General features: G+C 45.5%; 4 protein-coding genes, 2 long non-coding RNA genes and 1 pseudogene across 8 annotated transcripts; 4 read left to right on the top strand and 3 right to left on the bottom strand.

The window, feature by feature from the left end:
- Positions 1 to 15,364: 15,364 nt before the first annotated feature.
- On the bottom strand, positions 15,365 to 27,773 carry LOC141096617 (uncharacterized). The gene is made up of 2 exons (XR_012233724.1): positions 27,554 to 27,773; positions 15,365 to 15,661 (listed from the first exon to the last, which is right to left on the bottom strand). It is a non-coding gene; the product is annotated as an uncharacterized lncRNA (long non-coding RNA).
- A 31,076-nt stretch (positions 27,774 to 58,849) lies between these two features.
- LOC141096646 (uncharacterized) lies at positions 58,850 to 171,669 on the top strand. The gene is made up of 4 exons (XM_073583365.1): positions 58,850 to 58,937; positions 97,860 to 98,019; positions 98,130 to 99,200; positions 171,474 to 171,669. Exons 1-4 carry the CDS (start codon positions 58,850 to 58,852, stop codon positions 171,667 to 171,669), a joined length of 1,515 nt encoding a protein of 504 aa, XP_073439466.1.
- A 57,452-nt stretch (positions 171,670 to 229,121) lies between these two features.
- LOC141096616 (complement C1q and tumor necrosis factor-related protein 9A-like) lies at positions 229,122 to 235,630 on the top strand. The gene is made up of 3 exons (XM_073583348.1): positions 229,122 to 229,247; positions 234,744 to 234,933; positions 235,040 to 235,630. The coding sequence occupies exons 2-3, from the start codon at positions 234,744 to 234,746 to the stop codon at positions 235,528 to 235,530; spliced, it is 681 nt and encodes a 226-aa protein (XP_073439449.1). The 5' UTR covers positions 229,122 to 229,247; the 3' UTR covers positions 235,531 to 235,630.
- A 17,031-nt stretch (positions 235,631 to 252,661) lies between these two features.
- Positions 252,662 to 326,448, top strand: CPAP (centrosome assembly and centriole elongation protein). 2 transcript variants are annotated; one of them, XM_073583108.1, is made up of 18 exons: positions 252,662 to 252,944; positions 253,623 to 253,734; positions 254,619 to 255,088; positions 258,717 to 258,840; positions 264,983 to 265,228; positions 267,881 to 267,971; positions 269,028 to 269,133; positions 272,362 to 273,874; positions 275,578 to 275,710; positions 286,430 to 286,595; positions 292,857 to 293,102; positions 294,259 to 294,349; positions 294,505 to 294,608; positions 295,753 to 295,851; positions 297,061 to 297,201; positions 297,292 to 297,376; positions 311,623 to 311,743; positions 326,074 to 326,448. In XM_073583108.1, the coding sequence occupies exons 3-18, from the start codon at positions 254,684 to 254,686 to the stop codon at positions 326,264 to 326,266; spliced, it is 3,864 nt and encodes a 1,287-aa protein (XP_073439209.1). In that variant the 5' UTR covers positions 252,662 to 252,944; positions 253,623 to 253,734; positions 254,619 to 254,683; the 3' UTR covers positions 326,267 to 326,448. The 2 variants fall into 2 exon arrangements, with proteins under 2 accessions (XP_073439209.1, XP_073439208.1); XM_073583107.1 differs by lacking the exon at positions 253,623 to 253,734.
- A 20,833-nt stretch (positions 326,449 to 347,281) lies between these two features.
- Positions 347,282 to 932,882, bottom strand: RNF17 (ring finger protein 17). Of its 2 annotated transcripts, XM_073583105.1 has the most exons (36): positions 932,736 to 932,882; positions 852,581 to 852,627; positions 801,585 to 801,650; positions 776,863 to 776,963; positions 745,145 to 745,313; positions 732,927 to 733,000; positions 708,383 to 708,457; positions 707,515 to 707,834; positions 707,222 to 707,281; positions 657,954 to 658,022; positions 657,697 to 657,855; positions 628,397 to 628,586; positions 593,728 to 593,902; positions 587,702 to 587,892; positions 580,020 to 580,158; positions 579,667 to 579,826; positions 562,232 to 562,347; positions 551,143 to 551,263; positions 549,919 to 550,030; positions 541,019 to 541,219; positions 540,740 to 540,890; positions 527,966 to 528,084; positions 504,678 to 504,768; positions 502,780 to 502,895; positions 495,351 to 495,646; positions 464,603 to 464,769; positions 450,329 to 450,448; positions 412,216 to 412,296; positions 399,166 to 399,291; positions 390,485 to 390,541; positions 373,349 to 373,465; positions 370,105 to 370,216; positions 369,885 to 370,020; positions 364,017 to 364,206; positions 361,883 to 361,977; positions 347,282 to 348,570 (listed from the first exon to the last, which is right to left on the bottom strand). In XM_073583105.1, exons 1-36 carry the CDS (start codon positions 932,785 to 932,787, stop codon positions 348,567 to 348,569), a joined length of 4,575 nt encoding a protein of 1,524 aa, XP_073439206.1. In that variant the 5' UTR covers positions 932,788 to 932,882; the 3' UTR covers positions 347,282 to 348,566. The 2 variants fall into 2 exon arrangements, with proteins under 2 accessions (XP_073439206.1, XP_073439207.1); XM_073583106.1 differs by lacking the exon at positions 801,585 to 801,650.
- LOC141096643 (large ribosomal subunit protein eL8 pseudogene) lies at positions 845,418 to 846,059 on the top strand (annotated as a pseudogene).
- Positions 932,883 to 1,060,573: 127,691 nt separating the features above from the next.
- LOC141096615 (uncharacterized) lies at positions 1,060,574 to 1,143,948 on the bottom strand. The gene is made up of 2 exons (XR_012233723.1): positions 1,143,800 to 1,143,948; positions 1,060,574 to 1,061,272 (listed from the first exon to the last, which is right to left on the bottom strand). It is a non-coding gene; the product is annotated as an uncharacterized lncRNA (long non-coding RNA).
- Positions 1,143,949 to 1,153,433: the final 9,485 nt, after the last annotated feature.

Below are 1,153,433 nucleotides of genomic sequence, written 5' to 3'. Positions count from 1 at the left end.
TCTTTCTTCCACTTTGCTCTTTGCCTAGTTGCCTGTCTGAAGTCCGTGCACCACAATCTGTTGATGGAGGCGCCTTCTGCCTTCCCACAGTTGGTGAGCTGAATATTCCCTTATCCTTTTCCCTTTTTTTGTAATTATCCAGAAGAACAAAATCTAGAGTCAATGGAGGCCTGCAGGCCAGAAGTAAGGCTACGTGGACATGCTGCGTATTTGATACGTTTTTGCTGCGTTTTTTCCACGTGTAAATACTTATTATGCAAGGTAATTCAATGACAATCCTGAAGTGTTGTGCACATAAGTAAATTTCTGTCCATATTTGCAGTGCATTTTTTTCTGTCGCATGTCAATTCTTTTTGCGCTTTTGCCTGCGTTTCTGACCCATTGAATGCACAGAAAAAAAAAACACATGCAAAATGTATCAAAAACATGCGTTTTTTGCGAAGCGTTTTTCCTGCCAAAAGATGCAGAGACCTTGCAGAAATTTCTGCAAGCAAATACGCAACGTGCGCACATAGCCTTACGGTATGTGCACACGCTGCAGATTCTGCTGCAGATCCGCAGCGGATTTGGCCTCTGCGGATCCGCAGCAGTTCTGCAGCGTACAGTACAAAGTAAGTCTAAAAACCGCAGGTCAACTTACCTGCGGTTTTACCTGTGGATCCACACGGAAAAATCCGCTGGGGAATCCGCAGCGTGTGCACATAGCCTTAGTGTGATGCACCCCACACACAGCAGCACACCAGGGTCAGACTGGACCATAGGGAAACAAGTAAATTCTCCGGTGGGCCCCCGTTGTTTAGCTTGTTTAGCGCCCTTTAATATATATATTGATTATTGTTTTCTTATATATGTAGACTTACACTTCCGGAGGTGCCCTGATACAAGACCGCTTGCGTTCCAGCGTGCGGTCTAGTGGGTGCAGGTCCGGAAGTGACGTTTACATATAGGAGTGGGGACTAACGTCATGCGCCGCATTGAATCTGACGGACCAATCATTACTTTTTGTTTCAGACATGCATATTCGATAGGTACACCTATTATTATCAGTGCAATATTTAAACCCCATGTGTGCTCACCTCTGACACGCCCCCGGAAGAAGCTGGATGCGAAACGCGCATCGGGGTGACGAGGGACATGCGATATTTGGTGCCACTGCTATCCTTCACCGCTCATCTACTTTCCCTGGTAATGTGTCCTGCCTTATCTTTATTGAATTTTTGCATAGATATAGAGCGCTGAATAATGGACTACATATGGGATTAATTTGATGTTTAGTATTGATGTAGGAGTTGCAGAATATTGAGCACATATTGCACATACCCCTCTTAGTTTTGAGTGCTTTTTAATATTGTTCTAACATGGGTTGCTTTTTATTGACTTTAATAAAATATGGTATGGTTTTTAACTCTAAATTCAGTAACTCTTCTTTCGGCGATATATATGTGTGTCCGAATTGTGGTTGTTAGGTAAAACCGCAGGTCAATTTACCTGCGGATCCGCACGGAAAAATCCGCTGGTGAATCCGCAGCGTGTGCACATAGCCTTAGTGTGATGCACCCCACACACAGCAGCACACCAGGACGGGGACACGTATTGTTTGTAGAGTGCCAGAGTGAGTGACACCGAATTGCATGAAAATTTTGTCTATATAGAGGTGCCCAGGTCAGACTGGACCATAGGGAAACAAGTAAATTCTCTGGTGGGCCCCTGAGCAGGATGCAGTAGAGGCCCACTGGTGTCAACTGAATGTGCGTCCTCTGACATACATTCAGTTGAAATGTATTGTCCGGTCACAATAGGCCGCAGACCTAGCAAAGGCAGACAACTGAATTGTATGCGCCTGTCGCTGGCGGCGCATGACAGTGACGTCGCCAGTATGTGACGTCATCGTCATACACCGCCTGCGACGTACGCACTCGCATAATCTGCCAGTCTCTGCTAGATCGACTGCCATTTTAACATAAGTGCACCTGATGTAAGAAGAGGACACTGCGCGGCGCAGGGAGGGCAAGCAAGTAGGAGGAATCTTTCTTTTTTTTTCCCCTCTTTCTAATGTTACTGTGGATGTGGCATGATCCTGGGGCCAAGGGACCTAGGAAGCACAGCCAGGGACAAAGGACATAGGCCCTCTAGGTCCCTTGGCCGTGGCTAGGCCACCTGGCCCTGACTAGGTCCACTGGCTAGGACCCCTTACCCTGGCTAGATCCAGTTGCCCTGGCTAGGCCACTTAGATAGGCCCCCTGACCCTGGCTAGGTCTCTTTTCCCTGAGTAGGCCTCCTGGCTAGGCCCCATTGCTCTAGCTACTCCCCCTGACCATGGCTAGGCCTCCTAGCCAGTCACCATGGCCATGTCCCCTTAGTCCCCAAGCCATACCCCCTAGGTCTCTTGGCCCTTGCTGTGCTCTTTAGGTCCCTTGTCCATGGCTGTGCCACCTATTATAGGTCCAAGGGATTTAGGAAGCACAGCCAGAGTCATAGGGGGCCAGGATGGGGCACATTATTAGGTAAAGTGAATTCACTTTTTTATGAGAAAACTCCATTCCTAACCAGCCCTGTATAACATTATGCTGTAAAATTGAGGTTTAAAAAAACATTTATATTGTCCCCATTTCCTATGTTTCTGTGCAGGGTGACAGTATATCACCTTTTTCTTCATCTGGAATAGTTTAGAAGTCAGGGAAAAAGTGGAGAATGTGCACTGGGAGAGATCATCTGTAAATGACTGTTTTCATGCAGAGACAAGTCCTGGCAGGAAGAAGTGATGGCGGTCTGTGCAAGATGAAGAAGAAAAGTGAAGATGAAGGACTTCACCAGAGACATCATTAGAGAGTCACTGTATCACATGTACACAGACACTTTACACTATATAGAGATCCTGTTTAAGTCACTGGTGATCATTGTATTACCTGTACACTATGCACTATACAGAGCTCCTGTGTATAATGTCACTGCTGATCACTTTCAGAGTGTCCAATGAAAATTGACGCTGTCTAAATAGTTTACTAGACAAGATTAGTAAATTTGCTCCAATATGTTAGAGTAAGTGACTTTTAGGTTTTTTTGAGAATGGAAGATGCAAGAAAAATGTACAGCATTATAAAGGTTTGGCCTGCCTTTCCTTTGAGCTGGGCATTATATTGATGTGGTCTCCTTTGTCCGTGTGTCCACTAGTTGGGCTCAGTTATTCTCAACCCTTATCCACATTAGAGTCACTTGACAATCGATTAGGTTTTTAATATAAGGCCGGGGTCACACTAGAGATTAAAACGGTAGAATGCAATGCGATAAAAAAATCGCATTGCATTCGAACCCATGTTATTCTATGGGGCAGCTCACATCATGCGATTTTTTTTTTTTTTTTTTTTTTTTTTTTTTTTTTATCGCATCTGATCCTCGGACCGAGACTATCGCAGCATGCTGCGATTGTCACCGATTTTCGGTTCGGATTCCCCAATGCAAGTCTATGGATGCGATAAAAAAACGCATGGAAAACGCACCAAACGTGTGACCTGCGATTAAATCGCACAACTTCTCCAGGTCTACAGGATAGGGCATCAGGCATTGGCATTGGATGTCAATTTGATGCTTAGATGCGATTAAAATTGGTTCCTTGCCGGAAAATGGGATGACAGACGGATATCTGGCCAAGAATTCTTTGTGCGATTTCGTACCGTTAAAATGGGACCGATTTTTTAATGGTTGTGTGTGACTCCAGCCTAAGAGTTAGGATCGTCCCAATTATGGTAACCGTGAAGTGGTGGGAAGGCGTATGCATTTTTTTTAATCAAAAAACATGTTAACTAAGTACCGTATATTATTTTCATGCACTATGCTCTTTATTTATGCAGGATATTCAATCATTATGTTACTGTCTTTTGTTTTTTTTCCGTTCAGTGGCTAGTGTGAACGCGCGCTTACATGCTGCATGCCACCAGTTTATATTCCAGTTCATACCTTTGGGTTTTATTCCTGTACTCAATGGTGGAAACATTATGTTTTCTTGAAGAAAAGTGGTCTTTAAAAAGTCACCTAAAACTTAAGCCTCAGAACAAACCGCCACAGCTAATCTATAGGACGGTGACATTTAAAATGGCTGAAACATAGAGAGTTCTGTCAGAAAACTGTTTTCTTCCTAAACTTTATCTTAGACCAAAATCTTAAACTGCTAGTTCAGCTAATTATCTGTTTTTCTGAGTTTTGTGTTTCTCATGAAATATGTTAAAGCCGCAGAGACGACCGTCATTATTGAAAGAGAACTAAAAATAGGCCCCAATTCTCATTATGGTCCTGTATTAATAAATTATAAAGGGGTAGCCCCATCTGGGACATTTATGATATATTCACAGGATATGAAACCCATAAATGTCCAATTCATGACCAAATCTTGAATGAGGCCCTGTCGGACGCTGTCAGGAATGGAGGGGTGCCAATGCGCTATTCATTTCTATGAAGGTCCGAAAATTGCTGACCTCACATAAAAATGAATGGAGAAAAAGCAGGCCCCATTCAGATGTTTGGAATCTTTGCAAAAGTTTATATAGTGTGTGAATTTCCTGTAAAACTTACCAAAACTTTCTGTCCCACGGAGCTGCGATAAGATGTGGCCAGATGGTCCCAGACCTGCTTAGGATGATCAGATGTGGAGCTTCGCTAAGCCCTAGTTTTTCATGTTACTACAGTAGGTGAATTTATAAATCAATTGTTATTCAGTCATTTATTCTGATGAGATATAATGTTTTCAATTTGTAATAATTGGCATTTTTTTTATATTCGCGCTTTTTGCTTTGCAATATTTAAAGTAGAGAAGTCTCTTCCCACTACAATACTTTACTTGTATCATGATGGAATCCTCTCTACATTTATTTACCTGTGTTACAAGGACGTTATTCGTGCTCCAGGACTATTGGGGCGTTGTAACCTGCGTTCACCTTTATCTCTTCCATTACTGTTATATAAAAGGGTACACGAATACGGAATTCTGCCTTGTACACTATTTTGTTTAAATTTTTCTTTTCAGCCCAGAGCGCTGTTTCTCGGATGTAGACGGTGTCGGACTGGAGAGCCACGGTCCACCAGTAACATTGACTCTGGGGTGTCTACTGTTCAGCTACATGCAAATATTACATTACACTCCTTCTCCCAGGGTAGTTGATGAGATGATTCCCTTGTCTGTACATAGAGAAACAAGTGAATTGTGCCACCTACTGCTCATATTGGTGGAATGAGAAGTTCAACGGGGAATTCACCTTCTGCCCCTATGCGCCAGTCCAAGCTTGGACATGGAGCTCCAGATTACAAGCATTGTGGCTGAACATGACGGTGAAGTTGGCTTCAGCGGTCACATGCCTGTGTCAAATTGTGACCACTGGAGGCAGGGATAGAGGGGCTCGTGAGCCTCCTAGAAAATGATGATGGGAGGGCGTAGAGCTCGGCATTGTTCAGTATGTTCTTCTATATTTGTTGCTCACCTTTCCTTGCTCCAGCACTGAGTGATGCAACCACTTTCCACCTTGGCTTGCAGCTTCCTATTAGGATTTGCTCACACTGGCATATGTTGTCTAAGGTGACAAACCAATGACACTCGGCTCAAAGGGTGTGAAAAACTTGTTCCATCATTCCCAAGAAGACTCATGCTTGTACTAGCTCAAAAGGTGATTCTACTCAATACTGAGCAAAGGGTCTGAATACTTATGACCATGTGATATTTCAGTTTTTCTTCTTTAATAAATTTGCAAAAATTTCTACTTTTCTGGGTTTTGTTTCAGTCAAGATGGGGTGCAGAGTGCACATTAATGAGAAAAAAAAATGAACTTTTTTGAATTTACCAAAGGGCTGCAATGAAACAAAGAGCGAAAAATGTAAATGGGGTCTGAATACTTTCCGTGCCCACTGTATGTGTCACTCGCATTCGCTGTGCTATCATGACTTGTGAATACGGTATGTGCTGCCAGCAGAACAGAAGGCATGCCAGCCTAGCTCTAGCGACGAGCCAAGAATAATTTTTGAAGGAAAGAGGGTGAGGAGGCAGGAATGAGCCTACAAGGGAACTTTGTTTGTCAGATTGAGTTTCTCTTTGTAAACGGTATCTTATTCTATATGGTACCAAAACTAAGAACAGAGCTCAGCTCTACAATAAATCACTTCAGGCTTAAGGAGTAACGGAGAATGTGGTGTAAAAATTTCAACAGGAGCGAATTGTTAAAGAAAATTCAAAGCCAAGTATATAAATCTACAGGGTTAATAATTTAGAGGTCCCTGTATATACAGTATTATGTATACACACATCCTTGCTGAGATGAATTGTCAGAATTCAGCAGCTCCCCCTGGTGGCTAAAATGTAATTATCACAGGTGTAAAATAAATAATGGTTAACATCTACAGTACAGGTATGGAATTTAGCTTAGATTTCCAAAATATTAGAAGCTAGTGTTGAATCTGAATCTGTCCATGCAAACATAAAAGAAAAGTATAGCAGGGAATTTATTTATATTTTTAAAGTTAATATGGCTTTAAAAATCCATAATCCTTTTGCAAAATATTCAGAATTGAGAGTCCTCAGTAGTTGATACCTTTTAATGGTTAACGGAAAAGATGGTAACACATTGCAAGCTTTCGAGACTACTCAGGTCTCTTCATCAGGCTATGAAAAATGAGGATGATTGACCTCATGGAGATCAACATCCAACACTGCGGAGACACCATCACGTGTTTCTCAACGCAGTGATTCTAGAGCACTGCCCCCATCCCTTATGGGAAATATGCAAAAGCATGCAAAACAGAAGCCGCGGAGACACCATCACATGTTTCTCAACGCAAGCAAGTGACGTGAAGCAGAACTATCAATATGGGAGAGGAAGAAACATAAATATTGGACCAGTACATAGATAAGGAGTCCGGATATTTTATAGTCCTCTGATTGGGGTCTCCTAATGTGGTGTGATGCCCCCACCAGGTTTTGAAAGCAAATTCCTTAATTGATGTAAAAAGACATAAATCCATGCGACACATTCATTCCAGCACTGAGAGTGTCAAAGGTCGTCATAAATTTACCATCTTTTCAGTTAGCCATTAAAAGGTATCAACCACTGAGGACTCTCAAGTCTGAATATTTTTCTATCTACTGACTAACAAGGTACAAAGATATACATCTTCCCTAATCCTTTTGCATAATTCTGCACTGTCATTCCTGTTATTCCTCCTAAAAATGTATGAGAAAATTGACAACTGGGTGTAACCATTTACCATGGTCAAGGGGCGTGTCCCCACACAGTCTGACACTAAGGGTGTGTGCAGATGCTGCGGAATCCGCTGCGGATTAATCCGCACGGATTTTGCAAAAACCGCAGATAAAACTGCAGGTCAAAAGACTTGCGGTTTTGCCTGCGGTTTGGTCCTGCGGTTTCACCATCTCCACAACAGTGGAGATGGGAAACCACTGCGTATTCCGCAGAAAGAATTGACTGCATACTGCACGTGCGCGAAGCAAGATTGCTTTGCGCACGCGTGAACGATGGAGAAGAATACCAGAGAAGAGCGCGGATGGGGGCCACGGATGGTGTGGAGAAAAAAGAAGAAACACCGCCCATCGGACTGGACCCAGGCCGTTTACATAGGCCTACAACTTCCAGAGACAGATTCCCTTTAAGGCCACATTCACACGTTCAGTATTTGGTCAGTATTTTACATCAGTATTTGTATGCCAAAACCAGGAGTGGGTAATAAATACAGAAGTGGTGACTGGTTTCTATTACACTTTTCCTTTGATTGTTTTACTCCTGGTTTTGGCCTACAAATACCGAGGTAAAATACTGACCAAATACTGAATGTGTGAATGTGGCCTAAAAAAAAGCAAAACTCAGCATAATAAATCCATCTTTCTTAAAGTAAGATATGAACAAGGTCTTCTGCTCTGAAGCCCATACATCTGGGGAATGTATCATTCACGTTGATCGTATATCTCGCTGCCATGCAGTGCATGACACAATCGCTGTAAACCGGATACAAGAAACAATGGCATCTACATTCACTTACTGAAAGAGGCTTCAGTCTCACAATACCCAACAGAAACTGCATTTGGGGAATGTAGAACAAAAAGCAATACTGTGACATAAAAGTATACAACGCCTGTCTGATCTTTTCCTTGCTGAAGTTAAATGATTTTTCAGACATGCACTATGTACAGTATATGTGGAGGGAAATGGTGTCTTAAATAGAAAAAAAAAATTCCTATACTCAGGACCCGAATCAGCACCTATCATCCACTCTACTGTGCATCCTGCAGGTGTGGTAAGAGCAGGTACGCAGGATGCAGTGACGAGACGCGTGACAGAAATGACTTTAAACAGTAACTTTCATAGATAAATGCCGATAGGGCTATTTTAAGCAACCAACAGAACAACAGTAGTTGTCCTCGCAGGGAGCAAATACACAAACAAGGATTGGGAGAACACGACTTCTCCGGCAAAGACCGGTCACTATAGGGCCGCGGAATGGCCGACTACGGGTCCTTAGTTACTATGTGTCACTTATCCGTCCTGACTTCCCTCGGCGTCCTGTTCAATGGTGTGTCGGCGTCGCAGCCACTGGGCCCAGCCGCTGAGGATCTGGTGTAATCTTCTGGCGTTCCGACGCCCAGGAGAAGCTGGGGCACAACAGGCCCGCGGAGAGTTCTGCCTCAGCAGAGGCAGAGGGATACCGCCTGGGAGTGGGAGAGTGGAAGTCGCAACTCCCTGACAGGCGCTGGCAGCGGCGGTGATATGTGGCGGTTGGTAGACCACAGGCGCAGCATGCGGCCACACTGGAGGATCCGTGGCGGGCGTAGGCCCAGCCCCTACCATGGACTGGGGCGGTGGCAGCTGCGGGCGGCAAAGGAGGAGTCACCGCCGTGGTCGGGAGTGAAGCATTAGTGGCTGCAGGCAGCAGCGAGGCAGCCGCGAACTGGAGTGAGGCAACGTCGGTCGCGGATGGCTGCGAGTGGGCCGTGGCCGAGAGCTGGAGTGAGGCAGCAGTCTTCTTTTGTCGGCAAGCTCGGCGCCGTCTCCCTGTGGTCCAGATACCCCAAGAACCTAGAAGACTGTCCCCTCGGTTCCAGCCCAGGTACTCGGCGTAGGCCTCTCCTCCTACACAGGTATGCTGGACTCAACATCAGGCGGGGGTAACACCAGAAACGCAGCTGATCGGCTGCAGCGTTCACATTGCGTACAACTTTCTAAAACACAATTATAGATTTTGCCCAGTATATGTTAAAAAATCCGTGTAGCTAGTATCTTAATTTTCACCATGTAGCCAGTATCTGAATGTTTTTTGTTTTTTTAGGTCAGTTTCATAGAGTTTTGAAGCATTTTCGTTGGCTTCTTTATGACACTCTTTCTTTGTTTTCTTTCCTTCAAAAACTGAACAGTAAAATATTGTGAAGTGTTTTGGTTTATGCTATTTTTTGTAGCATTTTTAATTCAGCAAAATCTTTATTTTTTTTTAATCTTACTGCCATTTTGTTTCCTGCAAGGAAAAACACATTTGCAAAATGGCAAAAAAATACAATTAAAAATGCAATTAAAAAAAGATATTCAAATGTTAAACACATGAAGAGTTTTAATACTGTAAAAATATTTGTGTTTGTTTGTGAAGGTCTTCAAAACTATTAGTCACTTTGAACAAAGTCAATTAGTTACTAAGCCATTTAGTAAATAATTACCCCAAACCAGCATTTGGCCAGTCCAGAGGTAGTGATTCATTCTGTAAACATGTAAGGGTGACGGACAATGGCTATTGCATTCCTACCCCTGAAGACACCAATCGCATTATGTATTGTCATATAATGTGAAGTGTGTTGTAATGTGAGATGTCTTGTATAATGTAATAAATGTTATTGTGCCATGTGAGTAATGATGTCATGTCGATAGTTGACCATAGGGTAAGTTAAAGTTAATAGTTGGGACTAGCCCACATTGGAGCTGCTAGTATAAGAGAGTGACTGCTTCCTGCTAGGAAATCAGATGGGGTCTGATGTGCAAGTGAGCAGACTAAAAGGTTCATGGTGAGTAGTGCTGCAATGGAGAGTGGCTCTGAATGAGAGGAGACTGAAAAGAAGGGATATCGAATTTCTAAGGAAATGTGACAGAGAGACAAAGTGGCTTCCAGAAACCTTGGGTTTGTAACGCAGAAGGTAATGGGCCTAAACAGAACTGAGAGACTGGGACTAGTGAAGGCTCCCTAGTGGGAGTTCCAGGGCAACAGCGGTGGAAGAAATAGGACACGGACTGCTGAACAAGTAAAGGAAACTTATTATTCAGGACTGTAGCATTGAAGCTGGTTTGTGGCAAAGTAGGGAGAAACAAAGCTTATACAGTGGGTACGGAATGTTTTCAGACTCCTTTAAATTTTTCACTTTGTTTCATTGCAGTCCTTTGGTAAATTCAAAAAAGTAATTTTTTTTTCTCATTAATGAACACTCTGCACCCCATGTTGACTGAAAAAACAGAAATGTAGAATTTTTTGCAACTTTATTTAAAGACTAGCTGAAGAGCCCGGTGTTGTCTGGGCATAGCAACCAACTGTGGTTAGTTATAACAAATTATAATGATTATATTGCACATAAGAACATTTCACATCATATATTCAACACTACAGATTTGCAACACAAATTAACTAAACGATTACCCAAGTATTGAGAGTATTTTATTTTCAACTCCTTCAAGAAAGAGCCTTTTGATAAACAACATGTTTGGTTTTTCCTTTCGGTGCAAAGATGAACAGATTTTTGTCAGTTCTAACTCTTGAACAGATCACAAAGTTGACCATGAGAAAAGCATGGAGATTGCAAATCGATCCCTACTACTTTTAAGGACTGTCCTGCATTGTTAATGGACATTGCAAATAGCAGTTGAACTGGAAACTGGAGGCGTTTAAGATAAAAAAAAAAAAAAATCAGATGGAATGAGTGGAATTCTTGGAATGAAAATGTCCTCTCCTTTGGCACATCCTGTTTCTGAGCAATGTACCTAATCCTCTCGCCGTGTATCTAACCCTATCCTGTGTGTTACTGACTGCTCAGCTGTGTATCTAATCCTATCCTGTGTGATACTGTCTGCTGAGCCGTGCACCTAATCCTATCCTGTGATACTGTCTGCTGAGCCATGTATCTATTCCTATCCTGTGTGATACTGACTGCTGAGCCGTGTATCTATTCCTATCCTGTGTGATACTGACTGCTGAGCCGTGTATCTAATCCTCTCCTGTGTGATACTGTGTGCTGAGCTGTGTATCTAATCCTATCCTGTGTGATACTGTCTGCTGAGCCGTGTATCTAATACTATTCTGTGTGATACTGTCTGCTGAGCTGTGTATCTAATCCTATCCTGTGTGATACTGACTGCTAAACTGTGTATCTAATCCTCTCCTGTGTGATACTGACTGCTGAGCCATGTATCTAATCCTATCCTGTGTGATACTGTCTGCTGAGCCGTGTATCTAATCCTATCCTGTGTGATACTGGGCTCCCCCTGCAGTCTGTGTCAGAGGGTGGTCTGTGTTGGCACGGTAATAAATTGTGTTATTTCCAGCTTTACAGAAGGACAATAACACCATAGAAATGATAAGAATAATAGGTCTCAGTTACCACAACTGTCTACAAAGAAAGCTGTTGCTGATAGCAACCAATCACAGCTCATTTTTCATCTTTTAAACAGCTCTGGACAGCGTGGCGAGTTTTGAGTGGCGACTTTTGTGCTTCGACTTTTATGTGGCGAGGTTGGTGTATGTGTGGTGAAATGTGTGCTGAGGATGGTATATGTGTTGAAGCACGTGGTAGTGTGTGGCGCATTTTGTGTGTGTGTTCATATCCCCGTGTGTGGTGAGTATCCCATGTCAGTGCCCCACCTTAGTAACTGTACAGTATATACTCTTTGGCGCCATCGCTCTCATTCTTTCAGTTCCCCTTGTTCACATCTGGCAGCTGTCAATTTTCCTCCAACACTTTTCCTTTCACTTTTCCCCATTATGTAGATAGAGGCAAAATTGTTTGGTGAATTGGAACGCACGGGGTTAAAATTTCGCCTCACAACATAGCCTATGACGCTCTCGGGGTCCAGACGTGTGACTGGGCAAAATTTTATGGCTGTAGCTACGATGGTGCAGATGCCAATCACACACACACACACACACACACACACACACACACACACACCCCTTTATACAGTGCCTTGCGAAAGTATTCGGCCCCCTGGAACTTTTCAACCTTTTCCCACATATCACGCTTCAAACATAAAGATACCAAATGTAAATTTTTGGTGAAGACTCTACAACAAGTGGGACACAATTGTGAAGTTGAATAAAATATATTGGTTATTTAAAAATTTTTGTGGAAATTAAAAAAACTGAAAAGTGGGGCATGCAAAATTATTTGGCCCCTTTACTTTCAGGGCAGCAAACTCACTCCAGAAGTTCATTGTGGATCTCTGAATGATCCAATGTTGTCCTAAATGAGTAATGATAATAAATATAATCAACATATGTGTAATCAAGTCCCCGTATAAATGCACCTGCTCTGTGATGGCCTCAGGGTTCTGTTTGATGAACAGAGAGCATCATGAAGTCCAAGGAACACAACAGGCAGGTCTGTGATACTGTGGTGGAGAAGTTTAAAGCCGGATTTGGATACAAAATGATTTCCAAAACTTTATACATCCCAAAGAGCACTGTGCAAGCAATCATATTGAAATGGAAGGAGTATCATGCCACTGCAAATCTACCAAGACCCGGACGTCCATCTAAACTTTCATCTCAAACAAGGAGAAGACTGATGAGAGTTGCAGCCATGAGGCCCATGATCACTCTGGATGAACTGCAGAGATCTACAGCTGAGGTGGGTCAGTCTGTCCATAGGACAACAATCAGTCGTACACTGCACAAATTTGGACTTTATGGAAGAGTGGCAAGAAGAAAGCCATTTCTCAAATATATCCATAAAAAGTGTAGTTTAAAGTTTGCAACAAGCCACCTGGGAGACACACCAAACATGTGGAAGAAGGTGCTCTGGTCAGATGAAACCAAAATCAAACTTTTTGGCAACAATGCCAGATGATATGTTTGGTGTAAAGGCAACACAGCTCATCACCCTGAATACACCATCCCCACCTTCAAACATGGTGGTGGCAGCATCATGGTTTGGGCCTGATTTTCTTCAGCAGGGACAGGGAAGATGGTTAAAATTGATGTGAAGATGGATGGAGCCAAATACAGGACCATTCTTGAAGAAAACCTGTTGGAGTCTGCAAAAGACCTGAGACTGGGACGGAGATTTGTCTTCCAACAAGACAATGATCCCAAACATAAAGCAAAATCTACAATGGAATGGTTCACAAATAAATGTATCCAGGTGTTAGAATGGCCAAGTCAAAGTCCAGACCTGAATCCAATCGAGAATCTGTGGAAAGAGCTGAGAACTGCTGTTCACAAACGATATCCATCAAACTTCACTGAGCTTGAGCTGTTTGCCAAGGAAGAATGGGCAAGAATTTCAGTCTCTCGATGTACAAAACTGATAGAGACATACCCCAAGCGACTTGCAGCTGTAATCGCAGCAAAAGGTGATGCAACAAAGTATTACTATATTTTTCGGACTATAAGACGCACCGGACCATAAGACGCACCACAATTTTAAGAAGGAAAATAGGGAAAAAAATAATAATAATGTGTCAAATGGGGGTCTGTCTTACAGTCGAAATTCAGCTTACCTGGGAAGGGATCTGGCACAGGTGGAGGAGTTGTCACAGAGGTCATTCAGTGCTCCAGGCTGGTGCAGTGGTGGCGGCTCTGTGCTGGGGCAGCTGGGCTGTACTGGGGCAGGTGGGCTGTGCTGGGGCAAGTGGGCTGTGCTGGGGCAGGTGGGCTGTGCTGGGCTAGGGCAACTGTCCTGGGGCAAGTGGGCTGTGCTAGGGCAGCTGGGCTGGGCTGGGGCAGCTGTCCTGGGGCAAGTGGGATGGGCTGGGGCAGGTGGGCTGTGCTGGGCTTGGGCAGCTGTCCTGGGGCTGGTGGGCTGTGCTGTGGCAGTTGGGCTGGGGCAAGTGTGCTGTGCTGAGTGAGGGTGGCGGTGGGCTGTGCTTCGGTGCAGGGGCGGCGGCTCCGCCGGCATTTCCTCGCAGCCCGGAGGCCCCCCGCACATCCGTTGCTGGCTGCCGCCATGTTGCGGTAGCCTCCTTGAACATGGACGCCGGGAAGATGCGGCGGAGCCGCTGCCCCTGCACCGGAGCACAGCCCACTGCCACCACCGCACCGCAGAGCCCCGCCTACTGCCACCACCGCACCGCACCGCACCAGCCTCCAGCCATGATTGGAGGTTAGTATATTGCGACCATAAGATGCACTCCCCACTTTCCCCAAAAATTTTGGGGGAAAAAAAGAGAGTCTTATGGTCGGAAAAATACGGTAAGTTAAAGGGGCCGAATAATATTGCATGCCCCACTTTTCAGTTTTTGCATTTCCACAAAAATTTAAAATAAACAATAAATTTCGTTCAACTTCACAATTGTGTCCCACTTGTTGATTCTTCACCAAAAATTTACATTTGATATCTTTATGTTTGAAGCATGATATGTGGGAAAAGGTTGAAAAGTTCCAGGGGGCCGAATACATTCGCAAGGCACTGTATATTAGATAAACTGATATATCACATGGTCATAAGTAAATAAGGAATAAATTCTTGGACTTTAAGTGCGCTGCCAGACAAATTCCATAACACAAGGTTAAAAAAGTTAACCCTTTAATCCCTACGCGTTTCGAAGCATAACGCTTCTTCAGGGGTTGACACATGAATACAGAGAGCTGTCATTGCATTTATACATACACGGTTCAAATTTGGCGCCATCAAAGACATGAGGTGCGCAGCAAAGGTCAAAGATCAAAGTAGTTCAAGCGTCTTGAAGAGTTCATAGAGGTTAAACGTTCCATAATTAAAAAAAAAACAATTATATCTTTATTATATTTTGCAGATAAAAGAAAGAAGAGAAAGAAAAAATGAAAAAAATGGGGAAAACAGCCCAAGACAAAAAAGAACAAGAAAAAACACAAACTTGGCACCAATACTTTGAATGATTGGAGATATTCGTTATATAAATATATTAAAAACGCATTAAAAATTGAAAAAAAAGAGAGGAAAAATTATAGCGAGGTCCACTTTAACCATGGACTAGTTAATATGGAAAAAAGAAGAAAGTGCCAAGTTTGTGTTTTTTCTTGTTCTTTTTTGTCTTGGGCTGTGAGCGATCTTGGTTTCTTCTGCAGGTACTTTTTTCTGTGGGTGCGTTTTCGCCCATTGACCTGCGCCACTGATCTCTCATGGAATTTAAAATAAAATAATGGTGACACATTTTACAATTTTATAATTTTTCATTTATTATTCATATACAAAATTCCTTTTTAACGTATTTTTAATCATACACACATATGCATCACTTTATTATTACTTTTATACATATTTATTGCGGAGATTCATTCCGATTGTTGGATTATAATCTGTTTTTTAAGTCCGAGCACTCTCCTTGGTGTAGTGGTATGTCTGTCGGACTTTGATCCTTTTTCTTGTCCTCACGTCGTGGGTTCATTTTCCTTCTCCCCTCTTTTAATATTTTTTTCCCCATTTTTTCCTTTCTCTTCTTTCTTTTATCTGCAAAATATAATAAAGATATAATTGTTTTTTTTTTTAATTATGGAACGTTTAACCTCTATGAACTCTTCAAGACGCTTGAACTACTTTGATCTTTGACCTTTGCGGCGCACCTCATGTCTTTGATGGCGCCAAATTTGAACAGTATGTATAAATGCAATGACAGCTCTCTGTATTCATGTGTCAACCCCTGAAGAAGAAGCGTTATGCTTCGAAACGCGTAGGGATTAAAGGGTTAACTTTTTTAACCTTGTGTTGTTATGGAATTTGTCTGGCAGCGCACTTAAAGTCCAAGAATTTATTCCTTATTAACTGTGGTGCGGTTCCGCTGTGGACCGTTGGACGTGCAGCAGGCTGACTTACTATACAGGCTTTACTTTCTCTTTGAGAAGGTGAGTATAATACCTTTACTATTTATACATTTTACCCGGATAAGACCCTATTGCGCTCTTGTTTCAACCTTTTAGTGCATACAATGGTCATAAGTATTCAGACTCTTTGCTCAGTATTGAGTAGAAGCACTCTTGTCAAACTAACACCAGCCACTTTCATAGTTCCTCATAGTAAAACAGACACCGCAGCAGCTCCATTTCACATTTTGTATAGATGGGCTGCAGACAATATGCCCCATCCAAATGGTAGGCCGCATCTAGTATAAATGGGGATAACAAATAAAATATTCAGTAGCATGCTAATATACCCCTTCATAACACAAATGTGGGATAAATTAGTGGATGCTACCGACTACCTGGATGTTCAGATTTTCCAGATTCTTGATGTTCTTAATGAAACTAATACAATACAGAGACAATTAATCATAGTTGCTAACCAACATGCTATAGTACTAGATTACCTGACAGCAAAAGAAGGAGGAATGTGTCAAATAATTGGTCCCACCTGTTGCAATTATATCGACCCTGCTGGCAATCTTTTGAGCTAATATAGCCATGAGTCTTCTTGGGATTGATGCAACAATTTTTTCTGGGGATCCTCTGCCATTCTTCCTTGCAGATCCTTTCTAGTTCCGTCAGGTTGGATGGTGGACAGCCATTATCAGGTCTCTCCAGAGATGTTCAATTGGGTTTAGGTCAGGGCTGTGGCTGGGCCAGTCAAGAATGGTCACAGAGTTGTTGTGAAGCCACTCCTTTGTTATTTTAGCTATGTGCTTAGGGTCATTATCTTGATGGAAGGTGAACCTTTGGCCAAGTCTGAGGTCCAGAGCCCTCTGGAAGCGGTTTTCATCCAGGATATCTCTGTACTTGGACGCATTCATGTTTCCTTCAATTGCAACCAGTCGTCCTGTCCCTGCAGCTGAAAAACACCCCCATAGCATGATGCTGCCACCACCATGTTTCACTGTTGGGATTGTATTGGGCAGGTGATGAGCAGAACCTGGTTTTCTTCACACATACCGCTTAGAATTATCACCAAAAATTTCTATCTTAGTCTCATCAGACCAGAGAATCTTATTTCTCATAGTTTGGAAGTCCTTCATCTGTTTTTTTAGCAAACTCTATGTGGGCTTCCATATATCTGGCACTGAGGAGAGGCTTCAGTCTGGCCACTCCACCATAAAAGCCCGACTGGTGGAGGGCTGCAGTGATAATTGATTTTGTGGAACTTTCTCCCATCTCCCTACTTCATCTGTGAATTTCAGCCACAGTGATCTTGTAGTTCTTCTTTAACTCTATCATCAAGGTGTCAGGAACACCGCACTGCACTTGCTCACTGTGCCAGTGTGGGTTTCCTGAGTACAAAGACAGTACTCACAGATACCTGTGGAGCAGGGCAGCAGCGGTGATGATGCGTGCTTCAGAGTATCAGGACCTGAAGCACATGACTGCTGGGGGCGTGGTCTAAGCTCCACAGATCTAGGAGCTGCAGGGAAACTCCTAGAAAGGTAACTACGGGGCAATGTTACCAAGGGGCATAGACAGAGACAGAAACCAGACGAAGCCAGGGTCAAAGCACCAGATAGCAATACAGTACCACGGGGTTTAGACAGAAAGGACGGTACAATAGGGACAAACTGTAACGGAGTAACGATAGCCAAGCCAGGAGGTCAGAACTGGAGAAGACAGTAGTACCAAAGCGAGAGACGGAGTACAGAGTGGGAGAACAGGCCGGGTCATACACTGGAATCAAACAAGCAACGCAGAATACACGCACACCAGGGGTCAGACACACCAGAACAACAGTATAGCTGACAGAGAACCCTGGTAAAGAGTGAGTATAAATACCCCTCCCAGATCCAGAAAGAGGCCACCAACACTTAACCCTGTGAGTGCAGGGCAAGAACCCTGTTCAAACCATGACAGTACCCCCCTCTTAATGGGGGGGGCCACTGGACCCCCAGGCTTGTCTGGGTATCTGGCGTGGAAAGCCCGCACCAGACGATCGGCATGCACCGAACTGGCCGGAACCCATGACCGATCCTCCAGAGAGTACCCCTTCCAGTGTATCAGATACTGGAGTCTCCGGCGCACCCACCGGGAGTCAACAATGCGCCCTACTTCATACTCCAGCTGCCCCTCTACCAGCACTGGCGGAGCATTTGATGAGGGATCCTCTCTCACCGTCCCCACAGGCTTTAACAGGGACCTGTGGAAGACATTAAAAATTTTAAAGGAGGTGGGCAGCTGCAGTCGGTAGGCTACTGGGTTAACAACCTCCACAACTTTGTATGGGCCAATAAACTTGGGGCCCAGCTTTATAGAAGGTGTCTTAAGCTTGATATTGCGGGTGGATAGCCACACCTTCTCCCCTACTGCAAATGCTGGACCTGGCCCCCTCCTCCTGTCAGCAAACCGCTTATAGTTTTCCTGGGCCTTGGAAATATTCCTCTGAACCTCCCTCCAAGGAATTCTAAGACGTTGTGTCACACCCTCAGCACCAGGACAACCTGAATCCATACGGGAAAACTCTCCAAAATGTGGGTTAAAGCCATAGTTGACCTGAAAAGGAGACTTCCCAGTAGACTGACTCACACGACCGTTGAATGCAAACTCTGCCATGGGCAATACCTCACACCAGTCCTCCTGCCAGGAAGAGGCCAAGCATCTCAATCTGCTCCAACGATTGGTTCGTGCGCTCCGTCTGTCCATTAGACTCTGGGTGGTAGGCAGAGGAGAAGGACAACGAAATCCCCAGCTTTTTGCAAAAAGCCCTTCAGAACCTGGCTACAAACTGTACCCCTCTGTCTGACACCACATTCATAGGCACTCCATGTAACCTAATTATATGCTGAATAAATAAGCGGGCCAGGGTTTCAGCAGATGGTAACGCGGGGAGAGGTACAAAGTGAGCTTGTTTTGAAAATCTATCCTCCACCACCCATATCACCGAGTTGCCCCTGGAAGTAGGAAGATTTGTGATAAAATCCATGGACAAATGTGTCCATGGTCTATCCGGAATTGGCAAAGGCACCAATTCCCCGGCCGGCCGGACCTGAGAACTTTTAGAACGAGCGCACACCCCACATGCAGTCACAAACTTTTTAATATCTGTTACCATAGAGGGCCACCAGAAATCCCACGCAATTGCCCCCCAGGTAGCTGCAATCCAAGGATGAGCACTCAACACAGAATCATGAAATTCCTGCATAAGTCCGAGACGGAAACGTTCCGGTACAAACAATTTACCCGGGGGTTTACCACCAGGAGCCCGAGCCTGGGCCTCCAAAATCCCTCTCTGTAACTCAGATGAGATTTCGGCCACCACTACTCCTGGCTGAAGAATGGAGGAGGGAGGTTCTGGAGGGGACACCGAATCAAAGCTTCGGGATAAGGCATCAGCCTTGATGTTTTTTAGATCCCGGGCGGAATGTGATGGTAAACTGAAAACGAGAAAAAAAAAAGTGCCCACCGAGCCTGTCTTGGGGTCAATCTCTTGGCAGACTCGATATAGGCCAAATTTTTGTGATCAGTGATGACTGTAATGGGATGAACAGACCCCTCCAGGAAATGCCTCCATTCTTCAAAAGCCAACTTTACCGCCAACAACTCTCTATTGCCGACATCGTAATTTCTCTCAGCAGAGGAAAATTTTTTAGAGAAGAAGGCGCAAGGCCTCAGGTTAGTAAGGGTAGGAGGGCCCTGAGACAAAACTGCCCCCACCCCCACTTCCGAGGCGTCAACCTCCACGACAAAAGGTCTTGACGGGTCGGGTTGTACCAATACAGGGGCTGAAGAAAAGCACTTTTTTAATGTCATGAAAGAGTTTTTTGCAGCTACAGACCAATTTTTTACATCAGCTCCCTTGAGAGTGAGGTCCGTTAGAGGCTTTACCACCTGCGAAAAGCCCTTAATAAATTTCCTATAAAAGTTGGGAAAGCCCAAAAATCGTTGCAACCCTTTCAAGTCATGAGGTTGCACCCACTCCGTAACAGCCTGGACTTTCTTAGGATCCATGCGGAACCCCTCTCCTGACACAATCAACCCCAGAAAGGATACTTCTTGCATGAAAAATGAGCATTTTTCCAGCTTGGCATACAAATGATTCTCCCTCAGTCTCATGAGAACCATCCGCAAATGGTGCAAGTGAGATTGACTGTCCACCGAGTACACCAGAATGTCATCCAAATAGATAACCACAAAACGACCGATTAAATCAGAGAAAATTACATTAATAAAATTCTGAAAAACAGCAGGAGCGTTGGTGAGACCAAAGGGCATAACCAAGTTTTCGAACAGCCCTTCAGTCGTCAGGAATGCTGTTTTCCATTCGTCCCCTTCACGGACTCTTATAAGGTTATATGCCCCACATAAATGGTTACATAGATCAGGAATTAGGGGGAGAGGGTATGTATTTTTCACAGTAATTTTGTTTAATTCCCGAAAGTCGAGGCACGGCCGCAAACCACCATCTTTTTTCTTAACAAAAAAGAAGCCCGCTGCCACAGGTGAAACAGAAGGCCTAATATGCCCTTTGCGGAGACTCTCAGTCAGTGGCGGATTATAATGAGGTCAATTTGGGCAGTTGCCCCGGGCCCAGTGGGGTTAAGGGGCCCACAGCCCAGGCCAGTAAATTGCCCCATTATAATCCGCCACCGCGCAGGGCCGGATTAAAGGCCGGGCAGGCGGGGCTTCAGCCCCGGGGCCCCCACCACAAGAGCTTCTAAGGGGGCCCCCACCACATTCCTGCTGGCTGCTGCAATGGCACTCCATCTTCTCCCCACCTAAAAGTGAGTGACCGTGGGGGTGGCATTATGTGCTCTGCTACCAGCAGCATCTACAAGTAGCGTGAACGCTGATGCTGCTGGTAGCGTGCAAAGGCTTGTGATGAGCTCACAGGAGGTAAGGTGTCAGGGCCCCCGATCATGTGACCCCTGTCTCCTCCCCTCCTGTGACCTCATCACAGGTCCTGTGCGCACAGCACAGAACACTGAGAGCAGCCATGTATGTGGAGTGCGGCTCTGCGGGTGGAGGTCGGTGCTGGAGGCTCCATTATTCTCTATGTGGAGTGTGGCTCTGCGGGTGGAGGTCAGTGCTGGAGGCTCCATTATTCTCTATGTGGAGTGCGGCTCTGCGGGTGGAGGTCGGTGCTGGAGGCTCCATTATTCTCTATGTGGAGTGCGGCTCTGCGGGTGGAGGTCAGTGCTGGAGGCCCCATTATTCTCTATGTGGAGTGCGGCTCTGCGGGTGGAGGTCGGTGCTGGAGGCTCCATTATTCTCTATGTGGAGTGCGGCTCTGCGGGTGGAGGTCGGTGCTGGAGGCCCCATTATTCTCGATGTGGAGTGTGGCTCTGCGGGTGGAGGTCGGTGCTGGAGGCTCCATTCTCTACGTGGAGTGCGGCTCTGCGGGTGGAGGTCGGTGCTGGAGGCTCCATTATTCTCTATGTGGAGTGCGGCTCTGCGGGTGGAGGTCAGTGCTGGAGGCCCCATTATTCTCTATGTGGAGTGTGGCTCTGCGGGTGGAGGTCAGTGCTGGAGGCTCCATTATTCTCTATGTGGAGTGCGGCTCTGCGGGTGGAGGTCGGTGCTGGAGGCCCCATTATTCTCTATGTGGAGTGCGGCTCTGCGGGTGGAGGTCGGTGCTGGAGGCCCCATTATTCTCTATGTGGAGTGTGGCTCTGCGGGTGGAGGTCGGTGCTGGAGGCTCCATTATTCTCTATGTAGAGTGCGGCTCTGCGGGTGGAGGTCGGTGCTGGAGGCCCCATTATTCTCTATGTGGAGTGCGGCTCTGCGGGTGGAGGTCGGTGCTGGAGGCCCCATTATTCTCTATGTGGAGTGTGGCTCTGCGGGTGGAGGTCGGTGCTGGAGGCTCCATTATTCTCTATGTAGAGTGCGGCTCTGCGGGTGGAGGTCAGTGCTGGAGGCCCCATTATTCTCTATGTGGAGTGCGGCTCTGCGGGTGGAGGTCGGTGCTGGAGGCTCCATTATTCTCTATGTGGAGTGCGGCTCTGTGGGTGGAGGTCGGTGCAGGAGGCTCCATTATTCTCTATGTGGAGTGTGGCTCTGTGGGTGGAGGTCGGTGCAGGAGGCTCCATTATTCTCTATGTGGAGTGCGGCTCTGCGGGTGGAGGTCAGTGCTGGAGGCTCCATTATTCTCTATGTGGAGTGCGGCTCTGCGGGTGGAGGTCGGTGCTGGAGGCCCCATTATTCTCTATGTGGAGTGTGGCTCTGTGGGTGGAGGTAGGTGCTGGAGGCTCCATTATTCTCTATGTGGAGTGCGGCTCTGCGGGTGGAGGTCGGTGCTGGAGGCCCCATTATTCTCTATGTGGAGTGCGGCTCTGCGGGTGGAGGTCGGTGCTGGAGGCCCCATTATTCTCTATGTGGAGTGCGGCTCTGCGGGTGGAGGTCGGTGCTGGAGGCTCCATTATTCTCTATGTGGAGTGCGGCTCTGTGGGTGGAGGTCGGTGCTGGAGGCTCCATTATTCTCTATGTGGAGTGCGGCTCTGTGGGTGGAGGTCGGTGCTGGAGGCCCCATTATTCTCTATGTGGAGTGCGGCTCTGCGGGTGGAGGTCGGTGCTGGAGGCCCCATTATTCTCTATGTGGAGTGTGGCTCTGCGGGTGGAGGTCAGTGCTGGAGGCTCCATTATTCTCTATGTGGAGTGCGGCTCTGCGGGTGGAGGTCGGTGCTGGAGGCCCCATTATTCTCTATGTGGAGTGCGGCTCTGCGGGTGGAGGTCGGTGCTGGAGGCCCCATTATTCTCTATGTGGAGTGTGGCTCTGTGGGTGGAGGTAGGTGCTGGAGGCCCCATTATTCTCTATGTGGAGTGTGGCTCTGCGGGTGGAGGTCGGTGCTGGAGGCTCCATTATTCTCTATGTGGAGTGGGGCTCTGCGGGTGGAGGTCGGTGCTGGAGGCTCCATTATTCTCTATGTGGAGTGGGGCTCTGCAGGTGGAGGTCGGTGCTGGAGGCTCCATTATTCTCTATGTGGAGTGGGGCTCTGCAGGTGGAGGTCGGTGCTGGAGGCTCCATTATTCTCTATGTGGAGTGTGGCTCTGCGGGTGGAGGTCGGTGCTGGAGGCCCCATTATTCTCTATGTAGAGTGTGGCTCTGCGGGTGGAGGTCGGTGCTGGAGGCCCCATTATTCTCTATGTAGAGTGTGGCTCTACGATTCGTGACCCCCGTCACGTGACGAGGGGGGCCCACAGAGTCTGAACTGCCCCGGGCCCTGGCTACCCTTAATCCACCCCTGCTCTCAGTAATGTACTCCTTCATGGCTAGACGTTCGGGCCCGGACAAATTGAACAGGCGAGCCTTGGGTAACTTGGCTCCAGGGACTAGATTAATGGCACAATCAAAGGGTCTATGTGGTGGTAGCGCCTCAGCCTCACTTTCAGAAAATACGTCTTGAAAATCTTTCAGGCACTCCGGAATACCTTCCAGATCGACAGACGACACTGACACAGATTTTACTGGGGTGACAAGGGTTGTCAAGTTACAACATAGACCATTAGCCATACAACCCCACTGAATGATCTCCCCTGTGACCCAGTCAATAGTAGGATTGTGACGTTGAAGCCAAGGCATACCCAGTATCAGTCCAGCCGGCAGATTATTTATGACAAAACATCTTACCTTTTCTCTGAAAGTGGGTTCCACTCACGTGGAAAAATTATCAGTCATGAAACAAATTCCCTACTGGGTGATAGGAGAAGAATCAATTGCCACGATTTTAACAGGATCTTTTAACCTGACTGTCCCTATCTTATGAAAAGTCATAACTTTGGCATCGATCAGATTAATAGAAGAACCACAGTCAACAAAGGCGGTAGTCCCAACCGGACCGCCTGTAAGTTCCAGTTCCACCGGAAGCAGAATTTTAGTAAGCGAGTAAAAGGGTACCTGGGAGTCTGGGCAACCTCCTCGATTGTTACCCAGACTCAGTCGTTTTCCTAACGGCTTCACTGAAGAAGGGCAAGAAGGACAGTTCCTTCTCCAATGTCCAGCGGATCCACAGTAAAAGCACAATTGGTTGTTTCTTCGGTGTCTCCTCTTTTTCCTCCAATGACGTGGCACCAACCTCCATGGGCTCAGGACTAGATGCAGAGTCTCTCAGATTGGAGAATAAAGGGGTCTCCTGCAGCATGACCCCTCTTGCCCGCAGCCTACGGTCCATGCGGACAGCCTGGATCATAGCGTCCTCCAAAGAATCCGGTGGGGGATGAAGGGCTAGGGCATCTTTCAAACGTTCGGACAGGCCTCTACAGAACAAACCCCGGAGGGCAGCGTCATCCCAGGAGACCTCCGCTGCCCAGCGTCTGAACTCAGAGCAGAACCATTCAGCAGAGTTCCTTCCCTGTGTCACAGTCATCACCATATCCTCTGCCAGACGCACTCTATCAGGCTCATCATAAATGTGCCCCAGAGCCTCAAAGAACAAATTCACAGACATGCGTTCAGGAGCAGAGGAAGAGAGAGAGAGAAAGCCCATGCCTGTGGAGCCCCCCGAAGTAGGGAAATGACGACCCCCACCCTCTGGAACTCATCCCCGGAAGAGCGGGGCCTCAGAGAAAAAAAAAGCTTGCATCCTTCTCTGAAAGACCTGAACTCCTTTTTATCCCCTGAGAAAAGGTCTGGCAATTTGACCGGAGATTCTGGGAATGCCAATGACACATCTCTATCCCCAGCACAAGAATCCCCTGTAGAGGCAGCCCCCTGTACTGTATTCACCAACTGTTGCTGGGTATGGGCCATCATGCGCTGTTCCACATTGTTTGTGGAACATTTGGGTCAGGTGCTTGACCTGATCAGCCAAGGCTTGTATGGGATCCATGAGGATAACACACTTTTTTTTTTTTTTTTTTTTTTCTCAGGGGGGGGGGAACTGAAATGGTCAGCTATAATGTCAGGAACACCGCACTGCACTTGCTCACTGTGCCAGTGCGGGTGCCCTGAGTACAAAGACAGTACTCACAGATACCTGTGGAGCAGGGCAGCAGCGGTGACGATGCGTGCTTCAGAGTATCAGGACCTGAAGCACATGACTGCTGGGGGTGTGGTCTAAGCTCCACAGATCTAGGAGCTGCAGGGAAACTCCTAGAAAGGTAACTACGGGGCAATGTTACCAAGGGGCATAGACAGACAGAAACCAGACGAAGCCAGGGTCAAAGCACCAGATAGCAATACAGTACCACGGGGTTTAGACAGAAAGGATAGTCAGGACGTAGCAATAGGTCAGAAAACCAGAACGGGCAATAGACGGTACAATAGGGACAAACTGTAACGGAGTAACTATAGCCAAGCCAGGAGGTCAGAACCGGAGAAGACAGTAGTACCAAAGCGAGAGACGGAGTACAGAGTGAGAGAACAGGCCGGGTCATACACGGGAAGCAAACAAGCAATGCAGCATACACGCACACCAGGGGTCAGACACACCAGAACAACAGTATAGCTGACAGAGAACCCTGGTAAAGAGAGTATAAATACCCCTCCCAGATCCAGAAAGAGGCCACGAACACTTAACCCTGTGAGTGCAGGGCAAGAACCCTGTTCAAACCATGACACAAGACTCTTCTCCCACAATTGCTCAGTTTGGCTGGACGGCCAGGTTTAGGAAGACTTCTGGTGGTCCCAAACTTCTTCCATTTAATGATTATGAAGGCCACTATGCTCTTAGGAACCTAGCGTACTGCAGAAATTCTTTTCATTTCTTGGCCAGATCTGTTCCTTGCCACAATTCTGTCTGAGCTCCTTGGCCGGTTCCTTTGACCTCATGATTCTCATTTGGTCTGACATGCACTGTAAGCTGTGAAGTGTTATATATGCAGGTGTGTGCCTTTACAAATAAAGTCCTATCAGTTTAATTAAACACAGCTTGACTCCAATGAAGAAGTAGAACCATCTTAAGGAAGATCACAAGGAAATAGACAGCATGTGACTTAAATATGAGTGTCTGAGCAAAGGGTCTGAATATTTATGACCATGTGATAGTTCAGTTTTTCTTTTTTAATAAATTTGCAAAAACTTCTACATTTCTGTTTTTTTTCAGTAAAGATGGGGTGCAGAGTGTACATTAATGAGAAAAAAATGAACTTTTTTGAATTTACCAAATGGCTGCAATGAAACAAAGAGTGAAAAATTTAAAGGGGTCTGAACACTTTCCGTACCCACTGTAGAATGCCCTGGCGTATACTTCAGAGGAAGGATACTATGTGGAAAATGCTTATAACTGTACATGGAAAGTCCATAAGACTTTGTACCCGCTATCCCTTGTATACAACCAATGTCAAGTTGCCGTTCAGGAAGGGTTTTTGGATTGTGGTCTCCTTCACTGAACTCTGAAACATCTGTTCCTTTCAAACAAGAAATATTGGTTACATGTGGCCTGCATGGGCATAATGGCCTCACAACACAAGTCCACACACCCAATCAGGACCTCCACTTTCATGTAATGTGCCGGGGCACAACAGACTAGTGCCTCGCCAATGGCAACTGTGCCAAGTCACATTACAAACAGTGAAAATGTTTTATGGTATGTGCACACGGTGCAGATTCTGCTGTGGAATTTTCCACGCAGATTTTGCTAAATCTGCAGGTAAAATGACCTGCGTTTTACGTGCAGTTTAGTGCGGATTTCCCCTGCAGTTTTCACCTGCAGATTTCTATAATGGAGCAGGTGGAAAACTGCAGCAAAACCGCACAAAAGAAGCGACATGCTGCTTCTTTTAGGCCATGTGCACACGATGCATTTTTCCTGCGGATCCGCAGCGGATTTTACGGCACAGAAACGCTGCAGATCCGCAAAGTGATTTACAGTACAATATAAATCAATGCAAAAAAAACCTGCTGTGCAGACGCTGCGGTTTTTTCCGCGCGGTTTTTGTGCGGTACAAAAAATGCAGCATGTCACTTCTTTTGTGCAGTTTTCTACCTGCTCCATTCTCCAAATCCGCAGGGGGAAAACCGCACAAAAACCGCTGGAAAACCGCAATAAAAAAGGAAGAAATCCGCAGGAAAAATGCAGGTCATTTGACCTGCGGATTTTTTCAAATCTGCGCGGAAAAATCCGCAGGAGGAAAATCTACGTGTGCACTTAGCCTTATTCCGCACCAAATCTGCGTGGAAAAATCTGCAGCATGTGCACAGCGTTTTTTGTTTTACATAGCCTTAAATGGTACTGTACATCACGTGCAGTTCTGCAGGGCCAAATCTGCTGTAGAACTGCACAGAATCTGCACCGTGTGCACAGGGCCTTACGGTTATTTGTTGGTTTCATACACATGACTTCACTGGAAAGGTACTAATATATTTTCATTGTGTAGTCCATTTTTAGGCAGGTATAGCAAAAGTAATGCAGTCGGACAACAACAACAGTTCAAGTGGATTTTACTCATTGGGAGGCAATAAGATTGATAGCTACAAAGTATACCTAAGAGGTGACAGACATGATGCAGAAGGTTGACATAGAGAAACAGATGAGCACTGGTGACACTTGGCTTGTACCTGTGGCATCCTGCTAACAAACACCTCAGCAGCACTTCCTTCAATCAGAAACAGTCTCTTTGTCTCCTCGCAGTGCAGCATAGCTCATATCCACACAGGCCCCTCTCACATTTACTTCTTTGGCTGCTTGAATGGACCAATTCTAAGATGATTCCAGCCATCACTAATTCAGTCAACAACTTCAAAGATCATGATCTAAAAGAGCTGTCATGACCCAAGGTTGTGCCTTCTCTGCTGTAAAAGAGAGAAAAAACAAAGATGACATTCAGATGTAATCAGTGTAAACGAAATTTGAAATTACTACCCTTATAGAGGGTGGGAGGGACTACAGCTGTACCTGAAGGGAAAAATAGTATAGAGTGAGGCCCTAAAAGCAAAATAACAAGAAAAAAACCCTGCAATATAACCTTTAATTAATTTCAGTAAAACTCTCAAGAAAAACACTAACAATAAAATATTATAGAAGGTGGGTGCCTTACACGTCTATCAGTTTTATTCCTGCCCTTGCAACCCTGTCTTGTGGATGACAAATTAGGTCAACATACAATACCCAGGTAGCTGCATAATAAATCCATTAATACTGCCATACAATCTAATATATAAAGCTCAAGGGTGTGTGTGTATGTCCGGGATAGGCATCCGCACCGTTGCAGCTATAGCCACAAAATTTGGCACAGTCACACGTCTGGACCCCGAGAGCGTCATAGGCTATGTTGTGAGGCGAAATTTTAACCACGCGTGTTCCAATTCACCAAACAATTTTGCCCCTATCTACATAATGGGGAAAAATGTGTATCAAGCCCCGCCCCTCATTATGATGTCATAATGGTTGCTATGGTGACGCTGATGTCGTCATAGGTTGCAAGCCCCACCGCTCACTATGATGTCATAATGGTTGACTATGGGATGGAGGATGTGTGATGGGTATATGGGCACTGGACTATGGGATGGAGGATATTTATGACGGGTATATGGGCATGGGACTATGGGATGGCGGATATGTATGATGGGTATATGGGCATGGGACTATGGGATGGAGGATGTGTGATGGGTATATGGGCACTCGACTATGGGATGGAGGATATGTATGATGGGTATATGGGCACAGGCCTATGGGATCGTGGATATGTATGATGGGTATATGGGCACGGGACTATGGGATAGAGGATAATTATAATTTGCTATAACTAACCACAGTTAGTTACTATGCCCGGGCAGCGCCAGGCTCTTCAGCTAGTGTTAAAATAAAACTGCTATAATATTATTGATATTCAGAACTGTCATGTCATAAGCCGCAAGTGTCAAGACGTCTGTGGGGTTTCAGCAGGACTGAACCTACACGGATCACCTACCACTAAATCCAGGGTTATAACTATAATAGGTGCAAGACTTGCAATCGCACCCAGGCCCTGGAGCCGATGGGGCCCTAAAGGTCTCTTTGGCCATTATGGAAAGACTTGCAATAGTTAGGGGGCCCCATTGGAGACTTTGCATAGGGGTCCATGACCTTCAAGTTATGCCACTGACTAAGGCCAGCTCTGAACAGATCATATAATTGCAGAATTTCTCCTGTGATTGAATATAACTGTTGCGGTAATCTTGGAGAGTGAACCAATTTCAATAGGAAATCTACAATTTCTGAGGTTTCCCATTTCCAAGCTTGTCAGCTATGAAGAGTTAATCATCTTCTTATAATTTACAATTACCAGCTTGTGAGAAAAGGAAAGAGCAGACAGAAAGAGTGACACACTGGAATATTGGGATAAATTATTTCACCATCTTATTTCCACAGTTGATTGCGCCAGCTGAGACCACAGGAAGTTACGTGCCTTCTTCATGTGTCTCTCTTCTGTTCTGTGCCATGCTGTAATGCTGTTTTGCTATTATGGCTGCCAGTATGCTTACATGTGTTAGAAGTGACTTGAAGGCACCAGAGTACATCTCAGGATGTATTCAGTGTATTCAACTCCAGAATTTTTCAAGGAGTTGTTGGAGTAGAAACCGAGTGGAAATTGACGTCTTTTTGATGCAGCAGTGCTGGCGACATTTCCCAAGCAAAGCCGCTTCCGGAAAAAGCCAGCTGAAGCCTCTTTAACATAAGATGGTAAGCTACAGGACTTCCAAACCCTGAAGTGGTTAACCCCTTCACCCCCAAGGGTGGTTTGCACGTTCATGACCGGGCCAATTTTTACAATTCTGACCACTGTCCCTTTATGAGGTAATAACTCTGGAACGCTTCCATGAATCCCGGTGATTCTGACACTGTTTTCTCGTGACATATTGTACTTCATGGTAGTGGTAAAATTTCATTCGTATAACTTGCGTTTATTTGTGAAAAAAAAAACAGAAATTTGGCGAAAATCTCGCAATTTTCCAACTTTGAATTTTTTATGCCCTTAAATCACAGAAATACAGCACACAAAAAACTAATGAGTAACATTTCCCACATGTTTAGTTTACATCAGCACAATTTTGGAACCAAATTTTTTTTTTTAGGAAGTTATAAGGGTTAAAAGTTGACCAGCGATTTCTCATTTTTAGAAGACTTTTTTTTTTTTTTTTAGGGACCACATCACATTTGAAGTCACTTTGAGGGGTCTATATGATAGAAAATACCCAAAAGTGACACCATTCTAAAAACTGCACCCCTGACTGTACTCAAAACCACATTCAAGAAGTTTATTAACCCTTCAGGAATTTTTTGAATGTTTTCACAAAAAAACTACTTCAGGTCCAATTTTTTTTATTTTACCAAGGGTAACAGGAGAAATTGGACTGCAAAAGTTATTGTGCAATTTGTCCTGAGTACGGTGATACCTGATATGTGGGGGAGAACCGCTGTTTCGGTGCATGGCAGAGCTCAGAAGGGAAGGAGCGCTGTTTGACTTTTCCAATGCAAAATGGGCTGGAACTCAGATCGCACGCCATGTCGCATTTGGAAAGCCCCTGATGTGCCTAAACATTGGAATCCCCCCCACAAATGACACCATTTTGGAAAATAGACCCCCCAAGGAACTTATATAGATATGTGGTGAGAACTTTGAACCCCCAAATTTTTTCCCAAGGATAACAGGACCCCAAAAGTTATTGTGCAATTTGTCCTGAGTACGATGATACCCCATATGTGGGGGTAAACCACTATTTGGGTGCATGGCAGAGCTTGGAAGCGAAACAGCGCCATTTGACTTTTTTGGCTGGAGTTGAGATCGGACGCCATGCCGCATTTTGAAAGCCCTTGATGTGCCAAAACAGTGGAAACCCCCCACAAATGACACCATTTTGGAAACTAAACCCTCCCAAGGAAATTATCTAGATGTGTGATGAGCACTTTGAACCCCCAATAGCTTCACAGAAGTTTATAACGCCCTGGCGTGAAAATAAAAAAATTATATTTTTTCCACAAAAATGATCTTTTAGTCCCCAATTTTTTTATTTTCCCAAGGGTAACAGGAGAAATTGGACCCCAAAAGTTGTTGTCCAATTTGTCCTGAGTATGCTGATACCCCATGTGTGGGAGAAAAATACTGTATGGGCACACGTCGTGGTTCGGAAAGGAAGTAGTGACGCTTTGGAATGCAGACTTTGGTGGAATGGTCTGCGGGTGTCATGATACCTTTGGAGAGCCCCTGATGTGCCTAAACTGTGGAAACCCCCCCACAAGTGACCCCATTTTGGAATCTAGACCCCCTAAGGCAGGGTCGGACTGGGGTGTCTGGCGCCCACCAGGGTAATGGACTCTAGGGGCCCACCCTACAGCTATATGCAAATATCTGTCAGTCGTTATCCCCATTATAGAGAAGCATCGGCTGTAAAACACAGGCGGCACCTGCACATCTACTGTGCGCCCCATAACTGGTTGTATAATTATGGCAGTTTACATTAGCGGGGTTCTTTGGTTGAAACAAGTTATCACCGATCCATGGGCTCCACAGGATAGGTGATCGCTTAGGTCTGACCATTAGAAACTGCACCGACTGGAAGAATGGCGAAGTTTTATTGTTGATAGGATACTTATCCCCATTATAAAAAGGAGCGGCAGGTGGGATGTCTGACCACAGCTACAATCATTCTCTTTGGGCCTTCTAGAAAAAAACAAGTGCAACCACAGAGGGAATGAATGGATCAGTGGTCAAGTCAGACATGCCACTCCAGTCTAATGTGGATAAAAAGTTCCACATTTTGCTGAATGGGTCCCAGCAGTCAGACCCCCACCAATCAATACATTATCACTTATCCTGTGGAGTGGTGATTACTTTTTTCCACAGGAAACCCCCTGTAAGTGCATCTCTGCCGCTATGTACAAAGTATTTAATCTCTAATGGAAATAATCATCTCCTAATTAATATCAGAGAGAACACTGCCATACACAACACAATCCCCTATACCAAGACCAATACCACCACATACAGGGGATAAATAACACCACACCATGACCAGACCACATAGTGACCGAATAATACTACTTACAAGGAAAAATACTGCCACACCATCACCAGATCACATAGTGACTGAATAATATGACATTGCCAGCATATAGGGGCCAAATAATACCACATACAAGGAGAAATACTGCCCCTTAACCCTGTATATATATCCATCCTGGGCCCCTTCCCCCTGTATGTGTGTATATATATATATATATATATATATCTCCATCCTGGCCCCTTCCCCCATGTATATATCCATCCTGGCCCCTTTCTCCACATCTATATCCATCTTGGCCCCTTCCCCTATATATATACATATATATATATCTATATCCATCCTTGTCCCTTCCCCTGTGTATATATCCATCCTTGTCCCTTCCCCTGTGTATATATCCATCCTTGTCCCTTCCCCTGTGTATATATCCATCCTTGTCCCTTCCCCTGTGTATATATCCATCCTGGCCCCTTTCCCCGTATATGTATCCATCCTGGCCCCTTTCCCCGTATATATATCCATCCTGGCCCATTCCCCGTGTGTGTGTGTGTGTGTGTGTGTGTATATGTGTGTATATATATATATATATATATATATATATATATCCATCCTGGATTCTTCCCCACCGTATGAGAGAGAGTAAGAAGAAAAAAAAAAACATTGTTCTTACCTTCCTGCGCTCCTGGCAGTGGCGTCCTCCTCTGCATGTCGGCGCGCTCATAATAAAATGGCCGCCGACACAGCAGAGGCTTGTGAATCTGTGCGCCGGGCATATGACACTGACGTCATACGCCAGGTGCACACTTGCCAGTATCGATCGGGACGTGTGTCGCAGCGGTTCAGGTAATGAATGCTGCGAGCGCGCGTCCCTGCACATAGCGGCGGCCTGCGCTTTTAACCCCTTTCTGCCATATGACTTACTATCCCGTCCATGTGCCCCGGGACTTAACTCCCAAGGACGAGATAGTACGTCATAGCGATCACAGCTGACACCTGGCACTATGTGTCAGGGGTGGTCACGGACCGCCCCCGACATGTTATCCCCTGGCACACCGCTATCAAACAAGATTGCAGTGTACCGGGGGTATAGGGAAGCATCAGCAGGGAGGGGGCTCCCTCCGTGCTTCCCTGAGCCTCCCGGAGCAGCGCGATATGCTGCGCTGCTCTGGGGGTCTCCTTCCCTGCAGGTCCCCGGATCCAATATGGCGGCGGGGACCTTCGGGGGCCTGCAGGGAGCCGGCTTCCTCACTGCCTGCAGAGCACAGGCGTGAGGAAGCCTCTGCAGCGCCTGTGTCAGATCGCTGATCTGTCACAGCGATCTGTGATGTGACAGATCAGCGATCTGTCACATGACAGTGATGTCCCCCCTGGGACAGTATAATAAGGTTTAAAAAAAAAAAAAAGTGTAAAAATTATTAAAAAAAATCGCTAAATTGAAAAAAAAAAATATGCCCTAATTCATTTTTTGGAAATAAAAAAAAACAATAAAAGTACACATATTTAGTATCGCTGCGTCTGTAACGTCCCATCCTATAAAACTGTCCTATTAGTTACCCACTTTAGCAAACCCCTTAAAAAATAAAAATGAAAAACAAATAAAAAAATAATGCTTTATTGTCATACCATCGAACAAAAAGTGCAATAACGCGCGATCAAAAAGACGGATATAAATAACCATGTTATCACTGAAAACGTCATCTTGTCCCGCAAAAAACGAGCCACCACACAGCTTCATCAGCGAAAAAATAAAAAGTTATAGCTCGCAGAATAAAGTGATGCAAAAATTATTTTTTACATAAAATTGTTTTCAGTGCATAAAAGCGCCAAAACATTAAAAAAGACATAAATGAGGTATCGCTGTAACCGTACTGACTCGAAGAATAAAATCACCTTATCAATTTTACCGCACACGGAACGGTGTAAACGCACCCCCCAAAAGAAATTCTTGAAATACTGTTTTTTTTTCTCATTCTGCGTCCCAAAAATCGGAATAAAAAGCGATCAAAAAATGTCACGTGCCTGAAAATGGTACCAATAAAAACATCAACTCGTCCCGCAAAAATTAAGACCTCACATAACTCTGTGGGTCAAAATATGGAAAAAATTATAGCTTTCAAAATGTGGTGACGCAAAAACTATTTTTACAATAAAAAGCGTATTTTAGCGTGCGACAGCGGCCAAACATAAAAACCGCCATAAATAGTAAATCAAACCCCCCCTTAGTCAGGGAAAAATAATAAAATTGCAAAAATGTATTTATTTCCATTTTCCCATTAGGGTTAGGGTGTGTGCACACGCTGTGGATTCTGCTGCGGATCCGCAGCTGTATTGGTCCTGCGGATCCACAGCAGTTTCTGCTGCGGTGTACAGTACCATAATATCCTATGGGAAATGGAAACCGCAGTGCAGACGTTGTAGATTTTTCCACGCGGATTTTCTGCGGTTTCTAATCCGCAGAAAGAATTAACATGTCAATTCTTTCTGCGGATTCCGCTGTGGTTTACCATCTCCTCCATTGTAGAGGTGATAAACCGCAGGGCAAAACCGCAGGCTAATCCGCAGATAAACCGCAGGTCTTTTGACCTGCGGATTTTGCTAAATCCGCGCGGATCAATCCGCAGCAGAATACGCAGCGTGTGCACGTATCCTTGGGGCTAGGGTTAGGGCTGAGATTAGGGTTAGGGGTGTGTTAGGGTTGGAGTTAGAATTGGGGGGTTTCCACTGTTTAGGCACATCAGGTGTTCTCCGAACGCAACATGGCGTCTGATCTCAATTCCAGCCAATTCTGCGTTGAAAATATCAAATGGTGCTCCTTCCCTTCCAAGCTCTGCCATGCGCCAAAACAGTGTTTTACCCCCACATATGGGGTATCAGCCTACTCAGGACAAATTACAAAACAACTTTGGTGTCCAATATCAACTGTTACCCTTAGGAAAATAAAAAATTGTGGGCAAAAATATCATTTTTGTGGAAAAAAATATAATTTTTTTATTTTCACGCCCGGGTGTTATAAACTTCTGTGAAGCACTTGGGGGTTCAATGTGCTCACCACACATCTAGATAAGTTCCTTAGGGGGTCTAGTTTCCAAAATCGGGTCACTTGTGGGGGGTTTCCTCTGTTTAGGTACATCAGGAGCTCTCTAAAGGCAACATGACACCCGCAGACCATTCCATAAAAGTGTGCGTTCCAAAACGTCACTACTTCCCTTCTGAGCCCCCACATGTGCCATACAATAGTTTTCTCGCACATATGGGGTATCAGCGTGCTCAGGACAAATTGGACAACAACTTTTGGGGTCCATTTTCTCCTGTTACCCTTGGGAAAATAAAAAAAATTGGGGACTAAAAGATCATGTTTGTGGAAAAAATATGATTTTTTTTATTTTCATGCCCGGGCGTTATAAACTTCTGTGAAGCCCTTGGGGGTTCAAAGTTCTCACCACACATCTAGATAAGTTCCTTGGGGGGGTCTAGTTTCCAAAATGGTGTCATTTGTGTGGGGTTGCCACTGTTTTGCCACATCAGGGGCATTCCAAATGTGACATGGTGTCCGAACTCAATACCAGCCAAAAAAGTCAAATGGCGCTGCTTCCCTTCCGAGCTCTGCCATGCGCCAAATAGTCGTTTACACCCACATATGGGTTAGCAGCGTACTCAGGACAAATTGCACAATAACTTTTAGGGTCCTGTTACCCTTGGAAATATAAAAATTAGGGGTGAGAAGATCATTTTTGTGGAAAAAATATGATTTTTTAATTGTACGGCTGTACGTTATAAACTTCTGTGAAGCCCTTGTGGGTTCAAAGTTCTCACCACATATCTAGATAAGTTTCTTGGGGGTCTAGTTTCCAAAATGGGGTCACTTGTGGGGGATTTCCACTGTTTAGGCACATCAGGGGCTCTCCAAACGTGACATGGTGTCCGATCTGAATTCCAGCCAATTTTGCATTGAAAAAGTCAAACCTTCTGGGCTCTGCCATGCGCCGAAACAGTGGTTCCCTGCCACATATCAGGTATCGGTGTACTCAGGACAAATTGCACAATAACTTTTGCAGTCCAATAACTCCTGTTACCCTTGGTAAAATAAAAAAAATTGAACCTGAAGTAATTTTTTTGTGAAAAAAAGTTAAATGTTCATTTTTTTTAAACATTCAAAAAATTACTGTGAAGCACCTAAAGGGTTAATAAACTTCTTGAATGTGGTTTTGAGCACCTTGAGGGGTGCAGTTTTTAGAATTGTGTCATTTGTGGGTATTTGCTATCATATAGACCCCTCAAAGTGACTTCAAATGTGATGTGGTCCCTAAAAATAAAATGGTGTTGTAAAAATGAGAAATCGCTGGTCAACTTTTAACCCTTATAACTTCCTAACAAAAAAAAAAAATGTTGGTTCCAAAATTGTGCTGATGCAAAGTAAACATGTGGTAAATGTTACTTATTAAGTTTTTTGTGTGCCATATCTCTGTAATTTAAGGGCATAAAAATTCAAAGTTGGAAAATGGCGAAATTTTCAAAATTGTCCCCAACTTTCCATTTTTTTCACAAATAACCGCAAGTTATTTGAATGAAATGTTACCACTAACATGAACTACAATATGTCACGAGAAAACAATGTCAGAATCACCAGGATCCATGGAAGCGTTCTAGAGTTATTACCTCATAAAGTGACAGTGGTCAGAATTGTAAAAATTGGCCCGGTAATGAACGTGCAAACCACCCTTGGGGCTTAAGGGGTTAAAGGGCCCGTTCCCCTTAAAACTGCAGACTTTTTTTTTCCCCTTTTCTCCTTCCCAGACCCACAGCCAAGGGCCCACAGCGGCAATCCTTGGTACCCCGCCAGGCCAGACTGAGCCTTCACCAAGGATCTTATCTAGATGTGTGGTGAGCACTTTGAACCCCCTAGTGCTTCACAGAAGTTTATAACGTAGAGCCATAGAAATATAAAATTATATTTTTTCCAACAAAAAATGATGTTTTTGCCCCCAAATTTTTTATGTTCCCAAGGGTAACAGGAGAAATTGGACCCCAAAAGTTGTTGTGCAATTTGTCCTGAGTAGGCTGATACCCCATATGTGGAGGTAAACCACTGTTTGGGCGCATGGCAGAGCTTGGAAGGGAAGGAGCGCCGTTTGACTTTTTCAACTCAGAATTGGCTGGAATTGAGATCAGACGCCATGTTGCATTTGGAGAGCCCCTGATGTGCCTAAACAGTGGAAACCCCCCAATTCTAACTCCATCCCTAACCCCAACATTGCTCTAATCCTAACCCTAAAGGGAAAATGGAAATACTTTTTTTTTTTTAAATTTTGTTATTTTTCCCTAACTACGGGGGTGATAAAGGGGGTTTGATTTACTATTTTTAGCAGGTTTTTATGTTTGGCATAAAGACGCTTTTTATTGTAAAAATAGTTTTTGCATCACCACATTTTGAGAGCTATAATTTTTCCATATTTTGAAACACCGAGTCATGTGAGGTCTTATTTTTTGCGGGACGAGTTGACATTTTTATTGGTACCATTTTTGAGCATGTGACTTTTTTGATCGTTTTTTATTCTGATTTTTGGGACGAACAATGAACAAAAACCAGCATTTCATGAATTTCTTTTGGGGGGTGCGTTTACACCGTTCCGCGTGTGGTAAAATTGATAAAGCGGTTTTATTCTTCGGGTCAGTATGGTTACAGCAATACCTCATTTATGTCATTTTTTATGTTTTGGCGCTTTTATGTTATAAAAAGTATTTTACATAAAAAATAATTATTTTTGCATCGCTTTATTGTGCGAGCTATAACTTTTATATTTTTTTGCTGATGATGCTATATTGTGGCTCATTTTTGCGGGACAAGATGATGTTTTCAGCGGTACCATGTTTATTTATATGCGTCTTTTTGATCACGCGTTATTGCACTTTTTGATCAGCAGTATGATGACAAAGCATTGTTTTTTTGCCTAGTTTTTTTTTTAAGGGGTTCACTAAAGTGGTTGACTAGTGGGACAGTTTTATAGGGTGGGTCATTACGCATGCGGCGATACTAAATATGGGTACTTTCATTGTTTTTGTTTTTATTTTTATTTACAAAAAAAGAATTTTATTTTGTATTTTTTTAATTTATTTAGAATTTTTTTTATAACTTATTTTTACACTTGTTTTTTTTTTTAACTTTATTACATATATTGTCCCGGGGGGACAATATAATAAAGTGTCAGATTGCTGATCTGACACTTTGCAGTGCAGTGTCAGATCAGCGATCTGACAGGCACTGCTGCAGGCTTTCTCAGCTCCTGCACTGAGGGTGCCGCCCCAGAAGGCCCCTGCGGCCATATTGGATCCGGGGGCCTGCAGGGAGGAGACCCTCGGAGCAGCGCAGCACATCGCACTGCTCCGGGGGTCTCAAGGAAATACACAGGGAGCCCCCTCCCTGCGCGATTCTTCCCTAATCCCCCGGTACACTGTGATCATGTTTGATCACAGTGTGCCAGGGGTTAATGTGCCGGGGGCGGTCCGTGACCGCCCCTAACACATAATGCCGGGTGTCAGCTGTGATAATCAGCTGACACCCGGCCGTGATCAGCGGTGCCCCCCCCCCCTGAAGTGCCGCTGATCGCTATGACGTACTATCCCGTCCCCGGTCATATGGGCCCGGGTACCGTGGACGGGATAGTATGTCAGATGGCAGAAAGAGGTTAAAACAGGTAGCAAAAAACTGAACATGTGCACAGCAATGTTGCTTTTACATTAATCTGCATTATGTCTATATTTTTTGTTTTGTTTTTTTCTGCACTTTTTCAAGCAGATTCCGGATGGAATCCTTCTGAGATAGACAACATGTGCACATAACCATTGAGAGGAAACTCTCAAAATCTCAAAGATCCTTAACGGATCCTTACTCCATCTGAAAAAGTACAGAAAAGATGTTGCAAAAAATGGACATACTGCACATTATCGTAAAACTGAACACAAAACGACAGCACAGTTACTACAGAAAAAAAGCGTCAGGCTTTTTCTTGAAGAGGCTTTTTTGGATTTAAAACATCTGCACACAGCCAGTTTCTGGTCCAAACACTCAGCCAAATAGTCATGTGCGCACAGAATTTTTTTGAGAGTTGTGAGCGGGGGGAAACGAGCAATTGAGGTGCCACCTCTGAAGATTGTACTGTGTGTGATGTTAAGATTGAGGAAGTGGAGAAGAGGCCACTTGATGCAGTGCTTGACATCTACTGGAGCACATGCTCTTTCTGGCCCTCATCTGCAAGGCGTACCCCTGCGCATTTGCCAAAGAAAGGGAGTCGAGTGGCCCATCCAGTAACAGATGTCAGTTGTCTTTGGATAGGATGATTCGGTGCTTGTTCAGTAGAGCTTTCAGCAACATCACCACCTAACCCACATACATGTTGACCATCAAGCCTACTCCCCTTTCCACCACGACCTCAGTTTTTCACACTCATGTTTGGTGTACCCCTCTTCTCTTTTAACCAGCTGTTTAATAACCCTAAGCCTAGACCTGTGAGTCACCTGTCATTAAATTAACAATCAGTATTTATTATCTGAGATAATGTGCTTGCACAACAATATTAACCTAAACAATTTTGATTAAAAAATGTGGCCTGGTGCCTGCACAATAATAATAGCCTAAACAATTTTGTTTAGGAAATGTCACCTAGTGCCTGCATACCAATATTAGTCAAACGAGTTTGATTAGGAAATGTGGCCTGGTGCCTGCACAACAATATTACTCCAGATGATTTTGATTATGAAACGTGGAGTCCTGCTTGCACAACAATATTAGCCCAGACGATTTTGATTAGGAAATGTGGCCTGGTGCCTGCAAAACAATATTAGCGCAAACTAGTTTGATGATGGAAAGTCGATTTCACACAGGATCCTATCTACTATATTTTTCAGACTATAGGACGCACCGGACCATAAGACGCACCTAGGTTTTAGAGGAAGAAATTATGAGAAAAAAAATTGAAGCAAAAAAAGTGGTCAGATCTGCACTTAATATCCCCTATCCTGGTATATATGGTCCCCTCATCCCCATCCTGATACACATGGCGCCCTCATCCCTACCCTGGTATGCATGGATCCCTCATCCCTACCCTGGTATGCATGGATCTCTCATCCCTAACACCCTGGACCTGGTTTTCGCCCGGCTCTGCTCAATCTCCTACCTAGATAACTCACCGCTTCCCCTCTCTGACCACAACATTCTCTCCTTTACACTCACAAATCCTCGCTCACCCCAGCACCCTCCTACCTACCATTCAGTCAGAAATCTACAAGCCATTAACCCTCATACACTTTCAGACTCCCTACACTCATCATTGTCCCCAATCTCTTCTTTGTCCTGTCCTGATCTGGCTGTACATCACTTCAATGACACTCTTAGAAGCACCCTTGACCAAGTAGCTCCCCTCACCCTCAGAACCTCCAAACACAGAGTGAAACAGCCCTGGCTCACATCGCAAACCCGATTTCTCCAGCGATGCTCTAGGTGTGCTGAACGCTTATGGAGGAAAACACACACACCAGAAGACTTCATACACTTCAAATTTATGTTAAGGACATATAACTCTGCCCTTCACCTCGCCAAACAGACCTACTTCACCACCCTGATCTCCTCACTATCCAACAACCCCAAGAAACTTTTTGACACCTTTCACTCCCTCCTCAGGCCAAAAGCACAAGCCCCTATCACAGACATTTGCGCTGATGACCTGGCCTCCCACTTTATAGAGAAAATAGACAATATCCGTCAGGAAATCCGCTCCCAATCACCAAGTTCAGTGACTCCCATCCCTCCCTGCATTTCCCCTGGCTCACTCTCCACATTTGCTCCCATCACAGAAGAAGAAGTCTCCAGGCTCCTCTCCTCTTCTCGTCCAACTACATGCACAACCGACCCCATTCCCTCACATCTCCTCCAGTCTCTCTCCCCAGTCGTCACAACTCACCTAACTACAATCTTTAATCTCTCCCTCTCCTCTGGCATTTTCCCCTCCTCCTTCAAATACTCTATCATTACTCCATTACTAAAGAAACCCACCCTTGACCCATCCTGCACAAACAACTACAGACCAGTCTCCAATCTCCCCTTCATCTCTAAACTCTTGGAGCGCCTGATATACTCACGCCTTACCCGTTACCTCTCCACTCACTCCCTCCTAGACCCTTCACAGTCCGGTTTCCGCCCCCTACATTCGACAGAAACTGCACTCATCAAAGTGACCAATGACCTTCTGACAGCAAAACGTAATGGTGACCATTCTCTGCTCATTCTTCTCGACCTTTCTGCAGCTTTCGACACTGTTGACATCCTCTCCTACTCTCTAGGCTCCAGTCACTAGGCATTAAGGACACTGCTCTTTCCTGGTTCTCCTCCTATCTTTCCGACCGCTCCTTCAGTGTTCTGTTTTCTGGCTCCACTTCATCTCCTCTTCCTCTCACTGTTGGGGTACCTCAGGGCTCAGTCCTTGGACCCCTTCTCTTCTCTCTCTATACAGCCCCAATTGGACAGACCATCAGCAGATTTGGCTTTCAGTACCATCTTTATGCTGATGACACACAACTGTACACATCATCCCCTGACCTTACCTCCGCTGTACTACAGAACGCCACTGACTGTCTGTCTGCAGTCTCCAACATCATGTCTGCTCTCTATCTGAAACTCAACCTCTCCAAAACTGAACTTCTTCTGCTCCCACCATCTACTAACCTCCCTAAATCTGACATTTCCCTCTCTGTGGGTGGCACCATAATAACACCCCGACAGCAGGTGCGCTGTCTGGGTGTTATGTTCGACTCCGATCTCTCCTTCACCTCCCATATACAATCTCTTGCCCGCTCATGCCGCTTACACCTAAAGAACATCTCTAGAATCCGCCCTTTTCTCACCATGGAAACAACAAAAACTCTCACTGTCGCCCTGATCCACTCCCGTCTAGACTACTGTAATGCTCTATTAATTGGCCTCCCTCTCACTCGACTCTCCCCTCTCCAGTCTATCCTTAATGCAGCAGCCAGGGTTGTCCATCTGGCTAATCGTTTCTCAGACGCGTCCGCTCTTCGCCAGTCGTTACACTGGCTGCCAATTCATTACAGGGTACAATTCAAAGTACTTGTTCTCACCCACAAAGCTCTCCACAGTGCGGCACCCCCTTACATCTCCTCCCTCATTTCTGTCTATCGGCCTAACCGACCGCTGCGCTCTGCAAATGACTTTCGACTAACCTCTGCCCTAATCTGTACCTCCCACTCCCGACTCCAAGACTTCTCCCGTGCTGCGCCAATCCTCTGGAATGCTCTACCCCAAAATATTAGGACCATCCACAATTTGCATAGTTTTAGGCGCTCGCTCAAAACACATTTGTTCAGAGCGGCCTATCACATTCAGTAATCAAAGTCATGTTTGTGTGTGTGTAGCCCATTCACTATCTCCATCTAACCCCCACCCCCTGAAGATGGCTGGACCGTCATTGTAAATACATCATTGTAAATACAAACCTGTGCTTTGTATCCCCCCCACCTCATTGTAGATTGTAAGCTCCACGAGCAGGGTCGTCTTATTTCGCTTTAATTATTGTATTGTTAACGTTGTTACTTATGACTGTTGTGTTTGAAACTGTTCAACTGTAAAGCGCTGCGGAATATGTTGGCGCTATATAAATAAAGATTATTATTATTATTATTATTATTATTATTATTATTATTATTATCCCTACCCTGGTATGCATGGATCCCTCATCCCTACCCTGGTATGCATGGATCCCTCATCCCTACCCTGGTATGCATGGCCCCCTCGTCCTTATCTTGGTGTGCATGGCCCCCTTATCCCTATCCTGGCAGGAATGATCACCCTCATCCCTATCCTAGTATGCATGGCCCCATCCCTATCATGGTATGCAGAGCCCCCATTTTGTCCTAGTATGCATGGCCCCATCTGGAGCACCCCACAGGGCCGTGAGATACTTGGTACCGGGCCAGTCGTTCAGGGAAAGTTGCGGCGGCAGTGATCCGGTCCGTGGCCCTGGGCGTCCATTAAAATAAATGAGGAGGAAAGTTTGTAGGGTATTAATTCGTGATGCCACCCGTGGTGTTCGGCAATAAGGGGATGGCCGACGCTGCCTAAGGAGACCGCTGGGGCCGATAGTGATGCAGCAGAGTTGTTACAGCTCTCCATGGGTAGAGCTAGGCCCCTGGGCAGTTATAGTTCTTATAAGGGATAGTGATGTTGGGGTGCATGACTGAGGGAATAATAAATAACTGCAGACACATGAACTGAAGTTTGCTTTTCATTTACTTGATGGTTTGGAATGCAGACCGGAGCACTGCTAACAGATGTAAACGGAGTTCCGGAAAGCCTGGAAGCAATTTAGGGTCCCCTAAGCCCAGGGCTGGTTTTAGGCAAAGTGGGGCCCTAGGCAAAGTTTAAAATGGGGTACCAAATGCTAACATATTGCACATCCCACAGAAGCATTTTGGTTGTATTTACATGCGCTGAGTTCAGGACGCTAAACGAGTGTGATCAACAATATTGAAGTCATTCGACACTTGTTTTCCGGCCTCCTTCTACCATCTGAGAAAGGATGATGGGGACAGAATGATCACTAATGGATCACTAACAGATCACCATACAGTACAGTATCATGTTATCAGCAGCACATCTACAGTTTACACCCCATAGTCATCCATATAATATAATGTGCCCCATAGTCCTCCATATTGTATAATAGATGCCTCATAGTCCTTCATATATTAAAATACACTGCTCAGTCCTCCATATAGTATAATACACTCCTCATAGTGGTCCATATAGTATAATGCACTGCCAGTCATCCATGTAGTACAATTCACTTCCCATAATATAATGCACCCCATAGTTCTTCATATAATGTATTCCCCTTAGTCCTCGATATAATGCAGCCACCCCAGAGTATAAGGCAGCCCCGCCATACAATATAATGTAACCCCCCATAGAATATAATGCAGCCCCCCTCTTATAGTATAATGCAGCCACCCCTTAGAGAATAATGCAGCTACCCCACAGAGTATAATGAAGCCACTCCACAGAATATAATGTAACCCCCCATAGAATATAATGCAGCCTGCCTCATATAGTATAATGCAGCCCCTCCATAGAATATATGGCAACCCTCTCATAGAGTATTATGCAACCCCTTATATTGTATAATGTGTCCCCTCCATAGAATACAATGTAGCCCTCCTCATATAGTATAATGCAGCCCCCATAGAATATAATGTAGCCCCCTCAAAGTAAAATGAAGCCCCCATACAATATAATGCAGCCCCACATAGAATACAATGTAGCCTCCTCATATAGTATAATGTAGCCTCCTCAGAGTATGATGCAATCACCCCCCATAGAATATAATAAATATAATACAGCTCCCCTTATAGAATATAATTTAGCCCCAAATAGAATATAATACAGTTCACCTCCCCATAGAATATAATGTAGCCCCCCCATATTATAATCACAGCCTCCCCCATACAATATAATGTAAAATGTACCCCCCATGGTATATAGCAGCACAGCCCCACCATGGCATATAGCAGCGCAGCCCGGTATATAGCAGCGCAGCCCGATATATAGCAGCGCAGCCCGAACCATCGAGCAGGGCATTAGGCTCCCCGGGGGATGCTTTAGGGGACTGTACTAGAACCAGAAACAGGAAGCCTGCAGAGCACAGGGCGGGAGAAAAGTGTGGGCTTTTCTCAGAGCAGCGCGGGGACGGGAGCAGAGAAGACGCTGACACAGGAGAGCAGAGGAGACAGGTGCAGAGACTGAACACTGAGGGACTGCAGACACAGGCGGTGAGCACTTAGCACGAAACAGGGTACGAGAAGCCTGTCACTGCACAGCTTGGAGGGCTGGTCGCTCCCCTCCTGTTAGAGACTGTGTCACAGCGACAGACCGAACGCCTTGACAAGACGCTCCCCTGCAGTGAGACCCTGCCTTACCTGAGACGCTTCCCTGCGACCAAGGAACATACCGCTACATGACGCTGACCTGCCAAGAGAGTCTGTCCCAGGCAGAGCCCCTCACTCTGGTGAGGGAACGCTGCTTCTGCAGCAGAGGGAAGAACCTTGCATACAGGGGGATACCGCCATCAGCATACCCCTTGAGCTCTCACGTTAAGCCCCCATACACCAGTTGGACTATACCCAGGACCCCAGAGACAGACGACATCAAGCATCCCTCGTGCCTAGGTGCCTACATGGGAGAAGAGTGATCTCTACAAGCAAGATCTCCAGGAACTGATGAGCTTCTTCCCCATAAGAGAATAACTGTGTGTTGTTTTGCACTTCTGTTATTTCTTCAGTCTCTGATATTACCTGTTACAGCATTTACTCTGTTATATTATATGTTCACCAGATATTCTCCCTGTAAATAAACCTCCCCTTTTACTGTTGGTCTGCCTGCTCCGTGGTGACATATATCTCTCCTGCACCTTATTACAGCAGCACAGCCCCACCATGGTATATAGCAGCACAACCCCACCATGGTATATAGCAGCACAGCCCCACCATGGTATATAGCAGCACAGCCTGGCATATAGCAGCACAACCCACCATGGTATATAGCAGCACAGCCCCACCATGGTATATAGCAACACAGCCCCGCAATAGAATATAGCAGCACAGCCCCACCATGGAATATAGCAGCACAGCCCACCATGGTATATAGCAGCACAGCCCGGTATAAAGCGCCCACCTCCCCCCCCCGAGAATGGCCCCACAGACCAGTACTTACACTGATATATTAAAAAAAAAACACTCCACCTTCTCCTCGTGCCCCCGCGTCTCGGCTCCTGCTCTGCCTGGTACACAGTGAGTGCGCCATGATATGACGTCATTGCGCTCCCGCTGTGTCAGAGGCAGAGTGGGGAATGATGGGAGAGGGAGTGTCAGCTGATACTCTCTCCTTCATCATTGCTTTGAACTGAACTGGCATCTATGCCGGTACAGTTCAATGCGGCAGCGGGGGGAGTTGGCGTTGGGGGCAGGTGGGCCCCTCTGCCTCACGGGGGCCCCATAGCGGCTGCATGATGTGCCGCTAGCTGGGGGCCCCTGGGGAAGCGGGGGCCCTAGGCAGCTGCCTGGTCTGCCTGCCCCTAACGTCGGCTCTGCCTAAGCCAGATGGAATTGGAGGCCTCCTTGCTGCACTGTTCTCTGAGGTCCTTGCTGCTTAAAGCTATGCTCAAGCCGCTGTTCCTTATGGTCCCTGAACTAGAGCGGGTACAAAGGAGGGCAAAAAAATTAATAAAGGTGATGGGGGGAACTACAATACCCAGAGAGATTAGCAAAATTAGGATTATTTAGTCTTGAAAAAAAGACTGAGGGGCGATCTAATAACCATGCATAAGTACACAAGGGGACAATACAAATAGCTCTCCGACGATCTGTTTATACCAAGGAAGGTGACGGTCACAAGGGGGCATTCTCTGCGTCTGGAGGAGAAAAGGTTTTTCCACCTACATAGAAGAGGATTCTTTACAGTTAGGGCAGTGAGAATCTGGAATTCCCTGCCTGAGGAGGTGGTGATGGCGAACTCAGTCAAAGGGTTCAAGAGAGGCCTGGATGTCTTTCTGGAGCGTAACAATATTGTATCTTACAGTTATTGTTAGGTTCTTTAGAAAGACGTAGATCTGGGGATTTATTCTGACAGAATTTTATAGGCTGAACTGGATGGACTAATGTCTTTTTTCGGCCTTACTAACTATGTTACCATGTTACTTGCCCGTATGGCAGGCAGCTTGAGCCTGTAACGGGGTCTTCTGTGCTGTAATACCTCTTACATTACCACCCTGTGTTTCAGGAGGTCCACTCTGCTTTTCCTCACTTCTGAATGAAGGACGTTGGCTCGAAAGGCTTTGTAACATGGGAACATATAAAAGATCACTGCTTCTCCATGTATTTCCAGTGTGACAACATTTTATTCATCGGTCTCAGAATATATATATATATATATATATATATATATATATATATATACACATACAGAGGGCCGGACAATCAATATGTGTCGGGCCAGTAGATAACAGGCTCCAATTTAGATGCCAGATGTACATTACAATAGCCCTAGGATTTAGAAAGGTGGGGGGGGAGGTCAGAAGTGGGATATCTCGCTTACCTCTGCCCAGGGGTTGCAGCCGATCTGTTGCTGCATTAAGGGCATACATCTCACATTACAGCTATCATACGTGCATCTCCTATTTGAGGTGCTGGGGGGTTCTGTAACACGGCTCCCCCTTTTCAGCGACGCGATCGGCATACACAGTCTGATCCTTAACGGATTGGCTTGGGGATGACCGAAGTCTATGGGGTTGGTACAAGTTCCGTTTATCGACTTAAGTCCATTGGCGTTACCATTTTGTTTGCTGGGTCTGTAGTGAATGGTGAAGTCTAGAGGTTGTAGGGCTAAACTCCACCGCAGTAATCTGGCGTTGTCTCCAGAGACCCGATTAAGCCACACTAGGGGATTATGGTCCGTTAGGAGGGAAAACTGTCGTCCACACAAATATGGTTGTAACTTCTTGAGTGCTTATACTACTGCCAGGCACTCCTTCTCGATGGCCGCATAGCTTACTTCGCGGGGCAGTAGTTTCCGACTCCGGTAAGCTACCAGGTGGTCTTGACCGTCCAGCCCGACTTGGCTCAGCACTTGCCCCCAATCCAAACATAGAAGCTTCTGTGTGAACCAGGAAACGTTTAGTTGGATCGGGTAGAGCCATACCGGGGAATTTGTGAGGGCGTGGTTTAGCTGGAGGAAGGCTTCCTCACACTCGGGGGTCCACGTTACCTGGCGGGGGAGATTCTTACGGGTCAGATCAGTGAGGGGCTTTGCTACGCTGCTGTAATTGGGGCCAAATTTCCTATAATACCTGGCTGTCCCTAGAAACGCCATGACCTGGGTTTTAGTGCGTGGGGTGGGCCATTTGGCTATGGCCTCAATCTTGGCTGGTTCTGGTCGCTGTTTCCCACTTCCCACCCAATGTCCTAAATACTGAACCTCTGCTTTGCCCACGTGACACTTGTTGGGGTTCAAGGTGATTCCGGCCTTGTGGATCCTGTCCAATAGTGTCTCTAGGTGATTTAGATTCTCATCCCATGTCGCGCTGTAGATGGCGATGTCATCCAGGTAGGCACAAGCATAGTCCTGGAGACCATCCAGAAGCCAGTCAGCCAGCCTCTGGAAGGTCGCAGGGGCATTCTTCATCCCGAATGGCATAACTCGAAACTGGAATAAGCCGAACGTGGTAACAAATGCAGACTTGGAAATAGCGTCAGGACTTAGGGGGATCTGCCAATAGCCTTTGCATAGATTGATGGTGGTCAAATACTTTGCCCCCGCCAGCCGGTCTAACAACTCATCCACACGCGGCATGGGATACGCATCCGTCACCGTTTTCTCATTTAGCTTGCGATAGTCTACACAAAACCGTGTAGTCCCATCCTTCTTGGGCACTAACACTACGGGGGATGCCCAGGGACTATCTGACTCTTCAATGACCCCTAAATGCAACATCTCTTGTATCTCTTGTCGCATCCCTTCTCGTACAGACTCAGGGACGCGGAAGGGGTTTTGTCGCAGGGGGGTCTGATCCTGGGTCTCAACCTTGTGTTGAGCCAGGCAGGTGTACCGCGGTCTCTCTGAAAACATCCTCTGTCACTCCCTCAACAACGCCTCCACCTGCTGTCTCTCCCAGGGCCCTAGGTTTTCTCCCAAGTGTACCTGGTCCCATGTTTTAGACTGAGTCCTCTCCCCTAAGACATCAGGCAAGGGGAGTCCTGCTACATCCTCTGCTTCGGGTGCACAGATGGCCACTACCTCTTCAGGGCACTCCTGGTAGGGCTTCAGCCTATTCACGTGGAACATGCGGATAACCCTGGGGTCGTCACAATCGGCGACATTGTAGGTGGTGTCGGCTATTTTCCCCACTACCTGGTAGGGCCCCTGCCATGCAGCTTTGAACTTGTTCTGCCTAGTTGGTTCTAACACCAGGACCTACTGTCCTCTCTCAAAGGTGCGTTCTCTGGCCCTCAGATCGTACCATTTGCGCTGGCGCCGTTGGGCCACCTGCAAGTTCCCACGTACAGCCTGAGTCAGCTCCTGTAGGCGGTCCCGGAATTCCAGCACATAGGGCACAATAGGTATCCCTTCTATGGTTCCCTCCCTTTCCCAGTGTTCTCGCACTGAGTCTAGGGGTCCCCTTACCTGCCTCCCGTATAACAGTTCGAACGGGGAGAACCCCGTTGATTCTTGGGGCACCTCCAGATAGGCAAACAGGAGGTGTGGCAAGAATTTTTACCAGTCCCTGTAGGTCCTGGTAAAAGTCCCAATGAGTTGTTCTAATGTTCTGTTAAAACATTCACATAACCCATTGGTTTGCGGGTGATACGGGGCACTTCTAATGGACTTTATGCCACACAGCTTCCACAGTTGCTTGGTCACCTCTGCTGTAAACTGGGTACCCTGGTCCGAGATAACCTCCCAGGGAAATCCAACCCGTGATAAAAGCTGGAGCAGGGCAGCCGCCACTGTCTCTGCCAGTATGTTAGGTAATGCAACCACCTCTGGATACCGTGTGGCATAATCTACCACTGTCAATATATACTTTTTCCCTGACGGACTGGGTTTGGCTAACGGCCCTATCAGATCGACCGCTACTCGGCTAAATGGCTCCTCCACAATGGGGAGTGGGTGTAGTTTGGCCTTGCAGTGATCTCCCCTCTTGCCAATGCGCTGGCAACTGTCACAGGTCTGGCAGTACTGACGAACATCATAGGTTACCCCCGGCCAAAAGAAGTTTTGTGTCATGAGAGATTCGTAGTAGCTCCTGCCTATACTTCTTGGGAACTACCAGCTGTCATTTTATAGTGGGGTTCGTCCCTGTGTGGTGCTGCTCTGTAACCCGGTAGAGGAGTCCCTGATGCCATACAAACTGTTCCCCTTCCATTACTCGTCTCCCCTCCTGTGCCTTCCCACGATACGCCTGTAATGAGGGATCCTCAAGTTCCTCCCTTTTAAACTCAGCTGGGGTGGCCCAAGAAATGTGTCTGGCTATGGGAATACGTGTAGGGCTGGGGTGTGTTACCTGGGCCTCCTCTGAGTGTGATTCCGCCTCCGCAGCTCAAGCTTGTCTCCGGGTGGTCACAGGATAGGTCCTCATGATAGATAGAATGCAGACAACATGGGCCCCAAGTCATTTCCCAGCAAGACGTCTGCAGGCAAATCCTCCATCAGGCCGACCTCAACAAGGCCATCCCCAACTCCCCAGTTCAGGTGAATCCTGGCAGTGGGCAGTCGATGTATGGCTCCCCCTGCTACACGAACGGCCACTGTCCGGTCCGTCTTCTCTTGGTCCTGGACGAGATGAGGCTTCATAAGGGTCAAAGTTGCTCCGGAATCTTAGTGCCTGCATACATTTCCCATTAACCCACACCGCCTGTCGATGCTGTTGTCGATTATCTGCCCGGGCTACCTGCACGGGGTCTACTTCATGCAGCACTTGCTCCATCTCTTTCATCCCCGGATTATTCATAGCCCCCAATGCTGGGTCAGCTTCGCCCTGGTAGTAGTGTACAGCGGCCCAGTTGACGGTAGCCGTTCCCACCTTTGGCCACTGTGTACGCTGAGTCCGGTTGGGACATTGTCTTTGCAGGTGGCCCAGTTGATGGTAGGCGTGGCATCGCACCCCAGGGGGACTCTGTTAAGCCGGGGTTTTAGCTGGTCTCCTGACAATCTTCTGTGGTTTAGGGGCCTCCAGACCGATGGGAGGGTCCCTAGTGACAGTCTTTGATCCTGGCAACTGAGACCTCCTGGCGTCATGATGTTCATCGGCCAGACGAGCGGCCTCCTCAAGAGTCATTGGCCGCCTGTCCCGAAGCCATTCTTGTGTCTCGGGGTTTAGTCCAGTAAAGAATCGCTCTAACAAGAATAGCTGGAGGACATCCTCCTTAGTGGTTGCTTGGCTCCCTTGTACCCACTGTAGCAGTGACCGCCGTAGTTTACAGGTTCATTCAGCAAGGGTATCTGTTACCTGTTTTATAAGTCCGCAGAACTTTTGGCGGTATGCCTTTGGTGTCAGCGCATAGATCACTTTTTTGACCCGCTCATAGTCCATACAGTTCTCATTAGGTACCATGCGATAGGCGTCCGCTGCCCGGCCAGTCAGCTTGCTGGACAGAACCTGAACCCAATCCTCCGGCTTCACTTGATGAAGGGCACACTGCCGCTCAAATTCCTGCAGAAAGCCATCAATGTCTTCCTCTGCTTCCCCCAACTGTCGGAAGGCATTATACTGGATTTTTTTTTGTGGCTTACGGCTGACGGTACCTGGGCGGAGGCCAGAGCTCCCCCTGCTAGCTGACTCTCTTCTCTCTGCTCTGCCATCTCCATCTTGGCTAACTCTACTTTGGTCCGCTCTGCCATCTCCATCTTGGCTAGCTCTATCCTGGTCCGCTCTGCCATTTTTTCCTTTAGATCAGTACGCACATCAGCCATCACCTCTCGTGCGATCTCTACTGCAGGGTTTGGGCCATAGAATGCCTGTCTGCTCTTTACCTCCCTCTGGAATTCAGTCTCTTCCACATTCACATTGGGGGGCGCTGCACTGTTGTGTTCCATGATGGCTGCTATCAAATCTGCTTTTGTTTTGTTGCTGGCGATAAACCCTCGAGCTTCCACCAGGTCTTTTAATGTATTCCTCTTTAACTTCTGGTAGTTGTTTTCCATTCAGTCCTTTACTCCTATAGACGGGGTATCACATCCCGCCGCTGCCACCAGTGTAACGGCCTTACTAACTATGTTACTATGTTACTTGCCCGTATGGCAGGCAGCTTGAGCCTGTAACAGGGTCTTCTGTGCTGTAATACCTCTTACATTACCACCCCGTGTTTCAGGAGGTCCACTCTGCTTTTCCTCACTTCTGAATGAAGGACGCTGGCTCGAAAGGCTTTATAACATGGGAACATATAAAAGATCACTGCTTCTCCACGTATTTCCAGTGTGACAACATTTTACTCATCGGTCTCAGAATATATATACATACAGAGGGCAGGACAATCCATATGTGTCGGGCCAGTAGATAACAGGCTCCAATTAAGACGCCAGACGTACATTACAATAGTCGTAGGATTCACAAAGGTGGGGGGAGGTCAGAAGTGGGATATCTCGTTTACCTCTGCCCAGGGGTCGGAGCCGGTCAGTTGCTGCATTAAGGGCATACATCTCACATTATAACTATCATACATGCATCTCCTATTCGAGGTGCTGGGGGGTTCTGTAACAGAGCCTATTGTAGGTGTTGCTCCTTTGTGGTGGCTCTGGGCTCTGATATGCTGCTGTGCCCCGAGTGTCTGATGGGCATGGGGACCTGCAGTTCCCTGCCCTCCAGATTTAGCTGCTGGGACTTCTGTACCCGTGCAGCCATGGACTCCGGTGTCCGGCTCTAGCACTCTGTTCTGGGGTGAGCTTGGTCACAGCTCCACTTCCCAGCTTTTCTTAGACTTCTCTCTTCCTCTATAACGCTTCTCTGACTCAGACTGCAACTCTCATCTGGGGATGAGCTCCTCACTCTTCGAGTCCCCACCACTGACTGCCACACCCTCCTCCAGGTGAGAACTAGTAGGGAAGTGTGGCGCCCCTGAGGCTTCAGTTGCCACAGAGGTACTGCACCTCCTCCTGAGGTGTGGTACCCCACCATCCAGGTAAGGTGGAGACTCCTGACCACACTCCAACACCTGCACCCCCACATCACAAAGTAGTGTAGCAAAGCACCTTCGGCGGCTCCCTGCTTGGAGTATAGCAAAGCACCCATTGGTGGCTCCCTGCTTGGAAGACGAAACGTGCTGGGAGGCGGGTGGAGTTAGTATATATTGAAAGAGCGGGAAGTTTTTAGGGTCTTTGGAGTAGTCTGAGTCAGAGAGTGAGGAGCCAGCCAGCATGTGCGGCTGAGTGGATCCCTGGAGAGAGGGATGGATGGATGGAAGTGCTGCAGCAGATCCCAGTGACCTGGGTCTGCTGGCACAGGAAAGGAAGAGTGAGAGTGCGACAAAGACTGAAAAGCCTAATTCTCCATAAGAAGGAAGGATTAGTTCGGAACGTGAGGAGAAAAGAGAACAGAGGACTTGGGGTTAGAGGAGAACCCTTCCGAGAAGTTCTTAGCGCAAGGCCGGGGCCCGGTCCCCGAGGTTGTATGGATACTAATGGTCCTGCAGCAGAGACCGGAGGAATAGAAGTAGTACTAGTGACCGCTTTATTCCCACACAAGACTTGGGGGCACAACATCAACCGAATAGTGAGCCGGTACTTAGTAGCAAGGAGTCCCCGAAGCAGGCTACAGCTGTCTGCCGTGCGAGTAGAGTTCATAGGAACATCTGACAGGAGGCACTCCAGTGTACCTCAGTACTGAGAGTACTTCATTCTTAGGCGCTATAAGAGGAGACGTTCAGAGAAGGTACATGTCGGCGGAATGTTGGAAAGGAGTATTCCATCTGGCCTGGAGGATGACTGAGTCCCTGACCCGGAAGACACGGCACGGAGGCAGGCACTCGTTTGTACAACAGACTGTGAGTAAAGCTTTGGAACTACATGCCCTGGTGTCCTCCACTTATTCCTGCACTAGCACATTCAGCACGGCTACATCCCGGTGCCATCCACTACACTGTCTGCACCTATTCCCTGTCTCCTCAATTACTACACTGCCCTGGGACTACAGCCCTGCCTGTGGAGGGCTACAACATCCTTGTTGCACCACACCATCAGTCCCAGATGATCTGCATGCAGCGTCGGCTTAACCCCTCCATTGCCAAACACCACAGGTGGCGTCAGGATCATCAATAGACTTTAGTACCCTTTTACAATGGAGCCCAGGGCCACGGGCCGGGTCACAGCTGCCGTGACATTCCCCATAGAGATCAATGGGCCCGGTACCGAGTACCCCACAGCCCTGGGAGGGCGTCCCAGAAGCTCCCCTAAAACCGGGATTTGAGCTCCCCCTTCTGGTCTGGAGCCAGGAAAAGTGTTGAATGCTGATGTTACCTGACCAGGAAACTCCTCCTTGTTTCCAGGCATGACATCACCCCCTATGAGGGAGGCAATGCCACAGTGGCAACCGAACTCCTGGGGTGCCACATTCCCCCCTTGTGAAATTCAGTACTCCCGGACTGAGGAAACATTTCAAAAAATGAAAAATTACAAAAACCAAAGCTCAAAAATAGTCATGGTGACGACTAGTCCATGTGTCATCATCCATTGTTCTTTCCTGAGCCATGTTGGTAACTATATACAAGTGAGGTCCTGATCACACATAGTCCTGTGGCCCAATTGTCCATCAACAGGTTATTAGGAATATTTAAAAGTTCATACAGTAAGTCTCTGTTGGCTCTCATGCTTAACGGTTGCAACTATACACCTTATTAACTTATTTACATTTTGTCCCTATACCAGGCTGGAACCTGACCACTTGTACCACGGGTGGATCTACGCAGTACTGGTGTCTCCAATGACCTAATCTGGCTTAGTGTGTTTACTGGTAAACTGGGCAACCGTCTGGGACGACTTAGACTCACCATGGGTCTGACAGATGCATCGCTAGCAGGAGGCAGATTTCCGCATTCCACTGCAGATGTGGCTGCTGTTACTAGAGCCAACAGGTCTAGAGTCTCTCCTGCTTCAGGTGCAGTAGGCTGGGAAAAGGTGAGGACAGTTACTACGATGACTTGATTCACCTGCGTTCAAGATCAGGGAAAATCTCCAAGAATGGTATGGATTTTCTCTTCCATGGGCATAGGAATGTCTGGGTCTTCAATCCTTTCCTTTAGTTGGTCAGGGCACAGTTTTAGATGATCTATTTATACTACTGTTGAGGTTTCTCCTCCATCTTTACTGATGAGGCACACCTTGGTGTTATCAAAGTCTGAAGGCAAAACGGTGTATGGCTCAGCTTCCCACTGGTCGTCTAGTTTGTGAACTCGTCTCTTCCTTTTGAGTACCTGTTCTACAGGTGACAAGGAAACTGCAGGGGTGTGCTGATTATAATTTCTTTCCTGCCTCTGTCTTGCCTGGGACAAACTTTTCTCTACATATTCTTGCACTTTGCGGTATTGTTGCTGCCGCTCCGCATCCCAGTCTGCATCTGATGATGTTGTCTCCGGTGTTAAAACTCCCATGTCCAAATCAGTGGTAACTTGCCAGGTCTTGCTCTCATCAGGTAGGCCGGGGTGCAGTTGGTGGATTTTGCCGGGATATGATTGTATAGATCTACTAGATCCGGCAACTTCTCTGGCCATAGATTTCACTCTTCTAGGGGCAATGTCTTCAATAGGTCAATTACCACCTGGCTCATCTTCCGACACATGCCATTTGTCTGTGGATGGTACAGTGTCGTCCAGATTTTCTTGCAGCCATACAGGTTACAGAACTCCTGTAACACTTCTGCCTCAAAGGCTAGACTTTGGTCGGTGAGAACTTGTTCAGGGTAACCGTGCGGTCGATAAAAGTATTCTTGAAATGCTGTGGCTGCTGTCTTCACTGTTTGGTCTTTGACAGGCACAACTGCAAAGAACCTCGAGTAATGGCCAACGATGGTCAGAACGTAGGTGTAACCATTCCTACTCGGAGTTAACTTCACGTAATCCAAAGTTACCAGTTCAAGCGGCTGTTTCATGATGATTGGCTGTAATGGGCTCGCTGGCTCCTACAGTCTTTCCTGCGCAGGTTGCATGGGCCACATTCTCGGCACCACTTCTCAATGGCTTTCCTCATGCCAACCCAGTAAAATCTCTCAGAAAGCAGGACCTCAAACTTCTTCCACCCGAAAGGTCCTGCTCCAAGACCTCCTAGACCATTGGCGCATATCGCTTCGGGACTACCATCTGCCAGACCGGTTCATGAGTGCGCAAGTTGATGTTCCTCTGACACAGCTTACCCTTATCAATGAACAGCTTGCCCTTCTCCTTCCACAACTGCTGTGCTTCCTGTGGAGCATCTGGACCAGGGTGTGAGTCAGCTTGTGTCAGCAACTCCTTTACTAGGCGGACTTCAGGGTCGCTATCCTGCATCTCTGCCCACTCATGGTGGGTCAATGGGTTAAACGTAGCCTCTTGCACGATGTAGTGCTTGTTCCTCATCCATTGGGAGCGCTGGGCTGCAACTGGGCGGTGGAAGGCTGGTAACTCGATTTCTTCGAGTTCTTCTGGATCCTCTCCCCATCTGGTGAATTGGACATCCTGGACAGCGCATCAGCATTAGCGTTCTTATGCCCTGCTCAGTACTTGATGGTAAACTCATAGTTGGACAGCCGGGCCATCCATTGCTGCTCCATTGCACCCAGCTTTGATGTTTCAAGGTAGGTTAGCGGATTATTCTCTGTGTAGATGGTAAACTTTGCTGAAGCTAGGTAGTGCTTGAAGCGCTCTGTTACTGCCCAAACTATAGCGAGGAATGCCAGTTTAAAGGAACTGTAGTTGTCAGGGTTCCTTTTAAGCCCCCGTTACACACTGCGATATCGCTGTAAAGTCACAGATTTTGTGACGTTGCAGTGATATTGCTAGCGATATCGCTGCATGTGATACTTACCTCCGACCGGCTCCCCCGCTGGTTATCGCTGTTCGCGCGAGAAGCTCCTGGACCATTTTTCGTCGGCCACTTCCTGCTGGGCTTCCTGTGGCACCGACGAGCGCCGCGTGGAGCCGGGCGGGAGGACGCAGGATCGCCGCGTCTTACAGGTAAGTAGCGATCCCCGTCTCCAGCGATGTCGCTGGTGAGATCTGCCTGTGTGGCAGCTCACTAGCGACCACCTAGCGATGCACCAGCGATCCTGACCGCGTCATATCGCTGGTCGGGTTCGCTGGTGCATCGCTAGGTGGGACGAAGCTTCCTGCTGGCATAGGCAATCACTCTCTCTTGCGGTCCGCACAAAAGAAAACAGAATGCGGCACAGCCCCATTGTACTCCGTGATAACAAGTACCGCACAAACGTGACTACTGAGAGACACCTATCTCAAATAGACCAGGTGCACATCCACAAAAAGTCCACAGTTTTGCAGCATACATATGTGGAAAAAAAGAGAGTAGATGGCACTTACCATCTTAAAATTCCAATGCTTTATTCAGACATCTTAAAATAGCAGAGGCAGATTGTGCTGGATACAAATTCAGGACGACAGCTGTTTCGCTCGAGTGTGCGCTTCTACAGGTCTCCTTGCTGCACTGTTCTCTGAGGTCCTTGCTGCTTAAAGCTATGCTCGAGCCTCTGTTCCTTATGGTCCCTGTACTTGCCCGTATGGCAGGCAGCTTGAGCCTATTGCAGGTGTCGCTCCTTTGTGATGGCTCCGGGCTCTGATATGCTGCTGTGCCCTGAGTGTCTGATGGGCCAGGGGACCTGCAATTCCCTGCCCTCTGGATTTAGCTGCTGGGACTGTTGTACCCGTGCAGCCACGGACTCCAGCGTCCGGCTCTAGCGCTCTGTTCTGGGGTGAGCTTGGTTACAGCTCCACTCCCCAGCTTTTCCTAGACTTCTCTCTTCCTCTATAACTCTTCTCTGACTCAGACTGCAACTCTCATCTGGGGATGAGCTCCTCACTCTCAGTTCCCACCACTGACTGTCTAACCCTGCCTCCAGGCCAGAACTAATAGGGAAGCTCCCCTAAAACAGGGTTTTGAGCTCCCCTTTCTGGTCTGGAGCCAGGAAAAAGTGTTGAATGCTGATGTTACCTGACCAGGGAACTTCTCCTTGCTTTCAGACATGACAACACCCCCTGTGAGGGAGACAATGCCACAGTGGCAACCGAACTCCTAGTATGCATGGCTCCATCCCTATCCTGGTATGCAGGGTCCCCATCATGTCCTAGTATGTATGGCCCCATCCCTATTCTGGTATGCAGGGCCCCCAGCTCATCCTAGTATAAATGGCCCCATCCATATCCTGTATGCAATGCCCCCATCTCTTCCTAGTATGCATGGCCCCCATCCTTATTCTGGTATGCAGGACCCCCATCTTGTCCTTTGTATGCATGGCCCCATCCCTATTCTGGTATGATTGGCCCCCATCCCGGTCCTAGTATGCATGGCCCCATGAGAAAACATAAAAAAAATTATAATGTAAAAATTCAGCTCAAGAATATGTACGGACTCCAGCAGCATAAGTAAAAGACACCAGTCACCGTGGATGTCAGAAAATAAAGTCAATATGGATGTTTTTTTCATTCACCCTGCATCAAGAGAGCTCGCTGCCACTGGCCGGAGCAGCACTTCTATTATGACTATTTGTGTCTAATAAGAAAAAGGATCTGTTTGTAAATCCACTGGAGGAGCGTTACTGAATCCAGAAGGACCTGCGGGACTTCCAACTCGGAAACAGCGGTGGCTTCATCCAATACTGTGGCCGCCTCTCCCATCTGTGGTTACTTAACCCCTACTGTTGCATGAGGTAATTTTGCTCCATGTTTGGCATTTGTTACTGGGCATCCTAAGGGAATTATATGAATGGTTTGACGTCAATCTTACTGTTTTTGGCCTGAATCTGGTCATTGTTTTTTTTTATATATTTGTCTTTTGGATTTTTGATTTTGATTTTTTTTTTGAGGAAGATACCAGACGGCGACTCTAAGCACAATAGTAATATTTCTATCCATAAAAAAAAATTACACTTATCTTCCCCCGGCGCTTCTTCTCAGCGTCCTGCTCCTTTGCCAGGAACTGCTTTATACTTGACGTCCCTGCCATGCGCTGCATACATGTGCTGCTTGCAAACCGAAGGGCAGCTGCCGGAATACACACTGCTCTGCATGCCGAAACTGTGTGCGCAGAGAGCAGTGAGTATTCATTGCTCTTCAGTAGCGCGCACAATGTCAGCCGGAGACTTCCTGCAGCTGCCGGGCACTCACGTGAGCCGCTACTTAAGAGAAATGAATATTAATTTCTCTCCACTCCCATGTGAGTGGAATGCCAGCAAAACAACATTGCCGCTTTATATATGGAATGGACATGTGACTTTGGCAGCCAATCACAGAGGTGTCTAGACGTTGTGGATGGTTTCTGTGACCTGATTGGCTGCTGAAATCCACACACATTAAGTTAATAAATAAATAAATAACAGTCTGCGGCTCCACTGACCTCTACCCACCCCCTCCCCTCATAAAACAGCCCCCCCCCACACACACACTCATCATACAGCATCACTATCCTAGCCAAAATCCTAACAAAAGCATTAGTGGAAACACAATTATTTACCGAACTGTGCCTGAATTTTGCAAACTTTGAGGGAAAATGCTCTGGAATCCTAACACAAATCTGAATGAGCTACGTTCGTATGAATAATAATATGAATAATTGCCATGAATATAGTATAACATCTTACCATCCTCCAAGATCAACTTCTCCCAACAATCTAGGAGCAATTTGGTGAACAATGCTTTTTCCAGCATACCATAGACCATGTCACAAGGGAAAAGTGATGACTAAATGCATTGGTCAGGGAACGAAACGTTGACATTTTTCTTCCACTGCCAGGAAACTCCCAAGAGCAGAATTCCATTGAGAACCTGTGGTTAGTCCTCAAAAAGTGGGTGGACGAACAAAAGCACAGAAAGCGTGACAAACCCCAAGTACTGATTAGGCAAGAATGGGTTGTTGTCATCAGTCGGGATTTGATCAAGAAGCTGGTATCCAGCTGCCAGGGCAAAGGACAGGAGTCTTAGAAAATAAAGGTCAAAGTTGCACATATAGGAATAGCCCGGACTGCTGCCACAGAGAGGCTCAAGGGAGGGCAACATGACTAGGAGGGATGCTAGGCAAGCCAGAGGGTTAAGAAAGAGTTAAATGAAAAAAGGTATAGTTTAGTTTTACAAGATAAGCTGGGGGGTGGAATTAAAGGGGAAGCTAGTGATAAGGGTCAGTCTGAATGGTCAGGGGGTGGAGCTAGAGAGGTTAGGGTATGTATAGATCAGGCTAGGGGTGAGGGGCAGCATTCGGACCTGGACGACGTACCAGTTTGTCTGGATTTTCCGGAGGTGCTTGCAATGTTGTGGTCTTAATGAGTCGGAGTTTGCGTCCCATTCATTTCGGATTGGGGCGGCGACTCAGGCGGCTCGTTGGGGCTTGGGCGAGCAGGCTCTCCGCAAGATTGGACGCTGGGAATCGGCCAGGTATAAATCTTATGTTCGGCCGGCACTGTTGTAAGATGTTCAGGGGTGGGGCTATGGTAATTTTGCGTACACTTCACTGCCTTTCCTTCCCTATGTTTCCTATTTCATTTTATTTCATAGGTTTACCGTTGTTGGTGTGGGTGCTTGGTCACTCGTATGTCTACTGGGGTGCTTTACGTGCGGGTGTCAGAACTAATGGCCGTCAGTTAGGGGGCCCTACAGAGAAGGCAACGGTGCGGTGGATCGGAGTCAGAGGCATGCTGTGGAGTGAAATGTTGCCTACCTGGCGATATCATTCAGAGTTGGATAGACCCCCCGATGTGTTGGTATTGCACGTGGGGGGAACGACTTGGGCCTTCGGGCGTCTAGGGATCTGATTCAAGACATAAAATGTGACTGTCTTCGGCTCTTGTCAGCTCACCCGGGTTTAGTGATTGTGTGGTCTGACATAGTTGCGCGAACAGTATGGCGGCGCGCTAGATCGGTGGAGGGAGTAAATAGAGCGCGAGTGAAAGTTAATCGCGAAATTGGCAGCTTTGTTTCTCGGGTGGGGGGTGTAGCGGTTAGGCACCCAGATTTGGAATCTGCATCCGCTGAATTTTTACGTCGGGACAGTGTACATTTGAATCCGGTTGGCATTGATATGTGGGCCTTGGGGATTATGGATGGGGTAGAGAAGGCGATGTTTTTGTGGGAGGACTCGCGCGCACAAGGGATCATGCACGCTCGCGGTGGCGGAAAGGAGGGGGGTGTCTGAAGGTGGGGGTTTTGCACAGAAGAGAGGAAGAACCCAGTGCAAGAGTGGGTTACCTCTAGTGGTGCAAATGTTTTGGTGAAACGGGTCCTTGCTGGGTTGAGTCTCAGCGGGACATGGTGTGGGTAACATCTGGCCAGGGCTCTCGAGTCGGTGTGGTGCGGCTGAGGGCAGGAGGTGGGCCGATGTTGCAATGGACAATTTTTGTTAACTTTCAGTTACCCCCCCCTCCTTTCGGTGTTTTCAAGGAAGATTTAAAATGTTGTATTGTTTATGCTTTGTTATTAATAAATTGGGCTGCTGTGGCCTTTTATATCCAATGTCACACAGTATTGGTGTTTGTCTTAGATAGGATAAGAGTCTTAGTGGGTAGGGGACGTTTGGTTAATGGTTAATAGTAAAGCCTTTAGTCAGACATTCCGGAGTCAAGGAATAGCCCGGACTGCTGCCACAGAGAGGCTCAAGGGAGGGCAACATGACTAGGAGGGATGCTAGGCAAGCCAGAGGGTTAAGAAAGAGTTAAATGAAAAAAGGTATAGTTTAGTTTTACAAGATAAGCTGGGGGGTGGAATTAAAGGGGAAGCTAGTGATAAGGGTCAGTCTGAATGGCCAGGGGGTGGAGCTAGAGAGGTTAGGGTATGTATAGATCAGGCTAGGGGTGAGGGGCAGCATTCGGACCTGGATGACGTTGTGAAGCATTCCCGCCCACCCGCCCTGATGGTGAATTCAACATCAACAAAGAAGAAGAGGAAGATCGTGAATTGTCGCAGCGGCGGAAAGGAGGGGGGTGTCTGAAGGTGGGGGTTTTGCACAGAAGAGAGGAAGAACCCAGTGCAAGAGCGGGTTACCTCTAGTGGTGCAAATGTTTTGGTGAAACGGGTCCTTGCTGGGTTGAGTCTCAGCGGGACATGGTGTGGGTAACATCTGGCCAGGGCTCTCGAGTCGGTGTGGTGCGGCTGAGGGCAGGAGGTGGGCCGATGTTGCAATGGACAATTTTTTGTAACTTTCAGTTACCACCTGCGGGTAACATCTGGCCAGGGCTCTCGAGTCGGTGTGGTGCGGCTGAGGGCAGGAGGTGGGCCGATGTTGCAATGGACAATTTTTGTTAACTTTCAGTTACCCCCCCCTCCTTTCGGTGTTTTCAAGGAAGATTTAAAATGTTGGGTTGTTTATGCTTTGTTATTAATAAATTGGGCTGCTGTGGCCTTTTATATCCAATGTCACGCAGTATTGGTGTTTGTCTTAGATAGGATAAGAGTCTTAGTGGGTAGGGGACGTTTGGTTAATGGTTAATAGTAAAGCCTTTAGTCAGACATTCCGGAGTCATGAGTCTTTAAATTGCTCGTATAGTGTTCTTGCATAGGAGCCCTTTTCTGTCTGTGTCTGTCACTAGAGGAATATACCTGTGGGTCTGCCATAGCCGGAGTTAAATAGAAAAAGTAATGCCAGATCACGATTTGTAACAGTCCAGTATGCAGGGAAATCACAATCCGAATATTCGTGTAACGATGAGAAAATAATAGAAAAAAGCTCTTGATTTGATAAAGTACGGTTGCATCCGTTCGAAACGCATCACTTTCTACATTTCTGTCTTGTATCACAATGATACTTTTTAATTCATGATGGAATGAAGCTTAAAGAAATTTTACCAGGAAGTGAAAAAATAATTTTTTTCTACCTTTTCTCATAGCTGGAGCTGCAGATACTTAACCGCCATTGTACAGTATGTCTATGACAAGATCAGCGAACTATTTAGCACTTTGTGCAAGGTCATTTTGTATTTTGCCTTGCTTTGTGTTAATAACTCTTATCTGGCCGTAAGCCATATCCAGTAGGTCCAGATCTAGGCCGTCCATACCAGTGACTGTTCTCTGGACATCATCCTCCTATAAATGGTTGCTTTATGCTTGTTTTAAGCAACAAACTGTCTTTCTTAGCAACAGCACTGAATATTGAGTGACCTCATGTCTTTGCTGCACACAATGCTTTTATCTGAAATAACATGAAAATTGATTTGATTGACAGATTAAATGTTGGTTTTTGCATTCCACAGTGGAAACTCACATTCCACATGCAGCTGGGTGGCATTTAATGGTGATTTTATGTGTAAGGGCAAATTCATAAAGCCTAATAATATCTTCTAGTATTGCTGAACAAGAGGCAATAGAAAACCATAGACCAGTCATTGCAAAAAATGTTCTGATTAAGGAGATCAACCTATTGACAGGGGAATAAACTCCTGGTATTTGAGATGACCCAATAGCCCTTCCTCCACATACACTGATGAGCAATAGAGTAACAATGTTTTGAACTTTTGACTTTCAGTCTCCATATCTTCATTGTCATTGTACCATTTATACGCCAATCTCGACATATGCTTCGTGTTGTTGTCCTGTTGGAACACACTGTCGTCTTTTTCATGCCCATAGTTCTAGAGTGTACAAAGTAACTCGTCTTGTAGGTGTTGGCAGTGGATTAATCTCCATACTGTCCAGCCATTCAACAGTGAATATATACTGTATTTATTCCGCAACGAAGATAACACAGCTTACAACTGGTATTACTTATAGCTTAGAATTTTAGCATCTTGTCTGTCAGCTTGTAAAGTGAAAGTAAAATGTGCTCCAGCTACACAGTGATCAGGAACTTCCTGTTTTGTTTTTTCTTTAACAGCACTTTACTGGTAGTGATAGGCAATTCAGCTCTTTTTTGGTGATCCGGCTCTCATGGCTCCACTCACCAAAAAGAGCTGTCTCTTTTTGGATCCTAAAGGGATCTCTATTAAATGTGTTCACAATAGGTGAACACATATTTATGCTGATGTTAATGTGTTCAAAACCCCACCCATCTATGACAGAAACTCCACCCACTTGCTAGTAACTAATTAAATTGATGAGTGTGTAGGGAAGGTGACCTGACGGACGGACGTGTCAGAATAGAGAAAGATAGGTTTGCACAGTTTAGACACGTGTCAGTTACTACAGTGGGGAAACAGCTAGGAAAGTGTAGTGGACGTGCAGTACCTTGGGTTGACCATTAGATGGCAGGGAGGAGTGTGAGCAAAGGACTTGACATCAGCTTAGGGCTTTAGAAACCGTTGGTCATGGGTGGCGTGGTTACAATGACAGGGGACCGGGAGTGCTATAAATACTGAGAGAGGGTTCCAGAAAGTTCCAGTCCCCAGGGGGAGCTCCAGTGACAGGAGGACTACGACAGTTCGTGCGCTGTGAGGAAAACCGTACCAGGGGGACTAAGGAGAGAGAACATCAGGGGGGTGGTCCTGACAGGAAGAACCGCAGAAGAGACGAGACACCGGGTGTGGGACACCGTGTTGGACACGACGACTGATCAGTGGAAGTGCTGTTGGTTTATGGGCCTAAGGCGGCCACAGTGACGGACCTGTCAGGAGCGTCGACGAGTGCAGAGGGGAAGGTGTATGCATACACGTCCCCAGTATAGATAAATAAAAATGACAGACCACAAGGCTGAAACAGTATAACATCATATATTGCATGTGGGTGCAGATGAAACCACCACAATCAGCCCATGGAAAATCAGTGTAGGACACACTGTAATCAATAAGAAACAACAAGAGGAAATCAGTGCATAGATGTCCAAAGTATGATAAAATCACAAATCTTTATTAGATAACACAGGTAGAAAAGCACAAACAATGACAAATAAAGGGTGACACAAGCAGAAGCAGAGCAAAGGGGTATACAGTGTCAAAAACCTCACTCTGACCCTTATCATAAGTAAACACCTGGTGGTAAAGATTCAAGTATACACACCCGATATATAACAGGCAGACCAGTGAAAAGCAATAAGGGGTAAAATCCCCAGCTGGACAGCCATATAATCAGGGGTGAAATTACAAAGACACAAAAGTAAGGTAAACATACCAGGAGGGGAAAGGGGAGAGACACTGGATCCCAAGCTCAGCTGACCCCGACGTACGTTTCGGAAATGATCTTCCTACCTCAGGGGGCGCCCCCTGAGGAAGGAAGATCATTTCCGAAACGTACGTCGGGGTCAGCTGAGCTTGGGATCCAGTGTCTCTCCCCTCTCCCCTCCTGGTATGTTTACCTTACTTTTGTGTCTTTGTAATTTCACCCCTGATTATATGGCTGTCCAACTGGGGATTTTACCCCTTATTGCTTTTCACTGGTCTGCCTGTTATATATCGGGTGTGTATACTTGAATCTTTACCACCAGGTGTTTACTTATGATAAGGGTCAGAGTGAGGTAACCGTTTTAAGGGTGCATTACCACCTCCTAAACTCTAGGTGGCAGTGGTTTTTAAATTTTTTTACCTCAGGGGGCGCCCCCTGAGGAAGGAAGATCATTTCCGAAACGTACGTCGGGGTCAGCTGAGCTTGGGATCCAGTGTCTCTCCCCTCTCCCCTCCTGGTATGTTTACCTTACTTTTGTGTCTTTGTAATTTCACCCCTGATTATATGGCTGTCCAACTGGGGATTTTACCCCTTATTGCTTTTCACTGGTCTGCCTGTTATATATCGGGTGTGTATACTTGAATCTTTACCACCAGGTGTTTACTTATGATAAGGGTCAGAGTGAGGTAACCGTTTTAAGGGTGCATTACCACCTCCTAAACTCTAGGTGGCAGTGGTTTTTAAATTTTTTTACCTCAGGGGGCGCCCCCTGAGGAAGGAAGATCATTTCCGAAACGTACGTCGGGGTCAGCTGAGCTTGGGATCCAGTGTCTCTCCCCTCTCCCCTCCTGGTATGTTTACCTTACTTTTGTGTCTTTGTAATTTCACCCCTGATTATATGGCTGTCCAGCTGGGGATTTTACCCCTTATTGCTTTTCACTGGTCTGCCTGTTATATATCGGGTGTGTATACTTGAATCTTTACCACCAGGTGTTTACTTATGATAAGGGTCAGAGTGAGGTTTTTGACACTGTATACCCCTTTGCTCTGCTTCTGCTTGTGTCACCCTTTATTTGTCATTGTTTGTGCTTTTCTACCTGTGTTATCTAATAAAGATTTGTGATTTTATCATACTTTGGACATCTATGCACTGATTTCCTCTTGTTGTCCCCAGTATAGAGTACGTTGTGTAAGAAGCGGCCCTGGAAACGGAGGGCCGTGAGGTAAAGAAAGTGCGGTGTGCTCTGAGGCCGTCAGACGGACGGCGAGTGAAATAAACTTGGACCTGTTGCACCCAGAATCTGCTTTCATCTTGTCTCTGTTTTATCTCTGCGCGGTAAGGAGTGGGACCACCCCCCAGCTCTCCCCACCGACCCTTCATTTGGCGTAGTCGGCAGGATCGCCGCCGCTAATACCCCATCTTCTGTGGCAGGCCTGCCTCAAATAATGGAAAGAGATTTGGACTGTGCTGCTTGGAATAAAGACACAAGTGGATTACAAGTAACTGACCCGTGGGATATGGATTGGAAGGGCTGTGACGGATCTGCGTGGTCGGCAGAGGATCCGGGGCGGTACCGGGTTCTGTGCAGTATGGCGGTGTCGCTTCAGCGCAGAGGAGAGGTCCGGGTGTTTGCAGTTGTTCAGAATGGACTGGGACCCCCTCCAACGTACCCCAAAGGGAGGCAGACTGTGCCCAGAGACCGACGTTTCCATGTATTGGACCCCAACAGGTGGGTGGAGAGGCCTGCCGACGCCCCACCCCACAGAGGGAGTGACCCCAAGGAAAAGCTAGGGTGCGGCTGCTTGGCGCCATTTGATTGCTGCCCACCGGTCGGTATGAGACGCTGCGGGTGTCGGGGCATCGGCCGCCTGGAGTGGCAATGGTGGCGAGAGAGGGCCTTCTTCACCCCTTTACCATCCTTTTCTGTGTCATGCCGTCCGCCGATCTACCCCCCCTTTGGGTTGCAATACGTATAGTGACGTCACTATTATGAAGCATACGAGCTACCTGCACTGCCATGTTTGTGGCGCCAGAACTGATAGAACTTTCACTCCATTTTTGCAGAAATCAGACTGCTACTATGGATGGACCGCCAAGTCCTGGGAAATAAGTACTGCTGGTTTTTATACAGTTTCACTGAATATTAAAAACCCTATTCGCTTTTATTTTCAGTGGAATCTGTGTGTAAAACCAGCATCTAATCTGCCCTGTATGAACTCCTGTAAGTTTGTGTATATATATATATAATTGCCTTAAATTGTCCATCATCCACTTCCATCTGGATGTCCCCGAATCCCACAATCCACCGCGCCACACCGGAAGTACGCCGACCGCCATTTTGGAACACCCAAATGATGCCGCTCGGATCCAGGACACAGAGGCGATCCCGAACGCCGCTGCGATCTCAACTGCCACTCGGATCCCGAACACCACTCGGATCCAGGCCGCCGCTGGGATCCCAGCGGCCACTCGGATCCAGGCCGCCGCTACGATCCCAAACGCCGCTGCAATCCCAGCTCCCGCTCGGATCCAGGCCACCGCTGCGATCCCAACTGCCGCTGAGATCCCAGCTGCCGCTCGGATCCAGGCTGCCGCTGCGATCCCAAACACTGCTGGGATCCCGGCCGCTGCTTGGATCCCAGCCGTCGCTCGGATCCAAGCCGCCGCTGCGATCACGAGGCTGTGAAAGGGGTGTAACGAGGGGGTATAACGAGAGGCGTGTAATGAAGAGGGAGTAATGAAGGGGGCATAATGAGAGGGTGTAATGATGGGGAGTAATTGAGAGGGATGCCGCCGCCGGACCCCCGCCAGGACCCACAGCCTGACTACATGCGCCGGATCCAGCCGCTGCCTGCCCACCCACCTCCGTGCAGTCACAGCCGGCAGGAAAGACCGCGGCTTGAGGCCTGTGCTGGAGATTGGGTGCGGCCAACCTCTGGTGGCACCGCACACCATCTCCAGCACAGGCCGCAAAACACCATCTTTCCTGATGGCTGTGAGAGGGGTGTAATGAGAGGATGTAATGAGGGGGGAGTAATGAGAGAGATGCCGCTGCCGGACCCCTGCCAGGACCCACCGCCTGACTACATGCGCAGGATCCCGCCGCTGCCTGCCAACCCACCTCCGTGCAGTCACAGCCGGCAGGAAAGACCGCGGCTTGAGGCCTGTGCTGGAGATTGGGTGCGGCCACCCTCTGGTGGCGCCGCACACCATCTCCAGCACAGGCCACAAAACACAGTCTTTCCTGCCTGTTGTGACTGCGCGGAAATGGGTGGGCTGCCACCCCCAGCACCACAAAGTTGCCCTCATCATGATGTTACTGCCCTCCCGATGCGATAGAATCGGGCACACATCTAGTAATTGATAAATGCATTACGTATTTGTTTGTAGTTCTACTGTAGGTATACACCTGTTTGGCTGAATTCCTGAAAAAGATATGCTTAGCAATTTCCTAATTTCCTCCCATTACATGTCCCTGTAGGGCAGAAAAAACAAAGACTAATTATTTTTAATTTCTTGTTTAAATGGTGAACATATGGAGGTACAATCTGGCCTCTGACCTGTTCACACACATTAATATGCCGCTGAAGTATAAGCACAGCGTGGGATATGGACTAACATGCCTACATAGCACTCATGCGCCAGGCCAGTGCCCACACATTTCAATCCCAGAGACACTAAGCTGTTGCTTGGGAAAGAAAGGGGGCTTGTGCTTCTCCGGGCACTGCTTTCTCTTCTGCTTTATTATGAAGGCAGCTGGTTTTGGCAGACATCCTAATGTAATTAGGCGGTTATCGTTCTAAGAACATTGGCACCAGCTTACTTTTTGGCAATGACATCAGTGTGTGGAGTTATTATCCCATTATGTGTATTAGCTGTGTATACAGGGTGACTTTCCTCTCACTCATATTGGAGAGTATGTGGAATAAATTATGATAATATGCCCAACATATAACATTGTGGGTGCAAAGTCCACCTGTAGATTCAATTACTGTGACCCACTGTGCCATCTCTGCACGTTGCATTGTATCATTATATAACAAAGATGAACTGAGTATTGGCTATCATCAGATTTATCAGATTGTATACACAGTACTTTGCAGAATTTTTTCACACCTGTCTAAAATTTTAGCAAAGTAAGAATACTTTAAACTAGAAGTGTTAATAGTTATTTTTATCAATTAACAAAATACAAAGTGAACAAACAAAAGTAAAATCTAAATCAGTATGCGGTGTGACCGCCCTTTCCCATTGAAACAGCATCATAGTACTACTTCTTCTAAATATACCGTACTTGCCCACAAATTTTATGGCACTCAGCAGGGAGGTTGTTCCAAACATCTTGGGGAACTAAGCACAGATCTTTTGTTGATGTCGTTTGCACAAATCCTTCTGTCTCTTCATGTAATCCCAGATAGACTCGATGATGTTGAGATCAGGGCTCTGTGGGGTTGTATCATCACTTCCAGGACTCCTTATTCTGGTGTACATTGAGGATAGTTCTTAATGACATTGACTGTATATTTGGGGTCATTGCAGAATAAATAAATAAAATAACTCATTGCTTGTATTGAATAAGAGACTTCATTAATTTTGACAAAAATACCCAACTCTATTTGTGGAAATGCAACCCCAAACTTGCAAATAACCTCCCCCATGCTTCACTGTTCCTGCAGATGTAGGGAAGGTGACCGGACGGATGGACTAGTCAGAGAGAAGGAAAGGTTTGCACAGTGTAGGTAGGTGTCAGTTATTACAGTGGGAATCAGCTAGGAAAGTGTAGTGGACGTGTAATACCTGGGTTGACCATTAGAGGGCAGGGAGGAGTGTGAGCAAAGGACTTCACAGCAGCTTAGGGCTTAGGAAACCGTTGGTCATGGGGGGCGGAGTTACAGGGAACCAGGTTTGGTATAAATACTGAGGGAGGGTTCCAGAAAGTTCCAGGCCCAGGGGGAGCTCAGGTGACAGGAGGACTACGACAGTTCGTGCTCTCTGAGGAGAACCAGACCAGGGGGCTGAGGAGAGAGAACGTCAGGGGGGTGGTCCTGACAGGAATACCGCAACAGAGACGAGGCCAAGAGAGTACGCATACTGTGTTAAGGACGACGCTTGACTAGTGAAAGTACTGTTGGTGTTCAGGCCTACGGCAGCCACAGTGTCGGAGCTGTCAGTGCGTCACAAGTGTAAAGGGACGGTACGTATTAATACGTCCCTGGTGTAACAGTGCGGTGTGCATAGCGGGCCTGAGGAACGGAGGGCCGTGAAGCAAAGTGAAGTGCGGTGTACTTCTGTGGCCGCCAGGCGGACGGCGGCTGAATAAACTTGGACTTGTTGTACCCGACATCTGCCTCCATTGTCCCTGTTACATCTCTGCGCGGTGAGAAAAGGACCACCCCCCAGCTCGGCCCATGAACCCTCCACAGACACTTATTATTGTACCGCTTTCCCATGACAAATTGTCTTCTGTTACAGCCAAATATTTCAAATCTCCACAAATCTGTGCAGAACTTCTACTGACATTTTTCTGTACCCCAGTTCCTTTGATTTAGTGTATAGTTGAGTCAGTTCGCCTTGTTTTGAAGTCGAAGGTAGGGTTTTTTGGCCATAAATCTGCCAAGAATACCTCTTCTGGCGAACCGTAGATGAATGTAACTGGGTCTCACTGGTTGCTGCCAGTTCTGAGCTGATGGTACTGCTGGATATCTTCCAGTTTCAAAGTGAAGCAAGCAAGTGAATCACTTGGCTGACTACTGTGTGTACGGTTTTCAATGTTGACCATTCCTTGGTGTCCTCAGTGCTGAGAAATACTGGCAGATACTTGTTCATCATGAAATACCATCAGGGAGGAGTCCAATGGGCTCCATAGGAATTGTGCATTAGAACAACGACCAAAACACAGCCAACCATACAACCAATGTCATTAAGAGCTATCTTCAGTGTAAAGAAGAACAAGGAATCCTGGAATTGATGATATAGACCCTGCAGAGCACTGATCCCAAGCCTGTATTGGATTACCTGAAGAGTCAGCAAGATTTGTGCCAGCCTACATCCACAGAAGGTCTGTGATTAGTTTTACAATATATTTGGAACAACCTCCTTCAAAAACCATGTGTAAGTGTATCTAGGAGAATTAATGCTATTTTGAAGGCACAGCGTGGTTACACCAAATATTGATTTGATTTAGATTTCTGTATTTTTTTATTCACTTTGAAAATTGATAACTGATAAAAATAAACTAACACTTCTATTTTTATAGTCATACCTTCCTAAAACTTCTGCACAGTACTGTATAGAAGCTAGCTTCATACATAGACCACCTTACCAAGCCTGAACATCTGAAGAGGCCATACAGCTCCATACTGATGAGGTTACCACTTGTGTGCACTCCTAAGCAGCCTCTGTGCAGGAGACTATGATGTGTGCATGAGGCCTTGGGATGTATTCACAATAGCAGCTGTGTGAGAAAGACCCATAGAGTATTTATTTTCTGTTCTTCAAAGATTAAAAGCTTGAATTGAGTTACAATTACAGTAACAATTTGTGCAATCCAGTGCTGCCTTCATCGGGTACAAAATGTAAAGCTTGCAACCCCAATGCACAATCCGTAACTAAGGCTAATCCACCATGTGCCGTTATAACACTGGTGCTTACTTTGGTAGAAGAGCTTTCAGGTCTTCTCAGTCACTTGGGCCCATGTGTGATTACCACTGCCACATCCCCAGTAGTTATAGGCTTGTCTGTGCTGTGTGGTGTAGTGACCACTGTGTCCGCTAGGGGGCGCTGTGTGGGTGTCCCAGGAGAGAGGATGAGTGGCAGGATGTTGAATGACCATTACGTATCTCAAGATGGGTGGCCTTGGGATGGAAGCTTGAACATGTGTTGGTCAGCAGAGGTACTGCTGTGCTTCTGTTACACTGTGTCAGGGAGAGTGTTCCAGGTAGCTGGTGAGACGGGCGTGACCAGATACCTACAAATCCACCCAGGGGTGTGTCTAGAACGCCATAGTAAAGAATGTATGAAAGCTTGTAGGACCTGTGATGAGGTCATAGCCATATGACCCGGTGGGTGTGGCTATGGACCATATAAGGTGGCCAGGGTAGGTCACATGAGTGAATGTTTGGACCCGGCTGGTCCATATGGAAGGTCTCGTCTGGGCTGACGTGAGACCGAATGAGGAAGACGTGTCTGCCTTCCTGTACACATGGAGACGTGTGTGTGTGTGAGAGTTCCCTGGAGGGAATGAACATCTGCAGTGTGGTGAAGCAACCATGAGGTAACCCGGCCATGGGGTGAGATAACGGTGAGGCTAGAGAGCCTGCGTATTGGACATTGCATAACCTGTGTGTCCACAGGATTAACAGAGTGGAGCTCTGTCATGGATGTTATGCTGTTTGATATGAACTTTCTATTGTTTTGGGTTTATGATGCCTGAATAAACCGCATGGACTGTTATTGTTTTATGGAAAACCCGTGCCGGATCTGGTTATTTGGCTGCAGCACGCGTATCCCCAACCTGAATGACGAGCGCTACCTTACAATTGGTGGAGAATGCTATGGGCAGTGTGTAGCCTTGTTGCTAGGGGCAACGGACGAGGACTGCAAAATTCGTTTGCTAATGGCAACGGTTCCAACAGCACATGTTGCAGTGCTGGCAACGCTGAGCCAGGAGGGCTGATGGTCTTGAAAGCCATGTGATATGCTGTCCGGGGTCAGTGGAAAAGATTTATAGGACACCTCTGCGGTAGAGGAGTCTGAGAACCTGTGCGGTAGGCAGGTGACAGTCATGAAAACCGTGTGATGTGCTGACCGGGTTCAGAGAAAGAGACTGTGGATTGTTATAGGGTGCCTCTGTGGATAAGAGGTACCCGAGAACCTGTGTGGCCGACACAGGTAACGGACAGGTGTCCGTGTTGTACTGACCGGGGTCAGTGAGAAAGACTGTGTACCTGGAGAGTTCAGTGTGCGAGGTTCTGGAGGGTCAGTGTTGGGAGATTCTAGGAGAAGAATCGGATCCCTGGAGCACGTGCTATTACCTTGGACCTGGTGAGGCGTGAGTGTTGGACAGTCTCAGGCGGAGACAGATGTCCTGAAGAGCACCCGCTGAGCCCCTGGACCTGGTGAGGCCGGTGTGTTGGGAAACTCTGGGAGGAGGGTCGGCTCCCTGAATAGCACCTGGTGCGCCCTGTGAGTTAGACGGTCTCAGGAGGAGACGGACGTCCTGAATAGCACACAGACAGGACACGTGAGTTTTGTGTTCATAGAATCATAGAATTGTAGAGTTGGAAGGGACCTCCTGGGCCATCTGGTCCAACCCCCTGCTCAAAGCAGGATTTGCTAAATCATTCCATTCATGTTGTATGTGTTTTTTTTTTTTTCTTTTCCCTCTCAAGTCAGCTTGCGGTGGCTCAGTGGGGTCAAGAAGGTGACAAGCGGCTTGCTGTAACTCAGCGGAGTTACGAAGGTGACAAGCGGCTTGCTGTAACTCGGAGGGGTTACAAAGGTGACAAGCGACTTACTGTAACTCGGCAGAGTTATGAAGGTGACACCAGCAACTGTTTGTGAACTGCAGCCAGAGTTGTCAGAGATCGGTGACAGCAGGAGCTGTGGTGGTGCCAACAAGAACTTGTGCAATATCGTTAAAGACATAAACTGTTTTGCTGTGAACTGTGGTCTAAGGAGACCTGTAGAACGGACATGGAGAAATCCCGAAAGGGGGCGGTGACCCAAATCGGGGTGGTAACCCAGGAACGGGTGGAGTCTCAGAGGGAGGCGATGACCCAAATAGGGGTGGTAGCCCAAAAAGGGGTGGAGTCCCAAAAGGGGGTGGAGCATCCCGATGTGAAAAGGCTGGTACTGATGAACTGTTGCCAGGAGCAAATGTCCTATCTGCCTGGTGAACTATCCAGCCGGCACGACGCCAATGGGGTGTGGCCTCCAGATAGATAATGAAGATATAGTTGGTCTGGTCGACCCTGGGAGCCCGGTGACTCTAGTGCGGGTTGCTCCTGAGATACCTGGCAGAAAGGTGGGGGTTACTTGCAACCACGGGCGCATTAAGAGTTGCCCGGTCACCAGGTAGTCTTTGAGACAGGTTTGGACATCGAGGGACAGGATGTAGCGATAGTCCCGAATCTGTCCTGTCCAGTGGTTATAGGCCGCGACTCTAGACTGTTCTCTGGCTTGTGGGAGAGGGGAGTTTCTCTACAGCAAGGGGTTGGAGACATTTCTACTGTTGGGCTAGCAGACAGTGACACTTGCTAAAGTGGACAAGTCAGTTGTAGGAGTGACCGGAAGAAGGGGTACATCTGCCCAACTTACGGACCTGACGTCTTGTGACATGACGGATGGTGGGCTGGGAGATGAGATGATTGGAGTGGACACATGGTCAGAGGGTAACTGGAGGGTTCACTCAGATGATTGGGGTGACTCAGACTCTGGGGGTGACTGTGGCTCTGAGAGAGAAAGGGAACACAGACTAGAAGAGCTAGAGAAGGAAGTCTCCGAGTTCAAAGGTCACCTGGCAACGTGGCAAGGTCTGAATAAGTCCCTCAGAGACTAGGTAGGAGTACTCAAAGAAACTGTAAGAGGTCTTCTGCGGGAGAAGTGGGACGAAGACTTACAGCGGCCAGGCCCGAGTGATGAACAGAATAAAGACCAGAAGAAACTGGAGAGTATGGAAGCAGAGATGATCCATATGCAGGAGAAGCTTGCTGCTGCAGAGCATGCTAGAAGGCAAGCACAGCAGGAAAGAGATGAACTGGCTGATGTAATTGCCAACAACAGTGGTAAAGATGGAAGAAAAGAGGCATCTAGAGTCTCGCATTGCACAGCTTGAAGAAGAATTGGAGGAAGAACAAGGCAACGTTGAATTAGCCAATGACAGGCTGAGAAAGGCCATACTTCAGGTTGACCAGATGATTGCTGATCTGAATGCAGAATGTAGTAATGCTCAGAAGAATGAGAATGCTCGTCAGCAATTAGATCGCCAGAATAAGGAGTTAAAAGCAAAGGTTGCACAACTGGAGGAACAGCTTGATGCGGAAACTAAAGAGCGCCAATCTGCAAGCAAACAACTACGTCGTACCGAGAAAAAACTGAAGGATGTACTGATGCAAATGGATGATAAAAGGCGTAATTCTGAGCAGTACAAAGGCCTGGCGGAGGGAAATAATGTGCGTCTGAAACAGCTGAAGTGCCAGATGGAAGAAGCAGAGAAAGAAGCTCAACATGCCAATACGTTGTACCGTAGATTACAGCGTGAACTGGAGGATGCTACAGAGACAGCAGATGCAATGAACCGTGAGGTTAATGCACTGAAAAGCAAACTTAGACGTGGTGAGGTACCATTTGTTACAAGACGCATAGCTAGAGAAAAGAGGGTGACTAAACAGTGTCTGATGATGCAGACAGACTGTGACTGGAGGGCCAAAGATCAAGGCTGATATTCTAACCGCTGGGGGCGGGGGAGGCCTAATGTAGAGATGAGGCCATATGAGACGAAACAGACAGAGACGGTTCTCTCGACCTGTTGGGCAAGGTGACATGGGTGCCCGGTCACGAGATCCCGGGGTAATGTGTGTTCAACCCCACTTGGTCCGTATGGAAGGTCTCGTCTGGACTGACGTGAGACCGAATGAGGAAGACGTGTCTGTCTTCCTGTACACGTGGAGACGTGTGTGTGTGTGTGTGTGTGTGTGTGTGTGAGAGATTTCCCTGGAGGGAATGAATGTCTGCAGTGTGGTGAAGCAACCATGAGGTAACCCGGCCATGGGGTGTAATAACGGTGAGGCTTGAGACCCTGCGTATGACCACAGGATTAACAGAGTGGAGCTCTGTCATGAACGCTATGCTGTTTGATATGAAATTTCTATTGTTTTGGGTTTATGATGCCTGAATAAACCACATGGACTGTTATTGTTTTAGGAAAACCCGTGCCGGATCTGGTTATTTGGCTGCAAAGCGAGTATCCCCAACCTCAATGATGAGTGCTACCTTACAGCTGATATAACAAGTTAGAGAACTCTTGGCACAAAATTACCAATGGTGCAAAAAATAATCATGGATCTCTATAAGAAAGCTTGAAATGAGATTTCACTTCATCAGGATATGAAAGGCTTATTTTGGTTTAATCTTGTATTAGTGTATTTCCTCCTTTCCAAGGTCTCTAAGTGATCTGTCTTACTCTTTACTCATTTATTCTAAAGATAGAGTTGAACATCCTTAAAGGAGTATTCTCAACTTTGGAAGGTATCCCCTATCCATAAGGTAGGGAATAATTAGTTGATGGTGCTTCGACCACTGGGACCACACCGATCCCAAGCCCCTTGTGAATGGAACGGTGGTCATTCATGCACACTGCAGCTTCATTCATTTTTATGGTACCACTGGAGATTGCTGAGCGCTGCTATCAGCTGGTCTTCGGCACTCCCATAAAAATGAATGGAGCAGCAGTGTCTATAATTGATTAATGCTCCATTCACATGGAACTCTTCAAAGCCTCAGGTCTTGGGATCAGTGGTGGTCCCATCGGTCAGACCCCCAACGATTGGGAAGTTATCCCCTATAATTTAGATAAGGGTTAACTTCCAAATCTGTGAATACCCCTTAAAATACCCGTACACATTAGATATAATTTCTGAAAGTAAATGTGGGAAAATGGATGGAAACCTAAAATGTATGTTCACAAATGCCAGAAGTCTCGCAAGCAAAATGGGAGAGCTTGAGGCCTCAAAACACAATGATGTAGTTGTCATTGCTCAGAGATGGTTGGACTCGAGAGAGAACAAGCATCTTAGAGCAGATTGCTATTTTACCAAAGCCTAATAGTGTATCACCATTATTACTACCACATACACAGCTCTGGCAAAAACTAAGATACCACTGCACAGTTTTATAAAAATCAGCTTCCATACATGTCTGACAGCCATTCCATTCGAGTCTCAGTTGAATTCCAACCAGAGTACACCTCATTCTACTTAATGTGCTTCTGATTAGGTGATCACCTGAACCAAACCTTATTTAATGAAGGAACGTCTAAAAAACCCTGCTGTGATGTTCACAATCCTCTTGCAATAGGACAAGCTGGATGGCAAAACAAATGCTAGTAATATCCCAAAAGTATTATGAATGAAAAAATAACTTTTAACCATGCCAAAGGAGATGAAAAGAAAAGTCTTGAGTGAGGAAAAGAAGGGCTCAATTCTGGCTTTACTAGCAGAGGGATACAGTGAGCGTCATGTTGCATCCATCCCTAAAGTTTCTAAGACGGCAGTTCATTACATCAAGGTCAAGCAGGCAGACATTGGGGCCAACAAAGCTATAGACCGGCAGAGGGCAAAAATGATTTTCCACTGACCGGGATGACTGTCATCTTATTCCAATGACGCTCAGCAACCGCAGGTTGACGTCAAGTGACTTACAAAAGAAATGGCAGCTGGGGTGAAGTGCACGGCAAGAACAGTTCGTAACAGGCTCCTCGAGGCAGGGTTCAAGTCATGTAAAGCTAGAAACACTGGTATTACGTACCTGGTAATGTGTTTTTTCATGATCCATGATGGCACCACGAGAGAGGGAATTCGCCCTTCAAGGACAGGAAACCTTCAAAATAAAAAGGGCGGCTCCTCTCTCCGCATCAGTTGTTTTACAGAGCATGGGAGGAACGCAGCAGATTAGTGTACATTCAAATAATACATCCATCTATTCTTCACATTTCTAGCTATCAATACCCAAGGGAGTGCCTAACCATAATGATGCACCGCATCAATAACGTGATCAATAGGGAGGGAATATAAGGGTGCCGTCACGGATCATGAAAAAACACATTATCAGGTACTTAATACCCGTGTTTTTCCATCACCCATGACGGCACCACGAGAGAATTACAGAGATTTGTAGTCTCTTAGGAAGGGATCACTGCCTGTAACACCCTTCTCACGGATGTGAAGTCAGAGGAAGCAGACAGACCTATAATGTCTGAAGAAGGTAGATGGAGAGGACCGAGTAGCCGCCTTACAGATCTGGTCGATTGAAGCATCTGCTCTCTCTACCCAGGATGTTGCCATGGCTCTCTTGGAAAGGGCCTTTACACCTTCTGGAACAGCCTTTCCTGCACTACTATACGCTAGCTTAATGGCCTCTCTCACCCATCTAGCTATAGTTTTAGAGACCTTAAGGCCCCTTCTTGACCCCTGAAATGAGAGTAACAAGGCCCTTTACTTCCTCCAGGATTTTGTTACCTCTAAGTATTGTAGGTGACATCTCTTAACATTTAGACAATTAAGTCTTTCCTCCTTCTGGTTACTAGGGTTAGGACAAAAAGATGGTGGGATTATCTCCTGAGCTCTATGGAATCTTGACACCACCTTGGGAAGATAAGCTGCGTATAAAGGGGGTTTTACACATAGCGATATCGCTAGCAATATCGCTATAACGTCACCGATTTTGCTGCCAAAGCTGAAACCTGTACTTTGAGGGTACTTACCGCTAGTCCCAACTCTAATCCCTTCTGCAGGAATTCTAGCATGGCCACTATCGGTACATCCCTCTCCTGTATTGGCCCTGAGACAGATAAATATCTCTTCCATATCATTCCATAAATTCTGGTGGTTATTGGCTTTCTGCTACTAAGCAGTGTGGACACTAACCCTTCTGAGAAGCCTTTCTTCTCTAGTAGTGACCTCTTAAATTCCAGGCTGTTAAATGCAGCCTGGACCTCTGAGGATGATGGAAGGGTCCCTGCGCTAGAAGGTCCTGGTCCCCTGGGAGTACCCATGGATCCAACATGGATATTATCCTTAGCCAGTAGAACCATGGCCTTTTTGTCCAAAACGGGGCTTTCAAAATTACTCTGGCTTTGTCCTCTTTGATTTTCCTCAGGACTGCCGGTATGAGGCATATTGGAGGAAAAGCGTACAGGAGCCCTGATGTTCACTCTATTCTGAAGGCGTCTACTGCCAACAGCCTGTCTGCTGGACTTGGGGAACAAAACTTCTGTACCCTCCTGTTGGCTCTTGAAGCAAAGAGATTTATCTTGGGCCGACCCCACATGTCCACTGTCTGATTGAAGATGGACTATTCTCCTTGTCTCAACTGATTGCGGCTTAAAAAGTCTGCCTTCAGGTTGTCTACTCCTAGGATATGCAGGGCCGATAATGAGAGGAGATAATGTTCTGCCAGACATAGGATCATCTCTGTTATATGCATCAGCGTTAGAAAACGGGCGCCCCCCCTTCTCTCTGAGATGTGCCGTGACCTGGAAAATCAGCTTTGTGAATACTCAAGGGGCTATTGCCCAAAGGGCAGAGCTCTGTATTGAAAATGGCGTATTTGAGATCCTATTTGCACTGCCACCCTGAGGAACCTATGATCCTGCTGCCCGATAGGGACATGGTAATATGCATCCTCGAAATCTAGAACTGCCACGTAACATTTGGGGAGAGAAGTTTTACTGCCGATCTTATTGTCTCCATGTTGAATGAAGGAATTATTAGATAACTGTTGAGACCCTTCAGATTTATGATGGTTCTCAGGAGTTGTCCAGCTACTTTATAAGAAATAGAGGGGAATAAAACCCCTTCTTCTTTTAAAACAGCTACACTACCTCTTCTTCCAGGCTCTGTTGTTTTTCTTGCGAGGGTTGTACTGGGGTCTGTGAATACCTCTGTGGTGGCAGGTCGTGGAATCTCAACCCCAGGCCAGATCCCACGATCTGTCGAATCCAGGTGCTGGATGAAATCCTCTCCCAGGCAAAGAGGAAGTGAGTGAACCTCCCTCCCACCTGGGAGAAGCAGTCACTGGGAGGATTTTTTGGTGTCCCTGGAGGGCTTGCCGAAGTAAAAGCCTCTCCCTCACTTGGATCGCTTGTCAGAGCTGTTTTTGTCTCGGTCTCTATATTGCTGTCTCCTGAATTTTCAACCTTTTTGAAATGGCTGCCTCGGAAAACTCTTCTTCTTGTCTCCGGCCTTTTCTAGCACTTCATCCAAACAAGAAGTTACTCTCACAAGGCAGAGAGCAGAGCTTAATCTTTGCCTGCATATCACCCGGTCAGCATTTAAGCCACACGCATTGGCACTGGCCAATGCTGTTGACTTGGCTGCCAACTTTGCAGAGTCTGCTGAGGCATCAGCTAAAAATACTGCCGCTGCTCTGATGGTTGGTATCGCCTCTAAGATGGCTTCCCTGGAGACTCTATGTTCCACCTGATCTTCCAGATTGTCAACCCAGACCTTCAGAGATCCAGCCACACAGGTGGCCGCAATGGACAGCCTTAATGCCCCTGCCGAGGCTTCCCAAGCCATTTTAAGAAAACTATCGGTCTTCTTCTTTAATGGTTCCTTCAGGGAACCCAAGTCTTCAAACTAGAGGGGAGACTTTCTGGAGATTTTTGCGATGTCCACATCAATTCTCGGAGTCTTATCCCAGGACGAAGACACTTCTTCGTCAAAAGGGAATTTCTTTTTCAAAGAACTAATTATTTGTGTTCTTTTCTCTGGTTTCCCCCATTCTTTTTTTTAATGAGATCCTGCAATTGTTCATTAATGGGGAATGCTCTACTGATGCGGAGAGGGAAGCCGCCCTTTTTTTCTTGAAGGTTTCCTGTCCTTGAAGGGTGCATCCCCTCTCTCGTGGTGCAGTCATGGGTGATGGGAAAAAAAGCCTTTAATCAATGAGAAGCAAAGAAGAGCCAGGCTGAAGTTTTCCAAAGAACATAAGGATTGGACCATAGAGGACTGGAGTAAGGTAATCTTCTCTGATGAGTCTAATTTTCAGCTTTGCCCAACAACTGGTCGTCTAATGGTTAGACGGATACCTGGAGAAGCATACAACTCAGTGTCTTGCACCCATTGTGAAATTTGGTGGAGGATCGGTGATGATCTGGGGATGCTTGCTTCAGCAAGGCTGGAATTGGGCAGGTTAATCTTTGTGAAAGATGTATGAATCAAGCCGCATACAAGGTTAACCAGGAAAAACAGTTGATTCCTTCTGCTCAGGCAATGTTCCCTAACTCTGAGGACTGTTTTTTCCAGCAGGACAATGCACCATACCACACAGCTAGGTCAATTAATGTGTGGATGAAGGACCACCACATCAAATTCTTGTCATGACCAGCCCAATCTCCAGACATGAACCCCATTGAAAACCTCTTTTTCGAGCGCCGGATCCACCGTTTTTGATTGAAAAGCTTTGGAATGTAATCAAGAGGAAGATAGTCACAAGCCATCAAACAAAGAAGAATTGCTTACATTTTTGTACCAGGAGTGGCATAAGGTCACCCAAAAGCAGTGTGAAAGACTGGTGGAAAGCATGCCAAGACGCATGAAAGCTGTGATTACAAATCATGGTTATTCCACAAAATATTGATTTCTGAACTCTTTCTGAGTTAAAACATTAGTATTGTTGTTTCTAAATGATTATGAACTTGTTTTCTTAGCATTATTTGAGGTCTGCAAGCACTGAATTTTTTTGTTATTTTGACCATTTCTCATTTTCTGAAAATAAATACAAAATTTAGTGCTTGGAAATTCAAAGACATGTCAGTAGTTTATAGAATAAAAGAGCAATTTACATTATACTCAAAAATATACCATACCTATAAAGAGAAAAATCAGACAAACTGAAAATTTTGCAGTGTTCTCTTACTTTTTGCCAGATCTGTACATATACAAAAGGTTGCTCTTAAGATCTAGAGTACCTTGCACTCAATTGTAGACCATTTTACTCTCCAAGAGAGTTTTCATCTATGGTTCTGGTTGCAGTATATATTCCCCCTCAAGCATCTGTTAAAGCTGCTATTGGTGAATTAGCTTGCAAAATATCACAATGGAAGAAAGGATCTCCAGAAGCATTTGTGATCGTAATGGGGGACTTTAACAAAGGAAAACTCAACCTGGATCTCCCCAAATTTACTCAACATATAAACTGCTTCACGAGAGAGAACAATACGCTTGATTACTGCTATACAGTCATAAAAGGGGCCTACAGGGCAGTGAGGAGATCAGCAGTGGGCTTTTCAGATCATTGTCTAATTCATTTAATTCCAGCCTACAGGCAAAGGTTGAAAACATCCAAACCTACAGTTTATTCAAAGAAGACATGGTCTGAGGAGGCAAAATTGCAACTACAAGCATGCTTTGAATGCACGGACTGGGAGGTATTCCAGGAAACATGCTCGGGCCTGGATGAATGGGTTGATGCAGTGTCCTCATATATCCGTTTTTGTGAAGACACGTTTATTCCATCCAAATCTGTCCACTTTCGGGGAAACAACAAGCCGTGGTTTACAAATAAAGTCAGGTTGATCCGTAAGAGAAAAGAGGAGGCTTATAAAGCAGGCGATATTACTGAATTCAAGAAACTTAGGAACTCGCTATCTAAAGAGATCAAGTTAGCCAAACACGAGTATGCAAAGATTCTGGAGGAAAGGTTCTCATCAAAAGATACTAGATCTGCATGGAGAGGATTAAGAGAGGTCACCAATTATAAAAGCCACCCCACTATAGTGAACCCCAGCAGAAGTCTGGCAGCATAGTTAAATGAATTCTACTGCAGATTTGAGGCAAGCTCTACACACAGTGGCTATTCATCTCTAAGCTCCTCAGTCTGTTCATATAAAGATCATTCATTGTGCAACACCCAAGTAGTGATCTCCGAGGCAGAGGTGATACGCATCCTGAAGGGACTTAAGGTCAAAAAGGCACCTGGCCCTGATGGTGTATCTCCAATGTGTCTGAAAGTATGTGCTACCCAGCTTGCCCCTATACTGACAAATATATACAATGTGTCACTGAAAGAGTGCGTTGTACCTCAGTGTTGGAAAAGTTCCACAATTATCCCTGTCCCCAAGAAAGTGGGATCCTCTGAGTTGAACGACTATAGACCAGTAGCACTCACATCTGTAGCTATGAAAGTCTTCGAAAGAATTATGATGTCCCACCTGATAAAATTCACGCAGAAGCTATGGGACCCGCTTCAGTTTGCCTATAAGGAAAATCGTTCGGCAAACAACACTGTCAATCTGGCACTGAAGTACATTTTGGATCATACAGACGAACTGCACTCATATGTCTTGATTCTTTTCATGGACTTTAGCTCAGCGTTCAATACCATTGATCCGAATTTACTTCATAAGAAAATGGTAGCTCTTGGAGTCCCTCTCAACTTATGCTTGTGGATTTATAACTTCCTGACAGCCAGGATACAGAGTGTAAAAGTTGGACCATTCACTTCGGACACCTTGGTCACAAACATCGGGGCACCTCAGGGGTGTGTTTTGTCCCCGTTACTGTTTTCTCTCTATACGAATGATTGCATCTCTTCAGCAGACTCCGTAAAAATCTTGAAATTTGCAGATGATATGACACTGATTGGTCTCATCAGGGGAAATGCTGAAGACTTGTATCGGAGTGAGGTGGAAAGAATATGTGACTGGTGTAAAGCCAATAATCTTGTACTCAACACTAAAAAAACTGCTGAGATGGTTGTGGATTATAGGAAAGATCAACATGAGATACTTCCAATCTACATCCATGACGAAGTGGTTCTTAGGGTCATAGAGACCAAATTCCTTGGTGTTATCTCTCATGATCTTAAATGGGGGAAAAATGTGGATGCTGTTATAAGAAAAGCACAACAGAGGATGTTCTTCCTGCATCAGCTGAAAAGATATGGTTTGTCTAAGAATCTGCTGATCTTATTCTTTAATGCTGTCATCAGATCTGTGATTTGTTCCTCTCTGATAGTCTGGTATGGGGGAGCCACTGCGCATGACAAACTCCGCTTACAAAGGACTTTCAGAACAGCAGAGAGAATTATAGGTTCCCCCCTGCCTAAAATCCAGGATCTTTATGATAAGAGTATTCGATCCCACGCATTGAAAATTTCATCCGATCCCTCTCACCCGGGACACTCCTCATTCCAACTACTCCCTTCAGGACGTCGCTTCAGAGTCCCCAAACGCAGCACCAACCGCCATATGAACAGCTTCTATCCACTCTCTGTTCAACAATTAAATCGTCATGTGTAGACTATATACTGTATCTGTCTTGTTAGATGTTACTTGTTGTATCTGTTGTTATATATTATGTTGCCTCTTTGCCACAAAGAATTCCTTGTATATATGTAATATGTACTTGGCGATAATAAATAAATTTGATTGGTTTTGATTTGATATACATATTATAGTACTGATGCCTCGGTAACGGGCCTGTGACTCTGGCAGCAATCAATACATCATAATGATTACACTTGTAATATACTCGTATATCCTCTAGGAGGTGCACAGATAACACCTGCACCTAGGCCCTGACTCTTGTGGTGCCCAAAAACCTTTCTGTCATTTAAGAGGACACCAATATAAATGGCGCATGGTAGTTGGGTCATTGTTACAGATTTTTCAATGAGGCCTAGTAGCTTCAAGTTTTGCCTGGATATATGCCAAATTTTTCCATAAATTACAATGTTATTCCTATGCAAGCGGCTGTGTAACCTGCATCGCTCAGGTGACCTCATATTACATTCCTTTCTGATTAAATCTCTGTTAGTCGATATGGTAATTATCCATGTTTCCTGAGCGCAGGCCAGAACAGTGAAGCAATACATCATCCGCACACAGGGGAAGCCGAGCTCCGCAGTACGGTCTGTGCCAGCGCTGTGTGCAAGGAAAACATAAAGCGGGTGATGCGCACTGTATTATATAGCTGGAGAAGTCCTTCCCCCAGTGAACTCTGCTGGATAACATTATACTGGACATCCTCATGCTTTATATCCTCTGATTACATGCAGACACAGCACAGTTACACCAACTACCAGCTGTTCAGAGGACAAGGCAGATTTATTGTTCACTAAATGTGCATAAAATGTTACTAACGGGAAATTCATGCTGCACAAATCACAGGCAGCGTGGATCAAACAGCATTGATGAAGCTGATTAGTCTAAGGCCTGTCCCCGGCAACTTCTCCATGCCCCTCTACCCATGGTGTCTTAAAGAAGGCCCAGCCTACTCTGATATTAGAGACATGTTCACTCCTTGTTTTGGCTTACAAATACTGAGGTAAAATACTGACCAAATACTGAATGTGTGAATGTGGGCTAGTGGAGATTTCCACATTATATAATTGCTTCTTTCAGTATTTATAAAATGTGTCTGGATGCAGTGCCGCCATCGGGGCATTACTGCCCTGACTGGCGTATGGGCCCGGTCAGCAGAGAGCAGAGGGGGCCCGTCTCTTCTGCTGATCAGGCCGCAGCTGGTGCAGTATCTCAACCTGCGTCCGAGACATATGACTGGAGCCAGGAATGAGACACACGGGGGCCAGGATGGGGGATATTATTACCATAGGGGCCTATTAAGAGATATTATTACTGCAGTGATGTATTTTATTTTTTGAGGATTCTGATTTAAATTGGGGAGGCGGTCCTGTTACTGCGCAGAGTAATTGTAACTGGGTCTTCCAAGCTGGGGTACCTCTTTCAGTACCACCCCGTGTTTTCGGAGGTCCACTCTGCGTTGGCTGGAGTCTGAATGAATGAGGCTGGCTGGAATACCTCTGAGTGCATGGGCGCATATAAAAGATCACTTTACTCACAGGACACAGAATATATATCACACAGATACAGAGGGTCGGCCAATAGACAAGCGTCAGGCCAGACATGCATTACAAAAGCAGCAGGTGGCCGGAGCCTGGGTATGTTTACTGTGGGAATTACAAAGGTGGGGGGGAGGGCGGACACTGCTCATACATTAGGGACATGCATCTCACATGGAACCTATTATATATACATATAACTGCACAACATATTCTGGGTGCTGAGTTGTTCTGTAACACGGCTCCCCCTTTTCAGCGACGCGATCGGCATACACAGTCTGGTCCTCAACGGATCGGTTTGGGGATGACCGAAGTTTATGGGGTTGGTACAAGTTCCGTTTGTCGACTCTTTCACACATCAGGTTTTCGCCGTCAGGCGCGATCCGGCGCTTTTGACAGAAACCGGATCCGGCGAAATGCAATGCCGGATCTGGTTTCCCCCCCATTGACTTGCATTTGCGCCGGATCGCGCCGGATGGCCATGCGTTTCATCCGGTTTTCGCCGGATCCGGCAATGTGTCGCAATGTGTGGCGATCCGGCGTCTGGAAAAAACGTCTACTGTAACGTTTTTTGTCTCCGGCAAAAAAGCCGTACCCGCCGGATCCGGCGCGTCCGGCTTTTTCACACAATGAAAGCCTATGAGCGCCGCAATGCGCCGGATCCGGCGAAAGCCGGATCCGGTGGCCGGATCCGTTTTTTTTGGTCTGAGCATGCTCAGTAGCTCTGCCCACAGGAGATATATAAAAGCAAGACAATGGGACCCTCAGCCACACCCAACATGCCACCCAAGCCAAGAACCAGGAGCAGGAGAAGGCAGCAGACATCTGCAGCAGCAGCACCATCAGCACCACCCCAAATGGAGCAGCATGCTGAACGGGAGGGGAGTCCAGAAGCAGATGAGAGACGGTAATTATCAAATCCCCCATTCCTCCAAACTAGGGCCATGGAATATCAAGATATTCATTGGCCCTTTGTTTCTCTTTATTCAACAGCCGCCAAAGAGATGCAGCAGCAGCAGCAGCAGCAGCAGAAATGGCATCACTGGCAGCAGCAATACCCACAGCCATGGAGTCTGGCCATCAACAGGACAGCACATCTTCTTCTGGGAGCCCTCCCTCGCATCGTCAGCGTTTGACGGTAAGTTTTTATTTCCAAAATCCATCATCTCTGTAATATATGTCTATTCATTGACTTTTATTTCAAAACAGGAATCACAAGATGAAGAGGAGCTCCCAGAAGAAGAAGGAAGGGGTGGACAGACACCTGGAGTGGGCTCACAATTGGTAAGTTTTTTGCATCAAACGCAGAAACACAACATCACACTACACACAACACATAGAAAACAATGTTCTGCAGACCACACACAGCAAACAAATGCCTACATCCAAAGACATAACATTTTTTGTTTTCTTCTCTAGTCTTCCCAATCTGGTGCTCGGCCAAGAGGTCCTCGCAGTGCCTCCCAGGGTCGTCGGCGACAGCAACGCGGCGGTCACCAGCGTGTAAGTATAAATATTTTTTCTTTGTTTTTTTGCACTTTTTATTTCATTTCTTTTGTGGAGGCTAATTATGTTATTTTTGTCTTTTTCTTTAACAGCCTTCACAGCGTGCTCCCGACTCTGACGGTGAGGATGGAGGGATTGATGTGGACCGCCTCATCGATCTCGTCAGAGAAAGGGAGCCGCTCTGGAATATGGCTGACCGCCGCCACGCTGACCTGATCATTACCCGACGACTCTGGGAGGAAATCTGTTCTCTCCTTGTGGGCCACTGGGAGGACCTCGAAGCTCGGGCCCAGATTAAAGAGCGTAAGTATATACAGTAACGGTTGCTTGATGTAAACCAGTGTTTCCCGAACTCCAGTCCTCGTGGTCCCCACGGATCATGTGTTCAGGATTTCTATTTACTATGGAAATCCTGAAAACATGACCCCTGGGGACCATGAGGACTGGAGTTTGTGAAACACTGATGTTGTATACTAACCACTCCTTTCTCGTTTCAGGGAACAGAATTGTGAATCGGTGGCGTTCTGTGAGGGATCGTTTCAAGAAGGAGTTCAATAAAGAGATGCGGGCCCCGAGTGGATCTGGAGGACGCAGGAGCAAGTACAAGTACGCACAAGCCCTGTTGTTCCTCCGGGAAACAATGCTCACCAGAAGGTAAATATTACACACCACATGTGAAAAAAAATGTTAGATGTAACTTTTTTTTTTCAGCCAGGGCCATACCATGTCAGTATTTTAATTGTTTTTTTTTCTCTTTATTCCACAGCACGGTGAGCAGCACTCGGGAGCCTGCACGATTGGACCCTTCTGAGGCGATCCCTGAGGAGACCGGCACCTAGGGACACTTCGACCGCCCCGGTACATCTGCACCTTCCCAGCCTTCCCACACATTCGACCCATCTGTCCCATCCACCAGCACAGGAGCATCGTGGCCGCCTACATTACATGAAGCTGCTGGTGAGGAGATCGCTTTCCCTTTAACCCACCCTTCTGCCCCTGCCGCCTCTAGTACACCTGCGGGTACTGGGCGGTAGCGGCAGAGGGGTCAGGAAAAGAGTTATGCGCAAGAGTTATTGCATCTGAATGCATCTTTCCAGAACTGTCTCAAAGTCTTGTCAGAGCAAATCTCCGCAGGCTTTCAGCAGATCAACTCCAGCATTCTGGAGGTGAAGACACTTCTGCAAACCATGCATTCAGAAGCAAGATCTTCGCCAAACCACACCTTTTTCAGGTCTGTTGTGGAGCGCATGGCAACACTATCTCCTACCCAGCAGATGCATGTAATGCATTCGTGCCACGGTGCTCTACAGCAGGTTACCTCCCAACCTCCACCTCCCACCACTGTAGTTCCTCCACCTGCACCCCCTCCAGCCACTTTCCATCCTCCCCCTCCTATTACATCTGCACCCCCTCCAGCCACTTTCCATCCTCCCCCTCCTACTACATACCAGCAACCTGCCCAGTACCAGCAACCTCCCCAGTACCAGCAACCTCCCCAGTACCAGTCATCTCCCCACTTCCAGCAACCTGCCCCGTACCAAACTCCTTCCCCGTACCAAACTCCTTCCCCGTACCAAACTCCTTCCCCATACAACTTTCCATCAACATCATCTGCTCCTACAGTCCCTGCCCAACCCTCCACTCCACCGCTCACCACCTCTTCTGCCTCCCACATGTCCACCCATTCTGTAGCTTTTTCCACACCTTCACCTCTAACTGTTCCTTCCCCACCACGATCCCAGTCCTCTCTCCACACACCCAGTGTCGAAGTGTCCCGCAGCCCCTCCAGCAGTATTTCCACCCCACAGTACACAGAATTGTAATGTGTGTTTTTTGTAATAAAAATGCCCATTGGGTTTAAAACCTTTATTAAAAAAGTTTTTTGCACTTTAAAAACATTTTACAAAAAAAAAAAAATTTAAATAAAAGTTAAATTATCGTTTCACAATGGTTGTCTGTCATTTCTTTCTGCGGCGAACTATGTTTTAAAAAAAGGTTAAATACAGGGTATTTCAAAGGTAAAAAGGTATTCAAAACCAGGTATAACTGTGGGTAAATTTTAGCTTTTTGCCACAGTTGTGTTCCTGGTTGTGTTTGAAGCAAAGTATTTCACCTAAAAAGTTGTGTTTATTGTTGGTGATTTCCTACCAATGTACACAACTTTTGTTAAAAGGTGAAATACTTTGCATAAAACACAACCAGGTACACACCTGTGGCCTAAAGGTAAAAATAGTAAGACCATGACAAGATAGCCAACTTTGGTTGGCAAAGGTATATACTGTTGGTCCAGAAGGTACACAAGTTTAGGGCAAAAATCTCTCACACTCTGTCATCCCAGTGTACTCTGCCTTGAGGTGACATAAAGTATAGTGGAAAATTGTCCCTGAAACCGTCACAGAACTTCTAGTGGTAATATTTCCAATGACAACATCCATCTTCGCCAGTAACTTGCTCTTCTCTCCAACCTGCACTTTCTTCTCTACAACCTGTCAAAGAAGGGCTGTAGGAACATGCTATATCTAGTTTTCCAGTAGCCAATCCCGTTCGGAAGGCCACAAGGGTCAATTTTAAAAACCGGATCCGGCATTATCCGTCGAAAAACGGATAGAAAAACGGATAGAAAAACAGATGAACCGGATGAGACGGATCCGGTTTTGTCTGTCAAGAACAAGACGGATCCGGCAGAAAACCGGATCCGGCACTTCAGGTTTTACAAAACATTTGCCGGATCCGGCATTCCGGCACGACGCCGGATCGCGCCTGACGCCGAAAACCTGATGTGTGAAAGTAGCCTTAGTCCATCGGCGTTACCATTTTGTTTGCCGGGTCTGTAGTGGATGGTGAAGTCCAGAGGTTGTAGGGCTAAACTCCACCGCAGCAATCTGGCGTTGTCTCCGGAGACCCGATTAAGCCAGACTAGGGGATTATGGTCCGTTAGGAGGGAAAACTGTCGTCCATACAAATATGGTTGCAACTTCTTGAGTGCCCATACTACCGCCAGGCACTCCTTCTCGATGGCTGCATAGCTTACTTCACGGGGCAGTAGTTTCCGACTCGGGTAAGCTACCGGGTGTTCTTGGCCGTCCGGCCCGACTTGGCTCAGTACTGCCCCCAATCCAAACATAGAAGCGTCTGTGTGAACAAGGAAACGTTTAGTTGGATCGGGTGTGGCCAATACAGGGGTATTGGTGAGGGCGTCCTTTAGTTGGCGGAAGGCTTCCTCACACTCTGAGGTCCAGGTTACCTGGCGGGGTTGGTTATTACGGGTCAGATCAGTGAGGGGCTTGGCTACGCTGCTGTAATTGGGAACGAATTTCCTGTAATACCCCGCTGTCCCTAGAAACGCCATGACCTGGGTTTTGGTGCGTGGGATGGGCCATTTGGCTATGGCCTCAATCTTGGCTGGTTCTGGTCGCTGTTTCCCACTTCCCACCCAATGCCCTAAATACTGAACCTCTGCTTTGCCCACGTGACACTTGTTTGGGTTCAGAGTGATTCCGGCCTGGTGGATCCTGTCCAATACTGTCTCTAGGTGATTTAGATGCTCTTCCCATGTCGCACTGTAGATGGCGATGTCGTCCAGGTAGGCACAAGCATAGTCCTGGAGACCATCCAGAAGCCGGTCAGCCAGCCTTTGGAAGGTCGCCGGGGCATTCTTCATCCCGAATGGCATAACTCGAAACTGGAATAAGCCGAACGGGGTGACAAATGCCGACTTGGGAATAGCGTCAGGACTAAGGGGAATCTGCCAGTAGCCTGTGCATAGATCGATGGTGGTCAAATACTTTGCCACCGCCAGCCGGTCTAACATCTCATCCACACGCGGCATGGGATATGCATCCGTCACTGTTTTCTCATTGAGCTTACGATAGTCTACACAAAACCGTGTAGTCCCATCCTTCTTGGGCACTAACACTACAGGGGATGCCCAGGGACTATCTGACTCTTCAATGACCCCTAAACGCAGCATCTCTTGAATCTCTTGTCGCATCCCCTCTCGTACAGACTCAGGGACACGGAAGGGGTTTTGTCGCAGGGGGGTCTGATCCTGGGTCTCAACCTTGTGTTGTGCCAGGCGAGTGTACCCCGGTCTCTCTGAAAACATCCTCTGTCGCAGCCTCAACAACGCCTCCGCCTGCTGTCTCTCCCTGGGGCCTAGGTCTTCGCCCAAGTGTACCTGGTCCCATGTTTTAGACTGAGTCCTTTCAACTAAGACATCCGGCAAGGGAAGTCCGGCTAAATCCTCTGCTTCAGGTGCACAGATGGCCATTACCTCTTCAGGGCGCTCCCGGTAGGGCTTCAGCATATTCACGTGGAACATGCGGATAACCCTGGGGTCGTTACAATCGGCTACATTATAGGTTGCGTCGGCTATTTTCCCCACTACCTGGTAGGGCCCCTGCCATGCAGCTTGAAACTTATTCTGCTTAGTAGGCTCTAACACCAGGACCTTCTGTCCTATTTCCAAAGTGCGCTCTCTGGCCCTCTGATCGTACCATATGCGCTGGCGCCGCTGGGTCGCCTGCATGTTCTCACGTACAGCCTGAGTCAGCTCCTGTAGGCGGTCCCGGAATTCCAGCACATAGGGTACAATAGGTACCCCTTCTATGAGGCCCTCCCCTTCCCAGTGTTCCAGCACTAAGTCTAGGGGTCCCCTTACCCGTCTCCCGTATACCAGCTCGAACGGGGAGAACCCCGTGGATTCTTGGGGCACCTACCGATAGGCAAACAGGAGGTGTGGCAAGAATTTCTCCCAGCCCCTGTAGGTCCTGGTAAAAGTCCCAATGAGCTGTTTTAATGTCCCGTTAAAGCGTTCACACAACCCATTGGTTTGCGGGTGGTATGGGGCGCTTCTAATGGACTTTACGCCGCATAGCTTCCACAGTTGGTTGGTCACCTCTGCTGTAAACTGGGTACCCTGGTCCAAGATAATCTCCCGAGGAAATTCAACCTGTGAGAAAACCTGGAGCAGGGCAGCCGCCACCGTCTCTGCCAGTATGTTAGGTAACGCAACCGCCTCTGGATACCGTGTGGCATAATCTACCACTGTCAATATATACTTTTTCCCGGACGGACTGGGTTTGGCTGACGGCCCTATCAGATCGACCGCTACTCGGCTAAATGGTTCCTCCACAATGGGGAGGGGGCGTAATCTGGCCTTGCATCGATCCCCCCTCTTGCCAATGCGCTGACAACTGGTCTGGCAGTACTGACGAACATCATAGGTTTCCCCCCGGCCAAAAGAAGTTTTGTGTCAGACGATGCCTGGTGCGACTGACGCCGAAGTGCCCAGCCAAGGGTATATCATGAGTAGTGTTGAGCGATACCATCCGATACCCTAAAATATCGGATCGGATGGTATCGGCCCGATACGAAAAAAGTATCGGGTATCGCCGATTCCGATACCGGAAGTCCCATTCAAGTCTATGGGACGTCCGGTATCGGAATAAGAAAACCCCTTTTCTCTCCTTGTACAGCCTCTCGGGGGGGTGTACGGACCTTCCGGGGGTCTGTGCCGACTACCCGGGGGTCTGTGCGGACTGCCGGTGGTCTGTGCCGGCCTGCCGGTGGTCTGTACCGACTGCCCGGATGTCTGTGCAGGCTGCGGGGGGCTGTGCCGGCCTGCCAGTGGTCTGTACCGACTGCCCGGGGGTCTGTGCGGACTGCCGGGGGGCTGTGCCGGCCTGCCGGTGGTCTGTGCCAACTGTCTGGGGGTCTGAGCAGACTGCGGGGGTCTGTGCAGGATCGTCCCATCGGGCGATGCCTGCTACCATGACGGTAATTGACACATTAGCCAATGATGGGACAGTAGTAGTCCCATCATCCAGCTAATGTGTTGAATGTACAAAAAAAAAAAAAAAATACATACTACATACATACTACATGCTACATACATACTACATACATGCTACATACATGCAACATATATACTACATGCATGCAACATACATACATACTGCATATATACCACATGCATGCAACATGCATACTACATATACACCACATATATACTACATGCATGCAACATGCATACTACATATATACTACATATATACCACATATACCGGGGGTCAGTGCCGACTGTCCGGGGGTCAGTGCCGACTGCCCAGGGGTCTGTACCGGCCTGCTGGGGGGCTGTGCCGGCCTGCCGGTGGTCTGTACCGACTGTCCGGGGGTCTGAGCGGCCTGCCGGGGGTCTGTACCGGCCTGCCGGGGGTCTGTGCCGGCCTGCCGGTGGTCTGTACCGACTGTCCGGGGGTCTGTGCGGACTGTCGGGGGTCTGTACTGGCCTGCCGGGGGTCTGTGCCGACTGTCCGGGGGTCTGTGCCGACTGCCCGGGGGTCTGTGCGGACTGCCGGGGGTCTGTACCGGCCGGCCGGGGGTCTGTGCCGGCCTGCCGGTGGTCTGTACCGACTGTGCAGGGGTCTGTGCAGGCTGCGGGGGGCTGTGCCGGCCTGCCGGTGGTCTATACCGACTGTCCGGGGGTCTGAGCAGGCTGCGGGGGTCTGTGCAGGATCGTCTGATGGGACTACAAGTCCCATCGGGCGATGCCTGCTACCATGATGGTGATTGACACATTAGCCAATGATGGGACAGTAGTAGTCCCATCATCCGGCCTATGTGTTGAATGTAAAAAAAAAAAAAAAATACATACTACATACATACTACATGCTACATACATGCTACATACATACTACATGCATGCAACATACATACATACTACAGTCATGGCCAAAAGTTTTGAGAATGACACAAATATTAATTTTTACAAAGTCTACTGCTTCATTTTTTCTAATGGCAATTTGCATATACTCCAGAATGTTATAAAGAGTGATCAGCTTAACAGCAATTTCTTGCAAAGTCAATATTTGCCTAGAAAATGAACTTTATCCCCCAAAACACATTTCAACATCATTGCAGCCCTGCCTTAAAAGGACCAGCTAACATCGTTTCAGTGATTGCTCCATTAACACAGATGTGGGTGTTGATGAGGACAGGGCTGGAGATCAATCTGTCATGATTAAGTAAGAATGACACCACTGGACACTTTAAAAGGAGGCTGGTGCTTGGCATCATTGTTTCTCTTCTGTTAACCATGGTTATCTCTAAAGAAACACGTGCAGTCATCATTGCACTGCACAAAAATGGCCTAACAGGGAAGAGTATCGCAGCTAGAAAGATTGCACCTCAGTCAACAATCTATCGCATCATCAAGAACTTCAAGGAGAGAGGTTCCCTTGTTGCCAAAAAGGCTCCAGGGCGCCCAAGAAAGACCAGCAAGCGCCAGGACCGTCTCTTAAAAGTGTTTCAGCGGCGGGATCGGGCTACCAGCAGTGCAGAGCTTGCTCAGGAATGGCAGCAGGCAGGTGTGAGTGCATCTGCACGCACTGTGAGGCAGAGACTCTTGGAGCAAGGCCTGGTCTCAAGGAGGGCAGCAAAGAAGCCACTTCTCTCCAGAAAAAACATCATGGACAGACTGATATTCTGCAAGAGGTACAGGGAGTGGACTGCTGAGGACTGGGGTAAAGTAATTTTCTCTGATGAATCCCCTTTTCGATTGTTTGGGACATCTGGAAAACGGCTTATTCGGAGAAGACCAGGTGAGCGCTACCACCAGTCTTGTCTCATGCCAACTGTCAAGCATCCTGAAGCCATTCATGTGTGGGGTTGCTTCTCAGCCAAGGGAATGGGCTCTCTCTCAGTCTTGCCTAAAAACACAGCCATGAATAAAGAATGGTACCAGAATGACCTCCAAGAGCAACTTCTCCCAACCGTCCAAGAGCAGTTTGGCGATCAACAATGCCTTTTTCAACATGATGGAGCACCTTGCCATAAAGCAAAGGTGATAACTAAATGGCTCAGGGAACAAAACATAGAGATTTTGGGACCATGGCCTGGAAACTCCCCAGATCTTAATCCCATTGAGAACTTGTGGTCAGTCATCAAGAGACGGGTAAACAAACAAAAACCTTCAAATTCAGACAAAATAAAAGCATTGATTTTGCAAGAATGGACTGCTATCAGTCAGGATTTGATCCAGAAGTTGATTGAGAGCATGCCAGGGAGAATTGCTGAGGTCCTGAAGAAGAAGGGTCAACACTGCAAATATTGACTTGCTGCATTAACTCATTCTAACTGTCAATATAACCTTTTGATACTCATAATATGATTGCAATTATATTTCTGTATGTGATAAAAACATCTGACTAAGGCTGGTTTCACATTTGCGTTTTTTAGCGCTGGAAAAAAACGCATACGTGCGCATGCGATTTTTCCCCTATATTTAACATGGGTGCGCATACATGCGCGCTTGTCAGCGCATGTATGCGATTTTCATGCGCTGCGTTTTTTTGGGGTGTGCGTTGGTATTTTCCAGACGCTGCATGTTGCATTTTTTGGCCCTGGAAAAAAGCGCATGCGCACGTATGCGCACGTTTTGCGCTAAAAATGGCCATTATAGCCTATGGATGCGCATACGTGCGCACTGGCATGCGCAGGTATGCGATTTTTTAGCGCTGCGTTTTTTGGGTGGTGTCCACTTTTTATCCTAGTTAGAATCTTCTAAAGTCAAAAAAAAAAAGTCTATATAAAGGAGGTGCCTGCCAAAACTCTGCCACTACTACACTGACAGATTGAAGAGCAGACAGTCAACCAAGAACCCATTATATCAGCGAAGAATGTGAGTATATTACATTATATGCCTGTCCTTTTAAATTATGTATGTACTAATGATTTTTATTATTTTTACATGCAGTATGTCTTCAGAATCCGAGTATTCCCCATCGCGGCAGGAATTGGCGCAAGCAGACCGTGAGGTGATTATTTTCGTGCATCTGGTAAGTATATCTGCTGCTTCTCCAAATCTCTTACGTTTTTTTCAACTTTCAGACATCGTCATCATCATCTGCGGACGGCACTAGTGAGGGCGAAGAGCAGGAGCAGCGAAGCCAAGTCCCGGTGGTGATACGGAATGTAAGTATCAAATGATTTGTAATGTTCTTTATTTTTTATCTTCTATTTTTACTCTTTTTTTTGTTTCTTTTTTTGTAACTTTTTATTCAATTTAAATTTGATTATTCTAATGAATGTGTTTTGTCTAGGTTCCACAACGTGATGAAGACGTCTACCTGGATAATGAGCAGCTCATCAGCCTGGTCCAGGAGCGTTCGCCGTTGTGGGACAGCCGTGACCTGCTGTACAAGGACAATGTGGTGACCCGGCGGCTATGGAATGAGGTGGCCGCAGCGTTGATGGATGGCTGGGACAGCGCCACAGCATCCTCCAAAAAGGCGTTTAGTGAGTATTTCCCTGCTCTGTATTGTGCCGCAGTGACTGTTGTCCTTGACGGCACTGTTGGGTTTCATGCTAGGCGTATTCTAGCAGGAAACCCAACAGTGTCATCGGGGTCTACAGTGACTGCTTTGAGTATTGTATTGCTACATTGTGCCGCAGTGACTGTTGTCCTTGACGGCACTGTTGGGTTTCGTGCTAGGCGTATTCTAGCAGGAAACCCAACAGTGTCATCGGGGTCTACAGTGACTGCTTTGAGTATTGTATTGCTCTGTATTGTGCCGCAGTGACTGTTGTCCTTGACGGCACTGTTCGGTTTCGTGCTAGGCGTATTCTAGCAGGAAACCCAACAGTTTCATCGGGGTCTACAGTGACTGCTTTGAGTATTGTATTGCTACATTGTGCCGCAGTGACTGTTGTCCTTGACGGCACTGTTGGGTTTCGTGCTAGGCGTATTCTAGCAGGAAACCCAACAGTGTCATCGGGGTCTACAGTGACTGCTTTGAGTATTGTATTGCTACATTGTGCCGCAGTGACTGTTGTCCTTGACGGCACTGTTGGGTTTCGTGCTAGGCGTATTCTAGCAGGAAACCCAATAGTGTCATCGGGGTCTACAGTGACTGCTTTGAGTATTGTATTGCTACATTGTGCCGCAGTGACTGTTGTCCTTGACGGCACTGTTGGGTTTCGTGCTAGGCGTATTCTAGCAGGAAACCCAATAGTGTCATCGGGGTCTACAGTGACTGCTTTGAGTATTGTATTGCTACATTGTGCCGCAGTGACTGTTGTCCTTGACGGCACTGTTGGGTTTCGTGCTAGGCGTATTCTAGCAGGAAACCCAACAGTTTCATCGGGGTCTACAGTGACTGCTTTGAGTATTGTATTGCTCTGTATTGTGCCGCAGTGACTGTTGTCCTTGACGGCACTGTTGGGTTTCGTGCTAGGCGTATTCTAGCAGGAAACCCAACAGTTTCATCGGGGTCTACAGTGACTGCTTTGAGTATTGTATTGCTACATTGTGCCGCAGTGACTGTTGTCCTTGACGGCACTGTTGGGTTTCGTGCTAGGCGTATTCTAGCAGGAAACCCAACAGTGTCATCGGGGTCTACAGTGACTGCTTTGAGTATTGTATTGCTACATTGTGCCGCAGTGACTGTTGTCCTTGACGGCACTGTTGGGTTTCGTGCTAGGCGTATTCTAGCAGGAAACCCAATAGTGTCATCGGGGTCTACAGTGACTGCTTTGAGTATTGTATTGCTACATTGTGCCGCAGTGACTGTTGTCCTTGACGGCACTGTTGGGTTTCGTGCTAGGCGTATTCTAGCAGGAAACCCAATAGTGTCATCGGGGTCTACAGTGACTGCTTTGAGTATTGTATTGCTACATTGTGCCGCAGTGACTGTTGTCCTTGACGGCACTGTTGGGTTTCGTGCTAGGCGTATTCTAGCAGGAAACCCAATAGTGTCATCGGGGTCTACAGTGACTGCTTTGAGTATTGTATTGCTACATTGTGCCGCAGTGACTGTTGTCCTTGACGGCACTGTTGGGTTTCGTGCTAGGCGTATTCTAGCAGGAAACCCAACAGTGTCATCGGGGTCTACAGTGACTGCTTTGAGTATTGTATTGCTACATTGTGCCGCAGTGACTGTTGTCCTTGACGGCACTGTTTTTTTTTATCAACAGTGGACAAAGTCCGAACACGTTGGCGTTCGATCAAGGACCGCTTCAACAGTGATGTTCGTGCTGAGGGCCAGGTTCGCAGTGGATCTGCGTCAAGGACCAGAACTAGATACCGTCACTATCACGCGTTGCAGTTCCTAAGACCGGTCCTTGCCACAAGATCGTAAGTATTATACATTTTGGGTTTTTATTTTTATTAATCTGTGTTTTTCTAATCCACAGCTGATGCTTCTTGTAAAGGCATGGTAGTAATGATTTTCCTTTCTTCCACAGCACCTGGAGCAGCACCCTGCAACCTGGCCCTGGAGCGGTCCTTCCTCGGACGTCCTCTGACCCGTCCCAGCCATCCGACAGCCAGGAAGCACCTTGCAGGTCAACCACACACACAGCTGGTGACCAGGAAGCTGGGCCATCAGGTGTTCCCCTGTCCCAGGTCTCTGCCACTGGTTATGCGGGCACTACCCGCCAGCGGCAGAGGGCCTTGGACAGGAATGTCTTGCCCGAGTTTATGCATTTGAGCGAGACATTTAATTCCAGCCTCAAGTCACTGTCCGACAGAGTTGAAAGCGGTTTTGCACTCATGGAACGTGGTTTTAACCACTTTGAACACCGCTTCAATTCTGTAGAACAGCGCCTTGACCGTCTGGAGGCCGACCTCAACAGACCAGCACACCATTTTTTTAGTAAGATTGAAAAGGGCATGGCGGAACACCTTAGTCCTGATCAACAGCTGAATGTGCTGCAGGCCTGCAACAATGCTTTCTTGCAGGCTATGCAGCATAATCGGTACGGTCAGCAGTCAGTGGTGTCCTTTCCACCTGTGCCACCATTGACTCGCTTCACCTCACTACCGACTTGTGCTGCATACCACTGCACGGACACCTCTATTCAAAGCCAGGACACCCACCGTTACACCACCACAAGTCTGAGTGCAGCTGGTCACTTCACCGACACCACCATGGCAAGCGCTGCTCCTGTCTGGAGCACCACCGCCAATCCCATGCATGCGTGGAGCTCAGCCACCACTAGGCAAACATGGAACAGCCCTGCCGCTACAACAACATGTAGTAGCCCTGCCACCACCACTCTGCAAACCTGGGCCATCACTGCCGCCACCAGTCCTCCTGCAAGGACGAGCACTGACAACGAAGAGCAGCAGCAGCCACCTCAGCAGCAGCAGCCACCTCAGCAGCAGCAGCCACCTCAGCAGCAGCCGCCACCTCAGCAGCAGCAGCAACCACCTCAGCAGCAGCCGCCACCTCAGCAGCAGCCGCCACCTCAGCAGCAGCCGCCACCTCTGCAGCAGCAGCCGCCACCTCAGCAGCAGCAGCCGCCACCTCAGCAGCAGCTGCCATACCAGCAGACGGGGGACCTACATTCCATATTTGCCCCTACTTCAAGGCGAAATCAATCAAGGCGGGCATTGGGCCAAAGTCGGTCCAGGCACACAAGCCTACGGCGACATGCCATTACAACTAATGTACCTGAACAGATTTCCTCTCCTACAAGTGTTCCAAGTTTAATTCCCTTAACTGGACTACCTTCCCCCACAAGTTTTGTTGCCCCTTCCCCTCAAACACCGTCTTCAACTGCAAGTGTTGCATATTCCCTGCACACCCCCAAATTGAAACCATCTGCCCCCAAACGCCGTAAAAAATAATTTTTAGTTTTTTTTTTGTGATAAAAAATAAATGTACATTTGTGGTTCACCATTAATAAGTTTCATTAATGTTGTTTGCGCCGCTCACACACACTGATGGGTAAATACATGTTAAAAACCAACCCAAGGGCTAGTATAGTCATATGTGAAATAACATGGACTAGTATAGTCATTCCAAGGCCTAGTGTAATAACTCTAGTTTTACCAAATAGAATCTGGTTTCATGAAAAACAAACTGTTGAAACTTGTCTAAAAAATAAGTTTCTTTCTAGTTTCACCAGTTTGTTTTTTGTGAAACAAGATGCTAGTTGTTAAAAATCGAGTTATTACAGTAGGCCTTGGTATGACTATACTAGGCCGTGGTATTTCACATATTACTATACTACTAGCCCCAAGGCCTACTATACTCATACCACGGCCTAGTATAGTCATTCCAAGGCCTAGTGTAATAACTTGTAATGGAGCAGATTACATGAGCAGATTACATTCATCCACTCAATGCTGACTTGTATTCCCCATGGACTTTCATTGGGGTTGGGTTTTGAGGGTTGTGTTTTGAGAAAATCACATACTTTGTTTTAAACTAGTTGCACAATTTTCTCTTGAAAAAAAATGGTTTCCTGATTCATGGCCTGCAGCTTTGCTCATTCCAATATATTTCACGCAGACTAGCAATGCTGAATTTTAACTCATATGTGTATTTACCTGCCCAGGTGTGTGAACATAACAAAATTCAGTTATACATGGGAAGTTTTTTAATTAATTGGAGTTTAAAAAATATAGTGCACTCAGTAATGGTATCAAATAAGGATTTTTATTACCATAAACAACAACATTACACCATTTCATCTTGCCAGTGCACCCGTCCTACATCAGAAATAAAGTAGGCCGCAAATTTGTCCCTCATTTGGCCAACTTCAACGGATGACCTGAGAGTGTGCTGAGTGAATTCAGGCAATGGGTTAGGAGCATCATCGTCCAGTTCAAAGGTCGGGTGCTCTTTAGCCATCACAAAGTTATGTAGAACCACACAGGCCTTCACCACCTCATCGACTGTTTCAAGTTTAAGATTAATGGCCGTGCCCAGAATTCGCCATCTGGAAACAAGAATCCCAAAAGCACACTCGACAGTTCTTCTGGCCCTGGTCAGCCTGTAATTAAAAATTTTTTTGGTGTGGTCCAAGTCCCGGCTGGAGTAGGGTTTCAGTAAGTTTCCGCACATTTGAAAAGCCTCATCGCCAACCATTACAAAGGGCAGTGGCGGAGCTTCGGTGTGAGGAAGAGACCGTGGCATAGGGAAATTAAATTGGTTGCCATACAACCTCCGGCCCATGTCTGAGTTTTTAAAAGCCTGCGAGTCATTACCACGGCCAAATGCTCCAATGTCCACTGCTACAAACATACATCCGGCATCCGCAATCGCAATGAGTACTATTGAAAAGTACTTTTTGTAATTATAGTACTCAGATCCCGTTCTTTGGGGTTTGATGATCCGTATGTGTTTCCCATCAACAGCTCCCAAACAGTTGGGAAAATTGCATACTGTCCAGAATTTGTCAGCAATTTCCATCCACTTTTCAGCGGTGGGCAGGGGCATAAATTCTGGGCAAAGAACATTCCAGAGAGCCCGGCAGGTGTCAGCAACAATTCCAGACAAGGTAGAGATTCCAATACGGTACTGGAAGTGTAGTGAGGATAGGGTTTCTCCAGTCGCCAGGAATCTGTGAACAGACAAAGAAGTAAAATTAATATTTATGTATATTATTTTTAAAAACTATAAAAAAAAATATTAGTACATTCACGAAAACTAATTACCCAAGGTTTTGAATACTAAATTTACAAAAAAAAAAAATAGACCACACCCCTTTGTTTTTAAAACATACCGTAATGTCACCAGTAGCCGTTCCTCAGGAGGAATCGCACGACGGAGCTGTGTGTCCTGTCTCCGGATGGATTGTTGGACACGAGCAAGCAAATCCATGAAACTTTCGTGGGACATCCGGATATAATCAGTAAATTTCTCCGGGTTTGCACGTAGCTCGCTGTAGAGGGTGTGGTATGCCCCACGGCTCTCCCGGAGTTCAACAATCGGATGTATCCACATACGCCGCCGTCTTCGCTGCCTCTCTCTCTTCCTTTGTTCATGGCAAGCAACTGCATACGCCTGAGCCATCGCGATGTCCAAATCCAAGTTGAAGTGAAAACTCTTCCAGCGCAGATCCATGGTCACGAGAAGAATCAAGCAAATGTGAACAATACTGTAGACAGGGTCTATATATATTAACATACCACACCCACAATGAAGTCCCATTGGTCTTGTGTGTTGTTGAATGGTTGTTTTTTCTTTTTTGTGGGGTTTTTCCAAAATCTGTAAAAAAACGCAAACGCACAAAAAACGCATACAAACGCGCAAAAACGCTGCGTTTTTTTCCTGCATGCGCATTAAAATGCTGGAAAAAAACGCAGCGTTTGTATGCATTTGTATGCGTTTTTTTAATGCGTTTTTTTGCGGGAAAAACGCGCTGCAAAAAAAAGCAAGTGTGAAACTAGCCAAACACACATAAAAACCAGAGGCCAGCAGATCATGTGAAAATATAATATTTGTGTCATTCTCAAAACTTTTGGCCATGACTGTACATATATAATACATGCATGCAACATACATATATACTACATGCAACATACATACTACATATATACCACATATATACTACATGCATGCAACATACATATATACTACATGCAACATGCATACTACATATATACCACATATATACTACATGCATGCAACATACATATATACTACATACAAAATGCATACTACATATATACTACATGCATGCAACATACATACTACATATATACCACATGCATGCAACATGCATACTATATATACCACATATATACTACATGCATGCAACATATATATAATACATATATACTACATGCAATATACATACTACATACATACTACATATATACCACATGCATGCAACATGCATACTACATATATACTACATGCATGCAACATACATATATACTACATACAATACATTCATACAATACATACATATAGACATACAGTACATATAACATAGAGTACATACTCACCATCACTTGTCACTTTGATCCCCGAAGCCATTGTCATTTGTGGAATAAATATTAAAATAACAAACAAACAATATACTCCCTGATCCGCAGAAATCCACGAGAGTCCCACGACGATCTTGCGTGGAGAACTGCAGCATCAGCTGATGCTACCGTTCTCTACGGGGCCCAGGAGACCAGTGTCGGAGGTAGGTATCCTTCCGCCCTGTATTCCTCCGCCAGTGTAAAAAAAAAAAAAAAGTCCCTAGTCTCACTTTATGGCAAAAGCTGCATGGGAAATTTTTCACACAGCAATGCCATAAAAAAAAATTTTTCCTTTACAGTGGCGGAGGAATACAGGGCGGAAGGATACCTACCTCCCGACACTGGTTTCCTGGAGCCCGTAGAGAACGGTAGCATCAGCTGATGCTGCTATTCTCCACGCAAGATCGTTGTTGGACACCCGTGGACTTCTGCGGATCAGGGGTGAGTATATTCGTGCTTTGTTATTTTAATATTTATTCCATAGATGACAATGGCTTCGGGGATCAAAGTGACAAGTGATGGTGAGTATGTACTCTGTTATATGTACTGTATGTCTATATGTATGTATTGTATGAATGTATTGTATGTAGTATATATGTATGTTGCATGCATGTAGTATATATGTAGTATATATGTAGAATGCATGTTGCATGCATGTGGTATATATGTAGTATGTATGTTGCATGCATGTAGTATATACAGTATGTAGTATGCATGTTGCATGCATGTGGTATATATGTAGAATGTATGTAGTATGTATGTTGCATGTAGTATATATGTAGTATATATGTATGTTGCATGCATGTAGTATATATGTGGTATACATATATAGTATGCATGTTGCATGCATGTGGTATATATGTAGTATGCATGTTGCATGCATGTGGTATATATGTAGAAAGTATGTATGTTGCATGTAGTATATATGTGGTATATATGTAGTATATATATATATGTTGCATGCATGTAGTATATATGTGGTATACGTATGTAGTATGTATGTTGCATGCATGTACTATGCATGTTGCATGCATGTAGTATATATGTTGTATGTATGTTGCATGCATGTAGTATATATGTAGTATGCATGTAGTATATATGTATGTTGCATGCATGTAGTATATATGTGGTATATATGTAGTATGCATGTTGCATGCATGTAGTATATATGTTGTATGTATGTTGCATGCATGTAGTATGCATGTTGCATGCATGTAGTATATATGTATGTTGCATGCATGTAGTATATATGTGGTATATATGTAGTATGCATGTTGCATGCATGTAGTATATATGTATGTTGCATGCATGTGGTATATATGTAGTATGCATGTAGTATATATGTGGTATATATGTAGTTTGCATGTTGCATGCATTTGGTATTTATGTAGTATGTATGTATGTTGCATGCATGTAGTATGCATGTAGTATATATGTATGTGGCATGCATGTAGTATTTATGTTGCATGTAGTATATATGTAGTATATTTGTATGTTGCATGCATGTGGTATATATGTAGTATGCATGTTGCATGCATGTGGTATATATGCAGTATGTATGTTGCATGCATGTAGCATGTATGTAGTATGTATGTAGCATGTAGTATGTATGTAGCATGTAGTATGTATGTAGTATGAATTTTTTTTTTTTTTACATTCAACACATAGGCCGGATGATGGGACTACTACTGTCCCATCATTGGCTAATGTGTCAATCACCGTCATGGTAGCAGGCATCGCCCGATGGAACTTGTAGTCCCATCGGACGATGCCTGCACAGACCCCCGCAACCTGCACAGACCCCCGCAACCTGCACAGCCCCCCGGCAGGCCAGTACAGACCACCGGCAGGCCGGTACAGACCCCCGGCAGGCCGCTCAGACCCCTGGACAGTCGGTACAGACCACCGGCAGGCCGGCACAGCCCCCTGGCAGGCCGGTACAGACCCATGGCAGTCGGCACAGACCACCGGCAGGCCGGCACAGCCTCCCGGAAGGCCGGTACAGACCCCCGGGCAGTCGGCACAGCCCCCCCGGCAGGCCAGCACAGCCCCCCCGGCACGCCGGTACAGATCCCCGGAAGGCCGGTACAGACCCCCGGGCAGTCGGCACAGCCCCCCAGCGGGCCAGTACAGCCCCCCGGCAGGCCGGTACAGACCCCCGGCAGGCCGGTACAGACCCCCGGCAGTCCGCTCAGACCCCCGGACAGTCGGTACAGCCCCCCGGACAGTCGGTACAGCCCCCCGGACAGTCGGTACAGACACCCGCAGCCTGCACAGACTCCCGGGCAGTCGGCACAGACCCCGGGCAGTCGGCACAGACCCCCGGACAGTCGGCACAGACCCCCGGTATATGTGGTATATATGTAGTATGCATGTTGCATGCATGTAGTATATATGTGGTATATATGTAGTATGCATGTTGCATGCATGTAGTATATATGTAGTATGCATGTTGCATGCATGTGGTATATATGCAGTATGTATGTTGCATGTATGTAGTATGTATGTAGCATGTATGTAGCATGTAGTATTTTTTTTTTTTTTTTACATTCAACACATAGGCCAGATGATGGGACTACTACTGTCCCATCATTGGCTAATGTGTCAATCACCGTCATGGTAGCAGGCATCGCCCGATGGGACTTGTAGTCCCATCGGACGATGCCTGCACAGACCCCCGCAGCCTGCACAGACCCCCGGACAGTCGGCACAGCCCCCCGGCAGGCCAGCACAGCCCCACGGCAGGCCAGTACAGACCCCCGGCAGTCAGCACAGACCACCGGCAGGCTGGTACAGAACCCCGGGCAGTCGGCATAGACCCCCCCCAGAAGGCCCAAACTGACGGCGCACAGACTGCGCATCATGATGACGTCATTTCGGCAGCCAATCAGAGCCACAGCAGTGGCTCTTTGCATTATGGGAACTTCCGATTCCGAAAAAATATCGGTACTCGGTATCGGAATTCCGATACAGCGAATATCGGCCGATACCCGATATTTGCAGTATCGGAATGCTCAACACTAATCATGAGAGATTCGCAGTAACTCCTGCCTATACTTCTTGGGAACTACCAGCTGTTGTTTTATAGTGGGGCTCGTCCCTGTGTGGTGCTGCTCTGTGATCCGGTAGAGGAGTCCCTGCTTCCATACAAACTGTTCCCCTTCCAGTACCCCTCTCCCCTCCTGTGCCTTCCCACAATATCCCTCTAATGAAGGATCCTCAAGTAACTCCCTCTTAAATTCATCTGGGGTGGCCCAAGAAATGTGTCTGGCTATGGGAATACGTGTAGGGCTGGAATGTCTTACCTGGGCCTCTGAGTGTGATTCCGCCTCCGCAGCTCGAGCTTGTCTCCGGGTGGTCACAGGATATGTCTCAGCCAGAGGGGCCACCAAGAATGCAGACAACATGGGCCCCAAGTCATTTCCCAGCAAGACGTCTGCAGGCAAATCCTCCATCAAGCCGACCTCAACAAGGCCATCCCCGACTCCCCAGTTCAGGTGAATCCTGGCAGTGGGTAGTCGATGTATGGCTCCCCCTGCTACATGGACTGCCACTGTCCGGTCCGTCTTCTCTTGGTCCCAGACGAGATGAGGCTTCACAAGGGTCAAAGTTGCCCCGGAATCTCTTAGTCCCTGCATACGTTTCCCATTAACCCACACGACTTGTCGAAGCTGTTGTCGATTGTATGCCCGGGCTGCCTGCACGGGGTCTACTTCATGCAGCACTTCCTCCATCTCTTCCACCCCTTGGTTAATTGTAGCCCCCAATGCCGGGTCAGCTTCACCTTGGTAGTAGTATACAGCAGCCCGGCTGAAGGTAGCTTTTCCCGCCTTTGGCCACTGGGTATTCTTTTTGCAGGTGGCCCAGCTGACGACAGGCGTGGCATCGCGCCCCAGGGGGACTGCTGTAGGCCGGGTTTCTAGCTGGTCCCCCTACAATCTTCGGTGGTTTGGGGCCCTCCAGGTTCATGGGCGGGCCCCTAGTGACCACCTTTGATCTGGACAACTGCGGCCTCCTGGCATCATAATGTTCATCGGCCAGACGAGCGGCTTCATCAAGAGTCGTTGGCCGCCTGTCCCGAAGCCATTCCTGTGTCTCGGGGTTTAGTCCATTAAAGAATCGTTCTAACAGGAAGAGCTGGAGGACGTCCTCCTTAGTGGTTGCTTGGCTCCCTTGTACCCACTGTAGCAGTGACCGCCGTAATTTACAGGCCCATTCAGCGTGGGTATCGGTTACGCGTTTTATAAGTCCGCGGAACTTTTGGCGGTAGGCCTCTGGTGTCAGCGCATACCGGGCCAAGATCACTTCTTTGATCCGCTCATAGTCCATACAGTCCTCATCAGGTACCGTGCGATAGGCGTCCACTGCCCGGCCTGTCAGCTTGCTGGCCAGAATCTGAACCCGTTCCTCTGGCTTTACTTGATGAAGAGCACACTGCCGCTCAAAGTCCTGCAGAAAGCCATCAATGTCTTCCTCTGCTTCCCCCAACTGTCGGAAGGCATTGTACTGGATCTTTTTGTGGCTTACTGTTGAAGGTACCTGATCGAAGGCCAGAGCTCCCCCTGCTCGCTGACTCTCCTCTCTCCGCTCTGCCATCTCCATCTTGGCCAGCTCCACTTTGGTCCGCTCTGCCATCTCCATCTTAGCTAGCTCTATCCTGGTCCGCTCGGCCATCTTTTCCTTCAGATCAGTGCGCACATCAGCCATTACCTCTCGTATGATCTCCACTGCAGGGTTTGGGCCATAGAATGCCAGTCTGTTCTTTATCTCCCTCTGGAATTCAGTCTCCTCCACGTTCACGTTGGGGGCGCTGCACTGTCATGTTCCATGATGGCTGCTATCAAATCCGCTTTTTTTTTGTTGCTGGTGATCAACCCTCGGGCTTCCACCAGGTCTTTTAATGTAGTCCTCTTTAACTTCTGGTAATTATTTTCCATTCATTCCTTTCCTCCTGTAGAAGGGGTATCAAATCCCGCTGTCTGCCACCATTGTAATGGGGTCTTCCAAGCTGGGGTACCTCTTTCAGTACCACCCCGTGTTTTCGGAGGTCCGCTCTGCGTTGGCTGGAGTCTGAATAAATGACGCTGGCTGGAATTCCTCTGAGTCCATGGGCACATATAAAAGATCACTGCTTCTCCATGTATTTCCAGTCTGACAACACTTTACTCACAGGACACAGAATATATATCACACAGATACAGAGGGCCGGCCAATAGACAAGCGTCAGGCCAGACATGCATTACAAAAGCAGCAGGTAGCCGGAGCCTGCGTATGTTTACTGTGGGAATTACAAAGGTGGGGGGAGGGCGGACACTGCTGATACATTAGGGACATTCATCTCACATGGAATCTATTATATATATATACATATAACTGCACAACATATTCTGGGTACTGAGTAGTTCTGTAACAGTAATGTGGTAAGAATTCACCGCACACTCTATTTTGGTGATACAAGAAAAGACATTTATTAAAGTCAGTGAAGAATCAAAAAATGGGCAAATCGCAGGAAAAATCAGAATACATTTCAAAAGTGACCATATTCAATCGTAGACGTTTCAGCCTATCCGGGCCTTATTCATTACATCGCTGCAAGAGAAAAAAATTCAATGAGTGACAAATTCATATGCACAAAAGTTAAAATTACAAAAGAATTAGTTACACAAAATCCTGAAGTCTTTTCTTGCATCACTAAAATAGAGTGTGCGGTGAATTCTAACTACATAGACTAGGGGTCTATCAGCCCGTTGCAATGGCACCTCGCTATTGGACAGAGTGCAGGCCAATATTCTTTTTACTGTGCAGAGCAACACTGTCGCCTTTTTTCCTTCTTCTGGTGTAGTATAGAATTTGGGAAAAAAATAAGTAATGTGTTCTGCAAGCGGAGCTCTAGATCAGGGTTCCCCAACTCCAGTCCTCAAGGCCCACCAACAGATCATGTTTTCAGGATTTCCTTTGTATTGCACAGGTGACGCAATTATCACCTGAGCAATACTAAGGAAATCCTGAAAACATGATCTGTTGGTGGGCCTTGAGGACTGGAGTTGGGGAACCCTGCTCTAGATAACTGTGTTATTTCCTGCAGAGACGACCCCTGGCTGGAATGAGTGATGATGGTCTGTGCTGGATGAAGATTAAAAGCAAAGATGAAGGACTTCACCTAGAGACGTCACTGCTGAGTCAGTGTGTTACCTGTGCACTGACACTATACACTGTATACTATATACAGCGGTCCTGTTTACAATGTCACCAGTGATCACTGTATTACCTTTACATTATACACCATATACAGTGTATAATGTTATCAGTGATCACTGTATTACCTGTACACAGACACTGCATAATAAGTACAGATCTCCTGTGTATAATGGCACTTATGGTTATAGTATTGTGTTATTTGTATTACTGATCAGTATTGTACTATTCAGTCACTATGTGGTAGTAATATGTGTTCTGGTCATGGTGTGGCGGTATTTGTTCCTTGTATGGGATATTATTCGGTCACAGTGGTGGTAATATGGGGTCTGAACATGGTGGGGTGGTATTTGTCCCTTGTATGTGATATTATTCGGTCACTGTGGTGGTAATATATGGTCTGGACATGGTGTGGTGGTATTTGTTCCTTGTATGTGGTATTATAGGTCACTGTGTGGTGGTAATATCGTGTCTGGTCATGGGACGGTGGTATTTGTCCCCTGTATGTGGTATTATTAGTCACTTTAAAAATTGAAAAATAAATTAAAATATACCTAAATTGTATTGGATATTTTAACAAATGATTAATTGTCATGGTGGCGGCTTAAAAAATCTTTTGACTGTGGACAGTTCGAGGGGTGGAGATGGGGCTGAGGTGGAGCCTTGGCGGAGACTCATGGGGGCCCCGAAAATGTTGCCAGTATGGGGCCCCGAAATTCCTAGTGACAGCCCTGTCTGGGTGTACCCCCAGTAAGTTAGATTTAATCAAGGAATAGATTGACGATATTAAAGGGGTGTATATGTAAGGTGCGTAGGGCAGCATTCAGGGGCGAGGGGCTATTGTGCTCCCATATCTTGGCACCCCACAAGTAAATAATGTCCAGTCTCCTTGGAGGTGTGTATGTTATGCACGGTTTGTCTCAAAGCCTTTGCTAACTCCTCGATTGCGGATCCAGGAATGGTCGCAGATTGATCAGGACACCTTTGATCCTTTTCAAACAAATGAACTTTACTGAACATTCCAAACTTTATTTTTGTCATCGCACAGTACAATGTTACATTTTTGTCTTTTTCAACCTGAGTTATCCCTTTCTGTTCTGGTACCCCTATCCCCTGATATACTCTGTCCGGCTTCTCAGCTTTCATATGTTCCGACCCACCTTTTTGCAACGGTTCTCGATCCAGCTTTCCTTTCTGCAAAGTGGTAAAGGTACACCACTGTGCCTAATTTGTGCCGTAGGCCCCGGATGCCCAGGGAAGGGCCGCTAAAGTTAGTGGCGGCCATCCGCATGCTGCACAAAGTTTGTTCTCTCTTGTGCTTTTCAGCCCTCTGGCCTTGGACTAGACTTATCAAACTTTCTATCTAATCTTCTCATCTACATCTCTATCTGACTAAAACAAAGAAGTGCTTCTTATTTTAGCTACCTCTACCCCTCCCATACTGGGGCTGTTCCTAAATACTTTAACTGTTCTTATGCTATACTTATTTCTTTCCTGATTCTACTGTGCCCTCTGTGACGAACAGCCCACCGCCGTTCGTCTACTTACGGGCGACACTAACGGGGGTCCCGCTGCCACCAAAACGCGACGGACAGCGGACCCTGTGTCACCACTATGTCACAATCCCACCACTGACACGGGTGTATCAGCGGACGGAGGGACGTGACACAATGCCGGCACACGGCTATCACAGGCACCGTTGGGGCTTATCTTAGTTATCCCACCACCGGCACCATGTGACAAAAATATCCAGCAAGCTAATCTCGCTCTACAATTTGCCGCAGGGGGAGTTTAATTTGGATGCCCCACCACTGCTATCAATCCTCCAAGTACTGCGGGGATTTATGTATATCCCACTTTCTCAGTTCCACTTTGGAACTCGCAGCTCTCCGGCGCCCCCCTTACCCTCAGGTCAGTCAGGGAACTGCACCTAGGATAATTAGTCGCCGGACGGGCTGCCTGTTGTGAACCGGCAATTAGGCTTCTGCAGTAAGGGAATTATCAATGCTGTGGCCGCAGACCCTTATTCAGCAATATAAGACCCTTCTAGACTGCCAGCAAGCCGCAATAGCCGTGCACAACGCGCTGCCACCAGTCACGGTTACTTAATTCACAGTGTTAAATTAAGAGGGTCCGTGGCAAACCCCTTGAATTAGTAGCGATTATCTAACAAAGGCGTATAGCTCGAGTCTTAGAGCATAGAGACAGATCTAAATAATTATTTCATTTATTTTCCGAAAGAGGACAGTGATTACAGATAAAAGTTGCTATAAAATTGAGACATAAAATATGTACAGTACAGGTATAAAATAAAAGTGGAGAAAACAAAGAGATTACACTCACAGTTCCATATTGTTCCTTAGGCAGACCATGTGGCTTTAAGGTGGGTGGAGGCGGAGCTGCACTTCTCCGCTCATCTGAGTTCTTGTCAGCACGGACTCTGCAGCTGTTCTGAGCTGGTTTGCCTAGGAAATGCCTTATAGAATTTCCTATGTGACATCACAGAGAGGTGCATTCTGGGTTGATCCCACCTCTCTTATCCAAGTTATGTTTTGGCTACAAAACTTAGATTAGCTATAACTTTATGGGAGAAGCTGGTATGGACTCATCAGTGGTATCATGTTTCCCAGCGTAATGAGCCCATCAAGAAAACATCAAACATCTATGCGATATGACCGTCCATTTGGGCGCAAATCCTATCTCATGTTCTGGACAGGGTAGAACTTCGAAACATACGTGGTCTCGAAGCTGGGACCGCTCAGGTTACAAAAATATGATTTTCATATCTCTAGGGTATTTGGTTCTTATGGTATAGTCTCTCATAGTTTTATTCGTTTCAAACAAAGAAGTTTTTCCCGCACTTTTTTTTCTTCTCTTTCAGCCGAGGCACATGAGAAGCCAAATGGGGTGACAGGAAATTGGTTTATGGCACTCGGGGGAAGGGAAGCTGCTGTAGTGTGCAATGTAACTGAGACACTGGCAGGCAGCTTCTCAAAGAAAATGGAGGGTTTGTTAGCACATTGCAACAGAAAACATATCTTGCAGACATTGTACATCACACCTCCCCCTTAAGAGGGCGCTAAGGAGGCATTACCTCTCGGTAATCGGCCATGCGCACCTCAGCGGGTTCGCCCCGGCGGGACAACCCATCGGCATTGCCGTTTTCACTGCCCTTCCTGTGTTTTACAGTAAAATCGTACTGTTGAAGGGCAAGGCTCCAGCGGAGCAATCTTCCATTGGTTCCGGACACTGTGTGCAACCAGCTCAGAGGGTTGTGGTCAGTTACCACCGTGAAGGCGCGCCCGTACAGGTAGGGCTGCAAACGCTGCAGTGCCCACACCATGGCCAGACACTCCTTCTCGATGGTCGAGTATGCCACTTCCCTCGGCAAAAGTTTCCGGCTCAGGTACAACACGGGGTGCTCTTGGTCCCCCGAGTCGACCTGGCTAAGCACAGCACCGAGGCCAAACTCGCTGGCGTCGGTCTGTACCAGAAACGGGCGACTGCTGTCGACTGCTCTCAACACTGGAGAGTTGCACAGGGCTGCTTTCAAAGCTTGGAAAGCCGCCTCACAGTCATCTGTCCAGTTGACTGTTTGGGGTAGCCTCTGCTTGGTGAGGTCAGTCAAGGGTTTGGCAAGGGCGCTATAGTCCTGTACGAACCGCCTATAGTACCCTGCAGTGCCCAAGAAGGACTTCACCTGTTTCTTGGTCCTGGGGGTGGGCCAGGACACGATTGCGTCCACTTTTTCTGGCTCCAGGCTCATGGAACCCCCGCCTACCCGGTGCCCCAGGTAGTGGACCTCGCGCATGCCTATCTGGCACTTCCCCGGCTTGATGGTCAGGCCTGCCTGGTGAAGACGCTTGAGCACCTCCTGGAGGTGCTGAAGGTGTTCCTCCCAGGTGGAACTGAAGACGGCAATATCGTCTAAGTACGCCACCGCGTACTCCTCCAGTCCCCGAAGCAGGTGGTTGACCATCCGCTGGAAAGTGGCAGGGGCATTCTTCATGCCGAAGGGCATGACCGTGGACTCGTACAGTCCAAAGGGGGTGATAAAGGCGGATTTCTCCTGCGCCTCAGGGCTCAGGGGAATCTGCCAGTATCCCCGACTCAAATCCATGATGGATATGTAGTTGGCGTTTGTCAACCGCTCGAGCAGATCCTCGATGCGCGGCATTGGGCGGGCATCAGAGGTTGTGATGGTGTTGAGCCCCCTGTAGTCCACGCAGAACCGGGTGGTTCGATCCTTTTTAGGCACGAGGACTACAGGTGAAGCCCACGCACTTTTTGACCGTCGAATCACTCCCAGCCTTAACATCTCATTGACCTCTTGGCGCATGACTTGTTGCACCATTTCAGAGATCCGATAAGGTGTTCGCCGTAATGGGGCATGATTCCCGGTGTCCACCTCATGAACCGCTAACTCCGTCCTCCCAGGACGGTTGGTGAACACGGGCCGGAAGAGTTCCAGGGTGGCCATCAACTGCAACCGCTGGGACACGGTGAGCGAACCACTTATCTCCATGTCCTCAATGGACCCATTGGCCTTGGCCTGGGCCAGCATGTCCAGGGGGGAATCTTCCTCCCCATCCTCTGGCAGATTGCAGACCGGTAGGATGCAAGCTTCACGTTCGTAGTGCGCCTTCAGCATGTTGACGTGAAAGGCCTTGCGCCTACCCCGAGCATGGTCAAGCGTGAAAACGTAGGTGACCGGGTTGAGCTGTTGGTGGACGACGTACGGGCCTTCCCAGGCTGCCTGAAGCTTATCCGTTGGTACAGGGACCAGCGCCCACACCTTTTGGCCCACCTGGTAGGTCCGCTCCCGGGCGTTCTGGTCGTACCAGTGCTTCTGGTCAGCCTGAGCCTGCGTCATGTTGTCATGCACCAACTGCGTCAAGGTCTGCATCTTGTCACGTAAGCGCATGACATAATCCACGATGGACACATCTGTGGGGTTTGTCTCATCTTCCCAGGATTCTCTTATCAACCCAAGGGGTCCCCGGACTCGCCTGCCATACAGGAGCTCGAAGGGGGAGAACCCGGTCGAGGCCTGCGGAACTTCTCTGTAAGCGAACAGCAGGTGTGGGAGGTACCGCTCCCAGTCGCGCCCTTGGGTCTCAACCAGTATGCGGAGCATCTGTTTGAGGGTACCGTTGAAGCGTTCACACAAACCATTAGTCTGTGGGTGATACGGACTCGATACCAGGTGCGTCACCTGCATTTTCTCACAGAGAGCCTCCATTAGGCGAGACAGGAATTGGGGCCCTTGATCGGTAAGCATCTCCCTGGGAAATCCTACCCTTGAAAAGATGGTCACCAGTGCGTCAGCCACCTTATCTGCCCTGGTTGAAGACAGAGCTACTGCCTCTGGGTACCGGGTAGCGTAGTCTACCACGGTGAGAATGTATCGCTTTCCGGAGCTGCTGGGGACGGACAGCGGTCCTACAATGTCCACCGCGATTCTCTGGAAAGGCTCCTCTATCACCGGCAAAGGAATAAGGGGAGCCTTAAGAGCAGGCCCCGCCTTACCCACTTTTTGACAGGTGGCGCAGGAGCGGCAGTATTGTGTTACATCTGTCCCCATCTTGGGCCAATAGAAGTGTTGAGACAGCCGTGCCTTTGTTTTGCTGATCCCCAAGTGTCCAGCGAGTGGAATCTCATGGGCAATCCGCAACAACTCGGTTCTGAACTGATAGGGGATGACCAGCTGTCTTTCCCTCAACCACTCCTTTTTAGGATCTCCGGGTACTGTCTCCCGGTACAACCTTCCTCGTTCCCAGAACACCCTCTCCTTATCAGGCTTGGAGGTGGGCGTCTCGGCGAGACCTCTCAATTCCTCCAGGCTGGCATCTGAGTGCAGAGCAGCCTGGAACTCCATGCTGGAGGCTGCCAGAAGTGACGTCAGGGTACCTCCTTTACTGGGACCCTCTGGAACCGGCTCTGGGTTCACCTCTGGTTCAGTCTCTCCTGTAGCAGCAGAGGGTCCAGAAGACAGTGCGTTACCTGCGATCTGGGCACTCTGACTGCGTGTGACAGCTGCTATGTATGCTGTCTCCCTGGGGATTTCTACAGACCCACCAGCCGGTGCTGCCCTGGGCTCTCCCTCCCCATCCACCCCCAACACTTTAGGAGCCGTGCTACTTATGGGCCAGTTACCTTCCTCGGTGGCACTGGTCAGCTGCATGGCATTACCTTCCTCATGGTCCCCATGCACCTCCCCATTCTCTTGAGCACCGTTGCTTGCTCCTGCCAGGGGTTCCTCAGCCGTCTCACTCTGCAGAGTGACGGGGCTGAGCACCTCGGTACCTGTGGACACATCTACCGTTTCAAAGAAAGGGTTAACGGGTTCAGTCGGCACAGATACATCAACATCATCATTCCTAGGAAAAGAATGGTTATCAGTTTGCTTTGGTACATTCACATCAGCATCAGCATCATACCTTGGGAAAGAATGGTTGTTAGTTGCATCATTACTCATCAAGGCATTAGCAGGTAACACATTCAGTTTCCCATCATCAACATCATCAGGGTTAACGTTACCCTTATTATCAGTTTGGGGAAGGGTGTCAGGGACATAGTATGCAACCATCCTCCCCAAGTCAGTCCCCAATAAAACATCAGTGGGCAAATTTTCAGACACTCCCACCTCCCTCAACCCGCTCCCAGCACCCCAATCGAGATAAACTCGTGCCACTGGCAAGGGACAACGGGTGCCTCCAATCCCGGTGACAGTCAGGGTTTTCCCCTCAACAAACTCTTCAGGGGCCGTCAGTCCAGGACGGATGAGGGTTCGTTCAGCCCCGGTGTCCTTGAGGCCTGTAGCAAGACGGGCCCCCACCTGAACAGGTTGAACGTTGTCGTCAGCCCTCCCAACCACACCTCCCACCAAAAGAACAGAGGCGTTGGGCCCGGGGGCCTTGGCTGGGGGGTTCTTCGGCCTATCCGGACAGGTGTAAGAGAAGTGACCAGGCCGCTTGCAGTGGTGACACAGGCGACTGTCAGCAGCCGGCCTGTTGTTGGCAACAGGGACAGGGCCTCCGGAGGGACGGCCAGCTGGGGCATTGGGGTTGGTTGCTGGCTTACCCCCTTTCCAGCTGGTGGCGACTGGCCTCCGCGTCTCGGGCTTCCGGTTGGCCTCGTGGTTGTCGGCGATCTGCGCCGCTTTGTCCGCGTTCGTTGGTTCGCGGTCCAGGATGAACTGTCGGACCTCAGCTGGGCAGAGATGCAGGAACTGGTCTTTGATCATCAGGTCCCGTAGCTGCTCAAAGGTTTCAACGGACAGTCCATGGATCCACTGGTCAAAGTGGGTCCTGAGTCCTTGCACCACATCACTGTAGCTATCATGTGGGCCACGTTGGAGGTGCCGGAACTTCTTTCGGTATACCTCAGGTGTCAGACAGTATTTGGCGATCAGCGCCTGCTTTATGGCGTCATAGTTATCATCATGCGCTTGCGGAAGAGAAGCAAACGCCTCCAGAGCTTTGCCCTTTAGCCCTGGGGTCAAGTACCTGGCCCATTGGTCTTCGGGCAGTCGGTACTGTCTGCAGGCTTTCTCAAAGGCTCGCAGAAACGTGTCCAAGTCCCCGTCCTTTTCCATCACGGGAAAATGCTCTGGCCGGGGTTTAGGAGTCTGGACGCTGCTAGGCTCACGTCTTCGGGCTGTGGGGGCATTCCACCCCCGCTGGAGCATCTCCAGCTCATGGGCCCTCTGAGCTTCTGCATGGCGCTCAGCTCTCTCAGCCTGGGCTTGACGCTCGACCCTCTCAGCCTCAGCTTGGCGCTCACGTTCGGCTTGGGCCTCCTGCCGATATTGCTGGATCAGCCTCACCCGCCCATCCCTGTCTTCGGCGGGGAGTTCGTCCAAGGCCATTTGCAGATAGGGGTCCACCCCGTTCTGGTTGAATGTGGGGCCAGCGCTTAGGAGTGGAGCCTCTGCTGCAGCCCCATTGCAACTTGGGCCAACTTCTGCGCTCGCTGGATTCTGGTCGTTGTCCAGCTGCACTAGAGCCGCGATCGTTTGAGCTCTGTTTTTGTTCGTGGCGTCAAGGCCTTGGTACGTGCATAATGCAGCAAGAACTTCCTTTGTCTGCCGGTTGTACCAAGGTTCTCCTTTTGCCGCCATGGTTGCCAAATAAAAGATAGAAAAAGAAAAACGAAGAAACGGGAGGGGGATACTTGCAAGTACACACTAATGTCTCAGGACTAGTAACCACTGAGTCTGTTCTCCAAAACCTATGATGCAGGATTCCCGCAGGAACCGTGCAGGTTTTTAGTGAGAGGAATGATTGCTCAAACCAAATCACTAATGCTCTAGGATTATCCCACCGCTCTGCCACCAATATGTGACGAACAGCCCACCGCCGTTCGTCTACTTACGGGCGACACTAACGGGGGTCCCGCTGCCACCAAAACGCGACGGACAGCGGACCCTGTGTCACCACTATGTCACAATCCCACCACTGACACGGGTGTATCAGCGGACGGAGGGACGTGACACAATGCCGGCACACGGCTATCACTGGCACCGTTGGGGCTTATCTTAGTTATCCCACCACCGGCACCATGTGACAAAAATATCCAGCAAGCTAATCTCGCTCTACAATTTGCCGCAGGGGGAGTTTAATTTGGATGCCCCACCACTGCTATCAATCCTCCAAGTACTGCGGGGATTTATGTATATCCCACTTTCTCAGTTCCACTTTGGAACTCGCAGCTCTCCGGCGCCCCCCTTACCCTCAGGTCAGTCAGGGAACTGCACCTAGGATAATTAGTCGCCGGACGGGCTGCCTGTTGTGAACCGGCAATTAGGCTTCTGCAGTAAGGGAATTATCCATGCTGTGGCCGCAGACCCTTATTCAGCAATATAAGACCCTTCTAGACTGCCAGCAAGCCGCAATAGCCGTGCACAACGCGCTGCCACCAGTCACGGTTACTTAATTCACAGTGTTAAATTAAGAGGGTCCGTGGCAAACCCCTTGAATTAGTAGCGATTATCTAACAAAGGCGTATAGCTCGAGTCTTAGAGCATAGAGACAGATCTAAATAATTATTTCATTTATTTTCCGAAAGAGGACAGTGATTACAGATAAAAGTTGCTATAAAATTGAGACATAAAATATGTACAGTACAGGTATAAAATAAAAGTGGAGAAAACAAAGAGATTACACTCACAGTTCCATATTGTTCCTTAGGCAGACCATGTGGCTTTAAGGTGGGTGGAGGCGGAGCTGCACTTCTCCGCTCATCTGAGTTCTTGTCAGCACGGACTCTGCAGCTGTTCTGAGCTGGTTTGCCCAGGAAATGCCTTATAGAATTTCCTATGTGACATCACAGAGAGGTGCATTCTGGGTTGATCCCACCTCTCTTATCCAAGTTATGTTTTGGCTACAAAACTTAGATTAGCTATAACTTTATGGGAGAAGCTGGTATGGACTCATCAGTGGTATCATGTTTCCCAGCGTAATGAGCCCATCAAGAAAACATCAAACATCTATGCGATATGACCGTCCATTTGGGCGCAAATCCTATCTCATGTTCTGGACAGGGTAGAACTTCGAAACATACGTGGTCTCGAAGCTGGGACCGCTCAGGTTACAAAAATATGATTTTCATATCTCTAGGGTATTTGGTTCTTATGGTATAGTCTCTCATAGTTTTATTCGTTTCAAGCAAAGAAGTTTTTCCCGCACTTTTTTTTCTTCTCTTTCAGCCGAGGCACATGAGAAGCCAAATGGGGTGACAGGAAATTGGTTTATGGCACTCGGGGGAAGGGAAGCTGCTGTAGTGTGCAATGTAACTGAGACACTGGCAGGCAGCTTCTCAAAGAAAATGGAGGGTTTGTTAGCACATTGCAACAGAAAACATATCTTGCAGACATTGTACATCACACCCTCCACTACACTTTCCCATTCCTATCTATATCTATTGCTTTATCCTATTCCTATACCCATCCTATCCTATCCCAATACTTATGTCCTAATTTCCCATCTTTATACGTTCCCTATACTTAATACATTAACACATTATCAAAGTACATTTAAGTCATCCACAACAGCAGTATATAAAGCGTTCTATAAAATGACTCATATTACAACATTCACATTAGAACCCATGATATTCTATGCACATAAACTACATTTACAATACACAACCAGTTTTACAGAGAGGAGAAACAACATGTTTGTCCCTAACATACTCTTACATACATTAGCACTAAAAGAACGGTAGCAGAGTGGCTCAGTGACAAGCGCTGTTTCTTGCAGCGCTGGGGTCATGGGTTCAAATCCCACCAAGGACAAGTTTTGCAAGGAGTTTGTATGTTCTTCCCATGTTTACGTGGGGTTCTTCAGTTTCCTCCCACACTCTAAAGACATACTGATAGAGAATGTAGATTGTGAGCCCCAATGGGGACAGTGCCAATAATGTCTGTAAAGCGCTGTGGAATTAATGGCGCTTTTGGAATACCCACTCAGGGTTGTGGGTTACTCAGTATCGAGCTAATGTCTTAAAGTAATGTGTGAGAGTTAGTTACAGCGTGCACTCGGTCTTATATAATAACGAGGTGCTGGTGTAATGGACCTGGTGGTCCCAATATAAAGTAATTTGTAATTCACCGCACACTCATGTGGATTATTATGCAAAACTGATTGAATTTTTATTGACACACAATCTGGGAGCGTAACAGAATGATACAGTGCAAGCGACGTAAAATTAACGTTTCCGCTCCACTGGAGCCTTTATCACATAATCGCTTGTTCCTGTGCCAAATAAAGGAAGAGTGCAAAGATAAGGGATGAAGATCCCTGTAGAGTCACATAAAGACTAGTTAAATGGTAATGTCCTTGTAAAGGTGCCTGATCACCATCAATAGCTGGTGGGGATCTGGAGGGGTGGATGAGTACAGCAGCGCTCCCGCGCAAGTTAGTATAGTAGTAGTTATTGTAGTAAGACAGATATTACCACCATACAGTGACCACACAATGGTAATACCAGTTCAACACCAGTGCTCTGCAGATCATATATGTGTAGTGTACAGCTAAATCCAGTGATGTTCTGACTGAGCACAGTCACTTTCCTTCTTCTTTTCCATTTGGTCCAGGCTGCCATGACCACAACCATCCACAACTTGTCTCTGTAGAATGTGACACAGAGACATTTTTAGCTTGTCGCTTTTACAGACTGCCTCCTCAGAGTTATACAGCCCCCGTAATGTAATAATGCTCCCATATACTTATAGTGATAATACCTCCTTGTGTAACGTTATAAATTAATAATAATCCTCCCTCTTTGCCCTACATAGTAATAGCATCTGTTATGAATAGGTCACCGAGGAGGATAGCAGGAATAGGCTAGGCCACCAGGAAACCAGAAAGGTTGGTAACTCAGCGGATTGCAGACCCCTGATTTCCAATCATCGTCGTCAGGTGGCAGACTTCTATCAACCCGGCCAGCTCCACTACCCGCAGTAACCACCAGAGGGAGCCCCGACTCAGAAGTCAGACCAAGAGAATTCACAACAAGTATCCTTGTTTTGTGTCCCACATAGTAATAGTTATAAAGCCCCCTAAAGTAAATGCCCTCTGTGCCTCATTATAATAATAATATCCTTTGTGCCTCAGTATAATAATACCCCCTTGCAATGTAATAATGCCTCCAATTTCACCCCTTTATAATAATGCCGAGCATTGTTACTCCTTATAATAATTCCCTTATTTGCTCTCTTATAAATAACGAACCTCTGTGTCTCATTATTGTAATAATGCCCACCATTGTGCATCTTTATAAAATACCCCCATTTTGCCTCCTTTTATTGATGCACCCTATTCTTCCTCCTTGTAATACCCTGCATTGTGCCCTATAATAATGCATTCTATAGTGCTGCCTTACATTAAGGTCCCACTGTGTCTCCATATAATAATGTGTCACCCCGTTCTTCATTATACAAATAATAATGTCTCTTGTGATTATTATTATTATTAATAATAATAATAATGTACCCTAGGCACGATTATAATAGTAATGCCCCCTATGCTTCATTATAATAATAACTAGCTGCTGGCCCGATTCTAAAGCATCGGGTACTCTAGAATATGGCCAGCGGCAGATTAAAATAAAAAATGTGATAGACTTACCATCCAACGGCCCCCTGAATCTGTCCCTCCTCTGCACGCTGCCGGCATCTTCCGTTCCCAGTTCTGTGTTGCGCCAAAAACCGCTGCTGACGTCCTCTCGCGAGAGCGCGACGTCATCAGCGGTATTTCGCACAAAGCAGTACTGGGAACGGAAAATGCCGGCAGCGTGGAGAGGCGGGACAGATTCCGGGGGCCGTCGGAAGGTGAGTAGATCTCTATTTTTTATTTAAATCTATTTTTTACACGTTTATGGTACCGAGGGTCCGAAGGAGTCTCTTCTCCTCCGGACCCTGGGTATCTCCGGCTCCGTCGCCGCTGACGGCCGTGCGCCCGGAGATGACCCGTGGCAACAGTCGGGAGATCAGTGGCTAGCGCCGCTGATCTCCCGATGGCACGGTAGCATGCGTCCTGCTAATTGCGGCCTGCGCACTGCGCCTGTTGCTGATTGGTCGCGGCCTGGCGGGGGACTGGCGGCCGCGACCAATCAGCGCAGCGGGATTTCAGTTACAGACAGACATAAGTCGTTTATATATAGATAAATATAATAATGCACCCAATGCGTCATTATAATAGTAATGCCCCCTTGTGCTTCATTATACTAATTATGCCCCTCTGTCTCTCTGTTGTAATAATGCCACCTATCATGCCTCCTTATAATATTAGCCCATTGTTTTCCCTTTCAATAATGCCCACTGTAACGCCTTGTAATAATTATAATAATGCAGCACTGTGCCTTTTTATTGTACTTATGCCCAAACTTGTGGGTCCTTACAATAATATTCCCCCATTCTGCGTCCTTATAAAAAATAATAATGTCCCCACTCTGCCTGGCAAAGAATAAAAAGATAAACTATTACTCACCTCAACCCACTCGCATGCTGAGCGGTAATGTGCCTTTCACTGCAGTCTACGGGCTGGCGCAGGCATTGAAATAAGTGATTTCATTGTGGTGGAGCAGGGAGCCAATGACTCCATGCTCCTCTTCCAGTGAACATGTCCACAGACTGTGATCTGAGCTATCCATGTGTAAGGATAGTAGACTGTGCTGCATCGTTCCTACCCCTGAAGAGACCAATTGCATTGTGTGTGAATAGTGTTGTGCGTCTTTGTACATATTGTGTCATGTGAATTGTGTTGTAATGTATAACGTAATATACAGTAAGTAATGTATGTTAGTAATGTACAGTATGATATGTATAGTGTAGGAGATAGTGTAAAAGATAGGTAATATAGGGATAGATAGTTGACTATAGTTTAGGTAATGACATTAGGGGAAAATACAGTTAATGTTTGGGATTAGCCCATAGTGGGATTGCTTATTGTTAGGGCACGTGACTGCTTCCTGAAGATAGGAAGTTTCAGTTTGGAGTGTCAAGTGATCAGTGCTGCCAAAAGTGGTGAGCAATAAGAAAGGAGACTTAAGACCAGGGATAGTGAGATCACAAAGAAGAAGTGACTAACTAGTTATAGGGTCCATGGATAGGACGCCAAGTCACGAACCCCCTCGCTTGCAACTCCGAAGGTAACGGACCTAAACAGGACTGTTATGATGAGTCACCGAAGGAGGAAAAAACAAAATACCAGCTAAGTCCAGAAAAACCAGAGAGGTTCGCAGCTATCGGAATGCAGACCCCTGAACCTATCCACAACAACTAGCAGTAGCCGTGGGGGGTTCCTACGGTGCCCTAGACCCCTCGATCACAGCCGGAGAACTACATAGCCTAAAGACAGAAAGGGGAAAAACTAAACTGCCTCAGAGCAGACCCCAAAGCAATAGGCAGCCCCCAACATATAATGACGGTGAAGCAAGATGAAAACACTAACACAGATAGAAAGATAGGTTGAGCAAATGATGGGGCCCAAGCTAACTAGATAGGACAGGATAGGAAAGCTGCAGTCTGCCATCCGCAAAAACCCTATCAAAATGAGCCAACCGACTGATAGGAAAAACAGGCCCTGAAGTCGCTAGGCTTCAAAAGACTATATCAGCACTCAGGTATATTCTGAAGACAGAGCAAAAGATCAACAGATCAAAGACAAAAATGGAATTCAGTTCACCCCCGGCCGGGGATGGCAGAACTCCCAAAAAACAAGGCAAAACAAAAACAAAACTGAAGAGTACAAAGCAGAGCAGAAAAACTTAGCTTTGAGAAGCAGGAATCAGACTGGTCTCCAAGAATCCAGCAGGAAAATCACCAGCCAGGAAGAAGGGCGTCGGCAGCCTTATATCCAGTCCTCAATTCCAGCCACCCAGTCATCATCTAGCTGCCCAGGTGTTTGGTAATCAGCCTCACTACCTTCCTTCACCAGAGGAGGGAGTTCATCAGACCTCAATAGTGAAGGGAAAAATGAACTCACAACAGTACCTCCCCCTTGAGGAGGGGTCACCGAACCCTCATCCATGCCACCAGGGCGATCCGGGTGAGCCCGATGAAAGGCACGCACCAATCTTTCGGCATGAATATCAGAGGCAGAGACCCAGGAATTATCCTCCTGACCATAACCCTTCCACTTAACCAAATACTGGAGTCTCCATCAAGCCAGACGGGAATCCAGTATCTTCTCTACCTCATATTCCATGTTACCTTCAACCAATATAGGGTCAGGAGGTGCACACCACAGGAACTACTGGTTCAACAAACCTCTTCAACAAGGACTTATGAAACACATTATGAATTTTAAATGTGACAGGAAGAGCCAACCGAAAAGAGACCGGATTAATAGTCTCCAAAATCTTGTAAGGTCCAATAAATCTAGGCTTAAACTTAGGAGAAGCCACCTTCATAGCGATATTTTTTGATGACAACCAAACCATATCACCCACCTTAAACTGGGGACCAACGGTCCTACGTCGGTTGGAAAACCACTGGGCCTTTTCCTGGGAGAGAGACAACTTATCCACTACTTGGTCCCAGATCTGGTGCATTCTCTCCACCACAGTGTCAACACCTGGGCAGGCAGAAGGCTCCACCTGCCCTGAAGAAAATCGAGGGTGAAAACCAAAGTTACAAAAAAAAGGAGACATCAAAGTGGCAGAACTAGCTCTATTATTTAAAGCAAATTCAGCCAAGGGCAAAAATGAAACCCAATCATCCTGATCGGCAGAAATAAAACATCTCAAATACGACTCCAAAGTCTGGTTTGTTCTCTCCGTCTGCCCATTGGTCTGAGGGTGAAACGCAGAGGAGAAGGACAACTGAATTCCCAGCTTGGAACAGAAAGTCCTCCAAAATCTAGACACAAACTGAACTCCTCTGTCAGATAAATGTTCTCAGGAATCCCATGCAAGCGAACCACCTGTTGCAAAAACAAGGGCACCAACTCAGAGGAAGATGGCAACTTAGGGAGTGGTACAAGATGGACCATCTTAGAGAATCTATCACAAATAACCCAAATAACAGTCATTCTCTGAGAGACAGGCATATCAGAGATAAAATCCATTGAAATATGGGTCCATGGCCTCCTGGGCACCGGCAATGGCATCAACAAGCCACTAGAGCGAGAACAAGGTTTAGACCGGGAGCAAGTCCCACAGGACTGCACAAAATTCCTGACATCATGAGACAAGGCGGGCCACCAAAAAGACCGACTCACCAGATCTCTAGTACCAAAAATACCTGGATGACCAGCCAATGCAGAGCAATGAACTTCAGACATCACTCTCTTCCTCCACTGGTCAGGAACATACAACTTTCCACTGGGACAACGCTCAGGTTTGTCCTCCTGAAACTCTTCCAGAGCACGTCTCAAATCGGGCGAGATGGCAGAAAGAACTACCCCCTCGCCTAAGATGGTAGCAGGCTTAGTCACAACAGGAGAATCAGCAAGGAAACTCCTAGAGAGGGTGTCCACAGAGGTGTCATAGGAAATCCACAACGTTTAGCAAAATCCAAGTCCATCAGGTTCAGAGCTGCTCCTGAATCCACAAAAGCCTTGGCGGAAAATGTGGACAGGGAGCAGATCAGAGTAATTGCCAGAAGAAACTTAGGTTGAACCCCACCCACAGAAAACGCGTGTGCACAATGTTTCTCTCGTTTAGGGCAGACAGAAATAATATGCTAGGCATCTCCACAAAAAAAACACAGCTTATTACGCCTTCTGAACTCCTGACGTTGCGCCCTAGACAAAACTCTATCACACTGCATAGGTTCAGACATTTGTTCAACAGGTGGCAACATCTCTCGTGTAGTTTTGCGTTCACGTAAACGCCGATCCACCTGAATGGCTAATGACATAGAATCATCAAGACCAGAGGGAACAGGAAATCCCACCATAGTATCTTTTACAGTTTCTGACAAACCCTTCCGAAAGAGGGCTGCCAAGGCACCATCATTCCAGGTAGTAAGGACCGCCCACTTTTGGAATTTTTGACAGTACAACTCTGCCGAATCCCGACCCTGGCTTAATGCCAACAGGGTCTTTTCAGCCTGATCAATAGCATTAGGTTCATCATACAACAACCCCAAGGCTTGAAAAAATGCGTTCACATTATTCAGAATAGGATCATCAGGTTTCAAAGAAAACGCCCAATCCTGGGGATCGCCGTGCAGCAAAGAGATGACAATGTTAACCTGCTGCGCAGAGTTCCCCGACGAGTTAGGCTTCAAGGCAAAAAATAATTTACAATTATTCCTGAAATTCAAGAATTTAGACCGATCCCCAAAAAACACATCAGGAGTGGGAATCTTTGGTTCAGCAGCATGTGAATGAGCAAGATAGGCGGAAATTCCCCGCACTTCAGCAGCGAGCTGCTCCACACGATCAGACAATTGCTTCATCTCCATTGAGAGAAAAATTCCCCCTACGGCCTCAGAGATATAGAGGAAAAAATATGCACACAAAAAAAAAAAAAAATTCTGACACTTTTTTTTTCCTTTTTTTTTTTTTTTCCCCTTTTACAATTCTCTCCTGCTATTGAGTACCCTAGGATCTGCGGTATGGCTGGTGATTCTGTTATGATGAGTCACCGAAGGAGGAAAAAACAAAATACCAGCTAAGTCCAGAAAAACCAGAGAGGTTGGCAGCTATCGGATTGCAGACCCCTGAACCTATCCACAACAACTAGCAGTAGCCGTGGGGGGTTCCTACGGTGCCCTAGACCCCTCGATCACAGCTGGAGAACTACATAGCCTAAAGACAGGGGAAAAACTAAACTGCCCCAGAGCAGACCCCAAAGCAATAGGCAGCCCCCAACATATAATGACGGTGAAGCAAGATGAAAACACTAACACAGATAGAAAGATAGCTTGGGCCCCATCATTTGCTCAACCTAACTACATAGGACAGGATAGGAAAGCTGCTGTCTGCCATCCGCAAAAACCCTATCAAAATGAGCCAACCGACTGATAGGAAAAACAGGCCCTGAAGTCGCTAGGCTTCAAAAGACTATATCAGCACTCAGGTATATTCTGAAGACAGAGCAAAAGATCAACAGATCAGAGACAAAAATGGAATTCAGCTCACCCCCGGCCGGGGATGGCAGAACTCCCAAAAAACAAGGCAAAACAAAAACAAAACTGAAGAGTACAAAGCAGAGCAGAAAAACTTAGCTTTGAGAAGCAGGAATCAGACTGGTCTCCAAGAATCCAGCAGGAAAATCACCAGCCAGGAAGAAGGGCGTCAGCAGCCTTATATCCAGTCCTCAATTCCAGCCACCCAGTCATCATCTAGCTGCCCAGGTGTTTGGTAATCAGCCTCACTACCTTCCTTCACCAGAGGAGGGAGTTCATCAGACCTCAATTGTGAAGGGAAAAATGAACTCACAACACAGGACTGTTTCTGGGACTAGTGAAGGTAACGGGCAGTATATCTAGGGCGGCAGTAAGAAATATGAAAGTGTTCCTTAACTCCATTCCTCAAGGTCCACCAACAGATCATGTGATGAGTTATCACCTGGGCAATGCCAAGGAAAAACTAAAAACATGATCTATTGGTGGATATTGAGAACTAGAGTTGAGGAACACTGAGATACGTGATAACTCCTAGATCTGTGGAGGGGTCTTAGTGGTCAGACCCTCAGTGTTCACAATATGGACTATTTACATATTTGCATAGGTTTATCATATTCCTCCCAAGTTGTCTCTGCTTAGATATCCTTAGACCATGCTGATTTCTGTGATGCTTTATCTGAATTTTCCTTTAAATTCAGTTCTATTTGTTCTCCCTTTTTTCCTTGGTTCACTGAGAGAACTGATGTAATTTATGTTTTACTGTAGTTTTCCACGTAGCTTGCAGTAAACTAGTGTCCCCCTGTGTCGGTAACTTAATGAGTGAAATCTGTGGATTATACAAACAGCAGAGTTGTCATCTCTATAGGCCTGTATTCTGTGAGGCACCGCATACAGACAGGAAATTTGCTGTAATACAATTTACCAAGGAATATGCCATAGCCTGCCAGCATGTCTGAAAAAGAATATGGTCCTAAGTCATCAAGGTTTTTACAAAAAAATTCTGTCATAAAAAACTTTGAAAAGTCGCAAAATTTCTGTGACTTTCATGCCATTTTGACCCAGCGCCCTCAAAATGGGCGAAGCTGGGATAGGGCATGACTATCTTTCTTGTCAAATTTATGATGAGCGGCAGCATTCCTTATGACACAAATCTTACTCCAGTCTCTGACTAGAAATAATATTTGTGGTGAGGCACACACGGAGGCAAATGCCACCTAGCGCCTTATCCGATTTATCATGAGGCATGAAAAACTCCAGTCTTGATGAATCGGGGTCAGTGCATCTCAATGTAAATCTGTACAGTAATAATACAGCAATGTGTCTAAAGGGCAGCACCAATATTTTCATATAAAGTAAAGATGAGCGAATTAATTCCAAGCCAAAGGAATTTTATCCAGAAAAAATGGACAATTTTGCATCTGTATTGTCATCTGACAAAATCGGGTACAAGTCTCATCTGAAAAACAGAAGATACTAATACTACCATTTTTAAGAAAATAGGGCATGCTATGATTTTTTCACGCAGACATTCGACCTGAGTAAAAAAAACAAAAAAAAACGATTATCTGAACAGCTCAACAGAGTAACATTGGTCCATGTGCGGTCAGTTTTTCCCATGGACAGCACTAGGACAAAATATACTGTGATGTGAACATAACCTGACCCTGAGTTGATTGCTGGGTTTAATTCAAGTAGATCTACCAAATTTGGATCATGGAAGATTTGATCTTCTCTAATATACCGCAGTCCCAGCTCGCATTGCTGGATTAATAACCCGCAGCACCACACCAGATATTTTTGAAAAATCTCAAAGCTTCGCTGATGGTGGATCCAGGGCTGCCACTAGGAATTTTGGGGCCCCATACTGTCAAAATTTTCAGGCCCCCTTTTGAGACTCTGTCCAGGCTCCACCCCAGCCCCGCCTCCACTGAAACTGTCCACAGCCCCACCGCTCTCTCTTAGAAAAACTCCACTTCTCACCAGTCCCACATTAACAGTTCCCATCACCAGATCACACACATAACCAGTATCCTTTGTTTTGGCCAAAAGATTGTTACAGTAAGTCGCCACCACGACACAGTAGACTCTTTTGGCCGGGCCCTACTTTAACTGATTAAACACTTGTTAAAATATGCAATACAATTCAGATATATTTTTAAAATGACCAATAATATCACACACGGGACAAATACCACCGTACCATGACCAGACTCCATATTACCACCACATAGTGACCTATAATACCACACACACAGAACAAGAACCACCACACCATGAACAGACCACATATTAAAACCACAGTGACTGAATAATATCATATACAAGGGACAAATACTGCCACACCATGACCAAACCACATATTACCACCAGATGGTGACCAATAATACCACATACAAGGAACAAGTACCACCACACCATGGCCGGACACCATATTACCACCACTTTGTGACTGAATACTATAATACTGATCAGTAATAAAAAAACACAATACTCATTTCATCATATGTGCCATTATACACAGGAGATCTGTACTTAGTATGCAGTGTCAGTGTAAGGTAATACAGTGATCACTGGTGACATTGTACACAGGAGCTCTATATATAGTGTTTAATGTAAAGGTAATACAATGATCACTGGTGACATTGTACACAGGACCAATGTATATAGAATACAGTATATAGTGCTATGAATGGGTCACCGAGGAGGAAAGCACAATAAGCTATGCCACCAGAACACCAGAGAGGTTGGTCGCTCAGCGGATTGCAGACCCCTGATCCTAACAACACAACTAGCAGTAGCCGTGGAGCGTTCCTACGTTGCTCTAGATGCCTCATCACAGCCGGAGGACTAACAAAGCCTAAAGACAGAAAGGTGAAATCTAAACTGCCCCGGAGCAGATCCCCAAAGGAATAGACAGCCCCCAAACATATATTGTCGGTGAGACAACATGAAGCACAAACACAGACAGAAAATAGACTGAGCAAATGATGGGGCCCACACTGACTAGATAGGACAGGACAGAAAAGGCACTGTCTGCAATCACGCAAAAACTCTAATAATTCCAACACGACTGATGTACAAAAATACTGAGGTTTGAACAACCTCGCCCCCACTATATCAGCACTCAGGTGTGAACTGGCGGCTAGCAACAGGCTAATACAGCAGGGGACTGAACAAACAAACACAAGATACAAAAATACAGAGCAGGAGCCAGCAGCCCCAGGGGGAGCAAGCTGACCCCTGACAGCAAGGCAAAAACAGATGCAAAGGGTTTAGTAAATGACACTTAGCTGAAAAATGCAGGATCAGGCAGCAGACAGAAATCCTCAGTAAGCAAAGAAAGGAGTAACACCGGCAGTCACTAAGAGAAGTCTGCTTGCTTATGTAGTCCCAGTCACTACCACTACTAATCCAATTATCTTCTGCAGCTGTTGGGTTAACATCATATTGACCAGCACCATTACCAGCAGTATCCACCAGAGGGAGCCTTGCCTCAAAAGTCGGATCAAGAGAGCTTACAACAATATATTATCAGTGTATAGATAACATACTGACTCACCAGTGACGCCTCTAGATGAAGTCTTTCATGTTCATCCAGCACAGATTGACGTCACTTCTTCCAGCCAGGGCTCATCTCTGCAGGAAATAACAGTTATCTAGAGCACAGCTTGCAGAACACATTACTTATTTTTTTCCCAACTTCTACACTACACCAAATGAAGAAAAAAAGGCAACATAGTATCACTCTGCACAGTAACAGGACCGACTCCCCATTTAAAACAGTATACTCAAAAATAAAATAAATACATCACTACAGTTATAATATCCCTTAATTAGCCCCTATGGTAATAATATCCCCCATCCTGGCCCTTGTGTATCTCATTCCTTGCTCCAGCCATATGTTCTCCCATCCTGCCCTCATGAGTATCCATTCAGTCCCATGTGATCTCCCCATCCTGCCCCATCTGTCCCATGATCCTGCCACAACTGTCTCCATCCTGTCCCATATTCCTGCCCCATCTTTCTCCATCCCGCACCATGTCTCCAATCCTGCCCCTGTGTCTCCAATCCTGCCACCATGTCTCCCGTCCTGCCCCCGTGTCTCCAATCCTGCCCCCATATCTCCAATCCTGCCACCATGTCTCCAATTCTGCTCCCATATCTATCATCCTGCCACAATTTCTCCAATCCTGCCCCAATATCTTTCATCCTGCCACCATGTCTCAAATCCTGCCCCTATATCTTTCATCCTGCCACCATGTCTTCAATCCTGCCCCTGTGTCTCCAATCCTGCCCCTATATCTTTCATCCTGCCCCCTGTGTCTCCAATCCTGCCCCCTGTGTCTCCAATCCTGCCCTCTGTCTCCATTCTGCCCCAGCAGGATGGACACTTGTCTGTTGTGAGTTCATTTTCCCCTTCATTACTGAGGCCCGAGGAACTCCCTCTTCTGGTAAAGAAAGGTAGTGAGCCTGATTGTCAAACACCTGAGGCTGATGATGATGACTGGCTGAGTGGAGTTACGGACTGGTTATAAGGCTGCCAACGCCCTTCTGCCCTGCGGGTGATTTCTCTGTGGGATCCTTGGAGACCAGTCTGAATTCCTGCTCCTCCAAAGCTAAGTTTGCTGCTCGGCCTTTTGCTTTTGTGCTTTGACTTTGTTTTTGCTTTGTTTTTCTGGATTTCTGCCATTCCCTGCTGGGGTGTGCTGAATTCCTTTAGCTCTGTCTTCTGAAAATACCTGAGTGCTGATTCAGTTTTTGAAGCCTAGCTGCTTCAGGGCCTTTTTCATATCAGCTGGTTGGCTTATGTCTTTGATAGGGTTTTGGCAGATTGCAGACAGCAGCCTTCCTGTCCTTTCCTATCTAGGTAGTTTTGGGGCCCCGTCTTTGCTCAGTCTATCTTTCTGTCTGTGTTAGTATTTTCATCTTGCTTCACCGTCATTATATGTTGGGGGCTGCCTATTGCTTTGGGGTCTGCTCTGGGGCAGTTTAGATTTCCCCTTTCTTTAGGCCTATGTATTTCTCCGGCTGTGATCGAGGGGTCTAGGGCATCGTAGGAACCCCCCACGGCTACTGCTAGTTGTGTTGATAGGTTCAGGGGTCTGCAATCTGATAGTTGCCAACTTCTCTGGTTTTCTGGACTTAGCTTGTATTTCTGCTTTTGCCTCCTACGGTGACTCATTCATAACACTTGTCTCCATCCTGTCAGCTTGCAGCTTTCAATAAAAATTAAAAAAAAAACCTTGCCGCGCTCCTGCAGCGAGCGATCTTCCCTCCAGGCTGAAAGCGCGCACTCTCTGGCGAATGACAATGATGTCAGACGCTGGTGCCATGCATGCTGATGTCAGCTGCCAGCCTCCAATTGGTTGGGGGCTTTAACTATTGCCATGCTGGCACGGGCCTGTACGGCAATAGAGTAACTGAACCCGCCAAATCCTGCCGCTGGGGCCAGATCAGCAGAAGAGATTGGGCTCGATGCGGGCCCCCTCTGCTGACCGGGCCCCATATGCCAGTCAGGGCAGTAATGCCCTGATGGCAGCCCTGGGTGGATCAAGTACTATACACAGTAGGATAGCCGTGTATTTTTGGGAGCCTGTTGGACTTCACTTTTCAGATTTTGACTTTCCTCAATGTCGGTGGATTACGTCTTTAGTAACAGTCTCCTAATAGCTTCATAGTCCTCAGCTGTTGTTCCTGTGGTTTTATTCTCATGGGGAGATTTTGTTAACTGAGCAGCTGAAGAACCAGTAAAACAGTAACTTTGTTGCTAAGTAACATCTCTGCAGAATGTTCATTTATCCTTTCTTAGTTTATTCATTGCACCCATGTTTTATTTTAACCGTTTGTGTAACTGATCTTTTGCACAGCAGGTTTCAATTTGTTTACATATATCTATACCTCAAGGGTGAAAAACATGTGAAGCCAGTTGATAAGGTGCACAGGGCGGTAGTCATTGGCGAGGGGCTGCTGTGTTCCCACACCCTGGCACCCTACAAATAAACGGTGTCCCTATTCTCCTGTGCTATGCGTGTGGAGTGTAACACGTTCTGCTGTTTCCTGTTCTTCAACTTCAGGAACCGCAGCACACACGTTAGGGAACATCAAATTCGTTTTGTAATAAAGAAGTTTACTTAACTGTCCATTTTCATCATGGTGAAAAACGCGGTATTGGGCACAAACTTTTCCATTTTCAATGTACATAGCACAACACGTTCTGATATCCGCTTTTCCCTCGCCCTGACCTATCCCTTTCCTCTCTGGCCCCTGGGATACTCTGTCGGGCTCTGCACTTCCATGAGTCCAGTCCCAACTCCCTTATGTGATTCCTAGCTTGAATTTCTCCCCTATGAAGATATTGAGGCACACTTCACAGTGCCTTAGTTGGACCATAGGCCCCGAATGTTGCAGGAATATTCGCTCTTAGTTTATGGCTGTCGTTCTCTTGCTGCTGAACAGTCCATGCTCCTCATGCCCTCAGACCTCCAACTACTGCGCTTTCTCCATCTAATCTCTCATTATAACTGCACAAACCAGAAAGTGTTCCCCTTGTTAACTGTCAATGCCACTCCCGCACTGGGGCTGTTCCTGAACACATTAACTGTTTCTATCCTAAACCTGTCTACTTGCTGAACTTATTGTGCCTTCCACTGCACTGTTCCCAATTCTGTCTTATAGCTAAATCTAAACCTATTTCCTATGTAGTAGTCTCATCCTTTCCTATATCTAATACATTTATCAGAACACAGAGTCATCCACATATCATAGCAATACATTAACCGATATCATAGCAATACATTAACCATGCACCTTGGTGCCTATAAAGTTTTATGCACAATAAAACACTTTTGTATACCCAGGTTATAACCATTTTTTGTATCAGGCGAGAAGTGCATGACCGTCCCGGTCACCCTCTTTACAAGTTCAGCTCCACAGGGTTGCATGTGGGAAGAAGGGGCTCACTGAGGCTGAAATGTGCTGATGCTTAGGTTGGTTTAGCCCCTTAACGACCGCTGATACGCTTTTTAACGGCGGTAGGTAAAGGTTTTGCGATCGCCGTTATTAACCGTATAACGGCGACCGCAATAAAAAAAGTCTGATGTGCCATTTAATTTCACTCTCCTCTGATGTGATGACACATCAGAGGAAAGAGAAATAGGGTCCCCGATTTCCCCCCCCCGGTGCTCCTTGGCCCTCCTGCTTCCCCCGATGGGCGCCGCCATCTTTTTCCGGGATGAAAATGGCGGGCGCATGCGCAGTGCGCCCACCGAGATCTGCCGGCCGGCACCTATCAACAATTGGAAGATTTTTCCTATTGGTTCATTTGGTCACTGTGATAGAAATTATCACAGTGATCAAAATAGTAAATAAACCCCCCTTTATCATCCTCTTAGTTAGGGAAAAATAATGAAATAAAAAAAAATGTTTATTTTCATTTTCCCATTAGGGTTAGAGTTAGGCTAAAGTGAGTTGGGCACTTTATTATTCTATTATATTTAGTGCGTTCCGACAATCCTAACACTCTGCACCCAGTTGCGTAACTGCAAAGTTATGGGTCTCGATGTGAACTTTCAAATGGGACCCCCCCATGCCAAAATACACGCACATCTCCACTCCATACACCTCGTACACACGCGGCTTTGCTCCGTACACCTCGTACACACGCGGCTTTGCTCCGTACACCTCGTACACACACGGCTTTGCTCCGTACACCTCGTACACACACGGCTCCGCTCCGTATACCTCATACACACGCGGCTGCGTTACGGACACCTCCTAAAGTTAGGGTTGGAATTAGGGTTAGGATTAGGGTTGGAATTAGGGTTAGGGTTGGAATTTGGGTTAGGGATTAGGGATAGGGGTGTGTTGGGGTTAGGTTTGTGGTTACGGTTATTATTAGGGCTGGGATTAGGGTTAGGGTTGTTTTTAGAGTTATCGCTAGGGTTGGGACTAGGGTTAGGGTTGGAATTAGGGTTAGGGGTTTGTTGGCTTTAGGGTTGTGATTAGGGTTGTGGTTAGGGTTGGATTAAGGTTAGGTGTGTGTTGGGGTTAGGCTTGTGGTTAGATTTATGGTTAGGGTTGGGATTAGGGTTAGGGGTGTGTTGGGGTTATGGTTGGAGTTAGAATTGAGGGGTTTCCACTGTTTAGGAACATCAGGGGGACTCCAAACGCAACATGGTGCCACCATTGATTCCAGCCAATTTTGCGCTCAAAAAGTGAAACGGTGCTCCCTCCCTCCTAAGCCTCGACGTGTGCCCAAACAGTGGTTCCCCCGTACATATGTGGTACCAGGGTACTGAGGACAAATAAGACAAGAACTTTTGGGGTCTAATTTCTCCTGTTACCCTTGTGAAAATAAAAATTTGCGGGCTAAAAAATAATTTTTGGATAAAAAAATGATTTTTTTTTTATCTTCACGGCTCTGCATTATAAACTTTAATGAAACACTTGGGGGTTCAAAGTGCTCACCACACATCTAGATAAGTTCCTTGGGGGTCTAGTTTCCAAAATGGGGTCACTTGTGGGGGGTTTCTTCTTTCTACTGTTTAGGCACATCAGGAGCTCTGCAAACGCAACATGACGCCCGCAGACTATTCCATCAAAGTCTGCATTCCAAAACGTCACTACTTCCCTTCCAAGCTCTGCCATGCGCACACAGTGGTCCCCCCCCCACATATGGGGCATCAGCGTACTCAGGACAAATTGTACAACAACTTTTGTGGTCTAATTTCTCCTGTTACCCTTGTGAAAGTAAACATTTCGGGGTGAAAACATTATTTTTGTGGAAAAAATATGATTTTTTATTTTAACAGCTGTACGTTATAAACTTATCCTGATGATATGAAGGAATGACAAAGAAAACTTCCCCTGACGAAACTGCGTCAGACGCAGTTATACGCGTGGGGTCGGTGCCCAGATCTGACGTGGGGCCCTGCTTTTCCATCATCGTCCTCTACCTCAGCACATATTCCATGATTCTGTGACATTTTCTTCTCAGGTGATGTACATCACGCACTGGCATTTGCAATCTTTGTCATTCCTTCATATCATCAGGAGATTTCGGCCTTTCAGGCAATACTTTTGGTACATTACCAATCTAATCATCCAGCCCTCAGTTTTTCACTATTTAACCCATTTAGTACAAGTAATTGATGCCCCTTTTCTCTGAATTTGGGTTTCTGGATTGCTTTCTCGGTAACCTTATTTTACGTCAGAGTGTTATTTGCATGCTATTTTTTGATCTTAGGGTTTCCACTTGGCTGTTTGATTACAACATAACTTATAGGCTATATTATCAACTTTACCACATGGGCATGTGCTCCTAATTTCTTGTATATTCAGAGGTTTAACCTCCTTATGTATCAATATTACAGTATTATACACAGTTTTCCTCTGCACAAGATGTATTTCTTATTATGAGTTATTGGCTTCTGGGACACCGTCATTTTTGTATTTTTAATTGTTTTTAGCTATGTTTGGTCTGTTGTTGGCTGTTTAATAAAATTATTATTTTTACAACATAATTTTTGTGAGTGTGCACAAGCTTTCGCTTTTCTTTTTTTCTCATTATTGTGTTTTCAACCTGTGTGGCACCTCCAGCTATATCTTATTCTTATTGTATTGTGGTGTGCCCTATGTTACATATTTATCACTTGCTGTATCCCTCTGATGTTTTACAGGATACGGTAATCCCTCTGACAGGATACAGTCCTCAGTGTTCTGTTGTATGTTGCCGCACTGTGGAGTAACAGAGCTTGGTACTTGGTATTCTGTTCACACAGTGTGATGGTTAACACTGTGCGTTTAGGTTACTGCTTTGCTACCTCTAGTTCGCCATTGTTCTCTTTAGCTGCAGTTTTACATCCCTGCACGGTGGACCCCGGGTGGCAAACGCACTTTATTATTCTATTATATTTAGTGCGTTCCGACAATCCTAACACTCTGCACCCAGTTGCGTAACTACAAAGTTATGGGTCTCGATGTGAACTTTCAAATGGGACCCCCCCATGCCAAAATACACGCACATCTCCACTCCATACACCTCGTACACACGCGGCTTTGCTCCGTACACCTCGTACACACGCGGCTTTGCTCCGTACACCTCGTACACACACGGCTTTGCTCCGTACACCTCGTACACACACGGCTCCGCTCCGTATACCTCATACACACGCGGCTGCGTTCCGGACACCTCGTACACACACGGCTGCGCTCCGTACACCTTGTACATACAGTGCCCCGCTCCGTACACCTCGTATACACGCGGCCCCGCTCCGTACACCTCGTACACACGCGGCCCCGCTCCGTACACCTCGTACACACGCGGCCCCGCTCCGTACACCTCGTACACACGCGGCCCCGCTCCGTACACCTCATACACACGCGGCCCCGCTCCGTACACCTCGTACACACGCGGCCCCGCTCCGTACACCTCGTACACACGCGGCCCCGCTCCGTACACCTCGTACACACGCGGCCCCGCTCCGTACACCTCGTACACATGGGTCGCCCTCACACCCAGGGCTGTGGGGTACTCGGTACTGGGCCCGATGAGCTTCAATGGCAGATGTCACGGCAGCTGGGACCCGGCCCGTGGCCCTGGGTACCCATTATAAAAGGGGGTTGTTTCAGTGTGCTTATGGTAGTGAAAGTTTATAAGTGATTCGTGACGCCACCTGTGGTGTTCGGTAATAGGGATGTAAGCCGACGCTGCAGACAGATCCTCTGGGACAGATGGTGTGGTGCAGCAGTGATGTTATAGCCCTCCACAGGCAGTCTTGTGTGGGAATAAAGTGGTCACTACTTCTATTCCTCCGGTGTCTGCTGCAGGACCATTAGTATCCGTACAACCTCGGGGACCGGACCCAGGCCTTGCGCTTAGTACTTGACAAGGGTTCTCCTCTAACCCTGGTCCTTGTTCTCTTATTCTCCTCACGTTCCGTGCTAATTCTTCTTTCCAATGGAGAATCAAGCTTCCTTCCCCTGTCTCTTTCCTGTGCCAGCAGACCCAGATCACTGTGGCCTGCTGCAGCACTTCCCTCTTCCATCCCTCTCCTGGGGATCTTCTCTGTCTCACACTCTGTCCTTCTACATCTTCACTCACTGACTGAATCGAAGACTGACTGACTGACTCAACTCTTCCCGCTCTTTTGTGCGAACTAAACTCCACCCACCTCCCATCACGTTTTGTGTTCCAAGCAGGGAGCCACCAAGGGGTGCTTTGCTATACTCCAAGCAGGGAGCCGGCAAAGGTGCATTGCTACACTACTTTGTGGTGTGGGGTGCAGGTGTTGGAGTGTGGTCAGATGTCTCCACCTTACCTGGATAGTGGGGAACCACACTTCAGGAGGAGGTGCAGTACCTCTGTGGCGACTGAACCTCAGGGACGCCACACACACGCGGCTGCACTTCATACACCTCGTACACACGCGGCTCCGCTCCGTACACCTCGTACACGCGCGGCTCCGCTCCGTACACCTCGTACACGCGCGGCTCCGCTCCGTACACCTCGTACACGCGCGGCTCCGCTCCGTACACCTCGTACACGCGCGGCTCCGCTCCGTACACCTCGTACACGCGCGGCTCCGCTCCGTACACCTCGTACACGTGCGGCTCCGCTCCGTACACCTCGTACACGCGCGGCTCTGCTACATCCACCCTGTAAACTCCTCCTGACTCCACACAAAAACTTTATCTCATCCAGTACCATGACAACCATCACAGCAGAGTCCTGCAGACAGGAGGATCCTGATTGTGACTCCTGACTCCTCCCATCCTGTGACCTCATCACAGGCCCTGTGCCCACAGAAAAAAAACAGCCTAGGTCGTCATTGCAGGCTGTGGTGGGCTGTGGTGGGTCTATCTGGGAGGACGAGGATGGGGTGCATGGGGGACGTGGCGTCTCAGTGCAGTCCAGAAAGAAGAGACTCCTGGGCGGGATGCTGGGGGGGTCAAAAACGGGACTATCCACCGAGAATCTGGACGGTTGGGAGATATCATGGTCTGACCTGCAAGGCCCCTGACTCCCCTGGGCCCAGTCGCAGTGGCAACTGCTAAGACCGTGGTAGTTACTCCCCTGTCTGCACCCCATCTTGAATCAAAAGAAACAGAAATGTAGACATTTTTTGAAAATTTATTAAAAAAGAAAAACTGAAATATCACATGGTCATAAGTATTCAAACCCTTTGCTCAGACACTCATATTTAAGTCACATGCTGTCCATTTCCTTGTGATCCTCCTTGAGATGGTTCTACTCCTTCATTGGAGTCCAGCTGTGTTTAATTAAACTGATAGTACTTGATTTGTAAAGACACACACCTGCATATATAAGACTTTGCAACATCTGTCCCACCTCCGAAGAACATAAAGGAGCACAAAGAGTTCTCGCTTGTGGAATGGCGAGCTAAAGAAATGGCCGGAGCGAGCCTCCCAACCCCCCATGAGAGGCGTGGGCGGAGGCCAACATGACGGGGGGGGTTGGAAGGTTTAGTGGGGGGAGCCGATAGTAAGGAGAGGGGGAGTTAAGGGGTATATAGGAGTTGGTTGGGGGCGTTCCCATCCTCTGTTCCCGCTTTCCCACCCCAGAAGCAGTCACACTTACCCGGCATGTCAGGCGTGGAGCAGGCTCTGGAGCGGTTGCGGGCTGCAGCTCTGGTGCAGCCGCCAGGATGGCTCGAAGCGCAGGTGGCTGGACTGTTGCCGGGTACCTCTGGGCAGGCGGAGGTGAGGGAGCGCCGATCTAGGCGGGCGAGGCTGCCAGAGCGGCTCTCACCCAATACTGCTCCCCGGGCCTCGTGTCGCCGCAGGAGCCCCTCCCGGGACCCTCCAGGTCGGGTGACGCGCAATTCCCCCCTCCAGCGCGTCCCGACCTGGCAGGAATCCTCAGGCCCGGCGAGGCCCAGCGGCGGTGACTAAGCCTCCACCTCGGTCCCAGATGGGGGGGAGCCAGCACGCGCCAGGCGTCACAATCTATCGGCTGCATCGGGGGGCCGCGGTGGTGACGGGCATGCCGTGCGGCCTGCCTCCCCTCCCAGGCAGTCATCGTCCGCTGGCAGAGTGGCGGCCTGTCGGGCGGCAGGGCCGGTGACATCATCCCCCAGTGTCATGGGGGCATCGGATTCTGCGGGGGGTTGCTGCTGTGCAGGCCCCGCAGCTGCGCCTGCTTTAGACCAGGAACTTGGGACTTCCAGCGCTGCTGGCGGGGCGCGAGCGGCCTGCATCATTGCGGGGCAGGCGCCGGCTGCACCCACGGACGGGGTCAGGAGGACGGTTTCGGGCTCCCATGCATCGTGGGGGGCTATGGACGCCCAGCTGCAGCAGGATGGGACATCGGCAGGAACCTTCGGTGGTGTGAGCCAGGCGGCATCATTGTCCGGGGTCCCGCATTCCGGATCCTCTCAGCGGCTCAGGCCTCTCACCCCGCTTCTCCATGTGGGGAGCTTTGGGGCTCAGCAACGTGCCTGGGAGGCCGTCGTCGGCAGACATGAAGTACACGATGCTCCTGGGTATCCAGGCTTTCCGGCTGGAGGGCACACAGCCTCCTCGCAGCCTGGTGAGTATGCTTCTGTGTCCACTGTTTATCACCCACTTTTGTCTTCATCACCCGTAGAAAGGGGGCCCTTGGCTGAATCTAGTGGTGTCGGGGTTAAGCGGGCTTGTTACGGCTGGGGGCGTGAGTGATATGATCGCGGATGTGCGTAGTTTGCTGTCACGCTTGGAGCGGGGCTTTGTCGGGCCGTCGCCGGTAGCAGCTTGGGTCGGGTCAGAGCGGTCTAGAGCCGGGTGCCCGCTCCGGCGAACCAGTGTCAGTGTCGGTGCAAACCAAAAAGGAAAAGGAGTGTCGGGTGCATTTGGATGACCGGGCGCATGGTGAGGTGTATGTATGCTTCGAAGGCTCGTTGGTGGCTCATTTAAAAAGAGGTGAAAGAGCGTATTTGGAAGGATGAGAACATTGAAATATTTTCTTTGCTGCCTCTTGAGAAATTGAATCTAGATAAGAGCAAAAAAAAGGATAGCAAGAAGGAGGATGAGGAAAATCGCAGGTGGCGTCTGATTCCTCAGACATTTGTGAACTGGCAACAAGCTTTTGCCATTTTGGCAAGCGTTATTGGGGAAAAATGCCCTGACAATTGCTCTGCGCTGTTTTGTTACCTAGATGCCATAGGGTATGGGGGTCAAGCGTGGCTGAGGTATGACGAGCAATTTCGGCAGAGGAAGGCCGTGCGTCCGGCTATTCGCTAGGACCAAAAGGATATTGGATTGTGGATGCGTGTGATAGCCCAAAACAAGTTCGGGAACTCCTTTCATGGGGGACTGGAAGCACCAGCCAGAGTAGCGGCAACTCCAGCGCCGCAAGTGGAGGCGGGCAAGGGCAGACAGGAACGCACAAGGCGGGGGTGTGCTGGCAATTTAATGACGGCCAGTGTAAGTTTGGGGCGAATTGTAAATTCAAACACCTCTGCTCCAATTGTAACGGCGCCTCACATGGAGCGTCAGTGTTTTAAAAAAGGAAAGCCCAGAACCGGCGGTGAAAATTCGCAAGGGGGGGACTCCAGTGAATGTGGAAAGGATGATTCCCTTTCTAAATAGGTACCCGGATAGGGATAAATCGGGGTTGCTGTACGCAGGTTTTAAGGATGGTTTCCGTATACCTGGTCCCCCGTTCGATATTCCGCTAGTTTTGAAGAATTTACGCTCAGCTCTGGAGCATGCTGCGGTTGTTTCCGAGAAACTCATAAAAGAAGTTTAGTTGGGCCACATGGCGGGCCCTTTCGTTTCCCCGCCCTTTCCAGACTTGGTGGTTTCCCCTTTGGGAGTCGTTCCGAAGAAGGAGCCGAATAAGTTTCGGCTTATTCAGCATTTGTCCTACCCACAAAGGGGTCAGTTAATGATGGTGTTGATCCGTAGATCTGTTCGGTGGTATACTCTTCGTTTGACGAGGCGGCTCGGTGGGTGCGCAAAAGTGGTCATGGTGCCCTGATGGCAAAAACTGACGTTGAATCCGCTTTTCGTCTGTTACCGGTTCACCCTGATAGCGTGAAACTGCTGGGCTGTTTTTGGGAAGGCATGTTTTTTGTGGACAGGTGTTTACCTATGGGGATGTTCGTTGTCCTGTGCATATTTTGAGGCCTTCAGTTCCTTTCTCAAGTGGGTCGTGTGCGACGTTTCTGGTTTCGACTCGGTTATTCATTACTTGGATGACTCTTTGTGTGTCGGTCCGGCAGATTCATCGCATTGTTCCAGGATTTTGAGGGCCATTGAGTGGGTGGCCGATCGTTTTGGTGTCCCTTTGGCGCCCGGGAAGACGGAGGGCCCTTGCACGTGTTTGCATTTTTTGGGGATCATCATCGATACAGTGGAGTGGGATTTCAGGTTGCCTGAGGTCAAGCTAGTGGATTTGCGGGCTGAAGTGGTCCGAGCGCCGTTTGAGAAAAATATCGTTGCGTGATCTTCAGTCGCTGTTAGGGAAGCTTAACTTTGCTTGTCGTGTTATGCCGATGGGGCGAGTTTTTTCACGTAGGCTGGCTAGCGCTACTGCGGGTATTAGGGCTCCCCATCATTTCGTTAGGTTGTCGTCGGAGCTCAGGGCCGATTTGGCAGTTTGGGAGTCCTTTTTGGAGGAGTACAACGGTCACTCTTTGGTAATGGCTGAGGTGGTAGGTAACGATGCACTGGAATTATTTACGGATGCGGCTGGCGGGATTGGTTTTGGTGCCTATTTCAGAGGGCAATGGTGTTTGGATCAATGGCCTGACACGTGGATTTCGGCTGGTCTGGTGCTCAACATCATGTTGTTGGAGATTTTTCCGATTCTAGTGGCGGTACATTTGTGGGGGCGGGATTTCAGGAACCAGCGTGTGCGCTTCAATTGCGACAACATGGGCGTCGTGAGCGCGATTAATGGCCTTACCGCGTCGCCCCCTCCAGTCGTTCGAGTTTTACAACAATTGGTGCTATTATGTTTGTCTTTGAATGCCCATGTGACGCACGTTCCTGGGGTCAGGAACGAAAGAGCTGATTCTCTCTCTCGTTCGTAGTGGGATCGTTTTCGTTCTTTGGCTCCGGAAGCAGAGATCGAGGGTCTAGCCTGTCCGGAAGAGCTGTGGTAGGTGGCTTACTAGCTGCAGAGTCGCTGATTGAATCTTCTTTGGCCCCAAAAACATGGGAGGCTTACCGGGCAGCATGGAGGATGTGGAAGGAGGTCCTTGCAGCCGGCCAGGCCAGTGAGTCTGGGCTGGATCAGGAGAGAATGTTGTTGTCCTGGTTGGGGCGACGTGCTACTTAGGGATGGTCCTATGCAAAAATTATGCGCTTATTGGCCGGTTTGTCTTTTGGTTTTCGTTCACGCGGGAGCAGGGATTTGACAAAAACATTTTTGGTCAAACAGGCGGCGAAGGGTTTCCGCCGTTTCAGAGGCGGAAGCGGTTTAAGACGGCCAGTATCTTTCAATTTATTAGAGCAATTAGGACGTATTCTGGAGTCGGTTTGTTCGTCGCGCTATGAGGTTTTGTTGTTTCGCCTGGCTTTCTCGTTTGCATTTTTTGGGGCCTTGCGGGTGGGGGAGCTTATTTCTCCTAATAAAGAGTCGATAGGTGGCCTACTGGCCAAGGATGTTGTATTGACCTCAAGGGGTGTTGAATTCTGGCTGCGACGGTCCAAAACGGACCAGTCCGGGACAGGCCGCCGAGTGGTGCTGGGTGCCGTGCCTGGTTACTCGATGTGCCCTGTTCACTGTTTGCATAGTTTTTGGGAACTTTGTCCCAGCTTGGGCGGTTCCTTGCTGTGCCACGCCAATGGGGGCAGTTTGTCTCGGTACCAGTTTGGCGCGGTTTTTAAAAAATCTATTCGGTGTTTGGGGCCAGATTCCCGATTTGCCTCTCATTCCTTTAGGATAGGAGCGGTGACCGAAGCGGCAGTGGGTGGTCTGGGTCTCTTCAATACAGCGCATTGGTGGGTGAAAGTCCAATCGGTACTACAGTTATATTCGGCCTTTGGTTTGGAAAGGGCGGGGGGGTATGGTTGAACTTGTTCATGGGTCGAGTAGGAGTCAGTGTGGGTTGCTGTTACATTTATGCTGCAAGTATATTTTGATTGTTAGTATTGCACTTTTGTTTCAGGTGGTGAGCCGCTGCTGGTCTGGATTTTTGGTCACTCCTTCGTTTATTGGGGAGCATTGCGAGCCAATGTCAGGAATGAAGGCAGACAGCTGGGGATCCCCAGGACCGTGGCGGTGGTGCTGTGGCTTGGTTTCAGGGGCCTGGTGTGGCGAAGGGTGTTGCCGGAGATACACGAATGCGCCCGTTTGGACCGTGCAGCGGATATTCTCGTTATTCACGCTGGGGGCAATGATCTGGCGGTTTGGCCTTTTTGGGAATTGGTTAAGGATATTAAGCAGGATTGCTTGAGATTGTGGTTGCTGTACCGGGGGGTCACTATTGTGTGGTCTGAGATTGTTCCATGCAGGCGATTGCGGTCTATGAGATCCTTGGCAAAAGTCAATAGGGCCAGGATAAAAGTCAACAGAGCGGTGTCTTCTTTTATTGTTAGGAACGGGGGAGTTGCCGTGCGACATTTTGACTTGGAAAAGGGCGAGGGTGATTTTGGTTGGCGGACGGTATCCATCTAAATGCAGTTGGTTCCGATATTTGGGCCCTCGTGCTTCAGGACGGCATAGAGAGGGCCGTGGCATGGCGGGTCGGGGGGTCTCGGGTCGTTGAGGTGTTCAAGGCCCCTCGTGGCGGTTTTGGAGGAGGGGGGAGTCCTTGAAGTCGGTGGAAATTGGTTTTGGAGACTCGGTGTGTAGGGTCTCCATTAAAAGGTATGTTGGTGGTGATCTGGTGAAAGGTGGATGGGGAGTTTTCCGTCAGAAGTGGGCGGATCTCCAAGTAGTTCGTGGACAATATTTCTCGGTGTGCTGGTGCTCCTGAGCCTGTGGGGTAACGGCTGGGAGCAAATTGATGGGGTTTGTTCACAGCATTTTGGGCTACTTCACCAAGATCTTGTGGCTTCAAGGACTCCTCCTTCAGTGTTCAAGTCATTGTACTTATGTTATTTATAATACAGTGTTTATTGTTGTTTGTTGGTTTAAATAAAAGGCTGCTGTGGCCATAAAAATTCCAAAGATAAAATACTGTGTCTGTGTCTTAGTTATCGCCGGTATGGGGGGTTTTCATGGTCACGCGGGGGTAAGGAGGGGAGATGCCAAGATGCTTGGTCTCCCCTGAGGTAAACTACTTGACAATACCAACGTCAAGAAATGGCCGGAGCGAGCCTCCCAACCCCCCATGAGAGGCGTGGGCGGAGGCCAACATGACGGGGGTTTGGAAGGTTTAGTGGGGGGGAGCCGATAGTAAGGAGGGGGGAGTTAAGGGGTATATAGGAGTTGGTTGGGGGCGTTCCCGTCCGCTGTTCCCGCTCTCCCACCCCAGAAGCAGTCCCACCCTCCCTCCCTTCTTTTTGACAGCAGAGGTCGTTATTTTAATTTTGGGTCATGGCGGTTTTGGAGGAGGGGGAGTCCTTGAAGTCGGTGGAAATTGATTTTGGAGACTCGGTGTGTAGGGTCTCCGTTAAAAGGTATGTTGGTGGTAATCTGGTGAAAGGTGGATGGGGAGTTTTCCGTCAGAAGTGGGCGGATCTCCAAGTAGTTCGTGGACAATATTTCTCGGTGTGCTGGTGCTCCTGAGCCTGTGTTGTAACGGCTGGGAGCAAATTGATGGGGTTTGTTCACAACATTTTGGGCTACTTCACCAGGATCTTGTGGCTTCAAGGACTCCTCCTTCAGTGTTCAAGTCATTGTACTTATGTTATTTATAATACAGTGTTTATTGTTGCTTGTTGGTTTAAATAAAAGGCTGCTGTGGCCATAAAAATTCCAAAGATAAAATACTGTGTCCGTGTCTTAGTTAGCACCGGTATGGGGGGTTTTTATGGTCACGCGGGGGTAAGGAGGGGAGGTGCCAAGATGCTTGGTATCCCCTGAGGTAAACTACTTGACAATACCAACGTCATGGAGAGGGGGAGTATAAGGGGGGAAGACCAGGCTTTGAGTACCTGTATTGAGTTGGGTCCGGAACTGCTGAGGCTGCGTCCCACGTTACTTGGGGAAAAGAATAGGGGACAGGAAAGGCCCCATGACCAGGGAAGAGGGGGCGTGACTAAGCCAGGCAGTGAGGAGAAAGCGCGTGAAGAAAGTTAATTTCCAGCCGGCAGTGAGTGCAGAGGCAGGCGTGCAGCACGCGCCGCAGTATGAGAGACAGCGCAGGGTGGAACTGCGGCAGAGCTTTCTCGTACAGGCCACTGAGACAGTGGGAGCGCCGAGCGCCTGGCTAAGCAGAGTTCAGCGCTTGCCCGGACGAGTGAGGGCCCAATGCAGAACCTTGAGGTGTGTCCCCCATTGCTGACAGACGCACAGCAGCACCCATGTGGGACAGAGACTACTGCAGCGATTTTCATTTCGGCTGGCACACAGAGGAGTGCACGCCGTGATGGCAGCTGCTCAGAGAGACATGTGCCAAGAGGAACCTTGTTGAGAGCTTTACTCTTTTGCTCCGCATTTAAATGGACTACCGGCTCAGCTGGCAAAACCGGCGACGGCCTGCTGCTGCCAGAAGTGAGTCCGAGTGTTGGGCGGGGAAGCCTGAAGATGCAGTGTCTGACTCCGCCGGCATTAAATCCTTCATCGGACCACCAGCAACTAAAGGACTGCGGAGTCACGATAAGTTGTATTTGATAGCAAGACTGTTGTCTGGTATCACAATTTCCTGTTATATTCCCTGCTATCTCTCTGTGAGGAGTTTATTACTGTAGATTAAACCACATTATTGTTAACCTCTGCTCTGTGCCTCTGCGTTACTGCATCCTGTAACCTGCTTACATATGTATGGTGAGGTTTGGATTTATGATCTGGCAGATTCCCATTGGATCACTCCTGTGGTTGGTTGTCCGCCCCTGTTAAGGATATTGTTATCCTTAGGATAGGTCATCAATGCCAGATTGCTTGGGGTGTGATATCTGGCACACCAACCAATCCACTGTTCCTGTTGCATAGTGAAACAGCACAGCTTTATCAGCTCAATAGTGGTTGTGGCTGGGTGCTGCATGTCCACCTCTATTTGAATGAATAGGTTGGATCTAAAGTACTCTGCTGTGACCGCTATGCATTTGATACATCTGTGCCGTTCCACTATGGAACTGATCACACCTGGCCAGCATCGGGAACAACTGTTTGGCGGGGATGCTGGGTGTCGCACCCCCACCGATCTGGTGTTGATGATTTATCCTAAGGATAGGTCATCAATATTAAAGTACTGGACAACCCCTTTAAATAATCGTTTGCACATAGCATGGAATGTCATGTATACAGAACATTGTGTGCCGAGACAAGAGCTCAGGACCCTCAGAATGAGTGACTGCGTACCTTGTACAAAATAGCTCAGCATGCTTTATGATATTGGGGTCTTGCATCTTTCTGAGTGCCCTGCTAAATGCCATCAGTGGAGCGTGAGATCAGATTGGCCTTGGCTCCAGATGAATGGTCTGACACTAATGTCGCTAATGGATGAAAGTCTCTGATACTAAATACATGAGAATTGGTGTCTGAGAATACTTGTGTATATTATGTAGAAAAACCTGTTTGTAGAGAAATCTGAGATGCATAATTTTGTCAGTGGTTCATTCAGAAAATAATATATTATAGAATTAGTAACAAAAAATTGACCATCCCCACTTGAACAGAAAAGAGAAAAAAAAGACGAAATAGGAAAAAAATGTGCTGCGGTTCGGTGTAAAGAGGAAAAATAAATTATTAGAAGGAAATACATGGCAGATATTTTTTTTATTAAATAGCTTGGTTTCTTTCAGTGTTGCTAAAATGTTGCCTATTCTGCCTCAAATTAAAAACAGAAGTGCATGTGGAAGTACAACAAGACCTCCATTCTTCATTCAGTAGATCGGCCCCATCAGGTTAACAGTTTAAGTTCTTCTCTGGAAAACCTCATCCTTCGTCTCTCCGACACTTTGTGTCAATATTTATGTAAAATGAGATTTACGGAATAATCTCTTTCCAAACATTCCAGCATCGTCCGGGGAAAAAATGGGATTAATTGCTTGTAGGTAGAATATAGTAATGTTGTGGATGATTTCTTCATAGGATGATGGATGTTAAGTAAACTGGGGTCATACTGGTTCGTATGTTTATCGGAATAAGGCGCACAGATTTCGTAGACTGGGGTCTGGTTCAGCTGTTTTTAACAAAATTTATATTGGTAAATTAACATGATCACGAATTGAAAATAACCTAGATTAGAGTAAATCCTTGAGAAAAAGGTATGTACACAAATCTCTCTTCCTAGAAGAAAGCTGGTCTTTAAGGTCACCAATTGGAGATAACGACTAATAATTCAGCGTCCAATCCTTTAAAGCAGGGTTCCCCAACTCCAGTCCTCAAGGCCCACCAACAGGTCATGTTTTCAGGATTTCATTTGTATTGCACAGGGGATGGAATTATCACCTGGGCAATACTCAGGAAATCCTGAAAACATGATCTGTTGGTGGGCCTTGAGGACTGGAGTTGGGCAGTGATTCCCAACTCCAATCCTCAAGAGCCACCAACTCATCATGTTTTCAGGTGTAACACCTGCAGTGAGACCCATGTGTGTAATTCCATCAGCTCCTGTCTCTGAACAGATTTTCCCAGCAGACCTTAGCGAATCTCTTGCTGCACTACTCTGGACTACAACGCCCAGTAGACATTGCACCACTCTGCATCATAGGGAAGGAGGAGTAGCAGAGGAAGAAACTGATTGGGGGAGCAAACTGGGGAAGAAGAGAGGAGGTGTGGAGACCAGTGAACATGAGGGCAGTAGTGATGGGAAGTCCAGCTCTTTTTGGTGATCTGGCTCTATGGCTCCGCTCACCAAGAAGAGCCTGCTCTTTTGTTTGGATCCTAAATGGATCTATATTAAATATGTGTTCACAATGTGTGAACACATATTTAAAAAAAAGGGAATGTGACTAAAACTCCGCCCACCAACTTCAGAAACCCCACCCACTTGCAGATAGCCAATCAAATTAATGAATGGGCGGTGTTTGGGTCAGGTGGGCAGTTACGTCCACATAACATCAAAATTTTACACCCAGTGCGAGCCATTTAGAGAATTCAGTGGCTCTTGCTAGGTACCGGCTCCCATCGGTCACAGCATGGAGCCGGCTCTTTGTACCGGACCGTTCACAAACGACCCATCACTAGAGGGCGGTCAGCCATTGCTGAGCAGAGACCAGAACACCACAGAAGCTGACTGATGCTTCTGCTAATCCATGTGGAAAGACTGTGAGTCTTGTAATTGCACATGAACCCCAGACTACTAGCCAGATGGTCCAGGAATGCCTTCCTCCCCTAGCTTCACAGGAAGAAGGAGAATTCTGCCTCCCATTCCTAAGGGAGTGGATCCTGATGCCCAAAGCTAGAAAACAGTGTTACTACAGAACAGCTATTTCAAAGAGTTAGTAGCTTGCTGGGGTTTGTTTTTCCACTGTAGACAAATATATATAAACTAGATGGAGGACCGACGCTATCGCATCGGGAGGGTGGTTATGTCACGATGGGGACAGGCTTTCCAGCTATGAGAATCTCTCCCCCCATGTGCTCACCCACCTATCCACTCTCTCTTTCCCCATGTGCTGACTTCTCCCGTCTGTGCTCTCTTCTTTGACCTGTCTACCCCATGTGCTATCCCCCTTGTCTGCTGTCTCTCTCCTTCCTGTGCTGTGGTCTCCCGTCATGTGCTGTCCCGTTTGAGCTGTCTCCCCCCTGTGCTCTGTCTCTATCACCCCTGTGTCTGGCCATGTACAGAACTTACCACAGCTCCTGGGCAGGGGAGGAAGCAAAAGACAATACTGACATTACAGCAGGGGATCACAGAGGATACATTCTGTGAGGTAAAATATTGTTTGAAAACAGTCAGTGAAATATTTTACCTCACAAAATGAATCCTCTGTGATCCCCTGCTGTAATGTCAGTATTGTCTTTTGCTTCCTCCCCTGCCCAGGAGATGTGGTATGCTCCGTACATGGTCAGACACAGACAATTTTTAAAATGAACTTTCGTTTGTGGGAAAACCCTTTTAATGTGACCGGCTTCCTCTGCTTGTAGACACGTCGCGCATCTGCTGCCGGGATCAGCCGAATTATTATGTGATTGTGTGAGTGTGTGTGTGTGGTGCGATGGTATTCCGCTGGTGGTACCGCACAATAGGTTGGTACCAGCAGCAGTTTCCATATTGAGACACCCATCACTTGGGTGTTCCAATATGGCGGTCGGTGAACTTCCTCCACTTGGAATTCTGGGATACGGTGACATCTGGACAGAACAGGAAATTAAAACATTACAAGGCAATTACGTAAATAGAAGCTTTCTATAAGGCAGCCGTGCTGAGACTGGTAGTTCCATATACTTGAAGCTATAATAGGACTATCTGTGAAGGAGGTTTTTATTTTTATGTGCACCAACAAAGTCTTCAAGAGCGCTATCATCTGGGGCAACTGGGCCCCAACAGTGAACTGTGTTGTTTTCTTAGGCTGCAGCCATTTATAGATGAGCAGTTTTAGTTAGCAGTGTTTGTTGCTATTTAAAGAGAAAGTGTCATCTCTAGCTTTCAAGTTAACTGCAAATCCTTAACTGATTCTCTATGTGTAAATTGTTGACACTATTTGTTTTATTATTACTTGCCATCCCCCTTACCATATTTGTCATTTAGCTACCTCCACAATAAACCTGTTTAAGTTTTCAACCTCATCTCCTTGTGAGTTATACGTATATGAAGTGTGTACAGGGATTTCCCAAGTCGACCCCTGGCAGAAGAGGAAGAAGAGGAAGATCCTCCCTGCATCCCTACAACTCCCAGCAAGATTCAGGTGGTGGCACTGAGCTATATTGAGTTGAGAACCACCAAACACCCTGCCCACAGAGGCGGCTTAAAGGGGTGTTACACAGGATTTCCTTAGTATTGCACAGGCAATAGAATTATCAAGGCAATACTAAGAAAATCCTGAAAACATGAAGAAATGGCCGGAGTGAGCCTCCTGACCCCCTGGAGGAGGCGTGGGCGGAGGCCATCATGACAGGGGGTTGGAAGTTTAGTGAGGGAAGGGTTAAAGGGGAGGGGGAGCTAGGGGGTATTTAAGACAGTGACTGGGGGGTGCCCGCCCTCTGTTCCTGTTTCTCCCACCTCCAGAACAGTCCCACAAGCTTACCGGGATGTCTGGAGTGGATCAGGCCCTGGACAGACTGCGGGCGGCAGCGGCGGGGCAGCCTCCTGGATGGTTGGAGGTGCAAGTGGCTGGCCTGCTTCAAGGAGCGCCGGCGCAGGCCGAGGTGAGGGAACGGAGGTCCAGGCGGGCGCGGCCTCCAGAGCAGTTATCCCCCGACACCGCTCCCCGGGCCTCGCGTCGCCGTCGGAGCCCCTCCCGGGACCCTCCAGGCCGCGCGACGCTGCCTTCCCCATCCAGGGGGGAGCGGCCAGGGAGGAATCCTCACACGCGGCAAGGCCCTGCGGCGGCGTCCGGACCTTCGCCCCGGGGCAGGAAGGGGGCGGGGCCGGCGCGCGCCCGACATCCGGCTGCACCAGCTCCTTCGGGGGGCCGCGGCAGTTGTTGACGTGCCGCGCGGCCTGCCCCAGCTAGCGTTTCGTCCGCCGGCAGAGTGGCGGCCTGCCAGGCGGCAGGGCTGGGTCCCGTCGAGTCCCCCAGTGGTTCGGGGGCACTGGTTGGAGCGGGGGGGCGCTGCTGCGGTGGCCCCGCAGAGGCGCTTGCTTCTGACTGCCCGAGGATGTGTCACAGGCCTGTGGCTGCAGCGGGACCGGAGTGCAGCCAGGCTGAGTCGGGACCGGCTGCTAGAAGATTTGAGCGGAGGACACTGTCGGGCTCCCAGTTGCCGTGGGGGGCCCTAGGCGACCAGGTGCTGCGTGATGGCTTGGCTGAAATGACTCTCGCTGGGGGGGCCAGGAGCCTTCGTATGTGGGGGTACCGCTGCCCGGTTCCGCCAGGGGGTTCAGGCCTCCCACCCCGGCTCAGGCTGCGGGGGTGTTCGGGCCGCATCAACGAGGCGGTGAGTTCGGCGCCGGGAGGCGCGAGGTCCACGAGGCATCAGGGGATCCAGGATTTCCGGCTGGAGGGCACACAGCCCCCTCGCAGCCCGGTGAGTATGTGTCTAAGTCCCCTGTTTGTCACCCGCTATTGTCTTCGTCAGTGGTGGTGGGGGGCCCATTAGCTGAATCCAGGGGCGGTGGGTTTGAGGCTGGGTTGAGCAGTTCAGGGTCGGCCGGGGGAGTAGGTGATATGTTGGCGGCTGTGCGTTGCTTGCTTTTACGTTTGGAGCAGGGTTTTGTGGGGTCGTCACCGGTAGCAGCGTGGGTTGGGCCACAGGGTGGCGGGTCAGGGCGCGGCTGCGTCGGGCCCTTGTGTTGGCGGGCCGGTGTCAGTGTCGGTGCAAACCGACAGAGAAAAGGAGTGTCGTGTGCATCTGGATGATCGGGCGCATGGCGAGGTGTATGTGTGTTTCGAAGGTTCGTTGGGGGCTCATTTAAAAAAGGAGGTGAAAGAGCGGATTTGGAAGGATGAATATGTGGAAATATTTTCGCTATTGCCTCTTGAGAAGTTTAATTTGGATAAAAGTAAGAAGGAGGATAGCAAAAAGGAAGAGGAGGAAAAGCGGAGGTGGCGCTTGATTCCTCAGACATTTGTAAATTGGCAGCAGGCTTTTGCCATTTTGGCGAGTGTTATTGGGGAACAGGCCCCCGATAATTGCTCCGCGTTATTTTGTTATTTGGATGTTATTGGGGAGGCTTATAGAGTATATGGCGGTCAGGCGTGGCTGCGGTATGATGAGCAATTTCGTCAGAGGAAAGCTGTGCATCCGGCTATCCGCTGGGACCAAAAAGACATTGGTTTGTGGATGCGTGTGATAGCGCAAAATAAGTCAGGGAGTTCCTTTCATGGGGGGGCTGGAAGCACCAGCCAGAATAGCGGCACTTCCGGCTCTACGAGTGGCGGGGGTCAAGGGCAGTCGGGAACGCACAAGGCGGGGGTGTGCTGGCAGTTTAATGACGGCCAGTGTAAGTTCGGGGCCAACTGTAAATTTAAACACCTCTGCTCAAACTGCAATGGTGCCTCACACGGGGCATCAAAGTGTTTCAAGAAAGGGAAGTCCAAATCGGGTGGGGGTAATTCGCAAGGGGGAGACTCCAGTGAATCAGGAAAGGATGGTCCCCTATCTAAATAGATACCCTGATAGGGTAAGAGCGGGGCTGTTGTATTCAGGTTTTAAGGAGGGTTTTCGCATTCCGGGTCCTCCGTTTGAAATCCTGTTTGTTTTAAAAAATTTGCGCTCTGCTTTGGAGCATTCTTCAGTTGTTTCGGAGAAGATCCAAAAAGAAGTTTCGTTGGGTCGCATTGCGGGCCCTTTCGTGTCCCCTCCTTTTCAGAATTTGGTTGTTTCCCCGTTGGGGGTGGTTCCGAAGAAGGAGCCCAATAAATTTCGGCTCATTCAGCATTTGTCTTACCCACGTGGGAGGTCGGTTAACGACGGTATTGATCCAGAGATTTGTTCGGTGGTATACTCTTCATTTGACGAAGCGCCAAGTTGGGTCCGGAAATGTGGTCGCGGTGCCCTTATGGCTAAGACTGATGTTGAATCCGCTTTTCGTTTACTTCCGGTCCACCCAGAAAGCGTGAGGTTGCTGGGCTGTTTTTGGGAAGGCAGGTTTTTTGTAGATAGGTATTTGCCTATGGGTTGTTCATTGTCTTGTGCGTATTTCGAGGCTTTTAGTTCTTTTCTTGAGTGGGTTGTGTGCGACGTTTCTGGTTGTGATTCGGTGGTTCATTATTTGGACGATTTCTTGTGCATTGGCCCGGCGGATTCTTCACGTTGTCTCAGGATTTTGAAAGCAATTGAGTGGGTGGCGGATCGGTTCGGGGTCCCGTTGGCACCCGAAAAAACTGAGGGTCCCAGTACGTGTTTGCGTTTTCTGGGGATCGTCATTGATACTGTTGAATGGGAATTTAGGTTGCCGGAGGACAAGCTAGAAGATTTGAGGTCTGAGGTGGTTCATGCACGTCGGTTGCGGGATCTTCAGTCGCTGTTGGGAAAGCTTAACTTCGCTTGTCGGGTGATGCTGATGGGTCGAGTTTTTTCACGTAGGCTGGCTAGCGCTACTTCGGGGGTTCGGGCTCCTCATCATTTTGTGAGATTGTCGGCGGAGCTCAGGGCTGATTTGGCGGTCTGGGAGTCCTTTTTGGAGGAGTACAACGGTCGTTCGTTGGTAATGGCTGATGTGGTTTGTAACGATGCTTTGGATTTGTTTACGGACGCGGCGGGTGGATTCAGTTTTGGTGCCTATTTGGAGGGCAATGGTGCGCCGCTCAATGGCCCGCTGCTTGGGTTTCGGCGGGGTTGGTGCGTAACATCACGTTGTTGGAGATTTTTCCGATTCTGGTGGCAGTACATTTGTGGGGTCAGGATTTTCGGAATCGGCGCGTTCGTTTTAATTGTGACAACATGGGGGTTGTGAGCACGATTAATGGTCTTACTGCATCATCCCCTCCAGTGGTCAGGGTTTTGCAGAAGTTGGTGCTATCATGTTTGTCTTTGAATGCGCATGTGACTGCGACGCATGTGCCTGGAGTGAAGAACGAGATAGCTGACTCTTTCTCGCTTGCAGTGGGATCGTTTTCGCTCCTTGGCTCCGGAGGCAGAGTTCGAGGGTCTGATTTGTCCGGAGGAGTTGTGGAGGGTGGCTTACGAGCCGCGGAGTCACTGATTGTATCGTCATTGGCACCAAAAACCTGGGAGGCCTACCGGAATGTGTGGCGCATGTGGGAAGAGGTCCTTACGGCTGGCCCCGCCAGTGGGGTCAGGCTTGAGCAGGAGGGTCTGTTGTTGTCATGGTTGGGGCAGGGCGCAAGCGAAGGTTGGTCTCGTGCGAAGGTGACACGTTTTTTGGCCGGATTGTCTTTCGGTTTTCGGTTGCGCGGGTACAGGGATTTGACGAAAACGTTTTTGGTGAGACAGGCGGTGAAAGGTTTTCACCGTTTCCGAGGGGGGGTGATTTAAGGCGGCCCGTGTCGTTTAATATGCTTGAGCAATTGGGACTGGTTCTGGGATCAGTATGCGCAGATGGTTATGAGGTTGCGTTGTTTCGTCTGGCTTTTTCCTTTGCATTTTTTGGGGCACTGCGGATTGGGGAACTCGTGTCTCACAATAAAGAGTCTATGGGTGGGTTGTTAGCCAGGGATGTGGTTTTGACTTCTCAGGGTGTCGAGTTTTGGCTGCGTAGGTCAAAGATGGACCAGTCTGGAAAGGGCCGTCGAGTTGTGTTGGGTGTTGTGGCTGGTTCCGGAATGTGCCCGGTTCAGTGTTTGCGTAATTTTTGGGACCTTCGTCCCAGTCTGGGCGGATCTTTGTTGTGTCACGCAGACGGTGGAAGTCTGTCTCTGCATCAGTTTGGCGCAGTGTTTAAGAAGTCAATTCGGTGTTTGGGGTTGGATGATTCTCGGTTTGCCTCTCATTCCTTTAGGATTGGGGCGGCGACTGAGGCAGCTGAGCGTGGTTTGGGTCCCTCTTTCATACAGCGCATCGGCGGGTGGAGGTCTAATCGTTATCGTAGTTATGTTCGGCCTTCAGGTGTGCAGGAGGTGGGCCTGGTTGGCGGGGTTCATGGAGTCGATTAATATTACGGGGGTGGATCGTTAATTTTTGCGATATGTTTTTCTGTGAGTGTCGTTTTGTGTTTCAGGTACGGAACCGCTGCTGGTCTGGATATTTGGTCACTCCTTTGTTTACTGGGGAGCGGTGAGAGCCGATGTCAGGAACGACGGCAGACAGTTGGGAATTTCCAAAACGGCGGCGGTGGTGCGGTGGATCGGTTTTAGGGGCCTGGTGTGGCGTCGGGTGTTGCCGGAAATTCACGAGTGTGTCCGGTTGGACCGGGCACCAGATGTTCTCGTTATTCATGCTGGGGGTAACGATCTGGCGGTCCATCCCTTTCGGGAATTGATCAAGGACATTAAGCAAGATTGCTTGCGGTTGTGGGTAACCTATCGGGAGATCACGATTGTGTGGTCGGAGATTGTGCCACGTAGGCGTTGGCGGTCCATGAGATCGTTGGAAAAGGTCAACCGGGCCAGGATCAAGGTCAACAGAGCGGTGTCTGCTTTCATAGTTAAAAATGGGGGAGTTGCCGTGCGACATTTCGATTTGGAAAAGGGTGAGGGCGATTACTGGTTGGCGGACGGGATTCAGTTGAATGCAGTGGGTTCTGATATTTGGGCTCTTGCCCTTCAGGAGGGTATAGAGAAGGCTGTCGCTTGGCGGGTTGTGGGGGACTCGGGTCATTGAGGCGTTCAAAGGCCCCTCGTTGTGGCGGTTTTGTGGGGAGGGAGGAGTCCTTGAAGTCGGTGGAAATTGGTTTTGGAGACTCTGTGGGTAGGGTCTCCTTCGTTTAAAGGTATGCTGGTCGTGATCTGGTGAAAGGTGGATGGGGAGTTTTCCATCGGAAGAGGGCAGATCTCCAAGGAGTTTGTGGACAACATCTATTGGTGTGCTGGTGCTCCCGAGCCTGTGGGGTAACGGCTGGGAGCAAATGGTCGGGGGTTGTTCACAATATTTTGGACTATTTCACCATGATCTTGTGGCTTCAAGGACTTCTCCTTCCAGGGTTAAATTCATTGTACTCATGTTATTATGATACAGTGTTTATTGTTTGTTTGTTGTTATAATAAAAGGCTGCTGTGGCCATAAAATTCCAAAAGAAATACCGGTGTCTGTGTATTAGTTGGTGCCGAGGTGGGGGTGGTGATTTTATGGTCACGGTGGGGTTTTTTGGGGGTAAGTCAAGATGCTTGTTATCCCCACGAGGTAAATACTTGACAATACCAACATCAAGAAATGGCCGGAGTGAGCCTCCTGACCCCCTGGAGGAGGCGTGGGTGGAGGCCATCATGACGGGGGGTTGGAAGTTTAGTGAGGGAAGGGTTAAAGGGGAGGGGGAGCTAGGGGGTATTTAAGACGGTGACTGGGGGGTGCCCGCCCTCTGTTCCTGTTTCTCTCAGCTCCAGAACAGTCCCACCCTCCCTCCCTTTTTTCTTTTGGGACAGTGGTGCGTGATTCTATTTTGGGTCATGGCAGTTTTGGGGGGAGGGGGGAGTCCTTGAAGTCGGTGGAAATTGGTTTTGAAGACTCTGTGGGTAGGGTCTCCTTCGTTTAAAGGTATGCTGGTCATGATCTGGTGAAAGGTGGATGGGGAGTTTTCCGTCGGAAGAGGGCGGATCTCCAAGGAGTTTGTGGACAACATCTATTGGTGTGCTGGTGCTCCCGAGCCTGTGGGGTAACGGCTGGGAGCAAATGGTCGGGGGTTGTTCACAATATTTTGGACTATTTCACCATGATCTTGTGGCTTCAAGGACTTCTCCTTCCAGGGTTAAATTCATTGTACTCATGTTATTATGATACAGTGTTTATTGTTTGTTTGTTGTTATAATAAAAGGCTGCTGTGGCCATAAAATTCCAAAAGAAATACCGGTGTCTGTGTATTAGTTGGTGCCGAGGTGGGGGTGGTAATTTTATGGTCACGGTGGGGTTATTTGGGGGTAAGTCAAGATGCTTGTTATCCCCACGAGGTAAATACTTGACAATACCAACGTCATGTGTTGGTGGCTCTTGAGGACTGGAGTTGGGGATCACTGCTTTAAAGAGTTATTACCAGAAATAAGTTTATACCCTTATCGCTTGTAGCATGAATGCTGGGACTCACACTAATTCCAAGATCGGTGCTTTGGCAAGCTTCCCAACCATCCCGGATCCAGCGGGACAGTCTCGATTTTCATAGCCTGCCCCGCTGTCCCAGGTGGGAGCTTCCTTTTTCCACACTGCACTGTTGATAAGCCGCCACGCCCCTCCATGCATCGACCCCATCCATTCCTCTCCCTCCCAGAGAGATCCACCACAGCCCCTCACTGCTAATAAATCCCAGCAATGACGTCGCTGTACTGCTCTGTGCGCATAGGAACCTGTGATGAGGTCACAGGAGGGGAGGAGTCAGGAGTCACATAATCAGGGGCCTCAGTGTATGCAAGACTCTGCTGTGCAGGTTGTTATGGTGCTGGATGAGGGGAAGTTTGTGTGGGGATAGGAGGGGTTTACAGGGTGGGTGTAGCAGAGCCGTGTGTGTGTGTATGGGGTGTACGGAGCGGAGCCTTGTGTGTACGAGGTGTACGGAGCGGAGCCATGTGTGTACGGAGCAGAGCCGTGTGTGTAGGAGGTGTACGAAGCGGAGCCGTGTGTGTATGAGGTGTACGTAGCGAAGCCATGTGTGTCCGAAGCGGAGCCACGTGGGTACGGGGTGTACAGAGTGGAGCCGTGTGTGTACGAGGTGTACGGAGCTGTGTGTGTATGGGGTGTACGGAAAGGAGCCCTGTGTGTATGAAGTGTACGGAGCCGTGTGTGTGTACGAGGTGTACGGAGCGGAGCCGTGTGTGTATGAGGCGGAGGCGTGTGTGTATGAGGCGGAGCCGTGTGTGTACGGAGCGGAGGCGTGTGTGTATGAGGCGGAGGCGTGTGTGTATGAGGCGGAGCCGTGTGTGTATGAGGCGGAGCCGTGTGTGTATGAGGCGGAGCCACGTGGGTATGGGGTGTGATGAGGTCACAGGAGGGGAGGAGTCAGGAGTCACATAATCAGGGGCCTCAGTGTATGCAAGACTCTGCTGTGCTGGTTGTCATGGTGCTGGATGAGGGGAAGTTTATATGTGGGGATAGGAGGGGTTTACAGGGTGGGTGTAGCAGAGCCGTGTGTGTACGGGGAGTATGGAACAGAGCTGGGGTGTACGGCAAGGAGCCCTGTGTGTATGAAGTGTACGGATCCGTGTGTGTGTACAGGGTGTACGGAGTGGAGCCATGTGTGTACGAGGTGTACGGAGCAGAGCCATGTGGACTAGGTGTATGGAGCAAAGCCGTATGTGTACGGAGCGGAACCGTGTGTGTACGAGGTGTACAGAGCGGAGCCATGTGTGTGCAAGGAGTAGGGAGCGGAGCCGTATGTGTGCAAGGAGTATGGAGCTATGGTGCGAATAAAAATATGGATATCTTATAGCCTACATATTGTAATATATTGTTTATATGCTTTGATATAGTGTGGTCATTAGACCAAGGGTAGAAAGTATTGCAAATATGAAATATGGTTGTTTGAATCCAAACACTATATTGCTATATACTAGGGTGTAATATCATTAATGCTGGACTTTGATACTGAGACACAAAGCGTTTGCTCTGTGTCAATACCGTAAGACAAGGAATTGTTCTGTGGTCTTTGATGCTCTGTGTTTCAAAGATTCATTATCCTGATTTGCACACAAGTGACCCCTGTTGACAAACAGTGATAGATACTGAATATTTCACTTGGGGGGTGGTTGATGGGAATTCTACAAGGAGCTTTCCAACTAATTCTGTGTGGTATTCTAATATAAGAGTTGTGTGGTATATTCTTACATATAAGCTAGGACAATAGGAATAACAACTGTATAGATAATGAATATTTATGCTGCTTGAACAAGGAAGTCTTGTGCTCAATAATAGTATGATTCTCGATTAACAAGAGAGACCAAAATGTTTTATGGTCTCATGTAGCAATATTGGGTCATGCATGACATCAATAATCGAGGACCGATTGTGATACATATCTTGACATGTCTGAGTTTGTCTGAGTTACGATAGGTATCCAGTTTTCAGAATAGGTGATTATGGAAGTCATGCTGCCCATATGTTACCATCTTAGAGCATTATGCTATGAGCATGAAGAGTTAACTTTGTAACAAGCAACATATGTTGACCTTTGAACAGTGATAGACAACTTTGACAAGTTGACCAGAGGCAAACAGATCCTGGGTTATAATCAGTAGCAAAACAACCCTGATGCATTGTGCTATTGTTAAGAGACATGCTAATGACAAACAAATCTCTGGTTGGTGCAAACACACTAAGATTGTAGTAGTCTATAACAAACAGACCTTGAAGTCTTGTGCTGTTGTCAAGACAACAACGTACTATGCAGATTCAAGATTCTGATGCAGACTAAACATACGGCACAGTTGTAATGTGGGAGTGTTGTGTATAAAAAGGTGGACCCTGTGTCAGTGAAGGAAGGGACATTTACAGAAGGGATATTTACAGAGGGGACATTTCCAGAAGCTATCGTGGGTGCACGGTTTCTGTGATGACAAGACCAGAGCATTTCCTTCTCATTTGACACTGTGGTCCCTCCAGTGGAGAAGTGATGTTGCAATACTACTTGGTAATGTATAGTATGGATACTTATTTCTCTATGTATTATAATTCATATTGACTGTATGATTCACATGAAATTAATTAACAAAACAGGGTAATATATCTGCCATTCCATTAATTTGGTGTTTTATAATCATTGTATAATAAAATTGTGTTATATCCAAGTAGTAGCCTTCTTTAGGAGTATGGAGCGGAGCCGTGTGTGCGCAAGGAGTACGGAGCGGAGCCGTGTGTACGGGGTGTATGGAGCGGAGCGTCTGTGTACAAGGTGTACAGAGCAGAGCCGTGTGTGTACGAGGTGTACGGAATGAAGCCGTGTATAGAAGTGTACGGAGCCGTGTGTGTGTACGGAGCGGAGCAGCGTGTGTACGGGGTGTACAAACAGAGCCCTGTGTGTACGAAGTGTATGGAGCTGAGCCATGAGTGCATGGAGAGGAGCAGAGCTGTGTGTACCAGGTTTAGGGAGTGGAGTCATGTGTGTACTGAGTGGAGCCGTGTGTATGCGTGGTGTACGCTGCAGAGCCATGTGTGTACAAGGCATAGAAAGCGGAACCGTGTGTGTATGAGGTGTTATGAATGGGTCACTGAGGAGGATAACAGGACCAGGCTAAGCAACAAGAGAGGTTGGTAACTAAGCGGATTGCAGACCCCTGATCCTATCCACACAACTAGCAGTAGCTGTGGAGTGTACCTACAAAGCCCTAGACGCCTCGGCACAGCCGGAGAACTAACTCAGCCTAAAGCAAGAAGGTGAAATCTAAACTGCCCCGGAGCAGACCCCAAACATATATTGTCAGTGAGACAAGATGCAGGCAGGAAAATAGACGATGGGGCCCAAACTGACTAGACAGGACAGGAAAGGAAAGACACTGTCTGCAATCACGCAAAAACCCTGAAAAATCCAACACATCTGATGCACAAAAAACACTGAAGTCACATGACTTCGCCCCCACTATATCAGCACTCCGGTATATACTGAAAGTAAAGCAAAAAGAGACCAATATAACAGGGGACAGAACAAACTGACATAAGCAGTAACATATGGGCGGTGATCCAGCACAGCCCCAGCAGGAGCAAGCTGACCCGCACAAAGCAGAGATAGACAAAACCAGATCAAATGCAAAAAGATTAGCAAATGAACCACTTAGCTGAACCATGCAGGAACAGAGCAAGAGACATCAGACCTCAGAAGGCACAGGAAGAAAATCACCAGCAGGGATTGAAGGAAGTCAGCTGTCTTAAATACACCAGTCAGAAATCCCAGATCTCCAATCGTCATTATCATTATCAGGTGGCAAGCCTCTGTCAATCTGACCAGCTCCACTACCTCCAGTAACCACCAGAGGGAGCCCAGAAAGAGAACTTGCAACACCTCTGTCAATCTGACCAGCTCCACTACCTTCAGTAACCACCAGAGGGAGCCCAGAAAGAGAATTCACAACAATGAGGTGTGCGGAGCCGTGCGTGTACAAAGTGTATGGTGCGGAGCATTCATACCTCCCAACGTCGGGACAGTCCCGATTTTGAGAGTCTGCCCCACTGTCCTGGCCGGGAGCTTACTATTCTCGCAGACACAGAAGTACATGGCAGAGCCCCGAGGAGCACTTTAAAACTCGCACGTAATGTTCCACCAGATGTGACGAAATGAGGTAATTTCGGGAGATTGTGACGGAACCATGGAGGCACTTCAGGGAATGCTTCAGATCCATCACCGTGTCCTCCTCCGACAGCGTGGACAGCGGGATCGCCTTGGAATCGGGGATGTCGGCGATGTGAGCGGATCATGATATGTCCTGCACCGGGAGGCTCAGGTGGGCACTGTCATGCTCCCCATGTCTGTTAATTCCGCCATGTCTGTTGTGCCTCATGACCCTGGAGCGGTGTGCACACGCATCTCATGTCTGCTATGCTGCTTGTTCCCTAGAGCAGTGTGCACACTCACCTCATGTCTGCTGAGCTGCAAGATGCCTGCGTTTCTGCTTTTCCTTCTGTGATCTTCTTGTCATGTCTAGAATCCCTGATCAGGTGTCTTTCCTAGGATCCTGCACTGTCTGGTTCTGCAATCATCTCGTCATGTCTGAAACCTTGATCATGTGACGTTTCCTAAGATCCTGCACTGTCTGGTTCTGTGATCATCTCGTCATGTCTGAAACTCTGATCATGTGACCTTTCCTAGGATCCTACACTGTCTGGTTCTGCAATCATCTAGTGATGTCTGGAACTCTGATCATGTGACCTATCTAGGTTTCAGCACTGATTCTGCAGTCATCTCGTCATGTCTGGAACTCTGATCATGTGACTATGCTCTGTTATCCTGTGGATCTGAACCCGGAAGTGCTCCCCTGGTCCTGACCTGGAAGAGGAGGTGCTATGCCCTATATCAGGCCGCCCCTTCCTATGCTCAGGGCCTGAGTATTGTGTGGTGTCCCTGCATGGCTGCTTGGTCTGTGGGGCGCGCCCTCTATTCTGTGCCCTTGCACTCTGCTCTGTCGTGCATCTCTGCACATGCTCCGTACTCCATCTCTTGTCCCGTGTCTTGTCTTATGTTTGTCCGTTGTGCCATGTTCGTCTTTGTCCTGCTTGGACTTGTAGTCCTTCTGTTATTCTCTGCTTTGCCTGTTTTCGCTATGCCTTGTTCCTTACCTTGCCTTGCTCTGCCTTGTTCCTCCCAATGGTCTCAGTCTTTGCTTGCTCTGCCTCGCTCTCTCCTATGGTGCTCTGTTGTGCTCCCTGGCACACGCACCATCCCTCCTCTCTTTCCTTTTGTTCTCCTTTCCATGTCTAGTCCCAAGGCTCTGCCTTGGCCCGGCTCTGAGCTTCGCCTACGCTCCGCTGCTAGACTCTTTCCTATTGTGCTCTCTTGCACGTTTCCAGGCTAGTCCCAAGGTTCTCCCTTGGCCCGGCTCTGGGCTTCGGCCTACGCTCCGCTGCTAGCTCTGTTCTTGCTCTGACCTGATTCCGTGTTTCTGCCTATGTTTCCGTTCCTGGTTCTGTACTCTGTCTAAGCTCTGTCTTGTTTCTCATCTTGTCTTCCCTTGCTCTGTTTCTTCGTGTGCCCTTTGCATACGCCTGGCCTTCCTAGACTCCTGTTTGTGCCTCAGCCGAGCCCGCCCTAGCCGTGCCCGCCTGCTTGTGCCTCAGCCGTGCTCGTCGGTCAGTGACAGCTGTGTCGCCTGCCATGCCTCAGTCGGGTTTGCTGGAGTCTTGCCCGTCTGTCAGTGCCGCAGCCCGATCAGCCAGCCAGTGCCACAGCCGTGCCCTCTGTGCTCCCTTGCACTTCACGCTGTTTCCGCACTGTGCTCTGCGTGCTCTCTAAAGCATGCGCAGGCCCTCGCCTGCCCATGGCATACCTCCCCGCGCTTCTGTAAAAGTAAGCGCAGGCTTTGCCATGTCCCCTGTCGTGCCCTCTTGCATGCACAGGCCCTAACCCTGTCCAGGAACCCTGACCCTGACGTGCCTCTCTGCACACGCAGGCCTCTGCCTCGCCTGGACCCTGGCGTGCCCCTTTGCACGCTCAGGACTCTGTCTTGTACCTCGTGCCTTGGCGTGTCTCTACACACGCACTCTGTCTCGTGCCTTGGCGTGTCTCCACACACGCACCCTGTCTTGTTTTGTGAACCCTGGCGTGTCCCCTACACACGCACCTAGTCTTGAACCCTGGCGTGTCCCCTACACACGCACCTAGCCTTGAACCCTGGCGTGTCCCCTACACACGCACCTAGCCTTGGACCTCGGCGTGTTCCCTAACACACACCATGCCTGGATATCTGTCGTGCCTCCTTGCCTGAAACGTGGTTTGCCTGCCGGATGCCCAGAACCTGCCGATCGCTGCCAGAGATCATGAGCTAGATGACTGCAGCCTGACGTCCGGAGCTGATGTCCGCAGCCTGATGCCTTGATGATGTCGATCGTTGCCAGCAGTCCGGAGTCCGATGCCGTTACCTGTACCTAGGCGTGCCACCTGGCACGTACCATGCTATGGACCTTGGCGTGCCCACGCACGCACCTTTCCGTGTTTGCTTTCTCACGTTTTTACACTGTATGTGATCCTGAGTTATCCTAATGAAGATACCTTGCACCTACGTCTTGTCTTGTCTTGCTTCCTGCTCGTCCTTGTCTTCAGACACTTGCACATAGTGTTCCCCTGAGCCGGCCGTCTGGTCCCAGCAGTCGCGGTGGCTCACCCCCTTGGTCTTGCCCCTGACGCTCCCTGTATAGGGGGTGGTTTCTCACAAGGTAAGCTCGCCCTAGGTGGGTGGGTGCCACGACCCAGAGGGTCCACTCAAAAGAAGGGCTCAGCAGGAGCTGAGTCCGTCACAGGCACTACAATGGGAGCCAGGCTGCAATAGTATCTTTATAGAATCTTTCTTTCTGTTTCTTTTTTTCTTTCTCTCCGTTTCTTTCTCTCTCTGTTTCTCCCTCTCTGTTCTTTCTTTCACTCTCTAATCTTTCTTTCTCTCTCTCTGTTCTTTCTTTCTCTCTAGTCTTTCTTTTTTCTTTCTCTCTCTGTTCTTTCTTTCTCTCTCTGTTCTTTCTCTCTCTGTTCTTTCTTTCTTTCTCTCTGTTCTCTCTCTGTTCTTTATTTCTTTCTCTCTGTTCTTTCTTTCTCTCTCTCTGTTCTTTCTTTCTCTCTCTCTGTTCTTTCTTTCTCTCTCTCTGTTCTTTCTTTCTCTCTGTTCTTTCTTTCTCTCTCTCTCTGTTCTTTCTTTCTCTCTCTCTCTGTTCTTTCTTTCTTTCTCTCTCTCTCTGTTCTTTCTTTCTTTCTCTCTCTCTCTGTTCTTTCTTTCTCTCTCTCTCTCTGTTCTTTCTCTCTCTCTCTCTCTGTTCTTTCTTTCTCTCCCTCTCTGTTCTTTCTTTCTCTCTCTCTCTGTTCTTTCTTTTGTTCTCTTTCTTTCTCTCTCTCTGTTCTTTCTTTCCCCTCTTTCTCTCTCTGTTCTTTCTTTTGCTCTGTTCTCTTTCTCCTCTCTCTCTGTTCTTCCTTTCTCTCTGTTCTCTATTTCTCTCTCTAATCTTTCTTTCTTTGTTCTTTCTTTCTCTCTGTTCGTTCTTTATTTCTCTCTGTTCTTTTTCTCTCTCTGTTCTTTTTCCCTCTTTCTATGTCTCTCTGTTCTTTCTTCTTTCTCTCTGTTCTCTCTTTCTCTCTCTCTCTGTACTTTCTTTCTCCCTCCCTCTCTTTTTCTCTTTCTTTCTTTCTCTGTTCTTTCTTTCCCCTCTTTCTTTTTCTTTCTTTCTCTTTCTTTCCCCTCTTTCTTTCTCTGCTCTTTCTTTCTTTCTTTCTCTCTGTTCTCTCTTTCTGTTTTTTGTTTCTTTCTTTCCCCTCTTTCTTTCTCTCTCCCTCTCTGTTCTTTCTTTCCCCTCTTTCTTTCTTTTGTTCTCTTTCTCTCTGTTCTTTCTTTCCCCTCTTTCTTTTTCTTTCTTTCTTTTTCTTTTTTTCTTTCTTTGTTCTCTTTCTTTCCCCTCTTTCTTTCTCTGTTCTTTCCCCTTTTTCTTTCTCTCTCTCTGCTCTTTCTTTCTTTCCCCTCTTTCTTTCTCTCTCTGTTCTTTCTTTCTTTCCCCTCTTTCTTTCTTTTGTTCTCTTTCTTTCTCTCTCTGTTCTTTATTTCTTTATCTCTCTGTTCTTTCTTTCCCCTTTCTTTTTTTCTTTCTTTGTTCTTTCTTCCCCTCTTTCTTTCTCTGTTCTTTCCCCTTTTTCTTTCTCTCTCTCTCTGCTCTTTCTTTCTTTCCCCTCTTTCTTTCTCTCTCTTTCTGTTCTTTCTTTCTTTCCCCTCTTTCTTTCTTTTGTTCTCTTTCTTTCTCTCACTGTTCTTTATTTCTTTATCTCTCTGTTCTTTCTTTCCCCTCTTTCTCTCTCTGTTCTTTCTCCTCTCTCTCTGTTCTTCCTTTCTCTCTGTTCTCTATTTCTCTCTCTAATCTTTCTTTCTTTCTTTGTTCTTTCTTTCTCTCTGTTCTCTCTCTGTTCGTTCTTTATTTCTCTCTGTTCTTTTTCTCTCTCTGTTCTTTTTCCCTCTTTCTATGTCTCTCTGTTCTTTCTTCTTTCTCTCTGTTCTCTCTCTTTCTCTCTCTCTCTGTTCTTTCTTTCTCCCTCCCTCTCTTTCTCTTTCTTTCTTTCTCTGTTCTTTCTTTCCCCTATTTATTTCTCTGTGTTCTTTCTTCCCCTCTTTCTTTCTCTCTGTTTTTTCTTTACCTTCCTTCTTTCCTTCCCCTCTTTCTTTCTCTCTGTTCTCTTTCTGTTTTTTCTTTCTTCCCCTCTTTCTTTCTTTTGTTCTCTTTCTTTCTCTCTCTGTTCTTTCTTTCCCCTCTTTCTTTTTCTTTCTTTCTTTTTCTTTTTTCTTTGTTCTCTTTCTTTCCCCTCTTTCTTTCTCTGTTCTTTCTCCTTTTTCTTTCTCTCTCTGCTCTTTCTTTCCCCTTTTTCTTTCTTTCTCTCTCTGCTCTCTTTCTTTCCCCTTTTTCTTTCTCTCTCTGCTCTTTCTTTCTTTCCCCTCTTTATTTCTCTCTCTCTGTTCTTTCTTTCTTTCCCCTCTTTCTCTCTCTGCTCTCTTTCTTTCCCCTCTTTCTCTCTCTCTCTGTTCTTTCTTTTGCTCTCTGTTCTCTTTCTCCTCTCTCTCTCTGTTCTTCCTTTCTCTCTGTTCTCTCTCTCTCTGTTCGTTCTTTATTTCTCGCTGTTCTTTTTCTCTCTCTGTTCTTTCTTTCCCTCTTTCTATGTCTCTCTGTTCTGTTCTTTCTCTCTCTCTCTGTTCTTTCTTTCTCCCTCCCTCTCTTTCTTTCTCTGTTCTTTCTTTCCCCTATTTATTTCTCTCTGTGTTCTTTCTTCCCCTCTCTTTCTTTCTCTCTCTGTTCTTTATTCTTTCTATCTGTTCTTTCCCCTCTTTCTTTCTCTCTGTTCTCTTTCTTTCTCTCTCTGTTCTTTCTTTCTCCCTGTTTTCTTTCTCTTTCTTATCCATCTTTCTCGCTCTCTCTCTGTTCTTTCTTTGTTTCTTTCTCTCTCTGTTCTTTCTTTCTTCCCCTTTCTTTCTCTCTCTGTTCTTCCATTCTCTCTTTCTGTTTTCCTCTCTCTTCGTTCTTTTTCTCTCTCTCTGTTCTTTCTTTTTTCCCTCTTTCTCTCTCTGTTCTTTCATTGCTTCTTTCTTTCACTCTGTTATTTCTCTCTCTCTGTTCTTCCTTTCTCTCTGTTATTTCTCTCTATTCTTTCATCCTTTCTCTCTCCTTTCTTTCCCTCTGTTTTCTTTTTTCTCGCTCTCTGTTCCTTCTTTCTTTTCCTCAGTACCACCTCCTGTCTCTGAACAGATATTCCCAGCAGACCTTAGCGAATCTCTTGCTGCACTACCCTGGACTACAACGCCCATTAGACATTGCTCCACTCTGCATCATAGGGAAGGAGGAGTAGCAGAGGAAGAAACTGATTGGGGGAGCAAACTGGGGAAGAAGAGAGGAGGTGTGGAGACCAGTGAACATGAGGGCAGTAGTGATGGGAAGTCCGGCTCTTTTTGGTGATCTGGCTCTCATGGCTCCGCTCACCAAGAAGAGCCTGCGCTTTTGTTTGGATCCTAAATGGATCTCTATTAAATATGTGTTCACAATATGTGAACACATATTTAAAAAAAGGGAATGTGACTAAAACTCCGCCCACCCACTTGCAGATAGCCAATCAAATTAATGAATAGGCGGTGTTTGGGTCAGGTGGGCAGTTGCGTCCACATAACATTACACCCAGTGCGAGCCATTTAGAGAATTCAGTGGCTCTTACTAGGTACCGGCTCCCATCGGTCACAGCAAGGAGCCGGCTCTTTGTACCGGAAAGTTCACAAACAACCCATCACTAGAGGGCGGTCAGCCATTGCTGAGCAGAGACCAGAACACCACAGGAGCTGACTGATGCTTCTGCTAATCCATGTGGAAAGACTGTGAGCCTTGTAATTGCACATGAACCCCAGACTACTAGCCAGATGGTCCAGGAATGCCTTCCTACCCTAGCTTCACAGGAAGAAGGAGAATTCTGCCTCCCATTCCTTTGGGAGTGGATCCTAAAGCCCAAAGCTAGAAAACAGTGTTACTACAGAACAGCTACTTCAAAGAGTTAGTAGCTTGCTGGGGTTTGTTTTTCCACTGTAGACAAATATATATAAACTAGATGGAGGACCGACGCTATCGCATCGGGAGGGTGGTAATGTCACGATGGGGACAGGCTTTCCAGCTATGAGAATCTCTCCCCCCATGTGCTCACCCACCTATCCACTCTCTCTTTCCCCATGTGCTGACTTCTCCCATCTGTGCTCTCTTCTTTGACCTGTCTACCCCATGTGCTATCCCCCTTGTCTGCTGTCTCTCTCCTTCCTGTGCTGTGTTCTCCCCTCATGTGCTGTCCCGTTTGAGCTGTCTCTCCCCTGTGCTCTGTCTCTCACCCCTGTGCCTGAGCGTGTACAGAACTTACCACAGCTCCTGGGCAGGGGAGGAAGCAAAAGACAATACTGACATTACAGCAGGAGATCGCAGTGGATACATTTTGTGAGGTAAAATATTGTTTGAAAACAGTCAGTGAAATATTTTACCTCACAAAATGTATCCTCTGTGATCCCCTGCTGTAATGTCAGTATTGTCTTTTGCTTCCTCCCCTGCCCAGGAGATGTGGTATGCTCCATACATGGTCAGACACAGACAATTTTTAAAATGAACTTTCGTTTGTGGGAAAACCTTTTTAATGTGACCGGCTTCCTCTGCCTGTAGACACGTCGCGCATCTGCTGCCGGTATCAGCCGAATTATTATGTGATTGTGTGAGTGTGTGTGTGTGTGGTGCGTATGGAGTAAAGGGGGGGTGAGTGTGTGTGTGTGTGGTGCGATGGTGTTCCGCTGATGGTACCGCACAATAGGTTGGTACCAGCAGCAGTTTCCATATTGAGACACCCATCACTTGGGTGTCCCAATATGGCGGTCGGTGAACTTCCTCCACTTGGAATTCTGGGATACGGTGACATCTGGACAGAACAGGAAATTAAAACATTACAAGGCAATTATGTAAATAGAAGCTTTCTATAAGGCAGCTGTGCTGAGACTGGTAGTTCCATACACTTGAAGCTATAAAAGGACTATCTGTGAAGGAGGTTTTTATTTTTATGTGCACCAACAAAGTCTTCAAGAGCGCTATCATCAGCTGCAGCCATTTATAGATGAGCAGTTTTAGTTAGCAGTGTTTGTTGCAGCTAGAAATAGCTGAGTGTTGTGCTTAGCAGTCTCACAGACAATGAATGGAGTGGAGGTCGAGCATGCGCACCCCTCTCCATTCCGAATGGGGTTGCAAAACCCCATTTTTGGGGTTCAAGATATTGGAATCACTGAGATTCCCAATGGTCCCTATGGATTGAAGGTAACTTTTTTTATTTGGAAATAACCCATCCTTACCAAACGAATTACCATATTTAGCCAAACCACAGTTTCCAAAAGGAGAGAACACCTTTTTGTTTCGGTCTTTCGATTTTCTAACCTTCTTTAGTCGAGAGAAGAGAGAGAGATACTTTATGGTTGGGGTAAAGGGTAAAGACATTTCACTGAGGTCTAGTGGAGGAAATTTTTTTTCTTGTTTAAATGCTAACCGGTTCATGACCGCCCACTACACAGTCGTGCTCAAAAGTTTATATACTCCATCAGAATTTTTGCTGTATTGGCCTGTTTTTTAGAAAATATGAATGATAACAGCAAACTTTTTTTTTCCACTCATGGCTAGTGGTTGGGTGAAACCATTTATTGTCAAGCTACTGTGTTTTCTCTTTTTAAATCATAATGACAACCCAAAACTTCCAAATGACCCTGATCAAAAGTTTACATACCCCATTTTTTAATACCGTGTATTGCCCCCTCTAATATCAATGACAGCTTGAAGTCTTTTGGGTTAGTTGGGGATGAGGTTCTTTATTTTCTCAGATGGTAAAGCTGCCCACTCTCCTTGGAAAAAAGCCTTCAGTTCCTGTAAATTCCTGGGCTGTCTACCATGAACTGCACGCTTGAGATCTCCCCAGAGTGGCTCAATGATATTGAGGACAGGAGACTGAGATGGCCACTCCAGAATGTTCACTTTGTAGCTAATGACAGGTCGACTTGGCCGTAGCTAATTACAGGTTGACTTGGCCTTGTATTTTGGATCGTTGTCCTGCTGGAACGTCCAAGTATGTCCCATTCACAACTTCTGAGCTGATGATTGTAAATTTGCCTCCAGTATTTGCTAATAATGTGCTGCATTCATCTTTCCTTTAACTTTGACCAAGTTTCCTGTGCCTTTGTAGCTCACGCATCCCCAAAACATCAGCGATCCACCTCCGTGCTTTACAGTAGGAATGGTGTTTCTTTCATCATAGGCCTTGTTGACCTCTCTCCAAATGTAATGTTTATGGTTATGGCCAAAAAAGTTCAATTTTGGTCTCATCATTCCAAATTACCTTGTTCCAGAAGTTTTGAGGCTTGTCTCTGTGCTGTTTTGTGTCCAGTATTTCAGCTGATGTTATTTGTGGGTTTTTCTTTGAATCTCAAACAATTTTCCTGACACTTGTGGACAAAATTCCTTGGATATCTTTTTGTATCCCTTTCCTGTTTTATACAGTTAAACTATCTTTTCCCGCAGATCCGTTAACAATTCTTTTGCTTTCCCCATGACTCACAATCCAGAAACGTCAGTGGCTGGATGAAAGATGCAAAAGGCTGTCTGGATCCCAGAAACTCACTCAGCATTTATGCACACACACTGATTACAAGCAAACAGGACACAGGTGAGGATGTTACTGTCACAATGTGACGCAACCCCACAGGGAGTCGCTCAGCAGATGGCACAATAAACAACGGGATGGAAATGGGGAGAGGAAGGCCCTACTGATAGGGAAATGGGGGATGGTCTCCAACTGAGCTCAAACCTTGGGGCAGCACGGTGATTCAGTGGATAGCACTGCAGCCTTGCAGTGCTGGGGTCCTGGGTTCAAATCCCACCAAGGACAACATCTGCAAGGAGTTTGTATGTTCTTCCCGTGTTTGCGTGGGTTTCCTCCGGGTACTCCGGTTTCCTCCCACACTCCAAAAACATACTGATAGGAAGTCTAGAATGTGAGCCTCATTGGGGACAGTGATGATAATGTGTGCAAATTGTAAAGCGCTGCGGAATATGTTAGCGCTATATAAAAATAAAGATTGTTATTTAATTATTTAACCTGAGCCTGTCCCTGCACTCCCCTAATGACCACCCACCAGTGGTCACCACCGCCAGGAACATCATCCCTCGCTGTCATCTAGCACTACCCTGGCAGTCTATCCACCCAGATAGATAGGACCATGGCGGCTTTCAATGACCCAGTAGTGTACTGCACCAGAGTATCCTGTAGCCTAGGTGACAGACCCTGACAAAAATGACTCCTAAGAGCAGGGTTGTTCCACTGTGTGTCAGTGGCCCACCTCCTGAACTGAGCAGTACTCCTCAGCCATCCGGCCCCCTTGCTTGATGTTACGGAGTCTAGACTCAGCCAAGGAGACACCATCAGGATCCCCATACACAAGTGCCAATACCACAAAAAACTCGTCCACCGACCGTAAAGATGGTGAATCGATCGGCAGGGAGAAGGCCCAGGATTGGATCACCCTTGAGAAGGGAGAATATAATCCCCACACGCTATTCCTCAGTCCCTGAAGAATGAGGGCAGAGCCTGAAATATAATTTACAGGCCTCCTAAACATAAAATCTCTCTCCCTGCAGAGAAAATGTCAGGGAGAGATATCTTGGGTTCCGGTTGATCCTGCACATGAGCCGTGACCCAGAACCCGAACAACTGCTGAAGCTGCTGCACCAACTGACACCGCAGCTCCTTAACCTCATCAGTGAGGGTCTGGATCAGCTGGGCAAAAGCCTGTGCTTGGGCCCTAAGTGCACAGGAAAAAATATGGGTTGGTGATAGAAAAATATTCAGAATTGAGAGTCCTCAGTGGTTGATACCTTTTAATGGCTAACTGAAAAGATGGTAACACATTGCAAGCTTTCTCGACTACTCAGGTCTCTTCTTCAGGCTAGACTAATACAAAATCTGAAGAGTCACATATTTATGCACAATACAACACAGAAAAAATGCAATAGATAAGACAAGTGACGTGAGGCAGAACTATCAATATGGGAGAGGGAGAAACATAAATATTGGACCAGTTCATAGATAAGGAGTCCGGATGTTTTATAGTCCTCTGATTGGGGTCTCCTAATGTGTTGTGATGCCTCCACAAGGTCTTGGCTAACACAGTACAAAGATATACATCTTTCCTGTATCGGGTTGGTGATAATGTCACGATGTGACACGATCCAACGGGAGGTCGGTCAGCGCATGGCGCAACACACTCACAATGTGATGGAAATGGGGAGAGGAAAACCCTATTGATAGGGAAATGGGGGATGGTCGCCACCTGAGCCTGTCCCTGCATTCCCCTAACTCCCTAAATGGGTCCTTCCACCAACCACCGTCAGGAACCTCATCTCTCGCTGTCACCTAGCACTGCCCTGGCTAGTGCATTGGCCGGCAAGGGCCACTAGCCTCACCACTGTAGATAGTACCACGCAGGGGACAGTGACAAACACGAAAGGGACAAGGAAAAAACACCGCACTTAGCTTCCAGACTCCGTGGCCAAGCTCCACACCGCAAATGACACAGAAGCGGGACTCCAAACTCCAGAAACAGCAGACACTAGAGAGCTCCCATTGCAAGGCTGGTCTCCATAGAGAAACTCTATCACCAACAGTCAGCTGATGCATCAGGTGACCATTTAAAGGATGGTGGAAGTGGTCACCACCCACATCAGCTGAACCAGCAACACTGCAGTTACAGCAGATTTCCAGCAGAGGAAAACTGACATTAACCCTCACTGGTCCTGAAAGGAAAAAAGCTACATTTAAAACAGAGTGGAACCAGAACTGCCACAAATCCAAAAGTGGATTGTGACAGTTACCTTTAGTAGCCATTCAAACCCATTTGTGTCAACTTCTGTGCATGATATCAAGCCAAAATCACCAGGGTATGTGAACTTTTGATCAGGGTCAATTGTATGTTTTGGGTTGTCATTATGATTTAAAAAAGAAAACAGAGTAGTTTGACAATAATTGGCTTCACCCAACCACTAACCATGAGTGGAGAAATAGGTTCGGTGTTATTCATATTCTCTGAAAAAAGGCCTAGAAAGCAAAAATTCTGCCGGGGTATGTAAACTTTTGAACACAACTGTAGATAAACATCTGCACTGCACAAAGTCCAGCAAGCCCTGACCTATCAACACTTTTACCACACAGTTAACGGAAATTCATAAAAAAACTCTCAAAAAACAAATCCTAAAATGCTGGTTTTGTTCATTCTGCCTCCAAAAAAACTGAATAGAAATCGATCAAAAAATATTATGTGCCTGAAAATAGTACCAATAAAAACGTCAACACTTCCTTCAAAAAACAGGACCTCATATGACTGTCAGCTCAAACAGAGAAAAATGATAGCTCTCAAAATATGGCGATGGAAAAAATTGTTTTTTTATAAAAAGCATTTTTTAGTGTGTGACAGCAGCCAAACATAAAAACCCGATATAAATCTTGTATTGCTGTAATCACACCGACCCGGAGAATAAAGTTGCCCAGTCACTTATACCGCATGGCGAATGGCATAAAATATAAATAAAACCAATTCTTAACCTGCTGCTGATTTGTTAATTCTGCCTCCCAAAGATTGCAGTAAGGCTTGATGCACATTTACCCTGTGCTCTACGCTGAGCACTTACACCAGAGTTTCTGTGTAAATCTCTGATCTTCTTCACACATCATTTCTTTACATCCATACGCAGTCCATTTTATAAGGGCCGCAAATATGGACATACGCGTCACACACTTTTTGTATTCAATGGTGATGTGCATATATCAGGTTTTTCACACGGATCATGTGTCCATGTGAAAAAAACCCGCAGAAATATCCTTTTTTTTTTTCCATATAGCATGGAAAAATGCGTGATGCACACGTGCACACTGATGATACACTGATGACATCGTGAGAAGCGCTGCCTGTGACTGGGATTAACCTTAATAACTTCACCACTGTTCACACACAGCCGTCCATCATCTGTTATCTGTTTTCATCTATTTCTATTAATGGAAATATAGGGGGACAAAGGCTCTGGAAAAGCACTATGGCTCGTCACCACCCAACAGAAATCCAGCAAATTTTGTGCTCCCAAATCTAAATTCTTCCCTCCTTCCTGAGGCTCACAGTGTACCTAAACCACATATAGCATCCACATGTTTGGCATTTCTATAGGGTTGAAAGCCTGCCTAAATTACAGGTTTCTCGTCTCCAGAAACACAAGCTGGGTGTAATGTATGTACACTACAATGGAAGATTTACAATTTTCACTCGGCAACATCCATTGCTGCTTTTTTTCTGGAAAACACCCATGGAGTAAAAATCATCACTGCTCCTATAGATAAATTTCCAGAGGGGTGTAATTTCCAAAATGGGGTCACTTGAGAGAAGAATCTGCTTTTCTAGCCCTTATGGGCTTTGTATATGGCATAGTTTCCAAAATGGGGGTTACCACTGTTTAGGCACATTAAGCGCTCTCCAAATTTATCATGGCGTTCTCTGTCGATTTCCAGCCAATTTTGCATTCCAAAAGTCAAATTATGCTCCTTCTCATCTGAGCCCTGCCGAGCACCCAAACAGTAGTTTTCCTCAACAAATCGGGTATCGACGACTCAGGAGATATTGCACAACAAATTGTATGGTGCATTTTTCCTGTTACCATAGTAAAAATGCTAAATTTTGGGCTAAAACAACATTTTTGTGTGAAAAAGTAAAATTTTCATTTTTTCATTCTTCATAGCTTTAATCCCTGTGAAGCTCCTGAAGGGTTAATAAACTTCTTGAATGTGGTTTTAAGAACTATGAGGGGTGCAATTTTTAGAATGGTGTCACTTTTGTGTATTTTCTGTCATACAGACCCCTCAAAGTCACTTCAAACTAAAAAGTCACGTCCCTAAAAATATGGTTTTGTAAATCTTGTTGGATAAATGAGAAATTGCAGATTAACTTTTAGGTTTTTGTTTTTTACTCCTCTTCTTCTCAAAGCCATAACTTTTTTTATTTTTCATCAATATGGTCATGTGAGGGTTTGTTTTTTGCGGGACGAGTTGTACTTTTGAAAGACACCATTAATTTTACGATATACTGTATTGGAAAATGGGAAAAAAACAAGTGCATTGAAATTACAAAAAAAATTCAATTCCACAATGGTTCACTAAATGCTAAAACTGACCTTCCATTATGATTCCCCAGCTCATTACGAGTTTGCAGATGCCAAACATGTATAGTTTCTTTTTTATTTACCGTAATTTGTGAGACCCAGCGGTTTAGAAATCGCACCCCAAATTTGAGGAGAAAAATAGGTGAAGCGGGGTCCCAGGGTCGCTGCTGGTGGAGGCAGGAGTGGAGCCATGCTGCAGACCCTAGACTGGGAGAAAGGGGGTGGTGCCAGTTGCACCCAAGCAAATACCAGGGACTGTTCGGCGTCCCTAAGGCCTCTTTCACACATCAGGTTTTCGCCGTCAGGCGTGATCCGGCGCTTTTGACAAAAACCGGATCCGGCGAAATGCAATGCCGGATCCGGTTTCCCCCCCATTGACTTGCATTTGCGCCGGATCGCGCCGGATGGCCATGCGTTTCATCCGGTTTTCGCCAGATCCGGCATTGTGTCTCAATCTGGCATCTGGAAAAAACGGCTACTGTAACGTTTTTTGTCTCCGGCGAAAAAGCCGGATCCGGCGCGTCCGGCTTTTTCACACAATGAAAGCCTATGAGCGCCGCAATGCGCCGGATCCGGCGAAAGCCGGATCCGGTATTTTTGGTCTGAGCATGCTCAGTAGCTCTGCCCACAAGACACATATATAAAAGCAAGACAGTGGGACCCTCAGCCACACCCAACATGCCACCCAAGACAGCAACCAGGCGCAGGAGAAGGCAGGAGACCACTGCAGCACCATCAGCACCACCACCACATCAAATGGAGCAGCAAATGGAACATGCTGAGGAGGGGAGTCCAGCAGCAGATGAGAGACGGTAATTATCAAATCCCCCATTCCTCCAAACTAGGGCCATGGAATATCAAGATATTCATTGGCCCTTTGTTTCTCTTTATTCAACAGCCGCCCAAGAGATGCAGCAGCAGCAGAAATGGCATCACTGGCAGCAGCAACAGCAGCAGCAATACCCACAGCCATGGAGTCTGGCCATCAACAGGACAGCACATCTTCTTCTGGGAGCCCTCCCTCGCATCGTCAGCGTTTGACGGTAAGTTTTTATTTCCAAAATCCATCATCTCTGTAATATATGTCTATTCATTGCCTTTTATTTCAAAACAGGAATCACAAGATGAAGAGGAGCTCCCAGAAGAAGCAGGAAGGGGTGGACAGACACCTGGAGTGGGCTCACAATTGGTAAGTTTTTGGCATCAAACGCAGAAACACAACATCACACTACACACAACATATAGAAAACAATGTTCTGCAGACCACACACAGCAAACAAATGCCTACATCCAAAGACATAACATTTTTTGTTTTCTTCTCTAGTCTTCCCAATCTGGTGCTCGGCCAAGAGGTCCTCGCAGTGCCTCCCAGGGTCGTCGGCGACAGCAACGCGGCGGTCACCAGCGTGTAAGTATAAATATTTTTGCTTTGTTTTTTTGCACTTTTTATTTCATTTCTTTTGTGGAGGCTAATTATGTTATTTTTGTCTTTTTCTTTAACAGCCTTCACAGCGTGCTCCCGACTCTGACGGTGAGGATGGAGGAATCGATGTGGACCACCTCATCGATCTCGTCAGAGAAAGGGAGCCGCTCTGGAATATGGCTGACCGCCGCCACGCTGACCTGATCGTTACCCGACGACTCTGGGAGGAAATCTGTTCGCTCCTTGTGGGCCGCTGGGAGGACCTCGATGCTCGGGCCCAGATTAAAGAGCGTAAGTATATACAGTACCGGTTGCTTGATGTAAACCAGTGTTTCCCGAACTCCAGTCCTCGTGGTCCCCACGGATCATGTGTTCAGGATTTCTATTTACTATGGAAATCCTGAAAACATGACCCCTGGGGACCATGAGGACTGGAGTTTGGGAAACACTGATGTTGTATACTAACCACTCCTTTCTCGTTTCAGGGAACAGAATTGTGAATCGGTGGCGGTCTGTGAGGGATCGTTTCAAGAAGGAGTTCAATAAAGAGATGCGGGCCCCGAGTGGATCTGGAGGACGCAGGAGCAAGTACAAGTACGCACAAGCCCTGTCGTTCCTCCGGGAAACAATGGTCACTAGAAGGTAAATATTACACACCACATGTGAAAAAAAATGTTAGATGTAACTTTTTTTTTTCAGCCAGGGCCATACCATGTCACTATTTTAATTGTTTTTTTTTTCTCTTTATTCCACAGCACGGTGAGCAGCACTCGGGAGCCTGCACGATTGGACCCTTCTGAGGCGATCCCTGAGGAGACCGGCACCGAGGGACACTTCGACCGCCCCGGTACATCTGCACCTTCCCAGCCTTCCCACACATTCGACCCATCTGTCCCATCCACCAGCACAGGAGCATCGTGGCCGCCTACATTACATGAAGCTGCTGGTGAGGAGATCGATTTCCCTTTACCCCACCCTTCTGCCCCTGCCACCTCTAGTACACCTGCGGGTACTGGGCGGCAGCGGCAGAGGGGTCAGGAAAAGACTTATGCGCCAGAGTTCTTGCATCTGAATGCATCTTTCCAGAACTGTCTAAAAGTCTTGTCAGAGCAAATCTCCACAGGCTTTCAGCAGATCAACTCCAGCATTCTGGAGGTGAAGACACTTCTGCAAACCATGCATTCAGAAGCAAGATCTTCGCCAAACCACACCTTTTTCAGGTCTGTTGTGGAGCGCATGGAAACGCTATCTCCTACCCAGCAGATGCATGTAATGCATTCATGCCACGGTGCTCTCCAGCAAGTTACCTCCCAACCTCCTCCTCCCACCACAGTAGTTCCTCCACCTGCACCCCCTCCAGCCACTTTCCATCCTCCCCCTCCTATTACATCTGCACCCCCTCCAGCCACTTTCCATCCTCCCCCTCCTATTACATACCATCCACCTCCCCAGTACCAGCAACCTCCCCAGTACCAGCAACCTCCCCAGTACCAGCAACCTCCCCAGTACCAGCAACCTCCCCACTTCCAGCAACCTGCCCCGTACCAAACTCCTTCCCCGTACCAAACTCCTTCCCCATACAACTTGCCATCAACATCATCTGCTCCTACAGTCCCTGCCCAACCCTCCACTCCACCGCCCACCACCTCTTCTGCCTCCCACATGTCCACCCATTCTGTAGCTTTTTCCACACCATCACCTCTAACTGTTCCTTCCCCACCACGATCCCAATCCTCTCTCCACACTCCCAGTGTCGAAGTGTCCCGCAGCCCCTCCAGCAGTATTTCCACCCCACACTGCACAGATTTATGATGTGTTTTGTAATAAAAATGCCCAGTTGGTTTCAAACCTTTATTAAAAAAATTTTTTTAACTTTAAAAACAGTTTACAAAAAAAAAATATTTTAAATAAAAGTTAAATTATTGTTTACACTGGTTGTCTGTCATTTCTTTCTGCGGCGAAATATGTTTAAAAAAAAGGTTAAATACAGGGTATTTAAAAGGTAAAAAGGTATTCAAAACCAGGTATATAACTGTGGGTAAATTTTAGCTTTTTGCCACAGTTGTGTTCCTGGTTGTGTTTGAAGCAAAGTATTTCACCTAAAAAGTTGTGTTTATTGTTGGTGATTTCCTAACAATGTACACAACTTTTGTTAAAAGGTGAAATACTTTGCATAAAACACAACCAGGTACACACCTGTGGCCTAAAGCTAAAAATAGAGACCATGACAAGATAGCCAACTTTGGTTGGCAAAGGTATATACTGTTGGTACAGAAGGTACACAAGTTTGGTTAAGGGCACAAATCTTTCACACTCTGTCATCCTGCCAGTGTACTCTGCCTTGAGGTGACATAAAGTATAGTGCAAAATTGTCCCTCATTACTGAAACCGTCACAGAACTTCTAGTGGTAATGTCATGGTAATCTTGCAAGGTGGTTTCTTCAGAGGTGTCCTCAATGGAAATGGGTTCCTTGCAGATAACAAAATTGTGGAGTACCACGCAAGCTTTGATCACCTCGTCCACAGTTTCTGTCTTGAGGTTGATTGCAGTCAATAGGACCCGCCATTTGGCTGTCAGAATACCAAAGGTACATTCAACCATTCTTCTTGCTCTTGTGAGGCGGTAATTAAAAATGCGTTTTGTTCTTGTCAATCCTCTGCTAGAGTACGGTTTCAAAAGGTGTTCTGACAGCTGGAAGGCTTCATCCCCTACACAGACAAATGGCATAGGTGGACCAGATGTTTGCGGCAGCGGTCTAGGGGGTGGGAACTGGAAGGTGTTTCCATACAGTTTACGCCCCATGGCAGACAGTTTGAAAACTTGAGAGTCATTGGAGCGGCCATAGGCCCCAATATCAACAGCAATAAACTGGTATTCCGCGTCAGCGATGGCCATGAGGACAATTGAAAAATATTTCTTGTAATTGAAATATTCCGATCCCGATCCGGCTGGCTTTACAATGCGGATATGTTTCCCGTCCACAGCGCCCAAGCAGTTGGGAAACTGACATATCTGTTGAAACTTTTCTGAAATTTCAATCCACCTCTCTGTTGTGGGCTCTGGTAAAAACTCTTCAGCTAAGGAGTCCCACAGTGCACGGCATGTGTACTTCACTATTCCAGATATGGTGGAAATCCCGAGTCTGTACTGGAAATGCAGTGACGAAAGGGATTCTCCAGTTGCAAGAAATCTGTGGGGAATTAAAAAACAATCAATTAGTTTTAAATCACAGCATTACATACCAAAACTCAGCTATAACACTTGGAGATACAAACTACCACCAACAAGATTGCAGTGAAAGTGTGCTCTGATGCGAGCACATCCAATAAATGTGGCTTACCGTAAAGTCACCATCAGACGCTCTGCGGGTGAAACAGAGAAGCGGCAATAGGTGTCCGCTTTTCTTATGAGGTGTGCAATGCGCTCCACCAAGTAATCAAAATTCTCCATTTTCATCCGAACATATCCAAAAAATGTATCCGGGTTTCGTCGAAGGTCCATGCAGAGTGTAGAATAGACTCCACGCGTCATTCTCTTGGCTGTGATGGGGTGGATCCACAAACGTCGTCTACGATGCCTGATGCGCTGCTGTCTCGCTCTCTCCTTCTCCAGAACAATCACCCTCAAACGATTCGCCTCCGCTGTAAAATCCAATGACAACATCCATCTTCGCCAGTAACTTGCTCTTCTCTCCAACCTGCACTTTCTCCTCTACAACCTGTCAAAGAAGGGCTGTAGGAACACGCTATATATAGTTTTCCAGTAGCCAATCCCGTTCGGAAGGCCACAAGGGGTGTTTTTAAAAACCGGATCCGGCGTAATCCGTCGAAAAACGGATAGAAAAACGGATGAACCGGATGAGACGGATCCGGTTTTGTCTGTCAAGAACAAGACGGATCCGGCAGAAAACCGGATCCGTCACATCCGGTTTTACAAAACATTTGCCGGATCCGGCGTTCCGGCACGACGCCGGATCGCTCCTGACGCCGAAAACCTGATGTGTGAAAGTAGCCTTAGAGGGCAAGTAAGTTCTAGATGGCGCTTGAGGACAATGGAGTCTAAAGTGGCCACAGGTTGACGGCCATGTTTGTATGTTTTCCCCTCCTCCCAGTTTGTTTCGCACCCGTTGGTACCTCCCTTACTGGATCACGGGACCAAAACCCCATGGGGGTTAGTAGCGGTGAACTTCGAATGTGGATGCTGGACTGTGTACTCCTGAATTTTGCCGCCAATTTAACCCTTGGACTGTCGCCATGTTTAACATGCAGCCCACCATCGCTAAAAGGACTCGTGGTCCACAGGAAGGAGGGAAGGCAAGACTGTCCCCAGAAGGACTATGGCCACAACATGGACTGTCGGGTCTGAATGAGGCCCACTTCAAAGACTGTGGCTGCCCATGTTAAAGGGATGACCGGCCATTATAGTGTCGGGGTCGTAAACGACAATAAATCCTCATTCACCAGTCATTCCAAATCATTGTGCGAGCGCAAAACATCTGGTACCAATTAAGAATGACTCAGACACGCAGCTGATTCAGTCTTAGCTAATGTCCCGCATCCACACCTGTCAGGAGCAGTACAACAACTGGCTTTATTTACAAATACACAATACTATATTGAGTGTTAGGGGAAGGCGTGCATTAGGCAGGGTTTATGCAGTATACATCTAGTGTCCAGTCTCTCTCTGATTCGTCAAAAAGTCTCCCGATGGTTACTTCTTCTTCACATTCCTGAGTTATCTTTTTTTAGGAGAAATGAAACTTAACTTAACTCTTTAGACACTGAATTTAAGTGAAAGTGAACACTGGCAGCCATCTTTAATACAGTTACATTTGCATTAGCAAGCAATTAGGAAAAACTTATTGTTTCACAGTATAAAAGTATAAAAGTTATATAAGAAAATATATTTTCACCTTGACAATCCCCCCTAAACACTAAGTTTTTCCCTTAATGAAAGATCCTTCGAGACTGTCCATGCGATGGGAAAAGGGGAGGTGGATTTCTTCATCCAGACACCTCAGAAGCTCTCCCCTAGCGAGAGGCCTCCAGGCAGCTGAACCCTTCACTAACCTCACATGGAGTTCTCCCGCTGTCCCTAAACTAAGTCTCTTAACATCATCTGAGAATGGGGGGTTTTGTCTACTCTCTTGAGGGGAATATACTTAGGGATCTCCCCTAGATCAGTACCATCGTACTCTGGTGGGTCTACTTCTTGATTGAGGAAGGTGCCAGTCGGAGTTGCTTTGGCAATAACCTTTTTATACAAGGGAATAACACAACAAAGAGTTATCGATCCAATTACAAGGAGGGCAATCAGTACTATACAAGCTTGTTGAAGGAATCCCTTGAGTCCACCCAACCAGCCGGAAAAGAAAGATGTGTCTACTCCAGCATTAGTTTTCAATTCTGCTGCTAACCCAGTTATCTTTTTAAGGGCTATCATGGTTTTTCCATTCACTCCAGAGTTCTGAGGGATATGGGTACAACACTCCTCTCCCACCATCCCACAAACTCCTCCTTTCTCAGCTAATATCATATCACGGGCTAGTCGATTTTGGAGTGTCATTCTAGTGTTAGGGCCCAATTCTTCAACTATACCTTGGAAGGCATCTTGGCTGAAATTGACAAACCTTTGTTCACTGTAATATATGTAATTGATCCATTCAACATTTTTATTAATCTGCACCTGTGGGATTATAGAAGCAAAGCCAGCATAGATCTGGTTCTGGGCTTTAAATTGGTCAGGCACCCCCCTTGGCACTCCAATAGCATCAATATATACTAGTGGATCTTCTTCATAACTCATATGGAGCTGATCGAGGCTTCTCCTTTTCCTGGTAGGTTCATCAGGTATCTTTGGATCCCAGGGTAGAATCTTGAACTGCATAGCTAGTTTAACAAGGGTGCATTGGCCTGTCCAGGCATTTGGCAACCTAGGACGGAGCTTACCATCTCCACATAACCAATAAATGTCATACATATATTGTGTATGTTTGATTAACAAGTCAGTATCTAGAGAACTATTCTCTTTGCAGAAACCTGTCTCGAAGATCCCTACTGGTGTACCTGTGGTGTCGTGGGAATTATAGCAGGTGTAATTGTCAGCTAATACAGTTACTTCTCCTGGGACCTTTAGTTTGGGTTCCTTATGAATTAGTGGGACGTAATCTGGGCAATCAGTGGGCTTCAAACCTTTCAACAAATTCATGACACAGGCAGTGGTGTTGTCATCAGGGAAAAGCAATGCATGTGTGTATAGGTGTGTATTCGCAGCAGCACAAGCAATACATCCTACAGAGATATTCTGGACTTTTACATTGTACCTCACCCATTCTAACCACAAATTTTTCCTTGGGGCTGTTTGTGTTTCTATGGAGAAAACCTCTTGCCAACTGAGACCTGGAATGGGGATCACTTCATTAACTGCATTTTGCAAACGCTCACCTGGGCCTATTTTAGGTGTACTGGTAACGGGGGCCTTGGTTGGTCTGAAGCTAATATCCTGAAGCCGTATATGGCCTAAATACGCATAAGGTCCAGCACTAAATACATAATTATAATGCCTTCCTAGTACGAACGTCTGCAGATCAGCAGATTGAGGGCTTTCAAGATTTAGGAGAAGGGGGTGACAGCTTCTACCCCATTTACAGCCCCTAAATGGTTGCAGAAGGGCTGTTAGATGCATTCTCTCACGAAGACTCCTACTCGTCCCATCCTTGGGGAACATGGCTTCGCTAGGTTTATATCCCCAATCATTCCCCGTACTCCAGGCAGCATCTGTCCAATAATGACAATTATTGTTGTCTTGTCTGGTAACACACATATAGAACTGGATGATCCCCTCTACCACCCGTTCAGTCTCAAGGCACTTGACTACATCACAGAAATCAAATCGCCAGATATTCACCGGGGCTGTCAGGTTTACCCAGAGAATAAAGGGACCAGAATTCTTATTTACAATAGGGGCCGAAGAGGTAGGGGCGAGGATGGCCCCCAGTCCCAAGGTCAAAAACAACAGCAACATTTCCCTTCAGTCACTACTGTGACTAAACACTGGTTCGGTCTCTTTTACAGTGTGAAGCATGAATCCAGGTGCTCTTTCCTTCAAGTTTTACTGCAGTGGGGGTGACCAGGATCACCGTGTGGGGTCCTTCAAATCTCGGCTGGAGACAATCTCTGCGCACAAACTTTTTCACATACACCAGGTCTCCTGGCACAAAGTCATGGACCACGTCACCTGTGGATTCTGGAAGAGAAGCAGAAACTGTAGAGTGGGTGTTAGACAGTTCCTTAGACAATGCAATCACAAATTGTACAACTTTATCATTTGTCTCAGACAACTCTTGTGGCCTAATGTCTCCTATTTTAGGTGGAGCACCAAAAAGAATCTCAAAGGGAGTCAGGCCGTGTTTTCCCTGTGGGGTGTGTCTGATATGGTATAGGACCACGGGGAGCAAATCTGGCCATGGGAGTGGGTGGTCCTGGCTCATTTTAAGCAACTGGGTCTTAATTGTGGAGTTCATTCTCTCAACTTTGGCTGAACTGGAGGGGTGATAGGGGGTGTGCAGACCCAAATCTGTCCCTAACATGTGCCACAATTCCTCGTAGACATTGGAAGTGAAGGCTGGGCCTTGATCTGATTCAACAACTTCGGGAATTCCAAATCTGCACGAAATTTCAGTGATGAGCTTCTTAGCTGTAGTTTTGGCAGTCATGTTGGTCACTGAGTAGGCTTCGGGCCATCCTGAGAACATATCCACAGCCACTAGGACGTACTCATACTTTCCTGACTTGGGCATCTGAATATGATCAACCTGGATTCTCTGCCAAGGGTAGTCTGGTTTGGCAAGATGCTGAAGTGGAACCTTGGCGGTGGCTGTTGGGTTACAGATGGCACAGACTGGGCAGGCTCTTGAGTAGGCTGTGACAGTGGTAGAGATTCCTGGGGCCCAGTAGAGCTTCTTGATACAGGCCAGAGCTTGGTTCTTTCCTCGATGAGTTGATCCATGAGCCCATGCTGCAACGGCTGGATACATTCTTTTGGGTAGACAGGGTTTCCCATCCACCTTATAGAGTCTAGGAAATTGGTATTGTCCGGCAGAACTACGATTCCCATGAATGGCTCCTGCAGCTTCCCACTGCTTCTTTTCTTCTTTAGAGGTCAACTTTTGTTCTTCCCACAATCTCTCTTCAGGTGGTCGGGCTGGCTTCCAGACAGATCCGGTGGCAGGGTATTCCATTTCCATGTCTTCTATCAACTCCCTCTTCTTTCTTCGGGCTTCGGACTTCTCAAAGTCTCGTTCTTCTTCGGCTTGGGTAGCTTCTTTGGTTGCCTGTTCTCTTGTTTGTGCTCTGGTAAGCACAGGCATCACAGGTGTATCAGTGCCTTCCCAACAGGGTTTTTCTGGTGCTGTTTCTTCTTCTTCCCACTTTGCTGAGACATTCTTTATGGCAGCAGCTTTGGCAGCTTGATCTGCTAAATGGTTTCCTCTAGTCTCCTTCGAATTGACTTTCCCGTGAGCTTTGACCTTGATCACCGCAATTTGTACAGGTAGCTCCAATGCCTTCATCAGGGCTTTAATCCTTAGTGCATGTTTAACAGGGGTTCCTGTAGCCGTAATGAACCCTCGGGACTTCCACAGGAATCCAAAATCGTGACAGATTCCATAGCCGTATCTTGAGTCAGTGTAGACATTGGCCGTCTTCCCTTCTGCTAGATAACATGCTTGTTGTAGGGCCACAAGTTCGGCTTCTTGAGCCGAAAGGTGAGGTGGCAAGGCTTCAGCCAGAAGGACTTCTGTTTCAGTGGTGACCGCATATCCAGTGTGGAACTTGCCATAAGAGTCTGCAAATCGAGATCCATCAGTCCATAGTTGCAAATCAGGGTTGAGAAGTTCTTGAGTTACCACATTTTGTGGTGCAGAGGCTTCTTGTTCCAGTGCTTTTACACAGTCATGCGGGTCATCAGGTGACCTCCCGTCTGGTAAATCCTTATACCCGTCAGGGAACTCCCCCCTAGAATGTGGAAGCAAAGTGGCTGGGTTGATGGTAGTACATTTCTGGAAGGTGATGTTGGAGGGCAGAAGTAGAGAGCACTGAAGTCTGAGATGTCTTTGGCTCGTTAGATGCTTAGGAGATGTTTGTTGGAGGACAGCAGAGAGATCATGTCCAGCTTGAATGACCAAGTCATGACCAAGTGCTATGTCAGCAGACTTATCCAGAAGAACATGGGCTGCATGCACAGCCTTGAGGCAGGAAGGAGCAGTTCTGGCAACAGGGTCTAGCCTGGCTGAGTAGTAGGCCAGAGGACGGAAACGATCAGCATGTTTCTGTGCCAGCACACCAGAGGCATGTCCTTCAGATTCTGAAACAAAGAGATGAAACGGCTGAGTGTAGTCAGGGAGACCCAGAGCAGGGGCGCTGACAACAGCTTCCTTGAGAGCCAGGAAACAGTCCTTTTGCTGAGCATAGATATACGGATTTTCAGCATGATCCCAGTCCGGTCCTCCAGTCTTGAGGCAATCATACAAAGGTTGCATGAGTCTTGAAGCATCTGGAATCCACTGTCTGCAGTAGGTAATGAGTCCTAAGAAAGACTGCATAGCAGAGTATGTCTTTGGATAAGGGATATCCTCGATTGCATGTTTTCTGTCCTCGGTGAGGTGTCTCGAGCCTTGAGAGATGCAGTGTCCGAGGAAGACGACTTTCTCTTTGCACCACTGGACCTTGGCCTTTGAGACTTTGCAGTTGGCAGAATGAAGAAAAAGGAGCAAGGACTCAGAAGCAGCAAACAGATTCTCTTCAGTTCCACAGAGGAGTAGGTCATCAACATACTGGAGAAGCGTGACATGAAGATTCTGTAACACCCACGGATCCAGGGTCATCTTCATAGCATGAGTGAACTGGTTAGGGGAGTTCTGGGCACCCTGTGGTGTCCTGGTCCAGGTCAGCTGAGATCCTTGAAACGTGAAGGCAAATAAAAACTGTGAGTCTTCATGAAGCGGGACACTGAAGAAAGCATTAGCCAGGTCAATAACGGTGAAGAGTGTTGCTGAAGTAGGCACTTGAGAAAGCAAGGTGTTTGGGTTGGGTACCACAGGAGTTTCCAAGATGGTGGCTGAATTGACTGCTCTGAGGTCCTGTACAAGTCTGTACTTCGGAGGGTCTCCAGGAGCTGTCTTCTTCTTCACTGGAAACAGGGGTGTGTTACAGGGTGAAACACATCTGATTAGCACTCCAGAATGTAAGAGGGAGGTAATCTGAACTCCAAGGCTCCGCTCTTGGGCAGCCTTAAGCGGATACTGAGGTAGTCTGGGGTATGGGTGCCCAGGTTTGAGGTGGACTTTTACTGGAGGCACTTTGAGCAGACCCACATCCTCAGGTCCAGTTGACCACAGAGTGGTAGGTAGATTGGGCAAATGCGGGGAAGGTGTCGTTTGCAGAGTCATCATCATCAGAGGGAAAGCCTTAAGGACACAACGATCTTCAGTGCCTTGTTGTGAGGCAGGATCTTGTAATTGCAATTCCATCCCTTGATCACCGAAGATGATGGTAGCGTGAAGCCTTTGAAGGAGGTCAGCTCCTAGAAGGTTGACGGGGCAGGTTTCAGACACCAGAAATTTGGCAAAGACACCAGAGAATGGGCCAGCTGGGACGGGAACAGTGAGTGGTGATGAGGTTTGTTGACCTTCAACTCCAATACATGTGAGGAAATCTGAAGACAGGGAGATTGTAGGAGGCAGCTGAGATGAAGAGATAACAGAGGTGGCCGCCCCAGTGTCCACTAAGAACTTGAGAGGTTGATTGTCCACTTCCAGGGTCACTGTACCACAAGACGAGGAAGTACAGGTGGCGGGAAAAGTGGGCACCGGTTGGCCTGAACTTCATGAGTGTGGAGGAGGAAGAGGTCTCTGAGGGTGCCCCCTGCGAGGACAACTTCTTCTCATATTACCAGGGCTGGCACACTCCCAACACAGAGGTCTCCCTTGGTCATCACGAACTGGTCTGTCCCTGTAGTTTTGGCCCTGGGACCCTCTCGGCCTCAAGCGTGGTGATCCATACCGATCCTGAGCCTGATACACCATAACAGGTACTTCTGAGGCTTCTGCCATATACATGGCTGGTTTATTCTTGCCTTTGTCCTTCTGTGCTTCCTTCTCTGCTTCCTTTTCTGCTTCTTTTTCTTCCCTTTGAAGCATTTTCTGATAACTCTTCACAACAGTGAGGGCCTGTTTTAGGGGACCATCAGGTAATTCGGGACGAAGCTTCATGACCTTATCCTTCAGTGGATCTTCCAGACCATCAATAAAAGCACGGACCAACAAGGCTGCCTGCGTCTTCACATGAGTTGAATAACCCAAGTCTTCAAACTGCATAGTTAGTCTGGCAGCGTATTTCTCCACAGCTTCACCAGATTCTTGTTGTATATCCTGTATTGATCCTGCTTCGTCACAGAGACGATCCTGGGCCCACTTTGTGAGTTGATCGATAAACTCCTTTCCAGACTTGAACTTGTTGAGAGGTCCTGCTTTAGTGGGGTCCAATTCCTTCATGATGGTGGGGAGAAAATATTCGGAGGCTTTGATTGAGGTGATGCCTGATAGATCAGACCATGTAGCCCCGTAGATGCTCCTAGTCTGTTCCAGTTTCCTTACATACTGCATGGGAAATTTGTCCGGGTCAGGTAACTTGTTAACAATAGCATCAATTTGTACCGGAGTGAAGGGTTTGTATTTCAGCTTCAGCCCTTCTTCTTCTTCGTCATGTGTCACTGCCTCATCCTTCGGGGCAGTTGGGGGTGCTGTGGGTATTACCTCATCCAGGGGCTTTATACCTGTGTGCATCAGTGGTATCATGTATTCAGCTACCAAGGGCATGATGCCCTCTAATCCGGATTCATGGTAACAGACGATCCTAACTTCTTGTAAATCGAGATCTGGGGTTGATTGGAGACAATTCTTGATGACTTCAACGTGTTCCTTCATACAGGGGCCCAGTGGGTATCCAAAGAGTCCTGAAGATATCAATGGTATAGCCAAAGTTCTACGAGGAAGTGTATCTCTCCCTAGCCGTCCTGCAAAGATAAGCACTGTCTGTAAGGCGGTCTGCAATATTGTACGGCAATGCTCGGGTGTCCTGTAATCATATATAGGGCCTGCAGTGTGTAACACTATATCACAGGGCAAATTCCCTCCCTGGGTGGACATAGCATCTCCTGGATGCAAGGGGCCATAATTGGTAAGGTAGGCCTGACACTCGGGTTATGGCTGGGCCTCCCTTTTTAGCTATCTGTTGGGCCAAACCACCTCTATGCGACAGGGTAGAGTTAGCTGGGTTCACTATGGCTCCTACCTGGTGGGTAACTATGTCCCCATACCCCACTGAGAAAAGAACCTGGGAGCCCTGAGGTGTGATGTAATAGCGTGAATGACAGGGGAACCAGATTTCAGGGTCATGGGGCAACCTAGAGGATTTGTTGAGAGGGGTAGGTAGTGGGCTCCTTCCGGGCCGGGGGGATTCGAACGGACCTAATAGCAGTGGCGGGGCAGGGGGAATTGTAGCAACCTGATTGTCAGAATGTTCTGATCCCTCATCATCTCCGATAGCTTGGCGCCTCATACGCATTACGGACCGGAAAGCCGTACTGCCGGTCAGGGCATCAAGAGTGAAGGGACCTTGACCAGGTGTATTTACAAATATCACAGTGGGTTGCACCGGGAGACTAGGCCCAGAGGCCGGAACAGAAACAGGAACATTAGAGGTGGGAACAGCATCGGTCGGTGCCGGAGGTTTCTCAGGAAGTGGTGGTCCCTGATAGTACTCGCCGGAAAGTGTTACCAGCGGACATAGTGGCTGGGGAGGAATTCCGGGTGCACCAAGATGGCTGCCGGTGGAGGCGTGGCATGCCCCACTTCCGTCCATGGTCTGGGCGGAACCCCAAGGACGGCCCGCCCCACACACACGGCAGGTTTCCACCCAGGTTGGATTCTGCACGCCACAAACAGGACACACCCACGCTTCTGGAGAGCTCGTCTTGTCGCCATTATAGGGCGGTGGTTGGGACTGCATTTTCATCATCAGTGGCACGGCGGCCATTTTACAATCTATAAGATCACAGTTCAAAGGCATTTTATAACCAAACACAGGTTCCGCATTGTCTGATCCTCCTTCCCCATCAATCTCTTTCCATCCTTCATTCTTCAAGCCTCGCGCAACTCGCAGATGAGCTTGTGCTTGTTCTAACAATCCTTTATCTTTCAACATGCCTCGTTTGTTCTCTATGAGATTATGCCACATAGCCGGCTGTAATCTCCCTGACGAGGGCAATCCTACATGCTTATACAATCTCTCAACATTCTTGACTGCCTTCTTGCCTTCCCGTGACGCTACTATTGCCTTGACCTCCACAGCATCCTCATCTAACTTGTGGGGCACAGACTTCTTCTGCTTTAAGATACGCAGCATGACTCTTACAGAATACTATGGTTCTCTGCAGAAAAACCACTGGTAGCGATATCAACACTGATGTTCCACAGTACGGAGCCTCACGTTCGACGTACTAGGAAAAGAGCCTCGCGCTCAATATTTCCTTTCCCTAACCTTGAACAGCAGTGATTAACAGATTATCCTGCCACGATATTCCAACAGTCGGGAGGCGGTCTCCTAGTGAGAGCCCTCCACAGAAATACAGGTGGTCCCTTCTCGGGACGTCTTAATTACCTAGCTGGTACAATATCACAGAGGCTGCGTCTCCTATCCCTTCCTCTAAGTTGCCCCACAATCTGCAACTAGCTCAATTTATCACTCCACTTCACTACTAGACAATAGTCACGGGTAGGGTGGTTAAATGGAGTACAATGACCGGTGGAGGAGGTGTGGTGTACACGAGGACGCGCAGAATGCGACGTCTCTCAGTTGCTGGTTCAGAGCGTGGCACAGGATCGCACTCAGTCTCACCACTCGACCGGTCACCCCTCAGACCCAAGGAGACCACAGACAAACCAATAACGGCTGAGACACTAGCAAGTGTGACACATACAGTGTATATGATCTCACTTACCGTGTTTTGGAGGGTGATCAGTCCTCGAGGTCAGCCACTACAGGTATCATCCACAGACATCCAGGCATGGGTCCAGAGGAGCCTCGGATCACTGTCCACGCCCCCCCGTTGGGCTCCAAATTGTCGGGGTCGTAAACGACAATAAATCCTCATTCACCAGTCATTCCAAATCATTGTGCGAGCGCAAAACATCTGGTACCAATTAAGAATGACTCAGACACGCAGCTGATTCAGTCTTAGCTAATGTCCCGCATCCACACCTGTCAGGAGCAGTACAACAACTGGCTTTATTTACAAATACACAATACTATATTGAGTGTTAGGGGAAGGCGTGCATTAGGCGGGGTTTATGCAGTATACATCTAGTGTCCAGTCTCTCTCTGATTCGTCAAAAAGTCTCCCGATGGTTACTTCTTCTTCACATTCCTGAGTTATCTTTTTTTAGGAGAAATGAAACTTAACTTAACTCTTTAGACACTGAATTTAAGTGAAAGTGAACACTGGCAGCCATCTTTAATACAGTTACATTTGCATTAGCAAGCAATTAGGAAAAACTTATTGTTTCACAGTATAAAAGTATAAAAGTTATATAAGAAAATATATTTTCACCTTGACAATAGGACTAAGTATGCTTTATGAACTACCTTCTTCATGCGTTGCCATGGCCGGGGATGGCCAAGCTTAAGGAGAGTGGATAGTGTAAGGAGGTGGCCAGGCCCCTCAGTTGTGCCCTCTCCTTCTGTCGTAAGACCCCCCGGTGCACCTCTTATGTACATATGTTATATGCCTGTAATGTTCTATATACTGTATATTTATTGTCTTGAAATGTACTGCCTTAGAATGTGTATGTTTCACTTTAGTGCCTGTTGAGTTAGGGATAGGATTAGTTTAATAAGAGGCTGAACCTACAGCCACAAGGAGAGAGGAAGCTTCTGCTTCCTCAAAAAGCCCAGGTACGTCGACCAGGGCAGATGTGTGTTACAGAAGGGGCATTTCCAGGCTCCCGGATGGAAGAGATCAGCTTCCCCGGATCAAGGATCTATACGGACTGAAGACTTACAACACAAGCCCCCAGGACTTGGAAAGGGCCTTCGCTGAAGGGGTCTCCGGCGCTCAGATGCCAACGATTGGACTACTGTGAATCTCGGCCCCTGGGAACAATGTGGGTATGGCTGCAGCAAGTGTCAGGGAGAGCAGGAAGCCAGTGTTGAAATTGTCTTTTTGTCCATCCTTCATCATTGTTCAAATAAAGTTACTTTTCCCTGAAGTAGGGGGCGTGGCGATGTAGTGGAGCTAAGAGGATGCGTCTAGGCATAATCCTGACCCAAATCCGGTTTTTAAATCACCCAAAAAAGACTTACCCCGGTGATACTGTGGACCCCTGGGGACCTCCGGCTCCTGAGGAGATGCTGTGTTCGGCTGTGGTCGGATCAGAGCCGGGAGAACCCGGGCGAGAGACAGAGCCAGCAAAGCACGGCGGCCATTTTATACTGCGTGCTTCAGAATTTGGAGGCGCAGCACGGAAGTGACTGGCTGGAGGGCGCATCGGACTCACGGAGGTATATAGGGAGGAAGACGCGGTGTGAGCTCTTCGAAATGAGCCCCGCGCTCCCTCATTAAAGACATAGACCGCCTGCCGACGCCCACCATTATATTTATATTAAGTGCCTTCACTACCACCTCCGCTGCTCGGGACTGGGGCAGTCTGCTAAAGATGTAATACATCAGACTGCATGCTGGGGTCTGTTAAGGAGTCTAAGGCTGTGTGCACACGCTGCGGATTTTGCTGCTGTTCCGCAGCGGTTTTGGCCGCTGCGGACCCACAGCAGTTTTTGCTGCGGTGTACAGTACCATGATTCCCTATGGGAATCAAAAACCGCAGTGCAGACGGTGCGGAATTTTCCGCGCGGATTATCTGCGGTTTTCAATCCGCAGAAAGAATTGACATGTCAATTCTTTCTGCGGATTCTCCTGCGGTTTGCCATCTCCTCCATTGAGGAGATGAAAAACCGCAGGGCAAAACCGCAGAGCAATCCGCAGGTAAAACCGCAGGTCTTTTGACCTGCGGTTTCACCTGCGGATTTTACAAAATCCGCGCGGATGAATCCGCACATAATCCGCAGCGTGTGCACACAGCCTTAGGGTATGTGCACACGCTGCGGATTCTGCTGCGTTTCCGCAGCGTTTTTGGCTCTGCAGAAACGCAGATTTTGCTGCGTTGTACAGTACCTTTATTTCCTATGGAAATAAAAAAAAGCTGTGCACATGCTGCGTTTTTTTCCGCGCGGTTTTGCTGCGGTTTACAATCCGCAGCATGTCAATTGTTTGGTGCAGAAACGCTGCGGTTTTACACCTCATCCATTTTGAGGTGTAAAACCGCAGGGCAAAACCGCAGAAAAAACGCAGATAATCCGCAGATAATCCGCAGAAAAACCGCAGCACTTTGTCCTGCGGATTTCCTGCGGTTTTCTCTACAAAATCCGCAGAGACTAAAAACTACGTGGGAACATACCCTTATAACAAGCTTCCACTGCTCAGAAGCTGGTACTAGACTACATGCTGGTGTCTTTGTACTTTCACTTTCATTCCCCAGTCCCCTGGGACTGCAGCCATAGATGATGCAGTAACCTGCTGACAGTGCAACTTATCATATCTGCAAAAGACTTGCACAGCAGACCAGACAGGACTGTTTGTACTGCTTAAAACTGTATTTTGATCTCACAAAAGTGCTGCTACAGGTGGCGGCAAAGGAAGAAGAGAATATACCTGACCAGCTTGCTGTATCTCATAAACATTAACTATGAGCCGCTCGAAGATTTCAGGGGAAGCTGAAAAGCTAAAAGAGTTTGCAAGACTTGACTCCCCTGACAACTCAAGGTCTCACAGAAATAATCTATCAAATGTTAAAGCTGCAGACCAACGTACAAATCGCGCTTCTGACTGCAGAGGGTGGAGATCAAGAAGACCTAACTCTAAAGCAGGCATCTGAATAATTAATGCAAGCCATATCTCTAACTAGGACATCCCTGACTGGGAAAATAGAGGAGGTGCATTCGGAAGTGGGACGTCTCCGGCAGGATATACAAACCATGAGGGGGCGCATCACGGAATTCGAAACAAGAGTGTTCAGCCTGGAAGATAACCTTGCACCCATGGAAACTAAATTGACAAAGGTGGCCGGTTTCATAAATGCCTGGAGGCAGAAAGCGGACAACTTGGAGAACAGAATGCATCGGAACAATATCCAAATCATTAGATTACTAGAACACTCAGAAGGTCAGCGACCGGAGCAATTCTTGGAAGGCTGGCTCAAAGACACTTTGGGAGATTAATTCTCTCCAACATTATTATTATTATTATTATTTATTGTTATAGCGCCATTTATTCCATGGCGCTTTACATGTGAGGGGGGTATACATAAAAACAAGTACAATAATCTTAAACAATACAAGTCATAACTGGTACAGGAGGAGAGAGGACCCTGCCCGCGAGGGCTCACAATCTTCAAGGGATGGGTGATAATACAGTAGGCGAGGGTAGAGCTGGTCGTGCAGCGGTTTGGTCGATCGGTGGTTACTGCAGGTTATAGGCTTGTCGGAAGAGGTGGGTCTTCAGGCTCTTTTTGAAGGTTTCGATGGTAGGTGAGAGTCTGATATGTTGTGGTAGAGAGTATTCCACATTCTCCACATTCTCCACATTCTCTGTGGAGAGGGCTTATAGGGTCCCCACAAGACCTCTCCCGTCGGGCAGTCCGCCATGACCTTTTTTGGCATGCCTCCCAAACTGTAGGGACATAGACACTATTCTCCATATGGCAAGGCAAAAAAGTCCCATTAAATTCAACCATGTCACAATATCAATTTTTCCAGATTTCTCTATGGAACTCCAGAAACAACGGGCTGAATTTATGGAGATCATGAAACAACTCAGAGAAAGGCATACTCTGTACTCAATGACCTACCCAGCTCGACTCCGAATTGTTTATGAGGGCTCCTCCATATTTTGTACAACCCCAGCGGAGACCGTGAAATGGCTGTGGTCCCACACAGGAGCAAATGGAAAGAAACCCTGATCTGTCTGCAGCCATCCCTATATGGGTGGATAGCAAATGGAACTCTCTCAATACTTGTAAAGATAGGAGCTCTTTCTGCCAGTGTCCAATATAACATCAATACCGGAAACTCTGTTCAATGAGTGTACCCTCTTTTTGGAGTACGACAAGAGCATGAGATTGTGCTCCTTTTTGAATTTTATCTTGTTCTTCCTTGTTTTAGTGTTGTTAGTTAGTGTTTAATGTATATAGATACTGCTGCCAATACACCAATTATGTTGCCTGCAAAATTTAATCTGTGTGGCAAGGTATATCATATCTGGAAAAAGGAACATGGGATCTGAAGTAATATGCATGACCTGGAATGTGCTGGGTCTCAAATCTCCCCAAAAGAGAGTTAAGCTTTTTTCCCAGATTAAACGTCAGCGCCCTCACATTGTAGCTTTGGTTGAAAAACACCAGACCAGAGAATCGGCCCACTGTGTGCAGAAACCATGGGTACAATGGTCCATACATGCATTTCACACCAGTTACTCTAGAGGGGTGTCCTTGTTAAGGGCCTGTCACACTAAGGCTAGTTTCACACTAGCGTTTATTCGACGCAGCGCACGGCGCTGCTAAGCCCCGCCCCCTGCCGACTCCCTGCCCGCCCCATCCGGTCATCGCCGCCTACTATCGCACATGGACGCTTGTGATCTGCGCACCCTATCTTTAGCATAGGGTGCGCAGATCGTGCGCTGGCCGTGCGCTAGTAGGATTTTGGCATGCTCTGCGCACTTTTGAAGGTGCGCCCGTGCACGTCGAACGCAGCATGTTGCATTTCGGCGCGCACGGCGCACCTTCAAAAGTGCGCAGCACACGCCAAAATCCTACTAGCGCACGGCCAGGGCACGATCTGCGCACCCTATGCTAAAGATAGGGTGCGCAGATCGCAAGCGTCCATGTGCGATAGTAGGCGGCGGTGACCGGATGGGGCGGGCAGAGAGCCGGCAGGGGGCGGGGCTTAGCTGCGCCGTGCGCTGTGTCGAATAAACGCTAGTGTGAAACTAGCCTAAGCGATATCGCTAGCAATATCGCTATAACGTCACTGGTTTTTGTGACGTTATAGCGATATTGCTAGCAATATCGCTATGTCTGATACTTGCCTCCGACCGCTCCCCCGCTGGTTATCGCTGATCGCGCGAGAACGTCCTGGACTGTGTCTCGTCGTCAGCTTCCTGCTGGGCTTCCTGTGGTGCCGACGAGCGACGCGTGGACGCAGGCGGGAGGATGTCAGGATCGCTTCGTCTGACAGGTAAGTAACGACCCCTGCTATGTCGCTGGTGATATCTGCCTGTGTGGCAGCTCACTAGTGACCACTTAGTGATGCACCAGCGATCCTGACCGCGTCATATCACTGGTCGGGATCGCTGGTGCATCGCTAAGTGTGACAGTACCTTTAATCCATAGGGACGTTAGATGGGCGGACAAGGGCGCTCGGAAAGACCCTGAGGGATGCTTCATTTTTGTGCATGCATCGGTAAATTTGAAAGACTACGATTATGAATAACCAAACATATAAATTTAAATAACGAGTCTTCTAATTACTCCTTAATTGTTCCATAGGCCTCGCAAAAGAATGAGGACTTGTGGAATTAAAGTCTGTACAAATAGCTCATTATACAAGCTTGTGGTTTTCTTATAGTTACTATGATGAGCATGTATACATTATACTGGTTATATACAAAATGTGTACGATTGTTTGTTGCTGTTCAATAAACAAATAAAAAAAAAGTTACTTTTCCCTGTTGGAATACAGCTGCCTTCAGGACCCTAATTTGCCTGGACTGCTATGACCAGAGGAAGAGAAGGTAACCTATGGGGAAATGCTGTGTTGGGCTTGTCTATCTACAGCTCTGGCAAAAATTAAGAGCCCACTCCACAGTTTTATAAAAATCAGCTTCTCTACATGTCTGACAGCCATTCCATTCCAGTGTCAGTTGAATTCCAACCAGAGTACACCTCATTCTACTTAATGTGCTTCTCGGGCTTACTGTGCGCTGCTTGACCGGAATGAAATCACCACAATATGAGCAATTTGTCCATTTATTTCCCTACGCGTTTCAAAGTGTGAACCACTTCTTCAGGGGTTGACATAAGGGGAACTGATACAGCGGCTTCTGGTTAAATACATGCAATATTTGAACTTTGGCGCCAAGAGCACATGTGACAGGGAACAAGAGTCAGAGTTCAGAGGTTAAAATTGCGCAAGAGCAAAGTTAAAATCATTATAATCATTTTAATCATTTTTCTTCTAATGTTTGCAGGAAATATCTTAAAAGAGATTTATGGAAGAAAAAGGAAAGGAGATGAGGAAGAATGAAATTCTCCCAAAAAGACATGAGGATGATGTAAAACGAACCCGTCAAGAAAGGGGAAAAAAAGAGGGAGATGAAGGTCTGGAGCCAGAAACACTGGACTAGCGAAGAAGCACGTTTGGGAGAGGGGGATTTATACCATGTTTCTAAAATTATCTAAACATATTGGTAAAATGGATAAAAATGAATAAAAATGTGTATGTACTGAATTGTCTTTTGTATGAAATCGTATATAAAAAAATCGTATATAAAAAAAATTCGTATATAAAAAAAAAATTATATGAAAAATATATATATATAAAATTTCAATAGGCGCGAGGTGAAGGAAAAAAAATGATTATAATGAAAAAAAAAAAAAACATGGTATAAATCCTCCTCTCCCAAACATGCTTCTTCGCTAGTCCAGTGTTTCTGGCTCCAGACCTTCATCTCCCTCTTTTTTTCCCCTTTCTTGATGGGTTCGTTTTACATCATCCTCATGTCTTTTTGGGAGAATTTCATTCTTCCTCATCTCCTTTCCTTTTTCTTCCATAAATCTCTTTTAAGATGTTTCCTGCAAACATTAGAAGAAAAATGATTAAAATGATTATAATGATTTTAACTTTGCTCTTGCGCAATTTTAACCTCTGAACTCTGACTCTTGTTCCCTGTCACATGTGCTCTTGGCGCCAAAGTTCAAATATTGCATGTATTTAACCAGAAGCCGCTGTATCAGTTCCCCTTATGTCAACCCCTGAAGAAGAAGTGGTTCACACTTTGAAACGCGTAGGGAAATAAATGGACAAATTGCTCATATTGTGGTGATTTCATTCCGGTCAAGCAGCGCACAGTAAGCCCGAGAATAACTTTATATCCTTAAGGATTTGCATTGGAGGTCACGCAGTGGACCTTCGGGCATGCAGCAAGCTGACGGCGAGTTTATATGCTTATACCTCTCCTGGAAAGGGTGAGTAGACTTTTTTCACATCTATTTCATTTATCACCAGATAAGACCCTATTGCGCTCTTTTGTTTCCTAGTTTTATTATACTTAATGTGTTTCTGATTAGGTGATCACCTGAACCAAATCTTATTTAACGAAGGAAAGTATAAAACGCCCTGCTGTGGTGTTCACAATCCTCTTACAATAGGACAAGCTGGATGGCAAAACAAGTGCTAGTAATATCCCAAAAGTAATAGGAATGAAAAAATAACTTTTAACCATGCCAAAGAAGTTGAAAAGAAAAGTATTGAGTGAGGAAAAGAAGGGCTCAATTCTGGCTTTACTAGCAGAGGGATACAGTGAGCGTCATGTTGCCTCCATCCTTAAAATTTCTAAGACGGCAGTCCATTACCACAAGGTCAAGCAGCAGACATTGGGGACAACAAAGCTACAGACAGGCAGAGGGCAAAAACGACTGACTGGGATGACCGTCATCTTATTCGAATGTCACTCAGAAACCACAGGATGACATCAAGTGACCTACAAAAGGAATGGCAAATGGCAACTGGGGTGAAGTGCACGGCAATAATAGTTCATAACAGGCTCCTAGAGGCAGGTCTCAGGTCATGTAAAGCTAGAAAAAAAGCCTTTCATCAATGAGAAGCAAAGGAGAGCCAGGCTAAAGTTTGCCAAAGACCATAAGGATTGGACCATAGAGGACTGGAATAAGGTAATCTTCTCTGATGAGTCTAATTTTCAGCTTTGCCCAACACCTGGTCGTCTAATGCTTAGACGGAGACCTGGAGAGGCGTACAAGGCACAGTGTCTTGCACCCTACTGTGAAATTTGTTGGAGGGTCGGTGATGATCTGGGGATGATTCAGCAGGGCTGGAATTGGGCAGGTTAATCTTTGCAAAGGATGTATGAATCAAGCCGCATACAAGGTTATCCTTCTGCTCAGGCAATGTTCCCCAACTCTGAGGACTGGTTTTTCCAGCAGGACAATGCGCCATGCCACACAGCTAGGTCAATCAATGTGTAGATGAAGGACCAGCACATCAAATCCCTGTCATGACGAGCCCAATCTTCAGACATGAACCCCATTGAAAACCTCTGGAATGTAATCAAGAGGAAGATGGGTAGTTACAAGCCATCAAACAAAGAAGAACTGCTTACATTTTTGTACCAGGAGTGGCATAAGGTCACCCAAAAGCAGTGTGAAAGACTGGTGGAAAGCATGCCAAGACGCATGAAAGCTGTGATTAAAAATCATGGTTATTCCACAAAATATTGATTTCTGAACACTTCCTGAGTTAAAACATTAGTATTGTTGATTCTAAATGTTTACAGTATGAACTTGTTTTCTTAGCATTATTTGAGGTCTGCATGCACTGCATTTTTTATTATTTTGACAATTTCTCATTTCCAAAATTTAGTGCTTGGAAATTTGGAGACATGTTGTCAGTAGTTTATAGAATAAAAGAGCAATTTACATTTTAGTCAAAAATATACCGATAAAGAGAAAAATCAGACAAACTGAAAATTTTGCAGTGGTCTCTTAATTTTTGCCAGAGCTGTATGTACAAGGGCCCGGGGGATGATCACTGATCGATTGCTAAGTGGATTCTGACTATGCACTTTGTCTTTAAATAACTCTCCACAACTACTCCCCCCTGGTTTCCCTTGTTACACTACTATGGGGAAGCATTATACAGGGTGGGCCATTTATATGGCTACTCCTGGGTGGGCCATTTATAAAGTTGGATCCAAAATGGCCGACTTCAAAATAGCCGCCATGGTCACCAACCATCTTGAAAAGATTCCCCCTCCAATATAATAATGTGCCACAAACAGGAAGTTGATATCACCAACCATTCCCATTTTATTTAGGTGTATCAATATACATGGCCCACCCAGGTGTATCCATATAAATGGCCCACCCTGTACTATGGTGCTGCATTATACTACTATGGGGATGCATTATACTATGGAGGTGCATTATACTGTTATGTGGGTGCATTATAGTATGGGAGTGCATTATACTATGGGGGTGCATTTTAGTACTATAGGGTGCATTATACTGCTATGGGGCTGCATTATACTATGGGGTGCATCACACTGCTATGGGGCTGCATTATACTATGGGGTGCATTATACTGCTATGGTGCAGCATTATCCTATTAGGTGCATTATACTGCTATGGAGGTGTATTATACTATGGGGCAGCATTATACTATGGGCTGCATTATACTGCTATGAGGGTGCATTATACTATGGGGGTGCATTATACTATAGGCTGCATTATACTGCTATTGGGTGCATTATACTTCTATGGGGTGCATTATACTTTTATGGGGCTGAATTATGCTACAATGGAGTGTATAATACTACTATGGGGCTGCATTATACCACTATGGGGGTGCATTATACTGCTATGGAGTGCATTATACTGCTATGGGGGTGCAATATACTATATATGACTATGGGGTATATTATACTACTATGGGAATGCATTATACTGCTATATATGACTATGGGGTACATTATACTACTATGGATGACTTTGGGGGCAATATGGAGACATGGGGAAGTATGGAGAGACATGAGGCAGAATGCAAGGACACGTGGGGTCCAGAATGTGGGATATTATTACTGTAGGGGATAATTAAAGGATATTATTTTTCAGGATACTGTATTCAGTGTGGGGTAGGAGAGGTCCTGTTACTGTGCAGGGCGACAACATCGCTTTATTCTTCATCTGGTGTAGTATAGGGGTTGAGAAAAACTTGGGGAATATGCTCTAGATAACTGTTACTTTCTGCAGAGATGAGTCCTGTCTGGAAGAAGTGATGGTGGTGTGTGCTGGATGAAGATGAAAAGCAAAGATGAAGGACTTCAACTAGAGATGTCACCGGTGAGTCAGTGTGTTACCTGTACACAAGCACTATGCACTCTCTTGTGTATAATGTCACTAGTGATCACTCTATTACCTGTACACTATACACTGTATACAGAGCTCCTGTGTATAATGTCACCGTGATCACTGTATATTGCCTGTACACTGACACTGTATACGAAGTACAGATCTCCTGTGTATAATGGGACTTATGGTGATATTAGTATGGTGTTTTTTTTTATTAATGATAAGTATTGTAGTATTCGGACACTATGTTAAGGTAATATGTGATCTGGTCATGGTGTGGCAGTATTTGTTCCTTGTATGTGCTATTATTTGGTAATTGTTGTGGTAATATGTGATCTGGTCATGGTGTGGTGGTAGTTAATCCTTGTATGTGCTGTTATTCGGTCACTGTGGTAGTAATATGTGGTCTGGACATGGTATGGTGGTATGTCTTCCTTGTACGTAGTATTATTCAGCCACTATGTTGTCTGGACATGGTGTGGCGGTATTTGTTCCTTGTATGTAGTATTATTCGGTCACTGTGTGGTGGTAATTCGTAGTCTGGTCATGGTGTGGCGGTTTTTGTTCCTTGTTTGTGATATTATTGGTCACTTTAAAAATTGAAAAATAAATAGAAATATACCTAAATTGTATTCGATATTTTAACAAATGTTTAGTAAGTTACAGTAGAAACAAAACAAAAAAAAGACAATGTGTGTGTATATACCCTAATGAAAATAAATAAATAAAAAAGCAAGTGCATTAAATAGTTAACATAAGGTATTTAGTAAACACTGTTTTTGATTAAAAAAAAGCATAAAACTGTCCCACTGCAACAAGGTATACCCAATTGGGACAGTAACTACACTCTCTAATGTTAAAACCTACCTAGTGTGAACAATGGCAGAGAGTCACTGGGTCCCAACCGGACACCCAGCTTTGGAGGGATTATATATGAACTGCCCAGCTCAGTGAAAAGAGGGCCACACCCTATTTGTACTGAATACAAAAATACTGAAGAAGAAAACAGAAAACTGAGTCGGAGTATGACTTGAAAACATGCATGATGTAAAGGCTAATAGTGTAGGTACTGTCCCTATTGGGTATATCTTGTCGTCGTGGGACAGCTTTATGCTTTTTTGGATCAAAAACAGTGTTTACTAGATACCCTATGTTAATGCACTTGCTTTTTACTTATTTTTTTTTCATTAGGGTATATGCACACATTGTCTTTTCTTTGGTTTTGCTTGTTTTCATGGCCAGTGTGAACATGCCTTTACATCATGCATATTTTCAAGTCATACACTGGCTCAGTTTTCTGTTTTTCTTAAGTTACAGTAGAGTAGTGCCCGGCCAAAAGAGTCTACCTTGTCATGGTGGTGAATTAAAAAATCTTTTGGCCAAAACAAAAGCTGCTGGCTATGTATTGAGTGATGGGAACTGTAAATGTGGGATTGGTGAGGATATGGTGCAGAAGTGGAGTTTTTCCAAGAGAGGGTGGTGGGACTGTGGATGGTTCGAGGGGTGGAGGCGAGGCTGGGTGGAGCCTGGACGGACTATCAAGGAGGCCCTGAATATTTTGTCAGTATGGAGCCTGAAATTCCTAGTTGCAGCCCTCTCTGAAAAATGTAAATACATTTGAATATAGAAAGGAAGGAACCGCGTCTCCCAAACAGCTTTGAGGGCCTCACGCTGTTCAAGGGACTGTAACCGGACCGTACATGAACGGCCCAAGTGGCCCAGTCTCCCAAGAGCCCAGTGGGCATCTGCCTGGTAGGGCAGATTGTCAGGTCGGGCCTTCTTAAAAGGGAAACATTACTTTTACTAAATACAGTTTTTACTTGGAGTTTTACCACCATCTAGCGGCTGATAAGGAATCTGCAGTTAAGCTATTGTTTCTTACTATAATGTCATTACTAGGGGTGAGCAAGCACTAAAATGCTCAGGTGCTCATTGCTCGAAACAAACAATTTCTAAAGGACCCTTTACACATAACGATGTCCCAGTGATCCACCAACGATCCGACATGATGGGATCGCTGGGACACCGTTAGGCTGATTGCTGGTGAGCTGTCACATGACAGCCCCTCCAGCGATCAGGACCAGCGACGCTGGACGCTGGTTTCTAATGTAAACATCGGGTATCCAGGAGCCGCGGCTCCTGGATACCCGCCGTTTACCTTGGAACCCGGCAAACCGGCGTACACGCTGGTTTCCAAGGTAAACAACGGGTATCAAGAGCCGCGCGACTCCTGGATACCCGCTGTTTACCTTGGAAACCAGCGTCGCTGATCGCTGGTCTCTCGCTGCCACACGCAGCGATGCATGCTGGCTAGTGGGAGACCAATGATCGAAAAACGGCCCAGGCCGATTGAGCACAATCAGCGATAACGGCTGGCGAGATCGCTGTGTGTGATGGGGCCTTAACACTCACATGTTTATTTCAAGTAACGAGTAAAATGGGATTCAGGGAAAGCACAGCTTTTTTTCTATCAGACCCTACAAAAGAGGTCTGGGGGGCAGTGAAAATGTTGGAATGGATGAGAAAAGTGCTTAATGGAATTAGAACAGCATGAGGAAGACTTCTGGAAGCATCTCTGACTCCCAGATTGCTGCTGAGAACAATGGTGTCACACTTTTACTCCACTTTAAGCTGTGACAATAAGACATTCCAAACCGATGAGAAATTGCATTTTACAGGGAGAAAAATGTTAAAAAATATTTTTTCCTGTATAATAAATTGTATATAAGGCAAAATTGAAAAAGAATTTTAAAAAATATGTTTTTTATTACAAAAATAGGAAATGTCAATGTAATTTACGAAGAAAGCAAGAACTGTCACACATAAGGGAGTCGGATACACCCTGTATTAGACATAAAGGAGGACCTCATTCACGCACTGTTCAGATTGTCATATATTGGTCTCCTAGACTCGTAAAGGCTATGCACTTTTGAGGGTTATATTCCAAGAATGTGTGCTCCAAGAATAGTCAATGGGTGAGCAATATAATACCGATAATTTTTTGTGGACATTTTGAGTAATATGTATGCACCTTTTCCGTATCTCTTGGCAGGAAAAATGCAGCTTCAAAAACACGTGTTATGGTGCATTCTTGCTGCGCTTTTGGTGCTTTTTTGCAGCCCTGTATTTTTGGCTGACTGATATGCTGCAAATTATTTTCTGCACTAAGTCTGCAACACACAATACTTAACATGTGCATGACATTTTAGGTTTCTCATTCACTTTTCTGTCATCAGGTTTTGTCTCAAATCCGCGCCGATAAAACGAGAGAAAAACGCCCCCTATCTGCAAAGTGTGCACAGAGCCTAAAATTATTAACACGTTTTTGGAGGCTTATATAGCAATGAACTGTACCCAAGAAGATGTAATACCCTATGGGTGAGCAATATAATACTGATAAATTTTGATCATTATTTTTAGGCTTTAATAGCATTGAATTGTACCCAAGAAGATGTAATACCCTATGGGTGAGCAATATGATACCGATAAATTTGAAACAAGTTTTTTTTAGCCTTTTATAGTAACAACATGTACCCAAGAAAATGTAATACCTTATGGGAGAGCAATATAATACCAATAAATTTTGAACATTTTTTTAGGCTTTTATAGCAATTAATTGTACCCAAGAAGATGTAGTACCCTATGGGTGATCAATAAATATGATACCGATAAATTTTGAACAAGCTTTTTGAGGCTAAATATCAACTAAATGTACTCCAGACCAAGTAATTGTCTATGAGTGATAAATATAATAACAAGAACATTTTTAAAGTTTTTGGAGGGTTATATACCAGCGAAATGAACATGTAATATTGTATGGTTGAGAAATGTAACCAAGCAACATTTTGAAACTTTTTTTTCAGTCTCATATATCACAAAAATGTACGCCTGAATACGTTATAGTGTATGGGTGAGAAATGTGAAGAAACAAGCAAAAATTTCAAACATAATAATAATCATTTTATTTCTATAGCACCAACATATTCTGCAGCACTTTACATTTTAGAGGGGACTTGTACAGACAATAAAAGACATTACAGCATAACAATAATCACATAAATCAACAGATACCAAGAGGAATGAGGGCCCTGCTCGTAAGCTTATAATCTATGAGGAAATAGGGGAGACACGAAAGGTGGGTGGTAAGAATTGCTTTCATTGTTCTGACCAGCCATAGTGTAATAAATCGGGTGTTCATGTAATGCTGCATGAACCGGATATCAGCCAGAAGGTGTAAAAGTACAGACACACAGGGCTAAATTGCATAAAGCATGTGAGAATGTGATACAAGGAGCCTGGTTATGAAGAAAATTTTGAAAGGGCAGCACAGGGATAGTTAAATAAATGTGTTGAGGCTGTAGTTCAGTCTTCACAAATGAGTTTTTAGGGCATGCTTAAAACTGTGGGTATTGGGAATTAATCAAATTATCCTGGGTAGTGCATTCCAAAGAATTTGGCGCAGCACATGAGAAGTCTTGGAGACGGGAGTGGAAGGTTCTGATTATTGAGGATGTTAATCTTAGGTCATTAGCAGAACAGAGGGCACTGGTAGGGTGGTAGACTGAGACGAGGGAGGAGATGTAGAGTGGTCCTGAACCATGGAGCGCTTTGTGGGTGGGAGTGATAAGTTTATATTGAATTCTGGAGTGGTTGGGTAACCAGTGCAATGACTGGCCCAAGGTAGAGGCATTGGTGTAACGGTTGGTGAGTAATATGATCCTGGTTGCAGCAGTCAAAACAGATTGGAGAGGGGAGAATTTGGTAAGAGGGAGACCGATTAGTAGAGAGTTGCAATAGTCCAGATGAGAATGAATAAGAGCAACAGTAATAGTTTTTTCAGAGTCGAAAGTAAGAAAAGGTCGAATTCTAGAAATGTTTTTGAGGTCCAGATAACAAGAGTGAACCAGTGATCGAATGTGGGTGGTGAATGAAAGCTTGGAATCAAGTATGACCCCAAGACAGGGGGCATGTTGCTGTAGAGTAATGGTAGAACCACACTTGGAAATGGTAATGTCAGGCATAGGTAGTTTAAAACTTACAGATTCAGTTTCAGATATGGGGAGGACATAGTAACATAGTAACATAGTTAGTGAGGCCAAAAAAAAACATTAGTCCATCTAGTTCAGCCTATAAAATTCTGTCAGAATAAATCCCCAAATCTACGTCCTTCTAAAGAACCTAACAATAACTGTAAGATACAATATTGTTACGCTCCAGGAAGACATCCAGGCCTCTCTTGAACCCCTCGACTGAGTTCGCCATCACCACCTCCTTAGGCAGGGAATTCCAGATTCTCACTGCCCTAACTGTAAAGAATCCTCTTCTATGTTGGTGGAAAAACCTTTTCTCCAGACGCAGAGAATGCCCCCTTGTGACCGTCACCTTCCTTGGTATAAACAGATCCTCGGAGAGATATTTGTATTGTCCCCTTATATACTTATACATGGTTATTAGATTGCCCCTCAGTCGTCTTTTTTTCTAGACTAAATAATCCTAATTTTGCTAATCTCTCTGGGTATTGTAGTTCCCCCCATCCCCTTTATTAATTTTGTTGCCCTCCTTTGTACCCGCTCTAGTTCCATTATATCCTTCCTGAGCACCGGTGCCCAAAACTGCACACAGTACTCCATGTGCGGTCTAACCAGAGATTTGTACAGAGGCAGTATAATGCTCTCATCATGTGTATCCAGACCTCTTTTAATGTACCCCATGATCCTGTTTGCCTTGGCAGCCGCTGCCTGGCACTGGCTGCTCCAGGTAAGTTTATCATTAACTAGGATCCCCAAGTCCTTCTCCAGGTCAGATTTACCCAGTGGTTTACCGTTCAGTGTGTAATGGTGATATTGATTCCTTCTTCCCATGTGTATAATCTTACATTTTCATTGTTAAACTGCATCTGCCACCTTTCGGCCCAAGTTCCCTACTTATCCAGATCCATCTGTAGCAGAATACTATCTTCTCTTGTATTGACTGCTTTACATAGTTTTGTATCATCTGCAAATATCGATATTTTACTATGCAAACCTTCTACCAGATTGTTAATAAATATGTCGAAGAGAATAGGTCCCAACACCGACCCCTGCGGTACCCCACTGGTCACAGCGACCCAGTTAGAGAATATAACATTTATAAACACCCTCTGCTTTCTATCACTAAGCCAGTTACTTACCCATTTACACACATTTTCCCCCAGACCCAGCATTCTCATTTTGTGTACCAAATTCTTGTGTGGCACGGTATCAAACGCTTTGGAAAAATCAAGATATACCACGTCCAATGACTCACCTTGGTCCAGTCTATAGCTTACCTCTTCATAAAAGCTGATTAGATTGGTTTGACAGGAGCGATTCCTCATAAACCCATGCTGATATGGCGTTAAACAGATATTCTCATTGAGATAATCCAGAATAACATCCCTCAGAAACCCTTCAAATATTTTACCAACAATAAAGGTTAGACTTACTGGCCTATAATTTCCAGTTTCACTTTTAGAGCCCTTTTTGAATATTGGTACCACATTTGCGATGCGCCAGTCCTGTGGAACAGACCCCGTCGCTATAGAGTCTGTAAATATAAGAAATAATGGTTTGTCTATTACATTACTTAGTTCTCTTAGTACTCGCGGGTGTATGCCATCCGGACCCGGAGATTTATCTATTTTAATCTTATTTAGCCGGATTTGCACCTCTTCTTGGGTGAGATTGGTGACCCTTATATAGGGTTTTCTTTGTCTCTCGGCATTTCACCTAGCATTTCATTTTCCACCGTGAATACCGTGGAGAAGAAGGTGTTTAATATATTAGCTTTTTCCTCATCATCTACAACCATACATTCCTCACAATTTTTTAATGGGCCTACACTTTCACTTTTGATTCTTTTACTTTTGATATAGTTGAAGAACAGCTTGGGATTAGTTTTACTCTCCTTAGCAATGTGCTTCTCTGTTTCCTTTTTGGCAGCTTTAATTTTTTTTTAGATAAAGAATTTTTCTCCTTATAGTTTTTTAGAGCTTCAACGGTGCCATCCTGCTTTAGTAGTTTAAATGCTTTCTTTTTACTGTTAATTGCCCCTCTTACTTCTTTGTTTAGCCACATTGGGTTTTTCCTATTTCTTGTTCTTTTATTCCCACAAGGTATAAACCGCTTACAGTGCCTATTAAGGATGTTCTTAAACATTTCCCATTTATTTTCTGTATTCTTATTTCTGAGGACATTGTCCCAGTCAACCAGATTAAGGGCATCGCTAAGCTGGTCAAACTTTGCCTTCCTAAAGTTCAGTGTTTTTGTGACTCCCTGACATGTCCCCCTAGCGAAAGACAAGTGAAACTGTAGAATATTGTGGTCGCTATTTCCTAGATGCCCAACAACCTGCAGATTTGTTATTCTGTCAGGTCTGTTAGATAGTATTAGGTCTAAAAGTGCTGCTCCTCTGGTTGGATTCTGCACCAATTGTGAAAGAGGAAATGATGTTAGAGACAGCGTTAAGACAATCACTGGTGTTTTGTAATAATGCTGGCATGATGTCAAGAGTAGAGGTCTATAATTGGGTGTCATCAGCATAGAGATGATACTGGAAACCAAATCTACTGATTGTTTGTCCAATAGGAGCAGTATGCAAGGAGAAAAGAAGGGAGCCTAGGACTGATCCTTGAGGAACCCCAACAGTAAGGAGAAGATTAGAGGAGGAGCCAGCAAAAGATATAGTGAAGGAGCAGTCAGAGAGGTAGGAGGAGAACCAGGAGAGAACGGTGTCCTTGAGGCCGATGGAGCGGAGCATAGTGAGGAGGAGCTGATGATCCACAGTGTCGAATGCTGCAGAGAGATCCAGGAGAATTAGCATGGAGTAGTGACCATTAGATTTAGCTGTTAGTAGATCATTAGAGACTTTAATGAGGGCAGTTTCAGTAGAGTATAAAGAGCGGAAACCGGATTGAAGAGGGTCAAGAAGAGAGTGATCTGAGAGATAGTGGATTAAATGGGAGTGGACCAAGTGTTCCAGGAGTTTAGAGATGAAGGGAAGATTAGAGATGGGTCTATAGTTAGCAGCACAGTTTTGGTTGAGGGATGGTTTTTTAAGTAATGGATGTAAGATGGCATGTTTAAATGAGGAGGGAAAGATACCGGAAGAGAGAGAGGTTAAATATTTTTGTTAGGTGAGTGGTGACAGCAGGAGAAAGGGACAGGAAGAGATGTGACGGAATAGGGTCACTGGTGCAAGTAGTAAGGCGAGAAGATGCAAGGAGCCTGATCACTTCTTCTGTGACTGGTTCAAAGTCAGAGAGTAAGCTAGATGCAGTGGGAGAGGGAGGACAGTGCATTGTATGAAGGGATTGGAAGAAAAAACGCTTTTTTTCTACTATTATATACCACAAAAATGTGACATAAAGCACACAATACTGTATGGATGAGTACTCTAACCCTGAACTATTTTTCAATGCTTTTTTAAAAAGTTTTACATACCACCGTAATGCAACAATAACCTTGTTAAACTGTATGGATGAGTCATTGAATCCATAACAACATTTTTACAGAAAATACTTTAAAAGTGTAGTTGATATACTTAACAGTCATAAAGCTTTGCAAAAAGTGCAGACAGAAAATATAATTAGGGTCATTGATAGCTGCATGCCAGCTTCCCAGGTTGAGGTGGTGAGTTTGTCATCCACCATCTTGTCTTCCACCACCTCACCCTGGTCCTCCTGACTTTGTGACTTAAAAACAAGACTTAGCGGCAACCGTGTCTCATCATCATCTTTCTCCTTATCCCAAATTTGCCATTTTCCACCATCATGTTCTTGTGACCGTGGATGCTCTAATTTTGGGCATCACTAAACAGCATGTTGTCATGTACTGGTAAATGTGGCACCCCAGGATTCCAGTTGCCACACTGGCATTGCCTCCCTCACAGGGAGGAATATCATGCCTGGAAGCAAGGAGGGGTCCCCTTACCAGGTGTCAGTAGGTGAGAAGTCGAGCAGAACCTGGGGAGTGGAGCTGTGATTAAACTCGCCCCAGAGCTAGGAACCGGATACCGAAATCCGTGGTTGCGCAGGTACTGAAGTCCCAGCAGCTAAATCCGGAGGGCAGGGGACTGCAGGTCTCCTCACCCGATATAATACCCGGCGGCACAGCAGCATTCCAGAGCCTGGAGCTGACACAAAGGAGAGGCACCTGTGATAGGCTCGAGCTGCCTGACATGTGGACAACGGTTTGTTTTTAAAAACAGAGAGACAGATAGCAGCAGGAGAGTGAGCTGTTAGGCAGCGAGGAAAAAGGGAGGACAGCGCAGAAGGAAGGCCTCCATATCTATCTGCCCAGGTGTATCCAAAATTGCTACCAGGCTGCCCGGCTCTCCATTATGATCTGTTACCAGTGCCCTGGTCTCTGCTATCAACCATCAAGTAAAGGAAAATAAAACTACAGCACTTGCTGAGTCCTGCACTACAAGGTACACAAAGCCTGACATAAACAGAACCGGTAGCCCTGGGGCCCCGCTATACCTGTGGGGAGCAGAACCATCCCAGCTGCGTCACCATCAGTCCCAGCGGTCTCCTTTAGCAGCGTCGGCCATCTGTTGCCGAACACCACAGGTGGTGTTACGTTAAATCCCATATACATATTCCTAATTTTGCGGCACAGCCAGGGCCACGGAGTTGGGTCACGGCCCCATGACTTCCCCAAAGAACTATCCGACCCGGTTTTGAGTACCCCACGGCCCTGGTGGGCATGTCATAAAGAGCTCTTCAGATTTTCCTATTGTGGGATCACTAATCTCCTGGAACTCAATATGGTGGGAGGAAGGACAATCAGGATGAGGATTAAGTGATGCAGACTTTAGGCTGTTGAGACTGGACTGTGTGGAAAACTGTGTGGTACTGCTAAGCCTGCTGGAAGCATTATCTGCTATGCAACCGACCACTGTTCACACTGCTGTGACTTCAAAAGTGGTGTATCATGCCTCCCTGCAACGTGGGACAGGAACCTATGTGTCGTGGATGTCCGTGTTTCTTGTGCTCCAGCAACATGCGTAGTCGCACCTGCCCCACGTCCTCGGTATCTGCGTGCATCATCATCAGCACTTCCACTTCCCTTAATGCACACCTTAGGTATCTAGGTATCTTGTAATTGCTAAGACTCTTGAAACCAAATTTATTTTTAATCAAAGAAAAAAAGTGGTCACCTGCAGCAATCAAAGCGGTTTACTCCACCATATTGTAACAGAAAGAATGCAAAAGTGTTTGGATGACAATCAAATTCAATCCAGACAAATGTTTCAATGCTCAGTTTTAGAGATCAGAGAAATGTTCACAGACCACAAAACGCTGTATGTCTGAGAAATGGAGGCCCACAAAAGTTTTAACAGCTTTTCTTCACTTTTAGACCTCACAGAAATATTCACAAAAGTAACACTGTATGTCTGAGAAAGGCCGGGATCACACATGTGAGGTATACGGCCGAGTCTCGCATATTAATACCCGGCACTGCCGCCGGCACTCGGATTGGAGCGTGCGGCTGCATAGCAATACATGGAACCGACGCTCCGCTCCTGAGTGCCGACGGCAGTGTCAGGTATTGTAAGGAAGTGGGGTATGATGTATTACCGCTCATTATTTATGGTACTGCCACTTGAATGTGTTACCATTGTATGACAAGTGTATATATTGCCTCATGTTCTTGTATGATAAAACTGCTTGTATATTGTACATCATTTGTGTATGCCCTCTGATATACTTGTACATATATATTAGGTCTCCCCTAAGTCTTCTCTTTTCTAGAGTAAATAGACCTAATTTTGATAACCTTTCTGGGTATTGTAGTGAACCAACTCCATTTAGCATTTTAGTAGCCCGCCTTTGAATCCTTTCAAGTTCAGTAATGTCTTTCTTGAGCACCGGCGTCCAAAATTGCACACAATACTCCAAGTGTGGTCTGACGAGTGATTTGTACAGAGGGAGAATTATGTTTTCATCTCGTGTCCCCAGACCTCTTCTAATGCATCCCATGACCCTATTTGCTTTGGTGGCAGCTGCCTGACACTGGGCACTCCAATTTAGCTTCTTATTGACTAAGATGCCTAAGTCTTTTTCCATGTCTGATTTCCCCAGCAGTTTCCCATTTAGTAAGTAATTGTAGCATCTGTTTCTCCTTCCCATGTGCATAACCTTACACTTATCTGTGTTAAACCTCATTTACCATTTTTCAGCCCAATTCTCCAATTTACTCAAATCTGTCTGTAGTTGCAAACTGTCCTCCTTTGTGTTAACTACCTTACATAGTTTTGTATCATCTGCAAATACTGATATTTTACTGTGTAAGGCTGAGTTCACACGTGGCGTTTTTTTCGCGTTTCTGCGGCGGTTTTAACCGCGCGATTTTGCCGCGAAAACGCGAAAAATAAGCATCCCATGCATTCCTATGGGATTCCGCAATGCTGTGCTAATGCTGCGGTTTTTACCGCGGTGGAATCGCTTCGCGGTAAAAACCGCAGCATGCTCATTAATTTGCGGAATCGCGGCGATCCCGCACCCATAGGAATGCATTGTTCTGCTTACTTCCCGCATGTGGCTATGCACACCATGCGGAAAGTAAGCAGAACATTTGCGGATGGTACCCACGGCCCGGAGGAGAGGAGACTGTCCTCCGGGCTTTAGGTACCATATCCCTGTAAAAAATAGAATTTAAAATAAAAAATATTGTTATTCTTACCTTCCAGCGTCCAGCGCAGCCTTCCCGCCTCTCTCCACGCTTCCGTTCCCAGTAATCCTTTGCGAAAATGCCCGCGATGACGTCCGCTCTCGCGGGATCGCGAAGTCTCGCGGTCATTCGTGCGACATCATTGCGAATTACCGCGAGACATCGCGATCCTGCGAGAACGGACGCCGGAAGGTAAGAATAACACCATTTTTTATTTTTTTTTACATTCTATCTTTTACTACTGATGCTGCATAGGCGGCCTCAGTAGTAAAAAGTTGGTCACACTCGTCAAACACTATGTTTGACGAGTGTGACCAACCTGTCAATCAGTTCTCCCAGCGATGCTACAGATCGCTTGGAGAACGCTAGCAAATTACGCTTGCAAAATGCTAGTTTTTCCATGGGAAAATCGCAGGAATTTAAAATGCGATTTTCCCGCGGAAAGGAATTCCGGAATTCTCGCGGTAATTTCCGCGAGAGTTCCGGTACGTGTGCACATAGCCTAAGCCATCCACTAGATCATTAATAAATACATCAAATAGTAGGGGGCCCAATACAGAACCCTGTGGTACCCCACTAGTAACCCTCGCTGTTATGAATGAGTCACCGTAGGAGGCAAAAACAGAAATGCTAGCTAAGTCCAGAAAACCAGAGAAGTTGGCAGCTATCGGATTGCAGACCCCTGAACCTATCAACAACAACTAGTAGTAGCCGTGGGGGGTTCCTACGATGCCCTAGACCCCTCGATCACAGCCGGAGAACTGCCTAGCCTAAAGACAGAAAGGGAAATCTAAACTGCCCCAGAGCAGACCCCAAAGCAATAGGCAGCCCCCAACATATAATGACGGTGAAGCAAGAAGAAAAAACACTAACACAGATAGAAAGATAGACTGAGCAAATGATGGGGCCCAAGCTAACTAGATAGGACAGGATAGGAAAGCTGCTGTCTGCAATCTGTAAAAAACCCTATCAAAATAAGAGCCAACAGACTGACAGGGAAAAAGGCCCTGAAGACGCTAGACTTCAAAAAGACTATGTCAGTACTCAGGTATTTTCTGAAGACAGAGCAAACAGACAAAAAAGGAATTCAGCTCACCCCAGCAGGGAATGGCAGAATCCAGAAAAGCAAGGCAAACTAAAACCAGGTGCTTGGTAATCAGCCTCACTACCTTCCTTCACCAGAAGAGGGAGCTCAGCAGACCTCAATGGTGAAGGGGAAAATGAACTCATAACAGTACCTCCCCCTTGAGGAGGGGTCACCGAACCCTCATCCACGCCACCAGGGCGATCAGGGTGAGCCCGATGAAAGGCATGCAGCAATCTTTTGGCATGAATATCAGAGGCAGAGACCCAGGAATTATCCTCCTGACCATAACCCTTCCACTTAACCAAATACTGGAGTCTCCGTCTAGCCAGACGGGAATCCAGTATCTTCTCTACCTAATATTCCATGTTACCTTCAACCAATACAGGGTCCGGAGGTGCCACCCCAGGAACTACTGGTTCAACAAACCTCTTCAACAAGGACTTATGAAACACATTATGGATTTTAAATGGGACAGGAAGAGCCAACCGAAAAGAGACCGGATTAATGATCTCCAAAATCTTGTAAGGCCCAATAAATCTAAGCTTAAACTTAGGAGAAGCTACCTTCATAGCGATATTTTTTGATGATAACCAAACCATATCACCCACCTTAAACTGGGGACCAACGGTCCTATGTCGGTTGGAAAACCGCTGGGCCTTTTCCTGGGAGAGAGATAACTTATCCACCACTTGGTCCCAGATCTGGTGCATTCTCTCCACCACAGTGTCAACACCTGGGCAGGCAGAAGGCTCCACCTGCCCTGAAGAAAATCGAGGATGAAACCCAAAGTTACAAAAAAAAGGTGACATCAAAGTGGCAGAACTAGCTCTATTATTTAAAGCAAATTCGGCCAAGGGCAAAAATGAAACCCAATCATCCTGATCAGCGGAAATAAAACATCTCAAATACGACTCCAAGGTCTGGTTTGTTCTCTCTGTCTGCCCATTGGTCTGAGGGTGAAACGCAGAGGAGAAGGACAACTGAATTCCCAGCTTGGAACAGAACATCCTCCAAAATCTAGACACAAACTGAACTCCTCTGTCAGATACAATGTTCTCAGGAATCCCGTGCAAGCAAACCACCTGTTGCAAAAACAGGGGCACCAACTCAGAAGAAGATGGCAACTTAGGGAGTGGTACAAGATGAACCATCTTAGAGAACCTATCACAAATCACCCAAATCACAGTCATTTTCTGAGAGACAGGCATATCAGAGATGAAATCCATTGAAATATGGGTCCATGGCCTCCTGGGGACCGGCAAAGGCATCAACAACCCACTAGAGCGAGAACAAGGTTTAGACCGAGAGCAAGTCCCACAGGACTGCACAAAATTCCTGACATCACGAGACAAGGCGGGCCACCAAAAAGACCGACTCACCAGATCTCTAGTACCAAAAATACCTGGATGACCAGCCAATGCAGAGCAATGAACTTCAGACATCACTCTCTTCTTCCACTGGTCAGGAACATACAACTTTCCACTGGGACAACGCTCAGGTTTGTCCTCCTGGAACTCTTCCAGAGCACGTCTCAAATCGGGCGAGATGGCAGAGAGAACTACCCCTTCGCCTAAGATGGTAGCAGGCTTGGTCACCACAGGAGAATCAGCAAAGAAGCTCCTAGAAAGAGCGTCAGCCTTGACATTCTTAGTGCCAGGAAGAAAAGAGACCACAAAATCAAAACGTGTAAAAAACAAGGCCCATCTAGCCTGTCTAGGGTTCATGCGTTTGGCCGATTCCAGGTAAATCAAATTCTTGTGGTCAGTGAGGACCACGACTTGATGTTTAGCTCCCTCCAACCAATGTCTCCACTCCTCAAATGCCCATTTCATGGCCAACAGTTCCCGATTCCCCACATCATAGTTACGTTCAGATGGGGAGAACTTCCCGGGAAAAGAAAGCACAGGGATTCATTTTAGATGATACAGGATCCTTTTGGGACAAAACAGCTCCTGCACCAATCTCAGAAGCGTCCACCTCTACCTGGAACGGGAGTGAGACATCAGGTTGCCGCAAAACCGGGGCAGAAGTCAATCTTCACTTCAGCTCCTGAAAGGAAGAAACAGCCTCCGGAGACCAATTCAACACATCAGCACCCTTCTTAGTCAGATCAGTCAATGGCTTGGCAATACTAGAAAATTTTGCTATAAATTTCCGATAAAAATTAGCAAAAACCCAAAAACTTCTGAAGGGCCTTCAAAGAAGTGGGCTGAACCCAATCATAAATGGCCTGTACCTTGGCCGGATCCATTTCAATAGTTGACGGAGACAAAATAAATCCCAAAAATGAAATCCTCTGTACCCCAAAAAGGCATTTCGATCCTTTGACATACAGGGAATTCTCCCTCAAGATCCGGAACACCGTCCGAACATGTTCCACATGAGAATCCCAATCCTTGGAGAAGATCAAAATATCATCCAGATAGATAATCAAAAATTTATCCACAAAGTCTCAGAAAATGTCATTTATGAAGCACTGGAAGACAGAAGGGGCATTAGTGAGCCCAAAAGGCATCGCCAGGTACTCAAAATGTCCCTCTGGAGTATTAAACGCCGTCTTCCATTCATCCCCATGCTTAATGCGGATAAGATTATACGCCCTCCTGAGGTCAAGCTTGGTAAACCAGCAAGCACCTTTAACTCTGGAGAATAGATCCGAAATCAGGGGTAACGGATACTGATATTTAATAGTAATTTTGTTGAGGACACGATAATCAATACAAGGCCTTAATGAACCATCCTTTTTGGCCACGAAAAAAACCCCAGCACCTAATGGTGAAGAGGATGGTCTAATATGACCCTTCTCCAACGCCTCCTTAATATAGGATTGCATAGCCTCGTGCTCGGGTACAGATAAATTGAAGAGCCGACCCTTGGGAAATTTAAACCCTGGGCTCAGTTCAATTGCACAGTCATAACTCCTATGAGGAGGCAAAGATGCAGACTCATTCTCACTAAATACATCATAAAAGTCCGCCAAATAGTCAGGAACATCATGCGACTGAGGAGAGGTGGAAAAAAACGGAGCCTCACTAAGGGCACACCGACGACCCCAACTCACCACAGACACAGATTTCCAGTCCAAAACTGGATTATGAATTTGCAACAGGGAAACCCCAGAACAATGGTATCATGCAAATTATGCAACACCAAAAATCTGCAATTTTCTTGATGGTTTGGGGCGACCCGCATTACCACCTGGGTCCAAAACTGAGGTTTATTTTTCGCCAAAGGAGTAGCATCAATCCCCCTCAAAGGGATAGGCATCCGCAGAGGTGTCATAGGAAATCCACAATGTTTAGCAAAATCCAAGTCCATTAGGTTCAGGGCTGCTCCCGAATCCACAAAAGCCTTGGCGGAAAATGTGGACAGGGAGCAGATCAGAGTAATTGCCAGAAGAAACTTAGGTTGAACACCACCCACAGAAAACGTGTGTGCAAAACGTTTCTCTCGTTTAGGACAGACAGAAATAATATGCGAGGCATCTCCACAAAAAAAACAGCTTATTATTACGCTTTCTGAACTCCTGACGTTGCTCCCTGGACAAAACTCTATCACATTGCATAGGTTCAGACACTTGTTCAACAGGTGGCAACACCTCTCGTGCAGTCCTGCGTTCACATAAACGCCGATCAACCTGAATGGCTAATGACATAGAATCGTCCAGACCAGAGGGAACAGGAAATCCCATCATAGTATCTTTTACAGCTTCTGACAAACCCTTCCGAAAGAGAGCTGCCAAGGCTTTATCATACCAGGCAGTAAGGACTGCCCACTTTTGGAATTTTTGACAGTACAATTCTGCAGAATCTCGACCCTGGTTCAATGCCAACAGGGTCTTTTCAGCCAGATCAATAGCATTAGGTTCGTCATACAACAACCCCAAGGCTTGAAAAAATGCGTTCACATTAGTCAGACTAGGATCATCAGGTTTCAAAGAAAACGCCCAATCCTGGGGATCGCCACGCAGCAAAGAGATGACAATTTTAACCTGCTGCACGGAGCTCCCTGACGAGTTAGGCTTCAAGGCAACAAATAATTTACAATTATTTTTGAAATTCAAAAATTTAGACCGATCCCCAAAAAACACATCAGGAGTAGGGATCTTTGGTTCAGCAGCATGTGAATGAGCAAGGTAGGCGGAAATTCCCCGCACTTCCGCAGCGAGCTGCTCCACACGATCAGACAATTGCTTTATCTCCATTGAGAAAAAAAAAATTCCCCCTACGGCCTCAGAGATATAGAGGAAAAAATATACACACTTTTTTTTTTTTAAATTCTTTCCTGCTATTGAGTACCCTAGGATCTGCGGTATGGCTGGTGATTCTGTTATGAATGAGTCACCATAGGAGGCAAAAACAGAAATGCTAGCTAAGTCCAGAAAACCAGAGAAGTTGGCAGCTATCGGATTGCAGACCCCTGAACCTATCAACAACAAATAGCAGTAGCCGTGGGGGGTTCCTACGATGCCCTAGACCCAGAGAACTGCCTAGCCTAAAGACAGAAAGGGAAATCTAAACTGCCCCAGAGCAGACCCCAAAGCAATAGGCAGCCCCCAACATATAATGACGGTGAAGCATGAAGAAAAAACACTAACACAGATAGAAAGATAGACTGAGCAAATGATGGGGCCTAAGCTAACTAGATAGGACAGGATAGGAAAGCTGCAGTCTGCAATCCGCGAAAAACCTTTTCAAAATAAGAGCCAACAGACTGACAGGGAAAAAGGCCCTGAAGACGCTAGGCTTCAAAAAGACTATGTCAGTACTCAGGTATTTTCTGAAGACCGAGCAAACAGACAAAAAAGGAATTCAGCTCACCCCAGCAGGGAATGCAGAATCCAGAAAAGCAAGGCAAACTAAAACCAAAACACAAATGCAAAAGGGCAAAGCAGAAAACTTAGCTTTTGGGGAGCAGGAATCAGACTGGTCTCCTAGAATTCCACAGAGAAATCACCAGCGAGGCAGAAGGGCGTCGGCTGCCTTATATCCAGTCAGAGATCCCCGTCGCCCAGTCATCCTCTCCCAGCTCAGGTGCTTGGTAATCAGCCTCACTACCTTCCTTCACCAGAAGAGGGAGTTCATCAGACCTCAATGGTGAAGGGGAAAATGAACTCATAACACCTCGCCCAATCTGAGTATGCCCCATCAATAACCACTCTTTGTTTTCTATCACTAAGCCAGCTACCTACCCATCTACACACATTTTCCCCTAGCCCAAGCTTTCTCATCTTACTTACCAATCTTTTATGTGGGACAGTGTCAAATGCTTTAGAGAAGTCAAGATAAATGACATCAAATGATTCTCCTTGGTCTATTTAAGAGCTTACATCTTCATAGAAGCTGATCAGGTAAGTTTGACAGGAGCGATCCTTCATAAATCCATGTTGATATGGAGTTAAACATTTATTAACATTGAGATATTCCATAATGGAATCCCTTAGAAACCCTTCAAAAATTTTACCCACAACAGATGTTAAGCTTACCGGCCTATAGTTTCCAGGTTCCCTTTTACACCCCTTTTTGAATATTGGTACCACATTTGCTTGCCACCAATCAAAAGGAACAGACCCGGTTTCTATAGAGTTTTTAAATATAAGGAATAGAGGCCTGTCTATCACATTACTTAACTCCCTTAATACCCGAGGGTGAATGCCATCAGGGCCTGGTGATTTGTAATTGTAAAAGTTGTAATTATGTTGCAGGCCACTAGGTGGGGGTATACTAGTGGGGCCTGGTAGGAGGTTCATAGAGGGTTAAATATAGGAGGGCTGCTGGGTAGTAAGAGGGAAGCTTGTAGAAAGTTAAGTCAGATGGAGCCAGGGTGCCCAAGAGTCCACATGGGCTATAGGCCCGGACAGCTTGGCAGTCACGTAACGTTAAGTCGTTATTGTCCACGTTACCCACGGCCACTGCTGGTCTTAGCAGTGGGTCATAACAGTAAAAGGAAGATGTGGCATCTTACCGCCTGGGCCAATGCTTTTAGGGCAGAAGTTGGCTGGACTAAAGACACTTCGACGAGATCGGTACAGATGTGCCGGATGCTTCACGGGGTCACCAAGCGTAGTGATTGATGAATTCAGTACTAGGGCGAAACAGGCTGAAGGAAATGTCATTGTAGTGAGGTCAGACATGGAAGGAACTGGGAAACAGTCTAGTACGGTCCAATCCCGGCGTGTACTGCACAGAAGTGATAGCAAGCAAGGGAAAGATCAGGAAGCAAGTAAATGTGATGATGTACCAACTGTGGATGTAACATGTGAAATCCTAAGTAAAGAAAATGTTAAAGTTGTCTCGGACTGTGTCTCCCTTGATTTGAGTCGCTTAGAAGAGGGTCCGTTATGGATTGGGAAGTGCCCGGGTGAAAATGGGACTGGAGATACAGGTATGCCGAGGAGCAGCGTATTGTTTCATGTAGGGGAAGTGCTGGGCACAGCTGCCACCATAGTACAGGTCACGACTACGGCCCTGGTCCTCCCTTACACTTGGTGTAGTCGGCAGGATCTCGACACCGTGCAGCAAGGAAATGCTGTAAGTGATGAGCTTGAAAAAGATGAAGTATGGCAGGATGCAGTTGCCTTGTCCTGTGAAGAATTTACTGAAAAGGATGATGGAAAAGCATATGCGATGGCTGCCTCCCTGGAAGATGACCAGCAGAAGGAGCTAAAAGTTGCTGATGATGAAGAAACGCTGAAATTGTCTACTATTAATTGTTTGACCATACTGGACTTGACCATTGCATCGGATTTGACTGATTAGAGAAGAGAAACTAACACTTTCACAGTAACTAAGATGGCGGCGGTGAGAATGGCCGGAAAAGACGGAGAAGTAAACAACGAGAACCGCGTCCTTCGTGGGCGTTGCCATAACTCTTTGGTGCCAAACTGTGCCTGCTAATATGGCTGGGTCTGCTCCTGGTGGGAGCGGCTGAAGAGAAGGAGACCTCACCCCTTGCAGCTGAACAGTGATGGAGGGAAGAGGCGGTTGGAGGTGGTACCACCCGGTGATGGGCCTGACCTTGAAGGAAAAGCCAGAAGACGCTGTGCAGCACCATCTTGTATCCATGAACTGGCCACGATGCAGCACTTGTGTGTGCGGTGCTGCCAGGGTGTGGGCCGAATTGAGTGGAGGTGGCGGCGAGAGAGCACGCGTCCAGGTCCCAATAGTCGGCGAGGAGCCAACAGAGACTTTCACCTGCCCAACCCAAGGATTACCTCGACCCTGGACTATGCACCTGGTGGAGACACCATCCTCCCGGGAGCGGAATACTGGCGGTGCAGAGCCTATGGAGCAGTCTCGTGCCCGGAGATTGTGCACCACAGAATCCCCCCTGTTGACTCAGCGAGTCAGGCTTGGAAACTACAAAGGCCCCGACATCAGCCGAACAGGTGAGTGCGTCTTTGCCATCTACCCAGAGAGGAGGCCCTCCCCGTATAGTTCCATTCCTGAGGCCGTTGTCTGGACAGTTTTTTGTATCATGCCTTGGTCGGGGACGACCAAGTTTAAGGAAAGAAGGAATGTAAGGGAGTGGGGTATGATGTCTCTTATGTCTCCCTTCCCTCTGATTGTTGCCTGTCTTTAGTGTTTACAAACATGTTTTTATGATTATTGCCTGCAGTACTGCTACATGTATAATTATGTATTACCGCTCATTAATTATGGTACTGCCACTTGAATGTGTTACCATTGTATGACAAGTGTATATATTGCCTCATGTTCTTGTATGATAAAACTGCTTGTATATTGTATGTCATTTGCGTATATATAGCTAGTACATCCTTTATTGGGACATTAGAGGAGGGCACTCTTAGTATATAGCTTCCTCATAGACTGGGTAGTTGTAATTATGTTGTGGGCCACTAGGTGGGGGAATACTAGTGGGGCCTGGTAGGAGGTTCATAGAGGGTTAATTATAGGAGGGGCTGCCGGGTAGTAAGAGGGAAGCTTGTAGAAAGTTAAGTCAGACGGGGCTAGGGCGCCCAAGAGTCCTCATGAGCTATAGGCCCGGACAGCTTGGCTGTCACGTAACGTTAAGTTGTTATTGCCCACGTTACACATGGCCACTGCAGGTCTTAGCAGTGAGTCAGAACAGGAAAAGAAAGATATGTGCAGAACGGGGACTGCAGCGGTGAGTGAGTCGGCATCCCTGCCAAGAGAAAAAATGCATGAACGCTGGCTCTACAGTTCCTTATATTAGTTTTTGCATAACTGTTGGCGTACATGCTAAAATTTGATCCCTACAGGGGAAACCAATTGAGTGTTAATATTGTGAGACAATGACCACTGCTACAGCTAGGTGGCGCTGTATGTTCTTCTCAGGATATGCACGAGGTGTATTGAGGCCATCGGAGTGCGTTGCAGTCGCAGGAGTAACTGTTATGGTGAGACAGTGACTGGCGTCATTGTGAATGGTCGGTATGTGTCGCAGAGACGGAGGATATTCTCCGCGCTGTAAGCCCAAAATGTTGTTCTGGAATCTGTAGTCCCACAAGTATTTATTAAGTTTTAAGGGGGGCTTACAGGGTTATTCGGTGAGCTGAACGAGACTAGCTAACCACACACACCTCCTGAGGAGAAAGCGACAGATTTACAGAGATAGAGATGCTTAAAGAGGTATTAAAAGATCATGTGGAACAAGAAAAGGCCCTGATACAAGCGGCTGAGCACAGAGTGGATGAGCTGGAGAAGGAAGTCTCTGAGCTCAGAGGTCACCTGGTAATGTGTCAAATCAAGAACAAAGCCATACTGGAAGATATGGAGGTCCTCAGAGAAGAATTAGGAGGTCTTTTGCAAGGAAGAAGTTAGTGGTCGCAGACTTACAGCGGCAGTGCCCGAGTGGTAATGAGGTGGAGCTGCAATGCCCATCTTGGCAAGGGGTCTTGAAGAGGGTAAAGCTCAGGAAGAGTTTGTGCAAAGAGCTGAACAAGACAGTCACCCGGTTGTGGCAGATGTCTTGATGGAAATGTCCGAGGCAAAGTGCGAGCCATTCGCCCAAGAAGAGAGCGAGACCTCATTCTTCAAGTGCATGTTAGAGGTACCCGAGGACGTACTAGAAGCATGTGCCAGTGAGGCTGTGCATGAGGCCTTTAGAAAGGCAGTAGAAGCATGTAGTGTGAATTGGGCACCAGCGATCAAACACTTGGGGATACTGTCGACTAGGGAAGTCACAGTGAAGCACGTGGCTATCCTGAGGGGTATTACAGTGCATCCGAAACAGATGATCCTGTAAGGAAGCCACTCGACGTTTGGAGCATGCCAGGAAAGTTCAAATTTGGCTGGGCTTTGTGGAAGACATCGTTCAAGTGCCCAGAAATCTGGTGAGGAGAGTCAGTGGGAGACGTGGAAAGGTGATGAAGTCTGGTGTGATGAGAGTGAGGATTCCGGCTGATGACTAAGCCCAGGTAGTGGGTGAAGATGGGATGGTTCCATTCATCATTGTTGGCTCAGTAGAAAGCCTTAAAAATATCCGAATGCTCTTTGAATATCGGGTGACATACCTACGAGAGCTAGAGCAGCTGAGACAGGAAAAACTACAGATTAAGGTGCAGCTACAGGAATTGGAAAGATGGCGATCACTTCCAACCCGAGGTATAGAGAGACGAAAGGGTAGTGACTCCTCTGTTAACTCAGTGCTGAGTAGCATAGGCAGGAGACCCTGTAGCGGATGTAGTGACAAATAGTCAGACAGTATGTTCGACTGTACGTGGGTCTTATGACTGCACCGACCATGGGAAGCGGCCATGGAGAGAGAGGTCGGGTGAATGGGCGCAAATGGAAAGTGTGGTGACAAAAAAGGATCTGGTGACATAGACAGACTGTGACTCAGGGGCTAAAGCACAAGACCTACAAAATGACCGCTGGGGACGAGGAAGGTTTATCAAAGTGACAGTGATGGACTACGTCTCAGGAGCTGATGCTCAAAGACGACTGAGGGCCCTCTCGACTGGTAGGGCAAAATGACATGGGTGCCCGGTCTCCATGCCCGATTTATGGCAAATGTTCAACCCCACAAGGGTGAACAGAGGGGGGAATATGTGAGGCAGTGACCCCTGCTACAGCTAGGGGCGCTATATGTTCTCCTCAGGATACGCACAGTCGTATTGAGGCCATAAGAGTGCGTGGCAGTCGCAGGAGTAACTGTGATGGTGAGACAGTGACTGGCGTCATTTGAATGGCCGGTATGTGTCGCAGAGACGGAGGATGTCCTTTGCGCTGTAAGACCCAAATGTTGTTGTTCTGGGACCTGTAGTCCCACAAGTGTTTGTTTAGTTTTAAGAGGGGCTTACAGGGTTAGTCGGTGAGCTGGGCGGGACTTGCTAGCCACACACATATCCCACCTATGGGGGGTTGCTACAGTTATATAATGTGACTGAGGTCTGGTTACATGGTATGATGTAATGTCATGGAAGGCCTGTGTGTTGGAAGGTCCTGACTTCCTAAAGAGCACAAGGTGAGGCCGTGGTCCTGGATGACCTGTGTATTGGAAGGTCCTGGGAGTAGGACCAGATTCCTGAATAGGACATGGAGAGGTCATGGACCTGAAGGCCTGTGTGTTGAAAGGTCCTAGGTGTGAATGGATGGACTTCCTGAAGAACACATTGAGAGGCCATGTATGTGCAGAGTCTGGAACGGCACTTCGTTGGGGAAGCTACCGTCCTTCTGAGGGTCTGGAACTTTTGGGTGGCCTGGTGAGCAAGGCATTGTCCGGGAGGGTGATCCCAGTTAGACAGCTTCCCTGGAAACCAGGACTGACAAGGAGTCAGCATGTGGAGCAGGAACTGATGTAAAGTAGCTCCAGACAAAAGGGGTTACTATGAACTGTGCGGTCACCCACGGTAACTGGACGAAATGACGTCCAGCATGATTAGAGACTGTGACCTAATGTCGTGTAATGGTATGTGAGTAGAGACACTGATACGGCGCATGGACACCCCCCCCCGGGAACTAGTCAGAGGAGGACTGATGGGTGTAGTGTCTGTCAAATGAAGGAAGCCGTGTACTGTGAACTATATGTGACATATGTGTTTGTATAAATAATGGTTTGTGAGTGGACAATAAACCTCATGGACTGTTTAATGGAGAAAATCGTTCCTGTGTGACTAAATCACGTTGCCAAGCGAGTGTCCCCCAACACAATATAGACTGGGTGTACTTGGGCTAGGCTCATCTGCCTGGGTATTATATTTAACCAATTCATCTCTCCAGATGAATATATGATCATATTATCTATGCATGGCATATACAGATGGTAACAGCAATTACCAGATATTATAGGAGACATAAAATAGGTGATCCCCCTGGTGTCTAGGTGGACAGTGATTTTCATATTGGTCCCCTAATAAAGGTCACTGTGCACATTAGTGCTAGTCTATATACCCTAAGAGATATGACTAATGATTATACATAAAACTAGATATAGAGGGCACTATTTACAATCTGGAAACATGGCATGACTGTGGTTGGCTGATGCATCATGTGACCCGGTCTGTATAAATAATAGGATAATTTGATTAATCCCCAATATCCACAGTTTTAAGCGAGCCCTAAAAACACATTTCTTCAGACTGTCCTACCGCCTCAACACATTAATCTAACTATCCCTGTGTTGCCCATTTAAAATTTTTACCATAACCAGGTTCCTAGTATCATGTTGTCGCATGCTTTAGGCATTTATTTGCCCTCTGTGTCTGTACTGTTACATATTCAGGCTGATAACCGGTTCATGCAGCATTACATGAACACCCAATTTCTTACACTATGGCTGGTCAGAACAATGAAAGCAATTGTTACCATCCACCTTTCGTGTCTCTCCTATTTCCTCATAGGTTGTAAGCTTGCGAGCAGGGCCCTCATTCCTCCTGTATCTGTTGATTTATGTGATTATTGTTATGCTGTAATGTCTTTTTTCTGTATGAGTCCCCTCTAAAATGTAAAGTGCTGCGGAATATGTTGGCGCTATAGAAATAAAATTATTATTATTAAATGTTGCCACCATTACGCTGCAGTTATTGTAGGGATAGGACGCATCTGGAGTGAGGGACAGATTCTGACTGTCGACTCTGCAATCCCTATATGTGCTATTTCTGTGTAAATGCCGCTGTGTGTACTCTGCAAACACATCTGTGAGAGTACTGTGCTAAAAGCCGCTGTGTGTACTCTGCACACTCCCGCCTGTGGGAATACTGTCCTTTAAACTGTTGTGTGTGTTCTGCACATCCCCACCTTAGAGAGTACTGTCCTGTAAGCCACTATGTGTACTATGCACCCCCCGCCTGGGGGAGTACTGTCCTTTAAGGGGGCTTTACACATAGCGATATCGCTAGCTAAAGCGTCACCGATTTTGTAACGCAGCAGCGATATCGCTAGCGATATCGTTACATGTGATACTTACCTCCGACCGGCTCCCCCGCTGTCTGTCGCTGATTGCGAGAGATTGTCCACGTCCATTTCTCGCCGGCTTCCTGCTGGCTCCGACGAGCGAGCTATGGACGCGGGCGGAAGACGGCGGTCATCACTTCGTCTGAAAGGTAAGTACGACCGCCGAGCATCGCTACATCGCTGGTGAGATCTGCCTGTGTGGCAGCTCACTAGCGACCATTTAGCGATTCACCAGCGATCCTGACCGGGTCATATCGTGGTCAGGATTGCTGGTGCATCGTTAAATGTAATGGGGCCTTTAGGATGCTGTGTGTACTTTGCACCCCACCGCCCATAGGATTACTGCCCTTCAAACTGCTGTGTGTCCCTGCATGATTGCACAACAAATTTTGGGGTCCATTTTCTCCTGCTATCCTGGTAAAAATGAAAAAAAATTGAAAAGAATATTTTTTTTAGAAAACATTTTTTGGGGGCAAAAAATCGATTTTTTTTTTTTTTTTTTTTTTAAATTTCAAAGCTCAACGTTGTAAAATTCTGTGAAGCCCCTGTGGGTTCAAGGTGCTCACCACACATCTATATAAATCCCTTGAGGTTTCTAGCTTCCAAACTGGGGTAATTTGTGGGGGGTTTCCACTGTTCAGCAACATCAGGGGTTTTCCAAACACGACAAGAATGCCCGCAAACCATTTCATCAAAGTCTGCATTTCAAAACGTCACTCCTTCCATTCCGAGCCCTGCCGTGCCCACAAACCATATTTTTCCCTCACATATGGGGTATCGACGTACTCAAGAGAAATTGCACAACAAACTTTGAGGTCCTTTTTCTCCTGTTACTCTTGTAAAAATAAAAAAATTGGGGCTAAAAGAACATTTTGGTAGAAAAATGTGATTTTTTTTTATTTCCACAGCTCAACATTATAAACTTCTGTGAAGCATATGGGCATTCAAGGTGCTCATCACACATCTAGATAAATTCCTTGAGGGGTCTACTTTCCAAAATGGGATCAATTGTGTAGAGTTTCGACTGTTTAGGCACTACTGTTTAGGCACTACTGGAGCTCTCCAAATGCTACATGGCAACCGCTCTTGATTCCAGACAGTTTTGCGTTCAAAAAGTAAAATGGTGCTCCTTCCCTTCCGAGCCCTGCCATGTGCCCAAACTGTAGTTTCATCAGTGTACATTGGGGTCTATTTTCTCATGTTACCCTTATGAAAATAAAAAAGTGGGGATAAAGTAACATTTTTCTGAAAGAAAGTAAAATTTTCCTTTCCTATTGTTTTAATTGTAGTGAAGCACCTAAATAGTTTAAAAAAAATTCTTGAATGTGATGTAAGCACTGTGAGCGGGGCAGTTTTTAGAATGGTGTCACTTTAGGGTATTTCCTGTCACATATAGGCACTTCAAAGTCACTTCAAATGTGATGTGATGGCTAAAAATATAGTTTTGAAAATTTTATTGGAAAAATGAGAAATTGCTGATCATCTTTTAACCCTTCTAACTTCCTAACAAAAGAAATTATGTTTCAAAAATTATGCAGATGTAAAGTAGACATTATTATTATAGCGCCATTTATTCCATGGCGCTTTAACATGTGAGGAGGGGTATACATACAGTAATCTTAAACAATACAAGTCACGACTGGTACAGGAGAGAGGAACCTGCCCGCAAGGGCTCGCAATCTACAAGGGATGGGTGAGGATACAGTAGGCGAGGGTAGAGCTGGTCATGCAGCAGTTTCGTGGATCGGTGGTTACTGCAGGTTGTAGGCTTGTCGGAAGAGGTAGGTCTTCAGGTTCTTTTTGAAGGTTTCCATGGTAGGCGAGAGTCTGATATGTTGTGGCAGAGTTCCAGAGTAGGGGGGATGCACGGGAGAAGTCTTGTATGCGATTGTGGGAAGAGAAGAGTACAGAAGGAGATCTTGTGAGGATCGGAGGTTTCGTGCAGGTAAGTACCGGGAGACGAAGTCACAGATGTATGGAGGACTCAGGTTGTGGATGGCTTTGTATGCCATGGATAGGGTTTTGAAGTGGAGTCTTTGGGTAATGGGGAGCCAGTGCAAAGATTGACAGAGGGAAGACAGGTGGATTAGTTGGGCAGCAGAGTTTAGGATTGATTGGAGGGGTGCGAGAGTGTTGGAGGGGAGGTCACAGAGCAGGAGGCTGCAGTAGTCAAGGCGGGAGATGATAAGGGCATGGACTAGAGTTTTTGCAGATTCTTGGTTGAGGAATGTACGGATCCGTGAAATATTTTTGAGTTGAAGATGGCAGGAAGTCGAAAGGGCTTGGATATGCGGTTTGAAAGAGAGGTCAGTGTCAAGGATAACCCCGAGGCAGCGAGCTTGTGAGACATGTGGTAGATGTTATTTATTTACTATTTTGTGTGCCATAACCCTCTGATTTAAAGGCAGAAAAAATTAAAAGTTTGAAAATTGAGAAAGTTATATCAAACAAATGTTACCACTATCATGAAGTACAATGTGTCACGAAAAAAATCATTCTCAGAATCACTGGGATCCGTTGAAGTGTTCCAGAGTTATTACCTCATAAAGTGACACTGGTCCAAATTTTAAAAAAAAATGCCCGTGTAAGGTAAAAACAGACTGGGGGAGTAAAGGTCCTGCAGAATTTTTGGGAAGTTAGTCTCCGTTGATAATTCAGCAATCTGTGAATTTTTATCTGCATAAACATTCATTGTAGTAAACACATTAACTAAGATATTTATTTACCGGGTTTCTATGTACAACCTGTTAGTGATTAGAGAATTGCTAGGAACATTTCCTGATAAATGTGCAATGTAAGCAAGCTGCCGATAACTTGATGAATGAGAGGGTTTTGCCTTAAATATCATTGTTCTCGGCAGCTCATAATCTTGTGTCTTGTGTAAACAGAACCTGTGCTGTCGAGAACCATGGAAAACTATATGCACTGAACTATTTCTGATCTATTTCATATATTCTTCAGAGCACATCTGAAGCGTTGGTCTGACTGTGTAAACAAGCAGTTAAAGGACTGCCTAGCGGCAAACATTACGCCGATCGGTGGTAGTTTAACACAACGCATCGGCTGCTGTAAATGCAGCTTTAGTCTCAGTTAACAACAAAACAATCTGTTAATTTCTATATACAAATCTGCTGCGTTTAACTTCACATAAACGGTTTTGTAAGAAACTCATTAACTAAGATATTTATTTACAGGGCTTCAATGTACAACCTATTAATGATAGACTGATTAAACAAACGTCAGGATAACCCGAGGATCACACTGCTTCACTTCTGCGCTCCTGCATTGAGGATACCAGAATTTTCTCCATTTAATAGTAGCTGTAAGTAACATCATATATTGAACGCTCATAGGTGCAACTTTATACAATAATTTTTTTTATAAATATGATGAAATGAAATTTTAGCAAAAATTATTGCAAACAAAAAAATAGATATAAAATAGATTGACAAAAAGTTTTTTAATGAATTTACATGATTTAAAAAGTACTCTGGTTTCACCAAATTTCATTCATCCATTGTACAATATACGTTGGTAAATTTTTTTAATTTAGTTTTTGTATTAATTTGTCCTAGTCATGGTATGATCACACAGGAGCATGGTGCAAATGGGTTGCCTGGTGAAGCTGGGGGTCTCCCGTCATCCTTATACACCTATTCTCAATAGAAGTATCGCTGTGTATCGTACTTATCACAGGTTCAAGTCACTTTTTGTACATATTAAAAAAAATAATATATTTAATGACTCCCATGTTGTTATGTTAATAGTGATAGGCAAGCACTAAAATGCTTGGATGCTTCTTACTCGTAATGAGCTTTTCGTATTGCCCGAGTGCTCTTCTTGAGTAATGAGCATAGTGGAAGTCAATGGAAAACGCAAGCATTTTTCCAGCAGACTATCCCCAGATGTCTGGGGGGTGCAGGAAAATCATTGAAATGGATGGAAAGTATGGAGGAAGAGAATTGTGCAATTCTCTTCCTCCATACTTTCCATCCATTTCAATGTCAACTGAAAATTCTGGCACAATGACTGTTCTCAAAATTTACAAAGCCAAGGTTTGCCAAGACTTTTCAACCCCACTGGATGACAGCAGCAGAACATAAAGGCTATTCAATTTTTTTTTCTGGTGTGTTCTCATGCATCCCTTCCCACCTCAAAAAGGGTATAAGATTCATGGTTTATTATTTTTCTTGTCCTCCTCCTTCTCCTACACCGTTTCAACAGTATTATTCTGTGGCCCTCGCTCCAAATTTTTGGACCTTACATTCATTTTCAGGGCTACATATGTTAAAAAATGCCACCATACAGTTTGCAGGTGGGGGCACAACAAACACGGTCATCCATGAGACCTAGCTTCCTGTCCCACTTTGCATAGGGGTGCGGGACACCAATCTTGAAGCCAAGACAGGTGGTCAGTTGGATGGCAGAAAATTCTTCCAATCTGTTTCCCAGCACCACACTATCTTCCACACAGTCCAGTCTCACTAGTCAAGAATCTAGACATTATATTCACCCTCATCCTCCTTCCTCTCACCATGGTGAGTCTCAGGAGACAAGTGATTCCACACTCAGACACTTCGAGGAGCTATTTACAATTGTTGATTTTGGCCTCTTGCGGTCACGACTCTTGTCGGGTGTCCCAGAACCAAGGGCTCCTTTTCTGTCTCTAACGCTGAGCGCTCTAGCTCTCCCTGTTCCCTGGATTACTTCTGATGGTGAAGACGCTGGGGCCACATACCTTGCCTTAGCTCCTGAATCCTCCCTCAGCCTGTACCCTTCTCCCACCAAGGAAAGAGGGGAGTAGTAGTGTACCATAATACATCAACCAGACTAACAAGGTATTACGAACAGGGGTAACGAAAAATACAAAATATACTCATACATGTAACAGAGGGATGCATCGGGGAATGGAAAATGGAGTTAAACCAAAGTAGGATAAGAAAGGAAATTATGACACACTCAAAACCCAGCAACAGTCAAAGATAAATCCACAAACCACGTACTCTAATAATCTCCAACACCAACCTTCAGTCATGCAGCAAAAACTAGCTGACAATAAGCTAGGCCCCAGTTTATGAGATGGGAGTAGCTAACAGTTCACAGCTGAGAGCCTTAATGCTCCAGTAGCTCTCAACTGAGCAGATTACCCCTGCACTGCCAAAATAAATTTGTAACTCTTAATAGGAAGGTGAAGTGCTTCTAATAAGTGCAGGAGAAATGCTAGTCTAATGGGGTCAGATTCCTTGTAGGAATGCTCAGACCTGACACCCATAATGTGGTGGTGCATCATCTTGCTGGAAAAACTCAGGGAACGTGCCATCTTTAGTGCATAAAGAGGGCAACACATCATCATGTAGCAATTTCAGATATCCAGTGGCATTGAGTTTTCCATTGATGAAGGATGGCCCCACTATCTTTTTACCCCATATATCACACCATACCATCAATTATGGGTGTCAAGTCCGAGCATCCCTACATGAACAGTTTCCTGGAAAGTGGATTGGTCATCGTGGGCCAGTTGAATGGCCACCAAGGTCTTCCGATCTGACCCCCTTAGACTTTTATCTCTAGGGTATTCTGAAGGCTATTGTATATGCTGTGAAGATACGAGATGTGCAGCATCTTAAACAGATACTGGAAGCCTGTGCTAGCATTTCTTCTGCGGTGTTGCTATCAGTGTGTCAAGAGTGGGAGAAGAGGGTTGCATTGACAATGGGCAGCACATTGAACACATTTTATAAGTGGTCATAAACTTGTAAATAACTCATGAAAGAATAAAGTTATGTTAAAACCAAGTACACCATTGTTTTTCTTGTGAAATTCTCAATACGTTTGATGTGTCACCTGACCATCTTCCCATTCGAAAAAATAAAGTTGGATCCAAAATGGACGACTTCAAAATGGCCACCATGGTCACCACCCATCTTGAAAAGTTTTCCCCCTCCCATATACTAATGTGCCACAAACAGGAAGTTGATATCACCAACCATTCCCATTTTATTTAGGTGTATCCATATAAATGGCCACCCTGTGGCATATATTTTAATTGTCCCTGAAAGGATTTTTTTGTATGTGGCAGCAACAAAGTTTGTCATGCAATCAGATGTACCAAAATGTCTCTATTAAGCTAATCCCTACTCCGCCAGCTAACCCTAAATTATTTTCAGATATGAGCAATATTAGAGTATAGAATATATGAATTAACCCTAAAAATGGCTGTTAAATTAACGTAGCAGCACCAAGAACTATGCAATCAACCCTGGGCTAAGTACCTCTAATACACTCTTCATAGTCCAGCATCTTATCCTAGCCTAATTGCAGCGAAGCGCAGTATTATAGAATAGTATTGATTTCAATTAGCCCTAACAAGTGTTGTTACTTTAATCTTGTTCCAGCAGGTAAATAAACACTATAGAACACACAGTCCCTTCTGCAGCAGCAACTTTTCCTACACTATGTGTGAGTACAAAGCGCCCAAGATGGTGTCTCCAGGTCTTATATAGACCCGATGACGCTATGCGGCCAGCCAATCACAGTAATGCCAGTAGCCAACATGGCTACGCCATCACCCTGATTGGCAGGCAATCCCTACATGTTTAGTGGATGAAAATCAGGCGCCAAACATGCGGGATTGGGAATCCAGAATGAATACATTTGGTGAAGTGGGCTGCACTCTTAAGTGTTGTTTTGCACAGCTATATAATCTAAAGATACATAAATGAATGACAGATCAGTGTACAGAGCCGATACAGCACTGATCTGTTCATTGTTTAGTAGCAATTCTAGGCTACGGGTGAATGGGAGCTGACCGGTACCTGAGAATGGACACTACACAGTGTGCAAAGATTCTTTACATTCTGAACGTTTTTGGAGACGCAAATAGCTGGTTGGTGGAGGTGAAACCTCGATTTAAAATTGATGATGATTCATCCAAAGGACACGTCATCAAAACTGTAGTCCAGGACAACTCGGCTTTTTTAAATGCAACCCTTTAATATATTTTGGTCCCCAACTCCCTAAGGTGGTACTGGTGGTCACACTTCATCCCATTAGACCACTTCATCTCACCAGAATCAGAGGAACATGTGTGAATGTTATAAAGTACTATATTATATTTTTTGTTTCGACAAATCAACAAAGTGTGCATCTACAGTTGTGGCCAAAAGTATTGACACCCCTGCAATTTTGTCAAATAATACCTCGTTTCTTCCTGAAAATGATTGCAAGCACAAATTCTTTGGTATTATTAATCTTCATTTAATTTGTCTTAAATGAAAAAACACAAAAGAGAATGAAGCAAAAAGCAAAACATTGATCATTTCACACAAAACTCCAAAAATGGGCCAGACAAAAGTATTGGCACCCTCAGCCTAATACTTGGTTGCACAACCTTTAGCCAAAATAACTGTGACCAACCGCTTCCGGTAACCATCAATGAGTTTCTTACAATGCTCTGCTGGAATTTTAGACCATTCTTCTTTGGCAAACTGCTCCAGGTCCCTGATATTTGAAGGGTGCCTTCTCCAAACTGCCATTTTTAGATCTCTCCACAGGTGTTCTATGGGATTCAGGTCTGGACTCATTGCTGGCCACCTTAGAAGTCTCCAGTGCTTTCTCTCAAACCATTTTCTAGTGCTTTTTGAAGTGTTTTGGGTCATTGTCCTGCTGGAAGACCCATGACCTCTGAGGGAGACCCAACTTTCTCACACTGGGCCCTACATTATGCTGCAAAATTTGTTGGTAGTCTTCAGACTTCATAATGCCATGCACACGGTTAAGCATTCCAGTGCCAGAGGCAGCAAAGCAACCCCAAAACATCAGGGAACCTCCGCTATGTTTGACTGTAGGGACAGTGTTCTTTTCTTTGAATGCCTCTTTTTTCTCCTGTAAACTCTATGTTGATGCCTTTGCCCAAAAAGCTCTACTTTTGTCTCATCTGATCAGAGAACATTCTTCCAAAACGTTTTAGGCTTTTTCAGGTAAGTTTTGGCAAACTCCAGCCTGGCTTTTTTATGTCTCGGGGTAAGAAGTGGGGTCTTCCTGGGTCTCCTACCATACAGTCCCTTTTCATTCAGACACCGACGGATAGTACGGGTTGACACTGTTGTACCCTCGGACTGCAGGGCAGCTTGAACTTGTTTGGATGTTAGTCGAGGTTCTTTATCCAACATCTGCACAATCTTGCGTTGAAATCTCTTGTCAATTTTTCTTTTCTGTCCACATCTAGGGAGGTTAGCCACAGTGCCATGGGCTTTAAACTTCTTGATGACAATGCGCACGGTAGACACATGAACATTCAGGTCTTTGGAGATGGACTTGTAACCTTGAGATTGCTCATGCTTCCTCACAATTTGGTTTCTCAAGTCCTCAGACAGTTCTTTGGTCTTCTTTCTTTTCTCCATGTTCAATGTGGTACACACAAGGACACAGGACAGAGGTTGAGTCAACTTTAATCCATGTCAACTGGCTGCAAGTGTGATTTACTTATTGCCAACACCTGTTAGGTGCCACAGGTAAGTTACAGGTGCTGTTAATTACACAAATTAGAGAAGCATCACATGATTTTTCGAACAATGCCAATACTTTTGTCCACCCTCTTTTTTATGTTTGGTGTGGAATTATATCCAATTTGGCTTTAGGACAATTCTTTTTGTGTTTTTTTCATTTAAGACAAATTAACTGAAGATAATAATAACAAAGAATTTGTGTTTGCAATCATTTTCAGGAAGAAACCGAGTATTATCTCACAGAACTGCAGGGGTGTCAATACTTTTGACCACAACTGTATGCTAACAATTCCATCATTCTCTCTTCTTAGATGAGACGGGTCCCATTCCCTATTGCGATCCTTGTGATCGTACACTGTCTTGTAGGGAAATGTGAAGTAACCAGACATGAATGTTGTACAGGAATCCCAGGTATCCCAGGCACACCAGGACTGAATGGTCAGCATGGACCTCCAGGAAGAGATGGAAAAGATGGGGAACTAGGACCAAAAGGTGTTCAAGGTGCGTTTCTCCGAGAGGGCAAAGTTGATTTAAACAGAAAAGGATATTATTTAAAATATTTCATACAATTCCAGTATAAGGAATTTTGTTAATCTTTTTTTTCTAGGAACACCTGGCGAAAATGGACCACAAGGTCCTCCTGGTAAAATAGGTCCGTCAGGTTCTCCTGGCCTTACAGGTAACCCAGGCTTACCAGGACCACCAGGAACAAAGAAAATATTTGCATTTCATGTTGGACTGAAATCTTCCAGTCCATCAAGCGATGGCCCGATTATATTTCCAAAAGTTTTTTACAACGAGCAAAGCATTTACAACACAGGAAGTGGAAAGTTCATATCTCCTGTAGATGGTCTTTACTTCTTCACATATCAAATTACAGTCTATAATAAAAATGTACATATTACCCTAAGACATAATGGTAACATTGTGCAGTACATGTATCACGTATATTCTTCTAATACTAACCAAGCCTCTGGGGCTTCAATTCTAGCTTTGAAAGAAAAGGATGAGGTTTGGCTGCAGGTTGTAGGAACCAACAACGGTCTTTATGCTGATAGTGATGACGACTCTACATTTTCAGGCTTTCTGATATCATGAATCTTGAAGCAATAACATTTTTACACCAATATAGTAATGAAATTTAAAATAAAAATCAAAAGCGCGAAATAGTTTTTGCATTGTAGATGATGATTGACAATAAAATAGCATTGTGGCTCAGAACTGTTGTACATCGTGTCATGCCTTTTATGCTGTTTATTATATAATGCATTTACATATTTAGATACTTTGTGAATTAGTTATGAGGAGACATGATGAGTAATTTTAGGTATATCATGCAGTAATTAATGGTTGTGTCACGTCCACCATTCTGTTTTGCCTCATGAACCCCTGGAGCGGTGTGCACGCGCACCTTGTGTCTGCTATCCTGCTTGTTCCCTAGAGCAGTGTGCACACTCACCTCATGTCTGCTGAGCTGCAAGACGCCTGCGTTTCTGCTTTGCCTTCTGTGATCTTCCCGTCATGTCTAGAATCCCTGATCATGTGACGTTTCCTAGGATCCTGCACTGTCTGGTTCTGCAATCATCTCGTCATGTCTGAAACCTTGATCATGTGACGTTTCCTAAGGTCCTGCACTGTCTGGTTCTGCAATCATCTCGTCATGTCTGAAACTCTGATCATCTGACCTTTCCTAGGATCCTGCTCTGTCTGGTTCTGCAATCATCTCGTCATGTCTAGAATCCCTGATTATGTGTTCTTCCTAGGATCCTGCACTGTCTGGTTCGGTGATCATCTCGTCATGTCTGAAACCCTGATCATGTGACTGCGCTCTGTGATCCTGGAGCATCTGAACTAGGAAGTTCTCCCCTGGTCCTGACCCGGAAGAGGAGGTGCTGTGCCCTATATCAGACCACCCCTTCCTTTGCTCAGGGCCTGATTATTGTGTTGCTTCCCTGCACGGCTCTTGGTCTGCTGGGTTGCTCCCTCTATTCTGTGCCCTTGCACTTTGCTCTGTAGTGCTTCTCTGCACACGCTCCGTACTCGTATTCCGTCTCTTGTCTTGTGCCATGTCTTGTCTCTCGTGCCATGTTTGTCTTTGCATTGTAGTCCTTCTGCTGTTCTCTGTCTTAGTCTGTTTTGCTATGTCTCGCCTTAGCTATTCTTTGACTTGTAGTCCTTTCTCTGTTCTCTGCCTTACCTGTTTCGCCATGTCTGGTCTTTGTTATTCTGAGCCTTGTAGTACTTCTCATGTTCTCGTTTCTGCCTGGTTTTCCGAACTCTGTCCTGTGGTGCTCTCTTGCAGATTTCCAAGTCTAGTCCCAAGGTCTTCCCTTGGCCCGGCTCTGGGCTTCTGCCTACGCTCCGCTGCTAGACTCTGTCCTCGCTCTGACCTGGCTGTTTCTGCCTATGTTCCTTGCCTTGAACCCCGACGTGGGTTCCCCTTGGCCGTCTCCTGTGCCGTGGTAAGTGCCTCGTGTTTGTGTACAGCCATGTGCACTGGCCAGTTAGGCGTGCCTCCTGCGTGGCTCCTAGCACGCAGCCCTTCCTTCAACCCTGGCGTGGCTCCTAGCACACACCCTGCCTTGAACCCTGGCGTGGCTCCTAGCACGCACCCTGCCCTGAACCTGGCGTGGCTCCTAGCACGCACCCTGCCCTGAACCTGGCGTGGCTCCTAGCACGCACCCTGCCCTGAACCTGGCGTGGCTCCTAGCACGAAGGTTCCTTTGCCCGCCTCCTGTGCCAAGGTCGTGCTGGCGTTACAGCCGTGTGCACTGGCCAGTGAGGTGTGCGTCCCGCATGACTCCTAGCACGCGTCCTGCTCTGAACCCTGGCGTGGCTCCTAGCATGCACCCTGCCTTGAACCCTGGCATGGCTCCTAGCACGCACCCTGCCTTGAACCCTGACCTTGGCGTGTCTCTACACATGCACTCTGTCTTCTACCTTGTGCTTTGGCGTGTCTCTACACACGTACTCTGTCTTGTACCTTGCACCTTGTGCTTTGGCGTGTCTCTTCACATGCACCCTGTCTCATTTTGTGAACCCTGGTGTGTCCCCTACACACGCACCTAGCCTTGAACCGTCATGTCCCCTACACACGCACCTTGCCTTGCCTTGCACCTAGCCTTGGACCTTGGCGTGTCCCCTAACACGCACCATGCCTGGATATCTGTCGTGCCTCCTTGCTTGATCCCTGGTTTGCCTGCTGGATGCCCGGGACCTGCCAATCGCTGCCAGAGATCGTAAGCTGGATGACTGCGGCCTGATGTCCAGAGCTGATGTCCGCAGCCTGATGCCTTGATCATGTCGATCGTCGCCAGCGGTCCGGAGTCTGATGCCATTGTGCCTTTACCTGTACCTAGGCGTGCCACCTGGCACATACTATGCTATGGACCTTGGCGTGCCCACCTTGCACGTTTTGCTTGTTTTCACGTTTGCACTGAATGTAATCCTGAAGATCTTAATGAAGATACCTTGCACTTACGTTTTGTCTTGTCTTGCTTCCTGCTTGTCCCTGGTCGTCAGACACTCCCATAGTGTCCCCCTGAGCCAGCCGTCTTGTCCCAGCAGTCGTGGAGGCTCACCCCCTTGGTCTTTCCCCTGACACTCCCTGTATAGGGGGTGGATTCTCACTAGGTCAGCTCGCCTTTGGGGGGTGGGTGCCACGACCCAGAGGGTCCACTCAAAAAATGGGCTCAGCAGGAACTGAGTCCATCACAGGTTGTAGGAGAAACCCGATACTGATTTTAGAGATGTAAGATTTCTCTAGAGATGCAGATTTGTGCTGTAGGTTTGCATAAAGATTACCACTACGTAAGATCAGGTATAAAAGTAAATAAAATCCTACCGTAACTTATCCCTTCACCCTCAAGCCTGTTTCCACTTTCCTGACCTTGCCAAATTTTAAAATACTGACCACCATCATTTTATGAGGTAATGACTCTGGAACGCTTCAATATATCCCTGTGATTCTGATAATGATTTTTTTTGTGACACATTGTACTTCACGTTAGTGGTAATTATTGAGTTTATTTATGAACATATCAAAAAAATTTACAAAAATATGAAAATTTCGCAATCCCAATTTGTTGTGCAATTTCTCCTGAGTGCGCCAATACCCTATAACTGGAAAATATTTTTCAGGCACAGTGGAAAGCTCAGAATGCCTTCAATTTTGAATAAATCCCCAACAGTGTCACCAGCAAAGCACCCCCACACTATCACACCTACTCCTCCATGCTTCACGGTGGGACTCATCAGACCAAAGCACAGATTTCCACTGGTCTAATGTCCATTCCTTGTGTTCTTTAGACCAAACAAGTCTCTTCTGCTTGTTGCCTGTCCTTAGCAGTGGTTTCCTAGCAGCTATTTTACCATGAAGGCCTGCTGCACAAAGTCTCCTCTTAACAGTTGTTGTAGAGATGTGTCTGCTGCTAGAACTCTGTGTGGCATTGACCTGGTCTCTAATCTGAGCTGCTGTTAACCTGCGATTTCTGAGGCTGGTGACTAGGATGAACTTATCCTCCGCAGCAGAGGTGACTCTTGGTCTTCCTTTCCTGGGGCGGTCCTCATGAGAGCCAGTTTCTTTGTAGTGCTTGATGGTTTTTGCCACTGCACTTGGGGACACTTTCAAAGTTTTCCCAATTTTTCGAACTGACTGACCTTCATTTCCTAAAGTAATGATGGCCACTCGTTTTTCTTTACTTAGAATTTGTATTATGGCAAGAAAAAAAGCTAACAGTCTATTCAGTAGGACCATCACCTGTGTATCCACCAGACTTCAGCACAACACAAATGATGGTCCCAACCCCATTTATAAGGCAAAAAATCCCACTTATTAAACCCGACAGGGCACACCTGTGAAGTGAAAACCATTTCCGGTGACTACCTCTTGAAGCTCATCAAGAGAATGCCAAGAGTGTGCAAAGCAGTAATCAAAGCAAAAGGTGGCTACTTTGAAGAACCTAGAATATAAGACATATTTTCAGTTGTTTCACACTTTTTTGTTAATTATATAATTCCACATGTGTTAATTCACAGTCTTGATGCCTTCAGAGTGAATCTACAATTTTCATAGTCATGAAAATAAAGAAAACTCTTTGAATGAGGTGTGTCCAAACCTTTGGTCTGTACTGTGTGTATATATATACATACACACACACTATGACTTATCTCAGCTAAGACAAAGCCTAGATCCTCAGGCTACATTCACACTATGGGCGTAGCCAGGATCAAACCTGGGGGGGGGGGCAGAACCTCATGCTGTTCCGCAGAATTTCATACTGCACACCTCAGCTGCTGCAGAACCTCATACTGCACACCCCTACACTTGAAAATAAAGCCTGCACCTTAAGAAGATGTGATGAATGAAGTCTATTTATTCCAACTATCAGTTGATGTTACTGAAGATGAGCAATGCCTGTCCTGGGCATCCTTTTGGGCAGCTATGAGGTGTCCCTGACTGGTGCTAAAAAAAAGGAGTGTTAGTCTGTGTGCTATCCGGCTTTCATTCTTTTTGGTACAGATATGATATGGATAAATGGATATATAGATAGAGCAGATTTCTAATCTGCTTTTGCTATTGAAAACATTATCTATGAGCTCAAAAACCTTTCAGGTTTTTTAAAAAGCTGATCTGCTTTTGCAACTGAAAAACATATCCTCAAAAAACACAGGAAAAACGCTGTGTGTGAATGTAGCCTTAGATCAGGAATAGAACAGCCATTTTATAGGACATTTCATAACTTTCCCAAATTCCTATGAAAAAATATTCAGCACATTCTGCATTGAACTACTGTACCCAATTTATTATATATTTTAGGAGTCTGAATCGGTCCATTTTATACCGACTTCAACTCCACAGCCCTGGTAAAAATGGCACTACAATTTGTCACAATTTCTGCTGAATGTGGGAATACCCTATATGTGGCTGTACAGTACTGCTTACCATACAGTCAGACTCAGGAGGGGCGGAAAGCTATTTGACTCTTGGAGAACAAATTTTTGTAGAATAGCTGTAGACTCCATATACAGAGTCCCTAAGTGCCAGAAGAACACAATCCCCCTTAAAATTTCCCCATTTTAGAAATTAAGCTCCTCTGTGAATTTTTCTACAGGTGTAGTGACTATTTTGACTCCATGGGTGTTTTCCACAAACAAGAAGTGGATGTTGCCAAGTGAAAATCCTAAAGTTGCCATTGTAGTGCCTAGTACATTGTGCCCAGATTGTGCTTCTGAAGAAATGCACTCATAAATTAAGCGGGCTCTCATTGCTATGGAAATGTCAAACATCTGGACGCTAAATGTGTTTTAAGCACACTGGGGCTCAGAAGGGAGGGAGGCATTTTGATTTGGGAACTCAGAATTTGCTGGATTTCTTTAGGGGGTGAGGAGCCATAGCACTTTTCCATAGCCTTTGTGCTACCAGTAACATGGAAGCACCCTATATTTCTATTGACAGATGACCGGTCAGAGTAGGGACTTGCTTTTTGTGTGGATTGAGTTGAAGCTTTTATTGGCAACTGTGAGAATCATGTGGGAATAGTGGATGAGGGCAGGTATATCTCGCCCAGATTCCTTTCCTATGTGGCCTAGTCTGGTCAGTATCGCACCTGCTTGCTAATGAATAATGGGAGGTGGATATAAAAGGATGCCAGGTGGTTGTGTGTCTCAGCCTGGGAACACAGAGAGCCTGTCTGTGTGAGAGACACACGTGAGTGAGAGCAGTGCCCACTGCAACTGTGGTTTGGCTGGACGGGAGAAGCCCGCCAGTTGGTAGTTAGGTTGTACTTTGTTTAGTTAGTGCCGGACAGGCAAGGATTTGTTTTATGTTTTATTTCCTTTTGCATTGCTTTCACCATTAATAAACCTGACCCAGTGTCAGTTATACCAGAATCCCAGCTCTGCGCCTGAGTTTCATGCTGAACGCACGTGACCTTTGACCCCAGCAAAGGCGATCCCGGAGTGTTTTATCACATTGTGGTGGAGAACGCGGGCATCACGTTGCAAGCATGAGCATGGAGGACGTGGTGAAAGCGCTGGTACAGTCCACCGCCGTCCAGCAAGAAGCTAATCGGGTGATGATGGCCCAGCTGAAGGAGTTGGTGGACATGACAGCTACCGATCGTTCGCTTCTCCAGCAGGTGGCGCAGCGCCTGGCGAGCCTACATGAGGTTAAGCTGGAAGCCGAGTCGAGAGTGATTCACGTGAGTCGGTACTGGCAGATGACGACCGAAGATGACGTCGAGGCATACCTGACCACGTTTGAACGGACGGCGGTACGAGAAAAATGGCCGAAGGCACGATGGGCCGGCCTGATTGCCCCGTTTCTTTCCGGTGAGGCCCAAAAGGCTTATTATGACTTAGAGCCTGAAGCTGCGCAGGACTTTGACAAACTGAAAGCCGAGATCTTGGCCCGGCTGGGAGTGACGACCGCTGTCCGTGCACAGAGAGTGCATCAATGGACTTATCAGCCGGATAAACCACCGCGGTCACAGATGTTCGACCTGATCCACGTGACGAAGAAGTGGTTACAACCCGAGGTGCTGACAGCGCCAGAGATAATCCAGAGAGTCGTCATGGACAAGTACCTGAGAGCTCTACCGCCAGCCCTGAGGAAGTGGGTAAGCCATGGAAATCCTACGACGGCAGATCAACTGGTGGATCTGGTTGAACGTTACTCCGTGGCGGAAGGACTCCAAGACGACGTTACCCCACCTCGTTCTTCATCATCTCCACGTGGAACTGGTAAGACTGTTCCAGGGAGTAGGGGAGATGGAAAAATCCCTAAGACAGTGGGGGAGGAAAACGAGACTGCCCGCACTGCGAGGCCGAGAGTAACGAACTATGGTCTAAGTAAGGGGCCCGTTAGGTGTTTCCGCTGCCAAGAGATGGGACATATTGCTGCGAACTGTCCGGTCACTACTGAACCCATGCAGTGCGACGTCACAGACTCTAAAAACCGCATGTCTATGGTTGCACGGGTAGTGAGTGTGAATGCCGGTCAAAAGGATGTGGAAAAACACTTGTGTGATTTAACTGTTGATGGCAAAAATGTGGTGGCATTGTTAGACTCGGGAAGTGTGGTGACTCTGGTGAAGGCCAGTCTGGTGTCAGCCCCGACTGGACCATCAGACAAATTTTCTGTAACGTGTGTGCATGGAGACACCTGTTCGTACCTCACTACGGTCATATGCATTACTACTTCCTATGGGTCTGTGCAACATAAAGTGGGACTCATCCCGGCGTTATTGCATGATGTTATCCTGGGCCGGGATTTTCCCCACTTCTGGCAATTGTGGGAGAATCAGTTGATGCCCTTGGGTAATCGTGTACATGATTCTTCTCCCAGGGCGCGTGGGGGTCCCGAACCCCTGGAAGAGGTCTCCCCGGAAGACTCGGGGGAAGAGTCTGCGGGAAGTGACCTGCAGTTCCCGTTTTCAGTCATGGCGGGTGATACGGAGGAGACCGGGGAAGAGGAGGAGGCCGACAGCCATCCACCTCCCCGTTTGCCGGATTTAGAAGTTCAGAAAGATGACTTCCAAAGCGAGCAAATAAAGGATCCTACCCTTTCTCAGGCTAGGACAAATGTAAAAGTGATAAACGGGGTACCCGTAGAACCTGGCTCTAGGCTGGCATATCCTTACATGGTTCTGGAGAATGATTTACTCTATCAGATAGAGAAAAAGGGGGAAGGTACGGTGCAACTATTAGTCGTGCCAAAACCCTACCGGCGGCAGGTGCTGGACCTGGCCCACGGACATGTGATGGGAGGTCATCTGGGAGTCCAGAAAACCACTGAAAGGATATTACACTGTTTTGTTTGGCCAGGCATGCATCATGATATTCGTGTATATTGTGAGTCTTGTCCTGACTGCCAAGCCTCTGCACCTAAGCCCCGGTTCTGTAGCCCTTTGGTACCCCTACCTATTATTGAAGTCCCGTTTGAGAGGATTGGGATGGATTTAGTTGGACCCCTTCCACGGTCTGCACGTGGACACCAACATATCCGGGTCATCTTGGATTATGCCACTCGTTACCCGGAGGCCATCCCTTTGCGTAACACGGCCACCAAGACGATTGCCAAGGAACTGGTGCATGTGTTTAGTCGGGTCGGTATACCAAAACAGATACTCACCGACCAGGGGACCCCCTTTATGTCCAGGATAATGAAGGAGCTCTGCCGGTTGTTACAAATCGAACCGTTACGCACATCCGTGTATCACCCTCAAACAGACGGGTTGGTCGAACGGTTCAATAAAACTCTGAAGCAGATGCTGAGAAAGGTGATAGTCCCAGTTCTTCCCATCCTTGTCTATTTACTTCCGTATTTGCTTTTTGCCATCAGGGAAGTACCCCAGTCTTCCACGGGATTCTCGCCTTTCGAGTTATTGTACGCCCGACGTCCTCGCGGACTGTTAGACGTTGCAAAAGAATCCTGGGAGGGTCAGGTCACTCCGTTTAAAACGGTGATAGATCACGTCACACAAATGCAGGACCGTATTGCGGCTGTTATGCCTATAGTCAAAGAACACATGATGCAGGCTCAAGGAGCCCAAAAAAGAATCTATGATAGGGGCGCCAAGATCCGTATGTTTGCACCCGGAGATAGGGTGTTGATCCTGGTCCCCACGGTGGACAGTAAGTTCCTGGCAAAGTGGCAGGGCCCCTTTGAGATTAAGGAAAGAGTTGGTGAAGTAAACTACAAAGTATACCAGGCAGGTAAGCGGAAAACTGATCAGATTTATCATGTAAATCTGATAAAACCCTGGAAAGATCGATCTGCCTTGTCAGCGGAGCTGGCCCGTCCCGTCTGCTCGCATACCGTACCGGAGGTACGGGTTGCAGAGACTCTCTCGGAGCGGCAAAAGACTGAGGTCAGGCAGTTTCTACTTCACAACCAAAAGTTTTTCTCAGAAAAACCCGGGCAGACTACGCTAATGAAACATGACATCGTAACAGAACCTGGCGTCACAGTTCACGTAAAGCCCTACCGAATCCCGGAAGCGCGCCGTGAAGCCGTTTCCCGAGAAGTGAAGGCAATGTTAGAGTTAGGTGTCATTGATGAATCGCACAGTGCTTGGTCAAGCCCGATTGTGCTAATTCCTAAACCGGACGGCACCATCCGGTTCTGCAATGACTTCAGGAAACTGAATGCGGTCTCAAAATTTGATGCCTACCCTATGCCCCGGGTCGACGAGTTAATAGATCGGTTAGGAAAAGCCCAGTATATTACGACCCTAGACCTAACAAAGGGGTATTGGCAGATCCCTCTGGCGGAGGCTGCCAGAGAAAAGACGGCATTTGCTACCCCAGAAGGTCTATTTCAGTATGTGTATATGCCGTTTGGACTGCACGGAGCACCGGCGACCTTCCAGAGACTGATGGATCGAGTCCTGAGGCCACATAGGCAGTATGCTTCGGCCTATTTGGACGACATTGTCATTTACAGCTTGGACTGGGAGACTCATCTCCAGAAAGTACAAGCTGTGATTGACGACCTGTGGGAGGCAGGTCTAACCGCGAACCCCAAGAAATGTCACATCGGGCTAGAAGAAGCCCGGTATTTGGGGTATGTAATTGGGAGGGGTGTTGTTAAACCCCAGGTTGATAAGATTCAGGCGGTTCAGGACTGGCCACAACCTGTCAACAAGAAGCAGGTGCAAGCCTTCCTGGGGATCGCCGGCTATTATCGCCGGTTCATACCCAATTTTGCAGCCATCGCTACCCCCCTGACAGATCTTACAAAAGGGAAAGACTCCGTCATGATTAAATGGAGTTTAGCGGCTGAAGAAGCCTTCCATAGCCTAAAACGGGCACTTTGCTCTCAGCCTGTACTGGTGACTCTGGACTTCCGCAGCGAGTTTGTGGTACAAACGGATGCCTCTGATACCGGTATCGGGGCAGTACTCTCACAAGTGAGGGACAGAGTGGAACACCCAGTCCTCTATCTCAGCAGGAAGCTGAATAAACACGAGCAAAGGTATGCAGTCGTAGAAAAAGAGTGCCTCGCCATTAAGTGGGCTCTAGAGGCCCTCAAATATTACCTGGTGGGCCGAAAGTTCAGGCTGATCACGTACCATGCTCCTCTCAAGTGGATGCACTTGAACAAGGAACGGAATAGCCGGGTGACCCGGTGGTTCCTTGCCCTGCAGGCCTACACTTTTACGGTGGAGCACCGCCCAGGGGTACAGATGGGAAATGCAGATGCCCTGTCCCGAGTGCACTGTTTGGCGGGTGTCATTGCTCGACCGGAGAGGTCTGAGCAGAGGGGGGGGGATATGTGAGAATCATGTGGGAATAGTGGATGAGGGCAGGTATATCTCGCCCAGATTCCTTTCTTATGTGGCCTAGTCTGGTCAGTATCGCACCTGCTTGCTAATGAATAATGGGAGGTGGATATAAAAGGATGCCAGGTGGTTGTGTGAGTGTCTCAGCCTGGGAACACAGAGAGCCTGTCTGTGTGAGAGACACACGTGAGTGAGAGCAGTGCCCACTGCAACTGTGGTTTGGCTGGACGGGAGAAGCCCGCCAGTTGGTAGTTAGTTAGTACTTTGTTTAGTTAGTGCCGGACAGGCAAGGATTTGTTTTGTTTTATTTCCTTTTGCATTGCTTTCACCATTAATAAACCTGACCCCGTGTCAGTTATACCCGAATCCCAGCTCTGCGCCTGAGTTTCATGCTGAACGCACGTGACCTTTGACCCCAGCAAAGGCGATCCCAGAGTGTTTTATCACACAACATTTTGCATAACATTTTGGATCACATTTATCTGGCGCTCTACAATGAGCACCTACATCAAGTTTTCCATCTAAGTTTAGGAATGGCATGATTCAGATGAAACGCCTGAGGGATTCATTCACTATACCGCGACAGCAGCGTTACCCTGGACTCTGCCTGGCCTCTGTTCAGTGGTGTACTTTTCAGAGGTGCACAAAACTGTGGCAGAACGTGTTTTTATGTACGCTTAAAATGACAGACACCTCTGGAATATAGGCCAGATGGCATCCACGGTGTCTTCATCTGCCTCATTATAGGGAATCTTCCACTGGGTTCTGTCTAAATCTCATATTTCAGAGATTTATAGGAAAACCCTGATGTAAGCGTTCAGTGCACATCGCATGATAGATGTGAGTCGAGCTTTACAACAATCTTTCTGAGGCGGAAATGAACAAATCAACAGCAGGTCAAGAATTTGTTCTATTTTTTTTACACCATTCCTCTTACCATATAAGTGATTAGACACGTTTATTCTTAGGGTCAGTGCAATCTTTTTTATGCTACTATCACAAACTAAAAACTGCTTTTTAAAAAAAAAAAAAAAAAAAAAGTTTTTGCATCGCCATATTTTCAGAGCAATAATTTTTCTATATTTCTGTCGACAGTCATATTAGGGCTTAAATTTTTTGGGACAAGATGTCATTTTTATTGGTACCATTTTCGGACACATACCATGTTTTGCCTGCTTTTTATTCCGACTTTTGGAAGGCAAATTGAACAAAAATCAACATTCCATTCAGGAATTATTGTTTTTTATGCCATTCTCTGTGTGCTAAGAATGATAAGGCTTTATTCTTCATATCAATTTGATTACAGTGACACCACATTTATATAATTTTTTATGATTTGATGCTTTTGCATAAAAAAATAGTTTTTACATCGTTATAGTCTAAGAGCTATAGCTTTATTTCTACGCTGACGGAGCTGTTTGGTGGCTTATTTTTTGCAGGACAAGATGACTTTTTCAGCTATACCAATTTTATTTAAATTCAACTTTTTTTTATCAGGTTTTATTCCAATTTTTTGGGGCGGTATGATGAAAAACCATACTTTTTTTTCTTTCACACAGTCTTCATTGATTTTGTTAGTGTTCACTGATGGGGTTAGTTAGTGTGACAGTTTTATAGATCAGGTCGTTCTGGAGATGGTGATACAAACTACCGGTAGGTGTTCTTTATATTACATAAATTACAAAACTTGATGAACGGGAATACCTGTCCTTAATCATGTACTCTGGGAGATGTGCAACATGTGAGCGGGTTACCTCCAAAATTGGATATCCCCTTGAAAGAAACTGAAGACCAACTGAAGACTCAATGGACACTATCCTCCTCACCCTGATTAGTTGACTCAAAGATGAAGATTCAAAGCACTGATTATATCTCTCACTGACATCTTTTTAACTATCTATAGAACTATTCCGACTGTTCACGCTCTCAATTTACTGTACTCAGATGATGACATTGTCGAGTTTCCTATGAGACGTGTAAAAATCGCACCGCACATGCATAGTCCGTGTGCTGTGCTTGCATTGGTGAGTCTTGGCCGTTTTACGTGGCCATATGCAGCATGCTGTGATGTTTTCTTCACCCCAGTTCCAGGTGAGGAAAAATTTGCGGCTGAACACTGCCTCATTGAATAGCACTGCGGCGAGTGTAATGTAATTTTCTCTCACATTGCACTCGTCGATTTTATACACAAATGTGACTGCACCCCAACAGAGATTTTGACCAGGGGTGCCCAAACTTTTACATGCCACTGTACGTACTATGTACTCATTGGCTAAAAATAATCCTGAAAATCGCTAAGAGGAGTATTTTTACCTTTCCGCAAAATACGTAGTGTGACCTGCCAGAGCCTGTCCTATGGAACAGTGGGGGGGGGGCACCAATGGTTCAGGCAACTGATGGCCCTTTAAAGGGAACTAGTGAGCAGCATCACTCTTCACCATGCAGCCCCCAGCAACCTCACAAGAGTGACAATACCTACTTCTCGACAACATCTGCAAGGAGTTTGTATGTTCTCCCTGTGTTTGCGTGGGTTTCCTCCCACATTCCAAAGACATACTGATAGGGAATTAATGAGCCCCATCGGGGACAGCAATGATAATGTGTGCAAAACTGTAAAGCGCAGAGGAAGATCAGCGCTATATAAAAGTAAAGATTATTATTATTACTTCTCGCCACAGCCCCAATTGAATTACATTGCCCACTTTTCTTTGCAGCCACCCAGCATGCATTATTCCCCTTCCCCCAACATGAAGCATCATCACCACCTTCCCTGTAGAGCACCTCCTCCTGACCCCCTTCACTACATCACTCCCCCTTCTCCACACAACCCCTCATCATCACCTTCCCCATGCAGCCCTACTCAAGTTATATTAAAGTTGTCCACTACTTGCCATACCCCTCACTTGGCCTCCATAAAATAAAAAAATGCTTATACTCACCTCCCGTAATGGCAGTTCCTGGGGTGGCAGTACTCGCTTCTGTGCGGATGTTATGACACGGGACGCCGGCGCGCATTCAGCGCAGACACCACTGTCCCCGCCTCCTGTTGAATTGAGCGTGAAGAGGAAGTGAGAGCAGCTGCAGCCGAACCTCCTCTTCATGTTCAATTTCTCCAAAGGTGGGGACAGTGATTGGGCGCCAGCATCACGTGACAACTGCACGGAGCCAAGGGAGAGTGAATGCCTACACCATTGGAACGGCACTAGCATGGGAGGGGAGTATAGCATTTTTTTTTATGGGGGCCAAACATTTTGATCAATAAGGGGTTGTGCTAGTAGTGGATAACCCCTTTTACTGTGAAAGAACTCCAAAAAGCATCCCGATACAAGTAACTTGGGCAATTTCCCTGTGCAACCCTCCAAAAGGCAGCCCCATGTGATGTGATATCCATGTTTCTTTGCCCCCAAAAATACATTCTCAGACCACTCACACCGAGTCCCATGCCCTCATTTCCAATTTCACATGACTCCATGGTGTGCAGCCCCTCAGTCCCCTCCACGCTGGGCTCGGCGGTGCGGCCCCTCAGTCCCCTCCACGCTGGGCTCGGCGGTGCGGCCCCTCAGTCCCCTCCACGCTGGGCTCGGCGGTGCGGCCCCTCAGTCCCCTCCACGCTGGGCTCGGCGGTGCGGCCCCTCAGTCCCCTCCACGCTGGGCTCGGCGGTGCGGCCCCTCAGTCCCCTCCACGCTGGGCTCGGCCCCTCAGTCCCCTCCACGCTGGGCTCGGCCCCTCAGTCCCCTCCACGCTGGGCTCGGCGGTGCGGCCCCTCAGTCCCCTCCACGCTGGGCTCGGCCCCTCAGTCCCCTCCACGCTGGGCTCGGCGGTGCGGCCCCTCAGTCCCCTCCACGCTGGGCTCGGCGGTGCGGCCCCTCAGTCCCCTCCACGCTGGGCTCGGCGGTGCGGCCCCTCAGTCCCCTCCACGCTGGGCTCGGCGGTGCGGCCCCTCAGTCCCCTCCACGCTGGGCTCGGCGGTGCAGCCCCTCAGTCCTCTCCACGCTGGGCTCGGCGGTGCAGCCCCTCAGTCCTCTCCACGCTGGGTTCGGCGGTGCAGCCCCTCAGTCCTCTCCACGCTGGGCTCGGCGGTGCAGCCCCTCAGTCCTCTCCACCCTGGGCTCCGCGGTGCAGCCCCTCAGTCCTCTCCACCCTGGGCTCCGCGGTGCAGCCCCTCAGTCCTCTCCACCCTGGGCTCCGCGGTGCAGCCCCTCAGTCCTCTCCACACTGGGCTCCGCGGTGCAGCCCCTCAGTCCTCTCCACACTGGGCTCCGCGGTGCAGCCCCTCAGTCCTCTCCACACTGGGCTCCGCGGTGCAGCCCCTCAGTCCTCTCCACACTGGGCTCCGCGGTGCAGCCCCTCAGTCCTCTCCACACTGGGCTCCGCGGTGCAGCCCCTCAGTCCTCTCCACACTGGGCTCCGCGGTGCAGCCCCTCAGTCCTCTCCACACTGGGCTCCGCGGTGCAGCCCCTCAGTCCTCTCCACACTGGGCTCCGCGGTGCAGCCCCTCAGTCCTCTCCACACTGGGCTCCGCGGTGCAGCCCCTCAGTCCTCTCCACACTGGGCTCCGCGGTGCAGCCCCTCAGTCCTCTCCACACTGGGCTCCGCGGTGCAGCCCCTCAGTCCTCTCCACACTGGGCTCCGCGGTGCAGCCCCTCAGTCCTCTCCACACTGGGCTCCGCGGTGCAGCCCCTCAGTCCTCTCCACACTGGGCTCCGCGGTGCAGCCCCTCAGTCCTCTCCACACTGGGCTCCGCGGTGCAGCCCCTCAGTCCTCTCCACACTGGGCTCCGCGGTGCAGCCCCTCAGTCCTCTCCACACTGGGCTCCGCGGTGCAGCCCCTCAGTCCTCTCCACACTGGGCTCCGCGGTGCAGCCCCTCAGTCCTCTCCACACTGGGCTCCGCGGTGCAGCCCCTCAGTCCTCTCCACACTGGGCTCCGCGGTGCAGCCCCTCAGTCCTCTCCACACTGGGCTCCGCGGTGCAGCCCCTCAGTCCTCTCCACACTGGGCTCCGCGGTGCAGCCCCTCAGTCCTCTCCACACTGGGCTCCGCGGTGCAGCCCCTCAGTCCTCTCCACACTGGGCTCCGCGGTGCAGCCCCTCAGTCCTCTCCACACTGGGCTCCGCGGTGCAGCCCCTCAGTCCTCTCCACACTGGGCTCCGCGGTGCAGCCTCTCAGTCCTCTCCACACTGGGCTCCGCGGTGCAGCCCCTCAGTCCTCTCCACACTGGGCTCCGCGGTGCAGCCCTTCAGTCCTCTCCACACTGGGCTCCGCGGTGCAGCCCCTCAGTCCTCTCCACACTGGGCTCCATGGTGCAGCCCCTCAGTTCTCTCCACACTGGGCTCCATGGTGCAGCCCCTCAGTCCTCTCCACACTGGGCTCCATGGTGCAGCCCCTCAGTCCTCTCCACACTGGGCTCCATGGTGCAGCCCCTCAGTCCTCTCCACACTGGGCTCTATGGTCCAGCCCCTCAGTCCTCTCCTCACACGGCTCTATGGTCCAGCCCCTCAGTCCTCTCCTCACACGGCTCTATGGTCCAGCCCCTCGGTCCTCTCCTCACACGGCTCTATGGTCCAGCCCCTCGGTCCTCTCCACACTGGGCTCTATGGTGCAGCCCCTCGGTCCTCTCCTCACACGGCTCTATGGTCCAGCCCCTCAGTCCTATCCTCACACGGCTCTATGGTCCAGCCCCTCAGTCCTCTCCACACTGGGCTCTATGGTGCAGCCCCTCAGTCCTCTCCTCACACGGCTCTATGGTCCAGCCCCTCAGTCCTCTCCACACTGGGCTCTATGGTCCAGCCCCTCAGTCCTCTCCACACTGGGCTCTATGGTCCAGCCCCTCAGTCCTCTCCACACTGGGCTCTATGGTCCAGCCCCTCAGTCCTCTCCACACTGGGCTCTATGGTCCAGCCCCTCAGTCCTCTCCACACTGGGCTCTATGGTCCAGCCCCACAGTCCTCTCCTCACACGGCTCTATGGTGCAGCCCCTCGGTCCTCTCCTCACACGACTCCATGGTGCAGCCCGTCAGTCCTCTCCTCTCAGGGTTCTATGGTGCAGCCCCTCAGTCCTCTCCACACTGGGCTCTATGGTGCAGCCCTTCAGTCCTCTCCTCACACGGCTCTATGGTCCAGCCCCTCAGTCCTCTCCTCACACGGCTCTATGGTCCAACCCCTCAGTCCTCTCCACACTGGGCTCTATGGTGCAGCCCCTCGGTCCTCTCCTCACACGGCTCTATGGTCCAACCCCTCAGTCCTCTCCACACTGGGCTCTATGGTGCAGCCCCTCGGTCCTCTCCTCACACGGCTCTATGGTGCAGCCCCTCAGTCCTCTCCTCACACGACTCTATGGTCCAGCCCCTCGGTCCTCTCCACACTGGGCTCTATGGTGCAGCCCCTCGGTCCTATCCTCACACGGCTCTATGGTGCAGCCCCTCAGTCCTCTCCTCACACAGCTCTATGGTCCAGCCCCTCAGTCCTCTCCACACTGGGCTCTATGGTCCAGCCCCTCAGTACTCTCCTCACAGGGCTCCGTGGTGCAGCCCCTCGGTCCTCTCCTCACAGGGCTCCGTGGTGCAGCCCCTCAGTCCTCCCCTCACAGGGCTCCGTGGTGCAGCCCCTCAGTCCTCTCCTCACACGGCTCTGTGGTGCAGCCCCTCAGTCCTCTCCTCTCACAGCTCCATGGTGCAGCCCCTTAGTCCTCCCCTCACAGGGCTCCGTGGTGCAGCCCCTCAGTCCTCCCCTCACAGGGGTCCGTGGTGCAGCCCCTCAGTCCTCCCCTCACAGGGGTCCGTGGTGCAGCCCCTCAGTCCTCTTCAGCAGCCTCAGCACCACTCACAGTTCACACCGCTTCCTGGTATGGGGTCGTCAGTGGAATGGGGAGGCCCCGCCCCTTAGGGTGACATCATCCCCTCACATTGGAGCCACTCTATTGTAGATAGATACAGCCCTGTGCGCCACAGCTTCCCCTGCTCCCGCCGCTAACGGCACCCGAAAGCCTTTGTAACAGCCAACGTGCTGTCCGAAAGGGCTGATGGGAGATGTAGTCTCCACCTTCTGTGTCAGTGCTGCGGCTGCAGGAACAGAGCAGCAGACAGGACTACCTTTCCCGTCGTCCTGTGCGCTCTGGCGGCCGGGTCAGCTTTGTTTGCAGAGGGTTTGGCAGGAGGACAGCGCAGCCGGGGATTTAATATTTGTTTGAGTCGTTTGGCTCCTGGGTGACTGCAGCGCTGGATGTGCAGGTAATGGCGCGGGGGGAAGCGGACACTTCCCCCGTCTCACAATGGCCGGTTATAGCTTTGGTTCAACTTTCTGCTTCCAAGTGCAGAGTGTAAAGTCTGCACTGAGCTCTGCCGTCATGTCTGTGAGGACTGTGGAGGATGAGAGGATGCGCCCCCTGCTGGCCCTGAATGCTGCGGGGGGCACAGGTGACTCCTCATACATGTCCTGACTCTGCAGTACCGGGGGTCCTCAGGAGGGACCCCATATATACGGGGGTGAGGACGGCTGATGGGTTGTGGCTGCCGCGTGTCTGCTCGTCTCTGTGCTCCGTCCCGTAAAGACTTCATTTTTGCTTGCTGGTGTAAACCCCGCCGCTCTCCAGAATCTGGCACCGTTCTTCTTTTGTTCCTGCATCTCTCCGATCCGAAGATATGGCCGCCTCTTCCCTGTTTATAAATCTAGTCTTATATGACAACTGGGCGTGGTCTCCATGAAGACAACCTAAGAAGAGTTGAGCTCACACCCACTTGGCTAATAAGACTCCATTTACATGTAAGGAAGAGCTGACCGTACACCAGGATCTAAAGAGACAGCGGCATTTACATCAGGAATTCTTTATTTCTTTATTTTTTACATTTTTAGAGCAAACTGATAAATCTTCTATAAACTTGTCATTTTTTTTTTTCTATGGTACCAAGAGGATTGGGTCGGACCCATGCCTGTGCGCATGAAAACTTGCTTAGGATGATTTATCACTACTAAAGACAGAACATGGGCGCAGCAAGGCGTTTTGACATCGCTGCGCAAATGGTCAGTTTTGCTTTAACGCTTGTTGAGCACTTTTCAGGCTTTTTTGTGGCAGAATTTGCCTGAAAAAGACACCGTGTGCACATGTCCTTATCGTGGGGGAATTCTTAAAAACTGGTTCCTCCCTCCCTCCGGACCAGCTCCACGTTCACACCGGTCCTTGGGTGACAGCCCCGATGGGCATTCCTTCATTTTGATTTTTCCGTCCCACCTTCCAGGATAATGTTTTTTAGTTGTTGCTTTTTCTTGTTTTTGCTCTATAAAGATGCATTAGTGATTGTATTATGGGGATGGATGAGCTGTAGTTTTTATTATTATTTATTTATTTATTTATATTTTTTTTTGTTTAAGGGGTAGTTTGCAAAAAAAAAAAAAAAAAAAAATTCTGCCATTTGATTTTTTTCATATTCATTTATTTGATTAGTTTGGACGGTTGTGCAGAAATACTTTTTTTTTTTTTTTTTTAATTTTGCTCTGAGAAAAGGGGGGGATGTGAACACATACGGTATATTTTATATTTTTTACTTTTTGTATTATTTAAAGTCCATTTGAAGCGGTTTTTGATGTATGGTACCTCCCCGCCAAATCCATCATAAAAAAAAATAAACTGAACGTGCCCTTAGGTCTCATTTACGTGACCATATTTTTGGTCCGATTAATGAAAAAAACTTGATTGCATCCGGACTTATATCATTCAGTGGGGTATTGCAGATTAACTATTTTTTTAACCAAAATATTAATATGAATTATCTTAAAATTACATCTTATTTTTTCCCCTTATTTAATCTTTTATTTATTTTTGATAACTCTCAATATTATTTGATTTATTGATGTGTTCTGCTCCACAGCTCTTCTCCAACTATAACTTGCTCTCATTTTTATTTTAGTGATCCACCAGATTGGTATGGAATTAACCCTGCAGTTCCTGTAGAGCTGCAGAACCTAGAAGAATATGCCAGAAATGATTTCCTCTCCAGATTTCAGCAGTGATCCTAATTTTATGGCTCAGTACATGTCAAACATCGCGCGTGCTGGAGTCATAGTGAACTCTGCTTTCCCCAGCCTGGATCCGGGTGAAGATGCACAGACCCTGAGGCCTCCTAGTGCCCTTTCAGGAGCTCGGGTTCCCACGCCGTTCTCCGGCAGCAGTAGCCTATTGAGTGAAGACTCTTTCGAACACCAAAATCCTTTCCATAAACCAGCGCCCCACAAGCTGGACCATGCAGGACACATTTCAGTACATAGAGACCCTGATTGGGAAGGTGGCAGAAGTCGACCACTGAGCAGAGCGATGTTCAGAGAGGAGGACGTTCTAAGAGAAGAACTGAATGATCCACTATTAAAAAAACTGGAACAGGTAAAGCTGATATCAATTTCTCGTAGGGTTGGTGATTCCCATTACTTATACTTGTTGTTATTATCTTGAAGGTCTGCTTTTCTTCCCGAAACAGGGCCGCACTTGTTCATGGGCTCTAGATGCTCTTGCAGCCAAATAGGGTTAAGTTGCAGCACCATACACTGACCACAAACAAGTATCTGGGGGGAGAAAGTTGACCCTTTTTTCTTTTAGACAACACCTTTATTTTGTAAGTCCTAACTGCTCATTGTGCGATCCCGGTAACTAGAAGGTGGCGTGTTCAAGAGGTCAATCATGGCAGAACTTATTGACACATTGCATCATTTTGAGTGTTGTATTCTTCTGGCAAGTGTATAATGAGGTGTTATTTGTACCTTGAGAAGTGTTCCTTAGCTAAACTTACTATTATGCTGATGCAACACCTGCCCCGGGTGATAGTCTTTTGTTTTTCTGAGGAGCACTAACCCCTCAAATCGTAGTGTGTGAGGATAAACCTCCACAATAAACAGCTCATATTCCCAAATCTGAAAAGGTTTAAAAAAACACTGAAAGCAGGAAATATGTTAAATACATTAAAGAAGCCCTCCTCCTATCAAATTTTTTATCCTCTCAACATATTGCAGTCACCATATTATAAAGCATTGTGCACTTACAATTGTTCATTTTTATTTTCTACCAGCTAATTCTTCTCTTTTACATTAGATCTATGGCCTCACATGATTAAAAACTGGCTAGCTGCATTCTTCTAAGCTGCATGTAGAAACAGGAGGTCAATTTACACTGCGCATGTCATGAGTCACTGCAAAAGTCACTGGCAGGGAGAGGAGCAGAGCAGCTGGGTCAGCAGGTGAATGATAAATGCAGGGACAAGAGACTTCCTATTTCTACATAGAGCAGAGAAAATAGAATTAACGGAGTAGAAAAGCAAAATGAGCAATTGTAAGCTCACAGTGCTGTATAATATGATTGCAGTGTATCAAAACTTTGATGGGAGTGCTTCTTTAATTTTACGGTAGTTTCCTGTTTAGTTTATGTAGTCTCTGTTGGTTCAGCAAGATCCACATGACCTATACAGCCAATCGCTGTTCTTGGTTGGAATACTTGCATGTATGGTTTGAAATCTGTGAGATCCGTGATTGGCTGCAGTGCTGACATGAATGATGGATGTGACACCCATCACTGCAGGAATGGCAGTGACTGCGGAAGTAGTGGGACATTCATTAAGCGACTAATCCTTAATTACTTTAAATTTAAATAATAATCCTTTTTTATATATATAAAATCCCAGGCAATGCCTTTAAAAGGTCATCCTGGCAAATACATTATCGTTCAGTATCAGCAAACTACATTTTTTTCATCTTCTTCTGCCTCTGCATCCAGCTTCACAGAGCTGAATGGGCAATACTCTTGTTATCTGCTAAAGCTACAGTGCCTTGTAAAAGTATTCGGCCCCCTGGAACTTTTCAACCTTTTCCCACATATCATGCTTCAAACATAAAGATATCAAATGTAAATTTTTGGTGAAGAATCAACAAGAACAACAAGTGGGACACATTTGTGAAGTTGAACGAAATTTATTGGTTAATTTAAATTTTTGTGGAAATTCAAAAACTGAAAAGTGGGGCGTGCAATATTATTCCGCCCTTTTAACTTAATACTTTGTTGCTCCACCTTTTCCTGCGATTACAGCTGCAAGTCGCTTGGGGTATGTCTCTATCAGTTTTGTACTTACATCGAGAGACTGAAATTCTTGCCCATTCTTCTTTGGCAAACAGCTCGAGCTCAGTGAGGTTTGATGGAGATCGTTTGTGAACAGCAGTTTTCATCTCTTTCCACAGATTCTCGATTGGATTCAGGTCTGGACTTTGACTTGGCCATTCTAACACCTGGATACGTTTATTTGTGAACCATTCCATTGTAGATTTTGCTTTATGTTTGGGATCATTGTCTTGTTGGAAGACAAATCTCCGTCCCACTCTCAAGTCTTTTGCAGACTCCAACAGGTTTTCTTCAAGAATGGTCCTGTATTTGGCTCCATCCATCTTCCCATCAATTTTAACCATCTTGCCTGTCCCTGCTGAAGAAAAGCAGGCCCAAACCATGATGCTGCCACCACCATATTTGACAGTGGGCATGGTGTGTTCAGGATGATGAGCCGTGTTGCTTTTACGCCAAACATATCGTTTGTAATTGTTGCCAAAAAATTTGATTTTGGTTTAATTAGTCATTTAGGACAACATTGGATCATTCAGAGATCTACAATGAACTTCTGGAGTGAGTTTGCTGCACTGAAATTAAAGGGGCCGAATAATATTGCACGCCCCACTTTTCAGTTTTTGAATTTCCATAAAAATTTAAAATAACCAATAAATATCGTTCAACTTCACAATTGTGTCCCACTTGTTGATTCTTCACCAAAAATTTACATTTGGTATCTTTATGTTTGAAGCATGTGGGAAAAGGTTGAAAAGTTCCAGGGGGCCGAATACTTTCGCAAGGCACTGTATATTTCGCATCAGTGCCCCGCTTCTCCTCAGTGCTGCACACCCCAGCCTCTGTTTGCATTTGCTCTTCTGGGATGCACAACCTCTTCAACTCTATGCATTGTACTCTAGGAACAAAAATGATAATCGCTAGTGATGAGCAAGCTTGCTCGTGTGCCAAGAATGTCTTCAGCATGCTCGAAAAATGTTAAGAGTCCCCACGACTGCATATCTCACGGCTGTTCGACAGCCTCAATACATGCATGCATTGCCTGTTTGTGTGGGAAATCCCTGCATGTGTTGCAGCTATCGAACAGCTGTGAGACATGCATGTGCATGGACTCTTAACATATTATTATTCGAGCACGCCAAAGACACTCGGTTAGCACTCGAGCATGCTTGGATAACGCCTTATCCGAACATGTTCGCACATCACTAGTAATCACAAACCTGCTTGTAATTGTTCTTTGTATCATAAAATAACACTGGAGCTGGAAGATAAACACATTGGCCCCGATTCATCAAGACCGGCATTGTTTACATCAGTCTTGATGAGGGGGTGTGTTGAAGTCAGAGGCGCCTCTTTCATGAAGTGGCATGCGCCTCCATGCACCTTACCATAAGTCTTACTCCAGTCAGTGATTGGAATAAGACTTGTGTTAATAAGTATGCTGCAACTTGTCATGAATCAGGCGAGCGGGCATGACCATACCCCATATCGTCCGAGCTCCACCATGTTTTTTTTTTTTTTATCCAGCCAAAACTCAGGAAAACGCCCAAATATACATAGTTTAAAAATTTTGCGACTTTTCAAAGTGTTTTACACCATACGGCGTGTGATGAATTGTGGCCTATGGGCCCAATTCATTGATGAATTTGCTTCCCCACCACCCCCCTTGTTTTTGGGGGTTTTCGCTTGCTGTCATTTACACCTTATTCTTGTTTTAATATGCACTTTAATGCGGTCTCTGATTCGGGCTGCTCTTGATTCAAGCAGCATGAATCAGCGGACAAGGTTCCCTTTTAAGATGGCACACCTTTGGGTTTGTATGTAAATTGTGCCACTTGTTTGCATCTGCCATCTTTTCAGCAGTCTGGATTACACAACAGCTCATTAAACCTGACATTGTTTGTTTCTTTTGTAGCTTAAAGAAATACAACAGCAGAAACAAGAGCAGTTAAAGCAGCAGCAAATGGAGCAGCTACATAAGCTCATGGAGGAGCAGAAATTGCTGCTTAATTTAGTGTCTCGGCAGCCACCATACTCTGGTATGTACCCCCAACTTACCCGTGTGATATGGCTTGAGTTATCGCAGGTGGATGTAGATGGCTGTTCTAAAAATTGGGCAGTCATGTAAAATAATACACCCGTCTGATCCAACCCTTATGCCTCATAAACACAAGAAGGCATGTACCTTAATGGGTGGCCTATTAATAACCAAGTTGTGATACAGCCAGGTGCATAAGACCTGAGAGATAGATAGCAGCTACAAGGCTCTCTCAAAGAATGTAATCAAATAGCCTCCGTCATATAATTCAAACGGCAGCTCATCCTAGTGATGTCAGGACTAGAGTCGAACACATATGTTTGGAATCGGTTGCTGAATCTGAATTTGCCATATTTGTGCCTTATTGATACCTTAATCGTGCCGAATTTATTTTTGACAGTCAATTCCGAACATATTCGTTCATTTCTACTCCCATTGACTCCAATGATGTTCGGCTATGTTTGGCTAATACTGCAAAAACGATATTCGCTGATGATCGTAGTTGGAACCAAATTTTTAAAAATTTGTTCTACTCTTGTCAGTACAGACTGCCGTCTGAAGAAACGCTGCTTCCGAGAGGTCTCCATAACAGACCATTATTGTAAGCACACATACCGGAGCTACTGGAGAACTACATGACAGAGAAAATATAAATCTTTTCAGCTGAATGAGGACTGAGGCTGGATAAAAAATCCTTTGTGCTCAGTCAGGGAGGAGAAGATTAGAAGATTTATTTCTTCCGTTGCACAGCTCACAGGTATATGTGCGTATGATGGAGCTCCTCTGTCAGTTGAGACACAGGTCTTGATAGCTGTTATCTTCAGGCTGCTGTCTGTTCACATGTCCATTAATAATCCATTAGAATGAATTAAGCAGCAATCCGTTGGTAAAAAAGTTGTGCTGACACAACTTTTTAGTCCGTTTTTAACAAAACTCATCTCTTGATCTCTGCTGGATCCATTTTGTTAACTTTGTAGTTTATGGAAAACGAGTCAGTTAAAATATCCATAGTCTTCTATTTCTAATGGATTCCACAAGCAAATAATGGATATGCTAGAAATGGGAGAACAACAGATGGCTAATTAACAGATGTGTTGTCCATAGACTTCAGTGTTAAATCCCCTTTCCTGGATCAGTTTTTATTTTCAAAAACGGACTAAAAAGTTCTGTCTGCGCAACTTTTTTGCCAACAGATTTGCTGCTGGATCCATTCTGACAGATCATTCCTGGACATGTGAACACAGCCTAAGATAGGCTGCCATTTGAATTATGTGATGGGCAATTTTATTACATTTTTGGAGGACCCCTTTCATGACCCCAGACATCCTGTATCACATGGACCGTCCTTTGTCTTTAATGGACAGTGTGCAATGCTTTCTTTTCTGTGATGGCACTAAAGAGGAATTAAACACTTATTGGTGGGATCCCCAGTTGTCTACAGATAATTGCTGATGCTCATTGTCAGAGGAGCCTTCAGGATTGTCCAAAGATTACACACTCTTTAAAACGGACAGTCAATAAGGCAACTGTATATTCTGCCATCCAATATAAGGACAAAAGGCCGACGTCTCTGATAAATTCTTAGCAGCTTTTACATTTTCATTATAATCAGGTTACAAACGGGGACAGTGTTTCTGTTTTGACGCGTTTCGACTTGAATAGTCTTAATCGAAATGCATCAACACCGGAACACTGTCCTGTTTGTGACCTGATTTTAGTGAAAGTGTAATAAAGCTGCCAATATTTTATCTGAGACGCCGGCCTTATGTTTTTATATTGGATTTTCTTTGCTTGGCAGAGGAGCTTGCTGGACCTCCGAAACCTGTGCGATGGTGGATACCTGCAACGGTGAGCTCTAGTTTTCTGCTTTTGCCTGTATACTGCCATATTGTTATAAGAGACCAGTCTTTTCCTTTGATATTAAAAACATGCAACATGTCATCATATGACAAAATTGATATAAGGGGTTGTTTGGACTCGGAATAAAAGTTTGCAGTCACTCTGTGCAACAGTGACAAATTTTGAAAGCGTGCGGTGCGCACACTAGCGATTGCCCGCTCTTCCCTGTTCAGTCGCTTGACTACATGTATGCGATTTTGTGGTCACTCATGTGATGACTACAGTCATCAGGCTCATCAACAAGCGTCTGATCACCGGCTGGGGCTAATTACATTCTTCGCGGTCTAGAAATGACAAGGTGCATACAACGGAAGCATAATATAACTCCCACCACCCTGTGCAGACTTTGTAATTCCTGTTGTGTTGTCTGATGATTTACGCATAGTGTCTGAACTCTGGCAATTAACGAACAGCACGCCTGAGGCCTGCAGTGAGTAGCTGGTGGTTTTCACTGGAGATTGACAGGTGAAGCTCCTGTGGTTTGCACGGCTTGTGTGTAGTTAGCCGGATAGACCAGAGTGACTGCAACTCTATACTTGGGTTGTTATAGCAATGCGTGAATAATAGGAAGCAGAAATGTCACTGGATTTATTATAATGGTAGCATGTAATATTGTAAATATTCATACATTTACTTTGTGTACCCTGTTTTAGTATGTGGTGTATGATTCATTGGTAATACCTTGAAAAATTATTTAATAATGTTTTTGATGTAGACATTATTATAACTTCAGCACCTCTTGGACTTTATAAATAATCACTGAAGCCTTTGGGTGGATTTATTTTGGACGATTATCGGGAATGAGCTTTACTAAGAATGTTCGTTTCCTGATAATCTGGCAGTGTAAACAGGTTGTCCATCACCTAATGAATGAGCCAATCACATGTTCGTTGGGTGAAATGATTCTTACTCTCTTAAAAGCCATCGTTCTCGGCAGCACATCATCTTGTATAAACAGGACACGTGCTGCCAAGAATAAGTGACTGCCAATGTGCAGAGAACGATCTATTACTGATTTAGCAAATCCTGCTTTGAGCAGGGGGTTGGACCAGATGGCCCAGGAGGTCCCTTCCAACTCTACGATTCTATGATCACTCTGTGCACATGGGAAGTGCAGTTGGACTATACAGGTCGTTTAACGACTGCCTTTCGGCTTTTTTGTAACTGCTCGGAATAGCAATAGTGGAATTCCCTTAAGGGAAAAAGGAGACAAGATGGCGCTTTCTGAAGCTAGTAAGCTAAAAAAAAAGTTTAAATCTAAAGAAGAGAATTTGCTAACCTAATGGAGTTGTGCATATTTGGGCACAACTCCTAAAAATGCATGAAATAAGTCCAATAGGTGCAGCTGGCGCGTTGTGCTTATGGAAATTCTTCCAAGAGAGTTCCGACAGCACCTAATGAGGGTGAAGATTCCAGGTGAAGGGCATTCCCAGGGTACCACATGTAATCAAGTTGCCAAAAAACTACTAGAAGTGTAAAACAATTTAGCTAAAAACGCAACACATTTTAGCTGTATCCAGCCTCTTGAAGAATGCTGGATACAGCCGAAATGTGGTGTTTTTAAATTTATATTTTATATATCATCTTGTACTTTTTTAATTTGATTACATCTGCTACCGTGGGTGTGCCCATCACCTGGTATCTAGTGATGAGCGAGTATACTCGTTACTCGAGATTTCCCGAACATGCTCGGGTGTTCTCCGAGTACTTTGGTGGGCTGGTAGCTTTAGTTTGTGTCCACCGCAGCTGCATGATTAGTAGCTGCTAGACAGACTGAATACATGTGTGGAATGCCTGTTTGTTACGAAATCCCCACATGTATTCAGGTTGCCTAGCAACCACAAATCATGCAGCTGCGGCGACACAAACTAAATCTCCGAGCACCCCCAAAATACTCGGAGAACACCCGAGCATTCTCAGAAAACTCGAGTAACGAGTTTGCTCGCTCATCACTACTGGTATCTTCATCGTCATGTAAGTGATTGGTAGTCATTTAACAGCCACCGTTGGCCAGTGTAAAGTCACACTAAGAAATGTTCCAATATGTTATTACAGTGCTCTTGCGTGTCCAGCGCTCCATTCTGATGGGGGATGTTGGACACTTTCTCATAGGTGATGATGAGACTTCGACTGATCAGACTCATCACCTATCCTTTGCTCCCCTACTTATTGAAGAGAGTAACACCACTGCAGAGTTTGTGTTTGGCCATGGCATAAAATAAGCCTGCATAGACACTTTATACACCAAAGGTAGATCAGGGTTGAGGAATTAATTTTCCCAAGGGGCCTCATCACAGACTGTGACTGTCGTGGAGGCCAATCCAACCCACCAAGCTTAAATCTGCTTATTATTGTTGTTTTACATAATTCTGCTCAAGATTAAGTGATGAAATTTAAAGGGAAGGTGTCAGATTACCGGAGATCACTGGAGCTGTGTGTGAGGAGGCGGAGACAGAGCAGGAGGACAGTGGAGCAGGAAGCAGAGTACAGAAATTTGTGCTCAGCAGATAGCACTGGGCTACAGTAAAATGGCGCCCAGCCACACCTACAGCAGTGAATGGTGCAGCCCACAGGGGCGTGCCCAGTTCACTGCTAATGACGCAGCAATGTTAGAGATGGGGTTGGGAACCGACCACAGTCTCCTATGTCCAGGGACGGCCATATTTGCAGACTGTATGAGTCCTCCACAGATCTGCAAATCAAGATGGCAGCGCCCAGTGGCTATATTAAAACATTATTACAAACAAACCATAAATCCTAGTTAGTACAACATTTGCTGAAACAACATGTTTTGTTACTTACTCTTTTTTTGCAAATTATATAAAATTGCGGCACCTTCCCTTTAAATCGAGTGACTCTCTGCTACTGTTAATACATGTGTTCTTACTTGTAGCAGCTAATAAAAACCATAAACTTTACTGCTTCTTATAAAGTTTACATAAAGCAGCAAATTATTCTGCTCCAGTTATTTAGCTTTTGAACCCTAATCAACAGCTCACAACACAAAATGATGCCCTTCACAGTCCCCACACAGCCCCTCAAAAACTATAATGTCCCCACAAACAGGGCTGTGGAGTCAGTAAGTCAAATCTCCGATTCCTCAATTTCCCTAACTCCTGACCCCACAGTGCTGATCACTACGAAGCATGTAGATAATGGGCAGCACAGATTCGCCTCCACTAAAAGCCCAGATCCTTAGATCAGGAACAGAACAGACATTTATAGGACATTTCACAACTTTCCCAAATTATTCTAAAAACATTTACAGCACAGCCTGCATTGTACTACTGTTCCCAAGTTTTATATATTTTAGGATTTGGTCCATTTTATACCGACTGACTCCACCAAAATAGATACCGTCTCCACAGCCCTGCCCACAAACCCTCTTATGCGGTATGATGTCCCCACAAAGCCCACCAAACTGTGTGATGTCCCCACACAGTACTATAACCTCACACAGTATATCCCCACACAGCCACCCCTACGCAGTATGTACCCTAAAAAAACCCTACACAGTATGATGTCCCTACAATTTCCCACAATGTACTGTGAATTAGAAAAAAATTAATTGTAGAAGCTGCAAAGGAGGCGACTGCGTGGTGCGGGACGTCACTGAATTCAGCCCTTTGGCTGTCCCAATCCACAGGCCGCACCGTAACACCCAAATACTCGCACTTTGCCCAGGTCTGGTGTAGATGGTTTTTTACATCTACAGTAATGGCAATGTTGCTTTATTTTGATTCTTTGGTGGATTAGGATATGTCACTCTCCACAAGGAGAAGCCTTACCCCTTAGATCCCTCTCATTTTGGCCAAATCAGATCTCATCCTTTGCACCGACGAGGGGCAATACCCCGAAATGCCATGTCTGCAAATTGAGATTCTGATTTGGCTTTTGTCTTAAGTCGTACTGAAATGCTTGTTAAAGGGTCGATACTGACTTGTAGGATTCACTGCTTCCTATAGGTGGTGGTATAGGAGTTCAAGTCCTCTTCCTTTCTGAAGAGACAATTTGCATATTTATGATAGGAAAGATATGGTTTAAAAAATGTAAAAATAAAAGTTGTTTCCAGAGTCAGTTCTTGCCCAAGTGTCCTGTTAGGTCATATGGATGTAACGGGGCAACGAGATAAATGGAGCAATGTCTTTTTAAGTATTCTAAACGCTCTAACTACCAGAACACTGTTTTCTGACAACGACTCAGTATAAAATGTGTCAAATTGACTAAAATTTCCTCTGTTACAGAACACGAGCAGCAGAGCCTCATATCGGGCCAACTTGGCAGCTCAATGTCCCAAAAACATCCTTCACGCCTCATGTCCCCTGTCCGTGGAAACATCCCCAGAGATTCTGCTTACATGAGGCAGGAACTGCTTGCCAAAGACAGAAGTCCATCTAGGCCGCCTTCTGTTTCTGTTCGAGAACTTAGTCCTGAAAAGTCCAAAACGCTAGAGGAGTTGTTAAATGAGGAGGACGCTGAAGATGACTCCGGTAAGTAAAATTCAGCCTTGTTTTGTCTTGGGATTCAATAAATATTTGAGGATAGTATATGTGTCTATAATACACCATGTATAGTTATGTGTTTTCCACCTTTTGGGGCAATGATTTATTGAATGCGTATCTTTTGGTGTAAGAATAATTTTTGGAATTGGGTTTCATTAAATTCCACTGCTTTCCTTCTATATACATTCTATTACATTGTCTACTGCTGGCTGCAGAATGAGATAACTGATATCTATCAGTTTTCCCATTTTCGGGAAGTTCTGTGGAGGTGAAAAATGACCCCACAGTAGGGTGAGCCTATTAAAGGAGAGAAATATTTTTTAAAAAATGGTATCGTTCACCTGCAGGGTTATATGGTAACCTCCATAACAATTGCCAGTCGGCTGAAGGGAAAGCTCTTGCTGCTAAAGCTGTACAAAGAGGGTTTTTTATTTAACGACGCGTTTCGACGCCGTGGCTGCGTTTTTGGTCTTTTTCAAGTTTAAAAGCTAACCGGTAACAAACTGTCATATAAAGGCATCTATAGTCTGAAATGGGCGCCAAGTGGCATAGGACACGCTCGTTCAGGGGTTGCAATACCCGTTCACAAAAATAGGGAGGAAATGGCACGGAGAAAAGAAATGACGAGGAAGAAATGTATAAAGTGTCATGAGGGGAGGACGGAAGGAGAAAAAGGGAAATGAACTGAATTTGAAAATAGGGAGACAGAAAGCGGTTGAGTGCACGGGGATCAAACTTAGTTAAAGAGGCAAAACTAGAGAGTGAGAGAGTGTTGATCGCGCTGACAGGTGGCGCCCTTGGTGTCCTATGCGGATAAATGCATGAATTGGGAGTTAGGTTTACAGCAGAAAAAGATGAATAAGATAAAGGAGAGGAAGAAGGAGGAAAAAAGTCATGTAAAGGGAGATGGAGGAGAGGAAAAGAGAACTGGTAAAAGTAGGTTCGCATAGGTTGATAATATGAAGAAAATCGATTTGAAATGGATTTTTGTGAGCCCTGTGGTTTTCTAAAATGCCATGCAGAATGAGGAGCCACTCTAGGATTTCAAAGTTGTTGTTTTGTTTTTTTTTACCCCCAGGATATTATACAGAAATTAATAGTTATAGATATTAGAAGTGATGTGGAAATTATGTGTAAAACCAGAAAAATGGAAATTATTGAACAGAGAAGGTGTTGTGAGGGTTATTTTTTAAAAAGTGAAATGACAAAGATATATGTACCAGAAATGAAGAGTGAGGGCAAAAAAAAAAAAGCATCAAAGCGTAGTTTTGTGAACAGTCTAGATTTATAAAAAGTAATGAAGAATAGGTTAGGAATAAAGTGGTTGAGTAAATAAGAAAGAGTAGTTATGAATAAAAGTTTTATCTTTTTCTCTCATTGCCAAAAAAAAAAAAAAAAGCGAAGATATGGAGTTTGATAGTAGGGAGGTTGAGCTGAAAAGGAATAAGGATTGAAGTGTAAAGGAATTGTAGAAAGAAATGTAAAGCAGGAAACTGTTGACCTTGAGAAAGTCGTAAGATAAATGTGAGGAGTAGGAGTTGGTGGAAAATAGGAAGTGTTTCTAGAAATTTGTTTTGAAGAAAAATATGGAAAACACTTCAATTGTGAAATTACTGGGAACACCCGCCGATCAGCTGTTATCGATGGTGGTGCCCACCGTCTGGAAACAGTCCCTTGGAGAGCTGTTCCGTCTTCTGATAGTGGTACTACACGTCCGACTCCTATTGATTTGAATGGGAGGTGGATGTGCCGTACCAAGCATCGACCGCTGTGAGAAGACTGCCAGCTCCGCAAGTGAGTTTTTCCAGCCGCCAACACCAACAACAGCTGATCGGTGAGGGTGTTTGTTGTCTGACCCCAATCGATCAGACATTGATGACATATCCTGTTTAAGTATAAAATTCTTTTATAAGCAAAAAAAATCCCCAGCAAGACACAAATGATGAGCAATCAAGGAGTAACAAAGTATTGTGTGTTTCTAATAATCTCATTATGTTAATAAACAGATAAATGATGGTAATGACTAGTAAGGGTGTGTTCTTATTGTGGTCAGAATAGATAAGATAACTATATAAACTATGTAAAATATAAGTAATGAAATCTGGAAAAAAATGAATGCTAAATGAACAGTGGATAAAAAAAAAAAATGTAGCCACAAAGGGAATTCATACTCTTACGGAGTGTCTTGGTTTTGCCAATATATTGTAAAATTAAAGGAACACAGTGTGAGACAGAACACGTACAGCGATTGGCAGTCTATATGCGATTTTATTGGGAATATGGGTGTAACAGAATGTTTGTGCCCCATGTGTTCATACAGCCCCGTCCAATTCATTTTTTTTTTTTTTTTTTGTGTATTCCATCCCCTGAAGTTGGCCCACCTTATCACTCTGAAGGAGTATTTGTTTCTTCTAAGACTTTTACTGAGCTCCTCTCAGCTGATGTACAGTATGAGCACAGACCACATCAAAGTAGAATGCGCAGGAAGTAAAGAGCCTGTAAACAACACATGGTGAAACATTTTTAATGAAACCCAAATTGTAAAAATGATTTTAGCACAAAGTACATACCGTACATTTTAAGTAAAAAAAACAAAAACCCAATATGCACAATCCCTTTCATGAGATAATATTATTATAGGTGATGATTTAGAATCTGAAGATTCTTCACGGGGAGAAGATTCCTCCCGGGTATTGCGAGAACTGCACAATAAGAAAAATGCGGAGGACAGGTGAGTGATTTACCCCCCAGGGAGGGGGAAAGCCGAGATAATTAGCGGTGTATCTGTCATTCTTCTTACTATTTATGCTGGTTAGGGTCCCACCTGTCATGCTGTCTGCGCGGACGGTGGCTATGATTTTTAATATGATGGTATATAAAAGACACCTCTAACCTGAGACTTGCATGCATGTGAACTTGCCATCTTTTGAGTTTGAAGATTAATATAATTAGTTATCACTCACGGAGCAGTTAGATATATTGGTTTATTATAGGATTTTCTTGTAGTCGGAAACATAGTAAGTTTGCAAAATATAGAATAGATGAAAGAAAAGTAAAGTAAGTTATTTGCGGCACTCCTCTGTATCCGTCAACAAGAGATGGATTTACTTATACTGGAAGGAAAACAACGACGGTAGGAAAACGACGCGTTTCAGAGTTCTGATCAGTGTCACTTTATGTGGTAATATTTAAAAAATTTGGCCTGGTCATGAAGGTCAAAATTGACTCCGTCACTAAAGGGTTAAATCGCCAGTGACCGGCAAACAAGCTTCTAGCCATGTTATAATGCTGTGCATTGTTTCTTGTAAATTGACCTTAAAGGGACTCTATCAACATAGAAAGACTGATCAAACTAAGTCCGGCCACCTGCTTGTTTCTCTCGATCTCCACCAGAGCAAGAGAAGGGTGGAGATAGATGGGAACCAAGCAGGTGGGAAGGTATATATATAAATGATTGGCCCCGCCATGAAGCACCTGGCACCTTTTATTAGTTTGGACAGTCACTCTCTGCTGTCAATATCACATATTTGATGGATTACCCATTGATGTCTAAGATGTCAAAACACAGTGCTACTATACTGGACACAGTCAGTATTAAATGTATGACTGTGAGTTGAAGTCACAGCAATCACCAAAGTCCCTTCACACAGTTGATTTGACAGAGGTTCGGACCCAAACAGATCTTTCAAATTGATGACCTTTAGATGGACCGTCAATATCGGACATGTAAAACCAAGGAATATATTCAATGTTCTATTGTAAGGATGCAGCAGTCTGTTTTCTATAGGCCCATTGAGTCCAGCATCAAGGAAAGAAAGAAATCATTTGAACAGTTACTGGAGGAGCAGATGACGATTGAAGAACAAAGACTGAAACAAGCTAACCTGCAGCAGGTAACTTTCATGAGGCCCATTTCATAGTAAACTAATTTTCACTTTGTCTTCTTGGGTTTTGACTTGGTGGGTCTTTTGTTCTTTTTGGAGATAAGCTGCTCTTTAGCCACGTTCACACGTTCAGTATTTTCCATCCATATTTGTAAGCCAAACCATGAGTGGGTGATAAATCCAGAAGTGGTGACGTGTTTCTATTATACAATTCCTCTGATTGTTCCACTCCTGGTTTTTGGCTTACAAATACTGATGTAAAATACTGACCAAATTGACCTTAGCAGCTGGGACCATGTGGAAGCTCTTGATTTTGACCTATACAAATGAAACCTAAAGTGGGGAAGATAAGTGTTTGATACACACATGATTTTGCAAGTTTTTCCACCTACAAAGCATGGAGAGATCTGTAATTTTTATAGTAGGTACACTTCACCTGTGAGAGACAGAATCGTAAAAAAATCCAGAAAATCACGTTTTATGATTTCTTCATAATTAATTTGCATTTATTGCATGTAATAAGTATTTGATACAATAGCAAAACAGAACTTAATATCCGATATAGAGACAAAACCTTTGATTGCAATTACGGAGGTCAGACGTTTCCTATAGTTCTTGACCAAGTTTGCACACACTGCAGCAGGGATTTTGGCCCACTCCTCCATACAGATCTTCTCAAGATCTTTCAGGTTTCAGGACTGTCGCTGCTGGGCAACATTGAGTTTAGCTTCCTCCAAATATTTTCTATTGGGTTCAGGTCTGGAGACTGGCTAGGTCACTCCAGGACCTTGAAATTCTAACTTAATTGCCTTGGCAGTGGGTTTAGGTTATTGTCATGCTGGAAGACCCAGCGACGACCCATCTTTCATGCTCTTACTGTGGGAAGGAGGTTGTTGGCCAAAATCTCACGATACATGACCACATCTAGGCTCCCTTCAATATGGTATAGTCATCCTGTCCCCTTTCCAGAAAAGCACCCCCAAAGTCTGATGTTTCCCCCAATATACTTTGTGGTTGGGAGTGTGCTTTTGGGGTTGTACTCATCCTTCTGAGGGCTGTGGAGTCTGTAAACCAAACGTCTGACTCCCAACTCCTCAGCAGTGGTCACTACTGAGCATATATGTAAAGCGCAGCAATCAGGAATAGGACAGACATTTATAAGACATTTCATAACTTTCCCAAATTCTTATGAAAAGATTTACAGCACATCCTGCATTGTACTACTGTACAAGTTTATTATATATATTTTAGGAGTCAGTCCATTTTACACAAACTCTACCAAAATGGACACCGACTCCAACTCCACAGCCCTGCTTCTTCTTACTCCAAACACGCCGAGTGGAGTTTATACCAAAAAGTTCTATTTTGGTCTCATCTGACCACATGACCTTCTCCCATGCCTCCTCTGGATCATATAGATGGTCATTGGTGAACTTCAAATGGGCCTGCACATGTGGTGGCGTGAGCAGTGGGACCTTGCGTGCCCTGCAGGATTTTAATCCTTGAAGTCATAGTGTGTTACTAATGATAATGTTTGCAACTGTCTTCCCAACTCTTTTCAGGTGGTTGACCATGTAGTTCTGGGCTGATTCCTGACCTTTTTCAGAATCAACCATACTTCTCAACTTGTGTTTCTTCCATTTTCTAATAAGTGTGCCAACAGTTGTTGCCTTCTCACCAACCTGGTTACCTATTGTCCTGTAGAACCAACCCAGCCTTGTGCAGGTCTACTATTTTGTCCCTGGTGTCCTTAGACAGCTCTTTGGTCTTAGCCATGGTGAAGAGGTTGGAGTGTGAGTTCAAACGGGCGCAGTTAATACAGGTGATGAGTGCAGAGTAAGGGGGCTTCTTAAAGGAAAAACTAACATGTTTGTGAGAGGCAGAATTCTTGCTGGTTGGTAGGTGATCAAATACTTATTTCCTGCTATAAAATGGAATTTAATTATTTAAAAATTATACAATGTGATTTTCTGTTTTTTTTTTTTAGATTCTGTCTCTCACAGTTGAAGCGTAGCGATGATAAAAATTACAGACCCCTCCATTCTTTGTAAGCGGGAAAACTTGCAAAGTCGGCAGAGTATCAAATACTTATTTTCCCCACTGTAGTGCTAAGATATAAAATGCAACACCAATCTGCAGTGAGATAGCGGTACTGTAGAAACGTATGTATAGCTCAGAGAACCCCTTTAAAACACTTGATGCCAACTAGCCAAATGTCCCAGGTATGAGCAGAGGATGAATTATGTGCCAGTAGAAAAAAAAAAAGGATAGGGCTTCCTAACGCTTTGTTTACATTTACATCAGAGCTACAATCACAGAATCTACAAAAATGGGATACACAAAATGATTGAATGCTGTGCTGTTTGGTCCAGTAAATAAGATGACCACCATTGTAGTCAGTTTGGTCCACCAGGCGCAGTTAGTTTCAATCATGTGTTGAACCAGATGTGAGCAAAGTCTGGATGTGATAGAAAAAGAGCACATATCTTTTCTGGCTAGAAAGTGGGGTGATAACACGAAGAAAAGCTCCTGTACCATCCCAGGATGTTACTGATGGCCATATAGAAAGAGACATAATCTTATTCCCAATGCCGTTTGCAGCTTCCCAATCTATTTTATACAGGGAGCAGTACGAAAGGTTGTACATTCTGTTTGTGTCCAGTTATTGCTGCATAATTACAACAATGGCAGGGAACGGGTTAAGAGAAGCCATGTAATTAAAGGGAATCTGTCAGCAGGTTTTTTTTTTATGTAATGTGAGAGCACCATGAGGTAGGGGCTCAGATGCTGATTTCAATGATATGTCATTTATTAGGCTGTGCGGTTTCAATACAATGAGTGTTTTATCAGCAGGAGATTATCATTGGTGGACTCTGTGCCCACATGCCTCCTGGTCCAATCCCACTCCCAGTTTGATTAGCAACTTATTGTCAATATACAATGTATACAGAAAGCTGCTAATAAGGGGTGTGGGCAGGGTTAGCTTCTGAGCTCTGCTACATCTAAAAACTGATTGTTTCACAACTGCTGCACTCAATAATCTAAGTGACACATCGCTGGAATCAGGATCTTTTTTCCTACATTATGCTTCTTTCAGATGAGATTGCTAAAACATGATGACAGATTTACTTTAATGGTCCTTTACATTTGTACTGCCCATATCATTATTTTCTTTTCTTTCTATCTATGAACGTAAAATGTCCAGATATTAATATTTTACTTCGTCTTATGCTAAAGGCCATCGAAGAACAATCAAAAAGTAAACCTGCTGTTAAAAGACCCTTCCTTCGTAAAGGCGAGGGGATTGCTAGATTTAAAAATGCACCTAAAAAACAAATCAAACATCAAGAAAACAAAGCAAATCCCCAGAAGGTCGGAGAAGTCCCCATTCCCCATAAAGTGGAGAAAGTTCACGTTCAAAGGAAAATATCACCATTAAGCAAAGATCCGACATCCGACACTGGGTCAGGATCAACTAAAACTACAGTTCTACCTGCAGGGGAGAAAAATGAGGCAACGCAGAAAAAAGCCATCCTTAAAAGCCATAACATAAAGCATAGTGTATCCTCAAGCACTGCACCCAGACAGCCAGGAGAGAAAACTCCTGTAAGTGGGGTGCGTAAGGTTACTTTGGAGAGAAAAAGTCTGCTCGAACTTGATAAAGAAAATGTGGAGAGCACAAAGTCAACTGCAGCAAGCAAACCGGTCAATAAGGTACACGATGGTGGCTCAAAAAAGGCCGACCTCACAGAGATGTCCTTCGAAATTTCCTTTCAGAGACGGGGGGTAAATTGGGAGAAGGAGAAGACGAAGGAACACTATGAATTAGATGAGTTTTTACTTCTTGAGCAAGCTGCAGAGGATCTCTCCTTTTCCAGCAACTCTTCCTTTGTCCAAAAACTTCTTGATCAGAATTTTCAGACTGACAGCCGCAGGTTATCATCTACACCAGTTAAATCTGCAGAAAAGCAGCCAGAAAAGGGGGGTAATTCTGCAAGGACTACGAGTGGGGGAAAGTTATTCATAAAAATGGAGGCGCAAGGGTCATTGCCAACAATTGCTCCTAATGCTGCACTTCCTGATCAAAGTGGAAAAAACTCATCCGTGTTACAGAGGACTAGTAAGGAAGCAAAAAAATCTCAAACTTCTGACCTGGTTTCAAGTGAAGGGGACTATGCATCGTCAGGGGATGAACATAGTAATTCTATTTCCAGTGAAAATGAAGATTTAGACAGTGATGGTAGCGTGAAGTATGAGGGCCCTATCACTGACCACCTTGAGGGTCCTTCTAAAAGGCTTAATAGAGACGGTAATGGCCGGGATTTTGATCTAGACTTGTCAGATGGAGAAGGTAATGACAGTAAGGAGAAAACACTACTGGCAGCAGACAGTAAAGGTGATGATGATTCTTCATCCTCGGACTCGAGTCAAATAGTGTTTGATGATGAACGGACGTGGGATGACCTTGGAAATGTGCAGAGTTTGCAAGGTGTTTATGAAAGTAATTTTGCTACTAAGCAGTTTATCCCATCTGAGTACACCAGTAACAGTCCTTCAGATGCCCTGGACAAAGCCATCACAAGGAAAGTGGCATCAAAAAATGGGGACCCACTTAAAGCTGCAACTAATAGTACACCAGATACTCCACCAGCTTCAGATCTCATTATGAAGTTGTTTCCAGCGCTAAAGCCCAAAGGAAAACCTGATGGATCGAGTGTAACCAAACCCACATCAAGTCAAGAAGGTCATGGTAAGAATATTGGAACTAATTTTAGTACTATATCGAAGGTGACCGTTTTCTTTTGCAGGTTTTAAGCTTAATGGGGGTGTCCAGGATGAGCATTTTATGACCTATACTCTGGATAGGTCTTCACTATCCGATTGCGGAGAATCTGACACATGGCACCCCCACTAATCAGTAGTAATTGGATGTAAAAAAATTTCTAATTCCACGATAGCTGCTTCTGGAACAGATATCAGCTGGTTGTGGGGGTGCTGGTATCAGACCCCCACCGTCCTGATATTGATGACCTAGCCTCTAGATCATTGGTCACGTCCTCGACAATCCTTATAAAAAAATTAGTTTATCAAAACTTTTGCGCCAGTCCTGAGCTATTCATATCCAAAGCAGGAAAGCAGCGCAAAATAATTGAATATTGGCACAAACCCGACATTGCCATTTCCGTGTGTGGTTCCACTATTACTCCCCAGCAACATGCCCGCTGTCTTGGGGTCATACTTGACTCCGAGCTTTCCTTTGCCCCCCACATTCGATGACTGGCTCGCTCTTGTCATCTGCACCTCAAAAACATTTCTAGAATTCGACCTTTTCTTACTTTTGACGCCGCAAAAACTCTTACTGTTTCTCTTATTCATTCTCGTCTCGACTATTGTAACTCTCTTGTAATCGGTCTCCCTCTTACCAAACTCTCCCCCCTCCAATCTGTCTTGAATGCTGCAGCCAGGATCATATTCCTCAAAAGTCGTTACACCGATGCCTCTACCTTGTGCCAGACATTACACTGGCTACCCATCCACTCCAGAATCCAGTACAAACTTATTACCGTCACCCACAAAGCCCTCCATGGCTCAGCACCACCCTACATCTCCTCCCTTGTTTCAGTATACCACCCTACCCGCGCCCTCCGTTCTGCTGATGACCTGAGGTTAGCATCCTCAATAATCAGAACCTCCCACTCCCGTCTCCAAGACTTTACACGTGCTGCGCCAATTCTTTGGAATGCACTTCCCAGGTCAATACGATTAGTCCCCAATCCCCACAATTTTAAGCGTGCCCTGAAAACGCATTTATTCAGACTGGCCTATCGCCTCAACACATTAACCCAATCTATCCCTGTGTGGCACAGCCAAAAGTTTTACCATAACCAGGTTCCCCGCATCATGTTCCCACATGCTTTATGCATCCATTAGCCCTTTGTACTGTTACACACTTAACATTATGGCTGGTCCATACAATCAGGGCAACTGTTACCACCCACCTTTTGTGTCTACCTCTTTCCTCATAGATTGTAAGCTTGCGAACAGGGCCCTTTTTCCTCTTGGTATTTGTTATAATCTATGTGATTGTTATGCTGTAATGTCTATTGTCTGTACAAATCCCTCCGAAATGTAAAGTGCTGCGGAATATGTCGGCGCTATAGAAATAAAATTTATTATAATTTATTATATATTAAGGAGGCCAAGTAAAGTTTTAACATCACAGAGTATTTTCTCTACTAATTGTCCCTATAATGTTTGCTTTCTTTATTTAACATCTTAGACGTATAGACTGGCTGTTATGGGAAAGTGTTTTTTCTTTTTTATGCTTTTCTTGAATGTTTATTTTTCACTGCTGATCTCCTACGTGGTATTGAGTAAATGTAATTTTCATTCCTTATTATTAATTAACTTATGGTATGTCTTTTACCTTATAATATACTTATTATTTTCCAGGAGACGCAGTTCGGTCTCAACTTTTGAAGGAAAAGCTCGTTGAATTAGAAACGGAAATTGAAAGGTTCAAGATGGAAAATGCCTCCCTGGCAAGACTTCGTGAAGACAAAGAAAAAACTCTTGAGACTCTAAGGTTTGATATGTTTTTTTTTTTTAAACCAGTTATTTTTATTTAGGTTTCAAAAGATTTTAAACAATAAACAGTGGATATCAATATACATGTAACAATTCACATATCTTGTAGTAATACAATCAAAGCCATCCCCCCTCCCCCCTCCCCCAATACTCCTTATGCCGGGTATACTTGAGAGTCTTAGCAATCATATCACCGCCATCCAGGTGGACCATATTTTTTTGAAAGTTCTTTCACCATGCCTTCGCCTGTAAATGCTTTCCTCTAAATGCATTACCGTACGTGTCTGAGCAATAAATTCCCTCCTAGTGGGGGGGTTCTGAATCCTTCCATTTTCGTGCTATTAGTTTGCGTGCCACATACAGCAAACTCGCTATTGCCACTTTGTAATGTTCTGAGACAGGTATCCCATCCACCTCCCCCAAAACACACAGCACTGGATTCCTGTCGAGCGTACATGCATAAACTCTCCCAATTTTGTTGATAACGACCAGCCAGTATGCCACCAGCCGCGGACACGACCATAGCATGTGTAACAGTCCGGCCTGGTCTGTGCCACATCTAGGGCAGCTAGAGTCTCCCCTCAAGCCCGCCTTGAATAGGACCAGCGGTGTTTTGTATGTTCTATGTATTACATATAATTGGGAGAGCCGTGCCTGCTCGCTTAGAGAGATCTTCGGGACATATTCAAGAATAGCCTCCCATTGTTCTGTTGTGAGGGTACCCACCTCCCTCTCCCATTTACTCTTTGCAGTGAGGTGATTGTCCCCCAGATAGGAGTGTAGTAGATCATGATATATGCTCGATATAACTCCCCTCGTCCCTCCCTTCATACACACAAAGTCTAGTACAATGTCGCCCTGAACTGTCATGGCTCCCAATCTACACTGTGCCCTCCAAGCATGTCGAAGCATATAGTATTGAAACCCCCATACCGAAGGCAAATCAAATTCCTCTCTCAATGTCTCAAAGGTCTTCAGGTCCGTTCCACTCTGCAGCTGGCACACATATCTCACTCCTTTCGCCTTCCAATTGCCCATTTGACGCAGTTTATTAAGTTCCGGCAGATGCTCATTGTCCCACACCGGTGAGTACCAAGTCAGCTCATCCACCCCTCTGATCCTTTTAATGGTGTCCCATACCTTCTGAATCATGCCTATGGTAGGATATGGTGCTCCCAGTTTCTTAAAGGTACCATCCTCTAGACCCTGGATAAGTGGGCGTCTCCCCGTCACATGTACCAGCACCCGGTGAGCTGCTCCTCCACAATCGAGCTCTCTCCATCCCCTGACATGCTGGCCCTGTACTGCCAAGAAATAGACCCATGGATTTGGTGCGGCCAGTCCTCCCTCTTCCTTTCCTTTTTGCAGAGTTCCAAATTTAATCCGTGCCTGCTTTTTGCCCCATATCAAGGATCTGAAGATAGAATCAATGCCCCGAAACCGTTTTTTGGGTAGCCATATCGGCGAATTGTGCAAAACATACATTAGTTGTGGCATAAGGACCATCTTAATCAGGTTAGTTCTACCCGTTACCGTTAAAGCCAATTTGCACCATGCACCTATTTTCCCTTTAAATTTCTCTAGCAGAGGAACCAAATTCAGACCAGTGAATCGTGACAGTGGAAGAGCTACCCATATCCCTAGGTATTTAAACTGTGAAACTAGCTGGAGTTGTTTCCCCCTCTCATCTATCTCCTCCGCTTCTATTGCTCTATCCACAGCCATGACATAAGACTTGTGCCAATTTATCTCCAGTGCCAATTTATCTCCAATGCACCCAAATTGTGTAATTACATCCATCGCGCACCCCAGTGTCTCTCCTGCACTTTCCAAAAACAACAGGATGTCGTCGGCATACAATGATATTTTTTCTTCCAGCTTCCCAAATTTAAATCCGACCACTCCCCTCTCAGCTCTGATCTTGGCCGCCAGGGGCTCCACTGCCACCGCGAACAATAGCGGGGACAGTGGACACCCCTGCCTTGTGCCCCTATGCAAGTCAAACATCCCGGACTGTTCTCCATTCACCTTAACTACCGCCTTTGGGGATGAGTACAATAACTTCACCCAGGCCATGAACGCGGGGCCGAATCCCATCAGTTCCCTTATTTTCCATAAGTATTGCCATTCCACGCTATCAAATGCTTTCCTAGCGTCCAATGACATCACTATTCTCCTGCCACCATTATCAGCAGGCAGTTGCATATTAAGAAATAATCTTCTTAAGTTAACAGCCGTGGAGCGGTTAGGCATAAAACCCGACTGGTCCTCGTGTATAATGGTATGTGCAACCCCGGTGAGCCGGGTGGCCAGGATCTTAGCGAGTATTTTGACATCCGTTGTCAACAACTAAATGGGCCTGTACGACTCTGCATCCATGGGATCTTTTCCCTCCTTCGGCAGAACTACTATCACCGCTTCCTCCATTGATCTCGGCAGTGCCCCTGTCACTAAAGCCTCATCAAACACAGATTTCAATTTCGGAGCCAACAGTTCCACTAACTCCCTGTACACCTCACCAGGTAGACCATCAGCTCCCGGTGATTTGTTATTGGGCATAGACAGTATTGCACATTCCACCTCCTCCACACTCACAGGTTCTTCCAACCTCAACCTATCTTCCTCAGACAATTTAGGTAGTGAAATGCCTTCCAAAAATTTCGCCACATCCCCCTCTGTGTCCCGTGCTCTCGAAGTGTACAGTGCCATGTAATATGCCTTGAAGACCTCCAGTATGTCTTTTGTGTCTGTCAGAGTCGCCCCTGTTTGATCTCTCAGTTTATACACCCTGGAAGACTCCCTCTGTGCCGCAGATATCACCGCCAACAAGTGACCCACTCTCTCTCCTTCTTCAAAGAATTGGGCTTGCTGAAATGCCCTTTTCCTCTCAGCTTGCATCATGTGCAGTTTATCAACTGCCTCCTGAGCCAATTTTAGTCTATTGTGAGCTTCACTCGTTGGCGCCAAAATCATGTCTGCCTCCGCTCTTGTCAGGTCATCCTTTATTTGTTGATCTGCCAATTTAGTTTTGGTCTTACACCTCGCAATCTCACTTATAAAAAGTCCCCTCATAAACGCCTTCATGGCATCCCATACCGTTGTGGCCTCAGTACTCCCTTCGTTCATTTGGAAGAAGTGCTCTAGCTCTTTGGTTATGCCACCCATGTCCACCACTTTAAGCCACGTCGGGTGAAGACGCCAACCTCCCCTCTGACCCTGAGCAGATCTCACCAGAAGCGTGACCACCATAGGACCATGATCCGAGAGAGTCCTCTGTAGGTATTCCACCTCCCCCACCATCCCGTCCATAGCGGTATCCCCCAAAGCCAGTTCTATCCTCGACAGTGTTCCATGTGTTGCCGAATGACATGAAAAAGTCCTCTTACCCTCATTTCGTACTCTCCACAGATCTACCAGCCCAAGTTCCCCTACATACTTACCAAAGGCAGTCATCCTGTCCTGTCCAGCTTCCGTACCTGCCGGTCTTACTTTATCCCAATAATCATTCATAGTGTTGTTAACATCTCCCATATTCAACAATGGAGTCTCCCCCCCCATCTGCCCGTTAGTTCCAGTACTGCTTGTAGTTTCTTTTTAGAGTAAGGTGGAGGGATATATAAAGCCACTAAAATCATTTTGTGTCCGAACAATCTGCAAGCATACTGCCCTTCACTGTCTACATGCACTTCTAGCTCTTCATAATGTGTGTTTTTGTGTATTAGGACTGACACCCCCCTGGAGTACGAGGAATAAGTAGAATGATATGTCTTTAGCATCCAGGCTCTTGACAACCAGTGCATAGTGTCTCTAGTGAGATGTGTCTCCTGCAAGCACGCGATCATAGGTTCACAGGATTTGATATGATTCAGAACAGCCGCCCTCTTAACCTTATCAGATATACCACGCACATTCCAACTTAACATCCGAACAGTACGGTTACTCATTGTGCATTAGAAAGAACAATCCATCATCATCAAGTAACATCATTACATTGTGGTCCCAATCATACCCGGTCAAACAGCATGAAAACCCCCATCTCTCTACAAATCCGCCCCACCCACCTCCCCCCATCCCTCTCCGCTTCCCCTCCCCCCACCCTTCCCCTTTTGCAGTTGTCACTCTCTCCCCAACGTGAGAGTGGGAGCAAGGTTTGATATGTTACTGGATCTTAATTCATCTCACTGTCCAAACAAATTTTAATTAATTACAGGGACTGTCTACTTCTGACTCCCTCCTTTTTTATTAGAAAGAGGGAACGGAAAGGGGAAAGTGAATTAAAAATTATACGTTATTTCATATATAAAATTGTCAAATTTAATTAAAATATTCATACATCAATCGATGTATGTATCGAGCACTAGGATTTAATTGGTATCATTATTGTTTTCCCATTATAATATATGGGCTAGTGGATTGCAGCAACAGTATATAACACATTGTAGCACATATAGGTGCAAATGTGAGTAGAGGCTGTTGATTAAGTTGCAAATAAATGCCGGTGGTCTCCAATTCAGTGTACACTTAGGAGAACATCGGCATTGCAGCCATACTATTACAGCAGAACTACAAAAATGACAAAAGTGCCGTGTGCATTCGATATATGTCATGTTATTTTGATATGCAAGCTGTTTTTGGTATGCACCTATTCAGACTAGTTCTAGATGTGCCGTCAGTTTTTTCTGTCATTTGTATGTTAGCGTTCTGACTGATTACTCCGCCCTTCATCGAGCTGTGATTTTAATTACATCCAATCACATTTTGGTTCCTATCTTCCTATAAATACAGGCTTTACCATGTTATTAGCTAGAGGTTAGTTCACACTAGGCAGTTAGAATAGGGACCCGGTCAATGAGATCACCTTGACGTTGGTGAATGGGTTCACATCTTTTGGCCAAATTTTGTGCTAAGTATCTCATATGTTTTTTCTAAATTCCAAAAGCCATTATGCTATTCACATTTCATATTTGATATGCCTTAATGCAATTGAGTGCAACCATTTCCTTATTTTGATATGTAAGCTGTTTTTGTACCTATTCAGACTAGGATGTGCCGTCAGTTTTTTCTGTCATTTGTATGTCATGGAGATCGTCAGCACTGTGCCTCGGAGCACTATGTCAATTGTGCTGGCACACACTGAAGTGGATCGATTTGCACCGCTCTCTGTAAGTGTGTTTAATTTGGAGGAAAGTGTGCTGCCATTCCACGCTGGTTTCTCTTCATTGCACATGTCTCATATCCAGAGACCTTGCAGCAATGAAGGTACCACGCAATCCCTATTTCGCTATTCCTGCATCTCGATCCGAGATCTAGCGGAGGTGAGGACAGCATGCGATGGCTAGGCAATTGGTGCCATATATTTTGAGACCAATGTCATTGAGGAAATGACCCTGAAGCGTATTTCGCCGGGGGAACCGGCTTTATAATAATAATAATAATAATCTTTATTTTTATATAGCGCTAACATATTCCGCAGCGCTTTACAGTTTTGCACACATTTTCATCACTGTCCCCGATGAGGCTCACAATCTAAATTCCCTATCAGTATGTCTTTAGAGTGTGGGAGGAAACCGGAGTACCCGGAGGAAACCCACGCAAACACGGGGAGAACATACAAACTCCTTGCAGATGTTGTCCTTGGTGGGATTCGAACCCAGGACCCCAGCGCTGCAAGGCTGCAGTGCTAACCACTGAGCCACCGTGCTGCCCTATTCTCTAAGGGCGGGAACCACCGCATTCGGAAGTCTTTTATACGTCTCCCCATGATTGACAGCTCTTACAGCCAATCTATGACAGTAGTAACCACTATGTCCATATTAACTAGCGGAACAGATGTAAATATATTCCCTGGCACCATATTTCTGCATCTATGCAGAATAGTAACTCAAGTTCTTACTCAGTGTATATACAGCTCTGGCAAAAATTGAGACCACTGCAAAATTTTCAGTTTGTCTAATTTTTCTCTTTATAGGTATATTTTTGAGTAAAATGTAAATTGCTCTTTTATTCTATATACTACTGACAACATGTCTCCGAATTTCCAAGCACTAAATTTTGTGTTTATTTTCAGAAAATGAGAACTGGTCATAACAAAAAAATGCAGTGCTTGCAGACCTCAAATACTGCTAAGAAAACCTCTTCATTATCATTGAGAAACAACAATACTAATGTTTTAACTCAGGAAGAGTTCAGAAATCAATATTTTGTGGAATAACCATGATTTTTAATCACAGCTTTCATGTGTCTTGGCATGCTTTCCACCAGTCTTTCACACTGCTTTTGGGTGACCTTATGCCACTCCTGGTCCAAAAATTTATACAGTTCTTCTTTGTTTGATGACTTGTTACTATCCATCTTCCTGTTGATTACATTCCAGAGGTTTTCAATGGGGTTCAGGTCTGGAGCTTGGGCTGGTCTTGACAGGGATTTGATGTGGTGGTCCTTCATCCACACATTGACCTAGCTGTGTGGCATAGCACATTGACCCGCTGGTAAAACCAGTCCTCTGTGTTGGGAACATTGTCTGAGCAGAAGAAATCAACTGTTTTTAATTCCTATTACTTTTGGGATATTAGGGTACCGTTACACGTAGCGATGCACCAGCGATCCCGACAACGATATCGATCGCTGGTGCATCACTAAGTGGTCGCTGGTGAGCTGCCACACAGGCAGATCTCACCAGCGACATAGCAGGGGTCGGGGGTCGCTACTTACCTGTCAGACGTGGTGATCCTGACGTCCTCCCGCCCGTGTCCACGCATCGCTCGTCGGCGCCACAGGAAGCCCAGCAGGAATCGAGGACGAGGAATGGCCCAGGCCGTTCTCGCGCGATCAGCGATCATCGCGGGGGAGCCGGTCGGAAGTGAGTGTCACATGTAGCGATATCGCTAGCAATATTGCTGCTATGTCACAAAATCAGTGACGTTACAGCAATATTGCTAGCGATATCGCTACGTGTAACGGGCCCTTTACTAGCACTTGTTTTGCCATCCAGCTTGTCCTATTGCAAGAGGATTGTGAACACCACAGCAGGGTTTTTTATACTTTCCTTTGTTAAATAAGATTTGGTCCAGGTGATCACCTAATCAGAAGCACATTAAGTAGAATGAGGTGTCCTCTGGTTGGAATTCAACTGACACTGGAATGGAATGGCTGTCAGACATGTAAAGAAGCTGATTTTTATACAACTGTGCAATGGGTTCTTAATTTTTGCCAAAGCTATAATATATAGATAGATATTTCACATATGTTTATAATCATTTACATATTATGAAAAATTTTTCATTGTGGATGTGTAGAATTATTAATAATCCATGGGGGTTGTCACTATGGATCAAAGGAATGGAGTACAATATATTCAATATTCACATAACTATATTTCATATCTATAGTCATCCAAAAGTATCCTAGGTGATCGTATTTATGGGTGTCAATGTTCCCTGGCCCTTTATTATCAAAACCTAAAGAAGTGCAATTTTCAAATAATTAGTGAATATTACCCTTGTTATCTCGTTGAAAATCAGAGATTAAAAACAAGGACACATTAAATTAAAAGGGGTACATAAAGCAAATTTATAGGAAACAACAAAAATTAAAATTCTCATTTAAGCCATGAGGGTTAACAGAGTTAATCCTAAAAATCCATTCACTCTCTTTCTTAAGGAGTGCCTTATCCAAATTTCCACCTCTGATATCCAATTTTTGTTGATAAATTGCCCATCCATTGAAATCTTTCCAACATAATCCATGAGCACCCTTGAAATGTCTAGCAATTGGAGTAAGTGCAAAGATTTTATTCTGTTCTTGTCAAAATTGATAATACTCCTTATGTGTTCTCGTATGCGGGTTTTCAGGTCTCTCGTGGTTTTTCCCACGTATTGTATGCGGGTATTCAGGTCTCTCATGGTTTTTCCCACGTATTTCAGCCGACAGGTACATTCTAAGCAATAAACTACACCAGTGGATAAGCAATTGAGATGTTGATGGAGTTTGAAAATTTTTCCAAAAGCATCTGTGAAGAATTTTTGGGGAAATAGAATCTCGAAAGCCCTGCACGTTTTGCAGGAAAAAAAACCCGTATCTCTCGTTAATGTTGTTCTTTCCACACGTTTGAAGTGGCTTGATGCTAAGAGGTTTGAAATAGAGGTAGTTTACGGTATCCTGAAGAGGCCCAAGGGATTATAAACCTCTGTAAATCTCCATCAGTTCTAAGAATGTTCCAATGTCGATTTAAAATATCCAACATTGCTGGCCAATCTTCATGATACTCTGTAATAAAGCGTATCTGGTTTTCCGGGTCCTGATTATGGGATTTTGGAATTAGTAAATCTTTCCTGTCCGTGCTCAAAGCGATGTTATATGCTTTCTTGATGGCCTTGAGTAATTCCTCCCAAGTAACCGCTCTCTTAGTTCCATAGCTCTATATTTAAAGCGTTCAAAGGTGGAAAATTTCTGACGCAAGTGTAGGAATTCCCCTTATCGGGATGGCTCTGAGAGTTGTTACCGAATGCGCACTCTCAGCATGTAATATGCTGTTTGTTACAGTCTCTTTCCTGTACAGATCCGTCTGTATTTTGTTCTCTTCATCTCTCTGCATCATTATACATAGGAAGGGGATATGGTTTTTATGTATAGAGTATTAATTTCAAATTCAATTCGTTATTGTTAAGAGTATCCGTGAACTCTCTCAGATGTAATGATTCAGAGAGATGAAGAGAACAAAATATAGACGGATGTGTACAGGAAAGAGACTGCAACTAACAGCATGTTACATGCTGAGAGTGCGCATTCTCATTTTTAATCTCGGATTTCTATCGCGATAACAAGGGTAATATTCACTAATTATTTGAAAATTGCACCTATTTAGGTTTTGATAATAAAGGGCTAGGGAACATTGACACCCATAAATACGATGTCCACAATAGTAATAATAGAATCACCTAGAATACTAGGATCCTTGTGGATGACTATAGATATGTAATATAATTATATGAATATTGAATATGTTCTAATCCATTCCTTTGATCCACAGTGACAACCCCCATTGATTATTAATAATTGTACACATCCCCAATGATAAAATATTCATAATATGTAAATGGACATAAATATATGTGAAGAGATTCCTACAGATAGATAGATATATAAATATAGATGTGTATGTACATGCATACATACTGAGTAAGAATTTGAGTTATCTATTCTGCATAGATGCAGACATATGGTGCCAGGGAATAGCCATCGCATGCTGTCCTCACCTCCGCTAGATCTCTAATCGAGACGCAGGAATTGCGAAATAGGGATCGCGTGGGAAAATCATTACAGAACCCAACAGGATATGAGACATGGTTTACATACAGTAAACCATTGCATATACTTTTTTTTTTTTTTTATATGTCCCTCACTAATAATGTTAGTAGTGTTTGTGTGCAAAATTTTGGAGCTGTAGGTGTTAAAGGATTAACTTACGCAAAAAAATGGCGTGGGCTCTTCGCCAGAGAGGGCAAGCCAGTGAATGAGGGCAGAAATTATTAGCCTAGAGATGGACCATTGTTTTTGCCCCGCCTAAAAAAAAATCTGCCCTCAGCCATCCCAGAAAAGGCGCATCTGTAGGATGCGCCAATTCTGGCACTTACCCTCTCTCTTCCCATTGCCCTATAGCGGGTAGCATATGGGGTAATAAGGGGTTAATGTCACCTTGCTATTGTAAAGTGACATTAAGCCTGGTTATTAATGGAGAAGTGTCAATAGGACACCTATCCATTATTAATCCACTAGTCTGAAAGGGTTAAAAAACACACACTTAAGAATAAAGACTTAATGAAATAATCACATTTTTTCCATCTTTATTTAACTCCCAATCGAAGCCATCGTTCTGTAAAAAATCCAAAATAAAAAAGCAACAATGTCCCATACCTGTCCTCCGTACAGTCAAGTCCCACGCCGCAATCCATCTCAAGGGGTTAAATAGTTTACAACCGGGAGCGGTGCTAATGTGACCGGCCCGGCTGTAAACCAGAGGCCTGACCGGAGATGAACTGATTAGCGTGGGAAAGTTTCTGAACTTTTTCCCACGCTGTCAGTTCACCGCGGGTCAGGCGGGGAGTCAGCGCAGCCTAAGTGACATCAGCGGTAGTCACTGAGGCTGCGCAATCCTCCAAGCAAATATGTAACTAATTGAGGGGAGTCCGGGCAGTGTGAACTCTTAAGTCACTTTATAGCAATTAAAACGAATATGTCAGCAGGTTTTTGCAATGTAATGTGACACTAGCATGATGGAGGGACAGAGATTCTGATTCCAGTGATGTGTCACGTAGTTTACTGGGTGCAGCAGTTGTGATAGAATCACAATTTTCTTTACTGCAGTTCTAGCAGAGCTCAAGAATGCGGAGCCCTGTATAACCCTGCCCTCACCTCTGATTGGCTGCTTTCTGCGTACAATGTATAGTAAAAAAAAAAGCTGCTTATCATTGCTGGGGCTAGGTTGGGCTATAAAGCATGTGGCAGCTTGTCCTGTAGTAATAATCTGATGCTAAAACACTGATTTTATTGAAACCATAAAACACAGCTGAATAAGTGATACATTTCTAAAATCAAGGTTTCAGCAACTACATCATGATGCTCTCAGATTGTATAGCCAATACCTGCTTACAGATTCCCATTAAATCTTTAGAGATTTTTTTTTAAGTTGTATCAATATTTGTGATTTTTATTTTAACAGGAAAGAAGTTGCAGATTTTGAACAGCAGAAGGCAAAAGAACTGTCCAGGATCGAGGAGTACAAAAAAGAGGAAATGAAAAAACTCCAAAAGGAGCGCAAAGTGTTTGAGAAGCATGCAAGTGCTGCACGAGCAATACCGGACAAGAAAGAACGGGAGGAAATCCAGGTGAGGGAAAAAACAGTTTGCCTTTTATCCATATGACTTATAGGTCCATTTTACAATTCATCATTAGTACCTACGAGAGATTGTTTTTCTTCTACAGTGTGCAAAAAAGGCAGCGTACGGCTATGTTCACATTGTATTTTGGAGCTTTAAAATTCTTATCAAATGCTTTGAAAACTCTTCTCTTTCATTTGTATAGGAGATCTACTCTCCTTTTCTTCGAAAGCTTTTATTTCTCCAACGCCTCATTGGGGGACACAGAGACAGTGGGTGTTATGTTGCTGGCCACTAGGAGGACACTAAGTAAACCAGAAAAAAAGTTAGCTCCTCCCCTGCAGTATACACTCTCTCGCTGGCTGAGATTTCTCCAGTTCTTGCTTAGTGTCTGTAGGAGGCACTTGGGTCTGGTTTCAGACCCCATCGTTTTTATTTTTGAATTTTCAGTAAATTTTTATTTTTTAATTAACGGAGTGAAGGGGGCGACTGTTCCTTTCTACGGCCCGCTCTCCCCCGAACCAACAACAGGCAAGCACGCGGAGTATACCTCCCCGTACACTTTCCTGCGACGAATGGGGCTGATTTCCCTTACGGTCGGTACTCCACGGATATGAGGGCAAGCGCAACAGGACGTAGCACAGGAGTGCATGGAGAAGGACTTGAGCAGCGCTTTTTTGGATGCCCTGAATCAGCCCCAGAGCTCTTCATCCCCCTACCACAGGGTGGATCGATTGAGCATACCCCTTTAAGACCTCCTCCAGCTCTGCTACATCGCCTGGAGGATGAGACAAGAAGACCCCGGACAGCGATGACCTGCCTGAGCACAGGAGTGGAGGTATGGGGTCGGGTCCTGCCCCCTGGGAGAAGCGCTGACTTATGGTGGTGAACCGGCGCTCCATCGCGGGCCCCCCCCCCCCCCCCCCGCTCTCGGCACGGGCAAAAATTTAGTCCCCGGCTTTTCCGGCCTACTAGGCCGCAATTTGATTAGCGCCGCCCGCGCTAACGTCGCCTTCCCCTCCTCTTGGCGCCTCTCATTACTTACGAGACGTGCAATTTTATTCTCGGGGGCCATGTCTTCAGCTGCTGTTAAGCCTTTCATGAGCGCTATGCCTGCTCTGGACAGCCGGATATCGGGTGACACCACAAGGCCACCGTTTTTTTTTTTTTTTTTTCCTCCTGGGGGACCCAGCACAGGACAGGGTAAGCTGCATCTGCCCTCAGATTAACCCCTTCACGGCACATTCCCTGCAGCTGCAGACACTCTGCCTTTAACCCTTCAGGAGTGCTATGCCTCAATCTAAGAAGGCTAAACGGGCTGTTAAAAAGGCACACCGAGTTTTTTACTGTGTGTACCACTTGCCATACCCAGTGCACAGACTATTCCGTTATACACGGACCTGCGCTCCAATGTCCCTCACCGCTGCTGTTGACAGGCCTCCCGCGTTTAGTAACCCTGACTGGGCTGCGTCCCTGTCACGGTTGGTGGAGTCTCTGACCCAGGCAGAAAGCGTCCTTGCCTCCCGCGGAGGGCTCTGGCGTCGGCCGGGAACCGTCCCCCAGCAGGGACCATACTCGTCCAAGGGGGACGGTCAGCGCCTCAGCATCGGCGACTCCTGTCTCTCGCTCACCCTCTCCTGAGGTTCACAGCAAACACGGCTCAGAATTCAAATCTGACACGTCAGCCCCTCAGAATCCCCCAACTGATCAATAGTCGCTTGATTCTCTTATAGAATCAGTCAACAAGATTCTGAGGTTGGATGAAGAAAATATTCCCGCTCCAGCACACCCTGGCTCATTTAAGCGAACCTAGAGTGTGAGCACGTTATTTACCAGCCGTCCAGTTACATAGGGATCGGCCACATGAGCGGTTCACAGGGCAAAAGTCTACTCAGGCTAAATACCCTTTTCATCCAGACCTAATGTAGGATTGGTTACAATCCCCTCCGGTCGACCCTCCTGTATCGCGTCTTGCTTCTAAAACGCTCCTATCTGTTTCTGAGGGTTCCTTAGTCAGAAGCCCCTCCGATTGTCAAATTGACTACCTTGCCCGTTAAGTTGTTTTTTTTTTTTTTTTGAAGCTTCAAGAAAATCGTTTTTTTTCCATCTCTCGCGGCAATTTGGGTCACTAAGGCAATGGCCGCTTGAGTAGGAGTCTTGATTACTTCCTTCCAAGGCACCAATCTTCCTCCGGAGGCAACCACTGTCGCCAGGCAGATAATTCACGCATCTGTCTTTGTAGTAGACGCTTCTTTTGATGCCGCCAATTGCGCGGCTCAAACTGCCGCTAATGTGATCTCCATTAGAAGACCCTTTATGGCTCCGCGGCTGGCGGGTGGATGCCACACCTAAAAGATCGTTGTCTTCTCTCCCCTTCCAAACGGGTCGTTGTTTTGGAGAGAAACTGGACCAACTCATTTCCGATACTACGGGGGAAAAAGTAAAATCCTTCCTCAACAATAGGGGCTGTTCGGCCGTTTCGCAACCAACAGCCGACGAGTTTTCGATCTTCTCGCAACAATTCCGGTTGGTCCTCCTCTACCTTCTTTTCCAGATCAGGTCGGTCCCTGTGCAGAGACAGATTCTCCCAGGTCTCATACAGACCTAACCGCTCTTGGAAACCCAGGCCTAGGGCTTCTGGATCTAGGGGAGCCAAATCTCATAGATCTACCCAATGACAAGTGGGTCAGGGAGCTGGTGTCCTCCGGATACGAGTGAGAGAATTTTCTTCTCCCCCCCCCCAACTCGGTGTATCCTTTCCTCTCCGCCCAAGGAAAGAGACAAGAGCCTTCCTTCGGGCTGTTCAGGCTCTGCTAAGGGTCGGAGTCATCATTCCGGTCCCTCACTGTGAAAGGTTCAGATGATTATTTTCAAACCTTTTTGTGTTTCCAAAAAAGGATGGGACGATGTGACCCATTCTGGGTCTCAAACTGTTAAATCAGTTGTCAGGGTATGGTGATTCCGAATGGAATCTCTCCGATCAGTTGTCGCTTCCATGGAAAAAGGAGATTTCCTACCATCCATCGACATCAAGGTCGCTTACCTTCATGCATTTCACAAGGAACACTTCCAGTTCTTTGCCTTGCCCTTTGGACTCGCCACCGCCCCCAGGGTCTTTACCAGGGTCATGGCCATTCTCCACTCTCGGGGAGTGGTGGTGTTACCGTATCAGGACTACCTGCTCATCAAGGGTCCGTCCCTTCCAGCCTGCCAGGAATCCATGGATAACAGTAAATACACTTTCTCGCCTGGTGTGGAAGATAAACTTTTAAAAGTCTTTCCCACAACCGGCTCAGCAGATTACCCCTTTAGGGATGATCTTGGACCCTTCCTGCGGGTTGGTCATTCTCCCTCCAGGAGAGACCTAAGCCTTACAACGGGCAGCATGACTGTTTTCTCACTCCATTCGTTTCGGCATGAGAGTTCTAGGAAAGTTGGTGTCAGCGATGGATGCAGTTCCATTTGCACAGTTCTACCTCTGTCCCTTACAACGCGTTGCTGTTGGCTTAGGACAAGAACCCGTTCTCCTTGGACCGTTGGATCCCTCTGTCCCTGTGGGTCAGACAATCCCTCAGGTGGTGGACACTGAGGTCCTCCCTGAATCAAGGCAGGTTTTTTCTCCCTGTAAGATGGTTGGTAGTAACCACCGACGCAAGTCTCCTCGGCTGGGGAGCAGTCTTTCGTCGCCACACAGCACAGTGTCGTTGGTCAACCCGAGAGTCAGTCTCCCCATCAACATTTTGGAGATGCAAGCGATCAGATTAGCTCTACGGAGTTTCCACCGTCTCCTTGCAGGTCACATGAGGATCCAATCCGACAACGCCACGGCTGTAGCGTATATCATCCGCCAGGGAGGTACCCAGAGCAGGATGGCCGTGCACGAAGCGAGTCACATCCTCCATTGTGCCGAGTGTAGAAAATTGGGCGGCAGATTTTCGCAGTCGCCAAGGCATTGTCTCGGGGAAGTGGTCTCTTCATCCGGAAGTTTTTTCAACAGATTTGTCATCGTTAGGGGACTCCAGATGTGGATCTCATGGCCTCAAGACTAAACAGCAAGGTTCCTCGGTTCATTGCCCGATTGCGTGATCCATGCGCCATCGGAGCGGATGCCCTAGTTCTGCCATGGCACCGGTTCCGGCTCCCGTACATCTCCCCCCCCCCCCCCTCTTCCCTTGCTTCCGAGGGTCATAAAGAAGATCACATCGGAGGGAGTACCAGTGATCCTTGTCACGCCAGATTGGCCGAGCATGGTATGCAGAACTAATACAACTTGTTGCCGACGTCCCCTGGCGACTTCCAGATTGCATGGATCGACACTCGCAGGGCCCGATTTATCACCAGAACTCCGGGGCCCTGTCTTTGACGGCGTGGCCGTTGTATCCTGGATTTTAGCACAGGCTGGGTTCTCTCACGTGATTTCCACCATGATTAGTACTAGGAAGCCTGTGTCCATGTGCATCTATCACCGCACCTGGAAAACCTTTTCCTGGTGCAAGGATCATGGTCGATCACCTCTGGTGTTTTCCATTCCGGCCATATTGGAATTCCTTCAATCTGGTTTAAAATCAGGCCTCGTGCTCAGCTCGCTCAAGGGCCAAATTTCGGCCTTGTCAGTGCTTTCCCGACGAAAAATTGCCACCAAACGTCAGGTCAAGACGTTCATTCAGAGAAGTTTCCCATGTGGCGCCTCCTTATAGAAGGCCATTGGAATCATGAGACCTTAACCTGGTTCTCAGGGCCTTACAGGAGGCTCCTTTTGAACCGCCGCAGGACGTGTCACTGTCCGTCCTCTCTTGCAAGGTGGTCTTTCTAGTGGCAATTACGTCAATCAGACGAGTTTTGGAATTGGCAGCTCTGTCCCGCCTTTCTCCGTTCCTGAATTTTTCATCAGGAAAAGGTAGTTCTCAGGACGTCCCCGTCCTTCCTGCCCAAGGTCGTCTCCTCCTCCATCTCAACGAGGGAATTGTTTTGCCTTTCCTTTTGTCCGGCGCCAGTCCATCGCATTGAGAAGGCCCTCCACACCCTGGTTGTGGTTAGGGCACTGAGACGGTACATCTCCCGGACGGCTCCCTGCCACAAGTCAGATGCCCTGTTCATGCTTCCAGAGGGGCATAGGAAGGGTCTAGCCGTGTCAAAGCAACGCTAGGTGGATTCCTCTGGCGATTCAGTAGTCCTACTGTATCAGGAACGCGCCTGTCCCAGTGGGGATTGAGGCGGACTCTACCTGGTCAGTGGGTGCCACTTCGGCACCAGGCCTCGGCAAAACAGGTCTGCAAGACTGCGACTTGGTCCAGTTTGCACACTTTTTACAAAATATTACCAATTTCATCCTCAGGCCTGTCCGCAAGGCTGCGACTTGATCCAGCCTGCATACCTTTACAAACATTGTCTAATTTATTCTCAGGCCTCTGCGGCTGCAGCCAGCAGTACCTCACTCTTGACTCAGTGGTACATGGGGTATTAGCAGATGTATGCTCCTGACCCAGGGACTGCTTTAGGATGTCCCACTGTCTGTGTCCCCCAGTGAGGCGTAGGAGAAATAGGGATTTTTGTGTACTCACCGTAAAATCATTTTCTCCAAGCCAATCATTGGGGAACACAGCTCCCACCCTGTTTAGCCTATTGGCTCACTGTAGCATTCTTAGGCTTTGACTTAGTTGTGGTTATTATGGTTTATGCTCCTACTGCTTTTTTCACTGAACTGGAGAAATCTCAGCCAGCGAGAGGGTGTATACTGCAGGGGAGGAGCTAACTTTTTTTCTGGTTTACTTAGTGTCCTCCTAGTGGCCAGCAGCATAACACCCACTGTCTGTGTCCCCCAATGATTGGCTCGGAGAAAAGGATTTTAAGGTGAGTACACAAAAATCCCTATTATTTACCTGAAAAGTTTTTGAAAAACAGTGTAAAAAAATTTGCATAGTCCAATCAAAAGCCTGCAAAAAAATAAAAGCTTGAAGGTGAAAAAAAAAACAATTTAAAAACCTCTTTAAAAAATGCTTTTGGAAAAAAACAACTCTCCAAAAAAGGAGAGCTTCTTGAAATGGTTTTAACTTGAAAAACTTGTTTAACTGCCTAAAAAAAACTGTTGGCAGCCTAAAATCACTATTGCCTGCCCATTAGCTGTCATTTACCGCCTTATTTCCACTGCTTGGTGCTCTTTGGGAATATAGAAGCAAACATATAATACATATTTAGCTTGTTGTTTTTTTACCATAATCTCCCTGTGCTACTTTCAGATGTATAATGTATATTTTTCGTATATTTCTCTAGACTTTAAAGCAACAGGTCAAAGACTTGCAAGAGGAGTTGAAGAAAAAGGAGACAAAATGGTTAACTACCCAGGTGCGTCTCAGAAACCAGATAGAAACCGTATTAAAAGAAAACGGAGAACTGCGGGAAGAAATAAAGTTCATGGAAAAAGTTCGGGTAGAGACTTGGAAGAAAGCGGACGCAGTGGAAAGCAGAAAGAAGATAAGCGAAGCTCCTACAACTCAAGTGAAGAGATCAGAATCTGTAGTAAGTAATTCTTTACAAAGCCGCACGCTCAGGCCAGTGGCGGGATGGAGAAGAAACGTCTCTAGACCTGATTGTTATATTTAAAGATGCCCCAACATTTAGCAAACACTGTGCAGTACTTTGATAAATCTGGCACAAAAACAGCAATGCAACCACAATTTAAACTGACTTAAATAATGACCATCATGATACATTTCTCTCATTTCTGTAATATGGTGATGTAGCATACAGTGGCAGCTTCATAGCTTACAGCAGGGATGTGTGGTCAATTAATTTTTCCAAGGGGCCACTTGAGAGACCATGACTGTTGTGGTGGGCCGAACCAATAGCTTGAAATTAATTCTACTCAATATTAATCACTAAATATTGAGCAGAATTAAGTATGCTGACACCCCCCTATATATCTTTGAACTCAAGTACAGCCCCTTCTGTATATCATATGAACCCCCCCACAGCCCCTTATATACATGAGGCCCCACACTGCCTCCCCATATACAGCATGAGGCCTCACACACTGCATGAGGCCCCCACAGCCTTCCCATATACTGCATGAGGCCCCCATAGCCTCCCCATGTGTAGCATGTCACCCCCATAGAATCCCCATGTGTGCTGCATGTCACACCCATAGCTTCTCCATTTCTGCACAACAGACCCATATAATCCTCGTGTGCTGCGTGTTACCCCCATGGAATCTCCATGTTCTGCACGACAGCCCCATGGAATCCCCATGTACAGCATGTCACCCCCATAGAATCCCCATGTGCTGCACGACAGCACCATGGAATCCCCATGTGCTGCACGACAGCCCCATGGAATCCCCATGTTCTGCACGACAGCCCCATGGAATCCCCATGTTCTGCACGACAGCCCCATGGAATCCCCATGTTCTGCACGACAGCCCCATGGAATCCCCATGTTCTGCACGACAGCCCCATGGAATCCCCATGTTCTGCACGACAGCCCCATGGAATCCCCATGTTCTGCACGACAGCCCCATGGAAGGCGGGCGGGCACGGTACGGCCTGCGGACCTCTGGTTTCCAGCCCCACCGCTGTCTTGGTCAGAGGGCCGCACATTGCCCAGGTCTGGCTTACAGTATGGATCCTGTGTGCATAGTTCCTGTGGTAATCTTACACCCGTTTCTCAATTTTTTCAGAGCCCCTCGCACATGCTAAAACAGAGACGAACATCGGTCCCTGAACCGGAAAAGAACACAAAGTTTCTCCGAAGCCATTCGCCCATTAAAGGTCTGATGAAGTAGAGATTAGTCTACTCTACACTGTATTTAATATATCCTATATAAGATGTTACAGAATAAAACAAACTTTTTTTATTATAAAATGTTAGAGTTGGAGGTGACTTCAAGGGTCATCGTGTCATTATGTCATGTCCTGGTTTTTAGGATTATCCTCTAAAAGTTTCCGACAAATGTCTTTAAGCGATTCCAGTAATTCTGAGGCATCGAAAGTCAAAGCAACAGAACCTGCCACCAGCACTACTCCTCAGGTAGGGGAATTTATCACAGACCCCATGTGGAAACTGGCAAATTTTTAAGCCCTTCCTGATGTAGAGTGCATTATTGAATTTCACATCGGGTCCCCATGGATGGCGTGAGGTCAGCAGATGCCAGCTGTGCTACACAGCCAGCATCTGTCTGTAACAGCAGTGAGTAGAGCTCTCTCCAGTCGCTCTGCGTAACAATTTAAATGCTGTTGTCAATCAATGATGGTGGCTTTCAATTAGCTGGGTTGCCATTGGCCCTCACCCAATCTCCTGCCTCCTATCCCCTGCAGCGATCATGGGGTGCCGATGAATTCTGATAGTTGGGGGCATGTTCAAAACCCCCATATAACACCACCTTGGTCTGCTAAGGGTTTCATAGGAGAATGTCTATTAATACTATAGTGTTATATAGAACAATTGCAGTTTTGTATTCCCTAAGTGGACTAAAAAATAAATCGAGAAAGTTTTTAATCCCATAAATTTTAAATTGCCTCATTGTCTCTGTATAAATAAGAAAATAAAAAAGCATATTTGGTATTGCTGCATCTGTAAAAGTCCAATCTATCAAAATAAAAAATTAATTAACCTGTATGGGAAACGTTTTAAAGAAAAAAAAACAAACAAACAAACAAACCAGAATTGTTGTTTTTCAATCACAGTACCTTAAAAAAAAAGGCCCCGATTCCAGAGCTGTGTCACTTAGTTTATTGGGTGCAGCAGATGTAGCAGAACTCGGAATGCTGAGCCATGTATAACCCTGCCCGCACCACTGATTTGGCAGCTTTGTATGCGCATTGTATATTGACAGTGAGCTGTAATTAGTGCTGGGGATGTGTTTGGACCAGGAGGCACGGGGACTAGAGATGAGGTGAGCGAACATCGTCGGCTCCCTCCTTATTCGGCAAGCTATAGCGCTTACCGAAGAAGCACAATCGAGAACCCTGATACCTGGAGCGCTCGCGATAGTCAGCTGTTCGGCGCCGGTTGGATAAAGGGGGATAAACGTGAATGTAGCAACTAAGTGACTTGTTTAATTTTCTTTCATTATTCTCAGAGTTCCAGTTATTTCCTCTTCGCCCCTAGGCCCTTTTTGTAAACAAATTTCATGATAGACGTTAGTGCACATCCTTATTATATTCATCTGTAGGTCCCCGACAAGGTGCTACCCACAGAACCGAAAAATGACAACTCCCCAGTGAAAGACAATGACGACGTGCAGGGAGAAATTACATATCCCGATGGAAAGGTGAGATGACTATTATTATATTACTGGTCTATATTATTTATACAGGGTTCTGTGATAATTGTAGTACTGCAAACGTCACCCTTTTTATTTAAATTAAAAAAAAAAAAATAGCTTCTGGTTCCAGAGTTCATAGTTTACAACATAAATGTGTTGGGAACTGTACTCCAAACAACCTTTGATAAATCAATAGGAAAAGCACATGTAAGAAACATGGTCATATATCTTATTAGAGAAATAAGCTGTGACGATCTACTCTGAGAAAACTTCTAAACTCCATCTTGCAAGACTGACTCTCAGGTTACAATTCTTTTATAGTCTATTGAGAGGGAAGGAGCGGTGAGAAAACAAGCAGAGGGAAGCAGAAAGATTGTGCAGCGCTTTCTAACAAGTCTTTATTTTACACCAGAGTTGGAGTTACATCTACACTGCTCAGTACTTCTGTATATTGTACTCCATTCTGCTTTTGTCTGTTAAAAGGGGGACCTGCCACCTTGGAAAAGCTATTCATCTGCATATATAGTATAACAATGTTGGCTACCTGCTTTACTGAAAGGAAAAAAATGAACTTATTTCTTCCCTGGAGCTGACAAAGTTAGGTTATGGTGGCATATAGAGTAGCTGCAGTCACCGCTCACCATTCTGTGGGCAGTGGCCTTATTCACGCTCCAGCACTTTGATTGACAGACAACGTATCTGTCAATCAAATTGCCAGGACTTGCTTACCGTTGCAGCTCTCCGTATAGTAAGCAGTGCTGTGCACAGTGACTGTAGCCACACCATACATGCTCCCATGACTGATAAAGCTGGCGGCTCATAGGAGGAAATAAGTAAATTTTCTCCCAGTAGCCGCACAGCATTGTAATGCTATTTACTTGCAGATTAACCCTATATCTGCAGGTAGTGTTTTCTGAGGTGTCCAGTTTCCTTTAACTAGGGAACAAAGAGCAGGAATCTTCTGTGTTGTGCAGAGCATGAGACGACGACACAGCAGCTAGTCTGCTCCCACCAGCTCCGTCAATTTACAAATTGAGACATCTATCCTGCATTTTCACCGGTTTTCATCTCTGCAGTCCTTTAATGGCCAGCTAGTGTTATTTGTCATGTACACACAGGACAGCTTCTTCTAAAAAGTTACTTGGAAGTATAGTTAATATTTTTTTCTCTGATTCCTTTAAATTTATGACATCAGTTTGTTTTCTTTCTCTGTAGGTGGAGCGGATTTTAAGAAACGGCTGTCATGTCATTTTATTTCCGAATGGAACGCGTAAGGAAGTAAGCCCGGATGGAAAGTCTACCACTGTGACCTTCTTCAATGGGGATGTTAAACAAGTGATGGCCGATCAGAGAGTAGTAGGTGTCTAATTACATGAAAATGGAAAATTTTCATGGTTTTCTTATCTTTGGTGATCACTTGAAAAATGTCTTTTATTTTCAATTTAGATTTATTATTACGCTGATGCCCAAACTACACACACAACCTACCCTGATGGGCTTGAGATACTCCAGTTTTCCAATGGACAGACAGGTTGGTGGTCAGTTTTGTGGGAAAATGCCTGTGCCATTGAATGTGTTTTGAGAGTTGCACGTTGAATGATGTAACAAAAATTTATCAAAATGTATCAATGAAAAAAAAAATCTAAAGCTATGCATCAAAAAATGAAGACAGAAACAAATTGTATTTTATTTATTTTTTTTATTTTACAAAGTTCAGAATTTTTTTTTACCACTGAAATAAATAAAAATATTTGTAAGTTTGGTATCGCTGGAATAGAACTTATCTGGAGAGTTTTATTGTTATATCGATTTTACTACACAGTAATTTCAGTATGAAAAAAAACCAAACAAGAACCGAATCCTTTTATTTTTTTGTTAGCATTTCACCCCCAGCAGCAGAGCTCAGTGTCACTGCAAAGGCCAATAAGATTCTAGGGAGTTTTAACCCCCTTAACTCCCAGAGCTGTTTTCGTTTTTCGCTCCCCTTCTTTCCAGAGCCATATCTTTTTTAGTTTTCTGTCAATATGGCCATGTGAGGGCTTATTTTTTGCAGGACGAGTTGTACTTTTAAACAACACCATTGGTTTTACCATGTCATGTACTCGAAAATGGGAAAAAAATTCCAACTGCGGTGAAATTTCAAAAAAGTGCAACACCACACTTGTTTTTTGCTTGGCTTTTTTGCTAGGTTCACTAAATGCTAAAACTGACCTGCCATTATGATTCGCCAGGTCATTACGAGTTCATATGCAAAACACAAGCTGCGGAGACACCATCACATGTTTCTTAACGCAAGCAATGACCAGCCAGGTCTTTCCCCGGGAAGGAACAACCACGGGAAGGGCAGTCTCCAATGAAGGAAACCACCTATGCCAAAACATGGTATCCATCCACAGACAGCTGTTTCGGGGTATTGCACCATCACGTTTCTCAACACAGTGATTCTAGAGCAATGCCCCCATCCCTTATGGGAAATATGTAAAAACATGCAAAACACAAGCCGCGGAGACACCAACCATATTTTACATATTTCCCATAAGGGATGGGGGCTTTGCTCTAGAATCACTGCGTTAAGAAACATGTGATGGTGTCTCCGCGGCTTGTGTTTTGCATGTTTTGCATATTTCCCATAAGGGATGGGGGCAGTGCTCTAGAATCACTGCGTTGAGAAACATGTGATGGTGTCTCCGCTGTGTTGGATGTTGATCTCCATGAGTTCATTCATCCTCATTTTTCACAGTCTTCTACTAGGCATTGCTCCTACTGGCCAGTTTCCTGCTCCACACTGATGAGGGGCAATACCCCAAAACAGCTGTCTGTGGATGGATACCATGTTTTGGCATAGGTGGTTTCCTTCATTGGAGACTGCCCTTCCCGGGGAAAGACCTGGCTAGTCATTGCTTGCATAATGTGATGGTGTCTCCGCGGCTTGTGTTTTGCATATTTTACATATTTCCCATAAGGGATGGGGGCTTTGCTCTAGAATCACTGCGTTGAGAAACATGTGATGGTGTCTCTGCAGTGTTGGATGTTGATCTCCATGAGTTCATTCATCCTCATTTATTACGAGTTCATAGACCCCAAACATGTCTATGTTCTCTTTTATCTAAGTGAAAAAAAAATTCCAAAGTTTGCTAAAAAAAAAATAAATAAAAAAAATAAAAAAATTGCGCACTTTTCTGAGAACCGTAGCGCCTCCATTTTTCATATCATCGAGTTCGGTGAGGTCTTATTTTTTGCATGCCGGGCTGACTTTTTTAATGATACCACTTTTGTGCAAATACGTTCTTTTGATCGTCCGTTATTGCATTTTAACCCCTTCACTACCAAGGGTGGTTTGCACGTTAACTCCCGGGCCAATTTTTACAATTCTGACCACTGTGCTTTTATGAGGCCATAACGCTGGACCGCTTCCATGGATCCCGGTGATTCTGATATTGTTTTCTCGTGACATATTGTACTTCATGTTAGTGGTAAAATTTCATTCATATAACTTGCGTTTATTTGTGAAAACAACGGAAATTTGGCGAAAATTTCGCAATTTTCCAACTTTGAATTTTTATGCCCTTAAATCACAGAGATATGGCACACAAAAAACTTAATAAGTAACATTTACCACATGTTTACTTTACATCTGCACAATTTGGGAACCAACATTTTTTTTGTTAGGAAGATATAAGGGTTAAAAGTTGACCAGCGATTTCTCATTTTTGCAACACCATTTTATTTTTAAGGACCACATCACATTTGAAGTCACTTTGAAGGGTCTATATGATAGAAAATACCCAAAAGTGACACCATTCTAAAAACTGCACCCCTTAAGGTGCTCAAAACCACATTCAAGGAATTTATAGGAATTTTTTGAATATTTAAAAAAAAAAAATGAACATTTAACTTTTTTTCACAAAAAAATACTTCAGGTTCAATTTTTTTTATTTTACCACAGGTAACAGGAGAAATTGGACTGCAAAAATTATTGTGCAATTTGTCCTGAGTTCGTTGATACCTGATATGTGGGGGGAACCACTGTTTCGGCGCATGGCAGACCTCAGAAGGGAAGGAGCGCCGTTTGACTTTTACAATGCAAAATTGGCTGGAATTGAGATCGGATGCCATGTCACGTTTGGAGAGCCCCTGATGTACCTAAACAGTGGAAACCCCCCACAAGTGACCCCATTTTGGAAACTAGACCCCCCCCCCCCCCCCAAGGAACTTATCTAGATATGTGGTGAGAACTTTGAACCCACAAGGGCTTCACAGAAGTTTATAACGTACAGCGGTACAATTAAAAAATCATATTTTTTTCCACAGAATGATCTTTTCACCCCCAATTTTTATTTTCCCAAGGGTAACAGGACCCTAAAAGTTATTGTGCAATTTGTCGTGAGTACGCTGATACCCCATGTGTGGGTGTAAACGACTATTTGGGCGCATGGCAGAGCTCGGAAGGGAAGCAGCGCCATTTGACTTTTTTGGCTGGAATTGAGATCGGACTCCATGTCGCGTTTGGAAAGCCCCTGATGTACCAAAACAGTGGAATCCCCCCACAAATGACACCATTTTGGAAACTAGACCCCCCCCAAGGAACTTATCTAGATGTGTGGTGAGAACTTTGAACCCCCAAGGGCTTCACAGAAGTTTATAACGCCCAGGCGTGAAAATAAAAAATTTTTTTTTTCCACAAAAATGATATTTTTGCCCCCAATTTTTTATTTTCCTAAGGGCAACAGGAGAAATAGGACCCCAAAAGATGTTTTGCAAATTGTCCTGAGTAGGCTGATACCCCATATGAGGGGGTAAAACACTGTTTTAGTGCAAGGCAGAGCTTGGAAGGGAAGGAGCACCATTTGACTTTTTCAACTCAGAATTGGCTGGAATTGAGATCAGACGCCATGTTGCGTTTGGAGAGCACCTGATGTGCGCAAATAGTGGAAAACCCCAATTCTAACTCCAACCCTAACCCCAACACACCCCTAACCCTAATTGGAAAATGGAAATAAATACATTTTTTTAATTTTATTATTTTTCCCTAACTAAGGGGGTGATAACGGGGGGTTTGATTTACTATTTATGGCGGTTTTTATGCTTGGCAGCTGTCACACGCTAAAAGACGCTTTTTATTGTAAAAATAGTTTTTGCATCACCACATATTGAGAGCTATAATTTTTCCATATTTTGACCCACCGAGTCATGTGAGGTCTTATTTTTTGCGGGACGAGTTGACGTTTTTATTGGTACCATGTTCGAGCATGTGACATTTCTCTTATCGCTTCATTGGGGGACACAGACCATGGGTGTATGCTGCTGCCACTAGGAGGCTGACACTATGCACAAAAAAAGGTTAGCTCCTCCTCCGCAGTATACACCCCACCAACCGGCAGGAATTTCCTCAGTTTAACTTAGTGTCAGTAGGAGGTGGACACAGGTCTTTTATTAGACCCATATCTACCTCGGTGTGCGTCGTTCCTTTTTCAGGGTCCGGAGGGATACAGTGTGATCAGTCACAACTGTACTCCCACAAAGAGACTGAGTACGGCGTGTACTGCTACCCCGTATCCTCATAGCTCTCCGCAGCAGGACCAGGAGCTTTGCACAGGTGCGTGCCTGCTATACGGATGGTCCTTGCCCCCCGCCTCCCACCCACTCGCCTACCAGAGCCTGTCGGTCGGACAAGGCGCGGACACGGGGGAAAATAGACTCAGACAGCGTTGGATTTACAAGGTACCTTTATTGAAGACACCACTCGAGGATTCTTCGGAGCGGCACAGGGCAGTGCCGCAGGGTCCTCAGCTGCATGCGCCTCCCAGCGGCCGCCGCACTTTCTATTGCGTCACATGCCAGGCCCCGGCTGCGGTGCGGGCCTTGTTCCCCCCTGCCTTCATTCTTATGCGGGCGTATCCTGAGGGCTTTTTTCGGGCGGCGGTTTCTTCTTGGGTGGCCGTGGCAGCGCTGCAGGACTTCCGCGCCTCCCCATGCTGACAGGCGGCCGCCGATACGAATTTAGTCCCCGGCTTCATTTCGGGCCTACTTGGTCGTCGCGGCCACGCCCCCCGCCCTCTCTTATAGGCGGGCTGCTCTCCCGCCCGTTCTAGGACCACCCACCCTCCTAGCCTGTAGCTGGGCAGCGGGCGGTCTTCTCTTCGGGTCAGGCGGCTAGCTCCGCCCTTCTTCTCTCCTGAACCGCGCGTTCCTTTTACCTCAGGCTGCCGCCATCTTTGCAGCCTGTCAGCCGGATGCCTTTGAAGACACCGGACAGTGGAAAGGGGTCCCTCGTTATCCTCTACTGCGGACCTGCATCTCAGACGAGCTGGGCACATCGCCTTTCGGGACACCGGACCGTGAGTAGCTCTGCAACTGCAGACTGACACCCTCCTCTGCCTTCTGTCCCCCAACCTTCCGGCATCTCCTCGGGGTTCTTTCTTCTTTTCTTTCATTATGTCTAACCCCAAGCCGGAACGTGCCCGTCCGCCAGCACCCACTGGAACTTTGGTCAAGTTCTTTGCATGTTCCTCTTGTAATCGCAAACTTCCCTCAGGTCAGCCCACTCCCCTCTGCTTAGACTGCAGTAATCCCATTCAGCCTGATGCCGTCCAGGAACCAACTATTGCGCCACGTGAGAGTGAACCCCCCATTCCTGGCTGGGCCTCTTCTCTATCACAATCAGTGGCGGACCTCACCAGGGTGTCTCAGTCCCTAGTGGCCGTTCTTGATAAGTTGCCCCTGGACACTTCTGCAGGGTCCAGCAGGTCGCAAGGGGTTCCATCTGAGCCAGCCAGCAGAAGCCGTAAAAGACCCAGGCAGGATCTCCGGCCGGAATCCTCTCCTGACCTGGTCTCTCCACATAGTCCTTCCCAGCAGTCGCCTTCCTGTGCCTCCTCACCCGAGTCAAGTGAAGCGTTCTCGGATGCGTCATCCGAAGAGATTTTAGAGCTGGATTTGGACCAGGACGCGGACATGAAGGTTACGGTACAGAACCTCATTGCTGCGATTAACCACACCTTCGAAATACAGACTCCCCTGCGAAACCCTCAGATCAGGAGGTTTCGTTCAGACGGGCAGAAACACCTTCCAGGGTCTTCGCCTCCCACTCTGAGTCCGGCAAGATCCTTACCAGGGAGAGAGAAAATCCGACCAGACGCTTTCAAAGAGGGAAGCGCCTCGGCGTGCTCTATCCATTTTCAAAAGAGCTCACCGACAACTGGTCGGCTTCCCCCTCTGTAGACGCTCACGTGTCCAGACTATCTTAACAACACGGTCCTCCCGATTTCAGGTGTGGCGTCGCTAAAGGATTCTAATGACAGAATTATTGAATCCTTAGCAAAGTCAGCATTCGAAGCGGCGGTGGCGCTAAGCCCAGCCTTCGCTTCATCTTGGGTAGCAAAGGCCATAGCTACTTGGGCGGAGGATCTCTGCAAGGTCATCCTAGATAAAGCCCAACCGGAGCAATTGGCCGAACTGGCTAACCAGATCTCCCATGCAGGGGATTATCTGCTCTCTGCCTCCTTGGATGCCGCGTCTTGCGCGGCTCAGACGTCCAGCAACGTGATGGCAATCCGACGTACAATTTGGCTCAAGGCTTGGCAGGCGGATTTGTCTTCAAAAAAGTCCCTTACCAATCTGCCTTTTCAGGGAGCGTGTCTCTTTGGATCCCAGCTGGACCAGATTATTAAGGACACCACTGGAGGCACAAGTTCCCTCCTCCCTCAGTCCACGCCTCGTAGGCCTCCGCTAAGGCGTCAGTTTCGGCCCTTTCGATCTAACCAACAGAGGCCGCAGGCACGCCAGGATAGAAAGAAGGTCTCCTTCAGACCCACTCCCTCCTGGCGATCTCACTCATCCCAGGGCAGATCCTCCAGGTCCAGATCTGGTCGGTCCACATCAGCATGACTATCACCGAAATCCCAAGGGTCTTTCCCAACTGGGCGGTCGACTCCTTTTCTTCAGAGACGTCTGGCTTGCCTCAGTAGAGGACGCTTGGGTCAGGGAAGTTGTATCCTCAGGATACAAGATAGTTTGTTTCTCGTCCCCAGGATTGTTTCTTCGAGTCCCGACCTCCAAAAGACCCTGCCTTAGTTCAGAGTTTCTTTGCATCCATCACCACTCTCCTCAGTTCCGGGGTGATTTTGCCCCTTCCCGAAAAAGAACGTTTCACAGGGTTTTATTCAAACCTGTTTGTAGTGCCGAAAAAAGACAGTGCAGTTCGTCCCATCCTGGATCTCAAGTTACTGAACAAGAGGGTCCGACTGCGTCATTTCAGGATGGAGTCTCTTCGGTCGGTAATCGCTTCCATGGAGGCGCAGGAGTTCATGTGTTCAATAGACATTCAAGATGCCTATCTACATGTTCCCATCTTTCCCGAGCATCAGAGATTCCTGCGTTTTGCGATTCACCAGGACCACTACCCGTTCGTTGCACTGCCGTTTGGTCTCGCCACCGCACCCAGAGTTTTTACAAAGATCATGGCGGCGTTGATGGCCTTGTTGAGGATCAGAGGTCTCGTTCTTTTTCCGTACCTCAACGAAATTCCTGCCGGTTGGTGGGGTGTATACTGCGAAGGAGGAGCTAACTTTTTTTTGTGCATAGTGTCAGCCTCCTAGTGGCAGGAGCATACACCCATGGTCTCTGTGTCCCCCAATGAAGGCTCCGAGAAACAGATTTTACGGTAAGCAACCCAAAAATCCTGTTTTTTTTTATCGCTTTTTATTTCGTTTTTTGGGACGCAGAATGAACAAAAACCAGCGTTTCATGAATTTCTTTTGGGTGGTGCGCTTATGCCGTTCCGCGTGCGATAAAATTGATAAAGCGGTTTTATTCTTCGGGTCAGTACGGTTACAGCGATATCTCATTTATGTTGTTTTTTTATGTTTTGACGCTTTTATGCAATGAAAACAAATAAAATAATAATTATTTTTGCATCGCTTTATTCTGCGAGCTATAACTTTTATTTTTCCGCTGATGATGCTGTATGACAGCTTGTTTTTTGCGGGACAAGATGACGTTTTCAGTGGTACCATGGATATTTATATGCGTTTTTTTGATCGCGCATTATTGCACTTTGTTCGGCGGTATGATAATAAATCATTATTTTTTGCTTCGTTTATTTTTTTTTAAGGGGTTAACTAATGGGACAGTTTTATAGGGCGGGTCTTATGGACGCGGCGATACCAAATGTGTGTACTTTTATTGTTTTTTTTTTTTTTTATTTCCAAAAGATGAATTTATTGGGGAAATTTTTTTTTTTTTTTTTAATTTATTTAGCGATTTTTTTTTTTTTTTAACTTTACTTTATTACAATGTCCCAGGGGGGATATAACTGTCATGTGACAGATCGCTGATCTGTCACATCACAGATCAGCGATCTGTCACAGGCACTGCTGCAGGCTTCCTCATGCCTGCGCTTTGCAGGCACTGAGGAAGCCAGCTTCCTGCAGGCCCCCGGAGGTCCCCGCCGCCATATTTGATCCGGGGACCTGCAGGAAAGGAGCCCCCCGCAGCAGCACTGCACATTGCGCTGCCGTGGGGGGCTCAGGGAAGCACGGAGGGAGCCCCCTCCCTGCCGATGCTTCCCTTTAACCGCCGGTACACCGCGATCATGTTTGATCGCGGTGTACAAGGGGTTAACGACACGGGGGCGGGACCGCCGCTGATCGCATTAGACGTAATATTCCGTCCATGGTAATTAGGGCCCAGGGCACATGGACGGAATATTACGTCCAATGAAGGAAAGGGGTTAATGCAATGTCGCGGCGACAAAAAAAACGTAATTCTGGCGTTTTGAATTTTTTTTCTCGCTGCACCATTTAGCGATCGGGTTAATGCTTTTTTTTATTGATGGATCGGGCGATTCTGAACACGGCGATACCTAATATGTGTATGTGTGATTTTTTTTTTTTTGTTTGTTTGTTTTATTCTGACTGGGGCGAAAGGGGGGTGATTTGAACTTTTAGGTATTTTTTAATTTTTTTATTAAAGTTTTTTTTTTTTTTTAACTTTTGGAATGCTTTAATAGCCTCCATAGGAGGTTAATTACCTGATTGCAATTTTAAATATGCTAAGGAGTGTGGTTTTTAAAATGGTCTAAATTGGGGGTTTCCAATATATAGGACCCCCAAAGTCACTTCAAAACTTAATAGGTTGCTAAAAAAATGAGCTTTGTAAATTTCCTTGAAAATGAAAAATTACTGCTACATTTTTAAACCTTCTAAAATGCTAACAAAATAAAACAACATTTTCCAAATGGTGCTGATGTAAAGCAAACATAAGGGAAATGTTATTTATTAATGTTTTTATGTGGCGTGACTATCTGGATTAGGCCGGGGTCACACTTGCGAGAAACTCGCGCCTCAATACCTGGCACTCGGGATCGGAGTGTGCGGCTGCATGTATTTCTATACAGCTGAGTGTTTCGGTCCTGAGTGCCGGCAGCAGTGCCAGGTATTGAGACTAGTGCGGGTTTTCCGCAAGTGTGACCCTGGCCTTAGGCTGTGTGCCCACGTTACGTTTTTTAAGTGTTTCCGCTGGGTTTTTGCCACTGTGGAAATGCTTACAAAACGCTTAATAAAACACATCCCATGCAGTCCTATGGGATTCCGCAGTTGCTGTGACAATGCTGCGGATTTTTCCGATGTGAAATTGCATAGTGGTAATATCCGCATGCGATAATGTCCATTAATTCTGCGGAATCGCGGCGATGCCGCCGCCGTAGGATTGCATTGAAATGTGGCTATGCCCACCATGCGTAAAGTGAGCGCTTCATGTGCGGATGGCACCCAGGGTCTGGAGGAGGGGACACAACAGGATCCATTGCAGCTTTCCAGAGTGATTGCCACAAAGCGACACTGGTCAGATTTCAAAAATTTGACTCGATCACTAAGGGATTAACCCCTTTACCCCCGAGGGTAGTTTGCACGTTAATGACCAGGCCAATATTTACAATTTCTGACCACTGTCCCTTTATGAGGTAATAACTCTGGAACGTTTCAACGGATCTTGGTGATTCTGAGACTGTTTTCTCGTGACATATTGTACTTCATGTCAGTGGTAAAATTTCTTCGATTTAACTTGCGTTTGTGTAAAAAATGGAAATTTGGTGAAAATTTAGCAATTTTCAAACTTTGAATTTTTATGCCCTTAAAAACAGAGACATGTCACACAAAATAGTTAATAACATTTCCCACATGTCTACTTTACATAGCACAATTTTGGAACCAAATTTTTTTTCCGTTAGGAAGTTATAAGGGTTAAAAGTTGACCAGCGATTTCTCATTTTTACAACAAAATTTACAAAACCATTTTTTTTTAGGGACCACCTCACATTTGAAGTCACTTTGAGGGGTTTATATGGCAGAAAATACCCAAACGTGACACCATTCTAAAAACTACACCCCTCAAGCTGATCAAAACCACATTCAAGAAGTTTATTAACCCTTCAGGTGTTTCACAGGAGCAGAAGCAACGTGGAAGGAAAAAATGAACATTTAACTTTTTAGTCACAAAAATGACCTTTTAGCAACAATTTTTTTTATTTTCACAAGGGTAAAAGGAGAAAATGAACAGAAAGTTGTTTTGCAATTTCTCCTGAGTACATCGATACCCCATATGTGGGGGGAAAACCACTGTTTGGGTGCACAGCTGGGCTCGGAAGGGAAGGAGCGCCGTTTAACTTTTTCAAACTAAAATTGGCTGGAATTGAGATCAGACGCCATGTTGCTTTTGGCTAGCCCCTGCTGTGCCTAAACAGTGGAAACCCCCCACAAGTGACCCTATTTTAGAAACTAGACCCCCTAAGGAACTTATCTAGATGTGTGATGAGAACTTTGAACCCCCAAGTGTTTCACTAAAGTTTATAATGCCCGAGCGTGAAAATAAAAAATCCTATGTTATGCCTACAAAAATGATCTTATAGCCCCAATTTTGTTATTTTCCCAAGGGTAACTTGAGAAATTGGACCCCAAACGTTGTTGTCCAATTTGTCCTAAGTACACTGGTACCCCATATGTGGGGAAAAAACTGTTTGGGCACACGTCGGGGCTCATAAGGGAAGTAGTGACGTTTTGGAATGCAGACTTTGATGGAATGGTCTGTGGGTGTCATGTTCCTTTTGCAGAGCCCCTGATGTGCCTAAACAGTAAAAAAAAAACAAAAAAAAAACACAAGTGACACCATTTTGGAAACAAGACCCCAAGGAACTTATCTAGATGTGCCCCCTTTTCGGAACTAATCTACTGTTTCCTGTAAATCTAAGTAAATTAGTAGTGCATGGAGGGTGTGGTACAATTTGAAGCAATCTTTCATACACAGGCCAGGTTTGTCGGGGCAGGTGTCGCATTGATAAATGGTGTCCTTGTGTATCCTTTTGTAACACACTTGGCACCTTTTTTGCAGCTTACCTTTTCTTTCACTTGGCGGGACCACCCCTGGGAAATGCTGACCTGGTACGATATGACCACCTTCAGTTCCGGAAGTACTGGGGCCCACTCCTTCCTGAGTGCCAAATATCAGGGCCTTAACCACTTCCTCCTGGAACTGAAGATACAACGTATCGGTGTGGCGTGCACATCGTGACAGTTGGAAAGCGTTGAGCATTGCCATTTGTACCACACCTTGGCCTTTCTCAAAGCACTGTACGGTTGGAGGAGTTGAGCCCCCATGTTTTTGTTGTACCCCAGTACACAGTCCGGTTTGCAGATCTGTGTAGAGGTACCTTGTACAGTGCTGATGGCGCTGCCATCATCGTGTATGGTGGTCAAGAGAAGGACATCCGTCTTGTCCTTGTCTTGCTACATTGGACTCTGCTGTCACCCCTTCTGAGCATCTGCCCAAGTAGCGTTTTCGGGAGGCCTCTCTGATTTTTCCGAACAGTACTGCAGAGGCATTTGAAGAGTGGGATGCTGGTATAAAAGTTATCGATGTAGTTCCACACAATTTTCCCACTCACTCTTAGGACAGGGGGACACTCACTGGGTTCAGTTCTGGTGTCCTTCCCTTCTTAAACTAAACCTGTGGGTGTACCCTGAGGCACTCTCACACAGCTTATAGAGTTTAATTCCGTACTTGCCCCTCTTGCTGGGCAGATACTGACGGAATCTGAGCCTTCCCTTAAAATGAACCAAGGACTCATCCACGCAGCTGTCCCTTTGGGGCATGTACATTTCAGCAAACTTTTTGTTGAAGTGTTTGATGACCGGCCGAACTTTGAACAGACAGACAAAGTTGGGGTCATCTTGTGGGGGACACTGCGTCACCAATCAGCGCTCGGCGGCTGCTGAATGTGCGCATAGAGGAGGCGCAAAGGGGGTAAAAGGGGGGGGATTGGGGTGGATGAAGAGAGATCGGACAGGGATCAACACTTACGGTTGTAGTCTCTCTTCAGCTGGGATTGTGGTGTTAGACTTCTGTAGCACCACAAGGCCCAGCACAGGAGGAGATCTGGCAGTGTGACTGCTCTGCAAGAATCCACAGCTAGTGTGAGGACCTGCAGAGCAGTCACACGCAGGTCACAGAGTGGTCATAACGCTGCTGTGACCTGTCGTTGGTGGGATCAATGAGCACATTGATCCCACCAATCAAAGGTGGCCCTGGTGACGATGATTTTGCTAGGCACCAGTTTAGGATCGGAGCTTACAGCTGCGATCCTAGGCAGGTCACAGCGTGTTCACACCGCAGCTGTGCCCTGTGATTGACGCGATCGACAATTACATCGATCTCGCCAATCAGCAGTTGCAGACCTTGCTAGGCCTTTCCTAGGCAACAACGTACAGCACGGATCCAGGCAGGTACCGGCAGGGCACAGTGCGGTAGCACCGTGGCTGTGCCCTGCAATTGGCATGATAGATGTGATCGTTGCTAGGCACCGGCCTAGGATCGAGTACATTGGTACTTGATCCTAGCCTGGGACCTCTCTGTTTCAGCCAATGAGAGAGGCTGCGATTGGTTGTTCAGAATTGAACAGCCAATCACAGCGATCGGGTGGGCGGAGACAGGCCCCGGGATGCCGACACCATCTTCCTACAGGAATTTTAATGCGATCGCCGCGACTTAAGTCGCAGTGTTGCATTAAAGGGCATGACCTACTATCCCGTCCATGGTCATATGGGCCTGGTTCACATGGACGAGATAGTACGTTGGATGTCAGAAAGGGATTAAAAACTTGTGACCCTCAATGTAATATTACCCCTCTTTAAATACTCAGTAAGGCAATGTCTTGAATATGGGATACAGATTTGGGCTGCAATATTCTAAAAAGCTAGCTAGTTCAAAGGTGGCAACTGCATTACCCCCAACAGAGGTCATCCATCCAGTGTATGTCCACACTGTCTTTTAGATGTCGGCATACACGCATAGTCTTTGAAGTAGAAGACACTTCAGGAAAAGACCAGTCTTCTTATTCCTGAAGCATCCTTTGTTGTGGCAACTTTGCCATCAGGGAACGGTCTTTTTTTTTAAACCTACAGTGGGCCCCTTCTACTAATTTTGACACTTCCCACTAATTTTGGCACACCTTACTGTCACATGCTTTTGATCAAAACAAGCCTATGAAAAGGGTTTTCATAAATTTCCCCCATAGTGCTCTCACTTTATTTAGTGCGTTCCGCCGTTCCTAACAAATATAAACAAATAATAAAGTGCGTTTGCCGCTCGGGGTCCACCGTGCAGTAGGTGTTAAAACCGCTGCTAAACAATGATAGACGCGCTATATGGCGGTATAATGCGCTCAGGTTCAACGTCACCCGATGAGCGCGGAGCGGACTCTGTTAAACTCACAGAGGCGCTGTAACAAAAATATACAAGTATACACTAAGCCAGTTAGACTTCACCGGACTCAGTGAAATTGCATGCACGGTATCTGGTCACAGGACACGGTTCCAAGACGGGATGGTGTCCGTCTAGACCTACCGTGTGTGCGACGTCGCTGCTGCGGACGCCGGTAAGTGCTGCTACATGCAGCGCGGCGGCAGACACAGCCGCTAAGCAATGGTGCCTTGAGAGACGTGACACCACCAGACGCTAGTGTAGAGATGCGGTGTGCACAGTGGCCTAAGGTTTGCCCTTGACTGGCGCGGACTCTAACTATAGTTCTCTATCCACATACATAATATCAGAGGGAGGGGAAACTTAATGAGTCAGTCACCAGAATCATACATCCATCACCATTCACACATCTAGCAAGAATAGCCTATACTAGCTCATGGCCGAAAGGCCATGCGGCCCTTTTATAGCCGTACGCTGCCGGGACCTTCCAAATCTCTGAGATGGACCAATCAGATCAGAAGGACCTGAGCACGTGACTCCCGACCTCTAATGAGAGATTGTCTCATGAGCATGCTCAGAAGAGCGGCAGAGGGACTTAGCCTCAGGAGTAACTTGCTGCGAAGCAGTATGTGAGGCTCTGGACTCCTGCTGTGTAGCCGCAGGAATCCGACGCCTAACAATATTATACTAAAATGTTGTGCCTTTCACCAGCAGCTAACGCTATAGACGTCTCTTGCCTTCTCCAGTTACCACGACCCTAGAGAAGTGTTCTGAAAGGGATCTGCTTCCCGCACATGTTTTGTTTTATAGGTCATGTTTGGTATCGCACATATTTCATTAAATAAAGAGCTGCAATACCAGGCATGGCCCATGGACAAGGTAGGCGCTATTGACGGAGAAAAATAAAATTCGGTATGTAAATTCTCGCTTTGTATTTTGAATGTTGAAATGATGTATCGTCAAAATGTTAGCAAGACATTGATTCATTTTGTATATTATATTCATTTTTTTTTTAATTTAATTTAGAAAAACATTTCCCCGATGGAAAGAAAGAGATAACATTTCCTGATCAAACGATAAAAAATCTTTACCGTGATGGAAGAGAAGAAAGCATCTTCCCTGATGGAACAATAATAACAACTCAAACGTAAGTTAGCTTTTTTTTTTTTTTTTTTTTTTTATTTACTTGTACACAGTCTCTGTGGGTGACCACTGCTCGTGCTGTATTAGAATAATACAAATGTTTTTGTCACAAATCGAATCAAATCGTATTGTGTGTACTGATTCACAGAGCTGAATTTAGGGGTTTCTCTGTCCTGGATACATTTAGCACTGATTCCTTAGGGTATGTTTCCATGGTCAGTAAACGCTGCGTGTTGGGCACTGCATACATCCAAAGCGTCCAATCCGCAGCGTCCAGGTGTTACAATATAGTGGATGGGATTTTATGAAATCCCATCTTCACTATGCGGGCAGGGACGCCTCCGGCTTCCCTGTGTAGACAGACGTGGCTCGTCTTTCTGGACCGCAGCATGTCTATTTTATCTTGCTGAGACACTCAGTCTCCGAAAGATAAATATCACCGTCCTATGTATATGATGTGTTGATTCCGCATGGTTCAATGGACACATGTGGAAACACCGCGCGTGCAAAATCCAGCAGCGCTTTGGACGCTTTACATGTCCGCACTGGCCAAAGCGATGCCTAATACGCAATGTGGAAACGTACCCTAAATGTTAAGAGCACCTTACCCTCATGTATCGGTTATTAAAAAGGTAATAGGATCCCCTGTCACTTTCACCAATGAGAATAAGGGGATTATTGTGGATATGGACCGCGCTGCTGAATAAAAGTAGGTCCAGACGTGTTTCACAAAGGATGGTGGTTTAATCAACGCATTTCAAAGTCTAAATGACTTCTTCATCAGGAAAATACCACATACATGATCTATGTGAAACGCATTGAGGGCGTGTCCGGATGAGGAGCTGAGGGAACACTAGCTCCGTGCTCCAGCAGACCAACGCGGCTCAAAGCAGCAAGCAGCAGCGGGGAAAACCTGCGATATTACCGCGGATTCAGGCAGGGTCCGGGCACTGATGGGGCGCGTTACGAGGAGCCGGGGAGCAGCGCCAGGCAGAATACCGGTCTTTTGTTAAATCCCATAATATTAGGCCCCAATTACAGGATGCACTGATGGAATTTTAACACACCTGATGTGTCCACATCTACAGTATGGTGTGCTCAAAAGGCCTACATTCGGGGTGAACTGCTCAAAATAGCGTCCCAAAATAAAAAATAAAAAAAAAGACTACGCCAAACAGAGGAAATCAAAATATAGCCGCACTAGAAGAGACACACAAACATAGCCCCACAAACGCAATTCTCCAAAAATTACAGAAACTAAGGTATGAATTATACCAACGGCTCCAATACAAATGAGCACAATGTAAGGAAAAGTAAAGCCAAATATTACTTGCAGGGAAACAAAGCGGGCAAAGTTTTAGCCAACAAAATTAAAGCCAAAATGACCAGGACGACCAAAAAAATATATAACCTTAAGGAAATTGCTAACACCATCTCACACTACTATTCCTCCCTCTATAATTTGCAGGAAAATACCACAACCCACCCCCAACTAATAAATCAGTTCTTAGAGAGCGTAAAACTTAAAATACCGGAAGACTCATTACACATGTTGAATGAACTAATATCCCAAACAGAAATACAGCAAACAATCAGAAGAATGAAAAACAACAAGTCCCCCGGCCCTGATGGTCTATCGAGTGAATACTTCAAAATATTCCAAGATATACTAATCCCTCACATGACAATTTTCCAAAATTTTATGCAAACTGGGATAATTCCAAAAGAAATGATTCAGGCAACAATTATACCCATCCCCAAACCAGGAAAAAACCCTGATCGAACCATCAATTTTAGGCTGATTTCATTGTTGAACACAGGCCTTAAAATTTATTCCAAAATCCTAGCTAATAGGATCTCAGAAATAATCCTGGCCTTAGTGCATAAAGACCAAGTGGGATTTGTTAAGTCTAGACAGACCCTGGATGGTACGAGGAGGATGATTGATATCTCCCATGTGGCCGGAGGGAGACGGACTCCCTCTATGCTCCTCTCTTTAGATGCCGAAAAGGCGTTCGATCGGGTGCATTGGGGGTTTTTATTCGAAGTGATGTCCAGATTTGAGTTTGATGGTAATATACTCCGAGCGATCACCCCTCTATATTCTATATTCCCGTCAGCGTCAGTTCTCATTTCTGGAATGATGTCGGATACATTTGATATCACTAATGGAACGACGCAGTGGTGCCCACACTCTCCCCTAATATTGCATTAATAATTGAAAAAATTAGATCACACCCTGGGATAGCTGGTATTAAAATTGGTAATGTACAGCACAAAATCGGGTTATTCATGGACGACATTATTTTATCCCTTATCAATCCCGAAGAGTCGCTCAATAGAGTAATAGAAGTGATAGACTCCTATACCCAAGTATCATATTATAAATTGAATATCCCTAAATGCCAAATTCTGAATCTAACACCCTCTGTCCTGTATCCGGTAAATCATCTCAAAGTCCTCATACGTTGCATCGTTTGTTTATTCATATATCATTACCGGGCCTAATCTCGGCGATAATAAAATATTGTACCTGCCACCAACAGTGGAAGCGGTGCTGGGAGTGTGGAGCATTCTGATCAATAAACTGCATACTATTAAATTGGTGCTCTCTAAGGTCCCCATAAAGCCTTCGGAGCGGTGTATTCCGGACCTATAGATTCGTAACTGGAAATCCCTGGGAATCCTGTTGGTTGGGGATATGTATGAGGAAGGAATATTATTGGTCTTCTCTATGATCAGAGAGAAATATCTCCTTGCACATAGAGATCATTATAAATACCTACAAATAAGCCATTTTTTTTATAAGGAAAAAGGATAGTGTTTTCACAACCCTCTAAATTATATGCAATGCTCCTCACCCCAGCGCGGCAAGTAAGAGTGCTGTCCGTACACTACAACCAGATGTTCCCTTCTCTGGATTCATATCACCACAAATGGGAGACTGATCTACAGTGCGGGATCACCCCAGGGCAACGGCAGAATGTGTCCCTATCATTGAGAAGGACGTCTAAGTGCACCAATCACTTGGAGAACGCCAGAAAGCTGCTGTACAGGTGGTACTTCACACCATACAGATTGTCTAAGATCTACGGCAACTCCCCAGATGTGTGCTGGAGGTGCGGAGACGCCAACACAGATATGTTACCTGTCTGGTGGAAGTGCTGTAAAGTGGAGCAGCTCTGGGACGCAATCTCCCATTTAGTGTTGCAAATTAGCGGCATCCCAATAAAAATTGGGAAAGAGCAGGAGCTTCTTGCCGTTGACCTGGATTTAATCCCGTACGAGTTCATGACAGTGATTGCGCACATCTTCATAGCCATAGCTACTAGAATTAAAATTGCAGGATATTGGAAAACCCCAAATGTCCGTCACTGTCTGATATCATGCCATTGGTGAATGATAATTGTCTATCAGAGAAGATAATTGCTTCATCCACCAATAATGCAACATCATATCTCAGGAGATGGGACAGCTGGCTATCATTCAGACTTAACACTGTGGTCATAGAGATGTAATAGAGCTATGAATGGTAAATTATGGGTACAGTAATCTATTGTCATCACCCCTTTCCCTTTCCTTTTTTGTTTCCCATAATATTCAGTTATGTTAAAATACAATTATTTTCCCTTCACCCATGACAGCACACCTGAGAGAGGGATCTGCCCCACCAGGACCCTACTGAGATATAAGGGGCGGCACCTCTCCCCCGCTTCAGTTAATAGGGTTTCTCTGTGTATGTTTGACCCCATAGGAAAGGCCCAAAAAAGCAGGAAGCAAGAAGAATAATAGGGACTGTGCTATATGTAAAACAGCCCTAGCAAGAGACTGGCAGAAAGACCTCTGCGCCAGTTGTATTCAGCGAACTATGGCGGAAGAAGCGCCTAGTTTCGCGGCTAATCTGATATTGGCCCTAGATCAGAAATGGAGGGTTCAATTAAGACCATATTGAAAAAAGGGAGGAAAGGCAGGAAGAATCCCCCTAGCTCTCCCTCAGATTCCTCTTCGGCCTCTTCTCAATCAGAGCAGTCGTCCTCCTCAGACTCCTGACAGCGACACAGGGGGTAAGCCATGTTTTCCGTTGGAAGACACAGATGCTCTTCTAAAGGCCTTTAGAACAACGATGGGCCTACAGGAAGCGAAAACGACAAAAACCCTAGAAGACGTTATGGTTGGGGGGCTCCAAGAGAAAAAAAAACGGACCTTTCCAGTGAACGAAAAGATCCAGGCGCTTATTGAGAGAGCGTGGAGGAAACCTGAAAAATCAGGGGCTCTTCCCTCCACCTCTAAGAGGCGATACCCCTTTGAGCACAAAGATGCGGAAATATGGGACAAGTATCCAGGTCTTCTAAGAAATCGTCCCTGCGCCTGGAAGATTCAGGGGTTCTTAGGGACCCGCTAGACAAGAAAGCGGACTCATATCTGAGGCATGCATGGGAAGCGACAGCGGGAGGATTAAAGCCAGCAATAGCAGGCACATGCACGGCACGCTCCCTGATGGTCTGGCTGCAGCAGTTGGAAGAAAGGCTAGCATCAAGGGTTCCAAGAGAGAAGATATTGGCAGATATGTATCTCTTGCATGGGGCAGCAGCTTTTTTAGCAGACACCTCGGCAGATTCCATGAGGTTGTCAGCTAGGGCGGGCAGGATTATCAAATGCTGCCAGACGAGCACTTTGGCTTAAAGGCTGTCTAGGAGACCTGCAGTCTAAAGCTAAACTGTGCTCCCTCCCCTGTGATGGTTGGTTCTTATTCGGGAAGAACCTAGATGATATCCTGGAAAAGGCAAGCGACAGGAAAAAAGGCTTCCCTAGGTTCCCGACAGAACAGAGAAGACAGCCCTTTCGGAGGGGCGGAAGATTCAATAGGGGGCGTCCTCTGGTCGACAGAAGGAGATGGGAGGACAAAAGAAAAAAAGAGTCGAGATTTATGTTCGGTGGGGGTACCTCCACCTCAAAAAAATCACCACAATGACGCCAGTATTCCAGTAGGGGGGAGATTGGCACTCTTTTCCCAGGCCTGGGAAAAGATCTCCAATATCTGGATCCTAAGCGTCTTAAGAGAAGGCCTGAAAATCCCCTTTGTTCACCAGCCGAAAGCAGTGTTCGTGGTTACCCCTATCAGAAAAGCGGCCGAAGAACAGTTGGCCTTGGAAGCGGAGATCCTGAACCTAATAGACAGGTTCTTTACGAGGTCCCAGACGCACAGAAAGGAAAAGGCTTCTATTCACCACTTTTTTGATAAAGAAACCAGACCAATCGTTCAGGACAATTATAAACCTCAGAGGACTCAATCAGTGGATAGGGAATCAGACCTTCAAAATGGAGTCAGTGACTACGGCCATAAAGCTACTACATCAAGATTGCTTTATTGCTGTAGTCGATATGAAGGATGCATATTATCATATCCCTATCCATCCAGATTACCAAAAATACTTGAGGGTAGCGCTTTATATCCAAGGCGTACTGAGGCATTTCCAATTCAGAGCCCTTCCGTTTGGCATATCCATAGCCCTGAGAATTTTCACCAAGGTCATAGCGGAAGTAACAATCTTCCTCCGAATTCATGATACAGTCATAATACCCTACCTGGACGATTTTCTCATAGTGGGCAACTCAGAGAACCAATGTACTGTGCAGTTAAGCCAGGTGACCGACACCTTACAAAAATTAGGGTGGATAATAAACTTCAAAAAATCAAAACTACAACCTCTAAAGCAACAGACCTTCCTAGGATTTATCCTGGACTCAGAACAGCAGGCGTGTCTGCTCCCGGAGGCCAAAATAGAGAAGGTATGGAACATGGCTTTGTCTGCCCGAAACCAACCTCAGATAACATTGCGGAAAGCGATGTCTTTACTAGGCACCTTGACGTCCTGTATTCCGGCGGTCAGATGGGCTCAATTTCACACCCGTCAACTCCAGTGGGAGATACTAGCAGCACAAAGATCGCTAAAAGGGCGTTTAGAAGGAGGTCTGGAGCTTTCATTAGAGACCAGAGACTCTCAACTGGTGGCTGGACAGTACAAATTTGACAGCAGGAATAATTTGGGACAAACAGGTGACAGATGTGATTCTAACAGATGCAAGCTCCTCGGGGTGAGGGGCACACCTAAGGGGTCGTGTAGGCCAGGGGTCCTGGACACCTCAAGAAAGGAGGGCATCCTCCAATCTGAGAGAATTGTGGGCAGTGAACAAAGCCCTAACCCACTTTTTTCCCCTACTCAGGGGCCGCAATGTTCGCATCATGTCGGACAACAAAGTAACGGTGACATACATCTACCATCAAGGGGGGACAAGATCACACTCCCTAATGAAAGCAGCAGACTACATCCTGGGCAAGGCGGAGTAACACACCACTTAACAGCTTTACACATAAAAGGGGCAGAAAACATAGAGGCCGATTTCCTGAGCCGCAATACTCTGAGGCAAGGAGAATGGGTTCTAAATCGGTCTGTTTTTCAAAAAATAACGCAGCTTTGGGGGGAACCAGTAATAGACCTCTTTGCCAACAAGCACAACAGGTAAACACAAAAGTTTTGCTCTCTAAACCCGAGGGAAAATCCATGGACAGTGGACTCTTTGCACATTCAGTGGGACTTCAAGCTGGTCTATGTGTTCCCCCCAGTCGCTCTGATCCCAACAGTGGTCAAGAAGATCAGGAGCAATCAAACCAGAGTAATTCTAATATCCCCATTTTGGCCAAAAAAGGCCCTGGTTTGCTCTACTGCGGAAAATGTCCCTCTCCGATCCATGGGTTCTACCAGAAATCCCAGACCTTCTAGCTCAGGGCCCGATATTCCACGCACAAGTCAAGGGATTCCATCTGACAGCGTGGAATTTGAAAGGTCGCTTTTAATGGATAGAGGGTTCTTTCCCGGGTTGGTGACCACCCTGCTTAAAAGTAGGAAACCGGTAACGACTAATATCTACGGCAGAACATGGAATAAATTCCTACAGTTCTTAGGTAAGCCGTTAGAACAAGAACCCCCGATTCAGTGCCATCTTGGAGTTTTTACAAGCAGGATTACAGCTGGGGTTAACGGTTGTGGTGTAATGACTACTGTGTCCACTAGGGGGCGCTGTGTGGATGTCCCAAGAGAGAGGATGAGTGGCAGAATACTGAGTGGCCGTTGTGTATGTCAAAGTGGGTGGCTTTGAGATGAAGGCTTGGTTATGTGCTGATCAGCAGAGCTGATCTTTCGTGCCTATGTGTTAGGGAGAAGCCTTCAGGCAGCTGGAGATGGGCGGGTCTAGCTGCCTACAAATCCACCCAGGGGTGTGTCTGATAACACCTATAGTAAAAGGCTATGTGAGCATGTGAAGGACCTGTGATGAGGTCATAGCTATGTGACCCGGTGGGCGTGGCTACGGACCATATATGGTGGCCAGGGTAGGTCACATGTAGTGAATGCTGGGACCTGATTGGTCCAGTTTGGAAGGTCCCGTGAGAAGGATCTCCTCACTAACAGCCTGTGGAGCGGCTGTGTGTGTAATGGCGGCCAGCGTCTGAGAGTCCTTGAGGAGTGAGTGGATGTCTGCAGCCTGGAGAAATAGCCATATGGGAACCCTGACGTGGGTGAGATAACACTGGGGCTGAATAGCCTGTTTTAATGGACGCTATGCTGTAATGTGAAGCTATATAATGGACGCTAAGCGGTTGTATATTGCTGCTGTGGTTTATGATGGTGAATAAACCTCACGGACTGATATGGTTTTATGGAAAACCCGTACCGGATGTGATTTATTTGCTGCCAAGCGAGTGTCCCCCAACCATGAAGGTTACTGCATTAGGGGCACTCTATAACTGCAACTTGGCAGCGAATAGATGGATAGCCAGATTCATCAAATCCTGTCATAGGGCTAAGCCTATTCCAATACCCAGGATAGCTCCCTGGGATTTAAACCTAGTACTAGAGGCCCTTACAAAGGAACCATATGAGCCGTTACATCAGCTCCCCATAAAATTTCTGACCCTAAAAACAATCATTTTGGTGGCCCTTACATCAGCCCGTAGAATAAGGCCGCTACCTGGGCCTCACCTTCCACCTTCTTTTAGCACTATAGATTAAATCTATCCTCCTCTGCTGACCTACCGTGTTTCCCCGAATATAAGACAGTGTGTTACATTCTTTTGACCCCCAAAAGTCCCACTATGTCTTACTTTCGGGGTATGTCTTATATTAGAAAAAAAAAAATGACGATTTTTGTTTTAACCAAAAAATAACATTTATTAACAAGCTGAACAGTGTGGTGTTCACCACAAAACAGTTTTATTAAACCAAGTGCCCAAGAAAGTGCCAAGAATGTCTTGTTACAACCGTATCATGACGGTATTTCCATGTATAACATGTAAAACATTTAAAACAATGAAAAACGGTAACAATGAACAGTCTGAATAAGTTATACTGGAAGATAAAACAAGATTTATTCGATGACAACCATGTCATCATCTTCAGGAACATCATCGTAAACATCCACACTCTGAGGTTCCTGTGGATTTTCTTGGGACTCTCGGGAATCCATTTCCGCCTGAATCATTGGCCCATATCTCTCATGGGTAGCAATGGCACTGTCCTGAAATGAGCAGGCCTTGTCCAGGTAGCCAGCTCGCAGTGCATTTTCAATGCAGGTGTCACTGATCTTATCCCATGAATTCTTCACCCAGTTCACAATCTCAGGCAGTTTTGGCTTAACAAAGTTCCCACGTACGTTCCTCTCCATACGGTTTTCAATGTAGTCATTGATTTCCGCACGCAGATTGTCCTTGAAGGGCTTGTTTATGGCGATATCCAGAGTCTGGAGATAAGCCGTCATCCCTGCCGGAATCATGATCTGGTCGATATGTCGCTCATGAAGGAAGTTTTTCATGTCTTTAGCCCGGTGTGTGCTGGCTGCATCCCAGATCAGCATCCCTCTTTTGCTCCCTTGCATAACAAGCGGCAGCATTAAATCAAGCCACTTCCTTATAACCGCTTGTGTGGCCCAGGCTTTTTCCGTTTCCAGCACATAAATACCAGAAACCCGCTCTATCTTGTCCTTCTTGCCCTTTGAAATCAGCAAAGGTGTGACTTTAGTGCCATCCAGACGAATCGCCAAAATGCAGGTGACACGTGCACTTTCATAAGCGGTGGAGGGAACGTACACTGAGGAGGCACCTCGTTGATCAACGGTGGTTTGAGCTGCTTGGCCCATGAACACAGCAGTTTCATCCATGGTGATCATGTGGCAAAGATTGTATTTGGAGAAGTCAGTGTCATCCACAAACTTCTTGTAGGCAAATGCACGTTTCACAATCTCTGCATCTTCCAGCCTAAAGAGGGTCGTGGATCTTCTCAGAGACAGGTCATTGCGTTCCATGAAGTTATCCACCCAGTGCTGTGACGCCTTGAATTGTTCAGCGGTAATGTCAAACTGTGGTGCCACAGCAAGGGCATACTCCTGAATCTGAGCCCTGGTCACCACTAATGTCTTTGCTCTCCTGTCAGCAACCCACTCACACACCAGGCTTTCCAGCTCGGGATACATTGGCTGCCGACCACATCCAACCTTACGCCTTTTAGCCATTCCGCTCTCCGCTTTCTCACTCAGGTTAGTGTATTCTGCATGCCATTTTTGGAACAGTCGGTGATCCAAAATCTTCTCCTTGCAGAACTCCACTACATTTTTGCCCCAAGATTCTTCAACCATGGCTTTTTTATACTCCACAGAGTAGCTCTTCCTTTTACTCGGACCGGAACCACTCATGTCTGGGGGCAAAAATATAGCGTATAAGCATTGCTTATGGTTCTGTATCAGTCACCCATACAGTCCCATACAGTATCCCACAGCAGCCTGCCATACAGAAGGGTTGCTGCCATTACAGTACGGTATCTCACAGCCTGCCATTGTACAGTATCCCACAGCCTGCCATTGTACAGTATCCCACAGCCTGCCATTGTACAGTATCCCACAGCCTGCCATTACGGTATGGTACAGTATCCCACAGCCATTGCTTACCGGATGGCGATTCCTCTGCGGTGCGGGACAGGGCAGGGCAGGCTTCTTCTTCCTCGTGCAGGGGGACACTGGCCAATGAGCGGTGACGTCAGGGCGGCGGCCGGCGGGCTCACAGAAGCCGCTAGGCCAATCAGAGAGGCCCTGACTTCTGCCCGGGGACACAGGCACCGGTATGTTAAACCTAATGCATTATACCGGTACCGCACAAAGTCTTACTTTCGGGGCACCGCTGATCCGCTATGTCTTATAAACGGGGGATGTCTTACATTAGGCATCCCCCATTATTCCCCTAGTACGTCTTACATTCGGGTTGTCTTATATTCGGGGAAACACGGTAACCTTTGGTAGAAGGATGCTGCAAGCGGTGGTCCCTCCCGAAGGTGTTTCGAAGTCTCCAAAAGTCTCAGGTGTGCTGTCATGGGTGAAGGGAAAACCACCATGGTTACTTACCGGTAGCCGGTTTTTCCGGAACCCATGACAGTACCCGTATATTCCCCCCCCCCCTTTTCACCGTATGGGTGTGCACGTTTAGTAGGGTGCTTATGTGTGATGTGGTGTTGGATTAACATGTACTAACCGGGAAGTCCTCTCAATGCTCTGTAACCCAACTGAAGCGGGGGAGAGGTGCCGCCCCTTATGTCTCAGTAGGTTCCTGTCCTGGCGGGGCGGATCCCTCTCTCAGGTGTGCTGTCATGGGTTCCGGAAAAAATGGCTACCGGTAAGTAACCATGGTGGTATTTGGCCGAAAAATGATTGAGGTAATTTTTGCAACAATGTTCAATGATTGGAAGCTAAATGGTTGTTAAATATGACTTTATTAAAAATCAATAAAAATGTATGGTTTAAAAAAAACAAAAAAAACCAAAACACTTTGAAACGCGTTGATTAAACGACCATCCTTTGTGAAACACGTCTGGACCTACTCTTATTCAGCAGCGCAGACCATATCCACAGTAATCCCCTTATTCATCTGCAATACAGTCACTTGCTGACCTGTGGATCTGCTGCAGCTGATATTTCTACATGCTGTACTAAAAGCTTATATCAGATTGTATTCTCTACGTCTGCACTGGATAAGAACCTATTTGCGCTCTCTCCAGCAGTTTTTCGTTGACTTTCACCCATGTGTCTTTATCTATTTCAATCAGCACCTTCACTACCTACACATTGAACGCAATTATGTATTGTGGCTCAGTGACAATCCAGCATACATATGGTTCAGATAATTATGGTGAAATCACTGTATGGTAGCATCTACATAATACTACTTAGTAGCTAAAGGGTTAGTCTGGGTGGACAAAAATGTTTAAATCCACTTTCTGTCAAACTTGTAAAGTCACATCAGGTGGCATATAAGCCTTTATAAGAACATTGCTCCCCCTCCTTTCTGGGATTCACAGATCATAGTGTCGTGGCTTGCTTCTTGCTCTCCCTGACCAAGCCTGTGTGCGGTGCTCTCTCACGGTTTCTGCTTTCATGGCTTTGTCACAAAAACCGTGAAGGAACCCAGAACTAAGTATGTGTATTGTCATGGCTCATTGCTTTCTCTCCCTGCCTTTTTATAGCTCTTTTGTGACACCTCATGCCTCCTTCCCACCTTAAATGCTCCTTCACGGATTGTATGCGACATGTCAAGGAGTGTGCTCGGGGTAAACATGGAGGAAGCTATGAGTTGTCATATTATTTACCAGAATACTTTCTGAAGGCTACAACTCTCCAGGTTTTTCTGTGTGGCATTAACTAGAAATAAATGCACACAGAAAAGAAATCTGGGTACAAGAAGTATTCTAGAGTGAGCCTCTATTTGTAACCTCTTACTTTTCTTTAGATTGGTGCTCTTGTGAGGGATGATGGAGAGCACTTTTCTTGGTATGAGTAACTTTTTCATAGAATAGGAGACACAGTTCACAGCAAATATGGAGTTGTTGACCATATCAGCCAAATCGATCACACCTTTTACTTTATGCAATAACCTAACTGTAATAATCTTTCCTCCCAACTCATCTAACTAGCGCTTTGACAACATACCATTGGGCTTCCATCTCCGCCACACCACCGAAACTGCCCTAACCAAAATCACTAACAATTTACTTACAGTCAAAGCCAACAGACCATTTTCTATACTCCTCTTTCTAGAGTTGTCCTCTGCCTTCAGCACACTTGACCACTCCCACTTTCTACAAATCCCTCCTTTCCTTGCGTCAAAGACCTTTTAGATTTCCTCATACCTTTCTAAATGCACATTTAGCATTTCCCACTCCCACGCTACCTCCTCATCCTGCCCTCTCTCTGTTGGTGTCCCTCAATGCTCTGTTCTGGGACCCTTACTCAGCTAAATTCTTACATTTGGCTTAGAACAGCTCATAAAGTCCCATGGCTTCCAGTACCACCAATATGCTGATGATAACCACCTCTCTGCTGTACAAAATTCCAGAGTGTCCATTATCCATATACTCCTCCTCTTTCTTCCTAAAACTCAGTGTGGACAAAACACGTCTTTCCTCCATCTCACCGAACCCCCCTTACTTTATCAGAATTAATGACACCACGCTCTCCATAGTACTGAAAGTCCACTGCCTCGGATTCACGGTCACCTCTGCCCCATCTTTCAAACCGCACATCCAAGCTTTTGCCACTTCTAACTAAATCAAAATTTTTTTCTAGAATCTGTCCTTTCCTCAACAATGAATACTAAAAAGTGCCCTCATCTACCAACTCGACTACTACAATATCCTCCTCTGTGGCCTGCCTGCTAACACTGGGGCACCTCTCCCATCTGTCCTTTACTTTGCAACCTGACTAATCCACATCTCCCCATGCTACTTCTCTGCTTCTCCCTTGATTGACCCCCAATTCCTCAATGTATCCAATTAAAACTGCTAACACTGACCTACGAAGCTGTCCATAATCTGTATATCTCAAAACTAATCTTGTGATAGCTTCCAAAACGCACCCTTCGGTTCTCCTAAGACCTCCTTCTCTACTCCGTACTCATAAGTACCTTACCCAGTCGCCTCCAAGACGTTTCCAGAGTATCCCCCATCCTCTGGAATTTTGTGCTACAATACATCTGATCATCTTCCACACTCTGAACTTTCAGATGGAACTTAAAAACCCATTTCTCCCAGAAAGCTTACAGCCTGCAATGACCACACTGCCACCCCCCCCCCCCAACAGTCTCCTGTCCCATTATCGTGTAGAATGTAGACCCTCTCCTTGTTAGATTGTTCACCGTAATTTATATTTTGCATGCAACCCCTTATGTGCAGCACCATGGAATCAATGGTGCTCTAAAAATAACATACTGTATATTGTGGTTTATAAGATGCACCCCAAATTTTGAGGAGAAATATACATATATATTTTTTAAATAAAATGATGGTGCTCCTTATAATCCATGCGTCTTATTGCTTACCGGGGATGGTGGCTGTGGTGAAACAGGGTCCCAGGGTCGCTGCTGGTGGAGTCAGGAGAGGGCGATGCTGCGGACCCCAGACTGGGAGAAAGCGGTGTTCAGAGGTGCAGGGACTCCACCGACATTTTGTAAAAGGCAGGAGCCCCTGCACTTCCATGGTTTACTATGCATAGTAAACCATGGAAGTGCGGTGGCTCCCGGCTTTCACAAAATGTCGACGGAGCCCCCGCACTACCGAACACCCCCTCCTCATCCCAGCCTGCAGCAACGCGCCACTCTTGCCTCCAGCAGTGACCCTGTTCCACTGCGGCCGGTAAGGTATATTCACATTAGACGCACCCCCATTTCCCAAAAAAAATTTTTGGGGAAAAAATGCGTCTCATCAGAAAAATACGGTAATTGGTTACAGTGAGCTACTGCTGTTCCTTCAACCAGACCCATATAGATGTAATCTTGCTCTCAACTGAGAAGTGCATTTACTTGTATTCACTCTAGGCAAGTGGTGGGGAGGGTGTATCAATCCCTGTATGTCAGTTGTCTGGTGTCAAAGTTGCAATTTTTTTACATTAACCCCTACATTTTCCAAATAAGTTACAGGGATGTAAGCAAAGGGAACTTGGTCAACTGTAGAGTGATAACATTTATAGCAGTTTCTAACTTGCATTGTATTAAATTTAGCTAAAATCATGGTTGGTGTACATTTTTTTTGTTGGACAGCCAAAAGATGAGCCAAATCTTTTAAGAGTCATGTTCCTCATAATAAGGTGGTGTATCTTGCTCCAGTGGGGTTGTCTGTTTAAGACTGGCATAAGAAACTTTAGTGTAGATAAATACCTCTTTCGATTACTTCTTACTCACAATTGTAATATATTATCTGTATCCATCATGCTTCTTTATGTTTCTGTTATCTCTTCTGTCTCTAGAGATGGATCCAAAGTAATAGAATTTGACAACGGCCAGCGAGAATTCCACACATCTCAGTTTAAAAGGCGGGAATATCCGGATGGTACAGTGAAAACTGTGTACACTAATGGCCAACAGGAGACCAAATATTCTTCAGGAAGAGTCAGGGTTAAAGACAAAGATGGCAACGTGATCGTGGACACAAAGATGTGAAGGATGTTTAAGTAATTTGTCACTATTTATGTTTGCGCTATCCATGTATATATGTTTTGTAAAAGCAGCAGTCACACAATGTACTTATTGTATATATGAGCTCTACATCAGCCTTTTTATTTTTAATAAACATGTAAGTAAAATACATTTCTCTAATATAATAAAAACAATATGAAGCGTGACTATTAATTACACATAGGAGTAGGGATGGGGAAGGTTTGTGTTTTTTATTAATGCAAGATAAAGATGCACTCATGGATAATGGCTTACGAAGCGTAGTGTATCGAGTAAAAGGTAAAGTCTCCTAGAGTGACAAAGTTAAAGTTAAGAAAAATAATTAAAATTACACAAAAAAAAAAGTTTCATTATAGGGGTTAGGGTGACCGTTTTATAGAACAGGTTATTCCGAATGCAGCCATACAAAAAGGGTTTTCTTTATCGCCTTATTAGGGGACATAGATTACCATGGGTGTATGCTGCTGTTGCTAGGAGGCTGACACTGCAAAAAAGGAAAACTAGCTCCTCCCCGGCAGTATACACCCACTGCGAGGCATCAAGTACCCCAGTTTGTGCTTATTGTCTGTAGGAGGCGGACCTGGATCTGTTAACAGATCCGCAGCTAATCCTCTTTTTCCTTTCAGGTCTTGTGTGTTACTAATGTTTTCCCTTTGTTTTCAGAGACAGCTTCAGGGTAACAGGGTGTAAATTCTCATCCTGCTTTCCCATATTTATGCGGCTGAGCGAGCAGTGTGGTGTCACCAACATCGCAACTCTCAGGCCCGCAGGCAGGACCCTATCCCCCTGTCACCCTCACAGGTGGCTGGTCCTTGCCATTTCCCCTCCTCACAGAGGGCTGAGAGAAAGACGGTGGTCACCAGCGGTGACCTCCCCCCTTCTCGTAAGGGGTTGATGCCATCTTCTGCACTGTTTGAGGGCCACTGTGGTTATCCTCACCTCATCTCTGAAGTGGAGCCAGATAATTTTCAGGTAGGTAAGCCTTCCCTGTTCCCCTGGCCAGCGGATGCTCTTCACCACGGCAGACACCCCTCCTCGAGCCACATAGAAACCAACAGTGTCCGTCTCACAGTTTGAATTTCGCGCCCTCACTCTCGCACGTCTTCCCAGCACTGTCAGTCCCCGGGTCCCCTTAGCACAGAGCTCCCCAACCTTTCTGAGCTTCAGAGTCACATTTATCTATGAAAGAGGGTCTCGAGCCACTTCCAGCTTCTGCCCCACTCACAGTAGTGACAACCAGAGCCCCCATTACCGGTATAATTACAGTCAGAGCTTTTCCACTGAAATCACACCAAGGCAGTATGCCAAGCTTCAGGGTTTCCCATCTTACCCCACATTCAGAGCTGTTCTTCTGTGCAGGGCTAGACACAAAAGTCACATCTGGAGATCTGCTCTTAACAGCTGTTTGTTACACCTGGTGATAGTGCACCAAGCTGTCAGACAGTCGTGAGCCACACATCACGGACCTGCGAGCCACCTGTGGCTCCCGAGCTACAGGTTGGGGACCAGTGCCCACACCGCAATATAAATTTTGTGCCCTCATATGCGCGCGACTCTCCAGCTCTCAGTCCTTAAACCTCGTGGTGTCCGCGCTCATATGCGCGCATCTCCCTCGCCGGTGTACCGGCTTTTTTTCTCCCCCCTACAAGCTTCTGGCGTGTTAGCACTGTCGGCCTTTACTTTCACTTTCTTCAGGAAAGCCTCCTCCTGTCACACCCCCTGCTCTGCACGCGCTCCCTTGGTGCAGTTTTTTTTTATCCAATCAGAGGCCACATATCTACATAGTGCATGCCCCCTTTGCCGGCCAGCCTATCATAGGGATACTTTCACTTTTGAAGCACACAGTTCCCCTGTCTGACCATGCCCCCTTCGGTGAGCAGCCGATCATGCTGCTCGGCAACTAAACCAAGCCCACCGCTCGCATCACGAAGGTCCTTGCGTTTCTCCCTCTTGGATGCTACGCAGCACCTCGTGCACCGCTCATCACAGCCCTACTATTTTACCTCGGACGGACTCACAGGTCGGGGGACACGGCTAAGCGGTCTGCTGCGGATCGTTGGTAGCCTCTGTGCTACTATAGCACTCCTTCGCAGTATCACCATTTATAGCCCCTTTCTGCTATATTGCAACAGGCTCTACCTATGCCCAACTTCTTGTCCTAAGCCCACTATAACTCATTCCGCCTACGCACGCTGCAAGAAAAATTGGATGTCAGGTCAGTAGTCTTTCTGCCTGTCCTGCAGTCCTTCCTGCGTGTCTGCCCTATAGGAGCACTCTGACTGCCGGGATGAGAGCACTCCCCCCTCCCCCAGAGTGGGCCGTTGCCATGTCACAGTCGGCCTCCGACCTGACTAAAGTATCCCAGTCCCTGGTCCAGGTCCTAGAACGTCTTCCACAGCTAGCTACAGCCACCAGTGCTCTGAACGCCTCTCACGGCGATTCGCACGCATCTGACCACAACCTTCAAAGGGACAGACCGGGTAGTTCTAGGAAAAGGACTTTGGCTCCTCTTCCAGCTCACCGGGCCCCTACGTAGCATCAAGGCTGCTCTCATCTTCCCAGTTCCCCTCGGAGGAGGACCTTCGGTTGGACGTGGATTCCCAGTCCAGGTCTGACTTAGATACAGACCAAACTTCCAAGATGCAGGACATGGTAGATAGCCTTATCTCGGTTATTACCCAAACTCTCAAACTAAAAGAGGACAAGATGCCCTCCCAAGACTCCTCTGTCTCATTTAAATGAGTAAGGCGTTCCTCCCGAACCTTTCCCAACCACAAGGCGTTTGATTCTACCTTGACCAAGTACTGGGAACATCCCGAAAAGCATTTCCCGGGAAGGAACCACCTAGACGTGCTATATCCCTTTAACCCGGATTTTCTCAACAAATGGGCTGAGTCCCCTAAGGTGGATTCGCCGGTCTCTCATCTGTCCTCCAAGATGGTCCCTGTCTCTACCGCACGGTGCGTTTCTTAAAGATGCGACAGGCAGATTGAGTCACTGGCCAAATTGGCTTTTGAGGCGACTGGCGCCTCCCTCTGCCCCAGTTTGCCTCCACCTTGGTGGCGAAAGCCATCTCGGCCAGGGCCAAAATACTTTGCAAGGGCATCTTAGTATCAGCTTCTTCAGATGAGCTAGCAGAGTTGGTACACCAGATTGCTCATGCCGGCAAATTTCTTCTGGCTGCCTCCTTGGACACGTGTCACCCCACCAGGAAATTTTTCGAGGGTGGGAGGCAGGCTTCTTTTCTTCAGTGACACATGGTTGTCGGTGGTCGGCGACGCCTGGGTCAGAGAAATTGTTACTTCCGGTTACAAAATAGACACCCCCCCCCCCCCGTAAGACACTTCTTTCTGTCGCATCCTCCAAAACAGCCGTCACAGGCATTGGGTTTCTCCAGGCTCTCTCTTCCATTCTAACCACCTGAGTAATCGTATCCGTTCCTCAAACCGAGCGATTTTCAGGGTTTTACTCAAATCTTTTTGTAGTCCTGAAAAAAGACGGTTCGTTCCACCCAATCTTGGACCTCAAACTGCTGAATCGCCACGTTCGGATCTGCCACTTCAGGATGGAATCCTTACGCTCGGTGATTGCCTCCATGGAACCGGGGGAATTTCTCTGCTCTGTAGACATTCAGGATGCTTATCTCCACATTCCTGTTTGTGTACAACATCAGAGATTCCTTCGGTTTGCAATCCAAGAGGATCACTACCAATTCAGGGTCCTTCCTTTCGGCCTAACGTCTCCCTCAGGGTCTTCACGAAGGTCATGGCCATCCTTTGCTCCAGGGGAATTCTCATAATCCCTTACCTGGACGATCTGCTGATCAAAGGCACGTCCTGCCGAGACTGCGTTCAGAGTCTTCAAGTCACTCTGGACACTCTGAACCGTCTCAGTTGGATAATCAACAAGGAAAAGTCCACTCTGATCCCTACTCAGCGACTAGTATTTCTGGGCATGGAGTTCGTCACGAACCTGGCTTGGGTTTTCCTTCCGAAGGACAAGTTTTCAGCTCTCTGCAAGGGAATCAGATCCCTAAAGCGCCCAGTCCCCCTCCCTCTTCGTTCCTGCATGAGAGTACTGGGGAAGATGATTGCTTCCATGGAAACTGTACCCTTCGCCCAGTTCCACACTCGTTCTCTTCAGCTGTCCCTCGTCTGCCTGGGACAAGAGAACGTTCTCTCAAGACCACCCTGTTCTCCAGCCTCTTAAAGTAAGGAAATCCCTGACCTAGTGGACGCTATCTGCCTCAGTCCTGCGAGGGAGGTCCTTTCTTCCTCTTCTGTGGCAAGTCATCACTACTGATGCCAGTCTCCTCGGGTGGGGAGCGGTTTTCCTTTGTCACACAGCACAAGGTCGCTGGATCGCCCAGGAAGCCCTGCTCCCCATCAGTCTTCTGGAAATCAGGGCATTCTTCCTTGCCCTTCTCCGCTGGCAGTCTCTCCTTGGAGGCAAACTATTCCGCATTCAATCGAATGACGCCACGGCTGTGGCGTACATAAACCACCAAGGCGGGACCCGCAGCAATCAGGTAATGGCAGAAGTGGCAAAGATCCTGCGTTGGGCCGAACGCCATGTTCCAGCCATATCAGCCGTTCACATCCCAGGGGTAGAAAATTGGGCAGCAGACTTCCCGAGCTGCCAAGGCCTCGCATCAGGCGAGTGGTCTCTCCCTCCCACAGTCTTCAATCAGATACGTCAGCGTTGGGACACTCCAGACATCGACCCCATGGCGTCTCGAATGAACCACAAGGTTCCTGGCCAGGTCTCGGGACCCACTGGCTATTGGTTGCAAAGCCCTTGTCATTCTGTGGTCCCATTTTCAGCTACCTTACCCATTTCCACCTCTTCCCTTGATTCAGAGGGTCATGAAAAAGATAAAGTCAGAAGGGATTCCAGTGATCCTGATAGCTCCAGACTGGCCAAGACGACCTTGGTATGCGGAGCTGGTAAATATGCTCTCGAACGTTCCCTAAAGGCTTCCAGACCATCCATATCTTCTCTCGCAAGGCCCCCTCAGTCTCTGAGTTTAACGGCATGGCCGTTGAGGCAGCGGTCCTAAAGGAGTCTGGGTTTTCCCACCAGGTCAGACCATGATCAGAGCTAGAAAACCAGCTTCCTCACGCATTTACCACAGGTACTGGAAAGCCTTTTTCCAGTGGTGCGAAGAAAACAATCTGTTTCCGATGTCCTTTTCCCTTCTATCCTGGGTTTCCTTCAAGCAGGCCTCGACTCAGGCCTATCCCTCAGTACCCTAAAGGGCCAGGTCTCCGCTGTCTATCCTTTTCCAGAAGAAGTTGGCCTCCATTCCGCAGGTGAAGACCTTTATCCAGTGAGTCGCTCACGTGGCTCCTCCTTACCATCCTCCGATAGATCCATGAGATCTTAAACTCGTCCTCGGCATTCTCCAATGTGCACCCTTCGAGCCCATTCAGGACATTTCGCTTTCCTTCCTCTCATGGAAGGTGGCCTTCCTAATTGCAATTACGTCCATTAGGAGGGTCTCTGAGTTAGCAGCATTATCCTGTCGTTCCCTGTACCTTATTCTTCATCAGGACAAGGTAGTTCTCAGACCCATTCCTTCGTTTCTTCCCAAAGTGGTATCTTCCTTCCACATCAATGAGGACATAGTCCTTCTCTGGATCATCCTCTGGAGAAGTCTCTACACAAACTGGATGTGATCAGAGCCATTCAAATCTATCTTTCTAGGACCGCATCCCTTCATCAATCCGATTTCCTGTTCGTCATTTCTGAAGTTCGTCGGAAGGGACTCCCAGCTTCCAAGTCCACCATCGCCTGTTGGATTCGTTCAGCGATACTGGAGGCTTACCGGATTCAGGAAAAACTGCCTCCGGGAGAGCCCACTCCACCCAGGCCGTGGGGGGCTTCTTGGGCTGTTAGTCACCAGGCTTCGGCATTACAAATCTGCAAGGCCGCAACCTTGTCCTCCTTACATTTGCGAGGTTCTACAGGGTTCATACCCATGCCTCGTCCGATGCAGGCTTGGGTAGGAAGGGACCGACCTAAGTACTTTCTCTGAGTCTCCTTTCATGATCCCACCCTTGGGACTGCTTTTGGATGTCCCATGGTTACCTGTGTCCCCCAATGAAGCGATAAAAAGGGATTTCTGGTACTCACCGTAAAATCTCTTTCTCGGAGCCTTCATTGGGGGACACAGCACCCCCGTTTGTTTACTGTACCGTTGTTTGGATCTACGCACCTCTTCGGTTGGTACATATTGTTGAGTTCTTGTTGCTTCTCCTACTGTTTTTTTTTCACCAACTGAGGTACTTGGTGCCTGTCGGTGGGTGTATACTGCCGGGGAGGAGTTAGTTTTCCTTTTTTTGCATAGTGTCAGCCTCCTAGCAACAGCAGCATACACCTAGTGTTATCTATGTCCCCCAATGAAGGCTCCAAGAAAGAGATTTAACGGCATCAGAAAATCCCTCTTTTTTTTTTTACATAAATATCCATATTAGTGTAACAAAGAATATATATAATTTTACAAATATTACTGTTTGTATTTTACACCAATATTTTATTTTTTTACATAAACATCCATATTTAGTATGGCCGCATTCAGAACAACCTGCTCTATACAACGGTTACAATAACCTCTACAGCGAACACTGTAAAAAAAAAAATAAATAAAGTGGCAAACACTGTTTTTGCATCATACTACTGAACAAAATGAGGAGTAAAATGCGATCAAAAAGTCATATGTAAATAGGAATGGTATACTTGGAAGTGTCATCTTGTCCCTCAAAAATCAAGCTCCCATTCAGCACGGTCAATGAAAAAATAAAAAGCCGTAGCTTTTTTCCCTTCATCCATGACCGCACTCCTGGAGAGATTCGCCAACCAAGGACAGGAAACCTACTGAAATAAAAAGGCGTACATCTCCCCCCCGCATCAGTTGGTTTCCTGTCCTTGATGGGAACCTACTGCGCAAGCAGGCCTGGAAGAACTCTTATCCAGGCCTGTCCTGGCATTCGAAAGAGCAGGCTGCATGCCTGTAACGCCAGCATACAGGGCCCTGGATGAGTCGTGCTGGTTCAAAGTGAGCTCAGGTGCTTCACACATCAATAGTCGCTGCGCGTTCCCGGTCTGTGGGAAGCATGCTGGAAGCGGGCACGCAGTGACAGCATGTTGTGCTGATGGCACAAGTCACGCTGGGATTGGGGAGTGCCAGAGTGACATCAGAAGACGTGAGCCGGGAAAATCGTGGCGCACTACGATGGTATCGCTGACCAGGGTGCGCTGGGAGACAGCGCTCCCTGGTATGCTGTCACAGGGGGGCAGCTAACCAGAAGGGAAATCGGAGTAGGCAGATCAGCAAGGAGACACTGTGGGTCCCTCATAAAAAGCAAGCGAAACACAGACAGCGCTCACGCTTCAGCTCTCCTTCCTGAGCCATCATGGAAGAGTAGCAGCAGCTGATTCCTCATTAGCAGCATGGACACAGCAAAGGGGGGGGCAGCCATTACAGTTGGAAAAGTGTGTGGACTCCTCAATGTCTAAAGAGGATATTTTGTGTATCCCGGAACAGCCTTCCGAATCTGGTACCCTTAAAGTGATAGCAGGTGGTGAGTGATCTACGTGAATGTCATAGTTTTAATAGGCCGCCTTTGTTTGTTTTATCACTAGAGAAGGCCCAAAAACATCTAGCACTAAAAGGAGCAGGGAATGTGCGGTATGTAAAATCCTGTTAAAAGGCAATTGGCAGAAAAGTGTATGATTGGCCTGTATTCAGAAGACAATTAGTGAGGAGACCCCTGACTTCATATCAAATCTTCAGTCTGTCATCAGAGTAGAGTTAGAATGCTCCTTGAAATCCCTAGTGAAAAAAGGGAAAAGGAAATCTAGGGAAGTCTCTTCTGACAAAAGGGAAACGTCAGATTCAGAAGAGGAATATAAGTGAATCTTCTCCCTCATCTTCCTTGGGCAGTAACATAGGGGCAGACCATGTTTTCCCGTGGACGATACGGACTGACTAGTCAAAGCGGTTAGGGCAGCTATAGGCTTAAAAGAGATTTCTAAAACCCTAGAAGATGTGATTTTCAGGGGTTAGAGCAAAGGAAGAAACATACCTTTCTGGTTAATAGCAGAATCTGAGCACTTATTGACAAGGAATAGAAAAAACCTGTAAAAAAAAACAAAACGGTGCCTTGCCCTCATCTTCCACAAGTATCCTTTTGAGGAGAAAGATTTAGAGGTATATGGGGCAAGGGCCCTAGAATTGACGGGATTGTATCAAAGTCCTCAAAAAGGGCGGCTCTACTCTTTGAGGATTCTGGTGTGCCAAGAGACCCTCTGTATAAAAAAGCAGATGGGTAAGAGACACATGGGAAGCCGCGGCATGAGGGTTAAAACCGTCAATTGCTGGAAACTGTACTGCCTGTTCCCTAATGATTTGGCTACAGCAAGTGGAGAAGCAGCTGAAAGATAAAACCCCAAAGGGATAAGATTCTGGCTAACCTGCCATTATTACTAGGAGTCGGAGCGTTTTTAGCAGATACATCTGCAGATTCTATAAGACTTGCGTCTAGGTCAGCAGGCTTGTCAAAGGCGGCTAGGCCGGCCTTGTGGCTTAAAGTCTGTCCAGGAAACTTCCAATCTGAGAACAAACTGCAATTCTTGTTTGAAAAGTAATTGGACAAGATTTTATAAAAAGCTAAAGATGAAAAGAAGGGCATTCCCAGTTTTTTTTTCACAGGGCTGAGCGGTGCACACTTTACTATATAGCCGGCACCGGCAGGCTGTACAAGTGAAGTGCAGGGGCAGCTCCTTCACCTGCCACCACTGCCGGCTTCTATTAGGCTGTGTGCACATGTGCGGAATTCCTGCAGATTTTATGCGTTTTTGGCGCATTTTTTCACCGCAAAAACACATACAATAAGCAACCCATTGTATTCAATGGCATTCCATACATGCTGTGCTAATGCATATTTTTCCGCAGCGGAATCACATCACGGAAAAATTCGCAGCATGCTCATTCTTTTGCGGAATAGCGGGAATTCCGCACACATAGGAATGCATTGTTCCGCTTACTTTCCACATGTGGCTATGCCCACCATGCGCAAAGTAAGCGGAAAATGTGCGGATGGTACCCAGGGTCTGGAGGAGAGGAGACTCTCCTCCAGGCTGTGTACCATATCCCTGTAAAAAAATAGAATTAAAACAAAAAAAACGTGATATTCTCACCTTCCGGCGTCCCACGCAGCGTCCCCAGGCCTCAGCGATGCTCCCGGCAAGCCCCGTTCCCAGCGATGCCTTGTGACAATGACCTCTGACGTAGCGGTCTCGCGAGATGCTACGTCGTCTGGGGTCATTGTCGCAAGGCATCACTGGGAACGGGACTTGCCGGGAGCATCGCTGAGGCCTGGGGACGCTGCGTGGGACACCGGAAGGTGAGAATATCACAATTTTTTAAAATTATTTTTAACATTATATCTTTTTACTACTGATGCTGCATAGGCAGCCTCAATAGTAAAAAGTTGGTCACACTTGTCAAAAAAACTTGTTGGAAAACGCAAGCTAATTATGCTTGCAAAATGCTAGTTTGTTGTGGGAAATAAGCAGGAATTACGCATGCGGAATTCTAGCGTATTTCCCCTGGCAGGGAGTTGCGGAATTTCCGCGGCAATTCCGCACGTGTGCACATAGCTTCACTCTGCCAGGAGGGCTGTGTGCGCGCGTGCCGACCCTCACTTCAGCCAGCACAGTCAGAGGCACATCTGACTGTGAGTCTGAGAGGAGACACACACGCAAAACAGCTGACCCGTAATCACCTGTTTGCTGTGCTGTGTCTCTCAGATCCTCTTCCACAAAGGCCTGGACAGCAGTGTGGGAGGGGGCCCACAGGATATTGGATGACACATTGGGAAATGGGACACTCAGGTATTTAACACTTTTACGACATCCGCTTTACATGTATGGCGTGTGTTGAATGCCACTGTCAATCTCTGACAGCAGCATATAGCACGTGCCAACATGCGTGCGCATCATTCACTCACTGGTGTGCCCATGACGTGATTGTGGGTCACCAATGGGTTGTCATGACAGCCGGGGGTTAGCTTCCTGTTGCTGGGCTTCAGAGGAGACGGTGATTTCTGCTATATGCAGTGATGCTGTGGCATCACTGTATACAGTTGCACATGCGATCGGATGATCGCATCTTCACGTCTCATAAGGGGGTTCACTTCATTGGCCCCTATCTCCTCCCTCTCATGTCCTGATTCTGCACTGAAGCATTACAATGAAACACTTCAAACTGCCTTGGATGATTTTGCACCTCCTATACATAGAACAACACGACAAAGACAGCGACAACCCTGGCACACCCTGCAAACACGTTTCCTGCAGCGGTGCTCCAGGGGTGCTGAACGTCTATGGAGAAAATCCAATCTACACGAAGATTTCATCCATTATAAGTTCATGCTTAGAACATACAACACTGCCCTTCACCTCTCCAAACAAACCTATTTCAACACCCTCATCACCTCAGTGTCCAATAACCCGAAACGTCTGACACTTTTCATTCCCTGCTCAACCCAAGAGTGCAGGCCCCAACCACAGAGCTTCGAGCTGATGATCTGGCCAATTACTTCAAAGAAAAAATTGATCACATCCGACAGGAAATTATCTCCCAATCATCTCATACCATGCACTGTCCTCCCTCCCCCACTGCATCTAGCTCACGCTCTTGAGTTTGAACCAGTCATAGAAGTAAGCAGGCTCCTTGCATCTTCTCGCCCAACCACTTGCACCAGAGACCCATTTCCGTCACATCTGCTCCAGTCCCTTTCCCCTGCTGTCACCCCTCACCTAACTAAAATATTTAACCTCTCTCTCTTCTGGTATCTTTCCCTCCTTATTTAAGCATGCCATCATACATCCACTACTTAAAAAACCATCCCTCGACCAAAACTGTGCCGCTAACTATAGACTTGTCTCTAATCTTCCCTTCATCTCTAAACTCCTGTAACGCCTGGTCCACTCCCGTCTGATCCGCTCTCTCTCTAACTCTTCTTGACCCTCTCCAATCCGGTTTCCGCTCTCTACACTCTACTGAAACTGCCCTCACTAAAGTCTTTAATGATCTACTAACAGCTAAATCTAACAGTCACTACTCCATGCTAATTCTCTTGGATCTCTCTGCAGCATCTGACACGGTGGATCATCAGCTCCTCCTCACTATGCTCCGCTCCATCGGCATCAAGGACACCGTTCTCTCCTGGTTTTCCTCCTATCTCTCTGACCGCTCCTTTACTGTAACTTTTGCTGGCTCATCTTCCCCTTACTGTTGGGGTTCCTAAGGATCGGTTCTAGGCCCCCTCCTCTTCTCCTTGTACACTGCCCCTATTGGTAAAACAATCAGATTTGGTTTCCAGCACCATCTCTATGCTGATGACACCCAATTATACGCTTCTCCTGACATCACGCCAGCCTTTCTAGAAAACACCGGCGATTGTCTAAACGCTGTCTAACATCATGTCCTTGTGTTTCCTCCCTCAACTAATGCTCCTATACCCGACACTGCCATTTCCGTGTGTGGTTCCACTATTACTCCCCAGCAACATGCCCGCTGTCTTGGGGTCATACTTGACTCCGAGCTTTCATTCACCCCCCACATCCAATCACTGGCTCGCTCTTGTTATCTGCATCTCAAAAACATTTCTAGAATTCGACCTTTTCTTACCTTTGACTCTGCAAAAATTCTTACTGTTTCTCTTATTCATTCTCGTCTGGACTACTGTAACACTCTTCTAATCGGTCTCCCTCTTACCAAACTTTCCCCCCTCCAATCTGTCTTGAATGCTGCAGCCAGGATCATATTCCTCGCCGATCGTTACACCGATGCCTCTACCTTGTGCCAGTCCTTACACTGGCTTCCCATCCACTCCAGAATCCAGTACAAACTTATTGCCCTCACCCACAAAGCACTCCATGGCTCAGCACAACCCTACATCTCCTCCCTTGTTTCAGTCTACCACCCTACCCGTGCCCTCCGTTCTGCTGATGACCTGAGGGTAGCATCCTCGATAATCAGAACCTCCTACTCCCGTCTCCAAGACTATACACGTACTGCGCCATTTCTTTGGAATGCACTTCCCAGGTCAATACGAGTAGTCTCCAATCCCTACAATTTTAATCGTGCCCTGAAAACTCATTTATTCAGACTGGCCTACCGCCTCAACACATTAACCTAATCTAACCCTGGGTGGCACAGTCAAAAGTTTTACCATAACCAGGTTCCCCGTATCATGTTGCAGTAAGGGACCCTGGAAAAGGAGGTCGGTTTTTTTGGGTAGAAGAAAGGGACCTTCCAGGGCCATGTCCAACAGGGCGCTGTACCAGCTTCGTCCTGGCCACATTGGAGCCACCAGGATTGTCGTGACCCTGTCTGATCTGATTTTCTGCATCATCCTTGCCAGCATAGGGATCGGTGGAAAGGCGTAGGCTAGTCTGAAGACCCATGGATGGGTGAACGCATCTGTCCCCCGTACGTGGGACCGAGGGAGAAATAGGTTGTTTTTGCATTTTGAGCATTCGCAAATAAGTCGACTTCTGGATCTCCCCATCTCGAGGTCAGAGACTGGAAGACCACTTGATTCAGACACCACTCTCCCGGATGGACGTATTTCCTGCTTAGGAAGTCCGCCTGGATGTTTCCCGACCCCTTCAGGTGTACCGCAGAGATGGATAATAGGTGCTTTTCTGCCCAGAGGAAAATTCTTGTTGCCACTGTCTTCAAACTGGCATACTTCGTGCCCCCCTGGTGTCTGAGATATGCTACCGTGGTTACGTTGTCGGAGTAGATCCGAACGTGATGGTTCTGGATAAGGGATGAAACGGCTTTTAGTGCTTCTTCCACTGCCTTCAATTCCCTTAGATTCGAGGATCTGGTTCTTATGTTCTGGGACCATTGTCCCTGGAAGTAAGACTCCTCCACCATGGCTCCCCAACTTCTCAGACTGGCATCGGTACAAAGTATTTTCAGAGGAAGCTGGTCCCAGTTTATTCCTCGTCTCAAGTTCTGGTAATTCAGCCACCACAAGAGGGCCGATTTTACATGTCCTGGAAGTGGAATCCTTTTTGACGGATTGTTTTGATACTTCCTTGCGTTTACCAGGACGTATGACTGGAGGATTCGCGTATGTGCCTGTGCCCAGGATACCACCTGAATACACAATGTCAGGGAACCCAGGATAGACATGGCGTCCCTCAGAGTCGGTGCCCTTTGTTCTCTGAACCGGATAATTCTCTGACGAAGGTCTGATTGACGATCCTTGGGATGAAAGGACGTCCTCTTTTCCGAATCTAAGAGGATCCCCAGGAATTTTTTCCTTGGGGAAGGATGAAGGTCCGACTTCCAGAGATTCGGGATCCAACCTAGGGATTCGAGCATCTGCAGGGAATTTGATACGTCCTGGTTCAGCCGGGAGACCGATGGAGCGACAATGAGATCGTCTAAATATGGAACGATGCATATTCCCTGAAGACGGATAGAAATGACTGCTTCCCTCATAATTTTCGTAAATACTCCTTGTACCGGGTATACGCCAAATGGGAGGGCATTGAACTGGAGATGGCTGATCCCCTGGTCGTGGGAGACCGCGAACCTCAGGAACTTCCGGTGATCCGGATGAATTGGGACATGGTAATAAACGTTCCTTAGGTCTATCGTAGCCATCAGCCAGCCCTGCCCAATGAAAGGGACTGCCGATTTTACTGACTCCATCTTGAACCTCCGGTATCTGATGAAGCGATTCAGGGGTTTCAGGTTTATGATAAGCCTGTGCATTCTGGAGGGCTTTTTCACCAGGAATAGGCAGGAGTAATGTCCTCTGCCTATTTCCTGTATGTACAAGATTACTCCTTCCCGTAATAGATCTTCTATCTGAAGTAGAATCTTTTGGGGACTGTGCAGGGGTGACTCTTAAACAGTGTGTGTGGGGTGGGGGGGGGTGTTCGAACTCCAGTTTCAGCCCAAATTGTATAGTATGCAGGATCCACTGGTTCAAACTCGTGGCCTGCCATTGGGCGAAAAACTGAGTGAGTCGACCCCCCACTGGGGACTCACTGTTTGTCTGGGGGTTGCTGTTGCTGAGGGACAAGGGTGTTCTTCCCTCTACCCCCTTTGGGTAGCGCCATCGTCCCGTCTTGCCTTTCCCCCTGAACTCCTTCTGGGAGAACTGCTCTCGTGGGGGATGAAAAAATAGTCTCTTTGCAACTCTCTGCTCGGGTAGCGATTTTTTTTTTTATTTTTTTTTGTCGAAAGCCTTTTCGAGGATGTCATCCAAGACTGGCCCGAACAAGTGGTGCCCCTGGATGGGGATGGCAGAGTTTTGTCTTAGAGGTGATGTCATCTCCCCATGACTTCAGCCAAAGGGCTCTTCTAGCCGAATTTGAAAGGACTAGGGACCTTGCTGCTACCCGCACCGTTTCTCCCGAAGCATCGGCTAAAAAGCCTGTTGCAATCTAAGATTTCTTCTCTGGGAGTACCCCCCGAGGTGTTCCTCTAACGTACGAAGCCAAGAACAACAATGATCTGACGACGCAAATGGAGGCTACATTTGCTTTAAGCAAGTTCATAGATGCTTCCCAGGATTTTTTAAGGTGACTTTGTATTTTGCGATCCATTGGATCCTTCAACTGGGAAGAGTCCTCGAAAGGAAGGGACGTCTTTCTAGTCACTTTAGAGACCTGAACATCTATTTTAGGGATTTCCCAAATAGAGTTGTCACCCTCAAGGGGAAAGCGGTTTTTTAGTTCTGAGGGTACACCAAGTGCTTTCTCAGGGGAGGACCACTCCTGAACTATCAGATCTTGGATGTTTTCGTGAACTGAAAAACCCTTCCTACCTCTGGGTTTCAGCCCCTCAAACATCTCATCTTGGACTGAGAGCTTCACCTCTTCCTCCTCAACCCCCATAGTATTTCTCACGGTTGGCATAGCTTCTTTTTATGATCAGAAGGGAACCTGGCAGCACAGATACCACATTTGCAGGGGTTTCTTGGGGCAGAGGCCTTGTCTTCCTGCAAGAAGAGAGAAGGCTTGCTCAGACCCAAGCAAACAAAGTTTGACAGTTAAGGGACCGGCCCTGCTACTCACAGTAGGAGGGGGAACGCTGGGCTCCGCAGATGCAGCAGTCGAGGGCTTGTCATCGTCCATGTCAGCACCAGTCACAGTACAGACACACTTCGCTTACCTGGAGTCTGTGGCACCATTATATGGGCGTTGCAGCGTTGGTCGTTTCGTGCCCCTCCTTCCTCCTGGTCCGTGGGGAGCAACCTGTCACCCGACCCCTGCTGCCATTGGGTTCCCCGGGTGTCCGGCGTGCGTCCCCATCCCGGGAAATGCCAGAGGACGCGAACCGGAAGTGCGCGCTGACGTCACTTCACGTCGGGGGCCCGCCCCCTCCGACACGCACGCGGCCCCGGTACAGCAGTGTGGGAGGAAGGAGGAAGCTGGGGAGCTAACAGGAGGGCCCGGCCGCACTATACCACCCCACTTTACCCCGAAGGACACGGGAGGGGCGGACAAGTCCCGAGTCACTTCGGGAGGTGGAGACGGGATCAGCGACATGGAGGGGCGAACCCACCGACCTCGGCTGCCCAGCGCTGTAAGTATCTAGGAGCTCCGCTCGCTGGCCACGGCAGCCCCTCTGTAACCTCTTCATGCCCCACTGGGGACAGGAAAAACACTGGAGGTAGCAGGAAGGGGAGGGTTATTTAACCTCTTTGTGTTTCCTGTCCCCCATTAGGGCGGGGAGACATCCTGCAAGGTGACTGTCGTGGAAGGTGACTGGAGAAAAATATTATACCTAGTCATCTTGCCAGTCAACTCTTCCTTCCGGTGATACAAAATAATCAGTAAATGTGCCCCTCATTTTTGTCACTGACACAGTACTCCGAACACTTGTCTGGCGATAATTCCACAAGGTGGTTTCACAAACATTTTCTTCAATGGAAACAGGTTCCTTTGAAATTACAAAATTGTGCAGGATCACACATGCCTTCACCACGTCATCCACAGTCTGTTTTCATTTTTATGGCAGTTAACAGCACTCTCCATTTTGATGTTAAAATCCCAAAAGCGCACTCCACCACTCTTCACGCTCTTGTAAATCGATAAAGATTTTTTCCTGTTTGTCAATCCATGACTTCCATATGGCTTCAGAAGATGTTTTGACAGTTGAAATGCATCTTCACCAACACACACAAATGGCATTGGTGGGCCTGTTGTTCCAGGGAGTGGTCTTGGAGGTGGGAATTCAAAATTTTCTCCATACAAACGACGGCCCATTGCGGACATCTTGAATACCTGAGAATCAGTGGATCGACCATACGCACCAATGTCGACCGCAATAAATTTGCATTTTGAGTCTGCAATGGCCATCAATGCAATTGAGAATTTCTTATAGTTGAAATATTCAGATCCGGATCCAATGGGTTTCACAATCCTTATGTGCTTCCCATCCACTGCACCAACACAATTAGGAAACTGACATATTTCTTGAAAGTTTTCTGCAATCTCAAGTCACCTTTCCATAGTTGGCTGTGGGATGTACTCCTCCTTTAGACAATCCCACAATGCCCGGCAGGTCTGTTGGACTATTTCAGAGATTGTAGATATCCCAAGCCGGAACTGGTAATGGAGGGAGGTGAAGGATTCTCCAGTTGCCAGGAATCTGTTAAAACAAGGGGAAAAATAAATTTAATACAAAATACAAGCAAGAACATGACAATAAAAGTCTGCAGAATCAGAAAACTTTAAAAAAAAAACAAAAAACATAACTTACCGAAGGGTCACCATCAAACGCTCCGCCGGTGATATCGAAAAGCGCAAGTAGGTGTCCCTTCTCTGGATTTGCGCTCCGATACGCTCCACCAAAATCTCAAACAGGTACATAATTGAAGAACTTGTCCGGTTATCCCTCAATTCCAGATAAAGTGTAGAAAAAACTCCAAGGGTCAATCTCTGTGTATTTATAGGATGAATCCACTGCCGTCTCTTCCTTCTCTGACGCAGGATTCGCAGTCTTGTTTCCTCCTTCTGCCGAGCAATAATTGCCAAACTATTGCACTCAAAATCAAAATCCACACAGATGCTATTAATATTCGCTATTACTCCTTCCATCTCTGCCACCAGCTCTACAACCTTTCAAAGATATTGTGTTAAAACACCCTAGATATATTTTTCCCCTAGTTTCCAGGATCCAATCACGTTTGGGCGCAGTTTCCAAGAGCAAATCATATATGGGAGCATCCCATTTTGGAAGTGTGGAAAAAAGGATCCGCCAGAAAACGGATCCAACGGATGACAAAAACGGATGCAAGCGGATGGTACGGATCAGTTTTTTGATGGATCCGTCAAAAAACATCCGTATCATCCGCTTGCATCCGTTTTGACACATTTATAGCGGATCCGTCAATCCACCGCGATGTCGGATCTTGACGGACGTCAAAAAACTAAAGTGTGAAACAGGCCCTAGCAACAGCTGACGTCAGTAACCTCGGATTATCCTCATTGGGTAAAGATTCTTTTTCTTTTACGCTTGCGCAATCATACCTAGCAACCACCAAAGTTATGACAAGGAATTTTCCTGTTGGTGAAGTTTTGTATTTATACATACACGCCCATCAATGCAGGACACGCCCCCGAAAGAAGCTGGGCGAAACGCGAGCGTCGGGGCGAGGAAGCAAGCGGGTCTCGACAGAGGCACCACACATTTAGTAATTCGGATGTTTAAGGTAAAAAATTCATATGGCATGTCATCATTTCTTCAGATATATTTGTATATGTTGAGCGCAACAACTGAGGGAATAATTATGTTATATTTACCAATTTTCAATAGGATAGCTTTATACTGATCGGTAAGACGTTGTGACTCGTATAAATAATGAGACATGTGAATATATCTTCTTGGGCTGTTTGCTGAAGGATTTCACATCTGTATTGATAACTTCTATTCAATTGTGGTATAATACTTCCACCTTGTGGTCGATTAATATTTAAGGCTTAATTATTTTTGAAGGATCCTCTTTCTTATACGATAGGAAGTAGTAGCGCTTGGCACTTTTATGTTAGGAGTTAGCTTCTTCAATTAATAATTATTAACACATTTTGTACTTTTGTAATAGATCTTTTAACTATTCCACTATAGTGAATGATTTAAATTTAATTATTGAATTGGTTATTTGCAAAACCATATCAAGGTGATATGTGAACATACTTTTATATTGAACTGTACGTTATTGAACCTTTTTTCCCCTCATCTGATAATGTAATTGTGTAGTAATATTGCCACCTTGTGGTCCTAGCAGTAAAATTATGACTTTTTTGAAAAAAGATTTTTTTCTCATGTGATAGATGCAGCACTGAGCACTTCATTTTATTAGATATTTTTTCTATTAATAATTAACGCGCACATTTGCACTATATATATTCTATTCCACTATATTATCGGTGTGTCTTTATGATCATTTGAGAACCCATTAAAACGTCCTATTTTTTTCAGTACCTTTTCCTGTAAAAGAAGAGAGTATTTAGCAATATTTTTAATGAAAAATCAATAAACTTGAATTTTTTTTTAAAAAAAAATAATTTTTTGGTGTCACTTCAAATTATTTTTTTGTTTCTTGGGTAATGAGATCTTTACAAATAAAAAGGTGAGGTGTCGTTATGTAAAGTCGTTATGTAAATTAAGTGCAGCCTATAGATTATGGGAATTTATGACAAAGGATCTTATGTGTAAAACATAAGTATGTGTGCGGGCATTTACACGTACGGCAATTATATGTATCAAACATTTTTTATTAATTTACCATTGTTCAATAAGCGTTATTTTTTATCCATTTTATTTTTTTATATTCGGGATCTTTTTCTTATTGGTTTCACGTTTTTCTTCATTTTGCATAGTATTTGGCCAAATACCCGGATCAGTCGTCCTGGCCCCTTTGCAGAGAAACAGCCCCAAAGCATGATGTTTCCACCACCATGCTTTACAGTAGGTATGGTGTTTGATGGATGCAACTCAGTATTCTTTTTCCTCCAAACACGACAAGTTGTGTTTCTACCAAACAGTTCCAGTTTGGTTTCATCAGACCATAGGACATTCTCCCAAAACTCCTCTGGATCATCCAAATGCTCTCTAGCAAACTTCAGACGGGCCCGGACATGTACAGGCTTAAGCAGTGGGACACGTCTGGCACTGCAGGATCTGAGTCCATGGTGGCGTAGTGTGTTACTTATGGTAGGCCTTGTTACATTGGTCCCAGCTCTCTGCAGTTCATTCACTAGGTCCCCCCGCGTGGTTCTGGGATTTTTGCTCACCGTTCTTGTGATCATTCTGACCCCATGGGGTGGGATTTTGCGTGGAGCACCAGATCGAGGGAGATTATCAGTGGTCTTGTATGTCTTCCATTTTCTAATTATTGCTCCCACAGTTGATTTCTTCACTCTGGTTGGCTATTGCAGATTCAGTCTTCCCAGCCTGGTGCAGGGCTACAATTTTGTTTCTGGTGTCCTTTGACAGCTCTTTGGTCTTCACCATAGTGGAGTTTGGAGTCAGACTGTTTGAGGGTGTGCACAGGTGTCTTTTTATACTGATAACAAGTTTAAACAGGTGCCATTACTACAGGTAATGAGTGGAGGAAAGAGGAGACTCTTAAAGAAGAAGTTACAGGTCTGTGAGAGCCAGAAATCTTGATTGCTTGTTTCTGACCAAATACTTATTTTCCACCATAATATGCAAATAAAATGAAAAAAAAAACCAGACAATGTGATTTTCTGGATTTTTTTTTCTCAGTTTGTCTCCCATAGTTGAGGTCTACCTATGATGTAAATTACAGACGCCTCTCATCTTTTTAAGTGGTGGAACTTGCACTATTGCTGACTGACTAAATACTTTTTTGCCCCACTGTATATATATTTTTTTTTTTACCAAAAATCCTCTTTTTGCAGCTTGCAGTTACCAACAACTTGCATTTACTAACATATTTCTATGCTGAAGCAGCAACATAGCACTATCATTGACTGCGTGGTGTGTTGTGGGCAAAATTGCCTAATGGATGGGGAAGATAATGGATGGTCAGATTCTCAGTTGCTTGGTGGTAAGAGAAATAAGTACAGACAGAATTAAAAATAGAAGGTTGGTCCAGAATTATTTAAGAAATAAAGTTCTTCCACAAACAGCACCAGTGTATGTATGGGCCGTGTGTGGAATCAATATCATCTGAACTAATACAGTAATGGCAAAAAAGAAAAACGAGGCCATAAGCCTCCGTGATCTCAAAAGGAGGACACTCCAAAAATACATATATGGGCTGCATGTGATAATACAGCTTGGCTATATCTAATTTGTCAGGTTCTGGACAAAACCTTTAAATACACAGTGTTATTGCGCATAAGAGTGTGATTAATCTGAGACTCGGACACAAAATTATGCAGAACATTTCTCTTTAATGGTCATTAACATATTTACTAATATTAATAACATGGCAAAAACAAAAAAACACCTTCATTAAAGGGATTGTCTCATGAACAAAGTACATTTTATTCAATAGATCTTGGAAGAATAATAATTTCCACAATTGGATGTGTTTAAATAAAATGTTCCTGAGCTGAGATAATCTTATAAATGTGTCCCTGCTGTGTACTGTGTAATGACTATGTCTGACCGTACAGGAACATGGTCTGATCATACCACAGCTCCTGGGCAGGGGAGGAAGGAAAAGAGAGTATACAAACCAGTCATTACAGCAGGTGAGCACAGATTCTTTTTGTGAGTCAGCTGCAATCCTGTGCTGTGATGTAACGTTTGTATACTCTTTTTTGATTTCTTCCCTGCCCAGGAGCTGTGGTATGATCAGACCATGATCCTGTATGGTCAGACACAGCCATTACACAGTACACAGCAGGGGCACATTTATAAGATTATCTCAGCACAGGAACCAATTTAATTAACACATCTAATTGTGGAACTTATTTTTATTCCAAGATCTATTGATTAAAATGTACTTTGTTCGTGGAAAAACTCACTTTAATTGGTCATTAACATACTGACTGATGTATTAATGATGTGAAAACAAATAAAAACACAAACAAACTTTATTAAATGGAATTTGTCAGTAGGATAAACCCTCCTAGGCCCTCTGTATGGACATGTAGGTCATAGGAAGCTGAATAAAATGATACCTCGGTATTTGAGATCCGATGTCATATTACAGAGAAATGTAAATGAGATTTTCAGGACCATGGTCAGTAACTGATCTGCACGAGAATCTGCCTCCAGAGCTTATTTTTAATAAAAGTTTGAGTTACCAGTGAGAGACATGAAAGTAACTGAACAGCAGAAGTGAATTTTAGCTCATAACAAACACATTAGCAGCTGCAGCTCTCACAGCTCTGCTGTATTGCAACACTGGCTGCCTGCGAGATGGAAGATGGAAGCTGAGGACATCTGCAGATGTGTTTAATGCTGTTCTGTGTCAGTTGATATCTCCCACAGTTTTGCAGTGAAATCAGCCATGTATCACACTAGTAATGCCCTCATTTCACTTAAAATTGTCTCTGGATGCAGATTGTCAGGGAGATCAGTGTCCAACCCACAGTTGTTAACATCTCATTTACATATTAAGAAAATGTGAGTTTCTCTGGAATAAGACACTGGATCGCAGATTCATCTTCCTATGCCCTGCATGCCCATAAAGGAGGCTAGATCCTACTGACAGATTCCCTTTAAAGGGTTTGTCTACTACTTGGACACCCCCCTTGCCTCTCCTGAGTAGAATAAAAAAACAAACAAAAAAACACACACAAAACTAATACTCTTCCTTTCAGTGTTGTCAGCAGCCAAATCTCTTGATGCTTGCATGACTATGTCACATGAGCGCTGCAGACCATCACCAGTCGCTAATGTGTTGCAGCGCTTATTTCTGCTTCAGATGTCCTAGGAAAGTGTGAACGCTGCTGCCCATTAGTGGCCGGGACACCTGGTGCTGGTATTGACGAAATGGCACAAGGCACCAATGAGGGGGAAGGGTATAAGGTTTTGTTTTTACTCGTGGAACTACACAGCGCCATTAATTCCACAGCGCTTGTCAGATACACACTTCCTAATATTAGAGAAGTGATGAAAAGAAAAAAACACAACCACCACCTTCATTTGGGCGGGTAGCTGAAAGCAAATCTCTATTGCCATCAATAAGTACACAGAACAGATGATGCCATTATTCATAGCTAAACAAGGAACATTCTTGTCAGAGGAGATGACAACTTGTTATCTGCAGGAAAGACAAAGAAACAGAATAAATGATCATGAAAGCATAGAAAACCCCAAACATTCAGCTAGATCTAACCCCACAGAAGGGTTTATATATTCAAAGAGGAACCTCTGATTTAATGTATCAGTATATTTCATAAACGGCACACATGAAAATAAGTAACTTGTAATATATCTAATCATAGAAATCCACTTCTTAATCACTCTTAATTCACGTGAAAAAAATATCTATATTGAATGAAGACAGAGGTAGACATTACTGAGATAGGAGATGACAGCTGGCGCTTTTAATTTTCTTTGGAGGAGCTAGAGACGGACACTGACATTCTGCTGCAAGTTCTGAAACGACAGTTATAGTTCGCCATAGAACTGTATGTGCACCAACTGTCATCACCCGTCTCAGTAATGGGAAAGTCTCTAATCACCAAAGACACATTTTACCTGTGAATTGAGAATTGTGAGAATGAATGATCAGTCCAGGAGGAGAAAAGAGCAGATTTCACCAATAAGATATTTAACAAAGTTGCTTATTTTTTTTGCGCTATTGATTTATGAAATAAAAATTTAAAAGAAAGTAGTTTAAAGGGTGAATAGGTATCACATAGTTCGAGCTTATGCAATAACTTTATGACAAAGGCAGGGGTCCAAATTCTTGGATCCCCACTGAACTGGTATAGCAATGCGCCCCGGGCATGTAGCTGAATGGTTATCTGAACCTGTATAGTATTTGAATACGATTAACACTTATTTTTAAACTTGTATTTCTGAATGAATTAAACCAGGGCGACAAGAAGAAACTACAAATTCCCAGCACAGCTTGAGAGCAGTCGGAGAGCTCCAGGTCATGCTTGGAATAGTAGTTTCACAACAATTGAAGCAAGGGCAGGTTGCTGACCCATGTACTTTATAATTGTGTACATATCCATTGTCATGGCTCCAAAGACCCACCTTTCTAAGCAGGTGTGTACAGTACTCCTGAGCTAAACATGTCCACTCATATAACTTTCTACGCTTTTATATATTACAGGCACTGCATGGTGTAGCTGATCGACAGGGTCCGGGTCCCGAGACCTCAACAATCACTCAAAACACTTCTCTGAAGTCTGCATCTCATACAGGAGCCACGGCACACCGGGCAGTGCACCGGTCCATAAGCAAATCTATGGGTCCGTACATTCGCTATCACAGCGCTGTGTACGGATCCATATACTTACTACTAATGTGTGTCCAGATCATACAGAAGCTACAGACTTCACAGCGGTATTTTGAGCGATTGGTTGTGATGTGAGGATCCGGATTCCACTGATCAAACAGCCCTTGTAATATAGAAAACTTTTAGGCAGTGTTCTCATGATGAGTATTTCATGCTGCGTATTTTCGATGTGTCAGAAACGCAGTGTGTTACAGTTCTATCAAACTGGATAGGATTTATAGAAAACTTATGCGCACTGTGTTTTAGTTTCTACTCAGCGTAAAATGACCTGCATGTATCAACTGTAAATTTCTCTTGAGGGTACAGTGAGTTTTATGTGCACATTTTTCTCATAGACTTGCATTAGATGTGCAAAAACCTGCAATTAAAAGCCGGATTACTTACCGGTAATGCTCTTTTAATGAGTCCACGACAGCACCCACTTGGAGAGAGGGATCCGCCCATAGGAACAGGAAACCTACAGAGATAAAAGAGGGCGGTCCGCCTCTCCTCCTCAGTTGGATTTCAGAGTACCCGGAGGACCGCCAATTATTAGGCCATTATATTATTCTATATGCTCATTGTATTTCTATACCTAAGATGGTGTGTATATATATATATATATATATATATATATATATATATATATATATTTTGTTAACTTCTAGGGAGGGTTAGTGAACGGGTGCTGTCGTGGACTCATTAAAAGAGCATTACCGGTAAGTAATCCGGCTTTTTACTCTTCGCCACGACAGCACCCACTTGGAGAGACTTTCAGAGACCTTCACCTGGGAGGGACCACCGTGCTGAGGACCGCTCTACCAAAGTTTAGGCATGATAACTCCAGTCTATAGTGGTTATAAAAGGTAGAGGGTGTTGACCAAGTAGCAGCCTTACATATAGACTCGATTGCGACATCTCCCCTCTCTGCCCAAGAAGAAGCCATTGCTCTGGTGGAGTGTGCCTTGATACCTTCCGGGGGATCTTCATTGCTTGCGGAGTATGCCAGGCTGATCGCATCTCTGATCCATTGTGACAGGGTACCCCTTGTGACCTCATATCCCTTCTTTTGGCCCTGGAAGGAAATAAATAGAGCCCTACTCTTCCTCCAGCTGCTAGATCTCTCGATGTATTGTAATACTGCTCTTCTAACATCTAGCGTATGAAATTTCTCTTCCTCTGGAGTAGAACGGTTACTAACAAATGGGTGGAGGTGGATTTCTTGTGATCTATGGAACTTCATTGCTACCTTTGGTAAGTATGAGGGGTCTGGTTTTAAAATTAGCTGATCCTGGAATGTTAATAGGAAAGGGGGTTCTATCGATAGTGCTTGTATGTCGCTAACCCTTCTGGCTGAGGTTAGTGCAACTAGCAGTACCGTTTTGAGAGATAGGTGTTTAAGGGGTATTGAGTCTAATGGTTCAAACGGAGCACGTGTAAGGGCCTCCAGCACCAAATTCAAGTCCCAAGGAGGGACCCTAGGTATGTGTACCGGTTTGCTCCGCTCACAGGCCGAGATAAATCTGGTAATCCATCTATTCCCTGCCACATTATAACTATAGAGGGCCCCTAGAGCCGAAACCTGGACTTTTAGAGTGTTAACAGATAGTCCTAAATTTTTTCCCTTTTGTAGAAATTCTAGGATTGCGGTTATTGGAATTTCTGTGGAATCAGGGGCTGTGTGAAACTCTAGGAATTTTCTCCACACCCTGGTGTAAATTTTTGTTGTAGACAATTTCCGACTTTGTAGGAGAGTGTTGACTAGCCCTTCCGAAAAACCTCTTGCCCTCAACATTTCCCTTTCAAGTTCCAAGCCGTCAAGTGGAGATTGTCCACATGAGGATGGAAGAAAGGCCCCTGCGAGAGTAGCCTGGGGGTTGAAGGAAGCACCCAAGGGTCGGTCACTGACATTGCCCGCAGGCATGAAAACCACGGTCTCCTGGGCCAGAATGGTGCTATTAAGATTATTCGTGCTTTCTCTGCTCTGATCTTCCTGATCACCTGCGGCAGTAGTATGATTGGGGGGAAGGCATATGCCAGTTTGAACCGCCATGGGGCCTGGAGGGCATCCAGGATTTCTGGGCTGTCTGTTACATTCAGAGAGGCGAATCTTCGCACTTGTTTGTTTTTCCTGGTGGCGAAGAGATCTATCTGGGGAAGGCCCCATAGTGACACGATGTTTGTGAATATTTGCCGGCTCAGGCACCACTCTCCTTGCCGCAGTGTGTGGCGACTTAGAAAATCCGCTTCTGCATTGTCTTCTCCTCTTATGTGGAGGGCTGAGAGAGATGAAAAATGTTTTTCGGCTAAGGACAAGATCTTCCTTGCGGAAGACATTAATGCGACTGATCGAGTCCCGCCTTGCCTGTTCAGATATGCGACCACTGTGGTGTTGTCTGACAGGATTCTTACGTTCTCTCCTTGTAACTGTGGGAGAAAATGATATAATGCATGACCCACTGCTTTTAATTCTTTCAAGTTTGATGAATCGTGCTCTTCCCTTATATCCCATAAGCCTTGGGTGAAGGTGCTTCCCATGTGGGCTCCCCATCCTGTGGGGCTGGCGTCAGTAGTAATTATACGGGAGGGTGTTACTACCCATGGTACTCCTCCCGATAAGTTATTATCGTCTAGCCACCATGTTAGGGTGGTTAGGACTATCTGAGCTAAAGTGATTTTTTTACTTAAATTCCTCTGGTCCTGAATCTCCTCCAAGAGGATTTGATGCTGTAATTCTCTTGTATGGAATTGGGCCCACCGAACCGCCGGGATGCAGGAAGTAAGGGACCCCAGGAGGGACATTGCATCCCTTAACGACATGTGTGGTTCGTTTATCGCTAATCTGACCTTCTTTTTAATTGTTGTAATCTTTACCTGTGGTAGCAGACATCTTTGGCTTATGGAGTCTAGCTGAAGACCCAGGTAGGACTGAACTGATTGTGGTTCGATTCTGGATTTCTTGAAATTTATTACCCAACCAAGAGCCTGTAGGGATAAGATTGCATCAGCCACTCGTTCATTACATTGTTTAGTTGAGTTACCTATTATCAAAAAATCATCCAAATAGGGTACTATCAGCGTGTCCTTTTGGCGTAAGAAAGCCATCACTTCCAGCATCACCTTTGTAAAGACTCTTGGAGCGATGGAAAGGCCGAATGGCATGGCTGTGAACTGAAGGTGTTTTATGGTGCCCTCGAGGAAGACCGCCACTCTGAGGTATTTCTGAAATCTGTAATGGATGGGAAGATGATAATAGGCATCTTTCAGATCCAGGCCTGCCATCATACAATTGGGAAAAAGGAGCTTAATTGCGGATCTAATAGACTCCATCTTAAATTTATGATTTGTTATAAAAGTATTTAGTTTCTTCAGGTTAATTATCGTCCTGACGGAGCCATCGGGTTTAGGTATCAGAAAGAGAGGGGAGTAAAATCCTCTCCCTTCCTGTCCTTTTGGCACCTAGACCAAGACTTTTTTGTCCAGAAGACTGAAAATTTCAGTCTCTAAGGCCAGCTGTTGGACTGGGGAGTTAAGGGATGTTACAATGACTGAGTTACGGGGCACATGATGGAACTTTAATTTTAGTCCTTCTCTAATAATGCCCAGGACCCAAGGGCTGGTCGTGATTTTCTCCCATTCCTGAAGGAAAATTTTTAGTCTCCCTCCTACTGGAGGGACTGGTTCTTTAGGTCCGATCTCTGCGGAAGGAGGATCCCCTAAACATAGCACCTTTTCCTTTTCCTTCTTTCGTGGCCCAGAGGTTCTGATTTTCTGTTGTTCTTCCCCTACCAAATGGTCGTCTTCTGAACGCTCTCCTATAAAATGGGAGAGAGGGGTTAGGGAACCCTTTTTTCCTTTCTTTTGCTTTAGCAAGGATTTCGTCCAACGCTTTTCCAAACAAAAACTCACCCTCACAAGGTATGGCACAGAGCTTTGCCTTGGATTGGGTGTCACTTCTCCAGCTTTTAAGCCATAGGCTTCGTCTGGCGTTATTAAGCAAGCCTGCTGTTCTGGCTGCAATGCGTAGTGAATCGGCTGATGCGTCTGCTATGTATGTTGCTGCGCCACGAATCAGTGGTATGGCTGCTCGTAGCTTGTCTCTGGAGACTTTTTGTTCCACTTGTTGGTCTAGCTGATCAATCCAGACCAGCATAGAGCGAGCTGTGCACGTACTGGCTATTGCCGGCTTAAACGTGCCCGTGGCTGCCTCCCATGCTCTCTTTAGTGAGGCCTCCGCTTTCCGGTCTAGTGGGTCTTTTAGAATCCCTGCGTCTTCTACTGGTAAGGCCGACTGCCTTGAGGCTGAGGCAACTGCCGCGTCGACCTTCGGGACCTTAGACCACGTTAACAATTCCTCGTCGCTAAAGGGATACCTTCTTTTTGAAGCCGAGGGAAGATAACCTCTCTGATCCTGCTTCTCCCATTCCTTTTTGACTAAGGCCTTTATTGCCGGTATAACGGGAAAAACCCTCTTCCTCGTATCTGTCAATCCCGCAAACATAATCTCTTGGGTCGTTTGCGGCTCCTTAGTGTCTGTGCAACCCATGGTGTTTCTTACAGATTTCACCAAGTTGTCCATGTTCTCTAACGGAAAACATGAACGACCCTCCATATCAGAGGAAGAGGATGATGTAGACGTATTGGAGCTGTCAGAGACTACTGCTTCGTCTTCATTTGTATCTAAGCTAACTGCCGTTGGTTTGTTAGCCTTAGATTTCTTAGATATGCCGCTAGACTGGGTTAGGGCCTGTAGTTCCTCCCTTATTATAGCCCTAATATCTGTGGCTGATGTTGAAGTCTGTTTTGTATTTTCAGAAATGCATTTTTTGCACAGCCTCTTTGTATAAGAGTCCGGTAAAGGACGTGTACAGAGGGCACATTCCTTGTTTTTTGATTTTTCCTTCCTTTTAGCCTATGGTGGACATAGCAGAGGAGAGAGAGAGAGAGGGAGAGCGAGAGAGCGAGGTTCTTTAACAGCTTGATAGGCAGAGAGTCGTCCACTCACCCAGAGAAGTTGTAGGTACCGGTTCAGGAGGCTGAGAAGGGGTTCTTTTGGCATGACTTCTGTGGCTCCTATCCGAGGAGCCTCGCTGTTCCGCTGCCGCTGTATCACCTGCCTGGGGATGCGTGTCCTGTCTTGGGGAAGACATGTCTGCACGCTCTATCACTATCCCCCTCGGTTTTTTATGCCACCCTTCAGTACCTGGTACCTCCCCCTCCCAGGTGCGCCTGCTTCCGGTGCATTCATTTAGCCTGCGCCCGGCCTGGAAACACCGTCCGGCGCCGCTATATTAAATCACGTTCCCTTTTTTTTTTTCCCCGGAGGGGGCGGGGAGTGCTCCTCTGCTGGTATCGCGCGGCTGTGAAAGACCGCGCATGCGCTGTACGCTGAGGAACCTCCGGTAACCCGGGAGTTCCTCCTTACCTCATCCCAGCACTGTACCTGCGTCCTCGCTGTACCTGTGTTTCAGAACGCCAGAGATAGCCTCTCTATCTCAGCTTCGCACTCCCACACGGACTGGGATGGTTGCCTCCAAGATCCCGGTGACGTGTATGTATCCATATAAGAAAACCCCCGGTCGGCTCCACCGGGTACCGGTGTTTCTTTTGCGCTGCCACCGTCTCAGACGAGGGGGGAGCCGGATTCCAGCACTCCCCCGACGCTGCTTCTGGACCGGAACCCCTGCCGTTCGCACGGACACTGCACAGGCGGTTCCTTGGCCCAGGTACAGTGGGGAAAAAAAGTATTTAGTCAGTCAGCAATAGTGCAAGTTCCACCACTTAAAAAGATGAGAGGCGTCTGTAATTTACATCATAGGTAGACCTCAACTATGGGAGACAAACTGAGAAAAAAAAAATCCAGAAAATCACATTGTCTGTTTTTTTTTTCATTTTATTTGCATATTATGGTGGAAAATAAGTATTTGGTCAGAAACAAAATTTCATCTCAATACTTTGTGATATATCCTTTGTTGGCAATGACAGAGGTCAAACGTTTTCTGTAAGTCTTCACAAGGTTGCCACACACTGTTGTTGGTATGTTGGCCCATTCCTCCATGCAGATCTCCTCTAGAGCAATGATGTTTTTGGCTTTTTGCTTGGCAACACGGACTTTCAACTCCCTCCAAAGGTTTTCTATAGGGTTGAGATCTGGAGACTGGCTAGGCCACTCCAGGACCTTGAAATGCTTCTTACGAAGCCACTCCTTCGTTGCCCTGGCGGTGTGCTTTGGATCATTGTCATGTTGAAAGACCCAGCCACGTTTCATCTTCAATGCCCTTGCTGATGGAAGGAGGTTTGCACTCAAAATCTCACGATACATGGCCCCATTCATTCTTTCATGTACCCGGATCAGTCGTCCTGGCCCCTTTGCAGAGAAACAGCCCCAAAGCATGATGTTTCCACCACCATGCTTTACAGTAGGTATGGTGTTTGATGGATGCAACTCAGTATTCTTTTTCCTCCAAACACGACAAGTTGTGTTTCTACCAAACAGTTCCAGTTTGGTTTCATCAGACCATAGGACATTCTTCCAAAACTCCTCTGGATCATCCAAATGCTCTCTAGCAAACTTCAGACGGGCCCGGACATGTACAGGCTTAAGCAGTGGGACACGTCTGGCACTGCAGGATCTGAGTCCATGGTGGCGTAGTGTGTTACTTATGGTAGGCCTTGTTACATTGGTCCCAGCTCTCTGCAGTTCATTCACTAGGTCCCCCCGCGTGGTTCTGGGATTTTTGCTCACCGTTCTTGTGATCATTCTGACCCCACGGGGTGGGATTTTGCGTGGAGCACCAGATCGAGGGAGATTATCAGTGGTCTTGTATGTCTTCCATTTTCTAATTATTGCTCCCACAGTTGATTTCTTCACTCCAAGCTGGTTGGCTATTGCAGATTCAGTCTTCCCAGCCTGGTGCAGGGCTACAATTTTGTTTCTGGTGTCCTTTGACAGCTCTTTGGTCTTCACCATAGTGGAGTTTGGAGTCAGACTGTTTGAGGGTGTGCACAGGTGTCTTTTTATACTGATAACAAGTTAAAACAGGTGCCATTACTACAGGTAATGAGTGGAGGAAAGAGGAGACTCTTAAAGAAGAAGTTACAGGTCTGTGAGAGCCAGAAATCTTGATTGCTTGTTTCTGACCAAATACTTATTTTCCACCATAATATGCAAATAAAATGAAAAAAAAAAAACAGACAATGTGATTTTCTGGATTTTTTTTTCTCAGTTTGTCTCCCATAGTTGAGGTCTACCTATGATGTAAATTACAGACGCCTCTCATCTTTTTAAGTGGTGGAACTTGCACTATTGCTGACTGACTAAATACTTTTTTTCCCCACTGTATGTCTTCTGTAGAGATCCTGTGGTTCCGATAGGAACAGGAAACCAACTGAGGAGGAGAGGCGGACCGCCCTCTTTTATCTCTGTAGGTTTCCTGTTCCTATGGGCGGATCCCTCTCTCCAAGTGGGTGCTGTCGTGGCGAAGAGTAAAAAAATGCACATGTTTTTCCAAGGCGTATACTCATCAAAAAGACATGTGACTATCAATAAAGTTTTGTTAAGGCCAAACAACAGGAAGATTTAAAACATGACATACGAACAAGAAACAAAAAAATGCACCATCAAATATGTGGCTCAGGCTATGGGCCCACGTAGCGTTTTAAAACGCACAGTGAAAACCGGACTCCTTCCCAGAAATCGTGCAGTTTTTTCTGCGCGATTTCACCGCGATTTTCTCAAGCACTTTCCAAGCGATTTGAAGCATCGCTAGGAAAGTGATTGACAGGTTGGTCACACTCGTCAAACATAGTGTTTGACAAGTGTGAGCAACTTTTCACTATTGAGGCCGCCTATGCGGCATCAATAGTAAAAGATAGAATGTTAAAAATGATAAAAAAAAAATTAAAAAAAATCGGGGTATATTTACCTTCCGGCGTCCCGCGCTGCCATCCCGGGCCTCAGCGTTCCCAGTAATGCCTTGCGAGACCAGTGATGACGTTGGTCTTGCGTTACTATAGCGATCTCACGAGACCGCTAGTCACACGAGACTACGTCATCACAGGACCTTGCCGCAAGGCATTACTGGGAGCGCTGTGGCCCGGGATGGCAGCGCGGGACGTCGGAAGGTAAATATACCCCGATTTTTTATTTTTTATTCTTTTTTTACAGAGGTATGGTACCCAGGGCCTGGAGGACAGTCTCCTCTCCTCCACACCGTGGGTACCAACCGCACATGAGACGCTTCCCGCATGGTGGGCATAGCCACATGCGGGAAGTCAGCGATTCTCATGCATTCCTATGGGTGCGGAATCGCGGCAATTCTTTGCGATTCCGCACAAAAGAATGATCATGCTGCGATTTTTTCCGCGATGCGATTCGGCCGCGGAAAAAAGCGCAGCATTAGCACAGCATGTGCAGAATGCCATAGGAATGCATGGGGGGCATTCTGTACACGATTTTTAAACGTTTTCGCGCCGAAAATCGCGACAAAAACGCTTAAAAATCGCATCGTGGGCACACAGCCTCAAAGTGTGTATGTATGTACAGTGGGGAAAAAAAGTATTTAGTCAGTCAGCAATAGTGCAAGTTCCACCACTTAAAAAGATGAGAGGCGTCTGTAATTTACATCATAGGTAGACCTCAACTATGGGAGACAAACTGAGAAAAAAAAATCCAGAAAATCACATTGTCTGGTTTTTTTTTCATTTTATTTGCATATTATGGTGGAAAATAAGTATTTGGTCAGAAACAAAATTTCATCTCAATACTTTGTGATATATCCTTTGTTGGCAATGACAGAGGTCAAACGTTTTCTGTAAGTCTTCACAAGGTTGCCACACACTGTTGTTGGTATGTTGGCCCATTCCTCCATGCAGATCTCCTCTAGAGCAGTGATGTTTTTGGCTTTTCGCTTGGCAACACGGACTTTCAACTCCCTCCAAAGGTTTTCTATAGGGTTGAGATCTGGAGACTGGCTAGGCCACTCCAGGACCTTGAAATGCTTCTTACGAAGCCACTCCTTCGTTTCCCTGGCGGTGTGCTTTGGATCATTGTCATGTTGAAAGACCCAGCCACGTTTCATCTTCAATGCCCTTGCTGATGGAAGGAGGTTTGCACTCAAAATCTCACGATACATGGCCCCATTTCATTCTTTCATGTACCCGGATCAGTCGTCCTGGCCCCTTTGCAGAGAAACAGCCCCAAAGCATGATGTTTCCACCACCATGCTTTACAGTAGGTATGGTGTTTGATGGATGCAACTCAGTATTCTTTTTCCTCCAAACACGACAAGTTGTGTTTCTACCAAACAGTTCCAGTTTGGTTTCATCAGACCATAGGACATTCTCCCAAAACTCCTCTGGATCATCCAAATGCTCTCTAGCAAACTTCAGACGGGCCCAGACATGTACAGGCTTAAGCAGTGGGACACGTCTGGCACTGCAGGATCTGAGTCCATGGTGGCGTAGTGTGTTACTTATGGTGGCCTTGTTACATTGGTCCCAGCTCTCTGCAGTTCATTCACTAGGTCCCCCCGCGTGGTTCTGGGATTTTTGCTCACCGTTCTTGTGATCATTCTGACCCCACGGGGTGGGATTTTGCGTGGAGCACCAGATCGAGGGAGATTATCTGTGGTCTTGTATGTCTTCCATTTTCTAATTATTGCTCCCACAGTTGATTTCTTCACTACAAGCTGGTTGGCTATTGCAGATTCAGTCTTCCCAGCCTGGTGCAGGGCTACAATTTTGTTTCTGGTGTCCTTTGACAGCTCTTTGGTCTTCACCATAGTGGAGTTTGGAGTCAGACTGTTTGAGGGTGTGCACAGGTGTCTTTTTATACTGATAAGTTTAAACAGGTGCCATTACTACAGGTAATGAGTGTAGGAAAGAGGAGACTCTTAAAGAAGAAGTTACAGGTCTGTGAGAGCCAGAAATCTTGATTGCTTGTTTCTGACCAAATACTTATTTTCCACCACAATATGCAAATAAAATGAAAAAAAAACAGACAATGTGATTTTCTGTATTTTTTTTTCTCAGTTTGTCTCCCATAGTTGAGGTCTACCTATGATGTAAATTACAGACGCCTCTCATCTTTTTAAGTGGTGGAACTTGCACTATTGCTGACTGACTAAATACTTTTTTTCCCCACTGTATGTACAGTATGTATGTATGTATGTATGTATGTGTGTGTGTGTATGTCCGGGATTGGCATCCACACCGTCGCAGCTACAGCCACAAAATTTGGCACAGTCACACGTCTGGACCCCGAGAGCGTCCTAGGCTATGTTGTGAGGCGAAATTTTAACCCCGCGCGTTCCAATTCACCAAACAATTTTGCCCCTGTCTACATAATGGGGAAAATGTGTGTGCGTGTCAAGCCCCGCCCCTCATTATGACGTCATAATGGTTGCCATGGCGATGCTGATGTCATCACAGGTTGCAAGCCCCGCCGCTCATTATGATGTCATAATGGTTGACTATGGGATGGAGGATATGTATGATGGGTATATGGGCACTGGACTATGGGATGGAGGATATGTATGACGGGTATATGGGCACGGGACTATGGGATGGAGGATGTGTGATGGGTATATGGGCACGGGACTATGGAATGGAGGATATGTATGACGGGTATATGGGCACGGGACTATGGGATGGAGGATGTGTGATGGGTACGGGACTATGGGATGGCGGATATGTATGACGGGTATATGGGCACGGGATTATGGGATGGCGGATATGTATGATGGGTATATGGGCATGGGACTATGAGATGAAGGATGTGTGATGGGTATATGGACACTCGACTATGGGATGGCGAATATGTGTGATGGGTATATGGGCATGGGACTATGGGATGGAGGATGTGTGATGGGTATATGGGCACTCGACAATGGGATGGAGGATATGTATGATGGGTATATGGGCACGGGCCTATGGGATCGTGGATATGTATGATGGGTATATGGGCACGGGACTAAGGGATGGAGGATAATTATAATTTGCTATAACTAACCACAGTTAGTTACTATGCCCGGGCAGCGCCGGGCTCTTCAGCTAGTATGTGATAAAAACACACTAAAAATGCAATGAAAACAGTTATATAATTTAAATATTGGGTATGAAAATGGTACAGAAAATCTGCAATATCAAAAACTCACCAAGAGCTCATCGTGAGAACATAGCCTTAAAGCACCACTGCAATAGGTTTTTTCTTTTTTTTCCCAGCGCTGGAGTGCCGCTACTAAACAAAAGTCCCGGCCCTTGTCCTATACTCACCTTCTGGCATCTTAACCTTTTTTCAGAGCCATCTTGTAACTGCGACTTTGGAGTGGCCGGAAGTCAGAAGATACGTCACAAGCTCTCAATACAAGTCTATGGGAGCCCGAAAGAGGCCAGAACAAGGCTCTGATAGACTTACATTGATTAGTGACCTCCGCTGCTCCATAAAACACTGGAGCAGCGGACAGGGCACAAACTGCTGGATATGGATGGTATTGGCGGCGACAGAAGGGGAATATGGTGGCAGGTGAATATGAGACTAGGTGCAAAGGCCTTAGATTCAAAGCACCACTCCAGCGGTAAAATAAAAAATAAAACAACGCTGAAGTGGTGGTTTAAGAAAGGATACTTACACTTTAAAGAGGTCCTATCACTTGCTCAAAAATATGGAGTTAAATACCTTGTAAAAATCCCATTAAGGGATCTCCCTGTATGTAGTAAGCTATACACTCCTCTGACATGGTGGGTCTATATTGCACAAATTATTACTCTCTGCGCACTTTGTGGAGGGGTCCAGTATTTATACACTTTATTTGCTTTGCTTGTGTACTTTCCAATACTTCAGAATGCTGCAGATCCTACCAGATCTTGGTTGTGACTCGAATTTGAAATTATATTACGAATAAAGAATTACTGTTTTTAATGACAGATTGAACTCTTGTTCTATACTGGATATACTTCTACAATGATATTGTTTTCCTTTCCTTTGAATCAGCTTTACTAGAAGTAGAAAAGAGCTAAATCACTGGCAGGGAGAAATGATTTTAGTTTAGTGCTATTGCTTTCTGTGAGAGGTCAGAAATCACAATATACAGAATTTAACAATACCTTCACAAATACTCACATCTCCTCTATGTCTGCCAGTTTCATGTCAATCAGTGGCTTGTGCACCAGTTGCTGACTGTCGTCATACAAGAACACAGCATTTTCTGATCCAACCTATGAAAAGGAAAGACAATGTTGATCAAGTCAGTTCTGTTTTGGCTAGACATTGCCCTTAACCCCTTTGTAGCATATGATGTAAACTTATATCATGCAGTGTCCCTGTTTTTGATGCAGGGTGACATGCCGAACCTGCATCTTTCCCCACACAGTCGGATTTAATCATCCATTGTGAGCCTCTGACAGCTGTGGCTGGAGTGGTGCTCTGCCCACGGTTGTCAACCTCCTAAATCCCAATGTCAATCACTGACAGCAGCATTTAACACGAGCCGGCAGGAGTCATTCCACACTCCCATCAGCGAGCCTGTGTCGTGATCATGGAGCACCGATGGGTTGTCACTGCAGCTGGGGTCTACTAAAGACTGAGAAAAAAAAAAAAAAATGGCTGCTTCTCCAGTGGGTTAAAGACAAAATTCCAACTCTTAAATGCCATTTAGTTTATGGTTGGTCCACATGTGCTGGTTAATTTCTACATACACTTTTTTGGTGGGCCACAACTCTAAAGCCCCTACATATAAAAAAAGCTCAAGTACTGGCTTCCTGCAGTCGCCACTAGAAGGAGATCAGGAGCTAACCCAATGTGGCACATAGTAAAACAGAACGCTGTAATCTGGTAATCTGTCTCTATAGGAGGTCACTAAAATGTCCCCTTCAAAGTCCCAACAACAGAAAACAAGTGTAACCAGCTATGAACATATTAAAACAGATCTTTCGTAAAATTTCACAATAAAAAAAAGTATAAAATACTAGATATCTTAGATATACATAATTGATAATCTATGTCAAAATAAATGTACAATTATTTATGAATGTTACTATCCATCCCTGCCTATCTAGTCTGACAGCTCCTCAATGTACCTCCTCCCTGCTGACGAGATCTCACAGTGCTTAGTACCAGCTGAAGCTGTCAGTCACTGGATGCATTTGCACTCATAAGATATTTCATTCTATAGCTGGACTCATAAAATGCTCATTATAATATAAGAATAATACAGCCATTATGACATGGATTTACAAAGTAAGTACTCCAGCCTCATCTAGGTCTTTATTTATAAATGCATTTGGTCACGTGCTTCAGCCTCAGTGAGAGATCAGGTTGCATGCTGCCTATAGACCTATTAAGTAAAGTGCAGGAGGCAGCTGCAGAGTGAGACATGGAGAGACACGTAGAGACCATGCTGCTGTCTCTTGTTAGCTGCTTTATTCCACGCTAGTGCTGAATTTACTGTGAAATATGCTACTGTGTAATATGTCCTATTTCTTACGATGTGCTAAACAAAAAAGGAAGCATGATGCCTTCCAAAGGAGGAATCACAGCAACTCCTCCTTCCCTGCATAAATTCCTATGGTCAGCATGTAACCTGTTTCCTCAGTGAAGCTGATGGATTTTATTAGTGAATTTATAGTGATTGAACAGTTTAGGTGGCTGGAAAGAGGGGGTGGGGTGTGGAGTAATTAGTTGTTAGGCCGGTTTCACATTTGCGCTTTATAGCGCAGCGACGGCCTGCACACGACCGCCGCTAAGCCCCGCCCCCTCCTTCCGGTCATCGCCGCCTACTAGCGCACATGGACACTTGCGATCTGCGCACCCTATCTTTAGCATAGGGTGCGCAGATCGTGCGCTGGCCATGCGTTAGCAGGATTTTGCAGTGCGCTGCGCACTTTTGAAGGTGCACCCGTGTGCGCCGAACGCAGCATGTTGCATTTCGGCGCGCACGGCGCACCTTCAAAAGTGCGCAGCGCACGATCTGCGCACCCTATGCTAAAGATAGGGTGCGCAGATCGCAAGCGTCCATGTGCGCTAGTAGGCGGCGATGACCGGAAGGGGCGGGCAGGGAGCCGGCAGGGGGCGGGGCTTAGCGGCGGCCGTCGCTGCGCTATAAAGCGCAAATGTGAAACCGGCCTTAGAGATTAAGCTGAAAAGTAAAAATAAGTGTGATTTTAGACATTTACCTAAATTACATATACAACATGCGCAGAAATTCATAACAGAATGAAAATGGAAGAGAATACACTAAAAACAAAAAAACTCTTACAATGCATGTGGCAAAAAGTGCCTTTCCCTGCACTAAGTCCATCATTTCGTACAATGCTTTCAGGCTCCAATCTGGGCAGTATGGAAGTCTACAGCTCTCAAAGTCTTCTGTAGGAGGCTTAAATCCGGCCAGTTTCACTTTGACAGCTTTTGCTGGATACTGAATGAGTGAAGGGGGAAGCTGAAATAGACTAGAAAGGAAAGTAAAGGTAATCACCCACGGTTCAAGACGGTCACAAAACTTCATCTACCACACTTCATAAACATTATTTCTATAAAGGTGTCAATTGTGTTGCAAACCTCATCGGGACATATGTTACGTTCCAGGGATGGCACAGCCAGAGGAATTGTGCATTTGTCACATGTATTGGGAGCTAACTGATATAGACAGCTGTGCTACTGATGGTGACTGAGCTCCAAAACCACTACTTTAATACCTCGGATGCAATTGTGAATAGTGACAGCAGAATATTAGGAATTTGACAGAGGGAAAGTGCTCCATCCTTTAAGGGGGTTTTACACATAGCGATATCGCTAGCGATATCGCTATAACGTCACCGATTTTGTGACGTTAAAGCGATATCGCTATGTGTGATACTTACCTCCGACCGGCTCCCCCGCTGTCCATCGCTGATCGCGCGAGAATGTCCGGCTCCATTTCTCGTCGGGCGCTTCCTGCTGGCGCTGACGAGCGACGCGTGGAGGCGGGTGGGAGGACGTCAGGATCGCTGTGTGTGAAAGGTGAGTATCGTGCGCTGCGTCGCTGCTGCATCGCTGTGAGGTCTGCCTGTGTGGCAGCTCACTAGCGATCATTTAGCGATGCACCAGCGATCCTGACCGGGTCGGATCGCTGGTGCACCACTAAATGTAAAGGGGGCTTTAGTCCATGGACAACAGAGGTCCCAACAATGGCCTCAATGTCTGGCATATACAGTAGTCCATCAGATCTTGCCTTAGTAAATGGGGTCTCTCATCAGTCTAAAACTGTCAGGATGGGATAAGGACCTTACTACACACAGTTGAAGCCATGATTTACATACATTCCAGCCACATTCATTAACAAATCAGATGTTTGCTGTGTTACACAGCCAGCACATTCACTGCTGTTAATCCCTTAAATGCTTTTCTCAATCTGTCACCATGGTATTTAAGACTTGTTTCTGGGGGCAGGGAGTGGTGCATGCCCCCAATATCCCACTTCCCCATGCCACGATTGTGAGGGTTGCTGTTAGATGGGTGAACCCGAACAGTAAAGTTCGGGGTCCATACCGAACACCTACTGTTCGGGCATGGATCCCGAACACAGATTTCACCAGGAAGTCAGTGTAACTGTTCAGGTTCGGCATTCTAAACACTGGATGTTTATTGCGCCGTCATCTGCATGACAGTGCGAGAAACACCGCCGTCTCTGATTGGTGGTAAGATCATTACCACAGATCAGAGCACTACAGTTCCCACGCTGTCAGATGACAGTGTGAGCCTGCAGCTGTGACCAGAGTATAACAGCGAGAGCAGGTGCCGCTGATGGAAGTATTTATCAGTCGATGGCTGCGCTATAAAAAAAAATAAAAAAAAAATGTTATGGGATCCCCTGTATTTTTGATTACCAGCCAGGCAAAACTGACAGCTGCGGGCTATCCTTGGGGTTAACTAGAGGGGTCCCAGACAGTTTTTGTTTAAAAAAAAACTTAAGTAATTTAAAAAAAAAAAAAAAGGATGGGGTCCCCCCATTTTTTTACAACCAGCCAAACTAAAGAAGACAGCTGGGGGCTGGTATGGATCCATCGATATTGGGCCTCCCCAGCCTAAAAATAGTTGCCCCAGAAAAGGCTCATCTATTAGATGCACCAATTCTGGAGCTTTGCCTGGCTCTTCCCACTTGCCCTGTGGAGGTGGTAAGTGGGGTTAAAATGGTGGGCTTGATGTCATCTGACAACACAACATCAAGCCCACAGGTTAGTAATAGACAAGTGAAATGGGGTCTGGTCTGTGGCCCCATTATCAGAAGACACTCTTATATAATACAGTAGGATAAACGGTCATTTATTATGATTTAGTGTAATGGTTCAATAGTATTTACGCCACATCAGTATTCATCAAGACGTTTTGACCCTCCCAGGTCTTTTTCAATATAGTCGCAGGATGGGCAGAAGAATGGAGGAGTAGAGAGAGTGGTGACGCAGGTCGTGCTGTGCCTGGGGTCTAATATTAGAGACAAGGATTTATTTTAGCCTGTATTCATACACATTCCCATTGCTAAGAAGTTTATAGTACACATGGGTTATATATATATATATTTTTTTTATTAACTCTCTTCTCACCCCCCAATAGGTGAGGTCTTTTTTGTCCTTCCTCATTCTTGGGTCCCCTACCAGAGGCCTGGGAGTTTGAGGGTTCTGTGCAGGATCTTCGTTGTTCCCAGCATTGCGCTTTTCTGGACAGAGTTCAGATGTTGCTCCTGGGATCTGTTGTAGCCATTTTTCAACTTAGGGGTCACTGCTCCAAGTGCTCCTATCACCAGTGGAATCACTGTTGCCTTCACCTTCCACATCTTCTCCAGTTCTGCTTTGAGGCCCTAGTATTTCTTCAGCTTCTCATATTCCTTCTTTCTGATGTTGCTGTCACTTGGCAAAGACACATCTAGTGTCATTGCGGTATTCTGATCCTTGTCCACTATCACAATGTCTGTTTGGTTAGCCAACACCTGCTTATCCGTCTAGATCTTCAAGTCCCACGGGATTTTAGCCCTTTCATTCTTCACCACTTTCTCTGGGGTCTCCCACCAGGACTTAGGGGGGACTTAGCCCATAATGCTGTGCAGATGTTCCTGTATACAATTCCCGTTATTTGGTTGTGGCGTTCAGTATACGTTGTTCATGCTTGCATTTTGCATCCTGCCACTATGTGTTAGACGGTTTTTGAGGTTTCTTCGCATAGTCTGCACCTTGAGTCTTGTCTTGTGTGGTAGATTCCTGCTTCTATGGATCTGGTACTTAGTTGTTGCTTTTGTGCCGCTATGATTAGGGCCTCTGTGCTGTCTCGGAGTCCAGTTTTCTCCAGCCATTGGTAAGATTTCTCCATGTCAACCACTTCCATTATCTCCCATGCAGCTTGTCTTGCCATGGCGCTTCACATTCCTGTTTTTCCTTCCAGATCTGTTGGTGTTGCTGCCTTAGGCTTTCTCTCAGGTTGTCATCTTTTGGTGCCATTTTTCTGATGTATTCCTGGATACTCCTTGTTTCATCTGTGATGGTGGCTTGGATGCTCATCAAACCTCAACCACCCTCCTTTTTTGTTGGTATACAATCTTTGCAGGTTAGATTTAGGGTGGAGACCTCCATGCATTGTGAGGAGCTTTAATGTCTTCACATCTGCAGCTTCCATCTCTTCTTTTGGCCAGCACACTATGCCAGCACGGTATCTGATAACTGGCAGGGCACATGTATTGATGGTGCAGATTTTATTCTTCCCATTGAGCTGGCTCTTCAGGACCTGTCTTACCCTTTGATGCGATCCGGCGCATGTGCTTCTCAATGACAAAAAAACGCATCCGGCGGTAAAAAAAACCGGATTTGTTTTTTTACACACATGCCGGATTGTGCCTGACGGCACAAACCGGATGTGTGAAAGAGGCCTAAGACTGCTCGTGAGAGCTTACAATCTACAATGAGGTGGGGGAGATACAAAGTACAGGTGTGTATTTACAATGGTGTATTTACAATGATGGTCCAGCCATCTTGAGGGAGTGAGGGATGGATGGAGATAGTGAATGGGCTACACATGCACACTTACAAATAGAATGACTTTGATTAGTGAACGTGATGGCTGCTCTGAACAAATGTGTTTTGAGAGAGCACCTGAAACTATGCAAATTGTGGATAGTCCTAATTTCTTGGGGTAGAGCATTTCAGAGGATTGGCGCAGCGTGGGAGAAGTCTTGGAGTTGGGAGTGGGGGGTACGGATTAGTGCAGAGGTTAGTCGAAAGTCGTTTGCAGAGCGCAGCGGTCGGTTAGGCCGATAGACAGAAATGAGGGAGGAGATGTAGGGGTGCCGCACTGTGGAGAGCTTTGTGGGTGAGAACAAGTACTTTGAATTGGATCCTATAATGAATTGGCAGCCAATGTAAGGACTGGCGAACAGTGGACGTGTCCGAGTACCAATTAGCCAGATGGATGACCCTGGCTGCTGCATTAAGTAAGGACTGGAGAGGTGATAGTCGAGTAACAGTGAGGCCAATTACTGCATTGCAGTAGTCCAGGCGGCGGGAGTGGATCAATGCGACAGTGAGTGTTTTTGTTGTTTCCATGGTGAGAAAAGGGCGGATCCTAGAGATGTTCTTTAGGTGTAAGCGGCAAGAGATTGTATATGGGATGTGAAGGAGAGATTGGTGTCAAACATAACACCCAGACAGCGCACCTGCTGCTGGGGTGTTATTATGGTGCCACCTACATAGAGGGAGATGTCAGATTTAGGGAGGTTAGCAGACGGCGGGAGCAGAAGTAGTTCAGTTTTGGAGAGGTTGAGTTTCAGATATAGAGCGGACATGATGTTGGAGACTGCAGACAGACAGTCACGGGCGTTCTGTAGTACAGCGGGCGTAAGGTCGGGGGATGACGTATATAGTTGTGTGTCATCCGCATAAAGATGGTGCTGAAAGCCAAATCTGCTGATAGTCTGTCCAATTAGGACCGTGTAGAGAGAGAAGAGAAGGGGGCCAAGGACTGAGCCCTGAGGTACCCCGACAGCAAGAGGAAGAGGAGATGACGTGGAGCCAGAGAACAAAACACTGAAGGAGCGGTCAGAAAGATAGGGAGAGAACCAGGAAAGAGCAGTGTCCTTAATGCCTAGTGACTGGAGCCTAGAGAGTAGGAGACGGTGGTCAACAGTGTCGAAAACTGCAGATAGGTCGAGAAGAATGAGAAGAGAGTAGTTACCGTTACGTAACATAGCCTATTGTCTTATCATCAGAGTCCTCCAGCCAGCAGGAAGCTGGACCTTAGTCAGCTGGTGGGAACACGGAGAAAATGGACCAAACAATTTATACAGTACATAGATACCCCCATATGTGATGGAAAACAGCTATTTTAGTGCACGACAGGGCTTGGAACAGAAGGAGAGCTATGTGACTTTTAGAGCGCAAAATTGATGTCTTGTTACATTTGCAGAGCCCCTGAGGTGCCTAAACATTTGAAAAACCACACAAGTGACCCCATTTTGGAAATTATGTCCTTAAAGGGAAGCTGTCACCAAGAATAATGCTGTTAACCTGCAGATATGGAGTTAATCTGCATGTTAACAGCGTTATGATGCTGCCTGGAGACTGGACATGGAGGAATGCAGCGGAAAGAAAATTATCTTTATTCTCCCTGCCAGCATTCGATATTCAGTCATAGGAACGGGGCAGCACCAGTTCAGTCATCGCTCTGACTATACAGAGTGACCGCTGTAACCGATCCCCCTGGCCCTCACTGACACTGGCTTTATGTTGCGGTTGGCTGTCAGTAAGTGGGCGTGGTTACAGTGGCTGCTCTACGCAGAAAATGACTGAACCAGTGCCGGCGCAGCCTCCCATGACTGAAACCAAATGCTGGTGGGAAGAATAAAGATCATTTTAAGTGCAGACACAGGACAGCATCGTAACGCTGTTAACCTGCAGATGAACCACATATCTGCAGGTTAACAACTTTATTCCTGGTGACCGGTTCACTTTAAGGAATTTAGCGGTGCGGTGAGCACTTTGAACCCACGGGCGGGCAGAAAAAGTAATACATTTTCATAAAAGAGCCATTCTGACACAGATCGTCAAAGTAAGTACACGTTTTGCTATAATAATGAATACTGCGGTAAAGAATTGCAATACTCTATTACCTGCCGACATCTAGTGCTTTTGAAGTTCCAAAATCAACAAATTCCACGAGACAAGTGACAGGGTCGTAAGATTTAATGGACAGAAGTTTTGCTCTATGCAACACACCGTCGCTATAAAGAGCAAGACATGGCATAGCTGAAAATGAAAAAGAGTGTCAGCATCTAACATATGAAAATCACATATAAGCCCTACAGACAAGGACTGTGACAGACTCCGAACCTGTCCTAAAATCTGTTATGCCCGGCAATATGCTCATATCGGAGTTGATTTCATCAAGGGTGGATTTAAGAGGATCGCCGTCTCCGCTGACATTCTTAACACAAATGAAGACCTGAAAAAAATAAGTATTAAGTCCAGTAATTGCTAGTCAGTAATTATGTTGTGAATGTATTCGTTGACAGAGAAGATACCGTACTTCCTCCTACCTCAATTTGCCATGTCAAATGTAGAAATACTGAGAAGTCTATTAATGCACAGGAAACTCCTTAATAAATTACAGCTAGCACAGAGATTAGCTTGGCCTGGTTTCGCACTAAGGTAGTCAGTTCTACGACCTCCTTTGGGGACTTCCATTTGCAGAATGGGATTCAGACGGAAAACCCAACAAAGCAATTCAGCAAAATGATGCAAATGAAGCCCAAAGTCTGCAACTATAGGTTCAGTTTTACTTTTATTCCGGCTAAGTCCATGTTTTATGCAGAACAAAATAGTCCCATAGACTACTCTAATATATCCCGCTTAAAAGCATTACTGAAAAAATGTGAAACAACAACTCAGAGTGGAAGACTTTGAGCTCTGCTTGCCTCATTATAATGAACGGCTCCATTGGAGTTTCCATCTGCATCTCACTTTTCTTAGCTTCAGACGTAAGCCTTTGAAAGAGGCAGCATAACGGGTACTATTGTAGCGTGACAAAAGTCTCATCACTATGGCACAAGAGCTAGCCAGAAATACATTTTACCGTCAGCGGTCACAGCAGGTCACCAGACAGAAATATAGCACTGACACTCACTAGATTTGCTGGGGTTCTCTAGGATTATTAATCTTTTTTACTAAATGTAGTTGCTAACAGAGGCCCTGCTCCCGCTCCTGCAGGAGATTCAGTTACTTCATGTCAACAGAGCAGCTGTTTCTCATCCGCTCCGCTCTGCTCTGTTGACAAGGTGTGACTGCCAACATTATGCTGATTGTAAGCTGGCTTCCCGCAGTTAGGCAGTGGGGAGTCAGCTGTCAATCATCATGATATTGGCATTCACACCCGCTCAACAGAGCAGAGCGGAGCGGATGAGAAGCCGTTAGGCCACATTCACATGTTCAGTATTTAATATCAGTATTTGTAATCCAAAATCAGGAGTGGAACAATCAAAGTATAATAGAAACACGTCAACACTTCTGCATTTTTTTTTACCCATCCCTGGTTTTGGATTACAAATACATACACATACATAAAATATATATATGCCTTGGTGAGAGAGGTACAGAAGAACCCCAACATCACTGTGGCTCAGATGCAGTAGGGAGATGGGAGAAAGTTCTACAAAGTCAACTATCACTGCAGCCCTCCACCAGTCAGGCCTTTATGGCAGAGTGGCCCGATGGAAGCCTCTCCTCAGTGCAAAACATATGTAAGCCCACAGAGTTTGCTAAAAAAAACACATGAAGGACTCCCAGCCTATGAGAAATAAGATTCTCTGGTCTGATGAAACGAAGATAGAACTTTTTGGTGATAATTCTAAGCGCTATGTGTGGAGAAAACCAGGCACTGCTCATCACCTGCCTAATACAATCCCAACAGTGAAACAAAGTGGTGGCAGCATAATGCTATGGGGTTGTTTTTCAGCTGCAGGGACAGGACGACTGGTCGCCATTGAAGGAAACATGAATGTGGCCAAGTACAGAGATATCCTGGATGAAAACCTCTTCCAGAGTGCTCTGGACCTCAGACTTGGCCAAAGGTTCACCTTCCAACAAGACAATGACCCTAAGCACACAGCTAAAATAACAAAGGAGTGGCTTCAGAACAACTCTGTGACCATTCTTGACTGGCCCAGCCAGAGCCCTGACCTAAACCCAAAATGGCTGTCCACCAACATTCACCATCCAACCTGACGGAACTGGAGAGGATCTGTAAGGAAGAATGGCAGAGGATCCCCAAATCCAGGTGTGATAAACTTGTTGCATCATTCCCAAGACGACTCATGGCTGTACTAGCTCAAAAGGTGCTTCTGCTCAATACTGAGCAAAGGGTCTGAATACTTATGACCATGTGATATTTCAGTTTTTCTTTTTTAATATGTTTGCAAAAATGTCTACATTTCTGTTTTTTTTCAGTCAAGATGGGGTGCAGAGTGTGCATTAATGAGAAAAAAAATGAACTTTTTTCAATTTACCAAATGGCTGCAATGAAATAGAGAGTGAAAATTTCAAGGGGCCTGAACGCTTTCCATACTCACTGTACAATGTATATATGTGTGTGTGTGTCTCTGACCTCTATTTATCTATATGTATATATCTATTCTAAGCGGTCACTGTGATTATACTGTAAGCGGCATATGAATTGCCGACTTTTCAAAGGAGCTAGAGATATGGTTCTACAGGAAGTAGTTTTTTTTTTCTCTGGGGGCACTGAACGTTATTAGGATGCAAAAAGAGACAAGTAAGCCCCAAAAACTCCGGAAAAAAACGCACCAAAACATGCGGTTTTGCCGCAACTTCTTTCCTGCCAAGAAGTCAGGTTTTGCTGCAAAAAAAAAAAAAAAACAGCAAAAAAAACCCCAGCAAAAACGCCCAGTGTGACCTTACCCCAAATGGAAATCTATTCGGGACTACAGAACAGGAGAAGCGAACAAGATTTTCAAGTGTATAAAAAGAGAGAACATCTCCTGTAATCCCAATGTATTTTTTCCCCTCTATAAATCAATTGTGACGCCACATCTAAATTTTGGAATCAAGACTCGGGCTTCACATTTTAAAAAAAGCTATTTGGAAGCAGGAGTCAAATAAAAGGTGGCAACTAAATTATTACATGTGATGGGAGGCCCCTCCTATAATGAGAAGTTAGATAAGTTGGGCTTGTTTAGCTTTGAAAACAAGACGTCTCAGAGGAAATCTCATATGTATGAAAGCATGTGTGGTCAATACAAAGCAGTGGCACATGACTTATTCCTTCCAAAGATCTTACATAGGACCAAGGAGACATTTATTATGTGCGGAGGAAAGGAGATTCCAGTTCCTTAATAGGAAAGGGTTCTTTATAGTCAGATTGGAATGCCCTACCACAAATGGTAGTAATGGCAGACACTATGACAACATTTAAAGAAGGGCTGAAGGGTTTTCTCAAAAAAATGTCATTGTGGGTCATGATCTTGTGATAGAGGATGTATAACTGGTGGAGAAAGGTTTAACTTTATGGATCTGACTTTTTTCAACCTATATAAACCATTTAGCTATATAATATACTAACTTTATTGGGTGTTTCGATGTGTGTGACTTTCACTTCAAACAGTTCTCCTGGACGAGGCAGAGGTGTTGGAGAATACTTTGGCAACACAGGTGTTTCCAAATCATTTTGAAGCAATTCCTGGAAAATAAATGCAAAGAAACTGATTTTTCAAACTTGCTTCAACTACTTTCATTTATGAGTACCTGCATTTAACACTGTATTGCTCTACAGTTTATAAAAGAAAAAAAAAAAAGCACATTGCACAATACAGCACTCCACTATAGAAAATGATGGTCTGGTGCCATGTTCCTCAGACCAAAGAGGAGGAAGTTAAAGGGTTTTCTGGTCTTCTATAAAAGTCAGCAAAGGAAAAAAAAGCTTATGAAAGAAAAAAAGATGGCACACTTACTCCTGGAATCTGCTTCCTCTCGGACGTTCTCAGCAGGACAAGAAGAGAAGATGTCACAATTAGTGATGAGCCAACGTGCTCTGATAAAGTGTTATCCGGCATGCTCGGGTGATAACAGTGTCTTTGGTGTGCTCAAAACATATGTTCCGAGTCCCCGCGGCTGCATGTCTTTTGCCATTTTCGACTGCCGCAACATCTCCATAGACTGCCTGTTTGTTAGGCAATCCCTGCATGTGTTGCATCTGTCAATTAGCCAGAAGACATGCAGCCACGTGGACTGGAACAACATATTTTTCAAACACGCCAAAGTCACTCGGTTAGCACCAGAGCGTGCTCTGATAACACCTTGTCCGAGCACGTTCACTCATCACTAGTCACCCGACCCGCTGAGGCCACTTACTGGTGGTGGGGGGGGGGGGGGGGGAGTGGGGGGGTGGCTAGTGGGTAAGACGTCGTCTTTAACGGATGGCAATGATACATTCAGCTATAGATCTTGAGCACAGATAAAAATCCAGGAGTAATTACAATTTTTTTTTTACATTTAACCCCTTAGCGACAGAGCCAGTTTGCAGCTTAATGACCAGGCCAATTTTTACAATTCTGACCACTGTCACTTTTATGAGGTTATAACTCTAGAACGCTTTAATGGATCCCGCTGATTCTGAGATTGTTTTTTCGTGACATATTGAACTTCATGTTAGTGGTAAAATGTCTTCGATAAGTCTTGTGTTTATTTATGAAAAAAACGGAAATATGGCGAAAATTTTGAAAATTTTGCAATTTTAAAACTTTAAATTTTTATGCCCTTAAATCAGAGATGTGTCACACAAATTTCTTAATAAATAACATTTCCCACATGTCTACTTTACATCACCACAATTTTGGAAGCAAACATTTTTTTTGTTAGGAAGTTATAAGGGTTAAAAGTTGACCAGCGATCTCTCATTTTTACAACAAAATTTACAAAACCATTTTTTTAGGGACCACATCATATTTAAAGTCATTTTGAGGGGTGTACATGACAGAAAATACCCAAAAGTGGCACCATTCTAAAAACTAGACCCCTCAAGGTGCTCAAAACCACATTCAAGAAGTTTATTAACCCTTTAAGTGCTTCACAGGAACTAAAGCAATGTGGAAGGAAAAAACTAACAACTTTTTTTTGCAAAAAATTTACTTGAGAACCAATTTTTTTTATTTTCACAAGTGTTAAAAGAGAAAATCAACCACAAAATTTGTTGTACAATTTCTCCTGAATACGCCGATACCCCATATGTGGGGGTAAACCACTTTTTCAGCACACGGCAGTGCTCGCATGGGATGGAGCACCATTTGACTTTTTCAACGCAGAATTAGCTGGAATTGAGATCGGATGCCATGTTGCGTTCGGAGAGCCCTTAATGAGCCTAAACAGTGGAAACCTCCAACAAGTAACCCCATTTTGGAAACTAGACTCCCCAAGGAACTTATCTACGATATATGTGTGGTGAGCACTTTGAACCTTCAAGTGCTTCACAAAAGTTTATAACGTAGAGCGGTGAAAATAAGAAATCCATTTTTTTCCAGAAAAATGATCTTTTCGCCCCCAAATTTTTATTTTTACAAGGGTAACAGGAGAAATCATACCCCCACAGTTATTGTGCGATTTGTCCTGAGTACATGATACCCCTTATGTGGGGAGGAACCACTGTTTGGGCGCATGGGAGAGCTTGGAAGGGAAGGAGTGCCATTTTGGAATGCAGACTTTGATGGAATGGTCTGCGGGCATCATGTTGCGTTTGCAGAGCCCCTGATGGGCCTAAACAGTGGAAACCCCCCACAAGTGACCCCATTTTGGAAATTAGACCCCCTAAGGAACTTATCTAGATGTGTGGTGAGCACTTTGAACCCCAAGCGCTTCACAGAAGTTTATAAACGCAGAGCCGTGAAAATAAAGTCTTTTTATTTACACAAAAGTGATTTTTTTAGACCCCCAAAGTTGGTAAATAGTGGAAACCCCTCAATTCTTGCTCCAACCCTAACCCCAACACACCCCTAACCCTAATCCCAACCCTAACCTTAATCCCAACCCTAATCCCTATTCTAACCCTAATCCTAGTTCGCCCTAACCCTAATTCTAACCCTAGCCCAACCCTAATCCAACCCTAACCCTAGCCCAACCCTAACCCTAATGGAAAACTGAAAAAAAAAAAAAAATATTTTCTTTATTTCGTTATGTTGGCCTAACTAAGAGGGTGATAAACGGGGGGGGGGGGGTTATGTACTATTTTGATCACGATGATAGTTTATCATCGTGATCAAAATGAATGAATGGAATCTGCCAGCCGGAGCCGGCAGATTCCCGGCGGGCGCACTGCGCATGCACCCGCCATTTTCCCCGGATCCAAGTTGGCGACGCCCACCGAAGGACGGCGGCGGGACACAGGACCACCGGGAAGGGACAGAGAACCACGGAGAGGTACCGGGAGGGGGATTGGGGACCCTCTCTCTCCTCTGATGTGTGATCACATCAGAGGAAAGAGAGATTAAATGTAAAATCGCGGCTTTTTTTTTTTTGCGCTCGCCGTTATAGGGTTAATAACGGCGATCGCAAAAGCAGGGTCGGTAAAAACCGACCGATTCATGAAAGCCGAGACCCCAGAGAAAATCCGACACTGTGGGGCGCTATTCACTTTCTCCACAGCGCCGTGAATTAACGGCGCTGTGGTTTAAGTACCCTTAATTACCGCCGTTAAAAGGCGTATCGGCGGTCGTTAAGGGGTTAAGCATCCCTTCCTACGCCTATCCTTTGGTAGGGCGAAGTGACCACGATAATTATTTGATGAGTTTTTGATGCTGTATGTCTTCTGGAGCATCTCTGCTATAATAAACTACATTAGGTTATTTGCGATTTTTCATTTACGTTTCAGAGGGTGTTTTATCACATTTTTCAGTTGCAGTTTTTCTTCTTTTGGTTTTTCATCTAAAAAAAAACTGCTTTGTTTTGGAAACTTCCTGTTACTTAGGTTTGATAAACTCATGTGCGACTGGAGGCATATTTATTGACATTTCGCTGCAAAAAGGCAAAATAAAGGCATGTTTGTTTCTTAATCTCATTCAGGCTGTGTGCCCACGTTGTGTTTTTTAAGCGCTTCCGCAGCGCTTTTAGACAAGCGTTTCTGCTGCGGAAACGCTTAAGAAAAGCATCTAATGTAATAGAATGGAAAACGCACATGTTGTGCTAATGGTGCGTTTTTTTCCGCTGCGGAAACGCTTAGCGGAAAAAAACGCAGCATGTTCATTAATTGTGCGGAATCGCATGCGATTCCGCATACATACACTGTAATTGCAAAAACGCATAGGAAAACGCATGTCAAAACGCTTATTGCGTCAAAAACGCGTGTCAAAAAGCGCATGCGTTTTCCCTGGCAAGGGCATGCGTTTCTGCTCAGGAAAAAAACGCTTGAAAAACGCTACGTGGGCACATAGCCTCAAATCTATGTGGGAATTCTGCAGATAAATATTTACCGCAAGAGAAATTGACAAGTTGCGGATTTCAAAATTGCACCACAATTGCGGGTCAGTTTCCGCAGCACAAAAAAAAAAAAAGCCCAATGGGTATGATATTTACATAAATCCCATAACACTTTGTTGGAACTGTAATATTCTCTTAAAAAAAAACAAACAAACAAGAAAACGCATGAGATATTCACTGTGAGAACTTAGTGAATAGAATGCCCCTTTCAGCAAAGTGGCTCCATGAGTTTTCCTTGCACATCAATGTTTTTTTAATTTTAGTATTTTTTTTTTAAAGAAAAGAATACTTAATTCCCTGACCAGCGCTGCTCCAAGCACGGTGTCCCAATTCAATCTTGTAACATTACATCAGCTGAGCACAGCAGTCTATCAGAAGACAGCCAGGGAACACAGCACTTGAAGCTGCACCGGTCTGAGACTAGTTGTTTTTACTTTTCATTTAAAGGGGATCTGTCACCCCATTTTTGGCCTATAAGCTGCGGTTACAGCCATCAGGGGCTTATCTACAGCTGTAGATAAGCCCCCGATGTAACCTGAAAAAGAAGAAAAACTAGTTAGATTATGGCGTTCGGTCCGGTCCGATGGGTGTTGCGGTCCGGTCCGGCGCCTCCCATCTTCATACGATGATGTCCTCCTCCTTACTTCTCCCTCGGCTCCTGTGTAGGCGTACTTTATCGGCCCTGTTGAGGGCAGAGCAGAGTACTACAGTGCGATGGTGCCGGGAAAGGTCAGAGAGGTCCCACGCCTGCGCACTGCAGTACTTGACTCTGCCCTCAATAGGGCCAATAAAGTACGCCTGCACAGGAGTCGAGGGAGAAGCAAGGAGGAGGAAGTCATCGTATGAAGATGGGAGGCGCCAGACCGCGACATCCACCGCACCTGACTCCGTCCCCCGGTGAGTATAATCTAACGTGTTTTTCTTATCTTTCAGGTTTCATCGGGGGCTTATCTACAGCATTACAGAATGCTGCAGATAAGCCCCTGATGGCTGTGGCCGCAGCTTATAGGGCTAAAATGGGGTGACAGATTCCCTTTAAGTCTTACTGAGGATATAGAGAAGAGGTTGTCAAGTAGGTCACCTTAAGTTTTTATTCAAGCATTCTTCTCTCTCTCTGGGATGGGAAGTTACCTTTCAATACATACAAGTGAAAGGTAACTTTACATTTCAGACAGAAGAATGTGGGAATACAAACTTATGTTGACCTTAGACAATTTCTGAGCAGGGATGAATGAATCACATGTATTCAACTATCAACTACTGAGGACTCCCAAATTGTAATATTTTTCTTTCTACTGGCTCACATGGTACAGATATATTTTTCCTGGGATTTAACCACTAAAATGTTGCTAACATCCTAAAAGGCCACTATAGCTGGTAGCCATAAGGACGCCGCAGTCATGAGGACACGATTTTGTGGCGCTCCCAAATGTATAAGTATTACAGGTTCTTATCGTTGTTACTTCACTCATTCACAGACTGCACAGCTATTTGATCAACAAAATGGCTGCTGACGGAGACACATGGAACAAGCGAATAGGTCTGAAGATGTGAGCAAATCCATCAAAATGGAGGTGGGATTAGGAAGCGCTGGGACATTCACTGTCCCAATGTGCAGCCCCACTCAGGTTGCCTTCTTTGTTCCAGTGCAGCGTCTTCGGTCTGGATCAAGCCTCTCCATCAGGCACGGAATAGGCTTTTGGCTGACATGTCATGACATTTCGTGAAGTCTAGTATAATACACTATAGGAACAGAGAAGCGCAAACAGGGTCTTATCCGATGATACTTTTAAAATTATAAGAGATTCACTCACCTGCTGTAGGAGAGATCAAGCATATGAGGTTAGTAGTCAGCTGCTCCACGTCCAAAGGTCAAACAAGTGAACGTCGATATATCAAACCCTGTGGAACTTATTTTTGGACTTCCATGCGCTGCTTGACATAATACACGATTCCAGTATAATTGAAGATTAATAATACATGTCTGTCATCCCCTGAGGAAGAAGTGGTTCTCACTTCGAAACGCGTTGGGAATAAATTATTGATCTTCAATTATACTGGAATCGTGTATTATGTCAAGCAGCGCATGGAAGTCCAAAAATAAGTTCCACAGGATTTGATATTTCGTGAAGTCTAGGCATGTAATCACATGTATTGCTTCACATTACTTTGCACTGACTAGTCCATACCAGAGATGCCAAAGATGCCAGCAGCAAGAGGGGGAGACTGCACCAGACCAGATCACAACGAGAATGCGCAGAAGGACAGATGAGGACCGGGTGAGAATAGCTTAGTTACTCACCGATAACGGTGTTTCTCGGAACCCATGACAGCACCATGGAGAGAGGGGGTCCGCCCATCAAGGACAGGAACCTACAGATAAAAAGGCGGCGCCTTTCCTCTGCCCCCAGTTGGTTTCAGAGCATCAGAGGGTCTCCAGGTTAGTTAACAACAAAAGTATATACATAACATTATAATACTGCATATTATCAAGAAGCACCATGTCTAAACGAAAAACACTGTACACACAGTAAACCATGCTCACCACACACGAGAAGGGGGGGGAATAAGCGAGTGCTGTCATGAGTTCCGAGAAACACTTATCGGTGAGTAACTAAGCTATTCTCTCTCACCCATGACAGCACCACGGAGAGAATTTCAGAGATTGGTGGCTTAGGGAGGGACCACCGCCTGAAGGACCCTTCTCTTGAAGGCCAGGTCAGACGTAGAGGCTAGATCTAAACGATAGTGTCTGAAGAAGGTAGAAGGTGTTGACCAGGTGGCCGCCTTACAGATCTGTTCTATCAGTACCTCTGATCTTTCTGCCCATGAGGTCGCCATTGCCCTTGTAGAGTAAGCTTTTAAACCCTCTGGGATGGTATTCCCGCTGGATGAATATGCCAGTGCAATCGCATTCCCTTATCCACCTTTCTAGGGTATTATTGGATGCCTTGAGTCCCCGCCGAGGTCCCTGGAAACACACAAAGAGAGCCTTCCTTCCTACATCCCCTGGTGGCCTCTAAGTACTGAACTAAGCACCTCTTCACATCTAGGGTGTGAAATCTCTCTTCTTCCCTATTCCTAGGGTTTGGGCAGAAGGAAGGAAGGACTACTTATTGGGACCTATGAAAGTGTGTTGCTACCTTACCTCAGGTTTCAATATGACTATCGTCTAGGATTTTAGTGAACGGTGGCATTGCTGACAGAGCTTGAATATCGCTCACTCTGCGAGCGGATGTTAGGGCCACTAGAAGTACGGTTTTTAACGACAAGGTTTTTAGGGGTGCAGACTGGATGGGCTCAAATGGGGGCCCTGTTAGGTCCGGGAGATCTGGTAGGACCCAAGGGTCGGTTATTGACAGTATTCTTAGCCAGGAGAACAAAGTTCTTTTTGGCCAAAAGGGGGGTATTAGTATCATTCTTGCTTTGTCCTCTCTGTCTTTTCTTATGACTGCCGGGATGAGAATGGTCGGCAGAAAGGCATACATTAGGTCCCGTGTCCAAGGGAGCATAAACGCATCCAGGGTCCGGGGATTTCCCCTGGGGTCTAGGAAACAAAACGTTTCCACTTTTTTGGTTTTGTGGTCGGTAAACAGATCTATGTCCGGGGTTCCCCACATTTTTACAATCTGCCGAAAAATTGACTGTTTTAGGACCCATTCTTCCTGGCGTAACTGGGTGCGACTCAGAAAGTCTGCTCTCTGGTTTTCTGTTCCCCGTATATGCAGTGCAGAGAGAGGGATAGTAGGTTTGTCTCCGCTAGGGTGAAGATTTTGGAGGATGTGTTCATTAGTGCCCGGGACCTGGTTCCCCCCTGGTGATTTATATAGGCCACCGTCACTCGATTGTCCGAAAATATGCGGACGTGATGACCCCGTAGCACCGGTAGGAAGTGTGTTAGGGCATAACCTACTGCCAATAGTTCCTTTTGGTTCGAGGAGGCTTCTGATTCCTGAACTCCCCATTCCCCCTGAGCCACTTCGTTGCTCATATGTGCTCCCCATCCCATGGGACTGGCATCCGTGGTAATTATGTGTGTGATTTTTATTACCCAGGGAATCCCTTTGGATAGGTTGTCTGTTTCCCCACCAAGCTAGGGAATGAATAGTTTTTGAGTCTAGTGTAACGTGACCATCCAAGTGATCTCCTAACACTAACTGGTTGGCTAATACATCCCATTGGAGATCTCTCGTATGTACTGTAGCTGTGCCCATTGGACTGCTGGCAGGCAGGCGGAGAGGGACCCTAGTAGTGACATCGCCTTTCTTAGCGTCATGGAAGGGTTCTGAATCGCGCTTGTTACTATCTGAGCAATTATCTCTTTTTTGCGGTCCAGGAGGTAACACTCTTGGGTGTTTGAGTCCAGTGTTAGTCCTAGGAACTCCTGAACTTTGCTGGGCTCCAACCTCGATTTTTTCAGGTTTAGTAGCCAGCCAAGGTTCTGTAGAATTCTTATTACTCTGTCCCTCTGTTCCCTGCATCCTTTGGCCGAGTTGCTTGCTATTAAAAAGTCGTCCAAATATGGGATTATTAAAATATCCTATTCTCTTAGGTGAGCCATCATTTCTGCTACTAGTTTCGTGAAAACTCATGGGGCTACAGAGATTCCAAATGGCAGGGTCCTGTATTGAAACTCCTTTATTTTGCCCTCTATGGAGACCGCCAGTCTGAGGTATTTTCGGGAGTCTTTGTGGATGGGGACGTGATAGTACGCATCGCTGAGATCTAATACTGTCATGAAGCAATGGGGGAAGAGAATTTTGGTGGTTGATTTGATTGACTCCATTTTGAATTTTTGGTTTTTGACATAATTGTTTAGCTTTTTTAGATTTATAATTGTCGGGAAGGTACCGTCCGGTTTGGTCACTAGAAAAAGAGCCTCTCTCCTGCAGGGGAACCTCCTGGAGCACTCTTTTGCTTAGTAAGCTTAGGACCTCTTTTTCGAGAGCTGTTTGTTCTTTTATCGAAGATCTTAGTGGAGTTACCACATATTTTTGAGGTGGGAGAGAGAGAGAAAGTCTATTCTTAGGCCTGTTCCTATCAGATTTAATAACCAAGGGTTGTTCGATATTTCCCTCCAGGCTGGGAGAAAAAAACAGCCTCACTCCCACCCTGGGCAAACAGTCACTTGGAGGGTTTTTTGTCTTGGGACGAGTTACCGAAGAAGAACCCCCTGTCTCTCCTTCTGTTATCCCATTTCTGTTCTCTCGGGGGTCTCCTCTGAAAAAACTTTTTGTTTCGAAAGGACCTTTTAAAGCTTGCAGGATCCAGGTATGGGAATCCCTACATTTTATCCCCTGCTTTTTGGAGAATGTCATCCAGTGTTTCTCCGAATAGGAATTTTCCTTCACAGAGGATGGAGCATAGCTTCATCTTAGTCTGTAAGTCCCCTGGCCAACATTTGAGCTACAGCGTTCTTCGGGCTGCGTTTGACAGGGCTGCTGCCTTGGATGACAGCCTTACTGAATCAGCTGATGAGCCTGCTAAGAAGGCCGCCGCTCCCCTTATTACTGAAATGGATTCCAGGATCTTCTCCCTGGGTGTACCTTCCCTTAACTGTTTCTCTAGTTTATCCACCCATACCATGAGGGCTCTGGAAGTACATGTTGCCGCTATGGCTGGCCTAAGATTTCCCCAAGCTGATTCCCAAATGCCCTTGAGGAAAGTATTGGACTTTTTATCTAAGGGGTCTTTTAGAGTACCCACATCTTCAAAGGGGAGTGTGCTATGAATGAGTCACCGGAGGAGGAAAAAACAAAAATACAAGCTAAGTCCAGAAAACCGGAGAGGTTGGTAGCTAGCGGATTGCAGACCCCTGATCCTATTCACAACAACTAACAGTAGCCGTGGGGTGTTCCTACGGTGGTCCTAGACACCTCGTTCACAGCCGGAGAACTAAACAAACCTAAAGAAAGGAAGGGGAAATCTAAACTGCCCCAGAGCAGACCCCAAAGCAATAGACAGCCCCCAACATGTATTGACGGTGAAAACAGATGAAAACACAAACACAGACAGAAAGACAGGCTGAGAAAACGATGGGGCCCTCACTAACTAGATAGGATAGGAAAGAAAAGCAACTGTCTGCAATCACGCAAAAACCCTGCCAAAAATAATGTCCAACACGTCTGATAGAAAAGGCCCTGAAGTCACTAGACTTCAAAATCACTATATCAACACTCAGGTATATTCTGAAAACAGAGCAAAGAGATCAACTGATCAGAGACAAAAATGGAGATCAGCCAGTCCCAACCAGGGCAGGCTGAACACAAACACTAAGTAAACAGACAAAATCTCATGGAACAATAGCAGAGCAAAAACTTAGCTTTAGTAGACAGGACTAATCTGGAGGCCAGAGCTCAGAGCAGAGAGGATCACCAGCAACCCAGCAGGGCGTCAGCGGCCTTATATCCACTCAGATTCCGGATGTCCAATCACACCCCACCTGTTCAGATGACAGGTTTTTCCCATCCAAATCAATTTCACTACCTCCTTTCACAAGCAGAGGGAGTTCATCGGACATCAAAGGTGAAGGAGAAAATGAGCTCATAACAGGAATGCAAATTTTTTTGAGTCCTTGGCGACCGCTACATCTAGTTTCGGGGCCTTGCCCCAAGACGTGGACGCCTCCTCGTCGAATGGATATTTTCTCTTAAGGGAAGGGACCGTGGAGTTCTTCCTGTCTGGTCTTTCCAATTCTTTAGTTATCAGGCCCTGTACATTCTCGTTTAGCGGGAACACGCTCCTTTTCTTTTGTCCCAGTCCCCCAAACATTATGTCCTGGACTGACCTATCAGGCCGAGGGTCTGCCACTCCCATGGTAGCCCTTACCGCCCTTACTAGCATGTCTACCTCATCTAGGGGAAAACAGTGACGTGACGACCCCCCGGTTTCTTCGTCTGAGGATGGCGAGTCGGTGTCCGAAGTTTGTGAGGTAACCTCCCCTGATGACGAGGTGTCTGACTGGGAGCCTGCTACTACATCCATCTTTTTTGCTTTCCCTTTGTGTTTCAAGGATGAAAGGGCACTGAAACGCCGATCGGATTACAGCTCTTAGATCTGAGGCGTAATCCGGGGTTTCGTCACAAAGAACTTCCTGTATGCAGGATTCGCAGAGCTTTTTATCCCAAGAAGCTGGTAGGGTTCTGCTACAGGTGGGGCATTCCCTGTTCTTTGTTTTCTCTTTCTTCTTTCCCTAATAAGGGAAAGAAGTCTATTACAATGGGGAACTTCACGTAGATCACTCACCCAAGTATGCGCGGTTGCAGGTACCGGTTCGGGTGGTGGATTCAGGTCCCTCACAGGTTGATCCAAGGAAGGTGACTTGCTCCTTGCAGCCGACCTGCTGCGCTGCGTGGAGCGGCTACCAGACTGGCCGTCTCGCCCGTCCTTATCCTTTTGCCGGCGATGGTGGTGTTGTTGTTGCCTGCACTGCTGCTCTGGCTGCTCCTTTTGCTGGTCGTTGTCCTCCATTTTACAGGACGCTTCCAGCAAGGATTGTTTCAGCGCTTTCGTTTTTAAATTTCCCGGCCATGACATCACTTCCTCTCCCAGCCTGCTCCGCTTTCTGCCCGGGGCGCGCACAGTGCGCCGACCACGGGGTCCCGGAAGCCATCTCCTCCATTTCCAGGGCAGCGCCATGTTGGTACACCTCTGTACCGCGGCGCTGCTCGCGCGTGTCCGGGTCTCTGCCCCAGCCTCCTTTCCGGAGCGATGGCTCAGTCCTCTCCCCCCACTCACCCTGTCAAGCCCGTCGGCTGCAGCGGTTTCACTAACCGACCCCGCCGCGACAGGGGACTCCCCGCTGTCTGGAGCATGGACGGGACGGCCCTGGACTCCTAAACAAGTTAAGCTGCTGCCGCTGCTGCTGGTTCCACGGGTCACCCGTCAAGGACAGGAACCCAACTGGGGGGGCGGAGGAGAGGCGCCGCCTTTTTACCTGTAGGTTCCTGCCCTTCACGGGCGGACCCCCTCTCTCCGTGGTGTTGTCATGGGTGAGAGAGAATATATTTTTCTATTTTGTTTTATCAATCTCTATTGGGCTCTGGGATTTGCTGAAACCTTGGAGCATAGTAATGTACATTCAACTAACATCAACTAAACTGTATGCAAAATATACCAGCATAATTCAAGCAAATCTCTCGGATTCAAATTTTAGCAGACTAGTCAATCCTCAGTCATGACCGCCTTCTCCTCCGCTGATGGACAGGTCCACTCACATGCTTCACCATTACCAGCCAAGGTGTGGACTGGAGAGCTGTGCAGTAGGGTGACCGGATCTCATATGGGGGGGGAAAAAATGTCAGAATCTTGTTCGTCTGGACCCCACAAAACGATTCCCCTTTCCAGATATTGAGAGAGCCAAAATTTGAGCTCGATCAAACGACGTTAACCCGTGCCGCTCGTCGCTCAAAGTTTGAAAAAATCCAGATTGAGGTATTTTAAGATTTAGGTATTTTGCATAGTCTGTTAGACTATAAAGAATGTGACAACAACATTGCAGAAATAGCCCTGACCAAATTTTCGAACCATTTGTGGTATTTGAATGCAGAGTTGGTGGGATTATCGTTTTTTGATCCCACCATTACAGACAATGAAAAGTTGTTAATGGCTAATAAATTGCTCAGTAGCACAGATGAACCATCAGAGCACGCTAACCTACATGAGTTGATAATTTTACATAGTTATCTAATCTATTCTAGAGCTTTTGTTAAAGTAGTTTTTGAAACGTCAGAAAATAATGCTCGGCATTTGCTTACAACTTGCAGGACATATTGCTTTTGTTCTTCATCTTTTGTCAGAAGGTCGTTAACCCCTTCACTACCAAGGGTGGTTTGCACGTTAACTCCTGGGCCAATTTTTACAATTCTGACCACTGTACCTTTATGAGGTAATAACTCTGGAACGCTTTCATGGATCCCGGTGATTCTGACATTGTTTTCTCGTGACATATTGTACTTCATATTAGTGGTAAAATTGCATTCAAATAACTTGCGTTTATTTGTGAAAAAAATGGAAATTTGGCGAAAATTTTGAAAATTTCGCAATTTTCCAACTTTGAATTTTTATGCCCTTAAATCACAGAGATGCGGCACACAAAAAACTTAATACATAACATTTCCCACATGTTTACTTTACATCAGCACAATTTTGGAACCAAAATTTTTTTTTGTTAGGAAGTTATAAGGGTTAAAAATTGACCAGCGATTTCTCATTTTTGCAACACCATTTTATTTTTAGGGACCACTTCACATTTGAAGCCACTTTGAGGGGTCTATATGATAGAAAATACCCAAAAGTGACACCATTCTAAAAACTGCACCCCTTTAGGTGCTTAAAACCACATTCAAGAAGTTTATTAACCCTTTAGGTGCGTCACAGGAATTTTTTGAATATTAAAAAAAAAAATGAACATTTAACTTTTTTTCACAAAAAAAATAATTCAGGTTCAATTTTCTTTATTTTACCAAGGGTAACAGGAGAAATTGGACTGCAAAAGTTATTGTGCAATTTGTCCTGAGTACGCTGATACCTGATATGTGGGGGGGAACCACTGTTTCAGTGCATGGCAGACCTCAGTAGGGAAGGAGCGCCGTTTGACTTTTTCAGTGCAAAATTGGCTGGAATTCAGATCGGACGCCATGTCGCGTTTGGAGAGCCCCTGATGTACCTAAACAGTGGAAACCCCCCAAGTGACCCCATTTTGGAAACTAGACCCCCCAAGGAACTTATCTAGATATGTGGTGAGAACTTTGAACCCACAAGGGCTTCACAGAAGTTTATAACGTACAGCGGTACAATTAAAAAAATCATTTTTTCCACAAAAATTATCTTTTCACCCTCAATTCTTATTTTTCCAAAAGTAACAGGACCCTAAAAGATATTGTGCAATTTATCCTGAGTACGCTGATACCCCACATGTGGGTGTAAGCCACTATTTGGGCGCATGGCAGAGCTCGGAAGGGAAGCAGCGCCATTTGACGTTTTTGGCTGGAATTGAGATCGGACACCATGTCGCATTAGGAAAGCCCCTGATGTACCAAAACAGTAGAAACCCCCCACAAATGACACCATTTTGGAAACTAGACCCCCCAAGGAACTTATCTAGATGTGTGGTGAGCACTTTGAACCCCCCAGTGCTTCACAGAAGTTTATAACGACCGGGCGTGAAAATAAAAATATCGTATTTTTTCAACAAACATCATCTTTTAGTCCCCATTTTTTTTATTTTCCCAAGGGTAACAGGAGAAATTGGACCCCAAAAGTTGTTGTCCAATTTGTCCTGAGTACGCTGATACCTCATATGTGGGAGAAAACTACTGTATGGGCACACGTCGGGGCTCGGAAGGGAAGTAGTGACGTTTTGGAATGCAGACTTTGATGGAATGGTATGCGGGTGTCATGTGCATTTGGAGAGCCCCTGATGTACCTAAACTATTGAAACTCCCCACAAGTGACCCCATTTTGGAAACTAGACCCCCCACGGAGCTTATCTAGATGTGTGGAGAGCACTTTGAACCCCCAAGTGCTTCACAGAAGTTTATAACGCCTGGGCGTGAAAATAAAAAAAAACATTTTTTTCCGCAAAATTATATTTTTGCCCCCAATTTTTTATTTTCCTAAGGGTAACAGGAGAAATTGGACCCCAAAAGTTGTTTTGTAATTTGTCCTGAGTAGGCTGATACCCTACATGTGGGGGTAAAACACTGTTTGGGCACATGGCAGAGCTTGGAAGGGAAGGAGCACCATTTGACTTTTTCAACGCAGAATTGACTGGAATTGAGATCAGACGCCATGTTGCCTTTGGAGAGCACCTGATGTGCCCAAACAGTGGAAACCCCCAATTATAACTCCAACCCTAACCTCAACACACCCCTAACCCTAATCTGAGCCCTAGCCCTAACCCTAGCCCTAACCCTACCCTAACCCTAGCGGGAAAATGGAAATAAATACATTTTCTTTTAGTTTTATTATTTTTCCCTAACTAAGGGGGTGATAACAGGGGGTTTGATTTATGTTAGGGGGTTTTTATGTTTGGCGGCTGTCGCACGCTAAAAGACGCTTTTTATTGTAAAAATAGTTTTTGCATCACCACATATTGTGAGCTATAATTTTTCCGTATTTTGACCCACCGAGTCATGTGAGGTCTTATTTTTTGCGGGACGAGTTGACGTTTTTATTGGTACCATTTTCGGGCACGTGGCATTTTTTGATCGCTTTTTATTCCGATTTTTGGGACGCAGAATGAACAAAAACCAGCGTTTCATGAATTTCTTTTGGGGGGTACGTTTACACCGTTCCGCGTGCGGTAAAATTGATAAAGCGGTTTCATTGTTCGGGTCAGTACGGTTACAGCAATACCTCATTTAGGTCTTTTTTTATGTTTTGTCGTTTTTTTGCAATGATAACAATTTTATATAAAAAATAATTATTTTTGTATCGCTTTATTCTGCGAGCTATAACTTTTTTATTTTTTTGCGGATGATGCTGTATGGCGGCTCATTTTTTGCGGGACAAGATGACCTTTTCAGCGGTACCATGGATATTTATATGCGTCTTTTTGATCGCGCGTTATTGCACTTTTTGTTCGGTGGTATGATAATAAATCATTATTTTTTGCTTCGTTTTTTATTTTTATTTTTTAAGGGGTTCGCTAAAGGGGTTAACTAATGGGACAGTTTTATAGGGCAGGTCATTACGGACGCGGCGATACCAAAATATGTGTACTTTTATTGTTTTTGTTTTTTTATTTTGAAAAAATGGATTTATTGGGGAATATTTTTTTTTTTTTACTAATTTATTTAGCGATTTTTTTTTTAAATTATTTTTTAACACTTTTTTTTTTTTTTTTTTTTTTTTTTACTTTATTACCTTGTCCCAGGTGGGACATCACTGTCCTGTGACAGATCGCTGATCTGTCACATCACAGATCACTGTGACAGATCAGCGATCTGTCACAGGCACTGCTGCAGACTTCCTCATGCCTGCGCTTTGCAGGCAGTGAGGAAGTCAGCTCCCTGCAGGCCCCCGTCGCCATCTTGGATCCGGGGGCCTGTAGGGAAAGAGCCCCCCGCAGCAGCGCTGCACATTGCGCTGCCATGGGGGGCTCAGGGAAGCACGGAGGGAGCCCCCTCCCTGCCGATGCTTCCCTTTAACCCCCGGTACACCGCGATCGCGTTTGATCGCGGTGTGCAAGGGGTTAACGTGTCGGGGGCGGTCCGTGACCTCCCCTGACACATTGTGCCGGGTGTCAGCTATGATAATTAGCTGACACTCGGCCGCGATCAGCGGCGCTCACCATGTGGGCGCCGCTGATCGCGATGACGTAATATTCCGTCCATGGCATTAGGTCCATGGTCACATGGACGGAATATTACGTCAATTGTAGGTAAGGGGTTAAAGTCGGTTACTTCCTACCTCTTTTAATTTTTCTTTCCTAACTTTTGGATTTACAACCCTAGCGTGCTCTGATGGTTCATCTGTGCTACTGAGCAATTTATTAGCCATTAACAACTTTTCATTGTCTGTAATGGTGGGATCAAAAAACGATAATCCCACCAACTCTGCATTCAAATACCACAAATGGTTCGAAAATTTGGTCAGGGCTATTTCTGCAATGTTGTTGTCACATTCTTTATAGTCTAACAGACTATGCAAAATACCTAAATCTTAAAATACCTCAATTTGGATTTTTTCAAACTTTGAGCGACGAGCGGCACGGGTTAACGTCGTTTGATCGAGCACAAATTTTGGCTATCTCAATATCTGGAAAGGGGAATCGTTTTGTGGGGTCCAGACGGACAAAATTCCGACATCGATTTTTTGCGGTCACCCTACTGTGCAGTCTGTGAGAAAGGCAGCACAAACAAGTGCAGGAGGAGAACCTGCCATACTTATATACTAATAAATGCCACAAAATCAGCTCCCCAGCACCTATTAAAATAAAGATAAAGTGGTCAACCCCTTTAGTGCTGGAGAGGCATCTTTGTAATAATCTCTGTCTAGAAGTACTGGGGACACAGCGAAACAACAAATACAATTTTATCATTTCCAATTTGCTGAGAATATAAGGTTTAAAATGGATTCATTTGGCTCGAACTGAAAATGTAGATGAATGGAGATGACACGCAAGGGTGTGGGGTTTTAGGACATTTAAAAAATAAGAATAAAAACATTTTTTTCTTTGGCACAATCACGTCATTACACAGCCTCTTGCACTATCCGGACAGAACATTACCTGGCAGTCAATTTGCCATATTTTGTCACATGGAATTCTTGCAATACAGGTCGTCTCCTGAAATGAATATAAACATAATATAAGTATCTGCTTGTATCCATATGTTCAGACAGAAACAATAAACAATTAGCAGAAAGTGGCAGTTACAGCAAATAGTTCAGGTCAGTTCTGTAGCCTGTGGAAAAAAGACAAGGTATTTAATGGCAGCCTGAAGATTGTACTACCCATGACATGGCTGCACGCAAAACATGCGTCGGGGTACTGGGCAGTGTGGTCCTTCATTAATAATAGCACAAGGCATAATGGCTTATACGCTAATATATGGGCACCTATATACAGGGTTCTTATTGTCTCAGGTTATATACATAAATGGTGTGATTAACCATTTTAGTTGGTGCTACATATATTTCTCCTGAGTCGGAGAAACTGACCCTTTGGGATACTGTTCTTTAAATGCTATGGGTGGAAGCTCGTATAAAGCAGTAGATTATAGGTGGCTGTGGCTTTACGAAAAAAGCTGCAAGAAAGTTGAGAATTTATAATTGTCAGTTTGATGTCCAAAAATATATATACTTACGGGTATACGCAAACTAGCATCTTCGCCCCTGACGAAGCCACGTGTGTGGCGACACGCATTGGGCTTTTCACGCCCTCCAGGTCTCTATTGCACCGTTCTGGTCCTGCTCTATTTGCATTATCTGCAAGTTTCTTTGGCGGCAGGTTTAATGTGTCCATTGACATGACTCTCTTTCAGTGCTTTCAGGCTTATTTTGTATTTCACCCTGCATTTTTTTTAGTTTTTGATAACATGTTCCAACTTTATTAGCCTTTGGCTAAACTTTTTTTTTTCAGCTTTATTTTTCTGTAGCTACCAATGTATTGGTCATTATAGGGACTGGATAGTGGGATTTTCATTTTATGTCGATTTATATATTAATCCATTGGATTTACTGTAAGAGCTTAACTGGGGCTTTATACTTATTTTGTCATCTTTATACCCCATATTTGTTATATACTACTCTTTATCCCACTAATTTCTTTTCATGATCTCTGTGTCTCGTATCTCCTCTTTGAATACTGGGCTATAATCATTAGGTATTGTTCCTTCCGAGGGGTATTATACATACAGGGGTTGGACAAAATAATGGAAACACCTGGAAACATCAACAAAAGTTAGTTTAATATGGTGTAGGTCCACCTTTTGCGGCGATTACAGCCTCAATTCTCTGAGTATGGATTCATACAAGGTGTGAATTGTTTCCAAAGGAATTTTATCCCATTCTTCAGTTAAAACACCCTCCAGTTCTTTGAGCGACGATGGCGGCGGAAATCGACGTCTAACTTGAATCTCTAAAATCGACCATAAATGCTCAATAATGTTGAGGTCTGGGGATTGTGGGGGCGTATCTCCCACAATAGCAGGAAGGTTCCCTGTTATATTTGTGACAAAATATTATTTGCTCTTTGATTATACATGCTTGATTATAGACATATGGAATAAGCCTTTGCACTTGGTCACAGTTATTGTTTAATCTGTGTATTTGGACCGGATTTCCTTATATTATGCCATATATTGGCATTATTATATATGTGACCATTGGACTTTGTTATTGTTGCAATTGTATATGTGACCTCTGAACTTTGTCATTGCTGTAAATTTGTGCATTTGGACTGCATTTCTTTATAATCTACTGTGAAGGGTTAAAACTAAAATCAGAGCTGAAGTTTCATTTTCTCCATTCTCTGAAGGTTTCGTTTCTCTATTGTTGTTGCTGTAAGATACATTTTTGTAAATAGGATGAAAAAGTTCAGGCTGTCATGAAACCAGACTGTTCCCATCAGGTGCAAGATAAGGAAACCGGGGGTGTAGAACTCTGAAGAATATGCCATTAGACTGCTTTCTATGCTATTTGGATACGGACATATATGCAGTTTCCGGTTTTCTTGCAATATTATTGGCTTATAAAGTGAAATGATGCTATTGGTAGTTGAGAACTTTGCATAATTAAGCAAAAAGGGGAAGAAGGTGGACCCAGGCAACTATAGGCCGGTGAGTCTGACTTCTATACCAGGAAAGATCTTTGAACAAATTATTAAACAACATGTATGTCAATACCTGGATAAGAATGAAGTCATTAAACAGAGTCAGCATGGGTTTGTAACTAATAAGTCATGTCAGACTAACTTAATTTCCTTCTATGACGGTATCACTGATTGGGTGGATCAAGGAAATGCTGTAGATATAGTATATCTTGACTTCAGCAAAGCATTTGACAAAGTCTCTCACACAATCCTTACTGAAAAAATGACTAAGTATGGAATGGACAAGGCAACTGTTAGGTGGATTCATAACCGGCTTAGTGATCGGACCCAAAGAGTGGTCGTAAATGGCTGCACATCCAGTTGGAAGAATGTCTCAAGTGGGGTACCACAGGGCTCTGTCCTGGGCCCTGTATTGTTCAACATCTTTATCAACGATTTAGATGAAGGAATTGAGGGTAAACTGATTAAATTTGCTGATGACACAAAGCTAGGAGGGATAGCTAATACTAGAGAAGAGAGAGAGAGGATTCAAAAAGATTTAAATAAACTGGAGAAGTGGGCAGCAACTAACAGAATGGTTTTTAACAGGGAGAAATGCAAAGTACTACATCTGGGCAATAAAAATGAAAAAAGCATATATAGAATGGGAGGAATAGGGCTAAGTGACAGCACATGTGAAAAAGACTTGGGTATACTAATAGATCACAGACTGAATATGAGTCAACAGTGTGATGCAGCAGCAAAAAAGGCAAATGCAATTCTAGGATGTATTAACAGAAGCATACAGTCTAGATCACGTGAAGTCATTATTTCCCTCTACTCCTCTTTGGTCAGACCTCATCTGGAATATTGTGTCCAGTTTTGGGCACCACATTTTAAAAAAGACATCAACAAATTGGAGCAAGTTCAGAAAAGAGCGACCAGAATGGTGACCGGTCTGCAAACCCTGTCTTATGAGGAAAGGTTGCAGGATTTGGGAATGTTTAGTTTGCAAAAGAGAAGACTGAGAGGAGACTTAATAGCTGTCTACAAATATCTAAAGGGCTGTCACATTGTAGAAGGATCAACTTTATTCTCATTTGCACAAGGAAAGACTAGAAGCAATGGGATGAAACTGAATGGGAGGAGACACAGATTAGATATTAGAAAAAACTTTTTGACAGTTAGAGTGATCAATGAGTGGAACAGACTGCCACTGGTGAGTTCTCCTTCAATGGAAGTCTTCAAACAGAGGCTGGACAGACATCTGACTGGGATGATTTAGCGAATCCTGCTTTGAGCAGGGGGTTGGACCAGATGGCCCAGGAGGTCCCTTCCAACTCTACGATTCTATGAAAATATTATAAAAGAAGTGACTAAAATAAAAGGGGGCTAGTGATCTGTCTCGATCCTCCCGTACAGAGACCCCCGTCTCCGTGTGGGCATTCCCAGTTGCTAGCAACGCCCTGTGGATTAATTTGGAAATCACTGGATCAACCGTGAAGGGTTAATTTAGCCCTCCCTAAATAGCTACCTCGACACTACCATTTATTGGCATTGTTGTGTATTTGGTACAAAGTTTTCGGTGCATTTTGGGTCTGTGGGGCTGAATGTCAACATGGGCATATGTGTTTTTGCCCTTTTTAAATGTTTTTAACCCCTTCAGGACCAAGTCAATTTATAGGTTAATGACCAGGCCTTAATTTTGAAATCTGACCACTGTCACTCTGTTGTAATAACTCTGGAACGGTTCAATGGATCCCGGTGATTCTGAGAATGTTTTTTCGGGACATACTGTAGTTCATGTTAGTGGTAAAATCGCTTCGATATAACTTGCGTTTATGAAAAAAATGGAAATAAGGCGAAAATTTCTAATATTTTGCAATTTTCAAAATTTTAATTTTTATGCCGTTAAATCAGAAAGATATGTCACACAAAATACTTAATACATAACATTTCCCATATGTCTACTTTACATCAGCACAATTTTGGAAACAAAATTTTTTTTGTTAGGAAGTTATAAGGGTTAAAATTTGACCAGCGATTTCTCATTTTTACAACACCATTTTTTTTTTTTTTAGGGACCACATCACATTTGAAGCCACTTTGAGGAGTCTATATGATAGAAAATACCCAAAAGTGACACCATTCTAAAAACTGCACCCCTGATGGTACTCAAAACCACATTCATTAACCCTTCAGGTGCATCACAGGAATTTTTTGAATGTTTAAAAAAAAATAATAAAAAAAATGAACATTTAACTTTTTAACTTAAATTTTTTTTTTATTTTACCAAGAGTAACAGGAGAAATTGGACTGCAAATGTTATTGTGCAATTTGTCCTGAGTACGCTGATACCTGATATGTGGGGGGAAACCATTGTTTCGGCGCATGGCAGAGCTCGGAAGGTAAGGAGCGCCGTTTGACTTTTTCAACGCAAAATTGGCTGAAATTGAGATTCCCTGACGTACCTAAACAGTGGAAACCCCCCACAAGTGACCCCATTTTGGAAACTAGACCCCCAAGAAACTTATCTAGATGTGTGGTGAGCACCCTGAACCCCCAAGTGCTTCCCAGAAGTTTATAACGCCCTGGCGTGAAAATAAAAAAAAAATAATCATATTTTTTCCACAAACATGATCTTTTAGTCCCCAATTTTTTTTTATTTTCCCAAGGATAACAGGAGAAATTGGACAACAACTTTTTGTGATCCAATTTCTTCTGAGTTCGCTGATACTACATTTGTGGGAGAAGTAGTGATGTTTTGGAATGCAGACTTTGACGGAATGGTCTGCGGGTGTCATGTCACGTTTGGAGAGCCCCTGATGTGCCTAAACTGTGGAAACCCCCTACAAGTGACCCCATTTTGGAAAATAGATCCCTCAAGGAACTTATCTAGATGTGTGGTGAGCACTTTGAACCCCCAAGTGCTTCACAGAAGTTTATAACGTAGAGTCATAAAAATAAAATCATCATTTTATTCCACAAAAATGATATTTTTGCCCCCAGTTTTTTAATTCTTCAAAGGTAACAGGAGAAATTGGACCCCAAAAGTTGTTGTGCAATTTGTACTGAGTAGGCTCATACCCCATATGTGGGGGTAAAACACTGTTTGGGCGCATGGCAGAGCTTGGAAGGGAAGAAGCACCATTTGACTATTTCAACGCAGAATTGGCTGGAATTGAGATCAGACGCCATGTTTCGTTTCAAGAGCCCCTGATGTGCCTAAACAGTGGAAACCCCCCAATTCTAACTCCAACTCTAACCCCAACACAATCCTAACCCTAATCTCAGCCCTAACCCTAACGGGAAAATGGAAATTAATAATTTTTTTTAATTTTATTATTTTTCCCTAACTAAGGGGGTGATAACGGGGGGGTTTAATTTACTATATACGGCGGGTTTTTATGTTTGGCAGCTGTCACGCGCTAAAAGACGCTTTTTATTGTAAAAATAGTTTTTGCATCACCACATTTTGAGAGCTATAATTTTTCCATATTTTGACCCACTGAGTCACGTGAGGTCTTATTTTTTGCGGGACGAGTTGATGTTTTTATTGGTGGCCATTCCGGGCACGTGGCATTTTTTGATCGCTTTTTATTCCGATTTTTGGGACGTACAACGAACAAAAACCAGCATTGCCTTAGTGAAGCCGCACCAAACTCTGCTGAAGCTAATTTGTCTATGATACAAACCGCTAACCGCTGCAGAATTACTGAAAGGAATAACAAACCAGACAGATCTGAACCTCCAACCAGGCATGGTAGTATGTGACAGTGGCCGTACTTTGGTGGCGGTTGTGAAGCTTGGCAAGATCACACATGTACAATGCTTGGCCCACATGCTCAACTTGATAGTTTAGAGGTTTATGAAAACCTACCAAATTTGCCACAGCTCTTGGTCAAGGTACACCATGTCAGCGTCAGCGCATGCAAGTGATAGCTCACCGACTGGTGTGCAACGTCAGCATGTGCTGGAACTCCACACTGCACATGCTAGGAAGGCGTTGAGCAGCAGAGGCCAGTTGTGGAATACCAGCTCCAACACGCTCGTCGATATTCTGGTCAGCATCCGCACATAACTGAAGTGTGGGCATGAACGTCTGACATTTGTGCAGTCCTCAAAGACTTTGAGGACTAGCTTTTCACATGCGGAGCATGTGGCGATGGAGGAAGACATGAGACAGAGAGATACTACTCAGTCTCATCCCATCTGCTCAGCGCAGATTGGGTAACAATGAGGTGGTGTAGGAGGAAAAGGAGCTCTCTGCTGGCGCAACAGAGGCTAGTACCCACACAAGCTTTGACCCATCTCTCCTACTTGGATGGGCTGAGGCAGGAATGAGAAGGAAGTGGACAGCACGGTGGCTCAGTGGTTAGTACTGCAGCCTTGCAGCGCTGGGGTACTGGATTCAAATCCCATCAAGGACAATATCTGAAAGGAGTGTGTGTTCTTCCCGTATTTGTGTGGGTTTCCTCCGGGCACTCAGGTTTCCTCCCACACGTCAAAGACACACTGAACATACTAATAGGGAATTTCAATTGTGAGCCCCATTGGGGACAGTGGTGATAATGTATGTAAAGCGCTGTGGAATATAATAGCGCTATATAAGAAAAGCATAATAAATAAATAAAAAAGAGATGGAGGAGATGGAAAATAGTCATCATGATGGAGACAGGGAAGCGTTGGCTGCAGGGACCTTAGCACATATAGCAGACTTTATGTACCGCTGACTTTCGCGTTACATTCATATTGGCCAAAAAAAACCAAAAACTGGCTGTTCACCCTGCTAGACCCACACTATAAGGAGAATCTTGCATCTCACCTTACTGAGGTGGAGAGGTCTACTAAACTGGTGCAAATACCAAAAGGCCATTGTGGAAAATGTTCAGACAACACTAGTGGAAGGGGGCAAGCTTCTTTGCCTAACTAAGGAAGAGAGGCGAAGGAAAACACACATCACGTACAGCAGAGGCACGGGTACACTGTCAAAGACCTGGGCGAATGACACCCTCCCAGCGTCCAGGCAGATGAATGGGTATTTTTGACAATCTTTAAAAACGTTTCCCGCCATGTCAATCAATACCTGGCAGACAAAACCTGTGTACTCCCTAATTCCTCTGCGACCTCCAGCTATTGAATCTCAAAGCTGGACACCTGGCATGAGCTGTCCTGCCCCTTCAATGTCCTGGAGGTGTTGTACTGCCCTGCGGGAAGCATCTTGTCTGAGCGGGTCTTTCGTGCAGTTTTTGGGGTAGAACAGACAGGTGCTTTCGCCTGTCAACAGAAAGTGCTGACAGGCTCACTCTGATAAAAATGAACGAAGTTTAGACTAGCACCACATGACAGCAGCACAAAGACAAATCCCACCAAGGACAACATCCGCAAGGAGTTTGTATTTTCTCCCCATTTGCGTGGGTTTCCTCCCACATTCCAAAGACATACTGATGGGAACTTAGATTGTGAGCACCATCGGGGACAGTGCCAATAATGTCTGTAAAGCGCTGTGGAATTAATGGCGCTATATAAATGATTAAAAAAAAAAAAACAGACTGAAATTTACTGATCATGTGCACAACACTTCAGGATTGTCATTGAATTACCTTGCATGGGCGGCACGGTGGCTCAGTGGTTAGCACTGAAGCCTTGCAGCGCTGGAGTCTTGTCTTCCCTATCATCTTCATTGATATATAGGCTTGATGGAAAAAGATTCTGTATAACTTGAATTTTATTAATCGAAATCCCTGGTATTTGTAACCAAAGGAATCCAGGGGGCGGTTCTACACCTATTGACAACTATTGATGTCTGCAGTAATACAGGGAACATTGTCCATCACTGAAAATGGACCGCCCACTGGACTCATACAAACATGCAAGTTTTACTGAAACTTTTCCCACAAAATTGTATTTCAATGTGATCAGTTCCGACTTCTCTATAACATCCTGCCTGCAGATCAGAAACCATTCTCAACATGACAGGTTCCCTACAATGTACATAATCGCACAGTAGCCTTACAGAATTGCCAATTTGCCAGTAGAGGTGCCCACTGTTAAATAAGTAGGCTTTACAGAGATAGGACCAGCACCTATGTGGTTAAGCATAAGCTATAAATATGTAAGACAAAACACACCCTAAAGCGAATCAGTCATCAGATTTCTCAATACAACTGGGCAAAAATGAATAAAATCTTTAAGGTCTGATTTATTTATTATGTATAATCCAGATATTAAAATGAGTATTTTAGGAGTCAAACTACAGTGAGAGAGATCTCAGGAATAAAAGTTTATTCAGTCTGATAGCTACAGCTTATATTGAACGGTGTGAGATCTCTGCAGTGCGGAGTGGCACTGAGGGTAGGTGGGCAGAAACTGAGTTAATCTATTTAAGTTTAACTACCATTATAACATTATTCATACACAAGCTGAAATTGATTTCCATAGTAAATACACCAGCCTTATCAGGCCTAAGAGATCCATTCAGAAATGTATACAATTTAAACTGTGAAATCTGTTGACAAATCAGTATATAGTTTCAGACTGTCTGACAGCTTTATTTCACAACACACAAGAAATGTATTCGATACCACTTCCTTCTTATCTTGCCATGTCACTTTAATAACGTGGTTGGAATTAGAACTGTAAGAGGATCAAATACTTACTATGTTGTTGTTTTTCTCACAACCTTTGGGAATACCATAGTTATAAATCTTTAAAATATGAGAGACCGGAGCATTTCCACAATATATACAAACCGATACAACACCATGAGCGCATTTAGGAGGCTCCTGTAAAAGGCAAAAAAAATTATGTACAATTATATCTGTTAGTATAAAACATTGAAATAATGTAACACATTGCTATTGAACTAGGAAATATCAAAAGTAAACTATTATACCCAACACAAAAATTCAGAGTTTTAGCATTTACAATTAAAGTAAGAATTCTGGATAGAAGTATCAGACACCAGAACAAAAATGAAACTCATTCTAGAAATCATAGGCACAAAAAAACCATGGGAATACACGTTGCCACACTGCATGCTATAGCCATCCTACAGCTACAGGTCCCTGGAAATAAGAAACCAGACCTTCCAACGAGTAAGGACTAGACTGCAGTAAGCCGCCCATACACAATACCTAGCTGTCTGGTATGGCCGATCTCTTAGCCAATAGCTGACTGTGCCGACTCCTCCGTACAGAGTAACCCTCGGCTCAGCCAAACGCTCCTTTGCTCTCTATTAAAGAGATGCTGCCAGACTCAAGTGACGGCTTATCTCATCAATAACAGAAGGATTAGCAGTCTAAAATCAGACATGCTAGATCCTTCTCTCCCCCAACATTGTTGGTCGACAGGCCCCTATACATATTTAGACTGTTGGCCAATGCCACCAACACAGGCGGGTTCAGCAGATGTTTGTCTAATACGTATGGCGGTCTTAAAGGGAATGTCACAGGTGCTTCAGATGCTACAAGTCGCTCTGCATCTGGCTTCCGAAGGTCTCTGCATTTGGCATTGCAGATGACTTCCTAATCCTTCTGACTTTTGGACCCAGTGGCAATCTCTCTCCGACTCTAATTGACACTCCTGGATCTGGGAGTTTATAGACTCCCAGTCTGCTTCAAGGAGTGATATTCACATTTTCCCCTTGTGACGACTGGAGCTATAGCAGTCGGCTTACTTCCTCTCTGGTGCTGTTGGATGACTTCTTGGAGTTAACTCTCTGAGTCTGCTCAAGATAAGCTGCTTCCCTCGTTTGTCTCCTTTCTCTTTAGAGGACAGTGCTCACACCCCCCCTTCCATATTTAGGGCCTAGCTCTAGGGATACAAAGGGCTTAGGATCCTGCTTGGCGATTGGTGTGCAACCAATATAGGGATGGTAGGGGAGGAAGGGTTCTATTAGATCTGCTTAGGGGGTCTTCATTCCCCCTTTCCCTAGCGTTTGGGCTTTCTTCCTTTAGTGTTGCACTTTGTCTTCCCACACTGTGCGTGACAGGGAACCTGTCAAAAGAAAACACACTATTAAGCTGCAGATATGGGTCTAATCTGCGTTATTAATGTGCCCGGCGCCCATACTTAGTTGAACACCGCGGGGAGAAAATTAACATTACTCTCCCCTCTCCCCAGCAGTGTTCCGGTTTCAGTCACATGGGCAGCGTGGGTTCAGTCACACACCACACTCTATATAGCTCAACATTTGAACCCCCCTCTATTCTCCGCTATTTCAGTGATGTGTAGACAGGTGACTAGCTATCAGACTAATTTAAAACTATTTGAATGCTAGGAAAAAAAAAAATACAGTGTCGGACAAACCTTTATAAAAAAAAAACAAAAAAACATTCGCTATTGTTGCCTCCGTAAAATTCAGTCCACAATATAAATTTTACACAAAGCAAGCTCCATATCAAAAAAATGAATTGCCAGAGCAATCTTTGGTGCAAAAATTGCAACAAAATGATAAAACCGTTGAATGGATTCAATAACGTCAGAGCACCACATTAGAGGCTCTATAGACAGATCATATCTGAAAAATTATGTTATCTTTCTTGCACAGTAAACAGCAATAAAGCAAAGCCATAAACCCAATGGCAGAATTGTTTTTATTCTTAAATTTCACTTCATTTGAAATTTTGTTTCCAGGTTTTCAGTACGAAATGAATAGGGATGTCAATCAAAAAATGACAATTTTCCCTGCAAAAAAAAAACAAGCCTGCCAATAAAGCCATTTAAAGAAAAAAAAATATGGCTCTTGACAAAAAGGAGGAAAAACAACAAAAATCATACATTTGCTGCATTTTAAAGGATTAATCTTGTAAGTTTTATATTTGGGAAGTGCAGCTTTCATATTCCAAACCAGTCTGTGACAACCTCACTTACAGCCACCTATCCAAACCAAGGTAGAAGCAGTAGTGATTCTCAATCTTCTGCGGCTAGCTGGGTTCAACAGCAGAATGATGTAATAAGTCTGGAAGGCGAGACCCTCGCAGCCAAAAAGAGAGGCTGTCAGTGGTCTACATAGCATGCAGAGTTGAGAATAAACAATGAGGAAGGCACCATGAAGCCACATGGTGAGGTGACAAGACTGTTATCCCCAGGATGAAGAGCAGTGTTGCCAAACTCCGGTCCTCAAGAGCCACCAACAGGACATGTTTTCAAGATTTCCTTAGTATTGCACAGGTAATGAATTATTGCCTGTCTAGGTGATACAATTATCACCTGTGCAATACTAAGAAAATCCTGAAAACATGACATGTCGTTGTTTCTTTAGGACTGGAGGTCAGGGAACACTGCTGCAGACTGTGCTTTTCTAATGAGCAGGAATTGGATAAGACTCATTTTTGAGTTGCAGTGCTGTGCAATTAGTTTTATTTATTGGGGCCTAAATTACTATTATTTCTCTGTTGATGAAGGTAAATGCTGTCAAAAAGCCATGGAGTTGGAAAATCCCCCTCTAAAGTGGGGAACCTCTGAGTTGGGACCCCCAAAGGTCTGGCTAGTGAGACACAACAGTGGGGTGGAGTTTATCAAGATTCCTACTGGCAAAGTTCTCACACGGAGGTCACCCAATGATCGGTATATATAAATGTCACCTCATGGTAATAGATACGTAATGTTCAATTTTGCACACAAAAAAAGATGAAAGTCATATTGAGTTCACATGTGAATTGCACTCTTTCACACAAATTTAAATAAACCAACATCCAATACTTTTTTTTCATTATGCCAACTTAATTTTTATTTATCTATAGAGCCAAATTGGACGTTGAGTATGTGAGATCAGATTCCATTTGGTTAATGTGGTTTCCATCTTGTCTTGTAACATGTGTCATGGTAATCAAATAACAATGATGGGCGGGTGGAAGATTTACATTTCTATTCATGCCCCTTAAGTTCCTATTGGCTCATAGTTCGGAGGGAACTTTTCCTTTGTCTGTGACACTATTAGGCTATGTGCCCACATTGCAGAACAGCTGCGGAAATGTCCGCAGCATTTCCGTAACTCCTCGCCGCGGGTAAAATGCATGGGGAATTCGCATGTGTTTTCCAGCAAAACACAAGTGTTTTGCAAGCGTTTTCAACTTGCAGAATGCTAGCGCTTTTCCAAGCATCGCTTGGAAAAGTGATTGACAGGTTGGTCACACTTGTCAAGCATAGTGCTTGACAAGTGTGAACAACTTTTTACTATTGATGCTGCCTATGCAGCATCAATAGTAAAAGATAGAATGTTAAAAATAATATATTCGCCTTTTGGCAGCCCCCAGAGTCCTCAGAGACGCTGCGGGCAAGTTCCGTTCCCAGGCGTGCTTTGCGTGAAGGAGCTTTGATGACGTAGCGATCACGTGACCACTACGTCATCTGGGGTGATTCCCGCAAAGCATGCCTGGGAACGGAAGTTGCCAGCAGCGCCGCTGAGGACTCTGGGGGCCGACAAAGGGTGAGTAAATGGCTGCACATCCAGTTGGAAGAATGTCTCAAGTGGGGTACCACAGGGCTCTGTCCTGGGCCCTGTATTGTTCAACATCTTTATCAACGATTTAGATGAAGGAATTGAGGGTAAACTGATTAAATTTGCTGATGACACAAAGCTAGGAGGGATAGCTAATACTAGAGAGGAGAGAGAGAGGATTCAAAAAGATTTAAATAAACTGGAGAAGTGGGCAGCAACTAACAGAATGGTTTTTAACAGGGAGAAATGCAAAGTACTTCATCTGGGCAATAAAAATGAAAAAAGCATATATAGAATGGGAGGAATAGGGCTAAGTGACAGCACATGTGAAAAAGACTTGGGTATACTAATAGATCACAGACTGAATATGAGTCAACAGTGTGATGCAGCAGCAAAAAAGGCAAATGCAATTCTAGGATGTATTAACAGAAGCATACAGTCTAGATCACGTGAAGTCATTATTTCCCTCTACTCCTCTTTGGTCAGACCTCATCTGGAATATTGTGTCCAGTTTTGGGCACCACATTTTAAAAAAGACATCAACAAACTGGAGCAAGTTCAGAAAAGAGCGACCAGAATGGTGACCGGTCTGCAAACCCTGTCTTATGAGGAAAGGTTGCAGGATTTGGGAATGTTTAGTTTGCAAAAGAGAAGACTGAGAGGAGACTTAATAGCTGTCTATAAATATCTAAAGGGCTGTCACATTGTAGAAGGATCAACTTTATTCTCATTTGCACAAGGAAAGACTAGAAGCAATGGGATGAAACTGAATGGGAAGAGACACAGATTAGAAAAAACTTTTTGACAGTTAGAGTGATCAATGAGTGGAACAGGCTGCCACGAGAAGTGGTGAGTTCTCCTTCAATGGAAGTCTTCAAACAGAGGCTGGCCAGACATCTGACTGGGATGATTTAGCGAATCCTGCTTTGAGCAGGGGGTTGGACCAGATGGCCCAGGAGGTCCCTTCCAACTCTACGATTCTATGATTCTATGAGTATATCCTTATTTTTTATTTTAATTCTATTTTTTACAGCGAAATGGTACCCAGGGCATAGAGGACAGTCTCCTCTCCTCCAGACCCTGGGTACCATCCGCACATGAAGCGCTCACTTTACACATGGTGGGCATAGCCACATGCGTAAAGTGACCGTTTCAATGCAATCCTATGGCTGCGGAATTGCCGCAATTCCACAGAAATAATAAACATGCTGCGGATTTTACCGCTATGATTGCGCAGCGGTAAAATCCGCAGCATTGACACCGCCAACTGCGGAATCCCATAGGATTGCATGGGGATGCGTTTTCCTAGCGTTTTTTAAAGAGTTTCTGCTGCAGGGAAAAAAGCGGCAAAAACGCTTAAAAAATGCAACGTGGGCACACAGCCTTAAGCTTACATGTGCTATTAAACCAGAAGTCCTGAGTACACCACATAAGGCTATGCTATATTCATTTCCAGAGCGCTTGTAAAGCAAATCTTATTAATTTGTAGTTCAAAAGGAATAGAAGAGAATGACTTCCGTTCATTCTGATCTAAGTCTCTGATTTTGATATAATTCTGATCCTTTTTTTTTATTCTACTACTGATTCGAATTGCATATAAAAAGGTGATAAACAGGAAATGATTTCACCTGCCATCTAATCTGCAAAGACTAACAGGTGTTACCCTGTATTGTGGAGGGTTGTCCTGACTGGGTTGCTGCAAACTCTTGTCAATTCTTGACTGGCAGGGGAGTTGATGGCATTTTATTGTACTGTATATCAAACTAGCATTGTTATGATTATCTGATCCATTAATCTCCTGATATTTGAGGCCATCGAGAAGAGTTGATGCCATTTTCATCTATGCTGTACTGAACCAGCAAGGGTTTGATCTTTTAATCTGCAGACATTTGCAGTTGACAGTCAGCTTTGCTCAGACATATTATTGAAACTTCCATATCCTAACAAACAGGCAATCCCCACCATGTATTCAGGCTGTCTAAGAGCCGCAAATCATGCAGCTGCGGCGACATAAACTAAATATCAGAGCACGCCAAAATAGTCGGAGAACACCCGAGCATGCTGAGAAATCTCGAGTAACGAGCAGACTCACTTATCACTAATGATTAGTCCTGGAGGATAAAGAAACAGATTTCGCTGATAAGATATATTTATATACAATAAACAAAGTTGCTTCTCTATCTGTATTATTGATTTAGGAAATCAAAATTAAAACAACGGTTACACTTTAAAACCCATGTATATTGCTCTGCTGGCCTTTGTCTGTACACTTTTATGGCACAGATGATGGGTTGGGTCTCATTTGGAATTAAAGTGTTCTCCAGGACTATAACAATGATGGATATTGCTGATCGTGCTCGAATGTCCTGGATCATTTTTTCATCGTTGGCGTCCCGCTGGCCAGCGCGCTGTGTTTGACCCGACGAGCGACCTAGTTGGCGACGCAGAACTCAGGGACGGAGGCTGGAATCGTTCAGAAAAGCTGTTGTGGGACAAGGTACCAACAACCGCCGAGGATCGCTGGATCGTTGCTGCGTCGCTGAAGAGATCTGCCTGTTTGGCAGCTTACTAGCGACCATTTAGCGATGCACCAGCAATCCTTACCAGGTCGTATCGTTGTCGGGATCGCTGGTGCGTCGCTAAGTGAAACGGGACCCTTAGTAATCTATCAGTGTTTGATTAGTGGGGGTTTGACTTCGGAAACATCTGCTGATCAGTAAGATGGTGTCTGTAATTGTTTAGACTCTGAATATGATACAGTTGTCTACAATGCACAGTTGTATGATCAGATATAGAAAACACATTATCTAAAGCATTGCTACGAGTGGTGACATATACAGTTGTGGCCAAAAGTATTGACACCCCTGCAATTCTGTCAGATAATACTCAGTTTCTTCCTGAAAATGATTGCAAACACAAATTCTTTGGTATTATTATCTTCATTTAATTTGTCTTAAATGAAAAAACACAAAAAGAATTGTCCTAAAGCCAAATTGGATATAATTCCATACCAAACATAAAAAAGAGGGTGGACAAAAGTATTGGCACTGTTCGAAAAATCATGTGATGCTTCTCTAATTTGTGTAATTAACAGCACCTGTAACTTACCTGTGGCACCTAACAGGTGTTGGCAATAACTAAATCACACTTGCAGCCAGTTGACATGGATTAAAGTTGACTCAACCTCTGTCCTGTGTCCTTGTGTGTACCACATTGAGCATGGAGAAAAGAAAGAAGACCAAAGAACTGTCTGAGGACTTGAGAAACCAAATTGTGAGGAAGCATGAGCAATCTCAAGGCTACAAGTCCATCTCCAAAGACCAGAATGTTCCTGTGTCTACCGTGCGCAGTGTCATCAAGAAGTTTAAAGCCCATGGCACTGTGGCTAACCTCCCTAGATGTGGACGGAAAAGAAAAATTGACAAGAGATTTCAACGCAAGATTGTGCGGATGTTGGATAAAGAACCTCGACTAACATCCAAACAAGTTCAAGCTGCCCTGCAGTCCGAGGGTACAACAGTGGTAAGTGTGTGACTTGAGATTCAGTGAAGAGGTATTTGGAAAACCTATAACAAATACCTGTGTGAGTTGCTGAATTGTAGGTTGCTGAGTGCTTTCTACCTGTTCAATTTTTGGGGGGCTTGTTTAACCTATTTTTTCTCTCTACAGGGTTAATCTCTTATTTTACTATCTGTGTTTTTAAGGGTTAACTATATTGCATTTAAATATTGAGGTGTAACTATATTCACAAGGGGTTAATTAAGGGTGGGAGTTCATACAGTAATTAAGGGTTTATAAGGGGCAGCTGGTTGGGGCTCAACTCCTTTTGGAAGTGCATTGAGCAGCAAGGTGGTGTGCTGGTGAAAGGGGAAAAAAAAACAAAAAAAAAAAAACTCTTTTAAATCTTCTGCCTGAGCGAGTGTGAACGAGCTGAGTGTGACCTGAATGTAAGTGCGAACTGTGGTAAGTGTGTGACTTGAGATTCAGTGACTTTGGATTCAGGGAGTTTCCAAGGGAGGTCTTACTGAATTGCTGTTATATTTTATTAATACTTTTTTTTTTTTTTATTTATTTTTTATTTTTTCTTATCTTATTGTCTGGTGCAATCCCCATTAGGATGTGCTCCACTATTGCCAATGCCATCCAGTGCACGTCTTGCCGCATGTATGAAATCCTTGAACAGCCGGTCGAGGGTGCATACTGCTGTGCGAGATGTGAGCACGTTGTGCATTTGGAAGCCCAGATACTGAATATAAATATGCAGCTGGCAACACTGAGATCCATAGACAATATGGAAAGGAGTCTTCTGCTCACTGAGCAGACGCTCAATGGGATAGATGGGGGGGGGGATGCTAGGTTGGAGCTGCAGGACAATGAAGCAGCTAGCTGGGTGACAGTTAGAAGGCGGGGTAGAGGGATGAGCACCAGGGAGGCTAGTCCTGATCTGGCACACCCAATAAGGTTGCTAAGTTGGCAGATGAGGGGAGTGTTAGCGCAGGAGTAGCACTGCTGCAGCAAGGCATGTCCTCTGAAAGCCGGAGGAGTGTCTGCTCCAGTAAGGGGGGAAATAGGAGAGCAGGGCAGGTCAGACAGGTTCTGGTAGTGGGAGACTCAATTATTAGGGGAACAGATAGGGCAATCTGTCACAAAGACAGGGATCGTCGAACGGTGTGCTGCTTACCTGGCGCTCGAGTCCGACACATCGCTGATCGGGTTGACAGATTACTGGGAGGGGCTGGTGAGGATCCAGCGGTCATGGTGCACATTGGCACAAATGACAAAGTTAGAGGTAGGTGGAAGGTCCTTAAAGATGATTTCAGGGAATTAGGCTGTAAGCTTAAAGCAAGGACCTCCAAGGTGGTATTTTCGGAAATACTTCCTGTACCACGTGCCACGCCAGAGAGGCAACGGGAGATTAGGGAGGTTAATAAGTGGCTCAGGAATTGGTGTAGGAATGAGGGGTTTGGGTTCCTGCAGAACTGGGCCGACTTCTCAGTTGGCTACAGGTTCTACGCTAGGGACAGGCTGCACCTCAACGGGGAGGGTGCAGCTGTGCTGGGGGAGAAAATGGCTAGAAGGTTGGAGGAGTGTTTAAACTAGGGACGGGGGGGGGGGGGGGGCAGGGTATTCCTTTTATAGGAGGGGAAGACAGTGCAGATAGAGAACTGGGCACAAATAATGACATTGGGGGTGGGGGTGGCATGGGGGGTGGGGTTAGAACAGTTAATAATTTAAGAAAGAATAGAGGTACAGAGAGATGCATAAAGTGCATGTATACTAATGCCAGAAGCCTCGCCAACAAAATGGAGGAATTGGAGTTAATGTTGTTGGAACATAATTATGACATGGTGCGGATATCTGAGACATGGCTGGACGAGAGCCATGACTGGGCGGTTAATTTACAGGGCTATAGTCTGTTCAGAAATGACCGAATGAATAAGCGAGGGGGAGGCGTGTGTTTATATGTAAAATCATCCTTAAAACCCATCCTTCATGATAATATATATGAATCTAATGAAAATGTAGAGTCCCTGTGGGTAGAGATAAGGGGAGGGGGGAAAAATAATAAATTACTGATAGGGGTTTGTTATAAGTCTCCAAAAATAATGGAAGCAACAGAGAATATCCTCATAAAGCAAATAGATGAAGCTGCGACTCAAGGAGAAGTCATTATTATGGGGTTCTTCAACTACCCTGAAATACATTGGGGAACCGAAACCTGCAGTTCCAGCAAAGGTAATAGGTTTTTGACTACTATGAGAGGCAATTACCTTTCACAACTGGTTCAGGACCCAACAAGAGGGGGGGCACTGCTAGACCTAATATTAACCAACAGGCCAGACCGCATATCAAATGTAAGGGTTGGGGGTCACTTGGGTAATAGTGATCACAAATTAATAAGTTTTCATGTATCCTTTAATAAGATGTGTAGTAGAGGGGTTACAAGGACACTAAACTTCAGGAAGGCAAATTTCCAACGGATGAGAGATGATCTTGGTGCAATTAACTGGGACGATATCCTGAGACATAAAAATACACAAAGAAAATGGGAGACGTTTATTAGCATCCTGAATAGGACCTGTGCACAATATATACCGTATGGGAATAAACATGCTAGAAATAGGAGGAAACCACTATGGCTAAATAGAGCTGTAAGGGGTGCAATAAGAGATAAAAATAAAGCATTTAAAGAATTAAAGCAAGTAGATAGTGAGGAGGCATTAAATAAATACAGAAGATTAAATAAATTCTGTAAAAAGCAAATCAAGGCAGCAAAGATTGAGACAGAGAGACTCATTGCCAGAGAAAGTAAAAATAATCCCAAAATATTCTTTAACTACATAAATAGTAAGAAACTAAAAAATGATAGTGTTGGCCCCCTTAAAAATAGTCTGGGTGAAATGGTGGATGAGGATGAGGAAAAAGCCAAAATGCTAAATGACTTTTTTTCATCAGTATTTACACAAGAAAATCCCATGACGGATAACATGATCAGGGATAAAAATTCTCCGTTAAATGTCACCTGCTTAATCCAGCAGGAAGTACGGCGGCGTCTAAAAATCACTAAAATTGACAAATCCCCGGGCCCGGATGGGATACACCCCCGAGTACTGCAGGAACTAAGCACAGTCATAGATAGACCACTATTTTTAATCTTTAAAGATTCCATAATAACAGGGTCTGTACCACAGGACTGGCGTATAGCAAATGTGGTGCCAATATTCAAAAAGGGGACAAAAACTGAACTTGGAAATTATAGGCCAGTAAGTTTAACCTCAACTGTGGGTAAAATCCTGGAGGGTTTTCTAAGAGATACTATACTGGAGTATCTGGAGAAGAATAACCTTATGACCCAATATCAACATGGGTTTACAAGGGACCGTTCCTGTCAGACTAATCTGATAAGCTTTTATGAAGAGGTAAGTTCTGGACTGGACCAAGGGAATGCAGTGGACGTGGTGTACATGGACTTTTCAAAAGCTTTTGATATGGTGCCACACAAAAGGTTGATACATAAAATGAGAACAATGGGGATAGGGGAAAATATGTGTAGGTGGGTTAAGAGCTGGCTCAGGGATAGGAAACAAAGGGTGGTTATTAATGGAGCACACTAAGACTGGGTCACGGTTAGCAGTGGGGTACCACAGGGGTCAGTTTTGGGCCCGCTTATTTTTAACATATTTATTAATGACCTTGTAGGGGGCATAGAGAGTAGAATTTCAATATTTGCAGATGACACTAAACTCTGCAGGGTAATCAATACAGAGGAGGACAATTTTATATTACAGGAGGATTTATGTAAACTAGAAGCTTGGGCTGATAAATGGCAAATGAGCTTTAATGGGGATAAATGTAAGGTCATGCACTTGGGTAGAACGAACAAGATGTATAATTATGTGCTTAATTGTAAAACATTGGGCAAAACAGTCACTGAAAAAGACCTGGGTGTATGGGTGGACAACAATCTCACATTTAGCGGCCAGTGTCAGGCAGCTGCTGCAAAGGCTAATAAAATAATGGGATGCATTAAAAGAGGCATAGATGCTCATGAGGAGAACATAATTTTACCTCTATACAAGTCACTAGTGCGACCACACTTAGAATACTGTGTACAGTTCTGGTCTCCGGTGTATAAGAAAGACATAGCTGAACTGGAGCGGGTGCAGAGAAGAGCGACCAAGGTTATTAGGGAACTAGGGGGTCTGCAATACCAAGACAGGTTATTACACTTGGGGTTATTTAGTTTGGAGAATCGAAGGCTTAGGGGTGGTCTTATTACAATGTATAAATATATGCGGGGGCAATACCAAGACCTTTCTAATGATCGTTTTACTCTTAGACCTGTGACGGGGACAAGGGGGCATCCTCTACGTCTGGAGGAAAGAAGGTTTAAGCATACTCACAGACGCGGATTCTTTACTGTAAGAGCAGTGAGACTATGGAACTCTCTGCCATATGATGTTGTAATGAGTGATTCCCTACTAAAATTTAAGAAGGGACTGGATGCCTTTCTTGAAAAGTATAATATTACAGGGTATATACACTAGTTTCCTTAATATTGCGTTGATCCAGGGAGCTAGTCTGATTGCCGTATGTGGAGTCGGGAAGGAATTTTTTTCCCCAATGTGAAGCTTACTGTTTGCCACATGGGTTTTTTTTGCCTTCCTCTGGATCAACATGTTAGGGCAAGTTAGGATAGGATATGGGTTGAACTAGATGGACTTAAAGTCTCCCTTCAACCTTAATAACTATGTTACTATGTAGTGTCAACCCGTACTATCCGTCGGCGTCTGAATGAAAAGGAACTGTATGGTAGGAGACCCAGGAAGACCCCACTTCTTTCCCTGAGACAAAAAAGCCAGGTTGGAGTTTGCCAAAACTTACCTGAAAAAGCCTAAAACGTTTTGGAAGAATGTTCTCTGGTCAGATGAGACAAAAGTAGAGCTTTTTGGGCAAAGGCATCAACATAGAGTTTACAGGAGAAAAAAAGAGGCATTCAAAGAAAAGAACACGGTCCCTACAGTCAAACATGGTGGAGGTTCCCTGATGTTTTGGGGTTGCTTTGCTGCCTCTGGCACTGGACTGCTTGACCGTGTGCATGGCATTATGAAGTCTGAAGACTACCAACAAGTTTTGCAGCATAATGTAGGGCCCAGTGTGAGAAAGCTGGGTCTCCCTCAGAGGTCATGGGTCTTCCAGCAGGACAATAACCCAAAACACACTTCAAAAAGCACTAGAAAATGGTTTGAGAGAAAGCACTGGAGACTTCCAAGGTGGCCAGCAATGAGTCCAGACCTGAATCCCATAGAACACCTGTGGAGAGATCTAAAAATGGCAATTTTTAGATCTGAAACCTTTCTAATATCAGGGACCTGGAGCAGTTTGCCAAAGAAGAATGGTCTAAAATTCCAGCAGAGCATTGTAAGAAACTTATTGATGGTTACCGGAAGCGGTTGGTCGCAGCTATTTTGGCTAAAGGTTGTGCAACCAAGTATTAGGCTGAGGGTGCCAATACTTTTGTCTGGCCCATTTTTGGAGTTTTGTGTGAAATGATCAATGTTTTGCTTTTTTGCTTCATTCTCTTTTGTGTTTTTTCATTTAAGACAAATTAAATGAAGATAATAATACCAAAGAATTTGTGTTTGCAATCATTTTCAGGAAGAAACTGAGTATTATCTGACAGAATTGCAGGGGTGTCAATACTTTTGGCCACAACTGTACGATCATTTTTTCTCTTATTATAAAAGATTAAAGAAAGAAATACCACAATATGGACAGTGACAAGTCTCTCCTTCAGAAGTTCTCTAAGAAACTGAATTGCATCCTGTTGCCAATGGTCTCCAACCTGATAAATTAAAGCACAGGAATATTAAAATTAAAAACACAAAACAAAAGTAAAAGAAACACAGCATTCTAATACTTTATATTTGTTAGTCTGTCCATGAAAGTGCCAATATAGAAAGTAGCAATATATATATATTTGTGGTGGATCAATAGGTAGACCAAGGTGAATGAGACACCTAGTCCTGTAGTGATAATCGCCTGATGAGGAGGATGACTGCACGTTGCCTGACACAGTTATAATGAGAGAAAATCACAGTTCAGCTTATTAACTGTTTACTGATAATCCTTTGTTTAAAAAGAGTAGAATAATTCATGCAGGCAAAGATGGTATTGCATATCTTACAATTACTTATTAGTCCAAATATGGGCTGCGACAAGAATATGCCCCCCTCACAGTTTGGGACATTAACCTCTCTCAGGTTGTTGCAGATTTGACCAAGGAAACCATCATGGAGTGGCTACCTATGTTTATTACGGTATTGGGTACTACGACCACTATCCAGCAGAGCGAGTCAAACCTACCAGCTACTTCCCACAAGCATGGCAGAGTGCTTCGGAGATTCAAGCGGCCTAGATTACGTCTTCACCCTGATCTTCATCACTGTCCATGACCACACTCTCCATCAAACTTTTCCTCCCCGAAGGCTTGGTCACCTCAGGTACCGGATCGCAACTCTGATTAGTCTCAGATCTGCATTCTGATGAGCTTCTAAAGCTGAGAGACATTGTTGACAGTCTTGCCTGCCAACCCTCAAGAAGAACGAAGCGGATTCTTTACCCCCCCTGCAGACCTCATGTCCTTCAAATGCTTTTCTAACAAATCAGAGTTTAGTGATACACTTAATGAGTGGGCTGTGAGACTTGGTCAGTACCACGTTGAAATTTTTTTGATTAGTTATTCAATGGTATGGGATCTCTGCACCTATGCAATAATTATTTGAGACCATAATTTAACAACGGATTGGGTCTTTTTGGTCACTAGACATATATATTTATACTAGATGTGTGCCCGATGCTATCGCATCGGGAGGGCAGTAACATCACGATGAGGGCAGCTTTGTGGCGCTGGGGGTAGCGGCTAACCCACTTCCATGCAGTCACAACCGGCAGGAAAGACGGTGTTTTGCGGCCTGTGCTGGAGATGGTGTGCGGTGCCACTAGAGGGTGGCCGCACCCAATCTCCAGCCCAGGCCTCAAGCCGCGGTCTTTCCTGCCGGCTGTGACTGCACGGAGGTGGGTGGGCAGGCAGCGACGGGATCCGGCGAGTGTAGTCAGGCGGTGGGTCCTGGCAGGGGTCTGGCAGCGGCATCCCTCTCATTACACCCCATTCATTACACTCCTCTCATTATATCGGCTCGTTACACCCCTTTCATAGCCTCGTGATCTGAGCGGCGGCCAGGATCGCAGCTGCGACCTGTATCCGAGCGGCAGCTGGGATCCCAGCGGCGTTCGGGATAGCAGCGGCATCCTGGATCCGAGAGCGGTCTGGATCGCAGCGGCGTATGGGATCGCAGCTGCGTCCTGGATCTGAACGGCATCAGTTGGGTGTTCCAAAATGGCGGTCGGCGTACTTCCGATGCGGCGCAGTGGATTGTGGGATTCGGGGACATCCAGACGGAAGTGGATGACAGACAATTTAAGTCAATTATATATATAGATGTATTTAGCGCTTTATTTATGGTCATCAACCAGTCATGCATTTATGTTCATTGCCATGCATCATGCACTTTTTATATGTCATTACTGATACATTGAACGATCTAATATTGTTATCTCCAATCAAAGCACATGCCCCAACCCTTTATTTTAGAACTCATCTTTTACCATGTCCTTGGTTCTTTATGTTTCTTAGTCAAGTGTTCTCAATTGAATAAAAAAAAGTGATTTATATACTATTGTTGCCTGCTTTATAAATATCGTACATCTTGTTGGTTTCTAAGGAGTGGGCTCTACCTGAAAAGCGTTTCCATATTGTGATTTTTTTATTCCTTTTTGAGTAGATCCCGTTTGTGGAAGCATGAGGGGTCAGTGGGTGCTCTCATCTGCTGGCCCAAGACCGCATGGACCAGGGCTCATCGCACTGACAACCCACTCTCCTTTTATCGTGGGCATCATACTACTCAGGACAACACAGGGCGAGGGTAAAATACGGGGCAATACGTTCCTGAACCACCAAACAGACAATAACATAGAACAGTTCTAGCAAAATACAAAAGATGTATGAAAACATGGCCAGGATTTAGAACCAGCATAGAGAACATAATGAAGAAATGAGATACTCATTCATAAATAAGCATTAGAAAGCCATAGAGAGCTTACACATAGTATTAAACAAAACAACATGGTAGAGAATGATAAGGAAAATAATAAATCAACTAATGCCAGATTTACGCAAAGCAGTGCCAATACCTTTATTAAATGTCAACTGGACAAAAGTATACAATGTGCACGATAAATACCTTGTAGAAAATACAAATTTAGTAAAAACCAGTGGATAATGATGCAACCATGGTGTGACTATGCAGGCATAGTTAATTGGTCACATCAGGGAATAGTTGTAATTGTCACAAACAATGTATACATCCCACGATAAGACAATACCAGGTAGAGGAAAATTACCATCCTAAGATGAAGGGAGTTTGGCATTATATCTATATATCAAAAGAAGGGGAGAGAAATATGCTGAAGTGAGAACACCTTTACAAAAAATATGGGGGTGAAAAAATGTAAGCACAGTCAGCCACAACCGTGTGGATCACTTCAGAAAAATCCCCAAAATCCTCGAAATTCCACACCCACCAGCCCATACATCAGAATAGAGTGTAAGCAATATAATAAGTTTCAGGAAAAAGGAACGGACTTCTTACCCATGATGTGATGACTGCAGGTCACGCTGAGGCCCCGAGGTACGTTTCGCTGTACCGCTTCCTCGGGGGGCAGTGTGTTCAAATACCGCAAAGGTCGCCTTAAATAACCCTCTCAAGTCAGATGGTTCAATCAATGTGTCCCAAAGATGAAAGTGTTAAAGCGCCGCATTCAGTATGCGCATGGACCCGAGACTTCCGGCCGCGTGACGTCACTTCTAGCGTTAGGAGCGCTGCGTGTTAGGAACAATGGTTCCGGTGACGTCAGTGACACGCTACCGGTATTGTCTTATCGTGGGATGTATACATTGTTTGTGACAATTACATCTGTTCCCTGATCTAACCAATTAACTATGCCTTCATAGTCACACCATGGTTGCATCATTATCCACTAGTTTTTACTAAATTTGTATTTTCTACATAGTATTTATCGTGCACACTGTATACTTTTGTTCAGTTGACATTTAATAAAGGTATTGGCACTGTTTTGAAAAAACCTGGCATTAGTTGATTTATTATTTTCTTTATCATTCTCTACCATGTTATTTTGTTTAATCCTATGGGGATGTAAGCTCTCTTTCTAATGCTTATTCAAAATACCAAAGATGTTACAAGATTACAGAGTCTCGTCCTTTCGCTGACTCGCTAGGATTAGAGCAGCTGCGAGTCCGGGGCTTCCATGGCCGATTATCTCCGCCAGTGGCCAGTGCTTTTGGCAGGCACCCAAAGAGAGGAGGTAACGACAAGCTTAGAATGCTGACAGTCCATTTAAGCACATGGCCAGGCGACTGGATGGTCCCAATCTGTCTTCTCTGAACATCTCCGTGGAGCAAGTTGACTGGATTGTCCCAACCTGGATTCTTCGAACGTATCCATAGGGGACAGATGACCGGATGGTCTCAACTTGGCTTCCCCAAACGTATCTATAGGAGTCAGGTGACAGGATGGACATGATCCTCACTTCCTCAAATGTATCCATGGGTTCAGTAATATTCAATGGAGCAGATTGTGTTTTTCCAGCTGGGGTCATGGTCCCCTAAGCGGACATCCTGTAGAAAGTCAAATCTGTGTCCCTTTTGATAGAGCCATGTTGTTCTGGCAAATCACTGATTCTGTTTCAGAATGATATAAATTCATTTTTATACCAACATCTGTGTCTTAGGTCATCATCCACAGGTCAGGGGGGAGATGGTATGCGTTTAACCCTCATTGTTTGAGTATTTAGCATAGTTTGTCCTTCTGTTTCGCAGATCAACAAACTAGCTAGCCTTATACAAAGTGTAATCAACATATTAAACATCTATTGTTCAATTACCCTATGTCCCTGTCATCCAGAAATAACAGACAATAAGCTACAACAGACATCAATTCAAAACTCAATATCCAGGTACATACGAACAAGTCTCTTTCTTGACCAACCAAAGAAAACAAATCCAAAAGTCAACATAAAGATAATTGTGTATGTCTCCTGGCCTACCAAAACTAGATGTCTGGCTAAATTACATTAAATGCTGTGTCATCACACTGTTGCCACCTGGTCCTTCTCTCTTTCACTGGACCCCCCTCACCTCACCTAGCAGTAATGCAGCTTCTCTAAACGACCCCATAGACCTACAAGTGAAATCCAAGTCCATGCACGAAGCTACATTATAAGCCCTGTGTCCAGCTGCTGCTGCCATATAGCCAATTGTCAAGCCAATTAGGGCAGGGGCAAAACACCTGCATCAATGGATCTATTTGGATCTCCATAATACAGGATGGCAGACCACGCCTATCAGAATTCCCAAGGGGGTGAGTACCACTACTCCTCCTCTATTGAAGCAGCCACCTGCTCTGCTCAAGCTTCAAGAAATGTTGCAGCTCTCTGCCTTATCCTGTGGGTCAAGAAGTGGAATACTGACCATGCATCAAAATGAGCACTCATGGGCCTTCCCTTCCGTAGCTTTTCTCTTTTCTGTGACAAGATTGACAATATAATTTTAGAGACCAGAGGTGGATAGAAACCCTGCTCCCACAGATCTTGATATTCGTCAAATAGAAAGCCTCATCAGTTTCGCTCCTTTTGTCAGTTCTCATCTATCCGACAAGAGAGACCTTCTGTCACTCAAAAAATAAGAGGCCATTCTTCAAGTCGACTTTATCTTGGTGTCCACGCAACCAGCATGCCAAGTCTTTATGACCCTGAAGCAACAAGTTTTCCTCCGCATAACGGGGAATCCCCACCCTAGATCTCTCTTCCAGTCGCAGGACGTATCTTCCTGTCCTAGGTCAGGAAAATAGTCTCCTCAGGATACAAGATAGAATTTCTTCACAAGATAGTTTTTTTTTCCATGGTGACTTTTTTTATCAAAGCAATTTTCAGTCTTCTCTAGTGAGTAGTCTTTGTTCCGGTTCCTCCTCGGGAACGGATCAAAGGTTTTTATTCAAATTCTTACATGGTCCCCAAGAAAGACACATCTGTTTGTTCCATCGTCGATCTAAAATTACTTAAAAAAGTGTCCGATTTAGACTATTCATGATTGAATCCTTTTACTTGGTTGTTGCCTCAATGGAACCCATAGAATAATTTTTCCAGTATACCGGAAATTTCCCTATTTTATTGTCAATCAGTCCTATTTTCAGTTTGTGACCCTCCACTTCATGGCTCCCAGGGTGTTCACAAAGATCATGGCTCTTCTGCATGTCAGGGAATGGTAGTTATCCTCTACTTGGACAGCCTTGTGAAGGCTCCCTCTTAGGCTGGGATCACACATGCGACAAACTCGGATGAGTCTCGCATCTTAATACCAGACGGCACTTGGGAGCGGAGTGTGTGGCTGCGTAGAAATACATGCCGCCGCACGCTCCGCTCCCAACTGCCGGCGGCAGTGCCAGGTATTAAGACGCAAAACTCGTCCGAGTTTCTCGCATTTGTGATCTTGGCCTTACTCAGAAAACCTATAGAGACTGCAGATCATACAGGACATGCTATTTTGCTTCAGATGGATTGTAAAGTTGTCTATGATCCCAGCTCAGTGCATCATCTTCCTGGGAATGCTTTTCAACAATGGCCAAAGATTTTCTTGCAGAGGAAAAGATGTCGGCTTTGCAAACTTGCATCCAATCTCTCAGCAGTCCATTTTCCCTTCTTCAAATTCTACATCAGCATTCTAGTAAACCGAATCAGAAGAAAGACCCGAATTTGGCCAAAAATATAAAAATTAAATAAAATATATGTATATATATAAATAATAAAAAAGTCATAAAACATATATAAGATTAAAATACCTTTATTAAGTAATAGTAATACAAATACATATAGAAAAGCAATGTGTGCTCAGAAGAATTTTTAGATTATATATACACCTATATAGGTTAATAAAACACAGCGTTCCTCACTAATAAAAAACTATAATTTATCCCTCTATACATTTGCTCCTTAGAAGAGTAACATAAAATATATGGAGCCGATCTAGGCTCAAACAAGTGTCTGTGCATAGAACCATGTGGTGATGCAATTAAGCCGCCAACAATGGGATAAAAATCAATGTGATAGTATAAAGTGCAAGAGTGCTAAATCCAAAAACAAGGAGGTGAAGGAAGGGGAAAGGAGGGAGGAATAGAGGGTATATACCTTTGAGGAACGCTGCTGGATGAGCTACACAGACCCGACGTACGTTTCGGAATAAATCCTGACGGATCCTGGCGCTGCTACTGGCGGCTGCCCAATCACTCACACAATCGTATTATCAGAGGGAAGGGGTTTCTTAATAAGTCAGTCCAAGCATCCGTCACCATACATACACAGCAGCAGTATGAAAATACTAGCACATGGCATAGCGGCCATGCACACTTTTTATAGCGTACGGGACCTGCCAGAAATCTCCAGAGCCCTGAGCTAAGCCAATGGAATCAGGAGCAGGACCTGAGCACCTGACTCCTGAACTCCAATGGGAGCTCGTCCCGTGGGCATGCTCAGAAGTTGAAAAAAGGACTTTGCCTCTGGAGACAAATGTGAGAACCTGGATTCCCGCATAGGCAGCATAGAATCCAGATTCCTAACAGATCCCATCTGCTCAGTTCCACACTAGACCTTTATAACTGGCCCTGATATCTCATTGGTACAAATCTGTCCACTCCAAGGACTGCAGATCCTTCTCTCTTCTTCAGGCCAATGGCTCATGCGGTTCTTCCTTAACGGCTTTCCTTGAATCTTAATCTGGTGCTTAGCACATTAGTGTCCCCCCTTTTGAACCAATCAACAGGATTTCCACACTCTGGCTTTCCTGGAAGGTGGTGTTACTGTTTGCAATCACTTCCAACAAGCTAGTATCAAAACTCACGGCTTTGTCCTGCTGCTTTTTTTTCCCTCACATCCATTATCTGGACAAGGTGGTTTTTTGTCCACTACCTTTGTTCCATTCCAAGGTGGTTTCTTCCTTCCACCTAAACAAAGAGATCGTTCTACTTTTACTCTGTCACTCTCCCAATCTAGTGGATGAATCTTTACACTGATCAGATTTGTTCAGAGCTGCACATCACTACCTTATGGTGACTACCGGTTTTAGATATTCAGACTCCTTGTATGTCATGCCAGAAAGACCTCATTGAGGTCTCTCAGTCTCTAAGGCAAACATTGCCCAATGGATTTGTACTGTCACTCTGGAAGCTTAAAGGAAAGAACAAAAAATGGGGTCAAATGGAGACAGCCATCCCCAAAATTCTACAAGGTTCAAAATTTTGCCTCAAGGGATGCAGGTCTGCGCAGAAAGGTGTTACAAGCAGCAGTGGCTTGGGTTACCTCATTGGGGATTTGCCTTCCACATATATATCTATTTTCAACCATAGAGAATGCTTTGGAACATCCCATGGTTTCCTGTGTCTCCAATGAACGGCCCGAGAAAAAAAGATTTTTGGAATTGTCATAAAATCCATTTGTCATGACTCTTGTCAGGTGTCCCGGGACAAGGGGCTCCTTCCCTGTCCCAACCGCTACAGGCACCCTAAGCTCACCCTGTTCCCCGGATTACCACTGATGGGGAAGACGCCGGTGCCACGTACCTTGCCTTAGGCCTGTTTCACACTTGCTTTTTTTTGCAGCGCGTTTTTCCCGCAAAAAAACGCATTGAAAAACGCATACAAAAGCATACAACTGCTGCGTTTTTTTCAAGCATTTTTATGAGCATGCATGAAAAAAACGCAGCGTTTTTATGCGTTTGTATGCGTTTTTACCGCGTTTGCGTTTTTTTCCAACATTAGGTGGCCCCTCACACTAACCCAAACCATGACTTTACTAACCCTAACCCTGACCCTAACCCTGACCCTAAACCAAACCATACTTAACCCTAACCCTGACCCTAACCCTTAACCAAACCATACTTAACCCTAACCCTGACCCTAACCCTAACCCTGACCCTAACCCTAAACCCCCTTAACTAACCCTAACTTTACCCAAACCCCTAAATTCCATTGTCTAAACTAATGGTAAAAAAAAAAACGCATGTGCAAAAAAACGCATACATAAGCATGCCAATGCGCACATATGCTCACCATAGACTTATAATGGGTGTCTTGCTGTAAAAAAACGCATTGCGCGCGCATGCGTTTTTTTGAGGCAAATCGGACGCACAAAAAATGCAACAAGTTGCATTTTGTGCGCCCGAGCGCATACCGCAAAAAAACGCATGCGCGGTAAAACGCGTACAAACGCATGTGTATGCGCACATAAGCGCATCCCATGCAAAGTATAGGAAAAAAAAACGCATGCGCTATTTAGCGCTAAATTACCGCGAAAAAAACGCAAATGTGAAACCAGCCTTAGCTCCTAAATTTGCCCTCAATCTGTACCCGTCTCCCAGTAGTAGTGTACCGTAATACACTAACCAGATTAACAAGGTAATACGAAAAGGGATAACTGAAAATACTAAACATACTCACACATGTAAGAGAGGAATGCATTGGGGACTAGAAAATGGGGTTAAACTAAAGTAGGAGAACAAAGGGAACCATCACACACACACAATCTAGCAACAGTCACAGATAAATTCACCAAACGCCTTGTCCAGCAACAACCTCCAGCCATGCAGCAAAAGTAACTGACAATGAGTGCTAGCCAGGGCCCAGTTTATATAGGAGATGGGAGTGGCTAACAGTACACAGCTGAGAGCCTTAATGCAGGAAAGCTTCCAGGAACTCTCAACTGAGCAGATTAACCCCTGCACTGCTAAAGGAAATTTACGCTGTTTAATATGAAGGTGAAGTGCTTCTAATTAGTGCAGGAGTAGGAGAAAGCAGACGCTTTTGGTCTTCTGGCTCCACTCTGTCGCGGTAAACTTGTGACATCCCATCTCTTAAACGTCACTGGATCAATGAAGCTGCTGTGCAGGAAAAATCCTATTTTGTTTATGTATTGTTTGCACAGTAGTTTTTTTTCATTTTCTTACCCACTGCCCTAATGGGTTTTTTTCATATTAGCAGTTGTGAAATTTCTCTGCTTAAAATCATCTTATTCGCACAGTGATCGATATATACAAATCTCTTTCCTAATGATTAATAGAAGGATATTCTTAGCTACTTTTTATTATTATATTGAAGTATGTAATTGTCTTGTAGTCCAGTATAGGTTACTAGTAGAAACTTACAACTAGTGATGAGAGCAAGTGCTCGTTACTCAAGTTTGCATAGGGGGTTTGGATATGCACTGAGTAGCATGGGTGCTGACACTTACTGACCAGCGGCCGCATGTTTCGCTTCTGTTAGACAGCCACAAAACATGCGGTCACAGGGATGCGAACACTGTCACTCGAGCACCCGCGCTACTCGGCATAACCGAGCACACTCTACAAACGCGAGTAAAGAGCACTTGCACTCATCACTAGATGGTTCTGGCTCTAGCTGTCCACGTGATGCCGTGATGATGTAAGATGGGAGATTGATAGCAGTGCATAGAAAAATAAAATGGGTAGCTAAAGAAAAGAAAACAGGTGGCTGAACTACATGGAAATACATAGGCTTTGAAAAGTGCTGAGTGAGATAGACAATTAACCAAGGACATAAGATTATAGAACAAAAACTAAACTGAGTATCACTGTAATCATGAACATGTTAATCCAATAGTAAATTGTATGGATCTTTTCATAGTTGATTGTATATTAAAAAGAAACTAGGGGGGGCAGAGGGGTTTTAAGGCAAATACCGGCATTTTTTATTTTTTGAATGGGGTGGAAAATATCACACGCATCTAAGGGCTTATTCACATTCGTTTTTTTCACTCAGTCTGTGCTTTTTTTTTTTTTTTTTTTACCGAAAATGGACACAACAAAACAAAACATTTTTTTTTTTGTAATAAACTGGTGCGTGTTATAATCCGCTTTTGTGGTAGCTTACCTGGAGGGCAGTGGTTGTGGATAGGGGTTCTAGGTGGCAGGGATGCTGCTGGCGGAGGCGGGAAATGCTGCAGGCTGGTAGTAAGGAGTGTTCGGAGCAAGCAGGAATGGGGCCATAGATGCAGGTCCTAGACTGATTCGACATGGTGTTCAGTAGTGCGGGGACTTCCATACTTTCTAATGCAGTGGACTCTGGGAACTTGATCATCAAAGGTGGGTAATGTGCAATTGAGATCTTGGGAGCTGAGATCTCAATTTATGCATGCGCTGCCTACAGTGGCCATTTTCCTGGAGTCGACTGCATAGAAGAGTAAGTAAAGTGCGGGGCTCTGGGCTTTCAGAAAATGTCGTCCGCCAAACACTAGTCGTACCAACCCGGGGCTCAAAGCCATCGCCCCACTTCATCGCAGACCTGGGAACCTGCTCCACCGCAGCTACAATTCAGATTATAAGATGCACCCCCTTTTCTGGCGGGGAAAAAAGTGAGTTTTTTATAATCCGAAAAATATGGTTATTTCAAATTGGTATATCATATACACACACACAAAAAGGCATCAAATTTGCCCATTCAAGCAAATAGGTCTGTAAAAAACAAAAAAAAAACAACACAGATAGTACACGGAAGTCAGCTGTGAGTAATCCAAGTGCTGTCCGTTTTTCACTGTGACTCCCTGATGTTATCAGTGTCTGTCTGGCATTATATGAAGAGACTGAAGAATTTACACAAGCGACATCCATAGAAGAAAAGTGGTTAGAGTGTATCTAGAGGCATTGATCCTGATCTGAAGACAAAGTGCGGTTGCATCAAACAGATTTATTTTAAATTTCTGTTTTATTCATTCATGCAGCATTTTGTTTTATTATAAAAAAAAAAATAATCTTCACTTCAATTTTTGAAAGCATTTTCACTCTGCAGCATTTTTTTCACACCTGCCTAAAACTTTTACACAGCACTTTATGTCAGTATGCAGCAAAATAAAAAAAAATAAAAGAATGAAATAGAATAGTGGTCTCTTAATAGATGGGATCATGTATGTAGTTACAATATTAGCCTATAGACGATGACTTATTTGGCATCTGATACAGGCACCAATATGGTGGAATAAACAATGGAATTTTGTTATGTACCCTTTAAATCAGACCTGGGCATGGGGCGGCCCCCGGCCCGCCCACTGCCTGTGACCGGCCCGCGGAGGGGTCCGGGACTTCTCCGATTCCTGCTTTCCTCATGAATCATTCATAAAGAAAGCAGGAAGCAGAGGAGTCCCGGCAGACGCGGCGGTGAGCTGAGTGGACCCCGACCTCCTGAGAGCGGCACAGAAACATTGCCTCCAGCGCACCGCCCACACCCCAGACCTGCGGTTCTGACTGGTCGAGGCTGGAGGGGGCGTGGTCTGAGAAAGGGCTGCGTAGATGCCGTTGGTGGCGTCTGCTTGCAGCAGTATACATCACACCACGTCTCTCTTTAACTCTGTGATAAAACGTGCGGGCGTGGAGGCGTGGTGTGATCTATACTGCTGCAAGCAGACTAGTGACACTGTGGTGCAACATAAGGCTAGCTTCAATTACTTTAGACTGGCTCTGGACTGGGTGTTTGGGTCTGGACTGGGTGTTTACGTCAGGCCAGGGTCTGGGACTCTGGGTAGAGTTAACTTTAACACTGTTACAGTTAATTAAAGTGAACAATCACAAGCTGGTTGCAGTTCATCATCTCATCATTAAATAAAGATGTAATTAGGTCCTCCATATTTTCATTGTATTGTAAATCTTTGCATTGTTTAACACACTGTTTATGAAAAGATAGCATATGTATACTATATATTATACTATATATACTATATATGATATACATATATAGTATTGGGTACAACGGAGTTAATTATATTAGTCCGGCCCCCTGACACCATCCCAATTTCTAATGCGGCCCCATGGCAAAATTAATTGCCCACCCCTGCTTTAAATGGTAGCCTGTTAAGGCCCCGTCACACACAGCGAGATCGCTGATTTTGAGACGCATCAGCGATCTCGCTGTGTGTGGCACGCATCAGCGACCCCCCCCCACCGCCGGGTATCGCTGATCGCGCAGGAACGTCCTGGGCCATTTTTTGATCGTTGGTCTCCCGCTGGCCAGCACGCATTGCTGCATGTGGCAGCGGGAGACCAACGATCAACCAGCTCCCAGCGCTGTAAGTTACCCGATATTTACCTTGGCATGCTGGTATCCAAGGTACACAGTGGGTAACTAAGTGAAGCGCACGCTTAGTTACCCAATATTTACCTTGGATACCAGCGCCCTCGCTGGTCCTGATCGCTGGTGAGAGCTGCCTGTTTGACAGCTCACCAGCGATCATGTAGCGATGCACCAGCGATCCTGACCAGGTCGTATAGTTTTCGGGATCGTTGGTGCATCGTTTGGTGTGACGGGACCCTTAGAGATGGGAAAACCCGTAGCTGTTCGGGTCCGGCCTAACAGTTAAAAAAGAAAAAAGTTTGGTTCGGTTACTAGAATAGTACCCAAAACCAGACCCCATTCAGAAAAATGACCCCATTCAGAAGTCATGACAGCATGGCAAAAAGTACTCTGATAGGCAGTAAGACTATTACAGCCGGTCAGAGCACTGCGGCTACCATGGTGTCATATGAAAGCGTGAGCTAGCAGCTGTGACCAGAGGTAAAAAGTTTACCTCCGGTCACAGGCGTCAAGCTGATGGGACTACTATTCCCATCAGCCTATGTCGGGTATCGCTGATAACAACGAGAAGCGCCGAAGCAGCATTCATCAGTTGGTGCTTGTGCTAGAAATAAAAAAAAAAAAAAAAGCATGGGTTCCCCTTTATTTTTGATAACCAGCATGGCAAATCTGACAGCTGCTGACTGCAACCCTCAGCTGTCAACTTTATCATGGCTGGTTATTAAGAATAGAGGGGAAGTCATGCTGGTTTTTAAAAATTATTTAAATAATTTAAAAAAAACGGTGTGGAGTCCCCCCCATTTTTGACAACCAGCCTAGCTAAAGCAGACAACTGGTTTTCTCAGGCTGGTAACAGGACAAGGATACTGGCCTCCCCCAGCCTAAAAATAGCAGCCCACAGCCACCCTAGAAAAGGCACATATGTTATAAGCATCAATTCTGGTGCTTTGCCTGGCTCTTGCCACCGGGCAAGTGGGGTTAATGTTTGTGGAGTTGATGTCACATTTGTATTGTCAGGTGACAAAGTCCACAGATTAGTAATGAAGAGGCGTTTATATATTTGAACACTGTGGAGACGGGACAGGAGCATCACAGACATGCAGTAGGGTGATGAGGTCAACACTCTGCTGATGTCATCACACTGATGCCGGCACTGAAGCGCCCGGAGAAGAGACAACGCAGCCAATGGTAAGCACACCATCAAGGAGCCGAAGACTGAATGCCTTATTAATGTGGAAGCGGTGTTGAGCGGGTTACTGTTACTGTAAAAGCAGATAATGGGGGTGCCAATTTTGAAAATTGGTATAATTTTGCGAGAGTTGGTGGTTACTTTATTCAGAGGGACAGTGAGTAGGGGCTAGTTTACAGAGGTGCAGTGTGTATATGTGGGGGTTGATATTTTACAGAGGAGCAGTGTGGAGTGTACATTTTGGAGAGGCTCAGCATGAGGATATATTTTGCAAAAGGGCAGTGCGGGGGGATATTTTGAAGAGGAGGAGTAGCAGGATTTTTTTTTTTTTTTTTTTTTAGAGGGGTAGTGTTCTGGGCATATAATGCAGAGGGGCAGTGTTTGGGAAATTTTGGACAGGCTCAGTGTGGGGGCATATTTTGGAGAGGGGCAGTGTGTGGGGGATATTTTGGAGAGCAGCAGTGGGAGGGGATATTTAATGCAGGAAGCATAGGCAATTTAATTTATTCAGGCGTGCAGCACGGGAGATCTCTTTATGGGGCAATATAATAATTCTAAAATTGTTAAGGGCACGGTGTTGGGAATCAATGCTGAAGATAGAGAAGATTGAAGCCTGCAGAGATGAACTCTGGACACAAAATCTCTGAATTGTCGTGTCTATTACATGGAGACAAAAAGTGATGGTAACAACTCAATTAGATAAGATGTCAAATATAATGTACTTATGTACAGTTGTGGCCAAAAGTATTGACACTCCTGCAATTCTGTCAGATAATACTCAGTTTCTTCCTGAAAATGATTGCAAACACAAATTCTTTGGTATTATTATCTTCATTTAAATTGTCTTAAATGAAAAAACACAAAAGAGAATGAAGCAAAAAGCAAAACATTGATCATTTCACACAAAACTCCAAAAATGGGCCAGACAAAAGTATTGGCACCCTCAGCCTAATACTTGGTAGCACAACCTTTAGCCAAAATAACTGCGACCAACCGCTTCCGGTAACCATCGATGAGTTTCTTACAATGCTCTGCTGGAATTTTAGACCATTCTTCTTTGGCAAACTGCTCCAGGTCCCTGATATTTGAAGGGTGCCTTCTCCAAACTGCCATTTTTAGATCACTCCACAGGTGTTCTATGGGATTCAGGTCTGGACTCATTGCTGGCCACCTTAGAAGTCTCCAGTGCTTTCTCTCAAACCATTTTCTAGTGCTTTTTGAAGTGTGTTTTGAGTCATTGTCCTGCTGGAAGACTCATGACCTCTGAGGGAGACCCAGCTTTCTCACACTGGGCCCTACATTATGCTGCAAAATTTGTTGGTAGTCTTCAGACTTCATATCGCCATGCACACGGTCAAGCAGTCCAGTGCCAGAGGCAGCAAAGCAACCCCAAAACATCAGGGAACCTCCGCCATGTTTGACTGTAGGGACCGTGTTCTTTTCTTTGAATGCCTCTTTTTTTCTCCTGTAAACTCTGTTGATGCCTTTGCCCAAAAAGCTCTACTTTTGTCTCATCTGACCAGAGAACATTCTTCCAAAACGTTTTAGGCTTTTTCAGGTAAGTTTTGGCAAACTCCAGCTTGGCTTTTTTATGTCTCGGGGTAAGAAGTGGGGTCTTCCTGGGTCTCCTACCATACAGTCGCCGACGGATAGTACGGGTTGACACTGTTGTACCCTCGGACTGCAGGGCAGCTTGAACTTGTTTGGATGTTAGTCGAGGTTCTTTGTCCAACATCCACACAATCTTGTGTTCAAATCTCTTGTCAATTTTTCTTTTCCGTCCACATCTAGGGAGGTTAGCCACAGTGCCATGGGCTTTAAACTTCATGATGACACTGCGCACGGTAGACACAGGAACATTCTGATCTTTGGAGATGGACTTGTAGCCTTGAGATTGCTCATGCTTCCTCACAATTTGGTTTCTCAAGTCCTCAGACAGTTCTTTGGTCTTCTTTCTTTTCTCCATGCTCAATGTGGTACACACAAGGACACAGGACAGAGGTTGAGTCAACTTTAATCCATGTCAACTGGCTGAAAGTGTGATTTAGTTATTGCCAACACCTGTTAGGTGCCACAGGTAAGTTACAGGTGCTGTTAATTACACAAATTAGAGAAGCATCACATGATTTTTTGAACAGTGCCAATACTTTTGTCCACCCTCTTTTTTAAGTTTGGTGTGGAATTATATCCAATTTGGCTATAGGACAATTCTTTTTGTTTTTTTTCATTTATGACAAATTAAATGAAGATAATAATACCAAAGAATGTGTGTTTTCAATCATTTTCAGGAAGAAACTGAGTATTATCTGACAGAATTGCAGGAGTGTCAATACTTTTGGCCACAACCGTAATTGTTTAACCCCTTCACCCCCAAGGGTGGTTTGCACGTTCATGACCGGGCCAATTTTTACAATTCTGACCACTGTACCTTTATGAGGTCATAACTCTGGAACGCTTCTATGGATCCCGGTGATTCTGACGATGTTTTCTCGTGACATATTGTACTTCATGTTAGTGGTAAAATTTCATTCAAATAACTTGCGTTTATTTGTGAAAAAAACGGAAATTTGGCAAAAATTTTGAAAATTTCGCAATTTTCCAACTTTGAATTTTTATGCCCTTAAATCACAGATACGGCACACAAAAAACTTGATAACTAACATTTCCCACATGTTTACTTTACATCAGCACAATTTTGGAACCAAAATTTTTTTTTGTTAGGAAGTTATAAGGGTTAAAAGTTGACCAGCGATTTCTCATTTTTACAACACCATTTTATTTTTAGGACCACATCACATTTGAAGCCACTTTGAGGGGTCTATATGATAGAAAATACCCAAAAGTGACACCATTCTACAAACTGCACCCCTTAAGGTGCTCAAAACCATATTCAAGAAGTTTATTAACCCTTTAGGTGCGTCACAGGAATTTTTTTGAATATTTAAAAAAAAATGAACATTAACTTTTTTTCACAAAAAAAATACTTCAGGTTCAATTTTTTTTATTTTACCATGGGTAACAGGAGAAATTGGACTGCAAAAGTTATTGTGCAATTTGTCCTGAGTACGCTGATACCTGATTTGTGGGGGGGGACGACTGTTTCGGCGCATGGCAGAGCTCAGAATGGAAGGAGCGCCGTTTCACATTTTCAATGCAAAATTAGCTGGAATTCAGATCGGACGCCATGTCACGTTTGGAGAGTCCCTGATGTACTTAAACAGTGGAAACCCCCTACAAGTGAGCCCATTTTGGAAACTAGACCCCCCAAGGAACTTATCTAGATATGTTGTGAGAACTTTGAACCCACAAGGGCTTTACAGAAGTTTATACCGTACAGCGGTACAATTAAAAAATCATTTTTTCCACAAAAATGATCTTTTCACCCCAATTTTTATTTTCCCAAGGGTAACAGGACCCTAAAAGTTATTGTGCAATTTGTCCTGAGTATGCTGATACCCCACATGTGGGGGTAAACCACTATTTGGGCGCATGGCAGAGCTCGGAAGGGAAGCAGTGCCATTTGACGTTTTTGGCTGGAATTGAGATCGGACATCATGTCGCGATTGGAAAACCCCTGATGTACCAAAACAGTGGAAACCCCCCACAAATGACACCATTTTGGAAACTAGACCCCCTAAGGAACTTATCCAGATGTGTGGTGAGCACTTTGAACCCCCCATTGCTTCACAGAAGTTTATAACGCCCGGGCGTGAAAATAAAAAATTCATATTTTTTCCACAAACATGATCTTTTAGTCACCATTTTTTTTATTTTCCCAAGGGTAACAGGAGAAATTGAACCCCAAAAGTTGTTGTCCAATTTGTCCTGAGTAAGCTGACACCCCATATGTGGGAGAAAACTACTGTATGGACACACGTCAGGGCTCGGAAGGGAAGTAGTGACGTTTTGGAATGCAGACATTGATGGAATGGTCTGCGGGTGTCATGTTGCCTTTGGAGAGCTCCTAATGTACCTAAACAGTGGAAACCCCCCACAAATGACCCCATTTTGAAAACTAGACCCCCTAAGGAACTTATCTAGATGTGAGGTGAGCACTTTGAACCCCCAAGGGCTTCACAGAAGTTTATAATGCCAGGGCATGAAAATAAAAAAATCGTATTTTTTTCCACAAACATGATCAATTAGTCCCCAATTTTTTTTATTTTCCCAAGAATAACAGGAGAAATTGAACCCCAAAAGTTGTTGTCCAATTTGTCCTGAGTACGCTGACACCCCATATGTGGGAGAAAACTACTGTATGGACACACGTCAGGGCTCGGAAGGGAAGTAGTGACGTTTTGGAATGCAGACTTTGATGGAATGGTCTGCGAGTGTCATGTGCGTTTGGAGAGCCCCTGATGTACCTAAACTATTGAAACTCCCAACAGGTGACCCCATTTTGGACACTAGACCCCCCCACGGAACTTATCTAGATGTGTGGTGAGCACTTTGAACCCCCAAGTGCTTCACAGAAGTTTATAACGCTCGGACGTGAAAATAAAAAAATCATTTTTTTCCACAAAAATGATATTTTTGCCCCCAATTTTTTATTTTCCTAAGGGTAACAGGAGAAATTGGACCCCAAAAATTGTTTTGCAATTTGTCCTGAGTAGGCTGATACCCTACATGTGGGGGTAAAACACTGTTTGGGCGCATGGCAGAGCTTGGAAGGGAAGGAGCACCATATGACTTTTTCAACTCAGAATTGGCTGGAATTGAGATCAGACGCAATGTTGCATTTGGAGAGCCCCTGATGTGCGCAAACAGTGGAAACCCCCAATTCTAACTCCAACCCGAACCCCAACACTCCCCTAACCCTAATCTCAGCCCTAACCCAAGCCCTAACCCTAGCCCTAACCCTAATCCTAACCCTAGCCCTAACCCTAATGGAAAAATGGAAATAAATACATTTTTTTAATTTTATTATTTTTCCCTAACTAAGGGGGTGATAACGGGGGGTTTGATTTACTATTTATGGCGGTTTTTATGTTTGGCAGCTGTCGCACGCTAAAAGACGCTTTTTATTGTAAAAATAGTTTTTGCATCACCACATATTGAGAGCTATAATTTTTCCGTATTTTGACCCACCGAGTCATGTGAGGTCTTATTTTTTGCGGGACGAGTTGACGTTTTTATTGGTACCATTTTCGGGCACGTGACATTTTTTGATCGCTTTTTATTCCGATTTTTAGGACGCAGAATGAACAAAAACCAGCGTTTCATGAATTTCTTTTGGGGGAGTGCGTTTACACCGTTCCGCGTGCGGTAAAATTGATAAAGCGGTTTTATTCTTCGGGTCGGTCAGTACGGTTACAGCGATACCTCATTTAGGTCTTTTTTTATGTTTTGTCGGTTTTATGCAATGAAAACTATTTTATATAAAAAATAATTATTTTTGCATCGCTTTATTCTGCGAGCTATAACTTTTTTATTTTTTTGCGGATGACGCTGTATCGTGGCTCATTTTTTGCGGGACAAGATGACGTTTTCAGCGGTACCATGGATATCTATATGCGTCTTTTTGATCGCGCGTTATTGCACTATTTGTTTGGCGGTATGATAAATCATTTTTTGCTTCGTTTTTTATTTTTATTTTTTAAGGGGTTCGCTAAAAGGGTTAACTAATGGGACAGTTTTATAGGGCGGGTCGTTACGGACGCAGCGATACCTAATATGTGTACTTTTATTGTTTTGGGTTTTTTTTATTTTCAAAAAATGAATTTATTGGGGAATATTTTTTTTTTTTTTACTAATTTATTTGGCGATTTTTTTAAAATTATTTTTACACTTTTTTTTAATTTTTTTTTACTTTATTACATAGTCCCAGGTGGGACATCACTGTCCTGTGACAGATCGCTGATCTGTCACATCACAGATCACTGTGACAGATCAGCAATCTGTCACAGGCAGTGCACAAGGCTTCCTCATGCCTGCGCTTTGCAGGCACTGAGGAAGCCAGCTTCCTCCAGGCCCCCGAAGGCCCCCGTCGCCATCTTGGATCCGGGGGCCTTGAGGAAAGGAGTCCCCCGCAGCAGCGCTGCACATTGCGCTGCCGTGGGGGGCTCAGGGAAGCACGGAGGGAGCCCCCTCCCTGCCGATGCTTCCCTTTAACTCCCGGTACACCGTGATCATGTTTGATCGCGGTGTGCAAGGGGTTAACGTGTAGGGGGCGGTCCGTGACCGCCCCTGACACATAGTGCCGGGTGTCAGCTGTGATAATCAGCTGACACCCGGCCGCGATCAGCGGCGCTCACCACGTGGGCGCCGCTGATCGCGCTAGACGTACTATCCCGTCCATGGGCATAGGGGCCCGGCTCCCATGGACGGGATAGTATGTCTGATGTCAGGAAGGGGTTAATGTCTCATCAACATTGTGATTCCTGTGTGGTCCACAGTTTGACTATGACTGTTAACTCCTCCTAGTATCTCCTATCCTTTGTCAATGACAAACTGGGAGCTGTAGGTTCATGAGATACAAGTGTACATGGGGCCGATTTGACATTGCAATTGATTACTGTTCTGAACTTGGTGATTTATTCATGTACTAATGTTGGTTCTGACTGTGATTTTGGCGTTGCATTCATGTACTGATGGTGGCTCTGGCGCTGCATTCATGTACGGATGGTGGTTCTGGGGTTGCATTTTTGTACGGACAGTGGTTGCGGGGCAGCATTCATGTACGGACAGTGGTTGTGGGGCAGCATTTATGTATGGACGGTGGTTGTGGCGCTGCATTCATGTACGGACAGTGTTTCTGGCGCTGCATTCATGTACGGACAGTGGTTGTGGCTCTGCATTCATGTGCGAACAATGATTCTGGCGCTGTATTCATGTACGCCTGGTGGTTCTAGCACTGCATTTATGTATGGACAGTGGTTCTGACACTGCATTCATGTACGAACGGTGGTTCTGGTGCTGTTCTGTTTAATGTTCTGATGGTAGTTCTGATCTTGTACACATGTAGCAATCCAAAACTTGCAACATGGCATGTCAAAACTTAAAAATCCTCAAAACTTAAAAGAGTTTTGAGATGATGAGGATTTGGCCAGATTATGACCAGTTTCTGCTCTAAGAACTCAGTGTAAGTTAGCGCACGTTCACACATTTTTTGGAGAAAAAACTGAGTAGAATCTCTCCAAATCCTCCTCAAATGAGCAAAACTTTGTTCTGGTGATGTATAGATGTAAGTACCGCTTTAAATTTTTTGTGTACCTTGTGATTGGTTTAGTATGGCATTAAGGACCTTGGACCAAAACATTTTGTGCAGCCCTGATATAACACTATCTCTCCAAGACTGCTACTCATTAAGGGTACCCAGACAGATAACCATGGAGGAGAGGTCTGGCAGCCTTCCACCCGCCTACACGCCTTTTTGACTATTGTACTCCCAACAAAACTTCATAATGTGAAAACACAGCAAATACTCAACATGTGCATAATAAGGAATCTAGTTGTGCAGTGGTGTCCTATCAAGCATGTTGTTTTCTTTTTATATACGTCTTTAAAATAAATCTATGCAAGACGAATGCTATGGTGTGGCATCTGAGACATTGTTCCTTTTACATGTGTCCAGAGCTTTTCCTGGTAAGCATGTTAACCCCTTTACTCCCCCCCCTCCCAAGCAATTTGCATCTTCATGACCAGGCCAAATTGTACAATTCTGACCAGGGTCACTTTATGTGGTAATAATTCTGGAACGTTTCAATGGATCCCACTAATTCTAAGATTGTTTTTGTGACATATAATACTTCATGAAAGTGGTAAAATTTCATCAATAAGATTTGCGAATATTTGTAAAAACAAAAGTGGAAGTTTGGAGAAAATGTTGACAATTTATCCATTTTCAAACTTTTAATTTTTATGGCCTTAAATCAGAGTTATGTCACACAAAATATATAATATTTCCCACATGTCTACTTTATTTCAGCACAATTTTTGAACCATTCTTTTTATTAGAGAAGGGTTAAAAGTCGACCAATGATTTCTCATTTTTTCAACAAAATTTCCCAAACCATTTTTTTTTTAGGGGCCACAATATATTTGAAGTGACTGAGGGGTATATATGACAGAACATACCCAAAAGTGACACCATTCTAAAAACTGCACCCTCCAAAGGTGCTCAAAACCACATTCAAAAAGTTTATTAAAGATTTAGATGCTTTACAGGAATTTTTAGAATATGGAAGTAAAAAATGAACATTTAACTTTTTTGACAAAAATGTTACTTTAGATCCACATTTTTTAATTTCACAACGGTAACAGGAAAATATGGATCCCAAAGTTTGTTGGAAAATTGCTCCTGGGCAAGCAGATACCTTATATGTCTGAGAAAACCACTGTTTCAGGGCATGGCAGGGTTCGGAATGGAAGGAGCACCATTTGACTTTTTGAATGCAAAATATGCTGGAATAATTAGCAGATGCAGTTTCACATTTGGAGAGCCCCTGATGTGCCTAAACAGTGGAAACTCCCCACAAGTGACATCATATTGGAAACCAGATGCCTCAGGGAACTTATCTAGATGTGTAATGAGCACCTTGAACCCATAGGTGCCTCAAAGAAGTTTATAACATTGAGCCGCAATGTAAAAAAAAACAAAACACGTTTTTCTTACAAAAAGTTTCTTTTAGTCCCAATTTTTTATTTTCACAAGGTAACAGGAGAAAACGGACCCCAAAAGTTGTACAATTTCTCCTGAGTACACAAATACCACATATGTTGTGAAAAACTACTGTTATGGAAGGAATGATGTGTTGGAACTATGGTTTTGATGGAATGGTCTGCAGGTGTCATGTCGCGTTTGGAGAGCCCCTGATGTGACTTATCAAGTGCTTGCTTCACAGACGTTTATAACGTAGAACCGTGAAATTTTAGCCCAATTTTTTATTTTCACAAGGATATCAGGAGAAAATGGAACCTAAAGTTTGTCATGCAATTTCTTCAGTGTACAAAGATACTTTCATACGTGGTTGCAAACTACTTTTGAGACACAGTGAAAAGCTCATAAGGGAAGAAGCATCATTTTGGAGTTCAGATTTTGCTGGACTGGGCTGACGTGCCATGTCATACTGACAGAATCCCTGAGGTGCCAGAACAGCAGAACCCCCCATAAGAGACACCATTTTACAAACTACACCTTTCAATGAATTCATCTAGGGGTGCAGTGATCATATTGACACCTCCTGGAGTGCAGATTTTGATAGAATAGTTTGCAGACTCCATATGCAGAGCCCTAAGTGCTAGAAGAGCAGAATCCCCCCTCAAGTGACCCCATTTTGGAAACCATACCCACTTGGGAATTTATCTATAGGTATAGTGACAATTTTGACCCCATGGGCGTTTTAAAAAGAAACAAGCAGTAGTAGATGTTATCGAGTGAAAACTGCAAACTACCATTGTAGTGACCAGTATGTTGTAGTGACCAGTATGTTATGCCCAAGTCTTGCTTCTGGATACTGCACCTGTAAATTAATCAGGCTTTCAATGCTACAGAAATGCCAAAATATGTGGATGCTAAATGTCGTTTAAGCACACTGTGGAGCTCAGAAGTGAGGGAGGCATTTAAATTTGGGAGCGCAGAATTTGCTTTATTTCTTTTGGGGGAGCCATTTCGCTTTTCCAGAGCCTTTGTGCTACTACTAACGTGGAAGCCCCATAAATTTTCATTGAGAGATGACGGACCTGAGTGGAGACTTTTTTTGTGGCTTGAGTTGATCAAAGCTTTTAGCTATTGGGAACATTTTACATAATGTTTGGAATCACATTTATCTTGTGCTCTACGCTGAGCACTTACTTTGGGGCTTCCATCTAAATCCCCGACTGACATGACTCAGGTAAAACTCCTGAAGGATCCATTCACTATAATGAGGCAGCAGAGTTACCTCTGTTTAGTGATGTCCCTTTTTTCAAAAGTGCACAAAACTGTTTTGAACCGCATTTTATGCACGCCTAAAAATACTGACACCGCTGTATCACGTTCACAATGCCTCCATCTGCCTCATTATAGGGAATCTTCCTCCAGGGCTTCCCATGAGAATCACATATTTCAAAGATTTACAGTGGGGGAAATAAATATTTGATCCCTTGCTGGTTTTCTAAGTTTTCCAACTGACAAAGTCATGAACAGTCTATAATTATAAGGGTAGGTTAATTTTAACATTTAGAGATAGAATATCAAAAATAAAATCCAGAAAATAACATTGCATACATTTATTTGCATTTTGCAGTGAGAAATAAGTATTTGATCCCCTACAAATCATTACAAGTTCTGGTTCCTACAGACCAGTTAGATGCTCCTAATCAACTCGTTACCTGCATTAAAGGCAGCTAAGACATAGTCACCTTTATAAAATACTACTGTCCACAGACTCCATTAATCAGTCAGACTCTAACCTCTACAACACGGGCACGACCAAAGAGCTTTATAAGGATGTCAGGGACAAGAACATAGACCTGCACAAAGCTGGAAGGAGCTACAAATCCATACGTAAGAAGCTGGGTGAGAAGGAGACCACTGCTGGTGCAATAGTAAGCAAATGGAAGAAATACAAAATGACTGTCAATCGACATCGATCTGGGACATCATACAAAATCTCACCTCATGGGGTGTCCTTGATCATGAGGAAGGCAAGAGATCTGCCTAAAACTACACGGGGGATCTTGTTAATGATCTCAAGGCAGCTGGGACAACAGTCACCAAGAAAACCATTGGGTAACACATTACGCCGTAAAGGTTTAAAATCCTGCAGTTGCAGCAAGGTCCCCCTGCTCAAGAAGGCACATGTGCAGACCCGTCTGAAGTATGCCAATGAACACTTGGATGATTCTGTGAGTGATGGGAGAAGTACACTCACTGGCCACTTTATTAGGTACACCTGTCCAACTGTGTGTTAAGACTTAATTTCTAATCAGCCAATCACATGGCGGCAACTCAGTGCATTTAGGCATGTAGACATGGTCAAGACAATCTCCTGCAGTTCAAACCGAGCATCAGTATGGGGAAGTAAGGTGATTTGAGTGCCTTTGAACGTGGCATGATTGTTGGTGCCAGAAGGGCTGGTCTGAGTATTTCAGAAACTGCTGATCTACTGGGATTTTCACGCACAACCATCTCTAGGGTTTACAGAGAATGGTCCGAAAAAGAAAAAAAAACCAGTGAGCGGCAGTTCTGTGGCCGGAAATGCCTTGTTGATGCCAGAGGTCAGAGGAGAATGGGGATACTGGTTCGAGCTGATAGAAAGGCAACAGTGACTCAAATTGCCACCCGTTACAACCAAGGTAGGCAGAAGAGCATCTCTGAACGCACACAGTGCGTCGAACTTTGAGGCAGATGGGCTACAGCAGCAGAAGACCACACTGGGTACCACTCCTCTCAGCTAAGAACAGGAAACTGAGGCTAAAATTTGCACAAGCTCATCGAAATTGGACAGTAGAAGATTGGAAAAACGTTGCCTGGTCTGATGAGTCTCGATTTCTGCTGCGACATTCGGATGGTAGGGTCAGAATTTGGCGTAAACAACATGAAAGCATGGATCCATCCTGCCTTGTATCAACGGTTCAGGCTGGTGGTGGTGGTGTCATGGTGTGGGGAATTTTTTCTTGGCACTCTTTGGGCCCCTTGGTACCAATTGAGCATCGTTGCAACGCCACAGCCTACCTGAGTATTGTTGCTGACCATGTCCATCCCTTTATGACCACAATGTACCCAACATCTGATGGCTACTTTCAGCAGGATAATGCGCCATGTCATAAAGCTCGAATCATCTCAGATTGGTTTCTTGAACATGACAATGAGTTCACTGTACTCAAATGGCCTCCTCAGTCACCAGATCTCAATCCAATAGAGCATCTTTGGGATGTGGTGGAACGGGAGATTCGCATCAGGGATGTGCAGCCGACAAATCTGCGCCAACTGTGTGATGCCATCATGTCAATATGGTCCAAAATCTCTGAGGAATGCTTCCAGCACCTTGTTGAATCTCTGCCACGAAGAATTGAGGCAGTTCTGAAGGCAAAAGGGGGTCCAACCCCTTAATAGCATGGTGTACCTAATAAAGTGGCCAGTGAGTGTAGCTGTGGTCAGATGAAACAAAAATTAAGTTCTTCGGCATTAACTCAACTCGCCGTGTTTGAAGGAAGAGAAATGCTGCCTATGACTCAAAGAACACCGTCCCCCACTGTCAAGCATGGAGATGGAAACATTATGTTTTGTGGGATGTTTCTCTGCTAAGGGCACAGGACTACTTCACTGCATCAATGGGAGAATTCATGGAGCCATGTACAGTAAAATCTCTTTCCCTCTGCCAGGACATTAAAAATGGGTTATGGCTGGGTCTCCCAGCAAGACAATGACCCCAAACATACAGCCAAGGCAACAAAGGAGTGGCCCAAAAAGAAGCACATTAAGGTCATGGAGTGGCCTAGCCAATCTCCAGACCTTAATCACATAGAAAACTTATGGAGGAAGTTGAAGCTCCGAGCTGCCAAGCGACAGTCTCAAAATTGCAATGATTTAGAGATGATCTGAAAAGGAGAAGTGGAGCAAAATTCCTCCTGACATGTGCGCAAACCTCATCAATTGCAAAAAACGTCTGACTGCTGTGCTTGAGAACAAGGGTTTTGCCACCAAGTATTAAGTCTTGTTTGCCAGAGGGATCAAACACTTATTTCTCACAGCAATATGCAAATAAATTTATATAATTTATACAATATGGTTTTCTGGATTTTATTTTTGATATTCAAATCTCTCAATGTAAAAATTAACCTTCCCTTAAAATTATAGACTGTTCATGTTGTTGTCTGTTGGTAAACTTACAAAATCAGCAAGGGATCAAATACTTACCGTATTTTTCGCTTTAGAAGACGCTCCGGATTATAAGACGCACCCCAAATTTTGAGGAGAAAAATAGGAAAAAAACTTTATTTTTAATAAAATGGTGGTGCATCTTATAATCCATGCGTCTTATTGCTTACCAGGGGTGGTGATGGAGGAGGCCGGAGTGGAACATTGCTGCTGGGATGAGGGGGTGTTTTGATGTGCAGCATGCCGCTGCCGGTGTCTGTTACTGCCGCCGCCCTCTGTCCCCTGATGCTTGCCACCACCGCCACGCTCTGTCCCCCAGTGCCTGCTTGCCACCACCGCCGCACTCTGTCCCCCAGTGCTTGCCACCACCGCCACGCTGTCCCCCGGTGCCTGCTTGCCACCACCGCCGCGCTCTCCCCCGGTTCTTACCGCCACCACCACGCTCTGTCCCCCGGTTCTTACCGCCACGCTCCTATCCCCCGGTGTTTGCCGCCATCGCCGCGCTCTGTCCCATTCTGAGGGTACTTGCCGTGGCACTCTGTGCCCTGATGCTGCCGCTGCGCTGTCCGCCACCGCCGCGCTCCTGTCCCCCGGTGGTTTCTTCCGCCCCACCGCCGCCGCCGCGCTCTGTCCCGTTCAGCGTGGGGGGGTCTCTGTCGCTCCATGCCTGCTTTCTTCCTGGAAAATGGCCGCCGCGCATGCGCAGACGGACATCTCGGCACTGAAATCTCGGGAGATGAGATTTCAGCGCTGAAATCTCATCTCCCGAGATTTCAGTGCCGAGATGTCCGTCTGCGCATGCGCGGCGGCCATTTTCCAGGAAGAAAGCAGGCATGGAGCGACAGAGACCCCCCCACGCTGAACGGGACAGAGCGCGGCGGCGGCGGTGGGGCGGAAGAAACCACCGGGGGACAGGAGCGCGGTGGTGGCGGACAGCGCAGCGGCAGCATCAGGGCACAGAGTGCCGCGGCAAGTAGCCTCAGTGGCAGCGCAAATGTATATCCTCTTTGTAAGACGCACCCCCTTTTTCCCCTCAATTTTGGGGGAAAAAAAGTGCGTCTTACAAAGCGGAAAATACGGTATTTACCCCACTGTACACGGAAACCCTGATGTAAGTGCTCAGTGGATAGCGCAGGCTAAATATGAGCCGAGTCTTACTGTGATCTTTGGGAGGAAGAATGAACAAATCAACAACAGGTGACAAATTAGTTTTATTTCTTTTTTACGCCATTCCTTGTGTGGTATAAGCGATTAGACAACTTTATTCTTTGGGTTGCTACGATTACAGCGATACCAGACTTGTATTATATTTTATACTAGCTGAAGAGCCCGGCACTGCCCACTCCGCAAAGTCACATTCACTATAATATCCCACATCATCCCGTCAGCCAAAGCTACCAGACTACTACCCCTAATATCCCACATCATCCCGTCAGCCAGAGCCACCGGACAACTACCACTAATATCCCACATCATCCCGTCACAGCCGCCGGGCTACTACCCCTAATATCCCACATCATCCCGTCAGCCAGAGCCACCGGACAACTACCACTAATATCCCACATCATCCCGTCACAGCTGCCGGGCTACTACCCCTAATATCCCACATCATCCAGTCAGCCAGAGCCACCGGGCTACTACCCCTAATATCCCACATCATCCCGTCAGCCAGAGCCACTGGACTACTACCCCTAATATCCCACATCATCCCATCAGCCAAAGCCACCGGACTACTACCCCTAATATCCCACATCATCCCGTCAGCCTGGGGTCAGAACCAGAGCGCTGAGTGGAACGGTCCTAACTTCCATACCGGGGATCCCTTTAAGAGAGGCCTGGTGTCAGAACCAGAGTGCTGAGTGGATTTGCCCTGAATTCAATACCAATGATCCCTTTAAGAGAGGCCTGGGGTCAGTACCAAGCACAGAGTGGATTTGCCCACTTCCATACCAATGATCCCTTTAAGAGGGGCCTTGGGTCAGAACCAGAGCGCTGAATGGATTTGCCCTGACTTGCATACCAATGATCCCTTTAATAGAAGCCTGGGATCAGAATCAAAGCGCTGAGGGATTTGCCCTAACTTCCGTGCAGGAGATCCCTTTAAGAGAGCCTGTGGTCAGTACCAAAGCGCAGAGTGGATTTGCCCTAACTTCCATACCAATGATCCCTTTAAGAGACCCTGGGGTCAGAACCACAGCGCTGAGTGGAATGGTCCTAACTTCCATACCGGGGATCCCTTTAAGAGAGGCCTGGGGTCAAAACCAAAGCGTTGGATGGATTTGCTCGGACTTCCATACCAGTGATCCCTTTAAGAGGGAAGATGTGCCTATAGGATGGAGGATGTGTGGTGTATATGGGCACGGGAGGGGGGATTAATTTCTATCGTGCTCTCTGCTCCTTTTTGGGGGGCAGACAATGGCTGGGAGCTTATGTCCCAGGGATGCTAGATTTCTCCCACCATGTCAGTGTCTGCTGAGGTGTTGTCAAGTGGGAAAACTTGCTCATAGCTCAGCTTCTTTTAACCAGCACTGGTGAAATGAGAGATGTTTAGTGATTGGTTGCAAGGAAAACTGTTGCTCATAGCAACCAATCACAGCTCAGCTTCTTTTGATCTGTTCTGGTGAAATGAAAGGTGCTTCGTGATTGATTGGTGATACACACATACATTCAGTTTTATATATATAGATTTTTTTTTCTTGAGGTCTGGCTGCTGTCAGACACTAAAAGATGCTTTTTTGTGCAAAAACTAGTTTCTGCATCGCCGTATTTTGAAAGCCATCATTTTTCCATATCTCGGCCGTCACAGTCATGTGAGGGCTTGGCTTTTGAAGGACGAGTTGATGTTTTTATTGGTACCATTTTCGGACACATTTTTTTATCGCTTTCTATTCCGATTTTTGGGAGGCAGAATGAAGAAAACAGCAAATCAGAATTTTTTTTTCCTTTTTATGCCGCTCCGCGTGTGCTAAAATTGATAAGGTAGCTTTATTCTTCTGGTCAACACTATTAAGAGTGATAACACATTTATATTGTTTTCTTTTTCACAATAAAAACCTATTTTATAGAAAAAATTATTATTTTTGCATCACTTCATTCTGCGAGATTTTTTTATTTTTCTGCTGATGGAGCTGTATGGCGGCTTGCTTTTTTAATTACATGACAACGTTTTCAGCGATACCATTTTCATTTACATTAATCTTTTTGATTATTTTTTATTTCACAGTTTGTTCGGCAGTATGATGATAAAGCATTGTGTTTTGCCTCTTTTTTTAAATTTTCTGTATTCACTAAAGTGGTTTTCTCTATCGCCTTATTGGGGGACACAGGAACCTTGGGTGTATGCTGCTGCCACTAGGAGGCGGACACTATGCAGAAAAAAAGTTAGCGCCTCCTCCGCAGTGTACACCCCACCGACAGGAAGTAGGATGTTCAGTTTAGCTTAGTGTCAAGCAGGAGGTGGACACTGGTCTTTCATTAGACCCATATCTACCTCAGTGGGCGTCGTTTCTTTTTAGGTTTTCCGGAGGGATACAGAGTGAATAGTCACATCTGCAGTCCCACAAAGAGACTGAGTACGGCGTGTACTGCCACCCCGTATCCTCATAGCTCTCCACACAGGACCAAGAGCCCCCTAACACGGATGTGTGTCAGGCGATCCAGAATGAAGTATAGGAGTAACCCCGGCACACTAATAACATGAAAGTAAAGTCTTCTCAACGACAGTCTTTAATTGTTGTGATTTTATTGATTGTGAAAAAAAGGGTGGTGTTACAATCCAAAAAAGGGTGGTGTTACAATCCAACGTTTCAGCTCTACATCTCGAGCTTTCATCAGGGATATGACTAGATCCTTGGTTTTGAGGTGTGTGTATAAGTGGTATAGGTTTGCCTTTGTAATCCAGCTGCTGGAACGGTACCTATAGTAACCACGATGTGTAGGGTCAGCACGTGACTCCCGTCCTTGTGTCCTAAATCTAGTCAGGTGTGGAGGAGGCCGGATTACAAACTGTCTTTAGGCTGCGCCATCTTCGGCCTTCTAACAGTGCGGTTGATTCCGCCTATTCTCCCTTCCTCGGCCCCTCAGTGAAAGTGTGCGCTTTCCTGCACTGCTCCTCTCACGCTGCCTCCATTTTCTCAGTCCCCCAACCTTCCGGCAAAGAGGCGATCGTTGTCTTCCAGCGTGAGACCCGGTTAGTTCCTTCACCGGGCAGGTACAGCCTTTCCTGCCCATCTCCGCTCGGCCTAAACAGGTACAGTGTGGAGCATATTCCACTTATGGTAAAATTAAGCTGGGCCTCACTATCTGCAGGCCAGTGATGGCGCATTGAATCCATCTTTCCTATGGAAACTGATGGGAATTGTGTTATAGCGATGCAGTCTCATGTAAACAGTGCAGTCATTAGTGTAATAAGTACCCCTAGCTGTACTAATAGTAATATAGCCGGGCAGTCACTATCGTAATGGTGCTCTGGAAACGTGCGTTCACCGACGTAACAGTGCTCCAGAGCCGTACAGTTGCTAACGTAATTGTTCCTGGGCGTCGTGTAGTCACTGGGGTAATGGTGATCTACAACCGGTAGTTCTCTAGAGCCGTGCAGCCCTAGGCAATCGTAAACCAGTGCCACCGGCCATTCTAGGCTGAGCGAGACCACATTCGTCAGATGCGACCGATAAGCAGCTTGAGCCTGGGCTGAGACCCGCAGGTCCGGGGTCATGCACAAAATTCACTGGCGTAATGGTAATCTTCTGCCGCTCAGTCACTAGTGGAATAGTACGTCCAGTATCATAGCACACAAGAGCCATGCAATGGTGTATTAGTTACCCCTTGCGGCTGTCTTCTGTGTCACGACCCACTCTACGTCCGTCCACCTACATTGGACTTGTTCAAACTTGCCATATGGCGTCTGCCTGGTAGAAGTTTTCACTCGCACGTTTTGCTTCGGAGATCTGACTTTGTCTCACGGCTGTTGTGGTTTCTGCTATCGCAGATCCGTACCTTGATTCTCGGCAGAGCAGGACTCGACCATTGCTTCACACATAATGATTCGGGAGCCTCGGCATAGCAAATGCTTCCATATCTCCTGCTCACAAGCAATCGGGACGCTAGCATCACACTGCTCTAAGCAGAATGATGAGCTGTTTCTGTCCCTTCACTTCTGCAGTGTTTGGGATGGATTTCCAGCTGGATAAGAAGTCAAATCTGTGTGACCCGGCAATTTTCTGCGGTGGCTCAGTGGATAAAGAAGCTGACCACAACTCGCAGATCCAGTAGTTGGAACCCTGTCGCACAACAGAGAGTAGAGTTTAGTCTCCCTCTGATTCCAGGCCTACTGTTCTACTGTCAAAAGAATTGACTGGTCAGAATATGCTTTAATACAGACTGCGTGGTACGGCTTACCACACGTGAAGCCATTATTCTATCCCAGGCCCAGACCACAACACAGAAGCCGTTATTCTGCCTAATGTCGTCAGGTACCTAGGCCTAGACACAGAGCGGCTGTCTCCTATATCCTTCTCTGGGTTCTCTCCACGCTGATTTGTTCACAGGTTACTTAGAGCCGTTGGCAGCTATGCTATATCTGCTATCCAGGCTTCAGACGCAACACCTACCAGGTATAGTGGTTGAAATGGCCGTATTACTGTGGAGACGAGTCCAAGGTTGACTGCTCCAATGGTACTGGTGTTCAGTACCATTTTCAGGTGAGTCACACGCCCTCGTATTCAAGTTCCTCGCGTCCTATTGCAGCAGTATTCTATCCTTATCGAGCATTTGGATAGTCCTCTACCAGACATGGTTAGTCAATACACGCCATCTTTTCGGTAATTCATCCGTACCAGAGGTCGAGCGACTATACCGGCCCGGCTCTACTGTCCCATTGGCAGAAGAGTCAGGAGTGTCCTCTATCACGTTCCTCAGGGTCCTTTGCAGCGTCTGCCTAGCTCCCGTATAATCACCACTCTAGATGAGGAGACTGCATTTATTATCTCCAGCGGGCTGCAGCTGTGCTTCCAAGTCTCTTTCATGTGAGTCTAAGACGTTTCAGCTGCTTATTTCATAGTCAATAACATATGTGGTCTATTAGCAGTTAAACGTCAAAGGCTACCAGGTTCAAACGAAGGGGATCTCTGTACCACAGGGCGGATCTCAGTAGCAACATATCTGTAGACTCCACCTTCAGGTAGGTCATACACTCTCGTGTCAGGTACGGATGGTCGAGGTTACTGTAGCATGATCTGGACCCTAGGGGTGAGTTACTCCACAAGAGTTTTGTCCCACCTTCTGTCCAGTTACAGTACCGTCTGCAGTCTAGCTTTACTGCCCGGTGTGTTACGCCTATAAATAATAATAATCTTTATATAGCGCCAACATATTCCACAGCGCTTTACAGTTTAGCAGTTTCAAAACACAAGCCATAAGTAACAACGTTAACAATACAATAATTAAAGCAAAATAAAACGAAATAAGATGACCCTGCTCATGAGAGCTTACAATCTACAATGAGGTGAGGGAAATACAAAGTACAGGTGTGTATTTACAATTGTATATTTACAATGAAGGTCCAGCCATCTTGAGGGAGTGAAGGATATGGATGGATATAGTGAATGGGCTACACATGCACACTTACACATAGAATGACTGATTAGTGAACATGATAAGCCGATCTGAACAAATGTGTTTTGAGGGAGCACCTAAAACTATGCAAATTGTGGTTAGTCCTAATTTCTTGGGGTAGAGCATTCCAGAGGATAGGAGCAGCACGGGAGAAGTCTAAGTCGGGAGTGGGAGATACGGATTAGTGCAGAGGTTAGTCGAAAGTCGTTTGCAGAGCGCAGCGATCAGCTAGGCCGATAGACAGAAATGAAGGAGATGTAGGGGGGTGCAGCCCCGTGGAGAGCTTTGTGGGTGAGAACAAGTACTTTGAATTGGATCCTATAATGAATGGGCAGCCAGTGTAATGACTGACGAAGAGAGGACACATCCGAGTACCGATTAGCCAGATGGACAACCCTGGCTCCTGCATTAAGTATGGACTGGATAGGGGATAGTCAAGTGACGGGGAGGCCAATTAATAGAGCGCTGCAGTAATCCAAGCGGGAGTGGATCAATGCTACAGTGAGGGCTTTTGTTGTTTCCATGGCGAGAAAAGGGTGGATACTAGAGATGTTCTTTAGGTGTAAGCGACAAGAGTGGGCAAGAGATTGTATATGGGATGTGAAGGAGAGATTGATATCAAACATAACGCCTAGACAGCGCGCTTGCTGCCGGGGTGTTATTGTGGTACCACCCACGGAGAGGGAAATGTCCGATTTAGGGAGGTTAGTAGATGGCGGGAGCAGAAGTAGTTCAGTTCTGGAGAGGTTGAGTTTCAGATAGAGAGCGGACATAAAATTAGAGACTGCGGACAGACAGTCACTGGCGTTCTGTAGTACAGAGGGGGTAAGGTCGGGGAATGACATGTACAGTTGTGTGTCATCAGCATAAAGATGGTACTGAAAGCCAAATCTGCTGATGGTCTGTTCAATCGGGGCTGTGTAGAGAGAGAAGAGAAGGGGGCCAAGGACTGAGCCCTGAGGTACCCCGACAGCAAGAGGAAGAGGACATGAAGTGGAGCTAGAGAACAAAACACTGAAGGAGCGGTCAGAGAGATAGAAAGAGAACCAAGAGAGAGCAGTGTCCTTAATGCCTAGTGACTGGAGCCTAGAGAGTAGGAGATGGTGGTCAACAATATCGAAAGCTACAGATAGGTCAAGAAGAATGAGCAGAGAGTGGTCACCATTACGTTTTGCTGTCAGAAGGTCATTGGTCACTTTGCGGAGTGCAGTTTCAGTCGAATGTAGGGGGCGGAAGCCGAACTGTGAAGGGTCTAGAAGGGAGTGAGTGGAGAGGTAACAGGTAAGGCGGGAGTAAACTAGGCGCTCAATCATTAAGGTTTGGCTAATAGTAGTTTATAGGTTCTAGTATGTCCCAAGGGCCTTCGAGCTACCACATTACCTAAGCTCCTTATTTGTCAGAACTTACCTATGCTTTCTTACAGACACCGGATAAAGCCTCCAGCGGATCACAGATGTGACTTTTGGACGTGACTGGGGCAAGTATCTCACCTCAGACAGGAGTGGGATCTCACTCTGCACAAGTATCGACCAGGGTAGAAAGCTGCTCCAGTCTTGGATCTAAGGATGAGTATGGTGATAACATGTTTCTTATTTCAGCTAGAATTGTATTTTTTTTCTCCGTGTTCTTCGGGCGCGTGTTGTCTTATACTTAGGCACGCGGTTCTACACACTGTAATCCTCTCCCTACTCCCGAGGGTCCAGGATAGATTCAGCCGTTTACATCGTCATAAGAATTTACCTTCCTTTCATCAGCCTAGTTGTCTTTCTGGGGTCTATTTGGGCTACCTAGAGCCAACTTTCTTTGCAGTTGCCATACTTCATGTTTTGCCGTGGACTTTCCTGGCTCGACTGTTCGTTGTTATAAGTCTAGCTAGGCTAATTTTTTCTATATTCGCCCTCATCCCTGTATGTGGGGTTTATCTTCCCCTTGATATCAGTCTGAAGGGGCATCCAGTAGTTTTCAGTCTACCTGCTTTATCGAGCGATCAGTTGTCTCTTCATAGCCAACCGGTGCCTACTTTGCAGCGATGAGATCCAGGTTATCCCCTGGTTCCATTCAGTATGTTTTCAGTGTTCGGTTCTTTAACAGGTTCTCAGGGCCTGCTTTCAGAGCTTGTCATAATCTCATGGAACAGACTTCAGCCGTTTCCAAATAAGGAGGCGCCTTGGTGTATCTTCTTCTCCTGAGCGCTTCACAAATTAGACTACTTCTGTGACTACGAACCCTCCGGTTCCAAGTTCTCTGCTATGGCCTTTCCTCGCCCGGACGTTCTGCTCTCAGGGATACCAACGTCGAATTCACACAGTAGTTAGCAGGATCAACCTTCAAAGCACGCGCCGCTATAGCGTGTCCTGCCTTAGCTTCCTCTAGTGTGGCAAAGTTCTATGGATGCGCGGCCTAGTTTGCTCAGAGAATTCTTTCTGGAGACCGGTCGGTAGATTTGACCGTTCCTACTGTCCAAAACATTTTTCCTTGCAGGGAGACAGTTTTTCGCCTAATCGTTCCCATCTAAGGGTCCACAGTTGGCTTTCTGTTCATGAGCGAAATTATGCCCATCTAAGTCCCTCACCAATTTTCCTTTCCTTCCGTGTAGCGCCAATAGACCAAATTATTAAAGTGATCACCGGAAGGACAAGCGCTCCCCTTCCTCAGTCTCAGCCTCGTCGTTTCTTCGGTGCCTCTTCCTCTGCATGACGTTTGGAGATCTAGGATTGAGCCCATCCTTGTTTTTCAGGAAGGAAATTTCTTCGTTCAACATTTACCTTCTGTGAATCGCAGGATTTTTCCTTATTCAATGAAGCTCTTATCCAGTTCCTGATTCTTCAAGGCTTTGGCGATGTCCGCTTTTGCACAAACGGGTTCATTTCCCCGTTTTAGTTGGTATCTTTCTCTTTCAGACTCTCAACCACTCCTGGGGTCTCACAGAGTCTGTAACAGCTGTGGTGCACTTCCGGTGGATCAAGGGTCCACTCTCCGTCATTCTGAATTCCTTTTCTTTCATCCGCCTCGGACTTTCCCTTCATGACGCCCTCTCATCAGGTTACTTGGCCACAGCAACAGTACTTCTCAAGCTCAGGCTTGAAGTATAGAGTTCCTTGGTCCTTCAAGGTTAGACTTCTGTTCGAGGAAACTGGTCGGCATTAGTAGGGTTGCCGACTCAGGAAGGACTGCGTTCTTTTCAGTACGAAGCACTCTGCCCAGGCAGTATGTCCTCCTGACGGTACTCTTGGGGTCTTCGTCGGGCACCTTTGCAGTGCCATGATATGTTCCCCACAGGTCCATAAAGATTTTTAAAGCCCATGCCTAGCTTCGGCAAGTACCGATCGGGGTAATAAAGACCTCGCAGGTGACCTTGCAGGTGACGAGGGTGACTTCCTCGTCCGGATGGCGTTATTTGCTGTTCCCTCCCCTTGGGGACTGCTTTGGGACGTCCCATGGTTCCTGTGTCCCCCAATAAGGCGATAGAGAAAATAGGATTTTTAGTTGCTTACCGTAAAATCTGTTTCTCTGAGCCTTCATTGGGGGACACAGCACCCTCCCAAGTTGAACAGCTCGGTTTACTGTATAATATTGTTACAGTGTGGATTTGTGTATCTGTGGTTTTTATATCGTTACAAATTGCTTCTCCTACTGCTTTCTCACTAACTGAACATCCTACTTCCTGTCGGTGGGGTGTACACTGCGGAGGAGGAGCTAACTTTTTTTCTGCATAGTGTCAGCCTCCTAGTTGCAGCAGCATACACCCATGGTTCCTGTGTCCCCCAATGAAGGCTCAGAGAAACAGATTTTATGGTAAGCAACTAAAAATCCTGTCATTTAGTGAGACAGTTTTATAGGTTGTGTCATTACGAAAGCGGTGATACCAAATGTGTACTTTGTTTTATTTTCATAAAAATATTTATGTGTACAATGTTTTTATTTTGTGATTGTCTTTTTTGAAATATTTTTAGAATTTTTATTTCACTGTGGAACTTTCACTTTTTGCAATCTGATCGTTTGTAAAGCATAGCAAAGCAGAAGCTTTGCTATGCTTTACAAACTGTGAGTGCTGCACTTACAAACTTGCTACAACATGCTCTGAGCATGGTGTAAACAACTTTGCTGGCTTTGGTGACCTGGATGATGTCATGACGATATCAGGTCACCACAGCAACGATTGGCCCTTCTCGATGACTTCTTTGGGGGGGTGCCGATCGGAGAGCAGTGGGGGCATCCTCCCTCTGTTTGCCTGCTAAATACTGCGATCTATATCGATCACACTATTTAGGGGGCTAAAGTGTCGGGAGCGGTGATGGCACTCCGTGCAAGGTGTCAGAATCAGCTGACGGCGATTTTCACGGCCTCTATGGGCACAAAATTGCCATGACGCTATCCTTTAGTCCAAGGTCGGTAAGTACCAGGCGACCTGGAAATATGGATACATCCAAGGTCATATAGGGGTTAAACAGAGGGAATCTGTCACTGGGTTTATGAATCACATCTAAGGGCAGCATGATGTAGGGGCAGAGATCCTTATTCCAGGGATGTATCACTTACTGGGCTGAATGCTGTAGTTTTGATAAATCATTTATCTGCTGCAGCTGTGCTTATGTTCTCAGTGAGGACTTCTGACCCCAATTGCACCACTGATGAGCAACCGAGTCTCCACTGTGGACAGAAAACAGCAGCCAATCAATATTGTAGGGCGGGGACAGACTGAGCTCCCGAATTAAAAAGGGAAACATAATCGAAGTCCATCAACTAGAGGATAAGCTGAGCTGCAGCAGACAAAACCTACAGTAAAGCCCAGAGAGACAGCGCTGGCATCACGGTCTATGTTCCTTCAATCTGCTGCCCTCGCAGGGTGCACAAAAACCTGGTGACAGATTTTCTTCAACACAATGTGAACATAATCTAATACAAAGAAGAAACTATATAAAAGTCTTTGTAAAGGGCACATAAGCGGGATCCAGGTGACGACATGTTACGAGTTACATAGACAAAGATAGAAAATTAAGAAATTACTCACAGGTAGGATATCACTTAGCTGGCAAGGTATAGAAAAGCCTGGAATATGTGGCGCATGCACAAATGGATACAGGTGGCATTTTGGGATTTTTTCTGTATATCCAAAATCTTCATATTTCACCTGTAAATTAAGTGACAAGGACATCGTAACGACAGAGAAAACAAGTGCCGAAACAACAGTACTTGGGATTAGACAGATCATCAGAAAACCTTTCAATTGCAGACAGTCATCCTGGACTTTACAGTGCTGGCCGATATTTATGATGTAGATATCAAGGTGACCTCCCCATCCACACCCACAAATCAGCAGACTGAAGAGACATTAGAGCCCACTGAAGAGCTGTGGCCCCTTTACTACAGAACCTGGACCCATCCATGATAAACACATGGCTGCATAGTTCTTATCTAGAAAAGAAGCTGAGCAAGTGAGGGAGCTGGGACACCAACCCATTACAAATTGAAATGCATGAAATCTTTTTAAATTTTTAAATCAAACTTTTATTAATTTTAAATAAAGTCATATTAACAACCATTTAGCCTCCAGTCATTGAACATTGCTACAGAAATATCCTCAAAACATTAATCTGCTAAATATAATTAACACAGCTAAATATTATAGGAAAAAGAAGGGGAAAGGGAAGAGATGATGACAACAGATTATTATACCCATGTATTACCATTAATGGCTCTATTACATCTCTATAACCACAGTATTAAGTCTGAATGGTAGCCAGCTGTCCTATTTCCTGAGATATGATGTTGTATTATTGGTGGATGAAGCAACTATCTTCTCTAACAGACAATTATCATTCACCAATGCTACGATCTCAGACAATGACAGACATTTGGGGTTTTTCCAATATCCTGCAGTTTTAATTCTAGCAGCTATGAGGATGTAGGTCAACGGCCAGAAGCACCTGGTCTCCCAATTTTTATTGGAATGCCACTAATCTGAAACACTAAATGGGAGACTGCTTCCTAGAGCTGCTCTACTTTACGGCACCCTCACCAGACATGTATCTTATATGCGTTAGCTTCTCCGCACCTCCAGCACACATCTGGGGAGCTGCGGTAGATCTTAAGGCCGCGTCACACTAAGCGATGCACCAGCGATCCCGACAACGATATGACGCGGTCAGGATCGCTGGTGCATTACTAAGTGGTCGCTAGTGAGCTGCCACACAGGCAGATCTCACAGCGATAAAGCGACGCAGCAGCGGTCGTTACTTACCTGTCAGACGTGGCGATGAAGACGTCCTCCCGCCCGCGTCCACGTGTTGCTCGTCGGCGCCAGCAGGAAGCGGCCGACGAGAAACAGCCCAGTACGTTCTTGCGCTATCAGCGATAACCAGGGGGGAGCCGGTTAGAGGTAAGTATCACACACAGCGATATCGCTAGCAATATCGCTGCAGCGTTACAAAATCGGTGACGCTTTAGCGATATTGCTAGCGATATCGCTTAGTGTGACGGGGCCTTTAGACAATCTGTATGGTGTGAAGTACCACCTGTACAGCAGCTTTCTGGCATTCTCCAGGTGATTGGTGCATTTAGAGTGTCCCTATCATTGAGAAGGGCGTCCGCCATTGCCCATCAGTCTCCCATTTGTGGAGATACGAGTCCATAGAGGGGAACGTCTCCTCCAGCATATGGTTGTAGCTCACAGACAGTGCTCTTATTTGCCGCGCTGAGGCTAGGAGCATTACATACAACTTTGAGTGTTGTGAAAACATTATAATATCTTTGTTTCCTTGCAAAAAATGTCTTATTTGTAGATATTTATAATGATCTTTATGTGGAAGGAGATATTTCTCTCTGATCACAGAGAAGGATAACAATATTCCTTCCTCGTACATGTCTCTAACCAACAGGACTCCCAGGGATTTCCAGTTTTGAATCAGGAGCTCTGGGATACACATCTCCAAAGTCTCCATGGGGGCTTTAGAGAGCGCCAAATTGGTAGTATGCAGTTTATTGATTAGAATGCTCCACACTCCCAGCACCGCTTCCACCATTGGTGGCAGACACAATTTCCTATCATCGCCGGGGTTAGGCCCAGCAGTGATATATGAATAAAAAAACCGATGCAACATTTGGGGATTTTAGTAAATGTTTCTCGGTTTCTATCCAATATCTGTCACCCTTATCATTCCACATCAACCTCAGTTGTTCAAATGTGGCTGCCCAATAATACCTCAGCACTGAGGGACAGCCCAGGCCTCCCTCTTTTATTGGGATATATAGTATACCTGTTTTAATTCTAAGCTTTTTTTCCTGCCATATGTAATTTAATATGATTGTAACTCTTTCGAGTATTTTCATGAGGACTGTGATAGGGATGTTGCGGAATTCGTACGTATTTAGGCGATTATGAACATTTTTACGGATGCTATTCTTCCTAACCAGGACATGTCATTTTGTCTCATGCACAGCATGCTGCCTTTGATCTTCTGTCTGAGAGCTTCATAATTTAGCGAGAGCATTCTATCTACTGAGGGGGCTAAGAGGATTCTGAGATATGTTAGGTTTTCATTATCCCACAAAACCAATTGCGGGGGCACCACAGATAGATCAAAAGGGATCCAACCTTGGCCTTTACAAACAAAGTCACAATTAACAAAGAAGAAAAGGAATAGGCCATATAAAGGGGATCACCAGTGGCAGGAAATTAGCTTACAAATGTTTAAATTTTATTTGACACAAAGAACATGCACAAAACATTAAAACTAGTCACACAACTTCAACTGTCAATAGACTCATAATAGGGCCAACCACCTGAAACAGAACTCAAAAATGTGTATAATATGAACAAAGACCTAATAGCCATATAAACAGCATACCATACATGTATTTAACCCATGCTGTTATGAATGGGTCACCGAGGAGGAGAGCAGGTCCAGGCTAAGCCACAGAAAACCAGAGAGGTTGGTACCTAAGCGGATTGCAGACCCCTGATCCTATCCACACAACTAGCAGTAGCCGTGGAGCGTACCTACGATGATCCTAGACGCCTCGGCACAGCCGGAGCTAACTAAGCTTAAAGCAAGAAAGGGGAAATCTAAACTGCCCCAGAGCAGACCCCAAAGGAATAGATAGCCCCCAAACATATATGGTAGGTGAGACAAAATGAAAACACAAACACAGGCAGGAAAATAGACTGAGCAAATGATGGGGCCCACACTGACTAGACAGGACAGGAAAGGAAAGACACTGTCTGCAATCACGCAAAAAACCCTGCAAAAAGTCCAACATGTCTGATGCAAAAAACACTGAAGTCACACGACTTCGCCTCCCACTATATCAGCACTCTGGTATATTCTGAAAGAAGAGCAAAAAGAGACCAATCTAACAGGGGATAAAACAAACTGGCACAAGCAGTAACATATGGGCGGTGATTCAGCACAGCCCCAGCCGAAGCTGGTTGACCCGCACCAAGAAGAGATAGACAAAATCAGATCAAATGCAAACAGAATAGCAAATAAACCACTTAGCTGAACATGCAGGGACAGAGCTGGAGAAATCAGACCTCAGGAGGAACAGGAAGTAAATCACCAGCAGGGATAGAGGGAGTCGGCTGTCAAATCCCAATCTGAAACCCCAGATCTCAAATAGTCATCATCATTATCAGGTGGCAAGTCTGTATCAAACAGATCAGCTCCATTACCTCCAGTAACCACCAGAGGGAGCCCAGAAAGAGAAATTGCAACCCCTCTGTCGATCTGACCAGCTCCACTACCTTCAGTAATAACCAGAGGGAGGCCAGAAAGCGATTTCACAACAGTACTGCCCCCTTGAGGAGGGGTCATCGAACCCTCATCCACGCCACCAGGCTGATCAGGATGGGCCCGGTGAAAAGCACGAACCAATCTTTCGGCATGAATGTCAGAAGCAGAGACCCAAGAATTATCCTCCTGGCCATAACCCTTCCATTTGACCAAATACTGGAGTGTCTGTCTAGCCAAACGAGAATCCAGTATCTTCTCTACCTCATAGTCCATGTTACCTTCAACCAATATAGGGTCAGGAGGCGCCACCATAGGAACTACTTGCTCCACAAACCTCTTCAACAAAGATTTATGAAACACGTTATGGATCTTAAACGTAACTGGAAGAGCCAATCGGAAAGAAACGGGATTAAGGATCTCCAAAATCTTATAAGGGCCAATGAATCTTGGAGACGCATCCTTCATAGGAATATTCTATGAAGACAACCAAACCATATCACCCACTTTAAACCGGGGACCAATGGTCCTATGCCGGTTGGAAAACCGTTGGGCTTTTTTCTGAGAGTGGGACAACTTATCCACCACTTGGTCACAAATGTGCTACAATCTCTCTACCACAGCGTCCACACTTGGGCAAGCCGAAGATTCCACTTGCCCTGAAGAAAATAGAGGATGAAACCCAAAGTTACAGAAAAAGGGCGACATCAAAGTGGCAGAGCAAGCTCTATTGTTTAGCGCAAATTTGTCCAAGGGCAAAAATGAGACCTAGTCATCCTGATCAGCAGATATGAAACATCTCAAATAGGACTCCAAAGTCTGGTTTGTTCTCTCAGTCTGCCTATTGGTCTGAGGATGAAATGCAGAGGAGAAAGATAACAATTCCCAGTTTGGAACAAAAAGCTCTCCAAAATCTGGAAACAAACTGGACTCCTCTGTTCGACACAATGTTCTCAGGAATCCCGTGCAACCGAACCACCTGTTGTAAAAACAAGGGCACCAACTCTGAAGACCATGGCAACTTTGGGAGTGGTACAAGATGGACCATCTTAGAAAATCTATCACAAATCACCCAGATAACAGTCATTCTGAGAGACAGGAAGATCGGAAATAAAATCCATTGAGATATGGATCCATGGCCTCCTGGGCACCGGCAGGGGCATCAACAACCAACTAGAATGAGAACAGGGCTTGGACCGAGAACAAGTCCCACAGGACTGCACAAAATTCCTGACATCACAAGATAAGGCAGGCCACCAAAAAGACCGACTCACCAAATCTCTGGTACCAAAAATACCTGGATGACTAGCCAACGCGGAGCAATGAATTTCAGACATTACTCTTTTCCTCCACTGGTCAGGGACATACAAATTTTCTCATAGGGCAACGTTCAGTTTTGTCCTCCTGAAATTCCTCCAGGGCAAGTCTCAAATCAGGTGAAATAGCGGAAAGAACTACACCCTCATTTAGAATGGTAGTAGGCTCGGTCACATCAAGAGAATCCGCAAAGAAACTCCTAGAAAGGGCGTCCGCCTTAACATTCTTAGTGCCCGGAAGAAGAGACCACAAAATTAAAACGTGTGAAAAACAAGGCCCACCTAGCCTGTCTAGGATTCAAGCGTTTGGCTGATTCAAGATAAATCAAATTCTTGTGGTCGGTGAGGACCACAACTTGATGTCTAGCTCCCTCCAACCAATGTCTCCACTCCTCAAATGCCCATTTCAAGGCCAACAATTCCCGATTCCCCAAGTCATAGTTACGTTCAGATGGGGAGAATTTTCGAGAAAAGAAGGCACAGGGATTCATCTTAGAAGTCACCGGATCTTTTTGGGACAAAACGGCTCCTGCACCAATCTCAGAAGCATCTACCTCCACCTGAAATGGGAGTGAGACATCAGGTTGCCGTAGAACCGGAGCAGAAGTGAATCTCCGCTTAAGCTCCTGAAATGCCGAGACTGCCTCTGGAGACCAATTCACCACATCAGCGCCCTTTTTGGTCAAATCAGTCAGTGGTTTAATGATACCAGAAAAATTACTTATAAATTTACCGTAGAAATTAGCAAAACCCAAAAACTTCTGGAGTGCCTTCAAAGAAGTGGGCTGAAACCAATCATAAATGGCCTGTACCTTGGCCGTGTCCATTTCAATAGCAGACGGGGACAAAATGAATCCCAAAAATGAAATCCTCTGTACAACAAAAAGGCACTTCCATCCCTTAACATACAGAGAATTTTCCCTCAAAATCCGGAACACAGTCCGGACATGAGAATACCAATCACTGGAAAAGATCAAAATATCATCCAGATAAATGATCAAAAACTTATCCACAAATTCCGGAAAATATCGTTCATAAAAGATTGGAAGACAGAAGGGGCATTAGTGAGCCCAAAAGGCATCACCAGGTACTCAAAATGTCCCTCCGGAGTATTAAACGCCGTCTTCCATTCATCCCCGTGCTTGATGCGAATAAGATTATACGCCCCCTGAGGTCAAGCTTGGTAAACCAACAGGCACTTTTAACTCTGGAAAATAAATCAGAAATCAGGGGTAACGGTCATTATCAGGTGGCACCGTGGCAAGCCTTAATCAGATCAGCTCCATTACCTCCAGTAACCACCAGAGGGAGCCCAGAAAGAGAACTCGCAACCTCTCTGTCGATCTGACCAGCTCCACTACCTTCAGTAATAACCAGAGGGAGGCCAGAAAGCGAATTCACAACATCATGCATAGCAGCTGTCAATGCATGCAGTGCCTGTACAAATAGAGAGGCTTGATAATGATTATGTGCTCACTTGGACCATAAATTACTCCTTCAATGATAATAGCTGCATGTGACAAAAAAAATAAAGAATGCATAAATTGAGAAAAAATACATAATTTTTATTTTTATAGCGCCAACATATTCCGCAGCGCTTTACAGTTTCAAAACACAGGTTATAAGTAACAATGTTAACAATACAATAATTAAAGCAAAAGGTGAGTATGATCACAATGACAAAAGCAGCTTACCCGTAAAAGGTATATAAGGGTTGAAACCTATATAACAAGACCCTGACAAAACAGGTATGGGCACACAAGGGTTAAATGGCAAAAGCGAAGGACACCACCCATGAGAAATAGCATGGAGTGGTACTGTTAGAAGGACCCATGTAGAGTAAAGTCAGGCAGAGCAAAGACCCGACGCGTGTCTCCACCCTCAGTGGCTTCGTCAGGCGACCCCTGACTTCTTTCAACCCTTATGTACCTTTTATGGGTAAGCTGCTTTTGTCATTGTGATCATACTTACCTTCAAGTATTTTTTCTTAATTTATGCATTCTGTATTTTTTGGTCACATGCAGCTATTAGCATTGGATAGGTAATTTATGGTCCAAGTGAACACACAATAATCATTATCCAGCCTCTCTCTTTGTACAGGCACTGCATGCATTGACAGCTGCTGTGCATGGGTTAAATACATGTATGGTATGCTGTTTATATGGCTATTAGGTCTTTGTTCATATTATACACATTTTTGAGTTCTGTTTCAGGTCGTTGGCCCTATTATGATCCTATTGACAGTTGAAGTTATGTCTCATGTGTGACCAGTTTTAATGTTTTTAAATGTTTTGTGCATGTTCTTTGTGTCAAATAAAATTTAAACATTTGTAAGCTAATTTCCTGTCTCTGGTGATCCCCTTTATATGGCATACTCCTTTTCTTCTTTGTTAATTGTGTTTTCATTATCCCACATAATGGGATACTTAGATTTAAGATTTACAGGGTGCGGGACAGAGGACGTTAGATTCAGAATTGGGCATTTAGGGATATTCAATTTATAGTTAGATACTTGGGTAAAGGAGTCTATCACTTCTATTACTCTATTGAGCAACTCTTCGGGATTAATAAGGGATAAAATAATGTCGCCCGTGAATAGCCCGATTTTGTGCTCTACATTACCAATTTTAATACCACCTCCCCAGGGTGTGATCTAATTTTTTCAGCTAAGGGTTAGATTATTAATGCAAATATTAGGGGAGAGAGTGTTCCATTAGTGATGTCAAATGTATCCGACATGATTCCTGAAATAAGAACTGACACTGACGGGTTAGAATATAGAGGGGTGATCGCTCGGAGTATATTACCGTCAAACCCAAATCTGGACAACACTTCGAAAAAAAACTCCCAATGCATTCGATCGAACGCCTTTTCGGCATCTAAAGAGAGGGGCATAGAGGGGGTCCGTCTCCCTCAGGCCACATGGATGATATCGACCATCCTCCTCGTACCTTCCAGGGTCTGTCTAGACTTAACAAATCCCACTTGGTCTTTATGCACTAAGGCCGGGATTATTTCTGAGATTCTAGGATTTTGGTGTATATCTTAAGGTCTGTGTTCAACAATGAAATCGGCCTAAAATTGATGGCTCGATCAGGGATTTTTCCTGGTTTGGAGAAGGGTATAATTGTTGCCTGAATCATCTCTTTTGGGATTAACCCTGGCTTGGCATAAAATTTTGGAAAATTGATGTCATGTGAGGGATCAGTACATCTTGAAATATTTTGAAATATTCGCTAATTAGACCATCAGGGCCAGGGGATTTGTTGTTTTCCATTCCTTTGCTGAATTTCTGTTTGGGATATTGGTTGATTCAACAAGTGTAATGAGTCTTCCGGTATTTTAGGAATTTTTACGCTTTCTAAGAACCGATTTATTAGTTGGGAAGTAATTTGAGGTATTGCGGTATTTTCCTGTAGATTATAGAGGGAAGAATAGTAATGTGAGAAGGTATTGGTGATTTCCTTTGGGTTATATATTATATTTTTTTGGTCATCCTGTATGTAGAATATTCTTTGTTTTGTCATTTTGGCTTTAATTTTGTTGGCTAATATTTTGCCCGCTTTGTTTCCCTGCCAATAATATTTGGCTTTACTTCTTTGTAGATTGTGCTCGTATTTGTATTGGAGAAGTTGGTATAATTCATACCTTAGTTTCTGTAATTTTTGGAGTATTGTGTTTGTGGGTCTCTTCTAGTGAGGCTATGTTTTGGATAATTTCCTCTATTTGGCGTAGTCTCGCTTTTTTTTGTTTTGGGACGCTATTTGGAGCAGTTTACCCCAGATATAGGCCTTGTGGGCGCACCGTACTGTAGGATACGGACATATCAGGTGTGCTATTAATTATGAAATATTCTGTTAGCACGTCCTGTAATTGGGGCTTAATTTTATGGGATGTAATTAGGTAGTTATATCCCTCTGTAATTTGGCAGGAAACAGGGGTGTGGTCCAACCAGGTGATGCTCCCTATCGTGGCTTTTTGGATGTCCCGTGATAACCATTTATCTGTGACTATTAGATCGATTCTGGAATGACCTCTATGTGAGTGTGAGTAGAAGGTGTAATCCCACTCGGAGGTGTGCAGAGCCCACCAGACATCATGGAGTTCTTCCGCTAGAAGGGTCTGAGAGAGTGATCGGGTATTTTCCTTCTTTTGAGGAAGTACCGATTTATCAATGTTTGAACAAGGGATGATGTTAAAAGACCACGCAGACTAACAGGGCACCTTTTTTAACCTTTGCTACTACTGCCATGGTGTCTAAGAAATGAAATCTGCTTGGAGTTAGGGGCATAAATAGAGACAATTGTGTAGGTCTTGTTATTTATGGTGCAGACTAGAATGACGTATCTGCCCTCATCTTCCACTACGCTGGTGATTAACTGGAAGGCGACTGTGTTCTTTATCGCAATTACTACTCCTCTTTTTATGTCAATTGCATGGGAATAAAATACATTTGGGAAGTTCCTATTCTGCAGTCTGGGGGCGTCAGTGCTATTTAGGTGGGTTTCCTAAACGCACAACACATCTGCTTTTAGGGATTGGGCCTCTTTCCATAACAGGGATCTTTTGAACGGACTATTCAGTCCTTTTACATTAATGCTGTAAATGTGAAGAATCATGTACAGATTACAGATAAAATCTATGTGTCACCACTAGACAATTAGGAAAAAATTGGGGAATAACAAAAAACAAATTTTAATTTTGTGGAAAAAAACAAACAGTTTCAAAAATAGAGTTCAGTTCTAAGTGAACCTCCTGCATATGCTCCGCTATCCAGTATATAGTGGGGGGGGTGTTGAGAAACAAAAAATTCTCCTCCCGTGCCTCCACAGACCATGGTGAAAAAATAGTCTTGTATTCTCTTCTCTTGTTCATATCTATTCCATCAGGGTGTGTGGCATCTTCTTCAGCAGGGAGTTGGTATCCTCATCCACCGTCGCCAGCGACCACTTCTGCAGCAGAGTCATGGCCTTTCGGGGGGGGTTTCGGGGAGTCAGGACCTGCGTGGCTCCGTTCCTGGTGACGATCAACTTCACCGTGTAGCCCCACTTGTACGCGATCATGTTGTCCCGTAGGATCTTGGTGGCTGTGGAGAATTCCCGCCTTCTGTTCAGGGTGACGGGTGAGAGGTCGGTGAACACCATCATGCTCTTGAGCCTCTCCGGGAGCTCCGGTCCGCCCGCTGCTTTGCTAATGGCTTCTTTGAAAAGATAAAAATGAAGCCTGGCAAATACATCCGTGGGCGCAGAGGTGAGGGCACTTTTGTGTTTGGGGATCTTGTGCGCTCTGTCTATTAGGAGGTCTCGTTGTTCCGACTCGGGGACTAGTGCGGTAAAGAAATCTGTTAGGAACTCCTTCAACGCGTCCGCAGCAACGCTTTCCAGTATCCCCTGGAAGCGCAGATTGTTGCGTCTGGAGCGGTCCTCCAGCTTCAGTTTTAGAGCAGTGATCTCCTCATCTGCCTCATTGTGAGCGTCCACTAAGTGGTTGTGGACTCTGGTGAATTCCTCCAGCTTTTCCTCAATATGGGCTGTTCTGTCCCCTATGTGCCCAATGTCTTTCTGTAGTGCAGTGAAGGCTGAGGTAATGTCACTAAGTATAGCCTGCTTTAGATCTCCTTGCAGGGCCTTCAGTGTGGCCTAAGTGATGGGGGTGGAGCTGTGCCCTGTGTTAGGTGCAGGTACATATACTTGCTGTTTGTTGCCTTGCTTTTCCGGGCTCCTGGGTGAAGAACTGCCCGATCTCTCCTGTGCCAGCTCCGCTGCATTCATGCCCCTTTCCGGTGAGGTCTGACCCAGTGTCAGGAGATCAGACCCCCCCCCCCAGAGTGCTCCATACCTGCGGAGGCCATCTTGATTTTTCCCGGGCGCCGGCACAAATACCGGTATCCTGCCCGAACCCCGCCTGAGGCAGTGGTAAGTGAAGTCCCGGGTTTTCCCAGCTGCTGCCTGATGCTGTGGGCCGCGGTGGTCTGCAGGAGCATGGAGTTTGCGTTTTCTGCGCCCGCTCAGCTCCTCATCAGGACTCGCCCCCACATGAAATCACACAACTCTTCAACAATATGGCTAATCTGGGTGGAAATAGTAATGTATTTGATGACTTTGTGGCTTTAATACACTGTGTGCTCAATTATTAGTCAAGTATTTTTACCAGATCATAATTTTTATGCAGACTTTCCAAATTTAAGTTGTATAAACGTGAATGCTGATTGGATGAAGCAGATCAGGAGATGTGCATTTATTTGTGCAATGAGAGGATAGGCCTAAGGATACAACACCCTTTATCAAGGTGCAAAGAATTATTATGCAGTTTGTTCTCCTCAGGAAGAGTGGACCAGTAGAGAGATTTAACAAACTTTGAAAAGTCAGAAATTGTCATACAGAGGGATGCAGCACTTCTGAAAATGCTAAGATAGTTGGACCTTTCGGGTTGAAGATGGACTAAAAATCAACTCCCAAACCCACTGTCATTTCTAAGACACTTTCTTCAAGCAGTGGTACATGAAAAAGTTTATCTTTCGAGCAAACCATGACTTTTGTGCGAGACATTGCTCCATCCCAGCATCGAAGTCTCCACTGTTTGGCTGCCAGTAAAGGCTTTAATGACAAGGTCCCTTCTTCAACTGAAGACATGTGGGCCATTCTTAAAGGGAAGAGCTTTGTCATAACAACTAAAGCCATCACCTTATTCAGCTCCTGTGCTGTATTCCATAAATGCTTATATAACCCGCTGTATACCACCCCCCAAAAAACCTTTTAAAGTTCTCTGGTGCTGTATGGTAATCCAATCAGTCCTGTCCAATGGGCGTGTCTTCAGGCCTCTCTATCCCTCCCCAGCTGCTCTTTGCCGTCCTACTTTAATTGACGTTGATGACGCCTCATGTCATTCCACATTGTTGGGTGATATCTTGCGCCGCGCACAGAAATCGCGGCTTGCACACTATGCTTTGCCCTACTACGGGCAGAGCTGAAAACACAAGTGCACATGAGCCCGCAGTAGGGCAAAGCATAGCGCACAGGCGCCAGCCCAAAACCAAGGCCATCAGACAAGATTAACTGGATTACCAAACAGTGAGGGAGTACTTAAATAGGGATATACAGTGGGTACGGAAATTATTCAGACCCCTTTACATTTTTTCACTCTTTGCTTCATTGCAGCCATTTGGTAAATTCAAAAAAGTTAATTTTTTTCTCATTAATGTACACTCTGCACCCCATCTTGACTGAAAAAAAACAGAAATGTAGATTTGTTTGCAAATTTATTAAAAAAAGAAAAACTGAAATATCACAGAGTCGTAAGTATTCAGACCCTTTGCTCAGACACTCATATTTAAGTCACATGCTGTCCATTTCCTTGTGATTCTCCTTGAGATGGTTCTACTCCTTCACTGGAGTCCAGCTATGTTTAATTAAACTGATAGGACTTGATTTGTAAAGGCACACACCTGTCTACATAAGACCTCACAGCTCACAGTGCATGTCAGACCAAATGAGAATCATGAGGTCAAAGGAACTGGCCAATGAGCTCAGATACAGAATTGTGACAACGCACAGATCTGGCCAAGGTTACAAAAGAATTTCTGCAATACTCAAAGTTCCTAAGAGCACAGTGGCCTCCATAATCCATAAATGGAAGAATGTTGGAACACCAGAAGTCTTCCAAGAACTGGCCATCCAGCCAAACTGAGCAATCGTGAGAGAAGAGCCTTGGTGAGAGAGGTAAAGAAGAACTCCAAGATCACTGTGGCTGAGCTCCAAAGATGCAGTAGGGAGATGGGAAAATGTTCCACAAAATCAACTATCACTGCAACCCTCCACCAGTCGGGCCTTTATGATACAGTGGTTTGACAGAGTTCTCTCCTCAGTGCCAGACATATGAAAGCCCGCATAGAGTTTGCTTAAAAACACATGAAGGACTTTCATATTATGAGAAATAAGATTCTCTGGTCAGATGAGATGAAGATAGAACTTTTGGTGATAATTCTAAGCGGTATGTGTGGAGAAAACCAGGCACTGTTCATCACCTGCCCAATACAATTCCCAGCAGTGAAACACAGTGGTGGCAGCATCAGGCTATGGGGATGTTTTTCAGCTGCAGGGACAGGACGACTGGTTGCAATTGAAGAAAACATAAATGAGGCCAAATGCAGAGATATCCTGGATGAAAACTTCTTCTAGAGTGCTCTGGACCTCAAACTTGGCCGAAGTTTTACCTTCCAACAAGACAATGACCCTAAGCACACAGCTAAAATTACAAAGGAGTGGCTTCAGAACAACTCTGTGACCATTCTTGACTAGCCAAGCAAGAGCCCTGACCTAAACCCAATTGAGCATCTCTGGAGAGACCTGAAAATGGCTGTCCACCAACATTCACCATCCAACCTGACGAAACTGGAGAGGATCTGAAAGGAAGAATGGCAGAGGATCCCCAAATCCAGGTGTGAAAAACTTGTTGCATCATTCCCAAGACGACTTATGGCTGTACTAGCTCAAAAGGGTGCTTCTACTCAATACTGAGCAAAGGGTCTGAATATTTATGACCATGTGATATTTCAGTTTTTCTTTTTTAATAAATTTGCAAAAATGTCTACATTTCTGCTTTTTTTGAGTCAAGATGGGATGCAGAGTGTACATTATTGAGAAAAAAAAAACTTTTTTGAATTTACCAAATGGCTGCAATTAAATAAAAAGATAAAAATTTAAAGGGGTCTGAATACTTTCTGTACCCACTGTATAAGCATTTATGGAATTCAGCACAGGGCAGAATAAAGGGACAGTTTTAGTTGATTTATGACCAAACTGGAGACAGGTTCCCTTTAATAGGGAGGTTTGTTGTGAAGGAAAACAGTCACCTCTATGTACAGTGTCTGGAAGGCGGTGGTTGATGCTGCCCAAAGAGTTGACAGACACCAGGCTAAGAAACTGTAAGGGTGCGTGCCCATGATCAGGAAATAGCAGCGTTTTGGAAGCAGCGTGTTTTTGCCAAGTTCAATTACGTAGTTAAATCCGCTTGTGTTCAATAAACAATGCGGATTTACCGTATCCAATACATTCTATTGTGGAAATTTCTGTTGCACAGGCTAGCGTGGAGTATAAGGGGTTTTCCTAGTAGTGGGCAGCCCTTTACATGCATATGTTGGCTGTAGATTATACCTGGCATCAGTTGAAACTGCTCCAAACATTGGGTGTGTGATGTACATGTCTGTTGCATGTTATGAAGGGGTAAAGAATATTCACGTACCGTAATCATATCTCCACCAAGTATGTCAAGGACTTTTCCTCTGTATGACATGGTGTCTGCTCCCTTAATAAGACAGCCTTCTCTTTTCCTCCAAGTGTAGGGTACCATTAAACCTAAGCATTTAAATGAATTCTGGATTTCAACCATAAGCACACCAAGCTCCATTTCTAAAAAGTAAAAAACATTAAAGCTTAAAGCAAATAGTTTTCAACATCATATGAAGAAAAAAAAAAAAAAAACATCAGTCTGACCATAAAACATTCATCTGCACAAACTTTTTAAAGGGAATCTGTCACCCCTTTTTTGAGATGATATAATGATATCATTCAATTGAATTTCACAAGAAGAAATGCGTAGAGCAAGACAGGGAGGGGGGGAGCAGGTGAATAAGCCCCGCCCAGCGGATCGGACAACGGCAGTTTACATATATCTGAACCGATATAAAAAAGATATTTATGCATGACAGGTGCGGGGTCAGGGGGAAGCAAAAGTACTAAGAGAATCCTTATGTGACACACAATTGAATGATACTAGATGATATCTCAAAAAAAGGGGTGACAGATTCCCTTTAAAAGACATTGACCCCAATTCTTAATTGCGGTTTCTCCACTTTTCTGGGGTAATGTCCTTTATTAGCGGCTTTAGAATTCACAATTTACCGGTATTTACTATATAATTTATACCATTTTGTAAATCTCTTTTTTTTCCTTTGACAAACTGCTCGTCCAGATGTTTTATACATTCATACCTATAACCCGTTCCAGACATCAGACATATGACGTACCAGAACATCATGTCTTACCGATACTTCCCGCAAGTGAATGTACTGGTACCAACGCCACTGAGTGCTTAGCTTAAGTGATAGCCGATCTCCCTGTCTCTAGCCAGAGGAGGAGCCCCCCCCCCACCCGGCTGTTTAACTGTCTAAATGACGGGATCAATAGCGATTGCATCATTTAGAAGGCTAGGAGAGGGCTCTCTCTCACACCCAATTGCCATGGCAGCAGGAGGTTAAATAATGAGCTTTGGGTCTGCCAGCTACTATTAGACCATGCCTGAAGCAGGGTCTGAAACTCACTCTGTCAGACAAACACTGACAGGTATAATGCTTTGCAATGCCGGGGAATTGCAATGCATTATACCGGTGATTAGAGTATAAAAAGTAGAGGGACGGAAGAAAAAAAATATGCGCAAAAAAATATTAAAAAATAAATAAATCATAAAATATAGAACAAAACAAATGAAAAAGATATTATCCCATTTAAATATGTAAATTTATGTAAAAAAAAAAAAAAAAAAAAACACAACAAAAGTACACATTTGGCATTGCTGCATCCGTAACAGCCCGGTCAACTGACACTATTTAACCCCTTCAACGAACAATTTTTAAAAAATAAAAACATGGCAAAAAACTATGCTTTTTCAATATACTGCAAAAAAAAAAAAAGTGGAATAAAACTAGATCAAAAAGTCGAATGTAAATAAAAATGGTATAGCTGAAAACATCATCTGTCTGACAAAAAATATGCCCCCACTCAGCTCAGTAATCAGAAAAATAAAAAAGGTACAGCTCTCAGAATATATTTATTTAATAGCCTTCGGCTCGGCCTAGAATGCTCAGTAGGAAGATTGTGCAAGCCTAGAAAGGTCCATCTGGATCTTCTTTGCCGTTATCATTATAGTATCAAGCCATCGGGTTGCTGGTGTTCCTCTTCACCTTGTTCCTTCCAACCATGATGTCTTTCCCCAGGGATTGTTCTCTTCATATTATGTGTCCACAGTAGGCAAGTCGCAGCTTGATGATCCTTGCTTCGAGTGACATGTCTTGCATGATTGGTTCCAAAATTTGTTTGCTCTTATTCCCATCCATCGTATTAATAACATCCTTCTCCAGCACCAGATTTTGATGGTGTTGATTCTCCTTCTGTTTTACTTATTTATCGTCCAGGTTTTGCATCCGTATAGTATAGAAAAGACCAGACTACGTACAAGCTGTGTCTTCGTCGCCAGTAAAATATTTCTTGATTTGTACACGTTGTCCAATGACTTAATTGTTGATTTGCCCATCGCTATTCTATTTACTTCCAGTGTCATCGTCCCATCTTAGTTATCAATCAGAGTAGGTTGAAGTCCATTACAAGTTCCAGTTTATCGCCATCTCTCTCAAAAGTGTCCAGGTCGTACCTGGCAATAGTCAATCTGTATTCTTTATGTTGAGTAGCAGTTCCATGTTTGAGATTTCCATCTCGACATTCTGTAATAAGTTCCTCTTTCCAAGGGCAAATTTTATGTGCCTGGAAATGGGGCTAATAAACTTCAAATCCTCCCGCAATAAAAAAAAGCCCTCACGTGACTGTCAGAAGAAATATGAAAAAATACGGCAATGGCAAAACTTAAACAAAAAAAAAAAAAAACACACTAAGTGTGTGGTCTTAGTCAAACGTAAAAAAAATCTATCTAAGGCTGGTTTCACACTTGCGTTTTTTTGTGCTGTTTTTTAGCGCAAAAACCGCATGCGGTATTTCCTCTATCTTTTACATGGGTGCGCATACACATGCGTTTGTACGCGCATGCGTTTTTTTGTAGTGTGCGCTCGGGCGCACAAAATGCATCCTGTTGCATTTTTTGTGCGTCCGACTTGCCCCCAAAAAACGCATGCGTACGCAATGCGTTTTTTTTTTACAGCAAAACACCCATTATAGTTTATGGGTGCGCATTCATGCGCACTGTAATCATAGAATCGTAGAGTTGGAAGGGACCTCCTGGGCCATCTGGTCCAACCCCCTGCTCAAAGCAGGATTCGCTAAATCATCCCAGTCAGATGTCTGTCCAGCCTCTGTTTGAAGACTTCCATTGAAGGAGAACTCACCACTTCTCGTGGCAGCCTGTTCCACTCATTGATCACTCTGTCAAAAAGTTTTTTCTAATATCTAATCTGTGTCTCCTCCCATTCAGTTTCATCCCATTGCTTCTAGTCTTTCCTTGTGCAAATGAGAATAAAGTTGATCCTTCTACAATGTGACAGCCCTTTAGATATTTGTAGACAGCTATTAAGTCTCCTCTCAGTCTTCTCTTTTGCAAACTAAACATTCCCAAATCCTGCAACCTTTCCTCATAAGACAGGGTTTGCAGACCGGTCACCATTCTGGTCGCTCTTTTCTGAACTTGCTCCAGTTTGTTGATGTCTTTTTTAAAATGTGGTGCCCAAAACTGGACACAATATTCCAGATGAGGTCTGACCAAAGAGGAGTAGAGGGAAATAATGACTTCACGTGATCTAAACTGTATGCTTCTGTTAATACATCCTAGAATTGCATTTGCCTTTTTTGCTGCTGCATCACACTGTTGACTCATATTCAGTCTATGATCTATTAGTATACCCAAGTCTTTTTCACATGTGCTGTCACTTAGCCCTATTCCTCCCATTCTGTATATGCTTTTTTCATTTTTTTTTAAAACGCACCAAAACCCGCAAAAAAAAAAACCGCAAACGCATGATGCGTTTTTTTCATGCGTTTGTGTGCGCAAAAAACGCACCGCAAAAAAAGCAAGTGTGAAAGTAGCCTTAATCGGGTATTGCTGTAACCGTATTGACCCAAAGATAAAAGATATCTAATTACTTACTCCGCAGGAGGAATGGCGTAAAAAATAACTTGCTCTTCACCTGCTGTTGATTTGTTCATTCTGCCTTCCCAGATCACAGCAGGGCTCAGCTCATATTTATTCTGCATTGAGCGCTTACACTAGGGTTTCTGTGTAAATATCTAAAATACGTAATTCAGAGGGAACCCTTGGACGCCACCTGACCTATGATCCGTAGATGTCCCGTCTTCTTAAGTGTGCATAAAGATGCCGTAAACTTCAGTTTTGTGCACCTCTGAAAATTAGGATACGAAGAACGGAGTTCAGAGTAAAGGGGCCTTTACACATAGCGATATCGCTAGCGATATCGCTAAAGCGTCACCGATTTTGTGACGCAGCAGCGATATCACTATGTGTGATACTTACCTTCGACCGGCTCCCCCGCTGTCTGTCGCTGATCGCACGAGATCGTGCAGCTCCATTTCTCGTCGGGCGCTTCCTGCTGGCGCCGACGAGCGACGCGTGGACGCAAGCAGGACGACGTCAGGATCGTCGCGTCTGAAAGGTAAGTAACGACCGCTGCTGCGTCACTACATCGCTGTGAGATCTGCCTGTGTGGCAGCTCACTAGCGACCATTTAGCGATGCACCAGCGATCCTGACCGGGTCATATCGTTGTCGGGATCGCTGGTGCATCGCTAAATGTAAAGGGGCCTTAATTCTGCTGCCTCATTATAGTGAATCCTCGATGGTTTAATCTGAATCACGTTATTAGAAGATTTATATGGAAATCCCGATATAAGCGCTCAGCACAGAATAAATGTGATCCAAAACTACGGTATGTAAAATATTCCCAATCAAAGCTTCAACTCGATCCAGGAAAACAAATCCCAACTAAAGTCAGTTATCTGTCAATGGAAATTAAAAGGGGTTTCCATGTTACTGGTTAGTGCAAAGGCTCAGGAAATGCAAAATGACAACCTAACCCCCCACCCCTCCCATCTGAGCCCCACACAGTGTGCCTAAGCCATATATCTCATCCACGTATAGGCATCGCTATAGCAATGAGAACAAGCATAATTTACGGGTGCGTGTCTCCAGATGCACAAGCTGAGCACCCTGTATGGGCACTACACAACAATAGATTTGCAATTTTTTAAATTTGTAATTTCTAAAATGGGGTCAACTTGAGGGGAGTTCATTCTCTTTTGGCATGGAGGGGCTCTGTATACGGAGTCCGCAAACTATTCTAGGAAAATCTGTGTTCCAGGAGGCAAATAGCGCTCCATTTTGGAGTTAAGATTTTGCTGGAATGGCTTGAGGATGCCATGTCACATTTGCAGAGCCCCTGAAGTGCCAGAATAACAGAAACCCCACATAAATTACTTCATTTTAAAAACTAAAACTGGCCCCAAAATGTATCACACAAATTCTGCTAAACATGGCAATACCACATATGTGCCTGTACACTACTGCTTAGCCAAACGGTGAAACTCGGGAGGGACGGAGAACTATTTGTCTTCAAGAGCGCAGACTTTCCTAAAATAGTTTGCAGATTCCATATACAGAACCCATAAGTGCTAGAAGAGCAGAATATCCCCCCTCAAGTGACCACATTTTGGAAATTATAGCCTTTTGGGAACTTATCTACAAGTGTAAGGATTACTGTATTTTGACTCCATGGGCTTTTCCAGAAAATAGCAGTAGTGGATGTTGTGGAGTGAAAATTGCAAATCTGTTATTGTAGTACCCGTACATTGTAGTGTCCAGTACATTATGCACAGCTTGTGCTTCTGGAGCCATACACCAGCAAATTAAGCGGGCTCTCATCACTAAAGAAATGTTAAACATGTGGAGGCAATATGTGATTTAAACACACTGTGGGGCTCAAAAGGGAAGGGGTATTTAGACATGGAAGTGCAGAATTCGCTTCATTTATTTTGGGGGGCAAGGAGCCATATCGCTTTTCCAGAGACTTTGTAGTACCAGTAACGTGGCAGCCCCCTATATTTCCGTTATCAGAGACGGTCCTTGAGAGGTGTGAGAGGCGAGCTCAGGCCACTCATACATTTTTGATACTCCTGCACCACCCACTCTATTCGTTCACAGCACAAGCTGGTCTAAAAAAAATGTCAAAGGACTCTCAGAAATAGTTTCTGCCACGTACACTACTGCTGCTGCTAATGTTTTGGCGTTGACAAATTGACGTGCTGGAGGTTGGAAGTCTAGAGCTGGTATGCACACTGTGCATATTTCGATACTCCAGCATTCGCTGGTCCCTTTCCAGGGCAGTAAGCATCTGGAAAAATTTTGTCTTGTAACGTGGATCTGACAGAGTGACAACCCAGTAGTCAGAACTATTTTGAATCATAACTATACAGTGAACAAGTTGCAGATAGTGCAGCAAGAAGGCACTCATATGTCAGGCTTTTTCATGAGGTTCCAAGCCCATTGCGGTGTTGGTGGCTGGGTAACACTGATGCTTGTTTCCTCTGTCCCCTCCCGTTAAACATGAACAACAGAGAGGGGAGGTTTATCCTCTTCATCTGACAGTTGTTCGCCCATCACCTCTTCCTCCTCTCCATTTGATCCTCTAATCTTGCACCTTCACTAACAGCTTGTCTGTTATCACTAGCACCCCTCGATCGCTGTAATTCATCCTCCCTTGGCAACCACCTGTGTGAAAACAGTCTGGAACTTTGAGGCAATGTTATCCCTTGTGCATCCTCCTCTACTTCCTCCTTTTCCTATTCATAGTTTGCTCCAGCATATAGATTACCAAAATAGTGTTGTTGATTATGGCATAGTCAGTGCTATCATAGTAGCCATTTTGAAACTATGCACAAGGGTGCAGGTGTCCTTAATCTGTGCCCACGCTGTAAACTTGATATGCACCACGTCCATACTGTGTTGGCCCAGGCTATACAACATGACATACTCCGTCAGGGTTCGTTGCTGCTGCCAAGGTCGCTGCAACATATGCAGTGTGGAATTCCACCATGTCGGCACATCGGATATCAACCTATAAACTGGCATGGACAAAGACCTCTGTATTGATGTAAGTCGATGACCTGAGGGGTGCGAACGTTGGAAATGAGCACACAGCTTCCGTGCTTTATGAAGTAGCTCACCCAGGCCAGGATAGTGGCGGAGAAAATGTTGTACTACCAGGTTGAGGACCTGAGCCATGCAAGGCATGTGTGTGAGCTTGCCTCGCCGTAGGGCAGCCATCAGGTTCGCACAATTATCGAGCACAGCCTTCCCTGGATGCAGGTTCAGAGGAGACAGCCTCGTAAACTTGTAAATAACTCATGAAAGAATAAAGTTACGTTAAAACCAAGTACACCATTGTTTTTCTTGTGAAATTCTCATTAAGTTTGATGTCACATGACCCTCTTCCCATTGAAAAAAATAAAGTTGGATCCAAAATGGCTGACTTCAAAATGGCCGCAATGGTCACCACCCATCTTGAAAAGTTTTCCCCCTCCCATATACTAATGTGCCACAAACAGGAAGTTGATACCACCAACCATTCCCATTTTATTTAGGTGTATCCATATAAATTGCCCACCCTGTATTATATAGCATGCACCATAATTAATTCATATATAGACCACAATTACATCAACGTACCATACTGTCCCATAAGAAGTCATGCTTAAATAATATGGAACTTTTGAAAATGTAGCAGCAGTAATATAAAAGGTGCAGTAGTGCGTAATGTGCAAATAAGCAAGGAAAATAAAAGTGCATAAGCAATAGCTACAACTCACATAATTTAGGTAATGTGGACCCTTGCCTGCCGCCTCAATGCGCGTTTCGCCGGTCTTCGTCAGGGGTTAATCAGCCATGATAGAGAACCCTGAGCTCTCAGCTGAGCTCAGTTAGCCACTCCCTTTTTCCTTTATAATCTGGCTCCTGATTCAAATCCATGTCAGAGCTAGCATTTGTTGCATGGCTTAGGAGGAGAGGAGTTCATATGAGAAGGAGTGCTGAAGGAGTCATATGTGACTGTTGCATGGTTTGTAAGTGTGGTAATTCCCTTCCCTCCTCTTTGGTTTATTCCCCTTCCTCCACACCCCGATGCATTCCTCTGTTATATTCAAGTAAATAATTTGTATGCCTGGTGTTATCAGTTAACTCTCGTTTGTATTGCCTTGTTTGTTGGGTTGGTGTACTGCGGTGCACAGTAGCTCCCCCTCTTCCCTCGGTGGGGGAAGAGAATAGACGGAGGGTTAATTCAGGTGAACGCAAGGGTGGCGGCCCCGGCATCCTCCCAGGGAATAGGGTGAGCTATGGCGCGCCCTAGTGTCAGGGACGGGGAAGGAGCTCCTGTTCTTGGTCCAGCTGTGTCGAGACATAGGATGAGGCCTGTATAACAGACTAGATGCTCCAAACAATTTCATACTGAGATCTCCCTTACTGTAGAACATTAGTAACTGTACAAGTTTGCTTTTAGTGTGGATGAGGCCAGTATATCCTAAAAGATATACTCCAAATAAATTCAAACTCGGGTCTAGCCTGCTGAATCACGTTTGTTATAAAAAAAAAACAGGAGAAAAATGGAGTCTAGAGCTATTTAAATGAAGTTAGATTTTTATTATAAAAAAAAGAAACATATGAGAGAACATGACAAATTCGATATAAAAGTGGATAAGGCATCATATAAATAAGTGGCCCAGACCAATAGAAAAAACAGACCAGCACCTGAATGATAATCTCAATGTCCGAATGGACAGCCTACTGAGGGTTAAGTAGGTAAAAAATGGTATGTACATACATTAGAGCTAACAATGCATCTATGGGTGACAGAATAATACCTTGATTGTTCGATGATATATGAATTAATGCACTTTGCCCAGTATATATCCAATCAGTATATTTTATTGTAGCAGTGTGTGTGGCTGATATATCAACGTCCAAATGGAACATACATTTTCCTGACCTACTTATTATTTAGTAAGTTTTCCATATGGACATTGATATTTATGGTAGTGTGTTTGTGTGGCTGCTCCTGGCATGATGGAGCCTATGCAGGCAACTTTGCATATACATTCTGCTGGGGCCTTCTCATGACTATCAGCCACACACACTGCTGCAACAAAATATATTGATTGGATATATACTGGGCAAAGTGCATTAATTCATATAATATCTAACAATCAAGGTATTATTCTGTCACCCATAGATGCATTGTAAGGCTGGTTTCACATTCGCGCTTTTTAAGCGCACGCACGGCCGGGGGTAGCTCCGCCCCCGAGCCGGCTCTCTGCCCGGCGTGCCCGCCCCTTCCTTGTAGCGCCGCCTCCTAGCGCACAGCGGCGCCTGCGATCGGCGCACCCTATCTTTAGCATAGGGTGCGCAGATCGTGCGCAGGCCGTGCGCTAGTTGCGCTTTGACCTGCGCTGCGCACTTTTGACGGTGCGCCGTGCGCGCCAAAATCCGAAAAGTTAAAGATAGGGTGCGCCGATCGCAGGCGCCGCTGTGCGCTAGGAGGCGGCGCTACAAGGAAGGGGCGGGCACGCCGGGCAGAGAGCCGGCTCGGTGGCGGAGCTACCCCCGGCCGTGCGTGCGCTTAAAAAGCGCGAATGTGAAACCAGCCTAAGCTGTAATGACTCAGAGACTCTGCCACTATTCACACTAGGTAGGTTTTAACCGTTAGTGTAGTTACTGTCTCAAATGGGTACACCTTGCCGTGGTGGGACAGCTTTATACTTTTTTGATCAAAACAGTGTTTACCAAGTACCCTATGTTATTCAATGCACTTGCTTTTTTACTTATTTATTTTCATTAGGGTATATACACACACTGTTTTTTCCTTTTGGTTTTGCTTGCTTTTATGGCCAGTGTGCACATGCTTTTACATCATGCATGTCATTCAATTGTACGCCAGTTCAGTTTTTTTGTTTTTTCTTCAGCATTTTTGTATTCAGTACAAATAGGGTGTGGCCTCCTTTCTCCTGAGCTGTGTAGTTCACTTATAGTCCCTCTGAAGCTGGGTGTCCGTTTGGGACCCAGAGACTCTGCCACTATTCACACTAGGTAGGTTTTACCGTTAGTGTGGTTACTGTCTCAAATGGGTACACCTTGCCATGGTGGGACAGCTTTATACTTTTTTGATCAAAACAGTGTTTACCAAGTACCCTATGTTACTTATTTAATTCACTTGCTTTTTTACTTATTTATTTTCATTAGGGTATATACACACATTGTTTTTTCCTTTGGTTTTGCTGTAATGTATGTACATACCATTTTTTACCTACTTACCCCTCAGTATGCTGTCCATTCGGACGTTGAGATTATCATTCAGGTGCTGGTCTGCTTTTTCTATTGGTTCTGGGCCACTTATTTATATGATGCCTTATCCACTTTTATATAGAATTTGTCATGTTCTCTCATATGTGTCTTCTTGTTATAATAACAATCTAACTTTATTTAAATAGCTCTGGACTCCATTTTTCTCCAGTTTTTTATTGTATTGCTAAGGAGTTGTCTCTATGCTAATTATTATTGAGGTCTACTAAAGTACTTACTGATGATGGATTGAAAATGTCTCTTTGGAGTATTTTTTTTCATCATGTTTGTTATGTATATAAAAACAATTATCTGCAACAGCTCTTACACACAGAACAATTTCACCGTCACAAAATTATCACATTTAGCAATAGAATTTTTTTCTTTTTATGTGCACAAGCTCTGCAGACAGATTACTTTCACCACCACAAAATTACAACATAGGATAGGATGTGGCGGGCTGTATCACGTTTAGCAACAGAATTTTTTTTTAATCTGCATGAGCTATGCAGACAGTTGAATTTCACATCACTAAATAACAAGGTGAGATATGGCATGCTGAATCAAGGTAGCAACTGACCAAAAAATTATTTTTTCCTGGCCAACAGCTCACATCACAGAACAATGTCACCACACCACTAAATGACAAGGTGACATGTGCCTTGCTGCATCACATTTAGCAAGTGAAAAAATAAGATTTAGAAAGGTCTACTCGTGCATGGAACAGAATAGAAGCAGTGCACAATACACTTCTATGAAATGTGCCCTGCTGTCTTTGTCTGTGGACCTCAGTAATGGTACAAAAAAAATCTGCTGAAAGGTCTATTTCACAGCCACACAGGACACTAGCAATCTAAACTATGAAACAACCGCCTAACTAGCTAAATTCAGCTAACAGCGCCAGCATCAGGAGCAGCCTCTCTGTGCAATCACATTGTCAAAATGGCGCTAAAACAAGATGTCCGCTCCTTATAAGGAGAGTGACGGGATTTCAGAAGCCAGTGACACAAGCCGTTGTGTCAGGACATTTTGGATATTTCTTGCGCGCTGATTGGCTAGCTGCAACGTGCACACAAAGTTAGAAGGAAAAAAAAGTTTACAAGCATGCCCGCTCCTCTGAGCACTGCCAACCCTCTATCCTCAATAAACATGTGACCCACGCTCATCATACACCACCATTAATGTAGCAAAAGTGCTCAATATATTTTAGTGGCAATGCAAATATTTTCCTGCACTTTTTACTGAATGTTTCTGATTTTATAAAATTATGCCCGTGTTTCCTATCACGAATCCTAATGTGCCATATTCGTGCCGATTTTATGTTTTGCGATCGTTTTTTAAACAAATTTGCTTATCACTACTAAATAACACAAAAAGATCATTTTTCCATCACTTGATTAGGGGACACAGGAAACCATGGGTGTATGCTACTGCCACCAGGAGGCTCACACTAGGCAGAAAAAAGTTAACCCCTCCCCAGTAGTTTACACCCACCCCCCACTGGAGCCAAGCTGATCACTTTTTGCTTACTGTTAGGAGACAGACATGGTCTGCTCCCAGACCGTTTCTACAGAGTGTAACAGCTCACTTTGTCTGCCCACCTAGAGACAGAGAGAGAACAGTGTCGTCTGACCACATCCTACCAGCTTGTGTCTACGCAGCAAAACTTTCCAACACATCAAGAATGTCTTGGTGCAGTCAGGTGCACGGTCTTTGCCATCTGTCCCCAGCCCGCTTGTCCACCATAGCGACATGGTGCCAGGAGGGAAAACTGACCCAATTCATGCGACTTCCATCTGCGAAGAAGGACTTGATACTGCATCTGGACAGGTACCTTTCACATATCTGTCTGGTATCTATCGCGGCCTGGGCTCCTGAAGACTTGTTGGTCTCTGGTAAGAAGCAGTCTCCTCAGGAGGCTTAAAATTCAGCATCTGGTTCATCGCTGAGTTTATAGCTTCTTCCCCACTGCAACATCTACAGGTGCTCTGGGTAATTCCCCTCAAATTTAAGCCATGCCTTCCCAGGGGTCTACTTTTCTGTCACACAACGTCAACGTCTTTCTTCGACCAATTGGCGTTGCGTGGGCTTTTTTTCTCAGGCTTTTTTCTTGGCCCCACGCCCTATCACACGTAGGCTGCTTTCCTAACCTATCACATTCTCGTGGCTACACTCATGTGCCTTCCAGAATGTTACCCTCTTCTTTCCTCATCAGCCCCATTACAGCTTCACCCTCAGTCTGCTATTGGCACTCCCCCGTCCCGCTCCACGATGCCTGTGGGTTCAGGTCCGCAGCTCAATTTCTCATTCGTCAGTGTCTGCGATTTGGGCAGACACCGTGCTACTTAGCACTATAGTATTTAAAAAAAATAAATAAAAATTACAGCAGCTCCTGCGTTAATGTCGACGGCAGAGCTTCCATCTTTTTTCTACAGTCTGATGTTCCTGGTTGGGTACATGCCCAGTCCCTTGTCCTTATAGGGAATAGAGAGTCTCTAGCTCATAGAGCATTGACGGGCATAGGTTCTACTCAGTATTCCCACTAGGAGTGAGTCCTGGAAATTTTCTCTCTCTGACAGAACCACCCATGACATATGGTCTTGTAAAGTACAATTGACTCGTGTTCTATGTCAGCGCATAGGATTCCCATAGGTCTCCAGAAATAGTTGTGAAGTGACGCCTCTGTTATCCACCACATATGTCTGCAAAATGGACATGAGCCGTGAACTTCACAAGACCTGTGAAGGTGTCCTGTGGTTGCATCTTGTGCAAAATTTTTATATATGACCTCCGCTTCTGCACTGACTGGCTCCACCGCCCTGCCTCAGAAGCCTCCTGCAGCCTGTTACAGGAGTATGTCCCTTCCCCTTGGGCCCTTGTGAGTTTGATACAACCATTATGTCCAGACCTTGTCTGTAGCTATGAAACTTATGCTTATGCAGTCATCCAAATGGTGCTCTGTCCACTACCCAGATGGAGTCAGTTTCACCAATTGCCATAAACCAACATGGACAGCTACTGCCATCAGCTAAGTGACTGAGCAGATTCTTCGCCTCAGAAATCAGCCAAAAGGGCAGCATGGCGGCTCAGTGATTAACACAGTTACTTCGCAGTTCTGGAGTTCTGAGTTCAGAATCAGATCAAGTTAAGGACAATAAATGCAGGGAGTTTGTATTTACTGTTAGTTTTTTCTTCCCTGCTAGGTTCATAGGCATCTGCAGACTACAGGGGCCGACAGCCTGACTGGCAAGTGAACGAGTCCTTATCATGAGAAGATTTTCTTTTTCTAAGACCATGTCTCATATTCTGCACAGTCTCACCCAGCCATTCCATATGCAGCATGTGAAATCCCTGGCTAGGTCTACCCTAGTAGGCCACAAGAGTCAGCCTTTGTGCCCATCTCCAGTGGTCTGACATGGCAAGGCTGTTTTCTGCCTGCTCAGTCTTTTCTGCACCTGGATATCCCTACCAGGACTCCTGCAAATACGCTGTTGGACCACGTAGAACGGATTGCGCTTATGAATAAGTAGCTCTGCTTCTTAACTCTTTTTCAGCTGCTGACGGTTCTCAACAACATTATGATAATCTGTCGCATTGTGTTTTAAGCCATCAACAGCACGTGTGAAAGAACACTTCGTTATACTTATATATCACAGACTGCACCATAAGTCAACAGTGTGATGCAGCAGCAAAAAAGGCAAACAGTTCTGGGATGTATTAAGAGAATTATAAAGTCTAGATCACGTGAAGTAATTATCTCCTTATACTCCTCCTTGATCAGACCTCATCTCAAAATACTGTGTTCAGCTCTGGGCACTACATTTTTAAAAAATACTGTATATACTCAAGTGTAAGCCGAGGCACCTAATTTTTCCACAAAAAACTGGGTAAGCTTATTGACTCGAGCATAAGCCGGGTATGCATTGTCCCCTCATCCCTGTCCTGCTAAGCGTGGCATCCCCATCGCTGTCCTGGTATGCGTGGCTTTCCCTGTCGCTGTCCTGCTATGCGTGGCTATCCCGTCCTGTCCTTGTATGTGTGGCACTCCCTGTTACTGTCCTGGTATGCGTGGCTGCTCCCACCCCTGTCCCATCGTATGCATGCATCCCCCCTCCCGTCCTGGTATGCATGCTTGCTATTACAAAAAAAACATCCTACTTACCCTCCTCCAGCAGCTCTTCCTGCTGAGCGATCACATGGCACCGCTCATTAAGGTAATGAATATGCACTCCACGTCTATGGGAGTGGAGACACGTGCATATTCATTAAGTTAATGAGCGGTGCCATGTGATGGGCTGAAAAACTTGGCTTATACACAAGTATATACGGTACGTTGAAAAACTGGAGCAAGCTGATAAGAACTACCAGGATGGTGAGCAGACTGCAAGCTTTGTTCTACGAGGAACAGTTAAAGGATCTGAGAATGTTTACCTTTCAAAAAAGATGGCTAAGAGGAGACTTTATAGCTGTCTACAACTATCAGAAGGGATGTTACAGTGTAGAGGGATCATCCTTATTCTCATTCACACATGGAAACACAAGGAGCAATGGAATGAAACTGAAAAGGAGAAGATACAGACTAGATATTAGATATTTTTTATCAAAAAGCGGCGGGGGACGTCGCGAAACGCGTGTCGGAGGCCTCACTGCTGAACCTCCTCTCCCTCCCCGGTAAGTTGCTCCATGGGTATTTGTCTGCAGCTTAAGGACTTATCCAGCATTTAGCATACTCTCACCATTATTGTTAGCAGGCAGTTTCTGTATACTATTTGGTCACTGCTGCTGCAGCGATTTACCCTTTAGATGCTGACATGGCATCATGATATGAGACAGGATATTTTTTCCATGTGTGTTGCTTACCGGGTTTTCCATCTTGGGGAATGTGAGGGGTTGTTCCATGGGACATTTTGTCCACACTTATTCATGAGCACTTCTTTGTTACTTGTCTTGGACTATTGTTATTTAATAATAAAATTTTGTATATTTTTATATAAAATTGACTGTGTGCTCTTCTGCTTCTCCTGTCGTTAACTTTACATACTATATTCTGGCACGCTGAGATTCTCATCTGCAGTCCAGGAATCTCCTGCTAGATCCAACCTGATAGATTTGAAAACTTTTGCACCACCAACTTATTGATTGCGTCTCAGATGCTTGCTTAGCGGCTAGACTTCTCGACACGCTGCTGAAAAAAAAAAAAAAAAAAAGAGCACAGCTTTTTCAACTCAGGTGTCCATTACTTAGACTTCCCTCTCTAGGTTACGTGTGTCATGGATTTATTTTTTGGACAATACGGTACCGTTTTTTTTTTTTTTTTACACAGTTCTATAGCAGCCCTCTCCAGCTCTCCTTTCTGCCACTCCAGATAATTTGGTGATCTCCATGAAAAGACTGGCCCTTCTTCCTCCATGAATCTATAGCCCCTGGCTTTAGGTTCTAACCTCATGCTCATGGGAGATCTTTCCTATGGCTTTGCTGGTAGGTCGTGATGGTAAATGCCAGCCTCCTGAGTTGGGGAGCAGTTTTAATATAACTCAGTTTAGGGTCACTGGAATATTTTGAAGACTTTCATTTCATTCTTCTCTCCTCTATTAGAAGGATTTTTTCTGCCGAACCATCTGATCTGCATCCAATTTGACAGCGCCATGGCTTTTATCAGTGTTCAGGTTGGTACTTAATGTGAATTAATCTGTCAGATGCATTCTTGGCAGAATAAGGAGTGTAGGTGGTCGTCAGCAGAAGATATCCCCAAAATGGACAACTGAGCTGCACAATTGTCAGATTGCAAAGGACTATATGTGGAGGGAACAGATTCTGAAGATCTCTAATCAGGACTGCTCATAATGAACCTCACGGCATCCAAGGGGATCATCTAGACCCTTCAGTTCATCTCCAGGTTGCGTTTTTTTCACTCACAATCGAACTGACGCTCTGACGATCTCTTGGTTCCCGTTTGTTATTCCTTTTACTTTCCCCTTCTTCTGCTGGTCCCCAGACGGATCAAGATGATCTAGGTGGAAACGGTCAGTCATCAGCTGTGAATTGGCCCTGCTGGTCTTGGGACAGAAAGTATCCTTCTCGAAGCCACTCCCTGAAAACGTCCAGACTGTCCAGACCTGCTTTCCAGGGTTCTCCCTTCCACCAGAATTCTCAGGCTTTCTATTTGGTGAGACAGCTGTTGAAGCCACGATGTTTAAAACTTCAGGTTTCTCCGATCAGGTCTTCAAGACCATGATCAAGGCAATGAGGTCCTCCCCAAGGAATTCTTCCTCTGTCCTCAAACATGAGAGGCCTCTTCCAATGGAGCAAACTATACTTCCAGTTCTAAGATTTTTTTCTGTCTTTCCCTGATGTTCCTAGCAGTTGGGCTGTGATTCCGGTTTGCTTCCTTATTCCCCCAAGGTGAGGTATCTGCTGGAGTCTGGTCTTTGTGCTTAGGTCAGGACACGGTTCAATTGGTACCGCTTTCTCAATTCCCTGTGGATCCTGCACTCATCATGTTGGATTGGTCGCTCTTCAGGGCCCTCCCAAGGTACTCATCCATTTTAATTTTTCCCTTCCTATACTGGAAGTTACCTTGCTTGTGTCAATTCCTGCCATTAGGCAAGTGTAGCTTTTCCTTTTTTGTTCTCCACAAAGAAAAAGGTGACCCTGTGTTTTGTTCCTTTTTAAGGTGGTTTTCGGTTTTTCTCCTAGTAGGCTGGTCGTTCTTCCCTAACTCGGTTTATCTTTTTAAGATCTAGCAGCGGTCCCCAAAAGAATGCAGGACCTGATCAGGGCTGTGCATCCTTTCCTGTATAAGTTCTATTCCTTCTAACGATCAGATATTTGTTCACGTAGAGGTTTTCCCACTTCTAAATCTATTTTCACCTGCAGTATTCCGCTCTGTCATTCCGGTAGCACATCGTTCTATGAATGGAGTCACACCCACTTGGGGTTGCGACTATTCCACCAGGGCAGGTGAGCTTTCCTGACCATTTATGTTTAGGCCTTCATATTGCTGCTATGCAAAACTGATTCCTGGTCCTCTGTACATATTTTGTTCAGGTTCTACAAAGTATACACCTATGCCTTGGCTGAGACGAGCCCGGGTCACAAGTTCTTCAACAGGCAGAATTCGGGGGTCTAACCAGAGGGTTTCACCTTTGTTTTTTCTGTTTTGTTTTGGGAAGTCTCACGGTTTCCTGTGTCCCCCAATGAAGCAATAGACAAAAAATTTTGAGTAGTTACCTTAAAATCCCTTTCTCAGAGCCTTTATTGGGGGGGGGGGGGGACACCGCATATGCTTTTCTTTGTCTCTCTTTTAGGCCAGTGTTGTGTTATTTCTATGTTACGTCTCCTACTGCTTTCTCACTAATGGAGTTGAGCAAATTTGTTCGGGTCCCTGCTTATTCGGCAAGCTATAGCGATTACCGAATAAGCTACAGCAGGAACCCTGATACATGAAGCATACCGGCTGATCAGTGTCGCGATCAGCCGTCGTGCTCCATGTATCCAGGCTCTCGCTGTAGCTTATTTGGTAAGTGCTATAGATTGCTGAATAAGCAGGGACTCAAACAAATTCGCTCAACTCTACTTCACTAACTGATCAGTGGGTGTAGCATGTTGGAGATAATTTAACCTTTTCTCTGCCTAGTGTCAGGCTCCTAGTGGCAATAGCATATACCCATGGTTTCTGGTGTCCCCCAATGGAGGCTTCCAGAATGAGATTTTATGGTGAGTACCCAAAATGGTTTCTTATTTTGAGAAATAAATCAACCTCTTGCCTCATTTTGAAGAATTTTGATAAACCAACGTCAATGAATACCATAAGACAAAAAAAAAAATCATAACTCAAAAAGAAAACAAATGAAAAAAATACAAGTGAAATTCATAAAATTGGGGCCTGAAACTTTTCAGTCATTTCCAGTATGATAAGTTAAGGCCTAAGTTATTCTTTTGATTTAACCCAGCCAGTCTTGTACATTGCCCTGATGAGGAGCAAAACCCTGACTTAAAGAGTTGTGGCGTGAGCGATTTCTTCAGTCATGTTGAAGGGGTCAGACAATGGCTACAGGACAGCTAATTAGTTGTATAAGTGGCACTTGAGGTGCAGTTTTCTTCCCTGTGGAGCACATCCCATTTGGATGATGGCTTGTCAAAAGTAATGCAAGAAAAGATCAGTGATTGAACAAAGGGGATATTTTGTTTAAGAGCATGTGAAAGAAGGAATTATTTATCTATCCGGACTAATTTTAGCTATTGTAAGTGCATCTCCTTGCTTGCAAAATGAAGTCTATGTTTAGATAAAGGGTCTCAGGAATATCTTTATTTTAGAGACTTATGGATAACAGCGAAGTGAAAGTAAAGAAAGTAGAGCCACACCTAGACTCTAGAGCTGGGTGTAGATTGGCTAACGTTAATACTATTAGATGTATGTATGCTAATGCCAGCACGTATGTAGAGATAAGCTGAGAATTATAATGATTGCTAAAATATACAGTATATCCATTTAAAAAGCCTATATAAACTCTGACCGTTGATGTAATAAAAGGGGATGTGTTTTGATATTAAGTGTTCTCGCTCTTTGTACAAGCACTTGGATTTTACAATTTAATTTGGAACAGACATCTCACGATACGTGGCGATGACTGAGCCCAACCAATCCTCATGTTCAACCACACTGGAATAACTTGGCTTAACTGGCTGCATGGTTTACAATTACACCAAAAAACACAAGAAGTGATCATGACCAACCACTCTGTGCATGTCAGTAAGTAGTTTCTTTTGTGGATACAATTGCGTTAAGGATCAACAAAATCTAAAGTAATAAAACTGTAATTAAAAAATAAAGAGGAATAAAATGAACTATTTCTTCTTTATTTTTACTGTAGTTTCCATAAAAATATTATGATCTCCTGGCTCTTCAGGCACTATATACTTTGAGACCATATACCTCCAGGTGTTTCAGTACCTGGAGTCCAAGGGAGATCTCCAATGGTTTTTTTGCAGTTTTTGTTGGCACCATTGGGAGAAGTTTGATCTTGAGCCACTCCTCCAAAACCAAGGAACAAAAATCATACTTGATTTTTTTTATTCCATGGTCATTAGGGGCCGTCCTGTAATTAAAAGGCATTTTTTCAAGATACTATTATATCCATAGACGGGAAATGGTTAATATAGTGTGTCCTGTCCCCATGTATGATGCAGGCTCAGAAGCTGGGCATTCAATATATCTGACAAATGCCTGCAGAATTATATGGCTGGCATCCATCTGTAAACTGAAGAAAGGGGAGCTTGCTTGTTAAAAAAATAAACATCCTTGGCATTGCTGCATCTCTAAAAGTCTGAGCTATCAAAATATAAAATCAATCCAAATGGTACAAGTCATAAAGATATAAAATAAAAAAAATCTAGAAAGCTATAGCGAAATTACGTTCCTTTTTTGTTACCATTTAAACTTCACTTTGAATTTTTTCCCCTCACCATTTTTCATTAGTATAGAGATATGGATAGCGCAATTCAAACCAACAAAAAAGTTACAGCTTTTGATAGAAGTAGAGGTAAATAAAAAAAAAAGTGCAAAAAGAAAATCTGGCCTTGGCGGGAAGAATTTATTAGCCCATCCATGGTAATAGGTTATTAATGTGTGTGCTGAGCCAACGATCAGCAGGATAAGAATTGGGAAACCTGTTGGAAGTCATCTAAGGTGAACTAGGATTGTTAAAAAAAGGTTCAACTTTTTTCACTAATAATCAGCGCCACAGTTTGCCATACACATGTATATTTAACGTTCATTACACTGCTCAATATGGCACACACTATCTTTACAGACACTCCATATCATTGCCCTTCTGTATTTTTTCACGTATAATGAGATACACGGGTATTACATACCTGGTAATGTGTTTTTTCATGAGACATGACGGCACCACGAGAGAGGGGATCCGCCCAACAAGGACAGGAAACCTTCAAGATAAAAGGGGCGTCTCCTCTCTCCGCATCAGTTGTTTTACAGAGCACGAGAGGAACTCTGCAGGTTAGTGTACATATAACTAATATATCCTTTACATTACTAAATTTCCAACACTCAAGGGAGTGTATAATGCTAATAATGCGGGGGGCGTGGCATGGCCGGCGAGGAGCGAGGACGTGTTCTGGAGAGCTCCCGCTCCTATACTGGCTACCGACCTATCAGAGACCTATTCAGATGACTTCTACCCCGATGACCACCAGAAGAGGCAGAGGAAGCACGTCCACCGGCCCCACGGCGTCTGAAAAGGCTTCCCATAACATCTCCCGCTACTTTACAGGAGCGGGGAAGAAGAAAGCCACAGGCACCATGATGGATTCGGCGCGCAAATTGCAGCCGGCCCCGCCGTCAGCGGGAGGCAAGGTACAGGAGGTGGGGGAGCTGTCTGAGGGGAGGGAGGACTGCAGGGGGACCTCTCGGGGATCTGGCGGGGTGGCCTTGGAGGCTCCACAGGAGACGGGGCACTCTCCTCACAAAAAAACCGCTGCGCCCCTGGAGGCCCGTCTTTCACAGGGAGACCCCGCAGGCATGCCAGCCCAGCCTCACAGCAGCACGGTGTGTGAGGGCCCAGAGGTGATTTCTCTGGGGCTCTCCACGCCATGCTCTCAGAGAGGCACCATTACTCCCCCTGACACCAGTCTTATCACCGCCAATGGAGCTACAGTACAGGGGGAAGCCGACCCTACGATGAGAGGGCAGTCAAATTACACCATGCTATTTGCCCATCAGGCTGGACTGCCATAGCTCCCCCACATACCCACCAGTTAGCTGCATCCCTGACACCACAGTGTGGACCATCTGGCCCTTTCTTTATTGGACAATCTGCAGCATCCATGGGAGTCGATCTTACATTACTATATAATAAAATAAAAGACATCCCGATGAAACAGGACATGGATCAATACATTGTTCGTTTGGAATCTTCCTATAAAGTTGAACTTTCCATACTTAAGGATGACATCCAACAATGCGGGGAGAAAGCTGAATCCCATGACCAGCTTCGGGCTTCCTTGAATGATAGAATGGAGGCTCAGTAGGCTGCCATGGCCGCTCAAGCTAGACAGCTACAGACCCTAGGAGAGAGGAGAGATGCTGGATGACTCTGAAAACAGGGGACGAAGGAACAACATAAGAATACGGGGATTACCCAAATCTATATCTCCCCAGGAGTTAGATACCACTTTTAGAGGCATCTTCAACTCGGTATTAGATAGGCCCCAAGACACTCCACTGGAGCTAGATCGTGCCCATATGGCTCTGGGCCCGCGTAATAGTGAACAGGACCCACCGAGAGATGTGATTTGCCGGGTCCATATGTACGAACTTAAAGATGTGGTCATGGGGGCAGCCAGGAAAGCAAGACCCATAAACCACTTGGACACCCGCATACAGCTTCTACCAGACCTGTCCAGATGGACTTTACAGAGGCGCAGAGCCTTCCGCCCTCTCTTGGATGTGCTGCGGCAGCATGACCTTCTCTACACCTGGGGGTTCCCGTTTTGCCTCCGGGTTCAGAAAGGGGGCACAGTGCATCGTTTGAGCCACCCTAGTGGAATCCGAGCATTCTCGGCCGCCCTGGATATGCATGAGGTGGACATCCCTGACTGGCCACCCTTACCAACATTTTATAGACTGGATGATCCTCGCAGGGGTCAGGCTTCTCAACGGCAGCGACGACTCGGAACACGGCCCAATGGACATGGGCGCATAAATCCAAGAGAAGGAGACGCTGATTGATTACTCAGCTTTTTGATTTGGGGTTGGTTCTCATCTGTTTGGGTGGGGGACAGGGATTGGGGATCATTTCTACTGGCAAAACAGAATTGAAGTTCAAATCAGTTTTTACCATCAGTTGATTCCCCCTTTCTCTTCCTCCCCCACCTTAGAGGGGTACTTATTAAACATGGTTCCCACCTGAAACAAATGAAAAATAGGGAAATTATGGACCTCACTGAAAAAATACTAACCCTGGAGGCGACGCATAAGACTGGTCTGGGGGTGGGGACGCAGACTGACCTGATCAAATGTAGAGATGACCTGAAGTCCCTGCTAAACGAGAAGTCTCGCCATCATAGAAATCGCTTTAAAAGTATACTATACGGCCAAGCTAATAAATGTGGATGCCTGCTGGCTAGGTTTCTGCACCCACGCTGTCAGACCACATACATCCCATCTCTCCAGCGGCACCGTGGTCAGACAATGTCGAACCCAACGGAAATCCTTGATATAATGGGACGTTATTATCATACATTGTACAATATTAACGGAGATTGCCCCCCTCAATCGCCCCAGGACCCCCAACCACAAATAGAATCTTATATACATGATACCGCCCTCCCGACACTGGCCACAGACTTAACGACACCATTGGAAACTGATTTTACGATTGAAGAGATTGACGAAGTCATTCAGAATACCCCAGCTGGTAAAAGTCCGGGACCGGACGGCTTCTCCCCTCATTTCTACAAGATGTTCCGAGAGCATTATGACGTTGGTCTTTAACTCCATCGCGAGCGACTCCCCGTTTGTCCCACAATCCTTAGAGGCTTTTATTACAGTAATACCGAAGCCAGGGAAAGATCCCACGGTGGTGACTAATTATCGCCCAATATCTCTCATTAACGTTGATGTAAAACTCTACGCGAAAATTTTAGCTAACCGGTTGGCTCCCCTCCTGCCTTTAGTTGTACATTCGGACCAAGTGGGGTTTGTGCGGGGGAGAGAGGCGAGAGATGGCATAGGCAAGAACCTCATTTTGACCGCACATGCTAAATTAAAACACAAACAGCTGGCTTTGCTGTCGATTGACGCGGAGAAGGCCTTTGACCGTGTACACTGGGGCTTCATGTTTTCGGCCTTACGACAGATGGGCCTGGGGAGCCGTTTCCTACATAGGATTGCAGCCCTATATTCTGGTCCTTCGGCGAGGGTTAGAGTCAATGGTGCAATGTCAGATTCTATAGCCATTGGGAATGGCACACGACAAGGCTGCCCTCTGTCGCCCCTTTTATACACGGTAGTTATGGAACATTTGGCAGTGGCAATTAGAAGGAATCCCAGTGTGCACGGTCTATGGGTAGACCACGCTCATATCCCAGCCACACATTACCCTCCTGTCGTTGATGGCGGAGTTTCAAAAATATGGTGCAGTCAGCAATTTTAAAATCAATTTTCATAAAACTGAAGCCCTTAATATATCCCTGGGACAGGCAGAACTTGTGAGGACCATGGGGAATTTCCCCTTTCGTTGGAAATCCGGGGCTATCCAATATCTGGGTGTTCAAATTCCCTCCGACATGACAGACCTTTACAAATTAAACTATTTGCCCCTCTTAGAATCGACACTGAAACGTTTGAGAGTACGGACGAAAGAACATCTCGTGGTTTGGCAGCATGAACTCATTTAAGATGGATGTTCTTCCCAGGTTTTTATACCTGTTCCAAGCGGTTCCGATTATACCACCGAAGGCATTCTTCCAGACCATTAGATCTGCACTGTCCCGTTTTATTTGGCAGACTTCTAAGCCCCGTCTAAAGTATACCATCCTGACTACCCCGAAATCCAGAGGCGGTGCAGGCCTCCCTGACCTAGAACTCTACCATTGGGCCTCCATACTTGTACGTTTATTCGACTGGCAATTTGGCCACCGTTCCAAGCAATGGGTTCAACTGGAACAGACATCCTTTAATATCCCTCTATGACACCTCCCATGGATCCGACGTTATGACTTTGTTGCAGATGACTCTGGGGGATCCACAGGCTTTTTGGCGCGAGCAGCTCTACAGCTCTGGAACCGTTTAAAAATTAAAAAGAAATTGATCAGCGCCCTGAACCCGTTGACACCAATTTTTGGCAACCCAGATTTTCCTCCTGGTCGTCACTGAGACCAATTTTTGGGTTGGCATATTAGTACTGACTTACGCCTGGAACAGGTTCTGGTGGGAGGGGATATCCCATCTTTGGAAATTTTACGGGAACAGTTTACCACTAGGGCGCTCTCCTGGATGGAATACATTCAACTGAGGTCGTTTGTCCGGGGACATATGGTTGACCGCACTTGTCGCCCCCCCATGACACTGTTGGAAAATTTACTACAGCAGCAGGACCCTCCCTCTCATCTGATTTCTCTTTTACATAAGGAATTCCACACTGGTGACCCGGAAGCAATCCCGAGTTACATCCGAGTGTGGGAAGAGGAGATGGGATATAAATTCTCTGCTGAGGATCTTGATAAAGCTTACCTTTTCGCACACAAAATGTCCCCGGCTGGGGGCGCACAGGAGAAAAATTTTAAGATACTGACCAGATGGTATCTGTCCCGTCAGACTGAAGTCCATTTTCCCGTCAGTAGACGACACCTGTTGGCGGTGTGGAACCGAAAGAGGCACACTATTCCATATATGGTGGCAGTGCCCAGCTATACGACCCTTCTGGAAGGTGTTCGCGGCTTATCATAGAATTTCTGGTGATTATGTCCCCCCCTCCCCACAAATTGCCATCTTTTCGATCCTTCCGGGACCCATATCCACTCAGAAACGGAGCCTTCTCCGGTTCTGTATCACCGCGGCATGCATGGTAATTCCACGCCATTGGCGCACTGTGACACCGCCAACTATGGCGGAATGGGTATCGGAATTCGCAGACATCTTCCGTAAGGAAGAACTAATGGCTGAAATGGAAGGTGACAACATCCGCTTGATCCGAGTGTGGCAGTCTTGGATCATGTTCAAGGAAACTACCGAACTATCTCAACTCGTTGAGGAGGCCTCAGAGGTCGGTGTGGAGCTCTGGTGTCCGCTCACCCCCCCTTTTTTTTTGTTCCCGCCCTCCCATATGTTTCAGACACGTGGTTGAAAACCTATTACCCCTAATCTTCCCACCTTACCCTCCTTTGTGCTCTTTCCCCCCCCTTCTTGTCTCTTTCCTTCTTTTTCTTCTGAAGTACACCTCTGCTGATACCTGGAAAGATGTTGCTACGTATGTTTACAATTATTGTTTTCTTGCGTCTGACCATTACATACTACTACTGTACCAGATGATACTTGGGGAGGAATGACACCCCCCAGTCTGTTCCATTGAACATAAGTAATGTATAACGAATGTTTATATAGTTGAGTTTATCAACCTATAGTGCCAATTACTTGGATTGATTCTTGTACATGGTAGTGCATATGAACCCTATACCAACATTCATCCTACTGAGACGTAACACGCCCGTCTCAGAAGATGTTTCGGTCTTATACAAGGCTGACTATACTGCGACCTTGCACGGCATGGTGTACAATGTTTGATGTCTTGTATGTTATTTTTGTCTTTTTGTTTTTCAATAAAAATAGATTCAACATAATGCTAATAATGCATACCACTAATGATATGATCAATAGGGAGGGATTATAAGGGTGCCGTCATGTCTCATGAAAAAACACATTACCAGGTATGTAATACCTGTGTTTTTCCATTCTACATGACGGCACCATGAGAGAGTTATAGAGATTTTATTCTCTTAGGGAGGGATCACTGCTTATAACACTCTTCTCCCTAATGTGAGATCAGAGGTATACAAATAGGCTTAACCTATGATGTTTGACAAAGGTAGACGGAGTGGACCAAGTGGCCGTCTTACAGGTTTGGTAAATGGGAACGTCTGCTCTCTCCGTCCAGGACGTCGTCATGGCCCTCGTGGAGTGGGCTTTTATACCTTCTGGAATAGCCCTGCCTGCACTGCTATGTGTTAGCATAACGGCCTTCTTTACTCATCTAGCTATAGTCTGTTTAGAGGTTTTTAAGGCCCTTCCTTGCCCCTTGGAATGGGACAGATAAGGCCTTCTGTTTTCTCCAAGGTCCTGTTATCACTAAATACTGCAGGAGACATCTCTTCACATCTAGGCAATGATGCCTCTCCTCCTTCTGGTAGTTCCGTAAGAACAAAGGGATCAAAAGATTATCTCCTGAGCCCTCTGAAATTTTGATAGCACCTTGGGAAGGTGTGCTGGATCTAATTTTAACACACTCTATTGTCCATGGCCTGAGTGTAGGGAGGGTCTGTTGAAAATGCGAGTAAATTCTCAACCTACAGCCCTATGTGAGTGCCACTAATAAGGCTGTCTTTAAAGTTAACACTTTATCTGATGTTGTGTTTAGTGGTTCAAACGGACTCTCTGTCAGGGATGATAGGACCAAATTTAGATCCCAGGGAGGAGGAGTAGGGGACAGGACAGAGTCAGCTCTAGTACAGGCCTGGATAATCCTGGTCACCCACCTATTGTTTGCCAGGTCGCAGTTGAATAAGGCTGCCAGGGCTGAGATGTGTACTTTGAGGGTACTGACAGCTAACCCCAATCTTAAACCTATCTGCAGAGATTCCAGTATTGCCACTATCGGGACTTTTCCTTCCCGTATTGGGTCTGAGGTAGATAACAATTTTTTTACATATCCTCCTACAAAATTTTTTGTAGTCACTGGTTTTCTGCTACCGAGTAAGGTGGATATTAACGCTGCTGAGAATCCCTTTTCCTCTAGTAGTGACCTTTTAAATTTTAGGCTGCCAACTGCAGCCCGGATCTCTGAGGGTGATTGAAGGGACTCTGTGTTAGAAGGCCCTAGACCTCTGTCACTGACATTACTCTCAGTCAATAATAGAACCATGGCCTTATCGGCCGGAAGGGAACTATCATAACCACTCTGGCTCTGTCTTCCCTGATCTTCCTCAGAACCGCTGGTATGAGGTATATTAGAGGGAAGGTGTACAGGAGACCTGATGTCCACTCTATCCTGAAGGCGTCTACTGCCAATGGTCTGTGTGCTGGACTTAGGGAGCAGAATTTCTGAATCTTCCTGCTGGCTTTTTTGAGGCATAGAGATCTATACTGGGTTTTTCCCCACATGTGTCCTTATCCGTTAAAAAATGGATTCTTTTAGGTACTATTCTCCTTGCCTCAAGTGGTTCCTGCTCAGACAGTCTGCCTTCAGGTTGTCTATACCTCGGATATGTAGGGCCGATAATGAGAGGGATTGGTGTTCTGCCAGAGTCATGATCTGGCCGCAAGCTGTTTAGCGGAGGTCGTTTGACAAGAGCAGTCACCATCAGCCTAAAAGGGCCGGTGACTATCTGCATCAAGGACTGAGAACGGGTGTCTCCCTGGTGGTTTACATATGCAACCACTGCTTGGTTGTCTGATAGGACTCTCACATGGTGCCCTCTTTAAGTGAGGTACCAATTCCTTAAGCATTTTTATGATTTGTTAGAAGTTCTTAATCGTTCGAGGATAGATTCCTTTCCTCCTTAGCCTAGGGATCCTGGAGCCATAATGTGTCATGCGTTGTGACCCCTTTGGAGGTTGTGTGTGTGTCGGGTACTCCCCTCGGAGATGACTATCTGTAACCGCCACCTGAGTGTCTGGAGTACAAAGTCTGGAGGGTGAGCTTCTGCTCTAACCGTCCCCGATTGTTCTGTAGCACACACCTTTATAGTTCCCTTGTGTGGAACTGGGCCCATTTCACTGCTAGTATGCAGGAGGTGAGGGACTCCAATACAGACATGGGCCTTCACAGAGCCATTTTTGGCTCTTTTTTCGGTTCCAGTTTGGATTTTTTTGAGGTTCAATTGCCCCCCCAAGCGTCTGTAGTGTTTCCATCACTATTCTGACTTGTTCTCGACAGTAAGGGAGACTTCTTCCCACTATCAAGAAGTTGTCCAGATATGGTATCATCAGAGTATCTTTTCTCTAAGGTGCGCTGTGACTTCTGCAATTAATCTTTGTGAAAACTCGAGGGCTATTGCTACCCCAAAGGGAAGAGTCTCGTTTTGAAAGTGAGACCACTGAGACCTCATCTTGACTGCCAGTCTGTGACATTTGCAGCCTTATTGCCGGTCAGAATGTGGTGACAAGCGATCTTGAGGCCCAGGACTGCCATATAACCCTGAGGAAGGAGGAGGTCCACTGCAGACCATATCGTCTCCACCCTGGAAGACGGGATTATCAGATACCTGTTGAGGTCTTTTATGATTTATGATTGTCCTCCAGGAATTATCTGGGTGTTTTTTTTTTGTTTTTTTTTAAATAGAGGGGAGTAAAAACCCCATCCTACTACCGGAAACTTTTCCAGGACCTGTTTGTCTAGGAGTGAGATTGCTTCACCTTCCAGACTGTCTTTCTCGAGAGGACTGCCTATCCTCGTGGAGGCCAGTGGTGGAACCTTAATACCAGACCTGACCCCCAATTTGTCAGATCGAGGTGCTGGATGAGATCCGCTCCCAAGCTGGGAGGCAGTGCACCTGAGAAGGCCTGTCACTGGAAGGGTTTTTTGGTGTCTTTGGAGGGCTTGCTAAAGTAGAAGTCTCTCCCACATTTGGATCGCTAGTCAGAGTTGTTTCTGTCTTGATCCTTTTATTGCCATCTCTTGGATTTCCGGCCCTATCAACAGGAGCGCCGAAAAAAGCCTGACATGGCTGTTTTCTGGGAAAAATCTTTTTTGTTGTCGGTTTTTCCTAATACGTCACCCAATGTCTGACCAAAATAGGAAATTTTTGTCACACGGTAAAGCGCAGAGTTACATCTTTGTGTGTCCCCCGGCCAGCATTTAAGCCATCCTTCACGGCGTCCTATATTAGCCAAAGCTGCTAATTTGCTGTATAGCCTTGCGGAATCCTGCAAGTCTCAACTAGGAAAACTGCCGCTGCTCTTATGGCCGGTATTGCCTCTAGAATAGTCTCCCTGGGGACTCTTTGCTCTAGCTGATCCTCCAGGTTATTAACCCATATCTTACGGGATCTAACCACACCAGTGGCCGCGATGGCCGGCCTAAGTGTTTCAGCTGAGGCCTCCCAGGCTGTTTTAGGACAGTTATCTGTCTGTCAGAGGTTCTTTCAGGGAACCTACATCTTTAAGGAGCAGGGAGGACTTTCTGGTGACCTTTGAGATCGCTACGTCAATTTTTGAAGCCTCATCCCAGGATGAGGAGGTTTCTTCCTCAAGCAGATATTTCCTTTTCAGGGAATTGATTATCTGGGACTACCTCTCTGGTTTTTCCCATTCCCTTTTAGTGAGTCCTTGCCACTGTTAGTAAATAGGGAAGGCTCTACGTTTTCCTTATAAAAAGCTGTCGAACATAAGTCTCGTATATGATTTTCGTATCTACCAGCCCCATGGTATGCCGTACTGCTTTAGTAAGCTTGTCTGTACTGTATCCTCTACTAGGAACGCTACTTTCTTAGTAACGAGATTTAGCCGAGTCCTCCTCTGATCCCTATGAAGTCCTGACTGGAACAGGGATCTCTAGCTCTCAGCAAAAAGGGTGTCTTCTCCGCTACTGTTTTATCATTACAGGCCCGACACAACTTCTTATTTCTAAGGGACTTTTTTGTATAAGTAATATTCCAAGCTTTCGATTTACCCCTTTTTTAGGGACCTCCAATGCTCTACCCCACCAATGTATGTAAAAAGAGGGGAGAGAGGAGACAAGAGAGAGAAAGAGAACAGACATTATCGTACTGGACTTTCTCGAAGCTCACTCACCACTCGGACGCTTCACAGGATGGGTACCGGATCTGTAGGCTGACTGGTCTGTACACGTCTCCCATCGGAACTGTGGACCCTCCTTTTTAACACCATGTTGATCCTCCCGTACGCTGTCCGAGCGGCTTCCACTGTAGATATGGCGCATCTGGCTCCTCTCATCTGAGCGAGACCGCCACTCCTGCATCTCCTGGCGTAAGTGCTCTGGCGAAAAAGGCTCTCAATCTTAACAAGTTAGCTGTTGCCGCTTTCAGATGAGAACAGTCACACTCAACCTAGAATGGTTGGTGACCCCTGCCAGCACTTTTTTCTTTTTTTTGAATGCATGACCCATGACCTGCGATTGCGGGCTGGTCTCCCATTCGGGTGCCGGCGCCCCCGGCACTTGCTGCCGACATACTGTCCTGAGGCTGCTGCACTTCTGCTTCTGGAGCACCTTCAGTGCGCGCTCCTTATGCCAGCTTGAAAATTGTGTCCGCGCGCACCCGGACTGTGTCCGGTGCGTGCACCCAGATTTCACTGCTGGATCACGCGCTGCCTGCTCTCCGGTGCGCGCTCCCAGCTCCGACCGCCGCATTCAGGTGTCCCCATTAGCTGCACGTGCCCGGCTTTTCCCCTTCCGATACGCGTCCCGGTCACCGCAGCGTTCCCATGCTGCTATAACCATGACACGTGCTGCTGCCGCCATCATACCTGCGGCCCCCATGAACCTGGTCATCTGCGGAACCCTCCACACTGTGCAGGTACTCTTCTTGGGCAGTCCCGGTGTCAGACCTGCGCTCGACAGGGAGGGATCCCCAAAGGGTCCTCCGAGGAGACTTTCATCTGCCCGGGCACCGATGTGCCTCACGGGCTGCATGGCCACTGGTTGTCAACAGGGAGGGAGCACAAAGTAGCCTCCGTGGATATCTATGGGGCACGGTCAACAGGGAGGGTACACGTATCGTGGTCTCCGAGGTCCAGACTTCACCCAGGCATCTGCCTCACGGGCTGAGGCCATGCACTCGCTCAGGGGGAGCATAGGAATATATGGCCCCCGAGGCGACTACCGGTACCTGGTGACGGGTGTAGCAGACCGGTGCCTGCCCGTAATCACCCGACCCAGGCATCCTCTTCTTTCTTCCAGAATCTTCAAGAGCTTTTCATCTCGAGGGTTCCCCATCGAGGACAGGAAACCAACTGATGCGGAGGAGCCACCACTTTTATCTTGAAAGTTTCCTGTCCTTGTTGGGCGGATCCCCTCTCTTGTGGTGCCGTCTTGTAGAATGGAAAAAATATATTATACATATCCACTTTAACTCATCTTGGCTGTATTGTTTTTACATTGTAAAATAAAAAGCATTACCCAAGCATTCCTGGATTACATAGATGGTTCCATCGTCATTGACATGACTGACTTTAGCTGAAAAGGTCTTCTCTTCAGGTAGCAGAGGAGGCAGGTACGGCTCATCGACCATCGGCTCCATCGCTGGCTTTTCGGGTACTGCAGCATTACTTTGCTCACTTGTTATGATCTTGATGCTGTCTGTCTGTGAATCGATTTCAGCGTCTTCCTCTGTATCATGCTCTTGAAGACCACTGTTATCCAAAATACTTGTACTTTTCTCAGTAGTTTCTAACATTGGCTTGTGCTTTTTTATCCTTTAAAAAGAAAAAAAAAATAAGTTAAGCTCATCGTGTGTAATACATAGAAGAAAAAAAAAGCAGACATGTACTGTACGCAAGGTAATGTTCAAATTCTGTACCTAATACAAAGAGGTCTGATTCAATATCCAACAAGACGTAAAGGGGATAAAATTGCAAAATGCTTGTAAAACAGCAACTTTGCAGTAGACTTATTAAAAATCCTGTTTTTAAGAACACAGGAACTTGTAATTCCATTGTGCCCAGCCCATTGCCAAACTTACTGGCCACAGTGTGGTCTCAAAGAGGCTGGCTACCCACGTATTAAGATTTACAGCCCGCTTGCGAAACTCTGAAGCTGGCTATATGTTGCAGGGTCTGACCATAGTCAGTCCCACGGAGATTCTCCATGAGGCAGAGGGCAAAGCGGTCTCTGCCAGAAGCCTAGAAAAAAAACGCTCACTTTGGACCATCGACAGAATTGTCAATCTGCAATAGCCCATTTTCCCCCTACAAAGCAAGAAGCCGGGTGGTAGAGGAGTGGAGCGCTCCTGAAGAGAAGTGTTGAGACAACTCTATAATTTGTCTAGGTGGAATTAGAAAAATGTGATTACTACACAAAACAGAGTCTTGCTCTGGAGATGACTTACGTTGGTCATTTTATGCACACTTTCAGGCATCTTTAGTGAGGAAGCAAAAAGCAAAAAACACAAATATCCTGAACTAAAACTTAACTTACTTTTTCAGTTCAGATTCGTTTTTTATTCATTTCATTGTGCATTCATTGCATATATGGGTGTGACCACCCTCTTTCTGAGCTGGGAAAACCATCCTGCCTGGCCTAAGCTGTTACTAGTGGTTCAGCTGCTCGATCCTTGTTCACATTCACATCACTTGGCAAGTGAAAAGGTTTTAAATACTAGAGTAGGGACTGTCCCACAAGGGTTGTCGTGACGTGGCGGGATGGCTTGTACATTATTTTGATCAAAATTATGTTTACTAAATACCCTTATTATTATTATTATTACCTTTATGCATTATTTGCAGTTTATTTTTTACTTTTTAGTTCAGGATATTTGTGTTTTTTGCTTTCTCTGGTTAATGGTCATGTGTTAATATGCACTTACATTGTGCATACACATTAATTTACTTTTTCAGTTTAGATTCGTTTTTAATCTTTAGTGAAGAAGCAGTATAAAAATGAAATCAGACCACCCAAACGCAAGTGAATCCCGCCTTTCTATGTAAGCTGAGAATGTATTACTTTTGGTCTCTTTCAATCTTTTCACCCATGTAGGTAAATATAGGGCTAATAGGTTAGTCGCTGCCTTTAGATTACTTCAGTGATTACTTTTTTTTTGACAGCATTTAAAAAAAAAAATAGACTTTGAAACCTCCCCAGAAGATCACCTCTTTGAGAGAAGCACTGCATTTTTCGGAGACCATTTTGCAATTAGTGGTCCTGTAGTCAATGTATATTATGCTTCTTTAAAAAGATTACAAGTAGTCATAAGCGAACATGCTCGGATTAGCTATTATCCTAGCATACTCGGGTGCTAACCGAGTGTCTTCGGCGTGCCCGGATAAGGTGTTCCGAGTCCCTGCGGCTGCATGACTCCCGGCTGTTCGATAGCCGATTGCCTAACAAACAGTGTCTGCAAATTGAGATTCTAGTTTGGCTCTTATCCCAAGTCATGTGACAAGACCCGTTAAAGGGTCCTGGTCCATTTCTCATCACCGGCTTCCTGCTGGCACCGATGAGTGACGCATGGACGCAGGCGGAAGACGTCACCCTCGCTGCGTGACAGGTGAGTACGACCACCGACCGCTGCGATGTCGCTGTAAGATCTGCCAGTGTGGCAGCTCACTAGCGACCATTTAGCGATGCACCAGCGATCCTGACCGGGTCGTATCGTTGTCGGGATCGCTGGTGCATCGCTAAATGTAACGGGACCTTTAAGTAACATTAAGCTAAACTGACCAGTTTGGTGCAAGCAAGAGGGCTCCGCTCACTGAGGAAAAGCTGCCTTCTTTATTTAACCCCTTAAGTGACTGGGCTATAAATATTTTTTTTTTTACATCTGACATGTCACTTTATGTAGTAATAACTCTGAAATGTTTCAATATATCTCATTGATTTTGAGATAGTTTTTTTGTGACACATTATACTTTAGAATACTGGTGAATTTAAGTTGATGTTTTGCTTTAATTTGTAAAAAATATCAGAAATTTGACATTTAAAAAAAAAAAATAGCAATTTTAAAACTTTGAATTATTATCCCCTTAATCCAGATAGTCATACCACACAAAAACATTAAGGTTATGTTCAAACTAGGCGGTTTTGCTGCATTTTTTCAGCTGCATTTTACAGCACCAGCAAAGCGTATGAGTTTTCAGAAATCTCATGCACACTTTTTTGTCATCAGTATTTTGTGCTGTGCATGGTTTTGTGGACATAAAGCACGTCACTTCTTTCAGTGTTTTTCACCCATTGAAAGCAATGGGTGATGAAAAAATGCTGACGAAATGATAAAAAAGCAAGTACAGCAGTGTAAGAAATCTATTTTTTTGATTTTTCCAGGTTTACCATCTTGTCTTGGTCACCTGAGATGGCAGTTTGGATTAGTACAGTTTAATTAAATTAGCGATGCCTACCAAGTTACTATTGGCCCACAAAGGTGTGTAACGGAACAAGAAAAAAATGTCTGTGGCTGACACTGGTGTGAGATAGCACAATGTGAGTAAGGCTAGTTTCACACTAGCGCTTTTGAACGCAGCGACGGCCTGCGCACGGCCGCCGCTAAGCCCCGCCCCCTGCCGCGCCTCCACCGGTAGTTCCGCCTACCGGCGCATGACGCTGCATACGTCCTGCACCCCCTATCTTTATCACTGGGGGCGCAGGCTGTGCGCAGTATGCGTTTGGCGGCGCATGCGTCCTTTTGACGGTGCGCCGACCTGCGCCAAACGCAACCTGCTGCAGTTTGGTTGCGCTCGGCGCACCGTCAAAAAGGCGCATGCGCCGCCAAACGCATACTGCGCACGGCCTGCGCCCCCAGTGATAAAGATAGGGGACGAAGGACGCGCTACCGGCGGAGGCGTGGCAGGGGGCGGGGCTTAGCGGCGGCCGTGCGCAGGCTCAAAAGCGCTAGTGTGAAACTAGCCTTACTCAATGGCTGACCAAAGTGTGAACATTAGGCTATGTGCCCACGTATGCAGAAATTTCCTGAGAAAAACCTGACTCATTCCCAGGAAATGTGCAATTTTTTATTCACTTTTTTTTCGCGTTTTTTATCATTTTTTTTGCGGATTTTTCGCAGTTTTTACCGGAGCTTCCTGATACAATGAAATCCGCAAATTTTCTGCAAAAGTAATGAACATGCTGTGCTTTTTCCACAATGCGTTTTTTTTTTTTGTGGGAAAAAAAACGAATCATGGGCACAAAAATTGCGGATTTCTTTCTATTAATAGGATGCTTAATGTATGCATTTTTTAAGAATTTTTGCCACGGAAAAACGCTGCAAAAACGCGAAAAATCCTGAACGTGTGAACACAGCCTTAGAGTGTCCTACAAACAATGCACTGCCAGTTGGGTTACCCACTGTGTACCTTAGTTACCAGCACGCTGGTGCAGGGAGCTGGTAACCAAGGTACACATCTGGTATCTAAGCGCCGCGCGGCACTTAGATACCCGATGTGTACCTTGGTTACCAGCTCCAGCTAGCTGATCGCTGGTCTCCCGCCTGCCACATGCAGGGAGACCACATCACGTTTGAAGTCACTTTGAGGGGTCTATATGAGAGAAAATACCCAAAAGTGACACCATTTTAAAAACTGCACCCCTGACAGTACTCAAAACCACGTTCAAGAAGTTTATTAACCCTTCAGGTGCTTCACATGAATTTTATGAATGTTTTAAAAAAAAAAAAAATGAACATTTAACTTTTTTTCACAAGAAAATTATTTTGAGGTCCAATTTTTATTTTACCAAGGGTAAGAGGAGAAATTGGACCCCAAAAGTTATTGTGCAATTTGTCCTAAGTACGCCGATACCTGATATGTGGAGGGGAACCACTGTTTCGGCACGTGGCAGAGATTGAAAGGGCAGGAGCGCCATTTGACTTTTTCAACGCAAAATTCCCTGGAATTGAGATCGGATGCCATGTTGCGTTTGGAGAGCCCCTGATGTGCCTGAACAGTAGAAACCCCCCCAAAAGTGACCCCATTTTGGAAACTAGACCCCCCAAGGAACTTATCTAGATACGTAGTGTGAAGTCTGAACCCCCAAAGACTTCACAGAAGTTTATAACATACAGCCGTACAATTAAAAAAATCATTTTTTCCATTTTTTCATACGCTAAAGGACGCTTTTTATTGTAAAAGTAGTTTTTGCATCACCAAATTTTGAGAGCTATAATTTTTCCATATTTTGACCCACCGAGTCATGCGAGGTCTTATTTTTTGCAGGACGAGTTGACGTTTTTATTGGTACCATTTTCGGGCACGTGACAAAAACCAGCGTTTCATGAACTTCTTTTAGGGAAGGGGGTGCGTTTACACCGTTTCACGTGTGGTAAAAATGATAAAGCGGTTTTATTCTTCAGGTCAGTACGGTTACAGCGATACCTTATTTATATCTTTTTTTAGGTTTTGGCGCTTTTATACAATAAAAATAATTTTATATAAAAAATAACTACTTTATTCTCCGAGCTATAACTTTTTAATTTTTTCACTGATGAAGCTGTATGGTGGCTCGTATTCTGCGGGACAAGATGTCGTTTTCAGCTGTACCATGTTTATTTATATTCGTCTTTTTGATCGCGTGTTATTGCACTTTTTGATTGGCGGTATGATGTTAAAAAAAAAGGCAAAAAACAATGCTTTAAGGGGTTCTCTAAGGGGGTTAACTAGTGGGACAGTTTTATAGTGATCTGACACTTTGCAGTGCACTGTGTCAGATCAGCGATCTGACAGGCACTGCTGGAGGCTCTCAGCAGGCACTGAGAAAGCCGCCTCCCTGCAGGACCCCGCGGCCATATTGGATCCGGGGGCCTGCAAGGAGGAGGCCCTCGGACGAGGGTCTCAGGGAAGCACACAAGGAGTCCTCTCTCCCTTCGCGATTCTTTTCTATGCCCCCGGTACACTGCAATCATGTTTGATCGCAGTGTGCCAGGGGTTAATGAGCCGGGGGCGGTGTCAGTTGTGATAATCAGCTGACACCCGGCCGCGATCAGCTGCGCTCCCCCCGTGAGCGCAGCTGATCGCGGTGACGTACTATTCCGTCCAATGTCAAAAAGGGGTTAAAGTAGTTCATTAACTCTTTAGGTACTTTTCAGGAATTAATGCAAAGTGGCATGACAGGAATGAAAAAGTGTATTTTTACCACCTAAAGTTTTATAACTTCTGAACAGGCCGCTATAGTCGGCAAACTCTAAGGCAGTTATTTGGCCATGAACTGCCATGGCAAACATCAGGACTACACTATCAAGATCTCAGCATGCTAATGGAGTTAAAGAGGGAGCCCTCGCAAGCTCAAACATTTCAATGCTGTAGTCACTATTGACAGCAGCATTTAAGTGGTTCGGCTATGGTCGGTGCCAACACTTATAGTGGCAGATGCAGAAAGTTGTCAGCTACAGTTTGATGTTATTTTCTTATATCTTAGGTCAGTAAAACGACATATTGATGGTAACTAAAGGGTTAAAAAGTGTATAAATTAAGTGTTCTCCTTCTACTGGCACCAGGGTACATCCATGGTTTATTGACTCCCCAATGAAAGATAAGAAAGATTCTGCTGGAGGAGGAAAAAGAAAAAGGAAAAGCGCCCCTAAAAAATATAGAAAAATGGTCTTAAGGTGATAGACATGCACAGATGGAGGGAAGCAGCAAAGGAGATTTACTTTTATTAGTTTATCACTTGTAGATTGTGAGCCCTCGCGGGCAGGGTCCTCTCTCCTTCTGTACCAGTCTTGAATTGTATTAAGATTACTGTACTTGTTTTTTATTATGTATACCCCTCCTCACATGTAAAGCGCCATGGAATAAATGGAGCTATCATAATAATAAACAATAAAACGCACTGCAGTTGTTCCTCTTCACTTTAGTTCCCCTAGTAAATCAGCATGGCTACTCCCCGATGCATTCCTTTTTTGTCTCTGTGAGTATATTTGCATTTTTAGTTATCCGTGTTCATATTATCTTGTTAGCATGGTTGATGTATTACGGTACACGACTAATCCCCTTCTCCCTGGGTGGGGGGAAGGGTACAGACTGAAGGTGGATTCAGGAGCTAAGGCAAGGTACGAGGCCTCGGCATCTTCACCATCAGAAGTAATCTGGGGAACAGGGAGAGCTAGGGCACCCCTAGCATTAGGGACAGGGAAGGAACCCCTGATCCTAGAACACCCGACAACAGAGTCATGACATTAGCTCTGACCGAAATCATTTTTTGATCCATTATGGATCACTGCTCTGACAGGGCAACAGCAGCAGCTCAGCCTGGAGGTAGCAGAGCTACGCACTGTCGTTTTAGAGCACCCTAACACACCAGATTTGGGGACTGTGACTCCCAGGCAACCCTTAGTAGAGGTCCAAGATCGTTTTGCCTGACAGGTTTCTAGAGGGCGTGACAAGTTTGCCATTTTCAGAGAGGCCTCTAAACTATACTTCAGGTTACGTCCTTATTCCTCGGGAACCGAGAAGCAATGGGTGGGGATAATAATCCCTCTACTTCAGGGTGACCACAAAGAGTGGGCATTCTCTCCTGTTTGACGCCCAGTCGCTCCAGACAGTGGAAGAATTTTTTTCTGGCGCTGGGTCTTATATAAGACGACCCTGACCGAGTTGCCCTGGCTGAGTAAACACTACATCAGCTTCAGCAGGGAGACTAGCTGATGGAGAATTATTGCTCTGAGTTACGGATGTGGTCCACAGACACTAAGGGGGTGACCCCATGATATTCCCTGGGTGGGGGAAGGGTACAGACTGAGGGTGGATTCAGGAGCTAAGGCAAGATACGTGGCCCCAGCGTCTTCACAATCAGAAATAATCCGGGGAATAGGGCGAGCTAGGGCACCCCTAGTGTTAGGGAAGGAGCTCGTTGTCCCAAGACACCCAACAACATAGTTGGGACATTACAACTACTGTGTACAGACCTTCGATCTCTCAGCGCTAATCCTTTTGTAACCAAAGTTTCAGAGACGTCAACCTTCTTGCCTGCTTCATTCTTGATTAATATTCTAACTGGTAAAGGCCAATGTGAAGCATTGTCCTATGGAGGAATACAGTATATTAAAATGGAGACTTGATGCTAATACAATGTTAATCGCGCACCAGAAAATCACTATTAACCAAACAGAAAAACAAAATATGCCAACAGAAAAATTACAATACATGAGCGAGCACAGCTACTACATCCGATGCAAATAACTTTTGTAAAAGAAAGTTTTCATCTTATTACAGGTAGGACATTAGTGGAAAAAACCCATTCATAAAACAACTCAACATCCAAATGCGTTTGTCTCTATTCAATTAAGGGAATTGTTGTTGAATAAGCCTTTTAGTTTGTCAAGGACCAGTGGCATAAAACTTTTTCATTGGGTAAGATTCCTTCCAGTTCTTGAAGAATGCTGGTCATCCCAGATCTCAATGACACAAAGAGCAAGAAAATATCTGTGCCTGAGAACATGGATATGCATGCATGATCACAACTCGGCTGTTTCCACCTCCCCTACTCCTTTTATGAGATGTTACTTCAGTCACCTGTCGCCTGCACCCACCTTCAAGTTCTGAGGACGAATGATTGGAATGCCATTGTTTCAAACTCTGAGGAAGACCATCATTGTGATCTGCACTGGAGGTGACAGCAGGAATGCTTAATTTATGGCCTCTTTCACACATCATTTTGCCATCAGTCACAATCCGTCGTTTTATGAAAAAAACGGAACCAGCAAATGATGATGCTGGATCTGTTTTTTTCTCATAGACTTGTATTAGCGACGGATTGTGACGGATGGCCACACGTTTCATCCGTCTTTCGACGGATCCGTCGGAAATTCAGTGTCCGTTGGCTGTATACAACGACATAGTAACATTTTTTTGTGTATGTCGAAAAGTCAGACAGCGACGGATCCAGCGCCATCTGTCGTTGGCTATAATGGAAGCCTATGGGCGCAGGATCTGTCGCTGGATTCCGTTTATTTGCATCTCAGCGTGCCCGGAATCATTTCTGTTCCTTTAATTTAACCAAAAAAGCCATTCTGGCAGATTAAAATTCTCTCTCGAATTCTATTCCTTTAGAATTTCTACGGCTGCTGTGACGGATCCATCAAAAAAACAGATCCAGTGCATCAGTTTTTTGCAATCTACACAGGATCCGTTTTTTTAACAAAACGACAGATTGTGACTGATGGCAAAAAACTGATGTGTGAAAGAGGCCTATGCCACCTATAAAGTTTTTGATGACGGCTATACAACCCCTTTAAAGTATGTTTTAATTCTTAAAACACATTATATTCATCTTTATGGAAATTAATACTACTTGGAAATGCAGTTTTCTTTTTTTTGAAAACTTTGACTCCTCATTTAATTTAAAAACAACAAAAAAACAAAAACAAAACTGGCTTGCGGTCTAGTCTTTCTGGGACAAACTAATGAACTGTATCCCAGTTCAGATCTTCAAATTTTGTTCAGTCTGTTTGCACCATGTGCATATAAAGGTGTAGCCTGCATTTTCGTAGAGCTGGACATTATATTGAGGTGGTTCCCAATGGCTGTGTGTCTACTATCTGGATCTAAGTCTTCTCAGCCCTTATCCACATGCATGTAACTTGACAAACGGTAAGGTTTTTAATATTAGAGTTAGGACCGTCCCAATTAGGGTCACCATGAAGTGGTGGGATGGCTTTTGCATTTTTTTGATCAAAAAACATGTTAACTAATTACCCTATATTATTTTCATGCACTATGCCATTTATTTACTACAGGGTATTCAAATCATTATGTTCGGGGTTTTTTTTGTTTTTTAATGAACTATTTATCTAACAGTACTGACTTCAATAATCAAAGTGACGACGGCTCCGATAAGGTATTGTCTAACGTAGTCACAAGCTGTTATAGTCCAGTTCTGACATCCTCCAGCCGGACTGTAAAATACAAAAAATAAAAAATAAAAATACAGTAAAAAGTTAGGTAGCACAGTCTGGAAAGAGGTGGCTAAAAAGGTACAGAAGAGCAGTTTAATCAAACTATTTGGAACAAAAAAAATAATGTATAAATATTGATCTGTTGCGCTATTAGGGTGTGTGCACACGCTGCGGATTGCTCTGCAGAATTTTCAGCGCGGATTTGATGAAAACCGCAGGTCAAAAGATCTGTGGTTTATCTGCAGTGTTTCTGCAGTTTTGCCTGCGGGTTGACACCTGACATGGAGCAGGTGCCATACCGCAGCGGAATCCGCACAAAGAATTGACATGCTGCGGATTTGAAACCGCAGAAAAAACGAGTGGAAAATTCAGCAGCGTCTGCACTGCGGTTTTCATTTTACATAGGTTATAATGGTACTGTACACCGCAGCAAAAACTGCTGCGGATCCGCAGGACCAAAATCACTGCGGATCCGCAGCATGTGCACACACCCTTACAGTTGTGCTCAAATGTTTACATACCCAGCCAGAATTTTTGCTTTCTTGGCCTTTTTACAGAGAATATGAATGATAATACCAAAACGTTTTTTCCACTCATGGTTAGTGGTTGGTGAAGCCATTTATTGTCAAACTACTGTGTTTTCTCTTTTTAAATCATAATGACAAGCCAAAACATCCAAATGACCCTGATCAAAAGTTCACATACCCTGGTGATTTTGGCCTGATAACATGCACAGTAGTTGACACAAATGGGTTTGAATGGCTACTAAAGGTAACATCCTCACCTATGACAAATGCCAGGAAAATTGTTTGGGATGCAAAGAAAAACCCACAAATAACATCAGCTTAAATACTGGACTCTCTGAAAACTAGCGGTGTGGCTGTTTTAAGATACACAATAAGGAGGCACTTGAAGAAAAACGGGCTGCATGGTCGAGTCGCGAGACGAAAGCCAAAATGACTAAGACCAAAAGTTCACACACCCCATTTCTTAATACCGTGTATTGCCCCCTCTAATATCAATGACAGCTTGAAGTCTTTTGTGGTAGTTGTGGATGAGGTTCTTTATTTTCTCAGATGATAAAGCTGACCACGCTTCTTAGCAAAAAGCCTCCAGTTCCTGTAAAATCCTGGGCTGTCTAGCATGAACTGCACACTTGAGATGTCCCCAGAGAGGCTCAATGATATTGAGGCCCGGAGACTGTGCTGGCCACTTCAGAACCTTGACTTTGTTCTGCTGTAGCCAATGACAGGTCGACTTGGCCTTGTGTTTTGGATTGTTGTCATGTTGGAAGGTCCATGTACGTCCCATGTGCAGCTTCTGGGCTCATGATTGCAAATTTGCCTCCAGTATTTGCTGATACCACCATGGTTACTTACCGGTAGCCGGTTTTTCCGGAACCCATGACAGCACACCTGAGAGAGGGATCCGCCCCGCCAGGACAGGAGCCTACTGAGACATAAGGATCAGCACCTATCCCCCGCTTCACTTGAGTTACAGAGCTTTGAGAGGACTTCCCAGTTAGTACATGTTAATCCAACACATCACTCAAAAGCACCCTACTAACTGTGCACACCCATACGGTGAAAAAGGGGGGGGAATATACGGGTGCTGTCATGGGTTCCGGAAAAACCGGCTACCGGTAAGTAACCATGGTGGTTTTCCCTTCACCCATGACAGCACACCTGAGAGATTTTTGGAGACTTCGAAACACCTTAGGGAGGGACCACCACTTGCAGCACCCTTCTACAAAAGGTTAGGTCAGCAGAGGAGGATAGATTTAATCTATAGTGCTTAAAGAAGGAGAAAGGGTGAGGCCCAGGTACCGGCCTTACAAATCTGTTCAATTGATACCTCTGCCTTTTCACCCCAGGAGGTCGCCACAGCTCTGGTGGAATGAGCCTTGATGCCGTCAGGAATCGGGATACCACTAGCTGAGTAGGCTATACTAATGGCCTCCCTAATCCATCTAGCAATAGGCCCTTTCGAAACCCCATAGCCTTTCCTGGCACCCTGAAAAGCCACAAATAGGGACTGGGACCTCCTCCACTGGCTAGTGACATATGTATTCTAATAGAGCTCTCTTAACATCCAAACTATGGAATTTTTCCTCCCCCAAATATTTTGGATTCTCGCAGAAGGATTGGAGGACAATCTCCTGACCCCGATGTAAATCTGATGCTACCTTAGCCAGATAAGCAGGGTCTGTTCTTAACACCACCCTATCCTGAAAAACTTGTGTATAAGGTGGATTTACAGAGAGAGCATGTAAGTCGCTTATTCTGCGGGCTGACGTAAGGGCCACTAAAATGATCGTCTTTAGGGTCAGAAACTTTAGGGGTAGCTGGTGTAACGGCTCATACGGTTCCTTTATGAGGGCTTCTAGCACTAGGTTTAAATCCCAGGGGGCTATTCTGGGTATTGGGATAGGCCTAGCTCTATGGCAGGATTTAATGAATCTGGCTACCCATCTATTTGATGACAATTTGCAGTTGTAGAGAGCCCCTAGTGCAGACACCTGAACTTTAAGTGTGTTCACCGCTAACCCCATCTGCAACCCCGATTGTAAGAACTCCAGGATGGCACTAATTGGGGGTTCTTTTTCTAACGGCTTACCTAGGAATTGTAGGAACTTATTCCATGTTCTGTCGTAGATGTTAGTCGTCACTGGTTACCTACTCTTTAGCAGTGTGGCCACCAACCCGGGGGAGAACCCTCTTATCCATTAAAAGCGACCTTTCAAATTCCACGCCGTCAGATGGAATCCTTTGACCTGAGCGTGGAATATTGGGCCTTGAGCTAGTAGGTCCGGGATTTCTGGCAGAACCCATGGATCGGAGAGGGACATTCTTTGTAGTAAAGAAAACCAGGGCCTTTTTGGCCAAAACGGGGCTATTAGAATCACCCTGGCTTGATCGTTTCTGATCTTCCTGACAACTGTTGGGATCAGAGCCACTGGGGGGAACGCATAAGCTAGCCTGAAGTTCCACTGGATGTGCAGAGTCCACTGCCCATGGCTTTTCCCTCGGGTTTAGAGAGCAAAACCTTCCTGTTTGCCTGTTGTGCTTGTTGGCAAAGAGGTCTATTACTGGTTTCCCCAGAGCTGCGTTATTTTATGAAAAATGAACCGATTTAGCACCCATTCTCCTTGCCTCAGGGTATTGTGACTCAGAAAATCTGCCTCTATGTTTTCTGCCCCTTTTATGTGTAAGGCTATCAAGGAGTGTAGGTGTTCCTCTGCTCTGCTCAGAATGTCGCTCGCCACTTTCATTAGGGAGTGTGATCTTGTCCCTCCTTGCTGGTTGATGTATGCCACTGTTACCCCGTTGTCTGACATGATGCGTACATTGCGACCCTGAAGTAGCGGAATGAAGTGACTTAGGGCCTTGTTCACTGCCCACAGTTCTCTTAGGTTGGAAGATGCCTCCATTTCTTGAGGTGTCCAGGAGCCCTGGCCTATGAGGCCCCTTAGGTGTGCCCCCCACCCCGAGGAGCTTGCATCTGTTAAAATCACATCTGTCATCTGTCTGTCCCACGGTATTCCTGAGGTCAGATTTGTACTGTCCAGCCACCAGTTGAGAGTCTCTGGTTTTTACGGAAAGCTCCAGCTTTCCTTTTAAACGGCCTCTTAGCGATCTTTGTGCTGATAATATCTCCCCCTGGAGTTGTCGGGTGTGAAATTGAGCCCACCTGATTGCCGGAATACAGGACGTTAGGGTACCTAGTAGGGATATTGCCCTTCTCAATGTCATACATGGTTGGTTTCGGGCCGCCAAGGCCAGATTCTGTACCTTCTCTATTTTGGACTCTGGGAGCAGACACGCCTGCCTTTCTGAATCCAGTATAAATCCCAGGAAGGTCTGTTTTTTTAGGGGTTGTAATTTCGATTTTTTGAAATTGATTATCCACCCTAATTCTTGCAAGGTGTCGGTCACCCGGCTCAACTGTGCCGTGCAGTGGTCCTCTGAGCTGCGCACTATAAGGTAATCGTCCAAGTATGGTATTATGACCGTATCGTGAATCCGGAGAAAGGCTGTCACCTCCACTATGACCTTGGTGAAAAGTCTCGGGGCTATGGATATGCCAAATGGAAGAGCTCTGAACTGGAAATGCCTCAGTACGCCTTGGATATGAAGCGTTACCCTCAAGTATTTTTGGTAATCTGGATGGATAGGGATATGATAATATGCATCTTTTAAGTTGACTACGGCCATAAAACAATTTTGATGTAGTAGCTTCACGGCCGTAGCCACTGACTCCATCTTGAAGGTCTGGTTTCTTATCCATCGACTGGCTGTCACAGATTTATCTGTCCTGAATGATTGATCCGTTTTTTTTTATCAGGAAAAAGGGGTGAATAGAACCCCCTTCCTTCCTGTGTGTGTGGGACCTCGTAAAAAGTACCCGCTTGTCTATCAGGCTCAGGATCTCCGCTTCTAAGGCCAACTGTTCTTCGGTCACCTTCCTAATGGGTGTAATGACAACCACAGGTTTTGGCTGACGAATAAAGGGGATTCTCAGGACTTCTCTTAAGATGCCCAGGATCCAGGTATTGGAGGAGATCTTTTCCCAGGCCTGGAAAAAGAGTGACAAATCTCCCCCCCACTGGAATACTGGCGTCAATGCAGCGATTTCTTTGAGGTGGAGGTGCTTCCACCAAACATAAATCCCGACTCTTTTTTCCTTTTATCCTCCCATCTTCTCCTGTCAGCGGGAGGATGCCCCCTATTGAATCTTCCCCTCCAAAAAGGCTGTCTCCTCTGTTCCGTCGGGAACCTGGGGAAGCCTTTTTTCCTATCGCTTGCTTTCTCCAGGAAATCGTCCAAGTTCATGCCGAATAAGAACCGACCATCGCAGGGGAGAGAGCACAATTTAGCTTTAGACTGTAGGTCACCCAGGCAGCCCTTAAACCATAACGCGCGTCTGGCAGCAATTGATAGTCCCGCTGCCCTAGCTGTCAACCTCAGAGTCCGCCGAGGTATCTGCCAAAAAAGCTGGTGCCCCGTGCAAGAGATACATATCTCCTAAAATGTTCTCTCTTGGGACCTTTGATGCCAGCGTCTCTTCTAACTGCTGCAGCCAGATCATGAGGGAGCGTGCCGTGCAGGTGCCTGCTATCGCCGGCTTTAGCCCTCCTGCTGTCGCTTCCCACGCATGCCTCAAATATGAGTCCGCCTTTTTGTCCAGCGGATCTCTAAGAACCCCTGAGTCTTCCAAGGGCAGGGCCGACTTTTTGGAAGACCTGGATACTGCTGCATCTATTTTTGGGACTTTGTCCCATATCTCCGCATCCTTGTGCTCAAAGGGGTATCGTCTCTTAGAGGTAGACGGAAGGGCCCCAGATTTTTCTGGTTTCCTCCACTCTCTCTCTCTCAATAAGCGCCTGGATCTTCTCGTTCACTGGAAAGGTCGATTTTTTACTCTCTTGAAGCCCCCCAAACATGACATCCTCTAGGGTTTTAGCCGCCCTTTCTTCCTGTAGGCCCATTGTGGTTCTAATGGCCTCTAGGAGAGCATATGTGTCTTCTACAGGGAAACATGGCTTGCCTCCCGTGTCACTGTCTGAGGATTTTAATAGCAATAAACCTGAGGCTAAAAAAGATTCTTTCAATATATGTGGTTCTTTATTGTAAATAATAGTCACACAATTTCCCAACGTTTCTGCCGTATTGGCCTTTTTCAAGGGTATCTTATCTGTATGACCATAAATTGAAGATTCAAGTTTCTCCAGATAGAATATGTGGTAGAACAGGACAGCTGAAGGTCCTTCCTCTGACCGCGGCGCTGTCCTGTTCTACCGCATATTCTATCTGGAGAAACTTGAATCTTCAATTTATGATCACACAGATAAGATACCCTTGAAAAAGGCCAATACGGCCGAAACGTTTGGGAATTGTGTGACTATTACTTACAATAAAGAACCACATATATTGAAAGAATCTTTTTTAGCCTCAGGTTTATTGCTATTACAATACTGATTTTTTCCTGACGGCTTGGTTGTAATTTCCCATTCATCACCAGATAAATCACTGTCTGAGGAGGATGTCTGTTCCGCCTGAGACGAGGCTGATGAGGAATCTGGAGGGAGAGCTAGGGGGATTCTTCATACTTTTCTTCCCTTTTTTCAATAGGGTCTTAATTTAACCCTCCATTTCTGACGTGAGGGCGGATATCAAATTGGCTGCAAAACTAGGCGCTTCCTCCGCCATGGTCCGCTGAATGCAAGAGGCACAGAGATATTTCTGCCAGTCTCTTGCTAGGGGAGTTTTACATATAGCACAGTCCCTATTGTTTTCTTGCTTCCTGCTTTTTGGGGCCTTTCCTACAGGGTAAAGCATACAGCAGAGAATCCCTATTAACATAAATGCTAACATTCACGAAGATCACTCACCACCCGTAATCAAGAGTATCGGACTCGGAGGCTGTGTCGGAGCACGTGACCTGTGCTCTCTGGACCTTGAGGATTCTCCTGATCTGCGGCTGGGGCAGCAGCTACTTGAGCGGCTTCCATGTTTGCCTGAGGGAGGCAGAGACAGCGATCTCTCCTGCTCCAACTCCATTTTCCACCGTCTCCCTCACCGTTTACATCATAGGTAGACCTCAACTATGGGAGACAAACTGAAAAAAAAAAATCCAGAAAATCACATTGTCTGTTTTTTTTTCATTTTATTTGCATATTATGGTGGAAAATAAGTATTTGGTCAGAAACAAAATTTCATCTCAATACTTTGTGATATATCCTTTGTTGGCAATGACAGAGGTCAAACGTTTTCTGTAAGTCTTCACAAGGTTGCCACACACTGTTGTTGGTATGTTGGCCCATTCCTCCATGGAGATCTCCTCTAGAGCAGTGATGTTTTTGGCTTTTCGCTTGGCAACACGGACTTTCAACTCCCTTCAAAGGTTTTCTATAGGGTTGAGATCTGGAGACTGGCTAGGCCACTCCAGGACCTTGAAATGCTTCTTACGAAGCCACTCCTTCGTTGCCCTGGCGGTGTGCTTTGGATCATTGTCATGTTGAAAGACCCAGCCACGTTTCATCATCAATGCCCTTGCTGATGGAAGGAGGTTTGCACTCAAAATCTCACGATACATGGCTACATTCATTCTTTCATGTACCCGGATCAGTCGTCCTGGCCCCTTTGCAGAGAAACAGCCCCAAAGCATGATGTTTCCACCACCATGCTTTACAGTAGGTATGGTGTTTGATGGATGCAACTCAGTATTCTTTTTCCTCCAAACACGACAAGTTATGTTTCTACCAAACAGTTCCAGTTTGGTTTCATCAGACCATAGGACATTCTCCCAAAACTCCTCTGGATCATCCAAATGCTCTCTAGCAAACTTCAGACGGGCCCGGACATGTACAGGCTTAAGCAGTGGGACACATCTGGCACTGCAGGATCTGAGTCCATGGTGGCGTAGTGTGTTACTTATGGTAGGCCTTGTTACATTGGTCCCAGCTCTCTGCAGTTCATTCACTAGGTCCCCCCGCGTGGTTCTGGGATTTTTGCTCACCGTTCTTGTGATCATTCTGACCCCACGGGGTGGGATTTTGCGTGGAGCACCAGATCGAGGGAGATTATCAGTGGTCTTGTATGTCTTCCATTTTCTAATTATTGCTCCCACAGTTGATTTCTTCACTCCAAGCTGGTTGGCTATTGCAGATTCAGTCTTCCCAGCCTGGTGCAGGGCTACAATTTTGTTTCTGGTGTCCTTTGACAGCTCTTTGGTCTTCACCATAGTGGAGTTTGGAGTCAGACTGTTTGAGGGTGTGCACAGGTGTCTTTTTATACTGATAACAAGTTTAAACAGGTGCCATTACTACAGGTAATGAGTGGAGGAAAGAGGAGACTCTTAAAGAAGAAGTTACAGGTCTGTGAGAGCCAGAAATCTTGATTGCTTGTTTCTGACCAAATACTTATTTTCCACCATAATATGCAAATAAAATGAAAAAAAAAAACAGACAATGTGATTTTCTGGATTTTTTTTCTCAGTTTGTCTCCCATAGTTGAGGTCTACCTATGATGTAAATTACAGACGCCTCTCATCTTTTTAAGTGGTGGAACTTGCACTATTGCTGACTGACTAAATACTTTTTTGCCCCACTGTGTATATATATATATATATATATATATATAACCAGAGGTGTCCGGAGGGATAGTCTGACACGCCCTCCTCCTTTCACTGAGTACCGCGAATTTTGGGCAATCCCAGAGGGGGATTATTGACCCTGTGGAACAGACTGACACGGCCGCTCCAGTATTGTGCACAACTGAAGTAAGGATATTTAGCTCTAAATGAGAGAATCTGTGGAAGGAAAAGAAGAATCTTGTGGCTTGGCACATGAATTGTGTGACGAAGGTGTTAGGAAGAACAGAGGAAGTGAATTCTGATTGTTTCTGTTACTGCTATGTTGAAGAAGGAAAAATTGTCTATTATTATGGCAAGGACGGGATTGTTTGTGGTTCAAGCAAGTGACTGTGGTGTGAGAATGTGATTGATTAAAGAAGGAACTAAGATCCAGACAATGTGTCAGGCAGACGAATAGTTAAAAGTGATGATTTGAAAGAAGAGGTCTCCCTGCTAGATGACAATTGTACAAGGAGACCGAGAGTCGCAGCCCCCACCTTTTCTTTGTTAAACGCTCACAGTATCTCTTATGAGCCACCGCTGCCAGCCTCAGTCCCCGCAAAAAAAAAAAAAAAATAAAAGTTTTCAGAAGAATTTAACCCGTCTGTTCAGCGTACAGAGAAAAAAAAACAAAAGCAAGCTAGCAGCCAGCAGCTGCTCCAGCCCCCACCATTGTGCCCAGTGAGGCTGCGAGTTCACAGTCCCTTATCAGTATCAGTGTGCCCTTCAGCCCACACAGCAAACTCTGCCCCCCCCAGGTTCAGCTACTGAGAACCTTACTCCTCAGCCCCTCCCAGCTAATGCTGGCACTGTGCCAGACTCGAACATTTTCAGAGATTGTCATTCCCCTGCTATTTTAATCAGAGAAGATGGTAGACCCAATTAATATTCTTTCATAAACCCTATTTCTGTGGGACCTTTTCCCAAGGTTACTGTTCAGTTCGTAATCTCTCCCACATGTCAAGTAAATTTACTAGGGGCAGATTTATTATCACAGTTCCACTCTGGAATACCAAGATGATGGTCAGATGGTTCTTATATTATAAAATCCCTATGTAGATGAAGACAGTGAAGATAAATCTGTATTTTGCATGCCCTTCCCACAGTTATGATGGCCCTGATAGGCTCAGATCCACCCCCAATATTGCCTGAGGATCAATGACTCACCCCATACCTCTCAGAGATACGATCTAAAATCTGGTAAAAAAAATGGCCAAATGATATAGGGAAAATGCCCGTAGAACCAGTAAAAGTGTTTCTCAAACCTGGTGCCTAATCCTCATACTCTTTTGTCCCAAATACCCCAGGATGCTGCTTGGTTTACAGCTATTTATCTTACCAATGCCTTCTTTAGCATTCCGTTTTACCCAGATTGCCAGTTTCTATTTGTATTCACTTTTCAGAGACGACAGTTAATATGGACAGTTATGCCACAAGGGGCCCAAAACAGTCCCAACCAGTTTGCAAAAAAAAAAAAAAATATGAGCAGGTGTCTTTAGCCATTTCTGCCATTGTTAGCCTCCTTAAGTATCTGGCAGCACTGAACTGTCGGGTTTCGGCCTCGAGACTTCAGTTCTGCCTTGGTCAAGTGATATTCTTGGGTCACTGTCTCCTTCAGGGTGCCAGACACCTCGCAGAAGAAAGAAAAATAGCTGTCAGCTCCCTTCCTTTCCCAAAAGATGAAACTGAACTCCAGCGTTTTCTTGGACTATGTACCTACTGTCGTCAGTGGATACCGGATGCATCCTGCATAATGTAACCCCTTCACAACGCCTTGAAAGACGGTATAATGAACTATAAGGAAAGATGGCAGTGATGAGGATTACCTCCAATATGATTGTTTCCAACTTCTGACTGAAGAAACAGCTACTCCATCAAATGTCAGTGAGAACCCACTCCCAAATCCTGATCTGGTGTTATACACGGATGGGTCAAGATATGCTGACGAGTTTGGTAGATTCCACACGGGATATGCTGCTACCACAGAGGACACTGTAGTGCAGGCAGCTGCGCTCCCGTCCTCACAGTCAGCACAAGAAGCAGAACTCCAGGCTCTGTCTACTGCATGTACTTTGGCCAAGAACAGATGGGCTAATATATACACGGACTCACGGTATGCATTTGGTATTGCTCACGATTTTGGGGCTCTATGGGCCAATCGAGGGTTTACTACTACTGCCGGAACTCCAGTGAAAAATGCTGAAGCTGTTAAAACCCTCATGGACTCGATCAAATTACCTACTCAGGTAGCCATTATCAAAGTTAGGGCGCACGGTCCTAGGAACAGCCCACAGACTGTTGGCAACGCATTTGCGGATATGCAAGCAAAAGCCGCAGCTCTCTTACCCGTTGAACCAACTATGGTGACCACACACTCTCAGTGTAAACAGTTACAAGAAGCATTGACCCTACAAGAACCTGATGATCTACAACAGACTGAAGTTTTCTGTCGGACCCTGCGAGACCGCTTAATGACGATGCAGAGAATGTCTCCAAAGGAAGAGGTAAAGCAATGGAAGACTGATGGGGCACGTATGAATAATGGTCTCTGGAAAAAGGACCGACTCGTGTGTCTCCCTAAGCGGATGTACCCTGCTATTGCCATATGGGCACATGGGCCTACACATCGAGGAAAGAATCAGGCCCTCGCACTGGTGCAAAAATTCTACTGGGCCCCGGTTCTCCAGTTGGCCGGAAGCATTCCCTGTTACCAACATGACTGCAAAAACCACAGCAAAGAAACTGGTGATGGAAGTCATATGCAGATATCAGGTTCCAGAAGTTGTTGAAAGTGACCAAGGTCCAGCCTTTTCTTCTCATGTGTACCAAGAAGTTCTGACAATGCTTGGATCCACTGTAGCCCTCCATACTCCGTACCACCCACAATCCAGTGGGAAAGTTGAGAGGTTAAACGGCACACTGAAGGGACAATTGACCAAAATGATGCAGGAGACTACGGCTCCATGGCCAGAGCTCCTACCCATTGTACTCTACCATATCCGTACTACCCCTATTGTAAAATATGGCCTGTCCCCATATGAGATATTGTTTGGTGCTAGGCCCCCAGTTGCAAATTTCCAGCTTCAGCAGTTATCAGAAGAGACTGACAGTGCTGTTCAATGTGTTATTCAGCTTAGTAAAAATCTTGCTAACACCCATGTTCTAGTTTCCTCTTCTTTTCCAGATTCAGCAGAAACCGACACTTGTCATAACCTGAAGCCTGGTGATTTGGTAGTCGTGAAGAGGCATGTCAGGAAGCACGGACTAGAACCCTTGTATGACGGTCTCTATCAAGTTCTCCTCATCACCCAACAAGCCAATAGCAAATGAAAGGGACATAATGTTTTGGTTTTCCGCATTTTTCATATTATTATTATTATTGGTAGAAGATAAAAGTTAAAGTTAGAAGATATTCAATGACTCAGAGATTAATACGATAAAGACAATGATCGTAATAAGGACAGTTGGTGGTCAGACACCTTCTCCTTTCTCAATCCAGCCAATTGATTTAAGGGAATTGGGGGCTGGATAGCTGGGATCTTATAAAGCTTGTTGCACATTGCTGCCTGTATCCTTGTTGTATATGTGATACTAAAACTTGTTCTTTGGTGTATTTCTGTATGTATTAGGAAATTCTGCACTAAGACAGCTAATGATGATACCAAAGGTGTCGTTGCCCCTGCTCTTCTCTGCACCGATCTCAAAAGGCTACTTGATGAAGATGTTGAAGCCAATCACATGGCTACCTACCAAAGATCCCCATCACCGTCATCAAAAATTGTTATTCGTAAATTGTAGTATACAGGGGGGACGGGTGCGCCGCGACAGCCATGACTGATAACACGGCATCAGTCATGTGAAGACCAGTACCCCTCGAGCTTATGGCTTGGGATAGCACCTCTGATGCTGCATATGTGTTATCAAAATTTATCTAGGGGGGAATTGTGAAGTACAGTATTCAGATGTACAGGACATCTTGTTCTTCGGGATCCATTTTTGTGCTTGCAACGCCATTTTGTTGTTTACGAGTTAAATTTTGTAACTTAACTAGATGAAAGTTCACGGCTGTTATGAAACCAGACTGTTCTAGCTTGTACAAGATGAGATATGAGATGAGACCCTAAAAGAATGTGCTATTGTTCTATATTCTACGTCATGCAGCTGGGGACATATTCTGATTTTCTTGCAATACTATTGGCTTAAATGTATTACGATTCTATTGGTAGCTGTATACTTTGCATAATTAAGCAGAATGCTATGTAATGTGAGATTCAGTAAAGGGGCTCAGTGATCTGCCTCGATCCTCCCGTACAGAGACCCCCGTCTCCGTGTGGTCATTCCCAGTTGCTAGCAACGCCCTGTAAATTAATTTGGAAATCACTGGCTCAACCGTGAAGGGTTAATTTACCCCATACCTCAACAAGAGGTGCCGCCCCTTATGTCTCAGTAGGTTCCTGTCCTGGCGGGGCGGTTCCCTCTCTCAGGTGTGCTGTCATGGGTGAAGGGAAAAATGTGCTGCATTCATCTTTCCTTCAACTTTGACCAAGTTTCCTATGCCTTTGTAGCAGGGCTGTGGAGTCGGAGTCGTGGAGTCGGAGTTGGAGTCGGTATAAAATGGACCGACTCCGAAAATATATAATAAACTGGGTACAGTAGTTCAATGCAGAATATGCTGAATATTTTTTCATAGGAATTTGGGAAAGTTATGAAATGTCCTATTCCTGATCTAAGGCTACATTCACACACAGCGTTTTTTGAGGATACGCTTTTCAGTTGCAAAAGCAGATCAGCTTTTTAAAAAACCGCATCACCTGAAAGGTTTTTGAGCTCATAGATAATGTTTTCAATAGCAAAAGCAGATTAGAAATCTGCTCTATCTATATAACCATATCTGTCAATCCATATCATAACTGTACCAAAAAGAATGAAAGCCGGATAGCACACAGACTAACACTCCGTTTTGTTAGCACCAGTCAGGTACACCTCATAGCTGTCCAAAAGGACGCCCAGGACAGGCATTGTTCGTTTTCAGTAACATCAACATCAACTGATAGTTGGAATAAAGACTTCATTCATCACCACATCTTCTTAAGGTGCAGGCTTTATTTTCAAGTGTAGGGGTGTGAAGTATGAGGTTCTGCAGCAGCTGAGGTGTGCAGTATGAAATTCTGCGTAACAGTATGAGATTCTGCCCCCCCCCCCCAGGTTTGATCCTGGCTACGCCCATAGTGTGAATGTAGCCTGAGGATCTAGGCTTTATCTTAGCCGAGATAAGTCATAGTGTGTGTGTATGTGTATATATATATATATATATATATATATATATATATATATATATATATACACACACACACACACACAGTACAGACCAAAAGTTTGGACACACCTTCTCAATCAAAGCATTTTCTTTATTTTCATGACTATGAAAATTGTAGATTGACTCTGAAGGCATCAAAACTATGAATTAACACATGTGGAATTATATAATTAACAAAAAAGTGTGAAACAACTGAAAATACTGTATGTCTTATATTCTAGGTTCTTCAAAGTAGCCACCTTTTGCTTTGATTTCTGCTTTGCACACTCTTGGCAGTCTCTTGATGAGCTTCAAGAGGTAGTCACCGGAAATGGTTTTCACTTCACAGGTGTGCCCTGTCAGGTTTAATAAGTGGGATTTCTTGCCTTATAAATGAGGTTGGGACCATCAGTTGTGTTGTGCAGAAGTCTGGTGGATACACAGGTGATAGTCCTACTGAATAGACTAATAGAATTTGTATTATGGGAAGAAAAAAGCAGCTGAGTAAAGAAAAACGAGTGGACATCATTACTTTAAGAAATGAAGGTTAGTCAGTCCGAAAAATTGGGAAAACTTTGAAAGTGTCCACAAATGCATTGGCAAAAACCATCAAGCGCTACAAAGAAACTGGCTCACATGAGGACCGCCCCAGGAAAGGAAGACCAAGAGTCACTTCTACTGCGGAGGATAAGTTCATCCTAGTCACCAGCCTCAGAAATCGCAGGTTAACAGCAGCTCAGAATAGAGACCAGGAATGCCACACAGAGTTCTAGAAGCAGAGACATCTCTACAACAACAGTTAAGAGGAGACTTTGTGCAGCAGGCCTTCATGGTAAAATAGCTGCTAGGAAACCACTGCTAAAGACAGGCAACAAGCAGAAGAGACTTGTTTGGGCTAAAGAACACAAGTCATGGACATTAGACCAGTGGAAATCTGTGCTTTGGTCTGATGAGTCCAAATTTGAGATCTTTGGTTCCAACCACCATGTCTTTGTGCGACGCAGAAAAGGTAAACGGATGAACTCTGCATGCCTGGTTCCCACCGTGAAGCATGGAGGAGGAGGTGTGATGGTGTGGGGGTGCTTTGCTGGTGACACTGTTGGGGATTTATTCAAAATTGAAGGCATACTGAACCAGCCTGGCTACCACAGCATCTTGCAGCGGCATGCTATTCCATCCGGTTTGTGTTTAGTTGGACCATCATTTATTTTTTAACAGGACAATGGCCTCAAACACACCTCCAGGCTGTGTAAGGGCTATTTGACCAAGAAGGAGAGTGATGGGGTGCTACGCCAGATGACCTGGCCTCCACAGTCACCAGACCTGAACCCAATTGAGATGGTTTGGGGTGAGCTGGATCGCAGATTGAAGGCAAAAGGGCCAACAAGTGCTAAGCATCTCTGGGAACTCCTTCAAGACTGTTGGAAGACCATTTCTGGTGACTACCACTTAGAATCATAGAATCGTAGAGTTGGAAGGGACCTCCTGGGCCATCTGGTCCAACCCCCTGCTCAAAGCAGGATTCGCTAAATCATCTCTGTCAGATGTCTGTCCAGCCTCTGTTTGAAGACTTCCATTGAAGGAGAACTCACCACTTCTCGTGGCAGCCTGTTCCACTCATTGATCACTCTAACTGTCAAAAAGTTTTTTCTAATATCTAATCTGTGTCTCCTCCCATTCAGTTTCATCCCATTGCTTCTAGTCTTTCCTTGTGCAAATGAGAATAAAGTTGATCCTTCTACAATGTGACAGCCCTTTAGATATTTGTAGACAGCTATTAAGTCTCCTCTCAGTCTTCTCTTTTGCAAACTAAACATTCCCAAATCCTGCAACCTTTCCTCATAAGACAGGGTTTGCAGACCGGTCACCATTCTGGTCGCTCTTTTCTGAACTTGCTCCAGTTTGTTGATGTCTTTTTTAAAATGTGGTGCCCAAAACTGGACACAATATTCCAGATGAGGTCTGACCAAAGAGTAGAGGGAAATAATGACTTCACGTGATCTAGACTGTATGCTTCTGTTAATACATCCTAGAATTGCATTTGCCTTTTTTGCTGCTGCATCACACTGTTGACTCATATTCAGTCTGTGATCTATTAGTATACCCAAGTCTTTTTCACATGTGCTGTCACTTAGCCCTATTCCTCCCATTCTATATATGCTTTTTTCATTTTTATTGCCCAGATGTAGTACTTTGCATTTCTCCCTGTTAAAAACCATTCTGTTAGTTGCTGCCCACTTCTCCAGTTTATTTAAATCTTTTTGAATCCTCTCTCTCTCTTCTCTAGTATTAGCTATCCCTCCTAGCTTTGTGTCATCAGCAAATTTAATCAGTTTACCCTCAATTCCTTCATCTAAATCGTTGATAAAGATGTTGAACAATACAGGGCCCAGGACAGAGCCCTGTGGTACCCCACTTGAGACATTATTCCAACTGGATGTGCAGCCATTTACGACCACTCTTTGGGTCCGATCACTAAGCCAGTTATGAATCCACCTAACAGTTGCCTTGTCCATTCCATACTTAATCATTTTTTCAATAAGGATTGTATGAGAGACTTTGTCAAATGCTTTGCTGAAGTCAAGATATACTATATCTACAGCATTTCCTTGATCCACCCAATCAGTGATACCGTCATAGAAGGAAATTAAGTTAGTCTGACATGACTTATTAGTTACAAACCCATGCTGACTCTGTTTAATCACTTCATTCTTATCCAGGTATTGACATACATGTTGTTTAATAATTTGTTCAAAGATCTTTCCTGGTATAGAAGTCAGACTCACCGGCCTATAGTTACCTGGGTCCACCTTCTTCCCCTTTTTGAAGATAGGAACAACATTTGCTCTTCTCCAGTCTTCTGGCACTTCTCCTGTTCTCCAAGAATTTTCAAAGATTATAGAGGGGTTCAAAAATTTCTTCTGCTATCTCCTTCAGTACTCTGGGGTGTAATTCATCTGGACCTGGAGACTTGAATTCATTTAGGCTAGCTAAGTGTTTCCTCACTATCTTTCTGTTTATAGATATCCTGGATTCTTCTATTCCCTTAATAGGACAGTGAATAACAGTTGATGTTACATTTCCTTTCTGAGAGAAAACAGATGCAAAATAGGAATTTAAAAGTTCAGCCTTCTCAACATCCTGTCTTACCATTTCATCATTTTCATCCTGTAAAAATCCTATGGCATCTTTGACTTTTCTTTTACTTTTGACATATCCCCAAAATCCTTTATTATTGCTTTTGACATCTCTTGCAAGCCTCAATTCATTTTCAGCTTTAGCTAATCTGATTTGTGCCCTGCAGGTTCTGCAGACAGCATTATATTCTTCTTTAGATATGCCTCCCTCTTTCCATTTTATAAACATTTTTTTCTTCCTTTTTAGCATGTGCTTAAGTTCTGTGTTCATCCATCCTGGTTTCCTTAACTGCTTCCTATTCTTCCCTCTTTTCGGAATTGTTAACAACTGTGCTTTGAGAATTTCATTTTTCAAGATTTCCCATCCTTCCTGGACATTTTTGTCTTTAAGGATATCCAGCCATTGGATCCCTCCAATTCTCTTTCTGAATCCCTTAAAATCTGCCTTTCTGAAATCTAACCTTGACGTCTGAGTCTTCACAGGTCTTCCGCCTCTAGTTATCCAAAAATTCTAAAATAGCATGGTCGCTACCTCCTAGGGTCCCAGCCACTTTTACCTCCTCAACCATTTCCTCCCTGTTTATAAGGATTAGATCCAAAGTAGCAGTTCCCCTTGTTTTCTCCCTTACCTTTTGGAAGATAAAGTTGTCAGCAAGAGAGGATAAGAATTTCCTTGACCTGTTAGTTTTGCCTGAGAGAGATTCCCAACAAATGTCTGGATAGTTGAAATCTCCCATGACAACTATGTCATATTTTTTGGAGAACTTGGCCATTTGATGCATAAAGAGTTCATCCATAGCTTCAGCTTGCACAGGCGGCCTGTAGTAAATGCCTACAATGGTGTCCTTTCCATTGTTCTGTCCTTGTATTCTTACCCAAACAGTTTCCACAGAACTCCCAGTCTCTGAAGCTTCAATCTCTGTGCAGATATACGCGTTTCTAACATACAATGCGACACCCCCTCCTCGTTTATCAAGTCTGTTTCTTGCAAATAAGTTGTATCCTTCTAGTCTTGTATTCCAATCATGTGTATTGTCCCACCAAGTTTCAGTGATTCCAATGACATCATATTTCTTTTCCTGTGTTAGTAGTTCCAATTCTCCTTGTTTGTTGCCCATGCTTTGTGCATTAGTATAGAAACATTTTAGTTTGTGATTGGTTTCTCTTTCTCCAATATTTTTATTAATTAGATTCTTTCGTCTTTGTTCTTCCTTTCCACTTCTAATAGCAGAGTTCTCAATAGCATTTGTCAGGTGTATGGCTTTTTCTGGTCTTTTGCTTCCCTTCCCATGTTGTTCTAGTTTAAAGCTCTCCTTACAAGTGTAGCAAGGCGACTTCCAAATACATGCTTTCCAGTCTTCGTAAGGTGCACCCCATCTCTAGCAAGTAGTCCATCGTATAAGTAGTTCACTCCGTGATCCAGAAATCCAAATCGTTGCTGACGGCACCATCGACGTAGCCAGTTGTTCACCTGCAGAATCTTATTCCACCTCCTTGTTCCATGGCCATCCACTGGGAGGATGGAAGAGAAGACCACCTGCGCTCCCAGTTCTTTCACTTTCTTGCCTAAGTCTTCAAAGTCTCTGCAGATGGTTTCCAGGTCGTTTCTTGCAGTGTCATTTGTCCCCACATGTAGTAGCAGGAATGGGTAGTCATCTGTAGGTCTGAAGAGTCCTGATATCCTGTCAGACACATCTTTAATTTTTGCACCTGGAAGACAACACATTTCTCTTGAAGTTATATCCGGTCTGCAGATAGCGGCCTCAGTTCCTCTCAACAGGGAATCCCCCATGACCACCACTCTCCGTTTCTTCTTCACAACATTTTTCTTTCTCCATCCAGGAGGACTCTGAAGGCGTACAAGGTTGCTGCTTGTTGGCAAAGTCTTATCCTGATGTATTTCTTCATTGTTTTCCTGCGTGAGAGCCTGGTACTGGTTTCTGAGCAGTATGGGTGCTGACTGCCTCCTGATCCTCCTGCTTCTCTTGGTCACATGTCTCCATTCCTCTGTTTCTTCAGGTGCACTTCGAATTTCTTCTCTTTCTGTAACATGAAGAGATAATTCTGCTCTGTCCAAGAACTCTTCACCTTCCTTAATGATCTTCAATGTAGCTAACCTCTCTTCGAGATTTTGCAACTTTTCCTCCAACAGGGACACAAGCTTGCATTTGTGGCATGTGAAGTTTGGCTTTTCCACTGGTAAGTCTGTGAACATGTAGCAAGAAATGCAGCTCACCAAATGGCTCCTGGCCTCTTCCATCTTGAGATTTCTTAAAAACGATGAATGATGAGCCCAAACGGTTTTTCCGATTTCCTCTTTTCAGCTGCAACGGCCAAAACCCAGTGATCGTTGAGCTCGCGGAGACTCTTCACTTATCCCAGAAGGCACTGGGAATATGCAAATGATCTCCTCAAGACTCTTCCCCTGGTTTTGAAGCTCATCAAGAAAATGCCAAGAGTGTGCAAAGCAGTAATCAAAGCAAAAAGTGGCTACTTTGAAGAATCTAGAATATAAGACATATTTTAAGTTGTTTCACACTTTAATTATATAATTCCACATGTGGTAATTCATAGTTTTGATGCCTTCAGAATGAATCTACAATTTTCATAGTCATGAAAATAAAGAAAACTCTTTGAATGAGAAGGTGTGTCCAAACTTTGGTCTGTACCGTATACATGTATACAGTGTATTACAAATTTACAATTTATTACAGTTTTTTGTGTTCTAAAGTTGTATTCCAATAAATAGATATTATGTTCTACCTAAATATCTTGATTATTAGATCATAGAAATGATTCAATGTCTGGTGTTCACATTGTACTACTATAAATTTTTCACTTAAATATAAGCAATATATGTGGGAGTCGGAGTCGTGGAGTCGGAGTCGGTGTAAGGGAAATTGAGGAGTCGGAGGTTTGGCTTACCGACTCCACAGCCCTGCTTTGTAGGTCAAACATCCCCAAAATATCAGCGATCCACCTCCATGTTTTACTGTAGGAATGGGGTTCCTTTCATCAGAGGCCTTGTTGACCTCTATCCAAATGTAGCATTTATGGTTGTGGCCAAGTTCAATTTTGGTCTCATCACTCCAAATTACTTTGTTCCGGAAGTTTTGAGGCTTGTCTCTTGTGCTGTTTTGCGTATTGTAGGCAAGATACTTTGTGGCATTTGTGCAGTAATGGCTTTCTTCTGGTGACTAGACCATGCTGCCCATTTTTCTTCAAGTGCGTCCTTATTGTGCATCTTGAAACAGCCACACTGCTAGTTTTCAGAAAGTGCAGTATTTCAGCTGATGTTATTTTGGGGTTTTTCTTTACATCACAATTTTCCTGGCATTTGTCACAGGTGAGGATGTTACCTTTAGTAGCCATTCAAACCCTTTTGTGTCAACTACTGTGCATGTTATCAGGCCAAAATCACCAGGGTATGTAAACTTTTGATCAGGGTCATTTGGATGTTTTGGGCTGTCATTAGGATTTAAAAAGAGAAAAAACACTAGTTTGACAATAAATGGCTTCACCCAACCACTAACCATGAATGGAGAAAAAGTTTTGGTGTTGTCATTCATATTCTCTGGAAAAAGGCCAAGAAAGCAAAAATTCTGCTGGGGTATGTAAACTTTTGAGCACTGTTTTCTTGAGTATATAGCATCCCATAGCTGCAGTTAATCTAGTCAGCTGCAATGACAGCTTATAATCGTTGAACCAATTACATAGTCCGTTTTCCATGAAAACAATCTACTTTTGTCACAGGTTAAGACATTTATTCTCTCCCTTCCACTTCTCCACTATTCCTTTCCACCACCTGTCTTTTTGACTGACTGATCCAGTATAGACTCCGTGCTGCTAGTGAAAATATCCGGCTCACAAATGGAAGTGGGTGGATGCAGAGCGTAGTAAGTGAATCAATTTCTCCGTGGAGCAGGAACTGCAACTATTTTTTTTCCGGTCGGGAATCCAGGGACGCTGCCGGCCGGAACGCTCCTGGTTCTACAGTTGCAGTTCCTGCTCCATGGAGAAATCCAGCAATTTTTCTATGTTTGACAAGTGTGACCAACCTGTCAATCAGTTTTCTAAGTGATGCTACAGATCGCTTGGAAAACGGTAGCATTCTGCAAGCTAATTACGCTTGCAAAATGCTAGTCTTTCGCGGGAATTCCGCATGCAGATTTCCCGCAGCATAGTGTTGCGGGATAGCTGCGGAAATTTCCATGGCAATTCCGCACGTGTGCACATAGCCTAAAGTTATGTGCCCACGTTGCAGAAATGTTGCGGAAATATTCGCAACATTTCGGCAACTCCCGCCGCGGGAAAAACAAGCGTTTTTCACACGATCTTCGCATGCGGAATTCAAGCGCATTCCAAGCGAAAAAGGCTTGAAAAAGGCATGTTCGTGCCGAAACGTTGCAGAAGTATATCTGTTGGGTCATTTTTTGAATTCCATTTTTTGTATGGTGGTGTTTGCCTCATTGGTCTACATTGGACAATAAAACTTTTATTTGAGTGGCCAAGTTTTTTGTTATTGAACCTACCCCAAAGGACAGACAAATTCTTGAAGCTCTTTTAAAGTTGCTGTTGGCCTCTTTGCAACCTCCTGGACCAATTTTTTTTCTTGTCTTTTCATTAGTTCTTGAGGTAAGTCCAATTCTAGGTAGATGTCACTGCTGTGCCACATATAAATCATTTCTTAATACTAATACTTTGGAAATTTTTTTGTACTATTCTCCTGCCTGATAAGTTACAACAATGAGATCCCTTTGCTGTGTTGTAAGTGGTTTATGGACCACGACTTTTGCTATGAAATGTAACTAAGAAAATACAAGGAAAATTATATTAGAAAAGCTAAACTTCACCATATGCTGCCCAATAAAATGCTCCATAGATTAGGCCCCTTATGCTGCTGCTGCAAATAAAAAAAAAAAAAATGACACTCACCTCTCGTCGCTGGGGGCCAGGTGCCGGTGTCCTGAGCAGGCGGGGACACTGGCGCACTATGGGGGACAGGTGCCGGTGTCATCGCTGGCTCAGGGCCCCGGGACCCGAGATATTCACCTGTCTCCGTTCCATCGGGCACTAACCACTTCATCGCACCCTCTGACCTAACGTCACTGACAGGGAACGTGGAGGACAGAGCGGCGCGCAGCGGTGGACCGGGGACAGGTGAATATCGCATATACTTACCCCCCCTCCTGGCTCGGTCTCTGCAGCCCCCCTGCTTCTCCCAAGGTCTCTGACAGCTATTCCTTCCTTCAGCGGTCACGTGGAACCGCTCATTGAAGTCATGAATATGCGCATATTCATGACTTAAATGAGCGGTACCACGTGACCGCTGAAGGCGTTTGAGACCGTGGGAGAAGCGGGGCTGCAGAGACACACCGGGGCGGGGGGGTTAAGTATGATCCAACACCCCCGCTCCCCCTCCCGCACCAACCCCCTGGCATATATGACTCGCGTATAAGCCGAGAGGGGGACTTTCAACCCCAAAAAATGGGCTGAAAATCTCGGCCTATATGAGAGTATATACGGTAACTATGTAACCATTATATTTAATATACATGCAGTATCTCTCATTAGGAGTCACCAGAGACAAATCCCAGCAGTGTCCAAATCATCTGAAAACAATCAAATCCCAATTTATGACAGTGTTTACACTTATGAAACCACATTCTTTTAGTTTTGCAATTTTTATTTACACCCACAAAATGTTTTCAGTTTGATTCACATGAGAAACACTTGGGGTGTGTAGACTTTGTAAATCCAATGTATCTGATTGATGCCATGTCCTCATACAAAATTCCCAAAAAAAAAAAAATCAGCAGGGTCAGAGAATAATTGGAAAAGTAGGAGTTTTTTCTTCAAAACGCCCTCTAGTGATAAGCGCAGAATATGTCTGGCTCTAGTTTACAATCAGTGGCCGAAGCAGTCAAGAGGTGCACTATTAGAATCACTGCTTAGCTTTAGGGGCCACCATACAAATTGCATGGCAAGTGACTACTAAAAACACTGATCACCAGAAAGTGACCGATGCAGCCAAAGAATGAGGCGACTCTTGGAGCTTTTGGTCTACAGGGAAAAAGGTGCTCTTTTCTCAAAGAACGAAAAGAAAACTAATTTAAATTGCCTAAAAGTTAAATACTTCAATTCCCCTGGAAACCTCCCTCTGTCCAACATTTCCCCTCATTGCAGTGTTTTCATTGACATTGCTCTGGTTAAAGCATAATTCAGAGGTCTGTTTTTCAATGGATACAACACCTACTCAATCTATGAGGCTATTCACATTTCTGTGTTACTTATCTGCAAAAATCATGGTGGAATGTCAAGATTTTGGAGGGTTTTTCAGCATCATAGGTGAAAATCACCCATAAAAGTCTCTGTGTCCATGAAAATCAGACAGGACATGGATGGTATCAGTGTGCTGTCCGTACTTAACATTACAATGGATAGCAGAAGCTTTGAACTGTATTTTTTGATATGTGAAAATCACTGATGAAATGAGCCAAAAAAACTGATAAAAACACAGACCATTTTTCCGTAGGTGAAAAAATGGCACACGTCTGAATGAGACCTAATAGAGAAGTGTCCAAAATACTTGAAAACTGGCTGTATAAATATATTTATTAATAAAACCTACTGAATATCCATGAGCGAGCACTGCAGACACATGGTACCATATACCAAAAGGCTTTCGTCTAATGTTCTTAGGTTGGTGACTTGTGTCACTTCCAGCATGCCAAAATCATAACAAAACACCTAAAAATAAAAATACATTTTGAACTGACATTAAGAATATCGCAAGGGAAAACCCTACATAAAATGATAGTCTCTTAGTGACACAGCCAATTGTAATCTTAATGACCAAGCCCCAAATCTGACCTGTGTTACTTTATGTGGTCATAACATTGGAATTCTTCTATATATCCCAGTGATTCTGACACTGATATTCTCATGACACATTGTACTTTTATGTTAGTAGTAAATTTAAGTTAATAATTTTTAGAGTTCATTTTGTGAAAATAAATGCAATTTTATCAAAATTTTGAAAAATTAAGAGTAAAAGAGAACCTTACACCTGATAAATTGCTAACCAATCTGTGGGCAGCGTGTATAAGTAGCTAGCTGTAAGAACACAGCCAGGTATGTTTGACTCTGATACGCTGCGGCGTTTCAAAGAAAAACATACGTTAAGAGCCAAGAGTAGACTAGTTGGATAGGCACCTGTCCAACTAGCGTGTGGTGTGGATCAGTCCCCAGTGGCATTTAGCGGTTTTTTTCAGAAACGTCGCAATGAGAAACATACCTGGCTGTGTTCAGACAGCAGAACACAGTCATCCACAATAACGGACAGACAAAAAAATGTCTAGGTAAAATTTTTCTTTACTTTATTTATATCACAAAAAGTCCAACGATACTTTAAAAAAAAAAAAAAAAAAGAAGATGATGCCTCCTGCCAAAAGGCAGATCAGAATTGGTTCAAAATATTATACATTAGCAAAGTAAATGACAGTACAGACTAGACAATGCCACTCAAAACAATACACTTTGGGCAAAATTACTTAAATGCAGATTTAACCCCTTTACCCCCAAGGGTGGTTTGCACTTTAATGACCGGGCCAATTTTTACCATTCCGACCACTGTCCCTTTATGAGGCAATAACTCTGGAACGCTTCAACAGATCTTGGCGATTCTGACACTGTTTTTTGTGACATATTGTATTTCACGTTAGTGGTAAAATTTCTTTGATATGACTTGCGTTTATTTGTGTAAAAAATGGAAGTTTGGGGAAAATGTAAAAAATTTTGCAATTTTCAAACTTTGAATTTTTATGCCCTTAAAACAGAGAAATATGTCACACAAAATTGTTAATAAATAACATTTCCCACATGTCTACTTTACATCAGCACAATTTTGGAAACTTTTTTTGTTACGAAGTTATGAGGGTTAAAAGTTACCCAGCCATTTCTCATTTTTACAACAAAATTTACAAAACCATTTTTTTAGGGACCACCTCAGATTTGAAGTCACTTTGAGGGGTCTATATGACAGAAAATACCCAAAAGTGACATTCTAAAAACTGCACCCCTCAAGCTGCTCAAAACCACAGTCAAGAAGTTTATTAACCCTTCAGGTGTTTCACAGGAGCAGAAGCAACGTGGAAGCAAAAAAAATGAACATTTAACTTTACAGTCACAAAAATGATTTTTAGCAACTATTTTTTATTTTCCCAAGGGTAAACAAAGAAAGTTGACCCCAAAAGTTATTGTGCAATTTGTCCTGAGTACAACGATACCCCATGTGTGTGTGTGTGTGGGGGGAAACCACTGTTTGGGTGCACGGCAGGGCTCAGAAGGGAAGGAGCGCCGTTTGACTTTTTCAAACTATAATTGGCTGGAATTAACATCGGACGCCATGTCGCATTTAGAAAGCCCCAGATGTGCCTAAACAGTGGAAACCCCCACAAATGACCACATTTTGGAAACTAGACCCCCTAAGGAACTTATATAGATGTGTCGTGAGCACTTTTTACCCCCATGTGTTTAGCTAAAGTTTAAAATGCGTGAAAAAAATAAAAAAAAAAGTTTCCACAAAAATGATTTCTTTGTCGCCAATTTTTTATTTTTTCAAGGGTAACAGGAGAAATTGGACCCAAGAAGTTGCTGTTCAATTTGTCCCGAGTACGGTGGTACCCCATATGTGGGCCAAAACTACTGTATGGACACACTTCGGGGCTCGAAAGGGAAGTAGCGACGTTTTGGAATGCAGACTTAGATGGAAAAGTCTGCGGGCGTCATGTTCCGTTTGCAGAGCCCCTGATGTGTCTAAACAGTAGAAACCCACCACAGGTGACCCCATTATGGAAACTAGACCCCCTAAGGAACTAATCTAGATGTGTGGTGATAACTTAGACCCCCAAGTGTTTACTAAAGATTATAATGCCCGGGTGTGAAAATATAAAATCCTATTTATTTTTCCCACAAAAAAAAATCTTTTAGTCTCCAATTTTTAATTTTCCCAAGGGTAACAGAAGTACGCTGGTACACCATATGTGTGAAAAAAAATGTTTAGGCACACGTCGGGGCTCGAAAGGGAAGTAGTGACGTTTTGGAATGCAGACTTTGATGGAATGGTCTGCGGGCATCATGTTCCATTTGCAGAGCCCCTGATGTGCCTAAACAGTAAAAAAATAAAAAAAAAAAAAAAAAATAAAAAAAAAAGTGACATCATTTTGGATATTAGACCCCCAAGGAACAAGTCTAGATGTGCCCCCTTTTAGAAACTAATCTACTGTTTCCCGTAAAGTAAATTGGTAGTGCACAGAGGTGTGGCACAGTTTGAAGCAATCCTTCATACACAGGCAAGGTTTTTCGGGGTAGGTGTCGCATTGATAAATGGTGTCCTTGCGTATTTCCCTTTTGTTACACACTCAGCACCTTTTTTGTGGCTTACCCTTTCTTCCAGTTGGCGGGATCACCCCCCGGAAAATGCTGACCTGGTACGATACAAGCACCTTCAGTTCCAGAAGTACTGGGGCCCGCTCCTTCCGGAGTGCCAAATATCAGGGCCTTAACCACTACCTCCTGGAACTGAAAGTGCGACGTGTTGGTGTGGCGTGCACATCTTGACAGCAGGAAAGCGTTGAGCATTGCCATTTGTAAGTTGTGCATGGACATTTTTTTGTAGTACACCTTGGCCTTTCTCAAAGTATTGTACGGTTGGAGGAATTGATCGGAGAGATCAATGGCCCTCCCCCCATGTTTTTGTTGTACCCCAGTACACAGGTCGGTTTGCGGACCTGTGTAGAGGTACCCCGTACAGTGCTGAAGGCGCTGCCATCACCGTGTATGGTGGTCAAGAGAAGGACGTCCCTCTTGTCCTTGTCCACCAGCAGGCAGTCGCTACATTGGGCTCTGCTGTCACTCCTTTTGAGCATCTGCCCAAGTAGCATTTTTGGGAGGCCTCATTTTTGCAGACAGTACTGCAGGCTGCGGTACCTCGCGCAGAGAGGGATTTGAAGAGTGGGATGCTGGTATAAAAGTTATCGGTGTAAAGGTGATAACCTTTAGCCAGCAGAGGGTGCACCAAATCCCACACAATTTTCCTACTCACTCCCAGGACAGGGGGGCACTCAGGGGGTTCAATCCTTGTGTACTTCCCTTGGTAAACGCTAAACCTGTGGGTGTACCCTGAGGTACTCTCACACAGTTTGTAGAGTTTGATTCTGTACCTGGCCCTCTTGCTGGGCAGGTACTGACAGAATCATTCCCTTAAAATGAACTAAGGACTCATCCAGGCAGATGTCCCTTTGGGGCACGTACACTTCAGCAAACTTTTTGTTCAAGTATTCGATGACAGGCTGAACTTTGAACAGACGGTCAAAGTTGGGGTTATCTTGTGCGGGACATTGTGCATTTTCAGTATAATGCAGGAATTTGTGGATGGCCTCAAAATGCGTCCGGGCCATGACCATTCGGAACACTGGAGTGCTATATAAAATATCAACACTCCAATATTGTGGCTTCTTCAGGATCCCCATATGAAGGACCAGGCACCAAAACTGCGTATTTTCAACTGCGTCTACAGGAGACCAGTTAGAAAATGAAGAACGCAGGTTTTGTTACAAAAATTAACGAGCGTGCAAATTAGTTTGCTCCACCATGAGGTTAACAAAATCCTCAGAGAAAAAGACTTTGGAAAAGTCTATTTCTGTGAAGCCGGTGGTGCCAAACTTGATTCCTGATTCTGCCACAAAATCCGGAATCAGTGGCTCGGAATTTTCGGGGGGGGGGGGGGGTCAGGTCCATACGGGGTCCGCAATGGGGTGCGCTGGTTCAGCTGCGGGAATGGTGGGCACTGCCTCATCTTCTGTCCTGAGGCGTCTGCGTGGTGGTTCCGCAGGACCCAGGAGTAAGATGAGGATGAAGAATCTGAAAAGTACAGAAATATGGGATCCTCTCCCTTGCTATCAGTGTCGGAGGCAAGGAAAGAATATGCCTCCTCCATTGAATAGCGCTGTTGGGACGAACATGACGAGCAGGACATTTTTTGTGTGAATATGGTGCTTTGTGTGTACTTTATTGATAACTGTATGTGTGGGGGGGATAGTGATTGGTGTAAAGTATTCTGAAAAAAAAAAACAAAGTAAAAAAGCAAACATGGAGAAAAAAAAATACCTGTGAAAAGAAAAACCTAAAACAGCAGGCCCTAGCTCTGATAACCACCATGGTTACTTACCGGTAGCCGTTTTTTCCGGAACCCATGACAGCACACCTGAGAGAGGGATCCGCCCCGTCAGGACAGGAACCTACTGAGACATAAGGGGCGGCATCTCTCCCCGCTTCAGTTGGGTTACAGAGCATTGAGAGGACTTCCCGGTTAGTTACATGTTTAATCCAACACCACATCACTCAAAAGCACCCTACTAATTGTGCACACCCATACGGTGAAAAGGGGGGGAATACACGGGTGCTGTCATGGGCTCCGGAAAAACCGGCTACCGGTAAGTAACCATGGTGGTTTTCCCTTCACCCATGACAGCACACCTGAGAGATTTTTGGAGACTTCGAAACACCTTAGGGAGGGACCACCACTTGCAGCACCCTTTTACTAAAGGTTAGGTCAGCAGAGGAGGATAGATTTAATCTATAGTGCTTAAAGAAGGTGGAAGGGTGAGGCCCAGGTAGCGGACTTACAAATCTGTTCAATCGATACCACTGCTTTTTCAGCCCAGGAGGTAGCCACGGCTCTGGTGGAATGAGCCTTGATGCCGTCAGGAATCGGGATACCACTAGCTGAGTAGGCTACACTAATGGCCTCCCTAATCCATCTAACAATAGTCCCTTTCGAAACCCCATAGCCTTTCCTGGCACCCTGAAAAGCTACGAATAGGGACTAGGACCTTCTCCACTGGCTAGTGACCGATATGTATTCTAATAGAGCTCTCTTAACATCCAAAACTATGGAATTTTTCCTCCCCCAAATTTTTTGGATTCTCGCAGAAGGATGGGAGGACAATCTCCTGACCCCGATGGAAATCTGATGCTACCTTAGGCAGATAAGCGGGGTCTGTTCTTACCACCACCCTATCCTGAAAAACTTGTGTATAAGGTGGATTTACCGAGAGAGCCTGTAAGTCGCTTCTTCTGCGGGCTGACGTAAGGGCCACTAAAATGATCGTCTTTAGGGTCAGAAACATTAGGAGTAGCTGGTGTAACGGCTCATACGGTTCCTTTGTAAGGGCTTCTAGCACTAGGTTTAAATCCCAGGGGGCTATTCTGGTTATTGGGATAGGCCTAGCTCTATGGCAGGATTTAATGAATCTGGCTACCCATCTATTTGATGCCAATTTGCAGTTGTAGAGCGCCCCTAGTGCAGACACCTGAACTTTAAGCGTGTTCACCGCTAACCCCATCTGCAACCCCGATTGCAAGAACTTCAGGATGGCACTAATCGGGGGTTCTTTTTCTAACGGCTTACCTAGGAACTGTAGGAACTTATTCCATGTTCTGCCGTAGATGTTAGTCGTCACTGGTTTCCTACTCTTTAGCAGGGTGGCCACCAACCCGGGGGAGAACCCTCTATCCATTAAAAGCGACCTTTCAAATTCCACGCCGTCAGATGGAATCCTTTGACCTGAGCGTGGAATATTGGGCCTTGAGCTAGTAGGTCCGGGATTTCTGGCAGAACCCATGGATCGGAGAGGGACATTCTTTGTAGTAGAGATAACTAGGGCCTTTTCGGCCAAAACGGGGCTATTAGAATCACCCTGGCTTGATTGTTTCTGATCTTCCTGACAACTGTTGGGATCAGAGCCACTGGGGGGAACGCATAAGCTAGTCTGAAGTTCCACTGGATATGCAGAGAGTCCACTGCCCATGGCTTTTCCCTCGGGTTCAGAGAGCAAAACCTTTCTGTTTGCCTGTTGTGCTTGTTGGCAAAGAGGTCTATTACTGGTTTCCCCCAAAGCTGCGTTATTTTTTGAAAAATGGACCGATTTAGCGCCCATTCTCCTTGCCTCAGAGTATTGCGACTCAGAAAATCTGCCTCTATGTTTTCTGCCCCTTTTATGTGTAAGGCTGTCAAGGAGTGTAGGTGTTCCTCTGCTCTGCTCAGAATGTCGCTCGCCGCTTTCATTAGGGAGTCTGATCTTGTCCCTCCTTGGTGGTTGATGTATGCCACTGTTACCCTGTTGTCTGACATGATGCGTACATTGCGACCCTGAAGTAGCGGAATGAAGTGACTTAGGGCCTTGTTCACTGCCCACAGTTCTCTTAGGTTGGAAGATGCTTCCATTTCTTGGTGTCCAGGAACCCTGGCCTATGAGGCCCCTTATGTGTGCCCCCCATCCCGAGGAGCTTGCATCTGTTAAAAATCACATCTGTCGTCTATCTGTCCCACGGTATTCCTGAGGTCAGATTTGTACCGTCCAGCCACCAGTTGAGAGAGTCTCTGGTTTTTACGGAAAGCTCCAGCTTTCCTTCTAAACGCCCTCTTAGCGATCTTTGTGCTAATAATATCTCCCCCTGGAGTTGTCGGGTGTTAAAATGGAGCCCACCTGACCGCCAGAATACAGGACGTTAGGGTACCTAGTAGGGACATTGCTCTTCTCAATGTCATACATGGTTGGTTTCGGGCCGCCAAGGCAAGATTCTGTACCTTCTCTATTTTGGACTCTGGGAGCAGACACGCCTGCCTTTCTGAATCCAGTATAAACCCCAGGAAGGTCTGTTTTTTTAGGGGTTGTAATTTCGATTTTTTGAAATTGATTATCCACCCTAATTCCTGCAAGGTGTCAGTCACCCGGCTCAACTGTGACGTGCAGTGGGGTCCTCTGAGCTGCCCACTATAAGGAAATCGTCCAAGTATGGAATTATGACCGTATCGTGAATCCGGAGAAAGGCTGTCACCTCCGCTATGACCTTCGTGAAAACTCTCGGGGCTATGGATATGCCAAATGGAAGAGCTCTGAACTGGAAATGCCTCACTGCGCCTTGGATATAAAGCGCTACCCTCAAGTATTTTTGGTAGTCTGGATGGATAGGGATGTGATAATATGCATCCTTTAAGTCGACTACGGCCATAAAACAATCTTGATGTAGTGGCTTGACAGCCGTAGCCACTGACTCCATCTTGAAGGTCTGGTTTCTTATCCATCGATTGAGCCGTCTGAGATTTATAATCATCCTGAATGACTGATCTGTTTGTTTTTTTTTTTTATCAGAAAAAGGGGGGAATAGAATCCCCTTCCTTCCTGTGTGTGTGGGACCTCGTAAAATACCCGCTTGTCTACCAGGCTCAGGATCTCCGCTTACAAGGCCAACTGTTCTTCGGTCACCTTCCTTATGGGTGTAATGACAACCACGGGTTTTGGCTGGCGAACAAAGGGGATTCTCAGGACTTATCTTAAGATGCCCAGGATCCAGGTATTGGAGATCTCTTCCCCAGGCCTGGAAAAAGAGTGCCAATCTCCCCCCCACTGGAATACTGGCGTCATTGTGGCGATTTCTTTGAGGTGGAGGTGTTTCCACAAAACATAAATCCCGACTATTTTTTCCTTTTATCCTTCCATCTTCTCCTGTCAACGGGAGGACGCCCCCTATTGAATCTTCCACTCCGAAAAGGCTGTCTCCTCTGTTCCGTCGGGAACCTGGGGAAGCCTTTTTTCCTATCGCTTGCTTTCTCCAGGATATCGTCCAAGTTCTTGCCGAATAAGAACCGACCATCGCAGGGGAGAGAGCACAATTTAGCTTTAGATTGTAGATCACCCGGGCAGCCCTTAAGCCATAACGTGCGTCTGGCAGCATTTGATAGTCCCGCTGCCCTAGCTGTCAACCTCATAGAGTCCGCCGAGGTATCTGCCAAAAAAGCTGCTGCCCCGTGCAAGAGATACATATCTGCTAAAATTTTCTCTCTTGGGACCTTTGATGCCAGCTTCTCTTCTAACTGCTGCAGCCAGTTCATGAGGGAGCGTGCCGTGCAGGTGCCTGCTATCGCCGGCTTTAGTCCTCCTGCTGTCTCTTCCCACGCGTACCTCAAATATGAGTCCGCCTTATTGTCCAGCGGGTCTCTAAGAACCCTTGAGTCTTCCAAGGGCAGGGCCGACTTTTTGAAAGACCTGGACACTGCTGCATCTACTTTTGGGACTTTGTCCCATATCTCCGCATCCTTGTGCTCACAGGGGTATCGTCTCTTAGAGGTGGACGGAAGGGCCCCAGATTTTTCGGGTTTCCTCCACTCTCTCTCCTGTAGGCCCATTGTGGTTCGAATGGCCTTTAGGAGAGCATCTGTGTCTTCTACAGGGAAACATGGCTTACCCCCCGTGTCACTGTCTGAAGAGTCTAAGGAGGATGTCTGTTCCGCCTGAGACGAGGCTGATGAGGAATCTGAGGGAGAGCTAGGGGGATTCTTCCTACTTTTCTTCCCTTTATTCAGTAGGGTCTTAATTGAACCCTCCATTTCTGACCTGAGGGCGGATATCAAATTGGCTGCAAAACTAGGCGCTTCCTCCGCCATGGTCCGCTGAATGCAAGAGGCACAGAGATCTTTCTGCCAGTCTCTTGCTAGGGGAGTTTTACATATAGCACAGTCCCTATTGTTCTTGCTTCCTGCTTTTTTCGGCCTTTCCTACAGGGTAAAGCACACAACAGAGAATCCCTATTAACATAAATGCTAGCATTCACGAAGATCACTCACCACTGATAATCAAGGGTACCGGACTTGGAGGCTGCGTCGGAGCACGTGACCTGTGCTCTCTGGACCTTGAGGATTCTCCTGATCTGCGGCTGGGGCGGCTGCTATTTGAGCGGCTTCCATGTTTGCCTGAGGGTTGTGAGGGAGGCAGAGACAGCGATCTCTCCTGCTCCGACTCCATTTTCCACCATCTCCCACGCCGCTGGTCCTTGGTTATATGCAGCCTCTGTCGGTGTTGTCTCCTCCCCTCCACCCTGCGACCGCCGGCCGACCGCTTCAGAAAAGCCGGCCGGCGTCGCACCCGGCGCCATGACACAGTCGCCCTATGCTGACGTCAGCCGGCGCACCCACAGTCCATAGCGCCGCTGACGTCAGCGGCCGGAAGGAGCCAGCGCCTCTCCCCTGCCACTGGGATCGAGACGCGGCGTGCGCGAGGGGAGGGCGGCGTGGTGGGGGCTCCCCGGAGGCACTGGGATCCCATCCGCGCCCACACGAACCCGGAGCCCAGAGTAACACCGGGGACTGTGCTTCCAGGACCCGACGGCCGGCACTACAGGTAAGTTACCTGTTCTTCCCGCGCCGGGACGGGCCTGGCTCCCTTTCTTTCTTTTCTTTTTTCTTCGCCCATGACAGGCACCGCCACAGTGGGATTCCTTCCAGGACAGGAACCCAACTGAAGCGGGGGAGAGGTGCCGCCCCTTATGTCTCAGTAGGTTCCTGTCCTGGCGGGGCGGATCCCTCTCTCAGGTGTGCTGTCATGGGTGAAGGGAAAAAGTGAACTGCGTCACTTATCAAAATTCGGCGGCAGCTGTATGTGCGCACGGGGGTGGCGCAAGGTGATGAAAAAAAAAAAAAGGGAAATGGCAGGCACGAGCACTGACCAATCAACGCTCGGCAGCTGCGCAAAGGAGGATTGAGGGGGGTAGAAAGAGGGCCAATCACAATGCTCAAGAGGCCGGGATCAGAGCCTAAGGCAAGATGGCGTTGGAATTTTAATGCGATCACCGCGATTTAAGTTGCGGTATCGCATTAAAGGGCATGATGCACTATCCAGTCCATGGTCATACGGGCCCAGGTCACCTGGACAGGATAGTACGTCAGATATCAGGAAGGGATTAAACTAGAAAATATATATCAAACACCAATAACAATAAATATATCACGTGCAATGAGATACCATTAAGAATTATTAATAGCAAAGTGCTTGAGTGCATGTAAACATTACCAAACCGAATCAATGCATAAAATGTTTGACAAGTATGACCAACCTGTCAATCAGTTTTCTAAGCGATGCTACAGATTGCTTGGAAAATGCTAGCATTCTGCAAGCCAATTACGCTTGCAAAACGGCAGTTTTATGCGGGAATTACACGGGAATAACACATGGGGATTTCTCACGGATTTCCCGTGGCAGGGAGTTGCGGAGGAAATTCCGCACGTGGGAACATAGCCTTAAGCAGTATTGAATAGAAGCCCTTTTTGAGCTAGTACAGCCATGAGTCTAAAGAGTGTTATTTAATTTTTGAAATGGAGATAAAGATGTGAGCAGCTGCTTCCGGATGCCAGTTCATGTCCGGAAGCGGCAGGAGGATGAAAACGGCAGCAGAGATTTGCAGAGGTGCTTCTTGTCCTGGACGAGAAGCGCCCAAAAACTAGGCGGAGCGCGTCATAGCGCAGGCGCAGCCTCCGGGTTGCGGACTACACAAGGACGAAGGCGGGGACTAAATTTTTGGCACCGGCCGGCGTCAAGCAGGGAAGATGAAAAAGCCCCCCTTCCCCGCAGGAAAAAACGTGGATCCGCCGTCTAGCGCACCTGGATCGCTGGGCAAAGCCCTCCAGCCCCTTCGGGACCCAGCACTTACCCGGAAGCTGCAGGATGGCAGCTCTATCCAGCAGGTCAGAAAAAAAAACAAAAAAAAAACTCTGCTGCTGCTGTTTTGGACGGTGCAAGGAACCCTCAATCCAATCTTCCTTTGTTAAGGAGGTGGAGAGGGACCGTTCGCCTCCTTGCATCACCCGCTTTATCATTGGTGATGCAGTGGTGGCTGCACGGACGCCAAAGAAGAAAGTACCTCTGTCCATCCACGGAGTTCAAGCCCTCGGGTGGACAGGGATGGTTGTCCGGCATTAGGCCTGACTGCAGAAGACCATACATGGAGGCAACACTCCATGTGCTCGTCTGTTGATAGCGCGTGGAGATCGGTGCCCTTTAAGGGACCCGTCACCCCTGAAAATCAGCTCAGGCAATGGCATCCCACGTTGCAGGAGAGGATACGGGGAGGGACACTCCACGTGCTCGCCTGTTGTTGGTTCGGGGAGATCAGAGCCTTGAAAGATTCCGTTGCCCCTTCATCCACAGAAAAAAAGTAAAATTAAAAAGCTTAAAAAGCTAAATTAAGATAAAAAAGGATTTTTGGTCTGATTACCAGACCCGCGTGCCTCCTACGGACACTAAGCAAGAACTGGTTCACTTGGAGCCAGCACGAGGGTGTATACTGCAGGGGAGGACCTAACTATTTGTTTCAACTAAGTGGTAGCCTCCTAGTGGTAGCAGCATAACACCCAATTTTAGGGTACATAACATTCTTGATTGATATATATACTGTACACACACACACATATATATATATATATATATATATATATATATACACACATATATATATATATGTGTGTGTGTACGTACACACACACACACACACACATATATATATATAAATAATCTTCCTTCGGTTCAACTTGTAGAAAAAAATAAGCCTGATTTCTTGTTTGGGTCAATATGATTGTAGCAATACCAGATTTCTATAATTGTTTTTATGCTTTGCTACTTTTGCACCTGACAAACCGTATTTTACAAAAAATTACCCTAGTTTGTTTTTTTTTCATTGCCATATTCTGAGAGCTGTAATTTTTTGCCAGATGAGCCATATTTACAGCTTGCTTGTTATCGGGATGATCTGGTGTTTTTTTTGTTTTAATTAATGACACTTTGATCATCACTGCTAGACCAGGGATCTGTGAATCTTAATGCTCAACTAATACTGTTTTATTATTTTCTGGACTTGGGGATTTGGCTACAGATAATCTAAAATCTAACAGCCTGCAGATAATGTGGATTTTATCTTCTAAATTGACATGAGAATTAAGACATCACCATCACAAATGAATTTCTGCATGACAAAGTTCTACAGCTGGTGTGAGAGTTTTTCAAATGTCAGCTACAGTTCAGTAAAGGTACTGTCACACTTAGCGATGTACCAGCGATCCCGACCAGCGATATGACGCGGTCAGGATCGCTGGTACATCGCTAAATGGTCGCTAGTGAGCTGCCACACAGGCAGATCTCACCAGTGACATCGCTGGGGACGGGGGTCGCTACTTACCTGTCACACCAGGCGATCCTGCGTCCTCCCGCCCGGCTCCACGCGTCGCTCGTCCTCACAGCAGGAAGCGCCACAGGAAGCTGACGACGAGAAACAGTCCTGAACGTTCTCGCGCGATCAGCGATTACCAGCGGGGGAGCCGGTCGTAGGTAAGTATCAGACACAGAGATATCGCTAGCAATATCGCTATAACGTCACTAGTTATAGTGATATTGCTAGCGATATCTCTTAGTGTGACATGCCCTTAAGGATAGGATATCGTGTTAACTACGCCCATTGTGTGACTATTATTTTACTATGGAAAAGTGGAGTTTGAATAACCCACAAATATTCTTACCTGGACCAAATTGTCTGATAGTATATATTTAACCTTCCCACGCATCCACTTTTTATCAGACTGAATGTGAACTGCAACCTGCATATCAACCTGCCATTGCACAGCTTCTGGTGTGGAGTTCTCATACCTGTCATACAGGCTTGCTTGCAAACTGGAAAACCACAAAACAAGGAAAAAAAGTAGCAAATATTATGCGTACAATCACTGATGCTCTACATTTGGCTTTTTTAATTTTTTTTAAGACATCAGAATAATGCCATCGTTTCTCTTGTGGACTACCTCTTGAGAATGTTCTCTGTGGTCAACCACTGTATATAGATTTCACTGGGAGATACAACGTGACTGATGAACACATCAAGCTGTTTCCGCTCTAACAGAGAGGTGGTGTCCATGCATTCTTCCACAGAGTCCATTGACAGGTCTAATACCGGGTCCCATACGTCCTTCAGTGGCAGAGCATGGTCACCAGAGTCTGATGTACTAAATGCAAGAGAAAAAGAAATCTGTTTATATTTCCTTCAGGTACATTAGTGGAAAGACTGCAAAAAAAAATCATAAATCTTGCATACCCAACATACACAAAATTTAGTAGGAGACATGTTATAAGGTTGGACCTAAAAATCTAAACTAGGGTCTAGCCCTAAAAAATAGCCTATCATTGGACACAGGTCCATCAAGACCAACCGCTCATAACTAGTTCTACATTCTCTATCACTAGATTTTTATTGCCAACACGGCCATTTCTTGTAAGAAACGCATACTTTGTCTGAGATGGTTTAGTGAATCCTGCATTGAGCAGGGGGATGGACACGATACACTGGAGGTCCCTTCCAACTAACATTTTATGATCCTACACCATAGTTTGCAGAGACGAAAACAAGAGTGTAAAATAATTTGACCCAAATCTATAAAAAAAAAAAAAATAATAATAATAATAAACTTTAAAAATAATATACAATGAGGGCATGGTTCAACATAGCGGTGCTTGTGCGACTGCACTACAGCAGTTGCAGTAGCTTATGAATGGATAATTAAATTCTGAAAAATAATGTATCAATTTACATGAGAAAACTGGGGTATGCAGGTTGTAAATCTTGAAAACAAAAATTACGGTACATTTTTCGTGTTTTAACTTCTGCAATTTAATTAAGACCCCTCGTTCAGGCTGCCAGACTTAGTACAGAGGATTTTCAATCAAGAAGAATGAATAAAACGTCAGTTGTGACTAATCTCTCTCTTGCATTCATTGGTTGTTGTCAATAGCTGTGTCTGTTGCATGCCATTGACAGTAAGCAATCAAATTTACACTGCAGCTCTAATTACTAGTGATAAGCGAGAATACTCGGGTTTCCCCGAGCATGCTCGGGTGATCTCCGAATAATTGGAAGTGCTCAGAGAATTAAGCTGGAGTCACACATAGCGACTTACCAGCGATCCCGACAACGATATCAACGTGTCAGGATAACTGGTAAGTCGCTATGTGATCGCTGGTGAGCGACTTACCAGCGATCCCGACAATGATATCAACGTGTCAGGATCGCTGGTAAGTCGCTATGTGATCGCTGGTGAGCTGTCACACAGACAGCTTCACCAGCGATCAGCACGCCGACCCCGAGGTGAAGAGCGAGCCCGGGAGCAGCGGACAAATGTGCCTGCTGTTCCAGTCCTCCACCAGCAGAGGGCGCGCCTGCATCCCCGACCTCTCCTGGCGACGTCCTGCTGCCTCCTGGTCCCCAGCGTGCGGCGGCGGCCGCAAACTTAAGGTACACACTCCGCGGGCTCCTGGTCCCCAGCGTGAGGCGGCACCTGTAACTCGCTGGTAACTAACGTACACATCGGGTATCCAAGGGACGTGCGTCCCTTAGAAACCCGATGTGTACATTACCAGCTGATCGCTGGTCTCCCTCCTGTCACACGCAGCGATGCGTGCTGGCTAGCGGGAGATCAACTACGAAAAAAATGTACAGAGGTTCCTTGCAGCGATCAGTGATACCTGGCAGGGGGGCCGTTTGCTGATCGCTGTCACACACAGCGATCTCGCTGTTTTGTCACAAAACTTGTATGACGGGGCCCTTAGTTTCTGTTGCCGCAGCTGCATGATTTGCGGCTACTTGACAGCCAGAATACATGTTGGGATTTCCTAACAGGCAATCCCCACATGTATTCAGGTTGTCAAGTAGCCGCAAATCATGCAGCTGCGTGGACACAAACTACGGTAAATCTCCGAGCACATCCAAATACTCTGAGACCACCCGAGCAACGAGTATACTCGCTCATCACTACTAATTACCTATTTACAAATTCCACGATGTGCTTGCCTGTATATTGGGGCAAGTGACCGCTATGTTGGACCCTTCGTATTAGGCCAAATTCAGATGGCTGTGTTTCACAGACGTCAAGTCAGGACTGACACGTGACCTGCACTTACAGCTTCAAATTCCTGTAATGCTTTAAGATCAAGTAAAGAGACCTCTCTGTCTGGGCACTGTGGTCGTTATAAGGACAATGAAAACATAGAATTAGACTTAATTCGATTTCTAGGAACCCTCCATGACAGCACCATAGGAGGAAACTCCGTGCCCTAATAGGGACAGGAAACACAAAGAGGTCAAATAGGTATCAATGCTTCAATATTTCTTTACGTCACCCAACTGAAAGAACAAATTAATAGGGTGGATTACCCTGTTGTCATGGAGGGTTCAGGTAAAGAGGAGAAAAATGTGTAATTAAAATTTAACTTTCATTTCATATGAATTTTAAAAGTTATAAACGTCGTGGAGGGTTCCCAGAAAACGGATTACCGATAAGTCTAATTATTTTTCTCTAGTCACTCTCCATGACAGCACCATAAAAGGAATGCCAAAGAATCATTTTTAGGCCGGTTTTCACACGTCAGTGTCTCCGGTACGTGTGGTGACAGTTTTCGCCGGACACATTGATACACGTAGACCCATTCAAATGAATGGGTCAACGTACATGTCAGCGTGTTTTCACGGACCGTGCGTCCGTGTACAAAACCAGCTGAACCGTCTGTTTTTGAGCAACAGCACTGATCACATGGACCATACAAGTCAATGTAAACATGTACCGCACACGGATGGCGTCCGTGTGCGTTTTAAAAGTCATAGGGTTAACATTGAAACAAATTGTTTCAATACATACGGATCACATACGGATCACACATGGATGCCACACGAATGTGACATATTGACACACGGACATTGATATCTCCGGTACTGGAAATATCAGGACGTGTGAAACTGGCCTTAGAGAGGGACAATGGCCTGGAGAACTTTCCTTCCGAAGGCCACATCGGTATTGGACATCTAGTCTGTATTGTTTTGAAAAGGTATGGACCGAGGACCAGGTGACAGCTCTGCAGATATGCGTGATGGAGGCACTTGCCCTCTAAGCCCATGAGACTGATACAGCTCTGGTGGAGCGTGCTGTAAACTTCTTTGGAGGTACCAACTTTTTTGGGTTTTCATAAGCTCCACATGTTGCCTTAATCCAATTTGAAATCATTCTCTTTGGAGCTTTCTCTCCCTAAGGCCGAGTTCACACGTCACGGATTTTTCGCGTTGGTTTTAAACGCGCGAATTTGCTGTGAAAAATAAGCATCCCACGCAATCCTATGGGATTCCTCGATGCTGTGCTAATGCTGCGTTTTTTACCGCGGCGGAATCGCTTCGCGGTAAAAAAAAAACGCAGCATGCTCATTAATTTAGCGGAATCGCGGTGATCTCGCACCCATAGGATGGCATTGTTCCGCTTACTTCCCGCATGTGGCTGTGCCCACCATGCAAAAAGCAAGCAGAACATTTGCGGATGGTACCCACGGTCCGGAGGAGAGGAGACTGTCCTCCGGGCTTTGGGTACTATATCCCTGTAAAAAATAGAATTAAAATAAAAAAATATTATCACCTTCCGGCGTCCCGCGCAGATTTCCCGCCTTTCTCCACGCTCCTGGTTCCAGTAATCCTTTGCGAGAATGACTGCGATGACGTCGAGATCTCGCAGGAGTGCGACGTCTCGCGGTCATTCGCAATGATGTCTCGCGGTCATTCGCGCAAAGGACTACTGGGATTGGGAGCGTGGAGAGAGGCGGGAAGGCTGTGCGGGACGCCGGGAGGTGAGAATAACAATATTTTTTTAATTATTTTTTACATTTTATCTTTTACTACTGACACTGCATAGGCAGCCTCAGTAGTAAAAAGTTGGTCACACTCGTCAAACACTATGTTTGACGAGTGTGACCAACCTGTCAGTTCTCCAAGCGATGCTCCAGATCGCTTGGAAAACGCTAGCATTCTGCAAGCTAATTACGCTTGCAAATCGCTAGTTTTTCCGCAGGAAAATCGCGGGAATTTAAATTGCGATTTTTTTTCCCGCGGAATGGAATTCCGGAATTCTTGTGGTAACATCCGCGAGAGTTCCGCTACGTGTGCACATAGCCAAAGTGTTGTATGAAGATATTCTGGTCCTTCCTCCAGGGTCTTGACCTTTGAAGATAGTGAAGGACCGTTCTTCCTTCTGTGGAAGGTCGGCTCACTCAACTGCTCACCAAGGTAAACACAGGAACACTTTATGTTTATGCTTATCTGCGAAACGACGCTCATCGGGCGCAGGGTCGGTCACAGCAGGCTTTCCAACCGCACTATACCACAGCATCCAACACCACCTACACCAGGTAATCTGACTAATAAAACCCTTATATAGGAAAGCTTTCTTCTTTGCTGCATACTGTTTCTCAAACCAGCCCAGAAGGCCCCAAAAATCCTGCTCGAAATTGGCTTCAGGCTTCCGTGTCTCGTGCTCCCTTAGTGTCGAAGATGAGCCACTGTAGTCATATTGTCCGAATAAACCTTTATATGGGTCCCTTTTCCCACCCCCACCAAGTCCACTGCAGCTTTCAGTGCTTCCTCTACCGCCTTCAACTCCCTGAAGTTGGAAGAGCAAAAACTGATATCCTGGGACCATATTCCCTGGAATGTGGCCTAGCAGATCATGGCTCCCCATCCTCTTCCACCATCATCTGTTGTGACGGTAGATAGGGGATTTTTATCCCAGGCTACTCCCCTGCTCAAGTTCTTCGGGTTGAGCAACCAGCTGAGGTAGGCTCTAACAGCCTGGTAAGTGAATAGTTTTGCCTGGGGACTCCGGGGCACCGTCCCAGCAAGATAGAATGTGGGATTGCAAACATCTTGTGTGGTCCTGAGCCCAAGCTACCGCTGGGATGCAGGAAGTAATGGATCTTAGTGCTGACATTGCCGACCTGAGGGATATTTTTCTTCGATCCCGCAAGACTGTTATCTTTGACTGTATCAGGACTTGTTTTTCTTTCAACAGCTGAAACATCTGGTCTTCTGAGTCAAAACAATATTATTATCAAGAAGATTCTCCTAGTGGATGGAGCCAGATTGGATTTTTTGATAGATTATTAACCACCCTAAAGATTTAAGAAGACTCAGAACTTCGCATATTTGGCCTTTGAGTTGATTGGCCTATGAGCAGCAAGTTGTCTAGGTAAGACACGATACAGATATTTTTGTTTCAGATGGACGCCATCACCGCCGCCATTATTTTGGTGAACACCCGTGGTGCCGAAGAAATGCCGAACGGGAGGACATTGAATTGATAGTGATGTATTTGCGGTCCTTGAGCTACTACACACCTCAGATACCTTCGATGTTTCGGGGGAATGAGGATGTGATAGTTAGCATTCTGGAGGTTTATGGTCGTCATTACAAAGCCTTGACCTATCAATGGAATGGTGTTTTTTTAACAATTCCATCTTGAACCTCCTGTACTTTATGTGCACATTTTGAGGTTTTAAATGTATTATTATACTGTGTGTTCCATTTGTTTCTTTAATTAGGAACACACGGGAATAATGTCCTGTTCCGCACTGCTTTCTGTATTGGGGATACCACCCCAGCGGAGAGCAACTTTTGGAGCCTGGACATTAAGGCTACGTTCACACGTAGCGGAACTCTCGCGGAAGTTAGCGCGAGAATTCCAGAATTCCATTCCGCAAGAAAATAGCTTTTTAAAACTAGCGATTTGCAAGCGTAATTAGCTTGCAGAATGCTAGCGTTTTCCAAGCGATCTGGAGCATCGCTTGGAGAACTGATTGACAGGTTGGTCACACTCGTCAAACATAGTTTGACTAGTGAGACCAACTTTTTAATACTGATGCTGCCTATGCAGCATCAGTAGTAAAAGATAGGATGTAAAAAATAATAAAAAAAAAAAATAAAAAATATTGTTATTCTCACCTTCCGGCGTCCCGTGCAGCCTTCCCGCCTCTCTCCACGCTCCCGGCAACTTCCGGTCCCAGTAATCCTTTGCGTGAATGACTGTGACACGTCTCGCTCCCGCTAATGACCACGAGACGTCGCGCTCCCGCGAGACCTCAACGTCATCGCGGTCATTCTCGCAAAGGATTACTGTGACCGGAAGATGCCGGGAGCGTGGAGAGAGGCGGGAAGTCTGCACGGGATGCCGGAATGTGAGAACAATATTTTTTACTTTTATTCTATTTTTTACAGGGTTATGGTACCCAGAGCCTGGAGGACAGTCTCCTCTCCTCCGGACCGTGGGTACCATCCGCAAATGTGTTGCTTACTTTTCGCATGGTGGGCACAGCCACATGCGAAAAGTAAGCAGAACAATGCATTCCTAAAGCAATTCCACCGCGGAAAAAAACACAGCATTAGCACAGCATTGCAGAATCCCATAGGAATGCATAGGATGCTTATTTTTCGCGGCAAAATCGAGTGTTTAAAACCAACGCGAAAAAAACGCGACGTGTGAACGCAGCCTAAAGGCGATTCGTAACTCCTGAGATGACAGGGAGATTACTTTCAATATTTGTGGCGGTCTGGTGGAGAACTCAATCTTTACCCCGGTTTGGACAGATTTTCACACTCAATGATTGGGAGTAAGAAGTTGCCACTGGGGGAGGAACCCAGAGATAAGACCCCCTACCGATTCAATGTCATTGTCTTTCTTGACGTTATCCCTTGGAGACTAAGATGCTCCTGCATCCACCTTCCTTGGGATAATTCCAGCATCCGGTTTTACCCTTTCCCCTGTATGAGGACAGTTGATTCTCTTGGGGCCGAAAGAACCGCTTCTTGGCCACTTAGGGTTCTGGCATAGTTCTCTTCTTGTCTTTTGCCTTTTCCAACAATTCATCCAGGGCTGGACCGAACATATACTCCCCTTTGAAGGAAATAGAGCAAAGTTTAATTTTTTGAGACGATGTCTCCGCTCCATAACTTCAGCCATGACGTCCTTCTAACTGAATTTGATATAACCAAAGATCTGGATGCTATATTTACCGACTCTGCGGAGGAGTCGGCCAGGAACCCTGTGGTTTTTTGTAAGAGAGGTATAGACTCCAATAGTTCTTCTCTTGAAGTACCCATGTTGAGGTGTTCTTCCAGCCGATTTACCCACCAGAACATGGATCTGGCTACGCAGGTGGATACAACATTCGCATTCAACAAAGCCGAGGACGTCTCCCAGTATTTTTTCAGCAGACTATCCGTACGGTCTCGTAACTGGGAGGAGTCTTCAAAGGACAAGGTTATCTTTTTTGCCACGTTTGCTACTTGAATATACACTTTTGATACTTCTGCCTAGCATTTGGATATTTTCTCCTCCAGTGGGAAATATTCTTTCAGCTCTTTAGGTGTTACTAAACGCTTTACCGACAGTTTCCACTCATTCAGTATCAACTTTTGTACGTTCTCATATACTGGAAACATTAACTTCTTCTAAGTTCTTAGACCCCAAACATTTCGTCTTGAACTGTGTTCTGAATGATCTCTTCCTCCTCTACATTCATAGTGGTTCTCACCGGTGTCAGAAGCTCCTCCATATCTTTTGATGAAAACTAATAATTTTTACTGCTTTGGGACTGTTCAGCCCCTGAAACAGATTTGTATTCCTCCCATCACACATTAGTAAAGGATCCCGGACCTCCCTGAGAGTCGGACTGCTCCTCCATGGATATCTTCCTCTTTTTTTGCCCCTGATGGCGTTACTGAAAAGGACTGGGAAAAAGTAGCTAGGGATGACTGGACTTCCCAGTGGACCATTTCCTTTAACTCTTCTATCAAAGAGGGCTGTTCCTCTTTAACAATTTTGTCTGTGCAATCTTGACACAGGAGTTTTTTGTGAGAAGGTAGTTTTTTAAGACAGATGGCACATTTATGGAACAACTTGTCTTTTCTTTTTGAAGCAGGATCCTTGTCTCCCTAAAAAATGGAGAGAAGGGACCATCAAGTATAACTCCCTAAGGACATTCCTGCACCAAAGATAAAGAGACACCAAAGCCAGGTACTTACTGGGTTCGAGACAGTGCAGGGTTCTGCAGAAACAGAGCATGAAGATCGACCACCCTCCATCATAGCAAAGGTCCTACCGTGTGGTGTCTTCAATCTGAGCTCCTTAGAGATCCCAAAGCGATAACCTGATAGGATGACCCTCCCCCTCTCCTTGGAACGTCTCCAGGTGCGAATGATCCCAGCTTATTACTGGTGTGCTTCACCTTGGAGAACACTGAAAGATTATGCCCTGGCCAAGCACTCCAGAAATCTCCCTGGCTCTAGCGAGTTCTTCCGGAGGTGCGTATCACTGTGAAATGCAACCAGAAGTGAACTCACATGTCCACGTCACCTCCGGCTACCGCCCCCAGCAAGGAGCGATGCAGAAGAGAGAATGAGGTGAGAAGGGGAGCTCAAAGGCCCTCAGCTCCTGCCGTCCTGCTTTACTTGAAGGCGCAGGAAGGGTGGAAGAGTCCTGTGTCCAGAGGAAACGGGAACAGCTCACAGGAGGGGAAGAGTGCAGCGATCGACCGCAGCTGCCCGACTGAAAGGTAAAACAAGTAGTCTCTGTTACCGGCAATAGAGTACCGCAGGAAGACCTCCTCATGCCCCATAGGGACAGGAAAAAACATTTGAGAGGAAGGAAGTGTGGGGGGGGGGGGGGTGTTATTTGACCTCTTTGTGTTTTCTGTTCCTATTAGGATGGGGAGCATCCTCCTATTGTGCTGCCCTGGAAGTTGACTACAGAAAAAATTGCCGATTGAAAGGGCCTTAACCATGTAAAACGCACAATTTTATTTAAAAAAATAAATAAATAAAATCATAGGATAAAAAAAATCTTACCTTGATATGAAAGAGGCAACATTTCTCTCCACAAGCCTGGTGTTAATGCTGGTCTCTGTACTTGAGGGGTCATCAAAAAGCTCAATCGATAGCTTATTCTCAAGCAGAACACCTTGCAAAAGACGGAGGGTAAATATCATTGGGCTTGTGGAGCGCTCATTGCATTTTGCAGACAATTATAGCATATTCTGCTTCTCTAGTCTTGTCATTACAGAACAAGGAATCCTGATAGAACCATTATAATTATAGGTGAGAGCCATATGGATTCACTTCAAATTAGAGGAGTCAAAGTAGTCCTGGTACAGAAGCCATGAGGATAATGGGGGAAAAAAAAAATCTGCTTCCTTTTCTGAACCTTGCCATGTGCCCACATGTATAACTACATATAGGGTATAGTTGTATTCATAAAAACTGAGTAATAAGTTACAAAGTACATTATATTTTTGTCCAGTAACCTCTTGTAGACATTTTTTTTTCAACTACATGTACAAATATTGTAACAAATGCATTTTTTTCATTTAGACAGGCAAATAAATTTACTCATGTTTAGGAGGGAGAGGAAGAAGTGTCATAAGTGGGACAGCATAGTGTCTCGGTGTTGGCACTGTGCAACACTGGAGTGACGTAGTATTCATTTATTGAAAACTAAAAGTACATTTCACATTTAATACCTAGACTTTGCTCAAAAGTCTTCATTTTTACCATGGTTAATGAGAAAAAAGTACCCCGAGGTATCACGCGACTTCTCCCAAGTATGGCAAAATATGGTCATATACTACGGTTTGCGCACACAGCAAGGCTCAGAAAAGAATGATCGCCATGTGCATTTTGGGGTACAGATTTTCCTGAAGAAATTTGAGGGCAGCAATTGCAGAGAACAGCAGAAATCTCCAAAAACTGACCCCATATTGCAAACTACACTTAGGAAATGTGTCATCTATAACTTTTGCCCTTTTAGAGATCATTTTATCTTCACCTTGCTGTTCACAATAACAGTTATTTTGACTAGAGGTGTCCAAACGTTTACATGCCACTGTATATAATGTGTATATATATATATATATATATATATATATATATATATATATATATATATATATATAGAGAGAGAGAGAGAGAGAGAGAGAGAGATCAGTACATATACACAATAACATTGCCATATCGTAAAGTGTAGAGGAATATGTTGGCGCTATAGAAATAAAATTATTATATGGACTACTGTACCTATTGGAGAACACCTTAGAAGTTTATGGAACACCAACATCTTGAAAACTTTGCATGCTTCTGAGCTCCACCACTGTCCAGCATTAAGAGGCTGAATATTGGCAAGTCTGCAACCGATTGCCTACAAATGTTCATATGGAAATGGAGGTAAATCGCCAAAATAAATAAAGCAATGGAAAATCTTTACTGTTGGAGATGAAAGGAATTGGATGGACATGGTGAATAAATGGTGGCAGGAATTTCTGCAGAAAGTTTATGGTAAACCGATAAAAATGAACTGGTGTCTAAGTTGGTATGCATACAGAAATACAAAAAGGGAGCATGTTAACATTGCCCATTAACCCCTTCACGCCGATTCCCGGTTTTATGTTCCTGACCAGGCCAATTTTAACAATTTTGACCAGTGTCACTTTATGAGGTAATAACTCTGGTATGCTTCGACGGATCCGATTGATTCGGAGATTGTTTTTGTAAGACATATTGTACTTCATAATAGTGGTAAAAATTTTTCGATATGACTTCTACTTGTTAAAATATCGGAAATATAGCAATTTTCAAAATCATTTTTATGTCCTTAACGTCCGCCGATACGCCTTTTAATGGAGCTGAGAAATATTGGTATAGCGTCCGAGATCTCCGACGCTGGGGGGGGCGCTATAAGGTTATTTCTCAGCGCCATTAAAAAGACTTGCATAGCCGTCCCTGATAGGGACAAGGGTCTGTGATACCTTGGTCAGATCTTCAACAGGCGGAAGGCCAAGACTGGAGGCCACAAGGGGTTCATGGGCCAGAGGCAGGGATGATGGGTGCAGTCAAGCACAAGTAGACACAAAATGGCCTTACTAGAATTTTCACTTACAGAACACTTAGGCAAAGTCAACAAAAAGCAGGCGCTGGATGAATTGGAATGTGCGATTTTCTATGGGCCTACAGAAAGTTACATAGTAAGAAAGTAGTAACAGACGTGAAAGTAGTAACAGACGTTAAGTGCTTAATTGGTGCCAGGAGCAGGGAGATCCTTGCTGGGGGCCGTTTCCTAAGTTCCCAGGTCATACAGCCTACCAGTTGTGGTCTGCGGAGCCGAGGAGCACTGGAGGAGAGATCCAGGTACAAGGAGCTACGGAATCCTTATGGTCCCTCTCAGGAGTCTGATGTTGCTATGGAGTGCTTCAAAGTGGAGAAATGGCGCTGCCAGGTAAGGAGAAGTGAAAAATAACACTCAGAGTGGGAGAATTGCTTAACTCCTTACTGCCATTGGACGATATAGTACGTCCAATGGCAGTACCCCCGCTTTGATGAGGGCTCCGGCGGTGAGCCCGCATCAAAGCTGGGACCTGTCAGCTGTTTTGAACAGCTGACATGTGCCCGCAATAGGTGCGAGTGGAATCGCGATCCACTTGCCCCTAACGCGTGCTTACTGCCATCGGCCAGAAATACGCGCACTGCTGACCCCCCGTCACGTGATCGGGGCTCATCGGTGCGTCGACATAACAGATGTCGGATTGCTGTGAGTGCCACCCTGTGGTCGGTGCTCAGAGCAATGCTGTCATTCTGTTACATACAGGCGATTTGAGCATCCCGTGTATTTAGCAGAGGCGATCAAGCTATAGCAACTTCTAGCCTCCCATCGATAGTATTGAAGCATGCCAAAAGTAAAAATAAATGTTTTTAAAAATATGAAAAAAAAAAAAAATCACACACACACATACATATTTGGTATCGCCGCGTTCAGAATCGCCGATCAATAAAAAAACGGTTTAACCTGATCGATAAACTGCGTGGCAAGATAAAATTCAAAACGCCAGAATTACGTTTTTTTTTGGTCGCCGCAACATTGCATTAAAATGCAATAATGGGCAATCAAAAGATCGTATCTGCACAAAAGTGGCATCATTAAAAATGTCAGCTCAGCGAGCAGAACATAAGCCCTCACCCAACCCGAGATCACAAAAAAATGGAGACGCTACGGGTCTCGGAAAATGGCACAATTTTTTATTATTTTGGAAACTTGGATTTTTTTTTTTTCACCACTTAAGATAAAAAAAGAACCTAGACATGTTTGGTGTCTATGAACTCGTAATGACCTGGAGAACCATAATGGCAGGTCAGTTTTAGCATTTAGTAACCCTAGCAAAAAAAAAGCCAAACAAAAAACAAACTGTGGGATTGCACTTTATTATGCAATTTCACCGCACTTGGAACTTTTTTCCCCGTTTGAGTATATGACATGGTAAAACCAATGTCATCGTTCATAAGTACAACTTGTCCCCCAAAAAACAAGCCCTCACTTAGCTATATTGAAAAAAGTTATGGCTTTGGGAAAAAGGGGAGTAAAAAACTGAAACGCAAAGCCGGAAAAACCTCCGGTCATTATGGGGTTAAAATCATCTGATTGGCCAAGGGGGCATTGACAGTCACTTCAGCAAAATTGCAACTGAAGTCGGGGACTAAATTTAAGTCCCTGCCTCAACCGAGGCATCAGGAGGCAAGACAGGAGGAACGGTGGAGCTGAGAGGGACCCCAAAAAATAAGGCTATAGGTGAAGAAATAAAAACAGAAAAAGACAGACTATGAGCATCACAGGGAGGGGCTGGCACAATGGAGCAGGATGCGGGGAGAAGATCCACTTGCCCGTACTTAAAGATTGATCAAGCCATAATTCGTATGCAGAGAAAATCATCTCCGTCTCGGTATTCGCTCCATGAATGTGGCAGAGGAAAAAGAGGCAAGGACTGTCCGCAACAATGCCCCTTAATGGCTGACTGGGTTAGGAAAAGAAAATCTCTCGCCGTTCAGGCAAGAGAGGATACATATTGACCCATGACAGAACTGTGCTGTCTTTTGGGTTGGGAAACGCAAAACTGCCCATCTCACTGTTTCCCTATTAGAGAAAATAAAAAAAAATACACAATTGGAAGAAACCAGTCTGGAGCTCCAGTCCAGTGTCTGCCCCCTGACACTAAGCTAAACTGAATAGCTTGGTTGCCAGTAGGTGGTTGAGGCCTGAGGAGGAACCCATGTTTTTCTCGTAAGGTTTTAATTGTTAAGTCTTAGCCTACCAGTGGTAGCAGCGTACAGACATGGTTTCTTGTGCCCCACCAGTAAAGAGCCCAAGAAATACAAATTTATACCAAAGATGATGACGATGATAAAGAAAATTATAGTCATGGAGGGCTGACCATGCATTTTATTCCAAATTTTTTTTTAAACTTTCATGCCCTGTCCTGTGCAACAATCCAATCCTGCGCAAGGTTCTACTACCAGGGTAATTCACAACAGTCGATACCCCAAAAGTTACAGTCACTAAAAATGATGATGATAAAGAAAACTGGAATCCTTTAAGTTAGGCAGGAACTGATGAAAGGAGCGACAATGATGAGGCTATCAGTTAAACGATGATCGAGTTGTTCAAGTCTGTGGAAGCAGGGTGCTCTTCCCAACCGTGGGTCTGAAATTATCAGCTTCTACCAGAAAATATGAGAGCCACGGAAAGAAAAGGTTCACAAGGGACCATTAGGATGCATGGTCAGCATTCCATGCTTTCAGCTAGAAGAAATGAAGAATAGCTGCCAATTCAACTGAAGCTTTGGCAAAGCAGCTGCTTCAAGACAGGCAGAATGGATGTACTTTCCCATCATGTAGGCAATCTGATCTACAAGATGTGCTAGATCAGATGGTGGAGACCTGGATATGATGCATCGGCACAGGCAACATACAACAGACGAATCCTGCGCAAGGTTCTACTACCAGGGTAAGTCACAACAGTCAATACCCCAAAAGTTACAGTTACTAAAAATTTATGGTGGTAAAGAAAATTGGAATCCTGGAAGGAAATAAATTTGTTTGAAAAAAAACAAAACATTTTCATCTTTTGAGAATGAAGAAATTGAGGACATGTACCATGCATCAAGCATGTGATATATTGAATAAACGCATGGTAACTATGTTGTTTCTGGTTTGTCACTTGCTAAGTTGCCCAGTTGTAGTTGACGAGTAGCCATCCAGTCTGATTTTTGATATGTTTTTCCCTGGTGCAGTTAAGGACAGGAAGATGTCCATTGATTATAATTTTGAGGAGGTGCACAAGAGTTAAGGGCCTGTCACACTAAGCGATATCGCTAGCAACATCGCTGTAACGTCACTGGTTTTTGTGACGTAGCAGCGATATTACTAGCGATATCGCTATGTTTGATACTTACCTCCGACCGGCTCCCCCGCTGGTTATCGCTGATCGCGCGAGAACGTCCTGGACCGTTTCTCGTCAGCCACTTCCTGTGGGCTTCCTGTGGCGCTGACGAGTGACACGTGGACGCGGGCGGGAGGACGTCAGGATCGCCTCATCTGACAGGTAAGTAGCGACCGCCGACCGCTGCTATGTCGCTGGTGAGATCTGCCTGTTTGGCAGCTCACTAGCGACCACTTAGCGATGCACCAGCGATCCTCACTGGGTCATATCGCTGGTCGGGATCGCTGGTGCATCGCTAAGTGTGACAGTACCTTTACCTGCTGGAGGCATCACAAGTAAACAACTGGCCGGACTGTGGTAAATGCATTATCATTCAAATGATTGACTTAATGAAAGTCATGTAATGTGCCTAGCCACAGTTGCTGTTGATGGTGGAGTGGAAGTTGCAGCACAACGTCAAGGAGTGGCACATGGTCTCTGTTTCATAAGAGTACGAAACACAGCAGTGACAGATTTCTACAAGAAATAATGGCAGCTATGCATTTTCCATCGAGGCTGAGCACACACCACCATTTTACAAAAGGCAGTACAACTACAATCAACATAGTAAGTTAAAAACACATGAGACATGCACAAGAATGAACAGGTCAGTAAGAAACTGTTCACACCACCTAAAGACTGAAACACAAAGAAAAAATGCAGTATGACAAACGTGCAAAAATACTCTGTTGTAAAAAAATACATAACAGTAGACAGCCAGTGCTAGTAAAAAATGATAACAAGAACAGGGTATTTAGTTGATACGTATTTTGCAAAAAATGTATACAAAGCCACTCCACCACGTCACGGTAACCCTTTTTCGGAGCAGTCCTATCTAATGTATTTAAAACCTGATCATGTGAACAATACGTACATGAGCAGAATTCATAAAGGCACTGCACAGTATGGGCACGCTGGGCAAAATGGCTCTTGTGCATGTCACACAAGAGAGAAGGTGGGGGGGGGGATCTCCCAAAGCTTGCATAAGCAAAAAATTAGTGGATTAAAAACACATGAGACATGCACAAGAATGAACAGGTCAGTAAGAAACTGTTCACACCACCTAAAGTCTGAAACACAAAAAAAAAAAAAAAAACACAGTATGACAAACGTGCAAAAATACTCTGTTGTAAAAAATACATAACAGTAGTGCATGTTCTTGTTATCATTTTTTACTAGCGCTGGCTGTCTACTGTTATGTATTTTTTGTAAAACAGTATTTTTGCACGTTTGTCATACTGCGTTTTTTCTTTTTGTTTCAATCAACATAGTAAGGAAGCAGCTGGCTAACTTTGTCATGTTGAAGTTGAGTTTCCACAAAAACGGACAACTGGACTCATGTCCCATGGGCACACACATGACTGACAAAATAAAAATGGAAGAGGCCACAAAGCAGTAGATGAGGATTGTGATTATGACAACAACCAGGCACTAGTTGATAATACAGTCTGGCTACCAGAAAGATGAGAAGGAAAAACAAGAAAGAGGATGACAGTTTGAGCTTTACTCATGATACTCAGGATACTTTTATGACATAAAAAAAGTGATCCTGTTTCATGTGCTGATTGAGAGATGTAGCTCCTAATCAATTAGAGCTAGGACGTTGAAAGCTTATTTTCCTACTGCAGAGCTACAACGAACTGCTCCACTGGTAATTTCAAAAACTTATTTGCACTCCCATGACGCCGACGTATAGACTTACCAGCACCATGACCAGAGCTTCCAGGCACTGTTAGGCCACAAAAAGCAGATGCGACATCACTTCCACCCAAAAGCAGATGCGACATCACTTCCACCCAAGCTGACTGCAAAAAAGCAGATCAGCACCTGGAAGATTATATTTAGCCAGACATTGGCTCCCCTCAGACATCAATAACCTTCACCATGGATGACATCCCTTCCTCATCACCACCACGATCTGGTACCAATGTCTTGCCACCACAGAACAATCATCTTTGTCATCATCATCCCCAACTCTCTTGACTGTTATCTTACTGAAGGAAATTCCTTGTCTATCTCCCAATTGCCACCTCTAGTTTGTACCATCTCATTTAATAAATCAAGATGTTGATGTGAAATATTTTCCACAAACTCCGGAATGCTGTGGCTTAAGAAACTAAAAAGGGACAGAATAGAGGGTCTTGGAACTTAAAATCTACAATGCAATAGATTAGCTGTTATGGAGGCAGGGAAAAATTACTTTTAAAAACACAAACTCAAACTGACAGTGTCACTTGTCAGAGGTATCATCATCCTGCTGTGACTGAGAACGCCATACACTCCATAACTGCCATGGCTTTTTCCATACTAATATACTTGCGAGAGGCAAAAAGAGGACAATTGTAACCTGTATTTTGTAGTACTACAGCTGTTGCCAGTGGTGGTGTTGAAGCTACTTTTTGGGGCTCCCATATTGTTAGCCATAGTATTTTTTTCTTTTTTTTTTTTAAACATCAACCTAGTCCATTGCCACTTTTACCATTCATTTATGCTTCAGTTTACTTTTGTCACCCCTAAATGTTCTCCTCATTCCAAAATTTAAGAAAAACGCTAGACACTGCAGGTACATGTCCAATATTGGCGTGGCATGAATGGATGTCAACTCTAACTACTAAAGCAGGTGTGCAACATTTAAATGTCTTGTTTTCTTAACACAACTATTTCCCCCACCCCAAAAGGACTGAATCAAAAATATCTGAATTGTTTAAAGTTTTTTTGTTATTTTATTTATTTTTTTTTTTAAAACACAATTATTCTCTCCACCTCTTCCCAAAAAGGACCGAATAAAAAATGCTACATCGGAATCTTAAAGGCTATTTTTGGAGTAGACAGCCGTAGTTAAAAGTCTGGATTTTTATCCGTTTTTAATAAGGCTTTATTTTCCATTTTTAACAATAACCCAATAAAAATATTAAAAATAGCTACTATTAGAATCATACAAAATGATAGAAATTATGAAATATGTATCATCAATGACCACCGAAGCCACGTCAATAAGTTATTCATTCGTTTTACTACAATTATTCTCTTTTCAAAAAAGGATTGAACTAGAAATGAAACAACTCATAATAGCTGCTTATGACGGGATACTTTGCTGTCTTGCTGCTTTCTAGTGCATGAAGAATGAAAAGAGAAAAAAAGAATATATATGATATATATATATATATATATATATATATATATATATATATATATATATATATATATGATCAATCACACTTGAATCGTTATTAGGATCTCTTATTTTAATTTCCACCTATCAAATTTTTCTCTGCATTTGCACATTACTAGGCTATGTTCCCACGATGTGTTTTTGGTGCGTTTTGACGCTGCATGTTTTACAGTTCTAGCCAAGTAGATGGGATTAATAGAAATCTCATGCTCACTGTGCTTCTTTTTAACGCTGCATAACCTGACCTGCGGTGCGTTTTTCAAACCGCAGCATGTCAATTTCTCATGTGGTTACGCTGAGTTTTCTATGCGTTTCTGTGTGGATTTTCCCTATAGACTTACATTAGATGCAGAAAATCAGCAGGATAAAAACGTGCATACGTGATTAAGGGAATTTCAGAGGCGAAAATGCATCAAAGACACGTGTAATCCGCACCTAAGTATGTCCATATAGTTTTGTCAAAGCAAAAAAACAGAAGTATCAAAAACAAAAAAAAAACATTAAGGCTGGTTTCACATTAGTGTTTGTAGCGTTTGATCCGCATGCGTACATGTGTTTAACATGGTGTACACAGGGACGTGCGTTTGCATACGTTCGCATGCTTTTGCGTACGTATGCGTCGTTTTGCGGTGTGCGGCTGTGTCCAGTGAACGCAACAGGTTTCATTTTTTGAGGCGTCATAAATCTGTCAAGTATGTGCATGCATGCACACGCGGATGAGTGTGTCAAAAAACTCATTACTGTCTATGGGAACGCATTGGTACGCAATAAAGAAATCCCAATAGACACACCCATTTTTGTCTGGGGTCATATCGAACGTATGCGCATAAACCACGCAAACGCATGCAAAAGCGCATACGCAGAGTTTAAATTTCCATTAATCACAAGATGATGCGCATAAAAAACGCTGTATAAACATGCATTTTGCATGCGACTGCGCATGGGGATGATACGCTGCGGACTCGAACGCGAATGTGAACCTATCCTAAGGCATGACAGACCAGAGACAAAATATGCAGCATCAAAAATGAGTTAAAAATGCATGTTAAAAAAAGTTAATCGTGGGAACTTAGCCTTAAACTCCTTCACTGCGGCAACTGAAAACCACACTCTCTAATATTTGTCCCATGTTTTGTGGCTTTCTCTCCCTATCTCTATTGTTTTGCTGTTGGCTCAAGTATCCTTAAACTATTCAGAATCACCCAAAAAAGGCTTCCTGCCTCAGCTTTTAAACAGGCTAGGACAGTCACTCCTAACTAACTGCGCTGTTTCATATGATATGATGACTGCAAAGCATCATGGGATAGCCAAATGGCTGCAACTGAGGTCAAGTAAGCTTTCTGCATCTTATGCAATCTGCTTTTGTGCAAAATAGGGACAGGCATTTTTTGATGATTCTTATGAATCGATTTGCAAACTATTCAAATTCGTCACTACTAAAATTCAACACAAGTTTGATTCATGTCAAATTCAATTTTCTAATCTCTAAAAGGAACATATTCTAATAAATTATTGGCCTTTTGTGTAGCAGTGCTTTATATGCTCTCTCCTTGATTTTCTTTTAATCAAAATTATTATTTATTATTATAGCGCCATTTATTCCATGGCGCTTTACATGTGAGGAGGGGTATACATAATACATACAAGTACAGTAATCTTAAACAATACAAGTCACGACTGGTACAGGATGAGAGAGGACCCTGCCCGCGAGGGCTCACAATCCACAACGGGATGGGTGAGGATACAGTAGGCAAGGGTAGAGCTGGTCGTGCAGCGGTTTGGTGGATCGGTGGTTACTGCAAGTTGTAGGCTTGTCGGAAGAGGTAGGTCTTCAGGTTCTTTTTGAAGGTTTCTCTGGTAGGCGAGAGTCTGATATGTTGTGGTAGAGAGTTCCAGAGTAGAGGGGATGCGTGGAAGAAATCTTGTACGCGATTGTGGGAAGAGAAGATAAGAGGGGAGTACAGAAGGAGATCTTGTGAGGATCGGAGGTTGCGTGCAGGTAAGTACCGGGAGACAAGGTCACAGATGTACTGAGGACTCAGGTTGTGGATGGCTTTGTATGTCATGGTTAAGGTTTTGAACTGGAGTCTTTGGGTAATGGGGAGCCAGTGCAGGGATTGATAGAGGAGAGAGGCCGGGGAATAGCGGGGGGACAGGTGGATTAGTTGGGCAGCAGAATAAAGAATAGATTGGAGGGGTGCAAGAGTGTTAGAGGGGAGGCCACAGAGCAGGAGGTTGCAGTAGTCAAGGCGGGAGATGATGAGGGCACGAACTAGGGTTTTTGCAGATTCTTGGTTGAGGAATGTACGGATCCGTGAAATATTTTTGAGTTGAAGTCGGCAGGAAGCGGAAAGGCTTGGATATGTGGTTTGAAAGAGAAATCGGTGACAAGTATAACCCCGAGACAGCAAGCTTGTGGGACTGGAGAGAGTGGGCAGCCGTTTACTTTAATGGATAGGTCTGTTGGGGGGGGGGGGGTCACGTGAGATGGGCGAAAGATGATTAATTCTGTTTTGTCCATATTAAGTTTTAGAAATCTAGCGGAGAAGGATGAAATAGACAGACATTGAGGGATTCTGTTTAGTAGGGAGGTGATATCTGGTCCAGAGATGTAGATCTGTGTGTCATCAGCATAGAGATGATACTGAAAGCCATGAGATTCTATGAGCTGTCCGAGGCCGAAGGTGTAAACGGAGAAGAGCAGGGGCCCTAGGACTGAACCTTGCAGGACTCCGACGGATAGGGGGCGCGGTGAGGAGGTGGTGTGCGAATGGGAGACGCTGAATGTCCGGTCTGCTAGGTATGACGCAATCCAAGATAGGGCCAAGTTTGTGATACCAAGAGATGAGAGGGTCTGTAGTAATAGGGAATGGTCCACTGTGTCAAAGGCAGAAGACAGGTCCAGGAGGATGAGGACAGAGTAGTGTCGCTCGGCCTTGGTGGCTAGCAGGTCATTGGTGACCTTAGTTAGAGCAGTTTCAGAGGAGTGGTGTGGCCGGAAGCCGGATTGCAAGTGGTCAAGGAGGGAGCAAGAAGAGAGGTGGGAGGATAATTCAAAATGCCACGCAATGTGCCTTACTCCATTGCACTTGGAGTTTTTGTGATTTTGTGACGCATCAGCGATCTCGCTGTGTGTGGCACGCATCATCGACCGGCCCCCCGCCAGGTATCGCTGATCGTGCAGGAATGTCCTGGGCCATTTTTTGATCGTTGGTCTCCCACTGGCCAGCGCGCATCGCTGCGTGTGGCAGTGGGAGACCAACGATCAGTGAGCTCCTAGCGCTGTAAGCAAACGCTGGGAGCTGGTATCCAGGGTAAATAGCGGGTAAGTAAGCGCACGTGTCGCTTAGTTACCCGCTGTTTACCCTGGATACCAGCTCCCAGCGCGAGCACGCTGGTATCCAGGGTAAACAGCGGGTAACTATGCGACGCGCGCGCTTAGTTACCCGCTATTTACCCTGGATACCAGCGTCCTCACTGGTCCTGATCGCTGGTGAGTCTGCCTGTTTGACAGCTCACCAGCGATCATGTAGCGACGCACCAGCAATCCTGACCAGGTCGTATCATTGTCGGGATTGCTGGTGCGTCGTTTAGTGTAACGGACCCTTAACTTGGGTGTTCCTTGACACGACTTAACGACTAGATATGTTAGATATCATGTATAGTGCTTTCTCATTATTAACAGTTTTTACCTTGATAGGTAATGCCATAAATTCTTCCTTCAAACGTCTCAAACCAGCAATATTAACTTTGGAAATATTTCCAAAGTCAACATACTTTATGACCGCTTCTTCAGCATTAGGTAAAGCTGGGGGGAAAAAAAAAAGAAAAAACTATTAAAATATCCAGTAGTTTATATCATACTCAATGGTGCAAAACCACCTTGTGCTCCAAATCAATTTGAGAACATATTCTCTAACAAAGTTATTAATCCATTCCCCCATACATGATTTACTATATACATAGAGCGGTCTCCAGAGCCATTTACTGTATTTTTACTCTTCAGTTTAAAAAAAAAATAGTCTATTTAGTAGTGGTACAAAATGAAATACAAAAATACTGTAAATAAATTCAATGCATGCAGGGGCCAAGACTTGAGCATGACCATTCATTTTTGTGTCACGGTCTGTCCCAAAGGTTTGGGTTACAATCGACATCCACCCCGACACCTTATCATGGCAGCTAGGCGTATGCTGAAAAGGTCCTTGTGACTGCCATCTTGGTGATTTTGTGAAGCATAGCCAGTTTCCTTTTATACTGCAATACTGTGGTATTGCAATATTAAAAAAAAAAAATCAAACGAACTCAAGTGCAAGTCCACCACGCACACTAAAAAAGTAAAAAATAAATAAAAAACCGTATTACCCAAAAACTTGAATCATTTGTTTGGTATCACTACATCTATACAAGTCTGAACTAACAAATCATAAAAAAATAACACCTTAAGGTAAACTGTGAATAAAAATAAAGATATAAACACAAAATGACAAAAAGATGATTCTGGGTACTCAGCGAAAAAACACTTTCTCTAAACAATCACTTGTGGACACAGGAAACCATGGGTGTATGCTGCTGCCACTAGGAGGCTGAAACCAGGCAGATAAAGTTAAAGTGAACCTATCAGCAGGACTGTGCACAGTAACCTACAGTGTCAGGTTGGCGCCGTTATACTGATTAAAATTATACCTTGGTTAATGAAATTAATCTTGTGGTTGCTGTTTAATCTTTATTTTTAGTTTTCAATTAATGATATTCTCGTACTCCAGGGCAGCCTGAGGGAGGGGGTCTTTATGTGGTCTTCTGCTTAGATTTAGATCTGTACGACAGGGCATTGATCCCTCAGTGACCTGCCCCCTATTTTACATACTGAATATAACATGGTTTAGAAAAAAAAATTCACATTTAACAGGCAGGCACCGGCAGCAGCACCTGCAATGTAGAATGTTACGGGGGATAATATGCATATTTTCTTTTTATTTACACAGTTTTGTTTGAAAAAAAATAAAATAAAAATTCTGAAACAAAATGGTGCCGGTGGACACACCTGCGCAGCAGCTTCTATCGTGTTCAGATAGATGCTACTGCGTAGGTATCGCCGGCAGAGCCATAGAAAGGAAAAAACAATCTTAAAATAAAAACTATATGTGTAATTAAAACGAAAACATGCATATCCCTCGGATCATGCACAGGCGCCTGCCTGATTAATGTGAATTTTATTTTTTTTCCAAACCATATTATATCGATCAGCCATAAGCCATACAGATGAAAGCAGAACAAATCATAAAGAGACCCCCCTCCCCCACAGGCCCGTCCCCAAAGCACAAGAATCAAAATGAAAACTAGAAATAAAGATTAACAACCACAAGACGGATTTAATCAACCATGGTATCATTTTAATCAGTAGAACGTGCCAACCTGACAGTGTCTGTAGGTTACTCAGCACAATCCTGCTGACAAGGTTCACTGTAACTCCTTCCTAGCAGGCTACACTTACCAACTTGCAAGGAGCCAGTTAGTGAGAAAGCAGTAGGAAACGAGATAAAAGATTACCCAAGAAGGCTCCAAGAAAGATTTTGCAGTGAGTACTAAAAAGCTTTTCTCTATCGCTTCATTGGGGTCATAGGAAACCATGGGGCATCCAGACTCTAGGGTGGGATAAAAAACAGCTACTCACAGGTCTAAGGAAGGTCCCCTGCTGTAAGCAGAACCTTCCTGTTCAAGCCGACGTCCACTGAAGCCTAGGTGAGAAACATGTGGAACTGGGAGAAGGTATGGACCAAGACCAGGAAGCAGCTGTAAGGCAGAGGTCTGACTGCGAACAGCTGAAGAAACCCGCAATGCACATGTAGAGTGATAAGTGGCCCCATGTGGGAGCGTACTTTTCTTCACTTGGTACGCTACCACGATGGGAGAACAAATCCATCGGGAAGTGGAGGTCTTGGAAGCAGAGAGCACTCCTTCAGGAATCAGGAAAAAAGAGAAACCGAACGTCAGATGGATGCTGTATCGTACTGATGCAGAGCTCTGACAAGATCCTTTTTGTGAAAAGACTACCCCAGAGGATAAGAAGAAGCATAAAGAACATTTTGAGATGAAAGGTAGACACTTCCTTAGGAAGAGAGGATGGAACCAGACGCGAGACTAACCTTATCCTCACAGGCCAGTAGGAAAGACTAACAATAGGAAGAGATGCAAGTTCGGAGGCACGCCTGATAGAGGTGACAACTACAAACAAGGAACGAAACCTTTCAGAAAGGCGAGAGAAATATTGTGAATGGATTCAAAGGGTGAATCCTGAAGAACGGACATGAGATTCCACAACTCTAGGAGGAGAGTGAAAAACTGCCTGCAGGAAAGTCCTGATTATGGGACAAAGGCCATGGATCTTCTGGAAGAGGATTGAAAAAGGTGGAGACTTGACCTTTATGGGTGCTGAGAAACAGATCGGAATCTAGGCCTGAGTGTAAGAAGGGCAAAAGAGAGGGAAGCGAAAGAGACAATTGAGTAAACACATTTCCAGGCTCTTCACGGTCAGTCCGTAAGGATGACGCTGGGAATGTGTACTGCGAGGAGAGAGCCGGAACGTTTTGTACGGGCCAAACCAGGATGCAGGATACCTCTGACGTCTAAGACTGTCATGCTCACTACTCTGCCCTTGTGATAGATGCAAACCACGGCAGTAGCGTTGTCCAGGTGAATGGCACAGATCTCCAGAAGTTGATACAAAGAAAGCTAAAGCTGGGAGAATGGGCTTTGAACCAATCAATTTTCATTCAGATAATGAACTTGTGGGGCTTGACAGGCATGGATGTATTTGCAAACAAAACAGGTGGAAAAATGTTCTCTGAATTCCAGTGATAATACTCAGGTAGTAAATGCCTTCGTGATCAGATGGAGTGAAGATCTAGTATATGCCTTTCACCAGTGATTCTATTTTCAGCAGTCCTAATTCCAGAGTCATCCTAATAGCACCCTTCTGGCCCAAGACGCCACGATTTTCCTGTTTGAGATTTAACCATGGGGGCTACTGGAAGTTCCGGATCTTTTCTCCCAGAGACTTAAAGGGAATCTGGCACCCTTTTTTTTGGCTTCCAGCTGCCGGCATAGACATCGGGGGGGTTATCTACAGCATGCTGCGTATTTTTCTGCGATAAGATTTTGCTGTGGAAAAATACGCAGCATTAGCACAGCATGTGCGGAATGCCATTGAATACAATGGCTTGCTTATTTTATGCGTTTTCGCAGCGAAAAAACGCGGCAAAAACGCATAAAATCCGCGGGAATTCCGGACGTGTGCACACAGCCATATGGTTAATCTTATGGATTCCATCTTGAATGTCTAAACTTTCAGGAATTTGTTCAGGCCCCTCCAGTTAATTATTGTTCTGAAAGTCCAGTTTGGCTTTTTCATCAAATAAAAAGAGGGGAATAAATCCATTCCCCCTCTTATTGTATAGGGACTAGTGTTGAGCATTCCGATACTGCAATATCGGGTATCGGCCTATATTCGCGGTATCGGAGTTCCGATACTTTTAGAATACCGAATACCGGAATCGGAAGCTCCCATAATGCAATGAGCCAGTTTGATTTTATTCAGCCAATGAGGAATCCTAAGAAGTGTGGGCACATCCGATTATGCATGTTAACTAATGGCATGGCTGTGATTGGCTGCTGAAATGTCATGAGGCACTATCAAAGCCGCCGCCATTTTGGGTTCACTCTGCTGTGAATTTACTTAGGGACAGGACGCTGCTGTTCGGACTGAGGGACAGTTTGAGCTAGCGATTTTTTGCTTTATTGCGCATTACCCAGGCAACTTTAGCAACCGCTGTGTGAGAAGCTTTCTTTTGCCTGGCAGCGCTGTTCACGGCTATCTCCGAAGTCTCTGTGTGTGAGTGCAGCTCACGCTGTAGTGTGTTCTGCAGCCACCTCCGGTTGTAGTCCAGTCAGCGTGCGTCACTGCCTCATACATTGTGCTTTTTTGCATTACTGCTGCTCATTTTTCCAGATTTCTCCTATTAGTGTGGTTCCATCCGTATCCAGCTAGATTGCTTGAAAACACTATATAGGAGTAGATAGAGGAGCCTTTCTGCTGGCTTGTGCCCTGCAGCCCCAGTCAGATTAGTATTAGCCTATTTTTTGGAGCTTCATCTATTGCATTGTAGGTTACCTTCCTGCATTGTAATAGCTACAAAAAGTTTGTGATACTATCGGTTTTACATCTTTGGGCACATCCAGTGTCTTTTTGTGAAAAAAAAAAAAAGTTAATAAAGTTCACCAAACACTCCACTTTACAGTTGTGTACGCCACATTAGCTCATATTAAAGTCTAGTCCACACTTTATAAAATTAGTGTTTCTTATACCTGTTAGCAGCTGTTCAGGAATAAGCACACTAAGCCCTTAGTACTTTTCTGCCGATCTTTATCAGTCTACCAAGATGAAGAAGGCAGGGAGTAAGGCACGTGGTCGTGGAGTTTCTGCAGGGAGAGGACGTGGGGATTTTGTGCCTGCTGCGGGCACCAGTGACTCAGCATCCCCCAGTTTTACCAGGGAACAGTCCTTTATGCGCAGCTTTGTAGGAGCTCGCCGTACCCCACTGCTGCGGGACGAACAAATTGAAGCCGTTGTCGGATGGATGGCAGCTAACACATTGACTTCAATTAGTTCCAGATCCTCTCAGGTCCAGAGCACTGAAGAGCACCCATCTGTCTCTTCACCACCTGCCAAATTGCCCAGGGAGTCAGAGAGCCCTGGAAAGGAGCCATCTCTACTTCTGTTCTCTGAATCTGTTGGCTTGGAAAGAGGGGGCCAGCCAAGCAGCATTCAAGAATTTGAAGAAGAGGTAGTATGCAATGATGCGCAAATGCTTTGTCTCTCTAAATCTGAAGAGGCGCGTGGGCCAGTGCCTATTGTCAGCACACCTCAGTACGCATCTGATGAGACTCAGGTGCCACTTTCTGGTGAGTACTCTGCTGTCAAGACTACCCAGGAGAAGCAGTCGTTTGAAAAGGGTAGTGTAGATGATGAGGTCCTTGACCCATCATGGCGTGAGGTACAGGAAGGTGGTGGGAGCAGGAAGAGATTCCCCGGCCAAAAAAGGAGGGAGAGGGAAGACTCGGTTGCCTGTAGTCTCCACTTCGGCACCCATTAGGAGCATGCCTCTTCCAAAACCCAAAACGGGCGCTCCCAAGACTTGCAGTGCCTGGTCCTTTTTTGACACAGTTGCAGATGACATTTGCTTTGTCAAATCATAGAATCGTAGAGTTGGAAGGGACCTCCTGGGCCATCTGGTCCAACCCCCTGCTCAAAGCAGGATTCGCTAAATCATCCCAGTCAGATGTCTGTCCAGCCTCTGTTTGAAGACTTCCATTGAAGGAGAACTCACCACTTCTCGTGGCAGCCTGTTCCACTCATTGATCACTCTGTCAAAAAGTTTTTTCTAATATCTAATCTGTGTCTCCTCCCATTCAGTTTCATCCCATTGCTTCTAGTTTTTCCTTGTGCAAATGAGAATAAAGTTGATCCTTCTACAATGTGACAGCCCTTTAGATATTTGTAGACAGCTATTAAGTCTCCTCTCAGTCTTCTCTTTTGCAAACTAAACACTCCCAAATCCTGCAACCTTTCCTCATAAGACAGGGTTTGCAGATCGGTCACCATTCTGGTCGCTCTTTTCTGAACTTGCTCCAGTTTGTTGATGTCTTTTTTAAAATGTGGTGCCCAAAACTGGACACAATATTCCAGATGAGGTCTGACCAAAGAGGAGTAGAGGGAAATAATGACCATGTGATCTAGACTGTATGCTTCTGCTAATACATCCTAGAATTGCATTTGCCTTTTTTGCTGCTGCATCACACTGTTGACTCATATTCAGTCTGTGATCTATTAGTATACCCAAGTCTTTTTCACATGTGCTGTCACTTAGCCCTATTCCTCCCATTCTGTATATGCTTTTTTCATTTTTATTGCCCAGATGTAGTACTTTGCATTTCTCCCTGTTAAAAACCATTCTGTTAGTTGCTGCCCACTTCTCCAGTTTATTTATATCTTTTTGAATCCTCTCTCTCTCTTCTCTAGTATTAGCTATCCCTCCTAGCTTTGTGTCATCAGCAAATTTAATCAGTTTACCCTCAATTCCTTCATCTAAATCGTTGATAAAGATGTTGAACAATACAGGGCCCAGGACAGAGCCCTGTGGTACCCCACTTGAGACATTCTTCCAACTGGATGTGCAGCCATTTACGACCACTCTTTGGGTCCGATCACTAAGCCAGTTATGAATCCACCTAACAGTTGCCTTGTCCATTCCATACTTAGTCATTTTTTCAATAAGGATTGTGTGAGAGACTTTGTCAAATGCTTTGCTGAAGTCAAGATATACTATATCTACAGCATTTCCTTGATCCACCCAATCAGTGATTCCGTCATAGAAGGATATTAAGTTAGTCTGACATGACTTATTAGTTACAAACCCATGCTGACTCTGTTTAATCACTTCATTCTTATCCAGGTACTGACATACATGTTGTTTAACAATTTGTTCAAAGATCTTTCTTGGTATAGAAGTCAGACTCACCGGCCTATAGTTGCCTGGGTCCACCTTCTTCCCCTTTTTGAAGATAGGAACAACATTTGCTCTTCTCCAGTCTTCTGGCACTTCTCCTGTTCTCCAAGAATTTTCAAAGATTATGGAGAGGGGTTCAAAAATTTCTTCTGCTATATCCTTCAGTACTCTGGGGTGTAATTCATCTGGACCTGGAGACTTGAATTCATTTAGGTTAGCTAAGTGTTTCCTCACTATCTTTCTGTTTATAGATATCCTGGATTCTTCTATTCCCTTAATAGGACAGTGAAGAACAGTTGATGTTACATTTCCTTTCTGAGAGAAAACAGATGCAAAATAGGAATTTAAAAGTTCAGCCTTCTCAACATCCTGTCTTACCATTTCATCATTTTCATCCTGTAAAATTCCTATAGCATCTTTGACTTTTCTTTTACTTTTGACATATCCCCAAAATCCTTTATTATTGCTTTTGACATCTCTTGCAAGCCTCAATTCATTTTCAGCTTTAGATAATCTGATTTGTGCCCTGCAGGATCTGCAGACAGCATTATATTCTTCTTTAGATATGCCTCCCTCTTTCCATTTTATAAACATTTTTTTCTTCCTTTTTAGCATGTGCTTAAGTTCTGTGTTCATCCATCCTGGTTTCCTTAAATGCTTCCTATTCCTCCCTCTTTTCGGAATTGTTTAACAACTGTGCTTTGAGAATTTCATTTTTCAAGATTTCCCATCCTTCCTGGACATTTTTGTCTTTAAGGATATCCAGCCATTGGATCCCTCCAATTCTCTTTCTGAATCCCTTAAAATCTGCCTTTCTGAAATCTAACCTTGACGTCTGAGTCTTCACAGGTCTTCCGCCTCTAGTTATCCAAAATTCTAAAATAGCATGGTCTCTACCTCCTAGGGTCCCAGCCACTTTTACCTCCTCAACCATTTCCTCCCTGTTTATAAGGATTAGATCCAAGGTAGCAGTTCCCCTTGTTTTCTCCCCTACCTTCTGGAAGATAAAGTTGTCAGCAAGAGAGGATAAGAATTTCTTTGACCTGTTAGTTTTGCCTGAGAGAGATTCCCAACAAATGTCTGGATAGTTGAAATCTCCCATGACAACCATGTCGTATTTTTTGGAGAACTTGGCCATTTGATGCATAAAGAGTTCATCCATGTCTTCAGCTTGCACAGGCGGCCTGTAGTAAATGCCTACAATGGTGTCCTTTCCATTGTTCTGTCCTTGTATTCTTACCCAAACAGTTTCCACAGAACTCCCAGTCTCTGAAGCTTCAATCTCTGTGCAGATATACGCGTTTCTAACATACAATGCAACACCTCCTCCTCGTTTATCAAGTCTGTTTCTTGCAAATAAGTTGTATCCTTCTAGTCTTGTATTCCAATCATGTGTATCGTCCCACCAAGTTTCAGTTATTCCAATGACATCATATTTCTTTTCCTGTGTTAGTAGTTCCAATTCTCCTTGTTTGTTGCCCATGCTTTGTGCATTAGTATAGAAACATTTTAGTTTGTGATTGGTTTCTCTTTCTCCAATATTTTTATTAATTAGATTCTTTTGTCTTTCTCTAATTAATAAAAATATTGGATTCTTTTGTCTTTGTTCTTCCTTTTCACTTCTAATAGCAGAGTTCTCAATAGCATTTCTCAGGTGTATGGCTTTTTCTGGTCTTTTGCTTCCCTTCCCATGTTGTTCTAGTTTAAAGCTCTCCTTACAAGTGTAGCAAGGCGACTTCCAAATACATGTTTTCCAGTCTTCGTAAGGTGCACCCCATCTCTAGCAAGTAGTCCATCGTATAAGTAGTTCACTCCGTGATCCAGAAATCCAAATCTTTGCTGACGGCACCATCGACGTAGCCAGTTGTTCACCTGCAGAATCTTATTCCACCTCCTTGTTCCATGGCCATCCACTGGGAGGATGGAAGAGAAGACCACCTGCGCTCCCAGTTCTTTCACTTTCTTGCCTAAGTCTTCAAAGTCTCTGCAGATGGCTTCCAGGTCATTTCTTGCGGTGTCATTTGTCCCCACATGTAGTAGCAGGAATGGGTAGTCATCTGTAGGTCTGAAGAGTCCTGATATCCTGTCAGACACATCTTTAATTTTTGCACCTGGAAGACAGCACATTTCTCTTGAAGTTATATCCGGTCTGTATATAGCGGCCTCTGTTCCTCTCAACAGGGAATCCCCCATGACCACCACTCTCCGTTTCTTCTTTACAACATTTTTCTTTCTCCATCCAGGAGGACTCTGAGGGCGTACAAGGTTGCTGTTTGTTGGCAAAGTCTTATCCTGATATATTTCTTCATCGTTTTCCTGCGTGAGAGCCTGGTACTGGTAAATGGTACTGGTAAATGCAAGCTGTGTAATCAGAAAGTGAAGAGGGAAAAGTGTCAGCAGCCTCAATACCACAAATATGTGGAAACATGTGCGGACCAAGCACGTGGTGGAGTTACAAAGACACACTGGAGACCTAGGCCAACCTACAGCACCACCTACCACCTCTTCAGCTCGTGTTGTAGCCTCTTCCTCCAGCTCACACACAGCTGGTTCGGCTTCCTCACAGGATCGCCATGGAAGAACCTCTGGCACTGTTGTACAGAGACACGTGTCATTCCACCCACAGCACCACACTCCCTGTCATCCTCACACTCCCAGGCCAGTCTACAGCCATCAGTAGCACAGGCATGGGAGAAAAGGCGCCCATACTCGGCAAACCGCCACCGAGCACAGGCTCTGAATGCTGGCATTGCAAAACTACTGTCCCTTTAAATGCGCTCATTCAGGCTGGTGGAGACTGACACCTTCCGTAACTTCATGGCATTGGCAGTCCCACAATACAACGTGCCCAGCCGCTTTTATTTCAGCAGGCAAGCCGTCCCTGCCCTGCAAAAGCATGTGGAGGGAAAAATTAAACATGCGCTACTAAACGCCGTCAGTAGCAAGGTCCACCTGACCACCGATGCGTGGACCAGTAACCATGGACAGGGATGATATCTTTCCCTCACTGCCCATTGGGTAAATGTTGTGGAGCCGGGTACAGATCTTGAGAGTAGCGCTGTACATGTTCTGCCAACTCCAAGGATTGCAGGAATCCAGTCTGTACACATTGACTCCTCCTCATACTCCAGTTCCTCTGAATCAGCGCTGCAGGAGCAGTCACAGTCTACCTCCACATGGACCCGTGAACGCTTACCTGTTACGACCGATATGAGCACAGCCGTGGCCAAACGTCAACAGGCCGTATTGAAATTAATTTCTTTGGGGAATCGAAGCCACACAGCGCAGGAGCTCTGGAATGCCATCAAGCAGGAGAGCGACGTGTGGTTTGTGCCAGCGAATCTCCAGCCAGGCATGGTAGTGTGTGACAATGGCCGAAATCTGGTGGCAGCTCTGGGCCTGGGCAACCTCACTCACATCCTATGTCTGGCACATGTGCTCAACTTGGTCGTGCAGAGTTTTATGAGGGACTATCCAGATCTTGATACACTGCTGCACAAGGTCCGCATAGAGTGCGCTCACTTGCGGCGTTCCAGCATGGCAAGATCGCGCATTGCAGCTCTGCAGCGCCGATTCTGCCTTCCGGAACATCGCATCATATATGACCTACCCACCAGGTGGAATTCAAAGTTACATATGTTGGAGAGGTTGTGTGAGCAGCAGGCAGCAGTAATGGAGTAGCAGCTGCATCAGGCGCAAAAAAGTCGCACTGCGCGCCGTTCACACTTCACCACCACTGAGTGGGCCTGTATGAAGGCCATCTGCCACGTTTTGCATGCCTTCGATGATTCCACGCGGATGGCAAGTGCAGATGATGCACTAGTCAGCATGACTATCCCCCTTATCTGCCTGCTTGAAAAAACACTGCAAGCACTTAGGGAGGAGGTTGTGGAAGAGGTGGAGGATGAGGAGTCACAAATGCCATCTGCATCTGGATAGTCTGCGCAACGTGGTTCCTCACAAAGGCCTAGGCAGGGGACACTTTGTAATGAGGATGAGGAGGAGACAATGGAGGAGGAAGACATCTCTCCAGAGGAGGGAGGTACACAATGCTCTAGTAGTCAGTATGTACAGCGAGGGTTGGGTGATGCAGAGCAGGCAGAGATGACGCATCAAGCAGGGGACAGCGTTTCTTGGCCAGTTGGCAGTCTGCAGCACATGGTTGATTTCATGCTGCAGTGCCTGAGAAACGACCGCCGCATCGCCCACATTCTCAACACGGCTGATTATTGGGTGTACACCCTCCTAGATCTTCGCTACCGGGACAACTTACAAAGCCTCATAACACCGCTGAACCGGGAGCGTAAAATGCGTGAGTACCAAGACACACTGGTGCATTCCATCATTTTCTCCATTCCACCCGAGAGCAGTGCTGCTAGTGCTTTACAAAGCAGCTCAGTGCGTCGAGGCAGTGGAGGAAGCTCTGCACAAAGAGGGAGCAGAAGCAGCGCCTTAGCACAAGGCAAGACCAGTATGGCCCAAATGTGGCAAAGTTTTGTGTGCCCGCCACAAATGTCTACACCATCACAGACGGCTCCAGTCAGCAGGAGGCAACGTTTCCGTCAGATGGTGACAGACTACATGTCTTGCCCTCTCAGTGTTCTCCCACATGGCTCTTCCCGCTTCAAGTTTTGGGTCTCTAAGGCTACTTTCACACATCAGTTTTTTTTGGCGTCAGGCAGGATCCGGCTATTTTTAGAAAAAACGGATCCGGCATAAATTTTGGAGAACTGTAGAAACGGATCCGTTTTTCTGCTGGATCCGTCTAGCAGGTTATATCTGTTTCCTGGGGGCTGGCCAATTGTATCTGAGCATGCGCAGACTTAAAAAAACGGATCCGGTGGCTGGATCCGTCTTTTTCTGGATCCGGCGCATTCCGGCGCCCATAGACTTTCATTGTAGCAAAAAGCTGGAAGCGTCGGATCCGGCACTTCCGGCTATTTCGCCGGAGACAAAAAACGTTACAGTAGCCATTTTTTCCAGACGCCGGAATGAGACAAGTAGCCGGATCCGGCAAAAAACGGATGAAACGCAATGCCATCCGGCGCTAATGCAAGTCAATGGGGAAAAACTGGATCCGGCATTGCATTTTGCCGGATCCGGTTTTACAAAAAAAAGCCGGATCGCGCCTGACAGCAAAAAACTGATGTGTGAAAGAGGCCTTAGCTGGATACATGGCCAGAGCTTAGCCAGTATGCATTGGAGGTGCTGGCTTGCCCTGCTGCTAGTGTATTATCGGAACGAGTCTTTAGTGCCGCAGGTGGTGTACCAACAGACCGTCGCATGCGACTATCCTCCGATAACGTTGACCGGCTTACTTTTCTGAAAATGAACAAGGCCTGGATCTCGCAGGAATTTGCCAGTCCCCTTCTAGATTAAATAATTAGCTGGCAACAGTATCCAGGTCTCCTGTTGTGTTCATGTTTCTAACACCTGAACTGTAATCCCTGGGCTCCAATACCGCCAGTTGCTGCTCAGAAGTGCCGTCTGCACAGTCAACACTTGCTCCTGTGTTATTGGGGTTCAGTAACGTCAGCTTATCCCCTGCTGTGTGTCTGACAATTTCTCCTTGCTCCGACCACACTCACACTACTACAGATATTAAACTTGCTCCAATTAGGCCTCCGGCTACACTCTGTTTCTACTGTAATCCCTGGGCTCCAACACCGCCAGTTGCCGCTCAGAAGTGTCATTGGCACGGGTACTCCTTCCTGCCCAGCCTGGTTCCAGCACGCCAGCTGTTTCTGGGTAGTATTAACGTCACTTTGCCTCCAATATGTTGTCCTGTCGTGTTGCGGTCGGGTTAGCCGACTCCATGGTGCCTACAGTTTAGGTGCTTCCTATGTGGGCTGCGGGATCTGGCAATGAAGGCTGGTGCCCTAGTGCCAATAGGACAAGCTCCCCCTGTAGGACTGTGGGTTTCAGCAACTCCGGCCAGCTCACGGACTTGCAACTTTTTTTTTTCATGTGTACCTTCTGCTGCCTATCTGAGTTCCAGTACCATTAGCTGGTTCTTTGGAAGTCAATATTGAATATGTCCCCCTGGGTTCCAGTAACGTCAGCTGGTGCCAGGCAGAGCCTATGGCTTAGGTGCCTCCTTCTCGGCATCCGAGTTCCACCAACGTCTGCTGGTCATTGGTAGTGCTTTCTGGCACAGGTACCTCCTGCTTAGTAACTGGGTTCCAGTACAATCAGCTGGTCCTCGGTAGGTCTATTGGCTCTTGTACCTTCGGCTACTCATCCAGGTTTCAGTACCGTCAGCTGGTTCTCAGCAGTTCCTCAGCCTTCTTGTACCTTCTGCTACATTTCCAAGTTCAAGCTTTTTGGAATGGTTGTGGTAATCACTCTGGATCTCCCTGACGACGACCCTGAAGACCACCCCGAAGAAGACGACGACCCCGAAAGCGACGACGACCCTGGAGACCACCCCGAAGAAGACGACGACCCCGAAGAAGACCAAGAAGATGACCCTGAAGATGACCAAGAGGAAGACAACACCAAGATACAGAAGAACAAGAGACAGAAGACCAAGAAGCAGAAGAACAATAAGCTGCAGAACAAAAAGCAGAAGAACATTAAGCATAAGACTAAAAATCAGAGCAAAAGATATTATCTAAAGTATAAGCAGAAGAAGACTAAGCAGTGTATGGGGGTGAGTCCGTTACTCCTCGTGGTGCCCCTGGAAAATACCTGCTGCTGCAGGCAAAACTGAACGCGGACAAATCCTGTTGTAAATCTTTTGTGACAGGCAGAACGGAAGGTGTAATCTTCAAACTTTTATAGATAACTACAGGAATGCCTGTCACAAATAAGAATATGATGAAGAATATGAAGATGAAGTAGAATATGAAGAAGAATAATCTAATATATAAAGCTCAAGTGTGAGTATGTATATGTATGTATGTATGTATGTATGTATATATGTATGTCCGGGATGGGCATCCGCACCGTCGCAGCTACAGCCACAAAATTTGGCACATTCACACGTCTGGACCCCGAGTGTCCTAAGCTATGTTGTGAGGCGAAATTTTAACCCCGCGCGTTCCAATTCACCAAACAATTTTGCCCCTATCTACATAATGGGGAAAAAGTGTATCAAGCCCCATCCATCATTATGTTGTCATACTGGTTGCCATGGCGACGCTGATGTCATAGGTTGCAAGCCCCACCGCTCATTAAGATGTCATAATGGTTGACTATGGGATGGAGGATGTGTGATTTGTATATGGGCACTGGACTATGGGATGGAGGATATGTATGACGGGTATATGGGCACGGGACTATGGGATGGCGGATATGTGATGGGTATATGGGCACTGGACTATGGGATGGAGGATATGTATGAGGGGTATATGGGCACGGGACTATGGGATGGAGGATCTGTATGATGGGTATATGGGCATGGGACTATGAGATGAAGGATGTGTGATGGGTATATGGGCACTCAACTATGGGATGGCAAATATTTATGATGGGTATATGGGCATGGGACTATGGGATGGAGAATATGTATGATGGGTATATGGGCATGGGACTATGGGATGGAGGATATGTATGATGGGTATATGGGCACAGGACTATGGGATCATGGATATGTATGATGGGTATATGGGCACGGGACTATGGGATCATGGATATGTATGATGGGTATATGGGCACTGGACTATGGGATGAAGGATAATTATAACTTGCTAGAACTAAACACAGTTAGTTACTATGCCCGGGCAGAGCCGAATATGCAGAATGTAAAAAAAAAAAAGAATAATAGGAAGAAGGTGAAGAAGACGACGATGAATAAGGTGAAGAAGAAGTTGATGAAAAAGATGCTGCTGCTGAGGATGATAAAGGAGAGAGTGTGGGAGAAGTAAAAAAGAAGGTGAAGAGCATGGAAGTAGTGAAACAAATATCTGACAAAATATAAAAAAGCTTAACATAGTCAATATCTTTGTAACTCCGAACGTCTTAAAAAAAAAAAAAAAAAAAAAAAATTAATTCCTGCTATTTCATTTGATTGGGCTAAACCTCTATTGCCTTTAATGTCTCTTCCACCTCCCCCAATACATTCTACATTATTCTTAGTTGTTTCCCTTCATGTAGAATTAACCTACAAGGAAAGTAAGGGTTTATTTTCATTCTGATATTTGTGTCCCATTGACTTGCATTGGTTTCCGGTATCGGAATCGGCGATATCCGTTATTTCTGGGGTATTGGTCAGATCCAATCTGATCCGATATTTCCAGATATCGGAAGGTATCGCTCAACACTAATAGGGACCTCTAAAAGGACAAACTTCTTTACCAGATCTAGGCCCTCCAATTCCAAGCCCACCTGTTCCTTGGAGAAGCCCATGGAGATGTCAAAATAAACATCCGAGGAGGAACAGCTTGAAACTCCAGCCTAGGCCAGATCTCACTAGATCTCACTTGAGAATCCAGCCGTTTGAGCACATTTTTTCAAAGGCAGGGAAAAAGAGATCTTCCCTCCTACCTGGGGGCAGGAGTCACTGGGAGGAACTCTTGAACATAAGACCTCTACTTTTTCCCCCAGTCATCCCATCTATCCTGATCTCTTGGAAGGGGGTGGGAAGGGGGTGGGAAGGGGGGGGGGGGGGGGGGGAGAGTGTCTTCTCCAGTTATACCTTATATTTAAAAAAGATCTTTTGTAAGTTGGGATGAGCAAATTTGGAAGACTTTTTTGCAGTCTCCTGCTTTCTCCAAAATGTTGTCCAAGACTGGGCCAAAAGGGTATTCCCTTTTCACACGGAATAGACCATAGTTTTGACTTGGCATGAATATCCCCCGGGCAGCATTTTCACCATAGAACTCAACTGGCTAAATTAGAAAGTGCAGCTGATCTAGCTGCCAACCTTGCTGAATCCGCTGAAGCGTCAGCTAGAAAGGCTGCTGCTCCCCGCATCAACATAGTTGTGGACAAAATGTTGTCCCTAGCTGTCACTTTATCCTTAAGCTGACCTTTCAGATGATCCAACCAAACCATAATTTCCTTTTAAACAATGAAGAAAAGGAACCTCTGTTTTTGGGTTTATTCTGTTCTCTGCTGACGAGGGCTTACATCTTTTCACTAACAGAGAACGTCCGATACTCTTTATTCTAGGCCACCCTTTACAGGAAAGCACAGACACCCCATCCCACCTGCACCACCATCAGATGATGAAGCAGAAGAGGATTATGAAGACACATTCACGCTCTGACCTGTCGGATTCATCTGTCTCTGGGATTAATCTCCTAGACTTCCTAACTTTCCTTCACCATGAGATAGAGACTTTGTGGATTCTTGACGTCCACCCTAGTATTGGATCTTAACTCTGAGGCGAAGATAGGGGATTCTTCACAAACGGTCTGCTCAATGCAGGACTGAATAAGCCTTTTCTGCAAAGAGTAAGGCAACCCTTCTTTACAGACAGAACATTCCCTGTGATTAGACTTCATAATACACTTGCTAGGTTTTCCCTGACAATAAAACAAGAGAAGTGCTACTTTAAAGTGAACTTTCACATATAGATCAGTTACCATTCTGCTGGCGAGTTCTATTGTCACTCCTGGCACCACGTTCTCCATAGGAGTTACGGAGCTATTTTTCTGCCGATGTCACGCAGTCATCAATGTTGTTGCACCTTCTCTCAACCTTCTTCTCATAGGGATTCAGCTGCTGCTGTGGCTGTGCTATTACCGCTGGAGGGATGGCCGGAGCAAAGATCCTGCTCTGCTGGCAGTCTAACCACATTTTAAAAGCAAGATCTGCCAGACACAGCCTGTCCCTCTGTGGATGACTTTTTCAGTTCCACCCAGGAAAGTGAAAAATGACCTCCGGGTCAAATGTCACTGGTGCACTAATCATCAAGGCGCACCTCTTTAGTGAGTGCTCTGCACATGAGCAGAACTGTGATACGCGGTAGCTGGCCGACCACAGAGAATGGCACCTCTACACATGCCCAAGCATCAGTTAAGTCTCCCTGGACCCACTGCGGTGCTCCCAGAACCCCTGCACCAGGCGCAACACGGACGAAGCTACCCAGACCTGAGTAAATCTCATCTTCTGGTACCTCATCTTGGTTCCCCCCGTCAAGGACAGGAAACTACTGCCCTTTTATCCTGTTGGTTTTCTATTCTTAAAGGGCAGATCCCTTCTCTATGGTGCCATCATGGGTGAGGGGAAAAAAAGGGGAATCATGAGTAAAACACAACAAGATGGTAGAGATGGGTCAAATGCAGACCAGTTTTTGCCTCCTTTGGAGGCTTAGCAAAAACTGATTAACTCTTTGCCAGTTGGTGGGTGTAGCCTGCTGGGAAGGAGTTAACATTTTTCTGCCTAGTGTCAGCCTCCTAGTGGTATCAGCATACACCCATGGTTTATGGTGTCCCTCAATGAAGCGATAGAGAAATATATTTTTCAATAATAATTTAATACATTTGCACTACATCACATACATAATTTGGAGGAATTAGGGAAAAAAAATTGTTGACACCTCTTGTTTAAGCGAATTTGTATTGCTTAACTGAGTGCCACTACATCAAATTAAAGTTTTCACGAGGTTATCTTACCCATAATTTCTGCTCTGTACCACACATCATCTTCAGTGTCATATTTAGCAACGCAAGCTTGACCCACCACTGGGCACTGGACCTGCCAGTCATCAGCGTCTCTGCTGTTGTACACTTCTTGAATCCTATTTGTTGTATTTCTATACTCTGTATCACCTGTCTAGTTGTTGAAAATGGAAAATAACAAGTATTCAAATGATGACAAAACTACAACACGAGAAAGGAAGAGATGCACGCAAATATGTTGCCATGAGAAGCCTATTTCTTTTTTTAATGCAGCTTATTACCCAATTGCTTGGATAGATTAAACGATTTAAATATTAAAAACATGACTTAAATGTATTTCTACTTACCAATTGGATATAAAAGTCTGATGGATAATTCGCATGGCAAACAAGAACAATAACTTCACTCGAGTTCTCTGGTAGGATTGGATCTTTGTAACAATTGATGGCAGTATTGCTTAATTTAGTAACAATATTCGAGGGAAACCTAGAAATTATTAAACAATTTAAAAAAAATATATATATCTGGACAGATCATTAAGAGCAAACAAAAACACATTGAAGAGCTCAGCCCTTAACCCCAAAGGATTCTGTACAGATTACACTGTCAGATAAACCCGGACACAATGGCATGTTAAAGTCTGGGCACAGTTAAGCAAGGTGAACATGAAATGATCTCTAAGGCTATGTGCGCATGTTTCGGCTGTATCAGCGTTGTGGACGCAGCCTATGTTCTCTGCATTCTATTCAACGCAGGTAAATCCGCATGTGTTTTCTATTGTGGATTTTGATGTGTGTTTAGGACCATTATCCATTCGTAGAAGCCAACCTCTTTTCAATTTCAGCTTTTTTTTTTACTGATGGTGTAAGGATTGCATCAAGAATTTGTTGAAATTTCCTTGAATCCATTCTTCCCTCTACCCAAGAAATGTTCCTCATGCTGTTGGCTACAACAAAAACCCAAAGCATGATTGATCCACCTCCATGCTTAATGTTTGTTGAGATGTTCTTATCCTGAAATGATGTGCCCTTTTTTCTCTATACATATCTTGTGGCCAAAGAGTTCTATTTTAACCTCATCGGTCAACAGGACTTGTTTCCAAAATGCATCAGGCTTGTTTAGATGTTCTTTTGCATACTACTGATGCTGAATTTTATGGTGAGAACACAGGAGAGTTTTTCTTCTGATGTCTCTTCCATCAAAAGACCATATGTGTGCAGGTGTCTCTGAACAGTAGAACAATGTATCAGAACTCCAGAGTCTGCTAAATTTTTCTGAAGGCTCTTTTGCAGTCACGCGGTTCTGAATTACCTCTCTAGCAACACTGTGGGCAGCTCATTGCCATTTTGCTTGGTCTTCCAGACCTTATCTTGACCTCCACTGTTCCTCCTAACTGCCATTTTTTATTACATATCAAACAGAGGAAAGGGCAACTTGAAAATGCTTTACTATCTTCTTAGGCTGTTCACAAGTAGCTTTTTTTTTTTTTGCGTCTTCGCTGTGTTTTTAAACGCTCGATTTTGCTGCGAAAAACGCCCAAAAAAAAAGCATCCCATGCAATCCTATGGGATTCCGCAATGCTGTGCTACTGCTGTGGATTTTTCCGCGGCGACAGCGCATCGCGGAAAAATACGCTGCATGCTCATTAATTTTGCGGAATCGCGGCGATTCTGCCCACATAGGAATGCATTGTTCTGCTTACTTTCCGCATGTGGCTGTGCCCACCATGCAAAAAGTAAGCAAAACATTTGCGGATGGTACCCAGGAGGTGGAGGAGAGGAGACTCTCCTCCAGGCTGTGGGTACCATATCCCTGTAAAAAATTGAAAAAAAAAAAAAATCATCATATTCTCACCTTCCGATGTCCCACACAGTGTCCCCAGGCCTCACCGATGCTCCCGGCAGGTCCCATTCCCAGTGATGCATTGCGATAATGACCTTTAATGACGTTTCGGTCTCGCGAGACGGCGACATCAAAGGTCATTGCCGCAATGCATCACTGGGAACGGGACCTGCCGGGAGCATCGCGATGATCGGGAACGCCACGCGGGACGTCAGAAGGTGAGAAAAACACGATGTTTTATTTTTTTATTATTTTTAACATTAGATCTTTTTACCACTGATGCTGCATAGGCAGCCTCAATAGTAAAAAGTTGGTCACACTAGTCAAGCACTATGTTTGACGAGTGTGACCAACCTATCAGTTTACCAAGCGATACTCCAGATCACTTGGAAAACTAGCATTCTGCAAGATAATTACGCTTGCAAATCGCTAGTTTTTCCACGGGAAAAAGGCGGAAATTAAAATGCATATTTCCGACGGACTGGAATTCCCGCGGCAATTCTGCAACGTGTGCACATAGCCTTACAGCCTTTTCCTGCTTTGTGGGCCTCCATCATTTTTCTAGGCAGTGGCGTAGAAGAATCCATAGCTGCTGTTTTTTTTTAGCACAATGTTAGAGGAAGCTGGATTTTAATAAAGCTGAAAAAATTGCATCAACTAGCATTTCCCAACGATGATAGCGAAGAAGTCATAACCATAACAGGCTAATGAAGGTCTTAAACCTTGGTCAAAGTTATGTGAGCACACAAATCTCCAAGGGTGACCAAATTTTGCACGGTCCATTTTCCTTTTTGTAATTTTTTTAAATGTAAAAAATATATTTTTTGGATAAAATAGAAAAGATGTGTCAGCTGTAGCTCTAGCCCTTTTAGAGATCATTTCATCTTCACCTTTCTTAACGGTTCACAATAACAGTGATTTTGACCTAAACTTTTAAGCTAAGTGCCCACGTTGCAGAAATGCTCAGCATCTCCGCAACTCCCTGCCGCGGGTAAAACGCATGCGCTTGCGCTTTTCCAAGCGATTTGAAGCATCGCTTGGAAAAGTGATTGACAGGTTGGTCACATTTGTCAAGCATAGTGCTTGACAAGTGTGAACAACTTTTTACTATTGATGCTGCCTATGCAGCATCAATAGTAAAATATAGGATGTTAAAAATATAAAAAAATAGGGATATACTTACCTTCTGACGGCCCCCGGAGCACTCCCAGTCGTCATTGTCGTTGATGGCAAATTCCGTTCCCAGGGATGTCTTGCGCGAATGACCTCTGATGATGTAGCTGTCTGACAATGACGACCAGGAGGGCTCCGGGGGCCGTCAGAAGGTAAGTATGTCCATATTTTTCATTTTAATTCTATTTTTAACAGGGATATGGTACCCAGGGCATGGAGGAGAGTCTCCTCTCCTCCAGACGCTGGGTACCATCCGCACATGAAGCGATCACTTTACGCATGGTGGGCATATTCACATGCGTTAAGTGAGCGTTTCAATGCAATCCTATGGCAGCGGAATCGCCACGATTCCGCAGAAATAATGGACATGCTGCGGATTTTACCGCTATGCGATTCCACAGCGGTAAAATCTGCAGCATTGCACAGCAACTGCGGAATCCCATAGGATTGCATGGAGGTGCGTTTTTTAAGCTTTTTTTTAAGCTTTTCGGCGGCCGCAAAAACACAGCGGAAATGCTACAAAAATGCAACGTGGACACATAGCCTTACATGTCACTGTATATCAATGGGTTTAAACGACGATGAAATGTGTATAAGGCAGCGGCCGATTGATGGTTGGGAGAGATGTCGACCGGCATGTCCAATTTTGGACTGCTAATCTAATAGTTTTCCTGGCGATAACCCCCCAGCAGATGTGTCATCCGGTGGTGCAAGAACTCCTCTGTAAGGTAGAGTAAGCCTAGATGGCTGTTGGACGAAGCATCATTCGGCTGAACGCCATCTAATGTATAATCAAAACAGTTTTGCGGACTTACATAATGACATTGCCGAAAAAAATGAAGAGATCCAGAAAGATAATATTAACCCCTTCACTACCAAGGGTGGTTTGCACGTTAATTCCCTGGCCAATTTTTACAATTCTGACCACTGTCCCTTTATGAGGTAATAACTATGGAACGGATCTAGGCGATTCTGACACTGTTTTCTCGTGACATATTGTACTTCACTTAGTGATAACATTTCTTTGCTATAACTTGCGTTTAGTTATGAAAAAAACGGAATTATGGCGAAAATTTTGAAAATTTTGCGATTTTCATACTTTATAAATTTTTATGCCCATTAAACCAGAGAGTTACGTGACACAAAATAGTTAATAAATAACATTTCCCACATGCCTACTTTACATCAGCACAATTTTGGAAACAAAATTTTTTTTTGTTAGGAAGTTAAGTGTTAAAAGTTGACCAGCAATTTATCATTTTTACAACAAAATTTACAAAACCATTTTTTTAGGGACCACCTCACATTTGAAGTCACTTTGAGGGGTCTATATGGCAGAAAATACCCAAAAGTGACACCATTCTAAAAACTGCACCCCTCAAGCTTCTCAAAACTACATTCAAGAAGATTATTAACCATTCAGGGGCTTCACAGGAGCAGAAGCAACATGGAAGGAAAAAATTAACATTGAACTTTTTAGTCACAAAAATGATCTGTTAGCAAAAATTTTTTAATTTTCCCAAGGGTAACAGGAGAAATTGGACCACAAAAGTTGTTGTCCAATTTGTCCTGAGTATGCCGATACCCTATATGGTGTGGGGGGACCACTGTTTGAGCGCACGGCAGGGCTCGGAAGGGAAGCAGCTCCGTTTGACTTTTTCAACCTAAGATTGGCTGGAATTGAGATTGGACGCCATGTTGCGTTTGACGAGCCCCCAATGTGCCCAAACAGTGGAAACCCCCCACAAGTGGCCCCATTTTGGAAACTAGACCCTCTAAGGAACTTATCTAGATGTGTGGTGAGCACCTTGAAACCCCTAGGGCTTCAGAGGAGTTAATAACGCCCGGGTGTGAAAATAAAAAATCATTTTTTCCACAAACATGATCGTTTAGTCCCCAATTTTTTATTTTCCCAAAGGTAGCAGGAGAAATTGGACCCCAAAAGTTGTTGTGCAATTTGTCCTGAGTACGCTGATACCATATATATATGTGGGGGGGACCACTGTTTGGGCGCACGGCAGGGCTCAGAAGGGAAGCTGCTTCGTTTGACTTTTTCAACCTAAAATTGGCTGGAATTGAGATTGGACGCCATGTTGCGTTTGACGAGCCCCCAATGTGCCCAAACAGTGGAAACCCCCCACAAGTGACCCCATTTTGGAAAGTGGAAACCCCCCACAAGTGACCCCATTTTGGAAACTAGACCCCCCTAAGGAACTTATCTAGATATGTGGTGAGAACTTTGAACCCCCCAGTGTTTCACTAAAGTTTATACTGCCCAGGCGTGAAAATAAAAAATCCTATTTTGTGCCCACAAAAATAATCGTTTAGTCCCCAATTTTTAATTTTCCCAAGCGTAACAGTAGAAATTGGACCCCAAAAGTTGTTGTCCAATTTGTCCTGAGTACGCTGGTACCCCATATGTGGGAAAAAACTGTTTAGGCACACGTCGGGGATCGGAAGGGAGTGACGTTTTGGAATGCAGACTTAGATGGCGTCATTTTCCATTTGCAGAGCCCCTGATGTGCCTAAACAGTAAAAAAAAAAAACCCACAAGTGACATTGTTTTGGAAACTAGACCCCCAAGGGACTTATCTAGATGTGCCCCAACTAATCTAATGTTTCCGGTAAAGTAATTTAGTAGTGCATTGAAGTGTGGTACAATTTGAAGCAATCCTTCATACACAGGCCAGGTTTTTCGGGGCAGGTGTCGCATTGATAAATGGTGTCCTTGCGTATTCCGTTTTTGTAACACACTGGGCACCTTTTTTGCGATTTACCTTTTTTTCCAGTTTGCGGGACCTCCCCCGGGAAATGCTGACCTGGTACAATACGAGCACCTTCATTTCCGGAAGTTCTGGGGCCCGCTCCTTCCAGAGTGCCAAACATCAGGGCCTTAACCACTACGTCCTGGAACTCAAGGTACGACGTATCGCTGGGTCATGCACATTGTGACAGCAGGAATGCGTTGAGCATTGCCAATTGGACGATGTGCACGGCCAGCTTTTTGTATCATACCTTGGCCTTTCTCAAAGCATTGTACGGTTGGAGGAGTTGATCCTCCGGAGCGATCAACGCCCCCCATGTTTTTATTGTACCCCAGCACACATTCAGGTTTGCTGACCTGTGCAGAGGTACCCCGTACAGTGCTGATGGCGCTGCCATCACCGTGTATGGTGGTCAAGAGAAGGACTTGTACTTGTGCTTGACCACCAGCAGGTGGTCGCTACATTGGGCCCTGCTCTCAATTTTTCGGAGCATCTGCCCAAGTAGCGTCTTCAGGAGGCCTCTCTGATTTTTGCGGACAGTACCGCAAGCTGCGGTACCTTGCGCAGAGAGGGATTTGTAGAGTGGGACACTGGTATAAAAGTTATCAGTGTAGAGGTGATAACCTTTATCCAGCAGTGGGTGCACCAAATCCCACACAATTTTCCCACTCACTCCCAGGTCAGGAGGACACTCAGGGGGTTCAATCCTGGTGTCCTTTCCTTCGTACACTCTAAACCTGTGGGTGTACCCTGAGGTACTCTCACACAGCTGCAGCACCCACTGATAATCGTGCCCACAGTGTTCAGGTATTGTCATTTATGGTTTATTTATTTTATCATTCCTTTTGGCTCCCTCGGTAGCTGTTTATTTATCTTCACTGGTGTAGGGACTTAGACCTAGGTGTCATGTTGCCGCTATATCCAGCTATTTAAACAAATGAACTTACCTAATATATATATTTTTTCAGCTATGTGAGGCTTAATGATATATTATAGTTTATTATTACCTTTTTCCATATTAGACTTTATATTACCTGTACATGTTTTATTGCTGTTAGGGCATTTGTGCGCCTCCTACTGGGCATTTTTCAGTTTTTGTGTTTTTTATGTGTAATTAATAAACATGTCATTTTAATATTATCTTTCTGGATCTCGTCATTTTTTTCGGCAATGTCATTATGTAAGTCCGGAAAACTGTTTTGATTATATGTGTTCTGGAAGTGCCAGATCCTTGGTATTTATTGGGCAACTCAAGTGTATTTGCCATCTAATGTATGTATGGCCAGGTTTCGGCTACCCTTTAGTACTCATGTCAGGAATCTCTCTTAGACCCATCCTCCATGTTTTCATCTCCTGCTACACGACCTGTGATGCAACATAGGAAATAGCCATCCCTGGTATAAAACACTATTCAATAAGGAATATATTCTTGGACTTTGAGTGCGCTGCCAGACGAATTCAATAACCACACAAGGTTAAAAAAGTTAACCCTTTAATCCCTACGCGTTTCGAAGCGTAACGCTTCTTCTTCAGGGGTAGATACATGATTCAGGGGATGTATCTACCCCTGAAGAAGAAGCGTTACGCTTCGAAACGCGTAGGGATTAAAGGGTTAACTTTTTTAACCTTGTGTGGTTATTGAATTCGTCTGGCAGCGCACTCAAAGTCCAAGAATATATTCCTTATTGAATTGTGGTACGGTTCCGTTGTGGACCGTTGGACGTGCAGCAGGCTGACTCACTATACAAGCTTTATTTTATCTTTGAGAAGGTGAGTTTAACACATTCATGAATTGAACATTTTACCCGGATAAGACCCTATTGCGCTTTTGTTTCAACCTTCTAGTGAAAATAACCTTGGTATAAAACACTGACAGACTCAAACGGACATGACAGCCAACGTGTGCTCTAATTCTGAATGCCAGTATACGTCAGCTTCAGTAAAGAAAGCTTAATATGCTATAACACTTTCCATCTTCATGTATGTAAATTGCTGGCTACCAACTGATGCCACGAAGGAAAATAATGTACCAATTACCAGATCTCCTCTTGACCTCAACAAAAGAGCAGGGTAGTAGTGGAAAAAGTCAACTGAAAAGTAAGGAAGGGGCATCACAATGTCAGCCATTACAATGCAAAATACTCCTTGTTGATCCTCCATACCACAACCAAAACTGCTCACGTACGTTGAAGAGCAATTCCCAAACTAATGTTTAATGCATCACTATGGACCTTGTATAAAGTACTCACTTTGCCATCTCCAAAAACACAAGGGCATCTCGCAGAGACAAAGGCATGTCGCTCTTGATCTTTCTGTCAAAAGGTTTTTTCAAGTCAACAATCAGCTTATTGTGCTCTTCCCTTAAGGTTTTCAATGATACACATTTATTGCCAACCACCTTTAAGATGTATTCATTGATTTCCTTTGTCCATAATCCACCCTATAAAACACAAAATAGTCAAAATTTGTAATCCAAATGTGGGAGTGAAATAAGGAGATGAACAAATAAAGACAGGAAAGATTCTCACCTGTTTTGTGTTTTGGCACAGGCACATAGCGAATCTGCCCGTATGCCAGCAGTAGGAGAGTAAACAGATAATCAGAAAAATAATGAACACTGGCAAAAAAGGACAACTCAAATTTTAAAACATAATGAATACATAAGATCTTCTAAAGCAGTCCATAGGATACGAAGACAGAAGCTGCATACTAGGCAAAAGGCAGAGAGCCATCACTACCAGCAATAGCATGCTGCCAAATCTTGTATCCAAAAAGGATTGTGCCTTGCTTAAGGCATAGCAAATCTAATGGGGTGTCGTTGCCTTGGAAGGCAGCGACCCTTTTCGTCATCAGATTGGCATGATGAAGACCGAGTCTCATTGCCTGAAGTAGAAAGTAACGGTTAGGTGACACGCAGATTGCCAACAGCAAGACCAGATGGTGGAGGAACCAATCCCTGGCACGAGATGAAGTAGAACAAAAAGGATCATATGACAACGCACTCATTAAAAAGAGAACATGTCATTAAGGAAGTCACTAGGAATGGGAACCTCTTCGTGTATATAAAGGATATGATGGGGGGCAATAGGAGAAAGCCACCAATTCAGATTCTTGGATATAAACTGGTGGCATGCAGCGTGTAAGCGCACATTCACACTAACCACTGAGCAGAAAAAATACTAAGACAGAAACATAATGATTGAATACCCTGCAGTAAATAAACAGCATAGTACATAAAAATAATATAGGGTACTTAGTTAACATGCTTTTTTTCATCAAAAAAATGCAAAAGCCATCCCACCACTTCATGGTGACCCTAATTGGGACAGTCCTAACTCTAAAATTAAAATCCTTACTGTTTGTCAAGTGATAAGCATGTGGATAAGGGCTGAGAAGTGGTGGGATGGCTATTGCATTTTTTTTTTAATCAAAAAACATTAACTACTGTATATACCGTATTTTGCAGTTTATAAGAGGCACGGGATTATAAGAGGCACCCCAAATTTTGGAGGAGAAAAATAGGAAAAAAAAACCCACCTTTTTTAAATTAAGTGGTGGTGGTTCTTACAATCCATGCATCTTATTGCTTACCTGGGGTGGTGGCTGCGGTGAAGCGGGGTCCCAGGGTCGCTGCTGGGGGAGGCAGGAGTGGGGCGATGCTGCAACACCAGACTAGGTGAAAAGGGTGTTCGAATGTGAGACTCTGCGGGTGTTCGGTGGTACGGGGGCTCCGCCGACGTTTTGTGAAAGCCCAGAGCCCCCGTACTTCCATGGTTTACTTTGCGGTGGACTCTGGGAAAATGGCCGCCGCGGTGCGGCGCATGCGCAGATGGAGATCTTGGCGCTGAGATCTCATCTCAGCGCCAAGGGATATTAAGAGAACAGTTCTAGATGATTTGGAATATGCCAAATGGGCATCTATGATTAAAGGGAATCTGTCACCAGGTTATTACCATCTAATCTGATAAAATAAGTAAAACACATGGACCCAGGTTCATGTGATGTGTAAATTACTGGGCTGCTTAGTGTAGTTTTGATAAACTCACAGTATTATCACTAAAGGACTAAAATCTGAAGCCATGTAGTCCTCCATATTCATGACCTCTGTATAATCCCACCCACACCAAAGATTGGCAGCTTTCTGTGAACACTGTACAAGGACAAAAAGCTGCCAATCAGTGGTGAGGAGCAGGGTTATATAGAGCTCAGAATTCAGAGAACTGCTAGATCTGCAGCAAATAAAACAGTGATAACACATCGCTAGAATCAGGGATGCTTCCTCTTCATTATGCTGCTCTCAGCAAAAACCTGGTGACAGATTCTCTTTAAGTATGTAAACTAGAAACTTTTGGACCAATATGGAGAAATCAAGGTGATCGGAATGCCAAACGGATAACCTTCTTGATCACATGTGGGGAAGTAGGAGCAAAGTAAGCCTATGTGCACACATTGTGGATTTTGTTGCGGATCCGCAGCGCTTTTGGACACGCAGAATTGCCCCATATCTGCAATGCAATGCCCAGCCTATGTTAATCTATGGGAATCCAGACTTTATGTGCACACACTGCGGAAAAATCCACGCGGATTTGCAGCGCTTTAATTTCCGCAGCATGTCAATTCTTTTTGCGGATCTGCAGCGTTTCTGCACACATTGACTTCCTTCGAGTCAGTCAAATCTGCAGCAAAACCACAGGTGTAAGAAGGTCTGCGGATTAGCTGCGGATCTGCTTGCCAAAACCGCTGCAGATAGGGAGGAGGAAGAGAGTGTGGGCAGAAAATATGTGAGCGGAGAATATGTGGCGTGACCGTGTATGTGTGCCGGTGTGTGTGTGTGTGTGTCTGTCTGCGGGTGTCTGTGTATGCGTGTCTGCAGGTGTCGCCAGGCATCGTCTGATGGGACTACTACTCACATCACATCTGGCCATGTCTGGTGTCACATATATCAGTGACAGCATGAGCCTATGATGGGTTATTAGTCCCATCATCCGGTGACTGTGTTAAAAAAAAGTGTAAAAAAAACAACAACAAAAAACACCACATTCATACTTAACACCTAATTCCCTGATGCCCTCGATCTCCTGTAATAAAAATAAAATAATAAGCCACCATAAATACTCCCTGGTCCGCCGTAGTCCTAAATAATGAGTGTCCCACGACGATCTCATGTGTATAACAGTCACATTTGGAGATTTGACTGCCCTACACGGCTCTGGTGATACAGTGACAGGAGGTATCCTCCCGCACTGTATCACTACGCCGCCGTCAGAGGTCACCAGAGTTCATGCTGTCACTTGCGGAACCGCTGCGTGAGAAAATTCTCACACAGCAGTGGTGTCTGTTATGATTGGGTCACCGAGGAGGAAAGCAAGACCAAGCTAAGCCACAGAATACCAGAGAGGTTGGTAACTAAGCGGATTGCAGACCCCTGATCCTATCCACACAACTAGCAGTAGCCGTGGAGCGTACCTACGATGATCCTAGACACCTCGAAACAGCCGGAGAACTAAATAAGCCTAAAGCAAGAAAGGGGAAATCTAAACTGCCCCAGAGCAGACCTCAAAGGAATAGATAGCCCCCAAACATATATTGTCGGTGAGACAAGATGAAAACACAGGTAGGAAAATAGACTGAGCAAACGATGGGGACCACACTAACTAGACAGGACAGGAAAGGAAAGACTGTCTGCAATCACGCAAAAAACCCTGCAAAAAATGCTCAACACGTCTGATAGAAAAATACTGAAGTCACTAGACTTCGCCCCCCACTATATCAGCACTCTGGTATATTCTGAAAGCAGAGCAAAAAGAGGCCAATCTAATAAGGGACAAAAACAAACTGGCACAAGCAGTAACATAAGGATGGAAATTCAGCACAGCCCCAGCCGGAGCTGGCTGACCACATAAAACTGAAACAGACAAAACCAGATCAAATGTGAACAATAGCAAAAGAACACTTAGCTGAGCATGCAGGGACTGAGCTGGAAACTAAGACCGCAGGAAGCTGGAAAAATCACCAGCAGGGATAGAGGGAGTCGGCTGTCTTAAATCCAGTCAAACTCCAGATCTCCAGTCATCCTCATTATCAGGTGGCAGGCCTCTGTTAATTAGAATAGCTCCATTACCTCCAGTAAACACCAGAGGGAGCCCTCTGTCAATATAACCAGCTTCACTAGTAACCAGAGGTAGGCCAGAAAGCGAATTCACAACAGGTGTCGTAAAGCGACAGCATGAACTCAGATGACCTCTCATTGTATCACCGGAGCCGTGTAGACCAGTCACATCTCCCGATGTGACTGTTCTACACGAGATTACCGTGGGACACTCGTTATTTAGGACTATATCGGACCAGGGAGTATTTGTGTTGGTTTATTATTTTATTTTTGTTGCAGAAGACTAGGGATTCGGGGATTAGGCATTCAGTAAGCATGGGTAACTAAGATTAATAAAGGAATCTGTGTGATTATTTAAAATAAAGGACTTTATTCTGGGTGTTTGTCTTTATTTACCATATCACTATAGGATTAGTAATGGATAGGTGTCTTATAGACGCATGTCGATTACTAAGCCGTGGGCTTGATGTCAATACAAGACATCAACCCCACAAATATTACCCCACTTGCCACCGCTACAAGGCAAGTGGGAAGAGAGGAGGATAAGTGGTAGAATTGGCGCATCTATAATATCCATGGCCCCTTCTCAGGCTATTAACATCAGCTCTCAGCTTTCCCTCTGCTGCTTATGAAAATTATGCGGGAGCCCAGGCAATTTTTTGTAAAATTAACAGATATTGCGTGTTTAACACAGATTGTGTGTGTTTTATTTAACTCTTTATGTACCATTTTATTAATGAGGGTATCTGGCTATACTTACCCTCTGTCGGCCCCAGAAGTCCTAATGGTCCTAATCGGCGCTGCCGGCAACTTCCGTTCCTAGGGATGCATTGCGCGAATGACCTCTGATGATGTAGCAGTCACGCAAGACCGCTACGTCATCAGAGGTCATTCGCGCAATGCATCCCTGGGAACGGAAGTTGTTGGCAGCGCCAAAGAGGGCAGGGAGGACTCCGGGGGCCAACAGAGGGTAAGGATATTCCTATTTTTTATATTAACTGTATTTTTTACAGGAATATGGTACCCATGGCATGGAGGAAAGTTTCCTCTCCTCCAGACCCTGTGTACCATCCACATGTGAAGCGCTCACTTTGCGCATGGTTGGCATAGCCACATGCGTAAAATGAGCATTTCAATGCAATCCTATAGCAGCGGAATCGCTGCGATTACGCAGAATTAATGGACACGCTGCGGATTTTACTGCTATGCGATTCCACAGTGGAAAAATCCGCAGCACTGGCACAGCAACTGCGGAATCCTTTAGGATTGCAATTTGTTAGCATTTTTTAAGTGTTTCCGCAGCGGTAAAAACACGGCAGAAACGCTTAAAAAACGCAACGTGGGCACACAGCCTCACTCTGACTCAAGTGTCTGCCTTCATGAAAAGCCATTAATCTTGGATAAATAGATGGCTGTGCATCTATATTATGTAGAGGAGAAGTCTGTCTGGGATTGCCAGGAAGGTGGGGATTGAAAAATAACACCTTCTTCTTATGAGACAAAAGACCAACTTTGGAAAATTTTTCGAAGCTTGTGGAGAAAAACGGGCCTCCAAACAAACACTTAGGCCTTTAGTAGCAATTCTAGGATCCAGACTACGCCGCAAAGCTGAGGTCTCAAGTCGGATACTTGACCAGGCAACAGATGCTACAAACATGGAATAAAGACACAGAGGTTTAGAATAGGCCACAAATTCTTGTGACAAAATAAAAAATCTTACTCGGCAGCATGTTTTGAAACTGTGAAAAAGCAAATGGAGGGCTGTAGTTGGAACACTGGAGGCAAAGGGTGACTCTGGAACAATCAAGCGCTGCCGATAAGAGCAGAGGGGAAAGGTATGGTGATATGGAGGAGGACCTCTGGACGTCACTAAGTAGGAAAGATTTGGTAGGTGAGAAGAGGAAAAAAAAAGGTCTTTCTTGGCTGCAGGTTTGGGGTAAGGATGCCAAGAATAGACTTGCAAAAGAATGTTCCCCTAGGGAAAGGAACGGTGGAAACAAAGTAGGGAAGATGTCACATTTAAAGAAAAAAACAAAAAAATACCACGATTTATAAAATAAATATTGAACACTTGGTGAATTTAAAAATCTACTATAAACAAACTACTACAAACTCTTGAGTAATACAAAATATGAAGGAAAAAAAAAAACAAAATGTTTCACTCACTGGGCTATGAGGAACTAGATCCAACGAGCAACAAATGGCAAAGGGTCGCATAAACTTTATTTCATTATTTTCTTCATCAGACGAGCTCAGTTTTATTAGGATTCTATGTATGTCATCATTCTTTGTTTCACAGACTATCGCTGGATTACTTTTACTAAGGCAGCCACCTGAAAATCTTCAAAAACAGAGAAATATGACAAGTTTCACGACTTTGGTACTTCCTCCCCCCAGAAAATTCATTATATTACGAGTTTAGACAGGATACTAGCTCGGTCCACTGCCAATCTCTGACAGCAGCAGATGATGGAGCAAACCAAGGAACAAGCAGTTCCATGCAATTACAGGGCGCTGATGGGATGCCACTGCAGTAGTAGCCTGCCCTGCCTGCATGAAAGCACTATTCATAAGAAACACTATTCCTAACATAATGACTGGATATCTTGCTCTACATGCGGTTTCCCCACACCACTTGGTGAGAATTAGTCTTAACCACCACATATATATACACTAAGATCCTATTACCTGTTATATGCACAAGCACTTTACCTTATGTCTACCTCTACTTACCTGTGTTATAACCTGCAAACCTTGTAACATCACTAGCCTTCAACTTTCCATCCAGGCATTTAAACCAACTTGTCAGTATTATACACCTATGCACTTTTTGATTATATTATCCATTATATTGCTTTGACTATATTCTTATATTTCACATTTTTTATCCATTCTATGCATATTTATTTATATTAAAATATGTAATTGTCCATGGTCATCACACGTACGCTTTCCACCTGGTCATTCATTCCCACCCCTTCCAAATTTTAATTTTTTGTTACTAATAAATACATACCTTTTTATACTATAGACTTTTGCATTCGGTTTGTGTCCTGTTTATATATACTCTTCATAAGAGACTGATTTTTACTTTATATTGCAATACTGTGTTCTCGCCGTATATAGTATAAGCAATTGGATGGTTCAAGTGCCCTAAGTGAACTAAAAATTGAGTAAAAAAAAAAAAAAAACTTTCCCTTCATAAAAAAACAAAAACAAAACTTATTTGGCATCTTTGCGTCCATAAGAGTCCAATAAAAAAATAAAATTAACAGAATTAATAAACATTGTGCAAATCAAACAAAAAAAGCAAAAATGCCAGACTTATGATTTTTGTTGTTCTGCAAAACCACAAAAATGGAAAAAGCTATCAAAAAATTGACACAGAAGGGATAATATTTTCTCTCTTTCTTGTTTTATATTTTGTTTAGTATTACCGAGTCTTTTAGTCTCATTAAACGTGGCAAAAACGTGCAAAAATCACGGCAAAAACACGCGTTTTCTGGGAAGGAGTCCTGTTTTTATGCAGAAATTTTGTGCATACGTGTTCACATAGCCTTATGGGTAATAAACTGGAAAAGGCTTGACAAGGGGGCGGCTGGTGGAACGTTCAATGGGAACTTTGCATGTAGTGTAGCTTTTTTTTAAAAATGGTGTAAGAAAATGGCTCACGGGCACTAAACAGTATTGTTTACCCTCACGGCCAGTATGAATTATTTTCTCCGAGTGCTCTTGACTAAGAGGGCCTAGTCCCACAGTTTGGCTTAACTGGTGATCTCGAAGTTTGACTTTGGGACAGAATAAAGCAGCTACAACAAAGACACATCTATCCCAAAATGGCATCAGCAAAAACGAGCTCGCCATGGAAAAAACAAACCCATATGCAGCTCCATTGATGGAAAAAAGAAAATGTTCCAGGTCTCGTCTCGGAAAAGACGACAAGCAATTTTTCTTCCTCAACCACCTGTTTTTCTTTAAGAATTTTTTTTTGTTGTTTAAATCCAATTCTGATAACTCTTGATCTTACTGGCGTGAGGCATTGTACTGTCGTTTTTTTTTTTTTTTTTACAGCTAGATACCGATAAAAGTAAAATTAATTGAGACATCAGTAGGTTAAATATTTTTGAATATCCATATTGAATCAGGAGCCCCATATAATGCTCCATACAGTTCATGATGGCCCCCATAGGATTGTCCATACAAAATACACCCCATATAATGCTGCACAAAGGTTAATAATGGCCACATAAGATGCTCCACAGAATAATATGCCCCATATGCTGCTCCATAAAGGTTATGGCCCCATAAGGTGCTCCATAAAATGCTCCATAGATTATGCCCCCATATACTGCCCCATAGAATAAGCCCCATATGTTGCCCCATAAAATGATCCATAGATTGTGCCCCATAAAATGCTCTATAGATTATGCCCCATAAGATGCACCATAGATTATGCCCCCATATCCTGCCCCATAGAATAGGCCCCATAAAATGCTCCATAGATTATGCCCAATAAAATGCTCCATAGATTATGCCCAATAAAATGCTTCATAGATTATGCTCCCATATGCCGCCGCTGCTGCAAATAAAAAAAAAAAAAAAAAGACACTCACCTCTCGTCGCTGGCGGTGTCCTGAACAGGCGGGCTCAGGGCCTCAGCACCTGCGATATTCACCTGTCCCCGGTCCATCGCTGCGCCCGCTCTGTCTTCCGGGTTCCTCTGTCAGTGATGCGGAGGACACAGCAGTGCGCAGCGATGGACCGGGGACAGGTGAACATCGCATATACTTACCCCCTCCAGGAGCCTTGTCTGCAGCCCCTACTTCTCCAGCAGCTCTTCCTTCCTTCAGCGGTCACGTGATACCACTCATTAAATTCATGAATATGCGCATATTCATGACTTTAATGAGCGGTACCACTGAAGGAAGGCGTGGGAGAAGCAGGGGGGCTGCAGAGACGTGCCAGGGGGGGTATGATCTCTGACACCCCCGCTTCCCCTCCCCCGCCTGGTATATGACTCGCGTATAAGCACGGAGGGGGCTTTCAGCCCAAAAAAATGGGCTGAAAATCTTGGCTTATAAGCGAGTATATACGGTACACTGAACCATAAAATGAATGAAGTCATTCAAAACAAGCCATCATATAGCAAAGATTAGATCCAAAACTATTTGTACACAAATAAGTTTTTGCATTTGCGCTGCTTAGGGTCCCGTCACAGTAAACGATGCACCAGCGATCTCGACAACGATACGACCTTGTCAGGATCGCTGGTGCCTCGCTACATGATTGCTGGTGAGCTGTCAAACAGGCAGATTTCCAAGGTAAATATCGGGTAACTAAGCGAGCGCGTCGCTTAGTTACCCGCTGTGTACCTTGGATACCTGCGTGCTCACGTTGGGAGCTGGTATCCAAGTAAATATAAGATAACTAAGCGCGCGTCACTTAGTTACCCGCTGTGTACCTTGGATACCAGCTCACAGCGCGCGCAGGTATCCAATGTGCGACGCACGCACTTATTTACCCGATATTTAGGCTGTGTGCACACGCTGCGGATTAGGTGCGGATTCATCAGCGCGGATTTTGTAAAATCCGCAGGTGAAACCGCAGGTCAAAAGACCTGCGGTTTTACCTGCGGATTGCTCTGCGGTTTTGCCCTGCGGTTTTTCATCTCCTCAGTGGAGGAGATGGCAAACCGCAGGAGAATCCGCAGAAAGAATTGACATGTCAATTCTTTCTGCGGATTGAAAACCGCAGATAATCCGCGCAGAAAATTCCTCACCGTCTGCACTGCGGTTTTTGATTCCCATAGGGAATAATGGTACTGTACACCGCAGCAGAAACTGCTGCGGGTCCGCAGCGGCCAAAACCGCTGCGGAACCGCAGCAAAATCCACAGCGTGTGCACACAGCCTTACCTTGGATACCAGCTCCCAGCGTCGGCTTACAGCGCTAGGAGCTCGCTGATCGTTAGTCTCCCGCTGCCACACGCAGCAATGTGTGCTGGCCAACGGGAGACCAACGATCAAAAAATGGCCCAGGACAATCCTGCATGATCAGTGATACCCGGCAGGGGGGCCGGTCGCTGATGCGAGTCACACACAGCGAGATCGCTGCTGCGTCACAAAATCAGCAATCTCACTATGTGTGACGGGGCCTTTACCAAAACATTCAAGATATGGTTATATAAAACTGCTATACAGTGATTTTGGTGCCAACTGTGTCTAAACTGAACAGAACAAAAGGTACTGCATTTGTTATCTCATAAAAGTTGCATCGAGAGAATGTATTTTCATGGATGAATTCTCAAAAACTAGAACCAATGCTGCAAAAGTAATGGTTTTCCTCAATTCAGCACCCTCAAAATACCCTAAAAATCTATTTTAAAAAATATACACACATATAATATATATATATATATATATATATATATATATATATATATATATATATTTATTTATATAGCACCAGTGATTCCATGGTGCTGTACATGAGAAGGGGTTACATACAAATTACAGATATCACTTACAGTAAACAAACTAACAATGACAGCCTGATACAGAGGGGAGAGAGGACCCTGCCCTTTCAGGCTTACATGCTACAGGATGGTGGGGAAGGAGAGAGTAGGTTGGTGGGTTGCAGCAGATCCGGTGTTGGTTGAGGTGATATCACTGGTAGTGGTGAGAGAGAAGGAGGTAGCGGGGTCATTGCAGGCTGTAGGCTTTCTTGAAGAGGTGGGTTTTCAGGTTCCGTCTCAAGGATCCAAATGTGGTTGACAGTTGGACTTGTTGGGGCAAAGAATTCCAGAGAATAGGGGCTATTCGGGAGAAGTCTTTGAGGCGGTTGGGTGAGGAGCGAATAAGTGTGGAGGAGAGAAGGAGGTCTTGGGAGGACCGGAGATTACGTGAGGGAAGGTATCGGGAGATTTTTTTTTTTATCAAATAGATTTTTATTAGTCAGAATTCAAAATACAGTGTATGCAGCAAATCTTCCATAAACACTAGATTTACAAATTGAACTTCCCTATTCCCCCCCTTCCTACCTCCCCCCCATGTAGACTGCATATATAACATCATTTCTCCATATGATTCCTCTTACACCATAATTCACCATTAGTCATTCTATTTACCTATATTGTCGATCAAACCATACAAAAACAGAAATGTTCCTATGTTCGGGTATTAAGGGTTAATCCACAACACCAACATTGTAAAGTGTAGCACATTCCCATCAGTTAACAGTATCGTATTGTAGCCAGGGACTCCACAACTTCTCATAGGTTTTACAATTGCCTCTTTTAACATATATCCTCTCCTCCAGCTGAATGATATAAGTCACCTGTTTCACAAATTCTCTCCCAGAAGGAGGTTCTTCCCTGATCCAGTACCTCGCAATCAGCTTCCTTGCGACATATAGCAGTCTGGCTATAGCAAGTTTTGCACTATTAACTATTCCAATTTCCTCCACATATCCCAGTATGCAGACCAGTGGGTTTTTGGGTATAACATTATCTGTAAGCCCCTTCTATTCTGTTAATGACACTAACCCAGAACACGGATAGCCTGGGACAAGTTCACATCATATGAAGGATTCTGGGATCAAACCCCCCACATCTTGGACAGTCTGAGTTGTCCCTCAGCCCCATTCTAACCATCAGAAGGGGGGAGCGGTACACACGATGGATCACAAAGACGGGACAACCTAGCTGGTTCACTCAGTGAGTTTGGGGACATATTCTAGGACCTTGTCCCATATCTCGTCAGTCATCTCCCCAATCTCTCCCTCCCATTTGGATCTAGCTTTAATTGGAAACCCCATTAAATGAGTATGCAATATATCTTTGTAGGTGCTAGAAATGATCCCTTTCGTAAGTCAAGAACCACCACATATATAGTCCAACACTATGTCAGATTGTATCTGCAGGTTCCTGGAAAGTTTTTGAGCACTAATGGCATGCCGTACCTGACAGTAGTGGTACCACTCAGAATCCGGCAACTGAAAGTCACTCTGTAATTGCACAAACGGTCTCAGCTTCCCGTTATCCATAATTTGAGACATTAATGTCAGCCCCCTACGTTTCCAGCCTTCCAGGCTCCGAAGTTTCCGAATCTCTGGGAAGTTACTATTATCCCATATAGCTGTAAATCTAGTCAACCCGGTCACCCCTCTCACCCTCTTTAGTCTGTTGGTATCAGGAGATTAGTTCAGAGACATATGGGGGAGACCAGTTATAGATGGCCTTGTAGGTCAGTATTAGTCATTTGAACTGGATACGCTGAGGGAATGGGAGCCAGTGAAGAGTGCTGGCAGTGCTCTGTTGCTGAAGAGTGCTGGCAGTGCTCTGTTGCTAAAGAGTGCTGGCAGTGCTCTGTTGCTAAAGAGTGCTGGCAGTGCTCTGTTGCTAAAGAGTGCTGGCAGTGCTCTGTTGCTAAAGAGTGCTGGCAGTGCTCTGTTGCTAAAGAGTGCTGGCAGTGCTCTGTTGCTAAAGAGTGCTGGCAGTGCTCTGTTGCTAAAGAGTGCTGGCAGTGCTCTGTTGCTAAAGAGTGCTGGCAGTGCTCTGTTGCTAAAGAGTGCTGGCAGTGCTCTGTTGCTAAAGAGTGCTGGCAGTGCTCTGTTGCTAAAGAGTGCTGGCAGTGCTCTGTTGCTAAAGAGTGCTGGCAGTGCTCTGTTGCTAAAGAGTGCTGGCAGTGCTCTGTTGCTAAAGAGTGCTGGCAGTGCTCTGTTGCTAAAGAGTGCTGGCAGTGCTCTGTTGCTAAAGAGTGCTGGCAGTGCTCTGTTGCTAAAGAGTGCTGGCAGTGCTCTGTTGCTAAAGAGTGCTGGCAGTGCTCTGTTGCTAAAGAGTGCTGGCAGTGCTCTGTTGCTAAAGAGTGCTGGCAGTGCTCTGTTGCTAAAGAGTGCTGGCAGTGCTCTGTTGCTAAAGAGTGCTGGCAGTGCTCTGTTGCTAAAGAGTGCTGGCAGTGCTCTGTTGCTAAAGAGTGCTGGCAGTGCTCTGTTGCTAAAGAGTGCTGGCAGTGCTCTGTTGCTAAAGAGTGCTGGCAGTGCTCTGTTGCTAAAGAGTGCTGGCAGTGCTCTGTTGCTAAAGAGTGCTGGCAGTGCTCTGTTGCTAAAGAGTGCTGGCAGTGCTCTGTTGCTAAAGAGTGCTGGCAGTGCTCTGTTGCTAAAGAGTGCTGGCAGTGCTCTGTTGCTAAAGAGTGCTGGCAGTGCTCTGTTGCTAAAGAGTGCTGGCAGTGCTCTGTTGCTAAAGAGTGCTGGCAGTGCTCTGTTGCTAAAGAGTGCTGGCAGTGCTCTGTTGCTAAAGAGTGCTGGCAGTGCTCTGTTGCTAAAGAGTGCTGGCAGTGCTCTGTTGCTAAAGAGTGCTGGCAGTGCTCTGTTGCTAAAGAGTGCTGGCAGTGCTCTGTTGCTAAAGAGTGCTGGCAGTGCTCTGTTGCTAAAGAGTGCTGGCAGTGCTCTGTTGCTAAAGAGTGCTGGCAGTGCTCTGTTGCTAAAGAGTGCTGGCAGTGCTCTGTTGCTAAAGAGTGCTGGCAGTGCTCTGTTGCTAAAGAGTGCTGGCAGTGCTCTGTTGCTAAAGAGTGCTGGCAGTGCTCTGTTGCTAAAGAGTGCTGGCAGTGCTCTGTTGCTAAAGAGTGCTGGCAGTGCTCTGTTGCTAAAGAGTGCTGGCAGTGCTCTGTTGCTAAAGAGTGCTGGCAGTGCTCTGTTGCTAAAGAGTGCTGGCAGTGCTCTGTTGCTGAAGCGTGCTGGCAGTGCTCTGTTGCTGAAGCGTGCTGGCAGTGCTCTGTTGCTGAAGCGTGCTGGCAGTGCTCTGTTGCTGAAGCGTGCTGGCAGTGCTCTGTTGCTGAAGCGTGCTGGCAGTGCTCTGTTGCTGAAGCGTGCTGGCAGTGCTCTGTTGCTGAAGCGTGCTGGCAGTGCTCTGTTGCTGAAGCGTGCTGGCAGTGCTCTGTTGCTGAAGCGTGCTGGCAGTGCTCTGTTGCTGAAGCGTGCTGGCAGTGCTCTGTTGCTGAAGCGTGCTGGCAGTGCTCTGTTGCTGAAGCGTGCTGGCAGTGCTCTGTTGCTGAAGCGTGCTGGCAGTGCTCTGTTGCTGAAGCGTGCTGGCAGTGCTCTGTTGCTGAAGCGTGCTGGCAGTGCTCTGTTGCTGAAGCGTGCTGGCAGTGCTCTGTTGCTGAAGCGTGCTGGCAGTGCTCTGTTGCTGAAGCGTGCTGGCAGTGCTCTGTTGCTGAAGCGTGCTGGCAGTGCTCTGTTGCTGAAGCGTGCTGGCAGTGCTCTGTTGCTGAAGCGTGCTGGCAGTGCTCTGTTGCTGAAGCGTGCTGGCAGTGCTCTGTTGCTGAAGCGTGCTGGCAGTGCTCTGTTGCTGAAGCGTGCTGGCAGTGCTCTGTTGCTGAAGCGTGCTGGCAGTGCTCTGTTGCTGAAGAGTGCTGGCCGTGCTCTGTTGCTGAAGAGTGCTGGCCGTGCTCCTTTGGTGTTGACTGGTGGTGTCTGTGGCCCAAGCACGTTCTGTGGTGGTTTGGCTCCAAGCTGGTGGTGCTGTGGCGGAGGAGTGTCCAGCAGCACTCAGACTTGGGGTGGGGTAGTGGTGCCCGGCTTCGCTGGGAATGCAGGTGGCCGTGCAGTGGTATGCAGCAGAAGTCGGTAGTGTGGTGAAGCGCGTCTGTGGTGGAACTGTTGGAAATGACACCACTGACTGCTGCACATACCGATTCTGCTGCATAGCCTGCAAGTAAGCAGTGTTGCAGGCCTGTAACACACTCAGTTGTTGCTCAGGACTAAGGTGTTCTGCCATGCCCTGTTCAATTTTACTGAAAAAATGGTGCGATTGTCTGTTGAGGTCAGCCTCCAGATGGTCAAGGCACTGGTCAACAGAGTGGAAGCGGTGTTCCATGTTGTTAAAACCACGTTCCATCAGGGAAAAACAGCTTTCCATTCTGGCAGACAGCGCCTTGAGGCTGTCCCAAAAGGCCTCGCTCAAGAGCATGAACTCGGACATGACAGGCCTGTCCGAGGCCCTCTGTCGCTGGCGGGTAGTGCCCGCATAACCAGTGACAGAGACCTGGGACAGGGGAACACCTGATGGACCAGCTTCCTGGTCACCAGCTGTCTGTGTTGCTGACCTGCAAGATGCTTCCTGGCTGTCGGATGGCTGGGACGGGTCCGAGGTCGATCGATGAAGAACCGCTCCCGGACAGGTTGCAGGGTGCTGCTCCAAGTGCTGTGGAAAGAAAGGAAAAACATTAGCATTTACAAGAAGCATCACCTGTGGAATTGAAAAGCACATAGTAATAACAAACCAAAAAAACCCCAAAAAACTTACGCTCTGCTGGCAAGGACCGGTCTCAGGAAAGCCAACTCTCGATAATAGCGGTACTTTCTTCTGCGCCTTGCCGCTGAACCACTCCGAACCTATCCCTCAGCACGAACATCAGTGTTGAAGCGGTCCTTCATTGAGCGCCAATGTGTGCAGATTTTGCTCACTGTTGGGAAAAAAAAGAAGAAAAAAAAATTAGAAAATGCACTTAAGGCAACTTAATTATCAGCACACACACCGGACAGAACTTTGCAAACAGTCAATGCTGCAGCACAAATACAATTCTAGACACAATGCAGTCACTGTTGATACTGAGGACACTGTTATGTTTCCTGCTAGAATATATGTAGCAGCGAAAACAACAGTATCATCCGGAGTAAGAGTGAAAACCGGATCAAGACAGCAGTTGACAAAGCAATCACTGTTTTCCACATGGCATTGGTGTTTTTAATGCAAGAATATATCTTGCCAAAAAAACACCAGCACTATCAGGACTGTAAATCAATGCAGCAGTTGAAGACAAAAATCAATGTATTCCACAAGGCATTGATGCAAGAATATATCTTACAAAAAACACATCAGCACCATCAGGTACAAAAATCAATGCAGTATCACAGAGCATCTTTATTCTTACTGAACGCCCTTTTTGAACTTGGAGAGGCGCTGTCCCAGCCATCCATCATCGCTGCGGCCACCTCATTCCAGAGCTGCCGGGTCACCACTGTGTCTTTGTACTGCGGGTCATGGCTGTCCCACGACAGGATACGCTCCTCAACGAGGCGGATCAGGTGCTCGTTGTCGATGTACACTACTTCGTCATCCCGTTGTGGAACCTAGAAAAAATAATATTATAATCTTTTGAAATTTGGAAAATGAAACAGATACAAAAAGAAACAGAGTTTGATAAAGACAGAAAAAAATAAATAAATATATATATATATATATATATATATATATATATACACACACACACATATATACACACACACACACACACATATATATACTAACATTGCGTCTCCTCGCCACGACTTGACTACGTTGCTCCCGCTCAGACTGCTCCCGCTCAGAACGCTCCCTCACTTCATCTTCAGTGCAGATATACTTACCCAAAGGCAGCAAGATTCTCACCTCACGATCAGCTTGGGCCAGTTCTTGCCGGGATGGCGAATACAGTGATCCAGAAGAAGACATGCTGAAATGAAAACAAAAAATACATTGGTACATTATAAAATTGTACAGGACACACAGACATTATGTTGAAGAATACTCACATTTTGGCTCCTGAAGCTTGAATCCACACTTGGAAGGCTCTTCTAGGCTCTTGTCTGCTCTCTGCAAGGCTGTCTGTAGAGTAATTGTCCCTGAAGACACCTTCTTTTATCTACACTCCTCCCAAACAATGTTGCTTGTTTAGGGGGAGTTTTAGACAAGTGTCTAGACATTGTTTACTCAAATCGCGTGCGCGCACAAGGTGCTGACGTGCGCGCTGCCAAGCACTCGTCAGCGACCACATAGACTGTAATGCTATTATTGGGCGCACACCGAGCACACACGTGCACGCGCGATTTTTTTAGCGATGTAGGCGGAACAAAAAATTCAACATGTAGCGTACGGCGCGTCTGGGTGCACACCTGTAAAATGCGCAGCGCCCGCTAAACGCTGATGAGCGCGTACAATCACAAGACCCTGCGACCACCATGTTAAAGATAGGGGAACATTGCGCGTGCGCCCGATGCGCTGCGCAATCAAACGCTAGTGTGAAACCAGCCTAAGAGACCACTTTCAAATGATCAGTTAGTCTGATTATTCTCTTTATAGGTATATTTGAGTAAAATGTAAATTGTTCTTTTAATCTATAAACTTCTGACAACAGGTCTTCGAATTTCCAAGCAATACATTTTGTATTTTTTTCTGACAGAGGAAAATAGACAAAACAAAAAAAAAAACCCAGTGCTTTGAGATCTCAAAAAATTTGAAGAAAAGAAGTTCATAATCATTTAGAAACAGCAACACGAATGTTTTAACCCAGGAAGAGTTCTGAAATCAATATATTGTGGAATAACCATAATTTTTAAAACCAGCTGTCATGCCTTTTGGCATGCTTACCACCAGTCTTTCACACTGCATCTGGCGTAAAAATTTAAGCAGTTCTTATTTGTTTGATGGCTTGTGACTATCCATCATCCTCTTAATTACATTCCAGAGGTTTTCAATGGGGTTCAGGTCTGGAGAATGGGCTGACCATGACAGGGTTTTGATGTGGTGGTCTCTTAATTTTTGCCAGAGCTGTACATACACAGCTCTGGCAAAAATTAAGAGACCACTGCACAGTTTTAGAAAAATCAGCTTCTCTACATATCTGACAGCCATTCCATTCCAGTATCAGTGGAATTCCAATCAGAGTACACCTCATTCTACTCAATGTGCTTCTGATTAGGTGATCAACTGAACCAAATCTTATTTAACGAAGGAAAGTAAAAAAAAAAAGCCTGCTGTGGTGTTCACAATCCTCTCGCAATAGGACAAGCTGGATGGCAAAACAAGTGGTAGTAATATCCCAAAAGTAATAGGAATGAAAAAAACTTTTAACCATGCCAAAGGAGTTGAAACGAAAAGTCTTGAGTGAGGAATAGAAGGGCTTAATTCTGTCTTTACTAGCAGAGGGATACAGTGAGCGTCATGTTGCCTCCATCCTTAAAATTTATAAGTCGTCAGTCCATTACAACAAGGTAAAGCAGCAGACACTGGGGACAACAAAGCTGCAGACCGGCAGAGGGCGAAAATGACTCGCCACTAACCCAGGATGACAGTCATTTTATTCGAATGTCACTCAGCAACCGCAGGATGACATCAATTGACCTAGAAAATAAATGGCAAGAACAGTTCATAACAGGCTCAGAGGCAGGGCTCAAGTCATGTAAAGGTAGAAAAATGCCTTTCATCAATGAGAAGCAAAGGAGAGCCAGGCTGAAGTTTGCCAAAGACCATAAGGATTAGACCATAGTGAACTGGAGTAAGGTAATAGTCTCTAATTTTTAGCTTTGCCCAACACCTGGTCATCTAATGGTTAAACGGAGACCTGGAGAGGCGTACAAGCCACAGTGTCTTGCACCCACTGAGAAACTTGGTGGTGGATCAGTGATGATCTGGGGATGCTTCAGCAAGGCTGGAATTGGGCAGGTTAATCTTTGCGAAGGACGTATGAATCAAGCCGCATACAAGGTTATCATGGAAAAACAGTTGATTCCTTCTGCTCAATGTTGCCCAACTCTGAGGACTGGTTTTTCCAGCAGGACAATGCGCCATGCCACACAGATAGGACAATCAATGTGTGGATGAAGGACCACCACATCAAATCCCCGTCATGGCCAGCCCAATCTCATATATATATATACACATATATACACACTATACACATATATATATATACATATATATACATACATATACATATATATATATATATACACATATATATATATATATATATATACATACACACACACACATACATACATACATACACATTATATATCTCCAAAAGAACGAGGGCAGCACTCCAATAGTAAAAATAAGTGTGATCTATTGGCCCATGTGCGACGTTTCGCTCCAAGATGTGGACTTTTCTCAAGCTTGAGAAAGGTCCACATCTTGGACAGAAACGTCGCACACAGGCCAATGCTTTCTGTAAAAATATATATATATATATATATATATATATATATATATATATATATATATATATATATATATATATATATATAATCAATCGAGAAGACGTGGCGTTTGGAGAGCACCTGATTTGCTTGAACAGTAGAAACCCCAAGTGACCCCATTTTGGAAACTAGACACCTTAAGGAATCTATCTAGATGGGTGGTGAGCATCTTGAATCCCCAGATGCTTCACAGAAGTTTATAACGTAGAGCTGTGGGGGGAGGGAGACACATTTTACCTTCAAAAGTGTATGTTAAGCCCCAAATTTTTTTTTATTTTCAGAAGGGTAACAGGAGAAAATGGACCCCAAAAAATATGCTGTGCAATTTCTCCTGAGTACACCGACACCCCATATGTGGAGGAAAACTACAGTAGGGCATACAGCACGGCTCAGAAAGGAAGGAGTGACGTTTCGGAACACAGACTTTTATGGAATGGTCTGCAGGCGTCATGTCGCGTTTGGAGTGTCATATCGAAAATTTTCATTTTTTCAAGAAAATGTTTTTCCACAAATTTGTAATTTTCAGAATGGATAATAGGGGAAATTAGATCCCATAATTTGTTGTGCAATTTCTCTTGAGTATGCAAATACTCCATATGTGGTTGAAAAGAGGGATTTTTGGTACTTACTGTAAAATCTCTTTCTTGGAGCCTTCATTGGGGGACATAGATAACCATGGGTGTATGCTGCTGTCGCTAGGAGGCGGTGACACTAGGCAAAAGGAAAAATAGCGCCTCCCCAGCAGTATACACCCACCAACAGGCACTAGGCTACTCAGTTGTTGTTAAAGCAGTAGGAGAAGCAACCAGAAACTCAAAATATGCAACAACTCAAAACAACGGCACGTAGGCCAACAACCGTTCAAAATAATCAGGGAGGTACTGTGTCCCCCAATGAAGGCTCCAAGAAAGAGATTTTACATCCAAAAGCAGTCCCAAGGGTGGGAGAATGAAAATATAGGCGAAGAGAAAGGAACCTAGGTCGGCCGGTGGGAAACCGCCGCCTGCATCACCAGACGCTTGGGTATTAACCTTGTAGAACCTTGCCAAGGTGTGCAAAGACGACCAGGTTGCAGCCTTGCAGATGTGCAAGGCTGAAGCCTGGTGACAAAGGGCCCAGGAAGCACCCACAGCCCGGAAGGAGTGAGCCTTCAATCCCAGAGGAGGCTGTTTGCCCCGAACACAGTATTCCTCCAGTATCGTCGAGCAAATCCAATGGACAATCGTGGACTTAGAAGCCTGGAGCCCCTTTCAACAACCTTCAGGAATGACAAGTAGGGAATCTGACTGACGAAAAGAAGCAGACCTAGAAATGTAAACTCGAATAGCTCTGACCAAATCCAGTTTGTCGAGGGAATTTTCCAGTGGATGAACAGGAGAAGGACATAGAGAGGGAAGGACGATGTCTTCATTGATGTGAAAACCAGCGGTGGAAGCCATGTCTGCAGCCCTGAAAGCTTGGCTGCATCCACCAATATTACTACCAAAACTGAATCATTCATCACTGCTCACGTGCTCTCACTGCGAGAATGTTAAGCCTCTTTTGCATATCATTCCACAGTTATTAGTACGCAACTGATGAAGGTCTTGTAAATTGACCGAAACGTTTTGTCGTGCTATACTGTACCACTGTCTAGAATAAATTCACCTATTACTACCAAGTTGAGTGCCAGGTTCTTTGTTTAATATTGTCTCGGTTTGGGAACCTACCTAGGCACCACTCTCTAGCTGTGCACACGTTTTTCGCTAAAATTTCAATGATGTGAAAGACAGAAACCACCTTGGGCAAAAAGGAAGGAACAAGACAAAAAACTGGCAAAGAAAAAAATGAAAAAAGAGAAAAAAAAATCCAGCTTCCAAAATTCCAAATTTTCAAACAGTATCTTGTTCTTTCTCAAATACTTATGCTGAGTAACTTTAAGAACAAGATATTGTTCGAAACGCGTTGCTTGTTACTCACAACCATGTGCCTCTATTTTACTGGATCTTTTGGACTTGCTTTTATTCACAATAAATTGGAATTTTGGAAGCTGGTTTTTTTTTCCCCTCTTTTTTTTTTTACTTAGGACGAAGGACTACTTTTCCTGATTCTGCACCAGGACAAGGAGAACAACACGACAGTGCTGCTAGCTCGGAAACTCTCCTCATAGACCTAATGGCGATTAGGAAGGCCACCTTCCAAGACAGGAGAGAAAATGAGATATCCTGGATGGGCTCAAAGGGGGCAAGCTGAAGAGCGTCGAGAACAAGATTGAGATCCAAATGGATCTACCGGAGAATGGTAAGGTGGCGCCAAGTGGGCGACTCCCTGAATGAAAGTCTTCACCAGAGGACGGGAAGCCAAATCTCTCTGGAAGAGGACTGACAGAGTGGATACCTGACCCTTAAGGGTACTGAGCGATAGGTGTGAATCAAGGTCCGCTTGAAGAAAGCTGAGGATGGACGGAAGGGAAAATGACATCGGAAACAAACTGCTATCCTCGCACTACCGGAAGAAGGCTTTCCAACATCTGTGGTAGATACGTGAAGATGCTGGTTTCCTTGCCTTAATCATGGGTCTGGATGACCCTGGTAGAGAAACCCACCTCTTTTAGGAATGCGGCCTCAATGGCCATGCCGTTAACCTCAGAGACCGAGAACTCGGGTGGAAGAGGGGGCCGTACGAGAGAAGATCTGGATGGTCTGAAAGCTTCCAGGGAGCATGTTCACGAGCACCACATACCAGGCCCTTCTCGGCCAGTCTGGAGCGATGAGAAGCAGTGGAACCCTTTCTATGTTTATCTTTTTGTATGACTCTCGGAATCAAAGGGAGAGGGGGAAAAAGATAGGGGAGCTGAAACTGGGTCCATGGAATCACCAGGGCATCGCAGCCTAAGGCCTCTTTCACACTTCCGTTTTTTACAATCAGTCACAATCCGCCAGGTTTTGAAAAAAAATCTCTCTCTCTCTCTCTCAAAAACTGAAGTGTGAAAGAGGACTTAGGCCCTCGGATCCCGGGACCTGGCTACGAACAGAAGAACTTTGTGGTTCTCCCGGGACACCATGAGGTCGATGTTTGGGGTTTCCCATCTCTGACATCTTTGATTGAAGACGGCGGGGTTGAGTGACCACTTACCTGACGTGATTCCCTGATGGCTCAGAAAATCTGCTTCCCAATTTTCCACCCCCGGGATGTGACGTTCCACTCATCGCAGAATCTTTGTCACTTCTGACATGGCCTGTTTGCTGTGAGTCCCGGCCATGGTGGTTTATGTACGCCACGGCCGTGGTGTTGTCCGACTGCATGCGGACTGGTTTGCCTGCGAGCAGAGGCTGCCAGCGGAGAAGAGCAAGCAAGATTGCCTTGATCTCCAGGAGACTGATGCGGAGAACAGTTTCCTGTGTGTTCCAGTGACCTTGTGCTGTGTGATGAACGAAGACTGCTCCCCAACCGAGGATGACCTGCCACCAGAGAAGGAGAAAGGACCTCCCGCGCAGGACGGAGGCGGATAGTGTCCACCAAGTCAGTGATTGTCTCACTTTGAGAGGCAAAAGGACCGGTAGGTAGGTCCAGGGAAACAGGTGTCTTGTCCCAAGCAGACGAGAGCGTGCTGAAGAGGACGGGTGTGAAACTGGGCATAAGGGACAGCTTCCATGGTGGCAACCACCTTCCCCAGTACCCTCATGCAAGATCGTAAGGGGAGAGGGAATGGTTGCCTTAGAGAGTGAATTTCCTGATGGAGAGATACAAACTTTTCCTTTGGAGGGAAGACGCGGGCCTGAGCAGTATTGAACTCCATACCCAAAAACACCAGGACCAGAGATGGAAGAAGGGAGGTTTTCTCCTTGTTGACTATCCAGCCGAGACGCGCCAGTGTCCAGAGTGATCTGAAGACGCTGGTCGCAGTCCCGGCGAGATGGTCCTTTGATCAGATCGTCCAGGTAAGGGATTATGAGAATCCCCTGGAGCGAAGGATGGCCATGACAGCTGCCATGACCTTCGTGAAGACCCTGGGGGCAGACGCCAGGCCGAAAGGGCCGTGAACTGATAATGATGCTCCTGGATTGCAAACCGAAGGAATCTCTGATGCTGCACACACACAGGATTGTGAAGATAAGCATCCTGAATGTCTACAGAGCAAAGAAACTTCCCCGGTTCCATGGAGGCGATCATCAAACATAAGGACTCCATCCTGAAATGGCGGATCCGAACGTGATGGTTCAACCGCTTGAGGTCCAGAATTGGATGAACAGACACGTCTTTATTCGGGACTAAGAACAGATTGCAGTGAAACCCCGAAAACCGCTCGTTTGGAGGAACCGGCACGATTACGCCTGAGTGTAGGAGAGAATGAAACGCCTGAACACCACCTGAGGCTTGACCGGGACTCTGACAAGAGAGAAAACAGTCTTCCTGGGATAGAAGAAAAGTCGATCTTGTAATCAGACATGATTATCTCCCTGACCCAGGCGTCGCTGACCGCAGACAACCATGCGTCCGTAAAGAGAAGAATGCATAATATTAGTGACCTATACATATACCTGAACTGAGCTACTATATTGGCTAATAGCTATATACCTAGTGCTGTTTGTTCCTACGTAACCTTGATAAGATGTTATTATGTTGGCTGCCTGATGTGGCTGTGTCTCCCCCCCCCCCACACACTCGCCCTGGATGTCTTATCCAGCTGAATTATTGGGATGTGGATTGAACTTAATAGGTATGTAACCATTCTACACAGACATCTGGATCCCTGGTCTTATGGGAAGTAAATAGAAACTATTGAGATTTCAATATGGGGAGGTAGAGGGGCGTCCAATACTGAGGGCGTTGGTGCTATACTCCCTGGTCTGAAAACTCGGCTACCCTTTGGGTCTAGTAAAAACTGGGTGGTCGGACCAAACCCAGGGATATCCTTACTGGGGATGAGAGGGTTGGGGGAACAAAAGTTTTTAAGATGTGTATTAAATCCGGTACAATTGTTAATGGTGGTTCGGATTGAGTGGAGGAGGAAATGAAGATTTTTCTTATGCCTATGCTTCAATTTGAAGAAGTTTATGGGCATCTCTTGTTTTGATGGCCACTATTGGTCAATAATTCTTACTTTAATTGTAAAAACCAGCACTGCATCTATACTTCATCGTCTGGAAATGTTCTGTATGTGATGGAGCTGAATGCTCCAGAAGTGAATAGTACCCTGTGTACAGATATTCTACGGAGTCTATATGGCATCACTTAAAGTCCTTTCATGGAACATATGCGCAGATAATATGTCTTCAGGAGACCCACTTGACGCCAGACACTATCTAGAACGAGCAAGCCCTGGATAAAATGGTAGAAACATGCCACACATACATCCTATTCTAGGGGGGTAACTGTTATGGTACATAGATCCTTGAGATGGTCTGTCCAAATGATCAAGAAAGACCCTGAGGGTAGATTCATTTATTTATATGGATTCATAGACATGGTGCCTTATGTGCTAATCAATATTTACAACCCCCCACCGGCCAAACTGGATGTACTTCAACAGGCCGCAATTTTTGTGTCACAGTATCCTGATGCTAAAATGGTGTGCATGGGTGATTTCAACATGGTTTTTAATACTTATATGGATAGAATGAGAGCTGCAGGCTCTGGACCCGATGGCCACAACACCACTGTTAGAAGCTTTCGTAACGGAAATGGGTTGGATTGATTTATGGAGACAGCAACACCCTCTTAAGAAATCTCACGCCGGCTGTTCGCTGTCTGTCCAGACTTTATCACGCATTTGGGAATACTACTGCACTTTCAGATTTACGTGTGATCGAGTATCTTCCAAGGGCAGTATCAGATCACGCTCCATTGGTGATATGCTTTCATTTAGGTGGCTCTGAGATTTCGTATACACCCATTTTGGTTATCCATCATTGGGGAACAAGATAGAATAACAGACCAACTAGATGTTTTTATAACAGACCATGCTGATTTCCCTGATAAATTGGTAATGTGGGATACATTTAAAGCATATTTGAGGGGATGTGCTAAGTCCACGATTTCGTATATTAAAAGAGAGTCTCATATTGGGGAACAGAGACTTGCTGATGAATGTAGGTTACTGGAAGCTGAATATATTAATAACCCCTCCGATAGCACTTTACATAAATTGTTCGAGAAGGGGAGGGAGTATGTGATGCACTTGTAGGAAAAGGCCCAGAGGAAACTTTCACCAAGCAGACTTACTTCGAGTTGGGTAACCAATCAAGTAAATTCTTAGCAGTTCAACAAAATCAAATGTCCTCATCTATATTGTCCATTAATTTAAGGCAGCTCAGATCTGACCAAATTGCAAACAGATCTGAAGAACATTTTACAGAGTTGTATACCTCCCAACTTGAACCATTCTACAGAAGAAATTGACGAGTACTTAGGCCAGATAGAATTCCCTAGACTTTTTCATGAAGAGCAGGCATTCCTGGACAGGAAGATCACTCTGGAGGAAATTCAGGAGGCAGTCATGTCTCTCTCTAATGTGAAAACTCCAGGACCTGATGGTGTGCCTATAGAATTATATAAAAGATACCTAGATCAAATTGGGCCAATTCTGATGCACACTCTTTCCGAGGCACTTGAAAAGCGGTTGCTCCCTCAGTCCTTTTATGATGCAACTATTGTGGTTCTTATCGTCCAATGTTACTCTGATGGATTTTTCGCATTAGCCTTAGCAAGCATTGTTCTTTGCATTGCATATTTGCTAATTGGGTCTCCAGCATGATTTTTTTGTATTTTATTATATTATGCGACATGTCTGCACATTGGCAGGTACCCGTTTCTGGGTCATTGTTTTTAATTGTGTTTTATTATACACTTTTCTATTGTGTGTACCAATAAAGCCTTGTTTTCACTACTTTGTTTAATAATTGGTGTAGTGTGCATGTTATGGTAGTGCCTCTCTCTTTTTAGCAGATGGAGACTAGGGTTGATCGAATAGCTTCGGATAAGAGCTTATCCGAACAGCTATAGCGCTTACCGTATAGCTGCATTGGGACCCTGGATACCTGGAGCGCTCCCAATGATCAACTGTTCGGCTCCGCAGCTGCATGTCTGGCGGCTGTGTGATAGTCACAACACATGCATAGAGAGCCTGCTTGTTGGGCTCTCCATACATGTGTTGTGACAGTGAAACAGCTGCTATAAATGCAGCTGTGGAGCCGAACCGCTGATCGGGAGAGCTCCAGGTATCAGGGGTCCTAATGCAGCTATTCGGTAAGCGCTATAGCAATTCGGATAAGCTCTTATCCGAAGCCATTCGATCAACCCTAATGGAGACACTTCGTTCTTTGGCATCTGCTCCGGTGGTATCCATCTTCCTAGACGTGCACAGATCTGTGGTTACCCACACTTCTGCTCTAGTAAGACGCCTAAAATGATGGGACACCACTGGAACACAGACCAGTCCAAAGTGGCTCCATCTGCCTCATAAGTGATAGAAGAATCATAAAAAGGGGATTTTAAACAGTTTAAGAGTAAACAGTAAAGTAACCCTGTTGCTAGGAGGATGACAGGATTAGTGCAAAAACTTAAGAGCATACAAAATAAATCACTCTCCCACAAGAAGGCACTGAAGCTGAATCACAGGTTGAGTTGATGGCACTACAGCTTCAGGTAAACTATGCTTTGCACACGTTCTGTTTGGGGTTGTGTCAGGTGTGCTGTTTTCTTTGAACTCCTTGAGATTTAAGGTACCGCTACACTAAGCAACGCACCAGTGATCCCGACAACGATACGACCTGGTAAGGATCGCTGGTGCATTGCTACATGGTCGCTACATGGCCGTCAAACAGGCAGATTTACCCAACGACGCAGCAACGATTCAGCGATCCGTATAACGACCTCGGCGGTCGTTGGGACCTTGTCACACAGCAGCGATTCTGATGACTCCCGCCTGCGTCCATGATTTCTGTGTCGCTAACGAGGTCGCTTGTTAGTGTCAAACACAGCGATGCGCGCTGGCCAACGGGACACCAGCGATCAAAAAATGGCCCAGGACATTCCAGCACGATCAGCGACATCGCAGCGGGGCCCGCTACGTGTCATACGTAGCGAGATCGCTGGCGAGGTCGCTGTTGCATCACAAAATCGGTGACATTTCAGCGATCGCGCTATGTGAGATGGGGCCTTTACTTAACAGCTCATTAACATTTCAAATATACAGTCACATCTCAACTGTTTCTATTCTAACAACCCATTTATCAGGTTTGGCTTTGTATCACCTGTTCTTAGCTGTGGTGCCACTTGTTTTCGGACCTCTCTCTGTTACCACCTTGCATACACTTTTATTTTCTATTATATTTTATCCCATTCATTTGGTTTTTCATGTGCATGATTTCTTTTCTATGCTCTTGCCTCATAAGTTAGTGGTTCCGTCCGGGGTTCTGTCTGAATAGCTGTTTTGGGGAATTTACACGGAAACCCCAACGTAAGAACTCAGCGGAGAGCGCATGTCATGATTCAGGTTGGATCTGACAGATTAAATGCACAAAGTAACTTTTTTTTTCCTTTGACTATGTGCCAAAGGTGGTTTTGCCCCCGGTGGCCATAAGGGTCATTGCACTGTGGTGGTTTCAGTTGTAGTTTTCCCCCCGGTGGCCATTAGGGTCATTGCACTCTGGTTACCTTAGTTTGTGCACGTGATTATGTAACAGGTGTGATTGCTCTATAAAAAATAAGAGTGTCAGGTGTATCAATCACTGTTGGTGATAGTTCCTCATTTGCAAGCAAGCCTGGGTGAAGGAGGGAGCTGAATGAGAGTCCCGGGCAGCCCAGTGAGAGTCCTGGAGTGGCAGCTATGGTATCTGCGAGGAAGGTTGGCATGGCTTGGTGGAGTTGCAGCTATGGTGTCAGCAAGGAGTTCTTGCATGGCTTGGTGGAGTGGCAGCTATGGTGTAGAGCTGCACTCAGGATGCTGGAAAGCTGGACTCAAAATGTTGGACTCTTTGGCAGAAAAGCCGGACTCATTTGCTGGACTCTGCTTCTGGACAACTGCACGCAGGTGATGGACTCTGTTTGCTCCAAGGCTGCACTATAGTGTTGGATCCGGTCGGAGGAAAAGATGCACGCAGGTGGTGGCCTCTGTTGCTGGGAGCGTAAGCAACAGAGCAAAGCTAAGTGGTGTTCCCCTGTTTTGTCACTTTTCCTTATGTGTGTTTTAGTGCAGTGGTGGGATTAGTTTCCGCACCGTCCATTTCCCTAGTGAGGGTTTAGGTGTAGGGCGAGTCAGGGTTTTTAGGTTCCTGATCGGCACCCGATGCAGAACCGGCCTAGGGAACGTTAGGAGTGTAGAGACACTGACTCAGGGGAGTGCAGGAGGTCTCCACGTCCTCGTTCCCTATCGCAGGGCCACCATTGTTACCCAAGTTTTCCCTTATTGTTTAAATTCGCCTTACTGGAGGCAGGGTTTTCAGACTTGCGTGTATTACCTAAATTTGCCTGTTGGAGGCAGCGTATCCAGCTGCACGTTTTATTATTTAAATTCGCCCCACTGGAGGCGGTGTATCCAGGGTAACGCATGTCATCTAAATCCTCCCTGCTGGAGGCGCTGTGTCCAGTCGCACGTGACCGTGACAAGGGTAAATGTGAGCTGAGCCTTATTCCGATTTTTTTGGGAGATAGAATGAACAAAAACAGCAATACAAGAATAGTTCTTATTTTTGTGAGGTTCACCATGTGGTTTAAGTGATGAGTTAGTGCTCAGGAAGGATATAATGGAACTAGAGCGGGTACAAAGGAGGGCAACAAAATTAATAAATGGGATGGGGGAACTACAATACCCAGAGAGATTAGCAAAATTAGGATTATTTAGTCTAGAAAAAAGACGACTTAGGGGCGATCAAATAACCATGTATAAGTATATAAGGGGACAATACAAATATCTCTCCGTGGATCTGTTTATACCAAGGAAGGTGACGGTCACAAGGGGGCATTCTCTGCGTCTGGAGGAGAAGATGTTATTCCACCAACATAGAAGAGGATTCTTTACTGTTAGGGCAGTGAGAATCTGGAATTCCCTGCCTGAGGAGGTGGTGATGGCGAACTCACTTCGAATGGTTCAAGCCAGGCCTGGATGACTTCCTGGAGCATAACAATATTGTATCTTACAGTTATTGTTAGGTTCTTTAGAAGGACGTAGATCTGCGGATTTATTCTGACAGAATTTTATAGGCTGAACTGGATGGACTAATGTCTTTTTTCGGCCTTACTAACTATGTTATTCTTCGCTTCGGTGCCATTACAGCGATGCCAGATTTATATAGGTCTTTTTTTTTTTTAGGTTTTGCTGTCATCTTAAGCTTTTTTGTCGACATATTCTGAGAGCTGTATCTTTTGGTAAGCAGAACTGTATGAGAGCTTATTATTTGCGGGACCAGTTGCATATTTTTTAAAAAACATTTTGGGATACATAAAACTTTTTGATCGCTTTTATTCAGATTTTTCAGATACAGAATGAACAAAACCTAGCAATTCAATTGTTTAAAAATTTTTTGCACTGTTTATCGTGAAGTAAAGGTGATAAGACCTATTTGATCCTTGCATCGGTACAATTACCAGATATATACTGTTTATTTTTTTTTTTTTCTTTGTTCTTTTTTACAGACTAAAAACAATATATTTAAAAAAAAAAAAAAAAATGAATTTGCTTTTGCATAGTCATTCTGAGAGCTGTAATTTTATTTTTTGGCCAAATGAGCCATATTAAGGCTTGTTTTTTTGTGGGACTGTTTGGCATTTTCATTTATACTGTTTTATTTTTTTTAATTTTTGATCGCTTTTTATTCACTTTTTTGTGAGTCAGGATGATTAAAAAAAAGTGATATTTTTGGCATTTATTTTAATTTTTTTTTTTTTACGGCGTTCACCAAATGGTATAGATAATGTGTCAGTTTTATCATAGAATCGTAGAGATGGAAGGGACCTCCTGGGCCATCTGGTCCAACCCCCTGCTCAAAGCAAGATTCGCTAAATCATCCCAGACAGATGTCTGTCCAGCCTCTGTTTGAAGACTTCCATTGGAGGAGAACTCGCCACCTCTCGTGGCAGCCTGTTCCACTCATTGATCACTCTGTCAAAAAGTTTTTTCTAATATCTAATCTGTGTCTCCTCCCATTGCTTCTAGTCTTTCCTTGTGCAAATGAGAATAAAGATGATCCTTCTACAATGTGACAGCCCTTGAGATATTTGTAGACAGCGATTAGGTCTCCTCTCAGTCTTCTCTTCTGCAAGCTAAACATTCCCAAATCCTGCAAGCTTTCCTCATAAGACAGGGTTTGCAGACCGGTCACCATTCTGGTTGATCTTTTCTGAACTTGCTCCAGTTTGTTGATGTCTTTTTTAAGATGTGGCGCCCAAAACAGGACACAGTATTCCAGATGAGGTCTGACCAAAGAGGAGTAGAGGGCAATAATGACTTCACGTGATCTAGACTGTATGCTTCTGTTAATACATTCTAGAATTGCATTTGCCTTTTTTGCTGCTGCATCACACTGTTAACTCATTCAGTCTGTGATCTATTAGTATACCCAAGTCTTTCACATGTACTGTTTGCTAGCCCCCTATTCCTCCCATTCTGTATATGCGCTTTTCATTTTTATTGCCCAGATGTAGCACTTTGCATTTTTCCCTGCTAAAAACCATTCTGTTAGTTGCTGCCCACTTCTCCAGTTTATTTATATCTTTTTGAATCCTCCCTCTCTCTCTTCTGTAATATTAGCTATCCCTCCTAGCTTTGTGTCATCAGCAAATTTAATCAGTTTACCCTCAAGTCCTTCATCTAAATCGTTGATAAAGATGTTGAACAATACAGGGCCCAGGACAGAGCCCTGTGGTACCCCACTTGAGACAATCTTCCAACTGGATGTGCAGCCATTTACGACCACTCTTTGGGTCCGATCACTAAGCCAGTTATGAATCCAACAGTTGCCTTGTCCATTCCATAGTTAGCCATTTTTTCAATAAGGATTGTGTGAGATACTTTGTCAAATGCTTTGCTGAAGTCAAGATATACTATATGTACAGCATTTCCTTGATCCACCCAATCAGTGATTCTGTCATAGAAGGAAATTAAGTTAGTCTGACATGACTTATTAGTTACAAACCCATGCTGACTCTGTTTAATCACTTCATTCTTATCCAGGTATTGACATACATGTTGTTTAATAATTTGTTCAAAGATCTTTCCTGGTATAGAAGTCAGACTCACCGGCCTATAGTTGCCTGGGTCCACCTTCTTCCCCTTTTTGAAGATAGGAACGAGCGGGTCGTTACAGACATGGTGAAACCAATTATGTGTATGTTTTTGGTTTACTTTTATTTCATCATAAATGCTGCATTTTGAGTGATGAAACAGATTTTTAGTTATTTGTGTGAACTTATTTTGTGAGTTTTTTTTATTGTTTTACTTATTTTATTTTTCATTTTTTTTTACTTAGTCCCAATGTGGGACATGTATCATTTTTATTTTGATCACTTGTCTTACACTGCTGTACTCATGCACAGCAGTGTATGAGACTGTCAGTGTCTCGCTGACTGTGCCTGTGACACTCCGCTTATTGCTGGATCTCACAGGCCACTGTATCCTGGGGTCATCACATGACCTCAGGGTACGATGATAACCATCTCATCGCGGGGGACTAATGGTTACTAAAGGGGTCTTGTGACCCATTTGCAAAAACTTAATTACCGCTGTCGCAACTGATTGCAGTATTTAAGAGGTTAACCGGGCCAGATCGGACGCAAAACCGTCAGGGTCCGATACTCCAAGGGGCCAGCTGTCATATACAGCTGACACAAGCGAAGTACTTTTTGAACTAATTTTTATAAAAAAGTCTTAAAATGTACTTTCCATTCACAAGCACGTAAAAAAATGAAGAGGGCGACAAAATAGTGCGACCTTTCACCCCCAGTGTAACCAATCAGTGGTTAACCGACAAAGCAGTAAAATTGATTTACAGATAAACAGCAGTCTATTGTAGCTCTTTTTGCTAAACAACGATTTTTGTGTTATCTTCAGGTGTGTGTATAAATATATATATATATATATATATATATATATACACATATATATATACCGGGTGAGTCATAAAGGACGGACGTTTTTAAACTAATCATAAAATCGTTAAATATTTATTAAATATAAATGTATTCACAGATTTGGTTACGTATACTAATAGCATTTGACAAATTCAAGTGTGGAAAACAACATCTGCCATGTGGTGGCCATTATCAGTGATGCATTTCCAAAGGCGTTCTTGGAAGTTGGCATCAACACGTTCCAACACCACTCTGTCGATTTGGGCAACTTCCACTCGAATAGCTTCCTTCAGTTCTTGTAATGATCGAGGCTTAAGCTTGTATACACGTGATTTGAGGTGACCCCATAAGTAATAATCGCACATGGACAGGTCTGGGGACCTAGGAGGCCAATTAATATCGCCAAACCTGGAAATGATGCGACCAGGGAAGAGAGGGCGAAGAACGTTCATTGTTGCTCCGGCTGTGTGGGCCGTTGCCCCATCTTGTTGAAACCACACACTAGAGATGGGGATATGTTGCCGTCGTAACTCAGGAACAAAGAAGTTATTTATCATGGCGATATAACGTTGTGAGTTCACGGTAACAGTATTGCCATTATCGCCTTCGAAAAAGTCCGGACCGATCACGCCATATTTGCCCATAGCGCACCACACCGTTACCTTAGGGCTGTGCAGCGGTACGTGCCGTTCGTGGAGCCCCCGGTGGTCGTTTGTTCATTAGTGTACCTCGTGTACGGAGTGCTTCAACCCAACGTAGGATAGTGTTACGAGCGGGAACAGCTTGATTTCTGTGAATATTGAAATGACGCCGAAACTCACGCTGAACGGCTGTGATACACTCATTATTCTTGACAAAACTGTCGTACGCAAAAACGCGATGTTCTATCGTCCACGGCACCATAGCTTAAACTGAAACTAAAATAAAAACAATGCTTTCACCTCACAAACATAACCCCGCCTCCCGCACATCTCTACCTCCACCTGGTGGTGTATATATATATATATATATATATATATATATATATATATATATATATATATATATATATATATATATATATATATATATATATATATATACACACACACTAGATTATGGCCCGATGCTATCGCATCGGGAGGATGCGATAGCATCACACCTCTTGCCATGTTAACCCTCAACACACACACTCCTCTCACCTTTCACCATCTCCACTCACGTCCACTCACTCCACATACGACCCCTTCTCTCACTCCGTCTCTCATACTCACGCCGTCATCGCCGCTGCTCCACGATCCCCGACATCTTCTTCCGCCGGCGCCATCCTGGATCCAGACGTCCTTCCACGCCGGCGACATGTTCTTGCGGCGACGCCATCTTGAGTATCGTGAAATCCTGCGATACTCAAGATGGCGTCGCCGGAAGAACATGTCGTCGGCGTGGACGACGTCGGGATCCAAAATGGCGTCGGCGAAATCTCGCGAGTTTTCGCCGACGCCATTTTGGATCCCGACGTTGTCCTCACCGGTGACATGTTCTTGCGGCGACGCCATCTTGAGAATCGCGGGATTTCGCCGATCCAAAATGGCATCACCGCAAGAACATGTCGCCGGCGTGGAGGACGTCTGGATCCAGGATGGCGCCGGCGGAAGATGATGTCGGGGATCGTGGATCAGCGGCGATGACGGCGTGAGTATGAGAGACGGAGTGAGAGAAGGGGTCGTATGTGGAGTGAAAGAGTGAGTGGACGTGAGTGGAGATGGTGAAAGGTGAGAGGAGTGTGTGTGTTGAGGAGGAGTGGTGTGTTGAGGGTTAACATGGAAAGAGGCGTGCGGTGACGTCACCGGTTACAACTGGACGAAAGTTGTTACAACCGGAAGCTGCTTAGGGCATTTATTATTATAGATATATGAAAAGATTTTTGGGGTTACCCATCCTAGAGAAAGCAATGTAGAGTTGACCATGGGAAAAACTCAGGCTCTCCAAATTAATACAGACTACTTTAAGTGATTGACCTTGTGCTTAAGTTTATATACTTAGCAAATGCAAGTCGGATTGGGAACTGCAGACACTTAAAATTGCATATCGCTTGGCAGCAACGTAAAGGTTTCTCGCCCTTACGGTTTCTCATAACAATAGTGGCATCAATAACATTGTGCATGAGACTCTTAAGCCTGTGCTGTTATACAATTTTGGTGTGTCAAGGTTCCTAAGCAAAATTATCGGTGCGATTGCGGCTAGATGTTTGCATGAAACGTTTCCTCATGATGCTCCGCTGCTTAAGTCTTTCTTGAATAGCTATCATGGTCCAAACTCTTAAGATACTGATGTGGAATGTCTGTGGCCTGAATGAACCAACTAAACGTAAAGCAATACTTGATTATGTAAAGTCTTCCCAGGCTGAAGGGATATGTCTGCAGGAAACACATATGACCAAAGATGGACTTCACTCTATACGTCCCCGATGGGTTGAGCAATGCTTTCATTCTTCCTTCTCCACTTATTCTCGAGGTGTGAGTGTGCGGTTTCGGAAGAATATCACGTTCCTGGAATCGGATTCTAAAATTGATGTGGATGGTTGGTTTGTATGTTTGAGAGGTAGGCTGAATGAGATTGATTGCTTGATTGTGGCTCTCTACGTCACTCCTCCGTATTCTGGAATAGTGCTGCAGGAGAGTCTCCGTTTGTAGAGAGACATCCGGGGAACAACATAATAGATAATTAATTAGATAAATCACAGGGGTTGGGGGAAACACTGGAGGATCGGACACCCTTTGGGAGACTGCTAGCTGAAGTTGAGCTGACGGATATATATGGCGGCGAGACAATGCACAAAAGAGATTATACTCCTGCCTGTCCCTTTTCCACGGCTCGCTGTCTAGGATTGATATGGTACTGGATAACCCACAGGCAGTCCGGCTGGCCAGGGGAGTAGAATACTTGCCCAGGGCTCTGTCAGACCACTCCCCTGTTACGGTGACCTTTGGCTGGGGGGGGGGTTTAGTGGGAAAGGGGAACACGCAGCACCATAATCGTTTAATGCATTCTGGATACATATTATTCAGGCGGATGCCAGGATTCCTGATTTACTGAGAGTTTTTTTTTGCTGTTGATGAAGGAACAGCCCCAAGAGAAATAGTATGGGACGCGTCTAAAGCCTATATAAGGGGTCTATTGATCACGGAAGTGAACAGAGTTAAGACTAAGTCTAGAGCATATGGGGATCTCTTGCAGAAAGAGGTTATTCTCTGCGGAAATGCAGCATTTGGAAACACATTTTAGCGCATTAAAGGATGCGGAAAAACGATTAGCTCAATACGGGCTTTCAAAGGCTGCAAATAAACATTATTTTTAGAGCCGGGCTTACTTTGGGGAAGGAGAGGGAACTGGACATTTGCTGGCTACCTAGCTCAGGACCCAATCTGGCTCCGCGATGATGACCGAGATAAAAAATAAAAATGGGGAGCTGGTGAGGTCTTCTGTGGGAATTTTAACAGCTTTTAGAGAGTTCTTTGGGACACTATGATTCTCGGGTGGGTTTTTCTGATGATATACTTGATTTTCTGGGGAGTGCTAGATTGCCTACCTTGTGGAAATTGGACGCTGCCACGTTGGAGGCTCCAATTAGTATGGAGGAGCTGGAAGAGGCTCTAGACTATGGCAGGAAACAAGGCACCGGGAACTGATGGGCTACCGATGGAGGTATATTAAACAATACTCGGATATAATGCTTCCACAGCTGCTGAAGGTATTCGAAGCAGCTGTGGAGGATGGTCACCTGCCCCAGTCCTTGAATGAAGTAATCATAGTAGTGATACCCAAGGGTGATAAAGATCCTTGTCTTCCAGAGCCGTACCGACCCATTTCTCTTTTAAATGTCGATGTTAAGATTCTAGCAAAAATCCTGGCGATATGGCTATCTAAAGTAATAACCAGCCTTATTCATCCAGACCAAACTGGCTTTATGCTAGAAAAAAATCGACTGCGATTAATATTCATCGGTTATATTTAAATCTACAGATGCCATCAAACGGAAAGGAACCTAGAGCTGTTGTCGAATGGTCATATCTGTGGGCTACATTACCTAACTTGGGTTTCCGAAGAAATTTTATTGCCTGTGTACAGCTGCTATACTCGAGACCGGAGGCCAGGATTAGAGTTAATTGGGAGATCGCGGATAAATTTAACTATATAGAGGGCACTAGACAGGGTTGTCCCCAGTCTCCCATATTATTTGCTTTAGCTATCGAGCCTTTGGCAGTGGTAATTCGTGTGACACCTGAAATTACGGGATTTGAATATGAGTCTCTGCATGAAAAGATAGTGTTATACGCTGATGACATGCTCCTATTCCTTGGAAACTAGCCGTCATCCCTGAAAGTAGCAATGGATGTCTTCGACTCCTTTGCAAAGATTTCTGGCCTATACTAATTGGGAGAAATCTTCGATCATGCCGGTGGGATGGGCTCCCGAGAATCCCTCGGGACTAGCTGGACGCTTAAATGTAGTCACAGAATTTAAATACTTGGGAATTCATATAGGGCATGATGTACAAGATTTTGAAAGCTTAATTCTTACCCCGTTGTTTGCTAAATTTCATCAAAAAGTAAAGGACTGGTGCAGGTTACCATCGAGTATGGTGGGAAGAGCAAACCTAACGAAAATGGTCCTCATGCCACAAGCTTTGTATATTCTTCATAATGCACCCGTCTGGATTCCTAGCCGAATTTTTTACCAATTAAATAGAGTATTCAGAGAGCTTATTTGGAAGAGGCGTGTTCCTAGAATTTGGTTGGAAATACTACGTAGATCTAAAGAGAAGGTGGGTTTAGCAGTTCCTGATCCATTTCTTTACCAGCTCTCGGCACAACTGCAGCATTTCAGAGGATGGGGGGAGGAAGATTCCACTTTGTGAAGTTCCTCGGGGCATATGCAAGCATGTATAGTAGGAAATGACTTGCTGATACAATCATTGGATTCGGGGCGGTTTCATCAGGGTCTGGCTCTCAATATTCCAACAATGAACTGTATGGATAGGGTGTGGAATACGGCAAAGAAACTACTTGGTATACATGGGGTTACGAGACATGCCCTGATCAGGAGAAACTCGACTTGTGCAGAGCTCAATAAATTAGAGGGCTTTGAGCTGTGGGAGAGGAGAGGCCTTAAATTAATATCGCAAAATTATTCGGACAGGGAGCTTCGATCTTTTGAAGATCTCAAACAGACATTTTCCATTCCTAATGCAAGATTTTTTCAATATTTGCAGCTACGGCATGCTTGTGAAACACAACATCGACTCACCCCGCTTAATAGATGCGATAGAACCCCTTTGTTGGATAGAATAGTGATGGAAGGGGGATCAAGAGGCATTATATCCATGCTATATGCAGAGATGTCAGAAAAGAGAGTGGCAAATCTGGAAGTTTTGAAGACTAAATGGCAGGGTAATGTGGGAGACTTCACAGACGATGAGTGGGAAGATATATTGCAAGTCGTCACGAAAGTGTCGGTTAGTGAGGCACAGTGTGTCACATCTTCTTTTTTCTTCACCGGATATATCGAACCCCTGTACGCTTGTTGAGAATGGGTTATGCTACAGAGGCTGATTGATGGACATGTGATATGCCTAATGCAGACTTGATTCACCTGACCTGGAACTGTCCCTGGCTACATACATTTTGGGGAGATGTGGTTGATTTACTTAATGTTTATCAATGTCATATGGTACTTGACCCTAAAATGACCCTTTTGGGTCAGGTGGCGAACTTGCCACTTTCGGAGGGGCACCAGTTGGCAATCTCACGAATACTATATCAAGCCCGTAAGAGGGTGGCGGCTCATTGGAGGGGATCCTCTGTAACTACAATCACGGAGGTCACTAATGCAGTCAATAACACTATTGATATGGAAAAGTATGTATATCAAAAGCAGAGGACAATTAAGAAGTGGGCGCCCTGGTTGGATACTCCTGGGTTGGCACCTTCTGCTTTAACATGGCTGAGAGCGCTGAGGATGTAATGAGATCATTAGGTCAGCATTACACTACGGTGAATGTTACTGCAGAGGTGGCTCTTGAGGTTACAGTAACAGCCCGGGATTTGGAACGGACATTACAGGCGTTAAGGACCCTTTTAGAAATTTCATCACCTGCAATGGAGAATTGTGGCCGTGAGGAGACTAAGTATACCAGGAGAGAGAGAGAGGCTTTTGTTGGGTGGGGGTGGGACTATGGGGAACTTTATGGGTTTCTACACAGTTTATGTAATATGCTGTTCAGGAATTATCGATTACATGTCTCTGGATTTTGAAAATGTTCAATAAAAATTTACCTGATCAAAAAAAAAAAAAAAAAGGAAGAAGTCAGCACAGTTTTGGAAAAGCATTCTATGGACAGATGAAACTAAGATCAACCTGTACCAGAATGATGGGAAGAACAAAGTATGGAGAAGGCTTGGAACAGCTTATGGTCCAAAGGACAGAACATCCTCTGTAAAACATGGTGGAGGCAGTATGATGGCTGCTCGCTTTCCCCAGTCCCGCACGCTCGGTGCCTTGGGGTGATCCTCGACTCTGCCCTCCGTTTCAAACCACATATCCAAGCCCTTGCCTCCTCAAACTCAAAAATATTTCCAGGATCCGCGCATTCCTCAACCATGAAACCACAAAAACACTAGTGCGCGCACTTATCTCCCGCCTTGGTGACCAGTAGAAGTGCTACTGCAGCGCAAAACGGCTGTCATTTCCACTCCCACTCCCATCTTCCCTATGCCGATGTTTTAAAGGTTCTGTAATAAAGAAGATTTTAACCGGTGAGTGCCGTCCGTTTTCTTTTTTGGTGTAGTTATCTCCCGCCTTGACTACTGCAACCTCCTACTCTCTGGCCTCCCCTCCAGCACTCTGGCACCACTCCAGTTCATCCTAAACTCTGCTGCCCGACTAATCAACCTGTCTCTCCACTATTCCCCAGCCTCCCCCCTATGCCAGGCCCTTCACTGGCTTCCTATTGTCCAGAGGCTCCAGTTGAAAACCCCAATCATGACATACAAAGCCATCCACAACCTGTCTCCTCCATACATCTGTGACATGGTCTCCCGGTACCTACCCACACGCAACCTTCGATCTTCTCAATATCTCCTTCTCTACTCCCCTCTCATCTCTTCTTCCCACAACCGCATACAAGACTTCTCCTGTGCTTCCCCCGTGCTTCCCCCATACTCTGGAACTCTCTGCCGCAACACATCAGACTCTCACCATCAACGGAAACCTTCAAGAAGAACCTGAAGACCCACCTGTTCCGACAAGCCTACAGCCTGCAATGATCCTCGGTCTACTGATCCACCGCACAACCAGCTCTACCCTCTCCTAGTGTATCCTCACCCATCACTGTAGACTGTGAGCACTCGTGGGCAGGGTCCTCTCTCCTTCTGTACTTGTGTGTCCCTTGTCTTGCACATGTTTATTGTACTTGTCTATATTTCCCCTTTTCACATGTAAAGCGCCATGGAATAAATGGCGCTATATAAATGTATAATAATAATAATATCATGCATGGCTTCCAATGAGGCTGGATCACTAGTGCTTACTGATGATTTAAATGAAGACAGAAGCAGCCAGATGAATTCTTAAGTGTACAGGACGATACTTTCAGCTCAGACTCAACCAAGTGCAGCAAGGTTGACTGGATGATGCTTCACAGTACAAATCGACAGTAACCCAAAACCAACTCTGAAAGCAAACCAGGCGATTTTTTAAGGTAAAGAAGTAGAATAATCTGAAGAGCCAGTGTCAATCCCCAGATCTCCCCACATCAATCAGCAATTCACATACTTAAAGGGGTTGTCCAATTCTAGGACAACCCCTTCTTGATCTAAATGTTTGACCCCTTAAAATAAAAAAAGCTTTTACTCGCCTCCCGTTCCAATGACATTTCAATGGTGTAAGCATTCGTGGTACCAAGGCTCTTGTGCATGTTGTTGTGACATGTGTGCCTAGCGCCCAATCAGAACTGGGGTCACTGTCACCGCCTTCGTACAAATTGAACATCAAGAAGTAGTCTGAGATCAGCTGCAGCCCTGGCTTCCTCTTCATGTTCAATTCGTGCAAAAGTGGAGACAATGATGCCAGCGCTCTTTGGGTGCCAGGCTCACGTGTGACAACAACCGCATGAGAGCCCAGAGACAGCGAGTGCTGACACCGCTGGAACGGCACCGGCACGGGAAGGGAGTATATGCGTTTTTACTTTATTAGGACCAAACATTTAGATCACGAAGTTGTTGTCCTAGTAGTGGACAACCCCATTAAGACAGGCAGAAAAATCCACAAAAAGCAACAACTAAAGTGAGCTGCAGAAAAGGCCTAGTATCACTAAGGAGAAAACTCAATGTTTGGGGACATTCATGGCTTCCAGACTTCAGGCATTCATTGCCTGCAAAGGATTCTTTACAAAGTATTAAAAATAAGATTTATGGTAAAAGTTAAATCTGTCCAATTACTTTTCAGCCACTGAAATGAGGTGGCTTAGAAGAAAAATGGTTGCAATTCCTAAACGTTTCACAAGATATTTTTGTGCAATCCTTCTAAGCCTGAAAGTCTGCACTTCAGCTGCATCTCATTTTTAAATATTTCTGGACCTAATTGTATGTGGATGGAAAAATAGAAAAGATATGGCTATTGAAAGAAATAACAAAAGCGCAAAAATGGAAAGTCGGGAATGGGTAAAAGGAATGTTGCTTTTACCATAATTGAATATGAAGCATATACCAAAACTTTTACAGTACATAGAGAAAACATACCTTGCTGCAACAAAAGCCTCTAAACCACCATAATCAAGTAAGATGAGTGTCAAACGCGTTATATCTTCAATTTTGTATCCTGTTGGACCACTAGGTTTTCTGATGCATTTACTTTCCAGAGGAACTAGCTCGATAATGCTTCCACGGCACCATTTATTATGTGCAGTACTTTTGAAAGCAACTACTTCTCCTAGAAGACATAATAAAACGCTCATCACAACAATTTTCACATTTTCATCTGTTTTATAAGTTCACTAAATCGTAAGACACAGACAAATGTCATGCGAGTAAATAATGAAAATTGCTATTCTATTAGTGGGCTAAATGCAGAGATTTGAAGAAAAAAAACACAACGATAAACAGATATAATAAAATGCACTTTATTATACAGAAAAATCCAGAAAAAAAAATGTGTTTGCTCAAAACAGGAAAAGAAAAATTAAAAAAAGTGTGTCTAAATTTTTCAAAGGATGGCATATACGATCCCGTTTGGATCACAGCATTCAGAAATTTTGAAATTTGGCCACCAAGTATAATAACAGACTGACACTTTTTTCTGAAAAGATAACTTACTAGTTGTCATCTTATCTTCACAGGCTGGATTAACCCCTTCATGACCCAGCCTATTTTGAACTTAATGACCTGGCCATTTTTTGCCAGGTCCCTTTATGAGGTAATAATTCAGGAACGCTTCAACGGATCCTAACGGTTCCGAGACTGTTTTTTCGTGACATATTGGGCTTCATGTTAGTGGTAAATCTAGGTCAATTTTTGCGTTCACCAAACGGAAACTTGGTGAAAATTTCACAATTTTCAAATTTTGAATTTTTATTCTGTTAAACCAGAGAGTTCTATGACACAATATAGTTAATAAATAACATTTCCCACATGTCTACTTTACATCAGCACAATTTTGGAAATAATTTTTTTTTGTTAGGAAGGGTTAAAAATTGACCAGCGATTTCTCACTTTTACAACAAAATTTACAAAACCTTTTTTTTTTTTAGGGACAACCTCATATTTGAAGTCATTTTGAGGGGTCTATATGGCAGAAAATACTCAAAGTGACACCATCCTAAAAACTGCACCCCTCAAGGTACTCAAAACCACATTCAAGAAGTTTATTAACCCTTCAGGTGCTTCACAGGAACTAAAGGAATGTGGGAGAAAAAAAATGGAGATTTTAATTTTCCCAATAAAAATTTTCTTTTAGCATCAATTTTTTCATTTTCACATGGGTAACAGGATGAAATGGATCCTAAAATTTGTTGGGCAATTTCTCCTGAGGACACCGGTACCTCATATATGGTCATAAACCACTGTTTGGGAGCACGGCAGGGCTCAGAAAGGAAGGAGTGCCATTTTACTTTTTGAATGGAAAATTAGCTCCAATCGTTAACAGACACCATGTCGCGTTTGGAGAGCCCCTGATGTGCCTAAGGAGCTCCCCCACAAGCGACCCCATTTTGGAAACTAGACCACCCAAGGAACTTATCTAGATGTGTGGTGGGCACTTTGAACCCCCAAGTGCTTCACAGAAGTTTATAATGCAGAGCAGTGAAAATAAAAAATCTTTTTTTTTCCTTCACAAATTGACTTTTTAGCCCGCTATTTTTTTTCCACAAGGCTAACAGGAGAAATTGGACCCCAAAAATTGTTGTCCAGTTTGTCCTGAGTACGCTGGTACCCCATATGTGGGAGGGAATCACTGTTCGGGCACACGTTGGACCTCGGAAGGGAAGTAGTGATGTTTTGAAATGCCGACTTTGATGGAATGGTCTGCGGGCATCATGTTACGTTTGCAGAGCCCCTGATGTGCCTAAACAGTGGAAACCCCCATACAATTGACACCATTTTGGAAACTAGACCACCCAAGGAACTTATCTAGATGTGTGGTGAGCACTTTGAACCCCCAAGTCCTTCACAGAAGTTTTTAACGCAGAGCCGTGAAAATAAAAAATAATTTTCCACAAAAATCATTTTTTTAGCTCCCAATTTTTTATTTTCCCAAGGGTAACAGGAGAAATTAGACCCCAAAACTTGTTGTGCAATTTTTACTGAGTACGCTGATACCCCATATGTGGGGGTAAACCACTGCTTCGGCACACGTCGGGGCTCAGAATGGAGAGAGCACTGTTTGACTTTTTGAACGCAAAATTGGCTGGAATAAATGGTGGCACCATGTCGCGTTTGGAGACCCCGTGATGTGCCTAAACAGTGGAAACCCCTCAATTCTAACTCCAACCCTAACCCCAACACACCCCCTAACCCTAATCATAACCCTAGCCACAACCCAACCCTAACACACCCCTAACCCTAATCCCAACTCTAACCCTAACCGTAATCCCAACCCCAACCCACTCCTAACCTTAACCCTAATCTTAACCCTAAGTCCAACCCTAACCCTAGTTTCAACCCTAACCATAATTCCAACGCTAACCCTATTTCTAACACTAATGGAAAAATAATAATAAAAAAATATTTTCTTTATTTTATTATTTGTGCCTGCCTATGGGGGTGATAAAGGGGGGGTTTATTTACTATTTTTTTATTTTGATCACTGTGAAAGTTTATCATAGTGATCAAAATGAATGAATGAATCTGCAGCGTTGCAGATTCCGGCGGGCACATGCACCCACCATTTTCCAAGATGGCGGTGCCCATGATCCAGGATGGCAGGATACTGAGATTGCCAGAGGGACATCGGAGGTACTGGGGGGGTGGGGGGACTTGGGGTGAGGGGAACAGATGCACACGGTGGTGGCAATCAGTCGGTATCGGGGGCCGATCGGCCCGTGAGTCGGTAGGAAGGGGGGGGGGGGAGTCGGATCTGGGTCTCCAGCCAAGGCAGATGCTATTGCAGCATCGGCCATGGCTGGATTGTAATATTTCACCAAATTTCATTGGTGAAATATTACAATCGCTCCGATTGGCTGTTTTACTTTTAACAGTCAATCAGAGCGATTGTAGCCACCCACCGGTGAAGTACAAAGCCCCCTGTACCTGTGGGTCACCCGACCCGCAGGGGGGCTATCAATTCATGACACAACATATGCGTCATGCGTCGGATTGGCATTGACTTTCATGATGCATATGCAGTGTCAAAGGTCGGGAAGTTAACGCGTTGGCTGCAGAGATGAAAAAAATTTTATTATTTTTTTTTTATTTCACCTCTCCATTGAGGGAATATTATCATGTAAAGTTTAAATATTGATTTAGGCTAAGACCAAGAGACTTGCCCTTGAAGGGGGAGGAGGAAGTACCTTTCCTCTGCTTGCTGTTGACCAATTATAAGCAGGAGGTGTTATACAGGGAGGGAAAAAAAGAAAAAAAGCACATGTCTCCAGAGGTCAGACCGGGGTGTATCCTGTGACACTTGTAGCTGACAAACAGCTTTTCTTCAACTGTAAAATCGCTGATGGCATCTGCTGTGTGGCGTAGAGTAGAGCTGTGTCTTATTACACACACCTCCTGCAGCATTCATTCTATGGCAGAAAAAAAGTGGGGTGTTAGGCAGAGTGGGAATAGAACAGAGCTGACAGCGATATAGGAGAGCTGTACGAAGTGTTTGTAATGAAACAGCTCAGCTCTACTATACACAATAGATCCAGCAAGTGAAATCAGTGAAGAGAGCAGGGCTGTATGTCATTACACGTCTCACAGGTGGTCTGATATTGCTTGCGGGGGTGTTCTTTCATTTCCCCAGCATAACACTTGTTGCTTATGATTGGTTAACATCAAACAGCGGAAAAAGTAATCGCCCAGGGAGAATAATAATAATAATCTTTATTTATATAGCGCCAACATATTCCGCAGCGCTTTACAGTTTACAGCTATGTGCCCACGTAAGCAGAATTTTCCTGAGCAAAACCGGACTCCTTCACAGGAAATCCACATTTTTTTTCCCGCTTTTTTTGCGCTTTTTCACGTTTTTTTCCGGAGCATCCTAATACAATGAACATAGTGGCAAATCCGCGGATTTTCAGCAAAATTAATGAACATGCTGCGCTTTTTTTGCGGAAAAAAACACAGCATGGGCACAAAAACTGCAGAATGCATTGTAATAATGGGATGCTTGCGTTTAAGCGTTTTTGCAGGGGAAAACCGCTAAAGCAAAAAAACCGTGAAAAATCCTGAACGTGGGCACACAGCCTTACAGTTTCAAGTCATAAGTAACGTTAACAAAACAATAATTAAAGCAAAATAAGACAAAATAGGACGACACTGCTTGTGAGAGCTTACAATCTACAATGAGGTGGGGGAGATACAAAGTACAGGTGTGTATTTACAATGGTGTATTTACAATAATGGTCCAGCCATCTTGAGGGAGTGAGGGATAGATGGGTATAGTGAATGGGCCACACACGCACACTTACACATAGAATGACTGATTAGTGAACACGATAAACTGCTCTGAGCAGATGCATTTTGAGGGATCGCCTAAAACTGCAAATTGTGGATACTCCTAATTTCTTGGGGTAGAGCATTCCAGAGGATTGGAGCAGCGCAGGAGAAGTCTTGAAGTCGGGAGTGGGAGGTGCAGATAAGTGCAGAGGTTAGTCGAAAGTCGTTTGCAGAGCGCAGCAGTCGGTGAGGCCGATAGACAGAAATGAGGAAGGAGATGTAAGAATCTCTGCTAACAACTCTGTGGCCTTAGCATAAATTAGAATCTAAAACTTCACAAGTCAATATCTCTGCATCAGAGAAGAATAATAAAATAAAAAAAAAAACAAACAAACAAACAGTTAATTCAGCTTTTTGGGGAACATGGCCACAGTCCAAGCAGGACACTACGGGTAAACACTGTTTCTAACATACTGCTTTTATAATATGCATTGTGTTCAATATGAGTTTTCTGCTATTCGACAGACACTGGACTATGGTCCCGATATATATCTTACCCTTACTGGGCAGTAAAGTTCAGTTTAGGGGCACCAGTGTACAGATATTTTTTTTTATCACATAAATGTATAGCATTAACCCCTTAATGTCCAATGACGGACACAGTCCGTCATCAGACATTTCCCCTGCTTTGATGAGGGCTCCGGCGCTGAGCCCGCATCAAAGCCAGGACATGTCAGCTGTTATGAACAGCTGACATGTGCCCGGAATAGGCGCGAGCGGAATCGCCGTCCGCCCGCGCCTATTAACTAGTTAAATGCCGCTGTCAAAGCTGACAGCGGGCATTTAAATAGAATTTCCGGCCGCCGGGCCGGAAATGACGTCATCGCCGACCCCGTCACGTGATCGGGGGTCGGCGTCACGTTGCCTGGACAACCAGAGGTCTCTATGAGACCTCTATGGTTGTTCCAGGCATAAGGCTTTCAGCGCCACCCGGTGGTCGGCGCTGAAAGCACAGCAGTAAATCTGCTACATATGGGCGATCTGCTCATCGCCCATATGTAGCAGAGCCAATCGGGTTGCGCATGCTTCTAGCCTCCTATGGAGGCTATTGAAGCATGCCAAAAGTAAAAAAAAAAAATGTTTCAAAATAAAAAAAAATTAAAAAACCTAAAAGTTCAAATCACCCCCCTTTCGCCCCAATCAAAATAAAACAGTAAAAAAAAAAATCCCATATACACATATTAGGTATCGCCGCGTTCAGAATCGCCCGATCAATTAAAAAAAAGCATTAACCCGATCGCTAAACGGCGTAGCGAGAAAAAAATTCAATTACGTTTTTTTGGTCACCAAGACATTGCATTAAAATGCAATAACGGGCGATCAAAAGAACGTATCTGCACAAAAGTGGTGTCATTAAAAACGTCAGTCCGGCACGGAAAAAATAAGCCCTCACCCGACCTCAGATCATGAAAAATGGAGACGCTACGGGTCTCGGAAAATTGCGCAAATTTTTTTTTTTTTTTTAGCAAACTTTGGAATTTTTTTTCACCACTTAGATAAAAGAGGACATAGACATGTTTGGTGTCTATGAACTCGTAATGACCTGGAGAATCATAATGGTAGGTCAGATTTAGCATCTAGTGAACCTAACAAAAAAGCCAAGCAAAAAACAAGTGTGGGATTGCACTTTTTTTGCAATTTCACCGCACTTGGAATTTTTTTCCCGTTTTCGAGTACACGATATGGTAAAACCAATGATGTCATTTAAAAGTACAACTCGTCCCGCAAAAAATAAGCCCTCACATAGCCATATAAACGGAAAATTAAAAAAGTTATGGCTCTGGAAAGAAGGGGAGGGAAAAATGAAAATGTAAAACCAAAAATACCCCTGGTCGTTAAGGGGTTAAAAGAGCTCATTTGTTCAATTTACAACTTATGCCCTGACCTATTCTCTGGCCTTTTTACCTAGGGATCTAATCACACATGTACCCATAATGTTCCGCTATTGTTATTTGTTTACATTGATTATAACTTTCTGTAAAAATAAAACTTTGTAATTTTTTAGCACATTTGACTGGTTCTCTTTGTAAATTATGTAATTAGCCCCTTTCCCGACCTTTGACGCCACATAGGCGTCATGAAAGTTGGTGCCATGCCGACGCTATCCCTCCAATCAGATGTGGAGGGGCGGAGTAAACTATGGCTACCCTCTGTCTCCAGCTTCATCCAGTCTGTGGAAGCTGAAGAGCGAGGTGCCTGCTTGCTGTCCTGCCACCACTGACCTGCGATCACCGCTGCTGCAGCCACCGCTGACATCGGGTACTCCCCTCTTCTGCCCCGCCATCTGATTCCAGCTCTCCCACCTCCGCTCACGCTCCCTTGCCCCCCCTCATCATCCCCTGCCCACCCTCATCAACCCCCCAGCTGCTGGCTCCTCAGCCCCCTCCTGCCCCCCGTGATCACCCCCTGCTGCTGCTACCGCTGGCTCCATCTCCACCTCCTCACACACCACACACACAATTTCCCGCTCATCCCAGTTATCTGTACGTTGATAATTTTTATACAAGCTTCCCACTCTTTCAATCCCTCTCTGCCAGAGCTACCACAGCTTGCGGTACCGTGTGCAAAAACCAGAGGGGTCTCCCTTTGTCGCTAATTGAGCAGCCTCTCCAAAAGGGTGAGAGCCGTGCCCAATGTAGCGGCAACATGCTTATGCTCAAGTTCAAAGACAAAAGAGACGTCTTTTTCTTAACAATCCATGGTTCCAGCACCACGGCCACCATGATTCGAGGTACCCCAGGCACAGGTCCACAAACCGGACTGTGCCCTGGGGTACAACAAACACATGGGGGGGGGGGAGTTGATCTTTCTGATCAAGTCCTCCAGCCCTATAGTTCCATGCGGAAGGCGAAGGTGTGATATAGAAAAACAGCTGTGCACATCGTACAAATGGCACTGTATAACGCATGCATGCTATCACGATGTGCAGGCCAGACCAAAAACACCTTCCTTCAGTTCCAGGAGGCACTGAAAGGCCCTGATGTTTGGAGACGAGGAAGGAGCAGGCCCCAGCACCCCTGGAACTCAAGTTTCCCGTATGGTGCCAGGGCAACATTTTCCCCGTGAGGGTAGAGCAAAAAAAGGTGCCGGGTATGCTATAAAAGGGGGACAAGAAGGGAAACTCGTTTCCAATGTGAAACGTGTCCCGACAAACCTGGACTGTGTTTGAATGAATGCTTCAAAATTCATCACACGTCCGTGGACTTAAACACATCCTGACACTCCACTACAGAACTCACCCACACCAGCCTGACATACACAACACCACACATAGCAACCTAACGTACACTACACCACACCCACCAACCTGACGTAGTGTGTCAGGTTGGTGTGTGTGGCGTAGTGTAAGTCAGGATGGTGTGTGTGTGTGTTGTAGTGTACATCAGGTTGGTGTGTGTGTGTGGTGTTTACTACACCACACACACCAACCTGATGTACACTACACCAGACACACACCAACCTGACATACACTACACCACACCACACACACACCAACCTGACGTAGTGTGTCAGGTTGGTGTGTGTGGTGTAATATAGTGTACATTGACCTAAATTTACCACTAACATGAGGCCCAATGTCACGAAAAAACAATCTCAGAATCGCTAGGATCCATTGACGCGTTCCTGAGTTATTACCTCATAAAAGGACACTGGTCAGAATTGCAAAAAAAAAAAAAAAAAAAATGGCCAGGTCATTAAGGTCAAAATAGGCTGGGTCGTGAAGGGGTTAAGCTCTGCTGCCTTGTTGTCATGAGGCTGTTCGATCAAGATTCTAAAAACGGTGAAAGGTCCTTTTGAACATCTACACATTAATAATGTAGTATTCACTAGTCACTGCTCACTTACTCCCCTCCTACTGCACAAATCATCTGTGCACGTGTCACAGAGCAGTCAATCAATTGAAATAACTGTGGTACCATGTAGGGCCACAATGCATCTTTAAATGCTGGCGCATTGCTCTTTTTTTTTTTAACTAGCTGATAAGTGAATGTGACAGGCGTCGTACTCCAACCAGTCTAACATTGATGAACCAACAATATTCTTTTTAACCCCTTAGTGACCGCCAATACATCTTTTTAGTGACCTCACATATCAGACAAAAGCATCCCCCAACTGGTGAAAATGCAGCAGCTGTCGACTGTACACTATAGCTGACACCTTTCTATATCAGCCTTGATTGGTTTCGGCACCAACCATGGCTTTTACTATTGTAGCTAAATGGCTAAAAGAGTGGGGTGTTCCCTCTTTAATTCAATCGGCATCCTGAGATCATGATTGTGTGCTCCTGATGTTTGTCTTGGCAAATCATGGCCAAATAACAGCCTCAGAGTCTGTCCGCTATAGCGGCCTGTTCAGAAGTTAGCAACATTTAGGTAGCTAAAAGATGGATTTTTGGTTCTTACCGTAAAATCTCTTTCTTGGAGCCTTCATTGGGGGACACAGATTACCATGGGTGTATGCTGCTGCTAGGAGGCTGACACTATGCAAAACAAGAAAATTAGCTCCTCCCCGGCAGTATACACCCACCGACAGGCACCAAGTACCTCAGTTGGTGAGAAAGCAGTAGGAGAAGCAACGAAAAACTCTGAACATATGTACCAACCCAACAAGGGATCAAAGACCCAACACGGTACAACTTTTACAGGGAGGGTGCTGTGTCCCCCAATGAAGGCTCAAAGAAAGAGATTTTACGGTAAGAACCAAAAATCCATCTTTCTGTATCGCCTTATTGGGGACACAGATTACCATGGGACGTTCCAAAGCAGTCCCAAGGGCGGGAACAGCAATAAGGAACGAAAGAACAGGAAGGGCTTAGGTCGGCCGGTGCGCCACCCCCGCCTGCAGAACCTTCCTACCAACAACTGCATCAGACGAGGCCTGGGTATGAACCCTGTAAAACCTCGCAAATGTGTGCAAAGACGACTAGGTCACGGCCCTGCAAATTTGTAAAGCCGAAGCCTGGTGTCAAACGGCCCACGAGGCTGCCACAGCCCGGGTGGAGTGAGCTCTCACTCCCGGAGGGGGCCGTTTTTCCTGAAGTCGGTACGCTTCCAGAATGGTAGAACGAATCCAGCGAGTGATCGTGTATTTGGATGCCGGAAGCCCTTTCCGGCGACCTTCAGAGATGACCACCAAGGAATCGGACTGGCGAAGTGAAGCGGTCCTGGCGAGATAGACACGCAAGGCTCTAACTACATCCAGTTTGTGGAGTGACTTCTCAAGAGGATGAGAAGGAGCAGGACAAAAAGATGGGAGAACGATATCCTCATTAATGTGGAAAGAGGATACCACCTTTTGAAGAAAAGAAGGAACGGGCCTGAGGACGACCTTATCCTGATGGAGAATCAGGTAAGGGGAACGACATGATAAGGCCGCCAACTCCGAAACTCTTCTGATGGATGTAATGGCAATCAAAAAGGTTACCTTCCATGAGAGAAGGGATAAAGGAATGTCCTGGATAGGCTCGAACGGCGCCTTTTGGAGAGCGCTTAGAACGAGATTGAGATCCAACGGGTCTATCGGATGAGGAGGAGCCACATGGGCGACCCCTTGGAGAAAGGTCTTAACCTGCGGTAAGGAAGCGAGCTCTCTTTGGAAGAGGATAGACAGAGCGGAGACCTGGCCCTTGAGAGTACTGAGGGACAGACCCGCATCTAAGCCAGACTGGAGAAAACCAAGTATAGATGGAATGGAAAGAGACATTGAAAAGACTTTTTTGTTATCGCACCAACGGAAAAAAGCCTTCCAGTACCTATGGTAAATGCGGGAAGAGGCTGGTTTTCTGGCTCTGATCAAAATCTGAATCACCTGGTTGGACAAACCTGCTTCTCTCAGGATCGCAGCCTCAACGGCCATGCCGTTAAACTCAGAGACTGAGAATTGTCGTGGTAAAGGGGGCCTTGCGAGAGAAGGTCTGGACGGTCTGGAAGCCTCCAGGGAACGTCCGCGAGCATGTTCACCAGCTCCGCGTACCAAATCCGTCTTGGCCAGTCCAGATGCCTTCCAATTTTATCTTCTTGACCACTCTTGGGATCAAGGCAAGAGGCAGAAACAGATAAGGAAGTTGGAACTGGGACCACGGAATCACCAGGGCGTCGCAAGCGACGGCTAGAGGGTCCCTGGACCTGGCTACGAAGCGCGGAACCTTGTGGTTAATCCGAGAGATGCCATGAGATCGACATCCGGTGAGCCCCAGCGCTGGCATATCTGATTGAAGACTGTGGGATGAACAGCCCATTCGCCTGAAGCTAGGCCTTGATGACTGAGGAAGTCGGCTGCCCAATTTTCCACCCCTGGAATGTGAACGGCGGAGATCGCCGGAACGTAATGTTCTGCCCAGCGCAATATCTTTGCTACTTCTGACATTACTTGCCTGCTGCGTGTGCCCCCCTGGTGGTTTATGTACGCCACAGCCGTGGCGTTGTCCGATTGAATGCGGACCGGCTTGCCTACAAGGAGAGGCTGCCAGCAGAGAAGGGCAAGGAAGATTGCGCTGATCTCCAGAAGATTGATGGGGAGGAGAGCTTTCTGTGAATTCCAGCGTCCTTGGGCCGTTTTCTGATGGAAAACCGCTCCCCATCCTAGAAGGCTGGCATCGGTGGTGATGACTTGCCACCGAAGCGGAAGAAAGGACCTCCCTTGTAGAACTGACGCTGGCATTGCCCACCAAGTCAGGGATTGCCTCACTCTGAGAGGGAGGAGAATGGGCGGTCCAGAGACAACGTGGTCTTGTCCCAGGCTGAAAGAAGGCACAGCTGGAGGGGCCGAAGGTGAAATTGTGCAAAGGGCACTGCTTCCATGGAGGCTACCATCTTCCCAAGAACCTTGATGCAGGATCAAAGGGGAATGGGCGTTGGCCGCTTTAGGGTTCATATTCCCTTGGAAAGAGCCGCAAATTTTTCCCTCGGAAGAAACACCTGGGCCAGATTCGTGTCGAATTCCATGCCCAGAAAGGTCAGACGCTGAGGGGGGCTCAGGAAGGATTTCTTCTTGTTGACTATCCATACGAGACAAGCAAGATTATCCAGAGTTATGTGAAGACTTTGAAGGCAGTCTCGGCGGGACGACCCCTTGATCAACAGATCGCCCAGGTAAGGGATAATGAGAATCCCCCTGGAACGGAGAATGGCCATGACTGATGCCATCACCTTCGTGAAGACACGGGGAGCGGAAGCTAGGCCGAAGGGTAGGGCCGTGAACTGATAGTGATTTTCCTGAATCGCAAAGCGAAGATATTTCTGATGTTGCAAACAAACAGGGATGTGAAGATAGGCATCCCGTATGTCCACAGAGCAAAGGAATTCTACGGGTTCCATTGAAGCTATCACCGACCGAAGGGACTCCATTTTGAAATGGAGAATCTTCACGTGGCGACTTAGCAATTTGAGGTCCAGGATTGGGCAAAGGGAACAGTCTTTCTTCGGAACTACGAAACATGGATTTTTGTGAGTACTCACCGTAAAATCCTTTTCTCCGAGACGCTCATTGGGGGACACAGAGACTGTGGGTGTGTGCCTCTGCCGTCTGGAGGCTGACACTAAGTATACAAAAAAAGAGTTAGCTCCTCCTCCCCCGCATACACCCTCGCCTCCAGACCGGGCGTAACTCAGTTTAGTGCATAAGCAGTAGGAGAACGCGCCTTAAACTCAGGCAAGAAATTATACGTCTGGAAAAGGGACCACCCTGATCCTTACATAAGGATTTGTATAACTTAAAATAAGCAAAAGCCAACTGGCTAGTAGGGTGGGTGCTGTGTGAGCGTCTCGGAGAAAAGGATTTTACGGTGAGTACTCACAAAAATCCATGTTTCTCCTTCGTCTCATTGGGGGACACAGAGACTGTGGGACGTTCTAAAGCAGTCCCTGGGCGGGATCTTAGCTCACCCAATCCATGCTACTTTGCGCCCCTGATTAGAGGTGCGCAACTGCTGCCTGAAGAATCTTTCTTCCCAGGCTTGCATCCGAGGATGCCTGGGTATGTACGTTATAATGTTTGACAAACGTATGCAAAATGGACCAGGTAGCTGCTTTGCACACCTGTTCCGCTGAAGCTTGGTGTCACAGTGCCCATGAGGCACCCACTGCTCGAGCCGAGTGTGCCTTGATCCCTGCCGGAATCGGCGTGCCACTGATTTCATAAGATTCCTGAATCGTCAGGCGAACCCATCTGGCCAAAGTCGCTTTGGACGCAGCAAGCCCCTTCCGTCTCCCTTCTGGGATCACGAATAGAGAGTCTGTCCGGCGGAAAGATGCTGTCCTTGTCACATACCTCCTAAGAGCTCTTACCAGATCCAGTGTGTGCAAAGCCTTTTCTACCTTGTGCACCGGTGCCGGGCAAAACGAAGGTAAGACAATGTCTTCGTTGATATGGAATGCAGAGACAACCTTCGGCAAGAAGGGGGGAGCTGGCCTTAAAACTACCTTATCCTTATAAAAAGTCAAGAACGGCGGTTTACAAGATAAAGCCGCCAATTCCGAAACCCGCCTAATAGACGTAATAGCTACCAGAAAAACGACTTTTCTGGACAGGTAAGGTAAGGAGACTTCTTGCAAGGGTTCGAAGGGGGGCTCCTGAAGGGCTCTGAGCACCAAGTTCAGGTCCCATGATTCCGTCGGCGCCTTATAGGGGGGTACTAAATGTGCGACCCCCTGCATAAACGTCTTAACCTGCCAGACCGAAGCGACCTTTCGTTGAAAAAGGACCGACAGGGCCGTGATTTGCGTCCTGAGCGAACTCGGAGCCAGCCCTGCGTCCAGCCCTGCCTGCAAAAAAGCCAATACGTTGGGGGTTGAAAAAACCAGAGGAGCCACTCCGCGATCCCTACACCAACGGAAAAAAACTTCCCAAGTCCGATGATATACCTTCGCCGAGGAAGGTTTTCGGGCACTCACCATCGTGGCCACCACATCGCGCCTGAATCCTGCCTGTGTTAACAGCCAAGATTCAATGGCCACGCCGTCAAACACAGGGCCCCTAAGTTCGGATGGCAGATCGGGCTCCTGGGACAGTAAGTCCGGTCGATCTGGTAGACGCCAGGGTACGTCCACCACTAGCTGAACCAGATCTGCATACCAGGCCCTCCGAGGCCAGTCTGGAGCTAGCAGAATTGCTGGAACCTTCTCTCTCCTTAACTTTCTGATGACCCTTGGAAGCAGAGGTAGCGGGGGGAACAAGTATGGGAGACGAAACTGGCTCCATGGAAGCACCAGAGCGTCTGCTGCGATCGCCTGCGGGTCGAGGGATTGAGCGACGAACCTTTGCACTTTGGCGTTCTCTCTGGATGCCATAAGGTCCACGTCTGGTGTCCCCCACCGTTGGCAGATCTGTTGAAAAACCTCGGGGTGCAGGGACCATTCCCCTGCCGCGACCCCCTGTCGGCTGAGAAAATCTGCCGCCCAGTTTTCGACTCCCGGAATGTGCACCGCTGAAATTACCACGTGGTTCTTTTCGGCCCAACGCAGTACCAGTCCAACCTCGCGCATGGCTGTTTGGCTGCGCGTGCCCCCCTGATGGTTGACATATGCTACTGCTGTAGCATTGTCCGACTGAATGCGCACCGGCCGGTGTCTCAGGAAACACTGAAAATGTTGCAGGGCCAATCGTATTGCCCGTATCTCCAGAATGTTGATCGGGAGAATTATCTCCTGAATGGACCACCGCCCCTGGGCTGTGTGACTCTGGAAAACTGCTCCCCAACCTTGCAGGCTTGCATCGGTCGTCACCACCAACCACTGTTCCGGGGGAAAGGGTTTCCCCTGGACAAGAGACGAGTCGCGAGTCCACCACCGGAGTGATTGTCGGACCAGCGGAGACAAATTGCACCGATGACTGAGGGATAGCAACCTTCTGTCCCATGCTGACAAGAGCGCATGCTGAAGCGGACGGAGATGGAACTGGGCAAACGGGATTGCCTCCATCGCCGCCACCATTCTGCCCAACACACTCATGCCGTACCGGATGGATCTGGAGCCTGGCTGAAGAAGGTTCCGTACCCCCTGTTTGATCTTTCGCGCTTTGTCCTGAGGGAGGATCACCAGCCCCCGGGAGGTGTTGAAAACCATGCCTAGGAATACAATTCTCTGGGCTGGAACCAAGGACGATTTGTTCCGATTGATCAACCAGCCTAGACGCGCCAGGGTATCCAGCGTGATACTGACATTCTCCTGGCACGCCTGAAAGGACGGCCCCTTTACCAAAAGGTCGTCCAGGTAAGGTAGTACCGTTATGCCCCGAGCATGCAGGATGGCCATAACCACCGCCATTATCTTCGTAAAGACTCTGGGAGCAGTGGCCAGACCGAAGGGCAGAGCAACAAATTGAAAATGTCGCCCTCCAATCGCAAAACGCAGGAACCTCTGGTGTGGAGGAAAAATCGGAATGTGCAGATATGCATCCTGCACATCGATCGAGGCCAGGAACTCCCCTGGATCCATGGCTGCAATGACCGAACGGAGGGATTCCATCCGGAACCGCCTGACTCTGATGAATTTGTTTAGGATTTTTAGATCTAATACTGGCCTTACTGTCCCGTCCTTTTTGGGGACCGAAAACAGGTTGGAGTAAAAACCTTGTGTCTCTTCGCTTTTCGGTACTGGGACAATGACCCCGTTGCGCTGTAGCGTCATTATGGCCTGTAACAAACTCTCCGCCTGCGACTCTGTTCCGGAAAGCCGGGAACGGAAGAATCGCCGTGGCGGGAGCCCGAGAAACTCTATCTTGTACCCGGACGATATCAATTCTGCCACCCAAGCGTCGCGTGCCACTGCGACCCAAACGTGGCTGAACTTTAGTAGGCGTCCGCCCACTCTGTCGTCCGAAGGTACTAAGCGCCTCGAGTCATTTTGCTGGAGGCTTTTGGGATCTGGCCCCCCTTGTTCTGGGCAAACGGCCTCGGCCTCTACCCAGCGGATTGGCTCTGTAAGAGATTTGCCTTTCCCTAATCTGACCATCATTTGCGGAGGTGGATGCTCTGGCCGAAGACCCCCTCCAGGGGTTACGAAAAGGCCGAAAACGCCTCTGTGTCTGCCTGAATGCTGGCCAAGTCCTCTGCTGCGGGAGGAAACTACTCCTCCCCCATGTGGCTTCTGAGATAAGCTTATCAAGCTTCTCACCGAACAACCGATTGCCCTGAAACGGCAATGAGGTCAAGGACTTTTTGGAGATAGAATCCGCCTTCCACAATCTCAGCCATAATGCTCGCCTAATGGCGATCGCATTTGCTGCTGCCACCGCAGAACACTCGGCCGCGTCCAGAGAGGCGCTGACGAGAAAATCACTTGCCCCTAAGATCTGATTTGTCACCTCCAAGACCTCCGCAGGCAGGTCTCTGTCTTGGAGGGCATTCTGCAGAGCGTCCGCCCACGAAACCATGGCCTTAGCCACCCAAGTAGCCGCAAAGGAGGGGGCAAGGGCCGACCCCGCTGCCTCATACACCGAGCGGGCAAGCCCCTCTATAAGGCGATCAGTTGGGTCCTTGATAGAAGAACCGCTGGGTATCGACAATAGCGATCTTGACGCTAAACGAGATACCGGTGGGTCCACTACTGGCGACTCCACCCATCCCTTATGGAGTTCAGGAGGAAACGGATACTTAGCTTGCAGCGCTTTTTGCATTGCAAAACGCTTATCCGGGTGTTCCCTATGTTTCTGAACTAGCTCCTCGAACTCCGGATGCGTGGCAAACCTTCTATGCGGTCGCCTGGTCTTTTTGAAGGAGACCTTGTGACCTGAGGCCGTAGACACATCGTCCTCGATCTCTAAAGTCTGGTTGACTGCCTCAATGAGGCTGTCCACCGAGTCTTGGTATCCCAGGCTTTCTGGATTCCAGGCCTCCTCCTCCTCCTCGCCCTCATCCTGCTCGCTTCCTGAGCTCGGCGACGGGGAACGAGATACCCTAATACCCGCCACCGAAGCCCCAGAGGGTCCGGCCGACGGGGAACGAGCTCTTTTGCTATGAGCTTGTCTGGTGCTGGAGCGGCCTCTAACGGTCGGAGGGTCCTGAGACGTGGATGAGCTGTCTTCCGCTGGCAGACCACCATCCTTGTCCCTACCTGGGCCTTGGAGAGACTCAATTGCCTTTGTAAGGGATATCATAGAGTTTGATAAAGACACCGCCCATTCTGGAGGGTCCTGACCTCTGGGCTCTGCAACAATGGGGGGCTCCTGGGCTCGCTCCGACTCGCAGGCTTCACAAAATTTACCCGGCTGTGCTTTAGGCAGCCTGACGCCACAGGAAACGCAAACAGCGTATAGGAAAGAGTGAGCTTTCCCTTTGCCAGACATATTGCAAGGTAGGGTAGGAGGAGGAGGATAACCCCTTCCTTGACTACTAGTGCGGCACTCGCAACGGGGATGCACTTACCCACCGGTAATGGCCCAACTTTGCGTCTCTTCCGTGCAGCGTTACCCGCCGGGGCACTCGCACTCCAGGAGATAGGGGGCGGCTTCCGGCCCCACTTCGGCGAGGAAATGCAAGGAGGGGGGCGGGAGGTCCCCGGTAACTGTGCGCGCCCGCCGCTCTCCGCCCCCGGAAGTTAGTGGGCGGGGCTTCCGGCTATCCCCGGAAGTCGGCGGGCGCGCGGACTCCGGACCTCCCCATACCGCGGGGACCGTGGCCGCCTGCGGGTCTCTGGCCGCCCTCCACGTGCGGCGTTGGAGGGAGGGGGCGGGAGCTCCCCGGTCACTGTGCGCGCCCGCCGCTCTCCGCCCCCGGAAGTTAGTGGGCGGGGCTTCCAGCCATCCCCGGAAGTCGGCGGGCGCGCGGACTCCGGACCTCCCCATACAACGGGGACCGTGGCCGCCCGCGGGGCTCTGGCTGCACTCCACGTGCGGCGTTGGAGGGAGGGGGCGGGAGCTCCCCGGTCACTGTGCGCGCCCGCCGCTCTCCTCCCCCGGAAGTCGGCGGGCGCGCGCTCACGGATCTCCTGCTTACCCACCGGGGGCAGCGCCGGGTGAGAGACGGACTACCTGGTCCCGGCCTGATCAACCAAAGGTGAGCCGGGCCGCCGAGGGGGCTCCACGGAGGTGCTTCTCAACCCCATCCCTGGGCAGGGAGGGATGCTACTGTACCGCTCTCCGCTCTCCGCTTCAATCCCTGGCTTACCTGCGCCTCCAACTCCACCCCTGGACTCACTACCTAGGGGTGGTAGGGGCATTTCCACGTTGCAGGAGAGAACAACGTGGAGGATCGCTCACACGTGCTCGCCCGTTGGGGACGATGGGGAAACCGCAATCCTCTTATCAGGATGCGTTGCCGCCTCTTTCAAAATAAAAAAGAAAAATAGTTGTCTGGGGAAAAGTCCCAGATGTGTCCCTCGGTGCGGGAGAGAAACACGTGGAGGGTTACTCACACGTGGTCGCCCGTTGATGATTTGGGGAGATCGGATCCTCTCTATAGGATCCGTCGCCCCTGTCTTATCTTCATAGAGGGAAAAAAAAAAAAAAAAAACCTAGTCTGGAGCTCCAGACTGCGTGTGCCTCCATCAGACACTAAGCAAAAAACTGAGTTACGCCCGGTCTGGGGGCGAGGGTGTATGCGGCGGAGGAGGAGCTAACTCTTTTTTTTGTATACTTAGTGTCAGCCTCCAGACGGCAGAAGCACACACCCACAGTCTCTGTGTCCCCCAATGAGACGAAGGAGAAAAGATTTGAGTAGAACCCTGAAAACCGTTCGTTTGGAGGAACGGGAACGATTACTCCGGCGGAAAGAAGGGATGAGACGGCCTGGAGGAACCCTGAAATCTGGGACCGCTGTCTTGGAGGACGAGACAGGCAAAACCGTTTGTTTGGGGGGATGCAAATTCAATTTTGTATCCGGATGCGACAATTTCCCTGACCCAAGCGTCGTCGACAACAAACAGCCAAGCGTCCCTGAAAAAGGAAAGTCTGCCTCCCACCCTGGAAGAACTTCCAGGTGGGGGTGACCCGTCACTTGGAGGAAAATCTACCGGCACGGGAGCCTGAAGACCTGTAACACTGTCCTCAAGACCCCCAGCGGGGAGCGGGTTTGTACGAAGGTTTTTTCTGCTCCCGCTCCCTAGAGGCGGAGGGCCGGTCTTGCTGGGCGAATCTGTCTGTGGAAGAAAAGGAACGAAAGGGCCTAAACGGCCGAAGACCTTTTCTGTTAAAAAAGCGTTTAGGCCGGGACTGGGGAAGAGAAGTGCTTTTACCACCAGTGGCATCGGAAATTATCTGATCCAGCTTGGCTTCAAAGAGCCTGGAACCATGGAATGCCAGGTTGGTAAGCGACTTCTTATGAGGTGGTATCCGCATTCCATGACTTAAGCCAAAGGACCCGACGTATGACTACTATGTTGCTGCTAGCCCTTGCTACGCACCCGGCCGCATCCAAGGAGGCGGCCAACAGGTATTTACCTGCATGATTAATTTGATCTGCTAGACCTGCCTGCTCATCTTGCGGGGCTGCCGCTAAGATGCCCTTGCGAAGAATTTTTGCCCAAGCCGAAATGATTTTCGCCACCCAGGCGGATGCGAAAATAGGACAAAGGGAGGCGCCGGAAATTGATTTATCCATCGATTCTGTCTGTCTGTTGGATCTTTAAGCGATGCACCGTCCGGAAGGGATAGAACCGTTTTAGAGGCTATCCGGGAAACTGGGGGATCCACCTCGGGAGCCTTGGTCCACATCAAAGGGGTACAGCCCTGGTGGAATGCGCCCTGATGTTCCCTGGAGGATCTTCGTTTTTTGCGGAGTAGGCTAAACGAATGGCCTCTCTGATCCACCGGGAAATGGTGCTCTTCGTGACTCCATACCCCTTCTTACAGCCCTGAAATGAAACAAATAGGGCCCTACTCTGCCTCCAACTGTTGGACCTCTCAATACATTTCAGGACAGTTCTTTTGACGTCCAGAGTATGGAGCTTCTGCTCTTCCGGAGTAGAGGGATTTTTATAGAAGGTTGGGAGGAGTATCTCCTGAGATCTATGGTATTTTGTTGCCACTTTTGGCAGGTAGCCAGGGTCTGGTTTTAATACCAATCTGTCTTGGTATTCTTGGAAAAAAGGTGGATCTCTTGACAAGGCCTGGATATCACCCACTCTTCTAGCTGAGGTCAGTGATACTAAGAGGGCCATTTTAAGTGCTAAGTATTTGAAGGGTATTGTGTCGATCGGCTCAAAGGGGTCTACCGTTAGGGCGTCTAAGACCAGATTTAGATCCCATGTAGGGACGGAGGGTATGTGGATTGGAGCTATTCGTTCACATGCTGTAATGAAACGAGTTATCCACTTGTTGCCTGCTATATTATGGCCATATAGTGCTCCTAATGCCGATATTTGTACTCTCAGTGTATTTACTGCTAAGCCTAAGTCTTTCCCCTTCTGCAGAAATTCCAAGATTGGGATTATCGGAACTTCTGCTGTATGAGGTACTGTATGGAATTGAAGAAATTTTTTCCATATTCTAGTGTAAATTTGGGTTGTGGACTGTTTTCTACTTTGTAGTAGTGTAGTAATTAAGGACTCCGAGAATCCTCTTGTCCTCAATAACTGCCTCTCAAATTCCACGCCGTCAAGTGCAAGCTGAGCACTTGAGGGTGGAAAAAGGGGCCTTGGGAGAGTAGATTGGCAGTCGGAAGGATCCAAGGATCTTTTATTGACATAATCTGCAGCCACGAAAACCACGGTCTTTTTGGCCAGAACGGTGCTATTAAGATTATTCTTGCTTTGTCGTCTCTGATCTTCCGAATTACTTGAGGTAGGAGGATCAATGGAGGGAACGCATACGCCAGGTTGAAATTCCATGGAGTCAGAAAGGCGTCCAGAATGTCTGGGTGATCTGATGGAGATAGGGAGGCAAATGTTTTTATCTGCCTGTTCTCCTTTGTGGCGAAAAGGTCCACCTCGGGTTGTCCCCATGAGGCTACTATGTCCCTGAAGACCTTCCGATTGAGGCACCACTCTCCTTGTCGTAGAGTGTGTCGGCTTAGGAAGTCTGCCTTTTGATTGCTCTCGCCTCTGATATGAAGGGCCGAGAGGGACAAAAAATAGTTTTCTGCTAAGTTTAAAATTCTTGACGCTGAAGACATCAGAGTCTCTGATCGAGTTCCTCCTTGTCTGTTTATATATGCCACTGTGGTGGTGTTGTCCGACAGGATCCTTACATGCTTCTGTTGGAGCTGCGGAAGGAAGTTGTATAGAGCATAGAACACTGCAGTCAGTTCTTTTAAATTAGATGAGTAATCGCATTCCTCTTTACTCCACCTTCCCTGACGAAACCCATTCTCCATGTGGGCTCCCCAGCCCTGGGGACTGGCATCGGTGGTTACGATACAGGATGGAACTATAACCCATGGAACTCCTGAACATAAATGGTTATCGTCTAACCACCACTCTAGGGAAGTCAAGACTTCTTGTGACAGGGTTATTTTGCTCTGCAAATGACCACTATGTCGCTTATCCTCTTGGAGGATCTGGTTTTGTAGCGTACGGACATGGTACTGGGCCCACCGGGGTGCAAGAATTTAGTGATCCTAATAGTGACATTGCTTCTCTCAAGGATACACGTGGTTTATCTATAGCTGCTTGTATTTTTTGTTTTGTGAGGGTGATTTTTACCTGAGGTAGTAGACATCTCTGGGTCAAGGAATCTAGATGAAATCCCAGAAATGTCTGGAGAGATTGCGGATCGAGTCTGGACTTTTGGATATTGATGATCCAGCCAAGGCTCTGAAAAGAGGAGATTGCGTCAGTTACGCGTTCAGTACATTGTTTGACTGAATTCCCAATTATTAGGAAGCCGTCTAGATATGGCACAATTAGTGTGTCTTTTTGGCGAAGGTAGGCCATCACTTCTGCCATCACCTTGGTAAATATTCTTGGTGCCGTGGAAAGCCCGAAGGGCATTGCCGCGTATTGGAAATGACGAATCCTTCCCTCGACTTCCACTGCGACTCTTAGGTATTTCTGGAATCTGTTGTGTATAGGGAGATGATAATAAGCATCTTTTAAATCAATCCCTGCCATTACGCAATTTGGGAAAAGAAGCTTTATAGTGGATCTAATTGATTCCATTTTGAAATTATAATTTTTTATAAATGAATTTAGCTTCTTTAAATTAATAATGGTTCTAAACGTACCGTCTGGTTTAGGCACCAAAAACAGGGGAGAGTAAAAACCTCTACCCTGTTGTTCCTCAGGGACGTCAACTAAAACTTTTTTAGCTAGTAGGACTCGAATCTCGTCTTCGAGAGCCTTTTGCTGAAGTGAGGAATTAAGGCGAGTTATAACAAAGAACTCATAGGGGATCCGAAGGAATTCAATCTTTATTCCTTCCTTGATTATTGTGACGTCCGCCTGCGGGTCTGGGCTGCAGCCAGGCAACACCCCGAGAAACACTGATACCCTTTACCCCTATACAGGGATCTGGATTTATAGCAGAGCCCAGGAGGCGCTGTCTGAATAGGAGCAGTGACCAGAGCAGGACGGTCGCCAGAAAGGTGTTCCAATACGGGACACAGACGTGGAGATATGCGAGTCTAAACCAGTCGGGCAGCAATGGTACAAAAACGGTAGACAGAAGCAGAGTCAGATTCAGGCCGAGAGTCATAAACCAGGAGAGTAGCAGAGGTACAGAATCGTTAGGCAGAAGCAGAGTCAGATTCAGGCCGAGAGTCATAAACCAGGAGAGTCGCAGAGGTACAGAATCGTTAGGCAGAAGGAGAGTCAAAAGTCCAGGCCAAAGTCAGTCAGTCAGAAAGCAATTCACACAATAATACACAGGGGAACCAAGAATATATCCGGCGGCTTGCAAGACCAGTCCCAAGGTATTTCAGGGATCAGGTCACCCCTCATAGGTTCCTGGACTGATGATGTCATCAGTACCGCCCCCAGGACCAGGCCAGATGGAGATGCAGTAACCTCTTGATGACTGACAGAGGGGTGGAGCCTGCGTCCACCAGATGCCTGCGCAGGTGCCCTTACTCTGTCAGCACCATAACTCCCGGGCGAGCCATGGCGCCTCCTAGTGACCGCGACAGGAGCAGCAGACCCAGAATTTAACGGCGACGTGACAGACCGGCGCCTCCTAGAGGCTAAAGCCGGGACAGTAGGCTCTGAGCCTGACGTGACAGAACCACGGCCCTGTCCAGTGGCCGAGGCAGGAACAGCCGTCCCTGAGTCTGACGATAAAGTGGCGGTCCGGCGCCTCCTAGAGGCCGCGACCGGAACAGCAGGCCCTAAGTCTGGCGGAAACGTGACAGTACCCCCCCCTCCAAGAGGGGCCTCCGGACCCTCAAAACCCGGTTTATCAGGGTGAAGGAGGTGAAACCTTCTAATCAACCCCTTGGCATGAATGTCACTAGCGGGGACCCAGGACCTCTCCTCTGGGCCATAGCCTTTCCAATGAACTAAATATTGCACAGACTTTCTCACTAAACGGGAATCAAGGATGCCCTGGACTTCGTACTCCAAGGCACCCTTGACCAAAACTGGAGGAGGAGGGGACTGGACGGGATGAATTGGGGAGCGGTACACCTTGAGAAGGGATTTGTGGAAAACATTAGGAATTTTAAAAGACTGAGGGAGCCTTAAACGAAAGGCTACCGGGTTAATTACTTCTAATATCTCGTAGGGACCAATAAACCTGGGCCCCAGTTTGGCAGATGGCACCTTAAGCTTAATGTTTCTGGTAGACAGCCAAACTTTGTCCCCAACTCCTAGGTGCGGCCCCGTGGACCTCCGTTTATTTGCGGCCGAAGCCTGCCTGACCTGGGACCCTTTCAAGTTTGTGTTCACCTCCGACCAGATTGTCCTTAAGTGACGTATGGAATTCTCTACTCCCGGAAGCTCCGACATCTTGGCCGAAAATGAACCAAAACGTGGGTGCAAACCATGATTGCAGAAGAACGGGGTGGTTTTGATAGATTCCTGGTACTGGTTATTTAGAGCGAACTCAGCTAATGGGAGATGTTCCGCCCAATCAGACTGATGTTCCGAGACATAGCAGCGAAGATATTGCTCTAGAGCCTGGTTGGTACGCTCCGTTTGACCATTGGTCTCAGGGTGGTAAGCGGAGGAGAAGGATAATTCAATACCAATACGTTTGCAGAATGCTCTCCAGAATTTGGAAACAAACTGGGTACCTCGGTCGGACACGATATTCTCTGGAGCGCCATGCAGCCTTATTACATGAACAATAAACAACTTACTCAGAGTTTCTGAATTAGGTAATCCAGAGAGGGGAACGAAATGACATTGCTTACTGAACCTGTCCACCACCACCCAGATACATGTCTTCCCCTCTGAGGGTGGTAGGTCAGTAATGAAGTCCATGGAGATGTGGGTCCATGGACTCTCTGGAGCGGGCAAGGACTGGAGCCAGCCGGCAGGCCGATTGTGAGGGGACTTGGCGCGAGCACAGATTTCACAAGCTAGTACATAATCCTTGCAGTCCTTAACTACCGTTGGCCACCAAAAACTCCTAGTCACAAGCCTGGCGGTATTATTGACCCCAGGATGGCCTGCCAGGACGGAGTCGTGCGACTCCTTCAGAACTTGTAGGCGAAACGGCGCTGGAACAAACAATTTCTGGGGGGGCGTCGAGTCAGGGGCTGGTTCTGGGGACCTACGGATCTCCTCCAGAAGGTCCAGAGACACAGCCGACACAACAATACCATTGGCCAGTATTGGAACTGGCTCCGAGTCCTCAGCCTGTGAGGGGCAGAAACTTCGAGAGAGAGCATCAGCCCTCACATTTTTGGTACCAGGACGAAAGGTTATTAAGAAATCAAACCTAGAGAAGAACAAGGCCCACCTCGCTTGTCTAGGATTTAATCTTTTAGCTGACTCCAGGTAAGTCAGATTCTTGTGATCTGTAATCACAGTGATCTTATGTTTGGCGCCTTCGAGGAAGTGGCGCCATTCCTCGAAGGCCCATTTGATCGCCAATAACTCCCGATTACCTATATCGTAATTCTTCTCAGTGGCAGAGAATTTGCGGGAGAAAAAGGCACATGGGCGAAGCTGAGTGAGTGATGCAGTGCCTTGCGACAGCACTGCTCCAACTCCGACCTCAGAGGCGTCCACCTCTACAATAAACGGGCGGTCCAGATCAGGCTGAACCAAAACTGGGTTGGCTACAAAGCACTCTTTTAACATAGCAAAAGCCTGAATTGCCTCAGGGTTCCAATTGGTCACGTCTGCCCCTTTTCGGGTCAAATCCGTGAGTGGTTTAGCAATTTCGGAGAAACCCCTGATGAATTTTCGGTAATAATTTGCAAACCCTAAAAATCGCTGCAGCGCTTTTAGCGACTTGGGTTGCACCCAAGTTTTAATAGGTTGGATCTTGGCAGGATCCATACGGAAGCCTGTGCTTGAAACCACATATCCTAAAAATTTTACCTCCTCCGCAAAAAAAACACATTTCTCAAGTTTAGCAAACAGGGAGTGTTCTCGCAGTCTCTGCAGTACAGAGCGAACGTGCTGAGCATGTGTCACAGGGTCAGCAGAATAAATCAAAATGTCATCTAAATACACGACGACATACACCCCACAAATGTCCCTGAAAATGTCATTTACAAAGTGCTGCAACACGGCAGGTGCGTTACTGAGTCCGAAGGGCATTACCAGGTACTCAAAGTGGCCAAGAGGGGTATTAAAGGCTGTTTTCCACTCATCCCCGTCTCTTATGCGGACTAGATTGTATGCCCCCCGGAGGTCCAGTTTAGTAAACCAACGGGCTCCCATTAGCTGATTAAAAAGATCAGGGATGAGTGGAAGCGGATACTGGTTCTTTATAGTGATTGCATTCAATTCCCGGTAGTCAATGCAGGGTCTGAGACCACCATCTTTCTTTTCTACAAAGAAGAAGCCAGCTCCAACTGGTGAAATGGACGGTCTAATAAACCCCTTTTTTAAGCTATCAGCTATGTACTCGTTCATAGCCTGACGCTCTGGACCTGAGAGATTAAATATTCTCCCTTTTGGGAGACGGGCATCTGGAATCAGATCTATAGGGCAATCATACTTTCTGTGAGGGGGTAGCTTTTCAGATTTTGCAATAGAAAAGACATCCTCAAAATCTCTGAAGGCAAACGGTATGTGGAGGGGTTTAACTTTAACTTGGTTTATTGTTAGCGACATGCAGTTTTCCTGACAGTGTGAACTCCAGCGTATAACATCGCCTAGGTGCCAGTCGATGACTGGATTATGCTGGCGTAGCCATGGCATCCCCAAAATGACTGCAGCAGATAAATTATCCATCACAAAAAATGACATAACCTCGGTATGCAATGCTCCCACCGACATAGTGATGTGCCATTAATAGCCGTAGTTTTTATAGGGGCATTAAGTCTTAATAGGGGTACACCGAGACTTTTAGCAACCAAAGAATCCATAAAATTCCCTTCAGATCCACAATCCACATATGCGTTCACACACTGAGATTTCTGACCAAAAGAAAGGGCAATAGGCAATAAAACTTTAGCCGCATCTGCGGGCAATACCTGTGCCCCTGGGCAACCATAGCCAGAGTTGCCCAGAGGCCGATGTCTCAGTAGTATGGATCTCTGACGCTCAGCTCTCTCTCTGAAGGCTCCAGACTGCAGCATACTGGTGCAGGAAGATGAAAGTGCTCCTTCAGGCTGTGCACTGAACCAGGTGTTTAGGCCAGAAATCAGCTCAGTCAGAAGAAGGGAGAGAGAAGAAAAAAAAAAAAAGTTCAGGGAGACTGCTTTTGTATATGCTGGATATATACACAAGAAGCAGTTTTTTTTTTATATGGCCGGATATAATGTGATGTCCGCCTGCGGGTCTGGGCTGCAGCCAGGCAACACCCCGAGAAACACTGATACCCTTTACCCCTATACAGGGATCTGGATTTATAGCAGAGCCCAGGAGGCGCTGTCTGAATAGGAGCAGTGACCAGAGCAGGACGGTCGCCAGAAAGGTGTTCCAATACGGGACACAGACGTGGAGATATGCGAGTCTAAAGCAGTCGGGCAGCAATGGTACAAAAACGGTAGACAGAAGCAGAGTCAGATTCAGGCCGAGAGTCATAAACCAGGAGAGTAGCAGAGGTACAGAATCGTTAGGCAGAAGCAGAGTCAGATTCAGGCCGAAAGTCATAAACCAGGAGAGTCGCAGAGGTACAGAATCGTTAGGCAGAAGTAGAGTCAGAAGTCCAGGCCAAAGTCAGTCAGTCAGAAAGCAATTCACACAATAACACACAGGGGAACCAAGAATATATCCGGCGGCTTGCAAGACCAGTCCCAAGGTATTTCAGGGATCAGGTCACCCCTCATAGGTTCCTGGACTAATGATGTCATCAGTACCGCCCCCAGGACCAGGCCAGATGGAGATGCAGTAACCTCTTGATGACTGACAGAGGGGTGGAGCCTGCGTCCACCAGATGCCTGCGCAGGTGCCCTTACTCTGTCAGCACCATAACTCCCGGGCGAGCCATGGCGCCTCCTAGTGACCGCGACAGGAGCAGCAGACCCAGAATTTAACGGCGACGTGACAGACCGGCGCCTCCTAGAGGCTAAAGCCGGGACAGTAGGCTCTGAGCCTGACGTGACAGAACCACGGCCCTGTCCAGTGGCCGAGGCAGGAACAGCCGTCCCTGAGTCTGACGATAAAGTGGCGGTCCGGCGCCTCCTAGAGGCCGCGACCGGAACAGCAGGCCCTAAGTCTGGCGGAAACGTGACAATTATGTTCAAAATCCATGGGTTTAACGTAATTTGTTCCCACTTGGTAAAAAAAAATTTTAATCTACCCCCAACTGGTGGGTCTAAACTCTTAATTTTTATCTCTCCTATATGTTGGCCCTCTGAAGATGGTACCCTTCTGCTTTTCGTCTTTCGTGGCCCATCTGTTCGTTCTGTCCGATTGCCTTCTTCTCCCGAATGGCCGTCTTTTAAAGGTTTTCCTATAAAACGGAATGGGAGAATCACTGAAGGCCTTTTTCCTTTCTTTTGCCTTGGCGAGAATTTCGTCTAAGGCTTTTCCAAAGAGGAACTCACCCTCGCATGGGGTTGCACTAATTTTGGATTTTGATTGTGCATCCCCTTTCCAGCTCTTTATCCACAGCGCGCGTCTGGCGTTATTCACCAGGGCTGCTGACCTCGCTGCCAGTCTTAGGGTGTCCGCTGAAGCGTCTGCCATAAAGGCAGCTGCACCTCTTATCAACGGGATGGCTGCACGCAGTTTCTCCCTTGACACTCTTTGCTCAATCTGCTGGTCTAATTGATCTAGCCATACCAGCATTGATCTAGCAGTACATGTGCTGGCTATTGCGGGTTTGAATACCCCGGTGGTGGATTCCCAGGACCTTTTGAGCGAAGATTCAGCTTTTCGGTCTAATGGGTCTGTTAACAATCCTGCGTCCTCGACCGGGATCGAGGTCTGTTTGGAAGTGGAGGATATGACGGCATCCACCTTTGGTACTTTAGTCCATTTTAATATCTTCATCAGTGAACGGGTATTTCCGTTTTGAGGCTGATGGGAGAAAACCCCTCTGGTCGTGTTTCTCCCACTCTCTTTTGGTGAGGTCCTTAATTGCCGGTATCACCGGAAATGATCTCCTCTTTTTCTCTGCCAATCCCGCAAACATAATGTGCTGCGCGGTTTGGGCTCCCCTTTCTTCTTCACATCCCATAGTATTTCTAACCGCTTTTACAAGGTTATCTACGCTGTCCAGTGGAAAACATGCGCGTCCTTCCATCTCCGAGGATGACGATGAGGACGTGGATGCGGAGCCTGAGTTTAACTCCTGTTCTTCCTCTGACTCTGAACTAACAATGACCTGTTTCTTATGACTGGACTCTGCGGGAGTGCTGGCGCGGTTGATGGCTTGTATTTCCTCCCTAATTATGGCTCGGATATCTTTGGAAGATATCGTCGACCCCTGCCTGGTCTCTTTCGTGCATTGTTTGCAGAGTTTTTTGGGGTAGGAGTCAGGGAGAGGATCTGAACATAATGCGCATTCTTTATGTTTAGTTTTTTCTTTTTTCTTTGACTGAAGTGAGAGGTCAAAGGTAAAGAGAGGGGGGGGAGGGAGGAGGTTAGCTTAATAGGTAGAGTATATACTTTGCACACTCACCCAGTGAAGCTTAATACCGGGTCGGATGGCTGAGACGGTCTGGATCGGGTTTCTGCTGCCTCGGTCCTGCGGGCAGTCTCTGTCCTGGCGCTGCGGTCCCTGGTGGAGTTGCCCCCAGCTGAATCCCGTGCTGGGGTTTGCGACTCTGCGGGGGACGACATGGTTCCAACGATGCAGCGCTGTTTTATCTTTCTTCTTGTCGTGCCTCCGGAAGTCGCCCTGTCACAGGGCGCATGCGCCGCGTCATCGCCATCCTACCCCGGAAGTTCAACCATTACTTCCGGGGTATAGGAGCGTCGGGTGCCGGCCGGCTTCCGCGCCACCGCTACTCACATGCGCGGCTCGCGCGCTCATGGCCTCACCTCCACGCTATATCCCCACCGATTGGGGGGGGAGGGGGATCCCCCGGATGCCGGGCCGGACCGGCCCGCTCCCTGGTAAGACCGGGCGGCCCTCCCCGGACCCGGTCATTACCACTATGCCACCAGACGAGGGGGGAGCCGTCAAACGGAATCTCCCCCGACGCTGCTTCCGGACCGCAGCCCCTGCCGTTCCCGAGGAGACCGCACAGGCGGATGCATGGCCCGGGTAAGATCCTGCAGGATCCTGCTCCATTTGGAACAGGAAACCAAAACTGAGGAGGAAAGGCGGACCGCCCCTTTTATCTTTCCTGTAGGGTTTCCTGTTCCAAATGGGCGGATCCGATACCTCCAGTGGGTGCTGTCATGGCGAAGAGTAAAAAAAAGATATATCGAGACCAATTCAAGAGGCTAAGTAAGAAAACAAAACAAAGGCACTTGGTCCCCCATCTATACACAAGGTAAATGTGTTCTAAGTACCTAGCTGCAGAACGTCTGTAGGGAGACAATGGCTGCACCTCCGACTAAGCGTAGTCAGCATCCGCTCGAGCATGATGATCTGCCTTTTCTGGGTGAAATGGTGGATATAAAAGCTGCAGGGATTTGTTACATGACTTAGGTATACAAGATCCTGTGTGGCTGCAAAAAGAAAAAAATACATTAAAAAAAGAACAGTTAAATTCTAAATATGTGATTAATATTATAGACAGGTGCAAAAGAATGGAAGTGAGACTCACAGGTCTTCTGACAAAATTGAGCAGAGGCACCCATCATCTTCTGACCTTCCTTGAACCTCTTGGTCCTTTCTGTAAATAGAATTTTAAAATAAAATAAACAGTCGTGTACAGAATTACATAGAGATTTAAAACTTTCGCACAAACAGTTTTTATTACACCTTAAACCCGTTCCCTCCTCAGTCAGCTTTAGTTTTTGCACTTTTGTTGTTTCCTCCCCTCCTACCAAAAGCCACTACTTCGGATAGTTTCACATTTGCGTTTGGAGGTGCAGCGGACGCTCGCCGTGAGGCTCTGCCCCCTGCCGCGCCTCCTCCGGTCAGCTCCGCCTATGGGCGCATGCCACTGCATACCCTATCTTTAGAATTGGGTACGCAGGCCATGCGCAGGTATGCTTTTGCCGCCGCATGCGTCCTTTTGACGGTGCGTCGAGCGCACTAAAATGCAATACGTTGCGTTTGGTGTAGGTCACAGCACCGTCAAAAGGAGACATGCGGCGTCAAAAGCATACCTGCGCACGGCTTGTGTACCCAATGCTAAAGATAGGGTACGCAGGCCGCATGCAGCAACATGCAACCATAGGCAGAGCTGATCAGAGGAGGCACGGCGGAGGGGGGGGGGGGAGCTTCACGCCGAGCGTCCGCTGCGCCTCCAAACGCAAATGTGAAACCAGCCTTATTTAGTCCCTATCCACATAGCTGTATGATGACTTGTTACTTGCAGGAAGAGTGGCATTTTTTAAATGACATTCATTTTACCATTCAATATACTGAAAAACAGGAGAAAAAAATTCCAAGTGCGGTAAAATTGTGAAAAAAAAATGCTACTCATATTTCGCTATATTTTTTAGTTTTCAGAGCCAGCAGTTTGTGGTAAGAGTTACTCTGAATCATAATTCTTCGGATCAGCACGGCGATGACAAAACTTCATAGGTTTTTTTTTTTTTTTCAGTCAAGTAGAGAAAAAAATATTCAGACATTTTTAAAAAGCAAAGAACAAAAATTCCATTAATTTTTTCTGGTCCTGTGAAATTTTTGTTTTTATGTCGATTGAGCTGGTTGAAGACACTTGATTTTTTGTGCTAAGCGGAAGGTTTAACCCCCTTCATGACTGAAGCCTTTCAGTTTTGCAATTTCATTTTTCGCTCCCCTCCTTCCCAGAGCCATAACTTTTTTATTTTTCCGTCAAAATGGCCATGTAAGGGCTTATTTTTTGCAGGACGAGTTTTACTTTTGAAATACATTATTGGTTTTAGCACGTCGTGTAACAGACGGGAAAATGGGAAAAAATCCAAATGCGGTGAAATTGCAAAAACAGTGCAATCCCACACTTTTTTTTTTCTTGGCTTTTTTGCTAGGTTCACTCAATGCTAAAACTGGCATTATGATAAAACATCATGGTTCTCCAGGTCATTACGAGTTCGTAGTCACCAAACATGTCTAGGTTCTTTTTTTTATCTAAGTGGTGAAAAAAATTCCAAACTTTGCTTAAAAATTTTTTTCCAAGACTCAAAGCGTCTCCATTTTTCGTGATCTCGGGTCAGGTGAGGGCTTATTTTTTGAGCGCCGAGCTGACTTTTTTTTTTGTTTATTAAACTTTGAAACAAGAAAAGGATGTAATGTACAGCATACATATTTGCTTGTGGTTGTGAACATTGTACAGAGCATACACATTACCGTCTATTTGTTAAATACTACACAAAAGTTGAACACTTATTAATAATAAAGGGGTAATATATGCATAATCCCCCAAGCATATACAAAGACCAAAGACCAACAGGCTATACATTATGAGCATGTACATCAATCATATCTCACAGGCCTTTATCATGTTGCTCAGATAATGTAGATTAATAAGTTCCTAAACTAAACTACGACTACGTCAACTAGTTACTAATTCGCAGCCTACTATCTTGCACTATATTATCTCATATGCAATGTCTCCATTCTACAAAGTAAGACGAGAAGAATTCCACTTCTCCCAGATCTTTCCAAATTTTCCCAAGCATCCCCTGTTCTGATATAACGTGCGCTCGTATGGAACAATCGTATTTACCAAGTCAATCCAAGTTCTAAGAGAGGGACATGAATTACTCATCCACCGTAGTGCCAATACTTTCCATGCCATAAACAGCGTCTCACGTAGAAAAATCCCAACATGGTGACCCCAAATCTCTTTCTCCCATACCCCAAACAAGCAGACCAGTGGTTCAAGAGGGACAGGAGTTTGCACCAGTGATGACAAGAATAGCGTCACCTCTTTCCAGTAATGAAGGATAGTGGGACATTGCCATATCATGTGAATAAAATCTGCATCTGGTGAGTGACATCGCAGACATTCCGATGATTGGAATCGACCCATCCTGAAAAGTCGTATCAGAGTCAAGTATGATTGGTTTATTATATACAGCTGTATCATTCTATTATTAATAGATGGTGATACTCCGATCGGGGACTCCAGGATCTCTTCCCACTCCTCTCCCTGCGTATTAGGAATGAGTCGTCCCCACTTCCCTTTAACAGAGCTTATGGCAGATTCTGCTCCCACCAACAGCAAGTACGAAAGAGGAGATAAGGCCTTGGGGACCCTGTGAATTAAGAATTCCTATCAAAGGTAGGGACGAAATGGCACGGACCTCATCCATACACCTTATGTGTGACTGAAGAGCAGATCTTAGTTGTAAATAGTGGAAAAATTGAGATCTCGGAACATCACGTTTAGCCTGTATCTGTTCGAAAGACATTAAGGTTCCATGATCATACAGGTCTCCTACCAAGGAGACATTATGTTGAATCCAAAAATCAGTGGACGGGTGACTTGGCAACACCGGAAAATAGACATTTTTCCATAGGGGCATTTCAGCTATGATATCCTTAAATCCGATCACTTTCTTAATTTGCCTCCATACTAATCGTGCCAGACGGAGCAAGGGCAGTAAACGATGTGACCTGGGAATTAAGATTCACAAAGAAGGACTTGGGTACCATTACAGCACTGTGCTGAAGGGAATAAGCTAAGTATGGGAAGTAATATTTTAATCAGGTTAATCCGTCCAGCCATAGACAGCGGTAATTTGCTCCAAGTTGCAAATTTAACTCTAACCAGCTCTAGCAATGGGCAGACATTAAGTTGTAAGTCGAGCGAACTGTTATGGGATACATGGACACCCAGGTACAATACGCTAGGTACAATAGACAACGAGGAGAGAGCCTCATGTCGAGGCATCGGGGAATGGGATAGGGGTAACAGAGCAGACCTTTCCCAATTTATATATAAGCCCGAATATTTACTGAATCCATCTATGGTGGCAATCACTTGAGGCAAAGTTTCCTCCGCCTCGTCCATAAATATCACCATATCATCTGCATATAAACCTATGGTATCTACCCAACCCGCTATAGCTATACTCCTAATACCAGGGGAAGACCTTATACGTATAGCCAATGACTCAATCGCAAGGGCGAAGAGGGCCAGGGAAAGGGGGCACCCCTGTAATGAAAAGGACTCAGATATGGAATTGTTCACGATAATACAGGCTTTAGGTTTCATATATAGTGTTTTGACCCATTTTATAAACTTATCGCCAAAGTCATATCTCTGTAGGCATGCGGAGAGGAAAGGCCACTCAAGAGAGTCAAAAGCCTTGGCGCCATCTAACGATGCCAGTGCCCATTTGTTGTCTGGCACTCGAGAACTATATTGGACTATTGACTGGACTCGTCTGATGTTAATTGAAGTGCTCTTACTAGGCATAAAGCCCGTCCGGTGAGGATGTATAAGGTTTAGTATAATCGAATTTAATCTGGTGGCGAGATTCTTAGTAAAGATTTTATAGTCCACATTTACTAACGATATGGGACGATAGGATCCACATTCTAAAGGGTCCTTCCCCTCCTTCCTAAGCACTATGATATTGGCCTTGTAAAAGGATTCAGGCATAGATTCCCCCTCCCATATTCCCCAAAATACCTTTATCAGAAGTGGTGTTAATATGTCTCGGTATTTTCTATACAATTCAACAGGGAACCCGTCCGACCCAGGAGCCTTACCAGATGCCATGTCCGTTATGGCATTCTCTATCTTTTCCACAGTGAATTCAGCGTCCATAAAGGCTCGCTGATCAGGATCTAAGGTAGGGAATGTTACATCTGACAAGTAATCCCAACACCTCAAATCATCAGAGTCACTTTTAGATTCATATAATGACTTATAATAATCACAAAAGCAGCCGAGAATCTCCTCAGTTGAAGACACCAACGAATCATCCGACTTACGGATCTGTAGTATTGTTTTAGAGGTATTATGTTGGCGCACCACATAGGCCAAAAATTTACTTGCTTGGTTTCCCAGCTCAAAATAAGACTGGCGAGCAAAGAATAATTTGCGCTTAGACATAGTGTCCATATGCTGGGTGTATAATCACTGGGCAGCCCACCACTCAATCCTATTGCCATTAGTTTGGTTAGATACGTATGCAGCCTCTGAATCCATCAATCGCCGTTTCATCACATCATCCTCCCTTGAGATTACCCGCTTAAAATAAGAAATTGTGGAGGACAAGCAGCCCCTCAGATATGCCTTAAGGGTATACCAAAATAAATTAATATCCTGAGGTTCCTGGTGGAACAAAATGAAGCAATGCAATTGATCGATTGTTCTATCGGGGGGGGGGGGGGGGGTACCATCAGTTTCAGCCAGAAAGGGTTCAACTTCCAAACCACCCTGTTATTTAATTGCCCGTACTTCAGTCTAAGGACGACCGGGCTATGGTCTGAGATCCCTCTACTGCCATGTTCTATATTATCTATCCACATCGCCAGATCCGAATATGTAATCTATGCGTGATAGGGAGCGCTTAGTAGATGAGTGGCAGGTATACTTTCTCAACTCAGGGTGCCGCACTCTCCACAAATCTAGCCACCCGCTACCCTCCATAAATAGCGACAGCTAGGTTGCTGTCGGCGAAGGAACCCCCACAGATACTCCATCATCCAATCTCAATTTATAAAAACGGTTAATCAAGACCATATTGAAGTCCCCCATACAGATAACATCCGCATCCGGATAATTTAGGGCGAAGCTCATCGCCTTCTGAAGAATGGACATATTACCCGGGGGTGGATTATAAACACATACAATTACATATTTCCTGGTATTTATCGATGCATATACGAAGACAAAACGACCCTCAGGATCCCTCCAGGTCTCCCCGGCTTCCCATCTAAGACCTCTACGCACCAACAGTGAAACCCCTCTCGAGTAACTAGTATGGAATGCATGGACAGACCATTGTACCCAAGGCTTCTGCATGCACCGAGCTGTATCCCTGGTCAGATGTGTCTCCACCAAGGCCACAATGTGAGGGCGGTAATGTCTAATCTGCGAGAAAACTTTGATCTTTTTCCGGTGGGTTTTTATACCTCACGTTCCATGTCATACATATCATCTCAGACCCCATGTTTACTCCGCTGGATATGGCCTACATCAGTACCCAAGTAAAATTTAGAGACACCACACATAGATTGGCTGCAAATTCTACCTAAAAAAACAAATAAAACCACTATAAAGAAACATCAAAGTAAAGAAACCATCAATATGGGAGCAAAGTCCTGTTCTCCCGCCATGAAATAGACAAGGGAATACCATCACTGAGCTCAGTGTCCGGTATTGTTGGTAATCCGGACGCCCGCGGAAAAAGCTCCAATCGAACCATCAATAAAAAGAATTCTGATTAACAGTAGAAACATTAGGATTCCTTCGCAGCAGACCCATTGTGGGACCGCAACCACTCAGCCGCTTCCGCCGGATCCGTAAAAAATATAGAACCACCCTCATGGACCACCCGGAGCCTGGCCGGATAGATCATGGAGTACACAACATTCCTCTCCCGGAGCCACTTCTTGATGTCCATGAATTGTGCCCGCTGTTTCTGGAGTTCCATAGAAAAATCCGGAAAACTTGAGATCGTGGCATTGTTGAACTTGATGGGACTTTTCTATCGAGCTAGACATAGAATCGCATCCCTGTCCCTGCAATTGAGGAGACGCGCCAGAAAAGGTCTAGGTGGGGCTCCAGGAGGAAGAGGTCTTGTAGGAACCCTGTGAGCCCGTTCCACAGCAAATGTTGGGGAGAATTCATGTCCCAGAGAAGTTTTGAGCCAGTCTTCTAAAAATTGTTCCGGATGTTGACCTTCTGATCGTTCCGGCAGACCAATAACTGGGATGTTATTCTGACGCATTCTATTCTCCAGGTTGTCTGCTTTTTGCCTCCATGCGTTCACCGAGCCCACCGCTTTCGCAAGCTTGGCCTCCATGGGTACGATGGTGTCCTCTACCTTGGACACCCTCGTCTCCACCTCCGTAATGCGCCCTCTCATGGCCTGCATAGCTTGTCGAAGACGCCCCACCTCAGTATGCACGTCCTCCATTTTCCCCGTCAGCAATGTCCTAGTTAAGGAGATGGCCTGCATCAGTTGTTCAGATGCTTGCTTGAGGGTTAATTCCTCCTGCTCAATCTCCTCTTCACCCTCAGAAGGACGGTTTTTACGCCGAGTCTGAGAGGGGTTATTCCTGAGGGACCATGCGGTATCAGAATGGCCAGGTCTAGCAAACTTAATTTTTCGGCTGCTCCTGCCCCCTTAGAGCAGTTCTTTTCAATAGCAATATGGCACAGCCAGGTAACAGTAATGGTATATCCAGGGGTTTCTCAGAGCCAAGTTATGAGCACAGAAGTGCTATAATATAACGGTGACAAGTGTCCCAAGGGCAACACAGAGCAATAGGGCCACACAGGAGGATAAGATCCGGCTCTAACAAGTAAACGAGAGGTCTTATGGCTGGGGAGGGATCTGCAGTGCCCACAAAGACAGCAGCCAGGGAGGGGTCCAGAGGCCCCTACAGTAATACTGACAAGTTAGGTGACTTAGAAAAGGGGAGTGCGGGGCCCAATCTTCCAGAGCACTCACTGCTTCTCCCCTTCAAGTCCTCAGGATGTGTGCTCAATGTCCTGTCAGCGCTGCGAGGAGGGAGCCAGCGCCGCGTCTCTCACAGCCAGAGTGCGCACTTCTGAAAATGGCCGCCGCCTCGTGCAGGCCCCGTCGGCTGCCTCGAGCTATGCAGCTATCAGCACGCCGAGATTCGGCCTCCCACGGGGGTCCAGAAGTGCTCCACAGTCCAGAGGGTCCGACACCGGCAGGTATGTCATGGCGTCCCGAGTCCACTGACCGGATTAATTTCAGGATATGAGGAGCTCTCCTCGAACGCGTCCTCTCTCCGCTGCTACATAGCCACGCCCCCGAGCTGACGTTTTTAATGATACCACTTCTGTGCAAATTCGATCTTTTGATCCCCCGTTATTGCATTTTAATGCAATGTCGCGGCGACCAAAGAAAGTAAATTCTGGCATTTTGATTTTTTTTTTCTTGCTACGTCATTTAGTGATCAGGTTAATCCTTTATTGATGAAACGGGCGATTCTGAACACGACGATACCAAATATGTGTAGGTTTCATTTTATTTTTATTGTTTTATTTTGAATGGGGCAAAAGGGGGGTGATTTGAGCTTATATACGTTTTTTTCATATTTTTAAAAACATTTTTCTTTTTTTAACTTTATGCATGCTTTTATAGTCTCCATGGGAGGCTAGAAGCTGCCAGAACTTTATCGGCTCTGCTACATGCTCAGATCGCCTCTATGTAGCTGAATTGCAGACTTGCTATGAGCGCCGACCACAGCAATCTGGCGTCAACAACCATAGAGGTCTCAAGGAGACCTCTGGTTGTCATTCCAACACAACGGTGACCCACAATCATATGAGACAGGTCATGGGTGTGGGCATTTCTGGCCAGATAGCCGGAAGAGCTTGTTAAATGCCGCTGTCAGTTTGACAGTGGCATTTTAACTAGTTAACAGCCGTTGGCGGATTGCGATTCCGCCCGCGGTTATTGCGGGCACATGTCAGCTGTTCAAAACAACTGACATGTCTCGGGTAAGATGTGGGCTCACTGCCGAAGCCCACATCAAAAGCGGGGGATGACTACATCGGCGTATTAGTACGTCCGATGTCAGTAAGGGGTTAATTGATACAATTTTTGTCTACATATGCAAGATGTCGATTTATATTAGTAGGGGAAGAAAAAAAAAGCGTGCGCCTTTATGACCAGGCCACATTTTAAAATTCTGACCAGAGTCACTTTATGTGGTTATTGCTCTGGAACGTTTCAACAAATAACACTGATTGAGAGATTGTTTTTTTTGTGACATATTGTACTTCACGATAGTGGTAAAATTTCTTCGATATGATTTGCGCTTATTTGTGGTGAAAAACTCTTAGTTACTCACCGGTTAACGGTATTTTTCGGAGTCCATGACAGCACCACCTGAGAGAGGGGATCCGCCCTTCAGGAACAGGAAACCTACAGATACAAAAGGGCGGCACCTCTCCCACGCATCAGTTGGATTACAGAGCACAAGAGGACCTCCAAGGTTAATGGCATGATTTATGTACAATACTATCACTACTTAATTATTTATCACCAGTGGGTATATACAAGAGGAAGACGTGCACACCCAAATTAAACTAAAGGGAGGGAAAATACGGATGCTGTCATGGACTCCGAAAAAATCCGGTTAACCGGTGAATAACTAAGGCTTTATTCGGTCGTCCATGACAGCACCACCTGAGAGAATTACAGAGAGTAATAACTACTTTAGGGAGGGACTACAGCCTGCAGCACCCTTATACCAAAAGAGAGGTCTGTGGAAGCACCCAAGTCTAGCCTATAATGACTATAAAAGGTGCTTAGAGAGGACCAAGTAGCCGCCTGACATATCTGGTCAATGGAGACTTCTGATCTCTCAGCCCACGCGGTCGCCATGGCTCTGGTGGAATGCGCCCTCAGCTTCCCAGGTGCCGGTCTGCCTTTTGAGGTGTATGCTATTGAAATCGCCTCTCTAATCCACCTGGCTATTGTATTTTTTGACACTCTAAGCCCTTTCCTAGGGCCTTGATGGGAGACAAACAGGGCATTATCTTTCTTCCAAGGATCGGTAACAGCGAGATATTCTATGAGACATCTCTTAACATTTAGGGTATGTAGTTTCTCCTCCTTCTCGTTAGTTGGATTAGGGAGGAAGGATGGAAGGACTATTTCCTGTGTCCTGTGAAAGCTAGAAACTACCTTAGGTAAGTACGCTGTATCAGGTCTGAGTATTACCTTATCGTCCTTGAACTGTATATAAGGAGGACACCTAGATAATGCCAGGATGTCGCTTACTCTACGAGCTGAGGTTAGAGCTACCAGGAAGGCGACTTTGAGGAACAGGTTTTTTTATGGAAGCTGATGAGATGGGTTCAAATGGAGCTTCTGTCATAGCCGTGAGGACTAGGTTCAAGTCCCACGGCATGAACCTATCCTTCACTATTGGCCTGGATCTACCTGCTGCCTTAATGAATCTACTGACCCAGTAATTACCCGCGATGTTGCAGCTAAAGAGGGCCCCCAAGGCTGATACTTGCACTTTAAGGGTACTAGTGGAAAGCCCCATGTCCAGACCTTTCTGTAGAAACTATAAGATTTGATTTATAGGCGCTGAACCCCCAGCGATTATCCCAGAGTTCTGAAGGAATTTCTTCCAAATTCTGACAAATTTTGGTAGTAATGGTTTTCCTACTTTTAAGTAGGGTGCTAATCAGGTCTGGGGAGAAGCCTTTATCTTTTAGCAGTGTCCGTTCAAACTCCACGCCGTTAGATGTAGGCCAGCCACCTGAGGATGGAAGACTGGGCCCTGGGATAGGAGATCCGGGATGTCCGGAAGAACCCAAGGATCGGACACCGACATGGTCCGGAGGCATGAGAACCATGCCCTCCTGGGCCAAAATGGAGCGATAACTATAACCCTTGCTCTGTCTCTCCTGATTTTCCTCATCACCAGGGGTAGTAGCGATAGGGGAGGGAAGGCGTAGGCTAGCCTGAAGTCCAACTTTATCAGAAAGGCATCTACCGCCAGGGGGTTCTCTGGGATTTAGGGTGCATAATTGTCTTAATTTTCTGTTTTCCATGGTGGCGAAGAGATCTACCTCTGGTTGTCCCCACTTTTGTACAATCAGGTCGAAGATGGAGTTTTTTAGGGACCATTCTTGCTTTAGCAGATTGCGGCTTAAGAAGTCTGCCATGATGTTTTCTTTCCCTTTTATATGTAGAGCTGTTAAAGATAGAAAATGTTGCTCTGCTGGCCGGAACAAACGTTCTGCCACATTCATCAGGGGTTTGTAACGAGTCCCGCCTAGGTGGTTGATATAAGCCACGGTCACCTGATTGTCGGAGAACACTTGCACATGATGGCCCTGTAGATACACAAGTAGCTTCTTAGCTGCCTGCTCTACTGCTGTCTACTCTTTCAGGTTAGATGATATTTCTATCTGATGATGCTCCCATTGGCCCTGGACCAGGATCTCACCCATATGAGACCCCCAACAGGAAGGGCTAGCATCCGTGGTGACTATGCGGGATATGTCATACTCCCAGGGAACCCCTCTGGATAAATTATCCTTGTCTAGCCACCACTCTAGGGATTCCATTGTGTTTCGGGACAAGGTTAGCTGGCCCTCTAAGTAACCCCCAAGGATTCTTTGATGCACTAAAACCTCGCCCTGTAGTGTTCTTGCATGAAACTGGGCCCACTGGACCGCCGGGATACAGAACGAAAGAGAACCCAGAACCCACATCCTTCGAGACTCTATGCTCCAAATCAAACAAACCCACAAAAATACTATCCGTTATATACCATGAGCTACTTCTTGTGAAACATTGCCTTAAGCGTGCCTATATAGCAAAGTGGGAAAATGACCTAGGCTACACATTTTCGCAAGAACAGGTACTATATATATATATATATATATATATATATATATATATATATATATATATATATATATATATATATATATATATATACACATACACACATATATACACACACACACATACACACATGTACACATTCCCATGGTCAGATTAAATGCGCTAAACCCAAGAAAACTCCTAAAAGATAGTGTCCAGATGGTACATCTCGCAAACACAATACCAGGCCTGGCGGGTGAATCACCACACGAAATGCTGGAGACGTGGTACTGGAGATGGCGACTACCTCCATTTATGGTGGTCCTGTCCAGTTATAAAACGCTTCTGGGCACTCACTGAAAATGTCATTCAAGAGGTAACTGGAAAGACAGTAACCCTAGCTCCTGAAACAACACTACTGAATTTTCCGGTGTGGCCGGGTAACAAGAAATTATCCATATTAGTCCACAACATAATAGCGGCAGCCAAACTTTTAATACCCACGTATTGGAAAACTGAGAATAACCCCACACGCCAGCAATTGCTCTATAAGATAGATCAACTGTATCACACGGCTGAGTTGGTGGCACACGTGAATCTCTCTTTAACGCTGTTCCAGGACTCCTGGAAACCTTGGATTCTTTTCAGATCAAACATCCACTCGGATTCTACGCAGAACAGAACACAGTGAAGACTCATCCCCCCCACCCCCTTCCATCCATTCTCACTCTTTGTCTGTCCTATTTCTCTTCTCTTACTCTATCTCTTAATTGGTTTGCTGTTGTCCCAGATAGCTATATTGAAAAGGCCAAGTTTTGGATTGAACCTGGGACTCTTAGTTCGATACTATGCATTATTGTATTTTGAATTCTTCAGTTGTCAAAACACTTTCCTCAATTTGGCTGTATAATGCTAGCCATAAGTAAATGACGTGTATTACAATGGTTTTGACTAGCCAACTAAATGTATGTATATATGTTAAGCGCTGAAACTTGAAAATGTAATACAGTTCTATTACATTTGATGTTATGCTTTAAAAATTTAATAAAAAGAACATTGAAAAGAAAAGAAAGAGAACCCAGAAGGGACATGGTTTTCCTGAGGGACATGGTAGGGATATTGGAAGCGTTCAGGACCTGATAATGTAGGCGAACAAGCTTCTCCGGAGGCAGACGGCATTCCTGTTTCTCAAAATCCAGGATCAGGCCCAAGAATTGTTGGACTCTCATCGGCTGTAACCGAGATTTTTTGATGTTAAGCAGCCATCCTAATCGCTCTAGGGCAGACATTGCCCTTTGTAGCTGTTCCAAACAATGTTTCGCCGTTTTCCCTACAATCAGGAAGTCATCTAAGTAGGGGACTACTAGAATGTCTGATTCACGTAGATGGGCCATAACTTCCGCTACCTCTTTAATAAACACTCGGGGAGCGACTGCAACCCCAAAGGGGAGGGCCGCATATTGGAAATGTTGAACTGACCCATCTAACTGAACCGCCACTCTGAGGAAACGCTGATGAGCTGCATGAATGGGTATATGGTAGTAGGCATCTTTTAAATACAACACCACCATAAAGCAATTTTGAAACAGCAATTTTATTGTTGAATTAATTGTCTCCATCTTAAACGGGCGTATGACCCGGAATTCGTTGAGAGACTTAAGATTTATTATAGTCCTAAAGGAGCTGTCTGGCTTGCGGACCAGGAACAGAGGGGAGTAGAAACCTTTTCCCCTTTCTCCCTCTGGAACCATAGTTAGGACCTTCTTGCGGCAAACATCATGCACCTCAGCCTCCAGGGCAGCTTGTTCTGATGTGGAAGACCTGAGTGGGGTGACCTTAAAATCGATCTTGGGGAACCCGGGCGAATTCTAGTCGTAGACCTGCAGCTATCACCCCCAGTATCCAGTTACTACTAGAAATCATGGACCAGGCTGGGTAGAAGGCAGCTAGTCTCCCCCCTACCGGAGCAACTAGTCATTGGGGCGGCTTTTTAGTGTCACGTGCTGGACCTTCCTGGCACCCCCCTCCTCCAAACATGAATCCTGTACCTTTCCTTCTTTGTCATCCCATCTGCCCTGATCACTGGACGGCCTTCTACGGAAATATCCTTTCCTGGTAAAGGGACGTCTATAAGAAGGGTTCGGCAGACTGGGGAACTTCTTTTTATCATCCCCGGCTTTCTCTAAAAGTTCATCAAGGACGGGGCCAAACAGATATTCCACCTCACACGGAATGGAGCAGAGTCGTGACCTGGCCTGGATATCTCCTGGCCAGCATTTTAACCAGAGAGTCCTTCGAGCTGAGTTGGATAAACCCGCGGTCGTAGCCGCCATCCTCGCAGAGTCTGCCGAAGCATCAGCCAAAAAAGCAGCAGCACTTTGGATGATTGGTAGAGTTTTTCGAATGGATGCTCTTGAGGCTCCATCCTACAGCTGGGAATCCAGTTAATCCAGCCAGACCATCATGGATCTGGCCGTACATGTGGCAGCTATCGCTGGTCTTAGACCGCCTGCTGACATCTCCCATGTTCCCTTTAGAAAAGAATCCGCCTTTTTATCCAGCGGGTCTTTTAAGGAGGCCATGTCGTCGAAAGGTATGAAGGATTTTTTGGAGGCTTTGGCTACTGCCGCGTCCAGCTTAGGGCCTTATCCCATCTGCTTACCACTGGGTCATCAAAAGGGTACCTCTGATTGAAGGCAGGTGGCAAGGAGCCCCTTTTTTCAAGTCTTTTCCATTCCCTATCTATCAGGCTCTGGACTTTCTCATTTAATGAAAAGGCCCTGCGCTTTCTGGGATCTAGACCCCCGAACATCATGTCCTGTGCCGAAAGTTCTGGCTTTGCGTCTGCTACCCCCATGGTGGACCTTATAGCTTTAACTAGCCTATCCATCTGGTCTAAGGGGAAGCAGAATCAGCTAGAGCCTTCCTCCGAAGAAGACAAAGTGGAGGCCGGGGAATCTGAGGAGTCATCGTTCCTAGGGGCGGCCGAGGACTCCGAACCCGAGAAACTAATTTCTCTCCTCCTAGAAGAATCCCCTTTAGATAGGGCCTTCATCTCTGATCTGATTATCTCCCTCAGGCTTGTGGTGAAGTCTGGCGTTTCTTCCGCTACCTGTATGGACGGGGGAGAATGTAAGGGCCTGTCAATCTACCCCTGGGCCAACATCCCCTTTCAACCCCTACCGTTTGTCGCACGCATGGCTGACAACTTTTTAGGGTGGCCATCTGGTAAGGGGCAACTACAGAGGGCACATTCCCTGTGCTTCTGTTTTCCCGTAGCTTTCCTCCCCTGCGAAAAAACATAAGGGAACACCGCATCAGGGTACATTCACGGAGATCTCTTACCCATGCAGATGAGGCAGGTACCGGATCAAGGAGGGAGGCAGGAGGGTCCTTTAGTCTGGAGGAACTGCGGCTCTGTCCGCTCGTTCGTCTGTTTCTTCTGCTGGCCACTCGCATGAAGCTTCACCGTGGCTTGTTTCTATGGGCGCTCCTGCACCTCGTCCTGCTGCTCTACGGGGGCTTCTGTCGTATCCATTGCTGGGCCTTCAGAAGCACCCCAGCAGTCACCTCCTGCCTTATAAGGCCTCCCGGTGTCCGAGTCAGCAGGGTTCTGGCCGCGGCACCTCCCACCCGGGACCCCCCCGCGACCTCCCCGCCCATGCTCCGGGCCACCCCGGACAATCGCGTACACGCGGCGCACACCGGAAAGCCGGTCGGCACCCGACTTCGTTTCGGCATTCCCGGCCCCGCCCTTCCGCTGCGTCACTTCCGCTGCTCGTCTGAGACCGCGGGAGCGAGCGGAAAGGAGCTGGCACGGCGCCCCCGGCTCAGACATGCCCGCAGCCCTCACGTGCGCCGCCCTGCGCCCGCCGACCGGGCACAACCGCCGGCCCGGACGGAAAGGGAGACCGGACCCCGGGGGGAGCGCACCAGGAGGGGCCCGGGGCATACATACCTCCTGGTGCCGGTACTCTGGAGGCAGCTGTCCACCGGACCCTCTGCTCCACCCACTGCCGTGGCGACCTACCCGGCCCCACCGTGGCGCTTCCAGGGACCCCGAGCTTGACCGAGGTAGGAGATCCCCCCGCTACCTGGGTAGGTCAGCTGGCCTGGGAATCCCTCGACGACTCCATGACGGACGATCTGAAGGAAGTCCCGTCCTCTAGGAACAGGAAACCAACTGATGCGTGGGAGAGTGGCGCCCTTTTGTATCTGTAGGTTTCCTGTTCCTGAAGGGCGGATCCCCTCTCTCAGGTGGTGCTGTCATGGATGACCGAATAAAAATGGGTATTAGCCCTACCAGTAATTATGTTTCCAGGAGTCCATCCTGACAGCACTGTGGGGGACGTCCTCCTCCTCCTTACAGGAAAGCACACGAGAGGTTAAAAGGTTCCCTCAGGTGATTTAACAAGTGGATAATGCAAATAACACTTTAATGACAAAATCATATTACAGCATATGACATAACATGAACAGGGAGGGAACTACCCGTGCTGTCAGGAATGACTCCAGGAAACAATTACCGGTAGGTCCAATACCTATTTTCCAGGATGTGCACCTGACAGCACTATGGAGAGTACCAAAGCACCTCCTCAGGGTGGAATTACCGCCTGGATAACCTTTCTGTTGACCAGATAGCACATCAAGCTTGTAGTGCTTGCAGAATGTGTCAAGTCTGGCCCAGGTTGCTGCTCTACAGATTTGATCTATCGAGGCGCCTGCTCGCTCGGCCCAAGAGGCAGATACCGCCCTTGTAGAGTGGGCCTTTAGGATCTCTGGTGGGTTAGCGCCTTCAGATTGGTAGGCGTTTGAGATTACCGAAGTAATCCATCTTGCGATGGATGCCTTAGAGGCTTTTTTCCCCTTGTTTTTACCCCCAAAAAGGATGAATAGGTTTGGGTCAATATGCCAACTATTGGTGGCCTCCAGGTAGTCTATAACGTCACGTCTCACATCCAGTGAATGGAGACTGTTCCTTCTCATTACGGGGGTTGTCACAGAAGGATGGTAACACTATCTCCTGGTTTAGATTTTGAAAAGAGGCTACCTTCGGAATAAATGCCGGGTCTAATCTAAGGATTATACGGTCTTCTCTGATTTGGAGATATGGGTCTCTGGTGGTCAGAGCCTGGATCTCACCGATTCTCTTAGCCGTGGTGATGGCTACGAGAAATGCAGTCTTCCGAGTGAGAGTCAAGATGGTCATCTCACTGGGGACATAAGGATTTTTACAAAGGGATCTGAGGACCAAGCTAAGGTCACAAGGCGGGGTGAGCTGCGCCCGATTGTAGTGCGTAGACGTTGTGTGGCCCTTATGAACCTTACTACCCAAGGCTGAGAAGCCAGGGGGTAATCAAAGAAGGAGCTCAGGGCCGAAATCTGGACCTTTAAAGTGCTGTGCTTAAGGCTTTTATTAAACCCCGACTGCAGGAAGTTTAGGACACTAGGGAGATCAAGGGTACCCGCCACGAAGTCGGACCTGCCACCTTCCAGACAGAACCTCTTCCATATCTTTAGGTATATTGCGGAAGTGACCGGTTTCCTGCTGGTCTGTAGGGTAGATATGACCTGATTGGATAAGCCTTTTGCCTTCAGGATGTCCCTTTCAGGATCCAGGCCAAGAGGTGAAGTTTTGCTGAATTCGGGTGGTGGATCCAGCCTTGGTGGAGGACATCTTTCTTCAGAGGGCGCTCGATTGGGCTTTCCACTGCCATGGCCCCCAGTAGGGGAAACCAGCTTCTTCTCGGCCAGTATGGAATGACCATAATCACCTTTGCGTGGTCCTCACGGATTTTCCTGAGTACCGCCGGGATGAGAGCCAGCGGAGAGAACGCGTAAGAGAGGGGTTATTCCCAGACCTGACTCAGGGCATCTATGCCTTCCGGATGGTCCACTGGGTTCAGGGAGTAGAATCTGGAGACCTTCGAGTTTTTTCGGTTTGCGAATAGGTCTATTCTGGGGGTCCCCCAACGCTGACACAGTTGGTGGAATATTTCCTGTTTCAGTTCCCACTCTGTCGGGCAGACTTACTGTCTGCTCAGGTAGTCCGCTACCACGTTCTGGGAACGCTCCAGGTGAATTGCAGTTACTGAGAAGTTTACGCCCTCTGCCCAGGAGAATATTATCTCCGCTAGGGCCTGGAGTGGTTGATGCTTGGGACCACTTAGGAACGAAACCGCTGTCACGTTGTCAGACAGTATTCGGACATGTTGATTCTTCAGGATAGTCCGATTTCGTCTTAGGGTCTCCGCATAAAGTTCCCTGAAGTTGGAGGATCTGTTTCTGATGTCTTCTGGCCATTTTCCTTGAAAGATCTTTCCTTCTACATGGGCTCCCCATCCCCACGTGCTGGCATCTGTAGTGACTACTACGTATGGAGAGGTGGTCCATAGTACACCCACCTGCAGGTTTTTGTGCTGTGTCCACCACCGAAGTGATCTCTTCGCAGGCCCTGGTAACTTCATGAGGTTGTCGAGCGAAGACTGACGCCGGTCCCATATTGCGAGACTCTCCTTTTTTAAGGGTCTCGAATGGAACTGAGCCCATCTGACGCATGGAATGCATGCCGTCATGAGGCCCAGGACCTTCATTGCCTCTCTTATGGCGGCGTAGTGCATCAGGAGGTCTTCGACATTGTTTTGAATTGCCTCCTGCTTATCTTCTGGTAGCAGGGATATCCTGGGTCCTGAGTTTAGGAGAACTCCGAGGAAGACCTTCCTGCTTTCTGGTATCAGGTTTGACTTCTACCAGTTGATAATCCAGTGCAGGAACTCCATTACTGTGATCGTCCCGCTTCGGTCTCGGATGAGCGCTTCCTTGAATCCTGCCACCAGGAGGAAATCGTCTAAGTATGGTATAATCATGATTTCTTGGTTTCTCAGGTAGGCCACTACCTCCGCTACCAGTTTTGTGAAGATTCGGGGGGCCAAAGCCAGCCAGAATGGGAGGCATTGGAACTGGAAGTGGCAGGTCCGGGTCGGTAGTTTGACTGCAAACCTTAGCAGTCTCTGGGATGAGGGATGGATCGGGACCTGATAGTAAGCACTCTTCAGGTCGAGGGTGCACATGACAGCGTCCCGGTCTATGAGATGTATTGCTGACCGAATTGATTCCATCTGAAACCTTTTGTACCTGACCCAGGCATTTAAAGGTTTTTGATTTATAATAGTTCGGGCTTTGCCGGATGGATTTACGATGGAGAATAGCGAGGAATAGTGCCCCTTGCCCATCTCAAACAGGGTAACCGGCGCTATAACCGCTGAACTGACCATATCTTGTAGGTCTGTCCACATGGCGGACTCTGACGGGATTACGGTGGAGGAAATATATCTGTCGGGGGGAGTGGCGCAAACCTCTATGCTGTAGCCCTCCGCAATGGTTCTGAGGACCCACTGGTTGAGGGTAATCTGGGCCCAATTTTTTGCGAAGTGGCAGAGTCTTCCCCCGATGCCTATGGCATCATTGCCTCCTAGATCTGGAGGTTGATGCAAAAAGGAAGCCCTTACTTCTCCCACCCTTGCTGTGGGAGCTCCTATAGGAGCCTCTGTTGGACCTGCCCTGGCTCCAAAAGTCGGGCTGTCTCTTAGAGAATAATCGTCTCCAAAAGGACTGGGGCAGTTTTAGTTTTTCCTCTGGAAATCCTTTGTTTTTGTTGGAGGCTAACTCTAGGATGTTATCTAGGGCTGGCCCGAACACTCTAAAGGTACGGTCACACTTAGCGATCGACCAGCGATATGACGCGGTCAGGATCGCTGGTACATCGCTAAGTGGTCGCTAGTGAGCTGCCACACAGGCAGATCTCACCAGCGACATCACTGGGGACGGGGGTCGCTACTTACCAGTCACACCAGGCGATCCTGCGTCCTCCCACCTGGCTCCACGTGTCGCTAGTCGTCACAGCAGGAAGCGCCGCAGGAAGCTGACGACGAGAAACAGTCCAGCCTGTTCTCACGCGATCAGCGATAACCAGCGGGGGAGCGGGTTGTAGGCAAGTATCAGACACAGCGATATCGCTAGCAATATCGCTATAACGTCACAAGTTATAGCAATATTGCTAGCGATATCGCTTAGTGTGACATGCCCTTTAGGCCCGTGAAGGGAATGGAGCATAATTTGGCCTTTGAAGCATTATCCCCCGACCAGGATTTAAGCCAGACAGCTCTCAGTGCTGCATTAGCCAGGGAGCGGTTCCTGGCCGCAAATCTTACTGATTCGGCCGACGTGTCTGACAGGAATGCCGTGACAGACTTCATGAGGGGAAGAGATGCCAGGATATCGGGTCTTGTTGGTTAGATGTTCCTCCAACTGACACATCCACAAGAACATAGATCTGGCCACCGAGGTGGCTGCTATGTTAGCTCTAATAAGAGCTGCAGAAGTCTCCCGTGTCCTTTTTAAGAGAATGTCCGCCTTTCTATCCATTGGGTCACAGAGGCATGATGAGTCTTCGAACGGGATGCCGGTCTTCTTGGTGACCATGACTACAGGAACATCGATCTTTGGAATCTCTTCCCATAATCTTGTTTCCTCAGGATCGGACAGCATCCGACCCTTGTCACGAGACAATACTAGTCGACATTCAGCATCTTTCTATTCATCTAGGACCATCGCTCTGATGTGTTCGCTTATAGGGAACACTGTTTGCTTCTGGGAAGCGAGTCCCCCGAACATCAGGTCCTGTCTTGATTGCTGCTTAGGGACTTCCTCGATCTGCATAGTGTTTCTCACAGCCTGGACCAACTCGTCAGTGTCCTCTGCCAGAAACAGGTACTTTCTGCCCCGGTCATGGCTGTCTGCTGGGATCTCTCCTTCCTCCTCTGGGTCGGAATCCCGGACGTCAGAACCGTCGTCAGAGCTTGGTTCGGACTCTGGCTCTGCCTCCCACCTTGCTCGCTTGCGGCTCGGCCCTGGGCTGGGGGGTTGATGTCGTGAGAGGCTGGACATGGAGGCCTGGACTTCCTCACGTATCAGGGATCTCATCTCTGAGAGGAGGGATGGCTGCTCATCTCTTATGACCCTTGATGTACAGGATCCACAGAGGGTTTTGCCATGGGTGTCCTGAAGCTTTACTCGGCATACAGGGCATCTGACAGATTTTGCTGATGCCTTGCCGGGGTCTTTAGTCATGGTCAGGGGGGCTGCTGGGGTTCCTTTATCCTAGTGGTATAAGATAGGGTAGTCAGGTCAGTCCGTCCATGCTGCGGTGCTGGCTGTGGGGAGGGTGGTCTGCGCCAGGCGCACTTACCCCTCTGCCGGAGTTTCTGCTTCCATTGCCTCTGCTTCCATTGCCGCAGCATCCTGTGTTGCAGTTGGTTACTCCCCCAGAGCGCACGCGGAGGTTCAAAACCGGCATCCGTGATGTCACCGGAAGTGACGTGCGTCTTTTTGCGAGAGGCCGGGAACCACACGTTGGCCACTTCCGCTTTCCACCCTGGAACGTTAGTCGCCGCCTGCGCCCCCAACAGCGCCTGATCGTAACTTCGGAGCCCGTCCGGAAGCCCAGCTGCCTGCAGGGACCAAGCTACACACCGCCTCCCTGGGTCCAGCGGTCAGATGTCTGGAGCCAAGAGCCTCCCACTGGGAGGAGCAGCTCCCTCCAGGAGGAGCTCTCTGGTCTTTGGGGCAGAGGGACTCCCCACCGGGAAGTTTCAGCCCTGGGCTTCTTGACAGGGGGAAGGATTGGACTGGCCACACGATCCCCCTGAGCCCTCCGGTAAGCTCTGCACTGCGATCTCTCGTGTGCCCCTCCATGCAGGGACAGGAAAAACACTGAGGGAAAAGGGGTGGGATGGGAACTTTTAACCTCTCGTGTGCTTTCCTGTCCCTGTAAGGAGGAGGAGGACGTCCTCCATGGTTCTGTCAGGTGGACGTCCTGGAAAATGGAAATTTGGTGAAAATTTAGAACTTTTCAAACTTTTTATGCCCTTAAATCAGAGTTAAGTCACAAAATAGTTAATAAATAGCATTTCGCACATGTCTAATTTCCAGCACAATTTTTTATTTTTTGCTAGGACGTTATAAGGGTTAAAAATTGACCGGTGATTTCTTATTTTTCCAACAGAATTTACAAAACCATTTTGGTTTAGGGACATCACATTTGAAGTGACCGAGAGGCCTATATGACAGAAAATACCCAAAAATGACACCATCCTAAAAACTGCACCCCTCAAGGAACCACATTCAAGAAGTTGGTTAACCCTCTTCAGGTGTTTCACAGGAATATGGAAGAGTAACACGAAAAAATGGAATCCAAAATTCGTTGCACAATTTCTCCGAAGCATACCGCCATGTTGCATTTGGTGAGCCCTGACATGCCTAAACCGTGGAAACCCCCTCACAAGTGACACCATTTTCGAAACTAGACTCCTCAGGGAACTTATCGAGATGTGTGGTGAGCAACTTGAACCCCCAGATGCTTCACAGAAGTTTATAACGTAGAGCCATAAAAATAATTATATTTTATAAACAGTGAGCAGTGAAAATTTAGGGGGGGGGGTGGGGGAAATCGCCTTTAGCTGCAAATTTTGCATTTTCATAAGGGTAACAGGAGAAATTGCACCGTACAATTTGTTGTTCAACTTCTCGAGTATGCCGATACCCCACATGTGAACGAAAATTACTGTTTGGTGCGCATGGCAGAGATTATAAGGGAAGGAGCGCCATTTGAATTTTTGAAAGTAAACTTTGCTGGAATCATTAGTGAATGCCATGTTGGGTTGGGAGAGCCTCTGATGTGTCTAAACAGTAGAAGTCCCTCACAAGTGACCCCATTTTGGAAACTAGACCCCTCAAAGAATGTATCTAGATGTGTGGTGAGCACCTTGAACCCCCAGGTTCTTAACAGAAGTATATAAAGTTGAGCTGTGAAAATAAAACATTTTTCCCACAAAAAAATATATTTTAGTCCCAATTTTTCTTTATTTTCACAATGGTAACAGGAGAAATAGCACCATATAATTTCTTGTGCAATTTCTTTTGAATACACAGACACCCGATATGTGGGGGAAAACAATTTTGGGAGCACGGCAGGGCTCAGAAAGGAAGGAGTGATGTTTTGGAATTGACTGATGGAATTGTAAGCAGGTGGCATGTTGTGTTTGGAGAGCCCTGGTGCCTATAAACAGTGGGAAACCCCAACAAATTACCCCATTTTGGAAACTAGAGCCCTCAAGGAATTTAGCTGCACGTGTGGTCAGCACCTTGAACCCTTAGGTTCGTCACAGAATTTTACAAACAATTCTCAAGAAACTTGTTTTAGCCCCAAACTTTTCTTATTTTCACAAAGGATAGCAGGAGACAATGGACCCCAAAATGTATTGTGCAACAAGACCCCATAAGTGGTTGAAAACTACTTTTGAGGCACAGTGAAAATTTCAGAAGGGAAGAAGCGCCACATTGGAGTTCAGATTTTGGTGAAATGGTTTGAGGGTGCTATGTCACATTGGTAGTGTGTGCCTTAATCCCCGCTGGGACAGGCGCGTTCCTGACACGGTAGGATTCCTGAATCGCCAAGCGAATCCACCTGGCTAGTGTTGCTTTTTAAGCGGCTAGACCCTTCCTATGCCCCTCTGGAAGTATGAACAGGGCATCTGACTTGCGGAAGGGAGCCGTCCGCTAGATGTACCGTCTAAGCGCCCTAACCACAACCAGGGTGTGGAGGGCCTTCTCAATGCGATGGACTGGCGCCGGACAAAAGGAAGGCAAAACAATTTCCTCGTTGAGAAGGAAAGAGGAGACGACCTTGGGCAGGAAGGACGGGGACGTCCTGAGAACTACCTTGTCCTGATGAAAAATTCAGGAACGGAGAATGGGAAGACAGGGCTGTCAATTCCGAAACACGTCTGATTGACATAATTGCCACTAGAAAGACCACCTTTCAAGAGAGGAAGGTCAGTGAACCTTCCTGCAGCGGTTCGAAAGGAGCCTCCTGTAAGGCCCAGAGAATAAGGTTAAGGTCCCATGATTCCAATGGACTTCTATAAGGAGGCGCAACATGGGAAACTCCCTGAATGAACGTCTTGGCCTGAAGTTTGGTGGCAAATTTGCGTTGGAAAAGCACTGACAAGGCTAAGACTGTTGACTATAAGAGAATCAAGCGACTTATGATCAGTTGAGCGATTCTAAGGGGCTGACGTGTCAGATTCGAATTCAGAGTCGTGCTCGCTGTGAACCTCAGGAGGGAGAGCAAGAAACAGGAGTCGCAGATGCTGAGGTGCGGAAGTGACAAGGGGACGAGTCATGAGTCCGCTTTCTAGAGACCTAACCATCCCGTGAACGAGTATGGCCCCAGCTGGTGGACGGTTCCCGGCCGACGCTAGAGCCCTCCTCGGGAGGTAAGGACGCTTTCTGACTTAGAGTGCTCCCTGAGGGAGAATATAGCCTGGGTCAGAGACTCCACCGACCGTGAGAGGGACGCAGCCCACTCAGGGATACTAAACGGAAGCGGCCCGTCAGCAACTGCGGCGAGTGGCGTTTGAGCACAGGCCGGCCAGAGGAATCAAAAATAAAATAAAAACGGTGGGGTCTGAAACCAGACCTAAGTGCCTCCTACAGACACTAAGCAAGAACTGGAGAAATCTCATCCAGCGAGAGGGTGTATACTGGAGTTAACTTTTTTTCTGGTTTACTTAGGCTACTTTCACACATCAGGTTTTCGGCGTCAGGCGCGATCCGGCGTCGTGCCGGAACGCGGGATCCGGCAAATGTTTCGTAAAACCGGATGTGACGGATCCGGTTTTCTGGCGGATCCGTCTTTTTCTGGACAGACAAAACCGGATCCGTCTCATCCGGTTCATCCGTTTTTCTATCCGTTTTTCGACGGATTACGCCGGATCCGGTTTTTAAAATTGACCCTTGTGGCCTTCCGAACGGGATTGGCTACTGGAAAACTATATATAGCATGTTCCTACAGCCCTTCTTTGACAGGTTGTAGAGGAGAAAGTGCAGGTTGGAGAGAAGAGCAAGTTACTGGCGAAGATGGATGTTGTCATTGGAAATATTTTGAAGAATTTGGCGGATTTTACAGCGGTTCATCCGTTTTTCTATCCGTTTTTCGACGGATTACGCCGGATCCGGTTTTTAAAATTGACCCTTGTGGCCTTCCGAACGGGATTGGCTACTGGAAAACTATATATAGCATGTTCCTACAGCCCTTCTTTGACAGGTTGTAGAGGAGAAAGTGCAGGTTGGAGAGAAGAGCAAGTTACTGGCGAAGATGGATGTTGTCATTGGAAATATTCTGAAGAATTTGGCGGATTTTACAGCGGAGGCAAATCGTTTGAGGGTGATTGTTCTGGAGAAGGAGAGAGCGAGACAGCAGCGCATCAGGCATCGTAGACGACGTTTGTGGATCCACCCCATCACAGCCAAGAGAATGACGCGTGGGGTCTATTCTACACTATGCATGGACCTTCGACGAAACCCGGATAAATTTTTTGGATATGTTAGGATGAAAATGGAGAATTTTGATTACTTGGTGGAGCGCATTGCAAACCTCATAAGAAAAGCGGACACCTATTGCAGCTTCTCTGTTTCACCCGCAGAGCGTCTGATGGTGACTTTAAGGTAAGCCACATTTATTGGATATGATCGCATCAGAGCACACTTTCACTGCAATCTTGTTGGTGGTAGTTTGTATCTCCAAGTGTTATAGGTCAGTTTTGGTATGTAATGCTGTGATTTAAAACTAATTTATTGTTTTTTAATTCCCCACAGATTTCTTGCAACTGGAGAATCCCTTTCGTCACTGCATTTCCAGTACAGACTCGGGATTTCCACCATATCTGGAATTGTGAAGTACACATGCCGTGCACTGTGGGACTCCTTAGCTGAAGAGTTTTTACCAGAGCCCACAACAGAGAGGTGGATTGAAATTGCTGACAAGTTTCAACAGATATGTCAGTTTCCAAACTGCTTGGGCGCTGTGGACGGGAAACATATCCGCATTGTAAAGCCAGCTGGATCGGGATGGGAATATTTCAATTACAAGAAATATTTTTCAATTGTCCTCATGGCCATCGCTGACGCGGAATACAAATTTATTGCGGTTGATATTGGGGCCTATGGCCGCTCCAATGACTCAAGTTTTCAAACTGTCTGCCATGGGGCGTAAACTGTATGGAAACACCTTCCAGTTCCCACCACCTAGACCGCTGCCGCAAACATCTGGTCCCCCTATGCCATTTGTCTGTGTAGGGGATGAAGCCTTCCAGCTGTCAGAACACCTTTTGAAACCGTACTCTAGCAGAGGATTGACAAGACCAAAACGCATTTTTAATTACCGCCTCACAAGAGCAAGAAGAATGGTTGAATGTACCTTTGGTATTCTGACAGCCAAATGGCGGGTCCTATTGACTGCGATCAACCTCAAGACAGAAACTGTGGACGAGGTGATCAAAGCGTGCGTGGTACTCCACAATTTTGTTATCTGCAAGGAACCCATTTCCATTGAGGACACCTCTGAAGAAACCACCTTGCAAGATTACCATGACATTACCACTAGAAGTTCTGTGACGGTTTCAGTAATGAGGGACAATTTTGCACTATACTTTATGTCACCTCAAGGCAGAGTACACTGGCAGGATGACAGAGTGTGAAAGATTTGTGCCCAACCAAACTTGTGTACCTTCTGTACCAACAGTATATACCTTTGCCAACCAAAGTTGGCTATCTTGTCATGGTCTCTATTTTTAGCTTTAGGCCACAGGTGTGTACCTGGTTGTGTTTTATGCAAAGTATTTCACCTTTTAACAAAAGTTGTGTACATTGTTAGGAAATCACCAACAATAAACACAACTTTTTAGGTGAAATACTTTGCTTCAAACACAACCAGGAACACAACTGTGGCAAAAAGCTAAAATTTACCCACAGTTATATACCTAGTTTTGAATACCATTTCACCTTTTAAATACCCTGTATTTAACCTTTTTCGCCGCAGAAAGAAATGACAGACAACCAGTGTAAAATAATTTAACTTTTATTGAAAAATGTTTTTTTTAGTAAACTTTTTTAAAATTTTAATAAACTTGTTTAATAAAACTTTGAAACTATAAAACTGAAACCATAAAACTGGTCATTTTTATTTAAATACACACATTATAAATCTGTGTAGTGTGTGGTGGAAATACTGCTGTAGGGGCTGCGGGACACTTCGACACTGGGAGTGTGGAGAGAGGACTGGGATCGTGGTGGGGAAGGAACAGTTAGAGGTGAAGGTGTGGAAAAAACTACGGAATGGGTGGACATGTGGGAAGCAGAAGAGGTGGTGGGTGGTGGAGTGGAGGGTTGGGCAGGGACTGTAGGAGCAGATGATGCTGATGGCAAGTTGTATGGGGAAGGAGTTTGGTACGGGGCAGGTTGCTGGAAGTGGGGAGATGTCTGGTACGGGGCAGGTTGCTGGAAGTGGGGCGATGTCTGGTACGGGGCAGGTTGCTGGAAGTGGGGAGATGTCTGGTACGGGGCAGGTTGCTGGAAGTGGGGAGATGTCTGGTACGGGGCAGGTTGCTGGAAGTGGGGAGATGTCTGGTACGGGGCAGGTTGCTGGAAGTGGGGAGATGTCTGGTACGGGGCAGGTTGCTGGAAGTGGGGAGATGTCTGGTACGGGGCAGGTTGCTGGAAGTGGGGAGATGTCTGGTACGGGGCAGGTTGCTGGAAGTGGGGAGATGTCTGGTGCTGGGGAGGTGGATGGTGCTGGGGAGGTGGATGGTGCTGGGGAGGTGGATGGTGCTGGGGAGGTGGATGGTGCTGGGGAGGTGGATGGTATGTAATAGGAGGGGGAGGATGGAAAGTGGCTGGAGGTGGATGGTATGTAATAGGAGGGGGAGGATGGAAAGTGGCTGGAGGGGGTGTAGATGTAATAGGAGGGGGAGGATGGAAAGTGGCTGGAGGGGGTGTAGATGTAATAGGAGGGGGAGGATGGAAAGTGGCTGGAGGGGGTGCAGGTGGAGGAACTACTGTGGTGGGAGGAGGAGGAGGTTGGGAGGTAACTTGCTGGAGAGCAGCGTGGCATGAATGCATTACATGCATCTGCTGGGCAGGAGAGAGCGTTTCCATGCGCTCCACAACAGACCTGAAAAAGGTGTGGTTTGGCGAAGATCTTGCTTCTGAATGCATGGTTTGCAGAAGTGTCTTCACCTCCAGAATGCTGGAGTTGATCTGCTGATAGCCTGCGGAGATTTGCTCTGACAAGACTTTTAGACAGTTCTGGAGAGATGCATTCAGATGCAAGAACTCTGGCGCATAAGTCTTTTCCTGACCCCTCTGCCGCTGTCGCCCAGTACCCGCAGGTGTACTAGAGGTGGCAGGGGCAGAAGGGTGGGGTAAAGGGAAAGCGATCTCTTCACCAGCAGCTTCATGTAATGTAGGCGGCCACGATGCTCCTGTGCTGGTGGATGGGACAGATGGGTCGAATGTGTGGGAAGGCTGGGAAGGTGCAGATGTACCGGGGCGGTCGAAGTGTCCCTCGGTGCCGGTCTCCTCAGGGATCGCCTCAGAAGGGTCCAATCGTGCCGGCTCCCGAGTGCTGCTCACCGTGCTGTGGAATAAAGAGAAAAAAAAACAATTAAAATACTGACATGGTATGGCCCTGGCTGAAAAAAAAATTTACATCTAACATTTTTTTTCACATGTGGTGTGTAATATTTACCTTCTGGTGACCATTGTTTCCCGGAGGAACGACAGGGCTTCTGCGTACTTGTACTTGCTCCTGCGTCCTCCAGATCCACTCGGGGCCCGCATCTCTTTATTGAACTCCTTCTTGAAACGATCTCTCACAGACCGCCACCGATTCACAATTCTGTTCCCTGAAACGAGAAAGGAGTGGTTAGTATACAACATCAGTGTTTCCCAAACTCCAGTCCTCATGGTCCCCAGGGGTCATGTTTTCAGGATTTCCATAGTAAATAGAAATCCTGAACACATGATCCGTGGGGACCACGAGGACTGGAGTTCGGGAAACACTGGTTTACATCAAGCAACCGGTACTGTATATACTTACGCTCTTTAATCTGGGCCCGAGCTTCGAGGTCCTCCCAGCGGCCCACAAGGAGCGAACAGATTTCCTCCCAGAGTCGTCGGGTAACGATCAGGTCAGTGTGGCGGCGGTCAGCCATATTCCAGAGCGGCTCCCTTTCTCTGACGAGATCGATGAGGCGGTCCACATCAATCCCTCCATCCTCACCGTCAGAGTCGGGAGCACGCTGTGAAGGCTGTTAAAGAAAAAGACAAAAATAACAATTAGCCTCCACAAAAGAAATGAAATAAAAAGTGCAAAAAAACAAAGCAAAAATATTTATACTTACACGCTGGTGACCGCCGCGTTGCTGTCGCCGACGACCCTGGGAGGCACTGCGAGGACCTCTTGGCCAAGCACCAGATTGGGAAGACTAGAGAAGAAAACAAAAAATGTTATGTCTTTGGATGTAGGCATTTGTTTGCTGTGTGTGGTCTGCAGAACATTGTTTTCTATGTGTTGTGTGTAGTGTGATGTTGTGTTTCTGCGTTTGATGCAAAAAACTTACCAATTGTGAGCCCACTCCAGGTGTCTGTCCACCCCTTCCTTCTTCTTCTGGGAGCTCCTCTTCATCTAGTGATTCCTGTTTTGAAATAAAAGGCAATGAATAGACATACACTCACTGGCCACTTTATTAGGTACACCATGCTAGTAAGGGGTTGGACCCCCTTTTGCCTTCAGAACTGCCTCAATTCTTCGTGGCAGAGATTCAACAAGGTGCTGGAAGCATTCCTCAGAGATTTTGGACCATATTGACATGATGGCATCACACAGTTGGCGCAGATTTGTCGGCTGCACATCCCTGATGCGAATCTCCCGTTCCACCACATCCCAAAGATGCTCTATTGGATTGAGATCTGGTGACTGAGGAGGCCATTTGAGTACAGTAAACTCATTGTCATGTTCAAGAAACCAATCTGAGATGATTCGAGCTTTATGACATGGCGCATTATCCTGCTGAAAGTAGCCATCAGATGTTGGGTACATTGTGGTCATAAAGGGATGGACATGGTCAGCAACAATACTCAGGTAGGCTGTGGCGTTGCAACGATGCTCAATTGGTACCAAGGGGCCCAAAGAGTGCCCAGAAAAAATTCCCCACACCATGACACCACCACCACCAGCCTGAACCGTTGATACAAGGCAGGATGGATCCATGCTTTCATGTTGTTTACGCCAAATTCTGACCCTACCATCCGAATGTCGCAGCAGAAATCGAGACTCATCAGACCAGGCAACGTTTTTCCAATCTTCTACTGTCCAATTTCGATGAGCTTGTGCAAATTGTAGCCTCAGTTTCCTGTTCTTAGCTGAGAGGAGTGGTACCCAGTGTGGTCTTCTGCTGCTGTAGCCCATCTGCCTCAAAGTTCGACGCACTGTGCGTTCAGAGATGCTCTTCTGCCTACCTTGGTTGTAACGGGTGGCAATTTGAGTCACTGTTGCCTTTCTATCAGCTCGAACCAGTCTGCCCATTCTCCTCTGACCTCTGGCATCAACATGGCATTTCCGGCCACAGAACTGCCGCTCACTGGATTTTTTTTCTTTTTCGGACCATTCTCTGTAAACCCTAGAGATGGTTGTGCGTGAAAATCCCAGTAGATCAGCAGTTTCTGAAATTCTCAGACCAGCCCTTCTGGCACCAACAATCATGCCACGTTCAAAGGCACTCAAATCACCTTTCTTCCCCATACTGATGCTCGGTTTGAACTGCAGGAGATTGTCTTGACCATGTCTACATGCCTAAATGCACTGAGTTGCCGCCATGTGATTGGCTGATTAGAAATTAAGTCTTAACACACAGTTGGACAGGTGTACCTAATAAAGTGGCCAGTGAGTGTATATTACAGAGAAGATGGATTTTGGAAATAAAAACTTACCGTCAAACGCTGACGATGCGAGGGAGGGCTCCCAGAAGATGATGTGCTGTCTTCCTGGTGGCCACACTCCATGCCTGTGGGTGGTGTTCCAGCTGCTGCCATTGCTGCTGCTGCTGCTGCATCTATTGGGCGGCTGTTGAATAAAGAGAAACAAAGGGCCAATGAATATCTTGATATTCAATAGCCCTAGTTTGGAGGAATGGGTGATTTGATAATTACCGTCTCTCATCTGCTGCTGGCCTCCCCTCCTCAGCATGTTCTATTTGCTGCTCCATTTGGGGTGGTGGTGGTGCGGATGGTGCTGCAGTGGTCTCCTGCCTTCTCCTGCTTCGCTTGGTTGCTTTCTTGGGTGGCATGTTGGGTGTGGCTGTGGGTCCCACTGTCTTGCTTTTATATATGTCTTGTGGGCAGAGCTACTGAGCATGCTCAGACCAAAAAACCGGATCCGGCCGCCGGATCCGGCACATTGCGGCGCTCATAGGCTTTCATTGTGTGAAAAAGCCGGACGCGCCGGATCCGGCGTGTCCGGCTTTTTCGCCGGAGACAAAAAACGTTACAGTCACCGTTTTTTCCAGACGCCGGATCGCGACACATTGCCGGATCCGGCGAAAACCGGATGAAACGCATGGCCATCCGGCGCGATCCGGCGCAAATGCAAGTCAATGGGGGGGAAACCAGATCCGGCATTGCATTTCGCCGGATCCGGTTTCTGTCAAAAGCGCCGGATCGCGCCTGACGGCGAAAACCTGATGTGTGAAAGAGGCCTTAGTGTCCTCCTAGTGGCAAGCAGCATAACACCCACTGTCTCTGTGTCCCCCAATGAGGTGTAGGAGAAAATGGTTTTAGCCCCAGATATAACATTGTCACTAGGAGAAATGGGTAAAAATGGCACCAAAATTTCACAATTTCTGCTGAATGTAGAAATACTCCATATATGGCTGTACAGTACTGTTTAGCCATATGGAGTGACTCGGAAGGGACAAAACACTATATAATAATCGATTTTTATAAAGCGCGAACATATTACTCAACGCTTTACAGTTTGCACACATTATCATCACTGTCCCCGATGGGGCTCACAATCTAAATTCCCTATCAGTTTGTCTTTGGAATGTGGGAGGAAAACCGAGTACCCGGAGGAAACCCACGCAAACACGGGGAGAACATACAAACTCCTAGCAGATGTTGTCCTTGGTGGGATTCGAACCCAGGACTCCAGCGCTGCAGTGCTATCCACTGAGCCACTGTGCTGCTTTATTTGCCTCTTAGCGCAGATTATCCTAAAATAATTTGGGGACTCCATATAAAAAGAGACCCTAAGTGTTAGAGAAGACCATAACGCCCCCTCAAGTGACCCCATTTTAGAAATGATACCCGCTTGGGAATGTATATACAAGTGTAATGATGATTATGACTCCATGGGCAGTTTCCAGAAACAAGAAGCAGTGGATGTTGCTGAGTGAAAATAGCAAACTACCACTGTAGTGCCCAGTACGTTTTAGTGACCATCTCTGGACACGTTAAACCGTAACGTAGGCAGGAAATCATCGCTACAAAAAGGCCAAACATGAGGACACTAAATGTGATCTAGGCACAGTGGGGCTCAGAAGGGTGGGGGCATTTGGACTTGCCAGCGCAGAGTTTGCTGATTTTTTTTTTTTTTTTTTTGGGGGGGGGGGGGGGGGAGAGGGGTGTGGAACCATTTACCTTTTCCAGAGCCTGCACTTAGCAATTTCAAACATTTGGCATGTTGAAAGTAACCCTTTTCTCCCCAAACCTGTTGTCACCTTCATGACCAATGTCACTTTAAGTGGTAATAACTTTTGAACGCTTCAACATATCCCACCGATGCAGAGATTTTTTCGTGACATATTGTACTAATGATGGTTGTAAAATTTCTTCGACATAACTTGCGTTTGTGAAAATAACTTAAATTTGATGAAAATTTTGCAATTTCCAAACTTAATTTTTATGCCCTTAAATCAGAGTTGTCACACAAAAACATGGATTTTTGTGAGTACTCACCGTAAAATCCTTTTCTCCGAGACGCTCATTGGGGGACACAGAGACTGTGGGTGTGTGCTTCTGCCGTCTGGAGGCCGACACTAAGTGTACAAAAAAAGAGTTAGCTCCTCCTCCGCCGCATACACCCTCGCCCCTAGGCCGGGCGTAACTCAGTTTAGTGCATAAGCAGTAGGAGAACGCGCCTTAAACTCAGGCAAGAAACTATATGTCTGAAAAAGGGGGCCACCCTAAACCTTGTACAAGGATTTGTATAACTCAAAATAAGTAAATGCCAACTGGCTGATAGGGTGGGTGCTGTGTCCCCCAATGAGCGTCTCGGAGAAAAGGATTTTACGGTGAGTACTCACAAAAATCCATGTTTCTCCTTCGTCTCATTGGGGGACACAGAGACTGTGGGACGTTCTAAAGCAGTCCTCTGGGCGGGATCTTAGCTCACCCAATCCATGCTAATTTGCGCCCCTGATTAGAGGTGCGCAACTGCTGCCTGGAGAATCTTTCTTCCCAGGCTTGCATCCGAGGATGCCTGGGTATGTACGTTATAATGTTTGACAAACGTATGCAAACTGGACCAGGTAGCTGCTTTGCATACCTGCTCCGCTGAAGCCTGGTGTCGCAGTGCCCATGAGGCACCCACTGCCCGTGCCGAGTGAGCCTTGATCCCTGCCGGAACCGGCGTGCCACTGATTTGATAAGCTTCTTGGACCGTCAGGCGAACCCATCTGGCCAAAGTCGCTCTGGACGCAGCGAGCCCCTTCCGCCGCCCCTCTGGAACCACGAATAGAGAGTCTGTCTGGCGGAATGGCGCTGTCCTTGTCACATACCTTCTAAGAGCTCTTACCAGATCCAGGGTGTGCAAAGCCTTCTCTACCCTGTGCACCGGTGCCGGGCAAAACGAGGGTAAGACAATGTCTTCGTTGATATGAAATGCAGACACAACCTTCGGCAAGAAGGGAGGAGCTGGCCTTAAAACTACCTTATCTTTATAAAAGGTCAGGAACGGCGGTTTACAAGATAAGGCCGCCAATTCCGAAACCCGCCTAATAGACGTTATAGCTACTAGAAAAACGACCTTTCTGGACAGGTAAGGTAAGGAGACCTCTTGCAATGGTTCGAAAGGAGCCTCCTGAAGGGCCCTAAGCACCAAGTTCAGGTCCCATGATTCCGTCGGCGCCTTATAGGGGGGTACTAAATGTGCGACCCCTTGCATAAACGTCCTAACCTGCCAGACGGAAGCGACTTTTCGTTGGAAAAGCACCGACAGGGCCGAGATTTGCGTTCTGAGCGAACTCGGAGCCAACCCTGCGTCCAGCCCTGCCTGTAGAAAAGCCAGTACGTTGGGGATCGAAAAAACCAGAGGAGCCACTTCACGATCCCTACACCAACGGAAAAAAACTTCCCAAGTTCGATGATATACTCTCGCCGAGGAAGGCTTTCGGGCACTCACCATCGTGGCCGCCACATCGCGCCTGAATCCTGCCTGTGTTAACAGCCAAGATTCAATGGCCACGCCGTCAAACACAGGGCCCCTAAGTTCGGATGGCAGATCGGCCCCTGGGACAGTAAGTCCGGCCGATCTGGAAGGCGCCAGGGTACGTCCACCACTAGTTGGACCAGATCTGCATACCAGGCCCGCCGGGGCCAGTCTGGGGCCAGCAGAATTGCTGGAACCTTCTCTCTCCTTATTTTCCTGATAACTCTTGGAAGCAGCGGCAGCGGGGGGAACAAGTACGGGAGACGAAACTGGCTCCACGGGAGCACCAGAGCGTCTGCTGCGATTGCCTGCGGATCGAGGGATCGAGCGACAAACCTTTGTACTTTGGCATTCTCTCTGGATGCCATAAGGTCCACGTCTGGTGTCCCCCACCGTTGGCAGATCTGCTGAAAGATCTCGGGGTGCAGGGACCATTCCCCTGCCGCGACCCCCTGTCGGCTGAGAAAATCTGCTGATGGTTGACATATGCTACTGCTGTAGCATTGTCCGACTGGATGCGCACCGGCCGGTGTCTCAGGAAACACTGGAAATGTTGCAGGGCCAATCGTATTGCCCGTATCTCCAGAATGTTGATCGGGAGAACTATCTCCTGAACGGACCACCGCCCCTGGGCTATGTGAGTCTGGAAAACTGCTCCCCAACCTTGCAGGCTTGCATCGGTCGTCACCACCAACCATTGTTCCGGGGGAAAGGGTTTCCCCTGGACCAGAGACGAGTCGCGAGTCCACCACCGGAGTGAACCTCGTACCAGCGGAGACAACTTGCACCGATGACTGAGAGACAGCAGCCTCCGGTCCCATGCTGTCAAGAGCGCATGCTGAAGCGGACGGAGATGGAACTGGGCAAACGGGATTGCTTCCATCGCCGCCACCATTCTGCCCAACACACTCATGCCGTACCGGATGGATCTGGTGCCCGGCTGTAGAAGGTTCCGTACCCCTTGCTTGATTTTTTGCGCCTTGTCCTGAGGGAGGATCACCAGCCCCCGGGAGGTGTCGAAAATCATGCCTAGGAACACGATTCTTTGGGCTGGAACCAAGGACGACTTGCTCCGATTGATCAACCAGCCCAGACGGGCCAGGGTATCCAGAGTGATACTGACATTGTCCTGGCACTCCTGAAACGACGGCCCCTTTACCAAAAGGTCGTCCAGGTAAGGTAACACCGTTATGCCCCGTGCATGCAGGATGGCCATAACCACCGCCATTATCTTTGTAAAGACTCTGGGGGCAGTGGCTAAGCCGAAGGGCAGAGCCACAAATTGGAAATGACGTCCTCCGATCGCAAATCGCAGGAACCTCTGGTGTGGGGGAAATATCGGAATATGCAGATATGCATCCTGCACATCGATCGAGGCCAGGAATTCCCCTGGATCCATGGCTGCAATGACCGAGCGGAGGGACTCCATCCGGAATCGCCTGACCCTGATGAATCTGTTCAGGATCTTTAGATCCAGTACTGGCCTCACAGTCCCGTCTTTTTTGGGGACCGAAAACAGATTGGAGTAAAACCCCTGCGACTCTTCGCCCTGCGGCACTGGGGCGATGACCCCTTTGCGCTGTAGCGTCATTATAGCCTGTAACAAACTCTCCGCCTGCGAATCTGTCTTGGAAAGTCGGGAACGGAAGAATCGCTGTGGTGGCCGTCCGACAAACTCTATCTTGTACCCGGACGATATTAGTTCTGCCACCCAAGTGTCGCGTGTCACTGCGACCCAAACGTGGCTGAACCCTAGTAGGCGTCCGCCCACTCTGTCGTCCGTAGGTACAGAGCGCCTCCAGTCATTTAGCTGGAGGTTTTTGGGACCTGGCCCCCCTCGCTCTGGGCAAACGGCCTCGGCCTCTACCCAGCGGATTGGCCCTGTAAGAGGCTTGCTTTTCCCTACTCTGGCCATCGTTTGCGGAGGAGTATGCCCTGGCCGAAGTCCCCCCCCCAGGGGCTACGAAAGGGTCGAAAACGCCTCTGCGTTTGCCTGAATGCCGGGCAACTTCTCTGCTGCGGGAGGAAACTACTTCTCCCCCCTGTGGCTTCTGAGATAAGCTTGTCCAGCTTCTCACCGAACAGCCGATTGCCCTGAAAAGGCAATGAGGTTAAGGATTTTTTAGAGATAGAATCCGCTTTCCACAGCCTCAGCCATAATGCACGCCTAATGGCGATCGCATTCGCTGCCGCCACAGCCGAACACTCGGCCGCGTCCAGTGAGGCGCTGACAAGATAATCACTCGCTCCTGATATCTGATTTGCCACCTCCAAGACCTCCGCGGGCAGATCCCTGTCTTGGAGGGCCTTATACAGAGCGTCCCCCCACGAAACCATGGCTTTAGCCACCCAAGTTGCCGCAAAGGAGGGGGCCAGAGCCGACCCTGCTGCCTCATATACCGAGCGGGCAAGCCCGTCCATGAGGCGATCAGTTGGGTCCTTTATAGAAGAAACACTGGGTATCGACAATAGCGATCTTGATGCTAAACGTGATACCGGTGGGTCCACTACTGGCGACTCTACCCAACCCTTATGGAGCTCAGGAGGAAACGGATACTTTGCTTGCAGCGCTTTTTGCATTGCAAAACGCTTATCCGGGTGTTCTCTATGTTTCTGGACTAGCTCCTCAAACTCCGGATGCGTGGCAAACCTTCTATGTGGTCGCCTGGATTTCTTGAAAGAGACCTTGTGACCTGAGGCTGTGGGCACATCGTCCTCGATCTCTAATGTCTGGTTGACTGCCTCAATGAGACTGTCCACCGAGTCCTGGAACCCCAGGCTTTCTAGATTCCAGGCCTCCTCCTCCTCTCCTTCATCCTGATCGCTCCCTGAGCTCAGCGACGGGGAACGGGATGCCCTAATACCCGCCGCCGAAGCCCCGGAGGGCCCGGCCGACGGGGAACGAGCCCTTTTGATATGAGCTTGCCTGGTACTGGAGCGACCTCTAATGGTTGGAGGGTCCTGAGACGAGGACGAGCTCTCTTCCGCTGGCAGACCACCATCCTTGTTCCTGCCCGGGCCTTGAAGGGATTCAATTGCCCTTGTAAGGGACAGCATAGAATGCGATAAGGACACCGCCCATTCCGGGGGGTCCTGACCCCTGGGTTCAGAAACAGTGGGGGGCTCCTGGGCGCGCTCCGACTCGCAGGCTTCACAATATTTACCCGCCTGTGCCTTTGGCAGCCTGACCCCACAGGACACGCAAACCGCGTAAAGGAAAGAGTGAGCTTTCCCTTTGGCAGACATACTTGCACAGGCTGAAGGCAGGGTAGAAGGAGGAGGAGGGTAACCCCTTCCCTGACAACCAGTGCGCTTCTCCAAACGGAGTTACACTCACCCACCGGCAGGGTCCCACTCCTGTTTGAAGTACCCCGGGAAGCTCCGGATGCGTGGACGCGAGGTGGTAGGGCGGAAGTCTCCTCTCCGGGACCTGTGCGCCCGCCGTTTTCCACCCCTTGACCTCCAGGCCTCCTGCTCCTATACAGCGCGTCTCCCCGACGTCAGTGGGCGGGACTTCCGGCTACCACCGGAAGTTGGCGCGCGACCTCGCGCGATAGTCACGGACGTCCTCCTGCAGCGGGGCCGCGGCCGCCGGCGGGCTTCCGGCCGCACTCCGGTACACGCGGTGTGCGGCGTCCGGTTGCAACGCCACTCTGGCTACCGTTACTCACCGGGGCAAACTTGCGGTGCGCTCCAGGAGCGGATCCCCCAAATATTAAAGGTGAGCAGGGCCATCCGCCGTGGGCTCCATCCCCGGCAGGGGGGGGGGACTTCTGGTACCGGTTTCTTCCCCCTGTACTCGCCACGTCCACAAACTAGATCGGCTCACCTGCGCCTCCAATTCAGCCCCTGGACTCACTACCAAGGGGTGGAAGGGGCCTCCATACATTGTTGTTGTAGGAGAGGAACAACGTGGAGGCTGACCCCTGGTTCTGCTCACACGTGCTCGCCTGATGAAGTTATGGGGAAACCGAATCCTCTTATCAGGACGCGTTGCCCCTCTTTTAAAAAATAGTTGTCTGGCAAAAAGTCCCAGATGTGTCCCTCGGTGCGGGAGAGGACACGTGGAGGGTTACTCACACGTGGTCGCCCGTTGATGATTTGGGGAGATCAGATCCTCTCTATAGGATCCGTCGCCCCTGTCTTATCTTCATAGAAAAAAAGGGAAAAAAAAAAAAAAAAAATCTAGTCTGGAGCTCCAGACTGCGTGTGCCTCCATCAGACACTAAGCAAAAACTGAGTTACGCCCGGCCTAGGGGCGAGGGTGTATGCGGCGGAGGAGGAGCTAACTCTTTTTTTGTACACTTAGTGTCGGCCTCCAGACGGCAGAAGCACACACCCACAGTCTCTGTGTCCCCCAATGAGACGAAGGAGAAATAACATTTCCCACATGTTTACTTTACAAATAAAAAATGAATAAAAAACGAATCTGAACTGAAAAAGTAAGTTAATGTGTATGCACAATGTAAGTGCATATTAACACATGACCATTAACCAGAGAAAACAAAAAGCAAAAGACACAAATATCCTGAACTAAAAAGTAAAAAATAAACTGCAAATAATGCATAAAGGTAATAATAATAATAATAATAATAATAATAATAATAATAATAATAATAATAATAAGGGTATTTAAACATAATTTTGATCAAAATAATGTTCAAGCCATCCCGCCACGTCACGGCAACCCATGTGGGACAGTCCCTACTCTACTATTTAAAACCTTTTCACCTGCCAAGTGACGTGAATGTTAACAAGGATCGAGCGGCTGAACCACTAGTAAAAGCATAGGCCAGACATGCTCAGCTACTTACCGGTAGCGGTGTTTTTCAGGAGCCCATGACAGCACCACGAGATAGGGGATCCGCCCTTCGGGGACAGGAAACCTACAGACATAAAAAGGGCGGCCCTCTCTCCCGCTTCAGTTGGATTACAGAGCATGACAGGACCTCCCTGGTCAGTAGCAACTTAAATATGTACAGTCACCTACATGTCTCTACTACTGTGACTAATTTTTTAAATAAAGTAAAGGTGCTGACCCAATATGTGAAAGCAGAGGGAGGGAATGTGAAGGTGCTGTCATGGGCTCCTGAAAAACACCGCTACCGGTAAGTAGCTGAGCATTTATTCAGTCGCCATGACAGCACCACGAGAGATTTACAGAGATGAAGAGAACTCAAGGGAGGGATAACTGCCTCAAGCACCTTTCTCTCAAACGTGAGGTCGGCGGACCCACCTAAATCTAATCTGTAGTGGTTGAAAAAAGTCGATGGAGAGGACCATGTGGCCGCCTTACATATGTCCTCTATGGATACTTCCGATCTCTCTGTCCAGGATGTTGCCATGGCCCGAGTAGAGTGCGCTCTTATGCCTTCCGGAATCTCCAGCCCACCTGCTGTATAAGCAAAAGAGATAGCCTCCCTAATCCACCTAGCTAGGGTGTTCTTGGACACCAAGTCCTTTTCTAGCTCCCTGAAAAGATACAAATAGGGCATTGTCCTTTTTCCATGGCTACATGGCCGAAATGTAACTATGAAGGCACCGTCTCACATCAAGGGAATGGAGCTTCTGCTCGGACAGGTTAGAGGGGTTCGGGTAGAAGGATGGGAGGAATATTTCTTGAAGCCTGTGGAATTTCGAGGTGACTTTGGGTAGATATAAGGGGTCTGGCTTTAAGGTGACCCTATCTTCCCCAAACTGGGTGTATGGTGGTATTCTAGAGACGGCCTGCAGGTCACTAACCCTCCTAGCCGATGTTAGGGCAACCAACACGGCAGTTTTGAATGACAGGATCTTTATGGGAATGGAATCAATAGGTTCAAAGGGGGGCTCTGTTAGTGCTGATAAGACTAAGTTGAGGTCCCATGGGACCAGCCTGTCTTTAATGATGGGTGTTATGAGCTCATTTTCTCCTTCACCTTTGATGTCCGATGAACTCCCTCTGCTGGTGAAAGGAGGTAGTGAAACTGATTTGGAAGGGAAAAACCTGTCATCTGAACAGGTGGAATGTGATTGGACATCCGGAATCTCTGAGTGGATATAAGGCCGCCGACGCCCTGTAGAGTTGCTGGTGATCCTCTCTGCTCTGAGCTCTGGCCTCCAGTTTAGTCCTGTCTACTAAAGCTAAGTTTTTGCTCTGCTATTTTTCCATGAGATTTTGTCTGGTTTACTTAGTGTTTGTGTTCAGCCAGCCCTGGTTGGGACTGGCTGAACTCCATTTTTGTCTCTGATCAGTTGATCTCTTTGCTCTGTTTTCAGAATATACCTGAGTGCTGATATAGTGATTTTGAAGTCTAGTGACTTCAGGGCCTTTTCTATCAGACGTGTTGGACATTATTTTTGGCAGGGTTTTTGCGTGATTGCAGACAGTTGCTTTTCTTTCCTGTCCTATCTAGTTAGTGTGGGCCCCATCGTTTGCTCAGCCTGTCTTTCTGTCTTTGTTTGTGTTTTCATATGTAGCGGATTTGGGGGGTTAAAACTGCTTCATTCTAATGGGAGTTACAGCAAAATATTTGGAGCATCTTTAATCTCCCTACAACCACAGCTTGAAAGATGTGGTAATTCTTAGCATTATGAAAGAAAAGGAGCCTGTTTGTAATCCAAGCAATTTCCATTAGAAGCTGGATGGCGGTAGGCTCATCAGAAAGGTCAAGATTTTTGTTTCTTTCTTTTAACGAGTCCTACTGACATGGATAGAGAGTTCAAGAAGCGACAAAAGGAATGAAACCTTCAGTTAGGTTTGCTCTGCCGCAAGTAAAAGCTCTTGCTATCAGTGGCTTCATTAAATTTTACAACATGCAAACCAATGAGACAGAAGGCAGAGAAGAAGAAAAAAAGAACCAACAGGAAGACGACCACGTCTAAATGGAATTCACGGCCAAATCCTCGAGCAAAAAAATGCAGCAATCGACCCTGCAAGAGCAGTCAAGTGTCAGGGGAAAGGTTTTGCATAAACCCTTCCTAATAACTTCTGAGAGACACCAGACTGATGGACGGGGTGCACTTACTAACTGCTTTACTAACCTAAACACAGCAGAATGTCATGCAATGCCTCTCATGAGACTATGTGGTACAGAACGCACATGCAAACGCAGAGCGAGATGGGTGACTAATCATTATGTTCCTTTACAAAGAAGCTAGCTTAACCTGAGGATGGCAAATGTGATACTTTGGAGATCTACCTGTGGAGAGGTAGTCCACATGAAACGCTCATTAACTGGCCTATTTATACAGGCCAATGAATGCCAATGGAACAGAATGATTGTTAATGCAGTCATTTGTCTCCATACTCCAGAATGTTAATCTGTTTACTTGACATCATGTGCTGCAGATAACGACGATAGCCAGTATAAATTACTCAAATCACTGAACATTTTTCTAGATGATCCAGTGATTAGAAACATGCTTATCCCCTTAACGACCGCCGATACGCCTTTTAACAGCAGCAATTTAAGGGTATTTAACCCACTGCGCCCCCCAGAGTTGGAATTTCTCCAGGGTCTCAGCTGCCGGGGGTAGCTGAGACCCCAGAGAACATGATTCCGTCGGTTTTTACCGACCCCAGTGTTGTAATCGCCGTTATTAACCCTCGGACGGGACTAATGTGCCTGACAGGCGCTTCTTTTTTCCTTTCATTTCTCCCTCCTCACCAGATTGTGATGAAATCCCCTCCCTCCAGGTAGCTTCCTGGCTCTAGCTGCTGTGTGACACCTGATACCACGGTTGGATTGCAGAGCTTCAGGAGGGCATGTATAAGGCTATGTGCACACGCTGCGGTTTTTGCTGCGGTTCCGGCCGCAGCAGTTCTGCAGACAGTGTACAGTAGCATGTTATCCTACGGGATTTACAATCTGCTGTGCACATGCTGCGGATTTTTAACTGTGGAAAAGCTGCGGTTTTGAATCCGCAGAAAGAATTGACATGTCAATTGTTTCTGTGGATTCTGCTGCGGTTTGCCACCTATTCCATTGTCCAGGTGGCAAACTGCAGGGCAAAACCACAGGCCAATCCGCAGGTCATTTTACCTGCGGTTTTACCTGCGGTTCCACAGATAAGAATCCGCAGACCAATCCGCAGTGTGTGCACATAGTCTAACTGTGCTGGCTTCTCAGGCTCATTGTTCCCGAACACGTCACACTTTATACGGTTGGTATTTTGTGTTTTTAGTCATCACAATTGTTTATTTAGCTTGTTTTATGAATGGATAGTGCAAAGTGTGTGGATATTTCATAGAAATAAGGCAGATTACATATGAAAGTGTGCTTCTCAGGCACATTGTTCCCTAACACATATTCTCTCTCTTGCTTCAGATTATCTGCTGAAATGGAGAGGAAAATGTTTAACTTATCAGAACCCCTTAATGTTGAGGAAGTGAGAAACATGCTGTTAGATGATGATGCAGATCCCACACCGATTGAGGATTTAGGAGAAGAAAATGAGATTGATTCTCATGATGAGGTGGAAGTATGTGAAATTGATTCTGAAACAGAGCAAGATGGTGACAGTGATGAGGATGAAGAAGATGTAGAACCATATTATATGGGAAAAGATAAAAAAAACCATTATCACTCACCTTCCTGCAATTATAGGAACAGCAAGTAATGCAAAAACTGCAGCTGAATGCTGGAATAGTTTTTTTCACAGATGACATTCTGGACTCTATTGTCACATACACAAACCAATATATAGACATTACAAAGGACAAGTTCATCTGCAACAGAATCATCAAGGCCACAGATGAAATAGAACTGCATGCTTTTTTTGGATTGTTATAGTTATACCTTGCAGGAGCTTAAAGGGCAAATCGACAAAGTTTGGAGGAACTTTGGAGTAAAGATGGTGATGGAATAGAAAAATCTGGCCTTGTTAGGTCTCTCAAGGTTCTAATTTGTTGCCTTCAGTTTGACGACAGAACTACCAGAACCAAACGTAAAACATATGACCGACTTGCTCCAATTCGCGATTTATTCCAAAAATTTGTGGAAAACTGTAAGAAAAGCTATTGCCCTGGGGCGAATCTCACTATTGACGAAATGCTCCCTGGTTTTCGTGGTTAGATGTGCATTTAATACATTCCATCAAAGCCTAGCAAATACTGAATAAAAATTTATGCCCTTGTTGATGCCTACACATACAACCTTGAAATTTATGCAGGAAAACAACCAGAAGGTCCTTAATGTGTCAGCAACAAACCCAGTGATGTTGTAAAAAGAATGGCTGAGCAATTATTTGTATCGGGTCGCAATAGAACAGCTGACAATTGGTTTTCGAATTGTGATCTGATTATCTGAAAATGCAAAAGCATTCATATGTCGGAACTGTAAGAAAAAAAACAGGATTTTTGGGTTGCTTACCGTAAAATCTGTTTCTCGGAGCCTTCATTGGGGGACACAGAGACCATGGGTGTATGCTGCTGCCACTAGGAGGCTGACACTATGCACAAAAAAAGGTTAGCTCCTCCTCCGCAGTGTACACCCCACCGACCGGCAGGGAATTCCTCAGTTAGTGAGAAAGCAGTAGAAGTAACAGAATAGATTGAAAACAGAACAAACAACTCAACTATAACCAATCAACGAAAGGAAGAACAGGAGCTGAAGAACATGGGAGGGTGCTGTGTCCCCCAATGAAGGCTCCGAGAAACAGATTTTACGGTAAGCAACCCAAAAATCCTGTTTTCTCGTTCGCCTTATTGGGGGACACAGAGACCATGGGACGTCCCAAAGCAGTCCCTGGGGTGGGAAACAAACTTCCATCAGGCCAGTGGACTCACCACCGCAGCCTGCAAAATCCTTCTACCTAGGCTGGCGTCCGCCGAAGCGTAGGTGTGGACTTTGTAGAATTTCACAAACATGTGAACTGATGACCAGGTTGCAGCTTTGCAAAGCTGCAGCGCGGAAGCTCTGTGGCGTACCGTCCAGGAAGCACCCACTGCCCGGGTAGAGTGCGCTCTGATCCCCGGAGGAGCTACTCGATGCTTAACTCGGTATGCCTCCAAAATTGCCGATCTGATCCAGCGAGCAATAGTAGCCTTGGATGCGGGGTGACCTTTCCGCGCCCCATCTGGAATGACGAAAAGGGAGTCTGTCTTTCGCAGGGAAGCCGTCCTAGACAGATAGACTCTCAGCGCCCTGACCAGGTCCAGCTTGTTCAAGGACCGCTCCCGAGGATGAGATGGACTCGGACAGAAGGAAGGCAGAACAATATCCTCATTGAGGTGAAAGGAGGACACCACCTTCGGAAGAAAAGAGGGCGGAGTCCGCAGAACTACCTTATCCTGGTGAAGTAGCAAAAAAGGCGAGCGGCAAGAAAGAGCCGCCAATTCCAACACGCGCCGGATGGAAGTGATGGCCACCAGAAAAGCTACTTTCCAAGAAAGGAGAGAAAGAGAAACATCCCTGAGAGGTTCAAAAGGAGGACCTTGCAGAACCTCAAGAACCAGATTAAGATCCCATGGAACCACGGGCGCTCGGTACGGAGGAGCCGAGTGAGCCACGCCCTGAAGAAAGGTTTTGACCTAAGGTCGGGAGGCCAACGTCTTCTGAAATAAAATGGACATCGCCGAAACTTGACCCTTCAAAGAACTGAGGGCAAGTCCCGCTTCCAGCCCTGCCTGAAGAAATGCCAGAACAGAGGGGAGCGAAAAACACATGGGCGCGATGTCATTGGCTTCACACCAGGTGAAATAGGCCTTCCAAGTATGATAATAAATTCTGGAAGATAATGGCTTTCTTGCTCGGATCACGGTATGAATTACCCGATCGGAGAATCCTGCCCGTTTCAAAACCTCGGTCTCAACAGCCACGCCGTTAAATTGAGCGGCCGAGAATTGGGGTGGCAAATCGGGCCTTGAGACAGTAGATCTGCCCTGTCTGGAAGCTTCCAGGGGGCGTCCGCAAGAAGGTTGACAATGTCCGAGAGCCAAGACCTTCTGGGCCAAGTCGGGGCGATGAGAATGACTGGAATTCCTTCTGCTTTGATTTTCTTCAACAGCTTGGGAAGAAGCGGCAGAGGAGGGAACAGGTAGGGGAGTTCGAACTGCGACCAAGGAACGGCCAGAGCGTCTGCGCCCACTGCCAGAGGATCTCGAGACCTGGAAACAAACTGTGGGACTTTCCTGTTGAGGCGAGACGCCATCAGGTCGACATCCGGGGTTCCCCATCGACGGCAGAGCAGATGAAACACCTCCGGATGTAGGGACCACTCTCCAGCCGCGAGACCCTCGCGGCTGAGAAAATCGGCGGCCCAGTTGTCTACGCCGGGAATGTGTACCACGGAAATTGTCAGGACAGAAATCTCTGCCCAATGAAGAATCTTGGACACTTCTGCCAGAGCTGAGACACTCCGTGTCCCTCCTTGGCGGTTGACATATGCCACCGCTGTGGCATTGTCTGTCTGAATTCGGACAGGCAAGCCCCTGAGCAGCCTCTCCCAGTGGACGAGAGCCAGATAGATCGCTCGTATCTCTAAGACGTTGATCGGCAGAGCCGATTCCTGAGTCGACCAACGACCCTGAACAGTGAGATTGCGGAACACTGCACCCCAGCCGAGGAGGCTGGCATCCGTTGTTACAATCTGCCAGTGAATGGGAAGAAAAGACCGGCCCAAGTGGATCCGAGGAAGAAGATGGGCGGGGCTAACCGCCGATACTAAAAATGGCGCCGTCCTCTCCAGACTGGGAGTGGGTGGAGACAGCGCCGCCTCAGGGAGAGAGTGAGGGGAGAAGGCGGTGGGCAGGCTTAAAGTGGGCGGGAGGAAAGCCCACCCGAGAAAGAAGGCGGGGGGCGTGGCCGCGACGCAGGACAAGGCCCAAGATGAAGCCGGGGCCTGGATTAGATGAGGCGGCCGCCTGTCAGCGCGGAGGCCCCGCAGCACTGCCACGGTGACCGCTCCCGAGGCTCGATGGGGCCGCATGGGAGAAAAACCCCCTAGAAATGCACTGGGGGCGAAGTTGCGGCAGAACAGGCCGATAACAAGCCGGGGCCTGAATTAAATGCGGCGGCCGCCGGGAAGCGCGGCGGGGCGGCGTGGAACGTGACCTCTGGAGCTGCTGAGGAGAATGGGACCCGGGGCCTCATACTTACCCTGCCTGATCCGTCTCTATGAATAAAGGTACCTTCATCCAGCGTGTGTTGTCAAGAAGAGTATCCGCGCCTCATCCGACCGACAGGCTCTGGTAGGCGAGTGGGTGGGAGACTGGGAACGAGGACCATCTGGATCGCCTGACACACATCCGTGTTCGGATCTCCTGGTCCTGCTGTAGAGACCTATGAGGATACGGGGTGGCAGTACACGCCGTACTCATAGCCTCTTTGTGGGACTACAGATGTGACTCTTCACTCTGTATCCCTCCGGATAACCTGAAAAGAAACGACGCACGCTGAGGTAGATATGGGTCTAATGAAAGACCCGTGTCCACCTCCTACTGACACTAAGCTAAACTGAGGAATTCCCTGCCGGTCGGTGGGGTGTACACTGTGGAGGAGGAGCTAACCTTTTTTTGTGCATAGTGTCAGCCTCCTAGTGGCAGCAGCATACACCCATGGTCTCTGTGTCCCCCAATAAGGCGAACGAGAAATAAAGAATTGCCTACACAGTTTGTAAGTGTGAAAGGGAGAAAACAGTACAGCAGTATGTTTGCATTCTATAATGGAAAGGTTTTGGTTTCCTATGTACCACGTGGAAAAAAAAAATGAACTTCTCTCAACACTTCATAATGATGATGCGCCATGAATCCTGGGTCTGAGGCACAAAAATAAAACGGAGATAATTACATTTTATAATGCAACCAAACGAGGTGTTGATACAGCTGATCAGATATGCTCAACTTTCAGCGTCAGCAGAAACACCAAGCGCTGGCCAATGGTCATTTTTCACTATGCTGAATTTGGGTGGTATAAATTCACAAGTCATTTACCATGAAAACCAGCTTGAACCACTCCGTAGACGAGTCTATCTGAAAAAATTGGCCCATGAACTAGTGCTTGGAGAGCTACACAGGAGAAGTACGAAAACTATCGGTATCCCCTCTCGCCTTCAAGTTCAGCTCAAAAGATTCCGCCCAGAAGATAGTGAAAATCCATCACCTGCACCACCTCCCAAAAGAAGGAGATGCACCACGGAAAGCGAAACAGACGGCTTTCTAATTATGAATGTCACAAATGTCATAATGCAATCTGCCTGACACATGCAAAAATGATGTGTAATTCTGGGGAAACTTCAGGATCTAATTCTGAATGAATATGTGTGTAATATTACTTTAGGTACCTTAAAATTAAGTTTGTTTCCCTAAATTTTCTTTATAGAGTTATTTGTCAGCGACAAACTGCGGGCTATTTGGCGGGAGTTTTGAAATGTTTGTATTTCAGAGTTATTACTTTTATGTTACGCAAACGGTCTTTTTTGCACCTGATTAACATAGTAACATAACATAGTTTTGAAGGCTGAAGGAAGACCTTATGTCCATCTAGTTCAGCCTATTTTTAGTGCAGCTGTTCTGCATTGTTGATCCTGGGGAAGGCAAAAAACCCACAGAGTAGAAGCCAATTTTCTCCATAGGGAAAAAAAATTCCTTCCCCTAAACTGGGTCAACCATCTACCTATAATATTATGTTATTCGTAACCTTCTATACTGTTACTCACAAGAAAAGCATCCATTCCTTTCTTAAATTCATTCAGTGAGTTGGCCATCACCACTTCCTCAGGAAGAGAATTCCAGAGCCTCACTGCTCTTACCGTGAAGAACCCTCTTCTATGCTGGTGCAGAAAATGTCTCCTCCAAACGAAGAGAATGCCCCCTTGTTCTTGTCACAGTCCTTGGTACAAATAGTTCATTGGAGAGATCTCTGTATTGCCCTCTGATATACTTGTAAATATATATTAAGTCTCTTATTATTATGTGTAGTCTCTTATTACATCCCTATGAAGGTCACTGATCACTTTTAGAGCACTGAAATTTAAAAAATTAGATATTATAGGTATTTTCCTAGCCTGCGCCTGACAGGCACATTATTCCCTAACTCGTTAGTAAAGATATTATTCCTGGCGGAGGGTTAACGGTATAACGGCAAGTGCAAAAAAATAAATAAATCAAACTCCGATTTCCCATTTAATTTCTCTCTCCTCTGATTTGATCGCACATCAGAGGTCACCCGATTCCCTCCCCGGTACCTCCGCTGTCCCTGCATCCCCCCGGGCCGCCGGCGTGGTCTTCTGGGAGAAAATGGCGGGTGCATGCGCAGCGTACCCGCAGAGATCTGCCAGTCGGGCACCCAGCAACAATGGCAAATTTTTCCTATTGGTTCATTTTGATCACTGTGACAGACCCTATCACAGTGATCAAAATAAAAATAAATAAATAAAAAAAAAACTGTAAGTCAAACCCCCCTTTATCACCCCCTTATTTAGGTAAAAAAAAAAAAAAAAAATGTATTTATTTATATTTTTCCATTAGGGTTAGAGTTGGGCTAAAGTGAGTTTGTCTAAAGTTAGGGTTGGGGCTAGGGGTGTATTGGGGTTAAAGTTCGGGTTAGGGCTTAGGGGTGTGTAAGGGCGTGTTGGGGGTTAGGGTTGGAATTAGAATTGTGGGGTTTCCACTGTTTAAGTATGTAACGGGGTGTCCTAACGCGACATGGCGCCACCATGGATTCCAGCCAATTTTGCGTTCAAAAAGTCAAATGGTGCTCCTTCCCTTCTGAGCCCTTCCATGCGCCCAACTAGTGGCTTTTCCCCACATATGGGGTATTGGTGTACTCAGGAGAAATTGCACAACAAATCGTGTAGGCAATTTTCTCCTGATACCCTTGTGAAAATAATAAAATGAATTGGTTCCAAAGTAAATTTTTTGTGAAAAAACGTAAAATGTTCATTTTTTCCTTCCACATTGCTTTCGTTCTCGTGAAGCACCTGAAGGGTTAATAAACTTCTTGAATGTGGTTTTGCGCACCTTGAGGGGTGCAGTTTTTAGAATGATGTCACTTTTGGGTATTTTCTGTTATATTGACCCCCAAAACTCACTTCATATGTGATGTGGTCCCTAAAAAAATGGTTTTGTAAATTTTGTTGGAAAAATAAAAATCGCTGGTCAACTTTTAACCCTTATAAATTGTTTCCAAAATTGTACTGCTGTAAAGTAGACATGTGGGAAATGTTATTTATGAACTATTTTGTGTGTCACCACTTTCAGATTTAAGTGTTCAAAAATTAAAAGTTTGAAAATTGCTAAATTTTCAAAATTTTAGCCAAATTTCCTTTTTTTTTTTTTCCATAAATAAACACAAGCTATAAAGAACTTTTATCACTAACATGAAGAACAATGTCACAAAAAAACAATCTTATAATCAATGGGAAACGAAGCGTTCCAGAGTTGTAACATCATAAATTGACAGTGGTCAGAATTGCAAAAAATTGGCCCGGTCATTAAGCTGCAAACTGGCTCTGTCACTAAGGGGTTATACGGGGTGATGCGCAGGTACCAGCGTTTGTTGACTCATTAAAGCATCTCCCCTCTACAATGTAAGACATGTACACCAGTTGTCCCGTGTTCCTCAATGATATAAACAACAAACATTTAAAGGGAACCTGTCAGGTTGCACATGCAATCCAATCTGGACAGCCTGGTAACCGTCTAGAAGTAGAGAAAAATGATATATAGGGTTGTTGGAAAAGATTCAATATAGCTTGTGTTTTGGTCATTGAAATATCTGATGCTTGCATGCATACGAGTCCATTGGACAGTCCTACTCAGTGATGGACAACTATTGAATAGTCATACAGGGAAGAATGTCCATCACTAAATAGCACCCCCACTTTGACTAACGCATAGAAACCCCAGGGATTTCATTGCATAAGACACAAGTTATACTGAACTCTTTCTCCAAAAAATGCATATCAATCTGATCAGAAGCCCCTGCGCTATAAAGTCCTGTCTGCAGATCATACACCATTTTCAACATAACAGGTTTGCTTTAAGACTGTAGAAAGAAATCTTGAAGTTAAACAGCCAGCAGCTAAGGAAACATATCATCCAGGTATAAAATCTTTATTTCTTACCTTTCTTCAAAGGTTTTCCTTTACAGCAATGTGCTTTGTTATTGTGAGGCGCAAGCACACCTAGAGCAACATGAATAGTATTCAATACATTTAGTAATCATATTTTAGGGGTTATAGAATTTTAGACAACATATGGCAAAACTCTACAACTGGTTATTTCTTCTGACAATACATTTTTCAGATCTTACCAATAGGTTAACTCTACGTGGCTCACTACTGAGCATGACTTCACTGAAAAACACAACTCCCTCTAAAGTATAGAAACCAAAATAGAAAAGAGACACCACACTTACAAGGTTGATCTTCCTCAATAATTTCCTCTATGATGACATCAGGGCTACTCGAAAATGGTGCCAAAGCGTTATTGTTCGGTAAAATTGGACTGGATTCTTGACAGGAACCTTTATGATGGTAATTTTGTGAAGAAAGTGATTTGCTTGTGTTCTTATGTTCATCCAGTTTCAGATATCCAAAATTAAACTCGCACTGTTCATCATAAACAAAACCTTTGGTGCAATCTTCACGTTGGCTGCCAGTGTTTCTGTCTTCAGCCGTAACATCTAAAGGAGGATTTTTCTTGAACGCCACATCCATATCAGGTGAGGTTTGGCATCTATTAGAGAATAAGCGTACTGTCAAAATATACACAATACAGAGCTCTACTAAAGTCGTAAAAAAAAGCAGAATACATAATCACACTTTGGCTGCTGCTAAAAAAAAAAAAAAAAAAAAAAATACTCAGCTGTTCTCCAACCTTCAGAAAATAACTACATGTACACAACAAAAGGAAGGAAAAGCATGGAGGAACGATAGAGGCATACACCAATTATACAATAATCATACATTTTATTTGCACAGATAAAGACTACACACAATTAATAACTCTTAACAACAACTCCTTAAACAGTGCAAAAGGTGACAAGGTAAGCAACTATATATAATTGCAGAAACCATTTGGAAGCCAGCCTGTATTCAGATGTATTCCCAATGAATTCTGCGAGAGTTGTACTACAGATAGGCTTACCTGGTCAATAATCAATATAGTAATATAGGAAGTAAGAAAAGCATTCCAAGAATTGCTTATAGGAAAATAAAAACAAATAAATTTGTATTGCCGAAAAACTACAGTGACAATATAGGAAATGTATGAATTGTACTTACATAGCACTACCAACCGTGAAAACCATTCCCAGATTTTCGACAGCTTTCAGCGTTGTGTCCAAGTCTATACTGAACCTTAAAGAGTGTAAAGTAAAGATAATTACAATAAAGCAATTGACTTTTGCAATCTCCTGGCAACAAGCACCATGTATGTATGCAATACGTGCAGAACAAGCACGTCTATACATGTAATATCACAGCCAATACTTTGCTCCAACCCCATAGATACTGTAGTCACACACTGTGGAAACACCGTATTTTTTGGACTTTTTCCCTAAAAATTTTGGGGAGAAATGGTTGGACATCTTATAGTCCAAATGTACTTGCCAGAAGTGTGGCGTCAACAGGAGTCGGGTGATTCTGCCGGCCCTGGGCTGGGTAGAGGGGGTGTTCGATGGTCCGACACTGCAGGGTGATGATCTGACTCCCATCTCAGGCTAGTGCGGCAGCTTCAGTGCAGGGGTTCTGCCGACATTTTGTGAAAGCCATTACTGCAATGTGATAGCCTCCCGGAAAATGGCAGCTGTAGGTGGCGCATGTGCAAATTGAGATCTCAGTGCCGAGATCTCAAATCGATGCATGTCTGATCACCGAGAACTTCCGGAACCCTGCTCCACCAGCACTGCCGCTCTCCTCCCCCCGTTAGCTGAATTCAGACCGCAAGACAGACCCCCATTTGAAGCATTAATTTTTTTTTTTCCCCATTTTTCCTTCAGAAAATTTGGAGCACGTCTTATAGTCCGAAAAATACGGTACATGGTAGTAGAACTGTTTACCTTTAGGCCAAGTTCATGAGACCATATTTTTGGTCTGAGTGCCATCCATCAAAAAATCAACAGCACTAGGAACTATGTAATTCCAAATCATAAAAAAAAAAAAAAAAAAAAAAAAAAAAAAAAAATCGCAGCATGCACTAGCTTCCATGTCTCATGTCAGGTTCATTAATGAGCAAGAAGAAAAAAAATCAAATCCCATAAGGATCAACCATACGGCATCTAATTTTCACAGATGCATTGGAATGCTACATAGGAAACTGTATTTGGTCTTGTAAATTTTAATTGCAGCTGTATAAAAATTGGATGCCATATGGATTGCACACGGTTGACAATTAAGATAAAAATCATTTTTTTCCTTAAGAAACACTGATTTTTTTTTATACGGTGGTGAAAACTTAGCCTATAAGCTTAATAGGATGCCTATTAGTCTTGGGTTAAGTTCACACACGCATAAAGAAAAAACAAAATCGCTGGGTGTTTCGTCTAGAAAAACTGGGTAATTTTCATCTGAATTGTCATCTTATATGGCGTCTGTTCTTCATCAAAAGTTATTAAAAAATTTACAAAGCTCAATATAGATTTAATGTACACTGTGTTCCAAATTATTATGCAAATGATATTTTTCTATGATTTTCCTAAATAGTCAGTACAAATGACAGTCAGTCTAATAAAGGTCATCACCCGTTAGAGTATACATCAAATTTTATTGAAAAAACCTCCCAATGATAACAGTATAATCTCCAAAATGAATAAAAACTCAAATTGCACTGTTCCAAATTATTAGGCACAGTAGAATTTCTAAACATTTGTGTTTTAAAGAACTGAAAATGCTCATTTGTGGAATTTGCAGCATTAGGAGGTCACATTCACTGAACAAAAAAAGCTATTTAACTCCAAAACATCCTAACAGGCCAAGTTACATGCTATCATAGGAACCCTCTGTGACATCACCTTCACAATTCTTGCATCCATTGAACTTGGGAGTTTTTGGAGAGTTACTGCTTGGATTTCTTTGCATGAAGTCAGAATAGCCTCCCAGAGTTGCTGTTTTGATGTGAACTGCCTCCCACCCTCATAGAACTTTTGCTTGATGATACTCCAAAGGTTCTCTACAGGGTTGAGGTCAGGGGAAGATGGTGGCCACACCATGAGTTATCTCCTTTTATGCCCATAGCAGTCAATGACTCAGAGGTATTCTTTGCAGCATGAGATGGTGCATTGTCATTCATGAAGAGGATTTTGCTCCTGAAGGCACGTTTCTACTTTTTATACCATGGAAGACAGCTGTCAGTCAGAAACTCTATATACAGTACTTTGCAGAGGTCATTTTCACACCTTCAGGAACCTTAAAGGGCCCCATCAGCTGTTTCCCCAAGATTCCGTCCCAAAACATGACTCCTCCTCCTCCTTGCTGAAGTCGCAGCCTTGTTGGGACATAGTGGCCATCCACCAGCCATCCATCTGGACCATCCAGGGTTGCTCGACACTCATCAGTAAACAAGACTGTATGAAAAATAGTCTTCATGTATGTCTGGAACCACTGCTACAATTTCTGCTTGTGAACACTTTTTAGGGGTGGCCGAATAGTAGGTTTATGCACCACAGCAAGCCTTTGAAGGATCCTACACCATGAGGTTCGAGGGACTCCAGAGGCACCAGCAGCTTTAAATATCTGTTTGCTGGTTTGTAATGGCTTTTTAGCAGCTGCTCTCTTAATCAGGGCTGTGGAGTCGGTAAGCCAAACCTGCGACTCCGACTCCTCAATTTCCCTTACACCGACTCCAACTCCGACTCCACGACTCCGACTCCCACACATATTGCTTATATTTAAGTGAAAAATTTATTGTAGTACAATGTGAACCTCAGACATTTAATCATTTTTATGATCCAATAATCAAGATATTTAGATAGAACAGAATATATATTGGTGTACTACCCGGTTTTCATTCTTTTTGGTACAGATACGATATGGATAGACAGATATGGATAAATGGATATATAGATAGAGCAGATTTCTAATCTGCTTTTGCTATTGAAAACATTATCTATGAGCTCAAAAACCTTTCAGGTGATGCAGTTTTTTAAAAAGATGATCAGCTTTTGCAGCTGAAAAACGTATCCTCAAAAAATAAAGGAAAAACACTGTGTGTGAATGTAGCCTTAGATCAGGAATAGAACAGCCATTTATAGGACATTTCATAACTTTCCCAAACTCCTATGAAAAAATATTCAGCACATCCTGCATTGAATTACTGTACCCAATTTATTATATATTTTAGGAGTCGGAGTCGGTCCATTTTATACCGACTCCAACTCCGACTCCACCAAAATGAGCACCGACTCCGACTCCACGACTCAGACTCCACAGCCCTGCTCTTAATCCGATGAACTTGCCTGGCAGAAACCTTCCTCATTCTGCCTTTATCAGCACAAACATGTCTGTGCTCAGAATCAACCACAAATCTCTTAACAGTACGATGGTCACGTTTAAATTTTTGGGAAATATCTAATGTTTTCATCTCTTGACCAAGGCATTGCACTATTCGATGCTTTTCAGCAGCAGAGAGGTCCTTTTTCTTTCCTAAATTCCTTGAAACCTGTGCCCTGCTTAATAATGTGGAACATCATTCTTAAGTAGTTTTCCTTTAATTGGGCTCACCTGGTAAACTAATTATCACAGGAATTTGAGATTGATTTCAGTGATCCAAAGAGCCCTGATACACAATACCATCTATGAGTTTATTTGAAAAACAAAAAATTACATCTTTATGACACTTAAATCCAATTTGCATAATAATTTGGAAAGCAGTGTATTTGAAAAAATTGAATGCGAATGGATTCCGTTTTTTGTGAACCTACAGACTTGAATAGGTGAATCTCATCCAAAATACAAAAGAAATTAGTGGAAGCCTCAATTTTATTTTCCCCACGTGCAGATTTGGCACAGATAAGATCACCCTAACTGAATACATACATACACACTCACACAAGAACACACATACATATACACACACACTCTGTATATACTCATGTATAAGCCGACCCGTGTATAGGCAGACACCCTTAATTTTGCCACAAAAAAAACTGAGAAAACTTATTAACTCGCGTATAAGCCTAGGGTGGAAAATGCAGCAGCTACTGGTAGATTTCAAAAATGAAAATAGATACCAATAAAAGTAAAATTAATTGAGACATCAGTAGGTTAAATGTTTTTGATTAGCTATATTGAATCAGGAGCCCCATATAATGCTCCATACAGTTCACGATGGGCCCCATAAGATGCTCCATACAAAATACACCCCATATAATGCTGCACAAAGGTTAATAGTGCCCCCACAAGATGCTCCATAGAATAATATGCCCCATATAATGCTCCATAAAGGTTATGGCTCCATAAGATGCTCCATAGATTATGCCCCCATAAGATGCTCCATAGATTATTCCCCAATATGCTGCTCCATAGGATATGCCCCCATATGCTGCTCCATAGGATATGCCCCCATATGCTGCCCCATAGGATATGCCCCCATATGCTGCCCCATAGGATATGCCCCCATATGCTGCCCCATAGGATATGCCCCCATATGCTGCCCCATAGGATATGCCCCCATATGCTGCCCCATAGGATATGCCCCCATATGCTGCCCCATAGGATATGCCCCCATATGCTGCCCCATAGGATATGCCCCCATATGCTGCCCCATAGGATATGCCCCCATATGCTGCCCCATAGGATATGCCCCCATATGCTGCCCCATAGGATATGCCCCCATATGCTGCCCCATAGGATATGCCCCCATATGCTGCCCCATAGGATATGCCCCCATATGCTGCCCCATAGGATATGCCCTCATATGCTGCCCCATAGGATATGCCCCCATATGCTGCCCCATAGGATATGCCCCCATATGCTGCCCCATAGGATATGCCCTCATATGCTGCCCCATAGGATATGCCCCCATATGCTGCTCCATAGGATATGTTCCCATATGCTGCTCCATAGGATATGCCCCCATATGCTGCTCCATAGGATATGCCCCCATATGCTGCCCCATAGGATATGCCCCCATATGCTGCCCCATAGGATATGTCCCCATATGCTTCCCCATAGGATATGCCCTCATATGCTGCCCCATAGGATATGCCCCCATATGCTGCTCCATAGGATATGCCCCCATATGCTGCTCCATAGGATATGCCCCCATATGCTGCCCCACAGGATATGCCCCCAAAGATGCTCTATAGAATATGCTCTGGCCTCATAAGACGTTCCATAGAATATGCCCCCATATGCTGCCCCAATAAGATGCTCCATTGAATATACCCCCATATGCTTCCCCCATAAGATGCTCCATTGAATATGCCCCATATGCTGCCCCCATAAGATGCTCCATTGAATATGCCCCATATATTATGCCCCCATATATTGCTGCTGCTGCTACTGCAGGTATTTATAATATATAAAAAAAAAAAAAGACATACTCCCCTCTTGTCTCTGGGGGCCAGGTGCCGGTATGCCGAGAAGGCGGACAGCGGTGCGCTATGGGCGACAGGTGTCGCATGGCTCATGGCGCTGGCTCAAGACTCGCTGTCTGCCCGCCGGGTCCCTCTGTCAGTGACTGTTCAGGCAGAGGGCGCGATCATGTAGTCAGTGCTGCTGCCTGAACGTCACTGACAGAGGGACCCGGCGGGTAGACCGCGGCGAGCAGCGTTGGAACCGGGAAAGGTGAATAAAGTAAATACTTACCTCCCCCTGGCGCGTCTCTGCAGCCCCGCTCTCCCACGGTCTCCCTTCCTTCAGCGGTCACGCAGTACTGCTCATTAAAGTCATAAATATGCACATATTCATTACTTTAATGAGCGGTACAATGTGACCGCTGCAGGAAGGAAAGGAGACCGTGGGATAAGCAGGGGGGCTGCAGACGTGCCGGGGGGGGGGGTCAGTGATCAGTGATGTGACACCCCCCCCACCTACCCCCTGGCTATATGACTCGCGTATAAGCTGAGAGGGGGACTTTCAGCCCCCAAAAAATGGGCTGAAAATCTTGGCCTATACGCGAGTATATACGGTACATATCACTATGTAAATTACTCAGTCTACCTTTCTACCCAGTTAATTCTTCTCTTTTCCATTGTCTATGACATCACGTGATACAAAACAGACTAGATGAATGCTTCCAATGCTCCATGTAGAAACAGGAGGTCTACGATGTTATTTCTATGTAGTCTGTTTTCAAAGTCGCCGACCTTGCTCATTATAAGACACATTTCTTGAGATCCCAATTTATAAGTGGCAGTTAATTTATTCACCTCTCCAACCCGCTCCTCCACCTAATTAGGTGGTCATGAACTTTACTTCTTCATGGATCATACACACCTTTTTTCAGACGACCCATAAGATTGGATAGTATACGTAAGGAGCTGTTATATGACAGCTGTGAAAACATCCCTTCAAGTAGTCCCACCGTCAGGATGTAACTCCCGAGTTCCCAGCTGTACATACGTCACCACATCGTTGAGGAGTCCCTGACCAAGCTGCCATTTTAGGCACATCCAGGTTGCACTAACCTCCCCCCACCCCCACCAGTCTTTGACACTCCACCTCAACTACAGCCGAAGCCGCAGGCTTCATTGTTGGGACAGGTAGGTGTTGATGTTGCAGGCTCATGAGCGAATCTTCCAGCTGAAAGGAGCTGAACCTCATTTTCTTTTAAAGGAGTATTCCCATCTTCAAGATCCTATCTGAATATGTTGTATTAGTTATAATAATATTGGCAAATACTTCCAATTAGAAATGTAGTACAGTTTTTCTGATTCACCATGTCTCTTATGTGCAGGCATTGCAGGACCTAAGGGCCCCATCACACATAGTGATCTCGCTAGCGAGATCGCTGCTGAGTCACAAGTTTTGTGATGCAACAGCGATATCACGAGCGAGATCGCTGTGTGACAGCGATCAGCGACCGGCCCCCTGCCGGTATCGCTGATCGTTGATGGAAAGCCCTGGACATTTTTGGGGTCGCAGGTCTCCCGCTGGTCAGCACGCATCGCTGCGTGTGACAGGCGGTAGACCAGCGACCAGGAGCTGGTAACTAAGGTATACATCGGATTTCTAAGGGGGCGCGCTGTGCCTAGAAACCCGATGTATACCTTAGTTACCAGCGCGCTGATGCAGGGAGCTGGTAACCAAGGTACACATCAGGTTTCTAAGTGACGTACGCTCCCTGCATCAGCGCGCTGGTAACTAAAGTACATAGCGACGCCGCGCGCTCGGCGTCGCTGTGCTGATTGCTGGTGAAGCTGTTTGACAGCTCACCAGCGATCATGTAGCGACTCACCAGCGATCCTGACACGTTGATATCGTTGTCGGGATCGCTGGTGAGTCTTTGTGTGTGGCGGGGCCCTTAGGTATTCATGTTTATGACCACTGCAATGCACAGGAGGAAAGAGACATAGCAAATCAGAAAAATTACACTAAATTTCTAATTGGAGCGATTTGCTAATATTATTATTACTACTCTCCTACTACATATTAGGATTGGATTTTGGAAATGGAAATACCCCTTCATGGAGGAGCATTTTTGTTTGATCTCTAATTATCTTTTCCAGCCTTTTCTTATCAGTGGCATCATGACTGATAGTGAGCATAAACAGTGATTCTCCAGGAGGTAATAAAAGAGTGCATAAAGAGAGCTGCACCAACTGTTACGGAAAAACAGGAGCTGGGAGCCAAGCGTTGACTTACATCTCACGTCAAGCAAAGCCAACTTATTTTATGGTATTTCTAATGCATTTCTCACAAAAAGTAAAAAGTATTTTTACCACATCACAAAAGTGAGGACATCCCTCACATTTTTGTAAATATTTTATTACGGTATATCTTTCCATAGGACAACACTCATTTGGGGCTGCATGAGTGCTGCCGGTTGTGGGGAGCTATAGCTCATTGAGGGAGCATTGAATGCCAAGATGCACTGTGACATACTGAAGCAGAGCGTGATCCCCTCCATTCAGAAACTGTGCTGCGGGGTAGTATTCAACATGACAACGACCCCAAAGAACTCCAAGACCACCAATGCCTTGCTAAAGAAACTGAGGGTAAAGGTGTTGGACTGGCCAAGCATGTCTCCAGACCAAAACCCCATTGAGCATCTATGGGGCATCCTCAATCGGAAGATGGAGGATCAAAAGGTCTCCAAGATCCACCAGCTCCGTGATGTTGTCATGGAGGAGTGGAAGAGGATTCCAGTGGTAACCTGTGAAGCTCTAGTGAAATCCATGCAAAAAAAAGTTAAAAGGCAGTGCCTGAAAATTATGGTTGCCGCACAAAAAAAAATCTACACTTTGGGCACAATTAGGCCACTTTCACTTAGGGGTGTACTCACATTTATTGTCAGCAGTTTAAACATTAATGGCTGTGTGTTATTTAGAGGACACCAAATTTACACTGTTCTACAAGCTGTACTCTCACTACTTTACATTATATCTTCAGTGTCAGATATTCAGTGTTGTGATATTCATATAATTGGGTTGCCGGAGAGAGCAGAAGGTCATAATCCTAGTAGTTTCGTGGAAAAATGGATGCGTAATCTATTCCCGGAGGCCACTTTCTCCGCTGCTTTCGCAGTGGAATGGGCGCATCGGGTGCCTGGAAAACCAAATCCTCTGGGGGCTCCTACTAGACCTCTGCTCGCCAGATTCCTCAACTGGACGGACAGAGATTATATTCTGCAATTGGCAAGAAAGGCCCAAATAATTAAATTTGAAAATACTACTGTGATGTTATTCCCGGACTTTTCGGCAGATTTACAAAAGCGGAGAGCCTCCTTTGTTTCTGTTAAGAGACGTTTGAAGAACTCGAATGTCATTTATTCGATGGCGTACCCAGCTAGATTGAGAGTGGTAGATGGGGATAAGGTAATTTTCTTTCAGAACCCCGAAGAAGCAGAGGAATGGATCTACAGGAGAGAAAGACGCCAAAACAAGTGATAATACAAGTCAATGTTGCTGGATCTATTGTAAGATGTGCGCTGAACATTGCATCTCGGATGGTGATTACTCATTGAACTTTTATACTCCTTGTTCTAAACTTTTCGCATTACCTGTGTTTCATACTTGTGTACAAAGTTACGTAATTGCAATGGTAGCTTAACCCCTTCCTGACATCAGACGTACTATCCTGTCCATGGGACCCGGGCCCCTATGCCCATGGACGGGATAGTAAGTCTACCGCGATCAGCGGCGCCCACGTGGTGAGCGCCGCTGATCGCGGCCGGGTGTCAGCTGATTATCACAGCTGACACCCGGCACTATGTGTCAGGGGAGGTCACGGACCGCCCCCGACACGTTATCCCCTTGCACACCGCGATCAAACATGATCGCGGTGTACCGGGGGTTAAAGGGAAGCATCGGCAGGGAGGGGGCTCCCTCCGTGCTTCCCTGAGCCCCCCCACGGCAGCGCAATGTGCAGCGCTGCTGCGGGGGTCTCTTTCCCTACAGGCCCCCGAATCCAAGATGGCGACGGGGGCCTGTAGGGAGCTGACTTCCTCAGTGCCTGCAAAGCGCAGGCATGAGGAAGTCTGCAGAACTGCCTGTGACAGATTGCTGATCTGTCAAAGTGATCTGTCACAGGACAGTGATGTCCCACCTGGGACTATGTAATAAAGTTAAAAAAAAAAAAATAAAGTGTTAAAATAATTTAAAAAAAAAAAAAATCGCCAAATAAATTAGAAAAAAAAAAAAAAAAATATTCCCCCAATAAATCCATTTTTTTTTTTAAATTAAAAAAAAAAAAACAATAAAAGTACACATATTAGGTATCGCCACGTCCGTAACGACCTACCCTATAAAACTATTCCATTAGTTAACCCCTTTAGCGAACCCCTTAAAAAATAAAAATAAACGAAGCAAAAAATAATGATTTATCATCATACCGCCAAACAAAAAGTGCAATAACACGCGATCAAAAAGACGCATATAAATATCCATGGTACCGCTGAAAACGTCATCTTGTCCCGCAAAAAACGAGCCGCCATACAGCATAGTCAGCGAAAAAATAAAAAGTTATAGCTTGCAGAATAAAGCGATACAAAAATAATTATTTTTTATATAAAATAGTTTTTATTGCATAAAATCGACAAAACATAAAAAAAGACCTAAATGAGGTATCGCTGTAACCGTACTGACCCGAAGAATAAAACCGCTTTATCAATTTTACCGCACGCGGAACAGTGTAAACGCACCCCCCCAAAAGATATTCATGAAACGCTGGTTTTTTTTCATTCTGCGTCCCAAAAATCGGAATAAAAAGCGATCAAAAAATTTCACGTGCCCGAAAATGGTGCCAATAAAAGCGTCAACTCGTCCCGCAAAAATTAAGACCTCATATGACTCAGTGAGTCAAAATACGGAAAAATTATAGCTCTCAATATGTGGTGATGCAAAAACTATTTTTACAATAAAAAGCGTCTTTTAGCATGCGACAGCCGCCAAAAATAAATACAGCCATAAATAGTAAATCAAACCCCCCGTTATCACCCCCTTAGTAAGGGAAAAATAATAAAATTAAAAGAAAATGTATTTATTTCCATTTTCCCATTAGGGTTAGGGCTAGGGCCAGGGTTAGGGTTAGGGCTGAGATTAGGGTTAGGGGTGTGTTGGCGTTAGGGTTGGAGTTAGAATTGGGGGTTTCCACTGTTTGGGCACATCAGGTGCTCTCCAAATGCAACATGGCATCTGATCTCAATTCCAGCCAATTCTGAGTTGAAAAAGTCAAATGTGCTCCTTCCCTTCCAAGCTCTGCCATGCGCCAAAACAGTGTTTTACCCCCACATGTAGGGTATCAGCCTACTCAGGACTAATTGAAAAACAACTTTTGGGGTCCAATTTCTCCTGTTACCGTTAGGAAAATAAAAAATTGGGGGCAAAAGTATCATTTTTGTGGAAAAAAATGATTTTTTTTATTTTCACGCCCGGGCGTTATAAACTTCTGTGAAGCCCTTGGGGGTTCAAAGTGCTAACCACACATCTAGATGAGTTACTTAGGGGGTCTAGCTTCCAAAATGGGGTCATTTGTGGGGGGTTTCCACTGTTTAGGTACATTAGGGGCTCTCCAAAGGCAACATGACACCCGCAGACCATTCCATCAAAGTCTGCATTCCAAAACGTCACTACTTCCCTTCCGAGCCCCGACATGTGCCCATACAGTAGTTTTCTCCCACATATGGGGTATCAGCGTACTCAGGACAAATTGGACAACATTTGGGGTCCAATTTCTCCTGGTACCCTTGGGAAAATAAAAAAATTGGTGACTAAAATATCATGTTTGTGGAAAAAATACGAATTTTTTATTTTCACGCCCGGGCGTTATAAACTTCTGTGAAGCACTGGAGGGGTCAAAGTGCTCACCACACATCTAGATAAGTTCCTTGGGGGTCTAGTTTCCAAAATGGTGTCATTTGTGGGGGGTTTCCACTGTTTTGGTACATCAGGGGCTTTCCAAACACGACATGGTGTCAGATCTCAATTCCAGCCAAAAACGTCAAATGGCGCTGCTTCCCTTCCGAGCTCTGCCATGCGCCCAAATAGTGGTTTACCCCCACATGTGGGGTATCAGCGTACCCAGGACAAATTGCACAATACCTTTTAGGGCCCTGTTACCCTTGGAAAAATAAGAATTGAGGGTGAAAAGATCATTTTTGTGGAAAAAATATGATTTTTTAATTGTACGGCTGTATGTTATAAACTTCTATGAAGCCCTTGTGGGTTCCAAGTTCTCACCACATATCTAGATAAGTTCCTTGGGGGGGTCTAGTTTCCAAAATGGGGTCACTTGTGGGGGGTTTCCACTGTTTAGGTACATCAGTGGCTCTCCAAACGTGACATGGCGTCCGATCTGAATTCCAGCCAATTTTGCATTGAAAAAGTCAAACGGCGCTCCTTCCATTCTGAGCTCTGCCATGCGCCGAAACAGTGGTTCCCCCCAACATATCAGGTATCAGCGTACTCAGGACAAATTGCACAATAACTTTTGTAGTCCAATTTGTCCTGTTACCCTTGGTAAAATAAAAAAAATTGAACCTGAAGTATTTTTTTTGTGAAAAAAAGTTAGATATTCATTTTTTTTAAATATTCAAAAAATTCCTGTGACGCACCTAAAGGGTTAATAAACTTCTTGAATGTGGTTTTGAGCACCTTAAGGGGTGCAGTTTTTAGAATGGTGTCACTTTTGGGTATTTTCTATCATATAGAACCCTCAAAGTGTCTTCAAATGTGATGTGGTCCGTAAAAATAAAATGGTGTTGCAAAAATGAGAAATCGCTGGTCAATTTTTAACCCTTATAACTTCCTAACAAAAAAAATTTTGGTTCCAAAATTGTGCTGATGTAAAGTAAACATGTGGGAAATGTTACTTATCAAGTTTTTTGTGTGCCGTATCTCTGTGATTTAAGGGCATAAAAATTCAAAGTTGGAAAATTGCGAAATTGTCAAAATTTTTGCCAAATTTCCATTTTTTTCACAAATAAACGCAAGTTATTTGAATGAAATTTTACCACTATCATGAAGTACAATATGTCACGAGAAAACAATGTCAGAATCACCGGGATTCATAGAAGCGTTCCAGAGTTATGACCTCATAAAGGGACAGTGGTGAGAATTGTAAAAATTGGCCCGGTCATGAACGTGCAAACCACCCTTGGGGGTGAAGGGGTTAATGTATTTCTAACAATAATCGCTCCCATATGGCCTTGTTAAAGTGTCAATATAGTGGTTAATTGGATATTGTCACACTTTCCCTCCTCTGAATGTTTACCTATGCATGCAGACACTTGAGCTCCCACTCCTTGGGGGGGGGGAAGATAATGGCAATTATTGTGAACTCAAATGGGGGTGTGGAGGGGCGCCCATCTCTGCGGGCGTTTGTGCCGCATTTCCCGGTCCGATGGCTCGGTTACCCTATGGGTTTAGTAAAAAACTGAGTGGTCGGACCAACAATCCAGGTGATGCTTTCCTGAGGAAGGGGATAGTGAGGGGGGGGGGGGGGTGATGGAGGGAGCTACTTTATGAGTATGCATTAAATCCAATATATCTATTATTGGTGGCTCAGATAAATGGAGGAAAATACGACGAGTTCACTCATGCCTATGCTTCAGTTTGGAGACGTTTATGGGCAACCCTTGTCTTGTTTTTGTGGCCACTGTTGGTCAATAGTTCTTAGTTTAATTGGAATCTCATACGATGCAGCATTGCATCTATAATTTAGTGTGCATGAGAGATTTGTATGTGATGGAACTGAATGAACAAAAGGTATATACTAACCAGAGAAAAGATTTCCTACGCAATCTATATGGCATCACTTAAACTCCTATCATGGAACATTAGAGGGTTGGGGAGTGGTAGGAAACGGAACATGACGTTTTCTCAGATACGTAAAGCGCAAGCGCAGATAATATGCCTTTAAGAAACTCATTTGACACCAGAAACTATATCTAGGACGAATAAGCCTTGGATACAATGGCAGAAACATGCTACACATACGTCCTATTCCAGGGGAGTGGCTGTTAAGGTGCACAGGTCTTTAAGGTGGTCGGTTCAAGCGGCTGGGAGGGACTCAGAGGGCAGGTTCATCTTTTTATATGCATTTATAGATATGATCCCTTACAGACGTACTCCAAGCTGCGATCTTTGTTACACAACATCCTGATGCTAAGATATTATGCCTCGGAGACTTCAACATGATTCTTAATCCTTATTTGGATAGAATGAGTGCTGCAAATCCTAGGCCTGGAAGCCAGGACACTAGTGTGTTGGGTGCTTTTATAGAGGAGATGGTCTGAATTGATCTACGGAGACAGCAGCATCCTTTTAAGAAAGAATCTACACACCAGCCACTCGCTGTTTATCCAGAATCGATCATGCATTTGGAAATAGTGCTGTATTATCGGATCTGCGTGAAATTGAGTACCTTCCTGGGGCAGTATCAGATCATTCTCCACTGGTGGTGTGCCTTCATCTAGATGGCCCTGGTAGACATAAGAGATTCCATATACATCCATTTTGGTTATCCCTTATTGGGGAGCAAGATGGAATAATAGACCAACTCGATGCTTTTATAACAGATCATGATGATTTCCCTGATAGCCTGGTGCTGTGGGACACGCTTAAGGCATATTTGACGGGATGTGTTAAATCCAAAATTTCATATATTAAAAGGGAGTCATGTATTGGGGAGCAAAGGCTTGCCGAGGAATGTAAATCATTGGAAGCCAATTATGTTAATAACCCCTCTGAAAATTCTTTGCATAAATGGCTTGGGAATATATGTTATGTTTACAGGACAAAGCCAAGAGAAAACTTTTCTTTACTAAACAAACTTATTTTGAACTTGGTAACCAATCAAGTAAATTTTTGGCATATATAGTCCAGCAAAATCAAATGTCCCTATCCATTGTATCCATTACCACAAGGGAGGGAACCCCATTACTCAAGTCTGACCAAATTGCAAACAGATTTGAGGAGCACTTTAGAGGATTGTATAATTCTCGATTGAACTATACTGTGGAACAAATTGATGAGTATTTAGACCAGATTGAATTTCCTAAACTTTCTTGTGAGGACCAGGCATTCTTGGACAGAGACATCACTCTAGAGGATATCCGGGAGGCCACCAGGTCCCTGTCAAATGGAAAAACTCCCAGGCCTGATGGTATGCCCGGGGAGCTATATAAAAGATATTTAGACCAGTTAGCGCCGGTCCTGTTGCAGACCCTTTCTGAGGCACTTACAGGACACTCACTTCCCCAATCCTTTTATGACGCCACTATTGTGGCGATTCCAAAGCCTGACAAGCCTGCTGAGGAGTGTGGATCTTATTGTCCCATATCCTTGCTCAATACGGATTATAAAATTCTTACGAAACTTATTGCTAATAGACAGAAAGCTGTAATATTGGGCATTGTACATGAGGATCAAACTAGTTTTATCCCAGGAAGATCCACCTCCTCGAATATTAGAAGAGTGCAGGTTCTGACGCAGATAGGCCATAAATATAAAAGACCTTGGGTAATAGCCTCTTTGGATACTGCAAAGGCCTTTGATTCATTACAGTGGAAATTCTTGCAACGAGTACTTCTGAAGTTTGGCTTCTCAGTTATATTTTGTAGATGGATTGAATTGCTGTATTGCATGCCGAGAGCTAATATATCGGTGAATGGCGTGCTATCGGAATATTTCAATTTGAGTAGGGGGACCAGACAGGGCTACCCACTGTCTCCGATGCTCTTTGCGCTGGCGATTGAACCAATTGCACTTAAGTCTAGACAGGACCATTTGGTGGAGGGAATATAAATTATAGAGTAGATAAAGTAAGATTATATGCGGATGACCTGGTGCTCTTCCTGGATGGGGTTGAACAATCCCTTCCTAGAGTGATTGACCTTCTTAATTGCTTTGGGAAATTTCCGGCTCTTAAAATTAATTGGAGTAAGTCGGTGGTTATGCCGATAATGGATAATATAACAGTACCCGTGTTGTTCGGTTTGCAGGTAGTACCAAGATTTAAGTATTTGGGCATCGTAATTAACCGGAATCCGATTAAAGACCTTGGAGACAAAATATACCCCCTCGAGGATATGATGAAAAAAAAGTTTGAGTTATGGTCTCGACTCCCCCTGTATATGGCGGGCAGAAATGAATTAAAATGATAATCCTCCCAAAGTGTTTATATATGTTGGAACACACGTCAATTAAGGTCCCCAAGGGTTTCTTCAAGAAACTGCATAGCTTGATGGCAGCGTTTATATGGGGCTCATCTAGACCTAAAGTAAATATTGGTTCCCTGCAAACGACCAAGACGCAGGGTGGATATGTGGTACCTGACCTTTTTTTGTACTATCTGGCAGGCCAGTTACGCTATTTAAAACATTGGTTGCTCCATGACAGGCTCATTAACGCAGAAGCTCATCTCATTCATTTTCTGGGGGGATACACACCATGGGTGGTATTGGAAGGTTCATACAGACCACCTCAGGGCCTGCTGTTTGCACATAGTTTAGCAATGCAGGTTTAGCAGGAAAGTAAACAAACAATAACATTTTCTGATCAGATTGGGGAGATTCAGATATGGGATAATCCTGAATTTTCCCATCTCCAGAATTTGCAGGATCCATTTTTCTGGATGCAAAATGGTGTAACACTCAGATTTTTGAAAATCAAATTATATTATCATTTGAACAATTTCATATAAAATTTGGAATCCCTCAGAGTTTTATAGATATCTGCAGCAGAGGCATGCCATAGCATATCAATTCCCACTTCCTAGGATGCGAATATCTAGATATCCACCAATAGGAATATTGTCCACTCAGGGACCTACGGGTGTGATTTCCTCTCTATACACCTTTTTGTTAAATTCCAAAATTTCTTCCACTCAACTAGCTGTGGAAGGTAAATGGAGACACCCAATCCCCTCTATCACCGATTGTTAGGCGTCGGGTTCCGGGCGCTGCACAGCGGGAATCCCGAGCCTTGCCGTCAATGGTCTCCCATTCTTCTCCGGCCGCAGTGGAGCCTGCTCAGAAGACTTCTCGATCCTGGCGTTCTGCTCACACCAGCATTGTGGGCTCAGTTGCAACTGCCACCTCTGGTCCAGTTATGGCAATGCAGCCTGGCCAGCAGCAAAAGACTCCAGAGTCCAAGTCCTTCCTTCAGTCCACTGAGCATGCTTGTGGGATAATCTCCCATTGGGGATCGGGGAGTCACATGCTCAGGTCCTTCTCTAGTTCGGATTGGACCATTAGGAGGGTCAGGAAGGTCCCGGAAGGACACAGCTATAAAAGGTTCGCATGGCAACCCCGCCAGGCGCTATTATAGACTCTGAGTCTATAGTGTTTAGTGTGTGTGTGTGTGATGACGGATGTAAGAGACTGGTGACTGACTCATTAAGATTCCCCCTCCTTGGATATTACGCATGAGCTAGGGTTTAGGAATCAGTCAGCACCGTTGCTCTGACACTGCTTAGGGCCGCAGTGTAATTATTCATCACACTCTATTGCCCTGGGGCATCGGCCAGCAGGGCTGTGGAGTCGGTAAGCCAAACCTGCGACTCCGACTTCTCAATTTCCCTTACACCGACTCCAACTCCCACATATATTGCTTATATTTAAGTGAAAAATGTATTGTAGTACAATGTGAACATCAGACATTTAATCATTTCTATGATCCATTAATCAAGATATTTAGATAGAACATAATATCTATTTATTGGAATACAACTTTAGAACACAAAAAACTGTAATAAATTGTAAATATGTAATACACTGTATAATATCGATTACATACATATGGTACAGACCAGTTTGGACACACCTTCTCATTCGAAGAGTTTTCTTTATTTTCATGACTATGAAAATTGTAGATTCACTCTGAAGGCATCAAAACTATGAATTAACACATGTGGAATTATATAATTAACAAAAAAGTGTGAAACAACTGAAAATGTCTTATATTCTAGGTTCTTCAAAGTAGCCACCTTTTGCTTTGATTACTGCTTTGCACACTCTTGGCATTCTCTTGATGAGCTTCAAGAGGTAGTCACTGGAAATGGTCTTCCAACAGTCTTGAAGGAGTTCCCAGAGATGCTTAGCAATTGTTGGCCCTTTTGCCTTCACTCTGCGGTCCAGCCCACCCCAAACCATCTTGATTGGATTCAAGTCTGGTGTCTGTGGAGGCCAGGTCATCTGGCGTAGCACCCCATCACTCTCCTTCTTGGTCAAATAGCCCTTACACAGCCTGGAGGTGTGTTTGAGGCCATTGTCCTGTTGAAAAATAAATGATGGTCCAAGTAAACGCAAACCCGATGGAATAGCATGCCGCTGCAAGATGCTGTGGTAGCAATGCTGGTTCAGTATGCTTTCAATTTTGAATAAATCCCCAACAGTGTCACCAGCAAAGCACCCCCACACCTCCTCCTCCATGCTTCACGGTGGGAACCAGGCATGTAGAGTCCATCCGTTCACCTTTTCTGCGTCGCACAAAGACACGGTGGTTGGAACCAAAGATCTCAAATTTGGACACATCAGACCAAAGTACAGATTTCCACTGGTCTAATGTCCATTCCTTGTGTTCTTTAGCCCAAACAAGTCTCTTCTGCTTGTTGCCTGTCCTTAGCAGTGGTTTCCTAGCAGATATTTTACCATGAAGGCCTGCTGCACAAAGTCTCCTTTTAACAGTTGTTGTAGAGATGTGTCTGCTGCTAGAACTCTGTGTGGCACTGACCTGGTCTCTAATCTGAGCTGCTGTTAACCTGCGATTTCTGAGGCTGGTGACTCGGATGAACTTATCCTCCACAGCAGAGGTGACTCTTGGTCTTCCTTTCCTGGGGCGGTCCTCATGTGAGCCAGTTTCTTTGTAGCGCTTGATGTTTTTTGCCACTGCACTTGGGGACACTTTCAAAGTTTTCCCAATTTTTTGGACTGACTGACCTTCATTTCTTAAAGTAATGATGGCCACTCGTTTTTCTTTACTCAGCTGCTTTTTTCTTCCCATAATACAAATTCTATTAGTCTATTCAGTAGGACTATCACCTGTGTATCCACCAGACTTCTGCACAACACAACTGATGGTCCCAACCTCATTTATAAGGCAAGAAATCCCACTTATTAAACCTGACAGGGCACACCTGTGAAGTGAAAACCATTTCCGGTGACTACCTCTTGAAGCTCATCAAGAGAATGCCAAGAGTGTGCAAAACAGAAATCAAAGCAAAAGGTGGCTACTTTGAAGAACCTAGAATATAAGACATACAGTATTTTCAGTTGTTTTACACTTTTTTGTTAATTATATAATTCCACATGTGTTAATTTATAGTTTTGATGCCTTCAGAGTGAATCTATTTTCATGACTATGAAAATTGTAAAGAAAACGCCGAGATTGAGAAGGTGCGTCCAAACTTTTGGTCTGTACTGTGTGTATATATATATATATATATATATATATATATATATATATATATATATATATATATATATATATATACACACACACACACATACACTCACTGGCCACTTTATTAGGTACACCTGTCCAACTGTGTGTTAAGACTTAATTTCTAAATCAGCCAATCACATGGCGGCAACTCAGTGCATTTAGGCATGTAGACATGGTCAAGACAATCTCCTGCAGTTCAAACCGAGCATCAGTATGGGGAAGAAAGGTGATTTGAGTGCCTTTGAACGTGGCATGATTGTTGGTGCCAGAAGGGCTGGTCTGAGAATTTCAGAAACTGCTGATCTACTGGGATTTTCACGCACAACCATCTCTAGGGTTTACAGAGAATGGTCCGAAAAAGAAAAAAAATCCAGTGAGCGGCAGTTCTGTGGCCGGAAATGCCATGTTGATGCCAGAGGTCAGAGGAGAATGGGCAGACTGGTTCGAGCTGATAGAAAGGCAACAGTGACTCAAATTGCCACCCGTTACAACCAAGGTAGGCAGAAGAGCATCTCTGAACGCACAGTGCGTCGAACTTTGAGGCAAATGGGCTACAGCAGCAGAAGACCACACTAGGTACCACTCCTCTCAGCTAAGAACAGGAAACTGAGGCTAAAATTTGCACAAGCTCATCGAAATTGGACAGTAGAAGATTGGAAAAACGTTGCCTGGTCTGATGAGTCTCGATTTCTGCTGCGACATTCGGATGGTAGGGTCAGAATTTGGCGTAAACAACATGAAAGCATGGATCCATCCTGCCTTGTATCAACGGTTCAGGCTGGTGGTGGTGGTGTCATGGTGTGGGGAATTTTTTCTGGGCACTCTTTGGGCCCCTTGGTACCAATTGAGCATCGTTGCAACGCCACAGCCTACCTGAGTATTGTTGCTGACCATGTCCATCCCTTTATGACCACAATGTACCCAACATCTGATGGCTACTTTCAGCAGGATAATGCGCCATGTCATAAAGCTCGAATCATCTCAGATTGGTTTCTTGAACATGACAATGAGTTTACTGTACTCAAATGGCCTCCTCAGTCACCAGATCTCAATCCAATAGAGCATCTTTGGGATGTGGTGGAACGGGAGATTCGCATCAGGGATGTGCAGCCGACAAATCTGCGCCAACTGTGTGATGCCATCATGTCAATATGGTCCAAAATCTCTGAGGAATGCTTCCAGCACCTTGTTGAATCTCTGCCACAAAGAATTGAGGCAGTTCTGAAGGCAAAAGGGGGTCCAACCCCTTACTAGCATGGTGTACCTAATAAAGTGGCCAGTGAGTGTATATATATATATATATATATATATATATATATATATATATATATATATATATATATATATATACATATACACACACACACACACACATATATATATATATACACACACACACACACACACACACACACACACACAAACAGTGGGGCAAAAAAGTATTTAGTCAGTCAGCAATAGTGCAAGTTCCACCACTTAAAAAGATGAGAGGCGTCTGTAATTTACATCATAGGTAGACCTCAACTATGGGAGACAAACTGAGAAAAAAAAAATCCAGAAAATCACATTGTCTGTTTTTTTTTTCATTTTATTTGCATATTATGGTGGAAAATAAGTATTTGGTCAGAAACAAAATTTCATCTCAATACTTTGTGATATATCCTTTGTTGGCAATGACAGAGGTCAAACGTTTTCTGTAAGTCTTCACAAGGTTGCCACACACTGTTGTTGGTATGTTGGCCCATTCCTCCATGCAGATCTTCTCTAGAGCAGTGATGTTTTTGGCTTTTCGCTTGGCAACACGGACTTTCAACTCCCTCCAAAGGTTTTCTATAGGGTTGAGATCTGGAGACTGGCTAGGCCACTCCAGGACCTTGAAATGCTTCTTACGAAGCCACTCCTTCGTTGCCCTGGCGGTGTGCTTTGGATCATTGTCATGTTGAAAGACCCAACCACGTTTCATCTTCAATGCCCTTGCTGATGGAAGGAGGTTTGCACTCAAAATCTCACGATACATGGCCCCATTCATTCTTTCATGTACCCAGATCAGTCGTCCTGGCCCCTTTGCAGAGAAACAGCCCCAAAGCATGATGTTTCCACCACCATGCTTTACAGTAGGTATGGTGTTTGATGGATGCAACTCAGTATTCTTTTTCCTCCAAACACGACAAGTTGTGTTTCTACCAAACAGTTCCAGTTTGGTTTCATCAGACCATAGGACATTCTCCCAAAACTCCTCTGGATCATCCAAATGCTCTCTAGCAAACTTCAGACGGGCCCGGACATGTACAGGCTTAAGCAGTGGGACACGTCTGGCACTGCAGGATCTGAGTCCATGGTGGCGTAGTGTGTTACTTATGGTAGGCCTTGTTACATTGGTCCCAGCTCTCTGCAGTTCATTCACTAGGTCCCCCCGCGTGGTTCTGGGATTTTTGCTCACCGTTCTTGTGATCATTCTGACCCCACGGGGTGGGGTTTTGCGTGGAGCACCAGATCGAGGGAGATTATCAGTGGTCTTGTATGTCTTCCATTTTCTAAGTATTGCTCCCACAGTTGATTTCTTCACTCCAAGCTGGTTGGCTATTGCAGATTCAGTCTTCCCAGCCTGGTGCAGGGCTACAATTTTGTTTCTGGTGTCCTTTGACAGCTCTTTGGTCTTCACCATAGTGGAGTTTGGAGTCAGACTGTTTGAGGGTGTGGACAGGTGTCTTTTTATACTGATAAGTTTAAACAGGTGCCATTACTACAGGTAATGAGTGGAGGAAAGAGGAGACTCTTAAAGAAGAAGTTACAGGTCTGTGAGAGCCAGAAATCTTGATTGCTTGTTTCTGACCAAATACTTATTTTCCACCATAATATGCAAATAAAATGAAAAAAAAAAAAACAGACAATGTGATTTTCTGGATTTTTTTTTCTCAGTTTGTCTCCCATAGTTGAGGTCTACCTATGATGTAAATTACAGACACCTCTCATCTTTTTAAGTGGTGGAACTTGCACTATTGCTGACTGACTAAATACTTTTTTGCCCCACTGTACATATACACACACACACACACACACACACACACACACACACACACACACACACACACATACACACTATGACTTATCTCGGCTAAGATAAAGCCTAGATCCTCAGGCTACATTCACACTATGGGCGTAGCAAGGATCAAACCTAGGGGGGGCAGAACCTCATACTGTTCTGCAGAATTTCATTACTGCACACCTCAGCTGCTGCAGAACCTCATACTGCACACCCCTACACTTGAAAATAAAGCCTGCACCTTAAGAAGATGTGGTGATGAATGCAGTCTATTTATTCCAACTATCAATTGATGTTGATGTGTTACTGAAGACGAGCAATGCCTGTCCTGGGAGTCCTTTTGGGCAGCTATGAGGTGTACCTGACTTGTGCTAAAAAAAAAAAAAAAAAAGTAGTGTTAGGCCGGTTTCACATTTGCCTTAAAGGCCGCAGCGTCGGCCTGCGCATGGCCGCCGCTAAGCCCCGCCCCCTGCCGCGCCTCCACCGGTAGCTCCGCCTCCGGGCGCATGACGCTGCATGCGTCCCCTATCTTTATGACTGAGGACGCAGGCCGTGCGCAATATGCGTTTGGCGGCGCCTGCGTCCTTTTGACGGTGCCCCGAGCGCAACCAAATTGCAACAGGTTGCGTTTGGCGCTGGTCGGTGCACCGTCAAAAGGACGCAGGCGCCGCCAAAACGCATACTGCGCACGGCCTGCGTCCTCAGTGATAAAGATAGGGGACGCATGCAGAGTCATGCGCCCGGAGGCGGAGCTACCGGCGGAGGCTCGGCAGGGGGCGGGTCTTAGCGGCGGCCGTGCGAAGGCTGACACTGCGGCCTTTAACGCAAATGTGAAATCGGCCTTAGTCTGTGTGCTATTCGGCTTTCGTTCTTTTAGGTACAGATATGATATGGATAGACAGATATGGATAAATGGATATATAGCTAGATAGAGCAGATTTCTAATCTGCTTTTGCTACTGAAAACATTATCTATGAGCTCAAAAACCTTTCAGGTGATGCAGTTTTTTTAAAAAGTTGATCTGCTTTTGCAACTGAAAAACGTATACTCAAAAAACGCAGGAAAAACGCTGTGTGTGAATGTAGCCTTAGATCAGGAATAGAACAGCCATTTATAGGACATTTCAGAACTTTCCCAAATTCCTATGAAAAAATATTCAGCACATTCTGCATTGAACTACTGTACCCAATTTATTATATATTTTAGGAGTCGGAGTCGGTCCATTTTATACCGACTCCAACTCCACCAAAATGAGCACCGACTCCAACTCCACAGCCCTGTCGGCCAGTACAGGCCTCCTGGACCACTGCTACCGCAGCGTCCACCACAGTAGCATGTGCGCTTTCCAGCTCAGCTGTTAGGCTGGTTAGTGGCGTCTGTCAGGGCGGACATTGCACCCGCTCCAAGCGGTGGTTCACATTGCTGTGATCTGAGCTTAACAGGTCTCATTTGTTCACCGGCTGGTACAAACTACGTGACGTAACGGAGTTCGTTCCTGTAAGCACCGCCTCAGTGGTTACCCACCGGTGTCCGGCTTCCCCCTACTTGCCTCTCTCCTCATTGCTTAGCTGCAGTTTGTCACCTCTGCACGGTGGGCCCCGGGCTGCGAACGCACCCAATATTATTCCATCTTTATTATTTGGTGCGTTCTGCCAGCCCGTAACACCGATGACCAGTGGAATGACGCATTGGGGACACATATGATGGTGTCTCCAGCGGCAAATAAATTCATTCAATTATATATGCTTCACCAATCCTATTTAACCCCAAGTATACTACATAAATTTGGCAGAAGAGTAAATGATGAATGTCATACATGTGGGGAGGTGGGAGCAGATTTTTGGCATCTCATTTGGGATTGTAGAATTATAAGAAGATATTGGAAGGATGCAATTTTTACACTAGAAAGGATAATTGGGATACCAATTGAATGTACTCCAGAGATGTGTGTATTGGGTGTCGTGGACAAAGAAATGTGGACTCATTATGACAGAATATTTCTCAGGGAGGTTCTGTTTTTCGTTGGGAAAGTGATAGCATTGAGGTGGATGGGGGGGAAGGTCTCATTCGGTCAGTGGAAAAAATTAGTGAACAATATAATTCCATATGAGAACATATACAGAAATAGAGGATGTCCTCAGAAATTTCATAGAATTTGGGAAAGGTGGTGTGACTCACCCTTGACACACCACCTAGCTCCTGATGCCATAATTTCCTCAACTGTGAGATATAATCCTTGAAGTGTCTCTTTTTCAGTGCATAAATGTGATGCTTTAAGTGGACTATTTGCTTACTATTACTCGAATTGTTGCAAACTTCTAACCCTGATTAAGAATCCCCTGACTGGTGATGCAATGGTGTTGAGAATAGAATACATTATGCTTAGTGTTCTATTTCATTTGTTGGTTGTTTGTTTACTTTATTATTGAAAGTATGCTTTTATAACTGATATTGTGGATGATGTTTAGATGGATTACTCTGTTTTTTTACACTGCAATGTCACATGCTTCTTATGTTATTTTGTGGAATATTTCAATAAAAAGTTTAAAAAAAAAACATTCAGTGTTGTGAGGGATGTATTCACTTTTGTGATACATTTTATATAATATTGATCAGTAGTCACAACAGGATTCCCATTTAAAGAAAACGTGGTGAAATTACAGTGAATACTATAATCATTGAGCACAAAATCAGCACAAAATAGATAACATTCTTTAAATCTGAAGCTGAAAAATTGTACCTTATATCAGGAGAATCTGTTAGAGAGTCAAGTGCACCTTCATTCCGAATCTCCTTTTTAAGGTCTGCAATAAGCTGAAAAAAAGAAAGTCATGATACAAGGTAAAGGGCATTTTATTAAAAAAAAAAAAAAAAAAAAAAAAAAAAAAGCAGCACATTGCAGTATTAAGCAGTTGTGTTATTTTGTTTTTGGAGTTTAAATTAACTGGTTCATGAGATATGATGTAAACTTACAACATATGTCACGTTCCTTCCTTTAATGCGGACTCACAAGCTGCCCCGCCCATGATGGCTGATTTAGTCAGCCATCATATGCCTCTAACAAACGCAGGTGGATTGGAGCTCCACCCATGGCTGTTAACCTGTTAAATTCTGCTGTCAATCTCTTACAGTGGCACTTAAAACACACCACCATTCCACTATCCCATCGGAGCGCCCATGACACGATCACGGGGTGTCAATGACTTGTCATGAAAGCCACAGGCCTGCTGCCAACCCCTGCTGCCTGTCATTACGATCCTCCTGTAAAAGACAGCCTGTGGCTGGCATTTCATTCATAGTAGATCATGATTTTCTCAATACATCGCAGTGCTGATGCACAAAAGTATGAACAAAACGTGAAAAAAAAATTGGAATTATCCCTCTTGTGCTCAATTAAATATTTGGTATTGCTGGGTTCATAAAATTCTGATCAAAATAGAATTTTTGGCCAGTCGCAACATTTCAATAAAATACAATGAGGCAACCAAAACAATTTATCTAACCCAAAATTTTATCACTGAAAACTTCACCTCAGGACATAAAAAAATAAGCCATCACACAGGCCCGTTCCTGAAAAATTAAAATGCCAATAAAAGCAAAAAAAAATTTTTCCTTTGAAAAAAAAAAAAATGAGAAAATATTTAAGAAAAAAAAAAAAAAAAAAAAGACGACTACGTTTGGTAACTGCAATCACACAAACAAGGAAAATCATATTTCCAGGTCAGTTTTACCATAACGTGAACAGGGTAAATAAAAACACCCAAAAACAATTGTGAAATTGCAATTTAATTTTTATTTTTTTTTTATTTTACAATTTCAACGCCCTTAGATTTTTTTTTGCCCTTTTTCCACTACACTGTGTGGTAGAATGAATAGTAAAATTCAAAAGTACAACTCGTCCCACAAAAAACAAATTAAATTGAAGGAAAAATAAAAAGGTTATGGGCTTGGAAGAAAGAGAGGGAAAAACGGAAAATCACCATGTCATGAAGGGTTTAAAGGGAGTGTCACAGTATTTGACCTACCTAAACTATTAATATAAGAATACAGGATACAGACTGCTGAAAAAAGTCCTAGCTGTATGCCGCATATGAGATGCCTTGTGGATCATCATCTTTTATCACTTTATGTAAATGAGCTTTTCCAGGCTCTATAGAGGACGCTGCCATTACACATCATACTGATACGCAAAATAAGCTCTGGAGGCAGAGTTACAGTTAGGTCCATATATATATTTGGACAGAGACAACATTTTTCTAATTTTGGTTCTAGACATTACCACAATTAATTTTAAACAAAACAATTCAGATGCAGTTGAAGTTCAGACTTTCAGCTTTCATTTGAGGGTATCCACATTAAAATTGGATGAAGGGTTTAGGAGTTTCAGCTCCTTAACATGTGCCACCCTGTTTTTAAAGGGACCAAAAGTAATTGGACAATTGACTCCAAGGCTATTTCATGGACAGGTGTGGGCAATCCCTTCGTTATGTCATTCTCAATTAAGCAGATAAAGGGCCTGGAGTTGATCTGAGGTGTGGTGCTTGCATTTGGAAGGTTTTGCTGTGAAGGAAACAAGCGGTCAAATGAGCTCTCCATGCAGGTGAAACAAGCCATACTTAAGCTGCAAAAACAGAAAAAAACATCTGAGAAATTGCTACATTAGGAGTGGCAAAATCTACAGCTTGGTACATCCTGAGAAAGAAAGAAAGCACTGGTGAACTCATCAATGCAAAAAGACCTGGGCGCCCACGGAAGACAACAGTGGTGGATGATCGCAGAATAGTCTCCATGGTGAAGAGAAACCCCTTCACAACAGCCAACCAAGTGAACAACACTCTCCAGGTGGTAGACTTATCAATATCCAAATCTACCATAAAGAGAAGACTGCATGAAAGTAAATACAGAGGGTTCACTGCACGGTGCAAGCCACTCATAAGCATCAAGAATCAAAAGGCTAGACTCGACTTAGCTAAAAAAAAAAAAAAAATCTAAAAAAAGCCAGCACAGTCCTAGAAGAACATTCTTTGGACAGATGAAACCAAGATCAACCTCTACCAGAATGATGGAAAGAGATAAGTATGGCGAAGGCGTGGTACAGCTCATGATCCAAAGCATACCACATCATCTGTAAAACACAGCAGAGGCAGTGTGATGGCTTGGGCATGCATGGCTGCCAGTGGCACTGGGTCACTAGTGTTTATTGATGTGACAGGACAGAAGCAGACGAATGAATTCTGAGGTATTCAGAACCATACTGTGGGCTCAGATCCAGCCAAACTGATTGGTCATCGCTTCATACTACAGATGGACAATGACCCAAAACATAAAGCCAAAGCAACCCAGGAGTTTATTAAAGCATAGAAGTGGAATATTCTTGAATGGCCAAGTCAGTCACCTGATCTCAACCCAATTGAGCATGCATTTCACTTGTTAAAGACTAAACTTCAGACAGAAAGGCCCACAAACAAACAGCAACTGAAAACCACTGCAGTGAAGGCCTGGCAGAGCATCAAAAAGGAGGAAACATGGCGTCTGGTGATGTCCATGAGTTCAAGACTTCAGGCAGTCATTGTCAACAAAGGGTTTTCAACCAAGTACTAGAAATGAACATTTACAATTATTCAGTCTGTCCAATTACTTTTGGTCCCTTTAAAACCAGGGTGGCACATGTTAAGGAGCTGAAACTCCTAAACCCTTCATCCAATTCTAATGTGGATACCCTCAAATGAAAGCTGAAAGTCTGAACTTCAACTGCATTGGAATTGTTTTGTTTAAAATTCATTGTGGTAATGTCTAGAACCAAAATTAGAAAAATGTCTGTCCAAATATATATGGACCCAACTATCTAACAGGCAGCTTCATCCCAAGAGCCTGAAAGATCATTTACATAAAGTGATGGAGGATTTATCCACAAAACATACAGGGAGGACTTTTTTCAGCAACTATAACCTATATGCCCACATTCATAGTTTAGATAGGTCAAATGTGGTGACAGATTCCCCTTAAGCCATGACATTTTATTAGCCAACACAATGAAAATACATACTAATATGGTGTTAATTTTCAAAGTGCAAAATTCAAATATAAGCCACTTGTTCATAATTTAATGTTATACTGGATGCATTTACAACAACAAAAGAAAATATTACAAAAGTAAAAAAGTTGTATTTATTCCAAGGCCATGTACAAAACATTTAGGCTTTGGCAATGATCCTTTTACAAGGACGGCACCAAGTCTTCTAAACATGCAATGAAGTCGGTGGTATATTGCAACAGACTTTTTCCATTCTTCGAGAAAGACCTTGGTTACAGCCTAGATGCTTGACGGAGAGTGAGGACAACTTGTGTCTTCAGATTCCCCCATAGGTGTTCGATTGGGGGTCACATCAGCAGACACTTGGTCACAATCATTTTCACTGTTCTTCAGAAATGCAACTCGTTCATTCATGTCAAGAAGACTTTGTGTGGTCCTTAACAGTCATGGAGGTCATGCAAAATACTAGATACAGTAGTTTTTGATGTGGGGTGTCCTCATTTTTACAGGACCATGTTGCTCTCAGTGAGCTCTTTACCACCAGCCATTCTGTCACATGTTCGCAAAGGCAGACAGAATGGTGATTTGGGGGGGGGGGGGGTTATATACCAGGGGGTGATGGGAGTGAATAAACTACCTGAATTCATTATGATGTGTGTTCTAATGCTTTTGCCCATATTGTACATTCTGTATCCCCTTCAAAATGTTAAGTTAGTTACAATGTTATACTGTTTGCACAGCCATTAAGAGCGGTGATCAAAGGCTTCATCTGCACTTCTAACAACAAAGATGGCATAACATAATATAGTCCTATTCTTACTGTTGACAACATTTTACAGACTGTTATAAAACAAAGGAGTCCATGACGCTTTTTTTTTTTTTTTTTTTTTTTTTTAAATTGTAGCTAAAAAAGAATGTCAGTCAGATCAACCCTCCCAAGCCTTATATATGGGAAAACAGGACATAGGAAGAGAAAAAAATGAGACCTGGATATCTGAGATCTTATGTCTTATTCCAGCAGAGAAATCCACATTTTTCCGATCTGTAAATGAGCTGTTAAGACCTATGGGCCGGACATAGGTCTCCCAGAGAATCCGCCTCAAGAGCTAATTTTAACCCCATCTCCTCCATGACATACCCCCATGGAAGGGAATGACTTCCCGACCTTGGATGTAAGGGGTACGCTATGTCAATTTTAAGAGCGCAGCTCCGCCGGGTGTTCAGCTAACAATTTAGCTGACACTAGGCTCTCACCACTCCCGGCAGCTTAACCCCCTAAATGCTGTGATCGATATCAATCTAGTCATTTAGAAGGGCCCGAAGATGGTCTAAGTAGCTTGTGTTGTTGAAGCACTGACTGGTATAAAGCCTTGCAATGCTGCTGCATTGTAATGCCTTATTATTGCATCAGACTGCAAAAAGTGAAAAAGTCTTTTAGAGGGACTAAGTAATAAATTTAAAAAAAATTTAGAAAAATTTGTAAAAAGATTAAATTCATTCCACAAAAATAAATAAATAAAACAAGCCCCTACTCAGGTCTGCCATCTGTTAAATATAGGAGCTTCCATGTTACTAGTAGTACAAATGCTCTCGTAACGTGCTTTGGCTCCTCGGCCGCAAAAAAATTCAGCAAACTTTGCGCACTCAAACCCAATTGCCTCCCACCCTATTGGGCCCCATAGTGATTCTGCACAAGACTAAGCTGGGCATAATGTAAGGACACAACAACGTACTGGTGACTACAACGTACTGGTCACTACAATGGCAGTTTGCAATTTTCACTCAGCGCATCCATTACTGCTTGTTTCTGGAAAACACTCATGGAGTCAAATTCATCACTACACCTGTAGATAAATTCTCAAAGGGGTGTACTTTCAAAAATTTCTTGAAGGGTATTCTGCTCTTCAAGCACTTAAGGGCTCTGTATATGGAATCCCCAAACGACTCTAGGAAAATCTTCGCTCCAGGAAACAAATAGCACTCCATCCTTCCCGAGTCCCACTGTATGGCTAAGCAGTACTGTACAGCCACATATGGGGTATTATTCCATTCAGCAGAAACTGTGGGACAAATTTTGATGCCATTTTTACCCATTCCTCAGTGTAAAAATGTAAAATCTGTGGCTAAAATAACCTTTTAGGGCTAAAAATGTAATTCTTCACTGCCAATTATATAAAATTCTATGATGTACATGTGCTGTCCACATGCTCATTGCACCTCTAGATGAATTCATTGGGGGGGTGTAGTTTGTAAAATGAGGTCACTTATGCAGGGGGTTTCTGCTGTTCTGGAACTCAGGGGCTCTATCAATGTGACATGACACCCTCAAACTATTCCAGCAAAATCTGAACTCCAATATGACGCTTCTTCCATTCTGAGCTTTCCTTTGTGCCTCAAAAGTAGTTTTCATCCACATATGGGGTATCTGCGTACTCAGGAGAAATTGCACAACAATTTTTGGGGGTCCATGTTCTATTGAGGTTATTGGATCAATTCCTGGGAAGCTCCTGAAGGTTTGATAAATTTCTTGAATACTGTTTTGGGGCCTTTGAGGTGCAGTTTTTATGGTGTCATTTTTGGGTATTTTCTTTCATATAGGCCCCAACAAAGTCACTTCAAATGTGATACGGTCCCTAAAAAAATGGTTTTGTAAATTTTGTTGGAAAAATTAGAAATTGTTGATAAACTTTTAACCCTTCTAACTTCGTAACAAAAAAATATGTTTTAAAAAGAGGATGTAGATGTAAAGTAGATTTGTGGTAGAAGTTATTAAATATTTTGTGAGATAACTCTTTGGTTTAAGGGCACAACAGTTTGAAAAAATTTCAACAAATTTCCGTTATGTTCACAAATAAATGCAAGTCGTATAGAACAAATTTCTCTATCGCTTCATTGGGGAACACAGGAAACCATGGGTGTATGGTGCTGCCACTATGCAGGAAAAAGATAGCTCCTCCTCTGCAGTGTACATCCCACTGACAGGAAGTAAGATAATCAGTTTATCTTAGTGTCAGTAGGAGATGGACACGGGTCTTTCATTAGACCCATATCTACCTTGGTTTTCGTCGTTATCCAGAAACGTCTCTTTTTCAGATGGATCTTCTCCTTTACCTCTGGAGGGATACAGTGTGAACGGTTATAATTGTACTCCCACTTAGAGACTATGAGTATGGCATGTATTGCCACCCCGTATCCTCATGTGTCTAGTCAGCAGGACCCTAGCCCCTAACACAGAAGAGTGTTTAGGCGATCCGTTTTTGGTCCTGGCCCCAGTCTCCTACCCACTCGCCCACCAGAGGCTGTCGGTTTAAGGAGCCATGGACATCCCTCATACTCAGATTCTTGGACATTGTCAGGATGGAGAAGTACATCTCTATCTCTCCGCCAGATTCCGGTCCAGAGGTGTCAGAGGAGAAGATTAAAGTAATCAAGAAAGAGGATAAAGAAAGATGAAGATAAGAAGACAGAGGAAGATGGATGAAAACAACAGAAGAAGAGGATGGATGAGTCTTAACCTCCCCCAGCCTCTCTTCCCAGCCTCTTTTCGCCTTTATTTTGGGGGTTACCCGACGGTGTGATAATTGACACTGTCCGCAGTACTGGATCTTCGCTACCCTGTCTGCCGGGTTCCTTTGTCTGTAATTTCATAGCTCGGGAAGGCTATATCCGGGCCTCCGTGCCGCCCTCTCCTGCTCCCAGGGCCTCTGCCACTAAATTTAGGCCCCGGTTTCAGCACAGCCTAGTCCCGGCGCTTGGCCACGCCCCCTTCTCAGCGTCTTTGGGCAGGCTTTTCTCCCGCCCATTGATGACACCATTTCCTGGCTTCGGCAGTTAGCTCCGCCCACTCCTCCAAGCTCCATTGAGTGGTTTTCTTTGCCTCTTGCTCCGGCGGTTAGCTCCACCCCTCCTTCCGGCCTCTGTGAGAAGGCTTTTCAGCCCGCGCCCCCTCCCTCTCTCTGCAGTTCGGCATCTGCACAACTTTTCTTAGCACTGATAGCCTTTCTCCCCCTCTCTGCGGCCGCCATTTTCTGTTAGCTGAAACTTGGAAGGTAGCTCATTTCTGTAGGGCCTGCATCCTCTTCCTACAATCTCCCTGCAGCCTTGTTTTCTCCTGGAGTAAAGCCTGGGGGCAGTTCTTCAGCACCTGCCTTTTCCTGTGACTAGCTCTGCTCTGCAGACTGACACTCTCCTCAGCTCTGTCCTCTAACCATCTGGCACCATCAGTTAGTGGGTCTACTTCTTATCATGCCTCTCTCTAAAGGAGAGCACTCTCGCCCTCCTGCTGCTGCTTCTGCTGTGGTCAGGCACTTTGTCTGCTCTTCATATAAGCGTAACCTCCCTTCAAGTCAGTCCTCTCCCTTGTCAGGACTGCAGTAGCCCCCCCCCCGTTCCTGTTACCCAGGAGTCCCCTACTTCCCCAGGAGAGAGTTGTGCCCCTATCCCAGTGTGGGATACCTCTCTGTCGCAATCTGTCACGGACCTCACCAGGGTGTCCCAGACCCTGGTGTCTGTTCTTGACAGATTGTCTCTTCCTACCTACATTACTAGGGTATCGCAAGAGCCTCCAGCTATGCCTACCATCAGAGGCCGTAATAGATCTAGACAGGAGCGTCATTCTAATTCTTCTCGCTTCCTTTCTTCCCCTGGCCTCCGCCGGTGGACAGTTTTTTCGCCATCCATTTCCCCTCAGAGTCAGATGTGGTGGTTTCGGATGTGCTGTCTAAGGATTCTCACCGCATCTCTAATAGGAGAGACATGGTTCGGAGCCCCACTGTGGCAGTCAACTAGACCTTTAACATTGAGGATAGCGCTATTGATTATGCAGAAAAGGTGGTTTCATTTACATAGTCGAGATCAGCTCCTAAAGTCTTTGCCACTTATACTGAATTTGAGGAGCTACTTTCCAAGGAATGGGACAACCCGACCAACCGCTTCCAAAGAGGGAAGTGCCACAGTAGCCTATATCCCTTTTCTCCTCAGCTCACAGAGAACTGGAACACTTCTGACTGTGGACCCACCGGTTTCCAGACTTTCCACTAATACGGTCCTTCCTCTCCTAGATGGAGCATCCCTCAAGGATACCAATGACAGACTCCGAGTCCTTGGCAAGGTCAGCCTTTGAAGCAGTCGCCGCTATATTGTGCCCTGCCTCTTCCTCCACCTGGGTGGCAAAGTCTACAAACGCATGGGCTAAGCTGCTCTGTCAGGGCATTCATACTTTCTGGAGCCCAACCGGAGGAATTGTCCGACCTCGCGGACCAAATTACACTTGCAGGGAAGTACATGGTATCCGCCTCCCTGGATGCTGCTGCATGTGCTGCTCGGGTGTAAAACAATATCGTGGCCATCCAAAGGACCATTTGGCTTAACATGTGGAAGGCGGACATATCCTCAAAAAGTCCCTTACCACCTTGCCTTTCCAGGGTTCCCATCTGTTTGGCTTCAAGTTGGACCAAATTATTGAGGCTACCAGAGGGATGAGCTCTCTCCTTCCTCAGGCCAAACCTCATAGTTCTCTTTTGTCCCGTGAGTTTCAGCACTTAACGTTTTCCCTTGACGGAGGAGTTCTCCCACCAAGAGCAGTAACAGGCTCACCAGGTTGGGAAAAAGGTTTCCTTAAAATCCTTCGGGCGTTTACGTGACACGAGTAGATTCCCCAGGAACAGTCCTGGTGGATTTTCCTCTGTGTGACTTGTCGTGGATCTAAGATTGCTGAACGGAGAAGTCAGTCTTTGTCTTTTCAGGATGAAGTCTCTTCGTTCAGTAATTGGTTCCTGGGAACCACAGGAGTTTTTTGTTCCATGGAAGCCTTTATCCATGTCCATTTTTCTTCAGGGCATCAGAGATTTTTGCATTTTGCGAGGGGCTGGTACATTTTCATTTTATCGTCTTCCTTTCAGGCTCTCGACCACTCTCAGAATCTTGCAGAGATTGAGGCAGCGGTGTTGCACATTGAGGATCACAGGTGCGGTGCTCTTCCCTTACCTCGCCAACGTTCTCATCATGGATCTATCCATCATTCTTAATTCTCTTCCTATCGTCCGGCTCAGACTCCTCCGTAGCGCTCTCTCATCAGGTTACCTGGTCAGGGTGACATGCGTCTATCCGGCTCAGGCCGCCCACCCCCTTTTTTCAGGACATGGGTTCATGAGTAAAGAGGCCTTTCAGTCTCCAGGTCAGCGAATGCTCTCTGGATCTGGACAATTATATGTTTACTGGGTCAAAGCAGAGCACCTTCTTGAAAGTTTAAGACACAGTCCACTCAGGCAGTGGGTGCCTCCTGATGGTACACATAGGGCCTCCGCCCTGCACCTCTGCAGGGTAATAATCGGTCCTCCACATGTTCGCAAAATTTTTCAGAGTCTATGCCCACGCTTCTGCGGATGCCATGCTTAGGGAGAAAGATCTTGCAGGCAGAGGTGGTGGGATCGCCAACCTGATTGGAGTTGTCTGCTGTTCCCTTCCCTTGGATACTGCTTTGAGACATCCCATGGTTTCCTGTGTCCACCAATGAAGTGATAGAGAAAACAGAATTTTTGGTTGTTTACCATAAAATCTGTTTCTCAGAGCCTTCATTGGGTGACAGCACCTTCACAAGTTTAACAGCTCTGTTTATTGTATTATATTGTTATAGTTTGAGTTTTCTTTCTCTTTCACATGTTGCTTCTTCTGCTTTCTCAATAACTGATTATCCTGGTGCCTGTCGGTGGGGTGCACATTGCAGAGGAGGAGCTAATTTTTTTCTACATAGTGTCAGTCTCCTAGTGGCAGCAGCATACACCCATGGTTTCCTGAGCCCCCCAATGAAGACTCAGAGAAACAGATTTTACGGTAAGCAAACAAAAATCCTGTTTTTATCACCGTCATGAAGTACAATATGTCATGAATGTGAAAAACAGGCATGGGGGGAGAGTAGGGCAAAGGGGCCAAATAAAGGTGGTGTATGAGACATGTAATGACTGACAGTCTGCTCTCATAATCACACAGCTCTGCAGGGAGATCAGAATTAACAGTACAGCAGGCGTAAACTTTGTTTCATAACAAACACATTTGCAGTTGTCTTCTCATGTCACCTCTGTTGCACTGCCCTCCCCCAACATTGGCTGTCAGATAAAAGCTCAAGTACAAGGAGAGTAAAAATTTAGATGCAAATGTAATGATGCAAAGTTCTGCTGTACTGTGTTCTGTCTGATCTCACAGCAGAGCTATGTGTGATTATGAGAACAGACTGACAGTGATTACATGTTTCACACTGGCAATACCCACCTCTCATTTGTAATGAACTCTGGAAGCAGATAGAGAAATGTCCGGCCCATAGTGCTGAACAACTCATTTACATATTAAGAAATGTTAATTTCTCTAAAATAAGACATTGGATCGCAGATATCAAGGTATTATGTTATTGAACTTTCTTTGACGAGTGGACGCATGTAGATAGCTTAGGAAGGTAGATCCTACTGACTTTACGACCCGACACATCAAGAAGTCTTCTGTGATAGATTGGGAAGTTTGATACAGACGCTGAAGTGTGACTGCAGAATCAGGTTTAAAGATTAAATTTACACACCACATACATACAAACAACTTTATTTTTCAGATAATCTCTGGAAGGAAATAAAGAATTGGTTAGGTGATCATTAACACACAAATACTGCCATGGTTTGTGCTGCTGGACTGATGACTAGCAGTTATCCTAATAGCACCGTATTTTTCGGACTATAAGACTCACCGGACCATAAGACGCATCCCAAATTTTCAGAAGGAAAATAGGGAAAAAAAATAATAATGTGTCAAATGGGGGTCCGTCTTACAGTTCGAATTCAGCTTACCATGGAAGAGATCCGGCACAGGTGGAGGAGTGGTCACAGGGGTCATTCAGTGGTCCAGGCTGGTGCGGTGGCTCGGTGCTGGGGCACTGTGCTAGGGCAGGTGGGCTGTGCTGGGGCTGGTGGGCTCTGTGGTGTGGTGGTGGCGGCGGGCTGTGCTCTGGTGCAGGGCCTGCGGCTCCGCCGCAGGAGCAGCGGTTCCGCCTGCTTTCCTCAAAGTCAGGAGGCCACCGCACATCCATTGCTGCCAAGTTGCGGTGGCCTCCGGGAACATGGACGCCGGGAAGGTGGCCGCCGGTCCAGGGACGGCGCATGCTCCGCTTCAGACACTAGATCTGAACCTGAGCATGCGCCGTCCCCGGACCGGCGTCCATCTTCCCGGAGGCCACCTCAACATGGCAGCAACGGATGTGCAGGGGCCTCCGGGCTTTGAGGAAATGCCGGTGGAGCCTCCCGCGGAGCACAGAGCCGCTGCCCCTGCAACGGAGCACAGCACGCCGCTACCACCACACCACAGAGCCCCGTGGCAACCGCCATTGTCGCAAGTGAGTATATTGCGACCATAAAACGCAGCCCCCACACACACTTTCCCCCAAAATTTTTGGGGAAAAAAGTGTGTCTTATTGTCCGAAAAATACAGTATATTATCTCCATAGATGAGAGAGAAGTGGGTCAAACAGTTATCTGGTAAGTCCAAGTTAAATTCACAATCAAGACAGAGGTCTTGAAACCTTGTACCTTTTCTAAAAGTTAAATGGAAACTATATGGTACAATAAAACAGACGTTTTTACTAGTGATGAGTGAGCATACTCGCTGCTCGGATTTTCAAGAGCATGCTCAGGTGTCCTCCGATTATTTGGGCGTGCTCGGAGATTTAGTTGGTCAACGCAGCTGCATGATTTGCGGCTGCTAGACAGCCTGAATACATTCGGGGATTCCGTAACAAACAGGCAATCCCCACGTGTATTCAAGCTGTCTAGCAGCCGCAAATCATGCAGCTGCATCGACACAAACTAAATCTCCGAGCATGCTCGGGAAATCCCGAGCAACAAGTATACTGGCTCCTCACTAGTTTTTACCTTTAATAACATACTTACATGGTTTAGATCATAGTACTCTGTCATTGGGGACTGTTGTACCCCTTCGGCAAAGGTAATTCTGGCCTGCAAAAATTCTATCTGCGTCTCCAAATCCTTCAAAGCATTCTTCAGCTCCACAGCATACATTTCAGTCATTACTTTTAGTTCTGTAAGTAAATCAGTTTCCCTAGGAAAAATAGGACAAAACACACATCTAAATAACGTTTCTGTTAATGCCAAGAACTTGTGCACGTTAGGCTGGAGACACACAACGATTATTAAAAAAAAAAAAAAAAAAAAAAAAATCGGTCCGATTTTTACGGTACGAAATCGCACAAAGGTTTCTTGTCCAGTGATCCGTCGGTCATCCGAATTTCCGGCAATGAACCGATTTTATTTGCATCTAAGCATCCGTTTGACATCCAATGCCAATGCCTGATGCTCTTTCCTGACCTGGTGAAGTCTTGCGATTTTATCGCAAGTCACCCTTGTGGTCCGTTTGTAATCCGATTTTTAATCGCACCCATAGACTTGCATTGGCGAGTCCGATCCGAAAATCGGTGACAATCGCAGCATGCTGCGATTATCTCGGTCAGAGGAAACGTTCCGCAAAAAAAAATAAAAAAAAAAAAATCGGATGATGGGAGCTGCACCATAGAATAACATTGGGACAAATGCAATTGCATTCATCAGATTTATTTGCTAGTGTGACTCCAGCCTTACAGTCTTAGGCTCTCCCTACCTCTACATCAAGAATATCCACAGGCCTCTGTTCACCTGAAAGAGACCAAAAGTGTCGTTTGGGGAGTTTCACTTGGATCATTTATTTGCGGTATAGATTATATAAATTTGGGAGCAGATGTCTCAAATGAAATGTTAAAAATCTGATGTGAAAAGGCCATAAAGAGGATTGTCTGCAATACCAGACAACCCATGTAGAGCAGTAGTGTAATTCTGGGGAGGAAAAAAGTAGATTTAATTGGGGAACCCAGAAGACTTTGGGAAAATCATGCTTCCACTAAGATGTATACATTACCAAAAATGTTTACTTCTCCTTCCCAGGCTATGTTACTACAACACGTAGAAATGAGCTAAACAGTTTACACACAAGCAGCTACAGAATGCCAACAGCTAAAGAGTAAGGGCCCCTTTACATTTAGCGATGCACCAGCAATCCGACCACGATACGACCCGGTCAGGATCGCTGGTACATCGCTAAGTGGTCGCTAGTGAGCTGCCACACAGGCAGATCTCACTAGCGATGTAGCGACACAGCAGCGGTCGTTATTTACCTTTCACACGCAGCGATGCTGACGTCCTCCCGCCCGCGTCCACGTGTCGCTCGTCGGCGCCAGCAGGAAGCGCCCGACGAGAAATGGACCCGGCCGATCTCGCGCGCTCAGCAACAGACAGCGGGGGAGCCGGTCGGAGGTAAGTATCACAGATAGCGATATCGCTAGCAATATCGCTGCTACATCACAAAATCGGTGACGCTTTAACGATATCGCTATGTGTAAATCCCCCTTAAAGCTAAAATGCAAGTCTTAACGGATCAGACAGGAAGGAGTCCAACTGCCCTTGGAAATCAGCCACAAGAGCCTCACCATAAAATACTGTGGAAAAAAAGTGCACCCAAACAGTGGTCTTCCACCAGATACGGGGTATCGGCATACTCAGAAGAAATTGCACAACACATTTTTGGGTCCATTTTCTCCTGTTACCTTAGTGAAAATTAAAAAATTTTCGGCTAAAGGAGCATTTTTGTGGAAAAATCTAAGTGTTCTGATTTTATCCTTCCACATTTCTTTAATTCCTGTGAAGCACTTAAAAGTTTAATACACTTCTTGAATGTGGTTTTGAGCACCTTGGGCCGTGCACTTTTTAAAATGGTGCCACTTTGGCTATTTTCTGTCACATAGGCCACTCAAAGTCACTTCAAATGTGATGTGGTTCCTTAAAACGGGGGTTTTGTACATTTTGTTGGAAAACTGAATAATTGCTGATAAACGTTTAACCCTTTTAACTTCCAAACAAAAAAAATACAATTAAAAAATGATGCTGATGTAAAGTAGACATGAGAGAAATGTTATTTATTAACTATTTTGTGTAACATTAGGGCATAAAAATTTTAAGTTTGAAAATTGCAAATTTCACCAAAATTTCTGATATTTTCACAAATAAATGCAAGAAATATTCACCTATATTCAATATAGTCACCAAGAAAACCATTGGTAACACATTATGCACTTAAGTTTTAAAATCCTGCAGTGCCCGCGAGGTCCCCCTGCTCAAGAAGGCATATGTGCAGGCCCGTCTGAAGTTTGCCAATGAACACCTGGATGACTGAGTGATTGGGAGAAGGTGCTGTGGTCAGATGAGACAAAAATTGAGCTCTTTGGCATTAACTCAACTCGCCGTGTTAGGAGGAAGAGAAATGCTGCCTCTAACCCAAAGAACACCGCCCCCAATGTCAAGCATGGAGGTGGAAACACTATGTTTTGGGGTATTTCTCTGTTAAGGACAAAGACTACTTCACCGCATCCATGGGAGAATGGATGGAGCCACGTACCGTAAAATCCTGAGTGACAACCTCCTTCCCTCCACCAGGACATTAAAGATGGGTCGTGGCTGGGTCTTCCAGCAAGACAATGACCCAAAACATGCAGCCAAGGCAACAAAGGAGTGGCACAAAAAGAAGCACATTAAGGTCATGGAGTGGCCTAGCCAGTCTCCAGACATTAATGCAATAGAAAACTTATGGAGGGAGTTGAAGCTCCGAATTGCCAAGCGACAGCCTCAAAATCTTAATTTAGATATGATCTGCAAAGAGGAGTGGACCAAAATTCCTCCTGACATGTTCGCAAACCTCATCAACTACAAAAGAACGTCTGACTGCTGCGCTTGCCAACAAGGGTTTTGCCACCAGGTATTGAGTCTTGTTTGCCAGAGGGATCAAATACTTATTTCTCACTGCAAAATGCAAAAAAAAATGTATATAGTTTATACAATGATTTTCTGGATTTTATTTTTGATACTTTAGGTCTCAATGTTAAAATTAACCTACCCTTAAAATTATAGACTGTTCATGTCTTTGTCAGTGGGTAAACTTAAAAAAAATCAGCAAGGGATCAAATACTTATTTACCCCACTGTATATGTATTAAAAAAAATAAATAATATGACAGATAGTGTTGAGAGCGAGTGTTCGCTACTTAAGTTTGCATCGGGTGCTCGGTATGCACGCAGCATCGCGGATGTCCACGTGTTTTTTTTGTTTTTTTTGTGTCTAACAGCCACTAAACATGCGGGGCGGTGACTCGAGCTTAATCACTCGAGCACCTTCAATATTCGGTGCATACCCGGGCGCCCGATGCAAACTGGAATAGCGAGCACTTGCGCTCAACACTAATGACGATATATTCAAATATGACAACCTAATGCTATCAAATTCTGTGTCGCACCTGTGGGTTCAAAATGCGCACTATACCCCGGGATAAAATCCTTGAGGGATGTGGTTTCCAAAATGGTGTCACTTGTGGGCGGTTTTCCACTGTTTAGGCACATCAGTGGCTCTCCAAATGCGACATGATGGTGTCCGCTAATTATTCCAGCAAATTTTACATTTAAAAACTCAAATTGGGCTCCTTCCCTTCCGAGTCCTGCCATGCACCCAAACGGTGGATTACTCCCACCACACAGATAAAATATTGGCACACTCAGGAGAAATTGCACAACAAATTTTGGGGTCCATTTTCTTCCGTTAACCTTGTGAAAATTAAAAATGTTTGTGTCGTAAGTAAATTTTTTGTGAAAAAAAGTTAAATGTTTATTTTTTTCCTTCTCCATTGCTTCAGTTCCTGTGAAGTAACTGAAGGGTTAATTAACTTCTTGAATGTGGTTTTGAGTATCTTGAGTGGTGCAGTTTTTAGAATGGTGTCATTTTTGGGTATTTTCTGTCATACAGACCCTTCAAAGTCACTTCAAATGTGAGGTGGTCCCTAAAAAAAATGGTTTTGTAAATTGTGTTGGAAAAATGAGAAATCGCAGATCAGCTTTTAACCCTCAACTTCCTAAGGAAAAAAAACAAACACTTTCAAAAATTGTACAGCAGACATGTGGGAAATGGTATTTATTAACCATTTTCTGTGACACATCTCTGCGATTTATCCCCTTACTGCCATTGGACGGAATAGTACGTCCAATCACAGTACCCCCGCTTTGATGAGGGCTCCGGCGGTAAGCCCGTATCAAAGTCAGGACATGTGCCCGCAATAGGCGCAGGTGGAATCGCAATCCACCCGCACCTATAAACTAGTTACATCCCGCTGTCAAACGCTGACAGCGGGAATTATCCAGCGCCTCCGGCCACTGGGACAGAAATACGCGCATCGCTGACCCCCGATCATGTGATCGAGACCTCTATGGTTGTTGATGAGGCATTGCTATGAGCGCCACCCGGCTCTGCTCATCGCGTATATGTCGCAGAGCCGATCGAGTAGTGGATGCTTCTAGCCTCCCATGGAGGAGGAAAAGGTTTTAAAAAAAAATATGAAAAAAAATAAAAATTTAACAGTTTAAATCAACCCCTGTCACCATATTCAAAACAAAATCACACATACACATTAGGTATCGCCGAGTTCAGAATTGCCCAATCAAAAAAAGAGGCTTAACCCGATCGCTAAACGGCATAGCGGGAAAAAAAAAAAAGAACCAAAATGCCAGAATTACTTTTTTTTGGTCGCTGTGACATTACATTAAAATCCAATAACAGGCGATCAAAAGATCATATCTGCACATAAATGTTATCCTTAAAAACGTCAGCTCGGGGCGCAAAAAATAAGCCTTCACCCAACCCCAGACCACGAAAAGTAGAGACAATACGGGTATTGAAAATGGCGCAATTTTTTTTTAGCGAACTTTGGAATTTTTTTTCACCACTTAAGATAAAAAAAGAACCTAGACATGTTTGGTGTCTATGAACTTGTAATGACCTGGAGAATCATAATGGCATGTCAGTTTTAGCATTTAGTGAACCAAGCAAAAAAGCCAAACAAAAAAAAAAGTGTGGGATTGCACTTTTTTTTTTTTTTTTTTTTTGCAATTTCAATTTTTTTTCCTGTCTCCAAGTACACAACATGCTAATACCAATAAAACCAATGATATAGTTTAAAATTACAACTCGTCCCGCAAAAAATAAGCTCTTACACGGCCATACTGATGGAAAAATAACAAAAAGGTATGGCTCTGGGAAAAAGGGGAGCGAAAAACGAAAACGCAAAACCGAAAAAAGCCCCCGTCATTAAAGGGTTAAGGGCATAAGAATTTAAAGTTTGAAAATTTCTGCTTTTTTTCCTCAAAAAAAAAAGCAAGTCATATTGAAGAAGTTTTACCACTAACATGAAGTACAATATGTCACCAAAAAAACAATCTCAGAAGCGTTCCAGAGTTATAACCACAAAGTGACAGTGGTCAGAATTGTAAAATTTGGCTCATACTTTAAGGGGTTAAACCAACCAAATAGTAAATGCCAAAAAAAGGGAAGACATGAATTAGTCTCTGGTTAACGAAAGCACTTTCACCAAAATTCTCTCGACAGTTTCGCACAAATGGGCGGAGCTGGGCTGGGGAAGTGGAGGAGGCATGGCGCTACAACTATTTCCGTAACACAAGAAATCTTACTCCAGTCACCGCCACGGCTTACGGCGGACTGTTATCGTTAGCAGTGCTCAAGTCACGTCGATAGTGTTGCGGTCAATATCAGGGCTTATTGGCTCTGCAGAGTTGAGGCGCAAGCTGCTGAGCTCAGCTATTGGGTGCAACACTGTTGATGGGACATCAGCGCTGCCAACAATAACGGACACCGGGCGCCGAGAGACTCAGGACTGAAAGAAGGTGAGTGAAGGCCAGTTAGGTTTTGCTTAGAACAAACACTGCAGTCGGGGGACAGGGGTTTTTAGAAACTGGACCACCCCTTAAACACTGCAAATCAATGGTTTTACATAAAAGCCTCTCTACCTGCAATTGTTTGCAAAAGCTACAGTCAGATGACAGACCACTCTTGCACCCACAACATTTCTCCACAGTGCATGTACTGTTTACGAGAGAATTACAGAGATGTAAACTGAGGGAGGGACTACAGCCTGCAGCATCCTTAGCCTAAAAGTGAGAACCGAGGTCGTATCCATATCTAACCTATAGTGGTTAAAAAAGGTGGAAGGAGATGACCAGGTGGCCGCCTTACATATCTGGTCAATTGACACTCCAGATCTCTCCGCCCAAGATGATGCCATGGCACGAGTGGAATGTGCCCTCAGGTTCTGTGGAGGTGCAGATGTTATTGCTACCAAAAAAGCTGTCTTAAGGGATATAATCTTTAATGAGGCTGAATCCAGAGGTTCGAATGGCTTCTCTGTCATAGCTGCAAGGACTAAATTTAAGTCACATGGTATACATTTATCCCTGTATATGGGTCTGGATCTACTAGCAGCTTTGATGAATCTAGTCACCCAGTAGTTGCTGGCAATATCACAGGTAAACAGGGCCCCCAAGGCTGAAACCTGCACTTTTAAAGTACGCGTGGAAAGACCCAACTCGAGACCCCTCAGAAGGAATTCTAGAATCTGTTTCGTGGGTATTCCATCCCTGAGATTAAACTCAGAGGTGGACAGGAATCGCCTCCAGGTTCTAGCATAGATATCTGTAGTAATCTGCTTCCTGCTCTTCAGAAGGGTATTAATTAAATTTTGGGAGAAACCTCTATCCCTCAACAGTGCCCTCAAACTCCACGCTGTCAAATGGAGTCCCGTTACTTGCGGATGGTTGACTGGCCCCTGGTAGAGAAGATTCGGATGGTTCGGCAGTACCCAGGGATCGCATACTGACATGGTCCTCAACCATGCGAACCAGGTCCTCCTGGGCCAGAATGGGGCAATTAATATGACTCTTGCTCGATCTTCCCTGATCTTTCTCACCACCAGAAGTAAGAGGGCTAACGGTGGAAAGGCATATGCCAGGGAGAAATCCCATTTTATTAGGAAAGCGTCCACTGCCAGTGGATTTTCCCTGGGGTTCAGAGAGCAGAACTTTTTTACTTTCCTGTTTTCTTTGCTGGCAAAGAGGTCTACCGCCGGCTGACCCCATCTGCGGACAATCTGGTTGTAAACGTCCGTGTTTAAAACCCATTCTCCTTGCCTTAGCGCCCTGCGGCTTAGAAAGTCTGCCTTCGTGTTGTCTTTCCCTCTGATATGGAGCGCAGTTAAAGATTGAAAATTTCTCTCAGCTACTTGAAACAGACGTTCGGTTACCAGCATCAGGGCCCCGGAGCGTATTCCACCTTGGTGGTTGACATAGGCTACTGCTACCTGGTTGTCCGAGAGGATCCTCACATGATGACCCTGTAAGTACATAATGAGCTTTTTAACTGCCAACTCAAATCGCCAACAGCTCCATCTGGTTAGACGAGGTCTCAGTTTTGGAGTCCCATTGTCCTTGGACCACTATGTCCCCCATATGGGGCCCCCAACCCGAGGGGCTAGCATCTGTGGTTATTATGCGGGTAATCTGCGTCACCCAGGGCACCCCTGAGGATAAGTTGTTCTTGTCAAGCCACCATCTAAGAGATGTAAGGGTCAAAGGGCTCAATGATATCTGACTTTGTAGAGACCCCTTTAAAGGCCCTGTCGCTAACTAGGACGTCCTTCGGAAGGGATCTAGTGTGAAACTGCGCTCACCTGACTGCTGGCATACATGAGGTCAGAGAACCTAACAGTGACATGGCTTGCCCGAGGGTCATGCAGGGTTTATCAATCGCCCGAAGTACCTGCTGTTGTATGTGTACAAACTTATCTGATGGCAGAAGACACTGCTGGGTTTCTAAATTTAACAGTAAGCCTAGGAATTTTTGGACTCTTAGGGGCTGAAATCGGGATTTCTCGTAATTTATTATCCACCCGAGGTGCTCTAGTCTGGACTTAGTCCTTTCTATCTGAGATAGACAATGGTCCACCGAATTCCCCACAATCAAAAAATCGTCCAAGTACGGGACAATCAGGACATCAGCCTCCCGTAGATGAGCCATGACTTCGGCCACTATCTTCGTAAATACCCGGGGGGCTGCTGAGAGACCAAAAGGTAGAGCCCTAAACTGAAAATGACGGATTAGCCCGTCCACTGAAACTGCCACTCTCAGGAACTGCTGGAAGTCTGCGTGGATAGGCACATGATAGTACCCTTTAAACAACATATTTATTGATGAACTGATAGACTCCATCTTAAAGGTTCTGTTAACCAAGAATTCTTTAAGGGAACGTAAATTAATAATGGTCCTGAATGATTTATCCGGCTTTTGGATCAGGAACAGGGGAGAGTCGAAGCCTCTACCTCTCTCAGATTCCGAAACCTCCACAAGGACCTTTTTTAGGCATAGACTCAAGACTTCTGCTTCTAAAGCAGTTTGTTCAAGTGGCGACCGTAAGGGAGTTAGTTTAAAGGTATCTCGAGGAACATAACTAAACTCCAGCTTGAGTCCGGTGGATATTACTTTCCGCACCCAGTCAGTATTGGTGATCCGCAGCCATGCTGGAAGGAAGCCTGACAGTCTACCCCCCACAGGAATCGCTAGTCATTGTCCCGGTTTCTTTCGCTCTCTTGAAGAACGCCTGAACATAAAGCCCGTACCTCATCTTCTATCCTCCCATCTGGAACGGTCTCTATTAGGCGATGGGTTGCGCCTTCTTCCCCGACCAAATTTCCTTCTATTGAACGAACGTCGGTAGGATGCGGACCACAGATTAGAGAACTTCTTGCTGTCCCCTGCTTTATCAAGCAACTCATCCAGGACTGTTCCAAACAAATATTCTCCTTCGCACGGGATAGTGCAGAGTTCTGACCTGAGTAAGATGTCTCCAGGCCAGCATTTTAGCCACAGGGCTCTACGAGCCGCATTGGAAAGTCCTGCTGCCCTAGCATCCATTCTAACCGCATCAGCTGAGGCATCCGCTAGGAAGGCTGTGGCCCCCTGGATTACTGGTAGGGCACCCAAAATTGTCTGTCTAGACCTCCCCTGTTTTAATTCAGACTCTAGTTGGTCTAACCAGACCATTATGGACCTGGCCGTACATGTTGAGGCTACTGCTGGTCTTAGGGAACCGGCTGCTATCTCCCAGTTTCCTTTAATGAAGGTATCTGCCTTCCTGTCTAGGGGGTCGTAAGGGTCCATATGTCCTCGAAGGGTAGTGAGGCTCTTTTTGATGCATGGGCGATTGTCACATCCAATTTAGGGGCTTTGTCCCAAGTGTTAACCGCCGGATCATCAAAAGAATATCTACGTTTGAGGGCTGGTGGTAGCGAACCTCTCTTCTCTGGTTTCTTCCATTCTCTACGAATTAGTTCCTGAACTTTCTAGTTCAAAGGGAAGACCCTTCGCTTTTTCTGATCCAGCCCCCCGAACATGACGTCCTGCATGGATAACTGTGGTTTGGGCTCCTCCACCTCCATTGTTCCTCTCACCGCCTTTACCAGTTTGTCCACCCAGTCTAGCGGCAGACAGAACCGACCGGAATCCTCTTCCTCCGAGGAGGACGAGGGGGATGAGCCAGAGGGGGTCCTTATTTCTCCTCCATTCCACCGAGGAATCTGACTCCATAGGGTCCATAACCCTTGAGCTCCCTTCTTGGGACAGGGATTTTAGGGTTTCTCTCAGATCTGCCCTGACTATGTCTTTTAGGCTTGCAGAGATTTTAGGCGATTCCTCCGCCACCGTCTGGATACAGGGGGGACAACTTTTTGCGCATGAGTCCGGTAGTGGGCATGCACAGAGAGCGCATTCTCTATGTTATGCCTTACTCGTGGCCTTCTTCCCCGAAGCATGAGGGGGATTTTTTTCAGTCGATGCTCCCGTCCGTCTGGAGGAGCTTTTATGACTGGATTGGTCACTTCGTTTGGCACGCTCCTTACTATCCCGTAATTCTTTTTTCTTTTGCTTGACCTACTGAAGGTCTTTTAGGGGCGGCAGCGATGATAGTCGCTGTCGCTCTTCTTGTTCGCTCTCCATCATTGGGTGCAATAATGTGGCCAGAAGCATGGAACCCACCTTGGGCCCTGCTTAAATACCCCTTCTCCGGTCAGCAGGCATGCCGCGCCCCCCCCCCCGATTGGTCTCCCACCCCCCCTCAGCTGGCGCAGCTATCACCCGGTGAGTCGGCGTTTACTGGGCACTTGTTCCGATGGGCGCCGCCATCTTGGATTCTTCGCGTCTGCGCAGTGACGCCGCTAACCCGGAAGCACCCCAGGCTCCGCCCCCGCAGACACTTCCTGTGTATCAGGGAGTCAAGCGGGACGCCCGGGCATCCTCCTGCAGCGCCTCCAGGTCCCGGACACCACTCGGTTGCGCTGGAAACACCGACTCCAGCCACTGCGCCGCTGGAGCAGGGAGACCCCGGGGGCCATACTCACCGGCGGCGGCTTTTCTTAACGGAGGCGGATATCCTTCGGACTCCGCTCCCTGCTGCGAACGCCACTGCCGTGCAGCCCAGAAAGGTCCACCGTGGCATCTCCAGGAGCTCCGCACCTGGCCGAGACCCCCCCGGTACCTGCGTCGGCCAGTCGGCCTGTGATCCATTCGGACTTCTGTAGGATCCCGTCCACTCAGGAACAGGAAACCAACTGATGCGTGGGAGAGGTGCCGCCCTTTTTGTCTGTAGGTTTCCTGTTCCTCAAGGGCGGATCCCCTCTCTCGTGGTGCTGTCATGGGAGTCCGAATAAATTATGACATTGCTTTGTTGGGGTACAATGCGTAGTAAAAATGACCTGGCCATAGGATTCTCCTTGTCAGTTTCAATACAGAGATACCAAAATGGCAGTTATTTTATGTATATTTTAGTTGTAAAGAAAAAAAAAAAAGTCGGAAATTAGTATTAAAAAAATTTTTAAGACCTGTGACATTTTCACTTTTCCGTCAATGAAATGGTATGAGGGATTATTTTTTTGTGAGGCACGCAATGTTTTTATTGAGACAATTTGGGGATAGATTTGACATTTTGTTCACGTCTTACAGTATTTTTTGAGTTGTTATAGCTACCAAAAAACTGCAATTTTCACATTTTATTTTTTTTTTCCTTTACTGTGTTTACCAATCTGGTTTATTTTAAATTTTGATAGATCAAATTTTTATGGATGCGGTTTTTTCACGTGTATTATTTTTAAAAATTTTACATTTAATGGTAGAAAAGAAGGGTGAACCCAACAAACAGCTTGTGATTGTCACACAGCTGCGGCGCCGAACAGCTGATTATTGGGAGCGCTCCAGGTATCCGGGCTACCGATGCAGCTATTCAGTAAGCATTATAGCTATTCGGATAAGAAGATACTTGAAGCTATTCACTCATCCCTAGTTAAAATAGAACTCTTTTGCCTCAATGATCAAAGGTATGTGTGGAGAAAAAGGCACAGAAATTCAGAAAAAGAACTTCTCGCCAACCATTAAAGGGGTTGTCTACTACTTGGTCAACACCTTCTCGACCAAAATATTTGGCCCCCATAAAATAATGACGCTTACGCCAGGATCAGACTTGTGAGCGTGATGCAAGAAACTCGAGCGAGTCTCTCGCATCGATACCCGGCACTGCCGCTGGCAGTCGGGACTGGAGTGTGCGGCTGCGTAGAAATACATACAGCGGCACATTCCAGTCAGAGTGCCGGTGGCAGTGCTGGGTATTGATGAGAGAGTTTCTCACATCACACTCGCAACTGTGACCCCCTGGCCTTATACTCACCTTAGGTGCAGGCGCCATTCCCGCAGGTGTGTGCACTTGCACTCCGGGGCTCCTGTGCGATTGTGACATGTGATGTCAGCACTCACTCAGCGCTGGCATCACTGTCCCCAACTTCGGACAAATCGAATATGAAGAGGAAGTCCGGGCTGCAGTTGATCGAGACTTCATGTTCAATTTAACACAAGGTGAGGACAGTGAAGGTTTTACAATGGCCTCACAGTCCCCTGATCTGAACATCACTGAAAATCTGTGGCTAGTCCTCAACATGGCAGTGTATGCAAGACAACCCAGGAATCTCACAGAACTGGAAGAATTTTACAAGGAAGAATGGATGAAAATCCCTCATACAAGAATTGAAAGATTCTAAGCTGACTACAAACAGCGTTTATAAGCTGGGATACTTTCAAAAGGGGGTTCTGTTAGGTACTACCCATGCAGGGTGCCCAAACTTTTGCATCTGCCCATTTTCCATTTTGTAATTTTTAAAACGTAAAAATGAAAAGATTTTTTTTGCCTAAAATACAAAAGGAAATGTGTCATTTTTAACCCCTTTCTGACATATGACGTACTATCCCGTCCATGTGCCCTGGGACTTAATTCCCAAAGAAGGGATAGTACGTCATAGCAATCAGCGGCGCTCACGGGGGGAGCGCCGCTGATCGCGGCCAGGTGTCAGCTGATTGCGGCCAGGTGTCAGCTGATTATCACATCTGACACCAAGCACTATGTGTCGGGCGGTCACGGACCGCCCTCGGCACGTTAACCCCTGGCATACTGCGATCAAACACGATCGCAGTGTACCGGAGATTTAGGGAAGCATCGGCAGGGCGGGGGCTCACTCCGTGCTTCCCTGAGACCCCCGCAGCGGCGCGATGTGCAGCGCTGCTGCGGGGGGCCTCCTTCCTTGCAGGTCCCCGGATCCAAAATGGCGGCGGGACCTTCGGGGGCCTGCAGGGAGGCGGCTTCGTCACTGCCTGCAATGCGCAGGCATGAGGAAGCCTGTGCAGCGCCTGTGTTCAGATCGCTGATCTGTCACAGCGATCTATATGTCAGATCAGCGATCTCACACATGACAGAGATGTCACCCTTGGGACAATGTAATAAAGTTAAAAAAAAATGTGTAATTATAATTTATATAAAAAAAAAAAAAAAAAAAAAAAAAAAAAAAAAAAAAAATCGCTAAATTAAAAAAATATATTCCCTAATAAATTAATTTTTTGGAAATTAAAAAAAAATTAAAAAGTACACATATTTAGTATCGCCGCATCCGTAACAACCCGCCCTATAAAACTGTCCCATTAGTTAAGCCCTTTAGCGAACCCCTTAAAAAATAAAAACCAAAGCGAAAATTAATGCTTTATCATCATACCGCCGAACAAAAAGTGCAATAACGCGCGATCAAAAAGACGCATATAAATATCCATGGTACCGCTGAAAACGTCATCTTGTCCCGCAAAAAACGAGCCATCATACAGCATAATCAGCGAAAAAATAAAGCTATAGCTAAAGCGATGCAAAAATAATTATTATTTATATAAAATTGTTTTCATTGCATAAAAGCGCCAAAACATAAAAAAAAAAATGACAAATGAGGTATCGCTGTAACCGTACTAACCTGAAGAATAAAGCCGCTTTATCAATTTTACTGCACGCGGAACGATGTAAACGCACCCGCCCAAAAGAAATTCATGAAATGCTGGTTTTTGTTCATTCTGAGTCCCAAAAATCGGAATAAAAAAATCAATCAAAAAATGTCACATGCCCGAAAATGGTACCAATAAAAACGTCAACTCGTCCCGCAAAAAATAAGACCTCGGTGGGTCAAAATATGAAAAAATTATAGCTCTCAAAATGTGGTGAAGCAAAAACAATTTTTACAATAAAAAGCGTCTTAGGCCTGTTTCACACATCCGTCTGTTACCATCAGTCAAAATCCGCTGTTTTGCAAAAAAAACGGGTCCGCCATTTTGCTTGGTGGATCCGTTTATTCCCATTGAGTTGCATTACCGGCAGATCTTGACGGATGGTCATCCGTTGGATCCAATTTTTTGCGGATCCGCCAAAATTTTGGCGTCCGTCGACATGCCTGGACGGACAATGCAACGTTTTTTCAGCCGGCCGGATTCGCATTTTACATTACGCATGCCCGGAGGACTTGTCTCGACCGCAAATTTAACCCTAAACTCTGTTCTGGCGGCTGAAAAATTCTCTCTCTCTCAGACAGCGGTTCCTTTAAATTTCTTCCTTCGCCGGATCCGTAAAAAAAAAAGGTCCGGTGAGACACGATGTCCGTACGCAGGCGGATCCGTTTTCCGCCATTTTGGCAGATTACAACTGACAGAAAAAACTGACAGCTGCCAAACATAAAAACCTGCCATAAATAGTAAATCAAACCCCCCTTTATCACCCCCTTAGTTAGGGGGGGAAAAAAAAAAAATGTATTTATTTCCATTTTCCCATTAGGGCTAGGGCTAGAGGTGTGATGGGGTTAGGGTTGGAGTTAGAATTGGGAGGTTTCCACTGTTTTGGTACATCAGGGGCTCTCCAAACGCAACATGGCGTCCGATCTCAATTACAGCCAAAAAAGTCAAATGGCGCTGCTTCCCTTCCGAGCTCTGCCATGCGCCCAAATAGTCGTTTACACCCACATATGGGGTATCAGCGTAATCAGGACAAATTGCACAATAACTTTTAGGGTCCTGTTACCCTTGGGAAAATAAAAATTGGGGGTGAGAAGATCACTTTTGTGGAAAAAATATGATTTTTTAATTATACGGTTGTACAGTGGGGCAAAAAAGTATTTAGTCAGTCAGCAATAGTGCAAGTTCCACCACTTAAAAAGATGAGAGGCGTCTGTAATTTGCACCATAGGTAGACCTCAACTATGGGAGACAAACTGAGAAAAAAATCCAGAAAATCACATTGTCTGGGGGTTTTTTTCATTTTATTTGCATATTATGGTGGAAAATAAGTATTTGGTCAGAAACAAAATTTCATCTCAATACTTTGTGATATATCCTTTGTTGGCAATGACAGAGGTCAAACGTTTTCTGTAAGTCTTCACAAGGTTGCCACATTCCTCCATGCAGATCTCCTCTAGAGCAGTGATGTTTTTGGCTTTTCGCTTGGCAACACGGACTTTCAACTCCCTCCAAAGGTTTTCTATAGGGTTGAGATCTGGAGACTGGCTAGGCCACTCCAGGACCTTGAAATGCTTCTTACGAAGCCACTCCTTCGTTGCCCTGGCGGTGTGCTTTGGATCATTGTCATGTTGAAAGACCCAGCCACGTTTCATCTTCAATGCCCTTGCTGATGGAAGGAGGTTTGCACTCAAAATCTCACGATACATGGCCCCATTCATTCTTTCATGTACCCGGATCAGTCGTCCTGGCCCCTTTGCAGAGAAACAGCCCCAAAGCATGATGTTTCCACCACCATGCTTTACAGTAGGTATGGTGTTTGATGGATGCAACTCAGTATTCTTTTTCCTCCAAACACGACAAGTTGTGTTTCTACCAAACAGTTCCAGTTTGGTTTCATCAGACCATAGGACATTCTCCCAAAACTCCTCTGGATCATCCAAATGCTCTCTAGCAAACTTCAGACGGGCCCGGACATGTACAGGCTTAAGCAGTGGGACACGTCTGGCACTGCAGGATCTGAGTCCATGGTGGCGTAGTGTGTTACTTATGGTAGGCCTTGTTACATTGGTCCCAGCTCTCTGCAGTTCATTCACTAGGTCCCACCGCGTGGTTCTGGGATTTTTGCTCACCGTTCTTGTGATCATTCTGACCCCACGGGGTGGGATTTTGCGTGGAGCACCAGATCGAGGGAGATTATCAGTGGTCTTGTATGTCTTCCATTTTCGAATTATTGCTCCCACAGATGATTTCTTCACTCCAAGCTGGTTGGCTATTGCAGATTCAGTCTTCCCAGCCTGGTGCAGGGCTACAATTTTGTTTCTGGTGTCCTTTGACAGCTCTTTGGTCTTCACCATAGTGGAGTTTGGAGTCAGACTGTTTGAGGGTGTGCACAGGTGTCTTTTTATACTGATAACAAGTTTAAACAGGTGCCATTACTACAGGTAATGAGTGGAGGAAAGAGGAGACTCTTAAAGAAGAAGTTACAGGTCTGTGAGAGCCAGAAATCTTGATTGCTTGTTTCTGACCAAATACTTATTTTCCACCATAATATGCAAATTAAATGAAAAAAAACAGACAATGTGATTTTCTGGATTTTTTTTTCTCAGTTTGTCTCCCATAGTTGAGGTCTACCTATGATGTAAATTACAGACGCCTCTCATCTTTTTAAGTGGTGGAACTTGCACTATTGCTGACTGACTAAATACTTTTTTGCCCCACTGTACATTATAAACTTCTGTGAAGCCCATGTGGGTTCAAAGTTCTCACCACATATCTAGATAAGTTCCTTGGGGGGGGTCTAGTTTCCAAAATGGGTTCACTTGTTGGGGGTTTCCACTGTTTAGGCACATCAGGGGCTCTCCAAACGTGACATGGCGTCCGATCAGAATTCCAGCCAATTTTGCATTGAAAAAGTCACACTGCGCTCCTTCCCATCTGAGCTCTGAAATGTGAGCAAACAGTGGTTCTCCCCCACATATCAGGTATCAGCGTACTCAGGACAAATTGCACAATAACTTTTGCAGTCCGTTGTCTCCTGTTACCCTTAGGTAAAATAAAAAAAAAATTGCACCTGAAATAATTTTTTTGTGAAAAAAAGTTAAATGTTCATTTTTTTTTTATAACATTCAAAAAATTCCTGTGATGCACCTGAAGGGTTAATAAGCTTCTTGAATGTGGTTTTGAGCACCTTGAGGGGTGCAGTTTTTAGAATGGTGTCACTTTTGGGTATTTTCTATCATATAGACCCCTCAAAATGACTTCAAATGTGACATTGTACGTAAAAATAAAATGGTGTTTCAAAAATGAGAAATTGCTGGTCAACTTTTAACCCTTATAACTTCCTAACAAAAAAATGTTGGTTCCAAAATTGTGCTGATGTAAAGTAAACATGTGGGAAATGTTACTTATTAAGTTTTTTGTGTGCCGTATCTGTGATTTAAGGGCATAAAAATTCAAAGTTGCGAAATTTTCTAAATTTTCGCCAAATTCCCGTTTTTTTCACAAATAAACGCAAGTTAGATCAATGAAATTTGACCACTAACATGAAGTACAATATGTCACGAGAAAACAATGTCAGAATCACCGGGATCCATGGAAGCGTTCCAGAGTTATTACCTCATAAAGGGACAGTGGTCAGAATTGTAAAAATTGGCCCGGTCATGAACGTGCAAACCACCCTTGGGGTTAAAGGAGTTGCTGCAAAAACCAAAGTTATTCCAATATCGATTAAAATTAACCCCTTTACTTCCGAAGGTGGTTTGCACTTTAATGACCAGGCCAATTTTTACAATTCTGACCACTGTCACTTTATGTAGTTCTAACTCTGGAACACTTCAATGGCTCCTGGTGATTCTGAACTTTTTTTGTGACATATTGTACTTCAATAGTGGTAACATTTCTTCGATATGACTTGCATTTATTTGTGGGAAAAAAAGGGGGGGGATTTTTGGTACTTACCGTAAAATCTCTTTCTTGGAGTCTTCATTGGGGGACACAGGTTACCATGGGTGAATGCTGCTGTCGCTATGAGGCTGACACTATGCAAATAAGAAAAAGTTAGCTCCTCCCCAGCAGTATACACCTACCAACAGGCCCAAATTACCTCAGTTGGTGCTAAAGCAGTATAAGGAGCTACTATAAGAAACTCAACCGTAAGAACTCAACCTATGTACCAACCAAACAAGGCACATTAGCCAACACGGTACAACATTAAGGGAGGGTGCTGTATCCCCCAATGAAGGCTCCAAGAAAGATTTTACGGTAAGTACCAAAAATCCCCCTTTCTTTCTCGCTTCATTGGGGGACACAGGTTACCATGGGACGTCCAAAAGCAGTCCCCAGGGTGGGAAAGAAATGCTGAGAGAAAGGAACTTAGGTTGGCCGGTGTGAGACCGCCGCCTGCAGTATCTTCCTTCCTAAGCCTGCATCAGCAGAAGCATGAGTATCTACCTTCCTTGTAGAATTTCACGAAGGTATGGAGTGACAACCAGGTAGCGGCCTTGCAAACCTGCAAAGCCGAAGCCTGGTGACGAACAGCCCAGGAAGGTCCTACAGCCCTGGTAGAGTAAGCCCTCACCCCCAGAGGAGGCTGTTTGTCCTGGACACGGTATGCCTCCAGAACCGCTCAACGAATCCAACGAGCAATGGTGGATTTGGAGGCTGGGAACCCTTTTCGATGACCATCCGAGACGACAAACAGGGAGTCGGACTGACGGAAAGGAGCAGTCCTAGCAAGGTAGATTCGAATTGCTCTGACCAAGTCCAACTTGTGCAGGGATCTTTCCAAGGGATGAGTTGGAGAGGGACACAGAGGGCAGGACGATGTCCTCATTGATGTGAAAAGCAGAGACCACCTTAGGCAGAAAGGCCAGAACTGGTCTGAGCACTACTTTATCCTGGTGCAAAACCAGGAAAGGGGAACGGCAGGACAATGCTGCCAACTCCGAGACCCTCCGAATAGAAGTGATAGCGACTAGGAAGGCGACCATCCACGAGGAAGGAAAGAGAAATGTCCTGAATCGGCTCGAAAGGCGCACGCTGAAGAGCGCTTAAAACAAGATTCAAATCCCATGGATTGACAGGAGACTGGTAAGGAGGCGCTATATGTGAGCGACGCCCTGAAGAAAAGTCTTCACCTGGGGAAAAGAAGCTAGATCTCTTTGGAAAAGGATAGTTAGAGCGGACACCTGACCCTTTAAGGTACTGAGGGAAAGGCTGGAGTCGAGACCCGTCTGCAGAAAACCCAGAACAGAAGGAAGAGAAAAAGTCATAGGAAACAGACTGCTGTCCTCACATAACCAAAAAAAGTCTTTCCAACATCTGTGATAGATGTGAGATGACGCCGGCTTCCTTGCCTTAATCATGGTCTGGATGACCTTGTGGGAAAAACCTGAGTCTCTCAGGTCCGTGGCCTCAACGGTCATGCCATTAAATTCAGAGACTGAGAATTCGGGTGGAAGAGGGGCCCCTGCGATAAAAGATCCGGACGGTCTGGAAGCCTCCAGGGGACGTCCAAGAGCATGTTTACTAGCTCCGCATACCAGGCCCTTCGTGGCCAATCTGGAGCTACTAACAGAACGGGAACCCCTTCTGCCTTTATCTTTTTCGCGATTCTTGGTATCAGGGGAAGAGGTGGGAACAGATAAGGCAAAAACTCCTGGGACCACTGGACTGCCAGAGCATCGCAACCGATAGCCATCGGATCCCGAGACCTGGCTACGTACTGGGGAACCTTGTGGTTTGCTTGAGATGCCATGAGGTCGACGTCCGGAAAGCCCCACCTCAGACAAATTGGTGAAAGACGTCGGGGTTGAGAGCCCACTCGCCTGACACGAGCCCTTGACGGCTCAGGAAATCCGCTTCCCAGTTGTCCACACCTGGAATGTGTACGGCTGATATGGCGGGAACATGGCTTTCCGCCCAACGCAGAATCTTTGCCACCTCCAGCATGATCTGCTTGCTGCGAGTTCCGCCTTTGTGGTTTGTGCGCGCCACGGCCATGGCGTTGTCCGACTGGATGCGGACCGGCTTCCCCGCGAGGATGGGCTGCCAGCGGATGAGGGTAAGAAAGATTGCCCTGATCGCCAAGAGACTGATTGGCAAGAGAGCTTCCTGAGCATCCCAGCGGCCCTGCGCCGTGAGGTGGAGAAAAACCGCTCCCCAACCCAGGAGACTGGCATCGGTGGTGATGACCTGCCATCGAATGGGAAGGAAGGATCTCCCGCGTAGGACCGAGGTGGGAAACATCCACGAGGTTAGGGATTGCCTCACCTTGAGAGGCAAAAGCACTGGGCGGTCAAGGGAGGATGTCGTCTTGTCCCAACTAGACAGGAGGGCCAGCTGGAGAGGGCGGGATTGAAACTGGGCATACGGCACTGCTTCGAAGGAAGCAATCATCTTCCCTAGGACTCTCATGCAGAGCTGAATGGGAAGAGGGACCGGGCGCTTTAGGGCTTTGATCTCCTGTCGGAGGGAAGAAATTTTCTTCTTTGGAAGGAAAACTTGAGCTTGGCTGGTGTCGAATTCCATGCCCAGAAATACAAGACGCTGAGTTGGGATCAGGGTAGACTTCTCTTTGTTGACTATCCAGCCAATGCGATGCAGCGTGTCCAGAGTGATCTGGAGGCTGTGATTGCAGTCTCGGCGAGATGGACCCTTGATCAGGAGATCGTCGAGATAAGGGATTATAAGAATCCCCTTTGAACGAAGGATGGCCATGACCGCCGCCATGATCTTCGTGAAGACTCTGGGGGCGGACGCCAGACCGCATGGGAGAGCTGTGAACTGATAATGGCACTCCTGTATGGCAAATCTGAGGAACTTCTGATGCTGCACACAAATAGGAACATGCAAGTAAGCGTCCTGAATGTCAACAGAGCAAAGATATTCCTTCGGCTCCATGGAGGCGATCACTGAGCGCAAGGACTCCATTTGAAAATGGCGAACCCGAAGGTGACGATTCAACTGCTTGAAGTCAAAGATAGGTCGAAGGGCGCCGTCCTTTTTTGGGACTACGAACAGGTTTGAGTAAAACCCGGAAAACCGTTCGTGCCAAGGAACGGTTACGATCACTCCTGAGTTTAGGAGAGACGAGACAGCCTGGGAAAGCCCTGGGGCATGAGAGGGCTGTTTTAGTGGACAAGAAAGGAAGAAACGTCCCTTTGGGTGCGAGGAATATTCTATATTGTAGCCTGATGTGACAACCTCCCTGACCCAGGCTTCGTCAACCGTCACCAACCAAGTTTCCTTGAAAAGAAGAAGCCTGCCTCCCACCCTGGAAAGACTCCCAGGTGGGGGTGACCAGTCATTTAGAGGAAAATCTGTGGGCGCGAGAACCGGAGGGCTTAGAGAGGCGGCTCCTAGACCTCCAGCGAGGGGCATGTTTGAAGGAAGGTTTTCTTCTTTCTCCCTGAGCGGACGGACGGTCCTGTTGAGAGGATCCGCCTGAGGAAGAGAAAGGCCGAAAGGGCTGAGGGCCCTTTCTGTTGAAGGTGCGTCTTGGCCTGGATTAGGGCAGAGAAGTACTTTTGCCTCCGGTGGCATCCGAAATGATCTGGTCTAGCTTGGCCCCAAAGAGTCTGGCTCCCTGGAAAGGAAGGCCAGTGAGAGATTTTTTGGAAGCCGGATCTGCGTTCCAAGCCTTCAATCAAAGGATGCGGCGAATAGCAATAATGTTGCTGTTAGCTCTTGCTGAGCAAGCCGCAGCATCCAGGGAGGCGTTCAACAAATATTTACCAGCATGTGCAATTTGATCTGCTAAATCTGCTAGCTCCTCTGGGGGAGCTGCTGCCACAATGCCTCGACGGAGTATCTTGGCCCAGGCAGATATTGCTTTCACCACCCATGAGGAGGCAAAGTTAGGTCAAAAGGAAGTGCCTGATGCCTCAAAGGCTGACTTGGCTAAGGCCTCAATCTGTCTATCCCGTAGTGTCCTTGAGAGATGCCGCATCGAGAATGGACAGGACTGTTTGAGATGCTAAACGTGAAATCGGCGGGTCCACCTTAGGAGATTCTGACCATTTGCTAACGAGGTCAAGACTAAAGGGGTAAAGGATGTCCAGATGTTTTCTTCCCTGGAAGCGTTTTCCGGGGTTTTCCCAGTTTCTAGAGGTAGTGATATCAAAGTCGTTGTGATTGGGAAAAAGCTTGGAAGGGCGTTTTACCCGTTTGAAAGAAACGGATTGGTCCTGAGCAGTAGCATTTTCCTCCTTAATTTCGAGCGTTTGTACAATAACCGAAATAAGGCTATCTACCATGTCCTACGTTCTAGAGGTGTGATCTGCGTCAGATTCTGACAGAGAGGCTACGTCTGACCCGACATCCGCCTCCGAGGAGGGGGAACGGGCAGAGAGGGGCACCCTTGGTGCTGCCGAATCTGAGGAAGAGCTAGGCAGCGCCCGCTTCCTAGTCCATTCTCCTGATCTGTCCTTGGGAAGGTCATGGTCAGAGGCGTGCGAGTCACCGTGAGAGGTGTTCGGTGCACCGGTGGCAGCAGAGGGATGTGGCATACATTCCAGGACCTGTACCAGGGACTGAGATTTTGGTGAGGTCTGAAACCGATTGAGACATGGCAACGGTCAGACCTGAAACAGACAGACATGGCAACGGCCCACTCAGGAGGTGGGGGGTGTTCTCATCCCGGGTATAAGGCTGAGTGCAGACGTACTTTTTAGCCCTGCGGATTTTTCCGCGTAGAATGGAAGAAATCCGCAGGTCAAATGACCTGCATTTTTCCTGCGGATTTGTTCAATTTTTCATGCGGTTTTATTGCGGTTTTTGTGCGGTTTTCCACTGCGGTTTTCCCCCTGCGGATTTGGTGACAGGGGAGATGGAAAACCGCACAAAAGTAGTAACATGCTGCGGATTTTGTACAGGCGGAAAAATCCGCAGCGTCTGCACAGCGTTTTTTTTTCCCCATTGATTTTAAGGCTACTGTACATCACAATGCAGATATGCAACGTTTCTGCGCAGTAAAATCCGCTGCGGAACCGCAGCAAATCTGCATCGTGTGCACACAGCCTTAGAGGAGTCCTGAGGCGCTGACATGGTGGAAGGACTGCAGGACGAGCAAAAAGGGAATGGCTGGCCTGAAGCCCACTTTCTCTTACAGCGGGCACAAGCGTAGTGGACTACCGTAGGGATATAGGCAGAGGCCCCTGCAGAATTGGGCATAGGTAGAGTCTAAGTGAATACTGCAGCATAACGCTATGGAGGTGATACTGCTGAGGAGAGATAACAGCCAGTCAGGGTAATAAAAGAGCCTACCAGGCACCCAGCGATGCAGCAGCGCAGGTAACCAAGTCCCCTGCCGGAACACAGATGAGGCTGGTATCTGAGGTCCCAGAGAGAAGAACGCTGCAGGAGCACAAGATGGAGGCTCTGCAGTCTGAGCCACGAGAAAAGCAGGATGGAGGGCGGGGTTAACATCCTAGGCACCTCTAGTAATTGGCCAGACAGACCAAGAGTGCCAAAAAGAAGGGGGGTGTCCGGCCAGGGAACACGAAAGCGGCGTCCTGATAGGCTGGCCCGCCGGAGGGGGGGTGGCCAGCGTGCTATGAAAGTAAAGGGAGAGACAGGACATAGGAACAGGCAGAGGGATGGGCCTGGCGCTGGAGAATGAAAGGAAGGCACCGATTGGCTGACGCCGGCCAGGAGGCGTGCCCAAAGGGTCGGAGGGGGCGTGGCCTAACCGGAGAACAGCCCAGAGGAAGAGGGTTGTAAGAAGAAAGTGTCAGGCAGTGAGCGCTATGTGAAGAAAAAGGCGCGGAATTTGAACCTGAATAGAGAAGCAGGGGCTGCAGTGGCTTACTGGTGGGTGCTGCAGGGGCTTAGCGGTCGAGGGAGGCCTACTTTCCTGTCTCTTGAATCCAGCTCCTCTTCATAGCTGAGGATGACATCAGGAGCCCTCGGCGAAGAGGGTCCTGGGAAAACAATCCTCCTTCCAGCACCGTGTACCGACGGCGTAGAAGACGGTGTCACCCCTTAAGAATAGGGGGGGAAGGCCACCACCGGTGACCACCGTCTTCCTCTCAGCGCCCTCCAAGGAGAGGGGTGAGGAGGGGAATAGGCAAGGACTGGCCACCGAGAGTCGCCCTGAAACACCCTTACGGGGGGACAGGGGACAAAGTCCTGCCAGCAGGTCCGAGAGTAGGCGATGTGGGTGACACCACACTGCTCTCTCGGTTGCTTAAATGTGGGATAACAGGGTGAGCATTCTGCACCCTGTTACCCGACAAGCTGTATCTGAAAAATAAAGGTGAAAAGATTAATAATACACACAAAACCTGTAAAGAAAAAATACTGCGCATCTGGTGTTAGATCCAGGTCTGCCTCCTTCAGACACTAAGCAAAAACTGGGGTAATTTGGGCCTGTCGGTAGGTGTAAACTGCTGGGGAGGAGCTAACTTTTTCTTATTTGCATAGTGTCAGTCTCCTAGCGACAGCAGCATACACCCATGGTAACCTGTGTCCCCCAATGAAGCGAGAAAGAAAAGAAATTTGGATAAAATTTCGCAATTTTCAAACTTTGAATTTTCATGTCCTTAAATCACAGAGATATATTGCACAAAATATTTAAGTAACATTTCCCATATGTCTACTTTACATCAACACAATTTTGGAACCAAAATCTTTTTTTTAGAAAGTTACAAGGGTTAAAAGTTGACCTGTGATTTTTCATTTTTCCAATAAAATTTACAAAACCATTTTCTTTTAGGGACCACCTCACATTTGAAGTCACTTTGAGGGGTCTATAAGACAGAAAATATCCAAAAGTGACACCATTCTAAAAACTGCACCCCTCAAGGTGCTCAAAACCACATTCAAGAAGCTAATTTTTGGTATGTGAGGAAAAACAAAAATGAACATACAACTTTTTTCACACAAAAAATTACTTCAGATCCAAGTTTATTTTGACAAGTGTAACAAGAAAAAGTGGACCATAAAATTTGTTGTACAATTTCTCCTGAGCATGTCAATATGACTCCATATGAGGGAGAAAACTACCCTTTCAGTGCATGGCAGGGCTAGGAAGGGAAGGAGCATCATTTGACTTTTTAATGTTAAATTTCCTGGAATCATTAGCGGACGTCATGTCCCATATGGAGAGCCCCTGATATGCGTAACTATTGGAAATCCCCCAAAAGTGACCCCATTTTGGAAACTAGACAAATGTATTTAGATATGTGGTGAGTACCTTGAATCCCCAAGTGCTTCACAGAAGTTTATAACGTTGCGCTGTGAAAATAAAAACTTAAACGGGGGGGGGGGAAATCACATTTTCCCCCCACAAAACTGAGTATCACAGCTGATTCTTTTAATGAGATAAAACATTTCCAATGTCTGTTTTAAAATAATGTTACACCACAAAGAATCAGCTGTGAACCCCTGCAGAGAATCAGCTGTGATTCCCTGCAGAAATGTCTGTACACTCCCCCCACCCGGCCAGTAGGTGAGGTATAAGACCATGTCCCTCTATGGTCAGACACGGCCATTACACAGTACACAGCAGGGACACATTCATAAGATTATCTCAGGACATGAACATTTTCTTTTTTAAGCACATCTAGTTGTGAAAGTGATTATTCCAATGATTCCAATATATACTGATTAAAATGAACTTTTGCTTGTGGGAAAACTACTAACCTTAAGCGTTTTAAGCACTTCACGACATGTGCCGTACCTGTACGGCTCATGTCGGGTCTCCCCCTTTGACGTGGGCTCCAACGCTGAACCCACATCTTTTCCACCCCTAACAGCCGCAGGTGGGATAAAACTGACAGCAGTATTTAACACGCTCGCACCGGAAGCGCGTCACTAATCCCCACTCATCGTCACCTGTGTCACATGACCGTAGGTCGTCGTTGGGTTGGCATGACAACCCGGGGTCTGCAGTAGACCCTTTGCCCAAGCCCGACGTGGAGAATCACAGTGGCAGGTCAGTTTTAGCATTTGGTGAACATAGTAAAAACAAAACAAAAAAAACACACACAATTGTGGAACTTAACTTTTTTTCAATTTCGCCACACTCTGAATTTTTTCCCCGTTTTCCAGTACATTATATGGTCAAAACAATGGTGTCGTTCAAAAGTACAAATTGTTACACAAAAATACAAAACCTTAAAGTGGCCATATTGACGAAAAAATAAAGTTATGGCTCTGGGAAGAAGGGGAGCAAAAAAAAAAAAAAAATGTAAAAAAAGGAAAATGGTCCGGGGTGAAGTGGATATAGATCATTTCATCTTCAACTTGCTTAACAGTTTACAATAACAGTAATTTTACCGAGGGGTGACCAACCTTTTACAAGCCACTGTAACAGATGCTCAGCTGTTAGGGTTCACTCACATCTGGTTATATAAACAACTCGTTGAGATTCTCAGCCAGAAAAGTTGTAGAGTGTAATGCGTTTTTTTTTTCTCACCTATCATCCGTGTGACATAAGTATGACATGCGTATGCAATGCGTTTTTAACATCTTTTCCATACAGTAATTCTCCATGTCATTTCAAGCACGTTTTCTAACTACTGAAACAATCTAACATACAGATATAGTCTGTGACATCCTGTGTGTAGTTTCCTGTGCTTGTTTTTAGCTATTAAGGTTTTTGGGTTTTTTTTTTTTTCAATGGTGCAGGGTACCACAGCTAAGCGAAAGCAGGCAGCTGTGAGCCGATATTAATAGACTGGGAAGATATATGCCCCTTCCAAGATATTAAGACCAGCTCACAGCTGCCTGCTTTCGCTTAGCTGGGTTACCCTGCGCCATTAAAAAATTAAAAAAAAAAAAAACTTAATGGCTAAAAACAAGTATAGAAAACTACACACAGTATGTCACAGACTATATCTGTATGTAAGATTGTTTCAGATATTGGCCCCTTCCCAGACTAAACACCAGCCCTCAGCCGCCCCAGAAATGGCACATCCAATTCAGGCGCTTAGCCTCAGCTCTTCTCAATTGCCATGGTACATTGGCAACCGGGGTAATGGTTATGGTGTTGAGGTCAGCTGTGTAATATCCACTGACATCAAGCCCAGGGGATAGTAATAGAGACACTCCCATTTCTAACACCGTAATCAAAAACACACACAGAAAAGCCCTTTAACAGCAAAAAGCACTCCCTGACAATTCCCCTCTTTTACCCATTTAATAAAAAAAAAAAAAAAAAAAAAAAAAAAAAAAAAAGGTAATCCAGAGGGTCTGCCGTAATCCTTATCATGGACGTCCCTTGACGTTCCCCGACTCTGCTACATCTGAAGACTGTGAGGAGTAGTGACAACAGCAACGTTACCACTCACCACGGCAGCCGAAACACACAGAGTAGCATGTGAATCCGGCTGCTGTGAGAAGCGGTGACCGTGACTCGAGTAAGATTATTGCACTTCACAGCCAATTAACTGTGGTAACCTTACTGACGTTACCGTTCACAGCATGCGAACTTACTGTTGGTTCTCACACTGCATGCGCTGTTTAACATAAGTCATCGGCTGTGAACCGCGATAAACTTAAGTCACCGCTAGTCACAGCAGCCGGATCGTTGTAGGACGTACATATTATGGATTACGGTGGACCATTTGGAAAACGTTTTTATCACATTAACCCCTTTACCCCCAAGGGTGGTTTGCACGTTCATGACCGGGCCAATTTTTACAATTCTGACCACTGTCCCTTTATGAGGTAATAACTCTGAAACGCTTTCATGGATCCCGGTGATTCTGACACTGTTTTCTCGTGACATATTGTACTTCATGTTAGTGGTAAAATTTCATTCATATAACTTACGTTTATTTGTGAAAAAAACGGAAATTTGGGGAAAATTTCGCAATTTTCCAACTTTGAATTTTTATGCCCTTAAATCACAGAAATACGGCACACAAAAAACTTAATAAGTAACATTTCACACATGTTTACCTTACAACAGGACAATTTTGGAACCAAAATTTTTTTTTGTTAGGAAGTTAAGGGTTAAAAGTTGACCAGCGATTTCTCATTTTTACACCACCATTTTATTTTTACGGACCACATCACATTTGAAGCCACTTTGAGGGGTCTATATGATAGAAAATACCCCAAGTGTCACCATTCTAAAAACTGCACCCCTCAAGGTGCTCAAAACCACATTCAAGAAGTTTATTAACCCTTCAGGTGCTCCACAGGAATTTTTTGAATATTTAAAAAAAAAAAAAATATGAACATTTAACTTTTTTTCACAAAAAAAATATTTCAGGTTCAATTTTTTTTATTTTACAAAGGGTAAAAGGAGAAATTGGACAGCAAAAGTTATTGTGCAATTTATCCTGAGTACGCTGATACCTGATATGTGGGGGGGAACCACTGTTTGGGCACATGGCAGAGCTCAGAAGGGAAGGAGCGCCGTTTGACTTTTTCAATGCAAAATTGGCTGGAATTCTGATCGGACGCCATGTCACGTTTGGAGAGCCCCTGATGTACCTAAACAGTGGAAACTCCCCGCAAATGACACCATTTTGGAAACTAGACCCCCCAAGGAACTTATCTAGATATGTGGTGAGAACTTGGAACCCACAAGGGCTTCACAGAAGTTTATAACATACAGCCGTACAAATAAAAAATCATATTTTTTCCACAAAAATGATCTTTTCACCCTCAATTCTTATTTTTCCAAGGGTAACAGGGCCCTAAAAGGTATTGTGCAATTTGTCCTGGGTACGCTGATACCCCACATGTGGGGGTAAACCACTTATCTAGATGTTTGGTGAGAAGTTTGAACCCCCAAGGGCTTCACAGAAGTTTATAACGTACAGCCATAGAATTATAAAATCATATTTTTTCCACAAAAATGATCTTTTCACCCTCAATTCTTACTTTCCCAAGGGTAACAGGACCCTGAAAGTTATTGTGCAATTTGTCCTGAGTACGCGGATACCCCATATGTGGGGGTAAACCACTATTTGGGCGCATGGCAGAGCTTGGAAGGGAAGCAGCGCCATTTGACTTTTTTGGCTGGAATTGAGATGTCGCGTTTGGAAAGCCCCTGATGTACCTAAACAGTGGAGTCCCCCCACAAATGACACCATTTTGGAAAATAGACCCCCTAAGGAACTTATCTAGGTGTGTGGTGAGCACTTTGAACTCCCCCAGTGCATCACAGAAGTTTATAACGCCCAGGCGTGAAAATAAAAAAATCGTATTTTTTCCACAAACATGATCATTTAGTCCTTAATTTTTTTTTTCCCAAGGGTAACAGGAGAAAATGAACCCGTAAAGTTGTTGTCCAATGTGTCCTGAGTACCCTGATACCCCATATGTGGGAGAAAACTACTGTATGGGCCCACGTCGGGGCTCGGAAGGGAAGTAGTGACGCTTTGGAATGCAGACTTTGATGGAATGCTCTGCGGGTGTCATGTTGCCTTTGGAGAGCCCCTGATGTACCTAATCAGTGGAAACCCCCCACAAATGACACCATTTTAGAAACTAGACCCCCTAAGGAACTTATCTAGATGTGTGGTAAGCACTTTGAACCCCCAAGGGCTTCAAAGAAGTTTATAACGCCAGGGCGTGAAAATAAAAAAAATCATTTTTTTCCCACAAAAATGATATTTTTGCCCCCAATTTTTTATTTTCCTAAGGGCAACAGGAGAAATAGGACCCCAAAAGTTGTTTTGCAATTTGTCCTGAGTAGGCTGATACCCCATATGTGGGGGTAAAACACTGTTTGGGCGCATGGCAGAGCTTGGAAAGGAAGGAGCACCATTTGACTTTTTCAACGCAGAATTGGCTGGAATTGAGATCAGACGCCATGTTGCGTTTGGAGAGCACCTGATGTGCCCATACAGTGGAAACCCCCCAATTTTAACTCCAACCCTAACCCCAACACACCCCTAACCCTAATCTCAGCCCTAACCCTAGCCCTAATGGGAAAATGGAAATAAATACATTTTATAAATTTTATTATTTTTCCCTAACTAAGGGGGTGATAACGGGGGGTTTGATTTACTATTTATGGCGGTTTTTATATTTGGCAGCTGTCACACGCTAAAAGACGCTTTTTATTTGGGACGCAGAATGAACAAAAACCAGCATTTCATGAATTTCTTTTGGGGGGTGCGTTTACACCGTTCCGCGTGCGGTAAAATTGATAAAGCCCTTTTATTCTTCGGGTCAGTACGGTTACAGCGATACCTCATTTATGTCTTTTTTTATGTTTTGGCGCTTTTATGCAATAAAAACAATTTTATATAAAAAATAATTCTTTTTGTATCGCTTTATTCTGTGAGATATAACTTTTTTTATTTTTTCTCTGATGACGCTGTATGGTGGCTCGTTTTTTGCGGGACAAGATAATGTTTTCAGCGGTACCATGGATATTTATATGCATCTTTTTGATTGCGCGTTATTGCACTTTTTGTTCGGCGGTATGATAAATTATTTTTCGCTTCGTTTTTTATTTTTTTTAAGGGGTTAGCTAAAGGGGTTAACTAACAGGACAGTTTTATAGGGCAGGTCGTTACGGACGCGGCGATACCAAATATGTGTACTTTTATTGTTTGGTTTTTTTTAGGAATTTTTTTTTTTTTATTTAGCGATTTTTTTTAAAATTATTTTTACACTTTTTTTTTATTTTTAAAACCTTATTAGGTTGTCCCCGGGGGGGACATCACTGTCCTATGACAGATCGCTGATTTGTCACATCACAGATCACTGTCACAGATCAGCAATCTGTCACAGGCAGTGTGCAGGTTTCCTCCTTGCCTGCGCTTTGCAGGCACCGAGGAGGCCAGCTCCCTGCAGGCCCCCGAAGGTCCCCGTCGCCATCTTGGAACCGGGGACCTGCAGGGAAAGAGCCCCCCCGCAGCAGCGCTGCACATTGCGCTGCTGTGGGGGCTCAGGGAAGCACGGAGGGAGCCCCCTCCCTGCCGATGCTTCCCTTTAACCCCCGGTACACCGCGATCGTGTTTGATCGTGGTGTGCAAGGGGTTAACGTCTCGGGGGCGGTCCGTGATAATCAGCTGACACTCTGCCGCAATCAGCGGCACTCACCACGTGGGCGCCGCTGATCGCGCTAGACGTACTATCCCGTCCATGGGCATAGGGGCCCGGGTCCCATGGACAGGATAGTACGTCTGATGTCAGAAAGGGGTTAAATGGGTAAAAAGAGGCCAATTGTCAGGGAGTGCTTTTTACCAATAAAGGACTTTTCTACATGTTTTTTTTTCTTTTTACCTTACAACGCCTCTTCATCACTAATCTCCGGACTTGATGCCAGAGGACCCCCCCCCTTTTAATATTTGGTAAAGGCTAAGCGAACATCTGTGGGCTGATATTAATATTAATCCTGCTTTGAGCAGGGGGTTGGACCAGATGGCCCAGGAGGTCCCTTCCAACTCTGCGATTCTATGATTCTAATAGCCTGGGAAGTGCCACAGATATTGGCCTCTTGCCAGAATAACACCAGTCCCCTGCAGTCTGCTTTAACTCTGCTGGTTAGTAAAAATAAGGGGGACCCCACACCATTTTTTCCCCATTTATTAACTAAAAGTATACAAGTATAAAAGTATACAAAAAAAAAAAACCCGCAAAGCATTGATTATATATATGACTGATACCTTCCTATCTATACATCTATTTTATATATCTCTTCTCACTGTTCACTCTGAATTTACTGTACGTGGCTGATGAAGTGTGTGTAAAAATCGAACGGCAAACGGATGGTCTGTGTGCCATGCGATTTTTTTTCTCACACCCATAGACTTACATTGGTGAGTCTTGGACGTTTTACATGGACATACTCAGCATGTTACAATTTTTTCCTTAATCCCAATTCCAGGTTAGGAAAAACTTGCAGATCAACACTGCCTAATTGAATAAATTGGTGCGATTGCAATGTGATTTTTTTTCTCGCCAACTTAATACGCAGATGTGAGTTAACCCTTAGTGGCAGATCCTAGCTGTATATCGCAAACATAATCTGCCAGGTGTGTGGGCTCATCCAGTAAGCCTGCACCAAACACCAGCTTCCAACTTGTGTCGTACATATAAGGCAATGTCAGGAAGGGGATAAACGGTCTACAAATGTGGGAGTGCCTGAGGTCCGGCATTTCAGTAGTTGACCTAATCCATGCAGTTGTGTCTGCTACTGCAGCTAAGCGCTTCATTCACCTTATTGTGTGGATAACCAGGTTTTAGACACTGATCGCCCTAACACCATATTCATAGACATTTAGACCAGAAACAGGCCATGCCCTGGAAAGAACACTATTTTATAACTGCAACATAAGCATGTACACACTACACATACTGTAGCATCATTTCATCAACAATCCAAATCAAAGTGACTAAACAATACCCACCTTTTTTTAAGAGCAAGGAATAGTTTGTTAAATGCCTCATGAACTGAATGAATTACATGCTTTTCCAGCATCTTTTTTGTAGTATCCACTTCTTTTAATGTCTGAGATAAAAAAAAAAAAAGGAACAACATAATGAACAGTTCACAATCTAAAGGACAGTGATATTCTTAGACTGTTTTTGCCCGTCACACAAATCAAGACAATTAATGAAGAAATCGTTTACAAGTATACAAAATATAGAAAATGCACAAAAAATAAGTAAAAAAAAAAAAAAAAAAGCGCACTTCCTCCATTAACCATGTTGCCACATACAAAAATGCTGCGTTTTTTTCTGCACATGTCTACATTAAAGTACGCAATCTGCTCATATCACTGCAATTTTTTGTATTTTATCCCTTTTTTCACAATCCTTAATTTTCTTAGTGCAGAACACTGACTCTACAGCTAAAAAACTCAATTGTGTTTTGTATCCATGTTTTAGACTTTCCAGAGCAACATACAGGTAACATTCACCAAAAACCACACAGTCTTTAACCCCTTAACCCCCCAAGGGTGGTTTGCACGCTCATGACCGGGCCAATTTTTACAATTCTGACCACTGTCCCTTTATGAGGTAATAACTCTGAAACGCTTCCATGGATCCCGGTGACTCTGACATTGTTTTCTCGTGACATATTGTACTTCATGATAGTGGTAAAATTTCATTCATATAACTTGCGTTTATTTGTGAAAAAAACGGAAATTTGGCGAAAATATTGAAAGTTTTGCAGTTTTCCAACTTTGATTTTTTTATGCCCTTAAATCACAGATATGGCACACAAAAAACTTAAGTAACATTTCCCACATGTTTACTTCACATCAGCACAATTTTGGAAACAAAATGTTTATTCTTAGGAAGTTATAAGGGTTAAAAGTTGACCAGCGATTTCTCATTTTTACAACACCATTTTATTTTTACGGACCACATCACATTTGAAGCCACTTTGAGGGGTCTATAGGATAGAAAATACCCAAAAGTGACACCATTCTAAAAACTGCACCCCTTAAGGTGCTCAAAACCACATTCAAGAAGTTTATTAACCCCTTAGGTGCGTCACAGGAATTTTTTGAATATTTAAAAAAAAAATGAACATTTAACTTTTTTTCACAAAAAAAATACTTCAGGTTCAATTTTTTTTATTTTACCAAGGGTAACAGGAGAAGTTGGACTGCAAAAGTTATTGTGCAGTTTGTCCTGAGTACGCTGATACCTGATATGTGGGGGGGGGGGAACCACTGTTTCGGCGCATGGCAGAGCTCAGAAGGGAAGGAGCGCCGTTTGACTTTTTCAATGCAAAATTGGATAGAATTCAGATCGGAAGCCATGTCACGTTAGGAGAGCCCCTGATGTACCTGAACAGTGGAAACGCCCCCACAAGTGACCCCATTTTGGAAACTAGACCCCCTAAGGAACTTATCTAGATGTGTGGTGAGAACTTTGAACCCCCCAGTGCTTCACAGAAGTTTATAACGACCGGGCATGAAAATAAAAAAAAAATCGTATTTTGTCAACAAACATGATTATTTAGTCCCCATTTTTTTATTTTCCCAAGGGTAACAGGAGAAATTGGACCCCAAAAGTTGTTGTCCAATTTGTCCTGAGTACGCTGATACCCCATATGTGGGAGAAAACTACTGTATGGGCACACGTCGGGGCTCGGAAGGGAAGTAGTGACGTTTTGGAATGCAGACTTTGATGGAATGCTCTGCGGGTGTCATGCTGCCTTTGGAGAGCCCCGAATGTACCTAAACAGTGGAAACCCCCCCATAAGTGACACCATTTTGGAAACTAGACCCCCTAAGGAACTTATCTAGATGTGTGGTGAGCACTTTGAACCACCAAGGGCTTCACAGACGTTTATAATGCCCGGGCGTGAAAATAAAAAAAAAAACATTTTTTCCACAAAAATTATATTTTTGCCCCCATTTTTTTATTTTCCTAAGGGTAACAGGAGAAATAGGACCCCAAAAGTTGTTTTGCAATTTGTCCCGAGTACGCTGATACCCTATATGTGGGGGTAAAACACTGTTTGGGCGCATGGCAGAGCTTGGAAGGGAAGGAGCACCATTTGACTTTTTCAACGCAGAATTGGCTGGAATTGAGATCAGACGCCATGTTGCATTTGGAGAGCACCTGATGTGCCCATACAGTGGAAACCCCCCAATTCTAACCCAACCCTAACCCCAACACACCCCTAACCCTAATCTCAGCCCTAGCCCTAACGGGAAAATGGAAATAAATACATTTTTTTATTTTATTATTTTTCCCTAACTAAGGGGGTGATAACGGGGAGTTTGATTTACTATTTATGGCGGTTTTTATGTTTGGCAGCTGTTGCACGCTAAAAGACGCTTTTTATTGTAAAAATAGTTTTTGCATCACCACATATTGAGAGCTCTAATTTTTCCATATTTTGACCCACTGAGTTATGTGAGGTCTTATTTTTTGCAGGACGAGTTGATGCTTTCATTGGTATCATGTTCGGGCACGTGACATCTTTTGCTCACTTCTTATTCCGATTTTTGGGATGCAAAATGAACAAAAACCAGCGTTTCATGAATTTCTTTTGGGGGTGCGTTTACACCGTTCCGCGTGCGGTAAAATAGATAAAACACTTTTATTCTTCGGGTCAGTACGGTTACAGCGATACCTCATTTAGGTCTTTCTTTATGTTTTGGCGCTTTTATAAAATTGTTTTCATTGCATATAAAAAATTATTTTTGCATCGCTTTATTCTGCGAGCTATAACTTTTTTATTTTTTCACTGATGACGCTGTGTTGCGGCTCGTTTTTTGCGGGACAAGATGACGTTTTCAGTGGTACCATGCATATTTATATGCGTCTTTTTGATCACGCGTTATTGCACTTTTTGTTCGGCGGTATGATAAGTTATTTTTTGCTTCATTATTTTTATTTTATAAGGGGTTCGCCAAAGGGGTTAACTAATGGGACATTTTTATAGGGCGGATCGTTACGGACGCGGCTATACCAAATATGTGTACTTTTATTGTTTTTTTGTTTTTATTTCCAAAAAATGAATTTTTTATTAGGGAATTATTTTTTTTAAATTTAGCGATTTTTTAAAATTATTTTTACACTTTTTTTGTAAACTTTATTACATTGTCCCAGGTGGGACATCACTGTCCTGTGACAGATCGCTGATCGGTCACATCACAGATCACTGTGACAGATCAGCTATCTGTCACAGGCACTGCATAAGGCTTCCTCCTTGCCTGCGCTTTGCAGACACAGAGGAAGCCAGCTCCCTGCAGGCCCCCGAAGGTCCCAGTCGTCATCTTGGATCAGGGGACCTGCAGGGAAAGAGCCCCCCGCAGCAGCGCTGCACACTGCGCTGCTGTGGGGAGCTCAGGGAAGCACGGAGGGAGCCCCCTCCCTGCCGATGCTTCCCTTTAACCCCCGGTACACCGCGATCGTGTTTGATCGTGGTGTGCAAGGGGTTAACGTGTCGGGGGTGGTCCGTGACCACCCCTGACACATTATGCCGGGTGTCAGCTGTGATAATCAGCTGACACCCGGCCGCAATCAGCGGTGCTCACCACGTGGGCGCAGCTGATCGCTGTGACGTACTATCCCGTCCCTTGGAATTAATCCCAGGGCACATGGACGGGATAGTACGTCACATGACAGGAAGGGGTTAAATAAAGTGTGGTCATGAGTTTTCATGAAATTACAGACTTTGCTAGAACATTTACATGCAACAGATTTCAACAAAAAAGCTAAGGAAAGAACACAGCATTTAGTCTATGTGGGAACATGGCATAAAGGGTTTTCTAGATCACAATATTACATAGTGATAGTGGAACTGGATATTACCACATTGTCACATTGAAGAGAAAGAGACAATGCTGCTATACCCAGAATTGATGTTACCAAGTAGAGAAACCTCTGCCAACGATGTAAAAGCTGCAGTAGTCAACCGAGCACTCAAGAATAGACCCTCAATATAGTATACTGAAAATCCCGTTCTCAGTCGCTTCATTGGGGGACAAAAAACCATGGGTGTAAGCTGTTGCCATTACAACTTAAAGAAAAAGACGTTGACTCCTCCTCAGCAGGCTACACTCGCCTACTGGCACTCAAGCTACTCAGTTTAGATAAGTGTAACTTAGAAGGCACACAAAGGTTTTTGGAGCCTACAGGCCGGTTTATACCAATTGTGTTTGTTTATGTTTTTTTTACTGAACTTTTTCTTGTCTCCTCTAGACAGGGAAACTTACAGGGAATATACATGTCATGACTCTGATGTCAGGTGTCCCAGGACCAGGGGCTCCTTACCTGTCCCTAATGCTAGGGGGCGCCCTAGCTCGCCCTCCTCCCCGGATTACTTCGGATGATGAAGATGCCGGGGCCACGTACCTTGCCTTAGCTCCTGAATCCGACCTCAGTCTGTACCCTTCTCTCACCCAGGGAGGAAAGGAGTAGTAGTATACCATATTACACCAACAAAACCAACAAGGTTAATACAAGCAGAGATAACAAAAATACCAAACATACAAATATACTCGCACATAACAGAAGAATGGGGTAAAACCAAAGCAGTGAATCCCATTAAAAACCTAGCAACAGTCACAGATAAATCCACCAAACGTCTTTACTATTATAACCAGCAACAGGCTCCAGCGTAAGCTCTGACAATGAGTGCTAGCCAGGGCCCAGATTATATTGGAGATGGGAGTGGCTAACAGTGCACAGCTGACAGACTTAATGCTCCAGGAGCTCTCAACAAAGCAGATTAACACCTGCAAAGCCGAAAGAAATTTACACCATTTAATAACTGGTGAAGTGCTGCTAATCAGTGCAGGATTAGGAGAAATCACACGCTGCGGTCTTCACTTTCCGCTTGGTCGCGGTAAACACGAGATCGTAAAGTCTGCCGGGGGTCAAACTGTATCCTCTTGTCTGGATGGCAGAACCTTTTCCTAAAAACAGTCAGTGTTCAGGTACTGATGCAGACAGTCTTTGCGCCCTTGGTCTTTTCCCCCTCTGTAATGCCCTCCAAGACCATGCCCCCTCCCCCCAGCTTGGACCCTTAACCTGTCACTGTTTGTTGTAGATCTGACCAAGGTGTCACAGACCTTGCCCACCATCATGGGAGTAGATTCCCATGTCAATTACAGCACCAAGTTCTAGGAAACCTGCTCAGAATGAGTTAACGGCCTGTCACACTAAGCGATATCGCTAGCAATATCGCTATAACTTGTGACGTAATAGCGATATTGCTAGCGAAATCGCTGTGTGTGATACTTACCTACGACCCGCTCCCCCGCTGGTTATCGCTGATCGCGCGAGAACGTCCTGGACCGTTTCTCGTCGTCAGCTTCCTGCGGCACTTCCTGTGGAGAGACAAGCGTGGAGCCGGGCGGGAGGACGCAGGATCGCCTAGTGTGACAGGTAAGTAGCGACCCTCGACCGCTGCTATGTCGCTGGTGAGATCTGCCTGTGTGGTAGCTCACTAGCGACCACTTAGCGATGCACCAGCGATCCTGACCGCGTCATATCGTTGGTCGGGATCGCTGGTGCATCGCTAAGTGTGACAGTACTTTAGACACACCAGCTACTCCACACCAGCATGGCGGAACGCGTCAGTGGTCTAAGCGGCCTAGAGACAGGCTTTCATCTCCGACGTCTTTTCTCTTCATAACTCCTGGACCACACTCTCCATACTGCCATTTCTTCATGGAGACTCAGTCAACTCATGTATTGTAAATACAATTCTGTTTTCGACTCAGATCTGAGTTGTGATCAGGCCCAAAAGCAGAGAGACATGGATGACAGTTGTCTGCGCTGTGAACCAGTCCCTCAACATGAAGGAAGCGGATTCCGTGCTGACTCCAAGTCCTCCAGGGATGGATACATCAGCAAATGTGTTTCTCTCTACTCAGTATTCAGCGAGGTAGTAGACGAGGAGTAGGCACAAATTGAAAAGCGTTTCTATGGACTAAAACATATGGAGGTATTTCCTTTTCAAGCAGATATCATAGCAACCTGGTCCTCCTCTCCCTCAATGGTTCCTCCAGTGCCTAGGTCACCAAAAACGGTGGCCATTCCACTCAAAAAAAAAAAAAAAACCACGGACTGACGAGAGGAATCCATATAATGTCTGCATTTGAAGTTGCATCTTGGCCTTGTGGTCAATATCAAGTTAAATAAAATTACGTTAGTTTTCAATACTAGAATTTACTTCAGCCTAATGGGAGGTTTTACGGACATCACATGGGTTATTTCTGTGTACACTTATTTCAGTGGAATGGTAAGGAACGCCATTACATAGACATCCAGGACATAAATACATATCTATATATACACACAGTGGCAACAATAAATATTTGATAAACTGACGATTTTGCAAGTTTTCCCACCTACAAAGAATTGAGAGGTCTGCAATTTTTATTATGGGTACACTTCAACTGTGAGAGAATCTAAAGAAAAAATTTTAAAAAAAAGTCGCATTGTATGATTTTGCATAATTTATTTGCCCTTTTTTGCATGAAATAAGTATTTGATACAAAAGAAAAACAAAACTTAATATTTGTTATAGAACCCTTTGTAATTACAGATCAGATTTTCCCTGTAGTTCCTGACTAAGTTTGCACTCACTGCAGCAGGGATTTCATCCCACTCCTCTATACAGATCTTCTCCAGATCTTTCAGGTTTTGGGGCGATCACTGTGCAACATTAAATTTCCGCACCCTATGAAGATTTTCTAATGAGATCAGGTCTGGAGACTGGCTAGGCCACACCATGACCTTGAAGTGCTTCTTACAGAGCCACTCCTTAGTTGCCCTGGCTGTAAATTTTGATGCAGCGTCATGCTGGAAGACCCAGCCACGACCCATGTTCAATGCGCTTACTGATGGAAGGAGGTTGTTGACCAAAATCTCACAATACATGACTCCATCCACCATACTTTCAATATGGTGCTGTCCCCTTGGCAGAAAAGCACCCACCCCCCCCAAATTATGAGGTTTCCTTCACCATGCTTCATGGTATGGATAGTGTTCTTGGGGCTGTACTCATCCTTCAACAACCACGACAAGTGGCATTGATTCTAGTAATAAGCGAATGTGCTTGGATAACGATACAAGTTGAAAAACAGAACTTACTATTTGGTACACAAACCTTTGTTTGCAATTACAGAGGTCAGACATTCCCTGATGCTCGGTTGTTATCTATTCACTGGTAAACACAAAAAAAAAAAATCAGCAGCAAAGGTAGCATCTCTGTTTTATGAAGTTTGATGTCCTGATTCCAAAACTATGCTTAGTTTTGCTCTAACAAAGTTTCTGAGAAAGAAGTATTTTTGTTACTTTATTTCCACATTTTCAACATATGTGTTTTTTCCTGTGTTATTCCCATTTCTTTGCTTGTCTTACTTAAGTGTGAACTTTCTTATAGGGACAACATCAGTAAAAATAAATTGTGAGTTTTATGAGAAGTATTGACAGTGCAGTCAACCAATGACTGATTCTCAGAAAGTCACATGTTACGGGGAGGAGCCAACTTATGAGGCAATAAGATTTGAGTCAGTCAGAAAAGGATGGTGATGGCAGCAAGGACTGATATTTGAGACTCTGACAGGAGACAGGACACTCCAGGGATCTGAGCCCTGCCACAGGGTGATAGAAGGGAAGGCAGCGGACAGCCGCCATTTTGAGAGGATTTTCACTGCATTTCTGGGAGGGTAAGTCGCCTCAGAGGGAAGAAAACAGCTCAGCCACTGAGGTGTAACTGAGTGAGGGTCTCCACAGAGACAGAACCTGAAAGCAGCCAAATCACACGGAGAAACTGCCTGTCTGCAAATGTTCATCTGTAAGGAACAGGCTGACCCGTTCACTTCACAACTGTATATAGTTATCTACCAGATCACCTCCAGTAACATCAGTTCTAAATACAAGCTGCCTCTGTCATCTCTGGGGAAATATCTACATATAGTCGGTCGGCTCATCACATTTTTTTTTTTAGTTTGTCACCAACATTGAACTGATCTTACTCTGTTTGATCTGATTTAAAAGAGAAAAATGCCCCGACAGTGTATCAATCATCCGAGCAGATTCTGCTATTTGTGTGGTGTATTTACACCAAAAAGGCCAAGTACCTTCAATCACTCATGATATTAAAAAGATGCACCAGATGGACTTTAACACCTTTCCTACATTGGACGTAATATTCCGTCCATGTGACCTGGGCCCTAAGTCCCATGGACGGAATATTACGTCTAATGCGATCAGTGGCGCCCACGTGGTGAGCGCCGCTGATCGCAGCTGGGTGTCAGCTGATTATCACAGCTGACACCCGGCACAATGTGTCAGTGGCGGTCACGGACCACCCCCGACACGTTAACCCCCTGCACACCGCGATCAAACACGATCGCGGTATACCGGGGGTTAAAGGGAAGCATCGGCAGGGAGGGGGCTCCCTCCGTGCTTCCCTGAGCCCCCCACAGCAGCGCAATGTGCAGCGCTGCTGCGGGGGTCTCTTTCCCTACAGGTCCCCGGATCCAAGATGGCGACGGGGACCTTCGGGGGGCCTGTAGGGAGCTGACTTCCTCAGTGCCTGCAAAGCGCAGGCATGAGGAAGTCTGCGTCTATGCCTATGCCTGTGACAGATTGCTGATCCGTCACAGGACAGTGATGTCCCCCCTGGGACAACCTAATAAAGTTAAAAAAATTCCTGTAAAACTGTCCCATTAGTTAACCCCTTAAAAATTAAAAATAAAAAACGAAGCAAAAAATAATGATTTATCATACCGCCAAACAAAAAGTGCAACAACGCGCGATCAAAAAGACGCATATAAATATCCATGGTACCGCTGAAAACGTCATCTTGTCCCGCAAAAAACGAGCCGCGATACAGCGTCATCAGCGAAAAAATAAAAAAGTTATAGCTCGCAGAATAAAGCGATGCAAAAATAATTATTTTTTACATAAGAGTTTTCATTGCATAAAACCGCCGAAACATAAAAAAACGACATAAATCAGGTATCGCTGTAACCGTACTGACCCGAAGAATAAAACCGCCTTATCAATTTTACCGCACTCAAAACGGTGTAAACGCACCCCCCAAAAGAAATTCATGAAATGCTGGTTTTTGTTCATTCTGCGTCCCAAAAATCAGAATAAAAAGCGATCAAAAAATGTCACGTGCCCAAAAATTATACCAATAAAAAAGTCAACTCGTCCCGCAAAAAATAAGACCTCACATGATTCTGTGGGTCAAAATACGGAAAAATTATAGCTCTCAATATGTGGTGATGCAAAAACTATTTTTACAATAAAAAGCGTCTTTTAGCATGCGACAGCTGCCAAATATAAAAACCGCCATAAATAGTAAATCAAACCCCCCGTTATCACCCCCTTAGTTAGGGAAAAATAATAAAATTAAAAGAAAAAGTATTTATTTCCATTTTCCCATTAGGGTTAGGGCTGAGATTAGGGTTAGGGGTGTGTTGGAGTTAGAATTGGGGGGTTTCCACTGTTTGGGCACATCAGGTGCTCTCCAAATGCAACATGGCGTCGGATCTCAATTCCAGCCAATTCTGCGTTGAAAAAGTCAAATGGTGCTCCTTCCCTTCCAAGCTCTGCCATGCGCCCAAACAGTGTTTTACCCCCACATGTAGGGTATCAGCCTACTCAGGACAAATTGCAAAACAACTTTTGGGGTCCAATTTCTCCTGTTACCCTTGGGAAAACAAAAAATTGGGGGCAAAAATATCATTTTTGTGGAAAAAAATGATTTTTTTATTTTCACGCCCGGGTGTTATAAACTTCTGTGAATCACTTGGGGGTTCAAAGTGCTCACCACACATCTACATAAGTTCCGTGGGGGGTCTAGTTTCCAAAATGGGGTCACTTGTGGGGAGTTTCAATAGTTTAGGTACATCAGGGGCTCTCCAAACGCATATGACACCCGCAGACCATTCCATCAAAGTCTGCATTCCAAAACGTCACTACTTCCCTTCCGAGCCCCGACGTGTGCCCATACAGTAGTTTGGACAACAACTTTTGGGGTCCAATTTCTCCTGGTACCATTGGGAAAATAAAAAAAAAAAAAATGGTCAAATGGTGCTCCTTCCCTTCCAAGCTCTGCCATGCGCCCAAACAGTGTTTTACCCCCACATATAGGGTATCAGCCTACTCAGGACAAATTGCAAAACAACTTTTGGGGTCCAATTTCTCCTGTTACCCTTGGGAAAACAAAAAATTGGTGACTAAAAGATCATGTTTGTGGGAAAAAATACGATTTTTTTATTTTCATGCCCAGGCATTATAAACTTCTGTGAAGCACTGGGGGGTTCAAAGTTCTCACCACACATCTAGATAAGTTCCTTGGGGGGTCTAGTTTCCAAAATGGGGTCACTTGTGGGGGATTTCCACTGTTTAGGTACATCAGGGGCTCTCTAAACGTGACATGGCGTCCGATCTGAATTCCAGCCAATTTTGCATTGAAGAAGTCAAACGGCGCTCCTTCCCTTCTGAGCTCTGCCATGCGCCGAAACAGTGGTTCCCCCCCACATATCAGGTATCAGCATACTCAGGACAAATTGCACAATATCTTTTGCCGTCCAATTTCTCCTGTTACCCTTGGTAAAATAAAAAAAAATTTAACCTGAAGTATTTTTGTGAAAAAAAGTTAAATGTTCATTTTTTTTAAAAAAAATATTCAAAAAATTCTTGACACGCACCTAAAGGGTTAATAAACTTCTTGAATGTGGTTTTGAGCACCTTAAGGGGTGCAGTTTTTAGAATGGAGTCACTTTTGGGTATTTTCTATCATGTAGACCCCGCAAAGTGGCTTCAAATGTGATAAATGGTGTTGAAAAAATGAGAAATCGCTGGTCAATTTTTAACCCTTATAACTTCCTAACAAAAAAATTTTTGGATACAAAATTGTGCTGATGTAAAGTAAACATGTGGGAAATGTTACTTATTACGTTTTTTGTGTGCTGTATCTCTGTGATTTAAGGGCATAAAAATTCAAAGTTGGAAAATTGCGAAATTTTACAAATTTTCGCCAAATTTCCATTTTTTTCACAAATAAACGCAAGTTATTTGAATGAAATTTTACCACTAACATGAAGTACAACATGTCACGAGAAAACAATGTCATAATCACCGGTATCCATGAAAGCGTTTCAGAGTTATTACCTCATAAAGGGACAGTGGTCAGAATTGTAAAAATTGGCCTGGGAGTTAATGTGCAAACCACCCTTGGTAGTGAAGGGGTTAAGTGTCCACTTGGTGATCAAGACAAAAGCTCATGTGATATTCTCAAGTTGTTCAAATGGTCTTCGTGACCGGCTGAATATGATGAAAGTGGCTATGCCATTTGCTGTTCCCATGATCTGGAGAGAACCCAAAAATCATAGTGATGACTTCTACTATTGTTTTGTCAAACTGAGGGGCTTTTCTACAAAGAACAAACATAAGATTAATTACCCTGAACTTGAATCTGCGATTAGGCCAGTTCCACACGATGGCACCTTGCCAGTTCCTGTACCAAAGTTGTTTGGATTGGATGAAAATGAAGTAGAATATGAAGACTATGGAGTTGAAGCTACTGGCGAAGACACGGAGACCTCAAGTAAAGATGAGTGTGTACCTGATGGCGCAGCCGAGCAGCCAGAACGCTTTACTCAACATGAATTAAATGATCTCATCAGGGACCTTTCATTGTCAAAAGATAAAGCTGAACTTCTTGCATCTAGGTTGAAACAAAGGAATCTTCTTCATGATGTCAAAGTGTGTCATTACTGAAACATAAGTAAAGGGCCTGTCACACTAAGCGATATCGCTAGCAATATCGCTATAACTTGTGACGTTATAGCGATATTGCTAGCGACATCGCTATGTCTGATACTTACCTCCGACCGCTCCCCCACTGGTTATCGCTGATCGCGCGAGAACGTCCTGGACTGTCTCTCGTCGTCAGCTTCCTGCGGCACTTCCTGTGGAGACAAGCGTGGAGCCGGGCGGGAGGACGTCAGGATCGCCTCATCTGACAGGTAAGTAGCGACCCCCGTCCCCAGCGATGTCGCTGGTGAGATCTGCCTGTGTGGCAGCTCACTAGCGACCACTTAGCGATGTACCAGCGATCCTGACCGCGTCATATCGCTGGTACATCGCTAAGTGTGACAGTACCTTAACAGAATTTTTCACAGTTGATGGACCAATGGTTTACTGTAACAATGTGAATGGCATCTTGAACTGAATCAAGACTATTTTGTTGCAGATTGGCGGTTGTTTATCAACTTATCTCAGAGAAGTTTGAAAGCCGTGTTGCTTCATAATGGAAATATGAAACCATCAATCCCTATTTCTCACTCATGTCTTCTAAAAGGAAAGTTATGAAAATCTCTCAGTTGTTTTGGATGCTATACAATATAATCATCATCAATGGAATATTTGTGGAGATTTGAAAGTGATTGATCTGCTAATGGGAATACAAGGAGGTTTCACAAAATATTGTTGCCTCTTGTGTTAATGAGACAGTAGAAATACAGTACAGCATTATGTTCATCGTGATTGGGGACAGAGAAACATCTATGCTCCAGGTAGAGACAATGTTCAGCATAATCCTTTAGTTGCTCCAACAAAATTTTTCCTTCCTCCACTACATATAAAGTTGGGATTGATTAAAAACTAAGGGTTCCAGTACATTTCACAGAAATTTTCCAGCATTTCACCAGCAAAACTGAAAGAAGGGATATTTGTCGGTCCTCAGATCAAAGAGCTTAATAGGAAATGGTGTGTTTGAAGGAACTCTAAATGATTAGGAATTGAAATCTTGGAAAAGCTTCAAATGGATCTGTGAAAACTTCTTAGGAAAGCAAAAATCTCCAGAAGGTGTTGAGGAAGTGCTAAATGCATACCAGGTGTCTTGGATGTCGCAGGTCTCTGAAAATGTACTTTTTGCATTCACATTTAGATTTGTTCCCTCAATATATTGGGGATGTAAGCGATGACCAAGGCGAGCGGTTTCACCAGGACATTAAAGTAATGGAACACCGCTACCAGGGTTTTTAGAATGACTCAACGGTGGCAGATTACTGTCGGATGTTATATAGGGACAACTCTGAAAAATAATATCAGACAGTATAATGTCAAGCACTTAATTTCTGCTCATATTTTGGCTTCTATTTTGCATGTGAAATTATTTTGGTTCAATAAACACTGTTTTGCAAGGTGAAGCATTTTTTTCTGATATGTAGATTACTGTTTTCTTAATGTCGCCAGTATATTTCCTATATCTCATAATCATGATGCTGCTCCATGGTAAAAATATATACATTTTTAAAATCAAGACAAAAAGATGATTCAGAAAAAAGCAAAGTCACCTGCGATGATAACAAAAAATATTTTTTTGTAGACCTGTGTCATGTTAAGAGTCCTGCGGCTGAATGATTTGCGGCTGTTAACTTCAACACGTGCAGGGATTGCCTGTTTGTTAGGGAATCCTCACGTGTTGAGGCTGTCTAACAGCTGCAATCATGCAGCCGAGTGTACTCGAACATAATATACGTGCGTGACCAGATGCTCAGATAACACCCGAGAACGCTTGGATAAGACGTTAGAGCACATTCACTCATGTCTAGTTGAAACCAAAAAGTTCTATAATGGTCTCATCTGACCACATGACCTTCTCCCATGCTTCTACTAGATGGTCTTTGGTGAAATTCAATTGGCCCTGGACTTATGTTGGCGTGAGCAGGGGGATCTTACGTGCCCTGCAGGATTTTAATCCATGACAGTGTAGTAATGTTTGAGATTGTGGTCCCAGCTCTTTTTGGCTCATTCACCAGGTCCTATCATGTAGTTCTGGGGCAGATTCTGGACCTCTCTCAGAATCATCCTTACCCCATGGGGGGAGATCTTGCATGGAGTCCCAGACTGAGGAACATTGACAGTCACCTTGTGTTTCTTCCATTTTCTAATAAATGCTCCAACAGTTGGTGCCTTCTCACCAAGCTGCTTGCCTATTGTCCTGTAGCCCATCCCCAGCTTTGTGCAGGTCTAAAATTTTGTCCTTAGTGTCCTTGGACAGCTCTTTGATCTTGGCCATGGTGGAGAGGTTTGAGTATGATTAATTGTGTGTGGACAGGTGTCTTTTATACAGTTATTGAGTACAGGTCATGAGTGCAGAGTAGGAGGGCTACTTAAAGAAAAAACTAACAGGTCTGTGAGAGCCATAATTCTTGTTGGTTGGTAAGTGATCAAATACTTTAATTGCATTTTATTTCATTTTATATTGAAAAATCATACAATGTGATACATACACACATATTCGAGGAGGGGTCTCTTCCCCCAAGGAATCTACACTTAGGCTGTGTGCACACGCTGCGGATTCCGCTGCGTTTCCGCAGCGGTTTTGGCCGCTGCGGACACGCAGCAGTTTTAGCTGCGGTGTACAGTACCATTCATTTGAATGGGGAAAAAAAAAAAACCGCTGTGCCGACGCTGCGGAAAAAACCGCGCGGAATTGCTGCGGTTTTGAATCCGCAGAAAGAATTGCATGTCAATTCTTCCTGCGGAAACCGCTGCGGGTTCCTATCTCCACCATTGTGGAGATAGTGAATCCGCAGGACCAAACCGCAGGCAAAACCGCAGATAATCCGCAGGTCTTTGGACCTGCGGATTATCTGCGGTTTTTGCAAAATCCGTGCGGATTAATCCGCAGCGGATTCCGCAGCGTGTGCACGTACCCTAAGAGGCTGATATGTGTTGCTGCAACTGCAGGATCTGATGGTCGGACATTCTCCCTTATGGAATATGAGTGAATGTCCTCGCAAGCTCATGAAAACCTTCCACACAGGATTCAAGACATGGGTGATAAAAACCTCAACTAATCTAATGAACTGACTGACCATGAACAAAATGGACTATTTCTTTGTTACTACTTCACATAGTCAGCATTTTGCTACAGTACTTTTTTTTTATGACAACCCAATAAAGCACTACATTTTTTGATAAAAATTATAGTGACATTTTCATTGAATTATCACATCTGGTAAAAAGTCCTGAATACATACATAAAATGTACCTTATATTCAACACCTTGTGGCTACTTTTTGCTGCTAGCTGGGTTGCAAAGGCAGTTGGCTGCCTGGGCGAAGCATCTTAACCAAGGAATCATATCTGGCGCTTCAATGCTCAAGTTAGCTGAACTTGCAAATCAGATTGCCCACTTCAGTAAGTATCTTTGCTCTACCTCTCTTGAAGCAGCCAGCCGTTCTGCTCAAACTTTAGGCAAATTTTAACAATCTGTCAAATTCTTTGGCTCAAGAGATGGAATGCAGACCTTGCATCCAAATAATCCCTCACGAGCCTTTCCTTCCACGGCTCTTGCCTGTTCTGGAAAAAACTTGACAAGATCATTACGACACCACAAATGGTAACAGCTCCCTGCTCCCATAGCCCAGCCCTAGACCTACTTGATCCACGTCCAACTGAGGAGGATCAGTTTTAGTCTAACTGCCAAGAGAGGCCAACCACCCTTGAAGAAAAGAGGCCAGCCTTCAAAACTACACCATCCTGAAATCCATGTAACCAGCCTGCCAAGTCCTCACAGACCAAAAGCAATAAGTTTTTCGCAGCATGAGTGAACTCCCTGACGAAGCAAGAGCGAAACGTGCGTTGCAGTGCTGTATGCAGGGGGCAGGAGGAAACCTTGGTCAGTAATTATATGTGGTCACATTCTTTATTTAATTGCACTAATATATATTATTGCTGGTGGCTGGCAGCTGTTGGTGGTGATCAAGATTGTTTTACACCACATTTTTTGCACAGTATTTTTGGTTTTATATAGGGAGGGTCATGAGACCTTTCAGCACTGAGCACTTCTATTTAATGGTAATTGTATACCTAAACAAATATCTATGCACTTTATCTATGAGGTATAATCAATATTGATCACACTATATGTGCACAGAGCACTTTATATTTATAGGTGATTGTATTTTTTTTTTTTTGGAGTATCTCAGTTAATATTCATGCACTTTAATTATGAAGATGAATTATTATATGCATTGATTATATGAATTATTCACGGATTGTCATTTATTAAATATTATATATGATTTTTCTGCCAGTCATTTCAGATTTCTTCTTGCCCCCTGCACACTAATTGTGTATTTGTTTTTAACCTTATTTTATTTCAATTTTTATCTAAATTTATGAGATATAAATAAAATTATTGTGGTAACAGATTGTCCTTGGTATCATTAATTTTAATTTTCTTGAATGTAAATTGTATTATTCAATAAAAATAGTCAGTACTTTGAATATTTCTGGTTTTGGTCTATGATCTTTTTTGATATTGAGTCTTTTGGTAATTTTTTTCTACTTTTGGTATCTTTTCCATATAGGTGTTCATCCGTCAATCATGCCTGTCCGAGGCCTCGGCGCCGCCCACGATCTGTCCATCATGATGACCCGTGCGTTGCTGCCTCCTCTTGATTAGAATCCCGACACCTGCTCTGTAACAAGTGTTCTCGGGCATGCGCAGAGAGCGCTGCCCGAGAACTGACATCAGGCTATTGCGTCTGCATGTTGCGGAGGCCCCAGCCCCGCAGTGTGAATACATCATAACACACTGCGGGGCGGGATCTGGGGCCTCCACAATGCGCAGGTGCAATAGCCTGATGTCGGTTCTCGGGCAGCGCGCACTGCGCATGCCCGAGAAAACTTGTTACAGCGCAGGAGTTGGGATTCAAATCAAGAGGAGGCAGCAACACACGGGGCATCATGATGGACATATCGTGGGCGGCGCCAAGGCCTCGGACAGGCATGATTGACGGCTGATACTGGGGGACACAACATACCTGTGGGACACATTACAGGTATGAGGAGCTAATTATAAAAGTCAATATTTTGGCATTACTGGGGGTCAGAAAAAGAAGAGCCACCTTCACAGAATGCAGCCTTAGTGCTGCTGAAGGTGGCTCTTTAACTGAAAAACGCCCTGGGGGGGTGGGGGGGTGACAGGTTTCCATTAAGCCATTCTATTAAAAAGCACAGCTATGCAGAAAAGAGCAGTCCCAGTGCATGATTAATCCATGATTAAGACCGTGTAGGTTGAAACATGTGGGATTTGTTCCCTGCACCGGGATTGCTTTTTTCTGCATATCTGTGCTTTTTAATATAATGACTTAATAAACGTCAAGTTTTAAGAATCATATCTCCTGTGGTCGATGGATACAACTCTTTTTGCACGGGGAACTTACTTTGGGTTGGTGGCCTGTTCCAGGATGTGTGGATTCCGGCAGTAAATTACACCTGGGTCAGGAGAATTGTCTCCACCCAACATAACATCGAATTCTCCTATCCTGCGTGATATAATTTTTCTCTATCCCATCCCTCACAGGCACCCTCCTTAACAGCAACATTTTGCCATGCTGTTTCCTCCATTCAGATATTAACCCCTTCCTGCCATCCGACGTACTATCCCGTCCACGGTACCCGGGCCCGTATGACCGAGGACGGGATAGTACGTCGGCGCGATCAGCGGCGCCCACGTGGTGAGCGCCGCTTATCGCGGCCGGGTGTCAGCTGATTATCACAGCTGACACCCCGCACAATGTGTCAGGGGCGGTCACGGACCGCCCCCGACACGTTAACCCCTTGCACACCGCGATCAAACACGATCGCGGTGTACCGGGGGTTAAAGGGAAGCATCGGCAGGGAGGGGGCTCCCTCCGTGCTTCCCTGAGCCCCCCACGGCAGCGCAATGTGCAGCGCTGCTGCGGGGGACTCCCTTCCTCCAGGCCCCCGAATCCAAGATGGCGACGGGGGCCTTCGGAAGCAGGCTTCCTCAGTGCCTGCAAAGCGCAGGCATGAGGAAGCCTTCTGCAGTGCCTGTGTCAGATCGCTGATCTGTCACAGTGATCTGTGATGTGACAGATCAGCGATTTGTCACAGGACAGTGATGTCCCACCTGGGACTATTTAATAAAGTAAAAAAAAAAATAAAAAAAAGTGTAAAAATAATTAAAAAAAAAAAAAATCGCCAAATAAATTAGAAAAAAAAAAAAAATATTCCCCCAATAAATCAATTTTTTGGAAATAATAAAAAAAACAAAACAATAAAAGTACACATATTAGGTATCGCCGCGTCCGTAACGACCTGCCCTATAAAACTGTCCCATTAGTTTACCCCTTTAGCGAACACCTTAAAAAATAAAAATAAAAAACGAAGCAAAAAATAATGATTTATTATCATACCGCCAAACAAAAAGTGTAATAACGCGCGATCAAAAAGACGCATATAAATAGCCATGGTACCGCTGAAAACGTCATCTTGTTCCGCAAAAAACGAGCCACCACACAGCATCATCAGCGAAAAAATAAAAAAGTTATAGCTCGCTGAATAAAGCGATGCAAAAATTATTATTTTTTATATAAAATAGTTTTCATTGCATAAAACCGACAAAAACATAAAAAACGACCTAAATGAGGTATCGCTGTAACCGTACTGACCCGAAGAATAAAACCGCTTTATCAATTTTACCGCACGCGGAACGGTGTAAACGCACCCCCCCAAAAAGAAATTCATGAAACGCTGGTTTTTGTTCATTCTGCGTCCCAAAAATCGGAATAAAAAGCGATCAAAAATTTCACGTGCCCGAAAATGGTACCAATAAAAACGTCAACTTGTCCCGCAAAAAATAAGACCTCACATGACTCGGTGGGTCAAAATACGGAAAAATTATAGCTCTCAATATGTGGTGATGCAAAAACTATTTTTACAATAAAAAGCGTCTTTTAGCGTGCGACAGCCGCCAAACATAAAAACCGCCATAAATAGTAAATCAAACCCCCCGTTATCACCCCCTTAGTTAGGGAAAAATAATAAAATTAAAAAAATGTATTTATTTCCATTTTTCCATTAGGGTTAGGGATAGGGTTAGGGCTAGGGGTGTGTTGGGGTAGGGTTAGGGTTAGGGTAGGGTTAGGGTTAGGGCTAGGGTTAGGGCTAGGGGCGTGTTGGGGTTCGGGTTGGAGTTAGAATTGGGGGTTTCCACTGTTTGGGCACATCAGGGGCTCTCCAAATGCAACATGGCGTCTGATCTCAATTCCAGCCAATTCTGAGTTGAAAAAGTCAAATGGTGCTCCTTCCCTTCCAAGCTCTGCTATGCGCCCAAACAGTGTTTTACCCCCACATGTAGGGTATCAGCCTACTCAGGACAAATTGCAAAACAATTTTTGGGGTCCAATTTCTCCTGTTACCCTTAGGAAAATAAAAAATTGGGGGCAAAAATATCATTTTTGTGGAAAAAAATGATTTTTTTATTTTCACACCCGGGTGTTATAAACTTCTGTGAAGCACTGGGGGGGTCAAAGTGCTCACCACACATCTAGATAAGTTCCTTAGGGGGTCTAGTTTCCAAAATGGTGTCATTTGTGGGGGGGTTCCACCGTTTTGGTACATCAGGAGTTTTCCAAACGTGACATGGTGTCCGATCTCAATTCCAGCCCAAAACTTCAAATGGCGCTGCTTCCCTTCCGAGCTCTGCCATGCGCCCAAATAGTGGTTTACCCCCACATGTGGGGTATCAGCGTACTCAGGACAAATTGCACAATAACTTTTAGGGTCCTGTTACCCTTGGAAAAATAAGAATTGAGGGTGAAAAGATCATTTTTGTGGAAAAAATATGATTTTTTAATTGTATGGCTTTATGTTATAAACTTCTGTGAAGCCCATGGGGGTTCAAAGTTCTCACCACACATCTAGATAAGTTCCTTAGTGGGTCTAGTTTCCAAAATGGTGTCATTTGTGGGGGGTTTCCATTGTTTTGGTACATCAGGGGTTTTCCAAACGCGACATCGTGTCCGATCTCAATTCCAGCCAAAAACGTCAAATGGCGCTGCTTCCCTTCCGAGCTCTGCCATGTGCCCAAATAGTGGTTTACCCCCACATGTGGGGTATCAGCGTACTCAGGACAAATTGCACAACAACTTTTAGGGTCCTGTTACCCTTGGGAAAATAAAAATTGGGGTGAAAAGATCATTTTTGTGGAAAAAATATGATTTTTTAATTGTACCGCTGTACGTTATAAACTTCTGTAAAGCCCTTGTGGGTTCAAAGTTCTCACCACATATCTAGATAAGTTCCTTGGGGGGTCTAGTTTCCAAAATGGGGTCACTTGTAAGGGGTTTCCACTGTTTAGGTACATCAGGGACTCTCCAAACGTGACATGGCGTCCAATGTGAATTCCCGCCAATTTTGCATTGAAAAAGTCAAACGGCGCTCCTTCCATTCTGAGCTCTGCCATGCGCCGAAACAGTTGTTCCCCCCCACATATCAGGTATCTGCGTACTCAGGACAAATTGCACAATAACTTTTGCAGTTCAATTTCTCCTGTTACCCTTGGTAAAATAAAAAAAATTGAACCTGAAGTATTTTTTTTTTATGAAAAAAAGTTAGATGTTCATTTTTTTTTAAATATTCAAAAAAATTCCTGTGACGCACCTAAAGGGTTAATAAACTTCTTGAATGTGGTTTTGAGCACCTTAAGGGGTGCAGTTTTTAGAATGGTGTCACTTTTGGGTATTTTCTATCATATAGACCCCTCAAAGTGGCTTCAAATGTGATGTGGTCCTAAAAATAAAATGGTGTTGTAAAAATGAGAAATCGCTGGTCAACTTTTAACCCTTAATAACTTCCTAACAAAAAAAAATTGTGCTGATGTAAAGTAAACATGTGGGAAATGTTAGTTATCAAGTTTTTTGTGTGCCGTATCTCTGTGATTTAAGGGCATAAAAATTCAAAGTTGGAAAATCGCGAAATTTTCAAAATTTTCGCAAATTTCCGTTTTTCTCACAAATAAACGCAAGTTATTTGAATGAAATTTTACCACTAACATGAAGTACAATATGTCACGAGAAAACAATGTCAGAATCACCAGGATCCATGGAAGCGTTCCAGAGTTATGACCTCATAAAGGTACAGTGGTCAGAATTGTAAAAATTGGCCCGGTCATGAACGTGCAAACCACCCTTGGGGGTGAAGGGGTTAATGTTATGGGTCCCGCTCAAGAATGTTTTAAAAGGGTTTTATTCAAACCTTTTTACTGTTCCCAAGGAAGGCTCAGTACACTCCATTCTGAGTGTCAGTAAGTCCTATTTTCAGTTTGCGGCTCTCCCCTTTGAATTGACCACCGCTCCCAGGGTGTTCACATAGGTCATGGCCCTATTGCGCATCATGGGGAGAGTAGGTATTCTCTACTTAAATGATATCTTTGTCAAGGCTCTGTTCTTTTAGCAGAACCTCAAAAGTCTGCAGATCACACTGGATATGCTGTTCCGCTCCTGGTGGATCATTAACCAAAGACATCTCTGAACCCAGCACATCATCTTCCTGAGAATAATATTCTTCCTGGATGAAAAAATGTCGGCATCCATCCACCGAGAGCCGTTCCTCAGCCATTCCACTTCTGCATGAGCGTTCTAAGCAAAACAGTGGTGACCCACAAGGTGATCCCATTTGCCCACTTCTACACCAGGCGTCTACAGCTGGTGCTGTTCTCCCGTTGGGACAAAATACCGATCTAGACACTGGACAGTTCATTGTGACAATGGAGGCTAGTTTTCTTGGTTGGTAAGAAGTTTTCCGGAAGTTTATGATGCAGGATCTACATACACAGCACCTCAGTACATAGCACAGAGATGTACACATAGGATCTGCACACACAACACCCACGTATACAGTCATGAGATGTACACACAAGATCTGCACACACAGCAAATCTGTATACAGCAGTGAGATGTACACACAGATTTGCACACAGCAACCAAGTATACAGCAGACAGATGGACATCCAAAATACGCATACATACTATGGTAATATATAGCACAGTGTTATGTACAAAACAGATACTACAAAAAAAAATGGCAGGCACTGTATAAGGACACAGCCCAATATCGTGATCGACACTGATTTTTTACACATGGATTTGTTCCAACAAAGACAGACATCTACACACTGCCCCCAGTCACCTCCAATCACACGGAGCCAGCACTGGTGCCACACAACAGCACGTATACAGGCGCTTCTCACAAAATTAGAATATCAAAAAGTTAATTTCAGCTCTTCAATACAAAAAGTGAATCTCATTATATAGTCATTACAGAGTGATCTATTTCAAGTATTTATTTCTGTTAACCCCTTAATGTCCAATGACGGACACAGTCCGTCATCAGACATTTCCCCTGCTTTGATGAGGGCTCCGGCGCTGAGCCCGCATCAAAGCCGGGACATGTCAGCTGTTATGAACAGCTGACATGTGCCCGCAATAGGCGCGAGCAATGGGCATGTATTCATAATTTATTCCTGCTCTTCTAGAGAGGCAGTTGACTGTTTTTCTTTAGGTTGTAATTCATGGTGTCAGCAGCATAGACTTATGGTTTCCTGTGTCTCCCAATGAAGAAAAGCAATAGGAGAAAGGGATTTTACGCCAAGTCCAAAAGTCCTCTTTTGGTCTCCTTTTCTTTTTGTCTCACTGCCCCCTAAGGCAGCGTTCGTTTTCCGCTCATAACAGAAAAAAATGACCATTTTTCTTTTGTGTGTTTGATCTGATTTTCATCCATTTTTGGTGTCCATTTTTACCGTCAATGTTGCCTTAATTATTATATGCAAAAATAAATAATCCAAGCTTCTCCTCATCACTATCCATCAAACAGTGAAAAACTGACAGCATTTTGAGGACACACGGAGTGTTTATTAAGTGACCCATCAATTTGAAGAGGAGCGTTGGATCAAAATTAGACGTCTCAGTTATTTGGTTTTTTTTTATTGCAAAAACAAAACAGTAACATGTGAACATCCCCATAGAACATGTAACTATTATAGTCTATCAGTGAAAAACAAAGATAGACCACCTACACAATATCTTCTTAGAGGTGTCAATGTGACCCAGGAGTTCAGCCAGAGATCTTTATCTTCCTCATTGCAGTCTTAAGGTACTGTCACACTTAGCGATGTACCAGCGATCCCGACCAGCGATATGACGCGGTCAGGATCGCTGGTACATCGCTAAGTGGTCGCTAGTGAGCTGCCACACAGGCAGATCTCACCAGCGACATCGCTGGAGACGGGGGGTCGCTACTTACCTGTCACACTAGGCGATCCTGACGTCCTCCCGCCCGGCTCGACACTCGTCTCTCCACAGGAAGCGCCGCAGGAAGCCGACAACGAGAAACAGTCCAGGACGTTCTCGCGCGATCAGCGATAACCAGCGGGGGAGCGGGTCGTAGGTAAGTATCAGACATAGCGATAACGTCACAAGTTATAGCGATATTGCTAGCGATATCGCTTAGTGTGACAGGCCCTTTATGACTGGATGCAAGACAACCAACTAGAGAAGAAGTTGCCCCTGCTTTCTATACAGTGGGACACAGTGGGCCTTCCCCTTTTCTAAAACCCTTGCTTATCTAAACCTTTCATGCAAGATTTCTACAAAAGTGTTACCTTAGGAAAGAAACAAAAGAAAAAAAATATATTGCATACTGAATTTTTTATTATCTGCAAACAAACTGCCTGGCAATTTCTCATGTCATTCATTATAATGATTTATTCAACTAAAATATGAATATTCTATCCTTAGTGTACGCCATAAATGTTTGAGTGGGAAGGGTATCTTCAGGCTGAGGAGACTACAGCAAGCAATCAAGCTCTGCACGTAGGCTTTTCTGTACTTGTACAGTCGTGTCTGGTATAAATTATGCTGAATTTCAGCAAGTCACAGACTTGTGTCTAATTCATTGACCATCAATGTTTTAACCCTGGACATGCTTTAAATTAAAGGAAATTTGAGTTCTGTGAATGCAGCAGAGGCACTTTTGCTTACTGTATGAAAGTTCAGATGTGTAAACACGCTGTGCAATTATGTAAGAGGCAGAAGTCATGAGCAGCCATGGCATGCAGGAGATGAACAGTGTACTCATAGGGTTCTCCACCGCAATCACTGAAGTACAATCTATATGAAAACCACAAAAAGAGGGGGAAAAAAAAAAATCCTCCAAAAAATTCAGTTACAAACCAGACAGGCCCAAATGAATCTGCACTAATCCAGGGTGCAGCGGACCCAAGTAAAATGGCAGCTGCACAGGTGCATAAATACCAAATCAAACAGCCAGCCTACAATCAGGGATTGGCCGTGTGGTACACCAGTGCAGAAGAAATAATCCGCATGTGGCAGTGTTCACACAGGGAATGCAGAGCTTCTGGCTCACAACCTCTTAGTAACACCATATGGGGGGCTGCCCAGTGCCAACTAGAATGCATCTCGTGTGAACAGAGGCCACAAGTTTGCAGAACCATTTGGGCCCAACTGCACCCTGGTGTTACTAAGAGGTTGTGAGCCAGAAGCCCTGCATTCCCTGTGTGAACACTGCCACATGCGGATTATTTTTTCTGCACTGGTGTACCACACGGCCAATCCCTAATTGTAGGCTGGCTGTTTCATTTGGTATTTATGCACCTGTGCAGCTGCCATTTTATTTGGGTCCGCTGCACCCTGGATTAGTGCAAGTACAATCTATAACCAGAATGTACGTTGCACAAATACTAGACAGTGGAGCTGAGAATAAATTAAAGTTATTCTGAAAAATGACAATTAAAAATAAAATCATAAAATATTTATTTAGGAGTTTCCCCATCACAGTGTACCTGCAGAGCTGGATTTAGCTGGTGAAGATAGTTTTTCGCAACGATCAGTGCCTCATGAAGTTTGTGCTGAAAAATAAAAGCAGAACAGAAGTGTGAAGCTACAGGCTGGGAGAAATGTATTCTAGTCTCCAAAAAGTGTTGCTTAACCCCTTTTTGACATCTACATGTGCGGTGCAAGTTGCTAGTGGGTGAATGGAGGAGGTCGCATGTTGGAGCGATCTTGGATATTACCGTAGCAAAAACAGACGATTACAGGTCCAAGTACACTAAGGAGAGGGAAAAAAAAAATGGCTGCCGGATCACACAGCTGAGTAGTAAAAAACAATTCTTATTTATTTCACACCATCATAAAAATGTGTATATCCACAAATAGATAAAAACAGAGTCACATTCTTACGCGTTTCTGGCTATCAGCCCTTAGTCATTCTATGACTAAGGGCTGATAGCCAGAAACGCGCAGGAATGTGACTCTGTTTTTATCCATTCGTGAATATATCTACACGTTTTTATGATGGTGTGAAATAAAGAAGAATTGTTTTTTTACTACTCAGCTGTATGATCCGGCAACCCTTTTTTTTTTTTCTTCTCTCATTGTGATCCGATGATCAGACGGAATTTTTTGGATCGCTGCTGGCAAATTCAAGGCTACCAGGCACATTGACACGGCGAGGCATTCCGTTTTTTCCTGCATTTTTTCTGTTTACATTAAGGAGACTAAGGCTGTGTGTGCACATTGTGGATTTGCCTGGGGAAATTTCTGCTCGGATTCTGCATCTCTTGGCAGAAAACGCAGTAGAGATTCCACGCATTTTTTTGCGCGGATTTCATGCGGTTTTGATGCGGATTGACATGCGGATTTGTTAGCTCAATAAAGATGTACTAGTGTAAAAAAAATTAAATAAATAATCTCTTTTTCAAGTCCTACCCTCCATTGATGTGTTTCATTCAAGGTTGGCTCTAGTTTTCATTCTCCGCCCACACACACTTCCTCTTTCTGATTTGCATTTTAAAAATTCGCTGCGTTTTTTTCAGCCAAATCTGCAAACATTTTTACACCTGCGGATTTGTTGCAGATTTGAGTGCCACAATAAAGTCAAATGGGGGAAAACCGCTGCAGATCCACAAAAAGAACTGACATGTGGAAAATAAAACGCTACGAATCAGGACGGCATTTTCCACATCATGTGCACACCAATTCTGCATTCCCATTGATTAACATTGCTTGAGCAATCATTTGCGGTTTTGGTGCAATTCCGCGCAGAAAAACTGCTGTGGATCCGCAACGTGTGCACATAAAAAATACAGTAGTATTCAAAGTCTCAAAACTGTAAAACAAAAAACACCAAGGTTACTTATCGGTAGCCGTTTTCTCCAGAGCCCATGACGACACACGAGGGGATCCGCCCAGTCAGGACAGGAACCCTACTGAAGATAAAAGGGCGGTACCCCTCCCTCACTTCAGTTGGTTTACAGAGCATGAGAGGCCCCCCGGGTTAGTACACATGGTAAAACGATCACCTAATTATATTTAACTAAAAAAGCACCCAGACTATAGTGCACACCAAAGGAGTGATAAGGGGGGAATATACAAGTGCCGTCATGGGCTCCGGAAAAAACGGCTACCGGTAATTAACCTTGGTGTTTTCCCCGTCTCCCATGACGGCACACGAGACTTTTGTAGAATAAGACACCTTAGGGAGGGACCACCGCTTGTAGCACCCTTCTACCAAAGGTTAGGTCAGTAGAGGAAGATAGATCAAGTCGGTAATGCTTGAAAAAGGTTGAAGGTGAGGACCAAGTGGCGGATTTACAAATCTGCTCAATCGATACCTCAGCCTTCTCTGCCCAGGAGGTAGCCATGTCTCTGGTGGAGTGAGCCTTGATGCCTTCTGGAACCGGAGCGCCATTCGCAGAGTAGGATAACATAATGGCCTCCCTGGTCCATCTGGTAATGGTACTCTTAGCTACCCCGTATCCTTTCCTACTACCCTGAAATGCTACAAACAGTGACTGATCACTTACATATATTGCAATATGGCCCCCCTTACATCCAATTTATGGAAATTTTGCTCCCCAGGGTTTCTAGGATTATCACAAAATAATGGCAAGGAGATCTCCTGGGTTCTATGGAACATGAGGACCACCTTAGGGAGATAGAATTTTGAGGACTGGCCGGATCTGGTCTTAGAACCACTCTATCTCCCTAAGGTGGTCCTCATGTTCCATAGAACCCAGGAGATCTCCTTGCCATTATTTTGTGATAATCCTAGAAACCCTGGGGAGCAAAATTTCCATAAATTTTGAGGACTGGCCGGATCTGGTCTTAGAACCACTCTGAGTATATGGAGGGCATACAGACAGAACTAGTAGGTCGCTCACTCTACGGGCCAATGTTAAGGATACTAGTAATACAGTGTGAGTAGTTTTGCTGACAACTCCTGTAATGGCTCAAAGGGGTCTGTGGTTAAAGCCTCCAAGACTAGATTCAGGTCCCAGGGTGGTATCTTTGGGATGATGACCGGCATAGACCTACCACAGGATTTTATGAAGCGGGACACCCACCTATTGGACGCTAGTTTGCAGTTATATAGGGCCCCCAGAGCTGAAACTTGAACTTTGAGGGTGTTAGTGGCTAACCCGAGTTGTAGTCCCGCCTGTAGAAATTCTATGACAGGTCCCACTGGAGCTACATCTCCTAAAGGTTGCCCCAGGAAGTCAAGGAATATTTGCCACGTTCTACCGTAGATTCTAGATGTGATAGGTTTCCTACTCTTAAACAGGGTGGAGACTAACCCTGGTGAGAATCCCTGGCGACTCAGTAGCGCCCTCTCAAATTCCAGACTGCCAGATGGAAGCCCTTCACCTAAGAGTGGACAACTGGTTCCTTGGTAAGTAGGTCTGGAATTTCCGGTAAGATCCATGGATGTGTTACTGACATGAGTCTCAGAAGGGACAACCAAGGCCTCCTAGGCCAGAACGGAGCTATGAGAGTCTCGCTCGGTCTTCCCTGATTTTCCGGACTACTATCGGAATCATTGCTATCGGCGGGAACGCATAGGCGAGAGAGAACTTCCAGGGTATTTGTAGGGCGTCTACTGCGAATGGGTGTTCTTTTGGATTTAGTGAGCAGAACTTCTTGACTTTTCTGTTGTGTGAGGTGGCGAACAGGTCTATTTCTGGTTTGCCTCAAGCTTGCGCTATATGTTGGAAAACCTGTGGGTTTATGGAACATTCCCCCTGTCTCAGGTGTCTGCAACTCAGGAAGTCTGCTTGTATATTTTCGATGCCCCTTATGCGCAGTGCCGTGATGGATAACAGATGTTGTTCTGCTAACTGGAAAAGTAGATTTTATATTTCCATGAGGCCCCGGGACCTCGTTCCCCCCTTGGGGTTGATGTAAGCTACCACTGCATAATTGTCCGTCATGACTCGAGTGTGGCGGCCTCGAAGTATGGGGAGAAAATGTTTCACGGCCTTCTTTACTGCCCATAGTTCTTTTACGTTTGAACCATGATCCCTTTTCTATTGAGGACCAGGTTCCCTGTATTGAGTGGGATCTCAGGTAGGTGTGCTCCCCACCCTGTAGTACTCGCTTCTGTTGTAATGATGTCCTCGACTGGTTTTTGCCACAGGACACCAGCTGTTAGATGCTCTTCTACAGTCCACCAGAGTAGGGAATCTCTTACAGCCATGGAGAGACAGTTCTCCTTCTAAATGCCCTTTCAATTGTTTCTGTGCTGACAGAACTTCCCACTGTTGTTGTCTTAAGTGGAACTGTGCCCACGCTACCGCGGGTATGCATGATGTTAACGAGCCTAAAAGGGACATTGCGTTCCTCAGTGTCAAAGCCAGCCTTTGCATTGCTGTGCGAGCTAGGCCTCTTATATTGGTCACTTTGTTCTTTGGTAGGAGGCAGCGCTGTCGCTCGGAGTCCAGTATTAACCCTAGGAAGAATTGCACTTTTACTGGTGTTCATCTTGACTTGGGGATGTTTACCATCCATCCTAATTCTATTAAAGTTGACATCACTTCCTTCACTTGGTGTGTGCAATGGGCCTCCGACCTCCCTACCACAAGGAAGTAGTCCAAGTATGGGACGATCACTATGTCCCGGAAACAAAGAAATTACATTACTTCAGCCATCACTTTGGTGAAGACTCTGGGGGCTGTAGACAGGCCAAACGGAAGGCCTGTATATTGATAGTGTTTAACCTGACCTTGGACACAGAGTGCTACTCTCAAGTACTTCCGATACTCCCGATGGATTGGGATATGATAGTAGGCATCTTTTAAGTCTATCACTGCCATGAGGCAGTGCTGGAACAGGATTTTTATGGCCGTATTGATTGATTCCATTTCGAAGGAACAGTGGTCTATCCACTGATTATAGTCAGCCTGAGGAAACTCAGTTCTCCAAGAACCATCTGATTTTTGTTTCAAAAAAGGGGGGGGGGGGGGGGAGAAAAACCCCCTTCCTTCCTCCTGAGTTGGGACTTCCTATAGGACTTGTTTCTGTACTAGTCCCAAGACCTCTATCTCCAGGGCCAGTTGCTCCTCCCGGGACTTTCTTAAGGGTGTCAATACGAAGGTCTGCCTGGGCGGACGGATGAATTTTATTTTTAAACCGTCCTTGATTACACTTAGGACCCATGTACTGGGGGAGATGTTTGCCCAGGCAGAGAGGAAGAGAGAAAGCCTTCCCCCTACCTCTGCTCTGATGTCATTGGGGGAAATTTTTGGCGGACGTAGAGGGCCCTTTAAACATGTAGCCCAATCCTCTTTTCTTTCAAGTCCCAAATTTTTCTGTCTCCCGGGGGACGACCCCTGTTAAATCTTCTAGAAAAGGGCTGCTTTTTGGTTTCTCTAGAAAATTGGGGAAAACCTTTCTTCCTATCACCAGCGTGCTCCAAAATTTCCTCCAGTTTTTTGCCGAGGAATTGACCGTCACATGGGATGGAACACAGCCTGTGTTTGGATGATAAATCCCCCGGACATCCTTTAAGCCACAGGGCTCGTCTTGCCGCATTTGACAAGCCTGCTGCTCTAGCTGTCAAACTTGCGGAATCTGCCAAAGCATCCGCTAGGAAAGCCGCTGCTCCATGTACTAATGTCAGGTTTGATAGTATCTCGTCCCTAGGAACTTTATCCCTAATCTGGTCCTCTATTTGTTGTAGCCAGACCATGAGGGCACGGGCGGTACAAGTACCAGCTATTGCCGGCTTTAATCCACCTGCCAATGCTTCCCAGATGTTTCCAGAAGCCATCTGCTTTTTTATCAAGCGGGTCTTTTAGCACGCCAGAGTCCTCTAGTGGTAGAGATAACTTTGAGGACTTAGTCACGACAACATCAATTTTTGGGACTTTTTCCCAAGATTCTGAGTCTTTAGCCTCAAATGGGAATCTCCTTTTTGATGTAGAAGGTAAGGTACCTGACCTCTCTGGCTTTTTCCATTCCCTATCAATTAAAGCTTTTAACTTGTAATTCACAGGGAAGGTGCGTTTTCTCTTCTCCTCCAGCCCTCCAAACGTAACACCCTCCAATGATTTTCCTCCTTAAGGCCCATTGTAGACCTGACAGCCTTGACCAGTTTTTCTACGTCCTCTGTTGGGAAACACGGACGACCCCCTATATCGCTGTCCGAGGAGTATTCTGAGGACTGAGTGGAGGAGGAGGAAGTGGAGGGGGACAGGGATATTTCCCAACCTTCCTGTGCTAGAGAGGTCTCTGAATCGGAATCCTTTTGCGGCTTCTTTTACCCGTCTTTTTAAGGGCTGCATTTAAGGAGCCATCTACCTCCTCTTGTATTATGGCTCTATGGCTAGTGACAAAAGTATTAAGTTACGTACCGGTAACAGTAGTTTTCGGAAGCCCATGACAGCACCACGAGAGAGGATACGCCCTTCAGGAACAGGAAACCTACAGATACAAAAGGGCAGTACCTCTCCTACGCATCAGTTGGATTACAGAGCTTGAGAGGCTACCATGGTTAGTACACAGCCTATACACAATATATACACCCTATTTATACTATTTACAATTTTTTATACCATCTCCCATATAAGGTAAAATTGTGAGACAATCTTCTAAAGGAGTGCACCCCTATACGTGAACAAGGGAGGGAACTAAGGGTGCTGTCATGGGCTTCCGAAAAATACCGTTACCGGTACGTAACTTAATACTTTATTCGGACTCCCATGACAGCACCACGAGAGAATTACAGAGATGTAAACTAATTTAGGGAGGGACTACAGCCTGCAGTACCCTTAGCCCAAAGGTGAGATCTGAGGAAGCACCCATGTCTAACCGATAGTGGTTAAAAAAGGTGGAAGGAGATGACCAGGTGGCCGCCTTACATATCTGGTCAATTGACACTCCAGATCTTTCTGCCCAAGATGATGCTGGAAATCTGCGTGGATAGGCACGATAGTACGCGTCTTTCAAGTCCACAACTGCCATAAAACACCCTTCAAACAACATTTTTATTGTTGAACCGATGGATTCCATCTTAAAGGTGCGATTAACCAAAAATTCATTAAGGAAACGCAAATTAATGATCGTTCTAAATGTTTTATCTGGTTTTTGGATTAGGAATAAGCGAGAGGTAGAGATTTCTATTCTCTCCGATTCCGGAACCTCTACCAGGACGTTTTTCAGGCACAGGCTCAAGACCTCTGCTTCTAAAGCAGATTGTTCGAGGGGCGAAGATCTTAAAGGAGTTGGTTTAAAGGTATCACGTGGAACATGACTGAACTCCAACCTGAGCCCAGTGGAGATTACTTTCCGCACCCAGTGACTATTGGTGATCTGTAACTATGCTGGGAGGAAGGATGACAGTCTACCCCCCACGGGAATTGCTAGTCATTGGCTCGGTTTCTTCCGTTCTCTCGACGAGCGTCTGAACATGAAGCCCGTACCTCTTCTTCTTCTATCCTCCCACCTGGGACAGTCCCTATTAGGCGAAGGATTGCGCCTTCTCCCTTGACCGAATCTCCCCTTCTATTGAATGGACGCCGGTAGGATGCGGACCAAAGATTTGGGAACTTTTTCTTATCGTCCCCGGCTTTCTCAAGCAGCTCCTCCAGGACTGCTCCGAACAAATATTCCCCCTCACACGGGATAGTACAGAGTTTCGCTCTGGATTGAATATCTCCCTGCCAGCACTTTAGCCACAGGGCTCTACGAGCCGCATTAGAGTCCTGCTGCCCTAGCGGCCATTCTCACTGCATCAGCAGAGGCATCTGCTAGGAAGGCTGCGGCCTCCTGGATTATAGGTAGGGCCCCAAGAATTGTCTGTCTAGACGTTCCTTGTTTTAACTGCGACTCTAACTGGTCCAACCAGATCATCATGGACCTGGCCATGCATGTTGATGCTACTGCTGGTCTTAAAGAACAGGCTGCCATCTCCCAGGTACTTTTAAGGAAGGTATCTGCCTACCTATCTAAAGGATCTTTAAGGGACCCCATGTCCTCGAAGGGTAGTGAGGATCTTTTTGACGCATCTAATTTGGGGGCCTTGTCCCAAGTGTTCACTGTCGGATCATCGAAGGGGTATCTACGCTTGAAGGCCGGTGGTAGCGACCCTCTTTTATCTGGTTTCTTCCACACTCTGCGGATTAGATCCTGAATTTTTTCGATCAATGGGAAGACTCTTCTCTTCCTCTGCTCCAGCCCCCCGAACATGACATCCTGCATGGATAACTGAGGCTTAGGCTCCTCCATTTCCATTGTCCCTCTGACTGCTTTTACCAGCTTGTCAAGCGGCAGACAAAACCGACCAGAGTTCTCTTCTTCCGAGGAGAGAAAGGGAGATGAAACATGGGAGCCCTTACTTCTCCATTCTACTGAGGAATCAGACTCCACAGGGTCCCCACTCCTTGTGCTATCTGGAAGGGACAGGGATTTCAGGGTTTCCTTCATCTCTGCCCTGACTATGTCCCTTAAAGGGGTTGTCCGGGCTTTTCACATAATCTCAGTACATATCTGGCCTGCAGAATTATAACAATAAGTAATTTACTTTCTGTCACTAGTTTTCACGGTTTTCTAGATATTCTGAACAGAACGTCCAAGGGGGGGGGGTGTTATGGCATTGAAATGAGAACTAGTTGTAACCTCCTACTCTACTCCAAACATGCCCTCTATAGCAACAGGCCCTCCCCGTCCACATGAAGCAGCCCTCATCACACAGTAACGAATTCTTCCCCTCCAACAGCCTCAGTGCAGAGAGCTGCTCCTCCCCCAGACACACACTGAACAGTTATCTATGGAAAGTGAAACTAGTGAGGGAAAATCGTCCTGTATTCTGTGCCACTCCATGATTACAATACATAACTCATTTTCAGTAATTCCTTCCCTCACTGTCCCAGGCTGCTGGCAGCAGTGAGAACAGACTGATGGCCAGTGATGGGGGTCTGCAGCTTCTAATCTGCACAGGGGATGGCAGTCACTGATGTAATCTGTTCTGTGACAAAGCCTCTGCTGTGTGAATGAGACAGCTCTGTGTCACTGATGTGGAGTGGGCCAGAATACAGGACGATTTTCACTCCTCACTAGTTTCACTTTGCATAGATAACTGTTCAGCCTGTGTCTGGGGGAGGAGCAGCTCTCCGCACGGAGGCCGCTGGAGGGGAAGAAATCGCTACTGTGTGATGAGGGCTGCTTCACGTGGACGGGGAGGGCCTGTAGCTATGGAGGGTGGGGTTGTTGCTATAGAGGGCATGTTTGGAGTAGCGTAGGAGGTTACAACTAGTTCTTGTCATGATCTCAGTGCGGGTTTGACTCGCACACATGGGGTTAATGTTTGGAACCAGTGCTGATGACTGGCATTTCTGGGGTTAAAGATTGTGATCCCGATGCAGGCTTACCTGCACACCTGGGGCTATGATTGTGGCCTCTCCCTGGTTCTGGGGGAGGCTTCTTATAGCCTCAGGACGCTCCCATCCCTGTCAATTATACTCTTGCCCTTGGCATTGTGTGGTGACCCCTGAGTGTGTTTGTGCTGTGTTCTGGTTACTTGATTCTCTGTGTATGACTCGGTCTGTTCTCTGGATATCGCTTTGGATTCTGCCTGGTACCTCCTATGTCTGTTTGGTTTTGATCTCTGCTTGGCCCTGATTATCCGCTCTGTCTCATCCCTGGTACTGTACTGTGATCCTGTGTTTGACCTTTGGCTTTGTTTGACCTCCCGTCTGTTTATTCCTCCTGTACCTCGTTTAGCACTGCTTCTGTACTCAGGACACGCGCACCGGCTCTATGAGCAAGTGTAGTGCGGTGTCCTTGACAATTCTCATTTCAATGCCATAACACCCCCCCCCCCCCCTGTTCAGAATATCTAGAAAACCGTGCAAACTAGTGACAGAAAGTAAATTACTTATTGTCATAATTCTGCAGCCCAGATATGTACTGAGATTATGTGAAAAGCCCGGACAACCCCTTTAAGCTTGCAGCTACCACGGGCGACTCTTCCGCCACCGTCTGCTGGATACAGGGGGGACACAACCTTTTGGGGCACGAGTCTGGTAACGGGCACGCACAAAGTGCGCATTCTCTGTGTTTGGTTTTGCTCGTGGCTTTCTTCCCCTAAAATAAAACAGAGGGAGGCCCCGTCACTGAGTGAACATTCACGTAGATCACTTACCAGTGCCACAATTAAGTATCGGAGAATGAGGGGGATTTTTCTCAGCCGATTCTCCTGTCCGTCTAGCGGAGCCTTTATGACTGGATTGGTCACTTCGTCCCGCACACTTACGGTCACGGGACTCTCTTCTTTTATTTGACCTGCCGAAGGTCCTCCAGGGGTGGCAGAAAAGATTGTCGCTGCTGCCGCCGTTGCTGCTGCTCCTGATCGCTCTCCATTACTGCGTGCGATAATGTGGCCAAGGCATGGCACCCATCGAGGGTCCTGCCTATATACCCCTCCTCCGGACAGATTTCCTCCTGCCACGCCCTCCCTAAAAGGGCCCCCCTCCCCAGCTGGCGCTGCTACTGGCCGGTGGACCGGCGCTTACCAGCGCCTCCCCGATAGGCGCCGCCTTCTTGGGTCCTCGCGCCTACGCAGGGGCGCCGCCGACCCGGAAGCGCCCCCAGGCTCCGCCCCCTGACGTCACCGCGACTCCGACTTGACCGGAAGTCACGCTGGACGCCCAGGCGTTCCAATATGCAGCGCTCCCCAGTCCTCAGCACCATGCAGCCGCGCCGGCCCCCTGACCACCGCAGCCATGCCACCGGAGCCGTGAGCCCTCGGGGGCATACTTTCTGGCGGCGGCTGATTTTTTATGGAGACGGACATCCTCCGGACGCCGCTCCCTGCTGCACACGCCACCACGGCATCCTCCAGGAACTCCGCACCAGGCCGAGGTAGGAGACCCCCGACCCCCCCACCCGCTACCTGCAGAGGCCGGCCAGCCTGAGATCTGTCTGTAGGATCCCGTCCCGTCAGAAACAGGAAACCAACTGATGCATGGGAGAGGTACCGCCCTTTTGTATCTGTAGGTTTCCTGAAGGGCGGATCCTCTCTTGTGGTGCCGTCATGGGAGTCCGAATAAATCAGGGGTTTCATCCCGTATGGTTTTATTTATACAGTCAGCACAGAGATTCTTCTGCCACTGAACTGCCAGCGGGTTTTGCATATGGCACATTCTCGGTTCTTTGTTTTGCCGCTAGACTTCGACCCCTAGTGATCAAACAGAAATATGAAACCCCATTACCATGAGGGTGACATTCACGTAGATCACTCACCACCGCTGTCAATCAAGACTACCGATTTCGGAGGCTGCTCAGATGCACGCGAGAAGTTTTTTCTGGACGTCGCAGAGTCTTGCCGGTCCCAACGGTTGCCGCTCCTACCACTCGAGCGGCTACTCCTGGTATGCTGGCGGCTTGGCAAGGCATCTGGCGAGAGCTCATGCAGAAAAGGCTGCTGCTGCTCTTCTTGCCCCACTTCCATTATGAAGCTCTGGGCATGAGTGAGTCTTCTGTGGTCATCCCTGTTTTTAACCCTGCTGTTATGTTCGGCCAAATATGACCGATTTTGAACTTTAATATTTAAAATATTCAAGATGCAGTGCTGAAACTTGTGGTTGATTGACTTTTCCTCATTTAAGGGGTTCTTACTATGAGTCTTTTTTTTTTTTTTTTTGCTCCACAATTTTTTATACACTTGTACTCTTCGGTCAAAAATGACAGATAGCCTTTCATAGTGATCTCCAGCCATTTTATGAGTAAAATAAAGGAGCTATAATCTCATTTTGGACTATTACATCTACTACTATTTATCAATTTATTTAGGTCCTTTTGGTCCATGCAGATTTACACATACATACATTTTCTCATTACAATACTGCTGATGGATTACCTTCCAGTATAGTTATGTGCCAAATATTTTTACCCTGCTATTCATGTAAAATAGTTCAATTCAGTTCTCAACATTTCATATTGTAAATGAACATATTCTCTTTTTTTTACTTGTGTTCCCTGATCTAATTTCTGTGAAATGCTGACCTGAAAGAGTACTAATAAATTCTGTCTGAAAAGTGTTTGCTTTACTCTGAGCTCTTATCCTAAAGGGTGGGGGGTGTTTTATTTTATCTTATCAGTAGACAATTGCCATAGTAGTCTATCCAGTTTCATTTTCAGTCCAGCTGGAGAAAGCATAGAGGACATATACAGACATCAGAGATCTGAAGGATCATTGTTACAGATATGTAGCAGATAAACTTTTTATATTGTCAAAGTATTCAATTCTTTTGATTAGATGGTATAGTGTAAGGGTGCCGTTAAACTTAGCGATGCACCAGCGATCCCGACAACGATATGGATCGCTGGTGCATCGCTAAGTGGTCGCTAGTGAGCTGCCACACAGGCAGATCTCACCAGCGACATAGCAGGGGTCGGGGGTCGCTACTTACCTGTCAGACGCGGCGATCCTGACGTCCTCCCGCCCGCATCCACGCGTCGCTCATCGGTGCCACAGGAAGCCCAGCAGGAAGCACCTGACGAGAAATGGTCCAGGACGTTCTCGCGCGATCAGCGATGAGCAGCGGGAGAGCCGGTCGGAGGCAAGTATCAGACATAGCGATATCGCTAGCAATATCGCGGCTACGGCAAAATCGTTGACGTTACAGCGATATTGCTAGCGATATCGCTATGTGTAACGGGGGCTTAAAGCAGCAATTGATAGAATGAGTGCATGCTTATATGGATGGTCTTTTTTGCGACGCTCCAGCATCACAATCGCAGTGGATTTCTCAATGTGTGATGGGGCCCTAATTGTGTTTATTGCTGTAAAACTGGTAATAGTTTGTTGTCTCATTGTATTATTGTTTATGTATATATTTTATTTTTTCATTCCAGAGTGTTGCCTCTTTGCATACAGTTGGATAAATAATTATTTTTGTATGTGCAAATATGCAATATGCATAAATATTCCAATAAAGCCATGTTAAATGTTTTGACAAAAAAAAATAAGTTTTTCTTTCCATTTTTCATTTGTTTATAAACAAGCAGGTTCACATACAATATAATACTGCAAAAATTATTCAATTAAAACACATATTAGCTAAAAATCAAGACTATTAGATCCGGTCAAAAATGACCGGAACATAACAAGTGTATAGTGGTAACGAACAGAATAGCAGGGTTAAGAGGGATCCACTGCACTCTCCGCCTCCTCCGATAGCCCCTCCCCTCTGCCACGCCGCCGGGGTGATAATTTGCCGGCCGGCGTTTCTTCATGGGCACCGCCATCTTGGATCCGGCGCCGCCCCCGACGTCACGCGGGAACACCCAAGTGCCTTGCGTGTGACGTCAGAGGGGTGCGACCCGGAAGCGGCCGCCACCTGGAGCTCCCGGACGACAGCAGAGGGGGGAGGGCGGCGCGGCAGCCACGGCAGAGCCTCTGGACCCCGGGCCGTGCTGCACATACGCTGCGCCCCAGGGGACCCGAGGATGGCGCTTCCCCCTCCCAACACACAGCGCACAGGGCCCGCCTGATCTTCCACGCCGGCACGGAAGAGGGGCAGGTACGTGTGACAACTGTCTTTGGCACATGGGTCCCTGTCAGGACAGGAAACCCAACTGAAGAGAGGGAGAGAAACCGCCCTTTTATCTTCAGTAGGGTTCCTGTCCTGACTGGGCGGATCCCCTCTCTCATGTGTGCCGTCATGGGAGATGGGAAAAAGTTCAATTCACCTGCCTTTTCCCTTACTAACCCATTCCCGACCAATAAAGTACACATACGGCCATGGTGATCGCCTGGAGGCAAGTAGCTCTGCGCAGGCGATCACCACCGGATGTTCATGACAGCCGACACCCGGATTTCACTGCCAGGAGCGGTGCATGCACCACTCCCAGCAGTCTAACCTCTTAAATGCTGCGATCGATAGTGATCGCAGCATTTAGAAGGCAGGCAGTGCCATCTGTAATCCTGTAGATAAGCCCCCGATGTAACTTGAAAGAGAAGAAAAATGAGTTATATTACACTCACCAGGGGGGACGGTCTGGTCTTGGTCCAATGAATGTTGCGTTCCGGCGCCTCGCATCTGGTAGCATTGACGTCCTCTTCTTTGCTTCCCTTCGCGGCTCCGGCGCAGGCGTACTTTACCTGCCCTGTTGAGGGCAAAGTAAAGTACTGCAGTGCGCAGGACCTCTCTGACCTGGTCCAGCGCCTGCGCACTGCAGTACTCTGCTCTGTCCTCAACAGGGCAGAGAACGTACGCCTGTGCAGGAGCTGCAGCAGAAGGAGGACGACGCCATCGTTAGAAGATGGGAGGTGCCGGACGGAACCGACCCCCGGGATGAGTATAATATAACTAGTTTTTCTTCTCTTTCAGGTTACATTCTGTAATGCTGTAGATAAGCCCCTGATGCCAATGCCGGCAGCAGATAGTCCAAAAATAGGGTGACAGATTCCCTTTAAGTGAACCATTAAAAAAATAAACTCGCAAGAAGCAAGCCCTCACATGACTGTCAGAACAAATGTGGAAAAATTACTGCGTAGGTCTCAAAATATGGCAATGCAAAAACTTGCTTTTTGCAAAGAAAATAGCATCTTTTAGTGTGACAGCAGCCACAACAGAAGAAAACTATTAATCTCTAATCGCACAAACTAGAAAAGTTGTCCAATTATACCATAAGAGGAACAGCATATAAAAAAAAAAACAATTCTTCACCTGCTGTTGATTTGTTCATTTTGCCTCCCAAAGATCTCAGTAATGCTCAGCTCACATTTATCCTGCGCTTAATTGGGGTTTCCATGTAAATCATTTACAATACTAAAGGGCATGTCACACTAAGAGATATCGCTAGCAATATCGCTATAACTAGTGACGTTATAGCGATATTGCTAGCGATATCTCTGTGTCTGATACTTACCAGCGACCGGCTCCCCCGCTGCTTATCGCTGATCGCGCGAGAACGTTCAGGACTGTTTCTCGTCGTCAGCTTCCTGTGGCGCTTCCTGCTGTGAGGACGAGCGACGCGTGGAGCCGGGCGGGAGGACGCAGGATCGCCTGGTGTGACAGGTAAGTAGCGATCCCCGTCCCCAGCGATGTCGCTAGTGAGATCTGCCTATGTGGCAGCTCACTAGCGACCACTTAGCGATGTACCAGCGATCCTGACCGCGTCATATCGCTGGTCGGGATCGCTGGTACATCGCTTAGTGTGACAGTACCTTTACATCCAGAGGTTATCAGCGCTGTGACTGAGCAAGGCTAGTTTTGACCTCCAGTATGAGTGTTGATAAGCTGTTCTCCCCACTTCCTCCCTGCTTAGTCATCACCATGTACACATGGTTTCTAGAGATCACCGTGCAGGAATAAGTGGGGAGAGCATATTATCTGGACGCACAATTGAGGTCACTGGTCCTACCTACCTAAATAAATGTAGGCTATCAGCCCATAAGAGAATTCACAATAGGTTAGATTCCCAGCAAAGAAGGTCGTCTTGTCGTGGCTACTGGGAGGCCATTCTGACATCCTGCAAAGAATTTAAAGTAGAAACCGGGGCTGTGGAGTCGGAGTCAGTATAAAATGGACAGACTTCAAAAATATATAAATTGGGCACAGTAGTTCAATGCAGTACGTGTTGTAAATGTTGTAAATGTTTTCTGTCCTATAAATGTCTTTTCTATTCCTGAGCTAAGGATCTCGGCTTTTAGTTGAGAAGACTGTACTGCACTTAACCCCTTACCTACAATTGACGCAATATTCCGTCCATGTGACCATGGACCTAATTACCATGGACGGAATATTACGTCATCGTGATCAGCGGCGCCCACGTGGTGAGCGCCGCTGATCGCGGCCGAGTGTCAGCTAATTATCATAGCTGACACCCGGCACAATGTGTCAGGGGCGGTCACGGACCGCCCACGACACGTTAACCCCTTGCACACCGCGATCAAACACGATCGCGGTGTACCGGGGGTTAAAGGGAAGCATCGGCAGGGAGGGGGCTCCCTCCTTGCTTCCCTGAGCCCCCCACGGCAGCGCAATGTGCAGCGGGGGACTCCTTTCCTGCAGGTCCCCGGATCCAATATGGCGACGGGGACCTCCGGGGGCCTGCAGGAAGCTGGCTTCCTCAGTGCCTGCAAAGCGCAGGCATGAGGAAGCCTGTGCAGTGCCTGTGACAGATCGCTGATCTGTCACAGTGATCTGTGATGTGACAGATAAGCGATCTGTCACAGGACAGTGATGTCCCCCCCTGGGACATTGTAATAAAGTTAAAAAAAAAAAAATAAAAAGTGTAAAAATAATTTAAAAAAAAAAAAATTGCCAAATAAATTAAAAAAAAAAAAATTCCCCAATAAATTCATTTTGTAAAAAAAAAAATAAAAAAAAATATAATAATAAAAGTACACATATTTGGTATCGCCGCGTCCGTAACGACCCGCCCTATAAAACTGTCCCAATAGTTAACCCCTTAAGCGAACCCCTTAAAAAATAAAAATAAAAAACGAAGCAAAAAATAATGATTTATTATCATACCGCCGAACAAAAAGTGCAATAACGCGCGATCAAAAAGACGCATATAAATATCCATGGTACCGCTGAAAACGTCATCTTGTCCCGCAAAAAACGAGCCACCATACAGCATCATCAGCGAAAAAATAAAAAAAGTTATAGCTCGCAGAATAAAGTGATGCAAAAATAATTTTTTATATAAAATTGTTTTCATTGCATAAAAGCGCCAAAGCATAAAAAAACAACCTAAATGAGGTATCGCTGTAACCGTACTGAGCCGAAGAATAAAACCGCCTTATAAATTTTACCGCACCCGGAACGGCGTAAACGCACCACCCAAAAGAAATTCATGAAACGCTGGTTTTTATAAATTCTGCGTCCCAAAAAACTAAATAAAAAGCGATCAAAAAATGTCACATGCCCGAACATGATACCAATAAAAGCGACAACTCGTCCCGCAAAAAATAAGACCTCACATGACTCGGTGGGTCAAAATATGGAAAAATTATAGCTCTCAATATGTGGTGATGCAAAAACTATTTTTACAATAAAAAGCGTCTTTTAGCGTGCGACAGCTGTCAAACATAAAAACCGCCATAAATAGTAAATCAAACCCCCCGTTATCACCCCCTTAGTTAGGGAAAAATAATAAAATTAAAAAAAATGTATTTATTTCCATTTTCCCATTAGGGCTAGGGCTAGGGTTAGGGTTAGGGCTAGGGTTAGGGTTAGGGCATGGCATCTGATCTCAATTCCAGCCAATTCTGCGTTGAAAAAGTCAAATGGTGCTCCTTCCCTTCCAAGCTCGGCCATGCACCCAAACAGTGTTTTACCCCCTCATATGGGGTATCAGCCTACTCAGGACAATTTGCAAAACAACTTTTGGGGTCCTATTTCTCCTGTTGCCCTTAGGAAAATAAAAATTTTGGGGCAAAAATATCATTATTGTGGAAAAAAAAATTTTTGTTATTTTCACGCCTGGGCGTTATAAACTTCTGTGAAGCACTTGGGGGTTCAAAGTTCTCACCACACATCTAGATAAGTTCCTTGGGGTGTCTAGTTTCCAAAATGGGGTCATTTGTGGGGGGTTTCCACTGTTTTGGTACATCAGGGGCTTTCCAAACGCGACATGGTGTCTGATCTCAATTCCAGCCAAAAAAGTCAAATGGCGCTGCTTGCCTTCCGAGCTCTGCCATGTGCCCAAATAGTCATTTCCACCCACATATGGGGTATCAGCGTACTCAGGACAAATTGCACAATAACTTTTAGGGTCCTGTTACCCTTGGGAAAATAAAAATTGGGGGTGAAAAGATCATTTTGTGGAAAAAATATGATTTTTTAATTGTACCGCTGTACATTATAAACTTCTGTGAAGCCCTTGTGGGTTCAAAGTTCTCACCACATATCTAGATAAGTTCCTTAGGGGGTCTAGTTTCAAAAATGGGGTCACTTGTGGGGGGTTTCCACTGTTTAGGTACATCAGGGGCTCTCCAAACGCGACATGGCGTCCAATCAGAATTCCAGCCAATTTTGCATTGAAAAAGTCAAACGGCGCTCCTTCCCTTCTGAGCTCTGCCATGCGCCGAAACAGTGGTTCCCCCCCACATATCAGGTATCAGCGTGCTCAGGACAAATTGAACAATAATTTTTGCAGTCCAATTTCTCCTGTTACACTTGGTAAAATAAAAAAAATTGAACCTGAAGTAATTTTTTTTGTGAAAAAAAGTTAAATGTTAATTTTTTTTAAATATTCAAAAAATTCCTGTGACGCACCTGAAGGGTTAATAAACTCCTTGAATGTGGTTTTAAGCACCTTAAGGGGTGCAGTTTTTAGAATGGTGTCACTTTTGGGTATTTTCTATCATATAGACCCCTCAGAGTGGCTTCAAATGTGATGTGGTCCGTAAAAATAAAATGGTGTTGCAAAAATGAGAGATCGCTGGTCAACTTTTAACCATTATATCTTACTAACAAATAAAAATTTTGGTTCCAAAATTGTGCTGATGTAAAGTAAACATGTGGCAAATGTTACTTATTAACTTTTTTGTGTGCCATATCTCTGTGATTTAAGGGCATACAAATTCAAAGTTGGAAAATTGCGGAATTTTCAAAATTTTCGCCAAATTTCCGTTTTTCTCATAAATAAACGCAAGTTATATGAATGAAATTTTACCACTAACATGAAGTACAATATGTCACGAGAAAACAATGTCAGAATCACCGGGATCCACGGAAGCATTTCAGAGTTATGACCTCATAAAGGGACAGTGGTCTGAATTGTAAAAATTGGCCCGGTAGTTAACGTGCAAACCACCCTTGGTAGTGAAGGGGTTAATGTACATGCTCAATAGTGAGCCAGGGCTGTGAAAGTCGGAGTCGTGGAGTCAAGGAAATTGAGGAGATTGAGTCAGAGGTTTGGCTTGCCGACTCCACAGCCCTGGAAGGCAGAAACTATACAAAAACTCACAAAGTTCAATGGATGGAAGAATTATGAAGATGATATCGAAGAAGGGGTCCTTTGTTAACATGCAACTTAGCCAGTTAAAATGTTTCAGAGAGAAAAAGCTTTTTATTTAAGCAAATGTTACCTCTTAATCTTTAAAAATTCCACAAATTATTATTTTCAGTTCTTTACAACCTATAACATGTTTGGAAACTTTGTTGTCTAACATTTTGGAACAGTGTATTTTGAATTTTTTAGATTTTAAAAAAATATACCATCATCGCTGGGAGATTTGTCCATAAAATTGAACTAAAAAAAGAAGAGAAAAACAGCATTTGCAAAGCAATTTGGAAGGGTGTGTGTTTGTGTGTGCACACTGGTTTTACCCATCATGAGATGTTTTTTGTGTGACACCTTGGTAAATGAGACACTTTTTATAGTTAAACCAGCTGATATTTTTCACTAAGTGGCAAGACTGCTTTCTAAATACTGATAGATTTCTGCTGGTATCATGACTTTCTATGGCCTTTTGCACCACTCTTTTTTCATGTGTTCAATACCTTTTTCCTGTGTCATTTCTCATTACTAATTTATGGGCATGTATGGTTTGATTTCTATGGATGTGTGAATTGTTAACATCTGGTGATAATTTGATGTCAACAGCACCTTTAGAAACGTATTTAGGAAATTGGTGACGTGTTTTATAATTATTTCACCCGCTGAATGTATATATATATATATATATATATATAAAAAATGTCATTTAGGGGCTAAACATGTTTTGATCACAAAGCTTTTTTTAAGGTATACTATAACTACAGCTAAACTGATCCCTAGTGATGAGCCAGCATGTGCACACAGCCAACTGGCAAAGTCCCAGGGTGTGCCTCTAGCTGCCACTCACTATTTAATGACCAGTTGAAGTAGTTTTATTGGTGCAAGTAATCCGAAATAAATAGATCTCAGTCCTATTACCAGACCATCATCAGTAACACTGTGCAAAAAAATAAAAAATAAACTATTTTGAAAAAAAATCCATTTCAGGCTTCAAATAAAACTTATGAAAAGAACAAAGTGTGTATATTCTTTACAACAGTTGCAGGATGGGAAAAAGATCCATATTGAAAAGTAATGCTAAGGCTACTTTCACACTTGCGTTTTTTTGCGCTGCGTGCGCAGTGCAAACGCGCATAAAAACGCATCATGCGCTTTTTAATGCGTTTTCTTGTTTTTTTGCAAAAAAAAGCATGCTTTTTTGCGCTGACGTGCACATGACCATGCGCACATCAGCGCTCCCATAGACTTTAATGGGTTTTGGGTGAATTTCGCACGCATTGCGTGCGCATGCGTTCTTTTGAGACAGGTCGGACGCACAAAAAATGCAACAGAATGCATTTTGTGCGCCCGGGCGTACACTACAAAAAACCGCATGCGCATACAAACGCGTGCAAATGCATGACAATGCGCACCCATGTTAAGTATAGGGGAAAAAAATGCATGCGCATGTATGCGCAAAACGCAGCGCAAAAAAAACGCAAGTGTGAAAGTAGCCTAACATAAAGTATCTCATAGATCCATAATATCTCACATTAGCATCATATGCTAAGAACCAACAGACTAAAATATTTAAACTACAGGGTGAACCATTTATATGGATACACCTGGGTGGGTTATTTATAAAGTTGGATCCAAAATGGGCGACTTCAAAATGGCCGCCATGGTCACCACCCATCTTGAAGAGTTTCCCCCTCCCATATACTATAATGTGCCACAAACAGGAAGCTGAAATCACCAACCCCTTTTATTTAGGTGTATCCATATAAATGGCCCACCCTGTACTTTATAGTCTAGTGAGGAAAGGATATAGAAAACCTATCATGAATAATTGTTATTTTGATAGCGCCAACCTATTTTGCTGCCCTTTACATTTTAGAGGGAACTTGTACAGACATTACAGCGTAACACAAATCATATACCAAAAGGAGTGAGCTTACAATCTGAGGAAATATGGAGACACGAAAGTTAAATGATAAAAAAAAGTGCTTATATTGTATGGTCCAGCCAGCAATATAATAGGGCAGTCACCATACGCTGCATGAAGCGGTCACCAGCCAGTATGTGTATAAATACAGGTACAGAGGGTTATCACGTGCGTGGTTTATACCCTTCTTAATAAATTGCATAAGTTAGGATGAAGAGAGAGAAAGAGCGCTAAGTAGAATAGAAGTATTTGCTGTAATTGAGTGCAGTGCTGAAAAGTGACGTGCCCAGCCAGTTTAAATAGTATGTAAGCTGGAAGTGGGGAAAAGTACCACTAATAAATGGCAGGTACGCCGGTCTATGGGAGAAGACCTCCAGTGCACTGAATATGCTGGCGCCAAAAAAGGTGACGTATGTGCCAGGAAGTTGAGGCAGCAACATGGAAACAGTTTGTGAAACCAAAAACAAGATTTTGGGTACTCACAGCAAAATACTTTGCTTGGAGCCTTTATTGGGATACACAGGAAACCATGGTGTATGCTGATGACATTTGGAACTACACAAAGAAAAAAGTCAGCTCCTTCCCTACAGGCTACACCCATCCACTGGAAAGACACCAAACCAAACCATTGAGAAAGTAGTTGGAGAAGCTATCCAAGGACTAATAACTACAACAAAACAAGTAGTCATAGGCATCAATGTAGGAAGGAAGATATCCCAGAGATCATAAGGGAGGGTGCCATGTCCCCCACAGAAAGCTCCGAGAAAGGTTTAAAAGTGAGTACCTCAAATCTTTTCGCTACTGCTTCATTGGGAAACCGAATATCAGAATGATGACAAGTAAAGGAACAGTAAGGTAGATGAGTCAGACTGAAAACTGGGTGAGCGCGACCAAGCGTCATTTCACCCATACTTGCATCAATCGATGTGAGCACTAAATAAAACAGACCTACATCAACTGAGAAGAACGGGAAGACATCCCGAGAGAGATTACAGGAGAATCCAAAAAAAGTGTTTAAAAAAAAAAAAAAAAAGGAAGGACCCATTCTAGAGGTTTAACAGGTGCCAAGCAGGGGTAAAAACCTGACCCTAGGGGAGCTGAGAGACAGGTCTAAGGACCTAGCTGCGGAAAAGAACACGAAGACCCAGGATGAGAGAGCATATGGGTGACATGGTAGGACGTACGCCAAAAGGAAAAAAGGGGGCCTTCCAGAACTAAAGATGAGACGAGATCAGGAAGGCATCCATGATTTAATATTGTTGAAAACAAAATTCTCTAAATTATAACTTAAGAGCCCTGCTGTAAGTAAGAATTGCAAAAAAGGGGGAACAAGAAAACCTTGGAAAACATATGTCTGGGTAATGAGTTTCCACAGAACATCTGTGAGAATTCTGATTACTTCCACAAATAGACATCTTTTGGGCCAGTCCGGAAAAAAAACATGAATTTGAACTGCAGCACCAGGGAAGACTCATCTAGACGTACCGCCCTAGACCTCTTGGCTACCAGACAAAACTCTGTGGGAATGTTCAAAGCCCTTGAGCCTATTTTCTTGAGCAATATTTTCTTTGGTTGAAATACACCAGACTGACACCTGGACCACCCCAACATAGGCAAATAAGGAGACCTCTGGGGATGAAAAACGTACCAGAGGATAGCCCATCTTGGATTAGGAAAATTCATGGCACAGTAGAATACTGAGGATATACAGTGCCTTGCGAAAGTATACGGCCCCCTGGAACTTTTCAACCTTTTCCCATATATCATGCTTCAAACATAAAGATACCAAATGTAAATTTTTGGTGAAGAAACAACAAGTGGGACACAATTGTGAAGTTGAACGAAATTTATTGGTTATTTTAAATTTTTGTGGAAATTCAAAAACTGAAAAGTGGGGCATGCAATATTATTCGGCTCCTTTAACTTAATACTTTGTTGCGCCACCGTTTGCTGCGAATAATATTGCACAGTGATTCAACCCGAGACTCGGAGGTCTGAGCTTTTAGAAGACTGTTCACCTGAGAAGATTGACATCCATCAAAACATACTGCCAAGTAAGGAAGAATAGGAGATACTGACATGCTGACATGATGGAGGGAGGGAGGAGACCTACCACCACACCAGAAAACAGCAAGAAGCTGTAATAAAATACTGGATAATATGGGGATAATAGAGATATGTACCTACAACGGAGAAGGAAAGTCTATATGAATACAGCAAAGAATTTGTCTCAATGGCAGTGAACATCTTGACAAGATCAGAGGAGAGGGGGGGGTTGGATGCGCAAGAGTGGATGCCATCTCGAGGAGAGGACATTTTATCCTTGGAAGGAAACTCTTACCTGAAACGTAAAACAATGTCCGCAGAAAAGATTTGTGGAGTTGAATTAAGAGACTTGGCATCGTAGTCAATCCACTAAAAGAGGAAAGATGATCTCTGATAAATGGGAATCGGTAAGATCATAACCCAGGTAGGAGAAGACCACAGCCCACCTAGTATCAAGAAGGCAAGATGGTTGCCCTGATCTTTATATATATCCAGGAGCATGAAGAACTGCAATACTGGAACAAAGTAGAGAATAGTCGTGAAGGCTGAAACACTGCTCATGTGAGGAGAGCAAACAATCTCTCTGTTCCAAGTATCATGACTGCGGTGTGGGAAACGTCGCTATTTCTGGAAGTGTGGGAATCTACTGACAGGTCTCTTCCACTGTGGAGGCAAAGGTTTGTCTTAGCGGATATAAGGAATTGGCAAAAGGAACAACACGGATAGGGTCTCTATTAAGGAGCAGGATGATTTATGTAGACGGAGGAATCAGATTGCTCTTGTGGCGTCTGAGGAGCTCTAGTCCATCTTTATCGCCCTGAAAGAGAATGATAACAAGGGATTCTCTTAATGCAAGACCGTGTAACACTGATTTTAGCCATGAACACAACACACAATCCAATGTTGATTGAAAAACTGTGGGTAGATGTAAGGAAGACAGAACAGAGCATATTACTTCTATGGGCAATCTGCACTGTGAGGTACAACAGCGCACTGTTAGGAGCCCTGAAGAGAATGCCTTGGCGCAGAAAACTAGAAAGGGAAGGGCAGACTGGCCAACAAAAATTGCAGTAACAGCTCGGCACAAAAGCTGACCTTGAGATTTGTCCAGGGCAGACAGTGAGGGATTCCACACTCTAGCAATAAGATGACTAAGGCTGAGCCGAACTGGAAACTCATGAACCTGAACGACGGAAGGATCAGGGGTGCACAAGGACGAGAGGACCAGAACCATTGAAAAAAAAGGATACAAAATCTTCATACAACCCTCTCAGCGGTAATGCAAGAGGAGGGGGAACCCACTTTGATGTTCAGGAGCTGGTTTACTGCATTGAAGAGGCTCTTGTACCATTTTCAGTAGAATGTGGATAATAGAACTTGTCAAGAGGTGGTCTGATTGATGCGGTGATAGAGCCTAGGAAACAATGAACTGCGAGTGCAGACTAAAGCCCCCGTTACACAACGATGTCCCAGCGATCCCACCAACGATCCGACATGATGGGATCGCTGGGACATCGTTAGGCTGATCGCTGGTGAGCTGTCACAAGACAGCCCCTCCAGCGATCAGGAGCAGCGACACTGGACGCTGGTTTCTAATGTAAACATCGGGTATCCGCACGGCTCCTGGATACCCAATGTTTACCTTAGAAACCAGCGTCGCTGATCTCTCGCTGCCACACACAGCGTGCGTGCTGGCCAGCAGGAGACCAGCGATCGAAAAACGGCCCAGGCCGATCGAGCACGATCAGCGATAACCGGCAGTGGGGCCAGTCGCTGATCCCAGTCACACACAGCGATCTCGCTGGCGAGATCGCTGATGCGTCACAAAATCAGCGATCTCGCTAGCGAGATTGCTGTGCATGACGGGGCCTTAAGACAAAAAAGTATCTGAAGAAAACACTCAAAGCCACCTGGAACGCTGCAGTCATCAGCCATGTTTCACGGTAACTGGTGTGTCTAACTCACTTTGGGTAGTGGACAGAGTACCTGGCGGTGTCAGCATAGGGGAACATTTTGTGGTTGCAGTGGACATCTCGACCAAATGGTCAGATCATAGTAGTGGCCCGTGAGGGAAAGGGCACACTCATTTTACAGGCTGCAGGGGAGTTCTGAGCAAAGGGCATATAAGCCGGACAGTGCAGGAGCGAAGGTCATGACAGCTGGACCATGGAAAAACCTTTAGCTGACATAAGTTACATAAATTACAGAGCAAAATGGTATGACCCAAACCACCTGGCATGCGTCAACCTCTCAGAGAGAGACCATCAAGAGCAGAGAGCCTTGCAGGAATGCTAGACAGAAACTGATGCCAGGTAAAGCTCTGTGAGCCATAGCATCCCTATTTCTTAAGGGACACAGAGTGGATAGGCGGTGCAACTGAGATACAAAGAGTAGTGGTTCCCAGGAACGTGTGAACCTAAGATGGCGGTGCCCAGGAAAGCAGGACGGGGCGGGTGCAGACATGGCACAGGAAGAAAGCAAGAGCCTTATAGGCTTGGAAGGAAGGGGTGTGACAAAGAGGTGCTAGACTGCAACAGGGAGAGAAGGGGTACAGTCCATGAAGTGTGGGCGAGTGTAACCGCAAGAATGTGTAGCAATGAGTCGGTGCTGGGTGGGAGATGAATAAAAAACGTGAGAGAAGAAGCCAGAGCCTATATTTGGGGGAGGGGGGTGGGGGTGGAGTCATCTGAAGCGCCTGTGAATGGTGTGGTGGGGGAGAACCTATAACTTCAGCGCCGCTCCAAACACTGAAATATGAATCACCTAAGGCTGCGTTCACACGTGGCCTTTTTTTTTGCGTTTCCGCGGCGGTTTTTAACCGCGCGATTTTGCCGCGAAAAATATGCATTCCTATGGGATTCCGCAATGCTGTGCTAATGCTGCGGTTTTTACCGCGGCGGAATCGCTTCGCGGCAAAAAAAAAAAAAAAAAAAAACGCAGCATGCTCAATTTTGCGGAATCGCGGCGATCCCGCACCCATAGGAATGCATTGTTCTGCTTACTTTCAGCATGTGGCTGTGCACACCATGCGAAAAGTAAGCAGAACAATTGCGGATGATACCCACGGTCCGGAGGAGAGGAGACTGTCCTCCAGGCTCTGGGTACCATATCCCTGTAAAAAATAGAATTTAAAATAAAAAATATTGTTATTCTCACCTTACGACGTCCCGCGCAGCCTTCCCGCCTCTCTCCATGCTCCCGTTCCCAGTAATCCTTTGCGAAAATTCCCACGATAATGTCCGTTCTCGCGGGATCGCGAAGTCTCGAATGACGTCATCGCGAATGACCGCGAGACGTCGCGATCCCGCGAGAACGTACGTCATCGCTGGCATTTTCACAAAGGATTACTGGGAACGAGAGCGTGGAGAGAGGCGGGAAGGCTGCACGGGACGTCGGAAGGTAAGAATAACACCATTTTTTTTTTTTTTGTATTATTTTTTACATTTTATCTTTTACTACTGATGCTGCATAGGCGGCCTCAGTAGTAAACAGTTGGTCACACTTGTCAAACACTATGTTTGACGAGTGTGACCAACCTGTCAATCAGTTCTCCAAGCGATGCTACAGATCGCTTGCAAAACGCTAGCATTTTGCAAGCTAATTACGCTTGCAAAATGTCAGTTTTTCCGCGGGAAAATCGCGGGAATTTAAAATGCGATTTTCCCGCGGAAAGGAATTCCGGAACTCTCGCAGTATTTTCCGTGTGAGTTCCAATACGTGTGAACTTAGCCTAAGACCGACAACTCCTCTAAAGCCCTGTCTACCATGGATACCTAGTAGAGGAGGTCGAGAGTACCTATTCAGATATCGTCTCGACCCAGTCTTCACAGACTGTAAGACAGTCATCAGGAGCCTTTGATCGCTGGAATCAGGTCCGTTTTCCCTCCCTACACATTCTCACTATGGTGGACAACCAGGCTGTGGGGGGGAATGGATGGCAAGAATTGTCGACATAGCCACCCCGAGATACTAGATGTGTTAGGGGTGTAGGGTCTTGCCATGTAGACCAGACCACACTTTTCTCTTAGTCTCTAGGTGGAAAGATAGTGTGGACGGTTACACTCTGTTGCTCAAGTCACAAGCCGTAGCTCAAAGAAAAAAAGGACAAAGATGATAAAAAAATAAAAAAAAACAACAAACGTAAAGTAATAACTGGTTACCAACCAGACCCATGTCTGCCTCCTAAAGACACCAAGCTAAAACTGGTTTGGTCCAGTATCTGCAAGTGGGTGTAGCCTGCAGGGAAGGAGAATACATGCAATTCTTTGTGTCAGCAGCATATGCCTATGGTTTCCTGTGTCCACCAATGAAGCGATAGAGAAATGCTTCATGTTTTAGAATCCAGTGACGCCACCTCAACATCCTAACACATCCATCACCTCCTCTCGGACTGGCATATTGAGCGCTAACGACACTACCGCTTCTCCCCTCTCCCGACGTCATGGCAGTGTCCCATGGCCAAGATGCTCCCCGGACATGGATACATGCATCACAGTTGTTCCGGTCCTGAGCACTGGCCGTCTTCTCCCATAGACACACACACTTGTGATTCATTAGTAGTTTTTTTCCCCATTTCCAGGTCACATCCTATTTAAACCAGATGGGCACGTCACTTTTCAGTGCACATTTCCATTATATTGCTCTTCTACTTGGCGAAGTTTCCATATATTCATCCAAACTTACGCAAGACAAGACAGATTTCCCATATCATTTTCTCATTATAGAGCCTATCAGCCCTCTATAACTTATAAAGTCGTTGACATTTTAGTCTGTGGGTTCTTGTTAAATAGTTTATTCATTGACCTTTCCTAACATGTTTCTAATGTGAGATAGTGTGGATAGTGTGGATATATGGGATACTTCTAAATATAAAAAGTAAATTTTGTAAAGAATATACACATTTTGGTTTTTCATAAGTTTATTTGAAATGGGAAATGGTCTGATGAAAATACTATTTTTTATTTTTATCTTTATACACAGTGCTACTTATGAAAGTCTAGTAACAAGACCATACAGTCTATATTTTGGAATTCTTGCACCAATTAAACTACTTCCAATACGTTTCAGTCACGGCTGTGGAGTCGGAGTCCATTTTGATAGAGTTGGAGTCAGTGTCACGGGAATTGAGGAGCGGGAGTTGTAGTCGAAGGTTTGGCTTACCGACTCCACAGCCGTGGTTTCAGTGCCAAAGTCCCTTTTTAACATATTATGGGATAGGATCCTACTTGAGCACTAAGTACACAGGAGTGCTGTGCTGGATTTGAAATGTACTGATCAGTGACTGTAGCTGCACTTCTGTGACTGAAAGCCGGCAGCTACAGGGAGGATATAAGTTCATTTTCTTCAGGTACCCATGCCTTCAGTTAGGTGTCTAGGCAGCATTGCAATGCTATTAACCCCTTTCTGACATCAGACGTACTATCCCGTCCACAGTACCCGGGCACGGGATAGTACGTCTAAGCGATCAGCAGCACTCCCGGGGGGGGGGGGGGGGGGCGCCGCTGATTGTGGCTGGGTGTCAGCTGATTATCACATTAATCGGCACACTGACCTGTCAAACATGATGTGCTGCGCTGCTCTGGGGGCCTCCCTCCCTGCAGGCCCCCGGATTCAAGATGGCCGCGGGGGCCTGCAGGGAGGCGGCTTCCTCAGTGCCTGTAGAGTGCAGACACGGAGGAAGCCTGCTGCAGTGCCTGTGTCAGATCGCTGATCTGACACTGCACTGCAGAGTGTCAGATCAGCGATCTGACACATTACAGTAATGTCCCCCACGGGACAAAATAATAAAGTGGAAAAAGAAAAAAAAAAGTGTAAAAATAACAAAATCACTAAATAAATGAACAAAAAAAAAATTCCCTAATATATTCATTTTTTGGAAATCTAAAAAAATGACTGTAAGGACCCACCCTATAAAACTGTTCCACTAGTTAACCCCTTTAGTGAGCCCCTTAAAAAATAAAAATAAACAAAAGCAAAAAACAATGCTTTATCATACCGCCGAACAAAAAGTGCAATAACGCACGATCAAAAAGACGGATATAAATAAACATGGTACCGTTGAAAACGTCATCTTGTCCTGCAAAAAATGAGCTGCCACACAGCGTCATCAGCGGAAAAATAAAAAAGTTATAGCTCGCAGAATAAAGCGATGCAAAAATAATTTTTTATATAAAATTGTTTCCATTGCATAAAAGCACCAAAACATAAAAAAGACAAATGAGGTATCGCTGTAATCGTACTGACCCGAAGAATAAAACCACTTTATCAATTTTACCACACTCAAAATGGTGTAAACACACCCCCAAAAGAAATTAATGAATTGCTGGTTTTTGTTCATTCTGCGTCCCAAAAATCGGAATAAAAAGCGATCAAAAAATGTCACGTGCCCGAAAATGGTGCCAATAAAAACGTCAACCCGTCCCGCAAAAAATAAGACCTCACATGAATCAGTGGGTCAAAATATGGAAAAATTATAGCTCTCAAAATGTGGTGATTCAAAAACAATTTTTACAATAAAAAGCGTCTTGACAGCTGCCAAACATAAAAGCCCGCTATAAATAGTAAATCAAACCCCCCTTTACCACCCCCTTAGTTATGGAAAAATAATAAAATAAAAAAAATAAAAGTATTTGCATTTTCCCATTAGGGTTAGGCCTCTTTCACACTTCAGTTTTTTTGCATCAGTTCAAATCCGCCAAAAAGTCATACAAGCGGATCCGTTGTTAACTGATGTGATCGGATGGCACAGGATCCGTTTTTAGACGGATCCTGAAAATGCGGAAATATAAAGGAAATGCCGGCCGGGAAGGAGAGAGAGGAGAGAGGAGAGAGGCGAGAGGCGAGAGGCGAGAGGCGAGAGGAGAGAGGAGAGAGGAGAGAGGAGAGAGGAGAGAGGAGAGAGGAGAGAGAGAGAGAATTTTTTTTTCATCCGGCACCCAGAAAGAATTTCGGGTTAAATTAGTGTCTGGAGGATCCGCCAGAGAAAAAAACGTTACAAGCTCCGTTTTGAAATCTTTGAGGATGGTGACGGACAGCAACTTTTGGCGGATCCTCACAAAAAACGGATGCAACGGACAGCAATCCGTCACAATCCGCCTTTAATGCAAGTCAATGTGGAAAAAAACGGATCCTAAAAAAAAAAATTTGAGGATCCGTTTTTTTCAAAACCTGGCGGATTGTGACTGATTGTAAAAAACGGTGTGAAAGAAGCCTTAGGGTTGGAGTTAGAATTGAGGGGTTTCCACTGCTTAGGCCTGTTTCACACTTCCGTTTTTGACAGTCAGTCAAAATCCGCCGGTTTTTGAAAAAAACGGATCCGCCATTTTTTTTGGCGGATCCGTTTTTTCCCCCATTGAGTTGCATTACTGGCGGATCTTGACGGATGGCCATCCGTTGTATCCGTTTTTTTGCGGATCTGTCAAATTTTTTGCGTCCGCCAACATGCCTGGACGGACCCTGCAACGTTTTTTTTGCTGCAGGATCCGCATTTTACATTGCGCATGCCCAGAGAAAGGAAGTCAGCCGGGAATTTAACCCTGAAATCCTTTCTGGTGGACGAAAAAAACTCTCTCTCGGGCAGCGGTTCCTTTAAAATTCTTCATTCGGCGGATCCGTCAAAAAAACGGATCCGGTGGCATCTGTTCACATCTGTTAGGAACGGATCCGCTTTCCGCCTTTTTGGCAGATTTTGACTGACATCAGGTGCTCTCCAAACGCAACATGGTGTCTGATCTCAATTCCAGCCAATTCTACGTTGAAAAAGTCAAACGGTGCTCCTTCCCTTCCAAGCTCTGCCAGGAACCCAAACAGTGGTTTACCCCCACATATGGGGTATCAGCCTATTCAAGACAAATTGGACAACAACTTTTGGGACTAAAAGATCATGTTTGTAGGAAAAAAATATGATTTCTTTATTTTCACGCCCAGGCAATATAAACTTCTGTGAAGCCCTTGGGGGTTCAAAGTGCTCACCACACATCTAGATAAGTTCCTTGGGGGGTCTAGTTTCCATTTGTGTGTGTGGGGGGGGGGGGTTTCGACTGATTAGGCACATCAAGGGCTCTTCAAATGCAACATGGCGTCCGATCTCAATTCCAGCCAAAAAAAGTCTAATGGCGCTGCATCCCTTCCGAGCTCTGCCATGCGCACAAATAGTGGTTTACCCCCACATATGGGGTATCGGCGTACTCAGGACAACTTGCACAATAACTTTTGGGGTCCTGTTTCCCTTTGGAAAATAAAAATTGGGGTGAAAAGATCATTTTTTTGGAAAAAATGATTTTTTAATTGTACGGCGGTACATTATAAACTTCTGTGAAGCCTTTGGGGGTTCAAAGTTCTCACCACATATCTACATAAGTTCCTAGGGGGGGGGGGTCTAGTTTCCAAAATGGGGTCACTTATGGGGAAACGTGTCCAAAAGTGACATGGCACCCGATCTCAATTCCTGCCAATTTTGCATTGAAAAAAAGTCAAACTGCGCTCATTCCCTTCAGAGCTCTGCCATGCCCCGAAAATAGAATTAGTCTTACCCGTAATTCGGTTTCTAGGAACCTTCCACGACAGCCATATCGGAGGATGTCTCCCCGCCCTAATGGGGGGACAGGAAATGCACAAGAGGTTAAATAACCCTACCCTTCCTGCTACCTCCAGTGTTTTTTCTGGACACACTAGCATGTATAGTTACCACCATAGTGCAGGAATCATCCAATAAGAGTATCAGATAGGGAGGGAAATTAGTGCTGTCGTGGAAGGTTCCTAGAAATCGAATTACCGGTAAGACTAAGTCTATTTTCTCTAGTCACCTTCCACGACAGCCATATCAGAGGAATACCAACAACTAATTTCTTAGGGAGGGAGAACAGCCTGCAGAACACGTCTGCCAAACGTTAAATCTCTGTTGAAATTTCGTCTCTGGTTTCCTACTCTTCTGTAGAGTTTTCATTACTTTTTCGGATAGGCCTTTAGCCCTTAGAATTCCGGCTTCAGTAGCCAGGCCGGAAGGTTCATTTTGTGCGGGTCTGGGTACAGTAGAGGGCCCTGGTGAAGGAGACTGGCCCTCTGGGGCAGAAGTATTGGACCTTCCTGAGCCATGTTTCGTAGGGCTCCGTACCAACTTCTCCCTGGCCACAAGGGAGCCACTAGGATTGTAGTGACTTGCTCTGCCCGTATCTTCTGCAGTGTTCTCGCTATCATGGGAATCGGAGGGAAGGCGTAAGCCAGATCGAACTGCCACGGATGGGAGAAGGCATCTACTTCCCAAGCTCAGTTGGTGGGACTGAGGGTAAAGAAACGTTTCCACCTTCGCGTTTTGACCGCTGGCAAAAAGGTCCACATCGAGATTTCCCCACCTTGACACCAGAGATAAAAAAAAAAACTGTTAGGTCTAGGCTCCATTCCCCAGGATGAACATCCTTCCTGCTGAGGAAGTCTGCCTCCGCATTGTCCAATGCCCTTAGATGTACTGCTGATATGGACAGCAGATGTTTCTCTGCCAAAGAAAGAATTCTTGCAGCCACCAATTTTAGATTGAAGAATTTCATGCCTCCTTGGTGACAGACGTACGACACTGTAGTCATATTGTCTGAGCAGATACGTACATGATGGTTTTGGACAAGGGTTGACGCTGCCTTCAACGCTTCTTCTACAGCTTTCAGTTCTCTCACATTTGAGGAGCTGGCTCTGACATCTGGGGGTCATATTCCCTGGAAGTGTGATTTCTCCACTATAGCACGCCAGCCTCTCTGACTGGCATCTATGGTGACGATTTTCAGAGGGAGCTGATCCCAGCTGACACCCTGCTGAAGATTCTGGTAGTTCAGCCACCATAGGAGGGACATCTTCACATGACCTGGCAGAGGGGTTCTCTTGGTCAGTGTATTCCGACATTTCTTTGAGCATCGGAGTACATAGGACTGAAGGATCCGAGTATGGGCTTGAGCCCAGGAGACGACTTGGATGCATGCTGTAAGCGAACCTAGGATGGACATTGAGTTTCAGGGTTGGTGCCCTCTGGTCTCTGAACTTGGAGACTCTCTGAACGAGGTCGAGCTGTCGTTCCCTGGGTAGAAAAGATGTTCGCTTTCCTGAGTCCAGGAGCATCCCCAAGAACTTTTTCCTTGCAGAGGGATGAAGGTCTGACTTCTCCAGGTTGGGAATCCATCCCAAGGACTGTAAAACTTCCAGAGATTTCTCTACGTCCTGGCTCAAACGAGATATGGATGGAGCTATTAGAAGGTCGTCTAGGTATGGGACAATGCAGATCCACTGCTGGCGAATGAAGATCATTGCTTCTGCCATCACCTTGGTAAACACTCGAGGGGCTAATGACACCCTGAACGGGAGGACACTGAACTGGTAGTGCTTGACCTGGGACCCCTGGGACACCGCAAACCTGAGGAATCTCCTGTGGTCTGGATGAATCGGGACGTGACAGTAAGCGTCCCTCAGGTCTATAGTGGCCATCACCCAATTTTGTCCTATGAGGGGGATTGCTGATTTGACTGACTCCATCTTGAATCGTCTGTACTTCACCACTCGGTTCAAAGGCTTTAGGTTTATTATAACCCTGTGCTTCCCTGAGGGTTTTACAATTACGAAGAGGTGAGAGTAGTGGCCTCTGCCTATCTCCTGTTGTGGAACTGGGGAGATCGCTCTTGCTTGCAGAAGTGTTTTTTTGTCTGACACCAATGATCCTTGGAGGTGCACCTGTAGGGAGGTTATTCTCAGGCACTGAGGGGGAGGACTCTTGATTTCCAATCTCAGTCCGTCGCGAATGGTGCGAAGAACCCATTGGTTTGAGGTTATGGACTGCCATTGATCTATGAAACTCGAGAGTCGGCCCCCGACCGGAATACTGTCATTGTTTGTCAGTACAGTTTTGTTGTTGTTGGGGGGCCAGAATATTTCTGCCCTTACCTCCTTTCGGGTAACTCCACCGGACCGTTTTGCCCTTTCCTTTGATATCTCTCTGGGAGGGCTGGTCACGCAGGGGGACGAAAAAATCGTTTCCTAGGTTTCTTTTGTTCTGGAAGCGACTTCTTATCTGTGGCTTTCTCCAGGATATCATCCAGAGCTGGGCCAAATACATAATTTCCTGGAAGGGAATCGCAGAGTTTTGTTTCTGACGTAAAATCTCCTCCCCAAGATTGATTTCAGCCGCAGTGTTCTTCTGGCTGAGTTGGAGAGGACCGCAGACTTTGCTGCTACTCGTATGGATTCCGCAGAAGCATCAGCTAGGAACCCTGTTGCTTTTTGTAATAGGGGAAGAGAGTCAAGGATTTCTTCCCTGGAGGTCCCTTGAGTGAGGTGGTTTTCCAGCGTACGCAGTCAGCGAAATAGGGACCTGGCTACACACGTAGAGGCTATATTAACCTTAAGCAGGGTTGTGGAGGCATCCCAGGATTTCCTGAGCAGGCTCTCCATTTTCCGATCCATGGGATCCTTGAGCTGAGCTGAATCTTCGAGTGGAAACGCCGTTCTCTTAGGGTACGTCACACTTAGCGATGCACCAGCGATCCCAACAATACGACCCGGTCAGGACCGCTGGTGCATCGCTAAGTGGTCGCTAGTGAGCTGCCAAACAGGCAGATCTCACCAGCAACATAGCAGCGGTCGGGGGTCGTCACTTACCTGTCAGACGCGGCGATGAAGACGTCCTCCCGCCCGCGTCGCTCGTCGCCACGGCAGGAAGTCGCCGACGAGAAACGGCCCAGGACGTTCTCGCGCGATCAGCGATATCCAGCGGGGGAGCCGGTCAGAGGCAAGTTTCACGCGTAGCAATATCGCTAGCAATATCACTGCTGCGTCACAAAACCAGTGACGCTATAGCGATATCGCTTAGTGTGATGGGCCCTTTAGTCACCCTGGACACCTGCACGTCCATTTTAGGGACCTCCCATAGGGAGCAATCTCCCTCTAAGGGAAACCGGTTCCTCAGATCTGAGGGGACACTAAGCCCCTTCTCGAGGAGTGCCCATTTCTGCATAACCAGGTTTCGGATGTTTTCGTGGATGGGAAACCCCTTTTGTGTCTTTGGGCTTCAGTCCCCCAAACATTCGATCCTGAATAGAGCATTCCACTTCCGCCTCCTCCAGACCCATAGTGCCCCTTACCATACTAACTAAATCCCCCCATGTCCTCAGATGAGAAGTAGTATTTTTTGTTATCGGGTTTGGGGACGGAAGTGGAACGCTTATTTTCCCATGCATCCTCTGAGTTAGAGATATCAATTTCGCCCGAGTCCGATTCCACAGGGGCCGCTTTCCTTTTCCCAGCAGGAGGGGGCTGTGGCGTCGGGGTCTGGGTAACAGTCATCATAGAAATTTGGACTTCTTGTTTGATGAGGGTTTTTATATACTGTCCAGTAGGGAGGGCTGCTCTGCACGTATTACGTCATTCATGCAGGGCTGACATAGCTTTTTCCTATATGGTACCACACACACACTTGCGGCTCGGTTTCTTTATAGTGTCAGGGGCCTTGTCTCCCTAAAACAGAGAGAGAAGGCATACTAAGTCACCTCAGGGACCACCCGGACAGAATAAAAGGGGGGACCACCCCGCTACTTACAGGAGGGTAAAGGCTGGGCTCCGCAGAAGATCGTGAGGGCTTATCGCCATCCTTGGGCAGTCTGTCACAGTCACCAGTACAGAAATGGCCTTACCTGGATGCACACAGACCAGGGTTTTAATAGCCGAGGTCCACCAGCGTGTTCCGTGATCCTCCACCCCTGGTCCACAGGTGGGGGTCAATGTAACCACCCCTCCTCGCAGCCGATTCTGCAGCTGCAACTGCCGTCCCATTCCCCCATCTGTTTGGGGTTGCTGGCTCCGCCCCCTTGTCCCGGTCCAGCCTCTTGCTTAGTGGCCGGTTGGTGTGACGCTGGGGGTCGGTAGAGCCACTCATGGGGGCCCGAGACGCTAACGGCGGACCGGTAATACCGGCCGCATAAGCATTCCAGTCGGGAACGCAGGAGGGAGGCATCACCGGAAGTTCGTTGCCTTTCCCTCCGTCACTTCCGGTGCGCGCGTGCGCCTGCCGCATGGGGAAGACGACGCCGGGGAGATCACAGAGGACCCCGGCCGCACATCACCGACTCTCTTTACCTCGCAAAGGGGCGCAGGAGAGGGGAACAGGGGTCCCAAGTCTCGCCGAAGCGGAGACAGGAGCAGCCATCATGAGGAGGAGAGCGGACCCCGACCGTCTGCCGCCCGGCTCCAGGTAAACGTAGTATTGCCTCCGGTCGCCGGCCACGGCAGCACTATCCGGACCTCTTCATGCCCCATAGGGGACAGGAAAAACACTGGAGGTAGCAGGAAGGGGAGAGTTATTTAACCTCTTGTGCATTTCCTGTCCCACATTAGGGCGGGGAGACATCCTTCGATATGGCTGTTGTGGAAGGTGACTAGAGAAACAGTGGTTCCCCCCACATATCAGGTATCAGCGTACTCTTGACAAATTGCACAATAACTTTTGCAGTCCAATTTCTCCTGTTACCCTTGGAAAAATAAAAAAAATTGGACCTAAAGTAATTTTTTTGTGAAAAAACGTTAAATGCTCATTTTTTTAAACATTCAAAAAATTCTTGTGAAGCACCTGAAGGGTTAATAAACTTCTTGAATGTGGTTTTGAGCACCTAGAGGGGTGCAGTTTTTAGAATGGTGTCACATTTGGGTATTTTCTATCATATAGACCCCTCAAAGGGACTTCAAATGTGATGTGGTCCCTAAAAATAAAATGGTGCTGTAAAAATGAGAAATCCATGGTCAATTTTTAACCCTTATAACTTCCTAACAAAAAAACCAAAAAAAATGTTGGTTCCAAAATTGTGCTGATGTAAAGTACACATGTGGGAAATGTTACTTAAGTTTTTTGTGTGCCATATCTCTGTGATTTAAGGGCATAAAAATTCAAAATTGAAAAACTGCGAAATTTTCAAAATTTGCCAAATTTGTTTTTTTTTTTCACAAATAAACGCAAGTTATATCAATGAAATTTTACCACTAACATGAAGTACAATATGTCACGAAAAAGCATTCTAGAGTTATTAAGTTATTACCTCATAAACGGACAGTGGTCAGAATTGTAAAAATTGGCCCGGTTATTAACGTTCAAACCACGCTTGGGGGTAAAGGGGTTAACCTGCAGATTATCCCTAGGATAACTGTATTTAAGTACAGGACACAATTCCTTTAGAAGGAATGCACAATTTCCTTGGAGCGGAATTGACACTTTGGACGAGCAGCATGGCCATGCCGCTGGTCCAAACGAAATGCTTTCCGATGGTGCGAGTAGAGGCAGCTTTGCCTCTGCAGTATGGGAGGAGTGAAGGTAAACTGAGGCTGGTCCCCAACTTGTGGCTTGCGGGCTCATGATGTGTGGCTCGCGGCTGCCTGCCAGCTTGGTGCATTATGTCCAGGTCTAGCAAACCGATATGAAGAGCACATTTCAAATTTAGTTGTGTGAAAAAGTGTTTGCCCCCTTCCTGATTTCCTATTTTGCATGTTTGTCACACAAATGTTTCACATCACCAAACAAGTTTAAATATTAGACAAAGATAACACAACATGCAGTTTTTAAATGAAGGTCTTTATTATTAAAGGGAACCTGTCACCAGGAATAACGCCATTAACCTGCAGATATGGGTTTAACCCCTTCATCCCATAGATTGTAAGCTTGCGAGCAGGGCCCTCATTCCTCTTGGTATCTGTTATGATCTATGTGATTATTGTTATGCTGTAATGTCCATCGTCTGTACAAGTCCCCTCTGAACTGTAAAGTGCTGCGGAATACGTCGGCGCTATACAAATAAATTATTCATGACCCAGCCTATTTTGACCTTAATGACCCAGCCATTTTTTGCAATTCTGACCAGCGTCCCTTTATGAGGTAGAATAATATTCAGAATTGAGAGTCCTCAGTGGTTGATACCTTTTAATGGCTAACTGAAAAGATGGTAACAAATTGCAAGCTTTCGAGACTACTCAGGTCTCTTCATCAGGCATTGACTAATACAAAATCTGAAGAATCACATATATATGCACAACACAGCACAGAAAAAATGCAATATATAAGACAAGTGACGTGAAGCAGAATTATCATTATGGGAGAGGGATAAACAAATATTGGACTAGTTCATAGATAAGGAGTCTGGATGTTTTATTGCCTCTGATTGGGTTCTCCTAATGTGTTGTGATGCCCCCACAAGGTCTTAGGAGCAAATTCCTTAATTGATGTAAAAAGACATAAATCACCTCATAAATTACCTTTATGAGGTAATAACTCAGGAACACATCAACGGATCATAGCGATTCAGAGTTTGTTTTTTCTTAACATATTGGGCTTCATGTTAGTGGTAAATTTAGGTCGATAATTTTTGCGTTTATTTGTTTAAAAAATAGAAATTTGGCGAAAATTGTAAATTTCGCAAATTTTGAATTTTTATTCTGTTAAACCAGAGAGTTATGTGACACAAAATAGTTAATAAACAAGATTTCCCACATGTCTACTTTACATCAGCACAATCTTGGAAACAATTTTTTTTTGTTAGGAAGTTATAAGGGTTAAAAGTTGGCCAGCGATTTCTCATTTTTACAACACCATTTTATCTTCAGGGACCCACATCACATTTGAAGTCACTTTGAGGGGTCTATATGGCAAAAAAGTGACACCATTCTATAAACTGCATCCCTCGAGCTACTGAAAGCTACATTCAAGAAGATTATTAACCCTTCAGGTGCTTCATAGGAACTAAAGCAACGCGATAGGAAAAAATGGACATTTTAATTTTTCCGACAAAAATTCTTTTAGCATTTTTTCATTTTCACATGGGTAACAGGATAAAATGGATCCTAAAATTTGTTGGCCAATTTCTCCTGAGTACACCGATACCTCATATGTGGTCATAAACCACTGTTTGGGAGCACGGCAGGGCTCAGAAAGGAAGGAGCGCCATTTGACTTTTTGAATGGAAAATATGTTGGAATATGTAGCAGTTGCCATGTCGAGTTTGGAGAGTCCCTGTGTGCCTAAACACTGGAGCACTACCACAAGTGACCCCATTTTGGAAACTAAACCCACCCCAAAGGAACTTATCTAGATGTGGGGTGGAATTGTAATTGTCTGTGGTGAGCAAAAATTTATTGGCACCATACTGAAGTACAAAACTCTTTGATCCCTTTTTTTTGTGGGAGATATGGCGACCAAACAAAAAAAAAAAAAAAAAAAATTATGGAGTTATTTTTTTCCCTGAACAACGTTTACAGTATGCATAGGAAAACTGAACCCCCAAATGCTTCAGAGAAGTTTATAACGCAGTGCCGTGAAAATAAAAAATCATTTTTTTCCCTCAAAATATGATTTTTTTTAGCCCGCAATTTATTTTCACAAGGATAACAGTAGAAATTAGACCGCCAAAGTTGTTGTCCAGTTAGTCCTGAGTACGCTGGTACCCCATATGTTGGGGTAAACCACTGTTTGGGCACACATCGGGGCTCAGAAGGGAGAGAGCACCATTTGACTTTTTGAATGCACAATTGGCTGGAAACAATGGTGGCACCGTGTTGTGTTTGGGGACCCCTTGATGTGCCTAAATAGTGGAACCCCTCAATTCTAACTCAACCTTAACCACAACACATCCCTAACCACAACCCTAACCCCAACACATCCCTAACCACAACCTTAACGCCAACACATCCCTAGCCATAACCCTAACCAGAAACCTAACCCTAATCCCAACCCTAACCCCAATTCCAACCCTAATGGAAAAATAAAAATATTTTCTTTATTTTATTATTTGCCCTTACCTGTGAGTGTGATAAAGGGGGTGGTTATTTACAATTTTTTTTATTTGAACCACTGTGATAGGGTCTATCACAGTGATCAAAATGTACCTGGAATGAATGAATGAATGAATGAATGAATGAATGAATGAATGAATCTGCCGGACGATTCAGCGGGCGCACTGCGTATGTGCCCGCCATTTTGGAAGATGGCGGCGTCCATGCAGGAGGGAGGAGGGACACCGGGACTCAGGAGGTATCGGTGTGATGGAAATATATATATTTCATATAGAGCTCACTTGCATGTATTCTCATATATACTGATATATATACTAACATCTATAAGGCTAAGTGCACACGTACCGGAACTCTCGCGGAAATTACCGCGAGAATTCCGGAATTCCAGTCCGCGGGAAAAATCGCATTTTAAATTCCCGCGATTTTCCCGCGGAAAAACTAGCATTTTGCAAGCGTAATTAGCTTGCAAAATGCTAGCTTTTTCCAAGCGATCTGTAGCATCGCTTGGAGAACTGATTGACAGGTTGGTCACACTCATCAAACATAGTGTTTGACGAGCGTGACCAACTTTTTACTACTGAGGCCGCCTATGCAGTATCAGTAGTAACAGATAGGATGTAAAAAAAAAAAAAAAAAAATGGTGTTATTCTTACCTTCCGACGTCCCGCGCATCCGTTCCCAGTAATCCTTTGCGAAAACGCCCGCGATGACGTCAGTTCTCGCGGGATCGCGATGTCTCGCGGTAATTCGCGATGAAGTCGCCCGAATGACCGCGAGACTTCACGATCCCGCGAGAACGGACGCCATCGTGGGCATTTTCGCAAAGGATTACTGGGAACGGGAGCGTGGAGAGAGGCGGGAAGGCTGCGCGGGACGTCGGAGGGTGAGAATAACAATATTTTTTATTTTAAATTCTATTTTTTACAGGGATATGGTACCCAAAGCCCGGAGGACAGTCTCCTCTCCTCCGGACCGTGGGTACCATCCGCAAATGTTCTGCTTACTTTCCGCATGGTGTGCACAGCCACATGCGGGAAGCGGAACAATGCATTGCTATGGGTGCGGGATCGCCGCGATTCCGCAAATTAATGAGCATGCTGCGGTTTTTACCGTGAAGCGATTCCCATAGGAATGCATGGGATGCTTATTTTTCGCGTTTTCGCGGCAAAATCGCGTGGTTAAAACCGCCGCGGAAACGCGAAAAAAACGCCACGTGTGAACTCAGCCTAATATGTGACCTATAATCAACTGTTCAGAATGAACTAACTCACTCACTCATGACCCAGACTATTGCAAACCAGACCAGCTCCTTGGTGCTTTCCCAGATATCGAGAAGAGGAAGTAACAGCAGATGTTCAAACTGATGTCTCCATTGTTGAATTGCAGGAAAATGGATGCAGTAAATCATGTATTGCCAAATCAGCCTTTTGTTAAACGCTTCCATATATATTCATATATTAAAACCAGCCAATAAGATAAGAAGTTAAGCCTTATGTTAGTTTACTAACCACTCCTTTCTGTACGTAATTATAAAACCATGTATGTGCAATAAACCTCCAGAGTTCTGGTGGAATGTTATGCTGCTAACAGGTGTATAGCGTCTTCATTCCTTTGAGCGCTCAAAAGACTATTTTAATTGGGAGCAGCCACAGCACACACAGGGATATATCTATCCATCCAAATTTCCATAACATCTGGCGCCTGCACGCGGGGGATTGGACGAAACGAACGGGGACCCTGCTGACCGGAGAGACGGGGGTGTTGGCTACGGTCTTGACTCATGGGGACGGAGACTGTGCAGCTCCATAAGTAAGGTAAGAAAATCTGGTCATCTTACCTGAATGTTCCCTGTTATGAGCTCATTTTCTGCTCCACCAGCTGGGAGTTCTCCTTCTGCTCTCCCTCTGGTGGTGACAGGAGGTAGTGAGGTTGGTTTAATTGGTAATGGTCTGCCACCGGACGAGGAGGATAATGATTGGATCTCTGGAGTATCAGACTGGATATAAGACAGCCGACGCCCTATCCTGTTGCTGGTGATTCAGTCTGCTTCTCAAGTCTTGGACTTCAGCTCTGCTCCAGTCTTCTCAAGTTGTTTGTTTTTGCTAATGTTCACACTTGCTCGTTGGTCAACTCAGTTTTTGTGTGGTCAGCCAGCCCGGCTGGGCTGTGCTGAATTTCCACTCTTATTTATCTATATTTGCCTTTTGTCCTTTATTAATTTATTTATTTAACGTTTCTTAATCACCTTTTTTGAAGTTTTTTGGAATAGACACAGTAGTTGTGATTTAGAAGGTTAAGTATATGGATCTGCAGGGGCAGCTTTTAGGCTGCGGCATGGCATGATGTATTGAGAGGAAAAAGGGAAGTTAGTTAGTTGAAGCTGGATTGCTGTCTGCGTTTTAAAAAGTAGCAGTGTACTTACAGCATAGAAGGTACTGAGAGTTACGTGTATAAGATAGGGAAAGGTGTTCTCAGCGGGATCCAAACCTGTGCCGTCTGTGGGGCACCCCGCTTTCCCCCCCAGGGAGAAGGCACCACTAGTCCAAGCATGCCCTCTCTGACTACAGAAAAGGGGAAGGAATCCGCTCCTCCTTCTCTTCCCTCCTCCCATGTCTCTCTCTCCCCCTTCTATCTCCTCTCCTCCTTCTCTCACCTCTCCTCCCTCAAATATCTTTCCTCCTCCCTCTCTATCCCCTCCAGCCTCACCTATCTTTCCTCCTCCCTCATTTTTTCCTTCTTCCCCTTCTGTATCCGCTCCTCACTCGTCCCCCTTGTCTTCTCTCTCTCTCCTCCTCTGTCCTCTCTTCTCCTCCTCCTCTTTCCACTCTCTCTCTACTCTCTCTCTCTCTTTCTCCCCCCCCCCCCGCTCCTCACACTCTCTCTCCCCTATCACTCAGTTCATTGTCACCAGCTGGGCCAACGCCAAATCCAGACAATGAGGTGTCCCTACATCCACAGGGCACCCTCTCAACAGTGCCAGCTATGATACCGGGAGAAGTGAAAATCTCCTTACACAAAACACCAAAGGTGGCCCCCCTGATACAACAGCCAGCAGGGCTCATAGCCGGGGTGCAGGGGGGGGGGGGGAGGTGTAGGTCATGGAGATGTAGGTCATCAGTGTCTGCAGCTGCTGCATCTGAAAATGAGGAATTTAGGCACCAGACAGAGAGCTGCCAACATTTACATCATCAACGCAGCCTCGGGGGGGGGGGGGTGGTTACATTCTCACACAAAAAGACAACTTCTAAGTGCAGATTTCAGCCAGTATGTGACCCAAACACCATTGAAGAGGGAACACCATACATGCTGCCCAGTACTAGGGAAAGAAACCCACAGGCATCAAGTAGGCAGGGGCAGATAGAGCCAGAACCCTTACACTATGTGCCCTTTACCCCTAGTCACGTGTTCAGTATTCTGAATAGTCTGCCAGACCCGGATATGGACCCCATGCCATTTTGCCGAAGAATGCAGCAGAGGCAGCAAACATATGCTGCAACCTGGATTGATCTCCGGTCCATAATGGAAATAAAAGCAGGTGAAGCATTCTGGCCAATCATGAAGGAACACTTCAAGCTTCCAGCAGAATTAGATGTGCACTCCTGGGAGTCAGGATCAGAGCTAATTGAGCAGCTCGGAAAGCGGGCCAAAGCCAGACAGGCAGGGCAAGCACTCAGCCCACATGACATGAGACAAAACAGTCTGTAGAAAAGTTTCATGGCAGAGTGATGCAAGTATTCAAGATAGCTTCACTATTCATGATCAGATACACAGACAAATGTTGGCACAGGCCTTTGTGCATGGACTAAGAGAAACAATCAAGAAACTGCTGATAGTGGCCAGGCCTGAGTACAGGTCAATAGTAGTAGATACCCTGCTCACAGTAGCCAGAAGAACTGAGTCCCACCCAGGAGTGCGGAAGACAGCAGCCCCTCTTATGGTGGCCACCAATGTGGAAGAGCGACCACCCTGCAGAGACAGGAGACACATCATGTGTTACAACTGTGGCAACTTTGGTCTTTTCCGGAACCAGTGCAGAGCACCCCAGCAACCCAGGACATCATGCAGAGGAATAGGCCAAGAAAGAAACACAGCAAGCAGTGAAGAACCCTGTCTTTAGGACAGAGGCAAGCCAGGTCCACAAGACATCATGCCCCTGGCATGTGAAACCCCCGTCAGCAGACCCAATGCCTCAAATCACCCTGAAGGTGGATGGGGGTAGTCAGATCTTTCCTTGTGGACACTGGTGCAGTCAGAAGTGTGATGAGATATGTGGACCTCCGCGACCCCACCTGCCTATCAGAGCACTTTGTGTCTTGTGCGGGGATTGATGGTCAAGACAGACATTCCCAGCTTACAAGCCCCTGAGCGTGTGAACACAGCCAGGACACTCATTCCTGTTCCAGTTTATGGTGGAGACCTGCCCACTCAACCTGATGGGTGCAGACCTACAGCAGAAGCTGAAGGTGGCCAAAGTGTTCCAGGAAGATGTAACCATGACATTTTCTCCACCCCTGACCCATGAAGAATCAATCATGCTGGCGACCCTACAAGAGCCTCAAACAACCAGGGCAAGCCTACACAAGGAGGTGCTGGACATAGTACCGGAAAGCTAATGGTCCAATGGAGACTTCAAGTTACGCCAGCGCGGGTGTCAATCAAGTCTGAAACCCCGTACCCTCATAAGACCCAGCATCCCCTGTCCATCGCCCAGAGTCGAATTGCCTCTGACCAACTGAAGGTCCAGGTGAACCCGCTGTTCGAGAAACGGCCTAAGAACTTTGGCATTGGTCAGGAAATTCAACCCAGATGGGACCTTACCCACTTCGTGAAATGGCTGCGCTGCTTCCGGCTCCAGCACCAGAGGATCATCTTGGACAAGATTCTGAAGGTGCTCCCTGAAGTTTATCCAGGCCCTGGACCAGAAGACAGCAACTCAGCTCTTCAAACTGATACACAAATGCTGACCTGAGACCAGGCTGGGAAAAAGGAACGGTTGATGGCTGGTAAAGAAGACATCCCAGCAAAGAGACCCTCTGTGATCAGAGCAGGTGTTAACGCAGTGACCGTCTTGGTGGAGAGCAAGAAAGCTCAGCTGGACGTCATCTCTGATGAAGGGGATCCCAGTAAACTGCTTGTTTTTCTGCCGGCTCTGTGCCAGAAGATGGTAGTCCCTGACGGCCTTGTGAAGAGCAAGGCCAGACTGGGCCTCCTCGTCCATAGGAACCATCATGCAGTCCCAGCTTTTCTCGATTAAGAGGAAGACTGTGAAAGGAGAACCAGCCAGGTTCAGAATCGTGCATTATCGGAGGACTGTGAACGAAGCAACAGTGTTTGAAACACCAATTGTGCCAAGTCTGCACACTCTGCTGTCAAATGTGCCAGCCACTGCAATAGTGCTCACGGTGATTGAGCTGTCCAATGCTTCCTTCAATGCTCCCCCTTCACCTGGACAACCGGTTCCTGTTTACCTTCACGCACAAGGGGGGTGCAGAACACACGGACAGTGATGCCCAAGAGGGCCCAGAACAGCCTTTCACAGCTCACCAAAGCACTGTCCTCCATCCTCGTCAACTGGATTGCAGAACATGCAGAAGTCATCGACATCTCTACCTCCACAGTCCTTTCCTTGTCTCTTCTACTCTACCTGATGGAGCAGCAACGCAAGTTCTGGAACAACAGAGCCCAATGGTGTCAAAAGCAAGTTACGTTCCTGAGACACTGTATTGCCCGCCAGACGACACGCAGATGACCGGAAGACCGCTGAGGATTAGATGGCTCCCCCAACATCTCCGAAGATGCTGCAGGCCTTCCTTGGTCTAGTTTCGAATTGCAGAACTTGGATCCCTGGTGCTCCGGTCTTAATGCAGCCTCTGTACGATTGCATCAATGCAACCCCATTTCTCCTGTTTGCAGCCTTCATCTCGTACAGGAAACTGAAAGACTCCATAGTCTCTGTCCCAGCTCTAGGCCTCCCTGACTACGAGAAGCCATTCCGTCTTTACCAAAGGGAAAAAGAAGGTTATGATACTGGCGTCCTAAACAAACCCATGGAGGAAAAACAGAGGCCTCTAGGCTGCTTCTCAGACCGCCTGGATCCAGTTGCAAGGGGGGGGGGGTCTTCTCGGATGCAGATACGTCTTCCACCGCCACTCTACTCCAACTCCCAAGGGGGGGGGATGCGGACACGGACTCTTCAGAACAAAATCTACAGGATACCGTGGATGTCTCCAGTTTTGCTGATGATGAAGGAAGGTTCCACACAAGATGTGCAGTGAGTCAAGAAATCCTATGGTCCAGAAGTTTGTCACCTAGCTTGTCAGCCCAAGAAGCGGAATTGATAGCGCTGACGAAGGCCTGCCAGATTGCGAAGGACAAAACTGTAAACATCTATACCGATTCCAGGTACTCGCATGGCATAGCAGATGACTTTGGACCCATCTGGGCTGCAAGAGACTTCATCACAGCAAGCGAGACAACCGTGAAGCATCATGGAGCCATCAGGGACCTGCTGGACGCTCTCCAACTTTTAAAAGTGGTGGCAGACGTGGCAGCCAAAGAAGCAGCAAGAGGAAGACAAAGTGGAAAAGTGGGAGAGGTCGTAGAGCCGGACGGCTACTACATGACGACTGAAGACAAGAAAACCTGACAAAAATGACGTCCTGGGATCTGTTCGAGAAGTTGCAGGACCAGACTCCAAAGGAGGAAAAGAAACGTTGGATGCTGAAGGTACATCATATGAAGGAAGAAGGGAAAAAAAAAGCACTGGACTCCAAAACCCTGTCTACCTCAAATGTCTACCTCAAAGCAAACCTTGTCTATCTCAAAGTATGTACCCCATGTTGGTTCAATGGGCACATGGGCCCCCGCACAGATTGAAGACACAGATGAATGATCTGATTGAACTCCCACCATAACAGCCAAATTTCCAGCAGCTGTCTGACCCGCAACAAATCCAACATCGGACGAGTGGAAAAAAGTTCCCCCACATCATCTGGCCAGAAGCTTTTCCAGTAAGGAACCAGTTGGCGAAGACTACTGCAAAGAAGCTACTCTCAGAAATAGTGTGCAGATATGGGACTCCAGAAGTGACAGCGAGTCATCAGGGACCGGCATTCACAGCAAACCTGACACAAGAGATCTGGTCAGCAGTAGGGTCAGACTTAGGCCTACACGCTTCCCACCATCCCGCAACATAGACTAAGTGGGACACTTAAGAGCAGCATTTTGCCCAAGAGACAAACAAACCATGGCATTAGACACTCCCATAGGCCCAGAAAAAGCCGTCACCAATATAAAATTTTATTTGGGTCTAAACTCAGGTTAGGGGTATTCTTCCCTCAGCAGCTGATTATGAAATATGTTACTTTGTCTGCTTGTGTAATTGAATTTACCAAGAATCTTGCTAATGTCCATTCTCGAGTTTTTTTTCTTCATTGCCAGATCCGATACCTGGTATGCACGCCCTGAAGCCAGGAGACTGAGTGTTGGTGAAAAAAAGTCTGTAAGGAGAGCACTCGATCCCAGATTTGATGGCCCTTCTCCAAGTGCTGCTGACGACACCAACCTGGAGGGAAGACCCATTTGGATCCACGCATCGCATTGCAAGAAAGCTCTCATACCAGAAGATACACCTGAGCCGGAATGATGCTGTGGATGCCCTACCTGACTTAATAAATTACCTACCTGATAGAGAATACACACCACTGATTAGATAGACTGCTAACTAAGAGACTTTGATTACAATGCAATGAACCCACGTTAGGGACAGATCTCCTGCCCGCCCATTTGTGAAAAGTCTGTACGGGGGGGGGGGGTTATGTACTAGGCATGCGTCATCCCACCGGCAGCATAAAAGAGCTGCAGCACTTTGGGACAGGAGCAGGATTAGGGCAAGTGGTATCTAAGGGGGGATTGAGATGGGAGTATATTTCATATCGAGCTCACTTGCATGTATTCTCATATATACTGGTATACAATATATACTAACATCTCTAATATGTGACCCATAATCAACTGTTCAGAATGACCTAACAAACTTATGACCCAGATTAGTGCAAGCCAGACTAGCTCCTTGGTGCATTCCCAGATATCGAGAAGAGGAAGTAACAGCAGATGTTCAAACTGATGTCTCCATTGTTGAATTGCAGGAAAATGGATGCATTAAATCATGTATTGCCAAATCAGCCTTTTGTTAAACGCTTCCATATATGTTCATATATTAAAACCAGCCAATAAGATAAGAAGTTCAGCCTTATGTTAATTTACTAACCTATCCTTTCTGTACATAATTATAAAACCATGTATGTGCAATAAACCTCCAGAGTTCTGGTGGAAAGTTAGAAAAATATTCAGAATTGAGAGTCCTCAGTGGTTGATACCTTTTAACGGCTAACTGAAAAGATGGTAACACATTGCAAGCTTTCGAGACTACTCAGGTCTCTTCTTCAGGCTAGACTAATACAAAATCTGAAGAGTCACATATTTATGCACAATATAACACAGAAAAAATGCAATAAATAAGACAAGTGACGTGAAGCAGAACTATCAATATGGGAGATGGAGAAACATAAATATTGGACCAGTTCATAGATAAGGAGTCCGGATGTTTTATAGTCCTCTGATTGGGGTTTCCTAATGTGTTGTGATGCCTCCACAAGGTCTTGAAAGCAAATTCCTTAATTGATGTAAAAAGACATAAATCCATGCGACACATTCATTCCAGCACTGAGTGTCAAAGGTCGTCACAAGCACTTCCAGGATGAGAACCCCAGGGGAAAGAGGAAGGGCAGCCTCGGACCCACTGTTATATACCCACAGGAAGGGGCTGTGCTAATCCCTTCCTGGTCCCATTGGGCACCTCAACTTAACCCCCGCCCCACATAGACACAGGGTGGGCAAAACATTCTCTATGAGGGAAGGGGAGGGGAGGAGAGGCACAACAGTCAGTGGCACCTTTCCTTAGACAGTACAGTGCCATCCAGACTGTAGTGAGAAAGTTATGCTGCTAACAGGTGTATAGCGTCTTCATTCCTTTGAGCGCTCAAAAGACTGTTTTAATTGGGAGCAGCCGCAGCACACACAGGGATATATCTATCCATCCAAATTTTCATAACACTGAAGTAGGGGGAGCAAATACAGACGGCAACGGCAGATCGCCGCCATCAGTCGGTGGCGGTCAGATTGCTGTCTCCAGCCATGGCCGATGATATTGCAGCATCGACCATGGCTGGATTGTAATATTTTACCAAGTTTCATTGGTGAAATATTACTATCGCTCTGATTGACTTTTGAAAGTGAAACAGCCAATCAGAGCGATCGTAGCCACGAGGGGGCTAAGCCACCCCCCCTGGGGTAAAGTACAAACCTCTCTGTACCTGCGGGTCGGGGATGACCTTTCATTGACCCCGGTCACCCGACCCGCATGAGGGCAATCTCCCCGTGACACAACATATGCGTCACAGGTTGGATTGGCACTGACTTTCATGACACATACGCTGTGTCACAGGTCTGGAAGGGGTTAATCTATAGTTTAACAGCATTATGATGCCGCTTAGCACCTGCACGCAGCCAAATGCAGCGGGGAGAAAACGATCTTTATTCTACCTACCAGCATCCGGTATTCAGTCAAAGGGGCAGAGGCGGCGCAGGTTCAGTCACCGCTAAGTATACAGAGTGGCCGCTGTAACCGTGCCCCTGACAAACATCCAGTCACGTTATTCCTGGTGGCAGGTTCGTCTTAAGGGAAGAAGAAATCTAAACCTCCAGGGCTCTGTGTGAAAAAGTGATTGCCCCCTCCTCCCCACATTAAAACATAAAACTGTGGTCTATCACATCTTTGGGAAGCGAAGTACAAATTCCCTGGCCACACCCAGGCCTCATTACTGCCACACCTGTTCTCAATACAGAAATCACTTATATAGGAGCTGCCTGAAAAAGTGAAGTAGACATCATGCCACGATCCAAATAAGTTCTGGAACAAGTGAAAAACAAAGTAATTGAGATCTATCAGTCTGGTTAAGGTTATAAAGCCATTTCTAAAGCTTTGGAACTCGAGCAAACCACAGCGAGAGCCATTATTGACAAACGGCAAAAATAAACAGTTGTGAACTTTCTCAGGAACAGCCGCCCGACAAAAATTACCCCACGAGCGCAGCGACAACGCAACCATAAGAAAGAGACTGGGCAAAAATGGCCTGCATGGCAGAGTTCCAAGACGATAACCACTGCTGAGCAATAAGAACAAAGGCTCATGTCAGTTTTGCCTGAAAACATCTTGATGATCCCCAAGACTTTCAGGAGAATACTTTGTGAACTGACAAGACAATAGTTGAACTTTTTGGAAGGTGTATGTCCCACTACACCTAGAGTAGAAGTAACAGCATTTCAGAAAAGGAACATCATACCAACAGTAAAATATGGTGGTGGCAGTGTGATGCTCTTGGGCTGTTTTGCTGTTCAATGGGTGCAGTTTTTAGAATGGTTTCACTTTTGGGTATTTTCTTTCATATAGACCCCTCAAAGTGACTTCAAATGTGATGTGGCCCCTAAAAAATGGTTTTGTAAAATTTGATGAAAAAGTGAGAAGTCGCTGGTCAACAACTTACAACTTCTTAACCGACAAAAAATTTTGGTTCCAAAATTGTGCTGATGTAAAGTAGACATGTGGGAAATGTTATTAACTATTTTGTGTGATAGGACTCTGATTTAAGGGCATAAAAATGAAAAGTTGGAAAATTGCAAAGTTGTCAAAATTCTGGCCAAATTTCCGCTTTTTTCCACAAATAAAGGGAAGTCATATCAAAGAAATTTTACTGCCATCATAAAGTACACTATATCACAAGAATCTCAGAATCAGTGGGATCCGTTGAAGAGTTCCAGATTTACAGCCTCAAAACGGACAGTGGTCAGAATTGTAAAAATTGGCCGGGTCAGAAAAGTGATAACAGGCTGGGTCGAAGGGGTTAGATTTGTTTGGTGATGTGAAAAACATGCAAAAGAATAGGAAGTCAGGAAGGGGGGAAACACTGACAACTGTGTACTGGTCTTAGGGGTTTAGAGAATTTAAATATATTAAGCCAGAGAGCAGATGACATTACCTGTCAGAGGAGGTGCTTGAAGCTGGAATCAACAGTGTGTTGCAAATGCTTGATGAGAGGATACTGAATGGGGGTATTGTGGGAACCTCTGCATCTTGGTATTCTGTTTAGGGGTTATTTCTGTGGAAAAGCTTTGCTCATCATTATACTCGTAAGGGTGGCTTTAGTTTCCCCTGTGATGGGGCAGGAGCTGGATGTGGCTCACGACTGTCTCTCGGAGCTGAATGTGGCTCTCAAGGTCAGAAAGCTTGGGGACCACTGCTCTAAAAGCAGAGCCTGCAAGCAGTGAGCTCTTAGCCTAAGAAACTGGACACTCGGACTGCAGAAACTGCTGGTAATGTGCTGCAATGTGCAGTAAACCATAAAATTAAAAATCCCTCTGTTGTTGCCAAAGTAGAGGATTTTTGTAAAGTAATGATCATAAGCTTGTTTTAAAAGCACTTATCAATTTTAACCATTTAATAGGACATCCCAATATACATTTCACACATTAATTACACCAAGAAAAAGACGGTGTTTAAAATGTAAAATAATAGAAGTTTTAGAATTAAGCTCTGTTCAAAGAAAAAAAAAACAAAAAAAAAAAAAACACATTTTATGAATACATGCATCCACCAAAAGGGTGAAAGAGGACTTAAGCAAAATTAAAATTATTTTAGAATGCTGTCACAGTAGTTACCTGTAAATTCTCAGACTTCAGGTTTTCAGCATCCATGATGACAATGCCTGTAACAAAAAAGAGACCCAACTATAATTGTACAGCTCTAATAATCTGTACTTGAGATGACATGCAGGCAGATACAACACGGGCATTAGTCTTGCTGATTTCTAGAGGCTGTAATTCAGAGCAGCATGATCTAAATGCAGATTGGTAGGGTTAGGCTATGCTCCTACTTGTCATTTCTGCTGATATTTTCTGCTGTGGATATAATTGCAAAGTTAGCTCCTCCCCAGCTGTATATACCCACTTACTGGCAAGAAGATAATCAGTTAGTGAGAAAGCCATAGGTGAAGCAACAGGTTAACATCAATCATAAGGGTATGTGCACATGTTGATTACCCTGTGGATTTTTCTGCACGGATTTGGATAAATCCGCAGGTCAAATGACCTGCGTTTTACCTGCAGATTTAGTGCAGATTTCCCCTCCGTTTTGACACCTGTGGATTCCTATAATGGAGCAGGTGTCAAAATGCTGCGGGTCCGCACAAAGAATTGACATGCAGCGGATTTAAATCTGCATTATGTGCATGGCGTTTTTCATTACTCACAGACTTTAATGGTGGTGTACAACGCAGTAAAATCTGCTGCGGATCCGCAGGGCCGGATCCGCAACGTGTGCACATACCCTAATAGAACCAACAATAAACAAGGGAAAGTGTGCAGTGTTTAGGCTCTGAGAAAGATTTTACAGTAGGTACCCCAAATCTTCATTTGTCTATCGGTTCATTGGGGGGGGGCAAAAGGAAAGCATGGGACGTCCAAAAGCAGTCCAAAGGGTGGGTAAAAGTAGTACCCTCAAGTCGGAGCTCAGGTCACTGCAGCTGGCAGGACCTTTCTACAATCCGACGAGTAGTAGGTGTGAACCTTGTAGAACTTGCCAAAGGTATGAATTGAAAACCATGTAGCAGCCATGCAAATCTGTGAGGTGGATGGCAAATGAGGCCCCCACTGTGTGAGTGGACTGCGCTATGACCTTAACGGCGACGCGTTTTGTCCCTTAGTCGGTAGACTTCCAAACTGGCAGAACGAACCCAGCAGGCAATGGTAGTCTTGGAAGCAGCCAAGCCTTTGGGGACCTTTGGGAAATATGAACAGCGAATCCGCAAGTCTGATGCTGTACTGAAAAGGTATAGAAGGAGGGTTCACTTCTCACCATGTCCAGTTTATTTAGAGATTTCTCTAGACAATGAGAAGGGAACAGACAAAGGGAAGAACGAACAAAATCCTCATGGATGTGAAATGCAAAAATCAACTTAGGGAGAAAGCATGTTATCGGACAAGGCACTACTTTCATCTGGTGGAACACTAGATAAGGGGAACAACAAGTGAGCTGAGAGATCGGAAAACTCGTCTGATAGAAGTGATGGCAACCAGGAAGGCAACTTTCCAGAAAGGAATTAAAGAAATTTCTCAGAGGTTTGAGAAAATAAAATGGGAAATGTTTAAGAACATCCTTACTAGGCACTGTAAGCGGTTTATACCTTGTGGGAATAAAAGGACAAGAAATAGGAAAAACCCAATGTGGCTAAACAAAAAAGAGGGGCCATTAACAGTAAAAAGAAAGCATTTAAACTACTAAAGCAGGATGGCATCGTTGAAGCTCTAAAAAACTATAATGAGAAAAATTCTTTATCTAAAAAAATAATTAAAGCTGCCAAAAAGGAAACAGAGAAGCATATTGCTAAGGAGAGTAAAACTAATCCCAAGCGGTTCTTCAACTATATCAATAGTAAAAGAATCAAAAGTGAAAGTGTCTCCAGATGCAGATGTCATTTGTATGTGGGACTTTAATTTGGTTATGAATAGTCGCCTTGATAGGTTGAGACTGGATGATGGGATACAGAGTGGGACCCCGGCGAGAGCTACAAGCCAATTGTCACAATTTAGGTAGTAGATGGCTATACCTTTTGAGAAGGCGCCACCCTGAGATTCATCCACTAAGCGTTCCATATCCCGCATAGATTACATTTTTGGATCTAGCGGTCTTTCAATGTGGGTAGATAACATTGAGCATGGTAGTAGAGGGATTTCAGATCATAGTCCGATCATTCTTAAACTTAAATATGGCCTACCAAGTGGTAGGATGGTATGGAAATTAAATCCTTTCAGATTGAAGTTGGTAAAGTCACCTGACAGAACAATTGACCAATTACACAGCTTCATCTCCTCCCACCCCAAACCCCGGAAAGTTAACTTATTTTGGGACACCCTTAAGGCGTACTTGAGGGGTTGCTTGTCTTCTACGATCTCCTACATCAAACGGGTGACGTCGGGGGAGGATGACGAGATGGAAAAACGTTTGAAAGATTCAGAGGCCGCTTACATATCTGATCAAACTAGTGGTAACAGAGTGGAGTGGTTGACTGGCCAAAGATTATATACTCAACATATAGACTCTAAGACCAATCGTAAACTATTTTTTACTCGCCAGTCCTACTTTGAACTAGGGAACCAGACCAGCTGGCTTATTTGGTGCGTCAGCATAATACAACTAACATAATATTACAGATCCGCAGCTTAGACGATACACTGGTATCCTCAACCGAAGAAATAATGGGTCGTTTTCATGATTATTATAGTTCACTGTACAGCTCAAAAAATGTCGATAGCCAGGGGTGTCTAGACTACCTATCAGATATAACGTTTCCCACATTGAGTACTTCTCAGCAGGCCTTTATGGACGCTGAATTCACTTTGGAAGAGATAGAAGATGCTATGAGGGATATGGCCTCTGGGAAGGCCCCTGGGCCGGATAGGTTTCCCATCGAGCTGTACAGGAAATACCGGGAGATTTTGGCGCCACTTTTGTTATCGGTGTTCTGGGGGATTGGGGGGGGGTCATGCCGGAGTCCTTTAATGAAGCTAATATAATAGTAATTAAGAAGGAGGGGAAGGACCCTTAAGATTGTGGATCTTATCGTCCCATATCTTTAGTAAATGTGGATTATAACATTTTTACGAAAGTCTTGACTACCAGGCTAAACTCAATCATTTTGGAACTCATACACTCTGACCAGACTGGTTTTATGCCTGGTAAAAGCACCTCCATTAATATTAGACGGGTCCAATATAGCTCCCTAATGCCGGACAATAAGTGGGCACTGGCATCATTACATGCAGCCAAGGCCTTCGATTCCCTTGAGTGGCCCTTCCTCCATGCATGCTTGCAGAAATATGGATTTGGGGATAGGTTCCTAAAATGGGTTAATACATTATATATGAAACGTAAAGCCTGTGTCATTGTAAATGGTTCCATATCCGAGTCCTTTTCTCTACACAGAGGGACTTGTCAGGGGTGTGCCCTTTCCCCGACCCTCTTTGCTCTTGCAATAGAGGCACTGGCAATTCGCATGAGAACTTCCCCTAATATTATGGGCATAGAGATAGCAGATCGGGTGGATACCATAGGCCTAGATGCTGATGACATGATATTTATGGATAGGGCGGAGGAGACACTGACGGGGGTGATCGCCACTATAAACAAATTCAGTAAATATTCCGGCCTATATATAAATTGGGAGAAGTCTGCTCTGATGCCTCTTTCCCATACCCCAATGCCACGACTTGAGACTCTCTCCTTGCTACCTATTATACCACACTTTAAATATTTTGGTGTTCATATTTCTCAATGCAGCACGTCTGATCTGCAACTTAATATATATCCATTGCTGGAGATGGTTAAAGTCAAATTTGCGATTTGGAGCAAACTCCCGCTGTCTGTAGCCGGACACATTAACTTAATTAAAATGATACTACTCCCTAACCTCAGCTACTTTCTCCAACATAGTGCTGTGGTGGTGCCTAAGTCTTTGCCAATTTGAACTCCCAGATTACATCTTTTATATGGGGAGAACCAGGGCAAAACTCAAGATGTCCACCCTACAAAGGCCAAAGAAAGGGGGGGGGGGGGGGGGGGGCAGCACTGCCGGATTTTTTTCTATACTATCTGGCTAGACAGGCCGGAGCTATAAATAAATGGATGCCCGGTAATCATCTTCCTAACTCTGAAGGCCATTTGCTTCATGCCGCACGTGTTGATTGCCCATTGGGTTTTTTGGAGTTGGAGAAGGTAAATGTTCCACGTCTGTTACCCATGCTTCGTCTGGCAAGATTAGTGTGGAGACAGATTAAGAGGATGGTTGGATTTAGCGAAATTATAGCCGAGATGCCCTTATGGAATAATAGTTATTTTCCGGCACTACTTCACCACCCGTCTGCCGAATTCTGGTCTCGGTGCAATGTTTCTACGATAGGGGATCTATGTGACCGCGGTACACTATTATCTTTTGAACAATTACAAGCTAAATGTGATATCCCGAGGTCGCAATTCTTCCGATATTTGCAACTAAGATCAGCCTTTCAAATCACACGAGATATGTGGGTGTGAATAATGCTATCTCGTCTCTACCCTTGATAGTATTCTCAAATCGCAGGGTCCCCAGGGTCTCGTCTCCTCTTTGTACACATACATGCTGTCAGTAGGGGCAGAATCCGCCATATGCTCGGTTAGAGAGAAATGGGAAAGGCTCATCCCTGATACACAGGGAGAGGAGTGGGAGGAAATCCTGGAGTCACCAACTAAGGTGTTTCCGTCCATTAACAAGATGATACAACTGTACATTATAAAACAATCATATTTGACTCCGACTCGACTTTTTAAGATGGGCCGATTCCAGTCTTCGGAATGTTTGAGATGTCATACATTAGATGCAGATTTTATTCACATGATCTGGCAGTGTCCAATTATACCACATTATTGGAAAGAGGTGACATCATTATTAACTTTCCTGGTATAAATTCCTGTTCCCCTTGAGCCATTAGTTTGTCTGTTTGGGGTGTGGGACGACGAGACGTGGGGACACTATACGGGGATTTTCTTGTGGGAGACGTTCATGGCACGGAATGTACTGGCATTGCGGTGGATGGGGGGGGTTCGGATCCCTCCCTTAGGGCCTGGATTGAATTGGTAAACTCTATTACACCATACGAGCGTACGCTGTACCAAAACAGAGGGTGCCCAGGTAAATTTGAGAAGATATGGGGGGGGGGGGGTGGAACTCCTCTCATCTCACTTTGTAGGATGGAGACGTCGCATGATAAAGAGCTAATTATGTGGACACAGGCTGCAAGTAGTTGTCGTTTAGTAGTTATAGTAATGGTTTAGAGGTTTGTCAGGCTTTATTGTTTGAATAATACCATACAGACTAGTGTAAGGTAATTGACATTATATTTTATTCTGTAAGCAACCGGTATACATACACTGTTTGAAATTAATGCTTTGTGAAATATGTATGCTTTATATGGTAATTCTCATTATTTGTCAGCTTGTATATTGTATTGTATACCCTGTCTATGGTTTAATAAACGAATTAAAAAAAAAAAAAGTGAAAGTGTAGGCCCATTAAAAAATTGTGAGGAAAGTATGGTTGTAGATTATGAGGAAACACCTTTTTCTCTACGGTATTCACAGTGGAAAATGAAATGCTAGGTGAAATGCTGAGAGACAAAGAAAACCCTATACTAAAGGTCACCAATCTAACCCAAGAAGAGGTGCAAAATCGGCTAAATAAGATTAAAATAGATAAATCTCCGGGTCCGGATGGCATACACCCACGAGTACTAAGAGAACTAAGTAGTGTAATAGACAAACCATTATTTCTTATATTTAGAGACTCTATAGCGACAGGGTCTGTTTCACAGGACTGGTGCGTAGCAACTGTGGTACCAAAATTCAAAAAGAGCTCTAAAAGTGAACCTGGAAATTATAGGCCAGTAAGTCTAACCTCTATTGTTGGTAAAATATTTGAAGGGTTTCTGAGGGATGTTATTCTGGATTATCTCAATGAGAATAACTGTTTAACGCCATATCAGCATGGGTTTATGAGGAATCGCTCCTGTCAAACCAATCTAATCAGTTTTTATGAAGAAGTAAGCTATAAACTGGACCAAGGCGAGTCATTGGATGTGGTATATCTTGATTTTTCCAAAGCGTTTGATACCGTGCCACACAAGAGGTTGCTACACAAAATGAGAATGCTGGGTCTGGGGGAAAATGTGTGTAAATGGGTAAGTAACTGATTTAGTGATAGAAAGCAGAGGGTGGTTATAAATGGTATATTCTCTAACTGGGTCGCTGTGACCAGTGGGGTACCGCACGGGTCGGTGTTGGGACCTATTCTCTTCAACATATTTATTAACGATCTGGTAGAAGGTTTGCACAGTAAAATATCGATATCAGATGATACAAAACTATGTAAAGAAGTAAATACAAGAGAAGATAGTATTCGGCTACAGATGGATCTGGATAAGTTGGGAACTTGGGCCGAAAGGTGGCAGATGCAGTTTAACAATGATAAATGTAAGGTTATACACATGGGAAGAAGGAATCAATATCACCATTACACACTGAACGGTAAACCACTGGGTAAATCTGACATGGAGAAGGACTTGGGGATCCTAGTTAATGATAAACTTACCTGAAGCAGCCAGTGCCAGGCAGCGGCTGCCAAGGCAAACAGGATCATGGGGTGCATTAAAAGAGGTCTGGATACACATGATGAGAGCATTATACTGCCTCTGTACAAATCTCTGGTTAGACCGCACATGGAGTACGGTGTACAGTTTTGGGCACCGATGCTCAGGAAGGATATAATGGAATTAGAGCGGGTACAAAGGAGGGCAACAAAATTAATAAAGGGGATGGGGGAACTACAATACCCAGAGAGATTAGCAAAATTAGGATTATTTAGTCTAGAAAAAAAGACGACTGAGGGGCGATATAATAACCATGTACAAGTATATAAGGGGACAATACAAATATCTCTCCGAGGATCTGTTTATACCAAGGAAGGTGACGGTCACAAGGGGGCATTCTCTGCGTCTGGAGGAGAAAAGGTTTTTCCACCAACATAGAAGAGGATTCTTTACTGTTAGGGCAGTGAGAATCTGCAATTCCCTGCCTGAGGAGGTGGTGATGGCGAACTCAGTCAAAGGGTTCAAGAGAGGCCTGGCTGTCCTCCTGGAGCGTAACAATATTGTACCTTACAGTTATTGTTAGATTCTCTAGAAGGACGTAGATCTGGGGATTTATTCTGACAGAATTTTATAGGCTGAACTGGATGGACTAATGTCTTTTTTCGGCCTGTTACTATGAATGGTGACTCTTGAAAAACATTGAGCACTTGATAGCGGTCCCAAGGCTATACCAGAGGCCGGTAGGGGGTGAACGGAGTGACCAACTCCCTGCAAGGTGGTCTTGATCTGCAGACGAGATGCTATATTCCTTTGAAAAACAGGATGGAAAAGGCAGACACCTGTTTCTTTAGAACTGTGGAGCAGGCCAGATTCCAGGCCCAAATCTAACGAATTCTGTAAACTGCAGGAGTCTTCTTACGGAGTGCCCAAAGAGTAAGTTGATTACTTCTGGGTAACAGGGTCTTCTGGGCCGGGCCGGAGCAATGAGAACAATGGGCACTCCCAGTTCAGTAAATATTCGTCAGAAAATAATGGACCGCAGCTGTGATCGACCATAAGGTACGTGGTAAATGGTGCATCTGACTCACCAGAGAGTGGACAGAACACTAGCACTGCTATAGACTAAAGACAAGAACATCTATCTGAGATAAAGGTCTCTCCTTGAGCCATGTCCTGTGATACTGTGACGATCTGAGGTTGAGAGTTATAATATTCACCTAGGCAGGTTATTTTTATTCCATATGTCCATGGTTTTACAACAAATCCAGGTAGATGGCCAAAATACAATATCCTCAGTACACAATATCCCTTCCCCTGGGCCAATAGGATTTCAGGAACTTTCTTAACTGGAATGGTTGTTGCTTGATACATGGGTTTTGGCTGGGATACCTTTCTTTTGGAGGAGCCTGGACTGTGACTACAGACTATACTGGCTGGAAATACGAAATCTGTGGGCCAACCACGGTTGGGAAACAGTGAGTATCCCCTGGTACGGGGGAAAACTAATTATCTTCTTGCCAGTTGGTGGGTATATACTGCTGGGGAAGAGTTAACTTTTTTTGGAATAGTGTCGGCAGCAAACACCCATGGTTTCTTGTGTCTCCCAAATAAAGCAATAGAGAAAATAAAAATTGTTTTTGCTGCCATTTTCCAAGACCAGTCACTTTTTCATTTTTTTTTTTGTCTTTGGAGCTGTGATTTTACTGTACACAGCTGCTAAATTGCCGACTTTACAAAAGATCTAGAGGTATGGATCTACAGGAAGTTGTGTTTTTCCTCTGGGGCACTCAACTTTATTGGCATGCACAAAGACACAAGTGAGCCCCAAAAACGCATGAACAAAACACGCAACAAAACATGAGTTTTTCTCATGCCAAGAAATCAGGTTTTGCTGCAGAAAAAAAATGCAGAAAAAACACCCAGTGTGAATATACCCTAATGGAACCTTTCAGTTGAATATGTGAAAGCGCAGTAGTTGGCAGCAGTATTTAGGCAATGCACCAAGATGCAGTGTTTTACCCTGTAGACTGCTTATATTCTGCCGCTGTAGGAGCATTTTCCAGCTGAACAGTAGGGGTGCCAGAGCTCCACTGATTTGATATGACATGTATATGAGTGATATAAAAATTAACTTTTATTTAATATATTAAAAAATAAGTATACGAGACTAAACATGAATGAAGCCCTGATTTGGCTAAAAACAGCTTAAAAACAAAAGACACACAAACCATCAATTCTACTGTACAGGGTCACTTGGGTTGTTGCTTTCATCCTCTTCTATCAGTGCCTGCAACCCCTTATAGACCAAAAGTACAGACCAGTACCAACGCATAGACAACTGCCTCCCCTCAAGATGCTGGAGAGAGTTGATAAACTTTGTCAGTATGATAAATTGGAACGCTCTCACCATATTACTGGGTGTTCCCCCATCCGACAGGTCCCATTCATGTGGGTAAGTGCTTAGCCCGTCTGGTTCAGGTTGAGGCTCCAGTGCATAGATTACTCTCGATGCGTTTCATCTGGACATGACTCATGAGAGTTAGCCAGAATGAGGGCTCCCGTGTCCCTCACTAGCACCACTTTTACATCTGGCTGTGCTGCCCATGTTTAAAGCCTCCCGCGTCTCAGATTATCCTGCGTGTCACTTCCAGTGCATGGATAGCGGTGGCACGCACAAACATATCCGAATCCTCCTCAGCTGTTTATAGCTTCCGGTATGTGGAAAAAAATTGGCCGGGATGAAAACATTACATCATCTCCGTTCCCTGCGTGCATCTGCACAGACATAATAAGATGTGGTCTATCTCAAAGTATTGACTTTTTTTGTTAAATAGGCATATAGAATGCTCTGTGCAGCCAAGAACTTGTCAGTTCTAACAACTATCTATATATGTAGCTCTGTGGAGAGGATACACGGGTATTACATACTTGGTAAGATGATTTTTCCATGAGATATGACGGCACCACGAGAGAGAGGGGATCCGCCCCTTCAAGGACAAGAAACCTTCAAGATAAAAGGGGCGGCTCCTCTCTCTGCATCAGTTGTTTTACAGAGCACAAGAGGAACTTCTAGTGTACATATAAATAATACATCCTTTATACTACTAACTTACCAACCCCCAAGGGAGTGTATAAAGCTAATAACGAACCCAACTAATAAAGTGATCAAATAGGGAGGGAATATAAGGGTGCCGTCATGTCTCATGAAAAAACACATTACCAGGTATGTAATACCGTGTTTTTCCATCATACATGACAGCACCACGAGAGAGTTAGAGAATTGCATTCTCTTAGGGAGGGATTCATTGGTTGTAACACTCTTCTCTCGAATGTGAGATCAGAGGTAGCAGATAGGTCTAACCTATAATGTTTGAAAAAGGTAGACGGAGAGAACCAAGATTTGGTCGATGGAAGCGTCTGCTCTCTTCGCCCAAGACGTCGCCATGGCCCTCGTGGAGTGGGCTTTAAGACCCTCTGGAACAGCCCTGCCTGCACTACTATACGCTAGCATAATGGCCTCTCTCACCCATCTAGCTATAGCTTGTTTAGAGGCTTTAAGGCCCATCCTTGCCCCCTTGAATGAGACAAATAAGGCCCTGTTTTCTAGGGTTAGGAAAAAAGGATGGTAAGACTATCTCCTGAGCCCTATGGTATCTTGATACCACCTTGGGAAGGTATGCTGGATCTAATTTTAATACAACTCTATCATCCATGACCTGAGTGTAGGGAGGATCTGCTGACAATGCGTGTAAGTCGCCAATCCTACAGGCCGATGTGAACGCCACTAATAAGTCTGTTTTTAATTTTAAAATTTTATCTGATGTTGTGTTTAGTGGTTCAAATGGACTCTCTGTCAGAGATAAGACTAAAGTTAGATCCCTAGGAGACGGGACAGAGTCAGCTCTAGTACAGGCTCAAATAAACATGGCCACCCACCTATTGTTTGCCAGGTCACAGTTAAATAAAGCTGCCAGGGCTGAGATGTGTACTTTGAGGGTACTTGACTGCTAACCCCAACTCTAAAAGGTACTGTCACACTTAGCGATGCACCAGCGATCCCGACAAATGATATGACGCGGTCAGGATCGCTGGTGCATCGCTAAGTGGTCGCTAGTGAGCTGCCACACAGGCAGATCTGACCAGCGACATAGCAGCGGTCGGCGGTCGCTACTTACCTGTCAGATGAGGCGATCCTGACGTCCTCCCGCCCGCGTCACTCGTCGGCGCCACAGGAAGTCGACGACGAGAAATGGCCCAGGCCGTTCTCGCGCGATCAGCGATAACCAGCGGGGGAGCCGGTCGGAGGTAAGTATCAGACATAGTGATATCGCTAGCAATATCACTATAGCGTCACAAAACCAGTGACGTTATAGCGATATTGCTAGTAATATCGCTTAGTGTGACAGGCCCTTAAACCTTTCTGCAGAAATTCCAGTATTGACACTATCGGGACTTCCCCTTCCGTTATTGGGCCTGGAGAGATAAGAATTTTCTCCATATCCTCCAGTAAATTCTTGTAGTTACTGGTTTTCTGCTACTGAGTTAAGGTGGATATTAACCCTGCTGAGAATCCCTTTTTCTCTAGTAGTCACCTTTCAAATTCCAGGCTGTCAAATGCAGCCCGGACTTCTGAGGGTGATTGAAGGGACCCTGTGTTAGAAGGTCCTGGTCCTACGGGAGCACCCATGGGTCTGTCACTGACATCACGCTGAGCCAGTAGAACCATGGTCTTTATGGCCAAAAGGGGGCTATCACTCTGGCTCTGTCCTCCCTGATCTTCCTTAGAACTGCTGGAATGAGGCATATTGGAGGGAAGGCGTACAGGAGACCTGATGTCCACTCTATCCTGAAGGCGTCTACTGCCAACGGTCTGTCTGCTGGACTTAGGGAACAGAATTTCTGAACCTTCCTGTTAGCTTTTGAGAAAAGATCTATACTGGGTTTTCCCCACATGTGAACACTCTGTTGAAAAATGGACTCTTTTAGGGACCAATCTCCTTGCCTCAAGCGGTTCCTGCTCAGAAAATCTGCCTTCAGGTTGTCTACACCTCGGATATGCAGGGCCGACAATGAGAGGAAATGGTGTTCCGCCAGAGTCATGACCCTCTTTGTTATCTGCATCAAGGACTGAGAACGGGTGCCCCCCCCTGGTGGTTTACATATGCGACTGCTGTTCGGTTGTCCGATAGTACTCTCACATGGTGTCCTCTTAAGTGTGGTAACAGCGCCTTTTCGATTGCTAGAAGCTCCCAATCGTTTGAGGATAGATTTCTTTCCTCCTGGGCCCAGGGATCCTGGAGTCATAGTGTATCTAGGTGAGCTCCCCACCCCCAAGGACTGGCGTCCGTTGTGACTACCTTGGAGGCTGTGTATGCCCAGGGTACTCCTCTCGGAGAGGACTATCTGTAACCACCACCTTAGTGACTGGAGTACAGGGTCCGGGAGGGTGAGCTTCCGCTCTGTCCCTGAAGTTCCAAGTCGTTCTGCAGCACACACAATTGCAGTTCTCTTGTGTGGATCTGGGCCCATTTGAACCATTTGTATGCAGGAGGTTAGGGACCCCAACACCGACATGGCCCTTCTCAAAGTCATTTCCGGCTTTTTTTTTTCATTGTTGATAAAAAAAAATTGTTTGGTTTTCTCTCTCTCCTCTGGGAGGCGACACTCCTGCATCACCGAGTCCACCGTTAGCCCCAGGAAATTATGGATCATTGCTGGTTCCAGTTTGGATTTCTTGAGGTTCAGCTGCCACCCCAGTGTCTGTAGTGTTTCAGTCACTACTCTGACCTGTTCTTGACATTTTTTCCCACTATCAAGAAGTCGTCCAGATATGGTATCACCAGAGTATCTTTTTCTCTGAGATGCGCTGTGACCTCTGCAATCAATTTTGTGAATACTCGAGGGGCTATCACTACCCCAAAGGGCAGAGCCCTGTACTGAAAGTGATGCCACTGTGACCCCATCTGGACTGCCACCCTGAGATATTTGCAATCTTGCCGGATCGAGACGTGGTAATAAGCGTCATTGAGGTACCATATAGCACTGAGGAAAGAGGAGCTTCACTGCTGACCTTATTGATTCCATCTTGAATGATGGGACTATCAGATATTTATTGAGGCCTTTTAGATTTATAATTGTCCTCCAGGAATTGTCTGGTTTCTTTATAAGAAATAGGGGGGAGTAAAAACCTTCTTTTCTTTCCTCTACCGGCACCTCTTCCAGGACATGTTTGTTTATGAGCGAGATTACTTCCCCCTTCCAGACTGTCTTGGTTTTCGTGAGAGGACTGTACTGGAGTCTGCATGTATCTTCGTGACGGCCAGTGGTGGAACCTTAACTCCAGACCTGACCCCACAATTTGCCGGATCCAGGTGCTGGATTAGATGCTATCCCAGGCTGGGAGGAAGGGAAAGAGCCTTCGTTCCTCCCACCTAAGAAGGACCGTCACTGGGAGGGTTTTTTGGTGTCTTTGGAGGGCTTGCGAAGTAGAATGAGTCACCGAGGAGGAAAAAACAAAAAGCAAGCTAAGCCCAGAAAACCGGAGAGGTTGGTAACTAGCGGATTGCAGACCCCTGATCCTATCCACAACAACTAGCAGTAGCCGTGGAGCGTGCCTACGGTGGTCCTAGATGTCTCGTCACGGCCGGAGAACTAAATAAGCCTAAAGAAAGGGAAAATCTAAACTGCCCCAGAGCAGACCCCAAAGCAATAGACAGCCCCCAACATGTATTGTCGGTGAAGCAAGATGAAAACACAGACACAGATAGAAAGATAGGCTGAGCAAACTATGGGGCCCTCACTAACTAGAAAGGACAGGAACGAAAAGCTGCTGTCTGCAATCACGCAAAAAACCCTGCCAAAAAGAATGTCTAACACGTCTGATAGAAAAAGGCCCTGAAGTCGCTAGACTTCAAATAACTATATCAGCACTCAGGTATATTTTGAAGACAGAGCAAAAAAGACAAAATGGGGATTCAGCCCAGTCCCATCCAGGGCTGGCTGAACACAAAAACTAAGTAAACCAGACAAAAACTCATATGAACAATAGAAGAACTTAGCTTTAGGAATGCAGGAACCAAACTGGAAACCAGGAGCCACAGTCAGGAAAAATCACCAGCAAGAAGCTAGGGAGTCGGCTGCCTTAAATCCAATCAAAAACTCCTGATGTCCAATCGCAGTCCTCTTCCTCAGGTGGCCGGTCTGCCATTTAGATCAGCTTCATTACCTCCCTTCACCAACAGAGGGAGTCCAGATAGAGAACTCACTACTCCTCTGTCAGCACAGCCAGCTCCATAACCCTCACCAGAAGCCAGAGGCAAACCCGAAAATGAGCTCACAACAGAAGCCTCTCCCTCCTCTGGATCACTTGTCAGAGTTGTTTCTGTCTCGGTCCTTGTATTGCTGTCTTCTGAACTTCTGGCCCTTCTGAAAGGAGCACCGAAAGGAATGAAATGGCCGTTTTGGGAAGTTTTTCTTCTTGTTGCCGGCTTTCTCCAACACGTCATCCAACACCGTTCCAAACAAGAAATTTCCCTCACACGGCACAGAGCAGAGTTTCAATTTTGCCTGTGTGTCCCCCGGCCAGCATTTGAGCCATACTGCATGGCGTCCCACATTAGCCAAAGCTGCTGGTTTTGCTGCTAGCCTTGCTGAATCCGCTGAAGCCTCAGCTAGAAATACTGCCGCTGCTCTTATGGCCGGTATTGCCTCTAGGATAGACTCCCTGCCCTGGGGACTCTCTGCTCTAGCTGATCCTCCAGGTTATCAACCCATATTTTCAGGGATCTAGCTACACAAGTGGCCACGATGGCCAGTCTTAGTACCCCAGCCGATGCCTCCCAGACTGTTTTAAGACAACTGTCTTTCTGTCCAGAGGTTCTTTCAGGGAACCTAAATCCTTAAAGGGCAGGGAGGACTTTCTGGCGACTTTTGAGATCGCTACGTCGATCTTAGGGACTCTATTCCAGGATGAGGATGCCTCTTCATCAAAGGGGTACCTCCTTTTTAGGGAATTGACTATCAGGGACTTTTGCTCTGGTTTTTCCCATTCCCTTTTTATGAGTCCTTGCAGCTGTTCTTAATAGGAAAGGCTCTACGCTTTTTCTTTTGCAAGCCGCCAAACATGAGTTCCTGGGCCGTCATTTTTGCGCTCTCATCTACCAGCCACATGGTAGACCGAACTGCTTTTATAAGCTTATCTGTAGCTTCCACTGGGAAAGTATCTTCCTCATCTGAGCTACTATCTGAATAACGTGAATTATTCGAATCTTCCTCTGATGCCAAGGAGTCCTCCTGAGACACTAACGAGGGGCTGGACCTATCCCTTGCTTTGCCATCCGTCTCTGTTGACTGTAAAGCCCTTACCGACCTACAGACCTCTGACTCTATGAAACTTAGGTTCTCAGCGAAAGACGACGTCTCCTCCGCCACTATTTTATCAATACAGTCCTGGCACAGTCTCTTATTCCAGGATGCTCCTAAGGGACTTTTACATAAGGAACATTCCTTATTCTTATTTGATTTACTTTTCTTAGGGACCTCCTATTCTCCACCCCACCAATGTATGTAAAAAGAGGGGAGAGAGGAGACAAGAGAACAGAGAGAACAGACATTAGCGTGCTGGACTCTCTCGAAGCTCACACACCACTCGGACGCTTCACAAGACTGGTACCGGATCTGGAGGCTGACTGGTTTTCTCACTGTCTCCCAATGAGACTAAGGACTCCTCCTTTTTGCGGTAACGATCCATCCGTGCGCTGCCCGAGCGGCTCCGACTGCTGCTGCGGTGCTTCTGGCCCTTCTCATTTGAGAGACCCCGCCTCTCCTGCACCTCCTGTTGCGGCTGAAAGTGCTCTGGCGAAAGGCTCTCCATCTCACAAGCTGCTCAGCTGCTGCTTCCTGATGAGAGCAGTCACATTTAACCCTATAATGGCCTGGTTACGGCTGCCAGCACTTCCGATTGCTTTTAAACAACAGCATTACCTTTTTTTTTTTTTTTAATTATTAATTGATCACCTAGAGTTAGGCGTCGGATTCCTGGCCATGCACAGCGGGAATCCAGAGCCAGACATCCTGCGGTCTTCCATTCTCTTCCGCTCGGACTCCTGCTCAGCAATCACGGCGAGCCAGGCTTTCTCCTCAGACTCGCTCTGTGAGCCTGGATGTTGCTGCCACCTCCGGTGCAGCAATGGTAGCGCAACTTGCTTTGCAGGGAACCGCTCCAGAGGCCAAGTCCTCGTGCCGTGCTACTGGGCATGCCCGCAACGTGCCCTCTCAGTGGAGAGCAGGGGTCACATGTGCAGGTCCCTGTGTCGGATCTGATTGGTCCTTCCCAAAGTATTGGAAGGTCCCGGAAGTGCATGGCTATAAAAGCTCCGCATGGCGGCTCGGCCATGCGCTAGTGTAGCATATTATTCTGTGTGTGTATGGTGATGGATGCATGGACTGGTGTCTGACTCATTATGAAACCCCTACCCTCTGATATTACGAGTGGTGACCGAGTGTGTATAGTCAGCTCCAGGGTTGTGGCAAGCTACACGCCACTTGCTCCACGCCTACACTAGCGTCCGTCGGCGCCCGGTCCTCGGCGCCGACGCTTGCGGCTTTCTCTGCCGCTGCGCTGTAGTAACAGCAGCTATTGGTGTTCGCGGCTACGACGCCACACGCAGGCCTCTGTGACGCTAACAGGGCCCGCGCCTTTGCTTTAGTGTTCGCCAGGCGACTGTTTGTACGGAGCCGCCCTTAGCGTTCGGGTGACGTTAACCCGAGCGCAGTACAGCACCTACTAGGTGCATCTGCCATTGTTCAGCAGCGGTCTTGTTACCTACCGCACGGTGGACCCCGGGCGGCGAACGCATCTACTATTATTTATATTTGGTGCGTTCCGCCGACCCTAACATTACACTAACGCCAGGGTCTGGCTGGCAATGGCAGACGTGCAGCAGCTGCAGCGCTACATTCGGCAGCTGGAAAGCAGGTTGGCGGCTATTGAGAGCACCAACTCAGCTGCGAATGCTGTGCTAGCTGCTGCTCAGACAGTCGCCGAGGTTGTCTCACGTGCGCCCACACTTTTGCCCTCGCCGACAATTTCTCGCCTCCCGCTCCCCGATAAGTTTTCGGGTGACAGCGCCACCTGTAGGGGATTCGTTAGCCAGTGCTCCATTCAGCTGGAGTTGCTGGCTGCACGGTTTCCTACAGAGCGGGCTAAGGTGGGGTTTATTGTCTCCTTGTTGTCTGGCCGGGCATTACAGTGGGTCACGCCATTGTGGGAACGTGATGATCCCGTGGTTCAGGGACCTGCTCAGTTCCTCACGGCTCTGAAGCAAGTCTTCTTGGGACCACGGGTCACACACGATACGGCTCTCCAACTGTTATCCCTAACACAAGGCTCACTCTCGGTTAGCCATTATGCTGTCCGCTTTCGGACACTGGCTTCCGAATTAGAGTGGCCGGACAAAGTCTTAGTCCCGGTGTTTTGGAGAGGCCTGGCTGAGCACGTCAAGGATGCTCTAGCCACTAGGGAGATGCCCACAAGTCTGGAGGAATTGATCGCCATTTCCACCCGCATCGATCTCCGCTACACGGAGCGCGGGTTGGAACGAGCGCAATCCAGACATAGGGTTAATTTGGCCCCCACCTTTATCGTGCCGCTGGAGGACCCCGCACAAGAGCTCTCTTCCTCTGAGCCTATGGAGGTGTCTCGCACCGGCACTAAGCCGCGTCCGATGCTAAGCTCTGTGCGCTGATATCAGTGCCGACAGTTTGGCCATTCGGCTGGCACATGTCCTCAGCGACCGAAAAGACGACCACGTCCAGTGGTCGTAGGTGGTGGTCAATCCAAAATGGGACCCTTTTCACCCAAACCGGTGTTCCGGGGTACTTTAGATAGTGGGTCCTCCACCTGGGAGGCAGAGGTCACCCTGGATTCCAGGACCGAGGGGAACTTTATGTCCTCAACTTTTGCCCAGAGTCACGCTATCCCTCTGGTGTTACTCTCGCAACCTCTGTCCATTAGGGTGGTAAATGGGGCACCGTTATCGTCTCAGGTGACCCATCAGACAGTCCCACTCGGACTCTCTATTTCACCCTCACATCAGGAGACTCTGTCTCTGCTTATCATGCCCAATGGCATCGATCAGGTGCTCCTCGGAGTTCCCTGGCTTCGTTGCCACTCCCCTCACGTTGACTGGGTTTCGGGGAGGATACTGGGCTGGGGCAAGGACTGTGAGGGAAGGCGTCTGAGGGGCAGTGCTCAGGTGGCTTCCACTGAAGTGCCTGCGGATCTCTCCGCGCTCCCCAGGCCCTACCACCAGTACGCGGATGTCTTCTCTAAGAAGTCTGCGGAGACGCTCACGCCACACCGTTCCTATGATTGCTAGATCGATCTCCTGCCAGGTACAGAGCCTCCCCGAGGCTGTGTTTATCCGTTATCACTCCCTGAGAAGGGAAGCTATGTCTCAATATATCCGGGAGAACCTGGCTAGGGGTTTTATCAGGAAATCTGTGTCACCGGCTGGTGCAGGGTTCTTCTTCGTACAGAAGAAGAATGGAGAGTTACATCCCTGCATTGACTACAGAGGTCTCAATGCTATCACGGTTAAAAACAAATACCCCCTACCGTTGATCGCGGAGTTATTTGACAGGTTGCGGGGGGCCCGGATCTTTACTAAATTAGATCTGCGGGGGGCATACAACCTGATCCGCATTCGCGAAGGAGACGAATGGAAGACAGCTTTTAATACCAGGGATGGCCATTACGAATACCTGGTTATGCCCTTTGGCCTTTGTAATGCGCCAGCTGTCTTCCAAGATTTTGTCAACGACGTCTTCCGGGACGTGCTCTCTACCTCGGTGGTGGTCTATCTGGATGACATACTCATCTTTTCGCCAGATTTGACCACCCACCGGAGAGACGTCTGCAGGGTCTTCGACCGTCTGCGGGCGAACTCGCTATTCGCCAAGCTGGAGAAGTGCCAGTTTGAGCAGGAGTCCTTGCCGTTCCTGGGCTATATCATCTCGGCCCAGGGGCTGGCCATGGATCCTGACAAACTACAAGCGGTAATGGACTGGCAAGAACCCCATTCCCTCAAAGCGGTGCAGCGCTTTTTGGGGTTCGTGAATTACTACCGCCAGTTCATACCACACTTTTCCACACTGGTGGCTCCTTTGGTTGCTCTCACCAAGAAAGGAGCTAACCCCAATGCTTGGTCGGAACAGGTCTCCAAAGCCTTCTCGGCTATAAAAATCGCATTTTGCTGGCGCTCCCATATTACATTGTCCCTATGTGGATAAGCTGTTTATCCTTGAGCTAGACGCTTCTTCCGTCGGTGCAGGAGCAGTCCTTTATCAAAAGGATGCTCAAGGTCAAAAGCATCCCTGCTTCTTCTATTCCAAGACCTTCTCGCCGGCGGAGAAAAATTACTCCATCGGCGACAGGGAGCTGCTAGCCATGAAGTTGGCTTTTTCCGAGTGGAGACATCTCCTGGAAGGAGCCCGGTTCCCCTTTCAGGTATATACAGACCATAAAAACCTGGTCTACCTACAGACGGCCCAACGCCTGAATTCCCGCCAGGCCAGGTGGTCGTTGTTCTTTTCCCGATTCCGCTTCACCATGCACTACCTCTCTGGAGAGAAGAACGTCCGTGCGGATGCCCTCTCACGCTCGGTGGTCTCAGCGGAAGAAGGAGAAGCTGAGCCTCGGTTAATTCTCCCGCCGGAGAGTTTTACGACCGTGGCTCCAGTCGCTCTCGAGTCAGTACCACCGGGCAAGACCTTGGTGCCTCCTCAGCTACGGCCGGAGGTCCTCGCCTGGGCACATGCATCCAAGGTGGGTGGCCATTTTGGCAATAAACGGACCACCGAACTCCTGGCAAGGTCATATTGGTGGCCACATATGGCTCAAGATGTCAAGGAATACGTGCAAGCATGCGTGTGCTCGGAACAGACCATCTAGACAGAGGCCGGCGGGGTTGTTTCCCCTGCCAGTAGCGGATAGACCATGGGAGATGGTTGGCATGTATTTCATAGTTGGCCTGCCCAAGTCTGGTGGCAGTACGGTCATCTGGGTGGTCACCGACCATTTTTCCAAAATGGTGCATCTGGTGCCACTCGCATGCCTGCCGTCCGCTCGAGGTCTGGCCACCTTGTTCATTAAGCACGTATTCCGTTTACAAGGCATGCCAGACAAAATCGTGAGTGACCAAGGTCCTCAGTTTGCGTCTCGGTTTTGGAGGGAGCTCTGCAGTTTACATAGCATCGAGCTAAATCTATCCTCCGCCTATCATCCCGAGACGAATGGCTTGGTCGAGAGAGCCAATCAGACCTTGGTCACCTATTTACGGCATTTTGTCTCTGCTAGGCAGGATGACTGGGCATCCTTGCTACCTTGGGCTGAATATGCCCTAAACAATGCGGTGGCTGATTCCACTGGTCAGACGCCCTTTCTCCTAAACTATGGTCAACATCCACACGTCCCTGTCCCGATGCCAGTGTCCTCCACTGACTCCAGGGTGGCAGACTGGGCAGTGGAGGCCCGGGACATTTGGGATCGCACTCAGGATGCTATCCGGGCATCTAAAGAAAGGATGAGGGCCATGTCTCCCCTGGCGACATGGTATGGCTTTCTACCCGAAATATTAAACTGCGGGTCGAGTCTCCCAAGTTCGCACCGCGATACATTGGTTCATTCAAGGTCCTCGAGCGACTTAGCTCGGTGGTCTACCGCCTGGCTCTTCCTCCATCATTTGGCCATTTCGGACGTGTTCCATGTGTCCCTCCTCAAACCAGTTCACATGATCCGGTTTTCTGAGTCATCTGCCGGGTCATCAGACTTATCGTCTGACGAGTTTGAGGTTAACGCCATCGTGGGGCGCAGGTTTGTCCGTGGCAAAAATTTTATTTGGTGGACTGGAAGGGTCATGGTCCCGAGGCTCGGACCTGGGAGCCGGTGGAAAACATTCATGCACCGCTCCTGATCGCGGCCTTTGAGCGCAGTGGGGCTCAGAGGGGGGGGCCCTAGGAGGGGGGTAATGTTAGGCGTCGGATTCCTGGCACTGCACAGCGGGAATCCAGAGCCAGACATCCTGCGGTCTCCCATTCTCCTCCGACCGCTCGGACTCCTGCTCAGCAATCACGGCGAGCCAGGCATTCTCCTCAGACTCGTTCTGTGAGCCTGGATGTTGCTGCCACCTCCGGTGCAGCAATGGTAGCGCAACCTGCTTTGCAGGGAACCGCTCCAGAGGCTAAGTCCTCGTGCCGTGCTACTGGGCATGCCCGCAACGTGCCCTCTCAGTGGAGAGCAGGGGTCACATGTGCAGGTCCTGTGTCGGATCTGATTGGTCCTTCCCAAAGTATTGGAAGGTCCTGGAAGCGCATGGCTATAAAAGCTCCGCATGGCGGCTCGGCCATGCGCTAGTGTAGCATATTATTCTGTGTGTGTATGGTGATGGATGCATGGACTGGTGTCTGACTCATTATGAAACCCCTACCCTCTGATATTACGAGTGGTGACCGAGTTTGTATAGTCAGCTCCAGGGTTGTGGCAAGCTACACGCCACTTGCTCCACGCCTACACTAGCGTCCGTCGGCGCCGACACTTGCGGCTTTCTCTGCCGCTGCAGGGCCCGCGCCTTTGCTTTAGTGTTCGCCAAGCGATTCTGTGTTTGTACGGAGCCGCCCTTAGCATTCGGGAGACGTTAACCCAAGCGCAGTACCGCACCTACTAGGTGCATCTGCCATTGTTCAGCAGCGGTCTTGTCACCTACCGCACGGTGGACCCCGGGCGGCGAACGCATCTACTATTATTTATATTTGGTGCGTTCCGCCGACCCCAACACCTAGTTGATCCTGCACCTGCCGGCTGCTTGCGCTTCCTGGATTTATCCCACGCATGCGCACTATGCCCCACTTGTGCGCGCACCCGGTAACCACTACCGGTGTGTGCTGATTTCCCCCGATGCACACATCCTAAGGATCGCACGTGCACCCCGCGTTTAATTCCGGAGCGCACCCGACTACTTCCGGGTGCGCGCTCCCCCTACGCTCTGGGAGCTGTCCTGGCCAGCCCTGGTGTGCGTCCTCTGCTCCCCGGCTTTCCGGTTTGCGCGCCTGGCTCCCGGCCTATCACCATGACACCCGTCACTGCTGCTCCGAAGGGAGCGTGCCCTTTCTTGGCGCCATGACACCCAGTGCCGCTGCTGCCTCCACACACTTGTGGACCTCACCTGGAGGGAGCAATCACGCTGTCCTTTCCTGGCTCCATGACACCCGGTGTCGCTGCCCCTTCCACACCTGGGGACCTCACCTGGAGGGAGTAATGATGCCGCTGGCCACCACTGAGTTCTGCAGGTACACTCCTTCCTTTGGCTTTTTTTTTCTTTTTTTTGGTGGCCCGACGTCTTGATCTCAACAGGGAGAGAAGTAATATAGCCTCCGAGGAGCTTTGCTTCTGCCCGGGCACAGATGTGTCACATGGGCTGCATGGCCACCAAACGTCAACAGGGAGGGCACAGTAATATGTGGCCTCCGAGGACCTTAGTGGGGTTTTGTTGGCATCAGGGAGGGTGCACCGAATGTGTCCTCCAAGGCTCTTGTTTTCACCCAGGCATTCGCCTCACGGGCGATGGCCATGCATTCGCTCAGGGGGGGGCATGGGAATACATGGCCCCCCGAGGCAACTACCGGTACCTGGTGACGGATGTAGCAGACCCGTGCCTGCCAGTAACTATCCAACCCAGGCATCCTCTTCTTTCTTCAAGAGTCTTCATCTTGAGGATTCCCCATCAAGGACAGGAAACCAACTGATGCGGAGAGAGGAGCCGCCCCTTTTATCTTGAAGGTTTCCTGTCCTTCAAGGGCGGATCCCCTCTCTCTCATGTATGACGGAAAAAAAAGTCTTAGTTACTCACCGGTTAACGGTATTTTTCGGAGTCCATGACAGCACCACCTGAGAGAGGGGATCCGCCCTTTAGGAACAGGAAACCTACAGATACAAAAAGGGCGGCACCTCTCCCACGCATCAGTTGGATTACAGAGCACAGAGGACCACCATGGTTAATAGCATAACTTATCCATAATACTATACACAATTTAAATTACCCGTGTACGTATATAAGAGGAAGAAGTGCACACCCAAATTAAACTAAAGGGAGGGAATATACGGGTGCTGTCATGGACTCCGAAAAATACCGTTAACCGGTGAGTAACTAAGACTTTATTCGGTCGTCCATGACAGCACCACCTGAGAGAATTACAGAGAGTAATAACTACTTTAGGGAGGGACTACAGCCTGCAGCACCCTTATTCCAAAAGAGAGGTCTGTGGAAGCACCCAAGTCTAGCCTATAATGACTATAAAAGGTGTTCGGAGAGGACCAAGTAGCCGCCTTACATATCTGGTCGATGGAGACTTCTGATCTCTCGGCCCACGAGGTCGCCATGGCTCTGGTGGAATGTGCCCTCAGCTTCCCGGGTGGCGACCTGCCTTTTGAGGTGTATGCTAAGGCAATCGCTTCTCTAATCCACCTGGCTAGTGTATTCTTTGATACTCTATAACCTTTCCTAGGGCCTTGGTAGGAAATAAACAGGGCATCATCTTTCTTCCAAGGATCGGTAGCTGCCACATATTCTATAAGGCACTTCCTAACATCCAGGGTATGTAGTTTCTCTTCCTTCTTATTAGCCGGATTAGGGAGGAAGGATGGAAGGACTACTTCCTGAGTCCTATGAAAGTTAGAAACCACCTTAGGTAAATACGCTGGATCAGGTGTGAGTATTACCCTATCATTTTTAATCTGTATATAAGGAGGACGCCTAGATAATGCCTGGATGTCGCTATCTCTGCGAGCTGAGGTTAGAGCTACCAGGAAAGCTACTTTGAGGGACAGGTTTTTTATGGAAGCTGATGAAATAGGTTCGAATGGAGATTCCGTCATGGCCGTGAGGACTAGATTCAAGTCCCATGGCATGAATCTATCCTTCACTACCGGCCTGGATCTTCCTGCTGCTTTAATGAACCTACTGATCCAGTAATTACCCGCGATGTTGCAGCTAAAGAGGGCCCCTAAGGCTGCTACTTGTACTTTAAGGGTACTAGTGGAAAGCCCCATGTCCAGACCTTTCTGAATAAATTCTAAGATCTGATTTATAGGTGTTGAACCCCCAGCGATTATTCCCGAGCTCTGAAGGAATTTCTTCCAAATTCTAACATAGATTTTGGTAGTAATGGCATTTCTACTTTTAAGAAGGGTATTAATTAAGTCTGGGGAGAAGCCTTTATCTTTTAAGAGTGCCCGCTCAAACTCCACGCTGTCAGATGTAGGCCAGCCACCTGAGGATGGAAGACTGGGCCCTGGGATAGGAGATCCGGGATGTCCGGAAGAACCCAAGGATCGGATACCGACATGGTCCCGAGGCAAGAAAACCAAGCCCTCCTGGGCCAAAATGGGGCGATGATTATAACCCTTGCTCTGTCTTTCCTGATCTTTCTCAACACCAAGGGTAGTAGCGATAGGGGAGGGAAGGCGTATGCTAGCCTGAAGTCCCACTTTATCAGAAAGGCATCTACCGCCAGGGGGTTCTCTCTGGGATTTAGGGAGCAGAATAGTCTCAATTTTCTGTTTTCTTTGGTGGCGAAGAGGTCTACCTCTGGCTGTCCCCACCTTTGCACAATCAGGTGGAAGATCGAGATGTTTAGGGACCATTCTCCTTGCCTTAGCAGATTGCGGCTTAAGAAATCTGCCATAATGCTTTCTTTCCCTTTTATGTGTAGCGCTGTCAAAGATAGAAAATGCTGCTCTGCTAGTTGGAACAACCGTTCTGCCACATTCATCAGGGGTTTGGAACGAGTCCCGCCTTGGTGGTTGATATAAGCCACGGTGACCTGATTGTCGGAGAGCACTCGGACATGATGGCCCTGCAGATACATAAGTAGCTTCTTAGCTGCCTGTTCTACTGCTGACAATTCTTTCATATTAGATGACATATTTATCTGGTGCTGGTCCCATAGCCAGAAGGGCTAGCATCCGTAGTGACTATGCGGGATATGTCGAATTCCCAGGGAACTCCTCTGGATAAATTATCCTTGTCCAGCCACCACCCTAGGGACTCCCTTGTGTTTCTGGACAAGGTTAGCTGGCCTTCTAAGTAGCCTCCGAGGATTCTTTGATGCAGTAAAACCTCGCCCTGAAGTGTTCTTGAATGAAACTGGGCCCACTGCACTGCTGGGATACAGGAGGAAAGGGAACCCAGAAGGGACATGGCTTTCCTGAGGGACATGGTGGGGTTATTGGAAGCATTTAGGACCCGATAGTGTAAGCGAACAAGCTTCTCCGGAGGCAGACGGCATTCCTGTTTCTCAGAATCTAGAATCAGGCCTAAAAACTGCTGGATTTTCATCGGCTGTAACCGAGATTTTTTGATATTCAGCAGCCATCCTAACCGCTCCAGGGCAGACATTGCTCTCTGTAGCTGTTCCGTACAATGTTTTGCCGTTTTTCCTATAATCAGGAAGTCATCTTAGTAGGGTACTACTAGAATGTCAGATTCACGTAGATGGGCCATAACTTCCGCTACTACTTTGGTAAACACACGGGGAGCGATTGCCACCCCAAAGGGGAGGGCAGCATATTGGAAATGTTCAACTGACCCATTTAACTGAACCGCCACTCTGAGGAAGCGCTGATGAGCTGCATGAATGGGTATATGGTAGTAAGCATCTTTTAAATCCAACACCACCATAAAGCAGTTTTGAAACAACAATTTTATTGTTGAATTAATTGTTTCCATTTTAAACGGGCGTATAACCAAGAATTCATTGAGGGACTTAAGATTAATTATAGTCCTAAAGGAACTGTCTGGCTTGCAGACCAGGAACAGAGGGGAGTAGAAACCTTTCCCCCTTTCTCCTTCTGGAACCACAGTTAGGACCTTCTTGAGGCAAAGATCATGAACCTCGGCCTCCAGGGCAGCTTGTTCTGATGTGGAGGACCTGATTGGGGTGACCCTAAATCGATCATGGGGAACCCGGGTGAATTCCAGTTGTAGACCCGTAGCTATCACCCCCCGTATCCAATTACTATCCGAAATCATGGACCAGGCTGGGTAGAAGGCAGCTAGTCTCCCCCCTACCGGGGCCTCTAGTCATTGGGGCGGCTTTTTAGTGTCCTGTGCTGGACCTTCCTGGCGCCCCCCTCCGCCGAACATGAAACCTGTACCTCTCCTTTTATCATCCCATCTGCCCTGATCTCTGGACGACCTTCTACGGAAATATCCTCTCCTGGTAAAGGGGCGTCTATAAGAAGGATTCGGGAGGCTCGGAAACTTCTTTTTATCATCCCCGGCTTTCTCTAACAGTTCATCCAGGGCAGAGCCAAATAGATATTACCCTTCGCAAGGGATGGAGCAGAGTCGTGACCTGGCCTGGATATCCCCTGGCCAGCATTTTAACCAGAGAGCCCTTCGAGCTGCGTTGGATAACCCTGCGGATCTAGCCGCCATCCTTGCAGAGTCTGCTGAGGCATCAGCCAGGAAAGCAGCGGCACTCTGGATGATTGGTAGGGTTTTCCGAATGGATGCTCTCGAGGCTCCGTCTCTCAGATGGGAATCGAGTTGATCTAGCCAGACCATCATGGATCTGGCTGTACAAGTGGCAGCTATCGCTGGTCTTAGGGCACCTGCTGACATCTCCCATGTTCCTTTTAGAAAGGAATCCGCTTTTTTATCCAGCGGGTCTTTTAGGGAAGCCATGTCATCGAAAGGGATGGAAGATTTTCTGGAGGCTTTGGCTACTGCCGCGTCCAGCTTAGGGGCCTTATCCCATCTGTTCACCACTGGGTCATCAAATGGGTACCTTCGTTTGAAGGTCGGTGGCAAGGAGCCTCTTTTTTCGGGTTTTTTCCACTCCCTATTAAGCTCTGGACCTTATCATTTAAAGGGAAGGCCCTGCGCTTCCTGGGATCTAGACCTCCGAACATCACGTCCTGTGCTGAAAGTTCTGGTTTTGAGTCTGTTACTCCCATGGTGGACCTTATTGTTTTAACTAGTTTGTCCATCTGGTCTAACGGGAAGCAGAAACGGCTCGAATCTTCCTCTGAAGAAGACGAAGTGGAGGCCGGGGAATCTGAGGAGTCATTGTTCCTAGGAGCAACCAAGGACTCCGAACCTGAGAAGCTAACTTCTCTCCCCCTAGAAGAATCCCTTTTTGACAGGGCTTTCATTTCTGTCCTGATTATTTCTCTCAGGCTTGTGGTGAAATCCGGCGTTTCTTCCGCTACCTGTAAGGACGGGGGAGAATGTAAGGGCCTGTCAGTCTATCCCTGGCCCTCGTTCCCTTCCATGCCCTACCGTTTGTCGCACACATGGCTGATAATCTTTTGGGGTGGCCGTCTGGCAAGGGGCAACTACAGAGGGCACATTCCCTGTGCTTCTGTTTTCCCGTAGCTTTCCTCCCCTGCGAAAAAAATACATAAGGGAACACTGCATCAGGGTACATTCACAAAGATCTCTTACCCATGCAGATGAGGCAGGTACGGGATCACGGAGGGAGGCAGGAGGGTCCTTTAGCCGGGAGGAACTTCCGCGGCTCTGTTCACTCGATCGTTTTTTCTTCTGCTGGCCACTCGCATGAGGCTTCGCCACGGCCTCCTTCTGTGGCCGCTCCTGTATCTCGTCCTGCTGCTCTATGGGGGCTTCTGTCGTATCCATCGCTGGGCCTTCAGAAGCACCCCCGCAGCGTTGTCTCCTGCCTTTTAAGGCCTCCCTGTACCCGGGTCAGCAGGGTTCTGGCGCGGCACCTCCCCAGCATCCGAGACCCCCCCCCCGCATGCTCCGCCTCCCCCCCCGCCACGGGCACAGCGCGTCCCCCCCGGACAGCCGCGCACACGCGGAGCACACTGGAAAGCCGGCCGGCACCCGACTTCTGGTTTCGGCGTCCCCGGCCCCGCCCCTTCCGCCGCGTCACAGACCGCGCGGAACTGAGCCGGCAGGGCGCCCCCGGCTCCGGTGTGCCTGCCGCCCCCATATGCGCCCGCCTGCGCCCGCCGACCGGGCGCGACCGCCGACCCGGACGCGGGAGGATGACCGGACCCCGGGGGAAGACTCAGGAGGGGCCTGCATACGTACCTGGTGCCCGCACTTAGGGTCCGGTGGACAGCCGTCTCCAATGCTCCACCTGCTCCAACCACAGCCGTGGCGACCTACCCGGCCCCACCGTGGTGCTTCCAGGGACCCCGAACTGGACCGAGGTAGGAGATCCCCCCCACTACCTGAGTCGGTCAGCCGGCCTGGGAATCCCTCGTCGACTCCATGACGGACGATCTGTAGGGAGTCCGGTCCTCTAGGAACAGGAAACCAACTGATGCGTGGGAGAGGTGCCGCCCTTTTTGTATCTGTAGGTTTCCTGTTCCTAAAGGGCGGATCCCCTCTCTCAGGTGGTGCTGTCATGGACGACCAAATAAACTATAATATATACACATAATTTTTTACAAAAAATGCAGAGGGCACCATCAAATAAATAGAGATAGTTAATAGGGATCCGACGACAGTATGTCCAAACTACATGTATATCAAATAAGAAAGCTAAGAAGACATACACCAAAAGCAGGGATCACCATAGAAAAATTAGCAGCAATCTCATATCCTAATATGGAACAATTAGATTTATTATTAGTTATAGCACTGCTTTAACAACAAATATAAATCTAATTGTTCCATATTGGGATATATGAGATTGCCGCTATCAAAGTGCTGTGGCTTCTTTTTATGGTTATAATGGTTTAAGGTTTAATGGTTTATGGTGCCCTCCGCATTTTTTGTAAAAAGTGTATATATGTCAAGGGTCTCCTTATAGACCATTGTTTCTGGAGTGTTGGCACATCTACTCACTGTGACTACAGATTTACATAGTCTTTTATTGTTTATTATCTCTATTTTGAGTATGGATTTTGCAGCGAGGGAATCAGCATGGAGTAAAAGCGCACAGGGTGTTTTTGAATCTGGACCCTCTGCTAGTGATGGCATGATAGTAATCCAGATTTTCAGACTGTCTTTAGAAGCTATAAACCTGCATAAATCTCTAACTAGGGTTTGGTGGAACGGTAGGAGTCTGGAGGAATATAAAAAGGCGGGTCTGGTACCTAGGGGCCTATCTTCGCAGCTTGGGCGGTCTCGGGAGATTTCCGTAAAACTTGGGAGACTGGCTTATTAAAATGCTCAACAATTTTGATAGACCTGCTCATTGAACATGATCAAGCTCTCTTGGGCAAAATTAAGGAAAATATCAAAATTTGTTTGGATAAGATCAAGAAATTTGATATGGAAACTTTGGTCAATCCTTTTTACCAAAAACTGAAGGGTATTATAGATCAATTTGAAAATGAGATTATTAATGGGAAGAAAAGGAAATTTCATCGTGATCTATCAGACTAATAAAAATCAGGCATACAAATGGACTCATCATGGGAATAGACGGTATACCAGGATGGAACCCAAAAATACTAGTACCAATATTGGCACTAGTGAATCTACATCAAGATATGAATCATCGTCAAGCGATTTTTTGTCCTCAGAACCCAGCGATGCAGAAGGGGGAGGAGGGGGATACCGAAAAAGTACAACTCTAAAGAGAAAAGGCAGGAACTACAAGAACTGGTCCCCACTACATCAGAGGGTAACCAGGTACAATCGGAGGCGTTAAATCCATATCCTCTCTGATAGTCCGCTCCCTTCAAGTAATCTTCAAATTCTAAACCTTTCCTCCTATGTCCTTTCAGACATTGAATTATCTTGTACTTTCCAGTGGCCTCACTTTTGACCCCACAAATACTTTGAATAAATTCATTTTGGTGAAAGATCTCTATTTGTTTTGCCGACAGATGACTTTTAAACTCCTCTACCATCAGCCATCTTTGGTGGACTCCTTTCCAGATAATGAAAAGTATTTAGAGATTTACTTGAACTTTTGCAAGAGAATGAATGCCCTTCTGATGATAGAAAATTTACAAGAAGATCCCCCTCACAGGCATCTCCTTCGCTGTCATTGTTTCCGGCAATACATATTTTTTGACAGTGTCTGTAGAGATCTAGATAAATTGAAGTTGGATAAAAATAGGCAAGGCAATTTAAACTATGAAGAAAAAAAAGGCCCCAAGAAATTTACGGGATAACAATGAGCTCATTATCAGAGAAGCTGACAAGGGCGGTAACATCGTGATCTGGCCCCATGAGATGTATACTAGTGAGGTGTTTAAACATCTTAACACTAACCACTATTTGATTCTACCCTCAGACCCCACAGACATTTTCAAGGACAGGATTGATCAATTGATACGGAGAGCGTTTGACAATGTCTTAAATAAGAAAGAAGCTGACTTTTTGACCACTCTCCATCCGGTGACTCCAACATTCTATATTCTACCTAAGGTGCACAAGTTGCCTACGAACCCTCCAGGTAGGCCAATAGTGTCAGGTATTGGGGGCTTGATGGAGCGGCCCTGATATACATTGATCACTTTCTCCAACTATTGGCCTCTTCCTTGAATTCTTTCATTAGGGACTCGGCGCATCTTAGGTCTTATTTGGAGGAGCTTATTATTCCGGAGAATACCATTTTGATTGGTCTAGATGTGGAGTCTTTATATACGAACATTGCACATGACCATGGAATAGAAGCCGTTTCCTTTTTTCTCGAAAAACAACTTATGGCTGAGGGTAAGCATAACAAATTTCTTTTAGAATTGTTATATTTTGTCTTAGACAAAATTTACTTCATCTTTGACAAATTTTTATATGCAGATCTCAGGTACAGCTATGGGGGCGAGATGTGCGCCCTCTTATGCGAACCTATTTTTGGGCTGGTGGGAGGAGTTAGTAGTCGTTAAGCATCCATTTTTCTCCGAGAAGGTTTTTTCTTGGAGACGTTATATCGATGATGTCCTTTTACTTTGGATGAGTGTAAACAGTTTGTTGGGGATCTAAACAGCAATTCTCTCAACATTAAATTAACTTCTACGTTCTCAGAGACCTCAATAGACTTCCTCGACATCAAGCCCACTGTCCAAGGGAAGAAGATCAAGTCTTGCCTCTATTGTAAGGCAACTGCGACCAACAGTCTTCTACATTACAAAGGTTTTCACCCAAGACATCTTAGAGATGGAATTCCAAAAGGTCAGTTTCTGAGACTCCGCAGGAATTGTAGTTCTCTGGAAGACTTTCGTCATCATGCTAAGGATCTCTCCTTCCGTTTTACAAATAGGAACTACCCAAAAAAAAAGTAGTATCGAAAGCCTACCAACATGCCAGTAGTAAGCAACAAAATTGACAGTGCATAGGGCTAAAGAGTAGATATATATATAGTTTAGATTCAATTAAATGAGAATCCAAGTAAGCATATTAATTTATATATAGCCCAACACAATTCAAAAATGGGATACACTGACTATAATATATAAAAAAAAAACCAAACGAACAAACAGTGCATAAGCATCCAAGATAAATGGAAATAACATGAATCTTTATTGAAGACACAGATAAAATGGCATGACAGAAGTGACACAAGAAAAAACGCACAGCGGTACACAGGATCCCTAGGGTATATCAATGTAGTAAAATATATCTCCCCATATCTGCTGTACAAGTCGACTGGTCATAATGAATAAAGGGAAACATCCCCAGACCGTCAGACAACCCCAAAAAAAGGACAATATGGAAAGTCAGAATACATGCATAATACTCATACCTAAGGGAACACTGGACCACTGGCGCAAGGAAAAAACAACCCAACGTACGTTTCGGAAGCAACACCGCTTCCTTCCTCAGGGGGTGTGTCATAAAAGGCCGTCGGGTGTGCTATAAATAGGGGTCTAGATAAACACGGGCGCCAATCAGGGGAGCAGCCCAACACCCACCCATCAACATACCCGGGCTGACGCCGACAATACACGGGGCCCCGTGACGTCAGACCACGGGCGGATGGGGTGGAGCTAGGCACGCGTCACCCGCACATGCGCAGATGACTACGAAATGATCGCGGCCATCTTGAATGGGGGCATAGTAGGTGGCAGACAAGAAAACATGGTATCTAGCACCATGTATGGCCAGAACAAGCGCCAAGTTACTACAAATATCCAATAGATCACTAATGGCTATATTGGGCATATTAAATATCAATTAGCATAAGAAGATATAATGGGCATTTGAGATAACTATCCATTAGCATAGATGATAGGGTCACCGCGCGAGCGCAGATGCCCATAAACAATATGCGGCCATCAAGGATAGGAATATACCCAATAAAAAACATACTAAGCATCAGTATATTTATATAAAAGTATACAAATTGTTACCAAGCATTGAATTAGATTATTTTACAAGATATATAAATAATAACTTGATAACAGTCATAAATATAACATAGCCTAACATATTCCAATTCAATAAAGGCAACAACAAACACTATACATACCATATACCAATTTGGTCAAAAAATATGACCATAAAATTATATATACATATAATCCTGTTACAGTCTCGAAAAGAGAGATTATACCAGAGATGATACTATTGCAATATTAAATAGAGTTTATTTAGATAAGTAGAAAAATCTCTGTCGATCACAATATTATAAAATACCCCCTATATATAGCTAAATATGCTTATAGATACAGATGTATATAGCCATATATCAATGACCACCACATAGAAATCCACCCATACAAAATGAAGAAACTAACAACAATGGAAACACATCTTCATCTTCATATATAGGAAAATGTCTTCATATTTTAGGGAAGACAATCACGTTTATCCAAAGCCTCCAAAAGATGTTTCAGACCCGGACGACACAGCCAGAAAAACCCCCGTTGAGGTGCTGTTACACCTCTTTGAGTGACACAGGCTGTGTGTGTTTTTTAACATTGTTTTTATTTTCAGTTTTTTAGATTTGGCATTTTTCTGGCTGTGTCGTCCGGGTCTGAAACATCTTTTGGAGGCTTAGGATAAACGTGATAGTCTTCCCTAGAATATGAAGACATTTTCCTATATATGAAGATGAAGATGTGTTTCCATTGTTGTTAGTTTCTTCATTTTGTATGGGTGGATTTCTATGTGGTGGTCATTGATATATGGCTATATACATCTGTATCTATAAGCATATTTAGCTATATATAGGGGGGTATTTTATAATATTGTGATCGACAGATTTTTCTACTTATCTAAATAAACTCTATTTAATATTGCAATAGTATCATCTCTGGTATAATCTCTCTTTTCGAGACTAACAGGATTATATGTATATATAATTTTATGGTCATATTTCTTGACCAAATTGGTATATGGTATGTATAGTGTTTGTTGTTGCCTTTATTGAATTGGAATATGTTAGGCTATGTTATATTTAGAACTGTTGTTATCAAGTTATTATTTATATATCTTGTAAAATAATCTAATTCAATGCTTGGTAACAATTTGTATACTTTTATATAAATATACTGATGCTTAGTATGTTTTTTTTATTGGGTATATTCCTATCCTTGATGGCCGCATATTGTTTATGGGCATCTGCGCTCGCGCGGTGACCCTATCATCTATGCTAATGGATAGTTATCTCAAATGCCCAATATATCTTCTTATGCTAATTGATATTTAATATGCCCAATATAGCCATTAGTGATCTATTGGATGTTTGTAGTAACTTGGCGCTTGTTCAGGCTAAACATGGTGATAGATACCATGTTTTCTTGTCTGCCACCTACTATGCCCCCATTCAAGATGGCCGCGATCATTTCGTAGTCATCTGCGCATGCGCGGGTGACGCGTGCCTAGCTCCACCCCATCCGCCCGTGGTCTGGCGTCTGACGTCACGGGGCCCCGTGTATTGTCGGCGTCAGCCCGGGTATGTTGATGGGTGGGTGTTGGGCCGCTCCCCTGATTGGCGCCCGTGTTTATCTAGACCCCTATTTATAGCACACCCAACGGCCTTTTATGACACACCCCCTGAGGAAGGAAGCGGTGTTGCTTCCGAAACGGACGTTGGGTTGTTTTTTCCTTGCGCCAGTGGTCCAGTGTTCCCTTAGGTATGAGTATTATGCATGTATTCTGACTTTCCATATTGTCCTTTTTTTGGGGTTGTCTGATGGTCAGGGGATGTTTCCCTTTATTCATTATGACCAGTCGACTTGTACAGCAGATATGGGGAGATATATTTTACTACATTGATATACCCTAGGGATCCTGTATACCGCTGTGCGTTTTTTCTTGTGTCACTTGTCATGCCATTTTATCTGTGTCTTCAATAAAGATTCATGTTATTTCCATTTATCTTGGGGTTTTTTTAACATGCCAGTAGTGTGGAGAGATCAGCTCTACTACAGAAACGGGTACGTGACACTAGGAGGGATCTTGCTATAATCACGACATACAACAATCAGTGGACTGATGTCCACAAAATTTTTTCCAACAAGTGGAACATCCTGGTAAGTGAGCCTAGACTCTCAAATTATATTTCACCAACCCCTAGAATGGTGGCTAGACGTACACAAAATTTAAAAGATCAGCTGTGCCACAGCCACTATCAGAGACCAAAAACCCATATTGGGAGGGGTACGAGAGTATATGGTACTTATGCATGTGGGGGGTGCAAGTTTTGCCAGTATATGATCTCACAAGACGGCTATTCCATCCCCACGGTATTTGCTCGAATTAGACCTAAATTCTTTTTTAATTGTAGGTCCAGAAATCTGGTATACCTTTTGATCTGTGGCTGTCCAAAACCATATGTTGGCCAAACAACACAGGAGTTAAGAAGACATGTCCAGCAACATCTATCTAACATCTTCACCGCCAGAAGGGATTGTGAGAAAAATAAAGCAATTTCATCTGTTGCAGCCCACTTCTTGGATTCACATGGAAGCAGCACAAAGGGAATGAAAGTTATGGGCCTTGAATTAGTCCACACCAACATAAGAGGGGAAATATTATCCCCAAACTCCTAAGATGCGAATCTAAATGGATTTTTGATCTACATAGCCTTGCCCCGCTGGGCATTAATGAGGAATTATTTTCCTGCTTCTACAAGCAACTATAATTATTTGAACTTATACGACCATCTGGACTTGTGTTCCATCTTGAATTCCTAGTTTTTTCTTTTGGTTCTTATAATTACCATCAGAAAGACATAAGATGACGTTATTTTTAGATCTATTTATAGCGTCTCTGAATCCTTTCTATATCTTGGTATTGTTGGCATCAAATATGGGTTAGGCTCTCTGTATGATAATTGGTTTACCTTTCTTGTACTTATTTTTCCTTGTATTGTTGGCATCAAATATGGCCCCTTTTTGGGCATCTTACATATTGAATATTGGTGGTTTGATTTGATACGTCTTCTCTCACTTCCAATTACATAATAAATGCTCCTTTGGCGATATAACTCTTCTACCGGTTCATGATGTGGAATGTAATTAAACTATCTGTGGTTCAGATCATTTGGGCTGGGCTATAGATTTATCATTTTTGGAATAACGCATGAAGGCATTTAGCTCGATATTGGATTGATTGGTTACTCTAATACATCTATATCTTCCCGTTGGGATGGTCATAAGATGGTACCTCTACTATCTATAGGTATCTTAAGATCGAAGAACTTTACATATTCAGTCTATATAATGCATTTATACAAATCAATAGTTACTTCATCCCTTGAGGATATTTGATATTTATAATGATAGCCTACTGTTAATGACTCCTCCATCATGTCATAATAGATATTTGTTATCCGGTTTTTTAATGGAATTTCTAGACTGATAGACCCTCCCCTTGAATGTGATGATTACATACTTTTAATGAATAGCAATAATTCCACCTAAAATTACTCTCTTTTTATGATGCCCCAATGGTACATCTACACCCCCTAAAAGCACCTTTGTGCGCTGGTGAATGAAGATCACACCAATTTTGTGGTCGGCCTCCTGTTGGATATCTGAATATACCATCAGTTTTTAGTTGTGCACTGTTAATAAATGTCTTATATTCTGCTGACATGTTGTAGATGTGGGAATTACTTATTGAAATGGGTGCAGTTGGATCTTTGGTGACCAGGGAATGCATCATTCTTTGGATGAATCTTCTTTGCTGTAGCATCCATATGCATCAAATTTCACTATGTGCATGAACACAATTACGACCTATATTCTGGATGTTTATTTGGTCACTGTCATCTACCTATTTTGACCATTGGTACTCGGCTACAATAGATGGACTCATTAGCTGGTGTTTATAAGCCCCTAGTGGGTTATAATTCGAACTAAAAACAAATCGTTTTATGGTATTGATTGTCCCCTTTGGGTATTTTAATCTGGTACATTTATGCTATAATATGCGGACCAATAGTATTCTGCCTTACATCTTGAACTAATGCCTCGAACTACTGGGACTCTTTAGGGGACCTAGTAATTGATATTTATACCCTTTAGAGGGGGCGAATATCAGCCCTGCTGAATAAAAAAGGTACATGATTTTCGGGATGTATTTATCTTGGTAACTCAATACGGCATCTGAAGTTCTAAATTTCATCATGAATACCAATTTAAATGTACTTCATTTTTTCATAGGGCTATTGGACCGCAGACACCTCAATTTACCTATTTGACCAACTTTGGTTGGTTTATAATAGATGGAGCTATTGGTCTATGGACATATGCCTTTATTGGTTTAAATGTGAATTTAAATTATTTCATTTTTATTAACAGCTTTAAATTGATGGTCATTGACTATGATATTTATTCACATGTGCTAAATAACATCCTTTTTGGAACTATAAGCAACTGCTTCAGTTCACATTAATATTGCACAAATGTGGTGGTTTCTCAGAAAACCCACTCTTGATATGGGTCTTTGATTTTGGTGAATGAACGGTATTCTGCCTCCGATATCCCCTTTTTGGATAGTCTTTCCAACGTAGTATCTTCAAGTGGTAGACAACCATTTATATCGATATGATTTCTTGGTGAATAAATCCACTAGGCTGCCGTAAATTTGAGCTTGTTCACTTCTTGATCATTGTTATATGGTAATATTGGATAGACCTATCTGCGCTATAATTACCAGCAAATCAATTGCTGTATGTTGGTGTATACTAGATCGCCGCTATTTACAACTATCATTGATCTAACTTTTTTATACCTACTAGGTTATCGTTGGTTGTTAAAGCAGTGCAATAATTAACAATCTAATTGTTCCATATTGGGATATATGAGATTGCCGCTATCAAAGTGTTGTGGCTTCTCTTTATGGCTATAATGGTCTAAGTAGCGCTATATTTCAGTTGTAGGACCTGCTAAAATTGGTCACATGATCACATTCTAAAGGAGTGAGACAGGACCTTCTAACACTACTGCAGAGGCGCAGTAATGAAAATCATTGTGAGTCACTACTCCTTCTTCTGCTCCGTACTATCGCTATATAGCGTGTGGGGTTTCTATGACACCAGTTTAGCCTATACGTCCTTGTGGCCTCTGCTTCAGGGAGTAGACGCCAGCACCTGGAGCGTCTTTATGCGGGCTATTGGACCGCAGACACCTTAATTTACCTATTTGACCAACTTTGATTGGGTCATAATAGATGGAGTTATTGGCCTATGGGCATATGCCTTTATTGGTTTAAATGTGAATTGAAATTACTTCATGTTTATAAACAGTATCAAACTGATAGTCATTGACTATGATTTCTATTCACATGTGCTAAATAAACATCCTTTTTGGAACTATAAATATCTGCTTCAGTTCACATTAATACTGCACAAATGTGGTGGTTTTTCCAAGAAAAAAAAAACGCATTTTTGACATGGGTCTTTGATTTGGGTGAATGAGCGGTATTCCACCTCTCCGATATGTACTTCTGGACAATTTTTCAACACAGTATCTTCATGTGGTAAACTTAACCATTTATATCTATATGATTTTTGCTTCAGCTGGTGAAATAAATCTGCTAGGCTGTTGTAAACTTGAGCTTGTCCACTCCTAGGTCATTGGTATATGACAATATTGGATAGACCTACCTGCGCTATAATTATCAGCAAATCAGTTGCTGTATGCTGATGAATAATAGATCGCCGCTATTTATAACTATTAGTAATCTAACTCCTTACTAGGTTATCGTTGGTTGCAGTGCTATAACTAATAATAAATCTAATTGTTCCATATTGGGATATATGAGATTGCCGCTATCAAAGTGCTGTGGCTTCTTTTTATGGTTATAATGGTTTAAGTAGCGCTATATTTCAACTATAAGACCTGCCAAAATAGGTCACATGATCACATTCTAAAGGAGTGAGACAGGACCTTCCAATGCTACTGCACAGGCGCAGTAATGAAAACCACTCCTTCCTCTGCCCCGTACTATCGCTATACAGCGTGTGTGGTTTCTATGACACCAGTTCAGCTCATGCGCCCTTGTGGCTTCTGCTTCAGGGAGTAGACGCCAGCACCTGGAGCGTCCTCTATGCGGTGAGTTCCCGCAGCTGCTATGACTTAATGTTATTGTCTGTGTGTATTTAAAACCCAGTAGATTCACAATAGCCACCACTTCACTATGCCCCTGATGAAGTCACATCTGTGACGACACGCGTCGGGTTAGGCCTGTTTCACACTTCCGTTTTTGACCATCAGTCAAAATCCGCCATTTTGCAAAAAAAAAAAAACAGATCCACCATTTTTTGGGCGGATCCATTTTTTTCCCCATTGAGTTGCATTACCGGCGGATCTTGACGGATGGCCATCCGTTGGATCCGTTTTTTTTGCGGATCCGTCAATTTTTTTTGCATCCGCCGACATGCCTGGACGGATCATGCAACGTTTTTTTTGCTGCAGGATCCGCATTTTATAGTGCGCATGCCCGGAGAAGTTAAGTCAGCCGGAAATTTTACCCTGAAATCATTTCTGGCTAACAGAAAAAATTCTCTCTCTCTCTGGCTGCGGTTCCTTTAAAAATTCAGGGAGGTTTTTGCATGAGTCAATCCACAAGTGCTTTAGCTTTCCTTAACCCTATATCGCCTGCTCGTCTATTGAACTTCATTAATATAGTGGTTTTCACCAAAGGTTATTATGCCAGGCTAATATTTGATGCCACAATACCTTATCTTGTTATGCGAGTGATGCATTTAGCAATATCTTGAGCTGTATTTGGCTGAGTCTATTATACACAATTTGTGTCTTTTACATCTTTGCTCTTTCCATACTGACCTATATATTTAGGCTTATAGGACACGATTGTGGATACATTGAAATTATTGTGCCTAGTAGTAGCATACATCTAGATTGTTTTTCAGGGCTGAGTTTATTGTACACTTAATATTTATTATGTGGACTTGCTGCACACATTACATATGTATAATTGTGTGATGTTATGTAGGACTTGTCACTGCTCCCAGGTTTACAAGTTATGTCAAAATAACCGTTTTAAATGCTTTTAATATGGTTTTGTGTTTTTGTGTATCCTATGCAATAAAATTGATAATTTTTCTATGGTGATCCCTGCTTTTGGTGTTTGTCTTCTCAGCTTTTTTTTTTGTTATACACATATAAACAACTGTTCACAGTAATAAACCATGCAATATAACGCTTGAACAATTGGTTAGGAAAACCGTGACTCCGTTCACACAATCAGGTATTTTATTCAGCTGCTCAATAAATATATAGATATCTGTAAAGTAAGATGAATGATACATTGTTTTTCTTAAAGGCTAGAAGCATCCACATATATTAGAGGATAATATTCCTCTAAAGTGGATCCATGTCAATTCAAATTTTGTCCAATAGGAGAGCAAAGGAGAAGGAGCCATCCATCAAAGGCGGAGAACAGAATACCCCATGCATGGCTTTTAGGGAAGGAGGGGGGAGGGGTAGGTTTATGTATCAGTGTATCCTATCCCTAAATAAGAACTAAACTAACTATACCCTGCCTATGTGATTGTGCGTGCCACCACTATCCGATGCGTTCCATGTACCGGAAGCGACGTGTGGAGACCGGAAGTGACACGCAGGATAATCTGAGACGTGGGAGGAGTAGTGTACCTACTGCGAAGGCATAGGGAGCTGTTGCCCCAGGCCCCGTCACATGAAGGGGCCCACCGGGAGCCACGGCCACTTTTGTCATTTGGCAGCGTCTGAAATGTCAGGGAGAGAGCAGCACAATGCTGGCTCCTGTGTCTGACAGACTCTGCACAGAGGCAGGCTGCAGAGACTCAGCCTGTGCAGTGTGCGATGCTATCTCACCCAAGAAGCCTTTTCCAAGCTGGGCTGGCAGCAGCTGCAGTTCCGCCGTGCACACTCCGATTGGCTCAGGCATGCTGAGTCCTAGTGCCCTCCTTGCAGTAAACTTGACACTTCCTGGTCTTTCCTCACTGCCTGCAAACTTCATCATTAACCCTGCTGTACTGTTCGGGTCAATATGACCCGAAATGATTTTTGAGACCCTGCAGATTTTTTTTAATGAGGATTTGAAACTAGTGGTTCCTTGACTTCTCCTCATTTGTGGAGCTCTACATTTTTTTTTTTGTTTTTGTTTTTTTTTTTGTTTACTTTTTGCTACACGCTGATTGTTACACTTGTACTGTTCGGGTCAATATGACCCGATAGCATTTTATACTGTTCTACAGGTCTCTGATTATTTCTGACTGCAAAAACGGAGATTAGACCTACCGGTAATGTTATTTCCAGGAGTCCATCCTGACAGCACCATGGGGGTTGACATTTCATCCTTACAGGGACAGGAAATACACGAGAGGTTAAAAGGTCCCCTCCCACACCACACTCCAGTGATTTTCCAAGTACCACACCAGTATGGATGCAATTAAAATTTATTGAGATTTAGTACAAGCATATTGACACCAGTACAGATCCTAGGGAGGGAACTACCAGTGCTGTCAGGATGGACTCCTGGAAATAACATTACCGGTAGGTCTAATCTCAGTTTTCCAGGACGTCCTATCCTGACAGCACCATGGGGAATACCAAAGTAGGAATTCGCTTAGGGTGGGACTACTGCTTGTAGCACTCTACGACCGAAGGTCGACTGGCTAGCTGTCAAAGTGTCCAACTTATAGTGTCTACAGAAAGTGTTCGGTGTAGACCAGGAGGCGGCCCTGCATATTTGATCTACTGAGGCCCCCGCCCTCTCTGCCCATGATGTCGCTATTGCCCTAGTGGAATGGGCCCTAAGTCCTACCGGTATAGGAAATCCTTCGGCCTCGTACGCCGAGGTGATAATTGTCTTAATCCACCTTGCCAGGGTCTGTGTAGCTGCGCTTTTACCCTTATTTTTACCGCCGTACTGGATAAATAGTTTTGTGTCCTGTCGCCAATCCCAGGTGACCTCTACGTAGCGGATGACTGCACGTCTAACATCCAGGGAATGGAACAGTTTTTCTTTATCATTCTTTGGGTCTGGACAAAATGAGGGTAGGATTATCTCCTGGTTTAGATTTTGCGGAGATGCTACTTTTGGGAGGAACCTCGGGTCTAGCTTGAGCACTATGTGATCCTCAAAGATCTGAATGTAGGGGTTCTGGACTGAGAGGGCCTGGATCTCCCCTAAGCGCTTGGCTGAGGTGATCGCTACCAGAAATACGTTTTTTTGTGTGAGCTTTGCAATGTCTACCTCTGATATTGGCTCATAAGGGAGTCGACACAGAGTTGAGGACTAGATTTAGGTCCCACGGGGGGACCGTCCTTCTTAATGTGGGTCTTAACCTCTGGGTGGCTTTGGTAAATCGCGCTATCCATGGATGGGAGAATAGGGAGAAATTGAAGAAAGTACTTAAGGCCGCTATCCGGACCTTGAGTGTGCTCGGGGTTAGGCCCTTATCAAATCCTGCCTGTAGGAAATCTAGGATTTGAGGGATATTGGGCCGAGACAGGTCTAAAGGGGCACTACCACTTTCTGAGCAGAACCTTTTCCAGATCTTACGATATATTGCCTGCGTGACAGGTTTACGGCTGGCCTGTAATGTAGAGATCACTTGGTCCGAGAGGCCACTGGACTTCAGGATGTCCCTCTCAGGATCCATGCTGCTAGTTGCAAACTTCCTGGGTTTGGGTGTTGAACTGGGCAAGTAGGTCCGAAGACGTTGGTAGATGGAGTGGTTCCTTCTGAGCCATTTCCTTGAGGAGGGGAAACCAACTCCGCCGGGGCCAAAAGGGTACGATTAGCATCACCCGAGCTCCCTCCTCCTGGATCTTTTTGAGAACCCTTGGTATTATGGCGATAGCGGGGAACCCGTATAGTAGTCCCCCTCTCCAGCTCTGGTTCAAGGCGTCGATCTCTTCCGGATGGTCCGCCGGATTGAGGGAGTAGAACCTCTCCAGCTTGGCGTTTCTTCTTGTCGCAAAGAGGTCCAGTTGGGGTGTCCCCCAGCGATGGCACATGTCCATGAAGATCTCTTTTAGCTCCCACTCGGTGGCCCGGACTTCTTGCCTGCTTAAGTAGTCGGCTATATTGTTTTGGGAGCCTTCCAGGTGTATTGCTGACAAGGAGCGGGTGTTGTTTTCTGCCCAGGTGAGGATGCGAGCCGCTAGGTCCTGAAGCTTCCCGTGCCTTGGACCCCCTTGGTGGCGTAGGAAGGCCACTGTGGTCACGTTGTCCGACATGATCTTTATATGCTGGTTCTGTAGGCATGACTTGCTTCTCTTCAGCGTTTCCCAAACTGCTCGTAGTTCTCGGTAGTTTGAGGACTGTAAGCTGATGTTCTTGGGCCATGTTCCTTGCAGGTATCTTCCCTCTAGGTGAGCTCCCCATCCTTCTCTGCTGGCATCCGTGGTGATGGTTACACAAGGAGACAGGATCCAAGGAACCCCCTGGCTGATATTTCTGTGGTTGGTCCACCACTTCAGGGATGATCTTAAAGCTGGAGACGGCCGGAACTTCTTGTCCAGTGAGGACTGTCGTCTGTCCCATCTTGACAGGATCTCCCTCTGCAGGATTCTTGTGTGGGCCTGGCTCCACATAACGCAGGGTATGCATGCGGTTAGGGTGCCCAGAATCTTCATCGCGGTCCTTATCGAAACCTGGTGCTGACCGAGCTGACGAACCTTGTCCATGATGGGCCTTTTCTTCTCTTCGGGTAAGAGTGAGATTCTTCTTCTGGAGTCCAACATGACCCCCAGGAATTTTTTCTGAGAACTGGGCCGAAGATCTGACTTTTCTCTGTTCAGGATCCAACCTAGGCTCTCGAGCCTGGAAATTACTGAAATGAGTTGTTCCTTCAACTCCTCCACTGTACGGGATACCACTAAAAAGTCGTCTAAGTAAGGCACGATGATTATGCCCTCCTGTCTTAAATTTGCCACGACTTCGGCGACCAGTTTCGTAAAAACTCGAGGTGCTGACGCCAAGCCGAACGGAAGGGCCTGGAACTGAAAGTGGTAGTATCTGCCGCCTTTCTTTAGGGCGAAACGTAGGAACCTCTGAGATTGAGGATGGATGGGCACGTGATAATACGCACTTTTTAAGTCTATAGTGCACATGGAAGCGTTCTGGTCTATCAGTGGGATGGCGGTTTTCAGGGATTCCATTCGGAATCTTGTACTGAACCCATTGATTTAATGGTTTTAAATTTATGATGGTTCGGCTTTCTCCCGACGGTTTTGTTATCGTGAAGAGAGTTGAATAGTGCCCCTGACCTCTCTCCGCTTCTGGGACGGGAACCACTACCTCGGTCTTTAATAGATCCCCTATGTCGGCCCATATAGGATCTATCAGGGCTCTGGAACGGGGGGAGTTTTTGTAAACTCGAGGGAATAACTCTGGGAGATTGTATTGAGGACCCATGGGTTTTGGGAGATGAGTCGCCAAGCCTCCGCAAAGTGTCAGAGACGCCCCCCTACCGGTATGGCGTCATTGTCTTCTGCTTCTGGAACTTTGCCCGGAACGAGACGGGGGAGCCCTACTTTTCCCCCCCTTTGAATATTCCCAGCGAGGAGATTTCCCCTTCCCTCTATATTCCTGCCTCTGGTAAGGACGGAATCTCTGAAAGGAAGACTGCTTTCTAGGTTTCTCCTCTGGAAACCCTTTTTTGTCGTCAGAGGCACTCTCTAGAATCTTATCTAAAGCCGGCCCAAATACTTCCCCCCCCCCCCCGAGAAGGGTATGGAACATAATTTATTCTTAGACTGGTAGTCCCCCGACCAGGTTTTCATCCATATGGCTCGACGGGCCGCGTTGGATAAAGAGTTATTCCTGGCCGGAAATCTTACAGATTCCGCCGAAGCATCCGCCAGAAAACCAGTTGCGATCTTTAACAGGGGAATGCTCTCAAGGATATCGCCCCTAGGGGCTTTTTCCTTTAATTGTTGTTCCATCTGGTCGATCCATAGATACATGGACCTAGCGACTTTAGTGGCGGCTATGTTTGCTTTCATCACCGCCGCTGAGGCCTCCCAAGCCCTCTTCAAGAGCACGTCGGCCTTTTTGTCCATGGGTTCTTTGAGACTGGAAGAGTCCTCAAAGGGAATTGAGGTCTTCCTTGACACCTTAGCCACCTGGGAATCGATTTTAGGCACCTCATTCCAAGTGTTGATGTCTTCCGGGTTAAATGGAATTCGCAGTTTAAAGTCTCGTGGCACAATCAGTCTTTTCTCGGCGTCCTCCCATTCTTCCAGGATCATCGCCCGGATATGGTCATTGACTGGGAAGACCTGACGGACCTTGGCTCTTAGCCCCCCGAACATCGCGTCCCGGATGGATTGCTCCTTCGGGGCTTCCTCGATCTGCATCGTACTCCTCACTGCCCTGAGGAGCTCGTCCGTATTCTCTGATGTGAAGAGGTACTTTTTTCCCCCGTCTCCAGGGGTTCAGAGGTGATCTCGCCTTCTTCCTCCGAGTCCGTACCCCGTATCTCCTCCTCTGAAGACTGGTCGGACTCCCATCTTGGTCTTTTGGATTGGGACCGGTCGGCCGACTGCGTGGGTAGCCATGCAGAGACGGAGGCCTGGACCTCCTCTCTGACCACTGTGCGCATCTCCGTGAGGAACGTGGCCTGCTCTCCTCTGATGATCCGCAGGGTACAGTCCTCGCATAAGGGTTTCTTCCATGTGCTCGGCAGCTTGCTGGCACAGATGGGGCATTTGGGCTTGTTTGATCCCCTAGATGCTGCTGAGACCGGGGTCGGCGCCGACTTGTCCTAACAAAGAACAGGAGACCGTTTTACTAACAGCTCCTGTCTTTGAACTCACAGCCCACCCTGCCTCCTACTCACGGACGCTGGGTCTGGCTCGCTCCTGCGTCCGTGTTCTCCGTCCATGATGTCCGCTGAAGGTGACCAGTCTGTATCGCTCTGTACCGCTGCCCCCGCTCCCCCGCTCTTATCCTACCTTATCTTGCGCTGGAAACGCTTCTCCCGTCCATGACGCTTCCTTCTGATGACGCAGGCCCAAACCGGAAGTCGTCATACCCGGCGACCGGAAGTGACGCGGCCGCCGGCTCTCGCGGGAGTCGCGCCGGGGGAAGCGCTACATCGTCCCGGAGCGACGATCCACGGGACGGCAGGCGGGAAACCCCCCTTAGGGGGGTGCCGCGCGCACCGTCCGACCGGAGGAGTTGGCGGTTGGGACCCCGAACCTCCTGGCCCCAGTAAGTTCTGCTGCTCTCCTGCCGCCGCCGCTGCGGCGCTCTCGTGCCTGTCCTTACAGGGACAGGAAAAACACTGGAGTGTGGTGTGGGATGGGACCTTTTAACCTCTCGTGTATTTCCTGTCCCTGTAAGGATGAAAGGTCAACCCCCATGGTGCTGTTAGGATTGGACGTCCTGGAAAGTTATGTTTTTTTATGTGTACTTCATCTCAAAATGGTGGTGGTTTCACTGTTCTTATCAGTAAGAAAGTCATTATCTAGTCTGTTTGTGAGAGAGGAGAAAGGTTTCATGAGATTTCTAGAGTACTGCGGTTTGATTCTAAAACAGATAGAATGGAAAGAAGAGCTAAAGATAAACTAGCCCCTATTAGAAATGTTTGGAATCAATGGGTAGAGATTCTACCAAAATTGTATAATAGTGGTGAAACTGTAACTGTTGATGAGCAACTGGTGGCATTCCGAGGTAGGTGCCCATTCAGACAATATATACCAAGTAAGCCAGCAAAATATGATATCAAGATCTGGACACTTTGCGACAGCAACAGTTCATATGCTCTAAATGTTCTAGTGCATACAGGAAAAACCCCTGATGAAAGACCTGAAAAAAATCAGGGTATGCGTGTTGTTCTCGATTTGACTCATGGACAAAATGTCACATGTGACAACTTTTTTACATCCTATCAACTAGGCCAGATGTTGAAGAAAAAACAACTTACCATGCTGGGTACTATGAGAAAAAACAAACCTGAACTACCGCAAGGTATCCTTAGCATTAGAGAGGTGTACAGTTCTTTTTATTTTTCTGGAAATACAACTGTTGTTTCTTATGTTCCAAAAAAAACCAAACAGGTAATTCTAATGAGCACAATGCACCATGACAATGCCGTAAGTGATCGAGAAGACAGAAAGCCTGACATTTTAGATTATAATGCCACAAAGGGAGCAGTTGATACTTTAGACCAAGCAATATCAACATATACATGCAAACGCAAAACCAATCGGTGGCCAGTGATTTTATTTTATAACATACTGGACGTTCCTGCATACAATGCATTTGTCTTATGGAGAGAAATCGACCAAGATTGGAACCGGAATAAGCTGCATAAAAGAAGATTATTTCTTGAGGAATTGGGAAAATCCCTGGTGAGGCCATATACTGAGAGCAGAAAAGTGACCCCCAGAAGTGATGGAGCAACAGCCATTGTAAAAAGTGTCCAGCATGCTCAAGAAAGACTCCACATCCACGGCCTCTACCAGCAGAACAGCTACCAGCAAAAAAAGGAAGAGATGTAGCTTCTGTCCATCTTCCTGTGACAATAAGACTAATCTGACATGTGCTGGATGTTCAAAATATCTGTGTAAGGCTAGTTTCACACTAGCGTTTATGAGCGCAGCGACGGCCTGCGCACGGCCGCCGCTAAGCCCCGCCCCCTGCAGCGCCCCCGCCGGTAGCTCCGGCCACCGGCGCATGACGCTGCATGCGCCCTGCGTCCCCTATCTTTATCACAGGGGGCGCAGGCCGTGCGCAGTATGCGTTTGGCGGCGCATGCGCCTTTTTGACAGTGCGCCGACGCAACCAAACTGCAGCAGGTTGCGTTTGGCGCAGGTCGGCGCACCGTCAAAAGGACGCATGCGCCGCCAAACGCATACTGCGCACGGCCTGCGCCCCCTGTGATAAAGATAGGGGACGCAGGGCGCATGCAGCGTCATGCACCGGTGGGCGGAGCTACCGGCGGAGGCGCGGCAGGGGCGGGGCTTAGCGGCGGCCGTCGCTGCGCTCATAAATGCTAGTGTGAAACTAGCCTTAAGGACATGTGTCTTATTATTGTGTTCAGTGTAAAAACGCATGAACATGTTCAGTTTTTTCTTTCTAAAAAGGTTGAAGTTTTTATGATTTTTCATTTGTTGATTTATAAAATTTGTTTTCAAAAAGTTAAATTTCATGTTTAACCCCTTAACGACCGCCGATACGCCTTTTAACGGCGGTAATTAAGGGTACTTAAACCACAGCGCCGTTAATTCACGGCGCTGTGATTTAAGTGAATAGCGCCCCCCAGTGTCGGATTTTCTCCGGGGTCTCGGCTGCCAGGGGTAGCCGAGACCCCAGAGAACATGAATCGGTCGGTTTTTACCGACCCTCGCTTTTGCGATTGCCGTTATTAACCCTATAACGGCGACCGCAAAAAAAAAAAAAAGCCGCGATTTTACATTTAATTTCTCTTTCCTCTGATGTGATCGCACATCAGAGGATAGAGAAATAGGGTCCCCAATCCCCCCGGTCCCCTCCCGGTACCTCTCCCTTGTCCTCCGTCCCCTCCCGGTGGTACCGCGCCCGCCGGCGTCATCCGATGGGCGCCGCCATATTGAAAATGGCGGGCGCATGCGCAGTGCGCCCGCCGGGAATCTGCTGGCTCCGGCTGGCAGATTCCATTCATTATTTTAATCACTATGATAAACGATCATAGTGATCAAAATAATAAAAATAGTACATAACCCCCCCGTTTATCACCCCCTTATATAGGCACACATAATGAAATAAAAAAAATATTTTTTTTTTTTTCAGTTTTCCATAAGGGTTAGGGTTAGGCTAGGGTTAAGGGTTAGGCTAGGGTTAAGGGTTAGGCTAGGGTTAAGGGTTAGGGCGAACTAGGATTAGGGTTAGAATTAGGATTAGGGTTGGGATTAGGGTTAGGGGTGTGTTGGGGTTAGGGTTGGAGTAAGAATTGAGGGGTTTCCACTATTTACCAACTTTGGGGGTCTAAAAATTGGGGTCTAAAAAAAATCACTTTTGTGGAAATAAAGACTTTTTATTTTCACGGCTCTGCGTTTATAAACTTCTGTGACGCGCTTGGGGGTTCAAAGTGCTCACCACACATCTAGATAAGTTCCTTAGGGGGTCTAATTTCCAAAATGGGGTCACTTGTGGGGGGTTTCCACTGTTTAGGCCCATCAGGGGCTCTGCAAACGCAACATGATGCCCGCAGACCATTCCATCAAAGTCTGCATTCCAAAATGGCACTCCTTCCTTTCCGAGCTCTCCCATGCGCCCAACAGTGGTTCCCCCCCACATATGGGGTATCAGTGTACTCAGGACAAATCGCATAATAACTGTGGGGGTATGATTTCTCCTGTTACCCTTGTAAAAATAAAAATTTGGGGGCGAAAAGATCATTTCTGTGGAAAAAAAAATGGATTTCTTATTTTCACGGCTCTACGTTATAAACTTCTGTGAAGCACTTGAAGGTTCAAAGTGCTCACCACACATCTAGATAAGTTCCTTAAATGACGAGGGGCGTGGCCTAGCGCTGATGTGAGCAGACGCTAGGCAAAGGAGCTCTGCCATCAGCTTTATGTAATATCCTTCATCAGGCCGCTTTAGCACTGATCTGGGCACACCTATCGGCACAGTAAGTGCTTAAGAGTCGGGAGGAGACGCCGGGAGTACAGAGAAGCGCTGAGATGGGAAGGAGGAGGCAGAAAGATATCGGGGAGGACGGCAGCGTGACTGCACAAGATGGCGCCAGGAAAGTGGAGGAGGCGCGGAGACAGTCTGAGAGCTATGATAAACGGTCACAAATCCTCCAGAAGTTGCAGCGCTTTGCAAGGGAGGAGGAGGGGGACACCGGAAAAGGTACTGTGCTGGAGGGGGAAGGGGTGAGCGATGAAACCACAGGAGACGCTGATAACAGGAGAAGAGGGGGAGGGGAAGTCGCTGCCCCTGAATGTATGTCTGAGGAGGAAGACAGTGGAGCCGATGATGAGACCCCTGAGAGAGAGCCAACCCTGAAAGATGTCTTTATGGTGGTGTCGTTTTGCAAAAAGACACTGACTAGATTGAATAGCCGGGTTGATAAGATCAAAGAAGAAATCACTGGCATTAAGGAGGCACTGAACAAGACGGATACTAGGATGGGTGCTGTGGAAGAGAGGGTGAGCACCACTGAGGATTCTGTAAACAAAATGCAGAGAACTCAGTCCCAGCATGCTCAAAAGATATCAGAAGTGCACTTAAAACAGGACGATTTAGAAAATAGATCAAGGAGGAACAACCTTAGATTTGTGGGCTTTCCGGAAAAAGCAGAGGGCAGTGATCCCACCGACTTTATTGAGCAATGGATTTTATCCAAGATCGGCAGAGATACGCTCTCCAGGGTGTTCGCAGTGGAGAGAGCACACCTTGTCCCTCTACGACCCCTCCCACCGGGTAGTCCTCTCCGTACTATGCTGGCCAGGATACTAAATTGCAGGGACAGAGAGACTATCCTCCGGGAAGCCAGGAGGCTGCAGGACCTCACGTTTAATGGAAGCCGTATTGAAATATATCCGGACTATTCAGCAGAGGTCCAGAAAATGCGGATGAAATTTGGCGAGGTCAAGAGAGGAATGAGAGCGCTGGGAGTGAAGTATTCTATGATGTATCCTGCCAAACAGAGTAGCAGCGTTGGGATCTGTTCAGTTCTTCCCGACCCCAGAGGAAGCCGTCAAATGGATGGAGAACAATCGTTCCAAGTTGGGAGCAGAGAGAGACGGAGACGGATGAAGTAGTAACTCTCGGACATATATCCTTTTTTCTTTTTGATGTGGTGCCCTGAGGTACCTGGTTTTTTCAGAACTATTTTTAGGGGTATTGATCCCCGGGCGTTTTTGATGATTCTTGCAATATCCTTGTTAGAAAATGTTATGCGGCCTGATTAGTATTGATGAGCATTCTTGTTTTTGATGGTGGGAGTGATGGACGCCAGAGGAAGGAGACTCAGTGGCTTTATATGGGTCTGCAATAACTGGGGGCTGGCTGTATCCTCTCTCGTTGGAAAGAGAGAATCAGCTAGATTGGGACAGAGGGGGGCCTTGTTATGGGGTAGTTCATATACTGCAATACAATATAGTGACCACAGGAGCTCGGCTATATTTTATATTTTTAGGACATAATGAGTGGTGATGCAAAAATTCTAAGTTGGAACATACGGGGAGTGTCTGATCCAAATAAAAGAGCGGCAGTTATGGCAGAAATTAGGAGGCATAATCCAGCTATTACATGTTTATTGGAAACCCATTTGATTAAAGGAAAGGAAAACTGGTTGGAGGGGAAAAAATGGATCACTCGGGCCTATCACTATGTATTCAGCTTACGCAAGGGGAGTATCTGTACTGATACACTCTCATACTCATTATGAAGAAATTGATTCTTGCGTAGATAAGGACGGACAGTTTGTGTCTCTGCACTGTCGAATTTCTGGAATATGCATGATTGTGGTGGCCCTCTATATTCCACCCCCATATTCGAAAAAGAAATTGCAGGAGATTTTTGAGTGGATTGGAGGGAGAGGGGATTATCCAGTGCTAATATTAGGAGACGTTAATAATGTTATGAATGAGTTTTGGGACCGGGCGGGTAATGGGGGTAATTGCCCTAGGAAAAACAAGATGACTCCATTTGGGATATATGTTAGCGAAATGGATATGATAGATTTATGGAGAGTACGCAATGAGGGGAAGAAATGCTTTTCGTGTTATTCGACTTCGTATCACACTTTATCACGAATAGACTTAGCACTGGGTAATAGGGGCATGGACAGAATGGTTGGGACGGTGGAATACTTACAGAGACTTATCTCCGATCACAGGGCAGTTGTGGTTAGTCTAAGAGGGGGAATGGGGAAAGGGAAGAGAGCAGGGGGGACAATTCACCCGGAATGGCTCAAATGTTTAAACATGGGAACTATTAAAAATGATATAGTTGAGTTTTTTCAGTTAAACGAAGGTACTGCGGATCCACTTATTGTATGGGATACCATGAAAGCTTACTTGCGGGGATTATTCATACGAGATATCTCGAGACAGAAGACACGAACGAGGCAAGTGAATCAGGAGGCAGCAGATAGGCTTAGTAGGGCAGAGGAAGAAATGATAGTTAGACCCAATGCCGACACCCAAAACGCATTAAAAGAAGCACAAGAGGAAGTAAATAAGTTATACCTACAAGGGATAGATAAGAAAAGGGCATTCCAAAAAGCATTGTTCTATGAAGAGGGGGAAAAGGTGGGACATTTATTATCAGTGATTACTGCAGCACAGAAAAAACCCTCACAAATATATGAAATTGTCACTAAAGATGGGGCAGTCCATAAGGATACCACCGGGATATTGGAGTGTTTTAAGGAATATTATGTTGAACTGTATACCTCGGAATTGAGGGCCTCGGATCTGGAGATGGATAGATATTTACAAGAGATAGAGCTACCTAAGTTAGATGATATTGATAAACAAAACTTGGAAGAATTATTTACTGTGGAAGAGGTAGAGAAGGCTATCCTATCATTAACAAATGACTGGTCACCTGGATCTGACGGGATCCCAGGAGAAGTGTACAAAGAATTAATAGAAATTGTAGCACCCAAACTTAAGCACGTACTTGAGGTGGCAGTAGAGAAAGGGGTATTGCCAGGATCTATGAGGGAGGCTGTAATCGTGGTGATTCCTAAGGAAGGGAAGGATGCCTCATCCGTAGAATCCTATAGACCAATCTCGTTATTGACATCAGATGTTAAAATACTAGCCAAAATGTTGGCGATAAGAATGTCTAGAGTTGTCCCCAAATTGATACATCCAGACCAATCAGGGTTCTTACAAAATAGATCCACCGCCATTAATCTGCGAAGACTTTTTTTGAATATTCAAATTCCAGCAGATAATAGGGGGGAAAGGGTGGTGGTCTCACTGGATGCACGAAAGGCAATTGATAGGGTAGAGTGGAAGTATTTATGGGCAGTACTGAAATGTATGGGATTTGGGCATAGATTTATCTCCTGGGTTAAGTTACTGTATGTAGACCCTAAAGGATATATTAGGATTAATGGGGAGACTTCGGAGGCATTTGGGTTGTTCAGAGGAACTCGTCAGGGATGTCCATTGTCACAGTTATTGTTTGCTGTAGCGATGGAACCGTTAGCGATAAAAATTCGTAACTCCAAAGAAATACAAGGCTTTAGATATGGGGAATTGGAGGAAAAGATCGCCCTATATGCGAATGATATACTCCTTTTCTTAAAAGACGGCGGAGAAGCACTGACTGAGGTCATGGGCCTTATAGGGAAATTTGGATACTTTTCCGGATTGAGAATTAATTGGGACAAGTCATGTATCATGGGGATTGATAGAGAGCTGGGAGATCAAGATGTGGGGGGGGGTAGTTAGACACTTGAAAGTAGTTAAGGAATTTAAATACCTCGGAATATGGGTATCTATGCCTATATCTAGATTTCTCGAACTAAACTTGGACCCATTACTAGTTAAATTTAAAGTTAAGATGACAGCGTGGTGTAAGCTAGTACTATCAATAGTGGGGAGGACAAATCTAATTAAAATGATTCTGATGCCTCAGTTGATGTACGTCCTCCATAATGCCCCGGTTTGGATTCCCAAGAAAAAATTTTACAAAATTAATACCATTTTTAGAGAATTGATTTGGGGGAAAAAACAAGCAAAAATTAAATTGGAAATACTGCAAAGGGGGAAGGAAGAGGGTGGGTTGGCGGCGCCAAATCCATGGATATACTTTGTGGCAACGCAGGGGCAGCACTTTAGGGGTTGGCGAGAGGAGGGGAACTTGAGCGTTATGGGGAGAGTTTTGGCCCAACTGACCAACAAGAGAACATTGGTACAGAGTCTAGAGGCAGGAAACTTTGGGAGATTAGGGAAGGGCATGCCCACATTTGGACTAATGCACAAAATATGGCAACATATCAAAATTCTTAGAAGAGTTGAGGAATTGACGACATACACACCTATCTGGGATAATGTGAACCTTTCTGAACTATACAAACTGAAGGACTTTATTGATTGGGAGAGGAGAGGTTTGCAATATGTGTGGCAACTATTGGAGGGGTCTGAGATCAAGTCTTTTACTGTTTTGAAAGAAGAGTTTGGACTCCCATGTAGTGGGGAATTTCGATATTTTGGTCTCAGGCATGCATTTCAAGCGCAGAAACAGATAATGAATATGACGGTGCAGAGGGATGTGGTATTGGACTATGTGTGTGCGTCCGGGGGTACGAGAGGTGTTATATCTACCATCTATAGAGATTTATTATATTCTTACTTGACTGGGTTTCCTCTAACAGTAAAATCTAAATGGGAGAGAGAAGTGGGGGAAATAGTAGATGATACATGGGAGTCTATTTTAGAGTATATACCTAAACTCTCTTTGAGTGAGCCAGGTAGGATATCGCAAATATATATTGTACATAGAACATATAAGACTCCAGAACTTATGAGGAAAAATGGGCTTGAGGGATAATGCGGAGTGTCCAAGATGTGGGTATGAACCTGCGGGAATGCTCCATATGCTTTGGTCTTGTCCAAGACTTTCATTATACTGGGAGGAGGTTATAGGGCTTGTTGAGAAGATATACCGATGTGATATAGGAAGGGACCCAGTAACGTGTGTGTTGGGGTATGTGGAGGAGGTGTCGGTGGGGAATGCCTATAAGTCCATCATAGCAAAACTCATATATTGCCCGTAAGCTGATAGCTCAAAAATGGATCGATGCTGAACCCCCAACGACTGGGGAGTTTGTTATCCGTGTGAATAACGTAATCCGATTGGAGGAGAGAATTTATAGAAGGCGACATACGGAAGCTCACTTTGAAAAACTCTGGGCCATGTGGTTACAGTGGAGACAATCACATTGAGAAAGTCTGTATTGCAGTTGGGAAGGGGGGGGAGGGAGGAGGTCGGGTTAGGTTATCTTTTCTTTTTATGACGGGGAGGAAATTGAATGTCGTGTATTCTTCTATATGCAATGGAGATGATTTGAAAGCTTTGCTTGAATGTAATTATAACATTTGAATATAATAAAAATCTTTGGTTTAAAAAAAGATAAGTTCCTTAATGGGTCTAGTTTCCAAAATGGGGTCACTTGTTGGAGTTTTCCACTGTTTAGGCACATTAAGGGCTCTTCGAACGCAACATGGCATCCGATCTTAATTCTAGCCAATTCTGCGTTGAAAAAGTCAAACGGTGATCCATCCCTTGCGAGCTCTGCCGTGTGCTGAAAAAGGGGTTTACCCCCACATATGGGATATCGGCGTATTCAGGAGAAATTGTACAACAAATTTTGTGGTTGATTTTCTCTTTTAACACTTGTGAAAATAAAAAAAATTGGTTCTGAAGTAATTTTTTTCCAAAAAAAAGTTAAATGTTAATTTTTTCCATCCACATTGCTTTCGTTCCTGTGAAGCACTTAAAGGGTTAATAAACTTCTTGAATGTGATTTTGAGCACCTTGAGGGGGTCTAGTTTTTAGAATGGTGCCACTTTTGGGTATTTTCTGTCATGTACACCCCTCAAAATGACTTTAAATATGATGTGGTCCCTAAAAAAAATGGCTTTGTAAATTTTGTTGTAAAAATGAGAAATCGCTGGTCAACTTTTAACCCTTATAACTTCCTAACAAAAAAAAATTTTGCTTCCAAAATTGTGCTGATGTAAAGTAGACATGTGGGAAATGTTATTTATTAAGAAATTAATGTGACACATCTCTCTGATTTAAGGGCATAAAAATTTCAAGTTTTAAAATTGCAAAATTTTAAAAATTTTTGCCATATTTCTGTTTTTTTCATAAATAAACACAAGGCTTATCGAAGAAATTTTACCACTAACAAAGTACAATATGTCACGAAAAAACAATCTCAGAATCAGCAGGATCCATTAAAGCGTTCCAGAGTTATAGCCTCATAAAGGGACAGTGGTCAGAATTGTAAAAATTGGCCTGGTCATTAACCCCTTCCTGACATGAGACGTACTATCCCGTCCATGGGACCCGGGCCCCTATGCCCATGGACGGGATAGTACGTCTAGCGCGATCAGCGGCGCCCACGTGGTGAGCGCCGCTGATCGCGGCCGGGTGTCAGCTGATTATCACAGCTGACACCCGGCACAATGTGTCAGGGGCGGTCACGGACCGCCCCCGACACGTTAACCCCTTGCACACCGCGATCAAACATGATCGCGGTGTACCGGGGGTTAAAGGGAAGCATCGGCAGGGAGGGGGCTCCCTCCGTGCTTCCCTGAGCCCCCCACGGCAGCGCAATGTGCAGCGCTGCTGCGGGGGGCTCCTTTCCTCCAGGCCCCCGAATCCAAGATGGCGACGGGGGCCTGAGGAAGCTGGCTTCCTCAGTGCCTGCAAAGTGCAGGTATGAGGAAGCCTTCTGCATTGCCTGTGTCAGATCGCTGATCTGTCACAGTGATCTGTGATGTGACAGATCAGCGATCTGTCACAGGACAGTGATGTCCCACCTGGGACTATTTAATAAAGTTAAAAAAAAAAAAAAAAAGTGTTAAAATAATAAAAAAAAAAAAAAAAAAAAAAAAAAAAAAAAATCGCCAAATAAATTAGAAAAAAAAAAAAAATATTCCCCCAATAAATCCATTTTTTGGAAATAAAAAAAAAACCAATAAAAGTACACATATTAGGTATCGCCGCGTCCGTAATGACCCGCCCTATAAAACTGTCCGATTAGTTAACCCCTTTAGCGAACCCCTTAAAAAATAAAAAACGAAGCAAAAAATAATGATTTATTATCATACCGCCAAACAAAAAGTGTAATAACGCGCGATCAAAAAGACGCATATAAATATCCATGGTACCGCTGAAAACGTCATCTTGTCCCGCAAAAAACGAGCCACCACACAGCATCATCAGCGAAAAAATAAAAAAGTTATAGCTCGCAGAATAAAGCGATGCAAAAATAATTATTTTTTATATAAAATAGTTTTCATTGCATAAAACCGACAAAAACATAAAAAAATGACATAAATGAGGTATCGCTGTAACCGTACTGACCCGAAGAATAAAACCGCTTTATCAATTTTACCGCATGCGGAACGGTGTAAACGCACCCCCCCCAAAAGAAATTCATGAAACGCTGGTTTTTGTTCATTCTGTGTCCCAAAAATAGGAATAAAAAGCGATCAAAAAATGTCACGTGCCCGAAAATGGTACCAATAAAAATGTCAACTCGTCCCGCAAAAAATAAGACCTCACATGACTCGGTGGGTCAAAATACGGAAAAATTATAGCTCTCAATATGTGGTGATGCAAAAACTATTTTTACAATAAAAAGCGTCTTTTAGCGTGCGACAGCTGCCAAATATAAAAACCGCCATAAATAGTAAATCAAACCCCCCGTCATCACCCCCTTAGTTAGGGAAAAATAATAAAATTTAAAAAAAAGTATTTATCTCCATTTTCCCGTTAGTGTTAGGGTTAGGGCTAGGGTTAGGGCTCAGATTAGGGTTAGGGGTGTGTTGGGGTTAGGGTTGGAGTTATAATTGGGGGGTTTCCACTCTTTGGGCACATCAGGGGCTCTCCAAATGCAACATGGCGTCGGATCTCAATTCCAGCCAATTCTGAGTTGAAAAAGTCAAATGTTGCTCCTTCCCTTCCAAGCTCTGCCATGCGCCCAAACAGTGTTTTACCCCACATGTAGGGTATCAACCTACTCAGGACAAATTGCAAAACAATTTTTGGGGTCCAATTTCTCCTGTTACCCTTAGGAAAATAAAAAATTGGGGGCAAAAATATCATTTTTGTGGAAAAAAATGATTTTTTTATTTTCACGTCCGAGTGTTATAAACTTCTGTGAAGCACTTGGGGGTTCAAAGTGCTCACCTCACATCTAGATAAGTTCCTTAGTGGGTCTAGTTTTCAAAATGGGGTCATTTGTGGGGGGTTTCCACTGTTTAGGTACATTAGGGGCTCTCCAAAGGCAACATGACACCCGCAGACCATTCCATCAAAGTCTGCATTCCAAAACGTCACTACTTCCCTTCCGAGCCCTGACGTGTGCCCATACAGTAGTTTTCTCCCACATATGGGGTATCAGCATACTCAGGACAAATTGGACAACAACTTTTGGGGTCCAATTTCTCCTGGTACCCTTGGGAAAATAAAAAAATGGTGACTAAAAGATCATGTTTGTGGAAAAAATACGAATTTTTTATTTTCACGCCCGGGCGTTATAAACTTCTGTGAAGCACTGGGGGGTTCAAAGTGCTCACCACACATCTAGATAAGTTCCTTGGGGGGTCTAGTTTACAAAATGGTGTCATTTGTGGGGGGTTTCCACTGTTTAGGTACATTAGGGGCTCTCCAAAGGCAACATGACACCCGCAGACCATTCCATCAAAGTCTGCATTCCAAAACGTCACTACTTCCCTTCCGAGCCCCGACGTGTGCCCATACAGTAGTTTTCTCCCACATATGGGGTATCAGCATACTCAGGACAAATTGGACAACAACTTTGGGGTCCAATTTCTCCTGGTACCCTTGGGAAAATAAAAAAATGGTGACTAAAAGATCATGTTTGTGGAAAAAATACGAATTTTTTATTTTCACGCCCGGGCATTATAAACTTCTGTGAAGCACTGGGGGGGTCAAAGTGCTCACCACACATCTAGATAAGTTCCTTAGGGGGTCTAGTTTCCAAAATGGTGTCATTTGTGGGGGGTTCCACTGTTTTGGTACATCAGGAGTTTTCCAAACGCGACATGGTGTCCGATCTCAATTCCAGCCAAAAACGTCAAATGGAGCTGCTTCCCTTCCGAGCTCTGCCATGCGCCCAAATAGTGGTTTACCCCCACATGTGGGGTATCAGCGTACTCAGGACAAATTGCACAATAACTTTTATGGTCCTGTTACCCTTGGAAAAATAAGAATTGAGGGTGAAAAGATCATATTTTTTCCACAAAAATGATTTTTTAATTGTATGGCTTTATGTTATAAACTTCTGTGAAGCCCATGGGGGTTCAAAGTTCTCACCACACATCTAGATAAGTTCCTTAGGGGGTCTAGTTTCCAAAATGGTGTCATTTGTGGGGGGTTTCCACTGTTTTTGTACATCAGGGGTTTTCCAAACGCGACATGGTGTCCGATCTCAATTCCAGCCAAAAACGTCAAATGGCGCTGCTTCCCTTCCGAGCTCTGCCATGCGCCCAAATAGTGGTTTACCCCCACATGTGGGGTATCAGCGTACTCAGCACAAATTGCACAATAACTTTTAGGGTCCTGTTACCCTTGGGAAAATAAAAATTGGGGTGAAAAGATCATTTTTGTGGAAAAAATATGATTTTTTAATTGTACCGCTGTACGTTATAAACTTCTGTAAAGCCCTTGTGGGTTCAAAGTTCTCACCACATATCTAGATAAGTTCCTTGGGGGTCTAGTTTCCAAAATGGGGTCACTTGTAGGGGGTTTCCACTGTTTAGGTACATCAGGGACTCTCCAAACATGACATGGCGTCCAATCTGAATTCCAGCCAATTTTGCATTGAAAAAGTCAAACGGCGCTCCTTCCATTCTGAGCTCTGCCATGCACCGAAACAGTGGTTCCCCCCCACATATCAGGTATCTGCGTACTCAGGACAAATTGCACAATAACTTTTGCAGTCCAATTTCTCCTGTTACCCTTGGTAAAATAAAAAAAATTGAACCTGAAGTATTTTTTTTCTGAAAAAAAGTTAGATGTTCATTTTTTTTTTAAATATTCAAAAAAATTCCTGTGACGCACCTAAAGGGTTAATAAACTTCTTGAATGTGGTTTTGAGCACTTTAAGGGGTGCAGTTTTTAGAATGGTGTCACTTTTGGGTATTTTCTATCATATAGACCCCTCAAAGTGGCTTCAAATGTGATGTGGTCCTAAAAATAAAATGGTGTTGTAAAAATGAGAAATCGCTGGTCAACTTTTAACCCTTATAACTTCCTAACAAAAAAAAATTTTGGTTCCAAAATTGTGCTGATGTAAAGTAAACATGTGGGAAATGTTAGTTATCAAGTTTTTTGTGTGCCATATCTCTGTGATTTAAGGGCATAAAAATTCAAAGTTGGAAAATTGCGAAATTTTCAAAATTTTCGCCAAATTTCCGTTTTTCTCACAAATAAACGCAAGTTATTTGAATGAAATTTTACCACTAACATGAAGTACAATATGTCACGAGAAAACAATGTCAGAATCACCGGGATCCATGGAAGCGTTCCAGAGTTATGACCTCATAAAGGTACAGTGGTCAGAATTGTAAAAATTGGCCCGGTCATGAACGTGCAAACCACCCTTGGGGGTGAAGGGGTTAAGCTGCAAACTGGCTCTGTCGCTAAGGGGTTAAGTAATAGTAATGTAAAGCTTCTTTGTTATTTGTGTGCAGAATGTCAACAATCGAAGATAATTGCAAAAAGCCTGTGTAACCTTTTTATGAAAAAAAAATAATTAAGTTTGAATTTAAATTTTTCATTTGTTTATGATCAACTATGTTCACATACAGTATTTTAATGAAAAAAGTATTCAAATAAAACAATTAGAGTAGCTAAAAATCAAGAATTAATAGGTTGGGTCATATTGACCCGGGAACAGTACAAGTGTATAGCAAATGCGAACAGAACAGCAGGGTTAAGTGGAGATGGAATTTATTAAATTCATTCAGTTTAGTCATGTTAAGGTCACTAGGGGTGAATGTGAAAGGATGGATGTATTGTGAGGGAGGAGGGACAGGGCACTGGTGGTGAATGTGAGAGGATGGGGTGTTGGGGCGGAGGAGGGGGGGAACAGGGCACCGATGGGCTGATTATTATATAGTTAATATATGCACTCCATCACATATAATAGTTGCTGTCTTAGGGGTCTGGAGATGGGGAGGTCAGGGGCTTTTTATGCTTACAAGCTGGGTCTTTTATAAGTATTAGTGTAACAAGCATAACAATACAGGTTAATAGTGTTAATACATTAATAATAGGTTAATATTTAAGTATTAGTATAACAAGTATAAGTATTAGCATAAGGGCGAAGACAGATGGCCGTATAACTTGAGCGAAGATTGCATCGCAATCCTCGGACTGGCCGGTACCCCTACTGACATGAGCGCGACAGATTAATATGGAGCTGTAGCGCTCGGGTCAGGAGAGCTGACGGTCAGTCCGAGGATTGGTCCGTCTGTCTGTCCCTAACAAGTATAACAATACAGTAACCACGGGCTGCATTCTATTTAATAATTTCATAATAAGCAATTATTAAAGTTATTTAAGTTTTGGGATAAAAAGTCTGCAGTCACTCAGACTACAGGCTGCCAAATCATGATAGAGTGCACCTGCTGTCATGAGACCTCAATACGAATGGTGCAATCAGGCGGTCATAGAATCAAAGAGTTGGAAGGGACCTCCTGGGCCATCTGGTCCAACCCCGTTCAAAGCAGGATTCGCTAAACCATCCCAGTCAGATGTCTGTCCAGCCTCTGTTTGAAGACTTCCATTGAAGGAGAACTCACCACTTCTCGTGGCAGCTTGTTCCACTCATTGATCACTCTGTCAAAAAGTTTTTTCTAATATCCAATCTGTGTCTCCTCCCATTCAGTTTCATCCCATTGCTTCTAGTCTTTCCTTGTGCAAATGAGAATAAAGTTGATCCTTCTACAATGTGACAGCCCTTTAGATATTTGTAGACAGCTATTAAGTCTCCTCTCAGTCTTCTCTTTTGCAAACTAAACAATCCCAAATCCTGCAACCTTTCCTCATAAGACAGGGTTTGCAGACCGGTCACCATTCAGGTTGCTCTTTTCTGAACTTGCTCCAGTTTGTTGATGTCTTTTTTAAAATGTGGTGCCCAAAACTGGACACAATATTCCAGATGAGGTCTGGCCAATGATGAGTAGATGGAAATAATGACTTCACGTGATCTAGACTGTATGCTTCTGTTAATACATCCTAGAATTGCATTTGCCTTTTTTGCTGCTGCATCACACTGTTGACTCATATTCAGTCTGTGATCTATTAGTATACCCAAATCTTTTTCACATGTGCTGTTGCTTAGGCCTATTCCTCCCATTCTGTATATGCTTTTTTCATTTTTATTGCCCAGATGTAGTACTTTGCATTTTTCCCTGTTAAAAACCATTCTGTTAGTTACTGCCCACTTCTCCAGTTTATTTATATCTTTTTGCATCCTCTCTCTCTTCTCTAGTATTAGCTATCCCTCCTAGCTTTGTGTCATCAGCAAATTTAATCAGTTTACCTTCAATTCCTTCATCTAAATCGTTGATAAAGATGTTGAACAATACAGGGCCCAGGACAGAGCCCTGTGGTACCCCACTTGAGACATTCTTCCAACTGGATGTGCAGCCATTTACGACCACTCTTGGGGTCCGATCACTAAGCCAGTTATGAATCCACCTAACAGTTGCCTTGTCTATTCCATACTTAGTCATTTTTTCAATAAGGATTGTATGAGATACTTTGTCAAATGCTTTGCTGAAGTCAAGATATACTATATCTACAGCATTTCCTTGATCCACCCAATCAGTGATTCCGTCATAGAAGGAAATTAAGTTAGTCTGCCATGACTTATTAGTTACAAACCCATGTCATGTGAACATGTTTGCTATTTGTACGTATCAACTAGATAAGTTTGACTTCACTCAATAGAAGAGAACTGGGAGAAGCCGAAAGAGATGTCACATAACCGCCTGGTCATATCAGCGATGCGGAGGTCATTGTTACTGTACATGGGGGGACTCCGTTAAAGATTAAGTAGGCACTTAAGAAGCATTATTATTTATAGGGACACCAGTAGGGTAGCTACTGGGTGGCAGACAGTTCTGAGCCGCCTGTCAGTCAGTGTCGGGATGCGGTTACAGCCGCCACTCTATACACAGAGCGGTGACTGAAACCATGCCGGCGCATCCCCTATGACTGGAAGAGTGAGGCTGCTGGGAGCAATAAGGTATAATTTCCTCCTGGCATAGGGGCTCTCAGTGCAGGCACCACACGGTGTCAGAATGCTATTAACTATTATACTGTGTATTGCATAGGTGGGCAATTAATTTTCCCGAGGGGCCACATGAGAGACCATGACTGTTGTGGAGGGCCGAACCAATAGCTTGAAATCAATTCTGCTCAATATCACGGTGTCAGAATGCTATTAACTATTATAATGTGTATTGCATGGGTGGGCAATTAATTTTCCCGAGGGGCCACATGAGAGACCATGACTGTTGTGGAGGGCCGAACCAATAGCTTGAAATCAATTCTGCTCAATATTAATTTATTATTAATTGTATCACTTAATATTGAGCAGAATTAAGTAGGCTGACACCCCCCTATATATATTTAAACCCCACACAGCCTCCCCCATATGCAGCATGAGCCCCACACAGCCTCCCTATATAAGGCATGAGCCCCACACAGCCTCCCTATATAAGGCATGAGCCCCACACAGCCTCCCTATATAAGGCATGAGCCCCACACAGCCTCCCTATATAAGAGGCATGAGCCCCAGTTTCCCCAAATACTGCATGAGGCCCCACACAGCCTTCTTCTATACAGCATGAGCCCTAGTCTCTCCACATACTGCATGAGGCCCCACACAGCCTCCCATATATACCGCATGAGGCCCCCACAGCCTCCCCATACATTGCATGAGCCCCACACAGCCTTCCCATATACTGCATGACAGTAGAGCCTTTCCATAGCCTCCCCATGTGCTGCACGTCACCCCCATAGAATCCCCATGTGCTGCACGTCACCCCCATAGAATCCCCATGTGCTGCACGTCACCCCCATAGAATCCCCATGTGCTGCACGTCACTGTGATACAAATGGGATATGCATGAGTGAGAGACTGGTATAGATAGGCATCCAGTCAATAAGGTAGTGATTGCAGTACATTGAAACATCCATTTGGATACTATGGATTGTGACCGGAATCTGAACTTTTCCTACCATGGGGAGAGCACACACTCAGGAATGTGAAAAGCAACCACCTGCTCAGGCATTGTTGTGGGAGTTGGAAGGGAGGAATGTGAGAACCAAACCAACTGAGATAAAGGAGGAATGTGAAAAAAAAACAAGTTACTACGCATGACAGCGCATGATCAAGGTGAAACATGATTCACTGCGCATGTCAGTGCGTGATCATTCCAATTAATATTATAAAAAGTACTGACCTCCTCAGCGGGTAGGGACTTTCCAGACGATTCAAGTGGACGCACTTAGTCTGTGATGCTGACCGAGGAAAACCCCTTCCCGCTGATCGAGGTCCCCCGATGTGAAGGGTGATGCTACAATAACTCGGTAATTATTATTGATGCTGAAATCTTTCATGTCATAACTGTCGTTTTTAAATCAATGAGACTATTCATGTGCTATGTAAAACAAAATGATTGCTTGCTAAAATAAAAAATTGTCAATAATCTTTGCCTGGTTGGGATGCCAGTGAGCGCTACGTAAGTTAAGGTAAATAACCTAATTTGGGAGAAAATTTAGCAAGACATAAATTGGCGTAGTCGGCAGGATTTTTCAAATTTCAGGCTTTTGAGTAAAAAGATTTTTGTAGTTGTAACTAGGAAGGTTTTTGGTATGTTCTATAGTCTGGAGAAGTGATAATTGTAAAGTTGTGATAGGTTGCGTCTATTTGGCAGAAAGCCAAATTTGGAAAATCCTAAATAACTTTTTGCTTGAATATAATTTTGAAAATCTATTTTTGTCAAAATACGGAATATTAGTTAAGGTTTCTTTGTGCAAAAAATCAGCATTTGGCATTTTGCCAAATTTTTGTTACAATGTTCAGGCGAAGTAATAAAGAAAAGTTGAGGAAAAACCGGAGGTTCCTGGCTGGACCGAAGCTCTGTATGATATAATAGCGCATGAATTGGGGAGTAGTGGACTTGCAGAGGCATAGGATAATAAGCTCAAGGGCTCAGAGCCCCATGAAGTTGTTAGTGTACTCATGGGGATCCCTGCAAAGGCAGGTGATGCAGTTAACCCCTCGATGTTGTTAAGTTACTCGAGGGTGTCCCTGCAAAGGCAGGTGATGCAGTTAACCCACTGATGTTGTTGATGTACTCAGGGGTGTCCCTGCTAAGGCAGGTGATGTAGTGTCTTTAGGACGGCGCATGTGGATTCTGCTCAGTGCTTACCGTGTTATGCATGACCGGAAGATTAACATGCAGGAGAAATGCTCTCAGTTAAAACAAAAGATAACAGAAGTAGGAGGGCAGAAAGTGGTGTTAGAATGTAACACCTGGTTGTAAAAAGACAAGTGAGAACATTATCAGAATGTAGCTGGAAAAAAAAAAAAACTGCAGTAAAAGTTCCTGGAATACTGGAAAAGAAATTGGAAGGAGAGGGAAAAAGTAGTCAATATGCTGAACTATATGCTGTTTTCCTAGCAATAGCTTTTGAAAAAGGGAGACAATGTCATGTTATCACTGACTCATGGTCAGTGGCAAATGGTTTAGTTACTTGGATCATGGGATAAAAAAACATGATTGGCATGATTCATGGTAAAGAAATTTGGGGTAGGGAAGTGTGGCAATATTTGGAGGAAATGGTGCAAGAGACACCTACCACTGTCTTTCATGTTGATGCTCATATGCCAATTGACTCACTTGAACGTTTGTTTAACTCTGAAGCAGATAAAGCAGCTGCTATTCGACAAAATACTACTGAGATTGATGCTGGAGAAAAAGAAGCATGGCTGCAAGGTACAGCCGTTTGGGCTCATCAGAAAAGCGGACATCTTGGAGAAAAAGCCACTTACAGGTGGGCCCAGGAGAGAGGTGTGCCTCTGACACTTGACATAATAAAACAAACTATACAACATTGCCCAATATGTCAACATTCACAAAAACGAGAGGTACCACACACCGTAATGGGACACATAGGCAGAGGCCAGTTACCTGCTCAGATATGGCAAATGGATTTCATCGGCCCTTTGTCAGAGAGTAGGGGGTGTAAGTATGTCTGTACTGCGGTAGATACATATTCAGGACTGATGGTGGGCTTTCGTGTAAAGCAGCCACCCAATGGAGCACAGAGCGGACCTTAGAGATAATAACACAGTATTATGGGGTCCCCTTACAAATTCAAACTGATAATGGATCTCATTTCACTGGAGATGCCATTAAAAAATATGCTCAGGACAACAATATACAATGGGTATATCATATACCTTACTATCCACAAGCAGCAGGTTTGGTGGAAAGAATGAATGGATTATTAAAATCCACATTGAGAAAACTTAATCAATCTGATACACAGTATGGACAATGGAGAGACAATTTGAGTGAGGCTTTACAGATAATTAACAACAGGCCTATCACAGACTATGACTCCTCTCATGAGGATGCTTACACCCAATCTCACCATACATGAGGCACACCTGATAAGGTCCGTCATATGGTGGAAAACTGATCAAGAAGCACGAATACCGGAACGAGCAACTCCACATTCAGCAGGTTTGGATTTGAGTGCATTGGAAACTGTTGTGATCCCACAGGGGAAAGTAAAACCAATAGCTACAGGATTGGGGTGTCAGATTCCAAAGGACCACTATGGACAGATAGCCACCAGGTCTAGTTTGGCATTAAGGGGGCCATGGTGGTGGGAGGAGTCATAGATGCAGATTATCAAGGAGAAATCAAAGTATTGATGATAAATTTGGGGAATGAGCCTCTAATTTTGGAGAAAGGACAGCGTATTGCGCAAATGCTTTTGATTCCAATAAATTTGTCAGATGTGCAAGAGGGAAGAGCCCCTTCAGAATTAACGATCAGAGGCTCAAAAGGTTTTGGCTCTTCTAACATCACTAATGTGGGAGCCAAAATCTGGGTTCAAAATACCCAAGGACCGCCTTCAGAGGCTGAAGTGATAGCAATAGGCAAAGACCATACCCTGTTAATTATGAGGCCAGGAGTGGAAAAATGGGAATATATCCCACAAGAAAAATGTTATTTGAGAGAATAATGTTGATTATTGATTTTATAGATTCCAAATCTTCAAATATGGTTAAGTGAAATCCTTGGGCTCGCGTGTTTGGACAGCATCGGTGCCTGGACTCCTGGAATCTGTCTGACTACAAAATTCAGGAAGGAGTACGTTCCGAGGCCAGGAGATTGGAAGGAATACAACTGAACCACACCGAATGAAAATGGCGGATGTGGAGGTTGGGGAAAACTCACCACTCAAGTGATTTTTGACGTTAATCTCACCATAACTGCAAAATATCCCCGACCATGGTATTATAATGGGACTAAGTCTACTATATACTTTTTTTGAATCAGATCTTTTTTATTAAACATTCAGGAATCAATACAGAAAGAATATGACATCTTATATAGCTAGTAAAATTTACATTGAGAGCAAATATTATTTAAAGGGTAAAACTCTTCCTGTGTAAGAATAAATAAAAAGAAGAAATCTCAAAACACAGATATTTGCATAAAATTGAGCCTATAAACAACATGGCTCCACAAATAAACAAAAATCAAAATTATACATCAGTGCCTCATTTCAGCGGGAAAACCATCCCCGCCAGCCGCGCCACTCCGCATCATATTTCGCCCCCCCCCCCCCGCCCCCCACGGATATCAGGTCCAATCCACCCCAGCTCCCTCCCACCGCGCCACTCAAAATCTACTTCGCCACAAAGGGCACTAGACTTTATTTTCACCCCCCAAGCATCCCCTCATCGCAAGCACAACAGCAACTGGTCCAACATCGCATCCCGTACCAGTGCGCCCGAGGGGAGACCCGGTGACTCCATCCATGGCTGCCAAATTTTGTAAAACTTTCTTAATGCATTTCTTTTTAAATAAGCCCCCCTTTCCAATCTGATGACATTATTTAGTTTATTTTTAAGCTCTGACAATGTTGGTGGCATAGGATCCAACCAATGATATGCAAGTATCTTTCTTGCCTGATACAGGATGCGTGCTATTCCCAGGGCCACTGCAGAGTCCGGGTCAACCCCCTCCTCCCACAAATTCAACAAACATAGACGAGGTGACGGTCGTATTGTGATATGGTATACTTGGGTTATGAGTCCCAGGGTCTGCCTCCAGAAATCCCCAATGTGCCCGCACTCCCACATAACATGCATCAAGTGGGCATCATCCTGCCCACACCTAACACATTGTGTATTGGGCCTAAGTCCCATTTTAAATAATAAGCTGGGTGTTTTATATACCCTGTGAATGAGATATATTTGCGAAAGCCGCTGGCACTCAGAAACCGCCATTTTAGGGACCTGTTCTAGAATATCGGACCACTGGTCCTCCGTCAGGGGGCCAACGTCCCGTTCCCACTTATTCTTAGCAGCAGTCAGTGGATATGTCTCCAGATGGGCAGGTAATAATCTTTTATATAATTCAGAGATAAGTCCCCTAGAAGACTCAGATGTAAGTAGCATATGTAGTGTTTGATTATGTGTCACTATCACCGGATTTGTCCTTCTCTGTTTTTCCAATGCATGTCTTAGCTGTAAGTACTGATAAAAGAAGACGTGCGGGAGGTGAAATTCTGTTCTCAATTGTTCAAAACTCTTAAGAGTATTATTTTGCAAAATTTGTGACACCAGATAAATCCCTTTATCTTCCCATCTTCCGAACCCCACCAGCTTTTTGATCTCTTGCAAATCCGGATTTCGCCACAATGGCCACAATTCCGTAGGCCCATTTATCTTCAAAAGAGACTTACCCCTATCCCACACCTTGAAAATCATAGCCAACGTGGGGTATCGTGCCCCATTTATCTGCCGTCTTCCCACCTCCAACCGGCACCCTGGATATTTCCATACCGATCCTTCCCTCACAATATCACCACCATTGTCACACGCCCCGTCTCTACCCCAACCCTTAAGATGTTGCATCTGGGAGGCTATAAAGTATATGAATGGGTTTGGCACCGCCAATCCTCCCTCCTCCTTCCCTCGCTGCAGTATCTCCAAGCGAATCCTAGCCTGTTTTTTCTTCCAAATTAATTCCCGGAATAATGTATTTATTTTTGCAAAAAAGTCCCTACAGATCCACACCGGAGAATTATGTATCAAATATAATAATTGTGGCATCATTACCATTTTGATTAAGTTAGATCTACCAATATTCGACAACGGCAGGCGACACCAAGTATGTACTTTTGCTCTAAATCGCTGCAACAGGGGCTCCAGATTCAGAGCCCGAAAATCCTTCGGGGCAGGACTAACAATTATACCCAGATACCTAAACCTCCGAACTACAGGGACCGGTATCTGCAAATCTGAGAAATCCGCCGGGAGAGGGTCTATCGGCATTAAAGCTGATTTGGACCAATTAATCCGAAGACCAGACCTCAGCCCAAATTCTCGAATGACCTCCATTGCCGGCAAAATCGAGGAATGTACCTTATCTAAATATAGAAGTAAATCATCCGCGTACAATGATATCCTCAACTCCACAGTTCCACATCTGAATCCCATTATTTCTCTGGACTTCCGAATTGCAACTGCCAATGGCTCCACCGCAGTAGCAAATAGCAAGGGCGAGAGCGGGCACCCCTGTCTAGTACCTCTCCCAAGAGGAAAAGACTCAGAGACCCTGCCATTAGCCCCAACCTTCGCCACCGGCGAGCCATACAACAGCCTCACCCAATTTATAAATCTGTGTCCAAAGCCCATTTTCCGAAGTACCGCCCACAAAAAACCCCACTCCAAACTATCGAACGCCTTAGCGGCGTCTAAGGACAAAATTGCTCTTCCCCCCAACTCCCCAGAACTATGTTGAATCCCCAAGTATAGTTTCCTAAGGTTCATAGATGTGGCTCTGCCTGGGATAAATCCCGTCTGATCCTTCTGTATAACAGATGAGATAACTCGGGACATCCTATTGGCGAGTACCTTGGCCAATAATTTAACATCTGTTGATAATAGGGAAATCGGGCGATATGAATCCGGAACCTCTGGATCCTTTCCGGACTTTAATATTAAAACTATCAAAGCTTCCCTCATAGATGGCGGGAGGACCCTCTGCCTTTCAGCCTCTTCAAATACCTTAAGTAGCTAAGGCCTCTTTCACACTTCCGTTTTTTACAATCAGTCACAATCCGCCAGGTTTTGAAAAAAAACGGATCCTCAAATTTTTTTTGAGGATCCGTTTTTTTCCCATTGACTTGCATTAATGGCGGATTGTGACGGATTGCTGTCCGTTGCATCCGTTTTTTGTGAGGATCCGCCAAAAGTTGCTGTCCGTCACCATCCTCAAAACGGAGCTTGTAACGTTTTTTTCTCTGGCGGATCCTGCAAACACTGATTTAACCCGAATTTCTTTCTGGGTGCCGGACAAAAAAAAAAAAATATATATCTATCTCTCTCTCTCTCTCTCTCTCTCTCTCTCTCTCTCTCTCCCCTTCCCGGCCAGCGATTCCTTTAAATTTCTTCATTTTCAGGATCCGTCTCAAAACGGATCCTGTGCCATCCGTTCACATCAGTTAAGAACGGATCCGCTTGTCCGCCTTTTTGGCGGATTATAACTGATGCAAAAAACTGAAGTGTGAAAGAGGCCTTAGGTAGCAGTAAGGGTGCATAGGTTTTGTAAAACTCGCCAGGCAGGCCATCCATTCCTGGAGCCTTTTCATTTTGCATCTGACCAAGCGCCTCCTCCAACTCCTCCAACAGGATGTCCCGATCCAATGAATCCCTATCGCTATCAGCCAATGCAGGGAGAGAGAGCGCATCCAGGTACTGCTCAATCTCAGTCTCCGTGAGACTGCAATCTGATGTGTATAGTCGCATATAATACCTCCTTATCTCACTCACTATGTCCGCACTGTCTGTCACAGGACCACCCGAGTCCGTTTTTAGCCTATTGATATATGAAGATCCGTCCTGTGCTCTAATGACCGTGGCCAATAAATGTCCTACTCCCTCCCCCTCTATAAAATATTTTTGTTTGAGGAAATAACGTTTATTTGCTGCCGCCGACATGAGGTTTTCCCTGAGCGACCCCTGTGCCTTCTCCAAAGCTTTTTTAGTTTCCTCTGTCGGGTTGAGTATCACCGCAGCCTCCGCAACAGACACCTCCTGGATCAGACTCTGGGTGTAGCGTCTATTTTGGCTTTTCCGTGTGCATATTTCTCTAATATATAAGCCCCTGACATAGGCTTTCATGGAATCCCAGACTATGTGTGATGATGCAGAGTACTCATTAAGTTGAAAATATTCTAGAATGGCATCATGCAAAGATCCCCCTATAAGCTGGATCCAGAAGGGATTAAGCTTCCAGATAGGTCTAGATAGGGTGAGGGGGTGTCCCCATGAAAGTGTGACATGTAGCGGCGAGTGATCAGATACACTTCTAGGCAGGTAGGCCACCCCTCGTACATATGGGGTCATGAGTGTATTCCCAATGGCCAGGTCTATCCGTGACATAGCGTGGTGGGAGCTAGAGTAGCAGGAAAACTGTCTGGCTGTGGGGTTTCGGACACGCCAAAGATCTACCATACCCAGCTCCACTAACGTTCTAGCAAATGAGGTTGAGGCTGCATCCTCTGATATGTTTCCCGAATGCAACTTATCCAAATAGGGATGCAAATATGTATTAAAATCTCCTATTAGAAGAGTCGGCGCAGGGGGAAAGGAACCCAAAATAGACAAGATTCTTTTTACTGGTTCGACTGAATAGGGCGGGGGGATGTATATGGCAACCAAAATAAATTGTATACCGTATAACGTGCAAAGCAAACATACAAATCTGCCCCCAGGGTCAACCACTGATTTAGTACATGAGAAGGGGATGGACCTGTGCACCAGCACACTGACACCCCGCGCATGGGTCGAGTACGTGGAATGATATTCATGTGAAACCCATCCCTTTCTTAGCCAATGAATATTATCTTTCACCATGTGGGTCTCAGACATACACAGGATAGCCGGGAGAAATTTCTGCATATTAGTAAATATAGCACATCTCTTATTTGCATCCCCGAGCCCCCTAACATTCCACGCTACAATATTAAGTGATATCGCCATAAGAGCAGACTAAAAAATGAGAAATCGGAACATACTCCACTCCCGAGGGAGAGAGGCAATCTCCACCATCCCTCAGTACAATGAATTGGGCGACACGGCTGACGCACATCACATCCCACAGAACAATTAGGGAATACAACAACAAACGAAAAAAACAAAGGAGGGAGAGGGAGCACTGCACACCAGTGAACAGCGCCCCTACCCCCAAACACAAGTGTAACTTGCACATTTCTCTCAAATAGAGAGAATCAGGGCTAGAAAACTCGCCCAGAGTCCATGCAGGGAGAAGGGTCCACAGCTTGTCACTGTAACGAGTGTCCACAGCAATCCGGTCAGCTCCCGCCCTGAATCCGAAATGGAATGAACAGTAGTAATTATACCAGCATAGCGTCCTAGACAAAAAGGAGTAACAACACCTGGTGGCGAAAAAAGGGAGAACTTCAAGTATTCTTCCTCCTCATGGACCTCTCATTAATATCCAGCCAGGACAGCGCCATTCCCGCCGTATCAAAAAAGTGCGTTTCTCCATTCACATCAATCCGCAGTCTAGCAGGGTACATCATGGAATATGTCACCTGTAAGTCACGTAGGCGTTTTTTAATCTCAATAAATTGCGCCCTTTTACGCTGCACCTCCAGGGAAAAATCAGGGAAAATGGAGACTTTCCTCCCATTAATAGCAAGTTCCTTAATGTCTCTGGATCTGCGCAGGATAGCATCTCTATCTTTAAAGTGTAGGAGCTTAAGCAAGATGGGACGCGGGGGTGCTCCCGGCGGGGGGGCACGCGTAGGGACCCTGTGTGCTCTCTCAATAGTAAAGAATGGGGACAAAACATCTTTACCAAAGGTGTCCATTAGCCATTTTTCAAAAAAGCCAAGTGAGTCAGTCCCCTCCGTCCTCTCCGGAACCCCCACCAGTCGCAGATTACTTCTACGGGAGCGGTTCTCTAAATCATCCACCTTGTTCAGCAGTATTGTAATATTTTGCGTGGCTTTTCCCAGCTCCCGTGTTATTGGTGGCAATTTATCCTCCGTCGCACCAACACGCTCCTCCAGTTCCCCCACCCTGGCAGTCACCCCTCGCAGCTCTTGTTTAATACAGGCCATGTCCTTGGTGACAATCTCCATTTGATTACTTAGAGTGGCCAGTGTGGTATTGCAGGAGTTAATTGCTGCGAGGATTTCTCCCAGTGTGGGCTCAGCAGTCACAGACTCCGGCTGCTCCCCATCCCCCACTCCTTCCTCCTCCAGCACAGGCCCCTGTGTCTGCACGTGTTGGGCTGAAGGGGGGCCCAGTTTACTCACTGTTCCCTCCCTGGAGAGATGATCCTCCAGCTCCACGCTGCATCCAGCGTCTGCCTCAGTCTGTGCACTGGGCGATCGAGCAGCAGCAGGAGGCACCCTTGCATATCGTTCCAGCCTGCCAGCAGCTCCCATCGCTCCACTACCAGCCGACTTGTTGTTTGCTGGTGCCATCCTGGATGTAGCAGAGGCGCGCCCCGGCGTCTCCTTATCTTTTTTACTGCTGCGGTTCGACATGGCCCAAGGATCCTCCGCTGTCTAAACGCCCAGGGAGATATTGCAGCCCTCCAGGTCAGTGGGACTCGTCAGCAGTGCCGGTAATCAGGATTTATTGTCGGATCCGGGCAGGAGCTCTCTCACTCCACGTCCTCCCTACATGAGGTCCAGGCCACGCCCCCAAGTCTACTATATACTTAGCTGATAGTAAGGACACTTTGAATATTCAAGCTGAAGATCATATTATTTGTTGGACGACTGAACAATTAACCTTTGATCAGTCGATATGGGATAATTATAGTTCAAAAGGGGAGAATAAAACTGAGTTCACTTTTACTTTAAACAAAACTATGATTATATTTTGTGGTAATGCCACCAATCGTCAGATGGTAGCGATGACAGGACAGAAATATCCGCCTTGTAATAATCACACGGGAACCTATAACGGAACAGGACTATGCTGTGGGATACCTAGTTTATCATGTATATCATGGAGAAGGATACTCCGGGTGTATCTGATGTCACAGACTAAAGCTGATCCAGGACAGATGAAGAAGATTCCCACATCATGTGTAAAAACAGGAACTCAATCGCAGAAGACTGTTGTTGCAGCCAAAATAATCTTCCCACCTACTCCTGCATGCCATTATAGGGGTAAAAGGGCATGGTATGATACAGTATTGGGAGGAGTCGGGGCTGTGACTGGGACTTTGAACTCATTTGATATTGAAACTTTGGCAAATAAAATGCATAATGCCGGAAAAGATATCCAAGATGCTTTGACTATACAAGGTAGATGGATGCCTACTATTTGGCATCCTTGGAAGCAGGCATTACAAATGGATACTTTTCTTTTACAAATGAAAAATGTTTCAGATACCTTAAATTTAGAAATTAATACTAATGTTAGCATAATAGTTAACTGGACAATATGTACGCTGCAAGCTATATATCAAATTCAGCAGAAAAATAATATGCAAACTCAACTTATGACCGGGAATGAGTTAGTCTGGAGGACCGTATTTAAAAATACAATTCCCAAGGTTTCCTGGTTAAGAATAGAAGCTCCTAAGATGGTTTGCAATGACACTTTGTGTTCAGGACTATTGATTGTTTATAATGTAACCAATCAACAAGTAATGTGTAGATTTGTAGTGATGCCATTATTATTAGGTATTCCTGGACAACAGTGGTTATGGATGCCCAAGTTTAATGGGTTATATATTGATAAAAATAATCGTACTCATGATTTAAGTTTATGTGAGGATACTTTAGTGGGGAAAATTTGCAGGTTACAATCAGCCGTATATGAACCATGTTTGTTACAAAATACTATGAATGTATGTGAATTCATCATTTTGCCAACCTCATATAGAATGTTGATTGAAATAGCCCCACAAGAGGTATGTGTAATAACGGATGTTCCAATAATCTCTGGAATGATAGTACCTTATGTGGGATGCCTAAGAAATGTAACCGCACTACAATGGGAAAATCGAACTTTTCTGTTAAGCTCAGATGTAACAACTGCTGCCACTATTGAGTGGGAACCAACAACATTAGAAATCAATAATTGGGAGGTAAATTTAACGAAATTGAAACATATAATTGAACAATCAGAAGAAGGAAAATATATGATTACTCAATTAAATAGAACTATACAAATGCATGTGATAAGCACCACTATTCATGTGATAAGCACCACTATTATAGCAGATAAGATTGTAAAAATGGGATTGATTATTGCTGATGCTACCTCATCATTGGTATGATATTTTTCTAGGGTATTCGCCCTCAGCTACCAAATTATTGAATTGGCTGATTCATCCCGTGTTGGTGATGGCTATTGTAGTGATTCTATTATCCATATGGAATTGCTATATAGCTTACAAAATGTGTTGCAAGAAACCACAAGTGCTCATGGTGTCCTATAAAGATGGTGTTTAAAAGACTGCAATCAAGGACCGATTGTGATACAAATGGGATATGCATGAGTGAGAGACTGGTATAGATAGGCATCCAGTCAATAAGGTAGTGATTGCAGTACATTGAAACATCCATTTGGATACTATGGATTGTGACCGGAATCTGAACTTTTCCTACCATGGGGAGAGCACACACTCAGGAATGTGAAAAGCAACCACCTGCTCAGGCATTGTTGTGGGAGTTGGAAGGGAGGAATGTGAGAACCAAACCAACTGAGATAAAGGAGGAATGTGAAAAAAAACAAGTTACTACGCATGACAGCGCGTGATCAAGGTGAAACCTGATTCACTGCGCATGTCAGTGCGTGATCATTCCAATTAATATTATAAAAAGTACTGACCTCCTCAGCGGGTAGGGACTTTCCAGACGATTCAAGTGGACGCACTTAGTCTGTGATGCTGACCGAGGAAAACCCCTTCCCGCTGATCGAGGTCCCCCGATGTGAAGGGTGATGCTACAATAACTCGGTAATTATTATTGATGCTGAAATCTTTCATGTCATAACTGTCGTTTTTAAATCAATGAGACTATTCATGTGCTATGTAAAACAAAATGATTGCTTGCTAAAATAAAAAATTGTCAATAATCTTTGCCTGGTTGGGATGCCAGTGAGCGCTACGTAAGTTAAGGTAAATAACCTAATTTGGGAGAAAATTTAGCAAGACAGTCACCCCCATAGAATCCCCATGTGCTGCACGTCACCCCAATAGAATCCCCATGGAAGAAAAAAAAAAAAAAACATACTCACCTCGGTCCTGGTCCCAGGCGCCCTGCTTCTGCCTCTGGAGCGCTGACTCTCCGGTGGTACACAGCTGACGCGATGACATGACGTTATCGCGTCAGATGTTCCACACGCTGACTGGTGGAGGAAGTGGCAGGAGGCCCCTCCTCCACCGATGCTGACTGCGGGAGACCGCGGGCGGGCGGGAGACGGCGGGCACGGTGTGGCCCGCGGACCTCAGGTTCCAGACCCACGCCTGTCTCAGTCCGGATGTGGCCCGCGGGCCACACTTTGCCCAGGTCTGGTGTATTGGAGGAGCAGTGGGGTCATCATTCTATATATAGGGGAGCTCTGTCAGCATCATATTGTGTATAGGGGAGCTGTGGGTCCACCATACGGTGTATAGGGGAGCTGTGGGTCCACCATGGTGTATATAGGAGTTGTACATGGGAACTCAGGGGACATTATTAAATGTTAAGTGGGCACTTAAACATTGTTATAGGGGCACTCAATATTGTGACCATCAAACTTGCACATGGAGTATTACTTTCAAGGGACAAAGTTTTGAGGGCACATGCACAGGAAATTAATTTTTTTTTTGGGAACAATTTTACTGTCTAGAGAACACAAAGAAGGCTTTATTACTATGTAAGGGGCACAGTGGTGACAGTATTATGTAGGGCAGTAAGAGGAGCTCTGTTTTTGTACCTCACAGCAGGTGCTGTAGGACACATACGGCAGCAGTGTCTCAGTATTGGGGTATCAGCAGGATGAGGAGTTTGTGCAGGTTGGGAATACATTTGCATATGGAAACACAAAAAGCAACAGAATGAAATTGAAAGAGAAAATACAGATTAGATATTAGAAAAAACTTTTTGACAGTGTTGGTGATCAATGAGGGGAACAGGAGGCCACGAGAGGTGGCGAGTACTCATTCAATGGAAGTCTTCAAACAGAGGCCAGACAGACAGACATCTGTCTGAGATGGTTTAGCGAGTCCTGCAGCCAGCAGGTGGTTGGACACGAGGATCCTGGAGGTCTCCTCCAACTCAAACATTCTAGAATTTTATGATTCTACATGTTAAAGGGAATCTGTCACTATGAAAATGTTGTCCAATCTGCGGGTACCATGTGATAGAGCAAGGGGATCTGAACAGATTGATATATAGTATTGCAAGAAAAGATTAAGCCTAACTTGTGATTTCATCATTGCACTTTTGGTCCAGTGGGAGGTCCTATCTGTAACTGAGCTGCTTTCTTTGTGTAATTTTGCATACCGAAATAGCTGTCAATCACTGATAGGACCACCCCCACTGGACCAAAAACCCCAGAAAGAGCAAAAGATCAAATGATTAAAAACACAGATTAGGCTGGTTTCACATTAGCGCTTTTTAAGCGCACGGACGGCCGGGGGTAGCTCCGTCCCCGAGCCGGCTCTCTGCCCGGCGTGCCCGCCCCTTGCTTGTAGCGCCGGATTTTTCGGATTTTGGCGCGCACGGCGCACCGTCAAAAGTGCGCAGCGCAGGTCAAAGCACAACTAGCGCACGGCCTGCGCACGATCTGCGCACCCTATGCTAAAGATAGGGTGCGCCGATTGCAGGCGCCGCTGTGCGCTAGGAGGCGGCGCTACAAGCAAGGGGCGGGCACGCCGGGCAGAGAGTCGGCTCGGGGGCGGAGCTACCCCCGGCCGTGCGTGCGCTTAAAAAGCGCTAATGTGAAACCAGCCTTATAGGGAATCTTTTTTCACATGACTATATATCAATCTGCGCGTGTTCTCCTGCTCTATAAGGCTACGTTGACATTAGCGTTCGGGGGCTCTGCGGAGGGCTGTGTACGTCTTCCGTTAAGCCCCGCCTACTTCCGCATGTGTCTTGCGTACCTATCTTTAACATTGGGTACGCAGGACATGCAGATGTGCCTTTTGACAAGTTGCGTTTTGCGCAGACGGCAGGCGCATCAAAACGACATCTGCAAGCCCTGCGTACCCAATGTTAAAGATAGGTACGCAGGACGCATGCAGAAGTATGCGGAAGTAGGCAGAGCTTAATGGAGGAAGTACACAGCCCTCCGCAAAGCCCCCGAACACTAATGTGAACCCAGCCTAACATGGCGCCTACAGATTGGTCTGCATTTTCATGGTGACAGGTTCCCTTTAACGGTGCAAGAATGTGAGAAGTCAGATGTGTCTTTGTAATCTCTGCAGGTGAGTCGTGGCCGGAAGAAGTTGTCATGTCAGTCTGCGCCAGATGGAAAAGACAAGAAAAGTGAACAATTCCATCAGAAAGAACGTCAGCTGTAAGTCACCATCTGTAACTGATGCAATCTCTGTATGTCTTGCAAGACTGGTATCTACCACTATAAGGCGGTAATATCAGTGCTGGTCTTTGAATAGAGATTTTCAATAACAGTACAGTCCTCTCCTGAGATTCCTCTATACCAGACCTGTTCAAAGTCTGGCCCTGTCTCAGTCTGGACGGGTTGTCTCAGTCCAGCCCGCGGACCAACACAGCCGCAGAGCTGGAAGCCAGAGGTCTGCGGGCCACGCCGTGCCCGCCCGCTGGTTCTTCGTTGTATCCCTAGGCGCAGTCAGCATTGGTGGAGAAGGGGCCTCCGGCCACTTGCTCCACAAAGCAGCGTGTGAAACAGCCGACGCGATGACATCATTTCACTGCGTCAGCTGTGTACCACCGGAGAGTCAGTACAGCGGAAGCAGAGCGCTAGGTACCAGTACTGAGGTGAATATGTGGTGTTTTTTTCATGGGGATTCTATTGGGGTATTGTGCAGAACATGGGGAGGCTATTGGGGTGGCATGCTGCACATGGGGAGGCTATGGGGGTGTCATGCAGTATATGGGGAGGTTGTGTGGGGCCTCATAAAGTATGTGGAGAGACTGGGGTGCATGCTGTATATGGGAAAGCTGAAGGGGGCTCATGCTGTATATAGGGAGGCTGTGTGGGGCTCATGCAATATATGGGGAGGTTGTGTGGAGCCTCATGCAGAATATGGGGAGACTGTGGAGCTTCATGCAGAATATGGGGAGACTGTGGAGCTCAAGAAGTATATGGAGAGGCTGTGTGGAGCCTCAAGCAGAATATAGGGAGGCTGTGGAGCTCAAGCAGTATATGGAGAGGCTGTGTGGAGCCTCATGCCGTATATAGAGAGGCTGTGTGGAGCCTCATGCAGTATAAGGGGAGACTGTGGGGCTCAAACAGTATATGGAGAGACTGGGGTTCATGCTGTATATGGGAAGGCTGAAGGGGGCTCATGCAGTACATAGAGGGAGGCTGTGTGGAGCCTCATGCAGTACATAGAGGGAGGCTGTGTGGAGCCTCATGCGGTACATAGAGGGAGGCTGTGTGGAGCCTCATGCGGTACATAGAGGGAGGCTGTGTGGAGCCTCATGCGGTACATAGAGGGAGGCTGTGTGGAGCCTCATGCGGTACATAGAGGGAGGCTGTGTGGAGCCTCATGCGGTACATAGAGGGAGGCTGTGTGGAGCCTCATGCGGTACATAGAGGGAGGCTGTGTGGAGCCTCATGCGGTACATAGAGGGAGGCTGTGTGGAGCCTCATGCGGTACATAGAGGGAGGCTGTGTGGAGCCTCATGCGGTACATAGAGGGAGGCTGTGTGGAGCCTCATGCGGTACATAGAGGGAGGCTGTGTGGAGCCTCATGCGGTACATAGAGGGAGGCTGTGTGGAGCCTCATGCGGTACATAGAGGGAGGCTGTGTGGAGCCTCATGCGGTACATAGAGGGAGGCAGTGTGGAGCCTCATGCGGTACATATAGAGAGGCTGTGTGGAGCCTCATGCGGTACATATAGGGAAGCTGTGTGGAGCCTCATGCAGTACATAGAGGGAGGCTGTGTGGAGCCTCATGCAGTACATATAGAGAGGCTGTGTGGAGCCTCATGCAGTACATAGAGGGAGGCTGTGTGGAGCCTCATGCAGTACATAGAGGGAGGCTGTGTGGAGCCTCATGCAGTACATAGAGGGAGGCTGTGTGGAGCCTCATGCAGTACATAGAGGGAGGCTGTGTGGAGCCTCATGCAGTACATAGAGGGAGGCTGTGTGGAGCCTCATGCAGTACATAGAGGGAGGCTGTGTGGAGCCTCATGCAGTACATAGAGGGAGGCTGTGTGGAGCCTCATGCAGTACATAGAGGGAGGCTGTGTGGAGCCTCATGCAGTACATAGAGGGAGGCTGTGTGGAGCCTCATGCAGTACATAGAGGGAAGCTGTGTGGAGCCTCATGCAGTACATAGAGGGAAGCTGTGTGGAGCCTCATGCAGTACATATAGGGAGGTTGTGTGGAGCCTCATGCAGTACATAGAGGGAGGCTGTGTGGAGCCTCATGCAGTACATATAGGGAGGTTGTGTGGAGCCTCATGCAGTACATATAGGGAGGTTGTGTGGAGCCTCATGCAGTACATAGAGGGAGGCTGTGTGGAGCCTCATGCAGTACATAGAGGGAGGCTGTGTGGAGCCTCATGCAGTACATATAGAGGCGTTATATGGGCCCATTGCAGCCCAATAGCTCCTGAAAATGCAAAGTTACACTTTTGAAGTGACATGTCCCCCCCACCCACTTAGCTGAACTCCTAGCTACGCCTCTGCGCCAGACCGTAGTAAAGAGGTACAGGGAAGCAAGACCCAGGCTGCAGCATTGTGTGGGGTCTCAGCAGTGGCCTGGCTCTACCACAGCCCTATAATACGGACATGACGCTCAGTGACTAGATAAGAGGTAATGTAGCAGCACACGGTCCATTACTCCAGCCTGTAAGAGCACATCCACCAATCACAGCGCAGCTCTCATATCCAGGCCGCACTGCAAACATGTCAGCTGAAATGTGAATGGTTTAGACACGCACTTATCTCCACAGGGGCGGGTAGTGGCGTCCTCTGCTTAGACACTCCGAGACTTAGCACTATATATACCAGGATAACACCACACTAAACCGCCGCCTCTAGGACCGCCATCTTACCAGTGAAGTCATGGCAGCTATCAGAGTCAGAGGTCAACTCCTCATCGGCCATTTTGCTTCTTCTGCTGTTTCTTCCCGCTCCGCGCTGGAGAGACCACGTGATCAAGTGCGCGGCCTTCCTCTGACTGACAAATCTGTGCACTCCGCTGTTATTGTGTCACGTGACCGTCCCAGGGCGGGAATTTAGTATGGCGCCTTATACCTGGGGTGTTTGCTCGATTCAGTGTGGCGTCATTTCCCGCTCTCACGCAGTCACTGTGTCCCTCATTACCTAATGCCCCTCATTACCTAATGCCCCTCATAAGCTAATGCCCCTCATTACCTAATGCTCCTGATATGCTAATGCCCCTCATAAGCTAATGCCCCTGATTACCTAATGCCGCTCATAAGCTAATGCCCCTCATAAACTAATGCCCCTCATAAGATAATGCCCCTCTTAAGCTAATGATCCTGATAAGCTAATGCCCCTCATTACCTAATGCCGCTCATATGCTAATGCCCCTCATTACCTAATGCCCCTCATAAGCTAATGCCCCTCATTACCTAATGCCCCTCATTACCTAATGCCCCTCATTACCTAATGCCCCTCATAAGCTAATGCCCCTCATTACCTAATGCCGCTCATAAGCTAATGCCCCTCTTAAACTAATGCCCCTCATAAGATAATGCCCCTCTTAAGCTAATGATCCTGATAAGCTAATGCCCCTCATTACCTAATGCCGCTCATATGCTAATGCCCCTCATTACCTAATGCCCCTCATTACCTAATGCCCCTCATTACCTAATGCCCCTCATTACCTAATGCCCCTCATAAGCTAATGCCCCTCATTACCTAATGCCCCTCATATGCTAATGCCCCTCATTACCTAATGCCCCTCATAAGCTAATGCCCCTCATTACCTAATGCCGCTCATATGCTAATGCCCCTCATTACCTAATGCCGCTCATATGCTAATGCCCCTCATTACCTAATGCCCCTCATAAGCTAATGCCCCTCATTACCTAATGCCGCTCATATGCTAATGCCCCTCATTACCTAATGCCCCTCATAAGCTAATGCCCCTCATTACCTAATGCCGCTCATATGCTAATGCCCCTCATTACCTAATGCCGCTCATATGCTAATGCCCCTCATTACCTAATGCCCCTCATAAGCTAATGCCCCTCATTACCTAATGCCCCTCATTACCTAATGCCCCTCATAAGCTAATGCCCCTCATTACCTAATGCCGCTCATAAGCTAATGCCCCTCATAAACTAATGCCCCTCATAAGATAATGCCCCTCTTAAGCTAATGATCCTGATAAGCTAATGCCCCTCATTACCTAATGCCGCTCATATGCTAATGCCCCTCATTACCTAATGCCCCTCATAAGCTAATGCCCCTCATTACCTAATGCCCCTCATTACCTAATGCCCCTCATAAGCTAATGCCCCTCATTACCTAATGCCCCCATAAGCTAATGCCCCTCATAAGCTAATGCCCCTCATTACCTAATGCCCCTCATTACCTAATGCCCCTCATTACCTAATGCTCCTGATATGCTAATGCCCCTCATAAGCTAATGCCCCTCATTACCTAATGCGGCTCATAAGCTAATGCCCCTCATAAACTAATGCCCCTCATAAGATAATGCCCCTCTTAAGCTAATGATCCTGATAAGCTAATGCCCCTCATGACCTAATGCCGCTAATATGCTAATGCCCCTCATTACCTAATGCCCCTCATAAGCTAATGCCCCTCATAAGCTAATGCCCCTCATTACCTAATGCCCCTCATTACCTAATGCCCCTCATTACCTAATGCCCCTCATAAGCTAATGCCCCTCATTACCTAATGCCCCTCATAAGCTAATGCCCCTCATTACCTAATGCCGCTCATATGCTAATGCCCCTCATGCCCCTCATTACCTAATGCCGCTCATATGCTAATGCCCCTCATTACCTAATGCCCCTCATAAGCTAATGCCCCTCATTACCTAATGCCCCTCATAAGCTAATGCCCCTCATTACCTAATGCCGCTCATAAGCTAATGCCCCTCATTACCTAATGCCGCTCATATGCTAATGCCCCTCATTACCTAATGCCGCTCATATGCTAATGCCCCTCATTACCTAATGCCCCTCATAAGCTAATGCCCCTCATTGCCTAATGCCCCTCATAAGCTAATGCCCCTCATTACCTAATGCCGCTCATATGCTAATGCCCCTCATTACCTAATGCCCCTCATAAGCTAATGCCCCTCATTACCTAATGCCCCTCATAAGCTAATGCCCCTCATTACCTAATGCCCCTCATAAGCTAATGCCCCTCATAAGCTAATGCCCCTCATTACCTAATGCCGCTCATATGCTAATGCCCCTCATTACCTAATGCGCTCATATTCTAATGCCCCTCATAAACTAATGCCCTTCCCAGAAACCCTCATAAGCTAATGGCCGTACCTGCCTACTGTGCACACAAAGTGGTTCATAAATGATTGGTTTCATTTTTTTGCTTTTTTATGTGTTAAATTCGAGCACTTGCTAATGTTAGGACAGATCTGGAGACCGATGCGTCAGATTTAACACTCTCAAAGTGCGACCTATCCCAGCTGCGAGTGTATGGCGTGGGCTCAGGGGGTCATGTCACACAGCTGGCACCAGCATTTAACAATAGCGATCAGAGCTAGCTGCGATCTTGGCTGTTTAACCTCTCAAATGCTCCTGTCATTCTTTTAGGCAAGTGAATCTGTCAATTCACTCATTTGGATGCCTATGCACTAACATGGCAGCCAAGAGACAGCCGAAGACCCTGTCACTACCATCTTGTTACTATGATTTTCCCTATACTGTATATCGCAGGATATAGTACAAACAGTGGTGGGATTAACATAGTTTTCCCCAGTTTGGTGGAACAGCTTGTTAAAATAGCAGGCAGTTCCCCAAACCGGCAAGAATCCGGTTCCCTGGCCCACATTTTCAACTGAATGTGCATCCTTGGACGCACATTCAGTTGAAATACATTTCGGTAGAGAAAGCCACTGGCTTCCTGCAATGCAATAGATCACAGATAAAATAGAATACTCATAAACACAATCAGACCAGGAGGACATATTCCTGGCATAATAAATTACACCTAGATGCCTCCTCTGTTGTGTTGGACCTAAATATAGATCAGTCGCTGAAAGCAACTATGAAAAAGGGGGGGAGTGGAAAACCACTCATAAACGACCACAGATCCGATATAAAAAAATATATCTTTATTAGGACATATAAACAGATCCTAGACAAAACAGTGCTTGAAAGTGCATAAAATTAATCCACGCACCATGGAAAACACGGCAGACCTCCCTAAAGCATAAAAATAATATAGTCCAACAAGGACATTGAACTATCCTCACCAAAATGAATGTACAATAGGGACACTATCTCATAATACCCTCAATACTCACTATATTTTATTCCTTAATCAACCAGTCCTAATAGCATAATATATACACATCTATATATGACCAATAAATAGATGTAAACAAATATATATGTGTATATACATAAACGCTGCATGAGACAATAATGTAGCATGAACATGTTGTCAAAAAGCCGCTATAATAGTGGGTAAAGGGTATCACTATGAACATATAGCACCAAATGGTGATATAGCATCCTCATTATGACCATTACATATATTATACAGACGGGCCTTACGAGGAAGATGCAAAAACCATTGAGAAAAAATCTCTCAAACCCTCACCCTCTATAGCCATTATATAGTGGTGATTGCTACCCTACTCAAAATGAAAGACAGCAATAGAACCGGTAATTGTTACCAAAATAGACGGTGGTAGGTGAGGAGTCTCAAGGGAGACCGCGCGTGTACCCCGACGCGCGTTTCGGAAGCTCGTCCTTCGTCAGGGGGCGTCTAGGATCTGTTTATATGTCCTAATAAAGATATATTTTTTATATCGGATCTGTGGTCGTTTATGAGTGGTTTTCCAATAGATCACAGATGCCAGGTAATCAGAGGACGACAGCTGACGTTAGTGCGCATGTCGCCGCAGTATGACGTCACTGCCATTGCGCTGGCCCATCCTTACCGTATGTGAAAAATGAAGAGGATGTCGCTGGACCGCAGTCAGATAAGAAGAAACTTTTTTTTTACTCAAAAGCCGCAATATCGGGGACAGACATATGGGGACCATGATGGAGACTACGGGGCCAGAATGGAGAAAAATGGGGACCAGGATAGAGACAAATGGAGCCAGGAAAGAGACATGGGGACCAGAATGGAGACATATGGGGCCAGGATAGAAACATATGGGGACCAAGATGGAGACAAATGGGGACTAGGATGGAAACATGAGGCCAGGATAAAGACCTATGGGGACCAGGATGGAGTCATATGGGAACCAGGATGGAAATGTATGGGGACCAAGATAGAGATGTTTTGGGGCCAGGATAGAAACATATGAGGCCAGGATGGAGTCCTATGGGAACCAGGATAGAGACGTATGGGGACCAGGATGAAGACGTATGGGGATCAAGATGGAGACAAATGGGGACTAGGATGAAGAAGTATCGGGACCAGGATGGAAACATATGAGGCCAGGATAGAGACCTACGGGGACCAGGATTGAGACATGTGGAGCCAGGATGGAGTCATATGGGAACCAGAATGGAGACGTATGGGGACCAGGTGTCACGTCACCGTCAGACGCGAGGCCTGCTGTTCCGCCCTCAGCCACCAGGAGGCGACGGACTGTCACGCCGCCCTCAGGCTCGGGGCATGCTGTCCATGCCTCGGCCACCAGGAGGCGCCGGACTGACACATCACTGTCAAACTCAGGGCCTGCTGTTCCTGCCTCGGTCACTGGGAGGCGCCGTGGTTCACGCCCGAGTGATGGCGGCAACAGTGAAAGGGCTTCTGTGCAGACGTCTAGTGGACGCAGACTCCGCTCTTCTGTCAGTCATGAAGGGGTTGGTGCATCATCATCGGGTCTGGTCCTGGCGGCGGTACTGATGACATCAGCAGGCCGGGAGCCTGTGAGAGATGACCTGATCCCTCAAATACTTTGGGACTGGGCTTGCAAGCTGCTGGATATATTCTTGGTTCCCCTGCATGCAACTTTGTGATTTACTATAGTTGATTCTGACCTTTGCCTGGATTTCTGACTCTGCTACTGCCTAACGATTCTGTACCTCTGCCGTCCTCCTGGTTTATGATTCTGACTTTTGCCGGAATTTTACTCTGCTTTTGCCTAATGATTCTGTACCTCTGCCGTCCACTTGGTTTATGATTCTGACTTCGGCCTGAATTTGACTCCGCTATTGTCTGCCGCTTTTGTACTTTTGCTGCCCGCCTGGTTAAGACTCGGATACCTGACTTTGCTTTTGGTCCGTTTTTTACCCCTCTCTAGCGACCGTCCTGCTCTGGCCCGCTGCTCATATTCAGACAGTGCCTCCTGGGCTCTGCTGTAAATCCAGATCCCTGTATAGGGGTAAAGGGTATCGGGGTTGCTCGGGGTGCTGTCTTACTGCAGCCCAGACTTGCAGACGGATGTCACACCAGGAAGAAGTCATATGGGGACCAGAATGGAGACGTATTTGAGCCAGGATAGAGACATATCAGGCCAGGATGGAAACATAGAGCCAGGATGGAGACATATGGGGACCAGGATGGAGCCATATGGGGGTCAGTATGGAGATGTATTGGGGATCAGGATGGAGACATATGGGAACCAGGATGTAGACATATGGGGCCAGGATGGAGACAAATGTGGCCTGGATAGAGACATATGGAGACCAGGCTGGAGAAATATGGGGCCAGGATGAAGACATATGGGACCAGGATGGAGACATGAGAACCAGGATGGAGACGTGGCGTACAGGATGGGGAACATATGGGGACCAAGATTGGGGACATAGTGGCCCAGGATCAAGAAAATTATTACATAACGGGGCCATGATGGGGGACATTATTAAATTAACAGGCCCAAGATGGGGGACACTGTCATGCCCGTCATGTCTGTTATACTGCATGACCCCTGGAGCAGTGTGCACGCGTACCTCACCATGGCTGCATGCCGTTGCTATGCACATGTGTGCTTTATCTCATGGCTGCATGCCGTTGCTGTGTGCGCGCCTGTCTCTGCTCTGCCATGTGGTCCACTCTATGGTCCAGGAGGACCTGATCCAGCAATCCTCTCTATTGTACTAGAGGACCCTACCATGTGGTCCTCTCTAAGGTCCAGGGGGACCTGACCCAGCAATCCTCTCTATTGTCTTGGAGAACCCGACCATGTGATCCTTTCTATGGTCCAGGAGGACCTGATGCAGCGATCCGCTCTATGGTTTTGGAGGATCCGACCCGGAAGTCCTCCCCCATGGTCTGACCCGGAAGTGCAGGTGCTAATGCACTATATCAGACCGCCCCTTCCTATATTCGGGGCCTGAGTATCGTGTTGCTTCCCTGCTAGGCTGTTTGGTCTGCTCGGTTGCTCCCTGTATTCTGTGCCCCTGCACTCTGCCCTGTTGTGCTTCTTCGCACACGCTCTGTGCTTGTACTTCGGCTGGTGTCCTATGTTTGTCCTTTGTCCTGTACTTCGTCTCGTGTCCTCTACCTTGTCTCGTGTCCTGTATCTTGCCTTGTGTCCTGTGTCTTGCCTTGTGTGCTTTCTCTGTACTCTGTCTTATCGTGCTCCTTTAGCACAAGCTCTGCTTCTTTCCTTCACTCTGTCCTATCGTGCTCTCTTGCACAAGCCTGTTTCCGTACTGTGCCTCGCCATGCGGCCTGTATGCGCTTTGGCAATGTGCTCTGCTTTAAGCCTTATCTTTGCATTCTGACTTTCCTTGCTCCTTTAGCACTTGCCCTGTCTTGTACTCTGTGCTTTGCTTTACTGTATATGCGGCTCTGTGCTCTGGCATACACTCCGCTTTTTCCTTGTACCCGGCTCTGTGCCTCAGCATACGTTCCGCTACCTGTCTGTACTCTGCTCTATGTCTCTGACTCGGCTCTGGGCTCTAGCATATGCTCCGCTTCTCTTTCTTGTACCCAGCTCTGTGCTTCAGCCTACGTTCCGCTCCTTGTTCTGTACTTTGCCTCGCCTGGTGTCTTCACGTGCCCTTTGCACGCGCCTGGCCCTCCCTCGCCCGCCTGTTTGTGCCTCAGCCGTGCTCGTCGGCCAGTGACTTAGCTGTGTCCACCTGTTGTGCCTCAGCCGTGCTCGCCTCAGTCGTGTCCACCTGTCTGTGCCTCAGCCCGACCAGTTAGCCAGTGCCCCAGCCGTGCTCTCTGTGCTTCCTTGCACTCACGCTGTCCCTGCACTGTTCATTGCGTGCCTCCTGGCACGCTCAGGCCATAAATCACAAAGGACAGCTAATAAAGCCATCACTGACGAGAAGAGAACCATGAATTATTAAAATTAAATTATTTATTCAAGTATATTTTAAAAAATTAATAAAATCCTACGTATACACAATCACAGGAAACATACTCCAAAAGGGGACACCAACCACAAAAAGGTCCAAATAATCAATAGGGAACAGAAAATGCTGTATATATAGTATATCAGAATAGAAAACAGACATCAAACAATCAAAGATAGGGAGTAATCAATCCAATATACAATGCGGCTACAATATTAGTAAATAATTGCCCAGGGCATCTCTTGTATATCCATGCAATCACAATGGTTGCTCAATAATTACAACTCCCAATTAAGGGTAATATACCACCGATAAATGTAATCACTTCATGGTAACCAAAAAAGTGAAAGAATCTGGTACCACACAATGGCATAAATTAAAAAACACATCTTTATTGACATACATACAAAAATACAATAAGAAAGGTATCAGACAATAAAAAAGGGACTAAAAAAGTCCATGGGAGACCCCACCACAGCAATTTGTCATGGACATAATAGCACACCCATATATGCAATATACTGTATAAGAGAAAGGTTTTGACCCCTGTTTGGCCCCGACTATCCATTCTGTCTCATCCCTGGTACTTTACTGCTCTCTGTGTATGACCTCCGTTTTGCCTGACTCTGAGTATTTCTGTATAGTGTCCTGCCATCTCTGAAAGCAGGATGCTAAGCCCCGCCCCCTTGCAGTCACAAGACCGTAGGTCCTTCACTGCTTGCTAAACTTCAGTGTCCACAGGTCCTGTGTATCTGTACTTTCCGGCTGTACCTGACCCCGGGCCCCCCTACAGTGCGGGTGAGTCCCTGCTCAGCGGAGGCCACACGCCGGCGCTGGCAGGATCCTGACTTTATAACTGACCGTTAAGTTTTTGGGAGTTTTTTGTGCAGAGAGTGAGGCTAAGTTCACACGTAGCGGAACTCTCGCGGAAATTACAGCGAGAATTCTGGAATTCCATTCCGTGGAAAATCGCATTTTAAATTCCCGCGATTTTCCCGCGGAAAAACTAGCATTTTGCAAGCGTAATTAGCTTGCAAAATGCTAGCGTTTTCCAAGCGATCTCTAGCATCGCTTGGAGAACTGATTGACAGGTTGGTCACACTCGTCAAACATAGTGTTTGACAAGTGTGACCAACTTTTTACTACTGAGGCCGCCTATGCAGCATCAGTAGTAAAAGATAAAATGTAAAAAAAGATAAAAAAAATAAAAAATGGTGTTATTCTTACCTTCTGACATCCCGCGCAGCCTTCCCTCCTCTCTCCACGCTGCCATTCCCAGTAACCCTTTTGCGAAAATGCCCGCGATGACGTACGTTCTCGCGGGATCGCGATGTCTCGCGGTAATTCGCGATGACGTTGTGCGAATGACCGCAAGAACGGACGTCATCGCGGGCATTTTCGCAAAGGCTTACTGGGAACGGGAGCGTGGAGAGAGACAGGAAGGCTGCGCGGGATGTCGGAAGGTGAGAATAACAATATTTTTTATTTTAAATTCTATTTTTTACAGGGGTATGGTACCCACAGCCCGGAGGACAGTCTCCTCTCCTCCGGACCGTGGGTGCAATTGTTCTGCTTACTTTTCGCATGGTGTGCACAGCCACATTCGGGAAGTAAGCGGAACAATGCATTCCTATGGGTGCGGGATCGCTGCGATTCCGCAAAATTAATGAGCATGCTGCGTTTTTTACCGCAAAGCGATTCCACTGCGGTAAAAACCGCAGCATTAGCACAGCATTGCGGAATCCCATAGGAATGCATGGGATGCTTATTTTTCGCGGCAAAATCGCGCGGTTAAAACAGCCGCGGAAACGCAAAAAAAGGCCACCTGTGATCTCAGCCTTATGGATCCCATACAGTCTCTGGCTGACCAGATGAAAAATCTGAGTCAGATGTTTCAGGGTTTATCTCTGGAGCAGCAAGCTCTGGCTCATTCTCAGCAGCTGATTTCTGAGACAGTGCAAGGGGCTTTATCTGCTGGGTCTCCGGGGGCTGGGGCGAGGGATGTTCTGGTGTCCCCGGAACTACCTGTTAAACTGCCTGACTTTTTTCTGGGAACAAAAAGGAGTTCAGGGTCTTCATGGAGGGGTGCAAACTTTTTTTTTTAGTTTGAGACCACGTTCCTCTGGGGATGAAAACCAGAAGGTAGGGGTCATTATGTCTTTATTAAGAGAGTCCCCACAAGCTTGGGCTTTCTCCCTTCCTCCCACTGCCCCTGAGAGAGTGTCTGTGAATGCATTCTTTGAGGCCTTCGGGCACATTTATGATGAACCTGACCAAGTGCGATTGGCAGAGGACATGGTGATGAGTGTCTGTCAGGGGAAACGCTCACCTGAGTGGCTTTGTACTGAATTCCGCCGCTGGGCCGGAGATAATTCTTGGGACGACGCCGCACTCCAAGGACTCTTTTGCAGAGGCTTGTCCGAGCGGCTGCAGGATGCCTTGGCGTTACATCCCCCTCTCTCGAGGACCCCATGACCCAGGCCGTCCGGATGGACCGCAGGCTGTGGGCCAGAGGGGAGATGCAGGTGGAGACTCTATTGTTCCCCAGTGGAAAAGAGACTGCCCCTGAGCTCATGGACATAGGCGCCCTCTCCCTGAAGGATACAGAGAGGAAACGCCGGAAGGACAAGCAGTTATGCTTTTACAGCGGTAAAACGGGACATTGGAAAAGGGAGTGTCCTGATTGCCCATCTTCGACCCGGTCGGCGGGAAACGACTAGGTCTGGGTAGTCAGCGGGGAGACTACTCAAACCCTCAGGTACCCTTTTCCTCATTTTCTAAAGTGTTACAGCATGTGGAACTGTTGGTGGACGGTTGTTCTTTTCCCTCTACAGCCTTCGTGGACTGCGGATCATCGATTGATCTCATTGACTCCCAATTGGTCACACGCTGCAAGATAGGGACAGTTAGGGTCAAGGTTCCGATCAAGGTGGTGGCCATTGACTCCTCTCCCCTCACTAAGGAGGGAATTCTCTTTATGTCTGACTTGTTTTCGCTCAGAGTGGGTGCTACTCATGTGGAAAACCTAAGTTGTTTGGTTCTGGACAATCTACCTGCAGGGTTGGTGTTGGGCATGCCCTGGTTACAACGCCATAACCCAGTTATTAACTGGAAAACGGGGGTGTTGGAGGTGGATTCCCCTCCTGAATATTTCCTATATAATCAATAACTCAAGTTTGGGAGAATGACAAAGATATTTAATGACAAGTAAAATAAGATAGTAATAAGACAATTCAATCAATAATATAACAATAAAACCTTTCTTCATTGTCCTAGAATTAGATAAATACAAATATCTATGTAATACAAGTATACTTAGCAATGGTTCTTCATGGCAATAATGAGAGAGAGAGAAATTGCCTTGATTCTTCCTCCATTTATACCCAGATTTCACATTCACACCCACATACAACCCATGACTCCACCCTTCTTCCGGTATCTTCTGTGGCAAATATCCAATCATCTTCCTGTAATAGGAACACTGTTATTGGCTGCAGTATTCATCATTTTCCTGTAGATGGTGTCCTTGTATTTAGGATAAAGTCCTGGTGTCAAAAGGCCTGAGGGTATTCAGTTTAGGCCAAGACTAGATGTCCATCTGAAGAACAATAGTTTATCATCCAAACACCACAGACATTGTGTATCAATATACATATCCATAGGCCAGAGACAGGATGTCTATCTCAGGAACACTGGTTCTTAATGGAAACCCACAGGAGCTGTGTACGTATGTAGATAACCATAGGTCACAAACAGGATAGAGGCTATTCATTCAAGACCTCCACAGTGTGCACCTATATCTTCTATTATGTTGGAGGGCCAGTATTCATTTCGTATGCAGATGCACTTTTATCTTATGTCTAAAACAAAAGGACAACACACAAGAACATAGGCCTTCTCAGGTACACAGTCTTGTATCTGGTTTCAGCTCTCAAAAACTCAATATAGAGTTCAGTGATTCCTATGATACATAGATTGTCCATGTTATCTTCCAACAGGGGGAGATTGTTCAATGGGAGTTTAGTGATTTTAAGTTCTGTGATAAATCTGCACTGCTGGTTGAACCTGTTAAATCTGTGTCTGTATCATCTGTCGAGCTGGATGGTATTCCGGAATGCCTGAAGGACTTCGAAGATGTATTCTCTGAAAGCGAGGCCGAGATGTTAACGCCACATAGACCCTTTGACTGCGCTATCGAGCTGGTCCCGGGGGCTAAATTACCTAAAGTCCGTCTGTTTAATTTATCCGACCCTGAGCGCTTGGCTATGAAGGAGTACATTGCTGAAAGTCTGCGCAAGGGACACATACGTCCTTCAGTCTCACCTGTGGCGGCAGGTTTCTTTTTGTAAAAAAAAAAAAGATGGCGGGTTATGTCCCTGTCTCGATTTTCGGGAGCTTAATCGGATTACTGTACGGAATACGTATCCCCTTCCGTTGATTCACGATTTGTGTAACCAACTATCAGGGGCAAAGTGGTTTTCTAAACTGGATCTTCGGGGGGCATATAATTTGATAAGGGTCCAGGAGGGGGATGAATGGAAAACTGCGTTCCTCACATCCGAGGGACTGTTTGAAAATTTAGTCATGCTGTTTGGTCTTACCAATGCCCCCGCCATATTTCAGAATTTCATCAACGTGGTATTCTCGGATCTCATTGGTCATTTTGTCATTATCTACTTAGATGATATTTTTATATACTCCTCCGACAAGCATTCTCATCTGGAACATGTACGAACTGTTCTCCAATGACTGAGAGAAAATCATCTGTATGCCAAATTGGAGAAAAGTGTATTTTGTGTTCAAGAATTGTCTTTTTTGGGATTAATTGTATCCTGTGAGGGTTTTCACATGGACCCCAAGAAGGTGCAGGCCATTGCAGATTGGGTGCAACCCCGAGATCTTAAGGGTCTTCAGCACTTCTTGGGGTTCGCCAATTATTACCACAAATTTATCTGGGGGTTTTCGCAGGTGATCAAACCTCTCACGGATCTAACATGCAAAGGTGCGGATGTGAGAAATTGGTCCTCGCTCGCAAAAGAGGCCTTTGCGACTCTGAAAAAATGTTTTATGTCTGCTCCTGTGTTGGTACAGCCAGAAACGTCCAAACCATTTGTGGTGGGGGTGGGGGCAGTGTTGTCCCAAGGGCCTGCCACTCTTACCAACCTCAGGCCATGTGCTTTCTTTTCCAGGAAGTTCTCAACTGCTGAAAGAAATTATAATGTAGGCAATAGAGAGCTTCTTGCGGTCAAGTTGGCGTTTGAGGAGTGGAGGCACTTTTTGGAGGGGGCCAGTCACCTGGTTACTGTGATCACTGATCACAAAAAATTGTCATACATTGAGTCTGCTAAAAGACTAACGCCCAGACAGGCCCTTTGGTTGCTTTTTTTCTCGCTTCCAGTTTACTATAACATTCCGTCAAGGGTCAAAGAATGTCAAGGCTGACGCCTTATCTTGTAGTTTTCATCCTGTGTCTGCCCCTGATCCACCGTCCTCCATTCTGCACCCTGGGGTGGTGGTAGCAGGGATCTTGTCTGAATTGGAACGGGAAATTGAGGGGGCCCAGTCGCTGGCTCCTGCGGCCAAGCCAGGGGGCAAGTTGTTTGTCCCAGAGCAACTTCGCCTTAAACTCTTGCATGAGTTCCACGAATCCAAGCTGTGTGCTCACCCTGGTATATCAGCCACGTGACTGGTGGTTTCTAGGATCTTCTGGTGGCCTACCCTTGGTTCTGATATAAAGAAATTCATTTCTGGTTGTCGGGTCTGCGCTCGTTCTAAAAGCTCTCATAGCCGGCCGGCAGGGGAGCTGATGCCCTTGGCAGTACCCGAAAGACCATGGACCCCCCTGTCCATGGATTTTATTACCAATCTTCCCTCTTCCAGGGGTAATATGGTGGTATGGGTAGTGGTGGACAGATTTTCAAAGCAGGCTCATTTTATACCCCTGTCCGCATTACCTTCTGCTGAGACCTTAACCAGATTGTTTGTGCAGCATGTGGTCCGCTTGCATGGGGTACTCCTGAATATGGTGTCTGATTGTGGTGTGCAGTTTGTGGCTAAGTTTTGGCGTGCTTTCTGCAAAAAATTTGGGATATCTCTGTCCATTTCGTCTGCATACCATCCCGAGAGTAATGGTCAGACGGAGCGTACTAATCAGTCTCTGGAACAGATCCTCAGGTGTCTGACTTCTGCTTGACAGAATGACTGGTGTGATATACTGCCGTTGGCTGAATTTGCCTTCAATAGTCGGGTGAGTAAATCCACTGGTATGTCCCCTTTGTTGATCAACTATGGGTTCAGTCCTCATTTTGGTGAGTTTTCTCATCTAGATTCGGGGTGTCCCGGAGCTGAGGACTCTGTTCGGCGGTTAAAAGATACATGGACAGAAGTCCAGCGGCGTATATCTAGGTCTCAAGGCAGGTATAAGCTTTTCGCGGACAGGAAACGAACACCTGGCCCCATGTTTCAGGTTGGAGAGAAAGTTTGGCTCTCCACGCGAAACATTAAGTTAAAGATTCCGTCAGCCAAGTTGGGCCCCAAATTAATTGGCCCGTACAAGATTGTGGAAAAAAATCAATCCAGTGGCGTATAGGCTGTGCCTTCCACCCTCTTTCAAGATCCCTAACGTCTTCCATAGATCTCTACTGAGCCTTTTGAAGCAGTCCGGGGAGAATCCGAGTCCGCTGCTCCTCCGGTTTCGGTTGAGGGACATGTGGAATATGAGAGTGGTCACATCGTAGATTCCAGGTTTATACGGCGGTCAGTATAGTACATAGTTCATTGGAAGGGGTATGGGCCGGAGGACAGGTCCTGGGTGCCGGCCCGGTTGATGCATGCAGATCGCCTGGTTCGGGCTTTCCATGCTAGTTACCGGGCAAGCCCGGGGGTCCAGAGGCCCCCCGTTGAGAGGGGGGTACTGTCATGATACCAGTGCTGGTGGACCGGCACTTCTAGGGTTAATGGTTTGATCTCAGTGCAGACTCTTACCTGCACACCTGGGACTTATTATGGTGGCCTCTCATTGGTTCTGGGAAAGCTTCTTATTGCCCCAGGAAGCTCCCATCCCCCGTCAGTTATACTTTCGCCCTTGGCATTGTGTGGTGACCCCTGAGTGTGTTTGTGCTGTGTTCTGGTTGCTTGATACTCTGTGTACGACTCGGTCTGTTCTCTGGATATTGCTTGTTGGATTCTGCTTGGTACCCTCTATGTCTGTTTGGTTTTGACCCCTGTTTGGCCCCGACTATCCGTTCTGTCTCATCCCTGGTACTTTACTGCTATCTCTGTGTATGACCTCCATTTTGCCTGACTCTGAGTATTTCTGTATAGTGTCCTGCCATCTCTGAAAGCAGGATGCTAAGCCCCGCCCCCTTGCAGTCACATGACCATAGGTCCTTCACTGCTTGCTAAACTTCAGCATCCACAGGTCCTGTGTATCTGTACTTTCCGGCTGTACCTGACCCCGGGCCCCCCTACAGTGCGGGTGAGTCCCTTCTCAGCGGAGGCCGCACACCGGCGCTGGCAGGATCCTGACAACTAATTCTTCCCAATCATTCATGGCATGTAGCAATCCCTTCTAAAGTCTGGCTCCTGAACAGCACTAACCGCAGGTAGGGTGGGCAACAAAAGGTTAAGTACCTCACTGTCAGCTGGAGGGAATCCCTGGACGTCCCTTCTTGCCCCATGAATAAAGCTGCCATACTAATTTTACCAGAACGTGGAACGGAGGAAAAAGAAAAGCCTGAATTGCTGGTTTTTGTTCATTCTGTCGCCACAAAAATCTGAATAGAAAGCGATCAAAAAACGTTATGAACCCGAAAATGGTACCAATAAAAAACGTCAGCTCATCCCGCAAAGGTGAAGCCTGCACATGACTCTGTCGGCCGGAATACAGAAAAATTATATCTCATTAAAAATCACTTTTGTTAAAAAAAATATGATTTATTTATTTTCACGGCTCTACGTTATAAACTTCTGTGAAGCACTGGGGGGTTCAAACTGCTTACCACACATCTATATAAGCTCCTTGGGGGTCTAGTTTCCAAAATGGGGTGACTTGTGTGGGGTTTCTACTGTTTAGGCACATCAGGAGCTCTGCAAACGCAACATGACGCCCGCAGACCATTCCATAAAAGTCTGCATTCCAAATCGACGCACCTTCCCTTCTGAGCTCTGCCATGCGCCCAAACAGTGGTTTACCCCCTACATATGGGGTATCAACGTACTCAGGAGAAATTGCACAACAACTTTTGTGGTCCTTTTACCCTTGGGATAATAAAAATTGGGGATGAAAAGATCATTTTTGTGGAAAAAATATTTTTTAATTTTACGGCTCTATGTTATAACCTTCTGTGAAGCCCTTGGGGGTTCAAAGTGCTCACCACACATCTAGATAAGTTCCATGGGGGGTCTAGTTTCCAAAATGGGGTCACTTATGGGGGTTTCCACTGTTTAGGTACATCAAGGGCTCTCCAAACGCGACATGGCGTCCGATCTCGTTTCCAGCCAATTTGACATTCAAAATCTCAAACGATGCTCCTTCCCTTCTGAGCACTGCCGTGCGCCTAAAGATTGGTCTTCCTCCACAAATGGAGTATCGGTGTACTCAGGAGAAATTGCACAACAAATATTGTGGTTCATTTTCTCCCGATACCCTTGACAAAATAAAAAAAATTGTGTCTGAAGAAAAATTTTTGGGGAAAAAAGTTAAATGTTCATTTTTTCCTTCCACACTGCTTCAATTCTTGTAAAGTACCTAAAGGATTAATAATCTTCTTGAATGTGGTTTTGAACACCTTGAGGGGTGCAGTTTTTAGAATGGAGTCACTTTTGGGTATTTTCTGTCATATTGACCCCTCAAAGTGAATTCAAATGTGAGGTGGTCCCTAAAAAAATGGTTTTGTAAATTTTGTTGTAAAAATTAGAAATCGCTGGTCAACTTTTAACCCTTATGTGGAAAATGTTATTTAGTAACTATTTTTTGTGACATATCTCTCTGATTTAAGGGCATAAAAGTTAAAAGTTTGATCATTGCAAAATTTTCGCCATATTTCCATTTTTTTTCATAAATAAACGAAGAAGAAGAAATTTTACCACTAACATGAAGTACAATATGTCATGAAAAAACAATGTCGGAATCAGCGGGATCCATTGAAGCGTTCCTGTGACGAGCGTCAGCTTACGCTGAGTCGTTCTTCTTTGAAAGAGTGGACCCTCTGGGCCGTGGCACCCACACACCTAGGGCGAGCTGACCTAATGAGAACCACCATACAGGGAGTGTCAGGGGCAAGACCAAGGGGGTGAGCCACCACGGCAGCTGGACCAGACGGCCGGCTCAGGGAATCAAGACAAGGCAAGATGAGTCGTTAATTCAAAGAAACTTCATTAAGGAAGACTTCAGGTACAACAGGTGCAAACGTGAACACACAGAGTTCGTTGAACAGGGTGCGTGCAATGGCACGCCGAGGTCCAAGCATGGAACGAGCAGATGGTACGCGGACTCCGGACAACAGTCCACGATCAACCAGGGCATCAGGGTCTGTAGCTCAGAGGATGATCGGCAGGATCCGGACATCCAGAAGTCAGCCAGAGTTCCATGCAAGGAAACAAGATAGAGTTAGTGACATGGTGCGTGTCAACGGACATGCCAGGGTCAGGTTCACAGAACAGAGATCTGCGCATGCCAAGGGGCATGCCAGGGACGTGTCAGGTTCACAGGACAGTGACCTGCGCATGCCAAGGGGAATGCCAGGGACGGGTCAGGTTCACAGGACGATGGCCTGCGCATGCCAAGGGGCATGTCAGGGAGAGGCACAGAGTACGGTGGCATCGGAATCCAAATGCTGGCATCGACCGACAGGGTCCAGGTATCTGGCTACGGACATCAGCTCTGGACATCAGGCCGCAGTCATCTAGGTCCGGACCTCTGGAAGCGGTCGGCAGGTTATGGAATCCGGCAGGCAAACTAGGGGTCAGAGAAGAGCAAAAGAGACAAAGGCTTTGTGCAAGAGTAGCACGAGAAGGCTCAGTGCGAGAACCAGCGTGAGTGCAAGAAAGCACAGAGACCACGGCTGGGAGCACCGGCAGGTGGTACCGCCGATGGCAGTTGCAAGCGGGCACGACTAGAGGCAACACCGCTGCGGGGCCACGCAGCCAGACCACCATAGCACTGGACGGGGCACGGCTGGGGCACACAGGCGGGCACGGCTAGAGACGGCACGGCTGAGGCACGTGCACGGAGGCACGGAGCCACAAGGCAGGGCTAGGCAAAGGGTACAGGACAGAGCCACATGCGAGACAGCATGGCAAAGCCTAGTACGAAATGTGCAAGAGCTCACAAAACAGGGAAAAGACAAAGAACGAGGCAGAGACCTGCGCATGCGGAGGGCATGCCAAGGACAGTCTAGCAGCGGAGCGTAGGCCGAAGCCCAGAGCCGGGCCAAGGCAGGGCCTTGGGACTGGACAAGGTACAGAGCGAGGCCTGCTTGTGTAGAGACACGCCAGGGACAGACGAAGGCCTGCACGTGTAGGGAGACACGTCAGGGCAGGGTACAGAGACGGAGACCTGCACGTGTAAGGACACGTCAGGGAAGGGTACAGAGACGGAGGCCTGCACGTGTAAGGACACGACAGAGGCATGGTACCTGAAGCCACAAAGCAGAGCAAGACATGACACGAGGACAGAAACACGGAACAGAATCAGAGCAAACAAGGACTACAAGGCAAAGCAAGCCAAAGCAGGGCAAAGACAAAACATGGCACGAAGGACAACACTAGACAATTCACGAGACAAGAGACGGAATACAAGCACGGAGCGTGTGCAGAGACGCACTACAGAGCTAGGTGCAAGGGCACAGAATAGAGGGAGCGCCCCACAGACCAAGAAGCCATGCAGGGACACAACACAATACTCAGGCCCTGAGCATAGGAAGGGGTGGCCTGATATAGGGCATAGCACCTCCTCTTCCAGGTCAGGACCAGGGGAGCACTTCCGGGTTCAGATCCACAGGATAACAGAGCGTAGTCACATGATCAGAGTTCCAGACATGACGAGACGACTGCAGAATCAGTGCTGAAACCTAGACAGGTCACATGATCAGAGTTCTAGCCATAACGAGATGATTACCAAACCAGACAGTGCAGGATCCTAGGAAAGGTCACAGGATCAGCGTTCCAGACATGACGAGATGATTGCAGAACCAGACAGTGCAGGATCCAGACAGGGACACCTGATCAGAGATTCTAGACATGACGAGAAGATCACAGAAGACAGAACAGAAACGCAGGCATCCTGCAGCTCAGACATGAGGTGAGTGTGCACACTGCTCTAGGGAACAAGCAGGATAGCAAACAAGATAGGCGCATGCACATCGCTCCAGGAGTTCTTGAGAGAAAACAGACAGGGTAGACATGACAGTTCCAGAGTTATAAGCAGATAAAGTGACAGTGGTCCGATTTCAAAATTTATGCCTGGTCCTTAACCTACACAATGGCTTGGTCGTTAAGGGGTTAATCACTTTTGCAGATTTACTTGAGCGAGGAAAAAAAGTCATTTTGAGATGGCGTCACCCATGCATGTGCAATAGCAGCTGTTGGCGATCTCTGAGAGCTGCAACTGCGCAGGCGCGGGCAACGCCATCTTGGAGGAGGACATTAGAAGAGTGGGATATTAGTGGTAGTTGTCCGATGGCTCTGGCTGATGGGATGATGTGGGATATTAGGGGTAGTTGTCAGGTGGCTTTGACGGAATGATGTGGGATATTAGGGGTAGTAGTCCGGTGGCTCTGGCTGACGGGGCGATGTGGGATATTATAGTGAATGTGGCTATGCGGAGTGGGCGGGGCTATACACTCAGCTTTATAATCATTATAATTTATTATAGCTAACCGTAGTTAGTTACTATGCCCGGGCAGCGCCGGGCTCTTCAGCTAGCTTTTACATAATTGTAAAACTATAAAAAGAAAAAAAAGAAAAAACAATCAAAAACAATAAAAAAATTCCAAAGATATTGTATCTCTAAATAAATAATTGAATGAAAAAAAAACAATATTTTTATATTCTGCCTCCCAAAGATCGCAGTAAGTCTCGGCGCACATTTATCGTGCACTCTGCGTTTCTGTGCTTACATCAGGGTTTCCGTGTAAATCTCTGAAATACATGATTCAGACCGAACCTCTGGCGGAATATTCCCTATAATATAATAAGGCAGATGGAGGCACTGTGGATGTCGTCTGGCCTGTGATCCAGTGGTGTCCATCTTGTTAGGCTAGCTTCAGACTAGCATTTTGGCCCGCAGCGCACGGCTGCCGCTAAGTCCCACCCCCTGCCACGCCCCCTCCGGTTATCTCGTGTCGCACATTGCTGCATGCGATCTGCACACCCTATCTTTAGCATAGGGTGCACAGACAGTGCACAGACCGTGCGCTGGCCGTGCGCTAGTAGGATTTCTGTGCGCTGCGCACTTTTGACGGTGCACCGACGTGCGCCGAACGCACCATATTGCATTTTGGTGCGCTTGGAGCACCGTCAAAAGGGCGCAGCGTACTCAAAATCCTACTAGCGCATGGTCTGCGCACCCTATGTGTTAGGAACGGTGAAACGCACTAAATAAAAATAAATAATAAAGTGTGTTTGTCGCTCGGGGTCCACCGTGCAGTAGGTGTAACAACCGCTGCTGAGTGATGACAGAGGAGCAATATGGCGGTATGATGCACATGGGTTCAACTTCACCCGGAGTGTGCAGAGCGGGCTCTGTTCACACACAGAGGTGCCGCAACAAAAACATACAAAACACTGAACCTGTTAGTGACACAGGCTTCAGGTAGCATACAAAACGCTGAGCCTGTTAGTGACACAGGCTTCAGGTAAATGCACACACGGTATCTGGTCACAGAAGCAGGACCCAAGACAGAGGAGCTGCGTCCCTCTAGGCCTACCATGTGTGCGGCGTCGCTGCTGCGAACGCCAAGAAGGGCTGCAACTGCAGCGCGGCGTAGGACACTGTCACTCGACGACAAAGCCAGATAGCAAGCGCGATGTCGGACGCTAGCGTAGCGGTGCGGTGAGCACAGTGTCTTAAGGCTTGCCACTGACTGGTGCTGACTGCTAAACTAATTCCCTATCACCATGCGTAATATCAGAGGAGTTTCAAATGAGTCATTCACCAGAATCATACATCTGTCACCATTCACACATAGCAAGTATAGTCTATACTAGCGCATGGCGGAACGGCCATGCACGCTTTTTATAGCAGCCGGGACCTTCCGGAAGATTCCAGATCTCCGAGATGGACCAATGAGATCTGGAGCAGGACCTGAGCACATGACTCCCGATCTCCAATGGGAGATCGTCTCATGAGCATGTTCAGTAGGAGCACAGAGGAACTTAGTCTCTGGAGCGGTTTGCTGCAAAGTAATCTCTGCAGTAGATAGGCAGCAGGAGACCGCAGAATGTAAGGCCCTGGATTCCTGCAGAGCAGACGCAGAAACCACGCCTAACACTATGCTAAAGATAGGGTGTGCAGGTCGCATGCAGCCATGTGCGACACTAGGAGGAGATGACCGGAGGGGGCGTGGCAGGGGCGGGGCTTAGTGACAGCTGTGTGCTGCGGGCCAAAACGCTAGTCTGAAGCTAGCCTTAGGCATGCATGAAAGTGCCATCAGCCACAGTTTTGTGCACTTCTGAGAATAAGGATATCACTGAAAAGAGGTCAGACAGAGTCCAGAGTAACTCTCCTGCCTCATTATAGTGAATGGATGCCTCAAGGGTTTCATCTGAATCTCGTCACTCAGAGATTTAGACGGAAACCCCAAAGTAAGTGCTCAGCGTAGAGCACCAGATATATGTGATCCGAATCTTTATGTTAAATGTTCCCAAAAACAGCTTTCAGCCCCCCATGTAAATGAAAGATAAGAAAAAAGAGTTAGTTTATACTCACCGGAGGGGCGGTCCGGTCCGGCGCCTCCCATCTTCATATGATGCCGTCTTCTTCTTTCCTTCCTGTCGTGGCTTCGGCGCATTGCTCTGCCCCTTCCTCCCATCACAATCCCCCACACCCCTCATGGTCCTCCTCCTCCCACATCCCATTATTGTCCTCTGCCCACCCCATCAGTACACCACTTCCATCATTTTTTTTTAACTCAAATAGATTTTTATTAAGAAGAACACAACAATACACATGTTAAAGAGACATAAGCATTTTCTAGTTTTCATAAAACAAACATAACAAAGCAAGCCCACACCCCCCTCCCCCCTTTAGACAGCTCACATTATCCCAACAACATGACCTGTACAAATATATAGAATTGTATTATACAGTATCACCTAAGATAGCAGTGTAGACAAGCATTCCCACATATAGATATCCCAGAGACCGTTCCCCACCTATCCGCCTCTTAACCTAATTCCAGCCATGGCGTTCACAGTTTGTCATACATCAACAGTTTTCACTACTTCCATCATTGCCTTCTCCCCCACCACTATCTGCTTTCTCACCCTCCACCCCATCATTGCCCATTCCACCACCTCCATCATTTCCTCCTACCACCACCCCATCATTTGTCATTTCCCCCACCACTGCCATTATTGCCCATTCCACGTCCATCATTTCCTCCTCCCCCACCACCCCATCATTGTCTTTTCCCCCACCACTTCCATCATTGCTCATTCCACTACCTCCATCATTTCCTCCACCACCACCCCCATTATTGCCCTTTCTACTACCATCATCATTGTCCTTTCCACCACCATTTCATTCTTCCCCACCACCCCATCACTGTTCTTTCCACCACCTCCATCATTGCTTTATCACCTACCACCCCATCATTGCCCTTTCCACCACCTCCATCACTGCCCTTTCTACCACCTCCATCATTGCCTTCTCCCCTACCACCCCCCATCATTGCCCATTACACCACCTCCATCATTTCCTCTTCCCCCTCCATCCCCATCATTGCCCATTCCACAGCCTCCATCATTTCCTCCCTCACCCCCATTATTGCCCTTTCCACCACCTCCATCATTGTCTTCTCCCCCTCACCACCATCATTGCCCATTCCACCACCTCCATCATTTCCTCCTCCACCACCATCCCCATCGTTGCCCATTCCACCACCTCCATCATTTCCTCCTCCTCCTCACCATCCCCATCATTGCCCTTTCCACCACCACCTCTATAATTTCCTCCTCCCTCCACCCCCATTATTGCCCTTTCCACCACCTCCATCATTGACTTCTCCCCTCACCACCATCATTGTCCATTCCACCACCTCCATCCTTCCTTTCTCCCCCCACCATCCCCATCTTTACCTATTCCACCACTTCCATCATTTCCTCCTCCCCCCACCCCCATCATTGCCCTCTCTATCACCCCATCATTGCCTTATCCCCATCACCTCCACCCTCATCATTGCCTTCTCCCCCACCTACACACACAGACAAACACAGCACCATTCACCTCTCTGCATATTCCCCTGCAGTGCTACACACGCACGCACACCACTGCTCATCTCTATACACACACACACAGCACCGCTCACCTCTCCGCACACTCTTCAATCGCCGGCAGCTTCCTCTCTCTGACACAGCCAGACGCTGAATGATGACGTCATCCAGCGGCGCTGCTGTCTGTGTGAGAGAGACAGGAAGGGAGGGCAGGAAGCAGGACAGATCACTGCACCTCCGCTGCCATTTTCTCTTGTAGGCAGCCGAGCTGGACGGATCTCTCCCTGCCCGCCGCACATGGAGTCTCGGGGCCGAAAAAACAGGCCAGATTGCCCTCATTATTAGCCGCCCTGCAGGGACCCCCTCCACCCCCGGGCCCCAGTGCAGCCGCACAGGCTGCACATGCGTTATGTCCGCCCATGAATCTGAGGCTAAAACTAAATTTTGATGTTAAAAATGTAGTTATTTTTTTCTTCATAGCTCAATGGTATAAAATTATGTGATACACCTGTGGTGTCAATATGATCGCTGCACCCCCAGATGAATTCATTGAGAGGTGTAGTTTGTAATATGGGGTCTCTTATAGGGGGTTACTGCCTTTCTGGCACCTCATGGGCTCTCCCAGTGGGTCATGGCAATTGCAAACCATAACAGTAAAATCATTTTCATGGTGCAATATTATAAACGTCTGTGATGCACCTGGGGGTTCAAGGTGCTTACCATGCATCTAAATACATTCCTTGAGGGGTCTACTGTATTTTCCAAAATGGGGTCACATGTGGGGAGTATCCACTGTTAGGCACATCAGGGGCTCTCCAAAAGGGACATGACGTGCGCTAATGTTTCTAGGAAATTTTACATTCAAAAAGTCAAATGACTCTCCTTCCCTTCCGAGCCCTGCTGTGCGCCCAAACAGTAGTTTTCTCCCTCATATGTGGTATCGGTGTACTCAGGAGAAATTGCACTATAAATTGTATGGTGCAATTTCTCCTGTTACCCTTACAAAAATGAAATATTTGTGCTAAAATACATATTTGTGGGGAAAATGTAATTTTTTTTAATTTTTACGGCTCAATGTGATAAACTTCTGTGAAGCACTTGAGGGTTCAATGTGCTCACCACACATCTAGATCAGTTCCCTGCGGGGTCTAATTTCCAAAATGGTGTAATTTGTGGGGGATTTTCACTGTTTAGACACATCAGAGGTTCTCCAAACACAACATGGCGTCCGCCAATTGTTCAAGCAAATTTTGCATTCAAAAAGCCAAATGGCGCTCCTTCCTTTCCAAGCTCTGCCGTTCGCCCAAACAGTGGTTTTCTCCCTCATGTGGGATATCGGCGTACTCATGAGAAATTGCACAACAAATTTTGGGGTCCATTTTTTCCTGTTACCCTTGTCAAAATAAAAAAAAAATTGGATCTGAAGTAAATATTTTGTGAAAAAAAGTTAAATGTTCATTTTTTTTCCACATTCCAAAAATTCCTGCAAAACACCTGAAGGGTTAATAAACTTCTTGAATGAGATTTTGAGCACCTTGAGGGGTGCAGTTTTTAGAATGACGTCACTTTGGGTATATTCTATCATATAGACCCCTCAAAGTGACTTCAAATGTCATGTGGTACCAAAAAAAAAAAAATGGTCTTGTAATGATAAATCGCTGGTCAACTTTTTACTCTTATTACTTCCTAACCAAAAAAATTTGCTTCCCAAATTTTGCTGATGTAAAGTAGACATGTGGGAAATGTTACTTATTAAGTATTTTGTGGGACATATCTCTGTGATTTAAGGACATGAAAATTCAGAGTTGGAAAATTGCTAAATTTTTGCCAAATTTCAGTTTTTTTCACAAATAAACGCAAGACATAGCAAAGAAATTTTACCATTATCATGAGGTATAATATGTCATGAAAAAATATTCTCAGAATCACCAGGTTTCATTTAAGCGTTCAAGAGTATAGGGACAGTGGTCAGAATTGTAAAAATTGGCCTGGTCATTAACGTGCATACCACCCTCGGGGGTAAAGGAGTTAAAACTGTCCACTATATTAAGAAGTGACTGAGACAATGTGTGCTGGACAGGAGGCAAGGAGACTAAAATTGAAAGGTAAGAAGGGTAAAGCGTGTTTACTTTTTGTTACCGTTACTTGTATTTTGTGGTTGACGAAAATGTAGGTATGTCTTTTAACACTAGAACTACTGATGGAGTCATTTTGACTCCTCACATTTTTTTTGTCTCTTCTGTGACTACATTTTTCCGAATTCCGGCTTGAGACTCATAGACTTTCAGGCTGTGTGCCCACGTTGCGTTTTTGTAAGCGTTTACGCAGCGTTTGTGCCGGATCAGACGCTGCAGAAACCCTTACAAGATGCTTCCAATTAATTTGCATGCATTTTTGGCTTTTTGTGCCAATGCATGCGTTTTTAACCGCTCAGGAATCACTTAGCGGCTAAAAATGCAGCATGCTCATTAATTTCCGCATATCTGAGCGTTTTTAGCATTCCCCCAATGTTCCCAGAAAACGCGTGTCAAAAAACGCGTCAAAAACGCGCGGCTTTTTGACAAAAACCGCGCGGAAAAAGACACGCGTTTTCTGGGAAAGGGGATGCGATTCCTGAGCGTTTAAAAATGCTAGCGTGGGCACATAGCCTTACTCATTTAGGATGCAAAAAAAAGATTTTGTGACAATAAATAATTTTCAAAAAAAAGTACCTTTTTTTTTTGCAAAACTTATCTTTAATTACCTTTAATATAGTAGGGAGTCAAAATGACTCCCTTTGGTAATAAAAGGTAAATTTAGAAAAAAAGGTACACTTTTTTTTGCTAGTCTTTGTTGCTAAATGTTATTATTTCTCTTAGTTTTCATTTACTTGTATGTTTAGAATAAGTTTAGAATAAATGTTGGCTGAGACTTATAATAAGTAGCATTTTTGCAAATATACTTGACATACACATCCCTCAGTGAACCAGTGAACTCTCGAGTGGACTACATAATTTCTGTAGAATACAGCCTGCAGTTTTGCTAATTGCTAATATGGCTAGAAGAAGTGCGCTAAAGCCTGATGATATTTTTGCTATTTTGCATTCTTTACCATTCTATAAAATTAAAGTTATAACAATACCAGGAGCAAGAAACTAAAAATAAACGAAAACAAGCCAGGAGTCAAAATGACTCCATGCGGTAGTTCTGGGCGGGGTGACCAGTCCGGTAGTCCTAGTGTTAATAGGAGTGGCTCTATAATCAGGTTCTTTTTTTTTTTGAATCAGATCTTTTTTATTAAACATTCAGGAATCAATACAGAAAGAATATGACATCTTATATAGCTAGTAAAATTTACATTGAGAGCAAATATTATTTAAAGGGTAAAACTCTTCCTGTGTAAGAATAAATAAAAAGAAGAAATCTCAAAACACAGATATTTGCATAAAATTGAGCCTATAAACAACATGGCTCCACAAATAAACAAAAATCAAAATTATACATCAGTGCCTCATTTCAGCGGGAAAACCATCCCCGCCAGCCGCGCCACTCCGCATCATATTTCGCCCCCCCCCGCCCCCCACGGATATCAGGTCCAATCCACCCCAGCTCCCTCCCACCGCGCCACTCAAAATCTACTTCGCCACAAAGGGCACTAGACTTTATTTTCACTATAATCAGGTTCTAACAGGCTCTGTCAATGAAAACTGACAGGTCTCACACTGCAGTACATGAGTACAGTATAAGAGACCAACGATCAAAGTAAAAAATATTCATGTTCCATAGTAGGACTAAGTAAAAAGTAAAGAAAACTTAAATAAAATATGTAAAAAAAAGCCGATTTGTCACTAAAAATACAGCTTTTGTGATAAAACAAAAATAAACATTTGTATTGTCGCATCCAGAATTACCCGATCTATAAAACTATGCTATTTATTCAGTTTGGCAAACATCGTAAAAACATACCAAAATGTCACTCTTTCATCATATAAATACAAAAAAATTAAATAAAAACAAAAAGTTCTATATTAAAAAAAAATTACAAATGAAAACGCTAAACCGTCCCGCAAAGAGCGAGTCCTAATGTGGCTCAGTCGCCAAAAAAAATGAAAAAGTTACATCTCTAAGAATATGGCGATGCAAAAACAAATTAGTTTTTCTAAAATATTGTTTTTAGTGAGTAAAAGCAGCAAAACATAAAATGAAAATCTGGTATCGCTGTAATCGCAACCTGATCAATAAAGGGGCCTTTATCACTTATACTGCATGCTGAACCGTGCAAAACTAGAACTATTCTTGTACTGTTGGTTCACATTTATCTTGTGCTCTCTGCTGAGCGGTTCTGACGGAGTTTATGTGTAAATTCCAAAAATTGTGATTCAGACGAAAACGACAACGGGACCACTCACTTTTGAGGCACATAGAGTCCCTTTCGATTCCGTCTGGTCTCTTTTCTAGTGGTGTCATGTTATTTTAGACATTTTTTAGTGCACAAGTGTGATCAACTCACCCCTCAAATCGAGTCCAGTTAATTTTACACTCCCAAATCAAAATTCCTCAGTGTGCCTAAACCACAGTAAGCAGTCACATGTTTGCCATTATTGTAGTGGGTAGAGCTCAATTATTAATTTATGGAGTGCATGTTTGCAGAAGCACAAGCTTGGCACAATGTATGGGGGCGCTACAATATATGCGGGCTCTACACTGTAAGGGGCACAATGTATGGACACTAAACCAGTACATTTGCAATTCTCCAGAGTAAAGCATGGCATAGATGTTACAAAATAGTCACTGCAGCCATAGATGTAAAAATTGAGAGGTGTAATTTCAACAATAGGGTCACATTGGGGGGCCTTCTGCTCATCTGGCACCTTAGGGGCTCCACAAATGTCGCCCACAAAATATTCTAGCAAAATCTGTGCTTCAAAAACAAATAGCGCTACTTCTTTCTCAGTCCTGACGTGTGACCTGACCTAACAGTAGTTTCTGACAACATACAGGTGCTTCTCACAAAATTAGAATATCAACAAAAGGTAATTTATTTTAGTTCTTCAATACAAAAAATGAAGCTCATATATTATATACAATCATTACAAACAGAGTGATCTATTTCAAGTGTTTATTTCTGTTAATGTTGATGATTACGTTGATGATTAAGTCATTATCTCAGTAAATAAGAATACTTTATAACACCAGCTTGAAAAATTGTTTTAAAATCCGAAATATTGGCCTACTGAAATGTATGTTCAGTAAATGCACTCAATACTTGGTCAGGGCTCCTTTTGCATCAGTTACTGCATCAATGCGGCGTGGCATGGAGGTGATCAGCCTGTGGCACTGCTGAGGTGTTGTGGAAGCCCAGGTTGCTTTGATAGCAGCCTTCAGCTCATCTGCCTTGTTGGGTGTGGGGTCTCTCATCTTCTCATCTCTTGACAATACCCCATAGTGTCACGGGTATGTCACGGGAAAACAGGAGATGAGGAAACTGGGCTCCTGCACTGCCTCTAGGACTAAAGGGGGGCCCTATCTGTCGTTAACTTGTGGGTACCCTTGAAGGTAGGGAGGCCCAAGTCACCAACCTGTCCCTATCTCCTGTTTAACCCTGAGCTAAACACCCAACCTCCATCCCAGGAGGTGTACAGCAAAGGATATAATAAAATAGAAAATAACAGGGGTTAAATTAGACAACTGCACACAGTTAACTTAATAGACAATACAATATACATGTGGGATAAACACAACACCAATAAAGAAAGTAAACTACACGGTATACTTCACCAAACTCCTAGGTGAAGTCACGAGTAACAACAGAAACTCCAACAGTGGACCGATTTGCAAGAAGTAATCCAATGCTATAATTGGACACCCAGGAATGTTCTTGACCATACTAAAAGGAATAAGGCATTCCCAGCAACCTCAGCCAGATATCAAAAAGTTATCTCCTGCCAAGCTGGACATCAGTGAATGAACCAACATCGATGCCCAACCTCAGGCTCATCAACAGAAAAGTCTAAGACTGCACAACAGACTCCCCAGTGTGAACAGAGTATGAAGCAAGCATGACACATAGATTATCTATGGTTGTGACGTGATTCACAGCAGTAAATATATATACTACTTACTGCGAGTAAAGGGAGGTCAAACAATCTGAGGTCAGGTCCAGTAAATGACACAGTACAACAAAGGGAAGTCAGAGGCGAAGTCCAATACAAGAGCCGAGGTCAGGAAAGCCAGAGATACAAAACGGTTACAGGGAGCAGGCACAAGCAAAGTTAGGTCACAAGCAAAGGGTCTGAGTCCAGGAAGAGAATCAAGTCAAGTAGGGTCCGGCACAGAGCGCAGAGGGATCAATGTTCCACAGGCAACAGCAAGTGTACGATTGACACTGGGGGAAGGAAGTAGCATGCTTAAGTAGAAGCCTGATTAAGGAAAATGAGCACAGACTGACATCCCCGACACAAAGTAACAAAAAGACAGAAACAGAGTGGAAATCGTGACAGGACCTCCTCTTCAATGGGGGCCACCGGACCCCCAAGTTTCTCAGGAAACCTCTGATGAAAGGCCTGGTCCAAGCGATCAGCCCTTACAGAATGAGCTTGAACACAGGAACGTTCCTCAGGTCCATTTCCCTTCCAATGTACCAGATATTGAAGGGAATACTGGACCATTCGAGAATCAATGACCCTTTGTACCTCATATTCCAAGTTTCCCTCAATAGAAACCGGAGGAGGTGTGGCAAAGATGACAACAGGGGGAACAAATTCCTTCAACAACGACTTGTGGAACACATTAGAAATACGAAAAGACCGAGGGAGTTTTAACCGAAAGGCAACAGGATTGACCACCTTCAGAATTTCATACGGACCAATGAACCTAGGACCTAACTTTAGCGAGGGCACCTTCAACTTAATATTCTTAGAGGAAAGCCACACCTTATCTCCCACTTTTAAGGCGTCCCCTGACGAGCGCCTCCTATCGGCCTTCTGCCGATGCTGAGCCGCCCAATGTACTTTTTACCCTTCCTCCAAACATCCCCTAGCTCTTGAATTGAGACATTCACCCCAGGACACCCAGAACTTATCCTGGAAAACTCACCAAAATGAGGATGAAACCCGTAATTACAGAAAAACGGCAAGGTCCCCGTGAACTGATTAACCCGACTGTTAAACGCAAACTCAGCCAGTGGAAGAAACGATGACTAATTTTCCTGTTGATCGGCGACAAAACATCTCAAAATTTGCTCCAATACCTGCTTTGTTCTCTCTGTCTGACTGTTAGTCTCAGGATAATAAGCAGAGGAAAAGGACAAATCAATCCCCAGTTTACTGCAAAAAGCCCTCCAAAATCTAGAGACGAATTGTACACCCCTATCAGAATTAATATTTATAGGAATCCCATGCAATCGTACCACATGAATAGTAATCAGTTTGGAGAGAGTTTCAGCATTGGGTAATCCAGAAAATGGAACGAAGTAAGCTTGTTTGCTGAAGCGATCGACTACCACCCAAATAGCAGTCATCCCCCCCCCAGAATGCGGTAAACATGAAATGAAATCCAGGGACAAATGAGTCCATGGTCTTTCTGGAATTGGCAAAGGAGCCAATTCCCCGGCTGGCCGGCAATGCTGTACTTTGGCGCATGCACAAGTTTCACAAGCAGACACAAAATCTCTAATATCCTTATGCATAGTGGACCACCAAAAGATTCTAGCAACTGCCTTCTGGGTGGCAGTGACCCTAGGATGACCACTCAACACAGAATCATGGAATTCCTGCAAGAGGCGTAATCTGAGATACACAGGGACAAACAGCTTGCAAATAGGGGTATTGGAAGGAGCCAAGGACTGAGCTGTACGGATCTCAGCTTCCAGCTCAGAGTAAACCATGGCCACAACAACACCCAGAGTTAGAATGGAGTAAGGAGGTTCTAGAGGAGACACAGAATCAAGACTACGAGACAGTGCATCCGCCTTCACGTTCTTAGACCCTGGTCTGAACGTAATAGAAAAATTGAATCGTGAAAAAACAAAGACCATTGGGCCTGTCTAGGTGTCATCCGCTTGGCAGATTCAATATAAGCAAGATCTTTGTAATCCGTCACCATGGTGACTGGATGAACAGCTCCCTCCAAAAAATGCCTCCACTGTTCAAAGGCCAACTAGACCGCAAGCAACTCTCGATTACCCACATCATAGCTTTTCTCAGCAGGAGAAAATTTTTTAGAGAAGAAGGCACATGGTCACAGGTTAATTAAAGTCTCAAACCCTTGAGACAATACAGCCCCCACCCCGACCTCAGAAGCATCTACCTCCACAATAAATGGCCTCTGGATGTCTGGTCGCACAAGAACAGGAGCAGTCATAAAACATTTCTTTACATTTTCAAAAGCCCTAACCGCTTCATGCGACCAAACCTTTAGCTCCGCCCCTTTAAGAGTAAGGTCCTTAAGAGGCTTAACGATCTGAGAAAATCCTCTAATAAATTTTCTGTAATTTGCGAACCCCAAAAAGTGCTGCAAAGCCTTAAAGTCGCTGGGTTGAACCCAATCAATGATAGCCTTAACTTTCCCAGGATCCACCTTAAACCCGGAGCCTGTCACAATGAAGCCCAAAAATGATTTTTCTTGAACAGCAAAGGTACATTTTTCAATTTTATCGAACAACCAATTATCCCTTAACCTTTGCAAAACCAAACAGACCTGTTTATGATGTGAATCCAGGTCAGATGAGAAAATCAGAATGTCATCCAAATAAACCACAATAAATCTCCCAATATAATGAGAAAAAATATAATTTATAAAACTTTGAAAAACTGCAGGTGTATTTGTTAGAAAAGGCATGAGGAGACTTTCAAAGAGACCTTCAGACGTTAAAAATGCTGACTTCCCCTCGTCACCATCACGAAGCCATATCAGATTATATGCCCCTCTAAGATCCAGTTTGGAAAACAATTTGGCCCCCGAAAGTTGATTATATAGAACGGGAATAAGTGTAAGTGGCTAATTATTTTTAACAGTTATCTTGTTTAATTCTCTGAAATCGAGGCAGGGACGAAGACCTCCATCTTTCTTTTTAACAAAAAAGAATCCGGCAGCTATTGGCCATGAAGAAGGGCGAATATGTCCTTTTCGTAAACTCTCGCTAATATACTCTTTCATGGCTGACTGCTCAGGGCCAGACAAGTTATACTAGCGAGCCTTGGGTAATTTGGCATTAGGAATGAGATTAATAGCACAGTCATAGGAGCGGTGAGGAGGTAATATCTCAGACACTTTTTCCGAAAAACATCTCCAAAGTCTTTCAGGTATTCCGCAAGACCCTTCAGACTAATGGAGCAAACATGCACAAGTTTAAGACATTTTTCAAAACAAAAAGGACCCCATTTGACACTATCTCTCCGAATCCAGTCAATACTTGGATTATGTGTACGCAGCCAAGTAATACCCAACACAATTCCAGCATGTAAATTGTCCAAAACATAACAGGAGATTAATTCCGTATCAAGAGACCCCACCTTGAGTGTGAACACCATCGTAACTAACCAAACAAGATTTTTGAGCAATGGTGTTCTGTCAATGGCCACGATTTGAATAGTGCTTTCGAGCTTAACTGTCCCTAATCCTAACTTCAGAACAAGTCCTGACTCATTGAAATTAGCAGCAGATCCGCAGTCAATAATGGCAAATGTGAACAAACACTGATCTTGAAAAAGAAGGTCAACATTCAACAACACTTTATCAGAGGAGTAAAAGGGTATCTGTAAGTCTGAGTGACCTCCTCGAAAATCACCCGGACTTAAGTGTTTCCCGACGGCTTGTTTGCTGCAGGTCGTGCCAAGCAATCCTTTAAGAAATGTCCTGCTTGGCCACAATAGAAACAAGTTCCCGACAGCATCTCCTCTCCTTAATCCTCGAGCTGGCAGCATCATTCTCCATAGGTTACATCTCACAAATCGGGCCAGTAGGACAAAATGGAACCTCTTTTTGCACCTCAAATCTCTCCCGCATCCTCCTATCCATGTGGATAGCCTGAGTCATGGCCTCCACCAAACAACCAGGTGGAGCATGTAGAGCCAGGGCGTCCTTTAGAGACTCCAAAAGACCCCTGAGGAATTGGCATCTGAGAGCTGCGACATTCCACAGGACCTCAGAAGATCACTGATGATACTCAGTACAATAGTCTTCTGCTGTGTGGTTCCCCCGTGTCAGGTTCATGATCCTCGTCTCTGCCACCTTGACCCTGTCAGGTCCGTCATAGACCTGTCCTAAAGCATAAAAAATAGCATCCACTGAAAGATGTTCAAGAGCAAGAGAGAGTAGGGAAAATGCCCAGCTCTGAGAACTAACCCCCCCCCCGCAAAAGTGACATTATTATTCCCACCGTCTGTGACTTCTTCCCTGATGTGCAAGGTAAACGATAATTTACAATTCTGAAATGGTCTCCCGAAAATTTGTCAGGGTGTGCTATAACAGGTTCAGTGGGGCTCAAAGATATGTCAGATGGTTCAGGTGTCATAATAGCGGTCTGGGGAGAGAGATTCTAAGGGGTAGTAAGAGGACCAGAAATCTGGCCATGTAACTGAGTATGTTGAGCCTGTGAGCACGCTAGTTTGTGTTGTTCCAAGGCCAAATCTAAGCCGGAGAGACAAAACAGTTTACAGGGAGCAGTCACAAGAGAAGTCAGGTCACAAGCAAAGGGTCTGAGTCCGGGAAGAGAATCAAGTCAAGCTGGGTCAGTCACAGAGGACAGAGGGATGAATGTTACACAGGCAACAGCAAGTGTACGATTGACACTGGGTGGAGGAGCTAGCCTGCTTAAGTAGAAGACTAATCAAGGAAAGTGAACACAGATGATTGTGTATTGGTTGTGCTGGGTCTGTTCTGCAAAGAAATATATCAGAGAGGAACAGAGTGAACATCATGACACATGTAATATTGATGCTGTTTCATTTTAGTTTTCATGGAGCAGACATTATAACACTGTTAAGGAGTTAAATGATTGTACCACCCCTCACCCCATGGGGACTCCCTTGAGTGGCGGCTGGGTGGGATGTGGTGTTTGTTCAGTGGCGTTCGGTACCCTTTCCCCCTGGCGGTTTTTTAACCGCAGTTTGACCCCTCCTCTCGCTTCCAAGAGATTGGAGGCTACCCAGGATTTTTGTCTGGGTAATTAGCGATTTATTTGTATAATCTACCCCTTAGTTGGTGGGGTGTCTATTTTAATATCCTTTATTCTCTTACTTTCTTTTCTTTTTTCTTTCTTTCTTCTTTTCCTCACTCCTACTCATTCATTTTCTGATAGTGTGTCTCTCCCTTGTGTTTATACCTTAACTCCTTCTGTAACCGAATACTTATGCCAACCCAATATAATAATGCAGCCAGAGCATAAATCGGAACTTACAATCGGCTCCTTAAATGTCCTTAAATGTCAAAGGCCTACATAACCCTGAGAAAAGGTCTATCTAAGGCTAGGTTCACATTTGCGTTCAGGAGGGCTGCGGATGGCTGCCCACTTCCTCCCATTTACCTCACTGAAGCGCCGCCTACTTCTGTATGCATCCTGCGTACCTATATTTAACATTGGGTTCATAGGGACATTCGTTGTTTGCAGATGCGTCCACATGCAGCAATTTGACGTGTGCAGCGACCGCACGGAAACACAAAACCTTGCGTTTTCGTGCGGTCGCCGCACACGTCAAATTGCCGCATGCGGATGCATCCACATACAACACATGTCCCTGCATACCCAATGTTAAAGATAGGTATGCAGGGAAACGTAGGACGCGTACAGAAGTAGGCGGAGCTTCAAGGCGGAATAAGGGAGGAAATAGGCAGCCATCCGCAGCCCTCCTGAATGCAAATATGAACCTAGCCACTGAATCTTTTATATAAACAAAAGAAAGATGTAGCGTTTCTACAGGAAACCCATTTTTGTCAAAACAAACCCTACAAGATCTCGAGTCAGAGGTTCCCCATGGGTTACCACTGCCCTTTACCAAATTCTAAATGCAGAGGTTCTTGTATCCTTATCTTTCAGTCAGTTCCATAGACGATAACTCTATAACTCACGGTGATGGAGAGGGCCATCTGCTAATGGTAAAAGTTTTGATTGGTTTTATTAGGGTCACATATGCCTCCCTATATCTACCTAATGTTGGTCAGGACAAAGTACTCTACATTTATCTAGAACAACTAGCGGTATTCACGGAGGGCATTCAGATTCTAGTGGATGACTTTAACACAGCCCTTGACCCATCTATAGATAATTCCAAGGGAGTGTATTCCCTCTTACGTCCCACACAAAGACACATACAGAAATGTTTGTAGGACCATCAATTAGTAAACTCTTGGTGATTACTTCACCCAGCAGACTGGGATTATTTCTTTTACTCAAACGACCACAATGTTTACACAAGAATTGACTATTTTCTGCTGAGACATCAGGACATACCCCTGCTTTAAAAATCAAATATAGATAATATCTTCTTTTCAGATCACCTGTTGTTAAGTGTCACAGTCGCTATTCTGGCCTTTAGAGTAAAACAGTGCCATTGGCTGACCAGAAGCACTGGTACAACCAAAACGTCCGGGAGTGGACCTGCCAGGTGGGTCAAAAGGTGTGGATGCTGGTCCCAGTACCAAACGACAAGCTTTAGGCAGCCTGGGAAGGCCCGTACATCGTGCACCAACAGCTCAACCCGGTCACCTACGTGGTCACGCTTGACCACACTTGGGGTAGGCGCAAGGCCTTTCATGTCAACATGATGAAGGCTGATCACGAACGTGAAGCCTGCGTCCTACCGGTCTGCAACCTGCCCGAGGATGGGGAGGAAGACCCCCTCCTGGACATGCTGGCCCAAGCCAAGGCCGGTGGGTCCATCGAGGACATAGAGGTAAGCGACTTGTTAACCGTACCCCAGCGGTTGCAGTTGTTGACCCCACTGGAACTCTTCCGGGCCATGTTCTCCAACCGACCTGGACGGACTGAGTTAGCAGTCCATGAGGTGGTCACTGGGAATCATGCCAGCTGCAGTTCAGGGGCCCTCTCAGCCTCCCATTCGACTCTCGCAGCCTCTCGCTGGGCTTGGCACTCGGCTCTCTCCAGAGCTTGCTGGATCAGTCGCAGACATCCATTATGGTCTTCGGCAGGAAGTTGTGGTAGGGCCATTTGCAGATAGCGGTCCCTGACTTCCTGGCTCTTGGTAAAGCTGTCCTGCACCAGCTGGACCTCCAAAGCTGCACCATCAGCACTGGTGCTGGCTTCTGCATCCACCGGGACCTGGGAATAGTCTTGGCTCTCTTCCCATTGCACCAGAGCCGCGATCAGCTGTTCTCTGCTTTTGCGGGCGGCGTCAATCTGGTTTGACGTGCACAGGGCAATAAGGGCGTCCTTGTTCTGCTTCTTATAATAAGATTCTCCCATCGTAGCCATGGTTGCCAAGTAAAAGATAGGATAGAAAAACAAAGAGAAGGGAGGGGGTAATCGCAAGTACACACAATTGTGTCAGGACTAATAAACACTGAGTCCGTTCTCCAAAATTTTGCTGCAGGGTCCTCGGAAGAACCGTGCAAGTCTTTAGTGAGAGGAATGATTGCTCAAACCAGATCACTAATGCTCTATGATCACACCGCTCTGCCACCAAACTGTCACAAAAAGGGGGGTGACCTTTGGCCCCACACGGCTATCACATGTGAAGTTAGGCTTATCTTAGTTATCCCTCCACTGCCACACTGTGATGAAAAACAGCAAGCTAGCCTTGACCTAACAATTTACCGCAGAGGGGGCTTATTTTAGGTATCCCACCACTGCCAATAATGAGTTACGAACTGCCGGGATTTATGTATATACCACTTTTTAGTTCCGCTTTGGAACTCGCAGCTCTCCGGTGCCCCCCTTACCCTCAGGTCAGTCAGAGAACTGCATCTAGGATAATCAGTCGCTGGACGGGCCAAGTGATGTGCACTGGCTATTAGGCACGCTGCTGCGAGGGAATTGTAAAGGCTCTGGCCGCAGCCAGACAATTAACTTTTAAAACCCCTTCCGTCACTGCCAGCTAGCCCACATAGCCCAGAGCACACTTTGCTGCCACCAGCTTCCAATTTCTATATTAATATTTAAAATGAATAAAGGGGTACAAAGCCAAATTAGTAGCGTAATTAACTTTTAGGCATGTGAATTTGTCATAGAGCAAGGAGATACGGGACTAATAATTTTATATTTTACTCCAAAAAAGGTAGGCAGTGTTTACAGAAGATATAAAAAGATTTTACAAAATGAGACAATTAATACAAATAAAAGAGGATTAAAAATAGGCAAAACCATGCTGGTGGGAGGAGCCTGACATCACAATGCATTGACGGGTCTGGATGCAGCAGTTTCCTAGGCAAAAGTGAATGCAGACTGAGGGAAAGTACCTTATACCTCTGGGCCTGTGACATCACTAAAGGGGCTGGTTTGTGGCAGTCCTCCCCCCGCTTACAGAGTTACAATCTGGCTAAGAAAACTTATAACGATCATAACTGGGCTTGAGAACCTAGCAAAATATCGGCAGAACCATCATTCATCTTATTTTGAAATTAGCTTTCTACTGAGTCCAAACTCGGACGGTCTATTCAAGAGAAATCCATTTCTCTGGTTCTGCTGGTGCTGGAATTTTAGCAAAAGGCGCTGAAGGGAAGCTCTATCGAAGCACATCCCCATATGTCATTTTCATATTTCTGTCACTGACGGGGCCCGAATTATGCCCTCTTTAATATCTCCCATATACAGTATTTATATATGAGAAGCACATGGTCTGTTTTGGGACAAAGGACTGTTCTGGCTAATTAACATTCCTTAGGGGGAGGGGAGGAGAGAGCCAGGAAGAAGTGAGTGAGTTTCAGGTTACAGAGCTAAGAAGAGCACACAGCTGCAGTTGCTGAAGTGAGTGAGTTTCAGGTTACAGAGCTAAGAAGAGCACACAGCTGCAGTTGCTGACAGGCTGACAGGGGGAAAAGGAGGGGGTCGCTTGTCCCTGTGCAGCAGAAAGTTCTGGAAAGTGTGTTAGTAGGGAAAATCCAACATAATATTTTACATTACTGTGACATTTGCGCTTAATGTTGTGGAAGGAGCGAACCCCTGTATTGTGTGGGAGGCACACACGTGTATGATTAGGGGAATCCTCATTAAGCATGGCGCTTGTAAAAAAGTGAGAACACACTCAGGAGATCACTGGTCTTTTGGGAGAGATTGAAAACCTAGAACGATCACATAAACATCACCCGTCAGATGATATCAGAAAGTCATTAATAATAAAATGTGAATCATTACGCTCCCTACTCATACATAAAGCAAAAGCTGATCTCACCAGATGCCATCATCATTATTATGAACATGGCAACAAAGTGGGAAGTCCATAGCCAGAGCCCTGAGAACACAGAGAGCTAACACCTATATCCTATCCATCATCAATCAATCACAACAACGCAAACAAGTGCTGCCCGACGTTGCAGATACGTTTAAAACCTTCTACGCTTCTTTGTACTCTGTAGACTCAACTAACGCCCTCAAACAAAATGCTAACTTCAAATCGCGTATCCAGAAATACATAAAAGAGTCTGGCCTGCCCTCCCTGTCTGACACTGACATAGCTTCCTTATAGTTGCCCTTTACTATAGAGGAACTGCGGGCCGCTGTAAAAGAAACCAAGTCAGGAAAGGCCCCAGACCAAGAAGGATTTTCGCTGGCCTATTATAAATTGTTCTTGGGATCTCTCTACTCATCTGATCACTAGCCTTAATGTGATATCTAAAGGCACTGCTCTCCCAGGAGACCCACTGAGAGCCCACATATCAGTGATACATAAGGAGGGGAAAGACCCAGCACAATGAGAAAGTTGTAGACCTATATCCCTGCTTAGCGTGGATATTAAGCTGTTTGCAAAAATCCTTGCATCCAGATTATCTCCACTTCTGGCAGGGATTATCCACCCAGATCAGATGGGTTTCAAGAGCGAGAGAGAGGCCAGGGACAACACAACTAAGGCATTGAACCTAATACAGTACATTGAGACAGAATTAGATGTCAACCTCTTATGCTACTATCTACTGATGTGGAGAAGGCATGCGATAGAGTGAACTGGGTTTTAATGAATGAGACCCTTCAGAGACTAGGCTTAAAATCCAACATGTTACGCTGGATATCAGCATTATACTCAAAGCCAACTGTCAATGTAAACATGAATGCGTTACTCTCCAAGGAGTTTGTTATACGCCATGGTACGTGTCAAGGATGTCCATTATCTCCTCTGATCTTCATTCTTACACTAGAACCATTTCTGAGGAAAATCCAGTCTAATAAGAATATTTAGGGTCCTTGTACTCGGGGCTCTCCATGTAAAATTGTGGCCTATGTCGATGGTCTGTTTTTTTCATTAACAAAACAGCCAAATCTTTGCCTACTCTAATGGCGGAGTTCAGTACATTTAATGACCTCTCTAATTTTAAAATCAATTTTGCCAAATCGGAGGCCCTGAACATCAATAACCCTCAGTCTATAGTAGCACCCCTAAAAGCAGCTTTTAGTTTTAAATGGGCCAAGACAGCAATAAAGTATCTAGGGATATTACTACCAAGTGATACGAAATTGACCTATTCCCTTAATTTCCCTAAATTACTCAAATCCGTACAAGAGAATTGTTCAAGGTGAACGAGAAATGCCTTTACATGGTTTGGCAGAAGTGCGATATTTAACATGAACATTCTCCCTCAAATCCTGTTTGTTATCCAGGACCTCCCGATTGCTGTCCCCTCGTCCTTCTTTAAAAATCTTGCCACGGCTCAGATTTAGTTTATCTGGTCTGGTAAGCCTACCCGTGTAGCAAGGAATACATTGCATCATCCTAAGTCCTCTGGGGGGTATTGTCTTGCCTGATTTCAGATTGTATTATATTGCTGCTCACCTTTCTAGAGTTCTATACTGGTGCAGGAATGGAATGGAGAAGACTTGCGTCGGGATTGAACAAAGTTTCAAAATCAAAAACATCCTTCTAACCATTATTCCTTGGTTTGACCTTTCTGTAGTTATTGTTCTAAAGACACACCCTACTATTGGAGCTACCCATGTGTGCTGCAATAATCCTATAGTACAGTCATCGATCATACCACAGGCCTCCTCCATGTACCCTATATAGTGGGCACTCCACTCCCCCCCCAGGTGATAGAGGACATAGTATTCCATTCTTGGTTTAATAACGGTTGTTTCAGAGTATCCCATTTTGGTTTGGGAAACTAATGGCCATTAAAGGAATGCCTTCAAGGTCTTTCCGCCCCCTCCTCCTTGGGTTTCTGGAGAGCCAGTCAGCTATCTAAAGGCCTCGTCATACATAGCGATCGCTGTGTGTGACGGGCATCAGGGACCGGCCCCCCTGCCGGTTATCGCTGATCGTGCTTGATCGGCCTGGGCCGTTTTTTGATCGCTGGTCTCCCGCTAGCCAGCACACATCGCTGCGTGTGGCAGCGAGAGACCAGCGATCAGCGACGCTGGAAGCTGGTTTCTAAGGTAAACATCGGGTGTCACAAGACAGCCCCTCCAGCGATCAGGACCAGCGACGCTGGACGCTTGTTTCTAATGTAAACATCGGGTATCCAGGAGCCGCGCGGCTCTTAGATACCCGATGTTTACATTAGAAACCAGCGTGTACACCGGTCTCCAAGGTAAACAGCGGGTATCCACGAACAGCGGCTCCTGGATACCCGATGTTTACATTAGAAACAAGCGTCCAACGTCACTGGTCCTGATCTCTGGAGGGGCTGTCTTGTGACAGCTCACCAGCGATCAGCCTAACGATGTCCCAGCGATCCCATCATGTCGGATCGTTGGTGGGATCGCTGGGACATCGTTATGTATGACGGGGGCTTAATTCCTTGCACTCTCTTCCATCTAGAGTCCACAGCAAAAATCACAAAAATACATTCGAAGAATAGTTAACGAAAACAGAACCCATGAGGCACACCTTGTCTTTCTCCTACTCCCTTCTGATTGATCCCATGGATCAAACCAAAACACATTTCCTAACTCAATGGGAAAGAGATTTACACCAAACTCTGACAAAGGATCAGTGGAAACGTATATGTAATTTACCACACAAATCGTGTATTTGTTCGCGCTTCCACGAGGCTGGTTACAAACTGATATTGCGATGGTATAGAGTCCCAACCTGCCTGCATGAGATATTCCCTGATGCCAGTCCTATGTGCTGGAGATGTGGGGAGGAAGAGGGCGACCTAATGCATAGTTTTTGGTCTTGTATGCTTCTTTCCCCTTTCAGGAAAAAAGTTGAACAAGTGATAGGTAAAATCACAAATCTTATCACAGGCCGAAATCCGGCTCTCGTCCTTCTCAATCACAGCGACATCCCTCTTAAACCTACAAAAATACTATATTGAGACCCTTAATTGCAACTGCTAGAGCATGCATTCCTTTGTTGTGGAAAAAAGACACCATGCCAACCAATGGCGTAACTACAAAGTTTTGGGCCCCAGAGCGAACTTTCAAATGGGGTCCCCCCATGCCAAAATATTTTCCACCATGTCTTCGTAAGTGCAGACACTCTGGAAGTTCATGTCCTCCCTCGCCAAGCGCACTCCCTTCATTTGAAATCTATGTGCTGTTTCTTCCCGGTAGGACGCTGCAGCGCATAATTTCCGGTCCTGTGCAGTGTGGGGGTGTATTGGGTGTACTCAGTTTTGATTCAGAGGGGACGAAGCTTCTGAGTGGGCCCCTAACCAGGTAACCTTGATTACAACTGGGTGACGCACCCTAATAGTGGATGTAGCAGAACTTCAGCAGATGACCGTGCTGTTACTGAACATAATCTCTATATAAAGACCAATATTGATATTACCGCCATATGGTCAGTGGTAGATATTAGTGATGAGTGAGTGTGCTCGTTACTCAAGTTTTCAGAGCATGCTCGGGTGTTCTCCGAGTATCTTGGGTGTGCTCGTAGATTATGTTTGAGTCCCCGCAGCTGCATGATTTTCGGCTGCTAGACGGCCTGAATACATGTGGGGATTTCCTAACAAACAGGGAATCCCCACATGTATTCAGGCTGTCTAACAGCCACAAATCATGCAGCTGCGGGAACTCAAGCATAATCTACGAGCACATCCAAGATACTCGGAGAACACCCGAACATGCTCGGAAAACTCGAGTAATGAGCATACTCACTCATCACTAGTAAGATACCAGTCCTACAGAACATGTAAGAGACCACAGCACAGTTACAGATAGTGACTTACCACTGACGTTCTTTCTGCTGGAATTGTTCACTTTTCCTGTTTTTCCATCTGGCCCAGACCTATATAAAAACTTCTTCCAGCCAGGACTCATCTGCAGAGAATACAACAAAGACACATTTCACATCTCATATTTTCAGCAACGTCTCCAACTATTCCCAACTTGCACAAACTCCTGATACCCCAATGCTGAGCTGCTGTTGCGTATGTGTCCCTATTACTGCACCTATTGTGTGGTTCTCTGTGTCCTCTAAATTCTAAAGCAACTCTCTAGAATATAGTAATGCCAGGTGCAAGTGCCATAGAAAACAGTGCCCACATTTTACCCCCTAGTAAGTAATAGTGCCCTGTATGCCCCTTTGACAGTCACAGTAACCTGAGTTCCGTTATAACAATAAGTGCCCATTTAACATTGAAAAATGTCCTGAGTCTCCCCCCCCTGTACAGCTCCCCTATACACAGTATGATGCTCTCTTATACACAGTGTTAGGAATGGTGGAACACACTAAATAAAAATAAATAATAAAGTGCCTTCGCTGCTCGGGGTCCACCGTGCAGTAGATGTTACACCGCTGCTAGGTAATGACAGACAAGCAATATGGCGGTATAATGCGCACGGGTTAGACTTCACCCGAAGTGCGCAAAGCGGGCTCTGTTCACACACAACGATAACACTGAGCCTGTTAGTGTCACAGACCACAGGGAAATGCACACACGGTATCTGGTCACAGGAGCAGGACCCAAGGCAGAGGAGCTGCATCCATCTAGACCTACCGTGTGTGCGGCGTCGCTACTGCGGACGCCAAGTAGGGCAGCAACTGCAGCGCGGAGTAGGGCACGGCCGCTAGTCGACAAAGCTAGGAGGCAGGCGCAATTTCGGACGCTAGAGTAGAGATGCGAAGTGCACAGTGGCATAAGGCTTGCCACTGACTGGCGCTGACTGCTGCACTAATTCCCTATCCACATGCGTAATATCAGAGGGAAGGGGTTTCAAATGAGTCAGTCACCAGAGTCATACATCCATCACCATTCACACATTAGCTTGAAAAGTCTATACTAGCGCATGGCTGAACGGTCATGCGTGCTTTTTATAGCCGTGCGGGACCTTCCAGATCTCCGAGATGGACCAATGAGATCTGGAGCAGGACCTGGGCACATGACTCCTGATCTCCAATGGGAGATCGTCTCGTGAGCATGCCCAGTAGGAGCCCAGAGGAACTTTGTCTCTGGAGCGGTTTGCTGCAAAGTAATCTCTGCAGTAGATAGACAGCAGGAGACCGCAGAATGTGAGGCGTCTGAATGAAAAGGGACTGTATGGTAGGAGACCCAGGAAGACCCCACTTCTTACCCCGAGACATAAAAAAGCCAGGCTGGAGTTTGCCAAAACTTTCCTGAAAAAGCCTAAAACATTTTGGAAGAATGTTCTCTGGTCAGATGAGACAAAAGTAGAGCTTTTTGGGCAAAGGCATCAACAGAGTTTACAGGAGAAAAAAAGAGGCATTCAAAGAAAAAAACACAGTCCCTACAGTCAAACATGGCGGAGGTTCCCTGATGTTTTGGGGTTGCTTTGCTGCCTCTCGCACTGGACTGCTTGACCGTGTGCATGGCATTATGAAGTCAGAAGACTACCAACAAATTTTGCAGCATAATGTAGGGCCCAGTGTGAGAAAGCTGGGTCTCCCTCAGAGGTCATGGGTCTTCCAGCAGGACAATGACCCAAAACACACTTCAAAAAGCACTAGAAAATGGTTTGAGAGAAAGCACTGGAGACTTCTAAGGTGGCCAGCAATGAGTCCAGACCTGAATCCCACAGAACACCTATGGAGAGATCTAAGAATGGCAGTTTGGAAAAGGCACCCTTCAAATATCAGGAACCTGGAGCAGTTTGCCAAAGAAGAATGGTCTAAAATTTCAGCAGAGCATTGTAAGAAACTCATTGATGGTTACTGGAAGCGGTTGGTCGCAGTTATTTTGGCTAAAGGTTGTCCAACCAAGTATTAGGCTGAGGGTGCCAATACTTTTGTCTGGCCCATTTTTGGAGTTTTGTGTGAAATGATCAATGTTTTGCTCTTTGCTTCATTCTCTTTTGTGTTTTTTCATTTAAGACAAATTAAATGAAGATAATAATACCAAAGAATTTGTGTTTGCAATCATTTTCAGGAAGAAACTGAGTATTATCTGACAGAATTGCAGGGGTGTCAATACTTTTGGCCACAACGGTATCTTTTTTTGCTGAGTTTTTGTTTTTTTAAAATTTTCAAAATTTTTATGAAATTTTCAAAACACAAATGCAAGTGTCATTGCCATCACAATTTCAGTCATGTCAAGAGTGAATCCATTAAACACATCACAATGCATATAGCATTAAAGAGTAGACATAACAAAAATTCGTACTTACAGTTACATTAAAAATAACATTGAAGTATAAAGAAGAAATTAGATTATAAGAGAGAAAAAGAGAGAAAGTAAAGAGAAGAAGAAACAAAAGGGAGGTGGGGAAGTACCAATAAAGGGGACAATGAACTAAATCCAGAGGCACCAAAACTGCCAAATCAGTTGTCTCTGATGAGATCATGATATTCATTGGAGGATTTAAATTCCATCCGATGATTTGTAAAATTCATTTTAGCAAACCATAGGGAAATTGTTGGGATCAGGCGCGGAACTACCGCTGGCGTAGGGGTCGCAGCTGTGACGGGCCTGGAGTGCTTAGGGGCCTGCCCAGTCCAGCAAAGAAGCTGCTGGCTCCTGTCTGTTTCACTAAATTGCCCTTTGACAAAATGGCGATTCCCCACTCATCTGGGTGCGCTCACATTCTTGCCTCCCCCTCACCCTCGTCTATTGGAACTCCCTTATGCAAAGTGACGCACGGTGGGTGGCATGTGTGCGCCCAGGCACATGATGAGGTAGGCTGGTGGGTTGAGTCATCGACTCCTCCCTCCCCCTGCCCGATGTCCAATAGGGATTCCCGCCTCGCTGACATGCTCCCTGGTATCTCTGTTTGCGTAAGGCACATGGAGTGACGGTGGTGGGCGGCGCTTGGGTACGTGTGTGCCATGTCAATTACCTCTCCCTCCTTCTGCCTGAAGCCCAATTGGGGCCCTTGTCTCGCTCACTAGCATGGTGGGATGGCGTTGACCACGGGGAAGGAATGACAGACGATGGGCACACACTGCTGAGGTCACCGGAGGGCCGGGTGACAGGTAACTGCTGGAAACACACGACACCCTCTTATATGTTATCCATCTCTGCTCTCACATTAATTACATCATTATACGTATACTGTATATACATACATATGTGGCAGTTATGTGACATGTTATATCTTGGCATGGCAGGATTCCTGATCACCTTGGTTTGGCCGCGCGCTGTGCCGCCGGAGCACCTTGGTTGCCTCCGGAGCGCCTTGGTTCGGCCGCGTGTTCTGCCTCGGGAGCGCTTTGGTTCGGACATGCGCTGTGCCTCTGGAGCGCCTTGGTTCAGCCACGTGCTTTGCCTCCGGAGCACCTTGACTCAGCCGCGCGCTGTGCCTCCGAAGAGCCTTGGTTCAGCTGAGTGCTGTGCCTCCGGAGTGCCTAGGCTCAGCCGCGCGCTGGGCCTCCACAACACCTTGGTTTGGCCGCGTGCTGTGCCTCCGGAGCGCCTTGGATCAGCTGCGCACTGTGCCTCCAAAGAGCCTTGGCTCAGCTGCGTGCATTGCTTTGGGCACTTGTCAGCTGTGTATGTTTAGATCACTGATAAGCAAAGACCAGCAGCATAATTATCACTTTTGCAAGGGTCGCAGCTGCATTTCCCATAGGCTATGGGGAGTGCATGATACTATACAGGCCTATGGGGAGTGCTTGATACTATACAGGCCTATGGGGAATGCATGATGCTACAGGCCTATGGGGAGTTCATGATAGTATACAGGCTTATGAGGAGTACATGATACTATATAGGCCTATGGGGAGTGCATGATACTATACAGGCCTAAGGGGAATGCATGATGCTACAGGCCTATGGGAAGTGCTTGATACTATACAGGCCTATGGGGAATGCATGATGCTACAGGCCTATGGGGAGTGCACTTTGAATGCCTCTTTTTTTTTCTCCTGTAAACTCTATGTTGATGCCTTTGCCCAAAAAGCGCTACTTTTGTCTCATCTGACCAGAGAACATTCTTCCAAAACGTTTTAGGCTTTTTCAGGTAAGTTTTGGCAAACTCCAGCCTGGCTTTTTTATGTCTCGGGGTAAGAAGTGGGGTCTTCCTGGGTCTCCTACCATACAGTCCCTTTTCATTCAGACGCCGACGGATAGTACGGGTTGACACTGTTGTACCCTCGGACTGCAGGGCAGCTTGAACTTGTTCGGATGTTAGTCGAGGTTCTTTATCCAACATCCGCACAATCTTCCGTTGAAATCTCTTGTCAATTTTTTTTTTTCCGTCCACATCTAGGGAGGTTAGCCACAGTGCCATGGGCTTTAAACTTCTTGATGACACTGCGCACGGTAGACACAGGAACATTCAGGTCTTTGGAGATGGACTTGTAGCCTTGAGATTGCTCATGCTTCCTCACAATTTGGTTTCTCAAGTCCTCAGACAGTTCTTTGGTCTTCTTTCTTTTCTCCATGCTCAATGTGGTACACACAAGGACACAGGACAGAGGTTGAGTCAACTTTAATCCATGTCAACTGGCTGCAAGTGTGATTTAGTTATTGCCAACACCTGTTAGGTGCCACAGGTAAGTTACAGGTGCTGTTAATTACACAAACTAGAGAAGCATCACATGATTTTTTCGAACAGTGCCAATATTTTTGTCCACCCTCTTTTTTATGTTTGGTGTGGAATTATATCCAATTTGGCTTTAGGACAATTCTTTTTGTGTTTTTTCATTTAAGACAAATTAACCCCTTCACGACCAATGACGCCACATAGGCGTCATAAAACCTGGTTCAAATCTGACCAGTGACGCCTATGTGGCGTCATGACTTCAAAGCCCCCCCTGCGGGTCGGGTGACCGGGGTCACTGAAAGGTCACCCGACCCGCAGATACAGGGGGCTTTGTAATTCACCACAGGGGGCGTGGCTTCGCCCCCACGTGGCTACGATCGCTCTGATTGGCTGTTAAAAGTGAAACAGCCAATCAGAGCGATAGTAATATTTCATCAATGAAAATTGATGAAATATTACAATCCAGCCATGTCCGACGCTGCTGTAGCATCGGACATGGCTGGAGACACCGATTCCACCCCCCCCACCGGCGATCGCCCCCCGCAACTGAATGACAGCGGCGATCTGCCGCCGCTGTCATCATCTGCCCCCCTCCCATTCCCTCTGCAGTGCGCCCGCCCGAATCTGCCGGCTGCAGATTCCATTCTTTCATTTTGATCACTCTCACAGTGATCAAAATGAAAGAAAAAGTAAATAAACCCCCCGATTATCACCCCCATAGGTAGGCATAACTAATAAAATAAAGAAAATATTTTTATTTTTATTTTTCCATTAGGGTTAGGGTTGAAAAGAGGGTTAGGGTTAGGGTTAGGGTTGAAAAGAGGGTTAGGGTTAAAAAGAGGGTTAGGGTTGAAAAGAGGGTTAGGGTTGAAAAGAGGGTTAGGGTTAGGGTTGGAAAGAGGGTTAGGGTTGGAAAGAGGGTTAGGGTTAGGATTGGAAAGAGGGTTAGGGTTGGAAAGAGGGTTAGGGTTGGAAAGAGGGTTAGGGTTGGAAAGGGTTAGGGTTGGAAAGAGGGTTAGGCTTGTGGTTAAGGTTATGGTTAGGGTTGGGACTAGGGTTCGGGGTCTGTTGGGGTTAGGGTTATGGTTAGGGTTGGAATTAGGGTTAGGGATGTGTTGGGGTTAGGGCTGTGGTTAGGGGTGTGTTGGGGTTAGGGCTGGAGTTAGAATTGAGGGGTTTCCACTGTTTAGGCACATCAGGGGGGTCACCAAACGCGACATGGTGCAACCATTGATTCCAGCCAATTTTGCGTTCAAAAAGTTAAACGGTGCTTCCTCCCTTCCAAGCCCCGACGTGTGCCCAAACAGTGGTTTACCCCAACATATGGGGTATCAGCGTACTCAGGAAAAATTGCACAACAACTTTGGGGGTCTAATTTCTCCTGGTACCCTTGGGAAAATAAAAAATTGGGGGCTAAAAAAATATTTTTGTGGAAAAATTTTTTTTTTTAATTTTCACGTCTCTGCGTTATAAACTTCTGTGAAGCACTTGGGGGTCCAAAGTGCTCACCAGGCATCTAGATAAGTTACTTGGGAGGTCTAGTTTCCAAAATGGGGTCACTTGTGGGGGGTTTCTATTGTTTAGGCACATCAGGGGCTCTGCAAACGTAATGACGACCGCAGACCATTCCATCAAAGTCTGCATTTCAAAACGCCACTACTTCCATTCCGAGCCCTTACGTGTGCCCAAACAATAGTTCCCCCCCATATATGGGGCACCAGCGTACTCAGGACAAACTGTACAACAACTTTTGGGGTCCAATTTATCCTGCTACCCTTGTGCAAAAAAAAATTGCGGGCTGAAAATCATTTTTTTTGAGGAAAAAAAAATATTTTTTATTTTCACGTCTCTGCGTTATAAACTTCTGTGAAGCACTTGGGGGTTCAAAGTGCTCACCACACATCTAGATAAGTTCCTTAGGGGGTCTAGTTCCAAAATGGGGTCACTTGGGGGGTTCCACAGTTTAGGTACATCAGGGGTTCTGCAAATGTAACATGATGCCCGCAGACCATTCCATCAAAGTCAGCATTTCATAATGTCACTACTTCCCTTCCGAGCCCCGACGTGTACCCAAACAGTGGTCATCCCCCACATATGGGGTATCAGCATACTCAGGACAAACTGGACAACAACTTTTGGGGCCAATTTATCCTGCTACCCCTGTGAAAAAAAAATTGCTGGCTAAAAATCATTTTTTTTTTGTGGAAAAAAAAATATTTTTTATTTTCACTGCTCTGTGTTATAAACTTTTGTGAAGCACTTGGGGGTTCAAAGTGCTCCCTACACGTCTAGATAAGTTCCTTAGGGGGTCTAGTCTCCAAAATGGGGTCACTTGTGGGGGGGTTCCACAGTTTAGGTACATCAGGGGCTCTGCAAATGTAACATGACACCCGCAGACCATTCCATCAAAGTCAGCATTTCAAAATGTCACTACTTCCCTTCCGAGCCCCAATGTGTACCCAAACAGTGGTCCCCACCCACATATGGGGTAGCAGTGTACTCAGGACAAACTGGACAACAAATTTTGGGGTCTAATTTATCCTGGTACCCTTGTGAAAATAAAAAATTGCGCACTAAAAAATAATTTTTCACGGCTCTGTGTCATAAACTTTTGTGAAGCACTTGAGGGTTCAAGGTGCTCACTACACATCTAGATAAGTTCCTTAGGGGGTCTAGTTTCCAAAATGGGGTCATTTGAGGGGGAGCTCCAATGTTTAGGCACACAGGGGCTCTCCAAACACAACATGGTGTCCGCTAACGATTGGAAGTAATTTGCATTTCAAAAAGTGAAATGGCGCTCCTTCCCTTCTGAGCCCTGCCGTGTGCCCAAACAGTGGTTCCCCCCCACATATGGGGTACCAGCCTACTCAGGACAAACTGGACAACAACTTTTTTGGTCCAATTTCTCCTGTTAGCCTTGTGAAAATTAAAAATAGTGTGCTAAAAATCATTTTTGAGGAAAAAAAAATATTTTTTATTTTCACTGCTCTGTGTTATAAACTTTTGTGAAGCACTTGGGGGTTCAAAGTGCTCCCTACACGTCTAGATAAGTTCCTTAGGGGGTCTAGTTTCCAAAATGGGGTCACTTGTGGGGGAGCTCCAATGTTTAGGTGCACAGGGGCTCTCCAAATGCGACATGGTGTCCGATAACGATTGGAGCTAATTTTCCATTCAAAAAGTCAAATGGTGCTCCTTGCCTTCCGGGCCATGCCGTGCACCCAAACAGTGGTTTATGACCACATATGAGGTATCAGTGTACTCAGGAGAAATTGCTCAACAAATTTTAGGATCCATTTTATCCTGTTGCCCATGTGAAAATGAAAAAACAGGCTAAAAGAAAATTTTTGTGAAAAAAAAGTATTTTTTTTTTTACAGATCAATTTGTGAAGTACCTGGGGGTTCAAAGTGATCACTATGCATCTAGATAAGTTCCTTGGGGGGTCTAGTTTCCAAAATGGGGTCACTTGTGGAGGAGCTCCAATGTTTATGCACACAGGGGCTCTCCAAACACGACATGGCAACCGCTAAATATTCCAGCATATTTTCCATTCAAAAAGTCAAATGGCGCTCCTTCCCTTCTGAGCCGTGCCGTGCGCCCAAACAGTGGTTTATGACCACATATGGGGTATCGTTGTACTCAGGAGAAATTGCCCAACAAATTTTAGTATCCATTTTATCCTGTTTCCCATGTGAAAATGAAAAAATTGATGCTAAAAGAAAATTTTTGTTGGAAAAATTAAAATGTCCATTTTTTCTTTCCACATTGCTTTAGTTCCTGTGAAACACCTGAAGGATTAATAATCTTCTTGAATGTAGTTTTGAGTAGCTTGAGGGGTGCAGTTTTTAGAATGGTGTCACTTTTGGGTATTTTCTGCCATATAGACCCCTCAAAGTGACTTCAAATGTGAGGTGGTCCCTAAAAAAAATGGTTTTGTAAATTTTATTGTAAAAATGAGAAATCGCTGGTCAACTTTTAACCCTTATAACTTCCTAACAAAAAAATATTTTGTTTCCAAAATTGTGCTGATGTAAAGTAGACATATGGGAAATGTTATTTATTAACTAATTTGTGTCACATAACTCTCTGGTTTAACAGAATAAAAATTCAAAATTTGAAAATTGCAAAATTTTCTAAATTTTCACCAAATTTCTGATTTTTTGACAAATAAACGCAAAAATTATCAACCTAAATTTACCACTAACATGAAGCTCAATATGTCACGAAAAAACAATCTCAGAATCGCTAGGATGCGTTGAAGCGTTCCTGAGTTATTACCTCATAAAGGGACACTGGTCAGAATTGCAAAAAATGGCCTGGTCATTAAGGTCAAAATAGGCTTGGTCATGAAGGGGTTAAATGAAGATAATAATACCAAAGAATTTGTGATTGCAATCATTTTCAGGAAGAATCTGAGTATTATCTGACAGAATTGCAGGGGTGTCAATATTTTTGGTCACAACTGTATATTTATATATAATATTCATTATGTAAAATAGGGGGCAGATGTTAGGTTTCTTCCTCTGCACAGGAGGAATCCCAAGCCTTGCCTACTGCAGTCTCCCATCCAGTCCCGACCGCAGAGGAGGCTGCTCAGCAGAGACATCCCGGTGTCCTGCTCAGACTAGTGCTGTCGGTTTGATTACTGCTGCCACTCCTGGTTCAGCTATAGTAGCCTGCACTATCCAGCAGCGAGCAGCTCTTGAGACTAAGTCCTTCTTTTGGCCTACTGAGCATGCTCGTGGGACGACCTCTCATTGGAGGCCAGAGGTCACATGCTCAGGTCCTGTTGCTGCTCCGATTGGACCACTGGGAAGGTCCCAGAAGGCTGCAGCTATAAAAGGTTTGCATGGCCATGTGCTAGTATAAAATGAGATTCGTGTATGTATGGATGAGTGTCTGAGACCTGGTGAATGACTCATTAAGATCCCCTCCCTAGCGTTGTTGTATGTGTAGGGTGATTGAGTTAACTAGCCCCAGACTGTGCCATCCAGCACTAGGCACGATAGTACTGTGTCTACAGCAGCGTCCGTCAGGGCGGCGCCTTGCTCAAACAGTGCGCTTTCCTGGCCCGAGCTTAGGGCGGTTAGTGGAGTCCGCCTGAGCGGCAATGTATGCACATAGTGCGGCAATCCTCAGTTTAGTTTTTGCCTGGCACCGCAGTTGCGGCACCGACGCTAGTGGGTCTAGAGGGACTCTAACCCCTTGTCCTTGGGGCAGGGTCTTGTGACCAAAAACTCTAGCGTTTTCTCTGTGGTACTGCGGCCTTATGACGTAACAGGGTTAGCCTCATACATACTGGGTGAAGTTAACCCATGTGTGTTTATACTTTACTGCCATATACTGTCCGTCATTACTTAGCAGCAGGTTCCATCTCTGCACGGTGGACCCAGGGCTGCGAACGCACCTCATATCTCTTATATTATTTGGTGCATTCTGCAGACCCTAACAGCAGGTCACTAAGGAACCAGTGTCAGAAGCCGTATTGGTAAGTACCTAATTAGAGCACCACATGAAGATCCCCCCCCCACAGGTCTCGCTGAAGCAAAAGCATATCATTAACTCAAAACTGAAAATAAAGATTAAACAACAACCACAAGACGGATTTCATCAACCAAGGTATCATTTTAATCAGTATAATGTCGCTGACCTGGCCGTGTCTATAAGTTACTGGGCACAATCCTGCTGACAGGTTCCATTTAAGAAGTGTACTACCTTATTTCATACCCTGATATTAGCATGTTTTACTGCACAATTGGTGATCTTGTCTTTATTTCTATGTAGCTACATAGATGGCACCAAGAATGACTTTCCCTGGCCCAAGGTACTCTAGTCCGACGCTGTGTACATCATTACTACGGTATATCTTTCTATGTTTTTGTTGGGAGTCTCTGTGGAAATAAATAACATGACCACCAGATGGTGCTCTATGCTATAAATTGTTAGGATCTTGCAAAAAAACTATCCTAACAGCAGGCAATGTGATAAAATCACCAATACTCATGTTAGCCCTTTAAGGATTCAGCCTTTTTGCATCTTAAGGACCCTGCAAGTTTTTGAAAGGCCTCTTTCACACTTCAGTTTTTTGCATCAGTCAAAATCCGCCAAAAGGTCGGATGGCGGATCCGTTTTAGTACTGATGACAACGGATGCCACCTGTCCGTGAGAGAGAAAGAGAGATTTTTTTTTTGTCCGGCACCCAGAAAGAATGTCGGGTTAAATGAGTGTGTGGAGGATCCGCCAGAGAAAAAAACGTTGCAAGCTCCGTTTTGAAATCTTTGAGGATGGTGATGGACAGCAACATTTGGCGGATCCTCAAAAAAAACGTATGCAACGGACAGCAATCCGTCACAATCCGCCATTAATGGAAGTCAATGGGGGAAAAATACGGATCCTCAAAAGAAAATTGAGGATCCGTTTTTTTCTAAACCTGGCGGATTGTGACTGATTGTAAAAAACTGAAGTGTGAAAGAGGCCTAAGTCTGGCATTTGTGAATATTTCAGGGGATGATTTGGTAGATCTTTTGTGTATCCAAGCAATTTTGGTATTGTTTTATTTTCTCAGATGTTGTACTTTCTTTTGGCTATAAAATGAAAAGGATTTGTCACCAATTCAAAATTGACCAGTTTTTCTTATATTCCCGCAGCTCCAAGTAATCACTTTTGTTTGTCATTTTTTTTGCTTTTTTTTAAATCTGCCATATCGTTCCAGAAATATGGACCTTTTTATTTAGTGCTAATGTTTATGCTTTAACGAAGGGGATAAGGCTCAGGATTATCTGGAGGTTTTGTGTGCGAAATGCACTCTATTCTATGCTTTTCAAACTCCAAATTAATAAGATTCGTTCTAATAGTGCTCAAGAAATCAAGACAGCACAGCCTTGTGCGGTGTACTCAGGATTTCTGCTTTATTAGCACATGTACGCACTTTAAAGTGAACCTGTTGACAGGATTGTGCTCAGTAACCTACAGACAGTGTCAGGTTGGCGCCATTATAGTGATTAAAATGATACCTGGTGATGAAATCCGTCTTGTGGTTGTTGTTTAATCTTTATTTGCTGTTTTCAGTTAATGAGATTCTTGTACTCCTTGGCGGAGCTGTGGGCGTGGCTGTGGGAGGGTCTGTGGGTGGGGCTTTATGTGGCGCTCTGCTCAGATATTCATTCTTATGGCTTATGACAGGTCACTGATCCCTCCTTGACCTGCCCCCTATTTTGCATACCGCATAAAATTATGGTTTTGAAAAAAAAAAATTAATATTCATCAGGCAGGCGCCTGCGCTGTAGCATAATAGGGTGGATAATGTGCCTGTTTTCATGTTATTTAGACACATACCGTATATTTTTGTAGTAAGGCTGGAGTCACAACCATTAAAAAATCGGTCCGATTTTTACGTTCCGAAATCGCACCAGGGTTTCTTGACCAGTGATCCGTCTGTGATCTGATTTTTCATCATTGATCCGATTTTATTCGCATGTAAGCATCCGTTTGACATCCGTCTTGCGAATTTTTTTTTTCGCAGCCTTACAAAATGGACAAATAACGGTTTTTAGGCCTGAAACTAATTTAAAAAATCATCCCGCCCTATATTTATGGGCTCTACAACAGGTGTGAGCCTGCTACCTTTGCCATACAGTCAGTGCTTGGATTTTTTTATATCTGCTTTGTGCTAAACATGACAAACAGGCTGACTTTTAACACCACTGAGCGTGTTCTTTTCTATTGGGTTATATCCCGACGTTTTGGAGAGCAATACCCTGTGATTGTGGATCCGAGGAAGCGTAGACGAATGTGGGTCCATCCGCTTTTAGTACGCAGGATATCTAAAGGCCATTTCCATCGTCTCTATACATCTCTGCGTAGCCATCCGGAGAAGTTCTTTCAAAATTGTCGGATGAGCCTTGCTACATTTGATCTTTTGCTCGAGATTGTGCGCCCTGGGATCACGTTTCAGGACACGAGGATGTGCAAAGCTATTTCTGCAGAGGAGCGTCTACTCCTCACCTTACGGTATGTCTTAAAGCAATATGTTGATGATGTGTGAAGCAGCATTTTTCCTTACCAGACCTTGAACCTTATTTATTATTGTCATTTTTGATCAAATTTTTTCTAGCACATTTCCACATAAACATTATATGCTTGTGTATTATTTAACCAAGCCATGGCATGTAATTTAAAGTTGATCATGCATACTTTCGAATTCCTAGACTTTACATGTGATTTAAGCTTTATCTGTTGTTGGTTGGGCTGTGTACTCATGGGGTTTTTTTTTTTTTGGTAGCTTCCTTTCAACTGGCCTTTCATATGCTGGTCTGCATTTAGAATTTTTAATGGGGAAATCAACAATCTCTGGCATTGTCCGGTCTACATGCTCCGAAATCTGGTCCAGACTCCATCATGTGGTAATGCCGGAGCCCAAAATGGAAGACTGGTTGCGTATCTCCCGTGGATTTGAGGCCACGTGCCAGTTTCCACAATGTATTGGAGCCCTGGATGGGAAGCACATCCGTGTGCGTAAGCCGCCGAACTCTGGGTCCCAATTCTATAATTATAAACAATATTTTTCTGTAGTATTGTTGGCTCTGTTGACACTCACTACAGGTTTATAATTGTAGATATTGGGGCCTATGGAAGAACTGGAGACTCCAGAGTCTTCAATTCTTCCATTATGGGTCAGCGGCTGCATAATAATGAGCTTGACCTACCACCACCACGTCAGCTTCCACACTCAAATCTGGAACCGGTGCCTTATGTTCTTGTAGCAGATGAGGCGTTTCAATTGACCAGACATGTCATGAGGCCATATCCACGACGAACCCTTGACCGCCGGCGTCGAATATTTAACTTGCGCCTATCACGTGCTCGGCGACTGGTGGAGTGCGCCTTTGGTATTCTTTCTGCAAAATGGAGGGTCCTACAGTCCGCCATTCAGCTGAGTGAAGCAAATGTCAATGAAGTTATTAAAGCCTGTGTGGTCCTACATAACTTCACAAGAGTTCATGACTGCCCCTCACATGATGATGCTGAAGTTGAGTCTGCGAATGTGTCTAGGCCTAGGACACATGTAATCCCACCCCGTCGTCCAATTTCCGGACTTAAAGTACGTGATGTGTTCACTACTTATTTTCTAACACCTCAGGGTGCTACTCCCTGGCAAGATGATGCCTTATCTATGTAGTGGTTTGGTTGTGTTGTGTTCTCATAAAGTTTTTTTGCTTGGCCTTTTGTGTTTTTTTTCTGACTAATTTTTAGTAGATATATCTAACACATTACAGAACATGTACAAACAGGAACAGGCACACATTGTGAATGTTAACAAGTTTATTACTTGTTTTGTTTTTTTTTTGAAATGCCGAAACCAAATAACCATATTAATGCCATATGGCATAATGTTTGCAGAACATTAGTAGTTTACATTAACACACAAAAAAGAAACATCATGTATAAAACAGACAACCTCAAAAAAAAGCCAAAAGCAAAAACTACAAGTCATGGTAGGTTGGGGGTGGTGAAGGTGGTGGTCCTGTTTGGACATTTGCCCTTGGTTGCTGGGCCACATCTCTGTCCCCCTGTGCGCTGCCAGTTGGCTGTGCCATCTGTTGCATCCTGGCAGGATCTATTTGGGGGTTTGGGTAGGGGTAATTTTGACAATGGTGGGGGTAGTCATGGTAGGGCTGCCCTAATTGCCCATATCCCCCAATATGGCCATGTCTAACATACCCATGTTGGGGCCACCCTCCAACATTGAGTACGTTAAAGTGGCCATATTGGGCATGTGCGCCCTGGCCCATATATTGGACCTGTGGAGCCACATTGGGGATGTGTGCAGGCTGAGGCGGAGGTGTTGGCACCCGTGGCGGAGGAGCAGGAGGAACAGGTTCCAAGGATGGTTGACTTGTCACATCAAGTCCAACCAGCCTATCAATTTGATTTTCATCTGACAGCTGCCACGTTTCCAGAAACTGAAACACAGTGCGGGGATTATTGGGTGGTGTGCTGGCATCCAAAACGATTCGTAGAGCCCCTCTGGTACGCAGCCTGTACCCACGTGGAATTGCCCTCAAGTACTGTGCCAGACTGCGCCCATAAGCCTTCTCCCCATCATCATGAGCAGCTGTGGACAAGTAGTCCAAGACACCTCAGTCAACCTGCATCCTTGTTCCCAAAGGTGCACCTTCTCTCCTGCACCTGCCTCGTCGTGGTAGGGCAGAAGGCTGTGGAGAGGGATCCAGAGGCATGGTGGGGCTGCTACTGTTGCCCTGATCATCATGCTGTGCTTCCTGGCTACCAAATTCTGGTGGTGGTGACCTTGGTGGTGGTGGTGTGGCTCTGGGAAATCCTGCAGATGGGCCTGACCCTGCAGCAACATCCGACTCTGGATCAATCACCACCTCAGAGTTGGAACCCGTCTCCCTCTCTGTGAGGTTTGACTCGGTGCTACAATTAAAAAAAAAAAAAAATTTAGAGTTTGCATAGCGAAAATACAAAGTACTACATTATACCCGGCACTTACAGTCTCAGATCCATCACAGGAGCAAGGAAATGTAGGCGGTCGAAGTAGAGGTATTTCCTCTTTGTGGTTCCGGCCGTTCCACTACGGGCCCTCAGCTGTCTCTCCCTCCTATATGTGTCCCTACAGCTGCGCCAACGCCTTGTCACATCAGTCACTACAATGTGAAACAAAACACAGGATTTCCTAAGACCACACATATAGCTATGTTATCAACGGTTTACATATGCTTAGGCACACATTTTGAAACTTATATGAATATTTCTGATGGCTTGACACCAATACTACCAAAATAAGTAACAGGTTGAGTCCTACTACAAAGGACCTTCTAAACAACCGAATTTCAAGGAAAATGTAGAAAAACCTGTGGTAATGATGCGAACATCTATTATATTTTGAGACAAAAAACAAAAGATATATACTGTCTAAGATACGGACAAAAAAACAAGGAGAGCACTGCATTTGGTGGCAGAACAATTAGCTAAGTATTTAAATTTATAGGACCAAAAATCGTCATGGCGCCACCAGTCAGGGAGGTGTAATTTAGATGTTGAAAATATGCACACATTAAATGGCGTAGGAATTTGGTACAGATATGTGAACAATGAAGCCACATCTTGTAACTTACATTGAGCATATTACATTAGGGTTTTTGATTTATGTGTCCACATTATTTAACCTACTAATTTGCTCCTGCTCCTCCCGAGGTCTTGCCGCATAGCCACTGAACATCTGGGCACAGATTCTTCTCCACACTGCCTCCTTGCGTGTCCGGTCAGCATAGTGGGGATCTCTCTGGTCCCATAGTTCGGGCCTCTCCTGGACCAGAACTATCAGCAATTGACTGGCGTGGACATGATGGAGGACTCCGTGGAGGCTTTCTTCCTGTTTTTTTTTATGCTGCAAGTGAAATTTGCATCCCAAAGCTTCCTGCCAATGCCTGATGCTATTTCCTGTTGACCAGGAGAAGTGTTGCGATTTAATCGCAAGTCACACGTGTGGTCCGTTTTGAATGCGATTTTTAATCGCACTCATAGACTTGCATTGGCGATTCCGATCCGAAAATCGCTGACAATCGCAGCATGCTGCGATTGTCTCGGTCCGAGGAACAGATCTGATAAAAAATCGGTTGATGGGAGCTAAACCATAGAATAATATTGGGACGAAAGCAATGCAATTTTTTATCGCATTGCATTCGTCCGATTTATTCGCTAGTGTGACTCCGGCCTAAGAAAAAAAGTCTTTGAGATGCAACTGTGCCTGATGGAGCCTAATTTTTTTTATGTCTAGCAAAATGGTGCCGACGGCACCTGCACAGTACAGTCATGGCCAAAAGTTTTGAGAATGACACAAATATTAATTTTTACAAAGTCTACTGCTTCATTTTTTCTAATGGCAATTTGCATATACTCCAGAATGTTATAAAGAGTGATCAGCTTAACAGCAATTACTTGCAAAGTCAATATTTGCCTAGAAAATTAACTTTATCCCCCAAAACACATTTCAACATCATTGCAGCCCTGCCTTAAAAGGACCAGCTAACATCGTTTCAGTGATTGCTCCATTAACACAAGTGTGGGTGTTGATGAGGACAGGGCTGGAGATCAATCTGTCATGATTAAGTAAGAATGACACCACTGGACACTTTAAAAGGAGGCTGGTGCTTGGCATCATTGTTTCTCTTCTGTTAACCATGGTTATCTCTAAAGAAACACATGCAGTCATCATTGCACTGCACAAAAATGGCCTAACAGGGAAGAGTATCGCAGCTAGAAAGATTGCACCTCAGTCAACAATCTATCGCATCATCAAGAACTTCAAGGAGAGAGGTTCCCTTGTTGCCAAAAAGGCTCCAGGGCGCCCAAGAAAGACCAGCAAGCGCCAGGACCGTCTCTTAAAAGTGTTTCAGCTGCGGATCGGGCTACCAGCAGTGCAGAGCTTGCTCAGGAATGGCAGCAGGCAGGTGTGAGTGCATCTGCACGCACTGTGAGGCGGAGACTCTTGGAGCAAGGCCTGGTCTCAAGGAGGGCAGCAAAGAAGCCACTTCTCTCCAGAAAAAACATCATGGACAGACTGATATTCTGCAAGAGGTACAGGGAGTGGACTGCTGAGGACTGGGGTAAAGTCATTTTCTCTGATGAATCCCATTTTCGATTGTTTGGGACATCTGGAAAACGGCTTATTCGGAGAAGACCAGGTGAGCGCTACCACCAGTCTTGTCTCATGCCAACTGTCAAGCATCCTGAAACCATTCATGTGTGGGGTTGCTTCTCAGCCAAGGGAATGGGCTCTCTCTCAGTCTTGCCTAAAAACACAGCCATAAATAAAGAATGGTACCAGAATGTCCTCCGAAAGCAACTTCTCCCAACCGTCCAAGAGCAGTTTGGCGATCAACAATGCCTTTTTCAACATGATGGAGTACCTTGCCATAAAGCAAAGGTGATAACTAAATGGCTCAGGGAACAAAACATAGAGATTTTGGGACCATGGCCTGGAAACTCCCCAGATCTTAATCCCATTGAGAACTTGTGGTCAATCATCAAGAGACGGGTGGACAAACAAAAACCTTCAAGTTTTGCAAGAATGGACTGCTATCAGTCAGGATTTGATCCAGAAGTTGATTCAGCGCATGCCAGGGAGAATTGCTGAGGTCCTGAAGAAGAAGGGTCAACACTGCAAATATTGACTTGCTGCATTAACTCATTCTAACTGTCAATATAACCTTTTGTTACTCATAATATGATTGCAATTATATTTCTGTATGTGATAAAAACATCTGACAAACACACAGAAAAACCAGAGGGCAGCAGATCATGTGAAAATATAATATTTGTTCATTCTCAAAACTTTTGGCCATGACTGTAGCGTCTATCTGAATGCGCCATTTTTATTATTTTTTTTTATTTTTTTCAACAAAACTATATTTCTAAGTAACAGGAAAACAGGCATATTATCCACCTTATCATGCTACATCTATGCAGTCAGTAGTGTGAAAAATAGGGGGCAGGTCGCTGAGGGAACAGTGACCTCCTGTCACAAGCCATCAAGATGAATATCTATGCAGAGCACCACATAAAGTACCAGAATGGTTCCCAAACCCGGACCCATTCAGATGAATGGGGGGCCTGAATATCCGTTGTTTGCCACACTGTCATCTGGTTGACAGCGAGGCGAACATGGGCACTGATGGGCGGTTTGATCATTACCACCATATAGTAAAAAAAAACTTGGCACTCAAAAAGGTTGTGATGAGAAAAACAGTTCCATTTTATTGTGCACACATAAGTTGAACGTTTTCGGCCTACACCCAGACCTTCATCGGAAACTGTGTGCTTCAGTTTGAGGAACCCCAGAATCCAGCACAAGGGAATGCGAGCTGGAAATATTACTACAGAAAGTGACACTGGTCAGAATTGTCGAATTTAGCCAGGTTGGGAAGGTGAAAACAGGCTTCGGTATGAAGGGGTTAATAATCATTATATTTAAATATTTATTTACATATTTATATAGTGATTACTGTATACCTTTCTCCATGTGGGCTCAAAACATTGTGTCTATTAAGCGACATCATTTTTCTTATTATGTAGCAGATGAGCCCATTTCCTGGGGGCATAGGAATTGACTCGTAATTGCTAACTTTACTAGTCTCAGCAGTTTATCTCTCATTTTTCCTTGTTTTTATTCTTGTGTGCTAATTTGTATTTAATAAAGATTGATTTCTAATTTTCATCGGAGTATCTCTTATTGGCTATCATGACTTTAATATAACTCTAGGGGTTATAGTTTTAAAACAGCCGTAGTTATGCCATTTGCTAACCCCTGCAGGACAAGGGAGATTACGAGTATTGGGATTATGGGAGGGCTGAATGCTAACCATTTGGAGCTACAGTATAATGGTTGTTATGAGTGGTTGTCTGATTTTAATATCAGTGAAGTGAAATATGATTGAGAAGTTGCTGAAAAACATTTTCCAAATTTGACACGAGAGAATGACTCAGTATGTTATCATGTGGCAATCTTCTAGAATTTGAATGCTTTATTTTCTATATTTTTTTAACATTTTTAATGATAACTGTTTTCACTTCTTCTTCTACTGGGTATATAAAGTTACCTGACTGCTTCTATGGACAACGAGCGCGGAATGTGACCGTATAGTGAAATATGAGTAAGTGACTCATGCTCTGACATCTGTCACCTAATTATAATACGGTCCAACAGTTCTGTGGTTATTACGCCGGGTGTATCTGAGGACAGATTATATTTTGTATCCGAGTGCTCCTTCCATCATTCCCAGCAGGACGTCTCCGCAGGTAGTTGTAATTAATATTAATACTATACAGGTAAACTGTGGAAAGATTACTCAGGTAAACTCAGAGTATAATAACTCACCAGCATTGTGTATTATTAGATCACTAGCACTGTGTATTATTATTATAGATCACTACTACTGTGTATTATTATCATTGATCACTAGTACTGTGTATTATTATCACAGATCGCTACTACTGTGTATTATCATTGATCACTAGTACTGTGTATTATTATCATAGATCACTAGCACTGTGTATTATTATTATTATAGATCACTACTACTGTGTATTATCATTGATCACTAGTTCTGTGTATTATTATCATAGATCACTAGCACTGTGTATTATTATTATCATTGATCACTAGTACTGTGTATTATTATCATAGATCACTACTACTGTGTATTATTATCATTGATCACTAGTACTGTGTATTATTATCATTGATCACTAGCACTGTGTATTATTATAGATCACTAGTACTGTGTATTATTATTATTATAGATCACTGCTACTGTGAATTATTTTCATAGATCACTAGTACTGTACATTATTATCATAGATCACTAGTGCTGTGAATTATTATCATAGATCACTAGTACTGTGTATTATTATCATAGATCACTACTACTGTGAATTATTATCATAGATCACTACTACTGTGTATTATCATAGATCACAAGTACTGTGAATTATAATAGATCACTAGCACTGTGTATTATTATCATAGATCACTACTACTGTGAATTATTATCATAGATCACTACTACTGTGAATTATTATCATAGATCACCATTACTGTGTATTATTACAGATCACTACTACTGTGAATTATTATCATAGATCACAAGTACTGTGAATTATAATAGATCACTAGCACTGTGGTGTATTATCATAGATCACTACTACTGTGAATTATTATCATAGATCACTACTACTGTGAATTATTATCATAGATCACTAGTACTGTGAATTATTATCATAGATCACTAGTACTGTGTATTATTATCATAGATCACTAGTACTGTGTATTATTATCATAGATCGCTACTGTGACATTCAGGAACCATCAACGTCCGAGAGTGGACCCCCTGGGTCGCGGATCTGGAATCCCTGGGCCGAGCGCGCCAGGTGATGACCGACCCCTATACAGGGATCGTTAGGGGCAGGACCACAGGGGTAAGAACCGCGACAGACGGTACCAAGAGGGACGGCTCGAGGGACAAGCTAGGACAGAGAGAGAGCAGAGATACGGGACAGAGACCAGGGTACCGGAGCGAGGAAACCAGGCAGCAGTTACTTGTGAAGTAGCAAGACTACGCCACAGGAGGTGAAGGAGTACAGAGGAGGAAGCCACGGGAGGGAATATAGGAGCGGACGGGCAATCCGTTAAGGAAGGCCATGTAGCCTGAAGATCTGGTGGATGAAGATCTCGGCCAACCTTGGAGCTGAGGGCAGTCCGGGCAAAGGTATAAAATGGGCCATGGTAGGTGGATCCAGCTGAGCTGGGCAAGTCTGTTACGAAATCCATTGCAATTTGCCGCCATGGAGCCTCCGGAACCAGTAACGGGTGAAGAAGACCGGGAGTCAGGGTTCTCGGAACTTTGCTCTGAGCACAGGTCGTGCAAGAGGCTACGTAGTCCATCACGTCTTGGCGAAGGGAGCGCCACCAGTAGTAATGGGAGAGAAGCAGGAGGGTCTTCTTGGTCCCATCGTGCCCGGCAACCTTGGAGGAGTGCCCCCAGCACAGCACCTCCGGGCATTTATTCTGGGGAACGAAGGTTTTGCCTGGTGGAGGGGTAGAGAAATTCACAGGAGCCACGGTGATAACTTTGGCAGGCTTGATAATATATGATGGACCCTCATCCCCTTCAGGCGACTGCAAGGACCTGGAGAGAGCATCTGCTTTGATGTTCTTATTGCCGGGACGGAAGTGAAGCTTGAAATCAAAATGAGAAAAATACAGGGCCCATCTGGCTTGTCTGGAATTGAGTCTCTGAGCGGACTGCAGATAGGCCAAATTCTTGTGGTCCGTGAAGATAGTAAAGGGGTGGACTGCCCCTTCAAGCAAATACCGCTATTCTTCCAGAGCCATCTTAATGGCCAGCAATTCCCGGTCTCCAATGGAGTAATTGCACTCTGCAGGCGAAAAGGATTTAGAAAAAAACCCACAGGGAACCAGCTGCCCAGATGGAGCCTGCTGGGAAAGGACCACCCCGGCTCCGGTGGAGGAGGCATCCACCTCTAGGACAAAAGGCCTACTGACCACCGGGCAATGTAAGATCGGTGCTGATGCAAAAGAGCGTTTCAAGGCAAGGAAGGCGTCTTCAGCCTCGGGAGACCGGCTGTTTGACTTAGTTCCTTTACGGGTCAGAGCCGTAATGGGCTTGGTCACTGTGGAAAAATGAGGCACAAACTGTCGGTAATAATTAGCGAATCCGAGGAAACGCTGGATGGCTTTTATACCAACAGGACGAGGCCACTTGAGCACCGCTGAGAGCTTTTCTGGATCCATGTTCAGACCGGAATCTGTGATTATATAACCCAAGAAGGGTAACGAGGTTTGCTCAAAGAGGCACTTCTCAATCTTGGCGTAGAGATGATTCTCCCGAAGACGATGCAGGACCATATGAACGCTTCTACGATGAGAGGATAGGTCGGGCGAAAAGATGAGAATATCATCTAAGTACACCACCACGCAGGAATACGGTAGATCCCGAAACACCTCATTAACGAATTCCTGAAACACGGCCGGAGCGTTGCAGAGACCAAATGGCATGACTAAATATTCATAATGACCATCACGGGTATTGAAGGCAGTCTTCCACTCGTCCCGTGCGCGGATCCGGATTAGATTATAAGCTCCCCGCAAATCCAACTTCGTGAAGACCCGAGCCCCCCTTCAGCCGGTAGAAGAGTTCAGGGATGAGCGGAAGCGGGTATCGATTCTTAACGGTGATATTGTTCAGGCCCCGGTAGTCAATCCGGAGTGATCCGTCTTTTTTCCGAACAAAGAAAAAGCCTGCACCTGCAGGGGACGAGGACTTCCGAATGAACCCCTTGGCCAGGTTTTCTTGAATGTATTCCATCATAGCCGTGGTCTCTGCTGGGGATAGAGGATACAGTCTCCCTCTGGGAGGGGTGGCTCCGGGGATTAGGTCGATAGGGCAGTCATAGGCCCGATGCGAAGGCAGTGAATCCGCTTCTTTTTTTGCTAAAAACATCTGCATACGCGTGATACGGTGCGGGAAGGCCCAGGAGCTCGACTGGCTTAGGTAGCGAATGAGGAAGGACGATGGACTGCAGGCAATGTTCATGGCAGGAGTGACCCCACCGCAGAATCTCTCCCCTGAGCGCCAGTCAACAACTGGCTCGTGCAGCCTGAGCCACGGTAATCCAAGGAGAACAGTATGGGATAATTGCGGCAGGATGTAAAAGGCGATCCTCTCGAGATGAAGTGCTCCAATTTGCAGGTCTACTTCGGCAGTATCCATGGTGACGAGCTCGGGGAGAGGTTTGCCATCAACGGAGGCGATAGCACGCGGATTTTTTAGGATGACCACTGGAATCTGGAGCTTATCAACCTCTTCTTGCCGAATGAAATTACCAGCCGCACCCGAATCCACATACGCCTCCACAGATCTACGCTCCCGACCTGCAATAATTAAAGCTGAAAGGGTAAGGGGCAGAGAGGAATTATGATCACCAAGGGAGACCTGTCTTACCTGACCTAAGTGGAGGCGTTTCCCGGTTTCTCAGGACAGGTGCGCACAAAGTGATTGGCTCCACCGCAATACAGACAGAGACCGTTCGTCATCCTCTCCCTGCGTCACTGTTCGGACAGCCTGATACAATCTTTCCGCATGGGCTCGGGGGCGACGCTAGTGGAGGGTGCAGAGGAGCGTGGAATAGGAGCTTGATACAGCCTAAAGGGCCTTTTCTCCCTAGCCGACTCTCGAGCGCGTTCCAAAAACCGCAGATCGATACGAGTAGCCAGGGATATGAGTTCCTCCAGGGTGGTAGGGGTATCTCGCCCGTCAAGCTCGTCCTTGATTTTACCTGAAAGACCCCTCCAAAAGGCACCCACAATTGCCTCATTATTCCACCCCAGCTCTGACGACAATGTCTGAAAGCGGATGGCGTACTGTCCCACAGTAAGGGGACCCTGGCGGAGGTTAAAGAGGGCCTCTGTGGTAGATGCTACGCGTCTGGGTTCGTCAAATACTTTGCGGAACATCTCCAGAAAATTCTGGATACTAGAAACTATGGGATCATCCCTCTCCCATAAAGGATTCACCCAGGCCAGGGCCTCTCCCTCAAGGTGGGATACTATGAACGCCACCTTGGCGCGATCTGTGGGATATTGCTGGGGCAAAAGCTCAAAGTGCAATCTGCATTGGTTTAAGAAGCCCCAACACAACTTAGGATCTCCGCTATACCTGGGAGGCTTTCCCAGACGAGGGGGCGGGGACAAAACTGCATCCCGGGATGAGACTGAGGCGGCCGCCGAGGACAGCAAGGCAAGCAGTCGATCGTCAACGGACGCCATGTAACCCAAGATGTGAGACTGAGCATCGCGTTGCTGCGCGAGCTCCTGCTGAAGACTAGCTAAGAGGGGAGCATGCCCTGGATCAGAGGTTTGCAGGGCAGACAGCCGGGTGTCCATGAATTTCATGAAGGACATTATCCGGGTCTGGTTTTCACGTAAGAAAAGTAGTTCCTTCTGTGTAGCGGCCGCGGCACCGGCGGGAGCCATGGCCTGATGATACTGTGACGTTCAGGAACCGACAACATCGGAGAGTGGACCCCCTGGGTCGCGGATCTGGAGCCCCTGGGCCGAACGCGCCAGGTGATGACCGACCCCTTTACAGGGATCGTTAGGGGCAGGACAGCAGGGGTCAGAACCGCGACAGCCGGTACCAAGAGGGACGGCTTGAGGGACAAGCTAGGACAGAGAGAGGGCAGAGATACCGGACAGAGACCAGGGTACCGGAGCGAGGAAACCAGGCAGCAGTTACTTGTAAAGTTGCAAGACTACGCCACAGGAGGCGAAGGAGTACAGAGGAGGAAGCCACGGGAGGGAATATAGGAGCGGACGGGCAGAGGACAGGGAACCCAGGAGGGAAGGGAAGCCCAGGAAGAGAGGAGGGGGACCTGGAGGTACGTAAACCAGAAAATAGGCAGAAGGAGCACTGGGAGAGAGGAACGAGGACGAGGCTGAGGCAGACAGAGGGGAACTGAGCGAGACACAAGGCAGGTGTACTGTAGAGGAACTATAGCGGCCAGAGAGTGCGGAGATGCCACACAATTATCAGGCGTCTTCCCCATAGGGAGGATGCCCGAAATACCTAATGGCCAGGAAGAGAGTAGCAAGCCCTGCCTTCAGTGACGCCCACCGCTGGATGAAGAGAGCGGACGGGCGCGCGCCCGCGACCTAAGGACAGAGCGCAGGGATACAGCAGAGCGGGAGGCCGGGTAAGAGAGCGCGCTGACGGAGGAGCGTCGGTGGGGAGAGGCGGCGGCATCCGCCGCCGCTGAAGAGGCATCGGCGGGCTCGGCCGCCGATGTCACAGCTACTATTGTGAATTATTATCATAGATCACTATTACTGTGAATTATAGATCACTAGCACTGTGTATTATTATCATAGATCACTAGTACTGTGTATTATTATCATAGATCACTACTACTGTGAATTATTATCATAGATCACTACTACTGTGAATTATTATCATAGATCTCTAGTACTGTGAATTATTATCATAGATTACTACTACTGTGAATTATCATAGATCACTAGTACTTTGAATTATTATCATAGATCACTTGTACTGTGTATTATTATCATAGATCACTACTACTGTGAATTATTATCATAGATCACTACTACTGTGAATTTTTATCATAGATCACTAGTACTGTGTATTATTATCATAGATCACTAGTACTGTGTATTATTATCATAGATCACTAGTACTGTGTATTATAAAAGATGACTAGTACTGTGTATTATCATTGATCACTAGTACTGTGTATTATTATCATAGATCACTAGTACTGTGTATTATTATCATTGATCACTAGTACTGTGTATTATTATTATCATAGATCACTAGTACTGTGAATTATTATCATAGATCACTAGTACTGTGTATTATTATCGTAGATCACTAGTACTGTGTATTATTATCGTAGATCACTACTACTGTGAATTATCATAGATCACTAGTACTGTGAATTATTATCATAGATCACTAGTACTGTGAATTATTATCATAGATCACTAGTACTGTGTATTATTCTCATAGATCAATACTACTGTGTATTATTATCACAGATCGCTACTATTGTGAATTATTATCATAGATCACTACTACTGTGAATTATCATTGATCACTAGTACTATGTATTATTATCATAGATCCTTAGTACTGTGTATTATCATAGATCACTAGTACTGTGTATTATTATCATAGATTACTAGCACTGTGTATTATTATCATAGATCACTAGTACTGTGTAATATCATAGATCAATAGCATTGTGTATTATCCTAGATCACTAGCACTGTGTATTATTATTATAAATCACTAGCACTGTGTTTGCTCCTGCAGTGTATCACGGCGCTGCAGTGAGAGTTCACCGGAGTTCATCAGCTGATCCAGTTCTCACGCAGCGGTGCCGTAAATGAGAGCACTGGAGCTGATAAACTCCTTTGAACTCTCACGGCAGTGCAATCATTCACTGCGGAAGCAATTATCTCCTGTCAGTGTATTGCCAGAAGCCAGGTAGAGCAGTCACATCTCCCGATGTGACTGTTCTACACGTGTGATCGCCGTGGGACACTTGGTATTAAATGGACTACATCAGACAAGAGAGTATTATTTGTTGATTATTTTTTGATTGTTTGTAGGATTTAAAGGCGTCTGGGATTAGACGTTCAGTTTGTATGGTAAATTTAGATTCAATAAAAAAGTCTGTGTGATTATTTCAAATAAAGGACTTTATTCTGGCTGTGTCTTTATTTACCATGTAACTATAGGATTAGTAATGGATAGGTGTCTTATAGAAGCCTCTCCATTACTAACCTGTGGACTTGATGTCACCTAACAATACATAGGTGACATCAACCCCACAATTATGAACCCCACTTAGCACCGCTACAGGGCAAGTGGGAAGATCGAGGCTAAGTGTCAGAACTGGTGCATCTATAAGATGCACCATTTCTGGGACGGCTGAGAGCTGATGTTTTTAGCTTTAGGGGGTGCCAATATACATGACCCCTTTTCAGGCTATTGATATCAGCCCGCAGCTGTCTGCTTAGCCTTTACTGGTTCGATTTTACAGTGGAACCCCTTGTCAATTTTTTCTGGTGTTCCCCTGTAAACTAGTCATGTGATAGATGGGCGGTATGTATCGCAGCAGAGGTGGGTGGCCCTGTGATGTAAGCCTGGGTGTGTTTTGCTCAGCATATCTACTGCTGAGGGTTTTGCTTTATATTGGGAGGCTTCCAGGTGACTTGGAGAGATGGGTGGGTCCAGTCACCTACATACTCACCCAAGGAGTATGTGTCTGAATACTTAATGAAGCCTGTGTGGTTGTGTATGTTCAGGGCTTGCAGTGAGGTCATGCCCATGTGATCCATACCTCACCTGTGGGTGTGGTTACAGCCTATGTAATTGAGGTGTGTTTAGCACTTGGCAGTGAGTGTTTGGGAGTCTGGCAGTGTAGATAGACTTCCATGTGTCCAGGTGGGACACTACAGAGGGGCCTGTGTGCACGGAAGGATAAGCCCTCCTGTGTGTATGGCTCAAGACGGAGCCTCCGGGCTGGACATTGCCATGGCCTGTGTGTGCACAGGGCCAGAGGGAACAAAGCCCAGCTAAGGACTGTTTGCATTGCTTAAAGACTGTTTTATCTTTCTGTTGTGGATTTGATGGTTTATGAAGCAAATAAACCCACATGGACGTTGAAGAGAACATGCCTCCTCCTTCTTCCTCCTACGCAGCTAAGTGAGTAAAATCGTTATGATTTGTGCTAGGCTGCGTGTAACTGTCCAAGAAGCACATGTTGCAGTGCTGGCTAGTCTGAGCCAGGGGAGTGTATGGTCTGACAACCATGATTGAAACTTACCGGGGTCAGTGAGAAGTGGCTATAAGTTGCCTCTGAGGATAAGAGGTACCCTGGAACCTGTGTGGCCGACACCAACAGGCAACAGACAGGAGTCCGTGTTGTGCTGACCGGGGTCAGTGACAAACTGTGTGTGTTTTTTTTGTGTTTTTTTTCTATAAAGCTGATGGTGATTGCTGTGGCTCGACGGGGTGACAAAGTTTTTTTTTCAAGACAGCTTGCTATGGCTCAGCGGGGCCACGAAGGTGACAAGCGTTTGGCTGTGGATCGGCGGGTCAACTACGTCTGCAGTGCGGAGCCGTGCAGGGACTTGCAGGAGCTGCAGTTGCAAGTTGCAGCAAGAGGTTCTGCAGCCTCAGGAGCTGCAGTGGTAGCAGCAGCGGCTTGTGAGCAGCAGCCAGAGGTGCCAGCGATTTGTGTCAGTGCCAGTAGGAGCTGGTGAGGTGCCATAAGGACATCAGAGGTCCAAAGCGGGCGACCTCTTAAAGGGCCAGTACCAACCCCAAAGAGACATAAGGGCCTGTGCAAACTGAGGCCTGGGAAAGCCGTGGGGGAGTCCATGGTGTGTACCCCAGAGAGCGTTGGTGTCCCTAAAAGGAGTGGAGTCCCAAAAGAGGGCGGTGACCCAAAACAGGGATGGTTTCCCAAAAGGGGTGGAGTCCCAAAAGGGGGTGGTAACCCAATCAGGGAAGGATGCCCAAAAGGGGTGGTATCCTAAATCAAAGCAGTTGCCCAAAAGGGGGCGGAGTCCCAAAAGGGGTCGGTATCCCAAATTGGGGTGGTGGCAAAAAACGAGGCAGCGGCAAATGCGCCGATGGACTGTTGCCAGGTACAGTGTTCAACAGTGCATGTCCAGGATGTTGTACTGACTTTCCATCTGACAAGATGTTACAGAGCTGTTCTGTAGAACTCAATGGAGAGTGCGTGACTGGACTTCTAGACTCAGGGAGCCTGGTGACCCTGGTGAGCACCACACTCCCTGTCTGATTCCCGGAAAGAAGATGGAAGTCCACTGTGTTCATAGGGTTGCTAGGGATTATCCGGTGTCCAGGGTAATCATTGAGACACCCGCTATTATTTTCAACCATGATGTCCCTGTAATCCCAGACTTGCTATACCCTGTGGTAATAGGCCAGGACTTTGAATGGTTTTGGGATCTGTGGGAGGAAAGAGGAGTGTCTGATTGCTCAGGAGCGAGTCGGACTATCCCTAAGGGAGCCCCACCACAGCAGACGGCTGTAGTGGTTCCTGGTGGTGTGATGTACAAAAAGGAGGTAGCACTACCTAAAGTCGATGGTCCAGAGTTCTGGGTGACCGGAGGAAAGTGTGAGTCTGACCAACTTGGGGACTTAACTGGGGTGACCAAATGTGGGACTGTGAGAAACGGGGTAGCTCCAAAAAAGGGGTCCGATGCCTGTTTAAGTGGGGACTTGCTGTTCCAGGATGACAGGGGGAGTGGGGGTGACTCCTATTCAGATTGTGACTCGAATGCACGGGAAAGTGTGCGGTAAGGTGGAGCCGAGTAAAAATGGCAGATCTTCCCCTCATCGCAGGGGCGGCAGGAAGGTGGGACAGGCTACACTCTCTCAGAAGAAGGATGTGGGAGAGAAAGGGTTAGGCTGGTTTCACACTTGCGTTTTTTTGCGCTGTGTTTTAGCGCAAAAAACGCATGCGTTTTTTCCCTATACTTTAACATGGGTGTATGCGTTTGTACGTGTTTGTATGCGCAGGCGTTTTTTTGTAGTGTGCGCTCGGGCACACAAAATGCATCCTGCTGCATTTTTTGTGCGTCCAACTTGCCCCCATAAAACGCATGCGCACGCAATGCGTTTTTTTGCAGCAAAACACCCATTAAAGCCTGTGCGCATTGTAATGCGCACGTATGCGCAAAAAAGCATGCGTTTTTAAAAAAACCCACCAAAAACCGCATGATGCGTTTTTTTCCATGCGTTTGTGTGCGCAAAAAACGTGCAGCAAAAAAACGCAAGTGTGAAAGTAGCCTCAGATACAGATCAGGTTACTGTCCTTGAAAAGGAGGTCACTATATCTCTGACAAATCCCAGCACAGAGGTAGGGCTGGAATTAAAACAGACCTGTAGTAGTCCGACATCCGCAATGCCCGGAAAGGGTGAAATGGCTAAGTATGATGAAGGCTCCGGAGTACCTGATGCTGAAGGGCCAGAGTTCTCTGAAGTTACTGAGAGTCGGGAGAGAGTTGAACCTGTGGATGCAGGAACAGGTGGAACTCTGAAGAGGCAGAGTGTGGGTAGGCAAGAGAGCCCATCTGAAAGTCTAATTAAAGAACTGATGGTGCGACGTGCTGGACAAAAGAGAGCAGGACCATGAGATAGAGCTGCTGAGACAGTCGAGCGAGAAAGGGTCCTGAAACAAGCGATTGAGCAGAGAGTGGATGAGCTGGAGAAGGAAGTCTCTGAGCTCAGAGGTCACCTGGCAGTGTGTCAAACCATGAACAAGGCCATATTGAAAGATACCGAGGTGCTCAGAGAGGCCTAAGAGAAGCATCAGTAGGAGCTTCTCCGGAGAGTGGATGAGTGTCATTGCTTGGCAGAGGAGCGAGATAAAGTTCTCTGAGAGCTCAAGATAGAGAAAGAGACTAATGTCCAGCTCCAGAAATCCACAGATGACTGGAAATCAAACTGTTGCGCTCTCCCGATCTGGTCGCAATGAAGGAGAGTGAGCTGGAGAGGCTGACCAAAGTAGAGGCTTCCATGGAGAAAGATATTCAGCAGGGGAAGTGTCACGCAGATGGCCATACCAGGGATGTTGATGTCTTGGAAAACTGTGCTGACGCTCAGGACGAGGAGGTCCAACAGTATGTTCAAGAATGGGAGACTTCGCTTTTCAAGTGTATAATAGAGGTACCCGAAGACATGCGAGAAGCGTGTGCCATTGAGGATGTGCATGAGGCCTTTAGAAAGGCAGTAGAAGCATGTAGTGTGAATTGGGCACCAGTGACGAAGCAGTTGGTCATACAGTCGAATAAGGAAGTCAGTGAAGCGGGTGGCTATCCTGAGGGATATGCAACTACAATGCCTCCACACGAAGTAGATGATCCTGTAGAAGAATAAGGAAGCCGCTCGACGTCTAGAGCGTGCGAGGAAAGTTCAAAGTCAGCGGGGCATTGCAGAAAACATCGTTCAAGTGCCCAGATGTCTGGTGAGGAGGGTCATCGGAAGTCTTGGGAAAGTGATGCAGGAGATGGTGAATAGGTCCGGTGGGATTAGAGTGAGGGTTCCGGCTGATGAGGAAGCCCAGGTCATGGGTGAAGATGGGATGGTTTCATTCCTCGTTGTCGAATCCATGGAGAGCCTTGGGAATATCCGGATGCTCCTGGACTATCGCGTGGTGTACCTGAAGGAAGTAGAGCAGCTAAGACTTGAGAGGGAGCAAATTAACAGAGAGCTGCAGGAAATGGGAAGAAGATGCCCACCACCTTCAACTCTGTTAGTGTGGCTGGTCAGGAGCCGGAATCTCCAGGAGTGGACCCTCTGGGCCGTGGCTCTGAGGGGCCCCGGGTGAGCTGCCACGTGGAACCGACCCCTAAACAGGGACCATTAGGAGCAGGCCCAGGGGTTCGACTACCACGGTAGCCGGTACCGAGAGGGGCTTAGGATGGACTGGAGTAGGAGGGTGGGACTGAAGTGTAGGTGACAGAACAGAGCTGGAACACAGGAGGCAAGATTAGAGGAGAACGGAAGGACTGGAGTAGGGCAGCAGGACTGGAGTAGGATGGAACAGGAACACCAGAGACAGGACTGGAGTAGGACGGCAGGACTGGTGCAGGATGGAACAGGAACACCGGAGGCAGGACTGGAGCAGGATGGAACAGGAACACCGGAGGTGGGACTGGAGTAGGACGGCAGGACTGGAGCAGGATGGAACAAGAACACCGGAGGCAGGACGGACAGCGGAGTGCAGCAGGGGACACGGATAGCAGGACTGCGAGGCTACTGCAGGGAGTACACGAGAACGGGACTGTGAGACTGCAGAGAGCACACGAAGAAGTGAGGCCCAGTGTGCTAGGAAACACAACGATCAGGTGCCTCCCTCAGGGAGAAGCGGCCTGATATGCCCCTGTCTGGTCTGCCATTGGTCAGGGGGTGCTTCCGGGTCAGGGCATAGCCGGAGCACAAGAAGCAGAAGGGAGGCGCGGCTGCGGCCTATGGCGCATGCGCATTGCCTGCAAAGATGCAGCCAGCCACGCGCCTGTCAGAGGTGACCGCCGTGGCTGTCGGGCGGCAAGGGGCTGCGGCGTGGGAGCGATGGCCGGGAGAGTATGCAGAGACGGCGTGACAAACTCACGGTATAGAGAGGCGAAGAATTTCTCTAAAGACTGGAAGTCATCAAGCTGAAGCTATCAGAGAACATAGAGACAAATGGAAGGGGTGCTCTCAGGGCAATAAAGACCATAGGAGAAATGGCCAGCAGAGAGATAACAGAAGGTGGTCTGACGGAAGAGGTAGAAGTAGTGACGCCTCAGTTAGCTCTGGACTGAGTGACCTAAGTGGAAGACCCTGTAGCAGACGTGGTGACAAAGAGTCAGACCAGACAGATGGTATCGGTGCAAGAGAATTGCGACGCCGGATTGACTGCCGGGGGCTGCAGGTGGTCTAACAAGGGGTCATCTCTATTAAAAGACGTGACGGAGGATGGGTATCTACAAAAGGGTTCAGTAGCAGGGCCCAAATTTGATAGATGGTTTGTCTGGCAGAGACGACCGAGAAGGATCTCTGGTCGGGTAACAGCAAGTGCCAAGACCCACGGCTTTATACAGGGGGGGGAATATGTGGCATGGTGACTGGTCATGTGATAGATTGGCGGTATGTATCGCAGAGGTGGGTGGCCCTGTGATGGAAGCCTGGGTGTGTTTTGCTCAGCAGATCTACTGCTGAGGGTTTTTCTTTATATTGGGAGGCTTCCAGGTGACTTGGAGAGATGGGTGGGTCCAGTCACCTACATACCCACCCAAAGGGTATATGTCTGAATATCTAATGAAGCCTTTGTGGTTGTATATGTTCAGGACCTGCAGTGAGATCATGCCCATGTGATCCATACCTCACCTGTGGGTGTGGTTACAGCCTATGTAATTGAGGTGTGTTTAGCACTTGGCAGTTAGTGTTTGGGAGTCTGGCAGTGTGCACAGACTTCCATGTGTCCAGGTGGGACACTACAGAACAGAGGGGTCTGTGTGCAGGGAAGGATTAGCCCTCCTGTGTGTACGGCTCAAGACGGAGCCTCCGGACTGGACATTGCCATGGCCTGTGTGTGCACAGGGCCTGAGGGAATAAAACCCAGCTAAGGACTGTGTTGTGTTGCCTAAAGACTGTTTTATCTTCTGTTGTGGATTTGATGGTTTATGAAGCAAATAAACCCACATGGACATTGAAGAGAACGTGCCTCCTTCCTCCTACGCAGCTAAGTGAGTACAATCGTTACACCCTTTAGTGTTTCCATACAGTAGTTGTATCCCTTTAATGCTTCCTCACAGTAGTTGTGTCCTTTTAGTGCTTCCACACAGTTGTTATAGCCCTTTAGTACTTCAACAGAGTAGTTGTGCCCCTTTAGTGCTTCCGCATAGGGATTATGCTTCTTTAGTGCTTCCACACTGTAGTTATGCCCCTTTAGTGCTTCTACAAAATATTTTTGCCCTTTTAATGCTTTCATATAGTAGTTATGGGCTTAAGTGTTTCCACACAATAGTTAACGGCTTTCAGCTCTACCAATATTTTTAAATGCACCTGCCTCAGAAAGATACAGATACAGTTATCCCACCAAGGATAACATCTGCAACGTGTTTGTATGTTCTCCCCATGTTTCCGTTGGTTTCCTCGGGGTTCTCCGGTTTCCTATCACATTCCAAAGACATACTGTTAGGGATTCTAGATTGTGAGTCCCAATGGGGAAAGTGCCGATAATATCCGTAAAGCGCTGTGGGATTAATGACGCTGTATAAATGAGTAAAATAAATAAATAAAAAAAATACAGTTAAATGTGGTTCCAGGCTTCTCGAAAACTTGAAGAACTTTGTGAAAAGGCATTTATTTGAGATTGTGGAATCTGAGCAGTTTAAGCTCACCAGAAACCCTTCAGTGAACACATCAGTTAGAAGAATCTGTATTCTATTAATGAAGCACTGCCCTCATAGTTTTTATCCTCTTAATATATTTCAATCACAATATTATACAGCACTGTGTACTTAAAAATTGCACATTTTGCTCTTCTACCCAGTAAATTCTTTTTTTGCTGATCTATGTGCCTGCAAAAATCATTCCCTTCTTCAACTCCTGACCCACCTGTTTCTCTCCTCCCCCCCGTCAGGGACCTTTGCAGTGACTTATGACTCATTCAGGGAAACTTGACCTACTGTTTCTACATAGAGCTTGGAAGGATTCAGTTAGTCAGTTTTTGATCACGTGATGTCATAGACATAATGGAAAAGTGAAGAAATTACTGGCTAGAAAGGCAAAATAATCAATTGTAAGTTACCAGTGCCATATAATATGATGATATTATATAATATATTAAAAGGATAAAACTTTGATGGTAGTGCTTCTTTAATTACCAGCAACCTCCACTACCTCACCCTTGCTTCATAGAAGCACCAACAGGGCACCCTACAAGATAAATCCTCAAAACATTTTTTGATAGATGAGTGGGTGAAACAGGACCTGGACCATTATTGATCCTCATCACATGTAAGTGCTTATATTATAAAGTAATAAGTATTGTTTAGAAGTGTAGTCACACTTTGGACATTTATGGTGTATACAGTGGGGGAAATTAGTATTTGATCGCTTGCTGATTTTGTAAGTTTGCCCAATGACAAAGACATAAACAGTCTATAATTTTAAGGGTAGATTGATTTTTACATTGAGAGATAGAGTTTCAAAAATTAAAATCCAGAAAATCACATTGTATAAATTATATAAATTTATTTGCATTTTGCAGTGAGAAATAAGTACCATATATACTCGTGTATAAGCTGACCTGAGTATAAGCCGACCCCCCCTAATTTTGCAACAAAAAACTGGGGAAACTTATTGACTTTCGTATAAGCCTAGGATGGAAAATGCAGCAGCTACTGGTAAATTTCAAAAATAAAAATAGATACCAATAAAAGTAAAATGAATTGAGACATCAATAGGTTAAATGTTTTTGAATTTCCATATTGAATCAGGAGCCCTATATAATGCTCCATACAGTTCATTATGGCCCCATAGGATGCTCCATACAAAATAAACCTCATATAATGCTGCACAAAGGTTAATAATGGTCGCATAAGATGCTCCATAGAATAATATGCCCCATATGCTGCTCCATAAAGGTTATGGCCCCTTATAATGCTCCATAGAATATGCCCCATATGCTGCTCCAAAAAGGTTATGGCCCCATAAGATGCTCCATAGATTATGCCCCCATATGCTGCCCCCATAAGATGCTCCATAGATTATGCCCCCCATATGCTGCCCCCATAAGATGCTCCATATATTATGACCCCATAAGATGCTCCACAGATTATGCCCCCATATGCTGCCCCCATAAGATGCTCCATATATTATGCCCCCATATGCTGCCCCCATAAGATGCCCCATATATTATGCCCCCATAAGATGCTCCATACATTATGCACCCATATGCTGCCCCATAAAATGCTCCATAGATTATGCCCCATTTGCTGCCGCTGCTGCACAAAAGACTGACATACTCACCTCTCGTCGCTGGGGGCCAGGTGCCGGTGTCGCCGCTGGTTCAGGACCCGGCACCTGCAGCATTCACCTGTCCCGGGTCCATCGCTGCTTGCCGCTGTCTGCCACGTCCTTTGTCAGCGACGTTAAGGCAGCAGAGGGCGTGGCACGCACTAACCACGTCACCGTGCCCTCTGCTGGCTGAATGTCACTGACAGAGGATGCAGCAGACAGCGGCGAGCAGTGATGGACCGGGGACAGGTGAATACTGCATATACTTACCCCCCTCCTGGCGCGGTCTCTGCAGCCCTGTTTTCCCACAGTCTCCCTTCCTTCCTTCAGCTGTCACGTGGTACCGCTCATTAAACTTATGAATATGCGCAACAGGGCAGAGCAGTGCCTGCGCAGGAGCCACGACAGGAAGGAAAGAAGAGGACGGCATCGTATGACGATGGTAGGCACCGGACAGCGACACCCATCGGACAGGACCGGACGCTGGGGTGAGTATAATCTAACTCTTTTTTTCTTATCTTTCAGATTACATCGGGGGCTTATCTACTGTACAGCATTACAGAATGCTGTAGATAAGCCCCTCATGTCGGTGCTGGCAGCTCATATTCGAAAAAATGGGTGACAGATTCCCTTTAAGTCTTGTTTGCCAGAGGGATCAAATACTTATTTTTCACTGCAAAATGCAAATACATTTATATAATTTATACAATGTGATTTTCTGGATTTTATTTTTGATATTCTACCTCTCAATGATATTGATAATTAACCTACCATTAAAATTATAGACTGTTCATGTCTTTGTCAGTGGGCAAACTTAAAAAAATCAGCAAGGGATCAAATACTTATTTCCCGCACTGTACATAGGATATGACATAAATATGTAATATATGCAGGTCCCAAAGCTGCACTTATGTGGACACAGGAGACATTTGTTGCTTAACCATCTCTGCAGTCTTTGCCTATGGCCACCTCACTAGGCAGGTCAGAGGACCCCCATCCTCTGTATAGGTGGGAGTCCAAGCGATGGGACCATATCTATCAGACATTAACGGTATATTATGAAGCTATCCATAGATGCCCTAAATGTGAATACCCCTTTCACTTAAAGATATAATAAAGTCTATACTGCTTAAAAACTGAGAAATTATTCCAGTAGAACACAAAATCTTAGGTTCACTATTCGTTATATTATAGACAGTACATTGCATTCTCATGCAGCTGGCTAAGCATTAGACACTTCACTGCAGGCTATATCAAAATACTTAAAATAATTTGCTTACATATAGAGTAAACATTTCTTACTTATTATTCATCTGACTATAAACCTTGTCTGTCTAGTGAGAAAGCCAAACGGATAAACAAATTATGATCTATGATAAGTTGTATTTATGAAACCATTGTAACATTGCATTTGGTGAACTGGAAATTGTGGGAACAGTAATACTGGATTATAATTAAAGTTCAATATAGATAATAACACTTTGATCCCCTGATCTGTGTGTACTGGGAATAGTAGAATGCAGTTTTTTGCCTTTTGTGTTCTTTTTTTTACCCATTTTTTTTGTAGTCTAGACCTGCAGTGACAGTGTCCTAAAACTACCCTGATTCCAAAGGAGTACCACATGAACAGTTGTATCCAAAAGTTTTGAGACTAACACAAATTTAGTTTTTTTATTCACAAAGTCTGCTGGTTCAGTTTTCATAGTGACAATATGCATTAACTCTAAATTGTTATGAAGTGTGATCAGATGAATAAAAAAAATGCAAAGTCATTCCTTGTCATGAAAATTAACTTAATTTCAAAAACCTAATTTCTACTTAAATGCAGCTGTACCATGATGAGTTTGTGATTTGATCTTTATCTCTCAATGGGAGATCGATATGCTGGAAGGTTGCCAGATTATGGTCTGAGGCCTACTCGAGTAGCGGAGAACAAACACACACAGAGACAGGGTATGTATCTGCAGGATGTTCCCCCTTTCCTGATTTAATTAGGTAGCTTATATGTTCATTCGAGTAGGCGGTAACATTACATCATCATATTTCATTGGACAATTGATCATTCAACAGTAAGCATAAATGGTTCCAACCAATCATATTCATATTCGTTAACCAATCAGATTGTACTCGGCTGTTAATTATTAGTATTTGTGTAGACGTGCTGAAAGCTTTAATAGGTCTTGGGTAAATTACACAAGACCCCAATATCATTCTCATTAATCTATCCTCATGACAGTTATAGCTCCATTAGCCTCATTAACCTGTCTTACTAAGTATTCATGGCCCCAGTATCTACCTAATATGTGGACGTGTAGTTTCAATGTCCAACTGGGTGCAGTAAACAGTTTATCCATCACGTACAATTTCTTATGAAGAATAAGGTTATAGGTAATCATCATCGTGAGACAGCATTTTCATATACAGAGTATGCATGTAAGACCCCAGAAATACATTGATATTAAAAGGACATACAGAATTCCCTGTCAGTCCCCCCTTTTGAGAACAGATATGACTCTACCATTCACATATAGGTACATTCAAAGGCCTAACGCCAGTGTCGGACTTCCTAACCCTTCTTCTGCCGAATTCCCCATAGGGAAAGGGAGATCATATCTAATTCTCAACCTCAGACCATTTGCTCATAATCATTATTGTAAGGTTTCATCGTAATATACATAGTTTTAGTAATAGACGCATCAATCAGTCTTTGAAGTAGTCCTCTGATACATGGTATGCAGCAGCATCCACAGGTCACAAGTACTGCTGCTACTACTGCCAGAGAGATGAGGAGGCTGGACACAAGATGACTCCATCTACCGAACCAGGATTCCAACCAGTCCATGAAGGGATCCTACATCCATGATCTTTTCGTTACTACCAAACTCTCCTTCCTCGCCATCACCGAAACCTGGCTCACCCCTTCTGACACAGCCTCTCCTGCTGCACTTTCGTATGGTGGCTTCCACCTTTCTCACACCCCCCGCCCCAGCAGCAAACATGGTGGAGGAGTTGGTTTTCTCCTGTCAGATACCTGCTCCTTCACCCCAATCCCACTGCCACCCTCTGTTACCCTCCCTTCCTTTGAGGTGCACTCTGTGCGCATCTACTCCCCCTCCAACCTCCAACTGGCTGTCATCTACCGCCCCCCAGGGCCAGCCACCACCTTCTTTGACCACTTCACCACCTGGTTACTTCATTTCCTTTCCGCGGACATCCCTACTATCATCATGGGCGACTTCAACATCCCCACTGACACTTCCCTCTCAGCTGCCACTAAACTTCTATCTCTCACTTCCTCCTTCGGCCTCACTCAATGGTCTTCTACAGCCACCCACAAAGATGGCCACACACTGGACCTCATCTTCACCCGCCTCTGCTCCCTATCTAACCTCTCTAACTCACCTCTTCCTCTCTCTGACCACAACCTGCTCACATTCTCCTCCCTCTTCACTCCATGTCTACAATCCCCACCCCACACACTTTCACACCCTCGCAGGAATCTTAAACACCTTGACCTACACTCATTCTCCGAATCCCTCCTCCCTCTTACAGATATAAGTTCCTTACACAATGCGGATGACGCTGCCGCTCTATATAACACCACAATAGCTGTAGCTTTGGAATCCGCTGCCCCACTTACACATACCAAAACTCGCAAAATCAACAGACAGCCCTGGCACACCAGCCTGACCAAAGAGCTGAGGCGAGCTTCCAGGGCTGCTGAGCGCAGATGGAAAAGATCCCACTCCAACGAGCATTTCATCGCATTCAAACAGTCCCTCACTACTTTCAAGACCACACTCGCCACAGCTAAACAAACCTACTTCTCATCTCTCATATCCTCCCTGTCTCGCAACCCTAAACAGTTATTCAACACCTTCAATTCTCTCCTCCGCCCCCCAGCACCTCCTCCCTCCCCACTCATCTCAGCTGAAGACTTTGCCTCATTTTTCAAGCAGAAAATTGATAACATCAGGGACAGTTTTGGTCAACAACCCCTAGAGCCCTTCCTCCCGACTTCCCAGCCCTCCACCTTCAAAACCAACTTCTCCACCATTACAGAAGATCGACTCTCCACTCTACTCTCAAGATCACATCTCACCACCTGTGCACTCGACCCGATCCCATCCCACTTCATCCCAAACCTCACCACAGTCTTCATCCCAACCCTAACCCATCTCTTCAACCTATCACTAACAACTGGTGTTTTCCCCTCAAGCTTTAAACATGCCTCCATCACACCTATCCTCAAAAAGCCCTCTCTTGACCCATCCTCTGTATCTAGCTATCGCCCTATATCACTTCTCCCATACGCCTCCAAGCTACTGGAACAACACGTCTACCTTGAACTGTCCTCCCATCTCTCTTCTTGCTCCCTCTTCGACCGCTTACAATCTGGCTTCCGGTCACACCACTCCACTGAAACTGCCCTTACTAAGGTCACCAATGACCTCTTAACTGCCAAGAGCAAGCGACACTACTCTGTCCTCCTCCTCCTGGACCTGTCGGCTGCCTTTGACACAGTGGACCATTCCCTATTATTACAGACCCTCTCATCCCTCGGCATCACAGACTTGGCCCTCTCCTGGATCTCATCATACCTAACAGACCGGACATTCAGCGTCTCCCACTCACACACCACCTCCTCACCTCGCCCCCTATCTGTCGGAGTCCCACAAGGTTCAGTCCTAGGGCCCCTGCTGTTCTCTATTTACACCTTTGGCCTGGGACAGCTCATAGAATCTCATGGCTTTCAGTATCATCTTTATGCTGATGACACACAGATCTACATCTCTGGACCAGATATCACCTCCCTACTAACCAGAATCCCTCAATGTCTGTCCACTATTTCATCCTTCTTCTCCACTAGATATCTGAAACTCAACATGGACAAAACAGAATTCATCATCTTTCCCCCATCTCACGTGACCCCCCCTACGAACCTATCAATTACAGTAAATGACTGCCCACTCTCCCCAGTCCCACAAGCTCGCTGCCTCGGAGTAATCCTTGATGCTGATCTCTCCTTCAAACCACATATCCAAACCCTTTCCACTTCCTGCCGACTTCAACTCAAAAATATTTCACGCATCCGTTCATTCCTCACCCAAGAATCTGCAAAAACCCTAGTCCATGCCCTCATCATCTCTCGCCTTGACTACTGCAACCTCATGCTCTGCGGCCTCCCCTCAAACACTCTCGCACCCCTCCAATCTATTCTAAACTCTGCTGCCCAACTAATCCACCTGTCCCCCCGCTATTCCCCAGCTTCTCCCCTCTGTCAATCCCTTCACTGGCTCCCAATTGCCCAGAGACTCCATTACAAAACCCTAACCATGACATACAAAGCCATCCACAACTTGTCTCCTCCATACATCTGTGACCTCGTCTCCCGGTACTTTCCTGCACGCAACCTCCGATCCTCACAAGATCTCCTTCTCTACTCCCCTCTTATCTCCTCTTCCCACAATCGCATACAAGATTTCTCTCGCGCATCACCCCTACTCTGGAACTCTCTACCACAACATATCAGACTCTCACCTACCATCGAAACCTTCAAAAAGAGCCTGAAGACCCACCTCTTCCGACAAGCCTATAACCTGCAGTAACCACCGATCGACCAAACCGCTGCACGACCAGCTCTACCCTCGCCTACTGTATTATCACCCATCCCTTGAAGATTGTGAGCCCTCGCGGGCAGGGTCCTCTCTCCTCCTGTACCAGTTATGACTTGTATTGTTTAAGATTATTGTACTTGTTTTTATGTATACCCCCCTCACATGTAAAGCGCCATGGAATAAATGGCGCTATAACAATAAATAATAATAATAATAATAATAATAATACCCGAATTTTCTGCCAATTCTTCGGACAGGGATGTAAGACCCTCCAACGCCTTGGTGATACTCCCATCTGGACTTGTATTATTGGGGATGAAGGTACAGCAAAACGTTCCAAACATCTTGCACACGCCCCCTTTTTCCGCTAGCAACATATCCAAAGCCATCCTATTCTGATGTGTCATTAAAGAAGTTGGGCCTAATTGTTCAGCTATCCCTTTTACTGCATCCCTTGTGTAATTTATAAACCTTTGCTGATTATAGTAAATATAATTTATCCAATCCACATTTTTATTAATTGTCACCCACCAAAAGAAAATTGATTCAAAACCTGCTGCTATCTGGTTCCTGGCCTTGTACTCATCCGGTACCCCTCTGGGTACCCCTATATTGTCTATATAAACTCTAGGATCAAAGGACCCAGCAGGTACTGACCTTCTATTTCTGTGTAGGGTTTCAACATTCATTCCACCTCCTTTAATCTCTTCTGATGAAATTATTTTAAATGGCATGAGCACTTGAACTAGAGCACAGCTGCCAACCCAACCTGGTGGCAACCTAGGCCTCAATTTCATATCTCCACATAACCACCATATGTCACTCCTTGCTATAGTTTGATTTTGAAACCAACTGGCTTTAAAACCTCCTGTATCTGTATTTATTGGGATGGTGTTGTGACAAAACTCTGAAGTTAGATTTCCTACCCATCTTCCTGGTCCTGTTCTCAGGAAGCAAGTGTAGTCACCTGGATATGCATAAACTCTAGGTGGTACCTGATCAATTTTTGCTATTGGATACCGGACTGATAGAGATTGACACAGAACATTATCACTAGGGTCATATGTGGCATTATACAAAGCTAGAATACACTGTAAGTCTACTTGATCCTGTTCTGAATATCTGAGGGGAATAGTCCCTAAATGGGGCCTAGCGGTTGCACATGCAATACAATCAGTTTTGTTATTTTGCTCTGTAGTATACTTCATCCATAGCAACCATTCATTCCTCTCTGTGTAGCCTGTTTCTACGGCTAACTTCTCCTCATAGCCTAATTCTCCAATTCCATCAACATCCAACATTTCTCCTGACCTTTGGGGTTTGTCCTCCTCTTGTTCCTTGTCCTGTGCAGGAACAGCTTTTAACCAAAATGTTCCCTGCTGAACCTGTCTACCTGGGGTATACAGTCCCAATACATAGAGACCTTCATCTCCAAGAGAGGGTTCATCCAGTGTTATAAGGAGAGGATTGCAAGAGAATCTCCAGTCCAAAACCTCTGGATCACAACCCCATTTTGGAATGGGTACAGCAATATTCATCCTCTTGAGGAGAGGCTTTCCTGATGAACTAACACGAGTCATGGCTTCCTCTGGCTTATACCCCCATGACGTTCCCGTGTTCCAAGCTGCATCTGACCAAGAATTACAGTTCTCATTTCCAGGTCTAGTTACACAGATATATACCACCGCCCCTTCAACTCCTGTTAGATATTTATAATTGGGGTTGCTACTCTTCTTCCCAAATTTAAGATTCCATTGACACTTCACTATCCGACACAAGTCCACCCTAAATGTAGCTGTTGCTGCCTTGGTGTCAAACCACAAGGTTACTGATGTGCTATTCTGAAGTGTCTCGTCCAGTTGTCCTTCTTGCAGTAGAGCTGCCAACATCATCAGGGACAGGACCCATATTCTTCCACTCCAGGACCTCATAGTAGCTTGTGTAGACCGGTCTTCCGTTTAACTCTATGGATGTGGCTTAGCGGGGACCATCAACCAGTGGCTCCAGTGGTCTTCGTGTCTTTTGGTCAGCAACCAATGTCTGGATTAACTAAAATAGAATCAAAAACTTATTTGTACACAAATGGGAGTCCCTTCTGGACTCCGGACCTACTGCAGGGGTTGTCAAATAGTTACAACATCTATGTGGACAAAAGAGTACCTCAGTTGTGGTAGCTTCTGACATCAGGAAGGCCTCCAGTCCCCTGAAAAGAGATCAACACACACGAGCACATACTTCATACATCTTACCTTGGGCAGCCTGTATGAAGTCAATCTGCAGTCATTGAAACGGATAGGAGGGCCCAGGCGCACGTGTATGTCTATGGCATCTTTCTAGTCTATCTGTGTTGTGCGCATCTAATCTATGTTAATGTAAAGCTAAACAGGTGGACCCAGCATCTTTCTTCAGAGCACATAGTTTTTGTCTTCACTCACGTGCGTTGAGTCATGAGCCATCACATGGTGCAAGGATTTTGGCAAACATACCCACTGTCCCACCATCCACGGTTCTGAGCTCCAGCTTCCGACCAGACTTCAGTCTCTTCCCCGGTTGGTGACCGAGTCAGAGCCTGTAAGATACTTAAGTCTAACTGGTTATCTTTAATGCTCACCATGACCAGTGGAGGCGCCTCAGGGGTCTCCCAGTACCTTGGTCTTCTGGCTGATTCCCAGCCACTTTGTTTGCTTCATGCTCCACGGGTTCCTTCTCATATGTACCCTCACTTCCACTATGGCAACCTCTTCCAGGGCCTGTTGATGTAAGAAAAGACCTTTCCTCCCCATATGGGGCTGCAGTTGTGGGTTCACCTGAAAACAATGACTTGTATATGTGGTGTCTTGCTTACCTTAAAGCCCCCTAAACGCCTCAATGAGTGCCGTCAACTCCACCTCCCCTGTAGAGTTATGAGGGAGGAGTGGTTCTGCTTTCTACTATCTCATGCTGTGTGATCGCCATACAACCAGGTTCTTGGACCTTCCGGAAAGAAAAAACTCAAAATCCAGATTAATGAGAGATACCTTTATGGATTAAAAATATTTAAAAAATAGCTGACTCTCCTCTCTTCTCCCCCCCTTTGGAAATCACCATACTAATACCGAATAGGGGGCAGAGTGGTAGATTTCCATTACACATATAACGGGAGTTCCTCTTTTTTTTTTTTTCCTTTTTTTTTTTTTCCTTTTCCTCTTTCTAACACATACTAAAAGCATTCCTTATCTTTACTACCTGACAATTGCCTTCCATGGATATCTAACACTGCTTCAAGTCAAAGGCAACGTTGTACCTTGAACCATCTGCCTCTCCTTTTTTTTTTTTTCTTTCTTATCAACATGCATTCTAAAAAAAAAACTTGACATTATGAAAAACTAGCTGTACACCTTCTTCAAATACGTATTATGCTATAATGTGAATCCAGTGAGCAAAGCCGCAAGCTGCGCTTCAACCAGGTACGTCTCTGGTTGCCCATTATTTAATGGACATCTGACAAGATTATAATTTTCTATGTCACTTAATGAAATTCCGTCGACCCAGGGAATTGCAGGAATACCATGCACATTGAGCCTAAACACTTTATACTCTGGAAATCTGTCTGACAGAAATCCAAAACCAGTGAGCTGTTGGATATACCCTCCTGGTATAATTTTGACAATTCTCCAACCTTCAGGAGATATAAGCAACATTAATCCAAATGTGCAATTAGGGCACGACATTTTCTCATGGAATAGCTGGCTCACACACACCCACACACACGGCAAGCAATACAACAGAATTTCACACATGAGATCATGCACTTCCACTTATCAGCAGAGAGTCTCAAAGGTCATTCACATTCCTTCACACAGATTCAGTAAACTGTTAACTGCTTAAGCTTATCACCTCCTGGTGCTCCTGCTAAAAATCCTATCTATGTTTTCTGGTTGATACTTGACTGTATTGGGGCGAAAAATTCTCCTGGCTTGTCCTAAAATGTAAAATGCCTATGGCTTGCGGACCCGTACTGACTGCACTTCGCTAACTCAATGTACAGGCCGCACCTAGACCGTATCTCTCTATCTGCCTCTTTCTCTGGTTGCTATTCACTTATTCTCTTAATATACGCTATTACTGTGTGCCCACATCTCAACAAGTCTACTTCTTCTTTATCACTCCTGCTTAGCAATATCTATGCCGACATAGACTGCATCCCGTTGTTTTATGAGGTTCCCGCTCAATGTTTGAACTTGCGTGTCCTAAACTGAAACTGATCAGTTGATAGGCATCAAACCCATGGGAACCTTGATAAGAAGGTTAACTATTTAGTGGTCTGGCCATGACCCTCCTGGTCATCTAACACTAAATCTCTACGTACTCAGTATGAGATGGCACTTCTCTACAGTTAGTCCTAGCGTATTCAGCAATTCTATATATCAACCAGAGAGCAAATCCAATTAACTATAGGCAGACTAATATGACCCAAATTTTCTTATTAGCCCAGTAAAAATCTTTTCCCTCAACTAAACCTGCTGAGCCTTGTATACTCAGAGATCTTATTTATCAACCAGAAGACTAAAGCTATCATTAGTATGCAGGCTAATGTAATCCCTATTACCTCAAAGTTCTTTAGCACCATTAGAGGGCAGTTTGTGCGTATCAGACAGAATAGAAGGTGGATAGACCTATCCTGTCTGTAACGGCGTTTTAACACCGTAATAGTACCTCTAGCACTCTCCAAGAGGACGTACGCAGCCTTCTTTATGCGTATGCCGCCAGAGACGTGTCCTCACATGAATCCTGGCAAGCCAGTTACCATGGAGAGACGCTCCCAAGGGGCAAAAACACAGTAAAGAATTCCTAGTACCCTCAAGGTTGGTTCAATCATTCATGCGCAATCATACGTAGCAGCTTTTAGGTTTCTCCCTCCAGCATACGTATTATGTATCACAAGGATATTCTACGGTTCTTAGCGCTGGTATGTAAGAAGACAGACTATACTGTACCCCAAAAGCCGGTTCAGAGCATTTAGCAGAGGGGAGACACAGAATTTGTAAGAATCAATGGCTCTTACCTTCACCGGTGATTTTGATCTGTGTGTCCTCTAGGCCGTCAGTCTGCGGGTGCCGGATTTCAGGATACTGGGGTCTTCTGTTGTAACCAGCCCACCCAGGGACGCCAACTGATGAGTTTGTGATTTGATCTTTATCTCTCAATGGGAGATCGATATGCTGGAAGGTTGCCAGATTATGGTCTGAGGCCTACTCGAGTAGCGGAGAACAAACACACACAGAGACAGGGTATGTATCTGCAGGATGTTCCCCCTTTCCTGATTTAATTAGGTAGCTTATATGTTCATTCGAGTAGGCGGTAACATTACATCATCATATTTCATTGGACAATTGATCATTCAACAGTAAGCATAAATGGTTCCAACCAATCATATTCATATTCGTTAACCAATCAGATTGTACTCGGCTGTTAATTATTAGTATTTGTGTAGACGTGCTGAAAGCTTTAATAGGTCTTGGGTAAATTACACAAGACCCCAATATCATTCTCATTAATCTATCCTCATGACAGTTATAGCTCCATTAGCCTCATTAACCTGTCTTACTAAGTATTCATGGCCCCAGTATCTACCTAATATGTGGACGTGTAGTTTCAATGTCCAACTGGGTGCAGTAAACAGTTTATCCATCACGTACAATTTCTTATGAAGAATAAGGTTATAGGTAATCATCATCGTGAGACAGCATTTTCATATACAGAGTATGCATGTAAGACCCCAGAAATACATTGATATTAAAAGGACATACAGAATTCCCTGTCAACCACAAAATGACCTGCTAACATAATTTAGCTGATTTGTTAGCTCAGAAAAAGGTTAAGGAGAACAAGGCAGATGATATCACTCTGTCTTGCGATTAAATTATAAGAGCACGATGATATCGAAGGTTTGGTAGCTGCTGCTTGGTCCTGATGTAGCAGAGCTAAGTTTTTTGTGTTGAGATCTTCCTTCAGGTTAACTGATCCGTCTTCTTCTGCATCCGGGCAAGTCTCCTTCCCACTTTCAGTGTTGAGAGGTCACTGGTACCATATCATTGTTTTCTCTCACAGATTACAGGTGCTCATAGAGAACTACCCTGGCTATGCGATCTGACTCTTTCTGACACGTTCGTGGTGATCAATCCTGTGGTAATCAGGCACTATCTTCTCCCTTGAAGCCATTAGTTCATTTACCAGTCCCTCATAGTTAGGACACACTTATAGCCCTGCCTGTCTCTCACAGTAGTGATAGTTTGTTCGCGAACGATCCGGTACAAAAAGCAAGCTCCCTGCTGTGAACGATGGGAGGCGGCACTCCAGTGAGAGCCACTAAATTCTCCAAATGGCTCTCACTGGGCATAAAATCCCAGTGTTCGGAAGACGTAACTCCATCCATCCGAAAAAAACTCAACCCACTCATCAATTTAATTGATTACTGCCGAGCAAGTGGGCGGAGCTTCTGAAGAAGATGGGCGAGGTTTCAGACGCTTTAACACATTTAATATTGATCCATTTAGGATCCAAAAAGAGCCAGCTCTTTTTGTGAGCGGAGTCATTAGAGCCAGATCACCAAAAAGAGCCGGACTGCCCATCACTATCTCACAAGCACGAGGCCCCCTTAGCTCTTGCTGAACTGACACTTCCTGCTTCTTGTTCAAAACTAACACACAGCAAGCTGCAAGGGAGAAAGGACTATTCCAAGTGCACACAAATTAGATGGGGGCATTGTCTCTCAAAGTCACAGTGTAATTCAGTTCTTAGCAGGGGCTGACCCCCTATATTCCCCCTATCAGTGTTTGTTCAGGCTTTCACGCAGTTGAATTTCCGCATCAATCCCGCACCTCAGCTCACTTACATTTTTCCATGCATTATTGTATGCGCTTTTGCAGCAGTTTTAAAGCATGCGTTTCTTGTCTCTTTGATATATTATTTGATGTTCAAATATATAGATAGATATGGGATAGATAGACATGGGGAAGATAGATAGCTAGATAGATATCCATGAGATATATAATTAGTTCCATCTGTGTGTAGTTTACTGTACATGGATTAAACTAATAAATTAATGAAAAAATGTGTGGTCCCCCCTATTTTTTATAACCAGCCAAGGTAAAGCAGACAGCTGTGGACTTATCAGGCTGGGTTAAGGCCCTGGTTATTGGGTCCTTCCCAGTCCAAAAATACAAGTTGGCAGCCACCCCAGAATTGGTGCATCACCTTGGATGCACCAATTCTGGGGTTTGGCCTGGCTCTTCATGATTGCCCTGGAACAGTGACAATCAGGGTAATGGGAGTTGGGTTTGATGACAGCTATGATTTGTTAAAAATCCCAGCTGGCATCAAGCCTTGGGGTTAGTAATGGATAGGTGTCTATCAGACATCCTCATTACTAACCAAGTAATCAAAAAATACTTTATTTGAATAGACTCTCCCACACTCTCCCTCATTCACCAATTTATTGATAAATAAAAAACAGTCCAAAGTAATCCAACAAATCCAAAGTAGTCCAGAAAAGAATAACTGAAAGGCATAAAAAAATAGAAAAAAGACAATAGACACTCCCTTGTTCACCAATTTATTACCCAAAATGTTGCCACGCAGGTCTGATGTAGTCCACATTCCTCAAACCTGTTTCTGGCATCTGTGAATAGCAGCACAATTCCTGCCATTCATAGGCGCTTCATCGGATTCATTGGATTACTTCGGGCCTACATGGAATTATTTTAATTCTTTTTCAATAAATTGTGAATGAGGGATAGTGTGTGCGTGTCTTTATGTTTCTAAAATGATATAATTTCTCATTTAGTATATAACAATTTGTTACGATCGCGGATGCAGCGTGGCTTACAGCCATAAGCAGGACTAAAAGACACCGCACAACTTCAGGTATGAAGAAAAAATAAAGTTTACTGAAATAAGGCAAAAACATAGAGACACCAGGTTCCAGAATATGCACATTATGAAGGAAACCCATCTCAGGTAGACAGGCGAAGCAGGAGGTCATCATGGGCTGACGCGGTCCAGGGTTGTCTGGCACGGGCTTACCAGGGGGGACCGCACATGCGGGTGGTCACGCAGCACAGCGGATCCACACACGCATGTACGGCAATGGGCGTAGCACAGGCACAGCAGGAGAACATCAGACGCCAACCACAGGCGGACTTCAGATGATGGCAGAGGTCATCACGGATAAGACCCCAGGGAACCGGCAGGACAACAGAACAGGACTCGGATAGCACAGGTCCAGGAGTGGTGGCACTACAGCACCGGGCATAGGCTGGTCTGATCCAGGACTCGCAGGTGGGACCGTCACCAGGGAGCAGAGCTGGAAACTCCGGGAAACCATGGAGGAGGATTCCATCCAGGAAGGAGAACGGGATCGGCTTAAGAGCACAACTTGGACCACCAGAACCACGGACTGGATATCTGGACGCAGGCTGGACATCAGAACTCAGACATCCGGACTCAGGTCGGGCATCAGGAACTTGGAGTGGGCATCAGGAACTTGGAGTGGGCATCAGGAATTTGGAGTGGGCATCAGGATCACAGAGTGGACAACAAGAATATGGAGTGGACATCAGGGTACCAGGCGGACATCAGGACACCGGGTCGGACATCGGGGCACCAGGTGGACATCAGGACACCGGGTCGGACATCGGGGCACCAGGTGGACATCTGAAAGACATCAGAACATCTGGTGGACATCAGGACATCTTGATGCCAGGTGGACATCAGAACATCGCGTCGGACATCGGGGCACCAGGTGGACATCAGGAAGACATCAGGACATCAGGTGGACATCTGGACGCTAGGTGGACATCAGAACATCAGGTGGACATCTGGAAGGGGTCGTCAGACACCGGACATCAGGCCGTGGACGACAGGCTCCGGATGAGAGACCACGGTCATCCGGCTCCGGACATCTGGAAGCGACCTAAAAAGGAACCCAAGTGGTGTGGTGCAAACCCTGCCGGGTTGGACAGGAGCCGGCAGGGAATTGCACCGAATCCCCAGCTGAGTACTGAGTAGCAGAAACTCAGCGGACACACTGGACTCCTACTTCCTAGATGAACCCAGGTTAGATCAGGGAAAGTCAGGTAACAAAGAGTCTCAGTCACTGGGCACAGGGTTCAAGGCACGGAATGACCTCAGGAACATCACACAGTGAGCACAGTTCAGACAGGGTCAGGTAAAGGAGCAGATTCAGGAAACAACACATAACATACACGGGGCCTGGATATGCAGCCTCCAGGAAGGGCGATCTGGGTATTACTGCCCCCAGAGCAGGCGGAGAAACAAGACACAATTCAGACAGGCCTGGATATGCAGCCTCCAGGAAAGGCGATCTTGGTATTATGCCCCCAGAGCAGGCCAAGATACAAGACACAGTTCACAGAGGGATAAAGAGCAACAGCTCCCCCAGAACTGAACAGAATCAGAACAGGAGCAGAACACAGACTCACATGGCAAGGTTCAGGAACTCAATGCGAAGCTCTGGCAACGCCCCAAAGGGGGAGGGACCTTTACATAGGAGCTGCCACACAGCCATAGGCTGGAGGAGCAATTGTAGCACACACCCTTTCCTGATAAAAGGAAGGGAGGTGTGGCCGCGCGTGCCCTAAGCAAGACAGAACATAATCAGCAATGCAAAGGACACCTGGCAAAAGCTGAAGTCTGAACACACGTGGTAAGACACACAATGTGTAGCAGACCTATTAACCTACGGGTGGCTGCCAGGGACCGCACACATGGGTGGTCATGCAGCGCAGACGAACCACGCACGCATGTACGGCTATGCGTCGGTGCTGGACGCTGGGCAGCATCCACACAGATAACTGACAACAGCATTCCAGCACATTAGAGGGGAAAAGAGCGAAGGGTTAAAGCAGAGATGCAGAGTAACGCCGTGAATCAAGGTCCAAACACAGCGGCGTTTCACAATCGCAGCTAAGTTTTGCCCTCAAGGTGCTGATAATTGCATTCCCCTCTACTCATTTGGGTAAATTCTCCATCAACTTGATTAGTGGAATTCTGCATAGATTCTTTAACACAGTTGAAAGGCGACTGACACTAACCAAAAGTGGACCTTTTTTTCACTAAGAGATCCATACCAGTTGCGTGGTCTGCCTTCATTTGTAAGAAAAAAAATACTTACAGCATGCACTAATAGCAGTGATCCCAAAGAGATTGCACAATGAAAATTTCTATTTCTTTAAATGGGCTGTATGAAAGCATGACCCCAAGAACATAAACACTACCTACCGTACTTTTTTTTTGAGTCTAAGATGCAAAAAGCACAAGAAGCAAGAATTAATATTTAAATCAAATAGGATATTTCCTCCGTATTGCTAATCACATATTTATTGAAAGATGAAATGACTGCAATTTTCTTCATTCAACCAACGAGCAATCAGACCAGCTTTTATCCTCCAGAATACCGCAACTAAGTTCATGTTGTGGGTTACATAAACATTTTAATTTCTGATCCTTTTAAGGATTCCTCGTCTCTTGTCTCATAAAACAGATTGTGGGAGAAAACTCATTCATCTTGTAAGGCAATCTGCCTAGGATTTCAGAACAGAATGAAAATAAATAATTGTACATGGTATAAAAATGTAGGATATTACATTACATCCATTTCATATCGCTAACAAACATGGTTTTTGGCCGCAGACGACATTACATAGAGTCTTATGCTGCTGTAATCAAAGGAATTGTAATCGGTTTAATTCAGCTCATCTTCCCTTGTGTTTATCTAGCTTCAGATATTGCTTACTGGTATAAAACAATAGTCTGGAGATGTATTTGAAGCAGCACAGCATGTGGAAAATAGTTTCAGGGTTATACACGCATTTATTTCATTTCAGACATGCACATTAATGAAGGTGGATTAAAGAGGTAAAGTTCCATCCCCAAAATGAGACAATATTTATCTTCAAGGAGAAAACAATTTCAGAGAATAAACTGTACTGTCTATATCAATTATTTAAAGGGGGTTTCCCACTAACAAAGTACATTTTAACCCCTTCACCCCCAAGGGTGGTTTGCACGTTCATGACCGGGCCAATTTTTACAATTCTGACCACTGTCCCTTTATGAGGTTATAACTCTGGAACGCTTCAACGGATCTAGGCGATTCTGAGATTGTTTTCTCGTGACATATTGTACTTCACTTTAGTGGTAAAAAATTTTCGCTATAACTTGCGTTTATTTATAAAAAAACAGAAATATGGCAAAAATTTTGAAAATTTTGCAATTTTCAAACTTTGAATTTGTATGCCCTTAAAACAGAGAAATATGTGACACAAAATAGTTACTAAATAACATTTCCCACATGTCTACTTTACATCAGCACAATTTGGGAAACAACATTTTTTTTTGTTAGGAAGTTATAAGGGTTAAAATTTGACAAGCGATTTCTAATTTTTACAACAAAACTTACAAAACCATTTTTTTTAGGGACCACCTCACATTTGAAGTCACTTTGAGGGGTCTATATGGCAGAAAATACCCAAAAGTGACACCATTCTAAAAACTGCACCCCTGAAGCTACTCAAAACTACATTCAAGAAGATTATTAACCCTTCAGGTGCTTCACAGGAGCAGAAGCAACGTGGAAGGAAAAAATGAACATTTAATTTTTTAGTCACAAAAATAATATTTTAGCAACAATTTTTTTATTTTCCCAAGGGTAACAGGAGAAATTAGACCCCAAAAGTTGTTGTCAAATTTGTCCTGAGTACGCTGATACCCAATATATGGGGGGGAACCACTGTTTGGGCACAAGGCAGGGCTCAGAAGGGAAGGAGCCCCGTTTGACTTTTTCAACCTAAAATTGGCTGGAATTGAGATCGGACGCCATGTCGCGTTTGACGAGTGTCTGATGTGCCTAAACAGTGGAAACCCCCCACAAGTGACCCCATTTTGGAAACTAGACCCCCTAAGGAACTTATCTAGATGTGTGGTGACCACTTTGAACCCCCAAGGGCTTCACAGAAGTTTATAACACCCAGGCGTGAAAATAAAAAATCATATTTTTTCCACAAACATGATCATTTAGTCCCCAATATTTTGTTTTCCCAAGGGTAACAGGAGAAATTGGACCCCAACGGTTGTTGTCAAATTTGTCCTGAGTACGCTGATACCCAATATGTGGGGGGGAACCACTGTTTAGGCACATGGCAGGGCTCAGAAGGGAAGGAGCCCCGTTTGACTTTTTCAACCTAAAATTGGCTGGAATTGAGATCGGACGCCATGTCACGTTTGACGAACGTCTGATGTGCCTAAACAGTGGAAACCCCCCACAAGTGACCCCATTTTGGAAACTAGACCCCCTAAGGAACTTATCTAGATGTGTGGTGACCACTTTGAACCCACAAGGGCTTCACAGAAGTTTATAACACCCGGGAGTGAAAATAAAAAATCATATTTTTTCCACAACATGATCATTTAGTCCCCAATATTTTGTTTTCCCAAGGGTAACAGGAGAAATTGGACCCCAAAGGTTCTTGTCAAATTTGTCCTGAGCACGCTGATACCCAATATGTGGGGAGGAACCACTGTTTGGGCACATGGCAGGGCTCAGAAGGGAAGGAGCCCCGTTTGACTTTTTCAACCTAAAATTGGCTGGAATTGAGATCGGACGCCATGTCGCGTTTGACGAGTGTCTGATGTGCCTAAACAGTGGAAACCCCCCACAAGTGACCCCATTTTGGAAACTAGACCCCCTAAGGAACTTATCTAGATGTGTGGTGACCACTTTGAACCCCCAAGGGCTTCACAGAAGTTTATAACACCCAGGCGTGAAAATAAAAAATCATATTTTTTCCACAAACATGATCATTTAGTCCCCAATATTTTGTTTTCCCAAGGGTAACAGGAGAAATTGGACCCCAACGGTTGTTGTCAAATTTGTCCTGAGTACGCTGATACCCAATATGTGGGGGGGAACCACTGTTTAGGCACATGGCAGGGCTCAGAAGGGAAGGAGCCCCGTTTGACTTTTTCAACCTAAAATTGGCTGGAATTGAGATCGGACGCCATGTCACGTTTGACGAACGTCTGATGTGCCTAAACAGTGGAAACCCCCCACAAGTGACCCCATTTTGGAAACTAGACCCCCTAAGGAACTTATCTAGATGTGTGGTGACCACTTTGAACCCACAAGGGCTTCACAGAAGTTTATAACACCCGGGAGTGAAAATAAAAAATCATATTTTTTCCACAACATGATCATTTAGTCCCCAATATTTTGTTTTCCCAAGGGTAACAGGAGAAATTGGACCCCAAAGGTTCTTGTCAAATTTGTCCTGAGCACGCTGATACCCAATATGTGGGGAGGAACCACTGTTTGGGCACATGGCAGGGCTCAGAAGGGAAGGAGCCCCGTTTGACTTTTTCAACCTAAAATTGGCTGGAATTGAGATCGGACGCCATGTCGCGTTTGACGAGTGTCTGATGTGCCTAAACAGTGGAAACCCCCCACAAGTGACCCCATTTTGGAAAATAGACCCCCTAAGGAACTTATCTAGATGTGTGGTGACCACTTTGAACCCCCAAGGGCTTCACAGAAGTTTATAACACCCAGGCGTGAAAATAAAAAATCATATTTTTTCCACAAACATGATCATTTAGTCCCCAATATTTTGTTTTCCCAAGGGTAACAGGAGAAATTGGACCCCAAAGGTTGTTGTCAAATTTGTCCTGAGTACGCTGATACCCAATATGTGGGGGGGAACCACTGTTTAGGCACATGGCAGGGCTCAGAAGGGAAGGAGCCCCGTTTGACTTTTTCAACCTAAAATTGGCTGGAATTGAGATCGGACGCCATGTCACGTTTGACGAGCGTCTGATGTGCCTAAACAGTGGAAACCCCCCACAAGTGACCCCATTTTGGAAACTAGACCCCCTAAGGAACTTATCTAGATGTGTGGTGACCACTTTGAACCCCCAAGGGCTTCACAGAAGTTTATAACACCCGGGAGTGAAAATAAAAAATCATATTTTTTCCACAAACATGATCATTTAGTCCCCAATATTTTGTTTTCCCAAGGGTAACAGGAGAAATTGGACCCCAAAGGTTCTTGTCAAATTTGTCCTGAGTACGCTGATACCCAATATGTGGGGAGGAACCACTGTTTGGGCACATGGCAGGGCTCAGAAGGGAAGGAGCCCCGTTTGACTTTTTCAACCTAAAATTGGCTGGAATTGAGATCGGACGCCATGTCGCATTTGACGAGCGTCTGATAGAATCATAGAATCATAGAATCATAGAATCGTAGAGTTGGAAGGGACCTCCTGGGTCATCTGGTCCAACCCCCTGCTCAAAGCAGGATTCGCTAAATCATCCCAGTCAGATGTCTGTCCAGCCTCTGTTTGAAGACTTCCATTGAAGGAGAACTCACCACTTCTCGTGGCAGCCTGTTCCACTCATTGATCACTCTAACTGTCAAAAAGTTTTTTCTAATATCTAATCTGTGTCTCCTCCCATTCAGTTTCATCCCATTGCTTCTAGTCTTTCCTTGTGCAAATGAGAATAAAGTTGATCCTTCTACAATGTGACAGCCCTTTAGATATTTGTAGACAGCTATTAAGTCTCCTCTCAGTCTTCTCTTTTGCAAACTAAACATTCCCAAATCCTGCAACCTTTCCTCATAAGACAGGGTTTGCAGACCGGTCACCATTCTGGTCGCTCTTTTCTGAACTTGCTCCAGTTTGTTGATGTCTTTTTTAAAATGTGGTGCCCAAAACTGGACACAATATTCCAGATGAGGTCTGACCAAAGAGTAGTAGAGGGAGATAATGACTTCACGTGATCTAGACTGTATGCTTCTGTTAATACATCCTAGAATTGCATTTGCCTTTTTTGCTGCTGCATCACACTGTTGACTCATATTCAGTCTGTGATCTATTAGTATACCCAAGTCTTTTTCACATGTGCTGTCACTTAGCCCTATTCCTCCCATTCTATATATGCTTTTTTCATTTTTATTGCCCAGATGTAGTACTTTGCATTTCTCCCTGTTAAAAACCATTCTGTTAGTTGCTGCCCACTTCTCCAGTTTATTTAAATCTTTTTGAATCCTCTCTCTCTCTTCTCTAGTATTAGCTATCCCTCCTAACTTTGTGTCATCAGCAAATTTAATCAGTTTACCCTCAATTCCTTCATCTAAATCGTTGATAAAGATGTTGAACAATACAGGGCCCAGGACAGAGCCCTGTGGTACCCCACTTGAGACATTCTTCCAACTGGATGTGCAGCCATTTACGACCACTCTTTGGGTCCGATCACTAAGCCAGTTATGAATCCACCTAACAGTTGCCTTGTCCATTCCATACTTAGTCATTTTTTCAATAAGGATTGTATGAGAGACTTTGTCAAATGCTTTGCTGAAGTCAAGATATACTATATCTACAGCATTTCCTTGATCAACCCAATCAGTGATACCGTCATAGAAGGAAATTAAGTTAGTCTGACATGACTTATTAGTTACAAACCCATGCTGACTCTGTTTAATCACTTCATTCTTATCCAGGTATTGACATACATGTTGTTTAATAATTTGTTCAAAGATCTTTCCTGGTATAGAAGTCAGACTCACCGGCCTATAGTTGCCTGGGTCCACCTTCTTCCCCTTTTTGAAGATAGGAACAACATTTGCTCTTCTCCAGTCTTCTGGCACTTCTCCTGTTCTCCAAGAATTTTCAAAGATTATGGAGAGGGGTTCAAAAATTTCTTCTGCTATCTCCTTCAGTACTCTGGGGTGTAATTCATCTGGACCTGGAGACTTGAATTCACTTAGGTTAGCTAAGTGTTTCCTCACTATCTTTCTGTTTATAGATGTCCTGGATTCTTCTATTCCCTTAATAGGACAGTGAATAACAGTTGATGTTACATTTCCTTTCTGAGAGAAAACAGATGCAAAATAGGAATTTAAAAGTTCAGCCTTCTCAACATCCTGTCTTACCATTTCATCATTTTCATCCTGTAAAAATCCTATAGCATCTTTGACTTTTCTTTTACTTTTGACATATCCCCAAAATCCTTTATTATTGCTTTTGACATCTCTTGCAAGCCTCAATTCATTTTCAGCTTTACTAATCTGATTTGTGCCCTGCAGGTTCTGCAGACTGCATTATATTCTTCTTTTGATATGCCTCCCTCTTTCCATTTTATAAACATTTTTTTCTTCCTTTTTAGCATGTGCTTAAGTTCTGTGTTCATCCATCCTGGTTTCCTTAAATGCTTCCTATTCTTCCCTCTTTTCGGAATTGTTAACAACTGTGCTTTGAGAATTTCAATTTTCAAGATTTCCCATCCCTCCTGGACATTTTTGTCTTTTAGGATATCCAGCCATTGGATCCCTCCATATCCAGCCATTGGATCCCTCCAATGATGTGCCTAAACAGTGGAAACCCCCCACAAGTGGCCCCCTTTTGGAAACTAGACCCCCTAAGGAACTTATCTAGATGTGTGGTGACCACTTTGAACCCCCAAGGGCTTCACAGAAGTTTATAACACCCGGGCGTGAAAATAAAAAATCATATTTTTTCCACAAACATGATCATTTAGTCCCCAATATTTTGTTTTCCCAAGGGTAACAGGAGAAATTGGACCCCAAAGGTTCTTGTCAAATTTGTCCTGAGTATGCTGATACCCAATATGTGGGGGGGAACCACTGTTTAGGCACATGGCAGGGCTCACAAGGGAAGGAGCCCCGTTTGACTTTTTCAACCTAAAATTGGCTGGAATTGAGATCGGACGCCATGTCACGTTTGACGAGCGTCTGATGTGCCTAAACAGTGGAAACCCCCCACAAGTGACCCCATTTTGGAAACTAGACCCCCTAAGGAACTTATCTAGATGTGTGGTGACCACTTTGAACCCACAAGGGCTTCACAGAAGTTTATAACACCCGGGCGTGAAAATAAAAAATCATATTTTTTCCACAAACATGATCATTTAGTCCCCAATATTTTGTTTTCCCAAGGGTAACAGGAGAAATTGGACCCCAAAGGTTGTTGTCAAATTTGTCCTGAGTACGCTGATACCCAATATGTGGGGGGGAACCACTGTTTAGGCACATGGCAGGGCTCAGAAGGGAAGGAGCCCCGTTTGACTTTTTCAACCTAAAATTGGCTGGAATTGAGATCGGACGCCATGTCACGTTTGACGAGCGTCTGATGTGCCTAAACAGTGGAAACCCCCCACAAGTGACCCCATTTTGGAAACTAGACCCCCTAAGGAACTTATCTAGATGTGTGGTGAGCACTTTGAACCCCCAAGGGCTTCACAGAAGTTTATAACACCCGGGCGTGAAAATATAAAATCCTGTTTTGTTCCCACATAAATGATCATTTAGTCCCCAATTTTTAATTTTCCCAAGAGTAACAGGAGAAATTGGACCCCAAAAGTTGTTGTCCAATTTGTCCTGAGTACCCTGATACCCCACATGTGGGAGAAAACTACTGTTTGGGCACACGTCAGGGCTCGAAAGGGAAGTAATGACGTTTTGGAAAGCAGACTTTGATGGAATGGTCTGCGGGCGTCATGTTCCATTTGCAGAGCCCTTGATGTTCCTAAACAGTAGAAACCCCCAATAAGTGACCCCATTTTGGAAACTAGACCCCCTAAGGAACTTATCTAGATGTGTGGTGAGCACTTTGAACCCCCAAGTGTTTCACTAAAGATTATAATGCCCAGGCGTGAAAATATAAAATCCTGTTTTGTTCCCACATAAATGATCATTTAGTCCCCAATTTTTAATTTTCCCAAGAGTAACAGGAGATATTGGACCCCAAAAGTTGTTGTCCAATTTGTCCTGAGTACCCTGATACCCCACATGTGGGAGAAAACTACTGTTTGGGCACACGTCAGGGCTCGAAAGGGAAGTAATGACGTTTTGGAAAGCAGACTTTGATGGAATGGTCTGCGGGCGTCATGTTCCATTTGCAGAGCCCTTGATGTTCCTAAACAGTAGAAACCCCCCATAAGTGACCCCATTTTGGAAACTAGACCCCCTAAGGAACTTATCTAGATGTGTGGTGAGCACTTTGAACCCCCAAGTGTTTCACTAAAGATTATAATGCCCAGGCGTGAAAATATAAAATCCTGTTTTGTTCCCACATAAATGATCATTTAGTCCCCAATTTTTAATTTTCCCAAGAGTAACAGGAGAAATTGGACCCCAAAAGTCGTTGTCCAATTTGTCCTGGGTACTCTGGTACCCCACATGTGGGAAAAAACTGTTTAGGCACACGTTGGGGCTCGAAAGGGAAGTAGTGTTGTTTTGGAATGCAGACTTTGATGGTCTGCTGGCGTCATGTTCCATTTGCAGAGTCCCTGATGTGCCTAAACAGGAAAAAAACCCACATATGACATCATTTTGGATACTAGACCCCCAATGAACAAATCTAGATGTGCCCCCAACTAATCTAATGTAAATTAGTAGTGCATGGAGGTGTGGTACAATTTGAAGCAATCCTTCATGCACAGGCCAGGTTTTTCGGGGCAGGTGTCGCACTGGTAAGTGGTGTCCCTGCGTATTCCTTTTTTGTAACACACTCGACACCTTTTTTGCGGCTTACCTTTTCTTGGGGTTGGCGGGACCACCCCCGGAAAATGCTGACCTTGGACAATACGAGCACCTTCAGTTCCTGAAGTACTGGGGCCCGCTCCTTCCTGAGCGCCAAACATCATGGCCTTAACCACTACCTCCTGGAAATGAAGGTACGCCGTATCGCTGGGGCATGCACATTGTGACAGCAGGAATGCGTTGAGCATTGCCATTTGGACGATGTGCACAGCCAGCTTTTTGTACCACACCTTGGCCTTCCTCAATGCATTGTACGGTTGGAGGAGTTGATCGGAGAGATCAACTCCCCCCATTTTTTTGTTGTACCCCACTACACATGTCGGTTTGAGGACCTGTGTAGAGGTACCCCGTACAGTGCAGAGGGTACTGCCATCACCGTGTATGGTGGTCAAGAGATGGACATCTCTCTTGTCCTTGTACTTGACCACCAGCAGGTGGTCGCTACATTGGGCTCTGCTCTCACCTTTTCGGAGCATCTGCCCAAGTAGCGTCTTCGGGAGGCCTCTCTGATTTTTGCGGACAGTACCGCAGGCTGCGGTACGTCGCTCAGAGAGGGATTTGTAGAGTGGAATGCTGGTATAAAAGTTATCAGTGTAGAGGTGATAACCTTTATCCAGCAGTGGGTGCACCAAATCCCACACAATTTTCCCACTCACTCCCAGGAAAGGAGGACACTCAGGGGGTTCAATCCGGGTGTCCTTCCCTTCGTAAACTCTAAACTTGTGGGTGTACCCTGAGGTACTCTCACACAACTTATAGAGTTTGATTCCGTACCTGGCCCTCTTACTGGGCAGGTATTGACGGAATCGCAGCCTTCCCTTGAAGTGAACCAAGGACTCATCCACGCAGATGTCCCTTTGGGGCACGTACACTTCAGCAAACTTTTTGTTGAAGTGTTCGATGACCGGCCGAACTTTGAACAGACGGTCAAAGTTGGGGTCATCTTGTGCGGGACACGCTGCATTATCAGTATAATGCAGAAACTTGTGGATGGCCTCAAAACGCGTCCGGGCCATGACCATTCGGAACACTGGAGTGTTGTATAAAATATCAACACTCCAATATTGCCGAATTTCCGGCTTCTTCAGTATCCCCATATGGAGGACCAGGCCCCAAAACTGCGTCATTTCAACTGCGTCTACAGGAGACCAGTTTGAAAATGTTGAACGCGGGTTTTGCTCCAAAAATTGACGAGCGTACAAATTAGTTTGCTCCACCATGAGGTTAACAAAATCCTCAGAGAAAAAGACTTTGAAAAAGTCAATTTCTGTGAGGCCGGTGGTGTCAAACTTGATTCCTGATTCTGCCACAAAATCAGGAATCAGTGGCTCATAATTTTCGGGGGGCGAGGTCCATACGGGGAGCACTGGGTCAGCTGCGGGCATGGTGGGCGCTGCCTCATCTTCTGTCCTGGAGCGTCTGCGTGGCGGTTCCGCAGGACCCGAGGAGGAAGATGAGGAGGGAGAAGAGGAAGAAGAAGAGGATGAAGAATCCGAAAAATAAAGAAAAGTCGGATCGTCATCCAAATCGCTATCAGTTTCGGAGGCAAGTAAAGCATATGCCTCCTCCACTGAATAGCGCTGTTGGGATGAATTTGATGACATTTTTGTGTAAATATGGTGCTTGGGTGTACACTTTATTGAAAACTGTATGTGTACGTGAGGGGGGGGGAGTGATTGGTGTAAACTTTCTGTAAAGAAAAAGCTGTGGAAAAAAGTATAAAACAGCAGGCCCTAGCTGATAAGTGTCACTTATCAAAACTAGGCTGCTGGATGTGCGCACGGGGTGGCGCAAGGGGGGGGTGGAAAAAAAAAAAAAAGGAAAACGGCAAACTCTGATAAGTGAACTGTGTCACTTATCCAAGTTTTGCAGCTGCGGGATGTGTGTACGGAGGGGCTAAGGAAAAAAAAGCGAGCTCAAGTGTTGATCGGTGAACTGCATCACCAATCAACGCTCGGCGGCTGCGCACGGAGGTGGCGCAAAAGTGGGGTGGAGGGGGGTAAAAATAGGGGGAAGGGGGATGGGGGGATTGGGGTGGATGAAGAGAGATTGGGCAGGGATCAACAGTTAGGGTTGTAGTTAGGTGGCACAAAGGGGGGTGAAAAAAATGAAAAGCGGCAGGCACAAGCTTGGATAAGTGACGTGTGTCACTTATCCAACTTTTGCGGCTGCGGGATGTGTGTACGGAAGTGGCGCAAAGGGGGCTAAGGAAAAAAAAATGAGCTCAAGTGTTGATCGGTGAACCTCGTTACCAATCAACGCTCGGCAGCTGCGCACGGAGGTGGCGCAAAAGTGGGGTGGAGGGGGGTAAAAATAGGGGGATGGGGGGATTGGGGTGGATGAAGATAGATTGGGCAGGGATCAACAGTTAGGGTTGTAGTTAGGTGGCACAAAGGGGGGTGAAAAAAATGAAAAACGGCAGGCACAAGCTTGGATAAGTGACGTGTGTCACTTATCCAACTTTTGCGGCTGCGGAATGTGTGAACGGAAGTGGCGCAAAGGGGGCTAAGGAAAAAAAAGCGAGCGCGAGTGTTGATCGGTGAACTGCGTCACCGATCAACGCTCGCCGGCTGCGCACGGAGGTGACGCAAAAGTGGGGTGGAGGGGGGTAAAAGGGGGGTAAGAGGGGGGGTGGAGGGGGGATGGGGGGATGAAGATAGATTGGGGGGGTGAAGATAGATTGGGCAGGGGATCAGGGATCAATTAACACTTACAATTGTAGTTTTCTTTCTTCTTCTTCTTTCTTCTGCAGGGATTGTGATGCTACAAGCTGTGGCACCACAATACCCAGCACAGGAGCTCTTGCTGCGTCCGACCTCTCTGCAGGAATCCTCAGCTAGAGTGAGGACCCTTGCAGACAGGTCAGACAGGTCAGAGGCAGGTCAGGGGGCAGGTCACAGAGCGGTCACATCGCTGCTGTGACCTGTCATTGGTGGGATCGAATGATTACATCGATCCCACCAATCCCTGATCTGCCTGGTGACCATGGCAACTGCCTAGAATCGGAGCTCACAGCTCCGATTACTAGGCAGGTCATGCCCAAGTCACCAGCAGGGCACAGAGCGGTCACATGGTGACCGCAGCTGTGCCCTGTGGTTGGCGCGATCGCCGATCTAATCGATCGCGCCAGCCAACTCCTGCAGGCCCTACTGGGCCTGCATCAGGCTCCAGCACGATCGGTGCTAATATAGCACCGATCCTGGCCGGTACTGGCAGGGCACAGCGGCGATATAGCGCCGCTGTGCACTGCGATTGGCGCGATCGATCAGATCGGCGATCGCGCCAATCCGGGTGCTTTTTGCCGGTGCCTGGCGTTGCCAGGCACCGGCTCTAGGATCGAGTACATCGGTACTCGATCCCCGCCTAGGACATCATTGTTTCAGCCAAGCTGATTGGCTGAAACAATGAGAAACGCTGCGATTGGCTGTTCAGAATTGAACAGCCAATCACAGCGCTCTGGATGCCGGGGGGGCGGGATCGCAGCCCGGGATGCCGACGCCATCTTTTCTAAGGTGAGATGGCGTCGGAATTTTAATGCGATCACCGCGACTTTAGTCGCGGTATCGCATTAAAGGGCCCGACGTACTATCCCGTCCCCGGTCATACGGGCCCGGGTACCGTGGACGGGATAGTACGTCGGATGGCAGGAAGGGGTTAAACAGTAAATATTGAAATAATAATAAGTTCCACAATTGAATGTGCTAAAAAATAGACCTGTACTGAAATAATCTTATAACTGTGATCCTGCTTTATACTGCTATTTGCTGTGTCCAACTATGAAGAGCCGCTCCAATTCATGGTCAGCACATACCATGTCTCCTAGACAAGGGGGAAGGGAAGCATATGTCACTTATGATAAGTGAGTAAACAGAAGAGATAACACATTTCTCTACCTGAGGTAACACAGGAGAGAATGTTTCCTCAGCATCACCAGTCCTGTAAACTTATTATAAATTAAGTCAGTAACTTAGGAGCTCCAGTAGCCACTGAGTTAAGATGTCATTGACTTAATTTATGATGAGCTCACAGGATTGGTGATGCAGCAGAAACAATCACGGCTGTGACGAAACAAGGAAACGTGTTACCTCTGGCAGGAAAATGTGTTACCTCAGAAAGCAGCAGCTGTGATTACCCGCTATGTAGTGTGTATATAATTTATTATAAGTGATTTAAGATGCCAGAAGTTGTGGTATTTGCCAACCATAAACTGAAGCAGCTCTGCATGGTAAGACACAGCCATTACACAGTACACAGCGGGGGCACATTTATAAAATTATCTCAGCACAGGAACATTTTCTTTTAACACATCCAATTGTGTCTGGGTGTCAAATAGTCAGGGCTTAGTCATTCTCAGCCCTTATCCACATGTATGTCACTTGACAAATAGTAAGGTGTTAATACTAGAGGTTAGGACCCTCCCAAATAGGGTCACCGTGATGTGGTGGGATGGCTTATCCTTTTTTTTATCAAAATTATGTTAACTAAGCATTCTATATTATCTTCATCCACAACTGTCATTGTTTTATTTATTTACTGCAGGGTATTTGCTTATTATGTTTTTATCTTTGACAATCTACAATCTGGTTTCCGCCCCCATCACTCCACTGAGACAGCCCTGACCAAAATTACTAGCGACCTACTTACAGCCAAAGCTAACGGACAATACTCTATACTCTGCCTTCTAGACCTGTCCTCTGCATTCGACACAGTTGACCACTGCCTCCTACTACAGATCCTCTCCTCCATTGGCATCAAAGACATCGCCCTATCCTAGATCTCCTCATACCTTTCAAACCGCACATTCAGCATCTCCCACTCCCACACTACCTCCTCATCCCACCCTCTCTCTGTTGGAGTCCCCCAAAGCTCTGTTCTAGGACCCCTACTCTTCTCAATTTCTACCCTTGGCCTGAGTCAACTCATAAAGTCCACCTTTATGCTGATGACACTCAGATCTACCTCTCTGACCCAGATGTCACCTCTCTGCTGTCCAGAATCCCGAAGTGTCTACCTCCTTCTTCTCCTCTCGCTTCATCAAGCTCAATGTGGACAAATCTGAACTCATCATCTTTCCTCCATCTCACAGATCTTCCTTACCTGACCTATCTATCACAATTAATGACATCACACTTTCCCCAGTACCGGAAGTCCGCTGCCTCGGAGTAACCCTTGTTTCTGCCCTGTCCTTCAAAACGCACATCCAAGCTCTTTCTACCTCTTGCCACCTCCAGCTCAAAAATATTTCCAGAATCCGTCCTTTCCTCAACCTTCAATCTACTAAAATGCTTGTGCACGCCCTCATCATCTCCCGCCTCGACTACTGCAACATCCTTTTTTGTGGTCTCCCTGCTAACACCCTTGCATCTCTCCAGTCCATCCTTAACTCTGCTGCCCGACTAATTCATCTCTCTCCTCGCTACTCCTCCGCTTCTCCCCTCTGCAAATCTCTTCACTGGCTTCCATTCCCTCAGCGTATCCAGTTCAAATTACTAATACTGACCTACAAGGCCATCTATAACCTATCTCCTCCATATGTTTCTGAACTAATCTCCCGATACCTTCCCTCACGTAATCTACGGTCATCCTAAGACCTCCTTCTCTCCACACTTATTCGCTCCTCATCCAACCGCCTCCAAGACTTCTCCCGAATAGCCCCCATCCTCTGGAATACTTTGCCCCAACATGTCCGACTATCAATCACATTCGGATCCTTCAAACAGAACCTGAAAACTCACCTCTTCAAGAAAGCCTACAGCCTGCAATGACCCCGCTACCTCCTCACCACTACTGGAGATATCCCCTCAACCAACACCGGAACTGCGGCAACCTACTGTCTCCTTCCCCACCATCCTGTAGCATGTATGCCCCAAAGGGCAGGGGCCTCTCCCCTCTATCAGTCTGTCATTGTAAGTTTGTTTACTGTAAGTGATATCTGTAATTTGTATGTAACCCCTTCTTATGTACAGCACCATGGAATCAATGGTGCTATATAAATAAATAATAATAATAATCTTGGCTTCTGTCTGTTTAGTGATCAGTGTGAACATGCGCTTACATGCTACATGCATACCAACTCATTCCAGTTCATCTCTTTAGGTTTTTTGTTGAACTTTTTATTATTCCAAGATCTATTGATTAACCCTTTTACCCCCAAGTTTGTTTGCACCTTCATGACCAGGCCAAATTTTTCAATTCTGACCATTGTCCCTTTATAATGTAATACCTCTGGAACGCTTTAACGGATCCCAGTAATTCTGAGATTGTTTTCCATAACATATTATACCTCATGATAGTGATAACATTTCTTCGCTACAACCTGCATTTATTTGTGAAAAAAAGGAAAATTTTGAAAATTTTGCAATTTTCAAACTTTGAAATTAGTTAATAAATAATATTTCCCACATGTCTACTTTACATCAGTAAATTTTTTAAACAAAAATGTCTTTGTACGGAAGTTATAAGGGTTAAAAGTTGAACAGCGATTTCTCATTTTTCCAATAAAATTTACAAACCCATTTTTTTAGGGACCACATCACATTTAAAGTGACTTTGAGGGTCCTATATGACAGAAAACACCCAAAAGTGACAACATTCTAAAAACTGCACCCCTCAAGGTGCTCAAAACCACATTCAAGAAGTTTATTAACTCTTTAGTGCTTCAAAGAAGCTGAAGCAATGTAGAAGAAAAAAATGAACATTTAACTATTTTTCACTAAAATTTTATTTAGACCAAATATTTTTTTTTTCGCAGGGTAACAGGATAAAATTGACCCCAAGTTTGTAGTGAAATTTCTAATGAACATGCCAATATGTAAGGGAAAGCCACTGTGCACAGCAGGGTTTGGAAGGGAAGGAGCACCGTTGTACTTTTTGAGTGCAAAATTGGCTGGAATTGAGGTGCCTAAATAGTGGAAACCCCCCACAAGTGACCACATTTTGGAAACTAGACCCCTCGAGCAACTTATCTAGATGTGTGGTGAGCACTTTGAACTCCCAATTGCCTTACATAAAATTATAACGTTGTGTCATGAAAATAAAAAAAAAATCACAATTTTTCCACAAAAATTATCTTTTAGCACCATTTTTTTTTCACAAGTCTAACAGGAGAAAATGGACCCCAAAATGTGTTGTGCAATTTCTCATAAGTATGCTGATACCTCATATGTGGGAGAAAACCATTGCTTGGGAGCATGTTAGGGCTCGGAAGTGAAGGAGTGATGTTTTGGAATGCAAACTTTCATGTAATGGTATGCGGTCGTCATGTCACATTTACAGAGCTCCTGATGTGCCTAAACAGTGAAATCTTCCCACAAGTGACCCCATTTTGGAAGCTAGATCCCCCAAGGAATTTATTTAGATATATGGTGAGCACCATTAACTGCCAAGTACCACACAGAAAATTATAATGTTGAGTTATAAAACAGTCACATTTTTTCCTCAAAAATGATTTTTTAACCCCAATTTTTTTTATTTTCACAAGGGTAACAAGAAAAAATGGACCCCAAAATCTATTGTGCAATTTTTCCTGAGTTAGTTTATGGAGGAATTTGGAGGAAAACCACTGTTTGGGCACACGTCAGGGTTCCAAAGGGAAAGAGTGACCTTTTGGAATGCAAACTTTGCTAGAATGGTCTGCGAGCATCATGTCATGTTTGGAGAGCCCCTGATGTGCATAAACAATGGAAATGCCCCACAAGTGACACCTTAGTGGCATATGTAAGTTGTGTAGAGTGCATCAGGTTGGTGTATGTGAGTAGTGTAGAGTTCGTCAGGTTGGCATACGTGAGTTGTGTAAGTCATAAATGAATTTAGTAGTCTATGGGTGTGTGGTACAGTCTGAAGCATTCTTTTATACCCAAGCCTGGTTTGTCGGTGCAGGCGTCGCATTGATAAGTGGTGTCCTTGCATATTCCCCTTCTGTAACACACTCGTCACCTCTTTGGCGACCTTCCGTTTTTGTGCTTTGAGGAACCTCCCTGGGGAAATGTTGGGATGGTATGATACAAGCACTTTCAGTTCTGAAATTACTGGGGCCTGCTCCTTCCTGATCTCCAAAGATTAAGGCCTTGATCACTACTAGAACTGAAGGTACCGGTCTAGCCTGCACAACATGATAGCACAAAAGTGTTGTGCATTGCCATCTGTACGATGTGCACAGCCAACTTCTTGTACCACACCTTGGCTTTTCTCATGGCACTGTATGGCTGAAGGACTTGATCAAAGAGATTAACTCCTCCCTTGTTTTACCCCAATACACAGTGTGGTTTGTGGTACCTCGTACAGTGCTGGGGGTGCTGCCATTACAATGTATGGTGGTCGAGAAAAGGACATCCCTCTTGTCCTTGTGCTTGACCACCAGCCTGTTTTCGCTACAGTAAGCTCTGCTCCTCCACCATTTCTGAGCAGCTGTTCAGTTAGCGTCTTATGAAGATTTACATCACTGATCAATGTTTGACGACTGCAGGACTCATAGAAAAGAAAGAAAGAAAACTTCCAAAAATCAAGTGATCAGGTACTGGTCAGTGCTTGGTGGCAGAAGGGGGGGTTGTTTTGGGTGGAGAGGGGAAAAAGAGGGTGGAGACGAAGATTGGGGTGGATTAGGAAAGATCAGCTAAGGATCAGGGAGGGATCAGGAACTCTTCTTTCTTCTTTTTAGGAGCAGCGGGATCAGGAGCACAGGCAGCAGCAATTGTGATGTCACAGGCTTCTGTGGCACCACAAGGCCCCTGCATGATGCACAGAGGGACAGAATGTCACTGCCAGGTAACACCGCTTCTGTGCTCTCTGTTTGGTGCGATTAATGCAATCGTCGATCCCACTGATCAAAGTTGGCTTACAGCAGCGATCATAGACTGGACATGAGTGTTTTAAGCAATCTGATTGCCCAAAACACTGAGAAATGCTGCGATTGGCTGTTCAAAAAATGAACATCCAATCACAGCGATTGTAGTCGGGGATGGGGGTATTGCCATCCCCCAGGACGATGATTCTATGTGGCCTGAGGTAAGATAGTGGCAAAATTTTAATGCGATCACAGCTGTGGTGCCGCACTAAAGATATGACATATCCATATGTCCAAGGTCTGTAAGTACCAGGCAGCCTGGATGTATGGATATGTCCAAGGTCATAAAGCGGTTAAACTGTACTTGTCTGTGGGAAAACCCCTTTAAATTTTTTCTAAATATTTACTTGCTCATAAAGGCTATGTGCACACTTAGCTTTTTTGAGACGGTCAAAAACATTTCAATTGGAAACATTTTCATGAGACAATCCTTCTTTGTGGAGCTTTTGGAGGTGTTTTTGATTCCTGAAGCAGTTTTGAAGATTCTTTGAAGTGTTTTGGAAAAGATTTATCATTGTTATTTTTTTTATACAGCTTTCTGATTGGACAGTGCTTAGTTTGGATCCAATTTCACCAGAAACTTCTTCATATAAGTGACCTGCTCTTTCTTCTATCACAACAGGCATTTTTCAAACATTTCTGAAGCAGGAAAAAATGCGAGTGTGCACATATCCTAAAAATCTTCACTGTTTACTTCCAGTGGATACAAATTTGACATGGTCATGTGATAATTGTTGCATTGCAAGAAATATTGCTGATAATTATACACACATTTGTACCCACTAGTGATGAGCCAGTATACTCATTACTCGAGATTTCCGAGCATGCTCGGGTGGTCTCCGAGTATTTTGCGTGTGCTCAGAGATTTAGTTTGTGTCGCCGCAGCTGCATGATTTGTGGCTGCTAGACAGCCTGAATACATGTGGGGATTTCCTAACAAACAGGCAATCTCCACATGTATTCAGGCTGTCTAGCAGCCGCAAATCATGCAGCTGCGGCGACACAAACTAAATCTCCAAGCACCCCCAAAATACTCGGAGAACACCCGAGCATGCTTGGAAATCTCGAGTAACGGGTATACTCGCTCATCACTAGTACTCACTAAAAAAAAATGAAAGAGGTTTCCATTAAGCAACTGCAAGCAGAGAACATGAAAACCAAGAGAAATTGATATCAAAAGTCTGTAAGAAAATTGCATATTTAATTTTCATTAGACAAGAAATATTGATTATATGCGTAAATTGGAATATCCCTTTTACTTTTTTAACACCTTCCCCTGCGCTTTCGTTTATTCCCTCTTTCCTTCCAAGAGTCATAGCTATTTATGGTTCCATCAACATACCGTTGTGGCCAAAAGTATTGAATTCTGTCAGATAATACTCAGTTTCTTCCTGAAAATGATTGCAAACACAAATTCTTTGGTATTATTATCTTCATTTAATTTGTCTTAAATGAAAAAGGACAAAAGAGAATGAAACAAAAAGCAAAACATTGATCATTTCACACAAAACTCCAAAAATGGGCCAGACAAAAGTATTGGCACCCTCAGCCTTGGTTGCACAACCTTAAGGCTGCGTTCACACGTGGCTTTTTTTTGCGTTTCCGCGGCTGTTTTAACCGCGCGATTTTGCCGCGAAAACGCGAAAAATAAGCATCCCATGCATTCCTATGGGATTCCGCAATGCTGTGCTAATGCTGCGGTTTTTACCGCGGCGGAATCGCTTCGCGGTAAAAACCGCAGCATGCTCATTAATTTGCGGAATCGCGGCCATCCCGCACCCATAGGAATATATTATTCTGCTTACTTTCCGCATGTGGCTGTGCACACCATGCGGAAAGTAAGCAGAACAATTGCGGATGGTACCCACGGTCCGGAGGAGAGGAGACTGTCCTCCGGGCTTTGGGTACCATATCCCTGTAAAAAATAGAATTTAATAATAAAAAATATTGTTATTCTCACCCTCCGGCGTCCCGCGCAGCCTTCCTGCCTCTCTCCACGATCTCGTTCCCAGTAGTCCTTTGCGAAAATGCCCGCGATGGCATCCGTTCTCACGGTATCGCGAAGTCTCGCGGTCATCGCGAATCACCGCGAGACATCGCGATCCCGCTAGAACGGACGTCATCGCGGGCATTTTCGCAAAGGATTACTGGGAACGGATGCGCGGGACGTCGGAGGGTAAGAATAACACCATTTTTTATTTTTTTTTACATTTTATCTTTTACTACTGATGCTGCATAGGCGGCCTCAGTAGTAAAAAGTTGGTCACACTTGTCAAACACTGTTTGACGAGTGTGACCAATCTGTCAATCAGTTCTCCCAGCGATGCTACAGATCGCTTGGAGAACGCTAGCATTTTGCAAGCTAAATACGCTTGCAAAATGCTAGTTTTTCCGCGGGAAAATCGCGGGAATTTAAAATGCGGTTTTCCCGCGAACTGGAATTCCGTAATTCTCGCGGTAATTTCCGCGAGAGTTCCGGTACGTGTGCACTTAGCCTTAGCCAAAATAACTGCGACCAACCGCTTCCGGTAACCATCAATGATTTTCTTACAATGCTCTGATGGAATTTTAGACCATTCTTCTTTGGCAAACTGCTCCAGGTCCCTGATATTTGAAGGGTGCCTTCTCCAAACTGCCATTTTTAGATCTCTCCACAGGTGTTCTATGGGATTCAGGTCTGGACTCATTGCTGGCCACCTTAGAAGTCTCCAGTGCTTTCTCTCAAACCATTTTCTAGTGCTTTTTGAAGTGTGTTTTGGGTCATTGTCCTGCTGGAAGACCCATGACCTCTAAGGGAGACCCAGCTTTCTCACACTGGGCCCTACATTATGCTGCAAAATTTGTTGGGAGTCTTCTGACTTCATAATGCCATGCACATGGTCAAGCAGTACAGTGCCAGAGGCAGCAAAGCAACCCCAAAAATCAGGGAACCTCCGCCATTTTTAACTGTAGGGACCATGTTCTTTTCTTTGAATGCCTCCTTTTTTCTGCTGTAAACTATGTTGATACCTTTGCCCAAAAAGCTCTACTTTTGTCTCATCTGACCAGAGAACATTCTTCCAAAACGTTCTAGGTTTTTTCAGGTAAGTTTTGGCAAACTCCAGCCTGGCTTTTTTATGTCTCGGGGTAAGAAGTGGGGTCTTCCTGGGTCTCCTACCATACAGTCCCTTTTCATTCAGATGCCGACGGATAGTACGGGTTGACACTGTTGTACCCTCAGACTGCAGGGCAGCTTGAACTTGTTTGGATGTTTGTCGAGCTTCTTCATCCAACATCCGCACAATCTTGTGTTGAAATCTCTTGTCAATTTTTCTTTTCCGTCCACATCTAGGGAGGTTAGCCACAGTGCCATGGGCTTTAAACTTCTTGATGACACTGCGCACGGTAGGCACAGGAACATTCAGGTCTTTGGAGATGGACTTGTAGCCTTGAGATTGCTCATGCTTCCTCACAATTTGGTTTCTCAAGTCCTCAGACAGTTCTTTGGTCTTCTTTCTTTTCTCCATGCTCAATGTGGTACACACAAGGACACAAGACAGAGGTTGAGTCAACTTTAATCCATGTCAACTGGCTGCAAGTGTGATTTAGTTATTGCCAACACCTGTTAGGTGCCACAGGTAAGTTACAGGTGCTGTTAATTACACAAATTAGAGAAGCATCACATGATTTTTCGAACAGTGCCAATACTTTTGTCCACCCTCTTTTTTTATGTTTGGTGTGGAATTATATCCAATTTGGCTTTAGGACAATTCTTTTTGTGTTTTTTCATTTAAGACAAATTAAATGAATATAATAATACCAAAGAATTTGTGTTTGCAATCATTTTCAGGAAGAAACTGCGTATTATCTGACAGAATTGCAGGGGTGTCAATACTTTTGGCCACAACTGTAGGACTCATTTTTTGCAAAACTAGTTTTAATTAAAATCTTTTCCATACGATGTATCAGAGAACAGGAAAATTTTGAAGATAATGCAATTTCACCTTGGATTTTTGGGTTTTGTTTTTTATGTTATTCATTGTGCAGCAAAAATGACCTAGCAGCATGATTCTCCAGGACTGTAAGATTATAACAATATCTATTTTGTATAGTTTATTTTATTTAAGTGCTGAATTAATAATATTAAATTTATGAAAAAAAATTTGATTTGTGTCCCTGTCTACTGAGACTTTTTTGTAACTTTTTTATTTTTTGGACAATAAAACTGTATGAGGTCATAGTTTTTTTCAGTGTGCAGCTGATGTTTATACTTATACAATCTTGGAGTACATATAATATTTTCATTGCTTTTTAGTGCATATATTAGTAAAAGAGTGGTGACCGAAATATGGCAAAAGTGGCTTTGATTTTTTTTTTGCTTCACTGTAATTTCCATATGGGTAAATGCTCGGTTGTTGGAGGGGAAAATTTTCACCTTTCTTTCCAGAGGTATAACTTTGGAATGGAGGTGCACAAAAAAAACAAACAGTTCCAGAATCAGTGGAGTACCGTAGTTTAAATTAAAATATCTTATGAAAGCTCCTCTTTAACCTGTTTTCACCTTCATGACCAAGCCATTTTTTTCAGTTCTGACTAGTGTAATTTTATGAGGTAATATTTGTGGAACGCTTCAACATATCCCAGTGATTTCGAGACTGTTTTTTATGACATATTGTTCTTCATATTAGTGATAAACTAAAGCAGATATGATTGCGCAAATGTATTATTTTTTGTTAGGGAAATAGAAGGGTTAAAAGTTTATCTGCAATTTCTAATTTTTCCATCAAAATTTACAAAATCTATTTGTTTACAGACCACATCCCTTTTAAAGTGACTTTATTCGGACTCCCATGACAGCACCACGAGAGAGGGGATCCGCCCTTCAGGAACAGGAAACCTACAGATACAAAAGGGCGGCACCTCTCCCACGCATCAGTTGGTTTCCTGTTCCTGAGGGGATGGGATCCTACAGACAGAACCCAGGCCAGCCGGCCGCTGCAGGTAGCGAGGGGGTCTCCTACCTCGGCTTGGTGCGGAGCTCCTGGAGGACGCCACGGTGGCCCAGGATGGGTGGCACGGCGGTGGCGTGTGCAGCAGGGAGCGGCGTCCGGAGGGTGTCCGCCTCAGTAAAAGAAGCTGCCGCCGATATGTATGCCCCCTGGGGGCTCCCAGCTCCGGCGGTGCGGTCGCGGTGGCGGGGGGGCCGGCGTGTGCAAGGTGCTGAGGCCGGGGAGCGCTGCATACTGGAGAGCCCCAGTGTCCCGCGTGACTTCCGGGGCGGAGCCTGGGGGCGCTTCCGGGTCGGCGGCACCACTGCGCAGGCGCGAGGACCCAAGATGGCGGAGCCCATCAGAGAGATGCCGGTAAGCGCCGGTTCACCTGCCAGGAGCAGCTCCAGCTGGGGAGGGGGGCCCTATTAGGGTGGGGCCAGCCGGAGGTAGACCTCTTTGCCACCAGAGAAAGCAGGAAAGAAAAATCATTCTGCTCTCTGAATCCCAGGGAAAATCCACTGGCAGTGGATGCCCTCCTGATAAGATGGGACTTCTCTCTAGCATATGCCTTTCCGCCATTAAACCTCCTACCTCTGGTAGTAAGGAAGATCAGGGAATATCGGGCAAGGGTCATATTAATTGCCCCCTTCTGGCCCAGAAGGACCTGGTTCGCATGGTTAAGGACCATGTCTGTATGCAATCCCTGGGTACTGCCGAACCTACCGGATCTCCTCTACCAGGGGCCAGTCAGCCATCCACACATAGCAGGACTCTATTTGACGGCGTGGTGTTTGAGAGGACACTATTAAAGGATAGAGGGTTCTCCAAAAAATTAATTGATACCCTCCTGAAAAGCAGAAAACAAACTACCACAAATATCTATGCTAGAATCTGGAGGCGATTCCTGTCCACCTTTCAGTTTGATGTCAGGGACGGAATTCCCACAAAACAAATTCTGGAATTCCTCCAGAGGGGTCTCGAATTGGGTCTCTCCACAAGTACATTAAAAGTACAGGTTTCAGCTTTAGGGGCCCTGTTTGCATGTGATATTGCCAACAACTATTGGGTAGCGAGGTTCATCAAAGCAGCGGCTAGATCGAGACCCATACACAAAGACAGATGTGTACCTTGGGACTTAAATTTGGTCCTTACAGCCATGACAGGCCATTTAAACCTCTAGATTCGGCCTCATTAAAGGTTATATCACTTAAGGCAGCTTTTCTGGTAGAGATAACATCCGCACGTAGAATAAGCGACATACAGGCACTTTCCAGATTGCCCCCTTACACAGAGTTCTTACAGGATAGAGTAATCCTAAGGCCGGACCCGGCATACCTTCCCAAAGAAGCATCACGCTTTCACAGGACACAAGAGATAGTTCTGCCTTCTTTCCTCCCTAATCCGACCAATCCTAAGGAACAAAAACTTCAGGCGTTAGATGTTAAAAGATGCTTACTTATATATTTATCAGCCACGGATCCTTGGAAGAAGGAGAATGCATTATTTCTATCCTTCCAAGGTCCCAGGAAAGGATGTAGAGTATCAAAATGCAGGTTAGCAAGGTGGATTAGGGAGGCTATCTCTCTTGCCTACACAGCAGGTGGCAGTCCGGCTCCACAGAATTTGAGGGCGCATTCCACTCGTGCCATGGCATTATCTTGGGCAGAGAGATCTGGAGTGTCAATTGACCAGATATGTAAGGCGGCCACCTGGTCATCTCCTTCCACCTTTTTTAACCACTATCGGTTAGACATGGGTGCCTCCTCAGATCTCACCTTTGGGCTAAGGGTGCTGCAGGCTGTAGTCCCTCCCTAAATTAGTTTTACATCTCTGTAATTCTCTCTTGGTGCTGTCATGGGAGTCCGAATAAAGTATTAAGTTACGTACCGGTAACTGTATTTTTCGGAAGCCCATGACAGCACCCTTAGTTCCCTCCCTTGTTCACATATAGGGGTGCACGCCTTTTGAAGATTGTTTCACGAATTTACCTTATGTAGGACATGGCATAAATTTTTTTTTGGTAAATAGGATAGATAGGTTGTATATATTATATGCTGTGTACTAACCATGATAGCCTCTCAAGCTCTGTAATCCAACTGATGCATGGGAGAGGTGCCGCCCTTTTGTATCTGTAGGTTTCCTGTTCCTGAAGGGCAGATCCCCTCTCTCGTGGTGCTGTCATGGGCTTCCGAAAAATACTGTTACTGGTACGTAACTTAATACTTTCAGGGTTTAAAAAACTACACCCCTCAAAGTGCTCAAAACCACATTCCAGAAGTTTATCAACCCTTGAGGGGCTTCACCAGAATTAAAGCAATGTGAAAAGAAAAAATGAACATTTTACTTTTTCCCACTAAAATATTGATTTATCCCCAAATTTTGAATTTTAAATGGTAACAGGAGAAAATGAACCATACAATTTGTTGTGCAGTTTCTCCTGAGTATGCTAATACCCCATGTGTGGTAAAAAATTACTATTTGACAAACAAATAAAGGAGGGCATCATCAATATCAAGGGATAACACATAACATGTCCAAAAAATATGCATGAACTTTAACCCCTTCCCGACCTTTGACGCCACATAGGCATCATGAAAGTTGGTGCCAATCTGACCCATAACGCCTATGTGGCGTCATGAATAGAGTTGAGCGAAATGGGTCGGTCAAATTCAAAAATAGCCGACTTTAGCTAAAGTCGGGTTTCGCCGATCGAAACCCGACCATAGCGTGAGGTCGGCCATGAGGTCGCCGATCAGAGCGCCAAAGTTGCGTTTCAAATAATGCTTCCAGCGCCTTTTCTCAGCCAATGATGGAGGACGCACACTGTGGGCAATGCGATGACATGGGCAGTGGCCACCACCATCTTAGAGAAGGGCATTGAAGTGATTGGCTGGCTTTGTGTGGCGTCACGGTGGGTATAAAAGGCTGTGACCGCCGAACGCCATCTTACTTCTGCCGATCTTAGAATAGGGAGAGGTGCTGCTGCTGATTCTGAACAGGGAGAGCGTTAGGCAGGGAAGAAGAAAAAAAAACTGCTTCTGCTGAAAGCGCTTTTCACTGTACAGTTAGTGTGCAGTGAAAGGGGAGGATTTTTGTTGTGTGCAGCAGTGCTGGTGGTGATTAGGCTGCCTCTTAAGGCTACCTGCTAGCTGCATTGCTGTGTGCACACTGCTGTTCAAACTGCTTTTTTCAAAGCACTCCAACTTTTATTATTTTGTCCTGGTGAGTTACTGAGCGTTCATTTTTTCACACACCGTATAGTGGTGTACGCTCCTCACAAACTACCGTGTACCGCCTTGTATCACGGATAAATAGAAGCTATCTGTGTGTGACTCTGGAAAAAAAAGCTGAGGAGTTTTTCCGTTTTTCCAGACCTACACCTTAGAGTGCTGTCCGCTTTTCAAACAGTTTCGTATATCTGCTGTTTGATGACGGTCAAAACTAGACAGAGACAGCGTGTGTCAGTCCCTATACAAACAGACAGAGATTGACAATTTTCTATACACACACTGCATCGAGCTGTCCGATTCTCAAACAGTATTGTATATCTGCCGTTCGCATTACAGTCACATCTATACAGAGTCAGCGTGTGTGTGTGAGACACTCCGTAAATACATATACGGAGATTGTTAGTTACACAAAAAACGTATACAGCTGTACACTTCTGATACAGTTCCGTATATCTGCTTGTTGGATTAAGGTCCAATACATACTGTGAGAGCGTCTGTGACTAACAAAATATATACGTAGATTTAGTTTTTGTAATACACCTTACACAGCTGGACGCTCCTCATACAGTACCATCTCTCTGCTGGTATTTTTGGTACATTTTCCCAAACATGAGGAAGTATGGTGGAAGAGGATGTGGGCAGGGGGGCGCAGCTGGTACTGATGGTGGTGGTGCATCAGCTGGTTCCGGCAAAAGCACAATAGCAGCTAAGGCAGGAGGTGTTGAGCCTGCATCATCTTCTGGCCCAAGAAGGCCTGTAAGGTTGCCTTTTCTTGGAGTAGGAAAACCGCTTTGAAAGTCAGAGCATCAGGAACAGGTTTTGGCATACATTGCCGAAACAGCCACCAGCTCTATTGCCTCCTCTTCTGAACAGTCGAAACCTGCAAGCACGGAGTCGTCAGTGCAGGGTTCTGGTCAGGAAAAACACCTTTCCTTGTGTCCTTCACCCCCACCAAAAGTTAAGGATGCGGCAGCCCACACTTCAGATTACTCTATGGAGCTCTTTTCACATACCATGCCTGGGTTATGCAGTCAAAACCAGAATTCCCCAGTCCAAGATGAATCTGACATGGAGTGCACTGATGCACAGCCACTGCTAGATGATTCTGCTGGTACATCGACCCAGAGCACTACATTGCCCTCGCAGGCTATTGAGACAGAATCTGACCCTGATGAAACTCAGGTGCCCCTTCCCGCATACTATACCACTTTACACGGTGACACAGAGGAAGGTAAAGAGGAAGGTGCAGATGACTTTGAAGAGGAGGTGATGGATGACCCAGTTCTGGACCCGGATTGGCATCCATTGGGGGAGGGTGGCGCTGGCAATAATTCAGATAAGGAGAAGAATCCGCAGCAGGCATTGACATCGCAGCAGCGGTTATCTGCCAGGCCCATAGCTGTCCAAAAACGTGGAACAAAAACTAAAAGAGTTGCAAGACAGCTTGGCCAGAGGGTCAACTTAGCACAGCGTGCAAGGCCAGAAAATGTATACCATAGTAGGAAGAGTGCAGTGTGGCACTTCTTTGTCCAAAATCCTACTGATGAGGCAAAGGTTACCTGTAAGAAGTGCGGAAGGACCTTTAGCCGAGGTAAACAACTCCAAAATTTGAATACCAGTTGCATGCTTAGACATTTAATCAACATGCACTTGCAAGCGTGAACGGACTACAAAACCTCAGGTAACACGTATGCACCTGCTCTGACTGAAGGTAGCCAGCAATGCTCCATCGCTTCCCCCACTGTAAGACCACCGCCACCGTTAAGCACACCACCAGCACTAAATGTAGAGGTGTCATCGCAAGGCCAAAGCTCTCAGGGAATCACAATGGTTTTGCAACAAAACACTGAATCTAGGCCATCATCACCAATACCATCACCAATCCCCTCTCACTCCGTCCGGTCCACCGCTACTTCCCCCATATGCAGCTCTCCAGTCCAGCTCACCCTACCAGACACTGAGTAGGACAAGAAAGTACTCCTCCTCTCATCCGTGTACACTTTGTTTGAACGCCTACATTGCCAAACTAATCTCATTAGAGATGATGCCCTACTGTTTGGTTGAAAGCGAAGCTTTCCGTGACCTCATGGCCTACACTGTCCCACGCTATGACCTACCCAGTCGGCACTTCTTTTCTCGAAAAGCCATCCCGGCCCTCCACCGGCATGTGAAAGACCACATTGTCCATGCACTAAAACAGTCAGTGAGTGGAAAGATGCACCTCACAACAGATGCATGGACCAGTAGGCATGACCAGGGCCATTATGTGTCCATCACTGCGCACTGGGTTAATGTGGTGGATGCAGGCTTCACTGGGGACAGCAGCGGTGGAACAGTGCTGCCTAGCCCACGGTATAGGAAACAGTTGGCTGTAGGCTTTCGCTCCTCCTCTATCAGCGAAAGCTCGTCCACAGAGCGCAGTCGCACGAGCACTCCATCCGCAGCTGGCAGTGTTGCACACGAGGTGTCCCACTATCGAACAGCTAGTGGTAAGCGTCAGCAGGCTGTGTTAAAGATGATGTCTTTGGGCGACAACAGACACAGCGCGGAGGTACTGGCTGACTACTTGCAGCGAGAAACTGAGTTACGGCTGGGCAATCTACATCTTGAGGCAGGCAAGGTAGTCAGTGATAACGGCCGTAATTTTGTGGCAGCTATAGCCCGTGCAAAACTCACACACATACCTTGCATGGCTCACACTTTGAACCTGGTGGTGCAGTGCTTCCTTAATAATTATCCAGAGTTAACATCCCTGTTCCATGAAGTGCAAAGACTGTGCTCGCAAATCCGTCGCTCAAACGTCCACTCCACTCGTATGCAGAAGCTGCAGCGACTGCTCCACCTCCCCAAGCATCGCCTAATCATAGACGTTGCAACAAGGTGGAACTCCACCCTGCACATGGTTGAGAGGCTGTGCGAACAGAGGCAGGCTGTAATGCATTTGTGGGAGGATGCACGGGTAGGCAGTTTGAGGGAAGACATGGAATTGTCGGGTGTGCAGTGGTCAAAACTGAAAGACCTCTGTAAAAATGCACACAGCTGGTAAGCGCAGATGACACCATCATAAGCATGAGCATCCCACTTATGCGTCTGCTCATGCGAAGTTTGATGCACATTAAGGATCAGGCGTCTGCAGCGGAGGAGGAGGAGGAGAGAAGTCTTGATGACAGTCAGCCATTGTCTAGTCAGGGAACTGTCCTGGATGAGGTGGAGGAAGAAAAGGAGGAGGATGAGGGGTTGATTATTTTGGGCAGGAGGATGCTTCTCATGGGGCAAGAGAAAATGTTGGCATTCCAAGGTCAGGTACAGTGTTTGTGCATGACTGTAGGGATGTGGATTTACCAGAAAGTGGTACTCCACCCACCACTGGCAGTACATCATTGACACCTGGAACATTGGCCCACATGTTCGATTATGCCTTGCGGATCCCAAAAAGGGACCCCCGCATTGCCAAAATGATGAGGGATGACGACTACTGGCTGGCCAGCATCCTCGATCCATGCTACAAAGGCAAATTACACAACATCATGCCACAGGAGAACCTAGAGATAATATTGGCTAACAAACAAGCATCTCTGGTAAACCGTTTGTTTGAGGCTTTCCCAGCACACAGCAGCGGTGCTGGTTCTCCCACAAGCCGTAGTGGGCACAATGGAAGAGGTATTCGTGTTGCACACAGCCAAAGTGGCATTGGAGACAGGGGTTTAATGACCATGTTGTGGAATGATTTCTCAAGTACCGCTCACACGACTGCTAATACTGCATCGATTAAAAGTGACAGGAGACAGCAGTTGTCAACTATGGTTACAAACTACTTCTCCTCCCATATCGATGTTCTCCCTCACAGGTCATTCCCCTTTGACTATTGGGACTCTAAACTGGATGCCTGGCCTGAATTGGCACAATATGCCTTACAGGAGCTCGCTTGCCCTGCTGCTAGTTATCTGAAAGAGTCTTCAGTGCTGATGGATCAATCCTGACAGAAAAAAGGACCCGTGTGTCTACCCAAAATGTTGATGATCTAACCTTCATTAAAATGAACTAGGCATGGGTTTCAAATGATTTTGTCCCACATTCCCCTGATGACACATAGGTTGCCAGAAAACTGCCTCGCTTTTGTCCTCATCTTCCTCAGACTTGCCCAGTTCCGCCCTTTGCAGCAGTTGAATGTCCAGCCAACACATCAACATATGCCATTTTTTAAACCTCCCTAAGTGGGCTGCCCCCCCCCAAAGGCTGGGGTCAACACCTGGTGCACCCGGGCAAGCGCCGTTGCTCTGAACAGGTGGATGGGCCCACAGATGGCCGAAGGCACTGTCACAGGGCCCCTCATAGTACAATACAGTGTTTCTGATGGTGGGGGGGCCCACTCGCCGTCAGACACACCAGCGTACTATGAGAGGTCCTGTGCCAGTACCGTCGACCACGAGTGTGCCTCCCTGCTTGATCATGGCCACAGCACTTGCAAGTTGCAATACTTACCTCTCCCTGCTCCACCGCTGTGTAGTCTGGGCAGTTAAATCCTTCACAGGGACAGCCACTAGAAATTTGGTGTATTGATCGATGATGGTTAAGATGTAGCTATGCCCTGTCCTGCTGTCCTCTACCTTCAGATGATCAATGGCTACCATTTGTAATGGACGTCAACTTACAAGCGGATGCAGTGGTGCTTTATGATCACCTTTCACAGTTGTGATAGTCACAGACGTGTGACATTCCTGCCACCATTTTTCAATGTCTCCTCTCATGCCAATCCAATAGAATCGCCTACGGTCTGTGGCTTCTGTCTTCTGCACTCCAAAATGACCAGACACATCATGATAGGCAGTGAGGACCATGTCTACATCTCTCCCTGTGATCACAGTTTGATGGAGACGAGTAATGGTGATGTGATCCACGCTACTGCGATAAAGCAATCCTTTCTTCACAAAGAACCGTTTTCGCTGTCTCCACAGACACAGTAATTGAGGGTCTACATCGCCTCTGCAACATCTACCTGGAGGTTTTCCGCTATAAGTAATTCCCAAATTTCTGCTAACACTCGACTTTCTGTTTGTACTTGTATCCATGTAGTTTCCAGTAGCGGAGAGTCTTGACTGGCTTACTGAGATTGAAATATATACGAAGATTTAAAAGTACCACAACACTGTATACTGTTGTACCCTTCGACTACCTTTCCCTTTTTCTACTTGTTAAATTCTGGTGTAATACATACTGAGCCTGTGAGTGTCTGACTCCGGAAGTATAGACGGAAATTTACAATTACCCCTAGACTTGATACACCTGGTATGTGCTGATACAGTACCTTTGTTCCAAATTTTGTATTACGGTATCATCCATAGTAAGTGAGCGTGTGTGGTTCACACCTTCTATACATACCGTGAATCGGAGATACCAATTTTTACCCTATACTCGATACAGCTTGTATCTTGTTTTTACGGTCAAATCCATACTGGGTAAGCGTCTGAGACTGACTACGGGACTATGTATGCGGAGATTTCAATTGTACCCTATAATATGTATACTTGCTATCTTGTTATCCAGTACCTTTTTTACAACATTTTTTATTATGGTCAAACCCAGACTGAGTGAGCGTCTGAGGGTGACTCCGGAAATATATACCGAGATTTCAAATTTGGCCAACACTGCATACAGCTGTACGCTTGTGTTAAATTACCCATTTACAGCTTTTCATATTCTTGTGTAATCCATACTGGGCCTGAGAGCGTTTGTGTCTGCCTCCTGAAATGTATATGGAGATTTAGAATGTTTACACTATACTATATATACCTTGTATCTGGTGATACTGTACCCTTTTTCACCTTTTTATTTTATTGGGTAATCCATACTGAGCCTGTGAGCGTCTGTGTATGACTCATGAAATATATACGGAAATTTACTGTTATCCCTAGACTATATAGAGCTGTACGCTTCTGATACAGTACCATATATCTGCTGGTATTTTGGGTCAATTTTCTAAAACATGAGGAAGTATGGTGGAAGAGGATGCGGACGTGGGCCTCGGGGACCACCTGGTACTGATGGTGGTGGTGGTGCATCTGCTGGTAGTGCCAAAAACACAATAGCAGCTAAGGCAGGAGGTGTTGAGCCTGCTTCATGGTGTAGCTCTGGAAGGCCTGTAAGACTCTGTTTTCTGGGAGTAGATAGACTGCTTTTAAAGCCGGAGCATCAGGAACTGATTTTGGCTTACATTGCTGAAACAGCCTCCAGCTCTATCGCCTCCTCTTCTGAAGTTTAAAAAATGCAAACACTGAGTCGTAAGTGCAGGCTTCTGGTCAGGAGCAACCACTTTCCTTGTGTCCTTCACCCACACCAAAAGTGAAGGATGCGGCAGCACACACTTCAGATTACTCCATGGAGCTCTTTTCACATACCATGCCTGGGTTAATTAAAAATGGGGCCCATCATATACTGGAGCATTCTAAATGGGAACATCAGACACTGGAGCAGCATCTATGGGGCACATAATACACTGGAGCATTAGAAATGGGGCCCATTATATATGGAGCATTATTAGGGCCCATAAGACACTGGAGCATCATCCATGAGGCCCATCATATACTGGAGCATTCCAAATGGGGGACATCAGACACTGGAGCAGCATTTAGGGGGCCCTTTATACACTGGAGCATTACAAATGGAGCTCATTATATATTGAGCATTATTAGGGCCCATAAGACACTGGAGCATCATCCTTGAGGCCCATCATATACTGGAGCATTCCAGATTGGGGACATCAGACACTGGAGCAGCATTTACCAGGCCCATTATGCACTGGAGCATTAGAAATGGAGCCCATTATATGTGGAGCATTATTTGGGCCCATAACACACTGGAGCATCGTCCATGGGGACCATCATATACTGTAGCATTATCTGGCGCTCATCATATACTGTATGGAACATTATATGTGACCAATCATTCTGTATGGAGAAATATATGGGGCTCATTATTCTGTATGGTGCACAATGTGGTGGCAATAATACTGTATTGAGTAATATACTGTCCTTTTTTTGAGCTATTGTACAATTTAAAATAGATCAGTCATGTCATATAAACAGTGAAGTATTGGTCACTGTACTATACCTATATTTCTGTGCCGTATCGGAGCATCATGAGTTGTGGTATGTGTTAAAGGGGCGCACTGACACTCTTTGGCCCAGGGCACACGAATACCTAGAGCCAGCCCTACCCCCCCACAACTTTAGCCAAATAACCCCCTGTTTTCAATGCGTAAGTATTATTATGAAGTAAATTAAGGTTGACAAGCTTCAGTAATAAGAATTGATGTTTTTGGCATTGAAATGGGCGCTGTAGGTGTTTTTACTGTCCTCCACTCCCTGCCGACTTTGCTTCCTCATTGACGTGCATTGGGTTTCGTGTTTCAGTTGGCCTCCGACTTTTCCCTATAGTCGGCCGATATCATTTGACCCGACTTTTGAGAAAGTCAGGTTTCATGAAACCCGACTGGACCCTAAAAAAGGCAAAGTCTCTCATCTCTAGTCATGAATTGATAGCCCCCCTGTGGATTAGGTGACCGGGGTCACTGAAAGGTCACCGAAAGGACACCCGACCTGCAGGTACAGGACCCTTTGTGCTTCACCCCAGAGGGGGTGGCTTAGCCCCCATGGCTACGATCGCTCTGATTGGCTGTTAAAAGTGAAACAGCCAATCAGAACTATTGTAATATTTCACCAATGAAATTTGGTGCAATGTTACAATCCAGCCATGGCCGATGCTGCAATATCATCGGCCATGGCTGGAGACTTCTATCCGACCCCCCCTCCCGGATCCTTTATGGGTGCCGCCATCTTGCAAAATGACAGGCGCATGCGCAGGGCGCCCGCCAAATCTGCCACTGGCAGATTTATTCATTCATTGCAGGTACGTTTTGATCACTGTGATAAACTCTTTCACAGTGATCAAAATAAAAAAAAGTAAATAAACCCCCCCTTTATCACCCCCATAGGTAGCAACAAATAATAAAATAAAGAAAATATTTTTATTTTTCCATTAGGGTTAGGGTTAGAATTAGGGTTAGGGTTAAAATTAGGGTTCGGGTTGGAATTAGGGTTAGGGTTGAAATTAGGGTTAAGGTTGGAATTAGGGTTAGGGTTGGAATTAGGGTTAAGATTAGGGTTAGGGGTGGGTTGAGGTTGGGAGTAGAGTTAGGCTTGTGGTTAGGGTTAGAATTGGGATTAGGGTTATGCGTGTGTTGGGGTTAGGGTTGAGTTAGAATTGAGGGGTTTTGTCATGATCCATGCTGGATCAGGACTGATAAAAAGCACAGGTAACCTTTTTTTTTTCTTAAGCTGTGCTTAAGTTTGGTTTTGCCCCGGTGGCCATTAGGATTATTGCACTGTGGTGTCTTTTGTTCTAAGTTTGCCCCCGGTGGTGGTGAGCGTCATTGCACTCTGGTTTCTTTAGTTAAGTGCACATGATTATAATGCAGGTGTGATTGCTCTGGCTCTGCTATAAAAGAGTCACAGGTGTTGCAATCAGTGTTGGTGATAGTGTTCATTTCAACCATCCTTGGTGGAGGAAGGAGCTGGAGAGCGTTCCTTGCAGCACTGTCTTAGCACTGGTGTGGAAGGAGTCAGAAGGGATTTCCTTGTAGCTCTGACAGAGCTTGGTGGCAGCTATTCAGGAGGAGAGCTGCATTCTGGTGGGGAACTCTGTTGCCAGGAGCAAGGGTAACAGAGTAAAGCTAAGTGGTGTTTCCCTGTTTGTGTTTTTCCTTACTGTGTATTAGTACAGCGGTGGGGCCAGTGCCTGCGCCACCCAGCTCCCTAGCAAGGGATAGGTGTAGGGTGTGCTAGGGCGACAGGTTCCTGATCGGCAACCGGTGCGGAACCGGCATAGGGAACGTTAGGAGTGTTAGGGACACTGTCTCAGGGGAGTGCAGGAGGTCTCCACATCCCCTTTCCCTATCATAGGGCCCACTGTAACTGTTTCTGTCAGGGTAGCTATTTAGGGAGGGCTAAATTAACCCTTCACGGTTGAGCCAGTGATGTCCAAATTAATCCACAGAGTGTTGCTAGCCACTCAAATGACCACACGGAGACGGGGGTCTCTGTACAGGAGGATCGAGACAGATCACCAGTCCCCTTTATTTTAGTCACTTCTTTTATAATCTTTTTCTTAATTATGCAAAGTTCTCAACTACCTATAACATCATTTCACTTTATAAGCCAATAATATTGCAAGAAAACCGGAAACTACATGTATGTCCATATCCAAATAGCATAGAAAGCAATATAATGGCATATTCTTCAGAGTTTTACACCCCCGCCTCCCTTATCTTGCACCTGATGGGAACAGTCTGGTTTCATGACAGTTTGAACTTTTACCTAATTACAAAATTTATCTTACAGCAACAAAAACAGAGAAATGAAACCTTCAGGAAAAATGGAGAAGTGAAACTTCAGCTCTGATTTTAGTATTAACCCTTCACATTCCCCCCTAGATAAATTTTGTTAACACATATGCAGCATCAGAGGTGCTATCCCAAGCTAAAAGCTTGAGGGGTACTGGTCTTCACATGACTGATGCCGTATTACCAGTCATGGCTGTTTCGGCGCACCCTTCCCCCCTGTATACTGCAGTTCACGAATAACAATTTTCTGATGACGGTGGTGGTGAAATTTTGTTGTTAGCCATGTGCTTGGCTTCGACATCTTCATCAAGTAGCCTTTTGAGATCGGTGCAGAGAAGAGCAGGGGCAACGACACCTTTGGTATCATCATTAGCTGGCTTAGTGTAGAATTTCCTAATACATACAGAAATACACCAAAGAACAAGTTTTAGTATCACATATACAACCAGGATACAGGCAGCAATGTGTAACAAGCTTTGCAAGATCCCAGCTACCCAGCCCCCAATTCCCTTAAATCAATTGGCTGGATTGAGAAAGGAGAAAGTGTCTGACCACCAACTGTCCTTATTACAATCATTGTCTTTATCGTATTGATCTCTGAGTCTTTGAATATCTTCTAAGTTTAACTTTTAACTTCTACCAATAATAATATGGAAAATGCGAAAAACCAAAACATTATGTCCCCTTTTATTTGCTATTGGCTTGTTTAACAAATCATATTTTGTAATGGGGGTAGTGCGAATGTGGTATAGTACAATGGGTAGGAGCGCTGGCCATGGAGCCGTAGTCTCCTGCATCATTTTGGTCCATTGTCCCCTCAGTGTGCCGTTCAGCCTCTCAACTTTCCCACTGGATTGTGGGTGGTATGGAGTATGGAGGGCTACAGTGGATCCAAGCATTGTCAGAACTTCTTGGTACACATGAGAAGAAAAGGCCGGACCTTGATCACTTTCAACAACTTCTGGAACCCCATATCTGCATATAACTTCCATCACCAGTTTCTTCGTTATGGTCTTTGCAGTCATGTTGGTAACAGGGAATGCTTCCGGCCAACTGGAGAACCGGGGCCCAGTAGAATTTTTGCACCAGTGCGAGGGCCTGATTCTTTCCTCGATGTGTAGGTCCATGTGCACATGTGGCAATAGCAGGGTACATCCGCTTAGGGAGACACACAAGTTGGTCCTTTTTCCAGAGACCATTATCCATTCGTGCCCCATCAGTCTTCCATTGCTTCTCCTCTTCCTTTGGAGACATTCTCTGCATTGTCATTAAGCGGTCTCGCGGGGTCCGACAGAAAACTTCAGTCTGTTGTAGATCATCAGGTTCTTGTAGGGTCAGTGCTTCTTGTAACTGTTTACGCTGAGAGCGTGTGGTCACCATAGGTGGTATGGTTGGTTCAACGGGTAAAAGAGCGGCGGCTTTTGCTTGCATATCCGCAAATGCGTTGCCAACAGTCTGTGGACTGGTCCTAGGACCGTGCACCTTAACTTTGATAATGGCCACCTGAGTAGGTAATTTGATCGAGTCCATGAGGGTTTTAACAGCTTCAGCATTTTTCACTGGAGTTCCGGCAGTAGTAATAAACCCTCGATTGGCCCATAGAGCCCCAAAATCGTCAGCAATACCAAATGCATACCGTGAGTCCGTGTATATATTAGCCTGTCTGTTCTTGGCCAAAGTACATGCAGTAGACAGAGCCTGGAGTTCTGCTTCTTGTGCTGACAGTGAGGGCGGGAGCGCAGCTGCGTGCACTACAGTGTCCTCTGTGGTAACAGCGTATCCCGTGTGGAATCTACCAAACTCGTCAGCATATCTTGAACCATCCGTGTATAACACCAGATCGGCATTTGGGAGTGAATTCTCACTGGCATTTGGTGGAGTAGCTGTTTCTTCAGTCAGAAGTTGGGAACAATCATATTGGAGGTAATCCTCATCACTGCCATCTTCCCTTCTAGTTCATTATACGTCTTTCAAGGCATTGTAAAGGGGTTGCATTATGCAGGATGCATCTGGTATCCACTGACAACAATAAGTGCATAGTCCAAGAAAACGCTGGAGTTCAGTTTCATCTTTTGGGAAAGGAAGGGAGCTGACAGCTATTTTTCTTTCTTCTGCGAGGTGTCTGGCACCCTGAAGGAGACAGTGACCCAAGAATATCACTTGACCAAGGCAGAACTGAAGTCTCGAGGCCGAAACCCGACAGTTCAGTGCTGCCATATGCTTGAGGAGGCTAACAGTGGCAGCAATGGCAAAAGACACCTGCTCATATTTTTTTTTTTTTTTGCAAACTGGTTGGGACTGTTTTGGGCCCCTTGTGGCATAACTGTGGGAAAGGCATGAAAAATACAGATTTCGTCACTGTCTTCATCTACATAGGGATTATGTAACGTAAGAGCCATCTGACCATCATCTTGGAATTGTATTTCGGAGTGGAACTGTGATAATAAATCTGCCCCTAATAAATTTACTGGACATGTGGGAGAGATTACAAACTGAATAGTAACCTCGGGGAAGGGTTTTATGGGGTTTATAAAAGTATATTAATTAGTTCTGCCATCTACTCCGATTAAAATAGCTGGGGAATGACAATCTCTATGAAAGTGTCCGAATTGCGCACAGCGCCAGAATTGCTGACGAGAATTAGCAGGGTTCCCAGTCATAGGATTAGGAGCTGAAGTCTGAGGGGGGGCCAGAGTTTGCTGTGTGCTCGCAGCCGCGCTGAGCGCGATGGTGGGGGCTGCTGCTGTTAGAGCAGGGGCGGCTGTCGCAGCTGCCGCTGTTGATTTGTTTTTCTGTTTCCTTGCTGCTGCAGAACGGGTTAAATTCTTCTGAAAACTTTTTATCACTTTCAATGCATTGTCCAGAGTGGAATTCTCAACGTCAGGTCTAACTGAAATTATTGCCTCTTGCAATTCGGGTCTGAGGCCGGACATCAAAGCTGCCACAAAAAGATGTGTATGGGCTTCATTATACAGTGAGAATCCCAGATCTCTAAATACTACCATAAGACGCCCATAGAACTTCTCGAAAAAACAAAAATGGAAAGCGCACATAGGGTGTATTGTCTTGAAGAACCACAATAGCAAGCAAGCCCAATCAGTTAGACTCACCTGCTGAAGTTGTGTGAGTCACAACAAACTGGGAATCACTCATAAAGGTCCGGTCGTCCCTGGTATCCCGCTGGTAATAAATGAAACAAATCCAAAGTGGAAAAAAGAGCCGGGCTGAATAAACCGCGCTGACCAGAAAAAAGCGCACCTTCGGCAGTCCATATAATAAAAAACTTCTTTAATAAGCCTACGCGTTTCGTGGCAAAACCAGCCACTTCATCAGGGCAAAAAAAAACAATCACAAAATCAGGATATAAATACAATCACAAACTGTTTCAATACACCTTTCTTTGACATCATTTCCTGTGGAAACACCCATATATCATATAAAACCATGTATATAAATAAAAAAATGCTTAAATATTGTGATTAAAATCCAATAACATATCTATCAATATCATGGAAATTTTATACACCAAAATAACAAAAAATATATATGATAAAATAAAATGCAAAAAAATGATCTCGAACCCACCACTTCAGAACAACTCAAAAATGTAGTTTATGTGTTTTAGCCCACTGGACCACACCAAATCCACAAACCACTTGAGATCCTCATATGCAGCAAATACCCCACTCATTTAATTATTTCACCAAAATATGTTTTTAAAAAAGGTCACTAATTTCATTTAAACCCATTGGTTGGAGTGTATTTAATTTATATATCCAAGAAGTTTCCTTTCTTTTTAAATTTTGTATTCTATTCGGGGTATGTTCGGATACATGATCTATGGGAAGCACCGTCAGAGACACAGAACCCTGATGGAACACTGCGCAGTGACGGGACAAACCTTGTTTCATATATCCCTTCCGAATGTTAAACCTATGGGAATTAATCCTCTTATGTAAAGGTTGAGATGTCCTACCTACATATTGCTTCCCACATTTGCATTGAATCAGATAGATGACAAAACTGGTCATACACGTCATCCTATATCTGATCCTAAATTCCCCACTCGGATAACTAAAGGAGTGAAATCTATCAGTAGAATCAATTACAGATCTACAACACTGACAGCCTTTCCTGTTACATTGAAAAGCGCCTTTTTTCTCATGTAGTATTCTACTGTTTAGTGAAATATCTCTTGAGGAGATAACACTTGGGGCTAAAATATTTTTAATGGTGGGAGCCCTCCTAAAAATCAAACCCGGCTTCTGATCCACCACTTTATTCAGAACTGGATCATTTAAAACAATTTTCCAGTGTTTTTCCAATATGCTACGAATCTGAGAATTCTGCACAGAAAAAGTGGTTATAAAATTCGCATCATAATTATCCACACCTCTATCAATCTTACGGGAATAAATTAAATCCTTTTGAGTCAAATTTTTTGCTGATTTGTATGCTCTTTTTATCAGTCTGGAAGGATAATTTTTTTCTTGAAATCTATTTAATAAAACTTTGCTCCCCTCCTCAAAGGTTATATTTGAGGAGCAATTTTTTCTAATCCTAGTATATTGATTGTGGGGAATATTATTAAGCCAAGGTTTATAATGGCCACTATTATAGTGAACATAGCCATTGGCATCAACCTTTTTAAAATAATTCCTAGCAAAAACCTTCCCAGAATTGTCTGCATAAATAATGAGATCCAAAAAAATAACACTCTGCTTATCAATCAGTGGAATCAATTCTATACCCCAACAATTATTTGTCACCCCATCTAGAAATTCTTTGACATCATTCCCTTTGTTATTATAAATGACAATAATGTCATCAATAAAGCGTTTATATAACACTAAATTTGCCCCATAATCACCATGGAGGACATGCCAGGACTCGAAGACAGCCATAAATAAATTTGCATAAGTAGGTGCTGCCCTCGAGCCCATGGCGGTCCCCCGCGTCTGGTGGTATATAACATCCCCAAACCGGAAGTAGTTGTTCTGTAAAATGAAAGCCATACTTTTAATCAAAAAATTTTTTTGTGTCATGGATAAAGTCGACTCCCTATTCACATACATCTCAAAGCAGGACAGACCAATATTATGTTCAATATTCGAATATAATCCGGTGACATCCATAGTAATGAACACATATTCATCTTTCCATATGATATCTTGAAGTAACTGTATAAGATGGGTAGAATCTCTGAGATAGCTTCCTAATCTTTTTACAGAGTTGTTCATGAATGAATCAACATAGGCGGCTAAATTAGAGGTTAGTGAATTACATAAGAGGATTAATTCCCATCGGTTTAACATTCGGAAGGGATATATGAAACATGGTTTGTCCCGTCACTGCGCAGTGTTCCATCAGGGTTCTGTGTCTCTGACGGTGCTTCCCATAGATCATGTATCCGAACATACCCCGAATAGAATACAAAATTTAAAAAGAAAGGAAACTTCTTGGATATATAAATTAAATACACTCCAACCAATGGGTTTAAATGAAATTAGTGACCTTTTTTAAAAACATATTTTGGTGAAATAATTAAATGAGTGGGGTATTTGCTACATATGAGGATCTCAAGGGGCTTGTGGATTTGGTGTGGTCCAGTGGGCTAAGACACATAAACTACATTTTTGAGTTGTTCTGAAGTGGTGGGTTCGAGTTCATTTCTTTGCATTTTATTTTATCATATATATTTTTTGTTATTTTGGTGTATAAAATTTCCATGATATTGATAGATATGTTATTGGATTTTAATCACAATATTTAAGCATTTTTTTATTTATATACATGGTTTTATATGATATATGGGTGTTTCCACAGGAAATGATGTCAAAGAAAGGTGTATTGAAACAGTTTCTGATTGTATTTATATCCTGAATTTATGATTGTTTTTTATGCCCTGATGAAGTGGCTGGTTTTGCCACGAAACGCGTAGGCTTATTAAAGAAGTTTTTTATTATATGGACTGCCGAAGGTGCGTTTTTTTCTGGTCCGCGCGGTTTATACAGCCCGGCTCTTTTTTCCACTTTGGATTTGTTTCATAGAACTTCTCGGCAGTCTCCCCTTTGGCCTGTGTGATATCTGTGAGAGATAGCTTAGTCCGCTAATTTATCTTGTGCCCAAACCTTCAAAGCATTGCAGAAATCAACACCACTCTCATAGGTTTCCCCATCCAGATTCATATTATATATTATGCCACCCTCAATAATTGGAAAATACCCCTCCCAACTTTTACTCGAAGTGTGTGTAATAGATCTCTTCGGGGAGTGGAATAAATCTCTCGATTTGCTGCCATTTGCCTGCAGAAAGTCATGGAGGAAGTCTCTGGATTGGGTAATTGATTGCAAAGGGTGTCTATTTGGGATGGGGTGAAGGGAGTATACTCATAACCACTAGCAATATTAGGCATAACGGGGACTGAGGCTGGCGGTGGATGATAATAGGTACCGTCAGAGTTTAACAAAGGAAAGGTGGGGGCGGGGGCTGCTTCTCCCGGTCTCCTTGTACAATCATCATCTAGCAGGGAGACCTCTTTTTTCAAATCATCACTTTTAACTATTTGCCTGCCTGACACATTAGTCTCGATATCCATTTCTTCTTTAATCACTTCCTCAATTCTCACACCACAGTCACTTTCTTGAACCACAATACATCCCATCCTTGCCATAATAATAGACAATTTTTCCTTCTTCAACATAGCAGTAACAGAAACAATCAGAATTCACTTCCTCTGTTCTTCCTAACACCCTCGTCACACAATTCACGTGCCAAGCCACAAAATTCTTCTTTTCCTTCCACGGATTCTCTCATTTAGAGCTAAATATCCTTACTTCAGTTGTGCACAGATCTTGAGCAGCCGCATCAGTCTGTTCCACCAGGTCAATAATCCCCCTCTGGGATTGCCCAAAATTCGCGGTACTCAGTGAAAGGAGGAGGGCGTCTCAGACTATCCCTCCGGACACCTCTGGTTATATATATATATCTATCTATATATACCTGAGTTACATATACTACCCAGTCTTCGATCACATCACCACGCCTGACTCTAACAGTGAATTCAGGATTTCAGGATATTTTCACTATAAAGAGAGCCACAATCATTAGTCAATCCGGGGTGTCCGTCCCTTATGAGGTACGGTTCGAGCACTGGGCCCCCAATGGGACTGCACCTCTATATGATTCCACCCATGAATCACCCCACCACGAGGACAAACCTCAGATCCTCTTTGCAGCAACAAGCACAGGAAAACCACACCAACGGTCAGTCTGAACAGTATAACTGCCAACTTACCGTGGTTGTTGTGGGGGATGATCAGTCCCAATTTTCCAGCACCTGCGTCCGCTCCGAGGGTCCTTTGTCTTGTTGTCCTCCGGGGGCAGAAGCGTCCCTATTCGGGGGCCCCACGTTGAGCGGTAGCTGTCGGGGTAGCTATTTAGGGAGGGCTAAATTAACCCTTCATGGTTGAGCCAGTGATGTCCAAATTAATCCACAGAGTGTTGCTAGCCACTCAAATGACCACACGGAGACGGGGGTCTCTGTACGGGAGGATCGAGACAGATCACCAGTCCCCTTTATTTTAGTCACTTCTTTTATAATCTTTTTCTTAATTATGCAAAGTTCTCAACTACCTATAACGTCATTTCACTTTAAAAGCCAATAATATTGCAAGAAAACCGGAAACTACATATATGTCCGTATCCAAATAGCATAGAAAGCAATATAATGGCATATTCTTCAGAGTTTTACACCCCCGCCTCCCTTATCTTGCACCTGATGGGAACAGTCTGGTTTCATGACAGTTTGAACTTTTACCTAATTACAAAATTTATCTTACAGCTACAAAAATGGAGAAACGAAACCTTCAGAAAAAATGGAGAAGTGAAACTTCAGCTCTGATTTTAGTATTAACCCTTCACATTTCCCCTTTCCCCGTGTCTTGTTGTTTTAGTTACCGGCCTGCGGGCTGTGTCACACAGGACAGCTTCACGTGCCGCGTCTTTGTTGTTTCAGTTACCGGCCTGCGGGTCGCGTCACACAGGACGGGTCATCGTGACAGGTTTCCACTATTTAGGCACATCAGGGCGTCTCGAAACACGACATGGCACCATCATTGATTCCAGCCAATTTTGCGTTCAAAAAGTCAAACAGTGCTCCCTCCATTCCGAGCCCCGACGTGTGCCCAAACAGTGGTTTACCCCCACATATGGAGTATCAGCGTACTCAGGAAAAATTGCACATCAACTTTGGGGGTCTAATTTCTCCTGTTACCCTTGGTAAAATAAAAAATTGGGGCTAAAAAATAATTTTTGTGGAAATTTTTTTTTTTTTAATTTTCACGGCTCTACGTCATAAACTTCTGTGAAGCACATAGGGATTCAAAGTGCTCACCACACATCTAGATTAGTTCCTTGGGGGGGTCTAGTTTCCAAAATGGGGTCACTTGTGGGGGGTTTCTACTGTTTAGGCACATCAGGGGCTCTGCAAACGTAACATGATGCCCGCAGACCATTGCATCAAGTCGGCATTTCAAACGTCACTACTTGCCTTCGGGGCTTGTGCCCAAGCTGTGGTCACCCCCACATATGGGGTACCAGCGTACTCAGGATAAACTGGACAACAACTTTTGGGGTCCATTTTCTCCTGTTACTCTTGTGAAAGTAAAAAAATGTGTGCTAAAAAATTATTTTTTGAGAAAAAAATGATTTTTTATTTTCACGGCTCTGCGTTATAAACTTCTGTGAAGCACTTGGGGGTTCAAAGTGCTCACCACTCATCTAGATAAGTTCCTTGGGGAGTCTAGTTTCCCAAATCGGGTCACTTGTGGGGGATTTCTACTTTTTAGGCACATCAGGGGCTCTGCAAACGTAACTTGATACCAGCAGACCATTCCATCAAGTTGGCATTTCAAAACGACGCTACTTCCCTTCCGAGCCCTGACGTGTGCCCAAACAGTGGCCCCCCCACATATGGGGTACCAGCGTACTCAGGACAAACTGGACAACAACTTTTAGGGCTCAATTTCTCCTGTTACCCTTGTGAAAGTAAAAAAATGCAGGCTAAAAAATCATTTTTTGAGGAAAAAAAATTATTTTTTTATTTTCACGGCTCTGCGTTTATAAACTTCTGTGAAGCACTTGGGGGTTCAAAGTGCTCACTACACATCTAGATAAGCTCATTGGGGGGTCTAGTTTCCAAAATGGGGTCACTTTTGGGGGGGTTTCTACTGTTTAGGCACATCAAGGGCTCTGCAAACGCAACATGACGCCCGCAGAACATTCCATCAAAGTCTGCATTCCAAAATGGTGCTCCTTCCCTTCCGAGCTCTCCCATGCGCCCAAACAGTGGTTCCTCCCCACATATGAGGTATCGGTGTTCTCAGGACAAATTGCACAACAACTTTTGTGGTCCAATTTCTCCTTTTAGCCCTGTGAAAATAAAAAATAGCGGGCTAAAAAATCATTTTTGAGGAAAAAAATGATTTTTTATTTTCCCTGCTCTGCGTTATAAACTTCTGTGAAGCACTTGGGGGTTCAAAGTGCTCCCCACACATCTAGAAAAGTTCCTTATGGGGTCTAGTTTCCAAAATGGTGTCACTTGTGGCGGTTTTTCACTTTTTAGGCACACAGGGGCTCTCTAAACGCGACATGGTGTCCGCTAACGATTGGAGCTAATTTTCCATTCAAAAAGTCAGTATTAAGTCTTGCTGTCACCTTCCGTATACCAACTGCATAAGCGCAGTTTTGTATTCTTCCCATTGGAAACTATGGGAACCTTTCTGTTCACTAAGGAACACAGCTTGTGCGATATGTCACTTCCAAGGCCGAATCTAGTGTTTCCGGCAAACCTGCGGCTCTTAGTAAGTCGATGAGTAGACAGCTTGAATACATGTGTGGAATGCCTGTTTGTTAGGGAATTTCCACATGTATTCAGCCTGTCTACAAGTCACAAATCATGCAGCTGAGACGGTGAAAACTAAATCTTCGAGCACGCCAAAATACTCGGAGGACACCCGAGCATGCTCGTAAAAACCCGAGCAACGGGTATACTCGATCATCACTAGTTAAGACACATTTCTGAATAATTTGCTTTGGGATATAATACAGTTTCTTGAAAATCAGAGAAGTGAAAGTTCCTCAAACGTGCAGAGAATAAGGTCATATATTCTCTCATAACTTAGATTAACATAAGGAATCTGTCACAGGGAATCTCATCAGGGTGAGGCGAGTCTGCACACATTATATTGTAAGTAAGATAACAATCTACATATCTAATGAGTCATGTTGAAAGCTTGACTTAAAGCACGTAGGGATCCTCCCTCCTATGCACAGCATACAGAGAAATATGCTACCTGTTTTTTATGCGCCAGCCATATATCTTTTTATTTGGCCCTGCTGTCATATCTCATAGACTTGTGTATAATGTTTCTCATTACTTATATGGCCTAATAAAGTGTTACACCTCAGGCGAACCCAACCAAGTTGTGTCAGAAGAAAGAAGCCAAGAAAACTGACATGAAACCTGATCTGAACATGAGAAATACTTGCAAATTTGCAAACCACTATGGCGCCATATATATAAGGGTTCCTAAGCTAAGTAATGCTGTTTTATTCCGAAATAAGAGACAAGTATACAGCTTCTCTTATAGAACATATATAAAATGTTTTAATTCAGGAAGAATATAAAATATAAAGTGAAGAGTGGATGTTTCCATTCTGAGAAATGTACAGATCAGTAGTGTAATTATGTATATACAGTATATGTGTATATATATATAAAATTATTTCCCGTGTTTTACCCAAAAGGACAGACATGTAACTTCCTTGAATCTAAAGTAGTTTCTTACTTCCATCTTGTGTGTTTAATTTGCTCTTACTGTAAAGAATCCTTTCCTATATTCACTTCTGTCGAAATTGCAAAAAAAATGTATGCCGTGAGCACCCTCTAGTGGTCACTTAAGGCAATACATAGGGTGCACCAAAATGTACCTACCATACTATAAACATAGAGAATGTAGGTGTCAGGGTGCAACAACTTGTATGGAGAGCAAAATGCAAGCAGCGAGAGAAAAACGGAGCAATACAAATAAATTGTGCACACCTGATTAGATAAAAAACCTATAACAACTTTATTGAGTGCCAAGGGACATACAGAAAAAAAGAAATAAAACCATTTAAAATCGTATATATTGGCAATACATGATATAACCGACACCCCTGGATGATGTGAAAAAGGGGCAAATATGAGCGTGTGCAAACACAAAGTGGCTTAGGTTAAGTTCATACTGGACGTTTCTGCTGCATTTTTTTCTGCTGCATTTTTTTCTGCAGCAAAACCAAAGTACCTGGCAGGAAAGAAGCGGCGGCAAAAACGCAGGTTTTGGTGTATTTTTGGTGCGTTTTTTTCTACATTCAATTCAGTGGGTGAAAGATGCTGAAAAAAACGCTGAAAGAAGTGACATGCTCTATGTCCAAAAAAACATGCAAAGCACAAAATACTGATAACAAAAAAAAAATCTGTGTGCATGAGATTTCTGAAATGTCATAGGCTTTGCTGGTACTGTCAAATGCAGCTGAAAATTAGCATAAAAAGGCATTAAAAAAGCAGCAAAAACGAATAGTGTGAACTTAGCCTTAGCATGAGAGAGCATAAATAGAAAGTATGATCAATAAATGTGTCTGGAAGGTTCACATAGTGTGTAGACCGATGGCATGGTAACCAAAGTGTCATTAGTGAAAGAGTCCTTTAAGCATAATATATATATACAGAGGCGTATCTAGGGGGGGCCAGCCGGGGCAGTTGCCCCGGGCGCAGCCAGCAGGGGGGCGCAGTCGGGCCGCCTAATGCAGCGGTCCGCAGTGTCCTCCTTGGCGGCTGCGTTCTGCCGCCCCCCGGCCTGAGAGTCGGCGGTTCTCTGTGTCAGCTGTCAAGCTGACAGCCGGCGCAGAGAAGGAGCGCGTGCCGGCTCCCAGGGAACAATTGTACTGGCGTCTATACAGACGCCAGTACAATTGAAGCTCTGACCACCGGGCCAGAGCGACGTCAGCAGCGTGATCAGGTCATGTGATCACGCTGCTGACGTCACTCCCCGGCGCCCAGAGCGAACGCTGGTGGTAAGTGTGCTCCTCTATGGAGCTGAAGAACCACCGAAGATGGGAGATGAGGGGGAGTTAATGAGTGGAGATGGGGGGGATTTGTAGAGGGGATGGCGGTTAATGTGTGGGGGTATTTAGAGTGGGGATGGGGGTTAATGTGTGTGGGGGTTAATGAGTGGGAGGATTTGGAGTGGAGATGGGGGTTATTTAATGTGATGGGGGTTAATGAGTGGGGATTGGGTTAATGTGTGCGGGGGTTAATGAATGGGGATGGGGGTTAATGTATGGGGGCGTTAATGAGTGGGGTTGGGGTTAATGTGTGGGGGGATTTGGAGTAGGGGTGGGGGGATTTGGAGTGCTGATGGGGGTTAATGAGTGGGGATTGGGTTAATGTGTGGGGGGATTTGGAGTGGGGATGGGGGGTTATTTAATGTGTAGGGGGATTTGGAATGGGGATGGGGGGTGCTTAATGTGTGTGGGGGATGGGGGGATTTAATGTGTGGGGAGATTTGAGGACACAAAATAAAGAGTATGTATGAGGAAACAGTATGGGGTATTGGTGCAGACAGTATGGGGAGCGAATGGGTTAATGTAAGTGGACACAGTATGGGGAGTCAGGGATATGTGTGAGCAGACAGTATAGAGAGTGAGGGGGTAAATATATGAGGAGACAGTATGGTGAACAGGTGGGATGCTAGTGGGGAATAGTGTGAGGCGACAGTATATTGCAGATATTTTTATTTAGGAGCATTATAATGACACTTCTATCTTTAAGGGCGTCGTGTGGAGATTTGCTGCAGAAGACCGGAGAAGATGGACGTCTACAGAGACGAGATGTGGATGAGAAAACTCATCATGGGGTCTAGAAGAAAAGGTGACTGACTGCAGAGACGACGTCATCTATAAGGTACTTGGATGTAAATATTATTTGTGATACTGACTAATTCTCATGTTTTTATTTGTTAGGAACATTACAGGGATTGTCCAGGTTTGTGCTGAGTCTGCAGTCATTCTATGTGACTGCAGACTTCTGAATTCTCACAGTGCTCACTGAACGCTGTCAGGATTCTCTCATGCCGGTAATTTACATACATGCGGTCACATGCTGACTAGACATGTGTGGCCTCACTCCATGAAAATGAACGGAGCGAGGCCGGGCACATCTAGTCGGAGTGTGGCCAGAAGTATATAAATCACATACTTGTGCTGACGTGACAGTACATCGGCAAGGGAGAATCCTAAAAGTGTGCAGTGCATTCGTTGTGAGAATTCAGAAGCTGCAATGTCAGGATTCAGCTCTGCAGGTTGCCGTAGTCATCACATGGACACTTCACTCATATGCGATTTTCATAGGTATGGTCCTGTGACAACGAGCTTCTCTTCCTGCTTCTCTCAGTTTTTTACTGAACATTGGGAGCATTAGGAGGAGCAGCTCGTGGTTACATGGCTAAGTGTTCAAGTCGCATATGTACTTGGGGGGGGGGGGGCGCCGAACCGAATTCTTGCCCAGGGTGCCAGAAAGCCTAGATACACCTCTGTATATATATACAGTATATATTGCTCAAAAAATAAAGGGAACACTAAACAACACAATGTACTGTTTAGTGTCCCTTTTATTTTTTTGAGATATATACATTCATATGTTAAAGTTTGGGCACCCCTATTAATGTTAACCTTTTTTCTTTACAACAATTTTGGTTTTTGCAACAGCTATTTCAGTTTCATATATCTAATAACTGATGGACTCAGTTATATTTCTGGATTCAAATGAGGTTTATTGTACTAACAGAAAATGTGCAATCTGCATTTAAACAAAATTTGACCGATGCAAAAGTATGGGCACCTCAACATAAAAGTGAGATTAATATTTCCTAGATCCTCCTTTTGCAAAAATAACAGCCTCTAGTCGCTTCCTGTAGCTATTAATGAGTTCCTGGATCCTGGATGAAGGTATTTGTGACCATTCCCGTTTACAAAACAATTCCAGTTCAGTTAAGTTTGATGGTCGCCGAGCATGGACAGCCCGCTTCAAATCATCCCACAGATGTTCAATGATATTCAGGTCTGGGGATTGGGATGGCCATTCCAGAACATTGTAATTGTTCCTCTGCATGAATGCCTGAGTAGATTTGGAGTGGTGTTTTGGATCATTGTCTTGCTGAAATATCCATCCCCTGTGTAACTTCAACTTCGTCACTGATTCTTGCACATTATTGTCAAGAATCTGCTGATACTGAGTTGAATCCATGCGACCCTCACCTTTAACAAGATTCCCGGTGCCGGCATTGGCCACACAGCCCCAAAGCATGATGGAACCTCCACCAAATTTTGCTGTGGGTAGCAAGTGTTTTTCTTGGAATGCTGTGTTTTTTAGCCTCCATGCATAACGCCTTTTTGTATGACCAAACAACTCAATCTTTGTTTCATGAGTCCACAGGACCTTCTTCCAAAATGTAACTGGCTTGTCCAAATGTGCTTTTGCATATCTCAGGCGACTCTGTTTGTGGCGTGCTTGCAGAAACGGCTTCTTTCGCATCACTCTCCCATACAGCTTCTCCTTGTGCAAAGTGCGCTGTATTGTTGACCGATGCACAGTGACACCATCTGCAGCAAGATGATGCTGCAGGTCTTTGGAGGTGGTCTGTGGATTGTCCTTGACTGTTCTCACCATTCTTCTTCTCTGCCTTTCTGGGCTTAACAAGAACTGTACCTGTGTTCTTCCATTTCCTTACTATGTTCCTCACAGTGGAAACTGACAGGTTAAATCTCTGAGACAACTTTTTGTATGCTTCCCCTGAAAAGCTATGTTGAATAATCTTTGTTTTCAGATCATTTGAGAGTTGTTTTGAGGAGCACATGATGCCACTCTTCATAGGAGAATCAAATAGGAGAACTACTTGCAAGTGGCCACCTTAAATACCTTTTCTCATGATTTGATACACCTGGCTATGAAGTTCAAAGCTCAATGAGGTTACAAAACCAATTTAGTGCTTCAGGAAGTCAGTAAAAAGTAGTTAGGAGTGTTCAAATCAAGAAAATGATACTTTTGCACCGGTCAAATTTTGTTTAAATGCAGATTGCACATTTTCTGTTAGTACAATAAACCTCATTTGAATCCAGAAATATACCGTATTTTTCGCTTTATAAGACGCTCCGGATTATAAGACGCACCCCAAATTTTGAGGAGAAAAATAGGAAAAAAACTTTATTTTTAATAAAATGGTGGTGCATCTTATAATCCATGCGTCTTATTGCTTTCCAGGGGTGGTGATGGAGGAGGCCGGAGTGGAACATTGCTGCTGGGATGAGGGGGTGTTTTGATGTGCAGCGTGCCGCTGCCGGTGTCTGTTACTGCCGCCGCCCTCTGTCCCCTGGTGCTTGCCACCACCGCCACGCTCTGTCCCCCGGTGCCTGCTTGCCACCACCGCCGCACTCTGTCCCCCAGTGCTTGCCACCACCGCCACGCTGTCCCCCGGTGCCTGCTTGCCACCACCGCCGCGCTCTCCCCCGGTTCTTACCGCCACCACCGCGCTCTGTCCCCCGGTTCTTACCGCCACGCTCCTATCCCCCGGTGTTTGCCGCCATCGCCGCGCTCTGTCCCGTTCTGAGGGTACTTGCCGCGGCACTCTGTGCCCTGATGCTGCCGCTGCGCTGTCCGCCACCGCCGCGCTCCTGTCCCCCGGTGGTTTCTTCCGCCCCACCGCCGCCGCGCTCTGTCCCGTTCAGCGTGGGGGGTCTCTGTCGCTCCATGCCTGCTTTCTTCCTGGAAAATGGCCGCCGCGCATGCGCAGACGGATTTCAGTGCCGAGATGTCCGTCTGCGCATGCGCGGCGGCCATTTTCCAGGAAGAAAGCAGGCATGGAGCGACAGAGACCCCCCACGCTGAACGGGACAGAGCGCGGCGGCGGCGGTGGGGCGGAAGAAACCACCGGGGGACAGGAGCGCGGCGGTGGCGGACAGCGCAGCGGCAGCATCAGGGCACAGAGTGCCGCGGCAAGTACCCTCAGTGGCAGCGCAAATGTATATCCTCTTTGTAAGACGCACCCCCTTTTTTCCCTCAATTTTGGGGGAAAAAAAGTGCGTCTTACAAAGCGGAAAATACGGTAACTGAGTCCATCAGTTATTAGATATATGAAACTGAAATAGCTGTTGCAAAAAACAAAATTGTTATAAAGAAAAAAGGTTAACATTAATAGGGGTGCCCAAACTTTAACATATGACTGTATATATAGTATATATTGTAAGGTAGCGCTGTCATTCGGGTAGAGGATACTCGCTTGGCAGCCAAATAATCACATCCGGCACGGGTTTTCCATAAAACAATCACAGTCCATGCGGTTTATTTAGGCAGCATAAACCATGACCAGCAAAATAATGTTCATATTAACAGCATAGCGTCCATGACAGAGCTTCACTCTGCTATCCCTGTGGTCACACAGGTTATGCAATGTTCCATACGCAGGCTCTTCAGCCTCAGTTATCTCACCCTGTCAGGGTTCCCTCATGGCTGCTTCAGCTCACTGCAGACGTCCATTCCCTCCAGGGAATTATCAGGAACGTGCAGTCATTAACACAGCGTTCACTTCCTGTCAGGAAGACAGCCCCATCTCTCTCAGACGGGACCTTCCAAAACGGACCAACCAGGTCCCAGCATTCACTCCATGTGACCTACCCTGGCCACCTTATATGGTCTGTAGCCACGCCAGCGGATCACATGGCTATGACCTCATCACAGGTCATTCAACCACTCATACACACTTTATAATAGCATTCTTAAACACACCCCCTGGATGGGTTTGTAGGTAACTGGTACCGCCCGTCTCACCCTGACACATTGAAACAAAAGATCAGCTCTGCTGATCAGCACATAAGCAAGCCTCCATCCCAAGGCCACCCACCTTGAGATTCATAACGATCCTTTAGCACCCTGCTCCTGTTATCACTCTGGACAAGGCTATCTGTTCGTCCTGGGACACCCACACAGCAACCCCTAGCGGACACAGTGGCCACTACACCACATACCTCCCCCCTCTGTTCAAACTTGTGGGGTTGAACGCACAACATTACACCAGGATCTCAAGACCGGGCACTCATTACACCTTGCCCCACAGGTCGAGAGAACCATCTCAATCTGTCATACAGCCTCATCCCTACGTTAGGCCTCCCCCGCCCCAGCGATCAGAATATCAGTCATTGTCTTTGACCCTCCAGTCACGGTCTGTCTGCATCGTCAGACACTGTTTAGTCACCATCCTTTCTCTATCTAAGCGTCTTGTATCAAATGGTACCCCACCATGTCTAAGCTTGCTTTTCAGTGCATTAACCTCATGGTTCATTGCACCTGCTGTCTCTGTAACATCCTCCAGTTCATATTGTAATCTATGGTACAGCGTATTGGCATGTTGAGCTTCTTTCTCTGCTTCTTCCACCTGGCGTTTCAGCTGTTTCAGACGCACATCATTTCCCTCCGCCAGGTCTTTGTACTGCTCAGAACTACGCCTTTCATCATCCATTTGCCTTAGTACAACCATCAGTTTTTTCTCCATACGACGTACTTGTTTGCTTGCAGATTGTTGCACTTTAATTTCCGCATCAAGCTGTTCCTCCAGTAGTGCAACCTTTGCTTCTAACACCTTATTCTGGCGAACTAATTGCTGACGGGCACTCTCATTCTTCTGAGCATTACTACGTTCTGTCTTCAGATCAGTATTCATCTGGTCAACCTGAAGTGTGGCCTTTCTCAGCCTGTCATTGGCTAATTCAACGTTGCCATGTTCTTCCTCCACTTCTTCTTCAAGCAGAACAATGCGAGACTCTAACCGCCTCTTTTCTTCCAAAGCCAGAGCATCTTTACCACTGCTGTTGGCAATCACACCAGCCAGTTCATCTCTTTCCTGCTGTGCTTGCCTTTTAGCATGCTCTGCAGCAGCAAGCTTCTCTTGCATATGGATCATCTCTGCTTCCATACTCTCCAGTTTCTTCTTGTCTTCACTCTGTTCATCACTCAGGCCTGGCCGCTGTAAGTCTTCGTCCCACTTCTTCTCCCGCAGAAGACCTCTTACAGTTTCTTTGAGTACTCCTACCTCTTCTCTGAGGGACTTATTCAGACCTTGCCACGATGCCAGGTGACCATTGAGCTCGAAGACTTCTTTCTCTAGCTCATCTAGTCTGTGCTCCCTCTCTCTCTCAGAGCCACAGTCACCCCTAGAGTCTGAGTCACGCCGATCTGCTGAGTAATTCTTCCAGTTACCCTTTGACCGTGTGTCCACTCCAGTCGTCTCATCTCCCAGCCCACCATCCGTCATGTCACAAGACATCAGGTCCGCAAGTTGGGCAGATGTACCCCTTATTCCGGTCACTTCTACAACTGACCTGTCCAGCTTAGCAGGTGTCACCGTCACAATGTCTGCTAACCCAACAGTAGGACCGTTTCCATCCTCCTGCCATATATCATCAAACAAAACAAAGTCCAGACCCCTCTCAAAGGTATGCACTAAGTTGGGTGGCATACTACCCCCTTGGCACTCCCCCTTTGTCATCTCAATCAGGACTCTGTCCACCGTATAATTCACAATGACCCCGTGGTCGCAGCGAACCCTGATGTTTGTCTCGGTCAGAGATAAAATGAGCGGAGCTCCTGTCAGAGTCACCTGACTCTTTGAGTCCAGTCTACCAGAGACTCCTTCCCAGTGCAGCATCACAGTACACACCTGTGGCCCATCGATATCTAGAAAATATATGCCGCACTCCTCAAAAGACATACACACACACTGCGGTTCCCCAGACATGTCCACTGAGGTACCCAGTGCTGCTCCTTTTGCAAACTCGGCTCCTTTCTGGACCACCATCCCAATTTGGGCCACCGCCTCCCTCTGGGACTCCTCCCCTTTTTGGGTTACCATCTCAAATTGGGTCACTGCCCCCTCTGGGACTCCACCCCCTTTTGGGCTACCACCCCGATTTGGGCCACCGCCCCCTTTCGGGATCTCCCCATGTCCGTTCTACAGGTCTTCTCAGACCACAGTTCACACAACACAGTTTATGTCTCTTTTATGATACCACACAAGCCCTTGCTGGCACCACCACAGCTCCTGCTGTCACCGATCACCGACACCTCCGGCTGCCGTTCACACACGGCTGCTGGTGTCACCTTCGTAACTGCGCCAAGTTACAAGAAGCTGCTTGTCCCCTTCGTAACCCAGCCAAGTTACAGCAAGCCGCTTGTCACCTTCGTAACCCCGCCAAGTTACAGCAAGCCGCTTGTCACCTTCATGACTCTCCTGAGCCACTGCAAGCTGAGTTGAGAAAAGAGAAAAAAAACACTACACAAAACTCACGTGTCCTGTCTGTGTGCTATTGAGGACGTTCCTTCTCCGCCTGAGACCGTCCAACACACAGGTCGCACCGGGTGCTATTCAGGGAGCCGACCCTCCTCCCAGGGTTTCCCAACACACCGGCCTCACCAGGTCCAGGGGCTCAGCGGGTGCTCTTCAGGACATCCGTCTCCACCTGAGACTGCCCAACACTCATGCCTCACCAGGTCCAAGGTCATACCACGTGCTCCAGGGATCCGATTCTTCTCCCAGAACCTCCCAACACTGACCCTCCAGGACCTTGCTCATTGAACCCTCCAGGTACACAGTCTTTCTCACTGACCCAAGTCAGTACAACACGAACACCTGTCCATCACCTGTGTCAGCCACACAGGTCCTCGGGTACCTCATATCCGCAGACGCACCCTAGCTATCACCAGTCTCTTTCTCTGACCCCGGTCAGTACAACATGGCTTTCACGACCGTCACCTGCTGGCCGCGCAGGTTCTCGGACACTTCTACCGCAGAGGTGTCCTATAAGTCTCTTCCACTGACTTGCTGTCAGTATATCACACGGCTTTCACAACTGTCAGCTCTCCTGGCTCAGCTTTGCCAGCACTGCACCATGTGCTTTTTGGAAACTGTTCCCCTTAGCAACCAAATTTTGCAGTCCTCTTCTGTTGCTCCTAGCAACAAGGCTACAACACTGCCCATAGCATTCTCCACCAATTGTAAGGTAGCGCTGTCATTCGGGTAGGGGATACTCGCTTGGCAGCCAAATAATCACATCCGGCACTGGTTTTCCATAAAACAATCACAGTCCATGCGGTTTATTTAGGCATCATAAACCATGCCCAGCAACATAAAGTTTATATTAACAGCATAGCGTCCATGACAGAGCTTCACTCTGTTATCCCTGTGGTCACACAGGTTATACAATGTTCCATACGCAGGCTCTTCAGCCTCAGTTATCTCACCCTGTCTGGGTTCCCTCATGGCTGCTTTAGCTCACTGCAGACGTCCATTCCCTCCAGGGAATTATCAGGCACGTGCAGCCGTTAATCACAGCATTCACTTTCTGTCAGGAAGACAACCCCATCTCTCTTAGACGGGACCTTCCAAAACGGACCAACCAGGTCCCTGCATTCACTCCATGTGACCTACCCTGGCCACCTTATATGGTCTGTAGCCACGCCCACCAGGTCACACTGCTATGACCTCTTCACAGGTCCTTCAACCACTCGTACACACTTTATAATAGCGTTCTTAAACACACCCCCTGGGTGGGTTTGTAGGTAACTGGTACCGCCCGTCTCACCAGCTACCTGGAGACTTCTCCCTGACACATTGGAACGAAAGATCAGCTTCTCTGATCAGCACATAAGCAAGCCTCATCCCAAGGCCACCCACCTTGAGATACATAACGATCCTTTAGCACCCTGCTCCTGTTACCACTCTGGACAAGGCTATCCGTTCATCCTGGGACACCCACACAGCGCCCCCTAGCGGACACAGTGGTCACTACACCACAATATATATATGTCCAAGACTACCTGAAACAGTCATGTGAGGACATAGAGTAGTAGTTTCTCTATGTATGTCACCATTGTGAGCTTCTGAAGCTGAGAGCTACAGCATACATATGTCCAATGCACTGGTTATGCAGCTAAGTGTTTAATACAGGTAGTAATTAGATACACTGGTAAAGGGCTAACCAGAACATAGTAAATGCACATGAAAGAGGATGCATGGTACAAAAAAGTACAATGAAGACTGGAAAAAACTGCAAGAGGCCCCACATTTCTTCCATAAGCTTCTGCAGGGGAGCTACAGTATTGCACAGCTCTTATTCAATAGATCTAAATCCTTCAGTCACCTGTGGCTGCAACTCTGCTCTGGTTTATAGAAGGAAGAACAATGATGTGGACACCCCACTGTGATATCCATGTGACCTTTTTCTAGGAGTGGTTTTACTGTCAGGTCCCCCAGCCTGGGTGACAATGGAGGATCGGGCCCCCCTCCTTGCTTCTGCTCACCAGGCCCCAAAGGCAGGATTCGGCCTATTCAGTAACTGAACATGCGTCCTCAGTTAAAATCTATTGCCGGGCAGGAAACAATCGGCTTCCTGCACTGCAATAGTTCACAGTCGCCAGCCAATTGGAGTCTGGCTCGTCTGTGCCTCAAATTGATGAAGAAGAGGAAGCTGCTGGACTGCAGCCAGAAAAGGAGAAACTTTTTTTATTTTTTTGTATGGGGCCAGGATGGAACATCAAATGGGGCTGAGGGGCAGGATGGAAGGAAATATGAGGCCTGTGGGCAGGATGGAGACACATGGGGCAGGATGGTAAATCATATGGCATCAGGGGGCAGGATGGAGACACATGGGGCCAGGATGGGAAATCATACTGAGAAAGAATGGAAGAACATATGGGGCCAGGATGGAACTTTACATTGGGCCTGAGGGTAGGATGGAGACATATGGGACCAGGATTGAGACACATAGGGCCAGGATGGAGACACATGGGGCCAAGATGGTACATTGCATAGGGCCTGGGGGCAAGATGGAGACACATGGGGCAAGGATGAGAAATCATATTAGGACTTGGGGCATAATGGAGACAAATGGGACCAGGAAGGGATGACATATGGAGCAGGATTAAAACACATGGGGCCAGGATGGGAAAACATCGGTGAAGGATGGGCGAACATATGGAGCCAGGATAGAGACATAGGGGGTCCAAGATGGGAAAACATATGGGGCCAGGAATGAGATACAAGAGGGACAGGAATGAGACACAAGGGGGTCAGAAATGAGACACAAGGGGGCCTGAATAAAACACATGGGGGCCAAGAATGAAGCACAAGAGGGCCGGGAATGAGACACATGGGGGCCAGAAACGTGACAAATGGGAGCCAGGATTGAGACACATGGAGGCCAGGAATGAGACACACTGCGGTCAGGAATGAGATACATGGGGGCCAGGAAGGAGACACAAGGGGTCCAGGAAGGGGGATGTTATTACAGGAAGGTGCAGGGATGGGGAATTTATTACTGTAGGGGCTAAGTAAGGTACTGTAGGGGCTAATTAAGGGACATTATTACTGCTGTGATGTATTTAATTTTTGAGGTTACTGTTTTCAATGGGAGATCCTGTTACTGTGCAGGGCGGTACTGTGGCGCTTTATTTATTCATCTGATGTAGTGCAGAAATGGGGGAAATTGAGAAATGTGCTCTGTAAGCTGTGCTCTAGATATATTTTTATTATTTTCTGCAGAGATGAGTCCTGGCATGAATAAGTGATGGCAGTCTTTGCTGGATGAAGAAGAAAAGTGAAGATGAAGGAATTCAATTAGAGATGTCACCAGTGAGTCAGTGTGTTACCTTTACACTTATATTGTACACTATATACAGAGATGATGTGTATAATGTCACTGGTGATCACTATATTACCTGTACACTATACAATATACAAAGCTCCTGTGTATAATATTAATGGTTATCCCTGTTGAAAGGGTAACAAGCAGGAACATGGGATGCAGTGACAGTACACAGGCAAAAGAGCAAAGGTTAACAGGATTTATTTACAGGGTAAGTATTCCACACAGGGAGATGAAGAGTTAAACAGTATTAAAGGTACGGTACAACACAAGGGTTCAAATATTAGTAAACATATAAGGAAGTCCTAATTGTTGTGAGCTCATCTGTTAATTCACCTTTTGTGTCCGAGGATCTCCCTCTTCTGGTGAAGGAAGGTAGTGAGGCTGATTTGGATGAAAGAAACCAAACACCTGATCAGGTGGATTGTGACTGGGTAACAGGAACTTCAGACTGGATATAAGGTAGCCGACGCCCTTCTGAGTGGCTGGTGATTTCTCTGCTGGATTCTTGGAGACCAGTCTGATTCCTGCTTCCCAAAGATAAGTTTTTGCTCTGCTATTGAACTTATTAGTTTTGGTTTTGTTTACCTTGTTTTTTGAGTTCAGCCATCCCCGGCTGGGGGTGTGTTGAATTCTTTTTCCTTGATCAGTGTTCTCTTTTGCTCTGCTTTCAGAATATTCTGAGTGCTATTATAGGGGTTGAAGTCTAGTGACTTCAGGGTCCTTTTTGCTTATCAGTTGTGTTGCTAATATTTTTAGCAGGGTTTTCTCGGATTGCAGACAGCAGCTTTTCTGTCCTGTCCTTTTAGTTAGCTTGGGCCCCATCGTTTGCTCAACCTATCTTTCTATCTGTGTTAGTGTTTTCATCTTGCTTCACCGTCATTATATGTTGGGGGCTGCCTATTGCTTTGGGGTCTGCTCTGGGGCAGTCAGTTTTTCCCTTTTCTCTCTTTAGGCTTATTTAGATCTCCGGCTGTGACTAGGTGTGTAGGATCAACGTAGGAACACTCCACGGCTACTGCTAGTTGTGTGATAGGATTTGGGGTCTGCAATCCGCTAGTTTCCAACCTCTCTGATTTTACTGGGCTGAGCTTGTGTTTTGTTTTTTCCTCCTCGGTTACTCAATCATAACACCTAATACTGCAATTCTTGCTGAGAAGCTCGAAGGTGTCGGCACCCCCAACAGCTTGGTCGGCCACCTTTGCGTCCAGAGACTGCATCCTGCCGACTATGCCATAATGTAAAGGGTAACAAGCAAGAACGCGGAATGCAGTGACGGTACACAGGCAACAGAGCAAGGGTTAACAGGATTTATTTACAGGGGAAGTACTCCACACAGGGAGCTGAAGAGTTAAACAGTATTAAAGATACGGTACAATACAACAGTTCCAATATTAGCAAAAGTATAAGGAAGTCCTAATACTGCAGCTCCTGCTGCAAACTCAATGGTGTCGGCAACGGCCGACGCAGTGTCCTCATTAATGGGGTCAAGCAGACAAACAATACCCCCATCTTTTGGTGACAATGGTCGGTCTCCGATACCTTCCACTGCCCCATGTCTATATTCTGTAGTTGCCAAGCAACAGTAAGGGCCACAGCATGCTCTAAGCTCAACGAGTCTCCAGCACCACTCTCCTCACAGTGTCAGTCAAGCGTACCTAAAGTGGCTGACGGAACAAGGGTTTACGATCTGATACGGGCCCCACGTGGCTCAGAAGTTGTTTAATGGCACGGTCAGGGTGCAAAGGTCTGTCCTGTATGCGGTCACTAGTATGGGGCACGTGTGTAGTACTCATGGACAAGGATTGCCCTGCGTCTCCCTTACTGGAAGTCACTGGCACACACTGTTCATCCCTCTTGCTCTCTGTCCCTGGCTGCTGGTGGCGGGGAATGATGGCCACTGGTATGCGTGGCACTGGAACCTCCTGGACGGAGAACTTCTCTCTCTCTGACTGCAGCACAACCAGCTCTGCTCTGTCCTGCAGCGGCTCTGCATGGTTCTGCACCTAGCTTCTCTCCTGGCAGTGGTCCCACTCTAAATAGTCGGACCCTGCCACAATGCCGGTACCCGGTGGAGGAAGGGGCAGCCGAGCGTGCCGCTCACCACGCTCCTGCACACTGCTTTGCTCTGGCGCCAACTCCCCTGTTTTGCACGCTTTGCCCTCTTATCTGCTGGCTGCTGTGCGCCCTTTTCCTCATCTCCTCCCACCTCCCTCGGTCAACATGAATGTGTCTCCCTGGGCTTCCCCCAGGCTGCAAGGGTAGGTCCGCCTCCTCAAGGCTGTCCCCCGGGAACAGAGGATGCAGCCTCTTCTGTTCCTATCCCAGAATGCAGGTACTCGCGGTACGGTCCATCCCCTTACACCTGTATTACCTGTACACTGACACTATATACAGAGCTCCTGTGTATAATGTCACTTTTGATCCCTGTACTACTTGTACTCCGACACTATATACAGAGCTCCTCTGTATAATGTCACTGGTGAGCTGCTGTTTTACCTGTACTCTTACAGTACTCTATAACTCTATATTATGTACAGAGCTCCTGTGTATAATATCACTATTGTTCCCAGTATTATCTGTACATTATACAGTATATACAGAGCTCCTGTGTGCAATGTCACCAATGATCACTGTAATACCTGTACATTATACACTATATACAGAGCTCCTGTGTATAATGTCACTAGTAAGTTTCTGTATTACATCTACACTTACACTATACACTGTATATTATGTAGAGAGCTCCTGTGTATAATGTCACCGACACTGCCTGTACATTATACACTATATACAGAGCTCCTGTGTACAATGTCACTAGTGATCACTGTATTTCCTGTACACTATATACTATATACAGAGCTCCTGTGTTTAATATCGCTGGTAATCCCTGTATTATATAACAAATTGAGGGGGCACCACAGAAACCGGACTTAGAGGGATCCTAGCCAAGGCCTATAAACACTATAGCATAATACAAAGGAGAAAAAAGATAGGTCATACAAAGGGGATCACCACATAATATTATATATAGCAAACAACTTTATTGAGTACAAAGCTAAATACAAAACATAAAAACATTTAAAAAGTCACACATATGATATGAGCTGTGCAATCAACCTTAGCCAATACCCTATTGACATATATGCCCAGAGAATGAAAATAATGTGCCTATTTTTATATACAACAGCATACCATCACATTTAAATGTAAAATGGGGTGAAAGAGAGATCTGCATATGAGATGATATACTTAATAACAGCAAATATATTTTTATCAATATTTTCTAAAGCAGTCTACCCATATTGTACCATGTCACAAGAAACAGAGAATACTGTCCTCAAAGCCTGTAAAAATATTGGTGGTGAAAAATACTTTAAATGACTGCCACTCACAGGTATATATGGTCAGGGAAGGGAGACCTCTATAGAAATATACAGACCCACACCCTTCGCAGTAAAACGCTGCCTTAGAAAGTGAACATGTACAGCCGCTTACCCAGAACAAAAGTCCCCATGCATATGGAACCTCAAAAATAGAATAAAGTGCATGACAGCCAGAACAAAAACTTGTCCAAATACAGGCACAAAGTAAAGCATGTCAAGTAAATTTGGACGGGTAAAAAGCCATAGCCAAATCTTAAGAGACAGACATAAAGGTAGCTGAGTATGCGCACACAGCCTTAGGGTAAGGCAAAAAGAAGATACCCGACGCGTGTCGCCACTCGTTTTTTTAAATTAATGATCAGTATTGTAGTGTTCGATAACTATGTGGTGGCAGTATATGGTCTGGACACAGTGTGGTGCTATTTGTCCCTGTATGTGGTATTATTTGGTTACTATATGGTGGTAATATGTGGTCTGGTCATAGTATGGGGGTATTTGGTTCTGGTATGTGGTATTATTTAGTCCCTATGGGGTGGTAATATGTAGTCCAGCCATGGTGTTGCCTGTATTTGTCCCTTGTATGTGATATTATTGGTCATTTTGAAAAATGTATGTGACACATTCCCTTAAAGAAAAATAAATAAAAATGTACCTAAAATGAGTATTGGATATTTTAAGACATTTTAATACATAGAGTAAAGTAGGTCCATGCCAAAAGAGTCTACCTTGTCATGGTGGTAGCTGAAAAAAATCTTTTGGCCAAAACAAAAACTGGTGGCTATTTATCTGGTCTGGTGTTCAATGGGAACTGTTAATGTGCGATTGGTGAGGACGTGGTACAGAAGTGGAGTTTTTCCAAGAGTGGGCGGTGGGACTGTGGAAGGTTCAAGGGGTGGAGGCAGAGCTGGGAGCCCGGGCGGAGTCTCAAGGGGGCGGTAAAATGTTTCCAGTATGGGGCCCTTAAATTCCTGGTGGCAGCCCTTCCCCATCACTTTTTTTTTAATCAAGTAAATTTTTATTGATTTTATAACAGTTAGGCTAGTTTCACACTTGCTTTTTTTTGCAGCGCGTTTTTCCCGCAAAAAAACGCATTGAAAAAACGCATACAAAAGCATACAACTGCTGCGTTTTTTTCAAGCATTTTTATGAGCATGCATGAAAAAAACGCAGCGTTTTTATGCGTTTGTATGCGTTTTTAGTGCGTTTTTACCGCGTTTGCGTTTTTTTCCAACATTTTTAGGTGGCCCCTCACACTACCCAAACCATGACTTTACTAACCCTAACCCTGACCCTAACCCTAACCCTAACCCTGACCCTAACCCTTAACCAAATCATACTTAACCCTAACCCAAACCCTAAACCCTAACTAACCCTAACCCTAACCCTAACCCTGACCCTAACCCTAACCCTAACCCTGACCCTAACCCTAACCCTAACCCTATCCCTGACCCTAACCCTAACCCTAACCCTGACCCTAACCCTTAACAAAACCATACTTAACCCTAACCCTGACCCTAACCCTAACCCTAACCCTAACCCTGACCCTAACCCTTAACCAAACCATACTTAACCCTAATCCTGACCCTAACCCTGACCCTAACCCTAACCCTAACCCTAACCCTGACCCTAACCCTTAACAAAACCATACTTAACCCTAATCCTGACCCTAACCCTGACCCTAACCCTTAACAAAACCATACTTAACCCTAACCCTGACCCTAACCCTAACCCTGACCCTAACCCTAACCCTAACCCTGACCCTAACCCTAACCCTAACCCTAACCCTGACCCTAACCCTTAACCAAACCATACTTAACCCTAATCCTGACCCTAACCCTGACCCTAATCCTTAACAAAACCATACTTAACCCTAACCCTGACCCTAACCCTAACCCTGACCCTAACCCTAACCCTGACCCTAACCCTAACCCTAACCCTGACCCTAACCCTTAACAAAACCATACTTAACCCTAATCCTGACCCTAACCCTGACCCTAACCCTTAACCAAACCATACTTAACCCTAACCCTGACCCAAACCCCAACCCTAACCCTGACCCTGACCCTAACCCTAACCCTAAACCCCCTTAACTAACCCTAACTCTAACCCAAACCCCTAAATTCCATGGTTAAAAAAAAACCGCATATGCAAAAAAACGCATACATGAGCATGCCAGTGCGCACATATGCGCATCCATAGGCTATAATGGCCATTTTTAGCGCAAAACGTGCGCATATGTGCGCATGCGCTTTTTTGCAGGGCCAAAAAATGCAACATGCTGCGTCTGGAAAATACAAACGCACACCCCAAAAAAACGCAGCGCATGAAAATCGCATACATGCGCTTACAAGCGCGCAGGTATGCGCACCCATGTTAAATATAGGGGAAAAACGCATGCGCACATATGCGTTTTTTTCCAGCGCTAAAAAACGCAAATGTGAAACCAGCCTTACACATATACAAATAACAACATTCTCAACCAAGGTGTTTAAGCCCCCTTCCCCATACCCTGAAAATCTCTCCTCAACCCTAACATTTATTATTCAGAATACCATATCATAGAACAGAATAAATCAGACCAGTCAAGTCGAAAGGCACACAGCTGATTGGCATTTGTAAATGCAATGCATAGTGATTCCATAGCAACTGATACACATCTCCAACACTTTTTAAAACATCACTACCACCAATACATTTTAAAATCTTCTTACTGCACTAAAACAATATTTTTAATGCTTAATTTTAATGTTTCATACAAATGTGCATATATGTGCAAAATCAAGTGCCGTTCGCGATACTAAAATTAAGCAAAACTAGCCTGGCAGTTCAGTTTCCTCTCACCTACTGTATATTAATCCGGCCTCAGTTGCTGCAGTCACACACCCATCTGGGAGTGATTGATGTTTTCTGCACTGCCCACGTCTGCTCAATCCAGTGAATTTTGAATATGCACATCAGTGTGCTGTAAGAGGGTGGACAATGAGTCCCCTTCCCTTCAGAAGACATCAAGAAGAGATGCCAGTGGTTATTGTTGCATGAACTATGTTTTCTTGTGGTAACAAGTTTTAATGTCTCTGTGGATTGCAGTACTAAACAATGGTCTTTCTTTTTACTCTTGTGCAGAATTGGGTGAAAGTTAAAGTTTTGCCCAGCAACAGTGGAACAGAGACAGTTTTGTCAGGGTTAACTTAGGACAGAGATTTTTAAATAAATTCAGTCAGTAAGTTTAAGTTAAAATAAATCTTTCATCAGGATTTTGCTAAGTAAACTGCAAGCCTTGTCAGGTTGGCGATGATACACTGATTAAAATGATACCTGGAATGAAGAAATCCGTCTTGTGGTTGTTGTTTAATCTTTGTTTTTAGTCTTCAGTTAAAGAGATTCTTGTTGTTCGGGGCGGTCCTGTGGGTGGATCTTTATTTGGTGTTCTAGCCTCATCTTAATCCTCGTGGGCGTAAGTGACAGGTCAAGTGACCTGCCTCCTAGTTCAAATACTACAGTTTATATTGTGGTCTTTACATACAAAACATTAACTCCAGCAAAATTGCAACAAAATGGCGCTGACAGCAGTGCATGGACAGTAGCATCTATCTGCAAGCGATGCTCTTAATCAGAGCAAGCCCCGTCCACTTCACCTTTTGTTTCTTACATTTTGAATGCTACAGTGAGAGCGAAGATGCTGTGACTGTTAATGGAAACCTGTTGTGCAGAGAAACCCTATTTACCTGCAGATATAGGGTTAATCTGCAGGTAAATAATATTTTAAATTCTGTTTAGCTGGCTTACTGAAACAGGAGCAACAGGGAGAACACGAAATTATATTTTCTATGCAGCTGCGCACTTCCAGTCACCGAAGTAGGGAGCTATGACAGTCACCGCCTATTTTAAAGCGAATGCTGTAGTCATTCCCATGCTGAGCAAGCTGTCAATCATTGTGATGAGGAGTGATTAAAGTGCAGTCAATGTGTTGTGGTGTCTGTAATAGCTCTCTCTACCACCCCCATGACTAGAACTGAGTCAGCTAAACAAGATCTAAATGTTATTTTCTTGCTAATTACTACTACTATATATGCTAGCAAATAGTGTTTCTTGAGGTGGTAGGTTGCCTATTAGCGAGGTGTGTTTGTAGTAAACTAGCTGAAGAGCTCAGTGCTGCCCGGGCATAGTAACTAACCACGGTTAGTTATGACAAAATTTAATGATTCTATCTATCTATCTATCTATCTATCTATCTATCTATCTATCTATCTATCTATCTATCTACAGTCATGGCCAAAAGTATTGACACCCCTGCAATTCTGTCAGATAATACTCAGTTTCTTCCTGAAAATGATTGCAAACACAAATTCTTTGGTATTAATATCTTCATTTAATTTGTCTTAAATGAAAAAACACAAAAAGAATTGTCCTAAAGCCAAATTGGATATAATTCCACACCAAACATAACAAAGAGGGTGGACAAAAGTATTGGCACTGTTTGAAAAATCATGTGATGCCTCTCTAATTTATGTAATTAACAGCACCTGTAACTTACCTGTGGCACCTAACAGGTGTTGGCAATAACTACATCGCACTTGCAGCCAGTTAACATGGATTAAAGTTGACTCAACCTCTGTCCTGGGTCCTTGTGTGTACCACATTGAGCATGGAGAAAAGAAAGAAGACCAAAGAACTGTCTGAGGACTTGAGAAACCAAATTGTGAGGAAGCATGAGCAATTTCAAGGCTACAAGTCCATCTCCAAAGACCTGAATGTTCCTGTGTCTACCGTGCACAGTGTCATCAAGAAGTTTAAAGCCCATGGCACTGTGGCTAACCTCCCTAGATGTGGCCGGAAAAGAAAAATTGACCAGAGATTTCAACGCAAGATTGTGCGGATGTTGGATAAAGAACCTCCACTAACATCCAAACAAGTTCAAGCTGCCCTGCAGTCCAAGGGTACAACGGTGTCAACCCGTACAATCCGTCGGCGTCTGAATGAAAAGGGACTGTATGGTAGGAGACCCAGGAAGACTCCACTTCTTACCCCAAGACATAAAAAAGCCAGGTTGCAGTTTGCCAAAACTTACCTGAAAAAGCCTAAAACATTTTGGAAGAATGTTCTCTGGTCAGATGAGACAAAAGTAGAGCTTTTAGGGCAAAAGCATCAACATAGAGTTTACAGGAGAAAAAAGAGGCATTCAAAGAAAAGTACACGGTCCCTACAGTCAAACATGGCGGAGGTTCCCTGATGTTTTGGGTTTGCTTTGCTGCCTCTGGCACTGGACTGCTTGACCGTGTGCATGGCATTATGAAGTCTGAAGACTACCAACAAATTTTGCAGCATAATGTAGGGCCCAGTGTGAGAAAGCTGGGTCTCCCTCAGAGGTTTAGAGGTAGCAAATTGGTATATCATGAAAAATAAAACATAACCTTTAATGATTCTTTAAAAACCATACATCAAATCTAAACAAACATGTGCCCAAGTGCAATTGTGCAGTGCTCTATTAAAAACAAACCGTTTTGTACTTTATGAGGTACCATATGGCCCTGGACATTATCGTATTTCTTGTCTAGGTGTTTCAAAACCTGGACTCTCCGACCATATGGGCCTTATATATATGTATTAGTGTGCCAACCGGCCTTAATGTCATCAGAATTATTATTACTTAATAGACATGTATCCAGCCCGTATACAAATAGCACAGCATATGTACAGCATCGGTCAAATGCATAAGCATAAAATCACCTCATCAGCAATTTGTATCCATTTATGATACCACTATAGAAACTGAGACCGCTGTACTTATCTTTAAACGCTTCTATAAGGAACGGATGATCAGGTAAGGTCCATCTGAAAACCCCAAGATCGTGACCCGATCTCCAGAATTGTCACCCAACGCGTTTCATCAATGTCTGACTCATCAGGGGTATTGTGACACCTTCTTCTGGCGCATAGCACGCCCGTTGTGAGATAACTGCCTTTTATAAATCGCGGCATACCGCGGCTTGTTGCCGTTTCCGGTTGCCCCGTTCAGTACTTCCGGTTTGCGCATGACGCCGGCATCTGCTCAGGCAACTTGCCCCACTTCCTGGGTTTTCCTAAACAGGCGCCGCGCGTCATGTTGGGACAGGAACCGACCATACCTTGCCCCACTTCCTGGGCGTAACCGGGCCTGTCGGTCTGCATATCAAAATATTGCGTGATTGGTCTAAGCAGTCACCTGACCATCACGTATCATTAGGAGCCGCTCACTTTGTTTTATTGCATCAATCTAATAGTGCGGCTTCATTTACTTAATCATAAAATGTTGAATGCGTCCCCCTATCATTATTTATACGGGATCCGAATTATTATTTTATGATTGCATAGGCGTTATGAATCAGTACAAAACGCCAACACCCATGTTATGGACATTGTCAGGGATTATCTTGTGAATAAAAACAAATTCTTTACACCCCATCGTAGGAAAAGAAACAGAAAAAAAAAAAAAAAGAAGAGTCAGGGTACCAACTACAAATTATGTGTAATGTGGAAATTATTCAATTAATTTTGTTGCATGCATAACAAGGGGATACCACCAACCTTCATGTATCTGTAGGAATTATAGAAAGGGTGCCCACTAAATCTGGCCCTATATGTCCCTAACTAGCTGTTCCCTACCTCACGCGGAGGTTGGCACCCTAAATTCCTGCGCAATGGCGCCCCCACTCCTCGTCGGCTCTCCCTGAACTATAAAGCCCTATTGAAACTCCCTACAAGAAGGAAGAAAAGGAAAGTGTCTCATTCAGTCCTTTGGGATATACAGATTGTAGTGAGAAAATCCAATATGTTTCTCTTTGGAGTATGCGTTTATCCCAATCACCTCCTCTTGGATTTTGGGGGACCTTTTCTATGCCCATGAAACTGACCGCCTTCACGTCACCCTTATGTCTTTGATTGACATGGGTGGCTACCGGTGTATCACGTTTAAGAATTATATCTCTATGGTGTTCACCCACCCTCACCCTCAACTCCCTCTTGGTCTTGCCGATGTATTCAAGGCCACAGCTACAGGTGATTTTATATACCACTCCTATTGATCTGCAATTAATGAATTGACCAATACGGTAGATCTTTCCTGTGACATTGCTCTGAAATTCTTTACTCTGTTGAATAGAGGTACAATATTTACAGCTACCACATCTGTAACAGCCTTTCGGCTGTGTACCTAGCCATGTTGGGCTGTATGAGGTTTTCTGGGTATAATGGCTGCGGACCAACCTATCCCTCAAGGAGCGGCCCCTCCTAAATGTAATTTGTGGATTATCCGAGATCAAGCCTCCAAGATCTTTGTCCATACATAGTATTGGCCAATGTCGGTTCATAATGGCTCTCAGCTCATTTGCCCCATTGGAAAAGGTGGTGATGAACCTTATGATATTGTCTTCATTGGTTTGCTGTTTGGGTATAAGTAGTTCTTTTCTTTCCTTCTCTACCGTAGATTTATAAGCCCCTTTAAGAATGTCATCTGGGTATCCTCGTTCATGAAAACGAGATCTAAGGTCATCTGCTTGTCTCTTAAAGTCTCTCTGATCAGTACAATTCCGTTTCATGCGTAGGTACTGGCCTTTAGGAATACCTTTTTTCAAGGGGACTGGGTGACTGGATTCCCATCTTAGAAGGGAGTTCGTAGAGGTAGGTTTCCTGTATGTTTCTGTAACTATACGGCCATTTTCTCCCCTCTTAATGACTATGTCCAGGAAGGGTAGTCTGTTCGCACTAACCTCACATGTGAAGCTAAGACCAATATCATTTATATTAAGATCTTTCACAAAGGTTCTAAAACTGTTCTCATCACCTCTCCAAATAACAAATACGTCGTCGATGTAGCGGAGCCATAGCACTATTTTGTCCTCCGCCACATCAACCTGCTCACCAAAAACGACATTTTCCTCCCACCAGCCCAGGAGCAGATTTGCGTACGATGGCGCACAGGGATTTCCCATCGCAGTGCCCCTGAGCTGATGGAAGAACCTGCCATCAAAAAGAAAAAAATTTTTTGTGAGACAGAATTCCAAGGCTTGCATAACAAACAAGTTATGTCTCGTACATTGGACGCCCCTTGTCTCCCTCAGAGGTCATGGGTCTTCCAGCAGGACAATGACCCAAAACACACTTCAAAAAGCACTAGAAAATGGTTTGAGAGAAAGCACTGGAGACATCTAAGGTGGCCAGCAATGAGTCCAGACCTGATTCCCTTAGAACACCTGTGGCAGTTTGGAGAAGGCACCCTTCAAATATCAGGGACCTGGAGCAGTTTGCCAAAGAAGAATGGTCTAAAATTCCAGCACAGCATTGTAAGAAACTCATTGATGGTTACCGGAAGTGGTTGGTCGCAGTTATTTTGGCTAAAGGTTGTGCAACCAAGTATTAGGCTGAGGGTGCCAATACTTTTGTCTGGCCCATTTTTGGAGTTTTGTGTGAAATGATCAATGTTTTGCTTTTTGCTTCATTCTCTTTTGTGTTTTTTCATTTAAGACAAATTAAATGAAGATAATAATACCAAAGAATTTGTGTTTGCAATCATTTTCAGGAAGAAACTGAATATTATCTGACAGAATTGCAGGGGTGTCAACACTTTTGGCCATGACTGTATATATATAGCTGATTGTAGAGCCCCGCCCACTCTGCATAGCCACATTCACTATAATATCCCACATCATTCCATCAGCCAGAGCTACCGGACAACAACCCCTAATATCCCACATTGTCCCGTCAGCCAGAGCCACTGCACTACTACCCCTAAAATCCCACATCATCCCATCAGCCAGAGCCACCGGACAACTACCACTAATATCCCACATCATCCCGTCAGCCAGAGCCACTGGACAACTACCACTAATATCTCACATCATCCCGTCAGCCAGAGCCACCGGACTACTACCTCTAATATCCCACATCATCCCGTCAGAGAGAGCCACCGGACACAGAGCCACTGGACAACTACCACTAATATCTAATATCCCACATCATCCCGTCAGCCAAAGCCACTGGACAACTACCACTAATATCCCATATCATCCCGTCAGCCAGAGCCACCGGACTACTACCTCTAATATCCCACATCGTCCCATCAGTCAGAGCCACCGGACTACTATTCCTAATATCCCACATTGTCCTGTCAGCCAGAGCCACCGGACTACTACCCCTAATATCCCATATCATCTCATCAGCCAGAGCCACCGGACTACTACCCCTAATATCCCACATCATCCCGTCAGCCAGAGCTACCGACTACTACCCTTAATATCCCATATCATCCCATCAGCCAGAGCCACCGGACTACTACCCCTAATATCCCACATCATCCAGTCAGCCTGGGGTCAGAACCAGAGCGCTAAGTGGAACGGTCCTAATTTCCATACCGGAGATCCCTTTAAGAGAAGCCTGGGACCAGAACCAGAGCGCTGAGTGGATTTGCCATGACCTGACTTGCATACCAATGATCCCTTTAATAGAACCCTGGGGTCAGAATCAGAGCACTGACGGATTTGCCCTAACTTCCATACAGGAGGTCCCTTTAAGAGAGCCTGGGGTCAGTACCAGAGCATTTGAAGGCAATTGCCCTGACTTCCTTACCGGGGATCCCTTTAAGAGAGCCTAGGGTCAGAACCAGAATGCTGAGTGGAATTGCCCTAACTTCCATACCAGGGATCCCTTTAAGAGAGGCCTGGTGTCAGAACCAGAGTGCTTAGTGGAACGGTCCTAACTTCCATACCGGGGATCCCTTTAAAAGAGGCCTGGTGTCAGAACCAGAGCGCTGAGTGGATTTGCCATGACTTCCATACCAGTGATCCCTTTAATAGAAGCCTGGGGTGAGAATCAGAGCGCTGAGGGATTTACCATAACTTCCATACCGGAGATCCCTTTAAGAGAGGCCTGGTGTCTGTACCAAAGCGCAGAGTGGATTTTCCCTCACTTCTGTACCGAGGATCCCTTTAAGAGGGGACTTTGGTCAAAACCAGAACGCTGAGTGGATTTGCCCTAACTTCCATACCGTGGATCCCTTTAAGAGAGCCTGGGATCAGAACCAGAGCGCTGAGTGGATTTTCCCTGACTTGCATACCAATGATCCATTTAATAGAACCCTGGGGTCAGAATCAGAGCGCTGAGGGATTTGCCCCAACTTCTATACAGGAGATCCCTTTAAGAGAGCCTGGGGTCAGTACCAGAGCATTTAAAGGCATTTGCCCTGACTTCCATAGCGGAGATCCCTTTAAGAAAGGCCTGGCGTCAGTACCAAAGCGCAGAGTGGATTTGCCCTAACTTCCATACCAGTGATCCCTTTAAGAGACCCTGGGGTCAGAACAACAGAGCTGAGTGGAACGGTCCTAACTTCCATACCGGAGATCCCTTTAAGAGAGGCCTGGGATCAAAACCAAAGCGCTGGTTGGATTTGCTCTGACGTCTATACCAATGATCCCTTTAAGAGGGAAGATGTGCCTATGGGATGGAGGATGTGTGATGTGTATATGGGCACAGGAGCGGTGATTCATTTCTGTCATGTGCTCTGTGCTCTTTTTTGGGGGGGCAGACAATGGCTGGGAGCTTATGTTCCCGGGGTTGCTAGATTTCTCCCACCATGTCAGTGTCTGCTGAGGTGTTGTCAAGTGGGAAAACTTGCTCATAGCAACCAATCACAGCTCAGCTTCTTTTAACCAGCTCTGGTGAATGAGAGATGCTTAGTGATTGGTTGCAAGGAAAACTGTTGCTCATAGCAACCAATAATAGCTCAGCTTCTTTTGAACAGCTCTGTTGAAATGAAAGATGCTTCATGATTGGTTGGTGATACACACATGCACACATTCAGTTTTATATATAGAGATAGGATGTATTCCATCCAGAAAACCTCTCCAAAGTGCCGGCCACTAGGGTTACACTTTCTCCCAGTTTTCTGACCACTGCTATTTGTCAGAATAAATCTTTCCAACAGCAGAGACACTGACACACATCTCCGGAAGCTATGACCTCACAGGTGCTTTATAATTACAGCCTATGGTTGTCAGACCAGGGAAACCCATGCAGTCATATATTGGTTTCATTGAAGCCTACGCAAAGCATTGATTTTTAGCATTCTATCAGTGCTGCTTATACTTGTAGATTCAGTGTGTACTAGGTCGCAGTAACCTGGCCTACGTGAATGGAAAAACTTCCTTGCCAGGGACAGTGAATAAAGGGAAATAACTTTAATGCTATCAGGATTTTCTGTTTAGTAGACAAGAATAATGGTTGATTTAACCTTTTTTTTTTAGTACCAGAGGCTGGAAGACCAGACATATATTACATAAGTTCTATTCAGTGAAACAATCTATTCTTTTCATTTCTTAAATTAGAAATGAATTTTTTTTACAAGTAGGTCATGTCCTCCTGGGAGATCTGGGGTTGGAAGATCACTACGTATTGTGATCTTCCATTTTGCCGGTATGTTTGTATTTCATATTAAATGGATTTTGTTTCCTTTGGTGCTGAAGAGGTTAGCGACCCTTTCTATGCTGATTAGAAACCTGCACCTCTATCTCACAGCTTTTCCGGACCTGGTCATTTCTCTTGCTATAATCTGGCCAGACCTTCTCTTCCTTGCCAAACGTTTTTCCTAGTGAAAGTTTTACTTCCTAGCTCCTTGACGTTGCTTTGCTGAGTTAAAAGTCGTTTTTGCTGCTGGAGATTGTTGCGTGCTCTTTTTGGGTGTATGCTTTCCTCATTGTCCTATTCTCATTTGGTTTGTGCATTCCTGCCCTTCCTTATATATCTTTCTACCTTTGGGTGAGTGTTTTGTATGTTAGTTGCTTTCTGTTATTTCTGTTTGTTTTACATGTTTATACACTAGCATTTTTGTCCCAGGCCTCCTGGGGAGGGGACTTCTTTAGGTATGACAGGAAAACAGTAAGGTGGGTGGTCCAAGCCTACTCATTTTCTGGAAGTACCTTTCAGAGCAGAGATAGTTAGGGTCCCAGCCCTAGGGACATTGCAGGGTCCCTTTCCCTGTTTACGTACAGTCTCAGCGTGACATTTTCACTGGCCCTACATTTTTTGGATCTTGATATGGATCCCGCTGCTAACCTTGCGAGATAGTTGCAGGGTCTGTCTTTTGAGCTGTCTGACCGACAGTCTAAGGTTTCATCACAAAAAACAGCTGAACCAGAACCTAAAGTGGGGCTCTCGGATAGGTTTTCTGGGGGTCGGGGTGAATTAGTTAAATTTCAGGAAGCCTGTAAACTCTATTTTTCCGTGGTCATGTGGGAGTCAGGTACAGTCGTACAGAGTTGGGGACACTCAATCCTGGGCATTCTCACTCCCATCCAATTTATTGTCACTTCAGTCGGATGAATTTTTCATGGCTCTTGGCCTCGTTTATGATGACCCGTATTAGGTCGCCCTTGCGGAATCTAAACTACTATTATAATATTATTGATGTCATTAATAGGCTAGGTACACTGTGCATCATTTGTGTGCATTTTTTACTAGGTAGCCACCAACTTAATGAATTGGTAGGTTTGTGAGTGTCTGCTTTCATAAATAATAAATATTTAGCACTAGTGCAGTCCCAGCTTTTATAGTGGGGGTCTGCTGCATCCTGCTTGTGCATTTGAGATCTGACATGGTGCTGGTAAGGCTGTTTTTTCTGGTATGTTTTTAGGAATTTAAACTACGCAAGACCCAGCAGGGATTTTAACATATCAACTTTAATTAACAAGTTCAGTTCAGTCACAGATACTGCCCAGTGATTCTCATTAGTCACAGTTCCTTCCTTCTGTGCTGCCCCTTGCTCTCCTGGCAATCTTTGTCCCTGAAACGTATCATCCAGTACCGCAGCTTCCAGACTTCCCAAACTAGTTCTTGCTTGGGGATCCCAGCCCATTTTCCCCTCTGAGGGCGAAATAAAGGATGACTTTTCCATACCTTTTCCAAACCACAGGTCTCAGATGCTCCGGGATATCCCACTGAACCTAGTCGCTGCTGTTCTCATGGTGCTCCCGTTTCCTTGTACCCATGTGGCTTTCAGTCCTATGGCCCTGAACTGTTGGTCCCTTCTTTGGACTTGTTTCTGCATCTACCTCACAGATCTCCATCCAACTCACTAAACTGCACTAAGGCTACTTTCACACTAGCGTCGTGCACTGCACGACACTATGCGTTTTTTCTTCAAAACGACGCATAGCGACGTGCAGTGCACGACGCTAGTGTGAAAGTAGCCTAAACTAGTAAGTGTCCCAACTAAATCTACTCCTACCCCTCCCACCTAGGAAATTCCCTATAGCCTTAACTATTTCTGTACTGAACTTACCTAGCTTCTTAAACTGCAGTGCCCTCCACTGTACTAAACCCAATTCTAACCATTCTTACAACTCCAACTAAATCCTATACTTGTGCTTTAGTTTCCTAAGTCTGTCTCTAGTCTTATAAAAATACACAACTGTACATTACACATATGTCATTGCATAATAAACCATGTTACATTTAAAACATACCCATTTTACCAGGAAGGGATGCAGGGTATGAATGGACCCCAACACACCCTTACACATCCTCTAAATTAGATAAAGTCAGCAGTGGGGACCACAAGGAGGAGCAGTGAGGACAACAAGGATCTGTAATCTCTTTTGTAATCTCTTTATTCATGACCTTTTGATTGGTTGAGAGTAAAGTATCAGTTTTAATTGATGACACAAAACTATAGGATATTAAAAGATGATCTTAATCTATATATAATTGCCTTAAATTGTCCGTCATCCACTTCCATCTTGATGTCCCCGAATCCCCGAATCCACCACGCAGCACCAGAATTACGCCGACCGCCATATTGGAATACCCAAGTGATGGGTTTTCCAATATGGCACCGCTGGTGGTACCAGGCCCTTCCACAATACCACCAGTGGGACACCGCCGGGCCCCCCCGCCGCTACTGCTGGACCCGCCACCAGACCCCCCTGCCGGACCCGCCGCTGCTTGCCCACCCACCTCCGTCACAGCTGGCAGGAAAGACCGCAGCTTGCGGCCTGTGCTGGAGATGGGGTGTGGGCGCCCTCTGGTGGCGCCGCACCCCATCTCCAGCACAGGCCACGGTCTTTCCTACTGGCTGGCCGCCGCCAGGACCCCCCGCCACTGGACACACCGCCGCCGTTGAACCCGCCGCTGCTGGCCACGCCGCCGGACCCCCCCGCTGGACCCGCCGCTGCCTGCCCAACATGTACATACACACACACCCACACCGCCGGACCCACCGCTGCCTGCCCACCATGTACACACACACACATGTACTCACATACACACACACGTACTCACATATACAAACACACGCACGTACTCACATATACACGCACGTACTCACATATACACACACACGTACTCACATATACACACACACGTACTCACACACACGTACTCACATACACACACGTACTCACGTATACATACACATGTACTCACATATACACACACATACTCATATACACACACACACACGTACTCACATATATACACACACATGTACTCACATACACACACACGTACTCACAAACACACATGTGTACTCACAAACGCACACACACACGTACTCGTATACAAACACATGTTCTCACATACACACACACATGTACTCACATAAACACACACACGTATTCACATATATACACACACATGTACTCACACACACGTACTCACATACACACACGTACTCATGTATACATACACATGTACTCACATATACACACACATACTCATATACACACACACACACGTACTCACATATATACACACACATGTACTCACATACACACACACACGTACTCACAAACACACATGTGTACTCACAAACGCACACACACACGTACTCGTATACAAACACATGTTCTCACATACACACACACACGTACTCACATAAACACACACACGTATTCACATAAACACACACATGTACTCACATACACACACACGTACTCACAACACACACACATACTCACATATACACACACACGTACTCACATACAGTATACACACACACGTACTCACACATACACACACGTACTCACATACACACACACACGTACTCACACATACACACACACACGTACTCACATATACACACACACGTACTCACATACACACACACGTACTCACACATACACACACACGTACTCACACATACACACACACACACGTACTCACATATACACACACACATAGTCACGTACCCACACACGTACTCACATACACACACGTACTCACATACACACACGTACTCACATACACACGCACTCACATACACACACCCACCCACATGTACTCACATACACACACACGTACTCACACACACACGTACTCACACACACGTACTCACATACACACACACGTACTCACATACATACTCATATACACACACACGTACTCACATATATACACACACATGTACTCACATACACACACACGTACTCACAAACACACATGCGTACTCACAAACGCACACACACATTTACTTGCATACAAACACATGTTCTCACATACACACACACGTACTCACATAAACACACACACGTACTCCCATATACACACACACATGTACTCACATACACACACACGTACTCACAACACACACACACATACTCACACATACACACACGTACTCACATACACACGTACTCACACATACACACACACGTACTCACATATACACACACACGTATTCACATACACACACACGTACTCACACACACACGTACTCACATATACACACATACGTACTCACTTACCCACACACGTACTGACATACACACACACACACGTACTCACATACACACACACGTACCCACATACACACGTACCCACATACACACGCACTCACATACACACGCACTCACATACACACACACCCACATGTACTCACATACACACACACGTACTCACACACACACACGTACTCACACACACACACGTACTCACACACACACGTACTCACAACACACACACACATACTCACATATACACACACACATACTCACATATACACACACACGTACTCACACATACACACACGTACTCACATACACACGTACTCACACATACACACACACGTACTCACATATACACACACACGTATTCACATACACACACACGTAATCACACACACACGTACTCACATATACACACATACGTACTCACTTACCCACACACGTACTGACATACACACACACACACACGTACTCACATACACACACACGTACCCACATACACACGCACTCACATACACACGCACTCACATACACACACCCACATGTACTCACATACACACACACGTACTCACACACACACACGTACTCACACACACACACGTACTCACACACACACGTACTCACATACACACACGTACTCACATACACACACGTACTCACGTATACACACACATACTCACGTATACACACACGTACTCACATACACTCACACACGTACTCACATACACTCACACACACGTACTCACATACACACACATACTGTGGTGTAGTAACCACTGAGTCCGCTAGGGGGCGCTGTGTGGATGTCCCAGTAGAAAGGATGAATGGCAGAATACTGAATGGCCGTTATGTATTTCAAAGTGGGTGGCTTTGGGATGGAGACTTATGTGTTGATCAGCAGTGATACTGCTGAGGTGTTGTTTCAATGTGTGAGGGAGAAGTCTCCAGGTAACTAGAGAGATGGGCGGAGCTGGTTACCTACAAACCCACCCAGGGGGTGTGTTTAAAGAACACTGTTGTAAAGAGTGTGTAAATGCTTGAAGGACCTGTGATGAGGTCAGAGTCATGTGACCTGGTGGGCGTGGCTATGAACCATATAATGTGGCCAGGGTAGGTCACATGGGGGTGAATGCTGGGACCTGGTTGGTCCAGTGTGGACGGTCCCGCTGAGATGGGGCTTCCTGCCTGACAGCACGTGTGGACGCTATGTTTAATGGCTGCAAGTGCCTGAGAGTTCCCTGGAGGGAATGAATGTCTGCAGTATGGAGAAGCAGCCATGAGACAACCCTGACGGGGTGAGATATAACTGTGAGGCTGAAAAGCCTGCGTATTGGACATTGCTAACAGAGTGAAGCTCTGTCATGGACGCTATGCCGTTTATATATTGCTGGTCATTGTTTATGATGTTTAATAAACCGCATGGACCGTTCTGAGTTTATGGAAAACCTGTGCCGGATCTGATGTTGTGGCTGCCAAGCGAGTGATCCCCTATTTAAATGACAGTGCTACCTTACAATACTCAAATACACACACATGTACTCAAATACTCACACGTACTCACATACACACACATACACGTACTCACATACACACACACATACATACACACACACGTACTCACATACACACATAGTTACACATGTAGGGAAGGTGACCTGACGGACGGATGTGTCAGAATAGAGAAAGATAGGTTTGCACAGTTTAGACAGGTGTCAGTTACTACAGTGGGGAAACAGCTAGGAAAGTGTAGTGGACGTGCAGTACCTTGGGTTGACCATTAGATGGCAGGGAGGAGTGTGAGCAAAGGACTTGACATCAGCTTATGGCTTTAGAAACCGTTGGTCATGGGGGGCGGAGTTACAGGGAGAGGGGACCGGGAGTGCTATAAATACTGAGGGAGGGTTCCAGAAAGGTCCAGCCCCCAGGGGGAGCTCCAGTGACAGGAGGACTACGACAGTTCGTGCTCTGTGAGGAAAACCGTACCAGGGGGACTGAGGAGAGGGAACGTCAGGGGGGTTGTCCTGACAGGAAGAACCGCAGAAGAGACGAGACACCGGGTGTGGGACACCGTGTTGGACACGACGACTGATCAGTGGAAGTGCTGTTGGTTTATGGGCCTAAGGCGGCCACAGTGACGGACCTGTCAGGAGCGTCGACGAGTGCAGAGGGGACGGTGTATGCATACACGTCCCCAGTATAGAGTACGGTGTGTAAGAAGTGGCCCTGGAAACGGAGGGCCGTGAGGTAAAGAAAGTGCGGTGTGCTCTGAGGCCGTTAGATGGACGGCGAGTGAAATAAACTTAGACCTGTTGCACCCAGAATCTGCCTCCATCTTGTCTCTGTTTTATCTCTGCGCGGTAAGATGAGGGACCACCCCCCAGCTCGGCCCACCGACTCTACATTTGGCGTATTCGGCAGGATCGCCGCCACTAATACGCTATCTTCTGCGGCAGGCCTGCGTCTGAAGGACTGAGAAAAACTTGGGCTGCTCGATTTTGGATCATAAACACCTGTGGACTACCAATTACTGACCTGTGGATTACAAATTGGGACGCTGTGGCGGATCTGCGTTGCTGCAGAGGATCCAAGGCAGCAGCTGATTCTGCCCAAGATGGAGGTATTACTCCAACGCAGGAGAGAGGTCCAGGTGTTTGCCATGGTTCCGGATGGACTGGGGCCCCCTCCAACGTACTCCTGGGGGAAACGATATGTGCCAGGAGGCCTCGGGTGCCTGGAGTGGCGATGGCGTCGGGAGATCAAGTCCCGCTGGGAGTCATAGACAGTCTTCCAGATCTCAGGCGAAGAGTGGTTGCAGACCCTCTGTTTGGGTCACAGTAGTTATAAAGAAGAAGAGGGCCAGGGAGCAGGAAGTCTGGAACCTTCTCCATGAGGGGAGAAGCTGGCATGGCGGCTGCACGATCCCCTGGATGGCTCGTTTATACTAACTTGCAGAAAGGGACACTTCTTGCATCCTGGGAGCTCCACGGTTGTGGGGTCCCTTGCTACCAGCCACCAGGAGATGGCTTGAACTGTTGGGAATTCGCTATCTGCATAACGGTGTAATTGGGACAGTTTGCGTCCAGGTTAAAAGAAAAATGTTTTTCTTGTTATAAGTGCTGAAATTGGTTTGCCTGACATAGCGGGGATGCAAAAAGAAAGGTGCCAATGTTAAAGGAAGGGGGAGAAAGCCTGTTATATATTTTTTTTGTTTGTTTGTTTTGTTGGTTACAAAGAAAAAAAATGGTAAATGAAAAAAAAAATAGAAAAAGGGTACTTGTGCTATTATAAAGCTGTGTAATGTATAATATGCCAAAGTAAAATGCAACAGGTCCGGGTAAGGGAAGGTCTGTGGGACCAACGGGAAGTGTGAGATCCGAAGAGGGGTCTATGTGTGAAGAGGGTCTGGGAGACCGAGACGCCGACCATGACATGTAACTGAAAGAAGGGTAAAAGAGTTGGAATACGTGAGAGAGACAGCCGTCCTAGGTCAGGTCCCCAACACCACGGACACCCCTGAAGGAGGAAGGCGGGCGCTGGTAATGATCTGGTAGGTGTGATACCTCGATCATGGCGTACCGAATAGTGGAAGGTGACAGTAGGGGAGAGTAGGGGAAGGTACACGCCATAGAGAGAATATGGGTGTACCTAGCCCAATTTGAAAGACTTTGTCATGTGGCGTGCGCGCTGGTGAGTAGCAGTAGGCTGCTCAGAGCATAGTGCTCCCAGTATGGTTCGGCCCCCGCAGGTAGTGGGTTTGGCCCAACAGCTGGTCCGACAACAGAGTGTAGGTGAAGCTTCAGAACGACGAAGGCAGGGATGACGATTGTTGAGGACAACAATGGACAAAGGAAGGGGGAGTGTAGGGAAGGTGACCTGACGGACGGACGTGTCAGAATAGAGAAAGATAGGTTTGCACAGTTTAGACAGGTGTCAGTTACTACAGTGGGGAAACAGCTAGGAAAGTGTAGTGGACGTGCAGTACCTTGGGTTGACCATTAGATGGCAGGGAGGATGTGAGCAAAGGACTTGACATCAGCTTAGGGCTTTAGAAACTGTTGGTCATGGGGGGGCGGAGTTACAGGGACAGGGGACCGGGAGTGCTATAAATACTGAGGGAGGGTTCCAGAAAGGTCCAGCCCCCAGGGGGAGCTCCAGTGACAGGAGGACTACGACAGTTCGTGCGCTGTGAGGAAAACCGTACCAGGGGGACTGAGGAGAGAGAACATCAGGGGGGTGGTTCTGAACAGGAAGAACCGCAGAAGAGACGAGACACCGGGTGTGGGACACCGTGTTGGACATGACGACTGATCAGTGGAAGTGCTGTTGGTTTATGGGCCTAAGACGGCCACAGTGACGGACCTGTCAGGAGCGTCGACGAGTGCAAAGTGCATACACGTCCCCAGTATAGAGTACGGTGTGTAAGAAGCGGCCCTGGAAACGGAGGGCCGTGAGGTAAAGAAAGTGCGGTGTGCTCTGAGGCCGTCAGATGGACGGCGAGTGAAATAAACTTGGACCTGTTGCACCCAGAATCTGCCTCCATTTTGTCTCTGTTTTATCTCTGCGCGGTAAGATGAGGGACCACCCCCCCAGCTTGGCCCACTGACTCTGCACACACGTACTCACATCTGCAGCACAGGCCGCAAACCACCCTCTTTCCTGCCAGCTGTGACTGCACGGAGGTGGGTGGGCAGGCAGCTGCGGGACACACACACACGTACGTACACACACACATGTACTCACACACACACATGTTCACACATATGCACTCACACACACACCCCACACACACACTTACCTCCTGATGTGATAGCATCGGGCACACCTCTAGTAGTATAATATTACAGAACAATCTGGACAAGATGTTTGAATGGGGTAGGGGGCAGCGGTGGAGCGGGGTCACAGAAGGTAGGGTCGCTGCCTCAGGAAGCCAGCTGCTGCAGAAGTGGGTCCCTGGGCTGTGAGGAGGGGGTGTCCCAGTGGTGCAAGGCACTGATTTCCAGTGATGGGCTTCAGGAACATGTAGGCGCTGTGAGGCAGGAGCCAGCCCAGTGCACGCAGCCATAGTGTCACCCCACTCTTTCTGCCACCGTTTTTTTTGTAGTGATGACCCTGCCTCCTGTGACACCTCTCAACTGACACTGCACCTCCACACCACGGTAAGCTAAATTTGGACCATGAAACGGACCCCCATTTTCACAATAAAAATGATTTTGTTCTTATTTTCCTCCACTAAATCTGGGGTGTCATGGTTCAGTGCGTCTTATAGTCTGGAAAATACGGTATATAATATACAACAAATGTATAATTTTAGCTTCTAAATATAACCGACAAATATGCTGTTTATTGCTCTTTCAGTCATATTTTCATTATTCATTTTCCAAATTATTTGCTCATTTACCTTTTTATAATTGCTTCATAAAATCCAAGTACATGCCGGGCATGAATCCCACATTGTCTTGATGGGTTGCATTGTTATGGCATGTTAAGCATTTGACAATGGATGCCTTCTTACACAGACAGGCGTCAATCACTTAAAATGCACTGCTGGGGGTCTAGGGAGCATCCAGAAACCATAGAGACTTATACCAAAACACAGATATATTTTGCTAATCAGGTTTTCTATGTACAGTAGCTTTATAGGGAGTGTATTAATTACATTCTGGGGATATGGAAAGGGGGTGATTAGAACTTTTGGATTTTGTGTTTTATACTTTTAAACATATATTTTTACATTCTTTATTAGTCCCTCTAAGGCTACTTTCACACTTGCGTTTTTTTGCGCACACAAACGCATGAAAAAAATGCATCATGCGTTTGTGTGCGTTTTTTTTGCGGGTTTTGGTGCATTTTTTATTAAAAAAAACGCATGCTTTTTTTGCGCATACATGTGCATTACAATACACGTATGCGCACCCATAGACTATAATGGGTGTTTTGCTGTAAAAAAACGCATTGCGTGCGCATGCGTTTTTTTTGGGGCATGTCGGACGCACAAAAAATGCAACTGGATGCATTTTGTGCGCCCGAGCGCACACTGCAAAAAACCGCATGCGCATACAAACGCATACGTGCGCATATGTATGCGCACCCATGTTAAAGTATAGGGGAAAAAACGCATGCTTTTTTTGCGCTAAAAAGCGGCGCAAAAAAACACAAGTGTGAAACCAGCCTCAGGGACATGAACTCGCAGTCACTTGGTCCCATGTACCATACACAGTAATATTTTTATGCTTCATACAAACTTGGGAAACAAGGGAGGTTTTCGTATAGTAGGTGGCATTATTTATTTTACTCATTTATATAGCGCTATTAATTCCACAGCGCTTTACAGACATTATCGGCACTGTCACCAATGGGGCTCACAATCTAAATTCCCTATCAGATTGTCTTTGGAATGTGGGAGGAAACCGGAGAACCTGGAGGAAACCCACGCAAACACGGGGAGAATGTACAAACTCATTGCAGATGTTGTCTTTGGTGGGAATTCAACTCAGGACCCCAGTGGTGCAAGGCTGCAGTGCTAACTATGGGGTGGGGGCAGAAGACATTAATTGTTGAAAAAACAAACAAAAGACACTGGGACTTATCTGCTAATAAACAACCTACAGAGACAAAAAGGGTCCTCCAACAACCATCAGTGTTAAAGGAATACATTTTATTGACACAAGGAAAATAGATAAAACCACATAAAAAAGGAGCTGCCAATAAGGTAGGCGAAAAATGAAACCTGAACATAAATGTGACAGGGGTTAATTTTATGGCCAGTATGATCCAACATTGTGTGTAAATGAGTATCTAGAATAAATCCAGACAATGAATTCTTTGTTTATGGTTATGCACATATACATCATATACATATAGACCATCCGAATTGGAAATTGTCTGCACCTGTGAGATTATAATAGCAGTGACTGGCTAAGGTTTTTAACCACCCATCACAGTGGAAACAGTGTAAGTTGTTATAATCATTAAAGATGAGGTAAAAATATAAAGAGCACAGATCAAAGTAATGAGGTCGATTCCTAGGAAGTGCCAGTTATATAGATGCAATATGCAACAGGTGAGTAATCTGCTTAACAGGTAGACAAAGAGGAATAAATGCTGGGAGGTGTTGGAATATCTCCTGGGTATATTCTGCATACAAAGCAAATTCATATAACCCATATTCTGTATAAGGGCAGAGACAGACAGCCGTATTTCTCGTGCAAGAATGGCATGGCACTGCACGGACTGGCCTGGCACCTCTCCGGACCTGAGCAGGACAGTATGATGTATTTCTATGCAGCTGTCAAGTACAGGTCAGGAGAGCCGACAGCCAGTACAAGGTTTACCATGCGATTCTCGCACGAGAAATATGGCAGTCTGTCTCTGCCCTTAAGGTTACCCAGAAGCATAGTATCCATCCATCATTGTACATAAGATCACATTTATCAAAGCATTACAATGTAATGCAGGCAGGTAGCCCAGAAAAACATTATAGCCACAGCCATACAGCGCAACATGTATAGCCAGGTCAGCCAAGGCACTACGAAAAGTATAGTTACCCAGAACACAGTTCGCGTCAGCATCACGCCTGACTTGCGTTTCGGCCAGTCTTCCTCAGAAGGGGTGTCATTTAGTAAGATATATGCCCCAGAAATCTGGCTTACTATGCTTGAAATACTTACATACCTTGCATCACACTTTTTATGTGTTTCTGACAATTTTTCCATCTTTCAACAAGGGAAATTGGCCTAGTAGAAAAGGACTTGAATGGTCACGAAAGAGGTTTGACCTAAAATGTAACATTATGCACTAAAACTAAACCTAAATTTTGCACAAAATTATTTACAAAAGTAAACCAAATAATAGGTTACAGTTGTGGCCAAAAGTATTGACACCCCTGCAATTCTGTCAGGTAATACTCAGTTTCTTCCTGAAAATGATTGCAAACACAAATTCTTTGGTATTATTATCTTCATTTAATTTGTCTTAAATGAAAAAACACAAAAGAGAATGAAGCAAAAAGCAAAACATTGATCATTTCACACGAAACTTAAAAATGGGCCAGACAAAAGTATTGGCACCCTCAGCCTAATACTTGGTTGCACAACCTTTAGTCAAAATAACTGCGACCAACCGCTTCCAGTAACCATCAATGAGCTTCTTACAATGCTCTCCTGGAATTTTAGACCATTCTTCTTTGGCAAACTGCTCCAGGTCCCTGATATTTGAAAGGTGCCTTCTCCAAACTGCCATTTTTAGATCTCTCCACAGGTGTTCTATGGTATTCAGGTCTGAACTCATTGCTGGTCACCTTAGAAGTCTCCAGTGCTTTCTCTCAAACCATTTCTAGTGCTTTTTGAAGTGTGTTTTGGGTCATTGTCCTGCTGGAAGACCCATGACCTCTGAGGGAGACCCAGCTTTCTCACACTGGGCCCTACATTATGCTGCAAAATTTGTTGGTAGTCTTCAGACTTCATAATGCCATGCACACGGTCAAGCAGTCCAGTGCCAGAGGCAGTAAAGCAACCCCAAAACATCAGGGAACCTCCACCATGTTTGACTTTAGGGACCGTGTTCTTTTCTTTGAATGCCTCTTTTTTCCTCCTGTAAACTCTATGTTGATGCCTTTGCCCAAAAAGCTCTACTTTTGTCTCATCTGACCAGAGAACATTCTTCCAAAACGTTTTAGGCTTTTTCAGGTAAGTTTTGACAAACTCCAGCCTGGCTTTTTTATGTCTCGGGGTAAGAAGTGGGGTCTTCCTGGGTCTCCTACCATACAGTCCCTTTTCATTCAGACGCCAACGGATAGTACGGGTTGACACTGTTGTACCCTTGGACTGCAGGGCAGCTTGAACTTGTTTGGATGTTAGTCGAGGTTCTTCATCCAACATCCGCACAATCTTGCGTTGAAATCTCTTGTCAATTTTTCTTTTCCGTCCACATCTATGGAGGTTAGCCACAGTGCCATGGGCTTTAAACTTCTTGATGACACTGCACACGGTAGACACAGGAACATTTTGGTCTTTGGAGATGGACTTGTAGCCTTGAAATTGCTCCCGCTTCCTCACAATTTGGTTTCTCAAGTCCTCAGACAGTTCTTTGGTCTTCTTTCTTTTCTTCATGCTCAATGTGGTACACACAAGGACACAGCACAGAGGTTGAGTCAACTTTAATCCATGTCAACTGGCTGCAAGTGTGATTTAGTTATTGCCAACACCTGTTAGGTGCCACAGGTAAGTTACAGGTGCTGTTAATTACACAAATTAGAGAAGCATCACATGATTTTTCGAACAGTGCCAATACTTTTGTCCACCCTCTTTTTTATGTTTGGTGTGGAATTATATCCAATTTGGCTTTAGGACAATTCTTTTTGTGTTTTTTCATTTAAGACAAATTAAATGAAGATAATAATACCAAAGAATTTGAGTTTGCGATCATTTTCAGGAAGAAACTGAGTATTATCTGACAGAATTGCAGGGGTGTCAATACTTTTGGCCACAACTGTATGTAAAATTACACTAAACAGTCTAAAGATACACCAAATTTATTATCTAGCTTGAGCCAGTTTGATAAAAAATTTTTTTTAACTCCTTCACCTCGAAGCCTGTTTTCACCTTCCTGACCAGGCCAATTTTTTCAATTCTGACCACAGTCACTTTATGAGGTCATATCTCTGGAACGCTTCATTGGATCCCACTCATTCTGAGATTGTTTATTTATGGTTTCTTATACTTAATGATAGTGGTTAAATTTCTTTGATATGACTTACGTTTATTTGTGACAAAAATCAGAAATTTGGCGAAAATTTTGAAAATTTTGCAATTTTCAAACTTTTAATTTTTATGCACTTAAATCAGAGTCATGTCACACAAATTAGTTAATAAATAACATTTCCCACACGTCTACTTTACATCAGTACAATTTTTGAAACATACCGTATATACTCGTGTATAAGCCGAGGCACCTAATTTTACCTAAAAAAAATGGGAAACCTTATTGACTTGAGTATAAGCCGGGTATGCATTGTCCCCTCATCCCCATCCTGGTATGCACTGCCTCCTCATCCCTATCCTGGTATGCATGACTCCCCATCCCTATCCTGGTAAACACGGCTCCTCATCCCTATCCTGGTATGCATTGTCCCCTCATCCATATCCTGGTATGCATGGCTCTTCATCCGTATCCTGGTATGATTGGCCCCCATCTCTATCCTTGTATGCATGGCTCCATCCCTATCCTTGTATGCATGGCCCCATCCCTATCCTTATATGCATGGCCCCATCCCTATCCTTGAATGCATGACCCCATCCCTATCTTTGCATGCAAGGCTCCATCCCTATCTGTGTATGCATGGCCTCATCCCTATCCGTGTATGCATGACCCTATTTTTATCCTGGTATGATTGGCCCCCATCAAAAAATAAAAAAAATAAACCATTACACTTATCTTCCTTCGCTCCCTTGTAGCGTCTTGTTCCGGTGCCAGCAGCTGCTTTATGCTTGTAAGCAGCACATGGCAGGGACATTATGCACTCCTCACAAATAGAGCACAGCTGCCGGAATATTCACAGCTCCCCACGCCGGAACTAAGGTTGTGCTCAAAAGTTTACATACCCTGGCAGAATTTTTGCCTTCTTGGCCTTTTTTCAGAGAATATGAATGATAACGCCAACATTTTTTGTCCACTCATGGTTAGTGGTTGGGTGAAACCATTTATTATCAAACTACTGTGTTTTCTCTTTTTAAATCGTTATGACAACCCAAAACATCCAAATGACCCTGATCAAAAGTTCACATACACTGGTGATTTCGGCCTGATAACATGCACAGAAGTTGACATAAATGGGTTTGAATGGCTACTAAAGGTAACATCCTCACCTGTGACAAATGCCAGGAAAATTGTTCAGGATGCAAAGAAAAACCCACAAATAACATCAGCTGAAATACTGGACTGTCTGAAAACTAGCTGTCACGCTTGCGCCTTAGCAGATTGGCTCGAGCTGGAGGGTTGTGGCCCCACTGTGCCACAAACCAGACTACCCTGGAAGGGGCGTGTCTATGACAGCTACCTTGGTTTTCGCTGGAGTCTCTGATGGTGGGGTCAGGCTTGTGCGGCAGGTAGCTGCCAGGTGCCACTCCAGGGTGGTGTCTGGCTGTGGCTGCTGATCCCACTCGGGGACAAGACACTTGGACTGGTGCGACTGACAGACAGGCAGGTAGGCACGGCTGGTACCCAGGCAGGCATGGCTGAGACACAGGGCAGGCAGGCATGGCTGAGAGACAGGGCAGGTACGGCTGAGACACAGGGCAAGCAGGCATGGTTGAGACACAGGGCAAGTAGGTACGGCTGAGACACAGGGCAAGCAGGTATGGCTGAGACACTGGGCAGGTGCGGTGTGTGATGTAACAGGTAGAGACCAGTTCACACAGCAGGAGCAGGTGCTGGAGCAGGCTGGAAGGAGAGGAGTATGACGGAACAGGTTTGGACCTGTTCACACAGGAGGTGCAGGTATGGGTACTGATAGGAGGGAGTGGAGTATGACAGGACAAATTTGGACCTGTTAACACAGAAGGAGCAGGTACAGGTACTGATAGGAAGGAGTGCAGTATGACGGGACAGGTTTGGACCTGTTCACACAGGAGGAGGGCCACAAGGCTGCGGAGTACAGGCAGAGCCGCAAGAGTACAGAGCAGGCAGAGCCGCAAGGGTACAGAGCAGGCAGAGCCGCAAGGGTACAGAGCAGGCAGAGCCACAAGGGTACAGGGCAAGCAGAGCTTGCAAGGGTACAGAGCAGGCAGAGCTTGCAAGGGTACAGAGCAGGCAGAGCTTGCAAGGGTACAGAGCAGGCAGAGCTCGCAAGGGTACAGAGCAGGCAGAGCTCGCAAGGGTACAGAGCAGGCAGAGCTTGCAAGGGTGCAGAGCAGGCAGAGCTTGCAAGGGTGCAGAGTACAGGAAGAGCGCCGCAAGAAGTTCTGCAGCAGCAGAGCCAGAACTAAGCAGAGATAGGGAACACAAGGAAAGACACAGCAAGGAAAGAAGCCACAGACAAGGAGACAGAGAGACAAAGGTAGGACAGAGTTCAGACAGGGAAACAGTACGAGACAAGGTACAGGGACCAAAGTTTACTCAGATAAAAAGCAAGGCTTAGAACAAGACACAGAGACCAAGACAAGACAAGGCAAAGTGTAATAGCACAGGGCTCAGGAAATACTACCTCCTGGAGGGCAGCAAGACAGGAACAAGACAAAGCTAGGACAAAGACACAGAGACCAGGATATTCTGCCTCCTGGAGGGCAGACAGATAGAACAAAGCAAGGCTAGAAGAAAGACCTCCAGAGAAGGAGTGTAGGAAAGGTGACCTGACGGACGGACTTGTCTGTAGGAAGAAGGGATGCTGGGTGCACTGTAGATGGACGTTTATAATAATAGAAGGGAAACAGCTGGGGGAAAATGGAATAGGAGTGCAGTGCCTAAGTATGACCACAAGATGGCAGGGTGGAGCGTGAGTACAGGACTTGACAGCAGCTTATGGCTTTAGAAACCGCTTAGTTATGGGGGGCGGGGACACAGGAACCCAGGAGGGGATTTCCTAGGAGGGAGATAAATAGGACAGGAGAGGGTTCCAGTCCTGGGAGGACCTCAGGAGGAAAAGAGACAGTGAAGGAGAAGGAACTGCAGTGGGGAGCTCGACCAGGGGACTGAGGAGAAAAGAAGTAAGGGGGTGGCCCCGACACGAAGAACCGCAGAACAGACGAGGCCTGGGGGTACCAAATTGATGACGACCTCGGACTGGTGAAGCGCTGGCAGTAGATAGGCCTAGGGCAGCCCCAGTGAAAGAGCCGAGAGGAAAGTCACTACGACAGAAGGAAGATGCAGGTACCTGGGCCTGAATACGGAGAGCTGTAAAGATGCTGCGGTGTATTGCTACGGTCGTCAGGAGGACGGCCAATAAACTCGGGCCTGTTGTACCCGAAAATCTGCCTCCATCTCATCTCTGTGTCGTCTGTGTGCAGTAAGCAGTGGACCACCCCCCAATCCGGGCCATTACTACATTTGGCGTAGTCGGCAGGATCTCCGCAGCCAATACTACAACTTCAGCGGCAAGCCTGCATCAGAAGAATCAAAAGGACTCGAGTTGCTTTATTTGTGAATTACAAATTTGAGACTTTGTTCCGGATCATTGGCTGTCATCGGAGGAACCGGGGTGGTACAAAAACTGGACAAAATGGCTGTGGTACGCCAGCGCCAGGAAGAGTCACAGGCGTTTGCAGCTGTACTAGACGATCTGGGGCTATATCGAATCCGCCCCCTCATGCTGGACCCTGGAAGATGGGTGGAGACCGACCACCGCCCCACCCAAGTGCGGGAGTGGCCCAGGTGGAGAGACCTGCTGCGGCTTTTTGGCGCCATTCAGCTACTGGACCCCGGATGGAATGCGAAGCTGCAGCTGCCGTGGTCTCGGACGCTTGGAATGGCGGTGGCACCAGGAGATCGAGTCTCGTTGGGAGACCTGCCCCTGGGAGCCACTGACAATACCCCGGACATCGATCGGAGAAGAGGAGCGACGACGCGCCCCGCTGGAACAGCAACCGAAGGAATCTTCAGGGAGCCTCCCCGCGGAACCATCAGGCCTGAAGGCTGGCCCTGCTGGACGGCGGGGTGAAGATCCACGGCTGTGGAAGGAGCTGCAGGAAAGCCTGCTGGGAGCCACGGCACCGTGGAAGGTGAGCGTTCCCCCGCCTCACCTGCGGCATCGCAGGCAGATCCCGTCCCCACGCTCCATGCACAAGACAGGCCTGGGGGCCCGACACCAGCCCTCGGCCTCCCCGCCCGACCTCCCGCTCTGCAGTGACCCCAGCTCCAGATGACTCTATGGCCCCTGCCGGGCCGATTGACACCCCCGACTACGACCCCGACCCACCCCGCCCGTTTGGCACCTCATCCCGTGTCGCCGGGGCGGAACTGATCTGCGGCCGCCCCTGCTGCGCTCCAGCGTTCGGCGGCGGCCTGCCCATCGGGGCCTGCTGTCACGTCGGCCCCACTCCCGGTCACCACTGTAACCGGGCCGCCGGCCGCCGCGGCTGACTCACCAGCATCTGCGGTCACCGCTGCTCCATCTGCGGCCTTGACTGCGGTCGACCCGCCGGTGCCCGCGGCCGCCTTAGTTCCAGTTGTGGCCTCCCCCGCGGTTGCTTCCATTTCACTCCCGGAGCCGGCTGCGGCCTGCTTGTCGGGCTCTGCGGCCTACTTGCCGGGATCCGCGGCTGCCCCTGCCCATCGCCTGGCCCCAGCTGCAGCTGGGCTGCCGAAATCCGCGGCCGCCTCTGCCCCGCTCTCGACCCCGACCGCGGCCCGCCCACAGGACTCTGCGGCCTACACCGGACCCTCCGCTTGGGTTGCGGAGGTTATTGAGCAAAAGAAGGCCAGAGAGCGGGAGATCTGGGGGCTGCTCCATGAGAAAGGAGAGGCTGGCATGGCGGCTCCACGGTCCACCGGGTGGCTCGTACATACAAACATGGAGAAGGGCTACGGGTTCATTCGGGACCTCGCAACCGGCCAAAAGGTATATCTTAATGTGACTTCCATCCGCCATGGCCGGGCTCTGCGGGAGGGAGACCTGGTGTCCTGCTACAAGGAGTACTGCCCCCGCGGCTACTACGCGGTAGCAGTGGTCGCCTATCCTGAAGGCTATGAGCCCCCGTAAAAGAACCCACAGGGACACTTCAAGCATCCCAGGGACTTCACGGCTGTGGAGTTCCCTGCTGAATTGGTGGAACATCGGCCGTCAGGAGATGGCCTGGACTATCGGGATTTCGGTGCACCGTTGTGCAGCTTACAGGACAGTTTCACATCCAAGATAAGGAAAAAATGTTTTTGCTTGTTGTTTTCTCCTGATACTGTGGGGATGCATACAGGAAAGTGCTCATGTTAAAGGAAGAGGGAGTACTCACGTTTGTTTTGAAATGTGTGACGAAGACGCCGACCAAGACTTTTTTAAATTGATGGACAAATAGACGAGAGAGATTGAACCAGACAGTAGTCCTTCAGTCAGGTCCCCGATACCACAGACACCCCAGAAGGACAGGCGGGCGCTGACGATGACCTGGTAGGCGTAGGGCCTCGGTCATGGCGTTCCGGACAGTTGAGGGTGACAGAAGGGGAGAGTAGTGGGAGGTACACGCCGTAGAGTAGTCCGGGTGGACCTAGCCAACCTGAAAGAAGTTGTCATGTGGCGTGCGTGCCAGCGAGTAGCTGTAGGCTGCTCGGAGCATGGTGCTCCCGGTTTGGTTTGGCCTCCCGCGTATGGCGGGTTTGGCCCAACAACTGGTCCGACAACAGATGGTGGACAAGCTTCAGGACGACGAAGGTAGGGAATACGATTGTCGAGGATGACATTAGACAAAGGAAGGGGGAGTGTAGGGATGGTGACCTAACGGACGGACTTGTCTGTAGGAAGAAGGGATGCTGGGAGCACTGTAAATGGACGTTTATAATAATAGAAGGGAAACAGCTGGGGGAAAATGGAATAGGAGTGCAGTGCCTAAGTTTGACCACAAGAAGGCAGGGGGGAGTGTGAGTACAAGACTTGACAGCAGCTTATGGCTTTAGAAACCGCTTAGTCATGGGGGGCAGGAACCCAGGAACCCAGGAGGGGATTTCCTGAGGAGGGAGATAAATAGGACAGGAGAGGGTTCCAGAGGGTTCCAGTCCTGGGAGGAGCTCAGGAGGAGAAGAGACAGTGAAGGAGAAGGAACAGCAGTGGGGAGCTTGACCAGGGGAATGAGGAGAAAAGAAGTAAGGGGGGTGGCCCCGACACGAAAAACCGCAGAACAGACGAGGCCCCGGGGGTACCAAATTGACAATGACCTCGGACTGGTGAAGTGCTGGCGGTAAATAGGCCTAGGGCAGCCCCAGTGAAAGAGCCACGAGGAACATCACTACGACAGAAGGAAGGTGCAGGTACCCGGGCCTGAATACGGAGAGCTGTAAAGGTGCTGCGATGTATGGCTACGGTCGTCAGGAGGACAGCCAATAAACTCGGACCTGTTGTACCCGAAAATCTGCCTCCATCTCGTCTCTGTGTCGTCTGTGCGCAGTAAGCAGTGGACCACCCCCCTATCCGGGCCATTGCTACAGGAGAAACACAGAAAAGGACCTGGCAGGCTCAGTAGCAAGATACTAACTGAGTTAACACATTTCACAGGCCAGGTTCAGTGGCTGGAGCAGCCCTAAATACTAGAGGGCTCTTGGTAATTGGTCAGGGAGACATTAGACAGGTGCATCCTGACTCCATAAGAACCAGAGAGTTCAGGCGCCGTACCCCTATACACACAGCCAGAAAACATGCAGAGAGGAGACATGAGACAGAGCATGGAGCTGAGCTGGCAGCAGACAGAAATCACAGCATGGTTTTTTCTCAAATATTGGAGGATTCTTTCCTCTTTCTGTGGTTTTCATGTTAGAGTAGGACTGGTAAGTGTAAGGAACTTAGAAATCACAGCATGGCCTGGAGCAGTGAGAAAGTTGGTGAGTGGGGAATGGGAGGCCACGCAGTGATGCTAGCAGGGTTGTCACACTAGCGGTGTGGCTGTTTCAAGATGCACAATAAGGAGGCACTTGAAGAAAAATGGGCTGCATGGTCGAGTTGTCAGAAGAAAGCAAAATGACCATGATCAAAAGTTCACATACCCCATTTCATAATACTGTGTATTACCCCCTCTAACATCAATGACAGCTTGAAGTCTTTAGTGGTAGTTGTGGATGAGGTTCTTTATTTTCTCAAATGGTAAAGCTGCCCACTCTTCTTGGCAAAAAGCCTCCAGTTCCTGTAAATTCCTGGGCTGTCTAGCATGAACTGTGCGCTTGAGATCTCCACAGAGTGGCTCAATAATATTGAGGTCAGGAGACTGAGATGGCCACTCCAGAACTTTCACTTTGTTCTGCTCTAGCCAATGACAGGTCGACTTGGCCTTGTGTTTTGGATCGCTGTCATGTTGGAACGTCCAAGTACATCCCATGCGCAGCTTCCGGTCTGATGAGTGCAAATTTGCCTTCAGTATTTCGTGATAACATGCTGCATTCATCTTTCCTTCAACTTTGACCAAGTTTCCTGTGCCTTTGTAGCTCACACATCCCCAAAACATCAGCGATCCACCTCCGTACTTTACAGTAGGAATGGTGTTCCTTTCATCATAGGCCTTGTTGACCTCTCTCCAAATATAGCGTTTATGGTTGTGACCAAAAATTTAAATTTTGGACTCATCACTCCAAAATACCTTCTTTCAGAAGTTTTGAGGCTTATCTCTGTGCTGTTTTGTGTATTGTAGGGGAGATACTTTGCGGCATTTGCACAGTAATGGCTTTCTTTTGGCAACTCAACCATGCAGCCAATTTTTCTTCAAGTGCCTGATTATTGTGCATCTTGAAACAGCCACACCGATAGTTTTCAGAGAGTCCAGTATTTCAGCTGATGTTACTTGTGGGTTTTTCTTTGCATCTCGAACAATTTTCCTGGTAGTTGTGGACAAAATTTTTGTTGGTATACCTGACCGTGGCTTTGTTTTTACAGAGCCCCTGATTGCCAATTTGTTAATCACAGTTTCAATGCTGCTGACTGGCATTATCAATCCCTTGGATATCTTTTTGTATCCCTTTCCTGTTTTGTACAGTTCTACTACCTTTTCCTGTAGATCCATTGACAATTCTTTTGCTTTTCCCATGACTCACAATTCAGAAACATCAGTGGCTGGATGAAAGATGCAAGAGTCTGTCTGGATCCCAGAAAATCACTCAGCTTTTATGCACACACACTGATTACAAGCAAAGAGGTCCCAGGTGAGGATGTTACCTTTAGTAGCCAGTCAAACCCATTTGTGTCAACTTCTGTGCATATTATCAGGCCAAAATCACCAGGGTATGTAAACGTTTGGTCAGGGTCATTTGGATGTTTTGGGTTGTGATTAAGATTTAAAAAGAGAAAACACAGTAGTTTGACAATAAATGGCTTCACCCAACCACTAACCATGAATGGAGAAAAAGTTTTGGTGTTATCATTCATATTCTCTGAAAAAAGGCCAAGAAAGCAAAAATTCTGCCAGGGTATGTAAACTTTTGAGCACAACTGTATATGTTCTGGACACCTCACTCGAGTATAAACTGAGGTAAGCATTTTCAGTACAAAAAAAGTGCTGAAAAACTTGGCTTATACTTGAGTATGCACAGTATTTTTTTTGTTAGGAAGTTATATGGGTTAAAAGTTGACCAGCAATTTCTCATTTTTTACAACAAAATTTGCAAAACCATTTTTTAGGGACCACTACACATTTGAAGTGATTTTGAGCGACCTAAAAAGAAAATACCCAAAAGTGACACCATTCTAAAAACTGCACCCCTCAAGGTGCTCACAACCACATTCAAGAAGTCAATTAGCCCTTCAGGTGCTTTACAGGAATTAATGGAATGTGAAAGGAAAAAATAAGCATTTAACTTTCACAAAATTTTTCCTTTAGACTTATTTTTTTTAATTTTGCAAGGGTAACTGGAGAAAATGGACAATACAATTTGCTATGCAATTTCTCCTCTTAGAATAGATAATATTTCTGAAGGAATTGTTTGTTCAATTTATATAATATTAAATTATCTTATACCTTGACAACGATGGTTTTCATTTCACGTTAAATAACAAATACTCATTTTGCAAAATTTCAAATGTTCCTTTGGGATAACTGTGATAATGATTTCTCTGTGCAAACTATTTTTAATTAGATGTTTTAAAATAATACCTTCTACATGACTGGCAAAGTACCTTGAAATGAAACCATTCTCATACTCTCCTAGATGGACATTCCAACCCTCTGAATCAGTAAACTAAGGAATAGACCTGTTAGATAAGAAAAATCATGCTAATGAGCAACAGGTCACCATGAGGTTTTCCAAATATTGTTGTTCCTCTGATGAGTGTGTAAAGCATCTTGTTTTATTTTTCACACAGATGAATCATCTCTGGATATTGTAGATAATATGTTTTGAAACAATTCTAAGGCCTGAATACTGCTACACTATAGTATACAGTGTATGCAACCAAATATAGGTATAACAGTTATGTATATACAGTATATAGTTAGAACAAAAAAGTCAGGAAAACAGTGTTAGATTTTTCATCTTTTTCTTTTTACAGTATAAGTATACTATGTCACTCAGAAAACTATTATTTCTGCACTCGGTAACTTGGTTTCAATAGATCCTAAATTAGACCTCATTTACTAGATGGATGTGTAACGGGAGTGATGGAACTACTGTGCCGTGGTCCGAGGAAGCCTGGTGGGGCCTGAGCATCTGTCTCTTCACTAGAGCCTCTGATGGTAGGGTTAGGCTTGGCTCCCGATGGACACCAGATGCTACACCAGGACTGACATCGAACGCACTGCAGCTGACCCTCAAGGGACAGGTAACTGAAAAGGCATGGTAGGAGAGTAAAGGTGATACAGTCAGGCACAGCAGGAACATAGGTATCGGCAGGTGCGGACTGGTACGTCTGGTATATAGATAAGCACTTGCAAGTGTGGCAGGAAGACCTGGTATACAGATATACACTGGCAGGTGCGAGCTGGTACGGCTGGTATACAGATAGGCACTGGCAGGTGCGAGCTGGACCGGCTGGGATACAAATAAGCACTGGCAGGTGCAAGCAGGTCTGGCTGGTATACAGATAGGCACTGTCAGGGGCAGGCTGGAATGACTGGAATACAGATAGGCACTGGCAGGTGTGGGCTGGTACCGCTGAAATACAGAGAGACAAGGCGAGTAAGGGCAGACAGGTACTGGACAGGTAGGTAGACTGACTTGTGGGCACTGGGGACCTGACAATAAGCACGTGTGGAAGGGACTAATGTTGGAAATTGCTCAGGCACCTCCATTCAGGTGGAGGTGCCTAAAATAAGTGTCTCCCTGCCATTGGCTGGGAACACTTTAGGACGGCATGCGGTCCCTTTAAGAAGGAGGGAGCATGCGCCCTAAGCACAGTGCCTGAGGATCGGCACTACATGTGCAGACCCCAGGCAGCAGCCAGAACAGGAGATGGAGGAAGTGCGGGACAGGTGAGAGAAGCGTGCATCAACACAGGTGCTACAGTACCCCCCTTTACGCCCACTCTTCTTCAAGCCTGCAATAATTCTCCCCAGGATGAGAGGGGCATGGATGTTCTCCCTGGTCTCCCACGACCTCGCCTCAGGACCAAACCCCTTTCAATCTACAAGAAAAAAATGTTGGTGGCCAGAATATTCTCCATCTCAAAAACATCTTCAGAGCTGACTGGAACAAGAGTGGTACCTGGATCTTGGAAGAAGGGACACAAACAAATGGCTGGACATTTTCCTTCAGGATGTTTTGATAGACAGCAGAATTCATGGTTCCATTTACCACAGCAAGTCTTCCAGATTCTGAGGCAGCAAAACAGACTCAGACCATCACACTACCATCACCATATTTTACTGTTGGTATGATTTTCCTTTTCTGAAATTCTGTGTTATCTCTACACCAGATGTATTGGGACATACACCTTCCAGAAAGTTAAAACTTTGTCTCGCCAGTCCTCAGCTATATTCTCTCAAAAGTCTTGGGGATCTTCAAGATGTTTTCTGGCAAAACTGAGACGAGCCTGTCATGATCCCAGTGCAGGTTTTGACCTGCACGTCAGGGGTTAATGTCTTGAGCTCAGTGCAGGCTTTGACCTGTACGCCTGGGGTTAATTATTGCGGCCTGTCTTTGATTCAGGGAGAGCTTCTTATAGCCCTGGGAAACTCCAATCCCTGTCAGTTATACTTTTGCCTTTGGCCGAGTGTGGTGATCCCTGTGTGCCTGTGCGTGTTCGTTGTCTTCTAGCTTGCTTTTATGGTTCTGACCCGTTTCTGTCCCCCGTTGTGAGTTTGCCTGTTGATTCTGTACTGTATATCTGTTTCTCTGGTTTCTGACTTCTTGACTACGTCCTGACTATCCGTTCTGTCTAAATCCTTTGGTATTGTCATGCTATCTCGTGCTTTGACCTCAGCCTGATCTGGTTTACGTCCCTGTCTATGCCCCTTTGTAACTTTGTCCCGTAGCTACATTTCTAGGAGTTTTCTTGCAGCTCCTAGCTCTCTGGAGTTTAGGCCACGCCCATAGCAGTTACGTGCTTTAGGTCCTGTGGGTCTGAAGCACGCATCTTCACTGTTGCTGCCCGCTCCACAGGTATCTTAGAGCACAGTTTGTCTTACTCAGGACACGCTCACTGGCTCAGTGAGCAAGTGCAGTGCGGTGTTCCTGACAGAGCCTTTATGTTCTTATTGCTCAGCAGTGGTTTTCATCTTGGAACTCTGCCATGCAGGCCATCTTTTCCCATTCTTTTTCTTATGGTGGAGTCATGAACACTGAGGCAAGTGAGGCCTGCAGTTTTTTGGATGTTGTTGTGGGCTCTTTTGTGACTTTTTGGATGAGTTGTTGCTGCGCTCTTGGGGTAATTTTGGTCTGCCAGCCACTCCTGGGAAAGTTCATCACTGTTACATGTTTCTGCCATTTGTGGATAATGGTTCACTGGCATCCCAAAGCTTTAGAAATGGCTTTGTAACCTTTCCCAAACTGATAGATCTGTTACTTTGTTTCTCATTTGCTCCAGAATTTCTTTAGATTACGCCATCATGTCTAGCTTTTGAGAATCTTTTGGTTTACTTCACTTTGTTAGGCAGGTCCTATTTAAATGATTTCTTGATTGAGAACAGGTGTAGCAGTAATCAGGCCTGGGTGTGGCTAGGGAATTTGAACTCAGCTTCACAAAGATGTGATAAACCACAGTTAATTTATGTTTTAAATGGGGGAAAATCAATTCTTTATACCGTAACAATAAAGATCTTCCTTTACAGACTGCATTTTGTGACGACTCCTGGAGTGGACCCTCTGGGTCGTGGCACCAACCCTCCCAGGGCAAGCTGAACTAGTGAGGACCACCCCCTATACAGGGAGTGTCAGGGGCAAGCTCAAGAGGGTAAGGTACCATGACTGCTGGCACCAGGTGGCCGGCTCACAGGAGACACGAATGAGTGTGTCTGCAGGAACGTGCAAAGCGTGGACACAGGGACACGCAGGGTACAGGGCTAGTGTACATGGGAGTGCACTAGATACAGGATAGTGCAAGGCGGGTACACGAGAGCATGTATGGAGTGCACAGACAAGCACGCCCGGGTGCGAGCAAAGAAGGGCATTTGCAAAGGAGCACGTCAGAGTACTGAGTTAGACAGAGCATGCACAGAGAAGCACACCAGAGTGCAAGGCTAGGCAGAAGGTGTGCCAGGAGGCACAGCAGAGCATAGAGCAGAATACAGGAACAGAGCATGTGCCAGGAAGCACAACAGAGCACAAGGCAGAATACAGGAACTGAGCACGTGCCAGGAGGCACAACAGAGCATAAGGCAGAATACAGGAACTGAGCATGTGCCGGGAGGCACAACAGAGCACGAGGCAGAATATAGGAACAGAACATGTGCCAGGAGGCGCAACAGAGAGCAAGGCACAGGACCCAAATACAGCACACAGCCAGGCAAGAACAAAGCAGACCAAGCCAGGAAGCACAACAATAATCAGGCACCACCCATAGGAAGAGGTAGCCTGATATAGCACATGATCACTTGGACTTCCAGGTCAGGTCCTCCAGGACCATAGAGAGGACGGCTGCAGGCAGAGGAGAGATGGGTGCGCATACGCGCTGGGCATAAGTGGGTCGCCCTCCCAGGGTTGTGGGGTACTCGGTACCGGGCCGGTGTCAGCGGGATTTGTCACAGCGGCGGTGACCCGGTCCGTGGCCCTGGGCGCCCAAGTAATGGGGGGAATTGAAATGGTGGAATGTGGTTAAATGAATAGTTCGTGACACCACCTGTGGTGTTTGGCAAGTGAGATGCTGAGCCGACGCTGCATGCGGATCCTCTGGGGCTGGTGGTGTGTTGCAGCCAAGATGGTGAAGCTCCCCACAGGTGGAGCTGTAGCCCCAGGGCAGTGTAGATGTAGGGGGAGAGGAGAGGCACAAGCAGTGTGGAAGCTGGTACCCAGATGTAGCGGGGCTGGGTGCGTTGGCGCAAGAATGAATGGAGGACACCAGGGCTTGTAGTTCCAAAGCTTTACTCACAGTCTGTAGTACACACAGGTGCCTGCCTCCGTGCCGTGTCCTCCAGGTCAGGGACTCAATCAACCTCCAGGCCAGATGGAATGCTCCCTTCCAACACTCTGCCAACATGTGCCTTTCTGAACATCTCCTCTTATAGCGCCTTTAAGTGTGAAGCACTCCCAGTACTGAGTTACACTGGAGTGCCTTCTGGCAGATGTTCACAAGAACTCTACTTGTATGGCAGACAGCTGTAGCCTGCTTCGGGGACTCCTTACTACTGAGTCCCAGCTCACTATCAACGTTGCTGTTGTGCCCCCAAGTCTTAGATGGGAGTAGTGCATTTACAGCCCACTACTCCACCGGTGTCTGCTGTAGAACCATTAGTGTCCATACAACCTCGGAGACCGGGCCCCGGCCTTGCGCTTAGAACTTCTAGGCAGGGTTCTTCCTCTAACCCACGTCCTCTGTTCCCTTTTAATCCTACGTTCCGTACTAGTCTTTCTTTCTTATGGAAGCTCAGGTTTCGGTTCAATGTCTTTCTCCTTCTTTCCTTTCCCGTGCCAGCAGACCCAGGTCACTGAGATCTGCTGCAGCACCTCCTTCCTCCATCCCTCTCCCAGGGATCTTCTCTCCTCACTCCTCTCTGAGTGACTCTCTGACTGACTGACTTCTAATCCTAAACCCTCCCGCTCTTTTATGTATTCTAACTCCACCCGCCTCCCAGCACGTTTTGTGTTCCCAGCAGGGAGCCACCAAAGGTGCTCTGCTACACTCCAAGCAGGGAGCCGCAATGTGGCTTTGCTGAACTACCGTGTTGTGTGGGATGCAGGTGTTGGAGCGTGGTCAGGAGCCTCCAACTTACCTGGATGGTGGGGTACCACACCTCAGGAGGAGGTGCAGTACCTCTGTGGCGACTGAGCCTCAGGGGCGCCACATACCCCCCATTAAACACAGCATGTCCGCGGGCTGCAAGGCAAACAAAGTTGACAATACAGGAACATACACAATTTTTGTAATGCTGAATAAACATTTCTTATACAAAACTTCCCAATGTGGGAGGCACGGTTTCTTGAACGTTGCAAACAGTTTTAACTAGCTATCTAAATTCAAAACTATGCTAGCTAATTTAAAGTGCTATGGAAGCAACTCAATATCAATTCACATTTTCTAGCAACACATCTCTGTTCTGTTACTTTTCACATTCTCTTACTTTCTGATATGACAACCGCTGGTGTCTGATTCATCACCTGTAACTTCAATTCTTTATTCACATTCAAGGTATTTGTACTTCAAAATTTCTTTAGTATACCGTTTACTAAATTTCCACATTTGTAAAACATTCACTATATTCCTTTCTCAACTATACCCTATAAAATGTGTCATTAAGAATTATCACTTTCTAGCTTTCTGTTTCAAAAATATATTAACCATTATCAATAAGTGCAAATAATAGACATGGGTCCGGCCAACATGTCTGGAAATGTCCTTATGCTGAGGTAATTCTTCCTTCAAGAAGAGAGAGTCCTATGTAAAACCAAGAGAGAGCACCTAAAGAGGTGCAAACTATATACAATAACAATTCTGGACCATTCAGCGTTCATGATCTCTGCAGTTCAAGTGTGAAGGCTGCCAATACAACTGGGCAACAACTGGAAAACAAAACTAAACCATGAAGGGCAAAAATAGGAAACAAAAGGCACAACGGTGCAAATACCCTCCTGGGTAACGGGAGTTATTTTAAAGAAGCATCTTGACTAGTTGTTGTCCCCTCCTGGGGTTTCTGGACTGGAACTGCTTCCAGGGGTGAATAACGTGTTAGCAGTCTGCAGGTACTCCTCCATCGGAGTCAAACTTGTGGTTTTCTGTACGCTTGGCTGCGGGACTGGTGTTGATCCAGCTTGGCACGTGGGGGTAGGCACAAACACTGCTGGAGTGGTCACTGGGGATGAAGGGGCAGTAGGAGGCTTCTGCCTGCAGGACTTGATGAGATCCTCCGGGACCCGTCTGATGTTCATTGCATACCAGCCTCTCAATAATCCTTCATGTCTGGTAAACGTTACATGATCTCCCGGATGCAGGTTTCTGGCAGGGTGCCCTTTTCCCAAGTGGGGTTCCTCGTCCTGCCGATTAAAGAACAGATCGGAGAGTCGGCTAGGGTCATCGATGAAGCCGAACCCCCTTTCATGATTTACATTTAGGACGTGTCCCCAACCTGCTGAGTCCCGGGGACCATAGCGACCAGCACGGACCTGCTCCTTCCGGTCCAAATCAGGGCCCAGTACAGCTAACCTCCGCTGCTCCCTCTCTTGGTGTTCAGCTGCCAGTTGTTGGATTGTCACTTGGCAGCTAGCCCAGTTCTCATCTTCCTCCCGTTCCTCCCGAGACCGATCCTGGCTCGTGGTGTACTGCTGCAACACCGTCAGGGGTTCAGATGGTTCCCCCCGGGGACAGGTATCCCGTCCCAGACCAGATCTAACACGACCTGGCCAGCCGCCGCGACCGCGGTACACCCCAGGGCCTTCCCAGGTGTAGGGGCATCAGACATACCTGGGGCCTCCTGGTGGTGCGGTCTCTGCTCCGGTGCAGGCATAGTGGCGGCGGACGCTGCTAGGTGGGCTTCCGGGGATGGTGGTGGAGCTAATGGCGGCTCCGGGTCCGCAGGGGTCTCTGGAGGGACCTGCGCGGCCGTGCCAGGTCTGGACGGGAGCTTCTCTTCCTCGGCTTCGGCTCCCAGGGCCTTAGACAACTCCTCCGGTGGTACCGGCAGAGAGGGAACAGTGGATGCTGCTGGTGGTATGGCAGCGGTCGCAGGCTCCACAGAGTCTGCCTGGAAAGGTTCCGGTGCAGCAGCGGCAGGTACCGGTGGTGCGGGTACCTCAGGTGTAGGCCCTTCCTGGGTGCGCTGCAGTTTTAAAGTCCATAGTGCTTCCTGCCTCAGTTGCAGGTGGCACGTCAGCTGGGGTATTTCTTCCTCCAGCTGCTGGCGGTTCATCTCGGGCACTGGGTTGGAGCCTTCAGCCATGGTGCCGGGGTGATTCAGCATAACCTCCCTGCGCTCCGCAGGCCTCCTCCTGTCTCCCTCCAAGATGGCGTTCTGGCGTTCTTCTTCCTGTCTCGGCTCTTTTCCGGCTCCTGGCTTCCGCTCCTCCTTCCAACTCCTCCATAGCAAGCCAGTATACGAACCCCTCATGGGGTGGGCCATGTCACCGTTGCATAGTAATTCAGGCAGAGGAGGTCCAGGACAGTTTGCGGTCTTTTCCTAGGACCTCCCACGTTGTCACGCCCTTCTTCACCGCACCAGCGGCCATTTTTAATGTTCATTTTACAGTCTATTAAAGTGGGTCTTCTGCACATTTTCAAAAACTTTAAATCTTAGGCACACAGAACCCGATGGCATTGGGTCTCGTCATCCTGTTTGTGACGCCAAAAATGGGTCACCCTCCCAGGGCTGTGGTGTACTCGGTACCGGGCCGGTGTCAGCGGGATGTGTCACAGCGGCGGTGACCCGGTCCGTAGCCCTAGTAATGGGGGGAATTGAAATGGTGGAATGTGGTTAAATGAATAGTTCGTGACGCCACCTGTGTTGTTCGGCAAGTGAGATGTTGAGCCGACGCTGCAGCAGGATCCTCTGGGGCTGGTGGTGTGTTGCATCCAAGATGGTGAAGCTCCCCACAGGTGGAGCTGTAGCCCCAGGGCAGTGTAGATGTAGGGGGAGAGGAGAGGCAAGCAGTGTGGAAACTGGTACCCAGATGTAGCGGGGCTGGGTGCGTTGGCGCAAGAATGAATGGAGGACATCAGGGCTTGTAGTTCCAAAGCTTTACTCACAGTCTGTAGTACACACAGGTGCCTGCCTCCGTGCCGTGTCCTCCAGGTCAGGGACTCAATCAACCTCCAGGCCAGATGGAATGCTCCCTTCCAACACTCCGCCAACATGTGCCTTTCTGAACGTCTCCTCTTATAGCGCCTTTAACTGTGAAGCACTCCTAGTACTGAGTTACACTGGAGTGCCTCCTGACAGATGTTCCCAAGAACTCTACTTGTACGGCAGACAGCTGTAGCCTGCTTCGGGGACTCCTTACTCCTGAGTCCCAGCTCACTATCAACGTTGCTGTTGTGCCCCAAGTCTTAGATGGGAGTAGTGCATTTACAGCCCACTACTCCACCGGTGTCTGCTGTAGAACCATTAGTGTCCATACAACCTCGGGGACCGGTCCCCGGCCTTGCGCTTAGAACTTCTAGGCAGGGTTCTTCCTCTAACCCACGTCCTCAGTTCCCTTTTACTCCTATGTTCCGTACTAGTCTTTCCTTCTTATGGAAGCTCAGGTTTTGGTTCAATGTCTTTCTCCTTCTTTCCTTTCCCGTGCCAGCAGACCCAGGTCACTGAGATCTGCTGCAGCACTTCCTTCCTCCATCCCTCTCCCAGGGATCTTCTCTCCTCACTCCTCTCTGAGTGACTCTCTGACTGACTGACTTCTAATCCTAAACCTTCCCGTTCTTTTATGTATTCTAACTCCACCTGCCTCCCAGCACGTTTTGTGTTCCCAGCAGGGAGCCTCCAAAGGTGCTCTGCTACACTCCAAGCAGGGAGCCGCAATGTGGCTTTGCTGAACTACCGTGTTGTGTGGGATGCAGGTGTTGGAGCGTGGTCAGGAGCCTCCAACTTACCTGGATGGTGGGGTACCACACCTCAGGAGGAGGTGCAGTACCTCTGTGGTGACTGAGCCTCAGGGGCGACACATAAGCGCCCAGCCAAATAATCTAGTATAGGAGGTGCGCGTGCGCACTCGAGAGGACCCCCGGAGCAGCTGTGGCACCGGAAGTGGTAATGACGGACCCAGGGTCCCGCCCCCAGGTGAGAGCGGTGTGACAAGCAGCGTGACACATTTTTGTTTACTTGTGTTATCTTCATCTAATATTTAAATTTGTTTGGTAATCTGAAACATTTAAGTGTGACAAACATGGAAAAGAATAGGAAATTAGGAAGCGGGCAAACACTTTTTCACTCCACTGTATTTTCAACTGCACGTAAATGAATTCAATATTTATGGGTTTTCTCACTCAGTATAGCTGGTAAGGGTGTCCCACGTGACCACATGATCCTTTTCAGCAGGAAATAATAATAATTTTACTTCTATAGCGCCAACATATTCTGCAGCACTTTACATTTTAGAAGGGACTCGTACAGACAATAAAAGACATTACAGAATAACAATTATTACATAAATCAACAGATATTAAGAGGAATGAGGGCCCTGCTCGCAAACTTACTATCTATGAGGAAATAGGGAAGACATGAAAGGTGGATGGAAATGGGTTCAACTAAATTTTTAAAGTGTTATTCCAGCGCTGCTCACTTCCTCATCAAAGGTGAATGATATGAATGATGATGTGTCCCCACATACATATTGAGAAGTTGCACGGTTGGCAGATTCTTATTCTTATGAACAGGACCTGTACATGTACATTATACTTACTGACCATGCACGTGCTTCAGCAGGTATGGGGGTCATAATGTCATCGACACTGTGGACCAACAATGCGCAAGTAAACAGTGATGGGAACCACTTAAAAAGATTATTCAGCAACAGGGCATATTTCAGCGATTGTTGGAGGTTTCGGTTCTATTTTAATGTTATTTTATGAATCGGGATCTAAATCCCATTGAACACCTCTGGAGAGATCTTAAAATTACTGTTTGAGAGATCTGGAGCAGTTTGCCAAAAAAGAATGGTCCAAAATTCCAGGTGAGAGGTGTAAGAAGTTTGTTGATGGTCATAGGAAGGAAATGATTACAGTTAGTTATTCCAAAGGATGTGCAACTAAATATTAGGTTGAAGGTACCAATAATTTTGTGCAGCCCATTTTGGAGGTTTTGTGTGAAATTATGTCCAATTCGCCTTTTTTCTGTGTTTTTCCAATGCACACAGCGAAAATAAACATGTGTATAACAAAACATGGTAATTGCGATAATTTTTCTGGGGGGTAATACTTCATTTTCTCGAACAATTTCAAGGGTGCCAACACTTTCGGCCATGACTGTATATTTTAGGAGATTATCCACAAAATTACTGTTCTGTCTCTGAAATCTGATTCATAATCCTGATTATCTGCTTGCTAATGTTTACAGTGTTTTTTGGCTCCATCTAGTGACCAGAGTCATAACCGCAGTGTTATTGTATTTTACTTTCACTTTGCTTCTACTTTCCCTCCTTTGCAGTGCATTCTGGTAAACCTTTGCAGTGCATTCTGGTAAGGTTGCAATGCATCCTGGTAGCCTATGCAAAGGATTATGGTTAGTTCAACCCCCATTTCCCTCCAGTTCTCCATTTTCCTTCTGCCTGCGTTCAGGAAGCATCTCATTTTCTCTTTTCCCCTTGTGATAGCATCGCTGGTATGTATTTATGCTCCCTGTATCCAATTCCTGTCACATATTAGCCTAATTAATTAGTCCTTCCCCTGGTTAGCTATTATTCCAGATGTTGATCCATATTGTATTATTTCTACATATGAATTCCTGATGGACCCTGTATTGACTGTGTATATATATGTTTTGCTTGTAGTTTCACCACGCATCAATATACCATCACATTCAATAAAGCACAGATTCAACTACAGTCTCCTTATTGGACCCGGTAGAGGGGTTTAGCTGCCTGTATAGCTATATGAATTCTGCTTCATTTAGTGAGGACAGAACAATTACATTCAGCTGTTAATCCAAAAATGTGCACCTTGCACTCCCCATAGGTTGGACCTCCACGGATTTTGTATGTACCCAATTGTGTGATGTAACTGGTGAAATAATTCCACAGTGTAGCTATTAGATTAATACTTTTCTGTAATTCTACAGTACAATGTTGAAGATATTTTTTGTCTGCTTCTACTTCATCCGCCTAACTGGGGACTGGAGAAGCCGAATGTCTCTAGAAACTATCAAGTTGAGAAGAAGAAGGAAAATGTCACTTTAACAAGCAGGAACTGTCAACACTGTCTATTCTGGTTGTGAAGTTCTTTTTAATGAGCCAGAAATTCTGGAGCATGTCTGTGTTTCTCTGGTTTTCTTCTTTGAAATGTATAAATAGATTGTCAGCTATGTGACACCATTTCCCTCGCCAGTGTAGTATGCTCCTACATAGGGTCAGTGTTACACAAGAGTATCATGATAGCAGATCCTGGCCCCCCACAGGTGTAATGACTAGTGACGAGTGAAGGTGCTCATATAAGGTGTTATCCGAACATGCTTGGGTGCTAAACGAGTGTCTTCAGCGTGCTTGAAAAATATCTACGAGTCATCGCGACTGCATGTCTCACGGCTGTTAGATAGCCACAACACATGCAGGCATTACCTGTTTGTTAGTCACTAGTAATGAACCCAACAAATATATACCAAAGATAGTCGTAGTGACCATATTTAAGTTTTGTGAAATTGGACATATATCATCATTGATTGGACAAAGTCAGCAGATGTAGAGACTTTAAAGGGAATCTGGCACCAGGTTTATGCTCTTGGAAGAAGTAAGCGAAAAAATTAAAGAAAAAAACCCCTAGAAAATCGCCCAGGGGTGAAGGGGTAAAGTAGAAAGAAAAAAAAGGGTTAAAATGAGCTTTTAGCAATGTAGAATTGCCTAAGGCCTAAAGAAAGAGCATATTTCCTGCACATTATCAACATTCGCAAGACATAGTATCATGATACATTAATTGCTGAATTCCCTGCATAATACTGAACACAACACTGTGACTGGCAACTTTCCCGAAAATCTATCAGCAATTGTATCTCCCTCGGCCTCAACTTTACAACTTATACAAGAAAACCTTAACATGCCGAGGGACCCGCTTAGAAAAATATTATGACATCCCATGAAATAGACTCTTGGAATTCAAAACCCAAATTTTCCTGTAACAAGAATTTCATATCCTTCTCCTTTAATGAATAAGCTCAAATTCTGCCCTAATTTATCATAATATGGCAGGAGAAATGTGAAGACAGATAATGATCAAATTACATTCTCTGAGGACTTCACCCCTACTGATAGTATTACTAAATTTGGAGGAGGTGTATAATGTAATATGCAAGTGGAACACTAAGCTACATTTAATCCGACGCTCAAGTGGCAATCCAGTGCTGATTTATCAAATTATTATTATTATTTATTATTATAGTGCCATTTATTCCATGGCGCTTTACATGTGAGGAGGGGTATACATAATACATACAAGTACAGTAATCTTAAACAATACAAGTAACGACTGGTACAGAATGAGAGAGGACCCTGCCCGCGAGGGCTCACAATCTACAAGGGATGGGTGAGGATACAGTAGGTGAGGGTAAAGCTGGTCGTGCAGCTGTTTGGGGGGATCGGTGGTTACTGCAGGTTGTAGAGGTAGTAATCTGGATTACTGGAGAGACAAGGAAAAGTCATGTAACATTTACCTGAGGGTGCTTTCACATAGCATTTAGACACATGTTCAATGGCTCATGTCGGAGCTTTCGTCCGGGGCCATAGACTATAATGGTGCCGACAGAGCAAACATGTGTTCTACCTTCCATAATTTTCAGGCATGTACTTCTACTGGAGGTGGACACTCAGACGTAGTAGACCTCATCTGAGTTTCCTCAAGTAGTTGTATACGCCCAAAAATTATGCACGGCAGAGTTCACTCTGTCCGCACTATTATACTCTATGGCCTCTGTAAGCGCATATGCCAGAATCCAGTTTTTCATGGAGTTCAAATGTAAGCCCCGACCGGCCCACTGAACGTGTGCCTAACCTCAATGTCAAAGCCTTCTAAGACCAGAGAAACTCAAGCACGGCAGCCTTAGATAACCTGAAGTGCCTTATAGTTCTTTACTAGGGATGAGCGAACGTGTACAGTGATACTTGGATATCACTCGAGTATTTGGGTGCTTGGATGGGCTCCGCACTCAACGAGTATTGGCTAGTACTTGGATTTGAAGCTCAAATTCTGGCCCGCATGTTTGGTGCCTGTTAAACAGCCAATAAGTGGGGATTGCCTGCTAGTCACTGTAAGCTATCTTGGTAGTGGCATTACTGTGATTTGCTGGCTGCATTACCTCATCACAGGTTATAAAGGGACAGTTGCTGCCACTCTCGGCTCGCCATTTCACAGCTCATGGATAATTGTGATTGGAAGGAGAAAGCAGTTATCCAATCCTCTGTCTGCACCGTTTAACTAATCAGAGTCCTCTAGTGTTGATACTGGCGTTAATGCTGAAACATCATAGTAACAGTCCTTTTAAGGGTTAATCCTGTGCTGCTGTTTATATCAGATACATTCTGAATTTAGCCTAGGGACAGTTGCAGGAGCAGGGAGAGAGGCAGATTACAGCCTCTAGGCAGGGCTTAGGGCTTTGCAAGCTGTTGCTAAATACTTTGGTGACCTGAAACATTTAAGCGTGACAAACATGCAAAATAATAGGAAATCAGGAAGAGGGCAAACACTTTTTCACACAACTGTATCTACATATACATAATGATACATACAGATAATGCTACATATAGATAATGCTATTTAGGCCGGAGTCACACTACAGCGAGATATGGCTGAGTCTCGCAGGTTAAAACCAAGCTCTGGCATCGGCGCTCCGGAGCGGAGCGTGCAGCTCCATGTATTGCTGTGCGGCTGCACGCTCCGCTCCGGAGTGCCGGCGCCAGAGCTTGGTTTTAACCTGCGAGACTCGGCCGTATCTCGCTGTGTGTGATCCCGGCCTTATAAGGATACTGCTACTTATAGATAATGCTATAAATATGGATAATGCTACATATAGATAATGCCCAAACTGCAGGCAGCATGAATTGCAGCCTGGATGTACAAATGCATCCAGGTATGTTGCTGTATAATCCCAAAAGGAGAGTGAACACATGAGATCAAATAAGATTAAAAGAAAGAGATGCCTTTACTTACATTGATACACTCAAAAATGGAAAAAAATCTATGTGTATATATGAAAATATATAAAATTACAGTCATTGTGAACAGTTAAGAAAGTTGAAGATAAAATGATCTCTAAAAGGCCTAAAGTTAAAGATGACACATTCCCTTAGTATTTTATGCAAATATATATATATATATATATATATATATATATATTTATCTTTTACATTTTAAAATAATAAAAAATAATAAAAAGGAAAAAGGGCCAATGCAAAAGTTTGGGCACACCCTTTTGAAAATATCACAGCTTGTAAATGCTTTTGCAGCCAGCCAAGAGTCTTAGTTCTTGTTTGAGGGATTTTCATCCATTCTTCCTTGGAAAATTCTTCCAGTTCTGTGGGATTCCTGGGTCGTCTTGCATGCACTGCTATAATGAGATCTAGCCATAGATTTTCAGTGATGTTCAGCCAAGGGGACCTCCACTGTTCCTATCAACTGCCATTTCTTAATTACATTTCTAGCTGAGGAAAGGGCAACTTGAAAACTCTACCATCTTATAGCCTTCTCCTGCTTTGTGGGCCTCCACCATTTTCATTTTCAAAGTGCCATGCAGCTGCTTAGAAGAACCCACACTGCTGTTTTTTGGCCCAAGGTTAGAGGAGGCTGAGTTTTTTTTAAAGCTGGAAATTTGCATCACCTGACCTTTGCTAACGATGATAGTGAACAAGCCATAACCCTAACAGGATAATTATGGTCTGAAACCTTGGTCAAAGTTATCTGAGCACACAAATCTCCAAGGGTGTCCAAACTTTTGCATCGGACCATTTTCCTTTTTGAAATTTAAAAAAAAAAAAGACAAGTGATTTATAAATAGGTAAGAATACATTAGGATCACAGGATTTTATGTCTCTTTTTATACATCCTAAAATCTTGTTTGCTTTTGCAGCAGCTGCCTGACATTGAGTGCTGCTGCTCAGGTTACTTGTAACCAGAATACCCAAGTCCTCCTCCTGTTTTGTAGTCCAGAGTATGGTCCCTTTTAATGTATATGCCGCAATAGGATTACTCCATCCTAGGCGCTTTGCTCTACATTTTTCTACAATAAACCTCATTTGCCAAGCGTTTGCCCATTCAGAAATCTTATCCAGATCGTTTTGCAATATTGTAATGTCAAGGTCAGATTTTAGCATCGTACATAGTTTGGTGTCGTCAGCAAAGACTGACACTTCACTCTCATCTCACTCCCATCCACAAGGTTATTTAAGGGAACCTGTCACCAGTTTTGTGAAATAGCAGCTAAAAATATTACCTTATTCAGCGTCTGCGCTGCATTCCCTAAATCCTTATATAACCCCTTGACTCCCCTTGTATACTCCTGAAAGCCTTTTTTAATTTCTCCCGCGCTGTATATTAATCTTCTCAGTCTGGTCAGATGGGCGTGGTTTCAGGCAACTGCATCCCTCCCACTGGCTTCTGCTTGCCGTCCTCCTGAGATGGATAATGATCCCCACCACCATGCGACATATCGCGTCTGCGCAGAAATATCACGTTTTGCGCCTGTGCAGTATGCTTGGCCCAACTGTGGGAAAAAGCCAAAAAACAGAAGTGCGCATGCGCTGGCAAACGTAGTTCAGGTACATTTTCTTAAATATTGGTACTATATCAGCCATCTTCGAATCTTTTTAAGGGGTTGATGCCAATTACAGGACACATCTTTAACATGTTTCTGTGGTTCAATTACTAAATCTTTTCTAGGGGTACCATCATTTTTGTCCACAATTCCAACGCAATCTCTGATTTTCATAAGTTGATATTCAGTACATTTCAATAGAAAAATACTTTCGTCAGTTTCAAGTTAGTTCAGTGACCATTGTGGGTTTTTCTTCCTTTACCAGAAGGGTACCAACACTTTTATCCATGAGTGTATATACTGTATATTTATAGGAATAAATGATGCACATTGCTCTAAAGGCGGGAAACTTCCTCTTCACTATATCCAAGTACTTCTGATGTAATGCAAACATTCCTGCTGATCATGCAGAAATGTCAGGTAACCCATGAATGACATTTTTACATTTTCACAAAATCCCAGCCTTGGGTATTAGAATATCCCCTAAGTTATTCTTGGCTTATGAAAATTTAAAGTGTGCTTTGCTAAATCACATTATGCAGCATGACGTCATACGTCATAGCAGATAACGATGATGTGAAATATTATTGCCAGGTTGCAGATGTGGGGATGGTAACCATTATACGTGTGAGTGGATTTAGGAAAGGATTTACACATTGTGCCAGAACTCAAATTGGAGTTGGAATAATTTCCTAAATCTGACATTGCAGCTTCTCAAATACTTTTGATTTTTGACAAAGCTTAATAAAATACCAATTTTACTGAACATTAGAAATTAAATAGAATAATATGGAAATATAAGGAATAAAATATGGCAATGTGTCGAAATAATACTGATGTGTAGATTGACTCAGGGACATAAGAAGAGTGCTATCACAGTGGCTTTCACACCCAGTCCTTGGTAGATGAGAGGGGCAGATCACTCTTCTGCTATGCTATGACTGGCATATGTCCATTGGTGGGTGATAGTATTGATTCCATACATAAGTTCATGACCTGAAAACGTACACCTTTGGATAAAATGAATCAGATAATTCTATAATTTAATAATTATCAAAATCGCTTCTTATAGCACTGGTGCCATTTTGATCATGGTTTTACAGGGCTTTGGGGACACAACTCTAGTTTGGCCTACAGCCATTGTGAACCTGAGATTGACTGCAACCCTGAATATTTATTATTTGAACTGTACTGCTGCTAAAGGGAATGATTCAGATAATAAAATTATATTAGGGAATACATAATATACATTCATGTAGGTCAACCAAAGGTGAACCTAAAGGAATAAGACAGTATAGGAAAAAATCAAGAACATTTTGGCACATGTACAGATGTATAATAATAAAATTGGTTCATACTTTATAATACCTGGGAGCATATAACCCTGAGATAGCTGAATGTGGTTGTTTCTTTGCTTCTATATTGTTACGGGCTGGCGGAGCGCACCAAATAAATAAAGATGAAATAATATAAGGAGTGCGTTTGCAGCCCAGGCCCACCGTGTAGAGGTGACCAACTGCTGCTAAACAATGAGGGGAAGGCGTGTAGGAGAAAAGCCGGACACCAGTAGGTAACCCCTGACTCGGTGCTGGCAGGCACGAACTCCGTTGCTTCACGTAGCACGTGCCAGCCTACGAACAACCGCAACCTGTTTAAGTCACAGGTCACGGTAATGTGAACCACTGCTTATGACGGGTGCAATGTCCTCCCTGACGGACGCCACTAACCAGCCTAACAACGGTGCTGGAAAGCGCACACATGGCGCACGCGTTACTGTGGCGGACGCTGCGGTAGTAGTGTCGAGGAGGCCAGTACTGACCGACGCCCTAGGCGCTGAAGGTAGATGAGGATAACACTGCGGCGCTGTGCAGTGTCCGAGCTATTGAGCTGACTCTAATTCCTAACTCTAACTCATGTGTAATATCCAAGGAGGGGAAATTATAATGCGTCAGTCACCAGGCTCATTCATCCATTTATCATGCATACACTAAGTACTATAGCCTCAGGGTCTATCATAGCGCATGGCGAGGGGCAGCCATGTGAACCTTTTATAGCCGTGCCCTTCTGGGACCTTCCTGATCCTCCAGATGGACCAATCAGAACTGGAGAAGGATCTGAGCATGTGGCTCCCGATCCCCAATGGGAGATCGTCGCATGAGCATGCTCAGTGGACCGAAGGAAGGACTTCGACTCTGGAGTCTTTTGCTGCTGGCCAGGCTGCATTGCCATAACTGGACCAGGATCGTTGAGTCTGCTGAGCAGGCTCCACTGCGGCCGGAGGGGAATGGGAGACCGTAGATGGCAAGGCTCGGGATTCCCGCTGTGCAGCGCCCGGAGCCCGACACCTAACATATATAGACTGCTGAATGTGTTTTGTTTTATATGACATGGAATTTTGTGACCTGAGATTGCTTCTAAATTGAACCATAAACTACCTCTGGCATTGCACGAGCGGCTGAATAATTATAACGAATACTGCATCTTCAAATGCTAACACTAAAATGTGCAGTTACCATTTGGATGCCCTATATTCTTGTGTGTGGAATAAATAGATCCGTTGAACTTGTTACCTTCCTTTGTTCTTCACATGGGACATGTTTTACCTAAACTTAATGGTCTGTGTATCCTGGAAAAGTTAATGTTCTTTGGACTTGATGTTAAATATTTATTTATACTTAATGATGATTTATATGTTCAAGGTCTATGGACTGATATAGTATTTCTTGGTATGTATGACAGGGAATATGTTTGATATTTTTTTGAAGGCCATTATTAACTCCAGGTGTCAGGTACTGCAATGGGGGTAACATGTGCCCCATCATATTCATGACCCCTATTTGTCTTGAGCTTATCAGTGCACAGTTTCTGCATCACTGATGGAATGGGGAAGCATTCGTGACTATGTTATGGGCAGCTTACACATTTTGTGAGGCATTATCGATGCTGAGCCTTATATAGAGGTTTTTGAACAACATATGCTCCATTCAGACAATGTCTGTTTCAGGGAAGACCTTCTATATTTCAGCAAGACAATGCTAAACCATGTGCTGCATCCACTACAGCAGCATAGTTCCACAGAAAAGGCGTTGACGTGATGAACTGGCCACCAACAGCCCAGACCTTTCACTAATAGAAAATATTGTTGCATAATGAAATAAAATAATCGGCAAAAAAGGCTCAGAGCTGAGGAACAGCAAGGATCCGCCATCAGACAAGAATGGGATAACATTCCTCTCCCAAGTCGCTAGCAATGTCTCCTCACGTCCCAGACATTTACAGACTTTTGGAAAAAAGAAGAGGGGATGCTCCACAATGGTAGATATGGCCCTGTCATGACGTTTTTCAGATGTTTTGCTGCTATTAATTTCTAAATGTGTTAATTTTTTCAAGTGAAATGGAAAAATGTTTAATGTTCAACTTTTGAGATGTTTCATGTTCTGTTGTGAATAAAATATGGTTCTAAAAGATTTCCAGATCATGGCAATTTTGTTATCTTTACATTTTACACAGCGTCCCAACTTTTTTTGAATTGGGGTTATACATAAGCTTGCATAATGTGGACTGTGTGAGTTAGTGCTAGAGAAAGCTTCTGTGTCTAGGACTGAAATGTTGCCACATGGAGCAATAAAAGTCCAGTATTTCTATTATATCGCTTTATTGGTCCTTAACAAACTATATAAATAGGGGCTCTTGGCAATTACATTCATGCAGGTTTACATGATGAATTGTCTTTTATAACGATATTTGCATTAATAAAATAGATTTAAATTCATATCTGACAAGTGCCTGTTTCTTACATTTCCCTCTTTTTTCTCTCTTGATATCGCCACCGAGCGGCGTTCACAGCAAGCCGGCAGTGACAACCATAGAGGTCTCCTGGTTGTCATGCCAACTCATCGGTGACCCGCGACCATGTGATGAGGATCACGATGGGCGGAATTTCCGGCCCGATGGCCAGAAGCGCACTTTAAATGTCTCTGTCAGAGTTTGACAGCGGAATTTAACGGGTTAATAGCTGTGGGTGCATCGTGATTCCACCCGTGGCTGCTCCGGACACAAGTCAGTTGACATGACATGACTTGACAAAACAGCTGACATGTGCCGGGAAACGTGAGCTCACGGCCAGAACTGACATCAAAAGAGAAGTGACCTGCGCAGTACTAGTATTGCACAGATCATGAAGGTGTTAAGGGTAGGTTAATTTTAGCATTGAAAGACCCAATATCAAAAATAAAATCCAGAAAATCACATTGCATAAATTATATAAATTTATTTGCATTTTGCAGTGAGAAATAAGTATTTGATCCCTTTGGCAAACAAGACTTAATATTTGGTGGCAAAACCCTTGTTGGCAAGCACAGCAGTCAGACGTTTTTGTAGTTGATGATGAGGTTTGTGCACACGTCAGTAGGAATTTTGGTCTACACCTCTTTGCAGATCGTCTCTAAATCATTAAGATTTTGAGGCTGTTGCTGGGCAACTCGGAGCTTGGCAACTCCCTCCATAAGTTTTATATGGGATTAAGGTCTGGAGACTGACTAGGCCACTCCATGACCTTAATGTGCTCCTTTTTGAGCCACTCCTTGTTGCCTTGGCTGTATGTTTTGGGTCATTGTCTTGCTGGAAGACTCAGCCATGACCCATTTTTAATGTCCTGGCAGAGGGAAGGAGGTTGTCACTCAGGATTTTACGGTACATGGCTCCATCCATTCTCCCATTGATGCGGTGAAGTAGTCCTGTGCCCTTAGCAGAGAAACACTACCAAAACATGTTTCCACCTCCATGCTTGACAGTGGGGACGGTGTTCTTTGGGCCATAGGCAGCATTTCTCTTCCTCCAAACACGGCGAGTTGAGGTAATGCCAAAGACCTCAATTTTTGTCTCATCTGACCACAGTACCTTCTCCCAGTCACTCACAGAATCATCGAGGTGTTCATTGGCAAACATCAGACGGACCTCCACATGTGCCTTCTTGAACAGAGGGATCTTGCGGACACTGCAGGATTTTAAACCTTTATGGTGTAATTGTTAGAATCTATTTCGTTTTGACCATCCGCCATCTTGTTGTGGTTTTCTGGCTTCTGGTCTTTTTCCCTTGGTGCTCGGTTTGTCTGAGGTCAGGTGATTGGATCTCCCTATATTACCCAGCACCTGACTCCCAGTCCTTGCTGGACAACAGTGTTAATCCACTAGAGTTCTGGCTAGGAGCTTTGTTGGCGTTCTGTGTTTGATGTTGTGCAGTTCTGGGATCTCTATTTCTGCCTGCTTTGTTTTTTGGTTTTCCTTTCGTTTCTGCAGCTTCCTCTTTTTTCCTACTAGGAGATTACCTGTTTTTTGTTGCCCGTCCCTAGTTCATTTCAGGGATACCCTTCCCCCTACCTTTAGGTCTTCGTTTGAGATTAGCCTAGGAAACGTCGGTGGGTCTATTCACAAGGAAAAGGTAGCCCACTCTATTGTAGGGCTTCAGCCTAGTCCTAGTGCAGGGTCAGCTTCTCCCCCTTCTGTCCTAGTCCTGAGTTGCAGATCCTTAATAGTAATGTGTTAGCAATGGTTTTCTTGGTGAATGTGGTCCCAGCTGCCTTGAGATCATTAACAAGTTCCCCCGTGTAGTTTTAGGTTGATATCTCACCTTCCTCATGATCAAGGATTCCTCACGAGGTGAGATTTTGCATGGTGCCCAAGATCGATGTCAATTGATAGTCATTTTATATTTATTCCATTTTCTTTTACTATTGCACCAACAGTTGTCTCCTTCTCACCCAGCGTCTTACTTATGGCTTTGTAGCCCATTTCAGCTTTGTGCAGGTCTATGATCTTGTCCCTGACAGCACATGTTCAAAAGCAAAGATTGAATCCCTAGTGAATGATGCTAATAATAATCAAAAATAATTACACGGACCAGTGAGACAAATAGTTTTCTACCATCCAAATAGGACTGTATAAAAAGCTGTTCTACGCTATAACAAAGAGAGCAAATAAGGAGAAGCGTAAGATGAACAATAAAAGTACAATACTTTAATAGAAATAATTTAAATGACAAACAATGTTTAAAAAAAGTACCAATATAGTGTAAGGTGATGAGCTAAACAAAGTAAGTGCTACCACCAGATGGCAGGCAAGAGCAAGATGTAATGCTAATAGACAATGTAGTCAAAGATTGAAATTACACAAATAAGTACCAACATAAATAAAACTTTCATCCAGAGACTAGAAAAAAATCATATAGTGCATTGACTAGATTCCCATAACCCTCAAAATTACGGCGAAAGTGCCTGCAATACACATTGGATAAAACGCTGGAGCATAGATGTGAAGACCATAGTATCCTACATTGATGTAATGAATGTAATAAACATATCTTACCTCACCATGCGATGGTGCCACTTCCCCTACACAAGATTCAGCGGCGTGCCTTTGTCAGGGGCTCCCTGCGCGCTTCCATCAGGCCAACATGATGGAGACCCCTGGCACCAAGATTTTCCGAGTGGGGCCTTCCGGGTACTGCAGGGAGGTGGCTTGTGAGCTCATGCCTCCTTCCCTGCCTGTCAGATCACTGATCTGATACAGTGCAGTGCAGAGTTTTAGATCAGCGATCTGACATTATATACAGTAGTAATGTTCCATCCTGGGTCAATATAAAAAAGTAAAAAAAAAAATTAGAATGTGTAAAAATATTTTTTTAAAAATTCCTAAATAAAGAAAAAAAATAGATATCTTTCCAATAAATACATTTATTTATGTAAATAAAAAAACAATAAAAGTACACATATTTGGTATTGCCGCGTTCATAATGACCTGCTCTATAAAACTGTCCCACTAGTTAGCCCCTTGAGTGAACACCGTAAAAACATAAGTAAAAAATGAAGCAAAAAAACACTGCTTTATCATGATACCGCCGAACAAAAAGTGCAATAAAACGCGATCAAAAAGATGGATCTAAATAAAAATGGTACCGCTGAAAATGTCATCTTGTCTCGCAAAAAACAAGCTGCCATATTGCTCAATCAGCAGAAAAAAATAAAAGTTATAGCTCTCAGAATAAAGCGATGCAAAAGTAATAATTTTTTCTGTAAAATAGTATTCAGGCTGTGTGCACACGCTGCGGAATCTGCTGCGGATTCATCCACGCGGATTTTGCAAAGTCCGCAGATAAATCCGCAGGTCAAAAGACCTGCGGTTTATCTACGGATTGGCCTGCGGTTTTGCCCTGCGGTTTATCATCTCCACAATGGAGACGGCAAAGCGCAGCGGAATCCGCAGAAAGAATTGACATGCAATTCTTTCTGCGGATTTGAAACTGCAGCAAAATCCACGCGGAAAATTCTGCAGCGTCTGCACTGCGGTTTTTAATTCCCATAGGGAATAATGGTACTGTACACCGCAGCTAATTCTGCTGCGGATCCGCAGGGCCAAATCCACAGCATGTGCACACACCCTTATTGTGTAAAAATGCCAAAACATGAAAAAACTGTGTAAATGAGGTATCGCTGTAATCGTACTAACCCAAAGAATAAAGCTGCCTTACTAATGGTACCAATAAAAACGTCAGCTCGGCCCGCAAAAAACAAGCCATAACAAGGCTGTCAGCTGAAATATGAAAAAACTATAGCTCTCAAAATATCGTGACACAAAAGCTAGTTTTCGCAATAAAAAGCGGGTTTTAGTATGTGACAGCAGCCAAACATAAAATCCCGATCTGCTATCACTATAATCGCACAGACCCGAAGAATAAAATTGCCTACTCACTTATACCACACGAAGAAAGGCATAAAAAATAAATAAAACCAATTCTTCACCTGCTGTTGATTTTTTCATTCTACCCCCCAAAGATCTCAGTAAGGCTTGGCTCATACTTATACTGCGCTCTGCGCTGAGTGCTTACACCGGGGTTTCTGTGTAAATCTCTGAAATATGTGATTCATACAGAACCCCCGGCAGAAGATTCCCTATAATGAGGCATATGGAGGCACTATCCTTGTCAGTTATACTTTAGCCCTTGGTTTAGTTAAGTGACCCCTGTGCGTTTGTGCTAGTGCCGTGTGCCTGCTTTTCTGCCTGATTACCTGTTTTTGACCTGATATGTTGCCTGTTGTGTTCTTGCCTACTGATTCGGTATTGTGTGTCTGTTCTCCTGGATTCTGACTTCCGCTACGTGTCTGGATATCCTCCTGTCTACGCTCATGGTACTTCTGCTGTCCGTACGGTTGTGACCCTTGACCTGTCTCTGACATCCCTCTTGTCTAGCTCTCATCGGTGCTTCTGTTTGAGCTATACCAGCTGGCAGGATCTTTATTTCTGGCCGGCATCTCTCTCTGCTCCTGCTCACTCTGGGAGACCTGCGGCCGGCTCCGCCGCTTGGCAGTCACGTGCTTCAGGTCCTGTTTGCCTGAAGCACGCATCTCCACCGCTGCCGCCCGGCTCCACATGTATCTTTGAGCATAGTTTGTTCTACTCAGGACACGTGAAAATCCGAAAAGTTTGATTTTGGCGCGCACGGCGCACCGTCAAAAGTGCGCAGCGCAGGTCAAAGCGCAACTAGCGCACGGCCTGCGCACGATCTGCGCACCCTATGCTAAAGATAGGGTGCGCCGATCGCAGGTGCCGCTGTGCGCTAGGAGGCGGCGCTACAAGCAAGGGGCGGGCACGCCGGGCAGAGAGCCGGCTCGGGGGCGGAGCTACCCCCGGCCGTGCGTGCGCTTAAAAAGCGCTAATGTGAAACCACCCTTACTTGGCACTGCCAAACAAGTGCAGCAAAATCTGCACTGTAATATGGCGCTACTTCTGAGCTTAGCACTGTGCCTCAAAAGTAGTTTTTGACCACATATGGGGTATTTGTGAACTCAGGAGAAATTGCACAACAAACTTTCGGGTTCATTTTCTCTTTTTGCCCTTGTAAAAATACAAAATTTGTAGATAAAAAACATTTCTTTGCGAAAAATGTGTTTTTTTTTTAATTTCACGACTTAACGTTATAAACTTCTGTGAAGCACCTGGGGGTTCAAGGTGCTCAATACACATCTGGATAAGTTCCGTAAGGGGTCTAGTTTCCAAAATGGTGTCAATTGTTGGGGATTTCCACTGTTTAGGCACATCAGGGGCTCTTCAAACGTGTCATGGCGACTGCTAATTATGCCAGCAAATTTTACATTCAAGAATTGTGTAACACCCCTTTAGGGCTACCATGCTACACTGGGTGTTATGGGGGGTCTCACCTCTCTAGGGCGCTGTGCCTCCACCCGAATCTTGATTGGAGCTCTCTCTCTGGGACTGCAGAAGGACAGTTATCTTCTGCCAGGGGCTGATTTGGGAAACCCCTGCCACAGCTCAGTACAGACACTCAGGGAACAGGAGTAAAACCGTTTAACAGGTTTATTGCTATGCAGCAGAATTGAAGTGGGTTTAAAGGACTAACATACAATACAAGTAATGGTGCTCTTTAAAAGTCATACACATCACAGTCTACTTCTACTCTGACCCTGCAAATATAGCATAGCAGGTTCCCCCTCTTTTGTATTAACTCAGTCCAAACGTTGGGTACCAGTTGCCGCAGATGTTGGCGCGCAAATTAGAACCGCTCGTGCACTTAGATGAATATTACTGTCAAAAGTCTGGGATGTAGTGTACTCACTGTAAATAGCGCTGGTAGAACCACAAGTCTCAGAAGGGCACTCACTGCGTGTCTCAAACGGTCGGAGGGTTCTCTGGACACCAGCTGGGGGCGGCAGGATTTAGGCCTTTATGCGGTGGTGCCGGCAGAACTCTCCGGGTCTTTGATCTCAAAGGGTGACAGAGCCGCGCTCTCTCCAACAGCACGGGTATCTCAGCGGGGGCCGCCACACTCTGCAGCATAGAGGAATGCAGATCCACTCCGCTCCGTCTCTTACAGCAAGCTGCCACGCTCCTTCTCCTCTGAACATTCGCTTTCACTTCCTGCGCAGCTCCCTCCCCCAAGTCCCTCCTCCTCCAATCCACTCTCTCTCCTTGTATCCTTCCAGGCCGTGTCATCTGACTGAAACAAGGGTCCCTGGGAATTGTAGTCCACTGCCGCTCAGGGGAAAAACGGTTAATGTCTGTAGGTCCCGGTTTAACAGCAGCTGCAAAACTCTTCTTAGTGTCTGTAAGCTCCAGTATACCGGTAGCTGCTCTGACAGTTCCCTGTGCAGGTGTTACAAGTGAAATGGCGCTCCTTCCCTTCAGAGCCCTGCCGTGTGCCCAAACACTAGATTTCCCCCACATATGGGGTATCGGCATGCTCACGAGAAATTGCACAACAAAATGTATGGTGCATTTTCTTCTGTTAGGCTTGCGAAAGTAAAAAAAAAGTAGGTCTAAAAGAAAATTTTTGAGAAAGAAAAGTAAATGTTTATTTTTTTCTTCCACATTCCAAAAATTCCTGTGAAGCACCTGAAGGGTTAATAAACTTCTTGAATATGGTTTTGAGTACCTTGAGGGGTGCAGTTTTTAGAATGGTGTCATTTGGGGGTATTTTCTGTCATATAGGCCCCTCAAAGTCACTTCAAATCTAAGGTGGCCCATAAAAAAAATGGTTTGCAAATTTTGTTGTAAAAATGAGAAATCGCTTGTCAACTTTTAACCCTTACAATTTCCTAACAGACAAAAAAATTATGTTTAAAATATTGTGCTGCTGTAACGGAGACACGTGGCAAATGTTATTTATTAACTATTTTGTGCGATATGACTCTGATTTAAAGGCATAAAAATTAAAAGTTTGGAAATTGTGAAATTTCCATTTTTTAACAAATAAACGCAAGTCATGTCAAAGAAATGTTACCACTGTCATAAAGTACAATATATCACAAGAAAACATTCTCAGAATCAGTGGGATCCGTTGAAGCGTTCTAGAGTTATGACCTCATAAAGTGTTACTGGTCAGAATTGTAAAAGTTGGCCTGGTCAGGAAGGTGAAAACAGCCTTCGGGATGAAGGGGTTAATGGTTGTCTGAGGAGAGAAGTGTTCTGCCTCGATAAATGTACATCAAGATCCACTTCTGGCAGCTCCTTTGCAATTGCAGACCAATGACGTCCCATGTGCTTGATGGGAGACAAGTCAGGAGACACTGCAAGCCATGCTAGAACATTAGCCCCTGCAGGCTGCTCACAGAAGTGTGAGCAACATGAGGCCTGGTGTTGTCATGTTGATAAGCAGCTTCTGGGACACTTTGGTTGAATAGCACCTCATTATATTCAGAGAGTCAGTATGTAGTGTAATCTTCCAGGATACCATTTCTGAGGACAAATCACGGGCAGCAGTGCAACACCTATAGAAGGAGCAGGGCTGCTTCTTCCATGAGGTGGCAATCTGAATATTTTCTCAGGTGTAGGCAGAATGGAGATTGTTTGTTTTTGTTAAAGTCCAGTCTTTACCAAGATTTAAACTCACAACCGCTATGATAGCAGGCAGGAGCTCTATACAGTGGCCAGCGATTGTATTCACCCTTCCTTCTGCAATTTTTCGAGGGTTTTTTTGGAGGGTTTGCACCAGTTCATCATCACTGTGAACATTTGTTTTTCTTTTTTTTGTGAAGCAAACAAATAGGACAAAATAAGTGTTTTTTTTTAAGTGTCACAAAAATGTACCCTAGAACACGGAATAGTGTATGGATAGAAAATGATAACCAAGAAGCAAAATTTCCAAATGCTTTTTTCTACTGTTATATACCACCAAAATGTGACAGAAAACATGAATAGAGTAAGTTTTACATACCACCGTAAGGCAAAAATAACCATGTTAAACTGTATGGATGAGTGGTTGAATCCATAAAAATATCTTGAACAAAAATATTTTTGAAAGTTTACTTGATGTACTTACACAGTCATAAAGTCTTTGCAGAAAGTGCAAAGCCAGACAGAAATTATAGACCCTTGACAGCCAACAACTGGCGGGCCTTATTAAAATATTGAATATTACAAACACTTTATGTGCTACTGTCATCTGGTGGTGTGGAAAAGTGTGGGCTAATCCAGGCTTAGTTAATTTTTTTATGAGAGTGAGCCTGTCTGCATTCTCTGTTGACAGGCAAAAGCGCCTGAATGTTATGACACCTCCGAAGGCACCAAAAACACACACAGACAAGATGCTAGTGGCATGGCAGCACAACACCTATAAGGCATAGAGAGACAACTCATGCCTGGGGTCCAGCTTTGAGACCCAATAGTTTAAATTCGAAGATGAATGCGGGAGTTTGGTATTGCTTGACCATCTTTAAAAACGTTTCCTTCCTTGTAAAAAATACCCGTTCATCAGGTCCTGCGCGCTGGGCTGGTGTAATAAAATTGGCTCACATCTTTTACAGTGTACTCCTACCTCTGCTTTGTGTCTCACTGGCCTCTCCTCCTTGGTTGGGCAAGGAAGCTTGCCCCCTGCCGCTAGTGTTGTCTGATGGGAATTTTTTTCAACATATTTTACACAATGGCCTTCTGGTACAGCACCATTTTAGAAGACCTCTCCACCTCAGAAAGAAGAGATGCAAAGTTCTCCTTGTAGCGTGGGTCTAGCAGGGTGAACAGCCACTGCTCTTTAGCCAAGATGAATGTAACGCGAGGATTATGGGAAGACAGTGGTACATAGAGTAGGCCAGATGTGCCAAGCCAACACTTGCCTGTCTCCACCATGATGACGACTCTCCATCTCATTCTCACTCTCTTCCTCCTCATTCCCATCCTCAGTCCACGTAGGAGAGATGAGACGAGGTTTATGTGGTTACTAGCCTCTGTTGCGCTAGCAACTAGCTCCTGTTCCTCCTTCAGAACATCACTGCTGATCCCACGAGGTGGTGATAATATGTGGTCTGGTCATGATGTGGGGTATTTGTTCCTTGTATGAGGTATTATTCAGTCACTATTTGGTGGTAATATGTGGTCTGGTCATGGTTTGGCTGTATTTGTCGCTTGTATATGGTATTATTCGGTCATTATGTGGTAGAAATATGGTGTTTTTTTTTTTAAACTTCTTTATTAGATGGTTTGACATATTAATATGCAATCAAATATACATCAGAAACCATACATTATATGCATATATCTTGTGAATGTTACAACAATACTTCATTCAAACCATATACAGAACTAGCAATGAAACAATAAACGCATATTATGACCTCAAGGTCCCCCAATTACCAGCTACATCCTCAAGATTGTACCATATTGTACCTTTAGATGCTACCATTAATTGATTGATCTCTGCTTGCGAGTAACTACATGCAATAAAAGTCCTCCATTTTTTGAAAAAGTTTTCAGTATTCTTTTCTTTTTGGGATTCTGTATCTATTTTGTCCATCAACATTAGGGATTTTATAGTATCTATCAGTTCTGAAACACTCGGTGGTTTCTTCTCCAGCCAGTGTCTCAAGATACATTTCTTGACTGCCATCAAAACAATATGTACAGCATCGGGAGCGCTATTGCAATATGGTCTTATAGATGCCTCTCCATTACTAGTCTGTGGGCATGATGTCAGAAGCCATAAACCAGCTGACTTCAACCCCACAAATATTACCCCATTTGTCACCGCAACAGGGCAATTGGGTAGAGCCAGGCATAGAGCCAGAATTGGCGCATCTATTAGATGTGCCTATTCTGGGGTGGCTACGAGCTGCTATTTTTAGGCTGGCAGGTGCCAATATCCATGGCCCCCAGCCAGAGTGAGAATACCAGCCCCCAGCTGTCTGCTTTATCTTGGCTGGTTATTAAATATATCACCGTTTTTTAAAATTATTTATGAGAGTTGCAGTCTACAGCTGTCAGTTTTGTCTGCGCTGGTTAGCAAAAATAGAAAAGACCCCATGTCACTTAAAAAATATATATTTATTTATAGCACAGGCATCAACTGTTGAATACTCCCATCAGCGGTGCCTGCTCTCACTGTTATCCGCGACAGCAAGTGAAGGCTGATGGGAGTAGTAGCCTCTCATCAGCTGACACCTGTGACTGGCGGTAAACTTTTTACTGCTGGTCACAGCTGTTGGCTCATGCTGTCATCTGACAGAGTGGGAACCGCAGCTCTCTGATCTAAGGTAATAATCTTACCGCCAATCAGAGCCTCCGGTGTTTCTCGTGTTGTCATACAGATGACAGCGTGGGAAGCACCCGATGTTTGGGGTGCCGACCCGAAGAGTAACACAAACGTCATGGTCGGGTTTGCCCATCTTTGTTCCACTCCTGATTTTGGATTACAAATATTCAGAGAAAAAGTATAATAGAAACACATCACCACTTCTGGATTTTTTACCCACTCCTGGTTTTGACTTACAAATACTGATCAAATACTGAATATGTGAATGTGGCCTTATTCTGAGGTCTGGTCTGAGAACTGGATTTATTTTCACTTCTTGACTAAGGTCTTAGTGTATTTCTGGGGTCCGATCTTAAGTCTTAATTAATGTTGGGGGTCCAATGACAAGAACCCAATGAATTTATGGTCTGCTTTGTGCTGATGAATTTCCTGTCCTTATCCTGCATATAATACCTATTTAGTTTATAGTGTATGTGATAACATGTATTTGGTTCCAGCCCTGAAAAGCCTCATCTATATTTTAATTCTGAGTCTTCTTCTGAGAGCTGCACGGCATAACAGTGGGTCATTCTGTGCATCATAAAAGCAAATCTAGGAGTAGATTTGTGCTATAATTTTGGCCAGTGTCTGGTGTAAATTTTGGTGAATTTTCCTGGCGCAGGTAAAAAAAAAAAATAAGTCACTGATTGTTCAAATATTTTGTATGCTATAATTTGTGACCCTTCAAAATTTGAATGGAGAACGAAAATCAATTCGCCCCCTCACTCCACCAATGTGTTTTAGTATATTTTTTCCTTTTTTAATAATTTAATGTGAATAACTGATACTTCTACTTTTTAAAGTTGGATTAGACAAAAAAATTGGCAGCAATGGAAAAATTAAGTATTTACTATTGGAGACGGCTAGAATTGTGCTTGCTAGAAATGTTCCAGCCAGTGTTGCAGAGGGAGCTGTCGCCCCAGGGCCTGTCACATAAAGGGGCCAACAGGGAGCCACTGCCACTTCAATGATGAGGCAGAACACAGCACAGGAGGAGAGCAGCAAATTGCCTGCTCTGTCTGACTGAGACTCCGCACGCTGGCTAGCACAGTGGCCAGTTGCAGAGTCCCCCTCCTGCAGTGTACAGTCCTGACTGGCCTGTGGAGCTTCTGCCAGGTTGCAATGTGCTTCACTTTCGTGCAAGCTCGGATTGGCTCAGGCACGCTGAGTCCTAATGCCTACCTTGCATTTCACTCAGACACTTCCTGGTCCTGCCTGCAAATTCAGCGGTAAGTGGGAATGGAATTTATTAGATTAATTAAATATAAGCTTGTCATGGTTACTGTGGGATGAATGTCAGAGGATGGGAGTATTGTGGGGGCTGAAGTGGTGAGGCGGATTTGACACAACGGGAGTGAATGTAAGAGGATGAGGGTACTTTGGGGGCTGAGGTGGGTGACAGGAGCCAGGGCGCTGGGGGTCTGATTATTATACTGTTTTGTTATGAGATTATGTGTACTCCATTACATGTAATAGTTGCTGTTTGGGGGGGCTGAAGATGGGGAGGTCGAAGGCTTTTGATACTTACCAGCTGGGTCTTTTACCAGTATTAGTATAACAAGCCCCCATATAGTAACCATGAGCTGCATCACATTTAAAGCACCACTCCAGCATTTTTTTATGTCACAGCTAGAATGGCACTTAAAATCCAAGACCTCTACCGACTGCCTGATACACGCCTTCCGGTCTTTCATCTGTTTTCACCACTGCTCCGGTCCATTTCCTGCAGTTTGTGATCTGTCCGCTGCTCCAGTGTTTCAATGAGCGGTGCAGAGGTCACTAATCAGTGTGAATCTATGAGAGCCTCGTTCTGACTTTGCTTTGGCCTCGTTCTGACCTCATTCTCGCCTCTATCTGGCTCTCATAGACTTACATTGAGTGCTTGTGACATAGCTTCTAACTTCCGGCCAGTCAGAAGCTACGCTC

This window comes from Dendrobates tinctorius, unplaced genomic scaffold, assembly GCF_039654945.1.
Source record: "Dendrobates tinctorius isolate UK_male_01 unplaced genomic scaffold, ASM3965494v1 ptg000075l, whole genome shotgun sequence".
Taxonomy (NCBI): domain Eukaryota; kingdom Metazoa; phylum Chordata; class Amphibia; order Anura; family Dendrobatidae; genus Dendrobates; species Dendrobates tinctorius.
Note: the sequence above shows the minus strand (reverse complement) of the source record. Positions and strands in the feature narration are given on the sequence as shown.

Coding starts and splice junctions, on each gene's coding strand:
- LOC141096646 (XM_073583365.1), top strand. CDS start 58,850: ATGTCAGCCGGAGACTTCCTGCAGCTGCCGGGCACTCACGTGAGCCGC. Junction 58,938..97,859: donor TAATTTCTCTCCACTCCCAT/GTGAGTGGAATG, acceptor TTTTATCAACAG/TGGACAAAGTCCGAACACGT. Junction 98,020..98,129: donor CCGGTCCTTGCCACAAGATC/GTAAGTATTATA, acceptor TTTCTTCCACAG/CACCTGGAGCAGCACCCTGC.
- RNF17 (XM_073583105.1), bottom strand. CDS start 932,787: ATGGCCGATGAGGAGTTGACCTCTGACTCTGATAGCTGCCATGACTTC. Junction 450,449..464,602: donor TTGGTGGAGATATGATTACG/GTACGTGAATAT, acceptor CTTAATTTACAG/GTGAAATATGAAGATTTTGG. Junction 373,466..390,484: donor TATGGCAAATTGACTGCCAG/GTAATGTTCTGT, acceptor TTTATTTTCCAG/GAATTGCTTCAAAATGATTT.
- LOC141096616 (XM_073583348.1), top strand. CDS start 234,744: ATGAGACGGGTCCCATTCCCTATTGCGATCCTTGTGATCGTACACTGT. Junction 234,934..235,039: donor AGGACCAAAAGGTGTTCAAG/GTGCGTTTCTCC, acceptor TTTTTTTTCTAG/GAACACCTGGCGAAAATGGA.
- CPAP (XM_073583107.1), top strand. CDS start 254,684: ATGCCAGAAATGATTTCCTCTCCAGATTTCAGCAGTGATCCTAATTTT. Junction 294,350..294,504: donor AAGCCATTCGCCCATTAAAG/GTCTGATGAAGT, acceptor CCTGGTTTTTAG/GATTATCCTCTAAAAGTTTC. Junction 297,377..311,622: donor GTTTTCCAATGGACAGACAG/GTTGGTGGTCAG, acceptor AATTTAATTTAG/AAAAACATTTCCCCGATGGA.